Source organism: Rattus norvegicus, chromosome 6 (genome assembly GCF_036323735.1).
Source record: "Rattus norvegicus strain BN/NHsdMcwi chromosome 6, GRCr8, whole genome shotgun sequence".
In the NCBI taxonomy this organism is placed as follows: Eukaryota; Metazoa; Chordata; class Mammalia; order Rodentia; family Muridae; genus Rattus; species Rattus norvegicus.
The window spans coordinates 63,731,416-64,884,848 of NC_086024.1; the positions used below are offsets into that span (position 1 = coordinate 63,731,416).

General features: G+C 38.9%; 3 protein-coding genes, 4 long non-coding RNA genes and 1 other non-coding gene across 24 annotated transcripts; 3 read left to right on the forward strand and 5 right to left on the reverse strand.

The window, feature by feature from the left end:
* The first annotated feature begins 65,773 nt into the window (after positions 1-65,773).
* Immp2l (inner mitochondrial membrane peptidase subunit 2) lies at positions 65,774-965,491 on the forward strand. 10 transcript variants are annotated; one of them, XM_063261368.1, is made up of 7 exons: positions 65,800-65,842; positions 66,248-66,324; positions 114,290-114,426; positions 166,387-166,490; positions 657,491-657,556; positions 746,808-746,910; positions 965,214-965,491. In XM_063261368.1, exons 3-7 carry the CDS (start codon positions 114,292-114,294, stop codon positions 965,331-965,333), a joined length of 528 nt encoding a protein of 175 aa, XP_063117438.1. In that variant the 5' UTR covers positions 65,800-65,842; positions 66,248-66,324; positions 114,290-114,291; the 3' UTR covers positions 965,334-965,491. The 10 variants fall into 10 exon arrangements, with proteins under 10 accessions (XP_038934061.1, XP_063117438.1, XP_038934063.1 ...); NM_001398704.1 differs by having other exon boundaries at positions 65,814-65,842; positions 66,248-66,320; XM_063261367.1 differs by lacking the exon at positions 65,800-65,842 and adding an exon at positions 66,013-66,096 and having other exon boundaries at positions 66,248-66,320.
* H3f3l1 (H3.3 histone like 1) lies at positions 95,833-97,470 on the reverse strand. Its single transcript, XM_063262628.1, has 3 exons — positions 97,183-97,470; position 96,572; positions 95,833-96,441 (listed from the first exon to the last, which is right to left on the reverse strand). Exons 1-3 carry the CDS (start codon positions 97,350-97,352, stop codon positions 96,202-96,204), a joined length of 411 nt encoding a protein of 136 aa, XP_063118698.1. The 5' UTR covers positions 97,353-97,470; the 3' UTR covers positions 95,833-96,201.
* LOC102552766 (uncharacterized) lies at positions 146,513-182,048 on the reverse strand. 4 transcript variants are annotated; one of them, XR_005486303.2, is made up of 6 exons: positions 181,913-181,984; positions 158,727-158,783; positions 156,688-156,826; positions 156,147-156,229; positions 146,769-146,902; positions 146,513-146,664 (listed from the first exon to the last, which is right to left on the reverse strand). It is a non-coding gene; the product is annotated as an uncharacterized LOC102552766 (long non-coding RNA). The 4 variants fall into 4 exon arrangements; XR_005486300.1 differs by lacking the exon at positions 158,727-158,783 and having other exon boundaries at positions 181,913-182,043; XR_005486302.1 differs by lacking the exons at positions 156,147-156,229; positions 158,727-158,783 and having other exon boundaries at positions 181,913-182,043.
* On the forward strand, positions 192,685-304,062 carry LOC120093204 (uncharacterized). Of its 2 annotated transcripts, XR_005486306.2 has the most exons (3): positions 192,685-208,875; positions 209,538-209,593; positions 210,959-304,062. It is a non-coding gene; the product is annotated as an uncharacterized LOC120093204 (long non-coding RNA). The 2 variants fall into 2 exon arrangements; XR_010052224.1 differs by having other exon boundaries at positions 209,538-304,062.
* On the reverse strand, positions 391,888-392,020 carry LOC120093461 (small nucleolar RNA SNORA17). Its single transcript, XR_005486515.1, has one exon. It is a non-coding gene; the product is annotated as a small nucleolar RNA SNORA17 (small nucleolar RNA).
* Positions 410,427-426,441, forward strand: LOC120093203 (uncharacterized). Of its 2 annotated transcripts, XR_005486305.2 has the most exons (3): positions 410,427-413,395; positions 421,449-421,544; positions 422,411-426,441. It is a non-coding gene; the product is annotated as an uncharacterized LOC120093203 (long non-coding RNA). The 2 variants fall into 2 exon arrangements; XR_005486304.2 differs by lacking the exon at positions 410,427-413,395 and having other exon boundaries at positions 418,527-421,544.
* Positions 484,749-515,878, reverse strand: Lrrn3 (leucine rich repeat neuronal 3). 3 transcript variants are annotated; one of them, XM_063262547.1, is made up of 2 exons: positions 515,114-515,469; positions 484,749-487,753 (listed from the first exon to the last, which is right to left on the reverse strand). In XM_063262547.1, the coding sequence occupies exon 2, from the start codon at positions 487,396-487,398 to the stop codon at positions 485,275-485,277; it is 2,124 nt and encodes a 707-aa protein (XP_063118617.1). In that variant the 5' UTR covers positions 487,399-487,753; positions 515,114-515,469; the 3' UTR covers positions 484,749-485,274. The 3 variants fall into 3 exon arrangements, with proteins under 3 accessions (XP_063118617.1, XP_063118616.1, NP_110483.2); XM_063262546.1 differs by lacking the exon at positions 515,114-515,469 and adding an exon at positions 494,749-495,745; NM_030856.2 differs by lacking the exon at positions 515,114-515,469 and adding an exon at positions 515,535-515,878 and having other exon boundaries at positions 485,011-487,753.
* LOC134479121 (uncharacterized) lies at positions 797,185-814,788 on the reverse strand. Its single transcript, XR_010052225.1, has 3 exons — positions 814,682-814,788; positions 803,886-804,838; positions 797,185-797,328 (listed from the first exon to the last, which is right to left on the reverse strand). It is a non-coding gene; the product is annotated as an uncharacterized LOC134479121 (long non-coding RNA).
* Positions 965,492-1,153,433: the final 187,942 nt, after the last annotated feature.

Consider the following 1,153,433-nt stretch of genomic DNA (forward strand, 5'->3'; position numbering starts at 1 on the left):
GAGGAGTTTGAGCTTGCTAAATAAAAGGTTGGTAGGGCAAACTGTCTGCTTTTGCACATGCTCATTTTTTTAAAGTTGGATATTTTTTATTTACATTTCAAATGTTATCCCCTTTCCAGGTTTTCTGCCCATAAACCCCCATCCTATCCCCCCTCCTCCTTCTTCTATAGGGTGTTCCTCCCCCCAACCACCCACCCCTCTGCCTCCCCGCCCTGATATTCCCCTACACTGGAAGGTCCAGCCTTGGCAGGACCAAGGACTTCTTCTCCCATTAGTGCCCAACAAGGCCATCCTCTGCTACACATGCAGCTGGAGCCATGGGTCTGTCCATGACACACAGTCATTCTTGAAGATCCAGTTTCAAACCCTCCGTCAGTGGATCCTCAAGGCTATTCCTGAAGAACAACTTAAGCACTTCGTTGCTTAAGAAACTTACATTTGGGTGTGTCCAGGGCACAGTTGAGACAAAAGTTCCCTGTATAACCCAGGCAGTTCTGGAACTAGCTAGCTCTGTTGACCAGGCTGAACTCAAACTCAAGTTTTGCCTTCCTCTGTCTCCAGAATGTTGGGATTAAAAGTGCATGTCACCCATATCTTGGTCCATGTTCCTATCCTGGCCTTGTCTGCATTGATGTCCGTGACTTGTGTAACCACTGAAGCCACAGGAATGCCCACAGTCTGTTCTGCCCCCTGAAGCCATGTTGATGTCAGTGGACCTTACTGCCACTTGAGGCCATGGTGATATCTGGGTCCACCATGCCACCAACAGCCATGTTTGGGTCTGTGGTCCTACTGCTCCCAAGGTCTGTGTGGATATCCGTGGCCTGTGCCACTGAGGGCTCTGTGAATGTCCTTGGTCTGTGCTGCAGCCTGAACCCATGTTAGTGTCCATGGTCCGGCATACCTTCAAGAGCTTTGTCTGGGTTTGTGATCCTACTGAAGCCAGGGGTGAGGGAAGCGGATGTAGGGCAGGGGTAGAGGGGTGGGTGGGGGCGGGGGAGTTGGTATTTCTGATCTGTGCTGTTGCCAGAAACAGAGTGGGTGTCTGTGATCCCTGCTCTTACTGACTGTGAAACAAGGAGGCTACTTTTGTTGTAATATCAATGACTCCAGATTCACAGTTGAGAATGAGGGACATGGAAGGTTTCTATGACAACTCCTACCTCCCCACCCCCCCAAAGGTAGTAGCCTAGTCAGGAAGCCACCCTTAAAAAGTGATCAGGATGCTGAGGTGCAATTCTCCACAATTCATGACTTCTGACAGAAGCATTGGAGGGGAAAGACTCAGTTCTATTTAAGGGTCAGACCGCTTAGAGTTTGACCATGCTCCAATGAGTATATAGATAATACAAATTGGATGGTTTTTTAAAATTCTTATTTTATTTTTACTTTTTTTGGGGGGGGTCACAAGAGTGGAGGTGGACATGGAAGGTCTGGGAAGTGAGTGTGATCGGGGTGAATTCTGTGAAATCCCCAGGGAATCAATAAAAATGTTATACTGAGAGAAAAAAAAAAGTGTGTGCCGTCACAGCTAGCTGTGCTTAGCCAATTTCAGTCTTTCCTAGGAGGAGATAGGGAGTAGGTCAGTGGGGTGATGTCATTTCTATTGCTTGGTCTGTTGCTCTCCTCCTGATGTGTCATCTCAAATAATTGCCAACGGGTTAAAAATGAAACTCTAAAGGTAGGCTAATTCAATTAAAAATGTCTTCACACACAGAGCATGCCAAGAAACGACATGAAGGGAGGGCTTTAAGCTGAGTGGTTATATTAAATTGTTTTTTGGGGGTGGGGAGGCTGGGGATCAAACCCAGTGTTATGCACACCTTAGGCAAGCGCTCCATCAGTGACCTACATCCCCAACCTGTGATTTCAGATCAGTATTTAATTAATAAAGTATTTAACCTTCCAATCTCGGCTTTCAAAGTTAAAACTTTGCTGCTAAAGTTAAGAACTGCTAACTAATCAAATATTTTAAAATATTTGCTCATTGTTTTTTTCTATGTTAGTCCTACAATGTTCATTGTTCATCAAAAGTAGCTGACAATTGCTGTGAATTTAATGTTTGCCCCCTCATCCTCAGCCCCATTGCCTTTAAGGTGATGGAATCAGAAGACAGGGACTCTGAAAGATGAGCTCCTGAGGACAAACCCTGAATGATGACGTTTACTACCTTTATAAAAGATGCCCAAGAGGATCCCTTATCCCTTCTGCCACATAAGGCCTCAGTGGAAGGGCAAAACTTTCTGTGAGCCATAAGAAATAAGTGTTGTTTATAATAAGGTCAGTATCGATATAAAAGTAATTCAAAGGTATCCCAAGGGAAGTCTATTGAGGAGTTCAGGCCCTTCGATCCATGTTCTTGGTCAATAAAAGAATTTATAGATGGATATACAAGCACATTTTATTTGGAAGAGAAGGAGTTTGAGAAAGCAATAGTATTCACGCAGTGGTGTAGCACAGAGGACCTGGAGAGGGAGGGCTGGATTAGGGATAGTTGGCTCATTGCTTCTGTGGACTCAGAGTTGTTGAGGAAGAGGAAGACAGATCATTTGAGTAGCCATGTATTTTGTGGTCATTATTGTAATTATGACAAGTTATGTAACATGTCTTAGGTTAGTCTGTATTTCTGACTTCAAGCTATGGGTCATATGCGATGGGACAGATTTTCCCTTAAATTTACCTTTACCATTCGAGAACCATTGGTGGAAGGTCATATGCCAGTCACACGGTGGGGAGATTTGGAAGTGAAATGTGTTTACAGGGTTGCAACTGGTGATTACTTTAAAGATTTGGGTGGAAGACCAATACCTTCTTTCCTGATAGGACAAGAAGGATTGTCAATTTGTGTCATCAAAAAATAAAATAAAAAGGATATAAGATTCAAGAGTTTCCATTGTCCCTGGTCACTGACTCCCTGCTTTTAGTCCCTTCAGAAACTAAAATAATTACATATTTTATCTTACTTTGTCCCTTCCATTTCTGAACATCATTGTGATCCAAGTGAAGTGTTACAATATTTTATAACAGCCAAACATCCAAATGTTTTCTAGAAAAGAACAGAATTTACCAGGCTACATTAACCAACAAATGGGGACTACTTTGCTTTCAAATATCAACGGATTAGAAGTGTTGGGGTAGGGCTGGGCTATCTGTATTCTTTCCAATTTTGTCTTGAAATGCAGTGTGACTCACAAAATACAGTTAGAAGTTAGAATAGCAGAATGAGGTAGGCAGAGAGAAGGTCACACAATCAGTGGAGAGCAACCCAGTTCTCACCCCAGAGTAAGAAGAAGGAGTAGGGGCTGTGACTGAGATAAAGTAATATTTTTTCAAAGTTGCCTAAAAATTTGGCTAGGATTCATGTAAATCTAAAACCCTTTCTCTGTGTTACTTTATGACTTTTTTTTCCGTTTTTCTTTTTTTTTTTCTGGAGCTGGGGACCGAACTCAGGGCCTTGCGCTTGCTAGGCAAGCGCTCTACCACTGAGCTAAATCCCCAACCCACTTGATGACTTTTTAAGTATAGTTTGTTATTTCATTTTTATTTCTCCTCTTTAAACCATGTTAAATTTGAAGTTTCCCTTGAATTTCCTTGTTAAATTCTAAGTTTAAAATGAGTTTAAGAAAAATTCATTGAATCAGATGTTTGGATTATTTGGTTTGAAGGACTAAATAATTATCTCATGTGACAACTAGATACAGGAGGAGAATGGTAACATACTCACTGGCATGCTTTTGTATTATTGTCAGAGCAGGAAGCCCTTGCCTGAATAGTTGATGTTATACTTTACAGCACACTTCCTAAACTAGGGTTTCCAAAAACGTCATGTGACTTAATGCAATGACTTCACCTCTTGATGAGTACAAATCCAGGGGATGAGTGAGGAGAGGTTTATTATTTTGAGCAACTAAAGAAAACACATAGTTCTTAAAATAGAGTTTCAAGCAAAAAAAGGAAGAAGTTTTTAGTAGGGACTTTTATAAATATCCATTTCAAGGAAGACTCGTAACTCTCACATAGCAGTAGATTCATTCTTGAGCATGCTCAGTTTGAGTTCATGGTCACATGTCAAGGAAAATAGTGGAGGCTGACTGCCCCCAGCAGAGCTTCAGCATGATAGTGAGGAAAGTACTCATGAAGCCTAAGAAGAATGTCGGGGTGACTTACTTGGTAGATTTAGCTTGTTTCCCACAAGACTCACTGAAGCAAAAACATAAGCAATAACAAAACAATTGGACCGCATACTAATTGTCTCTCAAAGGGGCGTGGCTTTTCTCTTTGGTGTAGAAGTCGGCCGCTATAGGTGCTTTGTAGGGATAATCTCTTGTGCACTGTGTAAAACCATTCACCTGTCAATAGCGAGTCGAATGGCCTATTAGCTGGGACATCAGGCAGAGAGATTGGAATTCTGGGAGTTAGAGAGAGGCAGGAAGGCTGGTCCCTGACTCTGAGGTGATGGACTGCCCCCACCAACGGGTCCCGAAGAGGCGTTCTACCTGTAAGTCAGGGGGGTGGCGAGAAGAAGGAGACCAAGGTCTCGTTTATTGAGAGAAATGTACAGGGGGTTGGGGATTTAGCTCAGTGGTAGAGCGCTTGCCTAGGAAGCGCAAGGCCCTGGGTTCGGTCCCCAGCTCCGGAAAAAAAAAAAAAGAAATATACAGCATTTAAAGCTCTGAGGCAGGAATAGAATCGGGAACTGAAGCTTAGGATGGGGGAGTATTGGGAAGTGCCCAAGGATATAGGGTGAATCACTAAACTCCAAGATATCCTCCTTAAACAAAGAGGCAACAGTCTTCTGGGGACATGTTCTTTGAAAAGGTCGAACCCTTCTCAGGAATCTGCTCAGGGACATCCGGTGTTTTGCTCAGGCTGAAACATCCTGTGATTGCTCCCAGGGTCTTCCTGGGAGAGGCTTTTGTCCAACAATCTCATAATCTTACAGCAGCCACCTAGGGGTGAGCTTCTGTGGCCATACAGCCCAGAGTCACGTAGCCACCTTGAGCTATGCAGTCACAAAGCGGCCAGGCCCAAATCCAATACGGCTCCCTACAATGGACCTAAGAAACTGAGGAGAGATAGCTAGTCATGTGGCACACGTACAATAGAAAAAGTGGGTAATATAAGTTGCAAGCTAGTCAGGAAACAAGCCCAGGACTATGACCTAGGCATTTTAAAATAAGTAACTATGTGTTGGGGTTGTTATTTGGAAACTGGGGTGCTGGTAAAAAGTCCACAGTTACAGTGCCTAGATAGTGGCTAAAAGGTCTATTTGTGACGTTTGGCAAATATAAAATGAAATGGGTGAATTAATCCCTCTAATACATTCATTAATTATTAAGGTACAAATAAGACATTAAAACAAGTTGAAAGGAAAATGAACAGCATAAATGTTACCAGAAATGGTGGAAAAAACTTAATAGATGTACAGCAGTTAATATTAAATAAGCAAATACTATCTAATATTTTAGAACCATCTTTCTAAAAGGTAGAAATCAAGTTTTATCCTATCAGATAGAATTTATTTGCATTTTTATTGAAAAGAATCATCTGTATTAAAGGATCACGAATGTTTGCATTGTTCTCAGTTGTCGATTTAGATTCTAAACACCTAGTTCAAGAATCATTAGATACATTAAAATTGTGCATGTGTTAGTCAAAATGGTCAGATTCACCATTCCAAATAGTTTTTTATGTTATTGTTTCCATAACTTTTAAAATTGTGTGTGTGTGTTTGTGTGTGTGTGTGTGTGTGTGTGTGTGTGTGTGTGTGTGTGTGTGTGTATCAGATGTATGTGCCTATGAAGGCACTGACTCCCCTGGAGCTGGACTGGAGTTACAGGCAACTGTGAGTCACCTGATTTGGGAACTCAAGTTCCCTGGAAGAACAACAAATGCTCTTAACCTCTCTGTCTCCTCTCTAGTCCTAATCTTCAGTGCATGTTAGTAATCATTTACTACCAGTCTATATATCTCACTTAACATCCTAATGACTTTTAGATACAATTCTGTAATGGCAGCTCCAGTCTCCATCAACTCCACAGCTAAGAGTGCTGTAAAATAATCTCTGAAACCTACAGAAGGGATTTCCCTGTTCCACCCCACCAGGGTACTTGTTAAACCCATTAAGTCATGATTTTCCTGTAACATGTTCTGTAACACATACACACATAGACACACACAGGCACATACACACTCAGACAGTTACATGAAAATAGCATGTTCTGTAACTATGAAAGTCCACATAGTGACTTGCATAGTGAGACTTCAGTAATAATTCAGAGTACCTTAAATTGGTGTCCCATAGGTTGAAATCTCTTAGACCACCCACATTTGGCTGAAAATAAAGAGTTTCCTTATTTCCTTGAAGCATTAGTTGGTATGTTTTACCTTAACAAAATTAACAAAACCAAGGAAAAAGCTCAGGTGTCTAGTGGTAAAGCACATGGTTAGTATTTGATCCCACTGTTCAATCCAGAAAACCAATTTTTTTAAAAAAGACATAAATTAGAATAAAAATAAGAAGGCCATTTTATCTAATCTTCTCTTTTAAAATAAGAAAGTTCTCTCCAGGCTTTTCCTTAGAAAGCTTTTCTGATAAGTAGTTTCTCCTTTCTTTGAAGTGTATATAAACCCTTTCAGAAACTAGATAAACTTTTGTGGGCTTCAAGGCCCACAAAATGTACCTCTAGGTGCCTGAGAGCCACCTCCCTGAAACAGGGACTCTATCTTGAAGTTTCTGTGGAAAGGTATGGACACAGCTTTGGTCAGCATCTTGCATTGAGATCCAGAACTACCTTTTATAAAGATGAGGAACTTTGCATCCTTGAATAGAGCTAGTAAGCTAACACTGTATTACTATATGCATTTAGGATGAACCCTACGTGGGACATGTATTACTATTAAGTCCTTTCACTTGAAGACTAGAATTGTTTATCTTGAAAACATGCATATAATGTGCTGTATTAGCTTGGCTTTACAAAAGGATGAAATTTCTTTATGTCTTTGCAATGCTTGGTAGGTTGTTTACAGTGGGTCACATTCTGGTTTAGCAGTTATTCAATAATAAATCTCTTCTCTTTTCCTCCTTGCTGGTCCAGAGGTTTCATAGCTAGCAGGCAATTTTGCTTTTAGCTTCCCCAGCAGAGGGTAACTTTGAGTAAGTTAGTTTTAACTGTGAAGCTAAGCATTACTGGCTTTGTCTATAAAACAAGAAACCCAATAATACTATTCAAAAACTCACTGTGGAAATCCCCCAAGTTAACAAAATAAAGCACCTAAAACAATTTATGGCTTGTGTAAAGAACTCAATAAGCACTGGTATTATTATCAAACAAAAATGACCACAATTTCTAGCTCTGATGCTCTGTTGGGTAGCAATTTCCTTTGAGATAAAATATTCCATCTCCAAGGAATCTCATTAAGACTCAAGATGTTCTAAATGTAGATGAGGCATTCAGGAAGCTCCTTAAGACTCCGGATGTATTAAAGAGAGACTCTTAAGACTCGGAAAGTAAGCAACTCAAAAGTTTCAGGAACTCCCTAAAACTGACCAAATGTACTAGGCTCCTCCCTCCCCAAGCTTATATAAGCAAGCAATAAGGACTGCTATTATTCTCACACAAGCTGAGCTGCCTAGAAGAGGCCCAGACCAAGGGAAGCCCAACCAGTTGCCTCAAAAATGCTCAAACCTATTGAGTTGCCTGCAAGTCATACAGCGAGGTTCAGGATAGCAGATTTTATGAGCCATTACCCATGCTGGCAAGAACTCTTAGTGATTTAGCTCCCTGAGACATTTCTGTTCCTGTGGGTAATACTTGACCCATAATCCCATAAATAATCTTAATAAACCTATGGGTTCACCAAGATAGACTTTGATAGTATCATTACTTTGGACTCATTGGTTCCCTATCTGGGCTGAGTAAATGTTTGTTTATGTTCCCAGAAATAATGTCACACAAAATATTCATAGAGAAAAATGTATCCACATCCAAAATAGTGTCCTTGGGGATGGAGAGATGGCTCTGCAGTTATGAGGACTCACTGCTCTCTCAGAGGACCGGATTCAATTTCCAGAAGTTCTTTGGAAGCTCACAACCACCTGTAGCTTCAGTTCCAGGGCATCTAATGCCCTCTTTTGATTCCTGAGAGTACCAGTCACACCTGGTACATATGTATATACACTCAGGCAAAGCCCACAGACACCTAAAAAAAAAATCCCAGTTCCTACATTGTTGTAGATAGATGCATTGATGTAGGGCTTTGATAAGTTAGACATCGAATGTGACTAATACTGATGCATGGTAGCTATATATAGTAGAATTGTGGGGTGTTCTATACACAGCACTTTTTATGTATTCTGTAGCTTAACTTGTAGTGATAGGTTTTTTTTTTGGGGGGGGTTCTTTTTTTTTTCGGAGCTGGGGACCGAACCCAGGGCCTTGCACTTCCTAGGCAAGCGCTCTACCACTGAGCTAAATCCCCAACCGATAGGTTTTTTTTAAATGCAGGGATAATTTCCATCTTCATTTGTCATTTCAAATTCATCCAATAACTCAATACGCTCCCTGGTTCCCAAATTCCCCTCCTGGTTTTATACGGAATCTACATTTAGCCATGCTTCAGCTACAGGTTCAGGATTCTGGCATTGTTGGTTTTGGGGTTTTGGGGAGCAGGGAGTCAGTGTTAGCAATTCTCATTCAATTATGACTGTTTTAATTTCTCTCAAACTGACTTTTTTTTATAAATTTATTAAAAAGAAGGCAAGGCACACAATTTTACTGGCAATACAATCATAATAATTTTCATATAAATTATGCCTTTGGGTTGTATGATAAATTCTAAAGCCATAAAGTATATTAGCTGCAAACACTCATAACAAAGCTGGTACGAGCGAGGAGGTTATTTCAGAAGTTGTAGGTCAGTGTTGGGGCTGAGTTCAATTAATTGTGGGCAAACACTATTGAAATGGGGCCACAGTAGGAGTGCTGGTGTGGGATCAAACTTTAGAGCCTGTTATGTCTTGATTAAGACTCCCCTGGATATTCTTTTTTAATGGAATTTGAGGGATTAAAAATGGCTTCACGAATCACTTTTTAATCTGGCAAAGGAAGCAGGGAATGAAAAACACCTCCCTGTCATCTTCAAGTGCAAGGCGAGTTGTAAATAAAGAAAACAAATTAGAGGCTGGTTCACACCTCATCGGCTCCCTAACAACCCGTTACCAGTTAATTACACACCTTTAAAATGCACGTACAAGGGAAATTATTCAGAAATCAGTTTCTCTACAAGGGAGGGGAGCAGACAAGTAGGATGTCAGCAGAGGTAGCATTTAACTATTTAGATGTTGTGATCATCCCAGTAAATGGGAAAATAAGTTCTCAGGAATTATTCGTTTAGAAAGGGTTATCTATTAGCATTATAGCCTCAAAGGTACCTGAACCAGTGATTCTCTAGGCAGATAAATATTTGTTGGACATCCGGGGAGATAAAATCTCCAATAGTCTTTAGGGACCTGTTCCAATGTTCTGTCTCTGACTTACAGCCACAGGTTGAGTTTACGTGCAGGGCCTAACCCTAAGCGGTTAGACCACACAAAACAAGCAGACCACCCCTGCTGTGGGAGGTTTGAACAGCCTCCACATTTTGTTTAGTTTCACTTTTTGGTTTGGTTTTGTTTTGATCCACAGTACACCACTTCCACACACTTTAGCTCTAGGGTAAATAGAAAACTATTGGAAATTATATATCTTAAGCAGCAAATAAATTTGAAACTGACAGCAACCATTATGTTATCTAGTCTATGTGCATAATTTCAATGAGAGATTTTGTTATGTTATGCTTTGGGTCTGCCTCAAAATGTTTATGTTGGAATCTCAACTCCAAATGTGAGGGTGTTAGCAGTGGGACTTTGTGTAGGTAGGTCATGAGGGTAGAACCCCACAGAAATGAGACTCGCACCCTCATAAAACAGACCCCGGGATGGAGAGATGGCTCAGCTTGCCAAAGACCCAAGTTCTGTTCCCTGAGCCAACACTGGGGACCTCACAACGGTCTGTGACTCCAGCTCCAGGGCTTAGGCCTCTGTGTTCCACATATACCCAACATATGCACATACCCTACGCACCCACACACACACATAATCTTTTTAATCTTAAAGGAATTTAAAAATAATTCCCTTTCTCTTACTGCTATAAGAGTGGAGGCCACAGAAGTCACCATCTGACACCCAGGGATCAGGAGAAAAGATGGGAATGCACATCTTTTTCCATTGCAGCTTATGGTAGTTCAGCCATAGTGGCCTAGACAGGCTAAGGTGGGTTTGTAAATGTATTTACACATTTTGTTTTTGTAGGATTATTTTTGAATACATAAAAGTCTCCAGAGTATAGGATTTAAGTCTTGAAAGTTTCGTGGGAATGTCCTCTAACATATGAGTTTGCACACTGCCTTGGACTCCCTGAATAAGCTGAAGTCAGTCATTTTCTTGGTGCTATAGATTAACCCTCATTAAACCAGGGTAGTCATTAGCTACCTCCCTGGGCAGCTTGGAAGCCTGACTGACAGAAATAATTTAGTGCACTAAACCAGGAATAGCGTAGATTGAGGTCTAAATTCTAAAAACATTACCTTGTACATCTACCGAAAGCTCTGCTTCGAATTATTCTGTCTTAAAAATGGAGGTGTATGTCATTTGAAATGAGTGAACTCCATGATAAATATATTAATGGATAAACTACACAAGTTGCATTTGAATTATTAATTCTATTTGAGTTATATTCGCTTAAAATTTGTGGTGGTTTGAATAAGAATTGTCCCGTAGCCTCGTGTATTTGAGTGCCCAGTCCTCAGGGAGTGAACTGTTTGGCAGGATTAGAAGGATTACCAAGTGTGGCTTTGTTGAAGGAAGTTTGTCACTGGGGGTAGGTTTTGAGGTTTCAAAAAGCCCACACCAGGCTCAGCCTCTCTGCCTGTGCGTTAGGATGGAGTTCTCAACTAGTTCTTGAGCACTTTTTCTGCCATTCCTGTAGCCATGCTCACTCACAGAATGATAATGGACTGAACTCTGAAACTGTAAGCAAGCCCCCAATTAAATGCTTCCTTTTATGAGAGTTGCCGTGGCCATGGTCTCTTCACAGCGTTAGTACTGTGACTAAGACATATGACATAAGCGATTGTTTATATACTATGCACTAATATGTTTAGCATTAATTCACTATCCAATAGCTGTTGAGCAGATATTTAATCCAAAGGTCTCTAGTCACTTCTAAAGAAAGATGGATTGATTAGTGGAAGGCTAAGACAGGAGTATGACCTGAGCCCAGAATCCTGAGGCCAACTGGACGATACAGACCTAGGATTCTGTCTCAGATAATGTTTCTGTGTCTTCTTCAATGTCTTTCCTCAAGGTTTTATAATATTAATCTCAGGGGTCTTTCACTTCTTTCTTTATATTTATTCACAATTACTGTATTTTATAACCATTGTATATGAGATTGTTTTCTTGATTCCTTTTTAGATAGTATTCTATTGGTATATTGCAATGTTATTAAATAAAGGTTAAAACAGAAGAGAAAATAATTTATCACTGTACATCCACAGACTCATTGGTATTTACTCAAAGGCATCCATTAGCTATCTAGTTAGACAAATCACATAATTGGCATTGTGTGTGTGTGTGTGTGTGTGTGTGTGTGTGTATTTGTGTGTGTATTAGATTCTTGTCTGAATATTGTCCATCCCATAAAAAAATCTTTAAAAATTTTTTTATTTTATCTTATGTATGGGTGTTTTGCCCTGCATGTTTGTCTGTACCATATATATATATGCAATACCCACAGAAGCCAGAAGAGGCTATCAGGTCCTCTGAAACTGGAGTTACAGACAGTTGCTAGCTACCACGTGTAAGTTGTAAATCAAACTCTGGAATCCTGTAAGCGCTGCCAGTGTTCTTAACCACTGAACCATCTCTTCATAGAAAATTCATAGAAAATACTTTCAGTAGTTAATGAATTAAAAAAACACCCCATTCTGTGTAGGTCAAAATGAGATGTTGTTTTGCATCAAAACCATTCCTATAGTTCTACATTTCCTGTCAATTGACAGCTGCCTTTGTACATTGAAAACAAGAGTTCATCCATATAATATGGTGATCTAATACAATCGCTGAAAGATACTGCATCAAATTAGATGTTGGCAATATTAGATTAATCTTATGAGCATGTATGTTACAAAATTAGCATTAAAATGAAGGATAAAAGTCTGAAGTAGAAGACTTCTATATTCTTATCTCTCTACATAAACCTACATGCACATGCACAACTTTGTACTATGTAGAGTGATTATATAGATAGGTACATGTGCTTTTATAAGTATGTATCAATATACTTTGTTGTATTTTTTAATGAATCATTTATATATGCTATCTTCTTAAAAAATCCTGTACCTTTGATAAATCTGAATATTAAAATGCTTTCTGCTATAGAAATTCTATAAATAAACTTTCTGAAGCCTCATCATCACAAATGTGCAACTCAACCATTGAATTTCTTAAAGAAAAACTGCAGAGTTAATGAGTTCTTAAACCAAGCAGGGGTGTGTCTGCCTTCTGGCTTGTGCTGGACAGACAAGAAAAAGTCACTCTTGTTTGTGTGTCTTTTAAATGTAGAGATCTACACTCAGCAATGATGAAGCCTTTAGTTGATACATCTGCACATTTAAGTTCTGTCTTGTTGTAACATTATTTTAGTTTAGTTTTATTTCTTGCACCTGCCACTTTAGACAAGTCAACCTCTTTGTTTTGGAGTTTTAAATTGTCAAATGAAGCACATCTAAAACCTGTGCAGTTTCAAGTCCTTTCTTATCTGATTTGGTATCCATTGTTAAAAGATAATGTTTAGTGGAGGGAGAAAATCATGACTTTTCTTTAGACAGGAAAAAGGAAAAACAAGTTCAGTTTTCAGCATACTTTATATTTAGAAGAAAATTCAAAATATAAGATTTGTATAAAGGAATGAACTTTTTTAAGAGATTTGTTTTTGTTCTTACTCTGTGTGTGTGTGTGTGTGTGTCTGTGTGTGTGTCTGTGTGTGTGTGTGTGTGTGTGTGTGTGTGTCTGTGTGTGTGTGTGTGTGTCTGTGTGTCTGTGTGTTCATTCCACTTATAAGTGTGTATGCCCATAGAGGCCAGAAGACAGCATCAGATGCTTGGAACTAGAGTTACAGGCAGTTACAAACTGACCCACGTAAGTGCTAAAAGCTGAATTCCCTGCAAGAACAGCAAACACTATTAACTTCTGAGCCATCTTCTCACCCCAGGAATGGAATTTTTAATAGGATGCAAAAATGTTTCTTTTGCATAAGTGAGAAGGAAACTAAATTGAAATTAATCAGATGAAACAGGATGTGCATGTCTAACTGTCCTTGTAGTTGTGAAATGTTAAAACACTGGAATCCTGTAATGCAGACAGAGATCTGTATACAGTGTGTACCTGTCCATTTAAACACATTTTCTCTGTAATTCTTAAGTCTTTCCCTTTTATATAATCAAGATTATTCATGATCATCGAATAGAATTAGTATTAGCAGATTTAGCATGATTATTTACAAAGGTGCAGCAAGAATATTCATTTTCCATATAATATATGTGAACTCTGAATTGCTGGAAGCCTTTTTATACTAAAATGGGTCTTTGAAGTCAGTAATTTGTTATCCCAAGCGTAGACAGGCAAAAAAGGAGTTTATTACCATTATCACCTCCAAACTCCCAAAAATATAGGTAATATTTTTCTTTTCTAGGTCCCCTAAATATTCAAAAACTCTTGAGCTTTTAGGAAATAACCTTCTACACTAATTTGGAGGTCCAGAAATCCTATAAGCCAGGTAGCAGGCCAGTTTACCCAATAGGATTTTATAAGCATTAGTTGAATGAAATTTAAAGCCTTACAAGGGCATGGTCATATTTGATAAAAAGCATTATTATCAAATATAACAACTATAGAACCACATGTAAAAGAATAAAGTTGGACTCCTTCCTCAGACCATATTTTTAAAAAACTAGTAAAAAAAAATAAATGAAAGAATGAAATGAAATACAAAAGTTAACAGTTAACAAACCTCATAAAAAAATATAAGAAGTCTTTGTGAGATTGAGTTAGGCCTTGGATATGATGCTCAAAACACAAGTAACAAAACATTAAGATAATCTGCTCTTTGTCATAACGTGCTTCATAAGACACTATCAAGAAAATGAAAGCAAGGGGCTGGAGAGATGTCTCAGTAGTTAAGAAGAGCACATACTGCCCTTGCAAAGGACCAGATGAAGTTTGCTTCCCAGGACCACCCCCATCAGGTAGCTCCCAACTGTCTGTGAGTACAGCTCCAGGTAATCCCCTTCTGACCCTCTCCTCCCACCACACACACACACACACACACACATACACACACACACACACACACACACACAAATGATAATAATAATGTGGTGGTTTAAAATATGCTTGGCCCACAGGGAGTGGTATTATTAAGAGGTGTGGCCTTGTTGGAGGAAGTATGTCATTGTGGGAGTGGACTTTAAAGCTCTGCCCAAGGAGGAAGAATCAGTTTTTCCCTAGCTGCCTTCAGATGAAGATGTAGAACTCTCAGCTCCTCCTGCACCATGCCTGCCTAGACATCATCATGCTTCCTGCCTTGATGATAATGGACTGGACCTCTGAACCTGTAAGTTAGCCCCAATTAAATGTTGTCCTTTAGAAGAGTTGCCTTGGTCATGGTGTCACAGCAATAAAACCCTAACTATGACAGAAGTTAGAACCAGGGACTGGGGCATTGCTGTGACCGGCCTGACCATGCTTTTGTTTGGAGGAATGTGGATTTTGGTACTTTGGAAAGCAGTGGGGTGGGGCTTAATGGGCCGTCCTAGTAGGAATATGGAGGGCATTGGTTGGTGATTTGAATTGTGTACTCCTGACCTAAGAGGATTCAGTGGAGAAGAACTTCAGTATATGGTCCTAGAGACTGCTTCTGTGATGTTTTGGCGAAGAACATGGCTGCTTTTTGCCATTATTCAAAGAGTCTGCCTGAGGCTAAGGTGGAGAGATTTAGATTAATTGTTTCGACAAAAGAAGTCTTAAAAGAGCCTTGTATAAATTCTGTTGTGTGGTTACTAAAGTTCACCCTTATGAAGAGGGTTTTAATGAAAAGCAGCAAGTATAGAAATTAAAAATGCAAAGTGTATGGTTTAAGTTGTAATAAAAGGGCACCAGGAAATACAATGGAGCTAAATCCTGTATTCAAAGAGATAAAAACCAGGGAGTAATGACTTTGGGGCAAGATCCTACTCAGCTAAGTTTATTGTTTACGCATTTGCCATCGAAGAAGGAATCATTAAATTGGGCATTTTTATTATCTGGTTATTGCTTTTACTTGGATTTATAATCTGGAATGAACTACAATCCAGAAATGGAGGACACAGGCTTTTGATCCAGATCTTCAGGAATAGTGGCCATGCAAAGCTCTGGCCCAAGCATGATGGTACATACCTTTAATCCCAGCAGACAAAGTCAAGCAAATCTGAAGGCCACTTGAGTTCAAGGCCAGCCTGGGACAGAGCAAGTTCTAGGTGAAGAAGAGCTTAAGTCCAGGTGTGGTGGTACATCCCTTTGACCCCAACATTCGGGAGACAGAGCCATTCAGACAGCACAGTTCAAGGTCAATCTACAGAGCAAGTTCTAGGATAGCCAACCTTCATCTGTGAAGGCATTGGAAAACGGAAAGCTGGTGAATGTAATAGAACAAGGGGGCCATCTTCCAGCTCCAGCAGCTTTGGCCGTGTGACTCTGGCTTTAGAATCAAAATAGAAAGGATTAAAGGGTTTTTTTTGTTGTTGTTGTTGTTTTTTAGAAAATTATGCAGAACATGGTGGCTCACACCTTTAATTCCAACACTCAGGAGGCAGAGGCAGGCAGATCTCTGTGAGTTTGAGGCCGGCTTGGTCTGCAGAGTGAGTTCCAGGACAGCCAAGGCTATTACACAGAGAAACCCTGTCAAAAGAGAGAGGAGGGGGAGGGAGAGGGAGACAGACTGAGAGAGGAAGAGGGAGGGAAAGAGGGAGGAAAGGAGGGAAGGGAAAATGTTGTATTTGTTTTTAAAAAATGAAATAAAACAAAACAAAAAGTAAGCCTGGTGTTGTTTGTCTGCAGTGCCAGCATTGGGAAAGTGGAGGGAGGAGGCTCTGAGATTGAAAAGGAACTTTGGCTCCTTATCCAGTTTGAGGCCAGCCTGAGCCAGGAGATCCTGCCGATAAATAAATAAATAAATGAATGAATAAATAAATAAATAAGAAAGATGGATAGATGATACATAGATAGATGATAGATAGATAGATGATAGATAGATAGATAGATAGATAGATGATAGAGAGGTAGAGAGATAGAGAGATGGAGAGATAATTGGATAGACAGACACATGGTTGATAGGTATCAGGCTTTGCCCTCGCTGTAAGTACTCCATATTGTATAAAACAGTTGTCTTTCTGTCTATGCTTTGCTCTGAGAGACTCTATTTTGAAGATGGAGGATGACTCTATTTGGGAAGACGAATGAAGGGCCTCCTGATAAATAAAGGGCAGATTGACAAATGACTTAGTTCTAAAAGTAGAAAGTTGGCCACTCTATAAACTTATCAAAGTAAATTGAATGTATTAAAATCAAGTTAGGAAAATATGGCTGCAGAACTTACCAGATACACCAGACTGAGGAAAGAGGAATCTCTCTCATCTGGACCACATAAGGAGGAGGAGACTTACCACTCTGATAGTGAGCCCCACCAACTTGTCATCTGATCACTTGGTTTGTATATCAAGGAATTGAGAAGCTAAGATTTTCTAACTTCAGCTCAGCTCGGTGCCTGCTGTTGACACAACCTATTTTATCTGCCAACCATGCATCTGCCTGCCTGTCCATCCAGATCTACTATGAGTCTGCCTGCTGTTCATTTGCCGCTCCAGCCTCCACCACACCTTGCTTCTCCAGTTTGACTCTTGTCTCTGCAGCCTAACTCTACAGCAGTAGCTGCAGGTTTCCAGCCAACTTCCAACTTGAGCTTACTGTCTTCTTTCCCCAGAGACTGTTTTAATCCCTGACGTTTCTGTCTTTCAAGTCTCTGAAACATCTTCATCACCATCCTAAACCCTTGGCAGCCATTCTACAGCCTACACATATACATGTTTAGACAGGTGTACTTTTGATGTGTACTGTGTGATTTGAGTATTAGTAATAGTAAGTATGGTTGGAAAAAAAACTACGTTTACATTGGCTGGGATGATCAAGGAAAGTAGAATTACTTGGTAAAGAAATACTGACAACAAAACCACTATTCCTTGTGAGTTCATTTTCAATAAATTCTAACCTTGTAGAAAGACATGAAGTGTTCATCTGTGTTTCTGACATAGTATGCTGATGTGACAAAAAAACACACAATAAAAAACAGAGTAGGAAAAATATTTGTAATTTTTCTATTTGACTAGACACTTGTATTAGAATATACGAAATCTTACAATTCAATGATAACGATGACATATAACTCAGTTACACAGTTGTCGACAAGTTTGATAGAAGGTTATCTAAAAATATGCACAGTCAATAGACACACTGAAAAATATTTGACATCATTAATTAGGACGGTTTATGCTAAAGCAGGGAGCAATTGAAAGAATCACACTCTGATGATAAAAATGCAAAACAGTGCAGCCACTTTGGTAAATAATCTGCCATTAAATGTAGAGTCATCATGAAAATGCCAAGCAGAAGTTTACCATATAACACTGCAATTTTATTTCTGGAGATATACCTAAGAGAAATAAAAATCCTCATAGAAGCTTGTAAATAAATTTGTATCACACAGTATCTATAATAGCTAAAAAAAAAGTGAAAACAAAAATAAATGTTTATAGCTGATAGAGAAATGAATGCATACAACTGAGTAATAATTGTCAATAAGAAATAATGAAGTGCTGATATACAGTACAACAAGGAATCACAAAACGGTATATGCTTAGGAAGAGAAGTCAGAAACTAAAGATAACAGATGACAACATCCCATTTATAGGAAATGTTCAAGGTTGGCAAATCTAGCCTGAATGATGGCTAATGGATACAGGATTTCATTTTCAGATAATGTGTTCCCAAATCAATAGCAATGACAGCTGACTAGCAGTGTGGATTTTCTATTATATGTACTTGGGGGCCAGCAAGACAGCTCAATGGAACACTTGTTCTAGCAGAGGTTTGCTTCCTAGCACCCACTCCAGTCCCAGGAGAGCCAATTCTTTCTTCTGACCACCATATATGCTTAGCATGCAATTGGTACACATACATATATGCAGGCGAGCACGCATACAAATAGAATAGTTGATGCTAATTTTTAATTAAGAAAAAAGACCCATGAATCGTATGCCTTAAATGGCTAAGTTTTCACGGCATGGCATATGAATTATATCTCAATAAATGATACAAAATGATTGAACTCATGACTGAGGTCAAGGTGCTATTGTCTGGAATCAGCCAGAGCAGAGCTGTACTAGCTCACTAGGAGCAAGTCATGGGCAAGGGAGAACTTTGTGCAGTTTCTCAAACACATCCCGCTTAGAGAAGATGAGGTGGCATCTTTTCTGATTTGACAACTCTGTCTCTCCATCTTGCCAAACAAAAATAGCATATCCAACAGACTCATTTCTAGGACCTTTCTTTTCACAAAACGAAAGACAAACTCTTTGTAACTCTACAGGAGCCCTCTGGGAAATCTCAATGGTAGTTTTAGTGCTTTAGGGCTTAGTAACCTTGAAGAGCACCAAGGGATTTGGAGACCAAAATTATTTCCAATTTTCCTCAAAAAAAAAAAAAAGAGGAAAAAAAAGAAAGACACAGCTGTATTTATCTGAAACTATGCTTCCTAAATATAGTATAAACACTATATTCATCATAACTTTTAGCCAACTAACTTGCATTTCCCAGGGAAAATGGCAGTGTGCATAATTGTGCCCTGTCACTCATCGGCATTTTGCAGTGTACCAGAACTGGTAAGTATACACAATACAGCTTTCCTCAGCTGCCACGTCATTCACAGTCACTTCTCAAAGAGGCAGAAGTGAGCCTATTCATTACAGACCCAAAGAGCCTCAGAAAAAATCGAGAGCTTGAGATGGAGGATGAAGATTAGTAATCAGAGAGGCCGGAGGGAGCCTCAGGGGTTAAGGGCAGGCACTTGTTCTTGTAGAGAACCTGAGTTTAGTTTCAAGTACCCACGTGGCATCTCATAACCGTGTGTAATTCCAGCTCCATCGATTTCAATGCACACCGTGCACATACATTTATGTGAGCAAAATATTCATATACATAAAATTTCTTAATAAAAAAATCTGAAATCAGCATTTCTGAATCTTGGGGTACTATTGTACTGTCTAGATAATAAATACCTGTCAATTAAATCAATTTCATACCAGCTCAAAGTTTTATTTTGTTTTTAAAATGATTGGGGCTGAAGAGATTGCTTAGCAGTTAAGAGCACTGGCTGCTTTTCCAGAAGACCCAGATTCAATTCCCAACACCTACCTACAGCTCACCATTGTCTGAACTCCAGTAGTTCTGACACCTTGATACAGACAAACATACAGACCGAACACCAATGAACATAAAATAAAAATGAATAATTTGAAATGAAATAAAATAATTGCCTCATTCAGAACCTTATTGTGTCTAAATGTGTTCTTTATTATGCAATGCATCCCTTTAGAGACAATATTTCATGGAATATCAATAGGCTTCCTCATAACTTAAACTTAAAAATTGACAGCCAAAGAGTCTAAATTCCAATACTACTAAATATTTCTCATTTGCTAAAGTTTTAACTAAATTATGTGATCTTGATAATTGATATTATTTTTAGATAGGTCTCACTAACTAGTGTAGGCTAGTCTTGAAATGAGAATCCTCTTTACTTCCTGAGTTCTGGAATTAAGGCTGTGTTCCACCATGACCAGCTTGAACCTGGTTCTTGGTAAGATTTTTTTATTTCATTTTTGTATCTATCTTTGTGTGATGTGTATGGATGCATGTAAGCTATGTAGAGAGATCCTGTCACAAACAGAAAAACCCCAAACACCCCGCTCCCTGTCAACTTTGCACCACAGACTCAGGGAAGCCCATGACTACCACTCCCCTTCCTGGTGAGCTATTGTCAATTAACAATCCTTAGGTGGAAAGTTATGATTTTCTTCAGTGGAATAGCCACCAATAAGTTGCCCTTGCTCCAGTAAATTACCCCCTACCCTGCTCAGGCAAGAAACTCTAATTAACCTCAGTGGACCACACACAAAAAGAAGACAAGAAAGTAGAGGGAATACTTGTTGAAAAGAAGAGTTCTTTCTGAAGAGAAAGAGAATAAGAGAAGAGAATGGAGACAAAAACAACTAAAATTCATTATATAAATGCATAAAGCTGTCAAACAGTGAAGAAGTATGGTATGTATATATTTGGTTTTTTAAATATTTATTTTTTATTTTTATGTGTATGATTGTTTTTTTTTCTACATATGTATGTGTATACCCTGTATATGCTTAGTTGTCAACAGAAGATGATATCAGAGTCCCTGGAACTAGAATGACTGTGGTTGTGAGCTGCCATGTGGGTTCTGGGAAATGAACCCAGTTCCCTGCGAGAGCAGCGAGTGCTCTTAACCACTGAGGCCATGCTTCTCACCCTTCAATTATATTTTTAAAAGGATAGGGAAGGAGGGAAGGAAGGAAGGAGGGGAAAGAGAAAAAGAACAAAAGAAAAAAGAGAAAGAAAGAAAGAAAGAAAGAAAGAAAGAAAGAAAGGAAGGAAGAAAGAAAGGAAGAAAGAAAGAAAGAAGTCTCTAGTTAAGGGGCAATTATAAGATATAGTGGAAGGGACTAAAGGCCATTTTGATTCATTAATTCATTGTCAAACTGATTCACTTAACAACCACCACACATGGATTTGTTGAGTTTTGTTTTGTTTTGTGTATTGCAGTGCTAAAGTATGTATTCCAAGTTATAGTTGCCGCAATATGAGTGAATTCTCACATATATCAACTTTCGTTGTATAAAACTTGTATGTAACTGAAAACTATTGCTTGATGCCTACTGCCTGTAGTTGAGCAGAAGAGAGATAGGTGGGACTTTGGTTCCCAGGCTGGGGTCCAAGGAAGAGACCAAGAGGAGAGAAAGAAGGAAGAAAGAAAAAGGCACTAGGGGTTAGGTGGATTGTGAGCACACAGCCATGAGTGCTGGCATGTTGGAGGAGAAGCGGCCCAGGGGGAACGTGGCAAGTGATATCTCAGGGTTATTGACAGGGAAGCAGGCAAAAATAGCAAAAAGAGCTGATATCTGCACAGCTCTAGTGCTGTAAGGATTACAATAAATAGAAAGGATTGTGTCTTTTATTTGGGAACTAAGTGGCCAAGGTAGAAACCCCAAGTAATATTTATTGCAACATGGATTGTTTATTTTCAACTTGCCATGAAATATGCTTTACAAAAATGCAGTTTCAACTTTTAAGAATTTTCTGTTTATCTTAAGCAATACGGATAACAGGGAGAAAGCAGATATTCAGGAAGCGCCTTGAAGTCTTGCTGTGGGAAATGAAGTCACATAAAACACCCAACTTCGCCCCTTGTTTGCTAGCAAGGACATGGATGCTAAGGAGTATTTCGGGCACGGAGCAGCAAGCAGATGGATTGAAAGGTGAGGGGATGAGTATTTGGAAATTTCAAGTCCTCCCTGTGGTTGGGTCATACACTGTGAGACATGATGGCAAGAGATGGGGCTGGGGGATACAGCACCCGTGGGAGTGTTAATTAGCTTACCACTGCGGAAGTCAGTATGGAAGTTCCCTGAGAAGTGCAAAATACTATTCAGTCATGATGACGAATGAAGTCATGTCATTGCAGGGGGGAAAAGTCATATATTTTCTCTCATATCTAAAAATCTTTAAAAAGGGGGGTAGTGTGTGGCATCACAGGGCAAAGGAGGATTAGGGGTGGTGGGGTGCTGATTGGACAAATAAAACCAAAGTACGTCAAATGTGTAATTGAATTGTCACACGAAACCCATTATTTTGTACAAACTTAAAAATAAAAAAAGACGGGTTGGGGATTTAGCTCAGTGGTAGAGCACTAGCCTAGCAAGTACAAGGACCTGGGTTCTGTCTCCAGCTCCGAAAAAAAGAAAAGAAAAAACAAAACTAAAAAAAAAATAAATAAATAAATAAAAAAAGACGAGGAAAACTGGGTCAGTATTAGATGCACCCATTGTTGCAAGCTACAGAGGCTGGGCTTTTAAGATTTAGTGAAACATTTTAATCTGGAGAATGTCTTGGTCAAATCTCTAACTGAGAAAGCTCACTCAAGCCACTGAGTGGGGAACAGACTGTTGGTGGTAAGGCGACCACTGGGACACTTAGCATAGACTTCTGCCTGATTCTGGCCCTCAGCCCAGCTTTGCTGAGGCTCTGGAACAGTATGGATAAATAGAAAAGAATGGGGTAGATGTCGTGAATCAGGGCCAGCCAAGTGTGACCTGTAGGCTGGAGGCTGATATTGCTTATAAAGAAAATGTTATCAGCCTGCCCACAAGCCCATTGGTCTACACTGTGTCTACAACTGCTTTGGGGCTTAGCAGTGGAGTTAAGCGCTCGTGAGAGTTAACGGAATGTAAGGCTCAACTTGGATATAGGTCTTTTTTGTTTCCTTCTCTCTTATTGTTTATTCCAGATACTGTACTCAAAAGAATTTATGCAAATGTTTCCAGCCAGCCTAATGCAAATTTTCCAACCTTGACTGATTCTTGCGAAGATGACTCAAGAATGCCATCCAGACAGCTGATAAGAGCAATTCTTAGCGTCTCTCAAGAGGCGGCAGGAAGATCCCACCTGTGAATGGGAATGTTTCATTTACTTGGTGAATGAAAGATGCTCTTAATCTCACCATTTGAGAATAAAACCACTACACAGTTTTTTGAGCCAAACTTGAAGCAAGTCCAAGATCTCGACCTGGATACCACAAAGGTCTGAATAGTCTGCATGACGTTTCAGGGCCCTGAAGTTGAAAAGCTCAGTGTAAGCAGAAGTTTGGGTGTTGAATTTAATGATGAGGCTTTTGTTGGATTCCCAATTTCTTGTCTTTGAATTTAGCGCAGTGAAGTCCTTGTGGGGAAATGCTTTGGATATTTTTTTAAGCTAATTTTAGCACAGTTTTGTGGTGGTGGTAGTGGTGGTGGTGGTGGTGGTGGTGATGGTGGTGAGAGTGGTGGTCTACTACATAAAAAATAATAGCAGATTCTGCCTACTTTTAAATGAGCTGGTTTATGAATTGTAGACTATAGGATTGAGTAACGTCAAATGCCAATACTAGAGTTGGTAATTCCTGGACTCTGATTTCAGTCTCACAAGCTGCCGATCAGTCACACTTCTGGATACTTGAAGACTTTCCACAAAGAAGCAGAACACGTTTCATGCTATATGTTGGGTAACTTTTCCAGATTTCCTCAGCAGAGGATGTTGGAGAACTTCATGTGAGAAAAATTAAAGCATATTTCAGCTCTTGATTGAAACTATCCAGCATTCTGGGAAAGGTCAATTTACATAGCAGTTGGTGCCTCACCTCCTAGTGTTCAACCTATCTTCCCTACATTCTTTCTGGATATATTAATCAGGTTTCCTATCTTTCCTAGATAGCAGCCTAATTGCTTATGTCCTGCAGAAACCCTCTCCCAGAAAGAGAGTTAATATGTTCCTTAATCCCACGTTTTTATGCAGTCTGGTCAAACACCATCACTTGCCACAGCACTTTGTCAGCTTCTTCCTTAGCCCTTTTAAGAAGTCCCTCTCTGCTTTTATCTGATTTCTGTTCTTCTAATGCTTCTTTTATGACTTTGGTTTTCTTTGCTTACTCTTTCTGATCCAGAATGCCCTTTTCTGCCAGAGAAAAATCTCATCATCGCTATAAGATGTATTGATTGCTGGCCCGCAGGGTACATGTCATTGTTCCTGGTGCTTTGGGGTTTGGCCAGGTTCCATTAACTTCCCTCTGTGATACAGTAAAAGTACAGCCAAATGACAACAGAAAGCTCACTCTGTCATTCCTTGCATCGGAAAACCATGGAAACGAGTATTCCAAAGGACAGACCACTCAAGCGATTCTCAAAAACCAGGTGATTTAATCATGAATGTATTCAAGTCTCTTTATATTATTCTGACCATACACCTTGTTTCCTGCTGGAATAACAATCTCTTCCATCTTCCTTTTCCCGTTTTCCCCTCATCGGCCCTTTTAACGGTAGCAGAATGAGTGTAAGCAATGGACTATTATTTGACATCCTTCTTTTTATGAAATTGAATTTCTTTTGATAAATGTCAGAAGGGGACACACATTCTTCAGTAAAATGAGCTGAGCCTAGGGCAGATTTGTCATTGCCACCTCACCATTCCTGACAAATACAGTATGTCCTGATCGCGTCTGTCCTTGGTGACCTTAACGAAATAGAAAAGTGATTCTATCCTTTTTGACTGCAGCACCACAAGTTGTCATCGAAGATGGCAACTTAGAAATGACTAAAATGTTTACATACATCTCCTGGGATACTGTCCTTTCTGGGCAAATGCCTGGAAGGATCATGGAACAAAAGCATGTGACATGCTGTTGTTTATGCTGAACACAGAGAGGTTTTGAAGCTTTTTCAGAAGATTTATCTTCATTATGTGCATATGTGTAGGCGCATGTGCCCAAGGGATCCAGAAAGTGTTAAAGGCCCATCGGGTTAAGTAGAGTTACGGGAAGTTTTGAGGTGTCTGCAGGAGCATGCCAGGACTCAAACTCAGTTCCTCTGTGAGGGCAGTGCTCATTTTTAAGCACTGGGCCATCTTTCCAGACCTAGTTTGAAACTTAATGCTATGAAGCTCCATAAATCCTTGTATCCCAATGAGGAGATGGATTCCAAAGCAGTCAAGTCTTCAACACTGAGTCCTCAACTCTACACACCGCACACTAGAAAAATTAATCTGAAATCACCTTTAACCTTATTCCAGTGAGTGGGTCCATCTTTCTCTAGAGAGATATTGCTATTAGTTATTCCTGTATTGTAATTGCCCTGAAGACCAGGTCGTATAGGAAATCAAAGTCAGAACAGAACGTGTGCAACTGGAATTGCTCCCTCGGACAGTGTAGAAACAGAGACCCGAGCAGAGGCCTTAGCTTACGCTCAGTATTTAACCCCAGGAATGCCAGGGAGTCAGCCATTCTTTCCCAGGTTGGCCTGAAAATCTATTGTTACTACACTTTAGCTTTCTTTAACTCTGAACCAGAAATTTCATTGGTAGGAGCATGAGAAAGACTTCGGCTGGATTTTACACAGGTAAAATTGATCCCACATCACTTTACCCCTTTAATAAACTGTTACTAGTCTCTATGGTGTATAAGCCTGTGTAAAGCATGGGAGGGAGGAGAACTCAGTGGGCAAAGCTCTTACTCTTATCAGATTTCTTTGCCTATAAATAAGTAATTTTTTTTTTGAGACACAGTTTCTTTTTAGTTCTGGCTGTCCTGGAACTCACTATGACCAAGCAGACCTTGAACTGGTGAAGATGAGCGTGCTTCTGCCTCCTGCATACTGGGATAACAGGAATGTGGGAGTGTAATGAGGGTGGAGCCCACAGGAGTGAGATTAGTGCCTTTATGACAGAAGGTACCAGAAGGACAAAATCCCTGCAGGTAAAGATGTGGTAAGAAGGGGGCTGATTAGCATAAGTTGAATAACACTGACTCTGCTGCCATCTTTACCTTAGATTTTCCAGTCTCCAGAGCAATGAGAAATATGTTTGTTGTCTTAGCCAACCATATAATATTATCCTGGCTTGACTAAGACAAGAGACTTATTATTCTACATTATGATAATGGAACAGAGTCACAGTCACAGACAAACTCACCAATTTGCTTATGGTCACAAAGCTCATAAAAAGTAAAATTGGGATTTCTCCAGGGCAGCCTAGCGGTAGAGCATGTGCTCTTAACCACTACTGCTGATGTAATTCATCAGATAGCTATTATATAAATGTATTAACTGCTGACGGTCATGCTAGGAGGTTATATGAAAATTCCACTAAGAGGCTCACAATTTGGAGGGGGAGACCAAATGCTAATGACAACGTAGTGGGACAAATATGAGACCAATATGAACAAATCATATTAGAAGCACCAAGAAAACAACTACACTGTACTTAGTGCTTATGGCTTTCTTATTAAAAACAAAGCACTAATAGACAGTAATCCACAGTGCAGTTTAGAAAGTGTTACTAAATTCGCTACTGAGGCAAATGGGAAATCAAAGTGCTGCTAATGACTCTTTCCAAACTTGGTCTCTGGGTATTCACTGGCCCTCATAGACTAAAATCACCAGCCCTCAATGATGTTAACTTTTCTTCTTTTGTTTCCACATGGGCATAGAACTGGGGTTTTGTAAAGGAAACAAATGTGTTAACTAAACCTATAATTGTACCCTGTTTCTAGTTATTGATGAAATCTGTTTCCACTCCCTTCAACGTCTTTATTCCTCTTCCCATTTCTCAGTTCTAAATTCTTTATCCTCTTTTTTGCTTAGCATCTCCAATCCCATGTCTCATGGTCAACACATCGAACCCATGGGGTCAATACCATGGGAAGGTGTAATAGTTTTGCTCACCCATTAAGAAGACTGTAGCTGACAACCCCCATAAGGAGTGACAGGTTAGCAAGATAGAAGCATAATAGATGTATATAACAGCCTTAACACATGAAGACATAAAGGCCCAGGGAAAACTGGTTTAATGTCCTGGCTTGTTGAAAATATATATAGAAATGTGACCAGACAAATGTGTAATCAAATGGAAAGAGACATTGGAGGAAAACGTAGAATGCCTATCTCTTCAGAGTCTATTTTGCCCCTCTGTGTAGCTCTGTAACTTCCTCTTGGATATGAGAAGAATCAAGAATGGGACCAGGGACATAGGGAATGTGATAGAAATACAGGTAGTTTATTAAATAAAAGAAAGACATTCCCAAGAATGGTAATGAGTTAAAGAGCTGGGATAAGACTGACTCTCAAAAGCTATTGTGTGGGAGAGGTGGGGGGGGGGGGTCGAGGGCATGCACCTCTGGTGGCAGAGGTCTCCAGTCTCCTTCTGCCAGCTGCTTTTCTTCATATGTTAATTTCTTTCTCCTGTCACATCAGCAAAGGGGAGTGAGGGGTGTAAGTAAAAGAAATGGTGAGTCAGTGACATGGCACAGAGGGTAAAGAATGTTCCCACTGCCAACCCTGGTGAATTGACTTCAATCAGACTTCACGCTTGGTCTATAGAGACACCAGATGGCGATTGTCCCTCTTCCTTCTCCCCCATCTTCTTTAAAGATGTTTCATCCCAGTGAAGACTTTAGTCAGTCTCTTACTGTCTTGAGAGTGAACCACTGTTAAAGCAATATCCTGCTAACACCTGAGAATAGAGCCCAAATAGCCCAGTCTCTGTGGAAGATTAGGATAATTCTGACTAGAGCCAGGTAGCAAGCTCAGATGGGTTTCTTGTGAACTCTGAATCAATCCCACAAACTTATTCTCTACTTCTACTTTTTCTCTTTCCTTCCTTCTTCTTTGTGTCTCCACTTCTGCCCCGTCCCTCCCATCTTCTGTGTGTTAGGCAAGCACCCTACCACTGATCTATTGACCCAATCCAATTCTATTTCATGCTTCAGTCCCCCAGCTTTCTGGTTTCTCTACTTTCTCTTTAAAATGAAATGGGGTTAAGTTCATGCTGGGACATTTTTCTAATTGCAAAGTTTATAACAATAAAATATAACCTTATCATTTTAACTAGTTCTGGGTTTGTTCATGTTTGACCCTTGTAAGATGCAGTATGATCTCATCATGTAGCCTGCATGTCTGGAAGGGATTAGGAAGACAAAAGACATGCTTGGGTCCCTCACTCTGACTATCTGGATCCTCAAAACAAGACACCTCAAGAATTAGAATTCCCCTTAAGAATCTCATGCTGAGATAAGGACAAAAGCTGGTGCTTGGTACTAGCCAGGGGAGGGAGACCTTGCCTCTCAGTCAGGAAGGGTTTTCACAAGGCACAGTCCACCAGGCAGGAAAGACTGGAGGTAGAAAATACGGGTGGAAAGCATTCAGCTATGTTAACTGTTCACTCCTTAAGTATTCATGTTCCTCAGCTTCTCTTTCACATTACTCAGGTTAGGACACTGAGCATGGAGTTGGAAGGATTGCTAGAACTCTTTGTTCCCTCTTTTAGTCCACTCTGGTCACATTGAATACATTTGCTCTTCAGGATAGCTGGTTCGTTTAATTGGCTTATTAAGAATGGTGATAATTAATTAAGAACTAAGAACCCAGCTTGTTGAAGACGACAGGGCCCACCCTTAATAACTCTGATAACAATCCTAATTCTTATTTATCGTCACAGACTGTTTCCCTTTCTACATGAACTCGATCCATTTGTTCCATTTCAAAAGGGACACTACTTACCAATGGAACAAGCTAAAACTATATGGCCATCAAATGTTCCTTACCAAAAGCATTAGTAAGGCTAGAGAGTATAACTCTAAGGTAGAGTGTGTGTAGCATGCACAGGGCTTGAGGTTAAACTACCAGCACAAAAAAACAACAAAACATGCACACCCATGCAGATGGAAATTTGTTTGTTTTTAGGATGTCAGCAAATATGTTTTTACCACAGCACATTGTCCACCAAAATGCAGTTAGAAATACATGTGTCAGAGACATTTTTTTCATCTCCCTTAAATATTTCCAATTTGTTGTTGACCTCAGTTTTTCCACCAAGGTACTGATGGACACAGTTTTATTGGGGGTGGGGTGTCTGGGGTTAGAGGGTATGCACAAGTATGTAGGAGCATTTGCCTGTGTGTGCATGCACATGTGAGGCCAGAGGTCAATGGTGGGTGCCTTCTTTTCATTATTCTCAACCTTATGTTTTTGTTTTTGTTTTTTTAGAAAGGGTCTCTCATTGAACTTGAAGCTCATAATTTCATCTGAATTTGCTCTCTAGCAAATCCCTAGGGTCATCCTGTCTCTGCCTTCCTTCCCTACAATGCTTTGGTTATAAATGTGTTTCACTGTGCCCAGCTTTTACCTGTGTGTTGGAAATTCAAACTCAAGTCCCCATTCCTATGCAGTAAGCACTTAACTCATTGAGTCATGGCCCCAGTCTGGACCCTGTTTCTAAGATTCTGGATATCTAATTTTAGATCAGAGGCTGCCCCTCTAGAAGGAATCAGCCACACCTTATAGCTTACATAGTACTTCCCTTAAGCTGCTTAATTTTTGGAGCATGGAGCAACTACATGCTGTGGTGGGACAATAGGATTAGCTTTGTACTTTAAGGCCCTATATCTTATCTACTCACTCCCCTAATATTGCTCAGAGAAGTTTCCCTTCTAAATTTAGAGACCTCTCCCTAAGCTCAAAGACTCTTCACTTCCAGCTCTATTTAAGTATAAAACTTCCTTTAATTTGTGAGTTGCCCTTGGATCTTGCATTCCACTTTCCCCAGCTCTGAGTGGCTAGCATTAATAAAGAAGTTGATTATATGAAATCCATCTGAGCTCCTCTCAATAGTGAACAAGTAATTTGTTTACTTCACTTCTTCCTTATTTAGCAGACAGGAGACCATGCAAGAACACCATTCAATCCATTGCAGTCATTATCCAATTACTGTGGCAAGCTCTTACTAATTATCCACTGAATGGCAAGTTCTATGTATTTCTTGATAATAATTGTTTTCCAGAAGGACAATTTGAATAGCTTCCCTAGCGGCGGGCCATGGTAAGTCTAAGATAGTGGAAGCAATAGTAGTTATCAGAGTCTGGGCTGGATGACTCTAGGTTCTTATTTGCTAAATCCAAAGAGCTGAGTGTAAGGACTCACACAGATTTGCAAAGGTAGCAAGGTAACTTTATTTGGAGAAAGTGGTAGTATAAATCAGAGAGAGACACACTGTTAAGGTTGTCAGTGAGCCACGGGAGTGGGAATACTCAAGGGTTTCCAAATTGTTTGGGGCTTCCTTGTTTGGGGCTGAAGAGAAAGGGGAGTTGGAAGTCTAGCATGGGAAGTTTTCTATTTTAATGGGTAGATTATCCCATATAATCATTTTTCTACTGTGCATATCCTTTCCCATAATGCATTTGATTTTAATCATATGCATACCCAGTTCTGCATCATCATATAGGTAAAAGTTTACTTGAGGATACACTTTTGCCCTACTATGCCTGAAACCAGTTTAGGCCCGATCACCCTTCGTATTTTTCATACCCAGATACATTGGGGATATACTTGAATAGAAACTGTCTACATTTTATTGTTACCAGGGGTGGAAAAATGACACAATTTCTAAGAGTTGGGAGTACAGTATGTGGAGCAGGCAGATGTTTGAGGGAGTTGCTAGGTGCATTATTTGATAAGGCGTGCATTGTACCTGCAGGAAAAGGTGTCCCTCTGCATTATTATAAAAGGGAGCTGTGTATAACCCAATCCAAGTAGATTCTCAGGGTTCTAAATGTTCCCCTTTGCTCAACTGTCTCAGACACATGTCCCTTGCCCTCTTTCTTGGTCTCTATTGCAACAAAAGACTGCCCAATTCTGGGCAATTGTACCTACAGTAGGCTCTGAGGTTACTCACCAGTAAGAAGAAAAACCAAGAGAACATACAAATGTTGCCACTGATAACGCTAAGCTTTTTAAATGGATTTGAGCCCTGTGCATCCAAGGTTCAGGCCCATTCAGCAGAAATCCTCCTTTAGGCATCCAAATGTTTCACGAATTGATCTACTCACCAAGCGCAGTTACCTTTTCCTGTTTTGAAATGCATTTCCTATTTATGGCCTCTTTTTTTGTTCAATCAAGTATCTGTCATTTCTCACCAGACAATTAAGACATTCTAATTAGCCTCCCTGCTTCATTCTAGCCCATCTATTCCCTACGGATCCACCAGAGTAATTGTTCTGAAACACAGTTCATGCCCTCTGCTCAACAACTTTCCTCGGTTCCCAATTACTTAGAGAATAAAGTCTAAACTTGTTAGTACTAATGAGCTGACCTCAATCTATTTTTTTCTAGTCTCATTTACTTTTATGTCCCTCATGTATTCTATATTTTGTACTACAGAATTATGAAATGGGAGAAAAGAGAGTCCTTGGCCATGGTGGAGCTTCTTAGACTTGGATACATATGTTTTGCACAGCTAAGGTGCTGGGCAAATCAAGGGCCACAGCTACCTGAAGCTAGTATTGTGTCCCTTGGCTCAAAATCTTGAAAAATGAATTTAATAGACAGCAGAATGGTGACTTTAGACAAGACTGGGCAAGTATGGCCACTTATAGGAGGATAAGTTTACAAAACATTTTAACTGTAGGGTTTTAGATGAGAGTGCAAAAGAAAAACAGAAGGAAAGGCAGGTTCTGGAAAATGGGTGCATTACAATATGGGGAGATGATCTGGCTGCCCCACTAAACCCATCCATAAAGTGCCCAGGGGCTTCTCTGTTTTGGCAACTTCTAGACAGTGAGCTTTATTTGTGTTGAGTAAAAGGAGAAGACAGATAACAAGAAATGAGAGCAGGGATAAAACTAACTTCCGGCATTTTCCGATAATGACTTGTTTTTGGATCAGAACCAAGATGCCTATCTAACCTGGTGGAATAGGTCTGATCCCCTGTTCTCATCAACTACACCTCTGTGTATTCCTCCTCTGTGCTTTTCTGTCTCAGCCTCTGGTCAGTCTGAAAATGTGTGTGGTAGTCCTGTTTAACACCAAGAAGGTTAACCCTATGTTACCACTTCCAATAAGTACCCAGGAGGCATAATTTTGAATTTTCAAATAAAGAAAAAAAAAGAGAGAAGGCTACCTGAAATATATCCATATGTATGTATATAGGATATTCAAATAGGATAATGCATTTTATTCTTGGTAATTTATACTTATGAGTATTGTACTGCTAATGAAAACAAAACAATGCCAATATTGAAATTATGAGCTGGAAACTAAGCTGGTATATCTTTAGCTTTAATCTGCATTCTTGTATGTAATTCTGAAGAAGGGGTACTAAAAGAGAATGTGTAAAAAAATACAGAAATATATTGCTGAAGGTCCAATATTGGGGGAAATGAGATGTATTTAGAATTATACAATATGGTTGGGAACATGGCTTAATGGTTAAGAGCACTGGCTTCTAGTCCAGAAGGCCTGGGCCAAATTTAATTCCCAGCACTCATGTATTCCCTCAAAATCATCTGTATCTACAGTTCTAGAAGTTATGACACCTTCTTCTGGCTTCTACAGGTACCAGGCACACATGTGGTACACAGATATGCATTCCATTCAGGCAAAATGCTCATACACATTAAACACACACACACACACACACACACACACACACACACACACACACACACAAATCAGCTTCAAATGTGGGGCTAGTAAAATGCCACTGCAGTCTCAGCCTGAAGGCAGTCTAAGGGAGGAGAGTAAGTTGAACCCTGAAGTTTGGGTTACCCACAATAAGACTCTCTCTCTAAATGTGTGTGTGTGTGTGCGCGCGCGCGCGCGCGCGCTGTTTAGCCTCAGTTATCAACTTGATCAACTTGACTATATCTGGAGTGAACTACAATTCAGAAATGGAGGGCACACTTGGGAGGCAGGAAGACAACATGCCTTTGACCAGGATCTTGCAGGATGCCTTTAATCTGGGCCATACCTCCTGCTGGAGGACTATATAAGGACAATGGAAGAAGGAAGGGTTCATTTGGGTTTTGCCTGCTTTTATTCACTTTGCCAGCACACCCAGTGGAGCCACTCCTTTAGGATTCTAGCTAATATAGAAGAGACACCCAGCCTCATGGGACAGAGCAACTACTAGATTCTTAGATTTTTCCATTCACAGCTGGCCATTGTTGGATTAGCTGGACTACAGCCTGTAAGGCAGTTCAATAAATTCCATACACACACACACACACACACACACACACACACACACACAATCATTCCATAAGTTCTGTGACTTGAGAGAACCCTGACTAATATGAGGTGAAAAAGAATCAGCCTCAAAAAAAAAAAAAAGTATTGATTGAATTCAATTGAGCCAGTCAACGGTGGCACAGGCCTTTAATTTCTGGGATCTCAAAAGGCAGAGGCAGGTGGATCTCTCAGGATCTACAAAGGGATGTTTCAACATTATGTCAACATCGCAGTTTGCTGCATGATCCCCACTAATAAGCGTTTTGTTACAGAATATTAAGTGTTATCTAAGAAGGTAAAGAACTGCAAATTGAGAGTAAAAAAATACTTTTGAAATTGCTTCTTTTGTCCTTATTTGCTTAATTTACATTATTTTAAAATGTAAAAATGTTTTAGAAGTCATGTACATAGTTTAGAACAGTTTTTGATAAATTAAGCCTTAATTACTGCTTGCATAGTATGCTCAGCCTCTATAAAAAGAATCCCCTACCTAGCTTGTAGGTCTGCAACACAACTTCTGTGGGCACAGTACAAAGGCAGATGTTAATTAATTGGGCTCCAAAAGAACAAAGAATTCCTGATCAAATAAGCGTAGGAATGTCGCTTACTAAATCCTGTCGTGGAGATTCAATATGCACATTAGCATATTAAAGACTATGAAAAGTCCCATAGTTTAAAAAAAAAGTCCATTTAACTTTGTTCAAAGATAAAACATGAATTTATTTATAATGAGGGAAAAATTACCTCACCCCCCCAACACCTACCCCCAACTCCCGCACACCTATTAACAACTTCTTCCCAATAAAAGATAAAACCATAGAAAAATTAAACCACTTTCTTTTTATTTCACTTTAGGAAAAACTAAATGAAGGGTTTGGGGAAAGTTGCAGTATTGTTTTGAATTTTCTGCTATGCCTGCATTTGAATTCAGTAGGGAAACTTTCAAAAGTTTAATTAATTAATTGATCTGATGAGAGAACTTTGTCATTTATTTAATGACAAAATAAGTATATTTTGTTTTTTTCCAGATAGTGTTTCTCTCTGTAGTCCTGGCTGTCCTGGAACTAGATCTGTAGACTAGGCTGGCTTCGAACTCACAGAGATCCATCTGCCTCTGCCTCCAAGTGCTGGCTGCTGGGTGAGAGAATTTTATAATGAAAGCCAATTTGAAGTATCTATATCTGTGAAAAAAAAAACTCACATTCTATTTGACTCCCAACTAATGAGATTTTTAAAATTGTAGTAAAATATACATGGCAAAAATTTGCCATTTTAAGTTGTATAGTTGTGAAACTTAGAGACAACCAACATAATTGTATAATTATACAATATTCTTTTGTCCACTTTTAGAACTTTTTATTACCAAAACAAAAACACTGCGTCCAGCAGTAACTCCCCTTGAAGCCTTTTTGTTGTTGGTCTCTATGAACTTAGTGCTTTGGAGTATCATGTATAAGTGGAAACACAGAATGGTAACACTTTTTCTGCCTTATTCTGTCTAGCATGCTGTTTTCAAAGGTTCTTTCATTTGGTAGCGTATGTCAGAATTCTATGACTTTTTTCTAATTTATTTATTTTATATATATAAATGTAGGTCAGGAATGTAGGTCCTCTGTCTGAGCAAGTATTCGTAAATACCAAGATATCACGCTAAAACCTGTTTTGACTTTTTTTTTTTTTTTTTTTTTTGGAGACACAATCTCACTATGTAGTCTTGGTTAGCCTGGAACTACCTGCCTCTGTTTCCCCAGTTCTGGAATTAAAGGCATGTGCCACCACACCCAGAAGAACTTCGAGGGTGGTTGTTGTTGTTGCTGTTGCTGTTGCTGTTGTTGCTGTTGTTGTTATTGTTGTCTTATTCTTTAATTTTTTTTTTTTACAAAAAAAAATTGTCCACCCTTCTACAGTTTCACATCCCACACCTCCCTCTCCCCCACCTTCAGGATGATTTCCCCACCCACCACCATACTTCCCGTAGGGGGCCTCCAGTCTTTTAAGGGTTAGATGCATCTTCTCTGACTGAGTCCAGACCCGGCAGTCCTCTGTTTATGTGGTGGGGGCCTCGTCTCAGCTGGTGTGTGCTGCCTCTCAGTGTCTGAGAGATCTCAGGGGTTCAGGTTAATTGAGGCTGCTGGTCTTCCTATAAGGTTGCCCTCCTACTCAGCTTCTTTCAGCTTTTCCCTAATTCAACCATCTTGGAGAACCTGACCTAAGTCTGAATTCAAGTAAACTAACAGGGTGGTACCTAGCTCCAGTTTCCAGGTTACCCCCCAACAAAACCTGAGCCTAGCTCCAGTTTCCAGGTTACCCCAACAAATCTAGCATCTAGCACCAGTCTCTAGGTCAATCCCCCAACAGATCTGTGCCCCCAGGTTACAAGCCCGCCCCTGCCTAACAATCACCACTCAGGAGGAGAACAGAAGTTAAGTTTATGGTTTGGCTCCCAGCACCAGTCAATTATGTTAAAGGATACAGTAAACCCCCCACCCCCAATTAGATGCTTGCCAGGCTAGAAACACTCAGCCCTCGCTTGCCATTTTCTATGAAAACTTGTTCCAATGAGCGTTCAGGGCCTTTCTCCACTGGAACTGTCCTGTGGGTTGGCAGTGAGATAGGCCCCAAGTTGGAGCCTGTGAATAAAGAGCCTTTTGTGATTGTATCAGATGGGCTCCCGATTGATCTTTCTCGGTTCAGGAATGCTTCCTGGTACTACATGTCCACTCTCATTAATAACGTTCTCACTACACACACACACGGACCACATTTTGTTTATTCCATTGTGTTGATATACACACGAGTTGTTTCTACTTTTTGGCCATTACAGGTAAAAAACATTTTCCCCCTTATATACACTAGCAATAAACCAGCCTACCTTTATCTTAGGCTTGAAAGTTATCTTATAGTAAAGACAAACTAGATTAATTTCTGTTTATGACTAAATCTGTTTCTTAAGGAATAATCTATGTCCTATCTGTAACCTTAATTACAAATGGTTCTGGACTGGCTGCTTTAAGAAACAGGGACCTTGGCTTTTTTTTTTTCAAAGGTTATTAATACCAGGTGTTCTTATGACTACCTAGCAACCATGTCTTATGACCAACCTCTGTAACCCTACCTATTTGCCTACCAAAACCCCCATTTTGAAACCCCCTACTCCTGAGCTATGAAAACGTTATCTCACCCATGTCCAATGCTGATCTCTTAAACCCTGCCTTTAGGAACAGGCAGCCCATGTACAAAGAAAAGGAAAATCTTGCTCTAATTAATTGCTTGCCTTAATTAATTTGGCCATGATGATTATGTCAGTAATTTTTCTCCTCAAATCTGTGGGATGGATATTAGGTTCACAGCTGAAGCTCTTATAACAAAAGACAGATTAACAAGATTAATAACGTCAGTACTATGTGCCTGTAGCTCCTGATACTAAAGCAAAAATCTCAGGAATTCTGAGGCCAGTTGAACTGCACACTGAGGACCAGTGCAACCAGGGCTACACAGTAAAGGAAGACAGTAACAGCGTAGTGAGCAGAAAGCACACACATGGTATTAAGGATTAGCTGACTCCATTTTTTTCTTCCTTTTCCTAATTAAACAAATTGTTCCCTATGGTGTTTTTCTCTACTCCTGTCCCAAGCTAAAGGTCAACTTCTTTTTGTTTGCTTGTTTTTGTTTTTGTTTTATTTTGTCTCTGAGGGTTTTTTCCTCTATAACTTTGTGATTTACATGTCTTAAATTGTTTCAATTATGTCATAGTATGTTATAAGAATTGGTTGATAGCTGAGTAAATTACTAACTGTAAAAAATATCCTACTTTTGAAATTACTTGCTATGTGCCTCAAGCTTGAACTTTTAGTCAGTGTCTCATTATTATGCTACTCTTGAGATTGTAAGTTTGACCCAGTGGTAAAAATACACACACAAACACACACACACACACACACACACACACACACACACACACACACACACACATCTTGCAACATCTTGGTGTTAGCTCCCAGTTTTCCACGCCTTATCAATAATACTGACAGAGCAGATAAGGACAGGACACAATGTGGATCACATGTTGGGGGATACTTTTGTGCTCTGTATTCAAATGCTGATTTCTGTACCCAGAGATCAGTTGCAGTCCGGACTTCGGTATGTCATTATTATAAAGCATCTCCTGACTGAGCATTTTGTAAAACGTTGTGTTGCACTGTAGTTCCAGTTCTGCTTGCCTCTCAGAGTGTCCAGGTACTGCTGTACAATGGGCTGGAAGGATGAAGTGGAGCCCAGAACAGTTGGGGCAGCAGGATCTTAGTCCAGCAGTGAATGCTGGTGGGGGGTGGGGGGAGAAGGCATTCTCTGAGGATTTTAGTGTTACAGCTCTTTTAGACGATATGCAGAGAACAGCTTGTGTGCATACACTTTTTTTGGGTAAGCAAGGACTGTATATGAACCTTGCTGAGTGGAAAGGAGATTTCAGGTTGAATGTAAGTCATTGGCTGGAGCTTAAAGTACTTAGCAATGCCTCATTGGCATAGAAAGGCATTTCAGGAATCCCAGATGTTTGCTGAGTATGTTCTTCTCTGGAGAGGAAGTTGAACCTGTAATTGTGCCAAGGACTATGTGACATTCCTCAGGTAGAAGATGTGGAGGTTGGGCTCCCCAGAGAAGAGGAGGCCATGCTAAGAAAAGGGAGTTGGTCCTTTTGTACCAAGCTCAGGAAAGCTGTCTGAACATGACAGACTACAACCTTAGTAGAAAGGTCCAACACTCCATCACCTTCTGGTTAAAATAAAGGGATGAACAGCCTATAGCCTGGCAGAAGAGGAAAAGGCGGGACTTCCGAGGCCAGGCCAGAGGGAGGGAGAGTTTCTCAGTTGGGGGACCAGAGGAGTGTCAGGATACAAATGAAGGAGGTGCCAGGGGAGAGTAAGGTGTCAGTTAACAGCCATGTGGCTGGGAAGTGGTCCAGGACAGCACTGTCTTCTTAGAATAGCTGCTCAGAGTCTGCCCAGGTATAGTGCCTGAAGCTTTACATAAACATAAAGGTCTCTGTGTCATTATTCAGATCGAGAAGGGACAAAGAAAATCCCCTACTTTTACAATCATGAACTTGCCAAGTAGCCTATGCGTCGCGACCCTCATGGGTTGGCGGGAAGGAATGAAAAAGGACAGAGAAAGATAATGCACAGTGAAGCAGAGTCCAGGTGGTACTCTGCGAGCTTTACAACCAACCGGCCCTGCGGTGTGTTTATTAAGAGCAGCATGGGAGGGGTTAGATCATCTTAGTAGGAGGTCTCTACAGGCAGCTGTCTCAGGCTCTAACTGTCTGGGAAGACGAAGCTGAGTTTGCTAGTCTTTACATACATCGATCAACTGATCATAAACACTCATATTTGGAGGAAAGTTCAGCGATTTCTCTTTGAGTCTGGCCAAACTGGGTAATGGCTTAATCTGTTTCCTGTGGATCGTCAAGATGGTCATTCCTATGTCTAAATACATATTTACTAAAGACTTCACTCACTCAGGGCTGCTTCCACTTTTTGTATTGTACATAAACGGGTAGCTCTCTGATCGGGACAAGGGAACAAGGATGTTTTGAATGTTCAAAGATTATTGGAAAACAATAACCTAAGACTATAAAGGGGGGGGGCAGGGAGAAAATAAAATTGAACTTTAACATTTTCTATTGTAATATGAATGAGTGTGATTATTATTTCTCCATTTCCTCACATGAGTGAGAATGATAAATAAAGTAGAAGAGGTAACAAAAAATATCAACTAACTCCAATAAAGACTACCTCAGCCTCTATTCAGTTCCCTCCACGAGATCCACAAAAGCCAACCTGGTCAGGATATCATGGTGGTCTTCCTCCCCTGGAGATGTTTTACTCTAGGAAGTTGTTTTCTTACTTTTCCTCAACAAATTCTGTGTTCACTCTGCTTATTTCTTTTCCACGATGTCTATTTCTTCTTAGACATGAGACAAAAAAAAAAAGGAAACCATTATGTTATGGTTGTATTGGTGGCTGTTGATTGTCAGGAGGACCTTAGCACCCTCAGTTAAGCTCGCTGCGAATACAGACTCGGTTACTCTCAAAAAACAAAACAAAACAAAAAAATAAAAACAAAAAAACCTCAAAACCAAACCAAACAACAACAACAAACCCCAGTGTCTGTTTTAGGTGACATGAGAACCTTCACGAGAAAATGAAGACTCCAAAGATGCAAGTTAAATTTGTGGGATTTTATGCTAGATTTGATCACGAAGCAGATAGACACAGAGCAATGGAAGGAGGTAGATGGGTCTACTGACAGTAGAGAAAGGAAAGCATATCAAGACTTGGCATTGTTCAGACTTTTCTTGGCACTGTATCTTTGGTTTCTTTCCTTCAGATATAGGGAGAACACTTTCACGTGAGTGTCTTACGTAATGTGCCAACTGATCTGAACCTCTTTTCTAAGTTTGTTGACGTAGATAGGTTGGAGGAAAGTAGGGATATATTTCTCCTCTGTTTTTCCCCTCAAATTCCTTCAGCTCAAAAATACTTTGGGGGGGTAATTGGTTCTGTGTTCATCCTCCACCTCCAAATTATAATAAAAATATTTGATACAAACAAGAAGAAAGGATTTAAGTCATGGTTTCAGGTATTTCGGTTTGTGGTCCTTGGTTACACTAATTGAGGGCCTGGGGTAGAGCAAAACCTCATGACTCAATCCCAGTGGTTTATTTCTTCCAGCTAGACCTCACCTCCATCATTATCAAACTGCCATGTGGGGAGCCACCGAGTTAATGCAGGCACTTACTCGTGGCACTTCATATGGAAACCATACCATGTCCTGCATTTGGCTTACAGTAGCTGTGGTTATATCCACAAAACCTGCCCAAGATCAATCCAGTCAAAATTCCAGTTGAGACGAAGGACAAGATGTCAATGTTCCATCCCTATCAGAAGAGACTACTGGCAGTCGATGTCTGCAGAAGGATGAAGAGTCATTCTCCTTTAGGGATAACTGGTGCTGATAGGATATTCATGCTTCTATGAGTCTTAGAGTTTATTAATAATATTTTTTAAAAGGACATAAAGTTTGGTGGAACCACTAGAGGGACTAGGAATGAGGAAGGTAGTGGTAGACAGATATAAACACATGTTAAATAAATATATGAAACTTTCAAAGAATAAAAACTATTAAAAAGGTTAAAAAACAGTTCATGATTGTCCAAATCAAAGCTTTAGACTTCTTAGTTGGTTTTTTCTTAAATATACTAGAGTCCTTTTAGTTTCCTATTAGGATCCTGCACTCCCATCAGCTACACTTAGTTAGATACATGTGTAACTCTGGTTCCCACCAGTTTACCACAGCAAATAAAAAAGAGCATGGCATCGTACATTTCAAGTACTGTGTTTGTACTGATACAGGGCATGTTCCCTAAGGCAGTGTAGGTGATTTGTATCACAACTACTTGTATCTTATTCTAACTAGCATAATTAGCGTATTGGTATATTATATAATAAGTATTAGGCTGTGTATTTCACCCTTGTTGGTTTATTATGTTGTTTCTAGTATTAAATTTAACTTGTAGATCAATTATTTATTCTATCTTTAAAATTGTTTTTGAAATAGTGTCGTGCGGTATAGCTCTGGCTGTCCTAGAACTCACTATGTTGACCAGGTTGGCCTTGAACTCACAGAGATCCTCCTGTTCTTTTCTCCAAAGTGATGGAATTAACGGAATGTACTAGCATGCCAAGATGTGAATTATGAGGAAGCCTAAAATTATGAATAATAAGAGCTACATAAGAACTTTATAATCTTAATAAGTTGCTGTTCTATTAAGCTTAAAAGACAATATAGAAAAGGAGGAAGTAAAATTGAATTACATAACCTTAGATAATAGTCAATTACTCAATTATATTCTTCCTGTGAAGAGACACCATGACTATGACAATTCTTACAAAGGAAAACATTTAACTGGGCGTGGCTTACAGTTTCAGAGGTTTAGTTCATATCTTCATGGCAAGAACATGGTAGAACATATGCATAGATGGTGCTGGGGAAGGAACTGACAGTTCCTCATCTTTTTTTTTAAAGCAGTATTTATTTATTTTATGTGTATGAGCACACTGCAGCTGTCTTTAGACACACTAGAAGAGGGCATCAGACCCCATTACAGATGGCTGTGAGCCTCCATGTGGTTGCTGGGAGTCAAAGTAGGACCTTTGGAAGGGTAATCCGTTCTCTCAACCTCTGAGACATCTCTCTAGCCCTGAGAGTTCTTCATCTTGATCTGTAGGCAGCAGAAGACTAAGCCCCACTAGGCCTATCCTGAGCATATGAGACCTCAAAGCCTGTCTCCACAGTGACTTATGTCTTCCAATAAGGCATACCTACTCCAGTAAGGCTACATCTAATAATGCCACTCCCTCTGGACCTGTGGAGGCTATTTTTATTCAAACCACCAGAAACTAATAATAAAATCCATAGCTAATTTAATATTTAGAATATGTTGATTATGAATCTTCATAAAATAAAATTCAGTAATTTGAGGTTTAGATTTTTTTTTGTTCTATTTCTATAGAGGAGATAATGTTTGAGATTAAAAAAACCCATAAACTAAAGCTAAATAATAATGGATCATCAGTCCTAGATAAACAGGAGTTATTTAAATTTTACTCCTACATAACTTAGATTCAAAAATTCTAAGTAGGGAATGGAGAGATGGCTCAGTTGCTGGTCTTGTAGGGGATCCAAATCTGGTTGTCGGCACCCACATCAGGCAATTTACAATTACCTGTAGTTCCAGTTTCAGCTTCTTTCGTTCATGGGTCCCCACATACACGTGGCATCATCATACAGACACACACACACACACAACCTAAGAAAGTAAATAAATAAAAGAATCAGAGTTGACTGGGCATTTATCTCTCCATAAAGCACTAGCTTAGCCTGCGATTGGCTCTGGGTTCCCACCCTAGTACCCTCTTCCCCCACAAAGAAACTGCAGAGTAAATAGGATATGATACACCAAGACAGAGCTAAGGTATGAGCAACCAAAATGAAAGGAGATTTTCAATAGACCACAGGCTCCTAGACTCTTGAAGAAATAAATGAGACAACTATAATTCCATGAAGCTTTTTCTTTACCTAGCTTCCATTATCATTGCCTGGAACAAAGCGTTAGGGATTAATATTTAAATTCTTAAGAATACATGTCTCGGTGACTTAGAAAACACAAAGCTGTCCTTTTTAAGTTAATTGAAAACTCATTGTGCACTCGCAATGTAATCTATATTGTTTTCTTTCTTCGGGTAATAAGCAGGGCAGTATCTATCCTTCTGAAACAGCTTGTGAACTGTAAAAGAACTATTAAAGTAATGAGAATGATGATCAATAATCATGCTTGGTTTCCTAAGGCAGCATCTCTATGGTAAATGAGCTCTCAGACAAGCAACAGTGATGAGAATGGATATGTTTTGCTCTCTATTTCATGGTTGTGAAGAGCATGTATTCTTGCTTCCAAACAAGAGAAGCAACAGGTTCACTATACATTGTGGAATTAAAGAATGTTAGAACTGAGAGGATCCTTGATCTATTAGCTAGCTACTGCTGCTATAGAACAAACCACTCCAAAACTCAGTGGTTCAAGACAAATATTTATTTTCCCCAAATATTACAAGTTTGTATTTCAGCTGGGGCTTGACAGATATAAGCTGGACTGTGCTGGAGTGATTCTGCTATATGTGTTTTCATTGTCACTGAACAACAAGTATCATAATAATGGTGTCTTTAAGTTGCTAAAGATTTACTATATCCCAGGCTATGCTAAAAGTATATAAAAACATTTCATTGATTTCTACAAAAACTATAAGGTAGATACTATCGCTAGATTTCTTTTTTTTAAGATTTTATTTATTTATTTTATGTATATGACTATACTGCAGTTGTCTTCAGACACACCAGATTCCCTTACAGATGGTTGTGAGCCACCATGTTGCTGCTGGAAATTGAACTTTGGACCTCTTAACCAGTGAGCCATCTCTCCACCCCTGTCAGTAGATTTCACAGCAGATGCAATCACTACCTTAGGTCTGCAGAGGAAGAAACTGGGCTTTTCTAAGCTCAACAACTCAGCATATGCTGACCCTGTAGACACAAACACAGAGTTGCACAGCACTTTTGTGAAAATCTCTGACTTTGAAGTAGGCCTGATCTACAGAGTGAATTCCTGGACAGCCAAGGCTACACAGAGAAACTCTGTCTTGAGGCAGGGGTCAAGAAGGCACCCAACCTCCTCCTCTCAAAAAAAAAAAAAAAAAAAAATTAAAAAGAGGACTGAAGTGGAAAACGTCTGGTTTCTTTGGAAAGTTGGGTGGATGCTTTTTGCTGGGGCAAACATGGGAAGGAATGTTTAGCTGGAGTGGACACAGGTGAAAGGATGTTCTGATAAAGCAAGCATGTGAAAGGACACGTGATGAAGGATCCTTTGCTAACAGCACGCATGTCTTAGTCTGCCTTACATTGAATAGCTGAGTTGCATTTGTTGGAACTCCGTAGGGAGCACTGCACCAAAAACCTTCTGGTGGTGTGCTGCAGTTTCCGATTGGCAGAGTGGTGACAGCTGAGACAGATGCACATGCTGAGGCAAGACCCTTGGAGAACTTGTGATGCTTGGGGAGAATGTAAAGTGACTCGACAGACAGTCACAGGAGCTGAGCTAGGCTTGCTTACAGAGACAGCTGTGCAACACTTGTGCGGCTCAGGTTTTGCTGATCTTTGCTTCTCTGAAAGAGGCACAGCCAAGTACCTGGTGTCTATCTGAGTCCTTCCTGCTGCCTGGAGCTGAGGCCAAGGCCTAGCTGTCTCTGCTAAGTAGCGCCACTGTTGCCGATTCATATTTGCTATCCTGACTCTACTGAACTGGACTGCTGGTGTATCCGTGAAGCGTTTGTGGGTGGATCAAGCTGCCACTGCCCACCTGTGAACTGAACTGTCGATTTCCAGTCGAGACAGGTGGAAGTTGCCCCTACCTCTGGTGGGTGGTGGGCTAAAAGGGAGGTTAGAGCATTTTAGAACCATCATTAAAAACTAGGTTTTTATAAAATTAAAGTTACAGGGGACTCTGACGGAAGTTCTAAGAAAAGGTCATAAGCACTTGAGAGGAAACTGACATGAAGAGTTCATTAGCGCTTGAGAGAAAATTGACTGGGAGGCAAGCTGAAAACCTCAGCAGTTTCTGGGAGGAGGTACCTGAGGGAGAGAAGGACTGGTCTTTTAGAGTTAGTCAGCAGGCAGCTATAGAAAGTGGGGCAGCCTCAGAGGAGTGGGAAGGAACTCCAGAGTGCAAGGAAGAGCATCTCAGGCTTTTCTTCAAGAAAGAGAGAGAGAGAGAAAGAGAGAGAGAGAGAGAGAGAGAGAGAGAGAGAGAGAGAGAGAGAGAGAGAAGAAAAAGGAAATCTTACACATTTTCGATTAAAACTCAGGAAAGTGGGCAAAGATCTGTAAAGGACTTCATGGAGGGAGGGATTTCTGGGATGTGTAAGTGCATAATGTCATTTAATATCATTAAAGGAATAAATGTTCTTCTCATCTCCTTAGCATGCCTCCAGGCAAGCCAGCTTTCCCAAAGGGTAGTTTGTTAGCCAGGAGCATGATAAAACCCAGCTGCAATGACACTTAAGGAAGGAGACAATAGTACGGACTGTTCTAATCTTTGAGACATGTCAGAGTGTCCTGTGTCCTCCCAGGTCCTGAAATAGAACTTAGATTCCATTATATCAGAATTTCTAACAAAAAGAGTAATCCAGAAAAATATCATTAACTTTTTTTTAGATTCTTCTTTGTCAGATTTGTCAAAGAAGCCCATTAATTAATATACATAAGATCAAATGGAAAATGGGGAATTTCTCATTCATCTGCCAAAAAATGTATTTAAGAGTGAATTATGTAATTAATGACATTTTGTATGTCCGGATGTTTGCTAAATTCTAAAGAGAAATATTTTTTCTGAGCTTGTATGTACAAAAGATCAATGTAAGTGATACCCCAGGGCTAATAATAAGCAAATAAAAGATGACCAAGCTTACCCATTATTAGAAAAATGTAAATCCAAACTACAACAGATAACACTTTATATCCAACAGGAGGGCTATTAGTATTTTTAAAAGAAAAATAATAACTTGATGTAGGAAGGATGTAGAGGAATTGGGCCAACATGAACCAATGTAAAATAATATAACAGACATTCAAAGTATTAGACATAGGAATAACTACCTGATCCACCAATGCCATTTTAAGTACATACCAAAAAGTAACACAGAGATCATATGAGGAGAGGAAGAGGGGTTGGGGATTTAGCTCAGTGGTAGAGCGCTTGCCTAGCAAGCAAAAGGCCCTGGGTTCGGTCCCCAGCTCCGGAAAAAAAAAAAAAGAAAAAGAAAAAAAGAGGAGAGGAAGAATGAGAGGAGAGGAGAAGGTGCCATGAGAGGAGAGGTACCACGAGCAAATGGCCAGGTGAAATAGCTAGTAAGTACTTGGGGAACACAGCTGGAGAGGCCAGGCCAGCAGTTAGAAAAGTAGGTTAGGGGTTTACCTCCTCCCTCCCACTAATTGTCAAAGCCAAATAAAATAACCATAACCTGATAACCTGTCTCATTTATTTGTAAATGAGCTGGGGATAAAATTACATTGGTTCGACCACATGTGCTTCAGCATTTTACAACTCTCCTCCTCATTTTCCAGCTCTTGCAATCTTTCTGTCCCAGTCAGGAAATTAAGACAGATGGATTTGGGTGCTCAATTCATTCCTTATGTTTATCTCCAGACCCAGAGTCAGGGTAGGTATCCTCATCTGAATTAACCAATGTCCAGAGGTTTGTTTCCTAGATGACTCTAAATCCTGTCAGGTTGACAATATTTATCTTTACTAACAGTTGTTTTAAGGCTCTGTTGATAAGGGATTATTAGATAAATTATCTCTATCTTTCACATTTTTAAAGTGTGTTTAAATGTCTGAAAGTTATGTTCAGATTTCAGGTAAAAAAGTATAGAAATTCTCAAGTCATTTTCTTTTTAAATGATAGTTACTTGTTTTTAAGCAATGACAAGAGACTATAATAATAGTAAGTGGTGAATAATTTTTGATGACTAGGGTTGTACTAATTATTTCAGAAGTTTTATTCTGTAAATATAATTATACAATGCTAAATGCATTTGGCAATGTGCTTTTCAATGACCTGTAACTCTCCCAGTTTCAACATGGATGGTGGGAAGACACTCTGATTCCCCCACAGAGTAGTCTTGACTCACCAGGGAGTAGCTAATTTAGTTCTTGCTGGGTCAAAGTACTAATCCCCACCGTGTTCTTCAATTCCTGTCTTAGACACTGTTCTCTTGCTGTGGAGAGACGCCATGACCAAAGCGACTCTTATGAAAGAAAGCATTTAAGTATGGTCTTGCTTACAGTTTCGGAGGGTTAGTCTATTATCATCTTTGTGGGATACAAGTTGGCATGCAGGAAGATAATGGAGCTGAGAGCTACATCCTGATCCATAGGCCAAGAGAGAGACTCTGGCTTTTGAAACGTCAAAGCCCGCCCCCAGTAACACACTTCCTCCACAAGACCACATTAATCTTTCTAATCCTTTCAAGTAGAGCCACTCCCTGGTGACTGAGCATCGAAATAGATGAGCCTGACGGGGTCATTCTTATTCATTCTCTTCTTAATGTGGCCAGGGTCAGTGGAGCCCAGCAGGAGTTGAGTCTCCACTCCCACCAAACATCAACAAAGATATTGTCCCAGGTTATTTCTCTGTTGATGTGATAGTCACCATGACTAAAAGCAACTCAGGGATGAAAGGGTTTATTTCATGTCCTAGGTTACAATCTACCACTGAAGGAAATCAGGGCAAGATCCCAAGGCAGTAGAGACAAAGAGGATAGTGCTTACTGGCTTGCTTTCCACAGTTTGCTCACCTTGCCTTTTTATATAACTCAGGACTACGTTTACAGAGGTGGCATCATCTACAGTGAGCCACACCCTTCTGCAGAATTCATAGATCTAGACAATGCCCCTAAGACATGCTGACAGATCAAACTGATGGAGACAAGTTCTCAGTCTAGGTTTTCTCTTCCCAACTGTGTCAAGTTGGCAAGATTAGCCACTGTAGACAACCCACTAAAGTCTAGTCAGCTTCTGCTCACCTAGGTTGGCAGGACTCACTAGGTTCTTGGACCTCTATGCCTACTGGGTGGGCACCAATGAGACAGAATGAGAAAGTGTAAATCAAGACAAGGTGGCCTCCAGGGTGTCACTATTACCTCTCTCCCCTGATATCAAGGAGGCTGTCCTGTCCTGCAGGACAGTCAACAAGGGTCCGGAGGGTACCTAGAAGAGAATGGGGGACAAGAGACGTGAATAAGGATTCCAAGACAAGAGTCTGATCAAGGCAACAAAATGTATCTTTTCCCAAGGCTGAATTTATACCATAGCAGGGGTAACAGAGGGAAGGGGAAATGGGAAACATTTACGCAGGCCAAGGACACTGCTCCTGCGGACAGGCAATTGGCTGATGTCAACAGAGTGTCAGAAAGGTCACAAGTTTGTCATATCATTAGGCAACCTGACCACCATATTTGTATTTCTCAGAAAGGTCACAAGTTTGTCATATCATTAGGCATCCTGACCACCAGATTTGTATTAGCCTTCTGCAGCTGGCTGGGGATTTTCCATGAACCCAGCCATACTTAACTCTAACTATAATATTAACATCAATAATGGAGGGTTTTAAAGGCATTGCTCCCAACAGGAGGCTCAGCAGAGATCTGAGATCTGAACTTCAACCTAATATTGCTGCAACAAAATGGTGTGAAACAGTTGTTTTCCTCACTCTCCCCCTCCCCCCACCTCTGGCATTACTTCAATCTTAGAAGCACTGTGGTGGCACAAGTTGCTTCCATTCATGGTTTGCTCTTTACTATCTTTTTTTTTTAAAGATTTATTTATTTGCTTTATGAATGTGAGTACACCGTCACTGTCTTCAGAAACACCAGTAAAGGGCATTGGATCCCATTACATATGGTTGTGAGCCACCATGTTCTTGCTGGGAATTGAACTCAGGACCTCTGGATAAGCAGTCAGTACTTTTAACTGCTGAGCTATCTCTCCAGCCCCCCAGCTCTTTGCTACTGTATTATATAATGCTATGAAACACGAGAGAATTCCTGTCTCAATAGACCAACTATGAAAGGCAAAGTTATGCAATAACATTAATCATGCCATGCATCAAAGGTAGAACAGGAGGAGGAGGAGGAGGAGGAGGAGGAGGAGGAGGAGGAGGAGGAGGAGGAGGAGGTCATTCCCCTGTGTGATTGTATAGCCATAATGCTTGCTCTTTGATGAGTCTTATTCTAGCAGTTTCCAAATGTTTGGTAGTCAGTGTGGATAATGTCTAATCATGAGTATAAATAAGGCACCTTGCTAAAATCCCTTGTGTTGGGGCTATGGTAGCCTGGTGTAGAATATATATGTATGTGTGTGGCTTTTGGACTTTTCTTCCTCCAATCTCCTACCTCCCTCATTGCCCAAAAGAAAGAACTTTTGGTTGATCTTTCTCTTTTAGGAGTTCTGACTGTTTTTATATTTTATTATTATTTTTCAGTTTGTATATTCCTTGTACATAGCATTGTGTTACATAAGGAAATTTTCATACAGGTATATTTTGTACACTGAGCACATCCCCACAACCTCATAATATCTTGCCTTTCCCTTTCTCACCCAAGTTTGAGTCTTGAATCCTGGCCTGATTTATTTTGTAGAAATGGGTAGAGTCTTGCCATTGTAGCCCAATCTGATTGGGATCATGTGGTCTTCCTGCCCTAACCCTCTGACCCCATAAGCCCTGAGCTTGTAGGCCTGTAACACCATGTCTAGCTTTGACCAGGTTTGAGAATCTATCATCATTTTGAAGGAAAGACAGTGGAAAAGGGTCTTTCTGGATTGTCATCCAAAGTTAATCTATAGAATTTGTGTTTCTAAACTGTGAATGTAAGTCTTTCATATCTTTTGAGGAGTTTGTGTACTGTATACTGACTATCCATACTGCAGGCTGTGCATAGGGCACAACAAACTGAAGATAACAGGATGAAACAAAGCCAGAGCTTCCTGCCTAGAATTTCTAAGGTAAGACAAGGCTGATGGATGAGCCCATAAAGGATAATGAGCTGCCAGGTCTGAGATCCAGCACATACATTATTTTGTCCTGTAGCCAAAACTGTAGCAGCCAAGGGTGTCAGTTCTGGTGTCCTTCCCACAAGGTGATACTGAAACCAAAGGACCAGATGCTTGCTACCAGGTCAGCAGGATACTCTGTTGCTAAGGAGTCAATGGCATGCTACATCTCAGTGTCTTTACCTGCAGTTGTTCCTTGAAAAGTCTGAAGGGAAACACAGGAGGTGATGGGGATCTTTCTGATTACTGCCTTGACATAGAGGAAGGTGAATAAGAAATGGCCTTGAAACCGTTCTTTCTAACACTCATGATCTCCTGATCTAGGAAGATCAAAGGCCCTCCTACAAATGCTTGTCAGTGGCCATGCATTACACACAGAGCCTATGTGGAGATGTGCAAAGTACCACAGACAAGTGATTCTTTCGTAATTAGTTTCTGTAGTCATTTGTGTGGATCTGGTCTTTATTAACTATAAATTATTGTAGCCTGAGTTATTTTCTTTCTCCCTCTTTTTTTCTTAATTTTTAAATTTTGAGTCAATCTTTTGTTGACTGTAACTCACCTTAAAACTTTTGATCCTCCTACCTCCAGTTCCTAAGTGCTGAATTACAGACACGAGACACCATGCCCACATATGCAGTGCTGAGCCTCAAACCTAGAGCTTTATGCGTAATAGGCAAACAATATACCTGAGCTTTATCCCATGTCTATGATTTATACTTTTAAATTGACCTGCTAAGTATGTACATTTATTGTATGTGATATTATACAAATAAAGATATTATAAATAAATTATCCTGGAGGGATCATGATCAAGCAGAGTGATTATTCCAGTCAAAGAAGATTAAAAGAATAAATGAATAGATATCTTCACTAAGTCTGTAAGTCACTGATTGAGTAAAATATGATACACACCAAAGAAGAACTGAGAGTAAGAGAAATAATCTTAAGTGAAGAACATACTGACAGGTTATTCACTACCAAATGGTACATGTAAGTAAGAGTAGATGGTCTGAACAGGATGCACACACACACCGCTGCCACCACCACCACCACCACTACCACTGCCACTACCATGACTACCACCACCACCACCACCATCACAACCCCTTCCTCCGGCCAATTAAAGAAAAGGAGACCATGAATTTGAAAGGGAGCAAGTGGGGATACATGGGAGGGCTTGGAGGGAAGGAGGACATGGTATAATTATATATAACATCAAAAACTAAGAAAGTACACTAAACATGATGAGGTAAGAATTAATACATTTCACTCACTCTGGGAGACTCTCTCTTCCCGCTGTGTGGCTCCCGGTATTTTTCTTCATATGGTTGCCTTTATGAAGCAAATATTGACAAGTGAGCTGAGGAAATAAGGCAGGATACATTGTGTCTCTCTTCTTATTTCTACCCCCAACATTGTTGTTGCCTAAGACTAGCCCACTCTCCCTGCAATAAACTTTTAGCTGTCTTTACTCCTGTCTCAGGCACTATTTTCTAGGAAATGTGGGCTAAACCAGACATTTTTTTCCAAACATACAAAATATAGGGAGAAGGTCAAAGAACTCCCTCATCATAATTTTGCATTGTCACATCCATGCCATATACTCATTCCCTTTTCTTCTCATTCCTTTTCCTCCCACTTGAAGCATTTTAAGTAAATATAAGAGAATATATCCTTCAACCTAAACATAGTTCAGAATTTCTCTCTAAAAATAATGGAATGGCAATGATTCTGGGATACTGTTTAGTGTTATCATAGCCAAATATCCGAGGTTGCTGCCCACGTCTTTGTAAGTCGTGATGTATGAGTCAGGTTCACCTTAGGAACTTCCACTGCCTCCGAGGAGCTCACTCCTCTGGTAGTGCACAGTGTTGTAGCTGGCTTCACTCTCCTTGTGAAACGCTATTCCACTTAGTTCTCTACCTTCGCTGTCTCCTGGAAGCCCGGGGTGGGCAGTCAGCTATCTCTTAATTAGATTCTGCTTTCTTTTCCCTTTTGTTTTGGCAAGAATACTTTACAGGTATTTGGGATACTTCATACAGCTTTAGGTCAGGAAAGACAATGCCTGGAAACCCACCTGACTCAGCTCTTAGACTGTGACAGTTTGATTGCAATTATAACCACCAGCACCCCCACCCCCCCGGCCCCCGCCATCAACCATTCACCTAATAGTTTTACACTTGCATGATGTTTTCCTAAACTGGTTTTATTTTACATACAGGATTGGTGAATGACAGCATCCCAGTTGTATTATTTCTTTCATATTCGTTATAAGAACAACTTTCCTGAACAACTATTTGGTTTCCAGACATTCAGGTTAATGCAGAAAGGCGAGCCAGTGTAAGTCATAGCTCTTTTGCTGAAACCAAAGCTTGTATTATGTGTGGGTTCAGTGACGCTTCCTCTTTCTCTCCTCACCCTTGTCACCCTTTCTTCCCCTCCATCCATTTCTGCCTTTCTTCTTCGGAGCATCATTAAGAAATGAATTTTAGAGCCAAGACGGTGGTGGTGCACTCTTTTAAACCCAGCACTTGGGAGGCAGAGGCAGGCAGATCTCTGTGAGTTCAAGGCCAGCCTACTGTGGTGGACTGAGTTCTGGGACAGTCAGGCCTACCCAGAGAAATGCTGTCTCACAACAAACAAACCAACAAACAAACAAACAAAACAAAACAAAAGAGAAATGAGTTTTACTATATTTGGCTTCAAATAACTAATTTTTTTTTTTTTTTTTGGATATACAGCCCTCCTCTGTGCAACAGCCCTGCCGTGGCTGTCTGGAACTCACTCTGTAGACCAGGCAGAGCTCAAGCTCACAGAGATCTGTCTCCCTTTGCCTCCGGGACTAGAGGTATGCAACACCAATACCCAGCCATTTACTTTTTTTAAATTGACGTTTAAATTTTTATACCTTTGGCCAAAGGATGTTAATTTTCTGTGTTCTTTACACTTACTTGTTCTTGTGAACAGAGTCCTTGTTTGTGACACATGTTATCCCTTGCTCCTTGTGTCAGACTTGAAATGAGACATTCTTTTTCCTATCCCTGGCTTCTATCATTTGAAACTAGCTTTAAAAAGAAATCTGAATGGTTGACTTACAAGATGTTATTTATACTAATAATAAATTTTACTGATCTATTTTTCCCAGAGTAACATTAGAAACATAAATTTGTGTAACAAACAAAGCTCTAATTTCTGATTTTATTTTTAAATTCACTGTTATATTGTTTATGGAAATGCACACCACTGGTCATATCTAAAATTAGTTTACTATCTACATACCAATACTTCTTTTTTTTCAAATGGTATAATTCATATTAGAAATTCCCAAATCTTAAAAATATTAGAAAACTCTTAAGTGTTTTCTTACTAGTTCATATCAGCATAACAGTTTCCTCAGAACTGTTACAATCAAAACTCTGAGAAACTTTTAGAACTGTGATTTGACATTAGCCTGGAAGTTCATGTTGTACCTTGGACTTGATGACGAACTATAACCTCAGATGTTAGCAAACTCTTGTGTGTGAATGCACGACAATTAAAAAATGAAATGCAAAATGGTATTTGGAAAAATTTCTCCTCGATAGAGGTCTGAGTAGCTAGGAGTAAGAAGAGATGAGACCACTGATTCCTTTACCCTCCCTCACAACATATATATATATATATATATACATATATGTATATATATATTTATGAGTGTGTGTGTGTGTGTGTGTGTGTGTGTGTGTGTGTGTGTGTCTTCCCAAGATATCAGAGAAGTCTGGAAACTGAGCAGGAAAATTCCTCCCTACTGGCTAGCTCTCATTGTCAGAATCTGTTATGCCGGCTGCTGGGAGGTGGCAGGGAGGGTAAAGGCATCAGTAGTCTTATCCAGCTATGAGCTCTCTACAGCCGGAGAGATGGCTCAGTGGTTAAGAAGTGTTCTTAGAGAGGACTTGGGTTCCTAGCACCATGTCTAGCAGTTCATAATCATTTGTAACTCTAGCTCTGGGTATCTGATTCTCTCTTTTGGCCTCCATGGGCACTGTACCCATGAACACTGAAACGTACTGGCAAACATAATTATACAACCACGTAATCTGACAGAAAGGCATGGCTACTACCGGGCAACCCATTTGTTCCCTGTTGGATTCAGGCACATTCTACAAGAACAATATCATACAACAACAGCAACAATAACAACAACAACAATATCTAACGCTGTAAATCTAGCACAAAATTGCAACTGAAGAGATTTGGGGCCCTATACAGTAACCTTAGACTGCTTAGTTAAACTGATAAACCATTAAACCAACTTCTGAATATCTACGTTTATACTCAAAGATGAAGGCTTTAAGCCAGGAAGCCTCTCCTTGCAGTGAATGAAGGTGAATGTAGAGACTCATGGCTATACAAGAAGCAAAGAATAAACAGCAGTTGAGGACTAAACAAACATACACCACACACTTAAGGCTTAGGGAACATCTCAGAAAAGGAGGGAGAAAGATTGCAAAATGTCATCTTCAAAGCATCTCATGGATCATATCATATCATATCATATCATAATCATATCATATCACATCATGAACTTGTAGTACTTGTGCCTACTGGGTGTGGGTCCCTATAACTTGGGCGTCCCTAACCGTCAGCTATGAAAGGTGAAGGGACACTCATCACCGATCTATTGGCAAGAAACAGATTGTAAAGCTCTAGAACAAAAAGAAGCAAATACACCCAGGAGGAGTAGAAGGCAGGAAATAATCAAACTCAGAGCTGAAATCAACCAAGTAGAAACAAAAAGGACCATAGAAAGAATCAACAGAACCAAAAGTTGGTTCTTTGAGAAAATCAACAAGATAGATAAACCCTTAGCCAGACTAACGAGAGGACACAGAGAGTGTGTCCAAATTAACAAAATCAGAAATGAAAAGGGAGACATAACTACAGATTCGGAGGAAATTCAAAAAATCATCAGATCTTACTATAAAAACCTATATTCAACAAAATTTGAAAATCTTCAGGAAATGGACAATTTCCTAGACAGATACCAGGTATCGAAGTTAAATCAGGAACAGATAAACCAGTTAAACAACCCCATAACTCCTAAGGAAATAGAAGCAGTCATTAAAGGTCTCCCAACCAAAAAGAGCCCAGGTCCAGACGGGTTTAGTGCAGAATTCTATCAAACCTTCATAGAAGACCTCATACCAATATTATCCAAACTATTCCACAAAATTGAAACAGATGGAGCCCTACCGAATTCCTTCTACGAAGCCACAATTACTCTTATACCTAAACCACACAAAGACACAACAAAGAAAGAGAACTTCAGACCAATTTCCCTTATGAATATCGACGCAAAAATACTCAATAAAATTCTGGCAAACCGAATTCAAGAGCACATCAAAACAATCATCCACCATGATCAAGTAGGCTTCATCCCAGGCATGCAGGGATGGTTTAATATACGGAAAACCATCAACGTGATCCATTATATAAACAAACTGAAAGAACAGAACCACATGATCATTTCATTAGATGCTGAGAAAGCATTTGACAAAATTCAACACCCCTTCATGATAAAAGTCCTGGAAAGAATAGGAATTCAAGGCCCATACCTAAACATAGTAAAAGCCATATACAGCAAACCAGTTGCTAACATTAAACTAAATGGAGAGAAACTTGAAGCAATCCCACTAAAATCAGGGACTAGACAAGGCTGCCCACTCTCTCCCTACTTATTCAATATAGTTCTTGAAGTTCTAGCCAGAGCAATCAGACAACAAAAGGAGATCAAAGGGATACAGATCGGAAAAGAAGAGGTCAAAATATCACTATTTGAAGATGACATGATAGTATATTTAAGTGATCCCAAAAGTTCCACCAGAGAACTACTAAAGCTGATAAACAACTTCAGCAAAGTGGCTGGGTATAAAATTAACTCAAATAAATCAGTTGCCTTCCTCTACACAAAAGAGAAACAAGCCAAGAAAGAAATTAGGGAAACGACACCCTTCATAATAGACCCAAATAATATAAAGTACCTCGGTGTGACTTTAACCAAGCAAGTAAAAGATCTGTACAATAAGAACTTCAAGACACTGAGGAAAGAAATTGAAGAAGACCTCAGAAGATGGAAAGATCTCCCATGCTCATGGATTGGCAGGATTAATATGGTAAAAATGGCCATTTTACCAAAAGCAATCTACAGATTCAATGCAATCCCCATCAAAATACCAATCCAATTCTTCAAAGAGTTAGATAGAACAATTTGCAAATTCATCTGGAATAACAAAAAACCCAGGATAGCTAAAGCTATCCTCAACAATAAAAGGACTTCAGGGGGAATCACTATCCCTGAACTCAAGCAGTATTACAGAGCAATAGTGATAAAAACTGCATGGTATTGGTACAGAGACAGACAGATAGACCAATGGAATAGAATTGAAGACCCAGAAATGAACCCACACACCTATGGTCACTTGATTTTTGACAAAGGAGCCAAAACCATCCAATGGAAAAAAGATAGTATTTTCAGCAAATGGTGCTGGTTCAACTGGAGGGCAACATGTAGAAGAATGCAGATCGATCCATCCTTATCACCCTGTACAAAGCTTAAGTCCAAGTGGATCAAGGACCTCCACATCAAACCAGACACACTCAAACTAATAGAAGAAAAACTAGGGAAGCATCTGGAACACATGGGCACTGGAAAAAATTTCCTGAACAAAACACCAATGGCTTATGCTCTAAGATCAAGAATCGACAAATGGGATCTCATAAAACTGCAAAGCTTCTGTAAGGCAAAGGACACTGTGGTTAGGACAAAACGGCAACCAACAGATTGGGAAAAGATCTTTACCAATCCTACAACAGATAGAGGCCTTATATCCAAAATATACAAAGAACTCAAGAAGTTAGACCGCAGGGAAACAAATAACCCTATTAAAAAATGGGGTTCAGAGCTAAACAAAGAATTCACAGCTGAGGAATGCCGAATGGCTGAGAAACACCTAAAGAAATGTTCAACATCTTTAGTCATAAGGGAAATGCAAATCAAAACAACCCTGAGATTTCACCTCACACCAGTGCGATTGGCTAAGATCAAAAACTCAGGTGACAGCAGATGCTGGCGAGGATGTGGAGAAAGAGGAACACTCCTCCATTGTTGGTGGGATTGCAGACTGGTAAAACCATTCTGGAAATCAGTCTGGAGGTTCCTCAGAAAATTGGACATTGAACTGCCTGATGATCCAGCTATACCTCTCTTGGGCATATACCCAAAAGATGCCTCAACATATAAAAGAGACACGTGCTCCACTATGTTCATCGCAGCCTTATTTATAATAGCCAGAAGCTGGAAAGAACCCAGATGCCCTTCAACAGAGGAATGGATACAGAAAATGTGGTACATCTACACAATGGAATATTACTCAGCTATCAAAAACAACGGCTTTATGAAATTCGTAGGCAAATGGTTGGAACTGGAAAATATCATCCTGAGTGAGCTAACCCAATCACAGAAAGACATACATGGTATGCACTCATTGATAAGTGGCTATTAGCCCAAATGCTTGAATTACCCTAGATCCCTAGAACAAACGAAACTCAAGACGGATGATCAAAATGTGAATGCTTCACTCCTTCTTTAAATGAGGAAAAAGAATACCCTTGGCAGGGAAGGGAGAGGCAAAGATTAAAACAGAGACTGAAGGAACACCCATTCAGAGCCTGCCCCACATGTGGCCCATACATATACAGCCACCCAATTAGACAAGATGGATGAAGCAAAGAAGTGCAGACCAACAGGAGCCGGATGTAGATCGCTCCTGAGAGACACAGCCAGAATACAGCAAATATAGAGGCGAATGCCAGCAGCAAACCACTGAACTGAGAATAGGTCCCCTATTGAAGGAATCAGAGAAAGAACTGGAAGAGCTTGAAGGGGCTCGAGACCCCAAAAGTACAACAATGCCAAGCAACCAGAGCTTCCAGGGACTAAGCCACTACCTAAAGTCTATACATGGACTGACCCTGGACTCTGACCCCATAGGTAGCAATGAATATCCTAGTAAGAGCACCAGTGGAAGGGGAAGCCCTGGGTCCTGCTAAGACTGAACCCCCAGTGAACTAGTCTATGGGGGGAGGGCGGCAATGGGGGGAGGGTTGGGAGGGGAACACCCATAAGGAAGGGGAGGGGGGAGGGGGATGTTTGCCCGGAAACCGGGAAAGGGAATAACACTCGAAATGTATATAAGAAATACTCAAGTTAATAAAAAAAAAAAAAAAAAAAAAAGAAACAGATTGTAAAAGTCAGAGATGATCAGCGTTCAATTGAGTAGCTGCTGCTTGGTCTACCAGTCTATGATGGTCAGTTGCAAACTTAGGGTTTTATAAGTGGCTGCAGTTAAACTTTGTGAGACATTAAACAAAACAAGTCCGAGCAACTATAAGAAGAGGTCAATAAAGAGGTGGGCTATCAGAGTGTATTACATATTGTATGTACATATATTATATATATGTGTATATATGTATATATAATATATTAATCCTATGTTCCTATGTTAAAAATTAACATAGGATATATTATAATAATATAATACACACACACATATATATATATAATGATTTTTGAGACTAAAATGTTTGAAAATAGCTATTCTATATTTTACACTATTTGTTTACCAATGGCCAATGTGTATAGATGGGATTGCATATGCATGTGTACATATATCTATGCATACATATACATATACAAATTTATTGTGTTCTGGGGGTTTAGTTTTTCAAAATTTTTTAGAATTCAAAAGGCTTTATATATAGTCAGTCAAATAGTACAAGTTTACATGCATGGTATATATTAAATTTTTTCAACTACAAAACTGCCTTGTCTTCTGAATCCCAATGTTTTATAACGCAGGGTGAAGGAGGCTCAGTTGGTAAAAATCCAAAACAAGTCTCCCTGAAAAGAAATGACTTAAAAATTTCACATCTGCTCTCCACAGAGGGCCAAGCTGAGCGCGTAATTCACAACTCATTCTTTTCTGATGTAGTTCTCTTTGTTGTTTGTGTATGTGTGTGTGTGTGTGTGTGTGTGTGTGTGTGTGTGTGTGTGTGTGTTTAGTGGCTCATCATCTCTTCATGGTTATTCGTGTCTTTCGCTATGTCTTCAGCGTCTCCTGATTCTTGTTTCAGTTGTGTTTCAGGATCAGTGTTTAAGGTGAATCGTTCCTTCTGTCCTATCCCCATTTGCAGAAGATATTGTGTGTGGCAGAAGACATTGTTGCTGAATCATTGCTATTTTAAACAAAACTCCAGCACAATGCAAGGCTGTTATCTCATTTCCCTTTTTCTTAATTTGTAGAAGCATGTCTCTGGTCAATGAGTGTGTGTCAAATTACTTTCAAATGCTTTCTCTGGCTGGAATAAATCTGCAGAGAGGTCCTGGCCTGTTTGTAATATTTTGTGTTCGTGTTCTGCCCATGTGGCTAGACAATCCATGTTGGCTGGCCACAGTCACAGGGACACCTCACAGACATTCCAGGCTTGTTCTTAATTGAAGGGCCTTATCTTGCATCAAGTTGAGCAGAGGCCGAGCTGTTGCTTCATGACCTTCCATGGCTTTCTCAGTTTTATCACACGTCGTCACTCCTTCTTTGGCAGCAGTGTAGAACCTTTCATATCAAACTCAGAAAAAGCCTGAATGCAATATGAATCTGTGGATTTTATGAGGCAAATGACTTCAAAGCCCTTTACAGAATCCTCGACAAGATAGAATTGACTTCTTCTCAGCTAGACTGGACCACAAATGAGATGTTCTTATTTTTCTATCATTCTTTCTTCATTTTGGGATCGATTACTAATGCTAGCTTGAGTGATTAGGAGATTAGAGCTTAAGTTCAGCAAGATATGTGGTCTTTATTCACAGCAAACTGGATGTTGGTGTCAAATTCTTTCCAAAAATTAACATAGGATATCTCATTAGCAATCTCATTGATCATGCCCTGAGTTTCATGGACAAGCTTCTTCCTAGCAACCTAAGCAGCTTTTGTTGGTGAAGAATCTTATGGACAACAGACAAGGGGAGGTAATCCAAGTCCTCGGCATCATATTATGGAAGTGGTCTATGATGAATACTTAGTGATTATACCGTTCAATGCGATTGCTCTTCTTGCTTCCATATTCCCCAAATAGTTCATATACTACAGATATGGGTACAAAGAAAACTGATTTAAACATATCTACCCCTTAGCAGTAAAGCAGATATAAGCCGTGGAGAGGGGCGGGTGTTACTTTCCTTTGATATTGTTTTGCAGCATGCTCTGTGTTCATTTTCTTCTATGTCCTTTGATGGTCTCTGCCATATTGTTATCATTCATGCTGAGGCCTGGGGAACTGCTGCCTGTCTAGCCAGCCATTTTATGTTGTTTCTAATGTTACAAGGAGATGTTCTCATATGCTGTTACAAGGGAGTTTTCTCATGCCCCAGTTGATTGCATATTCTGTTATGTTCTGGGCTTTTGTGATCTTGGAAACCAATCACAATAGAGGTCATTTAGAATGAACTGCTTTGTATAGGGCTGGAGGGGTGGCTCAGTGGTTAAGAGCACTGACTGCTCTTTCAGAGGTCCTGAGTTCAAATCCCAGCAACGACATGTTGGCTCACAGCCACCTGTAATGGGATTCAGTGCCCTCATTTAATGTGTCTAAGAGCTACAGTGTACTCCTATCCATAAAATAAATAAATACTGCTTTAAAAAAAACCTGCTTTGTATAGTTAGCTACAATAAGCTAGGACCCAAAGCAACTGACCAACAGCACTTCCTGCAACTATGAATAAGCTTTTGTAGGTTTAGCCTTTATAAGCTGCCCTGGACTCCCAACACATGAGAGACATCTGTACCAATATAAAAAAGTATTTGTAATAAGATTTCCATTTTGAGTAGGGGTTGGGTAAAGTTTTAAGTTCCCAAGACCTCCCTGGGAACTGACAGCTTACTTGACAGAAAGAGTCTTACACGTGGATAACTGGCATCTTGGTTGGCAAGTTAAGACATGAATGTTAGACAAGGCAAATCCCCAGCCTCAGCTGAATATCCCAAACAGTAGGAACAGGACAAATGTACAACAAGGACAAGTGTACAACAAAGACATGTTCCTGAGGAGGTCCTCTATCCCTAAATTCTGACTGGTGGAATAACTTGGCAGAGATATTTGTGGATCTCAGGCTTAAAGTTTCTGAAGGACTTCCTGCTCCTTGTTGCAATCAGCTTCTGAGCCTGTTTTGCAGCCCTGGTCAATCAGTCCTGAGGTGAATGCTCAGTAAACTGACTGACTGGGATGGATGTTTGTATGGTTTGTGGGGCAACTTCTGAACCCCAACAATTCATAAATTCCAAATCTTTAATTCGTTGTCGATTTGATAGGATTATAGAGTCACTAGAAAGACATACTTGGGGCGTGTTTACAATGTTGTTTCCAGAGTGGCTTAACTGAAAAGAACCACCTTGAACATAGCTGGTGTCATTCCGTAGGCTAGGGACACAATGTGACCATTTGCTTAATGCCCCTGCTTCTGTATGTCCCGTCCTTCTTGGTGAACTAGTCCCTATCACTGTGAGTGAAAATGAACACTCCCTAAAAACCAAGCTTTTGCTAGGTGCTTGATTGAAGAAATAAGAGTAATTAACACACAATTGTAAGTAATCCTACCCAATTGTTTTCAACGTTTTTTAGCTGCTGCTTTCCTTTCTTCATCCTCTAGTACAGTAGTTCTTAAGCTGTGGGTAGCAATCCCTTTGTGGGAGTTAAATGACCCTTTCACAGGGCTGGCCTAAGACCATTGGGTAACACAGATATTTACATTACAATTCACAACAGTAGCAACAGGAATAATTTTATGGTTGGAGGTTACCCGAGGGGCTGTTTCAAAGGGCCACAGTATTAGAAAGGCTGAGAATCTCTGCTCTGGAGCAACCTCATTTTTATTAGTGACCTTTTCCACCGGCTATTCCACATTGGAGTACTGATGTTTCATACACAAACAGGAAAGCTGATGAATGGGAAATAGTGTCTAATGTGATTTTTTTTTAACTGTATCCAGTTCAAGGTAATATGCGCTTCTCCTAAGCTGTGGGTAATTAATTATTCCTTGTCCTAGGGTGTTTAATCATGGATCAGGGATCTCAGAAATCTAACTCCAGTTCTAGGAATGTGCTGCCTTCTGTTCTGCTTTGATTTGTTTATAACCTTGTGTACTATTTGCATTCTCGAGGCAGACAGACATAAACCTAGCCCTTCAAAGCCCATAGAAGTTGACTGTCATTTCCAGGTTCTGACATTATGTTTAAAAACTTATGTGTCTCAGATTTGATTATAGCATTAATTGTTTTTAACCCCTCTCTGGTTAATCCTATTGTAGTGTCTGCCATGCAGAAGGGTTTTCTCCTTGTTTCACTTAGTTTTGACTTTTCGTTCTTCATGGGCAGAAAGTGAATTTTCATTAGTTAATAATATTTGTCTTGTCTTCGATAAAGCTTCTTACCCAACGCATTTGGGGGCAGTTCTCTCTGGGAAAAATTTTATTTTAATGATTTGATCTCAACTTTCCTCCTTGAGTTCATCTTGGAAGGAACTTTTCAGCTCTCCACTCAACCCCAGAATGTGTTTCTCTTTGTAGTCCTGGCTGTCCCAGAACTCTATAGACCAGGTAACCTTGAACTCACAGAGATCTGCCTGCCTCTGCCTCCTGAATACTGGGATTAAAGGTGTGCACCACCATGCTCCCCACTCAACTTTTCAGATTTTAAAATCTCTCTTTGTGATGCACTTAATCCTACAGGTTGATATCTTCTCTCTCTCTCTATTATTTTTAAAAATCTGTCCTTGATCCTTTTTGAGTTTAATCAGGTCTTCTCTGCTGTACCATGTAGGTATTAACTTCATTCTCTGTTCTGACCTACCAAGATCAGCAGGACATAGCAGGAGGTGAACTCTAGCCCTAACTCCTCCTGGCACACAGACAATGGTGGAGGGATTTTAATCCAGCACCATGGCTTCTCTGGCAAGGAATCAGATCCACAGATATGATCCAGCTGGAATTCAGACATGCCACATACCTGTAATCCCTCTGGCTGAAATAGAGTTACATCTTTAGTACATACCATTAATCCCAAACAATGACCTCTGATTGAGACAAAGTGACGAATCAGAAAGATTTGACAGAAAGAGTCACAGGTAGGATATGTCCAGCTCTCACAAGAACAAACAGGAAAGAGAGGTTACTTAAGAGCTGCACGGGAGAGAGTTAAGTTCAGCTTGGTTTAGGTCAGTTCAGTTTAGTACAGTGGAGTTCATTTGGGTGTAATTGAGGTCAGTTCAGAGGAGAGCAGTTGAGTTCAGAGTACTTCAGTGCGTGGAGTTCACATGCAGTCTTTCAGAGCAGTACAATCCAGTCAGAAGGCAGGAGTTGCCAATTTGAATCAGTCAGATTGGAGAGGGGCTAGCCAGAACCAGCCAGCAAGAGTTCAGGAAGAGCTAGAAAGAGTGAGTTTACTTAGCAGTAAGTCTTGGAGGCTGAAACATTCTAGGCCTAGATTAGCAGATGGATGCTTGAAGCTGAGGCCTTCGAGGTCCAGACTTGCAGAAGATTAGATTGCATGGCAGCTAGAAGCTTCCAGGTCTAGGCCTAGGGATAGTTAGAAACACTCAGGCCTTAGCCCAAGCTTGGGGGTGGTTCTCATTCCATCCCTTCATCTGAGGAAATAAAAGTGACATTTACATTTACAAACTGTGAGTCTCAGGAGCCATCTTCATTTCTGCATTTCCTGAGCTCAGATCCTCATTCTTCTAGCTTTGTGGTTACCCACTATGCATGAGCAGATGAAACTACTTTTACCCTACTTTTATTTGTGGGCTAGGACATGATCCATAGAATTTGTAAGCCTAATTACTTCAAGTTAACTTTGGATATTAATATTATTTGTAACCATAATGTTAATGTGTATCTAAGTTAGGAATATATGATACGGGTCCTCTGATGGCATTGATGCCAAATATTTGAGCTTCAAATGACCTGGAAGAACAAACAGCATTGAGACCCTTTATCTTAACTTCTTTTTAATAATATAATTTTATTTTTAAAGAACAGTTTTAGGTGGCGAGCAAAATTGAACAGAATGGACAGAATTTCCACATATCTCACTATACCCATATATTCCAGGATACTTACATACTCCTCTGTACATATATAACCTGCCTATTAATATCCTGAGACAGAGTACTATGGCAGGAGACTTTATTACATTGTGAATCCCAAGATTGTGCTATTTACTGAAAAATCCTATTTCTAGTTGTTTTCAGCCCTTAGCACACACGTTAGTCCTTCTGGCTGGAACAGAGATATGCTCTTAGTATATACCTTTAATTCCGAACAATGAAGGTACAGTTAGTTTGTAGAAAGAAGCACCCATGTTTAGTTGAGTGGGAGACAAAGTGACAAATCAGAGAAAGATTTGACACAACAGGATATGCCAAATTCTCATGAGAAAAGAGAGGAAAGGGAAGCTATGTAAAAGAGCAGGGCAAAGAGGAAGAAGGCAGTTTTAGTTGGACAGTTGTACAGAGACAGGTCACAGAGAGCGAACAAGCTAGACACAAAACAGAAGGAGCCAGAGAATGAGAAGGAACAAGAAGGTTAGAACACATTGCCAAGTTAGTATGAGGCCAAGTAGAGTAATTCATTCAGGAGAAGCCAAGAGAAACCAGATTGAGTCATTTTGCATTGAGAATAGTTTAGCCAGAAGAGCTGAGTTGAATCGGCCAGCCAGAGCTCAGAAAGAACTAGAAATGGTGAGCTTATTCTGAAGTAAATCTCAGAAGCTGAAAACATTCTAGGCCTAGAATAGGTTGTATGGATGCTAGACACTTTCGTATGTAGGCCTAGGATAGTAGACCAAGGCTGTAAGGCTCCAAAGCTACATTTATGTCAGGAGAATATTTTAATAGAGTACAGGTTACAATTGATGAACTTAGTTGTCACATTGTTATCACCCAAAGCTCCCTGGTTGTTGTTAGGCATCTGTGGGTTTAAAGTATATATACTATGTCATAAGTATAGTATCAAATAGAATAGAATCACTGTTCTTAAGTCCCTTTTGCTCTCACTTCAGAGTTTTGCCACTTCTAGAATGCCTAACAGTTTGGGGTGAAAAGGGGTAAAAGCTTTTTGGGTTACTTTGGCTTCTTAAATATCTTTGGTAAATCTTAGTACAATGTCAGGTCCCCTTAGCAACTCTTTCTGTAAGTTTATTTACCTTCCTGTACAATACTACTCTCATCCCATCTTTGATGTTTATCTATGTCTACCCCATACTGTCAGTTCTTCACTGGACAGCTTGAAGTCTCTGTACTATTAGGACCCAATCCAATTTGTAAACAGTCTCTGTCATCAGAAGTGGCCTCAAAGATATGCTCTTGGAATTAAGTCATGAAGCACTGGTCCCATCAAACTTACCTTACAGTAACTATTTCAGCTATGATAAGAATAACTGTACCTACATCCTATACATTATAGCAATCTTGTTTTCTTTGGCAGACTTTCACAATTATCAGCTGTTAGTCTCCCCTTCCCAACTTCTGCCACCCTCCCCTTTTTTTGAGACAGAGTTTCTCTATGTAGCCCTGGCTATCCTGGAACTAGCTCTGTAGATCAGGCTGGGTGGCTGACTTCAAACTTAGAGATCCATCTGCCTCTGCCTTAGCAGTGCTGGGATGACTAAAGACACGTGCAATCACGGCTTGGACCATTTAAGTCTCTTACATTCTTGCATCTCTAGAATTAATTTTGAATGCTGAGTGTCAGAACATTATACACTACTTAAACGTGAGAAAGATAGTTCCGCATTATCTAGAAGGATAAAGCAAGAAAAGATAAAGATACAATTGGGGAGGGGTAGAAAAAGCGAATTGATTTTTGTTGTCTCTTTTGTTTTCCATTAGTTACACTGTTTTTCTAGGTTGTAATAACACAGTTAAGATTTTGTACAATTAAAGGGCAAAAGCTTAAGTATAAAAAAATCCAACCCTAGTTTCTCTGAAGCAAAAAAACTGTTCTGCTTTCTTCTTTGGGCTTGCTAGAGGGAGCAAAATGGAAGTTTCCTGTGTGCAAACAAAACAAAACAAAGCCACAGAACGATACAAGGAGAGGTCCCGTGTAGGTTCCTGATAGTTTCCGGTGACTTGCTGCTTTTCCTTGCCCTCTTAGCCATGCCGGGATTCGACCTAAGGCTTAGTTAGACCTAAAGCTTTTAAAACTTGTAACTGCCAGGCGGCTCAGTATCGCCCCCTGATCAGATGTGATCCTATTTCTGGATGCAGATCGACCTTGAGCCGCATTTCGGGGGCGGGACTTCCGTAGGAGGCGGAGTCTCCGCTGTCACCAAGCTGGGGGTCGGGTATGGGGGAGTGGCGGTGGAGGGCGGGGCGAGCGGCGAAGAGGGCGGGGCATGCCGCCGAGGAGGGCGGGGCGTGCCGCGGGGACTTCCCCTGGGTTGAACTTCGCCGCGGGTGCGCGGGGAATGGGGCGGCGGGTCCGGGAGGCATGGCACACGGGTGGGCTTAGGCAGACCCTTTGTGTACCGGGCAGGGTTTCTTATCTCTGGCTTGTCCTCAGCCAAGTGGGCGTTGCTGGGAGGTGGGGAGCCGCTCGGCCGCTATCTGCGCGACGGTAGCGAGCATGCGTGCGTGCGCGTGTTCCGGCGAGGCCGCGCGGCTGTCCTCTCAGTTCGTCCTCCTGTTAGGGAACCCGAACCCGGATCCGGGCGAGTAGCCGACTTCTTCTCCCCGCCTAGGGATACCCACAGAGCGGCCGGGAGGGAACGCTGCTCCTGGAGTGGTGGGCAGCTGTTGGGAGCTGCTCAGGCTGGAGCCACGGGATTTTAAAGGACCTGTCTCTGTCATTTTTACTTTTAGGATTTTGGCCAAATTGGGCGAGGGTACAATATTACCACTTACCCCTTCTCACCGAGGAAGAGCGGGAGAAAGGGTAAGTAAGTATCGCTCAGGGGCGGAAGGAGCCAGGAGCCAGTGGGGAAACTGCCCTAGGCAACTTGGGTCCAAATTCCACTTTTTATCAGGAACTGGATACCCACCTTCAAAGGTCACTTGTCCCAAGCTCAAGTCTTTCTTCAGGTTTCAGAAGTCCAAAGAGTCGACTGGAAGTATAACAGCTTTTTAGTCACCTGACAGAAAATTCATTTCAGAACCTCTTTAACCTGTCACATTGATGCTATGGTTCCTCTCTGGTTCCTTGTCTACCTAGGTAGCATTCAGTAATTCTGAACAGTAGGGCTCTACGTAATCTTGGCTTTGCTTGGCAGGTATCCCTCCAGGGATCTTGACATTTTAAAATCTGCCAACAGTGGGCAAAAAGCACATGGGGCCACATACAGGCAATTTCACATACTTTCAGTTCTTTTTAGATCTTTCATAATTACAGAGCAATTGGGGGAGGTCCTATCTCAAGCATTGAGGTGCTTCTCTGAAAAGCTGAAGTCCCGGGAAGTTGGCTGTGATTTCAAGTATCATCTCTTTTCATTGGTTCTTCCCTGAGACTTGCCTTTCTCCTAGTCAGTGTCTGGTGATAGGAAACACGGTTCCTTTCGGGTTGGAAACCCTCCGGCTTTCCATTTATCACCGCTAACTTTTAGTTACAATCCAAGTTAGCTATAGGCAAGAAGAGTAAACCACATGCTTGCTTACTTCCATGGGAAAGCTACACTTACCCTCCTTGCCCATCCTGGCACATGCCACTTATGAACCCGACTTCCTTGTTAAGAGGTGGATGTTCACATATTATGAAAAACTAAGACATGGTTGTTTACTAATGAGGGAACCTGTCTCTGATGTCCTTTCATTGTGTGTTGAATGAACAGTGGGAAAAATGGGATCTGGAGATCTGGTGGTGATGGCTCCCGCCTTCAGTCCCTACAGGGACAGGTGGGTCTCTGTGACTTCAAGGCCAGCCTGGTCTATGTAGGGAGTTCTAGGCCAGCCAGGACTACAAATGAGGGCCTGTCTCAATAAACAAAGGAAGAAACACACACACACACACACACACACACACACACACACACACACACACACACACACAAATCCCATAAACAAAACAAACAAAACAGTATGTGGAGAATGAGACTGTTGGAGGTGGCCCGTTTTGGGAATGGGTTTTCACAGGTTTCTGGGGAAGGTTTGAGTAATTAGATGTAAGTGCTAGAGAACTTCCATCTGCTGCTGTGTTCGTGGCTTGAAGGTCAGTAGTGCTGTGTGAGGGCAGTGCTATCATTCCACATGTCTGGTAGAGTCAGACATGAACTTGGGCATCTAGCTCTGCCACTTGGGACCAAGTACAGTATTCATGTTGTTTGATTTGATGCTATCTAAATAGAACAACGAGGACCTAAAAAAGAAGACCAGACCAAGCAGTTTTCCATAATGTATAGCGTTGTAGTCATTTTCCAATTCAATAGACACATAGTTTGGGCACAGTAACTAGACGAGAGAAAGTTTTTGAGTTCTGTAAGAATGCTTAATTTGAGAAAACAGGAAGGCAGCTAAGGATGGAGTAAATCTGACCTACCATGGGGTTCTGTATGTTTAACCCCATTTCTCTACTGACATGAGAATAGGCTAAGGTCAAAACAAAGTTACTTAGGACTAGCACTTACAAGAGTGTGAAAGTAAGAATGTGCACCTCACAAATTTGTAAAATTTTGGTATTTACCTTTAAGACATGAGATTCACAGCTCCATTTTAACTAGGCATACAGCTGAGGTATTTGCTTATCTGTATGAGACTTATACAATGTAACATGCACATGTGTGTAAAAAAAAATATATATATGTTACCATTACTTGGTAAAATGTAACCTTCTTCCTTTTCTAGCTTCTCCTAAAATCTTCATGTATCAGATGTCATCCCCTTTACAGTCTATTGTGTTTCTGAGGTGCTGGAGGATAAACCCAGGCCCTCAGCAACTGCAATACCACAGAACCTCAGCTCAGCCTTGCCTATCAGACTATGTAACAGAGGCAGGTCTTGAATTGGAAATCTTCCTGCTTCAGCCTCCTGAGTGCTGGGACCATAGGGGTGTGCCACTGTTTCTGCACTCTTAGTTGCAGCTTTGAATTCTAGTTTTTAATTTTATTAGCTCTGACACTTGGGACCAAGTAGAATATTCATGCTGTTTGATTTGATGCTATCTAAATAGAACAAGGAAAAGAGAAGACTGGACCAAGCAGTGCCTTTGTGTACTCACTGTCCCGTTTCCCTATCTGATTGCCCATTATTTTCTTTATTTCCTTTTAAACTCTATTTTATTTTGTATGCATTGATGTTTTACCTGCATGTCTTTATGTGGGTTTTGGATCTCTTGGAACTGGAATTCCAGACAGTTGTTAGCTGGGAACTGAACCCAGCTCTTCCTCAGGAAGAACAGCCAGTGCTCTTAACTGCTAAGCCACCTCTCTCCAGCTCCAGCCATCGTTTGCAGATCTTCCTTAGGAAAGTTCCAAGCAGCCTAGAACCCACTTTCCCATGAGCACTAAGTCTCCCTGATTTATGTATTTTCACAGCGAATAGCCTTGCTACATCTGACCCCAGAATTTCTGAAACAAGGATTCACACTTGGTGTGGCTTGATTTTCCTATATCAGAACATTCCACACAGCTCTGTCTAAAGAGTGTCCTGTCAGCTTGAAAAACAAGAGAAAAGGTTTCTATCTGACACCACTCACAAAGTGAGACAGACAGGCTACCACATTTAGCCGAGTGCTCCAGGTTAGGGTTTCTTTTTCAGAAACATCTTCGGTTTAGAAGCATTATAATAAAAATGCTGATGCCTCATGTCCAAACTGTCATGATTTTGCTAAGTCGTGGGTCTGATATATAGCTAAGCTGTGTATTTAGCGTATGTAATACTTCATTTGGAGCTGAGAAAGACAAGTGCACAGACACTTGACTTCACAGCAGACATCTGGTTTCGCTTTGCTAAGGAGTACACTTTGTCAGTAGATAGAGGCATATGAGCTGTGCTGCTGCAGTCTGTGGCATTTCTGTTATGAGCTCCGGTCTACCCGCCCCAGTGTGATGTTTTATTCAAATGACAGCACCTGGTCACGGAAGCACGTTTCCCCACCGGTGTCTTCCAGTGTCACTGTTCTTAACAAGTTAATAAGGGGAAGTACTTCCTATTCTTGGTGAGTTTTTACACTAAGTTTTTGTAGAAGAAAAACATTTTTAAAGGAAGAAAAACCTCACTTTAGAACCCATTGAGCTGAATGTCCTGGTTAATTCCTGTAATCCCAAGCACAGTGGAGGCAGAGACAGGCTAATTTTGAGTTCTAAGCTACCTGGTCTAAATTAGACTTTTTTTTTTAACTTAAAAAAGGAACTTACTATGTTCTTAAAAGTACATTTTTTTTCTTCCTTCCTTCCTTTCTCCCTTCCTTCCTTCCTTCTTTCTTTGAGAAAGTTTGATACAAGTTTTTCTGTCTTGGAACTTGCCCTCCCCCTTTGCCCCCCACAACTTGCTGTGTACACTAGGCTGGCCTCAAACTCAGAAAATCTGCCTCCCAAGTTAAAAAAGTCCACTTTCAAGTCTGCTTACGTGTTAACAGCTTAATTTACAGAAAAAGAATAACAAGTAGCATTTGGTTTTCCAGTTGAAAGTACCAAAGCTTTTTAAACCCATCATATGCCGTTAGAGATGATGTGGGCGCTTAGAGATTAAGTTTTCCCATTTATTCCCTTTTGTCTAACACATTTAAAAAAAAAACCTTGGCATATAGGGTGTGTAAAGTAGGTATGTAAATCAAACATGTACTTATAATAAATCATAAGGGTAATTCATTTAAAAAATAGTTGTTTGGTATATGAATACCTTCACCATTTATTACAGAAGAGAATTTGCATGGTACTGAAATAGATGTTCTCATTTATTTGCATACAGAATTAAGTCTTCCCTGGAGACTGGAGGCAATAGTGTCTTCAGCACTTCCTATAGTGGATCCATATTCTGATTTTATAATCATCGGTGTCAAAAATGCTGCTTCATATAAATATGTAGTAAAAAAAAATGGCAGGAATATGCTTAGGACCATCTCAGAAATTGTTGGAAATTCTGTTCCAACCCCAAGCCAGAATTTTGTTTTATGTACTTTGGATGTAATTCATGCCAGCAACTCAAACAACAATTTTTTTTTCTCCCTCTTTATTAAATTGGGTATTTCTTATTTACATTTCAAATGTTATTCCTTTTCCCAGTTTCCAGGCCAACATCCCCCTAGCCCCTCCCCCTCCCCTTCCATGTGGGTGTTCCCCTCCCCATCCTCCCCCCATTACTGCCCTCCCCCCAACAATCCCGTTCAGGACCCAGGGCTTCCCCTTCCACTGGTGCTCTTACTAGGATATTCATTGCTACCTATGAGGTCAGAGTCCAGGGTCAGTCCATGTATAGTCTTTAGGTAGTGGCTTAGTCCCTGGAAGCTCTGGTTGCTTGGCATTGTTGTACATATGGGGTCTCGAGCCCCTTCAAGCTCTTCCAGTTCTTTCTCTGATTCCTTCAACAGGGGTCCTATTCTCAGTTCAGTGGTTTGCTGCTGGCATTCGCCTCTGTATTTGCTTTATTCTGGCTGTGTCTCTCCAGAGAGCTCTACATCCAGTTCCTGTCAGCCTGCACATCTTTGCTTCATCCATCTTCTCTAATTGGGTGGCTGTATATGTATGGGCCACATGTGGGGCAGGCTCTGAATGGGTGTTCCTTCAGTCTCTGTTTTAATCTTTGCCTCTCTCTTCCCTGCCAAGGGTATTCTTGTTCCCCTTTTAAAGAAGGAGTGAAGCATTCACATTTTGATCATCCGTCTTGAGTTTCATTTGTTCTAGGCATTTAGGGTAATTCAAGCATTTGGGCTAATAGCCACTTATCAATGAGTGCATACCATGTGTGTTTTTCTGTGATTGGGTTACCTCACTCAGGATGATATTTTCCAGTTCCGACCATTTGCCTATGAATTTCATAAAGTCATTGTTTTTGATAGCTGAGTAATATTCCATTTTGTAGATGTACCACATTTTCTGTATCCATTCCTCTGTTGAAGGGCATCTGGGTCCTTTCCAGCTTCTGGCTATTATAAATAAGGCTGCTATGAACATAGTGGAGCACGTGACTTTGTAATATGTTAGAGCATCTTTGGGGTATATGCCCAAGAGAGGTATAGCTGGGTCCTCAGGTAGTGGAATGTCTAATTTTCTGAGGAACCTCCAGACTGATTTCCAGAATGGTTGTACCAGTCTGCAATCCCACCAACAATGGAGGAGTGTTCCTCTTTCTCCACATCATCGCCAGCATCTGCTGTTGCCGGAGTTTTTCATCGTAGCCATTCTCACTGGTGTGAGATGAAATCTCAGGGTTGTTTTGATTTGCATTTCCCTTATGACTAAAGATTCAAACAACAATTTTTAAAATCAACGATTCTAGAGCTGGGCATGGTAGTGCACGCCTTTAATTCCAGCACTCAGAAGGCAAAGGCAGGCAGATCTTGAGGCCAGACTGTTCTACATAGCAAGTTACAGGACAACCAGGGCTATACAGAGAATCCCTGTCTTGAAAAACAAAACGAAAAATTTGCTATTTAACATAGTATAATGATGGAGCTACTGATTGGTAGTTATGAGTAATGATGATGGGAAAGTATTAAAGTTTTTGTTTTCCTGAACTATACTATTATGACCTAGCAGTGGTGGCACACACCTTTAATTCTAGCACTCAGGAGGCAGAGCTCTCTCTGAGTGTACCTGGTTTGCAGAGCCAAGTTCCATGAAGGCCAGGGCTATGAGGGCCAGAGCTATTGAAGAGGAAACTTCTCTCAAAAAACAAAAATTAAAAAGTTTTCTATGAGAGCAGAAAACTTTGCATGTACAGGAAAAACACTGTAGCTGGTAACTTCTAGCAGTCTCCAAGGTGAGTTTGGGTGTTTTAGGTAGCACTCTGTGTTGCATGGTGTGACCCCATGTCCAGTACAAAATGAAGTCTCCTGATGCCGGATTAGTGAGCTCTGCAAGAAACACCTTCTATTTGTTTTGCATCATATTTTGAATTAACTTTTGGTCTTTGGGCACTCAGAAACCTTTATACTGCTGCTAAGGTTTTTTTTGTTTGTTTGTTTGTTTGTTTTGTCTTTGTTTTTGTTTTTGTTTTGGTGTTTGTATGAGCTGTCCTGTCCCTTGATGTTATGCCCTTCCCAGATTTTTTTTTTTTTGTTGTTGTTTTTTATTTTTTGTCTTAATGTAACTCTGGGGTTGTGACTAAAATTTTAAAAGCTGGTCTAACAGACACGCACAGTAGTATTTTGGAGAAGATTATATTCTGATAATCCATCCAGCATGACTAAAACACCTCTTCCACGTTGACATTGAGGGACATTGACAAATGTTGGAGGCCTGTCCTTTTAGATTTGAGAGTGGGCTGTGTGACCTGGGCTACAGTTCCTCATCTGTATGAGATAATTTCTCACAGATGCTGTGAGATCTGGTGATTGTAAGGTAGCATAGCGACTGCCAGGAAATAGATGGTGTTACTAGTGGCTTCATTTTTCTTCCAGGTCTTGACCGAAAGAACCGAGATTCTTCTCCTTGCTTACATCCACACTAATTCATAGCCAAGACATGCAGCTCCAGAAGGAGGAGCTTCCCATGGGATTTGATGGTGGGGGAGCGAGGGTGGGGAGGAGTGCTGAGAAGGGATATGGAGAACATCAACAGAAGTGAGCTGATAGGGAAGGAGACAGTCTTTTGCTCAGTCCAAGGACATACCTTAATGAGAATCCTTTTTGGGGGGTGGCGGTGAGTGAGAGTCACAGAAAGAGAGATGTTTTTACTAGCCTCTTTTATGAGTGGTTTTATTGGGCTCTCCCTCCCCCACCCCCCAACATGCACATACTTTTTTTTTTTTTTTTTTTTAAGGAGCCTCACTATTAGTTCTGGCTGTTCTGGAGCTCACTATGTAAATGAGGATGGCCTTGAACTCATAGAGGTCTGCCTGCAGTGAATGAGGAGATGAGGAGATGCACTTTTAGAATGAGTTGGTTAAAGGACATATGAGCACATCTGCTGAAGGTGCTTAGAAGGTAACTTATACATAGGGTCCTGGAATATCACAGACAGAGGAGGCCAGAGGAGGCTTTTTGAGTTCCTGCCATATAGAGAGTGAAATTGAATGCACAGGAAAAGATAAAAGTGTTCAGAGGACATAAATAGTTATAGAAGGAAAAGTAGTTGAGTATAATAAGCAGTAGGCAGTATTGAAACTAAGGGTCAAGCCATTAAAGAGGCAAGAATGCTAAAGAGGAGTGGACCAGGAAGTCAAGAGACCTCTTAAAACTTACCCACTGAGCAAAAACTTTTCCCGGAGGAATATAGTTCTAAATTTTAGTCCTCAGGTGAACAATGGATGTCTAGATTTGTTTATATTAGTCCTGCTCCTCTGTTAACATTGTTCTTTTTCTGTGTTTTTATAAGATTCCATGTGTGAATGAGATCATGCATTATGGACCACTTTTTTCTATTTCTGGCTTATTTTATTTAACCCAGATTCGACCATATTATGGCAAATGACAGGAAGGTTTGCTCTCTCTCTCTCTCTCTCTCTCTCTCTCTCTCTCTCTCTCTCTCTCTCTCTCTTTCTGGAGATAGGGTCTTGCCATGTAGCCTCAGCATAAACTCATGATCCTTTTGCCTCAGCTTCACGATTGCTGGGGTTATAGATGTATTCTACTTACTACTGCACTCTCTCCCTTCTGAAAGCACACTGAATAATATAATATTTCACTGTATATTGTATTGCACTTTCTTTATACATTTCCATGTCAGCAAGTGCTTAGGTTGTGTCCATGTGTTCAGTTACATTAGGATGGCTGCTTAGCTAAGAGGCAGCATTGGCCAAGATGGGAAAGAGGGAACATGTACAGTGATTCTTGAAACAGCATGATGTTTTAAATAAATTAAAAATAGAACCAGGGTGAACCCAGCAGTCCCTCCTCAGGGTATCCAACCAAAGAAAGAAACCTCTATCATGTAAGGATGCTGGCTGGCTGCACTGAGAGTTCTGCATGGGCTCTCATGTGTTCTCAAGAATGAGAACCATTTTTTTTTTAAGAGAAAGAGTCAGTGTTTATGGTGAGAGGAAGGAGTCCAGAAAAAGGATAATGTGAAAGTTCAATTGTATGCATCCTGGACATCATGTTTTGTTTTTTTCTGAATGGCAACTAACTTGAGTATGTTTGCCTACTCCTTCCCTGGTGTTCAGAGAACACCTGATTCTTCTCTTTGTTGTTCCTCCTCCTCCTCTTTCTCCTCCTCCTTCTTCTTCTTCTTTCTTTCTTTTTCCTCTTATTCCCCCATTTCCTCCTCCACCCTCTGTCTTTCTACTCCTCCCTTTCTCATGTTTTTCTCTTCCTCCCCTTCTCCTCCTCTTCCTCCTCTTCTCTTCCTCCACCTGCTTCTTCTCTGTTCCTCCACAATAGGAGATTGGGTTTCCTGAGCCATGGCATATGTAAAATTGGGATGCTTTAGTTTTCTTTTTCATTTTTAGATGCAATATTATTTATGTATTAAAATGAGCTTTGTTAACAATTTTTAATGTACACATTCTAACAACTGAACCGTGGTAATCAGAATTTTCTGTCTTGTGTTATTTGAACTTCATAATTTGCTCATTGAGACCATTTTAAGAAGACTGCTTTAATAAGCGCTTACTAAGTCTTATTGCTATGATGAAACATCACAACGAAAGAAACTTGGGGATGAAAAGGTTTATTTGGCTTACCCTTCCACAGCACTGTTCATCATTGAAGGAAGTCAAGACAAAAAAAATCAAGCATGGCAAGAACCTGGAGGCAGGAGCTGATGCAGAGGCTCTGGAGGGATGGTGCATATGGGTGTCTCGGCCTGCTTTCTTATAGAACCACCAGCCTAGAGAAGGCATCACTCACAATGGGCTGGGTCTTCCCTCATCAATCACTAAGGAAATGCTGGCTCACAAGTAGCCCACTGGCTCGCCCACAGCCCTATTTTATAGAGTCATTTTCTTAGTTGAGGTTTCCTCCTCTCAGATGACTGTAGTCTGTGTAGAGTTGATATAAATCTAGCCAGCACTGCTGGCTTTCAAGTAGGCATTAATGGTGAATTTGCCCTTTTCTTTTGCCTGTTCCATACTGAGCATTCACCATACTAAACTATTATTTTTTCTTAGACTTTGACCTTTGTCAATTTGTATATAGTATATTCTATTGCCTTCCACCGCCCCTTGTCTGGCCCTCACTCCTATCCCCTTTTCTTCCCTGTAGGTCCCTTCTTCACATTTATATCTTGATTTACTAATTTTAACCACATTTATACTGGAAAAGAGATGCTTCCTAGTTAAGGATGAGGGTAGCACCCGGGTGAGAGAAGCATTTGTATATGGTAGAACTGTAAGTTTTTAGAATGTAGTGTGGTGTCATGCCAACTTCACTAAGCAACTCTAATGAGTTTCCCTCCCCAGCCTTGGGTTTTTGACCAGGTTTATAGGATCAGGCATGTAATCTCACTTGTAGACTGGGTTTTAAAGCTAGTGCGAGAATGGTTGGTTTACTCCCTTTGCAGTTGTGCTACGGTTACACCAGTGGGCACGTCTTGCTGGTAGTTGGCACTGTAGTTCATAGTGTTCATTGTTGGAAAAGGCCATTGATAAATTTTTCTCTACTAGCAGCCTGCATAGCACCGTCTGGCCCTATTAAAGCTTGCAAGTAGGGAGGAAATTGTCAGAAACTTAATGGCTGGAAAGAGTAGTCATATTTTTGTCATAGCTGCTCTAAGTCTCTCTCATTGTCTCATGGTATTGCTCTCAGATGATAGCTGGAGCTAAAATTATTGGAGCATGGCTGAGCCTAAGTCATTTCCAAGACGACCTGCACATGTGGCTGGCAAGTTAACGTTGGCAAATGCCATGTGGTTATCTTCATACCATGGGATCCATCTTCCTACAGAACCAATATTCTACCATGGAAAGGGGAGTGGTTTTTATGACTAATTCATCATTTTTAGATATTCTGTTGGCCTCATAGACAAGCTGTGCTTCCACATGAAAGAGAAACTACATATGGGAATGAGGCAAGGCTTGTCGGAATATCATCTTGTGGGGTTTGACTGTATGAGACTTTGAACAGCCCCAACCTGGCATAGGATTGCATTGAGGTAAGAATGTATGTGAGAGTCCTTTGTAAATCACTGAAACAGCATGTGAGTGTGGCATAAGTGATACTTTTGCCTTTGACCAATAAATTATGGGGTGAATGGAAGTGAAGTTGTTTTGCTTTATGTCATATTACGTTTACAACTCCTTTGTTTAGACTTCCTCCCCTTCCCCTTCTTCTCTCTCTTCTTGCTCTTATTCCTCCCCTGCTCCTCCTCCTCCTATATTCTATCCTTATCTTATATATTATTTTTATAAGAGATCCTTCCCCTCAATGATAAGTTAGAATAAAAGGTTTTAATAAAGGTTTTCTTATCTCTTATTCTAAAAGTGATATATTGAATTGGAGAAAACCAGTACTAACAACATTGGTGGTAGCCAGGACTTAGTAGTCACCAAAGTTTTATCTTAAATTTTATCCTGTAGTGTTTGTCTCTTTGAAAACTCTTGGTATTTTTTTTTTTGCCTCTTTTTGGCATTTTCTTTCTTTTTCTTATATTGTATTTATTTGGAGACTTCTCAGAAACCAATTGCAAAGACAAGGTGTTATGTAGCTTAGGTGGCCTTGAGTCTGCTTTTAATGCTCCTGCCACCAGTTCTCTATTGTTGGGCTCATGTGGTGCCGGGGATTCAGGCCTTGAACATGCTAGGCAAACATCCTACCACCCAAGCCATATTTCAGCCTCATAGAATAGAAACTGCGTAAGGAAGGGGCAGTGTCTTACTTTCTTCTAGTGTGTCCTCCAGCATGTTTAATCCAATGCTTTGGACTTTTTTTATGCTCGAGCAATACTCAGTGAACAAGTGTAGACCGCTGCTCTCCAAGACTCCACAGATAGGATGGGGAGTATTTTGCTCAGATGGTGGCAGTGGCTTCTGCCAGATTCATCATCATGTCTGTCTTTCAGAGGTCCCTGATTTGACAGTGGAGCCTTTTACTCCTCAAACCACTCAGAGGTTTAGACCTATTAGTCCGGCCTCCTCAGCAAACCCGCATACTCTCAAGTGTCAGACCTGTGAGTTTGAGAATCTCAGAAATCCCGTGCTAACATTGACTTCTTCAACTAAGAATACCCAGAAGAGAAAAGTGTTCAACTTTTCTTCTATGTAATAAATCATAGAAATGTAATCTTTATAATTTCCTCCCACATTTTTTTCTGAAGTGGGTCTTTATAGTGACATTTTGACACAAATATCTTTTCTTTCTTTGCCTTACTCTGACAGATTTTCCTGCTTTCCTACTCTAGGAATCCTTTTTGTCCTTTGCCATAACTGACTGTCTTTGACATCTCAGTACCCAGCTTCCTCCCTGTCTTTGGAGGATAGACAGGCTAGAGAGGCCACAGTAGACATGGCAGGGAGCACTGGGCGTATGCAAAGGAGTTCCCCTGTAGGTTAGGATGGATGGCTAAGGTTCACAGACAAATTAACAGGAGGTGCACAGTTTTCCTGTATTTTCCTTCCATTCCATATGCCCAGCCTCCTGCACTGTCAGTGAGCCCCACCAGAGGACTGTGTGGCGGCCGGGCCGTTAGGAACCTAATTTGATACTTTAGTTTCACCCAGGCTTCATTGTCTAAGGAAGTCTCTCGGTGGGGTGTATTCTGTGGGTTTATACAAATGCGCCATTTCTCATGATTGTACCATGTGCTCTAAAATGCCCATGTTCTGTCTCTTCATTTCTTCTCTCCCACTCAGTCTTGGGAACTTCTGTTCCTTTGAGAGTCTTCATTTTCCAGAAGAGTTGGAATCCTACAGTGGTCAGCCTGTTCTCTTTACCTTTTAGCTTGTTCTGTGCAACAGATAGAATATATTGATTTATAGAATATATTGATTTTTTTAAGGAACATATTTAATGGTTGCTTTAATAAGGACTTTATTACTGTCAAATTCAAATAATGAATGATTATTTAGTTTTGTTAAATAAGTTAGTATTGTTGTCATTAAGGGAGATTCAAAGTACCTTACAATTTAAATCTTTTAAGCATTCATTTTGTTTGTACACAAGTAAGTGTGTGCACCTATGTGTACATATGCATTACCTATCTTAACCACTTAAATTGTAACTGACTGAAGTTTATTTTTTGTTTATTTTAAAGATTTATTTATTTTCTTTATTTATGTGAGCACACTGTCACTGTCTTCAAACACACCAGAAGAGGGCATCAGATCCCATTACAGATGGTTATGAGCCACCATGTGGTTCCTGGGAATTGAACTCAGAACCTCTGGAAGAACAGTCAGTGCTCTCAACCACTGAGCCATCTCTCCAGCCCCCTGGCCAAAGTTTATATAAAACCTCTTTTGATCCTGTTGGAGGAGGGAACCTCATTGTGTATTAACTGATTGTTGGGTCCCTCAGAAGTTTTGCATTCTTATTTTACCAGGTTTTGCTATTCTCTCACACTTTGTATGTAAACAGTACTCACGTCAAAGGACAGTTTACAGGAATCAACTTTCCCCTTTTACTGTGTAGGTCCTACAGTCCAAACTGAGGTCATCTGGTTCCAGAAAGTGCTTTTCCTCACTGAACCATCTTTCTGGCCCATATCTTTTGCTCTTAATATGACTGCTGCTCCTGTCCTGTGATCTCCACAATACAGTAGATATTTGAGATCTCAATATAAGTGACTGTGTGATGTTAACACTGTAAACATTCTTTAAATAAAATTTTTATAATAAAACTAAAAATGGGCATTAAATATATTTTTTGTTGTTGTTTTATCACCATCATCATTTTAAGATCCAGAATGTAGACTGGGTCATAAAACATCCTCAGGCTCTCCGACATCATCGATACATACATGATCAAGGAACTGTTTCTGTCTCAGCTTCACTTTCCCTTTGGGAATATGGAGCCAACACACACATCAGAGATTATGTTGACAAACCACTGGAACTCTTTGTATGGTTTTTAATTTGAAATATGAAGAATTAGGGCTGGAGAGGTGGCTCAGTGGTTAGGAGCATTTGCTGGTCTTCCAGAGGTCCTAGGTTCATTCCCAGCATCCACATGGTGGCTCTCAATCATCTCTATCTGTAGTCCCATAGGATCTGATTCCCATTTCTGGTGTGCAGGCATATACGTAGACAAAAACGATCATATACATAACAAATTCAAATCTTTAGTTTCATAGATAACTGATTTTAAAAAGCAGAAAAGACGGCTCTTTAGCAATATCTGAGACAAATAAGGGTGCATTCATTCCTGGGTATGTCTCCCTGCTTGAGCCTGCTTGAGTCTTCCTGTGAGAGGCTTTGGGAGGTTTTGCCTGTGTGCTGTGCTGCTAATCCTATTTATTACCTACTTGTCAGCTTGAGATGTTTGCTTTCTTTTCAAGAACATGAATTATGTTGCTGTATTCTGTATGGACTCAAAGACACATCATTTTCTGTTTCTGGAAGGAAAAGGCTGGGTTCTAAAGTCCTTATGACCAGTCTCTGTGTAGTTGAAATCTCCAGGGCAAAGTCGAGGCAGGTAGAGAGATTCTGGGGAAGGTAATAAAAATAACCTTGTGTAGTTGAATTCCCCAGGCAAGAAGTACAGTAAACACAGTTCTAGCTTCAATGAAAATGTTCCCCTGCTTTAAAATCCACAGACTGGTCAGTGACAAAAGTGTATTAAGTTAGACCAAACTTTATGCTTTACAGTCTAAAAATGCACAACCATTTCAGATAAGTGTGTAAATACCATCTCTTGTCAGCACCATTGGCATTTTCATTATATTGAATGTCAGCTTGTGGATGCCTAGTAATTTGAAGGTTTTTTTCCCCCCATTACTTTCAAAATACATCCTAGGTTCAAAGATAAAACAATGGAACATCCTATGCAAAAGATATCAGAATATTCAATCACTAACCCGTATGGTAGACATTGGTGATCCAAAAAAGAAATTGTCACCAGCAAATAGGAAAGACTGCAGACAATTCATAGAGGTGTTACCTGCTGTCATGCTGAGAATGGGGAAAAGAGGATTTGATGAGTGTCTAGGGAAGCACATAGATGAACAAATTTTCACATTTTGGACACATTTATTTGATAAAAATTTTCTTTGTAGCAGCTGAGAAAGTCACCATAGAAAAAGGAGCTAAGAGCTGAAAGAAATAATATTCTCTTCTAGGAGCTGGGTTCCCTGGCTAAATTTGAAGAAAATCAGTGATGCTAATATTCAAGAAATTTTCAAGGATGTTTAATACCAGGACTAACAGATGTGTAAAAAAGGAATTTGACTTTTATACAAAATGGGGAAGTCAAAGTAAAATTGTTGAGTGAATGGTACCAGTTGAAGACTTATAGATTATTATTATTATTATTATTATTATTATTATTATTATTATTTTAAAGACAGTCTCACTGGGTAGCCCTGGCTGGTCAAGTACTTCCTGTGCAAACTAGGCTGACCTCAGATTCATACAGACCCATCTGCTTCTGCCTCTGGCTCATCTTGACTTTTACCAGAGTCAGCTATGGTTTTGTATTGTTAATAGTCTTATCTTTTAAGTTGATAAAGGCTGTTGAAGGTTGAATGGAGGGCTTGAGAAGTGACTTGGCAGTTAAGAAGTTAGAAGACTAGCTGTTCTTTCAGAGGACCTGAGCTCAAATCTCTGTATCCACACGTTGGTCATAGCCATCTATAACTCTAGTCCCATGGTACCCAGTGTCATTTTCTGGCCTCTATGAGCACTGTGTATGGTGGTAACTAGACATACAGGCAGATAAAACACTCCACATAAAATGAATAAAAGTAAAAAAGAAAAAAAAAGTTGAATGGAAACAATTATTTCATGCCCTCAGACAAAGAAGTAGAAACAAAACCCCATTACTTTCTTCTACCTTTCTACCTTTCTAGTCTTTCTACCCTAAACCTTTAATGGTTTAAAATGATCCACTGGATAGGCAAGAGTAGATTTGGTATTTGAGTAAAACCTGGACATTTATATGTGTTTTTAACTCAAGACTGTGGTCAGGGATTCTTGTGAGGTTCCTTCTGACCAGCTCCCTCCTTTGCTTGAAACGGTTCTATTGCTTCCAGTTGTCCTTCACTTACACATAAAACCCAGCCTGGCTACATGACCTCTCTCTCCTCCCTTTCGTCACCTCTGGCCTTTTCTCTTTTCACTTCAGCATCTACACTCTCTACTTCAGCCAGACTTAAAGGCAACATAATCTTCTTACTTTGATCTTTGTTTCACTTTCAAAAATCTTGATCAGAACTTGATCAGTACTTGATCAATACTCTCAATTTTCCTTGCTATATGCTCCTGTAGCATAAAACCCATCACATTTACTTAATATTATTATAGCTTTTTAAAATAGTGTGGCCTTACTAGGTGGTATTGAATAAAAGAGGATCTTGAGTGATGGGGAAGACAGCACACTTGAGTTAACTTTTGAAAACACAAAGAACATCCAAAATCACGTTGTTGGAACAAAGACCCAGGGGAGTGCCTTTCTTCCTCAGTGTTAAGAGATCTGTGAGTAAGCTTTCAGTGTGTGGCAGAAGTTTTGAGAAATAAAGATAATGGAAGTGTTAGCCCCAGTTCTTGATAAATAATGTAGCCTTAGGAGAGACTATAAGCCCTAGGGAAGGGGTAATTGAAGGACTTAGGGAGAATTTTTGACTAGAAACCCATGGGCCAATGGTTACATTAGGAAGATTGATCTGAAAGTGCAGATCATCCGGTGGAACACAGAGTGGGTGACGAAAGGTATACTATTCAGGAAACTAAATTATGAGCAGAGCGATTATTTTCATTATGGTGATTGAGTTAGAAAGTGATGGGTGGTCAGAGGCCTGAGAAGGAAATTGCAGCTTAACTGTGTAAAGATGCTGAATTGAAAAATGGGTGTGTGTTTGTGTGTATTTCATAACTGTATGAGAGTAACCGGTCATTAGGTGAAAGGCCCAATGATGATGTAGGAAATGGCACAAGGCGTGGCAAATACGAACAGCTCATAATAAGAGAATTTGAAAATACAGTGTCAGTAAGACTACTTTTTGACAGCAATTTTTACAGACACAACAGTATTTTATCAAGGGTTTAGGGATGTAGGCTATGCCATCGTTGCTAATGGAGCCTGGGGATCTGTGTTGAAAGAGTTAACAAAATACACAGAGTACTTGGTTTTTGTTCTAGACTATATCCTAAAAATCTACTTATGTGAAATAATATATATTTAAGGATATTCTTTTTAAGTATTTTTATATGTATGGGTGTTTTGCACACACACACACACAGACACACACATATTTCTATGCACTACATCATGCAGTGCTGGTGCAGCCAGATGAGGACAGCAAAGCCTTTGGAGCTAGACTTGCAACTTGCAGACGGTTGTGAGCTACCATGTGGGTGCTGGGGACCAAATCTGGGTCCTCTGTAAGCGCAGCCAGTGTGCTTAACTTCTGAGCCATCTTTCCTGTCCTGTTAGCCTTGGTATCAATTGGAAACAGGTCTCTATCTTTAATAAAGTTGGCCATAAATTATAGCAGGTATAGTGGCATATGTAGTAAATGAAGGCTGTTAATATACCAAAACAGAATAGTATTTAAGATATTAAGTCAAAAAGATTATGTACACAATGGATACCAGGTTACTAGTTTATAGAAGAATATAAGAAGCATTTTCTTGTCTATGCCTAAGATACTTCTCTTTCTTTCTTTTCTTTTTTCTTTTGGTTTTTCAAGACATTTCTCTGTGCAGCATTTATTGTCCTGAAACTTGTTCTGTAGATCAGATTGGCCTTGAACTCAGAGATCCATCTGCCTCTGCCCCGAGTGCTAGAATTAAAGGCATGTGTTACTATATCCAGGATTCTTAAGAGATTTTAAGAACATGGCAAATACCGGTGGTACCAAGAGCATGGTACCTAGAGAAGAGGGATGGGATGAAATACCACTTTTCCACTGTGCGTCTCATTTGAGCTATTCTCTGTCTCAGTGTTTCTTCCCTAGCAGAGTACTTGGGAAACACTAAAACGATGAAAAGCAGGACTCAGAGTTAGAGTTTTGTAGTTCTGACTGATTCCTTTTGGACTATGATGAGGCAGAATGCCGTGGAAATGGGAATGTGGTAGAGGAGGGCACTTACCTGGCAGAGACAGAGAGGTAGAGAGGCAGAGGAACAGGGAGGCAGAGGAGCAGAGAGGCAGAGAGGCAGGGGGCAGAGGGGCAGAGGGGCAGAGGGGCAGAGGGGCCGAGGGGCAGAGGGGCAGAGGGGCAGAGGGGCAGAGGGGCAGAGTCAGAGGCAGAGGCAGAGGCACAAGGGGAGAGGCAGAGGCACAGGGGCAGGGACAGGGGCAGAGGCACAGGGGCAGGGGGAGGGGCAGGGGCAGGGGGGCAGAGGGGCAGAGGGGCAGAGGGGCAGAGGGGCAGAGGGGCAGAGGGGCAGAGGGGCAGAGGGGCAGAGGAGCAGAGGGGCAGAGGCAGAGGCAGAGGCAGAGGCAGAGGCAGAGGCAGAGGCAGCTGGATCTATGAGTTTAAAGCTAGTCTGGCCTACATAGAAAGTTCCAGGACAGTCACAGCTACATAATAGGATCTTCTTTCTAACCAGCTAACAGATTGGCCAATCAACCAGCCTGCAGAGCAAAATGTGGTTGAGGGACCCAGGTCCCCAATGAAAGCATGCCTACAGTGACCTACTGCCTCAGGTGGGTCCTACCTTATAAAGGTTGCAGTTTTCCTGAATAGCACCATATCTTGTGACCCTTTGTTTAAAATAATGTGGGTTTGTATGGTGCGAGAGTGCTTTCTAATGTGCGTGCTTGTGAAGGACAGAGGTTGACTTCAGGTGTCTTCTTCTGTCTTTTTTTTTTTTTTTTAAACAGATGTTTTCTGAGCTGGTGGTTCTCCCTTTTGCCAGGACTGACACAAAGCTGGTATGCCCCTGCCTCTGACCCCCAGTGGTGGTTACTAACTTGCATCAACTTCCTTCTTCATGGAATCTGATTTCAGGCTCTCATGCTTGCACAGACACGCAGCTATCCCACACACTCGGTGACCATGCTTTCAGTATTACTGTCCTTGAGAGGCAAGCTCAGAACCACAGCGTATTATTATTTTTCAAAACCTTAAAAAAAAGAAGAAACATTCAATTCATATCTACTGCATATTATAGCCATCTCTGAGAAAATTAGGATCTAGAAAAAAATTATAACAGAACTCAGACTTATTTATCTGATAAGATCAGTATGCAGAACATATAAAAATCCAAAGTCAATCTGGTTTACACAGTGATTTCCCAGCCAACCAGGGTGAGAGCGAGACTCTGCCCAAAACAATACAAAACCATTTCTGTAATTCAACAACAAAGGCATCTAAAGATAGGCAAAGAACTTCCATATACATAGCACATTTACAATTGGTCGGTAAGCTCATGGAAGATCATAAGCGTTACTGTCTTGGTTCGTTCTTTTTGTCAACTTGATGTAAATGAGAGTCATCTGAATAGGAAGAATCTCGGCAGAGAGGCAGTGCCCTCATCAGACTGGCCAGTAGTTAGGTCTGTAGGGGCATTTTTTGATTGAGGGTTGATGGGGGAGGCCTAGCCCATTGTGAGCAGTGCCATCCCTGGGCATATGGTCTTGGGTTGTATAAGACAGCGGGCCATGGAGAGCCGGCCAGAAAGCACAGTTCCTCCATGACTTCAGCTTCTGCCTCCAGGCTCTTGCTCTGACCTCCCTCATGGACTGTGACCTGGCATATGTGAATAAAATTAGCATTTTCCTTTCGAAGTGTAAGTAAAATTAACATTTTCCTTTCCACCTTGCTTTTGGTCACAGTCTTAATCACCTTAACATAAACCAAACCAGGGCAGTTACTAATGGTGATTGACCTTTAGGAGACAGAGTTCCTAAGTAATTACATGTGTTGGTTTAGTTTTCTCAATATTATAAAATATGCTGTATACTGAGGAAGGGAGGGAGGAAGAGGAGAGAGAAAGAGAGAGAGGGGAGGGGAGAGACAGACATACAGACATACAGACAGACAGACACGGGGGGGGGAGGAGAGAGACAGAGACGGAGGGAGAGAGGGAGAGAAGGAGAGAGGGAGAGAGAGAGACAGAGAGACAGAGAGACAGAGAGAGAGGTGGGTGGGTTCTGAATTCGATTCATTTGTGTTGCTAATTTTGTCTCAGCAAGGAAAGGGATAGTCTGATGAATCTTTCTTTGTTTGGCTAATCAGCGTCTAGTAGAAATATTTAAGGCAGTCAAAGGGGAAAGATATCTTAAGAATGCTACATGCTTATGGAACAGAAAGCTCAGTCTTGGCCAAGTTTGACATCTACTCACCTCTTTTTTTTAATTTTTTTATTTTATTTTTTTGCAATCATGAAATGATTTAGATACAAAAACACCCCCCCCCCCCGCACTTTGTACAAACTAGAGTCACCTGAGACAAGGGAACCTCAATGGAGGAACTGGGTCTGCGGACCTGTCTATGGAACATTTTCTTGAGCATTCCTTCCCCATCCTGCCTTACCTGCTTAAATTCATGCACTCAGTTACCTCAGGGCTGTGGTGATTAGGACCTGGAGGTGCAAAGTTGGTTTTGGTCAGTTCCATCGCATCAGTAGAAAGCAGACTAGGACATTCGTTCATAAAAATTTAGCTTAATGGCAGTATTATTTACAACTTATTTTTTATTACTGTTTAGAATAGTTCTAAAATTTTCCATTTATTTTATTTCTGTGCGTGTGCGCGCGCCTGTGTGTCATGGCACACTTAAGGAGCTCAGAGGGAAACTGGAGGGTTTTTCCCTCCCACCATGTCAGGTTTGGGGATGCAGTTAGGTTGTCAAACTTGAGGACAAGTGCCTCTAACTGCTAACCATCTCATCAGCACAGGCTTAGAGTGTTTTTGCCTGGAAGTCTGACTGGTTAGAAAATGTGTTGATTCTGTGTCTGTTTTAATCTTTGCCTCCCTCTTCCCTGCCAAGGGTATTCTTGTTCCCCTTTTAGAGAAGGAGTGAAGCATTCACATTTTGATCATCCGTCTTGAGTTTCATTTGTTCTAGGCATCTAGGGTAATTCAAGCATTTGGGGAGGAACACTAAGAGGAACACTCCTCCATTGTTGGTGGGATTGCAGACTGGTAAAACCATTCTGGAAATCAGTCTGGAGGTTCCTCAGAAAATTGGACATTGAACTGCCTGAGGATCCAGCTATACCTCTCTTGGGCATATACCCAAAAGATGCCCCAACATATAAAAAAGACACGTGCTCCACTATGTTCATTGCAGCCTTATTTATAATAGCCAGAAAATGGAAAGAACCCAGATGCCCTTCAACAGAGAAATGGATACAGAAAATGTGGTACATCTTCACAATGGAATATTACTCAGCTATCAAAAACAACGAGTTTATGAAATTCGTAGGCAAATGGTTGGAACTGGAAAATATCATCCTGAGTGAGCTAACCCAATCACAGAAAGACATACATGGTATGCACTCATTGATAAGTGGCTATTAGCCCAAATGCTTGAATTACCCTAGATCCCTAGTGGCCCATGCATATACAGCCATCCAATTAGACAAGATGGATGAAGCAAAGAAGTGCAGACCAACAGGAGCCGGATGTAGATCGCTCCTGAGAGACACAGCCAGAATACAGCAAATACAGAGGCGAATGCCAGCAGCAAACCACTGAACTGAGAATAGGTCCCCCGTTGAAGGAATCAGAGAAAGAACTGGAAGAGCTTGAAGGGGCTCGAGACCCCATATGTACAACAATGCCAAGCAACCAGAGCTTCCAGGGACTAAGCCACTACCTAAAGACTATACATGGACTGACCCTGGACTCTGACCTCATAGGTAGCAATGAATATCCTAGTAAGAGCACCAGTGGAAGGGGAAGCCCTGGGTCCTGCTAAGATTGAACCCCCAGTGAACTAGACTGTGGGGGGGGGAGGGCGGCAATGGGGGGAGGGTTGGGAGGGGAACACCCATAGGGAAGGGGAGCGGGGAGGGGCATGTTTGCCCGGAAACCGGGAAAGGGAATAACACTCGAAATGTATATAAGAAATACTCAAGTTAATAATAAAAAAAAAAGACATAAAAGACAATTTGCAATGTAAATCAACTGGACAGCCTGAATTAATGTCATTCAGAACACAAAGATATTAAAAACAGATAAAAGCAAAAAAAAAAAAAAAGAAAATGTGTTGATTAGGACGAGTGCCTTGAGATTAGAAGTGGTCTTAATTCACAGAGAGGGCCAAAACACATAGTTAGCTGGTTAATTAATTAATTTGTTTGTATATTTATGTATTTGGGGAGTGTGCGTGTGTGTGTGTGTGTGTGTGTGTGTGTGTGTGTTGTTGTTGTTGTTGTTGTTTCCCCCACTGACAAGCAAGCAGTACTCCATCACCAAGTGATGCCCTTAGCATATCAATACGGATTTTTGTCCTCCGATTAATATGACTGAGTTGATCATCAGTTTGTTGTGAGTAGGGCCTGTCAGTTGCAGGAGGTGGTTTGGTGGGAGTTAGAGTAGCACTGCATTTGAAAAGTAGAGCATATTAATGTGGTTTTTGAATGTTTAAATGTAAAGTACTGTAGAAACAGTAGTAGTTTAAACTTAATTGCAGTTTGAATTTAAAAGGAGGGTTGATTTTCAAGTGCTTTGCACAGTATTTGCTTTTCTATTTGCTGAAAATATTATACACGAAGATTATGCTTTGAACACTGTAAAATGTTTTCCCAGTATTAACGAAATGATTGCAGGAAGTGTTGTACTTGAAAGGTCATGTTGCTTTCTGGCACTTCTAATTTTATATTTTGTATATATTGTTGAATCTTTCAGGCTTCTACTTGAGTGCTTAAAGGTCCAGGTAATAAATGGAGAAGGGAAATTGCAAAAGGGCACATTGCTTTGGAGTGTACTTGTCTTTTGGCCTTTTTTTGATTTAGACTGAAAAATCTAGCAGGCTATTGAGAAGCCAGGAAGGACAGCGTGGTGAGGACCTTCTGCCCTTACCAAATCCACAGACAATCCAGAGTATATTTTCCCACTAATTGATGTTGTATGTAGATTCCCTGCGTTACCACGCTCTCCCCACTTGGACATACTTAAATACTTACCTTTATAGAGCTGGCTGATCTGTCTTTTTTCAGTTTCAGTGAAGACACTGAAGGATTTGTGCTTTCACTCTGCCCTAGGGTTAGTGGGGGTGGCGACCGACTGGAATGTACCTGGCACACTGCTTAAACAGGCCACGGGCTGTTCATGGGCTCATACCTTGGTTCAGTGTAGCATTTAAATGAATACTTAGAATGGCCCATATTTTGTTTTACTATCTTTCAGTGATAGAATATTTTTGATATCACTAAATATTCTCCAAGAATCCAAATTTTGTTTCATTGATTTCACAATTAAATAGTTTTTACAACTTTCTCTTTTCTTAGTTAAGAGTTTCTTTAGTCTATAGATTTAGCCATTACTTGTGGAAAACTTACAGAGACTGATTTTTGTTCACTACCTTTATGAAAACTGAAGACAACCTCACTGTATTATTTGTCACAATTCATGTGACTATGTGCTGTTTGTACTAATGAGAACAGCCACAATAGAGCAAAGTCTTGATATAATGTTTAGCTAATGAAAATTTAGATGTTAAATATTTCCTGGAAGATTCTGTTAGCTTTGTCTACCTCTTTTGTTTGTTTGTTTTTGTTACTGTTTTTCAAGACAGGGTTTCTCCGTGTAGCTCTGGCTGTCCTGGCACTTGCTTTGTAGACCAGGCTAGCCTTGAACTCACATCATCCAGCCTCTATCTCCCAAGTGCTGGGCTTAGAGATGTGTACCACTGCACCCCTGCCACCAGCTAAATTTTTTTCGAACTATTTCTCCTGTGTGAATGTTTCTCCTGCATATTGTATATGCACCATTTGCATGCGTGGTGCATACATCAGAGGCCCTGGCACTGGACTCATAGATGGTTATAAGCCATCATCTGAGTGTTGAACTCAGATCCTCTGATGATTGACAATTGCTCTTGAGCGTTGAGCTATCTCTCCAGACTCTAGCTTCACCTAACTTTTATAACTGATTTTCATCTGTGATTTTATTATGCCTGTTTTTGCTTGCTATGGAGAAGTGAAATAACCATTTTAAAACTACTAAGTTCCTCAGCTAGAAAAGGTCTTTTGATGAATTTTTTTTTCAGAACAAAACTACATTAGGTTCTGAACAGCTTCATCATTCAAAGGTGATAGGTATTAATTTAAATTGTTTCAAATTTATATATGACTCATTTATTTTTATCTACCTCATATATCAAAATATTACTGGGTTTTCTTTCAAAGCCATTTATTGTAACAGCCTTTGTAATCCTGGTATCATTTGATGTTGATAAGACAATAAAAGTAAGTTTTTTACAAAGTGGGTAAAATGAGAGAATTATTCTTAGGGCTATTAATATGAAGTTAACCTTTTTGTGGCTACTGTGAAAATAATTAAGTTTTTTGCTTATTATTGGTGCTTTTTTGATAAATGAAATTGTTCTTAATCTTTGTTACTGGAAGCAGGAGTGTGATAGAAGCTTTGCCAAGTGTGTATCTTGCTCCCGTGGTATCATGGTATCTAGTCAAACACTTGATGTGTCCCATAAAGATCTGACCAAATAATGATGTACCAGTGTCATGTTATGTTATTGTGAATGTAACTTTTGAATGTGTTGACCTTGTAGCAGACATGAGAAATTCTGTTGCTTCTGGAACATCCTGGAAGATAGGCCACTTAGTCCTGAGGGAGGGCTATTCTTCTTTTAAATTGGACATTTTATTTGTTTACATTTCAAGTGTTATCCCCTCTGTGAACCCCTTCTCCTATCCCTGCTTCTATGAGAGTGCTCCCCCACCACCCACCCACTCCCAACTCACCACTCTAGCATTCCTCCACACTGGGGCATCAAGCCTTCACAAGACCAAGGGCTTCCCTTGGAGGGAGGGCTATTGTTACCTGTAACATATGAGCAAGGTGACGTCATTTGCCTGCTCCTTGGTATAGCTGAGACTTGAATCTAAGTCTTTTTAGTTCTAATTTTGTGCTGACTGTGGGAGGAGGGAAAAGGAGTAACCCAGGAGTGATGGGACAACCTTTCTAGAAGTGACACACGCAAGTATTCCCATTATCAGGTAGGTTGTTGGCATGCAGGATAACAGTCTGTTTCTTCACCTTCTTCCTTATTCTTCGGGCTGTCATTGAAAGGAATGTCTGCCATTTAATGCACAATCATACCAAGCTGGCTTTTTAGTGATACTGTAAATGGGCAATAATAAAAACCTTATCTACAATTAAATAAGCAGTCAGGAAACATTTATAATTTTATTATAGAGCCTGAAAATGCTTCGGGAAATTCTAAGAGCATTAGAACAGAGACAGAGGAGTGAGTTATGTGGGAATGAGGGAAGGCGTATCACTATAAAATGATAACTCACAATGCTGTTTGTCAGACACAGGTGTAGTTAGTTAGAGGGTGCCAGAGGAGCTAGAGAGGGGAGAGGGCACTGCCAGGGAGAAGCCTCGTGAGATTTCCCAGAAGAGAAGGAAATTAGGTTGGTGCCTTCTCAGCTCAGCAGGTCTCATAATTACACGTGCTCAGCTCTAAAGGTTTCGGATCCACCCGACTGTTACAGTGCAGAGCTGGGGCCTGACTGCAGGTGTTTCCGTGACTTCCATTCCTCAACACTGTGGTGGTGTACAGGTTGGCAAAAGGGATTCTGCGGGAATTCCATCTCTGCTCATTTCTCTTCAGTGTGCCCCCCAGCACACTAATGCCCTGCATGGTCTTCTGAAGGTTGAATGATGAACAACTCGTAGTTTCCCTTGCCTTTTCCCTTGATGTCTCTGGATTGCCAAGCAGCTAAAACTTCCCATTGAATGTGAGTTTGGTGGGCCCTTTTCCATCTAAGGTGGCCTTTTTACTAAGGAATATTTAAAGTGAGGTGGGATATCTGTCTGTGATATATAAAACAGCTGCAGCTGGCGTTGACAGTGGGCTGTCTGTTGCCCAATTGGATTTTTTGGCATTATGTATTATGAATCATTGAGATTGGCATATAAACAATGCCATTAGGTATGGTAAGGTAAGTACATTTAGAGACAGCTGCAGGAGAGCATAAATATTTTCCTTGGGACCTAGGTTCTTTTCCCTCTGCTAGGATATTTCTGAATTCAAATGATATTTCTCATTTTATCACAAATACGGAGCCATAAACCTGACAGATGAATTTAGTGTAATCAAGAAATATGAAAGATGCTAGGATGTGAATTTCACACTACAAACCTCCATCCACCACTGATTTTTCTTTAAAGCAGAGGCTTTAACTTTTCTTTTTCCTTTTCCTATTCTTATTTAGTGAATTTCTCACAAATAGAGTCTTCCTTAGAATTCCATTCTTTAAAAATAAAGAGACTGACAGATAAAGTAGCTGTCGAAGCTGGCAGTGGGCGCAGGGCTCCACCTCCTTTGTGCCTGTTCGCTTCAGCCCTTTAGTGTCAGACATTCTTTGGATCCTTCGGAGTTTAGGTTAAAAATCATTACCCTCTCTTCCCAGGTATGGCGGTCCACTCCCTGTGCTCCAGCATTCAGGAGGCCAATGCAGGGCGATTACTGTGAATGTGAGACCAGCTTGGGTTGCATAGTGAGGTTCAGGCCAGCCTGGGCTACATAGTGGAACCACTTCTAAAAACACACCAACCAAGAGACCAAAACTCATACCGGGGCCAGAAGAGACGCTTCAGATTTGAGAGAGCTTCCTGGTCTTGCAGGACGTCTGACGTCTGTTCCCAGCACCTGTATGGTGGGAGGAGGGAGGGAGACTCAACTGCTTGTAGCTCCAGCTCCCTTTCTGGCCTCTGTGGGTATCCTCACATGTTGCATATGATCGCAAAGACAGACAGACAGACAGACAGACAGTCAGACAGACAGAAACAAATGCACACACCAACATAAAAAGATAAAAATACTCTAGAAATCAAAACAAAGCAAAAGAAAAGAGTGACAAAAACCTTTAAGGAAAAATAAGCTATATAACATGACCCTATCTCAAAAGGATACCCAAACCAAAATGCTAACAAAATGAAACCCCAAATACAAAAAACCTCTACCATTTTAAAAAGTTAAACTCAGTACCTTGTTGGAGAACCCTGCTATTAAGGTCGTAGTCCCCCACGGCTAGATGGCTTTCCGAGTTCAGCACAAGATGGAGGACTCCCTTTCTTAGCAGAGCTTCCCTGTCTCTGCCTGGCTTTGTTTGACAAGTGTTCCTGAACACATGTCCCTGTCTGTCTGAGAAGTGACTTTGTACAGAACTCTCTGCAAGACTGTGTAACTCAATGCTTGTGTCCTCTCTGGCTTCCTACCCATGTGAAAATTAAGTGCTACATTATAACCAGTCATCCCTTCCTTTCCCCTTGTTGCTATGACCAAATAGGCCTCTCCATCCATAGTCCTAAAATACCCCTTACATACCATATCCCTGGAACAATAACATAGACTTGTCTCACTGCAGAGGTCTCTGGAAGTTCTTCTATCTTACTCAGAGCCATCTGAACCCTGCCCGCCATTTCTGCTCCCCTTGTCCTCATGGCTAACAGTCTCTGAGGAACCTCTGAGAAAGAAAGGACACAGTGCCTGTGTGGTCAACCTTCCCTTACCCCCCATGATATGTTTACAACATCTATCACATTCAAAATATGATTTTAGATAGATTATATGGGCAAGAAATTATGAAGTCAACTTACTAAGTAGTTAAAGAAACTAGTAATAAATTATAGGAAGTATGTTATTTCCTCAATAAAAGTGCAGCAAACATTGGACATTTAAGGACAAGATACTATAGTGTCACAGTCCATGGGTCTCTGCTCTCACAGAGTGTGTAGTTGACAGAAGATAAAGAGGAGAAAAGAAGATGCAACAAATACCCTGCTGGAAGGGTTATAAGATGTTGCAGGACCCAGAGGGGGATGTCTAACTCAGACTTAGAGAATCAGACTGGATTGCTGGAGCCACTGTTGTCTGTGCCAACTTGCAGGCTGCATAAGAGCCCAGATGAAGAAAGGTAGGAAAAGTGATTCAGTGAGAAGACAAAAGTGTTAGGTATAGGATGTGGTACTGAAAGAGCAGATGTGGTGAGACCAGGATCTGACCATCTGTGCGTTAAGCCTGAGCAAGTAGCCTCCTTCTGTAGGAACAGGGAGGTGAAGGCTGGCAGTGAGGAGGTGGTCCACATGATGTGTATCTTTCCTGAAGGCCACTGTGGCTAACTATCATGTTGATCCATGTATGTTTGAATGATGGAGTTATTGTTTGAATGTCTAAGAACCATAGAAGAGACCAGAATAGGTAGAGTTTATTTTCCTATGGCATCAGATTACCAATCTTCTTCATAATTTTGTTTCTTTTTAAAGTTTGTACTGTCTTTTCACCTATTTCAAGGCTAGACTGTTTCAAAGACACAACCTGTAACATTAAGTATCTTTATGGATACCCAGATATGTCTTCATTCTTCTAGTCTGATGTCTAGTATCTGTCAGGCACCCAATAGATGTTCACTGATGTTAAAGGAGTGAGTACCGAAGAAAGAGGGGCAGGTTGAATTCTTTTATAATGGTTTCCTGGTTTTTCCAGTATGACAGCATACATTTTCATACAGTCTTCAAATTGTGAGCTTTCTGTTTTATTGCTGGTCTTAAGTTCATTCCGGGTGAGTCTGGAGTGGTTCAGAACAATTAAAACCTAACTCAGCTCCACTGTCATTCTTTAATAATTAGTGTAGAATCACAATTTATGAATTTAGAAGATTTTTCAATCTACAAAGGGAACTTCATGTAAGCATGAGCATAGAGGTGATTTACTTTTAACTATTTTGAGTATTATATTTCTTATATTTTTATTTTACTTTAACTTATATTTTTTAATAATTTTTGAAAGTTTAGTGTATACATGCAATGAATTTTATTTTTTCACCCCTCATTACTCTATCCCCTTTCCTTTCCCCCTGAAACCCTTCTTCATAACATGGTTTATCATACAATTTTTTGGCCACAAATTACTTACATCAAATTAGTAGTATCTAGTTTACCATTTGAGGCTGCATATCCATGCCTTCAATATTGTCAAGACCAGACAATGTGCTAACTTAATCTCAGTTGTGCGTACTTACTCTCTGTTGTAGGTCACCAGGTTTCCCTGTATGTGCTCGGTGGGGACATGTTCAGGCAGGAGCCTATGCTCTTTTCTTGTGTTTCTGTCTTTTTTCTAAACACTCATTTTCTTGGCTTCAGAAGATGCTATTCAAGGTCTGTGCTACAGTCAATGGCTGTTGGGGAGAGGTAGTCAAGCCTGGGACTGCTGTGTCTGAGATGCCCTCATTACTTTCCCCACATCTTGCTTCTCTGACTTCCCAACGTCTTTTTTATTCACAGTGGACACTCTGGTGTCACACATCTGATAGCTTCACCCATTTCCTTCACACTGCAGTGTATCTAAAGGAGTTTCAGAATGATTTTCTTCTTTGTGCACGTCTCTCTGAAATCCTACCTGGGGAAGTACTATGTTCAAAGGTCATCTGGATCAGTCCTTCACTCTCACAGTTGCTAAGCGATTGATTCCCTTGTTTACATTTGAAGTGTATAAGTTGGCGTTTTGTACATAGGAATGGTGACTACTCAACTCCGCGGTGTGAGTTAATGGTAGTGAGAATGTTTTGCCTGCATTTGGTATTTTCCCCTTTCATTTCCCAGTGAAGCTAAATGTAGTAAAAGTCTCTTTTTCCTCTCTGTTATCTCCTTCTTAGGAATTTTCCTTTTCATGTATTTTATTTTATTCAGAATAATAGAAGTATTTCTACTACTAATGCCTTATGTGCATTCCCAAAAATCCCTAATTTTTGAAAATTACGTTGTTCAAATTATAGGACTCATAAGGAAAATAGAGCTTAGAATAATTAGAAATTTGTAGAATTTTAATAAATAGACCTAATAAAAGAGGATAGGTTCAAAAACCAAAACCAAACCAAACCAAACCAACCACCACCACCAACAAAGCATGCAAAGACTGTGTGTCCACAGACATTTATACCCAACACAACCATGTCTTAGTCTTTTTGGTTTTTTTTTTAGTTTAATATATTTTAATAGCAAACTTACAGGAACAGCACAGAAGACAGACAACATTAAAAACATGTACTTGCATGTAGGACAACTCCGTTAGAAAAGTATAGTGAATGGATGGAATCTACTGTATGATAAAATGCTACAAACACCATTTAGTTGCTGTCAATAAGAAATTTACTTATTTTAAAAAAATCCAAATGCTGGCATTGTCCAGAAAATTTTAACAGGTTTATTTATAATTGTTATAAAGTTGAACTGTTGAAATGTGTTCACTGAAACATTTTGCTTGCATTAATGCTTTACATCTTGCATTTATATTAAAAATTCACACACAAATGAACGTGGAGAAACTGCCAATACCTGATTCTGTCCCCTATGTTTCCACTCGCAATCATATACTTAGGTACCTTTGACCACCATGGAAAAAATATCTAACATTCAGAACTACTGATAATAGGAAGAAGAGGAAAAAAAAATTTTTTTTTTTTGAGAATGAAATGTTTCCCCTCATAGTGGACTCTTAAGCACGTTCTCCGCGTATGCGGCGTGCTAGCTGGATATCTTTTGGCATAATTGTTACACGTTTGGCATGGATAGCACACAGGTTGGTATCTTCAAAAAGGCCAACCAGATAGGCCTCACTTGCCTCCTGCAAAGCACCAATAGATGCCCTCTGGAAGCGCAGGTCTGTTTTGAAGTCCTGAGCAATTTCTCGCACCAGACGCTGAAAAGGGAGCTTGCGAATCAGAAGTTCAGTGGACTTCTTTTTTTTTTTTTTTTTATTAACTTGAGTATTTCTTATATACATTTCGAGTGTTATTCCCTTTCCCGGTTTCCGGGCAAACATCCCCCTCCCCCCTCCCCTTCCTTATGGGTGTTCCCCTCCCAACCCTCCCACCATTGCCGCCCTCCCCCCATAGACTAGTTCACTGGGGGTTCAGTCTTAGCAGGACCCAGGGCTTCCCCTTCCACTGGTGCTCTTACTAGGATATTCATTGCTACCTATGGGGTCAGAGTCCAGGGTCATTCCATGTATAGTCTTTAGGTAGTGGCTTAGTCCCTGGAAGCTCTGGTTGCTTGGCATTGTTGTACTTTTGGGGTCACGAGCCCCTTCAAGCTCTTCCAGTTCTTTCTCTGATTCCTTCAATAGGGGACCTATTCTCAGTTCAGTGGTTTGCTGCTGGCATTCGCCTCTGTATTTGCTGTATTCTGGCTGTGTCTCTCAGGAGCGATCTACATCCGGCTCCTGTCGGTCTGCACTTCTTTGCTTCATCCATCTAGTCCAATTGGGTGGCTGTATATGTATGGGCCAAATGTGGGACAGGCTCTGAATGGGTGTTCCTTCAGCCTCTGTTTTAATCTTTGCCTCTCCCTTCCCTGCCAAGGGTATTCTTTTTCCTCATTTAAAGAAGGAGTGAAGCATTCACATTTTGATCATCCGTCTTGAGTTTCGTTTGTTCTAGGGATCTAGGGTAATTCAAGCATTTGGGCTAATAGCCACTTCTGATAGCGTCTGATTTCTCGGAGTGCTACAGTACCAGGCCTGTAACGATGAGGTTTCTTCACCCCTCCAGTAGAGGGCGCACTCTTGCGAGCGGCTTTTGTAGCCAGTTGTTTCCTGGGTGCTTTACCACCAGTGGATTTGCGGGCAGTCTGCTTTGTACGAGCCATGGTATGAGCACCTCCTTACTTACCCCCCTTCTCCTTCGGCTGGAGCTCAGCAAGGAAGAGGCGGCGCTGGCGTTAGAGAGCGGCGGCGGCGCGGCGAAGGCTGCGAACACAATTCCATGTCTTAGTCTTAAACCTGGTTGTATTTAGTTGTTAGTTGTAAAGTCACTTCTTTCACACAGACCAGAAGTCAGCTACAGATTACGGCTGGAGAGGTAGCTCAGTGGTCAAGGGCACTTACTGCCCTTGTCGGCTCTCATAAAGGACCTGAGTTGGGTTCAAAGCACTCATATCAGACAGCTCATCACTGCCCGTAACTAATTCCAGGGGGATTTGACCAGTGTCTTTGGCCTCTGGGGGCACCCTACCCCCACACACATGAGGGAGAGAGGACAGACAGACACAGAATTCAAACCAATAAAAAAAAGTACATCTGAGAAAAATCTGTTCCAGACTGATGTATCAATTTTACTTTGTTTGGAGGACAGGGCTGGGACAGGCATTTCTTTATTTGCACCACCAGCCACCTTCAGTAGCTGAGTAGCAGGAAATCGTGCAGTCACTAAGAGACATCCCTTGGACGTGAGAAGATCTGTCCTGAATGGTAATCAAACCTCTCTGTGATGGGAAGGTTTTATTTAAACCAACTTGGTTTTCATGTTGCACCAGCATTGTTTTCTGGAAGATGAGTGAGTTTGCAAGAAAGTAATATCTGTTGTAACAAAGACTGTAATATCAATTTTGTTTTAGTATATAAAATATTTATATATCCATTCCAAGTAACATGGAAAAATAGGACAATTTTTTTGTCTGAAAATTAATACTTTAATATGCATTATTGTTTTAATTTATTGAGCTATCTTTTAAAACGATTCTATTGAGGGTCTGTGTGCATGTATGCCACAGGTGCAGATATTCATGTAGGCCAGAAGAGGATGTCAGATCTCCTAGAGCTGGAGTTACAGGCAATTGTGAGCTGCCCTCTGTGGGTGCTGGGAACCAAACCTGATCCAAGTACAGCAAGCCCTTCTATCTACTGAGCCATCTCTCTAACCCCGCCTGATCTTTTGATGATAAATGCGTCTAAAATTTCACATAAATTGGTTTGTAGATGTCTTAGGTTTTATTGCCATGAAGAGATACTGTGACTACAGCAACTCTTAGGAAAGAAAACATTTTATTGGGGGCTGACCTACAGAGATTTAGTCCATTATCATTCATGGTGGGAAGCCATGGTTCTGGAGAAGGAGGTGAGAGTTCTACATCCTGATCAGCAGACAGAAGGCAGAGAGAACCATACTGGGCCTGGGTAGAGCTTTTGAAACCTCAAGCCCTACTCTCAGTGACATACCTCCTCCAACAAGGCCACACATCCTCCAACAAGGCCACACCCACTCTCAGTGCCACTCCCTCTGAGCCTATGGGCCATGTTCATTCAAACCACCACAATAGACATGCAGAATTCCAACTTAATATTCAAATCAACATGTTGAACATCTTTTGGCATGATGACTTCTTTGTCATATTCTTGCATACTAAACTTTCAGTTTCTCAGTGTTGTTAATAATAGTGTGTTAAAAATAGTTACTCTTATTCACCGTTAAGATAGAAGTTTTAGGTTTTACCTTTTGAGTAATTTACTTGTTAGAGAACTCATAGACATTTAAAAATCACCACAGGTTCTCTATCTCTGTCTTCTTTCTCTGTCTCTCACTGTATTAATCACAAATTTTATAATAATTGCTTTAAAATTATTTTATGTGTATGACTGTTTTGGCCGTATGAATATATTGTACAATGTGAAGGTCTGGAACCCATGGAGACCCTCTGGAACTGGAGTTACGGATGTTTGTGAGCCAATGTATGGGTGTCAGATGGAAATCGAATTTGGGTTCTCTGAAAGAACAGCACCCTTTCCAGCTGATTCATCTCTCTAGCCCCTATACTGACTTATTAAAGGAGTCTTCCATCACACCGGTAAAATGGCTCATGCTGTACTCTACTGCGTGGAAAGCCATTGTATCTCAGTAGTCAAGTCTCTAAAAATATATGGAAAATTAATACTGATAATCTGCTAATATTTTATTTGTCTTTAACTTCTCATACATTTTGGTATTGCATTGTGTTTTATTGTGAATGCCTTTTAAAGGCATTCTTAAAATTTGTTTTGTACTGTTTTATGCTTCCACAAGTAATTCTGTATATTTTGATGGACAGATACGTAGACATAGTTACTTAAGGACGTTGCATATTTAAAATTTCACAGATTTCAGAAACAGTCTCTCAGTTACCTTGAACTGTATCTTCTGCTGTATGAGCAAGTATGCAACCACCAGCAGAAGGCATTCATGTGGGGACCGGTCCCATTACAGTCCCAGCCCCATATGCTCCGTTACTCATCAGAGGCTCATTACAATCCTTGGCCTTTCTGTGCACTTGAGTCTGGTTAGTGCTGTGTTCTATCTGCCTGGATCCTGAGACTTCACAGCCTGAGTGAGCTTCTTTGTACTGTGGCCTCTTGGCTGTATTTGTTTGCTGATTTATTTAACTTATATTTCCACCTTGGACTTTGCTGTCATTTCAGCACGTGATGCCTGTGCATGCAGGTGTGTGCACTTGTACTTTGAAGGTAGCAGCACCCCAGTCATCCCAGGCACATAACAAAGGAGGTTTTTAATTTTTAATTAATTTTTTTTGCTTTTGTCTTAAATTGCATAAATCTTTTCCTTTGCCTTGCATCTTTATCCAGCACCGAGCCTGCCCACTGCTGGGTAAGCTCCCCGCAGACCTGCAGCTGCCATAGATGGCTATGGGCACCTTTCCAAATCTTCCAACTATGCTTTGGACAGGTTTTCTTTTTGACAGACTAATCAGAACCCTAATGTCCTTCCCTGCTGCAGGAGTTTGTGGTTTTAATGTTGATATTTCTCATTTTATGAAAAGTCCTAGCAGTCCCAGGCTGGTGAAACTTTGCTAGATTTATGACATTTTTCAGACCTTCCTTGTTTAGGAAGCTGTGTCTGTGGTCTGGGATTTGAGAAGCTTTCCCAATCCACCCAAAACCCTGATCAAACCCTCTACTTTTATCTACTTAAAAACTTGAATTGATACATTATATACACTTTTAGACAACTTTATTCTAATAAAGTAAGTAACACTTTTGAATCATCAAAAGTATGAATCAGTATAGGATTATCATGAAAACCTGGAACTGTGTTTTGTGTGTGTGTGTTTGTGCGTGTGTGCATTCTCGATGTGTGGAAGATGTTTACTTGTGTATGCATACATGTGTATGCAGTTGGACATGTGGGTACCTGGGTACTGCCCCTGGTTGACAATGGATGTCTTAGTTTCTTGCACTTCATGTATTGGAGCAGAGTCTTTTGATGAACACAGAGCTCATTTTTCCTTCTAGTTAGAGGAGATGGTCCACTCAAGAGATGCCATCTCTCCTTCCTGCCCATAAAGGCTACCATGCCCTCTGAGCTTTTACATGGGTTTTGAAGATCTGAAGTCTGGTCTTGATATTTAAATGGTAAGGCTTTACTTGCTATCTCCCCAGCTCTAGAGACAAGATCTTCCAAAACAAAACACAGACAAAAAGATTGTTGTACCCACTGTTGATCCCTAATGGACCTCTTGGACCCCAAACAAGACCTAAGTTGCTTGCTATGGCAAATATCCAAGGGACCTGAGTGCGAAAGAGTGAGAGGTAGGTAAGGAGGAAAAGCTCCCTAGGTTTAAGAGACCTGTTAAGATACACAACTGCGAGTCTCCTGTCGCCCTCACACTGCCTGAGCTTGTCTATCCTGTGTCTGACCTTTCTGGGTTCTGACTATTGTCTTATGTTTTTCTTCTCACAATCTTCTTTCTTTCATTATTAAAATTACATTTATTTATCTGCTTATTTGTATGTGGAGGGTCACATACTACAGCATAGCAGTTGAGGTCAGAGTACAATTTGTAGGGAGTGTGTTCTCTCCTTCCCTTATGTGGGTTCCTGGGGTTTGAACTCAGGTCATCAGGATGGGGGCAACTAGCTCTTTTGTCTGCTGAGCTGTTTGCTAGCCCTGTTTCTTAATTTTTTAAAAAAAGATTGTTGGGTTTTTTCTTTTCAAATTGAGATGAGTGATTTCATTATAAGCTTTATTTTTCATAAAGCACATTTTCATATGACCCAAATAATAAATAATGCACCATTTTCATGTTATTTTATATGTATTCCTAATAGTGTGGAGTAATATTCTTTTCTAATTAAAAATGTAGCTTTGTGAATAAAAATGTGTATGAGGAAATTAGTTCAAACTCCACCGGTTGCTTTGTTTGGGCTGTGGGTAAATACCTGGCCGGTTTCACTTCCTATGTTTAAGTTGCCACATTGTTGGGTTAAAATCCATATTGCCTTTTGCTTCTGTGTGATTCTGTCTGCATTAATTAGAAAAAGATAGCACAGTGTTAAAATTCAAACTTGTGGGTTATTGAAATTTTAAGTTTACCAAGCTTTTCTTTGCTAATGGTTATCATTTAATTGGATTTTTTCATTCTCTGAAAAACTACACGCAGCTCTACTAATTTTTATGATAAATTGTTTTTCAGAATCTATAACATTTTAGCTGCTGAAATTGGAGATGGTTCCTTTGTTGTAAATATGTCAAGGACGAGGCTGTCTTATGTTGAGGCTGGTTTGAGCGAGTTCTCAGAAGGCCCAGTGAAACGTAATGGATTTTGTTTTATGTGGTTTCTAAAAGGCCTGCCATCCTTTGTGAAACTATTCTCACTACCCCAAATACAATGTTTTCTTCTTGTTCAAAAGATTTACCGAATGTACCATTTCAATGAAAGAGTTAAGCCTATAGAAGAGTTACAGACATTTTATAATGAACACTCTGACTTCGGCATGTGTGTGTGTTGGGGTGTGGGCATGTGTGTGTGTTGGGGTATGGGCATGTGTGAGTGTTGGGGTGTGGGCATGTGTGTGTATTGGGGTGTGGGCATGTGTGTGTATTGGGGTGTGGGCATGTGTGTGTATTGGGGTGTGGGCATGTGTGTGTGTGGGGTGTGGGCATGTATGAGTGTTGGGGTGTGGGCATGTGTGTATATTGGGGTGTGGGCATGTGTGTGTATTGGGGTGTGGGCATGTGTGTGTATTGGGGTATGGGCATGTGTGAGTGTGTGTTGGGGTGTGGGCATGTGTGAGTGTTGGGGTGTGGGCATGTGTGTGTATTGGGGTGTGGGCATGTGTGTGTATTGGGGTGTGGGCATGTGTGTGTGTTGGGGTGTGGGCATGCGTGTAGAGACTTAGAGTTGACTTTGGCTATCTTACTTGGTCATTCTCCCCTCATTTTCTGAAACAAGGTTTTCACTGAACCTGCAAGGTTTGGTTTCAGGTAGGCCGGGTGGCCAGCAAGCTCCAGGAACCTGTCAGTCCCTGCAACATATATCTGGCACTCCCTAGTTCTTATTAGCTGACCAATAATAATTGTCCTTGATTTGTCTGTTTTTGGCATAGGGGGAGGGTCAAAACAGAGCCAACTCTGTATTTGTCTTGGTTGGCTTTAAGTGTTAACCTGATATAACTGGGAATCACCTGAACAGGAAGGGAGTTAAGCGAACAGTGTTCCTCTATGATTTCTGCCTCAAGTTCCAGATTAAGTTCCTGCTCTGACTTCTGCTCAGTGATGGACTCTGAGTTGTAAGTTAAAACAAACCCTTTCCTAACCTGAATTGTTTTTGCCCAAAATGTTTTATCACAGCAACATAATAAAACCAGAACAGTATTTATTAGGTGTTATACCAAATAGAAGGTGTACTCGTGTGTGTGTGTGTGTGTGTGTGTGTGTGTGTGTGTGTGTGCTTGTGTATGTCTACTTTAAAATTCATATGAATACCTCCTCTCCCCCTTCTTTGAGGAAGGGTCTGTGTAGCCCTAGCTGTCCCAGAACTTGCTATGTAAACCAGGCTGTCCTCAAACTCACAGAACCCCCTCGTGCCTCTGTCTCTCTAGTGCTCAGATTAAAGGCGTGCATCACCACACTTGGCACAAATGCTTTTAATCTCCCCAAATCCTTTGGATTTCCATTAATAAAGATATTGGGACCAGTAAGATGATTTGCCATTTCTGTTTCTTGCTTTCTTAAGGGAGAGATGCTGACACTGAGACTTTGGGCCTCATGCTTGCTAGGCAAGTGTTCAGTCATGAGATGTGTTCCCGGTTATGAGTGACCCATGATCTGAGCACCCGCATCTCACTGGCCTGACCTCCGCTGATGCTTCTTTTATTTAATATGTCTAGGCTCCCACAGGCAGGGTAGGTGCCTTTTACTGGTGCTGAGGGCACAGTGGGCAAGTTGAAGATTGCCCTTAATCCAAACTCTGGAAGCATTTATGTGTTTCCACATCCTAGTTGCTTTCTGACAGTATTTTGATTTTTGCCAGATTGTTTAAAGCATAGCTTCAAACATAGTTTGCTTTTAAATATTCCTGACTCAAAATTGAGTATGTCAGTGTCTTAGTATCTAGATATACATCAGTTTAATAGCAAAGCCTTACAGTTTTCTGTATTCACCAAGCAAAGTTAAGTCAAGGTAAAGGACTATTTAGTCAGCTTCCCAAGATTTGCCTTCAGTGGGTCTCTTTGTCAAGTGCAGCATTTGTTACAGCTAACTTTATTATGCTTCTATTCTTTTTCATTTTTGAAATTTTCTCTTTGCACTTAGACATTTTGAGAATTTTCAAGTGAAAAATGCTGTGTCAGACAAAAGAGGTATCTGGTTTATTGATTTATGTATTTAATAAAAACATACTGTGTTCAGTGTTATGTACTAAAGCCAGGGCCTTGTGTGTGCTAACACACTGTCACTGAACTCTATCCCTAGGTAACTGTATTCTTACTGCATGCTATGGCTTGAATATGGTTTCTGCACCCCCACTCATACTGAAAGACAGTGTCTACTGTGAGGTAGTAAGTGGGTACACTCTTGGTGTTTGGTAGTGAGAATAGGTTTCAATAATGTCATCTGTCACCCGTACCCAGGATTGAATTCTGGTGGCTTTATGAGGAGAGGAAGAGAGCTTTTAACTCCAGGGTGCTTCTCAGTTGATGAGGTCTGCCCTGACTTTTGAGGGTACAGCCTTTCCCCGTGTACTCCCTTGATTGATCTGAGCCTCCTGCAGCCTGCATCATTTGATCTGTCGGCATCCAGACCTCTAGCTCTCTACAGTCACCTTTCTGGACCTTCTCTCTGTGTGGCCAGGTTAAATGGAGGCCCCTTGACCCAAAATCTTCCCTGCTACGAGGTCCTCAGAGTAGCCCGGTTTTTAACAGTGGGATCTCTATTAGGACACTGCTTCTCATGGCTCCCAGTCATCCAGAGTGACAGAGTGGGGTTTCTCTCTACCGTTGTCCTGTCTGTTAGAGAAATCACAGTTTTCATGAACTCTCAGCTGGAGTTGGGGCTTGGGAGGGCTGGAGCCTTGTCTGGAGAGTAGGGCTGCCTGACTGACTTTCTGCTTCATTTTCCTCGCTAGGGAACCAAACAGCCGAAGCTGGGTTTGGCTTACTTTTTGGGGCGAGCCTGTCCTTTTCCTGTATCTTTTCCTTCCTTTGTGCATTCCTTAAGCCCTTTAGCTCTTTGGAATATAGTCTATCTTATTCTTAATCTGTCTCTTTCATTGGATCACCCAAAGACAGCCTTTAGTTCTCTTTCTTATGCAGATATGGTAACCAGTATAAACCTTTGTGTACATGTACATGTGCATTTTGAATGATTTTGGGATTACATGACAGATATTGATGTATCCCTCTTTAAAAAATGTCTGAAATTGAGAGTTTGATATTTTTCCCTCCTTTTAAAATGCTACTATGACTGATCAGATTATAAGTTAAATTGTATCTAAGGCGCTTATTGCTTTCCTCTTACCATCAGACTTTCTCCACAACTTTCCTAGTGTTTATAATTGGGATGGCTGGGCACCTGTTTATTACTTGTGTTGCTGAGGATACATGACTGGCCACTTTGTGCTGGTTGAAGTGTAAGTAGATTCAAGAAGTGTTTTGATGAATCCATGCATTATCAAACCTTGACAAGTTGTTAAAGAGGAGGAGGAGGAGGAGGAGTTGATAGTGGGTGCTTGTGTGGCTGAGGTCAGCATCACTGAGACGCCTTCACTTACAGCTGCTTTATACCAGCTGGTAAATACAATTTCACCTGAATCTGAACGCTTATTTAAAATTATTTTCAGTTTAAGTACTTCAGCAATGAACCAGGTGTGCTTACTTCTTAAGCAATAATTTTCTCAGAAGCCAAGCTTTAACCTTCATCACTTGCATACATTACTAGTCAAACGAGGTAGCTGAAAAACAATTTTCCTTTTTATGTGGGTTATTTTAGTGCTGTCTTGTTATTGTGTAAAGTTTGTATTTTGAGAGGAAGCTGGCACTCATTAATTTGGTAGTTGTCAGCGTTTAAAATATGAACAAAAATCTAGAGATGTCATTGAGATGGTTCTTTGGCAATGCATGTAGATGAGGTAAAAAATGATACATTTTACCAAAATGTCAGTGCCGTAGAACTGTAACAGTTTGATTAGGTATGTATGGGAGCGGATGAAGTCCTGGGGGAATGGGTACTGTGGATACGAGCATGGCCAGACCAAGGGCCCCAGTGCTGGAGCCTCCTGGTTGCTGCTGCTGGTGTGTCTCCATCACAGAGCATGGCCCACTGGACCCCAGCTTTCTGAACGTGTGTCTGTCATGCCTTCCTTCTCTGTGCCCCCAGTTAGGGCAGTTCCTATGCAGTGCAGGTTACAAGGGATGAGCCCACAAGAAGTGCTCCAATAGAGTGAGGTGGAGCATGCTCGATGCATCGTTGTGAGCCATAGAACAGGCGGAATCCAGAGCTAGCGGCTATATGTTGGTTGACACTTTGCAACAGATTCTGAGGGGTCTCAGAGGTGGGGTGAGAACATTGCAGCTTCGTTGGTTTTCAGACTGTTTTGTGGATATGTCCAGAGGAATGAGCAGTGGGGCTTGGGGGAAGAAATAGGAGGAGGATTGCTGCTAGACTCGGTAGCCTGAATGTCTTCCTTTTTTAACTCTTTTTGCTTTGTGGAATCTTACTTGTGACTCTATAGATCTAAGGCTGTTTTCTCACCAAAGGGGAGGCTCCATCAAATCAGATCCAGGGTGGAGTCCAGCTGTGAAGACCTGTCACTTGGGTTATGAAGGGGCTGGCAATCAATTACACTATCTTTTGCAAACTTACCAACAAACCAATATTGTTTTCCTTAAGGGCATGGAGAGAATCACCCTACAAATTGTTGCTAATAGTTGCCAGGGTCCTGAGGAACTGCACCCAGGCTTCAGGGCTCAGCTTTACAAGCAGCCCGGAGAGAGGCCCGTAGCCTAGGGAAGACCTAACTAGTTTTCAAGTTTTCCATGTTTTTGAGTAGGGTGACCACCCGAGTAACCCCGGCCGGAAGCCCCAGTGTTTTGTTTCTGTCTCTTTTCTGTTGAATTCCATAGACTATGCAGAACTTCCACTGGACCAGAAGCTAAACGGCACTGAGGCACTTAAGAAAAAACAGGGGGGATGGAGTGAGGGATGGTGGAGCAGATGTCATGAGCGCAGCCATATGTCCTAGACTCTTGGGATGCCAAAGCCCTACCTGGGTCAGTCTGCGGGCGATGGCAAGAACTTCTCCTGGTCCCAGAGCAGATGTTGACAAAGGGCGGAAAGTGTCAGCCACAGCTTCCTCCTCCCAGATGTTCACTGCTTGTACGTGGTTCCCCATAAAACCCCCAACAAGATTAACTAAACTTGCCTCCTCTTTTGGCTGCAGACAATAAGTCAACCTTTTTCACACTGACGTATAAAATTATTGCTCTGAGTTCTGGGCTACTGCTGGTGTGTTTCCATCAGAATGTACAACCCATCCACACCCAGCTCTTCTGTATATCTGAGTCTCTGTGTCTGTCCTTCATTCATTCTTTTGTTGCCCCAGTCAGGTCAATTCCAAAGCCATGAAGGTAGCACCAGCTATGCATGGACATTGAAATACAGTGTTCATTGCTTCATTTGTATGTGGTTCCCTCTGAATTTGTTAGCTGTAATCTTTTAACAGTATTTTATTATCATGAGACCTATGATTCTTCCTCAGTCAGAGAAGACAGGACTGTACTGAATCTCTCCACAGAGCGTCTGAAAACATCAACTTCTCACTTCGTTCACAAGGTTGGCCTTTACTTTTCCCCTTCTCCTTTGGCTTGGAGCACTCTCTGAATGCCATCGAGTGAGCATGCTTCCCTTATGCTTCTGATAGTCCCTTAACTGAAGAATCCTTGCTCTGACTTTCTTGTGTGGAAGATGTGGCAGGCCTGTGAACAACTCCATGAACCCTCTTAAACTGTGAGCCAGAGGCAGCCAGCTCTTCCTCCTATGAAGCTTCCTCAGAGTATTCTTTCACAGCAGCAGAAAGTGACACACACTGCAAATCATGGAGGAAAAGAACCCTCAACAATATTAAAGGTCCCAAAGCAGCTCCAGCTAGCAGTGTTTGCAGAGACTGAGCTAATGAAATCCAAAGTTGAGGAAAATTCATCTCCCATCTGAATGCATGAAGCTAAGCTGCACTGGAATAGCAGGGCTTGCTGTGGTGGCACACGCTTTTAATCCCAGTACCTCGGAGGCAGAAGCAGGTGGATCTCTGTGAGTTCAAGGACAGCCTGGTCTATAGAGTGAGCTCCAGAATAGCCAGAGCTACATAATGAGACCCTGTCTTAGAAAGACAGACAGACAGACAGACAGAAAACAAACCCATCCACCCCTGCAGTTCTGGGGATCCAGTGTTTTCTTTTGACCTCCTCAGGTACCAGGCACAGAGTGGTGCACATACATACACGCAGGCAAAACATTCCTAACATAAAATTGACTCTTACAAATAAAATAAATTTGAAAAATGTCAAAATTATTCTATTGTTAAATCATATGGATGATCATTCTGGGCCATGGGCAAGAGGGTCTGTTTAAAAGTGTATTACATATATTATAGATGTCTATAAAGGGAGCTATTAAACATATTGGGATTATAGACAAAATATGTCACAGAAGGGAAATTAACTGTGTTACGGGCTCACCTCAGAGTTGGATCTGAATGAATGAAATGTGTCAAATGGACTTTGTATTTCCTCGGTGCAGTACCTGAAGTTGCTCCTGGGAACCTTCAGCATCCTGGGCAGACACTGTCCTTGTACCACATGCAGGGACTCATACATAAACTTAACATTACAGTTGGTGGATGAGTGTAATGAAAAATGTTTTAAAATTGCTTACTTCTGAAGTTAGTCTGCAGTTACATTTATTTCTATTTGATATAAAAGATTACAGGTTGGGGCGGATGTCACGATTATGCAATATATATCGAAAGCGGCAAAACCCCTCTCCCGGTCTTCATTTTTTACCATGCACACATACATACTTCTATTATAATGACAGTTACAGTCATTGTATAGGAACCAGTTCACATAATGTCGTTTCCTCCTTGTCTTATAGTGAAGGTTTTAAAAGGGAGCTAGTTATTAAGATATTCATATTTCAGTTTAGGTGGAGATGAAGGAAAAGATCCTTGGGTAGATGACAGAAAACAATTTCTTGATTTGCACCTAAGAGCTAGTATTGTTTTGGAATAGGGCTTTACTATATAACCCTATCTAGGCTGGTACTCACTCTGTAGACCATCACTGTGACCAAGTACTAGACTCCTTTTTTAATGAAATATAACAGACTTTGGATAGGTGCTATTTTATGGTTTCTAGTTGCTTCTTTCTTTGGTATGGGAGTTTATATAAATGTGCATATGTGTGAAGAATATTGGGTTGGAAACAGTGTTTCTTCATGTTGCATGTGGTAAGTGTTTGAAAGCTATTGCCATAGGTGGATAACTCTGGAGAATGTTTTGTTCTGTTGCAGTCTGAAAAGCAATGGGCTCTCAATCCACATGTCTCTAGTCATTTCACAAAGGAAAAATTCCCTCAAGATAAAAGGAACTACTCCTACTCCCCTACACTTAACAGGTAGATCCGGGAGTCCATCAGTTTTTGTCATATATGCAGCAACATTCTTTCTTCACAAGCCCCTCTTCTCTGCCTCGTATGTAATAGTTAAATTATATGGTTCAGGGATTAGAGAGGTGGATCCATGGTTAGGAGCACATGCACGTATGCGTGCAATACACACACACACACACACACACGCACACTGAGTACCTGAGCTTAGTTCCCAGCACTCATATCTGGCGGCTCCCAACTGCCTGTAACTCTAGCTTCAGTGGTTTCATTTCCTCTGGCCTCATAGGCACTTACTTCATGTGTGTGCACATTCTCTAGTCTCACATATTAATTACAAAATTAGACTGAATCTTAAAAATTATACACACACAATTATATATATATATATATATATATCAAATTATATAGTTCACTAAAAAAAAAATCCTGAGATGTATCTGGGAAGAATTTTGGCTATCATGTTTCTGGTTTTTAAATGTTCTTTATTAGTATATGCTAATTAATTTGTAATATTGGGCTTCATTGTGACATTTTTATGCATGCATATGATGCATTCACTCATTACACTTTCTTGTCCCAGTTACTTTTTCTTTTTTAATGTTTATTTCTCCTTTCTCCTCCTTCCTTTATTGTCATGAATTTTCCAGGTCTTTTTTTCTTCTCATGTTAGTGTTGTGACCAACATATGACATTAAACCACTCAAGGGCAGAGAAATTTGTTTTGCTCACAGTTTCAGTGTGTGGTGGGACTGCTGGAGCAGCTCTCAGAGGAATCGGGATTGAGAGCGGGGACAGGCATGAGGCAGACACTTCAGCTGCTTGCCCCCAGCATCTTCCTCCTCCTTCACCCTTCTCAAAGAGCCCTGTTAGCTGGGGCCAGCCATCCAAAACATGATGCTATGGAAGTCCAAAGTACATACATACGTACATACATATACATACATATAAACTTATGTACAGACACACATACATATACACACATACACATAACACACACACATATATACATACACACATATGCATATATATATATACCGGAACACTTCTTGTTTTCTCATATAGTTTTTGCTTGTTGGCATTTCTATGATATGAATATTGTCCCAGCAGTGCTGTGTGTTGTGTGTGTGTGGCTTTTGGGAGCATGCATATATGTATGTGTGTGTGTGTGTGTGTGTGTGTGTGTGTGTGTATCTCCCAAATTAAGTTTAGTCTGTGTCTTTCCAGCAGATACTTGGTCTAATTGCGTTTCTCACACCTTCTGGATCTACTCTCAAGAGGAAAAGAAATCTTAAGTTTCTGAGAAGAAAGCTGATTTTTAAGTTTTCAGTTGAAGGAGTTTCATGATTATTAAAAAGAAAAAGAAAAATCAGATCTCTGTGGTTTTCCCATCTTCTTCCTTTTCTGATCCTGACTTGTACATGGATCTTGTGTAAATAAAACAATGAACAAATCATTTCTTTTTTTTACCCAGGACAATCTGATTTACACGACTGCTTCTTTCTGGTATAACAGGATGGCATCTCTTGATCCTTTATTATACTAGTTTCATTGTGTGAGGCACTGAGCAGGATCTCCAGATTCCTAGAAAATCTGACTATTAATCGTGTGGTTATAGGCCCGGGGAAGGATGCATGCATACTGAATGCTTATGCAGCCATTTCTACCCCATCTGTCACAGACTCCCTTATAGTATAGTACTTGTTTTCCAGCAGCAGCAGTTTTTTTTTTTTTATTAACTTGAGTATTTCTTATATACATTTCGAGTGTTATTTCCTTTCCCGGTTTCCGGGCAAACATCCCCCTCCCCCCTCCCCTTCCTTATGGGTGTTCCCCTCCCAACCCTCCCCCCATTGCCGCCCTCCCCCCATAGACTAGTTCACTGGGGGTTCAGTCTTAGCAGGACCCAGGGCTTCCCCTTCCACTGGTGCTCTTACTAGGATATTCATTGCTACCTATGGGGTCAGAGTCCAGGGTCAGTCCACGTATAGTCTTTAGGTAGTGGCTTAGTCCCTGGAAGCTCTGGTTGCTTGGCATTGTTGTACTTTTGGGGTCTCGAGCCCCTTCAAGCTCTTCCAGTCCTTTCTCTGATTCCTTCAACAGGGGACCTATTCTCAGTTCAGTGGTTTGCTGCTGGCATTCGCCTCTGTATTTGCTGTATTCTGGCTGTGTCTCTCAGGAGCGATCTACATCCGGCTCCTGTTGGTCTGCACTTCTTTGCTTCATCCATCTTGTCCAATTGGGTGGCTGTATATGTATGGGCCACCTGTGGGGCAGGCTCTGAATGGGTGTTCCTTCAGTCTCTGTTTTAATCTTTGCCTCTCCCTTCCCAGCCAAGGGTATTCTTTTTCCTCATTTAAAGAAGGAGTGAAGCATTCACATTTTGATCATCCGTCTTGAGTTTCGTTTGTTCTAGGGATCTAGGGTAATTCAAGCATTTGGGCTAATAGCCACTTATCAATGAGTGCATACCATGTATGTCTTTCTGTGATTGGGTTAGCTCACTCAGGATGATATTTTCCAGTTCCAACCATTTGCCTACGAATTTCATAAACTCGTTGTTTTTGATAGCTGAGTAATATTCCATTGTGTAGATGTACCACATTTTCTGTATCCATTCCTCTGTTGAAGGGCATCTGGGTTCTTTCCATTTTCTGGCTATTATAAATAAGGCTGCGATGAACATAGTGGAGCACGTGTCTCTTTTATATGTTGAGGCATCTTTTGGGTATATGCCCAAGAGAGGTATAGCTGGATCCTCAGGCAGTTCAATGTCCAATTTTCTGAGGAACCTCCAGACTGATTTCCAGAATGGTTTTACCAGTCTGCAATCCCACCAACAATGGAGGAGTGTTCCTCTTTCTCCACATCCTCGCCAGCATCTGCTGTCACCTGAGTTTTTGATCTTAGCCATTCTCACTGGTGTGAGGTGAAATCTCAGGGTTGTTTTGATTTACATTTCTCTTATGACTAAAGATGTTGAACATTTCTTTAGGTGTTTCTCAGCCATTCGGCATTCCTCAGCTGTGAATTCTTTGTTTAGCTCTGAACCCCATTTTTTAATAGGGTTATTTGTTTCCTTGCGGTCTAACTTCTTGAGTTCTTTGTATATTTTGGATATAAGGCCTCTATCTGTTGTAGGATTGGTAAAGATCTTTTCCCAATCTGTTGGTTGCCGTTTTGTCCTAACCACAGTGTCCTTTGCCTTACAGAAGCTTTGCAGTTTTATGAGATCCCATTTGTCGATTCTTGATCTTAGAGCGTAAGCCATTGGTGTTTTGTTCAGGAAATTTTTTCCAGTGCCTATGTGTTCCAGATGCTTCCCTAGTTTTTCTTCTATTAGTTTGAGTGTGTCTGGTTTGATGTGGAGGTCCTTGATCCACTTGGACTTAAGCTTTGTACAGGGTGATAAGCATGGATCGATCTGCATTCTTCTACATGTTGCCCTCCAGTTGAACCAGCAGCAGTTTTAAACAATAGGAAGTGGTGTATTCCTGGGTGAAAGTGGTGCGAGACAGTTAAGCTGCCTTCATGATGTTGGGGTCATAGGACCTTTTTATTTTGTTACTTGGCAATCTTCATACTTTTCATTTTAGAGCTTGAGATGGCTACTTTTGTTTCTAATATTTACCAAATTTTGCAGAGTGAAATTTTGGTTCTTCAGGTCTTCAGAGCCAAGCTAATAACTACACAGGTTAAGTAGAGAGATTTCTTTCCCCTTCCCTCCTTTCCTTTCCTTCCCTTCCCTTCCCTTCCCTTCCCTTCCCTTCCCTTCCCTTCCCTTCCCTTCCCTTCCCTTCCCTTCCCTTCCCTTCCCTTCCCCTCCCCCTCCCTTCCCTTCCCTTCCCTTCCCTTCCCTTCCCTTCCCTTCCCTTCCCTTTCCTTTCCTTTCCTTTCTTTTCCTTTCCTTTTCTTCAGTGCCCAGTGAAGGGCAGGATCTGGGGTCAGGTTAGAGATCAACTCTAACCTGTAAGTCCTAGCAGGTGAAAGAAGTGAGGGTTTGGGTGTTCAATAAGTGGGTTAACTATTTATAACTTCTCCAGGAGGCTGCCGCTCTATGAATTCTGTTCCCTATTTTCGCCTGACCTTGGCTGCCAGTTCCCAGAGCGCCATGGAAGTGGAAGATTGCCATGCGCTCCGGCAACGCACTATGATGGCAGCAGGGCAGTATGAAGGTGAAAGGACTACCAGCTGGAAAGCCAGTGGGTAGCAGAGTTAGTCTGAACAGGCCTGTCTCTGCTGGGTCTCACACCGTGCTTTTCACAGTCACCACTGCCATGTGATGTGAGTCAGGCATCCGTAGTGTGTGTGTGATGGGTGCACTTGGATAAAGGTGCAGGGAAGAGGAGAGTATCAGGGAATGGAGAACAGAAGCCTTGCCTGGTAGGGAACTTGGGGAAGAAAGCTAGCATGGCACGTGCTGCTGTTAAGGGTACACTGGGAATTTGAAATACCCTCTGAAGGCATTAAACACATGTCTTACTAAACTTCTATTAGGAAAGTAAGATTATGCTTCTGTACTGTTAGGGCAACAGAGAAGGATTTCCTTTTGCAATAGTTTTTTTCTGATGTTTTTGCTGAAGTTTCTTAAGTAGACAAGCAGAAAAGACATAATTGAATCCATGCATTTCCCATTTGGGACTCAGACTCACCTAAGTGTTTTAGGCATGGGCCAGGGATATCCTAAGAAACAGGGTTGCTATTCTCTAGCTAAATTGTCCTTTCTTCTATGATGTTGAGCAAACTGAGGCCCTTGTGGATGTTAAGCTCAGGCTCTACCATTGAGCAGCCAAATCTTACTTCTCCTGCATTGTTTTGATGGCTTTGCTTATCTGTTTCTTCTAAGCTAATTTTCTCCCTGTTGTCTTTGTGCACCTAGGTATGGCACAGTCACAAGGCTGGGTGCGAAGATGCTTCAAGGCCTTTTGCAAAGGCTTCTTTGTGGCGGTGCCTGTGGCAGTCACTTTCTTGGATCGGGTGGTCTGTGTGGCTCGAGTGGAGGGATCGTCGATGCAGGTGAGAAGGAGTTGAGCTCTCTCCTGGAAAGTGTGTGTGCTCCATCCTTTCTCAAGCACTAGAGATAAGAGCTCGCCTTAGTATTTCTGTGTTAGGACCTGAAAGGTTTTACAAAACTATTGAAACTGAAATTTCATCTTCCTGAGTTTCTTTAAAAGCCCTTCTGATACACTACTATTATAATCAGAGTGATTAGAATGAACTATCAAATAGGTCTCTGGGTCTGTGTACTTTGATTTTTCTGTGAATTCCAAGTGGAGACTCAAAGAAAATTTACTAAATGGCATCATTTTCTGTGACTATGACTACATTTAAACAGCTCTTTAAGACAAAATTAGCTGGGTGGTGGTGGTGCATGCCTTTAATCCCAACACTCAAGAGGCAGAGGCAGGTAGATCTTTGTGAGTTCAAGGCCAGTCCAGTCTACACAGAGAGAGACAGAGTATCGAGATAGCCAGGTTACACAAAGAAACCCTGTTTCAAACAAAAACCAAAACAAAACCCAACAAAAACCTACCACCAGCAAAAAAGATGAAATTATAGTACAGTTGCACATTTGTTTAGGTATGATTCAGTTACTCATTAACATACAGTTTCAGTTTGTAGGAAAGTCTGTGTAACTGATTCCAGCCATCCTAGTATGCTTTCTAAGTTGAGTTATTGATTAAAATACATTTAAAATGTTTTAATTATTGTGTGTGTTCAAGTATGCACATGCTATAGTGCATATGTAGAGGTCAGTAGCTAATTTTAGAGAGTATGGGTTTGTTTGTGTTTCAGGTTGAATTCTTGAGCTTAGCTCAGCAAGCATTTTTATCTGCTTAGTCATCTTGTCAACCCACTTTGATTAAAAGTATTAAATGCACTTTAGAGTAAAAGAGCTTGGAAGTGGAGATTTCCAAAAAATTATGTACAAATCGTTTTGTGGAAAGAGAAGATCTTATTAAAGAACTATTGTTTACAAGCTGTTACGTGAGTAGGATTATGCAGCTAAGCAGCACTTGCACTTTGTAACAGGATTTTCTTGGTTGTCACCAGCATGTATTAAGTTCATGCATTGTGCTGCATAGCCCTGTAAAACAGATACATAAAGTGAATATATAGGTTTTCTAGAGATCATGATTATGCAGAGTAATCCAGTTAGGTTTTTCCTTTTCTTTTTCTTAGAGACAGTTAAAGCACCAGTTTTAGGGGATGTGGATGTACTTCATCATAATTATGGTGTTGAAAATCAGACTTCTTCCTCTGTGTGAGAGTCAGGGAGGTAAGGAAAGACTGTTAGGTAGGGGCCTCTGGGGGAAGCCAATGGGACAGCTATGTTGGCTTTCATTTTAGAGGTCCCCCTCTTCTTGGTCAGATGACCTTGACCTCAAACTATACCTACAAGGTTCCTTCTACAGCAGGTCACTAGCTCAGAGTAAACTGGGCTACTGATTTGAATGCAAAACATTTTTTAATGCAGAGATACAGCAACCTACGAAGAATATGGTTTATAGGCACATGCCTTTGTTTACGAATACAGCTCAATCCATTTAAAAAGGCTTGGAATTTGTTTTTCTTATCTCTTCAGTTTCCAATTCCTAGCAGCCTTGTCTTAGCGTCAGTCCTCAGGGGGATAACATTGGAGATTTGCTTTGTAGAGCTTTTGAGTCAGATTTATCATTTAAGACTAAAGCTGGCTTCTCCACAGCCTACCAAATCCCTTTTTGGAGCTCTAGGATCTTTTAGTAACAACCAGATTAATAATGATTTTCTTCAATATCCTCATTGATCTTTTGCTACCACTATCAATAGAAAGGACTTTTTTATACAATACAGGACCACCTTACTTTGGATCTAATGATATTTTAGGAGATTATGTGGCAATCATAGTATCCCAATCATCATACTTTTGGCTTAACACATTCCTACTGAGAACATATAGTTATGGTATGTGGGGAGAGCCAAAAGCATTCATTAAAATATATAAAGTATGATTCTTGTTCACAAGATATTGATTGTTTTATGGAAGAAAAAAGTTTGTCCCTAGTGAGGAAGGCAAGGAAGAAAGTGTTAAGTCATGTTATTCCCTACTGTTAGTAGGCGTGCATAGATATACTTGAATCTGCAGATACATTAATACCTTTTGTGTTATTCCTAGTTCTACTCCTAACAAGTCAAATTTATTACCTTAGAATTTGTCTGGTACAGAATGTCAAATCCTCCTGGTTACAGCTTATAGGAAAAAAGTTTGAATTTACCTAGGTCTGCAAATTCACTGGAGGGTTTAGTATGCAACCATGAGAGGAGCAGCAACATGGCAGCTGTCATAGAGAACTGGGAGCAGTGGCAAGTACAGTGATGTGCTCAGCCTTCTCTCTGATGCTGTATTCTACTTTGGTCTATGTCTCTGCTTGGTTCTTTCACACCTGCCATCCGTAACAGGATACAAAGGGTGCTGGCCACTCCCATGCTTTTAAAAGCCCAGGTCTGTCACCACTACTGTTGCTTATAATTTCAGCTAGAAGTAGCTGAGGGTAGGGGAAACTGTGATTGATTCAAGTTCTACCAAATGCTCTTAGATATATATAGTTCAACTTTGACCATCAGGGTGAGTGTTATGATTGATCTAGCCTTGGGTAATTGCACTCTACTCATCTATAGCTATATTGAGTGATCTGTAAGAGAATAAGCACTTCCATTTTTTTGACAGCTTCTGTATAGCCCTGCCTGTGAATCCTGGAACTCACTATGTAGATCAGGCCTGCCTCTGTCTCCCAGGTGCTAGAATTAAAGATATGTACTACCAAAACTGGCCAGAGCATCCATTTAGGTCACATTATGCTGTGATGATTGAGAGTGATGTACAGGTGACATTTCCTAGTGGAATGGACCCTGTTTTCAGGTGCAAGTAGAATGTATTCTGTGGACAGACAGGAAAATACATCGGGTTCCATATCTTCTCAATTTCCGACGAACTCTGGTTGACAGCTTATTTAATTTGCAGGTACATTAGATACCTCTAAGTCATACCTACAACTGTTTGAGCAGAAATTTACATTGAATTAATTTAATCACTAAATAGAAACTGTTTACTGTATTTGAAGACATTATTATTAGTCACAGCTATGATGAACTGAACAGGTCTACATCCTGGGGTTCAGTAGACTTTTCAAAATTAGAATAAAATCATGCCTTTAAATTTCTCTACTCATGGGGAAGCTCTAGATGTCCTGGTGGATCCTATAAGAAACTATCTTGATTTTTCATGGGTTTTTGTTGTTGCTGTTGAGGCTCGAAGCTTTCATCTGGTATAAGGCTTTGGTTGGTTCCATGAAGAAGGGAACTCTGGATGGCCAAGAAGTTCTTATATTAAAAATATGAAAGTAAGACAAAGAAATAAAAGACAAGAAAGAAAACCATGGCAAAGAGAGAAGAAAGCAAATGACAGAGGTGTAAAGGTCAGCTGATTGATAGGGAATGATGGAGGAAATTAGCATGTAGCATGGGTCAGGGCAGAGGATCAGCCAGGGACTTAGACAGAGATGTGCTACTCTTGAGACTGATAGGACTCTGTGTATGACAGTCCTCCCTCCCTGGGTTTATTCCCTTGAGGCTTGACACATGACACACGCCTGCTGTGTGTTTGTGTGCATCAGTTCTGAGGAGGCTCGTGTAACCACTGATTCTGCATTGCAATGTTCATTGACAAATTGGTGCCATTTGGAATTAATATGGTGTAAATCACTGGTTTTAGAAATCTGGTATAAGGTACTGTGGTGGTTTGAATGAAAACAAGCATGATAGGCCCAAAGGGAAGTGGCACTGTTGGGAGATGTGGCCTTGTTGGAGTAGATGTAGTCTTGTTAGAGGAAGTGTGTCTCTGGGAGTGGGGCTTAAGGTCTCAATTGCTCAAGCCAGAACCAGTGTTTCACTCTCTTCCTGCTGCCTGGGTTCCAGATGTAGAACACTCAGCTCCTTCTCCAGCACAGTATCTGCCTGCTTCCCAGCATGATACTTATGGACTAAATCTCTGAACTGTAAGCCTGACCCAATTAAAGGATTTTCTTTGTAAGAGTTGTTGGCAGCTGCCGCTGCAGAGAGCCTGTGGGCAGCACCCCACGAGCGAACTTGAGCCTCGGGACCACAGGTAAGACCAACTTTTCTGCTGCAAGAAAGCTGCCTGGTGAGCTTGGGACACACGGAAGCAGAATTCCTCTAGGACCGGGCACGTTCTGTGTTTACCGGAAGTCCCACACCCGCGGATCCCGGCCCGCAGCAGCTCTCTGCTCCCAGACCCGGTGAGAGAGAGACCCAACCGCCTGGTCAGGTGGGCACTCCTGAGGCTGCAGAGCGGAAGAGACCACCAACACTGCTCACCCCTGCCCACATCCCTGGCCCAAGAGGAAACTGTATAAGGCCTCTGGGCTCCCGTGGGGGAGGGCCCAGGAGCGGCAGGACCCCTGCCTGAGACACCGCCGGAACGTGAAGGAAACAGACCAGATAAACAGTTCTCTGCACCCAAATCCCGTGGGAGGGAGAGCTAAACCTTCAGAGAGGCAGACAAGCCTGGGAAACCAGAAGAGACTGCTCTCTGCACACACATCTCGGACGCCAGAGGAAAAAGCCAAAGACCATCTGGAACTCTGGTGCACTGAAGCTCCCGGAAGGGGCAGCACAGGTCTTCCTGGTTGCTGCCGCTGCAGAGAGCCCGTGGGCAGCACCCCGAGAGCGAACTTGAGCCTCGGGACCACAGGTAAGACCAAATTTTCTGCTGCAAGAAAGCTGCCTGGTGAACTCAAGACACAGGCCCACAGGAACAGCTGAAGACCTGTAGAGAGGAAAAACTACACGCCCGAAAGCAGAACACTCTGTCCCCATAACTGACTGAAAGAGAGGAAAACAGGTCTACAGCACTCCTGACACACAGGCTTATAGGACAGTCTAGCCACTGTCAGAAATAGCAGAACAAAGTAACACTAGAGATAATCTGATGGCGAGAGGCAAGCACAGGAACCCAAGCAACAGAAACCAAGACTACATGGCACCATCGGAGCCCAATTCTTCCACCAAAACAAACATGGAATATCCAAACACACCAGAAAAGCAAGATCTAGTTTCAAAATCATTTTTGATCATGATGCTGGAGGACTTCAAGAAAGACGTGAAGAACTCCCTTAGAGAACAAGTAGAAGCCTACAGAGAGGAATCGCAAAAATGCCTGAAAGAATTCCAGGAAAACATAAATAAACAAGTAGAAGCCCATAGAGAGGAGACACAAAAATCCCTGAAAGAATTCCAGGAAAACATAAATAAACAAATAGAAGCCCATAGAGAGGAGACACAAAAATCCCTGAAAGAATTCCAGGAAAACACAATCAAACAGTTGAAGGAATTAAAAATGGAAATAGAAGCAATCAAGAAAGAACACATGGAAACAACCCTGGATATAGAAAACCAAAAGAAGAGACAAGGAGCTGTAGATACAAGCTTCACCAACAGAATACAAGAGATGGAAGAGAGAATCTCAGGAGCAGAAGATTCCATAGAAATCATTGACTCAACTGTCAAAGATAATGTAAAGCAGAAAAAGCTACTGGTCCAAAACATACAGGAAATCCAGGACTCAATGAGAAGATCAAACCTAAGGATAATAGGTATAGAAGAGAGTGAAGACTCCCAGCTCAAAGGACCAGTAAATATCTTCAACAAAATCATAGAAGAAAACTTCCCTAACCTAAAAAAAGAGATACCCATAGGCATACAAGAAGCCTACAGAACTCCAAATAGATTGGACCAGAAAAGAAACACCTCCCGTCACATAATTGTCAAAACACCAAACGCACAAAATAAAGAAAGAATATTAAAAGCAGTAAGGGAAAAAGGTCAAGTAACATATAAAGGCAGACCTATCAGAATCACACCAGACTTCTCGCCAGAAACTATGAAGGCCAGAAGATCCTGGACTGATGTCATACAGACCCTAAGAGAACACAAATGCCAGCCCAGGTTACTGTATCCAGCAAAACTCTCAATTAACATTGATGGAGAAACCAAGATATTCCATGACAAAACCAAATTTACACAATATCTTTCTACAAATCCAGCACTACAAAGGATAATAAAGGGTAAAGCCCAACATAAGGAGGCAAGCTATACCCTAGAAGAAGCAAGAAACTAATCGTCTTGGCAACAAAACAAAGAGAATGAAAGCACACAAACATAACCTCACATCCAAATATGAATATAACGGGAAGCAATAATCACTATTCCTTAATATCTCTCAGTATCAATGGCCTCAACTCCCCAATAAAAAGACATAGATTAACAAACTGGATACGCAACGAGGACCCTGCATTCTGCTGCCTACAGGAAACACACCTCAGAGACAAAGACAGACACTACCTCAGAGTGAAAGGCTGGAAAACAACTTTCCAAGCAAATGGTCAGAAGAAGCAAGCTGGAGTAGCCATTCTAATATCAAATAAAATCAATTTCCAACTAAAAGTCATCAAAAAAGATAAGGAAGGACACTTCATATTCATCAAAGGAAAAATCCACCAAGATGAACTCTCAATCCTAAATATCTATGCCCCAAATACAAGGGCCCCTACATACGTAAAAGAAACCTTACTAAAGCTCAAAACACACATTGCACCTCACACAATAATAGTGGGAGATTTCAACACCCCACTCTTATCAATGGACAGATCATGGAAACAGAAATTAAACAGTGATGTCGACAGACTAAGAGAACTCATGAGCCAAATGGACTTAACGGATATTTATAGAACATTCTATCCTAAAGCAAAAGGATATACCTTCTTTTCAGGTCCTCATGGTACTTTCTCCAAAATTGACCATATAATTGGTCAAAAAACGGGCCTGAACAGGTACAGAAAGATAGAAATAATCCCATGCGTGCTATCGGACCACCACGGCCTAAAACTGGTCTTCAATAAAAATAAGGGAAGAATGCCCACATATACGTGGAAATTGAACAATGCTCTACTCAATGATAACCTGGTCAAGGAAGAAATAAAGAAAGAAATTAAAAACTTTTTAGAATTTAATGAAAATTAAGGTACAACATACCCAAATTTATGGGACACAATGAAAGCTGTGCTAAGAGGAAAACTCATAGCGCTGAGTGCCTGCAGAAAGAAACAGGAAAGAGCATATGTCAGCAGCTTGACAGCACACCTAAAAGCTCTAGAACAAAAAGAAGCAAATACACCCAGGAGGAGTAGAAGGCAGGAAATAATCAAACTCAGAGCTGAAATCAACCAAGTAGAAACAAAAAGGACCATAGAAAGAATCAACAGAACCAAAAGTTGGTTCTTTGAGAAAATCAACAAGATAGATAAACCCTCAGCCAGACTAACGAGAGGACACAGAGAGTGCGTCCAAATTAACAAAATCAGAAATGAAAAGGGAGACATAACTACAGATTCAGAGGAAATTCAAAAAATCATCAGATCTTAGTATAAAAACCTATATTCAACAAAACTTGAAAATCTGCAGGAAATGGACAATTTCCTAGACAGATACCAGGTATCGAAGTTAAATCAGGAACAGATAAACCAGTTAAACAACCCCATAACTCCTAAGGAAATAGAAGCAGTCATTAAAGGTCTCCCAACCAAAAAGAGCCCAGATCCAGACGGGTTTAGTGCAGAATTCTATCAAACCTTCATAGAAGACCTCATACCAATATTATCCAAACTATTCCACAAAATTGAAACAGATGGAGCACTACCGAATTCCTTCTACGAAGACACAATTACTCTTATACCTAAACCACACAAAGACACAACAAAGAAAGAGAACTTCAGACCAATTTCCCTTATGAATATCGATGCAAAAATACTCAATAAAATTCTGGCAAACCGAATTCAAGAGCACATCAAAACAATCATCCACCATGATCAAGTAGGCTTCATCCCAGGCATGCAGGGATGGTTTAATATACGGAAAACCATCAACGTGATCCATTATATAAACAAACTGAAAGAACAGAACCACATGATCATTTCATTAGATGCTGAGAAAGCATTTGACAAATTCAACACCCCTTCATGATAAAAGTCCTGGAAAGAATAGGAATTCAAGGCCCATACCTAAACATAGTAAAAGCCATATACAGCAAACCAGTTGCTAACATTAAACTAAATGGAGAGAAACTTGAAGCAATCCCACTAAAATCAGGGACTAGACAAGGCTGCCCACTCTCTCCCTACTTATTCAATATAGTTCTTGAAGTTCTAGCCAGAGCAATCAGACAACAAAAGGAGATCAAGGGGATACAGATCGGAAAAGAAGAGGTCAAAATATCACTATTTGCAGATGACATGATAGTATATTTAAGTGATCCCAAAAGTTCCACCAGAGAACTACTAAAGCTGATAAACAACTTCAGCAAAGTGGCTGGGTATAAAATTAACTCAAATAAATCAGTTGCCTTCCTCTATACAAAAGAGAAACAAGCCGAGAAAGAAATTAGGGAAACAACACCCTTCATAATAGACCCAAATAATATAAAGTACCTCGATGTGACTTTAACCAAGCAAGTAAAAGATCTGTACAATAAGAACTTCAAGACACTGAGGAAAGAAATTGAAGAAGACCTCAGAAGATGGAAAGATCTCCCATGCTCATGGATTGGCAGGATTAATTTAGTAAAAATGGCCATTTTACCAAAAGCAATCTACAGATTCAATGCAATCCCCATCAAAATACCAATCCAATTCTTCAAAGAGTTAGACAGAACAATTTGCAAATTCATCTGGAATAACAAAAAACCCAGGATAGCTAAAGCTATCCTCAACAATAAAAGGACTTCAGGGGGAATCACTATCCCTGAACTCAAGCAGTATTACAGAGCAATAGTGATAAAAACTGCATGGTATTGGTACAGAGACAGACAGATAGACCAATGGAATAGAATTGAAGACCCAGAAATGAACCCACACACCTATGGTCACTTGATTTTTGACAAAGGAGCCAAAACCATCCAATGGAAAAAAGATAGCATTTTCAGCAAATGGTGCTGGTTCAACTGGAGGGCAACATGTAGAAGAATGCAGATCGATCCATGCTTATCACCCTGTACAAAGCTTAAGTCCAAGTGGATCAAGGACCTCCACATCAAACCAGACACACTCAAACTAATAGAAGAAAAACTAGGGAAGCATCTGGAACACATGGGCACTGGAAAAAATTTCCTGAACAAAACACCAATGGCTTATGCTCTAAGATCAAGAATCGACAAATGGGATCTCATAAAACTGCAAAGCTTCTGTAAGGCAAAGGACACTGTGGTTAGGACAAAACGGCAACCAACAGATTGGGAAAAGATCTTTACCAATCCTACAACAGATAGAGGCCTTATATCCAAAATATACAAAGAACTCAAGAAGTTAGACCGCAGGGAAACAAATAACCCTATTAAAAAATGGGGTTCAGAGCTAAACAAAGAATTCACAGCTGAGGAATGCCGAATGGCTGAGAAACACCTAAAGAAATGTTCAACATCTTTAGTCATAAGGGAAATGCAAATCAAAACAACCCTGAGATTTCACCTCACACCAGTGAGAATGGCTAAGATCAAAAACTCAGGTGACAGCAGATGCTGGCGAAGATGTGGAGAAAGAGGAACACTCCTCCATTGTTGGTGGGATTGCAGACTGGTAAAACCATTCTGGAAATCAGTCTGGAGGTTCCTCAGAAAATTGGACATTGAACTGCCTGAGGATCCAGCTATACCTCTCTTGGGCATATACCCAAAAGATGCCTCAACATATAAAAGAGACACGTGCTCCACTATGTTCATCGCAGCCTTATTTATAATAGCCAGAAAATGGAAAGAACCCAGATGCCCTTCAACAGAGGAATGGATACAGAAAATGTGGTATATCTACACAATGGAATATTACTCAGCTATCAAAAACAACGAGTTTATGAAATTCGTAGGCAAATGGTTGGAACTGGAAAATATCATCCTGAGTGAGCTAACCCAATCACAGAAAGACATACCTGGTATGCACTCATTGATAAGTGGCTATTAGCCCAAATGCTTGAATTACCCTAGATGCCTAGAACAAATGAAACTCAAGACGGATGATCAAAATGTGAATGCTTCACTCCTTCTTTAAATGAGGAAAAAGAATACCCTTGGCAGGGAAGGGAGAGGCAAAGATTAAAACAGAGACTGAAGGAACACCCATTCCGAGCCTGCCCCACATGTGGCCCATACATATACAGCCACCCAATTAGACAAGATGGATGAAGCAAAGTAGTGCAGACCGCCAGGAGCCGGATATAGATCGCTCCTGAGAGACACAGCCAGAATACAGCAAATACAGAGGCGAATGCCAGCAGCAAACCACTGAACTGAGAATAGGTCCCCCGTTGAAGGAATCAGAGAAAGAACTGGAAGAGCTTGAAGGGGCTAGAGACCCCAAAAGTACAACAATGTCAAGCAACCAGAGCTTCCAGGGACTAAGCCACTACCTAAAGACTATACATGGACTGACCCTGGACTCTGACCCCATAGGTAGCAATGAATATCCTAGTAAGAGCACCAGTGGAAGGGGAAGCCCTGGGTCCTGCTAAGACTGAACCCCCAGTGAACTAGACTATGGGGGGAGGGCGGCAATGGGGGGAGGGTTGGGAGGAAACACCCATAAGGAAGGGGAGGGGGGAGGGGGATGTTTGCCCGGAAACCGGGAAAGGGAACAACACTTGAAATGTATATAAGAAATACTCAAGTTAATAAAAAAAAAAAAAAGAGTTGTTGGCATAAATTGTTAGAGGTCCTCTGAGCACATTGTCTAGCTCTGGGCTCACTCTTGGTCTGGAGGAGCCTTGTTGGACTCAAAAAACACCCTGCTTCTGCATGGAAAGTAGCTTAGAACCTGACCAATCCCACCCTAGTTGGATCTGCCTGCCATCGCAGTTGGATCCAACTAGGATACAGTCTTCAGAGTGGGGTCTGCCTGAGGCACAGCCAGCAGTGTCTGGTATCCTGACCTTAATTGTTTGACCCACAGCCCCTCACACTTTCTGGAGAAGTTCTGCTGCCATCAGGATCATCCAGCCCACACCAGGGAAAACCAGGTGCTTAAAGGACAGTCTAAGAACACAATCAACAAATCCCAGGGCAATATGGTACTACCACCACAGCCCCACTATCCTGATACAACAAATCCTGGATATCCTAATGAAATTGAAACATAAGAAGAGGATCTTAAATCCAGTCTTACAAAGATGATAGAGTCCTTCAAAGTGGGCATAAATAAATTCCCTTGAACTATAGGAAAATACATTCAAGTAGGTAGAGAGACATTAAAAGAAGAAGCAAATAAATATAAAAAAATACAGGAAAATACAAATAGGTGAAGGATAGAAATAAAACTGTCTATGATCTAAAAAGGGAAATAGAAACAATAAAGAAAACACAACTTCAGATAATCCTGGAGATGGAAAACCTAGGTAAGAGAACAAGAACTACAGACACAGGCATCAACAACAGAATATAGGAGATGGAAGAGAAACTCTTCAGGTATAAAAGCTATGATAGCAGATGTCAATATATCAATCAAAAGATGTGAAATCTAAAAAGCTCATGATACAGAACATCTAGGAAATTTAAGGACACTATAAAAAGATCTTCAACACAATTCTTGAAGAAAAATTTCCTAGCCTAAATAAAGAGATGCCTATAAAGATATAAGAAGCTTATACAACACCAAAGATATTGGACTAGAAAAGAAAATCTTCCCATCAAATAATGATCAAAACACTAAATATACAGAACAAAGAAAGACTTTTACTAGCAGCAAGAGAAAAAAGGCCAATTAATTTATAAAGGCAGACCTATCAGAATTATACCTGATTTCTCTTTTGAGACTAAAAGCTAGAAGGGCCTGGGCAGAAATTGTGCAGCCCCTAAGACAGTACAGATGTCAGCCCAGGCTATCATAGTGAGCAAAAATTTCAATTACCATAGATTCAGAAAACAAGATATTCTATGGCAAAACCAAATTTAAACAATATCTTTCCACTAACTCAGCCTTACAGAGGATACTAGAAGGAAAAATCCAACACAATGATGCTAGCTACTCTCAAGAAAACACAAGAAATAAATAATTTCACACCATTAAAATCAATAGAACAGAAGCATACATGCACACACATTCAACCACCACCAACATCAATATAACAAGAAGTAACAATCATTGTCATTAATATCTCACAATATCAATGAACTTAATTCCCCAATGTAAAAAGATAACAAGCTAACAGAATGGATGTGTAAACAGAATCCATCATTCTGCTGTGTAAAAGAAACACATTTCAGCAACAAAGATAGTTATTATCTCAGTATAAAGGGCTGAAAAACAGTTTTCCAAGCAAACAGACCAAAGAAAATAGCCATTCTAATATCTAATAAAATAGACTTTAAACCGAAAGTAATCAAAAAAGACAGATAAGGACACTTCATACTCATCAAAGAAAAACAAATCTATGAAGAGGACATTCTGAATTCTGAAGATCTGTGCCCATTCATAAAAGAATCATTACCAAATCATAAATCATGCATCAAATTCAACAAATTAATAGTGGGAGACTCTTACTAATTGACAAGTCATTGCAACAAAAAGTAAAATGAAATAAAATAACTAACAGAGGTTATGAGTCAAATATTCCTAACAGATATCTATAGAATATATCACCCAAACACAAAAGCATATATATATACCTTTATTTCAAAACCTCATGGAATCTTTTCCAAAATTGACCATATAATTGGTCACAAAGCAGGCCTCAGCAGATACAAGAAGATTGAAATAACCCCATGCATCTTATCAGATCACCATGGATTAAAGCTAGGCTTGAACAGCAACAGAAACAACAGAAAGCCTACATATTCATGGAAAGTGAACAACTCTCAACTCAAAAGCCACTGGGTCGGGGAAGAAATACAGAAAGAGATTAAAGACTTTCTAGAACTCAATGAAAATGAGGACACAATGTACCCAAACTTATGGGACACTATGATGGCAGTGTTAATTGGAAAGTTCATAGCACTAACTACCCTCATGAAAATTCCCATACTAGCAAATTAGAAGGACACCTGAAGTCTCTAGGAACAACAACAACAACAACAACAGTAACAACAACAACAACCACCACCAAGAAGCAAAGAGGCCCAGGAGGAGTAGACAGCAGGAAATATTCAAGCTCAAGGCTGAAATCAATCTATTAGAAACACAGAGAACAATACAAAGAATCAAGAAAACCAAGAGCTGGTTCTTTGAGAAAATCAATAAGATATACAAAACTCTTAGCCAGATTAACTAAAAGTTACAGAAACAGTATCCACATTAACAAAATCAGAAATGAGAAGGGAGACATAACAATGGACACTGAGGAAATTCAAAGAATCAATAGATCTTAATTCAAAAGCCTCTACTCCAGAAAATTGGAAAATCTAAATGAAATAGATGATTTTCTATATACATACTAATTACTTAAAGTTAAATCAAGATCAGGTAAACTATCTGAATAGTCCTCTAATCCTTAAGAAAATAGATGCAGTCATTAAAAGTCTCTTAACCAAAAAAAGCCCTGATCCAAATGCTTTTAGTTTGTCATTGTACCAGACTTTCAAAGAAGATCTAATGCCTATACTCCTCAAACTATTCCACAAAATAGAAACAGAAGAAACATTGCTAAACTTGTTCTATGAGGCCACAGTTACCTGTTATCTCAACTATGCAAAGACTCAACAAAGAGAATTTCAGACCATTTTCCCTTATGAACATTGGTGCAAGAATCATCAATAAAATCCTGGCAAACAGAATCCAAGAACATATCAAAGACATCATCTACCATGATCAAGTAGGCTTTATCCCAGGGATTTAGGGAGGTTCAATATATGAAAATCCATGAACATAATCCACTATATAAACAAACTGAAAGAAAAAAAAATCCCGTGATCACCCCACTAGATGCCAAAAAATTTTTTTTTGACAAAATCCAACACTCTTTCATGATAAAAGTCTTTGAGAGAGCAGGGATACAAGATGTATACCTAAACAAAATACAGGCAATGAACAGCAAGTCAATAGTCAACATGAAATTAAATGGAGAAAGACTTAAAGCTAAAATTGTCCCCACTAAAATTGGGGAAAAGACAAGGCTGTTTACTCTTCCCCTATCTCTTCAATATAGTATTTGAAGTTCTAGCTAGAACAATAAGACCACTAAAGAAGATCAAGGGGCTACACATTGGAAAGGAAGAATTCAAGGTATCTCTATTCACAGATGATATGATAGGGACCCCTAAAATTATATATCAGAGAATTCCTACAGCTGATAAACACCTTCAGCAAAATGGCTGCACACAAAATTAACTCAAATTAATCAGTAGCCCTCCTCTACACAAGTGATAAATGGTCTGAGAAGGAAGTTAGAGAGACAGTACCCTACTCAGTAGTCACAAATAATATAAAATTTGGTGTAACTCTAACCAAGAAAGTGAAAGAATTGTATGACAAGAACTTCAAGTCTCTGAAGAAAGAAATTGAGGAAGACCTCAGAAGATGAAAACATTTCTCATACTTCTGGAGCAGTAGGACTTAAAATGGCCATCTTACCAAAAACATTACAACACAATTCTTTACAGATCTTAGAATGATTTTTAACTTCATATGAAAAAAATAAAAAAAAAAACCCTGGATACCTAAAATAATCCTGAGCAGTAGAAGAACTCATGTAGGTATCATTATCCCTTACTTCAAGCTATACTACAGAGCAATAGTAATAAAAACGGCATGGTATTGATATAGAAACAGACAGACAGATCAATGGGATCAAATCAAAGACCCAGAAATAAACCTATAGTAATAAAAACTGTGTGGTACTGATATAGAAACAGACAGATCAATGGGATGAAATCAAATACCCAGAAGTAAACCTATGCACATTTGGACATTTGGAATTTGACAATGAAGCATATACCATACAATGGAAAAAGGAGAGCATCTTCAATAAATAGTGCTGGTCTAAGTTGATATCTGCAAATAGAAGAATGCAAATAAATCCATATTTATTACCCTGCACAAAACTCAAGTCCAAGTGGATCAAAGACTTCAACATAAAACCAGATACACTAAATCTGAGAGAACAGAAAGTGGGGAAAAGCTTTGAAGTCATTGGTACAGGAGACAGATTCCTAAACAGAGCACCAATGGCTTAGGCACTAAGATCAAGAATTAATAAATAGGGGCTGGGGATTTAGCTCAGTGGTAGAGCGCTTACCTAGGAAGCGCAAGGCCCTGGGTTCGGTCCCCAGCTCCGAAAAAAAGAACCAAAAAAAAAAAAAAAGAATTAATAAATAGCATCTAATGAGTATACAAAAAAAAAAAAACTTCTGTAAGGCAAAGGACACCTTCATTTGGTCAAAATGATAGCCTACAGATTGAGAAAAGATCTTCACTAATACTAACAGATGGCTAATATCCAAAATATATAAGGAACTCAAGAAAAAGTTAGACATGAACAATCCAAATAGTCCAATTAAAAAATGGGGTACAGAGCTAAACAGAAAATTCTGAACAGTGGAGTCTTGAGTGGCTGCAAAGCACCCAAAGAAATGTTCAAGATCCTTAGTCATCAGAGAAATGCAAATCAAAACAACTCTTAGATTCCACCTTATATCTGTTAGAATGGCTAACTCACAGGAGAGCATATGCTAGTGAGGTTGCAGAGCAAGGGGAATACTCCTCCATTGCTGGTGGGAGTAAAACTTGTACAACCACTCTGGAAATCAATTTGTTGGTTTCTCAGAAGATTGGGAATAGTTCTACCTCAAGACCTAGCTATACTCCTCTGGACATATACCCAAAAGATGATTTACCACCGCATAAAGACATTTGCTCAACTATAGCAGTTTGATTTGTAATAGCCAGAAACTGGAAATAGCCTAGATGTCCCTCACTGGAGAATGGGTAAAGAAAACGTGGTTCATTCACATATTGGAATACTACTCAGATATTAAAAAGAAGGACAGTATGAAATTTGCAGGCAAATAAACAGAACTAGAAAATATCATCCTGAGTGAGGTGACCTGACCCAAAAGAACATGCTTAGTATATACTCACTTATACATGGATATTAGCTATAAAATACAGTATAATCATGCTGTAATTAACAGACCAAAGAAGCTAAATGACAAGGTGGGCCCCAAGGAGGATGATTGAATCTTTCTCAGAAAGGGAAACAAAATACTTATCTGAGATCAATTGAAGGAAGAAACTGGGAGGAAAAAGGGATGGGCAGGTGAGCCAGGCTAGGGCAAAACATATGTAGAGAGAGCAGAGGAGAGAGAGAGAGGAGATCAGTGGTGGTAGGGAAAAATCTCTGGGATTTACCAGAGACCTGGGATGGTGGGAAGCCCCAGAGGGTCTATATGGGTGACTCTAGCTGAGACTTCTGGCAGTGGGGTATATGGATTCTGATTTGGCCACTTCCTTTAGCCAGGCAGGACTTCCAGTGGAGGGATAAGGACAGCAACCCACCCATAAAACCTTCAGTCCAAAATGTTTCCTTCCTACAAGATGTGCAGGGACAAAAGGGCAGAGACTGAGGGAATGGGCAACTAATGATTGCCTCAAATTGACACCCATCCTGTGGATGAAAACCAATCCCTGACACTATTAATGATACTCTATTATGCTTCCAGACAGGAGCCTAGCATAACTATCCTCTGAAAGGCTCTGCCCAGCAGCCAATAGAAAGAGATATAGAGACTCATACCCAACATTAGATGGAGCATGGGGAGTCTTATAGAAGAGTTGGGAGCAGGGTTAAGGAACTCGAAGAGGACAGGGACTCCACAGGAAGACCCACAGAGTCAACTAACCTGTATCTTTGGGGGCTCCTAGAGACTGAATCACTCAGAGAATATGGTCTGACCTAGGCCCCTTGCACATATGTAGCTGATGAGCAGTTTGATCTCAAACTTTGTTGTTTTGTTTTGAAAAAGGCATATTAATTATCTCTAAATCTTATTATTTTAATTTCTGCTCTGAAAAACTTTAAGTATGATTTAGTGATATCTAATAACATAAAGTAGGAGAATTATATTTAATAATTTATTTCTGTATTTTCAGATATATGATTAATTTTTTCTCAGGAAATATTTTTGGATATAGACAATATTAAAAGGCACTGGTAATGGTATTGAAATACAGTTATTTGACAAATAGCTTTTAAGTATAGAGCACGGTGATAGATACAATGTGTGATAATGAATCAGACACAGGTTCTGCCTTTGTGATGCTTTTACTTTAATAGAGGAAATTCAAGACTTACTAATATAGCATAATGGATAAATACATCTACAGTGGAAGGCATTCACTTGTCAGTCAGTTATTTCGTCAGTATTTATATATCCAGAAATTAGAAGTTGTTGATTTAACAGATCATTATGGAAATTTTAATTTGGATCAGAGTGTTATCTGAAAATTATTCCTTAAGCTTTTTGTTTACATATTCTTATTTACATGAAATTACATATATTTTATTTATCTGTGTGCATGTGTGAGCACATGTGTGTATATGTGTGTAGTGGCACACATGTGCTACAGTGTACTTGTAGAGGTCCGAGGACAACATAGTAGAGTTGGTTGTCTCTTTTTACCATGTGCATCTTTGGACTCAAGCTCAGGATGTCAGGCTTGGAAGCAAGTACCTTTACCTGTTGAGCCATCTCACTGGTTATTCTGGTTTGTTTTTACTCATTTTGATTTATGGTCATCTGGGAAGAAGAAACTTAAGCTGAGAAAATACCTCTATTAGATTAGCCTGTAGGCAAGTCTGTGGGGGCATTTTCTTGTAATGATTTATGCAGAAGGTCTCAGCCTATTATGGGTAGCACCACCCCTGGTCATGGGGTTCTGAGTTTTATAAGAAAGCAGGTTGAACAAGCCAGTAAGCCGCCACTCTCATGGTCTCTGCTTTAGTTCCTGCCCTGATTTCCCTCAATGATGGACTGCAATGAGAAAATACAAGACAAAATAAACACTGTAGCATTCAAGATGAATGTTAAAGAGAAATATAACTAGGACATGACCTATACCATTTTATTTTGGCTACCATATTTTGATGTCAAGATGTCATTGACTTATTTAATGTTCTTGACTCTCATGGGTCTCTGAGTTTAATGTAATCACTATGGGATGTAGATTTAGTTCAGTGACCTCCATGGTGTGGTGACTGTATAGAGGGTCTGCTCTCCTCATGGATGATAGCAAGGCATGGAAGGATGAGAAGAAATACTTAGAAACCTTAAAAGCTATGATCATAGTGCATGCCTGGTGCTCACAGAGGTACACACACACACACACACACACACACACACACACGATATGCACGCCTGGTACTCACAGAGGCTAGAAATTGATTGGGCAAGAGATGTCCTGGAACTGGAGTTACAGACAATTGTGAACTATCATATGTGTTTGGACTCAAATCTGGATTATTTGGAAGATCAGCCAACTCTTTTAACTGTTGAGCCATCTCTCTACCCAACTGATTTTATTGTTTAAAGCCAGTCACATTGCCAAACCCAAAGTCAACCAGCAGAAGCAAAGTTTTTACCTTCAGGAAGCTAAAGAAGAAGGGAATATTGTGAGGTACAAAGTGTAGAGAAATTTTAATTGAACAACATGGTTGCTCTGGCAAGGGATCATATCCAAAGACCTAGATCTGTGTGATCCAGCTGGGATGCAGACAATTCACGTACCTTTAATCCCACTGGCTGGAATATATTCATGCCCTTAGGAAACACCTTTAATCCCAAACAATGACATCCAATTGAGGGGTAGACAAAGTGACAAATTAGTAAAAGATTTGGCATAATGAATCAGAGATAGGATACACCCAACTCACAGGAGAAAAGAAAAGCTATTTAAGAGCAGCACACACACACACACACACACACACACACACACACACACACACACACACATACACACACACAGAAAAGAGGGAGAAGGAGGGAGGGAAGGAGAGAGAGAGAGAGAGAGAGAGAGAGAGAGAGAGAGAGAGAGAAAGAGAAAGAGGAAGAAAGAAAGAAAGAGTGAGTTGAGTTGTCAGTCTGGGAGTCAGTACAGGAAGTTGAGTTCTTCATGAGTTCATACAGTTCAATGCAGATCAGCAGAGGCAGTTGAAGCCAGAGAACAAGAAGGAGCCAGGAGATTAGAACACATTGCCAGAGTTAGTTTGAGGCCAAGTAGAGCAATTCAGTGGGAAGCAGAGAGAAGCCAGATTGAATCAGTCAGCTTGGAGAGGAGTTTGATCTCGAACAGTTGAGTTGAATCAGCCAGCTGGAGTTTATTCAGTAGTAAGCCTCCTAGAGGACAGTTATATCTGGTGAATAAACAATACTTTTACAGCCACTACGACTCTAAAGATACATGTTTAGTGTTAAAGGTCACTTAAAAAGTTATTTTCCTTTGGGCCTACCAAGAAGTTATCCTCATTTTTTATAGATCAATTTGTGAAAAATGGAGGCTGGACTATCTCCTTGTTTTGGATAACTTTAGTTTTCAGATACTTCAAGACCAATTCTATTGCCACCTTAATGTGTGGCCTGTGGCCTGTTTTCAAGTCACTTTGTAACTTGAAGATACATTATGTAAGAAAACCCTAAGGCTGAAACACAGAATGTAATTAAAAAGATTTGTATTCCTACTCTTTTGGCTTTCTGGGATAGCGTTATGGCAATCCCAGATATTCACTCTGAAAAGTAAATTTTGTTGTAAGAACTCTAGGTCTCTCATAAACTCTTATTGACTGTAATGCAGTAGGGAACTTACTTTTAGGATTTCATCTTTGAGAAATAATTATATACTTTTGAAACACTCCATGGTGGATCTTTTCTTAGCTTAGGTTTTCTAGTATTAATTTACAACTCATAACTATCTGAACAGAGGGGAAAGGATTATCAAACAGGGAGAGTCTGGTTAGGTGAAAGTAAGTCATATAAGAAACTATAACTTTAAGGATACAATGGTTGGCTCAATTGAAAACAGTGTTCAGTTTATGACATACTGGATTTTATTTTTCAAATGCAGCTCTGTAGATACAGTCATTTGGATAAGACATCCCCTTAGTGATGCTCGGCACATAATGATTGTGGGTACAAATTACTGGCTAATGACTATTCATGCTGACCTGTTAGTCCCTGTAGTGCACATGAATCACTTCTCCTGCTTGTTGAAAGGTTACCTATGAAAGTAGATGCACTTTTTTTTTCTTACAGAAGCACCATATTACACAACATTAATTTAATTCAGGAAATGAAGACTGATATTTCATATAGTTGAAACTACAGAGGGAATTTATGTAGGTGGAATGCAATTATTCAAATTAGAACTTCAATGACTTACCAAGGCTTTTAGAGCAAAAGAGTGCCCTGGGAATATTTTAATGACCTCACACCAAAGTTTTAGGTTTTATTTGCGTGAGAATGCCTACAGCAGGGTCATTGGCTCTGATAGGAGGTGTGTGCTTTCCACATTTAAAATTAAGATTTAAAGCTTTATAAAGGGATTGAAGTCATTCTGAGTACCATTATCTGACTTTTGCTATAATTGACACACAATTTTTATTTAGCACCCATCTCCCTTTTCCTGTTTTGCATTGCCAGAGGGAAGAACACTCAAAATCATCATTGCATTCTGCCATCTTTCCAGCTTAGACGTCAGAGAGATATTTACGTAAAATGGATTTACAAACTTCGGAATGTGAAAGGAAATAGAGTTAATTCAGCACCTAGGTCTTTATTCATCAATAATACACATTCATTGGCTTGAAATTATCTTGACTTTCAGCTACCTATGTCCAAGCCTGAAGAAACTGGCTTGGAATAAACCTCTTAGTTTCCTACCTAGCTCTGCAGTCATTATCTTATTTCCTGCTGAGCTAAAAATGGAAAGTTCTGTCAAAAAAGTAAGCAAAGAGGACTTTTTTTTTTTTAAATCACATCTCTACTTGGGGAGGGGAACACCCATAAAGAAGGGGAGGGGGGAGGGGGATGTTTGCCCGGAAACCGGGAAAGGGAATAACACTCGAAATGTATATAAGGAATACTCAAGTTAATAAAAAATTTTTTTTAATATACTGAGTCTCAATAAGACTCAGTAGTCATTGTGGTTTTATTCATAACTTTTTCTGATAGTCATAGAAGCTGGATACAGACTCTGAAGGAAAGAGATGCATTGTGATTTATATGCCAGCATCTCTGGGGGTCTTTGGGACTTCCTGCTGAATTTGCTCTTCTGAGATGGTGGGAAGCACACCGCACAGTTCTCCTTCTGTGCAGACCTCATGGCTGAGCTCTGTTGACCCTGTAGAGTTGAAGTGGGGTTTAGTTTGACTAGATTAAGATGATGACTATCAAAATGACATTTATTGTTTGTCCCCACCCCCCCTTACCTTTATTGCCTCCCCCACCCCTACCTCACCCCTCCAGTGGTTCTGGACACAGGATTTTCCATTGCCTCATCTTGCCAATGTGCAACAACAACAAAACTCCCAGGGATGTCACTGTGGTTTTTTTCCTCAGGTCAGGTCCTCAAGATCCTAGCCTCTATGTCTGCGTTCATTCCTATCTGCCTTCTTCCTGTATTTGTTTATTGCATGATGTCTGGGCATTTTTTATTTTAGAGAACACTAGGGAATGTAATTTCTCTGTTGTGGCTTAAGGCTATAAATACTTCTGCCTTCCCTAGCTGTCCTCTGTGATTGCTCATATCAGAGATAATAAAAATGGGCGTGCCTTCTTAGAGAACCCTTAGCAGTCACATGACTGGACTCTGACCAATAAAAAATGGCTGGGAATCTGCCATTTCTTCTGTGGCCCATTAATACCTCTGTGGCACTGTTCTTCTGAACACTCTCTTCTGGGTGTTCTTTCAGTTTTCTGGCTGCTGCAGATGTTTGTGTTCTGTAAGTGGCTCAAAAAGGTAGTACTTATGAGGCTGGAGGCGAGAGTCAAGGCTCCAGCCACCGGGGTTCAGTTGAAAAGACACCAGAGTGGTCAGAAGGCGGAAGACAGAAGCCAGAGTAGAGTGCTAGCTTTCCTTGGAGTCTTGTGGAAGGGCAAAGAAGTGCAGGTAAACTCCTGCTAATCTGCTAACCAGAGGAGTGGTCTCCAATTGCCTGGTTGCCTTCAGAGTGATTTACAACACAGGAATTCTGTCTCTGAGGCTCTGGCTAAGCTTACATATCAAAGGCATACTTTGGTCTTAGCTTTTCTTGTCTGTAGTCTGATAGTCCTGGACAGGACAGTCTTTCTTGTGTGGAAAATTCCAATATCATATTACCTTCAGATCCATCCTGCTGACTGGAGCTACAGCTCTCATCAACCACCCAGTTTGTAGAAAGTATCATAGCATGGATCACTCATTCAGGAAAAAATCAAAATTCAGGATTCAGAATAGAGTTTCTATTGGATGCTTATAGTGTCCATACCATCACAGACTAGAGAAATTATGTGGCGTGATTTTAGTCTAGACCTCTGTTTAATTTTAGTACAGCACACAAGCACTTGGGGAGACCAAGGCCACAGAAGCTCATATGTAAATACATTTCTACTTGACCATGGGGATAAACTCATTGCTATGTTAGCCACTGAGATTTTGGGGTTCTCTTCAAAGAGCAGTTAGCTGAATTTGATGTATATCAGAACTCAATACCTTTGCGTTTTTTCATGGTCCTTTTAAAACTCACCTCAAGTTATAATTATCTGTCTTTCACCCATGATTAGAAATTCTTTTCTGTTATCCTCTAGTTATTTCATAGATTATTACTAACTGTACTTTGTAAGTTTCTCAAAGCAAAGACTATTCTTCTCATCTCTCCATTCACAGGGATACTGAATAAATGCATATTAAATTTTTTCTTTGAAGCATTAATGTGCTTGAATAATTAAGCTACAGAAATATGCTAAATATTCATTAATCATTTTTTCTTAGACTTTGAGGGTGTTTCTTCACTATTCTGAAAACTTTTTTTGCTTCACGATGAACTTATCATGTTCTCTCTGGCAGAGATGTTCAGCCCTTTTTGCCCATGACTCATACTGAGTATTATCTTTTGTACTATACACACCTATGTAGAACTGAAACAAAAGTGTCCTGTAACAATACTTAAAAGATAATTACCTTCAATTATGTTCAGTGCCCTCTGATATTTTCAGTTATGTTGGCAACCTGTTAAACTGATTCTATGACTCACTCATTGGGCATGACCTACAGTTTGAAAAATGCTGCCTTAAGCTGGAGGGAGCCCTGACAGAATGAAGCAGCTTAAATTGAATTGATATGAAATTTTAAGTGTGGACCTGTCACAGGGATTAAGGCAGTAAGGGTAATGTTAAGGATCTGGAGGCTCATTGTCTGTTCTTGGTCTAAAAGTTTCCTTTTGTAGTCAGTGTGATCCTTGGGCCTTTTTCTGTTAACATCACCTTGCATACTTATTAATTATGATTCATGAGTCCATTCCAGAACCATGAAATTAGAATCATTTTCTGATTACTTTTGTATATTGTGACAATTTTTACAAACACTAATGGTTAAGAATTTTTTTTCTAGACAGCTCCAGGTATGAGTGAATGCAAATTGTTAAAGAGTTTTGCTAGACTTACTAGTTGCCTTTGTACAACAGGTTCTAATTGTTTCTGTTGATATTTGACTTCTTCTGGGACCTTCTAGGGTATGTCTATTTCACCTTCTTTCAAAAAGTATATTTAGATTTGTTTATTTTATTTTCTGTGTATGTGTTTGGGCCAGAAGAGGGCACTGGATCATCTAGAACTGGGCTGGTGGTTCAGAGCCACTGTGTGGATTGGATGCTAGGAATCCATCCTGAGTCCTCAACAAGAACAACAGCTGCTGTGACCCACTGAGCCACTTCTCCAGCTCCTACCCCATTCTCGTCTGCATTACATCCTTGTGCCAATTACATGCTGTACTCTCGCATATACTTATATCAATTTATGTCTTTAGAAAATTTAATCACTGCTTTAAGAGTGTTATTTTTCTTTTGTCTTATTTTTCATCTTCTATTCACTTTATTTTAAAAGTGAACATTTTGTACAGTGTAATTTTTGTTTTTAATAGTGGTCTTTTGTTTTTGCTAGTAAATATTCTTGCCTTTGTTTTAAAAAGACTGTCATTACTGTAACTTTGTGTATGTGTGTGTGTGTGTTTGTGTGTGTGTGTGTGTGTTTGTGTGTGTGTGTGTGTGTGTGTGTGTGTGTGTGTGTTGCTGCAATTGAACCTAGGGCTCCGCACATGCTAGACCAGTGCTCTTACCACTGAGAAGTTTATGTCATTATCAAGTGGTGAGCAAGAAGCATGACCACAAGTGTCATTTGAGGGAATGGCCTTAGGATGGGAGTCATGCTGATTTCTACAGCAATGGCTTCTCAGTGACTCAGGTTTCTTTCATTGATTTGCATAGTGCTTCTTCCTCTACTACCCCACCAGTTTTAATGCTGAGTGACTTGCTTTGACCAATGAGACATCAGCAGATACTATTCAAATAGAAGTCTGGTAACTATTCTGAATTAAAAATGTGTAAGAACTCAGGCTCTCCCACTGGAGGAGACCCTGGAACTTTGCTGAGATACTGGTCTCAGTTAGGGCCTGATGTGTCCATGAGGCCAGTTTGGGCTGTCCCACTGTTCTTGCCCTCAGATGATCCCAGCTGAGTGATTGATCTCCAGAGATGCCTGTGTGATTTCCCACCAAGCAGGGCTCCAAATGAGGAATCGTGGACAGTGACTTGGCTGTCCTTGTAGGACATAGTTTTGCAGTGGTTTGTCACAAAGCAATGGGTAACCGAGACAAAACTGCTGCTATGAGTGAGGCTCAGTCACAGACCTGAAACAGGCAGTGCTAGTTTTGGGGCTCTGTAACTCCGCCTTTCCAGTTTGGGAAAGTGGGGGAGTTTTGGAAGAGTTTGCAAACTGGCAAGCAACTGTTAATGGAAACGAGGAATGCAGAGCCCGCTTTCATGGAACCTGTGGAACTGTCATTTTCAGGAACCTTGAGATGTGTATACCTAACAAACCTGCAGATTGGGCTGAGGGCACTTCTGGGAGGAGAGTTGAAACTTGTCAGTTTCTTTCCTGCATTTTTGTTTAAGAGATGCAATCAGAGAAATGAATTGTAAATTAAAGAAAACATAGGGTGCCCAAGACTTTATGGGTTAGACTATCAAACCCTGGTTCATTTCTAGTTTTTTTTTCTTAAGTTAAATTGGATATTTTCTTTATTTACATTTCAATGTTATCCCCTTTCCCAGTTTCCCCTCCCAAACACTTCTATCCCCTCCCCCTCCCCCTGCTTCTATGAGGGTACTCTCCTACCCACCCACTCCCACTCCCCCCCTTTGGCATTCCTTTACACTGGGGCGTCAAGCCTTCACAGACTAAGGGCCTTTCCTCCCATTGATGCCCAGCAAGGCCTCTGGCACAAACAAAGCTGGAGCCATGGGTCGTTCCATCCCAGGGACTATACCACCAACCAAAGAGTATACATTTCTAGTTTCTAAGCAGGCAAAAGCTTCTCAGAATAAGAAAGGGTTTGGGGTAAATTTAACACCCAGGCTGGAAAATGCTTTAAGATCTCAAAAAGAGTGAGGTGGTGCTTCATAATTTTTTTTCCTTTAGTTAGATGCAAGAGAGTCTAACACTCAAGGTGTTAGGTCACCTCAACCTGGCACTTCCAAAAGAGAGAGAGGTCTGTTTTGAAAAATTATTGATGTAGTTTTGGACTGACTATGAACCCCAATTAATAGGAAATCTATGATGTTTTAAGGGAGTTATTAAAAGAATAGTCAGTTTAAAAAGGGATCCATGGTCTCCAACATACTGTGACACAACCATTTATTTTAAAAAAGGATGTTGTCTCCTAGTCAAAAGCCCAGGGGCTGGCCAGGAGTTATATGTGGTGGAGTCATTCCAGGAAGAGGAACATTCTTTGCATAGGAGTCTACATATGTCCAGTGCTGGATTTTGTGAACAAATGACTTCTCTTGTTTCTTCCAATTTTTCAAAAGCCATTTGTGTTTTTATGTCACAGGTCTGTTTCTAAAAGAATTGAACCCAACCCATGCCCTGGAATCCTTACCCTTATTTTACCCTGATGCCTACTGTGGAAAAAGAACTTTATTCTTCTTCCAAGGACTCAGACTTGGGGGGGGGGTCTTTGAAATCGTTGCAGGTGGGAGGGCTATGGTTCATCGATCCAGAGAGCACAGTGCTGGTAAATTGTTATGTTACCATCCTTCCTGATGCCCTGAGCCTTCTGATTCATGGTTCTTGGTACACAGGCTCTGTGCAGTCTCCCCCACACTTTTTTTTGGCTTGGCTAGTTGATCTTCTTTAGCAGATAGAAGAGCAAACTGGGGCTTGATAGATGCCTGCAGGAGAGGCCGGTCCTCCTGAAGTCATCTGAGTCATGCAGCTAGGCCAGCACACCTGAGATTCCAGAACTGTGGGGCACTGGTTTTTCTTTCATTCTTTGGAGTGCTTTGTTTTGTAGCAGTAGGATGAGTAATGTAAGGCCTAGAGTTCTTTTGTTCTTTCTTGTCTGCTACAATGCTTAACAATTCATTTTAATAAGCAGTTTGTTTCCAACACAGTTGAACCCCTTAATTCTGCCAGGTTTGCTCTATGCAATTCAAGGGAGCTACAGATCAAAATTTCTATCGATACCCCTTGAAACTGGAGTTGAAAATTTCACTTTTATGTAAAGTGGTATCAAATTCAAGGAAAGGAAGCAATGGTCTAAAATCTGTTGTCTTCTTTTTCTTCCTTCCTCCTTCCCTCCTTCCCTCCCTCCTTCCCTCATTCCCTTCCTCCCTCCCTTCTTTCCTTCTTCCTTTTTTCCTTCCTTTCTTTTTACGACCCATACTTTCATTTTTCTAACTTTTAATCGATACCATGTGGACAGAGTTTCTGGGAAGCTACCCAATGTCTACAACTTTACAGGTAGCTCTATGAATAGATCGTTACACCATTATGCACATTGGGAACTGGGTGCTTTGAAGTGGTTTACTACTGGCACAGTTATCTACAGAACCTTTTCAGGCCTGGAGAGATGGCTTAGTAGTTAAGAGCTCCACCTGGTCTTCCAGAGGACACTGGGTTTGAGTCCCAGTACTCCCTGGGCACCTCTCTACCATCTGTAACTCCAGTTCTAGGCAGTTCTTCTAGCTTCTACAACAGGCACCATGTGTGCCCATGGTGCACAGATATACATGCAGGCAAAACACTCATACACATTAAAAACAGACTTTTCAAAACCCGTATTATTTGAAATCATTCTTTTTTTGTTATTTTTTTTGTCTACCTTTTTGTGGACACTAATATGTCAAGGATTATGTATAATAGAGAAAGTAGTTTCTTCTTTGCATGAAAGAAAAAAAAACCTTTCATTGTTTTGGACTTTTATTACATATAACATATTACAGAACTTGTTAATATATAAAATATATTTATATAAATTTTACATTTCATTAATTTTACATGATCTATTACTTTGTCATGATTAATTAGAGCTATGAACCAGAATATTAACCCTGGACTTGAAGCTATGAAATAACACATATATATTTAAAAAACAGATTGACTTTTATTATTTTTAAATTATGCATACTTTGTGTGTGTGTGTGTGTGTGTGTGTGTGTGTGTGTGTGTTATGTGAGGGTGAATATAACTGCCCGTGGAGTCTAGAGTCATCACCTCCCCTTACAAGCAGTTTTGAGCTGCCTGGCCTGGGAGCTGAGTAACTTTTGTCCTCAATAAGAACATCGACTTCTAACCTCTGAGCCACTGCTCCAGTCCCATAAATAGCGTTTTATAGTTATTAAATTATCTTTAAGTGATATTAAACTCTTTATCTTAATTTAAATTATTTTATTTCTTTATATTCCAGTTGTTACCCTTCCTTAATCCTCCCTCCCACAGTTCCTCATCCCATTCCTCCTTCCTTTTGCCTCAGAGAGGATGCTCTTCCTCCCCACCAGATCTCCCCCTTTCCTGGGGCCTCAAGTCTCTCAAGGATTAAGTCCATCTTCTCCCACTGAGGCCAGACCAGGTAGACCTCTGCTACATATATGCCAGGGGCCTCGGCATGGCTCTCCTCAGAGAGGCCCTACCAGCAGCTGACTAGGACAGAAGCCAAATCTTGCACCCTACCATGGTACCGAAGTCGAACCCCTATGTTTGAATCAGGGGAAGGATTGAAGAAGCTGAACGGGAGAGCGAGCGACCCCACAGGAAGACTGGCGGTCTCAATGGACTCGGGCCCCAGAGTTGGACTCTTGCGGTTAAGTTGCAGGAAGAATTGAGGGGATATCTAATCAATAAAAGATTGTTAAAAAGGAAGATAAACTTTAGAAGTATGTAAGAAAAGGATATAAAATCCTTTTTCACCCCTGGTTCACCCCTTAAGGACAACTCATTTTTTTGTCCTTCATAAAATATTGTGTATTGATTGGTGAAAACTTAGAAATGATAGAAAAAAAAAACACACACACACAGCAAAAATCTATTCCACTTTGCAGAGTTAGCTCTTTTTGTTATTCTACCCAGGAATAGTTAAAAGCATCGATTGCTAACAGTCTTCTAGTCATTGCAATATTGTAGCAATTTACTGTCTCTCAACAGTATGAGGAAGGTACTGTTTTACAGTTGGAGGCCCAAGAACAGAGAGAGGAAATACCTCACTGACAATGACACAGATTGAAGCTAGAGCTTCAGATTGCAGAACTTGCTTTTCTGAGCCACTGTAAAGTTTCTGCTTCTTTGTCTGCACGGTTGTCTGTCCATGTCTTCCCTGTCTTCCACTGTCTGTCTTTCCTGTCTCTTCTCCCATTCCCTGTTCTCCCTCCTCTTCCTTTTTCTAAGCTGCATCATACCAATTTGTTTGTTTAATCACATTTTACCTTTTAATCTGCCGAATGCTTTATGTTTTTCTGCAATGGGATTACTAATTAGTTTTTGTATCCATATGCCACGTAATGTAACTATTATTAAATTATAGTTTAATCAGCTGGCAGGAGGCAGCATGTTTCTGTCCGTGCTCTTCCTTCTGATCTCTTGCTACCGTATTAATGGAGGCCAAATGCGTCACTGTAGTGCTTGGTCTTGTTCCCTCACTTCTTGTCACATTTGCTCCATTTCATAGCAGCACTGCAGAAGAGAAGGTGTAGCCATTGACATATTTTAAGAGACTGCCTTCATGTAACATTTATTATATTGTTTTGTTATCCTCTAATTATGCCTGATTTATAATAAATTTATAAATTTATAAATCCTAGGTATGTATGTGTAGGGAAAACAATCTTCGCTTGTGGATGAAGAGAACTAGTTTGTTATTATCCAAGGTTACAGTGTCACTGAGGGCGTTGGGGTGTATTCCATGTAGATAATTTGTACTACTATTATTGAAGTTGGTATAGACTTTTACTGTAATAATGTATAATGAACACCTTTGTATGCATTTCTAAGTTTCTCAGGGCAACTTGTTAAACATGACATTCCTAGGTCTAAGGCTAAGATTGGGCTTTAAACACATCGCCTCTGTGCAGCTTGCACAGAGTTTGTGATTTTATTCTTATCTGTAATATATGAAAGTGCCTGTAAAACATTATGCTTCTCTCTATAATACGATATGCAATTAAGATCAGGAGAAGGAAAACTTAGCAAGTCAGTGTTTCTCTAAATTAAACTAATGTGACATATGCCTACCTTTACTGTATATAGTTACTATATCCAATACTTACTTTAAAATAAACATTTCTTATATCTATGTATTGATTTCTGTTTGTGTGTACACACTTACCATGGTAGGCGTGTGGAGGCCAGAGGACAACTTGCCAGCACTGGTTGTCTCTTTCCACCACATGATCAAACTCAGCTTGCCAGATTTGGCAGCAACACCCTTAGACACTAAGCCATCCCAGTGTCCCTCCAACCATTTTAAAAGAAAAATCAAGAAATAATCATTAAAAAATCATGGTTATTTTAATAGGAATGAAATTTCATGAACTACTGACAGGAGGAAATCATTTGGCAGTGGTCAGTGCATTCTTTCTGTGAAAAGGCATCATGACCATGACGACTCTTTTTTTTCTTATTTTCTTTTTGGTTTGTAAAGACTGCATTTCTGGAGATAGTCCAATCATTTCCCTGTCCTTCCATATCTGCTTTCTGTCCTTACAACCTCCCCCTCAAAAGAAAACAAATAATAATATAACAAACAAACAAACAAACCCATCTGGGCCCATGCCAACTCTTTAAAAGAAAGCATTTAAATCGGGGTTGGCTTACAGTTTCAGAGGTTTAGTCCATTATCATCATGGCAGGGTGGTGGCACCCAGGCAGACATGGTTCTGGAGAAGGAGCTAAGAGTTCTACATCTGTATCAGCAGGCAGCAGTAAGAAAGCGACTCTGGGCTTGGAATGTTGTTTTTTTTTGGAACTTCATAACCCACCCTCAGTGACACACTGCCTCCAAGAAGGCCATTCCTTCTAATCCTTCCAAATAGTGCCAGTTCCTGATGACCAATTATTCAATTCTATGAGCTTATGGGTGCCATTTTCATGGCTACCACCACATTAGCACTCTGGTTTTAAGTGGAGAATGCTGAAGAAGCAGAAGCAATTAAGTAAATAAGAAAGTGATTAAAATGAAGTTCCCCTCTTCCTCTTGAGCTGGAATATTGCTATATAGCTCTGGCTGGCCTGGAACTCACTGCTTGCCTCCTCTTTGTGAGTGTTGGGATTAAAGACAAGTATCATTAAGCTTTGTGGACACTAAATGTGTTTTTATCAAAGGCTCCTAAACCTCTTTCTGATGAAAACATCACGACATACATATTTGAATCAGTTACTGAGCACAATGTCTGGAAATGCCTTGTTTTCTCAGGGTGCATGATGGCCTGAATGAACGCCTGGATTGATTTGTCTTGTTTTCCGTACAGCAAAAGCAGCAGCTTTTCTTAGTCATGTGTAGAATACAGCTCTCTTCCACTGGTGTGGGACCTGGCCAAGGTCACCCCACCTGTGAGCAGGGATAGGTCAGTAGGTCTGTCTGCTCGTGGGGAGTGACTAGTCAGGCTCATGAGCTATGTCATGAAGGACTTATGGTGGGAGCTTCATCTTCCCACCAGATACTCCATTGGTGATGCCTTCCAGGTGCTGGAGGATGTGTGAGGAGTTCATTATTGTGTCTGGGATAAGGCTTGGTATAGCCAGGACCCCGCCCCCGTCTCTCTCTCTTTCTCCTTCCCTCCTCATCCTTCTTCTCTCATATCAACCATCCTGATGCAGTCTCCCCTCCTTCCACTACTGCCAGTTTCCCCAACACCGACTTCCCCAGATCCATGGTTCTTCTGAAATACAAATTTCTTATGATGTTTTGTTATTTGGATTTCTTTTTGTATTTCAATGGAATGTACAAGTGACTTGAGGTTAGTCTATTTATTTATTTTATTTTATTTTATTTATTTTATGACTCAGTGCTCTTAACTGCTGAGTCATCTCTCTTTGCCTCTGAATCTGTTTTTGAATTAGATGGCTAGTCACTGTAGATGATCAGGTTTAAGGGGTATTAGTTAAAAGTGTGTTTTATGTTAGAAGACTGCCTCATTTCTTTCTTAGAGTTTGTTAAGGCCTAGGTAAGTTTATAGTTTATTTTATTATAGACACCCATAAGATGGGTCTGAGAACTCCAGGAGCCATGCACATGATAGAGACCTCCGCAGAGCAAGGGGGAAAAGGAAGATATTTTGTACATGTTTTTCCAAAGGCTGAGTCCAAAAACAAACAAACAAAACCTCAATCCTATAAACAGGATATACATGTAATTTTTTTTTACCATCTATTAAATTTAAAGGTAATAGATTTCTGTGTACTACCCTGTGTGTCTATACCATTCACTTTGATCTATTAATGTCATCGTTTCCTGTATTAGTTACTTTCTGTTGCTTTGATAAAACACGCTGACAAGGAAACTTATGGAAGGAAGAGTTTATTTGGGCTTAGGCTTCCAGAGGAATAAGAATCCACCATGGCGGGAGGCACGGCAGCACGCGGCAGGCTTGATGGCAGGAACAGGAAGCCGAACACTCACATCTTCAGATGTCAGCACAGAGGAAGGACGTGAGCTGCAAGTGGTGTGAAGCATTTAGTCCCAAGGCCTCCCCAGCCATGTGCTTCTGCCACAAGTCTGGACCACCTCAGCCCCCAGCACATCTCCTACAGCTCAGACCGAGTGTTCAGATGTCTGCGCCTAAGGTGCATTCTCATGCAGACCCTCAGTCTCCTGCTCCCACCGGCTTCCGTTCTAAATACCAAACAGCATCTCTTCTAGAAGTCTCATGTCTCTTAAAAATTGCAGACCGCCTATGAAGAGAAAGCAAAGTGATGGTGTCTTAAATTCTTTCACCAACCACGATACTCTCCATTCCCATATGTTTTCTTGCAAACGATTTCAGTTGTATAATACCTTAATCACCATATTTTCTTTACCTGTTCATCTATTAATAGCCATTATGCCGATTACGCATTTGACTACCCTGGCTAGTGCTGTGAGTAATGGAGATGTGTAGACATCCCTGTGGGATGATTGTTATTCCCTCCCTCAGGTATATAACCAGGATTGGTATGATTGGGTCATATAGTGTGTGTGTGTGTGTGTGTGTGTGTGTGTGTGTGTGTGTGTGTGTGTGTGTGTGACTTCTATCCTGGCTTCAACAGTAGCTAGATCACTTTACATTCAAACCAAGTATATAAGGTTTTTTTTTCTCTCCATCCTCACTAATGTTATTTGAAAATATCCATCTGACTGGCATAAGATACAATCCCATTACAGTTTTGATATGCATTTCTGTGATGGAATAAGATGTCATTTATCTACTGACTTATATGTTTATTTATTTGTTTATTGGCCATCTGCTCTTCATTTGAAGAATGTTCATTTCATTTATGCATTTGTGGAGTAGATTATTACTTTTGTAATAGAATCATTTCTATATTCTGAATATTAATCCCCTATAGTAAAATAGGTGTCATTTTTTTCCTGTATGCCATCTCTTTATGCTGGTAATTATCTCACTTGCTGTACAGAAGTTTTTTTAATTTTATACAGTCCCTTCTGTCAGAAAGTCATTGCCCATTACTGCATATACTGAAATATATGTTTGCCTGTAGCAGCTTTAACATTTCAGGTTTTATATTACGATCTCGATCTTAATATAATTTTGAACCCCTTTTTACCCAGAGTGAGAGATATGGTTCTAGTTTCTGTCTTCTATACATGGATGTCATGTCTCTCAACATTAGTTTTTAAAAAGATGATTTTCTTTTTAAAAAATATTTCATTTAAATTGTGTGTGTGTGTGTGTGTCTGTGTGTGTCTCTGTGTATCTGTGTGTGTCTCTGTGTGTCTGTGTGTGCACAGTGGGAGGCATTAGATCCCTTTGAGCTGTAGCTCCATACTGTTGTGAGCCTCCTACTATGAGTGGTGAGAACTGGCCTCTAGTTCTCTGCAAGGAAGGCTAATACATCTGTTCATTCCCTCAAAGTTCCTTTCTCCAACATGTGTTCACAGTACCTTTGCCCAAAGTTAGGTATTTGTAGCTGGGTGAGTTTGTTTCTGTGTCCTCTCTTCTGTTTTATTAATTTATGTGACCATTTTTGTGACAGACTACACATTTTATTACTATGGATATGTAGTACAAATTCAAATGTAGTATGATCCTATTTTTTTCCCTATGATTTTATGATTTCTCTTTTCATTCTGGGGGAGGATATCACTGGATTGTTGATGGGAATTATATTGAATTTGTGGATTACCTTTGGTAATATAGATATGTTCTCAATGCTAATCCTGAATCCATGAGCACAGGAGATGTTCTATCCTCTAGCGCCATTTGAAAGTTCTTTCTTTGGTGGTGTTATATAGTTTTCATCGTAGAAGTCTTTCACTTTCTTGGTAATGTTATTCTTGGGTATTTATTTAGTTTTTACTTATTGTTTTTGTGTGTAGATGTGTATGTATGCATGCACATACTGGTGTGCATTTGCCCTAGTGTACACATGGTGATCAGAGGACAAGTTTTGGGAGTCATTTTTCTTTTTTCTCAGTAGGTTCCTGGGTTGACTTAGGTCACAGGCCTGCAGAGCAAGTGGCTTCCTCTCCTGAGCTATTTCACCAGCCATGTGTGTATACATGTGCTCACTGCCTTACTCTGGAACTGTCTATCCCTTAATTTTAGTTGTACTTCTTACTACCTGGTAACCTTAAAGGTTTTAAGCAAACAGTTGTGCTTCAGTTCCTTCATTGGTATGTTTTTTAAATGATTTTTTTCCCCAAATAATCTCCTGGAAACCATGATTCTCCAAAAACATCTGAGGGCTGTTGCTGATTTCATACCGGCTCTTAGGAATGGTCACATTTAAAAGTGGAAAATCTTATATTTAAACTCTTGTACATTGTAGGCAGCTGGTGTGGGTAGTGCTTTCTGTAGGTTGGAAAAATTAACAGCATCAATGTCAAAGATGTTGCAGCCAGGCTCTGTTGGTAGACAGTAGGCAGTGGATTGTAGCCTGGGATCTTTTTTAAATAAAAAAAAATGAGTAAAACAGATTATAAAAAGTAGACGAGGGTCAGTTACTGATTAAAAGCTTCAGTTAAAATCTTGCAAGGCAGGAAATGTGTCAAAACATTCATTCCATAGGGGAACTTTATTTTCATAAAACAAAACATGTTTTCTCAAAGTGTTCATGACTTAAACTTGGGCATATATTAAGGTTAAGTACAATTACTGTGGAAATATTATTTATTTCTTGGAGGAATAAATATTCTTCAACATAGTTTTTGATCAGAGATAAACATGAAATCATAATATTGTGTTATATTTCCTGAAGAAATAGGTTCTATATCTGCTACCCTTGATAGCTTATTAACATCTGTTGAGTCAGGCTGACTTGTTCTTGAATATATATATATACAAAATAAATGTGCAATTAGTTCTTCTGAGTACTCACTGATAAGTAGATATTAGCCAAAAAGTACAGAATACCAATGATTCAACCCACAGACTTCAAGAAGTTTAACAAGAAGGAAATCCCAAGTGAGGATGCTTCAATCCCACTTAGAAGGGGGAACAAAATAATCAGGGGAGGCAGAGGAAGGAGGGACCTGGGTGAGAGAGGGGAGGGGGAAGGGTGAAGGGGGACAGGATCAGGTAGGGGGGGAGATAGGAATGAAGCCAGAGGGCCAGGAGAATGAATGGAAATATGCAGCTGAGGGGGAGGGGCTGGGGAAACCTCTACAAAGTTCCAGAGACCTGGGATGTGAGAGGCTCCCAGGATTCCATGTGGGTGACCTTGGCTGAAATGTCCAACAGTGGGGAGACGGAACCTGAGGAGTCTACGTCCAGAAGACAGACAGGGACTTCAGTGGAGAAGTGGAGTCATCAACCCACCTTCACATTTTTTGATCCAGAATTGTTCCTGTCTAAAGGAAATGCAGGGACAAAAATGGAGCAAAGGCTGAAGGGAAAGGCCATCCTGTGACTGGCACAACTTGGGATCCATTCTATGGGCAGGCACCAAACGCTTACACTATTACACTATTACTGATGCTTTGTTGTGCTTGCAGACAAGAGCCTACTATGGGTGTCCTCTGAGAGGCTCTACCAGCAGCTGACTGAGACAGATGCAAATACTTACAGCCAAACGTTGGACCGCGGTGAGGGAATCCCTATGGAAGAGTTAGGAGAAGGATAGAAGGAGCTGAAGGGGATTGCAACTCCATAGGAAGAACAATAGCAACAAACTTCCTATTGCCCCCCCTCCTTCCCTGAACTCCCAGAGACTAAGCCACCAATCAGAAAAGCATACAAGGGTTGGTCTGAAGTTCCAGGCACATACGTAGCAGAGAAATGCCTTGTATGGCCTCAGTCAGAGAGGATGAACCTAATTTTGTAGAGATTTGATGCCCAGGGAAGGGGGATGCCTGGTGGTGGGGGTCACCTTTTCAGAGGCAAAGGGGGAATGGGGTGAAGAACTCTGGGAGGGGGGCAACATTTATGATGTAAATAAATAAAATAATTAATTAAAATTAATAATTAAAAAATTAAAATAGTGATGAGAGGAGGCATGAAGTACATCTGCTTGTGAAGGGAGATGGGAATGGGAAGACCACACTTTTGTCAACTACAGCGCTCTCTCTGTCTCTCTCTCTCTCTCTCTCCCTCTCTCTCTCAGACATGTCTTGCTTTGTAGATCAGCCTAGTCTAGAACTCATAGCCAACCTTCCTCAGACTTCTTGGTTACAAGCATGTACCACCACACTCATTGCCAAATGACTGTTAGAATTTTGGTATATATACTTTTATGTATGGACAATTACAAAATAAAAATGTGTGGCTGAAGAGATGGCTTAGTGGTTAAGAGCACTGGTTGCCAGATACACTCAAACTAATAGAAGAAAAACTAGGGAAGCATCTGGAACACATGGGCACTGGAAAAAATTTCCTGAACAAAACACCAATGGCTTATGCTCTAAGATCAAGAATCGACAAATGGGATCTCATAAAACTGCAAAGCTTCTGTAAGGCAAAGGACACTGTGGTTAGGACAAATCGGCAACCAACAGATTGGGAAAAGATCTTTACCAATCCTACAACAGATAGAGGCCTTATATCCAAAATATACAAAGAACTCAAGAAGTTAGACCGCAGGGAAACAAATAACCGTATTAAAAATGGGGTTCAGAGCTAAACAAAGAATTCACAGCTGAGGAATGCCGAATGGCTGAGAAACACCTAAAGAAATGTTCAACATCTTTAGTCATAAGGGAAATGCAAATCAAAACAACCCTGAGATTTCACCTCACACCAGTGAGAATGGCTAAGATCAAAAACTCAGGTGACAGCAGATGCTGGCGAGGATGTGGAGAAAGAGGAACACTCCTCCATTGTTGGTGGGATTGCAGACTGGTAAAACCATTCTGGAAATCAGTCTGGAGGTTCCTCAGAAAATTGGACATTGAACTGCCTGAGGATCCAGCTATACCTCTCTTGGGCATATACCCAAAAGATGCCTCAACATATAAAAGAGACACGTGCTCCACTATGTTCATCGCAGCCTTATTTATAATAGCCAGAAAATGGAAAGAACCCAGATGCCCTTCAACAGAGGAATGGATACAGAAAATGTGGTACATCTACACAATGGAATATTACTCAGCTATCAAAAACAACGAGTTTATGAAATTCGTAGGCAAATGGTTGGAACTGGAAAATATCATCCTGAGTGAGCTAACCCAATCACAGAAAGACATACATGGTATGCACTCACTGATAAGTGGCTATTAGCCCAAATGCTTGAATTACCCTAGATGCCTAGAACAAACGAAACTCAAGACGGATGATCAAAATGTGAATGCTTCACTCCTTCTTTAAAAGGGGAATAAGAATACCCTTGGCAGGGAATAGAGAGGCAAAGATTAAAACAGACACAGAAGGAGCACCCATTCAGAGCCTGCCCCACATGTGGCCCATACATATACAGCCATCCAATTAGACAAGATGGATGAAGCAAAGAAGTGCAGACCCCCAGGAGCCGGATGTAGATCTCTCCTGAGAGACACAGCCAGAATACAGCAAACACAGAGGCGAATGCCAGCAGCAAACCACTGAACTGAGAACAGGACCCCCGTTGAAGGAATCAGAGAAAGAACTAGAAGAGCTTGAAGGGGCTCAAGACCCCATATGTACAACAATGCCAAGCAACCAGAGCTTCCAGGGACTAAGCCACTACCTAAAGACTATACATGGACTGACCCTGGACTCTGACCTCATAGGTAGCAATGAATATCCTAGTAAGAGCACCAGTGGAAGGGGAAGCCCTGGGTCCTGCTAAGACTGAACCCCCAGTGAACTAGACTGTTGGGGGGAGGGCGGCAATGGGGGGAGGGTGGGAAGGGGAACACCCATAAAGAAGGGGAGGGGGGAGGTGATGTTTGCCCGGAAACCGGGAAAGGGAATAACACTCAAAATGTATATAAGAAATACTCAAGTTAATTAAAAAAAAAAAAAAAGAGCACTGGTTGCTCTTCTACAGGACCTGGTTTCAATTCCCAGCATCCACATGGCTGTAACTCCAGAGGATCTGACACTCTCACACAGACATACATTCAGGAAAAGCACCAGTGAACATGAAGTAAAAATTACTCCTTTAAAAGTTGGAAACATAAAACCTAATAGGTAGAATTTTTTGACTAATGAGTTATTAGCTATTCACATTTCTTATTTTTTTGTGTACGTGTATATGTGATCATGTGTGTAGGTACATGTGTATGCATTTGCATGCCTGTGTATGTGTACCCAGGCTTGGTGCTGCGAATGTTCCTCAAGTGCTCCTCTGCCTGATTTCTTGAGGCAAGGTCTGAAACCCAGTCAAACCAGAGTTCTGGGATAAGGCTGGTGATCACCTGTCCCTACCCCTAGGGGCTGGAATTACAGGGGACTTAGTACAATTCCACATTTATATATGGGTTCTGGGTGTCACGCTGATCATTCTGTTCGTGCTGTAAACCCTTTAGCTGCTGGTCCATCTTCCTGATCCTAGGAACATTTTCATGGATATTTATGATTTTTCTGCATCCTAAGCATGTTTGGGCAAATAACAAATTGAACAAGTAAGGCCCCAAATGAAAGGATGCTGACATTTTTCTGCTTAAACAAAGTGAAGAGATAGACCAGGTTTTTAGAACAGACATTTTAAAATTTTCTGCCACGAGACTTTGAATTTAGTCTTTAAAATAAAAACGTGCCAAGCAATATGTAAGGCTTAATTTTTGTCTTGACTCTTGTGGAGCGTGCTGCTTGATTTTCCTCTGCTTTCTTCTCTTGTTGGTGCCATTAGCATCGCATTGGTTGACTACTCCACTGTATCAGGAATTGTGAAATTTTTGTGGATTGCTTCTCTCATGCACTTTATGTACAAAGAAATGAGGCTTAGAAAAGTTGAATAATTTGCTGGGTATGGCTAGTATGGAAATGGAGCTAATAGTTCAAAAAATCCTTTTATCTTTAGTGCAAGGCCTATTTTGAAGACTTCTGGTTATTCATTTCCGGGTGCTGTTTGATACTGACCTCAGGGTCTTAGACATGTCAGCTATGTGCTACCTGATTGTGCTGTATGCCCCTTGCCATACCAAGTTCACGGTTAGAGGTTCATGGTAGGACAGTCGGATAAGCTGAATGTGAAAATGCAGACTTTTGAAGGTAAGATAGAAAGGAGAGCAGACTCTGGGATCCTTCTGTAGGAACCCTAATGGTTACCATTACCCTTGCCCTGATTCCTCGGTCTATCGAGTGCTGACAGGAATGTCATAACATACATATCTCACTCGTTTGAGATACAGGTAGACACACCTACAGTCTTGGAAGGTGTTTTGTTTTTTGTTTTAAAAACTTTACTTTTTTGAAATGGTTCATAATTTTGAGACAGTTTCAAGAAATGTATGATTTTAAATGTTTACCACATGACAAGGAAATGTAGACTGTCTTGCCAAATCAAATTATCAAAGTTTATTACTTAATTTAGACTTTCTTTTTATAACTTCTTTGATTAGGAATGATTGCTTGTTCTGTCTGAAGCACACAGAACCATTTCCATAAGGAAAGCTAAATGTAAAATTTCTAAGTAATAACATGGTTTACTAATTTTTGTAAAATAGCATCAACCAATTTAGATGTTCTTAATTTTCCATGTAAAAATCTTCATTTTGAAGTCACTGAATTATTATTTTTTTAAAGTAGTTTTAGAGAAGTCAGAAAGTCTTTTCTGTTTAACATATATTTTCATTTGAGTATAAAGAACTATCTCCTTTTTAACATGAAAGGTACAGTTATTCAATTCAAGAAGGGTTTTCTTAGTGGTGTCCAATTTGTGTTTATAAGTGTTACTTTAGTTCCTAAATGAGTGTGATGGGTACTTTATTCTGCCATAGTTGCCAGTATTCCACTGTAGGTAATGGCAAGGCCTGTTGAATTTTATTACCAATGATGATACCATTCAACTTGATAAGACAAGAAATTTCTTACTTAGGCATCTGGAATGTTTCCAGTAAAAGAGATGCATCAATTGTTTGCATAATGTGCATTGTTTGGAAACCATCTTACTTAACTCTGTTTGAAGTCTCTTTAAGCTTTCTATGATAGTAATACTATTTTCTCATCACTCTTTTAAGATTAATCATGGTCTTAAAAGGAGGTTGCTAAGCTATGAGGAGCCTATACCTGGGTGAGATAGTTGTGTTTGTAGGAAGATAACCATTAAATCTATCATTGAAGTTTGCCTAAACTGCTGTGGGAGGACACATGGGGACACTTAATTTAACCTCGGGAAGGAGAAGAACAGTAAGTGACTGTTCTGTTGCTTCTTTCATAAAGTCAAGCAAGGTTTTCAAGGTGGTAACTGCATATTCCACCATCTCATTGTTGGAGATTGCTGTCTTCTGGGATTTTCCTTATCCCCTGCATGTATTTGTTGTTTACGTGGCCTTACTTGTTTTTTTCTAACAATTATGATCAGAGAAGTTGGAAAGATTAGCAGTTCTATGAGGGAAAGAAGGATCTAAATGTTCTCACCCTTATGACATCAGGCTATAATTTCTTAAGGTTTATAGGGAGTTGTAAGTATTTAGTTTGTTGTTATCTTTTTTTCCCATCATGGAGGAGTGACTGAACCCAAACATGTTTTTCAAAGATACGTAGAATTTTACAAGTGGTAAAAGATAGTCTGGGCAAAATGAAATTCCTACTATGGGTTTTTAAAGAAAGAGTTAGAGAATAAAGTTGGATCTTGTAATGAGTGGAAATAGCATCATGTTTTATTTTTATTATTTTATTTTATTTTATTTTTTTAATGTTAACCAGAGAGGGGAACAGAGAAGTATATTGGGCTGCTGGGATACAAACTTGCTTTAGGCATAGTAATTTAGGGAAACTGGAAATTTCACTATTTATTAGCTCTTTCTATATATTAATCATTCTTAAATTTCCCAAGAATGTAGAGAGAAGGAAAAAAAATTCTGTTTTCAGGATGTTTGTAGGTTCTTGGGAAAAAGGATAAAGGGGAAATGTTAGTGCATGTGTAAGTATCCTGTGATGGAAATGCTCAAAGGTGTGATGGGTAGCTCGGGATGTTTGGTTGCTGTGACTGAGAATGGGAATAAGGCCAGCATTTGGAAAGAAGGCCTGGGAGATTGCTTCATGGGATTCAAGTTCTCACCATTAGCCAGATGGGAATTATCCAGAGTGGCAGGAGGTTAGGCAGAAATATGTTTATACAACATCTCGTCGTTAGGAGAAGTAACCCTAGTGTGTTCTATTGTTGGAGAACTATCTAAGGGGTATGGAGAGAATCCTGGAGAGCAGCAGGCTTTGACTTTTGTGCTGGAACGGCAATTGGAGGAAAGTAGGTGGGAAACTATCAGGGTTTTTAAGAGGAGAAGGACTTGGTGCGTTTCAGTCTACTAGTTGGAAATGAATGCTTTTTCTTAGTCAGTGTTCTATTGCTCTGAAGAGACACCAGACTCATAGCAATTATTACAAAGGACAGTATTTACTTGGGTTTGCCTTCAGTTGTGAGGTTTAGTGCATTGTCTTCATGGTACGGAAGAAGTAGCTTGAGAGAGTTGTACTTCTGAATCTGCAGGCAGAGTGAAGAGAGAGGCACTTAGCCTGGTTGGGGCTTCTGAAACCTCAAGCCCATCACCAGTGACATACTTCCTCCACCAAGGTCACACCTCTTAATCCTAAATGTGCCACTCTCTGATGACCAGGTATTCAAATCTATGGGCCTATGGGGGCAGTTCTCATTCAAATCACCATATTCCACTCCCTGACCCCCTTAGGCTTATAGCGAAGTCATAAAGGAAAAATGCAGTCCAACTTCAAAAGTTGCCATAGTCTATAACAATCTTAACAGAGTTCCAAGTCCAAAGTTCAAAGTGTCTTCTGAGACTCCTGGCAGTCTCTTAACTGTAACCCAAATCACAAACAGAAGCAGATCACATACTTTAAACATACAGCGGCACAGAATATACATCACCATTCCAAATGGGGAGAAAGGGAGCACAGTGAGGAAATAGTAAATCAAAGCAAGACCTAAAACCAGCCCGGCAAACTCCAAATTCTGCATCTTCCTATTTGATATCATAGAACTCTTCACGTCTCTAACTCCTTTCAGCTTTGTTGACTGTGACACACGTTTCTCTCTTGGGCTAAGTTGCTTCTTTGTGAAGACCTACAAGGTGAACAAAAAGTCTGTTTTAGTATGCTGAGTTTTGCAGTGTGAACCACTTTGGATTCATCACGGAGAAGAACGTGACTCGAGAGTGGAGTGTATTCAGCTCTTGGAGCACATAGGTGGTACTTGATGAACATCTCAGTAATGTGTGTGTATATAAGCCAGGTTTCTCCTTGAACTCACTCACTGATTCTGGCTAGTCTGGCTGCTCTGTTTGGCTCAGAGCTCCCCTCCCTCTGTTTCTCAAATGGCAGGATTGCAGAAGGATGCCACACTTATCCTCCTTTGACATGGATCTGAACTCTAGTCTTTATGCTTTCAGGACAAGTGCTTTATCCCCTCAACCTTATCCCCAGTTCTGGACTTTTAACCTATTATTGGGACAAGTGCTCTTTTCCATATCACTTGATATCCTATCAAGCTCCTTTGAGTTTTTCCCACTCTGTGGACCCTGTTCTTGTTTAGGGGTAGAGCAAAGAGGGAACTGGGAAAGCATACAAACAAATGTGTAATTAAGATGGTCAGGCAAAATATAGCAATAACAGAAGTCATTGAGGTGGTAACTATTGGCCAGGAGCTGATCCAGTCTCTTTAAAGAATGATCTCAGCATGGTAATGAACACCTTTAATTCTAGCACACCCCGAGGCAGAGGCAGGGAGATCTTGGCCTGCTGTTGCTACATAGTGAAAATGACAGGCAAGAATGATCTCTCTTAAGAGCTCTTAGTGTCTTGAACATTTCAAGAGTCAGAATGACTGACTGTCTTATATAGCAGTACATATGGTAAATGCTTAGCAGATACTGATCACCATTTCTTATTAGTTAGATACTAGTTATTGATTAATTGTACCTATTGGACGTTTTACTAGTTAGGAAGGCATGAAGAAATTGAGTGACTTGCTCATGATCATGTCTGAAAACCAATAGAATCCTTTGGAGTTGGAGATGAGATATGTGTTAGTGTATACGTATTGTAAGTTACATGGTGACTTTGCTTGAAATATGATGATGTATCATATCTGAGAACTACTATGAGGAGACAAAAAAGAAACACCATGTGGCTTGGTGACTGGAAATAAAGGCATCTGTAACATCTGGGGAGTCAAAAACATGGTCATGTTACAGTCACTACATCTTCTCCCACATAAGCTTCAAAGGAAACCTAGTAGCAGTTTTAGGACTTGTTCTATGTTTTTTGTGTCTGTGTCATGTTTGTATGTTTGTGTACTCATGTACATATGCTTGTAGTGTGTGTGTGTGTGTGTGTGTGTGTGTGTGTGTGTGTAGACTGATGGCCCTGGCTGGTCTGAACTCACTGTGTAAATCAGCTTTAAATATAGAGATCCATCTGCTGTTGCATCTCAAATGGTGGGATTAAAGGCATGGGCCACTGCATTTGACTATTTTAAATTACTATTTAATTTTAATTTTAAAAAGGGAGAGGCCTTTTAGAATCAAGTTTTTAAAATTTTTATGTCAGCAGCCTGTGACAGCACCACTTTACCAGGCTCTGGGTCAAAAACTTCCTGAGTCCAATCTTTCAGTTCATCTTTTTTACACATTCAAGCTCAGTAAAATTTCAGAAAAAAATTCTCTGTGTGACAGTTACCACTAAAAGCCTCGAAGGCGGCAGCATTGATACCCCCATGTAAGTACATTGCTACAGCAGAGCAGCTGTGACCTTCTCCATAAGAAGTTCTACTGCTCAGGGTAAGGGGCTAGGGAAGTAGTTCGACCAGAGAACTACTAAACCTGATAAACGTCTTCAGTAAATTGGCTGGATATAAAATTAACTCAAATAAATAAGTAGCCTTCCTCTACAGAAAAGAGAAACAAGCTGAGAAAGAAATTAGGTAAACGACACCCTTCATAATAATCACAAAAAATATAAGATACCTGGGTGTGACTTTAACCAAGCAAGTGAAAGTTCTGTTTGATAAGATCTTCAAGCCTCTGAAGAAAGAAATTGAAGAATATCTCAGAAGATGGAAAGATCTCCCATGCTCATGGATTGGCAGGATTAATATATTATAAATGACCATTTTACCAAAAGCGATCTACATATTCAATGCAATCCCCACCAAAATTCCAATCCAATTCTTCATAGAGTTAGAACAATTTGCAAATTCGTCTAGAATAACAAAAACCCCAGGATTGTTAAAACTATCCTCAACAATAAAAGGACTTCCAGGGGAATCACTATCCCTGAACTCAAGCAGTATTAGGGACCAATAGTGATAAAAACTGCGTGGTATTTGTACAGAGACAGACAGATAGACCAGTGCAATACAATTGAAGATCCAGAAATGAACCCGCACACCTATGTTCACTTGATTTTTGACAAGGGAACTAAACCATCCAATGGAAAAAAGATAGCATTTTCAGCAAATGGTGCTGGTTCAACTGTAGGTTAGCATGTAGAAGAATGTAGATCGATCCATTCTTATGACCCTGTACAAAGCTTAAGTCCAAGTGAATCAAGGACCTACACATTAAACCAGATATACTCATACTAATAGAAGAAAAAGTGAGGAAGCATCTCGAACACATGGGCACTGGAGAAAATTTCCTGAAGAAAAAACCAATGGCTTGTGCTCTAAGATCAAGAATCGAGGAAAACTCATAGCGCTGAGTGCCTGCAGAAAGAAACAGGAAAGAGCATATGTCAGCAGCTTGACAGCACACCTAAAAGCTCTAGAACAAAAAGAAGCAAATACACCCAGGAGGAGTAGAAGGCAGGAAATAATCAAACTCAGAGCTGAAATCAACCAAGTAGAAACAAAAAGGACCATAGAAAGAATCAACAGAACCAAAAGTTGGTTCTTTGAGAAAATCAACAAGATAGATAAACCCTTAGCCAGACTAACGAGAGGACACAGAGAGTGCGTCCAAATTAACAAAATCAGATATGATAAGGGAGACATAACTACAGATTCAGAGGAAATTCAAAAAATCATCAGATCTTACTATAAAAACCTATATTCAACAAAACTTGAAAATCTTCAGGAAATGGACAATTTCCTAGACAGATACCAGGTATCGAAGTTAAATCAGGAACAGATAAACCAGTTAAACAACCCCATAACTCCTAAGGAAATAGAAGCAGTCATTAAAGGTCTCCCAACCAAAAAGAGCCCAGGTCCAGACGGGTTTAGTGCAGAATTCTATCAAACCTTCATAGAAGACCTCATACCAATATTATCCAAACTATTCCACAAAATTGAAACAGATGGAGCCCTACCGAATTCCTTCTACGAAGCCACAATTACTCTTATACCTAAACCACACAAAGACACAACAAAGAAAGAGAACTTCAGACCAATTTCCCTTATGAATATCGACGCAAAAATACTCAATAAAATTCTGGCAAACCGAATTCAAGAGCACATCAAAACAATCATCCACCATGATCAAGTAGGCTTCATCCCAGGCATGCAGGGATGGTTTAATATATGGAAAACCATCAACGTGATCCATTATATAAACAAACTGAAAGAACAGAACCACATGATCATTTCATTAGATGCTGAGAAAGCATTTGACAAATTCAACACCCCTTCATGATAAAAGTCCTGGAAAGAATAGGAATTCAAGGCCCATACCTAAACATAGTAAAAGCCATATACAGCAAACCAGTTGCTAACATTAAACTAAATGGAGAGAAACTTGAAGCAATCCCACTAAAATCAGGGACTAGACAAGGCTGCCCACTCTCTCCCTACTTATTCAATATAGTTCTTGAAGTTCTAGCCAGAGCAATCAGACAACAAAAGGAGATCAAGGGGATACAGATTGGAAAAGAAGAGGTCAAAATATCACTATTTGCAGACGACATGATAGTATATTTAAGTGATCCCAAAAGTTCCACCAGAGAACTACTAAAGCTGATAAACAACTTCAGCAAAGTGGCTGGGTATAAAATTAACTCAAATAAATCAGTTGCCTTCCTCTATACAAAAGAGAAACAAGCCGAGAAAGAAATTAGGGAAACGACACCCTTCATAATAGACCCAAATAATATAAAGTACCTCGGTGTGACTTTAACCAAGCAAGTAAAAGATCTGTACAATAAGAACTTCAAGACACTGAGGAAAGAAATTGAAGAAGACCTCAGAAGATGGAAAGATCTCCCATGCTCATGGATTGGCAGGATTAATATAGTAAAAATGGCCATTTTACCAAAAGCAATCTACAGATTCAATGCAATCCCCATCAAAATACCAATCCAATTCTTCAAAGAGTTAGACAGAACAATTTGCAAATTCATCTGGAATAACAAAAAACCCAGGATAGCTAAAGCTATCCTCAACAATAAAAGGACTTCAGGGGGAATCACTATCCCTGAACTCAAGCAGTATTACAGAGCAATAGTGATAAAAACTGCATGGTATTGGTACAGAGACAGACAGATAGACCAATGGAATAGAATTGAAGACCCAGAAATGAACCCACACACCTATGGTCACTTGATTTTTGACAAAGGAGCCAAAACCATCCAATGGAAAAAAGATAGCATTTTCAGCAAATGGTGCTGGTTCAACTGGAGGTCAACATGTAGAAGAATGCAGATCGATCCATGCTTATCACCCTGTACAAAGCTTAAGTCCAAGTGGATCAAGGACCTCCACATCAAACCAGACACACTCAAACTAATAGAAGAAAAACTAGGGAAGCATCTGGAACACATGGGCACTGGAAAAAATTTCCTGAACAAAACACCAATGGCTTATGCTCTAAGATCAAGAATCGACAAATGGGATCTCATAAAACTGCAAAGCTTCTGTAAGGCAAAGGACACTGTGGTTAGGACAAATCGGCAACCAACAGATTGGGAAAAGATCTTTACCAATCCTACAACAGATAGAGGCCTTATATCCAAAATATACAAAGAACTCAAGAAGTTAGACCGCAGGGAAACAAATAACCGTATTAAAAATGGGGTTCAGAGCTAAACAAAGAATTCACAGCTGAGGAATGCCGAATGGCTGAGAAACACCTAAAGAAATGTTCAACATCTTTAGTCATAAGGGAAATGCAAATCAAAACAACCCTGAGATTTCACCTCACACCAGTGAGAATGGCTAAGATCAAAAACTCAGGTGACAGCAGATGCTGGCGAAGATGTGGAGAAAGAGGAACACTCCTCCATTGTTGGTGGGATTGCAGACTGGTAAAACCATTCTGGAAATCAGTCTGGAGGTTCCTCAGAAAATTGGACATTGAACTGCCTGAGGATCCAGCTATACCTCTCTTGGGCATATACCCAAAAGATGCCTCAACATATAAAAGAGACACGTGCTCCACTATGTTCATCGCAGCCTTATTTATAATAGCCAGAAAATGGAAAGAACCCAGATGCCCTTCAACAGAGGAATGGATACAGAAAATGTGGTACATCTACACAATGGAATATTACTCAGCTATCAAAAACAACGGCTTTATGAAATTCGTAGGCAAATGGTTGGAACTGGAAAATATCATCCTGAGTGAGCTAACCCAATCACAGAAAGACATACATGGTATGCACTCACTGATAAGTGGCTATTAGCCCAAATGCTTGAATTACCCTAGATGCCTAGAACAAACGAAACTCAAGACGGATGATCAAAATGCGAATGCTTCACTCCTTCTTTAAATGAGGAAAAAGAATACCCTTGGCAGGGAAGGGAGAGGCAAAGATTAAAACAGAGACTGAAGGAACACCCATTCAGAGCCTGCCCCACATGTGGCCCATACATATACAGCCACCCAATTAGACAAGATGGATGAAGCAAAGAAGTGCAGACCGACAGGAGCCGGATGTAGATCGCTCCTGAGAGACACAGCCAGAATACAGCAAATACAGAGGCGAATGCCAGCAGCAAACCACTGAACTGAGAATAGGTCCCCTGTTGAAGGAATCAGAGAAAGAACTGGAAGAGCTTGAAGGGGCTCGAGACCCCAAAAGTACAACAATGCCAAGCAACCAGAGCTTCCAGGGACTAAGCCACTACCTAAAGACTATACATGGACTGACCCTGGACTCTGACCCCATAGGTAGCAATGAATATCCTAGTAAGAGCACCAGTGGAAGGGGAAGCCCTGGGTCCTGCTAAGACTGAACCCCCAGTGAACTAGTCTATGGGGGGAGGGCGGCAATGGGGGGAGGGTTGGGAGGGGAACACCCATAAGGAAGGGGAGGGGGGAGGGGGATGTTTGCCTGGAAACCGGGAAAGGGAATAACATTCGAAATGTATATAAGAAATACTCAAGTTAATAAAAAAAAATAGTAAAGTTTGTAGGAAAATCGTTGTTTTAAAGAATTGCCCCAAACTCTAGTTTTTGTAAGATAGAATTAATTAAAAGGGTCTTGAGTATAAAAAGTGTACTGCGTCATTAACAATAAATTGCCTTGGTTACCCCCCCCCCCCCAAAAAAAAAGGTCAAGAATCGACAAACGGGATCTCATAAAGCTACAAAACTTCTGTAAGGCAAAGGACACTGTTGTTAGGACAAAATGGCAACCAACAGATTGGGGAAAGATCTTTACCGATCCTACAAGTGAGGGATTATATCCAAAATATACTAAGAACTCACGAAGTTAGACTGCAGGAAGACAAATAACCCTATTAAAATGGGGTTCAGCAGGACCCCTGTTGAAGGAATCAGAGAAAGGATTGGAAGAGCTTGAAGGGGCTCAAGACCCCATATGAACAACAATGACAAGCAACCAGAGCTTCCAGGGACTAAGCCACTACCTAAAGACTATACATGGACTGACCCTGGACTCTGACCTCATAGATAGCAATGAATATCCTAGTAAGAGCACCAGTGGAAGGGGAAGCCCTGGGTCCTGCTAAGACTGAACCCCCAGTGAACGTGATTGTTGGGGGCAGGGCGGTAATGGGGGAAGGATGGGGAGGGGAACACCCATAAAGAAGGGGAGGGGGAGGGGTTAGGGGGATGTTGGCTCGGAAAATGGGAAAGGGAATAACATTCGAAATGTAAATAAGAAATACTCAATTTAATAAAAAAATGGGGTTCAGAGTTCAACAAAGAATTCACAGGTGTGGAATGCCAAATGGCTGAGAAGCACCTAAAGAAATGTTCAACATCTTTAGCCATAAGTGAAATGCAAATCAAAACAACACTGAGATTCCACCTCACATCAGTCAGAATGGCTAAGATCGAAAACTCAGGTGACAGCAAATGCTGGTGAGGATGTGGAGGAAGAGGAACACTCCTCCATTGTTGGTGGGATTTCAGAGTGGCCCAACTATTCTGGAAGTCAGTCTGGAGGTTCCTCAGAAAATTGGACATTGCACTATCTGAGGACCCAGCTATACCTCTCTTGGGCATATACCCCAAAGATGCTCTAACATATTACAAAGACGCATGCTCCACCATATTCCTAGCAGCCTTATTTATAATAGCCAGAAGCTGGAAAGATCCCAGATGCCCTTCAACAGAGGAATGGATACAGAAAATGTGGTACATCTACACAATGGAATATTACTCAGCTATCAAAAACAATGACTTTATGAAATTCATAGGCAAATGGATGGAACTGGAAAATATCATCCTGAGTGAGGTAACCCAATCACAGAAAAACACACATGGTATGCACTCATTGATAAGTGGCTATTAGCCCAAATGCTCAAATTACCCTAGATGCACAGAACACATGAAACTCAAGAAGGATGACCAAAATGCAGATGTTTTACTCCTTCTTTAAAAAGGGAACGAGAATACCCTTAGGAATGGATAGGGAGGCAAAATTTAGAGCAGAGTCCAAGGCAACGCCCATTCAGAGCTGCCCTACCTGTGGCCCATATATATACAGCCACCAAACTAGATAAAATGGATGAAGCAAAGAAGTGCAGGCTGACAGGAACCGGATGTATATCTCTCCTGATAGACACAGCCAGAATACAGCAAATACATAGGTGAATGCCAGCAGCAAACCAATGAACTGAGAACAGGACCCCCATTGAAGGAATCAGAGAAAAGACTGAAAGAGCTGAAGGGGCTTGAGACCCCATATGAACAACAATGCCAATCAACCAGAGCTTCCAGGGACTAAGCCACTACCCATGAACTGACCCTGGGCTCCAAATTCATAGGTAGCAATGAATAGCCTAGTAAGAGCACCAGTGGAAGGGGAAGCCTTTGGCCCTGTCAAGGCTGGACCTCCAGTAAATGGTATTGTTGTGGGGAGGGCCGTAATGGGGGGAGGATGGGGAAGGGAATCCCATATAGAAGGGGAGGGGGAGGGTTTAGGGGGATGTTGGCCTGGAAACCAGGAAAGGGAATAACATTTGAAATGTAAGTAAGAAATACCCAATGTAATATAGATGGAAAATAAATAAATAAATGTAAAGAGGGAGCGCTTTCTTTCTGAATGTGGCCCGTGGTTGGTCAACCATACTGCTATGTATGGATAAATATGTACCTCATTTTTCTGATGTTGAATCTGTCATCGAACCTGGACCTCACTTCTTTGGCTGTGGTGACTGAGATCTACCGGCCTCCTTTACCTCCCAAGAGCTGGGGTTACAGCAGGTGTAGCTGTGCCCTTCATGTAGATGTCAGGGCTCTGAATTCAGGTTCCTTGGCTATGCAGCAAGCACTTACCCATGAACCATCTCCATAGCCCTTGATTCTAGGGAACCTTAAAGTGTTTGCCACTGTTGTATCAGGGCATGTCTGCTTGGTCCTTACTCCTTTTCCTTGCCCGTGTCTCCTCTTGCTGTCTCTACCAGTTTGCAGTGAAACAAACAGCCTCAGCTATTTGGAGTCCTTTCTGTCATCACAGAAATGGCTGCTTCTCACATTTCCATTTTTAGTAGTCATGAAATGCTCTCCTCCTCATAGTTCTCATCCCCCCTTCCCATTCTATCTTGGACTTGTTATTCATTAACTATTTGTTGTCCCATCCAAATAGCAGCTGTGTTGGTTTCATGGTTCACGGCTGAAATTTTCGTGGTTCGGTTAACACAGTGCTTCGCAATTATCACTTCATTCATCCACAGGCACAGCCAGTGTTGCCTGAGACCAGGACCTGGACACGCTCTTGGAAAAAGAAGGGTGGGAATCTATATGTTAGTGCTTTCCCCATCCCTATTCCTCCTGCTCCGGGTGGTTCTTCATATGGATGTTTTGCTGGCTGACATTAGATTATTTCCTCTCTTTCCATATGGAATGATGGTTGGGAGTAGGTCCCACCAGAATTTTATCCTGGGACAATTGAGTCCCTCTTTGCACAGTTTTTATTCTTCATAAAGTTTTATGTACCTCTTTAGTAGAATTTAGTAAAGATTTTATTTCAAGCATACGTATTTTTCTTGCAAATAAGTATTGGTAACATTATTATTATTATTATGATTATTATGATTATTAATTTCTATTTCATTGTGGAAGAATCCTCATTAGCCTGTCTGAAAATTCATTTGTTCTTACTTTAGAACTGTACAATAGTAGGATTTTTAAATGGAATTTTTCTTAAGCTCTGAAGTACACTGCATCATAAAGACTGAAAAATACTACAAGTGATAAACGTATCTTTTCTATTTTGTAGCCTTCTTTGAATCCTGGGGGAAGCCAGTCCTCAGATGTGGTACTTCTGAACCACTGGAAAGTGAGGAATTTTGAAGTACAGCGTGGTGACATTGTGTCATTGGTGTAAGTAATTCAGAAACTTACTGAATTTGTGTTTGTGTTTTTCTGGACTTTGGTGATGATTTACTGCTGATACTACTTGTCCAATTATGATATCAGTGAGTGTATCTTAAATATAATCAGTATTGATATACAGCAATTGTTAAGGTTCATGCAGCATAAGTACCTTATCAGCGAGAGCCAAGGAATGCTACAGGGATCACAACACCCAACAGATCTCATGTAAGAGGCATGGAGTGGTAGGACAGCTTAGGGTGGAGATGAGAGAGAGAGAAGGGTGTTGGGATGGGGGCAGAGAAACAGAGAGACAGAGACAGAGACAGAGAAAGACAGACAGAATGGAGAGCAAGACATCTATCTATCTATCTATCTATCTATCTATCTATCTATCTATCTATCTATCTATCTATCGAGATAGAGAGACAGACAGTGGGAGAGCAAGAGTGAGTGAGAGAGAGACAGGGACAGACAGAGACAGAGAGACAGAGAACCGTCTGATGGCAGAGACCTTTGGAAGGGTATGCAGGTCACATTTAGTGGTAGCTGGTAATGAAATGCCTGCTGGGGATGAGTCACTGTGGTCAGGCTGAGGGAGCACCTGATTTCTAACAGAAATGCCAGAAAACAATTTTATTTAATGCATATCAGTTGAGTGACATAATTGTTAAATTTTGTTTAATGAAATAGTGATTAGAAATTATTATATTGTTGATCCAAAATAGATGCTTTTGATATCATTTTGTAATATTTTACACATTTGCACCTTTGTAAGCAATCTTCTTTGTTGTTTATGAATTTTGGAATGAAAACATTCTTAGGAGATGATAGTCATGATATAAAATCCACAAGACAGTTGTGGATTTTGTGAATTTCCCTGTATAAAAGGTTTGGAAAACTAGCATTATGGGCTTTTGTTTGGCATCAAAAGATGGCGCTGTTTCTCTGTAAAATATGAGGCTGGGTGGGGCTAGAAGTTGTATCCCAAGTGTTGGTTGTAGAAAATGAACGTGAAGGTATGCTCAGCTGATACAGTGATGGAGCGTACACTCCTGCACATGCTTGACTGGTGGTTTAGCTTAGAGATTTTTGTTTGTTCTTAAAAAATAAATCCACACAGAGAAGACTGTGGCAGAACTTGCCTAATTTCTCTAGGCCGCCGCTGTTTATAACACTGTTCTAGTCTGAAACTGTTATGGCAATCAGTGCCCAGGGCAGCAACTGATATGGTAGAGATATTCTTGCTTATTTTTGTGACAATAAAACCTACTATTGAGAATCTTTCTACTTCCCAGTTATTCTTTACTCATGAGCAGGAATGCCATTTTTCTTGCTGGATGGTTATTTTAATACATAGAGAAATCCAGGATCAACTTGCTTGTCCTTACCTGTGGATGAGCTTGCCTCTGGACATAGATATTCTGTAAGTGTGTCTCCTTCGAGACTGCTCTTACCAGAGTTCATTTGAAAACCCGTTACCTACATCTGGTTAATAGCTAATGAAATAAATACATTCGAGTGGAGTTTTGATGGCAGACAGCCAGGGATGGGGATTAAATGCTTCTGAGGTTTTGAGAATTTTCTTTAGCGTTGATCCACTCTTTGGAGTGTCGTTCAGTGCACTGTTTCTGCTACCTCCTGATAAGCCCCTCCACATGGGATAAACTTATCATGTGCACACTCTTCTATTGCCTTCGGTTTGACAAGTTTACATCCTCACTTAGTTGTTGATGAAGAGGATACCCACCCAAGTGAGAGAAGTCATGTTGCAAGTGGACAAGTACGCAGCTTCTCCCCAGTAGGAAAACATGCTGACAAGATAGCAGGGGAATATGACTAGGTAATTCAAAGGAAAAAACTGTCAGATGGCTCGCTGAAATTCCGGGTTGTCAGTCCATAAACATATCCTGACATATCCTGATTTATTTCCAGAGGAAAACGCAGGTCTTTTAGGTGAATGTTATAGTGATTGATATTTATTATATAAATTAAATGAACATTTGTATTCAGATTGGGATTGTGAAATTCCTGAAGCTGCAGGTGAAGCGACGTTTGAATGAGTAAGTTATTTATTATATCGTCATCATGGAGAGATGGCGTACTCTTTAGTGTGCTTTGTCGCTAAGCAGGCCTCACTTATGTAGAAGAATGCTTAGTGTTAGTATTATATTATTGAACAAAAACACCTATTAAGTGATGCCGTTGGCTGTCTTTGAGAAAGAATCTGATTTGACAGTCAATTCCTTAGCTTGAGGTTGTACGATAAAAGCTCTTTTGTATTATGGTATTTTCTGTCTAGTTTTATGAGCAAAGTGCTTTCTAGACATTTGTCCTTATATTTTCATACAATTTATAGACTGCTTCCTTTAAAAAGACTGATGTTGGTGTGATAAACTTTCACCGATATATTTAATCTATGCCATGCAACATTGCTTCCTTACCAGAAACACCACTATGGTTTTTTTTTTTTTCTTCTAACAAGGTGACACTTTTCATGGCTACATCAGAACACGCTCTCTTTTCAAAACACATACAATGAATATGGAAATGAGTATTTACTTGTTTGTTCTAAAAAGAATATAAAATATACCTTGTCATTTTGCTTACAAATTATTGTTAACAAGGCTCATCAATATACAAATAATCTCTGGAGGCAAGATAGTATATTTTATTTTAAAAACTCCCGACACAATCATTCAGGTATTCACAACGTGTGGAATATAGCAGTGTACGTATATTACATTTGCATTTCTGGAGATTTGTTTTGTCTGTATGGATATGTGTACACATGCTCATTTGTATGTGCATGTGATTATGTGTATGCCCATGTATGTAGAGGCCAGAGATCAACGTTGGATATCTACAATATATATATAGTCTGTCTCTGTATGTATGTATGTATGTCGGCATGTATGTATGTATATATGTAAGTATATATCTGTAATATATCTCTATAGTATAATTGAAAAGATACAAAATATCTAATAAATACAATACTGTGGATGCTGGTTTATATTTAAATCCAAAAAGATAAAGGTAGGCTGTAGGCTGTTCATAGATGATTAAGAGAAGGACTGAAGTCCTCAAGGACACAGTGTGGAAGCCGTTTACCATTAGAAGTTGAAAGCAGAAAAGGGTGTGAGTTCTATACAAAATGCACCAATTTTAATTGTGTGAGTGTGTGTGTGTGTGTGTGTGTGTGTGTGTGTGTGTGTGTGTGTGTGAAGAAAGAACAAGGGTAACCCTTGTAATAACGGCTTCTTGGAGAAACGTTGACTGTATGACCTTGACTCCTCCTGAACTTGCTTGTACTTGGTCTTCTGCTGCTGTAATAATGAAGATACCATTCATGATTAGGGAGAAACATCACATGTAAATAAATGTACTTTCTGCAGCAGAATGAATTACTTTCTCTGTTTACCATGTCTAAGAGCAAATTCACATCAGAGTAGAACAGACTGACTTCTACTGCATGAGGTTTGGTTGAGAGTGTGTTGACCAATGCTGTTTCCTGGGAAGCAGGTTTAAGGAGAGAGAAGGTATGCCCTGGAGGATGTCTCCTTACATTTTTTTTTAAAAAAATCTTCTCCTGTCTTTTCCTTTTTGAATAGTTATCCTAGTGGAGTTATTGTTTAAGCATATTATTCAGTTATGTTAATTCAAGAGGAATATTTACCGAGTCACATGAAAGGCTATGCACAGTATCATTTGCTGTCATCTAGTCCTTAGTATTACTGAATGTATGTAGGTGGCACTGTACTCTCTTAATGGATTTGCAGTCTAATAGTAGTGCTTAAGGTGGATTTTCTATACCTTGGAATTGACTTTTTATTAACCTGTGTGATGGCCTCACTGCAATGGGCTTAACAAAAGAATCACAGTTTCTCAGAAAGAAACGAACTGTATCACCCAGCAAGTCCAATGGGATAGAGATGCTTTGTAATAAATCTTGAATAACCACATTTATTTTTAAATGTTTTATTCTGAAATAACACTAAACCCAAGGAAAGCTTGTAACATAGTATAGAGAATTCTCTTCTCCCTCCTCTACTGCACATAAAATCAAGGTAATAATACAGTTATTAAAACTAGGGAACCAACATTGATATAATATTTTTAACTGTCTACCTTAGTCATTTGCCACTTTTTTTAAACTAATCATCTTTTTAGATTTCTTGGGCCAAAGCATCTTATAATTCATTTTATTTTTCATTTCTCTCTGGTCTTTTCTAGCCTGCGAATATTCCATAGTAACACCTTTGAAGGATACTAGACTGGTTATTTTTCAGAATGGTGTTCAACCACTACAATTTTTAAGACCATTCTGCTTTGAAATGGGGATAGGAGTTGTTGAGGAAGCCACAGCAGTGGTGACAGTTAAACTAAGTGGAGACTCAGGCAGAGAAGGCAGTGTGGCTGGAGGGAGGAGGTTAAGATTAGGGGAGCTGATTAGAAGCTCAGGGCATTTATTTATTTATTTATTTATTTATTTATTTATTTATTTATTTATTTATTTATTTATTTCACAAGGTTGGAGAGTGACTAGAAGAATCCATGGCTTCTAGAATAAACCTAATCTATAGCTGCTAGGAAACAAGGTGTGGGAGCAATGCAGGCCAGGGAAAAGGCTGAAGAGAATAGCAGGAATGTACAGGAAGGACGAAGGGCTGAATTTCAGCTGTTGCTGTAAAGTCCTGATGAGGAAAGTCGGTGTGAGGGACTTCTCAACGTGCCAGCATCTGTCTCCTCATTACTCTACACAGTGTGCGGAGTGTTCTGACTTTCCTTTCCTTCTCCTACCACTATCTAGAGGTATTTGATTTTAGCATCATGGCTTTCTGAGCAAGCACATGTCAAAGGAACTGCAAATGAGATTTTGACTTTCGGTTTACACGATGCTGACCTATACTGTCTGATTACTCAGTCCGTGTGGCATGGAGAATTGAGTGGGCCTACTGCCATTTGTGTAAATAATAATAATTGGAAACTTCTAGCCAAATCAATACATTTTCCAGCTCATCCCACTTGTTCATTTTTTCTTGTCAATGTAGAAATTTTAAAATTGCCTATGATATTTATTCTACTTCTATTTGGACAAAGTCAGGTTTAAACCTTTGCCATTACAAGCTACCGTTACCCTGGGGCGTGTCTCAGGTGATGTCCTTTGCTACATTCTGAGGTGGGAGTCAGGAGGGGCAATGCTGTGTAGCAAAGGCTGGCTCTACGATAAGTAAGTCCCAGACACTGGGAGAGTAGGCCCCAGGTCGAGCCGTACAGTTTTAGTGTTGGCTGCTTTTTATTTTCAGTCACTGAAATAAGCATTCTGTATTCATTGTGCTAAGTTATATTTGTTTTGTTTCTCAGTGGTTTGCTGAGATACCTGAAGGAGCAGTTTAAGGGAGGAAGGATGTAATTCGGCTCAAGATTTGTGAGGATTCATCATGGCAGGGAAAGCCTGGCAAGTAGAACTTGGGGGTGAGACAGCATGAGCTTGCTGATAGCTGATGTGGGTGGATCAGGAAGCAGACAACAGACTAGAAGAAAGGCTTGTCTATACCCCTCAAGATCTGTCCCTTAGTGACACACTTCTCCTCTAGGTGCCGCTTTCTGAAGTTTCTCCAAACAGCTCCATCAACCAAGGACCAGGTGTTCAAGGCCGAGAGGAGATATTTCACATTGAAATTATAACAGTATTATATCCAATTTATAGATCAGGCCACTGAGGTCTACAAAGTATAAACCATTTGCTTAAGGACAGAGTCAGTGAGCAGCAGGACAAAGGTTTGAAGTTCATTCCACCAAAGCCATCCACGTCATCATTGTATTTAAGCATCGCGTTGCCTCTGTGCCATGGTGGCCATGGTGTAGCCGAGCAGCTTTACAGTTCTTAACAAAGAAGTCACACAAGCTCTGGGATGCACACCTCTCTTTTTATTCCCATCTCTAAAACAAAATTCCTATATGAAGAATCCTTAAATGGAGCCTTTTTATTAATAGCCCTGGGACATTTTTTATGAGCATAGAGTGTGGAAATAACTTAGCAGCTGGCTTATGACGTGTTAAACACTGTCACTTTCTGACAGATGGCCAAGGTAGTGACAACGTCGTCTGCAGTAAATATGAGCAGATTTACAGAGATTTGAACTGAAGAAGCAAATGAAATAGAAGAGAGCCTTTGGGGGAGAAAAAAAGAGAATAGAAGGTTTTCATGTTCTTGTGTCTTAAGTTCTTGTATATCTTTAAAGGGCCCAGAACCTACCAAGGGAAATTAATTGAAGCTTGCTAAAAAGGAAAGTTATGCTTTTTAAACAGATGCCCACTGACTAATGACCTATAATTGTAGTAAAAGCTAGTTACTGGTTAAACTGGGAAAATATAATTGCATTTATTTATCTGCCCTACCTATTGGGAATCATTCAGAATTAATTTTTGTGTAAGCCAAATATTTTTTCTGATTTTTGTATGTAATTTTGTCCACCATGAAACACTACAGCTCACAGAGCAATACTATTAGTAGGGTAAAGGGTCCAAGTTTCTTTCTCTCTCTCTCTCTTCTTTAAATTGTTAATTGATAGTAAATTGCTGTGAAGTGGAATCCCCTGCATCTCACTTGACTTAAAAAAAATTAGTTCTTGGCACTTTACATTACTCATAGTGATTTATGTCTATTACTAAATATATTTGCAAGTGATAATTTTTTTTTGGAAAAACAAAATGACTTGTAGTGTCGTTGCTGTTATTGGTATAGATTTAACTGATTTAACAAACAACTGCTCACATGCGTACATAATCGCTGTCTGTAAAGTAAGCCTTAATGGCAATTTGTTTCCTTGAGTAGGATAAACTGCCTACACAATGCTTATACATTTAATTAATTATGCAATAAAACCTTTTTTAGCTCAGAGACAAATTAGCACTTCAAAATGTTTCAGTGATCATATATTTCAATTTTGAATTATTGAGGCTTTATGGTAATGTAACTATGGGAGCTATCTGTAGCCACTGTTCATCCCATTTCCTAAACACTGAATCTTATGAGAGAGAAATAAAAGTTGTCACAAAAGAAACTTTCATCGGCAGGCAGCCTTTTGTGAGGTACTGCGTACGTACTTAATAACTGGTTTTGTTTACATGGCAGAGTAGTACAGTTTGCAAGGACACTGTTACTTGATTGAAAAAGGAAAACAAAGACCATGTGCAGGACAGCATTAAAGAGGGGCCCCAAGTGTACAGTGTACACAGTATGTCCCATGGAAATGGTGTTGGGGAATAGCATATTGTAAAAAGGTGTGTGTGTGTGTGTGTGTGTGTGTGTGTGTGTGTGTGTGTGTGTGTGTGTGTTAGGGTATATGTTTCTATGTTTCAATGTTTCCTGATGTATGTTAGGGTGTATGTTATACTGAATATCAAAATAGCTCAAAAGATAACCATGCCACGTATCACTGAAACAGACAAACAAGCAAAATGGCAGATGTTTTACGTCACAGAAGGCAGGAAAGAAATTTAGGGATCTTGGAAGTATTAAAATTGAAAAGTCTTTCAAACAGATATTGATTATATTAGAAATAACCTTCCAAGTAAAAGAGAGACCCTCAGCGCAGGCCAAGTTGTCCTGAAGGACTTTATTTGCAGAACAAGTCAAAATGTGATGAATTTCATGATTCGAACCTCAGGGCATCAAGATGTGAGAATTCAGGGGAAGGAAGTCTTCCCAGTTCACACTGCCTACACACTCATGCATATAGGGTCATCTATGAGAGTGTGGCCTCTTAGGGGCCACACCATCAGAACTTTACAGTTTTTTTCTGTCTTGTAGTTACTACTATTTTTGTGGTCCACTTGAGATGCATTTCCCACCAGCAAACATACTGTCTACCTGTTCTTACAAGAGTGGCGCCTCAGTACATAATTCTGTTTCATGGTTTACACCTTGCAAATGTGGAGGGAATCTAAACACTAAACTTACACATAGATATATGTGATCCAAGGCCAGTAGGTACCCTCCCATTTCGCTTTTTCTTTTAGGAAAAGGCACCGTCGTATGCTTGCTGAGTGCAAGGGACAGTTGCTAAAAAAATGTGCCTGTGGCTGATAAGGAAGAGGGAGGGTTTAGAGCAAGAGACACCAAAGTTTATTGGAGCTCGGGAGCTCAGGAGAAAAATCTCTCTTTCCAAAGGGAAGAGATATACCTTTAAGAAATGTTTATTTGCATTAACGAGAAGCTTCAGTGACCCGTATCATGGACTGTTCTCTTTTGCATAATGTAGTGACAGATCTACTCACATCTAGAGGCTGCATTAATATTTACAGACGGCACAGCTGCAGGTTTCACTCTATTAAAACACATATGGATGTTGAAGTCGCTGATGGAGGCGCTGGCTCGGTTTGGTTTGGCTATCGATATGCTAATTATATTTGTGCTCTCTGTACTTCAGAGGTCAGAAGATGAGGCAAAGATCTGTGTACTTGGCATGCTGAAAAGTCACAGCCATTCGATAGGAAACAATCCAGCGCGACGAGTGTGTCTCACATACATTTCCTCACACAGCTAAACAGGAATCATTAAAACATTCCAGGCTTATTAAACATTCGTTGTTCTCTGAGAGGGTCTTCAAAGAGCAATCAGGACATGAAGAAGTGACTGGGAAGCTTTGGTCCCAGTGGCAGCGTGCTAACTGAGTTAAGGAAGGCAAGCATTGTTATTCCCAGAATGGATCCAAATTTGGCAAAAAGATTTGCAATAAATCAAGGAGAGAAATCAGTTAATAAAGAAAGGCCAATTATCAGCAAAGGAGGAGGGTATACTTAATGCTTTTAGATGGAAGGTTAAACTGCTTGGGTGAATGTCAGTTTAACAAACAAGAGTAAAAAAAAGAAAAGAGAAAAGCAATATGGCTAATTGGGAAATAATAAGATCATACTGGGGAGAAATCAAAACTCGCCTTAGGTGTTAGCAGAATATTGGCTAATGAACTCACCTTCCCAAAATTCTCTCTGAATATTCACTTTTGCTCTAAAATGGAGAAGGCTATGTCTCTCGTTTCTGAGGGATCTCATTCTCCAGCATATTTTACCATATTACAGCTTTAACTGGCAACAAATACTGAAATAGAGAAAAGGATTTCTCATGCCTAGGATTTCCCTGAGTTACCGATCGTTCTTACATTTGAGTTCGTTTTCCTCTCCTGGTTGGGTAAAGGCTCACTGCTGAGGACGGTCAGCTCGAGTGGTCCTCAGGAGAGATTCAGCACAGGAGACCAGAGTTCATCAAAGTGTATCTCAGTAAGGGCTAATTAAAAACACTTTGCTTAAAAAAAAAGTATGGTCAAAAGAAAGATTTCCTTTGTCCTTATGGTTATTTAAATAGCCCACATGTAAATTGTTATTCTAATACTAAAATTTTTGGCCATTTTTTTGCAATTTGAACCTTATGATCCTATGAACTTTGAATTATGGGAAGGTTTTGGAAATTGTTTCCAGAATCAATATGAAATACTATTGTATATGACCACTGACCTATTGATGAGTTAGAAAGAAAAGTACCACAATAATTAAATTCAGAGATGGCTCCAGAATTAAAGATGGCATCAATTAGAATTCTGGCTTAGCTTATAATGCTATGTTAAGGAAAAGGTCATCTAATATATAAAGAAATATTCCCTCTAATTATAACCTTTCTTCTGTCACTAATATTCTTATAATTAGCTTCACTTGTCTTTTCTTAGACATTATATCAAACGTAGTCCAACGTTGTACATTAACACTCTAGCAGTCTGAAAGCTTTTTTCATAATATTAGCAGATTTGCTACAGACAGACTCAAATGGCTAATACCTCAGGGCGTGGGTGGTGGTCGTCACTGTGTAGTTAGAAAGACTTGACCAGGTACAAAGAGACCAGGTTCACTCGGTCAGTAAGGCATTATATACTAATCAGCTTGTCAGTTAACATCTGCCGGTCAGCTTTCTTTTTTGGGTACTTGGACTTGAACTACACCCCCAGCCACAATTTTATTGTCAGGGAAATAAAGGGATTGTAGCTGCTAACTTCCACAGTATCCTTCAACTCGAAAATCTCTTTTCTCTACATTGATTATTTTCAATTGTCATAGATACAAGTTAAACTTATTTTATGCTCCATTTCAGCTTATATATTACATTATACATGATGTATTATAATAGTTTATTATATTTAAAAAATATTGACAGTTCTTCAAGCAAATATTTTCCATGTGCCTGTTTTGTGCAGTGTTGGTCACTTGTCAATACAACAGTAAAGAACGTGGACTAAGTCTGTCCCTTCATGGAACTTACTATTCTCTTGGGTACAGTGTGCTGAAGAAGATTAAGTTTCAAATGGACATGTTTTGAAACTTGTCAGGAACGTGGCCGGTGGGTCTGTGAAGGGGGAAGTTTGAAGTTCACTAGGTTGGCAACTGTGTCAAGCATGCTGCAGCATCCCACGGCTGTGTAGAGCACCATTACCCAATTCCACAGTCAGTTGGACCACAGCTATCTTGAAATCAATTCTGAAGGTTGTATGATGCAGATTAATGTGCAATCACTACGGATGATCTCCCCCCGGACTCCAATGCTAGTCAAGCCATCTACCTTGGAACTATATTCTAGCTTCCTGTCTGTTTAGTAGCATAAGGTACCTAATGTCAGGTATCACAATCGAGTGCCTGCCAGGCATGGTCTCTAATCAGGTGAGTTATGTGGTCAAAGCAGAGTAGAGCCTGACACATGAACCCAGGACGACCAGAAAACTATTTGACGTAATACTGAAATAAGTGAGTTCCTGGAAATAGGGGAGCCGAATGAAGAGCAGGTTGAATTGCAACTGGATTTTAAAGAAAGGTCCATACTTTACCAGAGAAGAAACAAGACAGTATAGAAGTTGACACGTGTCAGAAATCTGTGTCAAGAGTGAATAGTCACGTAGACAAAGTGGTGCGTAGTTCTGTAGGTCTCAGGCAGGGATCTAAGCTATGTGTCCTGTCAGCACGCCATTGTCTAAAACTCACACCAGCTTGTGCCAGAGGAATGCAAGGGGTCAGCTTTTCACCCGTAGTGAAAATGAAATACTGTGGTTGGATCTAGCAACTTTATCTCTTTGGGATGCTGAGTTAATAATAACCGTTTCTACCAAATTGTAGGCTTCATGCCATGTTAAAGGCATAGCAAACACCATGTTGGTACATATTTTCTAGAACACTGGTATTGAATCTACAATTCATATCTGTGCATCTAATCACCACTGTCAGTTTTTCTTAGCATGAAGCAGGTTGACGTGAATACCACTGTGACTCTCACCAACTAACATAGCAGGGGCAGTAGTTACCTTTACCCCCCCCCCCCATGCTACATTATTCTGTACTGAGAGGAAGGACACTGCACGGGGAGGGCTGATAGTCTGCTCTCCCGTAAGCTGCGACAGACAAATTACAGGCATGTAAAATGGAAACCAACCTCCAAGCTCCAAGCCAACTCTCTTACACATATATCGAAACTCAGCTTTAAAACATACCAGGCTCTGTGTTTTGGGGATGTAACAGCAGGTAGGGGGAGGCTGCCATAATAGGAGTCCAGAGTGCAATAACTTTGGATTAGGTAAATGCACTGCCTCATAAGGACTACAGAGAGCAAGGCAGAGGAAAATATGTATATCCAATCCTGTGAAAAGCAGCCACCCTGCACACATCTGATACTGTTCGCTAGGCTCGCCCGGTAGCCTCTGATGCATGTGAAGATGTGGGCGAGATAGAGTTGAGGAGTGCAATGCAGCATTACTGTTTTTGTTACCAACACTGCCATTTTGGAGTACCAGTCATGGTTTTATCCATTAGAGAAATGCCAAGTGTAGATGCACAGAAAAGAACATACCTGATCAGAAAATCTTCATTCATTATATTAGTGCTATACTTGAGAACGGTAGCTCTAGAAAAGAAATAACTCTCACGATTAACTTAATTCACCTAACAAACTTCAGTTTGTACAAGCTAAAAGAATGTGTGTTGTTCAGTTTAATTTGGGGAGTTAGCAAAAAGAGAATTTCCTTTCTCACTTATCATTAATGGATTAACTTGTTTTTGAGACAGTGTCTTTCCATATAGCCCGGGATGACTTTGAACTGAAATCCTGGAGACTGTTGTCCCAGCCTTCTGAGCTGGGACTCTAGACATGTACTACCATTCTTGGCTGGCTTGCTTGCCTATTTATTTATTTATTTATTTATTTATTTATTTATTTATTTATTTATTCATTCATTCATTCATTCATTCATTCATTCATTCATTCATTCATCTGTGTTTGCTATAGATAGTTGTTTTAAAAGGAAAGAATAATTAGATACAGTATTGAAGACTTCGTAGGTAAATAGGAATTTCTGTTGGTGATAGTGGGTAATCCCGAATATGTGGCTGATGTACATCATAATGTTTCAGCGAGACTTTTAAAGCTTTGTTAAATAAGGTAGGACTTGAAATCTTGCCAGAATTTGAAATGCAGCCTATTATATATTATAGCTTTCTTTCACCTTTGTAATTTCTATCTTTTTATGAATATTAAACTAATGAGCATTGTTACATCTTAGTTGTCACAGTCAAATGGCAGATGGTGACAGTAGGTAAGTGAATTATTTGAATTTTTCCAGATCAACTATTCACGATTTTTCTGTGCAATGGTTTAATGTATGGACTAATTAAAAATAAGCATTGTTCTATTCATACACGTAGGAGATGAATACAGGGGTTTCATTGGACCATTCTCCTGGGTTTCTGAAATCATACAAAAGAGCAGGTTTCCTTAGATACTTGGGTACAGGTGTCTACGTACTTTCCATAGACCCTCGGGGACACACGTGTCACGTACTTTGGTTATTGTCATCAGTACCACTCTCTTCATATTATTTTTTGTTATCTCATGCTGTTAATTCAAAAGTCAAATTCATGGAACTTCCAGATGAGAATTATAATTTAATACTTTTGTTTTTTTTGATAATTTCATATAATGTGCCTTCATCATATTTACTCCACTCATCTGCTGGCTTCTTCCAGGTCCACCATTAACCCCTCCATCCCTTTATAATTCCTGCTTTAAAAAAAAACAATTTACAAACTCCAATTCGTGCTGACCACAAATATACTGTTGGTGTAGCCCAGTGGTTCTCAACCTTCCTAATACTACAACCCTTTAGTACAGTTCCTCATGTTGAGGGAACGCTTCAACCATAAAATCATTTTGGTTGCCACTTTATAGTTGTAATTTAGCTACTGTTATGAATTGTAATTTAAATATTTATGTTTTCCAATGATCTTAGGTTACCCATGAAAGAGTCCTTTGACTTCAAATGGGTGGTGACCCACAGGTTGAGAACCACTGCCGTAGCACCATCCAGTGATGTGTATTCTATGTGTATTAGGAGCCTCACCAATAAAGAAAATGGTCTTTTTGGCTCCCAGAAGCCCTCAGCAGTCAATAGCCCCTTAGCCAGGAGTTGGGGTTCATGTGCCCATCCCATCTCCATACTGAATTGTCTGGCTTGACCCTGTATACATTTTATGCAGACAAACACATTGCAGTCACGAGTGCAGTGGTCCAGTTCATGAGCCATGTTCAGAAAATACTGCTTTGCTTCAACATCTCAAACCTCTGACTGCTACAGTCTTTCAGCTCTCTCTTCCATGATGTTCCCTGAGCCTTGGGAAGGAGGTGTGACAAAGATATCTTACTTTTGGATGAGCATGCCCCAGAATTACTCTGTGTAACTTTGACAGAGAAACTTTGTGAAGAGGTCTGGGAGCTGCAGTAATCTAGGTACATAGAGACATGAGTTATAAGGGACGTTTGATACTGTGAGCAGTTAGCAGAATGATAGTAGGTTTTTGACCCCTAGGGCCTATGAGCTTTTCACCATGGGTTCTGGGCCATATATGTATAGTATCAGTAATGTATGTTTTTTTTTTTAAATTGGTGATGAGACCTTAAATCTAATGAGAAAGGAATTTGTTATCCACTATAACGCTGGTGGATATAAAACTCCCCCCATTTGTTAAGGTTTGCAATGTTCATAACTGGGTAAGACAGTTGATGACATTTTTCTTCCAGTATTCTACATAGCACCTTTCAGTAGAAAGGTTCCAAGACTCCCTTTTCAAAGGTAAATGCTTGTATGGATAATTTTTATCTTTAAAATTATTGTAGATTTGGATCAGGTTGAAATATATTCAGAGCACACACACAGTGAAAATAAAAACGAGCTGTGAGCTCCTATACCTTAAAACAGTCAGCATTTAGTTACAGATTGGTGAACCAAAGAACTATGTTAACTGAGGTAATTTTAAGGTGTTTGGGGTTATGCTTTTTGCAAGTAATTTTATTAAATGTGGCATAGACCCAGCTGTTATGTGAGTTGAACTAATACTGTTCTTTAAAATTGAAACATACTTTTTAAACTGATTTTCCTGGAGGTAGAATCACAAGTGGAAAACTCATAGCCTCGGTTCAAGTTTGTTTCTAACTACCTAGGTGACCTGAGTGAGCTACTTGATCAGGTAGGACATTAGTTTATTAAATGGCAAAATCATTAAATTGCCCTGGTGACCTTTCTATAATGTGATATATTGGGCTTTGATGAATGCTTCTGAATACTTTTTTTTCTACAGCCTAGTATTTATTTCTTGTTATGTAGTCAGTCATCTATATACTTGTGAACTCTCTAGTACTAGAGAATTTACACGAATAAAGTAAAAACAAAAGAAAACCTTACTTTAGGTAATTTATTTAACACAGTGTACTCAAGGTCAGTTATACTTATAGCTTATCTTAGAAAGCATCCATACTATTTCATGTTTTTATTTGAAATGCTAACTAAGTCCTGTATCTGCAGCAGGGACCCTGGAGGGCTCTGTCCCTCAAAGGGGCTTTGGGTTACTGAACCGTGTTTGTGGCAAAAGTTCTGGCACCATCGTATCCATGAAGCGTGAGAGAGAACTTTAGTTTTTCTCTTTCTGCTATCTAGGAATGTAGCGATTTGAGTTCTGTATAATCTGTCCTAATTTAAAATTGAATTTATGTTTACTTCTAATATCTGGTAATAGTGCCCTGTGAATTCCTTTCTGTTACTGGTGTTGTTTACCTCCTCTGCCTGTGAAATCTGAGTTGTTCTATCTTTAATAGTCTCTGCCACTTCTTGGAATAATTCCACAATTCCCAGACCCCCTCATTGATAAGTCTATTGGCTATAATATGACACCGAAGGGCTCTTTTAGCAGAATTTGCTGTTGAGAACATTTTCTCTTTCATATTTCTTTGTCTCTGTTATGTCTGGCCTTCCTTCCTTCCTCTGCTCTCTTAGAGCCCTGTCTGCTTTCTTCACCTCCTTCTTGCCCTTCACTTTGCCTTTGCCCACAACTCTTGACCTTCTTACCTTCTTGACGTTCCCCCAAGGCTCCTATGCTGCTTGCATTTCCTGGCCGTGTGCTTGATAAACCTATATGCTGAAACGCTGTTGGTTTCTCCAGCTCAGCCTAGCTCTGTTATCCGGGAGTTGTGCCCTCTGGTCCTTATCAATGCTTAACACAATATGCTTAATCAGAAATGCAAGTTAGGGACTTTATCTTTAACCCCCTGGGTTTTGCATCCTAGTAGATAGTCTTTGTGGGCTTTCATCTACAATATGTCTATTGACTATTCTACTTCTTACCTTTGTGGTGTTGGAGTTTATGTACCACACTGATCTCTCTTTAATTCATTTGCCTCATTCCTCTTGTTCCTGCTTGGGACTTCTGTTGACTTCTGCCATCTTCTTGTACTTTATAGAAGTCCGAGTTCAGTGTCTTACTTTTAATGCTAAGCACCCCTTTCAATATTTCACTCTTCGGTAAAAACCCATGAGACCGAAAAACATATTTGCAGTGGTGCAATTTTGGGTTCCTTGTCGAACGCCGAAGGGACTCAGATATCAACTGTAGTTACTATGTCCCTCTACCTAGTAACAAATTGGAGTGTTTATGTAACCCCTGTAACTAGGTTAGCAAGCATATATCTTGTTTCCTGTAAAACATTCCTTGTGTGGATGCTTTAGTCTCTGGGAAGCAAGAGTTGATAACCTCCCACTAACAATGATGTGTACCCATTGTTTACAGATGTGCTTTCTATTCTTGGAAGCTAAGCTAGAGGACTATCTTGGTTAGGCTGTACAGGAAAATTGCTGATCCCCCCGAAGGAAGCAAACAGAGAGTAATCCTCATAGTAGCTCTCGTTGAGGTGAGAAAGCATTACTCTGTTGCTGGTTCCTTAATATTTTACCTTCATCTCTCTTAGTTTCTCTGGACCCATATCTTAGTTCAACTGGATAGGATGTCTGTTTTTAATTCTTTTTGTTTAGTTTACAAAGAAATGGAGCTTACTATGGCATTTTCATCCATAAATATCATTGTACATTGTTTCAATTTTCCCCAAACAAGCCCTCGTTCTCTCCTCCCCTATGCTTGTTGCTCTCACTTTCTTTTTTCATGACTCTCGTGCACCATTAGCCTTTCTTGTTTCCATTTCTGCCCTTTAGGTGGCTTTGTCCTGTTGGGGATTGGTTCTAATGCTCTGATTTAATCAGGAATCTGCGTGTCCAAACGCTGAAGATCCTTGTCTCCACTGGTTTTGATTGATCAATAAAGATGTCAGTGGCCAATGACTGGGCAGAGGGAGATAGGGAGGGACCCTTAGATTTGCGCAGGGTAGGACGTGGGAGAGAGGAGGAGAGGCAGAAAATCACCATATTGCAGTGGGAGAATCATCAGCAGGAGAGAGAACTAAAGAACCATGTAAGAATTTAAGTAAATGGCCACTGGCTACTCCGCTGGTTTCATTGGGGGTAGCAGGCCGAGGATTAGAACTGCCGGGCCATGGTTGGCTGGAATAGCGTGACCCACTTGGAGCCAAAGCAAAGTAGTAAAACTCACTGGTACATCTTCCTTTTCTTCATTCCATCCTTTCATCAGGTATGGGTACTTGCGACACACAGTCACACAGACACACAGACACACACACACACTCTCTCTCCTCTCTCTCTCTGTCTCTTTGTCTCTCTGTCTCTCTCTCTCACACACACAACCATGTTTTATTATATTATTGTACTTCTATATTAAGATTTAAATTCTACACATAAGATAAAACATGCAATGTTGTCTTTCTGAATCTGAATAGTTCTCCTCTGACTCTCTGTCTCATGTAGCCCCCACTGGCCTTAAGCCGAGTATCTGTGCAGAAGAGATAGGCATGTCCTTGGCCTCCTGGTTTTCCTGCCTCTACTTTCAGGGAGCTGTTGGTCATGAAGCACCACTCTACCTGATGCAAGTCTGCGTAGGTCTTCACAGTGCAGTGTTTCCCTTTCCGTCACATCACGTGCTTTAACTGGGAACAGACTGCCATTGCTCCCACTGCATACCGTCAAGGAGGAGGAGAACTATTATTTGGAGTATGTTACTTCTTAGAGAAGCAGTACGAACTTTGCCAAGGGTATGATCTTTGCTTCTACTTCCTGTTTGTTTCCAATAGAACTGTTTAATTTGAATGAGCACTACTGGTTGTAGTAGCCGTGGGTAAATTGTCAACGAAAATATTTCCACTTAAGTGAAGAATGTTTGCCTTCATCTCAGAAAGAAAACAAGGTAAAGCCTGACCATCATATTTAGTAGATTTACTTTTTCTGATTCCAATTTGAACTCTCTTATTTTCTGTCTTCATCAAACATTATCGAACATTTATTGTGCTTAAATATGAGCAATAACTCAGTGAACCATGAAAAAGAAAGTTAAAAAAAATCACCCTACAGCTGCAGCAAAACATCTCTTTCAAAGTGAACATCATCTGTTCTAAAGCTTCATGTGTTTCTGAGACATGTATACAGTGAAATTTTAGAATGGAAAGTTCTGAGGGCGTAGCGTGTATCTAGGATTGTTGCAGCCACTTTCCATATGTGATCTAAGTTAATCTTCCCAATAACCCTGTGAGGTAAGTACTAGCATACAGGAGGGAAATTCAAGTATCTAGAGATTTGCCACAGTAATTCTGAAAGCCAGAGAGGCGTTGAGACAGGGACCTCCTCCTCTGTACTCTTTGTCTCCACTATTTAATCTGCCTGTCGGTCTATTTGGTTTCAAGGCATTCTAAAATCTTCTACTGCTTTTGTTGTTTTGTGACAGAGTTTCACTATGTAGTCGAGGCTGAGTTTGAACTTGTCACCGTCCCCACTCCATTTGGCCACTTTGTTTAGCTCAAGCCTTCTGTTGCAGTTCTCCTCCTACATTTAAAAAATTTGTGTGCTTGTTTTGAGGGCGTGTGTGTGTGTGTGTGTGTGTGTGTGTGTGTGTGTGTGTGACAGAGAGAGAGAGAGAGAGAGAGAGAGAGAGAGGTGGGGAGACAGAAATGGAGAAAATTTGTGTCACAGCATACATGTAGAGGTCTGAGGAGAGTTTATGGGAGCCATATCACTCTTTCTACCATGGGTGTTCTTGGGCTTGAATTCATGTCATCAGAGTTGGTAGCAAGTACCCTTACTCGGTGAGCTGTTGTGCTGGGCCTACAAGCTTCTGTTCTTTACACAGAGATACCAGTCTATTTCCAAGTTCTTCGCTTTGTGAGAACAAGCATTTGTGATTCATCAGTTAATGTTTGGTTATAGAAGTATGTACATTAAGTAAATACAACTGTATCTGGTTCTCCCTTCAGCTTTTTGTCTTTTTTATGAACCTTCTAAAATTGAGGAGAGGGGAGTAACTTTCTTAGGTTTAATGGAGTATAAGAAGGCAGCACTGGGAGTGTGACCAGACCGTCCCACTCTACTTACTGTCTTCTTGGGGCTTTTCTAAGTGGCTCTGCAAAGGTACAGGAGCATTAGACATCCCTGGGATGGGGAGGCCAGTGCCTTGACCATCATTGTCAGCCTCAGTTTGAAGTATCAGGCCTAAGAATAAATGGCTTAAAGTAGCGATCAGCAAATCAAATAACATGGATTTTATTTTGAGATTTATCTTTGCATATATAATTATGCATTTGGATGTTTATTTTAAGAATATATCATGTAAAGTACATGTATTTTAAAGCCATACATAACTATAAGGATTCCTTTAAAAGTCATGTTCATCAATTTCAGATCCCAGTTTGTGGTGTGTATACTTCGTAGCCTCGGCTTGCTTTCTGACTCCTCTCTCCCTCTCTCCCTCTCTTCTCTCCCCTTTGCTATGTATGTATATAGTTTACATGGGCTATGGTGTGCTTTGTGTGCATGTGGTTTGTGTGGGCTGTGCAATCTTGCCCCCTGACTCTGAAGTTTATCATACTCATGGGATTAAGGACAAGGACAGACAATATCAAAGAAAGGGTTTGAAAGTTTTTTTTTTCAATGCAAACTTGCACATGATCAGAATTATATGTTTTCTTAGTTAACTTTTCTTGTTTTGCCACTTAAAGAAAGGGAGAAATATCATTTTTAAATCTCCCACAATTATTTTATTTTTTATTTATTTATTTTTTTATTAACTTGAGTATTTCTTATATACATTTCGAGTGTTATTCCCTTTCCCGGTTTCCGGGCAAACATCCCCCCCCCTCCCCTTCCTTATGGGTGTTCCCCTCCCAACCCTCCCCCCATTGCCGCCCTCCCCCCATAGACTAGTTCACTGGGGGTTCAGTCTTAGCAGGACCCAGGGCTTCCCCTTCCACTGGTGCTCTTACTAGGATATTCATTGCTACCTATGAGGTCAGAATCCAGGGTCAGTCCATGTATAGTCTTTAGGTAGTGGCTTAGTCCCTGGAAGCTCTGGCTGCTTGGCATTGTTGTACATATGGGGTCTCGAGCCCCTTCAAGCTCTTCCAGTTCTTTCTCTGATTCCTTCAACAGGGGTCCTATTCTCAGTTCAGTGGTTTGCTGCTGGCATTCGCCTCTGTGTTTGCTGTATTCTGGCTGTGTCTCTCAGGAGCGATCTACATCCGGCTCCTGTCGGTCTGCACTTCTTTGCTTCATCCATCTTGTCTAATTGGGTGGCTGTATATGTATGGGCCACATGTGGGGCAGGCTCTGAATGGGTGTTCCTTCAGTCTCTGTTTTAATCTTTGCCTCTCTCTTCCCTGCCAAGGGTATTCTTGTTCCCCTTTTAAAGAAGGAGTGAAGCATTCACATTTTGATCATCTGTCTTGAGTTTCATTTGTTCTAGGCCGAGAAAGAAATTAGGGAAACGACACCCTTCATAATAGACCCAAATAATATAAAGTATCTCAGTGTGACTTTAACCAAGCAAGTAAAAGATCTGCACAATAAGAACTTCAAGACACTGAAGAAAGAAATTGAAGAAGACCTCAGAAGATGGAAAGATCTCCCATGCTCATGGATTGGCAGGATTAATATAGTAAAAATGGCCATTTTACCAAAAGCGATCTACAGATTCAATGCAATCCCCATCAAAATACCAATCCAATTCTTCAAAGAGTTAGACAGAACAATTTGCAAATTATTTTATTTTTAATAGAGATATAATAGTAATTTTAAAAAGCCCTGTTTTGCCTAGTTTTAAATTTTTTACTTGATTGGCCTTAAACTTGTTTCATGTTTCTTTATTAAGTTTTAAAAATTATATTTTGTGTGTTTTATGTGTGGTACATGGGTGGTCAGAAGACAGTTTTTGAGAGTTAATTCTCTCCTCCCACCAAGGGTCAGCCCTGGGTATCGAACTCAAATCTTAAGACTTGGCCGCAAGCTCCTTCACTTACTGAGCTCTTGTTTCACATTTCTGCTGTGGCTTGTTCCACTTTCTTTAGTTCTTGGACATAGCATTAAAGTTCTTTTTTTGTGGGTGTGGGTTATCTTGGAGCTCACTCTGTAGAACAGGCTGGACTCAAACTCAAGAGATCCACTTGCCTCTGCCTCCTGAGTATTGAGCACCACCACTGCCCAGCAGCGTAAAATTCCTAAACTCTGCTCATTTAGCTATTTAAGAAAATCCTTTAAAGGATTCAAGCAATAATATTTAAATTTCCTTAATACACTTAATTTGTGTACCTGGGCTTTTATAAGTTACTATGCTGGGTTTGTTTGTGAATTCGATGGGAGTTCCATTTTCTAACGAAGGTTCTGCCTATGATCTTATACTTACTCTGTCCTCATACTTTGTGACATTTTACCACACCAACCTGATTTCAGAAATACAGCACATTGCAGCTCTCCTGGTTTAACTTATGGGCCTGAAGAGAAGAAATAAAAATCGTAAAGCTACTCTGTGGCTCATCTGTAGGTAACTGAAATCTCACAACTGCCACCTTAGAGTTTTCTAAATTAAAGGTATCTCTCGGGGTTGGGGATTTAGCTCAGTGGTAGAACACTTGCCTAGCAAGTGCAAGGCCCTGGGTTCGGTCCCCAGCTCCGGAAAAAAAAAAGGTATCTCTCATTTGCAGTTAGCTTGATCCCAGAGTAGAGTATCCTGGATACTGGCCTTAAGTCTTTTCCTGGATTCTTAGGAGGGGCAATGCCTTTTGTGTATGATTCTGTGTGTTTTCTTTAAAAAAAAATCTTTCGTTCAAATAAACCTTTAATCTTTTTGTTTTTGGAACTAAATTATCATCGTATCATTTTCCCTTCCTCTATCCCTTTCATGCTCTCAAATTAATGGCCATGTATATATTTATATCTCAATTATATATACTTATATATAATACCAATTATATATATTTCTATTTTTCTTCATAAATATAAAAACATAATTCATATAATGTTGCTTGTATACATGAAGACATATGACTTTAGGGCTGACCACTTGGCATTGGATACTCAGTTGAAAGAGTTCTCTATAGAAATGGCTTTTTTTAGTCGCCTATATAGTTTTTTATATTTATTAATCCTTATAACCACAGTAAGTGGTAGCTCTTACTGCTCATCAAAGACACTTGTCTTTGCAACAGATAGAGACAGTTATAGAAGACCACAAGCAATCAAACTATAGAGAACAAGAGATTGTGGGATGCCCAGTTCCAACAGATAGCATCTAAAACAGCCACTGACCTAAGGCTCAAGGAGCATCACTGAAGAAGAGGCTCAGATATGAGCCATCGGACCAGGAAGCCCGTGTGAGGCTGTGCTGCCTAGAAATGACAGGAAGCTATGCCTACGAAGCCTCAGAAAGCAAATGTCCAAACAAGAACTGAACACATCTGTGCTTCTTTTACAAGGTATCCTGTGATTTTTCAAATTGTTTGAAAAGGACACATTTTAAAGAAAAGTGACATTTCAGTGTAAGAAGTTGATGAGATAAATAATAACATTAGAAATGTCTGTCGCTCATTCTGGCTGCTTTTACAGGGAAAGGAACATGATATAAGAATTTAGATGTTTACTTAGCCACTTGCTCATGTGTCATTAGTCAAAGCAGCAGCATGTTACTGTTAATGGAGACTTGTGTCAAGCTATAACAAGCTGTGTAAAGGAATATTTCATAGCTTCAATGGGTTGATTGAGTCATTTACTTGATGAACGAAGCACTTAGTACTTTTATTGTTGGCTCACCAGCATCTGGAACAGGCATGAAACAAGAGCTTGTGACCATGAGCCAGTGTTGTGACAATCTGTTTCAGAAATTACCTCGTCAGTTTCAATCAGGACCCTTAGCAGTACCTTTGGTCCATAATTCTACTTCTGGACTAATAGCCTATGGATACATTATTAACTATAAAAATTCATGTGTAGTGAATGACGTTTTCATATCATAGAAATGAGAAACCACTGCCCAGTAGAGAAATAGGCTTTAAAATATTTAATTATAGACTATCACAAACTCATGAATTAGATGACATAAAATAAGAAGCATTATTCTGGCCTAACTACTGTAAAATGATAAAGATTCCAAATCAATGAGAATTATGTGGGGGTATTAAATGTTCCCAAAATATACATGCATATACAAGACGCTTAGGGAGATTTAGAGAAATTGAAGATTTTTAATTTCTGCAAGTCTGTCTTGAAAGTAGATGTCTCCTGAAGGCAACTGGAAATGTAGCCGTGAACAGAGATGAAGGAAAGAATTAGATGTTACAGAGAGGTGGTCATGATGGGAAGGAAGAATGGATCCCGAAGAGAATGGTGACAACAGTGGAGGGGTGGGAAAGCCAGGAGTAGTTGCTGTTTGGGAAAGCTGCTGAATAAATTGTTTCTTTGAGGGGTGTGAGAGCAGAGAGGCAAAGGGTAAGAGTGAAGGGTCGTTTCATTGCTAATTTAGGATCTTTCCCCTGGTGATTTAGGAAACTATAGTATTGAGCTGAAAGGGAAAGCTTAGCATTGGGTATTACTGTAGGAATAATAATAATAATCTTAGTAACTGAGCTCATGAGATGGCTCTGTAGTTACCTGCCACCAAGTCTGATATCCTGAGTTTGATCCTGGGAACCCCCGAGGTGGAAGGAGAGAATGTACCCCGGCAAGCTGTTCTCTGTCCTCCACATGTGCACCATGCCACTTGCGTATGTTCATATATGTATACAATATGTAAATAGATGTCAAAAGATGGTCAGATTTTTGATTATAGGAAACTACTTTTAGTCAAAGACAAAAATTAAGTAGAAATAATTTGCATATTTAATAGAAATATACAAAACATTTGTTCTTATGAAGAAATAATGTATGCTAAGGAGTCTGAAGACCGATTTTATTCATATACTTATTGACAAACCAACTCGTATCTTGGAGTTTGAAAAATGCTAAACAGTCTAAAAGCTTTACACGGGTAATGGGGCAAATTTGTGTTTAAATCTTTTCCACAAAAATATCTAGGTTGTACAGTTCCTTTTAGAAACTCTGTGATTTATATTCCATGTCTCGAAGCAAGTAAAGGACCTGGTGACCATTTCTCATGTATCACGAAGTATTTTATATGTTTGCTTTAAGGGGCAAATTAATGACATTAGGAGATTTTATAGTAATTCTCTGGAGAGAACTAGGGCATTTGTAATGAGAAAAGTGTGGTTGACTGTACACAAAAGATGAGCATTACAGGCCAGTGAAACACTCCACTGCCCTCCTTACCTCAGGGGCTATGGAGGAAGCTTGTCTGCACAGATCCCTTTATCCTCAAAACCTTGTAGCTTGACACTGGGAGAGACCAGGTCCTTCATGAGGCCGACATTGGGATATACTCATATTTCTCTAATGCACTGATGGTCTTGGCTGACTCTACAATCTAAAAGTTAGGCTTATATCTACAGTTTCTTCCTTTTATTTCAATACATTATGAAAATAATTAAAAAGCAAAATTTAGTGGGTGATCTAACTGAAACTCTGCTAAGTTTTGAGAACATTAGGTTTTTAATTAGCCGAAACAACAACAACAACAACAACAACAACAACAACAACAACTACTACTACTACTACTACTACTACTACTACTACTACTACTACTACTACTAATTACAACATCAAACCCCAAAACTTTAGAGATCAGGTATGTTATGGTGCTTTATATGTGAAGGGTTTGAGAGGCAGGTACATTAGATTTTTTGCTCCTACTTGAAGCTGACTAACTACACTTTTCCTGTCAATGTAACTTATCAACTTATTAACTAAGTGACTTTTGGCAAAGCTGTAATTTATGAAGGGTCAGTTTCTTCATATATATTATAAAAATAATTCCTGTTGTTTTACTTACATCTCTTAAGCCACTTGTGAGAATCCAGGTGAATATGAGAGTCAAGGTCTAGGTGACCTGCATTTGTTGGCTGCCACTGTGTGCTTGGTAGTATTGAAGAGACCAGCGATAAAGAATTAACACTATGCATCATGTTATCAAAGGCCCCAAATTATGAATTAGTATTTAGCAATAAGTGTCATTTCCATAACGATAAGAGTTTTAGACAATTAGTTGTTTAATTTGGAAAAGTCTGTAGACTCCAAGGAGAGACTTTTTGCCTCCTCTAAATTCAAAAGGCAAAAGGCCTCTTGAAATTGCTGTTTGAAAGAATCTAGGGTTGAAAAGAGAAAAGGAATGCCAACATCACATGATCTGTGATACCATGTGAGGTGGTGAATTCTAAGGTCTATTCTTTTTCTTTTCCTTTCCTTCCCTTTCCTTCCTTCCTTCCTCCCTTCCTTCCTTCCTTCCTTCCTTCTCTTCTTCCTCTTCTTCCTATTCTCCTCCTCTTCTCTTCTCTTCTCTTCTCTTCTCTTCTCTTCTCTTCTCTTCTCTTCACTTCTCTTCTCTTCTCTTCTCTTCTCTTCTCTTCTCTCTCTCTCTCTCTCTCTCTCTCTCTCTCTGTCTCTCTGTCTCTCTGTCTTTCTTCCTTCCTTTCTTTCTTTTTTTGAGTCAGGGTTTCTCTATGTATCTTTGGATGTTGTGAACTCACTCTGTAGACCAGGCTGGTCTTGAACTAACAGAGATCATCCTCCCTCTCTTCCCCACATTATTTTTCTTAAACTATCCATATTATACTGTGCTCATTATTTCTCAAGAGACCAAAGTCATGCTTACTACTCTTGTGGAGAGCAAGAGATTAGATAACCTTGATTCAGTTATTGTTTGGCATCTGAAAGGATTATTTAGCTTTATTGAGATTTTAGCTTTCAGTTTTAAAATTGATTACTTTCTATCAGTCTACAGTGTTTATCGGAGCTCCAGTGTTAAGCAAATGATGTTCACCTAGTAATCAGTTTGTGATTATAAGCAAATTACCATTTGTAGTCTTGGAATATACTTTAGGCATTTCTAATAATGGCGGTTTGTTTATCCTAAGATTACAGATTTGTTCATTTTTAACAAATCTAAAATTATAAATAGAATACATCTTTAATTTCAAAGTTATTTGGTCTTGAGGATTGTATCCTGGACTTTATGTGGGCCTAAATATTTACTGAGCTACAGGCACCCTGGTTCTTGGGTACTGGTTTTGTTGTAATTTGTTGCTGTTTTGCATGCATATATATATATATATATATATATATATATATATATATATATATAAAAATTATAAAGTCAACATTTTGAGCTATGCACATTTTAGGCTCAGTAGTAATTGCTAAATCCTGAGGTTTGACCTTGTAAAGATAAGTTGTATATACCTAAAGACAGAGGTGAAGGCCAGTGGGATATAGGGGGGGGGTGGTGGTGGTGGTGGTGGTGGTGGTGGTGGTGGTGGTGGTGGTGGTGGTGGTGATGGTGGTGGTGGTGGTGAGGCTACACAAAGGTCTCATGAAACATAAGTCATAAAGAAACATGGCATTACCATTTGATAGGCTGTATTTTTCTTTGCTTTCTGTGAAATATAAACACTGGATGTCCATCACAGTGATAACCTTTTGATTCATTGAAGCTTGCCACCATATTTAAATGGGATGACTTATGACATAATGGGAGTTTTAAGAAAATGTGTTTATGAAAGATGGCCATTATCTCAAAAGTCATTTTAAAATTCAGTTTCTGTGAAGGGAAAGTAACAAGGAAAGATTAATCTTGGCCTTTATTCAAATATAAAATGAAGTAGTCCCAAAGACTGCAGTTAGATCATTAGTTAGCAAGGAATCACTAAGACGGCATAAATTCTTTAGAGTGAAATTGTGAGCAGGAAGATATAAGTACAACCATGAATGTTACAATGCACTTGCAACAGATGTAGGCCCAGTCAGTACCAGAACAATATGGGAACCATTCCAATAGGTAGAATTTATTTGCATTTCTGTAGGAATGGCTGGTTGGTGACTTTTTATGTCTTAGAAATGAAGACTTGGAGCTGAGAGTGCAGGAAGGTTTAGGCCCCACTGGAGCCAGATAGGAATGCCGTATAGCACAAGATGTTCAAATCCTCAAGTAATGTATGGAAGTATTCATTATGTTGTAATTTTTTTTCACATTTTCCCTGACAAAGCGCAAAACTTAGATTGTCAGTAGACTTTTATCAAACTTTATTTACATTTACTTGGAGGGATTGCATTCAGAGAGCCTCTCTCACCTCCTTCCTTCCTTATCCTTCCAATTAGCTTTTATGTATATATGTGTATGTATGTTTATTTTATGTATGTGTTCGTATGTGTGTGTGTCTGATTGTGTGCCATGTGCACTTGTGGATGTCAGAGGACAGCTTTTTGGGGTTGTCTCATTTTTCTTTTTGCACTTTTATGTGAGTTCAGGGGTCATGGTTGGGGTGCCAGGCATTCATAGCAAGCATCCTTACCCACCTGTCCCCACCTAGCCATCCCAGAGTGTTGCTTGTTATGAACCACACTTGGCTAGTAAGTTAAATTAAACCTGTTATGGCTTTTCTAGGAAATAAAAAAACCAAGAGCTCATAAACATGTATTGATCATGTACTTTAGAAAGTCAAAGCTAACTAAAAGACTTATCACAAGAATCCACCCTTAAAGCTATGTATGGTGGCACATGCCTTTAATCCCAGCACTTGGGAGGCAGAGGCATGCAGATCTGTGAGTCCAGCCTGATCTACAGAGAAAGTGCTAGATCAGCCAGGGAATAATCCATTATTAGCTTAACAGTACAAATAGAAAAAATTTCCTTGAAGTATTCAAAATTCTTTCCTTCTTCCCTCCCTCCCTCCTTCCCTCCCTCCTTCCCTCCCTCCTTCCCTCCCTTCTTTGTCCCTTCCTTCATTCCTGCTTTTCTCTCTCTCTCTATCTATCTATCTATCTATCTATCTATCTATCTATCTATCTATCTATCTATCTATTTATCTATCTATTGTCTATCCATGTGTGCATGCCATGGCATGTGTGTAGGTAAGAGAGAAATTTGTGGGAGCCAGTTCTCACCTTCTAGATATAGGTTCCAAGACTGAATTCAGGTCTTTAGAGTTGGACTCAAGTGTTTTTATCCACTGATCCATCTCAGCTAGTCTGTTGAACTATAAATAACAGACCATAATGGTGTTCGGTATATTTGAATTCAGGTCTTTGAATTTAGTACCTTTTATGATTCCTTTAATTTGTTGTGAATTATATGTTCCCTTTTATGTGGTTATTAGAAAGTGGGAAATAAATTGAATTTGAAGCATGTTCCCTAGGTTTTAACCAGGACTTTAGTGCTTTGAGGACTTCCATTGAAGTCTTTAGTCTGTTTGGAGTTGCTTTTAGACATTGGCTGGCAAATGGAGAGGCAAAGGATGTGTTTTGTTTGTTCTTTTGCATGTGGTCATCAAGTTTTCCCAAGGTTGTTTGTAGAAATCAATTACTTCTGGGCTCCATTTTCTTTCATTAGCCAGTGTGTCAGTTTGTCGGTGTACTTGTGCCATACAGTTTTGGTTATAGTAGCTTTGTGAGTCATTTGATGTAGTTTGATGTTTCCAGTTCCATTCACTTTCTCTAGTTTGCTTTGAGTATGTGATAATACTTGTAATTCCTTACAAATTTAGGTTAGTGGGAATGTGAGTTTATAATGGCCATTATTGAAGAGAATGTAGAACCTACTTAAAATGCTACAAACTGAACTGCCATACAATCTACTAGGTTTGTTTGTTAGTTCTCTATAAAAATATAAAATCATTATTTCAAAGAGACAACTGTACCATTCCCTGTAGTCATGGTAGAATTGAGTCAAATGTCTGTCCACTGATCAATAGATAAAGAAAATATGGTCAGTGTATATAATACTATTCAACCTAAAAAAAAGACCTAAATCCTGTCATTTGAGACAACATGGATGATTTTGGAGAGTATAATGTTAGATGAAATAAATGGGATACAGAGAGAAACTGAATGATCTCTTTCATACATGGGCAAAAATGTTCATCTTGTAGGTAGGAAGGTTGGATGCTGGTTACCAGAGGGTAGATGGGTGAATGGGGAATGGTAGTCAAGAAACCCATCATTACTTTTAGGGAGCAAATATTAAAAAGGCATTCAGAACAGATGATAGAGACAGAGAGTAAGGATGTAGCTGTCAGGTAGTAAGAAATGGGGAGGTAGGAGAGGAATGGGGACAGACTAGTAATGACTGCAGACCTTCTGTTTCATGTGATGATATCTAAAATTGGCTGTGGTTACACAGCCTTAGATAATTTTTCTGAGAACTATTGGATTGTACATTTTCCATGTGTGCTTTCTATGTGTAATATACTCCCACAAAGGGGTCCATAAAAGTAAAAAATCGTATGTCCCTTGACTTAGTTAGGGGTACTACTGGTGTGATGAAACAACATGACCAAAACAATTTGGGGAGAAAATGGTTTATTTGACTTATACTTCCACATCACAGTCTGTCATTGATGGAAGTCATGGCAGATACTCAAGCAGGAACCTGGAGGCAGGAACTGAAGCATGGGCCAAGGAAGAACCTCATGACTTGCCTAGCTCACTTTTGTATAATTCCAGAACCACCTGCCCAGGGATAGCAGGGCCCACAGTGAACTGAGCCCTCCCACATCAATCACTAACCAAGAAAACGACTCACAGATTTGCCTATGGGCATCTAAAGGAGGCGTTTTCTAAAGTGAGATTCTTCTTTTCAGATAACTTTAGATTGTATCAAGTTGACATGAAACTAGCCATCACACCCCTGAAAAGGTATAAAGCATCTAGTAATTAAAATATATTCAATAATGAAGTGTAAAATTTAACGAGAATCTGTACAGCTTCTGATCCAAATGACTGTTATAACTATAGAAGTGTGCTTTTAACTGTATATTTGATATATGTTGGTTTTATTTATTAGTAAGCTTTTTGTGATAAAGTTTATGACATCATTTAAAAAACATTAACAATGAGATTTAAATTAATATCGACTTCCTTGTTTTTATGCTTTACCTATTTCAAAACAGAAACTTGTTCTTCCTTTAGATAACTGAAAATGAAATGTCACTTGAGAATTTTGTGACTCAAATCACCAGTGTTTATGTAGCTTCAATTCACTGTTATGAAACTGTCTCACAAGGTTTGGTGATGTGTGAAATACACAAATGTTTGAAGTTCTTGCTATGCACTTAAATACATGGGTACCACACTTCAGCAGATTTATAAATGTTTATGTGATCTGTTTCTAGCATGCATTTTTAAGGTAATGGGGGGATCTTTTTGATCGAGAAAATCAGACATGTTAAACTCTAGAAGAGGCAGCATCAAATGAACTCTGGTATTAGATTGGTAGGGTTGGGGTTTAAGGCAGGAGACTGTTCAGATGGGGTTCCATGGGAAAAGAAACACACTCTACAAAGGGTCGTGTTGAGATTTTTTGTGTGGCCATAAAATAAAATCAGCCTATAGGTACATAAAGCTATTTATGCACTTATGACCTGCAGGCAAAGTGTAAGTGTTTAAAGAACAAAGGGGACTAATGGAGGGACACGAGACAAATGTGGAGGCAGTGGCTGAGGCAGTGGAAGAGGAGGTTGTGGAGGAGGAAGAGAAAGGATGAGAATGAGATGGGGGAAATGGAGGACATAGTCAATGTACAATGTTTATTTTTATGAAAACTTTTAAATTTCAGTTCAATTAAAAAATCTAGCTAGGAGTAATATGGCATTGATACTTGAGTAAATGCTAAATGGTGGGTGTGGTGGTTCTCACTGTCCATGGGTGAGATGCTTGGTTATACTCAGTGGATAGTTGAATCCTGTGATAGGACTGAACTCTGGGGCAATGCTTTTTCTTTGAGCATTTACCATTTGCCACACCTTTGACTTTGATACTCTAATGTGCACTAGCAAAGCTAGTATGGGTCCCATTACTCATTACTCAGGAAAGAGAAGTTTCATTCTTGCTATAGATTTTAATGACCTTGGTATTCAATTGTTGTCTTTCATTATTAGGTCATGAATATTTACCTTTTCATTAAAAAGTGTACTTTGTGGCTTCACTTTGGCAAATATGAAATGACAGCCTCTTCACTCTTTTGTAGTTTGGACCCATCATTTATTAAAATATGCAGTGTGACCCTATGACATTTTACCTGGTAGCCCAGGTGACTTCCAAGCGTCTAACAGGTATACACCATGGGCATTCTAGGCAGGAAGGTGACATATATACTAGGCAGTGTGGCTGCCCTGGGCAAAGTAATTCAATAAGTATGACATAAAATTTAAATTTTGTGAATTATTCATTTGTGGAATTTGAATAAATAGTTTTCTGTGCACCTCGGCTGGCTAGGTAGTTGAAACCTTGGAAATGAAACTCAGATGGGGGAAGGGAAGTGCTTTATGTCACCTCTGATCATTATGGCAATGGACTCTTATTCGTATTAAGTGGAGCGGAGTCATATGCAAACTAAACAGAAGAGAGGGAAGAAGTCATTTGGGTGGTGCTGCCTTGGCTGAGGAGATTGTTGTAGGTAAAGTAGGAGGAGCTGATTCTGCCGTAGGCTACCGATAATCTACAGCGTGTTCTGGTTCTAGCTCATGAAGCTTACTGCTAGTAAGGACACGGATACTAAATGGACATGTAAATTCTGTAATATGAAAGGAGACACATGTGTGCGGGGATTAGGATGTTGCTTGAGGAACTGGGGAGAGGCTGCTGAGTAAAATGGAGTAAAGATTGTTCGTTGGGTTGGAGCATCACAGAAACCTCCTGTTTAGGTTTCTTTCCTTTCTCTTAAAGTTTTGGAGAGCCTGCAGTTAGGTTTTCTGAGAGAGATCCCTGTCAGAGAAGTAGGAAATAAACAGACATGCATTTTTCAATATTAAAAAAAAATCAGTTTTTTTGTGAATTTTTTTTGTTCTTGTCTATTTAGCAGTGGAAAATAAAAAAGTGTGTCGTAGGAGACTAGGCAGCAAGTTATCAGTGTTCTGAAGCAGAGATGATGTATTGGAAATAAATCTTACTTACCAAGGATTCTGGCTGCATTTGAGTCACATTCTTCTTAGGAATTTTATGGCAATTTTGTGTAACCCTGTCTTCCTTTGAGAATTCTAAGTTTGATCTACTTTTCAAAGGACCATACAGACAAGCCTACTTGGACAAAAGTGTGCATGTCTTGACAGCTTGGTAAAATAATAACTTCCGACTTTCCAACTCGAACACACAGACTCTAATATAGATTATCTCTCTAAAGCGCATGCATAGGAATGGTTAGGGTACATTTGCCAGGGTGGGTGCTGATAAGATCTTTAAAGAACTTCATCTTGATTTATATATGAAGGTTGCCATCAACATGCAAGGTGAACATGTTCCATGGATCTCTGAGTGATAACAGTGTCCTGTGAAGATAGTCCTCCCAGCCCTACTGCCCATTAGCAAGTACAGCTATTTAAATCTGTATGAAAAGACATTAGCTTGTATTATCAAGACTTGTATGCATGGACAAATACTTGTCCACATGTATGTACACACTTACAATGCATTAGCTGAGCTTCAACATAATGTATGTATATCAACAATACATTTTAAAACATAAGGAGACATGTGCTATATTTAGTAAACAAAAAATAAATTTAACGAGCAAAACAGCAGAGCAATAATATACCTCTGAAGTGATGATAAGAATCTATTAAACATTCATTAAAACTTCTGTATCTTTTAAAACCCAGTACTACTAAAGGTACACACATTACATTTTTTACATTTCAGCTTTCCTGTCTACAATGCCATTGGACTTTTCTTCCCTTTATACTGCAGAGAAACCAGATTGTAGCCCCTCATCTCTTTCCATTGTGGCTGAATAGAAACAATTGAAAATATGCTTCAGAACATTTACATTGATACCCACATTTAAAACTAAAAGTGGGAGTAGCCATGTGTATTTTAGTTAACCATAATAATTTGGATTTTTGTTTATTACATCCTTTTCCATGCCATGTCAGAACATGTGTAAGCCTGGATTCCCCTGGGATATTTTGAGCAACATTCTGTTGCATGTAGTTTGGACTAGGAGAGAATATTAAAAACGCTGCTGTGTTGTGTTAGGGTCTGTTTGAGAAGACTCGGGGCATGTTTGTTCTTTGTGTGTCTGGCCGTGCTAAGCACTGTGTGCTTACCTGGTGTCCTGGGAACTTAGTTTCTCCCGAATCAGATAGAGGCCATGGTTTTCCCTTCCTACTGAGGATCTTCCCCTTCTGGGATTGTCCTAAAAGTGCACTGCCTTAGTAGTCTGAAAGCAGTTTAATCTGGTTGGCAAGGTAGAGAATCCAATGCCAGGCAGTTTTCAGACATCCCTGTCTCTAGTCCAAGAGGATCTCCTCTGTGGGCTCTGTTATTCCTCTCTTTAAAAGCAAGGGGGTAAGGACCCTAAAACCTTGAAAGAAAGAAAGCCAAACTGCTTTTCTATGTATACAGCTCATATTTAAGAAGTTTGTAACGCACTCTTCAGCATCTTACAGCGCACAGAAATCTAAAATAGGGGCTTCCATTCTGTTCTGCTTATGTGATAATTATGCTGATGTCCAGGTTGGTTTGTTTTTAGTTCAGAGGATTTAACTTGTACAGCATCAGCTAACTATATGGGAGATTTGATGTTATAATTTCATCTGTCTGTGATGGGAAGGATGTGCTAGTGTGGGATTTGGGAGACTTGTGTCAGTATTTTTGTTATTACAGAATGTACAGAAAGCACATGCCTTTTAAGCTGTCTCCAGCCCCAGTTTCAACGAGACTGAATTTGTGTTGGTAGCTGGTGAGCATTTAAGATAGCTCCACACAGACTTTTCAGGGAACATGTCCTCTCATTAGCAGAGGCTATTATTGAAGTTAGAGAGACACATTGTAGCCACTCTTGATCCAATGGGTGGTTTCAGGGTTATTTTGTGCAATATCCCAGCACTGATGAAAGTTTATATTGGGAGCAGAGGGTCACAGAAGAGGTAAATCCAATACTAGAGAGTGTAGAGAATCAGTCAACTGCAAATGATGAAGTGGCTGGACACCTATCTCTAAGGCTACCCTCAGTGATTTGAAACCAGCTTTGAAAAGGCGAACAACTGATATAATTTTGGGCTATGATTGTCTGTAGAGAAATACACCAAGATTGTGGTTTCAGATGTGTGGAACATGGTCAGGTGGCTCCTATCCCCTTGCTGGGTGTAGAATACTTACAAGCATCGATTCTGATGGTTTTGCGATAAGTAGTTCAGAGCCCATTGCCTTCAGGGCACCTGGATTTCACACACCGTTACCACCCTCACTTTCTAGTATTCCTGAGCTTTCTTCTGAGATGGTACTAGGCTCTTCCTCTGAGCCATCAGGTGCTGGCGTGCAGTTTAGAGAGATCTGATAAGCCTTGTGAAGGAGAGAGTGTGTGCGTGTGTGTGCCTGAGACCACTTAGAGTTGTGAGCTGAGAGAGAGAGAGAGAGAGAGACAGAGACAGAGACAGAGACAGACAGAGACAGACAGAGACAGACAGAGACAGACAGAGACAGACAGAGAGAGACAGAGAGACAGAGACAGAGACAGGGAAAGCAGGAGGGAAGGGATTAGTGGCTCAGTGTAAGGGTGGGTGTTGGGACAAGGTGTTAGGACACTCCTGTGGGGACACATGGCTAGCTGATGCAGGCATATTGAGATATGGTATGGGAATTTTGTGGTTTGAAGTTAGTCAGCTTCTGGTCTAGGACCAGAAGGGTTAATTCCACAGTCTGCTGCCATTTTGGTTGGATGTTGTATCTTTCTCTTCCTTTGCCCAGTGATGCTCTCCTAGGTCTGGAGCTCCTCTAGGAGCAGGAGTCCTTCTGACTTCTGTTTGTCGTCTTAGTGTCTGATGCACAGTAGAGAAATGAGTGTTTGTTGAATTCAGTATACATCTCTGAAGGCTGGTATATTTAAATTTCAGATGCCTAGGGAGATGGGAGTGTCATTTCTATTTTAAGGGTGTCAAGCGGAAGGGAAAGGGGGGCTGCAGTTTAACAGTCAACAGCAATTTTGACCAGAGTTTCCTGGAAGGAGAATGACTTATGTGCAGTTCCTTGCTTTGATTTCAATGTCACCTTGATGTTAGCTTTATTAAGAGAAGAGAGACTTTGCCTTCCACTAGCATGTCTTGCGACAGTATAGCTCTGTGCGACTAAAACAGTCATAGGCAAAGGAGAATGTTTACCTTAAATTAGATTTCCAAGGGAACACTTCTAGCTTTAACTGCTATGAAAGCTGGAACTTTTGTTCTCTAGAGGATTGTCAGTCGTGCTGTAGAAAGGGGCATGTTTGCAAACAGTGAGGAGTAAACTTCTGACTGCTCTGTGTACTTCAACTCAAACCCCTGGTATGCACAAAATGGCAGATGATTTCAAAGCAACTATCATTTTCAATGTGTAGGAAAGTATTTTCCTATGTCTCACCCCCTAATGGGTTACACACACACACACACACACACACACATATATATATACATATATATATAACATAATATGTTATAGATATGTTAGGTATGTATAGCTAGACTATAAGATTTGAATTACTGTCTTCAAAAACCAGTAAGTGATATATACTTAATAATAGACATACTCACATTTGTGGTTGAAAAGTACTTAAATTCTATTACAGGAATTCACTTTCTTTGATAAAGTTTAAGGAAAGATACACAAAAAATTATACATGCTAAAGTGAAGTAACATCAGGGTCAGGTATGTCAGCAGTTGTGCCACATGGCTGCTGGGGACTTCAGGCCTTTCATTACACATACAATAATACCTACACAGCCTAACATGTGACTGGCTAGGCTGTATGTAACTGTATGGCCTGGACTCTGCCTATGGAGACATGGCAATGAACAAGAGAAAAAGCGCTCGGCTACCTTAGACAGGCCAGGCAATCCACACAGAAGATGGGAGAAGAGAGGTCCACGATGTGTGATGATTAGTAGATGGTTGGTGTGGGTTAGATGTTTGGGGAGAAATAGTGACATGGTGATCAAAAGCAGTAAAATCCTTGATACATACCTTTTTAGAATTATTTTTGTATGTATTTGCTAAAGATGCTGTCTGACAGTTTTTGTTTTCTCTTTAGTTTTTTTTTTCATAGTGTTACAGCAGTTGGATGAGATTTTTAAAATATCTATATTGACTCATTTTCATGAAAAAAGATTAAGTTCAGTTTTGTTAAAGAGGTAAATGTTAATTTGGTGGCATTATTTCAAGTACAGTCAAGCATTTAAGGTTTAGAATGTTCTGAGTTACTATATTTAGATTTCTACATAATAAGAAACATTTTTAATAATTATTGATATACATATTCTATCTCAGCATAAAAAAACAAATCAAAATCAGGCAACTCAGAGGTGGCTTTGGGTAGTATTGCTATTTTTATACCAGTATCACATAAGGAATTAATTATTTTATCTGCATGTTACTCTTTGATTATTTTATACACGCGTGTGTTGACTTTTTAGGACTCATGTTTCCAGTCTGCATATTCATTTACCAACCTTCCAAGCTTTTGAAGATCTATAAGTGCAATTTTGTTTTTGTGTTTTAAATTGCTTTTTAAAATGATTTCTTTTAGAGCACGTTGTATTCCTTTCAGCCTCTAGTTATTGTGTTTCTTTGTTTGTTTGTTTGTTTGTTTGTTTGTTTGTTTTTTTGGTGAGCTCACCCATGTTGCCAGTCAGCTTTATATTAAACCTTTAATACATACATCTGAGAGCACATATGTGGAGGTCCATAGGACGACTTGTGGGACTAATTTCTCTCCTCAAGTGACATGGGTCCTGGGGTTCATTTCAGGTCATTGGGCTTGGCAGGAAGCACATTTACCTGCTGGGACATCTGACCAACTCATGTCAGTCATATTAATGGCTTTCAAATGGTCAGGTTATTATGACCTAATTTATGAGATAGTTCTCTTATTTAAAAATTTTGCTTTCGTTGAATCTTGCTGTTATGAATAATCCTGAGTCAAGATTCTTGTGGCTTCCAGCTGTTTTTTTTTTTTTTTTGTGTGTGTGTCTTAAAGTGTGTTTTCTTAGATTATACAAGTACAAATTTGAAGTACAAGTTAAAAAAATTAGGGAAGATTTGACTTTTTTATTTATTTCAAGTTATGACTAAATGCTCCATCCAGGATTGAACTTGAAAATAATGGGGAAAAATAACAGTGTCAACTTGTGCAGAGCCCTGCTCCTGACTCTGCAGCCTACATAACAAGTTCCTGAGGAACTTTGGCTCTTTCTCAGCAGATGACCAGCCAGAACTTGCAACTCTTTATATTTACCAGAAACATGCTAAGAGTTCACCAATCTAAATACTTTCTTGCAATTCATTCTGTCTGAAAAGGCCTCTCTGAAATCCCATTTCTGGCAACAAAATAGAAGAGTGGGTCTCAACTTGTGGGTCGTGATCCCTTCCGAAGGGGGGTGGAATGAGCCTTTTACAGGGTCACCTAAGACCACTGGATAAATATCAACATACATTTACGTGATAATTCATAACAGTAACAAAATTACAGTTATGAAGTAGCAACGAAAATAACAAAGTTATGGTTGGAGGTCAAGACAACATGAGGAACTGGATTAAAGGGTCGCAGCACTAGGAAGGTTGAGAACCCCTGCAGTAGATGGACGAGACCTCAGGTGATCATCATCACTGAGAAACACCTCTCTTGCGAGCCTGTGTTGGATCCTCTCTCATTTGGACCCAGCCACTCTTAGTCTGTTGAGTATGTGAACCTCGACCCAGGGAAGAAACAGATACTGCTCCATATCTGGAACAGAATGAGCCACAGATGAAAAACAGTCAGAAAAAATTACATTTGTACTAAACATGTAACTGCTTTTCTTCCTGCCATTTCTCTTCTTCATCCCTCTCTGTTTCTGTCCCCCCTGCCCTGTGTGTGTGTGTGTGTGCGTGTGAGTGCATGTGAGTGCGTGTGTGCATATGTGTGCACACGTGTGCACACACACACGTATGTAAGTACAGGTGTGGTGCCTTTTTACACTTGAGTGGAGGCCAGAGGAGATGCTCAGTGTCAATCACTGTCATCACTCATTCTCTGAGACAGGTTCTGTCTCTGAACCAGAAGCTTGATTGGTCCCAGGCAAACCCCAGCAATAGTTCTGGCTCTATATTCCATGGTGTTGGGGTTGCAGGCAAACACTGTCAAGCCTGAGTTTTTATAGCGGTGCTAAAGATTCAAACCTAGGTCCAATCCTTGAATAGCAAGTGCTCTTATCTGTGAATCCATCTTTCCACACCGTCTCATCACTATCTCTTGATAATATATGCAACAATTACAGCTTGCGCCTTCCTTTTAAGTTCAGATGACGTTCAGTAAATGAGGAGGTGGTGTAGTTTTTACGTCAATATACAATAATTTCAACAGGGACTTGTGTGTCTGCAGTAGTGTGTGGGATCCCCCTTCATCAATATGTAGTAGACCTTAGTGTGGATAAGGAAGAACCTTTTGGACCTGGCCTTGTGCATTTTAGCCACAGTTTTGGTTGGGTTTTTGTTATCCTGGCTTACAGAGCTTAGGCATAAAACTAAGTAAAATATTTTGTTTTATATAAGAATATAGATCCAGTAAATAAAATGGCCTGCTGCCCAGGACACAGCAATTACCCTTTCTCTGTGCAGTGAAATCCTAGCAAGTTCTGAGTGCATTAGTGGTGGGCATTATCATACCACAGTCATTTCTCTCTAGGTCTATCTGGACTTTGCTGTGCCACAGCAGAGCTCTGGGTCCTGGCCACACACTGCAGAGGAAATTTTGTCTACCTTCTCCCAAGAGGGAACACTTTTATCCCTGATGAAAATGGACGTGGTATATTTAAATTTAATGATGCCTATTGTCTATTTTCTACATGGAGTCAAAGGGAGGGCAATAAAACTTCACAAGCTGGGGTGGATTCTTACCTTGTGTAGCAGCAGTGTCCAGGGCAGTGCTTGCTTATTTAGCTTTTACCAATGAGGTCATTTCAAATATTTTTTTTTAGCAATGAATAGTAACAAAACATACCCTGAGGATTACAGGTGGTGGTGGTGGTGGGGAGAAAGCAAGCTTATTTGATGATATAGTTTCTTTTTCTTAAAAGTTTGTACATTGGGATAGCAGAGGTGGCTCAGTAGTTAGAAGCCTTGGCTACTCCTCCAAAGGGCCCAGGTTGATACCCAGTAGCCACATGGTGGCTCACTGCCCTCTGTAACTCTAACCCCAGAGAATCTTTCTTTCTTCTGGCCCTATAGATACCAGGAACACATGTAGTATACAGATGTACATGCAGATAAGACATACACACATAAAATAAATAAATATTAAGAAAACTTTATAAATTGTACTTTTTTCTCCTAATAGATAGGAAAGAGTAATGTTATTTATAAAACACGTATAAATAATAAAAAGTGATAAATAATAAATAAAAATGTGTGAAAATGCCTTTGTTATTTTAAATTTTATCCCAGTGAGTCATGGACACGAACCACTTAGCTTATCCAGGGAACACAGTGCGGGATTAGAAATATTAACTGCTTTTTAAAAAGACATTATTAATTTCCCTTTTCATATTACTCATTTTTGCCCCCTCCATTATAAGTCTCAAACAAGACTTTATAATTTATAAGGCAAAGTTATACCTTATATAATGGTAAAACGGACAAGAACTCCAGTGTCCTCCTCAGACAGTGCCCATGTTTGTCCTTTGCGTGTGCACCCAGGCGGCCCCTGAACAACAAGAGCACCGCCACCATTCTCACCAAGTGTGCACAGCGCTGTGCTGTGTGCTAAGCTGCGACCTAAGCCTTTTTGATTCTCGGCTAGCATATTCCCTCAGGCCCTGTGTTCGTTCTTCTGCCGTGCATTTGTTTTCTGAATCTGCCTTCTTCAATGCACAAGCTGATGTGTACAATAAAGAAGCTTATGCAATTATTTTGCCACCATGATAAATGTTTGCGTAAAGCTCAGAGTGATCCTTGGGGAGGTATCATCTCTGAAATTCCATCCTCTCTTGAAGGCACATTTAACTTTTGAAGTCTCAATTTAAGAAACACTGACTGTTGCACCTGGCTTGGAGTTCAATTAGGCGTGACTCTTTAAATCCTTCACTAAATTCTCCTTCCATTGTGAAAGGATGGTCTTCCATAAACATGAAACCAGGGATGCTGCTGTCGATTTTTTTTCTTTTAAACAGTCAGCTCTCAGTGCTTTCATTTCGCCTTGGGCACGTCTGATCCTGTTGCTCCCTTCAGGTGCCGTGACTGGCTCCTGCTGTTTGTTTACAAGCTCTGGACAGTTCCGAGCCTGTACATAGCAAGCTTGTTGTATCAAACTGCCAGATCTGGCCTCGTGTACTTTACCCAGGCCTTGCTCTTCTGATGACAGGTGCAGGATTGGTGCTGGAGTTCATGAAAAGGAGTCCGTTCACTGTTTCTGGGCCCCAGGGAGGAGGGTCATTTTGTTTGTGTTCTTTAGTAGAGAGATAATTTTAGGTTTCTGCTTCTTAGGTTAATATTCCTTGTGCTAAGTCAGATTTTGTTATAAATAAATACATGCAGATAAATAAGTAAGTAAATATCCATCAATAAATAAGTAAATAAATAAATATTAAGAAAAGTTTATAAATTATTCTTTCATTTCTCCTAATATTAATAGCAAGAAAAGGAAGAATAATGTTATAGCCCCTGCCATTTTGAATCCTCCCTGTGATTTGTGGATGTGTAGACTGTTTACCTCACCCCGGGAATGTATGGCAGAAGTAATGGAAACACTAAGTGCGTTTCCTTACCACATTATTAACTTCCAGTATTCTCAGTTTTTGAGTACTCAATTTTTTTTATACTCTCCTAATTAAAACCAAGCTCTCAAACACGACTTTATGATTTATAAGGTAAAATCGGACAAAAAAACCACAGTCAGCTGAGAACTCTGTGTTTCTGATTACAGTGTTATTCACAGTCAGCTTTGAGGCCTGGCAGTGGCCAGTTACGTTATTAATTTCATCCCAAACTTGCATGAATTTATCACACAGTGGGATTTTGAACTTGCGTAAAATGGAGCTAAAAGCTTTGTAGGGAATTGAGTGTCCTGAATTCAAGTCGATTGTCTACTTTCTCGGTAATATCAACCTGGCTCTTCTGCTTTGAGCAGGCTAGTATCGCTCCACCACTGAAATTATGTACGCAAAGCACTTTATAGTTGTTGGAATCCCACTATCCCCAGTTAGATTACAGCTAGAGGGTGTTTATCATTCCTCAGATATGAGGATAGGAACAGGTGTCTGTGCACACATGCAGTCTCTCCCTAGCCTATACGACATGTTTTTGTTTGTGTTATGCACACCCATTTCCTTACACTCCTTTGGAATTCCTGTATTCCTCCCATAACATTCAAAGACACGTCACATTTAAATTAAAATAGGAAATAGAAATGACTGTACACTTTTTGAAAGTATCATATTCTTCCATTTATTCCTTAAGCAGGTATACATGCACATGCTATTTATGCATGAAAACATGCATCTCTCCATCTATATCTGTGTCTATGCCTAAAATTGTGTGTGTGTCTGTGTGTGTGTGTATGTGTGTGTGTGTGCATGTGTGTGCATGTGTGTTCCCAGAAGCATATCTCTTTCAGATGTCCTTCTCTATTGCTCTCCGTCTTAGTTTTTGTGATAGGGTCTCCCAGTGAGCCTAAACTCCCATTCTTATTACTCCAGCTGGCCAACAAGCCCTGGATCTGTCTATGACCCCCCAGTGCCAAGAGTAGACTTGGAGCATTGCATCTCGCTTTTACACAGATTCCGGACATTTGAACTCACGTGCTGAAGCTTGTCCAGCAGTTTATCTGCTGAGCGATCTTCCTCTTCCTCTACCAGAGGCCGATATTCGTTAGATACTTCTACTTTTGTGTTTTATTTGTATACTGTTCCCCACTCCCGCTGCCAAGCCCAGTGCTGTACTGACTTGTACATACTTGTGGAAAATGAAAGGTAGATTCATGGCAACCATAAAGGTGTGTGTGTGTGTGTGTGTGTGTCTGTCTGTCTGTCTGTCTGTCTGTTTATATGTGCATCCATATCTGCGTGTATTTGTTTGTGGATTGTATAATAATATAGTTTTAAAGCATTTGCAGATTTGATGGGGTGGAGGTTTTGCTGTATACTTTTTACACTATTCCAGTTTTAAATCAAAGCAGTTTCTCAGTAAGGCAGAATGGGAATTTTGCTAGGTATGTGGCCATTTCTTTAGAAAAAGGTACTCTTCTAAAACACTTAAAAAATTTTAAATTCAGATTTTATTCCTTTTACCAGAAGTTCCTCATTTCTTTTCAGAGTGACAGACTTATTTTTCACACAAACATCTTATGAAGGATTTTTACGACTGTAGATGTTCACCTAGGTACTTTCAGTCATTCATATTTTTATATTAAATTGTTTTCTCTTTGCATTTCAGTATTTTAAAAAATTACTACAGAAGCCTCTATTTCTTTTGACATTTTCAAGATTCATTTTCTATGGCTTATGTCTCTACCATCGAGATATGAAGCAGAAAACCTACTTTGTTTCAGACAGGTAAAGCAGAATGATTTATTTGTGAAATAAGGTTCTAATTGCCCTATCATTTTCTCTGTGATTGAAATACAAGATAAGGGAACAATAAAGAAAATCATTCTCTTACAATATCGCAAACAAACGAAGAAACAAAATTATTACGAAGGGTCAGATATGTACAATGCTACAAGAATGAGCCTGTGCAATGTATAGCTGTGCCTTGTTGCTATGCAGCCTACATTTGAAGGAAGGCCGTGAAAACCGAAAGGCTAAAGTCAGTACTTAACAGCATTCAGATTTTTAAACAGACGTCATTAGCATCCTTTTAATGCAAGATATAGGCCTATATCTAACACCTAAGAAGGACATGTTTCATGGTAAGAAATGCCAGTGCTATGAATTCGCCTAATGAAGCATAGGAGAAAAGCTCATTGTTTATATTTTTTTGTGACGTGTGAGGCTACATTTATACTTAACAGTAATGGTTAACTTTTTGTGTAGCCCAGCTTGGAGATTCATAAGGGGATTAATAGTGAATACCACTTATCAGTTATTCCAGAATTTACAGATTGTGTGAGCACTCCATAACTCAGTTCGCTCTCGTTTGAGATTTATTCAGTTCAATTACTTAGTTACATGTGAAAGCCAGCTTCAAATTCTCACTTCTTTCTATCTTGATATAGCAAGAAATTTTTCTATGAAGCAGTATCCGTCATGTGCGTTGAGAAAAATAAATCAGGTATTCTAAATCTTTTAAACAAATTTTTATTTATGTACATGTGTATCTCTGTAGGGGTGTGTGTGTGTGTGTGTGTGTGTGTGTGTGTGTGTGTGCGTGTGTGCCTATGAAGACCAGTAAAATGGTACTAGATCTTCAGGAGTGTGAGTTACCAGAGGGTGTCAGCTGCAGGATGTGGGTTTTGGGAACGGAACTGGGGTCCTCTGGTAGAGCTGAGGTTACTTTTATCACTGGTCCCCTCCTCCAGCCTCAGTACTGTACTGTTTATAGCTCTACTTGGTGGTGTGGTCTGAGAGACGGCGGCCAAAAATGATGCACACTAAAGTCTCCTGCAATAGCCAATTTCATTCAGAGCATTAGACAGTTTACACCTCGAGGGTTAAGAACAGTTACTTGAGTAAAGTTCTCATGAGTTCAATCTGTGCACAATCAAGCTGCATTTGTCAAAATCATGTTTTTCCACAGAGTCATATGAATACCAACAGCTGAAGTAAACTCACTCCTGTCTGCTACACCTGGGAGGAGCATCAAACACATTCTAACAACAATTCTGTGTTTGAAAGAAACGAGGTCCCCAAACTTTTGTCCTGTTTTCTTGGAGTTTTTTCACTAGCACTCCAAGTTCCCCTCACACGATCCCATTCTTAGACTGTGTCCTGACAGTGTATATTCTTTTGTTTGTTTTGTTTTTCCTGGTGGAAATCCTCAGTTACTTTTTGTCAAACATGCTATTTTCTTTTCATATGTTGCCAGTCTTAAGAAGAACTTTAGTATTACCTTCCCCAAGTCTCTCACAACTGCATGTCTCTGCGCTAAATACCTCATCGAGCCTATGGATCATGTGAAATTACCAGCAGAAAAGATTTAAAACAAATTAAAAAACTTCCTGAGCCTGAACCTCTGGCCCAACACAGTCACTGGGAGTTTTTTTTAAAGGGATTATTTGAGGCGAAGGTCTAGCGATATTTTTATTCTTAGCCACTCAGAGAGAAATGCTAAAATGAGGTTTTTGCTAGGGAACTTGGTAAGGAGTGTCAGTCTGGATGAACTGGACTTGAAAGACAAGTAATGAAAAACTATATGGACACCCGAGTGGTCAGAGATACCATGGGGCCGAGAGATAAGGGTTCAGAACTACTCTCAAACCCAAGATGAATTCTGTCTTACCTCCCAGCCCAGCCCAGACCAAAAACACCTCTGTGCGGTTGTATGGAGATGTGACTGGGCACCTACTCATTTCTTCAGTTACAGCTTTTATTAAATGCCAGATGTTGAGTGCCTTTGTCTTCATTTACTCTCATTCAGTTTTTACGTAAGCAGGAGACAGGCATAATGATCCCCACTGTCCTCACTGGTTTACTGTAGTTGTAGTAAAACAGCAGAGACAAGGCAGCTTCTAGAAGGAGGAGCTTGCTCGGGCCACCAGAACAGGAAGAGCATCCTAGTGGAGAAGTGGCATCAAGCAGTGAGCATGGAGGCTGGACCAGGAAGGCACAGTTTGAATTCCTACCATGAAGCAAAGAGTGCTACCAGAAAATGACACATACTCGCATAGCCCACTTCCGGCGACATACTTCTGACAAGGCAAGACCTCCCGAACCTCCCTAACAATACCGTCATTTCTGGAGCAAGTGTTGAAGTGCCTGAGAAGGTAGAGATCATCTCATTTAAACCAGCACATCACAGTTGGCACATAATAAGAAAGTTATGCTTCCGTAATCTAACACACACTAGAAGTTTAAGTTACTTAGAAAGGAAAACTGCTCCAAGGCCAGGGACCACCCACCCGTCTGAAAAAAGAGATCTCAAATATTTGAAAGACCCAAGAGTTTAGTAAATTTTGCTAGTTCTTTGATGCAGTTTATATTGAGCTGGGGCCATGTGAACTCCTCTATTTTTAACTCACTAGCTAGCCCCTGCGGCTCCCTTAGGTTAAGACTTTACAGTAATGGTTCTCAAGGTAAATTGGAGACCAAATGAAAAAAAAAAAACAAGAAGTAATACTAATATCAAACACGAATATATTTTTATTTATTTACATGTACCTGTGGTTCAGTGGCAACCAGGAGACACTTTGATTATAGTGATGATTAAAGTTATGGCTGTGCAGAGCTCTGATGATCCCGCATTTATATATAAAGAAACCAGCACAGGAATAGGTTACTTTCTTAGCCATAAATCAGTTTTAGCCACCACAGGCTTACACACAACATTTCCACAGCTTGGATTCACTTTCCTCCACCTTTCTCTCAGTTGGCCAAATCGAACCCATTCTTTATGGTCTAGAAAATGCTTTGCCTGACAGATTTCTCTGGCACTTAACGTATATAGCACAGTGCCACAGTTACATTTCTTTTCCTGTAGCAGTTACAGACTTCCGTTCCATAGAAGGTTTTTTGACAAGTTTTCTTGGAATGAAAGGTGAATAAATTATATACACAATTAACTGTGCAACCAACCAGTTTTACCTCCTTGGCTCAAACTTTCTAAATTCTTGAAATATTCAAGTAAGGAGTAACCAAAATCATGATTAGAAATCTCTGTGTACACTTCAGTTGGTGGCTTTCAAGTTAAGGGACTTGACTATAGTGTCTTTTAGAAAGTGTTTCTTAAAATTTGAAAATATAATTTATATATTATACTTATGTGATATAAATTTATATATTCATTAGTAAATACAGATTCAAAAGAATTTCACAATAAATAATAGTCAGACTTGACCAGATATATTTCCATTTTAGAAGTGCTCATTTGTCAAGGACCAGCCTGGGCTTGGAGAAGGGTTTCTAGGAGCAGTGAAACAAAGGACTGGAAGTCAGATCGTGGGTCCAAGCTGGAGGCCTATGTTCTGCTGGCAACAGATTTCTAGCATGCTTTCTCTAGAGAGCTCCAGACAGCTCTCTCTCTACGTTCTGCCTGAGACAGTTCTCCAAGCAGTTCAATTGAAGTGACGTTGGGAAACCTGAGAGTGCAATTGCTGAATGAAAGTCAAAAGGACTCCATGTAATAACTGATGACATCCGTTTAAAGGAATGTCAGAAGTACATGGAGCTTGTGTTCCATTAAGCTCTGTAATTGCCTATAATGGCATTGGAATATATAAACCTGGAAGCCACTCGAGAAGACTTTTTTGCCTGGTTGTCAGTAAAAGTCAGTATACCCTGTCAGCCAAATAAGTACCGAGTATTCAGAGGTCATAAACTAAAAGTAGGAGGATTGTTAATATTTTGCCTTAATGCTAGAATTGCCTAATATTTATTTTTAAATGACTTGTATGAAACATTGAAAGAATGTAAATAGTCCTCACTAATTCAAATAAAGAAAATGTTTTGGAACCTACGAAATTAGCATGTATTTAGAGACTTTAATACTGTGGGTAAATGTCATGAGTGCAAGGTTATTAGACATGAGTTTGCAGCTACAGTGAATGTGATGCACCCTGTGTCAGTTTACAGTTTAGATTTCCCTCAGTAAAGGATTAACAGCTCCTCACCTGAAGTCTTGCCGTACAGTAGATCGTTCTTTGCAATGATTTATATCAGGTGCTGTAGGCTCTGGCCTGTCTTTCTGTGTGTAACTAAAGTGAAGCACTAGCAGATGGCTAGGATAATCTCTAGCACCAACCCAACCACTGCCTTCAGTGTTCTCTTTACTCCTTGTTGCTCTCTTCCCCACTAAGTCTAACAGGTACTTCAGGAGATCTGCTTTGTAAAATGTGCAAAACGCTAGGACTCCTTTGATGCATAGCAAAACTGTTTTTTGTTTGTTCGTTTCTTTTTTTTTTTTCAGATGGTGCTTGAGTGTCTGAACATTATTAGCGTCTACTGATTCAGAAGTTGTTTTTACAAACAAAGGCATGTTAGTGCTGGCAGGAAGGCTCAGCCAGCAAATGCATTTGCTGCACAGACTGATGTCCTGAGTTCCGTCCCTGTAACCTATTTCTTATGAAAGGCAAGAGTCGTACAAATTGTTTCTGATCTGTATTGGCATGTTTAGGCATGGGTATCATGTGTGTAAGCACACACACACACACACACACATACACACACAGACGGTAAGTACATGCAATAGAAAATTTTAAATATACACAGTAAAATATGAAAATGAGTTGCGTAAGACGGGTCATACAGCAGATGACCCAAAGTTAACTAAATATTCACCTACTGATGAGTATTTGTAAAGTAAAACCCCTAGACTGATTGCTGCCCACTGTCTTAAGCCATCAGTGGTCTCTGAAAAGTCATTTACTTGTTCTACATGAAGGGACTTATGCCTATATTCCCAAAACTTCGGAGGCTGAGGCAGGAGGATTGCTGTAATTTCAAGACTAGCCCCTGTTACATAGTAAATTCATAGCCAGCCAAGACTACAGAGTGGGACCCTTCCTTGCCCCTCTCCTTGTCCTTTGAATCCTGTAGAAGATTTTAAATTTGTTCCAGAATAGCCATTCCTGGCCAGTGTGTTTTTATGTTTTCTCTCTATTTGCAAAGTGGTAGAGCAAAAGATACACGGGCCATGGGTCTGGGAACTTTACTTTCCCCCTCTGCCTTTCATTGGCTGTGACTTTTGAAGGGGTAACTTGAGTACTAGATTTCTATTATTTATGCATGCAGTTTAATTCATGCCAAATCCCAGAAGGCGTACCTACAAATAGATAATGTAGTTATTCTAGGACAGCTTGCCTACTGTGAACGGGGCCCTGAGTTCAGTCGATGCTGTCACCATTACCACCAAAACAAAACAATCCAACCCAGCCCCCAAACCATGGTACCATCCAGTCCGTCTCTAACTGTGCAGTTAATGAGACTGTGTGCATCTTTATTGTGTGGCCATAGCCACTGTCCATTTAGAGAACCCTTTCATTTCCCTAAGTGGAAATTCAGTACCTGTTTAAAGAGATGCTGCCGGCAACTGCTCGTTTGTTTTCGTCTCCATGAATTCTATGGTGGTCTTTGAATGAGGGTGATAAGATAGCTTAGCTCCAATAGAGTATAGAAATACTTTTTTCTTCTGTCTTTGTCTTTAATAACTACCTTAGGTCATAGCCAAAGAAATAGAATTATCTGAGTATGTATATCCTAGGTTTAAAATTTGGTTCTGTGGTTTATTTAGCATACGTTTAGTTTTATATTAGTTGACTTTTTCCGTGACTGCCAGTTACTGCACCAATACTGGAACAAGATTACTACAGCTACAGGAGTCAGTGAGGGAATGCTCTCCGGAGTGTGCCTAGCCAATTAAATAAATGTAATCCAGTTGAAGTGTCAGCCATTTATGTGAATTTCATTTGATTTCTACCTATGCCTTTCAGAAACTTGATATATGGTTTATTTGACGTAATTTCAGGCTGAGAATATTTCTGCAATATGAGAATGAGGAATTATGTGATTGAATCATGGTTTAATGAAGTGCAAAGAATATGAAATGAAATATAAATAATATGTAACTCAGAGAGTATTTACGTAACTGGTATTTGCCTACTGTACGTTTTTATATTTATGTTGTCTGTGGATTTTTACAATCCAGAAAGGTGGTTTTACAAGTGTTGATATCTTTTAAAACACTCTGTATAATGTAATTAGGTGACAGGAATTTTTGTTTTTTATTTTCTCAAATAAATTGGCATTATCAAGCCAGCCCTTTGCTCAGTGTGTTCACTGGGAAAATATTCATGGTCCGAATGCCATAACCAGCAGTGTAGCTCTTAAGAACTTCACTGACATCCGTAGTGCAAAGCAGAAAAGACTCTCTAGTGTAAAGCAGTTACCAGAGGGATGATGGTGCTACCGTTGGTGAGGCCAGGCTTCAGGGTGTTGAGGGGTACAGAGATAGCAGATCAGGCCGAGAAGAAGCAGAATGGGTGTATTCCACAGTGACCCTTTTATGCCCCACGTTCAATGGCACACACAGTATGAAGGAATGAATGAAAGGTAACTAATGAACACATGCACAGTTTACTTCAGACACAGTCTGCCAGCCTCAGAAAAAGATCAAGGATTTGTTGGAGTCTTGAAACCTAGACAATTTTAAGAGGAGTCCTGTTTAAAAAAAATTAAATTGCACGGATAAATTTAAGCATTAGTTTGTATTTAGAATGAAAAATGAAATCACAGCTGCTTAGAATGTGTGATTACACGGTCCCCACAGTAGTTGGCGGGTTGTACGTTACACCTGGTGATGGCAGTTTTAGCTGCTTTCTTCCTCTATAGGATGCCTAATGCTTGATTACTTCTATGTCTACCCGTGCTTTTTTTTTTTTTTTTTTTTTTTTTTTACAGAGATTTGAATGGTAGACTTTCTGGTGGATGACAATAAAATTTTGTTTTAATTATTGATGACAGAAATATGTGAAAGACACAGCGTCACACAGGCATTCTCAGTCCTGGTGAAATTGCTTCAGATTTATGCTCTATACATACTGGGTTCTCAGATGTTCTATATCAAAAAAAGGAAAAAAAAATAAGGAAAAAAGAAAAAAAATAATTCGGTACAGCTGTCATTGTATATACATTTTCAACTATGGTCCTAATAAGAAAGGACTTGAGGTTTGGCCAGGAGTTGATTACAAACTGCTTTATCTGCTCGTACTGGTTGTGTCCCTTGGTTGGATTTCCCAGATTAGCTTTGAGCAGTGCATAGTTAAAGCTTTGTCTTTCAGGACACTAAGAAACACTGCTCTAGTTTCTCTTGGGAGGACTCGTATGTGGCAGGAGAGTTAGCGCAGTGGGAAGCCAGTGATGATGACAGAGGGCTTTCCAATGCTGGGCTGACTGTAGGTTATACATTCGGTGACCAAGCATCTGTACCTACACCTGCTAAACCCAGATCGAGCCCCCATCACCTCACCTGTCTTCTTGACCTGCCGACTCTGACCATCTAACATGTTTTTGCTCTGACCCAGGCTGGCCTGGACCATCACTTGCTCTGTGCTGGAAATGCAGATGTGCTCAACCATACTTGGTTCTAGATTACCTTTTAAATATCAAGTTATTGGCACTACCCAGTTTTTTTAAACAACAACAACAACAACAACAGCAACAACAACAACAGCAACAAGTTTGCTTTCATTTTTATATTATCTTATTTTTTCCAGAAACTGGTTACTGTCATTCTCAGGCTATGGCTTGATGGCCACCAGGTTTTCTATTCAGGACCCTTCTGAAGAATCTCTTTTAAAGCCTTAAACCTTTCCCTTTAAGAAGGAAAATAAATCAGTTTTCTAAGAGTATTTCAGTATTAACAAAAAAGTCCACTTCCTTGGAATCTTAAGTCGGCCTGTGAAACCTTTCCCCTTTGTCATACAATATAGCCTGATTCTGTGAGTGACTCTACCCTATCCTCATCTCTACTTTCAACTCTCCACAGAGTCCATGTAATTGATAGTCCATGTAAGCAGGTGCCACACTCTGCTATTTACATGGTAACTGCAGGTTAAATAGTTCATATGTTTTAGTTCAAATGTTTAAAACTGTTTTCAGTTCCTGGTGTTTGAATTTATGGATTTGGAACCAGTATGTATGAAGAACCAACTGTAATTGAATATATTTTATAACCATTACTGGTGGTGCTTCCTTTTGTTGTTTTGTGTTTTGTTCCAGGGTTTGCAATATATAATAATAACCCACCACAATGTGCTTTCAACTGGTTTTGGAACATTTCACATATTATGTAATTTTCTTGCAATGATATATTTCCATTTGTTGCAACCATCCTTTGTACTCAATGGTTATACATTTTCTGGTTTTTCCTTTCTTTCTTCCCTTTTCTTTATTTTTTAGCTTATTTGGTCTATGAAATTTTTTCCTCTCCTTTAAAAAAAAAACAAAAAACAAAAACAAAAGCAAAACTCTGGACTTAACTTCCAAAGCTCAGGGTGAAATCCAGACAGCTGTTCAGATTTGTTGCCTTCTAACCATCAGGCTTCCCAGTCTTTTGTCTTGAATGTGAAAACCCTGTGTGTCTCTTTCCAATTTTTCTAGTATGGTGCAGGATGGATAGGGTGCTTCTTCAGAAATTCAGCGTATTTATTTTTTTTTTCTGACCGAATTTGTTGTAGTGAATATAATTGCTTTAATTCAGAATGTTGAGTTTACTTATTCCTTGAAACAGGTGCACTGAATGCCTTTATTTTTAGAGATTTCAAGTGTTCTTTATATAGAGACAATAGCAGTTTTTCACATTATAATAAACTCTTAAAAATACCTGAAAAGCTGTGAAGCTTTCTTAAGAGTTAAGATAGCATTTAGGTGGTTTAATCTTTTGCCTGCGTGCTGATCTAACATGCATAGCATCAGAGCATGAACACACGCACAGTACATGTTGAATTATGAGGGTTATTTATAACTGTATGCTGCCTAGGGGGAGTCTGTTTAGTGATTGGTGTATAGATGAGCACAGCTGTAGCTATGTGCTAATGTCCACACGAGTCGTGAGTTTTGATGCACCCCTCTTTAGGTGGCTGTGCTCCACTCTAAAAGAGCTGAAAGCAGGAATTTCACTTGAAATAAGGAGTGGTTCTTCCACCCTACACGAATGTCTCAAATATACACATTATTAACTCAATTTAACCAACACAGGAAAATGTTGTTTAATTATAGCATGGAAAAATGAGTTACAGAATTTCTTGAGTGCTGGAGGAAATATTTAGGGAAAATGTTTCATGCAAAAGTGATTTTAACTGGCAGACACTTGTTAGCACTTAGAAACATTTATTCTCAGTTATAAATGGCATATTCTTAGCACCATTTTATTCTAGCTTCCCATCGATATATCATTTAGACACAAAGTGCTGAGGCAGGCTTTTCAGTCCTAGGCTGCAAAGGTATTGAAGGTGAATGTGATTTCAGTAACACATCCTCCGTCCCTGTGCTCTGTGCCTTGTGTTTTATTAGATGGCTTAAAATCCATTGTTGTGAAAGAGCACAGATTCACATTTATATACCTTTCACAAACATCAGCTTCATCATAGGTGTTCCTTTATCTACTCTCCTGTCTCAACCTACCTCTAATTTGAGTGTTTTACTGGGAGATCTACAGGAGTCACTGTCTCCAAATTTCCTATTCATATCGGTTTGCTGCCACATGAAATTTATTATTGAAACATCACATGGAAAAGATAAAATGCACTGTCACCTCGCCTCATCCCAGTTTGCTTTCAGTTGCTGGAAGCTGTAGGAACCACGATGTGCCTGCAATTTTGTGATGCGACGCTTTGGAAAAATATCTTCCTTAGAGACAGCTTGCAGCTCAGCCGTTGTGTGTATATGTCTATGTATCTTGTAGAAATAAAGTTGCAGATGCTGAAGTGGTTGCCCTGTGTCCCCTTGAACATGATCACTGGATAGATTAGATCATTGTCTTTTTAAATTAATCAAAACAGGACAGCTGCTGAACAGACTTTTCGGTAGTGCATTACTGTGTTTATTGCTATTTCAGTGGCTGGTAGGCATGCTCCTTGGTGTTACAGATCAGTGACCCATTCGTCAGTGTTTATACACTACTTAGGGTGAACTTACTTTTCCTTTATGTATTTAACACAATCTCCTGATTTCCAGTAATGGAGGATAGATGGTGTCTCTACACATCTGGTAGTAGGATGATTTCCTTTGAGTAGAAGTTGAATACCGTAATATGCTTAGCTATGTGGGTATGCCATCTAACTTCCTGTTCTTTAATCCTTCCAGATTGGGAACCGGGATAAAATAGATTCTATTTTATAGGTTAAGGATGAAGCTTAAATGAGAATGTATATGTGTATAATTTCTCACCCCCAGTAAACTCATAGCTACCAGCTGTTGTCACATGATTATTATGTGATGATTTTTTTCTTTAGACATGGTTTCTCTATGTTGCCCAGACTGTCCTGGAACTCAATCTGTAGATCAGACTGGCCTAGAATTTAGCATATTGTCATCAACTTTGTGGTTATCTGGTTCCTCTTGATTGACATAAGTCCCAGGCAACTAGTGACTCATCACTTCAATAGATTTGGCCTTTTTAGATATTTTGTTTAGAGCAGCGGTTCTCAATCTTTGTGGGATGCAACCTCTTTGGGAGTCACATTTCAGATACCACCCTTATCAAATATTTACGTGATAATTCATAACAATAGTAACATTACAATTATTAAGTAGCAACAGAAATAGTTTTATGGTTGTTGGTCATCACAACATGAGGAACTCCACTAAAGGGTCACAGTGTTAGGAACCCCAAGGGCAGCAAATACGCCTGTAAGCACAGAATCATGGTCTGGAGTGATGGAGTAATTACCCTGTTTTTGAGGTTTAGCCATGTTGTGCCTATGATTCGTTCCTTTTGATGGCTGGATAGTATCCATACTTATAAAGTTATCTGATTTTATTAACGCTCATATTATTTGATAGTTTCGTTTCAGGTTTTTATGTATCCTGAACAGTAGTGATACCCATATTCTTTCATAAGTTTTTCTCAAGCGTATGTTTTTATTTCTCTTGGGTAGGTGTGTAGGTGCTGAGTTTGGAGATAAATTTATGTTTAACTTATGAGAAAACTGCCAAACTGTTTTCCAAGGCATTTTAAATTCCTCCCTCAGTTTCTGATGATTCTATCTTTCCAGATCTCTACTAACATTAGACATTTTGTTTTGATTCTGACAAGTTTACTGTGTGTATAAGGTGGGCTGGTGTGTGAGCTTCCTCGCCCCCTTTTTTCTCTAAGCACATATTCTTCCTCAGAGTTTCACTGTTCTCTGATCATATGCCGAGTCTGCTACCATTCACACTTGGGCTCAGTGGGAGCATTTCTGAACCTTTATTCTCCTCTAAAATTTCTTGTGTCCAAATCTCTTTGATATACATTTGCTCCAGTTTCTCCCTCTCTTGATCTTGTTTCCTTCTTCCCCTTGGAGGTGCTCTGAGAGCTCACCTCACAATGAATGCAAAGCCGAATCTGTTTTCCTGGATGCAACAGTAGCAGGATGTAGATTGAATGTGAGTCATTGAAATAGAGAGTGAGTGAGGAAGACCTCTAACTTGGAGTGTCATTTGAACTGATGCTTGGATAGTAGGAGAAAATGGACCAATTACACATCTGTGAGAAGAGTCTTTCTAACACAAAGGTGAATGAAGAGATTTATTCATTAGACAACAAGGAGACACATGTGGAAAGAGCAGAGCGAGAAAAAGGTGAAGGGTAATATGATAGATCCAGTCCTGACAAGCCTTTGATGTGGTGGCAGCTGTAGAAACTTGTGCTCCTGCTACCAACAGAGAGCAAGGGGCCCAGGACAGACCAAGGGGCCAATGAGAAGGCTTTCACAGTAAGTGTGGGTGAGAAACGGGGGGCCTGAGTTGGAAAGCAACAACTTGGAGGTGGTTGGGGCCTCGATATATATTTTTGAAGATGCTGGTTTTTGTTTGTTTGTTTGTTTTAAAAAGGTATAGAAGCTGTGAATAAGGGACACATCGAGGGACATTTTCAAGTTTCTGGCCAAAGAAAATGAACAAAGCCACTGTGTGTATTGAAATTCCCGAGGCGTAATAGTGGAAGGGTGAGAGGAAATTAGACTTTCTGTTTTACATGTGTTAGATTTGTGTGCCTATTAGATCTTCAGGAATGGCTGTGGCTTGACACTTTGGAACAGAGTCAAGGGCAGGACTCAAGGTAGCAGTTGGGGAATTGGCAGAATGTAAGTTGTCCTTGACCTAAGAGAACTCACCTGGAGGTGGCCTGTCTTTTCTGTGAAGGATCTGAACCACAACAACCTTAAAACTGAGATTACTGCGTTCTGACTATCTGTTGTGAATGGAGCTCCAGACAGTAATTAAGAGGGCCATAGTGCAATAAAAGACTACGGAAGCTTCTAGATCTGGGCTGGATTTGACCTGCAAACAATAGTTTGGTGATCTGTGGCTTTGATGGTGCCTCCAGAGAGAGGAGCTGCAAACCCTAGCTTGGTCCTAAGGTACATTTATACCTAAGAGGTCAGGAATACTGGGAGAATCTAGCCAGGAATCGGAGATGAAGCTGTCATGTTGAATGTTTGTTTTCTGATATTATTATGACTATTGGATACAACGCTGGGAACTCAAGAGTGGGGAGAGTTTACCATTTGTGTTTTTCCTACTTTGCCTGTGTTTTAAGCACTTAATAATTTGTATAGCACTCCAGACAGCAAATATTCTAATCCCTCTTATACGTGGATGGTCTTTGAATATGTAACAGCCATTCTCTGTACTTAGCAGACATATTGTGTAAAATGCTCCCAACTCATTAGACATTTGACTGTGAAATTCTAGTCACAGTGTTTAGGTGGTGTTTCCAATGTGCTTTATTGAGGAGTAGTCCGATGTGTGTTCTTTGTGTCTGAATATTCATATTCTGTTTCTGTTGCTGATGTCTAAATACTTGGCACAATGTAAAGGGAAGAGTTCAGAGAAAACTTGAGAGTTTCCTCCTCTTGAGGCCTTTGAAATCTTTGTGAAGGAATGCCACTGCAAAGTCTCTCATAAGACTAAAACTCAGCTGTGTACACACGCACGACACTAACTCAACCATTGTTGTTGAGTGACATTTTATATTTTTCTGTCTCAGTGCAGACAGATGAGTGTATAGATATTTCCAGAAATCTTGATTGCATCTGTATTTTATTTGTGGAGTGGTTCAGACAACCTACAGCTGGTTTAATGTTTATTTTCTCATATCACCATACCTAACAGTTGTGATGTGAAGTAGGAATTAAGAAACTCACTTATCCATCCATACATACGTACGTATATACATACATACATACATACATACATAAATACATACATGTATATGTATGAGTGTGTGTGAATATGTGTGTGTGGTGTGTGTGTGTTGAGAGAGAGAGAGAGAAAAAGAGAGAAAGAGAGAGAGAGAGAGAGAGAGAGAGAGAGAGAGAGAGAGAGAGAGAGAGAGAGAGAGAGAAAGAGACTTTGTACGTGGCTGCTCTTTGGAGTTCAGACACCAGAAGTGGTTCTGAAAGTTTTGCATTGCCTACTGACAGACATTATGTATCAAGAACTCGCATTATCATAGGTCACTGAATTAATTTAAGAAATACCAATTGACATCACTACTTTAGGGAATTATGGGCTGCTGTTTGAAATACTGTCTTTGTCAAATGTGAAAATTTAGAATAAATTTTATTTTTAGAGTATCGGGCCCTTCTGAATGAAGTGTTGGTCTTTCCATATCCCAGTGTTTATAGATAAATGGTGGATTCCTTCCATCTCATCAAAATAGTCATGTGTTTGTGCCTCAATTCACCCTTGAGTGTAATTTCTAAATGGAAAGAGAGTTCAAAAAGGCATTTAAAACTTTTCAGAGGTGTGTTCAAAAGTCATTTGTTATTTGTGAAAGAAGGCAGCCATAATTAGTATTCCTCATGTGCTATTGTATTTGAATGCATTTAAAGTCTGTCAAATCTAATGTGTTTTAAATGAGATCATTAGGATATAAAATTTTTCATTGTCACTACAGCAGGGGCTGTGCAAATCCTCTGTGCTACAAGACTCTCAGCAATTCAGCTGAGCACCCTTGACATCCTAGTTCTTAGTGGCAGCCATTTACAATTGCACTGCACTGAACTTGGTTCCTTGGTATCTTCATTATCTTCACTGAACAATTATGTCCTTTATTTTCCAAAGTACTTCAGCCAACACACTGAGGAGTATGGATGTAGAAAGCCATTGATTTTGTAACCAAGCAGACAAAGAGCTGTGAGCTGGGGCAGTGGCTAGCATAAGTTCTTAGGATCAACAATTTTTTTTTTCTTGGATATTTTATGTATTTTCATTTCAAATGTTATCCCCTTTCCTGGTTCCCCCCTCTTCTCTCCCTCCTTCCTCTCCTTCTATGAGGACGCTCCCCCTCCCACCCACCAAGTCCCACCTCACCACCCTGGCATTCCCCTACACTGGGGAATCAAATCTTCACAGGACCAAGGGCCTCTCCTCCCACTGATGTCCAACAAGGCCATCCTCTGCTACGTATGTGGCTGGAGCCATGAGTCCGTCCATGTGTACTCTTTGGTTGGTAGTTTAGTCCCTGGGAACTCTGGGGCTTCTGGTTAGTTGATATTGTTGTTCTTCTTTTGGTGTTGCAAACCCCTTCAGTTCTTTCAGTCTTTTCTCTAACTCCTCCATTGGGGTCTCCATGCTCTGATCAACATTTTATGTTAAATACTTCGAATACTAAATGGAAGATGTATTTGTGGTTCTTCCAAGTTTGTATTATTACTGTGTAGGGTGAAAGCATGTATGTAAGTCATTCAGAAAATTTTGCATACCTGATTTTGCACAAATATTTTACACTTAAATGTAATTTTACCATAAATTCTATATGCAGAATTTAAGGTAAGTTATTTCTTAAGTATCTTAATTATTATGGGATATACAAAATAAATAGGCAAACCATCTGGTTTTAAAATTTGTAATCTGTTATGAAAATAGCTTTTAGGCCCTTAAAATAGTGGTGCATATGTTAGGAATACAATTTATACATGAGTTAAGTTTTCAAAAAAAGAAAAAAAAAAGAAAGAAGAGATTGGCAGCAAGAACAAAAGTAGTGGAGTGGATTTAGATGACCTGGAAGGACTTCTCAGAGGTGGAGTTTTGGATGGGAGCAGGAGGATTCTCACTGGAGAGTGGATGCAGAATGCACAGTTGTGTTTGTGGAACTGTGTGGGTGGTGTGACTGGACAGGATGTTCCTCCTGTGAAGGTAACAGGAAGTAAGTTGGGAGTGTAGATGCAGAATATATGATGGCCATCTTGTGGGCCATTGGTTTGCCTTTGTTATAAGTGGAAACTGAAGGGATTCTTAGGAAGGAGTGATTCCATGTGGTCATGTGGGTAAGACTGAGGAAAGGAATAAAGCAACTTGGTTTCAGGGGCCATAATGGTTTCTGAAGAGTTTCAAAACAGATACTTGTTGTGTTTTGAACATGTGTGATATGCAAAGGTAAACGAATACAATTGCTTTCTGAACTGGTATTCTCATTAAATTGTGAATGTGGGACACGAGAGAGCTCTCAGAGAAACTTTTTTTCCCCTCTAAGGTACTCCTTAGCATAATGGAACGATGGGGCCTCTTCCCTTGCTTTAGCAGTCATCTGTGGTTTTCTGAATTCAACCACTTGACATGGACTTGACCTTGTGAGAGCTATCTAGACCATAATTTAATGTGTGTGTGCACAGCATAGCATGATGGCACTTTTCTCATTTGTCTTGACCAGCACTTGCTGAATCTGGTAAACAGCAAACATTGGCCTACCCACATGCACACAGCCTGTATTCCAGGAACATGACAGGGACAGTCATGTCTAATGTATCAGTGGACAGGATAGGATTCGGTCATTTTCACTAATTAGCATAAGAAATACAGTGAGATTTAGACAAGTATTCATTACAGCTTTAATCATTTTTACTTACTTATATTTTATTACAAATAGTATAATTCTGTTGTGTAACCATAGCATATCTTTTTTTAAAAATCATTTTATTTGGCTTTATATTTTTAGTTGAGCACAGATCTCTTTTTTACTATTATGTATGCTCCTTAGAGGTAGAAAATTAGTTTTAATTGCCTTTGCTTCCTCCAGAACACTTATTATAGGTTGACAATTAGAGAATATTTGTTGAATAAAAATAACACCCTTAGCATTCAAGCATAAACATTCACCGGCAAATAAGAATTTTATTTTATTTTACAGACTTAATTTTTCACCCATAACAACAGATGATATTTAGAACAGGCTAAAACTTTTAAGATTTTCCAATAAGATAATCTTTTCATGACATTAAGTCCTTAAAAAATAAAGCCAATATTCCCTCCAAAATGCTTATAAAATCATGCAAATGTTTTGGCCCAAGTAAATGGCTCAGTTTGTGGTATGTGCCTATTATGCATGAAGCCCTGGGTATAATTTTCTGGCACCCCAATAAATCCATGATAAATAGCGTGTAGGTATGAGATCCTAGTATTGGGGAGGTGGAGGAAGGAAGATCATATGTTCAAGGGCATAGGATACATATCAAGTAATTGGTTAGTGTCAGGAAATAAAGAAAGAAAAAAGCGAATGTAAACAAGCAAACAAACAAGAAAGCAAAGAAAAACAACCCAACTAAGCCAAATCAAGAGCATGGGCAAAATAAATAAAAAGAAATCATTCTCTCCAGAACGTGTCTGAGGAGGGCTTATCTGGGTAACCTTCCCTCCTTTTTCTCCTTCAGATGTGATAGGGAAACTACATTAGCTCTTTTGATAATTATGGAAACTATAGGGGTTGCAAAATTTAAAAATGATGTGAAGAAACGTTTTTCAAGAGACATTTATTGTAAAGTAGAATTGCGGTCATATCTACTGATGAGATGGGGGAAGCAGGCAGCCTAGCAGCTTGCCTCCTCAGCTCCTCCTCAGCCTTGCTGTCTCCACACACAGGGCACCTACATTCCTGCCATCTTCCTGTTAATCCTGTACTGTCTCTATGCAAGGTTAGTGTTGTTTGAAGGATCAATAAAATAAAAGGTATTGTCATTATGACTAAGAGGCAGATGATTGGACACCTAGAAAGGCCCGAAGAATAGTCAAGGACATTTTAAATGGACCGTAGGTTACATTAGAAATTCTAAGAATTTGAGACCCAAAATGGTGAGAAGAGTATTATTATCAAGTAGGAGGCAAGACACCTTGGTTATAGGGACAGAGTTTCTAACATATTAGAAGTCTGAGATTAAGAGTTTCTAACATATTAGAAGTCTGAGATTAAATGCTTTTTTCTTTTCTTTTCTTTTTTCTTTTTCTTTTTCTTTTTTTTTTCTTTTTTTGGAGCTGGGGACCGAACCCAGGGCCTTGTGCTTGCTAGGTAAGCGCTCTACCACTGAGCTAAATCCCCAACCCCGATCAAATGCTTTTAATTCATCATCTCCCTAACCAACTATTCATTCTTAATTGGAGCTAGGGCTTTAAAAGATGAAGTAGCTTCTTCACTATTGCAGTCAACTGAGACCAGAAGTCCTTAGTTGTAAACTTGGGTAAAAAGTATTTCCAAATTCTCCAAGAGCTAAGTGATGGGAACAAAAAGATAGTTTCAGTAGAAAGTTCACTTTTAAGAATCTTGTGATTAAGCGGATAGATGTGTTCTGTCCCCTCGGACCCACGACTGGAATCAAGCTGGAGCAGTGGCTCTCAACCTCCCTACTAGCGTTTCTGTGGTGATCCACAATCATAAAACTATTTTTGTTGCTACTTCATAACTGTAATTTTGCTACTGTTAGGAATCATGTTGATAATATCTATGTTTTCAGATAGCGTTTAGGTGACCCATGTGAAAGGGTTGCTTGACCCACTCCCAAATGTGTTGCAGCACCCAGGTTGAGAACTGCTGTGCTAGAGTCATCTGGGGAGAGGAACATCAATGGAGAAAATGCCCAAGTTAGATTGCCGGTGCTCAAATCTCTGGGGGCAGTTCCTTTATTAATATTCTCAATGTGGCAGGGGGAACTCAGCCCATGGGGCTGTGCCACCTTCGCACAGTTGGTTCTGTGTGTTCTAAGAAAGCAGGATGAGCAAACCAGCTAGCAACATTCCTCCATGGTCTCTGCTTCAGTTCCTGCCTCCAGGTTCCTGCTCTGAGTTTCTGCATCCCTGATGATGGACTATATGTAACCTTTAAGCCAAATGAACCCCTTCCTCCCTATGATGCCTTTGGTTATCATGTTTATCACAGTTGTAGAAACAAAACTCAGATAGTGGGACTTACCGAGTCAGAGAGTGAAACATAAGAAAAGGGTCATGACCACATCTATAAAGATGGCCTGGAAAGTACAGCAGTGTCTGTTCAGCTAGCTGAGAGCCAAAGCCCAGGAAAGACGCCTGGGGTAAAATGACTTTTAAGTAATGCTCTGTGGTCAGTTCCCTCAGAGGCCAGAAGACAATGCTGGATGCGTTGGGATTGGAGTTACTGATGGCTGGGAGCTATCTTTTGGGTGCTGGGATTTGAATCTTAGGTCTTTTACAAGAGTACATAGTATTCCTAACTGTCAGGGCATCTCTCTAGTCCCTATTATTTTATACTGCAAGGATGGAGAATATTGATTCTGTATTCTGAAAGACAAAGAAGTTGATGTTAGATACTGATGTGCTAATACTTGATAACACTCCAGGTTTAAAAATATGTTAAAGTTATCAGTAATATATGTAATCTGAATGCTTTTATTGTTTGAACTTGATGGGTTAGAATCTTCTAATTGCAAAATGTTATTAGTTTGCCACAATTACTCTCATATAGGTATGATATACATTTTGTGTTTATTAAACATTAAGTACAAAACATGGGTTCTGTAAATATGTAGAAGAAAGTGTAGATTTATGTTGGTAGAAAATGTACTTCGTGTCCAGCTCTTCTGAGCCAACCAAATAAATGATGGTATAGTAGCATGGTGGCCCATGCCTCTAATATCAGAACTACTGAGGCAGAGGTGGACAGATCTCACATTTCAAGGCCAACCTGGTCTACAGAGTGAGTCCCAGGACTTCCAGAGTTACACAGAGACACACAGTCTCCAAAACAAAAAACAAAAGGAATACTTGCACAAAATACCATATTTTCATGCCAATTAAAAAAATGTTAAAAGTATTCTGTTATCAAACAAGTAACTCCAGTAACTGAGATAGAAAAAAAGACATAAAGGCATTCAGAGCAAAAATAGAATAAGACTCTACCTTGAGTAATATTTAGCTTTGAAAATTTGTTAGAAACATAGTGATGATTGTGTTGATAAAAACATCAATTAGAAAGTATTGTCCAGTCACCATAAACATATTTTGACCATCCTAAGGATGATCCTGTCTTCCTAAGCACTGATCCCTTAGCCACCGACCTTATCCACCCAGGTTAGAGATCTCTTTTCTTTAGTGGAAGGAGTTTCCTGTCTATTTACTGAAAATATCAGTTTCTGGACAAAGTGTTTAAGTCATACAGTTATGGTAACATGAGTATAGTGCCCCATTAGAGCACAAAGCACGATAGGTGACCATGGATGGAGCTTAGGGAGGTAGAGAAAAGAAGATGTGTAGCAGAGACTGGCCTGCACAGGTCAATGCCTAAGGGCTACAGCCTGCATTTTTCATGGAGGATGACACACTGTCAGAGGGTTGTCCAGTGAGAGATTCCCTTCCAATGTCCACAAAACCTTCAGTTTTTCCATTCCTATGCATTCCAGAGCTACTTAGGCCATTAACTTCTTTAATTTTTGTTGGTTATATACAAGAAATACATGGGATATATTGATAATTAAAAAAGATTCTATAGAAAGTAGTAGATCCCAAAAAAATCTGTAGGACTGGGAAGTTTATAAGGTAAGAGTGTTGTTAGTTGAGTATATTTTTATATTAAGAGTATTACTCGCCTGCTGTTCTTTCTCTTCCTTCGCGTTTGAATTTAGTTTCACTCTTTATAGTTGTCCACTGTGCGTGTCTGCGTTTGTTTTTTCCTTCATTTTAGAATGTAATGGCAAAAAATATATACACATGGAAATTGAAATTTAGTCCTACTGCGGCTCCACAATCTCCTCTTGTTCTGTTCCATTGCTAAGTCAGAAATGCACATATACCAGATTATTATCTATTGCCATGAAAATTGTTTTTGTTATATTTCAATTTCACTACGGGGATGAGCAGCAGGAGCTAATGGACCCTAAGAGGGAAATCTGTTGTTTAAATAATGATTATTCTGTATATTTCGGCTCACATGAAAAGGGGAGAATACAATTCCTCTGTCACACAGCATGAGAAGGTAAATGGATCAGCGATAGAGATAGAATCCACCTGAAACCAGCCCACGAGTGTTCTGTGAGTCAGAAAGAAAGTTACCTACTCAAGGGAAAAAGGCGAACTGTGTTTCCACTGAGCTCCAGTTGCTGTATGCCAGGTTGAGTTCCCAGGAAGCAGAGGCTGAGTTGGAAGTTTGGGCCACACATCACATGGTCATTGTTCTTTCTGGGAAAGGGGTAGGCAGAGACAAGAGATCTAGTAGAGGAGAAAGCTAGACTTCTGGGGGTCTGGTTAAGCATGAGGGGTGGCTCTGGAAACAGTATGGCCCTTGGAGCTGTCCCAGATCAATCAGCTTGTGACTGAGGCAGGCTGCACACTATGAGGCCATTGTGTCAGACAGAGAACTGATTTCATGAGACTGGACACCACTCACACTCACATGTGGGCAGTGAGATGCCAATTCCTTTCCTGGGGCTCTGGGCTGTGTATTGCTTTGTTTAGAGAGTGTCCTGGCTTGCTTTCTGTTGGTATGCTAAAACAGTGACCAAAGCCAACCTAAAAGGTGTACTTTGGCCTACAGTTGGCAGTCTATTGCCAAAGGAAGCTAGCAAGGGAGGGAGCTAAAGGCAGGGACCGGGAGGCAGGAATTGAAGCAGAGACCGTGGAGGAATAATGCTTGATGTCTTGGTGCTGTGTAGCCTGCTCAGCTACATTTCTTAGTCATCCCTGCCTGATCTGCCCAAGGCTGGCACCTCCCACCGTGGGCCGGACCTCCCTGCACCAATCAGCTATGAAGAAAATGATCCATAAATATGCCCACATTTAAGGAATATGATTCAATTCCTTAAATAAGGTTTCCTCTCCCCAGATGAGTCAAGTTGACAACTGAGGTCAGCCATCCTTCTTCGTAGGACATTTTAGTTTGACTAGCAGATGCTATCTGCAGCAGCATCCTCATGCATTTTTCATTCCCACTACATCTCACTATTAATTAGCCAACTACTTTTTTAAGTTTTAACAGTTTACATTTTTAGACATATTGATACACTTTGACACCCTTATTTTATTTGAGTGCTTTTGGAATTAAATAGGCTGTATTTTGCCTCTAGTCACAACTGTGGTTTTTTTTTTTTTTTTTTTTTTTTTTTTTTTTTTAAGTCAAAGCAGATTATGGATCTTCACAGGAAGTTGAGGATTTTGTCAGCTGTGGTGGCTCAGGCCCATAATCTTAGCACATGAGAGGCTGAGGCAGGAGTTCTGTGAGTTTACATGATGCATGGAATCTCCAGTGAATTCCAAGCAAGTGTTAGGGACTTTGACTTCAAGTCCAGAAAGAAAAAGAATAAAAGAAATCAGGGTTCTATTTAATAGTATATGACCATTTAAGGGCAAACATTGTTTTTCAAAAAGCTTTACTGTGCAGTTATTTAGTCTGTCCATCACATCGAGTAAGACAGAAGGGCCCCATTTTCCTCTCAGCCCTCTGTTACTATTTCCCTACAGTGGCCTTATTCTAGTCCCTCTGCTTCCCTCTTTCTTGTTCTCTTTCCCCATTTTGCTTACCTCCAAAAAATGATTACTTTGTAGATGTTTTTCTCCAGAATAAGTTGCAGACATGAAGCTCCAGTATTCCCTTAAGATTTTCATGGACTGTTTCTCAAAAACAAGGACCTTGTTTCATATCACCTCATTATAACCAGAGAATTGGAAGCTAATATGGACGAAATACTATCAGCTACTCCTTAGAACCAACTCGTAACCCTCCTCCCGGCTTCCTCAGCTTTCGTTGTAGTGTTTGAAGAGGTTCTAGAGTCCAGTCGTAGGTTTTACTTGCCATGGCTCTTTGGTCTGCTTCCACCCAGAGCCATTCTTTAGTTTTTCTTGTCTTTAATGATTTGACAATTACTAAGAACATGTGATTTCTTTAGTTCAGTTTATATGGTTTTCTCAAAACCTTTTTCTATTACATATTTTTGCGCATGTTCAAGGCAGTGGTGTCATGCCAGTTTGTCATGGAAGAGGGAATACATACCTTTTTCTTGCCCTAGTCTTAGAACCTCCATTCTGCATGGTTCCTTCCTATGAACAATGATGCTTAGAAACTATCTAGGACACAGGGATGGATATTCCGATCTCCTGATTATCTTCACTTATTGATGGTTTTTGATGAACAAGTCTGGGAGATGCAAAAATTGACATTTTTCATTTACATATTAAAATGTTTCCATTGATACATTTAATTCTATCCAGAAATAACAGGGTTCCCCCCTTCCCCTTTCTGAGACAGCATCTCCATACTCAGTGACTGGGCTAAAGCTCTCTGTGTAGAATGGACCAGATTGGCCTTGAACTCTTGGAGATAGGCTTGCCTCTGCTAGAATTAAGAGTGCTCCACCATGACCTGGCTCCTCCAACATGGGAAACTCTGGCTTCCAGCATCCTCAACTTACATTTGTTGTTGTTGTTGTTGCTATTACTGTGCAGCCAAGGACGACTTAGAACCTCTGATCCTCCTGCCTGTACCTCTTGATTGGAAATACAGGAGCATATAAGCCCATCCAATTTATGCAATGCTGAGGATGAATCCAAGGCTTTGTATATTCTATAAGTGATCTGTCAACTGAGATATGTCTGTAATCTTTTCCTTTTTAAAAAAATTAAAAGTATTTTTATACAATTTTTTCTGATTGTGGTTTTGACTCTCCTAACTCTTCCAAGATCGTCCCTACTTCCCCATATAAAAATCCACACCCTTTATTTTTCTCTCTCTTTCTCATTGGAAAACAAACAGGCAACTAACATATAATCGTAAAAATAAAATAAAAACACCAGATAGGACAAAGCCACAAATGGGGGAAAACAAACAAACAAGAAAGAGAAGAGCCAAAGAAAAAAAGCACAGGAAAAACATACAGATGCTGACACATCTGCACACACAGAAATCCCGTAAAAATAAAATAGAAGCCATAATGGATAAGCAAAAGATCTGTAAGGAAAAAAAATCCCCAGGCAAAGCATTATGAAATAAAAAATTTAAAACTAACCCAAACATTATAAAAAGTACCACTGAGTTTGTTTTGTGTTTTTCCTCAATTACTGGGCAAGAAACATCATAGTCAATACATGTGGCTGTAAGAGATCTTTTCTGTGTGTATGATGTGTGTTATGTGTGTCATTATGCCTTTGGGTGTGTTTGTGTGAGTATGTGTATGCACATGCCACAGTGAACTTGTGGAGTCAGTGACAACCTTGATCTCAGTCTTTGTCTTCTGCCTTGTTTGAGACAGGGCCTTTTGTTTATTGGCTAGCTGGCCCATAAGCTTATGGGGACTCTACTGTCTCCACTTCCCATCTTGCCTTAGGAGCACTTGGGTTATAGAAGTGAGCTGCTAAGCCCAGCTTTTATGTGTGTTCTGGGAATAAAGGTCTTCACACAAACATTTTACCCTCGGTGCCATCATTTCTAGCCAAAGTACACTTTTTTGGGCCCTGTCCTGCTGCCTCCAGTCAACTGGTTGAATTTTTGTCCTAACTTTCCTGGACACTCCAGATAACCCATTAGTGCCAAACAATGAGAAGGGCTCCAGATTTGTCCTCCCCCTTCATTATTTTTCTCTCAATAGTAAGTGCTGTATGAACTAGAAAAACGACTTAGTTACCAACTAATGTCTGGTATGGGATATGTCAACAAAGATAGTTTCGAGTTAAAATTGGGATTGCTTGATTCCTTTTAGTGTTTTAAAACCAGATGTATTCCATATGAAACAGCAGAATTTTATTGTTTAGCATAATATTCCTTTTGAAGCACGATTACAACATACCAGTATGTCCTGAACATTTCTGACTTTAGAGGTAGTGTCTAATTAATCCTCTATATCAATAAAGCACATTTTCCTTGGTTTCCTTTGTGTTTATTTCTTTGCAGCTTGATAAGCAAGAGCTATTAGGATAAAACAATTTCTTTGTAGAGCCTTGTTTATTGGTTTGCAATAATGAGAACAGTTATTGTGTCCAATGGTTTTGTGCTTTTATTTTGAGTAACAAAGTGTTCCTATTCTGTGATGATACCATGGGAAACAAGTTTAAAAGCTAGCTCTAAAGGATCTGTAGCTCTGAGAGGTTATAATTTAGGATGGAGGCATGGTGGTCAGAGGAAATGAGCCAGAGTTAAAAGCCTTTTCTGTGCTGTTGTATCTGTAACCACCCTCAAAGCACTCTGCACTTTATGTCACAGGAAAGCCTCAAATGCCATGTGTGAACGCTGTCTGCAGGAGCCTCAGCATTTCTGGAAAACAGTTCTTTTATTCTTAGAGTGTTTGAACAAGAAATATAAATAATAGTGTTTTATCTCTTTGCAGGACAACCTATAGATATAGGGATTCTTCTGCTGTTTCTGAATAAATGCTATAGCATTAAAGCACAAACCAAATTTACAGTTATTGGAGGTTGAGAAAGAAATTTCTTGTGTTATTTTGGTTCACTCTTTCAATCTTCTGTGTGTGGACACACACACACACACACACACACACAGTTGTTGTCCTTCTCTTTATTTGTGGGACAGTAGTTGCTTTATGTCTAAGTTTTTGCTCCAGGGTACAATATACTTACTTGTCATCGATACGCCTGTGGTGTACAGTATTTTTGTCAATAGTGTAAAAGCAGTGATTGATGCTCACAACCTCCCATGAACTCAAGGAACACCCAGCATTTGGACAGTCTGATGCTGAGCTGTGACTGTGGTTACTCAGCCAAGGGAAGGAAGTCATAATCATGTCATTCTTTTCATTGAAATGTTTACATTCCTCCTGAATCTTTTTTATTTCCATCTAATGCAATTTCGTTTCCCCCTTCTATCATCGCCATCCTTCTGTCTGCCTTTTTCTTATACACACATTCACTCAGAACACAGACACAGAAATTAAATACTTAATGAACTTAGAACTGGTCTCTAAAGTGTATTATAAAAGGACAATGCATATAATTGATATATTTATTTATATATCTTTTATATAATACATAATAAATTTATTTAATATATTGTATATATAAGATGACAATATATTTATACTATATTTATTACACATATATGCATACACACTCTATTTCAAATGAAAAATAACAAGAATTGTTTGGCTTCCTGTAGATATTCAGTTAATGCTCAATTGAATGAATGAATGAATAGATGAATAAATGATTGACAATAGAAAGAGAAATTATATTAAAGCCTATGTTATACCCTGTGCAGGTACGGAATACTAAAACAGGTTCCATTTATTCATTCAGAATACACTTGTCTGCATGTCTTACAGCTGATGATGATGTAGTCCTATGGGGTGATGGGTCAGTCCTCTGCTTTTGTACCATCACTTTTCTCAACCTAGTCTTGCCTCTAACTGGTGCAAGGCAGTCATTAATTGAGATGTGCAGATACTTCTCTAAGAATGTCATGCTTTAGATGAAAGTAGTGATCTTGATGTAGAAGCAGAAATTTCTATTTCCCCTTCTCTTAGTGAGCTCTTTCTGCAGATCATCTTCTCCCTTGTGACAGCCAAGGAACTCGGTGGCCTGAAATGAATAGAAACCACAACTAGTCACTTAGGACATTTTCTTTTTTTTTTTTTAATTAACTTGAGTATTTCTTATATACATTTCGAGTGTTATTCCCTTTCCCGGTTTCCGGGCAAACATCCCCCTCCCCCCTCCCCCCTCCCCCCTCCCCTTCCTTATGGGTGTTCCCCTCCCAACCCTCCAGGAAAACACAATCAAACAGTTGAAGGAATTAAAAATGGAAATAGAAGCAATCAAGAAAGAACAAACGAAACTCAAGATGGATGATCAAAATGTGAATGCTTCACTCCTTCTTTAAATGAGGAAAAGGACATTTTCTTTTAAAAACAAGATTAGAAAACCTGGGGAGCTATCTCATTTAATAATGTAGTTGACTGCAAAGGCACGGGAACCTGGGGTTGATCCTCAGTGTTCATGTAAAGAAGCCAGTTGGGGTGAACACTTGTAAGGCCAGCAGTGCTAGGCATGTGGTGACAGGAAGATCCCAGGATGGCTGGCTTGCCATCCTGACTTAATCATCGCACTGTAGGCTCTGGTGACACTGTCTAAAAAGACCAGTGGACACTTTTCCAAAGCTACAATGCCTGAGTTAGACCTCTGGTTGATATCTCTATTTGAAATTATAGGTTTTTACTTACTATATTATTTATTTAATCTGAAAATAGAATCAAAATTCTAGTAGTGATGGAAAGCCTTCTGCAATGCCAGTAAGTTTAATACAGTATTAACAAATTCAGTATTTGTTGATAAATGAAGTCTTTCAGAATTCACCCAAATTCTGGGACTGTATTTCTTCCATTGTACAATGATAATATTCAGAAATATGGTTTACTTTGAAAAAATACTTTACAATGTACTTTGTTATAATTAATGTAGTTATGTATGCATTGTTTATAATTCATGCATTTCTCTTTTGAAGTTATATTTTTAATTTAAAATTATAGATAAACATATGTCTTTTTGGGTATGTGCACATGCATGCGAATAACTACAGTCCAACAATGCTCAGGACCACTTCCCTCAGGTCTATGGGGAGACAATAGGACAGCAGAGAGCAGCAGAGGGCTGATAGCTACCCTTTGCTCTGTTTACCATTAGTGGTGCTATTGAATTGGCTTCCTCACATATTAGCAAGAACCCTGGTTTAAACTACAAATCCAGCCTTCTCATTGCCTTAAGTAAAAAAAAAAAAAAAGCCCCTTCAGCACATGCCTTGAGGTCTAGGTCTTGCCTTAGGAATGGTGGAAGTGACTCCATGACAAAAGGGTCTCTTGCCAAGGCATGGGATGAATTAGTGGTTGTGGAGCAAGTGAGTGATTCTTCGATATCCTCTGTTCTGCATGCACACAGGATATAGGCGACCTCTGTCCCCCACATTTCATTCCTCTATTTTTTTATTGAAAATAATTTTCATGGTTTTTATTATTTTTACTCCCCCCCCCGTGTGTGTGTGTGTGCGTGTGTGTGTGTGCGTGCGTGCGCGCGTGTGCGTTACAGCATAGTGATAGTGAATCACTGGGCAAAGGAAAAGCCTAAAGATGGCTTCCCCTTACCTCATTGACTCTGTGCTCTTAGCTTCAGAGCTTTTATTATAAGACTCAATCAAGTCATTGGAACTATGTAACTACGGTGATGTGGCTCTTCTCTACCCTCTGCCACACCCACTCAGATCTTGATGAGTAACCTCAGTCTTGACACTCTAGTTACTAATGTAAACTTAACTTAATTCTTAGAAATCTGCTGGGAGAACACTTAACCTGTGCACACTCTGACCCGGTGATTGGAAGATGTCTGTCCATCACTGAGTAGATCTCTTAGTGCAGTCCCAGCCTCTTTTGGTCCTCCCAGAAAGACTTCTCTGCCTTACTCGGCATATTCTTCTGCTTGAGATTATAAGCATGGGCACAATTGAGACCACCTACCTGGATCCCTCCACAGGACGGAATCACTCTATTAGAGTGGACTGCCCTACCAGACTGGTCTGCTCTATGGCTGTTTAGCAAACGGTTTTGTATTTCTGAGATAAATCCTAGTGTTCAATTATTATAGTAGTATTCTATATTAAATTTACGTTATTGAAATGCTGACATGATCTGTACTGATTCTGTGGATTACCCAGTTAATCGACCACAGTTTGAAAACCACGTATGGTCTGATGAGTAAGGGTGTTATTCACTTGCAAGGGTACCTTGTGCAACATGGATGCTTGCTATATGTCTGTTTTGAAAGACTCAAGTTCTGCATAGCTAAGAGTCTGAGCTTACTGTTTTAATCATCCCAGTTAATCAACTACAGCAGTTTGTGCAATGTTACTCTAGTGCTTGCTGCCTAAATATGAGCTCTGGATAAAAACATGGCCTTCTTTATTCTCAGTTCCATTTACATCTAAATAAGGAGTTCAGATTTATTCTTTCATCCTGACAACATGGCAGACAGACAGCAGTGAGGAAAATTTGACTTTATATTTTCCACAGAGAGTCAAAGAGAAACAGGTTCTGTTGCTTTCTGTGAAGGGAGCTGAAATTAAGTTTATGCTCTGAGGTTAGCAGCTTACGCGTGATTTGTTTGTTATTTTTTTCATAACATGGTGTATTCACAGTGTATGTCAGAGATAAGCCAGATGGCTCATTTCTAGTCTACTTTATTGCTAATTAAAGAACTGATTTTTCTCTCTCAAACTCAAGAGTGTTTATATATTTATTGTCAAAATATTCAATAGCTGGACAAGCTAAATTGGTTCAGGAAAGCCTAATTGGGTATTTTCCATCTTGTATAACTCTGGTACTTATATTTAATGGAGCCTGGGGAATATCCATTAGTAAAGGTATTGATTATCAGTCTGCTGCTTTTTAATAGCTCTGTATTAACTCAAGAAGTTAAATTTCAAGACAGTAAAGATTTAAATGACAAACTCTGGGCTGTGGCTCTAGCCTTTGCACAGAAGTATAGAGAATTTCTTGCTCTACTGCAAGTATTGCTGTAGACTTGATGACGATGATCTCATAACTAGAGTGCTCAGATTTTTACAACAGATTGTTATCTAGTGTCTGGAGCATGTTGTAGTAGCCTATGCATCTATAGCTACTATTGTAGATTAATGATATTTAATACAATCTGATTTCAGTATAGAAAGAGTGGATTGATAAGTGTTTAAAACTGTTGTGGCAGGTCATTAATAGAGCTAATAATAAATATACATTGGGTCAGCATTGACAAAAGACAGTTTTCTAGAGTGTCCTCAAACACCTTAGATGCTCTACTAGGTTGTTAAGTAAATAACTTACTAATTTGTACTGAAAAAAATACAGACTTTTTTCCTCATTTTTATAACATATTAAGCTTGAATATAACCCATTCATTTTACTCTAGCCCCCACTGTTCTCTTGTCTCTTCCATATTCTTGTCTCCATCCTCAGAAGTCCCTGAGGATTTTGGAGACTGGCTGAGTTTAACGATGGCCATCTTTGTGACCTTTGGTTTAGAACTATCCTTTGGAGTCTGGTGAGTTCACCAATAGATACACAACTGAAGATTATGATTGTCTCTTCCTCAGAATGTAGCAGTAGATAATAGTTCAGTGGGAAAGGTAGGGCCCTGCAAGCTTTTCACTGATTCATAACTGACTTTCTGACAGGCCCAGTCCTGGGCAGGCCCAGTTCGGGTAGCAGCAGTTCTTGTAAGATCATAGTTGCAATGGCTGTGCCATACTCTGTAGATATCATTTTACAGCCATATATAGGAAAAAAATTGATGATGCTATTTTTTCTATTGTAAATTTATTTAGATAATTAATACTATTAAATGACTGTAGGAGTTGCAAATTGCCTTTTGCAACATATTTATCTCATCGCTCTTAAAATATTTTATTATATGATTATGATTAGTGTGTGCATGCATGTGTGTGTGTGTGTGTGTGTGTGTGTGTGTGTGTGCAGGCAACACACAGTGTGACTGGAGGTCAGAGAACAACTTCATGCAATCATTTCTCTCCTTTCACTTTTAGTTCTTGGCCTCCACCTGTAAGTGGGTGGAACTCAGATGCTTGGGTCTGAGGAAAGCATTTTATCTGCAGAGCCATCTTACCAGCCATTGTGTGTCAACCAGTGTGTGTGTGTGTGTGTGTGTGTGTGTGTGTGTGTGTGTGTGTGTGTGTGTGTATGTGTGTGTGTGTGTGTGAGAGAGAGAGAGAGAGAGAGAGAGAGAGAGAGAGAGAGAGAGCGCATGCTCACACTTGACATAGTGTGGGTGAAAGTGTATGCACATGTGGATGCCTGAAAATTGACACTGAGTATCCTAGTGGATTACTCTGCAGTTTAATGTATTAAGGTAGGGTTCCTGTTGAACCCCAAGCTCTCTAGCTCAGGGTAACCTAGCCAGCCAGCTTGAGTTGAAAATCCCATCTCTGTCTCTGAGTGTTGGAATTCTATGTTATGCCAGCTTGACTTTCACACTCCCTGGCAGGTGTGCAACAAGTGCTTTCTTCATTGAGCCACCATTGTCCCTGTTCACAGCATGTGCAGTTTTAAATACCTATTTTTTTAAATCTAAATTTATGCTAGTGTACAAATTCTGTGATTCGTGATAGGAAACATCTAGCGAGGTTTTGGATTTACAAAGTTGTTTACAAAAGTTATCTCATTTAAAAATTCCATACTTGAACCAACAGGCTAGTTTTGTTAATCTTTAAACAACTGAGTGTGTATTTCCTAAGCTAATAATTGGCATATATTTTGAACAATTTTTAATCTAGAATTTGATTTTGTGTATCATTTTGCTATCTCTTTAATCTTTAGACAAGCAGTGTTGTAATTTTTAATATTATTCTCATGAGTTAAGAAAATAAATGATATTTCTTCTTTCCTTTCTACATGGGTCCTTTCCCTTATATTCATAATATAAGGGAATAAGAGGTTTGTTTTGTCTCAGTGAAATAATCTAAGTGTTTTTTGTGGTATAGCAATGAAATAGGGGTTTGTTCTAAGATATAATGTAACAAAATGTTATTTCACAATGTAAACAGCTTGACCTAGTTTGCAATTTGAAATGGCTTGCATTTAAATAAATATCACATAACTATCATGTTTCATAATGGATATGTAATCTGTGCACTCAAGGGAACTTCGTGAGTAGATTGTACATTCTCAGTATCACTTGAAGATCGTATTCTACATAGAAGTGGAAAATGGTGCTATGTATGGTTGGTCTTTCTTAGCTCCAGTGGGGTTTTTTACTGTAGTTACGGGTTATGGGAAGCTCTTGGTGATATTATATGGGCACTTATGGTCTTCTCTTACTGTGTACAGATGTTGCATATCTTGTACAGCTAATAAACAGATTGCATTCTACTGTCTCATTAGCCTTTCCATAAATGGATTTCAAAATAGTCTCATTAACTTTCTGATAAACATCATTTTAATTAAATATCCATAAGTCTGGAAAGATCTATTGTTACAATGTAGTAATTATGATATAATTTATATTATTGTGGAATTGTGTACCTATTTCTCATGCAAAAATAGCTACAAATGGGAGTGTTCACTGGCTTGTATTTGTAGTGATCACAGTTTATCAGTTGTTACCTTGAATACATTTGCATTAACTTTTACCATAGTGCAGAAACAGTTGATATTATACCATTTCATGTGGCAAAAACTAATACACACAGGCTTGATAGTTTTTTGTGCTAATGAACAAAAACACTGATTTGTTGCTTACAGAATTTTTGTAAATATCAATTTGTTAATGTGATTGAATATTATTCAGTTTAGCTCTTAAGTAAATTATTAAAATAGTTGTGAAATATAGAAACATAATTTATGAGAGATACTTTGAAGCAGAGAGGACTGACTTCAGAGCTCAGATTTGGTGATTACAAGTACCACAGTGCCTTAGGCTACCATTACAAAAATACCTCACAGAATAGTTCTGTGAGTGTAACAATTAAGATAAGTATTAAGTATTACCCTTGGTATGAATGGCTCCCTGTCTCAAAGCATTGTTGTTACTACTTTTGGGTGTATCTTTAAAAAATATGTATCCCATGTCAATGAAAAAAACTAGTTCTTGTTCTAAAGGGAATAAATGATAATTTATTCTGGAACCATTTTGAATGACTATGGCTTAGAACACAGATTTAGGTGATGCCAAGTTCCATATTCCAACATGAGAGCAGTTTTAGAAAATTCTAATTATCTTAAAGAACAAAAAAAAGGTCATAAATCAAGGATAAGCCTTTCAGTTCTTATCTTTTGGATTGGTGGGAGCTAGTAGTGTGCTAAGTGACAGGTTCCAAATGTTTTAGCGTATCACTCAGAAGAAGTTGGTCGTGGCGTGTTTTCAGCTCTCACTGGTGGCATGAACCTAGGAGAGCTGGGAATAAAAATGAGGCAGGTTGAAGTCCTATATAATAGGCAGCTTTATTCAGAGCATGAGGCAATTTATACTCTGAGGGTTAAGAAGAATCACCTAATTAAAATATACAATCACAAGGACAAGATGCACTTGGCAAAAACATGTTTTTCTGTAGAGATGAAAGAGCCAAGTTGGGGTCAATCTAAGACCAGTGGGAAAGTTCCACAAACCTCCAAGCAAAAGCACCCCCTCCCAGTAGTTAATTCCCAGAGCAACTGCAAACCAAACTATCAAACAAAGCCACTTGTAACTCCCTACCAACCTCCCCTTGACTCCCAACTGTCTGCCCTGGAAAGTCCAGAATGGTCTACTGATCGTGAGTCAGCTTGGAGGTCACTTTGTCACATCAATAATATCCTGTCTGGTTACCAATTGTTTGAATTCTGGGTCCAATTGTTTGCAAGGTATATAACTCCCTGTCAGAGTCTGCTTGCGGTCATCTCCCCTTGAAGTGGGAGGATGCCGACGTGTCAGAATTAAACTCCTCTTGCCTTTTCATCGATCACTGTCCCCATTAGTTTCATTCTAGAGGTCCTGGAAGAGGTTCAACTTGGACCTCACAGAGACACTTGAATAACAACAGCTTACTTCTATCTGCTACATCTGGGAGAAGCAAGAAAACATATCCCTAGAAGAATTCTGTGCTTTGAAGAAACTGAGGTCACAAGATGCAAATCTTGGAGTTTTTTCACAAGCACTCAGAATTCTCAACATGACTCCATTCTTGGACTGTGTTCTACTATGGACACAGAGATGAGCAGGGAATGACTGTTCCAAAGGGCTAGAATTAGCTCAGGTGAAGGTAATTACCCTCTGGACCTGCATCATTAGTCTCTCCATAGCACTGAAATTTTAATCAGTTTCTGTAGACCCAGCTTTGTTTTTTTCAAGAGTTTTTGTTCATACTCAGAACCTTATATTGTTTGATCTGATTTACTGATCTATACAATACTCAAGAAATCTATTTGCGATGCTTGGCAAATATGTATACCAGTATACAAATAAATAAGTCCCCCGTCACCGTTTCTGTTTTGGGGTATTCTGAGATAGTCATTCTGTACGATTCTCTTCATGAGAAGCTCCCATCTTTGCTCAGCAGGAGCCTGTATGTTGCTAGATATTGTAAACATGTATTAGAAAGTGCTCAAGTCTTCTCCTTAGGTCATGACATCATCTTTCAATATATCTGATGTGAAAGTGTTGCCGAATCTTAGTGGTAGTTGCTTTATCTGATTCGATTTGAGAAACTTGTTGAACTTTGTGATGGCTGTGACTCATATTGGACTAACATGGAATGTTTCTATACAAGCAGTCACCCCAGCACGCTGGGGCGCAAGCTAGGAGGGAAGAACATGGTTAACCTGGTGAGCCTCATGCATTCAGGCTGCTCCCTTTGTTAGGTGACAAAGCTTTGTCCTTCTGTCTCTCCTTGTTTGACTTTCGAGATCTGACTGTCCTTTGGGATTTGTCTGGATGGTTTTCTTGCCTGGATACTTATGAAATATGATTCGTATGGATGATTTTTTTGCCTGAATACTTGTGAAATATGCAAAGAGCCTGCCTGTTATGCTTCACCAGTGTGCTTGCCATATGTAAGGCTAGTAGCAGACAAAACTGGAAAAACTCACACTGTCCAACCATTGAGTCCTGCCATTTTTTTCTAATTTTGGATGTTTATAGCCTACAGTTTTTGGTCTTTCTAGTGTTATTATTTTTCTTTTCCTTTTGTCAGTCTTTGGAGATATCATTCTCTCTTTTCAAAGTGCTTACTGTCATCGGCTTAGCCCCTGACCTTAACAGTTACAGAATGATCAATATCGGCAAAGGTAAATGGGTCAGATGTGATCTTATTATTGGAGTATTCACTTGATTTATGCAAATACATTGTCAACAGGTTTCCTATTTGCATTGTTCAGTATTCATTCCTAGACACCTATGACACTAACTTGAGCATGTGAGCATTTTTAAAGCCTTGCCTTGTGCTTGCATAGGTCAGAGTGGCTTCTCTTAAATAATTTGAAGTCTCTATGATGAAGATTTTGGCCTTTTTTCTGACCTGGTGGAGTTCTTACTGTAAATGAACATAGGAAAGTCCAGAGTAAATCCAGCCCTGACTGAATTTAGTATTTCTGTATCTACCCCCAACCCTCTCCTACCATTTCTTTTTCTGTAAAACAGTTTGCTTATAGTGACCAACTTCCGGAGGAAATGACAGTGTTGGTGATCACTGCAGAGCTCACAGTTAGTTATGCTTTAATTTCTAATAAATAGTCCTCATTTTTAGAGCACTTTTGGATAAACCAGAGTAGAAAACACAGTACATTTCCGTAAATGTCTCTCTTTTTAGTTTTTAATGAAATGTGTGTTTTGGTGCAGGGGTGCTTTGTAACTTTGATTTGGTCCAAAAGACTCTTTTAATGCCCAAGCTGTTCTTGTCATAAGGGAGCTTCTTAACTTAAAAAAGGCATTTATTACCTTTCTGGCCTACTTCCAAGGATTTGCCATTCATGCTCAGGGGGCAGAGCAACTGGAATTTATGAGCTCCTTTATGCAACAGAGAAGGAATTAATTTGGCATAAACCTGTGGAAGCAAATCGTCATGGTTGCCTGTGTGATATGAACACTTCTCCACCCGTAGCACTCTGTTTGCCCTTGAAGGCATTTTCTTATAGGTCCTAATCCTGTATATGTCTCTGATCATAATTTATAACTATTAGCAAAGCTTACAACCAAAACTGCTAAGATAAAGAGGCAAATTTAAATCATTGCCATTGGCAGTCTTATGAGTGGCAGCCCCCAACCCTTTGAGTCACCAAGATGCAGGCGCCCTTTAGACAGCCTCTGACCACATCCCCTTAGTAGTGCTGGATGAAGTTTATTCTCTCTTATTAGGTGGATTTCTGCAATTTAGTGCTTGACATTTGCAGAATGTGTTTACAAACATTGCACCTAGATATCAAAACAGCTCTGCCCAGAAATGACATCTGCCCACTTTCCAATGTGCCAGTCAAGCTGTCCTCCACAATCCTAGCCTTTTGACCATCTCTAATTCCCCCTTTTCATAGACAGTCCTTGGTAAGTTTTCGGCTAGATTTAGGAAATATGCTTCTAGGAGCTCTTCTGTAAGCAGCATTTGATGGTTCTTTTGCTTCACTGTTTCTCTGAGCTTATGTTCCCTTTAACAGTTTGAGGGACTTGCTTATTAATAGAAAACATGACAGAATCAATCAGTGCTCTTTGCCTTTTCCAGGTCTACCGTTCATCTTAGATATGCAGACATTTGGACACATGAGATCCATGATCTGCAGCATTTGAAATAGAAAAATGAAGTCGACTATGGTTTCTTGCTCGTGATTTTTTTCTGTCTTGTTTTGGTTGCGATAACTCAAATGTTTGTAACCATTTGCCCTGCACTGAGTTCTTTATATCCTGGGTAGACCGGAAAGGGATCACATGGCTTTTCCAGCTTAAATGTCTTCCTGTGATTTCAGTCTATCTCTTAACCACTTCATTTTCTACAAGATGGGACTTAGTTCATCTTTCGTTCTTTGTTAATTCTATAAATCCTGACAAATGGATTCTGACATGCTCTACTCTAATGTCATGCAACACACAGCCTTCTGTGAGGGACTGCTCATTCTGCCGTCTCTGCAGCCTTGCCTCCTCAAGAATATCATGCCTTTGGGGTCATGCAGAATTTAGTCTTTTAATTAACATTTAAGATTCTTCTATGTCATCTGTGGTATGATTGATATTTATTTTTATTACTGGACAATGTTTTGTTATATAGATGTACTAGAGTTTGTTTACTTATTAAAGAATATCTTAGTTCCTCCTAAGTTTGGCAGTTATCAATACATTGTTATAAACTTTTATCACATTATTATAATCATTATTTTGATACAGGTTCTTGTGTTGCTTATATAGATAAGGATGACCTATGTCCTGGTCTTCCCGTTTCTGTCTTTTGAGAGCCAGGACTGTGGGTAGACATTACTGTGCCTGACTCTGTATCCTGCTTTATGGAAACATTCTTTCAACTCCTGTAGAGGGAGAATTCATATGTTTTTAACACTTTAGGAAATTAGAATGCTTGAATGTTTTAGAGCTTAAAGATTGTCTATATTTTAGAGGAAAACATATGCTCATTAGGATGAGTGTGGGGTGTGTATGATTCTAAGAAACGCATTTTGAACCATTAGATGAATTCGGTTAGTAATTAGAAGGTAATTATGTTTAGAAATTTATTGACTTGAAAGTACTTGTTTATATTTTATATGAGAAGTTTTCTTTTTTAAGTCATGCACACAGAGGCCAATATTGCTGTTTTTAGAGCAAGGGTTCCAGGATTGATACACATAGTTTTAGCGATATTTGCATTTTTGAGTAAATTAGTTTCACGTGAGTACAGTATGAACTTCCTACTTAACTCCCACGAGATGAACACAAATTAAGACAGAAACCCCATCTATTGCTCCCTACTTTTCCCATCACTAACCAGCTCTTGTGTATTTTTCACTGAAGGAAATCTTCCTGAGTGCCTTTCCTCTACTGGAGGACCAGGGTTAAACAAAACAGTAATCTGCTCTTGGGAAGCTCACAAGGAGACTTAATAGTGTATTAGATCCTTGCAAACAACTCTGAACAGAATACAGTTTTGAAGGTTGGGTATCCCTGAAATGGATGCCACTGCTGAAAGAGCAGTGTGGGAATACAGGATGATCTATGTTTCTCAGAGTCTGATGAAGTAAACGGGCCCCATGTGATATGATAATCTCATTGTGTCATTCTGACTGTTTCATAAACTGTAGATACTGTAAGAGTGTGAGTGTTGCTCTCCTGCCCCTGTGTGTGTGTGTGTGTGTGTGTGTGTGTGTGTGTGTGTGGGTAGGCTCTCAGTGTTGTGTATATGTGGGGCAGTAGGCTCTCAGTGTTGTGTATATGTGGGGCAGTAGGCTCTCAGTGTTGTGTATATGTGGGGCAGTAGGCTCTCAGTGTTGTGTATATGTGGGGCAGTAGGCTCTCAGTGTGGCTATGTAGATCCTGGAAAGATTTGGTACTCTCTGGAGCTCACTGAACAATCCTTGACTTGTTCCGATAGAGGTCTAGAAGTTACAGGACGTGCTGTCTCACTGAAAATTAGAAAGGAACAAGATTTTTGCTAACAGACATATCGACAAGCCCATAAATAGGGCAGGTGGAGGAGCAAGCTTTCAGTGTTCCTCACCATCGTACTGGATCTCTACTTTTTATACTTTTTTTCTACCTTCCCTGATTTCCTCTTTCTTTTAAGCAGGGTTACTTTGTCACCATGCCAGGACAGTGTGTAGCATCTGCAGTGTGGAGAGAAGAGGGACATGTGTTCTATACCCTCAATTGGGCAGGAAAAGAGAAGCCTTTCATGCGACTCCAGTGTTTCTGTCTTAAAGACAACCCTGTTTAACACAAAGCATCCTTATTTCAAAGTTTTCCTTCTGTTTTGGTTCTTGGTTGGTAGTTTGTTTGCAGTTTTTCATTGTGTATCTTGGACAGAAAAATGAAGTGCTGGTTATGTTTCCTTGGCCAAACTGGAATGTTGAAACTTTGTGAACTATTGGCCAAATTGATTACTCTCTCTTTTTTGGGGGGTGGGGGCTTATATGAATATATGATGGGTATCATAGCTTGGAGAGTACAAATTATGGCTGACTAGGGAAATTTAAGGATACTGCTGGCAATTTATCCATGCCACTGTAAAAATAGTGTTTGTGACACTGGTTAGATGGCTCTGTGTTTAAGTCCACTTGGCCCACAGGCCCCATGACTGAGTTTGGTCCTTGGAACCGAAGTAAAAATGCAAGGAGAAAACTGACTCCACAAAATTGTTTTCTGGCCTATGCACATGTGTCATGGAACTCATGTGTCCTTGAATATTGATGTACATGCACACTATATACATTTAAAAGAAAAAGTGTACAGTGTGGTTTTTTTTATTTGTAAGCTGAACCTAACATATGCTATGACAGATAGCATTCACTCTTCATACCCTTCAGAATTGTACATTTCTAGTATATGCCATATTTATCTACCAGGGGTCATTTGCCTTCTGTATCTTTGAAGAGATGACCTAACATTTTGGGAGTTACTTTTGACTTCTGTCTTTGCATTCATTATTTTTGTGACAATGTATGTCATAGTGTTCTTATGTCCAGTTCACTGACAGTGCCTAGAGTTAATGTAGGGCTTCCTTTGTTTGTTTGTTTTAAAGAACCTCAAGGTATATATCATGTTTAGTCCTCCTCTGAATGATGCATTATGCAGATGTTTCCAAGGCTTTGGTTTTGTTTTGAACATTGCAATTAAAGAATGATCCTAATGGGGCTTCATGAGAAACCCACTGTATGGAAGGAAGCCACATAACCCCATCTGAAAGAGAGGGAGGCAACAGAGAGTTGCAGAAGGATGCATGCAGAGGCAAGCTGCTGGAGGCAAGAGTCTCTGGCAGCTGCACAGAGAATCGCACATGAGCTGATGGGAGAAGGAATAGAGGGAAATGGGAGGTTAGCAAAGGAGAGAGGCAGATCTAGGAAAGTCAAAGCAAGGCAGCCTCCTATCTCACATGGGATATCTCTAGGCTCTGTGTTCTCAGAGCAGATGGGCCTCATTCTTCCCCAGCTTATTATGTATTCCTTCAGTAACCCCTCCTTGCTCATGATGTGCTCTGAATATGTTTCTGTTGCCTATCGAATAATAAACCACATGTATCATACACTGTAAAATAGTCTGGCAAGGTTGAAAATTCCCAGATATAGAAACAGAATATCTGAAAAGATTTGAGATTGTGAGTTTTAATAATTTCTGATCTCGTATAGATTTTATTCATCATTAAATAAAACTTACCTGGTTATGTCTTAGTTCTTAAAAAGTCTGAGGAGGCAAAGATGACTATCTTCTAATTGGTTTTGAGAGAATCTCATTAATGTGCAACCTTTTTGTTAAGCTGCCAATCCTCTTTGATGAGTGTGAGGTTAGAGATGTGGGATCTTGAAGGTAATATTACCAATTCTGAGTCATCATCTAGATTTTTCCTCATATGTCAGTGGTCATTTGGAAATGTACTAGTGCTGTCCTAAAAGGGAAATCATGTTTAAGGATGCAGACAATAGACTATTTAAAAGTTTTCAACAGATATTTCCTTTGTGCTCTCTATGGACAGGTTACTTATTATTTGTCTGTTTTGTTCACTGATGTATTCCACATGCCTGGAAAATTCTTGACCTGACCATGACTTTATGAATCTGGCTAAGTGTAAACAATCATCAATGAAATAGACGTCTAAGGTTTAATAAGGAGCACGAAGCATAACTCCTAACTCCCTTCAAAGACTGGGAAGCTGAAAGCCAGAGTCGGACCGTTGCTCAGTGTGGGTTAGTTATGGCAGAAGTAACTGGAGAGGTAGCATTGCTAGCAGAAGTGTGAATGTAGACGTAGTACTAGATGTAGCTTCCAAACGACCTGCTAAATTCTATGTGGCCACCTGGGAATTGACCAGGAACTCACATGTGACTCTGAAGTCTATTTTGTATGTGAGTCTTAGTCTTCAGTTTTGGATGCGTTACAAAGGTTTAATACATCATCTTTCCTCTGGAGCAGCTCCTCTGTTTCTAAACAAAATTAATTGCTTCCTTTCTATCTAGAACTAGACACATTTTTTCCAGCATGTATCACATTATATTGAATCAGTTTTCATGGCTGTGATTGCTGAAGACCAGGGACCAATTCATATTATTCTTTGGTGTCTAAGACTTCGGCATAATGACACTTGCGATAGATGGAGTTCACTGTGAATTTGAATTGCTTTGAAAGGGCAGCCATTAATAGTATATTCAAGCTTGGGTCTACTAGATAAAACTTTTATAAAGGGAGCAAAATCCCAGAGCCTTTCAAATATGGTTAGTTCTTGATAAATGCTGATATCAAATAATCCATTCTTAAAGATGTATTTATGATGTTAGTCTTCTTGGTATAAGTGGCTTTTTGAGAATAGCTCCACTTTTTAATTTTTAATGAATTACTAGTACTACTCCTGTAGCTGCCCTGGTTTCCATACTGAAATTCCTTCTGACCTTATGCTAGCCACTGGTTTTTCATTCTCACCAGTCAGTGGCTAATGCTAATTTAACATCCTCTGGCTTACTTTGATGCTAGTAATTTTAGATTTTGTCAGAAAGTTGAAGCCCTAGAACTATGAATGTATTTCTTTGAAAGTACAGTTGAAGAAACCCCACTACTCTTATGAATGTATTTTTTAGAAAGTACACTATTCAATTTTATGCACATGTAGCAAAACATGTCTATTAAATAACCAATAAATTTTTAGAAGGAATTATTTACTCACTTTTACTTGAGACTTTTACATAAAGCCAGCATTTTATGCATTTAAAAACATGAGGGAAAACACATTTCAGAGGAATTTGGGGGTATTACAAAACATTAAAGCCTTTAGAAGATGTATTGCTTTGCCAGTGGATCTCATAAATGAAATGATACTTGATGTGCAATAATATTTCAAACCAATGTATTTCTTAGAGCTGAATCTTGTGAGATGTGCAGTGTCACCCCTGTAGGGTAGCAGTCTGAGGGGTCTTATTTCTCTTTATTTGTCATATTAGAATTTATATTTGTATGTAAATGAGTATACTTAAAGATAGAGAAGTACTCTATCCAATTTTCAGACATGTAGTGAAGATTTGAAAAAGGTCTACATTATTGGTTCAATTATTCAATTATTAGATCAATGGTGTCTTCTATAAAACATAGCATTTTATGAATTAAAAAACACCTTGCTGTTCATGTATCCATATCCATATATATATATATATATATATATGGATAGAGAGTTGGGGAGATAAAAACACACTAGAGTAAATCTATACTCCAGATTTTGAAGCCAGGTTTTGTGAAGTCTGGACAGGGCAGGAATCTAGATCTTTAAAATATTTCAGCTATTATCTTTTCAAATATACCAAACAAATGATAATGAGTTTAAGTCACTGCAATTGTGCAATTTTATCGTCTTATAGTAGTTTATGTTTTTAAAAGACTGGTCTCTCTCTTTAGCCTTGACCTATCTGGAAGTTGCTATGTAGACCAGGCTAGCCTTGATGCCACAGAGATCCATTCGCTGCTGCCTTCTGAGTGCTGGCTTAAAGATATACACCACCATACCCAGCCCACATCTGTATATTTCCCTCTACACACTTCTTATTACTTGTTTCCAGCAAAGCAAAATCACTTTCCAAGCAGGAGAGGGATTATTTGAATATGTGTGGGATGAAGAATGTTCACAGGGTTGGACAGAAACTACAGAGCTGTGCTTAGTACAGGTGAGAAGCAGCTAGCAGGGAGATCTATGTAAGCTGCACATCCGTGAATACACACACACATGAGCATGGTTCCAGGCTGATCCTGAGTTTGCTATGTGCAGATACTCCCTGATACACCCTGTCCTAAGGGGTTGTGTCTGCTGTGCTGATCTTAGATCACATGCTAATCTTACAAATAGCAGAGTGAGCTCAGGGCTTTCTGGAGGTTCTAAGTAGCATTCAGTCTTGTTTCCATAATTGGGAAAAATGTTTGGTTCATACTTCCGTCTAGATGATATAGTGAGAAAAAAAATGAGACTGGAACTCTCGTTTGATATGAGCTAGACTATGAGGTGCTACAGTTATTGATCTACTCAGTCCAGTCAGCATGATCTGACACTTGATAAATGCATCCATATGCAAATGATAAAATTTATATTTCAAATCACACTGTTAGTTTTTTATTGTCACTTGACACAGCCTAGAGTTCCCTGTAAAAAGGAAACCTCAACTGAAGAATTGCCTAGATCAGATTGGTCTGTGGGCATGTTTGTGGGGGCATTGTTCTGTTTATTAACAGACGCAGGAGGCCACACCCACTGTAGATAGTACCATTCCTCAGCCAGTGGCCCTGGGCTATATTCAAAAATAGCAATGCGTAATCTATAAAGCCAGCCAGAGACTGATCCAGTGAAGAGTGTTCATCCATGGTTGATGGGCAGGAAGTGCAACCTGAAATAAGCCCCTTCCTTCCTTATGTTGCTTTGGTAAGAGTGGTTTATCCCAGCAACAGGCTGGAACTAGAGCAGTAGTATTCCCTGGGTTTTTAACGTATGTAATATTTTGTATGTATGCAGATAGAAAACATTTTAACTTTTTCTTTCTATTCCCTTGTCTCTGGTAGCATTTTAATTTCTCAGCAGTACTCCATTTTTCATGAATGGTCAAAAGGGTAAAGGAACAGAGCAACAGGTGACTTTATTTTTAAGGTAACTTTTTTCCCCTTTCATTTTTATAGCAAATGGCAACCATAGCTGTAATTCGTTGCTCATCTAGTCATCTAAGGGACTGGATTAAAGCAGTACCTGGTTTTAAACTTTATTTTCAGTGCAAGAAGCCTTGTGGTCAGATCTTAGGTTTAGAGAATTGTCTTAGGGTTTCAATTGCTGTGAAGAGTTACCATGACCAAGGCAACTCTTACAAATGCAAACATTTAATTAGGACTGGGTTACAGTTTCAGAGGTTTAGTCCATTATCATCACGGCAGGGAGCATGGCGGCATGCAGGTCAACATGGTGCTGGAGAAGGAGCTGAGAGTTCTAGATCTTGACCTGAAGGCAATCAGAAGGGAACTGACTCCTGCAGGTAGCCAGGAGGAGGCTCTGATTCCACACTGGGTGGAGCATGAGCATCGGAGATCTCAAAGCCCACCTACATAGTAATGCACTGTCTCCAACAAGGCCACATCTCCTCGTAGTGCCACTCCTATGTCCCAACATTCAGACACATGAATCTGTGGGGCCTAAACCTATTCAGACCACGACAAGTTAAGCAAGACAGCATAACAAAATATGATTTTTACAAGTAATCCTTTTGACATCAGTTACTACTAAGAAGATCAAGACTATTAGAATGTTGCCTGGTACCTAGTGAGAAGTACATGTCAGTATAATTAATTGCATTGACTCTTGTTACCTGCGTGCTTTTGAATTTGAAAAAGAAAACTCTTCTGTTGAGGAGGAGAATTAGTATGAAGTTAATGAGGAAAGGAAATAACTAAATGTGGGAGTAGCCTGCTCTAAAACTACATTATGCATTTATTTTAGCACAATCAAAGCAAACTGGCAATTATCACTCCAGAAATTCTAGGCTCTGCTCTGTTGTGCGTGCATTGTGAGAGCTTTTCAAATTGCTATACTTTTGACACAGTTATGATAGCAATTTACACAGAATTGATTTTTTCTTTATTCTCTTTTCTACTGTAGTTTCTTATTTACACTTGCTGCAATATGCTCAGTATATATGTTGTCACAATGCAGACTCAAAGGGAAATCACCATGTATCTGAGAGCATTGTCAATGACTCTCATTGTCTGGCTGTCTCCCCATGTGGACCTCTGCTTGGTTCACAGGAGAGAGACTGTGTTTGTCACACTCTCATTCTCTTCAACTTTGTATTTTGAAATAATTTCAACTATAGAGTTCTAAGAATGATATTCTAAATACCTATAAACTCTGAAAACTAGGATTTATCTTTATTCTTTCTTCCCCCTCCTTTACATAGTTGTGTATATTTTATATACACTGTATATTATATATTGTATATACAAACTGAGAAAATGATGAATAAACAGAATGCAGATATGTAAGGAAATTATGCATACACAGGTATTCTTTTCCCAGAATCTTTTAAGAGTAAGTTACAGATAATATTGCTTTCATTTCACTCTAAATATTCCGTTGTGATTTCCTAAGTGTAAAGAATATTTTTACATAACGACAGTACAGTTTCCAACATCAGTGAATTCCACGATGATAAAATATTATGTAACTTAGCATCCGTGCTTGAATTTGTCAGTGCACTCAATCTGTACTTTATAAAGTTTGTTTTCTTCTTAGTGTAAGCCTCCCTAACTCTGTGGCCTGCCAATGCAGTGTCTAATTTTGTGGTGACTCCCAACCCTAAAATTATTTTTGTTGTTACTTTGTAACTGAAATTTTGCTACTGTTATGAATCATAATGTACATTTTTTTTGGAGCTAGAGTATTGCCATAGGGGTTGTGACCCATGGGTTGAGAACCACTGGTGCGTGGCTTTATATGTTGTACTAGGGCATCCTGCTTCTTTAGTCTCTCTTAGCCTTTAATCTGTAACAATTCTTAATCCTTCTTTGCCACTTTTTGCAATGTCAGTATACATGAAAAATACATTTCTTGCTCTCTCTTTCCCTCTCCCTCCCTCTCTTCCTCCTCCTCTTTAATTTCTCCCCTGTGTTACTGCATAGTCTTGAAGAGAGTTTTGGAGATCATGCGTTTTGCCCTTAGGAAAGGAGAATGCATTTATGTGAGGATGCTTGCACAAAGCACATTGGCGTCCCTGCTACACTCACCAGTTAGTTCCAACATTCCCCTCTTGAGTGTTCTTAGTTGAAATGTTTATTGACCACTTTTCTAGTGGATTATAATTTTGAATGCTTGCAACAAGTATTATTCTTTGAAAATTTCCTCATTTTCTGGAATAATAAATCAAAGTACACACTGCTTCCATAATTTCTTTGCTCAGTGTGAGAGTCAACCATTTTTCTAGAAATCCTGATTCTTTTATGTATTTGTTTATTTTGAAAGGGATGGCTTTAAAAGCTGCATTTGAGCTTGTAGCATTCTGTCCCCAACTTTTTCATCTTTTAGCAATTTATTTTTTTAAACGTTTTGTCTGTTTTTAAAGTTTAAGTTTACACAATAATGGTTTTATTATAACACATCAGTGTGTTTCAGTCATATTCATTTCCCCACCTACTCTGACTCTTCCTCCTGCTAACCCTTCTTCTTCATACGTTATTCATATTCTACTTTTGTTTTGTTTGTAACCCATTGAGTCTCCAATAGGGTTGTTTACAGAAGTGGGTGGAGTTTCATTACTGGAGCATGTGTGTCATTGGTAAACGGGTATACCATTGAACAAAAGGTCTCAATACCCTTCCCCATCGCCTTTTATTTGCTTATAAATTTTCTAGGAGGCATGGGGGCCACAAGAGCCCTTCCTACTTTTATGACATGGTGTTGACAGGCCCAGTCTTATAGATATCTTTGGCAAGTGAATGACAGTGACTGTGAGTTGAAGAGTCAGTGCTCATGTATCCTGACGGAGAGTGGGTATCCCACACCATGAGTGTACCCCCGACCTGTCCCATTCTCTCTCTCTATCTCTTATATTCTTTCTGCCTCCAGATCCCGGAGTAGGTGATGCCGATAACTATCCTTTCTATGTCAGTGAAGGTGTTGCCTACATAACCTGTGACACCACAGCTTTCTCTGCCCTGCTTGTAGTCTCTTGTATAATAATTACAGTATTCTTTGTATGAATGGCAGGTTTGGCAATGCGTGGTAGCAAAGGCAGCAACTGCTCTAGTACAGCGAAAGATGGACAGTTGTAAAGGATGGGGGAGCAATGTCTGGCATGCTGAGTCATGCATGCTGAGTCATGCATGCTGAGATGTGCATGCTGGGTCATGCATGCTGAGTCGTGCATGCTGAGTCATGCATGCTGAGTTATGCATGGTGAGACATGCATGCAAGCATGAAACTATTTCTAGGGATGAACTATTCAGGTTGGTAGATTGCATTGCAGACCCCGAGCAGGTTTGGGGTATCACTTCTATATTCTGCATCCTTCCTGCAGTCCTGGAAGGTAAGGAAACACAGGGCTGCGCAAAGGCCACTGCGGCACATCAATTTTATACCACATTAAGTTTCCAAAGCTTAGCAGTGGAAAGGCTAAGACCTTCGAATTTAAAATTTGTCTTACTTCTTTAAGTTTCTTCCTGAGATTTTTAAAGTTCTGATACTGGAGATTTTTGTTACAGCAGATATGGTTTTGGTAAAAAAGTAATTACAGTAAATAAAGGTGCTGCTGTTTATGTATACCAACTGCATGCCTAATGCAGTGACACCTGACGCAATCCAGGGATTATTATTTTATCAATAAGTAAAATATGACTGAGGTAGATTATGTAACTCCCCAAAATTCATAAAACCATACTCTATATATGTATACTTGCATATCCTGTCTACTTCAAAAATAAATTGAAGTAGTCTTCTCCCAAAACACCCTCCCCAAGCCATCAGGTCTTATGTTATGGGTGGTGGGAAGAAAATAAATTTTATTCATTTTATGGGTTTGAGGGTGCAAATCATAGGTGGAAGCTTCCTGGAGATTATTTAGATGATCCTTGAAGGACAGGTAAAAATCAGCTAGGGCAAGCCAGGTGTGGGGGGTCATGCCTTAAATCTCAGTACTTGGGAGGCAGAGGCAGGTGGATCTCTGTGAGTTTGTGTCCAGAAGAGTCAGAGCTACCTATCTCAAATAACCAAAAACAATAACAAAAACCAAAACCACTCTTCTAACTACTCCCACCAAACATAAAAGAATGAAAGAACAGAAGAATGGAGAAATGAAGAAAAAAGAAATCATTTGCTAGGGCACAGTACTCTAGAAACAGAAAGTCATCAGAGACACAGAGGACATAGTGTGTACATAGGGAGCTAGAGTGAGGTGTTTGGGGAGATGAGACCAGGAGCGAGTAGGGGCTGGGCAATCACATTCTCACATAAGTGTGTGTGTGTGAGTGTGTGAGTGTGTGTGTGTGTGTGTGTGAGTGAGTGTGTGAGTGTGTGTGTGTGTGTGTGTGTGTGTGTGTGTGTGTAGGAGGGGGGTGTTTGGGGTTGGGGACTTTAGGCTGGAAATTGACATCACATACCTTTCTCTCTATGGAAAAGCTTTTTTTTTTTTTTGACACATTGTATGTGAACCTAGCCTTAACAGTTATTTCTTTCCTTCTCCCCAACCCCTGGAGGACATTGTTATTTTGGGACAGTCTCTCAATGAACCTGGAGTTCATTGTGTCCTGGGATGCTCCTGTTCCTTTTCTACAAGAGAATGCAATGCTCAGCTTTCACTGATCTCAGATTCCTGTCATCTCTTATAACTGGTCATCTCATACACCCATGCAGTGCATTTCCATTGTGCCACTTCCCACACCTACTCCTAAGCCCTCCCAGACCTATCCTCCCTCACTCACTTGCTCCAAACTTTACACCTTCTGCTCTCCTTCTTCTTTTTCTCCTTCTGAGCATGTCTCCTTACAGTGGGAGGGAGTATTCCAAGGCAAACTAGCATTCCACAACAAAGAAAAGCAGTTTTTTTAGATCGATACAGGCATTTGTGCAAGGAACTGTTTTTTGTTTTGTTTTGTTTCAAAATGTTCATATATCTGTCAGGCTAAGTGCATATAGCTGGACAGATACATGAACTGAATTAAAAAATTTTTCTTCAGAAGTTCTCTGCTTGATTTAGTCACGTGCAGTCACATGGCAACCGTGGCAAGAAAATGTGGTACTGAGTTAGCTGCTAAATATCCTCCCTAGTGATTGAATTAGCAAGTGTATATAATTACACAGACATTACCCCATATAATCCCAGGCAATTAAGTGATGGTGAATTGCTTGCAAAATACAACAATTTTAGTTTTAATATGCTTGCCGTTGAGTTTGTCCTACTGGTAGTAGGGGAGAATAATAGGGACCAGATGCCCACACAGCTAATAAGTTGTGAAAGTGGTATTTAAATCCATTTATTCAATACATTGTTCTTCCTACTTCAGCAATTAGAAAGGCAGCCTAGTATTTTATGTGTGTAGAAAACTTGGTCTTTTAAATAACACTTTATTGTTTATTAAAGAGTTCTGACAGTTATAGGACTTTGTTACTATAAGTTTTTAAAATCTTATTATTTATGTGTATGTGTACATGTGCGGGCACACTTGCAAGCATTGTACATATGCATATGGACAAATTAATTAATAAAAATTAAATGTTTTGTTTATTCTAGTAGTTACAACATCACCAATGAAACCTAAAGCTTGGGAAAGAATAGTTATTTCATAGCATGCAAATCGAGGTTTGAGGACAACGTGGCTTATTCATACACATCGAAGACCTGGAAGAGCATCTGTATATGTGTCTTACCAATGTTTACCTGGAGAAAGATAAATTCAGAGCATTTGAAAACATCATTTCACACGAGACTAATAAATCTTCTTATGTTAATACAAATAAGATTTTTTTGATGAAAAATGTTTGCCAAATTAATATACTTGTAATACGGGAGGCCCGGCTTTACATCTTCGTAAATTTCTTTAAAGTCTGACATGGTAGGGCCAGCTAGATTCCCATGTCTGCCTTCACACTGTCTGTTGTGTTGTTCTGCTTGGAGGATGTGAAGACAATTTGTTCTGATGGAGAGGTAGGTGTGCTTGAGCCCTGGGAACATCCCTGGAGAGCACCACGGTCTTTCTACTCTGCCATGCAGCCTGCTGCTTTGAAAGACTCACCTTGTCATCTTACCCACTGATAGTCAATCACCAGTGAAACATAACTTGTTCACAAGTCAACATCTCTAACCATTTAACTTTCTCCTCTCCACTCCCTTCCCTTTCCTGTTTTGTTTGCTCATCTTTAGCAGTCATTCCCAAAATATTAGTTTAGGCTTTAAAGACTTATTTTTATTTTTGTAGGTTTATAGCTGTGAGCTAGTGCCTTTGGAGGCCAAAAGAGAGTTTCAGATTTCCAGGAGCTTGAGTTACAGGTGGCTGCATGCTACCCAGTGTGGGTGCTGGAACTTGAACTCCAGTCCTTCTCCAAAGGACCAAAAATGCTCCTAAGCTCTGGGCCATGGTTGTAGTCCATGGACCCTTATCAATTTGAGCAAGGACTAGTTGTGAAACTAAGAGACTCTACAATGCATAGTGATCCCAGCACAACTCATTTGTTTCTTGCTGTATCTATTGGACATTTACCTGTTGGGGAGAAGGGCAGCTTAATACAGAGGATGCCAGCCAGCAAATCTGCAGTTTCTGTCGAATTTAAGGAAGGTATAGATCTCTTCCCTGACTACTGGGTCTCTCAGCCCACTCTTATGCCCTGGTCCTAGCTTTTGACACCAATGAATGTTGGAGTTGGATATTGGGACCTGTACCACAGAAAATGAAAATTCTCTCTGACTGTTTGGGAGTTAGGGCAGTCAGGGGAACTGAGCTGGGCTTCGCCTGATTGTGTAAACTTTGCTTCCAAAGCCATGTTGGTGCATCTGCCTGCTAAGACTCAGCCCCTATGAAACCGCTAGCTGTCAAGGAGACCGGGAAATTAACTTTCTAGGTTGGATTTTTGTCACCATCTATATGAGTATCCATTGAGAAGTGCAACTGACTTGGACTTGAGGGAGTCAGTCATTGGATAAAAGGGATAAAATGACATCTAATGAAGTGTTGACAGCCACTATCTCTGGATTACTATATCATAACCCTGCCCTCCTCCTTTTACTGTCTTGGTTTTTGTTTTTAACCTTATCCATGTTTCTCATTACAGAAGACACTTTATCTTTCCATCACTTCCAAACACCTTTGTTGATTTTTGTAAGAACATAAACCTGATAGAACTGGTCATACTGCTGACGTCACCAGAAGACTTTACGTGCAGTGGACATACTATAGAAATTTAATGTATGCAGAGTTTAATTGGAGATAATTGCAGCCTCATGACTTAGGTGAAACTTCCAGTATTAAGGTATTTTGAAATATGTTCACGCAGAAGATCTCTACTTTGCTAACAGTTGTGGGTGCTTTTGAGTTTCCAACTTCTGATGAAGCTTGGTAGTTATAGAAACCAAAAGATACTTATGTTATGAAGGAGGCTAAAATAATTCGATGCATCATTAGTGTTTCCCTGGCAGGTCAGAACTGGTTTCTTCTGTTCTATATATTGCTCCGTTTTGAAGATTGTATGTAGTATGGGATGCAAAAAGCTCTTTTCCTTAGCCCTTGGGGGTCAATGGGGGAACTAGTGAAGTAAATAATTTATCTGCAGCTGGTAGTTACTTGGTTTTCAGGAGCAGGAATAAAAGGTAGAAGAATACTCAGCTAAAACTGGTGTAGTGCTTGAAACGAGCGAGTTCAGGAAGGAAGACGTATGCACGCATACCGGCTGTCTCCAATTCTCAGTCTCCAGAGAGTCAGGTACTCAGAAGGAGAGCAGCAACAAGCTGTGTTTCTGCTTTCTGAAACTAGAAGAGGAGTAGCCAATAGCTCAGTGAATTCCGTATTGAATATCTGAGGAGGAGCGCTGAGAGATTTTAGGAGGTCCTATCGTGAACTGCTTAGGGGTGCTCACGGCTTGCTGAGATCAGTTCATATGGAGTTGTTTACACACGGAGTAACAGGGATTACAACAGTAATTCCAGATGCTGGCTACTACCCTTTGCTGTCTCTTGATGCTCCGTTTTTGGGAAGATAGATATGTCCCACAGGATGAAATGTACCAAGAAGGGATACATAATCGTATTTATATGCATATATATTCACATATATTAAGTATATATTTACATTAGTCTTGATGACTCATGTTGCTTAAGGCTAAATATTTGAGGCATTGCTTATCTCATGAAAATCAGTTTGATGGAATTAATTACATTGTTTAATAAAAAATATTTAGGCATTATGGCTAGAGCTTGTGAATAATGCTCTAGTATGATGAATGAAATAAAAACAATTTAGGAAAAACAAGTTTATACAGTTGACACTGTTCTGCTTGTAAAAAACAGAATGGCCAGGAAAGGGAATGCATTTAGAATTTTTTATGTGGCAATTAAACGTGGTTAGGGGGCTGTGTAAATTAACATGTTTTTAACTGCATTTATGGTCATCTTAATCTGATATGGCTGACTTAATTTCATAGTCATTTGAGGATAGTTAATTCTACTTTATTGTTGCTTACCAGGAAATTATGCCTCATGCTGTGTGGTGAGGTTTTGTAAATGAATTTAAAGAAAATTGTTATTGTAGGAAAAAAAAACTCATTGTTTAAGCACCATCTAAAGTTGCTGCCTCTAAGGGATCATTGCTGTGTGGTATTTAAAAAAAGGTTTTAAAATGTCTTTTATATCTTGACAGCGTGACTAAAGAGACGCAGTTGTGTATGTTTAACGAAAATAACAAACAAACAAAAGCCAATACCATTCATCGAAATGTTTAGTGATTAATCCCTTGGCTAGAAGACTTCACAGTTATGAAGTAAATTGTTCCAGTTGATAATTCTCTTCTTGTACTTAAGTAAATACTCCTAAAATCCTCCTTATAAAGTGCCTATAGAAATATCTATATACCTCTTTTTATATCTTAGCCAAGAGTTTTATTCAAACTAATCTAGAAAGTGGAATTTTCTAATAATTAGCATTGCTACTTATTAGATAACTTTGAAAATGTCAACTCTATTCTACAAAAGGAGACATGTAGAGTTTTATATAAGTAAAGTATTATTTGAATATATTACATGAATACAGTTTACTGCACTGAAAAGGAGCTTAGTATATAGAAACACTCAATTTTTGTAAGTATATAAGTTAAAGGTGTTATGTACCTATATGAGTGTGTGTTTCATTTCTTAAGCATATCTGATGAAGAACCTCATGAAACAAAGCACTTTAAGAATGAAATTTTCTAACAGAATTAGACTTTAAACACACACACACACACACACAGAGTCATACTCACAGAATATTATATATAATTAAAAAATAACTGTGAGAAAGTAAGTTGAAGGCAAGTATTAGTAAAATTTTACCATCAATCTTTGAAATATGAAGCAAAATATTATACAATATACTATATTCTGTGTAATCTTTTTATGTTAAAAAAACCTCAGAAGGAAAATGAAAGTGGTCTATATTTAATATTTAGGTACAAAATGAGCATGTTGTGTAGTTCTTCCTCATCCAGCGACTCTCAGTTTTCCATAACTCCTTACCTGGGGAGTAGGTCTTTGTAAGCCTCCCTCCCCTCCATTCTGGAATTGATTTTGTGTATATTTAACAGAAGCAACCATAGCTGTTATGAGTTCAAGAATACAATGCCCTGTTCTACACAGAAGACAGTCTTTCCTAACCTTGGACTCAAAATCTTTCTGTCCCCTCTTGTACCAGCCTTGGATTGAGGTGTGGAGGGAGTTATGTTATAGATATCATACTATCACATTTAGGGCCAGGACTTTTACCAACACTTACTCTCTATTTTTTTGACTGGTTGGGACTCTCTGTATTAGGTACTGTCCACTGCAAAAATAAACTTTTTTGATAAAACCTTGGTGTTGCACTAATATATAAAGATAAGTATTTAGAAAGCAGTTTAATACTATTTCAATTTAGCAAAGTCATAGATTAGATATTCCACTGTTATCTGTGACATTTCCAGTCACAAGTTCTTGGTCAGGTTGACAGCATATGGTGTGAATTCCATCATGTGATATAGGCCATAATTCTAACCAGAGTCCAGTTTTTATTTCCCCACAGGATTTGTGGCACTACTGTACCAGTAATAACTTTTATTTGCCAGATGTAACTGTCATCTTCGAGGCTTACTGATGCATAAGCTCATCCTTTCTAGCTCTTTCTGAACTCTAGCTGGCTGAATCTACTTAGCTGTCTAGCTCAAACTCTTCTCCAAGCTGACTGATTCACTGTCTTCTCTTGGCTTCTCACTGAATTGCTCTAATTGGCCTCAAACTAACTCCGAAAATCTAATCTTCTGGCTGCTTATTCTCTGGCTCATTCTGTCTTCACTTGAAACCTGTCTCTGTAAAATTGTCTCTATATGCTCTCTCTCTCTCTCTCTCTCTCTCTCTCTCTTTCTCTCCTTCCTCCTCCTCCTCCCCCTCCTCCTCCTCCTTCTCCTCCTCCTCCTCCTTCTCTCTTTTCTGTTCTCATGAGAATTGGTGTATCTTTCTCTGATTTGTCACTTTGTATGCCCCTTTCAAATATGGCTACTTCCTTTTACAAACTAACTTTATTGAAGCAGTAAATTTTAAAAATCTGTTCTATCCTACCTGATGGTATGCATGCCTCTTCTGCATCCTCCCAAAGTTTTGGATTCATGAATGAATTACATTTTCTTCATTGATAAAATTAGAAAAGTGTTGAATTTATTGGAATATGTCAAGTAGTCACAGTGTGCATGCCTATTGCAAGGTACTTTTCATATGAAGTACTTGATACAGGTGGATAATTGCATAGATGAACAAGGAAGTTTTAGTTCTGTTACAGATAACACAAGGAACATCTGTAGGAAAGGGCACACAACTCTCTTTTTTCCTTTCCCATCTGAAGAAGTTTGTTCAAGAACTATGAAAGGCTTGAGAAGATCATGTGAGAGAGGACAAATGATTTTGTCATTTTCGGTCTGGATTACCTTACTCAGTATAATTATTTTCAGTTCCATTTTTAATTTCTGATTTCTTTTACTTTACATTTGAGTAAAAATTTGTTATGTGTATATATTGTATTTGTACTATCCATTCGTCAGTTAATAGACATCTAGACTGTTTTCCTAGCTTTCACAGAGCAGTAATGAACATGGATAAGCAAGTATCCCTGTATCAAGACATAGAGTCCTTTGGGTATTTGGTTTAGGATGATATAGTTGAATTATGTGGTAAATCTTTTTCTACCCTTTGAGAAATCTACACATTGATTGCCAGGGCTGTACCAGTTTGTAATTGCACCAAGAAAGGATTCTTACTTCTTCACATCTAATTCTTGTCATTTAAGAACATTTTTTAAAATACTACCATTTTAAAAAATATTTATTTATTTATTTAAAATTATTTATTTACATTCCAATCGTTGCCCCACTTTGATCACCCCACCACTGTTCCTCATCCCATACCTCCTCCCCCTTGCCTCTGAGGTGCTCCCCAATGCCAGGCCTCCCACTTCCCTGGGGCCTTAAGTCTCTTAGGGATTAAGCACATCTTTTTCTACTGAGGCCAGACCAGGCAGTAGTCTGCCATATATGGTACTCTGCCATATATGTGCCAGGGCCCTCAGATTTGCCTGTGTATGTTTCTGGTTGGTGGCTCAGTCTCTGGGAGCTCCCCGAGGGTCTGAGTTAGTTGAGTATGCTGGTTTTCCTATGGGGTCCCTCTCCCCTTCAGATTCTTCAATCTTTTTCCCTAATTCAGCCATAGGGGTCCACGGCTTCAGTCCAACATTTGGGTGTAAGTTATCTGCGTCTCTATCATTCAGGTGCTCGTAGGACCTCTCATAGAACAGCAATGCCAGGCTGCTGTCTGTAACACATCATAAGTCAGTAATAATTTTCGGCCTTGGTCCTGGCCAGTCATTGGACTGTCTTTCCTTCAATCTTTTCTCCATTTTCTGTCCCTGCAGTTCTTTTAGACAGGAACAATTCTGGATCAGAAAATTTGACTGAAGTTGAACCTGTGTGTAGTTGTGCTGTGTGCTCTAGATAGTTTTTGTCAATTGAACACAAAGTACAAATACCTGTGAACCCTAGTTGGGGTATTGTCTCAAACAGCTTGGCCTGTGTTCATATCTGAGGGATTTTAATTTATGCTCAGCCCACTGCTTTCATTGACATATCTAGCCAGGTGGGCTTGAGCTGTCTGGAAAAAAAAAAAAAAAGGAAGTCAGGAGCAAGCATGCCTGTAAGCAGCGCTCCTCCAGGAAGTGAGGAGGAAGCATGCCTGTAAGAGTGCTCTTCCAGGAAGTCAGGAATAAGGATGCCTGTAAGCAGAGCTCCCCCAGCAAGTCAGGATAATGCCTATCTGTAAGTAGTGGTGCCCCAGGAAGTCAGGAGGAAGCATGCCTGTAAGAGTGCTCCTCCAGGAAGTCAGGAGGAAGCATGCCTGTAAGAATGCTCCTCCAGGAAGTCAGGAGGAAGCATGCCTGTAAGAGTGCTATTCCAGGAAGTAAGGAGGAAGCATGCCTGTAAGAGTGCTCCTCCAGGAAGTCAGGAGGAAGCATGCCTGTAAGTAGTGGGTCTCCAGGAAGTCAGGAGGAAGCATGCCTGTAAGCAGAGCACCCCCAGGAAGTCAGGAGGAAGCATAACTATAAGCAGTTGCTCCTTAAGGATACTACCTTTCAGTTGCTCCAGGAAATTATGCCTTGAGTTCGTGCCTTGACCTTCCTTGACAATGATGATGGACTATAAAGTATAAGATGAAATGAGCAAGGGAAGATAGGGGCACAGGAAGATAGGGGCAGTCAAGTTGCAGGAGCCCTGCAGTCCAGACTGCACCTGGATCTGAATGGACCGGGTCAAACAGCACCCTGCACCCAAATCCTGTGGGAGGGAGAGCTAGACCTTCAGAGGGGCAGACATGCCTGGGAAACCAGAGGAGACTACTCTCTGCCCACATTTCTGACTCTAGAGGAAAATGCCTAGCACCATCTGGGCCCCCTGCTCACAGCTACCACGGAGAAGTAGGGGCAGGTCCTTCTGGTTCCCACCCACAGGGAGAGCTGAAAGCCAGTGGACAGGAATGACTACACACCTGAGAGCAGAACACTCTGTTCGCATAACTGGTTGAAAGACAGCAGGAAAACAGGTCTACAGTACTCCTGACACACAGGCCTATAGGACGGTCAAGGCACTGTCAGAAATAGCAGAACAAGGTAACACCAGAGATAACCTAATGGCAAGAGGCAAACGCAGGAATCCAAGCAACAGAAACCAAGACTACATGGCATCATCAGAGCCCAACCATCATTCTCCCACCAAAGCAAACACTGAATATCCAAACACACCAGAAAAGCAAGATTAGATTTAAAATCACATTTGATCATGATGATGGAGGATTTTAAGAAAGACATAAAGAACTCCCTTAGAGAAATGCAGGAAAACACAAGTAAACAAGTAGAAGCCCTTAGAGAGGAAACATGAAAATCCCTGAAAGAATTACAGGAAAACACAATCAAACAGGTGAAGGAATTGAAAATGGAGATAGAAACAATAAAGAAAGCACAAAGGGAGACAAACCTGGATATAGAAAACCAAAGGAAGAGACAAGGAGCGGTAGATACAAGCATCACCAGCAGAATACAAGAGATAGAAGAGAGAATCTCAGGGGCAGACGATTCCTGAAATCATCGACACAACTGTCAAAGATAATGTAAAATGGAAAAAGCTACTGGTCCAAAACATACAGGAAATCCAGGACACAATGAGAAGATCAAACCTAAGGCTAATAGGTATAGAAGAGAGTGAAGACTTTCAATTCAAAGGACCAGTAAATATCTTCAACAAAATCATAGAAGAAAACTTCCCTAACCTAAAGAAAGAGATGCCTATAAATATACAAGAAGCCTACAGAACTCCAAATAGATTGGACCAGAAAAGAAACACCTCCCGTCACATAATTGTCAAAACACCAAACGCACAAAATAAAGAAAGAATATTAAAAGCAGTAAGGGAAAAAGGTCAAGTAAAACATAAAGGCAGACCTATCAGAGTTACACCAGACTTCTCACCAGAGACTATGAAAGCCAGAATATCCTGGACAGATATCATACAGACCCTAAGAGAACACAAATGCCAGCCCAGGTTACTATATCCAGCACAACTCTCAATTAACATAGATGGAGAAACCAAGATATTCCATGACAAAACCAAATTAACACAATATCTTTCTACAAATCCAGTCTTACAAAGGATAATGAACGGTAAAGCCCAATGCAAGGAGGCAAGCTACACCATAGAAAAAGCAAGAAACCAATCGTCTTGCAACAAAACAAAGAGAAGACAAGCACACAAACATAATCTCACCTCCAAATACGAAGATAACAGGAAGCAACAATCACTATTCCTTAATATCTTTCAACATCAACGGATTAAATTCCCCAATAAAAAGACACAAATTAACAAACTGGATATGTAATGAGGACCCAGCATTTTGCTGCCTACAGAAAATACACCTCAGAGACAAAGACAAGACACTACCTCAGAGTAAAAGGCTACAAAACAACTTTCCTAGCAAATGGTCAGAAGAAGCAAGCTTGAATAGCCATTCTAATATTGAATAAAATCGATTTTCAACCAAAAGTCGTCAAAAAAGATAAGGAAGGACACTTCATATTCATCAAAGGAAATATCCACCAAGATGAACTCTCAATCCTAAATATCTATGCTCCAAATACGAGGGAACCTACGTACATAAAAGAAACCTTACTAAAAGTCAAGGGATACATTGCACCTCAGCCAATAATAGTAGGAGATTTCAACACCCTACTCTCATCAATGGGCAGATTATGGAAACAGAAATTAAACAAAGACATAGACAGACTAACAGAAGTTATAAACCAAATGGACTTAACAAGTATTTATAGAACAGTCTATCCTAAGACAAAAGGATATACCTTCTTTTCACCACCTCATGGTATTTTATCCAAAATTGACCACGTAATCCTGCACAAAACCCGTCACAACAGATACAGAAAGATAGAAATAATCCTATGTGCCCTATCAGACAACCACAGAGTAAAGCTGGTCTTCAAGAACAATAAGGGAAGAACTCCCACATATACATGGAAGTTGAACAATGCTCTACTCAATGATAACCTGGTCAAAGAAGAAATAAAGAAAGAAATTAAAGACTTCTTAGAATTTAATGAAAATGAAGGTACAATATACCCAAACTTATGGGACACAATGAAAGCTGTGCTAAGAGGAAAACTCATAGCTCTTGAAAGACCTCTGGAGAGGACCTTTCCCTCAGGAGGAGACCCAAGCGCCCAATGACCCAGCCGAGACCACTCGGATGCAATCAGCAAGAGGGTTTATTGGAAAACACAGGTACCTGCAGGCACAGAGTCTCTTCGGAGGACTTGCACGCCCAGCAGCTCCAGCATGGGGCTTTTATAGGGTTTGGGGAAGCAGAAGCGGGCGTACAGAAGCTGATGCATAGTTACGGGGATTTGGTGGATTCAAACAAGGCACATAGACATGTTCACATATGATTGGCTATTTCACATGATGAGGTAATAAGGTATAGCTACATATATTGGCAGGTTTGAATCATATTCAAATGAGGTTGCAACGTGGTAAGAGAGTACGTGCAGGCTGGGGCGTCCTGAATGTCGGGGGCTGGGGGCTTATCTCTTCTTGCCAGGTGGCCTGTGAGTCAGACTCCTGGTCTGTTCTGCATTCCTTTCCTTTTATGGTCTGTTAGTTTTAACGGTGACTGGGCCCTAGGTATCTGGGTGTGCCTGGGCTCATTCAAGCCTGTTGCAGCTCTGAGTTAAGACTCATGGGGGGGGGGTCTTTCACTCTGAGTGCCTGCAGAAAAGAAAGAGGAGAGAGCATATGTCACCAGCTTGACAGCATACCTAAAAGCTCTAGAACAAAAAGAAGCAAATACACCCAGGAGGAGTAGAAGGCAGGAAATAATCAAACTCAGAGCGGAAATCAGCCAAGTAGAAACAAAAAGGACCATAGAAAGAATCAACAGAACCAAAAGTTGGTTCTTTGAGAAAATCAACAAGATAGATAAACCCTTAGCCAGACTAACAAGAGGACACAGAGAGTGTGTCCAAATTAATAAAATCAGAAATGAAATGGGAGATATAACTACAGATTCAGAGGAAATTCAAAAAAATCATCAGATCCTACTAAAAAAGCCTATATTAAACAAAACTTGAAAATCTGGAGGAAATGGACAATTTCCTAGACAGATACCAGGTACTGGAGTTAAATCAGGAACAGATACACCATTTAAACAACCCCATATCTCCTAAGGAAATAGAAGCAGTCATTAAATGTAGTGAGCAGCGCGGTAAAACAAAGATGGCGCTGATAACCAGTCCTGTCTGTGTAAATAACTTATTGCGCATGCGCACGCTTGTCCCCTTGCTAGGGCAGGATAATGAGGTGATCCGGTGCCCTCCTGTGACACAGCAGTACTGCCCATGCGCGGGTTTTGAACCTGGCATCAGCCTGGCCGGGATGGTACTATGTTAATGAGGCGATTCATGCTCCACCAATCCCTGGAGGGCAAGTAGCATAGCCCCAGCCTGCAGTGTATATAAGGCGAGCGCTTTTGCTGCTCGAGGTCCCCATATCAGCAATGAAAGTGGTTCTGCAATAAAGGCTGTTGAGAAGAATCCGACCGTGTTGCGTCTTCCTTGCTGGCTGAGGTGGGCTCGACGATTAAAGGTCTCCCAACGAAAAAGAGCCCAGGTCCAGAAGGGTTCCATGCAGAATTTTATCAGACCTTAGTAGAAGACCTCATACCAATATTATCCAAACTATTCCACAAAATTGAAACAGATGGAGCACTACCAAATTCCTGCTATGAAGCCACAATTACTCTTATACCTAAACCACACAAAGACCCAACAAAGAAAGAGAACTTCAGACAAATTTCCTTTATGAATATCGATGCAAAAATACTCAATAATATTCTGGCAAACCGAATACACATCAAAACAATCATGCATCATGATCAAGTAGGCTTCTTCTCTGGTATGCAGGAATGGTTTACTATACGGAAAACCATCAATGTAATCCACTATATAACCAAACTCAAAGATAAAAACCACATGATCATTTCATTAGATGCTGAGAAAGCATTTGACAGAATTCAACACCCCTTCATGATAAAAGTCCTGGAAAGAACAGGAATTCAAGGCCCATACCTAAACATAGTAAAAGCCATATACAACAAACCAGTAGCTAACATTAAAATAAATGGAGAGAAACTTGAAGCAATCCCACTAAAATCAGGGACTAGACAAGGCTGCCCACTCTCTCCCTACTTATTCAATATAGTTCGCGAAGTCCTAGCCAGAGCCATCAGACAACAAAAGGAGATCAAAGGGATACAGATCGGAAAGGAAGAAGTCAAAATATCACTATTTGCAGATGATATGATAGTATATTGAAGTGATCCCAAAAGTTCCACCAGAGAACTAATAAACCTGATATACATCTTCAGCAAAGTGGCTAGGTATAAAATTAACTCAAATTAATCACTAGACTTCCTCTACACAAAAGATAAACTAATTGAGAAAGAAATTAGGGAAATGACACCCTTCATAATTGTCCCAAATAATATAAAATACCTCGGCGTGATTTTAACCGAGCAAGATAAAGATCTTTATGATAAGAACTTCAAGCCTGTGAGGGAAGAAATTGAAGAAGATCTCAGAAGATGGAAAGATCTCCCATGCTCATGGATTGGCAGGATTAATATAGTAAAATGGCCATTTTACCAAAAGCAATCTACAGATTCAATGCAATCCCCATCAAAATTCCAATCCAATTCTTCATAGAATTAGGGAGAACAATTTGCAAATTCATCTGGATTTAACAAAAAACCCAGGATTGTTAAAACTATCCTCAACAATAAAAAGGACTTCCCACGATTCGCTATCCCTGAACTCAAGCAGTATTACAGAGCAATAGTGATAAAAACTGCATGGTATTGGTACAGAGACAGACAGATAGACCAATGGAATAGAATTGAAGACCCAGAAATGAACCCACACACCTATGGTCACTTGATTCTTGACAAAGGAGCCAAAACCATCCAATGGGAAAAAGATAGCATTTTCACCAAATGGTGCTGTTTCAACTGGAGGTCAGCATGTAGAAGAATGCAGATCAATCCATTCTCATCACCTTGTACAAAGCTTAAGTCGACGTGGATCAAGGACCTCCACATCAAACCAGATACACTCAAATTAATAGAAGAAAAGTGTGGAAGAATCTCTAACACATGGGCACTGGAGAAAATTTCCTGAACACAACACCAATGGCTTATGCTCTAATAGCAAGAATTGACACATGGGATCTTACAAAACCACAAAGCTTTTGTAAGGCAAAGGACACTTTTGTTAGAACAAAACAGCAACCAAGAGATTGGGAAAAGATCTTTACCAATCCTACAACTGATAGAAGGCTTATATCCAAAATATACAAAGAACTCATGAAGTTAGACTGCAGGGAGACAAATAAGCCTATTAAAAAATGGGGTTCAGAGCTTAGCAAAGCATTCATAGCTGAGGAATGTCGAATGACTGAGAAACACCTAAAGAAATGTTCAACATATTCAGTCATAAGAGAAATGCAAATGAAAACAACCCTGAGATTCTACCTCATACCAGTTAGAATGGCTAAGATAAAAAACTCAGGTGTCAGCAAATGCTGGCAAGGATGTGGAGAAAGAGGAACACTCCTCCATTGTTGGTGGGATTGAAGACTGGTAAAACCATTCTGGAAATCAGTCTGGAGGTTCCTCAGAAAATTGGACATTGAACTGCCTGAGGATCCAGCTATACCTCTCTCGGGCATATACCCAAAAGAGCCTCCAACATATAACAAAGACACGTGCTCCAATATGTTCATAGCAGCCTTATTTATAATAGCCAGAAGCTGGAAAGAACCCAGATACCCTTCAATAGAGGAATAGATACAGAAAATGTGGTACATCTAGACAGTGGAATACTACTGAACTATCAAAAACAATGACTTTATGAAACTCATAGGCAAATGGAGGGAACTGGAAAATATCATCCTGTGTGAAGTAACCCAAACACAGAAAAACACACATGAGAATACTCTTAAGAGGGGATAGGTAGGGAAAGTTTAGAACAGAGGCTGAAGGAACACCCATTCAGAGCCTGCCCCACATGTGGCCCATACATATACAGCCACCAAACTAGATAAGATGGATGAAGGAAAGAAGTGCAGGCTGACAGGAACCGGATGTAGATCTCTCCTGAGAGAAACAGCCAGAATAAGGCAAATACATAGGTCAATGCCAGCAGCAAACCACTGAACTCAATGCACTCATTGATAAGTGGCTATTAGTCTAAATGCTTGAATTACCGTAGATGCACAGAACACATGAAACTCAAGAAGGATGACCAAAATGCAGATGCTTCACTCCTTCTTTAAAAGGGGAACAAGAATACCCTTAGGAGGGGATAGGTAGGCAAAGTTTAGAACAGAGGCTGAAGGAACACCCATTCAGAGCCTGCCCCACATGTGGCCCATACATATACAGCCACCAAACTAGATAAGATGGATGAAGCAAAGAAGTGCAGGCTGACAGGAACCGGATGTAGATCTCTCCTGAGAGACACAGCCAGAATAAGGCAAATACATAGGTCAATGCCAGCAGCAAACCACTGAACTGAGAACGGGACTCCCATTGAAGGAATCAGAGAAAGGACTGAAAGAGCTGAGGAGGCTTGAGACCCCTTATGAACAATAATGCCAACCAACCAGAGCTTTCAGCGCCTAAGCCACTACCCAAAGACTATACATGGACTGATCCTGGGCTCCTACTGCATAGGTCACAATGAATAGCCTAGTATGGGCACCAGTGTAAGAGGAAGCCCTTACTCCTACCGAGGCTGGACTCCAGTGAACGGGATTCTTTGGGGGAGTGTGGTAATGGGTGGAGGATGGGGAGGCAAACACCATTATAGAAGGGGAGGGGGAGGGGTTAGGGGCATGTTGGCCTGGGAACTGGGAAAGGGAATAACATTTCAAATTTAAATGAGAAATACCCAATTTAATAAAGATGGAAAAAATAAAAGATGAAGTAAGTCCTTTCCTCCCAAGCTGGTTTTGGTCAAGTTTGTATCATAGCAACAGAAAGCAAACTAGAACACCAGAAAAACAATTCCTGTTGACTGTGATTTCTGAGCATATTCTGAAGGTCTTTTTTATCCTTTTCAGTTTAGTCTTTCTTCATCAAAATTCCTTTTCTTCTTAACCTCATATTTTCATTTTTTTTGTCCTTTAGTGAGGTCATCCTGTATTCTGGTCTATTGACTTAAATTCGGAATATTATTTATCATTAAAGATAATATTTGTTTGAGTTATTCAGCTGGAATTAACATTTTGTTGATTTTAGAGTTGTTAAGAGGTCTGTTATTGTTTCTGTTTATCTTAAGTGAAAATTAGTCTTTAACTATTTTAGCCTTTGCTAATAGTTATTATTCAGCATAGTAATAGGTTTATATTCATAGTTTATCAAATATGGCCACTATGTTATTTTAATATATATTTTCATATTTACTTTCATTCTGGAATACATTCTATTTATCAGGAAGGAATATCTTAACTATTTGGTTTAATTTATATAGTTTTTTTGAGATTCTTATGCACATATTTATAAATGAAATGTCATTCATTTTTGGATATGACTTAATCTGTATTCTACCTTTTATTCTAAACAGGATCAGCTCTTACAACTGTAAGTTAGTGAGTACACCTCTGCTCTCAGAACTTCTGAACACTGCCCTAGGAATCATGTCAGTAGCAATATCTGAAATTCAAATGTTTCCAGAAGGGGTAAAAAAGAGGGGGGGATAAGTTTATATGTAAAAAGCAGTCTCCAAGAGATATAATTTATGGAATATTAGATATTATATATCATATAAGTTGTATGATATATATAACTATGAATATTATGGAATTCCAGTTGTTAACGATACCATTTTATATATTAAATTGCATCTTTTTATGTCTAAAGAGACTTTTGCTTATTTTTCATAATATTTGTGTTATTTTAATACACACCTTTTTTTTGCAGAAATGTAGGTTGAAGCTTATAGCCATTATAAATTATATAAGGAGAAAAATAGCACAGTAACGCAGAGTCTTGTAAGGTGAGTTTCACACAGGTCGCTCCAATCCTGATGTGAAGCAAGCATTTGAGTTAATGCTATGTGAGATAAAATAGATTCAAGACGTTAAAGTGAAACTCACAAGATAACAGTGCATGGATTTTTTATTTATTTATGTGAAATAATACATTAGGAAGAAATTAATAAATGAGTCGATATCTTCCTAACTGCAAGCATTGCTTTGACTAGAGGCGATTAGCAAGATTCTATAGACAAGATGACCATTATCCGACTTGCTTTCCCTCTGCAGATTGAGGCCTGGTGAATATGATGGTAGCCATGGTGAGCAGAGCTTTGTCTTTCACCAATGAAATCCAAAGAGTTTTAGATCCATTTATGTCACTTGGGTCCTGAACCTGGATTGGAAGATGAAGAACAAACTATAAAGACTGGAATCTAATTTGATGGGTGAAGGCTTTTGTGTATAGTTTTCAAATTTTCTAAGTTAAATTTTCTTCATTGATAAAATTAGAATAGTGTTGAATTTATTGGAATATGTCGAGTAGTCACAGTGTGCATGCCGGTTGTGAGGTACTTTTCATATGAAGTACTTGATATAGGTGGATAATTGCATAGATGAACAAGTAAGTTTTAGTTCTGTTACAGATAACACAAGGGACATCTGTAGGAAAGGGCACACAGATTGCTTTTTTTCTTCCTGTCTGAAGAAGTTTGTTCAAGAAATTATGAAAGGCTTGAGCAGATCATTGTTTTTCTTCGTTGAAATTAAAATGAGTGCACTTTTATGAATATTAGTTACTTTTCTTATTGTGACAAAAGACTCAAAGAAAGCAGTGTCAGGAAGGGATTGTTCATTATGGCTCAGTGTAATGGTACAGTCAATCATGGCAGGCTCACAGTGTAACGGTACAGCCCATCATGGAAGGCTAACAGTGTAATGAAACAGCCCATCATGGAAGGCTCACAGTGTAATGAAACAGCCCATCATGGAAGGCTCACAGTGTAACGGTACAGCCTATCATGGAAGGCTCACAGTGTAATGAAACAGCCCATCATGGAAGGCTCACAGTGTAATGAAACAGCCCATCATGGCAGGCTCACAGTGTAATGAAACAGTCCCTCATAGAAGGCTCACAGTGTAATGAAACAGTCCATCATGGCAGGCTCACAGTGTAATGAAACAGCCCATCATGGCAGGCTCACAGTGTAATGAAACAGTCCCTCATAGAAGGCTCATGCTGTAATGGAGGGCAGTAATGGACGGTGTGCTCACCTGAGTTCTGCTGCTTCCTTTGGCATGAGGCTGACATAGCTGTGACCCTGCATCTTTAGTCAGGAAGGGGACAGATGGAAGTTACTCTTCTGCTAGCTTTCTTCTTCTTTTGGTCCAGGATTCTAGCTCTTGGGCTGTTGCAACCCTCATTCAGGATGGGTACTCTGTATCAGTTAGGTGTTTCTGGAAATATTCACAGGCTCTCTCAGGGGTTCATTTCTTAGGTGATTTTGAATGTAGTCAAGTTGACAAGATTACCTATCCCAGATACAAATATGTAGCAAGCCTATCTTTTCCCAGCAGCTTTGAGCTAATCAAGTATTATGTGTTCCCAGTGTCATAATTTCTGCATTCTGTTATAATCTTTTTTTTGTTAGTCTACCTGTCTACATAGCCACCTTTGTATTTTATGCATAAGATTTTTTAAATAACAGTTTTCACCCCGACCTGGCAAGCATTAGTATTCCACTTGTTTTTATGCTTCTGGTGTTTGTGCCATGATTTTAAAGTGTAACTGATGGCTGGAATTGATGCTTTTGCTCATATATCTCAGTATTATGGATATTCTGGTGTTCTTAATGGGACATAGGTTGATATCAAAAGCTATTTTTAAAAATGGTTCAGAAAGGGGAAATATAATATTCCCTGTCAAGTGCCATTGCCTTGAAGTAAAAGTGATGTTCAAGTCAACAAATATCATTTCAATGAGCAGTTGTAATCCAATCAGATCCAATTTTCCATTAATAAATCAAACAAGAAGTATTGAGGATCTGGCGAGCAGCTGTCCAGAAACATATAGTCAAAAAATTTACAGTGATAGATTCAATACATGGCACAGCCACACAAAATTGAGATGGATAATGTGCCTGGTATACTCATCTGGAGCACATGGTTCTCAGTTTAACACAATAATGAGATAATTAGATCCAGTAAAGGAAGAGGGTGGCTTTTCTCTACATAGTCTGTGTTATTTTAGCCACTACTTGAACAATTATTTTCTTAACATTCATTTGAAATTTGCATGGGTCAAACCATACACGTTTTTATCAAGAATAAAAGTAGAACTTGGTGATACAATGATGCGGGTGATTAATTGGTCCAGTTTTCAGTTCTCATATTGAATCGGGAAGTGTCTACACTTCAGTGAAGCATCGGAGAGTAGCTACCTGTTCTTGTGTTGGAAGAGATCACACACACCATTTCCCTGGTCTATCACGATTCCTTGCTGAATCGAGGAAACATGTATTGAGTTTCTACTTTAGTATCAAAATCAATGACAGCTTGTGGCTAAAAGTTTTAGGATTATGATTTCCTCATCAATTCTGGTTATACTTTCATCTCCTACAATGTGATAGTTGGCCGTCTAATCTAATAATATGAAATATAATGATTCAAAGTGCACGGTCCATTCTTCACATTATCCTCAAAAAATTACAGTGCTCATTGTTCTGGTCTAAGCAAATGGAAACTGTTAGAAGATATTAGTGTAGTGTCGACTCAGGCACAATTAAAAATAGATCAAAAGGATGACCTGCAAAATTCTTTGTGGTGACTATGAAGTCAGTGTTTTGAATTTTTTATTCTGATCAAAATATTATATTAAAGCTTGCTTTTGTATACTGAAAATACTTTGTTGAAAAGAAATAAAATAGTAAATTTTCTAAACTGAGGTGTAGTCAAAGGTTCTTTTTAATCAATAAAACTCTTTTGATAAATTCTTTTGTTACTAAGGGTAATTGTGTATGATTTCAGTAATTAGTAAACTCCTTGTACTCTCTCTGTTGAGGAAGGAATGCTGTCCTTTACCCTCCTAGAAAACTAAGATGACCCTTGCACTTGAAAGGATTCATAGCCTTATAATTTTTGTTAACATAATACATTAATAATTATAGAAAGAGGTTTGATTAAATATGGATATGCATGCACAATTAATGTTCTATAGTTTATTAAATGTTATAGTGATTGTATTAAGTAGATTAAGTAGATTATATCACTGTAGGATAAATAGTCTTGAGCTCATGTGGATGAGATGTGAGTTCTAGTTTTGATGAGTGAAACACAGGGATTCTGAATTCTGTGTAAAAAAAGTGTCATCCCTTTTGGCTTACACATCAAGAAGGCTGTAACAAAAGAGGAGAGGGGAGGTTGAGGCAGAAGCTGCTTTCAGGCTGGCTAGTAGAGAGCTGGTAGAATCCTGTGTTTCCTGGCCTGTATTTTCCTCCATAGCTTCCCGTAGCTATGTGGAGTGCCCTCTCTTTCCTTCAGCCAATGACTCCATTCTTTTCTCACAGGACCACCATTCTTCTGCAGTTAAATCCTGCTACAAATGATAATACCTGATGTTTTAGCATCTGCATAATTATGACTCTATGAAAATCAAGAAATAATTGTGTGCATGATTCAAGTTTAGAGAAAAAAAAAAACCAGCATTAGCAGTTGAAATTTAAAAGGCAAGTTACCTGAGTAAATTAATTACTAGCATTTGCAGAGGTCTAGTTCAACACTCTAAACTGGTGTGACTTTCATGAAAATTCATAGAGGATGGAAATTATATTTCATTCATTTTGATTACCTTCTTCATACCTAAAAGCAACATCCTAACATAAGTGCTCAGTTATGTTAGATGATTTATTGTTATTAATATTAGCAATACATTTTATTTAATTTGTTGTTTTACCAAAATTTTGAGGAGAGTAGAATTGGAATAAAAATTCTCTGTTCTGCCTCCGTGTGCCTTCTGTGCGCCTCTGCTCTGGTCATGTGCTGGAACATTGCATATCCTTGTTTCCTCATGGAAAATGACGACAATCTCCAGAAAACTCTATCTGGAAATGAAAGTCTCTGATGTGTTTGGCATGTGTGGCCTAGCTTATAAAGTATTAACCAGTACACACACAGAACTCAGTCTACTAAGGAAAGAAATAAACTTGAAAGAAGTTTTGATGAAGAAAATATTCTTTTGAATTTCATTCTAGGAATTTCCATATGACTTTGAGGTAGGCACACAGAAAGGCAGTAGAGGAAATTCTTTGCTTTTAGTTAACAAAATGCTTAGATGTCAACATCAAGGAGGATGCAATAGAAATGATTCATTTTCTCTAAGTAGACCAGGGTAAGGCCTATGAGTTAAGTGTTACTTTCCCAGTTTCAGAAGACCATCATGGATGTTGAGACCTGTAAATGCTATCAGTATTATTCTTGAAGAATATTTTTCAACACCCATGAAAGAAATGACCTTAATTTACGGAAGAATCATATTATCACTTGCTATTAAACACTTTATCCTCTTCTGTTGTTTAATTTACTATATTTTAAAAGATTATTTGGCTTATGATATATTAAAATGGAGATAGAAGAGCATAAGAGAACAATTAGATGGACTGATAGCTGATTCTTTCCATTTAAGAAAAAAAGTAAATCCTTACTGTGCTTAGGGAAAGATAAGAATTTAGCATTGAGCAAAATGTGATCTAGTGGGGACATTAATATATACATCATTTATAAGAAATAGTTCAGTGAAGTCATTTAATCAAGTTCTGTGTGAGAGGTAGCAATTTTACTTAATAGAGAGGAAAAGTGGGAAGAATCACACGGGTGGTACCTAGCCAAAAGGGCCTGGAATTGATTAGAAACTCATTGCAGAAATAACTTTGCTCTTTGTCCCCAACCAGTGTTACCTACGTCTTGCCATCATCTTAAGCCCCACTTCTTACTCTCCAGCTTTCTCTGCTGCTTCCCTGCTTTCCGGCTAACAGGAGAGCATCTGGCTTGGTTTCCTGAGGTGACTCACTTCTGCATCCATTCTTGTTTCTTTCCTGCCTCAGGTAGGCATAAGTAGTTCCCTTCCTTCTAAATGCTTGAGGCTTTCCCTTCCTTCTGCTCTGTTTGCCATGGGCCTCAGATTCCCCTGTTTTCTCTTCTGCTTTGGCCAGCTGTTCTCTACAGTTATCCTGGGTAAAGGTTAGGGAAGAAGTCTTAGAATCAAATGTAAGTTCTGACCCTGTAGCGTGAAGATTGATTTTTACCCAGGTTAACACTTTAATCATTTCGACTCTGAACCCTCACTGTTACCACAATTTATTTTTCCCACCTGTCATTAGTTTGTGTACCCAACAAAATAAGTCTGTTCAGCCCACAATCTGCCTAATTTTCTTCATTGTCATTCTTTTAAAAGGCTTGAATGTTCTGCTTACTCCCCCATTACTTCTTGTGTTCCTGTAATAATCCCTGAGTTTAGATATTTATAAAGAAAAGAAATTTGCTTCATATAGCTCAGGAAGCTGTGAAGCCCAGGACTGGCAGCCCAGACTGTGAGGGCCTTCCTCCTGCATCAGTCTGTGAAGAAAGGACAAAGGGAGGGGCTGTGAGTTGGAGAGAAAGATGAGAGAAAGGGATTTTCTCAATTAGTGATCTATGGGGAAAGGCCTGGTCCATGGTGGGTGGTGTCACCCCTGGCCTGGTAGTCTTGAGTTTTATAAGAAAACAGGCTGAACAAGCCATGAGAAGCAAGCCAGTAAACAGCTCTCTCTATGTCCTCTGTATCTGACTCCCACAGCAATGCGGAAGTGTAAGCAGAATAAACCCTTTCCTCCCCCACTTGCTTTTTGGTCATGGTGTTTTTGTTGCAGCAGTAGAAACCCTAACTGAGATAGATAGAATCCTTACTTTGGTAAGGATTTGCACCATGTCAAGGGCGAGCAGACATTTGTTCGTCTACCTAGGTAAAGTAGCAACCTAGTGCCATTCTGCCTCTCACAGTAATCTAAGAAGGAGAAGTTTGCTCACTTCACTGTGGTGAGCTACATCACCGCTACCAGGCTTCAGCATGGGTTCCTGAATATTCACATCTATTTACAGATGGATCTTTTAAAAATTCGCCTTGACTTAAGTATAATTCTATGGTTTAAAAATGCATTGTCCTCAAAAATCTAAGTTTATATTTTCTATAGCTTTGGAGGGCTTTATTTTAGATCTTGTCTTCCTTGGTCTGCTTTTTTCTTTTTCAGTTAAAAATTATGGTTTACAGGTTGATCACATAGAATATAAAGGTTCAGTCTATACGTTAAATACAGTTTAGATGTAAGAGCTGTTCACAGCTGGGATTCTCTCCCACTGTGGCCAGATTTCTCCCGAAATCCTCAAGGGCAGAGGTTAGATTACAAGCTTCCGAGTCAATCTGGCTTCAGTTCCTCACCTTATTAGTGCCAATTTATCCATCTAGCTGGTGATTTCTCTTCCGTAATCCCCAGGATTCTAATTTACTAGGTGGAGCTGGTAATTTTTCTTCTGTAGGAATTAGCTTAATAAGACATGCAATGGCTTTATACATATGTACTTGTGTTTGCCTTTGTCTGCATTAGTGAAGTGTCTATTGCAGTAAGAGAATAGTGGTAATTGAAATGACAGAAAATGTCTTACAATAGGTGGTAAAGTCAAATACATTACTGGTATTTAATCTGGACAGGAAATCTGAGGCAAATATTTATGGGGATCCAGAAGATGAATTTGATGTATTCTGCTACTGTGGAGAAATATGATCTATTTGGTCTAATGAGAGGAGGTAAATTGTTCCTCAATTTAGAGAATCCTTCAACTGTGCTGTTTGCTGTAAAAGGCAATCCAGTGGAGGCCTGCTGTCCACAGCCATGGTTTCCAGTTGGGATGTTAGCGCTTTAAATAGCAATAGACGTGTGGACCACCATGCAGAGCTAAATCACCTCATCTCCATGGTGCCTCCTCTCATGTTCTCCAAGTCAACTCAATTTTGGAAAGTTATTTTCCATCATATTCCACCTGGGCCGTTTACAGATCACAGTTACTGTGGTAACTGATTCCTGTAATATGTTGCCATTCTGAAATAATCAAATACCATGCATTATTTCTCCCTCTGTAGTACTTGCTGTCTTTTATTCTTCCCCAAAGTGTTAAATCTGGCCTTTAGGAATCAACATCGTGTAAACCCCAGGAGACAGTGTAATGTGCCTGCAACATGGGGCTCATTGCAAACAGCTGCTGTTGCAGAGTACCCGCGGCTCGCAAATTGTGCCTCAGGTGACCAACATAAAAGGAGCCGAGTGCATTGTGCTTCCTAATGAAGTACAACTAGAATGAGTTGCCAGTGGAGTCCATCCACTGGGCTGTTTTCCCTAACCTTAACCTTTAAATTAGTAAGACCGCGCGGCTAGCAATCTGAGCCTTTGTTGACAGGAATTGATTGGATTCTTGAACTGTGTGGAACTTCCTGTGTGATTTATTATGAAATCTCCAATTTCTATGCTTGATGTCACTTCAGGAAGATACTAGGGGAAACTATATGAAATATGAAATTATCAGGTTTAATTTTTACTGCAATCTTGTACTTGTCAGTGTTACTTCTGTTATACCCCTGAGGTAAGCCCCTGGGGTTTGGGGACTCAAAGGTCTGCCTCAGTTTCATTTCCAAAGCCCCTCCCTGCTTTTGGTGTGTCCTCTGGTGCTTTTGGATGGCATTTTATGCTCACAACTAGACTTGTTCTCAGTTTTCAGTACTTTCAAGTACTTTATTCTGTCTTCCTCCCTGGTCTTGTGTTTCTCCCGAGATAATCAGCTGCTTATGAACGGTTGTATCAGTTTCTGACTTAGTGTGTTTACCTATGGACAACTTTTCCATTCTCGTTTGTTGAAGATGAAATATTGGAAGGTAAGGAGCCTGTTAATGTCCAGTTAGTGTGCACCTGTCACACCTTGGTGACCGCTCCCTGTTTTGGTGCTCCTTTCCAGGCCAGTGACTTTAGTCAGTTCAGTGTTCTGGAACTTTGGAATATACTGAAGAGCAGGAAGTAATGACCATCGTGACCCAGAGAGTAACAGGGATGCAGACTGGGTGTTCGTTTTAGGTACGGCATCCAGGAAAAGACTCTCAGGATACACCACTTAGAAACTGAAGGCAGCAACCTCACCAAAAAGCCAGGCAGGAGCCCGCGTGGCTGTGAGGAAAGCCCTGAGACTGGCTAGGAGACCTGCAGCTTCACAAGTGCAGAAGGAGGGAGTTGGCTGGGGCTTTCAAGGCAGTGATGATTAGCAGCGGGGTGGCAAGCCTGATGGTGATTCTACGTGGAATGATAGCTCAATGACTAACTTTGACTCTCTATGGAAAAAGGGAATGGATGGAGGCAAAAGTAGAAGTTATGCACTTAAGAAGCAGAGAGAAAATAGTTTGAAATGTCTTTTTGGAGGTTCCTATGCAGATATTTTAGCTGCACTGGTGGTAGTTAAGGGGTAGAGAAAGAGAAAATAAAAGGCCATCCCTAGTAGTTTGATTTGATCAATAAAAGTATGGTTGTACCACTGATGAGATAGTGGAGCCTCCCTCATTTACAGAACAGGAAGATATAGCTTAGAATAGTAAATAACATCTTCAAGGCTTGGCTCTACTTTACTCTGCCCCTTCAAGTCACAGGGAACACCTCAGTTTCCAGTTGGATATAGTTTGTTCCCAAGGACTCATGCTTTGAAGGCTTGGTCCTCACTGTGGCAGTGTACTGGAAGGTGAGACCTTCATAGGCCTGAGGCCTTTCAGGAGGATCCTTGAGCCTAGAGATTAGCTCTTGAGAGAGGAGGTTGTTCTAAGTGTGACTCCAGCTAAGAATTATTGCTGCCTTTTCCCAGGCTTGTGTTGCAATGTATGTCTTGGACATTCTTCCTTGATTATTTGAAAGATACAGCAAGCACATTTTTTAAAGACATTTTCAAAAGAATTCAGAGATTTGCCTACCATTGTTACGTACAGACAATAAGCTAGCTGGGTGGGACCCGCCCTGAAATCACCATTGTTACCACACTTGGGCCTGGACCTAAACTCCCTCTGTCCCAGGCTGCCTTTGAACTCAGAAATCTGCCTGTCTTTGAAAGGATAAATAAGAAACTTAGCTGGGTGTCATCATACCCTGTGACCACCAAGCTGGCTCATAGTGCAGTGACCTCTGCTCTTTTAGATATCTGAAGCTGGTTATACAGTTCATTCTGCATCCTTATATTTTTGCATAGTTGAGAAATTATATATTTTTGAACTCATGTTTTCAGAATTCTTTCCTACAGCTTAAGTGTTATCCTGAAGGTCTCAGCATTTACCATTTTGGTGAGATAGAGGCACACCCTTGACTCCTAGACTTGTGCTATTTCTAGTTATCATGGAGTCATTAACCTTGATAAGGAGAACATTCCTTATAACCTTGGCAGGGAGAATATTTCCCAAAGGAGGAACGTGAAGTAAAATGCGTGAGTGATATATATATATATATATATATATATATATATATATATATATATATATATATATATATATATATTTTTTTTTTTTTGAGCCTTATGGCCACAGCAACCATGACAACCATGACACTTGTGGAGCCTCAGACCCTGCTGTCTCTTTCAGGATGTCATGTCATCCCTGCCACGGCCATGCAGGACTGGATAGATATAACAATTTTAGAATGAAAATAGTATTTTTGACCTCGAGAGTGTACTGAATCTAAAATAGATACAATCACTCAGTATCTGTTGAGGGTATTCTGGAAATGTCTGTCATGTATAATGAGCACTTGCAAGAATTTTCTGCTTGGTTGGGCTTAATGGATGAGCCCTAATTTGAAACCTCTAGGAAGAGGTATAAACAAAGGCTCAGAGTCCCATTGCTATTATGTTCCGTTGTTTGAATTTTTGCTAAGTTGAGCAAGTTTATGTTTCAGTGGTTTCCTGGGTTTGGGTAGTTTTTATTCTAGAAGGATAATAAAATTAATAAGTCATGTAATTCTGGAGTTTTGGTACATTTTTCTGTTCGAGAAGGTGAATGATTGCTTATATAACAATTTTAATCTTCATAAAAACAGCAAAATTAACATATTTAAAGCACAGACAGACTGCTGTACTTTAGACAGAAATCTGAAGTTTCATCTGGTATAAACATGCATGTGTTACTGCCCTAGTACTCTAAAGCACTAGAAGGAAGCATCAATATGCAAAAGTCAGATTGCCAGAATAAGATTTTTATGACCTTTATCATCTTTGTATTTATGTAAAATCAACAAACACTTTAAAATATATAATATGTTAGTATATTTAAAAATCCACAGTTACTAATTTCTATTCATAAAATAAATTTCTAGTAGAATCTTATAAATCAAAGTTATCCTGCTTCTAAAATTATTTTTCCACTTTACAATCCAACATCAAATATCTCTTCTAACACTTCAAAAATGGTTCTGGTTACCTAAAGCTCTTTCTTAAATACCAGGCTAATCCTTTTCTTCAAGGAGTCTGCCTTTCTGGTTCCAGCTCTATCCTTTGTGGTCTCAGCGTATGCTTAAATATTTCATATATTATCAAGATTTATTCATGAAGATTTACATAGAAGAGTTAATCCTGAGAATAGTTCTACTTCTGAGCATAATGAAATAGTTCTTTTGTATTTACGTGTGTGTTGTGATAAAAAATATAAAAGGGTTTCTTTTATCCCGTGCTATCTGGCACCCTAGGGCCACATGGCATCTGCAGGATATTTTCATCTCAGTCAACAAAGCATCTTACCTGCTAAGCCTATCCCATCTCACACTGCCAACGGTTACTCTCTGAGCCTGGCATCAATCTCTCAACCAATGTAGTTCCCAAGGTGGGTTGGCTGCCATGCCAGTTTCATACGGAGACTGCCCATCTTACTGTGGCTCTCTTGCCATGGACTCTGCTCACATTTCCAGCATCCACTCCCTGGTCCCAGCGGTGGCTACCCTCTCATATCACTCTGCTACTGTTCTCTTTACATTCCCAACATTTGCCCCCTAATAGTTTTGGTATAAACTCCCAACAACCTGTTAAAATCAACAAACTGCAACCCAACAATCAGATTTTCATTTTGAATTCTCAACCCACAATGCATCCTCACAATGAACTCACAACCAATTGATAAGGCTATAAACTGCCCACCTAGATAAGTTTGCCTACAGAAAACCATCCCAACTACCTTTGCAATTCAAGACCACCCAGATCTGGGTCATCCTTCCCTGTCTCCATCTTGATTCTCCTTCCTTCTCCTTCTCTCTTGCCTTACAAAAGCCGTGTCCCCACATTATTTTATTACTGTTCAGTCATGGCTTTGACCTAACATGTGCCAACCCTCACTTACATATAGACAGTAACCTACTTGTGTGTTTGGGTGTGCATATTCAGACTGGTTGAAAGTCTCATTTGGTGTGTGTATGTGTGTATGTGTGTGTGTGTGTGTGTGTATATGTGTGTGTGTGTGTACATGCATAAGTGTGTGTTATACACTAAAGTTTACATTGATTTTCATTGGTTCTTCCTTCCCTCCCTCCAGGGTATTTACTGTATATTATTTATCCCTTTCATAAGCACAACACTGTTCCTTTCTTAGTAGGCTCACAGTAAATACTTTTTATTTGAATAAAGCATATTAAAATCTTACTCTGGTGCCGGTCTTCAGAGGAGGACCTTCTCTACTAGGGTCTTTTAAAAGCTGTCCTCAGAACACCTGCAATTTGTTGGTCACTAGAATTATCACTGAGCGGTTAGAGTACATAAGAGGTCACATAACTGCAGCCATCATCAGAAAGTATCTTGTTTTGAACAGTAATGTAGAATCCACTGTTTTCAGAAAGTAACATTAAGAAGATGCTTTGCAGCACTTCATGCTGTATGTGGAAAATTTAAATTGAAGTACAACATGCAAATAGATGTACACACCCCAAGCTTGCTTACAGCTTGACACATTTTCCAAAACAGTGCTCCTATAACCTCCTCATTGATCAGGACGAAGAGCCTAGCTTGTGCAGATTCTCTTCCTGTTACTGTGGTGTCCAGATGATCCACCTCTCCACAGATTAGTTTTACCCACTTTGAAATATGTATAAATTGAATCACATAGTAAGTATGCTGTTGTGTCTGGTTTCTTTCAATCTCTTTATGTACTTGAAGTTTATTTCTGCTTTGTGTAGCGGATGTTACTGTAATTGCTATGCACTATTCTTCTGTATAGCTATTTCACAATTTTTATTTCTTCTTGTTGATAGACATTTTAGATTGTTGCTAGTTTTCACTACTAGAAACAATGTGTGAAATTCCCTGTGCTTGTATAAACTTTGCAGAGTTATACCAATGCGTGGCATTATAGGATCCAGGACCTCTGTTTCATTCTGGGATCCTCAGCACAAGAGATTTCTATGTGTGTTCTACTGTGTACTTTAAAGTGTGCTTAATGTTGGGGATGTGACTGACAGCCATTCATAAGGGTTGAAATACCCATTTAAAAACCTAAAAAAAGATATAATTTAATTTTAAATGAATTAGAACATCTTTTTTTATTCTAGATTTTTTTTTGATACTAAAAAGTTAATGGAAACTGTATTATCTTGTAGCTGTTATACCATGGAGGAAAAAGTCTGTAACAGAGGGTAAAATATCCCTGGAGTTCATGGAAATTTAAGTTATCATAGTTTACTCTCTGTCTACTACTAACAATTACTTTTTTTTCCTTTTTGAGATATGTTTTTATGTAACCAAGGATGACTTTAGATTTCTGATTCTCCTGCCTCCACCCTCTGAGTATTGGGATTTTAGTCATTTTATGTGGTGTTGGGAATTGGACCCAAGACTCTTCTAGTGCATACTAGGTAAGCATGTGAACAGCTTAGCTATGTTCTAGTCTAAAGCAAGTGGCTACTCTTGAGTTTCAACAAAGAAAACATTCAGATTTAAGTTCATTTGACATCTAGATTTTCTTTCTATTGTTTCCCATTTCAAGAGTTTTTTGATTATGTCTAATATGTTACAGTCAGTAGAGTGTGTATATATAGGATTTTGTAGTGAATGATAACTATTAATCTATAATTTATTAATAATCTGATAAATTATTAATATTCTTTACAGGATTGATACTTCTTTTAACAATCACAATTGCTTGCTAATCTCAGTTTACCTCTTGAGGGTATATTATCTCCTTCTCATGTTGTTGAGGTATCTTTAAAAAACTTATTTTTTAGAGTGTTTCATTCTGTCATTCATTCTGGTTGGTCTTAAACTCTCCATGTAGACAGGCTGGCCTCTGCCTCACAGAGACAGAGCTGCCTTCCATCTCCACAGTGGTCAGTTTAAGGATGTGTATCACGTTGGTCCTATGATACTTTGAAAACACAGTATGTTGATTTGACATGGATTTGAATGTTATGTCTAGTGTTTGTAAAGTATCTTAGTGTATTGCAGAAAACCAGTGAGTAATTCAGGTTTTCTCTGCGACTTTCTTGACCATGCACGTATGAAAGAAGATGTTAAACGAACCTGATGAATGACAATTGTTTTTCATTTCCTTGTTCTATGTTGGGTAGCTCCTGTCTGGCTGAGAACAGAGTCCCTGTTTGTTCTCATCACTAGTTCTGCAGCAGTGATTGGGAAAATGCTCTACCTGGATTGTTTCTTCGTTTCTTTCTCCCTTAGATGAGGTTGTGGGTCTAAGCTGGCCACACTCTATCTCACATCTGAGCATATATATTAATGGAGGTTACTGGATGCATGCTGAAGTAGAGGCTTGGTTTACTAATAAGGAGCAACTTAGGTGGGTCTCTGTCTTTTCTTCTTCCTTGCAAGAGAAGGGAGAAGTCTCAGAAAGAGAATAACTGTCACGCTGGTATAAACTACATGGCTGAAGCTCAATGAACCCAGGGAGAGGGATTTGCTGAGTCATGGTGTTGGACTTGGTGTTCTAAGCAGTCTAATTCTGATGAATAGTGTCTCAGGACCCTTTTGTAAAATGATGCATTCTGACATCCAGTGACCCTTTAAACTAATATTTCTATTATGTAATTCAGTTGCTTCTGTTTCCTGAAAGTAATCACATTAGCCTGTACCGAGGTAGATAATGATTTTGTTAGCAATTTCCTTTGTGGTAAGTGTTTTTACAGTAATTTAGTTTGAAGGAAGAATCGTTTATACAAATAAAACCCAGGGAACTCACCTGTACTGCACTGGGATCAAAAATAAAAATGTGGCCGTTGACCTGTGGGATAATCCTCTTGAGCCTGACAACAAATGGCCACATTGGCTAGATTTAATTTCGGGAAAGCTGATTGCCATCTATAATCTTGAGGCATGTGGACACTCCCACTTACGCAAATACCCCGAGGCTAGTGCATTCTCATTAATAAATGCATAGCACTTCAAGCCTGGATTTCTTGGTTCATCAAATAAGGACAGTAATCCTTCATAGAATTGATGACATTATAACAAAAATTAGCCATGGATGGTAAATAAAGGGCAGTACTTTTCCTTTCTTCCCATGTGTGCGGTGAGATCCTCAGATGACTTAATCATTGAAATGAATAGGATTGATCACTTGCACTTTGTAAGTGGCTTTTATCGCAGGTGATTGTTTGATTCATGGCATATCTCTTAATTCTCTTCATCCAGTTAATTGATGAGTCATAATCCCTGGCTCCAATTTATCTCTGATACCAATTTACTGGACCACGAGTTTGATGGTGTAGATGGATGTAGTCTTTTTCTAAGTTATTTTCTAAAAATTGATATCCAAGAAAAAAGATGGCACGGTAAATGTGATAAAAAGAGAAACCACAGCTTTTCTTTGTGCACTTTGCTCCTTTCTTCTGTCATGCAGAATGTGCTGATGTCACTACATTTTTGCCTTTTACCTCTGAGGTCTTACCTCATCCTTGCCCACCAGCTGTCGTCTTTGCCTCTGTCTCTTGATTGCAGAACTCTGTCTTGCATGTCATGACTTGGGACTTGCCTGCTCTATGAAGCTCTTCTGGTGGCTTTTATCTTTTTTCCTCCTTTCCTTTTCTTTTCTTTTCTTTTCCTTTCTTTTTTTTTTTTTTTTTTTGTTTCACCTACTCAACATAACACAGGCTGCTCCATAGTGTATGCATCCTTGAGAATGTACATCTCGAATCTCCAAATAGACTATGTGTGGCGGTGATCTTTTGTAACCCAGTGTGTCCCTCGTGGATCTCACAGTGTCCTTCCCATGCTGGACTGTACTGAGTGTTTGCTGCTGCAGTTGTTCCTTCTCTGCTTTGGTAACAAAGCACGATCTGCTTGCAATGCTACGTGCTATTGACATTTTTTTCCCTTCCTCCTGCTGTACTTGCTCCTGTTGCTCCTCCTTTCCCTCAGTTTTACTGTCTGTATATGACAAAGCTAGGTGTGTTGGGTTTGTGTGTCACTTGTCTGCCTTGAGGGTACAGCAGCTTCCAGGATTTGGTTCTCACCGTCTAGTTGCTTCACTGTGCACATGCACATATAGTGCAGTTTTTACTGAGGTGGCTGGCTTCTGAGCTCCTTCTCCAGGCTGAGCTCTCACCACTGAGGAGGGTTGGGTTACAGATGTGCTCCCATCACTGCCCCTTTGCCTTTTGGTTCCGAGTGTCTGACCTCCAGGCCTCAGGTTTGCAGACTAGGGCTTTTAATTCACTGAACCATCCCCCTGACCCCAGTTTTGCCATTTCTTACTAAGACACTTTAGCTTTGAATATTTTAAGGTCATACTTGTTTGTGTTGAATGTCTGGTTCACTCCCTTTGTCCACCTGCTTTTTGTCCGTCCATCCATCCATCCATCCATCCATCCATCCATCCATCCATCCATCCATCTAACCACCCATTCATCAATCTATATATTTTATATTATGCCTTAATTTAGTGATACATAGCCATAGGGAACAAAAACGTAACCAAAAAGTGATTATAGTGTAATTACCATTGAATATTCCTAAATAACCATTTGCTTTGACTGCAGACCAACATTCATGTTCTTTCAAAAGTTAAACTGCTCAACAAGATACACAATTTTTATGTTTCTTTTTCTGTTTGTTTTAAAATGCTGATATCATTGGCTTAACAACTCAGTGTGTTAGAATATTACAGGGTCAGGAAAGTGCTTCACAATTTCCGCAGACACCTATTCGCACAGGGCTACACTATTTAATAACTCATAGCAAAATCAAATGTGAATTTGACGTGAATGGAAAAACCAGTCTTGAGTGCAGGCTAGTGATCTGAATTTATAAACATTTTTGCTTATTTGCTTGCTTTTGCTCCAGTCGAGTCTTGTTTTGTTAGTCTACTTAAACTTACCATTTTCAGAGGATGGTTGTCCAAAATTCTGAAAAAAGAATTGAAGAACACAGTTTCCAAGAAATTCATCAACTTGAAAGATCAACAGTATAAGATGAATTGATTTTTAGTGGCATTAATGTAGTGGGTAGGTATGATGCTTAAACAGGAGTGTTTGGTTTGATGGCGATGAGGGAAGAAAGACCTTTCCTTATAGAAGACACTCTCTAACAGTCACACAGGGGCTGTCCTGTGTGTGTGTAGGTATGCAAAGGGCCTGTTAGGAATGCAGAAATTTGAAAACGCTTTTGAAATTGAATTGCGATTGTAGATAAGATGAACTACAGAAGATTCATTGTAAAAAAGAATATTTGAATTGAATCGTGGTACTGAGAAAGTCCTCCTTAAAATCAAGGGCATTTCAAAACTAAGAAATATAGCTCAAACTAAAAAAAATGAATCACGTTATTCTAAAACCATCTAAAGCATTTCAAATAAATGGCATTTTCTTATCATTTACTTATTTTAGAAATAGACAAAAATTATACAATAATATATGATTCCATTTATAATGTTAAAATTCAAATAAGAATTGTACATTTATTTTAAAAGTATAATGGTCTTGGTTTCCTTTAAAACAATCACAGATCTTCCTTTATAATCACTTGTTGCATATTATTTTAGACATTAATTTTTATGTATCTCTTAAGTATCCGTCATCTAGGTACCACCCATGAGCCAGCCCTATGTCTATTGTCCATTTTTGACCTATGTATATATGTATTTATGTATGCATTTCTAACCTCTGAATCTAAATAGAAATATATAATATCTGACTTTTTTTGGAGGGACCAAATTGTTCTTACTTTTATATATACCTTTAAAAAATTAACAGTAAATGTCACCAACCACAGGGTATATTATTAAAAGAATCCTTTTGCTGATTATACAGCTCTACATTCTTTTAATTCTTATCTAATCTCTTAGAGTATTTTCTTCTTGATGGAAATTAACTTCTTTCCATTATTACTGATATAAGCAGCATTTCAGTAAACATTCTTGAATGTTTTCTTCATAGTCATGTGTGAGTAATCTTTAGAAATACAAATATGACTAAAATTGTATGCAAATTTTAATAGGTATTAGTAGTGTTGCTTTTTGATAAATTTTTACTTTATATTCTGATCAGTGTTATATGAAAATAATCCTGGGTATCAGGAAGCTACTTAAATGTTGTGGGCTGGGGATATATAGCCCTGTAGTAGAGCTTTTGCCTAGCATGTGAGTATATAAGTTTTGTCAACAGTAACACACACACACACACACACACACACACACACACACACAGAGAGAGAGAGAGAGAGAGAGAGAGAGAGAGAGAGAGAGAGAGAGAGAGAGAGAGACGGGAGGGGGTAGGGAGAGGGAGAAGGAGAGAGGGAGAAGAGGGGTGGAATAAATGAACAGATTTTGTAAATTCATTTGTAAATTTGTAAAATGTAAGAATGTATTGGTTTTTATCTGTATTTAAGTTTAAGTTTTCTGTGGTGTTAGACATCATTTCCTTTTTAAAAATATATATTTCACTTATGGATTACATGTTAATCATTGTACCTGTTTTTATTGGTGTGTGTCTGTCTGCTTTGTTTCATGTTTTGAGACAGGGTCTGGCTGTGTAACCATGGCCAGCCTTGGTCTTGCTGTTGGACCAGACTGGCCTCACACTGCAGAGATGCACCTGGCCATGCCTCCAGAGCTCTGGGATTGCTTTCCTGTGCTGCGTGTTCAACTCAACATTTACTTACTCCTACTGCAACACGTCTGTGTATTATTAGCCTTTCATCTGTTATTTGTGCTGTAAATATTTCTCTTGAGTTAATTATTCTAGGTTGTTCTCTATGGTTCTTAGAAGAATCTTTTATTTTGTAGATTCTGGTCCCTTCCTCTTTTTGAATAGTTTATTTGGCTAGAGCTGTTAAGACTTGATGTCCATTTAGTGTGTGTGTGTGTGTGTGTGTGTGTGTGTGTGTGTGTGTGTGTGTGTGTGTGTGTGTGTGTGTTTTGGGGGGATCTTTTTCTTTCTTATTTAAAACGTAAGTTCCATCATCTTTGCCTTGCTCCCATGTGACCCTTCATTTTTTGGCCCTTTCCTTTTCTTCTACTCTGTTTTATGCACTTGGTTGGTAGCTGATGTTTTTCTAGTATTCTTGTCTGTATTTTCTTGTAATGTCTTTTTTCCCCTTTTGTAAATGATGTATTCCTGTTTCTGTTTTTTTATGTGATTTAGCACTTCTGTTACTTTCTAAATTTTAGTCAACTCTTAGAGTCTTATTTCTTCCTTTTCTTTTCTTCCTTCCTTCCTTTCTTTCTTTTTATTTTTGGTTATTTGGTTTGTGAATATTTAGTTTTGAATGCTATTGTTTTGTTCTAACTTCTGTATTTGGTGAATTATTTATCAGCTCAGTCACTTGAGCTTTCAGTCTCACTTTACTGATTATATTATGATTTTTCTTTTTCTCTTTCTTTCTTTCTTTCTTTCTTTCTTTCTTTCTTTCTTTCTTTCTTTCTCTCTTTCTTTCTTTTTTTTTTTTTGGCCAGGCAGGCTGTGACATTACTAGTTTAAAGTTACCACATTCTTTCTGGTTTATAAGAGCAGGATGGCTGGCTTTGGTCTCCTTGCTGGGTAACATTGGCTTTGTTCTTCCCTTTACTGGATGACATAATTTTTGAATAGCCATATGCTTGTTCCTTTTTAAAGTTCTTTCTGTCCTACATATTCTTAATGTCTTTCTTCTTTACATTTCTAATGTTTCTAAAGAAATTTCTCTTCCCTCTAAGTACTAACCAGGCCTAATCCTGCTTACTCTTGGAGTTGAGGGGAAAGGGGGTGGAAAAGAGAGATTGGAGGGAGAAAAAGGAAGAGGAAAAATGAGGGAATTATTTTTATTTTAATTTCAAATAATAAAATGTAAAATAACAAATTTAAAAATTCTCCTCTTATTTTAGCCTTTTCCCGGATCTATAGTGATGTTTTTGAGGTTGTATTGCTATGTCATCTAGGCCTTTCCAAATCCCTTCTTCTGCTTAATCTTTAGTGGCTCATGCCTAAAGTGAACTTTCTCTTTCTAGAAGTGGCTTTAGACTATGACGTGGAACGCTGCCACCTTCTTTCTTTATGTCTGTTTCTTCTGAATGTCTGTTCTTCTTTTTGAAGGCGGTGATAGGTATTTGAAAGAGAAGACTGGTTTTGGTATTTACTTTTGTACTTAGAAGAAAGCCGAGGTCTTGTAGTCATGTTGCGTTATGTTCTTCAGATTTTACTCCCCAAATATTGAGAAAGTTTCGGATTTATGTGTCAGCTGTTGCCTTGGAAGCCCAAAGTCCACTCTATCAGTGTGTACTTGTTAAATAATGTGCTGCGGGAACACAGTGTCTTCTACTTTGCTTATTAATGAAATTCACATTCTGATATAAGTGACTGTATATGACAGCTTCCCAAAAGATGAGACAGTATCTAACCCATCATAGACTTACGAGACACATTCCGAGCAACTTGGAAAAGAAGGGCTTCTGCCATCTTACCAAGGCCTTATTAATGTAAAATTCAAATGACTTTGTCTCCCTGTTATTAATGGCTAGTGTCCTTGTATGTTTTCTTGAGCTAAGAAATAAAACAATCTTCCTTTTAAGAATGATGCATTGTTGGCTGCTGTTATGTCTGTGACAACTACGGATGGCTGGTGAGTGCAAGGACATGGTGACGTTCTTGTGGAACAGTTGCTTTTGAATGTTATGCACCAGTTATTTTGCTGTTTAATGTTAAATAAATATCTACATCACTTCCCAAGATATACAGATGCAAGCTATACCTATTTGCCTTGCCCTTCTGCATTATCAACTTCACACTCATGGATGGGTATGTGCATTTATTGTACATGGAATCCAGTGGTTACCTTAAGATTCAGTACACCTGACCTTCATAAAGATCATTCAGAGCCCTGCCTCATTGTGTATTATTATTCCAGAACCCGTTTCTAGAGGCCTTTGCAGTGCTTTTAGAAACTGTGGTCTCTAAAATAATTTCTGTACCAATAAGGAGCTAGGAGGGATAGTTACTGTCCCATTGGGAAAACTGCACATAATCACATATGTGCGTTTCTAATTATGATTCTGAGAGCCCCCATTCTAGTTGCTGTGGGTTTCTCAATAGCACGCCGTAATTGCAGTAATACTGTTTAAATTATGTTTCCCACATTACATCATTTTTGAAGCATCTTTAATATTTCTTTGTAACCTGCAGCTGAGTTGAAAAGAACTCCAGCTGCATTGACAATTTTCAAAATAACTTTTAAGTGCTTCTGGAGGACTCCCTGAGAGATGTATTTCTAGGGAACTCTTAAAAAAGAAAAAAAAAACCCCAACCATACAGATTCTGAGTAAGATTGTATTATTGTATTGTTATGACCCGGTGGCCATTAGTAGACTTGGCAGATATCTTGTATTTTTCCAGCCTAATGACAAAAAGCCAAACCAAACCAAAACAAAACAAAACAAAAAAAAAAAAAACCAAAGCAAAACAAACAAGCAAACAACAAAACAAAAGACCTTGAGAAATGTGGCTGTTTCCTGTCTATAACAGGTTTATTAACCTGATTCATATATTTGTTACTTTATTGCCCTTCAAAAACAGGTGATGAGCTGTGTAGATAAACCCTCATTTTCACAATGAAACTGAAACCAAAAGTTCTTTGAAATATTAAGAACGACTTTTAAAAAGTCTAAAAATTCTAACGTTCTCCATGCTTGGAGTTCTCACTTGTTATCTCAAGCGATGACTGCTGTCTTTCTGCCTGGGCATCTAATCTGGCTTAGCTGTGCTGTGAGGGCACAGAAACGTTTCAATTAGTGCAGCAGTTTCTTCCCTGTTTTTCACTCATCTCGGAAATCTGTCTAAAATGTTTTTCTTCTTCGTCCAGGAGCAGCATGTTTGTGGGTTAAGTTTTTCTGTGTTTATTTTGTTTGTTGACTCCCATATTGTATGTTTGCAAATGCCACGGAGATCTCCCAGGCTTCTGCAGTGTCCTAAAGTAGATGCAGTTGTGTGCAGATGTGCAGTGAGGGCGTGATGTCATCCTAACGAAGGCACAGTAACAATTTCTCTACGATGACATGTTTACATGAGTCTTAAACATCAATTTGAATGAACCCACTCTTCCTAGTACATATTACATGAGACATTTGATTGAGGACATGTTCTGTTTTCCATACAATTTAAGAGGTAGCATTAGTCAGACTTATTCTTTATATTAGTTGTGTTTAAATGATGACTCTTTATAAAGCATCACGTATAAAATACTGAAAGTACCAGTTCGGGATATGTTGTATTCTACCTCATTGCACTGGTGCTCATTTGTGCTGAATACAGTTACTCAGTTGACCACTTCTCAGACGCCTCCTGGACTAGAAGTGCCTGACTGACAGCTCTAGTTTTGCTAGGTAATGAAGTTGGACTGTGTATAACTGTGCAGTATTGAAATAGAACAACTTAGTTGCATTTTTCCCCTGAAGATCCAGTTTTAGCATTTCTTAATCCCTAGCACCACAATTTAACTTAGTTTTGTTAAAAACCATTTTATGGTATTTTCAATGTTTTTTGAATATTCATAGTTTTCTCCAATAAGGAATTAAAGTAATTTCGGTAGCTGATGTAATGTTGCTTCTCTACCTTCATTTCCCTGTATTTGATATTCATTGCTAGTCGTTACTTTATAGATATGGGCCATACTTTAAAAACATTGCACAGCTGCTAATTGAACTCAGAGCCGATTGCATGTTGGGTTGGTCATACCTGCTGGCAATAGGGCACTGCATCCCCAGTATTTTCAAATTTTGTATATGAAAATGAATAAATTATAAATAATATTTTAAATGCTTCAAGGAAATTAAATTAGTAATATTTCAATGTTATAGGCATTATTTATCTTTCTAACACAAATATGAGTTGTGTTTATGAGAAAAGACCATTTTAAGACACAGCAGAGAAATGTGCAACAGAAGAAAATAACACTACCTTAAAAATGTATGCTCTCCCCATACTCCAGAAAATAGTCAGCTTTCTCATGTTATGTCTTCCCAGTATTGTCATTTTGGTGTTAACAACTTGAATGTTAGGACAGCAGTGTATGATCAAAAATCAAAACTAGTTTAAACATGCATAGTTAGAGCACAGGACAGGACATTCTCCCACCTGCTATGACCATGTTTTCATCATTAAGATTAATAAGAATTCTCCATATCATCCAACTCCGTAGGCTTTAGTTTTCTCTGAAAATGTCTGATCATTTGTGTTCCTCCCTCCCTTGCCAGCATCAGGAACAAGGTTCACAAGGCTCTAACAATGCCTAAGAGGTCTTTAAAGTTAAAATTCAGGGCTGTCTGTCTGATGGAGAAGACGAGCGAGTCTCTTCTAGTGGATGCTCTCTGCCAGAATGGGCGGAACAGTTGGTTGTGGATAGTCTCACAAACCACTCGTACTAAGCCCTTTCTCTGTCCTCTCTGTCATCCTGCTGTAGGGACCAGTGCTGATCCTGTCCCCTCTCTGCCTCTTCTCCCCTTCTCCTTTGTACTTTACCCCTTGATTTATTCTATTCTATTTTCAAGAAATACAAATTTATTTTTTAGGTTGAAAGTGAAATCAGATTGCTGTTGGAGTATTTCTCCAGCATCCTGACCGGACTCTAGGCAGTTTGCATTACAGTATCGTCCCTATGAGCTCAGTGCGGTACAACAGCTTTCTTGACTAACTTAATGTTCACACAGTTGTACAATTACACTCTCTTCCTTCTCCCCAGTCTAGAGTGATGACCGCTCTGCCTTCTGCTCTATGACTGAGTGCATCCCATGCCTAGTATCAGAGGAGTCATGAAACACCATTCTTTCTGGGTCTGCCTTCTTTCATTTAGAACAACATCTTTCAAGTTCTTTCACACTGTGGCTAGGATTTCCTTTTATTTTAGTGTTGAATATATTTCTCCATATTTATTTACCACATTGTCTTTATTCATTCATCTGATAGACATTTAAGTCGTTTTCTATCTATGTCATTATGAGTAATGCTTCAGAGAATATGCATATGAATAGTTAATTATGCATCTCATTTCAGTTATTTTGGGCAACTATCTAGAGATGACATTGTTACCAGAAATGGTAATCTTTAAAAAATAACTTTCTTGAGAAGCTTCATATTGTCTCTGTAGCTGCTCAATCATTTTATACTCCCGCCAACAGTGCACAAATGTTACATTATCCACACCTTGACAACACACACACACACACCCCAAACACATACATGCTTACATACCACACTCTCCTGATAGATCTCACACACACACATACACACACACACACACACACACACACACACACACACAGAGAGAGAGAGAGAGAGAGCGAGAGAGAGAGAGAGAGAGAGAGAGAGAGTTAAGAGAGCACTTTCCTAACAAGTGTGAAGGGATACTTCATTTTATTTTGAGATGACTTAGGGACATGAGCACCTCCTCATATACTGCTGTCCAACTCTATGCCTTTTTCATGAAATATCTGTATAAAGCTAGACTCTTGGGCTGTTGAAATGGCTCAGTGTGTGAAGACACTTAAATCATTCCTGATGACTTGAGTTCCGTCTCTGGAAACCACATGGTAGAAGGACAGGAACAACTCCTCCCTGTTGTCTTCTGACATCCTGATGCACACAACGCATGCACACACACAATAAATATATACAATAATTACCGGAAATGTAATGAATTACTAGACTGTATAAATCTCAGTGGCGGTTATGTTTTCAGTCTCTGAAGAGAATGTCTGAATAAGTCAATTATGAGACAGGATTGAGCCACTTAGAGCTTGCAGTTACAGAGAGGTAGCATCTATACACTTTGAAAATATTGTGACATTGATATTTGATACTGATATATCTCAAATTTAACCTTTGATCTTCATAATTTTTATCTGAGGTCTTAAGAAAATCTTAAGAGGTTTTATTAAATTTATCAAGTATCTTTGTTTTTTCTAATTTCACTATTGCATATGGAGAACATTTTTATTGCAATACCAAACTTTCTGCTTTTGAGTTGCACAAAGTATATAAAAAGTGTTATTGGTATTTTATATAGACTTCAAAATAATGACAAATGAGAGAAGACATTTACTCCAATTCGGTTCGGGAGATTTTAGAGAAGCTAACTTAAAAAGGGTCCCGTGAATCATGTAAACACAGGATGTTTTACTGTATGTGACTTAGGCAATTATGTAAGTATCACCATTGCTCCCAATTCAGTTACAGGCTAAACAACATTGTAGTTTAAATTAAAATTCCAGCAGATTATTACAACAGTAAAATTTCTTGAAGGTTGAACCTCTCAATACAGAAATGCAAACGAATCAGCTGTGAGGTACCACGTTCATCCACCACACTGACAGTGCTGAAACTGTGTTCTGTGGTCCTGCGCTCCAGGGACCAGGTTACCTCTTCCAGGCACATAAAGTGCTTCAAACTTTGACGAAGGTACATGGTTGATATTACGGTATATCTTCTTTGATTTAGGGTTCTTGCTACAAGAAAAACTTAAAGGGAATAGGGAAAAGCCATACACATCTAATTATATGAAGGGTTTCACTAGAGAATGTTTAAAATGATAAACATTCAATAAAAGCCTGACCTGTAAACACTATAGAGTGATAGCTGCATGTTGGTAGGTACATCTGATTATCAAAAGTGTACACTCAGATTTTCCTGTGCATTGTACACAATGACATGGCAAATCGCCTGTGGTATACACATAAATAGTAACTAGGTTGGGTAATTACATTTATTCTTTCATGTTTTTGCTATGTTTTTTATGTTTATGTGCAAGAAAATTGAATTAAAATACACAAAAATGTTAACACTTGGTACTGATAGCTTTCAGATAGTAGATTTTTTTCAGACGTTAACCAATATGATTTTAAAAGTAAAAATGAAAGTAAAAAATTTAAACACGTTATCATAATTAGCTAAAAATACAAGAGTATGAAAATGTAGGGAATTCATTTAGTGAATATGGTCTGCTAAAGCCTTTTTCTGTTGACTTACCTTCCTATTGGGTTTTGTGCAGGTAAAACAACACGCAGTAACCATTCCATTCACCACGGTCTGAAGTGCTATTCATAAGCATAGCAAAATCATTCCAGAAAACTGAAATTAACTAAGTAACTCCCACACAGGCATGATTTGCATATTAATTCCAGTTAATGTTTTTATGGATGTGACAGACTTATTGTAGTCACGCAGTATTTTTTTTTTATTTTAAAAAAATCACATACTGTGAAAGGAACCGAATACCAGGCAGTTGCTGCAGACCATTCCTGGTACGGAAAACCACACTCTGGGAGGGTACTTGTGTTGGAGTTTTATTTCATCTCTTGGTGATCACACACACACACACACACACACACACACACACACACACACACTAAAATAAAAGAAATAAAAGATAGTTGGCAGAGGTGTTTTTTTTTATTTTGCTACTGAAAGTATTTCTGCCTTTTAAACAAACAGATAATTACTGTTTCATTTAAGAAGATTACATATAAATATAAATTAGACCTGACCTCAGCTGAGTTTCATTACCCTCTTCTGTATCCGGTTTTCCAAGTGTGGAGAGGCTTTCCCAGGTGCCTTCAGGTTGTAAATCTCTGTTTTAGGAGACTTGTTTTCTTTTATGGGAGCACTTAGGAGGAATTGCCCATCATTGTTGAATTGGTGTTGTGGGTTTTTAAGGGCATTTTCTCAATGGCATTCTGGTCCATTCGTGTCAATTGTATTAAACGAACTTTTATCTCATTTATAATCTGAATTTGTCTACAGGTAGTTGGAGTTCTCCTCCTTCTTATGTTTCATTTTCTCCTTTCCTCTTTCTGTCTGGCCTCTTACAATCCTCCTCTGCCTTTGAGCATCCTGCTCACCGTGCTCCTCTTACATGGACATGGACTGGCGTTTTTTCTGAACCAGAACCAGGTTATTAATTTCATTTTGGTTTTATAGCCTTTTGATCTTTTGGATTGAAAGGCCTTTCATTTCTTTTTTATTTTATTCCTCCTCCTCCTTATTTATTTTATTTATTTTACAATAGGGTTTCCTTTTATATAGCGATGGCTGTCCGGGAACATAACATGTAGCCTATTGTGTCCTCAAACTCACCATCCCCCTGCCTCCATCTCCCATGTTCTCTAGTCAGAATTATGCTCTACCATGCCTTGCTTAGTTTGTTTCTATAAAATTGCTGATGTTAGAATTTCATTCTGTGGATTTGCTCTGAAAGGAAATTTTGCCATAAGCAAACATTAGCTGTATAGTACTTTGCTTGGAATTTTTAGACGAAAAGTTTTTTTTTCCTCATTTGAATTGTCATTAATTATTGAAATTATTTTGGTTGTTACATTGTAAAAAGGGAACATCATTAGTGTATTTATGTATCAATTATCTGTACGTTATTTTAAGGTGTTCATGAGTGTGAATAGTTCTGCCACTCTCTGGACATATAGAGCCCTACATTTTTTGTGAAGTGGAGATTATTCTCTATTGATTTAAATTTGAGTATGTAAGTCAAACTTCTTAGATTATTTCCCCCTGCTTTTGCACTTCATTGATTTTCTGCAGAAACTGGCAAGGCTGCTGCTGGCCCGGGGTGTGCTGAAATTAAGCTTGTGTTAAGTTTCGGTTTATTGCTACCATGTAAACTAAAATCCTGCCTTAGCCAGTCATGGCCAGTTCACCATTAATAAACCCTCTCTGACAGTGTGACTTTTGCTGTGTTCGTGTACTAAGGTTTAGGAATGAAGAGGTTTGAGAGACTGTCTTTTATTTATCAATAGTTACACAGATGTCAAGTCCTAGAATCATAGTGGGTAATTTTGCAGCCAAGACTATACATATTGGAAACTATTACATTAATTCCTATATGCTGTAGAAATTATGAAAATTTAAAAGAGAAAGTAAGTTCTTTAATTACTGTGCTGACAAAGACTGCATTATAATTCAGATTAAAGATGCATTGGTATTTAACCGGCAGTAATTTAGGTTGAAGGATTTATATTATCACTTGAGGTATTTTAATGTATATGACTTAGTCACAAAGGCAAGGATTAAAAAGTAAGCCAGCATTTTACAGACCTTTAAAAGGGCATGTCGAGTGTTTCGGTACTAATCACTCTATAGTTCTGCACCTTTTAATTAAATTAAGCACTAATTACATAGTTTCTCCTCATTTTAAGCTTTGGAATGTGAGTCTGTTAAGGGAGTACTTAAATTGAATCCCCATTTCAATGTCTACATTCAACGACCTAGGAATGTAGAGACTACGGACATAGTTAGAGTATAACTCCAAAGCTTTGCATTAAGAAATATAACTGTAATTTTCCATTTAAAGGTTCCCTGTCCCTTTTAAAAGATTACTTCTTGATGTATTACAGACGTGTGAGAATCTCAACATCAACCATCACTCATGTAGAAAGCAAGATTTTTGTAGATTTTTTTTGAGAATACTTGCATTTTACTTAGGAAAACAAATGCATCTTCTCATATATGAAATCTTCCTTACTATACATAAGCTTCTTAGAAAAAAAATGGATTGAAGATAGTCTTTTACACCATTGCCATTTATTTAGTTAACATGGCCATGGCAACTGTTATGTAATGAAGCAGGACTTTGCATATTTTTTTCTTTTATTGGAGGTTGTAATCTGCTAATACTGAACCAACTGGGATCTGGCTTAAATTCTTCTGGCATCGGTTCATGGCTCTTTTGTATTAAGTCAGGTAGAAAGGCAAGCATGGTTTTCTCCTGTAAATGTTGCTGTCTTCTAGCAGGTCCACAGGGTTTCTGGAAAGTTCTTAGTAAGCCCTACTGCTTCTCTGCTTGACTTTGGGGCACTTAGTTTTCAGCTCACACACATTCGATGGCTTTTGTTGTCTTCAAGAAGCACAGGTTTGCATGTCCTTCCCTCCGTCTTTCCATCCATCATTTGCCTATTCAACAAACATGTGCTAAAGGCTTTATTTATTCCAACCGCTCTGTGAAAAGATTAAAAAAATATGGAAGGAGTTGTTTCTAGATGCAAAGGTTTTTGTGTTCAGGAAGAGGAACAAAATAACCCACAGTATGATAGAGTATCTGGCCAAAGCAGTCATGTCTGACAAGGTTTCCTTGAGGCGCTACCAGGACTCACTAACCTCTGTGAGAGAAGACTGCTCAGAAGTGAAAGAGGAGGAAGTTCAAGTAGCTTTGGAGTGAAAGAAAGTAGGGGTAATAAGATTCTAAACCTGTAAAAGCCAGTCAGATTGTAAAATGCCTTATAAGCAATGTTAAGAATCTTGATGTCTCTCAAAGGTTTTAGACAATCACTGTGCTTCAGAGTCTGATCTTATCAGAGGACAAGGACAGTAACTCAGGAATGGTGTGGACTCAGCAAGTGCTCAGGAGGTGGTTGGAGACAAATGAGTCATCTACCGATGTGGCAAGACTTTGGACTGATGGTGACTACAGGGAAGCCTGGGTGCCCTTTTAGGTTCTGACCTCGGAGGGATGTGCACAGCTGATGATGTCTTGACAGAAGAAATGGGGCAGCGGGAGAAGGCACCGTCACCTGTGCTCACTTTACCCAACTAGCTTTCATCCTGGATGATAGCATGGCTAGTTATTCTTTGTTACCCATCACGGTACATCCAGCCCTGGAGTGATTTCCTCACATGACCTATGACTGGTGATCTGTGATTTGTTTTCTGTCTTTAAATAACAGCTTTCTTTGATCGGTGGTTTAAAGATAAAGGCATTTATTATAGACACTATCTTTGCATTGAAATGTACAGTAAGTTGTTAACAATGGGGTAAGGAAATCAAGAAAATTGTAGTGAAGTTATAAATACAAGAGAAAAATAGAAAAATAAGAAATAACTTTGTATTATAAGCTCCTATGGCTTATAGCACCTGAAAGTTTAGGCATTAATTATCCTCTAATAAGCTTTGAGTATTGCACTCTGGAGTCTATTTTTAGAGAGCATCCTGGTCTTCCTTTGATTTATTTTATTTTTCCCTTATGCTATATGCTGTCTTAGCATTCCAGGAAAATAAAAATTTTAAATTGCCACCATTGGAAATGAAACTTTCTCTTTCCTAGAATAGCACTCATCCCCATAGAATATATTCCTTCCTACTAAAATAGGTTATTCTATTTTTTTGTGGAATGATGTTCAGAACATTCGACTCTATGGGATGATGAGTGAGGAGAATTCTGGTGCGCCGCTATGATTACCACTTTCTTCTGACTCAGCTTCTTTCACCTCCTACTCCAACCTGAGCCATCTTACCAGAAGGTATCTTGCTTGCCTGCTATACTCTGAATCTTAAGCTGCTCTGGAGTTAACATTGTATCACATTTGGAGCATATCTCAAATCTCCACAGTATGTACCACAGTAGAACTTCTAGGAAGGCAGCTTCTAGTGCCTTTGAGAAGTAAACACCAGGGTTCTACTCCTGTCAGTCCTTTGGATGATGTGAGCTTTAGAAAGGAATGCAATGTTCTCTTAAGTATGGCTGCTTACAATTGAGTCTTCAGAATGTCTCCAAGTATAAACAACCCTTTATTTTTGCCTCACCTTAGATGTCGTTAGTCCTTACTTAGATTTCACAGTCTAAAGTAGTCTCCCATTAAGCTGAATTGTGAGTTTTTATTATCATGATGATGGGAGAAACTTGTATCCTTCCTTGATTATCTTGTGAGAACAAACTTTAAAGTAATTACAGCGCAGATTCAGTTGGAGAGTGGCTGGCTTCTGGCTACTTACTGAGTTGCTTTTCTGGTTCCTGCACATTGCTTTCTGTATGAATATGCTATCCTGTCACCAGAGCTGACTACCCACCTCATATTCTGTCGAATTGTGAGTGTGCTCAAGCCCTTTGGTAACCTTGTAAATAATCTGGGGGCCCTCTCTGTTTCATATCCCCAGTACTAGGAGTCTTCGGTCAGGTAACTCTTGAAGATTCTAGGGAGCTTGCATGAACTAGGTTTCCATGCCTCCCCGATACCCTGCAGTGCCAGTGCTCTCTCCCAGTGCTCCCCACTTCTGTTCCTGTCTATTCCCATCCCCAGCCATCCTCAGTCTACTCACAGCAAAATCTATTTTATTTCCCCTTCCTAGGGCAAGCCGTGCATGCACCCTCATTTTGAGCCTCCTTGTCTCTGGGTCTGTGGATTGTTACTTGGCCATTGTTACTGTTGTCAATAATCAATGAGAGTCAGATTCTGATTTCTAGTTTTCTAATCCTTATGGTTTGGATAACTATAAGGACTGCATTAGGAATGAGTGGGTTTTTTTTTTTTTTTTTTTTGTTGTTAGTCCCTTTTGACATACTTTGTGTTTATAAAGAGACAGGAAACGTGAATATTTTAAAAATATAACTGCCGAGATGATATTTGTTTTGAAAGTAAGAGCAAATTTTGGGAATATGCAGAATTTATAATGACCTATTGAATGATTTCTGGCATTTTCCAAACTTGATTAAATTTAGGCTGGTTTGGGGAGGTAATGAAATATTAACTTCACAAACTTCAGGAATCTGATTATCCATGGACAGATTCTGCTTTAAGCATTTAAAGTTTTTCTTATGCAATTGAAGAACAAAACAAACACTCTGCCCTAGCCAAATCCACGATGGACAGGCTGTTCCCAGCATCCTTTTGTCTGTCTCCATATATTCTACATTTTGATCATAATAAGCAATTTTATTTTTCGACTGTGGATCCAGGGAAATGTATTCTTGTGTTCAGAAGATCTTTTTTCGCTGCGTTTTCATCCTGTCACCTCTTTGGTGAGGAGTCTTTGATCAATCATCTAGGGATGCCAGTCTGTGCTTTGAACGCACCTAACACTTCTGTCTCTTTGTCTGTCCCATCACTCAGTTAGCGTCATCCTCCCACTTGTAATTCTGTTCCAGTTTTCAGATCCTTTCTCAGTCTTACAGGATAGTGTGAGCCTCAGTCTTCCACAGTCTGTCTCGGGTGCTGCTGATTATTGTACCCTCCCATGTAGTCATTACCTGTTATCCTAATCCTTTTAGTGGGTGAGAAACAAGGCAGTTGTTATTTTAGGGCCTTACGAGCTAGTGGAGAATTCAGATAATTTATCAGTAGCAACACACTGCAAGTGCTGCAATGGGAGCGTGTGTGAGAAGCTAAGGGAAGGCCACTTAGCGCTTGCCTGCCAAGAACAGTTTTTATTTCTTGCCCTGTTCTTTGAACAATTTTCTAATTGCTCTGCTTTCTTTCTATATCAATGAGAGAATATTTTTTAAACAAAATATTGATTGTCTATGGAAAGACCCTTATTCATTGTGTACTGTAAAGGTGTCACAAATGATTGCTTTTTATTGTAACTAAGTCAGTGCTGGGCCGGGGGAGGCCACTTTAGAAACAGTGCAACACCTGTGTACACACACACACACACACACACACACACACACACACACACGCACACGCACACGCACACACACAGGCAATGAAAAATAAAAAGTAAAACACAAGAAAAAGAACTCTTTAAAAAGTTACTGCACTCCAACCAAACTTCCATCTCCTCAGTCAGAGCTGCTCTTTCCAAGCCTCCTTCTACACTGCTCCTATACAAACAGCAAGCCATCTTCTAGGGGCATGCAGAATTGTTTTTATCATCTTTTACCTGGTTAAGTCACTTGCTGTATAGTTTTGTGATATAAAGATAATGACACTGTCAAGTCCCTCCCATGTGCTGTCATATCCTATGGTGCTCTGTACTATCTCCTGCTTCTGCACATGCTCTTTTCTCAGCGGTAGAACCATTTCTTCCTGTAAGAGACACATTTTGCTGGCATCACCCTGGGCTCTTCAGTCACTGTGTTATCTGTCTTCAGTAACCGATGTGCACGGCACAATTGTTCTTCCACTGTAGTTTGTTTCTTTCCTGGGAATTTATTTTCTGCTAGAGTAAATAGTCACATAATTGATTTTGTGACTTCAGCATGTGACACAGTAACTGGAACATGGGTACAATTATTTGAAGAATATTAACGGTTCTAATGTTAGGCAGAGAATAACGTGTTTAGAGTTTCAGTCCTATGTGGTCTTTATTAATGCACAATGGAAGAAGAATTTAACTGCCGTAATACATGGTTAAGGATAAGTTACTATCCTTCATCCTACTGTACGACCTCATTCTGTGCCTGTTAGAGTTATTACCCAGCATGCAACCTGTCCTTCTGCATCTTCCATGAAGCTATAAACCATGGGTCACTTAGGTCAGGTGCCAGTGCTCGTGAGTTCTGTTCCTGATGGGGAAGACATGGCAGAATGAAGGATTAAAAGTAAGGGAAAGAAACATTAATTTCCTTTGATTGGATGTTATGCATGTCCAAGTAGAAGATAAGTAAAGTTGCCCACAACACATTTCACAAATATTGGTGATGGTTTCATGAAATTCAGAAGCATTGCTTCAGAGATTGGGAAGTATTGGCTCCATTGATCAGTGACAGTGGTGCCATTCTTCTTACTAGAAGGTCAACAGTGATTATAGGCTGTGGCCTAGAGTAACATGGTAGCTTTTTGTTTTTAGCTAGTTATCCAGTATTTTATCTGTTCTTAGTAGTGTGTTTTTAGATGTACGAAACAAATACGCAGAATTGTATTTAACTAGAAATGGAGCTGAAAATAGCATATTCATGCAATAATTAGATATAGCATTTTAACAGGCACTCTTAGTAATGGAGAAATGATAAATGTGTATTTCCACAACATTCATTTTATCATTGGCCATAGGTCCTAATATTATTATAATTTGCTACCTACATTCTTATGAGAGGAATATGTAAAATTTTAGTTATGTGTTAATGAAAATAGATGCATGGTCTTTTTTCTGTCCAAATATACTATACCGTCCATATCTCTAAAATTTTATTTGTTAAACTTATGGTATAGAAAGCATTTGTGAACCCCATGAACAGAACCTGTACACTCAATACATTTCTATAACATGATGACTTTTAACAAATGAATATTCATTTTCTTTCAAATGTATTTGCTTCACTATATTTTAACCATGGTCTTTATGTACTGAGTAAGAAAATCGAAACTTCTTACAAAATGAAAAAAGGAGGCTGAGTGTGTACAAAGAAGCATTACTTCTCTGATTAGTTAGACAACCATATTTTAAACAAACTCTTCCACCCAGATGGTGGTGTGTAGAACTTTTTGAACAAGAATTATTTTGCATGTTGGGTGGTGGTGAGACACGCTTTTAATCACAGCAATTGGGAGGCAGAGGCAGGCAGGCAGTGAGTTTGAGGCCAGCCTTACAGATAGAGTTCCAGGGTAGGCTACACAGAGAAACCATGCCTGGAACACACACACACACACACACACACACACACACACACACACACAATTATTTTGTACATAATTTTTTCCGTTCTGCCAACTAGTCTAATGTCATTTACTTAGAATGCTCAACTAGAGGGGGCAAATAATTTGAAGTTTGAATTACTTCTGTAAGATTGAGTTTTTGTAGTGATCTTCATTAGCTGTTAGGCATTTACAAATGTAATATTTCAGCTGACTCCAAACTATAAGTAATGCAAATAAGTGTTTGCATAAGTGACCATATCACTGTAGAATGATTTCTGCAGTTCTTTCCTTTTTATCTGCAATCTCAGACACAAATTATGGCAATGTTATGAGATTTTTGAAAAACTACTGTTTATTAAATTATTTTCAGGTAGTGCTGTGTGCTTTAATCTACAAATCAGTTAATTTAACGATGTAGTTTGTATTTAGCAAAACAAACATAGGAAGTTCAGCTGAAGCTGATTCTTGTTGTAACCAGTATCTTCACACAGCTGTTTAAATACCATATTGTACTTGTTCTTCTTCTTTCCTATTTAGGAAGGCACATGGGACTTGTGTAATCTCTGCTTATTTTAAGCCAGAACAGAAGAATAGTTCTCAGCAAATGGGAGATAGCTTGTGGAGCTGAAGGATATTCTTATCAGTTTAGGCCAAGTGAAATCAGCATTGAAGAAGACATTTTTTTCCTCGTAGTTTTCTCTTGAGAATTTTCACATCATAACTACAAGTGTCAAAGATTCTGACATGGCGTTTATTCCATATCACTTCTACTGTATGATGATGTCAGTGAAGTGAGATTGGTCAGGAAAGGGTGTTTTAGAATTATAGTAGTTCATTAACAGTATATTTTAATACTGGTCTTTCTAGAGTTTTTACTTTTGTTTTTCCTAATGTACTTATTTTTCCTAATGATAGAGATGCTTCTTCAAAACAGGTCACCTAAAGATTAAGTAACCTTTGGTGACTACTTTCTCCTGTTTCTCTCCTGCCTACAGCACTGCCATTGTACTCCCAGACTCATTTATCCCACAAGACTCTCTCCTTTTCCTTTGTTTATATGAAATAGCATGTTGCTTTAGTTTTTAGATTTTTGTTTGCCCCTATACATTGATTTAACTTTCATAAGTTTATGAAATGTGAATATCAGAGTAATATTTTCTCACCATAAAGCAGGGCACTATCATAACTAGATAGTCATGTGTACTTTTTAGTGTCTTTGTCTTTTCTTTTAACCAAAGAAATTGTGCACCCTGGCCACAATTTTTCCTCTCTCCTTTCCTCTTCTCCCCTCCCCTCCCCTCCCCTCCCCTCCCCTCCCCTTCCCTCTCCTCCCCTTCCCTTCCCACTCCCCTCCTCTCTCCCTCCTCCCCCTCCCCTCCCCTCAGTCTGTACCCTTCTCCACAATCTCCCACACCCTATCCATTCCTCATCCGTCTGTCTACAGAGAAGGGCTGGCCTCATGGATATCAGCAAGTCATGGCATATCAAGTTGCAGTAAGCCTAGACACCTCCTCTTCTATTAAGGCTGGACAAGGCCAGGCCGTAGGGGGAAAAGGGTCCCAAAGTAGACAATACAGTCAGAGATAGCTTCCACTCCCACTCTTAGGAGCCCAGCAAGAAGTTCAAACTGCACTACTGTATTATATGTGTGGAGGGCCTGGGTTAGTTCTATGCAGTCTCACTGGTTTAGTCTCTGTGAGCCCCTATGAGCTTTGGCTGGTTAATTTTGTGGGTTTTCGTGTAGTGTCTTTGACCCCTCTGTTTCCTACAGTTATTCCCCATCTTCTGCAGGATTCCTGAGCTCCCCCTAAGGTTTGGCTGTGGGTTTCTGCATCTGTTTCTATCAGTTGGTGGGTGAAGCCTCTCTGATGGCAGTTGGGCTAGATACCAGTCTATGAACATATCATTAGGAATCATTTCATTGCCTTTTATTTTTTCTATTTGTGTTTGGATCTATTGTGAGTTTCTGGGCTATCTATCAAGCCTCTGGCTTCTGGCCCTCAGGGTAGTATTAGGGGTTGGCTTCCTTTTCTAATGTCTGCTTCAACAAAAATCATTTTACGAGGAATGAATGCAAAGGAGACTGGGAACTAAGGATAGAGATTCAGGAAGCTAGAGATTCGGATGCTCCAGTGTGTTAGTTGTCTGAAACAACAGCCTGTGTTGTTTCTTCCCGTGTTCAATCATACTCTGCATTGGGCTCTTACTTTGAAACCTGATATTTACTTTTTATATTTGGCAGTAACTTAAAGTTAACACCACGAGATAATTTCTCACAAAACAGTAAACGTTGTACTGATGGGACTCTTTACAAGGAAGTTGCAAATCCAAACAGTGATTTGTAAGAAGCAGTAACAATAGGGGAAGAAGGCAGGAGGGTTTCTGAGGTTAGAAAGCTAGTGAGCTCAAGAGTTAGTGACACAAAGTGATTAAGTTAGTGAATAATATTGTTTATGACATTATACTTTCCAATGAAATTTCAACGTATTTTTTATCGAAATGCTTTATAACAAATGTAAAAATTTAACATCCTTGAGTTGAGAAATATATTGATAAGAGAATTCTAGTTAATAAGTAATTTACCATTTTGTAATATAATTTAAAATGCTGGAATTATTCTTATTCCTTTTTGTTCTTATTATTACATTGTTTCATGTAGAAAGTGAATCAAAATAATAAACTTAGAAGAAATAAATCTAAGAATATTTTTATAATTAACCAATTGCTTAGACAACAGATAAGTTGTTTTTAATAATGATAGTTGAAATATAGGCATAAATGAAAAATAAGGGAAATGCAGGCCGACAGTTTTTGTTTTCTTTTAAATTGGATGATACTCTATTCTTTTAAATTTAATTTGCCCTTACATACTTATTCATTCATAAATGTATTGTGATAATTTTAGGTTGCAACATTTTGTCATAATATATTCAATAGATTTTTCTTTTTTCTTTTTCTTTCTTCTTTTTTTTCCTGAGGATAGGAAGCTTAATTCTGCTAATATCTTGATTTTTTTTCTAGAACCAGCCCAAGTATCAAGTTAGAAAAATGTCACTAAATTGAAGTGCTTCAATATTGGTTCCACTATAGTTTTTTATTACAAGCTGTAATTTATTTTCTAGAATGAATACATACAGCACACTATGATAATTAGTGTGATTCCATGTAGAATAAATGAAAGGTAACTAATATTTCTAGCAATTAAATTAAAAATTATTGTTGAGATCATAATTGCCTAATTTCTCCCTTCTTCCCCTAAATTCTCCTATATACTTAACCTTGTTCAATCTCTCTCTCTCTCTCTCTCTCTCTCTCTCTCTCTCTCTCTCTCTCTCTCCGTCTTATTAACTGTTGTTGTTAGTGGTGGTGGTGGTAGTGGTGTGTGTGTGTGTGTGTGTGTGTGTGTGTGTGTGTGTGTGTGGGCGCGTATGTGTGCGAGCATGTGCCTACTTGTGTGTTCTTATTTTTAAATACATAAATACAACCTCCTCTATTGGGTAACCAGTTGGTGTTCTCTTCCCTGCAGAAGAGTGTTTCTCCTCTCAGCATTCCTTAGTTGCCTATAGTTATTTATGTAGGGTTCAGGCTTTGTGGCTTCTCCCTGTCTACATCACCATGTCATTCAGATCACCCTTGTTCAGCTCAGATTCATGCAGTCATTTTGGTGAGACTTTATGGACCGTGAAGCTTCTGACATTCCAAGGAGATTAAGTTTTACAGAAAACTTTGTGTTTCAGTGGTTCTTATAATCTTTCTGCCTCCTCTTCAGCCATGATCCCTAAGCCTTAGTTGCAGGAGTTGTGTTATAGATGTGTGCATTGGGACTGGGCTCTAGAACTCTGCATTTTAATTAGCTGTGGTTTTCTGTAATGGCTTCCATCTGTTGCAAAGAAAAACTTTGATGTGGGGTGAGGACTACACTTAAGTGTGGCTATAAGGACAGATGTTTAGAGTGTAGTTAGGGATTATACTGCTTCAGTAAAGTAGCTATTGTAGGTTCTCCTAGGAGATGCATCACTTCACTAACTGTGGAAGTTTCCAGAATCTAGTTCTGACTTCCCTCTTTTTGAGTGGAGCTTTTAGTTACTGCTGAAGTATGTGTGCCACTTCTGGATCCTTAGGGATTTCATTGCCATGCTGATCATTGTTGTCGCTCATAGATGTCCTAACTTGGTAGAACTGTTGCTTGCTTTCTTCTTTTAGATGATTGTAAGATACCTTCTGGTACTAGGATGGTTTGGATAGAAATGATCCCTGTAGACTCATGTGTTCGAATGCTTGGCCCATGGAAAATAGCAATACTAGGAGATGTGTTCCTGTTGGAGTAGGTATGGCTTTGTTGGAAGAAGTATGTCACTGTAGGGGACAAGCATTGAACCCTCAGATGCTTAAGCTCAGTGACACAAAGTTCTTTTCCTGCTACCTTGGGATCAAGAAGTAGAAAGGACTCCCAATCCCTTCTCCAGTCTATGTCTGTCTGCTTTCTCCCATGCTTTCCTCCATGATAATAATGGACTACAAACTGTAAGCCAGCCATAATTAAACCTTTTCCTTTAGAAGAGTTGCCCTGATTATTGTGTCTCTTCACAGCAATAGAAACCCTGACGAAGAAGACAGGTACCGTGAGATCTAGTCCTCACAAAGGAGATTTTCAAATCAGTCCCAGAAGAGAGGCCTCGGGGCCCTGTGTCTGAAGTGCATGGCGCCGTCAGCCTCAGAGACTTACCTCCCACCTCTGGAGGGCAACCAAATGTAATAGCCAAATCTTGTAATGTTTTGGGAGTCTTTTTGACAACCAGACAACAGCCTAAAAGAGAGCTTCTTACACCCAGTATTGGAGTTTTTGTTAGATGGTTTATGGCTCTTGGGGAACATTGTCAGCCCTCATGGGAAAGTTCTATTTAAACTAAATATGTATATTTATTCACTATCCTATGTACATTTAGGTATTTTAGATAGATATTCAATAGTACGTCACCTTAACCTCCTCCCTCCAGTTTTTGTATTTGCATACTCAATTCGGCCCCAATCAAAATTCCTTTTTCATTCTTCATAGAATGAAATAGAAAACACAAAAAGATCCTAAATTTCTTATGGAGTCATCAAAGATCCCACATAGCCAAAACCGTCTGAGCAAGAAAAATAGTGCTGAAGTGATTACCATTCTAGATCTCATGCTATATTACAGAGCCCCAGTAATAAAACCAGTATGGTACTGGTACAAAAACAGCCATCTAGACCAATGCAATAAAATACAATACCCAAGTATCAATTCACATACCCTAAGCCATTTAATATTTGACAAAGATGGACCTTGCTCCTGAATTAAAGAAAAAGAAGAAAAGTGACCAAAAGATATCTAAAATTTTTTTTAGTCTTCTCTAGCAACTAGGGAAATGCAAATAAAACAACTTTGAGAATTCTTCTGACCCCAGTCAGAAAGGCAAAGACCAACAGAACAACCAGCAGCCTGTGCTGGAATGGAGACTGGGAAAAGGGAGTCCTCATTCAGGGAACGTAAACTGGCATAGCCATTATGGAAACCATTGTGGAAAATCTTCAAAAGGATAAAAATAAATTCACTATATGACTCAGCTACACTATGCCTTGACATATGCGCAAAGGGCTCAATATCTTCCTCCAAAGACAATTGCCCAGCCAATAGCTAGGAAAAGACAACACCTTAGATGTCCTCAAATGATAGTGAATGGATATTGAACAAATGGAACATTTACACTGTGGAATTCTATTCAGCTTTAAAGGAACAGGAAATCACGACATTACAGATAAATGAATAGAACTAGAAAAGGTCATACTGAGTGAGGTAACCCAAAACCAGAAAGACATGTCTTCTCTCTCAGCTGAGGCTCCTGGTTCCACATCTACCCATGGATGTAACCTAGACCGACTACAGCAACCAAGAGGGTGAAAGTTACCCATTCTGGGGGTGGTGAGTAGGGAACCAATAGAGAGAAGAATAACGGCGTCCAAGCGATCTGAAGGCGGATATGGGAAAAACAGAGAAGGGGCTCTAACTAGGTAGGATAAAAGGAGGTAGATAAAGACGTTTTTAAACTTAGTAACCACATAAAAGGAGTCAAATCTGTCCTAGATTTTAAAAATTATTTTGTTTTGAATAACTTTAGGTTTGTAGAAAAATATAATGAAGGATACAGAGACTTTGTCTGTCCCCCCATCCCTTAAACTGGTACGTACCTCACCTCATCCCCATCATCTTCCACAGAGAAACACTTAGGGAACTGATGAGTCACAGGGATTTATCAGAGTACCCTCTGCCCATTGTTCCTGTGAGTTCCCTGCCTTGCACATTCTATAAGTTTAGACAAATTAAGAATGACAAGTGTCAATGCTATTATCTATGGAAGTTTGATTGTTTTTAAAATCTGTGACTCGGTAAAACAATTGCTTAAAAATTATGTATATATGGAAAATTTAGAAATGTAGATAAGAATAAAAACTGAAAGGATAATTCGTACATGTTTTCCATGTGACTGACTTTTAACAATTTCTTTTAGATAATGTCAAATTATACCTACAATTCTGGCATCTTACTTAAAACAATATGTAAAGATGTATCACATGCTTGAAATTTATGATGACTTGCCCCCATTCTTCTGCCTCTTTTTTATTGATGATCTTATTTACATTTTAAATGTTGTCCCCCTTCCTGGTCTTCCCTCTGCAAACTCTCCCCCATCCCTTTACCCAGATTTTATCATTGTCTAGGTTTTCCTTATTTGCCATTTGGGAAACAATATTTACATTTATTCTCTTCCCCTCCATACCTATCTTGGCATAATTTTTGCCTTGGAAGCAAGCACCACAAACTCCTTAGTCCTGCTGCCATGGCTTTGCTGCATGCTGTATTTGGACATTGGTTTTTCACTGTGACAGGAGAGGCAAGGCTAGCATTTCGGAAGAGCCTCTCTTTCTTCCTAATATCTTCATCCTCTCATTACTTTAATTCATGATAATAATCTGCACATGCTTTGACTATTAAATCCTTTTAAGCAACCATGTTTCCCAAAGGCCATTCTCTGTTTCTGAATAATTAGTTTCTTCAATTCATTTTAGTGTACAAAGTTAATGGTATATGGGAATTCATGTTCTTCCCAGTGCAATAACCTTTTGCTTAATGTATGAGATAAACTTTCTTGTTCTTTCATTGCCTATGGAACTGGCTGTGCGAGATCTCGTAGTATATTCTCTGTTCAGGCTCCAGCTCATTTGGGACTTGTGGTTTGAAATAGTTGTTCCCTGAACTCTTTTCCTTTCTCCACTCTTTTTCCTTACCTCACAGCATGGTGAAGTCCGTTCAGAAAGCATTGATGAAATCCTTAGTGTTCTCAGGCAAAGTGCTGTGATTGGTTTTTGTGTGTCCATTTTAATAGCTGCACAAAGAAGTTATGAAGCCCAAGTCTTTGGGGAGCCTAGTATTCAAATATGGTCAACTAAGTTTTGAAAAAAATCACCTTTCTGTTATCATTATTCCTGACAAGTGGATCAGATGTGCTTTCAGAGATGAGTGGATGCTCACAAATATGAAACCTGTCTCGGGGACTACAACATAGGATGTCTTCATTCTGTAGCATCATGGTCTTAGAAATGAAACTCACACCACTCTCAAGAGCTATTGGAATCATGTTAAGAGTTAAATAATCAAAATCAGAGGCTTCCGTATTATTGGTTGTATATAAGGCATAAAAATATTGGCTCCTGAGAGTAGGCTTCGTCCTTTAAAAATAGTACACCCCAAAAAATGGCTCAAGTGATGCCTCCAAAGGAAGCATGGCTTTTGTTATGATGTCCCTCTTAAGGAACAGTTGAGAACACAAGCTACTTTGTGTTTTACCAGTATTGGTTAGTTTATATGGACGAAATTACTTTTGAATAGCAAATATTGTCCTTTGAGGATTCCCCTATCAGAACCAAAATGTAGGAGAGGGGGAATGTTCATTTGGAACTGTCCTTGGGGTTCGAAACATTTATGATCTGGATGGATATTTCAAAGGCCCAGATAACTTGCATATAAAGTTATCATTCACTGTTTAGCTTCAATGATGGCACAAATTAGCAAGGGTAATGGTCTGTCTTGGGGTTAATATACTTGACCATAACACTTCTTGCATATCCTATTATGGAATTCAGGCCTTTGTAGCCTACTGTGAAGCCAGCGATGTTATAGCTCTAGCAATTGTCTCAGAAATGATTTGTAGTAAGGACACATCCTTACAAACTGTGCTATGCCATGCTGTCCTAGTAATACGTCCTTTGAAGGCAGAATTTTAGGTAATCACATTAAATGCAATAACAAAAAGGTTTTTGCATAATTTCCATAACTGGAGAGACATGGAGTAGGCAAAGAAAGGAAGGAAGAGTGGAGAGACAAAGGGAAGAAGGAGTGGGGGGGGGTCAGGAGGGCAGTAGAGGAAGAGGAAGAGAGAATGAGTTTTAGTTTATCTAGTAGTTAGGCGCTTTAGGCTATTTAATGTTTATGTGCCTTAATTTTGTCACTTTAAATGGGGATAGTAATGTCTCCTTTTAGAGATGTTGCAAAGACTGAATACTTGCACGTGTGTGCACATGCACAAACACCCACCCACACACAGTCACGTTTTGTTGGTATATCTTAGAAAAGTTGTCTATTTATGTAATAGATATTGGTTATTTTGTTGTTGGCACAGTAGTTGTTATTTTGTGAATGTTGGGTTCACACTGTCATAAGCAATGGCTGTGTACCTCTTCATGTGGGCCTTACGCTTTTTTTTTTTCATTCTGGAGTTCCAGAACATAACTCAAGAACAAGTAAATACACGAGAACTTGTTTCTATAACATATGTGCCCTCTGTTATCCAGAATGCTGATGTAGGGTGATATCATAAATTGGTAGTCAGGCTCCTTTTGAAAAGGCGACATTTGAGTGGAGAGGTAATGACTATGAATCGAGCTTGTCATAATTTCGGGCAAGAACATTCAGTGAAATTTCTGCCCTGCTCAGAGAGTAAAAGGGAGACTGATGATGCTGTAAGCAGACAGGAAAGATCTGGTTGAGGCTGGCACATATTGGATTCTGTGGGTTTTCTGGGTCTTAGGGTTTATGGTTTATATTTTTTGAAATAAAATATTTTTTATTTTATTTTCACCCCCACATAATATTTTTATTGTTTAGACATTTCAGACAGTGAGCCCTATCACACTGTCTTCCAATCCCTCTCAGGTCCACCATCCCACTCGTGTACCCCCCCACTCCCCAAGAACAAAAAACAAAAGAAGAAACTTAAAACTACCAAGCCCACCTTGTGTTTCCCATGTACTCTTTGGAGCACACTCAAACTACCCAGTGGCCAGCCTCTTAAAGATAACTGCATCCATCCCTACCCCTCTGCCAGAATCCACTTACTGTAAAGGGCTACACTTGAGCATCTTTATCACAGTGTTTAGGACTCTCTTCAATAACTTCATGTTGGGACCATTTCTCTGGGAGTGATGGGGGAGGATAGGTTTGGAGGAGGTTGGCCCTCTTACCTTCAATGTCTCTCATTCTCAGTTGTATGAGTCTGCATACTCATACAACTCAGATGTGGGTGAGCATTAATTGATGGCACTGCAAAAGAAACTTCCTTGCTCAAAGCAGCTGGAGGCTGCATGGATTATGGAGTCAACATGGTTTCAAGGAGACTTGACCCAGAAAATGAACCATTTCTCATCTTGATATTGTGTTCAGTGATCATGTCAACAGTCAGCATGTCCTAGGCTGGACCTGTGTGAGATCCAAGCTGCTGTATATCAGGTTGACCTGGGTATAACCATCATGTTTAGGCCCCCTGCTGCCTTACCTCCCCAGCAGGGCAAACAGTGACTGGAGATGGCTGCCCCAGAGAGGGAAGCAGCTCCACACGATGGGCCAGTTCTGTGGGCTTATCAGGCAGTGATAGGGTGAGGTGTCCCTGTGGTGGCCCACTCCTTTGTCTGCCATGGGCACTGTCCCATGCCTGTCACTACTACAGGATCTCTAGTTCTGCTGCTCCATTCTGCCACCTTTTTTGCCCTGTGATGCAATTTTGGTATGTCAGGGAAATCTTGGAGGGGTTTTAAAGAGAAGAAAAGAATGAAATAAAACCCTACCTTTTAAAATTAAAGCTTGCAGGATACCTGCAGTAATTAAACAAAATGTAGAGGGAAAACTATATTAATCAGTGACAGATGGCCAGAAGTAGTTCTTATATTTTTAGTCTACTATTAGACTAAATAAAGTCTAAAAGCTATTAGACTTTACTGGTTAAATATCAGCCTTGACCTAAGCCTCATAGCTTCTACAAAGAACACTGAAAATACCCCATTGATTTAAGTATAAGACACAAAGAATAAATCTTCCAGGAACCAACAGGAGGACAAACTCCTCAGTGGACTGTGAGAGAATCTGCAAACCACAAGCAGCAGCAAACTAGCGTCAGGAATATACAACTTTCAAAACTACAAAAGTAGAAAACCCCAGTTAAGATGGCTAAAGCTAAAACTTTCACATAATAAGGATGTGCAGCTGCCCATATCACAAGAAAGCATGTCCATCAACCTTAGTCCTCCCAGAAGCCCACAGTGCAGGAAGTCATCAGTAGAAACCAGCAGAACGACTAAGGAAATAACAGTAGTAAGGGTTGGCGATTTGTGAAGGAACTGGATTGCTCATACCATGCTGGTGGGGATGTAAAGTATTACAAACACTCTGAAAAAGAGAGTGACAGTCCCTGACAAGTATAAACATGTGCCGTGTAACCCAGAAGTTGAACTCCTCAGGAGTTACAGAGGCATGAAAAATTATTCTCACATGTGAACTTATGCATACGTTGCATTCCATCGTCACTGTTGTTCCTAAATGCTCGACAGGAAGGGTGGCGTTATCTTGCCTCACAGTTTAGAGGTTGTAGTTCACCTTGCCTGCAACGTGTCAAGCTAACGATAATGTTCAGTGGATGGGGAAGCAAAAGCCTTAGGCAGGAAACAAGTTTATCTTCGAGAATCACTTCTAGTTTACTCATTTATAGTCGTGCGGTCATTATATCTTAAAGATTTCACCACCTTGAAATTGTCACCCTCTAGGGACCAAGTGTCCCCCTGAGCCTCAGGGGACAGTTCACACCTAAAACATAACAAAACCAAAGTGGAAACAGCTGTGGCATTCTTCAGAAGTTGGCAGACAATCCACGCAGCAGGAACTGTGTAGTTCTCCACCAGCGGAAAGGATAACACAGAAAATGGGTTGCCTGAGTCCGGGGAATTTCAAACTGAGAAGTTTTTCCTAGAATTGATTGTGATTATGTTTTCTCTTTGTTTTGTTTTCAACGTCTTTTGCAATACTTCCTTACTCAGTGGTCGAGATTTTCTTCCATTGGGCATCATGGATGCAGGACTTACATAGTTTAAAGACTGTTTGAGTTACTTTTGCTCACATGGTTTTATTTTTGTTGTTTAACCTCTGGTGATTATTAGGAGCCTTGACAACACTGATGAAATATTGTGTGCATGGCTCCATGTATGAGCAGGAGCCTCTGAATGGTCAGGTGCACACCAATTCTATAGTTTGTTCTCCATAATGACCATGTATATTGCGTGGTCATTCCTGCTGCCAAAGATTCTATTTTCTTTATTATGTCTTCATGTCAGGACTAGCTATAGAATGTGAAGTTTGTTTCCTTTTTGCTTCTAATTTTTATTTTTATGTTGTTTTTAGTATTCGTGCCTATGAACTTTCACAACCTCTTTTTTAGTTACATTATTTTTTTATAGGCCAGGAAGCCATTATTTTTAACCTGTTTAAATTGTGTTGAAGACGTGAATGCAGGCTGAGCATGAAGGCCTTAGGGTTACACCATTACGTTCCACGTGCCTCTCCATTTGATCAAAATTTTATTCCCTTTTGATTTTTAATTTTAGGTCAATTTATGATCCTGAATTGATGATCTCTGAAAAGTGAGATATTAATACATCTAATTAAGTGCCCAATTGTGTGAAACTAATTATCTACTATGGTTACAAATATCGTGTAATACTTGAGGTAAATACATTGAAGTGCTGTCTCACTAAGTGATAACTACAGTATCTCATTACAGGTCACATCTTAAATGTTTCCTTTAGAGGACAAAGCTATCACATTATACATGTTCTACAAGATGCTGTAATGTGCACTTTATAACCACACACCCATACACACACACACACACACACACACACACACACAGAGACTCACACACACACTCACACACACACACACTCACACACACAGACTCACACACGCACACAGACTCACACACAGACTCACACACACACACTCACACATACACACTTACACACACAGTCTCACACACAGACTCACACACACACAGACTCACACACACTCACACACACACAGACTCACACACAGACTCACACACACACTCACACACACACACACTCACACACACAGACTCACACACAGACTCACACACACTCACACACACACACACTCACACATACACACACACACGCACACAGACTCACACACAGACTCACACACACAGACTCACACACACAGACTTACACACGCACTCACACACACACACACTCACACACACAGACTCACACACACACACTCTCACACACATAGACTCACACACAGACTCACACACACTCACACACACACTCACACACACACTCATACACACACAGACTCACACACACACTCACACACACTCACACACACACTCACACACACACTCACACATACACACACTCACACACACACAGACTCACACACACAGACTCACACACACACAGACTCACACACGCAGACTCACACACACACAGACTCACACACGCAGACTTACACACGCACTCACACACACACACTCACACACACACTCACACACACACACTCACACATACACACACACACAGACTCACATACACAGACTCACACACTTAACACACACACACACATCCCTACATTGAATAGATTTTTCAAATCAAAAGGCTTCAGAACAGGTTCCTGAACTTTACATAAAGAGTTCATAAGCAAAAGTATTCGTCTTTTTCTTACTGGTTGAAAGTCTGTTGGGTGTAACACTTACTTGGGGTTACAATACTGAGGCAGTCAGTGGAATACCCAGTGACATGTGAAGCAGATGTTTTCTGGCTTTTAGTTCCTTGCTAAAGGCTTTGACTGTCAATATTAGTTATTAATTCTATTTATAGAAAGTGTGCGGTACAGATCACTGCCACCTGAGGAGCCCTGTTTTGCAGTTTCAGCAATTTCCTTTGCTTCCTTTCTCAGCTCGTTTGAATACAGAAAATACCCCATATTTCCTTCAGGAACTATTAACAGGCTCCTGCTGGTTTCTTTGTTGTGGTGTCTCCTCTTTCTCTGGTAGCTTAGCATTTAAAAGACATTATTTTTTAAGGAAACAATTAGAGCTAGATATAAAGTCTTATTTTAGCTTTGCTTTAAAGTTCAAATTGTTCTGCCTTCCTTAAAACATGTTGTGCTGAACAAAGTAAATTCCCACAGTGTTTATGTGGTAGACATTACATTGTCATGAAAAACAAAGGCTGCTCATCAGATTTATGCCTATGTTTCTGCTCATAGGTAATAACAAGTCTTCTTCCACTCGCAGCCTGAAGTATGCCTCATAATGTGTTTTTAAATGAGGACACTTTCAGTGTTCTTTTTTGTTCTGGGTTTGCTATGAATTCCACTGGGTGGTCATGGGTAAGGGAAGCCAGCCAGCTTATCTTTGAGTTATTTCATGTAGAAAGTGTGTTATGGAAAGCTATGCAGTCTCCTAGTATTCTTGGGTATATTAATATTGTGTCCTCCCTGCACTTACTTAGTTTTAGGCTAACAACGACTTAGAACAGTAACTTCTAAAAATGTTTATTCCCTTATACAGCTTATGGTCTTCTGTTCTCTCACACCCCAGGTAAGGACATGTTGGTCAGAACCACAGTTGAGGTAGTTTGAGATTTTTGTAAAAATCTAAGCATTCCTGAATATTGGTTTTAGTTTGGTACTCAGAGCAAATCCCCCTCTTCCCTAAGCTCCAGGCTTCAGATCTTTTCCCATCTTTTTCAGATGAGCATATGTGAAGACTTCAGGAACACTTCCTGTAGCAAATGAAGTGCGAAACAATTCGGTCCAACCTATGGTTATTTATTCACACTGTAAACATGATTCCCCTCTGCTGTGATACATAGAATCTACAAACTAAAAGTTGTTTTGTTTTGTAAATCACACTGTTGTTCAATCTTTTAAAATTTGGGGTAAAATTATGCTGTTGCCCATCACCAATTTTGAAGCCTAACTATTGATCTTTTGTTGACTAGAGGTGTTTTTATAGTCTTTGAACAGGTTATTTTTTGGTCTTGTAGCCATATTGATGTTCAACAAGAGGTCAAATGTTAGAGATGTCATTAGAGAAAATTCATTTTTAATTAATGCCCTTTTCAACTTAGAATTCATTTAAAAATAGAAAAAAATCCCAGTTTGCTATTACTGAAATACATGGTCTCTTTGAGTATTACATATTTTTCTTTAAAATACTAGGATAAAATTATTTTCACAGGAAATAAAAAAGCTTTAGACAGCATTAATATTCTATTAACACAATGTTAGCTCTATGCTCAGTAATGGGTTCTTTTGGTGTAGTACTCAACTAATCCTCATTGGAAATAGTGGCTTCCAGGCTCCTGGCTTCTTTCACACTTGTCCTGCCATGGTTGCCCACATGTTCCTGCCCCTCTCACGTGTACAGACAGCATCAACTGCATTTTTATCGGCATTTCTTGGTCCTGCCAGAAAGCCCTAAGCTGCTAAGGTGCGAGCCACAAGTTCAGTCTTGTGGAATATTATTATTCCGTGCAGCCTTTCCTCTTCAGTCTTGAGTTTCATTTGATAGTAAACAAACCAAAGGCAGTTAAAAATGACCAGGATGGTTCTTTCATGAAAAATATCAACATTATTTCAGAGCTGGTGCTGTAGAGATGGCTCAGCCACTAAGTGGATTGGCTGCTCTTCCAGAGGACCTGTGTTCAATTCCCAGCAACCAGATGGTGGCTCACAACCATCTGTAATGTAATCTGATGCCTTCTTGTATGTATGTAGAGCACTCATATACATAACATTTATAAATAAATCTTAAAACATTATTTCAGAGCATACATGGATAACATTTTTTCTCATGTTAACCGAATTAGTTTCCCATGGACACCCTGAGAAGTAGAGATTATTTTCTCAGAAACTTCAGGACTTTTTACAGTTCTGAAACTAGATCATGGATGAACTGAAAGTTAAACCTATCAGTGTCTGACATGTTATTTTTGGCTCATCCTGGAAACTTTGTGGAAGTGAGTTCTGACTATTACTCTGTAGTCACAATCCTTAGCCTGGTATTTTATTTTCAAGTGTAACACAAGGTGTCCATGTCTTCAAGCTAAGATATGAAGCTTTAACTCTGCCAATCATAAAAAGATTACAATTCAAAAGTGACCACGGAAGAACCCTTTGATGTGAAGAGACCATAACTCAGTGGCATGTACAGGGTAGCACACAGGGAGACAAACAAACAGCAAAAACATTGGAGCATGACATTAAGTAACTGCTGAGCAATTCCTTTTTTCTCCCCGAGCCCAAGTCATTATTTATTGTGTAGAGTTTGGAGAGGATCCAGAGGAATCCAGCAGAAATTATTAAAAGGTTTGAGAACTCTGTTCTGTACTGGAAGGATAAAGGACTGGGTTTATGTAGTCCAGAGAAGTGAAGTCTGAATAGGGACTTAATTACAGTTTTCAAATTCACTGAACTCAGACAGACAAGAGGCTATGTGTAGTGCCCAAGAGGACATCTTTTGACAGCACCGAGAATGTGGCTGGTTTCCTTTTTTTGCAATGTTTGGCAAAATTTATGTGAGTGACGATGGGTAGCTGCTCTTTCTTCATGGCATGGGAGCAAGCAAGCAAGGGCTTGTACAACCACAGGAGAGTTTTTCAAACAACATTAGAAGCTCGTAGCTCAGTAGAGCTTTTGCCTTTATCGACATTTTACTGTTCATTGACAAGTCATAGCCCTGGATTTGTGAGATTCAATTTGATGTTTTGATATATATCTGCAGAGCAACTAACAAATCCATTACACTTTCATACGTGTGTGTGTGAGTGAGTGAGTGAGTGTGTGTGTGTGTGTGTGTGTGTGTGTGTGTGTGAGAGAGAGAGAGAGAGAGAGAGAGAGAGAGAGAGAGAGATTTAAAATTCAGTCTTTTAGTTGTTTTGATGTACATGGTGCATCTTTATTTCATATGTTAGCCATTGGGTACAATAGTTTGTTCAGGCTTCTTCCTTCCGTCTATGTTTTTGTACCCTTTGATTAGTTTCTTCTTCCCCTTCTCCTCCCCTCTTCTACCTTCTTATACCCACTATCTGTTTTGTGTATGAACTTGCTAGGTTCAGACTACATGCAGAATAGACTTTAGGTTGAATACAAGACAAGCAATTTTTAGAAAACTTTTCTGATTAAAAGTAAGTACTTTCTAGATACCTTCATTCTAAGCTGTTAAAAGTAAGGCTCGGTTGTAAACAATAAAGGATCTGGGAGTTTGCTGTGAAGCTGTGTCTAACAGTGTCAAAAGCTACATTTATAAAGTCTCACCAACTATCTTATCATAAACCAAACATGGAAAGCACGAAATACACATGCCAAAGTAAATGGGGGTGATCATGAAGCCTCAGCCCTACCCAAAGAACTACAAGCAATGAAGGAATACTGAGAGTGAGAAGGATAATCTCCCCCAGTAAAAGCACAGTACTTGGTTGTCCAATACCAAATGGTTAGCTATGAAAACATACAAACAAGTAACTTATGTCAGTTGAGCAGTCTTTATTCAGGAATGTATATCTACGTGTGTGTGTGTGTATTTTTGTGCATGAAATAACAATTGATAATAAGGAGGTCATGAATTTGAAAAAGAACAAGGGAAGGAATGTGGGAGGGTTTGGAAGAAAGAAAGGAAAGGAAATGATATAATTAATCAATATAATTATATTTTTATATTGAACAAATTTCCCCAAATTGTGATATATAATTACGTCTCCTTTTGCCTTTTTGAATCAAGAGATAATATCCATTTTTGTACTTACAGGTCGTATCTGTGTTTTAAGGGAGGGATGGCTTCTAATTAAAGCAGCACTGATAGGAAGTGCAGAGAAGCCATTCCTATACATGGTGATAGGGGCCAAGTTCCAACAATGTTTGGAAAGAGAGATGCCCTTTAATCTTATATTCTGGTTGGTGAGAGGAATAAGAAACTACTGAATAGTACAGTTGGGAAAAGGAAGCATAAGAAGGCGATTGTGTGGGGTTGGCAGTTCAACTGGTCAGTTTGCCAGAAAAGCCTCACATATCTGTGCCTCCCTGATATTTCTGAGTTGACTATTTGGAGGTTCTGCCTTCTTGCTTCTTGGCTTGTCAGGGTCTGGGTTATACACCTGGCATACACCACTTTCCTAACGTTGCTAATCCCTGGTACCAATGGAGCATGGGAGATTCAATTCATTTATTCTATTTTAAAAGAAACTAGCCATGTTTTAATAATCACGGATTGTGCTTAGCAACACCCCTGGAGACATTTAGGACACTCCTATGCCATAGAAGTATGACTAGAGTTTAACAAGCCCATGTTAACTGCCTTCTACATATGAAGAGGAATCTTTGTCATTTTCATCTCACTATATATTGAGTGTTGCATAATGAGTGAGCTTTGCAAATGGCACTAGGCAATGGGGTGTAAAGGCTCAGCAGCCTTATTCTTAGAAAGACTACTTAATACACTTGATCCCTGATGGCAGGTCAATAGCATGACCTTTGTATTAGAAGAAAAGCTCTTTTAAACAAAATTACGAATGATGGGGCACCTCTTCTCTGAGCTCGGGTGACAGTTGAGCTGAGCTTTGTTTTCATCATTGGAGCGGCAGGGTACAGAAAGACAGATGTTTAAATATATAATATAGCTGAGAAATTCATGTGATTCAAGTGGAGTGAGACTTCTGGGCATTACTTTTGAGTACAGGAATATTTAAAGAGATTTAACTGCACTTACAGGTATTATATTCACTAATTAAATTTAATACAAAGACATTTGTGTATGTCCTGTGGCTGTACTACTATCAAGATTCTCTTAAAAATACAAACAATTAAATGCTAGGATGATGGCAACCAAGGATAAAAGAGTCAGGCATACTTTGACTTTTACGTGAAACCACTGGAAATTTCATTGGTTCTTTCTGGCTCTACAGAATATCTTATATTTATGTCCTAAAATTTCCAGAATCCTATGTGCTTGAAACTATTGAAAAAACAAATGTGAACATATCACTCTTGCTTAAAGATTAATTTTTGCAACACTGTAGATAGTGTTAGTGGGTAAAGTTACACATTATGTAAGCTAGATTAACTAAATTTGTATTCCAGCATCTATTTAAAAACTAGGCATGTCTGCTTGTATCTGTAATCCCAGCTTGGAGAGCAAAAATGGTGTTTGCTGACTAGCCAGTCCACCTTGAATGACAAGCTTCAAGTTCAGTGAGATTCCCTGTCTCAAGGAATAAGGTAGTGTGTGATAGAAGACACCTGATAATTTCATTTCACCTCTGTAAGTGCAGGCAGGGTATAATTTGCTAGCACTTGTGCATGTACCATGGGCATGAGTGTGTTTGTACATGAGCACATGTGCACATACATGCTCTGTCATTACCAACTATCATTTCGCGATTTATCATAATTTTTAAGAAATACACAGTCTTGGTTTTTTCTTCTTTCTCATTGTTTTTTGCTCTTAAATGAGTGCATCTTTAGTTCTACTTTCTGAGATATAACTATTGTAGTTTTTTAAAAGAAAATGGCCTGTAGGTTCGGGTATTTGAATCCTTGGTCCCCAGTTGGCGAACTGTTCAGGAAGGATTAGGAGGTGTGGCCTTGTTGGAGGAGGGGTGTCATGGGGAATGGGGTAGGGTTTGAGGTTCAAAAGTCCAAGGCATTCCTATTTAGCTTTCTCTGCCTCTTGTTTGTGGATGGGATCAGCTACTGTTTCAGCACTATCCCTGCATGCCTGCCTGCACCAACCTCCTGTCTATGATAATCATGGATTCCCTATTCAAAACAGTATACAGTTCCCAAACAAACTTTCTTCTTTACGTTTCATTTGCCATACTGTCTCATCAGTAAAGGAAAAATAACTAAGATAGCTATAGCTGCATGGCATCCTAACTTGTTTCGTAGTCTTGGAAGTAACAGTAACAGTCACCACAAAACCTATAGTAAATCATTACAAGAGAAATTTTCAAAGGACTCCTAGAGAGATAAGCTGAGTGGTTCATAACATTTGCTATAAAATCTAGTTAATGATTAAAGTTATCAAAATGAAGGTTCTATTTGATCACAAGTTTGATACATTACACTTCCCATCCATAAGGAGCAAGATCAAATGCTGCAGACAAGTATAGACACTAGCCTTCTTCTCAGGAACTTCTAGGAAGTACTCTCCTTCATGCAGAAACAATCATAGTGAATGAAGTTCTATTGTTTGGAAAGTGATTGGATGGCCTTTTGAAAGGATATTGCCCATTGTTCTTTTGGGCTACTTATTGCTGGTTCTTTGTGACTAGGCTTACACTCTGTCCATTTTTTAATAGTATGACTACCTTGTCCTAGACCTCTACATGCAAATGAAAAGAGGTAGTCACTTTTAAGTATGTGGACACAAAGTATATGCAAGATAAGACTACCAGCCATACTTTTGCTGTTTTCATACTAAATGCTTCAAGTGATATATCTTAATAACATTACACCTTTTGTTAATCATTCCTTAACTAATCTTTTGGTATGGTAGCCTGATTTTGTAAAGCCAATGCCTCTTAAGTTACAAAGGTATGGTGCTTATTAATCTCCCATGAGCGTTTCACCTTAAGTAATTAAAATATTTATTGAATATAGAGGTATTAGATATATACAGGTGAGTAAGGTTGGTCCATAAACAAATACTCCCTTCTTTCTCCCATCCATTTTTGATGTTTTTACAAAGAAGTTATGCTGTTTATGGCTGTAACCCAAACATGGATCTCTACAACTTTTGCTGACAGTTTTCCTTTTGTACAGGTAAGGTGACAAATATACTTGGCATTACATTTTTAAGTTTCATACTCCTAAATGATAAGAATATATCCCTTTCTTAATTAAATTTCTTGTCACTCAAAGGGAAAAAAAATAAACTGTGCTATGCTGGCCTCATGATTTCATCACCATAAGCTAGAAAAGACATTTAAAAAATTCTATTATCTAATTCCTCTAAGAATGATTTGAAGAACCTCCTCTAAATCTACTGTAGATATGATATAATATTTGTTGGTCTCACCAGCTCACCTAGTGGGAAGACAGCCTATGCAGTCAGCTTATCATGAAAGAGATCTTGAAGCATTGGATATTGTATGTTCTTGTTAACATGCTCCATCAGTCTTTTGCAGAATTGGGAATATCTACTTTGAAAATTATGCATCCTGAACTTATACTGGTCAGGCTCCAAGTCACAGACCAGGTAGCATAATAAAGATGACCCAAGACTAATCTAAGAGAAATCTGGCCTTCTGTCAATAATTGATCTGATTGCTGCATGCACTCTATGTCTCCATGGAGCAATGTGAACAGCACTCTTTTTCAGTTAGTGTTTAAAGTTTCTGTCCTCAGTTAATGATACACTCTATAACACCTATGGTAGAACTATCTAAAACGTCCATAATAGTGTTTTATCTGAAGAATATAATATCAAACTAATGCTTTTTCTTAAATTTTGGTTATTATAATTAATGTTCATGCTTATTAATGAAGACTACAATCCAACTGTCCTTACTCTGGTTATATCTTGTCCAAGTTAGTCCGTCTGATTGTAGAGTTTGGGTTTCCCGAGGGTTGCTTTTCCTGAGTTGAACCATGAGGCTGTGTTATTGTCTAAATTCAGCCATTCTTAATCAGTAGTCACTTCATTATTATCCTCATAATTGTCAAGTAGGTAAGTGGACCATTCACAAATTACATAGTTTTTAAGAGTACCCATAGAATAAAGTTTCGAAAAATTCCATAGTCTAGAAATTTGATCTCCTCCCAATCACTTACACTGAGATCCTTCTGTTACTCTTACTACCCATCTCTAAAGGCACTTATGTCTGAAGTTGTGTAAGTTACCTTGGTTACATCTATTTCTTTTTTTTAAATCAGTTTTTCACCACCTGCTCTCTTCATCAGTGTCTTCTCGACAAATAGATTTTCTTTTTAGCTCTACTGTATTTCTTTTAACTATCAAAGCCCCTTTGAAAGAACAGAATGAGTGCACAAATGCAGCAGTGCTCAATGTTTGCTTCTCTTGAACCTTCAGACTTGATTTCATCCTGTAGTGATTTGTCTCCTAATTCTATCAGGTACAGAGTTTTCCAGGTGGAAGTCATGTCCTTTGTTTCTTTAAAAAGACTTAAGATTCATTTTTCTTAATGTGTATGAGTGTGTGCTACCTTGTTTGTATGTATATTATATGTGTACAGTGCTTAATGAGGCCAGTAGAAGGCACTGGGTCCCTAGAACTGGAGTTACAGATGGGTGTGAGTCCCAGGAACCAGTATATGGTCAGCTCTGTAGCCTCATTTCTCCTGTTTATTATTGTGCGGAAATATTAGGCAAAGCATTTTACATTCTCCTCATGAGTATTTCATGCTAAGCAAGTATGTACATATAGAACATGATGTTCTGGGTATGCGATATGTAACTATTTGGTTCCATATTCTAGGAAAGTGGTTTTCAGTTTGGAGAAACCTATTAAGTGTTATCGATTAATGTGGAAACCTTGGTAACAAGAAATAAATTCTGGTTGGTGAGGATGTTTGACTCAATGTAAGATTGAGTCTTAAAATGCTAAAAAAATTAATTCTTTTTGATATTTACTAATTTTAATTAGATGACACAAAAATCAATAACAGTAATTCTTATTATTAATCAACACAAAGGATATTTCCCATGATTAGGATTACTTTTTTAAAAAAATTATTTACACTCCAGATTTTATCCCTGTCCCCTGTTCCATATCGCATACTTCCTTCCTGCTACCAACCCCACTCCCACTCGACGAATGTGTCTCCACCCCCTACCCCTACCCTACCACCCCACCAGACCTCTCCACTCCCTCAGGTCTCCAGACTCTTGAGGTTTGGGTGCATCTTCTCTGACTGAACCAAGACCTCGCAGTCCTCTGCTGTATTTGTGTGGAAGCCTCATATCAGCTGGTGTATCCTGCCTGGTTGGTGGCTTAGTGTCACCTTCTTCCTTGCTTCCTCGCTTCTTCCAGCTTTTCCCTAATTCAGCCACAGGGGTCAGCAGCTTCTGTCCATTGGTTGGGTGTAAATATCTGCATCTGACTCTTTCAGCTGCTTGTTGGGTCTTTCTGAGGGCAGTCATGCTAGGTCCCTTTTTGTGAGCACACCATAGACTCAGGATTAGTGTCAGGCCTTGGGGCCTCCCCTCTAGCTGCATCCCACTTTGGGCCTGTTGCTGGACCTCCTTTTCTTCAGGCTCGTCTCCATTTTTGTCCCTGCAGTTCTTTCAGACTGGGATAATTATAGATCAGTTTCCAATAACATTCAAGACTTCCTCTTTAAGCTAGTTTTTAAAAAGGTTTTTAGATTCTAAAATGATGATAATAATAATAATAATTATTATTATTATATTTCCCCTTTCTTTCTTCCTAGTCCTCCTACATATCCCTCCTTAGCTCTTATTAGTGTTATAAGGGAGGTTTTAATCTCCACTCCAAACTTACATATGTCTTTGTAATTCGTATTAGTGGTATTGACCCTTTTCCTTTCTTTTCTGATCGTTTACTTTGTCTTTTAACCTCCTCAAATGTAGTTAACTGTTCTACCAAGGAATAACTCCCAATAGTTGCATAACGATTTCTGATCATTTCATTTCTCTTTATTTTCTTGCAGTTGTTCCTATTTAGATGGCCATATGACTGAGATCAATCATTACATTGTGTCATTGAACTAAATATTGATGGCCTTTCCCGCCTGTCTCTTTCCCTTGTTCTTATAGTCCACACTCTTCTGTGTCATAGAGTAAACTGTTGTTCCCTGTAAAAGTACCTCATTGCTTGGCACCTATTATGCGAATTCCTTCTCAACCTTTCTGGTGCTGCTCCCCTGAAGCCCCCATGATGCCTCATCAACAGCACTGTCCTGGAGCCTCATTTCACCAACTGCTTGCATCAGTCTACACTCTCCCTCTCCGTTAGAACTAAAAGAACTGAAAGAATTAAAAGGGTTCCAAGAATACCCGGAATGACAGTTTCTTAGACCCACTCAGAGCTTTGTAGCCTTTGTGTCTCTATTTGTTGTCCTCCCTCGAAGATGTATGGTTTTGCAATATATGCAAAGTCCCCTGGACTTTGTTCACAGAACTCATTGTCATGACTGAGCTAGAGCCTGCCCTCTGGAATTATTTACAAACACATTAAATACGTACTGGCCTAGAAAGGGTCTCCAAGGAACATTTGTTTAAATGTTTAAACTCTTTTTAATCACAGAATTTTCTATTTGTAATTGCCTTTATTCTTCTTCCTAAATTAATTAGCCATTTGTGACCAATATAAATTAAGCAACAGTTGTTAACAAGTATTTGGGTTTTTTTGTTGTTTGTTCGTTTGTTTTTAGGGGTGAATTTTTTAACCTCATTTTGTCTTACTGATTTGGGGGTAACAGAACCTATATACCAGTCACATTAAATAATGCTTGTAATTGCTTTTATGCTTCTTCCTAAATTAATTAGCCATTTGTGACCAATATAAATTAAGCAATAGTTGTTAGCAAGTATTTGTGTTTTGTTTTTTTTAACCTTATTTTGTCTTACTGATTTGGGGTGACTAAGCCTATATACTGGTCACATTAAATAATGTTTAGTGGACCTTTGGCTTAATGGTTATCTTTTTAAACATTTTTCGTCTCTTACCATATTGTTCTAATAAATCTTGTGTGAAACTCGCATAAATGTTTCTCTACTCACTCAAAAAGTTTAGTCATGCAATTTGTGTCTATTTATTCTATAGGTCTTTTTCTCTACTGCTTATGTATATTTGACTTCAGTGGTTTAAAGAGTTGATTAGTTTCACATTTTGTTTACATATAAAATTGTGCTAAGATCACTAAGCGTTACATTCCTTTGTTTCGTTTTCCTATTATTTTGCAGGTCAGAAGAGAGTCTTCATATACCTGTGAAAATATCTAGCAAGCAAAAAACCAGGGACTACTTGCAAATTCTTACATTGCTTTGTTGCATTTTTAAAGATGGTTCCTTGATTTATTGCTACTGGATAACCTAGTATTCCACTGATTTTTACAAAAGTTGCCAATACCTAGAAATTCCAATTTAAGTTTATTTTATAGAAATGGCTTCCCAGTGCACTATGTAATTAGGCAAAAACTTTACCTTTATTATTGTATTTTGTGGAAAGTATTTTTGTGTTTTGAAAAAATATGTAGGGAAAAGCTCGAGTCTGTGTTTCATTTTTGACAACGGAAAACATGCACAGTCAGTATGAACTGTGTTAGCCTAGCTGTAACTTAACTGTGTCCTATACTTTAGACCTAATGAGCCACAATCTAAATTTTAACAAAATTCCAAAGAGATTTCTATGCTCATTATAATTAGGACAGCCTTCCTCTGTGGAGACCATGCATAGTACACACTGGAAAGCACTGGACCTTAGGCTGCAGCAGCACCAGAGCTCTGAGAAGTTCCCAGAAATCCAGAAATGGTGTCCTGAATTCTAATCTCTGGCCTATTCAATCTGAGTATATTTTAATAAGACCTCTAGGAAATTTTAATAAACTTTCAGTTCAATCATCAGCATAGAATACATACTATTTTTGAAGCTAGATAAAGTTTTCTTTATTTTAGAGTAATACATGATTTGGGTTTTCTGTAATAACTCTTTCTTAATCACAGGTAAGGCGCAGCCAGTTCAGCAAGTGTATAGCTTGATCACTAAATGCACTCTACGTACGCTCCTGCCTTAGTGACTGCTCTAAACCTTTCCATGCTGGTCTTGAATACTCTTTAAATCATGTTGGTGGAGACAACGTTTTCTTACACTTAAACATAGAACAGGGGAAGAATTTTCCCCCTATGTCTCCTTACCCCAGCTCTGTATTTGTAGAGGAATTTGTTTTTAAATTGTTTGCCGTCTTCTCCATAGATCCTTCTTCGTCCACACATGGCCGTCCTTCCCTGCCTCCTCATTGCTCTTTGCGATCCTTGTGACCACTCTGTCCTTCCCCCATCACACTGGATCTGCTAACTTTTCTATTGCTCTCAGGTCACTGTCTTCCTTATCTACAGTTTAATGCCCCAGGATTTTAGCCTGAACTCTGGTGACCTTTAGTCTCTCATAATGCTTGCTATTCTTAATTAATTCTTTCTTTTTCTCTAAGTTCTCCAAATTGTTACATTTTCAAGAATTTTGATTTTTATTTTCCTTCGCAATCATCGTTTGATTGACTGAGGGAGAACTTCACACCCTCCGTTCTCTTCCTCTCTTTTTACACCTTAGCTTCCTTGGCCTTACCAGACAACACAGCCGCTGTAATAATGTCCCCGTACAGATCCCGGGCAGATTCCTGGGGTATTTCCATGTACTGGACCACCTTGATCATATCCTAGATCTGCTTTGGTTTTTACCATATCCAGCCTTGCTTTGGAAAATTATGAAAGCAAGATGATATGGTCAGATAGGATTTCTGTTTTAATGACTTCACTGTGTCTCCTTTCTGCTCTGCTCTGGTTTTATGGTTTTGTTGTTGTTGTTGTTTGTTTTTTGCTATTCTGTTACACAATAGTTTCTTTTTTTATATTTTTTTGTATATAGGTGAATTCAAGGTCACTGTTTTCACACACACTAGAAGAGGGCATCAGATCCCAATATAGCCATCACGTGGTTGCTGAGAATTGAACTCAGGGACTCCGGAAGAGCAGTCAGTGCTTTTAACTGCTGAGCCACCTCTCCAGTCCCTCACAATAGAGTTTTTTATTTTATCTTTTTTTCTTTTTTCTTTTTTTTTTTTACAGTAACTATTATGGACTGTTTATGACTACAGAATAGGCTTAATATCATCCTGTTTTAGGAGGCTTTATGTTTTTCACATGTAACACAAAGCATGTTAAAGGACATGTGCCATTTACTATTTCAGAATGAATGGGCTGTGTTTTTTTTCCATATACAGTAGAAAGGCTTTATGTTGTCAGGTTAAATTTATGCATAGACGTCTATATAACTGTGGCTTCATGTTAATACAGTGTTTTCTAGTATAACTAAGATAAAGTTTTAATGTTGAGCACATTTTTTGCATATCTGTTATCATCGTGACATGGGGATATGTTTTATTTTCCTGCACACAACAAAGATTCTGGTGTATTATTTGTTCTCCTTCTGTGCTTGGCATTGCTAGTGCTGTCGCTATAGAAAATGCTTCACGGAGGCCGAGAAGATTGTGTTATCGTCTCCCTTGGTGGCATTTAAGGGCAAGGAAACAAGATTCCATTATAATTTGTTCAATTATGTTAACTGTCCAGCAAGACTAACTGAATTTAAAGAATAAGGGAATAATTCTTTAGTTTATGAGCAAAATATGTCAGGAGATTCTGCACCATTTGTGCAAAAACAGGAGCCAATTTCAGAGATTTCTGGACTATTCCCAGAGTTGGTGCCAATAATGGAGGCGGGGTTGGAGGAATTACAGTCTAGCTTAGCCGACTGCATGACTCAAGTATTTCAAGAGAAAATCAAGAAATACTTGACTATTGCTGAGGTAGAGTGGGATATGAAAGTGTCAGTCATCTTTCATAATGTAAATAGTGCCAGTGTCTTAGATAATGCTCTTCCCTGCATACCTGATACCATAGCCATGGCATACTGATACCATACTGATGCCATGTTCCTCTGCCACCATCCTACAACCATGTGGCTTTCACTGTAGCATGCAGACTTGTTTGTTGTCCCATAGTATACCATTCACTTTAACATTATCCACGATCAGTAGGCTCCACCTTTATATATTTCAGTCTCTTTTACCCTCACACATAAATGCATGTTCATGTTTTTTGTGTGTATGCGTGTACACGTGTATGCGTGTGTATGCGTGTGTGTGTGTGTGTGTGTGTGTGTGTGTGTGTGTCCATGCATGTATGCACAAAGATGCCATAGGTCAATGTTTTGTGCCTTTCTCGGTCATTCTCCATCCTATTTTTTTGAGATAGAGTCTCAAACTGCATCTGGAGCTCACTACTTCAGCATGGCTAAGCTGGTCAGCTAGTCTGGGAAACAGACATATCCTACTATGCCTTGGATTTATACGGGCCCAGGGACTGTGAACTCAATCTTCATAGCAAGTGCGATATCAACTGAGCTGCTTCCACGGCATATATTTATTGAGTTGAGTCAATAAATGTGTCCATGTGGTGCTATCTCTGCTCTACAGGGTGTCCTTGCATTTTTAGATTTGGTATCTCTCTGTGTCCACTCAGCGGCTGGATGCTTATCTCCTCACCTTAGCCACAATGTTTTAATCATAGTATTCTATATTTTTATCACCCATTGGTTATTTGGAAATGAGTTAATTTCTTCTACTTGTGAATTCCCCAAATCTTTCCTGTTATTGATGTTTAATTTCATTTACTGTGGCTTGGGAACGTGTGTTGTATTACGCATGTCTTGAGTATACTGGTTTGTTTTATAGCACTGCACATTATCTATCCTGGAGTGTGTTCATCGTGAGCTTGAAAATTAACCTTCTGTTTAGTTGTTACTGGGTCACTGTCTTCTAGATAGCCTTAGGTTGTTTGATGGACAGAACTGATCAAATCTGTGTCTCTGATGGTCTTCTGTCTGGTTGTTTTTATCTATTGTGGAAAATAAAGTATTGAAATATCCAGTTATTACTGCGGAATTAGCTACTTCTCCCTTCCCTTTCCCAGTTTTTATTCAGTGTATTCAGTACTTCATATTGACATCACATGTGCTTATGATCGTCACATCTCCTCGGTGCATCGCTCCCTGTTTTTTATAGAAGTCTTTGTTACCTTTGGGAGCTGGGAGTGGAGAGGACAGGAACAGACGTTGTTAAAATAGAGTAGACTGTTGCCTTTTATAAGGCTTTCCCATTGATTCTTTTGAACAGGTATGCCTGCATTTTGTTTTTGTCCACAGGACAAAAGGAGTGTTTCCCTTATAGATTCTTCTTAATAATATTCTTCTTGCCATTTTCACTGGAGACCAGAGCAGTGGGTGATCATTATGCTTTCCTTCCAGAAGTTAACCTGTCATGCATTTTCTCTATAGTCTTTAAGTATACGTTCCTTTCCTCGTTAGCCAGTGATTCTAACAAATGTTATGCAACTGTGTTTTATTCATGGTGGTTTGTCCTGTGTATAAGTAACACACTGTAGGAAATATTGAGAGTCGGCAACTGTCACATGTTTTCTATTTTAGACACACCTTCGAATATAATAATTCTTACAGGTAGACTTGAAATACTGGAAGTTTAAAACAACATTAATTTATTAAGACTTATGGGCCTGGGAGATGTCTCAGTGGGTAAAAAGTTGCCATGTAATCATAAGAACCTGAATTTGCACTCCCAACTCCCACATAGAATCCATATGCGATGATGCATGGCTGAGACCTCAGCACCGAGTTGGGAACGATGGCAGATACTGGAAGTTTACTGGCCTGACAACCTAGCAAATTGGTAAGCCCCAAGTTCAGTAAGACTTTTTTAAAAAAAATATTTAATCATATTTTACAGTCCAGATTTTATTTCCCTCCTGGTCCACCCTCTGACTTCCACATCCCATCCCATACCCCCACCTCCGTGGGGCCTCCAGTCTCTTTGAGGGTTAGGTGCATCTTCTCTAACTGAGTCCAGACAAGACAGTCCTCTGCTGTATATGTGTTGGGGGCCTCATAACAGCTGGTGTATGCTGCCTGGTTGGTGGCCTAGCGTCTGAGAGATCTTAGGGGTCGAGGTTAGTTGAGACTGCTGGTCCTCCTACAGGGTCACCTTCCTCCTCAGCTTCAAGACATCTTATGTGAAGTGTTCACATCTGCCCTCTATAACTGCAGGCATAGCTGACTATATATGTGCACATGTAGGGATAATGCACACACAGAGAGAGAGAGAGACAGAGAGACAGAGAGAGAGAGAGAGAGAGAGAGAGAGAGAGAGAGAGAGAGAGAGAGAGAACTATGCAGCATATTTTGTTAAAACTTATTTCATTCCATGGCACTTATAAAACAACCAGTTGTCCAGTTGTCCTCCAGTCCCTATGGCCTCTTTGAAGGTGTTTGTTATTTTCAGAGGACAGGTATTGACTGTTCTGACTGTGTTTGTTCCTCAGTAGTGGTGATTTTCTTTCTGTGCCTTGAAGCACAGTACCACCATTTCTGTAATTCTGACATACAACATGCCTTTGTATCTACTCAGTCCAGATTTCTTTCTGATAAACATGGATGAAGTAATAGATTTTCTTAGTTTAGGAAGAGCTAGCATTGGCTGCCTTTGGGTTACATTGAGGATTCTTTCTGTGAGGTTTAACAAGCCTCCTGAGTATCTGTTCTGGTTGCCTACATAGTGTTTCTGGCGAATGGCTAGAGCAAAATCTATGCTATGAGACATATGATGTCTGAGCCTGAAATTCCCTGGGATTTCTTTATGTAGCCAGAGTTGTCGGCTTGAACAGTCTTTTTTCTTTACATATTTAAAAATAGTTTTGGTGCCATGCTGTTTCTCATCTTCAGGTTTTGAAATTCCATTCATTCATTGCTGCTCTTCTCTGTCAGTGCCGCCCAAGCTTCAGGATACTCATAACTCGTTCATGTTCATAGCCTCACAATTTGTCTTTCGCCTATTTTAAAAATTAAACTTGTTTCTCAAGCTTCTTTCCCAAAGCACAATTATCCACCATTCTGTTCCTTCAAAGCTTGAGACAGATATTTCCGGAGTGTGCGTTATTGACCAGTCTCTGTGTTCAGTAACATGGTTCAGTGGAGGTCACATTAGACAATGCCTTGGACCTTCCTTTCTGTGTTGAATAGATAGGAGATGGGTGTGGAAAGGAAAGCATTATAAACATTGTGTGCATAAATGTGAAAACATTTTGAAAAGTGCTATGACAGTTAATACAATGATTGATACCTGAGGTAGGTGATAAGGAAAATCCTGACTAAGCAGATGTCATTTGAGCACAGACCTCAAAGATATTGATGAGCTAAACATAGAAGATTCACCATTCAAGAAATGCATGCAGGGCAAATTCAGTATTAACTCAACTTAGTTCAAAGGCAAAGGCCCAGAGACATAGGGGAGAGCTGAGAATGCTTGTGAAGGAGTCAGTAGGCCAGTGAACCAAGGGGTCAGTGAAGGATGAGTATATGATATGAGATGACATTGCAGAGGAAACCAGATAATAAAAAGTGTTGGTAAACTAGAACAAGAAGTTTCATTTTATCTCAAGATCACGCGATGTCATTAAGAATATTGAGGGGTGTGATATGATTCATATTTTAAGATGCCTCTTGGCATTTCTTTTTATGAAGATGTCAGTTTGAATAGGCAAGAATAGATTTAGGCTATGAGGGATGGTACTGTACTGGCTGGCAGCTTGGTGTTAAGGATAGGGACATTAAAATGGACAAAAGCAGGTGCATTTGAGACTTGATAGAGGCAGAGACAACTGACTTGGTAAAATACTAAGATCTGAAATATTCTTTGATTTGATGCTGAATCCTGGACACAGTCTTCGGTTGTTTTCCATTTTGTTTTATTGTGTACATTGGCCGGTCCCTTTATGTATATACTTATTTCCCCATGCAATCCATAGCATACTTTGTTCCTCAGTGAAGAAACTGTAATAGTGATGATGAGAAGGATGGTGATGATAATAATAATAATGATACTAACAGTGCCCCAGTTGCCTCAGATTTTCTTACAACCAGATCCTTGGTTGGTTTGTACTGAGTGGTCTTAGGTCAGATGTTTCTTGTGCCTTAGTTTCCTCACTTGAAAATGGAGATGCTATTTCTAACTCCTAAGGTTGTTAGTTACTATATAGGATTAATTGAACAAATCAATTAAAATTATTAGAAAGGCAGCTTCCCATTCTAACTATTCAGTAGTTGATGGCCTTGTTCATTTCTATTGGTTACATTTGCAAAGGACTGGCAACTGGGTCTTAGTGCTAGAGGCTCAAAGCATGTCTTCAGAGTCTGAGATTTAGTTCTCCGGAGGCTGTGAGAATTCCTTGCTTTCTAATATCCCTATATGCAGCAGCAGTCGGCAATGACTGCCAATTGATGTCTGTCAGCTTTCTCATCTCAACTTCATCTGCATGGGGCCACCATGTTCGTTGTGATTGTTTCTCTTCCTCTTCTGAGGGCTCACCTTTGGATTTAGGTACCAGAAGATCCAATTTCTATATCTTAAATTAATGACAAAGTCACACATAAAATTGCCAGGAGTGGGGACTGGACAACAAATCTTCATGTGTGGGTCTGAGACTAGAACGGGGCACTTACCTATAGTGCCTGCTATGTTTTGCATGTCTAAGATGATGCTAACTGATTCTGACTTTGCTCCCATTCTGATGTTTTATAATTTCTACCCAATTTTCAAAGTCTCATTTACACATTAACACTTCTAGCCTCTGCTATAACACACTTTATCTTCCATAGTAAAATCAGATACAACACTCCTTTTAAATGGCTATGATTCTAAAGGCAGCACAGGGAGGGGCCTTTCCCAGGAGGCTGGTTCTAGTCCTCCAGGTCGATTGATTGCTCAGGAAGTTCAGCTTCTTTCCCCTGTCTTTAATTTCTTTAGGATTAGGGAAATTATTTCATTCTCATAGAAATTTGTTTCAATGACTTGGATACTGTTGGCGATGATGATTTCTAAATCTCTTAAGAACAGAAGCGATCCTGAATGTTGGATGGGACGTAGAGTTTTAGATCTGAATTCAGAGTTCAATGTAGACATAGATTTCAAGGAAAAAGTTGTGACCATGAAAATCGCTTATTCATATATCAAAGGAGGAAAGGTGAGTTTATTAGGCTTTTCTTTTTCATCTTCAAATTTGCAGCTTAAAGATTAAAAAGGCTTCTGTTGGAGATTTAATACAAATATATAAATTGTGTTATTTGCATGTGCATACCTGAGGTGCATGTACAGGTGTGTATGTCAGCAAAGGGAAGTTACTGGAACAATGTTCCTGGAGCCTTTACCATGGCTTTCTCTGAATAGTGGCATTTTGAGTCACTTTTTATTTTTAAAATTATTTTGGTTGAAATTTTTTGACAAACATGTATTAATTATAAAGGACAGATGGCCTGGGGCTGAGAGATGATGAGTTAGAGTGGTTAGAGCCTCAGGACCCATCGCCGCTGGGGCCGCATGCAGGCTTGCTGCTTCCCTACAGGCTCTTCAGGATGCAAGTTATGAGTGCAGAGAAGCATTGTACATTGTGTGGGCCAACTGTGTGTTTGCCTGTTTACTCATGTTCTGTATTTGGTACATGATGTGAATGAGCAGATGCAATGCATACTATATATGTCAATTGTGTACTTTATGTATAACTCATGATACGCATAGACCACACACATAGTCCTTATGAGCCAAAGTCTCTCTGTTATATTCAAATCAGAAGTTTAGTTATTTCATTTTCAATATAGTTACTTGTTTCCATCTAGCAATCTCTCACAATTTTTTGGAGTATAAAGTAATTGAGAAAAGTAAGTCCAGGATAAAGATTCCATAAGAGGACAAACAATAATGTAGTCCAAGCCACCAGGCATCCTATATAGCACAGAAACATCCTTTTAAACAAGTTTCCTCCTGTTGGAAATGCTTGTGTCAGTAGAACAATTTACTTGAGTGTTTTACTTCTGCCGTTTGCAGAGAGAGAAGCAGTTGGTTATATCTTATGTCGTCATTTGCAACCCCCATCTCCCATTAGTGTCTAATATTGTTACTGGCTCATAGACACTGGCTTGTGTTCCTTAAGTTCCTGTGAGCAAATCCTCACTGAGCCTCCATGGGTTTCCTATGACTATGCAAAGTATTTATTTTTATAAGCATTAATGACTTTAGACAGGCTTAAACCTCACCAACTTTGACATATCTCAATGGTAAAGGAAGTGGAGTAGAATTGGTCATCCTTGTGGAGATTGAAGACTAGGAGATGCCAAGCAGTGCTGTAAATGATCAATGCTTTATGTCCTGATATGGAATATCAGATCTTTTAATGTCTGTGCTGTGTTAGTTCTCAGAACCTTAGACCAGAGATTCTTAACATTCCTAATGGTGCGGCCATCTAATACAGTTCTTCGTGTTGTGGTGTTCCCCCAACCCTAAAACTATTTTGTTGCTATTTTGTAACTGTAATTTTTCTACTGTTATGAATTGCTATGTAGATATCTGCATTTGCTGATGGTCTCAGGTGACACTCGTAAAAGGATTGTTTGACCCCGTACAAGTCAGAACCTCTGTCTTAGCATATTACTCTTTCTTTCGGAAGTAGCAAGAACAGCATTCTTTGTTTCCCTACTCTCAGGACTCATACCTGTTTGCTTAAAGACTTGTCTTTGAATCCAGGGTTGTGGCAACAGTAGTTCAGAAAACAACCATAACAGAATATGTGGGAAATCTTCTCTCTTTTGAGATATAACTGTCTTGGTGATTCCTGTCTGTTTGTTAATTGCAATAAAGTTGCCATTGTAATTTAGAATGCTTGTTAAGAACAATCCAACGGTCCTCTGAGGGACAATAGATAACTTGCTATGTGTCTTGCTTAGGGAACTGGTAATTATTTTACTGTAAATGAATCTAACAATAGCCTATTGGAAAAGCCACAAGAGGGACAAGGCTTTGAGGGAGGAGTGTAAAAGTCGAGGCTGATCTTTATTGACTACATTCATCAGCCTAAATTACTTGCAATAAGGTTTTTTAGAGAGGTTCAAGTGAAGTAAGATAATTAAAATTCTCTTCAGTTACTGTAAAAATTTCTTAGTATGAGTGCATCTTATTTAAGACTCATTTTAACCTTCCTTCTAATGAAAGTTTTAATGTTTTCTATTATGCAATGATGACTTTTTATTTTAAAAATGTGTTCCTGTTAGAACAGAGGCTTGTATATTTTTCCTGTAGGAATTGTTTAATATTGTCACAGATTTTACATTTAAAGATAACTACACTATTATATTTTGACTTGCACTGAAGAAAACAGGTGTGACTATATCTCGGGTGTGATATAATAATTTGGGGGTGTTATTGACAGAGTAAATAAAGGAAAAGGTAAAGAAATGTGTTATCTTCCTGGGAAGAAATTTACACAATTATGTGTTGGCTGGGGGAACTCTAGTGTGTTACTGATTTTCCAAAAATTCAGCACACTGATAAAAGGTTATTGGAAAATGTAGTTCATTCTAAATGAACCCATGCATCAGGCATTGGCATCCTCCCAGAACATTCTCTTTGTGTCTCTTGTACATTACCCAAATGTTTTCACTAGTGCTGAGACCATTCTGCATAGTTTGGTGGTTTTGGTATTATCTTTCCATCAGGACTAATTGTTCTTAACTCCAGGTCTGTTGTTTGAAGCTCATCACCGCTTTAGATCAGGCTTCCTCCTACAGTGCCGTCCTTAGCCTCTGAGCTCCCACAAAAGTGGACCTGCCCCTCTTGGGAACCTCTAAGAGGAATGATCTAATGATCGTCTAGCCCACACGTATGATGAGATTTTTTTTCGGACCCTTTACCTTTTCTTTTAACCTTCTCTTTCTGTATATCTTCTTCTTGGAGCTATAAGCTCATTCTTAGATGTTAGTAGATCCAATAACATGTCTTATATTTTGATGTATGCTTTTCTCCCTTAGCCCAAGTTTCTGCTACATGGAGCTTTCTAGCTTGCATTTTCACATTGCTGAGATGTATTGTCTCCCCTACAAAACCTTTGCTATACAGTAATTATGGGTTCTGGTCAAGGTGTTTCTTTGCTTATAATGCTCTTCTATTCCAATTTAAGATATAATCTCTCAGGATTCCATTAGTGCTTCATCCAACATCCATATCAGTTAGATAATCCTCTACAGCATCTCAGTACCTACTTTTATATTAAAACCTCAGGTGTTTCTTTGAAAAGGCAACAGTAATTCTTATTTATTAATGTATTTTCAAAATCTAGTATTTTCTTCTTAGTGGATTTATTTGAAGAAATGGATAGATGAACAGAAACTAAAAATATGAATAAGCTCTGTGAAGAACAATAGAAAGAATCTTGCAGCAGTGTCAACACATAAATTTCAGGGAACAGATTCTAAATATTCTCATTAATAAAAGAGTCTATATGAGAGAGAGGGACAGCACAACAAATGCTGTTGGCAGATATAAAATACATAATATGTCCTATACTATATAACATATATGATATATATTATGTAATTTATATACTTATCATTTATATAACTTATAATTATATATTCTATAAGATATATCATGTGTATTCTGTATAAGTAGCATTTTGGAATAGGATGGATGGTTAAAGGAGAATATAGCTAATTCCTGAGATTCAGGCAGTTCTTATTAGGACTAATTTTTAAGACTTTTATTTTTATTCTACTTTCAGTTTTATTTAGTTGGTGTTCAGAAATCCTGGGGATTTTGTGGTTGGGTATCCCTGAGTCAGTTTTGGATGGTTTGGAAAGCTGGAATGTACATGAAACTCTCACAAGGCAACTACATCAAAACGTGAGCGCTACAGAGCCCAGTGAGGACAGTTGGCACCTGACAATTGATGAGCAAACTATAAAATGAGTTTTCTTCCTGCCAGTGGAAAGTATTGCTTGTGATCTGGGTCTTGTGGGTCCAAAGAGAAGGGTTAAGCGACCTTATCAGAAAAGGTTTGTACTGTCCTGTAGGACAAGCCTAAGATTCAATCATGGCCAATCTTTTTCTCCTTTTATTCAGGCAGGTTTGGGTCAATTAGCTAGATACACAGTTTTGGGTACCTGGCAGTTTGCAGAGACTCTCAAGGACACACAAATAGGCCATTGAAACAGTGTTTCATTGTTTTGGCTGGAATTGTATGAGCCTAAGACTAGATGCTACTGTAAGTTGTTTTACATTGTTCCTTTGAGGTAAGTGCTCCTTTTAGAAGTACCAATTTAGTATGGTGAATCAAAGTCCCTGTCTCACATAGTTAGATACACCTAAGAACAGAATTATGTAAGGAAAATAAGCAAATATCTTGTGCTTTCACTAGACTGGTTCAGCTTGCAGTGTATAAGTAAACATAAGTTACTTCACTTAAACTCTTCACCTTAGAGGACACTTTCTAAGAAGTAGGATGCTCTTAGCAAGGCGTTTACTGTTGGGCTTGATAGCTAAGTTTTTTTACATCATAATATGAAGTTTTCTTTCCTTTGCTTCACATAGTTTGAAAAGAAAAAGATTATATAGTATGATTTCTGATTAACAAATGAGCCAATTATTTGTATCTTCAGAAAAAGAATTCAATACTTAAGGCAAATTGCATTTCTATGCTTTAATTTTGGAATTCTATTCAGTCATAATGCTCAAGACTAATACTGAACATTGTTGAAAAATGAAAAGCAAGTCAGTAGGACAGGTTCATTTAAGTCATCCCTGAAATTTTTCAAATGGGAGGCAGGTAATAAAGACTTTTCACATAATAAACTCTATGCTATGGCACATCCATTTGAAACATTTTTGAATAAAATAGCAGTTTCTTTTTAGAGGTAAATTAACTTCCTCATATGTATAATTCTGTTCCCAAACCCACTCCAGTTTAATTGGCAGCTACATCAGAGGCATTGGGAAAAGCAAGTCATTGATTCTCAGAGCAGATATAGGGCAGAGGGAAAGAGACGAAAGAGAATGAAATGGAGATCCCACACATTAATGGCATGCAAATAACAATGGAAGGTACCTGTGCTGTGTCTTCTGGGACAAGGAGAGTCAGCCAGCATAGGGAGGGAAGTAATTTAGAGCAAAAAAAATGGGATGTGCTTCCTCACAGAGGAAGGGCAGTTTGCCATGGGTGGTGCATCTTGAGGTCAATTTCTGAGTATATTTTGACTATGCATCTTGGCATAGCATTCATATATGGTATCTTCATATTCTGTTAGTCGTCTTTGAGAGCAGGCAATCAGCTACATACACTACACTACATACTTCTGAATTTGGGTAAATTCATCACCTCTTCTTCATGATGCAAACACCGGTTGTTTTTTATAAAAGTCTAGTATATACTACCATGAATTAAAGTTGTATTAGAGCCATATGCATAGAGAACAAAGTATTATATTCATCTTCTTTTTAAGCTATAAGATGAAATATGAGGTACTGTCTCTGAGGAGATGCCATAGTATATTTCAAACACACACTCTTTCATAATTTTTTATTACTTTACAGATCTTTATAGTTATTTGAGTTCTTATGGCTTGCCCCAATGCTATACACCTCATTTCCCTTAACATGTCTGCCGTATGCTCTGTCTTCCATGCATGTATTTATCCTATAGGTTGCATTTTGCATGCTTAGGTCGTACTTGAGCACAAAGTGACAATGTAATAATACCAAAACTTGAAAAGGGTGAATATTTGTGTGACAAAGAAAAAATCAAACGAAGGGATTTCTAATTTGGGCAGATTCTGCATCTGATGTGAATCTTGGGTTGAAACCCCCACCTTTCCTAGGCTGTGCCCTGACATATATGAAATCATGACATGGTATGTGACCTCACATAGTTTTGAACACAGGAATAGCACAGTCAGAGACCGAGGTCCTGCCGTATCCTACAGTCCCTTTTTGTTCCCTTTGTGGTCACTGGACCTTGCTCTGTCTGCTTTAGACAAGAACGAGAAGAGCAAGCATGCAGTTGTCTCCTCGGCCCCAGGCCCTGCTTAGGTAATAGCGTGTGGAAATGGGAAGTTTCTGCACATCTTTTCCCTGGAGGTACAGTTTTCATTCCTGTTTTGTTGTTGTTGTTGTTGTTGTTGTTGTTAAACTTGGAAATTTGAAGCCAGTAAGTTTTCCTTTTTTCTCTTGTGCTTTCTTTCCCATTGCTATCACCGAGACACTAAAACCTCTTACTGGAAGCCTGCCTCTGGCAAGATGAAGACTGTGGAATGAGGGTTTGTCTTAGACAACTGCTCCCTTCGTTTACAACTCTAACTCCCTAACACCCAGTGCTCTGAGTTCTTGTTTTGGACTCCCTGCATCCTCATACCTTCCTTTCATAGATAATATCTACATACACATAATGTTTATGTATGTATGTATGTATGTATGTATGTATGTATAGAACAAGGAAAAAGACTGAATTTTTATAGAGTGGGTAACATGTAGAGGTTTTAGATGGAGGAAAGGAAAAGGGGAAATGATGTAATATAATCTCAAAAACAGTTTTTGGTTTTTTTTTTTATAAAAAGGCAAATGTTTAAGTGACCTTTCTGCTCTTTTTTTGTAATGTTGGCTTGTTGCCAATTTATGTCAATCCAAATTCCTTGCTTAAATGCGCTTGAATAGGCCAACATTTATTTAACTCTTCTTTGAGAAAGGCTCTTCATAATATTTTTAAAAAATGGACTGACACTATTTTTATACAATGGCTTTGAACTCATAGACATGTGGAAATGATCATGTTTTAGCATTTCAATTTGCTGCCTATCTTGAAATCATGTTTTAATTAACCTAGCTAACACCTTTGTGGATGATAAGTAATACTATTCCTGGAGAATAGACTGTAGACAAAAATGTAATCTAAAAGGTTAAGAGAGGAAAAACACAGCTCTTCTGAAATCTGTTAAAGATTGGGTTAAAGAGGTAGTTAAGGTTAAGAGTCTCCTGCTAAGAAGTTGACCGGTAAATCAGTGAGGGAGTCCGAGCTTCTGGCCTCATGGGGCACAGAGGCACTGTTCCCTTTGAGGACATGTTTATAAGCACAGTAAGTGACCTCTGGAGAACAGTGCCTCTGGCAATGTAGCAGATGGCCAGATCTTCCACCACCCTGCAGTTCAGAAGCCATAATGTTGCCCAACTGGAGTGTGCATGTTAAATAATAACAAATTAGGTTTTGTTCAAATAATGGCATCGAATATATCTTAGCAATTTTGTAATTTATTCTATGCCTGTTAATTATTTTTCTGTTTCTCTTTCAAAATACCTAAATTTTCCTAATCAAAGTCACTGTTTCTTTTCAATGCTTAAAAAGCATTCAATGAAAAGTTCTACATTCCGATGGAGAATTGGTCCCTTACAGAGATGAAAGGCTATCAGCTGAACGGTTGGGATAAAGGCCTACGGAAATACAGTGTGGGAGCAGTAAAAGGAATCTTGGAGACTGGGGGGAAATGAATTTGTACTTGAGACCCTCAGACCAAACTCGTTATCAATACCATTCAGATTACATGGTATTAAATCAACTAACGGTGGCCTGTGGGAATCCAGCTTCTTGGATCTTGGCAGGGATGGATCAAGGATGCCTGAGCTTCCATTCACCTTTTTCTTGATGGTACTATAACCTTGCTTTTGTTGTTTGAGTCCACAAATAAGAGAGTCAGTGTTTGCAAACCTTGCCTCAAATAGAAGCATGCCTAGTGAGGCCGTTCTTTTCAGGTAACTGTTTTCAACTGCATGTGCATGAAGGGCAGAATGTCATGACAGGAACTTACTCACTTTATAGATCTGAAAGAAAAATTCTATATTCTTGGCTAATTAAACTGGGGATTTATTCTAATCCTACAGTGGTCCCATGTAAGTTCAATTAAATGTTGGCTTTTCAGATGAACAGAACGTAGTCTATAGAAGAAAATTGACCTGTCTCAACTGATAAAAGTCATTAAGGACAGACCTGGAGATAGAGCCTTGACCCTCTAATCCTGCCTGAAGCTCATTTGTAATAATGGTCTCTTCATGACTCAGAAAGGGGATCTTTAACATTGTGATCCTGATACCTCATTTAGATCATAATCATTCTGCTCACATTGATGTATTCATGATTTTAAAAGATACTTAGTGGCCAGCAGTTGTAGAGCAAAACAAAATGGACTGAATTCCCTGCCCTCAGGAACCTTATTTATACCGAAGGAAGGGAGACAGCAAATTAAAAAGTTAAATCACATGCTTGCATACATACGTTTAAGATAGTTTGGATGGTAGTCATCACTAAGAGGAAAAAATGTGAAAAGAGGTATAGCCATATGATCGTGAGAGAGCTGTTAAAATTGTAATGGCAAGGTCTCCCTGACTGGTCAACGAGCTGCCTTCCTACCGATAAAGGCTTTACTCCTGTAATGCCTGCAAAACCCTGCATTTCTTTTCTGTTTTCTACGATTGAAATAGTGATTGCCAACAGGCACCGTTTGGCACCAGTGGACCCCTTCTTTCATAATTGAAAGACATGTACTAATTTACCGCACTCCCACCCTCCTACACTACTGTGGACTCCAGTACTTTCAGAGTTCTCCATCTCTGGGTCATTAAACGGTGTATATTGATTTTTTTTTCTTCTTGGCTTTCACTCACTGTGTCACACTTTGGGGATTTTGTCTCAGACCACATTCCTTCCATGAAGTTGCTTCTGATTCATCCTTTCCTACCACTCTAACCAATCCTACTAGCTCTTTCAAGATGAGAATTGCTCTTTTATTTTTTTGTTTTTTAAAAGGATTTGTTTGTTTAAAAAATGTATATGGATGTTTTGCTTGCACATACTTATGTGTACCACATGCATTTCTGGTTCCCTTGGCAGTCAGAAGAAGGCATTGGAGAAACTGGAACTGGAGTTATGGATGATTGTGAACTACCATGTGGATGCTGGGAATCGAACACAGGTCCTCTACAAGAGCAAGTGTTCTTAACCACCAAACCTTTTTTTTTTCTTTTTCTTTTTTTTCAGAGCTGGGGACCGAACCCAGGGCCTTGCGCTTGGTAGGCAAGTGCTCTACCACTGAGCTAAATCCCCAACCCCACCACCAAACCTTCTTACCAAACCCGTTAATCTTCCTTTTATTGGCACAGCTTTGGACACAGTGTAGCTGTCCCAGAATGGTTTGATGTACCAAACTGAAGGATATTTATCAGATCCCACTGAGAATTAAAGAACTGAACCAAGAGTTGGTGTTTCAGTTGAGGTCTAGGAAGCTACTCAATAAAATGCAGTCGAAACAGGGATAAAAGTATTTAATAGAGCATCCAAATTGGAAGAGGTGTTCAGTAATGCAGCCTAGTCTGTGAGCAGGGCAGTGGGAGAAAGTACACTCGTTTGAATTTATATGCAAAGCTGGCCTCCAGTGAGGCATGTGGAAATCAATCTGCTTTAAAACTTTTCTGCCTAAAATAAACAACATTTTAAGATCTTTTATCTGTCTCTTTAGATTAGTTCAAAATCACCCCCAGCTCTCTGAACCTTACCAACACTATAATTGTTTCTAGTGTTCTGTAAACAAGCCTGCTTTAAACAAATAACCTTTGTGATTATACAGGAGACTTGGTTTAAAAAGATTTGAGAGTAATATTTCTGCATAAGATGTAGTGTCTTCACCTTTTGGTTTATGCCTAACCATTTCACAGTGCTGTCAATACCAAGTCGCTGGGAGGGTTAGCCTTTTCTTCACCAATGTCAGGAACTACTTCATTAAGAGTGCCATGGTATAGAGAAGCCTGCCTCTTAGAGACCCTAGTAATAAGGAGGTAGGCAGCCTCCTTGCTTACCAATTTAACTTGCCTTGTGCTAAGTTCATCATCTCCTCACTGCAGCTAGTCAGTCACTCTGCTTCTGGTCTGCTTATATTCACCATCAATTGACTGCTAATGTCAGACCAGCCCTGACTTCCCAGTGTTTAGTTTGTATGCCTAAGGGTCAGAAACCTTCCTGCCTGACCAGAGGATGGCTTCTTCTGGGCAGCATTTCTATGGTATGTGGTCCGTCCATCCCTGATACAGCTGCATAGTGTGGAGATGCTCTGGCTGAATGCAAGGCACCTTTACACCTCTCACACAGACCAGATAAAGCTCTTTGCAGGAGTCCTCTCTTTTCTATAGTTCTCTCTGATGCACTGTAGACTCCCTTACCCCCGTCTTACATTGGTCCAGCATTCCTCATAGACTGACCAGTCACTGTCACCCTGACTAACTGGACCTGGAAGGAAAACTCCTCGTAGCATTCCTTTCCCTCAGGTACGCTACTACAGTCCTTGGCTACATACACCTCCACCGTGCTCCACCCCTGTCACGATGCTCCTTCAGGTTTAGCATTTCCAATCGAAATATCCTTCAACTAGCCACAGCCCCCTTTATTTTCCACTTCTCTTTGCATTGTGATCCTTCTCTCCTCCCCCTGGCCTCCACTTTCCTGTGGAATATCTGTTTCACACCGTAGCCAACCCATTGCTTTTCAACCTGCTAATAGTCATTTTTTGAAAAGTTTTGCCGGGAATGCATGAGGATAAGCAGAGTCTATCGTGACCACCAACTGAAATGTCTTCTCCTACTATATGACGTTTTCAGGTTTGGGAATAAAGTATAAAAATATCTTAGTTTGGCAGACCCTTGGCTGAAAACCCATTGTGCTCAAGAATAACTGTGACTACAGGCAGTCCCTACCTCAAACTGTATATAGGCAGGACAAGGCCAGAAAGCTGTCCACTGTTTCTAACGCTCTTTCTAAAAGTCATCTGTAGTCATGTTTCTCTCTTGCTTACACACATTCAGTGACTGCCCAGATCCCTCAGAATAAAATGCACATTTCTTTTTAAGACAGTCACAGTCCCCCCTCCTTTCTAAGCTCCCTCTATTCCCTTTTTCATTTGGATTTTTTTCCCCTTCCTTCTCAAAGTCTTAATGGATTTTGTTCTTAAATATTTGTGACTGAAGTTAACTGTCTAAATCATGTATGTAAGTAGTTTCTTAGTGATTTAGCTTAAAGCTAACAGATGTCTTTTTTCCCCCTCCTTAGTCTGGATTAATGTTTGCCTGTAGAAACCGGTTTAATACCTCTGATACATCACTTAAATACTATGCAATAATTATGTCTGAATATTTGATGCTTTATTTAGTACACTCCATGATCCTGCTTTAAATTTTTTTCTTTATTTTTTAAAGATGTTTTGCTTGCATATCTCTCTGTGCACCGCATGCACACAGTGCCTGTGGAGTCCAGTGATCCGAGGCTTTAGATCACCTGGGAATGGAGTTAGAGGGAGTCGTGTGTCATGGTTTGGGTTCAGCAAATCAGGCCTGGATCCTCTGCAGGAGCAGCCAGTACCCCTAACTACTGAACCAACTATCTATCCCTGCCCACGTTTTTGGCTTTTGTTGGGAGTGGGTCTTACTACATGGGTGTCCTTGTCTGGCCTGGAGCTTTCTATGTAGAACTGGCTGACCTCAGATTTAGAGAGGTATTACCTGCCTCTGCCTCTCAAAAACTGGGATTAAATGGAATATTCTTGGTGCTGTACTCCAAGCTTCTTGAGACATATTCATTTTGCATCTCAAACACAGTTTGAAATTATGTTCCTTGTCATTCTCAAAATGTCTAAGTGAATCCCTAAACTGATGAATACATTTAGATTGTTGATCACTTTAAAACAATTAGCTTTAATTCACATTTATGGGGCAAGAGCATCTCCTTATTCAGGTGTTCTGTTGCTATAGAGAAAGAGGGATCAATTATGTCGGTGTTCCCATGGGATCCAGCTGGGAGGAGACTGTGAAAGGGTGTGGGTAGGGACTAGGGAACATCCTTACCGCATGTCCCTTGAAGTGCTACACGTTGAGGGGGAGCCTTCAGAAGGAAACTTGTCTCTTTCCCATACTTAAAGACTCAGGAGAAATTGGCCATAATTAAATCCTTGTCATGGTATTAACTAGGTCAACTTAAAGAAATTAGTAGCAAATTTCCTGAACCATGGATTTGCTACATTATACCAAGTGTCTAGTGTGAACTAGGAAAGGGAAGTTTATAATTTTAACTGCCATAATTCTTACCCTCTTGTTCAATTGATAATCAGGATCAATATGAGTTATATTTAAGATGATATATTGATATATTAAGCACTATATTCCTTTGTTAAACTTGAGAACCTTTATGTGGCAAGATAATAAACCCCACTATATTCTCATGTAATCTTCTTTTTTGTAACTACAATACTATATTCAGTTTCATGTTCCTTACGCATTTCATTTCTACAACGTATAACATCTGTTGCATATTCTTTGACAGAATAACCCTTTCCTTGTGTATTTTATAGAGAAATAATTAATTCTTTCATATTTTCTTTAAAAAAAGATGTATTTATTTACTTTATGTATGAGCATGCTATCTTTATGCACACCAGAAGAGGGCATTGGATCCCATTGCAGATGGTTATGAGACACCATGTGGATGCTTGCAGTGGAACTCAGGACCTCTGGAAGAGCAATCAGCACTCTTAACCTCCGAGCCATCGCTCCAGGCCCTCTTTCGCATTCCCTAGAGTCTCATTATTCACCGTGTTTAGATGTGCTGGGACAAACTTTTCAAAAATATGGAGGACTATTTTTAGAAAGACATTCTTTGAAAAACATTTTTAGAAAAACATTCCCAATGCCTTAGGCAAGGCTACACAAGAACTTCAGTTGTTTACTACTCACCTAACATAATATTCCCATCAGATGTATAAATGACTGACTTACATTCTTCCCAGTTCTACATTGCTTATTTCCACTATTGGAGAATTCAGACTACAGTTCATCCAATTAGTTTTCTAATTTAATATCTGTTACTGACCAAAAACATAAATGTTGAAAAATTCAATTTCAACACACTGAATTTTAAAACAGAGAATTTAAAACATGCTTTCATGCTGAAACCCATATTTGGAATGAAACTAATATGAGTAGAAACCATCATAGATGCCTGTGTAAGCATAACTAAGTGGAGTAGAAGTTAATGATTAAATGCCTTCCTCCTGCCTTTTAATACATTTCATAGTATAACTTGGTCCTTGACACATATTTGAGCTGTATCGTCTTTTATCTTCATAAAAGATAAAAGCCTGTTCTACTTTGTGGCCACCCATATTTGAAGGATGGCATGTTTGTTGATTTGTCGTGACTTCCACTATTTCCACATTCAGATTTGTGATAGAAACATAAAGGCATAGCTCTTATATATTATTTTATATTTATTTTATTAATTTATTTTAAATAACTTTTATTATTACATTATTAATTAAAATAATATTTTTAATTTATTCATTACTTTGTTATTATTCTATTCGTGTTTGAAGGATATTATTTTACTGCCTTGCGAAGTTGTGGGCTTCTGTAATCCACATGTCATTTTGCTAGGAAAACATGCATTAATTTTCAAACCACTCATTCTTTGGAAAAGGGATTTTTAGAGATGTATAGGCCATGTACTTTGTGCCAATGTAATCATTCACTGTATTGTTTAAGCAAATAAGCTAGTTTAAATAAGCTCCTAATGAGTTTTTAATTTATTGTGAAATGAATCAGTTGGGCAAAGAGAAGTGCAAAATATTAGAAGAATTTTCCTTGTATAATAATTGAAGAATCACTCGAGTAAAATCCCCACAGACTAGCTATTGTTGGATGAAAGAATGCAATTATATTAAAAATTAATACTTGGTTGTAATATGAAACTAATGCTGCCCGAATTATTATGTGCCAAATTAGGTTGCTGTAAACAATAACAGAACGTGTGACTATGCAAGTGAAAGCCCTGAGTTATTCACACTTGCAGCAGTGTGGTTAATGAGATGCAGTGAAAGCAGAAAATGTTTAATTTAGTAATGGGCGATCTGAATCAATCTGTCCTGTGGAGTGATGGCTTGGGCCGAGTCTCAGTTAATAGGATGTAACTGAGGAATCATACATGTTCACGCGTGATATGGGCTGTTCATTCTTTCCTTTTACTGAGACAGCCCCCCGCCCCCTCTCTGGTAGATAGCTTTCAGTGGGTCTGTTAGAACCCTGTGGAACATTCCCAACCAAATTAAGTCTCAGTTGGCCTCTTCCCTCCCAGAAATGAGGATGCAAGCTGTGTTTGCTTCTAGTTGGGTTGTATTAAGGTCTGACTGTAACAAACGTTTTTACCAAAAGATCATGAGTTGGTGTGTATCTGGGATGCAACTGAACAAGTTGTGTTTAAGCTAAGACTATCACCTGCATTGACAATCTATAAAGGCCATGTTCACAAAATCCAGGAACTGCTGTTTTGCTTGTGTGTGGTGTCTTCTAGAGAGGACAGATTGTCTTGTGAATTCCCATAGTTTGAAAACTTTTTTCAGGCTGAGAACTCATGTATATGAAAATGTAATGTGGCAATTCCAGATAAGAGTTGAATTATTGAAGAGATACCTGGGATTCCTTTAGGGATACTCTGTTTTATGTTTACTGAATATTAAACAAAACAAAACAAAACACGGGGAGACAAAACACTCCTGTGTTTTAAATGTGTTTTTACTTCAAGGAACAATGTGCTATATGAACAGAGGATGTGTTGCAAATGTCTCTGGTGAGCATGAGAAGCTACAAATACCTTTTTCAAGATGATATTGGTTATCTATAATTGTGGAGTACAGTTCACTGCCTAATCCTCCTTCGATGGGATGTTTCCTTGATATAATCATTTAGAGTTGGTTTCCAGGCAAAAATAAGGGAAGAAGATAAGACATGATATACCCCAGAATGGAGTTAAATGTATCTGCAGAGTTCCACTGTGAGCAAGTCCGTGTTAGGAATGTCAGTGCACTCTTTTCTTCCGCATAAGAGTTCTACACATTATGAGAGTGGTGTTTAAATATTAGATTCAGACATTTTCACATTCTAGCTGGGGAGTTCACGTATGCATCAGTTAACAGAGTGGATGCTTGCTCTGCTTGGATTAAAAGCAATTTGGAATTTTCATTTACATATGGCATTTTATAACTGTGTAACTTGTTAAATAAATATTTCTATATGCATAAACATAATTAACATAGTACTTTAAAACAAGGAGAAGGAATGGAGGATTTTTAATGGGTTTGTTAGAGTAGTATTTAAATGAAGCCATTAATTCATCTCTTTCGCTTAAAAGTAACCTGCATACCAGGGTACCATGTGATAGAAATCTTCCGGCTCCATTTTCATTTAGGACACGTAAAATTTCGTAAGTAATTAAGTGGGACACTTTAGAATGTACTGCATATTGGAAACTTCTGAAATGTTGAGGAAAAGAAAGACACTTAATGTTTCCAGAAATACTCCTGGGTAATCGGGCTTCAAACAATAGGATCACAGACAAAGCTAGTTTATGGTGTTACTACATGACTTGGAGCAGCCTGCAGCTAGCACCCTGCTTTTTGAAGGGTATTCTTATGTTCCATTAAGGCCTCTGGTTTGAGCAGTAATTCTGAAGGACACCCAGTAGTCTAGCCACTCCAGGATTGTCCTTTTTCTTCACAGCTCATGATGAAGTCTTTGCTGCATCTGGTTCCAGTCCTTCCGCACCCCTGTCTGAATTCTTTCTCTTTTAGGTCTTGGGTAGATCACGTTTTTTTCCTGGCCTTTATTTTTTTTTTCTCTTGATAATTTTTTATATAAAACGATTCACAAGATTTAGGGCAAAAGGTCAAAACCAATTCTGTGGATAATATAGAATAATTATCTGAATATGTAATATAATAGTGATTATATAATTAATAGAACCTTCATGTGTTATCATTAACACTGGTGTTGTTGTTGGAAGCTTCTTTGTTAAAGAAACCCTCTTGTGTGAAACATTTGAAGTTGTGAATTGTGGAGTCATAAACCCCCTTTTTCCTCCTGGACTCTTTCAGCTTCTGTCTTCTTTGGGATGTGATGCTTTCAAGCTCTCTATGTCCAGCTGAACCTCAGTGGTGCCCACAGTCCGTTTCAGGATGCATTATGGGTTTATGTAAATGGTGGCATTTAATTTGTGGTTGTGTTTTATTAATTTCCTTTAGCCGTGGTATTTGCAGTGCTTTTCAAAAAGGAGACATTAGTCTCTCAGGATCAGTGCCTCCTTTGAATAATACTGTGGGAAGGAACACTGTAAACTTGTGTTCCCAGAGTTGGTTATATGGGTTGGCAAGGGGCTGGAATTGCTGTAAGAGCTGATGGTTCACTAGTCTAGACAAACTTGATCTGTTACCACGGACTGTTGATTTAAAGTGGAGATTGGTGAGCTCTGAGTATAAGACGATGAACAGTGTACACACTTTGGGATCCCATTTCTTTGTTTCAGTTTACTTATGTATTTTCTGGGTAAAATTTAACTTTTATAGATTTTGTCCAGAAGAAATATTATCTATAAACATCACACACACACACACACACACACACACACACACACACACACACACACAAACACACACATGTATTTATTTATTCTGCTTATGAAGCTAATTCTTTTGCAGGATGTACTTGATAGGCAGTTTTATGTAGCTTGACATTTTTTACTTTTTGCCTTTAGAATGTTTATACATAGGGAATGTTTATACATAGGCAACTTTTAGAGATTGTAACAGTATACTCTAATGTTTAAAATTATTATTTGGAGCACATTATTCGGTAGTGAAATGTTCTGTTTTAGAGGCATGTCTCACCTAGAAAACTGCTCTCTAATGTCCTTTCCTATGTACCAGACAGGAAATTGATGGGTGAAAGCGAACATAATTCATTTTTGTTAGCATAGCGATATTTTTCCTTTGCATAATTGTGTATATTAAGCCTTTTGGGGGCTGTTTTAGCGTACTTAGCACCAAACATTTTACAAAACAAACGACAAAAACCAAGACAAGATATGTGAGGCTTTATCATTTCTGAATCCCTTCAAGGATGGGATTTGGTGGCATTGGGGTGGTGGTTCTGAGGATGTGGAGAAGTTAATTAGCTCAAATCAGAGGGAACCTGTTATAATTTGAATGTCTTAATAGATTGCCAATGCTCTTGCTGTCTGGGGTTAGGCAGCTTCAGTAGTTTTTGGGGTGGGGGGTACTTAGTGTTTTGGAAAACAATGATGTGGTTGCTTTTTCTATAAAACATCGATTTATTTCACCCAAGACTCATGTGTGGCCTGCGTTGTTCTAATACAGGTTGCTGCAGATGCCTTTGCAGTGGGGCTGCTAGACGCTCTGAGCTGTCACTCTGAGCCATCCCACTCAGTTCACTGACCACCCCACTGAGTCTTTGCTTAATTACATGGGCTACCTGGCTTTTGTAAGCATTTCTTTTCATGAAATTCTCTCACTGTTTCAGAGTTGTTTGTAACAGGTTCTTAGAGCCTTGGCACATACTTGGAAGTATTTTGTAATCCTTTGATAACAAACTTTGACCCCAATTAGTTTATAAAATTTTCTAAAATACAATTTAGAATCCCTTGCCTAAAGTTCTTCTGAGGATTCCCTTCCTTGGATGTTTGGTGTCTTCATGACCTTGGCTTTGCCTGTCTCTCTTACTAACAGGCTCTGTAGCCAAACAGAATCACACCCAGATTTTTTTTTTTTTTTGTAGTCTACTTTTGAATGTTTGGTTGCCTGGAGAACTCACCCTGTTTGAGTGTAGGAATAATGATTTTTTATTTCCATAAAAACTCTGAGACCTTTGTTAAGATTTTTATTACAGTGCATCTCTTTTTTTCTCTACCACATTTTGTACCTTGATAAGATTGGAAACGTTTATAGAAATAAGAAGACCAGGCAAAATTCATATAATTTTGAAAAAAAATCCCATTATGCCTTTTTTTACTTTTAGATTAATTATTGCGTACACACAAAAACTGAATAATACTTGTTATGAATATTGACATTGTCAATTTTGGAGCTTAGTCTTTTTAAAATGTAGTTTTCAGCAAAAGTTATTCATTTATGGTGGGATAGAAACACCATTTTCTAATGCTTGAGTCCTAAAAAAAAATAAGCGCGCACATCTGAAATGACACAAAATGTATCTCTGAATAATTATCTGCATATTGTACCGGCTTTACTAATCATAAATAGACATCTCTTTTCACAGGTTCTCAAAAATAGAATTGAAATTTAAATGCTTGAAAGCCCTACTTTCGTGTTGGCTTGGAGCCTAATACAAGATGGGAGTTGCAGAGTCATGGGAGGCTTCTATTGCTTTCCTCCTCTCTCTTCCATTCCTGTTTACTCCTGGCTTCTGTCCCTTTTTCCTGTAGCTATGTCCGGTAGAGTTTCTCTTCTGAAATTGTGAGAGATACTTCAAATACATTCATGAAAAACACGGTGTTGTTTTTCTTCTGTTGTCGTTTATGTCTGGAGATATTATACTGCCCAGTTTAGTCTTTTTCCACTGGTCCACTTCTAATCAATATTCTCCACATACACACAGTCGTTTGCTTGGGTAGGCAGGAGTATATGGCCACACCCACAAATGACCTTGTTTCCACTGGACCTTCCTTTCAAATATGCCACCGATCTGCGCTCACACCTTCCTCCATGACTGCTGTAAGGATCTGGAAGGTTCTGAGATCCCTCCTCTTCCCCCTGGGTTGACTCAATCTGTATGTCCTGTGGCTTTCACCGATAGAAGGATATTTTCTTAAGAGAGTTTACTAGGTAGCCCTTCCGACAGGGCTCTCATATATGAGAAATAAAAGACATTTCATATTAAATTCTGATTCAACTAAACAAGACATGAATGTGCCTTTCCTCACTCCAACTCCAGAGCAATGAGAGGAAATTTCAGAATTCACGGAGGAAGAGCCGACAACACAGCATTGCGTTTTTAGATATAAGGAAGAATTACAGTAGAATATACCTCCCTCCATCCACAGCTCTAAGTCCATAGAAATATTCTGTAAATACTTAGTGAAAGCAGTAATAGGAATGTGAGATCAAATCTTCCATTTCTCAAATGTAGAAAACTTTCCTATCATGTGGAAGTGCAGCCCAGCACATACCAATTCATGGGTAAGCCAGGCAAGACTACAACTCCAGAAACGAGCATTTACATAACTCCGCATTCCTTACAGAGCGGGGAACTCTATCCACGGCTTCTCGTTCCACACGAGTTGTTGAGAAGGACTTGCTAGGGATACAGAACTTCTTAGCACAATAAATATTCCATGATTTGAAGGATAGTAAATGCATGTTTAATGTGCAGAACAATAACTGCTGGGGGAATGACCAAATGAGCAACATACAGGTCACAGTTACCTTTTAGAAAATTCAATTGTGTGTTTAAACGTCACTCATTATTTTCTTGGGTGAAAAGAATAAAGCATATATTTCAGGCCCCATGAAAGTGTGGAAATGGGTGGCAGAGCAGATATGTTATGGTCTACTCTTTGGTTTTTGCTGGATACCACTTAGAAAATGTAACAAATCAAGACACACTAGTTAACAGAGCACCGTGCAGTAACAATAAGGAGGAGCTCATTAATTAGTAGAGATCTATTGATCGACTTTCTCCTGTACTGGCTGTTACAATGTGTTTCTGGTTTTGGACTCCCAAAGCTTGCCATTTAGTGACAACAATGTGCGAAATTCATGTTGGTTGTGGTTCAGTTGGAGGACCACTTAGAGAAGTCAGACAGGATCCCAGAACTCTGTGGTGCCGAGGTTGCAGAGCCGAGGGGACTATAGAAAAGCTTTCAGCAGGCTCATTTGTGTGGCCTGAATGGCTCACTGGGAGCAATACAGCTGGTGACAGACATCCAGGGCTGGCTCAGGTTAATGAATTGTGCTTTGTTATCCTGGGGGAGTTTCCACCCCTGGGAAAACTGCCTTCCCTCTGTTCCCCTAACTGCACCCCTGGCTGCTTGACATATTGTTCCCCTTTGTTTTCTCATGCTCCGGAGTTGGAGTGAGGAGAGGCAGATTCATTTATCGTTTAGTTGAGGCAGAATGACTGCAGTTCCACAAACAAATTGGACTTCAGTTAGGCGGGCTCTGTCATAAATAAACTCGGGAGAGAAGGGCTTTCCTCTTGGAGCTGGTGTGCTTCAGCTGTGTGAAAACCGGAGTCTAAAAGGGCCTGATTGATTGCTGCTCTGGCTGACAGCAGAGCACACACACTCCTGTCCCTGCTCCCCTCTCCTCTCTGTCTCTGCTCCCCTAAAGCACATTCAGCAAAACTTTATGGTACAGGAAACCAATATTCTATTTTCTGAATTATTCTTTTCATTTTAGGCTCCATTTAAAAAAATATCAGCTCTATGATACATCCCTCTCAGTGAATAATTCTTCATGATCTGGAAAGAAAACTATTTTATAGATTGGTTAGGGGCATTTTCCATGGCTGGGTCAGGTGAATCATCATTTTCACATGTAATGTTTTGGACATTTTAAAATTTAACAACATGTTTTTGCTAGAGGCTGCGGCTATTTTAGCAATACCTTTTCAGTGACTGTAAAATGCATTTTTCCCATTAAAGTGTATTTACTTCATTTTGTTTCGTGTGATTCAGTTTTATAAATCATCTAGAGACCTAGAAAATCTGTTATTTCCCGCCTCGGTAGGAAAGTATATGCTTTATACTTTACGAGTACTAAGTACATCGTTGACACTTATGGAAAAGAAACAAACGTTAAACCACCATGTCTGGATCAGCCCAGGCCACTTAACTGCACATGCTGTTAGGAGTGCAGTCAGTTACTCAGTATCAGTAAACATAATTTGAGGTGGAAGTTTCTCACCAAGTAGGTCAGATTGGTTTTGTTTTAATTAATTAAGTTAATTTTTATTAATTAAACAGTGTCTCCTTACATAGCCCTGGCTGTCTTGGAGCTCACGTTTTAGACAAGACTAACATCAAACTCATAGAGAGAGCTGCCTGCCTATCCCTTTTGAGTTCTAAGATCAAAGACATGCTCTGTAATACCCGGCCTTAGTTTTAATATTTTAAAAGATTTTAAATTTTTCTGGCAGACATTTTGGCCATGACATGTGTCTTTAAATTGAGATAAACTTGTATTCCTTTTGCTTTCTGTGAGTTTTTAGAACTTTGAGTTGTTAAAGGGCACCTCCAAATCACACAGCTGAGCTTTAGGGCCAGAGTTTACAAGTACATCAGTGTATAGTTACAGAGCAAAATATGAACAAAAAGTACAATCCAGGTATGGAAACATGTTTTCTGAGAGTGTGTCAAGGAACAGCGGTCCTAGACTTCACTGTGTCCAGGGTGCTCATTAATTCTTACTGTACTGCGTTTTGAAGGCCCGTGGTATTTGTAACAGTCGTCTTTTTAAGACATGCAGCCTCATTAGGTCTGTTGTCTAAGGTGTTGTTAGTAAACAGGACATCGTGGCAGATTCAGGGTTTGGAATGAAAATGATAGTGTTTAATTTTTCTACTATCAGACTGCTATGCTTCATGGAGGAGTTTAACAAAGGTAATTGGACAGACAACCAGTAAAAATTAGGTCAATAGCCCAGACCCACGAACATTTGCCTTTATAGCAGTCTTGACAGTAACACAAATCTGTTCAAAGAAAATGGAACTATCCCTGACAGGAAATAATGAGAGTGTCATACACACAACACATGGTCCGTGCTTTCCTTTAATTACCATAGGAGAGCAAAGTCAGCTTCTGCAGCTGGGCCTCCTTCAATTTACTTGCCTTGACTAATCTCACACCTAGAGGCTTTGCAACATTACAGACAACAGGTGTGAATATGTAACTAGTAATTGACTGGCGTGTCCGTCCCCCCAAAACTTGGCTATGCTGTAAACATTTGTAACACTAATAGAGAACCTCTTTTTCTCATGTGCAAACTGCTTTCCAGTTCCCTGCTTAGAGTGTACATTTGAATGCAATCACAATCCTAGGCAAGTCCAGGTATCTAATTACTCTTCTGGATTGGGTTTGGAAGGAACAGTGAGCTTCAGTGACTTTAAGGGTAGTTGGCAAGTAGCCATGTGTTAAAGCCCAGCATGACATTGATTTTTGACAAGAAGAAGTGGAAACATGGCAGTAACTCTGTATCCTGAAGGAAACATTCTATATTATTGATAAGCTGTGTTTCCCTAAAGCTGCTATCAGAACTTTATTGGAGTTGCATTTATTAATCTCTGTATACTACATACTCTTTACTGAGACACCGATTAATGTAAATAAAAAATAAGGTGGTAATTTGAAACTGTTACCTTAGTAACTATTCTTCTGCTCATCCTTAGGACAAAGGTGTAATATATTATAGATATGGCCTTTCCTTTAAAAAAAGTAGAAATGACAAAATATTACTTAATTACATTTAGAAAAAATTCTTGTGCTTATTACTCACTTTGCAGATTAAATAGACTATCAAGACAAAATCAGCTGATTTGGCTCATTTCCCTCCCCTATTTTCTCTAGCGATTAAAGCTCTCATCCAACTTGTAAAATTGATAGGACTTGGAAGGAAAACATGAGCTGTTAAGAAAATCTTGGGGAAGATTACATAACCTGGACTTCAAAGATGATCATGAGGCTGAGAAATTGCAGAAAGACCTGGTCTTTCGTGATATTCTGCAGTCTTGCTTCCTCTGTGTTTCATTCTGGATTTTTGCAAATAGGATTATTTGATCAGGAAAGTTATAAAGGTTGTATATTTTAGGGCTGGAGAGATGGCTCAGCTGTTAAGGACACTGACTGTTCTTCCAGAGGTCCTGAGTTCAATTCCCAGCACCTACCTAGTGGCTCACAATCGTCTATAATAAGATCTGATGCCTTCTTCTGGTGTGTCTAAAGACAGAGACAGTGTACTCACATATGTAAATGAATCTTAAAAATAAAGTTTGCATGATTTATCTTATCATTATCAGTGAAAGAATTAGATTAAAATGTATTGAATGTTTGTGGAAATAACCCTGGAAAGTGATCTAGTTTTTAATTTACCCATTACACTTTGTTGAAACGAATGTCCAGTAGAATGAATATCAGTTTCTAGATCTGACCAGTTTCACTCTTAACATGTAACATTCATGTAATGAAAATAGTGAGAGATGTGAGTTCAGGCAGAGTCCGTCCAATTCACTGACAGTTGTAGCTTAGAGAACAAATTGATCTTTGGATAATGTTGACCACAGTTGTAATTTGAGGCAGTCATTAAAGTGGTCTCATGACAAAAACAGGAAATTAGTCAACATTTATACATCAGGAAGGTTATGTTACAGTGAACACAGCAACTCCATCAGACTGAGACAGAAACACGGGCAGGGCTGTTACTTTGAACATTGCAACGGTAGTGCGAGTTTTCATCCTCAGGTAGCTGAGGGCATCTTGATCTTTATATTTTGACACCCCAGGAATAGTCTACAGTTATGACAATCACGGTTATGACCTTCATCCTATTCACTCTAGTTTTCAGAACGACACTGAAATACAGTGTTGTCATGATTTTTTCCTAGTTGTGAAAATTATTGTTCAGGACCTTTTGAAGGCCACAAGTGACTTTTCACAGTCAGCTGCCCTATACTCTGCTAGAATTATTTAAAATGTTAAAAGCATTTTCCCTTTCTACTTTGGGTCAGCCTTCAGTTTGGTTTGTGCCTGGCAGTCTATTTCCACACTTGCACATGTGGCTTTCTAATAGATCTTTATTATTCTAAAACGTTTCTTAGATATTATTTGGGTAGGAAGAATAATGGAATAGAGTCTTATAATTCCTTCTGTTGACTCACCTTAGAATCTCCGCCTCTTTATTACACCAGCCTCTCCGTGCTTTCGCCACCTCAAGTGTACTTCCTGTCCTATATTTGCAGTTTCTGAGTGCCTACTACAGGTAAAGCTTTGATAGTTAACATTAAGCCAGTGAGTCTTATCAACATATATAATGATTATTACCTTCACTTATAGATGAAATTCAGTAATCCTCCTAATACCAACAGAAGGAAATTAGTAGTCTAGACACAGTGACACTCACCTGAAGTCCCAACTAGAGCTTGGAGGGGGGGGGCTTACTGAAGCCACTACTGTCTTGAACTTCATAGTGCAACCCTGTCTCAAAATTCAAAAAAAAAAAAAGAAAGAGGTGGGGGAGAAACAGGAGTAAAAGAATGGGATATGAAAAGAAACAGAAGAAATATATATATAGAGTGGGGATTAAAGCCCTATCGGTTTCACAGCCTAAAACCTTAAGCTCTAGGTTCCTCCAGCTATGATTGATTCTCTTCCTACTGTACCTCTATGGAAAAAGAGATTGTTTTCCCATTACTCTAAAAGTCAGCCACCCTCTCAGCCATGTCATTCCATCAGTAATGTTAGGGCAGCCTGGAGGTTGTAGCTTGGTGTTGCTGAAGATAAGCCTTCATGTTATATAAGAGAAAATTAGTCCTGCTTGGGAGTCCATCATCTTCACAAGAGTTCTCTCTAGATGAATAATATCAACCGTAATAAGGTGAGAAACGCAGCCCCAGGTTCTGTGCCAGCTGCCTTGCATGTACTCTCTCATTAATCTTTACTGCCTCCGCCTTGAGAGGTACGGTTGTCGCTGTGTTAGGATTCCGAAACGGAAGTTTGTGAAGATGAGTAATAGGCAGAGCTGTGATATAATTTCAAGGTTGTTTCAGTTCAGAATTCATGAGCCAAGATGACTGCTTATATTTTATTATTATCTGAGTAAGGCCTGTGAATCTGAACTAGAAAATTGGAGTAAGTGAACCCACTGAATCATGGTAGAAGTGATTCTGAATAGAAAAAAAAAGTTAGTTTAAGCATGTTAGTACATACCTATATTAGCACTTACCAGGTATAGACAAGAAGGAGAAACTTGGGATGTGGAATAAAACCTCATCTCAAAAAATATTAAAGGCATAGAAGCCTGATGACTTTATAATTTGCAATTTCTGACTAAAAATTTAAAACTATAATGTAAGACATATCTTATAAAATACAGGATAGTCTCCTTAATGGTTTATTTTATATTTGTAAAATTATTTTATATTTTATTTATTTATTTATATTTGTAAAATTTTATTACTTTTTCATAATGCCTACATTATTAAAACTGTACAAACAAGGTGACTACAAAAATTTTAAGGGAAATAAGTTATATAACAGTTGTACATATCTTACATAGTGGAAGTTAAAATACCAGTTACTGTTTCCGTATCACTGAGTCATGAAGTATAGCATGACCACAGTCTTCTAGGGAGTTGGGATGAGAAATATCACATGTACTTCATGGACTATTCTTGTAGGCTATCACAGGGAATTAATTATTCATCTTCTGAGGTTCAGGGTCGCATTATTTTCCTATTTGTATTGATATGGTATCCCTTCCAATCTTATTACTATAAAAAGCATTTCTACCAGCAATATTTATTTACTCAGTGTATAGTGTTTACTTTGTGTGTACTATGGTTCAGACGTTATGCTTGGAAGGAAAAACTATTTCTTTAAGTTGGCTATTTAGTTTCTTTTTTGGTGAATTCTCTTTTCTTCCCTTAAAGAATCATCAGTTCTCAGTTGTAGTTACTCATATTTTCTGTCTATGCCTTGAGAGGGATCGTTTCATATTAGAATAGTTCAACCCAGGTAGCGTTATGGGGACTGACTTCTCTTCCTGGTCATATCAACTGAAAAGTCATTATATGATATAGAGATGTAGGGTGACTGTCAGACTATTTGTGCCAGGTGGTCCAGGAAAGCAGCCCTTTAAGAATAGAAAAAAGAAAACTTGATTATCCTCCTAGCCCGTTTCTCTGAAAGGTTTTGGAGTTTTCAGGCAGATAAGAGAACTCAGGTGAAGTCTGGGAGTTTTCTAGTGTCAACAAGACTGATTTGGGAGTCCCAGGATTCTGGGTAGTTAGGGTTGTAGGGCAGAGTGGAAGGACAGCTACAAATTCAAATCTACAGAGATCTGAAGATGGTACCTAAAAGCTTTAGCTTTAATTTCCATCTAAGAAAAGAAAAAAAACCAGAAAGCCAGAGAACGAATTATTAAGAAATAACACAGGGAAAAATCCTTAGATATCTCAGCCTGATTCTTATGTGTTTCACTTCGGGGACAGAACCTTCAGAATTGATGAGAAATTAGGTGATTAGAGGAGAACCTCTTCCCTTACCCCTGCTGGGGAGCAAAACCCGCTCTAGAGGAGATGTCTGGCAGCTCTTCCCAATGAAGGCTAAAAGCACTCTTGTAGTGTTGTGAAATAATTCAGTTGTGTTCTGTATAACACTCAAGTGTGCTCATCACAAAACAAGCACATCCGGGTCCCAAAGAGGAGAACAGTGTTAATGTGGAGGAACTGATGAAAACGACTGCTTATAAAAAGGCACAGGCCAGGTCTCAAAACAAGTAGAAAGTAAGCAACACAATAGAGAACTGAAAATAATAAATGACACATCACTCACCTGTGGGTGCCTCAAAAGATGGGCAGTTAGTCTCTGAAGAGAGAGAGGCAAAAGGAAGGAAGAAAGATGAAAAGACTGTAATTGCTAGCAAGCATGTGTTTTTAAAAGATAAAAAAAATTATAACTTAACCTTAAGAAATATAAAGTGACCAAAACCAGCAGGACTATACTAAAGCACCTGACAATCATAGGCTCCATTCTAGTGACAAGGAGAACTTTTTAACTCAGACAATAAGAGTCATACAAGCAGAGCAAATCTGTAAGGCAGATTAGAAACCATGCAGTGCTGAGAAGGAGAGATAGTAAGTACTGGGAGAGAGAAGTTTGAGAAGAGAGTTTGTAACTCATCAATCATTAATCAAATATTAATATCAAGCAGAAATGCACGTGAAAGCCTGTTCACATGTATCAGACTGAAAGAACTCATCACTGGCGTGCCCATACAGTAAAGGTGTTAAATAAACCCATTTACAACAGAGTTATCAGGCAAAAACATAAGCCCTGAAAGGAAAGCACTGAGATTGTAAAAGCTGCCACACACAATCTCTCTCATGTCTGTATTGTCTAGACCTTTTGCAATTGTGATAAATTATCTCAGAAACAGCCTAAGGATGAAAGAACAGCAGAAGCTTCCAGTTTTGCAAGGTTCAGTCCATCCTGATGTGGAGAGTAGGGTAGGTCCTAGCAGCAGCCATCATGGAAAGCAGGGAGAGAAAGGAGGAAGTAGAGGAGAGGAGGGAGGAGTGGAGGGGAGGGGAGGGGAAGAGAGAAGAGGAGAATGCAAATGCCTGAACTAACAGGGTTTCTGTTCTCCCCGTTTATCCTGTCTGGGACCCTAGAGCATTGGATGGTGTGCCCACTTTCAGGATATGTGTTACTTTTATGAATTTTTCTCTTAGAACATCCTTGCAGTCATACCACGAGGTTTACTAAACTAGTCTGTTAGGTGTTTCTACAGCCCGTTAAGTTGACAATCTGGATTAGCCACCATATTATTTAACTGCATATATCACAAGTAATAGGTGTAATGTGAAATTTAGGGCATAGATAGGAGCAAAATGTACAAGAGAAGAATTACAATGGCTCGGATTGGGAAATTCAAGTATATTTTTTACAAATGTTGTATATAGTGTATGACGCTTTAGAAGATTATTTGAAGATGGTCTAAAATGAACTGAGGGCACATTCCATAAAATTTGAATTAACTATAAAACAAAAAATGCCAACAATTCACTAATAAAATAAAATATTTTATTAATTGTACAGTTAACTGAATAAAAAGGGGCAGATCATAGTTGGAAATGAGTAGGAAGAGTAGTTACTAGGATCTCTTACTATTTGCTTTCTCGGCTTTATCCCAAAGTTTAAACCGACAGCCCAAGAGGGCTTGACAAAATGAAAGAGCCGCATTATTCTGGACTGGTGTATATTTCAGAGTCAGACCTGCTCAGTTCTGGGTCAGCCTTTCTAGTCCACCTCTGACGTCATATTGCTTTTACACCTGGATTTTTTGTGGGTTTAACTCCAAAGTTTTCTTTTTATAATTTCTCTCCCAAATAATCAATGCAGTGAATTATTCCTTAATAATGTGTATGTTTCTGTAGAACAGTTACTGTTTTACTGTCTTTACTAAGAATTGCTTAAATCGATGAATTTTGGTTATCCACGGTTTTCATTTCACCTAGGTATAAATATACTGATAAAAATTTTACATTCTGACTTTTCTCTGAAGTTTCTTAGAAAGGAGTTTATGTTAAATTGTTATTTGTTATTTGTGTTGCCTGTACTTAAAAGAGTGAACAAAAGACTTGTGCAAGTACTGAATGTCTTCACGTAATTTGTATTTATTGACATTTCTTTCCCACTATTTGTGATATTGAATCCTTGTTTACAAATTCATCTTGTATTAGTATGAGTTTTTGTTTTTGAGTTCTCTCTCCTGTGTTTTTATTTGGGATTGTCCTGAAATTTAGATGGATATTAGTAGATAGATTTAGACTGACTTCATAGATAGCACACTGAAATTTGGCAACATTTATTATACAAAAGCATCATACTTGGCAGTTGTATGGTGTTCCCTGAGAAACTTCTCAAACTGTCTTTTGGTTCTCCTTTAAAGGCCAACACCTAGGACCATTTTTATGGTGGCTCCAATGCATATTCATTCCTGCTCGCCATCTCACCTTATTTTATGTTGGCTACTGCACCACCCTTTATTCATCACAAGACAATAAATGTTTACTAAGTTCGTAATGCATGTTGCTCTGCATAGATAAATGGGTGTGGACATGTTTCCTTGTGGGACTCACACAGTGTTGAGAAAGGCAGGTTAAATACATAAACACAGTGGACGGACCAGTGAAGTGAGAGAAGGGAGCAAAGTGTAACCAAAGAGGCCGAGGCCTCCTCTAGAATGACTAAGCAGAGGCCTTGCTGGGGACGTAACATTCAGCGTGCTCAGGAGGATTACTAGGTTGCTAGAACCTCTATAAGTACTTATAGTAGGGAAAGCTTTTTCAAAGAGTCAAAGAAGACCAATAATCAAGTAAAGGCAAAGAGTAAAGTAATCTGAGCACATGAGGTGTTCCTACTTTGCACGTTCGTGTTACAGAAAGTATGAATTGGTGTGAGTGATGACTCTGAGTTGATGATAGTTGTATGAAACACATAATGCAGAATGTTAAAATACAGGACCTTAGCACCACAGAAAGTGGAGCACTTATCAAGTCCCTCCACAGACAGACCAAAGGCAGTGGGACACTTGAGCAACTCTTGATTTCAGTATTAGGACTATCCTCTTTTGTATCCATATGTGCACACATATTTAGCTATTATTCTTTAGATAAAGCTCATTCTGTTGATTAAAGTGTTCTAGAAAGACACTACCAAAGTCAATATATAAATATTTTTATCAAGTTCTCTGAAGCAGAGCAGGTCATCGTCCACTCTCCCATTATTGACTCATGGTCTAATGACATAGAGAAGTCAGTCAGTTTGATATTAGACTTGTTAATGTGAAGCAAGAAACATTTTTACATATTGATTTTTATTTATATACAAATATTATGCCTCAGGTGGTGGGAATATTGGTATCCTTGAACTAATAATAATGGCCTATATACTTTACTCTAAATTACCTCTTGAGAGCACACATACGTTTCACTTGTGATCTCTGTAGCCTAAAGATTAAAGAATTCTGGTTGTATTCTTTTTTTTAAGTCTAATTCCTATGAAACTCTGTATTGTGGCTTGATGATTATCTTGAGAATGTTTAGTTCTCAAGTGTCTTAGTTACTTCCTCGTTTCTGTGATAATGTAACTTGAGGAAGAAAATGCTGATTTTGGCTCGCAGTTCCACCACTATAATCTATTATGGTGGGAAGACATGGCAGACAAGATAGGCCATCATGCTGGAAACCGGAAGTTAACTTGTTACACTTCCTGTACACTCCATGCCTAGCAGTCAGATTATAAAGCCTCAAGTCCCACTTCCTGTGGCTATCTTCTTCCAGTCCGCCCTGCCTCATAAAGGCTGTAAAACCTCCCCAAACAGTGCTGAGAATTGGGTATTAATTATTCAGGTACAGGAGCCTGTGGGGGTACATTTCAAATTCAAAGGACACCATCCAGACATCTTGGAATTCATTCTTGCTCCAGCACTGTCTTCTTTTCATCAGTTTTATCCACTTGTTTGTTAAATTACATTGCACGTCTAACTTTGGGAGCCTCTTTGGGCAGGATTCATCTTGTATGTGTCCCAGGGCCTGGTGACAGTAAGTGGATCCTTGGGAGCGTTAGTGGTATTTTGTGTTCTCAGTGAATGCTTTCACTGTAGCTTTAAGGCCAAATGCCGTGCGCTCTATATCAACCCTTCCTCAGGTAGATACTGCTTGATGTGTAGGAGAATTTCTCTCGCACAATATGACTGAAGCAGTGCAAGTGCTGCACACACCAAAGGCTCTCTTCCACACTCTTCCCAGGGCAGATTTCTCTGGAAGTTCTTCTGCCTCTTCCTGTTTGCATTTTGGCTTCCCTGGCCTTTTTCAATTCTTTTTTCTTTTCTTCTTCTTCTTTTTTTTGTAGGTTGATAATTTCTCCTCTCTCTTTTTCCACTATCCTTTTGTTAGCTTCTTGTCACTGTAGCAGATAATTTGAATAATTAGCATGCATGGAAGAAATATTTACTTTAGCTCATAGTTCTTGCTTAATTCTGTTGGGCCTAGGACCACATAGTGCGTGAGGATGAGACCATGTAAGGAAGCCGTTAGCTTCCTGGTGATCAGGAATCAGAAGAGGAGGATATACTGGGGTATCAGTGTTCCCTTCAAGGACCAACCCCAGTATCCTAACATGCTTTCCCCAGACCTCACTTCATAATTGCAATGGTGGCATAGGCTGAGGACTAATCCTTTAGCAAATGAGCCTTCCAGGGACTTAGAAGAGCTAAGCTATAGCACTCTCCTCTCTCCTGGCACTCATCTGTATTTCATTATCTCCAATAAAGCAGATCTTATGCCTTCTGCCTACTTTATACTTTGTAGTTCTCAGGCCAAGTATTTAATTTTCACAGAATTTTTCCTTCTTCCTTCCTTCGAAACCTCAGCCAAAGACACGCTCCTTTGCTAGTGCTACTTTTATTTAGAGCGCATCTCGGTTTCTCACCATACACGTGTTGGTTTTAGTCTTTAATTACGGTGTCTTACTCTTATGCCCATTCAATACACTGAGAGTTCTCAGAAGCTATTGTAGCACTGCGGTGTCTTCAGAGCATGGCTCGCATGCTGGTAAGTAAATACATGGCAAACACCCAGTTGAGTCAGCGTGATACCACTTCAGCCTAAACTTTCTATAAAATACAGCTTGTATTTTCCTATATATATTTATTTATTGTCAAAATACTGTGAGATTTAATTTTTTAGGTCTTGCTGGATTTGTGCAACTCCTTCATAATTAATGAGGTCATCATCAGAACTTTGATAAAATAAGCATAAAGTAACACTTAGTCTTACTGATGTTCCTTCTTAATTCCCTCCTACTCAGCTCTCTTTAGTCCCCAGGATCCTGTGCGGTGTAGAGACGGAAGACACCGAGAGTGTCAGAGCTGATTCCAAACCTCGGCAGGTACCTAGAAGTGAAGAGATGAGTTATTTATAAGGCAAGGCGTTGTTCTCACTTTAATTAAGTTGACTGTGGAGATGGTCCAGGGAAAGAGGATGCGGGACACTGATGGCCCCATTTCCATGATTATCACAAAGTCCCGAGGTAGACACTTTCGGTTCTACAGCATCGTAACAAATAAAGACCCTATCACCTCAGCGGCTCATTATTGCTTGTTTCCTGTTTGGTGAGTCCCAAAGAGAGCTTCTGTGAGTAGAGCTGGGAATTTATAAAAGCTTACAGAATCCATGTTGTTCCATAAATCTGAAAGCAAACCATATATAAGCCCATACTGCATCACTGAGGAGCTGCTTTGGAGTTATATCAGAAGCTGAGACGATGTAGCACAGAGAGTTTAACCAAAGCTTCCACAGCCCTCACTTCTACACTCTTGGGATTTTCACTGAGAAGGTCTCCACATTTAGGGCCCACAAATTTAGGGCAAGTTTAAAACTATTTTTTCATGAGTTAAAAAGCATCCCTCAGATTGAATTTCACCACAATCTCCATTTCTCATAACTTCTATTTCATTCAGATACCATAAAAATCTTCACTATACCCAATATTGGGGGTCAACCTCCAATAAAATGGGCAGCTAAACTTTCCATTGACTATGAGATGAGAATTGATGTGTTTGGGGGAAGCACAGAGTGAATTATTGCCATAACTTTTGGAAGAGACAAAGCATTTAGTATTTCTCTTCCTGCTTAAAACCACGGCAGATGTTGAAAAGGAAAAGTAGCTACCTTGATCACCAGATTGTGATTTTCAAACAGAGATCTAATAAAATTATAATTCGCTCATGTTTATCACTTGCTATTCTAAACTTTGTCCTGTGGTTTATAAGGGTTTTATTTGTTAATTCATTCATTCATTCACTCATTCATTCGTTTGTCACTAATCACAATAGGGGCTGGAGAGATGGAGAGACGGCTGAGTGAAGAAGAGAACTTGGTATTCTTGCAGAGGATACAGGCTTGGTTGTGAATCCTATATCATTCAGAAATACCTGGAACTCCAGAGTCAGGGGAAAGACATCCTCTTCTGACTTCCATAGTCACCATACATGTGCTGCACATGCAAACAGGCAGGTGCACATGCATACACATAATATAGTATGAGATAATGTCTTAATATTGCCTTTCCAAGGAAATTTAGTGTTCTATTTTGTCATTTCATTTTCTTCTCTTTTTTCCCCTCAGAATTACTTTTAACTTGATTATAAAACATTTTGTAACTAAATAAAATACCACAAACACCAAAATTAACCCAATCCATTCTATATAACTCGGCTGATATCATACAATTAGAATAGGGATTCAGAACAAAAAGCTAAGAAGTTTCACATTCAATATAGCATTCTCAGCATCAAATATGATTCATCTACTTATCCACCACTAAACCCCACCCTCTCATCCAACCATCCACCCAAACGAAGAAACATAATTCCACGGCAGAATTTGAACGAGAACAACCACTAGCCTTATATTCTTTCATAACTAATGTCCCCTACCACATCCTCATCCCCTTGTATTTATATGTTATTATTTTCTTTTCTTAATGCTGTACTGTATCCACCTGTGAATTTGTTTACACATATGCATATGTTGCTGCCCATATCTGAGAGGGAGCACACTGTTTATTTCTTTCTGCTCGCCTGGCTTTTCTTTGGTAGTGTACATTCTGGCACCATCCTGCTCATTGCTTAACTTCAGTTTTCTTTACCCTGACTGTGGGAATGAGTTTGTATTTCTCAAAAGATTGAAAGTAGAACTAACACATGACCCAGGTATTTCATTCCTTGGCATATTCAGAGAACTCCATACTCTGCCTCAAATAAGTTTGTAGCTCTATAGTTATGGCTGCTTCATTCACTGTAGAAAGGTTTAGGATCAAGTCAGCTGTCCATCAGCAGATGAATTAATAATAGCTCTTTGGTATATGTATGAAATGGAGTACTATTCATCTCTAAAGGAAATTTGGTATTCCGTTTGTCATGGCTTTTGAGGCAGGCTCTATCACTGGGATCTGGGGCTTGCCATTTAAGCTACTGTGCCCGGGCCACTGGTATCTTACCCGTCTTTCTCTGCTCTACACCAGCACTGGGATACGCCTGCCCTGCCACAGTGCCTGCGTGCTCTACCTGGGTGCTGCGGATCGTAATTCAGGGCCTCTTCCCTTCATAACAAGTACTTTATTCACTGCTGACTACTCAAGTCTGCCTTGCTTTCTTTTCCCCCCTAGGATGATTTTTTAAGTTTATTTTGAAAGACATAAATTATCTTATCCTTTACTCTTACATATACTCATATATATATATTTATATTTATATATATATAACATTTGTCATTTAGTGAGCTGGCTAGTGTTTGTTCTCTCATAAGAACAGACACTGAATTTAACTGCTACATTTTTTGTAAGTTATTATAAAATGCCTAAGAATTTTAGGTAATTCCAGGGTCATAAATGTCATTGTCTAATAGAGGAAATATACAAAATGCAGTAAATTCCTCCAGGATGTGCTCAGATAACAGGGGGTGGATAACTATGAATGTTAGTTTGTTCCACCTCCTTTTACCTTCTACTGTGTACAAAGGATCAGACGTGAGTGACTCTTTTGGTTTTGGACTCCTGAATCCGAACTACCATGTCCTGATCTTGGTTCTTGCTGGGATCACAAGAACTTGTGACTTGCAAGAGTAATTCTGAATTTTAACAACTTTGGAGTTTTAGGCTCTTTTGTGAGTAATAAAAAGATTTTTTTGAGTGTGTTTGACTTGTTTTCATAACCTACCTTTCTCCCAATGCAAATGGGTAGAAGCAACCATGTCCAATTAGCCACATGTGTATGTGTGTCCCAGTGCAGATCTCCTGTTCGTTCCATTATAGCAGCCATTTATATCCATGGCTTTTATTTGTTCTCTTGTCTTGTAGAAGATAGGAATTTTCCATGAATTTAAGGGAGGAGAATTATTTTGTGTTTTCCCCCCCAATATAATGGTAAAAATATTTCAACAGCAGACACTGTTCTTAATGAGGGGATTCCTGGCTTCTCTTCCCAAAGGCCGTCCAGACATCATTTCTGATAGATTGCTCTGGCCTTGGGCTAGGTTTCAGTGGAAGCAATGCAGAAATATCTGCTTGTTGTTGAAATCAAAGCATGTCATGATGGTTCTCCAAAAATACAACTATAATAGGACAAAGTATTCATAATAGAAAATGTTCGGTTATCATCCCAATGTATCGATTTACCTGAATATTATTAATACCACTTCTGATTAACTTCAAAATAGGCTGCATGGAGCATTTTTGTAGATAGTGGATTCTATTTCCAAAACTCCTTTGTTGGATGCATCATTAGATATAAAAAAAGCATTTTATTTGATAAGCATGTCTTTGACATCTTTGACACATGTAGTGAGCATTAGCTTCTTATTGCTTGCCTGAGCTATTCGAAGTGGTCTGTCTCTGTCTTGTAGAGAATACAAGAGTAGCATTATTAAGTGTTTCTCCTCTGGTTTTCTTTACAGACAGGGCTTTTGTGGGCACATACATGCCTCGAGATTTTGTTTTAGCATCACCTTTTGGGACCGGATATGGTTTCATATAGAACTGGTTTCTGTGGCTACTGTTTTCCACTGGGGTCTGTAGTATCTGTAGAAGTAATCAGTGCTTAGAGACTCAGCCTAATAGGAGGCAAACATGGTCTGCAGTGTCCTGTTTCTTCTTTGCTTATTGATTTGTGTGTGTGTGTGTGTGTGTGTGTGTGTGTGTGTGTGATCTTTTGACTGGAGGCAGAAGTTTGTCGTCTTTTTTTTTTTTTTTTGGGTTCTTTTTTTTCGGAGCTGGGGACCGAACCCAGGGCCTTGTGCTTCCTAGGTAAGCGCTCTACCACTGAGCTAAATCCCCAGCCCCTAAGTTTGTCGTCTTTTAAAGTAGTTATCTGAGCAATAAAAGAAACAAGCATGGAGGGATAAAGAAGCAGTGTTTAGGGTGATGAGAGCCATGAAAGGAATGTGCTGACTAGAATGTGTGGCTGCGTTTGGAGCAGCCATTGGCGTGTGGCCTTACCTATGCTTGCAATGAGATCTGCGGCCATTGAATGACAGTTGTTAGCTCTTTTCACGGATTTTTCCTCCTTAGCATGTTCTTTGTGTTTACTCTTCTCTCACCTAAAATCCTTTTCTGTATCTAATTCCCTTGTATTTTCCCCAGGAATAGCATTCTCCAAACACCTCCACTCCCTACTGACATTCTCATCTTTTCTTATCTACTATGGTTTGTTTTGCACCATATACTCCCTACATTGCTCTCTTTATTCTAAGCCATCATGCTGTTCTGTATTATTTCCACTTCCTTCCAGTTTATTTTCTCAAAGAATTCTAGAAGAATACAGTTGTTGACAACAGAAACTAAGTACCTCTGAATAATAACCTCCTTGAAAGATGAATCAAAGTTCAAAACTCATTAGCCCATGTTTTTTGCTATTTATGTTGATATTGATACAGTTAAAATTTATTACATAATAATGTCTTAGTTCTAATTATGTCATTAGAAAATAAAACTACGTATAATGTTTCCATTACAATGGCAAGTTGATCCTCCTTTACCAGAAAGTCAAAGAGTGTACCTTGGAGGTGGCTGAGTGATCTCTTGTAAGCGGTAGTGGCCCAATGAGTACCTATTTGCAAACTAACTGCTTAAGTGAGCGAGATTGCAGTGAGGTTGTTATAGAACAAGAAAGCACTGGAAACTCTGAGTATAGTTTGAGGCAAAGTCTTTTAATTTTTCCTTGTCCAAATGGAGACTATAGAGTATGAAGAATATATTTTTACCCAAGTTAACCTAGCTATTAATTGATATGGAGTTTATAATGTCCTTTCTCTGCCTCCAGTCTGTTTTCTGCCTTGATTGTATCTTACCACATTGGTCAAAAATTGAAGAAGTATTTTAATAATGTAGATTATTTTTGATATTATAAGTAAAAATAGGACTTGTTAAAGAACATATGCCATGCTGAATTGGAAACCACACTGATAACTTTTTAAATTTATCAGTTTTATTGCTTTAAACCTCTTTAGTGTGTCATAGACTTTGAATTTTTACTGATATATAATATCAAATTAGCTACTGCTTTTTAGAAAATACTGATTTATTGAATTATATGGATTTTGAATCTTAGCACCATTATTGTATATGTCTGCATATGATAGGCTTAGTAGAAGGCACATGGGCTGAAGGCTTGGTTCTCTTCTCTTGGCACTGAGAAGAGGTGACCAGATCATAAGCACAGTACTTTCATCAGGGGATTAATAAATGAATGTGCTGTTATGCTCAGTGATAGCCATGTCCCATTGAAGGTTCTATATTGTTCCAGAACCCCCTGTCTCCCACACTCACCCACTTTTCCTGCATGGCCATCGTGGGCTATGCAGTATTGCTCTGTCACATGCTTTCTGCCATGTTGTTTTGCTCACATGGGGCTGTAAAACTATAGATTTTAGCCAACCACTCAGAGGCTGAGACCTCAGGACTGTTTGGTTTATCACATGTGATTTGTGATAGTGATTTAAAGTTGACTACTGCCTCGAACTCCTCATTATCAAGCATTAACAATTCTATTTCTAACATTATCAGTGACCTGGTGAGGAGTCATATAGTAGGAAGCTTTTATAGTTTTATTTATGTTTTCCTTACAGTTGTCCTAGCGACAAATGCTTGTCAAATTTCTAATTCTGTGTCAAACATTAGTGTCATTCTTGATGATGGGTACTTCCCCTTGAAGCAACAGTTTCATAGTATTAATTTTTGCAAAAGTATCTGCTTCAAGCCCCCCTTCAAATAATCATGACTCATTGGTCGTTCCTTCAACTAAAATGAAGTTTTATGAGAAATGTGCCTGCTTATAATGGAAATAGCTACGCAGTTGCTGTTCCCTAAAACAAAGAGGCCTCCTCAGCGTTTGCTGAACTAGATAAAGTAAGGGCTCCAGTTGTCACAAGGTGAGAATGTTAGTAGGTGAAACCAGTAGTTTTGCTTTTGTTCATTCACCGGCTTTAATAATGTCTACAGCAGCAGAGAGCATTTTGACATCCATTTGTGCTGAGGCCTAAGTTTTTCGAAGGCTCTAGCAAGTCTTTCCTTGATGCTCTGCAAGATGATGTCTTAGTGTAATTGTGATGGCAACACCCTAGGGTCCACTGAGAGCACTGTCTGAACCCCTGCTTTAAGGAAAGCAGCAAATGATGGTGCCTGGATTTATATCCCCTTCTGCTAGTGCCAGGCTGATTTTTATATACAAATTGCAATCACCATTCTGATTACATCACGAACAATTTTGAAAGATTAACTCCAAATACTTTGCTTCAACTTGCTCTGCTCCCACTTTTAATAAACTCCCTTTCTGATATGTCACTGTCTGTTCTTAGTCATTAGTGTGTTGTCATTTCCATGACAGAAGCGCCAAGTTGTGCACACAGTTTTCCAAGCCTACTAAATTAATTTTCCCTAATCAAACACTTTTCAGAGAATTTGGGGGGTTTTCATTTTACTGGTATGGTCTTCAGTTTACAAAGTGCCAGACCGTTGCCTGCTAGTTGTCTGTGCACTTTCAGGAGTGTTCTCTTTTTCAGGTCATACCAGTCCTGTCAGGTGTCAGGAGAGTGTCATTATCTCTACATGAGTAAATGCAGGTTGAGAGTGAAGCCGGTTACAGGCCACACAGGAGGCATGTGAGTGACAGAGGAGCTGAAGTGCTCTGTTCTCTGTTTCTAGTTTCCTGAACTGGACAGCACTTTTTCTTTCTAAAATTTAAAAGAAAGTCCATATTTGCTCCACAGTCCATGCAGCAAAAATCTGTTCTTGTGTCCCATCATACCGCGCATCCCTACACAGCCTGTTTACTTACAAAAATACTGAGCAGTGAAGAAGCAGCAGCCACTCAAAAGGGTGTGGCGAAGGCTGTACATTGCCCAGGATTCTGTTATAACCACGAGGGTTGAGACTTTTTTAACCCAAATTAACATCAGTCAACCCAGATATGAAATGTTAGCTGCAAGAAGAATTGCAGCAAACACCTTAAAGCCAGTTAAGGCAAAACAACGCAGGGAAGGCAGATATACTGAGGAATTAAACACGTTAGGAAGGAGAGTTGACTGACTAATGTGTAATCATATGCTGGGATTAATAAAAGAAAAGGCTGAAACACATGCAGCAGATTAATGAAAGGGGTTTTAGAGAGTTTACCATAGCAAGGGCTGTTTGCGTATGGTAAAAATTAATTAAACATTGACATGTTCTATGTCACCATAGACCTTCATGCTCCAGAGGGTTGAAGTGAGCTTTCTAGTGTTCATTTAATTAGACTTTTAAACGTATTTTTTTCTTAGCGTTTTTAGAAACATTTTAAACTCTGAAAACTGCATTGAAAAATAACAAAGATGCATGCAGCCATCGTTCAGCTTCAACACATTTTAGCATTTTGGTGTCTGCTTCTTTTTGTAAAGTCATGAATTAAAACAAAGATAATTAAAGTTCCCTGCATACCCTTTCCCAAGGCTGTGCCTATCATGTGAGGAGTTAATTGTTAATTTACTGTCCATTAGTGCTCATTTTTATATTTTCAACATCAACTTGATGCTGTAAATATATATGAATGATATATATGAATTATCATATATATAGATGAATTGTTGATATATATGAACATTCATGAATCATAATGTTCAGTCTTAATTTGTGATTGTTTTCACCATTGCTTTTGCCGTTTTCGCGACTCTGATCCAGATGCACAGTGTATCTTCTGCACTGATTCGTGTATGTGTTCTACCCTGGCTATTTAGGTCCCTTCCATTATGTCTGTAAGGAATGATGTCTCCCCAGTCACTCTGTTAGTTATTTCAAAAGCACGTGGACAGCAGTTCCTTTGGGGTGAGCACCTACAGGTGGACTAAGTGGCTTCACTTTACTGAATACATCAAAACGTTCTCACCAATGTCTTCAGTATTTTATTTACTTTACAACGTGTAGTTCACTTTCAGGTCATCTCAACCAGCTGGGTATTGTTGGTTGTCAGTTTTCATCCACCTAAATATGCCTTTTGTATTGTTGTTGTTTATATTTTTCCTCTTTCTTCTCTAATGCTGCAGAAGCAGACAAGCTTTTTAAGTTCCTAATGTGTTTTTCCTCTGAGAACCATTCTTTTGTTTTACTTCCACTTTTCTGTTCAGTTGTTAAGCTGAAAAGTTGTTTCATAGGATGGATAGTGGTCATGTGATAATCATTGTTTTCATATGATGATAGTGGTCATGTGATAATCATTGTTTTCATATGATGGATAGTGGTCATGTGATAATCATTGTTTTCATATGATGATAGTGGTCATGTGATAATCATTGTTTTCATATGATGGATAGTGGTCATGTGATAATCATTGTTTTCATATGATGATAGTGGTCATGTGATAATCATTATTTTCATATAATGGATAGTGATCATGTAATAATCATTGTTTTCATATGATGGATAGTGGTCATGTGATAATCATTGTTTTCATATGATGATAGTGGTCATGTGATAATCATTGTTTTCATATGATGGATAGTGGTCATGTGATAATCATTGTTTTTATATGATGGATAGTGGTCATGTGATAATCATTGTTTTCATATGATGATAGTGGTCATGTGATAATCGTTTTCATATAATGGATAGTGAGCATGTGATAATCATTGTTTTGAAATTAGACTATCTGTGGCTTATCTTACCTTTGCTCATTTACTTTTGCTCGTGTGTGTCATCCTAAAAAATAATTTCCGCATAGCAATGTCTTGCTTGTCTAGGCTCACTAGATGTGCAGTAGTTTTTATTGGTACAGGGATTTTTCACCTGGAAAAAGCTGCATTTTTCTATTTTTTGCTTTCGATATTTAAGCCAAATGAATCTGGAGTTTACATGACATTAAGTCAAACCTCAGATGCGCTGAGCTGTAGAAGGAGGCAGGGAGCATGCATTGTACTGACGTGAAGTGGGGATTGAGTTCTACTCTCCTTTACCCACCTCTGTTCGTCCGCTGTCCATGTCACTGCAGGTATTTTCTCTTCCATTTGACTGGTTACTCTAGCTGTCAGCCTCTGCTCTAGTGTCAAACCACCTTAATAGTGGTAGTTCCAGTGTTTAATAGGACAACACTTCACGTGCTGCACATTGTACTATAAAACCGTCTGGGTCACTCCAGGATTCTTACTCTGCCTATCAATTTCAGAGATGATTTTCGGCTGATGTGAGCCCTCCTTATTTGTATTTATTTTACCTTGTAACCCTTCAAATTTGCTGTCTCTATGGCACAGGTTTGTATTGTTGAATACCGCACAACTGTGTACAGGTAATGTTTTATATTTTTCCATAATGTGTTTACCTGTATATTCCTTGGCAACATATTTTTATTATATCTGTTGTGTATAGATTCTTTTTTTGCTAAAAAAAAGAAATTACTTCCAGACATTATTTCTGTGATTGTCATTGACTGATCTTGAAATGTGCTGCTCTTTGAAGTCTTTTCCCCTAACATTTTGCTATAGATTATACTAGAATTTTCCTTTTGGTCTGTCATAACATCTATAGATAAGAGTACTGCTTTCAAAGTCACACAGCTTTGATGTTATTTAATACTCTTATGGTACGAGACCACAATCTTCAGTGCAATGTGGCTTGCAGCGGTGGAATAGACTTCTTTATCTTCTATGGCACTATGTCTGAAGTTTTAGTCATTTTGTTACATTTGTTTTGGTTCTGGAACAATATTTGGTCATATATTGGTATTGGTTAAACTTTGTGTCAACTTGTTTTACTCAGTTACCTGGTTGAACATTCTTTTTTATGTGTGTCAGCGAGGCTTTTCCTGGATGAGGTGTTTGTTTGAGTTTAGACACCAAATGACCCATCTGAGTGTGACTAGACATGATCTAATCTCTGAGGGCCTGAAAAGAGCAAAGGGAAGAGACTCTTTCCCTCTGCCATGTAGTAGAAACATGAGCCTTCTTCTCTCAGGATCCTCCTAGTTCTCAGGTGTTAGATTCTGACTAGCATCTCCACCACAACCTCATTCCCTCCCAGGGCTTTCGAACTACCGAATTGCTTCACTAGATCTCCAGCTTGCTTATACATATTGTGGAATTTACTCTAAAATTTGTTCTAAATCCCTACGCCAGTGTTTTTAGTCTAACTAATATGCAAAGCAAAATTTAGCTTTATGTAAGTTGTAATACATATAACATAAATTATGAATAGAAGCTCACTTCTAATGTGAAGAGGAATTTCCCTTGTATTCCTGTTCTGCTTTAGCCTGATAGGAAGACATGTGGTGCGACAGGACTGACTGGGAAGGTATAATAGATATATACTGACATTCTTTAGAAGGAGCCAAAACTCCATCATATGCTGGAAACCATAGTTTCTTTTTTTTTCCTTTATTTACTTATTTATTTATTTTTGTTATTAACTTGAGTATTTCTTATTTACATTTCGAATGTTATTCCCTTTCCCGGTTTCCGGGCATACATCCCCCTAATCCCTCCCGCTCCCCTTCTTTATGGGTGTTCCCCTCCCCATCCTCCCCCCATTACTGCCCTCCCCCCAACAATTACGTTCACTCGGGGTTCAGTCTTGGCAGGACCAAGGGCTTCCCCTTCCACTGGTGCTCTTACCATAGTTTAAGAGTTAGATTTCAGATTAATTATATGGAATTTCTTCCTTCTTAGGCATTATTGACTTGTGAGAAAATACATGAAAGTGTTATTTTCACTGGCTGAATCAGCCTCTAATTCCTGAAGAGTAACGCAATTGGTTAATATTTATACTTTGTTTAACACCACTAAAGACTTGACCATAATTAGTTTTTGTTATAAGCAGTAAAATTTTGGTGATATTTATTACAGTTGAGCATAATTCAAGCAGACACTGGTTTTCAACATAGAATATTGATAACTAAGGTAAAATGTAAACATATTGCAAGTGATTTCATTATTTTATAAGAGAAGATAGCTTATGAAATCTTAGTAGACTATGTAAGACTAGAGTGTCTCTTATATATACAATCTATAATAATTCTTGATAGTACCTGGTTAATTTTAGTGTTGACTCTATTTACAACTTTGGACTGGCAAAATTATACCTAAAAGCAACTTATGATGCATAAGGCATTTATCTGAAATTTAGGGAGGGTCCTGGGCCCTACCTCTACACCTTCTAGCTAATTAACACAAAATACCTTAAATATATTTGTGAAAGATATTGGGATTTTATTGTGGTTTGGACAGTATTTCAGATTAAAGTTTTTCAGTTCTCTGACACTTCAAAGTAGAGAAATTGGAAACGGTTTGTGATGGTTCTCAGATGAGTAATCAAGTATATACCAGTAGTTAAGTTAGGAAGTCAGCAACATGGCATTTTCTTCTCTTGCCAGACACTCACCATTCCCTTCAGTAGTCTCATGTCCACTCTGCCCCACACATGCTAGTTGTATTAGCTTAACATAAATGTCTTTAATTTGTGTAGATAGTTTAGGTTGTAGAGCATTCATATTTTATTAGTTTTAAATTTTAAACAGAATCTGGGATTTAAAACATTATTCTTTTGTATTAGAAGAGACACCTTTTCTGTTTCCAAGACATATTACACTTCAGTAACTGATTTTTGTCAATACTCGGTTTTCATAAATAATTTTCATCGTCGTTGCAACCTCAGGGAGCAACACTGACATATATACATTAGCACATTGGCCTAACAACTAGTCTTCCTGAAATAGTTTATCAGAAACCACTGCGCCAGTAACTGAGAGCCCTTTGAATCTCCTATGCTTTGCGTAGGTTAATAGAAGATCTTCAGGAAGTAGAGATTATGCTGGGCTAATGAAAGTGTCTCAGCTCCTGCTTGAGCAGATGTCCTGGGACACTTCTGTGGTTCTGTTTACGACCATACAAAGAGCATTAAAAACATTTCTCGGTTGCCTCTCGGTTCAGCTCTCTTTAACATTGAACTTATAAAAATATGTCGTAAGTTTGCACCTCTATCTCTCTATCTATATAACAAATATATCATCCTGTAGCAGAGGCACAGGCCTTCTTGATTTGAACCCCATTCTGGGAAGATGTTTATTTTCCTAAGAAATGTGACATTTATAAGGATTGAATAGCTTGTAAACCTGGGCGCAGGACTTGGTCTGACGTATAATGTGTTCCCAGGCCTGGCTGTTTAAGAGGCAGAGCAATGAGTTAGGGTTCAGCTTGGAACTGCGCTCTACTGTGGCATTACTTACTAGGATCGTAGATAGTACACGCAATATCACACAAGGATAGCAATGAATAACAAGAGGGAAAAGGCTTTCATTTGCATTTAGGATTCAAAGTCTGTTCCCTCAAAAGTTCTTTGAGGTTTACTATGTATTAAAGTGCGCACATAAACGTTGAACTCCATCCAGCTCAAGGCAGAGCTTTAACTTCGGAAAACTGTTATATCCAATTGTTTTTATTAAAACTACAATTTCAGAGACATTTAGAAGAGGTGATTGCTAATAGCTTTTCTTCCCACTTTTGTTCACAGTGGTTTTTCTCTAGCCTTCAGTATGAGTATACATGGTATATGAGATCCAATTTTATTCTTTATAACAGGGGAAACTTTTAAAGGGGATAGGCTGGTGAGGTGGTACCTCACTGCAGCACAGCGAAAATGGTAACCTGTGCACTGTGCCCTGGTTAACTCACTCCTCTTTCCTCCCTCTACAATAGGATCTCCCTTGATCTCTGCTCTCTGCAGTCTGTTTTGAACACTAGGAATGGGTTTATTTTGTCTAAGGTAAATGCTATCTTTTCTGTTCTGACTGTGGAAAGTGTTGGGTGACTTCATGTTGATACAATCACTATTAGGAGTTGTATTCCTGGTGCCTCTTAGAAGGCCCTACTTTACTGTACCTTGAAAGTTTCCAAAAGTGATCTTTTTCTCATTAGACTGCCATCCTAACATCAAAAAGAAGCTAGCTTTAGAACAAAGGCTGTCTGTAGTTGGCAGAAAATAACATTCCTCACCTTGATAGCTATTACATGTACCCACACAAAGGAAAATGTGAGTGTGAGTGTGAGTCTGTGTGTGTGTGTGTGTGTGTGTGTGTGTGTGTGTGTGTGAAAGAGGGGGGGAAGAGAGGGAGAGGGAGAGAGAGAAGAGAGAAAGAGAGAGAACATAGGAGAATATTTTAAATAATATGTTTATGTTTTTCAGAAAAATTATTATTTGAAACAGGGTCTTACTCTATAGACCAGGGTGGTCTCAGACTCAGAGATCCACCTGCCTCTGCCTCCCAAATGCTGAGATTTAAAGTATAAGCCACCATGCCTGGCTTACAAAGAGGAAACTTGGGGTTTCATTTTAAATATTTATACAAAGCAAGTCATCTGCATCCAAGTGACAAAACAGCTTTTTGTCTATTCCTCCACTGGTCAGATATCCTCACTTTTCCTATAAAAAGTTTTCAGAACAATGATATGAAGCCATAAAGTCAAGCCTTCTGAAGTTGAATGGTTTATTGCCTGAAATGATCCTCCTTTGATTATATAGTTTTCGGAAATTTGCATTTTTATTGCCTTAGATGATAGAATTCAACGTCTCATCATTTGCTCAAAAGTTGTTAGAGTCTGAGAAACTATTTTCTTATAAATTTCAGTTTATTAGAAATTACGTCCCAGAGATTAAATTTCAAAGCTGGTGTGGAACATAGGTTGGTCAGAGAGAAGAGAGAAAATACACATGCAGTTTCCCCGTTATTCCACATCCGCAGGAAAAATCTGAAACATATCCTTCATGAAAGAACATCTCAAGGAACGTGTGCCTGGGACTCCTGAGAGGAGGGTGAGATGACAAAATTGGTGATGTGTGACACCGTAGTGGCATGACAGAGAAGGTAATTACAGTACAGCACCTGCAGTGATATGAAGGTGAACGGGAATTGTCTAAGACCCAGTCAAATGCTTTTGTGAAAGAGTGAGAGACACTGGGAAGGAGATGTTATTTTAGCTGCATATTCTGGCCACTCATGACTTAACTGGTATGAATTTCAAGAGGACAATAAAGGAGAAATTATAGTGATCAAGATAGGAAATGATTAAGGGATGGGAGAAAATTTCAGCTGAGAGGGAATGGGAAGATTAAGTAAGGAGTCTAACAAGCTGCCTGACAAGTTGATGAGCACATTTACAGAAGAGAAATGCAGAAGGAACAAAAGACTGACTTCAACAATCCTGAGCCAGTGCCAGGTTTCTATTCGGAAGGATGAAAGTCGAATTTGAGCCATGGAGGTTCTAAAGAAAGGTGAGAAGGAGTGTTTTGCCATGGTTTCCTTCTGAGGCATCACTGAATATTGACAGACGTTTCTCCTTTGTGTATCTATTTGCAAAGGGTTCAGTGCTTTGTTTTGTAATCTTTCTTTACTGTTGAAGAAAATGAGAAGAAAATGGAGGGAAGGAAGAATGCGTGTTACTTGGAAGTTAGACTAGAGTGCTTCAGTGTTTTGCCTATTGTGTGCAGTAAATGTATCTCTCAAACACAAGGGCCATCTCATGAGTTCTAAGTAGTACTGAGTAGTTCTAAGTAGTAGGCAGACTGACCACGCCAGGGATGCAGTGGCAGGGTTTGAAGGCTGAAATCCAAGTCTAGTTCTGTGGTTTACCAGCTTGCTAATTTAGATTAAGACACTGAGCTTTGGGTAGAAGAACACACGAGGGCATCTCCAGGAAGTGTGACACAAGAAATGAACCTTTCTTTCCCACTGATAGATATACATGTTCCGAGGGGAGACATCTACACCACTTTGCACTAACTGTGAGCATGACCACCATGGCGATCCAAGACTGCAGCAAAGTGATGCCTAAGCGTCCAAGCAAGTTAGTACCAAGCTGACAGCGGTGCTCGGCCTGTCGGAATGCGAGAAGCCTGGTTTAGCAGAATTTCTACTTGTTTCTCCTTTTGTTTGTGCTTCTAAGGGGAAGAATGCAATTTGTATTTTTCAGTGATGTCTCCACCTAACGCATATAAATAATCCATCCCCCACAACCCTCCTTGAGCAGGCACTACTCACAAAATATGTTTCTGCTCCTGTGGATATGACTCAGATATATAGTGAGTAAAGGACAGTGTGCCTGCTACTAACTGGATTTTAAGTGTTGGACAGTACAGGGGCCATACAATACTCTCTAATTTAATTTAGCGAGATTGAAAACCTTACTTACACATTTGGGGAAATTATTGCTCAATCAGGTTAAGTAATGCACAGGAATCATAAAAAGGGAAGTACTACTGGTTTCTTTTTGTTTTTTATTAATTATTTATTTACATCTCAAATGTTGTCTGCCTTCCTGGTCCTCCTCCATGAGTCCCCCACCCCATCCCCTCTCGCCTTCGCCTGTAAGAGGGTGCACAGCCACCTACCCACCCAATGCCACCTCACTTCTATCATCCCCCTTCTCTGGGGTTTCAAGCCTCCACAGGACCAAGCGCGTGAGGCCAGACAAGGTAGTCCTCTGCTACATATGTAATGGGGACCACAGACCAGCCCATGTATGCCCTTTGGTTGGTGGTTTAGTCTATGGAAACTGTGAGGGCCTGGTTAGTTGATATGGTTGTTCTTCCTGTAGAGTCGCCATCCCCTTCTGCTCCTTCAGTCCTTCCCCTGTCTCTTCCATAGGGGTTCCTGAGCTCAGTCCAATTGTTGGCTGTGATTATCTGCATCTTTATCAGTCAGGTGCTGGTAGAGACCCTCAGAGGACAGCCATGCTATGCTTCTGTCTGCCAGCACAACATGGCATCAGCAATAGTGTCTGGGTTCAGTGCCTGCCTGTGCATGGGATAGATGCCAAGTTGGGGCAGTCTCTGGATGGCCTTTCTTTCAGTCTCTGCTCCATTTTCATCCCTGCATTTCCTTTTGACAAGAACAATTCTAGGTCAAAAATTGTGGGATGGGTGGGTGGCCCCATCCCTCAACTGGGTGCCAGGTCTATCTACTGGAGGTGGTCTCCTCAGGTTCCTTTCCCCCTCTGTTGGACATTTTGGCTAAGGTCATCCCTGTTGGGTCCTGGGATCCTCTCATATTCTTGATGTCTGGGGCTTTATGGAGTTACCCCTCCCATTTCCCATCCCACACTGCTGCATATTTCTATTCATTCTCCTGGTCCTCTGGGCTTCTCTCCTTTTTCCCCCCATACCTGACCTTGCCCTCATTTTTCTCTCCCTGTCCTCTCTCCCACCCAGTTCCTTATCTCCCTCCCATGATTCTTTTGTTCCTCCTAAATGGGACTGAAGCATCCACAGTTGGGCCTTCCTTCTTGTTAAGTTTCATATGGTTGTGAGTTGTATCACAGGCATTCTGAACTTTTTGGCTAATATCCACTTATCAGTGAGTACCATGGATGTCCTTTGGGGTCTGGGTTACCTCACAGAGGGTGATATTTTCTAGTTCCATGCATTTGCCTGCAAAACTCATGATGTCTCTGTCTTTAATAGCAGAGTAGTACTCCATTATACTGCTTTCATTTTATTTTTAGTGAGTTCTTACACAATGCACCTAGTCCCATGTTTCCTACGGAGTTTCTAAATTACCAACCAAACCAAATACCTTGGGAGTAGATTGTGGATATTCAATAGAGAAAGGTGATGACAGTTTAAAAAATTCTTTCTCCAAAATAAAATTATTCCCTACTGCTTGAAACCTAAGAAGTGCTTAATAAACACTATTGTCAGGGGCCATCAGACTGATCAACACTTTACTAGAATCACCGCCCATTTCCCACTTCATGCCAGCTTGTATATAAAGCGAGAAGAAAATATGGGGAGAAAGGTGATCCAACAGCCACAGCGTATTTACCCGAGGGATGTCTAAGTGACTTAGGTGGTCTACTGTATGTGCCCTTGGATATTAACCCAGTCGGGATAGAACTATGTTCAAAGCACTTAGACTAGTTTCCTCTAGGATTTTAGTGGCTCCCTGAAAGAAATGTCTATAAGAGGACAACTGCTTTGCCTAAAAATGGAGTTTTCAGGTTGCTGGAAGTAAAGGTTTGGGACCTGTATTTATTTTCATTCAAACTTTGATGTTGGCCCGAGGCTTTCAGGTTATCTCATGCTCTTCTTAGAGAGCAGTGGAGTGTGACTTCTACCACCCGCAGCCCGCAGCTCACACACTTGCCTGCAGCTCCAGCTGCAGGGGATGTGATGCCCTTTTCTCACACAATTTGCACATAATAAAAACCTGAAAGTGTATGTATAAAAGCCTTGTGATGTCTCTTCACATACTGTTTTCCTTCATGACAGTGGTCTCTTTCCCCCTTTGATACTAGGACTTGTATCCCAGAGGCCTATACAGGCTAAGCACATACTCCACCACTGACTTCTACCGCACTTCCCTCACAGTGCCTTTCAACTTTCGACTTAGTCTGTGTACTTTTGACTTTTTCGTTTGTTTGTCTAAATATCTTCTATTTTATAGTGTTTTTCAGAAAGCCCAGGTTTAAAAAAATCTAAAGTGAGAAGAAGTTGAAGAATTCACTTCACCTTAAAAATATGATTTCTAGTTTCCCCTTCGGAAATGTTTGTCCATAGGTTTTTGACTAGTCAGAAGTCATTTTTAGCCTTGGGCCATGAGTTGGCTGTTAATGGAATGCCTGTGGTGATTGTATTCACAGATAATTATGCCCAGTTTTCAGATGAGTTGAAAGGAGTGAATATGTTCCAATACAGCCATGGCAGACATCAAAGTTTCTCTTGGTTTCTCTTTCCTCTTCTGGTCTGTTCCATTCCAACCCTGGCTCTCAGGAGCCCAGCAACTGGGAGTGCATCGTTTTGCACACCTCTATACAGCCATTTTAGAAGGTATTTGTAGATCAGAAACACACATCAAACAAACTAGTTCAGCTAAGCACCTTAAAGCACAGAATTGGGGAGTGTGGAGGACTTGGAAAAGGGACCGGGTGCCCCAGTCCCAGTGCCACTGCCATTCTTCCCAGTGACCCTTCTTTGTTTCTCAGCTATGCTCCCCTGTGCATTTTTCCCTCCTACATGTGCACATTCTGAATAAAGACAGTGACCTTCTCCCAGTGAATATTTATAAAATCTCAAGGGGGATAAAGTCCATTGACTTTCATCCTCCAGCCCATATTTGGAGCAGTCACTGTGGACAGAGGCTCAAGGATCTTTATTTGGCTCTGTCCTCAGCAGATTTGAGTGTAGAGACAGAAAATCTTTCAGTACACATGAAGTCAGAGGGTAGTGCCCCTAAGAATTCTGCAGGAAGGATGCAGGATCTTGGGCAATAACCAGGGCCAAAGGGATGAAGGGTATAGGATGAGGGCAGGACCATCCTGTTCAGCTTCTCCTGGCCTCCTCCTTCACTTTTAGCCTTGTTCTCATTTCTCAAACCAGTCTCCACCCAGAGTACTAGTTTTATTTTATTATAGTTGAGCCATTAGCATAATTTTGTTTGCCTTCATGTTTATTAAACTTTTGTATTTTTATGTTGGCAGAAACAACACAATTAAACAAAAGCTGCTTACTTTCTAAAGGAAAATTTATGCCATATCATTTTACGAAGTGGAATTAACTTCCTGGTGCCGAGTTCTCAAAGTCATCACTGTAATGTTTCGGTGAGGGAGGAAGTGGGGGACTGGGAATGAAAATGAATGTGAAATGAGTGTGGTCAGGCAGATGGAGATAAAAACCTGAGGATGCAAACGGTTTGGGTCATTGTTAGTTGTGGTTTCCATTGCTGTAAAAAAGACACCAGGCCTGTGGCAGCTCTTATAAAGGAAAAACATTTAACTGGGGCTGACTCACAGTTCAGGAGTTCAGTCCATTCTCACCATGGCAGGAAGCATGGTGACATGCAGGCAGGCATGGTCCTGGAGAGGAGCTGCGAGTTCTATATCCCACTCTGCAGACAGCAGGAAGAGAGAGCCACTGGATCTGGCTCCAATCTGGGCATTTGGAACTCTAAAGCCCACCCCCAGTGATACAGTCCCTCCTACAAGACCACACCTGCTCCAACAGAAGTACACCTAAGCATTTAAATGTGAGTCTATGGGGCCATTTTTATTCAAACCACCATCATCTCTTTATCGTTAGCCTATGTTGGTTCATAATGTGGAATGGAGGAGAGCAAGATTTACCAGGGTTTCAGTGTTCTTCTTCTTCTTCTTTTGACTTTTTATTAGTTCTTTATGAATTTCATAGCATGCACCCTAAGCTCACTCATCTCCCCTCCTACCCACACTCCACCCACCCTTTTAGTTCCCTCCCCAAAGGGAGAAAATCCATTGTGAAAGCTGTAGTGTGTCACACAGTGTGTCTCAGAGTTTAACCTTTTGTCCACATTTCTTTGCTTGGAATGTTCATTGCAATGAGTCCTTGGTCTCTTATGAAGCCTCTGCTACACTAGCAATACTGCAACCTCCTGGGACTCCTCTTAGATATTCTGGTGATGCCCTGTGTAATGGAGAGCCTACAGTTTTCTATTAGTAGAATTTGGCCTTTTACCCATTCCAATAATTCATCAATGGGGTAGATATTGGGGCAGGCATATCTGAAAGCTCTGGATCTGGACCTCAGAGGTATCTAAGCTTTGTAAGCCTGCCAGCTCTCCCACATTCACAGCACACGGGCAAGGTCTCCTGCCCTCCCCCAGCTCATCCCCACCCACACCACAAGGACTAGCACTACTGTGCTGGTCTGCTCTCCTGAGTACTGCAGCAGTCAAGGGGCTTGGGAAATTCTCCTGCTCTCACGTCCTTGGGGGTGGTTCATCCACGACCCCCATGACCAGGGCTAGTTCTACGTGCTAGCTAGTTCAGGAGCAGGGACCACTTTCCTGAGAGGTGCACTTGACGAGGGACAGTTCTCCCACTAACATAACCCTGGTGGTGAAGGACAAGGGAGGGGAGAAGAACATCTCTCTTTCACTGAAGCACTGCACAGCAGACAAGAGGCAGGGCCAACTCACACTCATCTGTGCCACAGCTACCAAGGTCAGCTCTCCTGTGCTGCCCAGGTGAGGTACAGAGCCAACTGTTCTGCTTTCATAACCCTGGCAGGTGTTAAGGGCAAAGTGGAAGGGAGTGTATCACTCACTCACACCAGCACGGATACCACAATGGAGCAGAACAGAAGCAGGATCTGCTGTCCTGTTATACCTGCAGCTCATTACACAACCCGCTATACAGGGTTATCTATACTAAGGTGCAGGGCCAGCTCTCCCGAATACTACAGCCGGTCAGAGGCAGGGACAACTCTCTTGCCTGCTGTAGGTGCCAAGGGGCAAGGGTTGGGGAGGGCACCTCTCCCTTGCCCACACAGCCACATGGTCGACAAGTTGTAGGGCCAACTCTCCCACACTCATATCTTCGGGACCTGCTCACCTGCGCCCCATCATCAGGGTCAGCTCTGCTGTGCTACCCAGGATCATTGAAGGGCCCATTCTCCCGAGTGCTGCAGCTGGGGAGGGGCAGGGCCAGCTCTCTTGCTCTCATGACCCTAAGGTACCTGCAGCAGGTGATGAGTGGTAAGCAGGGAGGAGACTATTTCTCTCTTGTCTATGCTACCGCACCAGAGACAAGTGAAAGGACCAGGTCTTTGACACAGGGATGGCTTACCTCAAAACTCCTGCAATGTGTGGGATCACTCTTTCACATACTGTTGCTGTCTAGGGGTGGGATCCTCTCTTTTACTCACACTCCCCAGGGCCAGCTCTTCATGATCCCCAGGATAGGGGTGGGCAGTTCTGCGTAGCCCTCACACATCAATATTCCCCTAGATTGCAGCCCAAACCAAGGACATCTGCCTGGACTTGGGTGGCAACAGCCCCTGCAGCTGCAGGGCCATAGACCCAGACATGGCCCCCAGTGGCAGCATACACCAGGACTGCATCATGATCCCAAGTGGCATCATCAGCTACTCACGTCAAGTTGTTCCTCACTACCCTTGTTTTGCCTCTCTTCATTCTGCCCATATCCTTCTGTTTCTCTTTCTCTTCAATTTCTCCACCACTTACTTGTTCCTTCTAGTAACCCCAGGGTGTCAGGGTGTCTGGGTGTCTGCGCTCTCTTAGGAGTGGTTTCAGGAGTGCTATGCCTCACCCATGAATGATAGCACCATGCAGGGGTCATTTTGGGCATGGTCTTACCGCCTAAGCCTGCACAGCACTGGACTGTTGGTCATTTGAAGCCAACTCCCTATGCGGGCCCCATGGAGCCAGACTGGTAGTCTTCTTGGAGTTGCCCCTTCAAGGCCCCCATGTGAGGCCTTCTGCCTTAGAGTAAATCCTGCCGGGGTCCCTCAATCCCAGGTAGGTTTGTTTCACCTCTGTCTCTCTCCTCCACGAGGGCCTGTGAGGCTGTGCTGGACCAGTGGTCTTTTAGGCTTGCTTTCTTCAGGGACTGTCAGGTCAGGAGTGTGAGATCAATCAGATGCTCACAGGTCAGAACACTGAGTGTAGACACAGCCTCTCTCCTCTCTGCTACCTCTTGGTGCACATGTGACACGGCAGCCACGCCTTCGATTCGCCTAGGGCAGGGGTTCCAGTTTTCCTAATCTCATGGTTTGAACATTCTACTTCTATCTGTACAAGTTCTCGCCATGTTTTATGCCTTCTACTTATTAAACATGTCTTTGCAGCCCTCTCTCTGTGGGATTGACCTAGACCCACTGCTGACGTTGTTTTCTCTCCCCACTCCTGATTTGACTTCTGCTTGCTCATTTTATATCCATGTACTCTTCCTGACTCCTCTCTCTATTTTCCTTTTTCACCTCCTTTTCTCCACCCCACCCCCCAAGCCCACCCCATGGATTGTTCTGCTAACAATGTGCTAAACGTTTTTCAACCTGTATTCATCCACACCCCTACCCCTGATCTCATCATCTTCGTTTTCAGCTTTCCTTTTTTAGCCTCTTCTGGTTTTAGTTTTATTTTATGTTTGCTGCAGATGCAGTCGCTCCATCTCACGGATGCCTCATAGAACTTCTGTTCGGTTTCACTTGTTGTGGCTTGACCTCATTTACTTAGGAGTAAAGCCTCAAAGTAACCATGTTTCCTTTGCTGTTTCCCTCTTCTAATCTTTATCCACCTTGCTGGCAGGATGGGACCTGGAGCTTCAGAACCTTTAGTCATTGGCTTTTCCTGATACACATCAGGTTCATCTGTGCCCGTTCTCTTGTGTTTACACGTCAGCTTTTGAGGTGGATCCAGGTCACATCAGAAAATATACCAAAGGAGTTATTTTGTAGTTAAAATCCTGCTGTATATTGTTAATCAGGTGGACATGCTCTTTAGAGTCTCATTTAACCAGCTGTGTGTTTGAAGAAGACATTTGCTCTTACGGGCTGAATTAGCCATGTTCTAGCAGGGGAGGAGGGCATCTTATCTCCAGACAAGTGGTAATTATTTACCTAGCTAAGCAATTTTGTTGACTGAATATATCTAAACGTTTGGCATCGAGGCTAAGAAATACTTTAGGCTTTGTTTATGTGTGAATAAATTGAAAATTAATACGCATTTTGCCACTTTTATTAGTGGAAACCACACATTCATTTTTAAATATAAGTTCAATTAATGAAAATTACTTTCAAATTTCTGAAGAAATAAATAAATTGTGCTTTTTTTGTTTCATCACTACACTGTCATAAATGGTCTTAAACTATAAACATGGAGCCAGCACCCATGGAAGTAATGTAATGAATGTTTCAAGCCTTCGTACATAAGCTGCCTCCCAGGATAATTAGATGATTATAATGGTGCTTGCTTTGAGATAGCTAATTAAAAAAATCTATTGCTCGTAAGTCTAATTATTTGAGTAATGATAACATATTAGCAACTGGGAAGCTTCAGCTATAGCCAGCCTCATTGAAGAAAAAGGAGTAAATATGTTAATGACATTTTTTTTACAAAGACCCAAAGGATGGCACTAGAGTGCTTTTCATTTTCTTCTGTGTTCTGTGTTCAGTTCCCTTTCATGTGAACTGTGAACCACTCACTTGTGTATCATTCATCCAGCTCCACTCTCACTTGTTTAGAGACCTCTCCCTTTGGCAGAAGGGAGCTAATTTTCTAGCACTTCTCCACCCTTTGTGGGCCTCTGAAAGAAGGCTTACCTAATTAGTCTTCATAGCTTTAACAAACATTTCATAACCTGCCAGGAAAATGTCAGTTCTCTGGGCCAGAGCATAATCAAATGAGTAAGTATCAGAGTAGTTATTAATTAAGGGCTGGCTTTGATTTTAGAATTCCAACCAATACTAAGCTCTGCATGTGAGAGACAAAAATCCTTCTTGCTTCATCATTACCTTATTAAAATATCAAATATGATGGTAGCAGTGAAATGTTTACCTTCTCTCCTCTTCTTAGAGACTCTTGTTCTAATCCCAGCACATTTGATGAGGTCACAGAAGATGTTTTGCTCTGAGTCTTTGAGTCATACAGACAATGTGAAACCCTACAATGGATTCTGAAGCCATCGTTTCTTTATAAGGGGGTGGAGTATGTAACAGTTAGGTCGTGGAGACCAGTGCTTGTTTGTTAAGGATTCTTCTGACCTGGGGCAACAGGTAGAGTGCAAATGGTTGCTTTAAACTGTGCAAGCCATATTTGGAATACGTGGCAATCATCAAGTCAGTATATCAATGTCAAGCATTTAGTGAGCTCTTTCTTTGTTACAGAAACAGTATGGAGTGCCCTGTGTCCATTGCTTCAATTCTTGTGAGCCTTTGATGTCCGTTAGTCACCATGAGTAAACCGACCCATATAGACTACCTTGGTAGAGACTGGGCTGAGCTATGTAATTGTGTCAGGCCAGGATCATAGTCAGAATTGCTTTCCTCTCACACTCAGGATCCCCTCTAAGTATTGGTGATGAGACTCTCAGTTCAGTTCCACCCAGAGCAGGGATTGTCTCACTGTGTGCTTCCGATGGCCCATCCTAAGTAAGGAGGCTCGGTCTGCGGAGTCGGGGTGGGGGCTATGCAGAGAGATTTGCATTATGTAACCTCTCCCAAAGAAGAGAGTTGTAGCCCCAGTGTTAAACCTTTGGATCTTAAAAAAATTACAAAGTTTTTCTTGAACAAAAATTACATTTTATACAACTTAAGAATGGTTGTGTTGGGCTGGAGAGATGGCTCAGCTGTTAAAGGCTAGGCTCATAACCAAAAATATAAGAGTGGTTGTGTTGAAATTACTGATATTTTATTTTATTTTATTTTATTTTATGTACTCATTTGCAGCATTTGCTTGGTGTGCTCATCTGGATCCCAAAAATAACAACACCTAAGGAAAAATAATCTCTCTCAGTGAGCCTCATTGTTTGTCATGCTTTTTATTCTGTTCCGTTTTATGGTTTTCTTGCTTAAGAGATGAGAGTGAGCTATATTCTCACTTTAAAAACCTCAGATCAGAGTCAACTTACTGGGTCAGTATACCCCAAAAGGGGTGTAAATGCACTTTGGATGCTGACTTTGTGGAACTAATAATAAGGCGGTAAAATTGCCTGCCTTTCAGTGGCTTTGATCTGCAAAGCTAAGTGGGGCAGCAAAGAGGAATATTAAAATAAGCACACCGCCGTTTTCTCAGGGTGGACACAGAGGAGGCAGGCTTCACTTGTAGCATGCAGCATCTGCTCTTACAAGAAGGATGCACCAAAATACCTTTGCTGTTCACTCACAGTGAGCTGAGGCCTGGAGGAATGTGTACCCTTATCCTCCCCCTCCCCCAAATCCGTGGTTGTGTAAGAATAAGATGTTTGTAGATTTAAAGCAAGTGGGTGTGCCTTTGGGAAGGTGCACTGTGTACTGTCTCAAGTTGGGCTGTACAAGAAGGCCTGGCATGGAGTTAGTGGACTAGCACAGGAAGTTGAGGCCTCCTGTCATTTTCACCATGCTGGTTCTGTAATATGGCTTGACTTTGCCCCAGCTGGTCTCTTTCCACTGTGAATCAAATAAGCCCTCTTTCCACAACTTCAGCTTCTTCTGGGGCCTCTTCTGTGCAATTGCGTAGGACTATACGCAGGAGGACTACACTCAGTAGGACTACACTCAGTAGGACTACACTCAGCACCAGAGCAACAGTAGCAGAGACCGGAAATGAGACTGCCTACGGTCTCCGATTTGATTTTCTTTCACCTGTGTAAAACTCCTATGCTTTTTGTGACTTACTACTTAATGTCTGCATGTGGGCATGTGTGCGTATGTTTGTTTGCATGTGTTCTTGTGCGTATGTGTGCCTGTGTGTGTGTATATGCACGCACGTGAGTGGTCACATGTGCACAAGTGCACTTGTGTGTGTATGTGTGTGAGTGTGTGCTTGAAATGGCTAGTTTTCAAGTTTTCTTGTAAATCAAATTAAAACTAGTGGGTGACCTGTGGGTGACTGGTTAGACTTTGGCCTATAATAGCCCAGAGTCTGCAGCAGGCCCCACCTCCCACCTGCTAGGAGCTGTTAGCTTGGCTCTGAAACAACTCCATAGAACACATATGGGTGTGGCAAAGTGGATATGGCAAATAAAGCATCCCTGCAGGGAACAGTAGTCACACAAGTGAACAAGCACACTTTGAAGGGCAAGACTCGTGTGATACACGCCATGGTCTGAATGTGTCCTCCAGTTACACGTTGAAACCTAATTGCTGGTGAATGGTGTTAAGCAGAGACTGACGTCCGGTCTGACTGGAGACTACATGAATGAGATTAATGGCCTCCAAAATAGAGTGGCCTGGGCTTTGTTGGAGCCTTCAGCCTTTCGCAGGTTTCCCCTTTCTTATTTTAACTTTCTTCACCTCCAACCTCCTTCTTGCACTTCAGGGTAGAGCAGGAAGCATCTTACCAGGCATCACATGACTACACCTCAGTGTCAGACCTAGAGCCCCTACCAGGATGAGAGATGTTTTAGTTATCTTCCCAGCACTGGTGTTTTTAATTATAGAAGTGGGAACAAACTAAGACAATGGATAAGGTCTGATTTACTTCTGAAAATATTTCACTCTTTCTACAGTATAATCATACCCTAGTCAGATCTCCAAGTCTGCCTACAATAATGTTAAAATGAAAACCAAGACAAGGAAAGGCTTTATTTTTTTTTTTTTAAGCGCGGACATGGATACTTAGTTATTTTAGTTCAAATGGTTTGAAAATTTTCTTTGTGTCTCTGTCTCTCTCCGTCTCTCTGTCTCTGTCTCTGTCTCTCTCTGAGTGTGTGTGTGTGCGCTCATGTGTGTGTGCTTGTATGTGCATGTGTGTGCGTGCGCACACATGAGCTCACACATGCCAGGTGTGTGTATGTTTGAGTGTGTGCACGTGTATGGCTGTGTATATGTACATGTACATGTGTGTCCATTTTGTATTAGGAGGCCAAAGGACAAGGGTGAATGGGTGTCATTTCTGGCAATGTAAAAATAATATTATTTTAAGTTTATTTTCTGTGTATGGGTACTTTGACTGTATATGTCTGTGTACCATGTGTGTGGACTGTCTACTGAGCAGTCTGGTATACCCTGGGAGTGGAATTACAGATATTTTGAGGGATAAATAGGTGGTGGGAATTGGACAAGCATCCTCTGGAAACCCAGCCACACAGCCTTTTTTTTGTAATTTGGATTCTGGAGGTCAATCTGAGGTCCTCATGTTTCAAGGCAGGCACTTTACTGACTGAGCTGGCTTCCCAGACTTAGGCATGGTCATTTTTAATGCTTTTTTTTCCTTTGTTCCCTTCCTCCCTCCCTCCTTTCTTTTGGTAAGGGTGTGTAGAAAGTTTATAATGAGAGGACATTTAAAAGTCAATGCTCCTGAAGCTTTGTTCATTCTTACAGCGTTGCACCTCAGCAGACTGCCCAGCGAAAGTGTGGGCAACACGCACACAGCCACACCAGCGTGGGAGGACCCTCAGTACTCATCCACAGAGACTTGGAAAAAACTGGAGTGGTCTAACAGGCTTTTTAAAAATTAAAACTGCTTTCTCAACAAGCCATTAGGGCGTTTACTCAGAAGCTCCACTGAAGGCTTCTGTCCTCATGCACTCGGGTTTTATAGGGACCACTTAATAGCGCTGTGGTTATTTGCTTTTATGGCCCCTCTTCTGTTTCGAGAGGATTTCTTCAAAGATGGAAACCTTGCTTTAATCTTGTGCTTTTCTTCCTTGCCTTGTTCCTGGCCCACAGAGGTACTCAGAAGTCTTCTGTTTAATAAATATCTGGTTCCTTTTATATGCCCCCCTCTCTTTTTTCTCATGTGGCTTTTGTTTGCTTAGTTTCTTATTTTAAATTTTTTTTTAACATTTTATTTTTTTCTCTTTCAGGGCACTAAATCAGGTGTCTTTCTGGAAGGCAGTAGTCATCACATAGTAATTTAGTGTGAGAAAAAAATAGAACCAATTTAAATTACTTCTTTATTGTACCAAGATATTCAACATGTATATTTTTTTATTATTTCTGCAATTAAATTACAAATGTCTCTGAATATTCTGATACATATTCCATAAAACAATTAAGCGTGATGTGCTATTTTTTTACATTCTTTTAGCAACCAGGCCTATGGAAGACATTAAAATCATATAAGATAATTTCATTTAGAAGGAAAATAACATCAGTTTATATAATTCTGACTTAATTTGTTTTTTTCCTGAAGTGGTTGTAGCAATTAATCCTGGGGTTATGGAGATCTGAATGTAACATTTTCTGCTTTGATCCTTAGTTATTTAAATCCTCCAAATGCTATAGTCTTAATCCTTAATATGGGAAGAGTGAAATGTACAGTTCGGGCTGAAGGCTAAGTGACTTCTCTGAAAGTAACATGGTCAGCTCTGAAAATCCCTCAAGCATGTAGCTGTTGGTCCAAATTCAGTCTTTAGAAGCTAAACAATGACAATAATGTGGATTACTTTCAATATGTAGATGTATAGAAATTTCATCATCCTAATACTTTCATAGTATTATATACAAGTTTTAGGTATTTCTAGATACTACATCATCAAATAAGTATAATTGAATATACAACACGCATAAAAGTGAAAAGGAATACTGTATTATGATCAAAGAGGTTTTGGGGGTATGCTGCAGTACAGAAGAGATTATAGTCTCCATGGTTTACTACAAACTAAAAAAAACCCTAAGATTATTGTTTTATGCCTTAAGGTTCATATCGTAATTTATTTTTATCAGAAGGGAATTGCAACTTGCATTTTAAAGGTAGATGCCTCTCCAGAGGCATTTGCATCAGTGAGCACCAAGGGCTTTGAAAGTATTTTCAAAGCTACTCACAGCAGGATTTGTCTCAAGTCACTGAAAAAAATTCTTGAACAGGACATGATAATTCCTCATCCACTAGAGAAATGGTATTATTTTAGAACAGTGTTTTAAAATGCAGATCCTATAAAAGGTGATAGATGGTTTTTTTCAAGTGAGATTTATTTTCTTTCTGAGTGTGGTTTGTGCTGCTTCAACTTTAAGAGCATGACTGATCTGTGAGTCTGGGCCACTCAGCAGTTCCAGAGTGAGGTCTTTTGTACTTTTAAAGCAGCCATTTTAAACCTCCTCCTGCCTAAGGTCATACAAGGGCAACTGTCATAATGGTCTCAGGACCTGGAGACCATTCCCGGGAGTGTACTAGTAGGTTTCAGTGGTTTTTCTTAAATGTTTTGCGATTCCTTTTGTCGTGTTAGATTGCTTTCCCACTGACTATACTGCACACTTGTTTTAAAATTGTTCTTTGTATCAAACCTATATTTCTCAGTTTTTGAAATGTAAGGTAGAGAACCAGAGCAAAATATTTTACCAACCATCTGCCTAAGACACAGGCAGGCTAAATGGCACTATGAGTCTAATTCCTTTAGTTTATTTGTTCCACTAGATTTAATTAAAATGGTTTCTTTTGTATATAATCCTGCCTACTCTTTCCCAAACATTCTATCTTTACAAAAGAAAAGCAAAACATTTACTTTGTATTTTGTGTCTTTTATTTAAATAATACTTTCCCTGAATAATTGTATTCTTCGTGTTTTTTTTTTTTTTACATTTTTTTTTCAAACTGCCTCTGGCTTTTCTAATGCATTGTGTATTTTTCTTGTTTATTGGTCCCCACCTTTTATGGTATAATAGAGCTCCCACAAGAGCAGTACTCACATCTGTTTGGTTTATGGTGGTTCCAAGTGCCTTCAAGAGTGGCTGAGACTTACTCTGTGTTTCATAAATATTCACTGGATGAATAAGGTAAAGTAAAACAAAATGACTTGTTTAGCGATATTATACTTTCTGTGGAATCATTTCTTTCAAGAACCAATTTATCTCAAATGGAATCTATGCTCTTTTGCATGCCAGGCCTTTCATATTTCTGATATTAGCATCTGAATGGCCAGTCTTAGCTTAGAAGGATTTAACTTTTAGTTTTGCTTTCCAAGGTGACAAATAGACTGCTTGTGGAGGCCAGACTCCACCCCTATAAATATCTGTATTTACAGTTTGAGCTGAGAGACTACCATTTTCATGTCTGGACTGCCCTCACCTTCCCAATATGGTGGACACCTGAGGATTTTTTTTTCTTTGCTTGCTTGGTTTTATCCTCCATTTCCAAAATGGATTTCAGGAGACTATCTTTCACAACATACCATGCACACTTATCTCTGTTTCTACTCTACTAATCAGTTAGTATTGGGTCAACCCGAGTTCATAGAGTAGAATCGCTTATTATCCCCCTTATCCCATTCCTAATGAGAAGTAGTCCATTTCCCCAAACTCCCTTCTTACTCAGGTAATGTTTCCTTTTGATGTTACATTTTAGCACTGTTTCAGCCAGTCTCTGTGAAGAGTCAGTTCTACATATCCTCTTTACTGTAGATCATTAGAGTACAGCAACCTAGAACAAAGTGGAGGCACTTGAATCGCTGGCTGGGTGCACGAGAGAAACTGACAGCGAGGACACTCATCTTTGGCCTGTTGGGCTTATGTGGAGTAGATCAGCTTAAATGATCGGCCTCCACAAGAGAAAGGAAGATATACTTCTGTAGCACTGAGTTCCACCAAATGGGAAGCTGTGAGTGCAGGGCAAGTGTAGTTATTTTTGATTCTTGACACTCGTCATAGACTTTGTTAAGGTAGACTCTGGGGACAACACTTCAGTTAAAGCCCCATTCACTACACATTGGCTGTCTATCAATGGGCTTTATAGACACTGATTTTTCTGCCAACAGTAGGAAAGAGAAATTAACCTAATATCAAAGGAAATGTGGGTACTTCTTTTTTTTTTTTTTTAAAGATTTATTTATTTATTTTATGTACAGCATTCTGCCTGCATATGTGACTGCAGGCCAGAAGAGGGCACCAGATCTCATTACAGATGGTTGTGAGCCTCCATGTGGTTGCTGGGAATTGAACTCATGACCTTTGGAAGAGCAGTCAGTGCTCTTAACCACTGAGCCATCTCTCCAGCCAATGTGGGTACTTCTTTTGGCTCATAATAGCTTCTTGATTGTGAATCTTCTTCAGACTAGAAACTGTGTGTTTACCACAATTTCTAGTAACATGTTTTTAAAATGAAAATTCTACTTCTTGAGATTTGAATTGGCTTTTCTTATGGAAAGGTTTGTATGTTTGTGTGGCCTTAACAGTTTCATAGACTACTTCAACAAACAATGGAAATACTTTTCCTCACAGTGTGTAAGCAGTGAACAGTGAAATCAAAGACCAAGATACTGGTAGACCAGACTTTTTCACTGTCTACACTTGGTGGAAGGATACCAAGTTCTTGGGATCTTCTTTTGATATAGATCCTCTTTCCTTTTAGAGAGGGAGGCTCTCAGTGCCCTATCATATCTGAAAAGTCCCATCTTCTAATAACATTGCATCAAGGGGTTTCAACATAGAAAGCTGTTTTTTGGTACTTGACATGTGTAAGCCATGACAAGCGTATAACAATTCTCCCCAAATTGCAGAAGTTGTTTTCTTTGAGTTGAAGTGGCTATCTTTCACAACAATTTTATTAGAGTTACTAAATGTGTGAACACTTCGGAGATCTATTTAAAGCATTTTGAGTGGTTTGCCTTCTAAGCAGATGTTTATAACACTGAATTATGTCCTATGCTCTGTAGAGTAATAGATAAGATTGTTCCCAAATCCTGTGTGTATAAATGTGTGTCTCATCATGAATTTATGATTTGTGTGTTATCTTCTTATTATTCCTTAGATGTTTTTATCTAAAGAAAAAGAAAAAGTGTGGGTTCAGAAGGTAGGGGAGGTGGAAGTGGATCTTAGAAGAGTTGGTAGAAGGGAAACAGTAATTAGAACATATTTAAATTGTATTTAAATAAAATTTAAATTAACCAATTAATTATTTATTTTAAATTATATTAAGAACCATCTTTCAAGAAAAGAATATGGGGACATGGCAGTACATATGCTTAATCTCTCCATTCAGGAAGCAGAAAGATATGGATCTCTGAGTTCAAGGTCAGCCTGATCTATAGAGGAAGTTCGAGCACAGCCAAAGAAAACCTGTCTCGAAAAAAAAGTAAATCAATAAATATAAAATAAAAAAGATTTACATTTTTTAAAAATGTTTTTAAAGAAAGAAAAGAAAAAAAAGAAAAGAAAAAGGAATTGTCCCCAAACCTGTAAGAACAGGATCCGATTTGTCTTAGTAGAAGATGGACATATAAACAAAAAACCTTTTTTGAATATAATACTTTTATCAGTTTGGGGAACTCCCAGTTAGCCGTTGACTTATACATGAACCATCTTCTCCCCACTATCTTCTTTGCTCTGATAAGAGCAATTTGCTGTGTTGTTTCATTGAATTATCTCCTCAGGTCACAGATGTCTATTGTGTCTGTTATTTAGTATCTCCAGATCACAATGTATTTCTGCTTGTCTGGTTTCCCAGGAGATAATTCTTTATAGGCAAAGAGCATACCACATCCTCTTTTAAATTCCACTTTCTTAAATAATATATGGTATTATTTCCTTTAGTGAGGAAAGTAAGCAAAAATATCCTACTACTAATTCCCGATGTTGAGGTTTGCCTTCATGAAGTTAACCAATCCAGTATATCTGAAAACTTTTATGGTTGCACTAGGGAAAAAAAAGAAACTACCTAAGTATCCTCCCTGTTAATACAATAATTACAATATTACTTCTTTATCATGCCAATACGACATTTAAATATTTTATTCTTCAAAAGAGATACTAACATGAATCCTTATTTATTAATGCCTAAACATGTACATATTTTGATATAATCTTTGGTCAGCTTTGTATGATGGAAATATATAGAATGACCAACGTAGGGGAAGATTTTAATCAGCTTTACTTTCCCCTGTAATTTGTAAACTCCTATTCCACACATGTCAGTAAAAATAACTCTATACCTTTATTAAAACTTCAATATCTTCATTTATATTTAGGGTGGTAGCAATGTAAAATTGAAACCTGCGAGTTGTGGAGGATATAAAGTCATGTTTTAATAGAGAAACTAAATTGCTCCTTCAAAGAGCCTATAAAACTGAAAAGCATTCATTATAAATGTAATAAAAACTTATGAGTCTCATTTTATTAAAACTACACCCAGTTTCCTGAAGGGCCTGGATCACTTAGAGATAAACCAGTGCCACTTTATGTCACCTAAGACACCTACCAAAATGAAGTTGGCTGTTTGAACATGAGTCCTAGTGGACATCTATTCATGTTATAAGATAAAGGTTTTTGCTTTAGCAGAGTTTGCAACTTTTGAAAATGATCCAGCCCAGTCAGGTTAATGACGGTAGTAAATTATTCACTAGTCCCACTTCCTTCCTAACAGTGAGAAGACACAGCTGATGCTGCTTCTAATTGCTGCACCAAGGCCTGCTATTGCTCCGTAAACTTAACCCAAGTCAGTTTTACAGCTTAGCAGTGCAGTAGTAGTCATGGGCTTTTCTTCCTTTCACCCATAGTTTTGAAGTTTTCACAGCAGCACCTTTGGCACTGATTTACATCTTAGCTGTCCTTATTTCCATATTGTGCATGACCGCTGTGTGGGGTGGAGTGAATGCTCAATAAGAAGCCTGCCACTGTCAAAGTAACTATCGTGAGCTCATTTTCTTACTGTGCACATTTACTGCTATGAGGTTAGAAAGTCCAGAGGGAGGGATGGAGGGAGGGAGGGAGGGAGAGAAGGAGGGGGAGAGAGAGAAAGAGAGAGAGAGAGAGAGAGAGAAAGAGAGACAGAGAGAGAGAGAGAGAGAAAGAGAGAGAGAGAGAGAGAGAGAGAGAGAGAGAGAGAGAGAGAGAGAGAGAGAAACGTGCGGAAGGTGGCTTGCAACAGGCCTTCAGACTTATGTGTTACTCCTATGTGTAGTATTACTCTGATGGGTGTTCTGGAAGCAGGTTTAGGGAAAACCTGCCAAACCTGACCTCCAGCCAGATTGTGCACACTAGCAGGGACATGTTCTGTTTAAATTTGATAGAAGAAAGACCCCTTTCATTTTGCCACAGTAATTATATTCTCATGACAGCGAGTCATGAGAATGTCACCCTTGGAATGCTTGGGGAAAGGTGATAATTAAAACCTAAGTGTCCTCACGTTAGTTTGTGCATGTAATCTGGATTCCTTCAGGCAATGTCACCTGTCTTGTAATCTCTAAGTTATATGCAATTGGTGCTTTTTCCTTTGCTAGATGAGATATCCTTTGTAGGATAGAACTTTGCTTTTGGATCCCTACTAATATGTAATAATTTCAGAGTATGAAGAGCCCATTTATTTGAAAACATTTACTTGGCACAAAGATAAATTTTTAGAGAAATAAAATTATTTGAAACACTTTAAATTGATATTTAGACTATAGAAATCAACTTATTTGACATTTGAAAGACTAAGCACTGAGTAAACATTGAGTTTTTCTGGATTTTAAAAACATGATTAGTTTTCAAATTCTTATAGCTAATTCTACTTTTATGATTTCTTGGAATTGGTGTTCACATTTAAGGCTTTTTTGTTTTCTTTTTAAACTACTGGCAGATTCTGTTTTGCTTTGTTAAAGCCTGTTTCTGTTATTTATATCTTTGATTACCCCTTAAAATATATGGAAATGTTTTTGTAACAAAATATCTCTTTCTTGGAGATGTTTTCCCATGATTCTTTTCTAAACAATTGGTTGGCTTATGTGTGAGTTGCCTCAGATCCTCAGCATTTTCAGTAATTTTTGGGAAACTGGTTATATGAAATAATATGTCATTTCCTGAAAGGTATCATGAATTCCATAGGATTTAAGACAATTTATGGAAGCTTGGGGCAGAATTTAAATTATTTACTATTGTATTTACTTATAGCTGATTCTATAATTCATGGAGTTATGGGGTACAGTGAGATAATTGAATACAAGTTGAAATGCATAATGGTCTCAAAAAATCAGTAACCCTTCTATATACAAATGAGAACTGGACTGAGAAAGGAACCAGTGAAACAAAGCCCTTTATAATAGCCACATGCAATAGAAAGTACTTTGGGAGTAACTCTAACCGAGCAAATGAAAGTCTTGTCTGATAAAATCTTCAAGTATTTTATTAAGAAATTGAAGAAGTTATCAGAAGATTAAGAGTTCTTCTACGCTATTGGGTCAGGAGGATTAACATTGTAAAAATGGCCATCCTACAAAAAGAAATCTACAGATTCAGTTACAATGCCCATCAAAATTCTAACACAATTCTTTACTGACCTTGAAAGACAAATCTCAACTTCATATGAATAAAAAAGGCGAAGCGTAGCTAAAAACAATCCTGAACAATAACATAACATTAAAACCACCCTCCCTGACTCCACATTGCACTACTGAGCTTAATAATAAAAACACATAGTATTAGCATAGAAACAGACAGAGTGATCAATCGATCAAAGACCCAAACATAAATCCACAAACTTAATGACTTCTGACGATTTTTATAACATCTGATATTGGAAGCCAGAAGTCTACACTGTAACAAAAAATGCATCACCAACAGATGGTGCCGGTTAAACTAGATGTCTTCATGTAGAAGAATGTAAATAAATTCATATTTATAAGCCTGTACAAAACTGAAATCCTAGTGGATTAAAGACCACAACATAAAACTAGATACATTGAACCTGATATAAGAGAAAGTAGGGAACAGCCTTGGATACAAGGAAGCAGGAGACAACTTTCTGAACAGAACAACCACAGTGTAGACACTGAGATCAGCAGTTAATAAATGGGACCCCATGAAACCGAAAAGCTTCTGCACAGCAAAGGACATCATCATTCAGACTTAGTCACAGGCTACAGAATGGGAAAACATCGCCAATCATATATCTGAACTACTATCACTAAGAAACTCAAAAAATATACTAAGAACTCAAAAGAAAAAACCAAACAAAAAAACCCAAAAAACAAAAACAAACAAACAAAAAAAAAAACAAAACAGACCTGAATAACAAGAGAGCAAGAGAACACATAACCTAATTTTAAAAATGGGATACATATTTAACTACAGAATCATCAATAGGTCAATCTTGAATGTCTAAGACTTAAAAAAACATTCAACATCCTTAACCATGAGGGAAATGCATCAAAACTACTGTGAGAGTCCATGTTATACCTGTCAGAATGACTAAGATCAATAACACAAGTGATAGCTCATGCCAGCTAGGGTGTGGAATAAAGGGAAAACTCCTCCATTGTTGGTAGGTGTGCAAACTTGTACAACTACTATGGAAATCAATATGGAGGTTCCTGAGAAATTAGGGCTCTATCTACCACAAGGCACAGCTATACTATATACCCAAAGGATGATTTATCCTACTACAAGAAGACTTGTTTAGCTATGTTCATTGTGGCTTTATTCATAATGGCAAGAAATTTGAAACAATCTAGTGTTCTTCAACTAAAGAATGGATTTAAAATAAATGTTTGCAGGAAAGTGGATGGTACTTGAAAAAATATTCTGAGTGACGTAACCCCGAAGAATAAATATTCATATGTGTTCACTTGTAAGTGGGTTTTAGCTGTTAAGTAAATAATAATCAAGCTACAATGTAGAGACTCAGAGAAGTTAGCGAAAGAGGTGGGGATGAGAAGCCTGGGTCTCCCAGAGTAGGGCTGGGAGTGGGTGGGGCTGGACATAGGAGAGATGAGTAGGGGAAGTGGAGAGAAACAATTGTTTATTGACAGTTGGAACTTTAAGGCATTTGGGAGTTGGTGTGGAAACTTAGTGAAGTGCAAAGTTCTTGGAATCTGAGGCTGACCCTAGGAAATGGGTGCTAGTTATGAGGGATACTAAGCAAGAGTTAGAACAGAGAAACACTTTGGCCTTAGCCCAAGCCTTGTGTTCACAGAGATTGGGTACAGTACTCATCTCACCCCTCATCTGAGGAAATAAAAGTGACATTTACACTGTATTGTGGAAATAATATGGATTTTGGAATCATCCATACTTGTCAGAACATTCTCATAGAAGAGTTACACTAAAAACTAAAATGGGACATACATAGACTTCCCTGAAGAAGAATTAGTTCATAATAAATTCATAATAATATTTGTGACTTCTAAAAGTACAATTCACATCGCAAAATATGTACTGAGAAATGTGTACTGAATTTTGACTCATTTAAATCTGCACATTGCTGACTCCTCCTGGAAGAGTCATTTCTAATTGTTTCAACCCGTCTCATTTTTATTCTGTGCTTCTTTATGCTTTTATGAAATTAGTCTTCAGATGAAACTGATAATGTCAGTGTAGAGTGTGCTGAGATCATAGAAGCTGGCATCAGTTGAAATGGAACTGATAAGTTTTAAGAGAATATTTATTTCTAGCCTCTCATGTATCTTCCAAAGATGGGATTTAGCATTCCGCTATCTTTATTATTTTAAATTTAAATTACTCTAAATTTAAATGGCATTAATCCAACAGATGCAGTAAGATGTCATAATTCTTTGTAAGTACAGATGCAAGTCACAAAATCCATTGCCTCTGCCTCTATAATATGCTGGCCATGTAAATTCTACGTAATAAATATTACTGCCTTAAGAACTAGTATATTAAATAACATACCAAGCATGGCAGTTTTAGTCATTATCTTGATATAATTGAGCTTTTTCCAATAATTTACTCAGATACATTATTTTGCTTTTTATTATACCTGTACACATAATTGATATATTTCTACATATGGAAAATAATCCATGAAAATGATAAGTACAATTTCTTTTGCTTTAAGGTATTTGCATATTTAAGTTTATGAAAAACCAAACTGGCAATTTAGTATCTGCATGTTAAATATAATTAAAACTGGGATTCTGGCTAGAGGTAGGCAGGTGTGTTCTTTGTAATTGATTTTTTTTAAGGTCTCTAAGCTTGAATGTTATAGTAAATCTCCTTTCACAGTTGGTATTTATTAAAAATTTATTAAAGAAACAGCATTTTGAATGCTACACTTTCATTTAGAAGCAAATAGTGAATGTGTACTTCTGTGATTACGGCGAGGTAAATACATTGACTAGCTTGTACTGAGTACTTGTACATTAGACCTTGTGCCAGGAAGGGGCTATATTGATAAGATGAAATTCTTGTATTGACAGAAATTATAGTAGCTGAGTGTATGGAGACCTTAAAAGCAAATAAATGTGGCACATGTTGTCATAGAGAGATGCAGTGGTAAAAAGAAGTCCACTCTGCAGCCGTTCTATGGAATCCTTCCCAGTGGCTGCCCTTGGAAGCGGAATAAATAAGAGTGTCTGGATATTAATGACTTCAATGGGTGAACTGGGTGTCAGATTAACTTTTTCTGTAACATGAAAAGAATTACAAAATGTACAAGGAGAGTAAAATTCTAATTAAGTGTTCATTGAAGAGCTATACGGAAAAAAATTCTGTGCCAACCTCTCTGATTAGCACTTGTTATTTGTACATCCAAGCAGTTAGACATCTAACCTTAATAAAACCGATTCTGTTTGGTGGTAGGCACGAATTAGCAGGCGGTTTGGAACTTGCTGAGTTGGTTACCTCCATGACAATCCTGCCACTCCTGCACCTTCAGTGCTATCTTTTCTGGCTGGTCATTGCTGTGGTTCTTCAGCTTGACAATGGTGTGGAACCACAGGATTGCCTTTTCTCCTATGACAGCTCACACAGCACCTCCTGATACATACACTAGACCTGGAGGTCAGTTCAGCTTGATTCCTCTAAGTCCTGCATCTGACATGTGACATGTATGGGCCTTCCCCAATACGCCTACATTGAATATCTGGGAGTCAACCAAGGGCAACGGCAATAGCCTGTGTTGTTTTTGATAGTCTTGTGGACCCTAAGACTAACAGCTTCTATGATCTCTGTTGCCCTTCATGGGCACTTGTATGCATACATACTTATACACAGAGAAACACATGTATACACATTAACAAAAACCAAAACCATTTGTCATCCCCCCACCTCCCCCACTCCCAGTTCTATTCCTGGTCTTAACTATGTACCCTTTGCAAGGTCTTAGTGTTTGTATCTTCTCCTTGATGAAGGACCCGAGCTGGAACTCCTGCCACAGGTTCCCAGGACTTCTGAACTAATAGTGCTGTCTGTGCGGATGGACTCTGCGAACAAGAGCCTTTGTCAATATGTACCTACTAGCAAAGAGAATTAGTTTTATTAAGATTAGATATCATATATTAGGTTTTGTTAGATAAAGTAAAAATAAAGGAAATGGGACTGATGGTACAGACTCACATAAGGTTTCTTAAAAATCACATTTGTTTTTATATGCGTATATGTGTGTGTATATACACGTGTGGAAGTCAGAAGACAACTGTGAGAGTCGCGTCTCTCCTGCTCCCACATGTGACTAAGACTGAACTCAGACTCTCCCTCTTGGCGGCATGCACCTTCACCCACTGAGCTCTCTCGTCAGCCCTGAGTTTCTTAGTTGGCATATTAAATACAAACACAGGTACTGGCAACGGGAAACAAAATTATAAAATTGAGAGTCATTTACACATGATGTTTTTAAAAGTGAGAACATTAAACAACTTTATTGAAATATTGGGTGCCTCACATTTTTATTTTAAAATAATTTTTATTTTAAAACATTTTAAAGTATTTGGCTTTGTTGTTGAGCAGTATGAGGTTAATGGGACTCCAGAGCCTCATCAGATCATAGTTGTAGTTGATGAAAGTTATAAAAATTCTCTATTTTCTCCTGTCTTGGTTTGACTTGTGTGGAAGCCTTAGCTACTTCATCACTTGTACACATAGTTGATCATCCAAAGTGAGGAGATACCAAGGTCAGTATAAATCTTAATTTGCTACAGTGACCTGTGGCCGGTTCTTGGTGGCCACTCCCTCTTCTGCTTCTGCGAATGCTCTCATTTACCTGCCTCTGCTGCACAGTTCTGGACTATAAATAGAAGCAAGTAACCCTCCAGAAATGGATTCGGATTAAGGTGCAATACTGAGGAGGAGGGGGGAGCGGGAGGGAGAGGGGGAGAAAGGAGAGGGGGAGGGGAAGAAGGAGGAGGGGGAGGAGAGGAGGAGGAGGGGGGGAGGAGTTTCTACACAGAATGGGAAGTCCTGTCTAGAACGTTTTCTTACTTTGCTGAACAATGCAGTTCTTTTGAACTAAGTTTTGGTAGGCAAGAACTCTTCCTAAGCCATGCCTAGGAATAAGGACTGCTAGAAGCACCTTACCTTCCTAGTGTATCGGATTCCTGTTCTAACTCCTTCAAGTTTGGCAGGAAGGAATGAATATGCAGGTGCTTGCCTCCAGGATTTTACTTTTAAAACCACATTAAATGTTAGTCCAGCCTCATATGTAGCAGAGGATGGCCTTATCTGGCATCAGTGGGAGGAGAGGCCCTTGGTCCTCTGAAAGCTCAATGCCCCAGCATAGGGGTATGCTTGGGCAGTGAGGTGGGAGTGGGCGGGTGGGTGCAGGAGCATCCTCATAGAATCAGGGGGAGGGGGATGGGATATGGGATAGGGGGGTTTTGAAGGGGAAACTGGCAAGGAGCATAACATTTGAGATGTAAATAAATAAAATAACAAATAAAAATAATAAACAGAAAAAATAAAAATCACTTTTCACACAAACAAACACAAAATGTCAATCCTAGACACAGCAGTTTGCTTAGAAGTAGATTCACGCAGGCAGTGACTGGTGTGTATGTGTATGTGTGTATGTGCCCGTGTGCGTTTGCGTGAGCATGTGCCTGTGTGTATGTTTGTGTGTGTGTGTGTGCATGAGCGCGTGCATGTGTGTGTGTGTGTGTGTGTGTGTGTGTGTGCGTGTGCACAAACACACATCTGGAAAGCAGCACTTCTTTTACCTACGGATTTTTCGCTATGCTCAGGAAGTCCCCCGTTAGCAACTGTGACTGATGTGACGAATGCATTTTGCGTGCTGTAATGAAATTGAAATTGTGCTGTGAGGCTAAGCAAAGCAGTTCATCAGTATTTGCCTTGGCTTTCTTATCTGTCATCTGAGGAAGAAATACTGTACAGGACAGTTTTAAAAAAAATAATGTCACTCAAAATACAAAGCAATGTCCTGTGAATTGTATGAGCCTCATAGCCACGTTTTACTGAAGACTGGTTGTCCCTCAGTCGTGCTGCGAGCTGGGCTGTGCTTCCGGGCCTCTCACAGGAAATGGCAAGTCGCAGTACATGTTTACCATGTGTTCGCATTTAAATAAGAAAACATGTAACGCTGGCTGGGTCTCTTTTCCCAGTTCCAAGCATTGCTGAGTCAAACTGTTGGCCATGGTGATTATAGAGTGTACGGATAGTACAAGATGATATTGCATAATCTCCTTACACATGTGTCTTCGTATGTCTTTGTTGATCTTGTTTAATATAGAAAACCAGGAAGCTCCCTCTGATGGAGAGCGTGGAATTTGAAGTCAGGCTTCTTGAGAAAACCAAGGCTCTAGAAACTGTTGTGCAAAGCCTCTTGTTATTAGTGACACACATAAGATGTATTAGAAATTAGAATGAGAACATTCAGGATGTAGGAAGAAAACATGCCCCTGGAGGCAGGGCACATCGGGGAGGAAAACAATTGTAAGCAAAATGCAATGGCAGGCGTATGAGAATGATGGGATGGAACTCATTTTTTTTTGTGTGGTACCTTAAAAATTAATAAAAGCCAGATAAGCTTGGTAGGAAATTTGAGCTAAGTGTGACAGACTGAACTCCATTCTTCTTCCAAGCCATTCTAACCACTATTTCCTACCATGATTTTTCATAGCAAAGAAGAGGGAGATACATACCTAAATCCTAATGATGTATTTTAGGCAAAATAAAACTGACACCATTGAAAACTGTAAAAGCTGAATAAGGTGTATAATACAAATTCTTGTGTTTTGGTTGCACCGGGTTTAATTTTAAATTGAAGCCTGGATGACTAGTAGAATCAGAGAGAGAATAAGAGCTTGTTTTCTGTAAGATATCATTGTTTTCCTTAGAGCATGAAAAATAGAGCAAGCGGTTACAGAGCATAGAGGAATAAAGAATACTAACTGTCCTGCTGTCTGGAAATGAGAGGATATGATGGAGCCTGCCGCTGCCAACTCGGCCATCAGGGACTCCAGCAGCTGACCAGACACTTAATTCAATGGAAAAAAAAAAAGAAGGACGGAGACAGTGCTTTGAGGCATGTATCTAAAAACAGCATCTACCATTGAATCTGATGCGGTGACAACTGGCCGTGCTAATTTTCACTTCTAATAGATCTGAAATTATTTCATTAGCATACACATTAGCAATCCACCTGAAAACACTTAAGACTGTTCTACAAACACACGCTTACTGTACCCACATAGAATTTCATGCGTTGATTTAGAAAAACAATTTGTATGCACACACATTTAAACCAAGAGAGATAAATGTAGATGGTGTATAAATCTGTGGTATAGTGTTTGCCCTGCATCCATGAGCCTTGACTTTGAGTTCCCAAACCCTTAAAAAACACATAAATTATCAGAGACAAGCCTTTCATTTAAAAACACCAAGTCAGTCTCCCTACCTCCAAGCCCTTCTGGTCCTCATCCCAGGGTAGATGGAGATAAAGAAATCCTGGTAAGTGAAGTTAGTTCGGCCACTAAGGTGAAGAATGGCAGTTCTCAGAAACTCCGCTGTCTTGTAAATACACCTTGTTATCTTAGTTTCTTCATCTGGTCTCATTGCTTTGCTGAAGGATGCCATAGTTTCCTCAGTATCTGTAGGCCTTGGAGCTTGTAAACCAGTATGTCTTTATTCCTTTGATTCCTTTCTGTATTTATGTTATCAATGATATGATAGGAGATTCCAAGTCAAATCTATGAGCAGAGACTGGAAGCATTAAAGGAAATCTCTGGAGAAAGTAACTCTCATATTCATTAAGTATTAGTACAATTTTTCTGTTTCTTAATGTTAAGGTGATTCCATTTCTTACAAGTCCTCATACTATGTCTTATTTCTTTTTCCTTCCTTCCTTCCTTCCTTCCTTCCTTCCTTCGTTCCCCCCCTTTTTTAAAAAGAGGGCTCAAACAGAAGTACTTATGTCTTCCCATTGCTGGAATTGACATAGAGCCCTCTCAAAGCCTCAAAGAGCACAGAGACAAATGCTTTTGTTACTCTAGCCCATACCTCTGGCTGTAAGCATGGGAGTTCTATAGAGCCTTGATGGAGAATGGCCAGAATCACACGGGCACATGAGCCTGCTCATTGCTTCTGAGTAGCACACTAGTTATTGGGGCATCTAGGCTGTTCTCCACAGCTTGCTCCTATTTGTCACTTGCGAGTTGTCTTGGCCAGGCTTCTGGTCAGCGTGATCAATGGAGCTGGCCGATCCTTCAAAATGGAGTGTAACTCTCAGTGACTTCAGTATAAACTGGTTTTATAGGTCTGGACTGTTCCTTTCATGAAGCCAGCTTGTCAGAATGAAGTTCCTTGCCTCAAAATATCTTACTAGGTAGGTAATCTTACTATTGATAACAGAAAGGCTATTTTACGGCATTTATGGTGAGATAACAAGCTAATGTGTTTTAGTGATGTATGTTTCTCCCTTTGGGGGATTATCATTCACCAACCTTGTCAAGTGGCTACTCTTTGAGTCCCTTTCTATGGTACATTGGTACCAGAAAATCAGTTTCATACAGACACAGACATTCCTAGCTTTTCAAGAAAAATACTTATTTCCATGAATGGCAGGATTTAACTAATATAAATAGAGTCTTCTTGCAAAGTATTATCAACTGGCTGTTTGTGTTTTTCCCAAGTCCATATACTGACAGATTTACCATGTATATGATGGTTCAGGGCTTGCATTGTTAAGGGGAAATTAAGTCATGAATGTTGGGGCTTAATGGATGAGATTAGTACCTTCATGAAAGGTCTCTAAAGAAGCATGTTGCCATCTTTAGTCTCTGAGAGACTAGAGGAGGGTCCTTGCCAGAGTGCAAGCATACTAGCACTATCTCAGATGACCACTTCCAGGACCATCAGAAATAAATTCCCCTTGTACATAAGCTACCCAGTGTGTGGCAGTTTTTAAAGAGTAACCAGAACTAAGATCGTAACATTAGAAATTGCCCTGAAATACACAGGACACAGCCTTATTTTAAGTCTTTATTAGATCAGTACAGCCTCACTGGTGAGGAGCAAGATGCAGCAGAGAGCCCTGAGGGCCGGAAGGCCTGAGGTGCCTGTAGTCCTTCAGAGGGAGAGACATGCTAGGCAGTTCCTGGCTTTCTTGTAGTTCCTTTGAGAAGGTGTTTAATTAACTAGGTCTCCTCTCTACACCACTCCCCTCAAAAGAATACCTTCATTTTCCCATCTACAGGCTGTAACATCAATATAGTGATAATCCTTCTTTGTCCTGGTATACAGGAAGTGGTTAAGGCCTCAGCCAGACTGCCTGGATTTGATTCCAAGATTGCCAGTTGTTGCCTAAGTAATTTGGGGGCAGATTATTCAAGATCTTTGTGTTCCAGTAGCTAACTCTGATGATATCCCATGTGGTTCTTGTGGAGAGAATCATTTGGTGTGTGTAAAGCACTTAAACTAACACCTGCTACACAATAAATTCTTTTAAAATGCTGCTATGGTGGTGGTTTTAAACAAAAAGAAAAAGAGAGAAACCTGTGTAATATAGTCTATTCATTCAATAGATTTTTACTGAACATACACAGGGTTCTAGGCATAAAGTGTGTCACATTCCCAACAGGCTTCTTGTGTGGCATTAGACTATAACTTAGTTTAGAAAAAGAAGTTAAATTCCTGCTCTAATACTGTTTTAAATACAGAATTTGAATATATGTTTAAACCTGAGCTCCGGTGATACTGTCTTGAATATGAAGACACTCTTGCTAGGAGGCAGGGTTAGATTTAGCTGGCCCAAACAGGGCTAGCCTGGTGGGCACATCACCTAGCTTCAGGGCGTACCGTAAGCTGTTTCTGAGTTACTGTGATTCCTGTGATCTTTGGATGGAATGGTAAGTTCCGTGTTCGTTAAAGGAAGGAAGTGACTTCCTAGGGACTCAGGAGTTGCCAGAGAGCACCACCTGCATATTCTGTTCATCCTCTTTGTGTCACATGGCATGTGGAATGAGGTCATGTCAATGTACATGGTTATGTGTGTTACTCAGACTCTTGAAGTCTCCTCTGTACTGTTATATTCACTTAGGCAGCAAAAAGAGAGCCCAATCCTAATTCTCTCCAAGTTGAGTAGACTACATTGTATAATGCTGAAGAGATAAGGAGGTGTAAAACTGGAAAAGGGGAATTTTTATATAAAACCAGAAGGGCCAAATTTAAGATATATATATCATTTATATAATTTGAGTATCATTTCACAGCTGCTTCTATGTGACCCTTAGCTGGATACATGGATTCCCACACGTTCTTGAAGAGTCGAGTCATGAATCAGCCTGAATGATCAGGGTTGACCTTTGGCTTGACACATGGATTCTACATGTTCTTGAATCATGAACACCCTGAGCATGAATCACCCTGAGCAGTCACAGTTGAGCTATGTTCCTAGTGGTTTACAGAGACTGACAGGACTGAGAGAGTCTGCTTTATTGACCAGTGGAAAGAAATAAGGAAGACCAAATTAGACAGGTGTACATGGTTGTCCTGTGGACGCAGTTGCCTTGGGTGGTAAGATGGTGTGCAGGAAGCATGGACTTGCCCCCTTTGCTGCTTTATTTATAAAAGCTAAGTACACACTTTCTTTGTAACATGGACTCACCTGGAAAACATCAGCTATATTTTTAATATTCAAAAAGAAGTATATATATATGTGTGTGTGTGTGTATATATATATATATATATATATATATATATATATATATATATATAGTATTGTATTGGTTAAGTCCTAGTATTTAGAATGAAGTCTTTTACTATGTGTTGATCAGCTAAGCAAGGTTAGTTTTTCACGTGCTATTTAATTTGGAGTGATTAGATACACTGTAATGAAGGTTGTAGCAAACTTTGGGTACAGCCACTGGTCTGCTTTACCTGGTTACTTTATTTGATGATTTACAGAAATGGAAATTTTCTGTTATATCCCCAATATCTTTTTGTTCAATTTTGCTCTTTTAGAAGTAACATGTTTGAGATAATAAGCCTCAAACTTGTAGGTTTCCCTCACCTCTTTGGTCTCATGGCTTTTGATATCCAGCCTACTTTTTTTGGTTTATTTTATTTCCAGTTGCTAAATGCCATGAACATTGTCAGACTAGAAGCAGAAAGCCTGTGAATGAAGCATGATTGCTCTTTTGTATTAGGTGCTTGCAGAGGGGCTCATTTACACAGACAGCATTAAGAACGTTTGAAATTACCATTCAAAGCTACCTTGACTGTGTTTATCTAAGTATTTTTATTTGCAGCTTTAAAGGATGTTAAGAAATCTTCTTGGGACATGTTAAGTGCCATATGGCACATGGACTGGGGCACCAGGACAGCCTTTGAGTTTTACAGAAGCTTCTCCTTCTAGTGGGAGTGATACCAATGTATTAAATTGTTTCCGTTCTCTGGCATTCATACACTGATCAGCAATAACACCACTTACAAAACAAAGCAACCCCACAGCCATTTTGGAAGAGATTTATCGCTTTAATATCTATTTGTTGATAGGGCATTTTTATTAACGTTATTTTTATTGGATTAAAACTCTACTATATTTACTGACTACAGATTTTGTACAAATACTGTTGTGGGTAAATTAGAGGTATGGAGGGGATTTGGAAATTGGAGTTTCTTTACATTCAATGAGTACTCCTCAGTTCAGTTTTTCTGTGTTCACCACATGAATACATGTACTTCCTACCTGAAGGAGTAATTCCAAGTAACCTTCAAATGACAGTGTCCAGGGTCTGGTTCAGGTTAAGGTCAGAAGCCAGGCTACATTTAGCCCAGCAGCATTCTTCTTGTTGATGTGCTGATGCCACAGGCAGGAAAGGAAGAACTGACTCCATGATCCTGCTTGCTGCATGTGCTTGTATGGCTCTATAGCAGGAGTGAGACCAGGAGCCACACAGAGGAAAAGTCACTGATGTTCTTGGGGACTGAGTGAGTAAATGGAGTTTAATAGTAGTTACAAGCTGGTACAACCACTCTGGAAATAAATTTGGCAGTCCCTCAGACAATTGGAAATAGCTCTACGTGAAAACCCAGCTATACCACTCCTGGGCATATACCCAAAGATGCTCCACCACATCACAAGGACCACTTGTTCCACTATGCTCACAGCAGCCTTATTACTAATAGCCAGAAGCTGGAAAGAACCCAGATGTTCCTCAACAGCAGAATGGATAAAGGGAATGTGGTATATTACACAGTGGAATTCTACTCAGCTATTAAAAACAGCTTCACAAACTTTGTAGGCAAATGGATGGAATTCGACAATATAATTCTGAGAAGGAGATACATGATATATACTGACTGATATGTGAATATTAGCCCAAAAGCTCAGAATACCCATGATACAACTCACAGACCATATAAAGCTTAACAAGGGAAAAGGCCAAATCCACTTTGAAGGGGAACAAAATAATCATGGAGGCAGAGGGAGGGAAGGGTCGGGGTGGGGGGAGTGGGGAAGAACCAGGTATGGGAAGAAACAGGAGAGAAATCCAGCAGGCCAGGAGAATGAATAGAAATTAGTAGCAGTGGGAGGTGGGGAACTTGGGGAAACACTAGAAAGTCCTAAAAGCTAGGGATGCAAGAGATTCTCAGGATCCAGTGGAGATGACATTAGCCAAAATAACCAGCAGTGGGGAGATAGAACCTGAAGAAACCACCTCTTACTCTCTCTGTCCCAGGCTGACCTTGAACTCAGGAATCTGCCTGCCTTTATCAGTACAAATAATAAATTTAGCTGGGTGTAATCTTGTCCTGTAATCACCACTCTCCAAATCTCTACCTTTTTCCTTAGTATCTTTCTGACAAGCTGGCCTATGGTGCAGCTGCCTTTATTCTTTTAGGTCTGTGATGCCCCTCGTATAATAGACATGACCCCCCAGTTGAGAGATGGGGCCACCCACCCATCTCATAATTTTTTACCCAGAATTGTTCCTGTCTAAAGGAAATGCAGAAACAAAAATGAAGCAGAGGCTGCAGGAAAGGCCATCCAAAAACCACCCCACCCTGGGATCTAGTCCATCTACAGACACCAAACCCAACACTATTGCTGATGCCAAGATGTGCTTACAGACAGGAGCCTGGTATGGCTGTCCACTGAAGGGTTCTGCCAGCACCTGACTAAGACAGATGCAGATACTCACAGCCAACCATTGGACTGAAGACCCCAATGGAAGAGTTAGGGGAAGGACTAAAGAGGCTGTAAGGGTTGCAACCCCATTGGAAGAACAAGAGGATGATGTAACAGGACCTCTCAGAGCTCCCAGAGATGCATCGGCCTGCCCATCTGTAGCAGAGGACTGCCTCATCTGGCATCAGTGGGAGGGGGAGGGCTTGATCCTTTGGAAGCTTGATGCCCAGAGAAGGGTGATGTGAGAGGGGTGAAGTGGGAGTGGGTATGTGGGTGGAGGAGCACCCTCTTAGAGGCAAAGGGGAGGGGAAGGGGTGAGGGGCTTGTGGAGGGGAGACGGGTACAGAAGTAACAGTGAAAAAGAAAGACTCAAAATCAAATTGTGGGTATAAGCAAACACCAGTCAACTCTAACAGACCAAAGCCCAGTCTTTTATTCACATATCAATTTAGTTGTTCACCCAATGTTCCTTCATGATTATCCCACCAATCAGTATTTTTTGACCTTAGCACCTTGACTAGTAGGAAAAGACAGCAAGCACAGTTTTTTTTTTTGGGGGGGGGTTCTTTTTTTTCGGAGCTGGGGACCGAACCCAGGGCCTTGCGCTTCCTAGGCAAGCGCTCTACCACTGAGCTAAATCCCCAACCCCCAGTTTTTTTTTTAAACATTGTAAATGAACTCACAGATCTGCATGCCTTTATAAGCACAGACAATAAGTTTAGCTGAGTGGGAACCAGCTCTGAGATCACCATTCCCACCTTGCCTGAGCCTAAACTCTCTCTGTCCCAGGCTGACCTTGAACTCAGGAATCTGCCTGCCTTTATCAGTACAAACAATAAATTTAGCTGGGTATAATCTTGTCCTGTGATCACCACTCCCTAAATCTCTACCTCCTTCCTTAGTATCTTTCTAACAAGCTGGCTTACGTTGCAGCTGCCTTTATTCTTTTAGGTCTGTGATGAGGGGCACCTCATATAATTCATATTGTATCCTTGTATTTTGCATAGTTGAGAAATTATACATTGTTGACCTCATGCTTTTAAGAGTTCTTTCTCACAGCCTTATGGGTTTTCCTGAAGGTCACAGCTTTTACCATTTTTGTTAAAGATATAAACACACTCTTGCCTCCAGATCTTGTTATGTCACTGATTATTATGGAGTCTTGAACCTTGGCAAAGAGGACATTCCCCAATGACCTTGGTAGAAAGGATATTTCCTGAAGGAGGAACATGAAGTAAAATATCTCTATCTACATTATATATATACTATGTATATAATCATATATATACTATGTATATAATCATATAAAATATATATATGTAATATAAACATGCTTGGTGGTCAGTAATTGTCAACACTTGTGTAGGACCATGCCCTGCTAGTTCTGTTCCAGGGGTGAGAAACCACATCACAGCAATATAGAAAAATAAAGTGTTTGTGATCATGTTATCATTTTATATTATCAATATATGTAATCTTTGGAAGCCTGGACAAATTCCACCATGTACATTATAACTAAGATAAACAATGGTATCTTTGGGGTTTCATTTTATATAAAGATAGTCACTATATTTGGGGCATATTAGAGAGCAGAGAATATCATTATCTCTTTGATTCACTTCTACTATTTTCTTTATTTTTCTTTGATTCTGAACACAAAGTTATAGTTTGACCCAGGAAGACACTGAGGCAATCTTTGAAGGTTTTTTTTTGTTTGTTTTTGTTTTTGTTTTTGTTTTGTGGCTAGTTCTTATATCTATAATGAATAGCCAAAATGTGAAAAAAAACTGTCTTTCACTGATTATAATGTATAATAGTTATTACTTTTGGGTACTTTGTATTTCTACAAATAAGTAGACGTCTTTCATTTTTCCTGTTACTGTGGCAAGATGCAAAAATAGATTCTCTTCTCATAAATGCTAAAATGTGATCAAGAGAATTGGAGGAAATTCCAAAGTTATTTTAGCAGGCTTACCTAGTAAGTGGCAGGTCTGGTTCCTAGATTCTGGAGTCCATGTTCTGTCTTCTGTGATCGAACTTTTGTCTCATCTCACAGGCACTTGCAGTTTCTTAAGTGAAGCATTTTGTGCCTTTGAGTTAAAGGCCCAGGATGAGCTATAAATACACTGTGCAAAAGGGATTGCTCTTTTAGCAACAACAATAACAAAAATCTTATGAGTGAAGCCATGCTAATTAGAAACTGTGTGATGGAGCTGCTTAGGAAAGTACCAACCCAATTTCTGGCAGAAGTCTGAGCATATAGCTTCTGCTTGCCCCACTTAAGCTCCAAATGCATATGTAGTGATTTCCCTTTATAACTCTCCATGGACAAAGCTTGCACTATGAGTTCTGAAAGTACATGAGTGGAAGGAAGCTGAGGAAGCTACTGCCTAAAATACAAACTCTTCTTAAAAAGCCTCCTTCCTCGCTGAGGCTGCCAATTTCCATAATTAGTCAGAGGCAATTAAGTATCTTAATTAGTTTGATCTTTATGGAATTTCCAGCATATTTCTATTTTGTAATCAGCGCTGAATTTGAGTATATGACTAATATCTCTTATAAGAGCCTACATTAGCATATATCAAAATAGTTTCCTGGAGCTGTTTTAGTGACATAATTTCCACATACATTTCAAGGAATCTCAGTGTTATGCATTATTACTTACTTGAAATAACATGCCTTCTTTTCTGTATACAGCACAGGATTAAGCATAATATAATTGCTTTTCTTTACTTTTTTGGCTCATACTCTCAGTCACAAACGTCTAGGTTGTGTTTAGAAACAATGTCATGAACATTCATGCAAGTGACACTTTATATTTTTATATAAAATAACTGTAACATAAAAATATGTGTAATATAGCAAGACACCAATTTAAGTGAGCATTACCAGTCTATTCAGCATTCAAGCCACAGTTGAGATTAACATTGATTTGATTAATGAATTTCTGTCTTTCAACTTTCCATTTATAGAAGCACTTAAAAGAATCTAAACCATTTACAAACAAGCCTGAGTTCTCCTCTCTTTCACATTTCTGTCTCTGTTTCTAAAGCCATTGGCCATGTCTGTAATTTAAGCCTTATATTTTCCTATTTGTAAGTCATTTCTTGAAGTCTTTACTGCCTTAAATTCAATCAGAATCCTCTCTATACGCCCCACCCCAGAGATACCTTTTCCTAAGAATGTGATTGGTTTTATTTATTTTCTTAACTCCATCTTTTTGTCTTGTGTTCTCATTTTTGTCCAGCCTTGCCTCTCCCAACCCCTTTTACCTGATACAGAAATGAATACATGATGGACTCCAAACTGTCTGCATCCACAAGGTTCTCCCACATTTTTGCAGGTGAGACAGGGAAGATGTTAGGGGTATCAGGCTTAGAAGCAGACTGGCTTCTCAAGTTGAGTCCCATTTCAGACTTTGGAACAGAATCTAACTTCCTTCCTTCTAACAGGACAAATAATGGTGGGAGATGTGTAAATGTGAAGGTTTTGAGGGAGGACAGGGTTCGGGGGAAATCATGTAATTATAACCTAAAAAAAAAAAGTGAGTAATGCTTGGTAGTGGCCGAAACGTAAACTAAACACAAGTTTTAGTTCTTGGTGCTAGAACTGTATTTATCATACCAGGGTTTTCCCAGGGGTCCATTAAGGCTATTGAGTAGCTGGTCCTTTATATGTTCATCGTGCACACACAGAATTGCTATGACTGAGAGTGGGATGAGGAAGAAAGAATGATTTTTCAATATTATGTATCAATTCCTTACCCATCCCATTTTCTAAAGGGACTTTTAAAAATACACCAGCATATTCTATGCTGGTTTCTTTTTATTGAAGTAAGATATGGCTGTGCACTGAAATGTTTATTCTTAAGGTTTTAGAAACCAAAATTTTACTCAATTCTTGTTTCATATGTAAGGAACATTTCAGCATATCCGAAGTGACAGTTTAACTACAAAAAAAAATGTTACTTTTGGTTTTAGCTTTAAGAGGTCATCAGAGATGTGAAAACAAGCTATAAGCATTAGTGCACTTTATTCTGCCTCTAGCTTTTATCATGTCGTCAAAAAGAGTTATGGGCAGATTTTTGTTATTGTTTGTGCCATTCAACTAGATTAAATAATGAAGGCCATTTTTTTAGTATTATATAAAACATCTGCATTTGTTTCAGGGTCTACTTCCCAAACTGGGAAACTCCTTTATGTATTTCAGGGCATCCCAGCATTCTGTTATGTTTCCTATTGGTCATCTGACTTTGGAACCAATGCTATGCTTCCAGCTTGTGGGGGAGCCTGTGCATCACGTCCTGGGCACGTGTAACATTGGGGCTTTATCTTCTGTGCATCTTTGTAAACCACACTATGGTTGGACGTTTACCCACGTATAGAATGTTTACTGAAAGATTCTGACGTAAATAGAGCCATGAAAATGTAATGGTGAGTAAGATAGATGGGATATCTGTTCACATATCTTAACATTGTATTAAACAAACATACAGAAGAAAATGTGAGAATAGTGGAAATTATAGTATGAGTATGGGACTCTTCTTTAGAAACTTGGTTCATAGGATTCATAGGAAAATGATGGCTTTACACCTGGAAAGCCACTTTGACAGTCTGCTTTGTAACTGTTAAGGGGAAATTGGGCTCAGTGATCTTAAGACATCATATTATGAGAATATCAAATGCATGTGTGGATTGTCTACTGGTAACAAAAGTGTTATGATAATATCATCAGGTAATGTATATTTTCAATTATGTATCAGTATGTCTATTATAGTGATATACATTATGGTATACTGTAAGATAATGGTATAACGGTATGATTACCCAGATATAATGGTATTTTATTTTGTTTATAGAAACTATCTTCTTTCCTTTTACTGTAGCATTAATTAAGCATCATAGTATATTTTTTTACATATTCAATTTCTTTTGTATAATTCTATTTTTCAAAGATTGGAACATCATATAAACCTCAGTATTCTAACCTTAATTCACCAAATGAAGCACACACCCCACATAAAACTGTCTAGTTCTGGGAAATTCTTCCTGGTGAAACTTTTCGTTTCTGAGTTTAAGTTGTTTATACCTTCTTGATTCAATTGCTAGAATATTAGGTTGCATGACTTAAGCAGTTTATCCATTATCCATTTCTTCCTTATTTCCTACATTTGGAATATATGTTGTCACAATGTCCCCAGGGATCCCTTAGATGTCATTGTAATCTGTTGGAAGAACTTAACTATTGGCTGTAATTCTGTTAATTGGGTCTTCTTCGTCCTCATTTTATTTTGGTCTGGAATTTGTCACCTTGTTAGTGTTTCTCAAGTTCCACGTGTAACTTGATTCTGCATAGGTATTTTTCTCTTCGTGAGTTAATTCTACCCTATAGGTTCTCTTTATGGATGGGCTTGTTAAACTCCTCCATCTCTGAAGCCTGGTGCTGCATCTGCTGAAGCTGGTGTTACTGCTCTGTGTGCCTGGTGTGGTCCGTTCCCTGCTCACTTGCATCTCACCAACTGTTTAATGTGAGCGTTTGGGCTGACCTCTCCTTTGATTTTAAATTCATTCATATCTTTTCCCTCTTCGTGTGTTTCTTGAAGATAACAGATAATTGGATCCTGCTTTTTGTTTTTGTTTGTTTTGTTTTTCTTCACTGCAGTCTGTGTCCTTGAATTGGTGAGCTAATGGCATTTCCTCTAGGGTTATTATTGAGAAGGCTTTGGTATTTCTTATGATTTTATTTGTTTTTCCTCTTGATGATTTAAGTTTGCTAGGTTTTTTTTCCTTCCTTTCAACTTCTTACAGTGTTTTCAGGGTTCTGTGCTGCCTGTGCAAAGGCCTCCCTGCCTCTCCTGTTTATTCTTCTCATGAAGTCACCTTTGGTCATAGTATTCATTTAAATATGTATAGTATACACTTAAGCCACACTTTGCTCACTACTATGACACTCTTGGCCGATGTTTGCTCATATATTTATTTCTCGGTTCATTTTCTAAGCTTATGACAGAATATGTCAGATCTGGTAGTTAGAATGAAAAGAAGCTCATCCAGCTCTCGGCTCTGATGTCTGGAATGTCTAAGGAAGGGCCTGATAGTAGCTTTTGATTGAGGCTTCTTGCCATGTCATTTAATGGTGGATGCTAGAAGTACTGGGGAGTGCAAAGCCGGGCAGTGAGCAGCTGGGGTTCATGGCTCTTGCAACAAGTTTACCCTTAGTGCATCTAGGCCGCCGTGACCAAGACCTTGTTTTACTCAGGTGGTCCAGTGTCATGAACTTCTCTTGCCTCTATTCTTGCCTTCTTAACTATCAGCTCCACTGATCTTCCTGTGTAGTTTGATACAATATGACTGGTCTAAGATGTATTCCCTTCTTCAGCTTTAGAAGACTTTGGAAAGACGTGGTCCTTCTTTGTATATTTGGATAAAATTCAGGGTAAAGTCATTCGGATCTGCACATTCTGTTAAACCTGTTTTGGTGAGAGGTTTGATTGCCGCTCCAGTCTCTTCATTGATTATAGATTTTGCTCAGATTGTTGACTTTTTCCTTGATATGGTTTCAATAGTCCATTTCTTTTCTGCAAGGAATGTAATAATTTTTTATCTATTTCTCTGCTCAGATAATGTTGGGCTATGTTTTACTAGACTTAACAGGAGGTTTGCTATTAGCTTTGCGTATGATAGTCTCATATATAATCTCAAAATCTCAAGATCTCACTTTGTATTTCAGGCCGACTAAAACCCAGTGTGTAGGCCCGGTTGATATTGAATTCATGTGATTCTCCTGTCTCGGCCTTTCAACTGCTAGTATTAGAGATATGAGCGATCACAGCTGGTTTAATTCAATTTTTTATCTTAAGTCAGGAAAGTTTTATTTCTGTTGCTTAATAAAATACATTGTTAAGTTTTAAATACTGTAGCATTTAAAAACAGGTTTTATATTAGATCTCAGACATGTAGATCTAATGTGTTATTCAGTTTCCCCTGAGCTGACATAGCTGTTCAGGACAGCTGGCACATGTAATGAGTTTGTGTGGAGGAGGGGTCTCTTCTTCCCATGCTGTTTTACAGCCTTGGAGATAGAACCTAGGGCATCATCGTGCCGGTAAGTATGCTACCAAATGGGGAAGTTTGTCACAGAACACGATCTTGCAGTAAATGTAGCCCAGGCAGGTTGCTGAGAGTGCTGGCTTCTGCGAGAGTTAAAGCTGTTTCTTGACTGTCTCTCGACCCATGTTCTAGAGAGTTGGAAGGTAAATTAAGATAGTATCAGTGTACTCTGTATTCAGTCAGAACCCTACTGGCAACTGCGTTGGGATGCATGTCCTAAGGACTCTGAAATCCAGCAGTCCTTTCTTCTTGTTCCCCACTTAATTACTGATACATATAAAAATACTTTAAATTTAGTAGCATTCAGTGTTGGTTTAATGTAATGGTTCCTTATGATAAAAAGGAAATTTTAAGTACCGAGTACATGCTTCATATTCTAGCAAGAACGTATTTATCTCTGGTTTGTTGACTTATTCTTCTTTATTGCAGTGTCTATGACTGTAAGAAACTCCTTTAATGGATGTGTCCCTCCCCGGCCTTTAGTGTTTCTCTGTGACCATTTATTGCACAAGTATTGATTTCAGAATATCTTTCTGATTTTCCCTTGGCAATTTGAGTTTGTGTACCTGTGCCAAGAAAGGATTTTATTTGTTTCCATGCACATAGTTTATGGGGCTATGTGCTTTTTCCAATAATTGTTTTACTAGAGTCAATAGGAGGCTGGTTAATAGTTTTTCATACAGTAATAGAAGTTTTTGAAGCAGGGAGAATGTAATCATGAAATTTAGAAATAAGCAAACAAGGGCCAAAAGATTTAGGCTGTGCATTTCCTGTAAGTACTCTGAGTTTTGAAATTAAGCAGTACATTTTTGCATTGGGTGAGAGTAGTTGCAAAGATAAAACAATAATGATCAGGGTTGGGGATTTAGCTCAGTGGTAGAGCGCTTGCCTAGCAAGCGGAAGGCCCTGGGTTCGGTCCCCAGCTCCGAAAAAAAGAAAAAAGAAGAAGAAAAAGAAAAAAAAAAACAAAAAAACCCCAATAATGATCGCAGACATTGGTTCTAAGTGGTAGGCCTGTGTGTGTGTGTGTGTGTGTGTGTGTGTGTGTGTGTGTGTATGTGTGTGTGTGTGTGTTTGTATTTGTGTGAGTGTGTGTGTATTGTGTGTGTATATGTGTTTGTGTGTGTGACATACATTGAAATAGGAGTCGGAAGCTTAACCAGACCAGCTAAGGAAGTTATTAACTCTTCGTCTGTCTTGCCTTTTTGATGTGTAATGCCTTTGCTATTTCTCCTGTTTGCAAGCATGCAAGAAGGTTAACTGTGTGGAACTACTCAATGTTTTTCCATCATGAATATTATCCGTTTGCATGGTTGTCAGCAGTCAACCTTGGACTGTAGTATCACTTGTATGAAGCTGAGGACAAAGCCCCATGCTTTGTTTAAACATCCATCTTATTGTACACACACACGCACACACGCACACACACATGCACGAACACACACACACACGTGTATAATTCCCCTTTATATTAGCAGGCGGTGTACACTAAAGGATGTGCCTGCACACACACTTGTGCCTTTGGGGAGTTCATATTTATCAGAGGGTTATGTTTATCATCAGTTTTAAGAGGGCCGAAGGGGTCGTAAGAAAGTTCCATTACATTTAAGTCACTTGAAGTTTGATATTTTAAATTGTACTTGGAAATTCATTATTTCTTAGGTGGCAATAAAATTATGAAATGATAAAGAATTATAGATTGTTACTAATTTTAAGCATTGCAGCAATGTTATTTCTTTTTTTCAAATATTTTATCGACATTTTGTAGATATTCCCCTATGAGTGGTTATTCTTGGAGTAATTTTATTACCGTTCACTAGATGGATTATGTTTCATTCCTGCCTTGATCAGATAATGTGCTAAACATTTTAGGAAGAAGTTTTCTTCAGGGAGTCAAATTACAGCTCAGCCCTTACCAAAGATGTGAAAAAGGATGTTCTCAGGAGCCCTCAAAGCACCGCAGTGACCACCACTAACCTTAGCAATGTGTAGCGATCCCAGGTGTACTCAGTGATGACCCTCATGCATCCTCAACAGTGACCATATTGACTTTGGAGTTCACATTCTGTGTTGCTACTCACATGTAGTTTGTTACACACTATAAGGAGGAACCCAGTCCTTACAATCGATCGTAACATTAATTCCTTTGTTGGTATGTGTAATCTGTCTTCTATTCATTGTTATGTTATTTCTACTTTTTGGAAACAGTCCAAATAGTAAGGCAAACATGCCACAGCCATGCATATTCTAGAACTCCATTAACAGGTATGTTTAATGTTTGTGTCACATGTATGTCTTCATGTATTCTCTAAAGAATAATTCATTTAGTCTGCTAACAACCATGTGATCCATATACAGCCAATTTCTAGATGATATAACTAGGGTAAGGTGGTTAAATAACTTGTTTTATAGGTAACATATTACGAAGCCAGGAGTTGAACCATGATGTCATACCTTTTGCTGAGGCACTATGGTGCCCTCTATGTACCTAATGAAGCTTCTGGTTAACCTAAATGGTGCTTCCCCTGGAAAATCATGTGTGAGACTAATAGGAACTTGTACACAGGGTTAATAAGTTCATTTTCTAAATCACTATAGTTTCTAAATCACTATAGTTAGTGTGTCAAATAATATGGGAGAGGGGACAGACACACATTGCAGATTTCTGTTTATATTTAATTTATAATATAATATGCCTGGATTACGGTCAGATTCTCTTGTATGAGCTGACAGAAAAGGTTATCCTGTCATTCTTTTTATGGTTAAAGTGACTTTAAGAGTAGCATCTTTGGCCAAATTATTCACTGATTTTATTAGATTTTAGGCACTATTTGGAATGTTGCTTGCTTAGAGGAGAAGAATGCAATGTCAGTGTCTGTAGTCACTTTAAGACCTGGTGGGTGTGCTTCCTGACCTTGACAAGTTAATTACTCATATAGGTATAAGAGTCTCATACTGGTAAATGGAGGGACTATTTATCTATGGCATTTTGGAATGCCTAGTATGTCTCAATTTTGGTTAAATATAGCATGAATAAATATAATTGAGAAAAAATCTAAGCGAGCCTTCTCTAGCCAAATGCAGTCCTCATAGTTCCCAAGTAAATAGTAGTCTTTTTCCTGTTTTGCATCAGTGATTAACTTGGGGTGTCTAAATAAGCATGCTTTAAATTCATGTAGTGAAGCTGTTTTCAGGTCTGTGTGTTTTAAAAATCACTTTCTAAAAATTTATCCGTAAAATGCAACATCTGGCAAATGGTCTCAGGTTGTCTAGGGGTTCAGTTTTCAGGAGCTGCCATCTAATCATGTGACAGCGGGAAAGAGAGAATTGAAGTTGTTTTAAGACCTTTATGTGACTGTAGCGCCGTAGTAGTAATGTTAAATACTTTGAGGTAAAGTCCTTTTTCTAGGCAACTGGGGACTCCTGGCACATTTATGTCAGAAACACTGTGTTATTTGCTAGGATTCTTGACTTCATCTGCAGTTCATTTGTCTGTAACATCTGTGACAATAAAGGTCCCCGCCAGGGTCCAGTTAGTCTTTGCTGCACAGATTATCAACATAGTGGATTGTCTAGTGCTTTACTACATTCTCTGCCAGTTTTGCCAGTTTATCAATTTCAGTTGATTTTCATTAATTTAATAGTACACCCTTCACCCCAGAAGTCACAGCACCTGCAATTGCCTACACAAGACTTGTTCAAAGTCAAGGTAGTCAACTTTCCAGCATCAGTCAGGGAGAGGAGCTAACCACCAGCTAAGGAGCTATTGACAGTTTATGGCTTCTGTGCAAGGGAGATTAAGTTTTCTTTAGGCATACTTACCTTTATAGGTTACCCATGCAATGGTCCTAACCCATATGTAAAGGGAAAATGCTAACTGGACTCTGTGATGTATTTAAAAATGAAGAAGTAGGAGGAGGAGGAGGAGAAGGAGGAGAATGAAGGTGTGAAGTTGGGAATGGGAACTGGAGGAGGAGCTGGAGGAGGGGAGGAGTGGAGGAGGGGAGGAGTGGAGGAGGGGAGGAGCTGGAGGAGGGGAGGAGCTGGAGGAGAGGAGGAGCTGGAGGAGGGGAGGAGTGGAGGAGGGGAGGAGTGGAGGAGGGGAGGAGCTGGAGGAGGGGAGGAGCTGGAGGAGGGGAGGAGCTGGAGGAGGGGAGGAGCTGGAGGAGGGGAGGAGCTGGAGGAGGGGAGGAGTGGAGGAGGTGTCGATATGATGGAAATGAATTTTGAACATGTGTGAAATTTTCAGAGAACAAATGAAAATATTTAAAGTTGTCTATCTCTTTAAATGCTGTTATAACATGATGTGTACAATTCCACATTGAAGAATTGCATGACAGCAGTCCAACTACCAGAGCAAATCACTGTTAAATCTAACATGTAATTTGATAATATAGTTGGTAAATTTTCTCTTATCTACAAAGAACTAGAAGCTGAGTGATGTCTGTTTGGGAGGCCACACCTAACCCTTAATTTTATTTCAAAAATCCCCTTCTATTTTAGAATATTTCCCAAATGGATTGAGATTAATACCATTTTCTGCTAAAACAGAGAAGAAATGCTCACTGTCTGTGCCTCGGTTTTCCCCAAGTCTGCAATATCCTACTCTTTTCACCTGCTGATTTTTTAAGTTGTTGTTCCTTTAGCCAGCCCTGCCTTTACCTAATTACCTAAGCATTATATTTTGATTATTCGTTCACATCTATGTTAGTGCCTCTCGTTATAACAAAATTCCTGAGGAAACCGACTTAAAAGAATCAAGATTTGTTTTTGCTTAGGGATTCAACAATCCGTTCTCAGTTGAGTCTGTGGTGTTTGGACCTAGGATGGCAGAGAGCACCACGGATTAGTGAGGTGTGGAAGAGCAGAGCTGCTTCCCTCAGGGGAGCTGGAAGGAGAAAGAGAAAGGAGGGGGCTGGGTTCCAATATGGCCAACCAGCTGTACCAGTGATCTTCAGTTCTCCTAGGCCTTGACTCCTAGCTTCCGTATAATGCTCGCATCTGTGCTCCAAGTTTCTATACTATGTCTTTGGTGTGAGGTAATATTCTCTTTTCAGACTACACTGTTTTTAGTTACATTTTTGTTTGCTTTCAGTGTTTGGTATATGAAAGGTTTTCTCCCATGGAATCTGAAGAATTATTCTTTAAAGAGAAAATTCCCCTGTTGCCTTTTCTCTGCAAGTGTACTGAGGAATGTCCTCAGTATATCCCATCTGATTAGGAAGTTGGTAATTTCTTTCAGTATTTTAGACTCATGTTTTCTTGAGATACTTTTACTTTCAACATTATAAGTCTTTAAATATCCAACTTGATAAAACATAGTTTCATGAATATTTGATTGGTCATGTTCTCTTTTGAGATGGAGGCAAAAGATTATTGAATCTTGGGAGTGGTGTGGAGGAAGCTTTAAGTAGTTTACATTCTGTAGGTTGTCTCATCATGCTTCTGCCTGTCTCCAGCCTGCATAGACAAGTATTTAAAATGGTTGTTGGGATATTTATAAAATCAGGAGGCTTGAATATAATTTTCCTTTTTAAAAAAGTGATTAAAACACCACTTTTCTTCTTCCGTATAGGTTCCTAATATTCTAAGGTAGTAGAATCCTTAGAAGTCCACATGAGACAGTTTAATTCACAGTAATTTTAAGAATAAATATACACCATATGGTATGTCTGTGTATGTTTGAGTGCATATGCCCTTTCATGCATATTCTTATCATTAGGATATTAGTGCATAAGTGTTTGTTAGAAAAATCAAATTGGATTCATTGTTTTACACTTAGAAAAATTATGTATTTTTTAACTGATTCCTTGGAGATGACAGAGATGGATCCATTAAATACAATCAAATAATTCAGAATGTTTAATTTGTAAACTGAGTATAAATTCAAAATTCTAGCCTGGTATCATGGTGTAAATCCTGTGCTGGAGAAGTTGAGGCAGGAAGATTTATATATTCGAAGTCAGCCCTGCCAGGTTGCATGGGGGAGCTGTATCACACTGTGGTAGTATGAATAGGAATTCTGCTCATAGGCTCATATATCCGAATGCTTGGTGAATAGGGAGTGATGCTACTTGACAGGGGTTAGAAGGTATGGTCTTGTTGGAGTGGGTGTGACCTTGTTTGAGGAAGTGTGTCACTGGGGGTCAGATTTGAGGTTTTAAGGCTCAGACCCTTCCTGCTGCCTGTGGATCTGCATCTAGTGTTCTTAGTTCCTTCTCCAGTACCATGTCTGCCTGTGTGCTGCTATGTTTTCTGCCATGCTGATAATGGACTACACCTTTGAAAGTGTAAGCAAGCAAGCCCTAATTAAATATTTTCCTTATAAGAGTTGCCATGGCCATGGTATCTCTTCATAGCAATCAATAGAACACCAACTAAGACAGAAGTTAGTACCAGGAGTGGGGTGTTTTCATGAAATCTTGAACATGTTGTTTATTGGTAGAATTTGGATTAACAAAGTTGTTGAATGCTTTAATCAGGGCTTAATGGGCCATATTAATAGCAGCATGGAAAACAGGGATGCTGAAAGCAATGTAGATTGTGATGTCCCAGTCAAGGTGTTTCAGAGGAGAAGAGTATCAGTAAGTGGCCTGTAGACTGCTTTTGTGATATTTTGGTGAAGAACATGGCTGCTTCTCACCTTTTCCCAAACAATCTGCCTGATACTACATTGAAGAGTTTTATATTAATGGTGTTGTCAGAGGAAATTTCAAATTAGCCTGGTATTAACTATGTCATGTAATTATTACTGAACACTCCTATGCACACCTATAATGAAAAGGAGAAAGCTTGACAAAGAGAAATACATAGGGCACAGTTTGAGGAGAAAAGGAGCACTAGAAAGTGTAATGGAACTACATCTAGTGCTCATATAAATAAAAAGGTTTTTAAAAACCTGGTGCTAAATATAATAAAGAGAATAGTGACCTCAGGGCAAGTGCCCTCCCCCCTCCAATAAGCTTCCAGTTTGTGAAAAGGAATTAAAGAAAAGGTTAGACAGGGAAGAGAACCATTGAAAACAGAAAGCTGATGCAGATGTGTTTGAAGGAGAAAATCAAGTTCCTTTCTAAGAAAGTAGAAGAACTTGGCAGCTTTGGCCATGTGTTTCTGGCTGTAGAGTCATGGATAGAGAAGAAAGGCATCTCCCTTGTAGCTAAGAAATGCTGCTTAGACTAGGCCTGTGTCAGGGATATCCCCTACAGGGAGGCCCTGGAAGGCCTTTGTGTGAAGCCGTGGGAACCTAAGATATTGGAAATGGCAGAGGCATGGGATAAAAGTGTCTCAAGCTCATGTTTCCCTATTAGGACTTCTCAGTACAGAAACGCAGGAGAGACTAGGAGGAAAGATCGCAGGAAACGTTAGGTTTTCTGTATATACAGCAGTGTGTGTTTGGTTGATTGCCTCTTAAACATAGCTTGTCCATGTCATCGCTGCTCTACCGCTCTGTGTGTCTGTGTCTGATGCTATTCATTCCTTCTGGAAACGAACACTATGCACCTTAATTCTTAAGAGCCTTGACCTGAACTGTTGCACCACGGCTTTGGATTTTGATCCAAGCCTTCTTTCAACACCTTGTTTGTAGTCTCCATGCTTCTTCTCATTGACCAGACATTCTCTGCCTTCTGTGATCCTCTGGAGTACCTGGAGAAGCAAGTTCTCTTTCCATATTCTTACCAATCCATCTGTCTGTTCCACATCCACATTTTCTGATTAGAAGTTTTCTTTGATTTCTTGGATTAGTGTCTCCTGAGGGAATAAAACTTACATAAACTAACAAAGAAAAAAAAAACCTCTTTTCTTTTTCCTTTTTCTCTGCTTCCAAATACTAATCTATAACATGTTCTAAAATACAAACTAGCTTATAAATATCCTGTAACAACAATATTTGAGTGACTATAAATCATTTAAAAGCATGTGCATGTACATTTCCTTTATGAACCCAGATTAGTTCAGTTAGTTTTCAAAGTTAATACAGAAATTTTCAGCAGGAGAAATTATCACAAACAAAAGGGGACCACAGAAGAGTAGAACCATTAGACCTGATGAACTTAGGGAAACATCACTGTGTCTGTGCAGTGTTTGGTAATATGTAAGAGAGTGCTTTCTTATGGTTGAATTATATTGTTGAAAAACATGCTGGTGTTCAAACCCTTAGTACTTTTGAATATGCCTTTGCCTGGGAAGTTAACATGAGGTTACTAAGGTAAGCCCTAATCCAGTATGGCCATATCCTTATAAATATGAAGATTTAGACAATGAGATGTGGACACAGAGAGAATGTCATCTGAAGTTTAGGGTTATGCTACTTCAATGAAATGAATATCAAAGATTGCCAGAAAGCCCCTAGATGGAGAAAAGTGAATGACAGATTGTCCTGTACAAACCTTAGAAGAAAGCAGCCTCGGAGACACCTTGGTTTCAGATTTCTAGTTGCCAGAAAGGTACAAACATGTCTGGTTTTTAAGCGCTCTTGTTTGTAATTGAATGTTGGGTTTGCCTCAATAAATCAATGCAGATTTAATTCAGTAGCTGTTGATTTAGAACTCATTTAAAAAGCCACAGTAACTTTGCTTTTAGTGTCAGTTTTAGAGACCATGGTATTCAGTCATGACAAATTCTTTCCCATATTTAAGAAGGCAAGGAAAGGCCAGAAAACACTTGGCGGTTGAACTTAAGAAGTCTGCACATAGATCTTAGGATCATCTTTAGGGCTGGTTTTCAAGTTAAGGAAGTCATTAAGTAGAATCTATGTAGCAACACGGAAGATGCATCAGAGGCAAGGAAAAACAAGTGAAATAAATTTGGCATAGGTCAATACATGAGTATGTTTGCCCAAAATGAAATGTGAACTGGCACAGCAGCAAGACACCTTTCCTCTTAATGATGTGCTAGTTTAGCATGCACTGACCTCCTCTCGGTTTATAAGACTGGCTCACAGCCAAACCTCCTATTTATAGATACAACTAGATGGCTTGCTTAGCAACATACTTAATAGGACCACGGGGAGTTTGGTTTTCCTGCCAAATGAGTTTCGAATGTTCAAATCAAAGCAAAGGTATGGGTTTTTCAAGAACTTAATGCCCACAAGTAAAAACCAATCACACATCACTAAATCATTTTTGTAATTTTGTGAGTATTTTTTATTTGTTTGATTGTTTGTTTTGGTACTAACTTTGTATACAATGTTCCTTTTTACCAAAATCAAGTCTATTTTTACCAAAATAGTGCTCAACAGAAAACCATGTTTTAAATTTCTCTAGAAACAATTGTACATCCAAGATTATTTAAATATACCTAAATATACTTAAGAATGAAAATTATTTTTATCCAAAAATAAATAGAAATTTATCATTGTTTTCATTGCAAAGAGAACATCAAATACAAAGTAACCTGGGATGTAAGTACAGGTCTGCAAAATAATAAGAAAAACAACCAGATAGGGTGGCTCCTGCTTGTATTTCCAGAACTTGGGAGGCTCAGTCAGGATTACCATAGTCCCTGACCAGCCTGGACTATAAAACGAGACTCCTTCCCATAAAAAAATGGAAATAGGTTAGTTAGTGAAAAAAATTATTACAATTTACGAAAGAATTCTTACTGCACGCACCCTAAGGCTCAGGAGACAGATCTCAGGTATTAACTCAATTAATTCGTGGCCAGTGTTATTTTCTCTGTGTAAATATTGTGTTGATGGGTATTATGAGTAAGGAGTGATTAACCTGGGATGCATATGGTGCTACATACTCTGAGGGATTTTACAGAATAAAGTCTAAGACAGGCATTGTAGGAACACATTATTGACAAGAAAAGATGAAGTGCAAGATCCTTTCTAGAGAAGGGTTTGGAGTATGTAATAATTGCAGTTGCTGGTCTTCCCATACTGTGTGTTGGTCCCAGGTTCACCAAAGTTAATATAATCATGTAATTTGAGCATGAAGACTTAACAGTATTAGGTTGAAATATCAGTAAGCCACCATGGTCCTGGGAAAAGTGAGGTATTTGCTCATTTTTATTAGCACAGATCAATGATTGGTCATGGTAACATCTAGATACAAGTTCATGAGCCAACAAGGAAACCATTAAGAAATGTCTGAGTCACAGAGGGCGATAATAGTGAAGAAAGCTCAACTTGCTGATTTATTATATGTAATAAAATATTGGAAGACATACTGTGAGGAGAATAGATGTAGTTTGTGATGTCACTGGATTGAGCCCCTCCATTGGGAATATAGTAAAGTGGTAACTTAGAGGTAAGACTGAATGGCAAGATGACATCTATTGGTCAGCTTTGAACGGGCTTGTAAATTTTCTGTATGTAATCATTATCTTTGTATCTGTCTATATCTATATCTATATCTATATCTATATCTATATCTATATCTATCTACCTATCTATATATCTATGAATGTATATATGCATGTATGTATGTATGTATGTATGTATGTATGTATCTATCTATCTATCTATCTATCTATCTATCTATCTATCTATCTATCTATCATTTAGATTTTCCCATAGTAGAATGAACTAGATGGTGTCCCATCACAAAACATGCCTACCTCTTAACCAGCAACTGTAGTGTATTTGAGAAAGGACACTGTGTGGATATATTTTAAAAGTCTCAGGTGAAAGCATATTCCCAGGAGAGATCTTTTTATACGAAGATACAGAGAGGAACCACATAAAGGAGATGACAGGAATGAGAAAGTGTCAGAGATTGAATTATCATCATGGTCACATGCTAATAAATGTCTAGGGCCATCATAAGTTGGAAGAAAGAAGGGAAGGACTTTCTTTAAGGGTTTTTGGAGGAAGTACAGCCAAATTTCTGAGGACACTGATCCTGCTTGTAGGACTTTGTTACACCAACTTAGAGTATTAGCATACATGAACATGACAGAAAGAGCCCAAATGTTGGAGCACCTCAGGGTCATTGAGTCACTTCTGGACAGACCTTTAGAATCCTAGGTTGTCCTTGGCTGTTTAAAGAGGCTGCCTTATGCGGTTGGAGAGGTTGCTCAGCAGTTAAGAATTTCAGAAATACCTGCCCTTTCCCCTCTGATTTAGTAGTGTGTAATTTACATGATTGCAGGTAGTATGAATAATGTAATAAAGTTTATTTTCAAGCTTATCAGGGTGGGAAGAATCCTAGATTCTTAGAAAAATATACTAAGTTCAAGGATTGTTTAAGTACTGGATTTCATCCTAAAGCAATCAAATATATTTTCCCCCTTTCTCTTTTCTCCTAAGTACATCCTGGCCATCAAGCTCCCTCTGTCAGATTATAACAGTCCTAAGGCCCCTGAAAGATATTGTTCACTGGATTTGAGCTTCCCAGATTCTAGAACCTAAGAGATAAATAAACCTATCTCTTAAAATTTATCTACTTCGTGATGTTCTAGTATGATAACATGAAATGGGCTATAAGCTTCTGTTTCTTAATCTATAAAACGGAGATAATAATTCTTTCATTATTAATCACCTTACTCATGGGGCTTAAGTGAGATAATAAAAGATACTAATTGCTATTTTTTCTTGTCATTTTAAAATTATAACCAAGAGGCCAAGTACTCTTATATGTGATTAATAATTGTCACAGCTAAGATTCTGTGATCTCTTTGGGGATGAATATATTACTATCTTATGACTGAAATTTTTCCTTCATATCATATATCTGCTGATTGGATGAGAGCAATTGTTTTCATAATGACTACTTACTGGAACTGTATTATAGTCCTGACACCTTATCAGATTCTAATGCTAAGGTAGAGCTGAGTCCCAGAGCTATCTGGTTGTATATCACACAAAACCTGGAGAAATTGTAATTACTTTCTCATGGCCTGCCACACTACAGAGTTAAACAAACAAACAAAGAGACAAACAAACAGATGACTACAATTATTCTAGTTCCTTTTCCCATTGATACCAACCTACACAGGCCACTTAGGTTTTCTTGCTCTAGGATCAAGTATTGCCATAGTGGTGACAGGATAAAGATTAAATTTTGGAACATTGAAAATTAAAAAGTTCCCAGTCTTTTTTAGAGTGTCAAAGTGAGATCCAGAAACAGAATGGAGTATTAGAGATTTTATTCAGCAACAGGGAAATGGGTCCAGGTCTAGTTCCATATGAAGTAGTCAATTTTCCTGTAGCAAACATCCATTTTTTTTAGAGGCTGAGGAAAAGGTGTCTGTACCTACTTATGGCCTATGTGGCCAGGATGATCTATCTGGCTTTTTAAGCAGTGGTTATCATGGGAGACACAGCATCAACTGTACCTGTCCTCAGAACAGAAGGCATTGATAGACCTTAGAGCAAGGTGTGCACTGGAAGTGAGGCCCTTTTTCCTCCCAGCCACTGGGAAGAGGAAGTGATTTCACTGAAGGTTAGCATTCATGAATAACCAATCAGCTCTTAGGAACTGGAGCAAATGGTTTGTGGTGGTAAATTTGCATTTCAAAAGGCAGAATGGAGATTTATAATGGCCAACTTTATAAAGGACCTGCAAAGTTTAGTGTCTAGGTGCCTGTCATAGGTTCTGAGCTAGAACAAAGAACTAGACTGATTCAGAGTGGCACAGGAGTGAGAGTGGGTATGCATATGGTGGTGTTAGTGTGTGTTATGTTAGGAACGTGTCTTTAAGATGACAGAAAGAACAGTGGTATTTGTTCTAGTTTCTATGCATGTACAGAGTGAGGGTATGAGAAACAAATAGTGTGCATTGAGGGCTTTTCTATTTTTTAAAGGCCAAAAGTAAGGATTAGTCATGAAGAGAGCTCAGAGGAGCCTGGGTAGGCATGAGAACACCAGCATAGCTGGGCTTTCTTTAGCCCTGGGCTCAGAAAGTATGTAGTTGGTGAAAACTGTTGTCAAGTGCTGGCATCTTCATGACCATCCAACATGGTAAACCTACATAACAAGACAGGCAAATGGATGGAACTAGAAAATGTCATCCTGAGTGAGGTAACCCAGTAACAAAAGAACACACATGGTAGGTACTTACTGATAAGTAGATAGTAGGGAAAAATCTTGGAATACACAAGCTACAGCTAACAGACCATATGAAGTTCTAGAGAAGGAAGACCAAAGTGTGGATGCTTCAGTCCTACTTAGAAGGGACAACAAAATAATCACAGGAGGCAGAAGATGGGAGGGACATGAGAGGGAGAGAGGAGGGGGAGGGAAAAGTGGGAGGTGGGGGGAAGAATCAGGTGTGGGAGGGAATGAGGAGAAGTACCAGAGGGTTAGGAAACTGAACAGAATTGTGTAACACTGGGGATGGGGAACTGGGGGTAGCTGCTAGAATATCCCAGATGCCAGGAAAGCAAGAGGCTCCCAGTACCCAACAGGGATGACTTTAGCTTAAATACCCAAGAAGGGAGAAAGAACCTATGGAGACTGTATCCACAGGTTAAGGACAGCCCCTGGTTGCAGGATGGGCCACCCACCCATCTCCAAAATATTAACCCAGAATTGTTCCTGTCTAAAGGAAATACAGGGACAAAGAGTAGAGCCGAGACTGGAGGAAAGACCATACAGAGACTGCCCCATCTAGGGATCCATCCCATATGCAAACACCAAACCCAGACACTATTGCTGATGCCAAGAAGCATTTAATGACCTGAGCCTAGTCTAGCTGTCACCTGAGAGGCTCTGCCAGAGCCTGACCAATACAGACGTGGATGGATGCTTACAGCTAACCATTGGACTGAGCATGGGGAGATCAATGGAGGAGTTAGGGGAAGGACTGAAGGGGCTTAAGGGGTTTGCAACCCCATAGGAAGAACAACAATATCAACCAACGAGGCATCCCAGAGCTCCCAGGGACTAAACCACCAACCAAAGAGTACACATAGGGGGACCCATGGCTCCAGCCCCGTATGTAGTAGAGGATGGCCTTGTCAGTGGGAGGAGAGACCCTTGGTCCTGTGAAGGCTTGGTGCCCCAGTGTAGGGGAATGCTAGGGCAGTGAGGCAGGAATGGGAGTGTGGGTGGAGGAGCACCCTCATAGAAGTAGGGGGACGGCAGATGGTATAGGGGGTTTGCGAAGGGGAATCTGCGAAGGGAGATAACATTTGAAATATAAATAAATAAAATAACCAATAAAAAAAGAAAAAAGACAGGTAATAGACAAATCTCCATTGTGTTATGCTCTCTATTAACTAAGCAGGTAATATTTAGTAATTCTAGTACTCACATGTATGCACATGTCCACATACACACACATATTAGCTTATTTATTTTGTATTGACAGCATTTTAGAAGGCCAGATTTCCCTACATTCATTATTCCAGACATTTTTAACACACAAGTATTCACCTGAACTTAATGTTTCTTGAAATGATCTCATAAATAGATTCGATGCCATTTTAATCTTTAGAAATGTGTGGAAATCCCAGAGAATATCTGTATGCATGTATTTAAGAAAAGAGAAAACTTGTTTCCTAATAATCATAACAGCTACTGGAATTCCTTTATTTTGGATTTATACTCACTGGTTTTACTGTTTTGTTTTTTTTTTTATATAAGAGTAATTTCAATATCGCAAGGAGAACACTAGACCATTCTTCGAATTGAACCTTGATATTTAGCAATTGTTGAACATGAGTAACACACACACACACTCACAGCCTCAAAATATTATCTTCCCATAACCTTTAAAGTATAATGCTGGAAGTATACATTGTGTTTTATGATGATGTCTTCAAAATAGATGGATCAATACAAGTATTTCCTCCTCTTCCTCTTCTTCTTTTCTTCTTCTCCTCCTCCCCCTCCTCCCCCACTTCCCCCCCTCCTCCTCCTCCTCCTCTTCCTTCTCCTCCTCTTCTCCTTCTCTCCCACTGCCACCCATCTACCATCACCCCCCATCCCCACCTCTCACTTGTTTTGAGACAGGTTTCTTTGTGTAGCCCTAGCTGTCCTGAAACTCACTTTGTAGGCTAGACTGGTTTACAAAGTCACCTGCCTCTGCCTCCTGAGTGCTGGGAATAAAGATGTGTACCCTATGGTGGGCCTTCAATAAAATTATTTACAATTAAAATGAATGAATTGTTTGTGGGTATCAAAAATACTAGTGTTTTCTTTCATTTACTAAAAAGGAACAACTGAAGATAGTGATTGTCCTAAAACCTAGCAAATTGGCATTTAGCCATATTTATCCATACCACATGACTTTTGAGAATACTTCTTACTCAGAACTGTCAATTTTTAAGTGATAGATTTTGAAGTATTTTTTGAGATTTAATATATAGTAGTTTTTTCTACTGTACAAATTGCTTCCATTTACCAACAATAATCGAAGTCCAAAGTTTTTCTTTTTTTTTTTTTTTGTCTTAGCAAATTTAGAAATAAGCCAACCACAAGCTTTAAATTTCATGCCATTTAAGTAGCATGATAAAATTGTGACCATCTCACTTCATCCTGCCTACGATGACTTTGTCCCTTGGATCTACACTGTGGTTAGTACCCACTCACTAGTTACTGAGCCACCATCTTACCCGATCAATTCTCATGGTCTGTTGTTTAAGTAGTTCTTATTTTATCTAATAATTACCCCCAAAGCACAAGGGAAGTGATACTAGCAAGTAGGATATGTCCAGGAGAAGTTGGGAGGGCTTCCTTTAAGTGGAATGATGAAATTTCCCCAGTTAAGGAGCAAAGTAAAAATGGTACCGTGCACTCCAATTATACTGAATCTTCCATTAAAGTGTGAAGCACACAATCTCATTCTAAGTTTTAACATTTCAAAGCCAATTTGTAGTCACAGTCCATGACAGGTACTTAAGATCAGAAAGCAGTTGTGGTAGTTTAAATGTGTATGGCCCCTATAGACCCAGGTGTTTGAATGCCTGGCCAATGGGAATGGTACTATTAGTCTTACTGGAGGAAGTGTGTCCTTGTGGGGACGGACTTTGAGGTCTTCTAAGCTGAAGCTACCCCCAGCATTGCACAAGGTCTCCTTCTGCTGCCTGTGGTTCAAGAGGTAGAACTGCGTGCTGCCATTCTTCCTGCTATGATGACAGTGGACTAAACCTCTGTAACTGGAAGCTGGCCCCAATTATTTTCCTTTTTAAGGGTTGCTGTGATCATGGTGTCTCTTCACAGCAATGAAACTCTAACTAAGTCACCAGTAAACTTGTTTATATACATTTTATCTTTTCTATGTATATAAGATATGGAATGTCTTATGGAAAGGTTTTAGATTTCCATAAGGTTTTAGATTGGGTATGGGATGTATCCTTCGGAGGTAAGGCAACTGTTATACCATGATCGCATATCTAAATATCTTTTATCATTATTAGTAAAGGATTTGAGTGAATGACTTTATTTTGGTGGTCGTCAAGACTTTTTAAAATGTGCTTTTTAATGCCTTTTTATTTTTCGTTTGTCTGTATGAATGTTTTACCTGTACCAACCAAGTGTTTGTTGTCTACTGAGGCTACAAGACAACATTAAAGTCCTTGGAGTCGTTGTATCAGAGGCTTATGAGGCAGACCTTTTGGGTGCTGGGAACCGAACACTGCTCTTACCTGTTCAGGCAGCTCTCCTTCCCTCAAGGTTCTTGTTGTTGTTGTTGTTGTTGTTGTTGCTGTTGTTTTGTTTTAATATTTATAATTACTAGACAACAAACTTTAAAAATGTTTTTCTCCCATTATGATGATAGTTTTATTCTTTCACTTTAACAATGTTTATAAATTCATTTTTCCTTATTCCTTTTGTGACTACTGAGAATTTTATACCCGAATACTGTCTATACAGCACTTCTATTTTTCCCCTCTCCATTGCCACTCTTAGATGTTTTCTTCACAGACTTGAAATTTATAACACACACACACACACACACACACACACACACACACACACACACACACACACACACGTCTTATTCCATTTAGCTTTAGTTGCTTTAGTTTTACATTTGGGACTGACATGTTGGAACCCACACAGATCCAAGTCTTTTACTGATACCCTGATGTTTGAAGAATTAAAGTAGTTCTTTGTATAAAACTAAAACCCAGTCACTATTGCTGATGCTAAGAAGTGCTTGCTGACAGTAGCCTGATGTGGATGTCTCCTGAGAGGTTCTGCCAGATCTCTACTGATACAGATGAGGATGCTTGCAGCTAACCATCAGACCCCAGGGACCCCAATGGAGGAGTTCGAGAAAGTACTGAAGAAACTGAAGGGATTTGCAACTCCATAAGAAGAAAAAGAATATCGACCAACTAGACCCTACCAGTGCTCTCAGGGACTAAATCACCAACCAAAGAGTACACATGGACGGACCCATGGCTCTAGTTGCATATGTAGCGGAGGATGGCATTGTCTGTCATCAATAGGAGGAGAAGCCCTTGGTCTTGTGAAGGATTATTTCCCCCAGTATAGGGGAATGCCAGGGTGTTGAGGTGGGAGTCGGAGGGTGGAAGGGGGAGGGGAGCCTGAAGGGGATGGGAGAAGGGGAACCGGGAATAGGGATAACATTTTGAAATGTAAATAGATAAAGTATCCAATAAAAAAAGAAAAAAAACCTAAAAATATTCTTGGCAGGACCAGTTATGGTCTGGGACAGGGGGTGGGGAGCTACAACTTTGGATCTTTAGAACTCAAATCTTTCCCCTAAAAGGCCATGGTTGTCAGTCTCAAGTTTGTTGTGGGCTTGGCCTGTAATATTCTTGAGATACCCTATGTTACCTTTACGCAACATTGATTAGCTTCATGCTGACTTCAAACTATTTTCTTCCTGTAAGCTGTGTATGAGATGCTAGCTTTCATAATACACATGCTTGGTATAAACCATTTGCTTATGTGAGACCTCTGAATCCCAAATTCCTCTTATTTATTTTCTCATTGCTAGTCCTCCTCCTCAGGAACTATTTATGTCAGTCAGCAGTTCAGGTAATGTCAGGGAGCTTGTCCATTCTACCTTTCTCAGCAGTCACTAGTTTCCTGCAATTCTTCCTCTGAGGGTGAGGCCTTGGGAGATTCCACTTATCTACATTGGCTTCCAATTGTGTTGTCATTGTATTGATCTTTTGCAAACATTTTGTTGCGATTTCATGGCTATTTCTCCCTTACATTGCTAAAAGTTGACCGTAGCAGTAGAAACGTGTTTTTATGTCCCTGGAGTTGACTTTTAATATTTGACCCGATATACTTCTATACCTACCGTAGTGAGCAAGCATATTTTCCCCTCCTTTTCATTTCTCTTTTTGTCGTCCCTGTTACATAGGCTTCATGGAAGAGGAAGAATATCCCTCTGCATTCTACTCACTTTATCTTTTACTTATACAAAAGAACAATATTGAAACGCTAGGTTAGAAGAAGTCTGAAAACAACGTTGATTAAAATCTTTCAGTCTATTGTCTTTGTGGAAAAGTTTTAAAATAATATTGTTAAAATAATTCTACATATTTATTTGAATGCTTATTTTGTTGAATTTCTGCTTTAATGAAAGTTCTTTAAGTTAGATGATGATAGTGATTGTTCTTGTTATTATTATTATTTTATCAGTTCTCATAATACCTTTAACTCCCAGTGCTCCTGCCATCTCCTGAGCCTTCATGGCATTGAGCCTAGGTCTTACATATGTCAGGCAGGTGCTCTGTCACTGAACTGCACACCGAGCTCGCTTTTCTATGTATTTGTTTACACAGTGTTCTTTCCATATTGAACCTCCTTGGTCCGTTTAGTTTGTCCTCCCTCTCTCAAACTCTTGGCATTCAGGATATCAGAAATAGTGTACAGCTCGTTGGGCTATTCATAGTTAGGAGTTCATTCGTTTCTCTTCAGAACACCATATTCAGCCCAAAACATGTGAGTCGAATCTGTTATCACAAACTGCTTAGAAACCATAACCCGGGATTACAGACACTGCATTAGAAAAAATTCAAATAAAAATAGCACTTTAAACTTTGTAAGTGAGTTGTCATTTTTCCATATATGGTAACATTATTGAACATCTTGCTTGACAATACTTTCTTTGAAAAAAAAGTCTAACCAACGTATAATGTAAAAATAATTATGGCGTGACTTCAAAATCGTCAAGAGATTTTTCCTTAGTTTGCTGCTCTATTCATTGGAGATCCTTAGCCCTGATTTATTCTAGCCACTCATATTTGTGAGACGAGGCAGTTTTTAGCATCGTAGATTATTTCGATCGCAATTAAAGTTTTACAAACAGAAACCTAAAATATCCTTTACAAATCCTGTTATTTAAGGTGAAGAGGCAGAGGTCCAAGCTGTACGTTCTGTGTCACATCCGAAACACAGCTGGTGCACACTGAGATGTGCAGAATACGAACAAATAATTGGTGTTAGAAACCTCCTTAATAGCTTGTATATTGATTACTTTCTGAAGTCACAATATTTAAGTTGTTCTCGAACTTACTTTTTCAAAACATTAATGTTACTTTTTAAAAAAACTCAAAGTTGCACGTTTTCCTTGCTTTTTCTCTCTGTTGGAAGGCTGTAGTTGAAAGTCTGTTTGCAAGCAAGCATGGGAGATGCAGAAACTTCAGGACTTGAGTGCCTGCTGCAAGGACTTTGTCTGCTTCACAGGTGCTTTCTCTTCTCTTCTCTTCTTTTGTTTAAAGTGTTTGTTTTTGCTGGCCTTTTCTTAACTTTGAGAAATTAAAAAAGAAACCATAGGAGAGGCTTTGGTTTCTTCCAGGAGAGCATATGAAGCAGATAACGTTTTAACTGGAAAGGAGGATGACCTGAGTAGAGAGTTCCTGTTCTTAATGCCCCACTGCAGAAATGCTGTAAGCGAGAAAACAGTGCTCATTTCCTGTCATCTCCGTCACTCTTGCTCTTTAATCATTGCGATAAACTACCCTGGCAAATGCAGTTTGAGGGCTAAAGGGTTTATGTAGGTTTATGGTTCCAGAAAGATCCAGTCTGCCATAGCATGGTGGGAGGAGCAAGAGGCTGGCTGGGCACTGTACGTTGTTCAGGAAGCATAGAGCCAGCCAGAAGTGGCACTTGTCTACAGAGCCTGAAGGCCAGAAGGTTACACAGCATTTCCAAGTAGCTGCCATCTAGGGGCTAAGTGTGCAAACATGGGGGACAGGTGTGTGCATTTTACAATCAAACCTCAACCATCTAGTTTAGAAGTTCTCAGCAGGAGATAATGTTCCATGTGATTAGTGCTTATATGTTAATATTCTGCTTATAAAGGAAGAATTTCCATTTAATTTGAACAATGCTTATTTCAGTGACAGGCCCAGTTTAGATAGCTCCACCGGTCTTACTGTTAGAGAAAAGTTAGGCCCGTCTCACTTCCCAATTAGACTTGTCTGGATAGTTCGGAATGGGGACTGAGGAAGGAACAATTGGTCACAAAGAACCATTTCTTTGTTCTTCTGTTTGTTAATTCAAGAGAGTTGGAATGGACCTTGTGACTGGGCTGGGCAGTTTGGAATAGGAAACTGGAATATTATAATAAGGAACGATGTCTTTTTTTTTTTATTAACTTGAGTATTTCTTATATACATTTCAAGTGTTATTCCCTTTCCCGGTTTCCGGGCAAACATCCCCCTCCCCCTCCCCTTCCTTATGGGTGTTCCCCTCCCAACCCTCCCCCCATTGCCGCCCTCCCCCCATAGACTAGTTCACTGGGGGTTCAGTCTTAGCAGGACCCAGGGCTTCCCCTTCCACTGGTGCTCTTACTAGGATATTCATTGCTACCTATGGGGTCAGAGTCCAGGGTCAGTCCATGTATAGTCTTTAGGTAGTGGCTTAGTCCCTGGAAGCTCTGGTTGCTTGGCATTGTTGTACTTTTGGGGTCTCGAGCCCCTTCAAGCTCTTCCAGTTCTTTCTCTGATTCCTTCAACAGGGGACCTATTCTCAGTTCAGTGGTTTGCTGCTGGCATTCGCCTCTGTATTTGCTGTATTCTGGCTGTGTCTCTCAGGAGCGATCTACATCCGGCTCCTGTCGGTCTGCACTTCTTTGCTTCATCCATCTTGTCTAATTGGGTGGCTGTATATGTATGGGCCACCTGTGGGGCAGGCTCTGAATGGGTGTTCCTTCAGTCTCTGTTTTAATCTTTGCCTCTCCCTTCCCTGCCAAGGGTATTCTTTTTCCTCATTTAAAGAAGGAGTGAAGCATTCACATTTTGATCATCCGTCTTGAGTTTCGTTTGTTCTAGGGATCTAGGGTAATTCAAGCATTTGGGCTAATAGCCACTTATCAATGAGTGCATACCATGTATGTCTTTCTGTGATTGGGTTAGCTCACTCAGGATGATATTTTCCAGTTCCAACCATTTTCCTACGAATTTCATAAACTCGTTGTTTTTGATAGCTGAGTAATATTCCATTGTGTAGATGTACCACATTTTCTGTATCCATTCCTCTGTTGAACGGCATCTGGGTTCTTTCCATTTTCTGGCTATTATAAATAAGGCTGCGATGAACATAGTGGAGCACGTGTCTCTTTTATATGTTGAGGCATCTTTTGGGTATATGCCCAAGAGAGGTATAGCTGGATCCTCAGGCAGTTCAATGTCCAATTTTCTGAGGAACCTCCAGACTGATTTCCAGAATGGTTTTACCAGTCTGCAATCCCACCAACAATGGAGGAGTAAGGAACGATGTCTTTGTTCCTCTCTTTGCTAAGTCAAGAAAGTTGGAGTGGATAACTCTGTTCCTCTTCCAAGTCATTCACCAGGGACTATGTTGGTGGGCTTTGGGGAAATGGAACCTGTCACCTGTTTAGAAACGGTCACAGAATTTTGTGGCATCCATGGATATGGCGGTGCTCTAAAATAACCAAGAAGATGTGTGATTTGAAAAACCAGAATTTTGAGTTGATGTTAAATTTGCATTTCATAGCAGTTTTTTATTCTAAAATTACTCAGTAATTGTAAAAGCACATAATTAGCTCGAGACTTAATTGCTGCTACTTACCATGCACAGTGTTAAGCTGCAAGTGTTATGATGGATTATACTGTATAGTGTGAAAAGCCACCCTTGTGTATTTCAGTGGATTGTCATTGGTGTTTGTTTGCTCTGTAGGTAACACCATTTGGAAATTATTTATATATACTCTGTTTACTTATGTCTATAAACAGAACTCTTTGAAAAAGTTGGAAATACTCAAATAAATTTATGTGTTCATAATGCTCTGATTTTATACATCATAACTTTTACTCCATAAGTAGTAAAAACGACGTTACAGAATATTCATTTTACAAATAGGCTATAAGAATTGAGTTTACTTTTGTACTAGGAAACACACATAAAATTTTTGACAAGTAGTGTGGGCAGCAATGATGTCATCATTAGGGCTAAATCTGCCCCTGCTTGTGTTTTCATGTAGCAGAATAGGTTAGTAAAATAGTGCAGTAACAATGTCTCAGAATGACATTTACTGTGAATTATAGTTTTCTTTTTAAATTAGACCTCACAACTTTATAATACAGTGCCATTTTGAAACTGGAATGTTATAAGCACATCCCTTCTCCCCCGTCCCCCACCTACAGGATATCTTGTCACATTCTCAAGACTATTTCTCAGTACATGCTTAAGGTTTTTAGTACTACACTTTAATTCTCCACAAAATGCTTGTAGAAGAGTTTAGACTCACCAGGCAGAATTTGGTAACATAGATGCTTCTACAGGCACAGTCTGCTCCTCCCTCAAGGGGAGATAATTCACATATACAACATGTGGTGTTCTTTCCACTGCGGGTTTTGGTAGGAATAGCATTGGTGTAGTTCTTGTCATTAAGTTTGAATGTTCAACCCCCCTTAGGACTTTACAGTATCCTACAGGATCAATTTGAATAGAAGGTAGATCTGGCCAAGGATGAAATTCCAATCTTAAGAATATTGCTTAGCGATGCAGGAAGAGCAGGGAGTATTTTTCATTACTTTCAGTGACAATCAAATGGTTTCTATACTTTTGTGATACATTGTTATGTAAGTACTTATAAAATATTCATTTTTATGAATGACTTTCTTATGTTTTCAGTACGTTAGGGCCATTTTAGTTTTGACCGGATGTTCATAATATACTTAGGATCCATGAAATCAAGTTCTTCTACGGGAAAGATTATATTTTGTGCTTAGATTATCCTACGTGTTGAAGAATTTAATATTATGATATTTTCCTCTTTATTTAAAAGAAATGTGTTAGATTTTACATATACTTTTTTTTGTATGTGAAGTACATCTAGCTAGTAATAATGAAGTAGTGTAGTTGTTTTGAAAAGGACTTTGTGTTACATGTGATCAATAGCATTCACTTTTAGAAATTTGTTTCATGCAATAACAAAATATATATAATAATAATACTGCGTAAGTAGTAGTGTTACATTTATTTCTAATGATAAAATACGAGAAACTGTAACTCTCAAAATGTGATGATTAATATTTTTAAAAATTACATCGCAACTAATATAATTATGTGTAACTATTAGAGATTTGCTATAGTTTAATAATGGCTTTTAAAGATAAAATATAATTCTAAATATATAAAATAAAGTCATAACCATAAATAGCTTTATAGTGTCATCTTATATGAGAAAAATTACATCAAAACACTAATCTGAATATTGGATGAATTATCTTTTTTGTCATTTTTTTCCTTTTTTCTTTTATTGAATATTTTTAAATTTACATTTTTTATTGGATAATTTTTATTTACATTTCAAATTTTATTCCTTTTCCCGGTTTCCCATCCCTAAGTCTCCTATCCCCTGCCCCTCCCCCTTCTTCTATGAGATGGAAGGAATATGTTTAATAATTTTGTTTGTTTCAAGTTTATTCAAAATGGCTAAGAATTACTCCAATAATTAGAATAAATCACAATCAACCTATTTGAAAAGTCTAAGCCTGGATTGAAGTGTGTGGCGTCTGTGGCTGACATCAGTCCTAAGACAATGCAGTGGCTTTACCCTTGGGGCTGAACACATATTTCCTGTCCGTTCTGTTATGACTTTTGGAAAGGTCAGAGTGTTGAATTGTAAATTTCTGCTTCCTCTTCATTTTTCATAAAACTTGTTTTATCTTTTGTGTCTTTGGGAGTTACTATTTCCTTCCTAGATGTCAGGTCCTAGGAAGGCCAAAGATTCATTTTTATTGGATAGCTTATGTGTTTACATTTCAAATGTTATTCCCTTTTCTGGTTCCCTCCTCTCCCATCACCCCTCCCCCTGCTTCTATGAAGATGTTCTCTATCCCACCCATGTATTCCAACCCTGGCATTCCCCTGCAGTAGGGAAATGAGCCTTTACAGGACCAAGGGCTTCTCCTCCTACGGATGCCAGATAATGCCCTCCTCCGTTACATATGCAGCTGGAGCCATGGGTCCCCCATGTGTACTCTTTGGTTGGTAGTTTAGTCCCTGAGAGCTCGGGATGGGAGGTTCTGATTGATTGATATTGTTCTTCTTATGGGGTTGCAAACCCCTTCAGCTCCTTCAGTCCTTTTTCTAACTCCTTCATTGGGGTCCACATACTCAGTCTGGTGGTGAGCTTTAGATTTCCTTATCTGTATTAGTAAGGCACTGGCAGAGCCTCTCAAGAGACATCCATATCAGGCTCCTGTCAGCAAGCGCTTCTTGGCATTAGCAATAGTGACTAAGTTTGGTGTCTGCATATGGGATGGAACCCCAGGTGTGGCAGTCCCCAGGATGGCCTTGCCTTCAGTCAATGTTCCACACTTTGTCCCTGTATTTCCTCCTGTGAGTATTTTGTTCTCCTTTCTAAGAAGGACTGATGCATCCACATTTTGGTCTTCCTTCTTTTTGAGCTCCATATGGTCTGTGAATTGTATCTTGAGCATTCGAAGCTTTGGGGGTAATATCCACTTATCATAACTATAACTGTACCACAACACTGTTATTGTAACAGTTTATTTTTATATGTATATTTGCTTGTAGGCAATGGGAAAAAACCCATGGCATGTACATATTGTACAATTTAATAGTGAATGAATATAGCTAAGTTTAATCATTTTTTGGAGATTATAAATGGATAGGATCCAGGCCATCTGATTTTGCCTAACTTCAAAATACATGAAGAAACATGAAATTTCCCAAGTTTATACATAAATAAACTCAGTTCCAAAGGTAGTAAGCATGCTGACTAAAATTACAAAGCAAATAGTGGTTTCGTTGGACATTAGACACATACTATTTGATATTCTCGTGTGCTTACACCACCAAATATTTCAGGACACAAAGAAAAAGAATCTGGAGGAAGTGGGTGCTGAGGCTCATAGCTTGAGGGGTTTTATACTCTTGTGGTGGGAAAGGCCTAGAAGAGCAGATCTACTCAGTCATGGAGGCTAGAAACAAAGAGAATGCCAGCACTGGCCTGTCCCTGTAGACACATCAGGGATGTCCTGAAATAATCTTTCAGTTTTGTCAATCAAAGTAACAGTCAATACTCCCTATCCCAGAAGATTGTATAACATGAATATTCACCAGTTTCTTTATGTCTAAAATGCACTGGAAGTGTTCTAGTCATGTCCAGAAATGCCCAAATAATTGTATAGCAAAAGTAAATGACACGATATTGGCAGTACCAAAAACGTATTTTCAACTAATGATGATTTGTGCCTACAAGAGATGAAATATTGACTTATCATCCGAAAATTAAGCATCTTTAAAAAGTTTCTACTGAAAATTGCCATGGCAAAATGATATGATGGGGATGATAATAAAGTACAGAGAATTGCATGTAAGACAATGAAATGGAATGAAGTAATGAGGAATTAAAAATAGTCACATAGGGGCTGCACGGGAAAAGCTTAATGGTTAGAGGTGCATGTTGCTCTTCCAGAAGCTAAGGGGTTAATTCCCAGCATCCACTTCAGGGGGCTTACAGCCACTTCCAACTTCAGCTCCAGATGATCTGACATTTCTGGCCTCTGCCAGGATCACCATACATGTGTTGTATGCTCACATAAACATACCCATGCAAAATTAAAAGTAAAATTAATCTTTAAAAAAAGGACATGTTCATATCAAGAAATGTTACAAGAACAAAAATAAATTTTTTAAAGAAAAAATTGATGAACTCTTAGCATGATAGATTAGGAAGGTCAGTGATACAAATTACCAGTATGAGATATTTTCTGAAAGGATAATACTCAGGATTATATGAAGAAAAGCACAATATTTACATCTCAGATATTTTGAAAAACTCCATCTCTGACCCTTCACATAAGGAGAGGTAGAATACCTAAATATTCCCATAGTTGATTAAAATCCATTAGTAAAATTGTCCTTATACAGCTAAATCTCAAATGCAAGGAACTTCACTCTATTCTTCCAGTTAAATAAGAAACTATTAATGGATGCAAGGGTAGCATTCTAAGGTACACATTTTTTTTTATTTCTTTGTAAAGTTTAAGGAATTAGAAAAGAAAAAGTTAAGATGACAGTAACAGTAGCATCAAAGCTATGGAAAGCCTGGGAAAATTATTGGCCAAAAGATTTACCCAAAGTTTGAATAAAGGAAAGGAAAAGGATGATCTACCCTGTGCTTATTGGTTGTCTTTCTGTTAACCATGTAAGGTAGTTATAAATTCAGTATTAGCTAATTTAAACTCAGGAGGAATTTGTGCAGCCGTCTGACCAGGTGAATGGTGTGTGAGCTGGAGACCAACCAGGTCCTCCTAAGGAGAGCAAAACTGGAGCACTAATACTACCATCTAAAGCTCTCTGCAATACTGCATTCCCAGTATGTGGTGTGTGTGCAAATGCCTCTGACTGATAGTCATTAGAAATGCATGATGCAGTGAGAAATGGCTGAGTTCAATTTCAGAGTAGAGAATACTAATCCTGAGCTGATGGTGTAGCTGAGGCGGGGTAGCGCAGCCTAGCACACATTACTTCCTGGATTCGATTTTCAGCACTTCCCAAACTGAGCATGATGGCCCATACCTGGAATCCCAGCACCGTGCTCATGGAGGCAGAAATGTAACTGAGTTTGGAAATCATCTTTGGCTACACAGAGTTTGAGCTAGCTCAGGCTACACGAGATTTTGTCTCAAGGGGGAAAAAACCCACAAGAACTAGTAATCAATAACAAGATAATGTGATAAGCAATTTGCATGGAGCAGACACAAGCATCTTTCCTACCCTTGGGAAAGTCAAGTCTAAGCACAGAGGTTACCATATTCCTGACACCCCTTATGACTAAAGTATTACTCCTAATAAAATCATTTAAAATACTTTAAGAACATATGGAGCAGAGTAGCTGAACATTGTAGATATCGGTGTATATTCACTTCGGAAGTCTTGTCAGTCAGTTCAAAGTCAGCCTTAAGTATCTTTTCTGACACAGGACCCCATTCTGGGTATATATTCAGCAAAACATTGTGTACAGGTGTATCTCTAAGAACATGATTTTTAATTATGCCGAATAGGAATTCTTGAAATGTTGGCCCGGTGCAGTATTATAAATTGGTGACGTAAATTTAGCTCTGAAAACAAATAAACAAGCAAACAAACCTATGAACCAAACAATGTGAATAAGTGAGAGAGACACGTTTAGGACCCAGCAGTCAGATACAAATGTATATTTTATGTATATTTCGACTTCAGAGTTCAGTGACAGGCAAAGTTCATCTAGAGTGCTGCTTGTTGACTAAACATGTTAGCCTCAAAGAGGAATATGACATGGGATGGTGCATGATGGCGAGTGGGCAGTATTCTGGAGTGGTGTTTGTAAATGTATTCTGCGAGGTTAAACTTTGTGTATACTGCAAGTTGTGCCAAATAGCATTAAAAGGTTGAAAATAACATGCACTCTCTTAGGTGAGCATCAAGCATGTGTGGATTCCAATGATATGTTTTACAGGAGGAGAGGAGACAGAATAGCTTATAAGGCTCTTGTAGTGAGAGAATTTTGGTGTTTCCGGTGGCTTAGGCGAAGGTTCAAAGAGGCTACAGTTTTTTTCTACTGTGAATTCCCATTTCATTTGGCCAAACTTTGAACTACATAGAAGAAGAAGGACAAGGAAGAGGAGGAAGTAGAAGAGGAGGAGGAGGAAGAGGAAGATGAAAGAAGAAGATGAAAGAAGAAGAAGGAGAAGGAGGAGGAGGAGGAGGAGGAGGAGGAGGAGGAGGAGGAAGAAGAAGAAGAAGAAGAAGAAGAAGAAGAAGAAGAAGAAGAAGAAGAAGAAGAAGAAGAAGAAGAAGAAGAAGAAGAAGAGGAAGAAGAGGAAGAAGAAGAAGAAGAAGAAGAAGAAGAAGAAGAAGAAGAAGAAGAAGAAGAAGAAGAAGAAGACAATGACAGTGACAGTGACAATGAGGATGACAATGACTCCAAAAAACCAACTGAGGACAGAGTGAATTAACTTTCTTTTAAGGTGCGTCTGACTTAGCGACTTTTTTTCCTAGTGGTCAGATGTTTGCATTGCTGGTTTCCCCATGATGACATCCCAGTAGACTTAAGGTTCTGCCCATATTGAACTTCAGTGTCCTGCTCAGCTTACACATCAGTTTCCCTTCCAAAGTCACATAGCAATGATACAGAGGAAATAATACAAACTCAGAAGCAGATTCTGGTGAAGAAGCTAGAGTTATTACCTCTCATTCTCTGAACCTCCCAATTTCAATGTAAAGTGTTAGAATAATGAATCCCTGGCAATTTCCATGTTACTTCAGTCTCTAGTGTGTAATGTAAACTCAAAATGTTACTCAGGATATCTTTGCCTCTCAGTACAGAGCAACTAAAGTTCTGGAAGGAAGGTGTGTATTCTGGTTAAAATTCTTTCTTAGAGGTAACGATATTGTTGCCTGTATAGATATATCATGACAATTTTATTTTCTTTCTGAAATTATTATTCAAATATAACAGTCTTAATGGTAAAGGCATTTATTTCCTGCAGAAATGTGGGTTATCTGCTATTACTTTTCTTGTTTGTTTCTTAATATAAACTTCTATTGTTTGTGTGATGCTTGCATTTCTCACTGGTGCAAATGCAAAATGTATATAGAACATAAAGAATTGGATTCTTAGGTATTCGCCGTTATTTGTGTTTCTAGTGAGACTTTAAAAGCTGGCAGTCAGTCAGTGGTGCGGATGAGTCAAAAGATGAGGGAACAGGGCTTTAGAAATATCTATTACAGGTATTTTGGAATAGTTTTATTTCATTTTAAACATTTTTGAGCTAACAATTAGATATAATAGCGTGGTACAACTGGGCATATGCATCTTTGATTTTAATAGACTAGGAAACAAGATTAGGTAATGAATGAATCATTGTACTGTGAAATTAGTGGGGATTCTGGTCTTTCTTCATAAGAAGCAGCAGTGGCGATGCACGCGGCCCTCATTAGTGAGAACCTGACTGGGAGGATAATTTGATGAAATGGAAAGATGATCTGCAATGCAGTTTCTACTCCAAAGCCTTCGAATAAGTGTTAGGAAATATGAATTTGTTTCTGCTCCATCTAACCAAATTTGGTACAATGGGGTGCACAGTTAGGGAAAAAACTCTCCAGCACTTAATGAGGTAATCATTCATGCTGAATGCCTATGAGCAGTCATTCAGTGAAAAATTGATTTTCATAGTGTCCTAGACTTGGTAACTTTCACAGGTTTGTGTGGTTAGTGTGTAAGTACCATAAATAAAATATATGGTTCTCCTGGAAAGTAAGTGTATTTTTTCTTTACTTGATATATCCTTTCTAGGAGCTCAATCCCTTTTCATTTGCAGTTTTAAATGTTGTATGTTTCACAGATAAACATTAATAAAGTGAAATCTCATGGCTGCAAAGCCACTGATTTTTGCTAATGAGGAGTGAGTTTGGATATAAATTCGCTTAATTCCACCCTTAGCAAAAACACTTAGGCATAGTTTAGTACATATTGTAAGTCAAAACATCATTTAGCGGTTCGGAAGGTTTAGAGAGTCAAGACTGCTTTTGAAAAAGTTGGGATGTTTATTGACTGTGCAGTCCACCAATTGTTGTAAACACCGGTTCTAGCTGTAGGAGCGTCAATCATTAGAGCGTGTGCCACACCTGTGAAGTACCGCCTGGAGAGGAGGCAATCCTTCCATTATTTTTTTATAACAGAGAATTTTGGGCACCTGTAAATTCATCAGCTTTAAAATTCATCAAGTCACGATGACTTTGTATGCTGCTTATATAATTTTCTTTACATGTTGGATAATGAGCTAAATGCTACGGGCCATAATTTTCAACCATATATTTTGCTGTTTTAAAGAGATGTACTCTTTTGTGTACATATAGTATTCTTTTCTTTTTGGTACCTAAAGACCTCAGGGGAAAAATAGTTATTTTGGAGCTCGATACACAGGCATCCTTCCACCCATCCACACATTTACGCATGTGAGCTGATTGTCTCTGCTCTGATTGTGTTGTCTGCTATTTCTCTAGCTCTGTGGTGAGTCCTTGAGTGCTAACCATAACAGCAATTCATCCCTAAATTGTTGACTCACTATCCAGGATTGATAGTTAATCATTTACAGAAAGAGTCTAAGGAGAGGAAATATAGAAAATAAAATAGGTACAAATAGCTTAAGTAGTTTTGGAGGTGTGGAAGATGAAACAATGGCTTTTTCATATGAAGAAGGGTGTGCCAACTTGTGCATACAGCAGGCAGAACATAGCCATTGCTTTTGTGAGTTTTATGGGCTAAGTTGAGGTAATTTCATTCATTAATCTTGTTTATTAGGGAGGGTGACAAGGAAATCACCCTGGTCCTTTGTAGCTTTTGGTTTTGTTTTTACTGTATTGGCAAAGGAAATCAAGATTTACTGCCCCCACATACTTTATCTGAAGAAGTTGCCAGCATGAGAAACAAATACAGCACTACATTGTAACGTGGGCAGTAATGGAGATGTGCCCACAGAGAGGAGCAAGCACCAGGGTTGTTAAGAGTGGGAGGAGCGGAAAGGGACCGCAACCTGGAAGAAAGACTGGTGACAATGGGGAGACAGATTGGGAAGGCCAAGAGCTCAACAGGAAGGAAATACGCAGACTTTAAGAGTCTTTTTTTTTCTTTTTTTCGGAGCTGGGGACCGAACCCAGGGTCTTGCATTTGCTAGGCAAGCGCTCTACCACTGAGCTAAATCCCCAACCCCTTTAAGAGTCTTAAAATGTAATTAATTTGCTAATTTTTTTTGCATTCTTAGTTTTTCACTATAGTCTGGTGACTACTAAAGGGAAAATTAAAATAGATTATTATATAAAATATCTAACAAGTTATAATATTGAATTGCATAGTATGTGGAATGTGGTGGTAAAGTCCCATTCCATTCGCTCCCTCACTGCTGTGTCTGGCATATCCACACTTGATAACGGTCTGTCATTGATCTCTCAGTGCTGCAGTTATCAGGTCGATCGTCTTAGTGTCTCCATATTTGTTTTCAGTTGTCTTTGCTTCAGTTCTTAATGGCCACAAGGAGTAGTAAGTACTGCCTGCAGCATAATGGCAGCATTTGGTTATAGTTGTTCTAATTTGTTATTTCTGTAGTTGACATCTTTCTATGACAAGTAGCTAAGAGGCATGCAAATCTAGTAAAGATTCTGTTTTATTGGGTTTACTATTACTTATGGTTTTAGGGATCTATTAGGGTTCTCAAATCACCTCTCAAAGATCAAGGAAGACTGCTGTAATTCATAACAGATACTGTTATATATTATACCTTTGTCTTTGTTATCCAAATATTTTTTAAAATCTCTTATTTCTGTATCTCTCTTTGTTTTTACCTGTTTCTGTTTACAATTTCTTACTAAGAAGATGGGGCTAGTTAGGGAGAAGAAGGTTTCTCAGGTTTTCGATTTTGCTGATGGCATGTCTATATTATCCTGGAGCCCATTTCTATATGCCAGATAATCTGGTTGATAGATGTTTTTCTAGACCGTGCACTGACTGTGAATGAAAATAGAATGGGTTATCCCAAATTTGTATCAGTAAAATTGAGGCCATCTATGAATTTCTATTTTTGCCAGAAATACTCATTAAACATTGTGTGTTTAGATTCTGGCTGGCGGCCATTATACAGATTGATAAAAATCTGTTCTATTTTCAGGTGCCCATAAAAGTTCTGTGGTTTTTAGGAGCCATTCTGGAGCATGCTCAATAGTCTGAGTCGCAGTGTTCTCTACAACATCCAGGCCCTATAGGCAGGCACAGAGGCACTCTGGTAGCTTACAGCTTTTCCTGAAGAGTGGAAGTCGTCAGTACTGACAGGCTCTCCAGGCATCTGGAATGGATTGTGTCTAATGAAATGGCACAGTTGGTCATATTTGCATGCCATGCACAAGAGCAGATAGCCGGAAATAATCTGCCCAGAGACCAGAGAGAAAAACCACGCCTCAGAAAGATTAGCAGGGTGACATAAAAGATTATGCTCCCTTTTCCGAGGGAAAACAAACAGACAGTAACCTTATGTTTTCTTCCATAAAGTAAGATATATTTCACACACATCTGTAGATAAGTATGCATAATGTGTAGACACGTTTTTACTTTTAAAAATGCAAATATATATAGCAATGGAGACTATGAACGTTTGGTAGTAAAGCTAAACATGGAAAATACCCCAAACATGCCTTTTCTCAGCTGGCTTTGTTTCGTGCTTAAAATGCAAAGCCAACTTTGTTACCAAATGAATTAAATAGAGGTCTGGCAGACTTAGTCCCAAGGTCTCACTTGAAAAGTTGATTGAAGCCTGTATTAATAAGTTAGGTGTTTTGTTAGATAATTACAAATATTGTATCAGGAAGTACCCACCCCCTAACACTGAACATATATTGTTCTGTGGCACAACAGGAATCTTTTCTGGAAGGCAAACAGAGGGCCCCCTAACTGCCTGACTGAAATGACAATATATCCCGTGTCTTGGAGATGGTTGAGAAAATAAGCGATTGATTGGATGTATGCTAAGAAGTGATATTTGGGATCACAAATCAGATTGCATGTGCCTTGGGAAGCATGGATAGCATGTCACTATGCAAAGTTTACATTGGATTCTGTTTATTTTAATATCATGACTGAGATCTCTGAATTTTCTGAGAATAACTATAGTATAGTTAAGTATAGCAGAATAAAATAAAACAAAATTGATTCTGAAAATCCATTGAAAATAAAAGGTAAAATGAAATCCTGCCTGTATTTGGTATCAGGACATTGACATTTACTGTATTATTTGATGGCATACGAGAATAACTAGAAGTTTTGTCATTGTTTTTAACTAAAAGTTGGCCAGTTCTGTGTGCAATGTAGCAAACCCCAATACTTGTCTTGAACACAAAACAATCTCTTCTCTTTTCATAGATATGTTATAAAGAAATCCCTAACATTTTATTAGCTTTTATATTCGTGTATGTATATGTATATGTATTAATCTTGGATTTTTTATTTAAATCTATTAACTTCTTCTGGCCTTGTATTTCATAAAAACTTTTAATTCTTTGGTTTTTCAGTTTGAGAATCAAAAAAATCAGGGCCTTGTACATGTTAGACAAATATTGGGCTATATGATCTACCTCTGACACTGCAGTTTTTCTTTGTCTATAGCAGTCATTCTTTGACAGCATTCCACAGCACATATTTCCATCTAAGTTGACGCATCCCCAAAGGTTGTAACTGGGAACTGTGTTCTAAGTTGGAAATTTTTCTTTAGATTGTGAAGAGCTTGGTGTTAGTGCTTTCTACAGTTTACCTTAGCAAGATATTCATGATGCCTTCAACATAACTACTTCTTGAAATTCTTGAAGTATGCTTTTTATAAATTTCATCATTTTCATCTTCCAGTAGGTAGTTAAAAGAGTGGACTGTAGAGACAGCCTCTCTAGATCAAAACTGGATCTCCATTACTTTTCATTCTCAGTGTCCTTGGTCTAGACAAGTTACCTCTAGTGTTTCCTCTGGGGTTAGTAAAGAGTTGACCTGATGTGGGACGTTTGGGGAATCCAGTGAGTTATCCACATGAAGCATCTAGATTGTGTATGTATGTCTTTGCTACAAAAATAAAAATATTTGATTATAAGTGAATATAAGCATTTGGCAATTAAAACCCTATTACCTATCCTCCTAGAAGTAATTCCTAGAATTAGCAAACATGAAAGGAAATAAATATGCAAAATGGATTCCGCACAGCTTAATAGATACACATTATTTCAATTATTTCAGATTACTATTTCTTTGGCACGTTTGCCCCAGATAAAACTTCTCATCAAGTATCTTTAAAATAACTTTATTGAGATATAATTTATACATTATGTCTCTAGTAAAGTCTACAACTTATTGACTTGTATATTTACACAGTTTTTCAAACATACTCTCTACAGAAATGCAGATTTTTTAATCACCCCATAAAGAAACTGTACATTTAGTAGTCTACCCATCCTTCCTCTATTCCTAGTAAGCACTAATACCCTTTTCTGTGTTTCGATGGCTTTCATGTTTTTAGTATTTAACACACAAAGAATCATGCAGTATTTATTTAGTCTCTTGTAAGCTGCCTCTCCCATTTAGCATGATGCTTTCAAAATTCTTGAATGTTAAAATATGTTAGAACTTTATTATTTTCAGAAAAATGGTGAGGATAGGAGACGGAAACTGGCCACACAAGACAGGAAGCACAAAGCAGGAGGTCTGAGCTTGTTCTTTCTGGAGGCAAGATGCTAAAGCTCTTCAGATCTGTATGTAGGCTCATTGTTGTCTCTTACTCCTACCTTGAAAGTATACAGGAGGACATGACAGGCTGAGAGAGGTTCTGACCACATTAGCTTCCTCTCCCTGTCTCAGTCCAGCCTTTGCCATAAATGCTTTCAAAAGGCCCCAGTTGAGCAGCTTGGCAATATCCAAATTCTCGTCATCTGTCAGTGTCTGTCGGTCCATCTTCTACCTATAAACCTATAGTAAGTTTTTCTTTGAAAATCTCCCCTTTGTAGTCTTTGAGTTTCATTCTTTATATTTAGGAAACTCAAACCCCAAATCAGTGGCTGGAGCCAGGTTTAGTGCCATCGAGTTTTCTAGAATCCTGTCCTCCCCCAGACCTGTATGCCTGTATGATGAAAAGCAAAAGTCTTAAAGAACCCCAAGGACAGTCCAGAATTTCCCATGTCAAAAATGAAATTGCACTTCCAAGATTTTTCTTCTAATTCACACAAGAAGCTTTAACAGTGCAGCTCTATCTTGAATTGCTAACACCTTTAGTTACTTAAACAATGCTTTCATTGTACTTACCTATGAGTACATCACATAACTTTTTTACTATTTATTTTCATTTCTTCACCAGAAAAATTAATATTACTTTTTTGCTCATATTCATTTAGGGTCCCCTACATCAGGCTACTTGGAGCTTCCATGTTTAAATTATCTATTCAAAGTATGCTTTGAATGATGAACGAGGCCATATTTCTATAGAACACTTTTCATTTACATTTAAGCCATATTTTTCCAATTCCGAAGATCCTTGGGAATAGTATCTTTTACTTATTAATATTAATGTATCTTTGATTGCCCTTGTGTTTTATAGATCGGTTCTCCACCTATTCCAGAGTTTGCTTCACAGTATTATGCTTTTTAATGAGAACTGGCTCATGATTCTAACAACCTCTTTAATATCGCTTAAGTGTATGTAATTACCAGATGCAGCATTCAGCCCATGCTCATTTGGTAACCTGAGAGCAAATGAGAGAACTCACCTACTGATTCATCTATAGGACCCAGGACACACCATTCCTATAGCATTTTATTTGGTAATCACTGGTTTTAATGGTTTAAATGATTCATATTGATAATATATATATGTATATGTATATGTATGTATGTATACACAGCCGGACTTCCTTATTGTTCAGACAATGGATATTTGCCATCTGTGACATATTTATAATTATAGTCTGCCATACAGAGCCTATACCAAGCTTACACAATTCACAGTTCCATTTATGTTCCTTTTTCTTTTGAAGAGAGTTTTCTGATGTCAATGTTGTTGAAATAGAATTATTTGACCAAAGAAATAATATTTCCAAACAATGTTAATACATAAAAACACTCTGCAAAAGTCAAGTGACACACATAGGTGTGTTGGTTCGTTTCTTGGTCTTCAGTTCTATTCCACTGATTTACCTGGTTGTCTCTGAACCAATACCATGCAGTTTTTATCTCGATTGATCTGTAATACAGCTTGAGGTCAGGAATGGTTCTTTTATTGTTGAGAATACTTTTCGCTATTCTGGGTTTTTTTGTTATTCCAAATGAATTTGCAAATTGCTCTTTCTAACTCTATGAAGAATTGAGTTGGAATTTTGATTGGGACTGCTTTGGATCTGTAGACTGCTTTCAGCAAGATGGACGTTTTTACAATAATTAATCCTGCCAATCCATGAATATGGAAGATCTTTCCATCTTCTGAGATCTTCAATTTCTTTTTCAGAGACATGAAGTTCTTGTCATATAGAGCTTTCTCTTGCTTGGTTACAGTCACACCAAAGTATTTTATATTATTGGTTACTATTGTGAAGGGTGTTGTTTCCCTAATTTCTGTCTCAGCCTCTTTATTCTTTGATTAGAGGAAGGCTACTGATTTGTTTGAGTTAATTTTATACCCAGCCACTTTGCTGAAGGTGTTTATCAGGTTTAGTAGTTCTTTGGTGGAACTTTTGGGGTCACTTAAGTATACTATCATATCATGTGCAAATAGTGATATTTTGACTTCTTTCCTTCCAATTTGTATCCATTTGACCTCCTTTCGTTGTCTGATTGATCTGGCTAAAACTTCAAGTACTATATTGAGTAGGTAGGGAGAGAGTGAGCAGGCTTGTCTAGTCCCTCATTTTAGTGGGATTACTTCAAGTTTCTTTCTATTTAGTTCGATGTTGACTACTCATTTGCTGTATATTGCTTTTACTATGTTTATGTATGGGTCTTGAATTCCTGATCTTTGCAAGACTTTTATCATGAAGGGATATTGAATTTAGTCAAATGCTTTCTTGACCTAATGTCAGTAAAAATATAGTTATTATAAAAAAGAAAATGCTACAAAAGACTATTCTCAACAATCAAAGAACTTCTGGGAGAATCACCATCCCTGACCTCAAGCTGTATTACACAGCAATAGTGATAAAAACTGTATGGTATTGGAACAGAGACAGGCAGGTAGATCAGTGGAAAAGAATTGATGACCCAGATATGAACTCACACACCTATGGTCACTTGATATTTGACAAAGAAGCTAAAAACCATCTAGTGGAAAAAAGACAGCATTTTCAACAAATGGTGCTGGTTCAACTAGCTCTCAGTGCATAGAAGAATGGAAACCAATCCATTCTTATGGTCCAGTACAAAGCTCAAGTCCAAGTGGATCAAGAACCTCTACATAAAACCAGATGCACTCAAACTAGTAGAAGAGAAAGTGGGTAAAAGCCTTGAACACATGGGCACAGGGGAAAATTTCCTGAACAGAACACCAATGACTTATGCTCTAAGATTAAGAATTGACAAATGGTACCTCATAAAATTACAGAGCTCCTATATGGCAAAGGACACTGTCATTAGGACAAAATAGCAACCAACAGTTTAGGAAAAGATCTTTATGAATCCTCCATCTGATAGAGGGCTAATATCTACTATATACAAAGAACTCATGAAGTTAGACTCTGGAGAACCAAATAATCCTATTAAAAATGGGGTACAGAGCTAAACAAAGAATTCTCAACTGAGGACTATCAAAAGGCCAAAAACACCTAAAGAAATGTTCAACATTCTTAGTCATCAGGAAAATGCAAATCAAAGTGATCATGAGATTCCTCCTCACACCAGTTAGTATGACTAAGATCAAAGATTCAGGTATTAGCAAATGCTGGTGAGGATATGGAGAAAGAGGAACACTCCTCCATTACTGGTGGGATTCCAAATTGGTACAACCACTCTGGAAATTAGTCTGGTGAATCCTTTGAAAATTGGACATAGTATTACCTGAGGATCCAGCAATACCACTCCTGGACACAATGGAGTACTACTTTGCTATTAAAAACAATGACTTCATGAAATTCTTAGGCAAATGAATGGATCTAGAAAATACCATGAGTGAGGTAACCCAGCCACAAATGAACACACATGGTAAACACTCACCTCTAAGTTGATATAAGTCCAAAGCTCAGAATACCCAAGATAAAATCCACAGACCATATAAAACTCAAGAAAAGGGAAGACCACAGTGTGGATGCTTCAGTCCTTCTTAGAAGGGGGAACAAAATACGCATGGGAGGAAATACAGAGGCAAAGTGTAGAGCAGAGAATGAAGGAAAGGCCATCCAGAGATTGTCCCACTTGGGGATCCATCCCAAATACAGACACTGAACCCATACACTCTTGTAGATTTCAAGAAGTTCTTGCTGACAGGAACCTGACATAACTGTCTCCTGAGAGGCTCACAGCCAACTATTAGACTGATCACAGGGTCCCAATTGAGGAATTAGAGAAAGAACTAAAGGAGTTGATGGGGTTTGCAACCCCTAGGAATAACAACACTATCAACCAACTAGAACACCTGAGCTCCCAAGGACTAAACCACCAACCAAAGAGTACACATGGTATGACCCATGGCTCCAGCCACATAGGTAGTAGAGGATGGCCTTGTTAGTCATCAATGGAAAGAGAGGCTCTTGGTACTGTGAAGGCTTGATATCCCATATAGACAAATGCCAGGGCAGGGAGGCGGGAGTGTGTGAATAGGTAGGGAAATATCCTTAAAGAATTAGGAGGGGGGATCTGAGAGGGGGTTTTTGGAGGGGAAACTGGGAAGAGGGATAACATTTAAAATGTAAATAAATAAAATTTCCAATAAAAAAATCAGTCTGCAAGATGGATTCTTTTCAATGATACCATCTATACTATGGCTTAATCTTACTTTGATGTTGTTGCTTTCCAAAAATATTTAGCCCAGGTCTCTCCTCTCAGCTCATGGCATCACATTGGGCTTCTCTCAGTTGTCTTGAATTAATAACTTGCTCCTCTGCAAGACTGTAAGTTCCATTTGGGCTTGGATTTTGCTCAACATCTTTTGCCCAATATGAATATTCAGGAAGAAGATAACATAATGGGACAGTGTGGGCATGTCTTTGACTAAATAAGCAAGATGTTCCATTGTCTTTGGAGAAAAAATTCTTCTGAGGTAATCCCATTCAGAGGTTCCCTTTTAGACCTAATGTTCATTACACGGCCAGTCGCCCAGAATCTCTCTGGTCTGTGCCTCAAATAAGTAGCAGTAAGTACTTTTATATTATTACAAAACCAGGCTCTGGTGAAGAGGCTCAGTGGGTCGATATGCCTTCCACCCAGGCCGATGTCCTGTGTTCAACATCTGAGAAACACAAGATGGAAGGAGAGTACCCACTCCTCTGAAGTCTAGTGCTTGCTTTTGTTCTCGCTCTCTTGCTCTCTCGCTTTCTCGCTCGTATGCTCTCCAGCTCTCTCTTTCTCTTTCTCTCTCCCTCTCTCTCTCTCTCTCTCTCTCACACACACACACACACACACACACACGCACACGCACACACACACGCACACACACACGCACACACACACACACACACACACACACACCACACACCTACCTCACAATTTAAATTTTTACATTTTGAAAAAAAGACCAAATCTGGAAGACAGGAACACTGAGGAAAGGGGATCCATGAGCTCCTGAAGTGGACAGAGTGTATTGGTCTGCATTATGGCAGTTTCTCTGTAAAAGGAATGTTTGTCCATTAAGGAATGTTTGACTCTTCCAAATATACAGTTCACATCTTATGTGACTTGATTAGAAGAGCCCTTGTCTTGACCATAACTGCATTGTGCACTGACTTAGACATATCATAGGAAAAGGAACACGGAGTTATTCAGACAGATGCTGGTACCGCATGTACTACTGGCCTTAAGTACAAACAGCGCACACAGCATGACCTATGCTCATACTTTCACATCTCTGCATCTTCAGCAAGTGTAGTTGTCATCATATACATGGGCGTGAGTTTGCTTTGTCAGTAGAGTCTTCTCAGAAGGTGGATATTTTCTTAGTTTTGTCAGAGAGTCTTACTTGGCAGCATCGTAGTATCTAGTCATGGGCTAGAGTAGAAAAGGGTGTGGTGAGGAATGGATTTAGTTGTCTTCTCGAGCTATGATTGGACGTCAGAGTGTGCTTCTGAGGAGCTTTGCTGCACCGCATCCAGATGGGTTTCTTTCTGAACTCAGACACATTCCTAGTCGAGGTGTGCAATGAGGATCTACTTCCTCACTGTGGACAACAGCTTCAATGGCCACTCACACAGTTGTCCAGATGAAATTCAGCCTAACTTTCTGTGCTTCATCCATTGAGGAAGCCATTTTCATACCTTCACTTACAATCAGTATAACAAAAATGTGGAATCAAAGGAAAGAATTACTAAGAAATAACTGTTTGCCTTTTCCTATGAAGTAGGTAGGGTTTTAGTTCTGTATTTTGAAATTAACATGATCTACTAGCTTTTAGCTTTTCAGAGGGAATATTTCCTTAGTATATAGATCTCACACAAAAATTACATACTCTACCAGTTTGGCTACTAGGTAAAAGTATTATATATCTGAAACTTTAAAAAAAATTACAGCTTTCCACTACAGGCCACAGTGCATGATAAGTTATGTTCATAAGCTTCCTGGACAAAGCAACACAGATGTCAGGATGTAAAAATAATTTTCAATGATGAATTTCAGGGACAACAATAAAAGTTTGGGGCCAGGAGTGTTGTTCATCTAATGGAGGGCACCATGTTCTGTCCTCAGGTAGGGAGCATTGTCCCATTTTAAACTGTTGAGAGAAAAGGGCTTTATATTTTAAATTGAAAGCTAATAAATGCTCTTTTTCTCATTAACACGCATGACCTCTGTGGTTTATGGTCTCATGCACACTGGCCCACTTTCTCAGTTTCTGTTAATGATGTTGAGAACCTCTGTTTAACATGAATTATTTTCTAAGCAAATCCTTGTAAATTCACAATAGATGTTAATTGCAGTGGTCTGCCCAGGAAAGACAACTATCAAAATTAACTCAGTGTTTTGCACTTTTTCTGTTTTTTTTCCCCCTGACATGTGTATCAGTTGATTGAATTTGTGGACTTTATGCAGACATTTGTTCTGTCTCTGCTACTGTGAAATGGCAAGAGTTTTTATGTTATTTTATTTTTATTTCAAATAAGCTCCGTGCTGTCAAGTTACAATCATTAGACCTGGGAAAAGAAAGACTGGTGAAGGATAACTAAAAATTGGGTTTATAAAACTCTCTTGTATTTTTATGTTCTTTGTAATTAGTGGTAGATTTAATTTTATATATACATAGATATAAAGATATAGATATATAATTTGCATGATTGGAAGTGAAAATATATATACATATATATATGTTTCTTTGAGGTAATTTAATATAAAATTTAAGTCTAAATTTGAATTTGGATTTAACTTCAAACTAATATTCGAGTCCTAGAAGATAGCAAATGAACCCAGACGTCTGTGTTCTCAATGGCTGAACTGGTAATTAGTTCTTCAAGTTTCCAAACAAGAGAATTTAGGTAAAAAGAAGAAATAATGTATAAGCTTTAGAACAAAGCGCCGGTAGAGGTATTAAAACATCACATGACTTGAGTTCTAGATTTTAACATAAATGTGGTCAACAGAAGCTTTGATGTTCCTTTCTTTATTTTAACCCACGAACTGGCAATAGTTTAACTTTTTTATTAAAGGTGTCATTCTAGTGAAATCTCTCACCAGAAGTTGGTCTTTAGAAGGTGGTCAGAAATGAGAGTGGCCTGAGATCCCACTTGAGGCCGTCTTTCAGGGGAGGACAGTTGAACTCTTGGATTATGCAGATTGCATTGTGAGTAGCTACTTCCACAACTGAAATGAATTGCAGGTGAGAACCCTGAGACATAGGTGAAGTGAGCTTTCCTGGTACTCCTTGTGACCGAGTGTGTGTGGTAGGTCAAGTGTGTGTCCAAGTAGCAGTGAGCTGCTTTCAGAGATTTGTCTTGAAATGCCAGTTGTTTGCCTTAGCATAGCATTTCCCTTCTCTATTAATGGAGCATGTGCTCCAAAACATGTGACAGATGTGCAATGTGTGACAAGGTCTCCTCTATACTATACATACACTTCTTATAACAAAGCCTTCGTCATCAAACGTGTTTCTTATTCCAAAATCTCTGATATCACCTACCAGCTTGTTAAAATAAAGAACGTTTTAATAACCTATAGTTTATCAGGTGACCCATATGCTTAGGAAACTGAAAACTTTTTTTCCCTAAATTTTGGAGACAATAAATCAGGTTTATATTAAATGAAATCCTTATCTTTCACTTGGAAAACTGAATGTAAAAGTGGTTTATTTCTACCCTGTCATTTTTTCTGTGGCAGTCAGAATTTTTCTGTTCTTGATAAATATTCCCATTTATTCCCAGTCTTCTGGCTTTTGATGTGAGAGTGTGTGTGTGTGTGTGTGTGTGTGTGTGTGTGTGCGTGTGTGCGCGTGCTTCATTCTAATATTTCAACAGGCCACACAGGTAGGTCCTGGTCTACCATACTCAGTTGAAAACATGTATCAGTTGATATCCTTGAAGTGTCTTTAATGTGTTTTTAAAAGCCTTGTGGGCCTGCAGTGGTGAGAAAGAGAACTGGAAACCAGTAGCCAAGAGAGATGCTGTGAGACTTGCTCTACAGAGCTAGGACTTAAATTGTAAAGAAGTAAAGCAGAGAAATTTCAGTGGTGTATTAGGAAGACAAAATGACATAAAATAAATGCAAGTATAGTATACTATGTGAATCCACTCTAATAACATACAATGTATTATTAATACTTATTTTACACAGCAATGATAGAATTCTCTGTTGTATGATTGGAAGAGAAATGTATATATGGAGGTATAAACATGAACAAGATTTTTTGTTTCTGAAATATATAAATACATAGTATTATTTCTGAGCAAATAAATTACATCTTCAAAGTTAATTGTTTAAAATCAGAGATCACGTAGGATGATAACATTAGGGGAAAGGAGCTGTTTAAGTGTTAATGTGTTCTTTTTTTTTTTTTTTTTTACTCTCCCTCTTCCCCGGTGTTATTTACAGTCAAGTGTAGGTGAAGACATTGCAGTTAGAAGTGACAATCTGATACTCTTTCAGCATCTCTCTGGGAGGTAAACAGTTTTTATTTGATTTGCACCAAAGTGCTTGCATAATTGCCCTTTTAGGAGATAAGAAGATTTTTCTTCTCAAGAGACCAAACAATCGTAATCTCTGAGAGAAAAATATGGAAGCATTGTCAGCACAAATGTGGAACAATCAGTTGTTGTTGTTGTTGTTAGGCGGATGGGAATGTTCTGAGTTCTGACACCCTGTGACATTTATGAGTTTTGGTATTTCCAAAATTGCAAAAAAGCCATCTGGCCAAAATGGCTTGGCCTTAGAAACTTTTTAATTCTATCCAATTATCTTTTTTTAAGGTTACTCACAGTTTGCATTTCAAATTTTTATTGTTTCTACAATAGCAGCTCTAATAGTAAATTAAATGTAATGTTTTGAAAGATATATAAGGACTTTGAAATTCATTTAGAGATCAGAACCCTGGAGACTGAATATGTAAGCAGGAAATACCTAGCATTCACTCACCTGGGTCTGAACTGGGTGATTCTTGCCAGAAGGTTCATATTAGCCAGACACTTACTGTTTTATGCCACATCTCTCCCCTCCCCTCTCTTTTCTCTTTTACTCCTCCACCGTGAAGAGTACTCCATCCCTTCAAATGGGCAGGATGCCATCTCCTCCTAGGTCCCCTTGAGTCTCCCTGTTCTTTCCTTCTTGTCCCAGCAGTGTCCTTGTCTGGTTCCTTTTATCAGTGTTTGTGGTTGGCCTTCTCTTATCCCTTCTCCTCTCCCCCATGCTTCTTCCCACTCCTTTTTTTTTTTACATTTTATTATTTTTTTATTAACTTGAGTATTTCTTATATACATTTCGAGTGTTATTCCCTTTCCCGGTTTCCGGGCAAACATCCCCCTCCCCCCTCCCCTTCCTTATGGGTGTTCCCCTCCCCACCCTCCCCCCATTGTCGCCCTCCCCCCAACAGTCTAGTTCACTGGGGATTCAGTCTTAGCAGGACCCAGGGCTTCCCCTTCCACTGGTGCTCTTACTAGGATATTCATTGCTACCTATGGGGTCAGAGTCCAGGGTCAGTCCATGTATAGTCTTTAGGTAGTGGCCTAGTCCCTGGAAGCTCTGGTTGCTTGGCATTGTTGTACATATGGGGTCTCGAGCCCCTTCAAGCTCTTCCAGTTCTTTCTCTGATTCCTTCAACGGGGGTCCTTATACCCCTTTTTACTTTTCTCTCCTCCCACGTTCTATCCTCTCCCATCCCCCTTCTTCTTTAATACTTTCTTTTTTCTTTCATCCCTATTCATTGAGCTCAAAGACTATAACCTAAGTAGGAAACTGAACTTTACGTGTACCTGGCTTGGTAGAAGAGTTAATGGAAAGCCTTTAGGTGGTTGTAGGCATAAATTTGGAGTTTCCTTCTTATTGATGTTCATAGCTTAGACCATATTACCTTGAAAAGAATAATCCTTATTTTCCTTTTCATATGAGTATAAGGTGAACCAAATTTTCAATAGGCAAAATACTTCTTCATGGCTGTTTTGTTTTATAAGCTCAAACTAGTATCTTTAATTCAGAAGGTGATGTGCTATTCTACTTGAGGAAATGGAGTTATTACTTTTTTTTTTACAAAGCCAGTAGCTACTATTTTTGTGTCATCTTTTAGAAAAACAAACCAAACAAAACCAAATAGCCCTCACAACACACCCAGAAAAATTCTCTAAATCCATCCAGGCAAATTGCATAATCTTTCCATCTTTTCATCTTCCAAACTGTCCAGCCTTTCAATTCCTTGGTAAATCTATAGAGAACAAAGTAAAGTCAACTGTGTCCCCTCTCTGGCCATTGATGTTGCTTACTACCCATTCACAGGGACTCTTGTGAATGGTGCCTCTGAGGAGTTGTGCTATTTGGATTCTTAAGGCTATCAAACTGTATATTAATTTTTGGACAGTTTGTTTTGACACAGGGTTTCTCTGTGTAGCTCTGCTTTTCCTGGACCTAACTCTGTAGACAAGGTTTTCCTCAAACTCAGATCCGCCCGCCCCTGCCTCCTAAGTGCAGCTAGTTCAGGAGCTAGTGCACCTAGTGCAGCAGTTTTTGTTTTTGTTTGTTTTGCTTTGTTCTTTCCTAATTCCTTTCTGACTTTTTTCAGTTATAAGTAAGACAAAGACAAAAAGTTTTATTCTTATCATTTGTGTTGGCGAAACATTTAGTTATCATGTGTACATCCCTGCATGCTACTCATTATTTTCAAAGCAGCCAGATGAGTGCTAAGTGTGGCTGTGAATGGAGAGTATTTTTAAAGTCTTCAGGACCCGATTACATTCAGGGGCATGGTATCTCCTTCTGTAACTATGGTCTTATTATTTTTGTTGTTTTTATTTTTCCTTTGAGAAATAAAGATGCAGGCAGTTTTTGTTGCCTTAAACAATTTTTACAAGTCAGTTGGATTTCATGAAGGCTTATGAATCCTACACTATTTATTTCAGGCTAGCAAGCAAATGATTTGAGGTTTTCTTCCCTGCCAATACACATAGCTATACTTTTGGTTTCATGGGAAACAAATATTACTTAGGCAGAATGAAAATCTAAGACGAGAGTGCATTCATTTATAAAACTGTTATCTTTCATCTTTTTCTAACTATGTGCTCTTTTTTTTTTCAGACTTACTTTTATTCATTGGGACATTTTATAGGATTTTACTTGTAAGTTACACTTCCTTTAGAACAACTGATATGTTGGTTCTCGGTAGATGGCTATTAAAATTTAGAATGGGTTAAGAGCCAGTGAATTATAGCACTGTGTAATAAAAAGCAGCTACCATATCTGCACAGAGCAGTCTCCCCTCCCCTTCTCACACTGACCCTGTGGCGCTATATTCACATAGGGCATAAAATGCCAGTGCTGGAGCGTTGCCAGGCCCCTGGGAGTGAGTGCCTTTGCACTTTATGAGACTGTCACCCTGTGCCAGTGCTGAACAGACAGAAGCAATAGAAAGGAATGCTTGTTTCTTCCAGTAGAAAAAAGCATTCAGATTACTCTAGGCAATATGACTTTAGCCACATTCTCTAAATACATGGACAAGAATGAGAGGAATAAAACTGTTCTGCATTTGAGAGGAGGACTAGCCAAAGTTGTAATGAATCTGTCTGGATTCGGGTGGAGTTAGGAGAATGCCTTTTTAGAGGTGGAATTCCCCAATTCCTTCATATTCAATCCTCACAAAATTATTTGTTTCTATTGGTGCTACTGGAACTGCCATGATTTTCAGAAACTAAATTGCCTTCAAATGTGTGTCTTCACCATGCAGAGCCCTGACATTGTCATTTACTATCTTTACCTCCCCAACCAAATTATTTTTTCATATCATTTGCACAACTTCTTGGCTTACAGAGCTTGTGATATGTGCCTTTCCTTACTTTAAGTGGTGTGGTCTGAAAGTGTGAAAGAGGAAAAGAAATGATGGAAGTCCATGAAACAGGGACGCGTGTGTTGTGTGTAAGCTTTGATCTGTGTGAAGGCAAGTCATGATGCTGGTTGGCTGTGATCCAGCAGGTGGTGGTGAATCGTCAGCAAGTAAAGAACTTCATTCATACAGATGAGGTCATTCTGTAATCTCAAGAGAATTCTCAGTGTGCTAGTTATTACAACTTGGATGTGGAGTGTGACCTTCTTAAAATTAAGGTATCTTACTTTGCTTTAATACGATAAATTGTATCAGAGAACATCAGTGGGGGGAGTTGCTACTGTTCTAACAAGCCTGTTGCTACTAGAAATTTAACTGACCCTCTTCACTGTTATGACATTTATTAATTTGATTAGGTCTGTGTACCAATAATTGAGATTTCATGTCTTTAAATTTATAGTTGCATAGTGTGTTGAATTATGTCCTGTAGAAAAATATATAATGGTTTCCCTTTATTTCTGGTCTTACTTTTCATGGTTTTGGTTTTGGTTTTGGTTTCCTACAGACAACTATCATATTAAACTAATAAATGGAAAATTTCTGGAAGTGGTCAAATGTTTTAAACAATCTTTATTTTAGTATGTTGTACTTTTATTATTGTTATGGTTAGTATCTTACCATTACTAATCTACAAACTAAACTTGGATGCAGATGTATATGAACATGAATCCCTTCTCATCTAGGGGTTTGCTTAAAAGGTCTTCATTCATTCTTGGTTGACTCATTTCTAAAAGTGTTAGATTCTAGAAAAATCACATCTTATAATTTCTAGATTGTGTGCTGTCTTGAGTACCACAATAAAGCCTAGAGTCATACTGCTTTGTGTCAACAGAGATAGGAATCATCCCTTGGTCTATTGTAATTATAATATGTACTACCATCCAGGGCTTATGTCCAAGTGTTTCACATGGAGTGACCCACCACTAAGTTAAAGAACCTATGTCACTCAACTCATGTCATCCCAGACATTGTATCTCATTTTGCATTACAAGAATAAAACTAGTATATTATATTTGTGACATAAAAGGTGAGAGAGAAAATTCACATAATAGTTAATACTGTACATTTTAAAAAGCTTTTGTTATGTTTCATTATTACTAATCACTTACTATATCTGTGTATCAGCTAGGAATTGGTATGTCTGGAGTTCAGGCATTATTGGTGGACCATCCTTGACTGGCACCTACTAAATGCACAGGCTTCTCTGATGAGTGTTGAACAATGCACTGATACATGTGTTTAGCAATGTTACCAGGAATGATTCTATTGCCATATTCATTTAGCGAATAAGAGTAACAGGTTTTCCTATATGGCCCATGACCTATCTAATCTAAGGTTCCTTGCTTCATTAATAGTGTCAAGTATGGATTCTAACTCAAGGAGTATACTTTAAAGCCAAAAAGTGTTTTTTTACTCCCACAACCTCTGTACCATCAATGCACCAGTATATCTTGCTTGCAGATTTCTGTGATGGTTCACAAGGTTCATATTGGGGTGAGAATGATGATTGTTTTTCTCCTCTACCACATATATAGTACCAGTTTATCAGTAGGGTGAAACTTATAGTTGGGCACCATCTTAATTTCTCTATATTCTATGACATAATTATGTGGTGTCTTCAGCAATAGACTGCCAGGGTGTGGAGGGTAACCAATTGCATTGACTGGAGCTTACTATGTTTTGGAGAACCTAGGAGAACTCCTTGGCTTGTGACTTAAAAAATGTAACCCATTCCTAGTGCTGAAGGTTTTCTTTGGTGATGTGATGACATAAGATGTCTAGTTAGGGCATTGTCCGACCCATTATAAGGTAACATTATAATTTTTTTTTATGAAAGCTTCTACAGTAGTTTGTTACTATATGGTTTTTAAAAGGCCTTTAATGTTAGTTATAATTTAGTGAGACTGTTAGGCTAGCAAGCCTCAAGGATAACCTTGTTTCCACCTCCCAGCCATGGCCTGTCATTTCTTTCACTTTTTACATTTGTAACAGGCCTGAAGACCATTGTAGGCCCCCAGACCTTAGCACAATTTATACCATGATAGAAACATCTTTCAGGTCATGGAACACACCTAACAAACAAGAACAAAGACTATATAGTTCAGAAGATGTCCTGAAATTTATTAACGTTGCTTCTGTAGTTCCACTTCTCATTAACTGTTGTTACTGAGATGTGTCATATCAGGATGTAATTTATGTGCTTAAAAGCTCACCCTAAGAACAACTTGCAGGAATGGAGGGATGGCTCTGCAGTTAAGAATACTGGCTTCTCTTCTAGAGGTCCTGAGTTCAATTTTCCAGCAACCACAATGTAGTTTACAACTATCTGTGATGTGATCTGATGGCCTCTTCTTGCATGTAGGTGTACATGTAGGTAGAACATTCATACAAAATCTAGATAAATAAACAAACAAATAAATAGTCTTGTACTGCACTTGGGTCTTGACAATCTTGTGTAATTACAGTCTGCCTAATAAAGATATTCTGTTGACTTAAACATGTGTCCAAGTTGTCTTTTCTGATGGACACCTCACAAGAAGGCTTGATTGAACTCATATGTTGGTACAGCAAGCATTGAGCTATTGAACTATTTCCCCACCTCATGAGGTCTTAGTGTAAGAAGTTCACACTTCCCTCTTTTTCCTATAACACCTCTTTACAACTGCTGTGCCATGGGTTTTCTTCTAGTTTCTCTTGTCTTTCCTGAAGTTAATAGAAACAATATTCAGCTTTGAATTAATTGACATAATATCTAATATCTAAATGGCCATTCTACCATTGTTTCCTGAGCTTGGGTTGATTCCTTACCATAATTGTAATGGTAGATGCTCATTGGGTTCTTATTTGTTGTTAAGATTTCTTAAGGGAAAATTAAACCCGTTACTCTGACATGATGGTGGACCTAACACACATGAACACACATGGGGTTGGGAGAGAAAAAGGAGAGAGAGACAGAGTCGGGGAAGAGTAGTAGCAGAAGATATTAGCATTTCTTGTGTAGAATAAGAATAAATTATTTTTGTGAAATGTGTGTGGGTTGCAATGTGCTATGTTTATTTAATGTAGGACATAGATTTAAAATGTTTACAAGTCAAATGTCAAAACAAATTCAAGCTTTAATTATTCTAATTTATATTTTCCTTCCCAGAAATCCTTATACTTCATTGTGGATTTGGAGAGTCAGCAGGTTTAATAATAAAATACTCAGGGTGTGTGGTCACCAGACACACTTTTCTAGTGTCCCCTTCTCTGGTGGCATGCAGGAGGCAGAGTTGCTTGTTTCTTCAGGCCTTAGGTTGTGTCTAGCTTCACTTGAGGAAGTATTTGGACAATAAAATAAGGTTTCTTTTGCAATTCTGCATCCTCTCCTGATAAGTTTAGCATTAGAGTATACTATTCCCTTTTTGTACTTAATTTTGTGTATTGACTATCTGCTACTTTTGCAACAACATACTAAGATACAATAATTTTGTATTTTAAAATATTTTTGAGACAAGGTCTTACTATGTACCTATGACTTGTCTAGAATATGCTCTATGTTTCAGGCTGGCCTGTAACCCACAGAGACCTTCCTTCCTCTGCCTCCCAAGTACGAGGATTAAAGGACTATTTCATTGTGCCTGGCCTTTAAATAAATATTTAAAAATAATGTGACATTATATTAATAAACTTGGGATTCCAAGTTCAAGAGAGCCTTCTATCCCCCTAGAGTTTATGATCACAGGGCTAATGATTACTGGGTCCTTGCCACTAAGAAGGGGGCTCAAAACTGTTAGTGCTTATTTAGTAGCGATATAATGATCCAATGAGCTTGTGAATTTGTCTAATGATGTAATCTAATAGGATATTCTTTTCCTATGTGATATAACTAAAGTGGGATCACAGCGATTTTCTGACTTCACCAAGAAGTAATCGATATGACTAATGTAATCAAATCTCCTGGGTAACTGTATGAAAATAACATCTTAAAAAGTCCTTTACACTTGTGAACCTCATTATGGAGCTCATTAATATCATAACTTTAAGATTTTACTGTTTTCAAAATCACAAGCCATTGAGCTAGGAGGGGTAGTGGCAAGTATCTGTAGTTCCGAATCATAAGTGGCAGAGGCAGGAAGTTTACATATTCTAGTGCTGTCTGGGTCTCAGAAGCCCCCATATCCCAATCATAGATCATTTTCTTGTCAATGACATCTATTTTGATACCTTATATGTTCTGACTTCAGTGATGTCAAAACCAGACTTTTTTTTTTTTTCGAATGAGATGACATTTTGTGACAAGTAACTTGTACATATTCTGGTTGGTGTTCCAAGGAGTCCTGCAGAGAGAAACGGTTGGTCTGAGCAATATGGTCTCATGTTGGGTCAAGTTTCCTCTTATACATAGAACACATGGTCTGTCGTTGCTTTTATATATTGTCTGACAGGATACAGGACTTTTTTGTCACCTTCGTGAGTGGAACATATCTGCGAGCTGTGGCATCTTGATGTGTTCTTCAGGAAATTCAAGAGCTGGCCCTGGGCTCAGAATACTCAGATACCATGATTTAAATATGAAGGAAAATGTACTTTATCAGATTTGTTTTTTGTTGCCGCTTGTTTGTTTGGAATTTTGTCATTAGTTTCAAGTGAAAATCCTCAGGAAAGTTTTCAAAAGAAATATTACTAAAGATTTATTAGAAAATTACCATGTTAATGTATTATATTACAGTCACTAAAACTCTTTTGAGAAGGGTGAATAGCAAAATGAGAGTTTTGCTTTCCTTGATAGAAAATGTATGCCAGTTTAAATTATCTTTAGCTTTAAAAGTTTAATTGTTGTGATGAAATATACTTCTTTAATAACCTACTTGTATTTTGGACCCCAGATTCTTTTTAAAGAATGATTGATTGATTAGTTCGCTTAAATTTATTTGAATTTTAAAGATGTGGCTTCTATGTGTAGTCTCGGGTGTCCTGGAATTTGCTCTGTAGACTAGGCTGGCCTCAGACTCAGAAATCCACCTGCCTCTGCCTCCCAAGCGATGGGTTTACAGGTATGTTCCACCACCCACCTTATTTATTTTTTGTTTCATGTGTCTCAGTGTTTTACCTACATATGTGTCTGTATACCACATGCATGCAGAGCACCTTTGGAGGCCAGAAGTGGGGCATTGGATCCCCTGAAACTAGAGTACAGATGGTTCTGGGAGGTTGAACTTGGCTTTTCTGGAAGGTGTATGGAAATTGCATAAATGAACATGAAGATCACAAAACTTTCTGAGGAGTATGACTGTGATGAATGATCAGTGATCAAAAATAAATTCAAAATCATATTCAAAGTGAGTTCAGGGTGTTCCAGCAGTATTCACCCTTGGTGTTGCTTTTACCTTGGCTTTCTGTACACAGAATGTCCACCACATGAAATTTTAGATTGTAATCCGAGGAGAACAATACCTATTGACACCCCAGTATTTCTGATTTTGGTGCTTCACAGATATAGTGCAAAGAAGAGAAATGCAGCATTCACCTTTGCCTCATCTGGTTTTATACTTATGTAACTTTTTAAAGTCTGTGGAACACACATGAAAATTTAAAAGAGAAGTGCAGTTGATAGCAGAAATAGAAGAGTGCCAGCCTTACATTCAAAGCCATATGCCACACATTTACATTGCATTCGAGTTTTTATGTACAAAATCACCCAGAGTTCCTAGGTTCCTTTTCACTTATTTGCCTCTGTAGAGACAGAGGAGAGCCATAGTGACATTTTGGTTTTCATATATTTTCAAAGGGGCTGTGTTCTGAAAACAGGTCTGAAATCAGTTTATCTTGAAATACTAGACTATCCTGACATAGAAGATGACTTATTGGTACCTAAGGACTTACGTGTATACATGTATTTGTGTCATATCTGATTAGGAAAGTCCTAGGAAGGTTTTTGTACCTTTATGAAGTAGTCATAACAGTTTTAGCTCAGCATCTTTTGTCTCTGGACGGTATAGCACCACATAAACCTGGCTTGGACCTTACTTTGTCTGTAGTTGGGTCATTCTCTTTCCTGCTCTCGAACTTTGTCCCATTTGCTCCTATGGCTGATGGTTTTAAATACTCAAGCCTGTTGTTAGTTTTAAGCCACGTCTAATTTACTTGCATTCTCTAGTTAGGTGATTAAATAAAGCTAGGTATGTTTGCATCCTCTGAGGCTCTGTTGGAATGCTTTGTACTCCTAAATACATAGAAGCCGATCCTATGTCTTTCAAAATTCTTATGATACTATTTTATGTATTGAACTTTCCAGATTAATTTGTCAGTATCTACTTTTTCACTGGGATTTTTTTTATGTCAAAGTATTTACTATGACATCATCCTGAATGGCTAGTAGTTGTTATGGCTTCTAGTACACATATCCCATTAAATAGTGAATGGATAAAATACATATGCAGGTGACACGGGTCATGATTTATCTTCTTGCTTAAAATCTTTCTTTGATGGATGCGGGAGAGATAAACCAAAGCTAAGCATGTTTTTAAAATGCCATAATGAACCCTATTAATTAATATTGATGATGCTTTACAAGTAAAGCTTTGCAACATGTTGCTGTAACTTATAAGGAACTCCACAACATACACAAGTCACTTGAAAGGCAACAATGATAACACAAATTGTTCTTCAAAGAAGTCACTGTGGATGAGAGAGGTACTGAGCATAGTGACTTTCAAGTATTTGTAGTGAATAATTACTGAATGTTAAGAAACTTCGAACACGCAAGATTATCCTCCCATCCCAGCTTAATATAATGGGATATCTTCATTTATGACAATATTTCTTTTAAACAACCACTTCTTTTCTGTGCCTGCCAGTTTGGCATAGCTTTCTATGAAACGTTCGCTTCAGGTTCAAATCACCTGGATAAGATTATTTATATTCAAGGTTTTGTTGTTCCATTTATCTTAAATGATGTGTCATCTGAGCTACATTGAATAATAGTGCCCTCTCTAGAATTATAACGTGTAGTTCATGACTGTGCTCTCCTGAGAGCCCAGAGGTTGCAGTAGACTCTAAGTTGCTAGCCATGCCAGGCTGCCAGAGCACGGTGACTTCTAACTCTTAGTGGCAGGGCAGGTGTTGCTGTTTTCTTTCCCTGGTGCGGCAAAGGTAGTCACAGAGTCTGCCTGCTGGCAGAAAGCAGGGAGAATTCTCTTTTCCTTTCTCAGTATTCTTCCTCTTTTTATTTTTAAACAGAAAGTTCCTTCTAAGCTAGATTGTTTTGGAGACAGTTGTAATCTGAGTCTTGGAAAGCATGTTTAGCTGGTGACTGACCATCCTGCGTGCACAGTGAGTGGAATTTTGAGAGAGAGGTGCTTGATAGATGAGAACTATCAGATGGATATGGGAATGATTTCAGACAGAAAACTCTCTCAATCAGCTCTGGCTGTGGACTTACTGCGCACTTGGAGAAATGCTTACTAAAACTTTTATTTGTAACACTATGCATAGATTTCTTTCTTTCTTCTTTGTCCTTAAAAAAATGTATTGCTTTGCAAATAGCCAAAGAAATCCATCAAATGTCTTCAAGTCCTGGTGCAAAACTGAGATTGGAATATTTTTAAAGAACGTATTGATGGAGTTGGTTGGATGATAATAATAATTAAAATTCGAATTATTTCATTTTAATTAGAGTCCCAGCTATCAAGCACCCCTGTCTCACAGGTCTACTTGCTGTGAGGGCACGATGGACAGTTACCAGCTAACTATGCTTTCCAAGTCGGAGATTACAACCTCCTCTGAACAATCCAGCCCAGAAGGCATCTTCCGACTGGGCCCTGGTCTATGCTGGGCAAGTGAGCTATGTTCCCATGTCTCTACATATCGGTATATTGTTTCAGTCCCTCCATCACACACTCTCATGGGCTATGGAATGCTCAGATAGGCTCGCGTCTTACTATTGCTTATGGTCTTCTATCTTTTTGTGTTTATGTTTCTTATTCTATTTTGGAGGAAGAAAACCATTTAACTTCTCTGACACTATATTCATAGTTTTATGATAGGATGGAATATAATGTAGAAATATTGTTACTGCATTTCTTGGCATTCCACCAGTGACTGGATACGCAATAGATTACGTAATTGTATGTAAATGAGGTCCAATGGTCTCTCTGAGAGACAGCAAGCAAGAGAGGGAGAAAGTCTCTCATAGGAGTCACTCTCAGAGGGAGAGTGTCTATCATATTGTTAACTCCTAGTTATGAAGTTTATTTTCATGTTCTATTTTTATTTTCATGTTTTATTTTTCATGTTCTATATTTTAAGCCAAGCCTGGTGTGCCGCCTAAAAAACATTGCCAGTTTTGAGTCTGACACTAGTAAAAGTTTCCTTGGATTTCGCCTAAGTTAATATGATTGTGAATTGCTACAAATGTTAGTAACCTTTTTGAAGTAGCATTTAGTTTACAGGAAAATGTATGAAGTATTGACTACTTGCTTCAGGAACAACATGGATTAAGGGAGATCCAATGGAAGAAAATCTAATGTTTAATGTAGCTTTTATGCTTATAATTACTTATTTTTATTGGTTATATGAATAAAAAAATATTACTATCAGAAAGATGTGACCCTTCTGTTTCTTTTATGCCTTTCAAAAGACTAGTAAACTGCAATTTATTGCATACACGGGTCTGAATTGATTTGCTGATATTATATAATCAGAACATATTTTGGAATCCTCAAAAAATAAGTGTTTTTCTATGAAACATTAAGTATTAAAGTGCTGCTTTATTGATAAACTGAATAGCAAAGAGAAATGAGATAGCTAGTGCCCTTAAGTTATTTTATAGATAGAATTTTTTGCTTCTTTATTCCCTGTATTTTTTTTCCTTTGTAACTATTAAGGATATATTTACTGTAAGTTTCTGACCTGTATTATACATTTGATAAATTGTTTTGGTATGTTTGGGTGCATTATTCTAACAATATCACTTCTTAGAGTTGAAGAACAAATTCTATCTCTTCTTCCTTGGAGACTGATATCCCAAAAGCCAGGGAGGTATTTATATGACCTCTCATGTGAGGATTGGGAAGGTCAAGTTTTACCCCACATTTACTTTATTATTTGTACCAGAGATTACTGAATGCTACATATGAGCAGCCCAACTGGAATTTTAAATTGATAATCCCAGACACTATCCTGTATGTTTTAATTATTATGGTCACGTAATGCTATGAGTTTTTAAAGATACATCAAGTAGAAAAGATATACAAAACTCATAAGGTATTGTGACATCTAAAATATCATTATCTTTGAAAATAGTATGGGAATGAAATGAAAACTATGATATTACATCATGGAAATTTTGATTGGTTTATAATATCTAGAAAAATCAGCCTTGGAATGAAGAGCAAAATGGCGGTGGCAGCGAGAAATGCAATTAGAGGTTTTCCTGCTTTCAGGAACCCTTTGTTGGAAACTTTCTTAGCAAACATAACTTTAAACTCTGCTGTTTTATTGTTAACTTTGTAATTGCCAGATACTGCAGTTTTGAATAATTTATGAGTCAGTGAGAGAAAATCTTTAAGAGTGAGGTGACTCTCCTTGTAAGAGGTGTAAGCATTTGGTCAGTGCTAAATTTTACCTTCTTGAATTTAACTTCTCATTTGTTTGGATGACCAAACTCTCTTAGTTAAAAAAGAAATTACACCTTTCTGTGCTTAGAAAAGCACAGAAAATAGGTAAGCGCAGAAAATGGAAAATAGTTAAGATTTTTTTATTTAATCATTCTGAAGATGGTATCGAGCCAGTTATTGTAATACAGAGAATAAAATCAGTAATATATTTTAACAATCTATGTCAACATATTTCTATAGATTATGTTGAGCTTAAATATTTTGTGATTTCTGAGTAGTGTGTGTATGTAAAGATATCACTGATATCACTAGGTATCTCAGTTAATAAATATTTGTGAAAGCTCGATAGAGAAAATATATAATATAAATCTCTGTGTTAAGGTGTGTGTGTGTGTGTGTGTGTGTGTGTGTGTGTGTGTGAGAGAGAGAGAGAGAGAGAGAGAGAGAGAGAGAGAGAGACATATGGAGAGAGATATCAGAGCTTCCCTTCATTCTTCATTCTTCCTAGGCAGACTGGTAGCATTTCAAAATCTCTATTATGTATTACTATACTGATAGTAATGTGACTTCATTGATAGTTTTTGTCTTTGCTGTTTTTCAGCACTCAATGTTAAGCAACACTGTGAAAATGCATGATGAGTTGATGTCACTGCTGTGTGGGCATTCCAGAGTGCACTTCTACAAACTAACAGGGCAGGTCAATTACTTGATGTAGTCAGGAGACACGATAAACAGGGAGATGTATGAGGCTGTCACCATGTAGCATGCCATACTATTTATAGTTAATTTTCTAATAAGTGGAAGGATTGCACTCTAAGATGATGATAAAAGCGTAGTGTGATATTCAACTAGTCACAGTCATTTATTATCCCTTCAAAATCATGTACTATCTATAATTGTATGTGTTGCACATTGATTCAACTGACAACGCTCAAGTTCATTTGCGTCTGCTTCTGAGCATACATTAGGTATTATACTCTGATATTAAGGACAGCCAGGACATCACTAGTTAGTAGGAGGTTTTCATCTCCAAGCAGTGACACCGGTTTTTGTAGGGAGTGTATCGGTAATCAAACTTCATTACACAATCATGATTATTCCTTGTGTTGTTTCCGCATGCTTCTTTTTCTGGAGTATGGAATTGGTTTGTAAAAAAAATGTGAGACTATGCCATTTTTTTCTAAATAATTTTTGTGTGTGAGGTTTTTCTGCATAAAGATAAGTACTTCAATGGACCTTAGTGGCAGTATAAGCTTTAGAATTCTTTTCTTAGGTAAACTTCACTTCGACAGGTGATTCCATATGATACAGTTCAACTGTAAATTATGCGTGAGTCAGTTGATGAGTGCTCATTTAATCTCGTGATTGCTTAGGAGGTCCGGGAGGGAATTAAATCTTACTCTGTTTGTTGAAGCAGAAATCCTTTCTTTGCTGATACATTAGATTAGTACTTAAATAAAATCATAGCATGCTTTAAGAGCCTGCATTGCTTTGTGGGTGACAAAAATTCATCTATATGCGTTTTTACGATTTATTAATTGGTTTTATCGAGTGACAATTTTCAAAGGATATGTGTGGCTGGAAATGCACTGTAAGCTTTAGACGTGGCTGTGATGGCTCCTCATGAAGGTAAATTTAAAAGAAACACTAGATACATGCTCAATATCTTGCTGACCTATACAATAACTGCATCCTAATAGGTCATATTTCAGCTCCTAAATTTTTGATAAATAGCTGAGCCTTGCAAAGCTCTGTCCGTGGTGCTGAAACCTTTCATGAACCCTCTCATGATATATGAGCATGTCTTACTGATAAATTCTAATGTCAGCTTCTGTGTGATAGTGATTCATCAGGTTGTAAAATCTGTTCTTGGGAAACACGTTGAATTAACAAGTTCCATATTTTGGTTTTGTTGAAATTAGCACAGCTTGTCCTTTCATTTTAAAGAGTTCATAGCAATTACCTTCCGCATTGTCACAACTGGCTAGGATTTAATTAGAAACTGTCAATGCTAACACAAAAGAAATGTCTAATATCAACAAATAAATTGATATGGCTGCCATGCTGCAAATGCTTACAGGCTGGTGACGTGCTGGTAATATGCACTCAGCCACTGTAAAATATTAAACACTTGATTAGGAACAGCACAACAGTTATTAATACAGAAGCTCCTAGCTGGAGAGAGAAGGAATTTGCCTATTAAAACTATGAGTTATTATTTAAGATTGGTATTTAAATTAAGAATGTTTTGCCTTTGTGTAAAAAAAATGAACTTGTTTTTGCAGAACTGTTTTTATTTGTAAAATGACTGAAACTGTCTAGCTCCCTGGCTTTTGTTAACTTTTCAAGTAAAATTCTTTAACTTTATATAAAGGATTTCAAAGTGGTAGTTTCATTTGATGAAGTGAATTCATTTTAACATGTGTTTTTAGACCTTTATGTTCAGTCTTAGTTGATTGCTCTTTATTGATGTATTTTACCCTAAATCACCTTCAGAACTCATCTTGGTTAATGAAACTGTTTCCTGACATTTTCATCAGTATACACCTGTAACACTGTTTAAGAGAGGTTCTGGGAGGAGAATCATGAGTTCAAGGCCACCATGTGCTACATAGTAAGTTTAAAGGGAGTCTAGTTTGCATGGATGCTTTTTTTAAGCCTAAACTTCATTTTATTTTACAGTGAACACTGGAATCATTTGGATCACATTGTTTTTATATTGAATAGAGAAAAAAATTGCTACCTATTCACATTTTATAGTATAATTTCAAAACCTTGCTATTAAATTGGGACATAGGATTAACTTACTGTGTTTGTGGTGGAGCAGATTATTAAATTATTTGTTTCATCATTGGAGCTCCTTACTTTAAATCTCAAAGAAATATGAAAATATGCTTAGATGAGTAAGCACTCTGAAATGGCAAAAGCTTTTTGCATAGTAGCCATTTCCAGATGACTGATTCATTATTAAAATTAGGGCTTGACTTACTTCAGTATTGTATTTACATCACATGAACCTAATAATTAAATCCTCATTCAGAGCTTCTTGTCTGAAAAAATCTTTAAACGAATTAATAATTTCCTGGGTGATTTCTTTTAATTAATATTTAAAGCGCTAAATATAATGCTATAATTTCTTAATATTGATAAAGTGCTGTCTAAAATCCATTTTATGTATCAGAAAAATGTGATTTCCAAACCCAATTAGAAAAAAATACACCGTTAAAAATCATTGGTACTTAAATGACTTCTAATCAGATGCTATTTCCCAGAAATTATTCTTTATTTAGAAACAGAAACAAGACAAAAGCAATTGATTGTAATCCAAAATGTATTTTTTCCTTATAAAAGAGGTCCACACACTCACTGTGTCTAGTCTACAGAACCTGTCCTTTCCGTTACACCACGTGTCAATTCAAGTTTATCTGGTCACTGCAAAAACTCGTGGCTAATATGTGTAATACAACACAGGAGGAGGTATTGCTCAGTTCAACTACTCTTCTATACTTAAAAAAAATACAGAAATGTTCACATTAACTGCAGTCCTGACAGAAAAGTTACATGAAAGGTCTAGAAAATGGAGTTGTTTTATTTGGTTGCCACAGTACCCTTTGAAGCCAGTCAATTAAAATGCCGAACTTTCACCTCTCTTTCCCTTGGTCAGGAGCAGCATTGGCGATGCTGAGTCTTCCTTTGAGAAAGTGACATTCCTCTGCCTATTTTTTGTTGTTGATTTTTAAGCACTGCCGCCATCTCCAGCTTTTCTTTGAAGGAGGTTTGGTTGGCTGTTTTAGGACATACTTGTCGGCACACCTATAGCAGTTGCTTTTACTTCCAACGATGCCGGTTTTTCTTTGCTGGACTCCCAGAGGTTGATTAGAGGAGGGTAAAGCTCACTGAATGCCAAGGTTGGCTTGTGACAGTGGTTCACAGTATAGCTGTGTTCACTCTCACAGTTCCCTTCTTGTGAGACACAGCCGAAAAGACACATTACACCAATGATCCCCAGAAGACCTCCAACGCAGGCCACAAATACTGTGTGACTCTTTCCATTTTCTTTTCCGTCATGCTCCAGACTTTTCGTGGTCACATTCACACATTGTTTTCTGCTTTTCTGATAGATGGTGGGAATATCAATACAAATTTTGTACTCAGTAGAAGGTTTCAGATGAGTAAGATTGTATACCTTGACATCAGATGGTATTCGAGCACTTTGGGCAGCCTGGGAGTCTTCAGTCTTAACAAAGGCTGTCCACTTAACACTGGATTTGAGAATTTTAGAGTTTGCTTTCCAAGACACCAGAACAGAATTGGCCCGGATATCTCTTATTTTAATATTCAATGACCCGTTGTTATCCTGAGGAACAAAACCTCCCACTTTGATCATAATAGACTTCAAGTCAGCACCGACTAGGTTAGTAGCTATGCAGGTGTACAACCCACCTTCCTTTGGGGTTATGCCTCTTATGTCTAGTGTGCCTTCAGAATGAACATAGAACTTCTCTCTCAGAGTGTTTGGCAATAGTCTTTTACCAGAAGGTGTGATCCAGTAGATTTCAGGCTGGGGTTCTGCAGTGGCTCTGCAGTGAAGCGACACATAGCTGTCAGCTTCTACATCCAGGATGGAAGGAAAGCTCTCAGGAGCTATAAGAGGGAGGCAGATTTCCATCATATCCCTGAAATGCACTTGTCGAACATTCTGGCCTTGGAATTCAGGTGGGTCCACACAGAACAGAGAATCTGGTTCCATAAACCGAATGTTGGTTTTGTTCATGTTAATCCAGCGGATTACACAGTCACACCGGATGGGATTGCTGTGTATGCTGATTTCCTTGAGGTTTGGCAAAGACTCTATGGTACCATGGTAGAGGGCACTGAGGGCGTTGCTGTTCAGCATGAGAGATTCTAGCTTTGGGAGTCTGAAAAATGCATTAGGGTGAATGTAAGACAACCTGGGGTTGTTAGTAGCTTCTATTTTTCTCAAATCTGGCAAGTTATCCACAGCGAGACTGTCAATGGAGACAAGTTCAGGCATATTGTTTATCCCCAACTCCTTCAAGTGTAGCATATTGCTAAAATCACCCCTTCGTATTCTGTTAATAGGGTTTTTATTTAGATCCAAAAACTTGAGGTTGACAGCTTTTTGAAGAGCAACCTGGGGTACCTTATTAAGCCTATTATCATAAAAAGAGATGCTTTCCAGGTTTTCCAGTCCAACCAAGGCGTCACCTGGTACTTCCGTGAGGTTTATGCCAGCGATAACCAGGCTGCGGAGCTTGAGAAGAGGCTGAAAGTTCATGTCCTTGATTCTGAGGATGGGGTTGTCCCCGAGCATCAGAATCTCAAGATTAGGAAGAGCCTCAAACCACTTACTGTTGATCATCTGCAGTCTGTTTGAGTTGAGATGAAGTCGAAGAAGGTTATGTAGGCCAACGAAGGCTCCGGGAGAGATGGCAGACAGCAAGTTGTGATTGACGTAAAGCTCCTGCAAGTTACTCAGTCCATACAGACACTTTTCAGGCAGCTCCGTTAGCTTGTTTTCCTCTAGGTATACAGAAAGAAGCTGGGACATCTTTTGTACATTAATATTAGTGACCGAAGATAAATTGTTCTGAGATAAGTCCAGGCCAGTAAGGTTTACTGGAAAGTCTGTGGAATGTTCAATTCTTGCAATATTGTTAGTCTGCAGGAGCAAAATCTGTGTGTCTGCAGGCAATCTGGCCGGGAAGTTTAAAAGCCCTAAATCATTACAGTCCACTGTCAATGCTTCCATATAGATGGATCTGGGAGTGAACCAAGGCCTGATCTCACATGTACATAACTGGGGGCAATCCACTTTTTTATCTCCGGCTTGTACGAGTGCGGTGATAGCCAGGCCAAGTAGCACGTGGATTTGGAGTGGTGCGTCCTTCATCTTAGCTTTTGTCTTCAGAAATGTAGCAGGCCCTTGAGGATTCCAGTCACCGCCAGTTAAGTTCAGTAGGAGCTGACTGATGAAGGGAGTGTTCGCATTTGTTAAATGATGAATGCCACAAGACTGCAGGACTTTGCTTCATGGAAATACTTGTGAGTGCCACACATGTATTTTCCAAAACTTGCATGCATCGTGGAGAAGAGATGCCTGCTGTCTCCTCAGCGATCGGGTATCAATGGACTCTTTGAAGATGGTGTATGTATAGATGGTCGCAGGATATGGAGCAATTCATTTAGCGTTAAGTCTGTGATTCAGATCCCATGCTTGTCCAGTACTTGCAGATAGAGGCATTATTCTAAGTGCAATTAAAGGGAGAGAAAAATTAGTTCAAGAGGAAAATTCGTAATTAATGTTACTAGATATAATTATCTCACATATGTAAATATTGCTAGAGTTTACCATTGTTTCAGTACATTTTGATGACTTTGTCCTCACTCTTGGCTCAGATATTAGGTAGATCAAGAAATTGAATCTTTAGAGGACTGAAGTTTCATTCAGTATGATAAATATCCTTCCAGAATTTTTCAGTTGTTTCAATTTCTTTACATCTCTACCTTTTCTTTATTTTTCTCTGTCTTTATGGACTATAGTGAAAGATAAAAGACAGCAGCTTTGAGGACATGCTAGGTTTTGATGTATGGCCTAAACAGATCAAACCGTTTGATTATAACCAAATAATGAGCCTATAGCTAGCTACTCCTACCCCTTATAGCCAGCACTTGGGAGCACAATTGGTCCTGATTGCTGAATGAGCTAAGTAGTGATATTTAGTGCAATTCCTTATTTTTATTCCTGCTTCTCTGTAGTCTGTATAAAATGATTTGAGAGTTTCAAAAATTGGAGGCTAATCAACCTTGCTGTAGATACACTTGTATAAAATTAACTTAAGATGAAGATTCGATTGTTTATCATCGAGAATAATTTACATCCCATCAGTAACTAGCAATAAAAACAACTGTCTGATATCACTAAAGTGGATATTACTTCTTTAAATGGACACTGGCGTTTTTTTTTATTGTCACAAGAAATGAGAAGTTCCAAAGCATATTACAGTTTGTTTAAAGGACACAGTACTGGTAGGGCTATGCTTCAGCCAGGCAGATTGCTGGTGAGCTGCCTCTCATCTCTTCACATGGTTTGGAAAGTCAGGCAGTGTGGCTAGACCCTTCATATTGGGCTTATCGCCTCTCACCATTGATGGTTACAATGGCATAATTGGATGAAGATATGGTCAACACTTTAGCAATACACGTAACTATCCACATCAATGGCGTGTGTTCTCATAAAGAGGTAGAAATATTGTTTTAAAATAAAGAAATTTATTTCTAAGAATTTATGAATCACTTATAGTTTACATTTACAGCGATCTTGTCTCTTACCCTTAACACTCAGAAATGTGATTTTTATCTGATATTGGGTCATGATTTTTTTTTCAGTTAACTATTAACTTGCCTTGAGTCAAAGGCATCTGAATTTTTTTCACCTTCCAAGCCTGTGTCCTCTGGGAAGCCTACCTTTCATATAACTTCTCCCTCTTGCTTCCGAGAATTTTGTGCTTCCAGTCACACCTCCTTGAGAAAAAGAGCTTTGCTTGTCTTTTGATCTCTAGCTCCTGACCTTGGTAACTGGAATGTAGCACAAACTCAAGAGATGTTTGAGTATAGCAGTGGATGAAGGTAGGGAAATGTACACTTCCATAATCTTGCATACAATGAAAGCAATCCAATTCGTTCATTTTTAAACATCAGTAAATTAACTGCTCATATTTATATTTATTTAGCTACATACATAAAGTCTATAGTAACTATATTTCTACATAAGATTGGAGGATTGATTCTGAGGATAACACAAAGGAATGTTAGACTCTAAAAATCAATCTTCAGCCATGGTGGTTCTCAACCTTCCTCATGTTGTGACCCTTAAATACAGTTCTTCATGTTTTGGTGACCCCTCAACCATAAAATTATTTTGTTGCTAACCAATAACTGTAATTTTGCTACTGTTTTGATTAATAGTGTAAACATCTGATATGCAGGGTCTCTGATATGTAATTTCCAAAGGGGTCATGGCCCATAAGTTGAGAACCTCTGCTCTACTGTATCTGTGGTTGACTCATTTGTAATTTAGTGAGATTTATTAAGCAAATTCTATGTTTTAGTTGTTGGTTTCATAAACAGTAGAGAAAAAGGTGAGTTGGATGTTATCACTTCCTATAGTGAACTTCAGTGAGGAAGTCAAAACATTAGTAAATACATTACTAAATACAAGTTAAAGTACATGCAAGCAAGAGGCCAAAGAGAAGACCAGCGTGGAACCCATTACCTCCTCTTATATCCAAGATGAAGGAAAGGCCTAGGTAGAAAGTACAAAACACACTTCTGTATGTTTTCATTAATCACTCAGATGAGGGAGATGTGACTTCTGCCAGTTACAGTCAACTGGTTATATCTATATCTATATCTATATCGATATCCTTATCTATATCTATATCCTTATCTATATCTATATTCTTATCTACATCTAATCTATATGCTTTCACCAGCTGTGTGAAGGGGAGCCTATGTCTTACAAGTTAACCTGACAATGAATTATTAAATTACATGGTTAATAGAAGAATGCAAATTTTTATTTGGAAATTATCTTGATGGGCATCTTTGAACATTTATGTTCATGTTTAATTAGACTATTATTCTGATTCCACTTCATCAATTGCATAGCCATAGCTTTGAGACATGAGTTGAGCTAAGTTTATCCAGAAGACTTTCAAATCCAAGAGTTCTCACAGTGGTATACAATGTGAAGATGCATTAGAGCTGGTATCTGGGAGGGCGGAAAGCACAGCAGACTAGAATATTGACTTTGTCTTGTGTCCCCACGAAATTGCTTTAATGCTTTCACTAGCTGCTATCAGCACAGGCTGTGTGCACAGTCCTAGGGCGGAAGCAGTCTTACTTCTTAGTGCTTTACCGCCTCCACGTCTTCTTCTTAGCACTTGTTTATGTTGCCCATGGCCTTGCGAGACAGTGTAGTGAGATGTTTAGCCTGTACTTGTAACGAACAGGACCTGAAACCTTACAATATTATAATCCCTCCTGCTTAAGGCCTCTCCTCTCTAAGAACATTTGCCTAATAAACAACAGGGTACGATTTGGACACAGTTTCCCCCACTCTTGTGTTCACCTCTTTCTAGAAGGTCACCCTGCTGACATGAGTAGAAATGAGGCAATTTTAACAAACATTTAGTACAGTGGATTTTTTTTCTTAGACTTATTTATAAACTATCATCTTCAGATTGTGAGGTTTACAAAATTCATTTTGCCCAAACAAGTTATGAGGAAGGTGTGACTCACATGTAAGCTCACTTGGGGCTAGTATACAAAGCAGAAGTATCATGTTATTACAAGAAATGTGACTGAAAGAGAGATGACAGCTCCTCACTCTACAGTACAGCAAGCGCCATTGCTCCATTAGAAAAACAGACTTGGAGGTTTTCAGGGCCCCAGTGGAAGGATCTCAGGAGCAAAGGCATATTTCCGTCAATTTACCTAAAGTTCAAGCAACCAACTTGTTAATTTTTTTTGAACCTTCAAAAGATGTAGCTCCTCTTATTTGTATTTTTCCCACATACTCAAACTGTATGTTTCCTATATTTTTGTGTAAGAATGAAGTTTACATAAGTTATCACCTTATGTATAAATAAGTCATGTATCTGTAATTTCCTTACAAATCCAGGTTCAGAGGCTGCAAAGTCAGACTAGGGCTCTTGGTTATCACAGTCATGACAATGAAGGCTTCCTTGTCTGCAGCAGGACCCAGTCCTCCTGTAGAGGCTGAACCCGAGTAACCTGGTTCCTTGTATGACGCGAACCCAAGTGCCTCGGCTGGGAGCTTTTCCTTTCCTACTTCTCAACTGTGATCTTAATTGTCATTTACATTTCCTTAAGAGTTTAATGAAAATGAGATTATTAGTAATAAAGAGTACATATGTTATTAGATTATGAATAGCTATATACTTCTGATGACACTTTTTGCTAGACATTTAATGACTTGATTATTATTCTTCCTAGACCATAATATTATTATGATTAGGGTCATTGTTCAACTCAATTTATTTGATTATATTAATACATTTTATTGGTTGATTAGTACTCAGGTAATAATTTGCTGATTAATAACTTACAAGTGTGTCTTTCCATGGTTTGTACCGAGTCATAGCAAATCAAACAACGATTATCATAATTTAAAAAAAGTGATTCAAGTATTCAACAATAAAAAAATAATCAGGAGTAGATAAATGATGCACCATCACACTTTTAAAGCAACTTTCCTTCAGAAATTTCACCTTTCTCTACAAGGCATGTACTTGAACGTGAGAAACTTATTGCCACTTGAAAGCAAGAGAAGTTACAGTCATTTTAAACCAGCTATTTTTCAACCTATGCATTAGTTTCACCACTGAGGAAAAGCTTTTCCGCTAGTGCCCATTTGAAGATTTGTGCTATATAGTTGACTTTAAAAGAGTTTTCTTCCTTTTCCTATACATTTGTACAAGGAGTTTAAAAATAACCTATTGCACAACTAAAAATAAGTGGACCAGCTTAAATGCAGTTTAAGTAAATTTCTCAGAATTTCTAAAAACGTCCTCACCTCTCTCTTCCCAGGCCCCAGATTTCTAGCTGCTGTTCATAGGTTTTGATCACACGGAATAAAAGATAAAAACTCTTGAGGAAAATGTGAACTCGATCCAGGCAACTATACTTAAATAATGTCCTGTGCTCCATCATTTATCAAGGAGTTCAGACGTCAGGGAAAAATTCTGTATTTTGACTTGAAGCTTAAAGATTTTAGGAGTAGATATTATGAATTAACTGAATGCATAAAACATGCTTAATGTGCAGACAGAATTTCTCTCTTCCCCTCACACTGTGGTAATTTAGCAGCATACAGAAACCTTTACTAAGTGCAGTGTGGCTGGTAGGTGACTGAAGTTTTACTGTGATCAGGCATTAGGAACTCAGTGAGATCACTTTTGTTCTTTTCAGTCACTTTTGTTTGTTTTCATAGAGAACTATTTTAAAATGTCATTTTTTTTAAATTTAAAAACAACACGCTCATATATTAAGGCAAGATAAACTGAATTGAAAATTTTGGAAGTTCAGACAATGTTGAAATGCCATTAGAAATGGAAAACTATCTTAACCCAAGGTAGTTCTCAGGATGCTCTTATGTGATTGAATGTCCCTGACAATGAACGCATTGAGCATTCTCCCTTTCTCCTATTTATCTGTCCACCCTTGAGTCAATATTCTCGGGTGCATACTATACCAGATAGTGTATTTTCATTTCATTGTATACACCACTTCCTTTCTAAAACTGAAAAAATTTAAGGTATATTTATTATAGTCTCTCAGCTACCCTAAGCCTTTTTTTTTTGTGTGGCCTGAATCAAGTCCTTATTTTATTTTTAATTTAAGAAGCACTTGGACATGTGATATCTCTTCCCCTAATATATCTGTTCCTTTGTGCTCCCTGAATGTTTCTCTCAGCTTACTTAGTTTCTCCAATTGCCTCCCCATGCAGATTTTGCCAGCAGAAGAGCAACAGGCTTAAAATGCTTTATATGGAACACTGACAGCATGAAGTATCCCAATTTAGTTCACTAAAAGAAATCAATTTTAAGAATTCTCATATTTTTAATGCCTGTGGACACTCCGTCATGGCTGAGATTATACTTTTTAGTATATTTTTGATCATAATCAAATAGAAAATGGTTGCATATGGACTCTTTTCATGGAGGAATGCCTTGTGATCTCCCTAGTGGGGAGAGTGCTGTCCTGGCCCTTCTTTGTCTGTGTCTCATCATTGGCCAGTCACTGATTGATCACCTCATTGAGGTAGGCTGGAGACATGGAAAGTTGGCCGTTAGTAAGACCCTACATCTGCTTGCAAAGTTCTCAGTGGGTCGAGTCAATAAGGAGGACGCTGCACATTTGACGTGATTTACTATAAAGCCATGTGTAATGGTCTGCGCGTGTACTGAGGAAACAATGCTTAATTCGGTCGGTATAGCAGGAGTAAGTGAAATGTTACCGGGCTTTTATGCTGTTTACAATAGAACGTTCCTTTAGGATAGGGGAGAAACAGGTGGACAAGACAAATCTAAAAGTACTATCTTTTCAATGAAGCTTTACAATTCAGAAGCTTAAGAGCAAAGTGTCCCTTTGCTTGTACCTCATTATGTGTATTATAAAGGCTGAACCATGTGGAAGAGAAACATTTTGATACTTGACTCCAGGGGAAAAATTGGTGAAGATAGAAAATGGCTACATTAAAACCCAGATTCCCCCTTTCTTCTCTAACAATTTTGCTAAGTTCGTTTGTATAAAGATCTCTAAATCCATTTTCCTATTATCTGATTTTAGAATCCCTTGTTATAAAATTCAGCCTTCTAATTGAAGGTTTCATAACCTTAAAGAATTGTTGAGTTTTACTACACATATTCCAAAAAACAAACAAACAAGCAAACAAACAAACAAACAAACAACAAACCTTTCTTTTTACTTTGGAAATATTTATTTTCTAGTCTTTCAAACCCAGTTAACTGAACTTGTGTATCACTTTTTAAGAAAGTGGACATTTCAAATATTTACAATAAAAATATTGACCTGTTCATTGAATAAGTTAAATAACTCTTGCTTTGCATAAATAAATATGGCACTGGTTTATAAAAGACTTGCTGACTATGGACAGAATACCCTTTCTCCTGTGCTACAAATCACTGACTCCTTTTAAGCTTAGAAACTGGATTACAGGATCTTTGAAATCTCTTCACATTCCAAGTTTATATTTGCATGATGCTATTCTGTGAATCAAAATGTTCTTCAGGTGTTTGATAATTGTCTAGGTGCTAACGCATTTATCTGAGTTTAACCTTGGATTTCTTTATTCTAACATGTTTGTGTTCAGTACTCTTACCTGGCATCATTAACAAGTTAGGATCAGTGCATTTTACTCATAATGGCCTTTAAAGGCTATCAAATTAGTTGTCTGTCATTATTCCAAATTAATTGTCTACTGTTATTAGTATTTCATTTCATGATTATGTCTACACAGTGATAAATGGAAAAGCGTATCACCTCACTCATCAAATGAAGGAGGCAAACAGCCTGTGTTTAGATGCCTTGATGTGAACATGACCATGGATACAGGTCTCTTCATTTTGCCTCCCAATGTTTATCAAATACTGAGATTCATTTCATGGCAAATTGTTACTGAAATATGACCATTCACCTGCCTGCATGTCTTCTCAGACAGATGTGTGGTCCATGAACAGGCTCACTGACTTGGGGGCTGTTGCTACTTTTAGTGGCTTCTCTTCTGATCCTAATACTTTATTCCAATGAAAACAGGTAGGTGCTGTGAAAAAAGGACAATAATGAGAAATCTGTCTGGTCCTTAGAGGTTATTTTGTTGTGCATTTCGACCACTCGGATTACTCTCTGAGCTTTAGTTTCATACAAAAAGTGTATTTCAATCTAAATTTTCACATTTCCACACAGATTGTTAATACTGTGTATATTCCAGAGCCTTCTTGAATTAAGAGTTGCCATTATGAAGAAGTCTGTTACTTAGGGCTACATATGGAGAGTGAGAGATACAGTCAAGGACTGTTATCGCTGGTGCTGTGATTTCTGTACCATCACAGTATTAGCATTATGAAAAGAATTCTTATGTATATTTATTTTTGCTCAACCAAGCACTTAATTACTATATTATATATGAAAATGATTTTTGAGCAGAATTATCAGAACACATGACATTCTAAGCCACAAACTTTCTTTTTGTGCTTGAATTTCTTCCATATACTTAGGAAGTCCAAAATTCACATCAGAACTATACTTTGTTTAGTATTATTTGAGAACTATTTGAGAATCTGTAAATATTGAGATCCCTTTTAAACTTCTCCTTTATTCTCCCCTTATTTAGCATTTATGAAGTCCTGAGTATATTTCTCCTTAGGGAAAGTATTCATTTGTGGGTTCTCCTTAACCTTGACTCATCTCAGACTAAAGTGTCATTATCCCATTTCTCGAATTGAGAGACAGAGATGAAATCTTGCTTGAGGTTGTAATTGAATCATAGATGTATTTGGAAGATGCTCTTTGTTAAATTACAAACACACACATCACAGAATATTATGAAAATATGGACATCTAAGAAGAAGACTTTATGACCCCTTTTGATTTTATTTGCATAATAACTACCTTCACATTCTATAATCATATGATTTTTTATACTAACTTTAAATCCATTCAAAATTATTTCAATTTAGTTCTTTGTGAAGGCATAATATATTTGAATAGTTTCTGAGGGGGTGTATGCTGAAATTTCATGATACTCTTAGATTCTCATCACATCTACTTATATCTTTAATATGTCTTTCAAGCTCTACCATAGCTCTACTATACCATAGTTTCTCTAGGGTCACAAGTAATCTTTAAAATGATTCTTAGGACCCTAACAAATTTTTGGAAGCTTTGAAATTATGTGTATTAAGAACTGAATCTCCGCCTCTAAGGAAGCAAGTGCTTACTTAATTACATATTTGACTTGGGATTATTTTAGCATATACAGATATAGATGTAGATATAGATATAGATAGATATGTATTTATATGTAATGTGTGTGTGTGATAAGAATGTGTACAGCTTTTCTGCTCCCGAAGTTTTAGTTTATCTTGATTTCCACTGTGAAAGGCTTCTGTTTTTCACAGTTTTGTTTTCTTTTTTTTTCTTTTTTTTTTTTTTTTTGGTTCTTTTTTTCGGAGCTGGGGACTGAACCCAGAGCCTTGCGCTTCCTAGGCAAGCGCTCTACGACTGAGCTAAATCCCCAACCCGAAAGGCTTCTGTTTTATTAGCTGTGACACAATAGGGGATAACCAAAAGATACCCTCAGATTTTTTTTCTCTTTGATAAACTCAGTTGGAAGAAACAAAAAGTCAGTAGCCCGTGAGGATGGGGAGAAACCCTCTGGGTAAGAGGCCAATCACATACTGTGGTCAGAGGAGGATTCCTGGTTAATTTGTGATTCTATTACAGATCTCTCAAGGCCAAGTTTTAAAGTTCTTTAACAGCAACCCAGAGTGTATGGGCCCTGGGATTTTCGGATTTTGTCCCAAATACAATAGAATTTTGACACTCATTACTTTTTCATTGCTCCTTCTTTAAATCATGGTCTCTCTTTCCTTAGTTGTTACTGTACTCTCTGCATCTCTGTCTTCCTGTCTGTCTCTCTGTCAACCTCTCTGACTGTCTCTTTATGTCTCTTTCTCTGTTTTTGTCTCTCACACAGAGACAGACATACACACAGACATACACAGATGCACAGACACACAGATTCTCTCTCTCTCTCTCTCTCTCTCTCTCTCTCTCACACACACACACACACACACACACACACACACATACACACACACACACACACACACACACACACACACACGGCTTGCTGAGGCCATTTAGTGTTGCTTATGAACACACTGATGTAAAGGGGCGGGACTCTCATGGAAGCCCCACCCATGGATGAACAATTATAGGTAGCTAAGTAATGCTGAGAGCAAGAGAAATCCCTTCTAAATGAGCCCTCTAATAGCTTTATAGTGCCAAGTGGTTATCATTGAAACCATATACTCATGGCTAAATAAAACAAAAACATATTATATTAGTGTTATTGCTGAACTTTGAGAATACAAACTATGTTTTGAAAGGCAGTCAAATAATAATCAGATATTGTGGTCAAATCCTTTCCTCAAATGATGTAGAGAGACTGCAAGACCTCATCGTCAGGTGATCAAGGTCATCCTCTGACTGATATGAGATCAGTGGTGGATAGAGCTTTTCTCTTTCTTAACCTAAGGCGGCAGGCCATACACATGTGCTCCATATCCTTAATTCTTTTTAATGAGCACGGAACAGTTTGTGTTTTAATTTAAAAATTGTGCCAAACTTCCCTCAGGCTCCATGGTTTTCCCATTATACTCTTGACAATTTGCTTAAAGCTGCTTTGCTGTATTTTTGTCCAGGGACTACAAACAGGATTTTAAAATAGAAAACACAAACTCAATTGGAGGCTTCAGAAAAACTTCCTGAATTACAGCTTTGAGTTGCAGAAGTAATCTCTTAAGCAACACACAGATGCAGCTGTCATGTCTCTGCGCATGTTTGTACATCTTCTGTGTGCATTGATTGTGACCCTAATACTTGCATTGGGATATCCTGATGTCAGATTGCCTCATACCTTTCAATGGGTTATCCCCTTGCCCTTTTTCTAACTTATGGTATTACTGACTGAACCCAAGTTCTTGCAAATGTTAAAAAAAGTAAAAGCTCTTTACCACTGCTTAAACCTTGAAGTTTACAAAGAGCAGAGTTAGTTTCTGATACTTTCTGTACCTATCGAAGTTTATTATTTATTTCTTATTACATTCATGGACATCAAACTCAAATCTTTCTTCCATGTTGGGTATGGTTGGACCATTCTTAAAAATCCATTTCTAAATCTTAATAGAGAAAGGTGTCTGTTAAAACCAGCCCATCCATTTGCATCCAGTTTACTGTGAAGCCTGGCTCTCGTCTTATGCATGGATCAAGGGGAAACTGGAAGACAAACCACCTTTGTAGAGGAATGTCTTAGAAATTTTCTTCAAATCATTTGGAATTTCACTTCCGAGCATCAATTTACATCAAAAAAGTTCTACACCATGCATCAGCAGCTTCAGTACAGGACTGCAGACGTTCTAACGAACTATTTGAATTTTACATTGGAATGATGGGAAGAAATTTTCCTTTCATCGTCATGTGACCTGACATCTCAAATCTTTTCAATTTGGTTCACTTAACTATTCTATTGCACTGTGACCACATATAATTCTTTATAAAGTACTGTTAATTCATTTGTAAAATTCTCCTATAATAGACAACTCATATTACTCAATGAAGAATTACTCAATAGGAGCTTCATATTGTGAAAATAGAGGGCCATTGGGATGGTTCACCAGGGAAGGCACTAGCCACCAAGCCTGATGACCTGAGTTTGATCCATGAGACATACATGGTGAAAAAAGAGACCTGAATCTCAGGAGTTGTTCTCTAACCACCATACATGTGCTCTAAGGCATGTGCCTAAACCCAAATATATGTATGTATGTATGTATGTGTATTTTTATATATGAAATAGTCATCAGTCAGCAGTAAGTGCCTTTATCAACTGAGCCATCTTGCTGGCCCTTCGTTCTCTGTGTCTAGTATTTAACTGAAGTATTGTCTGGCATTGTGGCTCAATAGCTCAGTTTAGTAAATGAGTAAATGAATGGATGAATGGGTGAATGAATACCATTTTTCCATAATTATACATTAGGATGAGAGACGTTTTTAAAACACTGCTCCTGACGGCAGCTGTACCTTTCTGATCTCACTCATACACTGTGAATGAGTGGGTTGCTGAATGAAGATAGGAACTTAGCAAACGAGACATCAGTATGCATGCATTTTATTTCAGGCCACTACAGCACTAGAGCCAAACCCACAGGAAAATACTATCGTGCAAGGAGATATAATTAAATTCAAAGTGTTGAAAAACAATCTCTAAAAGCCTCCAACACTGTCTCTACTATGTAAGGTCTTCATTAAGTACTCTGTGTGGAATCCAAAGGTAATAGCATTTATTGGTGCATCTTTTTCAATGAAGGTGAGGTCGTCAATTGTAAGTTATATGCATGGTAATAGCATAGTAATGGAGACATAAGGCATGCAGACTCTTAAATTGTGGCCTTTGTACTTTGATAACACAGAGAACCATGTAAATTGGGACATAATACACTCTTAATGACTTAAAGTGCTAAAATATTTTTACAAAATAATGGGAAGTGCTGTAGCAACAACAAAAGGTAATAACAACTACGAAGATAATTGAGTGTAAGGGATGAGTTCTCTCCAGAAGACTGGCTTGACATGGCTGGAGGCCAGACCTCGCTTATCCAGCAGATAGTGATCGAATGGAAAAGAACAGTTACACTGATGACCTGTGAAGCTGCATCTTTAGTGAAGCATTTCTTAGAGTAGAGAGGAATTGCAGGAAAGTGACATTTAAGACAGTGAACGTCAGAGAAGAAGAACACCCTGCTAATGAAATTACATAGACTTTGTGAAAGAAAAATTGTATGCAAGTTCAAATGCTCTCTCCTGTGAGTAGGATTATACAAATACTGTTGGTGTTTAATCAGCTGACACTGCACATAGGACATGCGTAAAGTGCACTTCAGAGTATGTGCTTTGTGTCCTAGGTGCTGAAATAGTCTCAACAGAATTGAAATTATTGTGATGAATCAGAGCTTTGTAACGGGCAGCTGAGTGTTTCAAATAAATCTTTGGGAGTTCATTATTATCCAACGAAATTATTGCTCACTAGATCTGAAATAACAAATCTGTGGCCTTGACATTTAATCAGAGCATGAAAACACGTTTATTGAATCTCGTATTTAAGATTATTGCTGCAGTAGCACCCCAATTAAAGCATGTGGATTTTAAAAATTCCATTCAGACACTAAATGTAAAATGCTTGTTATCCATGCATGGAATCTTTTATTTACTGCTTTATGTTTAGTTGCCTTTTCTCAAATATGCTTAGTTTGAGCATATTGTATAACACACACACACACACACACACACACACACACACACACACACACCAAAAAAAAAAAACCTACCCAGTTTCTTTGTAAGAGATAAAGGAGCAAGAAGGTTGACATGTGAATACTCTTCTGAATGATCAGTTGAATGTAAACTATTTATAATAAACTATTGAAAGGGAGTTTGTACCTGTTACAGAGCATGCATGCATGCATACATGTATATATGTATGTATATATGTATATATACACATGTATATATACATACATATACATGTATGTAGATATATATGTATAATTATAAAGCAGTTTCACATAGTGGCATAGTTTCAATTATGAGACATCAAATAATGTGCCTCTTCAGACTCTGGCTTCTTAAGATATGTAGAAAGGGGAGGGAAAGGAAAAAAGGAAGAGAAGGAGAAGGAATAGAGTCCTTGCTTCTAGTCACCCTTCTTTTCACATTCTAGTGAGAGAAATTCCAAGTATTGTCTATTCATGAGCATCTGCAAATCACATTTCAGCTTAACTGTCTCTTCTCTGATTTAATAGAAACTTTGATTGTTTTCTAGGATTTACATCCAGAGTAATTGTTTTTGCATTTTAATATAGAAGGAAGTAGATTGAATAAATGCATAACATATTAGAAATGCTATTAAGCAAACGATTCAGTGTGGTACTATTGAATGAATGTTTTCTTTTACCCGTCTGAGCAAAACACAAATTTCTCCAATTATTTTTAAATTGATTGTTCTTTATTGTTGCCCAAGGAAAAGTGGGGGGAAATCCATTTGTGTGTTGAGTCCATTTTCTTTTGTCTGAAACAATGACCCAGCCCACAACAATCACCACATAATCCAGGTATCCATCTCTGCAGGTCTGTAAGTGCAATTTATAACTATACTCAGCATGTGAATTATTTTTCGCACCCACTTTAATTCCCGTTATTATAGCGTTATTTATAATGCCCAGGTGTCTTCTAGGACAGGTACTTTCGTCATCTTTGCCCTGCTGCATCTGTGACTGAAAATATGATCTCCCCAGCACTCCCACTGGGGAGTTATTGACGACCCCCACCGCAGCAGTGGTGGTGGAGAGAGAAGACACATCTCTGCTTGACACACTAGCATCTGAAGAGGTCAAAAAAAGTTGTTGGAAATATAGGGCCACATGTGGTAGTGGAGGCCTGCAATCTCAGCTCTTGGAAGCCAAGTGGAGAGGATCTTTTTGGGGTTTTATAACAAGATCTTGTGTCAGACAGATAGATGGACAAAAAATATATAAAACAAAATAAAAGCAATCAGGGAACCTAATACAGAGGCCTGAACTGCTTTAGATACTTTGCTTTCTGGTTCTGGGGTTCTGTGTGAAAAGTGGGTTAGGAATGAGTATTCCAGTTGACTTGGCATAAACACATTCAGCTGCTTACCTTGTGTGCTGACACTAGTGTAACATGTCATAAGGTCCTTATGAACGAAAAGAGTGTGTAATTGTGAGGTCACAACTGCTTCTCAGAATACTAATGGTATCTTACCTGTTCGCCTACCTGACCTTGGAAAATAAACTTGCTTTTGATGGTACATTAAGAATGGAGCCATAGACTCTTGTTGGAAGTGTTGTAGGTAGATTCAGTAAATGTGTTGCTGGAATTAATATAGCTATCGAAGCTGTGTTGATAAAAGTAGGTATGGTAGAGGCAGCAGCTCTATCATGTTCCAGTCATACAGGCAAGTAGCATTTTGATATGTTTTTTTTTCTTTTTTCCTTTCCAATAAATATGTGTTACAGATAATATAAATGAAGAAGACAAAAGCAGTCCAATTTTTTAAAGCTTTGAAGAAATAGGCCTCCTGTCAGGAGATTTGTTCCCCTAGGGTGGGAGAAACAACACAAAGCATGTTGTATTTGTTTCTTAAAAGGTACTCCAAGAGACATTTCCCAACAGCAAGCTAAATAGCATGTGGCAGTTGCCACAGCAACCCATTTTTGTGATTTGCAGAATAAGCAGGCAAACCTGATGCAAATTGTCAGTCAATGAATTGTGTTCTCATGGAAGCTGGAACAAATGCAGCCTCGTTTGGTCAATTTATGTGCATTTGTGGCGCCTCATTCTCATGCACTTTCAATATGCTGCCATGTATCAATATTTCATTCTTCAGCTGTATAATTTCTGAGTTTCGTATATGATGTTAACTGGAATAACTAGATGTCAGATAAGCAGAAAGGCTATTATTGACATCTCTTTACAATTCTTCAGCATAATGATATATCAGTTCTTGAGATTATGAGGAAGATTCAACTTAAAGTTCTTTTAAGTGTGTATTTTTTTTTAATCTACAAGGATAGAAGCCTATTTTTCCCTCATTGAGACGTAGGCTGCTGAAGTGGGCCGAGCTCTGGTCTGGAAATTCCTGAAATGTCATAGGTTCTCCTTTGCTCTATGAAGTCTAGCAGGTGGTCCCACAGAATGCACTGGGCTCTATATTCAACTTCTCCTTCTGTTCCCCTCTGCTGTCTGTTTACATGTATAAGGCTGTCTCCATCTCTCTTTCTCATTGCCTTTCTTATTCATTGAAATGTCTGAGAAGTTATGACCTTCACGTTTTGAATCAATTTTGTTCATGCTCTGACAGAATGAGAACCTGATTATTTCTACACATATTTAAAGCTGGAATAAGTGAAACAGAAAGTTTACTAGGAATCCACACATGTCTCATCTCTATGTTTCTTTAGTAAGTACCCCACTAATCATCTTCTCTAACAGACTTGCACTTCCTTTTATTTCAAAGTCTATTTTTAAGACTTTCTCCTAAAACCAAAAACGGAGCAGACTAAGTAATAGAGTACTGGTGAGACTTTTCTCTTATTGAGCATAATTCCTCCTGACTGTTGATAACTGTAATTTAGTTTATCCTCTCGTATCCTTTCTTATAATTGATATGCTGATAGCATAAGTATACTAAATAGAAAAATTAAACCTGAATCAAGCAACAGAAGTGAGGGCATTGCTTATCAAGATGATAAACGGTCAACCTCTAAGATAATATTGACTTATGGATTGCAGAGCTATGGTGAGAGAAACAGAACATAAAGGCCACTGAAGAAATAAAATTATATAACTATTGTTTTGTCTCCAGCTGAGGTTTCATAATTGCACTTCTGAAAACAAAAACCAAACAAACTTGTCAAATTCATGCAGATAGGAATAGGCGATCCTTAGACAGAGGGTCATTTCTCTAGCAAATGGGACTTTCCAAAAGATTGCATGGATGTAATCCACCCCAGAGAGAGATAGGGGTCTGAGAATGACGTTGCTTTTTTTCTCAAACATGCTTTCTGGATGGACGTTGCTTCTCTGTGCCCCACTTTGTTCTATTCTTACCACTAAGCTAAAATGTCTTAAATAGTAAATGCAGTTCTCTTCTTCTTCCCTTTTCCTCTCCTGTGCTCTCAGGGTGGTATTCAATAGACCTAGTCTAGCAGTTTTGGAGTCAAACAGACTCTGGTTTTCCTGCATTACTTGTCACTGTCTCCTTAACTATTAAAGGATGAGTGACAATCATACTTGTCTTACAGAAATAGTGCAGAAATTAACTATAAAATGTTTCGGTACAAATTCATCCTGAAGCATGAAGTCATCATGAATGCCAGTCGTTATCAGAGTAACACTACTTCCGTGACACTGCCACTCCATTGGAATGCAGCGTACCTTACATCGGCTCAGTGGAGATGTGGTAACAAATGGAAGCGCCAAGAGAGCTCTGGGGATGGCACTTGCCTCTGATTGCCAGAAAGGCTTACGGGATTTACCTGCCTGTAGACTTTTTTCCTTATTATTTCAGTATAAATAACTATTACAGTCTGGTATAGTCTGTTGATTCATAGTCATTTCTGCGTAAGTAACTATTACAATCTGATGTAGTATTGTCTGTTAAAGGACAATAGTAATTGGATACCAGTCACAGCTCAGCCTGGCAAGATTGTATGACCCTTAATGGTCTGCAGATGTTTTAAAAGTATCCAGTGTTTAGATATATTTGGAAGTATGCATGTATGCATGCATGCTTGCTAGTACAGGAGTGGGGCTATAAAACTCAATTATCAATGATAAATATCCAAGAATTTGTTTCAGGGCTTTTTCCGATGTTGGATATGGGCAGGTGTTGTTTCTTGGGCTGGAGAAAACAAAGTCTTAGTGTTAATATTGATGTTGCTCTTTGTTTAGTATTTGCAAGACGTGCCAATGAGAGGACAAGTGGGGGAGAAATGAAACCCATCCCTGTGAAGTTCCAGTGACCAACAGACCCTGGGTGCTCTCACACATCATGGTAGCATCAGCAGTTGAGAAAATATTGTATCCAGAGTCTTAAGTTTCCCCACTTGTGCTTTCTTTTGGGGAAAAAAAAAACCTTATAGGATACTTTTAAATAAAGTTAGAAAGTTGTCGTTATAGGGTGTGTGTTTTGAAGCCTTGTCCTGAGTGTAGCCCTGAAGTGTAAGGCTTTGGATTTGAGCTGGAGTGTCCAACAGGAATAGAAATTCCTCACAGTGTTACGCAAAGAGATCATTTTATTCTAGGTTTTCTTTACAGAAATGTGAAATCTCTGTTGTTTCTATGGTTGCATTATTTACACGTGTATTTTCGTGTAGTAATTTCTCACTCTTTTGTCTTCTTTTCCTGGCTTAAAAAAGAAAACTTCTGGAAGTCAGAGGCAAATGCCACGCAAGTAGCTTTTCCCCCTGCCACTTCTGTCAGCACACCTCTACTCCTAAAATCATGTTGGGAGACAAATTCAAAACCCCAGACTTGGGCTGTTAATAAGCTCAATGGAGAATAACGTGTTACCGCCAATAAAATGCTAGTCAAGAGGCATCATACAAAGTGACTCTGGGCTGTTGTGTAAGCATTTGTCAGACTCCAGCAGGTGAGAGCGCACTGGTAAGGGATATTTCGTAGAGATGTCCTACTGAGTTTCTCTGTAGGGCTCAGTAAAGAAAGAATATAATCAGTACTTTGTAAATTTTCATCCTTAAATCTGGTGAAATACTTGAAAGGCAAGGGTTGAATGACCTGTGGTGTGTGGGTTCCAGTTGTTCCTTTAAATAATAGGCTCACATTGAGCAAGTAGCTTAATGTGAATCTAGTCTATGACAGTTTGTGGATTTTGTTATATAAATGCTGGCGCTGTATTTAATGACTTTTGAAATCAAATGTCCAGACAGTGTAGCATTCACTGGTCGGTTTGGCGGAACTTCAGTGGCACTCAGTAGAATTGCAGTTGGACTGTGATAGAATATGTAAACTGGATGCACAAACACACAGGCAAAGGACATCCAGTTCCTAGTGGACCTCTTCTGAGAGCCGAGAAAGATGAATGGCTCATTCTCTAGTCTGGGGAGAACAGAGCTAGACCACATTAACCAGAGTCTTGTCTTATTACAAGATGACTAAATTCACTTACTGAGATGTATCAGTCGGATCTCTTATAACTAAACCTGTAATTCATTTAGTCACACCCTCTCACCAATATATACTTTTGGGGGAAATATAACATGGTGCACCTATTATATTAATATTCTGTGTAGATTCAAGCAGTTTTCACAGATTAACATATCTTTACATGGCAGACAATAGGTCAGCAAAGGATGATATTTTGCTGCTTAATTCTTAAGACTTTTTTTTTTTGCAGAAATTCACTACAGCTTCTGGGGTCTTACTCTCAGAGTTTGTGAAATTCTACATTTTATTAAAGTTATCAAGGGAGTTTGATACAGATCAGCATGGATAAATATATTTGAGTCTATTTGCTGTGATACATGGGCACTTGTTATCCATATGAGAGTACTCATGCTTCTTTACCAAAATGAAATACCATTTTTTCAATGAATGACCAAGTAGTTTCTTGTCTTAGAATATCTCTGCCTTCCAAGACACTTGGAAGTCACTACCAAGTAAGAACGCGGGCGGCATGTTGTTACATAGTTAGCTATAGGGCTGTGAAGTGGAAAACCTCACGTGAAGCTTACGGCTGCGTGCATTAGTGTCTCTAGCACGGTGTGGGAAAAGAATTTGTGTTGGCCCAGAAGAGTTCCCATTCTAGATCAGGAAAATTATGGAACACATTTAAACTCAGAACTGTTCCTCATCTTGTCCAGATATTCAAACTATATAAAAGTAATAGAAAATTGGCAGTATTTTCCAAACTGAGTCATATCTTGGGAGTAAAATGATAAGTTAGGAATTGTTCTCTTATGCAAGTTTTAAGATATTTATGGTCAAGAGAACTTTAGTTGTTTTAAATCCAATTTCTGTCCTCTAAAATGTGAGAGGAATCCTAGAAGTTCATAAGTCACTCTGCAATTCAACCATGGTTCTTTTAGTGTATATTACACTTGTCTGGTTGTACACATTAATAAATATATTTAGGTGAGAAATTTTAATTAGTTGACCTATACTAAATGTCTGTTATTTATGAAGTAAGAATGTCCTCTCACATTATACTATGTGGCACATGATAAAGATTGACTAAATATTGAATAAGATCTTTGTAGGTGGACTGTGTTGGGGATGTCTGTGAAACGTGCTTCCCATAGAAGAAACATTAGCCTTTTCTAAAACTGTCATTGACATGCAACAGTAACGTGCTTCCTCCTAGTGTGGGTCTTGCTGTCAATATAAAAGGTAGAAATCAGGCCCTTTGCCACTGATTAATTTGGAAACTTGTTTATCCACGTGGAGTCTCAGCTCCCTCATGGAGAGATGAGATGTATACAGAGCTTAACCAGGGTTCAGGACATGCAGTGTTGGATCAGTGCTGGCAAGCCTCTCTCCCTCCCTTCCCTTCTTTATTCAAGGTCATAAATAAATATAAGAAGTAGTCGGACATATGCACTTAAAAGTTTTTGATTGAAAATTGTCCACGTTGAGCAAGCAAGATGACTTGGGGTTGGGGTGAAGTAACTTGGTACCAACCCCAAAAGCCATGCTCTAAAAGGAGAGAACTGATTACATCAGACTTGTTCCCAACTTCCTGAGGTGTGCGGCACACTCACATGCACACCCAGACACAAAGGACAAGTAAGTATAATAATTTTAATATATATGTGTCCTTTATGTACTTTAGTTGGGTGATAATTAGACTATTCTTGAGAATGGAATATTTTAGATACTTGAATTTCTTTTTTTTGTCATTTGTCTAACTAGTTATGATTTAAAATACATTTCCACGTTGTTAAGACATTATATGAGTTGTCACTGGAGGAAGCCTCTGTTGAAAAAAAAATCATGAGGATCGGTTTTCTCCCTTCTACCAAGTGGGTTTGGGGGATCGAATTCAGGCTGGTGGCAAGCACTTTTCCTTCCTATGCAAACTCCACTTGGAAACAGTTTGCATTACATTCTCCTTAGCTTTCGTGTGTAGGACATAGAAGGTGAGGCTTCCCCCACTAGCCTTTGGTGCGGGATCATAGTGAGAAACGCAGACGCTTGGCTTCTCATGAAGTTTTAGGTCTGGCTCAGAGTTCACTTTGAAAATCAAACCTCAGCTTCCATCAGTGAACTCTATAGAGCTGGAAAGTTACTGATACTGGACAGGATCAATGAGCTTCATTGAAAATTGATGCCTCTGCTTCAGCGGTGTCATTTAGACGTTTTCCAATTTCTTGTTTGAGATAGAATACATGAGGACAAAGTGTCAACAGATTGAGCCTAGATCCCTCGTGGGATTATTATAAATCTTTATTGAAATTGGAGGCTACGCTAAGATTTGCATTTCTTCCTTTGTGCTAGTATCTGCTGTGGGGCCTCAGGTGATGAAGCTATGGAATCCTACTTCGAAATGTGAAGGGAGATTTCTTAGGGGCTGATGTCCCCGTGTCCCTGTGAGCGGAATTATAAAGCTCAGCCCAGGCACTCTAGTTAAGTAAAGCACTGCTGTCCACTGTGGAACAGAGAAGAACTTATGAAGCAGTGCAGCAGAGAGCTTCTTGGCTTGAGTGTGGTATGGGATGATGAATGGTGGAGTGTGCTAAGCAGCTAGAGTCCAGGCCTAGGTAAATCCTTGGGAGGCGGGTTGACATGTATGGTAGAAATGAGTGTTTGTAGAGCCAGGCTTGCTTACGCTCCTTTTCCGGTTCTGTCCTTCATGGCTATATTGCTTTTCTCTTCTGGGCCTTGTTGTACCCATTTACAAAATGTAATTCATACTAGCACTTCATGTGGCTGTTGTGAGCACTACATAAGGACATGGCTGCAGTGTTGCTCACACCATGGATGGTATTGATAAATGAGAATTGCTAATATCACGACCATTGCCCGAGTCAACAGAGTGCGTTGTAGGACAGGTAATGCAGTTTGAACTTACAGGCTTTCTGATTACATAATTTACGCTATACTATTTGTTTTAATTCTTCATTTCTTTGATGATTTTGTTCAGTAACAGCATAGTGTAAATGAAAAATGGGACTTTGAAAGGAAAATGGAATTTTCTTGCCCCTTAGAAACAAAGTAACTGATTAAGGGAATGGTATTTTGGCAAGAGGCTCGCTGATTTATGAGGAAGTGGCCGAGCATCACCTGTGATGCTCTTTGAGCAGCTGTAGTGTGTGTAAAAAATGTGTGCATGATAAACTGCAGTCAGAGGAACAAACAGAAATGATGTATTTGGGAAGTGGATGCATTCAGGTATTCAAACAGCAAATTGATGTGTTGGATGAATACAGTCTAAGCTCATATCTTATAATGACATTTTATATATTTTTTCATGCAAAAAAACCCCACTATATCCAGAGCTCCCCAGGTCTGTGTGTGCTTTGAATATATTTCTGATCCATGTCGGGTGCTCATGTGCCGTTCTTTTCCCTTCCTACTGACCTTTGTTCTTGGTGATGGAGCATTGTAAGGTGGACCTTTTCCTTACTCTGTATTTTTGCTCTTAATGCCCCAGGCACCTGCAGTGTAAGGCCACCACCCCCTTGCCCTTCACAAGAACTAGAAAGTCATCTTCCTGGCTGTATATGGAAGTGATTTCTAGCAACTACTGAAATTCCAGCAAAGGTCACTGTTCTCCCCTGCGTCCCGCAGGTGTTGAATACTCTGCAGAACATATTTAGTACTCGGGGTTTCTGAGTCTGACTTTTGATAAAAATAGAGTGGAGTAGAGCCCATAAGTACTGTTAGGAAGCTCTGATAGGAATATGAATGTAGTGTAAGGAGGATGAATATTCTAAAGTTATAAGGACAAATATGAGTCATATGGTGACAATATATGTTCGTCTTCAATACCTGTGTTAACCTTTTTATTTTCTTAGAGTAAACTTACAAGTTTGTTGACATTGCAATTTAAATGCCTCAATTTTTGTCATGTCTATAGTGTATTATAGAAAAAATATTTCAGGACAAATTACTAAAATAATTTGGCTTTCTTTATTAATCTAAAAGTTTTAGATAAATGTATAATCCTAAATCCATCTTTTTTACTATGGTAAATGAAGCCCTTATATATTTTCTATAATCAAATATCCAGACTTTCATTATTCAAAATTGCTGTGAATCTGAGGCTCCCTGAGCTCTTGCCTAGCTCTGGCACATGTGTGAGCACAGTCCTAGGAGCATGTCTGTGCTGGCTCCTGGAGTCCTTGCTATGTACAAGCAGAAAGATACTGCTTCACTTCCTGGTACCATGGGGAATTTGTTCTAATTCTTTCAGACTCTGGAAAAAAACTGAATACTGACACAAAACTCTTTACTGCCTTAGTGTGCCTGCATGATGTGGAGAGACAAAAGTTCATGAAGACTGACCCTCCCTGAATGGAGCTGCTCTGAGCTATGGGATACTCTGCTTGCTAGAAGTGCAACTTGATAGCACACACATATGGCTCTGTTTGCTTTGTTGTTGTTTGGTGGTGGTGGTGGTGGTGGTGGTGATGGTGGTGGTGGTGATGGTTGGTTGGTTGGTTTGAGTCTCTTGCCTTTTTAAATTTGGGATGTCTTCATTCATTTAAAAAACAATTACTTTTAAAAGTTCAAAACAACTATCACGTAGGCTAATTCAGACTAAGAAAGGTTTTGTCAACTAAGTTTGTTGGCATTTTAACTTCACCATATTGCAAATTTAGCAGTTTATATCCTTAAGTGGTAACATCTCTAGATCGTCGTGTGTCAATTCCTCCTTGTGGTTGACTAACTAGGAAGGAGATACCCAAGGAGTAGCTTCTCTGTTTACCTCCACTGATGTTCATGCCGGTGGATCTTCTAGACACCCGAGAACTTAATCTTAAATGTTGTTAACCTAGAAAAGCACCTGAGTAACGTATTACCCCATTACGTGCAGGTTTTGAGACCCCTGCCATTCACTAAATGTCAGACAATCAGAAGCGGAAGAAGAATGCCTTCCAGTGTTTCTTTCTGATAAAGACTGATAAATTTTTGTTTAATTATGTAGTACAAGCATGTCATGTGTTTTGATCAAATCATCCCCATTCTCCCAGTCTCATCCACCTCCTCCCACATGGGAAAATATCAGTTTTCACAAAGTGACATGCCCCTTAATAGACTGTCAAAGCCCCACTGGGTGGCCCCACACCCAGGCAAGCATCATCAGCCTAAGTGGTTGTTTTTCCTATTTAATTCAGGCAGGGCACTTCTAAACTGTAATTTCAATTAAAAAAAATGTGGTTTTTAGTTTGCAGAAATCAATGAAGATCTATCTTGACACCATGTGGAGGACATAAGACTAGGAAAGGTCAGGTCCAGAGAGGGAGTTAGCAAAAAAGAAAGGTGGCTTTCTGAGTTTCAGACTTGGCAGCGAGTACTGCTCTACCACCACCTGCTCACCCAAGACCTTGGCTCCTCCCATGTCAACACCGTTTCTCCCCTCACAAGAATTATCACGTAGGAGACGTATGAGGCCTGGACCTCTAGGTTGCTGAGATGGGCGACTGTGCAAAGATGGTCTGTGAGTGATAAAGCTGTAACAAATAGCGACACTCCCTGTGTTGCTATGCATTTGTAACATCCTTCTTGATTTCCCCAACATTTCAGGTCCCCTTAATTACTATTATGCTAATTAAACTTTGGAAAATATTTTAGAAACAGAGACAATTTTACAAAAGGAAAAAAAATACCTGAGCTGTGAAAGTAGAGAAATAGCATTGCTTATAAGGGCTGTCACTCCTATAGTAAGAACAATGGTTCAGAATTGGGAAGAGGAGATAGATTGCTTTCCACTGGCATCTATAGGCTAGGCATGAGGTGCGAGAAGGGACAGTGAGTGGGGAGAGGGCAATGTTATGTGTCTTGAAATATTTGAGACCAAAATAATGTGGATTCTTAGGGAAATGTACGATTTCCAATTAACAACTGCATCTCTAGGCCAAGGGTAGCTGTGTTCTTCCTAAGATTTTAACAGCTGGGGAACACTCTAAACTGTATGACTCACCTCAGAGTGTAATGGACTGTGTATAAATGGGAACCAGGGGTTTGAAATGTCTCTGTGTTGTGCACTTGAAATAATCGCTGTTATTGGATGGTGACTTGTTTCTCTAATACTTTATTATCTTGATAAACACTTTTTAAATAGTGTACAGTCTGCATCTTTCTATGAGTTGGGGGGAGCCAACTTTGAATAATGGAATGAACGTACAAAGGGCTAGTTCTCTAGAACTCTCCAGTAAATAGCTGAGCAAATTTAAGATCTAATGACATTTTATTTCATTATACTAATAAAAATGTTAAGCTCTCTAGGCCTCTTCACATATCAAATGAACATACTGGAGGAATTATTTTTATTCTAATATGCAGTTAGTCTATGAAGATACCATGTTTTATTCTCCCAGGCTGAGGCTGTGTAATTGCGCAAAATAGTTAATGGTCTCTTTAGAAAGAAAATAGGCTTTCTTCGTGGTCTTAAGATGAGTGAATATGACAGCAAACAGGTGTGTACAAACGTCACATGTATGCAAATACAGTAAGTGACCAGGTATCTAGTGTAGCTAGATATTGTACTTCTCTAAGATTCGCCGTGACTGTTAAGTTTTCCTCACTAATCTTGTACTGATTGGCTTCCAAATGGTATCTTTGGAGATTCTGCACTCCTTCTGTCAAATAAAAGGAAACATTTTTATTTATTCTCCATGTTATTTTTCTCATCCACTGGTAACATCTATTTTTTTCCATATTGGAATTTTATTTCCTTTTACATTGTGATCAAAGGATTAGATATCATCATGTTTCCCATCCTAGACATCACTTTACAAAGGGGGCAGGATTCTATGCTGTCCTGTGTACAGACGGTACCTGGTGAAGTTTTCCTAAGTGTTTCCTCCTATAGGCAGCGTGAGAGCTATGCATTGATAATGTAGATACGTTTTATAGATGTATCTAGTGATAATTGCTGTGTTTGTCTTCATAGATCAGAGAAACAATTCATAAACAGCTCAGCACTCAAAACTATAGCTAAGTAGATTATATTCAGTGGTCCGCAGACATTGTAGCTCAAAGTAGGCTAGAAGCATATACTTTTTATTCAGTTATTTTTGGAAACACAGTTACTTAGGTTTGAAGTAGGGGCACACTTTGGCAATGCTTGTTACTTCCTTTTAATGGTCTTCTGACCCACCAGCTTAGCACTAACATTTCACTTAAAATGTTCCTTTGGTTACAAACCTTTCTGATCCACTGCCTTAGCTTGCAGTGGGCACCAGTGTTAGCAATAATTTTACAGCAGAGAGAGGGAAACAAAAGAGCAAGGGAAAATTGCAACTTTAAACCAATTTGGGAACAGAAGCAGAAAGTGTAAAAAAATAGGAACAAAGAATCAGTTAAGTGCATTAGCGTTTCACAAATTGATTACCTTTTCATCATCCCTAAACTGCTGCCCTAGAAAGCCGGTGATACTCTTTATTAAACCATTAATAGCAGCAACAACTACAGCCGTCCAAGAAAAATTCCACCTACTCACCAGCATTCTAACTTAGCCTGTAACAAGCAGCATCCTGGGAAGATGGCCCTTTGCGGCTGGCTTGCCTTGCCACAAAGCCATCACTTCCTATACTGTTTCATAACTGCTGAGAGCATGGGTGGTCACATCTTCCAGATATGCCTGCGTGTCCATCACCCAGCCCAGGGGGTTTGCCATATCACCAAACTCACTGGTACATCTGGACACCACCCAGGCCCTGGAGTGCCAGTAGTTTTCAGATCCAAGTGGGTACTGCTAGCATACAAAATATGCAGAAGACTGTCTCTAAGGTTAAAGAGTGAATCTGCTGTTCTTAGCTGTTATTGGATTTTGATTTAAAATCAGGCTGGGTAAGATTTAAGGATGCATGTGTTTGTGCTTGGTATGAAAAGTTTCCCTGGGAAGGGTCTGGGCAAAAGCTGACATCCACACTGCAGTGCTATATTATAGGCTCTTGAGACGAGGAGCCGAGCTGCTTCTGCCAGCCCTCCCTCTCGCTCAGGAAGTTAGGTGCTACCTCAAAATAACGGATCCAATCTGTTTCAACAGCAGCACTTCTAATGAATAGGAGAAAAGCAAATGCAACAGCTTTCCTCCCGGTAATAAATCACTGTGTTTTTTGTATAGATTGCATGTGGCGTTGGAGGCAGTGCGAGCCAGGTTGCCAATATTGCTAGCTAATGCTTCAGTCCTTTCATTTTTCACTCCGAGCAGGAACCCTTTCCTGAAACTTGTTCATTTCACAGAGGGAAAAATCGAAGGCGGCGGCAGATTGTCAGGCTGCTTTACTGTCGTCGCTTACAAAGGTCGCTGGAATTAATTGACTCCTTTCGTTACATATCGTAAACTGACTCATTTTTTTTTTTTTTTGACACAGTGATGGGAAGGTGGCAGGATCTAAGTGTCTGCTTATTGTCTTTCTGTTCTGGCATCTGTTACAGACTAGGAAACAAGCAAGTCTGGAAACCACAGTTTGGGGAACGAACAGCACCCACTTTCAAAGCAGACTCTAATATCTGAGTTGAACTAAGAGAAGAGAGGAGAGAGCCCCAGCAGCTGAAATATAAACGCTGGGTTTGTTTTAATGTCTCCCCAGGACCCATTAGCAGGGGCAGTGGAGGTTTCCACAGCCATCCTCAATTGGTGGTGTCGCTTTGAAAGCATATTCTAAGTAGCTGGCTTCCTCTTACAAGATTGGAAGTAAAAATCGGTCCACAGAGTATTCCATGAATCATCTCTACATGGATGCTCTGAGTTGACTGACAGTAATTCCGTCTCAAAGGCGTTGCTTCTGAAACCGAAGACAAGGAACTCAGGGCACAAGTACTATTTGTCGTACCAAGGCACACTGTTTTCCTGATAAGTATTTTAAATTTGTACTTATTTTTCTCCCCGTCGCACTGTCTCCTTTTCACTAATCTAGGAAGATTCTCACTCATGGTCATAGGCTGCTTTCACTAAAATTAGAGGCGCTGAAACAAGGACATATTGTTAAAAAATGAATAAATTAGAGCCGAGTTAAGCCACCCGGCTCAGTAGGAGGAAAGGGAATATGACAGCCTGTCTACGCAAACAGCCTTCGTAAATAGGAAATGTACTTTGAGGCCGTCCTACTGCGATCCTGTTAATGACCAAAGGCGATTAGAACTCTTCTGGTTCACAGAATCCTTTTACCTAGCACAGGAGCTTCCTGGGCTGCATTAGCAATCAGATGTTTGCACTGTCCCTTCAGACCAGTGAGGGGATGGGATGTTATTAAAGGGAAGTCATTTACCACAATCGGTACGATGTAGCATGGCATAAATTCAATAACTGTTTGTGATATGCTCATTCTGCTACTCTGCCTGGTGCCCTTCACTCCTGACACACAGCGGCATTCACCTTAATCTCCATCCCCTGGGGCACCGGGGAAAACAACGCCTCATTGGCTTCAGAACAGAGAGACAAGAGTGATCTGCTTTTCATGACAAGAACTGTGGGGGGGACCCCGAATTTTCCATCTCCTTCTCACCCATCTCTCTGTTTCTCTCTCCATCTCTCTCGCCGCCTTCTCACCCAGCCTCCAGGTCTCCTTCCTCTCTCTCCCTGCTTCTCTCTTGGTCGTTCTGTTCTCTTTTCTCTCCCTCAGTCCTCTTCTCTTCTCTCTCCCTCCTCTCTCTCCTCCCCCGGCACCGCTTTTTCTCTCCCACTCACATCCTCTGATGGGCATTCAAGCTAGTAAAATGCCTGCTTGAGAATCCCACGAACACAGCTAGGCACACACAGAGCCAGCGGGCTTTGCATGCTCACTCAAAAGTGAAATGCAAAGAAAAATGCCCTTAGAATTCAGAGAAGGGGGAAACATCAAAGGAGAATTGGTGTGTAAAAACTCGGGCATCAACAAAAACACGAAATCGGGAACATTTAAATAGATAGGTATATTTTAAACTTACCTTGCCTTAGAAGATGCAGGGATAGCCCTCCTCCGGTGCCCCCGCTTGCACAGTTCCTTGGTTGAGATAATCACATGGCTGTCTTCTTGCCCCAGTATAAATAGGTGCATATGTATGTGTAATAAAATATACACAATTATATACTATAGATATGCACACATGCAAGCAATGGTATCTCTCCCTCTCTTTCTAAAATATAAAAGGAGGCAGGAGCCTGCAGCTAGGATTCCTTCTTTTGACTGGAACTCTCTCCTCTCTCCGGCAGCAGCAGGCTAAAGCTCTCAGTCCAGCGAGGAGAGATCCTGCTAGCTGGCTTTATTTCTCCTCGTTTCCATGGTGGTTAGTGGTGCATCGTTCACCAGATCAGTTGTCACACTGACATGGTGCTGCCTGCTCAGCGGTCATTAATAACTGAACACCCTCCACTCCCCAGAGAGGAGCCAATCGCTTCAGACTGCCAAGATGTAGCACTCGCAGCTGCTCCAGCCTGGTTGGCTGAAGCAGCCTGTCTGTCCTATGACAGCGCTGCTTAGGGTACAAATAAATGAAAAAGGCTTGCATATTTTTCCTTGGAATCATTTTCTTTCCTTTTTTTTTTCTTTTGGAGCAGTGTGCAGTGATTCTCAACAACTTTTCCCATTTGGGGTGTTATCAGTCATTTGGAGAAACTGTGGGGTTTTTTGGTTTTTGTTTTTTGTTTTTCTTTTCCTCTGAGAACCGACAGGAAACACTTACGAATAAGGATTTCCTGAATATTAAAAATACTTGATAGCGATTCTGTCTCCCTCTCTGTGAAGTTCAGCAGTGGCTTTACATTTAAAGAAAGCAGCCTGCAGCTCTCCTGTCCGTTGTTTGATTTCCTACAGATCCTACTTAAACTAGCCTACGTGCATGCAGTTAATAGTGCCCCTCTCTCTCTCTCTCTCTCTCTCTCTCTCTCTCTCTCTCTCTCTCTCTCTCTTTCTCTCTCTCTCTCTCCTCCCTTCCTCCCTCCCCCCCCCCGCGCCCTGTCTCTTTCTCCCCTTCCTTCCTGACTTCCCTCCCTCCCGTCCCTGTTTTCTTGTTGGTGCTTTGTGTGTGTGTGTGTGTGTGTGTGTGTGTGTGTGTGTGTGTGTGTGGTGGTGGGGGGGATTGTTTGCTTGTTTGTTTAGGTTTTACAATGGCATTTCTTATCTGCACTGAGCAGATTTTTAAATTACAACCAATATTTGCTTCTCCAAAACTCACAACGATGAAGAAGCATTTACAAAATAAACTTTTTCAATTATAACTACTTCTCTGTACATGGTATAATAAATCTGAACACATCAGATGGGTGTTGTTTGTTGCATCGCCTGTGCCTGTGTCCACATATACATGTGTGCGGGCCTGTCTGCGTGCCTCAGGTGTCTGGTTTATTACTCAGGGACGTTTTCCTCTGCAATAGACTGAACTCTTAAATTCTTCTCTTTTTGTACTTAAGGCTATCAACTCTGAATGGCTACTTAACTAGGAAAATGTTTTGGATAGAAATTATTTGTAAAACATTTGGAATATTTAGACTAGAAACCATGGCAGCACAGTCACTTGATCAGCTCAAGAACAACTATGACGAGTAGAAGAATGTTAAGGCATGTCTTACAAACACTGTACTGGAGAGATCTCCCCAGAGGACTGGAACATGGGATCAATTTTCAACAGGTCCAAAGCTGCCTTATCTGAGTCTAGCCCTTGCTTTGATAGACTGCCCTCTAGTGGACAAAAAGAAAATGGCATTTATTAGATTTCCTGGGGGGGAGCGGGAGGGGGATAACAACAAAAGGCATTAGCACCTAATAGTTTCTTAAGGTTTTTATTGAAGTAACTTAAATGAGTGCTGTATGTCATAACCATATGCTTAGAAGCTTAGCCTCACTTCCATTGTCTTTTGACTACCAAACACTTTCATGTTGTCGTTTTCTTTACAAAAATAAACAAGAATCTACCAATGCTTTAGTTATCTGCTGTATTGATTAATTTGTTGATGGAGTCCAGGGCCTCTACCTTCTGCCTAGGCATTTTGAATGCTGGTATTGTAGGTGTACCTCAGAATATTGTTATGTTAATGTATAATTGATAACTCATCTTTTTCTATAAGAATAAATGCTAAACAAAAGTGACTTCTTCATTGCCCAAATGATATCCACTTCTCAATATTATCTTCTTACCAGACACTTACAGGTACTTGGGTGTCTGCTTAGAGGTGTGGGGGGACGATGAGTGTTGGAGCTGTTACATTGGAGCGCATCTCATATAACTTAATAGCCCCCTAATTTTACTTTCTTTACTTGAAATATACTGAAATTTTGTAGTAAATTTTTAATATTTTTAGAGTATATACACAGAGAATTGTGCTATGATTGTAATAACTATTTGAAAAAATTATTTTTATATTATACTGATTCCTTAAACACTTTATTTTGATTGTTATTAATTATATAATCAACAAATCTAGTAATCTGTTTACTATTATAATGTATTGATTACAATATATTCTCATAATGAAGTTCTGTTGTGAGGCTCAAATATGATAAAAATAACTTTTAAAAAATAAAAGTATTAGGGGCTACAGAGATGGCTAAGAGTACTGACTGCTCTTCCAGAGGACCTGGGTTCAATTCCCAGCACCTACATGGTGGCTCTCTACTGACTGTAATGACAAGAAACTAAAAAAGAAAAAAAAATAAAAAATAAAACTAATAATCACATGTAATACTTAAACTCAAATTTATTCATAAGTTCATAAAATATTTTTATAATTAAATAAGATTGAATACTATTTCAAAAACTGCCTCATAATTTTCTAGAAAAATGTCTACTGTATTTTCAATGTAAGAAATACGATTGCTCTTTTAATGTAGGTACATGATAGGTCAAAAGTATCTTGTACTTATCTTTAAGTTTTCATTAATGAGGAGAAAATAACTCTAGTCAAGAATGGAGAAGATGAGAATTCTCTTTGGCCGTAGGTTTCCTCCTGCTAAGATTATCAAAAGCTATGAATCCGAGAGTGAGTGGGGAGTTTCTTAACTTACCAGGGAAGACAGTCATTCAGTGCAATATTATAGGTATCCCCCCATGATGAAGCAGCACATGAGGATATCCCAATGTAGATCGCTAAAGATTTAAGAGCATTACTAAAATTACTTGTGGTCATCAGAAAGAAAACATAATATGGAATTTGGATGGTCTGTAAAAACTGTTCACAACTTGTGGGTTACAGCCCCTTTGGGGGTCAAATGACCCTCTCACGGGGGTCCCATGTTCAATATCCTGCACATCAGATATTTACCTTATATTTCATAACAATAGCACAGTTACATGTGTGAAGTAGCAACAAAAAGGAACCACAGTAAAGGCTACCAGCACTGGGAAGGTTGAGAACCAGTGTTAGAAAGGCAAGTGACTTGTTTAACTGTTACATATAGTTGCTCCATGATAGTCAGAGATAGAGTGTGTCTCAGCTCCATTACCCTGTAATCTAGTGGATGATTGACACGTATGCTTTTCCTCTTTGGTCCTTCTTCCGTGCTCTCTCCTGCTTTCTTCTTTTCCTCCCCTTCTTTCTGTATTTCACTTGTAGTCTGTTCACAGTGATAGGAATTATACATTGCAAAATCACTCCATAATGAGTGTACATTTTATCTATTGTGTATCTGTGTTATAGCAGTCATCGCATGAGTATCTAAGATAATTAAAATAAACTGCAAGAAAGTTAAATGTGCGAATGAACAATTAATCCTTAAATTGTGCTTGAAGAGTCCCGCCTTCATCACTGTGTAAGAATAGCTTGGGGTGTATGTCTGGTGGGTTTAGCTGCTGGAGTTAATTGGAGACACCTTTGCAGTCATCCTCTCCCAGGATTTATTTATCCGCCTGTGTATTTCCCTTCGAGAGAAGTAGTCCAGACAGTGAGCAGCCTGTAAGGTCAGAGCCAAGTGCTCCGCTCTGAGTCTGTACCTGCTTCCTGCTCTGTGACCTGGGCATTGTGTGAAGTATATCGTCCCTGTGAAGTGTCACCCATGGAGCGATACTTGAGTAGCATCTTGGCATATCATTTTCCTCCTAGGCTTCTTCGGAGGATTAAAATAGCTGATGCCTACAAGGAGCCACAGTAGTTCTATAAAATGCAGTGAAGTCTGATGTCTGGACTTGGTTTTTGTCATTCTTAGTATTGTGAGCGTAGCCAGGCTTGCCTGATGCTGTTCTCATTAGTCCCCTCCTCCTCATTCTCATCAGCACCATCCTCATTCTGTTGCAGATTCTGCAGCTTAGAATGCCCTTGCCTCTCACATCCCATTCCCTGAAGTTTTGCTTGTCTATTTCTGAGCAGGTTACTTCAGCTGTGATTCACTTGTGCCTAAGACCTCTTCTTGATACACAGAAATACTTGATTTCTTAAACAACTTAGCTCTTCTCAACTATTTCTATAGATTTGCCTTTTTTTTTCCACTGTAGTCTGTAACATTCCCAGGAGGATGAGCATATGTCTTATTATGTCTTTAAGCTCCCTTAAGATAAGTCCACAAGATAGTGAAATCAAGAAAACAGTTGTTGAATGCTAGTGTAGTCTGGACTTGTTTTATAAGTTTAAAACCTTACATCTTCAGAAAAGACAGATACTTTATCCCCACTAGACAATACAAAAACACAGGCAAAGGTCTTTATTTGTCCAGTGTTCCCAAACTATTAAATGATGGGGCCAAAATTCAATGTAAGTTCTGTTTGCTTACATAACAGTGTTCTTTCCACTGCACGGGGCACTTAATATTCATTTGTAAAATGAATGAATGCTTGATTGATAGCTTTGTCAACCAATTCAGTATAGTCAGCAACAGGAGAAGCCAAGAATAAATTACTATTTTAAAGGAATGAATTTTATACATTAGACAGTGGATAGTTTTGTATTGTTATGTTGTTCAGTGTTAGTGACAGAATTTTATGACTGTCAGGATTTGAGAAGTAATGCTAAAAGAGATGCAGGTGCCTGGTCAGAAAGATGCGCTCATACATCCAGAGGGCTACATACGTATGAGTAAGTGGCTGATGAGAGCAGACTCTCCCATTCTTAAGAAAGTCTCCAGTGATTTGGAACATTGTAGACTCTCACTGAGAGGTATGTTCTCTGTTTAGAAACATGGCTTAACGTGTAACATCCATAAGTCATTTCATTGTTGGCCTAAATCATGTTGGATGAGTTTCCTTCTCTAAGGAGCTTTAGCTTGTAGAATCTCAGGTAAAATCTGAGATTCTTTTCTCCCTATGTGATAATTTCTGATCTGTTATAAAAAAAAAAAAAGGAACAGACAACACGAGAGCATCCAGCAGGCACAGGTTTAGACTCACACAACAGACAGACCAGAGACAGAAAGGAGACAGATGAAAAAATGAGGTCTTTATTTTGCTGTTATTTTCAATGAAGTTTTTCACTTCATTTGAAGAAAAGAAATCCACTTATCACTCAGGTAGATTTCCAGCCCAAACCAGGGAAGTCAAACCCTTTCTTCCTGCTTTGTTCTCCAATCTTTTACCTTTCCACTTTTCTTTCCCCTTGGGTTTAAAAGTTTTCTTCTTCTATATCTGCCTGTCTTAGTTCTTTTCCTTCAGAAGACTGACATTTTCACTAGCTGTGTTTAAAATACTATTATAACAAAATGCCAAGCTGCTGTCATGTGGAGGGCTTCAGTGTGCATGGTATGATCCTGAGGTATAAAATATGATTAAGTACAGCAGGTAGTTGTACATTGTGGCCCATGGCTCAAATGTCAGCTTCTCTAGAGAGCAAATCAGGAGATTTTCTAGAACCCAGGAGTTTTGACACAGCCTGTGTAACATACTAGGATCTTGGTCTTAAAATAAAGTAAAATAAAATGAAATAAAGATAATGTGAATAGTATTGGCCCACAGTATGTAAGTTGTGCAGAAATAACTGAAAAATAATAATACTAAAAAGCTAAAAATAAAATCAATGGAATAAATGGGTGGTATTTTTTTCCTGTATCTTTTTAAAATTGTATTCAACTGTTGCATTGTCAATTACTTTTTCTATGTATAAATAATAGCTATTATTTAAAAATAGTATATAAATTCTTCTATGGAACTACCTTGTTTCATATAACATTTATCCTTTTTAACAATAATCAGTTATATCCAAATTAAATTAATTAATGTAATCAATCACATTAACAGAGAAAACAACCACCTTTTGAATGTGTACCTAGGTCACAGTGACGTGTTTCTCATGAGCAGTGGCGTCTCTGTTTCCCCGTTAGAACACGGAATGACTAAGTTGGGAGATGGCTGGGATAATTAAGTGCGTGTGGTACGTGAATGAAGACATGAGTTCAGTCCCCAGATTCGACATTAAAACAACAACCAAAACAGGCATGCCTTTGTAATGGCACTGTTGGAGAGGCCGAAGCAGGCAGATGTCTAGGGTTCACTGCCCAGCCGTCCTAGCCAACTTGGTGAGTTCTAAGGCAATGCAAAATTCTACCACACAGTTTGAAATATGAAGACAGCATCCGACAAGTAACACATGACACTGGAGGTTGATTATTGGGCTTCCACGTACACTGTTCATTATACAACTACATGCCCACCACCCTCACATATGCACACACGGTGATACGTGTACTTGTACACACAGGAATTAGAACACTGCATAGCTACCCTCATTTACGTATTAAGCAAGTAAAAATTTGGTTGAGTATGCATAGTACCTCACAGTTGCTCACTGGCATAATCCAGCAGTAGTAGGTGTGATCCAGGCTGACACTAAGCCACCGTGCCACTTTGACTTGTTCTCCTCGCTGCTGCCTAGTCTTTATTTCTAACACCTCCATCTCTCAGAACATACAACCATCACATCACTGAACTTCGTATTCTGTGCATTTTTATTTCTAATTATAGTTATTCATTTAGTTTGCTTATGATCATTTGGCCTGTATGGATGTATGCTATTCACAGGGATGCTTGGTTATGGATAGATATAAACCACCAAATGAGTGCTGGAAGTAGAACCCAGATTCTCTGGAGGAGGAGCAGGGCTTTGAACCTCTGAGCCATCTTTCCAGCCTCACACTTTGCATTCTTAGGGTTAATTTCTATAATGAAGCAAGTAGTTCTACAAAACTCCTGCTAAAAATGTTCATACTAATTTAATAGGCCCTGATCATCTCACTGAAAGTTAAGGTGGGTAATAGCAGCACATACCTTCCATCCCAGCACTCAGGAGGAGAGAGAGAGGATCTCTGAGTTCAAGGCCAGTTTGATCTACAAAGAGAGCTGTAGGACAGCCAGGACTACACAGAGAAACCCTGTCTCAGGGGAAAACGGTAGTGTTTATTATGTTTAAAAATGTTATTACTGTTTATCTTGTTTCAACATGTTTCAGGTTACACACACACACACACACACACACACACACACACACATATATATGTATGTGTGTATATATATATATATATATATATATATATATATGATGCTCTCATACAGTGAGCAAACTGAGAGCAAAATATAGATCCCCAGTGCTGTTTGTGTTCAACAATACAGTTTATTTATTAAATATTATTAACTATAATAATCATTTGTTACAGCAATTGTGAGATTATTTTCTTCCATTTATGTAAAAGGATATCTAAATCAAGAGTCCCCTTGGGACAAATCTTGTCAGCTTGGTGGCATTAAGTACATGATATTATTCACAACATAGCATCCCATGGTTAGAGAGCAGTATATATTTTCTCGACTTGTCCTGCTTCCTTGCTGACCATTTCCTCTTTTCCATCATTTTGTTTAGGACTCTATAAATACATTTTGGAACTTCTTACTCAATTGAAATTGGTGTAATTCCTTGATGATAATTAATCAAGATGACACATAAATTCATATAAATACTAGGCAAAAACTTATGAACCAAGTTGACCTGAAATAACCTTTCTTATAGTTAGATTTTCTTATGCAGATTTTGTTGGAATATTCTTTGCTCTATTTTTTGTAAAGATAGACAAATAAAAACTATTCTTGTCCAAGTAACAGGTCAATGCAGTGATATCCAGGAAATGCAAGCAAACCTTTTTGTGCACAAGCGAGTCAGGCACATAGTTATACTAGATCTAGAAATTAGGTGATTGTTTGAATTTCCATTAATATTTTATTTTCATGCCATTGTTTCTTGAGTTCTACTAGACAGAAGAGACAGAAGGTGACTATTATTATTGCCACCCAATTCTCTTTCATACTTGAGGGGAATTCAGAAAGCCTACACTTAAAGTTCTTCATGTACATTTTTGTTCATCTTTTAGAGCCAGTCCTTTTACTAGAGGGAATGTGTTTTCCAAGGAAAACTTTCTTTTCCAAAGAAAGCTACTGACTCCAGCCAAATATGAGATATCTCTGCTATACTTATGCCATTGGTGAACTTAGCCTTGGTTCTTCAAATTATCTCCATCATAAGATCATAATATATTCTTCTAGAACTGCAGGTAGGCGCCCAATTATTTTCTGATTTTCCATTACTCAGGTACAGATTTCACCATTCTTTCACCCATTTGCCACATATTCATGTATTTATACCTTAACTCAAATGTGATCTCTAGAAGTGGTTGGTCTTGGAGACCCTTCATTCTATCATCTCTTAAGGTTGGTGTTTCTTATGCTTGCAGCAACACATGTGTGGGGATGACTTCCGTGTTCTGGCATTTCTTCTGTCTTTCCTGTCCCAGTAGCATTCCATTGAATAGTTCACACTACTCACTTTTCTCCTTTGCCATTACTTGACTGGTTCCCAGTTCACTCAGACTTGAGTGCCGGCAAATGGGAATTTTTTTGCACTTCTTAAGTTATTACTATTAAACTTTAGAGACTGCAATTTTTAAGTTTAAATCACAACAACTTATAATCTCCTTAAATGAAAGGAAGCCCTCTTTATTTTTCCTCTCTCCTTTTCTTTCCTTTGAACACCCAACTTCTTAGACATCTGTTTTGCCTTAAGGTAACTTGGGACTATTTGACCTCAGGTGATAAGCCTCTGTCTTCTGCTTTTAACCATAACTCCATCCATCTGGGTGATTTAGAACTCCTCCACTGTGCCTACTTTTTTGACAGGGCAAACACATCTTCTGAAGCCAGTTCTTCATCTGCGCCCGGATGTCCTCTGCTCAGTCTCTCCTACTCACCAACGTCAATCTTCTAAGCTGACAGGACACTTTGATTCTCCTGGCCTAGTCCTCTGCTGTGAGAACCACTGAGTAGCACTCTGACCTGTGGATAAGGAGGGGTGCTGCTTGTGGAGGAAGTCACACGGTGGTGCCTCTTCTGCCTGCCACAGCGTGCGCCTTAATCAGGGCTCCTCAATTATCCTATGCTTTCTTCAATTATCCTTTGTCTTCCTTTCCTTGATGATTCCCAACTTTAGCGTCTCTTTAGCTCCCTTCTCAGTCATTGACTGTCAGAACTTACATTATTAGAATCAGTTAATGAACCCCTAAATTTGACCACCCCAACTCACTAACCCATACTTATTCAGACTCATCACTAAATTCTCTTTTTAATATCAGGGCACGAGTTTCTCATTGTCAGTCTCTGGATCCTTCAAAATCATCTACTTTTGTGTTGTAAACAGTTTGTATCTGTCAGTATTGTTGACCACACCTCTCTGCAATTTGCATAAAATCCACGCAGAAGCTTTTCACTCACAGTGAAATGATAACCGTTCCCACATTATTACTCAATCCTGTCCCATCTTTCCATCTCAACCTGCCTTTATTAAGCTTCTCACAAGAGCTGTCATTTGCTATAGTCACACCATTATTGTTAGGTACTTTTTAGGGTTCTTATTTACTTGTTTTAAATCTGTTTTCTGCCATTATGGTTGGTTCTGAGATTGCTCTTTGGAATACCAACAGTACCCTCTGAACTTGGTCTTGTACCCATTCGTACCCTACATAGTCCTCCTCTATCATTTGACTCTTACCTACACTTTCTACCTTTGTTCTTTGCTGCTGTCATCTTCTATGTTGTCTTGGACACTGTCACTCTTTCTTCCTTTGTCCTGTCACTCTCACTTCACTGACACTACAAATGGTTTCTGTCTGTCCACCTACACATACCTGTATCCAGCTCTGACAAATATCTCTGTTTATGCGACCTCCAGGTACCTCATATTTAATGTGTATAAAACTGAACTTTTAGCTTTCCTTTGAATTGACTTTTCCTTCTTAGTTTATCAATTCTCTTGTAATATCTCTGCCAAGTTACAGGAGGAAGTCCAGACTCCTTGGACCTCCTCTCAAATCCTGTGTTTATTCTGCTAGTGAATTTTGCTCCCAAGTGTTCCCGAATCTTGCACATCCTCTGATGGACCATTATTGTAGCTTACTTAGGTCCCATGGTTGCCCCTGACTTCCCTCCTCCCATTCTCACCTCCTATTCATCTGTCTTCTTGTAGAACACTCAGGTGTGCACATCATGTTAGCAAGACTGTCTCTCACCGTTTTCTCTTTAATCTTCAGCTGATTTCTTCTTCTGGGAAATTTGTTCTCAATTGTGCAAAATTGAGTTTGGTGTGCTTTGCCTCTGGTCCTGTACCACAGAGTAATTATCTCAACGTACTGCTCAATAAACACTCAATAAACAGGTGCAAACATTTTAAGTAGACGTTTCATGGAGAAGAAAGGGATTATTTCTAAGCGTAGCAGAATTAGACTGTAAACCCTTAATAGTAAGTGTCGATGAACGTACACATGAACATGGGGAGGCTTTGGTACTTGTGCAAGACATCTACAATGCATGAGCTACTGGGCTAAAGATTGGTTATATGCACAACTGAAAAGGTAAAAAGGAGCCACGAGGCCAAAAAAAAACCATTACAGTGTGTTTAGTGTCTTGTTCTGTTTTGGGTTTTTTGTTTGTTTGTTTGTTGTTGTCTAGAAAATGAAAAATAAAACCAACCTTACAGCTTCAAGAATGCTGATGTATAATTGTGTGTGATAGCAAGCATAGTATTGTTATTCTTTTATTATATTTGTTATTTCTGTTGTTCAGGAAAGCATACATGATTTTTCTTCAGCTATCCATAAAACACAATGGAAGAGATCATAATTTGAAACATGTATTGGTATGCAAATGGAGAAATTATACATGCTGAAATAACAAAAAATGCCTAGAATACTAATAGATTGTCATTGTTGAATTCAGTTGTATGTAAGACAACAAGCATTGCACACACTAAGCTTTGTTCTGACAATGCTGGGAAGCAGCCAGGAACTCTGTGTTTTCACTAAAAGAACTCTGGGGTTGTTTAACTCTTGCTGTCATGGAGCTAGGGTACCACTGAGACTACAGTGTCAGTCAGACTCCACATCAGTACCCTGAAAAATGTCATCTCAGTTCCCATTCTACTCTTAGTTGCATGTTCTTTGGTATTATTATTATTATTATTATTATTATTATTAATTATTCTTTGGTTTTCTATTATTCTTATTTGTAGCCAGATTAACTGATAAAGTCACAGTACAATGCTAACATAATTTGGTTATGCTACACTTTTCTTACCTCAAAAATTGTCCATATTCCTAGCCTCCAAATTAGATTATAGACATAAATATATCTATAAACATCCTCAAAGGCAAACATTATTCTAAATCAAATAATTTTTAAGTTATTTTCATAATTTTTGTCAGAGTAGTTCTCTGACTGAATTTAATGATTGGAATTTAATTTATTTTTTATTATTTGTGATACGGTAGTGCAAGCAGATGTACTTATTCACATGTGTGCTGTGCGAGTCGGTGTGCACACAAGTGTGGGTACTTGTTTGTGGTGGGTAGAGGGGACATCAGATGTCTTTGTCACTTTCATATTTGTCACTTTCAGTGTGTGTGTGTGTGTGTGTGTGTGTGTGTGTGTGTGTGTGTGTGTGTGTGTTTCTGTGTGTATTACAGAGTATCAGCCATTTGATGAGACTAGGTAGGCTATGAGCTCTCGGAGTCTTCCTGTCTCCATGCACCTCTCCTTTATCATTAAAATTACTGACACACCATCATGTCCAGCTTTTATGTGATTGCTAAAGGTCCAAATTCAGGTCGTCATGCTTACAAAGGCAGCACATTACCCAATGAGCCATCTCTTCAGCCTGAGGATATTAAAGCCAAATGTTAGTTATTTTATTCATGAGAGAAAGCAGCTTTTTCTGTAAGTCTTGCATTGTCCTGATACTAAGCAAATGTATAAATACATACATATACTTTTAGTAGTGGTGTACATTTGCTAAACATAGCTCTATGTATGTATATATACATATATATATATGCATGTATGAGACTGTACACAGGCAAAATCTGCACCCTGTTCAACAACAGAACCTCAAAGTTCTCTCCCTTAAGGCAATTGCTATGCAGAAAACTACAAAATCAGAAGCAACCTTTAAGCATAGACAGAAAAGGAATAAGGCAAGCTTCATTTCTTGAGGTAAGGAAATGTCTGAAATATAATCAAACAAAAGAACAACATATGTCCCTTTTGAGAGATCATTTGGCTTACATTCCATTCCACAGATGTGATATGGAAAATGAGCAAATTAACCCTCACTGTTAAGAGTACTTCTTACACCTTTAACCTCCCCTAACAGTTATTGATATTAGTGCTTTACCAGTGATGCCACGGATGTTCAGTGCTTTGGATGAGGGAGATTTTGGCGTGCTCTGCAGGTGCATTTTGGCCACCAAGAGCTCATGTGTGATTCCTAAGCTCAGGCAGATGCCTGACTGAAGCTCTCACATAGCTCCCATTACTAAGGAAACCATTCGTTTTGTCTGAACATGCTCTGAATGAGTGTCTCATTTGAAGTCTGGTGATCAAACCATGAGCACGGCATTATGGAGCCAAGAAAGAAATGAGAGAACAAGAACTATTTGAAAATGCCCTCAAGTAATTTACAAAGCGTCACACTGTGATAACGTTCCACGAGACAAAGAGTGCGTTTTTTTTTTTTTTGCCACATTCCAGATTAGTTGAATGTTATAAAAGCAGATTTCTTAGCCTGCCCATATAATCAAAATAAGCAAAGCAGATTCTCCCCTGACAGGTCCTTAATCGCCACTCTTGTTGGAGCCTCCCTGAGAACTGTGCCTTATAACATGGGAAGGGCAAAATACGGAGCCTCATATTAGTGTAGACTTGACCTGTTGTCTCTAAGTAAATGGTGTGATGCTATCTCTCTCAAAAAACAAACACATGTTCAGAGTCAGACTGGAGCTGAGAGCCTCCAAATTGTCACTGTTAAGTTCAGAATGAGATCTGTGAACAGTGTCCGGTACTTGGGGATGAGGATACAGACTGGATGGAGAGCCAGAGAACCCAGCTCAGGCTTCCTCCACCTCCCAGCTCCCACCAACTCACACGAAGCTAGCGGACTCGTTTTCTTTCCTACACAACCTCAAAGGGGGGATTTTTAGGACTCTGAATTCTGCCTTCTCTCTCTATCTTTACTCTATCCATGTTTTTTTTTCTTTTTTTTTCTTTTTTTTTTTCAGAGCTGGGGACTGAACCCAGGACCTTGTGCTTGCTAGGCAAGCGCTCTACCACTGAGCCAAATCCCCAACCCCATTCTATCCATGTTTTGACATGGCCACTTAATAGCCCATTTAAGATGTTTAAAGTGATCTCATGAGGGAGAAATAGGGTTATAGACCCAGAGGAGAAGTCTCCATACATTGAGCTACCTTACTGTTTTCAGCAAATAACAGCTAGGCAAACAGGACGATTCACCCCACAGATAAATTAATAACTTTGTACATGATTTGCTGTCCCACTAATCAACAGCAGTGGCAGTGAGGTGACCTCTTGGCACAGGAGTTCATGACGGATGAGATCTTTGAACCCTTGGCCTGAGCTTTCGCTCTGCACTGCAGATGGTCACCATGTGCCTCCACTCCTCAGGTCTCTCTGGTGCATCAGTGTTACATAGCGGTGCTAAGAAAGCCAGAACCTGGAAACATTCCAGTGCAACCACAGTTTCTGTCTGTTTTGCTTCCTTCCTTCCTTCCTTCCTTCCTTCCTTCCTTCCTTCCTTCCTTCCTTCCTTCCTTTCTCTTTTTTTTTGATTCTCACAGATCAATAGAATAAGCTTAATAAATATGAAAAGCCAAGCACCATGCTAGAAAGCCTGATTTTTTAAATCCCCGTGTGTGACACTTATCTATAATCCCAGCACTCCGAAGCAGAAGAAAGAGAATCAGGTGTTCAAGGCAGCCTTAGGTAAAAATGAAAGTTGTAGGGATTTTCTTGTTGGTTTGTTTTCAGATTCTTTTTTCTTTTAGTCAATTATCAAATTTTAATAAACATGAAGTTTAAATACATACCTTTTAAAAAATCTGTAATTTTATTACACTCAATTTATATATTTGTGTGTGTATGTGCATGTGTGCGTGTGTCTGAGTGTGTATGTGTGTGTGTGCATGTGTCTGTGTGTGTGCATGTGTGTGTGTGTCTGTGTGTGTATGCGTGTGTCTCTCTGTGTGTGTATGTGTGTGTGTGTGCATACCACATTCCAAACATGTTTGAGGGTCAGAGGAGAACCTGAATGAACCGGTTCTCTCCTTTGATCATGTAGGTCCTAGGTATTGAAGTCAGGATGGTCAGGGTTGGCCATAAGCACCTTTGCCTTGTGAGCCCTATACCCTTTTCAAATTTCTGTCAGAACAATTTTTAAAAGGCAAAACTTAGTAGAATTGACTAAGTATGCCAGTTAGTGCAAGTTTGTCCACTTAAGCTAGAGTCACCTGGGAAGAGGGACCTTCAGCTGAGGTACCTTCTCCATTAAACTGACCGATAGTCTCTGTCTTGATTAATGCTGAATGTGGGGATGCCAGTCCTTGGCCTTATAGTATATAAGAAGTAGAACAAGCCATGCCAGCCAGTTCCTTCCTCCTCTGGTTCCCTGCCTTCAGCTCCTCCTCTGGCTTCATTGGATGGTAGACTACAGTAGGCTAAAATACACCCTTTACTCCCCAAGTTGCTTTTATTCAGTGTTTTATCACAACAGCAGAGAAGTAAACTAAGTCAGTAAGGATAAATTAAGGTTTTTCTCTTCCAGCATTAAAAGAGGAATGTCTAACATCACTCTAAGGCCCTAGAATTGACTCCATGAACAAAAGGAAGTTTATTCACAGGAAAGTACACAAATACTTATCCTATCAATAATATCCTCGTACTTCTGATTACGAGTCTTCAATCCACTTAGCAGTGAGCAGCCTTAAGCTGCCAGCTGTTTCTCATCTGCTGTGCCTGCAGACTGTTTGCTTAGATTGTGTGCTTAGCACAAAGTTTGCTGACGAAATTTTTCTAATACTGAGACTTTTGAAGTTTCTGTTTTCAAAATGAATAGGCACTGGATTCTTTGTGGGCTGTACTGTCAAGCTTTGTCAGAGACCAGGATAGTTTCACTGTTTGTACTCAATACCCAATACCTGAGACTTACTATGCATTGAGAAAGAGAAAATGCAACTAAATTGTTTAATATGAAAAAATATAGACAACTCACAGTTTAGAGATGACCGACCCATACGCTGTCTTAATTTAGTGTTAAACAATAGAAACGGCAATGTTTTACTTTTTTTTTTAACATTCAGTTAACATATTCTAGGTTTCTAATGTCATTTAAATGATCTACAACTCCTTTGGAAATTGTGTATGCATATGTGTGTGTGTGTGTGCGTGTGTGTGTGTGTGTGTGTGTGTGTGAACAAAAATTGTTTTGAAAGTATTGAGTCAAGTCTGTCTCTCCATCTTTGCTTTTGTTTGAAGTCTACCATAGCTAAATTTATGCTTCACTGTTTTAATGGGGGAGCTCTCAAAATGTGTTCAAGTACCAGAAGGCATTAGATATTCTCCACTTAGTTCTGTTTCTGCTAAAAGCAGTAATATCTACAGTCCATTGTAATAATGATACATTCTGGTTAATACTAGTCTTGCTATTACTCACAGAAATAAGTTTGGAGGACTTAAATTTATTAGTAAACCAAAAAGGTAATAATGAAAATAAGACCAGACTTTTGGTATTGAACAACCTGCTCTACATATCTGTATCTGTACAGTTAGAACTGTTGGAAATAGTTATCTGTTAGTATATATGCACAAGCTACATTCTTTTACATACATACAAGTGTCATGTGTGATTTGTAGCATCACATTAAGGCCCCAAGTCAAAATTTACTTTCCCAGGGCAGATAAAATTATGAGAAAAATTAAAACATGCTCAATTTAAGGAAGAATAAATGACCATCCTGAAGTATTTGATTTAGAAAGAAGTCATATTTAATTCAAGGAAACATTGGTTTTGCTTACATTTAATTTAGAGAATACAGGAAGCTTCCAAGAAGCCCAATAATATCATGTGTATGTTATAGAATTTTTGAAAAATTTAAAAATGGAAAAGAAATGGTTTACAATTTACTATACATTGTTCTAGCACAAAAGAAAATATTCTGCTCTTTAAAAATTGTATCTGTCTGCCATATAAATGATTCACTACTGAAATGTTGGGCAGATATTTGTCATAGAAAATGATTTGCCAATATTCTGTCAACTGCTAGTTTCTAAATAATGGCCTGATAAAGATCACCAAAAATGCTTTCCATATCAAAAGATTTACACAAAGTAAGATTATATATATTTTAAATTATTACATTTGTCTGTGTGTGGGTATACGTACTTGTCATGATTCATCTGTGGCGGTCAGGGGATAACTTGAAGGTAGTAGGTTCTCTCCTTCCACTGGTGGGTCTCCACATGGAACTCAGGTAATCAGGAAGGGTCCCAGATGCCTTTGCCAATCAAACCATCTCACCAGCCCCAGGGTTAGCATTCCTGGTTCACACTGTAAGATTGCTTTCTTAAAAGCCAACTCCAGGTTTACATGTGTCTCTTTTATTTCACGTTATTTTCAGAATTCATTCTGAAATATGAATTCATTCATATTTTCATAGTTGGGTTGATTCATTCACATAAGCATTAATTCACTCACACATTCAAGCTAGGTGTGGTGGCACATGCCTTTAATCCAGGCACTCAAGAGGCAAAGGAGGCAGAGGTAGAGGCAGAGGCAGAGGCAGAGGCAGAGGCAGAGGCAGAGGCAGAGGCAGAGGCAGAGGCAGAGGCAGAGAGGCAGAGGCAGAGAGGCAGAGGCAGAGGCAGAGGCAGAGGCAGAGGCAGAGGCAGAGGCAGAGGCAGAGGCAGAGGCAGAGGCAGAGGCAGAGGCAGAGGCTATCTGAATTTGAGGGCAACCTGGTCTACAAATCAAATTCCAGGACAACCAAGGCTACACTGAGAAATGCTATCTTGAAAAACAAAAAATAGTAAGTAAAAAATACATCCAAACACCTCTCCAATTGTTGGTCTTGTTGCTGGGAATATACAGTCTAACAAAAATGTGTTCACTGACCTGAAATTTTATTTGTTGGGGAGATATAGTAGGTGGGAAATAGATAGTCAATTATATACTTGCACATAAATGATTCCAAAAGTAATCTTGGCATATGCTGAGGATAAAACAGCTCCTGAGGATAGCAGGAACACACAGGAAGTGAGAAGTCTTAAGAGATGGCCAGACTTAGATCTCCTTTGGTTTTGCAAATCATAGGAAAGGAACAGTTTTTAGTTATAATGGGCAGCCAGTGTGTTTTTATGAGACTGGAGATACCTGAAGACCAGAAGAGTGTGTGAGCCAAGACCCTTAGGATCTGGAGTTACATGTTCATGGGTTACCACATAGGTGCTGGGAACTAAACTCAGGTCTTTTCTGACAGACCTACCCTTAACCTCTAAGCCAACTTTATCTTTGTTGCTGTCTTAGTTTATGATTTTCCTGGTATTGGTAGAAAGTGGGCGGTAGTTAGAAGTACATACTGATAATAGATTATTGTAGCTGAAGAAATGATAATAAATGCTAGGATTTCAAAGATATTCATTATTTGTTAATATGTGTGTTTGGGGTGCATACATGCCATAGAAGATATATTGGGGTCACAGAAGATATATTGGGGTCACAACAGAACTTTGGTGAGTCAGTTCGAGATCTACTTTTATGTGAGTTCTGGGGATCGAATTTGGGTTATCAAGCCTGAGCACCAAGTACCTTTATTGATGGAGCCATTTTGTCAACCTGCCAAAGATACTTTACATTTAGACCCGAGATGACTCCTGATGGATATTATGGAATATGGAAAATGAATGGTTTGGACAGGAAGTCCACCTTGTGGTGGATGGTTCTGGTACCTAGATTGTGAGGTTATGCAAGTGGGTAGGTAGTAGGATTATTCAGAGAGAGATAAGAAAATGTTTTAAATGCTTTAGTATTTTTCTCAACTGTATAACACACACACACACACACACACACACACACACACACACACACACACCATTATCCCTTCTAATCTTTTTATCTATTTCTCTAAAGGCACATTAAAATTTGTAACAAAAGAAATTCTAAGAAGTAGATCAGATCATATAATATTCATCAGAATATTCAGAATAAAAGTATGCACCATGCAGATGAAGCACCTAGTACAAACGCCCTATGGCGTGTGTCCCCTCACCAAATACAGCAAGTTAGGCATTTGTCTTGAGATAAGATTTCCTTGATTCTGTCTGAACCGCAGTGACTCAGCCCATGCAATTTCCCCTAGTTGGAAGAGGAACCCATTCAAGTGTTAAGGCCTAGCCGGAATAGGAAAGAAGAAAAACAAGGCATAGTGGAAAGAAAAGCAAAGCCTTTTACTTTGTGTTTTGGGGAGAGGAAAAAGAATTGAGAAGGAGGTAGCTGGAGAGCCTTCCTGTGAAGTCACCTGACAGTTTTAGCTGGGACATGAGCAGGTGCACTGAACACCACCATTCTTTAGGTCTCTCATAAAGTACCTCTTTGCTCGTCTGTTGTTTTTATTCCATGATGGAACAATCTGCCCACACCACACACTCAGCTCTGGTACTACAGTGCAATCCCAGGAATTTAATTTTCCTCAGCCTTAGAAGGCTAGCTGAGGAAACAGTGAGGAGTGTCTGCTGCAGAGGTACTGAGTGGAAGACAAGTTTGTCTTTTAGGATTTCGAGGCCAGTAGAAGTTGCCTGAGGCCTGGACTGCTGAAAAAGAATGAACTGGTTCTGTGCAGACCTCCAAGCACAATCACACAAAACAAAATCCGACAAAAGTGGTTTCGGCAATAGAATGTAGCAGCGAATATCAGCAGGGAAAGCAGGACCAAATTCCCCCTCAGCAGATGGCAGCTCTCCAGTGGTTTTCAGGGGTGTGGATCATCTGCAGTCTGCTTCCGTGGACCTGGAGGTTAACTTAACCTTCTGGATCTCTAACAGCATCACAGGAGATGTTGCTGTTCCTCATCCACACAGACTTTGATTTCTGAGGAGCTAGTCCCTACAAAAGATCATCATGAAGCCGGTGGACCCCTTTTCTTGAATACTGAACCAGGTGGTATTTGAAGAATTAAATTTTTGTTAATCTAGGAGACAATCGTTACTGGAATCTCTTAAACTATCAGATTAGACTAAAGTTCAGTTACGTAAGACAATTTCTTTATTAACTTTATCGACAGGTATTCTATAAGGATGAGAAGGACAATTAGTCTATAAGCTAACGTGAGGCCTCCTTTTCCACCTTTGTGTAGCTTAAAAGAGTGTCTTAAGTAAGTTCTAGGTTACTTTTAGCCTGAGTCCATTTTAGATGTTTGAGTTCAGAGTTGGTATGAGTTTAGAAATCACTTGTCTGTCCTTAGATGAGCAACCGAAGGAAGAGCATACAGATGAACTCCCAGGAACATGACCACAGGGAATGATGGGCCAGCAGAGGACGATGAAAGAGTGAGGAGCACAAAACCACACAGAAGCCCAGAGGCGCTGAGTGAGGGGAAGCCTAGTCAAGTATATGCAACTGTATATTTTAAATATTCCTACAGTTTGGAGTATTAAATCAGAGAATCGTCCATCTAATTTGGCAACTACCAAATAGTTTTATGACAGATATGAATAGAACTATTAAGAGTCTGTAATCAAACTTTACTTTAGGTGACCCTGAAGTTTCTCTGCTAGTATGACACAGAAACTGACCAAAGTCCAGGTTCCAGCATTGGCTGCTCTGTTCTGCTGCAAGCGTCCTCTCCCACTAATCTTTGAGCTCTCTGATTCTGTTGAAAGGTTCTCATCAGTCAGCTCTATACGGGAAATTGCCCAAGATTTCTTTATTCTTAAATATTCTAAAGAAATGGATTTTGTCTGATGATTTTTCAGCATTTCTGTTTTTGATCATAGCCCATATCTCTGCAAATCTACCCTCCTAGCTACAATCTGATATTTGATTTCAGTCTTGGCTAGAACGAGAAGTGAAGAAAAAGAGTAGTGTTCAAATGTTTCAAGAAGTTAAAAACACATTTTAGGAAAAATTGGGACTCTGTCACCCTCTCATACTGTAATCTAGCCCCATTAACAAGAACATTAGAGCAGCACCCAGCAGGTCTTTGCTGACGAGAGAACTGCGAGCCAACTTCCGTTTTCCAAAGGAATCTAAATATTGTTCAGAGAATTCTTAGTTGGCAGAGGAACAAACATCTAAGCAGAAATGTGTCCAAAAATGAGAAGGCTAAAGATAGGCCTAGTGTGCCCATCTATTTTATACTTTACATGGGCCCAAGATTAACTGGGGTTTCTTCTAAATCTCAAGAAATAAAGTATTCCCAGCATTTCTGGAAATAAATTGTGCTTTGAAATTGTATTGGGAAAATAATGCTTATGAAAGGCGAATTAGTGTCCTGTAGGTTCTCTCAAATACTTAAAGGTGATGCCCAGCCAAAGGGGAGCCCAACTATTTGGTGCGGCAATGTTATGCTGGGTAGAGAGTTTGTAAGTCGTGGGATAAATGACTGATTCTCTTCCTAATCTCGGCTTCCTGCGTTTGTTTGGATGAAGAACTTACCTTTCTGGGCCTTCTTTTAAAAAAAAAAGTGTATGAAAAGTGGATATCTCTCAAATTATTTCTAGCTCTTGTTTTCTGAGTCTGTGTTCCAACAAAGTCAGTGAATAAAGATAGGAAATCTAGAAAATGTTTTCAACAGAAATGTAATTACCATTTCATGAGTTTACTATCAGAGCTTAAACAGTTAACAGAGAGCTAAATAAATACACAGCAGAGCATGCGCACACACACACACACACACACACACACACACACACACCAATTTATCACAAATAGAAAGCTTCTCAAATTTCACTTTAAAGAAGCCAGAGGTTAATTACTCCGGGAAGTTGGTGTTCAGACCATTATAAATAAGTATTATCTTTGCTGAGTGGCTGAGTTCTCCTATTTAATTGGTAACAGAGCTAAGAAAACACTGATGAGTCACCTTATCGTAACAGATGACGAATAATGGGAGATGGTTCTCAAGTGGCATGGCAGATGCCTGAACAACTTAGACTCCTAAGTTGGTCTCAGCATAACACGGATGGTGACCCTGCAGAACCGCTTGCATGGAAGGGAGAGCATTCAAAGAGGACAAGCCTGGTCTCTCTCTTCATCCTGCTTCTTAGGAGAACCTTGGCGGTCAGGGGATGACAGCACATCCCATATGTATGCAATAATGAAGGCTGAATGGGGGGTGGGGTGTAAAAGGCTTATCTCAGAAATAATCTTTTAGTTTGTGTTTAGTTTTGAAAAATTTTAAGCTTGTAGAAAAGTTACAAGAATACAAAAGTGTCAGTTAGAACATGCCCAGTAGTTGATTACACTTTGATACATCCGTATGATTCTCCCTTCCTCTGTATTTATACGGACTTAAAAATATTTTTGTCTATATGTTCACCCTAACATTATTTTAATTCCTGTCAATGATGATTTATCTAAAAATCAGTTCCAGATATGATGCCTCTTGAAGCTAAGTCCTATGACATTCTTTTAAACAGACTAGGCACAATGATCAAACTTAGTATTAAACATTGATATAATACTATCTTCTAACTTCTATTTGATATTCAAATTGTATCAGCTGTTCTCATATCATCCTCTATAGCCATCCCTTTGTCCCAGTGGAGGATTCGGCCCAGGGGCATGTTTTCAGGTCTCTTGAAAATACTCTAGACTACAAACGTTTAACATTTAGCCTTGCAGATCACATTGACTTTATAAAATTTGTACAATATCTCTTACTGTAACTTTTCTAGTGAATTGTGCTTCTTCTTAATTTATTTATGTATTAAGTGGAGAGTGGAGGGCACATGCCACTGTATGCTTGAGAGACTCAGTTCTGTCTTGATCATCAAACACATATTATTGTGTCCAGCAGCCAGAGCCTTTATCCACAGATCTGCTTTTGCACATTCAACTGAATGCTTTCTCTGGTGAATGTGTTTCCTCTGAATGGAACCTGTATATTTTAATATCAATGTGTGTATACTATAGCAGAGAAGTATCACTATTGCTCCAACCACAATTATAAGTAAAAGTGTTGTCTTCCACATTTTCCCTTGACACAATTAATGTTCTTTTAATATTAAGCAATTAACTTCATATAAATATTCTACCGATAAACTTGCTATAATATTTTTTATCAGCATATACAATAACGTTAACCCATGCAGCCATCTTATATCTACTCGTGATTCTGTCCGAATCACTTTTACTGTGGCTGTACAATTAGTTGTGTCAACCTTTCTTTGCTGTAATCTCACTCTCAGCAATAGCTTTTTCTATTCCCTTCTGTTTAGTACGAGTAAAGACTACTGGATCATTAACCTCCCACACGAGTCAAAGTTAGTGATGTCATTCATTATTGTTCTTAAATTGGCCCAGACTTGGCCATTTTAAAGTGTTTTCTTTAAAAATCCTTCTCCTCTTACTTCTCATGACCTTATACTTATTGTTGTTATGAATAGTTATCTGTCATAACGGAGTCTTCGGAAGTCTCCTATAAACTTTAAGCCTTGAAATACAATTTTCTCAAGAAATGCTTGTTTTAAGTGTATTGTATATAGATTCAGCAGGTCTTAGTAGTGTCATGTGTTTGTGTACTCTCCTTATACATTAAGTCTCAAGATCTTTTCACCACACACAAAGGAAACTCTACCCTGACAGTCCCTGTTCTGCTTTCCTTCTGGCTGTTGGCGACCACTCATCTCTCTATTTCCAAGACTTGACCTGTCCTGGAAATTACGTGTAGATAAAATCATAAATCTATGCCGCTTCTCTTTGTGTCTGGGTCTTTTCACTAAAGGTAGTGTTTATTAGCCTTATTCACATGACTGCATAGATCAGTATTTTACGCCTTTGCTAACTGAATTGATTTCTCTTGTATCATATTTTATTGAAGCATTCTTTACTCATAGAAACTGGGCTTGTTTTTCACCTTCTGGCTTTTGTGAACAATGGTGCTAAATATATTATGCAATCAGCTGCTTACACGACTAGTCTCTGTTTGGGCAGGTGTATGCTTAGGGATGGAATTGATGGAAAAGTTTTTACTGGAGTTACCATTTCCTATGACAGATACCTGAGAAAACCTTAAGGAGGAAAGAATTATTTTTGCTCACCTGACGAAATTTCCATACCTGGTTAGCTGACTCTTTGTTCTGTATTGTGTGGGGAAGAAAACAGCATGGTAGGAGGAAGCTGTAGAGGACAGCTCCTCAACTCGGGGTAGCAGGACTCAGAGACAAGAGACGCTTAGGACCAGTGTGCCCAGCAAAGGCATTCTCCAGTGTCCTAATTCTTCCGTGACAACATATCTCATATGTTCTACCATAACCAGTAATGCCTTCCTATCACTACCGTGTCAGTGGATGATCCACTGGTGAATTGGAGCCCTCATGCTCAAGTCATTTCCAAAAAGCCTGCCTGTCATTTGGCCACCAAACCTTTAACACTCTAGCCTGGGTGGCATTCTAGGTTCTACCAATAAATCTACATTTAACTTGTTGAGAAACTACCAGACTATTTTCCAAACTGCCTTTACACTGCCCGTCCCTCAATTATATAGGAGTGTAGTATTCTTCTGTTGTGGTTCTTGTTTCTAAAATTCTAATTATTGTAGTGGGTGTGAAGTGGCATCTCATCGTTTTGATTTGCATTTCTCTAATGACTAATTACGTTGAGAATCTTTTCATATGCTTATTGGCCATTTATCTTTGGAGAAAAGTTTATTCACGTCTGCTGCCTATTTTTTTTAAAGTGGGTTAGTTTTGTTTGTTGACTTAGAAGAGGCTTATATGCTAAAAACATTGAGTAACATATAACTTACTTTTGTTTAAAAGTAAATATATGTCTTTAAAGTCATATCTTGCTGTTGAAATTTAAGCAAAACATTTGTCAACATATCAAAAAGATAATATGTTTAAACTATGTAAATTTAATGTGAATATTTATCTGCTTTAATATACAGCAAGTAGCAGTAGGGCAGAATTTTTACATGCCTAGGATGCAATTCAAGTATCATATGTAGGTGGTGTCAAAGTCACTGCTAACACAGCCATTGTCCTGTGGTAAAACATTTTGGATTCCTCAGTATTTTAGCAATCAAAGTTCATGAGAGAAAAGCATTTTAAAACATTAGCATTTAGTTGTTAAGTGTCATCTGCAGTTTTTCTTGTAAAGCCTAGTTTGCACAAACAACTTTAGTTCTTATTAATCATTTCTTTGGTTTTTTTTAATAATGTAATTTAAGTTTTTAAAATTATTTTCCTTATTCACTTTACATTCTGCTCACTGCCCCTTCCTAGTCACCCCCTCTCACAATTCTTCCCCCCTCTCCCCACCCCTTTTCTTCTCAACAGGTGTGGGCCCCTGGGTGTCCCCAACCCTGGCACATCAAGCCTATACTTTGAAGTGCCTTGGCACTCTGTAAGGCTAGGCACATCCTTTCCCACTGAGTCCAGACAAGGCAGTCAAGCTAGAAGAACATATCCCATGTACAGGTAACTGCTGTTAGGACAGCCCTGTTCCAGTTGTTCAGGATCCATATGAAGCACATGTGCTACATATGTGTGGGGAGGCCTAGGTCCAGCCTGTGTATGTTCTTTCCTTGGTGGTTCGGTCTCTGAAAGCCCCAAGAGTTCAGGTTAGTTGGCTGAACATATAGCTTTCTTTCATTAATGAAAGATTTTTTTTGTACTTCACACATTATCAGACATTCTCACTATTATTTTTCACTTAGCCCTACATATCTGACAAAAAATGTAGATTACTTTAACTAGAACCTGTGTCGTCGCCAATGTCTAGATCTGAGTTGTGAAGCAGCATTTCCACTGCAGGTTGTCCATGACAGACATTGCAAACTGATCAAAGCACTTTGTCCAACTGACACAAAACAAACTTCTTCATGCCCAGCAACTATCTCCACTAACAAGGAGTTGGTACAAAGGAAGGAGTCTGTTTGCTGAATCAGATCCACGTAAGTTTGCTCAACGTAAAAGTATCAACATTTAAAATCAAACTAATGAACTCCTTCAGACTGGAAAAGAAATCAAAAAATGAAGTACACTTAACTGGTCTTGCAGCCCCTCCGTTGTATACCCAGCATTCCCTTGTGGCTGAGAACCAGACCCACCCAAATGTTTAATGGAATTGCTTTTTTGTTATTACTGGCAAAGACTTCAATGACTTCAGCTCCTCATTGGACTATTGTTACTTTGATGGACAAGAAGACAAAGGGGACTTGGATTGGAAACCAGAAATGTCTTTTCCAAAGGTAGAATGACCTTATGGTTTCTCTTGGGAAGTTTAAAGTTCATTGAATAGACAGGCTCTTTTACCATTATTACTGTATGTATTTAAATTGGACTTAGAAATTAAAGGGAGTCTTCCAAGTTGGAGTTGTGGCTCCTACCAGTAATCCCTGTATTGGGGTGGGCATGTTAGACAAGAGGGGTTGCCATGGCCTGGGCTGTATATGAAGTTCTAGGCCAGCCAGAATTATAGAGTAAGAACCAGCTTCAAAAATCAAATCAAAACAAAGAAACCCACAAAGAGGAACCTTTAGATTTGTGCATAATGGTCCTAAGAGGTTTGCAGGGCTGTCCCAACAGCAGTTACCTGTACGTGGGATATGTTCTTCTAGCTTGGATGCCTTGTCTGGACTCAGTGGGAGAGGATGCAGCTAGCCTTACAGACTGCCAGGACACTTCAAAGTACAGACTTGATGTGCCAGGGTTGGGGGACACCCAGAGGCCCACACCTGTTGAGAAGAAAAGGGGTGGGGAGAGGGGGGAATAATTGTGAGAGGGAGTGAGTAGGAAGGGGCAGTGAGCTATCTGTGAAACTTTATATATGTGAGCGTACAGTTATTTTTCAAAGAGAATTGAAATTGTCATTGTTCATTGGATGATGTCTTCCTATAAGACATAGTTTCATTTGATTAGAGAAACTTTGCCAACCTTTGAAGTCCAACTATTGTGCATTTTGATATTTTACCCATATAACTTGGAAGCAGTGTCTTTTCACAAAACATGCATAAATTTGACAAATTTAAATGGCATATATATTCATTGAAATACTAAAATAAATATTTTTTCTGTGTAGTTTTTACATATTAATTTATATCATCTTGGAAGTGTGAAAAATTATTGCATACAGAGTTCACTTTTCTTTGCCAAAGTTTATTGTGAAATGTTAATTTTCAACGACGAAAAATGCTGCCCATCAGTCACAAGGTTTTTTGTGTGAAATTACTTGTGATGCATGAGATAAATTTAGCTCTTGTTCTTCATACCTATCTTTCCCACTCATCTTTTATTGACTGTGGTCTCTGTATATATGTGCTTAGGTTATCATACATGAATGGACGATGACACATGCAAACTTTAACCTCCAATACATAGTTCTCTATTTTTGTGTATTGTTCTTTTATGTCATTGATGCCTCATATTTCAAATATCCTCATCTCACAGGGATATAATTCAAGGATTTCCACATATCAGACTACTATTTTCAACATTTTCATTATCTTTCATATACTCATCTTTTTCTTTTATTCTTTATTTTTAGTTTATATGAATTGGTGTTTTGACAGAGTATGTGTCTGTGGAAGGGTGTTAGGTCTCCTAGAACTGGAGTTAGAGGAAGTTGTGCACTGCCATGTTGGTTCTTGGAGTTGAAACCAGATCTCTTGAACGAGCAGCCAGTGCTCGTAACCATTCTCCATCTCTCCAGGCTCAGCCCGTTTTTTAAAAAATCTAAGCCTCTCATCTATTAGAATATAGGCCTTCGTGTGTGTGTGTGTGTGTGTGTGTGTGTGTGTGTGTGTGTGTGTGTGTGTGTGTTTGGAGTAGGGTTTCTATGTATTTCCCTAACTGACCTAGAAATTGCTCTTTTGACCAGGCTGGCTTCGGTCTCAGAGATCTACCTGCCTCTCCCTCCTGAATGCTGGGATTAAAGGCATGCACTGCCACTGCCTGATGCCAGGCATTTCTAAAGATTCTTTTCTATTTTTCTTTTTTTTTAATTCCTTCACCAACTTTCCCCAACCTATTATAATAGAAATCACATGTGCTCTGCTATTTGATGAACAGACTTATATCTCACTTTAATTACTTATTTATTATATAACGTTAAACAACTTTTATCCTTCTACTTTAAAAAAAGGAAGACATATTACTCTCCACTATCAAAGAGACTTCTAACATGAAGAAAAATGGCCATTAAAACTAGGAGTAAAGTTGAAAATTAAGCTAATGGCAAGTTTAGAGAGTACAGTAAGAAGAGCCCTAAACTCTTTTTGTCTGTCATACCAACAGCTTTTTTTTTCTTTTTTTGTGGAGGTTTGTAAAACCCTCTTAGTTCAATATTTTTTAAAGGACCAGTAATACCACAGTGAAATTATTATTCTGAGAGGTTTGGTTTAGTATATGGAAATATGCAAATAAAATCTTGCCATTAGAAGAAGCACCCAGAGCAGGTCTGGAAAGAGCCTCGTGTGACACTTTTCCTAGATTTTCCTATGAAGACAGGACACATTTGTTTACAACAGCTTGAACATTTAAACATGGAGTTTGTCAGCAGAGGAGCTTTTTTAATCTTAATGCTCCTTGTTAGTGTGGGGCTCACACATATGGGCATAGATGCAGTTGACTGATTGCCCATGTAGTTGATCTTAGTTTGTCTAATAGCATGTGACCCAAAGCCTCATTCTAAATCACAATAATTTTTCTGAGGTGGCAGGCTCTCACCATAAATCTTTGGTTTTTTTTTTTTTGTTTGTTTGTTTGTTTGTTTGTTCTTTTAGTAAATATATTTTATTGCATATTTTATGTCTTTACATTTCAAATGTTTTCCCCTTTCCTAGTTCTCCCTCTCCCATCCATCCTCCCCCTGCTTCTATGAGGATGCTCCCCCTCCCACCCAACCACTCCCACCTCAACACCCTGGCATTTCTCTACACTGCGGAAAGAAGCCTTCACAAGACCAAGGACTTCTCCTCCTATTGATGCCAGACAATACTATCCTCTGCTACATATGTGACTGGAGCCATGGGTCCCTCCATGTGTTCTCATTGGTTGGTGGTTTAGTCCCTGAGAGCTCTGGGGGTTCGGATTGGTTGATATTGTGGTTCTTCCTTTAATCTTAGGACTCTAGGAGATGAGTAACACTGCAGGAGTACAGGCATCTCAAAGAAGCCAAAGGCAAAGGTTAGATTTAATGGTGATGAGGTTAAATTCTTTACCACATAGTAGAAAATAGCCAGCCTGAAGAAACTCATTAAAGTGCTCACTGTACAATGAGAACTTCAGTTTACACCCCAACATGCAAGTAAGAAGCCAGACTTAATGGTACAAACCTGTGATATTTTTGTGAGGAGGTAGAAAGAAGAGGACCCACCCCATGGACTCACTGGCTAGGCAATCTGTCTAGTCAATAGGCTCCATGTTCAGTAGAGATAATGTTTCAAAAGGTAAGACATAGCGCAATAGAAGATGACACTTGATACCAATCTCTGGCCTCTTCCATACATAAACAATGCACATGTGTGTATGTGCTCTATATAAACATATTTTTTAAGAGAGAGAAAAAGAGGAGACTAGATCTGGAGGGATATAAATTTGCTGCTTATAGCATTAGTCTTAAGACTCACTCATAGATCATCAAGTATAGTACCTGGAAGACAGTCTCTGCCAGCTTAAAGTGTGCTCACTAACAGTTCCTTAATCCTATCAAAGTTATAATTTCTATTTTAAAATTAGCAATTTATCAGTTTGATCATAAGTACATATTTTGTCTTTTCACCTTAGTAGATATTTAGTCCCTGCCTTTGAAGAATCTGCAGTATAGCAAGAGACAGACAAAAGCAAGCCATAAACATGTACATGCATGCATGCACACCATACACACTTCATATATGTAAATATACACACTGAATACATCCTATACATATATACATGCACACACACAAGCACAACACACATACACATGCACCACACCCATATATACCCACATACCACACACATATACATACATACCACACAAAAACACACACATATTACACACATTCCACATACATACACCACATTCATACATGCATGCACACACAGCACACACATACACACACATATACATACACACACATACCACACATGCACATACTGTTCTCCCCAGTACATACCTCCCCAACACATATACACCCGCATTAGAATGGCTCCAGAGTATAGAAAATAGTTCAAGAGGAAAGAAGGAGATAGAGTTGGAGGATAATGTGGGGATCTATTGAATCTGGAAGGAGATAATTTTAAAACTGAGATGTTTAGTTGGAAAGGACCCAGCTGGAAAGTGATTCTGTAGCAGCAGGAGAGCATTCCATGAAGGAGGACTAGTGTTTCCTGAGTCAGGAAGGAGCTTGGTGGGAAGACTCCGAACAAGAATATTCCTGTAGCTGGAGCACTGCAAGCGAAGGGTACTTCAGAAGAAAATAGATCTTAATGAGAGTATCAATAAAAGTATTAAGACGATTTCATGCAACTCAGTGAAAATTGTCAGTTCATATTTTCAAACGGTCAGGGCATTTTGGAACCTGGGAGGGAACAAGTTAGCGTAGCACCCAGAACTCCTCTAAGAGGTCTGCTGGAGGGCGCAGGTATAGTCTATGGCTTTGCCTCACAGAAGAGCCTGTGGGACTGCAATACGTTTGGAGGCTGGAGAGAGGAGGCACAGGTGAGGAATGTGAGGGACAAGAAGGAAGGGGGCATCACTCTTCCCTCTCCCTACAGCCCTCTGCTTAGAGCACTTGCTGTCATCTCTGTTCTAGCAACTCCATAGCCTTCTGTTTCATCCTTTCCAGCTTAAAGACCCCTCTATCCCGCTTCCCACACAGTGTCTGAGAGAAATATCCTCATTGCTTACTTACATAGAGAAGGCTGCATCAGTCACCCTGTGATTTTCCCTGGCCTTTACTGACTCGGCTACTTTCAGTATCCCACAAGGAACACTAACCAGGCAGCTTAGTGCATATGCTCTGAATTGGATGTCTTGATTTAGCCCTCTGTCTGCCATGCTCCCCACTGAGCTCATATCTGGCTTTAGAAGCTATCTAACAGGCCAGTTATTGCATGAAACTCCTCCCCTTCCTGGAAGATTATAGAGCTAGGCTGAACACCCATGGTTACGCATTTTAGGAATGTACCGGGAAGCATGAGAGCAGATTCGTCTTCCAGGTCTGCTTTTTCTTCTGTCACGCATTAAATATCACTGAAGTTCTGCCACGTTTGGAATGTGGAGAAGTGGACCCTCACTCGATCAATACCAGGTTCTAAAGGGATGTGAGACTAAATCTACCTCAGTGGAATACCTAAGCTTTTAAGACAGTTTTTGGAAAACAATACAAACAAGGACAGAAATCTGGGGAAAATAGACAGAACCATTTCCCAAGCTACAAATGTTTAAGTAAGTATCCATACGGATGTATAATAATAGCTTTTAGTGACTTATATTGAGTTCTGTTTCTCTAGTATTTTACATGAGTTTATTTAGTTGTTTTTTAAAAATACCATGAATAAGCACTGCTACTTCCCCATAAAGGTTTGACACCGAGGTTTGGAGAGTCAGGGGAACTTAGCCAGATGCTTATCAGTAATGAGTGTTGGAGTCAGGATTCAAAGAAATGCCTAGTGAGGCACCATTATCATTTGAGCCCTATAAAAAAATATCACATGTAAAGCTGAAGGTTATGCTCAGATATTCTGAGGAAGAAAAGAGGAATTTCTGAGTATTGCTTCTGTCTCATACATTCTCATTACAGACTTCCCTAAAAGGTCATAGTATTAGGGTATTAGTACCCTAATAAGGTACATGGGTGAAATGATGTGACTTGTATTAGAGCCACAGTAATGCTGACTTGAGGGTGTTTTAAAGCTGGAGTTGTGAGACTGCCTATAAATGCAGTTATGATAAATGAATGACTAGTTCACATAGTCCTTCTGAATTGTCAGTAAGAGGCTTGGGTAAGAGGTTGTATCCATCTTGAGAGCAAATGAATATTTATTTTTTTAAAATTTGCTTTTTTGGCTTTCTTGGGTTTATTACACTGCTGTTTATGAAAATAAATCAGTGAAGTCTTGGCACATTGCAGGCTGTGTTTTCTAGACACTGAAAGAGACGCTGGCAACATTTCCATTAGCTTACCAACTAATGAGACAGTGTTGGCTACTTTCACAGAATTTGGATTCTAACATGAAAAGCCCCCCCTCCCCTCTCTCTTTTTTTCTTTCTCTCTCTCCTTCCCTTCCTCCCTTTCTGCACTTCATCATTAGATATTTAGTTTTAAATGTATTACCGTATGCTATAAAGCAACAGAGGCAGGCTCTGAATGACATATAGAGTATATAATTTTAGCCAACCAAAGTTGCAACATGATATTGCAAAGATGTCAAAATATACTCTTATGTGAATTTGCTTTGTAGACTCCTGCCAAAATTTTGAATAGTAGTTACTGCCTATTACATACGGACATTAGAAATGAAATAGGAAATATGGTAGTTTGTGTATGTATTCACATATATTATATACATATATATGGGTGTGAACTTTATATATGAACACTTACGAATCATCCCGACTGATCCAGCTGCTACTTTTAGTCCTGAGAGAACAGAGATAGAATGTGATAGTGTCACTCCCATGAAGCATGTGATCAATCAGAGAATATAAGTTTGTAACAGGTCACTACTTGAGTCATGTGGACTGTCATCTTGGGTAGCGTGTAATCTTCCCTGTAGGTCGCAGAGAAAGGTTAATTTTTGCCCTTCCTATGTGTGAAAATTTAGTACAAATAAGTAATCCCAGCAAGACACTTAACTGTCTTGCAGTTCGTGGCCTCATGCTATGTGTCTAGGTCACTGCTGACTAAGCACTGCTAAGTTGTGACCAAAGAAGGAGCTTGACGAGAAATTGTTTTAACGTGGTAATTCCCCCCAAGACTACTGCAGAGAAAGTCACAATGTCCTAGGTAACTGTTCCTGGGTTTCCACATCCTAAACTGACTGTGACTTCTCAAAGTGTCAGAGTAGACACAGGTGGCCTAGAACATTAGGGGACAAACTGAATCATGCATATTTAATGGGATTTTTGTTATGTCTCATTTTTATAACTTTAGAATCTATTTTTTATTTTATACTATGAAGATTTCCCATCTTTCGATTATAATTTCATCTGTTTACATTTAAGGGTCCTTGTAAATTTTCTTTTCTTTTTTTTAATTTTTTATTAGATATATTTCTTTACTTACATTTCAAATGTTATTTCCTTTCCTGGTTTCCTGTCCATAGCCCCCATCCTCTCCCCTTCCCCTCCCCCATATATGTATCCCCTCATACATCCCCCTTACTGCCCCCCCCCCCCATATTCCCCTGCACTGGGATCCAACCTTGGCAGGACCAAGGGCTTCCCCTTCTACTGGTGCCCCAACAAGGCTATTCTCTGCTACATATGCAGTTGGAGCCCCAGGTCAGTCCATGTATAGCCTTTCAGTAGTGGTTTAGTCCCTGGAAGCTCTGGTTGGTTGGTATTGTTGTTCTTATGGGGTTGCAAACTCTTTTAACTCTTTCAATACTCTAATTCCCCCCAAGGGTGTCCTGTTCTCAGTTCGGTGGTTTGCTGCTAGCATTGACCTCTATATTGGACATGCTCTGGATGTGTCTCTCAGGAGAGATCTATATCCAGTCCCTTTCAGCATACATTTTTTAGCTTCATCCATCTTATCTAGTTTTGGTGGCTGTATATGTATGGGCCACATGTGTGGCAGGCTCTGAATGGCCATTCCTTGAGTCGCTGCTCTAAACTTTGCTTCCCTATCCCCTCCTATGGATATTTTTTCCCCTTTTAAGAAGGAGCATCCACATTTTGGTCATCCTTCTTCTTGAGCTTCCTGTGGTCTGTGGATTGTGCCTTGGGTAATTTGAGCTTTTTGGCTAATATCCACTTATCACTCAGTGCATACCAAGTGTGTTTTTCGGTGATTGGGTTACCTCACTGAGGATGATATTTTCTAGTTCATTCCATTTGCCTATGAATTTCATGAAGTCATTGTTTTTGATAACTGAGTAGTACTCCATTGTGTAGATGTACCACATTTTTTGAATCCATTCCTCTGTTGAAGGGCATCTGGGCTCTTTCCAGCTTCTGGCAATTATAAATAAGGCTGCTATGAACATAGTGGAGCATGCGTCTTTGTTGTATGTTGGAGCATCTTTTGGGTATATGCTCAGCTAGGATTATCGAATGGCCTTGTCCATTTTCTTTCCACTGTAGCTTGATTCCTGAGGTTTATGTTGGCTTCCTGTGAAGGGTATCACATTCAAGAGGGTGTTATTCATTGGTTCTTATCTTTTTGGTGGGAGGGGAGCTCCATGTTGCTTCAGAGCAGCATGGAGCCCAGGTGGGGGATGGGGGATACGGGGTGGGGGGAGGAGAAGGGGGAACAAAGACAAGACCAGGAAAACCTAAGAACCTGTCATAGATAAATCATTCCTTCAGGAATAACAAACAGCTCATTAACAGCTCATTTCTGAGGGTGCTGCTCACAGAGCTCATACACATCCCCCTGAGCCTCAGAGCCAGCTCTACCACACTAAGGAAATGAGATTCCACTGCGTACACGTTTTGGGGCATAGTCATGTAAAAAAGCCAATGTCCTATAAATTCCAAGGACTATTCTTACTTTTACCGCCCCCTCCCATAAATATTATTGGCTCTTAGAAATCTGAACTTTGAATTATTTGAAACAGACAACTATTTATGACATTTCAAAAATAAGCCTAAATTCTCTTATAAGTTTATGGTAAAATCATATCACTCAAATCTTATAATGACTTTAGTATAGTCCTGGTATAAGTTTTGGAAGATGAAGTTTTCTGTCTTTCTTTTGAACTCATGGTAGCAAAGTTGTCTGACTGGAGTGGTAATCTGAGTACTCAGGGAGGGACTTAGCTTAGTCCTTTCATTGAGCTGCATTTTTAATTAACTTACCCTTGGAGCAGAAAAAGAAGACAAATTCAAGTGCTCATGCAAATTTAAGGAATTGCATGTTTCACTCTTGTAGAAACAGATGTGTTAGTTACTGTGAATCTTTATATTGTAAGTTTGAGAAATCTCCTGAAGGTCCTAGACATAAACCTTGAGTTATCATTTATTCTGTAGTGACTTATGCCTATGTAAATATATATGTATATGTTTTTGATGTATGTGTATGTGTACATACATACACATGTAACTGAAAGCATTCTTCAAAGATAAGAATACTTTATAATGTCTTTGTGTCTGTCATAACAGCAGGAACCTTTTATAGCTTTTAATTAGTTTTGGTTTCCTTCTGAATAGAGGTGACATTTCATCAGATCTAAAGGAGCAAATGGGCATCTCATTGGTTAGGTCTCTGACCTCAAAGTTTAGCCTGAAGTCCAGGATCACAAAGCTTACATACATTCACTCATGTGATACCAGGGGCTGTAGTTGTTATACAGAAAAATTTGATCAAAGTTGTCATTTATTCAGCCCCCTTTCATATGCAAGCTAGCTTCCTATGAATATTAAATGTTAAATCTTTTTATAAAAAATTTCCATGATATATTAACAAAGAAACAATTTTTATCACATTATTCATTCTTGTTTGTTTGCAATTTTTCAAGATATCAAAGCTTACTGTTAACATCAAACTTACTGTCATAATGCCAGCGTTGAAGTCCTGATCCTTCCAAGTACTGACTTCTAGACATATATCAAGACACCCGCCTGGCTTCCTATATCAACAGTCTTTATATTTCTATTCTGTGAGTTAAGTAATAGTGTTTTGCTTTGGTGTTAGATTCCAATGAATAAGAATTATAATTCACAAAACTGTTATTTTTGTTCAGTACCAACTTCCAGAGAATGAAGAGCTTGAGTTCTCTCCTGTCTTTAGGAGAAACTATGTCCATGTTGTTGAAGGTGTGACCCCCAGTGGTGGGGAGACAGTGATGCTATTGGGTCACATGTAAGGAATAGGAGGAAAGGTGCAGAGAAGAGGACAGAGATTTAGGAAAGAATATGTTAAATTAGTTACCAGCAAATGCCAAAGTGCTGTGGGCTTTACAAGCCCAAAAACCAGTGTTACTAAAATGTGGGGACTTAGCTCTTAAGCACACATGAAAGAAGTCCTGGTACTTAATCTGGACATTCAGCTTAACATCTACTGAGTAGATTTGGGGTTTGGACACCATGCAATAGCATTCATCAGACATTTTAAGTATCCGAAATTCATAATCTATTGGGGATGATGGCAATGAAGTTGATATGTTAGTATTTTAGTGGGACTTAGCCCTATACATTTATTTCCTTTTAGTCAATATAGAAAACAACCATGAAGACTTCAATTTCCTTTGGTTTTCTATCTCTTAGTTCATCTTAGCTCCAGGCCTCAGGGGCGTGAAGAAGATGTCACTGAGTATAATTATTGAGAGCTGTGCCTGTCTTTATGTGGTTGACAGAATGTCATTTGTGTAGCATTTTGTTAAAATTCTATGGGTGATATATTTGTTTGATTAAAGGATTTTATTAATAATATTCTGTTAAATGATATGCATACTACATAAGTATGATTCAGATATGCATCAGTTCTTTAAATAAAGGAGCTTACTTTAAAATAAAATAGTACCTTCTTTTTTGAGATAGGATTTTATTATGAAGCCCTAGTTAGCCTTGAACTCCTTATGTAGACCAAGCTCATCTTGACTCACAAAGACACACATGACCCTACTTCCCAACTGAAGGATTAAAAGTGTAGCCCATTATGCCCATTTTAAAACGTAAGACATTTTATGTATTAGCAGTGTATTGGAAATGATATTGACTACTGATGATGCTCTTTGATAGCATGGAATACAAACAGTAAAACAATTCAGTTTCATAAGTTTTTATTGAATATGCTTATCCTAAATGTGCTAATTCTAATCCCAGTAGCCTAGGTTCACTATTGCTACATAGTCATCAATCCAATGAATATTCAGTGTTAACACATACTAACCACTCGAATGTACTTATCATTGTACCTAATTACAGGAAGATAATTGTGTGATTGTGTATGCTTAATATTTATGCCACAGGTTATGCTCTCCCTTATTCTGATTTCTCATCCTTCTGCCTATTCTGTTTTTTTTCCCCGAAGGCAAAACCAGCTGTTCTTTTTATTTATTTATTTTTACTTTTTAGTCAGCCCTTATGCACATTTGAAACCGTTAAGCTACATTAAGTTCATGTAATGTGACAAAGAAATACAGTGGAAGGGGCCAACCTATGAAAGCAGACGAGATGTTTGCAAAATCAAGCAATGGTCAAAACCAATTGGAAACTACTAGCCAGCATGGAGAGTCCAAAACACAGTCCAGGCAAGACTTGTGAACAAGTCAGGGAAGGGATCCCTGACAGGTATCTTAGCAACAGGGAGAGGTTCCAAAGACGAAGGCATCTGTAGTCTGGGAGATTTTGCCTTCTTGCCTTTAGAGGTATGAACATCTTGCACCATGGCTAAAGAGCCAGAGACTGGATGGTACCTGTGCTGATTGAGGGCTATCTCACTTTTGCACTACCCTAAGTTTGTTGCCCATTGGTTTGTTGCCATGTTTCGTCTAGAGGAGAATCTATAGCTTGTTGTGATGTTACTAACAATCCTACCTCAAAACATCTTGTTCTTATAGCCCTCTCACACTGTTAAAGACTTGTGCTATGGAGAGAGGAAAAAGCTAGGAGGTCCCCTTGTGTCATTTATTTTAGAGGCTGCTATGGGGAATCACATTGTGATTTGGGACTAGGAGTAGAGGGTCACATTCATCCTCAATACCTCTTTCTTGAGATGTTTCTGGTGCTTTAGTTCAATAGCCCAGCCTGCCTCTTCTGAGGCTTGAGTATCAGCTCCAGTGTGTGTCTGACACAAACGGGATTTCTACGGGGATTTATGTGTTCAGTTCCTAAGGCATAGCTCATTGGTAAAGATAATTTTGCATGAGAAACCAGTTGACATTTCTCGGGTACATTTAAATTGTGTCTTGCAAAGACTGCAAATGGTTTAATTGGGCCATTTGGTGTGCCCTGATGCCAAGCATATGTGCCAGTTGATGTCCCTTTGATAGTTTCTTCAAAATGAAGTATTTTTAAATGTCTTCAAGACAGGATAGCTCTTATCCTGGTTAAAAAATAGCTGAAAGAGAGAAAGGGACATTCAAAAAGTCAAAACAACAGAAATGATTCAAAAATCTTCTGTCTCTGAGGCAAGTTCTTTGAAGAGTGATGTATAGATGAATTTTTAAACCCTTCTATATTAAACTATATCAAGTAGGATTATTTTTAAATTCAGTCTTTAAAAATATGCTTTCACAAGATGATGGTGGTTTTAAAGAATTTAGTGCACCGATTGGCTATGCTCCCTGGTGACCCATTCCCCAACTTGATTGCAAATTATCACATCACTGATTCTTCTCTTAGTAATGATTTATGTAAATCTAATTTCTCTCTGAAACTGAGTTGCTTCTTTTCTAGATTACTACACCTCACTAGCATAAAGGCCTTGATTAATATTCATTAAAATATAAATGATTAATTTGTTTTGCAATTAAAGGTTTTATTATTTTGTAATCTGATATTGTTCCTTCTTGTTGAGACTTGCAGAATTAACACAGTACAGATACACTTATTTATTAAAATGCTGATTGATGTCTTTGGAACTGAGTTGAGTTCCCCCCGTGATATGGTTCTTGCAATTTTTTTTTCTAAATGTGTTTTATTGTCTGTGCCACAATAGAGGTATATCTGAGCATGTATGATGTTGCAGGTTGGTAGAAGAAAACAGAGGCCTATTAGGACCCGAAAATATGGAATGACCTAGAACTGGAGAAGCATGTGCATTGCCAGAAGGGTAGGGGAGAGACTGGGTGATCCCTGTGTCCTTCCTCTACAGGCTGTTAATAATTCTGCTGACTTGTGCTGTTGGTGGCTCTTCTAAAAGACATGCAAATATGATGTAATCAGTCATGATTTTTTAAATATAGTACAGCTTAATATTTTAAATAAGATGCTTCAGTATTTAAATTCTTGGAAAGGTCTTTATTGTGCCTACTGTGCCTACCCACTGTTGGAGTGGGTCCACTCTTCTGATTTTAACCAGTTTGCATCCTAAAAGGTAGACATTGCCAAATATTTTTCCCCAGGAGATTTTCAAGTTTGAAAGTTATAGCTACAGTGATTCTCTGAGGAATTTTATTCTGATATAAACAGGCTGGTATTTATAAAGCATTTTTATTACAGAACTTCAAAAACATGTTAGCAGCATTTTCTGATGATAATAAAAATAGGCAGAGACCCTTCAGAGGCTCAGAGCTGAGACTGGTCTGCTGGGGTTTCTTTGTCCCGTGCTCTATTCACTAAATGCACTTACTGGACTCCCTGGAGACCTTCCCAGGCACTCAAGGGTAAATACTCAGAAGCCTCAGAAAGAAAATAAATATATTTTTGGCATAAACGGAAAACAAAGTGTGGTTTTAGGGAAAATGCTGACAGGATAGAGCTGAGCATCATGTGAGCCCATTTTGTAAATAGGGGGAATGTATAAAAGACCTTTAAAAGGGCTAGTCCATGTGGTCCCTTCCTCGGCTATGGTGGGGTGGATGTTTCTTTACTCTCAGTTACTTTTTGATTTCATTTATTAATCTTTCTTTGGATCATCAGCTCACTCAGTTTTCACTGAAGTTGTCTTCACAAGAGTCTGGTGATCAAAACGACTGGAGTGTTTCTTGTGTTTTTCAAATAGCCCAGTTATAATTCCTTTTAGTCTTACCCTCTGGAAAACACAGATATATCTTGTGAACATTAAAAAATGTGTTTGAAAAGATAGCATACATCCCCAACACAAAATGGGGCTGAACCCAAAAGAGATTATTTTCTAGGCTGGCATCAGTAGTTAGTAATTAAGACCATGGCTGAGTCACCCACAAAACTGAAACTTAAGTTACTAAAATAGATTAGAGGTCTATACAAAATAGATAATTCACATCTCTTTTAAGGTTACGTTAAAAAGACTGGCAACCTGCCTGGGAAGGCTAAAAAATGTTCCCAGTTTTTAAAACTTCTATATCTAGAGACTGGGGATATTGATATAAGGGGGATAATATGTGTATATCTAGGCATCTCTCTGTCTGTCTGTCTGTCTGTCTGTCTAATACATTTTTCTCTTTTAGTATTACCCAGACATTTTATTTTATTTTGAGTGCTTTTACTCTTTAAAACTCTAGCTAGAATTGAGCTCAGAGATTTAACAATATTCCCCTAAAGTTAGAGAGAGAGAGAGAGAGAGAGAGAGAGAGAGAGAGAGAGAGAGAGAGAGAGAGAGAGGGAGAGAGACTGTTACAACTTGAAATCCAGTGAATGAACGGTAAAGTTCTTTTCCTAACATTTTAGTGCCTATTGAATGATCTTGGGATAAAATGGGAGAGGTTTTGCTGGGCTAGGGAGAAGGTTCGGTCTAAAGTGCTTGACGAATAAGCATGAGGATCGGAGTTCAATCCCTCAGAACCCACATGAAAAAGCATTGGATAGCCTGGGGTTCTTGTAATCCCAATGCTGTGAAAAACAGAGTGCAGGATCCCTGGGACATTCTGGCCAGCTAATCTAGCCGAGCCAGTGAGCTGGAGGTGAGTTCCAGGTTCAGTGAAAGAAAACTTGTCTCAAAAAATAAAATAGAGATGCCAGGCGGGGAGGGCGCAGATTTAGTCTCGGTACCCAGGAGGCAGATACAGGTGGATCTCTGAGTTCAAGGCCAGTCTGTTCTACAGAGTGAGTTACATGACAGCCAGGGCTATACAGAGAGACCCTGTCATGAAAAAATCTAAAATAAGTTAATAATAATAAGTAAATAAATCAATAAAATATAAATGCAATACAGATCTATTTAGGCTTGAGCTTTCCAAAGTTACGTCTCTGTACGCTGGCCAGCTGTGGGTACCTTCATTTACTACTCTCCACTACAAAATGAAAGTATTCATGAGGGTTGAGACTTGCACTAGTTTATGAGTATAAAGATAAGAATGTTTAAGACAACAGGAAAATTGTTAGGAGCCCTAGAGTTTGGAGAGGATCGTCGCTCAAGAGTGTCCTCTGCGCTTGGCAGGACTGTCACATCCATGTGCTCACAGCACCTGTGGGTGCCTCAGAGGACCCACACAGGGAACATTTTCGCATGGATGGGAGGAGGAGTTCACAGAGCTCTAGCTCTATGCTAGCTTGTCTCTTTACAGCTTGCCTTTTGTGGCACAATTGCTGGGCGCAGAATCTCCTGCCTGGAAATGTGTGCCCTTACGGAACCACTATCTCCGCCTCTCCTTCCACCCCAAACTCAGTTGCCTTTTCCAATTAGCCCATGCCAAACAGGGCCACAGGCTCTGGCTGCCCAAAGATCTTACGTGATTGCTGTGTGCTTCTTGCTCCAGAGCATGTCAGAAAAAGCCTCTCTTTCCCTGCACTACCCTTTCCTCCTAGGACCTGGAAGTCCTAGCTATACCTTCCGTCCAGCACTTGGCTTTCAGCCTTCTTTTTTGACAAAATCAAGAACCAATTAGGGAACCAGATCGTAGTGTTACCACCTCCCCCCTACAAGTGTGGAGCTGGGGGTAGATATGTTCAAAGTATATTGTATTCATGTATGAATTTTTAAAGAATACACTTGAAATATATTTTTAAAAAATTAAAATGAAAAATAAATTGGAGAATGGTTGAAGGTGATACCCAGTATGCACTCTGACTACCCCCCCACACACATACACATATACGCACACATACACACACATGCACTCACATAGGATGGGGGTGGGAATGGGGTTTCTGAAGAAGCAGTCCAGGGTTATCCAATATGTACCCTTTGAATGTTTATTACATTCCTCCTTCCTAAGAGGGAAACTGTTGAAGAACAATGACTTCAGTCATTCTGTTGGAGTTACATGAATATTAGAATTTGTGATCTTGTCCCCTCTCCCTTCCACTCTCCCTACCCACATGGGGTGCAGAGTAAGCAGTCTTCCTTACATTAGGACAAGGAGAAGGAAGTTACTTGGAAATCATCTTCAGTTCACCTCACTTCTCTATGTTTATAAATACAAACCGTTTACCCACTGTGCTTCAGCAAGCCCGTTGTTTCTGACCCATCCTACCCTATAGGAGGGCCATTTCCATCAGTACAGTTTCTCTACTTGTCCAGCTTCCCAGCTCTGCTCCAGTCCCTTCCTGTTCTCAGACTATGCTCTGGACCACGGGGCTGCTTCCTTATGACTTCCACACATGTCCTACAAGAGCGGTCCAACCCGTAGCTTTTTCCTTTCTTTTTTAAATTTTATTTATTTATTTATTCATGTATTTATATTTTGAATTTTCAACAAATGGGTTGCTGTTCACAGACTTGGAGTGTAGATGTCACTCTTATTTCCTCAGATGAAGTAATGAGGTGAGAGCCATACCTAAACTGTGCAGACACACAGCTTGGGCTGAGCCCAGGGCATTTCCTTTTCTGTTCTAACTATCCCTAGGCCTAGGCCCTAGGCTAGAGCTTCTAGCCTCTGTACAATCTAATCTTCCTAGTTTCTCGATTCAATCTAGCTTCTCTAGGCTTCTGACTGAACTGCTCTGCCTGGCCTCATACTAACTTTGGCCATCTATTCTAATTTTATAGCTTCTCATTCTCTGGCTCCTTCTGTCTTCACCTATGTCTATCTTGTTCTCTCTGTAACCTGTGTCTGTAAAACTGTCCCAGAGAAACAGTCTCATACACACACACCACCCACCACACACCACAAACATTTTTCTCTCTTCCTCTTCTTAACTACCCTCTCTTCCTCTGCTGTTCATGTATGAGTTAGGGGCAGCCTATCCTTACACATTCTGCCAAATCTTTCTCTGATTCCTCACTTTGTCTGCCCTTAATTTAGACATCACCTTCAGACATGACTGCCTCCTTCTACAAATGAACCTTATCTACACTGTTAGGGATTAAAGGAGTGTAAAAGGGTGTGTCTGTATTCCAGCAGATCACACTGTGATTTAAGGCATATCTGAATTCCACTGGATCTTATCTTTGGATGGGATTCCTCGCCAGGGCAGTCATATACTGGATTAAAATTCCTCGGATGATCAAAATGTGAATGCTTCACTCCTTCTTTAAAAGGGGAACAAGAATACCCTTGGCAGGGAATAGAGAGGCAAAGATTAAAACAGACACAGAAGGAACACCCATTCAGAGCCTGCCCCACATGTGGCCCATACATATACAGCCACCCAATTAGACAAGATGGATGAAGCAAAGAAGTGCAGGCCCACAGGAGCCGCATGTAGATCTCTCCTGAGAGACACAGCCAGAATACAGCAAATACAGAGGCTAATGCCAGCAGCAAACCACTGAACTGAGAATAGGACCCCCGTTGAAGGAATCAGAGAAAGAACTCGAAGAGCTTGAAGGGGCTCGAGACCCCTTATGAACAACAATGCCAAGCAACCAGAGCTTCCAGGGACTAAGCCACTACCTAAAGACTATACATGGACTGACCCTGGACTCTGACCTCATAGGTAGCAATGAATAGCCTAGTAAGAGCACCAGTGGAAGGGGAAGTCCTTGGTCCTGCTAAGACTGAACCCCCAGTGAACGTGATTGTTGGGGGGAGGGCGGCAATGGGGGGAGGATGGGCAGGGGAACACCCATAAAGAAGGGAGGGGGAGAGGTTAGGGGGATGTTTGCCCGGAAACCGGGAAAGGGAATAATACTTGAAATGTAAATAAGAAATACTTAAGTTAATAAAAAAAAATTCCTCTACACTGTGGCTTCCAATGAACTGGACAAGTGAGACCTTAATGTTCTGTTGTCATATTAGTTTTCATATAGAGAGAGAAATCACTAATACAGAATTTTACTGGTATATCTAATAGACTAGATGTTCTAAAGTAATGATTGAACCTTTTATAAAGAGTGATTAGTTATCTAGAACATTAAGGGAATCAAAATGTCAACTATAGACTGCAGTCTTAATATCTATTCACAATTTAAAGTATCATGTAAATCAATATCTGAGACTTAAACAGAGTTGATTCTGTAGGTTGATAGTTGTGAAACTTGCCTTACAGGATTTGACTGACTGTCCGGCACAATAGTGTATATTTAAAGTAAGAACATGATAGTTAAACACCACTGGAGCCACAGAAAAGACATGCTTCTTGAATTTCAACCTGGGAGTAGTATTTGCATATGTTAGCCCCTCTTCTGAGGACAACATTTTATAAGGATGGACTTTTGGGATATATGGATTATTTTATTGTCATCTCTAATGCGCTGTTGTAACTGAAGTCAGGAACAACCTGTAAAGCCAATTAAGCTTGTGTTTCTGTCTCCTTTTCATTCTATCAACCGCTCTGCTAATGACCATCTTCTCCCTGGCTCCTTTATCTTTCCTTGCATGAACACTGTCTTTGAAACAGTAAAAAATTCCACATAGAGAGTATCAATCAGAATCAACTTTTCAGATTGAATAAATGTTATTTTTATATATATTACAGTAAAGTGCAAAATATGCCTATTTTACACAAATTATCACTCCTCAGAGACAGTGAGGAAAACTCTTCATACAAAGACTATTTTGTTCCCTTTTTTAAAAGTCCATGAAAGATACCTCTGTAAGGTGAATGAGTGAGAAAGAAAGAGGGAGGAAGCCTTTTTTCAGTTTCTCTGTACTCCAGTCTTCACCATTTTCATGTCTCAGGTTAGAGTTCTCAGAAGGGCAGTGGTCTTTGATGAATTAACAACTTGGTGGTTAGGTGTCTGGAAAAGTTCACTGGAACTTAGGTTCTTAATAGGCAAGCTTGCAAACTTGTCAGCACACTGGAATCTCTTAGGTTCAAGAAATGCTGATTCCTGAGCTTCTCTCCCAGAGAAGTGATTTTGTCTGGGGCCGGGAATTCCTCAGAGGATTCCTCGGCAATTTGTGACCTGAAATTGTACGAATCAATACTTTAAAATCACCTGGGAATCTCTTACAAATACCCGTGCCCCACAACATACCAGTCAAATTAGAGCTGCTAGGGTAGTCTCAGGTACCATTCCTAGCTAATGTGACTCGGCATCTAGGATTGTTAAACAATGGCGCAGAGAGACTCAAATGGTAGGGTCATTGTTTAAAAGTGAATGCTTTAATAAAACTGACCATATACTTAGTTTGCCACTGGTCACTTACTAAATTGTTTTAAAACATGTGGGTTTCTGACTTAATTTACTTAGTATTTGCTTACAAATGCAATTGAACACACACACACACACACACACACACACACACACACACATATAGAATATATATATGTACACACACACAGTAGATTGCAGAACATGAGTGGACTTTTGGCTTATCAGTGCTTCTTCTTATGACCAGATGACAGAGACAATTAATTCCAGTCATTTTCAGAGTGTCGCTTATGTTCATGGAATTTCTTGAAATACTACTGTTTTGTGTCTATAGACTGCATTTCTAGGTCCTCCTTAGAATTAGCCTAGCAAACATCTGTTTGATGTCAATGCAGTGGTCAGTTGACTATTCTGTAGTCATCAGCCACACCCTTCTTTACCGTCCTCTTCAGAGATTCCTCACCCTTACGTGTTTCCACGTCACTAACACCGTGGTGCAGTAAGTTTGGGGAATGTAATTTATGAATAATGCATCATCTCTGGCTCAAGGAATTCATAGTTATTATGACAAATGCTAAGGTGGTGGGCGGGGCATGGGACCAGATATCTATTTTTCTTTCTTTTGACGCGGCTGCTTGGAAATGTGACTTACTGATCAATGAGCACTCACTCTGCTGCTCCCCAATTTGAAATTGAACTCAGCACATTTCTTTCTTGTCCTGAGGCAGAACTGTGTACAGTTACCATAACCCTGCTTATTAGTTAAATAGAGTCACAACACTTGTAACACATAGCTATTTGTTTTCTTGGTTCAGATTCATGTTCTGGGTCCTCTTTAGGTGGCAAATCAATTATCTGAATGGTTAGGCTTACTTCACTATGGCTTCCATTGTGCCATCATTCTCCACAGCCTCTGTCATCTAGGAGCCTGCCTTGCTTTGTAAAGGACTCAAGAGGCACTCCCAGCAGTTGGTCCTGAGCCTTGCTCTGAAGTTCTCTATCAGTAATCCTAAGAGAAAATGTCCAGAGCCAAAAACCTCATTAAAAAAGGAACGGTTCTCCATTACTGCTGAATTATAAAAGATTCAATTAATAGCTACCCCATCTAAGTATGTATCAGATTTTTGCCACACCGACTGTTAACCGAGGCTTTTCAGACTCGTAATTTTCCACATCTGATATCTTCTTGCTGATGAAGCTGTTAGAGTTCCTGAATGACCCATGTTAATATCAACTAGAGTCTTTAAGACACACATTTGTGCAAGATTTACTTATTTTTACACTCTCTGTACTCAGATAAGCTTCTCAAAACATTTGCCAGTATCTACAGTTAATTTTATATCTGTCTCACTCCCATTACTAGAATCACTTGTCTTTTTTTGCTAAAGTGGAAACTAACCAAATTATAAAGCCCATGACTTGAACAATTTTAATAACCTCTTTCAAGAAAGAATTGGGGTTGAATATTTATCTAGGATGGAAGTAAAGATCTCAGTATTATAGGAGACTTAGAGCTGTGGAGTTTTTCATTTCGTGGTCTCTGTTAGCAGACTTCTAGAAACTCCCATTGGCTATGCTTTCACACTTCGTCGGCTATGTGTGGCCAACATTGTAGCTACCTGTGAGAATGAGAGGCCTGGTGACTAAGTGTCACTAGGTTACAGTGAGTATATTTACTTTATCCATCTCATTCTTCTGTCATAGCTGAAATCCTGTAGAAGTCTGTACTTTACAATTTAGAGAATTATTTAACAGAGTTCTTCTATAATCTGTTACTGGTGAGAAATCTTCAGCCATTCTAGTTGTCACTCTACTGTACTGTTATGTTGTTATTTTTCTCATTGACTATCCTTTGTTTATCTTGATATATTCCCATTGCCTTGTGATAGTTCCACAGATGCATTTATTGTTTTCCTGCCTGGTCCTCAAGTGTGTATTTATCCACACTTTTTTTTTCCAGTTCTGGATTTATGTTTGAGCCTCTTGGTTTCTCTTTTGTGTTCTTCAGCCATTCCTCCATACTTTTCATTTAATTGTCTTACTGGGTGCCATATTAGTTACAGTTCTCTAGAGAGAGAGAACCAGTAGGGTTTAGATATATGTATACATAATTCATATGAAGGTATAGATGGGCATATGAGAGATAATTGATTAGGAGAGCTGACTGCATTCTTTATGGAGAGTAAGAACTCTCGTGATAGATACCCGAACACACAAGGCCTAGAATGCTGATTATCAGAGCTACATCCATTGAAGTCCTCACAGCCAAAGAAGCTAATAGTATAATAGTTGTCATTATGATACCTCAGGCTTGAAAGTCTAGCTAATTAATGCATGTGTGTGTTGAACGTCTGAAAGGCCTGAGCTTCTGATGTCTGTGGACAGGAAGAAAAACAAACCAACAAACTAACCCCCTAGAAGAAGGAAGAGGAGGAGGCATAAGAACATGGAGAACAAGAGCAACAGTAACAGCTTGCCCCATTTCTCAACCTGTTTGTTTCTTTTGGCACTCCAGCTATTTGAACAGCACCTGTCCTCGCTGAATGTGATCTCTTCCATATTGTCTACATATTCCCATGTTGATCTACTCTCAGAACTCTTTCCCGTCTTCTCTGCTAGCTATCTAGAATTCCTTCATTCTGGCAAATTGACAAATTAAGCAGTAAAGAATCATTCTGCTCTCTCTCTCTCTTTCTCTCTCTCTCTCTCTCCCTCCCCCCCTCTCTTCCTCTTTCCCTCCCCCCTCCCCCCACCACATACCTGTCTCTATTCTCTTCTTTTCGAAAATTGGCCAATTCTTATAGTGAATTAAGTTTGACATTTATTCATACAACCCATTAAGTTTATTTCAGTGACAATTTATATTTGATTTTCATAAATCAAACTAGGTCTTTGTCATTAGCACATACTTTTAAGTCTCTGCTTATAACTTAGCTTTAGTTTATATATTTATTTCTTTGATTTTTTTGAAATATATTTTAAAATCATTTGTCATCATATAATTCTTACTGTTTTTCTCTAGCAATTTCCTCCCATTTTTTTTATTTTACTGCTCTTCCCACTTATCAATAGTCTGTAAAAATATCTTTTGAGACTGAAGGAAGGGACATTGAGGGACTGGCCCTTCTGGGGATACATCCTGTCTGCAGACACCAAACATGTCACTGTTGTTGTTGCCAAGAGGCACTTGCTACAGGAACCTAGTATGGCTGTTCCTTAAAAGGTTCAGCCAGGAACTGACCAATGTAGATGTGGATGCTTGGAACCAGCCATCAGACTGAGCTCAGGGACCCTGGGTGGGGAGCTGGCAGAAGACTGGAGGAGCAGAGGAGCATTGCACCCTATAGAAAGAATAACATCAGCTGGCCAGACCACCCAGTGCTCCCAGGAGCTAGACCACCAACCAAGGAGTTTACAGGGAGGGATCCATGGCTCCAGATACATATGTAGCAGAGGATAGCCTTGTCTGATTTCGATGGAAGGGGAGGCCCTTGGTCCTGTGGATGTTTGATGTCCCAGCATAGGGGGCTGCTGGAGTGTTGGGGTGGGAGAGGGTAGGTAGGTGAGGGAGCACCCTCATAAAGGCAGAGGGGGGAGGAGAGTGCAAATGTGGGATGAGGGGTTGTGGAGGAGTAAGTAGGAAGTGAACTATCATTTTAGTTGTAAAAGAATGGAATGATTAATAAAAAAAATCTCTTGAAACTTCAGTTTGCATTTCTATTTATGTGGTAGGTTTTTAAATTCCAATTAGTATTGTTCCTTATTGCTGTTATAACTTTCTATTACATTAGCCATCCTATCTTAGTAGCCATCAGAAGACTGTCATAAATCTCTGTGAGCTGCAGTGAAGTGGGCTTTGGTATCTCTACCAGAGACTTAGCTGCTTTTCCCCTCTGGCCTCCCTGGCTGGCTGCATCCCTGTCCCAGGGCTCTCTTTCTGTGCCATCATCACTCTGGTAGTAAACCACTGTCTTCCTTTCTTGTACGAATTTTAGAGCGGGTTGCAGGAGAGCAAGAATGGATCATAAAGGACAGAAGAAAAGTCTGGAAAAGCAAGTCTTTTGTCTTGCTTTACCACAAGTTGTCTTTTGTACTTAAAACTGTAGAATGGATTCATGACCTTGTTCGGACTTTTTTCCCGAGTAGAGCTGTATTAGCTGATTTACATACAAATCTACTTTTATCTCCTGGATTTACACCTTTGCCTCCTTCTGCTTCACCTCTCTCACATTCAGCTACTGTTATTTTATTTTTCACGGCTTTGCAAGTTGATGAATATAAGGCATAAATACATTAAGAATAAGCATAAATTATAAGCAAGTAGTGTCCTAAGGCACCAATTATCCTCCAATTATACATGTCACTTTTTGTATTTTTTTACTTTAAATGAATAAACTTCTTTTATTCAGAAAAATTCAAAGCAAACATGAACATGAACATATGTAGACAGAGTATGTCAGATAGATACAAGTATGAAAAGTCAAGAGAATATTTAAAACATGCCCTTTTCATTATAGAAGTATATGAGAAGAATATGAAGTATAGAACTTAATCTTGGATTTTATTATGCATAGTAATAATTCATTATCATGGGCAATACATGTGTGGAGAGGGCTCTGATAATCTGCATTTTTAGCAGTCCCCACATGTTGCTTTTGTGGGCATAACACTTTGTGTAGCAAGTCTCTGGTTTATGTTTGGTATTCAGAAAGCCTTTGAAATCTCTGAGTGCTCTTTCAGTCTGTGAACTCAAAATTCGGATTCAGTTTAGATATTGAAAAGACTTCTTGCTCTAAAAGACACAGTAAGGAGTTTAGGCACCACAGTACAGGAAGCATGATGTCCTAGAGCACTTGAAAGAAGATGATTGTAATATTTCTTTTTTTTTTCTGAAAATATTTCTTTTTTTAATTGGGTATTCTATGTATTTACATTTCAAATGTTATCCCCTTTCCCGGTTCCCCTCTCCTCCCTCACCCTCCATCTCCCCATGCTTCTATGAGGATGCTCTCTCTCCCACCCACCCACTCCCACCTCAACACCCTGGCATTTCCCTACACTGGGGAAATGAACCTACACAGGACCAAGGGCTTCTCGTCCTATTGATGCCAGACAATGCCATCCTCTGCTACATATGTGGCTAAAGCCATGGGTCCCTCCATGTGTACTCTTTGGTTGGTGATTTAGTCCCCAGGTGCTCTGGAGGGTCTGGTTGGTTGATATTTTCTTCTTCCTATGGGTTGCAAACCCCTTTAGCTCCTTCAGTCCTTTCTCTAACTCATCCATTGGGGTCCTGATGCTCTGTCCAATGGTTAGCTTCAGGCATCCTCATCTGTATCAGTATGGATGCCTCTTAGGAGACATCCATATCAGGGTCCTGTCAGCAAGCACTTCTTGGCATCAGCAATAATGACTGGGTTTGGTGACTGTATGTGGGATGGATCCCCAGGTGGGGCAGTCAATGGGTGGCCTTTTCTTCAGTCTCTGCTTCACTCTTTGTCCCTGTATTTCCTTCCATGAGTATGTTGTTCCCCCTTCTAAGGACTGAAGCATCCACATTTTGGCCTTCCTTCTTCTTGAGCTTCATGTGGTCTGTGAATTGTAAAGCTCAGAATACATAAGATACATGTCACCTTTCAAATGATTTTCCTTTAGTCTTTCATTTAGTGCACATACATGTATGCAGGTTTTCTTGTTGGTAGACCAAGAAAGCATCACATTTTATCCTGTGTGTTTATTCCTAAGTCATACATTCTTTTTCTTTTTTCTTTTCTTTCTTTTTTTTTTGATTTCCATTGTCCGAGATCATTTTCTACTCTTGTTGTTCCATCGCTCAGTTACTAACAGTTATTTTCAGAAAAATTATCCCAAATTACAGAGTATGCTTGATATTAGACTGTGTCTGTAGAGATAAAAGGCCACTAGTGCCAGCTTCATTTTCTGGACACAATACTGTGTGAACATGGAATTCCACCATTGTTTCCAACAGAGATGCTGAGGAGAGAGCATAGCTTGGAAAATACCTAACTGTAAGATCACTCTAGTAAAATTAGTACAAAGAATGGAGTTGCTTGGCCAAGTATCTGCTGGTGGATACTGAAGTAACAAGGATTAAGTTGGAGAATAAATAGCTATTTTATCAATATTGTGAAGAATCAGTACTACTTGGATTATAGCCTTTCTGCCTTCCTTCCTTCCTTTCTTTTCCTTTTTTTTTTTTTTAATGAGAGTCAAGTCCATCTGTGGTCATGGACCGGTAGACAGATGTAATGCCACTGAGTTTCTTCCCAGCACAGGAATGTATGTGTACCCAATATCCTTCTTTCCAGCCTGACAGAGAATGTGGCAGATTTATTATTCTCTCATTTCAAGCTCAAATGATGACTCCTGTTTAACAACCCTGTCCCCTCTGAGGTTCATCTCATATTTAGTAATTAAAAGCGTTGTCTTCTGTGGTTCCTTCTTGACTTACTCAAATCAACTCAGACTTCTTCATTATGTCTTTGTAGAAATAGCAGATGGAAAACCACAGAGGATTTCTGCTTTTAGACCCCCAAACAAAGAAACAAACACAAAGGACCCACTGCTCATACACAAATCCACTCAAAACAAAACAAAATAAAAACATGTATCAAGGTTGAACACAGTTAGTGCTGGTTTTCCCCAGTATCCAAACACAACTTTTTACCATTCCATTTATGCTTTTTCAAAAAGGTTCAGTATTACGCTCACAGTATTTACATGTATTTTCTTATAGGCATGTTTGGGTACTACATAAATAAACTATGAGGAAGTTAATACTGGGAGGATGGGGCGAGAAGGTAAGATACTAAAAGTCCTGTTATTCAGGGCAAAAGCTGCTGATTCTAAAACCATGGGCTTCTTAGTTAATTATACTGTTTCATCATCCTACTGTGTTGAGGGCTTTTCATTATTTTCAGTATTGAAAATCAAATTACAGGGTGTGTCTACTGCCAAAGAGACCTTAAGTAAGGTTCTTATATAATTATTTTGGTTATTGGATTTTCATATTGTAAATTAAAGGAAAGTGTAATAGATTGTTCTTTAGACTCCCTGGCTATTGAGAAATCAGCAGGCATTGGTAGGAATTTCAGGAGCGTGTGACTGGTTGGAGTTATGGCAAAACCACCCTTTAGTAGATTTCTTAGTTTCTATTGTTGTGCTAAAGACCTTGACCAAAGCAACTTGGGAAAGAGACAGTTCATAGCCATAGTCATCCAAGCAGATTAGAGCAGGAACCTGGAAGCACTCTGATACAAAAGCCTTGGAAGAGTGATGCTTACTGGCCTGTTTCCCTTGTTGTACTTAGTCTGCTTTTCTATAGCACCCAGGATGACCAGCTCAAGGGTAGGACCACCCACAGTTGACTAGGTTCTGCCCCCACCACCACATTAGTCACCAACCAAATAAATAAAGAACAATTTTGTCTGCAGGTAAGTCTTTAGTTGGGGTTCCATATTCCAAAATGACTCCACCCAGTGTAGATTGACACAAAACAAGCCATCACATTAACTATGGGGATTGCTTCCTTTACTAGTGTTGAATATCATAAGCCCTGGTTCCTCAATCTTTTTTTTTAACATGGGGCAATTGGGGCAAAACCTATATAAACCCTCTCATATACATTATACCACATTTATATTATGTACAATACTTAACACCATACAAATGGTATATGTAGTTGTAGTTGTTATATATTGGAGGGAATGGTGACAAAAGAAGTCTAAGTGTGTTCACTCACAGGTGTTTCTTTCTGAATAGCTAGACATCTGACTACACATGGTTATTTCTAATGCAAATGAAGTCAAAAGGGTTTGCATTAGAATCATAAATTTGAATTCATTTGTTCCATTAACTTGACATATATTTTTTCATTCAGGAAACAGCTACTGAGTTCAGGCACACTGGAGTACAGGTTCATAGTGAATAAAGCAGGATCTTTGCCCTTTCAAGTCACCTAGCCATCTTCACTTCTTAGAACGATGGAGGATAGATAGGTCAAGAAAAGATCACCATGGATTAGAAGGAAGAGAAATACTGAGATCCCAATTGATATGTCAGCCATCCAAGTGCCAGGGTAGACTGTGTTATTTGGAGGAAATGGGCATTGCAGGGGTATTAGTGATCACCACTATAATCCTCCATAGAGTATAAAATAGATCAGAGTCATACCCGAGTTCCCTTTCCTCCGTGCCAACCTCTAGCTTCGTTTGGGTCAATTCTCTCTACAAGTGCTTTGATTTATATATCTCCTGTAGGTTAACCCTTAGAGAGCAGGGATTATTAAATGCCTATTTTTAATCACTTGAACACTACAGTAGATAACATAACAGATATATGTATCCATGGGGATTATTAGCAATGTTTTGTTTAATTCAGTTGCAGCTGGGGTTTGAACACTGAGCATACATAGCATGTGTACTACTGCTGAAGTACATCTCTAAGGTATGAAAAGGTGTTTTAAGAATCCCGAGTTACACCCTTCTGACATTTTTGCCTAAGGGCTTGTCATCTTGGTAGGGAGGAAGATCCAGTGACTGTAAGCCATGTGGTGTTTTATTCCTTCATACTGATTGTAATAAACTTAGAGGAACGTGCTTAATGTTCAACAACAAAAAAAAGAAAGTTTCTGGGGCCATCCCAGCAAGAAGACAATGTCATGCTGCAATAGCAGCAAGAGTATTAAGATACCGCTAGACAAAAAAAAAAAAAAAAGAATCCTGAGTTACAGTATTACTTCAATAAATAAAACTTTACTTAGCAGATGCTATGTGCCAAGGCACAGTTTAAGTTCATTTGCCCTCATAGATCAATATTATAATGTTTACTTATTTACTCATTTTATCTAATATCGATTCTATTTTATAGAAAAGGGATCTAAAGCAGAGAGAGGTTAAACAGATGACTTGCCCACTTTCACACAGCTAGTGGACTTGGGGTTTATCTCAGTCATCCTGGTTCCAGACTGTTCTCTTAACATTAACTAAACTTTTCTATTCTTTCTGGAACACTGTATGTAGAGCAGCTGGGGTCTTTGCCCTGGTTCCATGTGCAGCCTGTAGAATACAGTCAAATCTGATGCCATAAATGGCTCAGAGTTGATGTGCATATAGATATTTGTGTGAGCCTCAACAATATGGTTACAAATATAATAGAGAAGGAGAGTTGGGCCTTGAGCTCTTACAGCACTTAAATGACTACAGAAAGGAAGACAATCCAAACCAAGGCCTGAACGTGAGTGATCATAGCGGATGAGCACTGGGAAGCCAAGGAGAGACAAACTTACCAAGTGCTGCTGGACACATTCTTGTGAATGCACCGTGTCAAGAGCATGGATTAGAAAAAGGCACTGTGCCTGGCACTTATGAGATCATCACTACCTAATCCTATAATTGGAGGAGATCGAGTGGCATCTAATGGGCTACATTTTTAGGAGACATGAGTACATGCTAAGTCTTTTTCTTTACACATACTTCTTATACACTCCATGAACAAATCCAATAGATTTTAGTGCTGCCTTTAAGCTTATTCTTTGGCCACAACTCAGCTAATTTTAATTTAGTATGTTTTACCTTGCAGGCACTTAGAGATATTTTCAGTAAAAGGAAGTCAAAAACTTATGAGCCCTAGGAAAACAATAATTTAAATTTCCTTAGTTAGTGCACGGGCATAGGAATTAGACACTAATCTCTAAGCAGGATTATCTTCTAGGTTTATCATACCAGATACCAGCTGTGAATCATAATTCACAGCAGCTACATATACATAATAACATTGTACATTTGAAAGTATTTAAAGAGATGGACTTGAATGTTTTCCTTCAAGGCAGGATCAAGGGAATTAATGACATTAACATTACTTTCTGATCATTAAAACCTGATATGATATGCATACTCTATTCTTGTGTATTTGTCCTGTATGGTGGTTTTGAAGAACATATCCTAAAATTAGGAACACACAGAGATACTTTAATTACAGAATTTTAATATAAACAGTATTTCAGAACAATAGTCAAATGTTAGATAAGTTTTGTTGACTATTCCCTTTGCCATAGTTGTTTGATGAAATCCATTCTGTTAATCTCAGAGAAGAAAAATGATTCAAACTGATTCTTTTATTGTTTCATTAAGAATAAAAACTAATTGTGCATTAAATTTTCCCTTTCTTTTTTGGGAAGTTTTGCTTTGGTTTTTTGTTTGTTTGTTTGTTTGTTTGTTTTTGTATATCTGTTTTTTGCTACTCTATGTATCTTTACAGTTTTTAATCTTTAAATTATATCTAGTTAACTCTTTAAAATATGCAGTTTTTAAGTGAAATGCTAGATTCTTTTCAAATATAATAATTTTAAGAAACATAGTTTTATTTATCATTTGTGGGGGGAAACCCATCTATTTTGATAACTGTACCCTTTTCTTAAGGTCTGCACATGCAGAATTCACCAGATATGCTGTGGGGATGCAATTGTAATATATGACAACAATATATGTCAAGAGATGAGAAAATATTCCATCAGTAAAATCTATACATGAATAAGTGAACAGTGAGTTGTTCCATAATCTTATGAAGTCTTAAGACAATAAAATTTTGTAGTTATTTTGGTTTATTTTAATCATTGCCCATGTTACTATCTTGTTATATGACCTAGTATGTAAAGAGGTGTGTCACCAGTCTAGTTGACAGTGTGAACCTGGGAAGGCAGAGTCTAAAACTGAGGGATGAGAGAGTTGTGCAATAGCCAGCTTTAGACAAGGCATCAGACAATTTATAGTCTGAGAGTATTCTTAGCATTAAGCAAGGTCATGAGTAAAGTTCCCACGAGTTTTACGCTCTACACAGTCACAAAGGCAATATAGGCTTGGAAACATTGTTGAAAACAGAAATAAGAGGCAATTGATATTGAGAAGAAAGCCCAGTCTTATTTACTGCACCTGGGGGGTACAAAAAAACCACATTCCTAGACCAACCGAATTTTATGGAGGAACAGAGCTTACAAGATTCTTACCATGTTTGCTTGGACTTTTCTCACAAGCTCTCAGAAATCTCACACAGCTTCATTCATTATTGTGTTTTATCAGAGGTATGCAAATGAGAGAGCTTGCTGACCTAATGGTTGTAAACTTGGATGAAATAATCTATTTACACTTTATTTTCAAATAATATCAAACCACCTCACAGCTGCATTACTTAATGCTTCATAGATGTGATATGTATATTCATTGTAAGAATTAATAGATTCACTTATGTTATTTTTAAAGAAGTGTTTCCTATTTTATTTTTTAATTAATGAAATATTTTTATCCCAATTGTTACTTGATTGAGTGACTCATGAATTCTGAAACTTAAGTTTTAAAATTCAGGATTTTATGGTTTTCACACCTGAAATGGAGTGGATGTTCTGATTTGATGATCAGAACAGATGCTGTGACCTCCTGTAAGAAAATTATGACGAATGTATAAAACACCTCCTGAACCTAAGGATCAGGGAACAGTTTGGAAGAGAGTGCGGAAAGTGTCTAAGAGCCAGAGAACTGGGAGCTTGGTGTGAGACTGTCTCCTAGGAATGTTGCAAGCTACATCCAAAAAGTCTCCCTGATATGACCTCTAAATATCTGAAAAAGGGCATCAATAGTCACGCCAAAGTAGATGGAGGTAGGAGACTCGCAGAGCCTCCACCCTACAGGCAATTAATGAACGAGGAGAGCAGGAGAAGTAATCTTCTCCAGAGAAAATCCTGCCGCAGACCACCCAGGGGAGTGTGTCAGCAGAGGGACCAAGGCTTGGATTTCAGGTAGAGAACGGATTCAGCGCGACAGACAGACACAAACTCGAGGTGTGTGCTGCTGCAAAAAGCTTTACTTCTTGGCATAGATTTAAGCAGTTAGAACAGGTACATCATAATTGGCAGTCATCCAGCTCTTAGTCATCACCCCACCAAATGTCCCTTGCAAGGAGGAAAGCAGAACGTACACTCTAGGAAACAATTCTCAGCCGCAAACAATAGTTTAGAAAACTGCAGTTATACTGCCAGACTTGTGGGCACCAGGTATGCATTCATCGTTTACCTTTGTTTTAATAAAGTTTCAACTCTATATTTATGGCCCCTCAGATTAGTAAGGAAACCTTTGTAACCATAGTTAACTCTTGATGAGTTTGTTCAATTTGTTAGAACTTGTCTATGATCTTTCTAAAAGAATCGTTACTGTTTTGAATCATGCTAAACAAAACTTTTTCAAAAGGGGGAAAAGACTTTTCTGGAACAGTCATGTTCTTAATAGTTGCAATTAATCTCTCTCCTATTTGCTGGGAACTAATGGATACAGTAGTTGAATTCATCGCAGCCGTTGAGTTCATCAGGACCATGATGGTGTGAGACGTTTCCGTCTCTGAACTTTCAGTTCCTGAGACATCTAAAGGTACACGACCATCTTCCCACACTACTACATTCTTAAAATCAGATATTGTTGACAGGCTTAAAGTTGCTAAGATCACCAAGGCTAGAGCACAGAAGGCACCTCCACCGCAAGCATAGACCCTAGTCATCATCTACTTGTAGGGAAACTGCCAGGGACGTCCAGGAGGCCAAGCCATTGCAGGCACAGCCTCTGCCTGGATAGAAACAACGCACAAGAGCTTCATGCCACACAGACTCCACTGGAGTGGGTGTGGCAAGATCCCCCAATTGATTATCCAAAACCAAATGATCAGCCCTGAAAGCATGCATATGAGTAACCTTATCTAGACTGAGCAGGTTGTATTCAGGAATAATATATACGTATATACATATACATGTGTAACAACAATTAATGAGAAAAAGAGACCATGACTTTGAAAGAGAGCAAGGAGTGCATGGGAGAGTTCAAAGGAACGACGGTGAAGGGAGGAAAGAGTATTATAATCTCAAAAATAAAAGAAATAATTTTTTAAAAACCTATGAGATTCAAGATCAAGGCTGTGTTCAGGATCAATAGCAAATTACGAATTTGCAAGATAAGTCACATCTAGAAGGAAAGAAATCCTTTCAAACATGAATTATATAACATGGAATGAAAACATTCTATATTTGAATTCCAGAGTTCTGAACTCTGTATTTTGTAATCTCTGTTAGATAACAAGGAAAAACAATAATGTTGGTAAGAACTATTCCAGCAAGTTAGATTTTAACTGTGATTTATACTTTGATAAGGTTCGCAGTAACCTACTCTCCTAATTTCTTAATCTCCAATAGCATTTTAATATGCTCTCTTGATGTTTATTCTGCTTTCATTGATTACCTGAAACAGTAGATGCCAGAAAAAAATCACTGTTGGAGTCTCACTCTCTTTATTGGTTGGTGGTTCGGGGTTCTTTTCACTGAACATAAAAGAACTCCTTTTACGATTTCTGTGTGATACTGGCACTAGACCAGAGTGAATGTTCAGTGTACAATCATCTGAACCAGGTGGTTTCCTGGAGCTAGCAAGCATCTGGGCCTACCTCCCCTGATCAGAAAAATGGCTCTGTAGCAGGTAAAAGGGCAAGTCTGAGTACCCCAGCCTATTTCTCTTTTGCTGCCTCTTATTAGGAGAGAAGTGTTCACAAGGCCCTAAGTAAGGCATGGCTGTGCTCACCCTTGTTCTGCTGTTAGACAACTAAACATCCACCTGGCTATCTATCCTGTCACCCTTGCTCCCCAGAAACTGGAGTAACATTTTAGATTTCATAAAATAAAATAAGGATTGCATCCTTCTACATGCTTTAAGTGTGTTTGGATAGAGTCAGGCTTTTTTACCAAATGCCACCATACCTTATTCATTGATACCATGTTTTAACTTTGAATCAAGGTTCTTCATTGCAAGTACAAGTGTTACTGACGTATTCCCACTCTTTAATGGTCTCATGCAGCCCAATGGGAGAGTTTTGTGGCTGGTAGTTTACGTGTTTTGTTTTTGTGAGAATTTTTTTTTGGATACATACATTACATGCCCAAAAGCAAGGAAAGTATACATTCTGATGCCACCACCATAGTCCTGTCATTTCTTCACAAAGCAGCGTCTTTCACCTGCCATCCGGAAGTAGCTACGTAAACCCTTGCATCCCATTGTCTGTGTTTTCTTCATCTGATTAGCTTCTAACTTTTCATTACTCCTTTAGTAGATAAATTAAAATTCCATTTAATTAATTACCTTAAATTGTTTTAGTAAAGTTGGCCTTCTTGTCTGGTATTTGAAAAGGCCAATATTCTATTATGTAAATCTCGATAGATGAGCAAACCCAGAAAGTAAATACTTGAATAATAACTCCTGGCCCTGAAGCAAAGACAACTGGGTTTGTTTGTCTTGTAAATGTTATATCACTGTTCAGTCAGCTAGGTAAGAAAAGACCCAGATTTTAAAATGACCCCCTCTTTACACAATGAGCTAGAGGTAGGACTTACTAGAAAACAGCCTTAGTTTGGTATAATTTGACCTGATACAGAAGATATTAACTTTCTAACTTTGCAGAAGTGGGATTTGAAGCCATCCATATCCCAGGAATCTCTTGTACCGTGTCCCTTTCGCCCCTTTCACCTCTGACTGTATAATCGATCTCATTCGTGGGAGTTCAGAGTTTGTGAAACCCCCCACTTCAGAAAGAGTATGTCTTTACAACTGTCTTGAAAACCTTTGGACCTCCATAAACTTGAAAATATAAGTCATGAGATTAATGTTCCCTACTGTGCATGTTAGTTTAAGGACATGTTAAGCTTTTAAATATTGAAGCACCTAAGAGCTTGATGGAGGAAGCCAGCTTACAGCAGAACATGGTAATAATGACAGAATGTTAATTACATTTTTCCTTGTAAAATTTTTATTTTCAGTCTGAATGATCCAATACAGCAGTATTTCTAGCTAAAAGCAAGATATCTGTTCAGCTATGCTGGCTGCTCATTATTGATCCTTGACATTTAGTACATGCGCGAACTTACTCTGTTGTAAAACAAATCACTTGAAAACATTGATAAATAAAAGTCATTCCTGTTAATTGCAAAACCCTCACAGTGATAAGTTCTGATGTCACGGTTAGGTTTAGAAGCTGAATGAATTCATTAGGAACACAAATAACTCCGATTCTGAGCATGTGAAGTCTCTTATTGACTCAGCTGAAACTACAGAAACTAAAGTCATCAGGTTTGTTAAAAAAAAAGTCCCTATTCAAGAATACATGACGAAACTGAATGCCTTTTTAGTCAAGTATTTTAAAAATGTGTAACCTTAATAGAATTCCTGATTTCTTCTAGAAGTGTTACGGTTTTATTAATGCTTTACCATTTAGTCACTGATTGTGAAGTTTCCCTGTGAGCAAAAGAGAGTTTAAAGAGCCTGCCCTTGTGAGCCCTAGTGCCTATTATTAAGTTTAGTGTCCAGGGATAAATTTTGAAGATTGTTTTAACATCGTATTTATTGTGTGAGTGTATATTTGTGAGTGTGCATGTCCCTAATGGCACATAGGTGGAGATAGAGAGCACATTTACGGAGTCAGTTCTCCCTTCTTCCTTTTTGGTCCGGGAGACTGAATTTGGGGTTGTCAGGCTTGGAGGCATGTCTCTTCACCACAAAGCAGTCTCTCAAATGTGAGACGCAGCTTAGTATCAAAACTCCAAATGCTTCATGTCTTTCGATACATCAGATATCACTAAAGACTTTATTAGGCTAGCAAATGAGAAGTTTTAAACGTTGTTAGTGGTTCTGAAATGCAAACTCTTTAGGTTAGGGGTCAGTATGCTGAGGCACCCAAAGGAAACTCATCTGAGGCTAACAGGTTGGTCCTCTTTGAGCTGAACCAGAAAGCAGCTCATGGTGCTTCTCAGGTCAGTTTGCCTACTTCATGAAGAGGAAGGTCTCTGTAAAACTAGCCCTGTGCCTAGAATTGTGTTTCTTGTATTTGTTCTAGGATTGTCTTGTTCTGAAATCCCGCATTTTTAAAATTGAGATTAGTAGAACAGAGGGAATTATAACCAAAGTAATTACAATGAAACCCAGTCATAATAATGAATGAAAGCCCCAAAACTCCTGTGTGCTAGGCTCCGAGTTAAGCACTTTATGGTTATTAACTCACTGACCTTCAGAGTAATCTTAAATAGTAAACGATTACCATTCCCTTTTCCTAATTAGGAAGCTGAGGCCAGAAAAATGAGCAGCTCGTTGCAAATCAGGTGATTCCACATAATATGGGGTAACCGCTGTGGAATGTTGAGAGATACATATAGTTACAGTCTCTTTGATGACAATGTATGTATGTGTATCATATGTATATGTGACATAAATGTTTATATATAATATATAATATCATATATTAAGTATAAAATTCTGTTATTTCCCTTTTTGCTTATAGGAGGGAAAAATCAGTAATTTTCAGTGCCTGATCATAATGTGTAATCATAATTCTCAAAATTCTTACTGCTATCAGTAGTAATCTCACCATGTATGCTTGGAGGCAAGAACTTTGCCTCATGGGCGCCTGTGTTTGACGACTTTCACATAGTCAAACTGTCACCTCATTTCTCACCTTACTTCATTTCTGTCATCTAAGGGCTCATTGTAACCTTGTAATGTCATCTGTGAAGCCATGAGCTTCTACCTCATATTGTCTATATTTTTTAGAGTTATGTGTTGTGTCTGTTTCTTGTTGGCTTTAGAAATGCATATTTCCCTTTTCTCTTTAGTTTACTGAATATAAGTTTGTGCAGAAGAATCTTGTCTAGGTTAACTAGTAACATATTCCCCTTTTCCCTTGTTTTTATGTGACAAAATTCATGTTACACCACTGATTGGTCAATGTCATGCACAAGTTGTAGTCTGAAGCATTTACAGTAGGTCTAAAAAAAAACAATATATTCCTAGGCTTGGAGAAACTGACCTTTTGGAATGGGGTTTCCTTTGATCCTGAATTAATCTTCTCTGGCTCCATTTAATATTTTTATTGACTTTACTAATAAAATGGTTGTAGAAATACTTAAGTATGCAGGCTCAACAATGAAGAATATATTGAGTACATTAATAGCTTTTCTTTGTGTTTCCTAGTGAACTTCATTTAACAATCTGTTGATTTGTTTTCCCTTTACATTATTTACGGATCCCCTACTAAGCATTAGGTTGTAGCTGCTGGGATGTGGTTTGCTACTATGGTTATTAGCTGGTTATTCTAGACTATGATTGGAAGTAACCAAGTTTCTCAGAGGATCAGACATAATTGTCTACTGTTCAGATAAAATAGACACCGCATACTGTACAGCCCATGTTCATTCTAAGAGGTGTATAAAAATTACTAGGCTTAAACCACAGAAGAGTGAATTCTTGTTTCCCAAATTTAAGTCTCAAATACTGCTGTTCCACAGTACAGTTCTCTCTCTTCCATTCACTTCTTTCTTGCTGCACACTCTCTCTACCTCTTTGCCTTTGTGTCTTTCTACCATTTTGTTTCTTCCTTGTAGAATAATTAGAGAAATGAATTAAAGTCACGTTAGTTTGATCTAATAATACTATTTCTATCTAGAGAATATATTGATCTCTAATGGTGTCAGGTGCTACAATGAAAGTAAACATTTGCTAATGTCAATACACTAGCTAAATAGCCAGTTGAGGTTGGTGCCCTTACAAGCTCACATCTGCCCTTTCACTTAGTATCATCACATGTTCCTCCCGGAGTGATTAGCTCTTCTTCATTTGCCTGAAAGAATACATTTTTAGCACCGAAAGTCTGGTATTAAAAAACTGTTAGACTCGGTTGACAGGATGAATCTAAATATCTAAATACCTTTTTTTTTTTTTTTTGGTTCTTTTTTTCGGAGCTGGGGACCGAACCCAGGGCCTTGCGCTTCCTAGGTAAGCGCTCTACCACTGAGCTAAATCCCCAGCCCCTAAATACCTTTTTATCTTCATGGTTTTATCAAGTTCATACATGAAGTAAGTAATGACCTAAAATACCTAAGCATGTTTAGCTGTTGAATTTAAATAATGTTAGAGAAAAAGCTGCCATATGGGAGAATGGATGAATAAATAAACCTATAGGAGGAGAATAATGAAATATACCTGCAGTTCAATTAGGATGCACCACTTGCTCGAATTCTCATTACCTTTAGGGCACAACACATCCTTACAGTTTAGATTCCATATAGTGTGTGTGCTGCTCAAAACCGAATATGAAGTTGCTAACTTGAATTTTAATTCCCCAGATACCATTTTCACCTCCTGTGTTCTATTTCATGAAATACAATATATTTAATGCAAAAATTGAACTATTCAGAGTATATAGTTCAATAAATTGTTCCAAAATCAGAGTATATAGTTCAATAAATTGTTCCAAAATCAACATACGCACTCTCCTTACCATGAACTCTGCCCGAACTTCTTCACCATTACCCACTTCTCATCACTTTAAACACTGACAGGCATGCTGTCATTGTGTTTTGTACTTTGTAGTAATAAATATTAATTTCATGTGCTTTCTTTAACCTGCTCTGTTTCTGCTTTGGGCTGATTAACCCTTCCTTAGGCAATTGGATGGTCTCACAGTCCCAGGAGATGGCCACATCGATGCTCAACTTAGTGTGTGGATACCTAATCAGCAGAGCAAACAGGAGCCCAGAACGCTTGAACGAAAGCCTCCTACATAGGTGGGGCTACAGATGTGCACCACCATGTCAGGCTGCGTCCCTTCTTTGATAATCAGCGTCTTTTGTAATTAACGATCTTATTGGAGTGACCAAAATTTGCTTTGTTTTATTTCAGTTGTAGTCTGTAATAGAGCTATGCCACCTGTTTTCAGACTTAAGCTTTCAGTGGACCATTGGTTGTTTCTAATTTGGGCTATTGTAAATAATATTGCTATAAATATTAGCATACAGTTTCTATATTCCCCATATGTAGTATTTAGGAATACATCTTCTGAATCTTATGTGAATTGACAAGGAATTGTAAGTCCTAAGGGATCATATTGTTTTACAACTTCATCAATTATGCACAAGAATTTACCTAAGTTGTTGATCAAACCTTCTGCCATTAGTGCTGATCTGTCCTGGCTATCTTAATGCCTGTATGGTGACACCCTAATGTGGTTTAATTTTGCACTTCCTTAAGAATTTTTCTTTCTGGGTGCTTACTGTCTCTTGTATAGGTTCTTTGCAAAAATTTCTATTTAAATTCTTTGCTCACTTAAAAAATGCATATTTTCTCTTTTCAGTCTTCTTGTTTTGAAGTTGTATGTTTGTAATGTTCTAATTACACATCTTTATCAGCTATGTTTCTCATAATTATTTCCAGCCACTTAACTTTTAATTTTCTTTTTTATATTGTATGCTTTATTTAAATCAATCACCTTTTGCTTCAATTTGATTCAAATCCAATGTAATTTATGACACTATATCAATCTTTTAAAGGCATTAATTTTTATTCTTCAAAAATGTCCGTTTTTGTATAAAGTTATAGATTATTACCATGAATGTTGAGTTACACCATATAACCTAATATTTGATTTTCTGTCTTCACTCCTTACTTTCCTATATTTGATCCTGGTAAGGTTTTTTTTTAATTGGATAATTTTTTTATTTACATTTCAAATGTTATTCCCTTTCCTGGTTTTCCAGACATAAACCTCTTATCCCATCTCTCCTCCCCCTTCTCTATGAGGGTGTTTCCCCACCCAAACACCCCCTCTTCCGTCTCCCTACCCTGACATTCCCCTACACCGGAGTGTCCAGCCTTGGCAGGACCAAGGGTTTTTTTCTCCCATTGGTGCCCAACAAGGCCATCCTCTCCTGCATATGCAGCTGGAGCCATGGGTCTGCCCATGTGTACTGTTTGGATGGTGGTTTAATCCCTGGGAGCTCTGGTTGGTTGGCATTGTTTTACTTGTAGGGTTGCAAACCCCTTCAGCTCCTTCAGTCCTTTCTCTAACTTCTCCAATGGGGACTCTGTTCTCAGTTCAATTGTTTGCTGCTAGCATTTGCCTCTGTACTTGTCATGCTCTGGCAGAGCCTCTCAGGAGATAGCTATATCAGGCTCTTGTCAGCATGCACTTCTTGGCATCAACAATATTGTCTGGGTTTGGTGGCTGTATGTATATGGGCAGGATCCCCAGGTGGGGCAGACTCTGCTCCAAACTTTGTCTCCATATCTCCTCCTGTGAATATTTTTGTTCCCCTTCTAAGAAGGACTGAAGCATCCGCACTTTGGTCACCCTTCTTGCACTTCATGTGGTCTGTGGATTGTATCTTAGGTAATTCGAGCTTTTGGGCTAATATCCACTTATCAGTGAGTTCACACCATGTGTGTTTTTTTGTGATGGGGTAATCTCACTCAGAATATTTTCTAGTTCCATCCATTTGCCTATGAATTTCATGAGAATATGACCCATGAGATTTCCCCAATGCATGCTAGTATGCCAACTGGTGTTACCGTTGTTCAGGTCTCCTTCAACCATTTATAGTTTGAGCTTTGATGGGTTTACTTTCTCTTTCATATATAGAAGACACAAAATCACAGCAGACTTTCTGGTCCTCTGGCTTTAAAAGTCTTTCTATTCCCCCTCTTTTTTTCATGTTCCCTGAGATTTAGGTGTAAGGATTATGTTGTGGATTTATCAGCTGGAGCTGTGCATCTCTAGCAGTTGCTTTAAAGAACTTTTTGAATCAGATAGTAAAAAATTGTTTAGCTATGTGTTTTCCAAAACTGTTTGGACTAATCTGGCCCTGTCTTCATCAGTGTCTCTGTTAAATACAGTCTTTAAAGTTCAGATTTGGCTTTTAGTGCTTTTTCTCCCTTTTCTTTTTCATCTAAATTTATAAACATTGTCCTTTTTATCTATGTGTATGGAGTTATTTGGGGGTGGGGTGGAAACCTTCATCATAGTGTTGATCTTTTGAGTAAAAAGAAGTTAAAATAAGATTTTTTTAAAAGTCAGTTTTTTACCCTTCTTCATAAACATAGGTGGAAATATTTTAATGAAATGTTAGCAAATCAGACATAATAATATGTTAAAATAGTTATACATCTTGGCTGAATATAAGTTATTCTAAAAATGCAAGGTTGGTTGAGTGTTAAAATACTCAACAGTCTCCCATAATTACTGAGTTGCAGCTGAAGAAACATGACTGTCTTAGCAACTGCAGAGCCAGCACCTAAGCAAACTTAGCACCCCTTTCTGATAGAAATACTTTAGCAAACTGGAAACATAAGGGATTTTTCACAAGCTCAATAAAGAGAATCTTGATAGGGCTGTAGAGATGGCTCAGCTGTTAAGAGCACTGACTGCTCTTTCAGAGGTTCTGAGTTCAATTCCCAGCCACAATTCATCCCTAATGAATCAGATGTGTGTGTCTTAAGACCATGTCTTAGTTAGGGTTTTACTGCTGTGAACAGACACCATGACCACAGCAAGTTTGATAAAGGGCAACATTGAACTGGGGCTGGCTTACAGGTTCAGAGGTTCAGTCCATTATCATTTAGGTGGGAGCATGGTAGCATCTAGGCAAGCTTGGTGCAGCAGGAACTGAAAGTTCTACATCTTCATCCGAAGGCTGCTAGCAGAGTACTAGCTTCTAGACAGCTAGGACAAGGGTGCTATAAAGCCCATGCCTACAGGGCCACAGCTACTCCAATAAGGCCACACCTCCTAATAATTGTACTTACTCCCTGGGCCAAGCCCTATTCAAACCATGGCAGTCAGTGACAGTGTACTCACAAAAATAAGAAAGAGAGCAATAAAAATCAGCAGTCAGCATATACTCAGTGTCAACAAACTGAATATATCTGTTTTTAAGATTCAGATAAAGAAACAGTGCATATTCTAGAAGATTATTCTGTGCAATATCTATTAGCTACTGTTAAGTATTGTACTGGAGGTCCCACCCAGCACCCAATGTTGAAAAATTCTAGGGTATGTACATCCTCATTTTTATGCATACACTTTAAAGAAATATTACTTTTAGTGTACTTTGCCATGTTGTACAGCAAGTCACAGTCCACTGATAAACACCTTCCTTATTTCCCACTACTGTCTTTGCCTGGACAGTTTGACTTGACAGACATCAACATGTCTTATGGTACTTGACAGCTAATTCACAGGTAATGGAATGGAATAGGATACATGAATTAGAACATCTAAAGTAGACTGGTTACTCCATGCAGACAGTATGGTTACTTTACAGAACAGAGAAAGTACAAAGCAGCTGTGAAATTAAATGTGTACATCTGCGTAGTTGTATGCTTAAAGTCACCAGCAACTTTATCAAAACACCCATTTCATGAAGAGTCATTGCAGTTCAGAGCCATAAAGTGAGTCACAGGTATCAAAATAGCATCCCATATACTGAAGTCCTATTGAATGGACGTCACGGTTCATAATTTAATTCAGTAGTAGGGCATTTCCTAGTATGTGTAAAGCCCTGGGTTCAGTCTCCACAAAGACAGAAAGTAATTTAATTTTGTTTCAAATAGATTTCACATTATTAATTAGTGATTCTTTTCTTTTCTAAATACCATATTCCAAGATCCTACTCAAATTTTTACTCTTTGAAGTTCTTTCAAAATAACCCCAATTGGAAATGATTTCTATGTCTTAAATATCTTCTTAAAATTTCTCATTTTTGTTATGCAGCCTAAGAGATTTTATATTTTATTGTGCTCTAGATATAATATCATGGATGAAAGAGTTTTGAGATATATAGTATAGGCTTATTTTTATAGTAGTATCACATTTAAAGAAACGTTGAGTGGAACTAACCATTTCCATCTGTAAGATGCTTACCTTTTCTACCCACTCATATTTCCCTCACCTTTAAATTATATTAACATAGTCATTCTTTAATTTGATACAGAGTAAATTTATCTGAATTGATGACTCTACAATTCTATCATTATAAGCTATAATCCATAATTTTCTCTAAATTTTCCTGTGTTATGTATTCTCTGAGTTTTCAAAAAAGCTATGATACACATCTCTCTTTACAGTACCACATAGAGTTGATTTATTGCACTACAAATTCCCTGTCTCCATCAGCCTCTGTGCTGGTGTTTCTTTCTCATCATCTAACCATTGCTAACTAAGATAATGTTTCTTCTTTCTCTACACTTTTGCGTTTTCCCATGATGGCATATCATTGTGGTATGGCCTTTTCAGGCTGTCATACTTTACCCGGCAGTATGCATTAATGGCTTCTCTATGTCTTTTCATAACTCAATAGCACATTTCTAATTATTCCTTTATGTTTCTATTTATTGCTGAGTAATTGTGCCAAGCAGTGTACCACAGTTTATCTGTTACCTATTGAAAGGCAAGCATCTGAAGAAAGCTGCTATAAATGTTCCTTGGAGGTCATTGTATGGACATTGTAAATTGTGAAAATACCAAGGATCATGTCTGTTGGTAGGAGTATGCCTGGCATTGTAATTGACTGTGGAACTCACTTTAGAGTGGCTGTACCATATTGCAGTGCCACTAACAAGGATGGGCAACACCCATTCCTTCTTCACTCTTGATATTTAGAAAACACGTTTCTGTGATAAGACTACAGCTAGCCAACAGATCAGATTTGGAAAAACATTAGTCCTTGGCAATCTTGAGTCTGTCTATCTGTGAACAAGGACTATATTTCCAGTCATGTAGATGTTTAATTTATTTGACTTGAATACTTTAGTTATTCTCATGTAGATATTACAGATATTCTGAAGTTTTACATAGCATTCATTTTCTTTCCCACCTCTATCCCTTCCTTTCTTCTTCCTTCCCTTCTACCTTTTTGTTTGTTTCATGCCCCCCTTCCCCAAGCCTTCTCTACTCTCCACAGAAACAGAGACAATAAGTTGTGTCAGTCAGATGTGTTTGCTTGCATATATAGACTTTGGAGAATAGCACTGTATTGAAATTTTTCTTGTATGTTTTTTATTTTTTGTATTTAATTTGGCAAAGTTGGTAGAGCTTGTCTTTTTACAAATGCATAATATCAACAGGGTTTATCAAACTGTAAGAGTTGATCATCTGAATGAGATAAGGTTTGCCAGGCTTTGCATGGGTGCCGTACAGTTCCCTCTTTTCTGTGCGGTGTTCTTCAGAGGTCACTCACTGTGAGCTGCATATACTTAAGGAATTGACAGTTCTCCTTCTGGAGAGCAGATGACCAATATAACTTAATTTAAATTCTGCCTGGGAAGCTTGCATGTTCTTTCCCACTAGTTCGTATGCTACATTAATGTTTAGACCTGTGAGCATTTATTTTATGGTCCAATAATGATTAACTTTGATGCCCAAAATCTTTTTAACGTAGTAGGTAAGAGTGCTTTAGGTTGATTTGATATCCCTTTGACATTGACATTACTGTAGGATTTCTTTCCCCACCCAGCCCCCACTACTGTTTTCCATAGCATTTTCTTAGCATTTGGTACTGAAAAGTGTTCCGTCCTTATCTTTTCTGTTCTTTTGCTTTGTCCTCACATCAGCCAATCTTGCAAAGACTCTAGGTTCTTTTCGGAGAATGATTTAATATCTTATCTGACAGGCTGGTGCTAGATATAGTCACTGCTGCTAAGATGGGACTTAAGGACACCTTCATCTAACAGAACAAAGAAAAATATGTGTTGATTACTAACTGAGAGATATACATTTGTGTAAATCATTCCATCTCTACTCGATTCTGTCACCATGTAAATGTGACATCTGATCATCTTTCTTAGTAACCTCTAATCTCTCCAGCAATGCTAAACCTGGCTCCCTTTATATCATCAATTTACCAGATAGTATAGTGTGGTGGTGGTGGTGGTGTGTGTGTGTGTGTGTGTGTGTGTGTGTGTGTGTGTGTGTGTTTGAGTGTGTTTGTGAGCAAGTGTGTGTGGCTTTATTTGTTCTCACCATCCATTTTTGCCTAACAATGTAATAAATAAAGTATGTAGAATCAATCATCTCTACTCATATTAGAAAGGCAATACATTTCTATCATCCTTCGATATTTAAGCAGGCCAGTCCCACTCCCTGGATTTCTCTGGGCTGGAGCAACAGCAACAGTAGTAACTCATGAGAAGTCCTTAGAAACTACAGTGCTGTTTTAGTAAACTCAGATTTGGGATTGCCTGTAATTTCTTCAGGGAAATTCTTTAACTGTATACTTTTCACACAAAAGAAGGAAAACTTAAAAAAATCAATACAACTAAATACTGTGTGAAAATAGAAAAACTGTAATGAAAGAGAAACAATAGAATTTTGAACAGACTTCGCACCCCCTTCTCATTTTTTCTTCCATTTTGCATTGGTGATTACATGCAGTAAATCCAATTCTGAACCCTGCTCTTCCTCCTCCCCCTCCCCCTACTTCCCCCTCCCCCCTCCTCCTCTGAACCATTTGGCTCCTGAGGTTGATTCTCCCCAGGGGCAGGAGCCAGGCTTCCTTCTTCTCTAATGAGCTGGGATTAGCTAGAGTCCAGCTTTGGGGAAGGAAGTGTGGATTTGGGCTTGCTTTTCTGGTAGCCTGGGTGTTGGGTGGCTTCTGAGTCTGCCACAGAACTCTTTAAATGTCTGCCTTTCTGTTCCCTCTTTACAATGCCACTGTAACCCCCTGAAATCCTGCCAGGAAATACTTATACTGTCAATAATTTTTAAAGTTTTTATGTTTACTAACAGTGAGGTTTTTTGTTTTTTTCTTTTTTCCTTTTCTTTTCAAAGCAGGAATATCATGTTCTCTCCTTCAGTAGCCTCAGAATGTGACACTGATTTGTAGTGGCTAAAATCGTGGAGTGATAAGTGATGAACAGGAAGTTCAAATAGTCCAAATATTTACATTCTAAGTATAAGTGGTATTTTATCTTCTTCCAGAGTTGTAGACCTAAAATTTACACATGGCTTTTGTTTCTTACCAAATTTAAAAAAATAAAAAAGTGATCTTTGGTCACTTGTAGCTGTCTAGGCATTGATAGGGCCATTCAGGTTGCTTGGTTTTCTGCTGCATATAGATAACTTCATATATATGCGTGGTTCCTAAGATAAAACACATCTCAGAGAGGAATTAATTCCTGCCTGGCTAAAGCCACCTGAGACAGGGAGAGAGGTGCCTGTATTTTGTCAGTGACTGATGATTAGCCTGATATAAATAAGTCTCGTGACCTTTTCCTGTCTCATTGGAGAGAATGGCTCCTGTGAGGACTCCATTGGTCTTGAGAGCCAACTGCAGGCAGGCACCGTCCTCTCATCTCAGACTCCCAGCTAGCAGAGAGCAGATGCCAGATGCCTCCCTGCTGGTATTCTCTACATGACCTTCCTAGCACCCATCTCTTAAAAATTATGAAGCCACTACCATCCCTAGACAATACGACCTGTCTAAATTAAGGTCATGGGTTTAAAGGTCCTGAGAAATGAAATACATGGCTGTTTGATCACAATAGCCTGGCAACTCCAACAGTTTAGGAAAAGCATATTTCCATACTCTAAAATATTGGGCCTGAAATTATTTCCTGGTGACTTTTGAATAGTTATCTTTTCCCAGGGATGGGTATTAAATATTGGGATTGCATTGTTTAAATCAATGTACTGTATATCATAACTAACTAGTCCCACTGCAGATTTCTCTAAGATGAAGCTATAGATTCCAGTGACACCTAAAGAATGCTCTTATATTACAGCTCTGTTTTACATCTCTGCTCAGTTTTTGGCCTATTCTAAATGCAATACATGTCGCTTATTCCTCTTTAATAGGTAAGCTTTCCTAACAAACAAATGAAGGAATACCAAACAGCAGCTTAGTATTTAGGCAACATTAATGCATTTTAGGGAATCTACTTCTCAAACACGGAAGCCCATACTGAAATACAGCCTGGGTGGTGGTGTTTTCTCAGCATCTCTTTTTGCTGACCTATTTAATACTGAGCGTTTTCACAGATCATTATATCACTGCATTGCAGTCAATGATTGTTTTTATACTACATAAAAATTTCATCAGCGACTGGATAGATGGCTCCCTGGGTAAGAATGCTTGCTTTGTAAACACGAAGACCTGAGTTCACATCGCCAGCAATCATGGCTATATGCGTGTGTAACCCAGCACTGGGGACCAGAGACAGGCTCCCAAAAGCCAACTTAGCAGAAACAGCAAGCTTCTTTGAGTTCAGTAGGATGGACACTGGCCATACTGTAAGATAGAGGCCATAGAGGAGGGCACCCTGTCCTAGTTTGACCTCACCATGTGCCTGTACTGTGCATAAGCATCATGCATGCTCACACACCAATACATGCACAAACACAGAGCTCACCATAGGCTTTGCTCTGATGCTTGCTTAGAATGAAAGTTATTAAGTGCATTAAAATCTAGTAGTGTAGCCAACATGGAGACTTTTATTTTTCGATTGTACAATCTATTTTTGTTGTTGTTTAGCATTTAGGCCAATGTGAGATATAGAGAGCAAATGGGGTAAAGTTCAAAGGACGTGTCACTGGATAAGAAAACATTTGAAGTTCCTCACTCACACTGTGTTTGCCATACATGTACTTAATCTACTTAAAGCAGGACCATGTGATCTCAAAGGACAAACGTAGCCTAAGTTTGCCTTTTATGCAGCAGAATAAGCTCCAAGTAGAAAATTATCTTAATCCACAAAGCAAAGACATATTATTTTCAACAAACAAGCTTGGTGACTTCTCACTGTGCCAGTGACAGAGGCTTCACCCACAGAATACCACCACCTCTGGCTTTTTCTTTTCTCTCGTCTCTTCCTTTTCCTCCTCTCCCAACCCTGTCCTACAGCCCTTATCCTTCCCTCCTCTACCCTTCTTCATTCTTCTCCGCTTCTCTCCCTTTTCCTCCACTCTATAAAATTCCATTTTTAAGAAATTTGCATTTTTCTTTAAAAATCTGGGAAATTCAAAGTAACTTGATATATACAAAGAGAAAACACCTGAGATATAATTTATAAAATATAAAATACTGGCAATAGTATTTTCAGGAACAAAATCAGCCTCTTTACTCTATGGATCAATTGCTATCCTCAAGTGAATTCTGTGAAACAGAAGTCACAGTCCCTGGTCCTGTCCACCAGTTTGTTGTCTGCTGTAGACTTGTTACCTCTTCTGTCAAATCTGATTGGGGAACACCCGTGGAAGCTGAAATGGCTCCGTAAGAGTCATAGGGCAGTAGATGTAGTGGAGAAGCTGTGATGAGTTTAGCTCTTAGAGACTGCTAATGTGACACAGCTTATGATGACCTTGAGTGGGAGACAATGTGACACAGCTTATGATGACCTTGAGTGGGAGACAAATTTAAAGTATATTATACTCAAAGATAAGAGTAAGTGATAGTACAAAATCATTCCGTGTTTTATTTATGGCTTTTAGAAGGCCCTAGCTAGGTGTGTGTGTGTGTGTGTGTGTGTGTGTGTGTGTGTGTGTGAATGAATGTATCTATGAATATATATTTCAAACATCATACCAAAACTCTATAAATAGCTTTAATCTTTTTGTAGCAGTATGTTAAAAGAAAATGGTTTCTGACCCCTGTGCAAGGGACCAATGTCCATATTTTACATCCCAACCAAACCTGGCCTCCTGGTCTTCCCAGCACCCCTCAGTCCCTAACTGGCATACCCTGCCACCAACCCTGAACTTTCCAACCCATGGGCGGGGCTGCCTATATAATCCTGCCTATATATTCCAAACAGAAAGCTTGACTGAATTTATAAGAGCAGTATGGGGATAATTTCAGTAATTTAAAAAGATGTTGCTTTCTATAATAAAAATCGACTCCTTTTCTTTTATTTACTTGAATAAATGCTTGTTGCAATCACCTTAAAATTAAATTGAAATGCACCTAATCCGTGTTTTTCTGAAGGACTTGATTCCCTGTTTTCAAGCACGTTTGTGTTGGAATCCTGAGCTATTTATATGTAAATGAATATCTCTGGCAATTGGCACAGGGAGAGCCTGTGAGAAGCCCAGGCATCTCAGCTAAACTATGGCTTTCCCTCTGTTACACATTCATGGTGGCTAGTGAGGGCAAACAGTTTGAGCCTCATGTCAACATCACTCTCCCTGGTAATAAAGGGGAGAAAAGGGAAACTTTGTGTTAAGGATTAAATGGGGAACTTTTTCCTGTGTGACAGATCATCTTAGAGCTGCCAGCTCTGATATGAAACAAAAAGCAATCATTAACTTCTAACTACTTGGGATAGGAACTTAAATTATTTGCTTCAGGTAGTTGAGCTAAGGTAAAATTGTACAATGGTTTTGGTTGTTGAAAGACTCAGTTTCATTAAATTTTACTTTTGAAAGAACAGATTGCAGCTGGACACCTCGGTGACAATGACATGAACATAGTTTCTGTGTTTTTACATTTTTCCTATTTTTTTATGAGTAGGAGAGGAAAGTACTACTGAATGACCTTCTAGGGGAATTAGAACATTTCGCAGTGCTCAGTACCCAGAGCACTTGTTCCATGCCTGTGCCCAGCACAGCACGTTTCTACTTTAATGAGAAAAAGTAAGTTGAATAATAAAGTCAGTTCTGGTGCAAAGAATGGAGACAGACAGACAGGCAGGCAGACAGGCAGACAGGCAGACAAACAGAGGCAGAGAGAAATATAGACAGAGTGACAGACAGAGATACAGAGACAGAGAGATACAGAGGGAGAGGGAGAGAGAGAGACAAAGAAAGACAGAGAGAGAGGTGTAGACAGAGTGACAGACAGATACAGAGACAGAGAGATAGAGAGGGAGAGGGAGAGAGAGAGAGACAAAGAAAGACAGAGAGAGACATAGACAGAGTGACAGACAGAGATACAGAGACAGAGAGATAGAGAGGGAGAGGGAGAGAGAGAGACAAAAAAAGACAGAGAGAGAGACATAGATAGAGTGACAGAGATACAGAGACAGACAGAGACAGAGGGAGAGAGAGACAAAGAGAGACAGAGAAAGAGAGAGGCATAGACAGAGTGACAGAAATAATGAGACAGAGAGAGTGTCAGAGACAGAGGGAGAGACACACACACAGAGAAAGAGACAGAGACAGAGAGAGACAGAGGGAGAGACACACAGAGAGAGAGAGAGAGAAAGAGAGAGTCAGAGACAGAGGGAGACACACACACACAGAGAAAGAGACAGAGAGAGAGACACAGAGAGAGAGAGAAAGAGACACACAGAGAGACAGAGAGAGAGAGACAGAGAGACAGACAGACAGAGAGACAGAGACAGAGAGAGAAAATATGAAAGACTCAGACCCTAAGATCGCTCATCAGGCAATTGTACTTGTACTGGTAACTAAGCCTCATGACCCAAGTTCAACCCCAGCGACCAATGTGGTGGGAAGAAAGAACTTATTTTTGCAGGTTTTCCCCTGCCCTTCATGAGTGTGCCTTGACCTACATAGACCCCTGACCTTCCAGGCATACACGATGGATGCTTCAAAAAGTACTGTGAGTACTGACTTAGTTCAAATGACATAGTTTTAAATTCCCATAGCTGTCTAGCAATCTATTCACACAGCTGTTTACTGACCTTTCTAGTGAATTCTTAGCTGGTCTTGAGCCGTGGACAGGCCGCTGTAACACAGCAGAAAACAGGGCCCTCCAGTGTTCCCTGTGGATGTCACTGTCTATCTGTAAGCCTGAATGGACAGTTGGATGACAACTGCCTCCAGATTGTGACTTGTTTGTCATTTTCAGTGCCTTCACCACTTTTCCTTTTGTAGATCATGGTTTCTTAAAAATTTCCACTTGCCAGTATTTCCGGGTAAGAGAAGTATACACCTGAAATGTTCACTGATAGTAAGCTATAAATACACCTATTTTAAAACAGTTCTTCGGTATAAAATGTAATCTGACCACTTATCATAGATGACAGCAAACTGGAATCACAGTAAGATACATAAACATGTTTATCTTATATAAAAAATGAAAGCTTGTCTGACAGTGTTGCTGAAGCACTGTTCATATACCCACCCAGCCCAAAGGGCAGCAGGCGATTGTTGTTGATTGTAGAAATGGCTGGAATCCTGTCTTAATCTTAATTCAGATTTCACTTAATGATGTCTAATGCACCCCAAGCCAGCAACTTAAACAGCTGTTTGTAAAACCGAAAGTCTTAAGATAATATAATCCCCAAATATGCTAATTTTGGTATTTAGATGCTGAATAATGATGGTGTGAAAATACTGTCTTTGCTTTTCACAATTAAATCATTGTATTTCTATAAGAAGAAAATTGCCCGTGTGCACAGTTAAAATACTGTTGTTTGGAGGAGTTTATCGTCTCCAACGGTTGTTTGCTGGCCCTGGGTGGGTGGGGTGAGAGCATGCAGAGGCTAATGTCATGCAAGACAGCAGTTTGTGTTCTGTCAGAATAATGTGCAGGTTCATTAGAGCTGTTGTTCTGCATTGATCTTTAAAAGCTGAAACATTTCTGCTAGGAATGAAAAACAGATCCTTAGCTAAACATGTCTGTACTTTATGAGTCAGCCATTTCACAAGAAGGTACCCAAGGAAATGCAAGCATATTGTATTCGTAGCTACCTGGCTCAGAATGTCTCAAACAAGAAGGGATTCAAACATTCATCACTAGTAGGTAGATAGATAAATACCCTCTAATGTATGTATCTACCTATTGAAGTAGCACTACTCACCAGGACAGCCTGAAAGACCCTGTCTCTATCCAACTCCGCAACCCTCAGAGACTAGGAATACTACTACCCAGCAATAAACAAAGCATTAATTCCAGCCAGGATGAATCTCAAGATAATTTTGTTAAGCTAAACTATTGTGCTGGTGTTGGAGAAAATATCAGCAGATGTTAAAGACACACAGTTGAATGTCATCATGCGTTTTTATTTCAGGAAAAAAAAACATGTTGATATATTAGTTTTCTGTGGCTGCCTTAAAAAACAAACTACCAACTTGGTGTCTTGAAAGATTGGCTTTTAATTCCTGCACGGTTCTGGAGCTGTTAGTATGTTGTCTATTTATAGAAGCTCTGGGGGAAGAGTTGGTTCTCTTCCTTGGCCACATCTGGTGGCCATTGCTATTCCTTGCCTAGTTTCAGCAGTGTTCTGTGCTCTGAATTCAACCTTGCCTGGCCTCCCACTAGTCTCTGTGTCTTACTTCTAATACAGACAATCTTCAGGACTACCTGTATGCACACAGGTTTAGGGCACATCCAGCTCTTCAGTAATAACATGCTTATCTTAAGAGCCTTTTTCCAAACAAGGTGCTGTACCTAGGTTCCAAAACTTAGAATTTAGATATGTCTTTTGGTGGCCATCATTCTGTCACTTACTCTGTATTATTCTGTTTATAGAAAGCCATAGAAAACGCAGCCTAGTTCACAGTAACATGGGTTGGGCTTTAAGGATTAATTAGCAAAGGGTTTTCAGGACATCTGGAGAATAATACACATGACTTGCCTTGGTCACCTTCACAGCAGCACCTTTACAAGAGTATGTGTATGCTAGAACAGACCCAGGGTGGAAGAGATGGCTCAGTGGGTACAGTTTGTGTCCTGCAAGGCTGAGGACCTAAATTGAGATTCCAGCATAAAATGGGCGTAGTTCTGAGTATCTGTAATGTTAGCCCTGGAACAGGAGTGGGTAGAGACACAGTGCCAGTCAGTCTAGCTGATCGATGACCACCAAGTTCAGTAAGAGAGCCAATCTCAAAAATGCACTGGCTGATTTTTCAGAAAGTCCATGTTCCGGTCCCAGACTCCACATGGTGACTAACAAGTGTTTGTAACTCCAGGACCTTGGTATTAGAACCTTCTGGTTTCCTCAGGCTCTAGGCATATACATGGGGCACAGACATTCATACAGGTAAAACAACCATACACATAAAATAAAATAAATAAAAGATAAGGTGGAGAGTGACTGAGACAGATATTAGAAGAAATCCTCTGGCTTTACGAGCACATATATGCACATAATCACTTCTGTACATGTACTACATATGCATGTGCATTCTCTCTCTCTTACACACAGCCAGCAGTACACTTTAAGTTTGTAGTATTCATCATACATCAAGGTTAGTTTAATAAAATATCCTATAGGGTATGGAGTGACCTAGTAAAATTTTGACCTAGAGTTTTCCTTTGCTTTAGTAACCTGTGAACACCCTCTCCCAATAAATGATTGACTCATGATCTTGAAGTAGAACTTCGATGATGAGTATTTTCATTTCTATTAATTTCTGTGTTTGGAATATCTGTCTATAGATTCTATTTTTCTCTTAATTTGCATCACAAGATTACAGTTGCCTATATCCTCATCTACCGCTTGAAATTATCCTTAAGCCCTCTGGGATCGTTGGCCCTCTTTAAACTTGGATTAGAATAGTGTTCTCTAGAGGCATGTGATGCTACAGTCTCGCAGTGCTCTAAACATTCCTTCTCCAACATCTGTGTGTTGCAAAACCTCTCATCATTGACTACAAGTTTTAAATTTGTATTTCGAAATGAAGAGGCATTTTGAGAAGCAACAGTTATTCGACACAACAGTATGCTGATGTCTTTCTCATTACCATAGCATTTGAATATTAAAATATCACTTTGACAAGGAAAGGACACCATCCACGGAACAGAAAATGTCGTGAAATCAAAACTTGCTTTTAATAAGCCCTGAGGATACACAGCTTGCCTTCAGGGCACTGCGGAACAAGATGTGGTGGAAATTGTGGGAGGTTTGGTGACAAGTGTTGCAGGGAGATGTGGAAGCTTCCCAGACCCTGCTTTACACACTGAATCCTCATGCCCACAGTGGCACGCTCACAAGATCTAGTGCACAACCCCGTCAGGAGCACTTGTGGCTGTGCTCTGGGGAGCATGCGGAGTTGGTACAGAGCTATGAAAATGATTGTGCGGTACCTGCCCACAGTTAGAAGAACATTGGTTTAGCGTGCTGTATTTGCTTAGATATTCACTGTCCTTTTCCTTCAATTTTGTAACATGGCCACATTAATGAAAAGAAAGGTCAGCATGAAAAATGGATGAAATTTATTTCTGATCAGAGATCTAGATTTTTTTTTTAAAGAGGTTGCATAAGGGCTGTCATCTGGCAAGTTAGGGTAAGTATGTGTAGCGTGTAGCAGTGCCCCGCCCCCTTTAGTTATGATGCTGTCAGGTGTAGATTATTCTTTTTTTTTTTTAAAGATTTATTCATTTATTATATATCAGTACACTGTAGCTGTCTTCAGACACACCAGAAGAGGGCATCAGATCTCATTACAGATGGTTGTGAGCCACCATGTGGTTGCTGGGATTTGAACTCAGGACCTTTGGAAGAGCAGTCAGTGCTCTTAACCACTGAGCCATCTCTCCAGCCCAGGTGTAGATTATTCTTAAAGAATGCTAAGATAGTTCGTGGGGGCAGGTCAAGATAGTCCTTTTTTATTCCAGTCCAGTGCTTGTAATGAGCCTCACATATTACCCTCGTAACAGCAACTCTTCAGAGTCTCACAGGAGCCACTTTTCTCACAATACCTAAGGGGTGGAGTTTACAAAAGCTCTGCCCTTCCGGGTATTTATGGAGATCACCCTACTCACTTCCTTGCTCCCAGGTTGAAAAAGGTAACAACTTTGGAGAAATAATTTGCATCATGATATGTCGGAATGTGGTGGGATAGCATGAAACCCTGGAAATTTGTCCTGTTTGCTTTACTGGGCTACTGGAGGACTTGCTTGAAATTGTATCTAGAGAGCTGCATTCTACTCTTGTCCCATCTTGTCTCTAGGCATACCACCCTTGTCTGCTTAGGGATTTTCACATCTAAGCTCATGACCCCAACCTAGATAGACTTGAAATGGGATTAGAAATGACTGCAGCCTCAGGCTGGATTGATGACTGACTCTGTCCAGTTTCAGAGATCTTGGAAAGGATGCTAGCATGATACTCACCCCAGATCCTTCTATTTAAGGAATGTTGTCAATGGACCGCAGTGAGTATGGAATCAAATTATAAAGAATATTTATTATTTATACCTTGCCTGCTTTCAGATGCAATTTTCTGAGGCTTATAAAAATAAATATTTGCTAAACGAAAGAGGAAATTAAAAGCAGGAAAACTAAGAAAGGAATAGTAGGTTGCCTTATGGAAATGACTTCATTCTCCTGAAGAAAGTACCCGTCTATGATTGAAATAATCTCTCTGTTGTTTCCTGGTTTAGATGACAGTGTGTGATTGGTACACTGTCTTTAATGAGCAGTGACATTCAGCGTTGTATGGTTACAGATAAAGCTGATTAATGAACATAACTTGTTTTTTGTCATGGTACATGGATGTTTGGGAAGTGAAAGGCACATGAGGAATTACTTCATCAATTGAAGTTATTAAAAATTGCTATTAGATTTCAAAATGAGCAGAAGCTTAAGAACCACTTCGTGGCACTCTCTTAGTTTTCCTGGGGAATTCAATTGAACTAGGCCAGTTACTGATTTCAGAACGCTCCTTCCTCTCTAGATTTCTTTTATAAACATCTCTGTGTAGAATGGAAGATTCATAATATTGCTTTAAAGCTAGTATTACATCATGTTTACTACATTAGAAACAGACACCAAATTCTCTCTTCTGCCTAAGTTATATGTGTTCCCACATTCTCCTCCCTCTCTAGAATATATTGTTTAAATAGGAAAATGTGAACCAAATACAAAGGTCAAATAATTTTCTGAAAATGCAGTATATTCTAGTCCTTTATAAAACTTTAGGTTTCCTATACTGTGTCTTTGTGTCTCACTCTCTCTCCTTCTGCCTTTCCCTCCTCCCCTTGGTGTGTGTGTGTGTGTGTGTGTGTGTGTGTGTGTGTTTATGTGTTTTAAAAGTAGTGCTCTCTGTGCAAAATGCACTGCTTAGGTGAGAAAGAAACTCACAGATGCAAACAACATGATTCCTACTTATTACAGTAAGTCCAGTAAGAGGCTTATCAAATATGCAATATGCAGTGTAGCAATTAGGATTTGACATATAATTTGCTATACTGGAATGGAAGCTCCATTCCTATAGACACTTAGCTCTGTGTTTTCATTAACATATTTCAATCTGGCCCATGATGAGTAGGTGATAAATGTCTGTTGGGGAAGTGAACCCAGCATGCACGTGTTATCTGGTGAAGTAGTGTACCAGTGCTCAGGAAATGCCGGGTGGCATTATGGTCCTGATGGGACAAATGGCAGTATTCCAGAAAGAAGGTGCAAGTATGAATCAGGCATGCAGGAGGAAGCTGCATCATTAAATTTCTTTCAGTGCTGTCCTGGGGACAATTAGCGGTGTCAGCAGACCAGCTTCCAGAAGCCCCTGTGGAGGAGGCCTTGCCACTTGCACTGACTGATTTGCACCACCTTTTCCAGAGTGCTTTAACTCTCTAGGCATGCGTCTGACTTTCTTTTGTGCTCCTTTTCAACCTTGCCTTTTCTTTTCTAAAGTCATGTTCAAAGGAAGACAGAAGACCCGTGGAAGTGAAGGCTAAATCCTTTTTTCTCTCAGTTTGACTTCTTGGTTCTTTGAAAGATAGGTGGAGACCCCTCGCTGCCTGCCTCCTCCTCTATCCCCTTCCTGGATGCCTCACTCCTGCCTGAGCTCCCCTGAGGATAGGGGTGTGACTTAGCTACCGCAGCTTCCCTGATGAGGCCTTCTCTCATTTCTGACTTCTCCTTTACTCTTCCTGCCCTTGCCCCGCTGCCTGAACTCAAACAAGGGAGGGACCCTGGTCCTGTGTGGAGTTTTACAGACTAGAATGCCCAGAGCTAGTACAACAGAGAGCTAGCAGCTCGCTCCCATCCTCCTCCCTCCTCAACATTCCTCCTGCTCTCCTCCATCAGACATTTCCTTCACTCGGTTGATTTATTTACCTTTTATCTTCAGTCAGCACATTTACTGAGTGTTTATATTAGTCTTGGACCTAGCTGCTAGGTGCTCAGAATGCCAAGACATTGGTTTCAGCTTTCAAAGAGTAGAAATGTCTACACAGCACCAAGGCAATAGATTCTCTCACCGTGTGAACATGTTCATTGTATATAATTAGCTAGCTAACTCAGTTCATGATTTGTCATAATTAACTGGCAAATTTGTTAGAAAGACTAAACCATTGCATATGTAAGTAGGCATAGCATGAAATAAAATGCCATGGTGAGATCATATTGATTTAAAAATTTTAATGCATTAAAAAGGCCATACTGTTTATTGGCAAGAGGCTATAAACCACTTATTATAGGCAAACATGTAGCTTAAATTTTGTTTTATCTCCTTTAATCTTTGGTTTATCGTTTAGTAGTATTGTGATATGACAGATTATTATACCTGAACCTTAATTTGTTAATATACAAATTTGGTACCATATTATCCATCTTTGAGGACGGTTCAGGTTTGAGGAATAAATGAATACAAATGGTCATCAACACAATGGTCTGTAAGAAGACCTGAGCTTTATGATGCTTCAGACACGATGTACACTCAGTAAAAACTGCACTATTGTTGTCTTACCCCAGGTTCATTGCTTGTGATATGATAGTCTCAGTGTTCTGAGCAGCAGCCTTTTAGTGTGTGTGTCTGTATGTGTGTGTGTGCATGTGTGTGTCTGTGTGTGTGTGCCTGTGTCTGTGTCTCTGTGTGTGTCTGTGTGTGGTGTGTCTCTGTGTGTCTTAGTCTCTGTGTGTCTCTGTGCAATATGTCTGTGTGTGTCTCTGTGCAGTATGTCTGTGTGTGTGTTTGTGTGTATGTGTGTGTCTGTGTCTCTGTGTGTGGTGTGTCTGTGTAGGTGTCTGTGTGTTTCTTTGTCTTTGTGTGTGTATATGTGTGTGTGTCTGTGTCTGTGTATGTGTCTGTCTGTCTGTCTGTCTGTCTCTCTGTGTGATAGCACATGTGTGGAAAACAGAAGACAGCTTGCAATAGTTGTGGGCGTTCAGGTTGAACTCAGGCCATCAGGCTTGGCAGCAAGCTTTTACACCCACGGTGCCACCTCACTGACCCTTAGTGTTTATTTTTGGGAGACTTTCTACTTCTTGATTTTTGAATTCTGAGTATCCCAGCATTAAATTTTCTAGTTCGAACAAACTTTCTTTTCTTTAGAAGCTATACAATATTTCAGGAGCTCTACTTTATAAACTACTTCCTTCTACATAAGTAAAGTGTCTACGGTCCCTATGTGTTTTATCACGCACAATTTACAATCAGCATCAACGCTTGTTTTGTAGAGCTGCTGACACTGTGTCCCATTAATATCAGGGCACACCATGCTGCCTGATGATTTTAATAAACACCCAGGGTGATGGGGCTTCACTGAAAATTGTCTCCCTACCTTTCAAGGTAATGTGCTACATGTAGGAAACTATTAGACTTTTCCTATTTCTGAGAAATATCCAGACTTCAATAATAGTCGAATAACGATGCTGCCTTGAAATTGAAAATAGATTAGCAAACAAAGGCAGTTTAAGAATAGCAGTGACTTGGATGTGGCTGATACTCTTTATCGGAGTCCAAGTATTCTAAACTTACCCATCTCTCCCACTTTTTATGATAACTAAAGTATGACTAAGTCGGTGAAAAGCCACTCTCTAATTTGGAATGGCACCCTTTAGTACTTTGCTTTCTTCTCAATGGGTGTTTCCTCTGAGGCTCCTCCTGTTGGGTTTATTTGCCTGGATGGTCCCACTATGTCTGCTCACCCTGACCACTCTTATCTATATAGCCTGTTTTTCTAGCTAGAGACCTGGGGCTGGGAGAGGATGCAGTGGCCATAGCATAAAGGGTTAAAGGCAAGGGAATCCTCTTCCTGTGTGGACAGTGAAGACTGAGTGTAATGACGATAAAGGCAAGTTGAAAGCAAACAGGGTAAGGGATACCGACAATAAAAATATAAATGCAATAAAGCAGATATACTAAGTTCTGCACCCAGACTGCCACGTGTAAGCTTTGGTTCTCCCTCCATTGTTCCTATGATGACTGCACACAGAAAAGCATGCAAGAGTATGCATAAACCCCTTTTGTGCTGACACACATAACCACCTTTGATACAGTAAGAAGACTTTAAGATCCTTGGCTTTTAATATTAATAGAAAATAGATGTTGTGAATAGACTTATAAATCAGACAATAGAGTTAGAAAGTACAGTTTGAAATTGTCTCAAGTATGATCATTATAAAATATTTATTGAACTGTAATACTTGCCATCATCTTAGAGAAAATTCTAGTTTCCTTTTTCTATCATTAAAGTGTAACTGTACCTTCAAAATGGTTATCATCTTATTGGAAGATAGATACAAATTATTTGACTTTTTTCCCCAGTGTGAGGAGGAATCAACCGTGAAATAAGTGTTCTTGTAGCTAATTGCCTTCCTACTATCTTCTTATCTGAGTTTAACCTAGATGAAACACTAAGTTTTTAATGCAAATTGAAGATGTAGTTTTAATTTTAGATTCTGAGATAAGGTGTCAAAACATCTTATTCAAGCTGAACGATCCATAGAGTTGTTTTTGCAATGCATACGAAGTCTCCAGGAAGGGAATTTCATATTTTTATCATTGAAGTTTTCTGGCATTATGCCATTGTTCTCAACATAACATTATTAATGCTGCATCTGTTGTCTGCAGCTTCCTAGGGAGTCAAGTGAAATGGCTTAAAGAAAATAATTAAGATGTCTTTAGGAGAGACTTTGTAATATTTCCCATTGTTTGAAAGGTTTGGAATTGCTTCAGAGTCTGGTGTGCGTCAGAGACTGTATAAATGACAGGGTTACGTCAATCACTAAGTTTATAAAGCTCTTTTTAAGAAATTACTATGGCATCCTGTGGTTCTTAATATACTCTCTATTCATATAAGTTGTAAAACTGTGGTCAATATGTAACTTTGGAATTATTTCACACACACATACACACCCTGGATTATTCTACCCTCACCCCCACCCCATTTCCTTAGAAACACCTAGTCTTTTATCACTACAGTTTTACTTATTCTGGAATTTTATATGAAAAGATTTTCATAGTATGTGATCCACTCTTGGTAAAAAAAAAAAAAGAAAAAGAAAAAACATGTAGCATGAAATTTGACCACTTAATCATGCTAAGTGTGCTTTTTGGTGGTATTATAGGTATTTACATATCCTGGGACCTTTCGTTTGTATATCTAGGGCTGTATTCTTCAAAGGATAAGAAGCCCTTTCATCCCACACCCCATCCCTAAGTGGTTACCCCTGTGCTTTCTCTTGCTGTGATTTTGAGGAAATTTAGATGTCTTATTTATAGGGAAACATAGTGTCTGTATTTCTGAGATTTATTTCACACGTTTATGTCCCCATGGTTCGTTGATACTAAAGCATGTGGTGGGATGTACTTCTTCCTAAGACTGTGCTGTGTACCATATACATCTGCCCCATCTCTCCATGCTGCTGCTGCTGACTACTATGAATACAGTACTAACAATACCTATCTGAGACCCTGTTGACAGCTTTTTAAAGTGTTGCTAAATCAAGTGAAAGTTCTATTTTAAACATGTGAATAACTTCTGTCATGCTTTATACAGAGCACATATCATTTTATAGTCCAACAAGGTTCCTGTATTCCACTCACTACAAACTATATATATATATATACATATATATAATTTGATATATATAACTTGTATATTTATGTATTACATATATATAAATAAAATAGGCATCACAATGGATAGAGATGATGTCTTCCTGATGTTTTGATTTGGACTTCTCAGATGTTTAGTGGCATTAGGTATCTATAAAATGCTTTTTGGCTATTTTTATTATTTCTGAAGAAATGTCTACTTAAGACTTTTGTCTGTTTTTTGTCTTGTTTTAAATCCTTTTTTTCTTTTATTTTTTGAGGCAGGGTCTTATGTGCCTATGTCTGGCCTTCAATTTGCAATATAAACCAGGATGGCTTTAAACTCACAGAGATCCTCCTGCCTCTGTCTCCTAGGTGATAGAGTTTAGGACATTCAATACCTTGCTAGAATAGTTGAATTTTGTTCTTTTGTTGTAGAGTATGTACGTGCACTTATCTATACTTAGATATTGATGCTGTAACTACTCTGTATATACACATTCATATCTATATTTGTATATAGATATCTATAAATATCCCCCTTCTCTCACCACATACACACAAAAAACACACTTTCTGAAAATTAGTATGTGATGGTTTATATATGTTTGGCCCAGGAAATAGCACTATTAGGAGGTGTGGCCTTGTTAGAGTAGGTGTGACACAGCAAGTGTAGGTTTTAACACCCTTGTCCTAGCTGCCTGAAAGCTAGTCTTCTCCTAGCAGTCTTCAGATGAAGATGTAGACCTCTCAGCTCCACCTGCATCATGTCTGTCTGGATGCTACTGTGCTCCTACCTTGACAATAATGGTCTGAACCTCTGAACCCGTAAGCCAGCTCCAATTAAATGTTGTCCTTATAAGAGTTGCCTTGGTTATGGCGTCTGTTCATAGTAGTAAAACCCTTAGACATATTATCTTGTTAAATATGTTTGTAATTATTTTCTCCCATCCTAAAAAAGCCCTGTCTTGATTGTGTCCCTCAAAGCATAAAAATGGTAAATTTGATACAGTCCTCTATTGTTTGCTTTATTTTAACTTTGTGCTTTTGGTGTCATATTTAAAAAAAAATTCAAAAGCATGGTACAGTCAGTCAACCTTTGATGACAAATACAGAGGTTAGTAATTTGAGCAGTGATTAATCCAAGAATCATCTGTATTTGCACTTACTATGCAGTTTGTGTTAATATCTGATTATGCCAGTTCCATTGTTGTGGGAAATTATTGCCAGCAAAATAAAGAAATATATATATATATACATATATATATATATATATATGAATGACACAAGAAAAACTGGAAATACCTGTCTGCAGTTTTCTTGGCTTAACTTTCTTGGCTTTGTTCAGAACCTCCTTGATGTGAGGGAACTTTTATCTGTCTACCTTTTAATGAATACTCTTGGTAGGATGCAAGCTATAGAAAGAATTTATTAAGGTTAGACAAAAAATATAACCTAGTAAATTTATGTTTACTGTGTTAAGATATGTCACAGATGAGCTAAAACACAACTCTATAAAATTGCAAGGGTGACAAGTGACAGGGACTGATGGTACATAAGAGACTAGGTTCTCCTGCGGGTTCATGCATTTGTGTGACTGCAGTGAAATGTGAGACTTACCCACATGTAACACAGTCTTCATTCCTCTTCCCCAGTTCCCTGCCCTGTGTGAATGGCTTCCTGGTCACCTGGGGACTACAACTTAAACAGGAATAGCCTCTTCAAGACTTCTGTTCCCAAAAGTCCCATTCATGCAGTGAACTCACTGCAGTTCCCCCTCTCTCCTTGTTGTGACGTTTCCATCCTACTTAACCCAATTTTCATTGATGTGTCTGTCTTGACTTATCCTCTTCTATTGGAAGTCAGGTTTCTAGAATTCAATTCATTCTTGTCTATGCAAAACTTTACAAGATTCTCATGCGCTCTTGGGACTGATCTCATATTGACTGTCTTATCCCATCAAGCCCCTTTCTGTCCCTTGCTTACTGTTACAAGCTCATCTGTCCTCTGATGGCATCCTTTTACCTTTTCTCTGGGTTCTTATTACCTCTCTGTTGCTTATCTCTCAGTGCTTTCTGAGGTTCTAGAGGTTACATGTCTCCTCCTGTTATAGTCTGAGAAACAAACACAATACACAATACACACTAGAGTAGTCATAATATCAGTACCTATTGAATGATTGAAAACTGAAGCTCATATAAGGTGTGCAGAACCCCCTTTTCCTTTCTAATTGCAACTGCAACCTCGAACATTCACTATTTTAGCTTCTGAGGAAAGCATAAACAAGTTCTAAAGACATGTGATACAGTTAATCTATGGACTTCCATTGATTCTTCTGCATAGCAAAAGTTAAAGCTTTAACAAATAAGTCTCTAAGCTGATAAAACTGAGCCAGGACAATACTGAAGTCACACAAACTCATCTGAAACTCTACAGTAGCCACCACAAATGAAATGCATGCCAATGTTGGCTTTAAAACTAAATTCATTAGCCTTCTAAAATTCTATCTCTGGAAAAGATTATCTGATTTTTAAAAGTCAAGAACGGATCTTTTTCAGATTACATTTGATTTTCCATGTGTTAGTATCATATAAGCATTTTATATATGTGAATTAGCCACTGTGAACATGGAGATCATAAAAGTGGGGAGAATGACTGCTTTTGTGTTTAGTTTCTTACATGAAATTTATATTTGCTCTTTATTTTATTATCTATATTAAGAGGTACTGTTGCCACTGTAGTGAGATGTTTTCAATGGTAATGGTCATTTGATGTGAAATGGTGAAGCATTTTAAAGAAATAACTTAGTAGGAATTCAGACTTACAATCAAAGTAATTGCACTCTCTGCTCTAAAACCTCATGCTTGGGCATCTCATCATAAATGGTGCATTTGGAAATTAGCAAGTTCAAATTTTGCTGTAGTAGCATTAGAAATTTTTTTTCTTGTTTTTTTTTTTTTTTGGAGCTGGGGACAGAACCCAGGGCCTTGCAGTTGCTAGGCAAGCGCTCTACCACTGAGCTAAATCCCCAACCCCTTAGAAATATTTTTATTTGCTAATCATTGATATAGATATTATATTTCGCCATCTTGACTAATATAGTTCTCATTTCCTGAAACTGTTTCAGCTTTAACTCAGTCAGTACTTATATTACTTAACATAGACAGGAATGAAAATGTATGTTTGTCTTTTCTGAACCCTATACAACTTTAAAAATTAGCTTTAGAAAAATTACTTAGGTCATATGCTTCTCACTGTGGAGGCTCAGAGAGAAACACAACATTGCAGGGAGCAGATATATCATGATAATTCTGAGCTAACTTCTTTCACCACAGACAAAGCATTCCAAATCTTATGTGTTACACCATTAGCCCTCAACGTGCCTTCTAGAGAGAACTGGCCTACCACCTATCAAAAACACACTAGGGAGTGAAACAGTTTTTCCCTTGTTTTCTTTTTTGCCAACTATTTCTTTCTTTCTTTTTTTAATGGAGATATAGTCACTTCATTCTCTCTCAGTTGTGATAGTCTTTGGTACAACATGAGGCCAAAATGCAGTCCATGCCTGGTGGCAACATTGCATAACTGTCTCATATTGCCAACAGATGCCTTAACTGTGAGTGTAACCGCTCAGCTATAGAAAGTGTTTCTGATCAAAAAAGGCTTTAGTATCCCACATGTTCCTCTAGTACCTTTCCTTCCCCTCAGGCTCACTTCAGAGGGAAAACAGAGTAAGGGCTCATTTTCCTTCAGCAAACAGTTTTTCAAATGCATTTTATCCCTGAAGAAAAATATATTATATGCATGCAGTTTTATTAATAATTCATTCTTTAATCATAGTAAGAGTCCCTGTCCATTTCAGGGTCCAATAGGAGAAAAAGGAAGAACAGTTTTTTCCCAGGTAAACAATCACCACCATTTTGTTCTACATGTAGGTTACTGGACCAGATTTTAATGAACACTGAAATTGAGTCTCAATACTTCAACATAATTAAGATAGTACACTCATATTTCTCTTTCCACTGAAACCCAAACTGTGTCTTTTGGTGATACTATTTGGGAGACATTTTTGTTTCTTTGTGGTAATTTGAGAATGACCCCCATAGGCTCATATATTTGAGTGCTTGGTCCCCGGCTGAGGTGACTATTTGGGAAGGACTAGGAGGCATGAATTATTGGAGGTATGTCACTGGTTGTGGGTTTTCAAAAGCTTATACCAGGCTCAGTCACCCTGATTCTATTTGCTTGCAATTATGGATTCAATGAAAACTTTAAGCTGCTGTTCCAGAGCCATACTAAACCTGCCTGCCTAACACCACATTCCCTGCCCTGATGGTCATGGACTAACCCTCTGAAATTGTAAGCCAGCCCCCAGTTAAATGCTTCCTTTTATAAGCTACCTTTGTTTTGCTTTTTCATCATAGCAGCAGAACAGTAACTAAGACACTCTCTCACGGTAGCCGATGTCAGACATGTCTACCTACTCTTAAGACCACTTGCTTCTACAGCCCTTTTCGGATTTACCACCCCCACCTCTTGAAATCTGGAGCATGTGATATCATACCTGACTCAGATCATGCTAGGGAGACTTTCTGTGCCTGTGTCTATATCATGACTCTTCTGCTTCAGGTTGTATCATTAAACAATAGGCTTTGGGGCCTAACTCAAACTTACATTTAACTGAAACTGCTGATTCTAACCGTGAACCCTCAACTCTAATTCTCTGGATAAGACACCACTAATGTTTGCTACTCTTTAATGTGTGCTTAACTTAATTCTTTGCTTCAGTTGTCAAACTTATTTCTGTGTCCCTGAGTTGATGACACAGTCTGTTTAGATGCCTTCATAAATTCTTGCAGTATCCAGAAGCCTATTTCAATGTATGTAAAAATATTTTTCTGGCTGGGATCTGAATGTTTCCTTCCATGTATCAAATTTTGTAATATGAAATAGGAGTAATGAGCATGTTGATAAATCTGATGACTATAGTTTTAATATGAGCTATCCACATTTCGTTATTGTGAGGATGTTCTCTTTATTTATTTTGCCTCAATCTGAAGGAATCTGAGTGTGTACCTCCATGTAAATGAAGGAATTCATTAAAATGATTCAACATGATAGTAAGATCTATCTCCATATAAATAATTTTCAAACCAAACTCTCAGTCATATCAAAGGTGCCTGTCTGTATGTCTATCCTAAAGCCTCTTATTTAGTGATAATGAAAATTTATATTTTTCCTAGCCAGGAAATGAAAATATATATTAGAAATGAAATAAGTCTAAGAAAAGGAAGCAGAAAAATGTGGCCTAGTTTGTCTATAGAATTCTGTCTTTTCTGAGCCTACCTTACTCTTTCCTTCACATGCTAAATCTGTAGATAATTCCTGGAGTATTTCTCTAAGGAGCCCGCAGATACGCTGATATGGTTAAAGCCATAACTATTCAATTAGGACTCTGTTATAAATCAGCCGATGGCTAAGTTGTTTTAGCAGGGACAATCACACGGAGAGTTCATTTCTTAATTTCCAGTGTAAGTGAAAGCATACATTTGAAAATAAAAACGTTGCCTTGCAGCAGTGTTACAGAGCACAGGGAAGGTTCGGAGCCTTTGTTTCATTGCTCTTCAGTGCTTTTGTGGTCTTCTTTAAAAACACAGCACTTATTTATCAACTTCTGCACAGGAATCTTTGTTAAAAACTCCCAGTCTGTGTTCGAGAGCAGAATGTGTATATCAATAGGTAGAACTTTAGAACATTGGACTGTTTATAGTGTTGCCAAGGATCGTCTTTCATTCAGAAACACACTGAAAGCATGCATCAAGAATGACTGTGATTAAAGTCACAAAAAGAATGTAAATTATCAATAAGTCAAAACTTTTGAGGTATGCTCTCGTGCAGCTAGGCCTCATCCCCATTCCATGGTTCATAACTGGTATTGTTGAATATGTATGTGCTGTAACTGTAGCAACACACTGGTCTACCCTCTTGTTATTTGTAGTCTTGGGAAACTTTTGTAATCATGACTAAAACGAAAAAACAACTAGGTTGAGATTTATGCATACATGTATATATTACATAAATATGCCTATACATTAAATTTGTAATCAATTTGAATTGCAAATGTCATGTTAATGAAGTCATTGCAATTTTAGCTCTTTACCAAATAAGGACACATAGTTTGCCTAAACTAAAGAAATAGCTAGATATAGAAAATCTATTCACAAGTATAATCTTCTTACCTAGAACACTGTACTTCAGCCAGATAATAAATTCTTACATGGTTTATAGAAAAGATATACATGACAGATTGCTATGGTATGTACATGATAAATAATTTTAAAGGTGTCTATCAATTACATTAAAAGAATAGAGAGAAAATGTAAAGTATATTTGAAGCAAATGCTAAAATTTTATTATAGATCATGATGCCAAAAAAAATTTGGGTGATACAACAGCTGCTGCTGGTTGAGGCAAGTTAGGAAAAGTCTAAATGAGTATTTGCCCATTGTAAAAACTCAGAGGCAGAAATCAGTGTATATTCCCACTTTCCCTTAGAATGTTCTGCTTGAGTTCTTAGAAGCTCAGACTTATATCTTATAACTTAAGACTGGCCAATACTGTATCTTTCCATTTTAACTTTGCCTTCTCAAAGAATTATTTCCTCTTTAATACTCATATAGCACATAGTACCCACACCATTTTGCATACTGAGAATATAGCAATAAAGTCACTTGACAAAAGTCTCTTTCAACATAACCCAAATGCAATGTTATGCCTGTGGTGGAAACCTAAGACAAAACAAAACAAAACAAACAAACAAAAAAACAAGCAAATAAGCAAAAACAAGCAAACAAAAACTCTGTGTGTGTGTGCGTATGCATGTGCGTGTGTGTGCTGGCAGAAACGGATAAAGTAAGGGTTTAGGGTAAACTGTTAAGGTAATGTAAAGGGTTAGGAAGTGCCAGTTTAAAGCCTAGAAAATATTGTTATTGTATGATAATGAAATATAATTGCATTCAACTAGAGACTTGGAGAAACTAAGAGAGGGAACCAAACAGATACTGGGAGTGGGGGGAGCATATTAAGTAGAGAGATCATAAAGCATAGAATCTATGAGAAAACACTATTCTTAGTGTAAATTAGATGGAAATGTCCTCAAAGGCCATAGGTGTTCATCTTGCTTTGTAGGAACCAAGGAATTGTCCAATCCAACATGGTCAAAGGAGGCTCACATTAATGTCTTGTAGAAAAGACTAATAAGAAGACAATGGAAAGAGATAAAAATTGGAAAGCAGCTTATTGGGCAATGCAGTGGTGCAAGAGATGTGATTGTAGTTCAAAACTGTGATTACGACATTGATGAAAAGAAGTCAGACTCTGTATATGCTTAGACAAGCTAATAAGATTTGAAAATTAATATTAATATTATGCTACTAAGGATAAAGCAGATTTAAAATTGCTTTAATACTCTTATCTTGGAAAGTTTGATATAATACCAGATGCAGAATGTGAACACTAAGACAGCATAATGGGTAGAAAGAGAATCAGACCTTTGTTTTATATGTGTAGTTCTATTCATATGACACTCTGAATGGTGATAACAAGTATATGTTGGGTGTAGGTGCTTAACATTCAGAAGCTTGGAAAACATATAAATACACACATAGACATATAAGCATGCACGATACATATATGAAGGTTCATTTATGTGTACATAGATAAACATATGGACATAAATGATGTTTGTACACATGAAAATGAATGGCAAGGCTAGGGAGTGAGTATAGATTAAGGGAAGAACGAAGTTTGGGTTCAATATCTAGAGATCATGGATTAGGAAATCTGCAAGAGAAACAACACAGTCAACAGAAAAAAACATCAGAGAATAACTGTGTTCTATTTCATAAACCAAGTAACAAGCACACTTCAAGGAGAGACTGGGCAGCTGCGTTAAAGGTACTGACTCCAACAGGAATGGTTTTGACGAAGGAAAACAGAAAGCCAATGGAGTGCATCAAGGAGAAAAATGAACAGGGGTTGTGGGGAAAGAATGGTAAAGAGTATAATGTAAGCATAGGGTGAAAATTGTTCATTTTTTGTTGATAGGACTGATCCAGCAAAGGGGGAGAAGTGGGTAATGGAATGGGAATTCAGAATGCTTTCCAGCCCACGGTGGACTTAAAAGGGGAAAAGTCAGACTCACAAGGAGAGTGTTGCAGCAGAGGCACAAAGGCAGCTGAAGCAGTCAGATGCTGAGAATCTGGGAGCTGCTGTCAAGTTACTTAATGACAATGAGAGTTTGGGGACACAGAATGTTAGATGAAAGGTGTCTTCCAAGAAAAAGATAACAGGGAGCTCTGCTTTTCTCAGTACAACATTTGCCAAATGCCCATACCTAATAGATGCTGAGTGAATGGGTGAACATTTAGATAAATAGCTGCTGTGGGAATGCGCCTTTGTTTCAGGGGAATAAAGTAGTTATTTGTAAGCATCATTTTTGGTGTTGGAAGTCTATAAATTAACTTTAAAAATGCCCAATAACTCAAAAATATAATGCTGAAATACTATGATAAAGTCTCCATCATTTTTCCTCATCTGTAACTTTACCAACCACTGAGCTATTTTTTTTACATTGAGTTATCATCACAATCTCCTTTAAATTGATAAACCATTGTCTTTTAATTGGTTTTGGCGCTGAAAAACACTATCTGTGAGTTATTGCTGATATTTATATTATTTACAATATAGCAATGTTAATTGAGTCTTGCGGTGCATAGGCATAATTGACCCTAAACACTTGAGAATTCTTTCTAGGCTCTAAATCAGCTAAACCTCTTAAGACCCAACAGAGGGTGCCGAGACAGGGAAGACCCGACTCTTCCTTTGACCAAAGGGTGTTTGGTTTACACCAAAACCAAAATGAAAACCAATCAACGTAAAGATAAAAACAAAAGAAAATGTAAATCTCTAGCCTCGCTGAATGAACTTAGGCTCTTTATGTTGCTGTCTTGACCGTTAGTGAGGCCACTAGCATCCTTCAGTGTTCAGGTGACTATCTTGGGGCTCTGATGATACCCTATGAAAGGTAGCAGTAGTCTTCAATATTTATTGATTAGCTTCTTTATGGAACATGGATTTGCTTTCCTCCCTTCTCCTAAATGGATATCTGTCTTCAAAAAAATCCAAATAATGGAATCAGAGTCCTTCTGTAAATCTGTAATTGCAGAAGACTGCATTTATCTTGACCACACAAACCTGTTCATACACAGATATAACTTCCTGTGTAGGGACACAAATAAGTAACAAATTATGTAGATTAATTATCTTCCTCACCGGAGCAGTGAGTCAGCACCTTGATGTCATGTGATTAAGAGGTGCTGGAGGGGATTATTGAATTGAATGGTGACATTACTAACAGCCAGATTTGGGTGGCTTCCCCTAGTATTACAAAGTATGAATGCATCTGTGCTGGATAAGTTTGATCTTAGCTTTATAAATAGTTCAGAACAAGCTCCTTGTTAATATCCAAGACCTTATTTTTGTAACCCTGATAGAGGTATTAGCAGTAATAAGAAGCAACCTCTTTTTTTGTTTTCCTTTAGCCTCCATAAGGGTGAGGATACAGCCGAAGGAGTTCTTACTGCCGTATGCCAGGCAGCGTCTCTGGGCAGACAATTCACAAACCTGTAATTAAGACAGCTGGGATTCTCCATGTAACCAACAGCTTGATTGGAGAGCAGCAGAATGATAGCCATGCAAACAGAAGCATGGGCACAAATCTCTGAACGTGGAATATTAAATTCGCGTATTCTAAAGCTTCTGATGAGAAAAGCTCATGTTTTTAGGCTTCACTCCCATACTGCTCATGACAGCTCTTATCACTGCCTTGGGAAAGCTTACATTTAGATTTAGCCACCTTCATTGGTTTGATGTAATATCTGAGGATTTTTTTTTCTCTGTGTAGCTACCTGAACTTTTCAAAATTGACTTTGCATTTGCATTCTTAAATGTCTAATTCTTTTGCATGATTAAATGTCTAATCAATTTCTAGACATTAAGGAAACAAACCAGCTATGTAGCTTACTCTAAGAAAGGAATTGCACAGATAGAGCAGGTCACTGCACACATACCAGAAATGCATGCCTGACACGGGACCTTGATGCTTCATTTCCTTTCCGTGACGTCAGTACTCAAAGATAGTGCTTATTCTGTTATGTTCAGATTCCAGTGGCCATGGTACTGTGTTTACTCTTGGTATAATAATGATTTCTCATAATATCATATAAACTTAGGCTCATAGTACTAATTATTTACTACCTTTTATAAAGTCTTTACTTCATGACTGAAGTAATTCATAGAAATTCTCAAGGCAACTCCATGAGGTTTCTCCTCCCTTCCTCCTCCTTTTTTGCTTCTGTGGGAATTTATGTAATTTGGACAAGGCCACTTGAATAATGTAGTAAAATCAACATTTTATGTAGACTGCTCTCTCCCCTAGGCCATTGGGGTTTGCCTTTCCTTTTAATTATTGCCTTCCCTTCAGAATTTATGGATGTTACCTTGATTCATTTTCAAATAAAATCTACCAATAGGTGTATTACTTGAAGATATATAAAATGACATCTCAAAATTTGTTCAGTACATATCATATGCTTTTAGTTGAAAATTCCCAATACAAATGAGACAGCCATTCAGTGAAGAATGACTCCTGGATTAGAACTAATAATCTGAAAGTATTCAATGCATTTCCCCATTTCTAACATGTATTGTCACTTTTTATAATTTGTACTCAACTATAATCTAGTTAAAGTTTGAAAAATTAGAAATCAACAATTTAATTCCAGTAGCAGTTTTTACTTTGTAATTCATGAAATCCACAGATTTTTGTGTGACTTTTAATTTTATTTAATAGATCAGTTTTGATTACATAAAGAAATTTATATGCAAATTACTGGCATTTTGCCTTCATGTACAGGTTAATGAAAAAAAAGCCCACAGTTTTGGCAAATGTAGTATACATGTTTATAAAATAGATATATAGGCATATGTTATCTATGCTTATAGCTAATAACAGGCCACACAAATTGAAAGTAATAAATAGTTTTAGAGTCAGACTGAAATCATGCTATTTTGATCCAGTGTACAATAAAATGTAAATTGTGGGTAAATATGTTAGTAATAATTGCATGCTACTGGAAAATGAATGTGCTTATGTTTGGAGATTCCAGCAGTGGTTTCTCTTCACCTGCACTTCCCACACTTGCCTCTTATGTCAAAAGGATGTTCCACACTGTAAGAAAAGAACCTGTAATGAGGCATAACCTGCATGGTGTCATTACCGTGGTCCAGAGATGAGCAGCTTGGGGGTTTGTCCCCTGCCCTGTCCACTCGTTACTTGTCATTACCAGATTTTCAAGATCACATTAAGACCATCTGAAAATGGAACATTTTCAGTACTCATCTTCCTCTTGAGCAATTTCAAAACTTAAGACAGCTCGTCAGGGTCATATCGAGAGTCAGATGCCTGGGAAGTAGAATGATGTTTAGAGCACGATGGATAAACCAGCAGTCAGAATTATAGACACAGTCACTGCTAAGTCAGATGACTTTTCATTTGGTGAATCAAGGCTGTCTCTGCCAAGCATGCAGAAGATGTAGCCTCATCCTCTTTCTATTGCTGTATCTGCAGGCTTCAACTACCCAGGAATTAAGATAAAAGGTACTCACCCACCTATGTCATAAATAATTCTAAATATCCTGCATATGCCTTAAGACAGGCACACCTATCTTCTGAAAGGTGGCAGGTGACCTAACTCTTCCAAATATATTGACTCTTGATTGTGCTTGATACAACTGGCAGATTTGCTCTGTCTTGTCCTCCTTGCTCTTTTTCTGACCATCCTCACCAGTGAGCACACTTATTCTACTTATGTTCATACCTATTCCTGAGTTAAGTAGATAGGTTTTGTCTTCGTTCTTTGGGCCTCAGAGTCTTCTGTCACACTAAGTTGACTTATTCCCGTGTCTTCTGCCATCTACTGTGTGCTGATTTTGTTGAGGTGACTTCCACAGTGCTATGGGTATATCAGAGTCAGACTCTTCCTTCCTTTTCTCTCCATTGAAACGGTGTTCTAGAAATTCTTGATAGCTGGAAGTTTAGTTGACTTTATAGCACAAAGGAAAAAATGGTACTTATTATAGCTTTGTTTTGGCGTTCTATGTATGAGTTATAGAATGAATGGGCATTCTAATTCAGCTCATTTAGCTCTCATAATTGCTTGGCTGTAGAATGGAGGGGTTTGAATATGATTAATTTTGTAACCTTTGCTTGGCTGTGGAGAGCTTTCCACTTTTAACTGTATCTTCATCTTGCACAAACCACGAGGGGTTGCATCTTTACTCTCAGTGCCAGCTTTCTCTGAAGGTGCTACCTACAGAAACATTTGATAGAAAAGAGTCCTAGTCCGTCCATTGCAAACAGGAATTTGTAAATTGATCATTTGTGTGTCATTGAATGTTCTCTATTAACTGTTTGCATTTATGCAATGATGCATTCGGAAATATTACTGTAGTGAGATCCTTCTAAATGTTTCTTTAATACACTGATGTGAGGCATAATGAACTGCCTTGGAAATTTTCTGAATAATTGTTTTCAAATAAAATAAAATAAAATCTGTTTCAAAGTTAATATAACAGCTGATGTCAGTTGACACTATCAAGTTTTCTTTGGTATCTCTAAAGAATTATGTAGGAGCATCTTGTTTTCCCCTAACAGTTTTTTATTTACATTTCTTTATACATGAGTAAATATAATAATATATGTTATTAAAATGTCAGAGTTGTGATTCTGTGAATTTTAAGTATATTGAGAACCTCATCAAAAATTGATTTTATAAAAAATAATTGAAATAATTATTACATTTTTTTAGAGTAGCAAAATACTTTATACAATTACACTTTTTGATACTTTTGTGGAAGAGTTAATGAACTTTTTTGAATACTGCACAACTAGTTCTTACACTTGAATTCTGCAGGAGTTGGGTTACTAGATTCTAGTCATGATTCTATATCTACCCATGACCTCTAACTGGTGATACATTGATGAACTGCCCATCAATGTCTTTGCCTATGTTTAGTATCTGTAAGAATTCTGTGTTGATCCAGTGCTCTGGTGACTAACTTAGAACTGTCTGGCTCCCTTATTTTCCTTTGGCCCATTTATAATATGAGAAAGAGGACGTGAAAACAAGGGTCAGAATTCTTGTATTTTCAATATACTTTAGGGGAATCGCCTATCTTTTGTTTTTTCATTTTTTCAGAAAGATTTATTTATTATATTTTATGTGTATGGGTGTATTTTACCTGAATGTATATATATAAATCATATGTATATGTGTGCCTGATGCCCATTGAGTCCACAATCCCCTGAAACTGGTTATAGTTGTGAACCACCAAATATAGTTGCTGGGAGGAAAAACTGGGTCCTCTGGAAGACCACCAACTATTCTCAACTACTGAGCCATCTCTCCGACCCCAAATTTACTGTTTTTTATTGTCCATAATATATATTGTAATTGTTATATGATAATTTTTTCCCAAAATGAAGCCCCATCATCCAAATTTATGAACACCCTGTTTTATCTCTTTTATATCATGTCACCTTCTCAGGATATCTTGCAATTTGAGCCCACTCACAGCACTGCTGAGAATTAATATAAAAGGTTATCAAGAACTTTCAGTTGAGGAGTGGACCGGTAGGATGTCCCTCCTGAGGTATTCTTAAAGTGATCAAAAGGAGAGAAATTCTGGCCTGAGAGTCAGCAACACCCATAGGGGATTAAGTAAGATGTACAGCTGTAAACGAGGATTGATTAACTACTTAAGTCCTTTTCTAGGTTTCTGGTCCCAGAACAGTGTTCTCTGTTAGGTGCTTGCAAAACAAAAACAAAAACAAGACAGATGGTTCCTCTGGAAAAAAAAAATAGACCGGACCTAGAATAGTGTGAGCTCAGGCCCAAAGCCTCTAGGGAAGATGGCCTGAAGACAGCAGCTTTCTCCCTGCATTGCCCTAATCTTCAAACTGGCAAGATTCATCTGTAATTTACCTTTGACTTTTTCCTCCTTGCCACATTTTGCTTCACAGATGTCAACTGAGAAAAAATTTGGCAAGGAAAATGCCCCTGTTACTCTAGTGTATGGTACGTCTTGCTTGGATAACTGTGAATGGAGCGCCTATGATTACTAGACCAGTGAGAATTCTCAAGAACACGAAAGCCCTAACAGGGCATGAAAATTCACAGAATATCAGTAACTGTTTTAGGATAATCTAATACATCCGGCAATATTTGAGAACGTGTTATAGCAATAAAACAAGACCTACAGATACTCAAATAAAGGAGCCATTAGGGCGTACTCTGAGGAATACAGACATGCTTGTCAAAGCTAAACCAGTGATATCAGAAGGAAACATTGAGAAATCCTTGTCAAAAAAGTGCCGAAAGACAAAAGGAAACTATATTTGTGGGGGAACATATGATAGATGTCATTGATCATGGCAAAGTCTGGGACTATCGGAAAAATATGTGAAAGGAAATTAATCAAAGACACGTTAGGAAAATAACAAGGGTGGAAGGAGCTGTGTCTTTTCCTCTTCTCATGTAGCATTGCACATCTAGAAACACTCTCAAGTGTGTGAGCACCAAGGTGGGACACAGGCTCACCGCACCTCAGGAGAAGAGAAACCAGTTTGACCTGCAGCCACTTAATAAAGGAGGAAACACTGTCGTATAAAATAGATTTTTATCTAACTACTGAAGAGCATAAACCATTATTTCCAAAGTCATCAAAGCAAACTTTCCCGTTGAAATGGTCTCTGTTCTAATTCTGCAAAGGCAAATTAAGATATTTTTAGAAGATCAGGGATTTAGAACATTTCATTCCTAAATGTGTGATGGTTAAATAGTGCTTTAAGTTGTTTTGTTATTGTTATTGTTGTTGTTGTTGTTGGTTTGTTTTGTTTTGCTTTGTTTTTAAAGGATGTTGGGATATGTTCCCGAGTCTTTTCTAGAATAATCAATTGCAATGGTCCCACTTTGTTGTTGTTGTTTTGCTATTGTTTGTTTATTTTATATCAATTTGACACCTCTAGAGTCATCTGAGAGGAAGGGACTTTATTGAACTGAGAAACTGTCCATGAGATCTGGCTGTCTGAAAGCCTTATAGCGAATTTCCTTGATTAGTCTTTGATGTGTGAGAGTGCAACCCACTGTGGGTGGTGCCATCCCTGAACTGGCTGTCTTGGGTGTTATAACAAACAATACTGAGCAAGCTTTAAGGAGCAAGTCTGTAAGCAACACTCCTCTGTGGCCTCTGCCTCCAGGGTCGTGCCTTGTTCAGGTCCTGCCCTGATTGCTCTCAGTAATGAGCTGTTAGAAGGCACTGTGGGTGAAATACAACCTTTCTTCCCAAAGTCACTCTTAGTCATGGTGCTTCATCCGAGCAATGGGAACTCTAACCAACCTAACAGTAGTGGAGTGACCTAGTACTACTTCCAGGCTTTGAGAAAGTGTCACGTGTTCCTCTCCATGAGAACACGCTTACTGCGAATGCCTCCATTTGTCACATAGATTGACATTCCAGTTAAACTCAGCCTTTTAGTTATGAACCAACAAGATGTGAACACTAATTAATGAAGTTTTCATAAAAGTAGTTTAACTATATGAAATGGAAGGAGTATGTGTTATTTACTTCAGGCCTTCTATTACTTACACAAAGTGATTACTTGTTTGCAGGAAGTGGCTGATATAGACTAGAAAAATACTAGTATAGAGGAAACATTCGGTTTCGTGCTAAGAAGTCATGTGCCACATCTGTAGACCACCACATGCCCTTCATTCTCACAGCTGCCCTAATTAGACGAAGGTAGCAACGATCACATCTGGAAAGGGTGTTTGTTCGTTTGCGTGTATGTGTATTTTGGAGGCAGGATGGAAGGCTGAATGGCTATAATGGAAACACCAACAGCAGAGCGAAGGAATGAGGCAAGTGCTTGGGTTACACTTCCATAATCCTGTAATACTAGGCTGGAACATTACACCCTTTGAAGACACTGAGAAGAAAACTAACAAAGTTTGGGTTGGCAAGGAGGAAGAATGGACTTTTCCTGCTCATTCTGGGAATGGGAGAAATAGGAGTGACCTGAAACCATCAAGCCGCTCTTCCTGAGAGAGTTCCGTTCTGGAAAAGAAGATGTGTAGCCACTTGTACCAGTTACTGGTTACCAGTTACCTGCAGAGCCGGTGTGTTTTCTGAAAGAGAAGGGCCTTCAGAAGGAAAAAGGAAATAGAAGTATGGGAGGGAGGTCAAAGGGTGAAGGGCAGTTGAATCTTCAGGCATATCAGCAGCTAGTTTTACTAAAGAGCCCAGTTTTAAAAGAACTTCCTGAGTTTATTTCCCAAAATCTACTACTGCCTGTGTTCCCTGGTCCCTTATGCAAGTTATTATTTCTTAATAAGAAATGCTACAAACTGTGGGAACGTATTTGCAAACCACATATGTGACAAGAAGTTTGCATCTAGAAAATCTAAGAATTCTCAACTCCAAATGTGTAAAAGACACCAGCTAGAGCGGTAAAAACAAAATTGAAAAGAACACATAGACAGCAAGTAAACATGGGAACAGATGCTAAACACCATTATTCATTAGAAAACACTAATTAAAGCCTCAGTGAGATATCACTACAGAACTATTGGAATAGCTAAATCAAATAGACAGCAGCAAGTGCTGGCAAGCATGTAGAGATTCTGCATCCTTCAGATGCTGCTGCTATGACTGTAAATAGCACTGCTGCTCTGGGAAGGAGTGTAGCAGAGCCTTATAAAGCTAAGCTTGTAACTAAAATATCACACTGCACTTGTCACTTAGGCATTCGTCCCAGAAAAAATAAAACCTGTACTCGCATAAACACCCAGATATGCATGTCTGTAACATCTTTATTTGTAAAATGCTCCAAACTGGAAACTATCCAAAGATCCCTCTGTGGGTGAATTTTTGCATTCTGGTACGTCATTACTATGGAATGCTACCCGGCAATAAGAAGAATGAAATCTAGGTACATGCAGTTACTTGGAGGGATAGTAAAGGCATAGTGCAATAGAACTTACATTTTATATGAGTCCATTATATCTCATTTTTTTTCTTTCCTCCTCCTTTTCCTCCTCCTTCCTCTTCTTTTGAATAGAGTCTCACTATGTAGCTTTGACTGGCCTGAAACTTGCTATGTAAAGGAAGGTGGCCTTGAATTAAACAGTAGCCCTGTAGGCAAGCCTGTAGGACATTTTCTTAATTAATGATTGCCATGGGAGGGCCCCACCCATTGTGGGTGGTGTCATCCCTGGGCTGGCATCTATAAGAAAGCAGGCTGTGTAAGCCATGAGACATACCAATGAACAGCACTTTCCATGGCCTCTTCACCAGTCTCTGCCTCCAGGTCCTAGCCCTGCTAAAACTCCTGTGACTTTGTTCTGTGTTGGGCTACAATCTGGAAGTATAAGCCAAACACCTCACAGCTTGGTCAAATCATCCAGCCTTCTCTTCCATACCTTGCTTTGGTCATTCTGTTTCATTGCAGCCATAGTAGCTTTAAGACAAGGCCTATAGGGTTTTATAGCCCTGCTGGGCAGGAAGAGGCGTTTACATGGAACAGCCTTTGATTGCTTGGCTTGTTTTTCTTAACCTAAATCCCTGCTCACAAGCAGACTTTGCCTACTTTTCCCAATAGCGATGCTAATGCTAACATTTCTAGAATCATTCTTTGGTCTCTTGTGACTTAGCTGAAGAATGGCTTGCAACCTTCTACTGTCTGACATGCATACACCCACAGCTACATTTTTTTTTTTTTGGTTCTTTTTTTCGGAGCTGGGGACCAAACCCAGGGCCTTGCGCTTCCTAGGTAAGCGCTCTACCACTGAGCTAAATCCCCAACCCCCACAGCTACATTTTATACTAAGCTTTTCCTGTGCATTCAGGCTGAACATTTCTTCTTTCAGCCTCTTCAAATAATTTTTAATGCTGTTCTTTGTGCCTAACACATTGTTGGCTCTCATGCATAATACCACTTTGTCAGAGAAAATGTCCTTGATTGTTTTTAATTCTATCAGTTGTCAGCTATGAAATTTATGTAGGATTTTGACTCATCAAAGCATTTATGGATGTAATTATATTATGATTTGTGTTGATATTTGGTCTTCATTTTGAAGACTAACCCACAGAAGCATGAATGTGTTGTCCCAATTTACAAACATACTAATAAAATAATAATAAAACAGATTTGACCTTAGGTCTGTTTGGTACCGAATTCCTTGAGTTTGTGCTTATCATATATAAATTACATGTTTAAAAGAAATGCACGTCTGACTGTTGGGGAGTGGTTAAGAGCACTGACTGCTTCCAGAGGTCCTGAGTTCAGTTTCCAATAGCCATATGGTGGTTGTCCCATCTGTAATGGTATCCGATGCTTCAGTCTCATGTACACGGAGACAGAGTACTCATATACATAAAATAAATAAATACATCCTTAAAAATCTCCATATCAGCATACTTTGAATAAATTCATAAAATGAATTCTTGGACATACGTTCATAGAATCTGTATAGGTTGCAAGTTCTCTCTCTCTCTCTCTCTCTCTCTCTCTGATTGATTTTGGCTAAAGTTAAAGAGCTTAGAAGAAACGTTGAAGTATGTGACATGTCTTAGCCTTGCTTCTTTTTTTCTAGGGTCTTGAATGGGGTTAGTGGTTACTAGTGATACTGTTTGCATGTATAGAATTCTGCCAGATCTGAGAAAATACCTAATTAGAACTAAACCAGAAGGAACTAAAACAGAATTTTAAAATTTTTTCTCATTATTTTTATTGATTGTCTGTGAATTTTACATCATGTACCCCAATTCTACTTACTTTCTAGTCTTTCTATATTTACTCTCTACTCAATAACCTCCCCTATAAGGGAATAGAAAATAAAAATGAAAGAAAAAAATGATCTTACCGTAGAAGCTGAGGTGTGTCATTGTGTGTCGTACCTTTGGTCCAAATAGCTTTCCTTGCAAATAAGGCACAAAATTTATTCATCAAACATTCACAAACCGTTTCTGTGTCTTGAAATGTCCTTGTCACTGAACAAGCTCAATAAAAACAGCAACCCTCTTTTTCTCCCAGAGGAGGAGGAGATAATTCTGTAGTGCCCTGATCACTAGCTTGGCCTTTAGCTGACTAGCACGTGGGGAAAGTTTTCTCAGAACTGCTCCTTAATGTAAACATTAATAACCAAGTAACTTGTGATATGTTCTTAGCGAGTTTCTACTGTTGACTCAAAAGTTGTCCTTACTGAAGGAACCATCGTAACTTCAGTCTAGGTTCCATATCATCTCTTCGTAGTTTACATTTTTCTTCACGGGCCTTTCATGTTCCAACAGCACTCTTCCCTGGGTCCAATGTTTTCTACCTCCATTCTGGTGCTTCTGTTGGAGCTGCTGAGTTTCCTGGCCCTTATTTCTAAGTTTTTCATAAGATCTGAACCACCACTACCCCGGGGTGGGCTCCTAGACGCCTCCCATTCTTTCTAATAAAAATGTGATTGCTTCAGGACTCTGATACGCTATCTTCCTGGAATGTTTAATAGCTGTGGGCTTTTTTTTTCTATTGTTTTCTGGAAAGGCTTTTTTTTCTGTTAGGGACTAAAGGAAACATGGTTTTTGTTTGTTTTTTGCTTGGTGCTGTTATGTTCTTTTCTGTGTGATACTAATTAAACCTTTGTCCTGGGTTAAGAGCTCAGAAGCATTGCAACTTAACTTCTTTGCCACAGACTATATTTATTTGTTGTGATCCTCAAGTTATCACTTGACAAGCAGAGAGCTGTTGCAGAGAATACGTCTACTTATTAAATTGTTGTACTGGTGATTTTAACAGAAAGTAAAATAGCAAAACGTTGACAGGAGAGCTGTCTACCTTTTTCCCACTCCAGCATTGAGATTAGATTAGAACATTGCAGAAGAGCTAAAAAGGATTAGCTCAAGATCCATGCTCCTCCTGGTTCACTATCCCCTAGGAGGTCAAAGATGCAAAGCAGGAAAGGAGGGCAGCCTGTATCCTTGTGCAAACATTTGCAATGTGTGCCATTTCTAACCACATCTCACTGGCCAAAATGTAGGGATATAGTCGCATTTAGTGGTGAGGGATGCTAGCAAATATGGTCCTTAACTGGATGCCTTTTTCCCTTTTTTTCTTCTCTGTTGCTAAAAAGAACACGAGGGTGGACTCTCAGGAACAATTTATCTCACTCTGTATCCAGGCATGGAGAAGAAAAAATTACAAACTAAAAATATAGTTACAAGTGGGTTGAGTTCCTATGACTTAAGGCAAAATGAAGAGAACATGGGAAATTGACTGAAGAACATAGTCCTCAACAAAGATAAGCTCTGGTTGTCAATAGAAAGCCAGATATGTGGTTTTCCTACAAGGAAATGAGGCCAACGATGGATATTAAGGAATGATTGATTAATCAGTTTGACGTCCTAGCATGCGATTGAGAGAAGCACAGTTTCCTCACGTGGTATAGAGGAAAAGGAGTCATGCCTGACCTGACCTGTCATGCCCAGGATAAATATCCATTATGAGCCTAAAGAGATGGGGGAAGCTGGGTTATTGCGTTTGTCTTCTTTGTATCTTTAAGAGTTTGGGTAGTAGAGAAGAAGAAAGTCACGCATACTTGCTTGTGGCCATTGGAATGTGAAATTCTGATGGAATACCCAGTTGGCTTTCTTCACAAAGAAGGATTATTGGATGGGAAGTAAGGAGAAGTTAGAACTTTAGAGAGTAGGAATTTTTTTTAGGTATTTATTATATCCTTTCAAAGACTGTAATAATCTGATGGCCAAAGGCCTATTTATCAAGACACAGGAACAAAAGGTCAACTTCAAGGAAGGCCTACCTGCATTGATGAATAGCAAGAAAAGCTAGAACACCAAGCTTTTTTGGAAATGGGGCTAGAGAATTAATATGAATATCCTCATTGATACTAACTGAAATTCAAGCAGATGAGTAATATCTGTGTCCTGCTAAAATGTGAACTAGGAGATAGTCCCAAAGAATTTGTCCATTTGGGTGTGATAGTAACTTAACAGTTTTAGTAAAGTGACAGACTTATGAGCCATGAGGGCAGTTACCTAACGTGCTGAGTAGGTAGCAAACAGTAAAGAGAGTTTGTATGATGCTTCCTCCCCTCTTTTACTTCAGTCATTGAAAGGACATGTGTCCAGCTAGCACTTGTGAGCTACAGGGAACCAGAATATGTTGAAATAATGAAAGATAAACAAATAGCTTTGTCCAACTATTAGATTTGCGACTACAATCCTGATTCATTATTAATTAGTTACATTATTCACTTTTACCTTTATGTGGCAATATTAGATTAATAACTCAGCATGGGTAAGTTATTATATCCTTATGTGATGTATCCTTTTGGTGTAACAAATTCTCACTAAGTGACTTTTAACCCCTAAGTGACTTGTAGTTGGAGTCTAACTAATTTAGTTTAGCTTTGTATACACATGACCTAAAGGGACATCATGAACTTAGCTGTCAAGATGTTGTCAGTTTGAATGCTTCAATTAAGGAATTACTTTTAATATATACTTAGTTATTGCTATGTTGGTATTGGTTGAGTCTATTGATACAGTGAACTAATGCTTGAGAGATTTGTGCAAGCCAGCTAAAGTGTCTATTGTACATTATGCACCTCTTGCCAGGACATTTAGGAACTCAGGTTAAAAAAAATCACAAGTTTATTTAAATTTCAAAGATGACTGATACTCTGTTCAGAAAATAGAACTTGACAATGATTATGATTTGGCTTACTTTTGAGCACTGATAGCCTTACTGATATTGTCATTATATCTTCTTCATTTAATATTTATAAACTATGCCAAATGGGTTGTGATTCTTCAGTTAGTATACATATTATTTAATTTATCATTTTATATTTTAATTTATTTAAATACATAGGTAAGCATTTAAGTTCCCGAAACCTCTGGAAATTCTTACTTCAGTAAATATGTCACCTTAATTTGGGGGTTTTATAATTCATAACTATGAATTCAATGATTCACTATATAGGACAAATTATATTAGAGGAGAAAGAAACTATAAAGGAGGGATAAAGATAAGATATTCCATCTTGTCAATATAAAGTTTCTTGGGAAAAGCAGAAATGCAGATATAATTATATATGTCTACTGAAAAAAAAGAAGATACAATCAAGATTTTTTTATTGGATATTTTATTTATTTACATTTCAAATGTTATCCCCTTTCCTGGTTTTCCCTCCACAAACCCCCTATCCCATTCCCCTCACCCTTGTTCCATGAGGGTGCTCTCCCACCAACCCACCCACTCCCAGCTCACCACCCTGGCATTCCCCTTCACTGAGGCATTGAGCCTTCACAGGACAAAGAACCTCCTCTTCCCATTGATGCCAGATAAGGCTATCCTCTGCTACATATAGTGTTGGAGTCATAGGTCCCTCAATGTGTACTCTTTGGTTGGTGGCTTAGTCCCTGGGAACTCTGGGGCGGGGGGGGGGGATGTCTTGTTTTTTGATATTGTTGTTCTTCCTATGGGGTTGAAACCCCTTCAGTTACTTCAGTCCTTTCTCTAATTCCTCCATTGGGGACCCCGTTCTCAGTCCAATAACCATTGGACTGTGGCTGTGATCATCCACCTCTGTATTTGTCAGGCTCTGACTGAGCCTCTCAGGAGACAGCTATATCACACTTCTGTCAACGAGCACTTCTTGGCATCAACGATAGTGTCTGGGTTTGATATCTGCATATGGGATGGCTCCCCAGGTGGGGCAGTCTCTGGATGGCCTTTCCTTTAGTGTCTGCTCTACTCTTTGTACCCTTATTTCCTTTAGACAGGAGCAATTCTCGATTAAAATTTTGGAGATGAGTAAGTGACCCCATCCCTCAACTAGAGCTATGCCTAGCCTCTGGATATGTTCTCTACAGGTTCTCCCTCCCCTTTGTTGGGTATTTCAGCTAATGTCATCCCTGTCAGCTAATGTTGGGTCCTGGGAGCCTCTTGATTTCCTGGCATCTGGGACTTGCTGGTGGCTATTCCCCGTTCTCCATCCCCCATTGCTACACATCTCTATTCAATTTCCTGACCTCTTTGTACATTACTCCACTCTCCTTCCATACTTGATCCTTCATCCCCCTTTCCCCTCCCCCATCTCTTCCTCCCAAGTCCCTCTCATCCTCTACCTCCTGTAATTTTGTTCCCTTCTAAGTAGAACAGAAGCACCCACACTTTGGTCCTCCTTCTTGAGCTTCATATGACCATGTGAGTTGTATCATGGATATTCTGAGCTTTTTGCCTAATATCCACTTATCAGTGAGTACATACCATATGTGTTCTTTTGTGACTGGGTTACCTCATGCAGGATGATATTTTCTAGTTCCATCCATTTGCCTGCAATTTTCATGAAGTCATTGTTTTTAATTGCTGAGTAGTACTCCATTGTGGAAATGTACCACGGTTTCTGTATCCATTCTATAATCAAGATTTTTAAAAGGATAAAGGAAAGAAAGGCTAGGAACCTGGAAAACTTTTTTCTTTTAAGCTTTAATTTGAATTTTTTAAGCAATATAATTTGATCAAATTCTTCTACCTGCAGATGTCCTATCTTTTTACTTACTCACCTTTATGTCCTCTTCCTTTCTATCTCAAAATAGAAAACAAAACAAAGCAAAACAAAGCAAAACCACAGACAAGAACAAAAATATAAAAGCACACAAGAAACATGGAGTTCACTTTTGTGCTGGACAATTTGTCCTGAGTATAAGGCTGGCCCTAGAGTTTAGTTGATATTTCCTGTGTCACCTCATCACTCCACTAGAAAAGACTGTGCTTCCCTCTCTCTGCAGGTATCCATTTTCAATAGCTTCTTGTTTGGGCGTGAGACTTTTGCCCTTCCCTTTATTGAGATTTTGTCTGTCTTGAACTTGAGCAGGTCTTGTGTATGCTGTCACAGTCCCTGGGTACTCATGTATGCATCAACTGTCCTGTGTCTGGAAATCACTGCTGGACTTGTTTACCATCTCTGGGTCTTACACACTTTCTGCATAGATCCCTGAACCTTCAGGGGAGGCCAATAATGAAGAAAGCTCATTTGGTTCTGAAGGTTCCAAGGACTCTCACACTCTGCACATTGCCCAGTTGTGGGTTTCTGTGCTAGTTATTATCTACTGGAAGAAGGTTCGCTGATGAGTTCGAGCAGTTTGAAAACTGATAAATGTGTAGAGAAAGATGCCATTAAGAACTATGCTATTGTTATTTTTAGCAGAATAATAGAGGTTGGTTTTCCTGTAGGTCCATGACCAACCTACTCTCTGGCTCTTAGCCTCATTAACACTGACAGATATGGGTTCCAACTCAGAGTGGGCTTTAAACCCAATCTTCAGTGATTGGCTATTCCAAGTACATTTGTACACTATTGTACCAATATATGTTGCAAGCAGAATTTTGGTTCAGCTTGCAGAATTCATTGCTGGTTAAAATTGATATTTTTCTTCTTCAGTAGCTTATACAGTGCCTTCCAGCACTGTGTACACTAATCCGTGGGTTAAAGCTTCTTCTTCAGCACTAGCTCTATTTCTCTATCTCTCCATAGTTACTATCATGGTTAATAACTAGGATGATTGTTTTAGCTCTCTCCACTTACATGAAAACTGTATAACTTTGTTTTTCTTAACAGCTAAATAGTATTCCATTGAATAGATTTATTCTATTTTCATTATTCATTCATCGATTGGTAAATATCTAATCAGTTTCTAACTTCTGGACGCTATGAATAGAGCAGCACTGAACATACATGAGCAGGAACTACAGTGAAATGTCAATTCCTTTGGGTATAGGCACAAGATATATTGTGTTGTAGACAGATCTTGGGATCGATATATTTTCAGTTTTGGAGGAATCCCCACAGTGGCAGTACCAGTTTGTACTCCCAGAATCAATGAATAAGTGCCCCCCCCCCCCCTTTTCTGCATTTTGCCAGTGTCTGCTGTCACTTTTTCTTTCTTTGTTTTCAATCTGGTCATTCTTGCCTGGGTAAAATTAAGAGAAATCTCAAGTAGTTTTAATCTGCATTTCTGGTAATGGTTCTTAAGGATGCAGAAACTGTCCCAGTCCCAGCTTCTTAAACTAAATAATGTAAGAGCTGTTTGAAGTTTGGTAACAGCAGAAAGTCTCTGACTATGCAAAGACCCAAAATTAGGTTACAATCAAATCTGCAATGAATCTGAAGTGTTGCTGGCAGGACTTACCCACGTTGCAGCTCACGACTTTCCTGCAGCCTTAGTTCTAATGTGGGTTTGGCACTGTCTATGCCATCGTGCTAGGGAACACCAAGTAACACTGCCTCAGATACTTCTGCCCAGACTGGGGACACTTGTATGTTATGAATGGCAGTGATGCTGTATTGGGATAAAATTTTCTGTTATTTTCCCATTATTCAATATATATATAAATCTAGTATATATTTGGATTGTATTGTGTTAGAATGTTTGATTTTGTAAATTACCCTTTGAATTGCTGACTTGAGGTTTATAAAAATCTACTGAAGACTTCAGGTTAGAATAGGATAGAATTTCCAGCCATTTTTTAAAAAAATTATCCTAAATATGCTTTTATGATTTATGCTAGGTATTGATGAGGTACAGCCTTTAAGCATTGACAATTATAAAACTAAAATATTCATTAAGTGTGATAAACACTGAACTGTGTGCTATAGCACCAAATAGTCAATCAGGATTTAATTCTTTACATAACACTAAGTATATCCATCCAATTAATATGCAGATTTCATGCTCTTAATAAATATCAGCATGCATACTGGTTTCAAAATAAGTAATCCAGTAAGTTATTATCAGCAAGTATTTAATTTGTATTATTTTTAATTCCTACGTAGCTGGGGGGTCAATTCAAAAATTATCACGTGAGAAGGATCATGAGTGAAAAAAAGTTTAAGAGACCCTGATGTAAGTAAAAGCAAAGAGTGGAAGAGCACAGCCTAAGTTTGAAATTAAATAGGTTGGTTAGATACAGGCGGGAAGCCTAGGGTAATGGTCGCGAATGGGGATGGTTGAGGAAAATATCTTAGCCAGAAAAGGTGATGACAGATTCATAGATACTGGGAGCTGCTGCAGCCACAGTAGAAGTTATCAGTCCTGTTGTTGGAGCCTGTGTTTCCTATGTAATTAGGAGAGTGTAATGATATGAGACTCTTCATTTAAACACTTGTAGCAAACTCTGCTTGGGTTCTTGAATGTCATTGTCAGACTTTTAGTAAATCATGAAATGTCTGTAGCAAGAGTGAATTCTGATTGTTCAATGAATGGAATGCTTCTATTGCATTACATGGGAAAACACTAAACATACTAAATATCTCTTCAGTATAAACAGATCAAGGCACTCTCTATGTTTTTCACATTCCCTGTTTATAAGATTTTTCAGGTGATCATAAAGTGGAAGTAGTCTGGGTTTTCCTTGACCTCCAAGAGAATTTGTCAAGGCTATGATATGTTCTTATATGTACAGAGTATTATCATTTATTAATCTTCTGTGCACTTTGCATTGATCATCCTAAATGATGGAGTTTGAAATACCAGTACTATGTAAACAGCTCATAGGATTTGGGCTAATCCAGGGTAACTTGTGGAATTTACTTTTAATTATAAAACAGACATTTTCACCTTATTGCATGAAAAGTAGAAAATTTTCCTCTCGAAGGGAAGACAAAGAAGATTAATATGTGATATTAATAAAAGGTTCCACATATCAATATGAGCTTGCTATGTCCAGCAACACTTCACAGTTTGCTCTTACCAAGAGTGTAGCCCAGAGCAGTAGGAACCCATATGTTGCTTTACCTTCCTATATATCACACAATTGGAAAATCCATGAAGGTTTTTCAAGGAAAACTCACGGCCCCAGGCTTGTGTTTTCAAAGGCAATCTTGGTATAAGGTAGCTTAAAGCAGAGCAGTGCTGGCCTCAGGGAGGCTGGTTAGGAGGTTGGTAATAACCCCAGCTACCACATTATTAAGGCCTCACTTTCAAAGAGGCAAGGCAAAGGAGAACTTGAAGTGAAAAAAAGAATCAAAACCAGTTAGTCTCATTCCAGTGCCTGAGATCCTTTGTCTGTTCTGGTTGCTCTCATAGGAGGAATACAGCAAGAGGAAGGATAAGGCCTTCTTCATACTTACCGATTAGGCTATAAGAAAACTAAACAAATCTGAATGTTTAGAAGAATAGTGCTAACAATAGATGGAGGTGTAATAAATGTAGGTACAGAAATAATTCTGTGCTCTTAAATATAGCCTGTTATAGTTCTTATAAATGTAATGTAGCTGAATATTTAAATTCGAAGTTTTGGCTGTGATTATCTGAGGAGACTGTGGCGATGTGTTTCCCTCAACTCCTCCTTATATATAATCAAGTTCTTAAATACCGTAATATGTCATTTGTATGGAGCAAACTTTGTTTTAATATACTATTCATGTATGTGTATGTTTGTGTCTGTGAAAGGAGAGTGTGTGCATGTGTGTACGGATGTCCATGGAGGTCAAAGAGGATCTCAGATTCCCCGGAACTAGAGTTATAGGGGGTTGTAAGCCATCTAACATGAGTGTTGGGGATTAAATTCTAGTCCTGTGAAAAAGTGGGAGCCACTCTTAACCACTTAGCCATCTCTCCAGTCCTTCAAATCCTTTTTTTTTTAATATTCCTATTGTACCTTGTGAATTTTGGCTTACGGACATGGCCTCTCTTTTGTCCCCACCTCTCTCTCTCTCTCTCTCTCTCTCTCTCTCTCTCTCTCTCTATATATATATATATATATATATATATATATATATATATATTTACTAGATCACTAAGGCCTTCTCTTTGCTGTTTTTCATGTGTACCAGCTGTGCTACATCTCAGTCTCTTGTAAAGTTTCTGTAGACCTAAAGGGATATTAGTAAATGCCATATGACCTAGCTATCTTCCTGTTCCCCAAATGGTGCCATCTCTTTTATGCTTCTTTGTCACTTGTTGGAAAGAGCATGACCTCTTCTGTGCCCTGGAATCTGTATGTTAGAGAGCATTGTTTCCATCCACTTAACAGCTAACTTACACTTCTCCATGGGTCCTCCCAAATTTATTGGAGCCATCATAGAATTTTGAGTAGCTTTGAGCAATTGGCGTATGAAGCCTTTCTCCTTGTACCTTTAAATAAGGAGAACTGCGCTGTGCATTCTCTGTTAAACGGACTTGGGCACAAGCTGTTAAGACCAAAATGGAGAGACTATGCAGCTTTTCACATTTTCATTTTACCAAAGGGAGATTCAGGATGCTGAGCTGACAGGAATAAATACAATGTTTAATTAATATATTTAAATAAGTATATTGCTTCCTATCTAAATCAAAATGTTGTGCATACCATCTGTGAGATGCTAAGTTTTAGACAAAGAGGAGATTCTATTCTAGAGACACTGGAACACATGCGCATCTGTTGGCAATGCATAGTTCATATGAGTACATAAAAGGTTCCTAATAAGGTTTTGTTTTACAGTTAGCTAGGGTTTCTCATTTTCCACAGAACCTTCATTTTAAGGGTTTACTGCCAATATCTGAAAAATTAATATTACTAAAATGAGTATTCCAGAAAACTCATTGGAATGATATGCTACACAACATGGTACTGTTAGATGAAGGTTAAATAATTGGCTCTTTAAAGAGAATAAGAAAGGCTTGTTTTACTTTTGCATTCAGTTAATAAAAAAGCTTGTCTGGTTCAAATAGAGGTGTTATGAGATGTTATGGTTTCAAAGCCCAGTTTACTGAGTGAAATTAAAGCACATTGTGAATACTTGCTATCTCTGATTATCTTCTCCTTTGTCAAGAGTTTTGAAATAATATGGCCACTTGTTTTTGTGCCAATTCAACTCTTATTTCCTTATTTGACATCTCTATAAATATTATCGATTATTTAATTCAGTTAGATAACGTGTGCATCCTGTCTCTTTTTTTGAATTTTATCCTTGCATACTTGTGCATAAATAGTGAGTGATAATATAACTTAGGAAAGTAACATTTACGTTACATAAAGTTTTCATCTACCCTACTCACTATTTCTACAGATAGCTTTATACGTTGTAGTTACAGCTATATGTATAGCTCTATATAGAGAGTTATACATGCATTAAATCTACTGTTTTCACTGAATGAATTTTTATCTTTCAGTGAGAATTAAGTGGGATTCGTAAGCAGGACCTTACATATTTTATCTTTCTTTGAACAACTAGGTGGTCCAGGAAGAGATGACTGAAAAAGATACCAGGCGTAGCATCCTAACGAATGTTAGGGTGGAATGTTTGAATGTTGGAATGTTTTCTTGGAGAGGGAAATGGTGCATGAGGTGTGCTCACCAGCTATGACAGCATATTCCAACTCACGTGGCCATGGGTGTCAGAGCAGTCGAGGGATATCAGTGTAGGGATATTACATATCAAGCAGCTAAGGCCCACAGAGGGGATGGAATTTGGCTGGAATAGAAACGCAGTATTCCACTTCTGAAGCTAGCATTCTTTTCTCTGTTCTGTGTTGTTTCTCATTTATCCTCTAAAACTCCTGTTAGCTGGGCGGGTTTCACACCTGAGGATAGGTAGTAGGTATAGTCTCTCATGCAGGATTTACAAGAAACCTGGGAAGCCTGCAAAAAGACTGTTTTCCCACACAACCTGCTCTGACATGGTGGAGAGGGATGCCTTCCTATCTTAACGGTTTTTCAGTCTTGTAAAAATGCCTGGAGGAATACTGGGCTGACATTTAGCCCAGAGTTTAGATAATCCACTTGATTTGAAAACCAGCATCCCAGGGTGAAAAGGGGACTCCCAGGCTGGACAAGGGGCCATGCATGCATCAGAACTATAATACCTGACTGACTCTACAAGAAACCAGGAAAGCTTATCTTTGTTTTCACCTTTCTCTGTCTTATTTTTGTATTGTTTAAAAACTTAATTAATCTTAATTAAAACCAATAGCTAGTAGAATTGATTCTGGGTGAATATCTGTATCCCTGATATTGTAAAAACAGAAGTTTGGGCCAGATGGCAATGACTCGCATTTGTGAATACCAATCCTCAGGGGAAAATGATTTTCTCTTTAAAAATTGGCAAATTCATTTTAAGTGATATTTTAAGAATTTTTATAAGTTTCTGCCTTCCATCAAGAGTAATAGATAGCTGGTCAGACTTATAAGAACTTGCTTTTATTATTAAGCAAAATATTTTCCATTTAATCTTGCTCTGCATCCAAGTTTGTAAGCTGGCTATTGTTAAGTGACTCTTACAGTAATAGTGACTAGTAATATGACTAATAATTTTATGTTATTCATTAAAACAACTTAGTTCTGGAAATTCTTACTTTTCAATGATAGTACAATGCCCAGTTTCATTCATTCATGAGGTTCCATTTCCTGATTATGGAAATCTAATGAAAAATAAGTTTGGTAGTTTTGAGAGTATCTGTTAATCAAATATTATGTGAAAGAAAAATCATTTAACATTCATAATATTTAATATTAATATTTTATTTCTTTTCTAATAAGTTTGACGTTTATATTCTAAAAGTTATAAGACTACAAACAATCTAAAACAATCCAAATATAACTCTCTCTCTTTTCGAGATAGAGTTTCAGGAGTCTGAACATGGTTAACTTCTAAATGCCATAATGAAATTTTCCTTTCAGTTTTAGTATTTGATTTGTGACCCAAAACTATTACCCTATTTGTCATTTTAACGAATGTTTTTTAAATAAATCCCATGTAATACCATCATATGCTCTCTTGAGTCTTAGAGATCTTTCAATAGAACAAAACCCATGTGTTTTCTAGGCACGTGAGCTATAGGGAGTGTGAGAAATCTGTAGTCACCTGGTGTAGATCAGTTGCCTATTGTTGCCTCTGCCATTGTTTGTGTTGTGTGTATACAACTGTTTGTGTGTGCGTGTGCTCGTGCGTGAATCATCATGTATGTTAGCATGTGTTTGGAGATATGTAAAGCATGGATTCGAAGTGGGTGTCCTCCTCCATTGCTCCCCAGCTTATTTGATTGGGATCAGGTCACTTATTGGCCATGGAAGGCACTGATTCCTCATCGCTATCTCACCACTGAGCCTTTGGGATCCCTGTTTCCCCCTCGGTGCTGGGATGGCAGCCTTAAACACAGTGCCATGGTTGCCTTTCATGTCATACAGGGAATCCAAACTCAGGCCCTCATGTTCACACAAGCACTTTATTGAAATAGTTCTCTATTGCTATTAATGTTAATAATAGTAACATTAGAGTTAATGACGTAAAATAACAACAAAAACTGATTATTTTATACTATTGTGGTTCAGAAATCTAAACCAGACTTCACAGAGCTAAATACACACGTCAGCAGAGCCTGCCTTCCTGCTGTTAGCTTCTAGAAGATGCGTTTCACTCTCTGTGCAGCTTCTTGAGGCTGGAGGCTACTCGCTTACCTCGTTCCTCGTCCGTGCAACATGTTGTCTCCCAAACTCTGTTTTTATCAACATTTCTTTTCCCTCTCAGATACTTTTTCTGTCTCCTTTTTCCCCTTCTGTAAATCCAGGGGCCACCATATTGGTCTATCTGTATCAGCCAGAACAGTCTCTCTCTCCCGCCACATACCCAGGACCTTCCAGTGAGGTGGTAGTTTGGGGACTATTAAGCAGTCTAAGAGATGGCACTCTTTAAGGAGAGAATCTACTTGACTATGTATCAATTTTGAAACTTTCTTCTGATGTAAGTAACTGGTAAAGATGAGATAGCCCATGAACATGACCTTTTGGAGCTCATCATGTACTGACTCCTGAAATATAAAGTTGAAAGTCAACAGCACAAAGTCTGAAATTTGAGTAATCAAGAAATCAGCAGCTGAGGAGTAGCCTTTTTCCTGTCATTACGGACTGGTATTTAACCAAAGTGCACTATGCGACCTAAATAGTTGTTTTTAGTCTGCTCTTCTTCTAATGGGTTTCTATCTATCACACAGCATGTTAAAATTTACCTCTAGTCTATAGTATGCTCTTAGAGAAAGAGGTAGAATTTCCTAAATATCTAAGTATGAGACAGAAAGTATGAGAAGTTGCCGTAGTATATATTAGAATCATTTGTGTGACTTAATGTTGGCATTGCATTTCTAAATTCTGGTAACTGAATTTCTAAAAAATGCAGAGAGCAATTCTAGGTGGATGCAATGATTTCTTAAATGAATTCCAAAATATGTCAGTCTCTCAAAAATAAATTAGAGCATAAAATCAGTCTGCCTGATGATCTGCAAAACGACTACACTAGGAATTGAGGAGATAGTCATTAAGTAATGTTTACTGTGCAAGCATGAGGACTTGAGTTCAAGTCCCCAGCTAGGTGTGGTTGGGAAGTTCCATAAACCCAACACTGAAGAAGGAAGGTGGGGAAGAACAGAGAGATCCCAGGGGTTTGCTGTCTAGTCACTCTCGCTGAGGTGTTGAGCTCTATGTTCATTGAGACGCTTACACACACACACACACACACACACACACACACACACACACACACACACACACAAAGCTGGGTGGGCATGCTTAATCCCAGTGTTTGAGAAACAGAAACAGATAGCTCACAGCCTGATCTACGTAGTGAATTCCATGTCAGTTAAGATAGTATAGTGAGGCCCTGCATGCTTTAATAAACAACAGACAGTTCCTATCTCTCCTCTGTTGGGTATTTTAGCTAAAGTCCTCCCTGTTGGGTCTTGGGAACCTCTTGGGTCCCTGACATCTGGGACTTTTTAGTGGCTACTGCCAGTTCTCCCTCCCCAACTGTAACACACCTACTTTCAAATTCTTGACCCTCTCTACTTCTCCCCCATCTCCTCCCATATTTGAACTGACCCCCTTTATCCCTCTCCCTCTTTTCTCTCCCCCAGATCCCTCTCTCCCTCTACTTCCCAGAGATTATTCTCTTCCCCCTACTGAGTAGTACTGTAACATCCACACTTTGGTGTGATCCTCTTTCCCGTTGAGTTTCATATGGTCTGTGAGTTGTATCATGGATAGTCCGAGCTTCTTTTTGGCTAATATCCACTTATCAGTGAGTGCATAGCATGTGTGTTCTTTTGTGACTGGGTTACCTCACTCAGGATGGTATTTTCAAGTTCCATCTATTTGCCTGTGAGTTTCCTGAATCATTGTTTTTAATAGCTGATTAGTATTCCATTGTGTAAATGTACCACATTTCTGTATCCATTCCTCTGTTGAGGGACATCAGGATTGTTCCCAGCTTCTGGCTATTATAAATAACGCTGTTATGAATAGTGGAGCATATGTCCTTGTTATATGTTGGAGTATCTTTTGGGTATATGCCCAGGAGTGGTATAGCTAGGTCCTCAGGTAGTACTATGTCCAATTTTCTGAGGAACCTTCAGACTGATTTTCATAGTGTTTGTACCAGCTTGCAATCCTACCAACAATGGAGGAATGTTCCTCTTTCTCCATATCCTCGCCAGCATCTGCTGTTAGCTGAATTTTATATCTTAGTCATTTAGCCAAAATACCCAACAAAGGGGAGATAGAACTTGTAGAGACCATGTCCTGTGGAGAGGCATTGCCCTCAGTTGAGGAATGGGTCCCCCCACCCACCTCAAAAATGTTAATCCAGAATTCCTCCTGACAAAGGGAAATGCAGGGACAACAAGTGGAGCAGAAACTGAAAGAAAGGCCATCCAGAGACTGCCCCACCTAGGGATCCATCCAATCTGCTGACACCATACCCAGACAATATTGATGATGCCAAGAAGTCCTTACTGACAGGAGCCCAGTACAGCTGTCCCCTGAAAGGCTCTGCCAGAGCCTGACCAATACAGATGTTGTACACAGCCAAACATTGGACTGAGGGCAGGGACTCCAATGGGGAAGATAGGGCAAGAACTGTAGGAGCTGAAGGGGTTTGTAACCTCATAGGAAGAACAACAATATCAACCAAACAGATGCCCCGGAGCTCCCAGAGACTAAACCACCAACCAAAGAGTACACAGGGGTTACAATAGCTCCAGGTGGATATGTAGCAGAGGATTGACTTAAATGGACTTAAATCACTGGGAGGAGAGCCCCTTGATCCTGTGGAGGCTTGATGAACCAGGATAGGGGAACATTAGGCCACTGAAGCAAGAGTAGGTGAGTGGGTGCCGGAGCATCCTCATAGAAGCAGGGAGGGAGGATAGACAGCTTATGGAGGAGAAACTGGGAAAGGGGATACCATTGGCAATGTAAATAAATAAAATAGCCAATAAACAAACAAGCAAAGTAGAGGACAATAGAGCAACCTCTGGCTTCTGTATGCAAACACATGGCTATGTACGCACACTTTTGCATGCAAACAGATACACAAAAATAATACACCAACATTTATGTAGGAACAGAGACTGTTTTTGTTTGAGTTCCACACTATTATGCTACCTTGAAGACAGGGCTCAGATAATTTGCACTTTGTGTTTCATATAGTAACAACTACCAATAGACACTATTCACCCTTAGGTTTCTTTAACAAAGTACTTGTATGTACTTCATCAGATTTTTCTACAATTATTGTTATGGCTATAGATATGATCAAATTATGTAGTCATATGTTATATTTAATAAATATAAGAATGATTTTTTAAACATATGTCCCATATATTCCTACTGGGCAACTTAAGGGGCAGTTACTAATTTTACCTGTAACTTTACGTTTTGGACAATTAAGAGCTCATTATTCCACTATTTGATTTTTCCATTAAATGATTAACATTATATGAGAAAAGGAAGTTTTTAACTGTCATTTCTACAAAAGGTTTCAATGGCAAAGATTTTTAAAAAGCACTTTTATCCACTCGATCTGATTGAAGTTGGGATTTTGGCATTTAATATCAAGCGAAGCTTGAATTATAAGAAAAAAGTTTGTCATCCTATAAGGTTTGTGTCTTCTAGATATGTATTTCAAATCTTACTGTAATCTATTCAAACAACAGGCCAAACCTTTGTTTTCAGTGTATTTGTACAAGGAGTGCCTTTCTCCTTAGTGAGTTCACAGTGCCTGTTGTGACAGCTCTGTTACATCTACCCCTTTGCTTCATCTCTGATAAAGCAGTACGACCTCCAGGGACCAGAGAGTCGGTAGGTCTTCATGTCCATTCACTGCCAGGGGTTTCTACCGAGACTACTGATAAAGGTGCAAATTTTGATGTTCTGTGTCCCTTTTTCCTTCTAATATGAGCGCTTATACTATAAGGACTCAACTAAACCCACTTGACTTTGAGTAGTCAGTGAGCTAGCTAGGGTCATGGTGCAGTTCTAAACAGGAAGTTCTGAATCACTGTCATCTTCATGGAGATATCTATGTGGATTTTTGACCTCATTCAACTTTGTGCTTCTGGCTCAATGACACAGCGGGGTCTAGCTTGGGAGAATAGCAGCTCAAACGTGTCTTTATTATTTTTGAAAACATGAGAATTGCACAGAGAAAATTCAGTCAGGTTTTCTAAGAGAATCTGAAATCAGATGCTGGTAGATATAAATTTGCAGTTAATATGTGCTTCTACCTCCTAGGAATATTCAAAAAACAAAAAAGTCAGGTTTTGGAAAGTTCTTCAAATGCCTGCTGTCCTGCACGAGTCCTTCTAGTGTCTTCTTCTCTCTTTATATTGGGATCCTATTCTTTTTTCTGAGGAATGGAAGCATTAATGTTAGTGTCAGGTCAAATGTCCAGTTCTGCTGTCTAGATTGAGAAGATGGTGGTTGTAGCTTTTCAGGGAACTATCTTCCCATGAAGCCAAAGTAAACAAGGCTCAAGTGAAGAGGGCCAGTTTTGGGAAAGAGGGTTTGTTTCTATTGTAAAATGTGAATGATTTAGAAAAATCGGTTCATACTTAAGACTGAAGAAATAAAACTTTCCTTTTCTTTTGTCCTGCAAATAAATTATTGTAGTATTCTAATAAATATATTTTCAACATTTAAAAGAGCACCTTTGGCTTTCAAATACTACTTAGCATCTCAATATTATATTCAAAATATTAGCATGTTTTTAATGCAAATTCAGTGATAGCCATTAAGCCCCTAAATTTTCTTTTAATTCTTTGTCCTGTTCTAAGAGTGTGGTCATCATTGATTATTGTGTAATGCCCAGTATTACTTCAACATAGCACAGTTTTCTTTAATGCTGTGTAAGACATCTCCAGTCAGTTTGATTTTCCAAATATAGACTTAACTGTAGGCAAGAATTGTTAATTACCGACATAATTTTAACAAAGTGGCTTTGCCAAATTCAATAATTCAATTCTTTCAGAGTTCTAAGTTCTGTTAGTAGCTCGGTGATCGTCCACACTGATAGAACTCATTAGCTGTTTGTATGTTCCTCACTTTTGACTTGCATTTGTCCTACCTGGAAGTTTCTATTCTGTTGAGTTTAGAGAACTGGAAAAACTTGACATGACAGGCTATCAATTATTAAAGTTGCAGATAGTAAAAAAAATGCATATAGTGCCCCAAAGAAAGAATATGTAGAGACAGAAATGAATAAAAAGGTAAATAATAGAATCTTGTTAATAGTTATTTTGGATAATGGTTTCAAGGATGGTTGGAGGGAGATATAAAAATAAATCAAATTAAAAAATGCTAAAAAGTCCTTGGGCTAGTATGATGAGAGAAATATACCATGGTGTACTCTAGTCTGGACCAAGCTACCATGTCCAGCATAGGTTCCTGTGGATGCTCCTATGATGTCCACTCTGCGTCCTCTGATGCCCAGGAACTGTTCATTGCTTCAGACTTTGCTCAATACAAGATCTGCTAATGTTAAAGCAAGTTATGCCATTTAAAAATGTTAAGCCTGAACCCAGAACCTCCTTAATAACTTTTATGTACCTTCCTATTAGTATGAATTTATAATAAGAGCTGTCACTTAAAGTTACTCACATTGTTCAAATTATATTAAGCAATGGATTTCAAAACAAAATGTTTCGAATTAGTGAAATAGAATTTTATAAAAAACGACCTTTATGTTTTCATCATAGGACTTATGAGGTAGTATAAAAGAATTTTAGGGACACAAGAGTCCAAAAAACACAATGTTAATGATTTATTGGCTTTTAGAATGATTTTGTATTAATCAATAATGCATTTGAACTTGGACTAAGTAATTTTTTCCTTCTCACTGGAAAAAAAGGACATTTTGTATAGATCATGATCTAATTTAATTAGAATTTGTTCACATAATCATGTTTCTCATATCAAATTTTTTGTGCTTATATAGCATTTTAGAAAGGATGATCAATCTGTTGCCATCAGTGTCTCTTTGTTGTTCCTTACAAATTTCTCCATACTGACTTTTTTGTGAAACCACATTTGGTTTAGCAGAGGCCTCTGTGTCAAAGAATAGTGTAGTGCCCTGAGTGACAGATGCATGAACTCACCACACTCCTGACCCGACCGGGAGCTACCACTAGGATTTGCATATTTTGGAAAAACTATCATTTGTCTATTGCATATGCTTGTTATTGTAAAACATAGGTAATATTGTTTCACTCTTTTCAAATATTACCACAGTTAAGTTGTTAGAGGAAACTAAATCACTCACAGCTAAAGTTTAAATATGCTAAAAAATGGCGCAGTTCCTTGTCCTTTAGCGAAAATATTAAATAACCAGAAAGACACTAAACACACAGTACTGTCTATTGTTTGTGGGTTATCTAGTACCTTATCCTGAATATCACAGCCTAGGACTTTGCTAACAGTCTTTGTTTGCCAGGATGTCCCATTAACTGCTGTATTTCCTAGACATTTAAACAGAAAACAAAATGTCATTGTTTTCTTTTGTTACTAAAATTAATTAAATACACAGTAGATTAAAACAATTAGATTCTCCTCATTTTCCACACAAAATTGATTGATTGAACTTTTACATTTCACCAGAGCAATTAAGTTGCCTACTAAGAATAAATTTAGCAACAAATTTAATAGCTCACGAAGTAATGTTTAAAAAATAGGAACAAATTAATAGTTACAGAAAAAGGCTTATTAAGTTGTATTGTCTTTAGTTATTACAAATAACAGATGATGAACATTCTAAGGAGAAAGGTGGAAGAAAATGAAGAAAAAGAATGAATATACTGCCAGGGGAAGGGGGCTGGGAGAGGAAAAAGTGGAACAACAGGGAGATCAAAAGGGACACCAAGGTACTATCTGCCATTTTTCTGGAAGTAGAGTGGGTTTGCTATGTTTGCAATGTTGTTCTGTGTGCAGTCGTCATTGCAGCACGTTTTGAAGTGATCATTGGAGGAGAAGTTCATTCTCTAGGCTTACCTTCGGAGCAGCTTTTCCTACCTTAAGCACGAAGTGAACCTATGGGGAGCTCTCCACGCTAACCTGTCTCATACTGAGACTCATCCTCTCCAAAGCAGCTGCTTACTGGTTAGTGTTGAGTAGCTTCTGCAATGTCTTCGGTGGTGTTTGTAGTTAATGCACTTCTAGTCTGTTTTTCCTCATAAAGAAAAGGATTCTAAGACATGCACATGACTTGTTCAAAGTTGATTGTTGTAATAATCTATACAGAGGACCTTGCACCAGGATAGCCATCAGCAGCTGTCTCTTGGATGAATCACCACTATAAAGAAATATTCTGTATCAACCAGAGCCCTCTTGTTAAAGCAGAGTTTCTCTGTCATTTTTATCCTCAGAGAATGCCTTTTTATAGTATATTTAAAAAATGAAAATGGAATGCTTTTTCTTTTTCTCACCTAAATTATAGTATTCTGTGTTAGTCATGCATACAACCCCAGTTTGAAGCTCAGTATGAAATTGGTAGAATATTGTGTTGTTTTCTGAGGTATGAAAATTTGCTTTCCCACTTGCTTAGAATTTTGTACATGGCTTAAAATTGGTATTATTTGCCAGGTTCATTTTGAAAGTCTCCTGTGATTTACATTTTCATTGAACCAGGGGGAAAATGTATATATATATAGAGAGAGAGAGCCAATATGCTGCATTTCATAGAATGCTTGCACAACAGTTCCTAGTTTGTTCATCTGGATGCAGTAAGATCACTTGCTCCAGAATCACCTACGTACTTGTTAAAATACAGGTTCTAGCTTGCCAGGGTTCCAGTATTTCAGAACCTCTGATCGACCTATTATCCAGAAAGTCTGGAATCATTTATTTTTATGTCAGTATAAATTATCTCAGAAGAGTAGAGGAATTGTATTTTTGTTTCAAAATCTTAGTAACTATTTTTCATTAGTTTAGGAACATACGTTGGGATGTTGCTCCAAGATTAATAAATCAGTAGCCAGTAGTAGCCGTGAGAACTGAAACTGCAGTGTGACACTGTGACACATGCCACACCATAAATGTGCCCTGAAGACATAGTAAATGAAATAAGCCAGACACAAAATGACAGATGTCCTACAATTTCACTTACCTGGCACAGACAGTGACAATATCTTACTTGTTACAATCTAGCCACCTTTACAAGTGCTACTTACTACTCTTTTACATAATTTAAAAATTATTTCTTTGAGATCATAATATACTGACATTGTTTTAACCTTTCTTTTCTGCCCTCCAGATTCTCACGTGTACCCCTCTTTGCCTTCTTTCAAATTCATAGCCTCCTTTTTTGGTTATAAGTATATTTAAATGCATATAAATTCCTAAATATAATTACACAAACTGTTCGGTCTGTCCAGAGTTTCTTGCATATATGTTTTCTGAGCTCACCATTGCATGTTGGGTAAGCAACTGGTATGTTCTTTCCTGGAGAGGCTATTTCTTGTACTCTCAGAATTGAGCTGATGTGGTATGGAATGTGCTGTGAGGTCGTGGGAAGGTCAGACGATGCCCCCATAAAGTCTCACCGGCCACTCCTTCTAAACATGAGCAGCACAAGAACAGGGTGGATGCTAATCTGTCCTTTTAAATGCAAATGGCTGTTTTAGTGTTTCCTGTAAGGACGTTAAAACTTGGTTGCTGAAATCCTGGGTGTACTCATGCAGACAGGATTATAGGTAGGTAGGTAGATGGATAACAGATAGGTAGATGGGACAGGAGAGATGGGGGGAGAAGCAAAATCACTGTGTATGGAAATTGTGGAGCTGTAGCATCAGTCCTGAAGAAATTTAGACGTGAGGCTCTCGGTGAGCGTCTCCTCTGGCTTCCTGCTTAGTGTTTGTTCCACGTTTAAGTCACCAATGGCCGGTGCTGTTACACCCTACATCTCAGAATTGGTTTTCCACTTACTTCAAAGACATTTCTCAGATGTGATTTTGTTTTTTGTTTTTTGTGTTTTTTTTTTTTTTTTTTGATAATTGAAATGGGTGATTCTATTACTAAGCTTAGTGTGACCAAAAATATAGGAAAAAAACAAAAAGATTTTTGGAAAAACTGATGCAGCGTTACTTAGCATATGTTCAGTGTTTAAAGCATGAACATCCTGTGGTTTTTACACGTGAACGTCCTGTGTTTCAAAAAAAAAAACAACCTATTTGTTCAGCTGTGAATGTGACAATGAGGCAATTTGAGATACTACTATGTCCTCTTCTCATAGAATAGTAGCTTTAAAAGCATGGCTACTACCAAAAGGCGGAGAATCTTTCACAAGTTGCCATGACTCTAGGTCACTATGGTAAGCTGACTCTGGCACTAGACATCTAGGAGTTATGGTCTTGGAAATTAGCTTTCCGGATCAAGGTAGTTTACTAGTTGGCAGTAGAGAAATTCTATGTGCATTTTCCAAAGCTAAGGTTAAGGTGATAAAGCAATTGAGCCTTTTAACACTTAACAAAGGTGGAGGTGAAATGAAATGGCCATTCAAAACAGCAAATAATTAATTGAGTCTCTTTGTTAGTAGGCAGGAGGTCAAGTCCACACAGCCACAACAGTGATGCTGTCTGCATTGTAAACAGCTGAGTCTTTGACTTGAAAGTGATTAGATTGGGTTGTTGGGAACTAATTAAAATAAGGTTTTAACAAAAAAAGGGTATGAAAGTTGGTATAAAATTTTTAAGTGTGGTCACTTACCTTTATCTTTGGTCTTCTCATGAGTGAGTTATAACTTTGAATTTCATTTCTGTGGGTTTTTTTCTTTTACTAAATCATGTTATATACTTTTGGAAAGCTGTAATTAATAATTCTACAGTAAGATATTGACTATATGAGTGGATCAGCATGACGAAAAGTAGACGATAGCTTTTCATCTATTGAAAGTTAATCGTAATAGAATATACTGTTTCCCACAGAAATGTTTACATTGTACGATGTTTCTTCATAGACTTTTTAAAGTACTGTGTTCCAGTCATTATAGCCCGGCACTCTCAGGTCTTAGGAAATTTTAAGTGTAAAAGAACATCTAAAAGTTATAAACCCATACATAGATTAAAACACTACCATAAAATGATTTTGTTTAAAATAGAGGACAAACATCAATTCGCATATTACTTGACAAATAATGACAGCGAAGGATAGGTGTCTGAAATGTGCAGTGTTGTGAAGCTGAAGAAAATCTCTGGGAAGAATTAGAAAAACCCAGACCGCGCGTGTCTCTAATTGCACTGTAAGGAATTGGAGGGAGGAATCGCAGTGCCAGCGAACAGCCTGGAGCACTGCGCTGGAAAAAGCGGAGCAGACAGATGGTAGCCATGAGAAAGAGCCGACAAAGGGTGGGAGAGACACAGTAAGCATCAGGAAGGCTTCGAGCCTCCAGGTTTTAAAATGAAGCTGAATCGAAGAATTTTTGTGAGAAACATTTATTTGACTTCACGATGTCTTTCCCAGACAGTCATTGCATTTCAGAGAATCAGGTTACATTTTCGAGTTTTAAATGGAGTTTAATAGTCTTACACGAATCAAAACATCCTTCCATGTGGTCATCCCGAAACCTGGGACAATTGCCTCAAAGTCACTCTCCTGCAGATTACACTTATTCAAATGTATTCTCCACTGGACAGTGTTCTTACTACTGATGTGTGTGCTTTATCTCTTGGGAAAGCTCCCATGTTGCGGCATATTGAAACTCCTAAGTTTTAACCATTCTGATGAAGAATGGTGGGAGGCGAGCACATGATTCCGAGGATCTCTTTTATTTAAATTAAAGCCTCCTTTCTATATTTAACTCACAGATGTGTAAAACCAGTTGGAAATCATTTCCCTTAGTTCTATTTTGCATTGGTTTGCTCCATTCTAAAAGTAGTGTATTAGAAGGGTCTTTGTATGTCTGGGATTCATTAGGCTTCAGCTGTGAGAGCCCTGTGGAAATCGGGCCCTTATAAATATCAATCCATACATGCAGTTGAAGGTTTTCCTCCATTCTAGCTTAATAATCTCCTACTGCTGTTCCTCTTCAGAGAGAAACTATTGCTGGTCATGTTTGAGCTGTAGCGTGGTTTCAGAGTTTGTAAGGTGCACCATGTAAGAAGAGCTTCGGCAGGGCAGGGGCAGAGATTAAGCCCATGCTCTCTGTGTGCAGAATTAGGAGGCCAGTGCTCAGGACGGCAGGCAAGCCCCCACACGTTAGTCAGTGTCTTCCGACCCAGCATCAGAGCAGCTTTCTGTAAGGAACCTTTTCATATGTTCACCTTGAAGAAGATAAGCAAATATGTGGAATAAAATGATAAAAAAAAAATGACAGGACATAAGTACCCATAGTATGGGGATGTTAAAGAAGGGCAGAAAGAAAATCTTTTGTCAACTGGCAGTCCTGAAATACTTAATTGTTTTTTAACACCAGACTTACCTGAGCACATTTCATAATTGTTCCTGTCTACTCTATAGTTGACTGAGTGGCGTGACATATCTAGCTGTTGAAAAGATGCCCAGCCTTTTGGCCGCTGCAGCCATCTTTTAGGACGAACACAAAGGGAAAGAAGAGAGGCACTCGGTACATGTTCTTTAGGCCTTTTAGGAAACACAGTGTTGTTCCTTTGTCCACATACATGCGAATCTACAAGAAGGGTGATATTGTAGACATCAAGGGAATGGCCATTGTTCAAAAAGGAATGCCCCATAAGTGTTACCACGGCAAAACCAGAAGAGTCTACAATGTCACCCAGCATGCCGAGGGCATCATTGTAAACCAACATGTTATAAGGGCAAGATTCTGGCCAAGAGGATCAATGTGTGGATTGAGCACATCTAGCACTCGAAGAGCAGAGACAGCTTCCTGAAGCGGGTGAAGGAGAGCGACCAGAAGAAGGAGGAAGCCAAAGAGAAGGGCACCTGGGTTCCGCTGAAGCGCCAGCCTGCGCCACCCAGAGAAGCCCACTTTGTGAGGACTAACGGAAAGGAGCCTGAGCTGCTGGAGCCCAGTCCATACGGATTCATGGCCTAATGGACAAAAGGAAATAAAGGACCCAGACTGCAAAGTCTTTTCCTAAATGGAAGGAAGGAAGGAAGGAAGGAAGGAAGGAAGGAAGGAAGGAAGGAAGGAAGGAAGAAAGGAAGGAAGGAAGGAAAAATGCCTAGCAAGTTGAGGCTTTATCATGACTTGGAGAAAGGGGTTTCTTTTGTAATTATATTAAATATAAGCTACTAGGAATATTCAAAGCTCCATTTAAGTATAATTTGACTAAGCTTATATAGGCTTCTAACATTGAATATAATGATTTGCATGTATGTAGTGGAATGATTAAATCAATCTAATTAACATATTCCATCCCTCACATAACTAATTTTAGTTGTAAAGTATTTAAGATCTCTTTTAGCAATTTTAGAGTATTCTTCACTATTTACTGTTATTGCTATGCCAAAGAAGGCATTTACAGAACTCTCGTATTGATGGCAACTGTCACCAGCCCATTTCTACCCCGAGGATAACTGCCATTCTATAGTCCATAACCAGGAATAGGTTACCCTTTTAATGTGCTGTTAAAGAATAAAACTTTTCTAAGCACAATTCTTAGAATTATTTAGCTTAAATTATCAATAAGTATGTTATCATAGCAACCAGCTATTGTGGCAAGGGCAGGAGATGAAATCACTGTATGTTTCTGATAACTTAGCAACCAGAGCTATATATGTGACAGTCACGCTGAGCAAGTGAATAACAACTGTTTTCAGAGGTGACTAGTTGTAATTGATTCTGTAAAACTCCAAACCCCATGCATTCTTTTCTCAATACAGGTGTTCATGCCATTCAGTTTGCATTGGAGGGGCATAAAGTTGACATTTTCTAGGTAGCAAATTGTGTGTAGTTATTGGACTCTAACTGACAATTTTGCCTGCAAACCTATAGTACTATATTTTAAAAATAAATTCAACAGGTTGAGAATGGAAATGATTAAAAATATCTTATATTATACTTAAATTCTAATATCTACAGTCCACAATCTCTCTGAGAGTGAAGAATTAGGGAGATTAGAACCAGTGATTGTGCAGTCCCATGTCTTCTCACAATGTCATTTTAGGAAAATTTGTATCCAGTAGCACAGTTGAAACATTACTAATACACATGACAAAAGTCACTAGAAAGCATATTAATCCATGAGTAAACACTTGAAACAGTAAAGTAGAATAGATATAAATTATAATATCATAAAAGTAAAACATGCAACATTTCATGATTTTTATCTCATCACTACTGAATTTCTTTCCTGCTGAAAGCAAAATCTTATTCTTTTTAATTCAGAATAAAGTTAAAAGACTTATAAGGCAGTTCAAGTCACGTTAAGCCTATATGGTTTGAATACCGGCCTCTGGAGGCTCATATGTTTGCAGGCTTGGTTCCTAAGTTTTCAAACTGTTTGGGAAAGAGGTGGTGTGGCCTGGTTGGAGGGGATGTATCACTGGGAGTGGGCTCTGAGGTTTCAAAAGCCCACTCTAAACCTAATCTGTCTCTGTGTCTCTCTATCCTCTGTCTCTGTCTCTCTGTTTCTTGCTCTCTCTCTCTCTCTCTCTCTCTCTCTGTGTGTCTGTCTGTCTCTGTCTCTCTGTCTCTCTGTCTCTCTCTCTCTCTCTATATATATAATATATATATGTGTGTGTGTATGTATGTATATGTAATCAGATCAAATATGAGCTCTCAGCTACTTCTTCAGTCCCATTCTTTCTTACTTTCTGCCATGATCCCCACCATGAAGATGATGGACTGACCCTCTAAAACTGTAAGCATGCCGTCAATTAAATATTGTCTCGGTCATGGTGTTTCATCACAACAATAGAACTGTAACTATGACAGCTCGCTCATGGTTCATCACCTGTCAACACTAGCTCTGAGGTCCATTGAATTTATATCATGCTAGCATCAGGGCAGGGACCCTGCTCCTCAGTCAGCAATCTTTGTTGGCATTCGTGGAAGCACACTGGTCTTGACTGGTTTTCAGCCTTGACTGGCAACCATTGAAACATCCCCCATTCTTATTTGTCATTTGCTTTCTACACCTAACCTTGAAAAGCTTCATTTGTTAATGGCAGTCATGCGTATAATGGTAAAGGGTGGATCATCACAACACATTTCTCATTTCCTGTGACCACAGAGAGTTATACTGAAGAGCCCTGACCATGTTGTTTTGAATGTAGTGCACAGCTGTGATGGACACAAGGAGAAGCCACTGTTCTTTTCAAGCACCTGCTAGGCACAACCAGGCATTGCTTTAAACCTGATTGTTTATCATGAACACATTGTTTTCTTTACATTCATAAAGCTAAAAATTCTGGATCGTTTTTCAGGTATATGACTGGTTAGAAGATTAACATACTTGAAGAGGCAGGTAAAGATCAAACCCTCGCTTTGAGGAAAAAGGTCCCATCTGAATTTGCTCTTGCTCTCCTGACTTTATCATGTGCTTCCTTGACTTTAGCATTTCATAGAGTAATCACCACCATAGAAAACTGGCATGGCCAGAATACAGCAAATACAGAGGCGAATGCCAGCAGCAAACCACTGAACTGAGAACGGGACCCCCGTTGAAGGAATCAGAGAAAGAACTCGAAGAGGTGAAGGAGCTCGAGACCCCTTATGAACAACAATGCCAAGCAACCAGAGCTTCCAGGGACTAAGCCACTACCTAAAGACTATACATGGACTGACCCTGGACTCTGACCTCATAGGTAGCAATGAATATCCTAGTAAGAGCACCAGTGGAAGGGGAAGTCCTTGGTCCTGCTAAGACTGAACCCCCAGTGAATGTGATTGTTGGGGGGAGGGCGGCAATGGGGGGAGGATGGGGAGGGGAACACCCATAAAGAAGGGGAGGGGGATGTTGGCCCGGAAACCAGGAAAAGGAATAACACTCGAAATGTAAATAAGAAATACTCAAGTTAATTAAAAAAATTTAACTTAAAGGAGAAAAAAAAAAAGAAAAGAAAACTGGCATGTGAGGAAATAGTGACCTTCCTCACCGTTAACATTTTCACCATACTTCTAACGTTCTCTATGTATATCAGATTAAAGGTATGAATTAGCGATTCCATACTCGTATCTGCTTCATACTTTAATCGATCTACCTTTTCTGTGTCTTTTTTGTTTGAATGTGATATGACGTTGAAAACGTAAGTATCTTGTTTTTCTAGGTAGTTCATGGCATGAATATTCGTAGAACTTAACAAAAATGTGTGGCAGTATTTTCCAACCTGACTAAGTCTAAAAGTCAAATAGTTTAATTGAAGTATTAGCCAGACTGATGGTTTACTCCTTCAGATAGTCATAAATGGCGTTGTATTGCTGAAGTATAGGCAATTAAAGAGTAGAGATGGAGACCTAAGGGCTTTCCTGACTGGAAATAAAAAGAACACTGCAAGTGCATGTACAGCTTTAGAAGTTATGACGGTAGTGAGAGGTCTGTATTTTGAGAGTCTAGTACAGTCGGATTTTCATTTGAGAATTCTTCATTTCCACATACATGCTTTACTAAAAGCATATTTAGTGAATAAAAGCAACAGATTTACAAAATAAGTCAACCAAGAAATTTCATTTTCTTCAGCAGATGTTTCTTTATGGGTTAAAGTACATTTCCTCAAATATAATTTCATACTGTGCAGTAGAATAAAACATGTTTCATGCACATGATATATGTATTCATGTTCATATAACTCGTTCTAGATGTTTACATATGGCCGTAATTGTATTTAATATCTGAACCTTATACTACCCTGTACATTGAAATGGTTCAGTTAATAAACATCGGTGAGTATGATCCCATTATTATTGTAATAAATTTCTTAGCTATTTGTGGAGATATTTGTTCTTAAGAATCAAAACCAGCCAACTACAACCTATCGCAGCACTTTATAATTAAAGAAATCATAGTGATAAGGCACATTAATTGAGTGCACATAATCGAGGGTGGCTTACTAATATGAACAGTTGTCACTATTTGCTTATTAAATTTATCCTAATTATTGTTAGTAAAATAAAATATTTTACATCATAGCAAGAATATTTATAAGTCATAATACTTACTTGTATTGCTTCATCATTGCTATTATAATATATTTATTTAAGTTCTGAAACACAAAATTGTTCCTGCACTAGAACCTGATAGAATTTCCCGCCTACTCAGTAAAATTTTGTGGTTTTACTCAAGCTTGGTTCAGATAAGGCGTGATTAGTAAAAAATGGCCAAATAGATGATCTGACCCTTCCAGGTTCCTATGCCCAATAAAATGAGAGGCATATGCCCCATTGCTTAGATATTTAATTCTCATTAAAGTTTTCTGTCCATGATGCTTTTCACAGGACCACCCCTTCCCCTTCTATAACATAAACATAGAAGACATGTTTGGAACATTCACATGGATTCTAGTCACCATATACATGCCCTTTGTAAATGCTGCAGCCCTTTAACTGATGCATTTTCTGAGGTATTACGGTGTCAGTGGTTGGTAGGGATTGAACATCTATATTAGTAATGAACATCTGAAATAAGGGGCTCTACCCTTTATTAAACAGAGAAGGGGGAAAGTCTGCACTTTCTTCCTTTCATAGCACTTAAGTGATACAAAGAGGCAAAAGTGGCTCAAATGCTGACACACTAACAAATGTGTTAAGTATTATCAGTGAATCTCTTAAAGTGTGTGTGTGCATGTGTGTGTATGTGTATGTGTGTGTGTGCGGAAAGTACATCTAACCAAGATTGAACTAAGTATATAGAATTCAATGCCAATATGGCAGATAGTACAACTTAAATGGATTTTTCAAAATGAGTACTATTATTATTTAGTTTGTATGTTTCCTTAGTTAATTATGTAATAAAAATAAACTAAGTAAGCCTATAAGATGTTTTGCTTTGCCTTTTACTGCAATGAAATATGGCAAGTCCTTTTGTTGGAGAATTTGAAAAAGAACAGACTATGTCTAACTACTTAAGTCTAAAAGAAATGTGCTGTAACAATAATCTTAGGCTCTATGGATTCAGCTCATGTTTGAAGTTATTCTAGAATACATCCTCACACTAGAGCATTTATACAGATTCTCTTGTGTTTGTATGATGTCACAGCCAGAAGTGAAGCTAGGATTTACAAAAATCCTCCAAACTCAACGTTAGCGACTGGACGTTTGTGGGTCAGGCTTTTGGGACTCTGGCAAATTTACATTATTGACTTCTCAGGTCCACTGAAATTTTTCATGCAAAAAGAAAGGCTCAGAGTGTGTGGATATCATTATATGTTGAAGAGGAAAAAGACATTAGATTTTTTATGTAAAGTCTCTGATGTGCTTGTCTACCTCACTTTTTATTTTAAAAAGTTCAATGGCAAAACCAAAGCATTTCTACAATTTAGATTTATCCGTGTGGTTCTGTTCTGATCTTCCCTCCATGATAACTAGAACCTACTCAGTGGTGGCTTATCCACAGATGAGGCAGAAAAGCGACAGCACACATGGCCTCTCCTGTGCAGGCTGAACCTTTGCAAGGAATGAGCACTTTTCTGCAGTCACCAAGGAGACAACTTGGCTGTAGAAATGGCTAAGGTTACAAGTAGGAAAGATGAGTCAAGATTTAGAAATCTTGAGTTGAGGTGTTGCTCAATGGCAAAGCAAATGTTTCACTTACATAAGACCCTGAATTGGGTCCTAACCACAACAATCAAACAATGATTTAAAAGGTTTGTGAGATCTCACTCTGACATGTGCATCATAAAAACTATTGTACGTGGTATTTTAAGGGTTCAGATTTATATTTGGTTATGGAGAATGCGAGTTATTTATTTCCTTCTTTCTTTCTTTCCTTCTTTGCTTCTTTCTTTTTTTCTCCCCATCCACCCTTTTTAAAGAGATCTTCATAATATATCTCTGGTTGTTGTGAAATTCACTATATAGATCAAGCTGATCTTGAACTCACAAAGATCTACCTGCTGCTTGAAATTAAAGGTGTTTACCTCTACACCTAGCCCCATTGTGATTTCTAGTGAAAAGGTTAATTCTGTAATAATCTTGGCCAATCTAGAACCACAAGGCTATAATGTACCCAGCTCACTAAAGTCAGTTTTTATAATTTCAACACAAATAAAAGATTTGATCCAGGGTGACATTAGGATGAGATAGGGTTAGGAATTGAATAGGAAAAACATGTACTCCTTGATCCATTTTATATAAAACATGAATTTCCCAGTGATCCAGCCAGAGGAACACAAAGGAACTTAAATCAGTTGAGAGAGAATGTTGTGACCAAAGAAATTTCATCACATTTGCCCAGGTTAAAATGGTAATATTTTTATCACAATAGAAAGTAAAGTTGTTCAGAAGCTAAAGGAGCATCCTGTCATGGCTGTGTTAGACCTTGTTTATTCTTTTCTGTGTCACCACAGAGACAAAGACTGAGACCCACAAGGTACCAGAAAAATGCTACCCTTCCCATTCAGACCTGAGCATGCTTAAACCATGACCATAAGATGGAATGTTTATAACTCAGGGCCCAGAGGTTAAAAATATAAAATATTGCATATTGTAAAAACATTAAAATTGCACTTATTGGGCAGCATGCATTGCATTCCTGAAATAAGGGCCAATCGTCCATTTGTTATTTCCCACATAGCCTAGGAGACAGGCAAGTGGCCAAGAAAATTAAGACAAAGAGAAGTTTAATAACTTTTATGATGCAAATATGTAATAACTCTCTTAGTACCTCTACTTAGATCAAAGTAATGCATTCCGTGGCCTAATGATTAAAATATAGGTATAGATTTTAAGCAGTAATGGAATTAATGTTAGTAATAGCTTGTTTCATTTTGAATTATTTGATTAGATTCATGAGTTTAATATTACATTAAACTTTATAGGTATGTTTAAAGTAGTAATTCATAAGACTTTAATTATATAGATAGCTGACTCTATATATTCTATTTTGCATCTTGATCTTAAATACAAATTATGTAAAATGCAGAATACCTCTTAAGAATCTCAGAAGCTTAGAAATTGTTGGCTCACCTTTTTTTTTAAATAAATAGGGGTTCTTTTATATTACTTTATTAGTTTCAGTTCTAGTTCAATTAAAGCGTGAAATTTTGTAATTAGTTTGGGTATTACTTCCGCATCGGAACACTCCTTCCTAGGTAACATCATATGGTGCAAAAATGTTGCCATTTCCTAAAGGACGTTTTTAATAACCCACAAAAGAGAAACAAGCCGAGAAAGAAATTAGGGAAACGACACCCTTCCTAATAGACCCAAATAATATAAAGTACCTCGGTGTGACTTTAACCAAGCAAGTAAAAGATCTGTACAATAAGAACTTCAAGACACTGAGGAAAGAAATTGAAGAAGACCTCAGAAGATGGAAAGATCTCCCATGCTCATGGATTGGCAGGATTAATATAGTAAAAATGGCCATTTTACCAAAAGCAATCTACAGATTCAATGCAATCCCCATCAAAATACCAATCCAATTCTTCAAAGAGTTAGACAGAACAATTTGCAAATTCATCTGGAATAACAAAAAACCCAGGATAGCTAAAGCTATCCTCAACAATAAAAGGACTTCAGGGGGAATCACTATCCCTGAACTCAAGCAGTATTACAGAGCAATAGTGATAAAAACTGCATGGTATTGGTACAGAGACAGACAGATAGACCAATGGAATAGAATTGAAGACCCAGAAATGAACCCACGCACCTATGGTCACTTGATTTTTGACAAAGGAGCCAAAACCATCCAATGGAAAAAAGATAGCATTTTCAGCAAATGGTGCTGGTTCAACTGGAGGGCAACATGTAGAAGAATGCAGATCGATCCATGCTTATCACACTGTACAAAGCTTAAGTCCAAATGGATCAAGGACCTCCACATCAAACCAGACACACTCAAACTAATAGAAGAAAAACTAGGGAAGCATCTGGAACACATGGGCACTGGAAAAAATTTCCTGAACAAAACATCAATGGCTTATGCTCTAAGATCAAGAATCGACAAATGGGATCTCATAAAACTGCAAAGCTTCTGTAAGGCAAAGGACACTGTGGTTAGGACAAAACGGCAACCAACAGATTGGGAAAAGATCTTTACCAAGCCTACAACAGATAGAGGCCTTATATCCAAAATATACAAAGAACTCAAGAAGTTAGACCGCAGGGAAACAAATAACCCTATTAAAAAATGGGGTTCAGAGCTAAACAAAGAATTCACAGCTGAGGAATGCCGAATGGCTGAGAAACACCTAAAGAAATGTTCAACATCTTTAGTCATAAGGGAAATGCAAATCAAAACAACCCTGAGATTTCACCTCACACCAGTGAGAATGGCTAAGATCAAAAACTCAGGTGACAGCAGATGCTGGCGAGGATGTGGAGAAAGAGGAACACTCCTCAATTGTTGGTGGGATTGCAGACTGGTAAAACCATTCTGGAAATCAGTCTGGAGGTTCCTCAGAAAATTGGACATTGAACTGCCTGAGGATCCAGCTATACCTCTCTTGGGCATATACCCAAAAGATGCCTCAACATATAAAAGAGACACGTGCTCCACTATGTTCATCGCAGCCTTATTTATAATAGCCAGAAACTGGAAAGAACCCAGATGCCCTTCAACAGAGGAATGGATACAGAAAATGTGGTACATCTACACAATGGAATATTACTCAGCTATCAAAAACAACGAGTTTATGAAATTCGTAGGCAAATGGTTGGAACTGGAAAATATCATCCTGAGTGAGCTAACCCAATCACAGAAAGACATACATGGTATGCACTCATTGATAAGTGTCTATTAGCCCAAATGCTTGAATTACCCTAGATCCCTAGAACAAACGAAACTCAAGACGGATGATCAAAATGTGAATGCTTCACTCCTTCTTTAAATGAGGAAAAAGAATACCCTTGGCAGGGAAGGGAGAGGCAAAGATTAAAACAGAGACTGAAGGAACACCCATTCAGAGCCTGCCCCACATGTGGCCCATACATATACAGCCACCCAATTAGACAAGATGGATGAAGCAAAGAAGTGCAGACCGACAGGAGCCGGATGTAGATCTCTCCTGAGAGACACAGCCAGAATACAGCAAATACAGAGGCGAATGCCAGCAGCAAACCACTGAACTGAGAATAGGTGCCCTATTGAAGGAATCAGAGAAAGAACTGGAAGAGCTTGAAGGGGCTCGAGACCCCAAAAGTACAACAATGCCAAGCAATCAGAGCTTCCAGGGACTAAGCCACTACCTAAAGACTATACATGGACTGACCCTGGACTCTGACCCCATAGGTAGCAATGAATATCCTAGTAAGAGCACCAGTGGAAGGGGAAGCCCTGGGTCCTGCTAAGACTGAACCCCCAGTGAACTAGTCTATGGGGGGAGGGCGGCAATGGGGGGAGGGTTGGGAGGGGAACACCCATAAGGAAGGGGAGGGGGGAGGGGGATGTTTGCCCGGAAACCGGGAAAGGGAATAACACTCGAAATGTATATAAGAAATACTCAAGTTAATAAAAAAAAAAAAGAAAAAGAAAAAAAAAGTTTTAATAATACAATTTTCTGATTTCTGTTTTAGATTTTTCCTGATGCTCACCAGTAAAACCAAATATACAATTTTTCTTTCTGTAATTAGCGACTAATGACATTAGTCCCAAAAATAACAAAAATATTTTCCGATTTCTAAGTCCCACCTTTGATTGAGATTTTTTTCCTTATGTTTCCTTTGTGAGCATGAGTTCCTTTCTGTGTTTGGTGCATAAATGTTTTTGTAATACCTTCTAGCTGAATATTTTCTTTAATGAATATTAATCTCTTCTGATTAATTTTGACTTGAAGTTTATTTTGTCAAATAGCTACACATGCTTGCTTCTTGGCTTGGAGTATCTTTTTCCATTTTTCTTCCTTGAGGTGATATCTGTTCTTGATGGATGAATTTCCTAGATGCAGCAGGAAAATGGATCCTATTTTCTAAACCAGGGTTAGTCTATGTCTTTTTATTGGGAAATTGATACCATTAATACTGAATTTTTAGTGGCAGTGTTTACTTATTTCTGCTATTTTGTTATGGTGTTGGTGGTTTGTCTTTTACCCCTCTTTTTAACTTTTCATTTACTTTTCTGGGATTTATGTATTCCTTGTGGCTCTTGGGTACAGTTTATCTTTTTAGACTAAAGTTTGCCTTCTGTAAAACTGGAATGGTAAATAGAAATTTCTTACATTTGACTTTATCATGGAATATTTTTTTCTTCATTGTTTGTGATTGGTTGCTTGCCAAGTATAGTTGTCTGGCCAGGCATCTGTGGCCTCTTAGAGTCTGCATCACAATTGTCCAGGCCCTTCTGGCTTTTAGAGTTTCCATTGATAAGTCAGGTATAATTCTAATAGATATGTCTTTATTTGTTTCTTGGCCTTTTTCTCTTACAGCTTTTAATATCCTCTCTCTTCTATACATGTAGTATTTTGATTATTTTCTGTCACTATGGACTTACTTCTCTGGTCCTGTGTGTTTGGTGTTCTGTATGCCTTTGTACATTTATTGGCATGTTCTTCTGATTGGGAAAACTTCATAAAAGTGTTTTATGTATCTTTGATTTGGGTTACTTCTCCTTCCTCTATTCCTATAATTTGTAAGTTTGGTCTTTTCATCATGTTCTGGATTTTCTGGATATCTTGATCCTAGAAGTTTATAGACATAACATTTTTGATTGAGTTATCCTCTTCTCTTACCTTATCTTCAAGACTTAAATTCTCTCTTCCGTGTCTTCTGATCTGTTGGTGAGGTTCATCACTGAGGTTTTGTTTCACATCCTAAGTTGTTCATTTCAAGTTATATTTCAATTTGGATTTTCTTTAGTGATTAAATTCTACTTTCATGTCTTGAAATGTCTAATTAGCCCATTTAACTATTTGTGTTTTCACAGTCTTCCTTAAGACATTTACTTATAACCTTTTAGAGGTTCTGGAACATACTCATAACTGTTACTTTGAAAGTCCTTGCCTTACGAATCAGCTACACCGCTTTATTCAGAGATCGTTGGAATAGGGACTGTGGCTTCTGGAATAGACATAGTGTCTTGAATATTAATGTTTGTATCTTTGTCCAGAGATCAAGGTATCTTGAATTATGACCAGTATGTGTTTCTTGGAGTAGCTATCTAGTCTTTTCTTTGTTGGGTGGATGGATGGATGGATGGATGGATGGATGGATGGATGGATGGATGAGTGGATGGTTGATTTTGATCACTCAGGATGCTAGACAAGTATGGTGACTGTGGGATCCCTGGCAGAGAATGTTGCTACAACTCAGTGGATGACACAAAGGATTAGAAATGTGTAGAAGGAGAGGCTGAGTTTGACAGTGGGAAACAGTTGGGGATCCTGGGTTGCCTTCAAGAGATGGAGTCCCCAGGGAATGGAGGTGGATATGGGGGAGAGGATCCTCAGGAAAGTGCAGAAGGATTAAGAGGAAAGCAGAAGAGACTGAAATGAAAGAGCTTAAAAGACATTTTCTAAGTAGTCTTAAGTTGCCTAGTGTACGGAATGCAGTTTCTATAGCTTGAAGGCACCAAAACTTGTCAAGATAGAAATATCTGTTAATGACTCTAAACTTATAGAATAATGGTAACTCAATTTTTTGAAAGAGGCCAGTCGAAACTCTAATGCAGTTTCCCTTCAAAGTAAAGAAAATTCATAATTATGTGAAAGTAATTGAAGCCATTTACATAATTTTATTTTCTCCGTAAGATATATTATAGCATATAAATTATATTGTAACTCCTTTATATCAGAACACACTCAGTTTCTCTACTTCTTTTCCTGTTTTTATACTTTTACATCCTTTTAAAAAAAGCATTTTAATTCGAAATGTGAATTGACATGAAAATATTTTATCTCTTGTTGATTTTCAAATACACATTAAATGATCATTTATATGATATATGACCTGTTCCTTGAAACAAGTCCATTAAATCAGAGCTTTAACATGGTATCAGCGGGAAATTGTCCATATTAAGATGAAGTTATCTATCCATTGCCCCAGAACAAATTGCTTCAATGCCTAACAGCTTAAGTCAACAGACACTGATGGCACACATTTCCTCAGGGCAGCCTTAGTGGGGACACTGGGGCAGGGTTATTCGAGAAGTGCAGTCAAGCTGTTGCCCAGAGATACGGCTTCTCCAAACTTGGCTGGGTTGACGGACAAGCCTCTGAGCTCAGTGCTGTGACTTGGGCAGTCTGAGTCCTTCCTCATATCACTATCATTGTAGGGCAGATATGACTCCCTGCAGTGAAGAATTGAGAAACTCAAGGTATGAGAAATACACATTTACAACCAAATCCCAAAAATGGTATACTCCTACTATTCCTTTCCCATACTCTCTTGACCTCACAGATCAGTCCTAGCCTAATGTGGGAAAGTGCCCATTGGGATGTATATTCCAGGAGAGGTGGGGATTTATTTAAGTAGTGTTTCTTTGAATAAAAATTTCCCCTCACAAACGAGATTAAAATAGAAAATGCCTTTTTGACTTTACATATCAAAATCTGTCAATTTCTTTTAACTGTCAAGGGCACTTGTTTATCTCTTTGAATTCGATAATCATCAAATTGCTGAACTTTAAAATGATTTAAAGGAATTCTCTACTTCCTTCTCTTGAAAAAAACCTTCTAGAATCAGTAGTTTCTGGAAGATCTGTGAATTTTAAAATGACATAAATGGTAACATTTATCAATGAAAGATGTCTGCTTCCATACATATAAATCCTCTTTCTTATAAGTATTTGTCTTTCATAACAATATATTAATGATTTTTATCCCTTAATATCTAAGCTGTTCATCCCCTTTGTTTTCTGTTCTACTTTATACAGGGTCTTATGTAGCCCAGGCTTGCCTGGAACTTGCTGTGGGTAGAGGACTCTTGCTCCCAGCTCATCCACCTCTAAGGACTAGTATTGCCAGACTGTATCACCTTTACCCATTTTTCCCTGTGTTTTTCGGTTCTGTTAAGTTATGTTACTATGGAACATAATTTTCTCAACAGTATCTTAGCTCACTTGAAGTGCAAAGAAGATCATGTCGTGTCATGGGTGCAAAAAATTCTGTTGTGGCTTTATTACTGGGGATTTTGTTAAACAATTTGTCTTTCTTTTCTTCAAATAACAGAAACATCGCTGATTATATACTCTGATCTTTTTATCCTAGGTCTCCTAAAAACCCAGAGCAGAAAATCATTAAGAGAGTGATCGCTCTTGAAGGAGATATTATAAGGTAGGTGCCCAGACTACTGCTTTTTAACTTAAAAATCTAGGTCTCTAGACTTGTTTTTCAATGATTATTTGAAATTAAAGTAAAATACGCCTGGCAATCCAGAACTTCGGACACACTTCCCTTAGGCTTCATTTAGTGAACGTCAGGAACTGTCTCAGGACGGAAGGCACGCACGAGGTTACTGAGCACACCATTCTCCCTAAATTATAAAACATACGATGATTATCAATTGAACCAAGATTAACCACATATTCTGAGCATTAAATTACTACTTTCAGGTATCAATGATAGAACAATTATATTAATATTGGGACATCAATATGTATTTTAGAAATTTTTGAGAACATTTCATTGTTTAAGAATCCCAAACACAAACTTATAGACTCCTTTATAACCACGGACATCAGGACAAGGTGGACAGGAATTGAAGCACACATTTCTGGGTTAAAAATGAGTGTTGACAGACACACTCAAACTAATAGAAGAAAAACTAGGGAAGCATCTGGAACACATGGGCACTGGAAAAAATTTCCTGAACAAAACACCAATGGCTTATGCTCTAAGATCAAGAATCGACAAATGGGATCTCATAAAACTGCAAAGCTTCTGTAAGGCAAAGGACACTGTGGTTAGGACAAAACGGCAACCAACAGATTGGGAAAAGATCTTTACCAATCCTACAACAGATAGAGGCCTTATATCCAAAATATACAAAGAACTCAAGAAGTTAGACCGCAGGGAAACAAATAACCCTATTAAAAAATGGGGTTCAGAGCTAAACAAAGAATTCACAGCTGAGGAATGCCGAATGGCGGAGAAACACCTAAAGAAATGTTCAACATCTTTAGTCATAAGGGAAATGCAAATCAAAACAACCCTGAGATTTCACCTCACACCAGTGCGATTGGCTAAGATCAAAAACTCAGGTGACAGCAGATGCTGGCGAGGATGTGGAGAAAGAGGAACACTCCTCCATTGTTGGTGGGATTGCAGACTGGTAAAACCATTCTGGAAATCAGTCTGGAGGTTCCTCAGAAAATTGGACATTGAACTGCCTGAGGATCCAGCTATACCTCTCTTGGGCATATACCCAAAAGATGCCTCAACATATAAAAGAGACACGTGCTCCACTATGTTCATCGCAGCCTTATTTATAATAGCCAGAAACTGGAAAGAACCCAGATGCCCTTCAACAGAGGAATGGATACAGAAAATGTGGTACATCTACACAATGGAATATTACTCAGCTATCAAAAACAACGAGTTTATGAAATTCGTAGGCAAATGGTTGGAACTGGAAAATATCATCCTGAGTGAGCTAACCCAATCACAGAAAGACATACATGGTATGCACTCATTGATAAGTGGCTATTAGCCCAAATGCTTGAATTACCCTAGATCCCTAGAACAAAGGAAACTCAAGACGGATGATCAAAATGTGAATGCTTCACTCCTTCTTTAAATGAGGAAAAAGAATACTCTTGGCAGGGAAGGGAGAGGCAAAGATTAAAACAGAGACTGAAGGAACACCCATTCAGAGCCTGCCCCACATGTGGCCCATACATATACAGCCACCCAATTAGACAAGATGGATGAAGCAAAGAAGTGCAGACCGACAGGAGCCGGATGTAGATCGCTCCTGAGAGACACAGCCAGAATACAGCAAATATAGAGGCGAATGCCAGCAGCAAACCACTGAACTGAGAATAGGTCCCCTATTGAAGGAATCAGAGAAAGAACTGGAAGAGCTTGAAGGGGCTCGAGACCCCAAAAGTACAACAATGCCAAGCAACCAGAGCTTCCAGGGACTAAGCCACTACCTAAAGACTATACATGGACTGACCCTGGACTCTGACCCCATAGGTAGCAATGAATATCCTAGTAAGAGCACCAGTGGAAGGGGAAGCCCTGGGTCCTGCTAAGACTGAACCCCCAGTGAACTAGTCTATGGGGAGAGGGCGGCAATGGGGGGAGGGTTGGGAGGGGAACACCCATAAGGAAGGGGAGGGGGGAGGGGGATGTTTGCCCGGAAACCGGGAAAGGGAATAACACTCGAAATGTATATAAGAAATACTCAAGTTAATAAAAAAAAAAATCAAAAAAAAATGAGTGTTGAAATTGCAGACAGCATTGGAATAATCAAAAGTTTGAGCAATAGATAGCAAAGTCTTCTTTATTGTACTTGCCGATCTAAACAATATTTGAGGATGGCAAGAAAGCCATTAGTGCACGATGCAGCTCATTCCGATTACCTGCTTTTGAAGTAAGGCGTAGCCAAGTGTACACAAAATAACGGACAAATGCTTCGAAAAATTATATTCAAGAAGTTTTCTGATTCTGTTTCCACCCAAAACTCCATCCTAAAAACTCTTGTTTTCAGTTTTCAAGCAGAATTGAGATCAGCAGTGTAAAGATGTTCCGAGGGTCACTAGAGTCCCCAAGAGCCTTTGGGAGTTCTATGAGAGCAAAATTACTTTCTTCATGGTCGAAGGATGTCATTTGTATTTTTGTTTTGTTTTACTTTACTGTTTTGCTATTGTTCATGAAGGATGGAGTTTTCCAGATATATGATATTGTGGTAGACTAAATAAAAAAGCAGTCACCACAGCCCAGCTATGCAGCGATGAGTGAAACAAAGGAGGAAGGACTCAGAGCCAAGCTTTAATTCTAGTTTAAAGTCTTTTTCAAAAACACTTTTGCTAATTAATTCCAAAAATAATCATCCTTTATTGCTTTGTGTCTTTAAGAGGAGAAGGATCCAGAAGGATCCATTTCTTTTTCTTCTGTCTGTCTGTTTGTCTATCTGTCTGTCTGTCTTCCTTCCTTCCTTCCTTCCTTCCTTCCTCCCTCCCTCCCTCTCTCTCTTTCTTTCTTTCTTTCTTTCCTTCTTTCTTTCTTTCTTTCTTTCTTTCTTTCTGAAACCTTGGCACCTGGTTATCTCAGTGCCCTAGACTTTAAACTGGTGAGAGAATACACACATACAGTGGTTTCTAAGAGCCTTCATAGGTGTTAAAGGGCCAGGCCACAAGATAATAAACCATTTCCTGATGAACTTACTTATTTCCGTTTGGGATCCCTTTCTTACAAGTACATGTCTGAAAATGCTTATAGGAAGTTGCTCCTTATAAGCCCTGGGGGTCATTAGTCTAGCATAGCCTTCCTTTGTCACAAGCAGGGGCTCTGATATGTGACATGCCCTTCCAGTCCTATTTTCCCTTGGCTATTACTGAATTTCCTATGAGGCAAGCTAAAACTAAATGTGACTTTTCAACATTTGCTTTCTTGGAAAGAATTTGATATTTTCTAAAGAGTATTAACAAGCAAACAACTCCCTTTAGGTTTTAGTATACATACCATGAGTTTCGTACTATTTTTAACTTAAAATTTGAGATAATCAGACAACTTCATAGAGGTGTGAACTCTTCAGAGGTCAAGTTCACTGCTAAAGGGTTAGCCCAGTATTCTATGTAGTGTTCTATTAACTAAGTTGCCTCTGCTTCTAAATGTCCCAAAATATATTCTATGGAGTATCTGTTGCGGAGATATCTTGGAAAATAAAGGGAACAGTTACCAAGAATCAGCTCCCTGAAGAATAGCAAGAGACTAACATGACAACTTCTAGTTTCATTCAGTTGTACCCTGTATCCACATTGCTGTCTCTTGCCTTTTTTTTTTCAGTTGACTTTTGTCCCATTATTTCCTGCTGCCTTCATTGGGTGTACCGCATGTCCCAATAATGTGATAGAAATCTCAGTTTTCTCTCTGAGGGACAGAGCTATGGTGTATCTATTAGATGGACTGCTGGTCAAGCTAAGTTTGGGATAGATGGCCTTTCCTGGTGTAGCTCCACGGTAGGGAGACCAAGTGACCTAGAAAGCATCACATAGTTAAAGCCAAGCTGTGGTAAGGAGTTTGTTGGTAGGAATGACAGGTACTAAGAGGGATCCCAGAACAGAGCATTGCAATTAGCGTCACTTAGCTTAGCATTACCTTTTCAAGTCTCAGTTCAATAAACTTGTAATCTGTTCTCTTTAGTAGTGGCTTTGACTCTATTCCCTAAGGAAGATTAACTTTTTAAAGTTTTATTTTTAATTACAGAAATAGTTTGGCTTTATTGAATGGGAGATGCTATGAAGAACATCCTTGCTTATAAATACTACTTAATATTGTAAACTAAATAGGCTAAAATGGAAATAATAGTAGTCATGAAAGTATAAAGTTTGGGTTATTTTTATTTTTATTTTTGGGTCTAGCTCCCCTCCCTGGAAGCCTTTAAATTTTTTTTTAATTTTAAAAGATATTATAAATATAAATAAGTTACAAACTGTCCTAGTTAGAGTTTCATTGCTATGAGGAGACAATATGACCAAGGCAACTCTTACAAAAGAGAACAATAATTGGGACTGGCTTACAGTTTCAGAGGTAGTTCATTATCAGCATGACAGGAAACATAGCAGCATGCAGGCCCACTTGGTGCTAGAAGAGCCAAGAATTCTCCATCTCGATCTGCAGGTAGCAGAAGGGGACTGTCTTCTGCAGACAGCCAGGGGGAGGCTCTCTTCCAAACTGAGTGTAGCTGGAGTAGTACGAGACCTCAAAGGCTACCTACACAGTGATACACTCCCTCCAACAAGGCCACACCTTCTAATGTGGCCAGTTCACATGGACCAAACATATTTAAACCACCACACGCCAAAATTAACTAGTCCCAAAAACTATATAGAAAGTTTTTATATGTGTTTTTCAATACTACTCAGAATTTACTTCTCAGAAGGCATTCATTTTTTACTCCCCCTTTAAAAAAAATTCTCCCTTCCCTCCCCAAAGTCTCTATCCCCCACCTCCCTTCTCTAGATGCACTCCCTCCCTCAGAAATGAACAGGCCTCCCAGTGACATCAACCAAACATGGCATAACAATACTACAAAAAAGACCAGGCACATACCATCACAGCAAGGCTGGGCATGGCGGCCCAGTAGGAGAAGGGCTCCAGGAGTCAGCAAAAGAGTCAGAGACAGCATGGGACATTTATTTAAAAGTCAAAGAAATGTGATCTTTAAATTCCGAAGTTTAGACACTTCAATATAACTTTTGAAATTAATTTTAGATGATCTGGTTATATCTCATTTAACCAGTTCATGTACAGGTGTGCTCCCCCCTCTGTCCTGTGGTCTACATGAAACAATGCAGCTCAACACAGACTTTTATTCTAAAAACATGATTTTTGAGTTTGTGATTTGAAATAACTGATTTGCATGTTTCTTAATCATGAATTTCGTAAGTGGCATCATAGTACCTTAATTCTAAAAGGTTGGATGCTCTTGAAGAACCTTAATTCCATTAATTTAATGATTTTTTGACATGGGTACTAGAGAGACATAGTGAACAAAAAGAGACATTTATCCTTCGTTTGCCTACATACCTGTGGTTGGGGATGGACAGTGAGTCTACATATGCATGCATGAACACGTATAGGTAAGATAAGATATGGTGGGAAGTGGTGTTTAAAAGAGGTGCATTTTAGGTAAGGGATCCCCTGCAAACTTCTCTAAGGTTTGGAAGTTAAGGGAAGGAGACAGTGAATCGTAGTAGGCAGAGGAAAGATAATCAAACCAAAGAAATGGCCAATGCAAACTGGAGAAGGGTACAAATTAGGTGAGAGTTCAAGGTCTTGCAAGAAACCCGCACACATAAAAAGAAAGTTGAGATGTTTTTAGAGGTTTGCAGAGCTCGGTGGGTCTAGGCAAGGGCTTCAGTTTTATTTTAGTAGATGGCCAGCCAGGTATTTTTAAAGAATTGCTGTTTGCTCTGTGCAAAAAGATTAACCACTAACAGTGTGACTCTGAAAACTACTCAGAATATTCTCTTGAAGTTCAGTCAAGCTTCTCATGAGAATAGTTAACGGTCTTTGTTTGTGGCATGTGTGATAACTGCTTTGATTTATTTCCAGTGACCCAGATAAAAGCAGTCACATTATTTATAATCCGCTGATTATGATTGATATTGACAAAGTAAAATATGGAGTTAGAAGTATTTCTTCAGCGAGTTCAGTCAATATCTGAGATTGGAAATGAGGAGACGTTGAGAGGTCTGGATTTTGTATCTTAACGTCGTCAACATTGGTGAAAACCACAGGGTGACTTTTTTTTATTGTTTTTTTTTTTTTTTAGATTCTCTGAAGCTTTTAGTTAGGCAGGGCCTTACTTTCATAATGTTGACCCTGCTGTGTATGCTTAGCTATGACAGTAACAGTGAGAAGCTAATGAAATTAACATCTAGACATACTTATTAGTTCCACCATAGCTATTTGCTTTTTAATGTGAATTTTTTATGACTCTCACAGAAACACTATTTTAGAAAAGCATAAAGCGAAGAAAAATCTCCCCACTGAACTAGAGCACATTGACCCGCATCAGCCACAATTAAAATGTCCGAAGCATCATCTCTGCATGTAGGGACAGCCGTTCATCTGTTTGACAGATCTCCCCTGGACAGGCAGCAGTGAGGCCTTGTGTCACGCCTCCTCTTTTAGAATCTGGGGTTCTTTCACGTAGGTAGCAATGTCAATGAAGGAGGAATATAGATTCTTAGTCCCCATGCCAGGGTAGCCATATAATTTATCACCTAAACCATGGCACTCTGAAGAGAGAGATTCGGATTAGTTATGCATTAGGCTCATCAACATAATCCGCAATCGCGAGAAAGACTGTAACAAGCATAGGCCTGAGGAGTGAAGTGTAGTCTCCTGTATCATCCACTTCCTACACTTTGATTTTCTGTTGTTGCTGACCTTCCCTTTCAGATGTACCCTAAAAAGTGTCTCCCTATGCAGAGCAACTTCTAGGTTTCAGGAAGGAACAAGATGAAGGGGGCTGGGTCCTGCCCATACCATAGTCACTTTCTGCTGGACGATGCAGGGCCAGACGATCTGGAAACTGAATTGATATGGCAGAGCACTTGGAGGCAGGCATCCTGGGTCTTTTTGGGTTTTTTTTTTTTTACTGAAAAAGCATTTACATGATAATTGCTTTCTAAGTTGAAAGACTACATTAGAAAACATCAAAACATCCTCATTTATTAAAAATAACTCCAGTATTAACAAAATAAAAACCCACTGAATCACTAGAAATTAAGTGTTGTAAAGCCGCTGATAAAATGGACCGATGAAGAGATGGAAATTGATGTTGGCCTATCTCAGATTGTTGAGTCACACTGTATTCCAGCAAATGGTTAAGCATTATAAGACAGAATAGAAAATGGATTGAATTTTTTTCAGTAAAACTACACGATGCCGTCCAAATAACATCTTTGTGGTTGGTGTACCAGCTCAGAATAATAGAATCCTATGACTATCCATGAAGAACATATATTGGTTTACTATGTTTTAGTATTTTTCTGTAAACTAAGAATTAGGGATGCCTTTGTTCCCAAAAGAAGGAATATATAAAAAGAAGCTTATGTTTAGGATAAAGCCTGGTGGATAAAACATTTTGGAGCATGCAGGCTAATAGATTTGTAATTCTCAATGTGATCAGGGTGGGTGGTTGCCGAGAGATCAGTGGGAGTTTATGCACTGCTCTTAGACACTGGTAACCTGAGCAGAAGGTTTGCAGAAAACTCCCAAGTCCTTTAGTCGGGTTGACATTGATCCATGAATTATTCTGCCATAACAATGACATGGTACATTCTAAAATAACACTAGGCTCTGACCAGTGACACTACTTAATGGATAAGGACTTGAATTCTTAGGTTTCTTGGGCTTTTGTTAACCTAGTGTAGAAATGATTACTGCAGTGTGGAAGTCTTTCTTACTTTTTTTCCTTACTAAAGCATTAAAAATTTGTGGGCGATCCTTGCCTTTGTAGAATTATAGATGTAGGAGATTATTTCTATTGATACTCTTAAATCACGGCATAAAAATGAGATTTCTAGTAAAGAATATATGAATATATGTTTTAGCAATTGACACTTCTAATCATGGCAGAGACGGAGAGAAAGACAGAGAGACTGAGAAATGGGACTTTTATAATGCCATTACTTTTTATCTCAAAATTATTTCTATAATCAATTTAGCAATATAAGTATTGTTAGAGACATATAGCAAACATATCTGAGGCTTGGCCTTGAGAATGTGACACTTGCTGACACCCTTTAGATTTAGTTGCCTTCTGATCCTATGACGGTGCTTCTTATTATGGTGGTGCTCCGCCTCCCCAGACAGTGGTTTACCTAAAAAGTTTTGTATTGTGATACCTCCTGTGTCTTAAGAAATGTTCTGCCATAGTTAAACAGTCTTCACTTTTATTCATTTCTGCCGAGCTGCCCATTCATTCATTCAGTGTGACAGGTAAGCTCTGGGCATACAGAATGGATTCTGACTGTCTTGATTTAGATTCCAAAAGTGCCTCTTGCTATGTTACCTTGACAAATTACCTAGTTCTATAAAACTAATTTTCCTCATCGTAAGCTTGACATTATCCTATCATATATTCCATAGAACCTCCTTGAAAGAAATCATGTGAAACAATTGATATAACATGACTAGCACAAAGCCCAGGACATAATATGTGTTTTTATAGGCCAGATTGTTATAATTGTTTTTAATGAGGGCCTTGTATTTATTGTTTTCCAGATGCTATTGAGTTTCATTGTTAGAAATTGCCAAATGTCGTAGGTAATTCTTACCCTTTGTAACATTCATAGTGAAGCAAGAGTAGCAACAGAAGAGATACAGTGTAACAAGAAAATTGTTACTGTGAAGATGTTCTAAAGGCTTTGGGGACTTTGTATGGGAGTGATGTAGAGGGGTGGTATCTAGTGGGCCTGAGGAACTTGGCTATTTTGATCAAAACTGGTAAAAGTAGAAGGTGCAGAAAGATCTCAGTTTCCTTTTTAACCACAAAGTATTGCATGCTGGTTAAGGGAAGGGCAGATACTCCTGCAATGTATAAGACAAAAAGAAAACTCCCTCTTTTTCCCTTATCCCTAAGCATGCCCCTAGACATATATATATATATATATGTTTATCTGTCTTTTTAATCCACATCTCCTAGAAGAAACTTGAACCTATGAGGGAGGTAGTGTGACTAGAGCTCCTTTTATGTTTTAAATATTTTACAGATACATTTGAGATTCTGAGACATTTTCTATGTGTATATTACACTAACATATCTGTGTTGCTATAATACACTAGTGTATCTCACATAACAAATTTTGTAATTATTTATTAAATAATGATCCTAGTAATAACATATATAAAATATCTATAGATATATTACTGGGTGACAGTGTTGTACAACCTAGATAAACTACTCAGAAAGTTAGGGGAAACAAAAGTAAAATGAATATTGAACAACCTCCTCATACTTGACATTGTTCTCACTGAGGTCATAGTTTTGTGTTACTGGCATCTTGTCCTTCTTAGGCTATCCATGAGATCATGTGTCTGAGGTGTTTCAGAGAAGTATAATAACTTAAATACAAAACAGCTGTCTGATGAAAAGCCTCAGATGCTGTGATGAGGGAGGGAGTCCTCAATCACAGCTCCATGATTCAGTTTAAGGCACAGTGATCAGTTTCTGACTTTTGATGCTCTTCTTGGGTATCCCTTATACTTCTCTCAGATTGGTTTCGGGCTGTCACCCCTACTCATCTTCCCACTTGGACATACCAGGTGAAGTGTTCTGTGGAGAGAATGTTCCCTAGTAGCAAGCATATCACACTCAGAGACAGATAGTTAACATTTGAGCTCCTTGCCCTGCTGATCCAATTGCAGTTCTTAGTAGTAGGCCTTTCTAAGGATGTGAACTCCAAGTCAAATAGAAATACTGCCTTAGACTAGAGAATACTAACTTTTTGTACACTCCTTTGAACTAAATATTGATTTTTATTTTTCTTTTACCCACAGTAATGTAAGCTGTCAAATATTTTGAAAAGACATATAAGTGTAATTATCACTGTAGGATGCTCAAAAGATTGCCTTTTAAAATACTTTCTTGAAACAGAAGTTTAGAAAAAATATTTCAGCCTGAATAATAGCTAAGGAACCGACAGCTCTTCTGACCTGGGCAACTCCTGTTAATCTTATTTAAGTTTATATTGACTGCTGTTCCTCCTTTGAAATGTTCAGAGGGAAGATTTAGATCAAGGAACAGATACCCATTCAAGATATTGATTGCGTTAATTATGAATGCTTTTAAATTTTTACAGTTTTATTTTTTTGTGTACTAGGGACTTTTCAGTGACCCCACACAATGAAAGGTATATGTAGGTTACATATGGAGTTAGGACGTGAAGAGGCCATTCCAGCTGTTTGCTTTACAAGTCGTACAACCTCAGCAGCCATTCACCTCGATAAGTGTGATTTGTTTATCTGCCCCTCTTTGGGACTGATCTGAAGACAGAATAGGATAATGTACCCATGTCTTGTTAATTTGAACATGCTGTAAGTTCAATTATCATAAACATTTTCTGTTTGACTTTTCCAAAGTTTAGTAGAATGCCTTCCTTGCTTGCCCCCTTTAAAAATATCCAATTTTTGCCGTTAATATTGAAATAATTCATATACTGCCCCATATGTTATGAACATAGCACTGTTTTGAAAAATCAAACACAAATTGGTATCTTATCATGGTGACACTCTTTTTTGTGTGATCATACCTTTTAAGTTGCTGAGTTTTCAGATAACAGTGTTGTCTGGGTATTCTTATCTCATGTAGCTGACATTTTATAGTGTTCGATCAGCAGCTAATTTCTCCCTTCCCCCAGCTCTAGGGAATCTCCATCCTATTCTCTACTTCTAAGGGTTTATCATTTTAGTTAACTCATGTAAGTATAGTCATGTGATATTCATGTTTCTGGGATGAGCATGATGTTGTTGGCATGAAATACCCAAGGTTTATCCATATGGGTGGATATGTGGATGTGATAGTTTGTATTTGCTTGGCTGAGGAAGTGGCCCTGTTAGAAGGTGTGACCCTATTGGAGTAGGTGTGGCCTTGTTGGAGTAGATGTGTCATTGTGGGTGTAGACTTTAAAACCTTCTTCCTAGCTTCCTGGAAGCTAGTCTTCCACTAGCAGTCTTCAGATGAAGATGTAGAGCTCTCAGTTCTTCCTGAACCATATCTGCCTAGGTGCTGCCCTGCTCCCACCTTGATGATGATGGACTGAACCTCCGAACCTGTAAGCCAGCCTCAATTCAATGTTGTTCTTTATAAGACTTGCCTTGGTCATAGTGTCTGTTCATAGTAGTAAAACCCCTAACGAAGACAGTGGGATTCTCATCTCCTTAGGGCTGAAAATAAAACCACATTTTCTTTATCTGTTCATCTATTGATGGATATTGAGATTTGTCTTACATTTCAGAACATTACATGGTCTTTGGAACTTCCAACATTGTGATGGTTATATTAGGTTGTCAACCTGATTACATCTAGAATTAAATAAAACCCAATCGTCTGGGCATACCTGTGTAGAAATTTTCTTAATTAAATGATTTGAAGTGGGAAGATTCAGTTTTAATTTTAATCTTTTGAGGTGAGAATTTCCACATTTAGTCTGGGCCATGCTTTCTACTAGCAAACTGTAGAAAGACATGGAAAGAGAAAGCTGGTACTTAGCCTTTTCCCCTCACTCTCGATTCACTTATTTAGAGCCTGCTTCTTTGGGATTCATGTTCCAATGTATATGGACGGTCAGCTGAGATACCCAGTCTCACAAGTAGTGGATTCTTGGACTCTCTGTTGGGAGACAGCCATTGTTGGACTACCTATATATACCGGGCATTCTAGACTATGTTGTACATAGTCTGTAAACCATGCTAATAAATCCCATACATATATTTACTCTGTCAGCTCTGTTCTGTTAAAGAACCCTAATTAATACATATGTAGACCAGGTTGTACATGAATTCACAGAAATTTGTGTGCCTTTGTCTTCCAATACTATGTTTTAAGGTATGAACTACCACACCCAGCAGGAAGAATATTGAATGAACATAATTAATAATCTTTCAAGCCTTATTTTAATTCCTTTAGGGAAGCATTACCTAGATCATTGTTTTTTTGTTTTCTGAGAAACCTTCATAATGTTTTCTGTAACAGCCATACCATTTCGTATTCCCAGTGACTAAAATCATCTTGAGAAAGAACAAAACTGAAGGCATCATATCTACTGATTTGCTATATATGGCACTGTTACAGTAATTAACATAATATGATATGAGTTTATGTTATATATAGGAAATGACCATCAGATGTTTTGGGTTTAAGAATGGGACTGAACAAAATTACTTGTTTGAAGAACTTTATTAAAAGAAAAGGCCTTCCGGCTGCTAGAGTCACCATCAGGCTTTGAAGTAGAGAATGTTAGGAGAGATAGGTGGGAGAGCACTTTAAATCTCCTGGCTAGAAATTCCTTGAGAAAGTTCCTTAAAGTGACAAAGTAGATGTGGTGGTTTGAATATACTTGCCCTAGGGAGTGGCACTATTAGGAGGTGTAGCCTTGTAGGAGGAAGTGTGTCAGTGTAATGGTAGGCTTTGAGACCCTCCTCCTAGATGACTCGAAGACAGTCTGCTCCTGGCTTCCTTTGGATGAAGATGTAGGACTCTCAGTTTCTCCAGCACCATGCCTACCAGCATGTTGCCATGTTTCCTACCTTAATGATAATGAACTGAACCTCTGAACCTGTAAGCCAGTGCCAATTAAATGTTGTCCTATTCAGAACCTGCCCCACATGTGGCCCATACAATACAGCCACCAAACTGGAAAAGATGGATGAAGCAAAGAAGTGTAGGCCGACAGGAACCAGATGTAGAGCTCTCCTGAGAGACACAGCCAGAATACAGCAAACACATAGGCGAATGCCAGCAGCAAACCACTGAACTGAGAATGGGACCCCCCGTTGAAGGAATCTTAGAAAGGACTGAAAGAGCTTGAAGGGGCTTGAGACCCCATATGAACAACAATGCTAACCAACCAGAGCTTCCAGGGACTAAGCCACTACCCAAAGACTATACATGGACTGACCCTGGACTCTGACCTCATAGGTAGCAATGAATATCCTAGTAAGAGCACCAGTGGAAGGGGAAGCCCTGGGTCCTGCTAAGACTGAACCCCCAGTGAACGTGATTGTTGAGGGGAGGGCGGTAATGGGGGGAGATGGGGAGGGGAACACCCATAGAGAAGGGGAGAGGGAGGGATTAGGGGGATGTTGGCCCGGGGAATAACAATCAAAATGTAAGTAAGAAATACTCAAGTTAATAAAGATGGAGAAAAAATGTCCTATATAAGAGTTGCCTGTGTCGTGGTGTCTCTTTACAGCAATGGAAACCCATACTAAGACAGGAGGCAAGCTAACAGCCGTGTACAATATGAGAGGAGTGTGAAAGGAAAATGATATGCCCTTTGTTTTCTCCTCAGAAATTTGGGAAATAAAAGGAATTTTCTTATTTTCTAGAGGTTCCCATACAGAACGTAAAAATCTACACCATGCTGTGGTTGGTGTTGTGCTCCTCTGCCTCAAGGCTACAAGATAGGTATATAGTCTACTTAATGCTTACCCCTTGCCTCTTAGGCTAAACCAGACTAAATAATAAAGCAGGGCGTAGAACTTCCTGCCAGACACTAAAGTCTATGGGGAGAGGTTAGCTGGCTTCTGAGGACTGGAGGGAGGCGCTTGAGGGTCTGTGCTCTAGTAGCTTAGAGACAGGGGTACAGAAGAATACATAAGAATGGAAAACCTTTATTCTCAACTGATCTCTGCGGAGTGTCAAGAAGATCCAATAGAAAGGGACAGTGTCATTAACAGTGATATCCTGCAGAACATTGAAACTGGATCTTTGGTTTTTGTTTTTGTCCAATGATAGGATTTTTTTCTTTTTTTTCTTTATTCAAATCCACACAGCATAGTGTGGATTTTTAACTTTCTGTATGGGGACTGCTAGAAAATAAGAAAATTCCTCTTGTTTTCCAGGTTTCTGAGGAGAAAATAAAGGTTGTATCACTTTTCTTCAGCAGCCCCTGCTCACCTCCTAGTCTCTCTCCCTTACATAGCTTCTGCCCCTATTCCATCCCCTTCTCCTTTGAGAAGCGGGGAGGTCCCTCTGGATATTCCTCTACCCTGGCATATCAAGTCTAGGCACATCCTCTTCCGCTGAGGCCAGACAAGGCAGCCCAGATAAGAGGAACAGAATCTCTATGCAGGCAACATAGTCATGGACAGCCCCTGCTCCAGTTGTTGGGGGACCGACATGAAGATCAAGCTATATTTCTGCTATATATGTGGCAGGAGGGGCTTATGTCTAGCCCAAGTATGTTCTTTGGTTGGTGGTTTAGTGTCTATGAGCCCCCAAGGGTCCAAGTTAGTTGACTCTGTTGGTCTTCTTGTGGAAACTAGCTCTTTATCTCATACCATACACAAAGGTCAACTTATAATGGTTTACAACCAACAATAGGACTTACTGAGAAGGCATAGTAGAAAAGTTTGATGACATTAGTGTTGGCAATGATGTCATGAATATGATAAAAATCCTACATAAAATCACTTAAAACCTTCCATGTGAGTGCTCAAATACAGCCTATGACTAAGTATGGCTCTTGACCTGTCTTCCTGCTATAGCTTCATGTTTATAAAGAACTTCACTTTCGATTCTTTCTTATCTCTGTACCAGTGATCAACATATGTTTTATGAAAGGCCTGTTATTACATATTCTCAGCTGCATATACCATGCTCTCTGAAAAACATTGATTTCTGGTACTGTAACAAAAAAAATTATATGAAAAAACTTTAAAACACCATGCCTGGAAACAGATGTAGATTTACATTTTGCCCATGAGCTAAAGTTTGCTGAACCTTGGTTTAGATTGTCCACGTTAACTAAATCAATAGGAAGCACGAAACATGCATCCAATTTGGCCAGTAGTTTAGAGGAAAACAGTGCATCCATTGGTGTTATATTGGCTGAGGCAGAGGGAGCATGTTGATTGTTGAAATGCTAGCAGCCATGGAGGCACAGCCAGACAAAATGGATCCTTGGTCTGAACTGAGCAAGAAGAATTATGCTTCAAGAACTCCACAAGGGTCCTTCAAATAGGGAGTAGCCACATGCTCAAATAAGAGAACACTAAACTTCATTTCCCAACTAGTTTCTTTTTAATGTAAAAGGAATAGACCTGCACACAAGCAACTTATATCCACTGCTATTTTTAGTTCTTTGTCCTTGAAAGCTCGGTATCATTAATTAGAATGACAGCTATTGTTTGGTTGTTTGGGCTCAACCTGCCTGCACTGTGCCAAGCTAGCAGTACAGAAAGAGTTACTTCTTTAAAGGAACATAATTCTTCAATTTGTTTACATTTATGGAAAACATTCTGATATTGTCTAGCTTACTGGTAGACAACCTATGCATGTCATAATGTCTTAATCTCAAATATTAATGATCCCCACATTCCAACTGTTCATTCTAAATTCGACACTATATTAGCTGTTTTGTAAAATAAAAAGATATTTGTTGATAGAACTATTAGGTATAAAGTTAAGCCAAGAGTGCCCCTAGTTTTCTCCTTTAGAGTGATATTGTATGAGAGCCTCACTATTTCTCAGTGGAAAAACTAATATAAGGATTTGGTATTGGGCACCCTGGTGGTTGTGATTCAAATGAGAACTTTAGTGAAAAAGACTGATTTTATTACGATTATTATTAGGAGACTGACAGTTGTTAGTATTCTATTTAAGAAGAGTAAATTGTATATTTGAGGTATGCTAACTAGCAAGCTATTAACTTTGTGCTCTGCTGCAGGACACCTGGGAACCCGGGAGTTTTTCTACTTTGTTTATTACGCAAATAAATTCTCCTCCCTGAGCGTGCTGCAATACTCTGATTTTAATATGCAGGAGGAGCAGGCAGTAATAAATGCTCGCTCCCATGCTGCCTCACCTCTAGGTGCTTTGAGACTTCCAAAGAGCAGTTCTGGAGTCTGGATTTCAATTTTACACACATCAAAAAGTAAATGACTATTTAATCTTTTACTATAACATGAAGAGGAGCAAGTAATACATTCTGGAATGGAGTTGAGTAGGATGGAAAGGCAAAAGTGAAAGATTTTCTATTTCAGATGAAAGTGTAATGAGCAGCTAGCTTTACCAAAGCACGGGGTATGACAATAGAGGAGGGAAGAATGAACAGATTAGAACTTGGTCTGTGCATGGGAAAGTAAGGTGACCTTTAATGGAATTCCGGGCCGTCTTTGGGGGATTATGTAAATTAAGCTTCTGAATTGGATAGAATACAACTATCATGAAAATCAAGAGAATGCTTGCTACATGATGGAAATTGAAATGAACCCTAAATTGATGTTTCAGCCCCAGTATCCTCTCAAGACTTTCAAAAAAATAATGCTTTTCTTTATTATTAAAGCCTGCAATGTCCTTAGCAATAAAGTGGAAAGAAATCAAGAAGGAAGCTGGTGAAACTTCTGCCCACAGCGAGTGAAGTGTCACTGTGTACTGTCTTTACGTCTGTTAGTAGGAGGCTTTAACCTCTCTTATTTGTATTTTCATTAGAATGTTCTCATTACTAGTAAGAATGAATAGTGCACATATTTACTAACTTTGTATTTTTTTTCTGAGACATGCTAGAGAATTCTGAATTTTCAAAGATAGTACTTAATGTTGTCTTCTCAACCGGAACATTAAATATTTAATATGACTCCTTGTCATATTTCGATCAAATATATTGTATGATTTGCTTGTAGTCTTATTAATTCTTGGGAACATTTAAAGGAGTGGGGTATATAAACATTTTAAAAATTAATCAATTTCATTTTCCCCAGCTTCAGATCTATGCTGTATGCATTTTTTGAAAAATATGACATACATTCTATACCTCCCCCTATTGACTATATCATTATTCGTGAGGTGATGCTGATCTGCTGACTTTTGCAAACACATAGAAGGAAGAGTACCCTATAAATTTTATACCTTTATTTTCTCAATATTTAACATTTGGAAAATAGTAGGAGAAATACTTTAGAAGACCATGCATGTTGTTTAGTATATGTTTGTTCTCAGGGAGAGGCTCCTCTTCTTGTAGACCTTGTGGTCTCTTGGTCTCAGGATCACTGTCCCCTGGAAGCTTGTTGAAAACGTGGATATGTGAATCTCACTCCGTCCGTGTGCAATGAGACGTTCTGGGCACGAGTCCAGCAAACCCCGTGGGCTTATAGACACAGTGGAATTCGCAAAACTGTTTTGGTATCGCTTCTCACTGGGTGAATTTGAGCTGGCTTTGCAGCCTCTTTTGACTATGTGGTCAATAAAAATGGTGATTTCTTCCCAAAGGATAACTTTGAACATCTTAAATCACAAGTCTCAAAGCTTGGACCAGTCTCAAGTCTCCAGCAGGACCACTACTAGGGCTTTGCTTGACCTTAAGCTACCACTGCTGGGTTTGGGGTGGGGAAATGCACGCAATGGTGTCAGGTCCTCTTGATCCTCTGATGGAAACTGTCAGATCTTAATCACCACTTCCACTCATTAGGGTTTGGGGGAGATGGCTTTAGATCACTTTGTAATTTCTACATTCTAAATGTAGGGTTCAGAAAATGGAAAGCACTTGAAGATTTGGGGACTAAATATACCTCTCAGCTCTTAAGTTCTTTGATAGTTAAATATTATGCAGAGAAAGGGGGACTGGCCAATGCATGCACCTTGTAGGATTAACACGTGGAAGAGTGTTTCCTTGTTCAAGAGTGAAGTCTATGCTCCCTGTAGCAGACCCTTTGCTATGAGGCACCTAGAGATATCTCCGGAGCTCCTTAAGGGCAGAGTGCAGCAGCAGGAGAGCGAGCAGCTCGGTAGCTTGCTAGTTTTTCTGACTTGTTCCGGAGCTAGTGTGGCTTGCATCCTAGTTGGCTTCCCTCTCACCCTTGCCAGCCCATCACTTAGTCTTCCAGGAGAATGAATGTTATTCTCATTCTGGAACTACATTCTTTAGCACAACACAAAGAGAGACCATCTTTATGTGAATGACTTGTCTGCTCTGTTCTCTTCACTCAGGCCTAGCCACTCCAGGAGGTCGAGGTTGCCCAGCAGCTGCCTGCCTTTTGGGATGCTGCTGTTTTTGCAGGAAACAACCTTCCTTTTGTCTTGGTCTTTTTTGTTTTGTCTGGCCGGCTTCTACTCAGCAATTCTATTTCTAGGAATATACCCAGCAGATGTACTGGCTCCTGAGTTCAAAGAAGTGTCTGTGATCACTGCGTGGCTTAAAATAGCAGGAGACTGGAAGCCTTCTGAATAAGTGGTACAACTGAGGACAAGAATGGTCTGGAATAATTAAGAAAAACAAAGGAGTGTTCTATATGCGCGTGTTTGTGTATGAGTAAACTCTCTAGATTAGTTACCACAATGTCTCAGACCCTGGCTGCTGTTTCCTTCAGGACTTTTTTAAATTTTCCTCGCAGCCAAAACTTGGAAGGAAATATTAGTAAATGAGTAGTACCTTTTGCCTTTCAAAGACATTGGAATGTCTAAGGTTTGAGGGCAGTTTTTTACTGTGTACCCTTTTCTTCTGTATGTTTTAGTGTCTCTTATACATGAATAAACACTCCTGCTCAGGGACACACACACACACGTGTATGTGTAAGTGTATAAAGAAATACATAAATGTCATCTATGTCTATAAAATGTCTAAAAATTGAGCATATAAACTATGCTCAATTCAATTATTGTTTTATTAAAATGCTTATATGTGTGTATGGTATGTGTGTTGGGGGCACATGTGTGCCATAGTGCACAAATGAAGGGCTCAGGACAACTTTTCGTGTCAGTGTCATCCTCCATGTTGTTTGAGAAAGTCTGACTTGTTTTCTACTCTGTCTGCTAGGTTAGCTGGTCCTTGACTTCTGAGGGGTCTCCTGTCTGTACCCACCATCGCCCTAGAAGAGTGTTGTGATGTCAGACACATATTGCCCTGCCTAGCTTTATGTGTTGTTTGGGAATGGAAAGTCAAGTCCTCACAACTGCACAGTGCCCGACCCACAGAGCTGTCTTGGCATCCCCAGGCATTACTCCTCAAAACCTTTTAAGTTAGAGAGTTCAAGGCCAGCTTGGTCTACAGAATGAGTTCTTGGATAGCCAAGGCTACACAGAGAAACCCTGTCTCAGAAAAAAATTCTGTTGTTTAATTATAAATATTTTCATTGCTAATAAAAGTTGCATATATAATTTCTTAACCTTTCTTTTTCCTGAGACCTGTCTGTTCCATAATTACTCACTTTGAAAAAATGTATTCAATGTTTTCTTGTTAGCTTTTATATAGTATGCTTGTTAACTCTTTATCATTTGGATAGTATTCATTCTTTGTGGGCTATGGCTCTATTGTTTAAAGTTATTCATATTTCATGGGTAGAGAGATTGTTCTTGCAGAAGATCTGAGTAATTCCTAACATTCACATAAGAACCACCTGTAACTACTGCCCCAGAAGAATCTGATACCTCTGTTCTCCCCAGGCATTTATACTCATGTGGACACACACACACACACACCACACATACACACACACACAGCACACATACACATACACACACACCACACACACACACACCACACACACACACCACACACACACACCACACATACACACACCACACACATACCACACATACACACATAACACACACACACCACATACACACACACATCACACACATACACACATAACACACACACCACATACACACACACATAACACACACACCACACATACACATACACACACCACACATACACACCACACACACACACACCACACATACACACACATATACATACACACACACCACACATACAGATACACACACACCACACACACACACCACACACACACACACCACACATACACACACCACACACATACCACACATACACACATAACACACACACACACCACATACACACACACACACATAACACACATACACACATAACACACACACACCACATACACACACATATAACACACACACATAACACACACACACCACATACACACACACATAACACACACACACACACACATATACATACACACACACACACCACAGTTAAAAATAAATCTCAACGATACTTTCTCCCTTTCTACTTCAGCCTGTGTCCATCACTTTCCCATCTCCTCCTTCCCTTGCACCCTGCATCCTCATCACAAAGGAGCCTTTGTCTACTGTTTCCAGAGTTGGTTTTCAAACACGTAGTATGTACTGCTGTATTTGTAATTGGACCAGAGCCGGCTATACAAACTTCTTGTTACCTGTGAGCTCCTTCGGATGAGGGGCTTCAACACATTTTTCGAGCCAAATATAATCCTGCCTAAGAAATCTAGCATGTTGAGAAATTTAGCATATTTGTCAAATTTAATGACTGTAGAAAGCTCTGTGCAATATTTATAAAACTTTAATCCTGAATATCACTCTGTGAAGCGAGCGACTCTACTTATTTTGGAAATATTTCAACTTAGCCCAATTAGTATCAGTCCCAAGTCCTTATCTTTAAATATGTAAACTCTCTAATTTGCTGAGCATTACGTCTTCCTGTTGCCGAAGGTTAAGGAAATGGAGAGGTGGAGAGCAGAGTCTTGGCCATCTGTTTCCCTTCTCTCTGCAGAATCCCAAGCGCTGCAGGGATCGTCCCTATGGAACAAAGGGAAACAGATATGCTTGTTCATGTTTGAAAAGGCCCCATCAGCCAGGGTAGACTCACTTTCTCTATGACAGCAAACAGCCAGTGCACGAGGCTTGTTTCCCACTGCATTCTGTGCAACCGTGAGTGACATGGGTTTTGTTTCTTTCCTCGGGGCCTCAGTTCTCAGGGTTCAATAGTCTCCAGGGAAACGGAATAGAAGCATGATGAAACTATGGGATGTATCTTAAGGACCTTTCAGTGTGACATGTATTATTTCCAGGCATATGTTCTTGAACTAAACAAGTCACATGGTTGAGCTTGCTGTCCACTTGGGCTTGTGAAGGTAACCATTTGAACAATCACTGTGTTCTAGCTTCACTTGAAAGTGGATTGGCTTTTGCTCCTTCATGAATGTGCGCACACAACTGATACCAAGTGAGTATCTGCCGCACACAGCAGGCTTTGGTTCTTCAATTCACTGAGAATCGTATGGGGAGCAGAATGTGGAGTCTGCAAATGCTTAATTCTAAAAAGTTTCCGGACATAGAATACCAGACATTCAGTCACAACCAAATGCATAGTGACTCTCAGATGTTCTAGCAGCACTGGCCAGGTCAGGTATCATTCCACCTGTCGGTAGCCTTGTCCTGAACACGCAGCATGTACACTTTGCACTGCGTACACTGCCATGCTGTGCAGCTCTGAAGAATGCTATCTTGAACAGCTTGCCCTCCATTCCACACTACTGTGTTGTTGTGGGTTCTTTGACTGGGGTGGACCTTTCTCAGATTTTGGTAGAGATGGTCTGCTAGAGCAAACCCCTCCCCACAGCCAGGGGCTTTTCTCACTCCTAAGAAGAATACGGCAACATGGACAGGAGTGAGCAGAATGAGGAGGAAGTCTTGAGCCTGGAGTGGGCTCAAGTGAGAAATACCGTTATGTTCCCTCCCAGTCTGGTAGGCTTTTGTTTTGGTTGTTGTTATTTATTTAGTTGTTGATGTAAGTTTAATTAAAAGACAATCACTAAGTGAAGCTTAGTTTGAGATTAGGAAAATTTCTAAAAATTTCTGAAATGTCCTAAAATAATACTTCTTCCATTTCCATATATATATATATATATGTATATATGAATGAAGCTGTGTTCACAGCATCAATGGTTATACAACCAAAATACTGATAGCCCTGAAAGCATTGTGATGGGCTTCTGCATCCTGTAGTATCAAATGCTCAATTGAGATTTAATTCTTTATGTAGAAATATTTGTGTTTAAAAAAAACCACTGCTTTTATCATTTTGCCCTTATCAATAATAAGTGGTAAACACCCATGTGTACTAAATAATTGTTTTAAAATAAATGTCCTTTTGATTTGTTATCAATAAATGTTTGAAACGTATGCCTCTTTTATACTCCTGAGTACCTAGGGTTGGATGAAAAGGTTCTACAAGTGGGAAAAGTTCTAGAAACTCGTAAGAAACTTAAGTGAGCCTAGGTCAGAGAACTCACTGTTAACAAGACCCTAATGAGTGCGGTTTCCCATTGCCAAGGTCAAATTGACACAGCTGAAGAGAGATTCTGGAAGAGAGATTCTTAGAAATGGGATCCTGTAAAATTGATTGGGTTAGCTGAAGATCCTTTATTTATTTTGTTATATTTTTAACCTCCAAGGTATATTGTTTTGAATATTTTCATCTCCATCTGCTTTTGATTATTGTTCTGATTTTAGATTTTATTTACCACAGATACATATCATTGGACTGTCACTATATGTTTGCATGTGTAGTGCAGAGAGGTTACACTGACGTTACTAGTGCTGATCATACTGGGTGCCATGGCCATATTTGTCTCACTGTTTGGTTGACAGCTATATGTTAGTATCCAGGAAGCTCTGGCAAACATTACTATTGTATTTTATAATATTCTATAGCCTTCTGTCTATGTAGTTTCTGTTTACCGATTTTTTATATGTCTGTGGGATTATTGGTTTTTGAAGAACAAAGGCCCACTCATGCCCCATGTGGCCCTTGCATTTCCTGGTGGCTTGGGAATCAATAAACTGTCTACCCACTGAATATATAGTCATGGATGTTTGAAGCTGCTGGTGTTTCTCTGATAGGAAATTTTTCTTTGCCCACTGCTTTTTAAAAATGTATTTTAAGAAAAGATTAAGTGTTTCAAGGGAGAAAAATCTTTTTTGTTTCTGAAGTGTACACAGCTGTTAAACTTAATTAAACAGGTTTTTCGAAAAGGGACTGGAGACCAAGTCCATGAAAATCTGACAGATATACTTTGTAAATGAAGAAGAAAGCTGATCGAGTCAAGCGTAGCAGCTTAATATTAATTTTTAAAACACTTCCAGTGTACTTGTTGTAAATCTTGACAGTGCTATTTCGTATTTTCCACTGAGTTATTCTACAATTTAACTTTAGATTTTGGTTGTCAAGGATTACTAGTCAGTTGGAAATTTTTAAAATCTTGCCCCATTATGTTAATGTTTACTGCAAGAATTTTAATTCTTGAATGAATTACCATTTGTAGATGAAAATAGTGAAGTTATACTCTCAAATAGAATTAATATAATCCTCAACGATCAGACATGTTAAAAGGAAAGGAAGATTAACAAGATTCTATACCAAATCATGGCTAGTAAAACAGGTTTGATATTCATTTGTAGCATTTTTTTAATACTTAGCTTTAATTCTTTTTAACCAAATCTTGACTATTTTTAATTGATTAAAGCATGGCTATGCCATTTTAACAGAAATTGAGCTCAACAGTGTACCCATAGTTCCGTAAAAGAGGAAGAGCCAAAAAGCCTAATGAATTGGAATTTGTTGTGTCGCTGTCAGAACCTGAAAAGCTTGTAGCTGCATTCTGTCTTTGAATTGAATTCATGATTTTCCTTTGTGCTTCTTGTGTGTAGATTCTGAAGGAACATTATTAAGCATTAGATTTCACCTTCTCAGTAGGAAAAGCGTGTAAGAAAAAATGTGAAAAGCATCAAGGTGTTTAAATTAGGCCTGCTGGGAATGAATGTAATAAGTAACACCAAATTGTGACTTATTTAAATTACTCGCAATTTCAAACCCTTTGTCTCTCATTCAACAACAAATTCCAGCTTTTGTTCTCCCAGTAGAATTATGAGGCCGTAAGTAAGCGCTGACTTCATGCTTAAATACAGTAATGGAATTAGAAGAGTTTGGAGCCAAGACTTAACCATCTCTGAAAAGATGTCTTTTGTGTTCACGTTATGGAAAAGGATCACAGTAGGGTTCCTTCAAAAGCCACTGGAGAATAAGAACACAGCTGAGTTCCTCAGTAGTTTGCCAGTCACAATTGCTGCAAATAATTGGAGATTTAAAAACAAATTATGCTGAGCGGCATAAATGCTATGGCATGCTGTCTCTCAGTGCTTCAATTGATATGTTGTGTAGCCAAAGTCCTGTCATCAACAGAATACCCCCGAAAATGGGATGTTAGTCCCAGTGGGTCTCTGGGAGATAAGCAGTGCTTTTACTTGTGGTGGAGAGGTGACAGGCACAAAACACTCCTCTGACGCTTTGAACTGGAAAGGCTGTTGTTTCTCTAGGTAATTTTCATTTAAAGACTTGTCATCATTGTTTGTGCTGAACATAACTCCCCAGCAGTGGCTTTCTCTGTCCTGCTGGAGTACCAGCAGCAGAGGATCTAAGTACATCAACAGGTTCACTTTCTTCACACAGTGCTCGTCTTCGTCTAATGTGGTCATAGCTAACGGACCACTTACAAGCATGTGCATCCTAAAGACTTCCTCAATTCTTTCACTTTTGTCCCAAGGCAGATAAGATCCAAACAAAAGTCTCAGGGTTTTTCTTTCTCATGACACTTAGGTTGCCTCTGGTCCTCATGCTCCATTTATGTTGACATTTATGTAGTTTAGTCCCCATTTCCTAAAAGAGTGACAGATTTTCATTTAACACAATGATAAAACTTTAAAGCTGAGTCCAGTTGACTTGTATTCGAGGTGAAGAGTTATATATCTTGCTGTACTTATGTGGTTAGGTATGAACTAGCCCTCGGTTTCCTTAGCCTACCGTCTAGAGGATCAGCTGATATACTTGGGACCCTGAAACTTCTGTGCAGCTCTCTGTTATCCCACTGGATAGGGGAGTAGAATTTCTAGAGACCTTTTGCTCTCAAACTGTAATGGGTTTGTCCTTTCTTGTGGGTGCCAAGCTTTTCAAGTTATCTATATGTTTATGTCAATATTGAGCCACTTCGTCCTTTGACAGTCTTACTCTCCTGCAATCCCTCTGAATTTAGATCTTTCTGAATTCCACAGAAGTGGACTTTGAGCTACTGGGACAATGTTACGAATAAGTATATAATGTTATGTTCTATTTTCCTTGTACCAGTATATACAGAGAGATCCTTTCTGCTGCACATGTGTGTCAAAGCTTTCAGGTGTATTATGTGAGATCTCCTCTGTGGCTCTTAAGATCCTCAGAGTTGTGTGGAAGTCTTTCAATAACTTTCTATTCAGTTTCCGTTTCACTTTATATTTTTATTTTGTATGTGTGTGCATGTATATGTCAGCCACAGAGCAACCTCGGATATGTGACACAGAGTTCTGGGATCTCTCTTTAGTCTGGAGCTCGTCTAAACCAGTCTGACCATCCAATGAGCCCTAGAAATATGTCTCTATCTTTCTAGCCCAGCACATATCCTACGAACTGAAGAAATGTTTTTTACTAGCTGAGGTATTTCCCTAGCCCATAGTTTATTTAATTTTTGATTAACAAATAATTGTATGTATTTATAAAGTGTAAATTGACATTTTTGTACATGATCAGAAAATTTGCATATTCATCACCTCAAATAATTTTAGTTTCTTTGTGGTTAGAGCATTTTGATCCTTTTAACTATTTGAAATAAATAATACACTATCATTAATAATAGTCACTTTGTTGTCCTACTGAACACAAAAACTTTTCTGTTCTATCTAGCTTTCATTTTGTACTTGAGGGTCAATATTCTTACCCCACATCCTAGCCCTCTGGTAACTACCCTTCCATGTTGGACTTCTATGAATTCTAGATTCCACATATAAATGAAGTGAACCTAGAGGACATTCTCTAGTGAAGCAGAGCTTTCTAATGCTGAGAGAGTGGAAGCAGTGGGATTCCTACATTTTGTGTAAAATCAACCACTGAGCTGCCATATCCTTAATGTCTTCCTCCCTGGCCATGCAGTCATGGACGTGCTTTCTAGGGGAAATGTAGTCACCGTCCCTTATATGAAAACAGAGTCCATGCCATTTGGTTTACCTTTCTGAGAATGAGAGTTCAAAGGATATTCCCTTCACTATCTTATAGTGTAGCCAGCATTCACTTTCTAAGTGGCCCTGAGGGTTGTATTTTAGGGTCACTGGACGTCTTTGCACTGCAACACAAGGAACTGTATTATATGTCACTTTAAATCAACTAAATTGGAAATACAAAGAATGGGGCCGATGAATCTGAAATCTGTAGATGTTTACCTGGGACATCTAAAGAAAAACCATTGATAATGGTCCCCCATTAAATGAGAAAGACTGCATATGATTTCCAGCTTTTTAGCTCTCCAGGTGACACTGCAGCACTTATAGGAAACCATTGATTCCAGCTCTCCTCCTTCTGAGGAGACTTCTTTAAAAACCTCACAGTTTTCTGCTTAGAGGATTTGTCTATGTAGACTAAGCTTTTCAGAAGCAAATGAAGAAGCCCATGCCTGTCATTACATGTCCCTGAGAGTAGAGAACTGTCACTTGCAAAATCCATACTATCATAAGCTTGAACTTGTAAAATACTCAGACCGTGATAGACTCCAGAAAAGCAATTTGCATATAAAATGATCTCATATTCATATTTTTCATTGTATCTTGATGTTTTGAATTCATCTCTGAGTAATAACTGCATGCTATATTTAAGAATAGTCTTCTTTTTAGATAACCATTAGGGGAAAAATTTGATTTTATTATAAAAAAAATCCCTCAATGATTACCATACTCAAAGGTACTACTAGTAACTGCCATATGTAAGTGAATTCATTTGGATTTTGTATGTTTCTTAGTTCTTCTAGAGAAGGGTGTTTGGAAGATATTTTTAGGAATGAATCGTGTTCCTGTCCAGCCTGTTTCAGAGTCCACTGTGACAGAATACTCACCCCACCCCCGCCCATCTCTCCCCTCAGCTGCTGTGGTTCTGTCTTCTCTAGCCACACAGCAATTATTTTGAATGCTTACTTCCTCAGCCAGACTGATTTCTACAGCAGAGAGATATTTGAGGTCACCATTTGACACTCTTCCCCAGATCTGGCAGCTGGCATAACGCTACCCACAGCTTATGTTTCATACATGTATGCTCAGTCACACAATTATGGCCCAGACTGCTTTATAAGGGTGATTGATCTGATAAGGGTTTTTCTATGTACCTGGGAATGGATATCCTAAAATTAGTAGGTTAAAAATCAAGATGAGAATTTACATGCATGGCGGGAGGAGACCGTTAGGCTTGGCAGGGGCAGAATGAGAAGAGGGAGTCAGAGAGGAAAAGGGTAGGTACTGGCAGCAGGGTAAAGGGTTCCATTCCAGAGACAGAGGGCTACTCCATGTTACTCTTCAGTGTTCCATTAAGTGTTTTAAATGCAATCTTTTGCCAAATATAGATTTAACGTAGTAACCAGCAGAAGTTCTGTGTTACACCCTTGTGGCATGACTGACATTAAACCAATATTCTTGGGGGCAGGATAGGGGGAGCTGTCCATCAAGAAACAAAGTACCAGGAGAATACAAAAGTCTCTTCTGCAAGATAGTGTAGAATACAAAATGGAACCTCATTTCCATAACTGGGAATCTAGTTGTGTGAGCCTGGCTGAGCCAGCCTTTACACGTGCAGCAGTGTAAAGGAGAGTTCCTTCCCACCCTGCTCTTACCACTGGTTGTATGAGGTTGAAGCATCTAGTATCGCCGTCAGGTAATAGAAAAAACTAATGAGCTATCAGCAGTTACGCGGCATCCCCTTTACAGGGAGTGCAGATGCTCAGAGGAGCCGTTTCCTTTTACATTTTACAAATGCATCCTGGAGTTTAGAACACTCTGCCTCTGTCCTTAAACATCTGAATGGTTTCAGCTGAAGTCCACTATCCTGTAAGTCTCTCTGGTTGTTAGTGAGGCAGTCTGGGGGGCCCATAAGTCCAGGCTATCCCTGGTACCATGTTCTCAGCCTCAGAAAGCCTCAGTCTGTCATGCCTCACTTTGATCTGTTCACAGAGGACAGGTTGTGATAATTTCACTGTCTTGTTCTTTTCTGTTTGTCCCCAATATTCATTGGGAAAAGAAATACAAAAAGGAAAAATTATACTTTCCATTAATTGAAAACTAGTTTCTGTGGTCAAGACTTTTAAAATGTTATTCCCTATGCCGTATTATGGGATAGAATTTTAGGGAAGATGGGTGTCTCCTGAGCCAGCCTTTTATTATAGTATAAAAAATGAGAAGCAGAGGCCTTGAGGTCTTTTTCTTATTGTTTTACATGTCTTCATGATTCCTGTTGTAAGAGCACAAGCTTTTTCCTAAAAGGCTTCTGTTTCTCTGTTCAAGTGCTTCTGTGAGTCTCAGTCAGCCAGTTCTAACTGTGTTCATGTGGTATTCTGATAAGTGTTCAGGAATAGAGAGAATAGGTAGAAAGCAGGGACCGTTTCTTTAAAGGAGACAGAATCCCTGGAAAGTCAGCCGTCACAGTCTTACACATCCTTCTCTTGGAGTGTCTGCCTGGGCGTCTTGCACATCATTATCTCTAGTCCACAGGGTATGAGCTTGTGAACCCAATTTTCACTTGGTGCCTCATCACCCTCCGATCTACGAGACCGTGGTCACGCTGTTTAAGTTCATGGTGCTCGGTCTCCACTAAGCCCTTCCTCCAGGTCTAACTTGCAGAGTGCTGCGGAAATGAAGGCGTGGTGCTCTCAGTGATGGTAAACCCGTAAGTGTATGCGGTAAAGCTAATGTAGCCGCTCCTTCCACACACTTCTTGTTTGTGATTATGTTCCCAGGAAGCATTGGAACAGCAATCTGAACAACCCTGTAGCAAAACTGAAGATAGCGACAGCTCTTTATGGAAGTAATATTCTCATAGAACGTTTTGCAGGCTTGCCTTCTACTGAGGGTGTATGTAATTATCTGCCATGCTAGAAAGCCCCACTGCATTCCCCAGAAAGGCGACGTGGACTGTTTTACACCAGTCTTTTAATTCTCTTCCTCACCTTATAATTCTTAGGTTAGGTTCCTATATTGAGGACCACAAGTTTAAAACTCCCTGTCCTGCCAAGGTAAAAATGTCAAGTATTTGTCTCAAATATCATCTGAACATGTGAAGCTATCCAACATACTCAGAAGGGAAATTCTTAAGCAGCAAGTTCTGAAAAGGCACATAAAAGTTCTTCCACAGCTCATTTACCTTTTTATTCGACTTAGAAATAGTTATTCCTTACTATGTGGATACACTTATAAGTGCCTACCACTTATAAGACTGTGTGCAATGGTAATAGAGGCAGATCTGGGCCAGAAAATAGACATAAAGATGGACACTATACAGCAACAAACATATGAGAGTGGTCCGTTCATGAAGATTACAGAAGATGTAATAATAACCGTTGTCTTTTTTGTAGGATGGCACTGCATTCAGATTTAATAGCAAGGAAAAGAGCTTCGATCTGGTTATTAGGAAAGAGTTATCTTGTGGCTGTGTTGGATATTTGTATGTAAGCTAGAGGGAAAAGGTTTTATAGTACATATGAAATTTTATAGTACATATAGGAGAAAGGAAAAGAAAGCTATGAAGTAGAAGATAGTTGGAGATGAGACCTGAGACTGAGGTAGGCACAGACCATGTAAAATTAATGAGCAAAATCTGAGCTTAGAGACTGGGAGACAGCCCTGTCCACAAAGGACTAAAGGACTTGAGTTCAAAACCCAGAACTAATGTCAAAAAGACCAGTGTATTACATAATTCTAGCCCTGGGGAGATAAAGCAAAAGGATGCCTGTGACCCACTCATCAGCCACTCTAGCCTACTGTGTGAGTCCCAGGCCAATCTGAAACTCTGTCTCAAAAATTAAATTAAAAGTGAGCAGTACCTGAGGAATAATACCCGAGGTAGTTTTCTGTCCTACACACACACACACACACACACACACACACACACACACACACTCAGAAAAGTGCCTTTATACAAAATGTACACCTGCACAAATAGTCTTCTCTCTCTCTCTCTCTCTCTCTCTCTCTCTCTCACACACACACACACACACACACACACACACACACACACACAGACACACATGCATGCACACAGACACATACAGCACATACACACATGCATGCACACACACAGATACACACAGCACATACAGACTTTATATTTTATTTCACATGAGATACTAGAATATTTGCAGCAAGCAAGTAACATTATGTGATTAATACGTTAAATATTGTTGAGAGTGGAATGTATCAGTCCTTAATGGGCAGGAACCAGAATGGAAGCAGGATGCAGAACAGTTATAATATATCAGGGTGATGATGGCAACTTATACCAAAGTTATAAAGCCAAGTTATGGTGGAGAGAAACTATAGTGGATAGATTAGAGATACATTTGGAAGAACAGGGTTTTTAAAAGCTGCCTCGGATCAATTGTAGGGGTTGAGAAGAAAGGATGGGTTGAAGTAAAGCGTGGGTGAGTTTGGGTGTAAATAACTAAGTGCAGAGGGAGATGTTAGAGATGAGGACTAGTAGGTGCAGAGAGGAGCACAGGATTGTTATTAGGAATGATATCAGTAAGACCGAGGTTCAGGTCTGTTTTGATGTTTGCAGCATCCCTTCCTTGCTCAGATGTAGGCGATATCCCTTTATCTCCACGATAAATTGCTTTTAACCCGCATTTATCTGAGTGTGTTCTCCCTAAGCACCATCACCACGTCATCCCCTCCCCCACCTCAGCCTTTGCCTGGGATGCTGTGCTGCTAGCTCCTCTCCCCATTCCCTAGAAACTGTGTTTTGCATTTGATTGATTTGAAAGTCTTTTGAAGGTTCTAAGAGGTTGTTTTAAGCTCATACATCATTTAAGTTGATTTAACAATTTTGTATTAATAACTTTCTGTGAGTAGCACTGTATTTAGTACTAAAGATATTTTAAATTTGTACAAACAAAGCTGTCGGTCTTCATGAGCTTAGAGCATAATTGAAGCTATAAAACATTCATCTGAAACAACACAGTAATCATAGTAGATAATTAAGGCTTTTGGAAACTACAAGACTAAGTTTAGCTTGAAGCATAGCATGAATGCCTCCGTATGATTACAGTGAGGTGATGGTACTTTTATTTATTATTTCTATTGAAAATTTCATGCATGAGCATAATGTTTTGATCAAACATATTCCTCCACTTCACTCCTTATTTCCTCCACCATTTTTCCTCACAATTGCATGTAATATCTCTTCTAAAAAGACCAACTTAGTTCACCACATAGGGATATATGTATTTACTAGGGCATGGGTAGCCTTTCATTGGCTTGACCCATCCAGGAAAAAAACCACTGCAGATATCCATGACTTCTTGCTCACAGTGATTCATACGCAGACCCACAGTTGCTCAACATACAAAGAATAAGAGACTATGGAGTACTAATCTCTAAATGAGGGGTGTATATCATATCCCACTTTCCAAGTCTCAGGGGTCACTGTGGAAGAGGGAGCTGAAAGAATGGAAGTCTCAGAAGTCGAGGGCATATTAGGGAAACATTATTTGTGGTGCTAATTTAATCTTGTTTTGATTTCAAAGTTCACTAGGAATGTATGTTATTAGTGTGTTGATTAAATGTTTTAATATCGTATTTTCAAGGCCTAACAGTGATAATTCTTAGAACTCTGGGCTAATTTTTAACTATGCCAAGCCTTAGTGATCTCAGTAGTCAATATGGCCGTAAGGAAATACTGCTGCCTCTTCCTTTCAAGGTTGCTGTGACAAATATGCATGCTAGTTGTCTGTTATTCAAGAATTCAATGAGATTTTCTCTCTTCTTCCTCTTCCTGAATCAGTTTTCATGACTGCTACGAGTGACACATACAGTGAGTTTCAAGTGTACCGTACATGGTCCTTGGAGGTGTTCCAGTTGGGGGAAAGGTGATGTAACAAAGGGTTTGCTGCTGCTCATAGCATTCCTACTGGGGAGGGAGAGAAGATGATTTGAATAGAATGAGTAGAAGACCCTGGAGACAATGAAGACACCTGTTTATGGAGGAACTGATCACCCTCTGGGGGCAGGGAAGGGAATCAACCCACAAAGGGAAGGAGGAGGTTTCAGTGAAGTGATGATGATTTTACTGCTGTACCCTTCTGAGGCATTTCTTCAGTGTGGGTTGACTTCCGTCTGATGGAAATGGTTTGGGGTACTGTGCCTGTAACTGCAGGGCTGATTACTTCTGAGTTGCTAAGACTCTTCCACTGAGAGGCTGGTAAGTCTGACTTTTGATGGACTAGTACTGAGCAGCAGTTATCTTTGCACTCCTCCTTCTATGGTCATCTTCTCATCACCGGGAACTAGAAGAAATTTTCATTTCAATCATTTCATGACATCCCTCTTTGTTAATGGCACCTTCGCTGTCACTTCTTGATCAGAGAAGAATCAGACAGTAAGTGACTCATTCCTGATTTGTTAATGCAACTCCCCTTTTGTTATTTCATCATTTTGAGACATTCATGGGTAGTTATTTAGCTTCGCACATTCTTTTAAGCCCCGAGCCTGCTTAGGCAGAAGATGTTGGGTAGCGTGTTGAATTATGCAAAGTCAAGTTCAAAAAGTCAATCTTGATTTACAGCTGTTGCACGAACAATTCAGTGCAAGCTCAGTGAAGCACATTATCTGAAAATAATACTCTGTGCTTGTATGGAAAGAGCTAGAGCAGAAGGAGGCTTCCTTCTCTATGATTAATGTCCAAGTACTTTATAAACTGTGATACGTTCTACTGAGGTGGGATTTCTACGCAGTATTTCCGTGCCCATGGGTGACTATCTCAAGGATAATCAAGAGCTCCTATTGCTAGCCAAGATTACAGGGGCCTTTCCTTTTTCTAGCGGGAGACATCAACCATAGATTTAATCAGCCACGCATGTTTGTGGATTTTGTAGCTTAGGATGGTGAAAACAGGTTCAGTGGCCATTAAATTTCATAAGCACCAAGTAACAACCATTTTAGAGGAACAAAGAGTGTTCCAGAAGTTTCTTAGATATTTTCCACTTTTAAGTTCATCCCCAACAGACCAGTATATTTTCTCTGTCAAGGCACTCCAAACAGATGGGGTTGTCCCTAACAGACAGCTTTGCTCTGTCAAGGTGCTCTGAACAGTGGGGCTGTATACATAGACCTCAGTGTCATTCCTCCACGCTGTATCTTGTGATTCACAAATAAAAGACATTCGCTGCTGTGCCTTTGGGGGAGGGTAATCCTCTGCCCCACCCCCAAACAAAATGATAACAAGCAGAACAGCTCAGTTCTTTCTTCTTATAAGGTGTCTGAAATCATAATCTGCCACACAAGAGAGCAGGGGACTGTGGCTAGGAGGAGAATGACAGAAAAAAAAGGTTGTGACCAGATCATTGTACATTGTGACTTTGCTTTTTAAATAAATAGGTTGGAAAACTGCACAGCCAGTGCCATTTATTACCTAGGAGAAACCGGTGGGAACAATTGTAAGGTTGTGCATGCCACAAATTGGTTGGAGGTTTCAGGCTAGTTTCTGGGCTCACCAGGGAACTGAGGCAGAAGCTTGACCACAAAGACGTGATCCATATAGACATGGGAGTCACTGAGTAGCAGTTAGAGTTTCATGCAAGTTCAGAAGTCACTTGAAGCTGCGGGCAGATTTCCAGGTGTCGGGTAATTGCCTCTCTGTCTATGCCACAACGATTGCGTCAGTATCAGGAATTTGAGAGGCTGAAGTGACTTTAGGGAGGTCTTGGATCTAGATGCTGAAAACATCTGAGGAAGGTAGGCCGCAACAGGTTTAGAAAGCAATTGCTGAGTGATGGGTAATATTTTGCTAATGACTAGGATGTTAAAATCCAATGTCACTTGAAAAATTCTCACTAAAAATGACACCAGGTCCCCTTTCTCTCTTGTTTCTTGTGTTTTCTTGTCAATTGCTGGTTTTCATTTATTCACTTATTTGGCTCTCTGTTAATGCTTGTATACATAGTGCAAAATTGTGTGTATAAATTTTACACACACACACACACACACACACACACACACACACTTGAATGTTTCCATTCGGGTGCAATTTATTATACTTGTGTCCTGAAATTGCACAAGAAGAGATACATTCTTTATGACTGTAAGAAAACGTTAAATGAATTTTGTTTCTGTTTTGTTGGTGTACCTATACATCTACATTACAGGTTTGTTTTGTTTTCAATAGAGACCTGAGAAAGAAACTCTTTAGTCTTTCTGAATTATTTCTTGTCCTTCATCATATAGTCATTCAAACATTCTTTAATAGATATGAATTCTGAAAAAAAATGTACCATTAGGTTAGGTTGTCGTTGATTAAACATCATAAGATGATACTATCAGAAGCTTAGATAGTATAATCCACCAAATACCTCGATATATTACATACATTATTGTGTGTGATTCTTCATTAATGAATAGTCTCTAGTCAACTCATAACTGTAAATTGTTTTCACTAATTTTATTCAGGAGCTTTGAGCCTAGAGTGACTTCAAGTGTGTACAAGGTGGGAAGAGACATACCAAGCAAACGGGGTGATGAGCTTAGAGGTCAGAGAACCTGAGAGGGACCACAGGAAGGTCACTGATGTACTGTGAGTGTCCCATAAGACCAAACCGAGAATTAGACTAGCTCATGGAAAGCCTTCTTAAAACCTAGAGATTTAAAATGGGGTACAAGATATTCTACTGACACTATATCAATGAACTCAATGTATTAGCAATCACAGTTTATTCTCTTAAAGTTCTGTAGGTCAAGCAGTATCATGCTAAATCCAGGCTGTTATCTGAGGTCTGGAGACATTCCGTTTCATGGCTCTTGGTGCTTGTTTTCTTTCTTCTGTCTTCAATTCTACTATCAGTGCAGATTTTTATCCTTTCTTCTCTACTCTTGTATTTGTCTCCTCATATCGTGCACCAGTTTTACCATCTAAAAAGTATCCGTTGGTTATATTGGTCCTAGATAACCTCTGTTTTCTTTTTTTTTCTTTTTTTCTTTTTTTCGGAGCTGGGGACCGAACCCAGGGCCTTGCGCTTGCTAGGCAAGTACTCTACCGCTGAGCTAAATCACCAACCTAAAGATTTATTTTTTTTATGTATATAAGTACACTTTCACTGTCTTCAGACACACCAGAAGAGGGCATTGGATCCCATTACAGATGGTTGTGAGCCACCATGTGGTTGTTGGGAATTGAACTCAGGACCTTTGGAAGAGCAGTCAGTGCTCTTAACCGTTGAGCCATCTCTCCAGCCCCCAACCTCTCTTTTCTTAAGGTCAGTTAAGAAAGAAAGAAAACTTCCCTACCATGTAACCCCATATGTTCACAGACTCTGGTATCAAGACATAAGCATCTGTGGGTCAGGGCATCCTTTCACATAATATCAACAGGTCACCTGTCTATCCTAGAGCATCTCTGTCCGTACATATGGGTGAACAGTGCATGTGTGTTAGTTATGGAATCCAAAAGAGTGAGAAAGTAAGGAGGGAAAAGAAGGAAAAGGAAGAGATGGGCAAGCAGAAAGGAGTACACAGAGAGTGAAGATGGATTGAAGAAGTAACAAAGAATTTGCAGACATGTTTTAAACCTATCATAGCCACTAAAAATGTTGACAGTATTCGTTATACATCTTTTCTTGAGGATAGCAAGTAAAGTTCTCTTCTTGGATCTCATAAAAGGACACTGTATGTGATATAAAGGGTGATGATCTCACTGACAGCTGTATAAAAATACATGATGATAAAGTTTACATAAGTGTTTATTACAACATTTCTACATGTTAGCACCAAGCTACACTTCAGGAAGAAAATGACTTCGCACATTGCTGAAGGCTTTATTCTAAGATTATAGACTTAAGAGAACTCCAGGGAAAATTCCTAAAGACCATAGAAAAATAAATGTGCTACACATACCATTCATCTAGGTCTCATGAGTATTTCATGATAAAGATGTAAAAGTTTGACGCCTCAAAAAGATGAAGTGTATATTTCTTGACAAAAACCATGAACTATAACAATTTATGTGGCTATCTAAGGGCAAATCTTGGGGCTTTTGAACTCTGTTAGTATCTAGTCCTTTTATGAAACAAATAAACTGTGTTCTTCTGTATACAGTTAAAACACAAATAAACACAAAACATTATATAAATGGAGTCTTGAAACATATTAACTTAAAAATGGTTCTTTTCCATTTTCATTATCGGATGGGCACTTAGTATACAGTTGCTACTCTGTGGATCTCATGCTTGCACATGAAATTATTACGGAAATTGGCTTTTTACCGTTAATATTTTTTGTCAATTTTTAAATCTTGTGTGATAGGTTTTTAAAAGATTTGAAATGGGAATTAAATGAATAAGACCAAGTGTAGGAGTTATCTAAATTAGTTTCTATACTGTCTTTTCTAAACTCATGTTATACTAAATGATTAGCAATTATTTTTGTTGATTATATCCATTTTTTTTGCTTTCTTTCTATTGTCTGCAGTAACATTTTTTTCTTCTCTGTCTTGAGAACCAGGTTATTCAATCACATATATTTGGCAATTAGTGTACACATGAGCAGTCTACTCTTTGCTTTGCAATTAAGTAATGCATGGTGCAGACTGTGAAATGAATGACTAAAAAGATAATTACGAGGCATGCTTAATAGAAAGCCAAGTTCACTAGCTTTTTAATGCTCTTTTATTTCAGTAGCCATATTTGATTATTGCATTTTTTAACTACTACCTAATAAAACAAGGAATTACGAAGAACTTTTGACTGCCCTGCCAAATTGCCTTTATCTTTTTGTCTCACAGGTAATTTCAATGAAATACATGCAAATGAATACAATATGTATCTGAAGTATAGCATAGAGAAGATATGAGAGTACAAGGAAGGAGGCAGATCTTTGCAGGGGCTGGGTTTTACTTATTGGTGGTGGGCATTGCAACTGAGACTTTGGCTATGCTAATCGCATGTTCTATGCTGAGCACATCCCCAGGCCCCATCTTTAAAGTTACCTGCTACAACCTTCTTTATACCTAGGTGTTTGATGTCCTTGTGGGAAGCCACCCTTTTTTAGTTGAACGTAACTTATTAGGGCATATCAAAATATGTAGAGCTTTTGATTTTCTGCTCACTTACCCTATAAAAGTATAACTAGTTAACATGCTTGGATACCTTTGTATAGAAAATACCTTCTATAGCTTGTTTGCTGTGCCAATAATCAAATCCAGGGTCTCTCAAATGCTCTGTCAGTGCTGAAGCTATTGAGTATAGCATAAGCCTCCATATAAAAAGTTCAGTTTGTCTTCCTGGATTGTTTTTTCTTTTGTTCTCATTTCTTGGTTTCTTTAATTTTTTTAAAACAACATTTTCACTTGTTTGTGAGTGGATGAATGTTGCCATGGTACACACAAGGAAATCATAGGACAACTTACAAAAGTCCATTCTCTTCTTCACACCGTCTTGGACCCCCTGGGTCAAACCCAGGTTGTCAGAATTAAAAGTAAACACCTTCACCTACTGAACTGTTTGACCAGCCCTCTTTCCTGCAAGTTCTTATTCCAGAAATCTTGGCCCTTAATTTGATTTATTTACTTATTTTTACTCCCTAGCAATACAAATTTTGAAAGATCACCTTTTCTATTCCCCTGTGGATCCCGGTTCTTCCCTTCTTGGGGAGGAAGAGCGTAGGGAGTTTGGAGGAAGAGAGTAGGGAGTTTAACTGCACTTATCCCACGTGGTTGGTGGGGCAGGTACCTGGTTGAGAAACTACTCTGGGGATGGGAAAGGCAATCAGAGATATGAGAAAGCTGGATCTGGTTTAGGGGTCCCCAGACCTACGACAAGGCGAGGACCAGATTCTTGGCTATCCAGGCACCACTGGGAGTCACGGAAGGGCCGAGAACAGCAGGCTGGAGACAGTGTCTGGGAGCTGAGTGAGGAGGGGGCATGTTTCTGAAGTAAAATGCCTTCTCCACGGCTCCCTATGGCAGATCTTGATGAAAGAGACAACCATGGTTCTAAACTGTTTATTGGCTGTTCATGGTGGAAAATTGGATACATAGGGAACGATACCCACTTCTCAGGGTGGACCCGAGATTAAATACCTGGGCCTCTAGGTACCTCATTAGCATGGAGAACTCTGTCTTGGGCCAGCATGACGACAGGTCACGTTTCATTATGTGAGAAATGTGGCGTGTGTTCCAGACCAGGAATCTGACAGGGAGCGGGGAGTCGTCCGAGTCTCAGATGTGTGCTCATGAGTCTATGAGACTCAACCTGCTCTACCTTACCAGCCTTCCTGGCATGGTTTTAGCGTCCCACATCCCCCCTTGCCCCTTTATGATTTGTAGCCAGGAATAATTAAACACTATTAAAAATGTTCAATAGGTTTTCATTAGCTTTTATTACAGTATATCCGTTACCTTTTCTTGAGTTATATCTACAAAAGGCAGAGGAGTTGCAGTCAAAAAGTTCATTCAAATTAGTGAGCTGCATCCTATTGCATTTAGAGGGATAATTCTAACACACGAGGACAGGAAAAGTGCAAATTCAATGGGCATTTACACATTCTCCTCTAATACAAGAATCCTGTTTTCTAGGGGAGGAAATTATTATCTAGTCTTTACTTTTAATATTACAATATTAATTGTGCAGGCCAGAGGACACTAGGATACCCGGGGAGGACCTGTGTGTCATTTCTAAGATTCTGTTGACAAGGAGTCTGCCAAATTAGATCCAGACCTACTTATGGAGGAAGAATACTAAATCCATCCTGACCTCTGCTCACATCATTTGCCTTCCTGGAGAAACACATTTTCATTGGCAATCTCTTTTAATGTCTGCTTAAAACAGAGTTGAAGAAACCCCGGGGAGAGAAAAACAGAGATGTCTTCATGTTTATTAGCTGAACACCAGTTTTATGTAGATGAAGACTGGAGATTCATATATAGCAATAGTTGCCTGTGAATTTACCAAGTGGGGGGTGGAACTGGTTTTTAAACAGCACAGACATCTGATAACTATGATACTTATTTTCTGTTTCATATTTGGCTCAATTAGATAAATGTATGACTTAATGACACGGGCAGTTGATTAGTATTGTAAAGCTCATTGAAGGTGGGGGAAGACTTTATTCCTGGGTACAGACATGGGGACTGCTCCTGGGCAAGTGTTAAGTGTGAGAATCAATTGTTAATACTCAAAGTTTGGCCACTTTGTGAAAATGAATGATGAAGTTATTGGACTATAGCACTTTCTCCTAAGTTTGAAGATAACACTGCTAATCTAGGGTTCCATTAAAAGTGCAGAGAATAGGAAATAATGTTCTAATTTTTAGCAATTTGATTTTTTTCTCTTTTTAATCGAATAAGTGTCATCACATAGTGTATCCCTGGATGACTTTGGATTCATAGAAATCAGCCTGGTCTCTACCTTCTAAGTGCTGTGATTAAAGACATGCACCATCATATCCAGTCTTTAGATATTGATTTTTTTTACTCACAATTTATATCAAGTTAATAATCTATGGACAGTATATTTAGGTACCAACCAATCATGATTGTGATTAGTATTTATACATAAAAATATTTTTAAATTAGATCTCATATATTTTCTTTTCTTTAATAAGAATGAAGAAATGCAGTAGAGTTTGTGAGTTCTCCTATAATGTCATAGTAATAAAATAGTGGTCTCCCTTAAAAGTAAAATGAGTATGTGTGTATAAACAGTGCTATATTCACCATTTGGCTTTTATTCTTTTATAAAGTAGCTTATTTTTTCTTTAAAGATATCAATAGCACCAAATGAAGGTGTATCTTGTCTTTGTATACAAAATTAATTTATTGTTTTTAACTGGACATTTGATGTTTTCTCCCTTTTCATGGTCAAGTAACATTTTGTTTAAATTTACAAGGATTATTCTTTTTCACTATTAATTTATTTATTGACTTTATATCTCAATCACAGCCCCTCCCCCTCTCCTCCAAGTCCTATCCTACAAATTCCTCCCCCAATACTCCCTCACCTTCTCAGAAAAGGGAGTGTCCCCTATGTGTATGAACTCTTCCTGGCACTGAGGCCTGACAAGGAAACCCAGCTAGAGGAAGAGGAGCCAATAGAAGGCAACAGTGTCATAGACAGCCCCCACCACACACACAATTGTTAGGGGCCCAGTTGAAGATCAAGCTGCACACCTGTTACAACTGTGTAGAGGGGCTAGGCCCAGCTCAGGCATGGTCTTTGGTTGGTTGCTTCAGTCTCTGTGAGCCCCCTCAGACCAGGTTAGTTGATTCTGTAGATAGTTTTGTGGTATTCTTTGACTTCTCTGGTTCCCTCATCCTATGCCTCACTCTTTCACAAAACTCTCCGAGCTTTATCTAATTTTTCTTTTTTTAAAAATGTGTATATGAATTTTTGCCCACATGTATATAAGGGAATCGTGTGTGTTCAGTGCCTGTAAAGGCCAGAAAGGGCTATAGAACTCCTTGGAACTTGAGTCACAAACAGTTGTGAACCATCATTTGGTGTTAGAAACTGAAGCCAAATCTTCTGCAAAGGTAGAAAATTTTCTTATCCACTGAGCCATCTTTCCAGACCCACATTATTCTTGAGAAAAAATAGTTAAATATTGCCTTAGGGTTACTATTATTGTGATAAAACTCAAAGAAAACTTACATAGAAAAGGGTTCATTTGGCTTACACTTTTATTTAACTGTGCATCATCGATAAGAACTCAAATAGGGCAGGAACCTGAAGGCAGGAACTGAAAAGGGTAGGAAGTGGTGCTGCTTATTTAGCTGTCTCCCAACCTGATCCACCCCTGGGTAGCCTGGCCTATTATGCACAGAGCTGGGCTGCAAGGAGGGAAGCTTACCTTGGTGCTGGTGCCTGTCGTTCTTCAGAGAAGTGGTTCTTTATAGGGCTGGGGGAATATTTATGCTCCTGGGGAGGTAGCCAGGGTTTCTGGAGCAAGGTTTATGTGGCTGTGTTATCATTGGCCATGGCAAAGTTGTTGGAAGATCCACATACTCACTGGTTGTAGGGAGGGGTAGAGAAGGTTACTTTATAAGGTCAAATAAGGAGGAGTGAAGCCTGATAACTGTCAGGGTAATAAATTCCCTCTGGGATTGATGGTGGAAGAGCTTGCTTTACAGCACCAGGTTGTGAGAGGGGAAGTAGCCACATCCTGCTGTTCTCACAGCTGATGTATCCTGGGCTAAAACTTCCTCTACCCTTCCTCCTTAGTAGCCTTGGCCATTATGGTCCCACATTTAGTGACTCACTCTCCAGGATGTTTTCAGCCTGTTTTGTTATAGACCACAGGACTGCCAGCCCAGGAATGGCTACACCCACAATAGGTTGGGTCCTCCTGCATCAATTACTAATTTAAAAAGAATGCCCCAGAGGCTTGACTATAGCCCAGCCTTATTGAGGCATTTTCTCAACTGAGGTTCCCTCCTTTCAGATGAGCCTTGCCTATGTCAAGTTGATATAAACCTACCTAGCCAGCTCATATATGCTATTTCCTTATCACTGAAAATCAGTCCATGATTTATAAATAGCATATTATTTATGTTCTTTTTCATTGCAGCTCAAAAACCAAAATTAAAGAGGTACTTACTGGTGCGAAATAAAGGCTATGATGCATTGTTACATACTCGGGGACCTAACCATGGTCATAATCTCCATAGCAACTGCCCCAAGCGTGTCTCTTTATGGTAGAAATTTGTAATGGTAAAGTCCTTTAAGACAACTAATCTAATTGTTGACTGTACCATGCAGTGGGACAAATCAGAAAATCAATCCAATCCTTCCAGTTTCTAACCTTCATCTTGTTACACATAAAATAAAGGTCCTGACAGTCAGTTTGATTGTCAGAAAACCAGTGTACTCAGAACTCAGCCAGAAATCCAACAGTTTGTTCCTGTTAGGCTTCTTAAGCACAGGAAAGTCTCATTTTCCTACAAGGTATGGTGGAAGAAGTTTCCATAGTCTGACTCTTATGTAAAATAGGGCCACAGCACTGGAATAGTCAGTCTTTCTTGTTTCCATGGTGTCCACAGCTTAATCAAGCCCATGTAATTAATTAAATACCAACACGCAAAAACACCCAGTATTTTAAATATTTAAGCAATTACCATTTGTTTTCTATAATTTAAATTTTACTCTCTTGTCATGGAATAGTAGTTATGATGTTTAGATATTACAAAAACAGAACGAAACAAAAACAACTCTTCTGTGATCTTATCTCAAAGTATATAATCAAGGTCCAAAATAGTTATTTTCTATCTTTTATGTGTGGTTCTACTAGGGTTATGTAAATATAGTTAATAATTTGATCACACACTTTGACTCCCAAGGTTCTTCAAACTAAATATGTCAGGCAGTTGACCAGCATTTTAGGATTTTAATATGCAAGAATCGACTGACGACACAGAGAGGTAGAATTAGATTTAAGCCTAGACGGCCTACTTGTTTACAATTGACAAGAGTTACTCTTCATATCCTCTCTTCAGCTCTAGGCTTTGCACCGACCTCTTGAGCAGAATTACAATTATTTCTACCGTTATATAAATGCTTACATTTTAAAGCAAAATGCAATTTATTTTTCCCAATATCTAGACCTCAAAAGCTGTGTGGACGTGATAAAAACCATTAATAGACTGAACCTTATTCTTATTTATCTGCAAGGAACTGCAGCTGCTGATGGTTTTTGCAGCTAATGAACCAAATCTACAGTAAGGCTACAAATTTCTGCAGCCATACAAGTGCTTCTCAGTAAGTACATTGACACTAGACATGTCACAACAGGAAAAGATAATTTCTCACTCTTGCCAAGGACCTGGAGCAATGTTAAAAGCACTTCCTGGCTGGTTATATTGGAATACTCTACTGTTAACTTCTAGGAGAGATGAAGTATCTGCCTTGTGCCAGAGCAATCTATGCTTCCAGTTCTCACATATATGTCAAAATAATGTTCCTGGTAGTGTGCCATGGGTAATTAAGCACATTTGTCGTTGAAGATCCATGATTTCACACCACTGAATAGATGAACAGATGATGTGATTCCAGCCGGTATTGGCAATCTGAATAAAGCAAAGGTGAGAATCCGCAAGGGAGTGGACCATCAGCCTGCAGACCGCCACTCCTCTGTCTACTGGTGGCTTGATTTTCTAGCACTCTTACGTGTAGTTTTCAATGAAAGTCTTCAAAAGAAGAATGAGTTGAAGTACGATGTGATTTTCACATCTGACTGTGAGTTAGATGCTAAATGTATCAGGGAATCACGAGGGACCTGACATCTGGCTTTAATAGTGAGTGGCAGAAGAAGTCAGATCTCCAAATACAGCTACCACTCCATCACAAGGCTTGGAAGATGCTGCTGCCTCAGTTACCAATCACCGAGGTAAAAAAACAAAACAAAACAAAATAAAACAAAAACCTACCCCAGTTCTGAGTAGCAGTCAAATGTAGACTAGAGACTTATGAAACACAAGTTTATGTGCACCTACAAGACTGTGTGTCAGAGTTTACATGAGGTGCATGTACATAGAGTATCACACAGCATTTAAGGCTGCCTTGTGGAGATTTCAAAATTCAGAATAAAAAAATTATTGAATATTCTTTAAACATTCAGGAACTTAAAAAATTCTATAATGCTCTGAAAAATTGACTATCCTATTTAAGATCTTGGCAATTCTAACTCTTTAAATCTTTGCTTTTTCAAAGAACTGGTTACCCAGTTTATTATTTTAAAGCAGAATTAAGAGCTCAAAAGGCAAAAAAAAAGGAACATTCCATGGGAAACTGGTAAGGTATGAATACAGTCAACAGTTTAGTTAATGAAGCTAATGTTAATTTCATAGTTTTGATATTCATGCTGAAGTTCTGTGAGATATAAACATTAAGGAAAGGTGAAGAGGAACTTTATTATTCTTATTCCTTGGTTAGCATAAAATTATCTCATAATAATTTGTTTCAAAATTTCACAGCAGATACTGAGGGAAAGAGAACTAGTATAAAACTACAACAGGAAAACCTTTCAGCATAATGAGCTCCAGAAGCTGTAGAAAGAATATTAAATGTAAAAATGCTATTGAAAAATATAGTGCCCTTAAGACCAGTTCCTGGAATCATGACATGCACCCTTCCCTCAGGCCTCATACTTCTCCTGTAAAATAAAACATGTTAAAGGGAACACCAAAAGAAGGAAAAATTCATACCTTCACATATTGTGTTCGATAATGGTTTTGTCCCAGAGACATCTTTGCTATTAATCTCCAAAAGTAAACCAGTAGCCCAGTCCTTCCTAGTCATGGGTCAAGAGCACCTACTGCAAAATCAAGTACAGTCCACAGTGTCCCTAACACTAAGGCAGCGTAGAGCTGAAGAGTCAAAACTCAGTTCTCATGGTCTTCTCTACTGCCTAGCACTGGGTAAGAGAACACATGGCTACTCCTGAATGAAAATTTCAGTCAGTGAACTGAGTGTCGAAGATCACGTGCTCATTGTGAAGTGTCTCTTGTATAAGAGCACCTTTGACTCATTTTCTATTCCAGAATGCAAATGAAGAAAAACTATGAGACATGCACTCTGTGTGGCCCTTTACCACCTCTAGGATATGTGAAACCATATTCTCACTGTTCTCCAGAAAGAGATATAAATGATCTCAGTTACCAATGCCTCCAGTGGAGTGGGGGGTGGGGGTGGGGGGGCGGGCAGCATATTTGCTGACTCTGCAGTTTCTAACTTCTAGTTATGGGTCAAATATAGAATCCCAGTTATTTGAAGGGTTGCATTGTTTAAATGATATCCTTATTACAATTTTATACATTAGATAGTTTTTATGACTTCTTGCTCATTTTAATAACTCTTAACAATAAGAATCCAAGATTAATTATCAGTAGGCAGGTTGTCTTTTCAAATACTGAACTAGATAAAAGTTATGCTCAAAATAGGGTGTGGTTCATGTGGCCCATACATATACAGCCACCCAATTAGACAAGATGGATGAAGCAAAGAAGTGCAGACCGACAGGAGCCAGACGTAGATCGCTCCTGAGAGACACAGCCAGAATACAGCAAATATAGAGGCGAATGCCAGCAGCAAACCACTGAACTGAGAATAGGTCCCCTATTGAAGGAATCAGAGAAAGAACTGGAAGAGCTTGAAGGGGCTCGAGACCCCAAAAGTACAACAATGCCAAGCAACCAGAGCTTCCAGGGACTAAGCCACTACCTAAAGACTATACATGGACTGACCCTGGACTCTGACCCCATAGGTAGCAATGAATATCCTAGTAAGAGCACCAGTGGAAGGGGAAGCCCTGGGTCCTGCTAAGACTGAACCCCCAGTGAACTAGTCTGTGGGGGGAGGGCGGCAATGGGGGGAGGGTTGGGAGGGGAACACCCATAAGGAAGGGGAGGGGGGAGGGGGATGTTTGCCCGGAAACCGGGAAAGGGAATAACACTCGAAATGTATATAAGAAATACTCAAGTTAATAAAAAAAAAATAGGGTGTGGTTGTGTACAGCTTTAATCCCAGCACTTTGGATGTAGAAGCAGAAGGATCTCTGTGATTTCAAGGCCAGCCTGATATACAAAGCAAGTTCCAGAAGAGCCAGTCCTTTTATACAGAGAAACCCTGTCTCCAAAAACTAAAACCAAACCAAACCAAAACAAAAAAATGGTTATGCTTAAAATCATTATCCTGTTAAAGAAACATTATGTTGAAATCACCATATGGATACAAGTGATCCCCAAAAGGCCCACATTGTCTTAAACCACATCGAAATGTCTTTCTCAGGGTTAGTGTGTTTAGTCTACACAGTGGCTGGTGCTGTTGAATCTGACCTAGATTTCATTGCTGTTTAATCTATGCATTTATCTTATGGGATTTCTGTGTGTCTCTGGGAAAGATGAATCACCAACTTCTGTTGGCATCTGAGTAGTTGTAAAATTTTGATAAAATGTTAATTAATAATAATAATAATACACAGAGTCACTATTCTATTTTAATTTTAAAGAAGGCCTGTTTACAGGCAAACCTATCTATCAGTGGATAATCTTCTTGGGATTTTTATTGCTTATACAAGTTAGATAAGAGTACTGTGGGGGAAGGCACTAAAACTTGAATTTGTAGGTTCAGAAACAATTATCAGAAGTCTGTAGTATTTTCTTCTTTGAACTGTATGTCTGAATGCAAGTTCCCAAACAAAGATATTCTACGTGTTGTTAAGTAACATCAGCAGAACAAGCATTTTAACGCCCTTGGTGAAAATTTTATAATCTATGTTTTAAGATGTGTGTCATTTAATACCTGAATCTGCATTATTAAGCCTTCCTCCCTTACCTGCTTCTTACCAAGTCTGTATCCTCTCATAGACTTTCTAAGTTATGCAAGCAAGGAAAGATTACTCCTTTTCTGTTTTCCATTCATCTCTCTGTTTTTCATGGAGGATCTTAGAGAAGATTCAGATTGATTAGCCTTGGATCCTCGTTTTCAGCTTCTTCATTAGTGATATGAATTCACAATAAGGACATTTTTCATGGAATCATTAGAATGGTTAAAAGAAGACTGAAACATGGTAGCGCCCTCTTTAAGGTAGCACTCTCTTTAACATGAAGATAGTATTCAATCAGTATGGTTCCTTTCACAGTTAAAGCCTTTGAATGAAAGGAAGAAACCCTTTCCCCTAGGATTGCCATAATTAATAAACAACATTGGTGCTTTGAAATTACAGTAATGTGTTCCTTCTAGTTTTGCAGTTCAGAAGTCTGAAATCCCCATGTGCAAAAGTTTTTGCCCTTCCTCAAGTTCCTTTCCTAATCTTTTGCAAGTTTGGTAGACTCTACTAAGAGCCTGAGCAGAGAGAGGTCAGTTTACCTCCACCTTTCCCTAGCCTTCTCCTCTTTCCTCAAGCCCTCTTGTCCATGCATCTCTTCTCATATTGGTACTTGGCATTAGAATTGGTGTCGCCCCATATAATTCAGGGGGAATCAGCTTTGGTTATTTCTCTGAATAACCTCTTTCTGAGTTACATCAATTTCATAGGTTCTGGGGTTTGAAGTATTGGTTAATCTTTTGGTGGGTCACTAGTCAACTTCGTATAAATAGTTTATGTCATTCATTTTATGATAATTGAACCAACGGGAAATTAATATTTTGATAATTATTAGTGAACTACCAATTATAGTTTCATTGATTGGCCACCGATATCGACCTCACCGATAGTAGACCACCTCAGTGGTGGTCTATGAAATACAAAAATATCAATTTGATAATAGTAACAGGTGAGCATGCTTTACCTCATACAGTAACTTGGCTTTCTTGCCACCTTCTGTACATTTGTGTGGCCTGGAGAAAGAAGGTCAGGTGAGGGGTTTTGGCTTAATCCCATTTGATAACTTGGGTTTTTGATTTCTTGCTGTATCATCAAGTATAAAATTTAACTCTGTTGCAAATTTCCATCCCTGTGATGTCCTCTTTCCTTTATTTAATAGTAGAATGGTTTATCCATTCTGTCACAGCACAAAAGACTTGGAAGATATAGATACACCAGATGTATTTTTTTATATATCTTTTGGAACAGAAAAAGTAGAGAAAATGTTAACTTTTCTGTTGAATGCCATATGATCCTTCTTCAAAGAACTCTCATTTCCAAGACTGGGAATCTCCTAATTGCACTGCAGGCATTAAATGGAGATACCTTATGCCATCAAAAGTAAAATTCATCTGTCAACACCCTGACAAAGTCCCATAATTTGAGTATGATAAAATCATGCAACAAAAGAAATGATTTTTAACCCTACTTTTGATAGATATTTCTTTATTTCTTTTATAAATTAGCCTATGGACACTGTACAACCCTTTCAGTATAGCAGAATACTACAGCCATTCAGATATGGTATTAGATTTTTTTTTTAGTTTGAAAACTTAAGTGTTGGCTGTGTTAAACAATTAACCCATAATAACTAATAAATTCTTTACTAATCTAATTCTCTTTTTAGGTATTCTATGGAATGTTTTTAAAGACAGCATGATTTTCATAAGTAATAAAGCTCCAATTAAATTTTCCTCCTTAAAGGCTTTCTAAATCTTATTCAGAGCTATGCTTCTCTCTCTTCCCACTCTTTGTAACATAGCTTTTCATCTCATTTAAAAATGTATAATTGACAAATAAAAACATGTACATTTAAAATATTACTATCTATATACCCTAGACGCTGATTACCACAAGTGGATAATAACGGTCCATTGCCTTTGCAATTATTATAAATAGAAGAGGCTTAGGCACTTAAAATACAGTTTTGTAATCCTTTTTGCTTTTAATAAAAGTTCATGATCTACTACTGGGCTACACTCCCAGATTCTTATTAAACAAGTAAACATAATCACTGTCTTGTACATTAGTTCTCCATAATAACTCAATTTATAACAGATAGATAGATAGATACATAGATAGATAGATAGATAGATAGATAGATAGATAGATAGATAGATAGATAGATAGATAGACAGACAGACTGACAGACAGAGATAGACATAGGTATTTTCCCTTTCAAACATGGCTGCCTGCACCCTTTTCCCAGCTTTACCTTTGTTGTGTGGGATTAAAGGTGTGCACTAGGGTATGTCTGTACTTCAGCAGGATCTCACAGACCTAGGTCAAATTCCTCTTTGAATATTTATGATTTTTGCCATTTCTTTCAGATCCTCATCACTCATGCAATGACTATTGTATGCCCGTCTTGGGTTTTTGTTGCTGTTGTTGTTTCTTCCTTTCTTTCTTTTTATTTTTGAAGTAAGTCTCATATATCCCTGGCCAGCCTGGAACCAACTATATAACTGAGGATGTCTTTCTGACCATCCTGCCTTTACCTTTCCAAGTTTCAAGATTCCATGCATGTTCCAGCACTCCTAACTTACGTAGTGCTGGAGACCTTTTGTAATTTTGTTTTCTTGAGACATGTTTTCTCTCTTTAGCCCTGCCTGTTTTGTAACTTGCTCTGTAGACCAGGCTGGCCTCAAACTCACAGAGCTCTACCTTTCTCCGTCTCTGCCTCCCAAGCGTTGGTGTTAAAGGCATGTGCTGTCACCACCAGCAGCCAGACTTCCGTAATTTTTCCTTCTGAAATATTTTTGCTCATTGAAAAACATATGTACTTAGGAGGTAACTAGTTAAAATACATGTTTTAGATTTTCTTTGGGTTATTTTCAGCTGAGAACCATCTCAAGCCCTATATACTCAGAAATAAAAGCTAACTCATTGTTCATAACCTCCTTTCAGCATTTTGAGTGAATTATAATTTTGAAGTCCTTTACTGATTGTTTCACACATGTTGAAGTGCTTTTTGTTGTCACTAATAATGCTGCAGGGATCATTCTCATCGGCACACTGAAGCAGCTTCGCAGTGGTTTCTGCAGGAGAGCATCCTCGGTGTGCTAGGCTCTAAGATTCATGTGGGTATAGACAAATTCCCTGTTGACAAACAGTAGGAGGGAGATAGATGACTCAGCCTCCTTTCAGCTTCAGCGTGCTGGAGGAGTTTTTTGTCTTTGGTTTGTTTGTTGATTTTCTTTGGCATTTCACTGTGTTCCAGAAGGAATGTGTCAGTGAAGGCTAGACAGCTGCCTTTGGAAGGTGGGTGATGACCCATATTTTTAGCACTGTGTGTACTATAGGAAGTCATCTCGTAGAAACTCCTTTTATGTTCCAAGAAAAGAAATTTTCTAACACATTTACTGTGATTTCCATGGAGGAAATTACTTTGATATGTATTTACTGTCCTATCAAATGCCTGACTAGTACACACATTTTCCAGGAACTGTTGAATAGAAAGCGAGGGACGACAGAGTACATACCGAGATGTTTCTTTCTGACTTGATAAATACTAGAAAAGCTAGGGGAAATGTTTATTTGCATTAGCAGAAAAAGAGAACAGGGACATTGCTATTAGGATACAGGAGGAAACCCCTTTGCACCTGTTTGACGGCACCAGTCTAGTACCTGACCGCTAGAGCATTTCTGAAGTCTGTCCTTTTGAACACTCTGGCCAACTTTATTAGAACCCTTAGTATTAATACGTATGAATTTGAATTCCTGTATTTGCACAGTATCTGCTGTACTGTTTGAACAGGGATGTGCCATTTATTCTTTGTTCTGTCTCTGTGTCCTTGAAGTCTGAATAATTTTCCCATAATTGAAATTAAAGCATGACTGCTAGAATAAAGTTTACTGAGTGCTTAAAAGCCCTGGCAGGGACAGACAATCTTAACATAAATTAATGCTTTTTAATTTACGTTTTGCAATGCATTCTTAATTTCCTGTTTATAGCTGAACTTGAATTTGTGCATTTTTATAACTTCTTTCAGATTTAAATTCTATACTATGCCAGAGAGCTTAGGGTAAATGGTTGTAGGAAAGGTTGCCTTTTCTTATTGAGTGATTTACTTGTGTGAGGTTATCTACATAGACAAATTTTAATTTCTAATTGTTAATAAACATTTGTGACTATGGATCATCTTAAACAGAATTTAAGTAATTAAAATTACCTTTAAATTTATATATATAATTATTGTTTGCTTAGACAGTATCTTAATTTTTTTATCTGACTTCTACTGTGGGAATATTATGTTGTATATATATCCATGTATACCTTTTCATGTCTTATACAGATAGAATATATATGTATATTATAATATATTTATAAACACATGCAAACACTTTAAATATATTTAAGAATAAGGTAAGATGATTTTCTCCTGATTATTTTTTGGTTTATTATATATTTTATATCTTCCATGAAGCACCTTTTATGTTAAATCAAATTAACATGAACATAAACATGAAGATAAATTATTAATGCAAAGTTTTCTCCAGAAACTTACCTTTTCTCAATGAGTAGCCTAAAATTATATGTCCCAATGACCAATGTTTCAGAAGAACTGTGCACTGGCAACTAAAAATATTGAGTAAAAAGAAAATTATGAGTCTCATCTAATTCCATTAGTGATCTCCATCTGCTTGACAAAATTGCTTTTTAATTCAAACTCAAAATTTCAAAGTTATGTCATCTTTCTCCCAAATATGACCCACTTCTCCTTGGCAGTAAAAGTCGACTCCTTGAAGACTTTAAACTATGGTCAGCTTTGATGCCTCTCTTTTAACTTCATGATTAATCATGGCAAAACCTTTCCCCCCACTGTCTCTCTGTCTCTCTATCTCTGTCTCTGTCTCTGTCTCTCTCGCTCTCTCTTTCTTTCTCCCCCCCTCTCTGCTTTCTTTCATTCATGTATGTGTGTGTATCTATGTGTGCAGCTATAACCAGACTTCAGAGAACACATTGATGGGCATTCCTTTGTCTCCTCATTTGCTACTGTGTTTATGGGGTGTTATAGAAATCAAATGAGTGTTTGTTGACCGCATGGAAAATCATTTATGACTCACTTAAGTGATGTTGAAATACAATTCTCATTAAGTCTTTTTGCTGTATCTCAATTCCCAGTTAATTTCAGCTCTCAAGAGTGAAGCAAACTCGCCAGCTACCCCGGTGTTTCAGGCTCCTGAATATCTTGTCTCCTAACTGTTTCACTCTTCATCAGAAAGACTCGAGAGCTGATGTGTCCTCCTAGCGAGCTGGCCTTACATAATCTTGTGTTTCCTGAGAAATGGAAGCAGGGGGACCCGAGTGCATTGCTCTTTAGCTTCCGTGCATTTGCCGTTTTCTCGGGTTCCTTTTGGCAAATATCATGTAGCTTCATTCCTCTGTAGCTGGCACACAGCCTGGTCTCATAAGGAACTTCCTTTTGGGTTCTTAGTAACAGGATGTCTGTGTATTGTGTGGTTTCTGAAAACTTGAAGTCCATTTTTAGAATAGGTGTATACCCACTTCCAGAAAAGATTATATACAGAAAAAAAAATCTGAAATAGCCTCAAAGTCTTTCCCGTTTCAATAGCAGGAGCATAATGATCTTACTAGTTGACTTTGTTGTAGAGTTTTCTAAGTAGAGTGAACACTAAATCAGTTATCAGGCAAGTTCATAGTACAGCAAGGATGTTCAAAGAATTATTCCATGCGGTTTCTCATGCCTGGATCTTCAAAGAACACTTGCATGGTGTAGCTGTACCAAACTATAAATAAGTTTGAAGGAGAAAGGAAAGTCTGACAGCTTGACAGGAAAGGGGTCAGTTTATTCTGGACATTGAGGTTGCTGGGTACAGGGATAAAGATAATAATGATAAGCTTTTATTTTTCTTTTGTAGTTGATTTTGTGAATTTCTTAGAAATGTGAGCTTTAACTTTCTCACTGATTCCTGAGTTCACTCACAGCCCAGTAGCTACCTGGTGTCTGAGAGGCAACCATACTGATGAGATGATCTACAAATAAATGCCTTCTGCTCCCCTCCCCTTCTTCCTGAGCCCCAGCAGGTCAAGCAGCATGTGTTGTGCTCTCAATTCTATGCTGACCTGGCCTCAACCTGCCCCTCCTGAGATGATTTAGATCAACACTAATAACTTGGTTAGGTATCCCAGGCTCATGCCTCCTTATCCAATCATGCGAAAGGATCCTTCATTACCTAGAGCTTCCCCACTGTGGAAGAGCTAACCTGTCCTTTCCCTGCCTTAAGGTGAGTTCTCTCTGGTACTTGGGGTACTGAAATACAAAGGTAACCAATATAGGTCACATGACAGGTAGCTTCATGACTCTTCCACAGCCTCCCTTCTCTCAGGCATGCCTACATAACCTCCCCTTTTCCCCAGTGCCCCTGCTACTCCATTTTCCTTCAGAAAACATGGGCCTCTTAGTGATATCAACAGAACACACCATAACATGTTATAGTAAGACTAGACTTAAAAACTCATATAAAGGCTAGACGAGGCAACCAAGTAGAAAGAAAAGGGTTCCACAAGCAGGCAAAAGAGTCAGAGACAGCTCCTACTGACTTTATTAGGAGTCCAACAAAAACCCCAAGCTAAATAACCATAGCATGTATGCATAGGTCCTAGATAGACCCAGGCAGGCAGCATGATTACTGCTGCAATTTCTTTGAGCCTCTATGAAACCAGCTTAGTTGATTTTGCGGGCTCTGTTCTCTGAGTGTCCTGGACCCTCTGACTCTTAAAATCTTCCCTCCACATCTTTTGCATAGGTCTCTGAGATCCACCTAAATGTTGAGTATAGGTCTCTGCCTCTGCTCCCATCAGCTGCTAGCTGAAACCTCTGTGATGACAGTTGGGCTAGGCACCAATTTATGACTATAGTGGAGTAGCATTAAAAAAATGCTTTTCTTTCTTTCTTTCTTTCTTTCTTTCTTTCTTTTCTTGCCAGTTTTGTTTGATTCTTTCCTAGGTATCTAAGTTATCCAGCTTCAAGATCCTGGCCATGTAGGCTGTGTTGGGCATGGGCTCCCTCTTGTGGCACGGCCTTCAAGTTAAACCTGTCATTAGTTGGCCATTCCATCAAACTCTGACCACCACTGCCCCAGCACATCATGCAGGCAGGAAGGTTGAGGGTCACAGGTTTTATGGCTGGGTTGCTATCCCGGTCCCAACTCTGGAAGTCTTGCCTGGTTACAGAAGATGGCTGGTTCAGGCTCCATATTCCATTACTAGGAGTACTCACTAGGATTACTCACAGAGGTTCCAGGAAATTTCCACTGAACTAGGTTTTGACATTATCCCCTAAATGCCCACCTATTCGAGTCTTCTGTCTTTGTACTCTCTCCCTTGGTCCCTCCCCCACCTGAGCCCTCCTGTTCCCATCCCTACTTACTATCCATCCACCCACAAGATCTGTTCATTTTCCCCTCCCATGGAGATCCATGGATCTACCCTAGACATTCTCCTCTTTATCTAGCTTCCCTTGCTCTGTGGATTGTACGTATGATTATGGTTTACTTAACAGCTAATATCCACATATAAGTACATATCATGTTTATCTTTCTGGGTCTGGGTTGCCTTGCTTAACGAGATGTCTATGTGTAGAAGAATGCAAATAGGTCCATATTTATCACAATGTACAAAACTCAAGTTCAAGTGGATCAAAGACCTCAACATAAAACCAGACACACAGAACCTCATAGAATAGAAAGTAAGGAATAGCCTTGAACACATTGACACAGAAGACAAGTTTCTGAACAGAAAACAGTGTCAGTAGAACAAGCACTAAGATCAACAATTAATAAATGGGACCACATAAAACTGAAAAGCTCTGTAAAGCAAAAGGCACTATCAATAGAACAAAATGGCAGCCTATAGAATGGAAAAAGAATTTCACCAACTCTACATCTAACAGAGAGAGAATATCCAAAATTTATAAAGAACTAAAGAAACTAGAAACCAACAAACCAAACAATCCAATTAAAAGAAATGGGATAGAGCACTAAACAGAGACATTGCATTAGAGGAATCTAAAATGACTGAGAAACATTTTAAGAAATGTTCAACATTCTTTGCCATCAGGGAAATGAAAATCAAAACTACTTTGAGATTCTATCTTATACCTGACAGAATGGCTAAAGTCAAGGATACAAGTGACAGTTCATATTTTTGAGGATGTGTAACAAGGGGGACAGCCCTCCATTGCTGATGGAGTACAATCTTGTTCAGCCACTATGGAAATCAATATGGCAGTTTCTTAGAAAATGGGAATGAATCTCCCTCAGGACCTAACTACTACTGTTAGCCACATATCTAAAGAATGCTTCATCCTACCAGAAGAACACTTGCTTAATCATGTTCATTGCTGCTAAGAAGTCACTTAGCTTGCAGCTAAGAGGTCATTCCCTCATAATAGATATGCATGTAACCGTATTCATAATATCCAGGAATTGGAAACAAACTGAACTGAAGAATAGATAAGGAAGATGTGCAGTATTCTCAGCTGTTAGGAAAAAACCTTTAGCCCAAAATGTGTCCTGCCTATAAAATGTGCAGGTGCAAAGAGAGAGCAGAGACAGAGGTAATAGCCAACCAATGGCTGCCCCAAATTGAGACCCATCCCATGGAAAAGAACCAATACCTGACTATTAATGATATTACGTTATATTTGCAGGTAAGAGCCTAGCATTACTGACCTATGAGAGGTTCTACCCAACAGGCAATGAACATAGATAGTCTAACTACCTGCCTTTGGATCCCATTCCCTTGACTGGGCCGCCTCGTCTGGCTTCAGTGGGGGTGCATGCTGCTAGTCCTGCAGTGGCTTGGTACACCATGGATGGGAGTGGGTGGTTGTAGGGTGTGAAGGGATGAGGAGGGAGGAAGGAGGGAGGATCTGCCTGCTGGGGTAGTGGGAGGGGGGCTGGTGTTGGGTTGTAATGTAAATAAATAATAAAAAAGGATGAAACAACAGCAACAAGAAGACATCAGTACATTTGCAGGCAAAGGGGTAGAACCAGCCTCTGTTCTGTGTAGCTCCACTCTCCATGCCTTTCCATTAAGCTCCCTAATGGTATGACCTAGTTCAACATGAACTGTCACTTCCTCTTCCAGTCCTAGTTTAGCTAAAACAATGGTTGAAAATGATGCTGGTGTGTTTTATTCTGCCACACAATTAAACAAATGATTTAAGCTGGGTCTTTCACCTGAAACTGGAACTTAAGTTTGTAAAACAATTGTTTGAGGTTTATGACCTAGATTGCTTGCAGCTAAGAGGTCACTCCCTCTTAATACTTTGGTTCTTAACAGTTAAAATTCATGCTTCAAATACTCTGTTGTGATTATTTCCAGACCATGTTTATACTGGCTGCACTTTTATCATACCATCTAATTTAATTACACATTACACACCTTGATGAAATTCAATTAAGGGGAAAAACAAATCAAATATTTAGAACGACTAAACTAGAATGAGTTTGCGTTCGTAAATGGCTGTCAAATGGGACAAGACAACTGGAAAGGCCTGAGGAAAATGCATAAAAATCTGCAGGGATTCTGTCTGAAGTTTTCTGGTTCAAATATCTTAAAATTTATTCCAATGTAAGAAAATTAAAAGTAGGGTTTGTAACCAGGGTATACAGATGTGCTTTGTAAAATAAAGGCTTGCCAAGACTTCAGCTCAGAGATTTTATAATCAAAGAAAATGTCTTCTTAAACATTGGTAATGAATTATGCATTGCACAGTTTATAATGTATGATGTATTGTGTGGATGTATTTTTGTGTAATCCTTTGCCAACTTAAAAAGAAACCCTGACAATTATCAATCTGAATTGTATTAAATAAGATAATTTCTTACTTGTTTGACTTTGAATATGCTTTCCTTCCACTTGAAACATCCTAATCCTCTTTCCTTCCTGATTTATGTTTATCCTTTTGTTTCAGTATCAACAAAGGCACCTCAAGACTCTTTACATGCTCCCACAAATACTTATTAGAAACAACTACACAGAAAAAGCTTATTATAGTATAAAATGGGGGGATATATTCAACCACTTTCATTAGGATAGTATGAATAAATCTTATTTTAATTATAAGGACTACATTAAACTTTTCTAATGTGGGTGTCTTAATCTGTTGATCTCTGTGGTAATCACAGGTTTGACAAGAACAGAGAGATTGATAACATTATATGGATGGAACACATATCAAAATGGAGTCATGTATTAATTTGAGAAGTGTCAGTTCCAAAATCTTGTTAGCTTTTTATGCATTAAAGCCAGGCATTTGTAGCAGAGAAAGTCTGTTGGTCTAGACACATGACTACAAAGCATATCTCTAAATGAATAGCACAGTGGAGTGAGGTAGTAATTGGCAACATAGGGTTTTAGTGAATCTAGAGGTTTCCATGGCAAGGCTGTTTCATCTAATCAACATGGTATTTTGCAATCACGGAGAGAATATAATTATAAGCATTTATTATCTAAGTGGACTGTTTTTTTTGATAAGGGTGAAATAGAACTGCTTTTGTTAGAGTGAGATAGGTATCCAATCCGAAGAGTCGGAGATTATGGTAATTATGTGTTTCTCGTGCTTCCAAGGAAACACAGGCCTTTCTCGGATTTTTGTGACCAATAGCTGTTTAACCACAGATGTTCTGGAGATTTAGAGATGGATATTCACCCTTCATCGGTGACTGGTATATAGCATGCTGCTAACAGAGGTTAACTTGGTTTGTACCTAGTAAGAGTCAAATGGCAGTAATAAATGAAGTATGGTGTGGATAGAGTAATGGACATATAGAAACTGAACTGAAAATTACACACCCTAGACACAAGTCTGTGCATAAAATTGTCCTTTGAATCTTCTGAGTCTTGGTTCCAAGATGGCCAAAACAAGAAGAAACAATTGTCACATGAAAAGGGATTCAGTCTGGTTCACTTACTTATCTGTTTGAACTGTGCCCTGTATATGCCCAAGGACAAGGTCATTAAGTTCATCATGTAGAACATTAAAGATGCCAGTGCCATCTTGAACATTTCTGAAACAAGTGTCTTCGACACTTACATGCTTCCCAAGCTTCATGTGAAGATGCATTACTGTGTGAGCTATGTCATTCATAGCCATGTGGTCAAGAATTGATCTTGGGAAGCCTGGAAAGACTGAACATCCTCATCATGATTTAGACCTGCTCATAGTGACCTACAACCTCTACCAGTTCATGATCTGGTTTATAAGAACAGAGGAAAACCATTTGGGAAAAAAGAGGAAATTATACTTATATAAAGAAAGGAAAAAAAAGAACAAAAAAAGATGATCTTTGAGAACATGCTCAGAATAGACATTCAGGGAGGGACAGTTTTTTTTCAAAACACAGTCTTAGAAAATCAGGGTATGTTCATGCCAAGAATGAAAGCATGGATTCAGACCATTATCTTTACCATGCCTAATAATCAACTCAAAGGATTTTAAAGTCTTCCTTGCAATCCTCAAGATTTTAGAACAGGAGAAAACTTAGGGGAAGTAAGATCAAAGTCTTGTGTCACTGTTTTTGCTAGTGTTATGGACATGATGCTAACATGCTTGTCTTTAAAACAAAAAATATACCTGTGGAACACATCAGACTAAATAGTTTCTTCATAATAAAGGAAGCAATCATAGTGAAAACACAGTCTGTGGATTCAGAGTAAATACATGCAACCTACACACACACACACACACACACACACACACACACACTCACAAACATGGATGTATATTCCATGCACACAGTTTCTGCTATAGTACTTCTGGTCTAAATTTCTCCTCCTATTGGTGAGATAAAATACTCTGAAAAAAGCAAGAAGGGGTTTTGTGGGATTCCTTTGTGCAGTGACCCAATGAGTATTCATGATATTGGAGTTTTACTTGGTAGCATAGGATGCCTAGTTGGGATATTCTCTTCCCCATTATATTATTACTCCATTTAACTCCTTTTATCTATATATTTTAGAAAATTTCAGAGAAGGGGAATTGGACACAAGTTCCCACCCTAGCCAAGAGGGTGTTTACAAATTAGAGCTTCTGGGAGAGGGAAAATCAGTGTTCTACAGTGGAATGACATTGGGTATATCAGTCATACTCCAGGATGGGTCCCAAGCTCAGAAGTATTCAGACAACACAAACTGTGTCCCATGTTTTCAAGCATTATTTTTCTTTTCTGTGATTTGTTGTTGATGTTTTTGCCTTTTTCTGAGAGAGAGAGAGAGAGAGAGAGAGAGAGAGAGAGAACATGCCCTTGGGTGAGTAGGGTAATGAGAAGAATCTAGAAGGGGTTACAGAATAAGAAGGAATGTGCTAAAAATATACTGTATACAATTCTCAAAAAGTTAATTAAAATGAAAAGGGACAGTTTTATTTTAGCTCACAGTTCAAGGTACAGTCTGCCATGGCAGGTAAAAAAAGGCAGAAGGAACTTAAAGCAGCTTCCCCACCCAGCCCCCGCAGGACTGCAGTTGTATAAAGATCGTGACTGCATGCATGTATGCATGCAGGTACTTAGCTCTCTTTATCCATCTTTTAAATGGTCCAGAATTCTCCACACAGGAGATGGTCGCCCTCACATTTAATATGAGTCTCTTGAGTCAATTTAAAAAGTCTGTCATTGCTGGCATAAGCATGCCTAAAAACCCATCTCCCAGGTGATCCTAGAATCTGTCAAGCCATCAGCACTAACCATCACATGGCCTGGCCTTTCCTGCCGAAATGTTAAGACACTATGTTGGTTTTCAATAATTGCAGTATTTTTATCGTGTGCCTGTTCCTAGGTGCACCTCAAAAATTTCTAAACTTTAAAATGAAGATTGCATTGCTATGGACAAATCTCTACAGAGAAGGATTTGTGTCTTGCCATCTCAACTTTAAAAACTCGATATTTTACAGACTAAGACTTGCTGTTGGCAGTCTATTTAGCTTCGCCGGGTCTCAGATTTCTTATCTGCAAAATGATTGTGTTATCTGAAGATTTTAAAAATCCTTTTCAATTTAAGATATTGTGCTATAAAGAAATGAGAGAAATAGCAACCTCAAATTGCTTATCGTATTTCTTAAGAGAACTAATACTACAATCCATACTCATTCATCCTCAATATGTATTTATTGAGTATTCACGAAAATACCAACAAGCACAGCTTTAGAAATTAGAGAAACAGTGCTACACAAAATGCTTAAATCTATGCCTCTGTGGAACTTATATTTAGACAAGGGAAAACAGAAATAAAGAAAATCAGGATATTATAAAGCTAAGAGTAGTTTAGAGCTGCGGAGGGAAGCACGCTAAGGGATAGAGTGTGAGAAGAGAATCTATGGGAAATACACCAAAGAAATGTAAACAAGATACAGAACACAAATTAGGCCAGAAGATGACCCTGCTGGAGGTTCATTGAAGGGAGAGAGAAGGTGGAGCGTGCGCTAAAAGTCAGAGTCGTATTCCGAGGCTTGTGAGGTTGAGAAGGGTGTGGTGGTGTTGGAGAGGAGGCTTAAAGATGTAGCTGGTATCCAGGTTCTGTGACACGGAGCTATCCAAATGGGGTGGTTTGCCACACCAGAATGTTACGGGGGGAACCGAGGTTCCCCCTTTAAGGTTCTTAGTCTTGGTCATAAAGGGATTTAGAAAAATATTTCAAAGGAAATGCCTGTTAGTTACGATTGACCCAGGTGATATGAAAAGCAATGAAGACAGACCAGCCTCTCCACAATTACAATTGTTCTTTAACCAGAACACATGAGTCACACTGATTCCTTGACGGGAGTGGAGACTGTGCCCATGTGGCACATGAGGTGTACGCATTTTATAGGGCAGGAAAGGGAAACACTTGGAATGGAAAATTCCATCTACATTCTAGTTCTCTTGCAGCCAGGAAGTGGTTGTGAGGGTCTGTGATTTGCCAAAGAATGATTCGCCAAACTCAAATGGTATGCAGAAGCAAAGAGAGCTGCTTTTCTGCAGAAGTCTACCGTTTGCCTATTTAAAGCAGATTAGGGGAGTTCCAAGGAGTGGTAGGTGGTCTTTATCTTGATTGGTCAGCTCCATCGCTAGGGCGGGTATCTTTGCGATTGACTCTAGGGACGTTCCTGAACCATTGCTGGCAGACTAGGGGGCATTGGCTGCCCATTAGGCTGCGATTTTTCCAGTAAATGACGTGGTTGGACTTTTCCAGTTTTGGGAAATAAAATCTCCTTAAACTGCTAGTTTGAAACCTGTCATGGAGTCAGTCTGTCTCGGTCCTCTCAATAGTGGGTATCAGTGAGGTTGATGTGTTGTGCAGATCAGAATTTTCCACAGGTGTTAATACTCAAGTCAATTTTCTAGGATAGAGTTTCTCAGTCCACCTGAAGGAGGCTTTTAGGTCCTTAATATTTCAGTGCTGGTTCAATTTTGTTAGAGTTTAAGAGAAAAACAAATGGCAAACAAGGTGTAAATCTCATTAGCTCTAGGACAAGGTAAGCAGAAAAGTTCGCAATGGAATTTAACAAGCAGCCACACAGAAAAGGGGGTTTCAGAGAAAGAGTACAAAAGGACAGAGTTTCCAGGAAAGCATGTATGCCTTTGGCTGGTATATGAAGAGTAAAAGTTACATTTTTTTCTGATTTCTAATATCAGAAAGTAGGCATGCCACGTGGCAGAGGCTCCACAGCGATGTCTGGGAGAAGCCATGGCTGCAGCTGCCAGTGTCTGCACTAAGAAGATGCTTCAGGGGAATAAAAGCACATTATCTAATTAAATCACTAATAACCCCTCCCATTTACTGTTGGGGTACTTGGAATGCTCTACCTACTCAGTCCTACAGATGGAATTTAGAACAATGCCCCAAACCCTTCATTTTTTTAAATGGCAATTTAAACTTCAAGGAATGGCGAAGCTGACAATTACGTTTCTAATGTTACCAGTGAAAGAAACGGGATGGAGTTCAGAGTAGCCTGAAGTTACTGTAGAAGGGAACATTTCAAATCATTTAGTGACCATTTTGGTGGTGAGAGCCACAGTGTAGATGCTCATGACATCTGATTCACAAAAGTCCATCTATACCACATGCAAAAAACAAAACCAACCAACCAACAAACAAACAAAAACAAAACAAAACCCCACAAGTATAAGTATTATTTGGCTGAAAATGTCCGTAGTATCTGAAAGGTTTTTGTAGTGAAAGGGTATCCTGTGGATCAGGGTCTGAGCAATGCCACATAAACCACATCATGTAACAGACCTCACAGACAAGAGTAATGGCTATCGGGTATACAGAATACCTGCCTGAACGGGATGGAAACAGAGGCAGGCCAAATCACGATGGTAGGCTTTATGGGGGTAAGGTATGGAGCATACATACAGAAAATTGTCAATGGTGGGGATAGTAGAAATGTGTCCTGTTGGCCATTAATGAAGGTGGGGCCATGGGCACTGATTCATAGACGTTGAAGAGAAACCTGGTCCCAGCATATGGGCAGTTCTTAGTTGACCAACAGTATCAAGGCTAGCTTTAATCTTAGATGTGTAGATCAAAAGAAGAATGTTATGCCATAATCCCAGCATTCAGGAACCTGAGACATCAGGGTTTCTGTCAGTTTGAGTTCAGCATTGTGTTCAAGCTAGTGTAGTGTGGGGTTCAGTATGACTCCCGGCTCCAAAAAAGAAAAGAAGAAAGGAGGGATGGAAGGAAGAGAGGTACAGACAGCAGAGAGTTGGGGGGGGTAAGTTGTGAAAATGTGTGCTAGAAACATAAATAGATACATTTGTGCCTTTCCATGATGCTGGAAATTATTGATGGCCAGTAAATTCACAAAGATTAGCTGTTTCAGTGACAGCAGTTTGTCATGTAGCCTGCCTGAAGCCGATGATGGTCTTCTTACATTCTGATCTCAATATAACACATCACATAGTTATTTATGCCTATCTGCTTATATACTCAAGAATACACTTCTGGCAGTACAGAAAATTACTCAGCAATTACGTATGGCTTAGATAACTGGGAGGAAATACTTACAGATATGCGAGGCATAAAATCTGCTTGGAAGCTTTAAGGAAACTTGGTGTTTTATAGCAAACCACTTGGCATGCAGATGCTCGGATCTTTAATCCCATTCATGGTTGGTGGCCCAGAGAATTCACAGGGAGGAGCCCAACCACCATGTAATAGTATTAGCCTTGGACAAGGAAGAAAGTCTTCAGACTGACAATGTATTTTCATTCTTACATAGGCATACTGTTGCCTGGACAATATAATATGTAGACTCACACTGACTGAAACAACTTAGGCTGGAATTAACACTATTCTCATATTTGACACTTTATAAAGTTAACTTTTACATCTACTTATATTTGTATTTTATAAAGAATAATCTATATGGTCAAATATAAAATCAAGTAAGTTCATTTGTCTGAGATGTCATTAAGTTTTATTTCTCAAAATTACCTATTGTTTGAATGAATGTGTTAAGTACATTCCCATTAAGGAATAATTTGTTGGGAAAATGCTTGATGATTAATAATCTAATCTCTGTTTATTCCTTTAGTAATTCTGCTTTTCTTGGATATTGCTCAAGTAAGAGAAAGAATTAGAATTCAAACCTAACCAAATTGCACTTGTTTCTTGGAATGAAATCATACACAAAAGTGCGAATTGGTAAGAGTGATTAGAGAATTCAATAAAAAAATGTTACTGAAAATACTGAATCACCTTAAATTTCAAAGTCTAGATAGTTTTATAGTCATCACAGGCAATGATTATCGAGTCATGTTATCAGAACATGTAATCAACAAAATATAACTATACACTTCCAAAAAGAAAGGACAGAGAAAGTCAGTCACTTCTTCAGCTAGCCTTGATTGAAGAGTCACCTTAGTCCTACAAGACTTCAGCACATTGCATCATTAACATAGGAAGTCAAGGGCACAAGCTTTCTGTGTATCTCCTTCAGAAGAGAAGAGCTTTGCTCAGGTGACCAGGGAAAGTGATGCTTCAATTTCTTTCCTGGGAACAAGTGTTAATTTTGGAGCTTGGTGTGACCTCTGATTTTTTGTGAATTGTGGGACAAGTAGAACAAAGTGAGAAATGGCCTATCAGCAAATAATACAATAATACTGATTTTGTGTGTGTGTGTGTGTGTGTGTGTGTGTGTGTGTGTATACACATATGTGTTGGGGCCAGATGTTGATGTCAGATGTCATCTTCAATCATTCCTCCACCTAATATTTTAAGACAGACCCTTTTACAGATCTGGGGCTCACTGGCTTGTCTAGGTGGGGTAGCCAGTGAGCCCCTGGGAATGAAGTCCTCCTGCCGATACCACATACATGGTTTGTCTTGGTGATTACAGCTCCATGCCATCCAGTGGGTTTATTACAGGGTTGATGGGATACAAGTCCATGTTTTTTCAGTAAGCACTCACACAGAGCAATAGCCCCAGTTCCTCTTGTAATTTCATTCATAGATGAGGCACAATCCAAGGAATATAGCAAACTTGATTTTTTGTTGTTTTAGGTTTCAGGTTTTTCTTTTGTTTCCTCTGGAGAGAATAAGTGCTAAACATTTGGCTTTAATGTGAAGATATCCAGCATCATTGCCCGATGTTGAAGCATCTGCTGCAATTGACTTTTGAAAAGTGACTATCACTTACAGATACCAGGCTTTGGGAAAGTAAAGAACCATTCCTTTGACTCTGTGATGGTTCTTCTTGGTTCTCAACTTAGCTACATCTGGAATTACTTAAAACCCAAGGGTCCAGGTACCTGTGAGGATTTGTTGTTGTTTCAATTAAATCACTTGTAGACCCACATTTTAATCCAGATCCATCTTTAGACTGAACCACACTTTCTGCTGGCAGGCTATTTAAAAGACATGGAAGAAGGAAGTCCATTCCTTGGTGGCTTGCTCTCACTCTTGCTGGCAAGTCTATTCCTTCACTAGCATTAGAGCCTGCCTACTTCTTCAGGTTCTAGTGTACATTGAAGACCACTGGAGACATCCACAATTGCAGACTAAACAATGACTAGACTCTTGGACTTTCTGTTGCTAGACAGCCATTGTTAGACTAGCTGGGCCACATCCTGTAATAAATTATATATAAATTATATATATATGTATATATATAATTTGTTCTGTAAGATCTTTTTCTCTAGAGAACCTAAGTAGTACACACACCATTTGTCTTTTTCCCTGATTATCCCCAACATTTGTTTACTCATCCAATAGAAAAAGACAGATAACCAAATGAAGAAATTACTGGAGAAATAGAATTTACACATTTATATCGTTAGAATTTCTAAAATAGCGGTCTTTCCACTTTATTACAAGTTACTTCATATCTATTAAAATTACTCGTTTTAAAATCTTTATATCTGTGTAAATATATTCACTTATCATTTCAGTGAGATTTCTTTTTCTGTGCATCTCCATATAATGTGCATGAAGTCATAGACACAGCAATTTGGTGTTCAATACAGAAGTCACATTTGCTTTTTGCTCCTTTTGATTTTTTACCAATTTTTCTGTTCTCTTGTCCTTTATGTAATGCTAACCCCTTATCTGTGCAACATCTATATTACCAGGATTTTCTTTATGTGCCTCCCATGTTTTCCACGTCCACATTTAAATATTTGGAACCCGTTGTATTCCTCTCCCACCAAAATGGAACTATGATATGCACTTTCTGTTTTTATCCTTCAACGATTTTTCTTTGGAAAGTCTCACTCGTTGTTTGAAATTTCTTCTGTACAGAACTACCTCCCTGGTATTGGCACATTGCTGTTAAGCCACTCTGTTGAGTTTTGCTGCTTCTTAGTTCATTTGTGTGGTGCTGGATGTCTAACCAACCACACTTCCTAGACAAACGCTCCAGCATAAGTGCGCTCTGCCATCCCTCTGCTGTGTTCATCTCTGCTTCTAAGTTTCTCGTCACTATGAACCCTGCCATACAACAAAAAGTGAGAGAAAATATATTGTCGTACCTGTTTTATATATCCTAAAAACTGTGTGTGTGTGTGTGTGTGTGTGTGTGTGTGTGTGTGTGTGTGTGTACGCTATTTCCATGTGGAAAGAAGGCTCCAGAAGGCAGACGGGGGCATTAGATTCCCTGGACCTGGTGTTAGGAATGATTATAAGTTACCTGATGTAGTTTCTGGGAACTCAAGTCCTCTGAGAGAGCACCGTGTGCGTTTAACCACCTCTCTCATCACTCTGTTCTTATATTGCTGTTTGTGGGATTTGATTCCTGGCATAGGTTTACTAAATTGTAAGGCAAATGTTTCTCCTTTGAAATTTTATAGATATGGCTAGACTGCTTTCAAAAAAGATTATTGTTTCCATACAACCAGCAATAAGAGATGGCGCATACTTCCTCCAATTCATCACAGCAGTAGAGCCAGTTACATGTCATAAAGGATTATATATATTGGCTGTAATTCCTATCTTCAAGACTACTGGTAAATTTGAGTACACACACATATCTAATATATATATATATATATATATACTTTTAATTTTAAATACTTGGACATCTTTGTAGTTTTCAAAACCAAATGCCATTTCTTTCTTAAAAAGGAATCCTTCTATCCTAATTGATACTATAGCCCCCAGCTACTTTATCATTTTTAAAAATACTGACCTCATATATTGATTGCAAAATTGTATTTATATTCCACAATTTATGGATATTATATATTTTATGCTGTTGTACAGTATAAAGCTTTATACTTTTAGAATTATAAATACAATGTACTCAACATCTTCCTTTTCCTTCAAACCATCCCCATAGCGGTGTGTAGACTTTTCTTTTTCATTTTCCCACCTTCCTTATCTGCACCTCTGAGATTCTATTCTTTCTATTTTCAATGACATTATCTGGTTAAATTGTCTACTTAATCAAGGAATTGTGCCTGGGCCATGATTGTTATGTCTATGTCTGCATGTTTAGTACCTAAGAATTTTTTGATACTAGTGAACACTTAATATGTATTTGATAAATTATTTTAATTCAGAAAATAATTATCTAGGTATCTTGGGTAATAAAAATATAGCTGAGCTTATGCCACAATTCTGAAAAGAGCATCTTCCAAGCAATGGCATATCGTTTGACAAGCACAGATCTGAAGGAGTTGTGTGTGTTGTCTTATTATATGTAAAGCACGTACTGAGTCATCCTATTATCTTTCCTCACAAGTGAGGAAGCTGAAGCCCAAGTCCTGTGGTCCTCCATGGAAGAGGCACCAGAATCAGTGTTTGGTTGTAGTCTATCTGGCTGGGAGACTCCATTTCTTTTCTGTCTCTCATTCTTTTCCTGATTTGCAGTCAGATTCCTGAAGAGAGGTTTTTAATCTCTCTGCAATGAGATCTTTAACTATGAAGAATTCCTTTTTCCTAATTAATCAAGTGGCCCAAAGATGATTAAACTTATGGGAAATAAAACAGCACACATTCCTTTTAATATAAAAAAATACGAGTTTTATAACATAGATTAAGCAGAAGATGGAATACTGTTCATAGTTCCTTAAATATTTAACCATCATTGGGTCTTACAGCCAAAGCACTGAGATGTGTCCTTCTCATATTTATACCTAGCATGTTGAAATGATCAGCAAACAGAGTAATGAATGACGTGCTGACCCCTGGGAAATTACTTCTAGAGAAAACACTGGGAATAAATGCAACCATCCAATTTATAACAAATATTGACTTTATTTTGAAAAGTAAAACTATGCATTACAAGTTTACTGTTTTGTTTAAGTTGGCTTGCAAGGAAGCCGTGCATAGATTAATAAGATGAGTCACTGTTTATATTTCCCAGTAGGTTCAACTGACCAATAAGTAAACTGATTGTGTTATCTGCACCTATGACATTTCATAGCTCCAGTCATCATTTCAGCAGAAACAAAATTTGAATATATAAAAGTTAGATGCAATTTTGAATATGTAGCACGATCTTTTTCTATATTCTGTCAGCTTATGTGAGGCCTGGAATTAAATCGTAGTACTTTGACCTATGTAAAAATGTAACTTGATATACTTCGAGATAAGTTAATATTGGGCATAATAACGTGTAAAATATTTAGTAGAAAAAATAATGTCTTTTATGTAAGTTTATTTAATTTTTTCTACATTAAGGCTTTTCACCGGGAAGTGATCTACAAAACACTTTAATTTGTGATATTGTTTTTGAAATACTTTCTAGTAAAAAAAAAACTTTTCACAAATAAGATTTGAATTTCATACCATTTTATTCTGTTCACATCAGTCAGCTATTCATACTGATTCGGATATCCATAATGCATTTCCTGTTCATGATAGCCTTAACCAATATCATCTTTTAAGCATTTGTTCAGCTAGTTGTGCTTGATCGTCATTTATTGATTTATTTCTCTATAAATCAATTTTGTAAATGTTTCCAATTTACTGAATTTTTGTTATGGTACTTTAGTCTGTCTCCGTGTATATTTCACTGATCATTTTCTTTCTTTTGCTTTAATTTTTAAAAATATTGACTTGTTTTTATGCTAGGTGTATGTGACTTGTCTGTCTGTCTGTCTGTGTACCACTTTCATTCAGTCCTTACAAGGACTGGAAGAGAACACAGGATCCCTAGAACTTTAGGTCTAGATGATCGAAAGCTTCCATGTGGGCTCTGAGAAACAACCCCAACAATGCTCTTAGCCACTGAGCTGTCTCTCCAGCTAGCCAGCCCCTTGGATTAATATTTTTTCACGTGGTTTATAGTCAGTCAAAAGAACCAGATTATAGTCTTTCTTGTATCATCACCTACACTGTCTGTAATTTCACATAGTAATCATTCTGTAAATGTTGACTCATACTCCAAAGAAAATAAACACACCAGTGTTGTTCAGTACAACCACAGCCTGAGCCCGGGTTTCACTCATGATCTTGTAGGGCCTGTGTGGCATCTGATACTAATGATTTGTAGTCATTTCATGGACAGCCACATATTTATTCTAAAATTGTCTTATTTATGCTTCTATAATCTAAATTGAGAAAAAAATGCATCAAAGATTTTCACTATTAAAATAATTTTTAGCTGCACTAAGGGCATTTGTGTTACATTTCAACAATTATTTCTGCGACTTTATGGTATGAATTCTCTCTAATCACCTAGCAACAGCTTAGGATCTGTGAGGAAAATATTTCTCCTTTTCTCTAGTGAATAGATGTTAAGACCTCTTCTTTGAATCTTGAGTAATCATGATGCACACTTCAGTGGAAAGGAAATTATGGACTATACTTTCTATAGTCTGTGCCTGGCTACTAATTAGCTAGATGGCACCACTTTACATCTCTGACCTCACATCTTTATCGCTACAAAGGGAAGTTACTAGGTCATTTCTAGGGTATTTAGAATTGTGATCCAAAGAAATGTGATCACCTGTACTATAGACAGTCCAGCTTCCTTGGAATATTGTTACTTTACTTACTAAAATCATGGTCGGTAATTTGTGTGTCAGTTTTAATTCATGTGACAAGGGAAGGCAGGTGAGTCCTCCTGTGTTAGTAACAAACCTGCTTTTGTGACAAAACAGACAATAGACAGAATTTAGGGTTGGGGTTGAGAATGAGTATTGAGAGTAGAAAAATGGCTTGCCATGTTGTGACAGCCAAAGTTCTTAGGGATTTTTAGATGCCTCTGATCATGTATCTTAAGAATCATAATTTAACCAGATTCATCCAAGGCTTTCAGGCTCACTTTCCTCCTTAAAACTCCTTTGTAGAATAAAATAGACACTAAGAGTCATTTGTGCTTATAGCCAATAGAAACTCAGGTCTCACCTTGGAGATGTGATCTCATTTGGCTCAATATTAATACAGCTACTATGTCCTGACTGATTGTTATACTATTGTTATATCAACATTTCTGACCCTTTACGTATTTCTCTCATAAACAGCCTTAGCATAAAACAGCATGCAAATTCTATATTCTTTTTATAAATTTTTACTCTTTTCTCAACAATACATCTAACTACAGAGCTCCCTCTGTCCACTCTACTCCTCCTAGCTCTCCCCTAACTTACTTCTTCCCCAGATCTGCTTACCCCACCTAATATTTCTTGCAAAAGAACAATCCTCCTGGGGACATCAATTAAACATAATACAACAAGATAACAATAAGACAAGTCACAAACCCTTATGTCAAAGCTAGTTGAGGAAACCCAGTAGGAGGGGAAGGATATTAAGAACAGGCAAAAGTCATATCCCCTCTCCCTCCTTCATGAATGCCCCTAAATCACTAAACAAGCAACCTGAACATACATGAAGAAGGTCTAGCACAGACCCATGCATGTACCATAAGTGCCTTCAGTCTCTGTGAGCCCCCATGAGCCCTAACTAGTTGATTCTGTGGGCTGTTGTTTTTGATTCTACCACAGGTCTCTGGCTTATGTAGCCTCCTGTTCCTGGTTATGCAGGTAGTGTCTGGCATACATAACCTCTTATGGTATGGGCCTCAAATTAGACAGGTCATTTAGGTCATTTGTTGGCTACTTCGACAAGTTCTATGCCACCATTGCCCCAGCATATCTTGTAGGCAGGACTGTAGTTCAAAAGTTTATGGCTGGGTTGGTGTCCCAGTTCTATTACTACAGATAGCCTGACTACAGAATATGTCTGGTTCAGGCTCTGTATTCTCCAATGCTAGAGTCACTCTCCTAGGGTCCTGGAAGTTTCTACCACACTATGTTGCCACATCACCTCCTCCCAAATGTCCTTTAACTCCTGTGGTCTCTCCCCATACTTTTTCCTTCTCTCCTCCCCCCAGTCCTTCTATTCTCATCTCCACCTGACCTTAGTCCACCCACAAAATCCTTTCTAATTCTCTTTCCCAGGGATATCTATGTGTCTCCACTAGAGTCCTTCTTATTACTTACCCTGCCTCAGTCTGTGGGCTGTAGTATGACTATCATTTACTTAACAGTTAATATCTGCTTATAAGTGCATATATACCATGTTTGTATTTCTGGGACTAGATTATCTCACTCGATAATTTTTCCTAGTTCCATTCATTTGCCTGAAAATTTCATGATGCTATTTTTTTTAAACTGCTAAGTAGTATTTCAATATGTAAACATACCACATTTCCTTTATCTATTCTTTGGTTGAGGGACATCTAGGTTGTTCCAATTTCTGTCTATTATGAATAAAACTCCAAGGAACATAGTTGAACAAGTGTCCTTGTGGTTGGATATAGAATCTTTTGGTTATATGCCTAAGAATGGTATATCTAGGTCTTGAAATAAAATGATTCCAATTCTCTGAAGAATTGCCATATTGATATTCACAGTGGTTGTACAAGTTGTGAAAACTCTATATTCTATAAGCTAGATTTTTTTTCATTAGGATATTTCTCTTTCAATTACACCAGCTAACTTTATTATGATTACTGATAATAGCTAGAAAGCATCTTATTTTTCCATGCTTTTTGCTTTTCAATTAGCTAAAAAAAAAACAAAAACAAGCATCTCTATTTTTCACTAAGACAATTAGAAAATCTTAGCAAAATTTTATGTCAACCACTTATTTCTATTTGCATATCAGTGCTATAACTAAGACAATTCTTTTGAAATTTAAGTATTATATTTATTTGCACAAATTTCATTTCTAGATTTTTTTTACCTATAAGAATAAAAATATCCAGTCTCCATCTGTGCCCAGACCTGAGACTGTCCCATGGCCCTGCCTGGAGAAAGCTAGTTTCTAAGGAGTGCTCTCACTCATAAGATCACAGGTTCACAGGCCCACAGGAAGGAAAAGCTCCTGTCAGAGACAGCAAGACCAACTAACACTGGAGATATCCACATGGTAAGAGACAAGCGCAAGAACCTAAGTAACAGAACCTAGGCTACTTGGCATCACCAGAACACAGTTCTCCCACCACAGCAAGCCCTGGATACCCCAACACACTGGAAAAGCAAGATTTGAATTTAAAATCACATCTCATGATCATAGAGGACTTTAAGAAGGACATAAATAACTCCCTTAAAGAAATACAGGACAACACAGCTAAACAAATAGAAGCCCTTAAAGTGGAAACACAAAAATCCCTTAAAGAATTTCAGGAAAACAAAATCAAACAAGTGAAGATTGAAAAAAACTATTCAGGATCTAAAAATGGAAATAGAAACAATAAATAAATCACAAAGAAAGACAACCCCGGAGATAGAAAACCTAGGAAAGAGATCAGGAGAAATAGATACAAGTATCAGCAACAATACAAGAAATAGAAGAGAGAATTTCAGGTGTAGAAGATACCATAGAAAGCATTGACACAACAGTCAAATAAAATGCAAAATGCAAAAAGCTCCTAACTCAAAACATAGAGGAAATCCAGGACACAATGAGAAGACCAAACCTAAGGAGAGAGCAAAGATTCCCAACTTAAAGGGCCAATAAATATCTTCAACAAAATTATAGAAGAAAACTTCCCTTACCTAAAGAAAGAGATGCCCAGTGAACATACAAAAAGCCTATAAAACTCCAAATAGATTGAACCACGAAAGAAATTCCTCCTATCACATAATAGTCAAAAAACCAAATGCACAAAGAATATTAAAAAGCAGTAAGGGAAAATGGTCAAGTAACATGTAAAGGCAAACGATCAGAATTACACCAGATTTTTCAACAGAGACTATGAAAGCCAGAAGATCCTGGGCAGATGTCATACAGACCTTAATAGACCACAAATGCCAGCCCAGGATACTATCTATATTCAGCAAAACTCTCAATTGCAATAGATGGAGAAATCAAGATATTCCCTGACAAACCAAATTTACACAATACTTTCTACAAATCCAGCCCTACAAAGGATAATAGATGAAACACAAGGAGGAAAACTACACCACAAAAAAAAGCAAGAAAGTAATTTTCTTTCAACAAATGAAAAGAAGATAGCCACAAAAGCATTATTCCACCTGTAACAACAAAAGTAAGAGTAAACAATCAGTATTCCTGATATCTCTTGACATCAATGGACTCAATTCCCCAATAAAAGTCATTGACTAAGACTACATACGCAAACAGGTCCCAGCATTTTTCTACATACAGGACATGCACCTCAGTGACAGACAGACACTACTTCAGAGTACAAGGCTAAAAAATAATTTTCCAAGCTAATATTCCCAATAAACAGGCTGAAGTAGCCATTCTAATATCGAATAAAACCAACTTTTACCCAAAAGTTATCAAAAAAAGATAAGGAGGGACACTTCATACTCATCAAGGGAAAAATCCACAAGGTGAACTCTCAATGCCAAACATCTATGCTCCAAATGCAAGAGCACCTACATTCATAAAAGAAACTTTACTAAAACTCAAAGCACATATACCACATCATACCACTCAAAATAATAGTGGGTGACTTCAATACCCCACTCATCACTGGACAGATCACTGAAACAGAAAGTAAACAGAGACACAGAGAAACTACCAGAAGTTATGAACCAAATGGATTTAACAGATATATATATAGATATATATATATAACATTTCATCCTAAAACAAAAGGATATACCTTCTTCTCAGCACCTCATGGCACCTTCTCCAACTCTGATCATATAATCAGTCACAAAACAGGCCTCAACAGATACAAGACATTTGAAATACGACCATCCATCCTATTAAATCACCACAGATTAAAGCTGCTTTTCAATAGCAACAAAGACAACAGAAAGCCCACATATACATGGAAGCTGAATAACGCTCTATTCAATGATAACTTGGCAACAGAGTAAAAGCAATATACAGCAAACCAGCAGCCAGCATCAAATTGAATGGAAAGAAACTTGAAGCAATCTCACTAAAATCAGGGACAAGACAAGGCTGCCCACTCTTCCTACCTATTCAATATAGTACTTGAAGTCCTAGCCAGAGGAAATTAGACAACAAAACAAGGTAAAAGTGATAAAAATTTGAAAGGAAGAAGTCAAAATATCACTATTTTCAGATGATATGATAGTATATTTAAGTGACCCCAAAATTTTCATCAGAGACCTCCTAAACAACGTCAGCAAAGTAGCTGGATATAAAATTAATTCAAACAAATCAGTAGCCTTCTTCTACTCACAGGATATACAGGCTGAGGGAGAATTTAGGGAAGTGACATTCTTCACAATAGTCACAAATAAGATGCAGGACAGCAGTGTGACTCTAACCAAGTAAGGGAACGTTCTGTATGACAAGAACTAGAAGTTTCTGAAGAAAGAAATCAAACACCTCAGAAGATGGAAAGCTAACCCATGCTCATGGATTGACAGAATTAATATTGTGAAAATGGCCATCTTGCCAAAAGCAATCTATAGATTCAATGCATCCCCTATCAAAATTCCAATTCAATTCTTCATAGAATTAGAAAGAGAAATTTATTTGGAATAACAAAAAACCCAAGATACTGAGAACTATTCTCAATAAAAGAACTTCTAGGGGAGTCATCATCCCTGACCTCAAGCCATATTACAGAGCAATAGTGATAAAAATTGTATGGTATTGGTACAGAGACAGGCAGGTAGACCAGTGGAATAGAATTGAAGACACAGAAATGAACCCACACACCTCTGGTCATTTGATCTTTGACAAAGGAACTAAAACCATCCAGTGGGAGAAAAAATAGCATGTTCAACAAATGATGCTGGTTCAACTGGAGGTCAGCATGTAGAAGAATACAAATTGATCCATTCTTATTGCTTTGTACAAAGCTCAAGTCCAAATGGATCAAAGACCTCCACATAAAACCAGTTACTTTGAAACTAATAGAAGAGAAAGTGGGGAAGAGTTTCGAACACATAGGCACCGGGGAAAACTTCCTGAACAGAACACCAATGGCTTAGGCTCTAAAATCAAGAATCAACAAATGGGACCTCATAAAATTGCAAAGCTTCTGTAAGGCTTCTGTCATTAGGGCAAAATGGCAACCAACAGTTTGGGAAAAGAACTTTACCAATCCTACATCACATATATACGTGTGTGTGTGTGTGTGTGTGTGTGTGTGTGTGTGTGTGTGTGTGTGTGTGTGTACGTGTGTGTGTGTGTGCGTGTGTGTGTGTGTGTGTGTTTGTGTTTCAGAGAACCAAATAATCCTATTAAACAATGGGGTACATAGCTAAACAAATTATTCTCAACTGAGGAATCTTGAATGGCTGAGAGGCACCTAAAGAAATAGTCTTCATCCTTAGTCATCAGGGAAATGCAAATCAAAACAACCGTGAGATTACACCTCACACCAATCAGAATGGCTAAGATCAAAAACTCAGGTGACAGCAGATGCTGGTGAAAGGATGTGGAGAAAGAGAAACATTCCATCTTTGTTGGTGGGATTGCAAGCTGGTACACCCACTCTAGAAATCAGTCTGGCAGTTCCTCAGATAATTGGACATAATATAACCTGAGTATCCAGCTATATGACTCCTTGGCATATACCTGAAAGATGCTCCAACATATAACAAAGACACATGTTCCACTGTGGTCATAGCAACCTTATTTATAATAGCCAGAAGCTGGAAAGAGCCCAGGTGCCCTCAGAGGAATGGATACAGAAAATGTGGTACAGCTACACAATGGAGCCCTACTCAGCTATCAAAATTAATAACTTCATGAAATTCTTAAACAAATGGATAGAACTAGAAAATATCCTGAGTGAAGTAACCCAGTCACAAAAGAACACTCATAGTATGCACTCACCGATAAGCTGATATTAGTCCAAAAGCTCAAAATACGCAAGGTACAATTCACAGACCATAGCTCAAGAAGAAGGAAGACCAAAAGGTGGATGCATTAGTCCTTCTTAGAAGGTGGATCAAAATACTCTTGGGAGGAAATACAGGGACTAAGAGTGGAGCAGAGGATAAAGGAAATGACATCCAGATACTCTCCAACCTGGGGATCCATCCCTTATGCCACCAACCCCGGACACTATTGCTGAGGCCAAGAAGTGCTTGCAGACAGGAGCCTGAAATAGATTTCTCCTGAGAGGCTCTGTCAGAGTCTTACTGATATAGATTAAGATGCTTGCAGCTAACCATCAGACTGAGCACAGGGACCCCAATGGAGGATTTAGAGAAAGGACTAAGGAGCTGAAGGTGTTTGCAACCCCATAGGAAGAACAGCAATATCATCCAACCAGACCCCCTCGAGCTCCCAGGGACTAAACCACCAACCAAAGGGTACACATGGGGGGTACCCATAGCTCCAGCTGCATAAGTAGCTGAGGATGGTGTTGTCTAGCATCAATAGGAGGAGAAGCAGTTGGTCCTGTGAAGGCTCTTTTCCTCAGTGTAGGGGACGTTCTTCAGGGTATTGAGGTAGAAGTGGATGAGTGGAAGGGGTAGCATCCTCATTGAAGTAGGGGGAAGGGGCATGGGAGGGGGGAACTAGGAAAGGGAATGACATTTAAAATGTAAATACATAAACTGTCCAATAAATAAAAAGTCATGTATACTTTAGAAGAAAAGAATAGAAATATATTTCCATACAAATACAAATATATACCTGTTCCTGTTTGTTATATCTGTCTGCTTTTCTGTTGCTGTTCTATAACACCTTTGTAAAACAACTTAGGGAGGAAAAGATTAATTCATCTTATACTCCCAAGTGATTGAAGACAATTGATGTTGGAAAGAAATGGAGGGACAAGGGTAGAGGCAACATTGGAAGTGGGTCTCAAGGCAGGAACTGAAGCAGAGGCCATGGAGAGAGGCAAAGATTAAAACAGAGACTGAAGGAACACCCATTCAGAGTCTGCCCCACATGTGGCCCATGCATATACAGCCATCCAATTAGACAAGATGGATGAAGCAAAGAAGTGCAGACCGACAGGAGCCGGATGTAGATCGCTCCTGAGAGACACAGCCAGAATACAGCAAATACAGAGGCGAATACCAGCAGCAAACCACTGAACTGAGAATAGGACCCCCGTTGAAGGAATCAGAGAAAGAACTGGAAGAGCTTGAAGGGGCTCGAGACCCCATATGTACAACAATGCCAAGCAACCAGAGCTTCCAGGGACTAAGCCACTACCTAAAGACTGTACATGGACTGACCCTGGACTCTGACCTCATAGGTAGCAATGAATATCCTAGTAAGAGCACCAGTGGAAGGGGAAGCCCTGGGTCCTGCTAAGACTGAACCCCCAGTGAACTAGACTGTTGGGGGGAGGGGGACAATGGGGGGAGGGTGGAGAGGGGAACACCGATAAGAAAGGGGAGGGGGGAGGGGGATGTTTGCCCGGAAACTGGGAAAGGGAATAACACTCGAAATGTATATAAGAAATACTCAAGTTAATAATAATAAAAAAAAAAGTTAAAAAAAAATAGACCCTGAGGTGTCGGGGTTTCAGGGAGCAGTCAGCCCCCGGTCATCGCTGCTTTGTACATGTAAAAATTTCAATAAATTTTAATTGGTTTTAAAATGATATCCCTAATGAATCATGTATTATTAATACAAATTAGTGAGAGAAGGGGAAGGAGCACATATTCACAAAAAAAAAAAAGAAAGAAAGAGAAAAGAAAAAGAAAGAAAGAAAAAGACACAGAGAGAAACATTTACTAAGCACTTACCTTCTTATAGTTCCAAGAATTACATGGACAGAAGTTTTGTGTTCAACTGATGGAACTTAAAAGATCCAGTGACTTAAACACATTGTTTTCAAGGTCAAACCAAATTGGAGGCAATCATTCTTTATCCCCTTTATGAGGCCTAGACAACTTGTCTTGGTAAAGCTAGTACTAAAACAGTCTTCTTTTAGACAGGTAGTTAAAATACATACAGAACCCATTTTTGACTGTCAAAACCAGAATTATTTGCAAGCTATAGATACATACAACCTTATGGGCTGACACCTTAGTTACCTGCTAAATCAGATAAAGGACTCTCTTGTCTTTTATGCAAGTTTGGGAGCAAAACGCTATTTAAAATTCCTTCTCTGAAGAAATTCTATTAGCAGTATTGTATTTCCTTGGCAGCCCTAAAAGGTAGTAGCCCAATAATTTACCATCATATTTTTAAGCCACTTTAGGTTACTAGTTTAAAAGTTGGATGTACTCTGAGTGGTTATGAGATAGAATATGTCCATACATCATGTTTACCAGAGTTCCCTACTTAAAATATTTCTCCCAAACCTGACCATTATCTGTGGAAGACACTGCATCAGTACAGCAGCACTGAAATATGCAAGACAGTGGTAGGTAAAACCATAAATAGATCATCCCTTTACTTGATACTCCCTGTATTTTTGAACATGTACAAACAGATAGATTATCCCTTCACATAATCACATATGAGTTTTAGTGTTCCCCTGAAGGGAAAAGGAAGAAAGGAAAATGCATCACTGTACCATTAAAAATAGTCATAAACACAGTACAACTGTGAGAAAGAATTATTGAGGCATATCAGAGTAATTTGAAGAGATTGATACTAATCAATAGTGAGCTTCGGCACATTCTAAATTATAAAATGCAGGAGACTAATGGACAAAGGAAGTTTGGCAATAATCACCAGTAATTGTATTCTAAATGTAATTACAACTATAACCAGCCCTTCCTTTACTTAAAAAGCTTCAAGTCAAAGATGATACATTTGTACGATGTTTAGTGTATGCTACGTTTATCTGGTATATAACCTCAGTGTTAGGTTCTCCTTCTCTCTCTCTCCTCTTTTGCCTAGTGTTGTAAATGAGAAACTGCCCCTTGAGTTTTATCAAGTTATTCCAAATAATATCTACTTCATAGTGTCAAATAAATACACCAAACCAGGATACGCAGATTATGCTAAACAGCAAAGTCCCTCCCCCTACTGTGTTTACACCCCTTTGCTTGTCTTCATATAAACCTGGGTAAGGTTGATGTTAATAGGCCCACCCTACTGTATAGATGGCAAGTAATTGTACCTTATAAGCTTGCTTGCAAATCACAGAATTAAGGTTGACATTTCTTTAGCCTCTTCTAGAATCAGAGTCCTTTCCATAGCATTATCCTGCCTTTAGGGCAAGATTTTTCATCAGTATTAAATTCATTTGTCATTTATTGAACAAATACTTGTTGAGACATTTGTGCTCTAGGGATGTTCTATAACAAAGACAGATTTCCAGAGTCTACATCCTAACATGGAGAGATAGACAATAAACAAACAAACAAACAAACAAACAAACAAGCAAACCCAGATCATAAGCTAGTGTGCATAAAAAGGAAAAGTAAAAATAAACATTGTAAGTGGCTAAGAAATAATGTGCTAAATCATGTGCTCAAGTTTCTTACATATGATGGTCACCACAAAGAAACTCGCTGCCTTTACCTGTAGACTTGAATCTCATTGGTTCCTTCCTTGGATACTTTTCTAATTAAAACGCCCTGTAAGTCATGATGCGTAGCTGAAACAAGAAGATCCAAGCCTGGCCATTCAAACATCAAGTGTAAGACAATTTCATTCAGAGGATCCTTTGCTTCTTTGTTCCAGTGAGATAGACTGTAAAGCTATGAGCATAGACACACACCTTAATATTAACCCAATGTAATATATAGTATGTTTTCTCATACACATATACTTCTGTGACTATTAAATGGCTTTTTCAACCGAAAGCGATTTTCAAGTGTTTTCCTTCTAAGTATTTATCATAAATGTTCAGCTTAAGACAGTGAACAGATGTTTGGATATATAAGGTGATGATACCTTTGTAGCAGTTAACTATAAGATTTTTTTCCTCATCACTATCATTTTTTTTTATTAACTTGAGTATTTCTTATATACATTTCGAGTGTTATTCCCTTTCCCAGTTTCCGGGCAAACATCCCCCTCCCCCCTCCCCTTCCTTATGGGTGTTCCCCTCCCAACCCTCCCCCCATTGCCGCCCTCCCCCCATAGACTAGTTCACTGGGGGTTCAGTCTTAGCAGGACCCAGGGCTTCCCCTTCCACTGGTGCTCTTACTAGGATATTCATTGCTACCTATGGGGTCAGAGTCCAGGGTCAGTCCATGTATAGTCTTTAGGTAGTGGCTTAGTCCCTGGAAGCTCTGGTTGCTTGACATTGTTGTACTTTTGGGGTCTCGAGCCCCTTCAAGCTCTTCCAGTTCTTTCTCTGATTCCTTCAACGGGGGACCTATTCTCAGTTCAGTGGTTTGCTGCTGGCATTCGCCTCTGTATTTGCTGTATTCTGGCTGTGTCTCTCAGGAGCGATCTACATCCGGCTCCTGGCGGTCCGCACTTCTTTGCTTCATCCATCTTGTCCAATTGGGTGGCTGTATATGTACGGGCCACATGTGGGGCAGGCTCTGAATGGGTGTTCCTTCAGTCTCTGTTTTAATCTTTGCCTCTCCCTTCCCTGCCAAGGGTATTCTTTTTCCTCATTTAAAGAAGGGGTGAAGCATTCACATTTTGATCATCCGTCTTGAGTTTCGTTTGTTCTAGGGATCTAGGGTAATTCAAGCATTTGGGCTAATAGCCACTTATCAATGAGTGCATACCATGTATGTCTTTCTGTGATTGGGTTAGCTCACTCAGGATGATATTTTCCAGTTCTAACCATTTGCCTACGAATTTCATAAACTCGTTGTTTTTGATAGCTGAGTAATATTCCATTGTGTAGATGTACCACATTTTCTGTATCCATTCCTCTGTTGAAGGGCATCTGGGTTCTTTCCAGTTTCTGGCTATTATAAATAAGGCTGCGATGAACATAGTGGAGCACGTGTCTCTTTTATATGTTGAGGCATCTTTTGGGTATATGCCCAAGAGAGGTATAGCTGGATCCTCAGGCAGTTCAATGTCCAATTTTCTGAGGAACCTCCAGACTGATTTCCAGAATGGTTTTACCAGTCTGCAATCCCACCAACAATGGAGGAGTGCTCCTCTTTCTCCACATACTCGCCAGCATCTGCTGTCACCTGAGTTTTTGATCTTAGCCATTCTCACTGGTGTGAGGTGAAATCTCAGGGTTGTTTTGATTTGCATTTCCCTTATGACTAAAGATGTTGAACATTTCTTTAGGTGTTTCTCAGCCATTGGCATTCCTCAGCTGTGAATTCTTTGTTTAGCTCTGAACCCCATTTTTTAATAGGGTTATTTGTTTCCCTGCGATCTAACTTCTTGAGTTCTTTGTATATTTTGGATATAAGGCCTCTATCTGTTATAGGATTGGTAAAGATCTTTTCCCAATCTGTTGGTTGCCGTTTTGTCCTAACCACAGTGTCCTTTGCCTTACAGAAGCTTTGCAGTTTTATGAGATCCCATTTGTCGATTCTTGATCTTAGAGCGTAAGCCATTGGTGTTTTGTTCAGGAAATTTTTTCCAGTGCCCATGTGTTCCAGATGCTTCCCTAGTTTTTCTTCTATTAGTTTGAGTGTGTCTGGTTTGATGTGGAGGTCCTTGATCCACTTGGACTTAAGCTTTGTACAGGGTGATAAGGATGGATCAATCTGCATTCTTCTACATGTTGCCCTCCAGTTGAACCAGCACCATTTGCTGAAAATGCTATCTTTTTCCATTGGATGGTTTTGGCTCCTTTGTCAAAGATCAAGTGACCATAGGTGTGTGGGTTCATTTCTGGGTCTTCAATTCTATTCCATTGGTCTATCTGTCTGTCTCTGTACCAATACCATGCAGTTTTTATCACTACTGCTCTGTATTACTGCTTGAGTTCAGGGATAGTGATTCCCCCTGAAGTCCTTTTATTGTTGAGGATAGTTTTAGCTATCCTGGGTTTTTTGTTATTCCAGATGAATTTGCAAATTGTTCTGTCTAACTCTTTGAAGAATTGGATTGGTATTTTGATGGGGATTGCATTGAATCTGTAGATTGCTTTTGGTAAAATGGCCATTTTTACTATATTAATCCTGCCAATCCATGAGCATGGGAGATCTTTCCATCTTCTGAGGTCTTCAATTTCTTTCCTCAGTGTCTTGAAGTTCTTATTGTACAGATCTTTTACTTGCTTGGTTAAAGTCACACCAAGGTACTTTATATTATTTGGGTCTATTATGAAGGGTGTCGTTTCCCTAATTTCTTTCTCGGCTTGTTTCTCTTTTGTATAGAGGAAGGCAACTGATTTATTTGAGTTAATTTTATACCCAGCCACTTTGCTGAAGTTGTTTATCAGCTTTAGTAGTTCTCTGGTGGAACTTTTGGGATCACTTAAATATACTATCATGTCATCTGCAAATAGTGATATTTTGACCTCTTCTTTTCCGATCTGTATCCCCTTGATCTCCTTTTGTTGTCTGATTGCTCTGGCTAGAACTTCAAGAACTACATTGAATAAGTAGGGAGAGAGTGGGCAGCCTTGTCTAGTCCCTGATTTTAGTGGGATTGCTTCAAGTTTCTCTCCATTTAGTTTAATGTTAGCAACTGGTTTGCTGTATATGGCTTTTACTATGTTTAGGTATGGGCCTTGAATTCCAATTCTTTCCAGGACTTTTATCATGAAGGGGTGTTGAATTTTGTCAAATGCTTTCTCAGCATCTAATGAAAAGATCATGTGGTTCTGTTCTTTCAGTTTGTTTATATAATGGATCACGTTGATGGTTTTCCGTATATTAAACCATCCCTGCATGCCTGGGATGAAGCCTACTTGATCATGGTGGATGATTGTTTTGATGTGCTCTTGAATTCGGTTTGCCAGAATTTTATTGAGTATTTTTGCGTCGATATTCATAAGGGAAATTGGTCTGAAGTTCTCTTTCTTTGTTGTGTCTTTGTGTGGTTTAGGTATAAGAGTAATTGTGGCTTCGTAGAAGGAATTCGGTAGGGCTCCATCTGTTTCAATTTTGTGGAATAGTTTGGATAATATTGGTATGAGGTCTTCTATGAAGGTTTGATAGAATTCTGCACTAAACCCGTCTGGACCTGGGCTCTTTTTGGTTGGGAGACCTTTAATGACTGCTTCTATTTCCTTAGGAGTTATGGGGTTGTTTAACTGGTTTATCTGTTCCTGATTTAACTTCGGTACCTGGTATCTGTCTAGGAAATTGTCCATTTCCTGTAGATTTTCAAGTTTTGTTGAATATAGGCTTTTATAGTAAGATCTGATGATTTTTTAAATTTCCTCTGAATCTGTAGTTATGTCTCCCTTTTCATTTCTGATTTTGTTAATTTGGACGCACTCTCTGTGTCCTCTCGTTAGTCTGGCTAAGGGTTTATCTATCTTGTTGATTTTCTCAAAGAACCAACTTTTGGTTCTGTTGATTCTTTCTATGGTCCTTTTTGTTTCTACTTGGTTGATTTCAGCTCTGAGTTTGATTATTTCCTGCCTTCTACTCCTCCTGGGTGTATTTGCTTCTTTTTGTTCTAGAGCTTTTAGGTGTGCTGTCAAGCTACTGACATATGCTCTTTCCTGTTTCTTTCTGCAGGCACTCAGTGCTATGAGTTTTCCTCTTAGCACAGCTTTCATTGTGTCCCATAAGTTTGAGTATGTTGTATCTTCATTTTCATTAAATTCTAAAAAGTTTTTAATTTCTTTCTTTATTTCTTCCTTGACCAGGTTATCATTGAGTAGAGCATTGTTCAATTTCGACGTATATGTGGGCATTCTTCCCTTATTGTTATTGAAGACCAGTTTTAGGCCGTGGTGGTCCGATAGCACGCATGGGATTATTTCTATCTTTCTGTACCTGTTGAGGCCCGTTTTTTGACCAATTATATGGTCAATTTTGGAGAAAGTACCATGAGGAGCTGAGAAGAAGGTATATCCTTTTGCTTTAGGATAGAATGTTCTATAAATATCCGTTAACTCCATTTGGCTCATGAATTCTCTTAGTCTGTCGACATCACTGTTTAATTTCTGTTTCCATGATCTGTCCATTGATGAGAGTGGGGTCTTGAAATCTCCCACTATTATTGTGTGAGGTGCAGTGTGTGTTTTGAGCTTTAGTAAGGTTTCTTTTACGTATGTAGGTGCCCTTGTATTTGGGGCATAGATATTTAGGATTGAGAGTTCATCTTTGTGGATTTTTCCTTTGATGAATATGAACTGTCCTTCCTTATCTTTTTTGATGACTTTTAGTTGGAAATTGATTTTATTTGATATTAGAATGGCTACTCCAGCTTGCTTCTTCTGACCATTTGCTTGGAAAGTTGTTTTCCAGCCTTTCACTCTGAGGTAGTGTCTGTCTTTGTCTCTGAGGTGTGTTTCCTGTAGGCAGCAGAATGCAGGGTCCTCGTTGCGTATCCAGTTTGTTAATCTATGTCTTTTTATTGGGGAGTTGAGGCCATTGATATTGAGAGATATTAAGGAATAGTGATTATTGCTTCATGTTATATTCATATTTGGATGTGATGTTATGTTTCTGTGCTTTCATTCTCTTTGTTTTGTTGCCAAGACGATTAGTTTATTGCTTCTTCTAGGGTATAGCTTGCCTCCTTATGTTGGGCTTTACCCTTTATTATCCTTTGTAGTGCTGGATTTGTGGAAAGATATTGTGTAAATTTGGTTTTGTCATGGAATATCTTGGTTTCTCCATCAATGTTAATTGAGAGTTTTGCTGGATACAGTAACCTGGGCTGGCATTTGTGTTCTCTTAGGGTCTGTATGACATCAGTCCAGGATCTTCTGGCCTTCATAGTTTCTGGCGAGAAGTCTGGTGTGATTCTGATAGGTCTGCCTTTATATGTTACTTGACCTTTTTCCCTTACTGCTTTTAATATTCTTTCTTTATTTTGTGCGTTTGGTGTTTTGACAATTATGTGACGGGAGGTGTTTCTTTTCTGGTCCAATCTATTTGGAGTTCTGTAGGCTTCTTGTATGTCTATGGGTATCTCTTTTTTTAGGTTAGGGAAGTTTTCTTCTATGATTTTGTTGAAGATATTTACTGGTCCTTTGAGCTGGGAGTCTTCACTCTCTTCTATACCTATTATCCTTAGGTTTGATCTTCTCATTGAGTCCTGGATTTCCTGTATGTTTTGGACCAGTAGCTTTTTCCGCTTTACATTATCTTTGACAGTTGAGTCAATGATTTCTATGGAATCTTCTGCTCCTGAGATTCTCTCTTCCATCTCTTGTATTTTGTTGGTGAAGCTTGTATTTACAGCTCTTTGTCTCTTCTTTTGGTTTTCTATATCCAGGGTTGTTTCCATGTGTTCTTTCTTGATTGCTTCTATTTCCATTTTTAATTCCTTCAACTGTTTGATTGTGTTTTCCTGGAATTCTTTCAGGGATTTTTGTGTCTCCTCTCTATGGGCTTCTACTTGTTTATTTATGTTTTCCTGGAATTCTTTCAGGGATTTTTGTGTCTCCTCTCTATGGGCTTCTACTTGTTTATTTATGTTTTCCTGGAATTCTTCCAGGCATTTTTGCGATTCCTCTCTGTAGGCTTCTACTTGTTCTCTAAGGGAGTTCTTCACGTCTTTCTTGAAGTCCTCCAGCATCATGATCAAATATGATTTTGAAACTAGATCTTGCTTTTCTGGTGTGTTTGGATATTCCATGTTTATTTTGGTGGGAGAATTGGGCTCCGATGATGCCATGTAGTCTTGGTTTCTGTTGCTTGGGTTCCTGTGCTTGCCTCTCGCCATCAGATTATCTCTAGTGTTACTTTGTTCTGCTATTTCTGACAGTGGCTAGACTGTCCTATAAGCCTGTGTGTCAGGAGTGCTGTAGACCTGTTTTCCTGTTTTCTTTCAGCCAGTTATGGGGACAGAGTGTTCTGCTTTCGGGCGTGTAGTTTTTCCTCTCTACAGGTCTTCAGCTGTTCCTGTGGGCCTGTGTCTTGAGTTCACCAGGCAGCTTTCTTGCAGCAGAAAAATTTGGTCTTACCTGTGGTCCCGAGGCTCAAGTTCGCTCGTGGGGTGCTGCCCACGGGCTCTCTGCAGCGGCAGCAACCAGGAAGACCTGTGCCGCCCCTTCCGGGAGCTTCAGTGCACCAGGGTTCCAGATGGTCTTTGGCTTTTTCCTCTGGCGTCCGAGATGTGTGTGCAGGGAGCAGTCTCTTCTGGTTTCCCAGGCTTGTCTGCCTCTCTGAAGGTTTATCTCTCCCTCCCACGGGATTTGGGTGCAGAGAACCCTCATCACTATCATTTGACGTGAGTATTATTCATTAGACACTAGCTTACAATGCAGCGATGATGTCAAGAACTAAAGGAATGGCTTTAATTGAAAAACACTTCTATGGCAAAGTGTATGAGGGTAAGATGTGTTAAATTTGTTTTTGCTTTTCACTAAAACTCTGAAAGCCTCTTTCCCTATAAGTAATTAAAAACAAACAGCAACCCTTAACTTACTGTGGGTTTCTAATGGCTACAATATTGCTTCCTCGCATGGATGACTTACTGATCTAAAGCAGAGCGATTCAACACTGAAATTATCTTGAAAATTAAAAACCATCCAAGATAATGAATAGTTTCAATTTCTATAGCACCAATTTATGTGTACTTTTCCTTTTTAATGCATTCTCCTGTGCATACACAGCTTGCTAACTAACAGACTAGCCTCCTAGAGAGTTCGTATCCAGTAACACTGTGATAAGCTCGTTTCTGAAAACTTTTGCTCTCTGGGTGAATTTCATTCATTCTTCCACTCATTCCTTCAGAAAACCTTTATTAAGAAGCATGTTCAAATTAGGTGTTTTCCAGGGTGCTTTAGGAAATAAAGGAAATATAAAGCTATGTGTCCTCCAAATATTAATTATATTGTAAGAGTTTAATCAAATTTTATTTTAATTCTGTCTTTTATTTGGTTGACTGTTTCATAATTTACTTACCAATGGTTTGTTACTGGATAGTTGGGTAAGTTGCATTATGGAAGTGAGACCTATAAAAAGTGTGGGTTGAGCATCTCTTATAGCATTTTTTCATACTTCTAGTATGTTTTAGCAATCAATTTCTACAAATACAAGAATTGGGACAACAGGCATGAATATTTTAGTCTCTTAAAGCACTCTGAAAATAGATAAAAAAGAGATATGAAAGCAAATGATTTGAATCATTTCTAATGGCCACTAACCACATGAGAAAGATCGTCCCTATCCCCTTCCTGTGCTGGCGAGGATATGGAAAAAGAGGAACACTCCTCTATTGTTGGTGGGATTTCAGACTGGTACAACCATTCTGGAAATCAGTCTGGAGGTTCCTCAGAAAGTTGGACATTGCACTACCTGAGGACCCAGCTATACCTCTCTTGGGCATATACCCAAAAGATGCTCCAACAAATAACAAAGACACATGCTCCACTATGTTCATAGCAGCCTTATTTATAATAGCCAGAAGCTGGAAAGAACCCAGATGCCCTTCAACAGAGGAATGGATACAGAAAATGTGGTACATCTACACAATGGAATATTACTCAGCTATCAAAAACAATGACTTTATGAAATTCATAGACAAATGGATGGAACTGGAAAATATCCTGAGCGAGGTAACCCAATCACAGAAAAACACACATGGTATGCACTCATTGATAAGTGGATATTAGCCCAAATGCTCGAATTACCCTAGATGCACAGAACACATGAAACTCAGGAAGGATGACGAAAATGCGGATGCTTCACTCCTTCTTTAAAAGGGGAACAAGAATACCCTTAGGAGGGGATATGGAGGCAAAGTTTAGAACAGAGACTGAAGGAACACCCATTCAGAGCCTGCCCCACATGTGGCCCATACATATACAGCCACCAAACTAGATAAGATGGATGAAGCAAAGAAGCACAGGCAGACAGGAAACGGATGTAGATCTCTCCTGAGAGACACAGCCAGAATACAGCAAATACATAGGCGAATGCCAGCAGCAAACCACTGAACTGAGAACGGGACCCCCGTTGAAGGAATCAGAGAAAGGACTGAAAGAACTGAAGGGGCTTAAGACCCCATATGAACAACAATGCCAACCAACCAGAGCTTACAGGGACAAAGCCACTACCCAAAGACTATACATGGACTGACCCTGGGCTCCAACTGCATAGGCAGCAATGAATAGCCTGGTAAGGGCACGAGTGGAAGGGGAAGCCCTTGGTCCTGCCAAGGCTGGACCCCCAGTGAACGGGATTGTTGTGGGGAGGGCGGTAATGGGGGGAGGATGGGGAGGGGATCACCTATATACAAGGGGAGGGGGAGGGGCTAGGGAGATGTTGGCCTGGAAACCGGAAAAGGGAATAACATTTGAATTGTAAGTAAGAAATACCCAATTTAATAAAGATGGAAAAAAAAAGAATCTGAATATCAGGCTGAAGAGATGGCTCAGGGGTTAAAACACTGACTTTTCTTCCAGAGGGTCTGAGTTCAATTCCGGCAACCACAGGGTGGCTTGCAGCCATCTATAATAGTATCTGATGCCCTCTCTAGTGTGGTTGAAAATAGTGATAGTGTACTCATAAAATAAATAAATATTTTTAAAAAGAATATGAATATCTACTGTATGTTATCTGTCATTGACACTTCAGAATTGTTCAAAAGTTTCTTTTTGAAAAAAAAAATGTAGTGCTAGTCAGTTTTCAACTAATAATAAGTCTATAGATTCTAAAGGGTCATCAAGATTCCTTTCCTTCCTACTAATGCTGGGTTTTCAAATATTTATTTATTTATTGTTTTTATATGTGTGGGTGTTTTGTTTTCATATATGATGCATGTACACCAACATGTGTGCTTGGTGCACATGGAGACCAGAAGGAGGTGTCAGATCCTTTAGAACTGAAGTTACAGCAGTTGTGAGCCACCACGTAGGTGCTGGGAATTGAACTGTCATCTGAAGAGCAGCCAGGGCTCTTACTAACCCTCCGAACCATCTCTCCAGCCCCTAGTTTTGAATCTTAATTTCCATGATTAAATTGAAACGGTTGAGCAATAGCATAAGTGCAAGTATGAGAAGACAAATGAACAAATAAATCTTCATTGAATTGAGGTATTTTGATTTTTTAATTTATTTAGCATAGTGTGAATTAAGTAGCGAAACACCATATTTGATGTTCATGCAAAGTTTCTTTATGCAGGTTTTTTCTCTTACACAGGAGGAACTATATTCCATTCATATCTATAGAAAATGTGACTACGCTGCAATTTTATTCAGTTTCTTCACTTTGAGTACATAGATATTCTCTATTTGTGAATCTTCACAGTAACTCACTCTTAAAGTGAAGACCTTCTTCTTACTGGAAACTATAGTTGATATCTCGTTTGTCTGACCTGATTGAAAACTTAACTTTGCCCATTTTGTTTTCTCAAAGCTTCACCTATTACATGTGGTTTCCACAGGCAGTTTAGAAACTGAACTGTATCTTACTTGAGGGGAACTTACTGTGTAGTCTCGGGACTGTTGGGAGCACAGATCTCCAGAGAAACCAGGAATGTTAAGCCCACAGGATTGACTTTCGAATGGGAAAGATAGAAACACCTGTTCTTCCATGCGGAAAGTTAAAATTTTAAGTGATTAACTGACTGTTTTTGTTTTCTACTTTAATCTATTGGGCTGGGCCATATTAAGGTTCTACAACCAGGACCAGCGATAGCTAGTAATCTAAATGACCCTTATAGCCAGACGCTCCCCCTAACTCCCACAACCAGGACAAGAGGTAGTTAATAGCTCAAATGGCTTTGACTCTATATAGGGAGATCAGGACAGATTCTTAGGCCTTTAAGCTAGTAAAGGTAGCCTACGTCTAGAGCCTGTCTTCTTGGAAGAAAAGACATTTACCCAAATTGAATTTCAGTGCAATTATGCTTCCTTGTGCAACAAAGATCCTACTGGGCATAAATTCATTGGGAATAAATCGCCTGCTATTAGATGTCCAGAAGTCTGTTCCAGGTTGACCAAAGTCTATCTGCACTGAGTTTTCATCTTATCTCTTCCCGTGGTTCATTTCTAACCCTCTCGGAGTTAGACCCTCTTATCTATCTGCCTAATAGCCGTTCTGTCCTTCCAGATTCTGTCTCCAAGTTGTAGAGTCATCTCCTCTCACCTCATTGGTCTCACTGTTTCTTTTCAGACCCATTGGATACAAAAACCAGTTGGTCAAAGTCCCCCGTGGTCACATGTGGGTTGAAGGAGATCATCATGGACACAGTTTTGATAGTAATTCTTTTGGACCGGTGAGTCAACGTAAACCTTGTTTGGAAAAAAATGGCATTTCGAAGGTGGGAACAAGTGTAACCCAATAGTTTGCTGTTCTTTTAGCCCAGACTGGTTGGGGACTTCGTAATGGAACACTTTATGTTGGAAAATTACTTTAGGCTGTCAAAGTGTGTGTGTGTGTGTGTGTGTGTGTGTGTGTGTGAGAGAGAGAGAGAGAGAGAGAGAGAGAGAGAGAGAGAGAGAGTCTGTGTGTATTTTAACTGACTTTCCACAATTTGAAGAACTTCATTTCTTTCACAGAAATGCTATCTACCTATGTTTTCAGTTAATATTTAACCCATAAAATATGTAAGAAGACAGCAGGCACCAATTTTCTAAATCTTTTATTCAGTACAATAGTATTAAAAATCACAGTGGTAAGTGTGGGAGAAGTGGGATTCCTTGTTTCTCTTTTGTGGTCCCATCTCAATCTTACAACAAAATTGATGTAAAACAGATTGCCAGAGATATTATAGATACGTATATACTATGTATTTGGTGTCAAAGAAGCTCTCACAATGAAGCAGAGGCCTTCAAAATGGTGAAACTTACCCATCATCATATTAGTTTACACAAAGACAGGTAATTTTGGACAAGTAACTAAATTACATAGAGGCTGAAGAAAGATCAGAATTATTTTAACAAGACTGCTGAATGTTCTCAGCTATAATTCTCCACTGAAGAATGTTTCTTGACTCCAGCTACAGAGAGGACAGTTGTCACCTGGGAGTGTTAATCTCCTCTTTTCAAGAAAGAGGAGAGTAGTGTGCCCAGCTTGTGGCTGTTGTTTTTCAAGTAGCCTTAGCTGAAAGTAATCCTTGTGTCAGAGTGACCTGCTTGGGGGTGGCATATTCTGTTACTGTTCAAAAGTGACATTTTGTTAGCATTTAACTTATAGCAGAAATACAGACTTACTCTGTTGTATGTTTATCCATTGAATGTGTGACTAGACCGATATTTTATAGATTTTCTTCACTTTGACTGAATATAGAAATTCTCTTCTTTATGAGTCTTTACAATAACTTGTTATGAAAGTGAAGAATTCCTTAGGCAATGGAAACAGAAGCTAATTCCTTGTTTGTCTGCTCTGTTTGAAAACTCACCTCTGCCCATTTCCCAAAGCTGAATTTGTTCTGCATGTATAAGACAGAGCAACTATTTAGCATCCTTATACATGCTTGCATAAAAAATTATAGCCTCATATTTTGTCAAAAATTAAAAGGTTGTGGTCTCCAACAAAGGAATTTTCTACATGTCTCATAAAGAGCCAGTGTTATTGTCACTGAATGTATAGCCACTGTACTCAACTTTGGTAAAGTGTGTAAAAGCTGGACCTGAATAATTATGTGGAATTGTAGGAGAAATTTTAGTGCAGCATTCCTATTTGTTTCTCTAGTCAAACCAATGATGTTTAAAAAATGCCTACAGTCCATAATTGCCTTCAAATAGTACTTATGTGAAACATTACATAATCTAAGTTCTGAAGAATAAGAAACAAATAAGAAATGTTGGGAATCTTTTGTGCTGCTTATAATGCAAAGCAATCGTCTATAGTGAGGAACACAAGTAACAACTTGAGAGAAAGTGAGTCACTTGAATAAAGCTCGATTTCTTGACCAATAAGAGTACATGTACCTTGTTTTGGCCAAGTCTATATTAAATGTTGACTTTACTGAGTTTAAATTCATTAGCATAGTGACTTTTGCAATGAAGTGTTTATTGTGTTACTTTCTGTTAGGTGTGTGCTAAATAATTCCTGATAAAGTCCTGAAGTTTGAGGGGTTTGGTATTTTGTTTACTATTAAATTGAGCTGGGGCAATGTTGTTTATGTAATTATTATGATTGCCTATCAGTTGATTTCTCTTTGCTTACTGGAGAAATCAAAGGAGAGCTGGAGAGATGGCTCATGGGTAAACCTTTGTGATGTAAAGCATGAGGACCTGAATTTGGTCCCCCAGGACATATAAGCAAGGCGTGGTGGACTGTGCCAGCCCTGAAAACAAAGTGACAAGGAATCATCCTTGAGACTCCTTGGCCAGGCAGTTATTACCTGTTAGTTCCACTTTCAGTAAGGAACTCTGGCTCAAAAATATAAGTTGGAGGGGTTGGGGATTTAGCTCAGTGGTAGAGCGCTTACCTAGCAAGCGCAAGGCCCTGGGTTCGGTCCCCAGCTCCGAAAAAAAGAAAAAAGAAGAAAAAAAAAGAAAAAATATAAGTTGGAGAAAGCCTGAAAGGGACACTGGATGTCACCCATGGTCCACCCCTCCCTAAGCCTGACATATACGCATGCACAAACCAAGGCACACATAACAATGCATTCACATACTTTTTTTAAAAAAGGAAAAGACAAGAATAAAGTTGTGAGCTGGGTGTGGGGAATTTCATAGTGTCCTTAGTGTGCCCTGTGAATTAACAGCTCTTATGTGACTCCTTTCCCTGCCTACACTTAAGAGCAGTGCTTTGAATCACTCAACTGTGGTTATAAAAATACCCAGAAAGGAAAAACACATGGGGAAGTATCCTCCTAGTAAAGCACGTGAACTGCATGTACAGGGTAGTCTCGCTGTGTTTATTACAACAAGAAAACATATAGCATAAAACTTTGAAAAATATGCTGCTTTTATCTCTCAATGTCATTTGTTTATATCACTGTTTTACATAAAATATATTTGATAATTATAATGGAATCAATAATTAGGTAAAAGCAAAGTTATTTTTAAATCTAATGTTCTCCCCGCACCCTTTCTGTAGGATAGAAAATATTTATCCATACCTACTTTTGACTTATGAGTGAAATAAAGTTATTTTCACTTAGGAAACTAGTACTGTTTCTAATTCCCAAAATTAAGTGAAATGCTTTCTCTAGAATGAAAAATAAGCTCTTCGTCACATCATATACTAATCTATTTGTATATTTGTAAGTTTTTTAATATTTGTTTTTGTTGTTAGAATGTGCTCTGTAATTCTACTCTAATAGCATCTTTGATGGCAAAACTTCCTAGTGAGTTCCCTTCAAGTTTTAGAAAGTTTCTCAAAAAGCACGAAACAGTTAAGTACATTTCAGACCATCCTTATAAATCTAAACTATAATGCTTAGATATAGAAATTTATTTTACCTGGTTATTTGATTAATCTGTTAGACAGAGCATAACTGTGTAATCCCAAACTGGCCCAGAACCCACATTCCTCCTGCTTTGGCTTCCAAAGAGCTGGAATTGCAGGTGCACACCTGACCTGAATGTAGAGGTTTTTGGAATGCCCTTTATCATGATTCATTTGTTAATTATTTGAATTTTTAATTCTAAAGCATTAAATCTTAGTACTATACTTTTAGAAATATAGTCTTGAAAATTACACTTTCTGATAAAATTCTCAATGGACAGATTTGATTACCATCAGCATATTTAAATATTATAGAGAAGATCAGTGAATTTCATGTTTTCAGATACATTCTTGATTCATTTCTCCCCTTGAATGGTATAATAAAGTTTCCTTGGCATTGAAAACTTACACGAAGGAGTCAGACTTGCCTGCAATGTTTCCTTTGTCTGTACAATAGACCAAAAATGTTCATCTGGTGCCTCCCATTCACCTTCACAGGGCGTGTAACACTTTTTCACATGCTTTATGTTTTTGCATAGCGATCGACCTGGTCATAGAATCTGCTTCATTTGTTTCTTTTGTAGCTAATTGGTAATCAACTATAAGAGGTGCACTTAGCTGACGATAACTAGACTCTAGTTATACTCACTTAAAAGTTCTCCCAGTGCTCCTATGTTTAAGTAAGCATTTAACTCTAATCTATTAAAGAAGCCTCAAGAAAACAAATGTCTTATCCTGATTTTTTTTGTTGCTATGTTTTATTATTTCCTGTGTACCTCTTTATACTGTCATTTGCTTCTTTGATTTGTTTCACTACAACTATACAGGCATAAAATAGAATAGACTGATATTATGAAAGAAAGGTTAGTAATAGTTTATTAATAAAAAGATTTTATTAGCAAAACAACCAATAGAGAAATTCACAATGAGAAGGAATCAAACATAATTTCTAATCCAACATCCACACTCAGTTTTTTGAGGAAGGCAGCATGGGAAGAAACTAGGATACCCTTGTACAAACACATGCCACAAATCAAACAAGAGTTAATAGTCTTGTTTATGAACTCTCACTTTCCCAGGTTTTACACATTTATAATTCCACATGATTAAAAAGAAAAGATTTCTTCTCTAAATTAATTGTACATAAGTCATTGATAAAATGAGCATCTTCACGTAAAATAAAAATTTTAATAAATAACCTGAGAAAATATGTATAGAACTATAATTAAATGACATGATTTAGCCATAGGGTAAATTTTATGTTCGTGCAAGTATGCTTCTAAAAATTTTTCATTATGCAATCAGTATTCATAATATTGAATGAATAAAAATTAGGGAAGTGAGTATATAACATTTTATTGTCTCCAGTGTTAGGCCATATTTGATACTTTTTATACCATTGTAATTACCGAGAGTTTAACGTGGTTAAAAAACTCCTATGACTTTTAAAATTATAAACATACATTTTGTCTCAAAGCTAGTTTAAAGAAGATTGGAAGTAGATGGCATATAGGTCAAATCTCTTTATTCCATTGAAACTGCTTTACAATAACCTGAGCAGATGGGAAATTATCAGATATGCTTCAGTGTGAAAACTTTGATTACAAATAACGGTATGATATTTGGATAAATTCAGAGTATATGGATTATGTAACCAAGATACCAGATACAGGCTTATGATTGCTAGGAATATTTTCTAAGCATTTCTCATAATAACTCTTCTGCTCTAGCATGGAATTGGCATCCTGTCCTTGACCACCCCTACTGGTAGAGGTGTTAATACATTTTCTGAAATAGCAGTTCTTTGCCAGTACCCAGAAGGAACTGTTTACTGGAAGTTTTGACTTGTGCTCCGTTGACTAAGAGTAGGGCACATGAAAGGCAAATGTCCTGTTGCTGTTTGTTCATGTGCTGCACGGGTGTAAGCTTTCAAGGAGTAATTGTTAACTACTTTAGGGCAGCGGACTCTTCCATAGATTAAAATACACGCTGGACTTTCTCTTCCATTTACTGTGAATGTGCATTTCGGCGCTCATGTTTGAACCGGCCTCATAAGTATTCAGTCCTTTTGGTGAAAACATAGCTCTAACTCTTTTGATGGCCTCCATTTAGCTTATGTATTTTCTATCTTTGAAGTTTTTCTAGCATTTTTATCTTGCTGTAAGTCACGAGCCTCTGAGATATTTTCGTTTTGTGCTGCATGGTGACTTTTTATAAGGAAATATGTCATACTGGAAATTCTAACATCTACACAGAAATCAAAACTGAGTAGTTTAGTGTCTAAAATAAATAATTTGTTTTGACTATATTGATCAAAAGACTTTAAAAGAGAACTTTGGTTTTAAACATTTCAAGGGAAAGGCACTCTTTCTAAGATGTATAAACACAGTTTGATTTTTAGGTTTGTGATCACTGTGTCACCTTGTGAACAATTTGTGTGCAAGGACCATCTAGCAGAATGGAACAATTTCAAGGCAGAAATTATTATGATATAATGTCTCTATTTGAGAAAGGAAACTATAAACTATGAGGAATAAGAATACTTCTCCTCCCAAGTCATTTGTAAAATAGCCAATCCAAACCCTTATTTTATTGCTATGTAATTAAACAAAGTATTAGTCCCCTAGAACATTTTTAGGGAACTGTGCCTAATAGGTGATAATAATATTAGCAGTAAGTGAACACTAGAAATGTTATTGATTAAAAAATGTCTGATAGTACAGGAGAGATGATTTATATGAAAGTGAGGCAAACCACAATTGAAATTCCATAGGATTCCTTTCAAGTCAATGAAATTCAAAAACATTTTTCACTTTAGAAGCTAGAAGAAAAATAAAGTTCATATTCCCATATCATGCAAAGCTTCTCATGCCACAGGGACACTTTTTAAAAGCATCTTCCATTTGCAAATGTCCCTTTTAACCTATGTGTTCTCTCAAGTAGAACAGACCAAGGGAATGGTCTTTTATCTAGTAGGTAAAGGATATAGGTAACATGTGGGAAGAGGACATTCTTATAAGATAGCCAGTTATGCCTGTTGTAAATCTTCCCATATTATGTACTTTTTAGTGAAACAAAAAGACTATGTGAGCAAAGCAGGCAGAACAACATTCATGGAGTTGGAAGAAAGAAGGAAGGAAGGGAGATTTGTTGCCATATGGACAATATATCAAAGAAAGAATTGGGATGAAATTTGGGAGAAAATGTTTAAAACATCCAGAGGTGTTTAAGAGCAGAGATTGAAATCATGGCTAACAGGGGATATGCTGAGTTTGTCTTTTGGCATAGAGTCAGTAGAACTCTGATGCCAGAAGGAACAGGAAAGAAAAGGCAATTGCCAAGAAATATCCCTTCCTTATAGGGTAGGCACAATCAGGCTGTAACTAAACGGTCACAGATATTCCAAGTTGGTGACATGACAAGCATATCAGAAAAGTACTACTGTTATTAACAAAATTCCCATAACAATCTGTGAAATCTACAAGATTTTGATTGGATAGAATATTCTAAAATCAGTACAACTATTAAGTACTTAGTAAAATCTTGCATTGCATAAGGCCCTGCAGATGTTGTATGTTTTGTGAATGAAGTAGTTTATGCCTGGAGTGGTTAATAGCTTTCAATTGTGCTGAAATTATTTTGCTTATATAATACAGAATAATTTTGTGGACTTAGGAGAATGAAATGACATTTTATTTATCACTGAAGTGTTGAGTTTTCCTTGTGTGACTTCTTTGGAGCAGTTAGAGTAGCTTTTATTTACAACCAGCCATTCTTGAATAAAGAAAAAGATCATTAGACTGTGTTGACAGAATCCAAGTAAAGTGTTCTATTCGCACATCTGAAGAATGTTGCTTAGGCTTTAATTGGCTGTATTTTCTACTTGTTCTATAATACATTCAAACTTGTTACATATATTTTGTTTGCAATAAATATACATTCTATATTTGTAGAATAAATTGTGATAACTTGAAACTATAATTCCTCATTTTGGTAGTTTTCCTGTCTTTTTTTTTCCATAATCCCATTTCAAGTGTTGGAAGCTAGCATGTATTTTTTTAGATGTAATTTTCAGTTAGATATACTCAAAGGCATGCATTTCAAGAAATTTCCACTAATCGAGTTCTGATTATAATGAAAATATCTGTGTGAACAAAGAAAGCTAGGTCTCAGAAGATAGTCCACCTCTGGAGCAGTGTTCAAAATCAAGTAATCCCCATGTAGCAACAAAAAACAGAACACCCCTCAGGATTTGCTTCAGTATTTGTTAGATATTTTTGTCTATATAATTATAACATCAATCAAATGACTTTTTAAAGAGAGCATACACAAATGATATAAAACTAAAATAGATATTTTCCATCCCCAAAGAACAGGAACAATCTAGGCTTCCATTTCTAATAGATCACACTTTGTGCTTTATCGTAATTATTCTGCTAGCATAGAAATAATTTTCCACACGATTTCACTTTCAGGTAGGAAAATATCAGCAGAAGTGTCATTCGACCTCACCACTGTGGCACACTTTGCTCCTCTGGGCTGTTTCGTTACAGGATTAAGTGTTTTCTTTTTATAATGACTATGTATTTACTGACAATAGATCAAGAATCAAGATTTGTGAAAAAGATGCAGGGTTATTAATTTAGAAATTTTATAAGTGCTTAGGATTTTGTGAAGATGTGGAGTTTGTAGTCTTTATCAGATTTCTAAGATATAATTGGTGTCTATATAATTGAATCTACATAGAGAATAGAAAATCAAAGGACCTAAAAGAGAGAGAATGTACTATGATTTAGACTTTAAGACTTCGTAAGAGCATCATTTAATTGGGTATTTAGTTATAAAGTGTTCTCTGGTAAACTATGGAACTGCTTTGCAAAGACAATACTATATAAATACTTCTTTTTTTGATTGAGATTCTGAGAGCTAGTTGAGCTATAAGAAGAATAAGTTAAAGTAGTCATGTATTATGCATGTCATTAAGCCATTTGTTAAGCAAGCAAAAGCAAAAGAACACATTGCAAGTAGCAGTTAGACAATAAAGCATCATCAAACCTGAAGCTCACAACTTCCAGTAGAAACTGACTAGGGAAACCCTGCAGGAGACTCTTAGGCAGAGCTGAGAATAGCTGTTCTCTCCACAGGTGACCTTATATATTCTCATTCCCACTGCAGGATTTTTCAATCTTAGGATGACTAACCAGTAGCAACCCATATAGGAAATAGTTTACCTTCTTCTAGTCTCAAGTGGGTGATAATTTTGATGTCCTTGGGTGTTTGCTGTTTCATTTTCCTTGTCCTAGTATCAGGGAGTTCACACACCTGCTCCCACCTGCTACCAGAATGGGAGTTTTAAAAGCCTTGAAACAAACATGCTCAAGTCCGGCCCATCTTGTTCTCAGATACAGTTCTGAACCAACACAAACAGCACATGACAATTTTCTCAGACAATTTATATTAAAATATCTTCCTCCAGATATGTTTAGTTTCCCTAAACTTATTAGGTAAACTTTTACAAAGACCATTCTGTGTCTATATCTTAATGATCATATGTGCAAAAATGACTTAGGAGAGAAATATAAGGTAATCTTGACTTTAAGTAATTTGGGTGATTCCCCTTTGCCTCTAAGAGGATGCTCTCCTACCCACCTACCCACTCCTTCCTCACCCCTCCAACATCCCCCTTCACTGGAGCAACAAACCTCCAAAGAACCAAGCTCCTCCCCTCCCATTCATGTCAAATAAGGCAGTCCTCTGCTATATGTGTAGCAGGAGCCATGGACCCAACCATGTATATTCTTTGGTTGGTTGTTTAGTCCCTGGGAGCTCTGGATGGTCTAGTTCTCTCTATGAGGTTGCAAACCCCTTCAGCCCCTTCTTTTACTTTAAATTGGTTATTTTGTTTATTTACATTTCAAATTTTATCCCCCTTCCCAGTTTTCCCTCTGAATACCTCCTGCTCCACCTCTCTTCTCCCTGCCTCTACAAGGGTGCTCACCCACCCACCCACTCCTGTTCCACCTCCCTATCATTCCCCTACACTGCAGCATCAAGCTTTCACAGGACCTAGGGTTTCCACTCCCATTGATGCCAGACAAGGCCATTCTCTGCTACATATGCAGCTGGAGCCAGAAGTTCCACCATGTGCACTCTTTGGTTGGTGATTTAGTCCCTGGGGGCTCTGAGGGATCTGGTTGGTTGATGTTGTTGTTTTTCTATAGGGTTGCAAATCCCTTCAGCTTCTTCAATCCTTCTCCTAACTTCTCCATTGGGGTTCCCATTCTCATTCTGATGATTGGCTACCAGCATCCACATCTGTATTGGTAAGGCTCTGACACAGCCTCTCAGGAGACATCCATATCAGGCTCCAGTCAGCAAGCACTTCTTGGCATCAGCAAGTATCTGGGTTTGGTGGCTGCATATGGGATGGGTTCCCAGGTGTGAAAGTCTCTGAATGGCCTTTCCTTCAGTCTCTGCTCCACTCTTTGTCCCTGTATTTCCTTTAGACAGGGTTAAAATTTTGTGAAGGGTGGGTAGACCCATCCCTCAACCAGGGTCTGTGCCTAACCTCTGGATATAGTCTCTACAAGTTCTCTCTCCCCATTGTTGCGTATTTCAGCTAATGTCATCCCCATTGAGTCCTGGGAGCCTCTTGCTTTTCTGGCATCTGGGACTTTCCGTTGGCTATCCCCAGTTCCCCATCCCCATTGCTATACACCTCTGTGAGATATTCTGACCTTCTGTATATCTCACCCATCTCCTCCCTCACCTAATTCTGCCCCCCTTTTTTCTTCTCTCCCTCTTCTCTTCCTCCCAAGTCCCTCCCACCCTTAACCTCCTGTGATTACTTTGTTTCCCCTTCTAAGTATGACTGACTGAGACACTCACACTTTGGTGTTTCCTTTTCTTGACTTTCATATGGTGTCATGGGTATTTCAAACTTTTTTTCTAATATCCACTTATCAGTGAGTACATACCATGTGTGTTCTTTTGTGATTGGGTTACCTCACTCAGGATGATATTTTCTAGCTCCACCCATTTGCCTTTGAATTTCATGAAATCATTGTTTTTAATTGCTGCATAGTACTTCATTATGTAAATGTACCCCATTTTGTGTATCCATTTTCTGTTGAGGGACATCTGGGTTTTTTCCAGCTTCTGACTGTTATAAATAAGGCTGCTATGAACATAGTGGGGCATGTGTCCTTATCATAAGTTGGAGCACCTTTTGGGTGTAGTACTATGTACCGTTTTTGGAGGAACTGCCAGACTGATTTCCAGAGTGCTACCAGTTTGCAATCCCACCAACAATGGAGGAATGTTTCTCTTCTCCACATCCTTGCCAGCATCTGCTGTCACCTGTTTTTTATCTTAGCCATTCTGACTGGTGTGAGGTGGATTTCTCAGAGTTGTTTTGATTTGCATTTCCCTGAAGACTAAGAATGTTGAACATTTCTTTAGGTTCTTCTCAGCCATTCGATATTCCTCACCTGGGAATTCTTTGTTTAGCTTTGTAGCCCATTTTTTAATAGAATTGTTTTCTGAAGTCTAACTTCTTGAGTTCTTTGTATATTTTGGATATTAGCTCTCTGTTGGATATAAGGTTGGTAAACATCTTTTCCTAGTCTGTAGGTAGCTGTTTTTTTCCTATTGGGAGTGTCCTTTGCCTTACAGAAGTTTTTGGTTTCATGAGGTCCTATTGTCAATTGTTAATATTAGAGTCTGAGCCATTGGTTTTCTTTACAGGATATTTTCTCCTGTGCTGATGTATTCGAGGCTCTTTCCCACTTTCTCTTCTATTAGATTCAGCACATCTGGTTTATGCAAAGGTCTTTGATCCACTTGAGTTTTATACAGGGAGATAAAAATGAATCAATTTGCATTTTTCTACTTGCAGACCTTCCGTTAGACTAGCACCATTTGTTGAAAATACTTTCTTTTTTTTTCACTGTATGTTTATGGCTTTTTTGTTAAAGATCAAGTGACCATAGATGTGTGGGTATATTTCTGGGTCTTCAATTCTATTCTGTTGATCTACCTGTCTGTCTCTGTATCAACACCATGTGGTTTTTATCACTATTGCTCTGTAGTACAGTTTAAGGTCAGGGATGGTTATTTCCCCCAGAAGTTCTTTAATTGTTTAGAATTGTTTTGGATATCCTGGGGGATTTTTGTTTGTTTGTTTGTTTGGGTTTTGTTGTTGTTGTTTTTCATTCCAGATGAAGTTGTGAATTGCCCTTTCATGGTCCATAAAATTGTATGGAATTTTAATGGGGTTGCATTTAATCTGTAGATTGCTTATTGTAGGATGGCCATTTTCACTATGTTAATCCTACGGATCCAAGATCATGGGAGGTCTTTCCATCTTCTGAAGTCTTCTCTGATTTCTTCACAAACTTGAAGTAGGTTTCTGTTGCTTATATTCTTGCACTTGCCTCTCACCATCTGGTTATCTCTGGTTAACTGCCCTTGCTGTGTCTGACTACAGCCTGTCTCTCTTTTGAGCCTGGTTATGATTGTCCTTCTCCAGCAAGGCTGTCTCTGGGTGAGGAGGTGATTTGGAGTTCCTTATCTGCAAGTCTCCTTATGAAGAACCTTCTGGAAATCAAGCTGTCCCTTGGGTGTATACCTGGGGTGGGGAGTGCTGGAGCACCTGATGTGCCCCAAAGCACAGTTGTGGACTGGAAGGAAGATGTGTCTCCTGGAAAGTGGATAAGTCCTACCTTTCCTGGGTCCCAAGGGTATACCAGTTAGGCCAGGTATTGAGGTGGAGGAGGCTCACTTGTAAGTCTGGTTGTGGTGGACCTTCTGGGATTCAAGCTGTCTCTGGGTGTGGGAGGAGGGTCTAGAATGTTGGCTCTGCCCCAGGCAGAGTTGCAGGCTTGGAAGGAAGATATGCAGGGCAGATAGGTCCCACCTCTAATTCTACTCTAATTCACCATCTTGTCACTAATATACTCCTGTCTGAAAAATACTCTGATTATATCATTTTGCTTCTTAAGACAGGGTCACCAACCTAAGTCCCCTGTGGTTAGAAGCCTTTTCTTTTGTTTCAAAACATGGTAGGAAAGCATATGCTTGCCTGCCCTGTTTGACTTCATGCTAACTGTCACTGCTGGTCCAAAAATGATAAGAAAGAATACAAGATGTAGGAATTAAAAAAGAAAACTCTAAACTGTTATTTTTCATTATCATGTTAAGCCGAACAGAAATCTGCAAAACTCTTGCCAGTTCCGTGAGTTTATTACTGTAATAGCTATCATGTATGATCAACCTTGTCCAGAAAACATTAATAAATAGGAACATACTTTTAAGCAATCCTTATTTAAAATGGCAGTCAGGGGGCTGGGGATTTAGCTCAGTGGTAGAGCGCTTGCCTAGGAAGCGCAAGGCCCTGGGTTCGGTCCCCAGCTCCGAAAAATAGAACCAAAAAAAAAAAAAATAAAATGGCAGTCAGAAAACAGAGCTTTTCTTCTTAGGACTAAGGGCAGAACAGTTCAAAGGAACTAGTCTGACCTCATTAGTACAAAGTTAAAGCCATTTAAAATCCATCTTTCTCCTTATCTATGCTTGTCTGTGCTAATTCACCATTAGGTCTTGAGTCTCCAGATGCTAGCTTGTGCTGTCATTGCCTCTGCTGGCACTGACTTCTTCCTGCTCACTCTTCCTCAAAAATGATTTCCCAACTTCTCCAACATGCTTGTGGCTAGAGCTGCTACCTTTCGTCAAACGGGTGATGTAATCAGTGAATGATTTCATGTATATAGAGAAGATTGTGAGCTTTGTCAACATAGGGGACAGAGCTAACTCATCCTGCATCCCTTCTGGGAAACACCACTGAGCAGTTGTTTCAAGACCCAGTGAATGACTAGTATGTAAGAAATTAGCACTCTACAGCAGATTTTGGCTATGACCCTTTGGTACAATCTAGCTCAATGTCTGTTTTTGTCCAAGTGGACAAGTATCCAAGCTCCTCCTGCACCATGCCTCCCTGGATGCTGCCATGCTCCCACCTTGATGATACTGGACTAAATCTCTGAATCTATAAGCCAGCCCCCAATTAAATGTTGTCCTTATAAGAGTTGCCTTGGTCATGGTGTCTGTTCACAGCCGTAATCCCTAATGGAGACACAAATCAACATAATAAAGGCATATGTTGCAGTAAAAATAAAAAATGGGTTCCTTTTATCCTGCACTAGCTGGCACTGTAGGGCCACATGGCATCTGCAGGATATTTTCATCTCAATCAGCAAAGCATCTCACCCACTAAGCTCCATCCAATCTCACACTGCTGATGGCTACTCTCTGAGCCAGGCAGCAATCTCTCTACCCATCTAGTTTCCAAGGTGGGTCACTGCCACACCAGTTTCATACAGAGACTGCCTATCTCCTGGCTCTCTTAATGTGGGCTCAGTGAAGTCACCACATGAACAAACACACCACACAATAACTTCTGATCCAACTGATGAGATATAATTTGCCCATCTAGACAGCACAGAATCCTGTACATTCCCATCCCTTAAAATTAGTCATAACAACTTGTATCTTTGCACAGAGAAGAATCTTAACATCTGCCTCCATGTTCTCCCAGCTCCTTCTCTTCCTCCAGCCATTCTCCCTTGCTTCTAAATCTTTGTTCCCACCCATCCTTCCTTCTCATCCAATGACAGGTCTTGTTCTCTCCTGTACCTGCCTTTATCTGCATAATGACATCAACGTACAGGCATACAGGGCTCTGTAGTTTGCAGAGCACTCAAAGATGCATTTGAATTATGGTGTTGGCTGTGTAAGAATGATGTTGTCTTTAAGGGATCAGATTTACTTGTCTTACATTGGAATGGGAAGCAAGGATCATAGTTGATTCAACGCCTATGCATTTATTTTACATTTGAGTTTCTGTTCTCCTTACACTTGTCATTCATGCTAACAGTTGATGATCTGCCCATTTTACACTCTCCTTACACTGATGTGCATGCGATTAGATGCGGACCTTCCCACTTTACAGTCTGTTTATACTCTTTCTCTGAAAGTCTCAAGCCTTTCAAAAGATGTGGGAGAACCCTAGAATGTAAGGGAGCCCGATAAAATATTATAAGAAAATAGATATTTTAATAATTTTAACTGATCCATGCTAACATACTTCTAAATACTTTCCTATTATTGGACTTTTAAAATTAATATTTAAAGATTTTTTTGAGAGAACCCATTCAATGTTTTCATTTTGAAACAAATTCATTTTGCCTTCTAGTACCATAGCATAGCAGTTACCATTTTAACCCATATTTTTTATTCATATTTTTTATTGGATGTTTTTATTTACATTTCAAATGTTATTCCCTTTCCTGGTTTCCCATCCAAAGCCCCCATCCCAAACCCCTCCCCCTTCTTCTAAAAGGGTGTTTCCCCTCCCTAACCACTCCCTCTTCCCACTTCCCTGCCATGACATTCCCATACCCTTGTGGGGGGGGGGGGTGTTGTGTTCCAGCCTTTGCAGGACCAAGGGCTTCTCTTCCCATTGGTGCCCAACATATGCAGCTGGAGCCATGGGTCTGTCCATGTGTACTCTTTGGATGGTGGTTTAGTCCCTGGGAGCTCTGGTTGGTTGGTATTGTTGTTCTTATGGGGTTGCAAGCCCCTTCAGCTCCTTCAATCCTTTCTCTGATTCTTCCAACAGGGACCCCGTTTTCAGTTCAATGGTTTCCTGGTAGCATTCGCCTCTGTATTTGTCACACTCTGGCCAATCCTCTCAGGAGACAGCTATATCAGGCTCCTGTCAGCATGCACTTCTTAACTTCATCAATATTGTTTAGGTTTGGTGGCTGTGTGTATATGTATATATATTTCCATCCATTTGCCTACGAATTTCATATCTTATATCTTATATCCTAATCTCAGTTTCCCCTTCCTCCCCTCCCATGGTCTTCCACGCTCCCCTCTGCTCTCTCCTCCTTATCCACAGCCTTCTGCCTCCCTTTAGAAGAGAGCAGGCCACGCAGGAATATCAACCTATCAGGGCATAACAACCTACAACAGCAGGCCCATACCATCTCATCAAGACTGAACAGCACAACCCATTAGGAGGGAAAGGGTCCAACCAGTCATGGTGGCAACATTAGGGAGGCCAAAGCCTTTGAAGGTCATTTTGTATGCTCTACATGAGACTATGTTTTATAAAAGAAGACAAAGTCAAGTAAGTAACCAAATACATAAATAAGTAAATTTCTCATGTGTACTCTACAATTAAAATAGTTTAAAAAAATCTTGCTGAAGGAATAATGTAAAATGTCTATTCTAATCTTAGTTAACGCAAATCTCCCTTTTAAATAAAATTACTGAATGAAAATCAGTATATCGTTGGTTGAAATTAATATGTGATCAGTAGTGAAAAGGGTAAATTTTTAAGGCTTCGTTAAGTTATAGCATATTAGAGTTAGTTTTGATCACTAAATCTGACTTTCATAAAGTTAATAGTGATTTACTAGAATCTACCTTATAACCACACCTACTAGGCTAAGGTATTTCTTTTACCTCCAGTGATATTTTTGTAGAAAAGAGTTTAGTCCAAAGCATCTTCAAGTCGACTCACATCCTCTTGTGGTAAAGTGCACCTGTCTGTCCATCTGCCTAATGTTTCTTGGGACCTACAGTCGAATGAAACATTCCTTTCTAATTAGCCATGGTCATATTTAGTTCATTCATATAAATTACATTTCACTTTAAAAAATCACTAATCAGGTCCTAAATTATGTCATTTCACAAGTCATTATAGAATTATGCAGACACTACTTAAACAGAACCTCTAATACTAGAATATCCAGAGACTTTTAAAGCAAATTTTGTTGCCTTTCTTTGGACATTATAACAACATAAAAACAAAACAGGTATTTTTTTTCAGTTTTTCAAACAAAGAAACTTATTTACAAAATAATGAAGGGGAATGCTGTCAAACAAATTAATAATTTATACTTGAAGGCTGTTTTGATTGATCTGATGCTTCTTGATTTAATGCAGCGCTGACTAGAAGCCAATAGAACACAATGAACAAGGTCAGAAGAGAGGTTGTTCATTAATGTGTGTGGTGTTTAAAGAGCCTTTTGCCTGGATGGACTATGATGGTTCAGTTATTGTGTCCTCTTCATGTACTTTATGTTAAGCACTGTATTTTGTGAAGAACTTTGCTCACTTTTCAAGAGTAAGTTCTGATTTGATTTTCTTTCTGTCTCATAGCACTCCTCTGTGTTCTTGTTAGTTAAGAACCTTGCTTTTAAGGAAAGTAGTTTCCCCCCCCCCCCGATGAAAGAGCACAATACTATTAATTATTTGATTGCAGCAAGGCCTTTCTGCAGACTGTGCATTTAACTTATAACTTTGTTTCAGTGTAAAGTATAGCATGTGCTTCACCAGCCTGTTAGCCTCCTCATCTGCATCTCTTCCTCAGCCTTATGGGGTCCATGTCCACAGTGTTTGTCAGTTTAGTACTTGGCCATGTGTAAGATTCTGAAGAACGTGGCCCTCTTTTGTGACGAGAATTTAAATAGGACATTCCTGTTTATGAAAACATTACTCTAAATTTATAGGTCATTGCTTATGTTTAGGGTGACCAACCTCTTTATGAAATTATTTCCTACATTTTCTGTTTTAATTCCTGGAAACCTCCCGTATAGAAATGGCCATGGGTAGCATGATGCTGCATTACTGTGTCTGCTCAAACATGGCAGTCTCACTTCAAAGTAGATCAAATAAAAACATCACAAAGTTTACAGGGAATGATCACTTGCAGATTCACAATGTATTAATATTCTAATATATGTATTAGAATATTAATATATATTCCTACACATTTTTCATAGTCAATAGCATATACACAGAGCCTAGACTAAATTGTATTACCTTCAAAGCTAGTAATATGTTCCTTGACCCTAGCCCTTGATTTACTTTACCTTAAAGTCTTTTCTTGGGAGGGGAGATTTCTCCTGCTATGTTTGTTCTAGCCACCATTCAAGCTGAATGGGGTGGGGGTTGAGGTAGAAAGGGAGATTACATTTTATAAGTGGTATTTTCCTTTTGCTTTTTAAAATGTACTATGGACCTCTATATTCATAACATCACCATAAAAGTGAATTTAACAGGCAGTAAAATAATAAGCAGGTAAAGAAACCACTGTGTAGTGTCAGCTCCTCTGGCTCATTCCCAGAGACGTCAAGGAGTGCTTTACGTGTGTTTCTGAGGGGCTGAAGAGATGGTGGCTCAGCAGTTCAGAGCACAAATCGCCCTTGTGGAGAACCTCGGTTTGGTTTCTAGCACCCAAGAGGTGGATTACAGTTATCTATGACTCTCTCTTTTCTGGAGATCTTATGCCTTTTCTGGCCTCTACAGGCAGTAGACATACATGTGTACATGTATACACATAGGAAGAAACACTCATACACATGAAATACATTTTTTAAAAGAAAAGTATGCTAAGAGCTATTAGAACAACACAAGTTTCTTCCCTTCCTGATATCTGTCCCTTCAGTCACCAGGTCATCTAAAGCCTCACAGTGGGACAGTCCAATCTCATTTTCAAGACTATAGAGAAGGTCCTGATGTTATTACAGGTTGAGTCACAGGTAAGAGAATGAGCAGACCAATCCAGAAAGTTTGTGTAAGTCATTTGATACTCCTAATTAACTATGACCAATGGGGCAGGATCTGGTTGACAGTTAACTAAATTTGAGCTAGTCTGAGTCAGTTGTCCATTATCATTATCATTATCAAAGGACAGTGTTCTGTGTTAACCGTGGTTTGCCAGCTCTCTTCCTCTACACCAGCCAAGTATGGCCCGAGGAAGATGTTATATAAAAGTTTTTGCAGCTTCTTTGAAACTTGCCAGTGGCTGTTGTTCACAACCACCATGGATTTCTATGTCAGAAAAAGAACATATAGCATTATAATATAGTCAAAGTTTGGAAACTATACATGATATAACAGAGGCATGGAACCCTGCCATTCATCATAGTGGTCATCTCCAGTGACCATCTCCAGTGGTCATCATTAGGCTGCAGTGAATTTAAAGAAAACATGGCATTGAGAATGTTGATAACTAAGGAAGGAAAGCTAAGGTAGGCTAGGAAGCCAGAGACTTCTCTTTTCTTGCTGTGACCTGAGTCTGGTTTTCAGCAGAGAGGCAGAAATTTAACCCAAGTCACAAGTGCTAAGCCCTCTCTTCCTTCCTACCTCTACACATGCAGTTTTCTAGGAATTAGACCAGAAATCTTCTCTACGGGCAAAGATATACACTAAACACATTGTGCAACCCTAGAGGCCCTGGTTTCACCTTTCGTATTACAGTTCCGTCCACAGGATCTCCAGAGGTGCCTCACTTATCCCTCTCATCCAAAGAAATAGAAAAGTGAAAAGGGGCTTTTTAGTAAGTTTCAGGTGGAATTTGAGAGCCACTAAAATGGTATATATGGCTTATGCTATAGTAATTGAAGCTTCCCCCAGAGGAACCTATACTCACACTTTGCTTGTCTAACTTTCTGTGTGACTCTATTGGAGAAGCCCATAGTGTAATAGTCTTTCCTCTCCTGAGTTTCTCTCTTCCCTTAACCCTTATGCGTAAGTCTACAAGAAAATATCTTTAGTACAGGCTCCACCTCTGCTCTGTCATACTGGCTGGGCCTGAAATTCTGTTCTGCTTTAAAGCAATGGATTCAGGTTTAGCCTAGGGAATCCTCAGCCTATTGAGGGTAGAAGTGTGGATCTGTGGCTCTGTCCCTTCATCACTGACAGAAGTGGAAATCTGCCAGATGTACAGTCATGCAAGTATTTGTGATGTGTGGAATGTTTAAATAGTTTCATTTGATTAGAAATTTATCAGTGGGATGGGCACTAGTAAGAACCTCTACCATGGCATTCTGGATATTGTACTACAGAGCGTGAAGCAACATAGAAGTGTTTTCGAGCATGATAGAGAAAGTGAGAACAGCATGTTACAAACAACATTGCAGCACTGTTGTGTATGATGAGTTAACAACAACGAAATTAGCAGTGGAAAAAACCTAGATCTTTAATTTCCCTGCCTTAGTGTCCAAGTACACAAGATAGTAGGAAGGAAGTTCTCTCAGAGCAGCCTTGCTCCAGCAGCCCAAGAGAAAGGTATAGTAAGTCTAATCAGTTGCCATCCATTAGGAAGGGAAGCTGATAAAGGAGCCCAAGGACCCCATGGTTCTGTTAAATTATTGACAGGGGCCTTAGTGAGAACAGAGAATAGAAGTGTTTGGAAATGGGTTTAAGCAATCCAGGTTAGAGTGTTGATCATAGTTCAGTCCTGGTTCTGCAAGGCAATCCAAAGAAGTCCTCAATACTGGAAGGGGCATGCTGGTCTCAGGAGCTGATTTCCTCCTGCACAGTATCACCTTGTCACTGTAGGTAACTGCTCTCCATTGGTGTTATCTTAGTCACTGTTCTATTGCTATGAAGAGACACCATGACCAAAGCAACTCTTATTTAAAATGAATGAATGAATGAATGAATGAATGAATAAATAAATAAATAAATTATTGGAGCTTGTTTATGTTTTAGAGGGATAGTCCACTATCTTTGTCTATTATCTTGATGACAGAATGTTGAAGACCACAGACAGACATGGTGCTAGAGCAGTAGCTAAGAGTCTGACTCCCTGACCCATAGGCAACAGGCAAGGGGCACATGCTGTTGGAGGGAGACTCGCATGGGTTTTTGAAGCCACAAAGCCCATCCCTGCATACTTCCTCCAACAGGGCCACACCTCCTTCCAAGACAGAATGTCCCTAACAGTTCATCAACTATGGAAATACTGGAACCTATGGGGTCCAATCTCATTCTGACTAGCACAGATGGGTACTCTGTCCTCTAAGGCTTTCTATTTCTGGAGCCCAAAGTGACAACTGGATGGAAAGCAATGGCTACAGACCTTTAGGTATTTTTAGGGGACTGGAACTGGACATTAGGAAAAGCAGATGGATGGTAAGGTTCTTCAGTTACTCTTTTTGTTTCAAGGGGCCATGAAATGGTCAAATATATATATATATATATATATATATATATATATATATATATATATATATATATATATATATATATATATTCAGTCCTGGTTCTGCAAGGCAATCCAAAGAAGTCCTCAGTACTGGAAGGGGCATGCTGGTCTCAGGAGCTGGTTTCCTCCTACACAGTATCACCTTGTCACTGTAGGTAACTGCTCTCCATTGGTGTTATCTTAGTCACTGTTCAATTGCTATGAAGAGACACCATGACCAAATATATATATCTCTTCTCCCTTCCATTTTCAACCACTTCTATATACCCAGCCCCCTTCTTTTCTCTCAAATTAAGAGCTTCTTTTCCTATAATTATAAATCTCTATCATTCTCCCTCTCCCCCTGCCCCCCATCCTGTTGAGTCTGTATATTGTTACTTGTGTGTGTGTGTATGTATGTATGTATATATATGTATGTATATATATATATAATTTCAAGATGATTACTTGGGTTTGGATAGCTAATTAACTAATCGGAGGGCTTTTCTTGGGGGAAGGGGGTTGGACAGGGAAAGCGTTCTGTAGTTACCTTTAGTTCTTTGTCTAGGGTGGAGGCATCATGAACTTTTCTACTTCCACATTAGCAAGTGTTGTTGGTGGTGTTGGTGGTTTGGGTCATGTTTAGGCAGCCATGTTGGTGAGACTTCATGGGCTTAGCTTCTGCCTTGGTTACTATTATCTTCTGCCTTCAGCCTTGATAATGAACATGCCTAGATACGGGGCGAAGCAGATATGTAATAAAGAGGACAGATGCAAATGAAAGCAGGGATGCTTTATCCTTTGTCTGTTTCCTTATTGGCCCCGAGTAGTAGTGCAGTGCTTTAGCAAATGCAGTTTCCAAATGCCTGCTAGAGTAGCAAAGGAGATACTAGACTTTACTATGTGTAAAGGAGCCTCCTCTCTCACAGACACTTGGGGCTTTAAGAGCTGTGGGTTGTCTTTTTTTTTTTCTTCTTCTTTTTTTTTAAATCACCAATAACCAAGTAAATGTGTCTGAGGGTCTGCAGTTTCATGAAAAGCTGATCTTGTGGAGTAATTTAAAGAGCCAGTTAAGAATTATTGAGTGTGAAAGAGTCCCTATTCACCCTTATGAATTGCTGAGCTTTCAGGGCTCTGGAAGTTAGCCTTGGTCTTGGTATAATATATTTAAAGTCAAAGCCAAGCATAAGGTTGAAAGCACGAGACCTCACTTCTCTCCAAAGTTTATGTGTGCCCTGTTTCATGCCATGTCATCTCTCTTTGGAGAAAGCAACTGGAAATCTCATGGTGTGACTCACCAAAGGAACAGCACTAAGGACTGTGGTTTCCGTGGGAGCTGTGCCAGCAAAGATTAATGTATTCTGTTTTAAGACCAAGAGTGCCTTCCAGATTCTGCTCTCTACTTGCAACCTATGCACATTCAAATTGAGTTCAATTTAAATGACAAAGGGTGATTTGCACTGTTTAACAAATGGCCGACTGGTATTAATCATCAGGCTTTTGGCAGTTTTGCTGCAAGAGGAGGACTGTTAAGTTCCTTCAGGAGCTGCCTGTAAAAGCAGTATATTTGTAGACTTGGCTTGGGCTAGTCTTTGTTGAATAATTAATTATGTCTTTACCGAAATTCCCTTTTGTCTCCAGAGTCAGTAATAAAATGGCCATCATGTAATGACACATTCTAAGATCTATGTTTAGATTGATGCAGTGCAAGTGCCAGACAGTTATTTTGTATCTTTGCCATATTCTCTTGTGCATATGTCCCTCCCTGAGATCCATCTTGGAGTAAGACCTGTGAGTTTCTTGAATTACGCAGTGAGCTTTTCTTCACAACTTCTGTTCTCCTTTTCATGTTGCTCATCATGTTACACATATGCTTCAGAGGTTGCGAGTGTTTCTGTTCATGTCACCCAAGATGGTAATCTTTTCTGAGTGTTTCTTACTCTACCTCCTGGCACCTGCGATGTGGTTGACCACTTCCTTTTGAAAATGATTTGAGGACTTTCATTTCCTGGCTTCCTGGAACCAGATAACCAGCCATTTCTCCTAGGCATGTATTACATTTTCATTGTCCCCTGCCAAGCCTTTCAGTACTGTCATGCCCCAGCTCTGTCCTGACCTTTCATTGAAAGCCCTCATTGAGAAAATTGGCTCCATATCTTTAAATGCTATTTTTGTGCATTTAGTGTTCAGATTTGTAGCTTCGAAACTTATCATAGTTGGAAGTTTATTATGTACCTTGTAATTAATATGCTGCCTCTGTTCCTTCAGACAGCTTTTGTCTTGCTTGAAATTAGACCATTTCAGTAAATGGCATGGTTTAGTCACCCAGTTATTAAGATAGAATTCAATAGGTCTCTTGATGTCTCATCACTACCAAATCCACCCCCCCACCCCCATAAAGGCTAGCGAGAACCTCTATCATGAACACTCTAAACTCTTCTGTCTTTCTACTCCAGAGTCACATCCCAAATGCAACTCACCATGTATCAGCATCTTCTTTACTGCCTACAATCTCCTCTACTATCTACCCAACCTACCCTACTATCTAACAACTCCTGCCAGAAATAGTTCTGTGGTTTCCTGTTACGATCAGAACTCAAAAGCACCCTCACAGTTTTCCCTGATTCACCAGATCTTGGTCTTCAGTTTTCAGAGTCCTCCCACCTTGAACCCCTGAAGTTTTCTCCTTCCACGTCTATACCTCTTTCACCCTATTAGTGCCTAAATATAACTCAAAGTTGTAGAACCATCGAATGTTTCCTCTCGATTGAATTCTCTTCTGCAGATTCCCCCCTTATTAAAAAGTATTCCTTTTTAGTTTTTATTTTACGTGTCTGAGTCTTTTGGCTGAATGCAGGTCTGTGGACCAGGTCTGGTGCCTGATGCCCCATGGAGGCCAAAAGAGGAGACTGTGTCTCCTACAACTTAAGCTACAGATGGTTCTTAGCCACAATGTGAGTGATGGGAATCAATCCTTGGTCACCTGGCAGGGAACCTAATTATCTTAACCACTGACCCATCTCTCCAGCCTCATCTTTCTCAGATCTTCGCACATCTCTCCTTATTTACTTCAAATATCTTTTCTTCACTTTCCAGTGTAAAGGAAATACAAAATTGCATGCATTCCACTAATATATCTATCCACCCTATCGTTACTATTTTTCTTGATTGTATTATTTCTTTTTAAAAATTTCTTGTTTTCCAAAAGAAAATTAATCATCACTGTATAAACTGACAATATGGCCATTTTAGGGAGTGGGAAAGGTTTTAATATAGATGTGGGAGATCAGCCAGAGGCTTCTGGAAGAGCCCAAAACAGAGGGAGAAAGGAGTGGGATGAATTTGGCCATTGAATTGGACATGGCCAGGGCTATCTGCAAAACAACAGAACAGCAGGCAACAGAGAATAGAGAGAACTAGTGAGACAAGCAGGAGCTGGAGAAGGAATAGAAAGAATAGCCAGGTTATGAGAAATATGTGGTAAGCATCTGAGTGGAGGGAGGAGAGACTGGTATGGAGGCATTGAGATGTATAACAGGTTCTCCTGAGTAGGGAGTGAGTGAGCCTTGAGGCAAGCATTGGCCTTGATTATGCTGAAAGGTGCCAAGGTTATAAGTTAATCAGAGAACCAAGGCACTTACTTTTACTATTGGTAAGGAAAATGACTCCTATCGGTAGATATGGAAGTAGCTTCACTTCCTGAGGAAATGTTGGCTTTTATCTAACTACTAAAAATCCAGGCTGGGTTCATTTCTGGATATTTGGATTGCCTTCTGGAGTTTGAGGAATTGGAGTTTCCTTTGGCCCTGGCAATCAGGAGCCTTGTCTTTCGATTCACTGCCATAGAACACAGCTCCTGGTTCACAATAGCCATCTAATACTTCTGTGTTAAAGTCATCTGTGAGTGAGCTTAACATCACCAATTTTTTCTGTTGCAGAAATAAGACAGTATCAAGTGAAAAGAAAAAAGGCTGAAATTTGTTTGCCTTGGGCATTATGCTGTCCAGGAAGAAGTAGAGATGCAGAGATGGATCCCACTTTAAAAGCAACTAGAGATTCAAATAGAAGAAACAACGGGAAGGGTTTTAGATGGAAGGCAGGGCTTTTCCAATGGTCAATGGCTGGCTAAAACCTGATAGGCAGAATTACGATAAAAGTGGTTGGGATTTGGGGGGATCAGAGTAATGACTTTTTCTTGTAGGTGACAATTGGAAACATGAGCTGACAGGATATCTGTGGGATAAAAATAAGTAGAGTCATCTCATAAAGGATGACATGGAATCCAAGGGTTAAAACAGTGACATGGACCAGAAAAGCTCTGGGTAAACAAGACAAAAGGCAAAGTAAAGCTCCTTATTCTGTTCTCGAGCTCTAGACAGAATCGTGTGACCCACAGCTGAAATGGTCCAACTGTGTGTGCTTCACAAACTGCTCTTAGACAACCTGGTAGTTGTTGAAACATTTCCCTGCTTCACTGAGATACTGGCTTAGTGAGACAATGTGGGTTTTGGGTTTCAGTGCATCTTCCCAAATGAAAAAAAAATTCAGTTTTCATGCAGAGGGAAGACATGACTTGAGGAGCACACATTCATGGGATCCCATGACTTTATAAACCTCATGCACTTAAACACAGTTTAGTTTTGCTGACTGCTTGCAAATATGGGTAATGGGTGTGTATGTGTGTGTGCATGATTGCTTTTAGGTAGATAGGGTGGAACTTCAAAGATGTTTTATTCTAAAATGTAGACATTCTCGATTTTATTGGCTTTATTTGAAAGTTTCATACTCGTAAGTGTATGGTTTTCTTTTTACTTTGAGATATATATCAACTTACATATAAGTTACATATGTGTGTGTATATATATATATATATATATATATTCACATGTTTACCAATAGTAGGAAACTATAGAATCAGTTTTGATTTGTTAAATTTGTTCTTTAACAATTTCACACTTATCTATAATGTGCTCTGATTGCTCTAATCCCTGCCCGCCCTCTATTATTTCTGTCCTTCCTCTGTCCGCTCCTCTTCTTCCCTCATAATCTCCTTTTTTTTTCTCACATTCATGTCCTTCCTTTTGTGTGTGTGTGCATGTCTCTCTGAGTTTAACGGAGGCCATCTGAGTAGCTTTGGGATTGGAACTATTCATTGGCTCATGACAGGTACACCAGTGGGCACACAACTAAAGACAATGTATGGCTCCCCATCTCTCAAAGTCTATCAGTAGTCTGGAGCTCAGCACTAAATGGTAGGGCTCCAGGCTCTCTTCCCCATCCGTCTTCCTTTGAGAGGCACTCCTTGTACAGACCCAGTGGAAGCAATCACAGCTGCTGTGGATTAGTGATTATAGTGGCTGTGTCATGTCTAGAGGATGAAATCCCTCTGCCCTCTCTGTCTTCTGGCTATTACATTCTTTTTATCTCCTCTTCTGCAATTCTTTCTGCCCTTAAGAGTGGGTAGTATAAATGACTTGTTTAGGGCTGAGAGCATTCATCCCCCCCTTTTCTGAATGTCTTGGCAACCATGAATCAGACATTGCTGTTTGAGTCTGAATAGGGTTGCGAGTAGCCTTTGACTAAGCATGTACACATAGATATTGAGACGGCAGTTTGACATTGTGTCTATTTAGCTAAATAGCAGTAGTGATTTCCCTCATAGCGCCCATGGCCACCCAATACGTGTGTTTCTGACCAGGCTTACAGCACCAGAAAGGGAACCCTTCTGTGGAGTAGTTCAAATCCATTAGAGTGCTTGGTTCCTCTCATAGCAGTCATGCTGAGATTGCACATGTGAGTATATCTTGCCTGGGGTCTTGTGGTTCTACTTCTTAGATGCCTTATCTCTATCTAGCACCTTTCAGCACTTTAAAAGATAGCCAGGAAAGAGGTTTTCAGCTTAACTTCAGCTTAGGAATCAAATACTTTTCTTTTTTCATGCCTGAGCATGTGTGTATGTATATGTGTTAGCATATGCATAGGCACATGTAAGTGTTTATATGTATATATGTATGTGCATGTGTATGTGTAGAGGCATGGAGTTGACATCATTGTCTTCCTCAATCCCTCTCGATTTGATTTGGGAGGACAGTCTCTCACTGATCCCAGAACTTACCTATTCAACTAGTCTGGCTAGCCAGCTTGTTGGATGGATGGCCTGCTTTTGCTTCCTGAGTGCTGGGATTACCTGAGGTCTCTACACACATCCAGCTTTTACATGGCTTGTGAGGATCTAAACTTTGTCCTTGTGCTTGTGTAGCAAGCACTTTATCCACTGAGCTTTCTTCTCAGCCCTAGAATCAGATTTTTAATTAGAATACTGAAGAGAGAATAGAAAGATTATGGTAATTTTGTTTTACTCTAAGTAGAAAATTTCAGTGGCCTTATGCTTTTTCTGAAATCTGAGGACAAAAATTTGACTCTTCATCACTTTTAGATATGAGCAAGTCAAAGCCGAAAGACTATTTATATTACAAGGATGTCCCCCATTGTGACAATAATCACATCTGCAGTTTTTGCCTTTGGACACTTTACAGCTTTCTTTTCTAACAGAATATTGAAATAACTGAAGTCTTTCTGTCTGTCTGTCTTTCTTTCTTTCTTTCTTTCCTTCCTTCTTTCTTTCTTTCTTTCTTTCTTTCCTTCTGGCACTTTTATTTAAAAAAAAAAACAACAAACAAAAAACCAAACTTTTCTTTCCCACAGCCTTATCTTTGCATTCAGTTCAAGAGCTGCTAAACTTGGCTATTTTCCAGAACAAGAAATTGATTAGATGGTGGGAAGAATAATGGAGACAGGCTTGGTGATTCAAGGGAAATTCTGTATATAAAGGCACCAAATACAATGGTTAGTGGAGTGTTCTGTATGCTGCAATTATTTATTTAAACACAGTGCCTTGCGGACGCTTGTGTAAACAGAGCAGACTGGCTTCTGGCTTGAGGTAGTTCTATTTTTCTTCCACTGTATTTTTGGGGTTTTCTGAAGACAGAAATTGTCTAGAATCTTTGCATCTGTTCCTCTTGCCTAGTCAGAGGCTTGATAGTCAATGGTTTAATGAATATCTAGATCGAATTGGAATGGTTTTAAATATTTATGTATTAGGCATACTGAGAATTTAACCCTTCCTAGGTCATGGTTTACTTAAGATGATCCATGGTAATTGTTTTGGCTAACTCCCTCATAGCTACTACTGCTATAACTAATGAATCTTAACATTTTATGGTTACGGGAAAATGAGATAGGAGAGTAAGAAAAATGAAAAAACATGTTAGCCAACATAATATCCTTCAGGTGATCTTTTTCTCAGTTTGATTTGGTTCATCTTCCTCGCCCAATGACCCATGCTTGTCTCTTCCTGTCACTGAATTTCAAAGTCAGCCATACGTTAAAAAGTAAAAGAAATGTGCAAGAAGTTCGTATTCAAAACGAAACAATCTCCAAATAGAAAACATGGTGCCTCTTTAAATTCCTGTGCTGTCAGCTAATTGCCCTATTTGACTGCTCCATATGTTGATAATTTTCACATGGAGTCCTTATAGATCCCCAGGGAGCTCCTGGGGTGACAGTCCCTGTGACGGAGCAGTTCATGTGTAGAGCTCGAAACACCAATGTGGAAACCTGACATGTGATAATGAGTTCTGGCATCTCAGAAACCAGCTAGCTTCAGAGAATGGCACTTGAATGTCGTTACACATAGTTTTGAAACGGAAGAGCTTGAGGCTCACCAACTGAAATAGCCAGCGTTCCTCAGCTGGCCCGGAGGGTCCTCAGTGAATGGCTGCTTGTACATGGGAGCCCGAAGCATTGTCATTCAGCTTGATCCAATGTGAAGTCCAGAGATGGGGGAAGAGAAGAGAGCTGCTCAGAGAGTTAAAAGTGTAGAAACTTCTTATGGAGAAAACACAGGGACTGCTATTTCATTCTGTGTAAGGAAAGACATTACTTTATGGCTATTACATTGAGCATTTTAGGTTTTTAAGTATTGGTCTCAAACATTTACTTCATTGTGGAAACGTTTTAGGAATTGGCTCAGCATTTCTCATTGATGTGGACAGTGTTGTGTTCTTTCCAAACTCATGGGTTGAAGGCTTGAAACCTAGTGATGTGATGCCTAGAAACAGAGCCTTTGGGGGAATAATTTGGATGAGGTTATGGGGGTAGTACCCCATGCAGAAGTTAGAATAGGTGCTAGACTTCTTGCTGCTATACCTGTCACAAAGCAGCAATCTTCAGGGTGGAAGAGAATCATCATCAGAACCCAACTGTGTTGGCAACCACTTCCAGTTTTCAGAACTAAGTTGGGAGGGGGGGTGCATGGTTTAAACTTCTCCAGAGCCTGAGATTTTATTATGGCAGTGTGTACAAGTCAGCTATCCTTAACTATAGTAGAGCACCAGAGCCAATTAACCTATTTAGGTTTGTGGTCCTATGTGTTCCCCTACAAGATCAGTTGTCTCCTTTATCGTAGAGCTTTGATGCGTATCACACATAATGCTAGAAGTGCTTAATAGACCAAACCATTCATATCCATAACTGGAAAACTGAGAAAGAGAAAGGAATAAGGGCCGTACAGCACCCTTGAGGGCATACCCACAGGCATTTCCCACTAGACACTACTCCTGAAGGTCTCATCACTTCCCAGCCATGTCCCCCTAGGGGATTAGCCATTGGCACTTTTACTTTTCAGGGACATTGATCCACTCCTAAGCACAGCCCAAACGGACTAACATACTTCCACAGTAATAATGAATAAAACAGTAAGTCAAGATCGTGACAGTCCCTTTGATCACAACGACAAGACTGTGTTCACAACTAATAATTAAAGTTAGAGGTTCTTTTAGTGCATTATTTTGAACATGTGAAATGCTTCCAGATCTAAAGGGCACCATAGCATCCAGACAAGTACCTGTAGGTTTAGGGAACACTGGAATCTCTTACAGTAGTTGTGACATGTCCAGAAGTTTATGATTCTTTCAGCAGGCCCAAAGCTTTGTATCTCTGGGAAGCAATTGTGCAAATGTGAGTACCCTAAAAGAGTAACACATTGAAACACTGCCGATTTTTTTCCTTAGAACAAATTGTTTTTTATATTGGTAAATTACAAAATTAAGGAAGAGAGTTAGGAATCTAAAGATCAGGGGATTCAAACAGGGCGGTTCATGTTTTCTGGACATGCACCTGAGAGCTCTCCAGGGGCTTGCCACTTGGTCCTGGATACTTGGCATGGGCCTACAGAAGATTCTCTTTCCTTCCCACACCCCTATACCCCAAAGTCTCCTTTCTCCTGACTTTCTTCTCAATGCTCTAAGCCACTGCCTTCCTGTTTGTATTTATTTATTTATTTATTTATTTATTTATTTATTTATTTATTTATTTATTCTTTTTCTACAGTCCAGATTTTATCTCCCTCCCGACCACCCTCTGACTGTTCCACATCCCTACCTCTCCCTGCCCCCACACCCAGTCTTCATGAGGATGTCCCACTTGCTCCCATCTGCATAATTAACTAGTTGCCAAGTAGTTAAAGTACATATTACCTTGCTCCCATCTCTGTTCTTATCTGCACCTTGCCACACCTAGATGACTTTTTTCCAAATTAATTCTGCTTTATATAAGTTTCTTGCCAATTGTCAAGTACACCAAAGTTCATGATCTCTTTGAAAATAAAAATAGTTTGGAGAATAAATGCAGGATTCTCACTTGATTACCCTTGTTAAAAAATGGGGTTTAAAAAAATCACATAAAATACTATAAATGGAAAATTGCTTCAACTCTCGTTATTTAATGACTAGAAAAAAATAAATCCTATGTCTGAGATGACTCTTTTCTTGGAGTTCATCAGTGCAGCCTTGCTGACTGTTCTAGAAAGAAGGTGTCTTTTATGATGAAGTCGCTTGTCAGATCCGCGCTGATATACAGAGAAGCCCCACCATCTGTTGCTGACTGCTTCCAGTAGTAAGTTCAAGAGAATAGCATTTGCATGGTAAAAATATACCAGCATAGACAGAGCTTCAGACAACTGTTCATCATGAAGAAGCAGTACCGAGGGTGAAAGCTGACTGTGTGCAGCTGTTAGGAGTGCAGTGAAGTATAACCTGGAAGATAACCTTTCCACAAGATGCAAATAAAATATAGTAAAATAAAAATCAAGGACAAAAGGAATATTGCAATTTCCTTGAGAAAACAAGTCTCAACTTTAAGAAAAAGTTAGGTCTGACCTGGCGGCAGAGACATGTAATCCCAACTAAGGATGGCTAACAGGAGACAGTCTGAGGAGTGAGATGCTTGCCACATAGAAGTTCAAGGCCAACACAGGAAGACCTTTTTCTTTTTTTATCAAAATACAGGAAAACTGCCTGGGATATATTTAGCTTACTAGTGGAGTGCACAGCTAGTGCTAGCCCAGACTGTACAGCGCCCTGGATTCTTCTTCCCATACTACCAAAGTAAAAAGAGAATGATTAAATTTTGTGTTTGTCTTCCTTGATGGCCAGGAACCAGAGGCTAGATAGACCAGAGACCTAGAATAGAACCAACATAACTGGCAAAAAAATAATCAATGAAATGAAATTATTTCTAATGATTTTCTGTTATACCCCAGAGCCTAGCATAATCTCCATCAGAGAGGCTTCACCCAGCAACTGATAGGCATAGAAGCAGAGCGCCACAGCCAAACATTAGGTACAATTCAAGGAGAACCCCGCAGAAGAGGGGAAGAAGGATTCTAGGAGCTGGAGGGGTTGAGGACATCAAAAGAACATGACCCACAAAAATAACTAAGCAGGGCTCAGAGGGGATCCCAGAAACTGAAGTGACAATCATGGAGCCTATATGGGTCTTTCGTAGGTCCTCTGCATATATGTTATGGTTGTGGGACTTGGTATTGTTGTGGTACTAGTAACAGTGGGAGTGAGGGTTCTCTCTGACTCTTTTGCCTAGGGACCCCTTCCCTCCTACTGGCTTGCCTCTTCCAGCTTTATCAAAGGGTATCTTCTTAGTCTTATTGTAACTTGTTTATGCATTGTTTGGTTGGTATATCTGAGAGGCCTCAAATGAAATGGAGGGAGAATAGATCTGGGAAGGAAGAGAGATGTAGAGGAAGGATTAGGAGGAGTGGAGCGAAAGGAAACTGCAGTCAGGCTGTGATATACGCGAAAAGAATAAACGACAAATATGGTGTTTGTTACATCTACTCATACCTACTGAACTCAACTGAATGAATAAACATAATTAGCGCTCGTGTTTGCAAATATATGCCCTGCTTCTCTCTTCTAACCTTATATATACAGGGAATATTTAAAATTTATTAATTTGAAATATGTAAAATTCAAATAATAAAGGAAAACTGTTTATGTAGAAATAGGTAAAAAATAAATATTGGATTGACCTAAATATTTGATACAAATCCACACAATAGAGGAGTTCTTAGATAAACTCTGTGAAATATATAGCCCCTTACAAAGAATGGTAAAAGTCAGCAAAAACATACCAGAGCAAGGGGGAATTGTTAAAATAAAGAGAAAATGGGGTCAAGTTGATTGCCGTAATTACTGTAACCTGAAACTTCTGATTTCTGATTTGAAATTAGGGTTTAAGAGTAAGTAGCATTTTAGCTGTCTCACTGGTTTCAAAGTAAAGCACGTTTATTCCACACTGAGCAAAAGTCTAGTATGTGTCCTGAACAGCTAGCAGTTCAAAGTGATTCCTGTTGAAAAGACTGCTTAGAGGATGATTATATCTGCAACAATGCAGAGGCACAGTCATGAAAAACCCTGCATGCATCCATGTTTCTCATGATTTTGAGAAATGGCAACAGAAAAATTCAAGGATCAAAGAAATGGTAGATAATCTTATTTGTTAAGGATTTCTAAGAACCAGAGTTGTAATTATAAAATGAAGAATCATCACAACTTTGCATTAATTGTATTTTAATTGCTATTAAGCAGTGAAATTATTTCTCCTTTTTCATCTTTAAGGACCTTCTTTTATGCTTGTGTCCCTTCATGTGATGGTTTGAATAAGAATGCCCCTCTGCCTCAGCTTATATATTTCAATGTGCGGTCCACAACTGTTGGAACTATTTGGGAAGCATTAGGAGGTGTGGCTTTGTTGGAGGAGGTGGGTCACATGGGTTAGACTTCAAGGTCCAATAGCTCAAGCTGAGCCCATCTGCCTTCTTCTTGGGAATAAAATGTAAGCTCTCAGCTATCGATCCAACACCACACCTTCCTACCTGCTGCCGTGCTCCTACCCTGATGGTCACAGACTCACCCTCTAAAACTATAAGCAAGCCCCCCAATTAAATTCTTTATTTTATAAGTTGCCTACATCGCACTGTCTCTTCACAGCCATAGAAAAGTAAGACAGTTTGTATGCTCACATGTATTCATACATAATCTATACAACCATAATGAACCCATTCTGTCAAAGGTTTGAATGAAAACTGCTGAAGTAAGTATATTCATTCTTTTCAGAAGCAGAGCAGAAGAACAAATGTAGAAACCATTTTATAACATGGAGAAGGTATTCATTTCTTAAAATATGTTTTTAATTGAAATAGGCTTACATCACGTTCCCTTCTCCCCTTTCTTCTTCAAGCTCCTCCCAGATAACTCTCCCTCAAACCCTTTCCATGTCCCCACTCTCAAGTTGACAGCTTCTTTGTCTTTGATTATTATTACTACATGCATATGTCTATATGTATGTATGTTTATATATATATGTGTGTGTGTCTATATGTATGTATGTAAGCAACACACAACAACAATTCAACATCAATTCAACAATTCAAATATCAACTAAGCATAATCAAGACCAGAAAATGGTACTATCAATGGGATAATATTATTGTATGTATTACTACTATGTACATGTCTCTGTGTATACATATATATGTACACACACATATCCAGATACTTATATATAAAACTTACTGATATGTTTTATTATTTTTTTGCATATAGTTTCAGGGCTGACCACTCTACATTGGACAACTAATGGCCTCATCCTAGATAAAAATAATTCTTCTTCTACCACCAATCATTAATTACCTGTAATTCTTTTTCTGGGTGTGGGAACCTATAAATTTTTCTTCTTCCATATTAGAAAGTCCATTTTCTAGTCTTGATTATGGAGTTTTTTTCTAGGAGTGACTGTTTCACAACAGACTTCCTGATAGCTCTCGGAATCTTTCTGCCTCCTCTTTCAAGATGTTCCTCTAGTCATAGATGGAGGAACTGTGGTATAGGTGTATCCCTTGGGGCTTGTTTTCCTAGGATCAGTTAATCTCTGTATTATTGCTTAGTTGTTTTCTGTGATTGTCTCCATTTGCTGTAAAGAGAGGCTTCTCTGTTGGGGGTGGTAGCTATACTATCTGTGGGTTTAAGAATAAGATTTAGATTGTAATAAGGAATAATTGTGGTCTAGCAAATTGGTGGAAGTAGGTTATTTTCTATAAAGTATCTTTTATTCCCCTGAAGTAAATGTTGTCTCTGAAGGCTTAGTACCCCTGTCAGCTAACCTAGTTCCTGGAAGCTTCTAGCTTCTGTACAATCTAATCTGTCCCTGGAATGTTTTCAGCGTCTGGGACTCATTTCTGAATAAACTCATCCTTTCTAGCTTTTTCTGAACTCTCGCTGGCTGGTCAATTCAGCTCTTCTGACTCAAAACTCTTCTCCATGCTAACTAATTGAGTTCCCCTCTCTCTTGGCCTCTCCTAATTGCCCTGCTTGACCTCAAATTAACTCTAGCAATCTGTTCTAATCTTATGGCTCCTTCTCATTTTCTGGATTGTTTTGTCTTTACCAGTGTCTAGCTTGTTCTCTTTTCAATCTGTCTCTGTAAAACTCTTCCAGTAGCATTGCCTCCTTTTTCTATCTCACCATAGCCTCTTTTTCTTCTCTTTTCCTCATGCGCATTGGGCATATCCTATTCTGTCAAATCTTTCTCTGATTTATCACTTTGTATGCCACTCAATTAGACATCACTTTCAAAAATGCGTGCTTCCTTCTACAAACTAACTTTACCTCTATTGCTTGGGATTAAAGGTGTATACTTAAAGTGTGTGTGTATTCTAGCCAGAGGGAATAAAGGTATATGCTAAGGGTTGAGCTGCATAACAATTAGAAACAGAGTTTATCAGTAAATAATACAGTCTCAGGGTTTACAATATGACCAAATATCCTGCTAGGTTTCTAGTTTTAGATGTGATTTCCCTCTTATTGAGTAGGCTTTAAGCCCAATTATACATGTTTTGTTTGCCAATGACATGTGAGTGCCACTTACTGTGTGTTCTAGTTAGGGTTTCCATTGCTGTGAGGAGACACATGACTAAGGCAACTCTCATTAAGCAAACATTTAATTGGGGCTGACCTACAGTTTCAAAGGTTAAGTCCATTATCATGGTGGGAAGCTTGACATTTTGTTCCAAAGGCAGTCAGGAGGAAACTCTCTTCCCACACTGGGCAGAGCTTGAGAATAGAGACCTTAAAGCTCCTCACAAAGTGACACACTTTTTCTAACAAAGCCACACCTTCTCCATAATGCCATCTCGTAATAGTGCTACTTCCTATAGGCCAAGCATATTCAATCTATCACACTGAACTTTTATACGTATCTTTGCTATCCTGCTGGTTGTGGTGGTTCATAAGTTTTGCAGCTGGGTTTGGTTGCTTTCTTCCTTTCAGTGCTTTATAAGTTCTTTCTATTTTATTCTAACTGTTATATTATGTCATACCTTCGCACAGCTAGTCTTGACAAAACTTTTTTTTACTAAGTGTGTGCAATGGTGTGTGTGTGTGTGTGTGTGTGTGTGTGTGCGTGTGCGTGTGTGTGTTTCCCTTCTAAGTAGGTTATAGATCCTTATAGCTTTTTTTTTTTCCTTATAGCTTTTGATGTGGTATAATTACACTTCTACTCTTCCTTTGGGGAAAGCATTCTTCTCATCCTTTGATATCATGTAAATGAAAATGTTGTATGTCCAGTAACCTTTTACCTTGTCCCTTTACTTGTACCACAACAACATCCATGTGTTGGATGAGATCCACTTTTTTAACCTAGATCCCAGAAAGGAAACAATTTGTAGAGCCAAGCCAAAGTCACCTCTAAATCCTATGGTCTGTGTGGAAAGAGGAAACAAACTCAGGAAAGTTAAGGAAAACTGAGAAAACTGAGACGTAGACATGATGTTATACAAGCCCCTGAGATTCTCTAAGTTTATAGGTTGTTAAGTTATCTGACGCATGTTCAGGTTAATTAGTAAAGTCTACCTTAAGGTAAAAAAATACCATAAATCTATGAAAAATGGGGAGGAGAAGAGCATATTATTATTTATTTTAATATGAATAAAAAGAATGTGAAAATCTGTGCTGCTTTCATAGTAATTGGATGGCCAGGTAAAATCCAGACAAGTAACAGATACCCCAAGCTGTTAGGAATCTGATTCCTCTATAAGGCCATACAAATGGAAATGCCTTATGTTCTGAGAGGCACCTCTCTCTTCTAAGGCTGAAAGTCAGTCTAGCTTTTGCTCTAGAAGGAGATATATCTTTATCTTCCCCAGGGTACTAACATGGTATAAGTGTCTTTGAAAGGGTCCCAGAAGAAAGACAGTGTGTCTGGGCTCAAGGAATTAATTGGTGTGTGATGGCTGCTAAATGAGGGAGAGTGATTTCAGGAGAAGACTGCTGGTACGTTGCTCCAAGCCCAGTAGATGGCCACACATTTATGCGCATATGAGCAATACTAATTGAATGCAGGGTTATTAATAACAAAAAGTGCTATCGAAATGGAGAGTATGAAGCCGGTAGGGAGATAAGGTGAGGGACACTAGTGAGATGGAGGGAGGAAGAAGTAGATGGATATGGTCCATCTAAATTGCTTAAATGTATAGCACTTTAAAACAATTGTTTAAAAATACATGAAATAAAACAACAGTATGAGGAACCCTGTGGGGAAGCATATCACATCAAAGGCTCAGGAAAACACCATTAATGGTGTGTGAAACACCACACTGGAAACTTATCTTCTATTATTTCTCGTCTGTCAAGATTTCTAATTATTGTAAAATATAACAGTAATTTATTGTTATTATATGAATGTACTAAAGAGTAATAGAAATACAAGCCCTTATAAACATATGCAACTTTGCCCTTCTAAGTCATAATCAGATTTTCATGTTCTATAAAAAGAACCCTAAATTTCAAAGGAATTAAATAGTTTGGATAGTACCACAATAGTATTACCCTTAGGAGATAGGGTTTAAACTCAGGTCTTTTGGACATCAAAGCAAGGGTCTCCTGAACAATTCATTCCCACTATTGTTAAGTTAGACAAGCTTCTTGCCAGGATTTAATGATGATTACACTGAAGAGTAGATATTGTCCTAGCCGATAACTTGCTTTACTCATTAATAAATACTCTGTAGGTGTTGAAGTTTAAGCAAATGGGGATCAGATCAACTGGATTTTGTCCACCCATCACATTTATATGTTCTCTGTAGTATACTGTGAGAGATTTTAACCATGTTACCCAACTTTACCATAGAGAAACACTACAATAAACAGAAGTTCTGTTTAAAGGCAGACCTTTTCTAATTAAACATAATCTGTCTCCACTGTCTTCCTTCTAAGTAGTTGCGATTGTTCGTGTAGTTTCTGGGGTGTACTCTCTCACACCTGTTATGTGCTGTTCAGTTAACTGTGGAACTTTCCAATTCTTTATACTCTACAGTCTGTTTGAGGAAGTATCAGTAATTAGTATTGGAAGCAGAATAAACAAAAAAAAGGGCATAGGTGTCTATCACAGCACTTAGCAATCTTTGAGTCTATTTTGAGAAAATAAACTTCTAAGTGAACAAACATGTCAATGAGTAATCCATATTATTATTATCATATGTATAGAATAAATTATGCATAATTATATGTATAATAAAATGTATATAATGTATGTACACATACATGTATACATAATACATAACACACATACATACATACATACATACATACATACATACATACATACATGGAGATGAAACATAGATGATAAAAGACACTGGGAATATATAGTTAAAATAAGAGGATGAGAAATAGGTCTCTACTGTCCTTCAGGGGCAGAATGATGGCTTTTTCTGTGTTCTCCAGGGGTTTTCCCATCCTTAACACTTCTTTTGTGGCCAGAAATTTGTTTTGCCTTCATTCTGACTTCTTGCTCAATGCAGATGAACATTGATGCAGAACACACTCTGCCATTAGACACTTTAGGAAGAACATGTTCAAGATCACTGCATTCTCATGAGAACAGTGGGTGTGTGTCAGTACTTACATTTGTTTTCACTGTGTCTAGAGAACTGAATCTCTGCCCTTCCCTGCAAGCCAGACTATTTATCTAAGGTAAATGAATGTGTTCAGAAAAGAGAGGCTTGTTTTGTTTTTTTAATAGGCTTTTGAATAATGGGAAGGTTTCGTTATTTTGAGAATCCAAAAGTCAAGTGTTTTGTTTTCTATTGAATTTCACTTCAAACAGTGAACTTCTTAAAAGAAATTGCTTATCCCCACAGGAAGTGCAGGTGTGCAACAGTACACATGTAGGCACATCAATGTGACAATACCTGTTCTTTACATATATGTGCCATGCCACACATGCGTTTGTGTATACATATGCCAAAAGTTTCTGATGTGAAAATTAACATATGTTCATAACTTAAATGTGTAATTTAGAAGTGGGTGATGCTGGTCATGTGAACTTAATTTATATATAATATAGGATAAACAATGCTAACTGACATTTAGTTTTCCCTATCTTCTGAATTATATAGATATTAAGATGCTATAAGTACTTATATTTTCTTATTGATTCAACCTTATACTACTCCTTATATATGCTAAACATAGCAGATTGATTGTATGCCTTCTGATTTTTGTTAAAACATTTTAAAACTAGGAATAGATAAGTGAATATAGTTCTACATTCATAATTATAATTCTGAACTTTTAGAATGATTTTGAAGTTTTATATTGATCTCAGTCTATTATTGTGTATAAAAGACTTTGTGCTTTAATAGAGTTCGGGGACCTTTGTTGCATCTCCAAATGAAATATAAAAATGAAAATCTTAATGATTAGAAAGAGAAAACCAGGAATAAGATATTGTTACAGTGTGTTTCCAGTTGCTATCCTAAAATACTTGAGATAAGGCAAATTATTTAAAGTTACAATTTATTTTTTTATAGTTTAGAAATCAAGAGATGTATTTGCGTGGTGATGGCATTTGCTGGCAGGCCTCCTTGCCATGTCTCCCCATGGTAGATAGGCATCTTTGGCAACACAAAGAAATTAAGAAGCTCCTAGTACAACCCAGGAGTCCTATCTTCATGACCTCATTTATCCTATTCACTTCCCAAAGGCCCTGTTAACAAACACTGTTAACATACATAGGGATTGACTTCGTAACCAAAGTTTAGAGGAATGTTTTCAAACCTTCAGAAATTATTTCAGCGTTTGCTAAAGTTCAATGTTGTAACTTCTAAAGCCTCTCTTGATTTTTTTAAAAAGTGTTTCTCAAAAAGAAGAAAGAAAGAAAGAAAGAAAGAAAGAAAGAGAGAAAGAAAGAAAAGAAAAGGGAAGAAAAACCAGAAAATCAAACTAAAATAATAAAGAAAATATGTGTTGTATTATTATGATAATAAAAATAAATTAGCGATAGTGATTTTTAGCTCATTTTTCTTCTATACATCAGATCTGACAATCACATACTATGAATCTGATACTAATATGTAAGTACTGCCTTTGCACTTTTGCTATGAACTAAACAAATCCCTTCAAAAACTGCAACCTTTTCATCATTAGAAGCCATTGATACCAGGAAGTTTGCATAGTTGGATCTCTACACACTTATCTATTGATATCAGTTGACTATTTCCTTTTCCGTGAGTATATATGCATTCAAAAGTTAAAACATTTCTTTAAATTTGATTTAATGAACAAAAATTAACCAATTTCTGTAGTTATTTTAATATTTTATTTTGTTGTTTTTCCAAAATGATTTTCAGAAATATATAGAAAGGACATGAGTTCATGTACCTTTAGGTCTGGAAAGGAGCTGTTAATGATACAGAGTTACTGTAAATTTAATCTCCATACTGGTGAATTGTCTCCCTCATTGTAGCATCAATATAGGTTACATTATTTTGCTCCAGTTGTATATAAAATGACACCAGTACTAATCCAGTTCAGTGAATTTAAAAAGCAAGCCTTGGTATCCCCTTAATCTGTTAATACAACTCAGTATTAACAGATATGTTTTCAGGGAATAAGAAAAAATTCCCTTCAGCTTCTAGAAAGCACATTTATAAAATTCTGTAAGTGGATCTGTCATTGTTCAGTTTGCCAATAAAATGTATTATCTTCAAGTTGGCATTGATTTTACCTAATCTCAGGGACTCAAAACGCATGGTATGAAGACACATACCTCTTAGTGGGAAGTAATATTTTCTATGAAATGTATAATTCCAATCTCACTGTATGTAAATGACTTGAACATTTTTTAAAACTGCGGATAAATGAAAAGAATTCTGTCCATGAGATGACTGAACTCTATTGCATTGCCCCACTCTTTACCCCTCAGGTAATTTGTTGATTTGTGTGCTCAGTAAAACAAAATACAATTCTTTCCAAAGATGCCTTTATTTACTCTGCCCGTCCAAACTCTTAATCTCCAGATTGGATCAGTTCAGAATGAACCTGTTGGTTTTACCCATGACAAAACTAAGTTGTAATTCATGGTGCAGGGTTATTCCTAAATTCCTGCTGTTAATAGTTTTAAGTTTAACCTAAATCATAAAAAGATATAAGTCCATGGCAGGTAACATCAAGCTCTGAATATATAATTCACAACTTTGATGTTTAATTATGGATTAAATATTTTAATTGGTTAGACAATTTTCCTTTTTAAATTTTTGAGTGAAAAATCTACACTTTGGGACTGGAGAGATGTTTCAGCAGTTAAACGTTCTTGCTATTCTTGTAGAAGACCCAAATTTGGTTCCCTATACCCACTAACTTTTGATAAAAGTCGGTGTTCGAACCAAACTTTTTATCCTCAAGTTTTCTTTAAGATGTTCCCTAAAACCTATCTTTTTCTAAATTTTAAAGTCTTTTTGCATTCTGGTTTTCCTTTGTGGCCAAAGATATCAGTTTGCCACAGTCAGACTTAAGGAAATATTCTATTATCTCTAGCAGTACCATTTTTGAATAAAATGCTTTCCAAAGATCAAGAAATCCTCAGATTGTTTTTTTGTTTTAGATGTATATGCTCTTTTATCTAGTAATTGCCAGTTGAGCCTACAGGTTTCATACACTTGATCTTAGTGCCTGCAGGATTCTGAAGCTCCATTAGACAGGGCTCAAAACAGAGAACTGTCTTAACTTGCCTTGCACAATGTGCTAAACACCCTAACCAGAAACTACTACAAAGAAAAGGCTTTGATTCATCTTCCTTCTGATAGCCAGTTATAAAGAGAAGTTAGGGCAGGAACTTGAGGGCAGGAACTGAAGCAGAAACCATAGAGGAATGAAGCTTTCTAGCTTGCTCAGCTTACTTTCTTATACCACACTGATTACCTGGCCCAAGTGTGGAGCATCCCAGAGTGAGCTGGACCCTTTTACATCAACCATTAATTAAAGAAATGACCATACAGACTTCCTTACACACATTCTGATGGGGGCAATCCATTATTTAATTTCCCCTCTTCCCAACTGAGCATAGCCTGTGTGAGTTTGACAGAAAACTAACCAGCACACTAATCAATCAGTTATTACACTAAGTGGTAAAGCAAATAATAATAATAATAATAATAATAATAATAATAATAATAAGTCTTCTATGGGCTAAAATGTTTCGTTATATGAAAATTAGATACTAAGCTTAAGATGTCCTCAGATAACAGAACGTTGTATGTTGAAAGTTCATTCACCTTCCAGGTTATTTCCAGCCAGATCTGTAGCTTCTAGATATTTCTGCAGTGCTGACATCTGTGTCAGTATTCTGACTGTCAGTGGGCTATAGGTCTCTTGCTGGTCCAAGTTTCATTTTAATCTCCCTCATCTCTGCTATATGAGGAATTTAATCAGTGTTCCAAAATTTTAGTCTTGAAAGTCTCTGAAGTTCTTAGGGACTGACTATGTCTCATGATTACCAGAAGCCTTAGGATTCTTGTCTCTGGACAAGGGTATGTAGAAACACAACCTCATCACCAGAGGGATATGGATTATGATCTAAATAGAAGCACATGAATGTTCTAAAGCTGTTATGAGTTTTAGAGATGGTTTTCATTTCTTGCTTTTTCCTAAGGAACCTGTAACAGCTCATTATCTTTGTTAATTCACAAAAGTGATGAGTACAACTGGGATTCGAAGGAAGAAAGATCAAAGAGAAGGACAAACAGAAATATGCTTCCTGCAAGGGTTCAGATACTTGCTGCATTTACGTTCCAGTTTGGTTTTACGTTTTCTGGCAGCTTAAGGGGAAAAGAAGAAGATCACCAGATTTGACAATAAGAAAAGAAGCGTCATGCTCCTGCTAGAAGGGAGATAGAGTTAATGTGCAGAGTATCTTAACCACGTCCTTCCTAATAATTTCATGGCAAAGACGGACACAGTAATCAAAATAAAAAGCTGAACATTGAACACATTTAAACACACACACACACACACACACACACACACACACGTTAGTGAAGTTGATCCTTCAAGTGGCGACCTTGTACTGAATATCTACCAGGCTAGATGCATCACACAGACAGAAGTGCCTCCAGCACCACAGGACTACGTGGATTCTTTCTCAGTCCCTTAGTCTGGGGCTTCCAATTTGAGTACTCATAAAGCTCGATGGAGTCCTCATTAAAAATACCAACTGTTGGGCTCTATTCTTGGAAATTTCCATGTAGGTAGTTTCAGATGAGAGCTGGGAGTCTCTACTTTAACCAGCACATGCCATGATGCTAATGTAACTAATCAGAGTAGCGTTCGACTACCCTCATGAGTTGTTTGGCAAGTTTATTTTGTTAGTCATATTTGTGAGAGGAATCAGTCAAGTTCAATTCTAAAGACATTCTGAAAAGTCAAACATCTATAGTGTTAATTAGGTGCCTATACACATAGGACCACAAAAATGGTAAGCTTTTTTTTAAAGTCCTGTTATGAAAATTTAGACCAGACCCCAGTATTCTAGGTTAGATGAAAAGCTCCCAGGGACATCCTCTCTTCAAGTCAGATATTCTTCAAAATGTAGTTTTGAGTTTGCCTTAGTATTTGGGTCACTGATGAATTCAAACATCAAGTTAGAGCAAGTCAGAGGTAGTTTTGAGTTTGAAATCTTTAGAGAAATGTTCTTTATGGCACAAAAATGCTCTCTGAAAGCCTTAATGATGACCTTGTGCAGGTCTCCAGATGTCTGCTGGATAAGTGGATGGCTAGATGTTACCCCAGACAATTGAACACCGTGACCTGTTACATGGTGCTATTTAGTATCGATCAGAGGAATGTCAGGGATTGTCTGCCAGAGGCAGTCGTTTTATTTCATCAATGCTAATGATGAGTCATTCTTCCAAGCAGCTGGAGAATCCCAGGACTCCTCATCCCTTTAGACCACTACTGAGTAATGAGCATCAAGCCATTTCATCCACATTTAAGAGTCCTGAAGTACTGAGTTTTTATTTCTTATTAAAGTAGGTCACTGATCCCAGCCTTGGCTGGTTAATTGGCAACCTCTCAAAGCCTATCGTGATGTTTCTTCACCATAACTACAGGTATTTTTTGGTAGCAGGAAGAAAGACAAAGTGGACATCATTCCTTTTCCAAGTCAATTTCTCTAAATTAGCAGATTGATTTGACATGTCAGATCTTCCCAGCCTCTCAAGACACTTATGTAATTTTTGAACTTTTGTAAGAAGAGTGCTTGACTTTTCTTTTTCATGAATTTGTATCAAATAAAGTAATGCCATCTCCTTCCTACATCACCAGGCTCAGGGAAGGCTGCTTTTTTCTTGTCTCAACTGCTAGGTCGTCTGGTTGGCTTACCTGCAAGAAATTAAAACCATTTCTTCCAACAGTTCTTGGCAGTGCTATCATTTTGCCTTATCCAAATGTGCTTGCAACAATTCAAATCTGTACGTGTATTGTAACTGGAAAGTTTAACTCTGATACAAAAAGGACTCCTTGCCTTAACAGAAATAGGTTAGATCTTTGAAACTACTTTTCCCCCAATCTGGCTTCCATGGATTGAGGATGTGTCCACTTATCTGTTATTGATATAGTTCCTGCTGGTTTTAATTTAGCTTTTTTGGAAGGTATACAGACTTGGCTGTTTTGAGAGACTCAAGGAGGTTGCTTTTGTCAGTGACTAGTTCAAATATTATAATAGGGATTAGTAAATTGAGACTATGAATTTTCAAAAATTGTCATTAAATGTTTTCATACATGTCTTTAGTTTATTGTTGACACATCACATTATTTTATGAGTATATTGATTATTAATGTTTCTATATTAAGTACATTTTAAACAGAGATTATCAGATATCTACCCATATATAAATGAAGTTATAGACTGAAAAGAACATATCTAATTTTCACTTTAAGAAGTGACATATCTAATTGAAGTATTGGGGACTGATTATACTGATCAAATAAAGGTGAGATATGTTTGGCAAGGAATCTTGGAGAAGAGGAATCTTGGCAGAGTTTTAAAAGAAAGAGGAGGGATGAGTTTGGATTCAGAGAAAAGATGCCTCATTCCTGTTGAATAAACTGACAGATGACTAAGGGATATTAAATATCCCTTGTAAAGATTAAGAAGAATTAACTTCATTCTTATGTTGGGTATGCTTCTGCCTAGAGTAGTTCTGGTTTTTTGTTTGTTTGTTTGTTTGTTTTTGTTTTTGTTTGCTTGTTTGTTTGTTTGTTTTTGCGTTTCTATTGCTGTGATAAAACATCATAACCAAAAACAACTTGGAGAGGAAAATGTTTACTTCGTCTTCCAAGTTGTAATTCATTATCCAGGAAAGGATGGCAGGTCTTCAGGAACCTGAAGGCATGCACTGCTTACTGGTTGGCTTGCTTATAGTGTTGCTTGCTCAGCCTACTTTCTTTATACATTTTAGGAGTTCCTGCCCAGTTGTGGCACCATCCACAAGGAAGAGGGTTTTTCCACATCAATCATTAATCAAGAGAGTGACCCTACAGGCCAGTCTGGTATTGGGGACTTTCCTAATTATGGTTTCTTCTTCCCAAATGACCCTTAGCTAGTGTCAAGTTGTCAAAATATTAGCCAGCACAGGTCTTTTGTAGCCATAGTTCAGGTCACCCTTGCTATTGTACTACATGAGAAATAAGCTGACTTCTGTTGGGTCAAGCAACTAGCATTGGATTAAAGACCAAAATGCCCAGTTTCTAACATAGAGTTCATGCCACATCATACTACCTTACCCTGCAATCTAAGTTAGGTTTCAAATACTGTGATAAATATTAACCATAATCAACTCGGGGAAGAAAGGGTCTATTTCAGTTTAAAGGTTACAGTTCTTCATCAAGGGAAGTAATACCAGGAATTCAATGAAGGATCAGAGGACATAGAGCAAGGTTGTTCACTGATATGCTATCAAAGGCTTGCTTAGTCTTCACTCTTATAGAAGCCAGGACCCTCCTGCACAGGGGTAGCACTGTCTTAAGTGAGCTGGGCCCTCCACATCAATTGTTAGTCGAGAAAATAACCTATAGAATTGCCTACAGGCAATCTGACAGATGTGTTTTCTCAAATGAGACTCCTTCCTAGGCATGGGCAAGTTGAAAAACAGGAGCACAACTACCGTATCCCTCCACAGCCCCACGATCTCTAATAACCTAAACACTTTGGTCCTACAAAACAGGAAGATTGTTTAATACCCAGGACCTTAGGTCACGTAACTTGGATTAACCATTACATTTTATTTTCTAGTAGAAGCTTTTTTTTCCACCTTGGGTTGAAATTTTAGTAATCATTTAAGGTAGGATTCATGATCACATTTTGTTTCCTCTTGAGTCTCTGCTATACTGAGCCCGTTACCACTTTAGTGTGTATTTTCTTAATTTACTGAATATTTAGGTATAGTTTGTACTTTTGTTTCTTGAAGTTGTACTGATCCAACTGGCCAGTAACCGTGTGTGTAATAACTGCTGTGGTCTTCACTGCTAGCATGGGTTTAGGGCAGTAACCCATGTGTTACTGAGAAGCAAAACCGGCATAGCTCTACAAACCTCCCTGTTTCTCTTTGACTGAAGGTAGTATTTATTTTATACTGGCTATATATGTAGCATATTCTAATAGGCAGGAGAGCTACAAAGCAGCCTGTAGCTAGTCATGGACTTCTAGACTTCTTGAAAGCTGTTTGAGACTGAGGGGAGCAAACACAAGCATACAAGACAGACGGTCTGATTCCAAGGTGCTGAAATGTGATGCATTTCGATATGATGAACACTTTTTGCTGACTTCTGTATTTTTATTTTTAGATGATGTAAGTTGGATATGTTTTAAAATGTTTATTAAATTTGAAATCTTAGCATACTTACTTATCAATTATTATTATCAGTGATCACGTATAAACTTATTATTTGTATGTATTTTAATTAATTAATTAAAATCTTAATTAAATTAACCTATGACCTGCCCATGCATGCTCTTTGGTTAGTGGTTCAGCCTCAGTGAGCCTTCATAGGCCCAGGTTAATTGGTTTTGTAGGATTTCTTTGGTGTCCTTGACTTTCCCCCACTCTTTCCCAAGATACCAGGAGTTCTGCCTTATGTTTGGCTGTGGGTCTTTGTATCTGTTCACACCAGCTACACAGGATTAAGCCTCTCAGCAAGCAGATATGCTAGGCTCTTGTCTGCAAGCATAGCAGACAATCATTAATACATTAATAGTGTTATGGGTTGGCTCTATCCAGTTGCATGAGTCTCAAGTTGAGCCAGTCATTGGTTGGCCATTCTCTCAATTTCTGCTCCATCTTTTTCCATGCACATCTTGTAGGCAAGACAAATTTTGAGTAGAAGGTTTTGTGGATGGGTTAGGAATTCTACCTAACAGGATATTCAGGCTCCATATCCCCTACTTGTAGGGGCTAGGAGTCTCCGATATTTAAAATGGTAGAAAGCCTATTTTTTTAACCATCGACTATTATTTATTGACATGTTTATATATCATCAAGACTCTTTCAGTTTAAATTCTCTGAATAGTCAAAACTTAAGTTCATGGCAAAGTCATAATAAATATTGTCTATTCTTTAACCCCTTTCTTTCCCAGGCATAAATGTTTGTTGTACAGTTGTGAGGTTCATTAGATCATTTTCATTTGAGGACATGGTTTTCTTTGATCAAATTCACACACACCCCCAAGCTCCCCTTTCTTCAATTTCTATGCCATGCCTCAAATTCTACTTTTAATTTTTGGTTTAGTTTTTGAGATTTTAATATAATTATAACATTCACCCCTCCCATTTCCTTCCTTTGCACCCTGACATATACCCCTCCCTACTCTCCACCAAATTAATGGCATCTGTTTTCATCAATTGTCACTGAATACATACATGTATTTTTATTTATATAGATATTCCTAGATATAAACTGCTGTGTCCATATGTTACATGTGTGTAGATTTTTGTGTCTTACCATTTGGTACTTGACAAGCACTTGCTATGCACTTGGGTGGAGAGGACACCTCTCACATTCCCAACATTACTCACTTGATTGTAATTCTTGTGTCTATATTTTTTCTTTTGACATAAGAACTTCATTAATGTCTTAAGCATTTATTTCAAGCTACAACTTCATGAGGATATACAGGCAAAACTACATTTATATATACATTTTGTCACAGACTGATTTTTTTAAATTTATTTACTTTACATCTTACTCACCACCCTCTCCCATTCACCTCTCCCACAACCCTTCCCCCATTTCCCTCCTCTTCTCTTCTGAGAGGGTGTCCTCCCCAATATTCCTCCACCCTGGCACTTCAAGTCTCTTCTCTTTCTCTCACACTGAGGCCAGACAAAGCAGTCCAGCATGAAGAATAAATCCCACAGACAGGCAACAACTTTTGGGACAGCCTCACAGAATGATATTTTTATAGACAAATATTTAATTTGAAAAAAATTCAACTATATAACTGAGTAATGTTGGGAATGTGAGAGGTGTCCTCCCCAGGCAAGTGCATGCCAAGTGCTTGTCAAGTACCAAATGGTAAGACACAAAAATCTACACACGTAACATATGGACACAGCAGTTTATATCTAGAAATATCTATATAAATAAAAAATACATGTATGTATTCAGTAACAATTTTCCACAGGCTTCTTTTTTTATTAATCATTTTATTCATTTACATTCCAAGTAGTATCCCCCTTTCTGGTTACCCCTCCACCAAACCCCATCCCATCCCCCCCATTTCCCTCCCTTTGCCTCTGTGAGGGTGCTCCTCCACGAATTCACCCACTCCCACTCCTGCCTCACTCACCCTTCCTTATGTTTGTTGCCAACTGACACCTCACAGTAGTCAAATTCTTTTTAGATTTTTTATTATTATCTTATTTACTTTGTGTAGACATGGCGGATGAGGTTATACATGTCAAGATGTTCATGAAGAGGTCAGAGATCAACTTGCAGCCAGCCGTAGGTCTTATCCTTCACCCACGTGGGTCCTAAAAATATGACTCAGTTCATTAGGCCTGAAAGCCGGTGCCTCTACCCACTCAGACATCTTGCTGGTCCTAGAAAAAAAATTTTTAAAGGAAAATATATGCCAGTCAAGTGGACATGTAAGCAGTCTTTTTTCCTTGGAATGCCTATATTTAAAGCACATAGTAGGTCAACACACATGTGTCCTGAACTCAATACCACACATCTCAAAATATATTAAAGTATGTATGCATCCAGATGAATCTCGCTGTTCTAAGAATTTGGAATTCTTTATTTGTGACAATAAGATTTATCCTGTGTGGTCCTCAATAGACAATATTTTAAATGAAAAAAAAACTTTGGCCAATTATAACATTTATAATATGTTATATTCCATAGCTAATTGTTATTTAATTTAGAAACTATAGTTTGTTTATATATTAAACATTAAAAAATATGGGGCAATGAACTACATATTTACCAGGAATTCTATGTAGGTAGATATTATTGATCATGAAAATCTGGCTTTCCTGAGCTCTTTTTTTTATTAATTAACTTATGTATTCACTTTTCTGATCTATAGCTTCTGCTCTCTCCTCCGAGTCCCTTCCATTCACCTCTCTCCCCCTATCCTCCCCTCCTTCCCTTCTCTTCAGAAAAGGGGAGGCTGAAAATCGTATGTATTCAATTGTTTTTATTTCATGAAGAAACTTCAGTGGAATTTTGTCTACTTTTTTATTTTTTTAACCATAATAATTATGTTATACATTTTAAGGATTCCCTTAAATCAGTTTTTACCAGCTTTTAGAAAGCATAATTTACACACAAACACACACACACACACATGCACGTGCACACACACACACACACACACACACACACACACACACACACACACAAAACTAAATGCCTCAAAGGTCACTATGGAAGTCTAACAGCAGTCCTGTCACAGGTATGTCGCAGGTAGGACAGTACTTCCCCAGTGCTCTGCTGGCCCCAGCAACTCACATGGTAATTCAGACTGCAAGGAAGTTAGCTCGTGCTTCTACTGTAAAGAAAACCAAATTCTGCTGTGGAAAGCATCCCCACTATTACTCCAATCACTTCACGTAGCCACGCATCTACTCATATCCACTCTAGAGAAAATTGATTAGGAAAGAAAAATAAAAGGGAAAAATACTACATACTCCAGAGATCAAGGTATTCAGGATTCTGCAATAAAAGAAGCATAGGTTTTATTTCCAGATGAAAGAACTAGCTATGTTTTAGTATATATGCATATACATACAAATATAAAGGAGAAATTTGAACTCCTACCAGAACTAGCACATTTATATAATGTGATTTTTGTGTGTGTGTGTGTGTGTGTGTGTGTACACCTATATCTGTAAATGGAATCACATTATACATTTCAGTCTCAAATTGCTTGTTTAATTCATCAAAGACAGTTTCTCACGTTGGGATAATCTGTTGATCGTAAAGTGCACTGACTGAGGATACCGACTTCTTCAGTCTTAGGCCGGGATCTTCATGGATAGAGCATCTCTGTTTCACTGTAGCATCAGCTGTGGGGCTCAAAATCCAGGGCTTGGAATCCTACAGACTTGTTCACTCGTGTATCTGATGATTGATGCTGGATTTGGCTTAGATCTTAGCTTGGCCTGTTAGTTGGACAGTCTCCATTTGGGCTCTCTGTATGGCTGGGGTTTCTGTTGGGAGATAATTCCCCATGAATATTTCATGCTTCTGTATGGTCCAGGTTCTCTGAATAAAGGAATTTACAGCCAGTTAAAAAATGTTTTTACAAGCAGACATTCCAGGACAGTCAGGCTCAGGGACATCTCCTTTTCTAGATATGATCTAAAATGCCAAAAGATAAAGCTCATGTCTCGTTCTCCTCCAGATTTTTATACATTTCAAAAGAAATATGTTTCTCTGGTTCCTGAGGTAGTGTTAGGCATATTGTTCAGATCTCCAAGCACTGTCAGAATTTCCTAATGCTGTGATTCCTCATTTCTAATATTCCCCAACATATGTTCAGGTCCCACCATGATATTGACCTCCAGACACAACATCTTTGGAAAAAGCGTGCAAGATATGTTTATGCTGTTGTAATAATCTGTCATGTGTCTGACCCAGAGGCCTCATATTTTATGGCAATATTCACCATCATACATAGATATATATGTGTATGTATTTGCCCATCCATCATCTATCCACCCACCATCTATCTGTATATTGAGCATATACATGCTGTTCTTACAAATGAGGCGAGATTTCAAACTCTTCAGAGTTTTTGGTGCAATACTTATGATATAATACTTTCCTTATGAAATGGTGGCTGAATATACTTTCTCTTTGGAGAGAAAGAAAGACAGAGACAGAGACGAACAGTGAACGAGCCCTGGGATGGAAACTCCATCATCTTTTATATTGTCCTCAAAAGTCATGTTGATAGTCTTCTAGATATCATGAGTCCATGACTTTCAGAGCCCTGCACAGGTTCAAGGGTAGAGGAGGTAACATTTGACTTGGGTTCAGGTGTAACAAGAGTCTGGAAAAGAATATAAAGTCAAAATTATTTCTAGACTATTAAAACAAATCCAAACTGCTAAGCAAACCCATATAATAGAATCTATTTCAACCTTTTGCCTTAAATACCCCTGCGAACCCAGCATTTTAGCCTGAAGTTCCTCAGAGGGAGAAGCTAAGGTAAATAAATGTCTTTGTGTCATAAATTTATGTGTTAGTCCAGTCACACAGGGTTAATGCCAGTGAACAGAGGAGTGAGGCACGGATGAGTGCAAAGCTCAAAAGAGAATGATTTAGACCTGACCACCTCTGCTACTCAATATTCATCATAATTGATTGCTCTGTCTTGCAGAATAGTGTCTAAATGGCAACATAAACATTGTCTCAAGACAAGGAAGGAAAGCAGAGAAAGCCATTTATTTACTGACTCTTGTCCCCCATTGGCTACAGTTTGCTGACGGGGCATTAATCCCTCCATGCCTCTTGCACTTGCCTGGATGGGACCACTTCCATTGTACATGTAGTAAATGGGAGGCTGCTTATATATGTGTCTAGTACCTTTTTTTACTATAATAAATTTTGATGTAAAGAGCACCTCACAAATCTTGTGCACTTGCCTAATTACATGCTTCAACTGAGTAAAATATTTACATTGAGACCTCAAGAATTTGAACATGGACATTGAATTTTTCAATTTTCTACAAATCTTTCTGGATTCGTGTGTGTGTGTGTGTGTGTGTGTGTGTGTGTGTGTGTGTGTACAGCAACACATTTTCACATATTTAGTATCATTTTCAGTTTTGCATTAGTAAATTATTTTTTCAGTCTTTTGGTTTTCCTACTGAGGAATTTTTTCTTTACTTATTGATTTTAATATTGCATTTAGTTTATTGTTGGCAAGTAGTTATTTGCAAATATGTTTTTGTATTGTTTATTTTTATGTTGATTTTGTTATCTCTTTTGTCAAATATATCCAGCAATTTTTGTTTTATACTTTCTATTGAGTATAAATGCTTGTGTTTTACTTTTCTTAAAATTTCCAATTTGTTATAGCAGATACATAGTTTCCCTAAATCTGTTAATGGGCATTGTAATACCTGACTCTGAATTTTCCTTCTTCCTTCTCTTTCAATTTTTGCATATTTCTATCATTCTATAGGTCTGTCTTTATGTCTTCCATACCAATGATTATATTTTAACTTCTACTTAGAGTTTTCTCTACCATAAGATATTCTTTTGAATATTGTCCTTTGACCATCTTAAGACTGGATACTAGAAACTATTGAACTGCTTATGTATAGATTATAACTTTGTACTCCAAATATATATAAATACTGATATTATGTAATTATAAAAGGTCTTCAGTATAAGGCCTCATATAAGTATGTCTCATACAAGGTCTCATATAAGTGTGTAATTCTGGATCAGATTTCTAGATATGGAATTGACGTGTTAAATATGAGAACATTTTTTAAGACTCATTATACATCTTGTTCTACCATTAAGTCACTTTTCTGCAAATGTTTATTGCCATTTAATCTCAAATACAGAGTGTGTGAACACCCATCTTACTAATTTCTATCGCTTATTTCAGTTATTTATTAATTTAATAAGTTAAATTGTTTGATTTACATTTCTGTTGGATTACAATTAGAGCATGTTTTTACATGTTTATTGCATGACTTGTACCATCTATCACTTTTTCTTTCCTGAACCTTTAAATATTGGAACTCTTTTCTTTCAATTATAAAAAGTATTTTAACAGATTATAAGAGACATTTGGAGAAATATTTTTTCTACTTTGTAGTTTGATTTTTAGTGTCATATGAATATATAATAGCATACACAAATCTCTTGGTTGTTTTAAGTTTGAGATTTCTTTCTCTTCTTTTTGTCACCAAGCAGTCAGATAAACAGTAAGCTATTTTTCAGCTAATAACATTCATTAAACTTAAGGCATTGAACAGTAAGTACAGAGGTTTCACATATAGTCTGTCCTCATCCATGTACATACGCCCACTCTTCACATCCTATACCAAAATGAGACAGTTGATTGGCACAGTCATACATCATTATTTGTCAAAGTCACAGGGAACATTAGGGTTCATTTTTGTGCTGTGCATTCCATAGGTCTAAAAAGTGCACACAATATATCCCTATTGAAATATCACACAGAATAGTTTTGTTGACCTAAAAATCCTCTGTGCTTTTCTTATTTAGCCCAATGTCTTGCACAATACTTGAAAGCTGCCAGTCTTTTAGCTGTCTCAATAGATTTTTCCCTTTCCAGAAAGTCACATAGTTACAGTCATATGCTGTGGAGTCTTATCAGATGACTTGATAGTACACATTTGACATTTCTATATTTATTTTCATGACTTGATATTTGAATTCTAAATAGTATCCATTGTCTGGATAGTCCATGATTTATCTACTTTCCTGTTGTTGGACATCTTGGTTACTTTCACATTTTAATAGTTGTGAAGAAAACCACCTAATGTTGTATGCAGCCTTTAATGTGAACTTAAGTTGGAGTTGTTAGTAAATGCAAGGAGCACAGCTTTTAGATGATATAATTTAAACAGTGTGTTTAGTTTTGTAAGAAAATAACAACTTGTCTTTTAAAATGAATATGCTATGTTAGATTCCCAGATACACATTAGATATCCTTAGTAGTTTAACACTATTGGTATTTTGAGTTGTGGCCATTCAATAGGTGTGTAATGGGAACTCATTGGCTGTACTCAGCACTTCTTTAATCACATGTAATATTGGATCCTGTCTTAGAATTGTTACTTCTGTGATGAAACACTGTGATCTAAAGCAACTTGGCTAGGAAAGGGTTTATTTTGCTTATACTTCCATAGTTTATCATCAAAGGAATTCAGAGTTAAAAAGCAAAAGGGCAGGAACCTGGTGTCAGGAGAGGCTGCAGAGACTATGAGGGAGTGGTGCTTACTGGCTTTCTCAGCCAAGCCTCAGCTACTTCTCATGATGTCTTTATGCCTTCAAAACCAATATCACCTGGGAGATTCTTACAGATTACGAAATTCAGCTGCTAGCATGAGGTACACCTTGACAAGCTTTGCAATACACACACACACACACACACACACACACACACACACACACTACATATATTGACCCTGAAGAAATTCTTCCAAAAAGATTGCATTAGTGATGCTGGTCTCTTCTTAATCATAACTGATTTTTAGTCTCCAAATAAGCAAAAATTGTCCCAGGAAAGCAAAGGTTTCCCCTCAGTGGTGCTAGTTTCTTGTTAATCACAACTGGTTCCTCAGCCAGCTGATCAGAACCTCAGATTCTTCATTCAAAGACACAAATGGCCTCAGTAGAGTCTTTAAAATTTCCTCTGAAATTCACAAGCCAGGCATCTATCATCTGTCTGTTCTCTGTATTATCTTCCATGCTTCTACGAAACAAACCACTAGAGCTCAAACCACGCAACGACTTTTCTAGTCCAATGTTGCAAAGTCCTTCTGCAATCCTCGCCAAAATAACACAGTCCAGTCTATCACATCCATACTCCAAAATCCTGGTACTCATTTCTGTATTAGTTAAGATTAGTATGGCTTAGATGATTCAAAAGGAAAGGGTTTATTTTGTTTACAGTTTATTTAATCATCAGAGAAAATCAGAACAGGAAGTCAAGGAGGGCAGGAACCTAACTTCTGGAACTGATGCAGAGCCCATGGGACATCTGCCCAGGGTGGATGGCACTGCCCACAGTGAGCTGGGCCTTCCCCCATCGATCACAAATTTAAAACATGCCCTCCAAGCTTACCTACAAGCTGATCTTATGGAGGCAATTTCTCCTCAGATGACACTAGGTTGTGTCAAGGTGTCATAAAACGAATTTGCACAGCCAGCATTCCATATATTGTCTGATTATTTATATATCTTTATTGATGAGGTTTCTATTCACTTGGTTTTTGCTTATATTTAAGGAGGTGATTTTTTTCTTAATATAAAATTTTAATAGCTTCTTTGTATTTTCAGGAAAATTATATTTATTGGATATTTCTTTTGTGAATACTTCCCTCGGTGTGTAATTTGTGTTTCCAGTTTCTTGACATTAACTTGCAGAGTTTTAAATTTTAATAAATTCCAACTTATTTCTTTTTTTAATGGCAACACTGGTATTTTGTGTTGTTTTCTAAAAGAAGTTACTGTTTCCAAGGACATTTACATTTTCTTCTGTTACTTTTTAAGACTGTATAGTATTGAATTACTTTCTGAGAAGGGCTTAACAAATGGGTCTCAACTCAAGTTTTTCACAAGAATGTCTCATTGTTCTAGAACCATTTTGTTTATTGTCTCTGCCCTCAGCCCTGTACCACCATTTAAAAAAAAGACTGTCCTTTCTCTACTCAGTTAATTTCCTTTGTCAAAGACCAGTTAACTAGTTATGTGTGGCCCTACTTATGGTCTGGTCTATCTGTTCTGTCTTGTTGATTAACTTCTGTTTTTGTCAATACTATGTCATCTTGATGACTGCAGTCCTAGTAAGTCGTGAAGTGAGGCAGTGTTAGCCCTTTGCCTTTCTCCTCCTTCAGTGTTCACTTGTTCTGGTTCTTTGGCTTCTCCAGAGAAAACTTAGAATCACTTTGTCAATATCCATCAAACAATTAGCTGCGTTTTGTTTGCCAGTGTGTTGAACGTGCATATCATGTTATAATCAGTGGTTAGCTAGAAGGAGGTGCGACATTTTAGCTTTCTTTTCATGCTTTCTAATATTACCTATTTTTCAAATAAGTATAGATTACACTCATACTAAAATAAGTATATTTAAAACAGAACATAAAATGAAAGTATAAAAATAAAAGAGAAAGCTGGTTTCTCTGTGGAAATAATCCTTTAGCTTTCCTCTATCCATTATGTGTATTTTAAAAAGGTTTTCAATAAATCTTCCTATTGTGTCAGTCTTAAGATTTCCTAAATTTTAATAATATAATCCTGAAAATTTAGCTTATCAGACTAGGTCTATTTTATTTAAAAAACATTATAATTCAACAAACATTTTTTGAATATCAATGACACATGACCTATTTTTTTACCCATGTTTCAAATGACAGAGTAATTCAGTGTTTGCTGGTGTGATTCACTTAAGAAGTGGGGTTTTTTTTTGTTTTTATTTTTTGTTGGTTTTACTTTTTTAAAAATGAAGGGTTGAATAAAGGGGGCATTTGAAAGATAATGGACTTCAGTTCTAGACAGTAGGCTGAGGAGATCTTCAGCTCCGTTGTAACAGTGGTGGGACTGACAGTGTAACTGGAAAATGTCAAAGACCAGCAGAACTTGGTGACTCAGCAATTCTAACTGTATGATTTGGTTATTTCAGATACTAACTGGAGACACTGAGTTAGTAACAGAAATAGTCATTTTGGTTACCGGGATTTGAACAACAGCTAATGCTTTGCAAATTCCTGGGTGCTTACTTATTTCCTAGAAAAAGGAAGAAATGGGTAAATTTTTCTAATGAACTGAAGGAAATATTCTTATCACAGGGATAAAATCAAAGTTTGAGAGAAACTGTGAAGCAAAACGGGAGACATGATGGTGTTGGCTTCTGATACACACTCTTCTAAGAAATGACTGCCTACTTTATCAGGGACAAATCTTTTTTGCTATTTGGGCATCCATATTTCTTGAGGCTAAATGATTAGGGTGGAGGATATCAGGAATGTATTACTAGCAGGTGAAGCTATAATCACAAATCACTTCGTGTGGTATTAATTAGTAGAAAGCTTACCCAGGACAATGTGCATCTGTTCAGGCCACTCTGATAGAATACTAAAACCTCAGTGGTTTATAGTCAACAAAAGGTATTCCTCAGTTACTGTGGCAGGGACGTCGTAAACTAAGTTGCCAGCAGACAGAGGTTGCTGATTGCTGTCCATAGACAGCACTGTATCACGGTATGATCATATGGTGGAAAATCATGTTACAATCATGCCCCTCACATGATAATAGAGCTCTGTCCCCATAATCCAGCCATCTCGTCCCATCAGTGTGCCATGAGCTAACACTAATATGCTAGTGATGAGTATACTACTAATGCTAGTGATTATATTTTAGCATGTGAAGGTTAGAGGGAAACTATTACTCAGACCATAGAAACATGAAGAACTCATGAAAGAAGACAGAAGTTTGGAATGATGTATTTGACCATTTTGTCAAGCTCTGTGTACTCTATAGAGCCAGAGCCTGGTAAGGAGAAATTATCATGGAATTAAAGGAAACATATCAACAACAGCAACAAGACCCACATGGAAAGAGAAAAACAACTAAAAATTAGCTGAGAAAATACAGTAATTTGAAAAAGGTTAAAAGTTATATTATGCCAGGTTCCTAAGGCATTACCAGACAGACAGTTCTATCTAGCACAGAGCTACTGGGGAAAATTTTTTCCTAATTGTATTTTTTTAAATTTACATTTCAAATATTATCCGCTTTCCCAGTTTCCCATCCATAAACTCCCTATCCCATCCCTCTCCCCTTCTTCTATGAGTGGGTTTCCCCACCCAACGATCCGCCCCTTCCCACCTCCCTACCTACCCTCCATCCTGACATTCCCCTACACTCAGGACGATATTTTCTAGTTCCATCCATTTGCCTATGAATTTCATGAAGTCATTGTTTTTATAACTAAGTAGTATTCCATTGTGTAAATGTACTACTTTTTCTGTATCCATTCCTCTGTTGAAGGACATCTGGGTTGTTTCCAGCTTCTAGCCATTATAATAAGGCTGCTATGAACATAGCGAGCATATGTCCTTGTTAAATGTTGGAGCATCTTATGTGTATATGCCCAGGAGTGGTATAGCTGGGTCTTCAAGTATACTATGTCCAATTTTCTGAGGAACCTCCAGACTGATTTCCAGAGTGGTTGTACCAGCTTGCAATCCCACTGACAATGGGGGAATGTTCCTCTTTCCCCGCATCCTCACCAGCATCTGCTGTCGCTGGAGTTTTTGATCTTAGCCATTCTCACTGGTGTGAAGTGGAATCTCAGGGTTGTTTTGATTTGCATTTCCCTGGTGACTAAGGATGTTGAGCATTCCTTTAGGTGCTTCTCAGCCATTTGATATTCCTCAGCTGAGAATTCTTTGTTTAGCTCTGTACTCCATTTTTAATAGGATTATTTGATTCTCTGGAGTCCACCTTCTTGAATTCTTTGTATATATTGGATATTAGTCCTCTATCAGATGTAGGATTGGTAAAGATCTTTTCTCAATCTGTTGGTTGCTATTTTGTCCCATTGACAGCATCTTTTGTCTTACAGAAGTTTTGCAATTTTATGAGGTTCCACTTGTTGATTCTTGATCTTAGAGCATAAGTCATTGGTGTTCTGTTCAGGAAAATTTCCCCTGTGCCCATATGTTTGAGGCTCTTCACCACTTTTTCTTCTATTAGTTTCAATGTTTCTGGTTTTATGTGGAGGTCCTTGATCCACTTGGACTTGAGTCGTGTACAGGGTGACAAGAATGGATTGATTTGTGACTGAGTACCTTAAAATGAAGTCAGAGAAATAATTTTCAAAATTATTTCCAAAGATAACAAAAAGAAGAAAATTAACATTGTATTTTTATTCACCCATTACCTTTCTCAGAGTTGAATATAAATTTGTATTAATTCAAATTTTCTCCTGGCTCTCAGATTGAGAGACTGTAGTTAAAAGACATGTTTCAAATCCTTCCTAGATGATGAGAATCGAGAGACCAACAAGCTGTCTACTTCCCAGGCAAAGAGAGGAGATAGAATAAAATGGTACCTGTGGTTCCATGGCTTCTCTTTGTGAGGCATTTGTTTTAATTGTCTAAGCACAGGGACCCATAGGTGTCTTCGGTCAGCATGTAATGGAACTCATTTTCCAGCAAACTTCCTGTTCATAGGACTAAGTTTAAGGACTCAGCTCACAGTGTGCTCCCACTCATTTATCCCAAGTCTTCCCTGCTCTCCTCTTTCTGCTCTGGTGTAAGAGTCACCCTGCTTCTTTTGTTTCTCTTCCATCCCATAGTCTTATGCTCCTGCAATATTTTTTTAATTGCTGCTGCATGGAATATTTTTCTTTCTATGTCTCTGCAAGGCTAATTTCAATGTTAACCTTGTTAAGTTTCCCTGTCGTCTCCTTTATTTTAGCATGTTACACATACCTACCAACAAATATTTGCTTCTTATAAATCATCTTTATTTCCTAATTTGTTACATTTCTTGAAAGCAGACTCTAAGCCATATTGATCTTCATATTTCTTTCTTGCTCAGTAAAACTAACAAATAAGAGATGCCTTAAAAAATGTGAAGATGGGGTTGAGGATTGAGCTCAGTGGTAAAGCACTTGCCTAGTAAGCTCAAGGCCCTGGGTTCGGTCCCCAGCTCCGAAAAAAGAACCAAAAAAAAAAAAAAAATGTGAAGACTTAATGAATGTAGTACCCACCAAATACTGGCAATCCAAAGGCTTCTCTTTCCACAGCTTGTCTTCAAAGTGAGAGTGAACTTTTAAAAATATCCGTCTAAGCTTGTCAAGATATCTCCACGGGCAACAGTGCTTTCTGTGACCACCTGAGTTTGTTCCCTGGAGACCTGGTGGCAAGGCAGAACTGACCTGGGAACGTTCTCTCACCTACCCAAGCTGCCCTAGCACATGTTCTCTTTGGCCTTCCTTCTTCCTGCCTCCACTCCAACACACATGCATCAATAATAATCAAACATGGGAAGCAGATGCCCATCTACTGCTCCTGTCACTTTTTCTCTTAATTGTCTGCAAGGAACCTATACTACATTAAAGTCCTAAATCTTAGTGTGGAATCAATAGTTTTCTGTGTTAATGAACTCGCCTTGTTCTCCTACTCTAGGTATCTCATTTCACTTCCTTCTCCTCCTGTCCCTTGCCTGTCCTTCACCCTGCCTGAGCCATCTTCCTTGACCAGGGCCACATACTGAAGCTGAGGCTGCTTCCTCAGCCTGGAATAGTCTTTCCTTGCTAGTGAGTGGCTGCTCCTTCTTTCAGGTTCAGGTCTCAGCTTACAAAACCATTTTCTCACTGAGCCCCTCTCCAAATCTCATGTTCCTGCTGTCATCTCTGGTGGCTTTAGACATTTTACAATGCTTGTTGTAGTGTATCATTTCCACTTTGACTCCTTATTTTTATAGAGTATTTTATACTTTATTTTCCTGTTCATTTATCTTGATTCTATTAGCAAAGCACAGAAGACCTTATATGTGATGTCCTAAGACACAGATCAGCACTGTGTCATCATGCCAGTACTTATGACTGATGACAGGCAGACTTAGGGTGGTGCTTCCCTAAGGCACTTTCCTCTTCTTCCCGTCCCTATATTCTTAGCTCTAAATCTCGTTCTTATCTTGTAAATACACCAGTGTACTGACTGCCTGACTGGCTTTCTCCTTAACAGTGTTATCGTCACTTGGAATCACAACCGTTTCATGTAAATTTCTAACTCTCTGATGATAAATACATGGGAGTCTTTGTTTTGTTTTATTTTTTCCAACAAAACTGAAATTAATCTTCTCCTTGCTTATCTCTCCCTGCATTTCTTTAAGACACTTGGCAGGAGAGCAGCTGTTCTCCTGTAAGGTTAGGAATAAAAGCAATACTATTAAAAGGTCCTGCTGACACCTCCCTCCTCCCTTGTCTTTTTTGCTGTAACTCCTTGCAAAGGCTGGGTTTAGAACTATCAGTACAAAATGATCCTGACTACCTTGAGTAATCCAATAATAGCTACGCATTTTATCTAAGATTTTTTTTTAAAAAATCTGATTCGATAGAGCTAATTTAGTTTCTCTGAGCTCTGGTTTTAAATCTAATTAAGACATCTTAAATGGCTCAATTTCCATTTGGGTAGCTGGCTTTGCCTATAATTTTCAGGTTTCAAGCCTTCTCTAATGAATTTCTTCCATTGCTTTTCTGCAATTAAGCTTTTCTCCCATTAAGTTCCATCGGGCGTAGTCATAAGGCAGATTGTGAACCAGTCAGTCTCATTAATTAAGAACAAAAGAAGATTTCTGAGGAGATGACTTTGTATACAATGTGCAGTTTAGGGGACAGGCCTAACTTTTGGCCTAGCCAAATGCAGAAACTTTGGAGACAGATTTCTAAAATTCCTCAGATTTGGTGTCTACATGGTCACTTCTCCTCAGGTCCACAAGAGGTTAAAAGCAGAGTCCCAGGTCAGGAAGATGGCTTTGGTTGCCCTCTGGCAAAGAGTAGAGCGGCGATTGCCAGCCCGGGCCTTGGAGTTGAATGTATCACTTTCCTGTGCAATATGCCCTTGTCATCCTGTGGCCTGCAGACCTGAACTCCAGCCTCCATTTGCAATGCATTATGTTACACTGCACCATCTGGTCAGCCCGTCCTGCATCCAAGAGATTTGGAATCCTGGTGTAGAGGAGCTAATTAGGTTCCGTGAAGGTTTCATGATTTGCTATTCTAGCCAAACAAACAAATATAAATTATTGAAATAATTTCTTTCTGTTCTCCCCGTTTAACATTTCAAAAATATAAGAATAAACTATTCCCCAAATAGTAGGAAATTATTGGAGAAATTGTTGAGTCCATTTTGCATAACTGATTGTGCATATGTTCTAAATTGTAATTCATTTGGACTTGAGGTCAAAAAGAATGTTTAATGTGTTTCTGCCCCATTTTACAGTGGGTGGTTTTCATGTTAAGTGCTTTAATGTATGTCTCTGCTGCTAATCTATCACTAGGGGCTGTACAGTTAAAGCTTTGTGTGAACTTTATGAATTCAGATTTATTGACACAATGCTTATTTTAACTGAGACTTATTTATGTTTGTGCCCTTTTGAAAGCCATGCCATCGAGACAGGCAAAATTCAGATTTTACATCTGTTCTTAGACAATTAGACAATCCACTTATCGACTTTCAGAATAACAAATGCAAATATTTAAGCTCCTTTCCTTTGCCAAGTCCAGATACTATCCAACTTGTTCTAAGGAAGCCTTGAATAAAACTGAGATTTCCCCTAAAGCCTGGATCCTAAAAACAAAGAGGGCTTCCTGTAATACAATTTAAATTAATTGATAATTCACAATGTATCTTTAGAAGTCACATCAAATTGCATTGAAATGTTGTGGGAATGACACATCTATTATGAGAAAAGAAACCCAGGAGGTTATCCAAAGCAGGAATGAAGATACTTATGTGAAAATATCTGTTAAACCGGAATTAAAATAAGCAATTGTAGAAAGCCTCATTGGTTATCTAAAAATATGTATCTATAGAAAAGTGATGCTACTTTGTAATTTATCTTTAATTTCTGCATAGAGATTTTCTATTATATAATATGAGGGTGAGTGTCAGTAGCTTTTATTGTCTCCTATGTTGTTTATATATAAACAAGATCCTTTTTTTTAAATCAAGTGTTGATTTGGGTCTTAACACTAGAAATCTCCATTAAGAACAGGTGTTTGTGATATAGATGATGATCATGTGGAGTCATTTACTCACAGTAAATATTTCCCTTTATAGATGGCAGTAAAAAAATCACATTCTACACCATTTATGATTAAAAAGATAGGATAAAGAAAAAGTGTACATTGTACATTGGAATATATCTGACATTTGAAAAGTCAAAATTTAACTGTTAGTGTGAAAGTGCTACCTTTTCCAGTTTATTGAATATACCTTGAAATTCAAAAACAGCATGGTATAGTATCCATGTTACATTAAGGACTATTGGTAAAACCTAGCCATTGTTATGATGAAATTTTTGCTCAAATCTGGCTTATCACCACCAAATGGTTAAAATGTGTGTTTAATAGTTCCTCTAAAATTAGCTTGAAATATTCCACAGGAGAACATTTTACTCTCTGTGTGGTTTGTACATAGAAATTTAGAAGAAAAACAAGAAATTTTTTTCCTACAACTTGCATGTCTATGAAATAATTATTAGGTCCGTGGACACATAATCTTTAATTCTTCTTTCAGATATCACACTTTGTAGACATAAATTGCAGCAAGGTAGACATTTTAGAAATTGTGTTAAAATGTTTCTGAATAGCATTTCATTTCACATATATAAACAGATTACCCATGAGCAGTATATAGAAAACAAGCCATCTTGTGGAATTCTCTCCCTCCCCTTAACCCTGCCTTTGTGTGACAAGACTACTCCTTCTCAATTATATGTAAGCAGACATTAGTCAACCAATGATGCCTGATGAACCACAGTTATCTCCTCTACCAGATTGTAAGTTGTTTTGAGAGCATAATCAATTTCTAATTTATTTTTACATGTTCTCTGGCCCTTAATAGATTCTCTGCAAATGAATGTGTAGGTCAGGATTCCAGAAGGAAATTGATGACACCCAACTGGCAGAATTGTAAAGAGCGTAACAAGGGGATTGTTTATAAGATTATGAAGAGGGTTAAGGCCAAACAGAAATGGCGACATTGGCCTGGCTGCCAATGGCAATGACTGTTACCACTTGGAGGTCTGAGGGGCAAAAGTGCTGTGAAAAAAGCTTCAGCTGAGGCTTTCGATGTGCGAGACCTGAGTGCTAGTGGGAGAAAGAGTTTCGTTCCTGGTGCTCTTCCAGGGCTTCTCATTAGCCTTTTCCCTGATAAATGTGAATAAAAGCCAGATAATAGAGAAAACACCCCATTATGCTTTGTCAAGGACTCTTTCTGACAAAAGGAAAAATGGAGAGAGGCTGTGATTAGACAGAGCACAGAAGGAAATAGTGCATGCGTGCTAGCAGTGTCTCCAGCTTGGATGGTTCCACTGGGTCTGTGAGAACAATGAGAAAGTCTTCTAATGTTTCAACTCATTAGAATACGGTTGCTTAATTCTAGGTGAATTTTTATGATTTTAATCAACATTTAATGACTGTGGTACAGTGTGATATGTAAGATTTATATACATTATTAAATCATAATATTCATCTTGTTGGGAATTGGTTGTTTATTTGGGGTGAAAATATTCAAAATATTTTTATAAAAGCAACTTCAAGTGATATTTTTCTGGGTGGTACTGAGGGTGTAATCCAGGGCCTTGTACATGCTAAGCACATGCTGTGCCATGGAGCTGTACCTGACCCTTTCACTGTTTATACTTTTATTCATTTATGTTCAACATTCTAAGCACAGTTTATATTTCTAATGTATATCACTTCACTTGTTGTTTCTGTTAATGTCTAACTGTCTAGCTAGAAATTCTGTACATAGGTATATCAATATCAATATATAAATGCATATATATATTTAACTAATTATTCAAAATTATTCTAAGATTGTCCTTCATTAATTTAATGAGCCTTTCCATTATATGAATTATTGTTCTCTCTTAATTTATTTTTTGTTTGAGTCTGGATGTGTTTAACCAATATATTTCAGGCTCCAAGTGGGTAGCCCAATTGGTTTTGGACGTAAAGAGACCAGACCTCAGAAAAATATAGGCTTTAACTGTCATATGAATGAGAACACGCATTAGAAAAGAGATGTTGAACAGTCACAAGAAACAAAAGTCATCAGGTCTTAAATCATTCAAGGCCAAAACGTTTCAGCAATTATATAACAGTCTTCTGAGTGTTAAGGGTTTCTTGGGTTCCTTTGGGAAAAGAAAATTAGACCCCTTAGTCTAAGCCCAGGAGTAGTATGTTATTTCTCTGTCTTCTCATCTTTTAGTACCAGTCTTAATCAGGTATAAATTTCATTTTGTAGATGGACTGTACAGTTCATGTTCAGACCATATACAAGTTTGCATTTCTGCAAGGTGGGAAAGAATTTCTTCATGTCTACCACAGTCTGCTGATGTTCTCTCAGTATAAATGGTCTCCTAAGGTCCCCTTCTCCAGCTCACATCTTCATGAGATGGTTTTTTTTTTTTCTCAAGTAGTGAGAAGGTTGTAATCTTCAGATTAGTTTAGTACTTTGTAAACAAAGTTGAATAATAGTAGGAGTCTATTTTCTGTATATTAAACCCTAAAGAACTCTACAATATTAGACAGGCATGGAGGACCAGCTTGTAATTGCAGCATTTGGGAAACAGAAGTGGGAGGATCTTTGCAAGCTTGAAACTGGCCTGGGCTACATGGTGAGTTCCAGTCAACCCTGGCTGCAGAGTGAGAGCCAGTCTCAGAAAACGGAAAATGTCTATAGTATTAAATTACATTCAAGAAAAGGTTTACTCTCTCCTGCTTCATATCCCTCTGTAACTACCATTAAAATAATCATCTGCAATATTGGGCTTCTCCTAAATGTTCCTAGAAAGGTCAGTGCATACACAGATCTGTATATTTTCTCATATTGTTACTCTCCCTCTCCTTTTCTTCCTTGTTACATCTCTCCTTCCTTCACCCACTCCATTTTTCTTTTCTCTTTTTCATTCTTTCTCTCTCCTCTTTCTTCTTGTCTAAACTAGACTTCTATACACTAGATTTCTATAACTTGCTTTGCAGGAATTCTGGCTAATATGGATACTTGTTTTCATTGTACATATTCTCTCACACAAAACATCCCAATCACAGCCTAACTTCCTTCCACTCCTTCTACTGCTTCTCCATTTCTGCTTCAAAAAGACCAGACTGCCCAGGAATATCAACCAAATATGGCATAACAAGAATAAAAAAGACTGGGTATAAACCCTCATATCATGGCTGGACCACCCAGTAGGAGCAAAAAGGTCCCAAGAGCAGGCAAAAGTGTTAGAAGCACCCCCAGCTCCCACTCTTATGAGTTCCACAAGAACACCAAACTACACAACCATGACATATATGCAGTGAACCTAGGTCAGCCCCATGCAATCTCCCTGATTCTTAGTTCAGTCTCTGTGAGCCCCTATGAGCCCTGCTTAGTTGATTCTGTGGGCCAGAATACTTTTTCTCCTGGTGCCTTCAACCCTCTGACTCTTACAATCCTTCCTCCCAATCTTCTGCAGGGTTCCCCAGGATCTGCCTAATATTTACCTGTGGAGTCTCTACATCTGTTCCCATCAGGTGCCAGAGGAAGCCTCTCTGATGAATGACTACTGGGTTAGGTACTGATCTATGTATGAGTGTAGCTGAATATCATTAGGAGTCACTTTATTGACTTTATTTTCCAGTTGCATTTGGTTCTACCCTAGGTCTCTGGGCCTTCCAGTTTCCAGAACCTGGAAATCCAGGCAGGGTCAAGCTTGGGTTCTTTCTGGAGGAGTGGCCTCAAGGGAGACCAATCATTGGTTGGCCACTCTCACAAGCTCTGACCACCATTGCCCCAGCACATCTTGCAGGCAGGACAGGTTGTGGGCTGAAGATTTTATGACTGAGTTGGTGTCTGAGTCCCACCACGAGAAGCTTTGGCTGGTTAAGAAAGATGGCCAGTGTAGGCTCCTATCCTCCATTACTAGAAGTCCTGGATAGGGTCACCGTTGTAGGGTCCAGGGAGTTTCCACTGCACTGCTTTTTGTTTCTTTGATTGATTTTTTCTTTTTGTTTTTGTAGTATAAATACCTTTTTATATGATGAATTATTGATATTTCCCTAATGTCGGTATCCATAGACCAAATTCATTCATTCTGGTAGCTGCCTAAGGTTTCATGCACTGAATTTTATTTCATCATTATTCTACTAACAAACAGTCTAGTCATTTTCAGTTTTGGGTCACTACTTGTAGTAACAATGTTGTACATATAACTTAGGTATTTATATTCGATTATAAGAAAAATCTCTAAATCTCTATTTGTTGATACTACATTTATATTGAATTGGACATTGCCATAGACCTTTTTTAGAAAGGCAGTGACAGTGAGAATTTTCCTGTACTTTGAGCATCTCTCTAGTGCTATGTGATCAATGGCATGTTTTTTCAAAGAAATTGAAAAATATAATGGAATTCATTACTGCCTTATGTTTCATTATACCACGCCAGTCACCTGAAGTACAAGGCCAATAAACAGAAGGTCTTGTGCTAAGGTTTTAAGGGAATACTTTAATAATTTATGATGCATGAGAGGATTTTGCTATGTGTGTTCCTGAATATATCTTTTCTCCCTAAATTACAGTGGTTGTAAATTTAAGGTTTTACTATCAGAAAATTTTGAAAAAAACGCAAGCAAGAATGTGTGTGAATTGAGGAGGTTGAAAAAGCAGTGAGAACACAGGGACTGATGTTGTTAACTCAATCTTATTATTTATAAGCAGCTGTTGCAGAAATCCCATCCCACTAAGTCAGATGTTTACAGAAGTTCAACTCCACTCCTTCTTCGGTTTATACAATACCAACCAAGATTTGTTATTCTCTAAAACTCACCATGGCAAGTATAACTCATTAATATGTATCAGTTTTGGATGCTTGAGCCTGGGCAATTCTACATGTAATTACAGTGATCATGTCAGTGTTGACATTCAGTACCAAGCCACAGACTCATTGGGGTATAAAGTAGCTCTCCAGTGAGAAGCATTGCAAAGAAAACATGTTAAATGAGAAGGATGCAAAAAACAACAAAAAACAAAAACAAAAATAAAAAGCAAGAAGCCTTTTCAAAATGTTTCTAATCCTCTGTTATTTCCCATTTATTGAAGACAGTGTTGCATGTACAACGATAATAGATTTAATTTCTACTCAGTAAATTTACCAAAAAAAAAAAAGGCAAATAATTTAGGGGAATAACACAGCTACTCTGCTTAAAAAGAATACCTTAAGGAAATAATTTTATGTATGTCAGTCTGAGGAAATAATTTGAAATTTACCATCAAGTTGTAATTCTCCTTGCTTTACTCTAGATGAGTAAAGGTCATGCTTTGTGGTTGACCTTGATCTGGAGTGGTCAGCTTGTTTAGAAGAGAATCTGATAATCGGCCACTTCTGGATGTTCTATGAATTCCCAGTACCCTGAGATATTTAAGGACCTTAGGTCAGCTACCAGACATTGAGGGAAGTCATTCCACCCTCTGTACTTTTGTCATGTGTATTTAGATCATTGAAAGGTCAAAGACAGCCTTCCTCTTGCACTCTCACATCCTAGAACAAACTTTGGACTCTCTGTGAGATTCTGAACTTTCTTGGTGGTACTTGGGATACAAACAAACCCTTCATGACTGTCAGTGTCAAGTATCTGCTGAAGGCCTGTCTGGAGTGCCCCTCCCTGCAATAAAAATTCAGTTTGAGGAGGTGTTAGAATGGTGACTAGTGCAGGGCTGCACTTCCTGGTGTTCTTAGCTGACTAGTGACCGCCACCAAATACCAAATAAAGCTACAAAAAAAAAAAATCAGGGAGGCTTCTCCTGTGCAAGCCTCTTTTAGATAATAAACAGTCGAGACAGGTGGAATTGCTAGCTGAAGAGCCAGGTCTCTGATCACGGGCTAGAAAGGAAGAAACATATCACCTACCGGTAATTCCCGAACTGTTGCATGACTTGCTTTGCTCAGATGTTATTTAGCAGAAGCCTGGTACAAAGACCTTCCATTGCAAATGTTGGCTGAAAGCAGAAAGACAGAGCAGTTTTGAAGTCAAATCAGTTTAGAAGTCAGTTTAGAAGCCCAGCTGGGATCTTTAGATGCAATTAGGGACTTTCACCCAGGCCTTTGACATTTCCCAGAGCAGTTTGTTTCAGAGAGCTAAGCACTTTAGACTTAACTTGGCAAGAAGTAACTCCTGGACACCTCTAAATAAACCAATGACCCCACATGTCTGGAGAACAAATAAAACTTCAGCAGCCTGTTTCTCTTTGGTGTTGAGGCAGGCCAGGCCATCCTGTGCTTACACATGGATTTTCTTTCTTTCTTTCTTTTTTTTCCTTATTTATTAACTTGAGTATTTCTTATTTACATTTCGATTGTTATTCCCCTTCCCGGTTTCCAGGCCAACATCCCCCTAGCACCTCCCTCTCCCCTTCTATATGGGCTTCCCCTCCCCATCCTTCCCCCATTACCACCCTCCCCCAAACAATCACATTCACTGGGGGTTCAGTCTTAGCAGGACCAAGGGCTTCCCCTTCCACTGGTGCTCTTACTAGGCTATTCATTGCTACCTATGAGGTTGGAACCCAGGGTCAGTCCATGTAAAGTCTTTGGGTAGTGGCTTAGTCCCTGGAAGCTCTGGTTGGCTGGCATTGTTGTTCATATGGGGTCTCAATCCCCTTCAAGCTCTTTCAGTTCTTTCTAAGATTCCTTCAACAGGGGTCCCATTCTCAGTTCAGTGGTTTAATGATGGCATTCGCCTATGTATTTGCCATATTCTGGCTGTGTCTCTCAGGAGAGATCTACATCTGGCTCCTGTCGGCCTGCACTTCTTTGCTTCATCCATCTTATCTAGTTTGTTTGCTGTATATGTATGGGCCACATGTGGGGCAGGCTCTGAATGGGTGTTCCTTCTGCCTCTGTTCTAAACTTTGCCTCCCTATTCCCTGCCAAGGGTATTCTTGTTCCCCTTTTAAAGAAGGAGTGAAGCATTCGCATTTTGGTCATCCTTCTTGAGTTTCAACACATGGGTTTTCTTATGTGCTCTTGCTGTGCTTTGCAGGTTTGATTCAAATATTTGTCATCTCTCCTAACTATTCTTTGATAAGCTTTCGTTGTTTGTTTGTTTGTTTGTTTTGCTTTACAGATAAGACCCTGTTGGCAAATTCAACTGTTTATTTTGACTATTATATGTAAGGCATTTTAGGATCTATGAGAAGTAGACTTCCTATTTCAAGAATTTATTAGCTTATGGGAGAAAGAATATTAAAGGCATGCTCAATGGGACTGAATTAAAGTCCTGTGCCACTCTTTCAGAGGACCTGGGCCCCCAAAGACCTGTAACTCCAGCTCCAGGGCACCCAAAGCTTGCTGTAGCCTCTACACTCGCATGCACATCCACACACAGACTCACATATGTACATATAATTATAAACATAAAAAAAAACAAGAAATAGACATGGGCTTCCCAAAGGTTTTCATCTTCAAGCTCTGCAGTCTAACACTGGTGTACAACCTTCTGTAAAAGGAATTTGTTAATAAAATTAAGGCTAATAATCAGCTGGCTTGGGAATATGGTAAAAGACATGAGTTCTTCTAGATAGGTTCAGTATAATTACAAAGCCCTTAAAGGAGAGAAGAGAAGAAGTGTTATTGAGACAGGTGGAGAAAGGCAGGAGAAAGATGAGACACAACAAAGGGAGAAAGTGAATTTGAAATGCAATAATCAAAACCATCAGGAAGGCTGCTGGGAAGTATATAAATGCTTGATAGGGTTTCAATAACAATATAAAAATGAGTATGAAAAAGAAAAAAAAAAAGACTGCGCTGGTCTAGCCAAAACACATGTGAAAAGAAGCATGCAGGAACATCGACCATGGTTCCAAAATCACCGTGAATACATAGGGTCTGTCTTGCAACCAAAGACAATTTCAAGCAGAATAGAAAAAGGACCTTTCTCTGTGAGCAATATGGAACAAAATTTAATAAAACTGAATGAGCTAGAAAGTTAATTTCTCTCTGAGTTTAGTTTGCTAGCACTAATTTTGGCCATAGGAAAGCAAGAGAGGCAAACCTTGATCTCTGGCCTCTGCAGCGGTACTTCATTCCTTTGTTGTTTGAAACCCAACTTTAATCTAAAGTGCTTTACGTTTGTGATGCTTCACTATGACAGCAATAAAAACCTAGTCTATAGAATTAGGCTCAGAGTGGTATGTCTCTGCATGACCAAAATTAAATGAACTTTTTGTTATTTTGTGATAGTTTCTTGCCATGTAACCCAGGTTTGTCCTACCTTCTGCATCAGACTCCCCCTGCATCCTGGGATTACAGATGTGTGACACTCACCTTGGTTGTTGGCATTTGAGTATATCTGGTCAGGAAGAAAGATGGATGAAAGGAGGAGCAGGTAATGGGCAGGAGATAGAGAAAGGATTTGGCATCAAAGCTATTGGGAACTCAAGGGTTGGAGAAATGCTTCAGCAGTTAAAGTTCTTGTCACTTTTGCAGAGGACCCAAGTTTTATTCCCAACACCCACAAGATGATTCATGGCCATCCATCTCTCCAGTTCCAGAGGATCTGACATTCTCCTCTGACTTGTGCTGTCATCAACTATGCATGCTGTGTGCATTTATACATGTGGACAAAACTCTCATGCACAGAAAATATAAATAAATAGTAAGAAACAATATAGACATATTAACCTCCACTTCTCTTAAGAATACAGTGTGTCAGGCTGGAGAGATGGCCCAGTCATTAAAGGCTAGGCTCACAACCAAAACTATAAGAATACAGTGTGTCTAGAGACGCTATTTTTGTATGTTTTAGTACCACAATCTCATTATGCCATCTGACTGGCTTGTGGCTTGTTCCTAACAGAGCTGTGTACCCTAGAAGATACCCTGCTTCTGTGGACTTGGTGGGTTGTGGTATCTGTAAAGCAAACCTCCTGAACTTTTAGGAAAATACAAGGAGCCTTTCAATTTTTTTAAACTTGAGGTCACTTTCACCTTTCAGAATAGTTTTTTTTTTAAAGAAACTAAGCCCCATGATTATCAGTATCCATGTGTGAAAAGGAGGCTGTTTCTCCCAGTCAGAGCCTGTGAGAAACTTCAAGTTCTAGAAGGAAGTAGTTCATGGAGGTAAAGGAGCCTCAGTTGCTGCTGAAGAAGCAAGAGATGTATGGGTGTTCTCAGGGCCTGTAAATTCCCTCCCCCTCTCCATAGGCGAACAGAGTGTGCGTTTCTCCTTCCCAAGGACAATGCAAGTTTCTCCCTGATGTCTACTTTCTTACAAAGTAACTTGTGTGCGATTAATGTGATTCAGTCAGTGAAGATTTGCAAGGTGCAGGAAGAGAAGAATATTACTTGCTTATTGAAATCAAGAGTTCATCAAGAGGAACTCCTCATAAGTGGAAAGGAAGAGCAACATCTTCAAGACACAGCTGGACTGATGTTTACAAAGGAACTCACAGAGACATGACAGCATGCACAAGATCTGCTCAGCTTCAGATCAAATCGGGTGCCCCCACTGAGAGGGTGGAGCAGGCACAGAGTCCCCCTTCCCAAACAAGAAGTTATGTGTAATTGATAACTGTTGGCAATGAGAAAATCAGTTTTCTCTAATGAGTATATCAACCACACTCCAGGGCAGGTCTCATGCCCAGAAATAGTTTGCCAACACAAAACAAATTGGATTTTTCTTTGATTTTTATTTTTTGAGTGCTTTTTGTTAATCAGTTAATTGGTTGATTAATTTGTGTGTGTGTGTGTGTGTGTGTGTGTGTGTGTGTGTGTGTGTGTGTGGTGGGTGCTTAAAGGATCATGAAGCTGGGTGGGTAGGAAAATAAGGTGAATCTAGAAATCATTTGGGTAGTGAAAACATGATCAGAATAGATTCTTTGAAAAAAAATTTTAAAAAAAGAGGATTTTTGCCATCTGTAGTATCCTTCCTCATAGCTAATCTGACTTGGGATTGCTGAAATGTCTGAAGCATTCTGTCAAGGGAATGGTGAGCACTTCCCACAGATTGCACCATTTCAGTAGCATGCCTATTCTCTGTCCTCTTTAACCTTCAGGAACCTTCAAAGGTGAAGTTAATTACACACGTTAAAAATATGAAAACCTCTGAATCTTGAGGACTTCTGTCCTAAGCCACATTTATTATGTTCAAAGTTCTGTCTGGATAAAAGGCATGTAGAACATTAAAATATTAATCTATTTGTGCCATTTAGTGCTTTAAATTATTCACAAATGCTTGAGGATTTTTAAGTTTTCTGATTTTTTTTCCTTAGTAAAAATGCAGTATTTAGGATGAGAACAGTCAAGGTGGGAAAAAAATATCTTAAGCTCTCCAAATTCTTCCCAGTTGGGCTTGTTTTACTGTGGAACACCCTGCCCTCTGGACATTATATGAGCAATATTCATAAAGCATTTACATTTGGTTGGAACAGTTAACAGAGCATTCAGGTAAATGTGTACTAACAGCTGAAGGAGAATGCTAACAAACATTTCCCACTGGAAGGTGCTCTAAAAATGGGAAAGTGTCACACCCTGATCCCCAGGGCCTTCCTCTTAGAATTAGGAAGGAGACAGGAGACATTGCTGTAGAAAATAGCATGGTCATGATTGATTAGTGTTCAGCCTACAGTTTATTGGCTGATTTGAGAGTTTAGCTTCAACCCCACCCATATTAAATTATTTAGTCAAAACTATTATAGGTACTTAGAATTGCTATGAATTTCTTCTCCTAGACAGGAAGAAATGCAATGGTAACCCATCTTTGCCAACCTCACAGAGTCAAGGAGATTGGCCAGTACAATGCTAATATTAATAGCTAGAATCACAAAAGCATAAGGCATCAGCAGTGGTGGTGTTTTGGCATTAATATTAATCTCAACTTTGCAAACTGAAGATACTATGAAGAGTCAAAAGATGCAGAACTTATACTCTACCAGGGCCTAAAACCTAAAAACATGTCTTAAGCCTCACAATATCTTATTTAAGTTCAATGTGTGTTTCATTCCTAGTATTTTAAAGTAATATTGTGTCCATTAAGTTTCTATTTTTCTCTCATTGGCCAAAACTCTGTAATTTTTTTTAAAATCTGTGGTTGTATTATTCTGGAAAGTTCATTAATATCTTCCTTAGAATACAGTGTTATTAATGTCATAACCTACAATGGATAGTCCAAACCTACTTCATCTTAGATCAGATGCAATTTTCTATTAGTATCACCAGCAGCTATACTTATTCTTCTTCTGTAGCTCAACTACCTTATCTGAGATGGAATAATTTAAGAACATTAGTGAAGACAGTTATTTTTTGCTATTTCTTTCTTTTAAGAGTTGTTATTGATACAATTTAAATGTCCTTGATTTGACAGGAAAAATAAAGTGAGAGAGTAGTAAAGCTCTTTGCCTAAAAATCTGGTAGCTGTGTTTAGCAAAGGGAGAATTAAGAGATGGTAATGGTGTTGGGAGACTGCTTGCTGGTTAAAGATACAAGTGTGAGCATCAGAGGTCAGACCTCCTTAAACAGCTGATAAGTATGGCAGTCAAGTATAATCCGGCATCAGAAGCCAGAAGAAATAAGCCCTAAATAAGCTGACTAACAGAACTTGCCATATTGATGCATTCTGAGGTTGATAGAGAGATCCCGAGGCAAAGAACGTGGAAGAGAAGTCAAGGATGATTCCAGGTATCAGCTTCCGGCTTCCACATGTGTGCACCCACATGCATATTCACTCACACTCTTTCACCTAGAGATGCAAGCATATATACATGCATATACAGCACCATAAGACTGACATGTTGCAGGGGATTGAGGACAGTCATACTGATCGCAGATCTAATGCCCTTTCCATTCTGCAGGGAAAAGGAGAAAGACCCAAGAAGATAGTTTACTTAGGATTAGAGTCAATAGTATGTAGCCTGAGAACCCAATCAGCCTGCAACATGTTTTTGTAATAAAGTTGTAGAGTCATTTTTTAATACCTCTGTTAATTTACACATTGTCTTTAACTATCTTCACAATACAAAGGCCACGTTGGAGTAGTTGTCAGAGACCATCTAGCCTCCAAAGCTTAACATATTTAGTCTTTGCTCCTATCCAGAAAAACATTATTGACCTCTGGCTCAGAAGAAAGATGAAGAAAAAATAAATAAATATAGGAGGCACTTTTAAACAGTTTCTTCAGTTTTATGTTTGTTTCTGGTGGTTTGGAATAAGCAGTTTGAATATTAAGCAAAACTCTTCAGCCCTCTCAAGATTAATTGCAGGTTGGTAGTAACAAATGTGCATATATATTCGGAGAAGATCAATACTTATTTTCTGAAAGTGTTTTCTATAATATGGGGCTTGTTTCTTAGATTCATCTCCATAACATATCTTGAGGGCATAGGGAATAGTTAAGTCAAAGTCGTAGAAATGTATGCAGTATAGGATACACAGCACCCGTATCCAAGGATATGAAAGATGGTTTGTAAATAAAGGAATTAGATGCATTTGTCCTTAAAGTCCAACTCTCATGCACTTTTACTGCTAAGTCACTGGACCCTCTTCCTCTCTTCTCTGTATACAATTAATCACTCTCTGCTATGCTTCTGAAAGACTTGGTGCAAAATACTATTACAGCATTTATCACAGGGCATTGTATTGCATACACATTTTTCTCCTAGATCAACAGTGACAAACTTAAAAATGAGGACAAAACCTTTTTCACACCCCCAGTCTGGGGCTCTGGCCCAGCTCAGAATGGAAGAACTCTAAATGCTTGATGAATGAATGCATGGAGCACTCCCAGAGGGCAAAGCAAGGGCCCTGTGAGATCTCGGTGACGAAAGCACTGTGAGAGTGTTAGCAATCAACAGAAGGTCTTCTTCTTTTCCCCATCTTTATTAAATTGGGTATTTCTTGTGTACATTTCAAATGTTATTCCTTTTCCTGGTTTCCAGGCCAACATCCCCTTAACCCCTCCACTTCTATATGGGTGTTCCCTTCCCCATCCCACCCCGTTCACTGGGGGTTCAGTCTTGGCAGGACCAAGGGCTTCCCCTTCCACTGGTGCTCTTACTAGGCTATTCATTGTTACCTATGAGGTTGGAGCCCAGGATCAGTCCATGTATAGTCTTTGGGTAGTGGCTTAGTCCCTGTAAGCTCTGGTTGGTTGGCATTGTTGTTCATATGGGGTGGGGTCTCCAGCCCCTTCAGCTCTTTCAGTCCTTTCTCCAACAGAAGGTCTTCTAAGCATTATGCATGCTCATAAAACAAAGGAAGTTGCTGTGAGAATATCTGGCCTACTTAATAACCACATTGGAGAAATTACCTCATTCTCTCGACTTCCTTACCTTCAAAATGGAAAGAATAAAGGGCATCAGCCTTGGTGTGTGGTGTGTTGTTGTGAGTTTCCCTAAAATACCTTCAAATGATGAGGTCAGTGTGCTTTCTAAGAATACTAACATTTACCATTCTCATTATTGATTTGGGCACTGTTAGTGCAAAAGCAATAGATGGAAGGGAAGATTTCGGGTGCCCTTGTATAAGCTGAAGCCATCACACCAGGATGAACTTATTTTCAGTGTCTTCATCTTCTCATCTTTTTAAAAATACTATTTTTGCTTATTCATTTGTGCACAAAATACATGCAGGTGCCCATAGAGGCCAGAAGAGGGTACCAGATCCTCTGGAACTGGACTAACTGGCAGTTGTGCAAGTCTCCTCTGTGAGTACTGGGAACAGAACACTGGTACTCCACGAGAGCAACAAATGTTCTTGATTACTAAGCCATTTCTCTGAATCTGTCTTCATAGTTTTAATACTCTGTCAAGTAAAAGGATAACGGAAGAGAATAGCCCGTCACAGATCACTGATTCATACCCTTCTTTATACTATTACTACATGCCCCTAAAGAAAGGAAAAAAACAATTTATTACATCTCTCTTTGATACAATGTCCTTTTTAGTATTTTGTGTGAAGAGATCAGAAGTTTTCATGAATTCTGATACATATTGGAGGACAGTGTTTTACAGAGAAGTCCTCGTGCTATCGAGTTGCCTGGTAGGTTTTCCAGCGACATTTTTCACAAACCCACCACCTTCATTAGAAAGAAGAACCAACCAAAACAATTATAAGGGGTCAGACTTTACCTATTTAGCAAATATGTTTATCAGACTTTAAGAAATAGAACCTATGGCATAAGAAGTTAGTGTGTTCCATAAAATATTTACCAGGCAAGCATGAAGACCATGTATGATCCTAAGAACCCATGTAAGATAAGGTAGGCATAGTAGTACACCTCATAATCCCACCACTGTGGAGGCAGAGACAGGAGAATTGCAGTCATTGGCCGGCCAGCTGGTCCTAATCAGAAATCCCCAGCTCCCAATGAAAGACCTTGTCTCCAAAACCAAAGTGCATATAGCTGTCATGAGGAACACCTGAGTATAATCTCTGACTTCATAAAGTCTTATTCACCCTCACATAAGACTATATCCACACAAGTACAAATATACATTGTGGTGGTTTCAATAGAAATGGCCCCCATAGGCCCATATATCTGAATGATTAGTTATTAGGGTCAAGGATATGGCACTAGTTGAGTAGCATTAGATCAAGTAGAAAGTGTGGCCTTGTGGGAGGAAGTATATCTCTGGGGATGGGCTTTGAGGATTCAAAAGCCTATTCCCAGATCGCCTCCCCTCATCAGATTGAAGCTTTCATCCACAGTTTGAGTACCCAGGATTGTTGTCAAGCTCCCTGTTTGTGATGGTGATAGACTTAATCTCTCAAAGTGTAAGCAAGCCCCAGTTAAATGCTGTCTTTTCTAAAAGTAGCCATAGTCATGCTTTCTCTCCACAGCAATAAAGCCAACCATGACTGAGATGCACAGAAAGACCAAAATGTTGGGGGATGCCCAGATATACTTCCAGTTAAATAGATATAACTGACAGGCTTTGCAATATTTGGGGTTTGGGAAAAACTCTGTCCTCTGTAATTTGCTTGAGGACTCTCCGTGCTGAAGACTTGTGGGGGGATTGGTAGTGACTGAAATTAACATTTAAGTATCTTAAGCCTTAGTGCACTGGTAGTTTGAGTGGCCAATGCACGCATGACATTACAGAATTCTTTACAGGGAAAAGTGCATCAGAGTACCATATGGATACGTCTCAGGATGTAAAGACATCACTATTATAGTCATTACACTCAATTCTGTCAATAAAGCTTCAAATTCTACATTTATAACTATTTTAAAAAAATTAACTACTGTCAAATTTTGGTGTGATTATCAAAGAATATTATATTTTACGGAAAGTAAAATGCATCTTTTATTAAAATGCAACTCATTATTCTAACTATCTATCAGCGATTTGGTCCTATCTTATCATATACATCAACACAGTAGCAAGGTTAGAGGGAAACTTACAGAATTCAATTCTCTCCACCATAAGTGTCCCAGGATTAAACTCAGGTTGTTAGACTGGAAGGTAGACAGAGTCTCTGTCTTCTTGCCATCCACGACACACGTTTTGAAGAACCAAGAAATGCGGTTGTGTAAACATATGTAAACACATGTCAAGTGTATACACAAATATATTTTATAAAATAGACTTAGGTCATTGTGTGAAAAATAGATGGGCCTTCCTGTAAGAAAAGAAATTAGTAATTTACTCCAAGCATCGTATTGAAAGGAAAAAGCCAATTCAATTTGAATAATGTTGGGAGATAAAGTATGCCAGTATTATTTCTTTTATTAATGAGTAAGGATACAAAAAACTCAATAAAAATTACATTAAAAACTCATAAACATTGTTCAAATCTTCTTTTCCCATCAGTCATATTCATAAAGCTGGCATTTCTTTTTAAATGGTAGTTAATAAAATAGACTTTTATTTAGTGAGTCAAACAACACAGGGCAGGTTCCCTTTCTAAGCATTTGTTGAACGCTTAGGCTGGGCTAGACTCCGTACCAGGCCCTGGGGCTGAATTACATATTGAATTAAACATTCTTCTTACATTCTGTGGTCTGATGGTTAACAGACTGATCTATAAGTAAGCACACAAGTAAGCAAGCATGTGAGAGAGTTTAGGTCAGAAAATACTGTGGGCTTCTTCTCTTCTAATCTTTTCATGCATCAGGGACTTATTATAAACAAGTATATTTTTATTAGGAGACTTTAGGGGTTAGAGAAAAGCTGTTAAAAGCACAAAGACGAAATAAATGTCATCAGAATGTACTTATTAACATTAAACAACACAAAGGCACAAGTAAAGGCAGGCCTTGGTGACGGTAAGGTAAGGCAGCATTCCTTAGAGGAGGGAGTGCTTATGGAGGGGAGTTCCTCAGAGGAGCAGAGGCTCCAAAGACAGGAACTACAGGGAGAGACACTCTCACACATTCACATGGAAAGAATTTGATAAATTAACAGGTTCCATGTGCAGTTTGTTAGTTAATTTTTCTCATTGCTGTGACAAAAACAACTGAAAGAAGGGTTGGTTATGGCCCACACTTTGAGAATGCTGGGTCATGTCCAGGAAGGGAGCCTGACAAAATCCTGGGTGGAATCTTTAGTCAGGAAGCAGGGAGCAATGGATGCTGGTCTCAGCTGGACTTCTGTTTTGCAGGCTGGGATTTTATTTAGGATGGGTGTCCCCAAGGCAATCAGCACTATCTAGAAATTTCTGCACAGACTATGGGATTCTAGATCCCCTAGCCAATATTAATAATCAAAATCAGCTAGTGTATAGCCTCAGGTTAAACAAATAGTTGAAGAAAATTAATAGTCCTCAATCAGGTCAAACTTTGCGTGTATTTCAAATGATTCATGAATCAAGACAAGTAGATCTGAACTTTGTAGGTAGAACATACCAATTGTGTGAAGATCTAGAACAGAGTGAGGGAAGAGAAAAGAAGAGACCTCCATATTTCTGGTTCAGGAAAGTAATTATTCATATTGTCAATGAGAAAAGTTAGGAAAAATATTTTTGAAAAAAATAAAACCTGATGACTTTCCTTGGATATGTTAAATCTGATGTATCAGGACCTGAGACAGAAAGGAGATGTGACCTTGAGAAAAGATTTGAGAGTGCTAAAAATTCAGACAAGAGGGGGAATTCCATATCCCATGCTTCGGTCCTGGCCACATTAATTGCCCCTATGTCTCTGATGCAATCTTTTCTTGTTCTTTTAGGCACTAACAGCAGCACACTGTATAATAAGGAATGTCTGGATCTTAGCTTTTTATAAAAGAAACACAAGCAAAATACCATATGTCCTTCAGAGTTATCTTAAGGGTCATAGTTTTTATATCTGTGAATTCCCTTTAGTATATTACACATATAAACAGAGAATTATTGAGGAATTAAATATTTAAATTAGATGAGTTTCAGCAAACATATTGCCATAGTAAATTCACTGGTAAGGACTTTGCTTACAGTTATATCAAAGTGCACTATCATTTATTCTGATTTAGCATAAAGCTTAAGAGTGTGAGGTCTAAATCAAATTGCCTGAATCCAGATATCAGCCACCTAGAATTGATTTGACTTTAGGCAAGTTATTTAACCTTCTCTGTAAAATGAAAACACAGGGCTCTTCGTAGGTGGCTGTGAAGACGAAATGTGTTAAAGCACATCAAATGGTTGCTGATACATAAGGAAGGTCTTGGTGTGCCCTAGGTTGTTTTACTGTCATTGGCAGCAGCAGCAGCATCATAATCATTTACTATCAGCAAATGGCAGGATTTCAGTGCAGAATGGATGTTGGATATAATCATATTGGTTTTATAGATGGGCAAGGGGAGCCAAGGAAGGCTAGAAATAAAATGTTCAAGGATACACAGTTGGTGGAAGACAGCAGTAAGGCCCCACACCTGTCAGCTCTGTGTGCCTCCTGTTGTTCTTTGGGAAAGCAGCTATGGAATTTTATGAATAAAATAAATAAAATACTTTTCAGCTGACAGTCGACATATAGGCAGAAAATAATGATAAGTCTCTGCTTCATTAATGAGTTTGCCAATGGCCATAAGATGTCACTTCAGACATTTAGTTTAAATTTAGCATGAACTGTTGTCCACGTGTATTATAACACTCATAATTTGTATGTATATTCAGATAACAGCTCTTCAATAGACGCTGAGTAATTGGCTGCAGATGGCCCAGTATTCATGGAAACAAAACACCAAGATGCTACAGTTTTTTATGTGCCTTCAACTTAATAAATTTATTAAGTAGATTAAACTCATATCTTAGTAAATTGTGTTATTTTGTACCATTATAGTAAATATTTGACTGCAGCCTAAAGTTGTTCAATATTAGCACACATTCTGAAACATTGTGTTAATATCACAGAATATTTAATAATACAGGAACTTCTAGAAAAGTCCATACAAGTTCACAAATATAGACACTGTTAATCAAGGACTTGAATAAACAAATAGATTTTATATTCTGCCCTTAGCAGATTTGAATTCTTACTGTATTTGTGAAGTCTGCTGCTGGAGTTAGAGTTGAGGAGAGACACACAAGCATAGATTTTTATTATCTGCTCATTATAAGGTATATTCTCTATAAAAATAAAAAATAAAACATTTGAGAAAAAAACTGGCAGATTTTTCAGGTCCTCAATATGAAAAGCAAGGGTGAGATAGGGGATGGATTAAATGAAACAAAAAGAGTTAAATAGATAGCAGTTACTGTGTAGGAAAACCTGGACTGGGTCTGTATAACTCACATGTGCAGTACTAATGTCCACATGGCTTCATTTGTAGTGGTAATCAGGACAATTCTGTCTCCGTTCTTCCATTCACCAACATTATCACATACTGTCTCTACCCTGAGCATGTTTACCTCCAAAATGTCTATTTATTTTCTACGATAAGACATTTTGTTCAGAAAAGGTATGAGGAGCTATTTTTCTTTAAAAACCTCATGCTTTCTATGGGATTTCTGTGGCCTCTGTGTTTGGTGGACTGTGATCATGGTGTCTTGGCTGTGCACAGAGACTTCATCAAAGCTCATGAATCCTCCCTGCCTCGACTTCCTAAATACTCCTCACCAATGTCAAATGGAGATGTCTGTTGCATCTCTATATCTATTCAGAATATATACACGAACTCTACAGATAAGCTAGTGACCACACCACAAGCTACCATTGTGGGCCCAAAAGATCTTCTCAACCCCATCCAAGCCTACTTTCCTGCCTGTAGAATATATCCCTGGAGACTAAGCTGCTTTTCTTTTGTCCTCGCAAACTGTAACCCTTAAGGTCCACCAAAGTCCCAAAGTTTTCATCATGTGTGCATCCCTTCTGTCTGTGTTTTATATTATATATCATACACCAGAGCACCTACCCTGCATCTTACAGTCGAAATATATATGTGTGTGTGTATATATATATATATATATATATATATATATATATATATATAGTGTATGTGACATGTATTCCAGCTTTAGGAATTGATAACATTAGCAACCACTATTTAATATTTGGTGATAATAAAAACATACGTAGTCTCCAGAATATGCAAACTGTGCTGAAGCCAGGCCTGTGTCTTGCGCCTACATTAGTAACAGCACACTTGGAGAGCTCAGGCAGGAAGGCAGGAGGCATAATGTGCCAGCCAGTATTAGATAGTGAGACCATCCCTCAAATAAATAAAGAAATAAGTCAAAGAATGGAAGAAAAAAACTTAACTGAACTGTGAAACCTATAACTTTTCCAAGAGTGATTATGTAGGAAGCATTATATACTATTTCTGTGACATAGGGACAATTCCATATAGACAAAAAAAAAAGTGACTGGAGTTTGGAGCATTATTTGTTTATTTTTAAAAAATGTTCATGAAAAGAACAGGTAATTGGAAATAGAGCATTTTTAAATTAGAGGGCCCAGTCCAACCAATCAATCAGAGTGCTATGTGTTTCATGAGGGTTGACAGTGCTGGCTAATTTTTACTTATAAGCATAAAATCACTATATGTTCTAAATTAAATATATTTTTCTGTCTAAGAAATTAGTTTAGATGGAGTTCTTTGATTTTAGGAAACACTATAAAAAAGTTTCTCTCCCTCTAGTAGAGTCTTAAGTCTTAAATTGTAACCTTGGACAAAAAATATACTTTAAAAATTAGATGGCACGAATTGCTTTTGTAGAATTAATGAATATTAAATTAGCCTAGGGCAGACTCTATAGGAATGAAGAAATTCGATAGGATTTTTTTTTACAAAACTTACTATCCTTATACACGGTTGATATTTTTAGCATTTTCATGTTACTTCTACAATTGGCCTCAGTAGAACATACACCTAACATTCTCCCAGTTAGCACCTGTTTGAGTACAATCAGGTATAGATATAGATTAGATATAGGTGTTTGCACATGACCCGTTTAGTTCCAAAATCTAAAATTATCAATTTTTACCTTCCATGTACACATGGAATAATGCTGCACAATGGTAATGACTTTCTGGACGGAAGGACCCAATCAAAAAATAAAATATGCTGGACCTTACTTTTTGCTCAAATGAATTTGATGAAAAAAGTTTCAGTTTAAATGGAAATGAGTTACTGAACAAAGTGCAAAGCTTATGATTATTTACAGTTGGAAAACGCTCTTTGTGTGTGTTTTGCACTCGGTATCCTTTGAGTCCAGGGCACCCTTTTCACTACAGACTTTAGTTTGTTAAGGAAGGCGGGGCTGAAATGCATGCCGAGGGTCCTTATCACAGTGATCTCATTGCTCACGGTCTTGAGGGCTATCTGTGAGGCAAGGTGCCAGCATGAGGGCCGTGCAGTACCATCTGAAAATGCCAGTTATGTGAGCATGTATATATTTTATAAAAATAGGTTTGGCAATGGCCTAACTTGCTTTTTTAGAAAAGGATATGAGCGAAGTATAAGAAAGCATAATCTATAGATAGGCTTATAGGTATGGAGAGAAGAAAAACAAAAGGACACCACGTTAATTCTTTCAGGATGTGTCCTAGTCTTAGAAACTTTGCAAAATGTCAAATCTCATCTTCGTGAACTGTTAATGTGAGTTACTAGAAACAATCTGAAACATTTACTGCTCTTCACTGGCCCTTTCTCCACCACTTCCTTTATTTCTTCATTCCAACTTCCCTCTTTCTTAACCCCTTAAACCCATACCTTGTTTTAGGTGCATAGATACACAAAATCAGTTTGCTTATCCAGACACTTGTATGATCTAAGTTTGCTTATCCTGCACACATGATATAGGACTAAACAAGCATGGTCCACATTCCTGAAAAACTTAAAATCCAATAATCCCGAGATTTCAATTACACAACCACATAGTACATTAAGATTCCAACAAATATCAAATATTAAAGGAAGAGTATAGGGTGAGAAATAATAGTTTTCTGCATTTTAATTTGGACTATGTGTGTTATGTCTCTTTCTTTGTGTGTATGCATGCTCTTAGCAAAAGTGTATGCATCTGTGTATTTTTGTATAATACTGATACATACTCTAGTATCCTGTACATGTATAGTTCAGGGCTTAAAAAAGATTAGGTCCTATACATGTGTACATATTTTAAAATATGAATGTTAGGCAAGATTGGTGTCTGTTGCTCACTACCTTAGTTTTTGAGACAGTGTCTCTCACTGAATCTGGAGTTAATTCATTCAGCTACACTAGCTGATCAGCACACCAGGGCTGCTATCACTGACTCCTTCTGCAGTGCTTGGCCTCTTATGTGGGTGCTAGAGATCAAACCCAGGTCTTCATGTTTGCTTGTTTCTTTTTTGAGTTATCTTGCATTTTCTCTCCCCCCCTTCTCATTCCTATATATGTTTAGAAATGTCCCTGCCCCATAGAACATTCCTGAGGTACATAGTGTTTATGGGGGTATATCACCCCAAATAAGGTTGTAGTTTCTACTTAGTGTTTTTCTCCTGCTACACACTGCAGATTGTACTACTTGATGGATAACAGTCATTCTCTCTATTGGAGAGAATACTACACAGTGATTAATAAAAGGTAGGTCAGTTGTTCTGAAATAGATAGATATAAAATAACTCTTTGAGTAAAGAAGAAAGTAAGTTGGTAGCATGTGTCATTCTGTTTAGAAATTTTTATGTGTAAACGTATAAAAATATCAGTACATAGAAATGCATATGCAGGCTTATTTTGTCATTAAACATTTATAACTCTGAAGACTGGAAGGATGTGTATCAATGAGGGTAGCAATGATTACCCCATGTGAATGAGAACAGAAGATGAAAATATCAACAAACTTCTACATGAATCATACTCAAGAATTGATGTCATTGGCTTAACATGTAGGCTATTCACTAAAATCAAAGGGCCAGGATGGTCTTAGCTAAATTCTCCCATAAGCCAAGATATAGAGTTTGCTCTACCTAAACTACAGGGGACTATACCCAAACTGAGCACAGGCCATTGCCTAAGGAAAGTTAGGAGGAACTAGTGTTGGGCAGCAAATGGAACAGATGCCAGTGGTCAGTATCGTCCTTGAGCGTCTGTTCACTGTGTTTGTGTATTACTGTATTAGTGATCGAAATGTTATGGGTAGTAAAACTAACATTAAATGAAAGAAGTATGTAAATTTTTAATCTGAATGTGCTATAAATTGAACCAACTTATATTTAAAACTGAGTAAAAATGAACAAAACATAAAACAGAAAGTTGGTTGTTACCCACCCTTTACCTGTACCTTTGCTGGGATGAGTAAGACCAGAGAGTTACTTATAATAAATTGCTACCCCTTATATTTGTTTATGAATATATTACCCTTTATCACATTTCTCACCAGACTAATGCTTGACATTAAGGCCTAGTAGATGCGACTTTCAGGATTGTCTGTGACATCTTCTTTATTAGTTGTGAAGGTCATTTTAGAATTGGCAAAGCAAAAATTTTGTATATTAAACCTTATGGTAGTTTTGGGTTCCTTGAGAAAAAATGAAAGGTTTGTATAATGCTGTGAGAAGCAGAGAAAATGGCTACAATGTAATGATGTTTGTTTCTTTCCTTGAGAATAAGGTCCATCGAGTCCACAGATGACCAATAAATTATTGGACTCTTTACCCAACCAAAATTATTCTGGGAACAAACAAAGAGCGACTAAGGGTTTAGGGTGTGGTGACATCAGAAACTGGAGTCCGGGGACCTTATAGTCATCTTGATGCTTTTCCAGCCCCTAGGGGCGATATGGGCATGGTACATTGTATCCCATAGCAGTGCCAGTGCTGAAGCCCCCAGCCAATCAGATTTCCATGGAATCCTAAACCTGTGTTGATGTTGAGTTAGGGCTCTCTTAATTCAAGTTTTCAAGCTGCTGTAACATTTTTCCCCCAGAAAACCACACATTTGAGGCTCACACAGTGTCTGAATCAAGGAGCCTCTCAACATGGCTTAGCACTTCTCAACCAGCAGTGAGCTATCCACTTTGCTTTTCAACCCTCACACTACTGCCACTGGGAAGTGATAACATGCAAAGACCATTAGAAGCCCATCAAAGTCTTTATCACGGCCAGAGTACTAACAAGCTTCTTAAACATTCATTGCCATGGTCAGTTCTGCTCTCTTCACAGGCTGTGTAATAGCTACATAACGAGAAGGAAGTCCTGTGCTTCCTAGTGTATTGAGATTTCCTAATGGGTTAAAGTAGATTCCATTAGAAACAGATACTAACAAAATTTAGCCAATCATCCTCTCATTATGTTGTGGCAGAATTTTGTGACTGAGAAATTTCAAATGTTAAGAAGATTTATTCATTGGACCAGATACCTTGTCAGGAACCATGTGTGAATTTTCTTGTATTCTCTTTTAGCAAAGCAGTGGTACACAAATTAAATGTAACCATGGTAGTCTTTAATCAAGGAAAGTTACAGGCAAATGAAGGGAAAGAAAGTGAAAGAGACTTGGTGCACTGGAGCCTAATCCTAGCACATCCAGAAAATTCAGACAAGACCACAGGTTGAAGACCAGCCTGGACTACACAGAAAAAAACCTGTCTCAAAAGAGTCAGTCATGCCAGCAGCAAACCACTGAACTGAGATTAGGACCCCCGTTGAAGGAATCAGAGAAAGAACTGGAAGAGCTTGAAGGGGCTCGAGACCCCATATGTACAACAATGCCAAGCAACCAGAGCTTCCAGGGACTAAGCCACTACCTAAAGACTATACATGGACTGACCCTGGACTCTGACCTCATAGGTAGCAATGAATATCCTAGTAAGAGCACCAGTGGAAGGGGAAGCCCTGGGTCCTGCTAAGACTGAATCTCCAGTGAACTAGACTATGGGGGGAGGGCGGCAATGGGGGGAGGATGGGGAGGTGAACACCCATAAGGAAGGGGAGGGGGGGTTGCCTGGAAACCGGGAAAGGGAATAACACTTGAAATGTATATAAGAAATACTCAAGTTAATAATAAAAAAAAAAGAGTCAGATCTAAACCAAGAGCAGCAAACAGTTTTCATCTCTGAGCAGGAATGCAAAAGGAGCTATCTAGGCATGGCTGTGCAATCCCCACTCTAGGCAGCAGTCATTGAGAAGACCGTGCTGGCAACCAACACATGAGAGCTGGTGGTCTGTCTCTCATTTCTACAAAAAGGGAAGCTACTAATACTTTTTGGACTGAGGTATGCAATGAAAACAAGAAAGAGTGTTTATACCCACTTGGATTAGCTTGAACTTATCACCTGGATAATGGGGCTTCAGAATATAATTTTTCCTGGTGTATTATGTTGCGTCTCAAAACTCACAAACTACCCGACTGATAAAACATATATTCATCCTGCAGGAGAAATACGGTGGCTATTAGTTTCCATTTTGAAACTCTTCATTTTAGCACTTAAGTTTTTAGGAAGTTTAGAATATAGAAATAAATTGGCTTTTCCTAAGTGGTCACTTATTAAGTGTAAATATCTTTAGTTGGCACCATCTATTATTAATAATGCATGCAATCTTGTTTTTTGGAGAGGTTGTTTGGGTCTTTTATTTAATATCAGGGAATGGGGAAAGGCTTTGAGTATCATGGCACTCAGAAGATGACTTTGTGGACTCAATTCTTGCATTCTCCTTTTATGTAGCTCTACTTAGCAGATTTTTGTTCTCTCTCTGTCTCTCTCTGTCTCTCTCTGTCTCTGTCTCTCTCTGTCTCTCTCTCTCTCTCTCTCTCTGTGTCTCTCTCTCTCTCGTTCTGTGTGTGTGTGTGTGTGTGTGTGTGTGTGTGTGTGTGTGTGTGTGTGTCCAAGTAGGTTTATCTGAGCCATCTCACAGATCTTTGGTATTATTTTTTTGACCCACTATCTACTGTAGCCCAGGCTCCCCTCTAACTCCCTATGTAGCTCAGGCTGGCTAATCCCCCTGCCTCCATCTCCTGAGTGCTGAGATTACAGGCATGTACCACCATGCTGTTACAGTGTGGTCTTTTCAATAATTTTTCATTATAAAAGAATTTAAGAAAATCTGGATTACCGCTTGATCCAACGAAGTTAATAAAAAAAAAAAAACAAAAACAAAAAAAAACAAAACAAACAAAAAAAAAACGACTGTTCCTAGTTACTATCTTATCTATAATCAGAAAGAACAGAGTGCTTTGGCATTTTGGTCTTCTCTCTAGCTGTATATGAGATGAGTATAGGGCTATATGTTTATATGAACAACAGGCATCTTATTAGCTCTTGTTGTAATCCAGTGTCTAGGAGGGTGCTGAATACTAATTTATAGGACTTGGTTGGGCTTTGGAATTAAAATCTTGTTTTCTTCCATGGGGTAACTCCAGTGTTATGACTAGCTGGATGTTATCGGGTCAATTCCTCTTACTCGTTGGCATGACTTTGCTCTTTCTCTGCTATCCCGCCAGCCTGCTTCCTGTCTACCAAAGGGAGGATAAACAATGGGAGGTTGGAATGGGAATTGAGCTTCAACGTGCATTTTTATCAGACTCGATTGCCATATGTTAAGTTGCCACATGAAAGAGGAAAAATGAAGATTAACAGTGATTTTCAAGTAACTCCTTTGGGAGAGGGTGATCTCTGCTTTAGCCATCTCAGCATAGCTTTCGGAAAAACTGAAACTTTTGATGATGTTGAGGATGATTATGAATCATGACACCCATAATTGAAGTTTCAGGGAGATTTAATTATATTGTTGCTTTGGAGAAATCCACACAGAACCATATTTAGGCACACTTTCCCTAAGTATTTCATTCAGTTTTCATGTCTCTGTATTTCTTTTAGACTCTGGTAAACATCCAGAGCCTCGGAACGTTTCTTCCTGATAGATGCAGAGAGCATTTAAGCTAACACTCAGCTGCTTGTTTATCGTGTTTTCAAACTTTTTGTAGTTTCTGTTTAGTATTCAGAGAGATGTGTGAAGGCACCATCTGCACCACAGCTGCAAAGGGATTACCTTCCCTTTTCCTTTGCAAAAGGATCCAAATGCCCCCTGTGCACAGCCTTGGCTAGTTGCTTGGGTTTTACGCCATATGTTTTTTATGGTAACTTGGAACTAAGGCAATTAGTGGCTCAGAAGATAGTTAGCCTTTTAGTGACTGGCCGCATTGATTCATATAGGGCTGCTTAAAACAGAGACACTCTTAGCTTCTGTCCTGTATTGTAATTTCAGGCTAAGGACTTGTAAAGTAGGGTGACAGCTGATAAGTTGGAGTCCCATGCCTGGTGGTAGCACTGGTTTACATGGCAGTCTGTAATCCCACATTACTCGGTGTGGACTAGAGTACAAGCATTACTGTCCCAGAGATAGACCAAGTTAAATTCCAGTCTGTAGCATGAAGCAAATTTGACCATAAAGTGAAAATCCCACCGTTTTCACTATTTTGCACTTTATTGGGCTCACTGTTGGTGCGCTTGCTCTCTCTGTCTCTCTGTCTCTCTCTCTGTCTGTCTCTCTTTCTGTCTGTCTGTCTCTCTCTCTCTCTCTCTAGCGGTTAAATTAAAAACATTTTGGAAATTCTCTAGGAAAGTCACAACCTTTGATTATACGCGGCACTCCATGTCTTGTGTGTTTTGGAAGTCATGGTAAGTAGAACAGAACCAACTGTTAGCCAGCCCCTGTCACCAACTAGGGCAGCATGTACATTGACTTTTCTTTTGGCTCTGATCTGACTTGAGGGAAGGGTTTGGATGAGTCAGTGGCTTAAATTTGGGTTGGTTTTCCCAAGCATGACCGAAGCTCCCCACAAAATTGAAAATCTTCTGTTCCTCAAGTAAAGTGAGGATTTGGATAAAGTTATATATGCATTTGTATATGCATACGTGTGCATTATTTAACTAATCATCCTGAGTTATCATTTAATAAATAATAATTGCTTTCTTGTGAGTCTGAGCAATATGTTTTAAGTGTTTATGTGTTTAAAAATAAAACAACTTTGTAACTACGAGAAAATTCCACTACCCAATACAGAAGAGTTGTTAAGAGGTAGAAGTAGAATTTGTTAAAAATTGTTAAGAATATGAAAGTTCTCTTTGCCTTCTCTTTCATGCAGGTGCTCAGTACTGAATTCTATTTACTATGTTTGTTGTTCTCTCTCTCTCTCCCTCACTCCCTCCCTCTATCTCCTTCCCCCCCTCAGTGTAGAAGGATATGGCAAACACTTTTAATTACTTATTTTATTTATTTGCATCCCAAATCCTGCTCCCCACCCCTGGTCCCCCTCACAGTGTTCTTCACCTCAGTCCTCACTCCACTTTGCCTCTGAGAGGGTACCTCCCCTGGGCAGCCCCTTCCCTGGGGCATCAAGTCTCTACAGGATTAGGCACATCCTCTTCAACTGAGGCCAGACAAGGCAGTCCTCTGCTCCATATGTGCTGGGGGCCTTGGAGCACACTGTATATGCTCTGTGGTTGGCGCTTAGTCTCTGGGAGTTCCCAGGGGTCCACGTTATTTGACACTGTTGGCCTTCCTATGGGGTTGCCATCCCCTTCAGCTCTTTCAATCCTTCCCCTAACTCTTCCATAGGTGTTCCTAACCTCAGTCCAATGATTGGACTGCATCTGCCTCTGCATCCGTCTCAGTCAGGTGCTGGTAGAGGCTCACAGAGGACAGTCAAGCTAGGCTCCTGTCATGCCTGCCCTTTTGGGTTTGGATACCTCATTCAGGGTGATATTTTCTAGTTCCATCTATTTGCATGCAAAATTCATGGTGCCATCATTTTTAATAGCTGAACAGCATTCCATTGTATAAATGAACCACATTTTTTGTATTCATTCTTTAGGAGAGGGACATCTGGGTTACTTATAGTTTCTGGCCATTACTAATAAGGCTGCTATGAACATAGTGGAGCACATGCCCTATCTAGCCAGTATAGTACTTGAAATTCTAGCTAGAGCAACGAGAGAACAAAAGGAGATCAAGGAGCTACAAAGTGGAAAGAAAAAAGTCAAGGTATCACTATTTGCAGATGATAGGATACATAAACAACCCGAAAAATTCTACCAGAGAACTCCTACACTTGATAAACAACTTCAGCAAAGTGTTGGATATAAAATTTACTCAAACAAATCAGTAGCCTTCCTTTATACAAAGGATAAATGGTCTGAGAAATAAATTAAGGAAACAACACCCTTCACAATAACTACAAATAATATAAAATATCATGGTGCAACTCTAAGCAAACAAGTGAGAGATCTGTATGACAAGAACTTCAAGTATGAAGAAAGAAATAGAAGATCTCCCATGCTCACGGATTGATAAGATTAATATAGTGAAAACAGCTATCTTACCAAAAACAATCTACAGATTCAACACAACCTCCATCAACATTCCACCACAATTCTTCAGACATCAAAAGAGCAATTCTCCACTTTATATGGAAGAACAAAAAACAGACAAAAAAACCCCAAGATAGCCAAAAATAATTTCTCAACAATAAAAAAAATTCTGGGGGAAAGTACCATCCCTGATCTCAAGCTGTACTACAGAGCAATAGTGATAAAAACAGCATGATATTGGTAAAGAGACAGACAGGTGAAATGGAATAGAATCAAAGACCCAGAAATAAACCCACACACCTATGGACATTTGATTTTTGACAAAGGAGCCAAAACTATACAGTGGAAAAGGAAGGAAAGTATCTTCAACAAATGGTGCTGGTCTAGCTGACAGTCTGCGTGGAGAAGAATGCAAATTGATCCATATTTATTACTTTGCACAGAGTTCAAGTCCAAGTAGTGCCAACATAAAAGCAGGCACTGAATCTAATACAAGAGAAACTGGGAAATATCCTTGAACTCAGTGGTACAGGGGAAAATTTCCTGAACAGAACACCAATGGCTCAGACTTTAAGATCAGCAATTGATGAATGGAACCTGATGAAACCGAAAATCTTCTGTAAAGCAAAAGACACTGTCATTAGGACAAAATGACAACCTCTAGATTGGGAAAAGATCTTTACCAACCCTATATCCAATAGAGGGCTAATATCCAAAATATATAAAGAACTAAGAAGTTAGACTCCAAAAAGCCAAATAACCCATTTGAAAAATGTATTATAGAGCTAAACAGGGACTTCTCAACAGAAATCTCAAATGGCTGAGAAGCATTAAAAAATGTTCAATATTCTTAATGATCAGGAAAATGCAAATTAAAAAACCCCAATGATCCCACCTTATACCAATCAGAATGGCTAAGATGAAAAACTCCAGTGACAGCACATGGTAGCAAGGATGTGGAGAAAGGGGAACTCTCCTTCATGGCTGGTGGGATGGCAAACTGGTACAACCACTCTGGAAATCAATATGGCAGAAAATTGAAAATAGTTCTACCTGAAACCCCAGCTATACTGTTTCTGGGCATTTAACCACAATACCACAAAATCACAGCAAACAATTTTATACAAATGTGTATTAGAAATTTCAGACAGATCTTCAGATTGGCTTTCTACTTGCAATCAAAAAATATTTTTCTGGGTTGAAAGTCTGAACATGGGTGTTATATTTAGCAAAATGTAGCTAACCATAGCTGCTTTGGCATGGAATTAGTACCTCCTCAAAGAAAAAAGCTTCCCAAAGAGGAACCCAAAGCTTCCCAAAGAGTAATAAAGAAAAATACACACTCATCAAGAGAGGATAGAACTGAACCACATTTGTTTCAAACAGCAAGTGAGTAAGGTTTGAAACTGAAGACTCACAACTGTCTTTCTAAAACTGAATGATGCACGATGAGCAGGAAGCTGACTTCTTGATCATGGGACAATTCATGCCCCAAGTAGCTTGCCTCTGAGTGATTTCTCGTGATTCTTTTCTACTTTCTGGCCTGATAGGGATTTTTCTCATCTTCTATAGCACCATTTCCTGAATATGCCAGCAAAGTTCAGAGAGGGACTAAAAAGGGAAAGCAGTTGAATTGGATCCTATTTCTTACATTGGGAAACTAACTAGGAATTTGGCAATCATAGATGTGAGCCCAGAAATATTTCATTATCTTAACTGCTATTTTAGTGTTCACTCTCCCTTTAATTGGATACTTTCTTTTTGAGGCCAACCACTTCTTAGACTTTTTTAAAGATTGTTAAATATTCTTCATCCTTAACATAGAATGAAGAGGATTATATAACCATCAGGATCTAGACATGGCATACTTTCAAAAGCATGGATAAATCCTCTCAAGTAATCAGCTTAATGCTATCTTGGATCTATACCATAACCTCCTTCTGTAACCTTTACTCTACTTTAATAGGTTTTATCATGTTAATCTGTAGCTGTTTCTTTCCATAAGTTAAATAGATGAAAATCCGATCTGCCTTGGTCACAGAGAAACGTTACAGTATATTGAAGACCCATGTGAATCACTCAGAATGGTTAGCAACAAACTTTGGAGCCTAAAGTGAACCAACTCCTCTTGACTTCCATCGACATTTGGGCCTGTTCCCTTAAACATAGTATTTGCCTTACACTGTTTAGTATGGCAATTTCTATGGGCTTGTAACCAGGTAACTCATTGCAAGAATCTCTAATAAGGATAGTCTTTTTCTATGCTAAAGTAAAGTAAGGTAACCAGTTCAGTCAACTCACTGGCCTATGGAGTTAATGCCTTCACCAAAGGGACGAGGGTTTAAGAAAAGGAGTTGACTAGTAATTGACAGTAGTCAAGATATTGCCAAGTACAGAACCCATTGGATCTTTTTATCTGGTATAAAGTATTTAACTATGTGGCATTTAATTAAGTAATAGATTTAAAAAAAGTTTTGAAAATTATGTAAAACAAAACTAAGGTAAGTGTGAAGCTTGAAATATAACTCAGTGTGTATTTGCGTCCCTGGTATATGCACGGTCCTGAGTTCAATCTTCACAGCTTGGGGGAGGGAGGGAGAAAGGGAGGGAGGGAGAGAGAGGGAGAGGAAGAAGAGAGGGAGAGGGAGAGAGAACGGAGAATGTATGTGTGTGTGGAAAGTTCTTATACACTGTGGGTCTCACTATCCCCTAGGTATGTAGACGGTCCTGGGCTATATAATTAGGGAATGATAGTTAAGATTATGTAACCTAGAAAGCAGGCAACATGTTTCATTAATTTTTCTATGCTCTTGACTGTGAGTGTGGTATGACCAGCCATCTCAAACTCCCTCCCCTGTGGCTTCCCTGTAATTACAAACCATAATCTGTAATCATAAACTAGATAAAACTCCTCTTCTCCTGAATTTCATTTGTCAGGATCTTTTATTACAGCGACAGAAAATCAACTGGAACAGCCAGCATCGGTTTCATCTGTGCATAAACAGATCACAGCACACAGTCATCCATATATAAAAGTGGATGAGCTGCATACAGAGTTACGGCGTGCACTTTGGTATGTTTGACTTCATTAGGACTCTGTGGTTTTAATGCTCGGTTACATTTCTGACCAGTGAGCCCCATTAAAGCTGTGTAAAACTAGCACAGAAGAACTTCATCTCAGAAGTCACTTCAGCCTATATCATTATCAGTCTGCCTAGCCAACTGCTCTGTGTAAAAATAATTGTGGGTGGCTGGTGTATACAAAGGTAACACAGGTAGAGTGTCATGAGGCTATCCTTAGTTACTTCCAAAAATATACGCAAGTTTCTTTGATAAAATAAGTAAAAATGCTATGCTTTAAAAAAAAAAAAGCACTGTCATAGGAAAATTTACCAGGAAGAAATATTAGTTACCCAAAGAAAGAAACACTTTAATTGGGATCAGCACATAAACTTTCTGGGAAGGAAACATGATGTTTGTTTTCTTTTCTCATTTTGTTTTGAAAAATTTTCCCAAAGAGTTGGTAATTAGTATCTATAGGTTACACATTGTAACTTTCTATCCCTTTGTTGTTCTTACTGCTTAATATATACCCGCACATTTTCTAATCTCGCCTCCCTTTTAATTAAAAAGATTTCCTGTAGTTCACTGAAAACAACAAACTATCTTACGCCGGAGACACATGCCACCTAATAAGTTGAACCCAAGTAAGCGATGGGGGGGAAAGGAGGGCTTGATTAGTTACTCTGTGAAATGTCCTATTCATTCAAAAAGCTTTTGATGCCGGTTGCCTCTGCTTCCTCTCTTTGATACTTTGTGTTTCCTGAGGAGCTTCTTCATTAGTTACATGTGGTGTTCACATGTGTGCAGCCACATTAAACATAATAAGAAGATAAGGATGATACCAAGGCAACCAGTTTCCTCTTTCAGGTCCTAACATAGCACTTTAAAAGGGAATATCAACAAATAGTTCCTAAAAAGTATTTATTATTTTAGGGTAACCTTTACAACCAATTTTACATTAAATTATGTAGCACAGCTTCAGGGAACTCCTCTGGAATTGACACAGTCTCATCCTCATTATCAGGAAGTGATGCACAGAAGACTTGGGATGGTCTATATCATGGCTGGATTGGCTGTGGTTGAGACCCCTGAGTGAGCTGAAGCAGAAAGTCAGTGGGTGGAATTAGTAATTTAGATGAAACCTCCAGTTGCCAATCAACCACCCAGCCTTTGGCCTTCGGTGTCTTTGATTTGCTTAAAGATACTTCAACTGGCTCTCTTTGTTCTCGTCTTTTCCCTGCTCTTCCTCTCTTCAGGTCCCTTCTTTCTACTCTCCCCCCTTCCCTCCAGGTGCTCATGGCTGCCTTTCCTCTCCTCTATTCTTCTCTCATTAAACCTCTCCACGTGGGGGAAAAGAAGATACTTCAACTGAACTATTTCTGCCTTTGGTTTGGACCCATAAACTGACCGATGGCAAATTATCTTCTTTAAACTTTTTTTCCCAGTAATTATATAGCCTTGTACCACAGGTAAATGCAACTTAGACCTTCACAAGCTCAATCCAAACAAAATATATTATCTTTTATTAAGTATTCAATCAATTATGTATTAGTGCCAAAGAGGTGACAGCTTTCTTAAACAAGTTCAATGATGTAAAATAGGTAATTTTATCCTCCTTATTTTAAAGATAACTGTACAGTATAAAAAGATTTTAAGAAATTCTCAATAAATTAATTTTAAGACTATGTTCTGGATAGAGTATCTGAACAAAAAGCAAGTTTTTATGGAAGTTTTCATTAATAGTATTTCTTTTCATTTTTAGTAGTTCTTTGAGAATGCCATACAGTATATTTTGATCAGATTTCCTCACTCCTGGTTCAAAGCTGGATGGCATTGATGACTGCTTTTTTCCTCCTCTTAAGAGAGTACTTTGCTCTGTCAATGAATTCAAGAATATTCCGTGTTTTCTGTTCTATTAGATTCAGGGTATCACGTCTTATATTAAGGCCCTTGATCCATTTGGAGATGAGTTTTATACAGGATAAGAGGTATGTAGCTAGTTCCATTTTTTTTATATGCAGTTATGTAATTTGACCAGCACCATTTGTTAAAGATGCCCTCTGTTCTCCAGCATGTATTTTTGGCTCTTTGTGAAAAACCCGGTGTCTATAGGTGAATTGTATCAAGAAAGGTTACATGTGGTAGGGGTTGGTAGGTCAAGGTAGAGGAAATACAACAAGAAATATCTAATAGTAATAGAATTTTGAAATTGCCATATGTAAACTTATACTACAGGAACTTCCATATGTATATGGAGAGAGAGAGAGAGAGAGAGAGAGAGAGAGAGAGAGAGAGAGACAGAGAGACAGAGAGACAGAGAGAGACAGAGACAGAGAGTTTAAATGGAGTTACTGTACAGTGATGGAGAGATAATAGTTCAACTAAACATCATACACTACAAAGTAGAATATTCATTACCAGGAATGGGTTCTTCCTCCCTTCCTTCCTTTCTTTCTTTCTTTCTTTCTTTCTTTCTTTCTTTCTTTCTTTCTTTCTTTCTAACCTTTCCTCTACATTCCTTCATACATTTTAAAAAGTAAAACATAATGAGATAAAACAAGACTGTCACATGGAACCTGGACAAGACAAACCAACAGAAGAAAAAGAGCCCAAGAGACGTTAGACCCATCGGAGACACACACATGCAGCACCCTCAGGAAGGCCAGAACATTCCCAAATTAGAAGCTATAATCATAAACACAGAGGACCTGGTGCAGGCCTTTCTGCCCCCTCTTCCACAGGGTTCTCTGAGCTCTGAGGGGAGGAATTTTGATGGAGACATCCCATTTTAGGTTGAATATTCCAGGATCTCTCACTCTCTGTATAATGTCTCACTGTGGAAGTCTATGTTTGTAGTTATCTATTGTGGGGGGGAAAACTTCTCCAATGATGGCTGAACAAGGCACTGATCTATAAGTATAGTTGAATACCATTAGGGGTTATTTTACCACTGTATACTTTTTTCAGACCAGTGGCATTTGGTTTTATCGTAGGTCCCAGGGCTCTCTAGTATCAACTTCTTATTCTCCCAAGCAGTGTTGGGTATGGGTTCCATCTTGTGGATCTTGTGGACTGAGTCAAATCAGAAATTGGTTGGTTACTCCCACAAGCTTTGTGCTACCATAGCCCTAGCAGAGCTTGCAGGCAGCACAGCAATGTAGATAATTGGATTGTGGCTAGCTTGTTCTTTACCTTTCTCTATTGAGTGTGTAGAGTGCCTTTCACTATCAAAGACCCGGGAATGTAGGGACCATTCATGTTTCATTTTTACTTTTTTTTAAATAATTTATTCTCGCACATATTACATCCCTAACTAAGTTTTCCCTCCCTCCTATCCTTCCATTTGTTTACCCTACCACTTCCTCCCTCTCCATCCACTCCTCTGTTTCCCTTCAGAAAAGGACAGGCCTTCAGGGATATCAACCAAACATGGCATATCAAGTTGCAGTAAGATTAGATACCTCTGCTGATATTAAGGTTAGACAAAGCATCCCAGTAGGAGGACATGCGTCCCAAAAGCAGGCAACAGCATCAGAAACAGCCCCACTTTTACACCCGCTCTCTCTGTTAGGAGTTCCACAAAACCCAGCAAGCTACACAACTATAACATATGGAGCGCCTAGGGTAGATCATGCAGGCTCCCTGATTAACAGTTAAGTCTCAGTCAGCCTCTGTGAGTCCAGGTTCATTGATGCTGTGCGTTTTCTTGTCATATTCTCAAGTCCTCTAGTTCCTACAGGCTTTCCTTGCCCTATTCAGCAGGATTCCCTGAGTTTTTACCTAATGTTTGTCTGTGGATCTCTGCTTCTGTTTCCATCAGTTGCTGAATGAAGCCTCTCTGATGAGAATTGGGTTAGGTATTAATCTAGGAATATAGCAGGATACCATTGATGCTTTTTTTTATTCTGTTTGTCTCTGTCACTGCCTGTCTCTGACTCTGTGTCTTTATCTGTCTCTGTCTCTCTGTCTGTGTCTGTCTGTCTCTCTGTCTATGTTTGTGTGTGTGTCTCTCCCTCCCTCCCTCCCTCCTCTCCCACCCCTCAATTTCTCCCAGTCATGTTTGGTCTTATCCTAGGCCACTGTGCCCATTCGGCCTCTGGTTTCCGGTTCCCAGTCAGTATCAGGACTGGGTTTCCTCTTGTGGCATGAATCTCAAGCTGGACCAGTCACCTTTTAGTCAACCCTGAAACTTTTTTTGTGCCACCTTTACCACCCCCAGCAAATCATGTTGGCAGGACAACATGATTTGTGACTGGGTTGGTGTCCCAGTCCCTCCACTGGAAGTCTTACCTGGCTGTAGGAGATGGATAGTTCAGGCTCCGTATCCCTCATTACCAGAAGTCTTACCTAGGATCCTCCTAAGAACTTCCCAGTGTTTCCATTGCACTGGGTTTCTACCTTTCCACTAAATTGCTCTTCAATTCAGTTGTTTGTTTTTGAAGTATTTGTCAGTGAGATCCCACTTGATAGTAAGATCCTGTTGCTGGGGCCACCAGATACGTATGCCATAGAACATGGGTAAATTTAACATATAACCAACTACACATATTATTTCTACTGGGCAGCACTCATTTGTTAGCACTCATAGTGATGGGAGAGACCGTTCAGTTCTAATGTAAGTAATCTCTTCTAACAAGATTTTTTTTTCCGGGCACAGTAACAGATAGCTAAAATCTCAGCACTCTTCAGGCAGGGAGACAAGGAGATCACACGCTGGAAGGCGGCCTGAAACAGTGAAACCCTGCTTCAAAAACCAAAACAAAATAAAGCAAACCAAACAAACAAAAATATTAACCAAACAACTCCCTTGAACATCTCCAAATTCAAACTTATTTCCCGATTATAAGCTTGAAAATGTGTGTGTAGTGAGTGTCCAATTAACCAACACAGGACTCTGTACTCTGTTCATATTTGGCAAATATTTCCACCTTGAATTGGGTCCTATCCAACTCCTGCTGATGGCATCCAAAGAAGACAACTGGTATTTAAAATTAACAGTATTCCCCACCTTCGCACATTTTTTCCACATTTCTTTCTATAATTCAGCGAATCCTCAGAAAGCCACAAACTTAATTTCCAATAAAAAGTTAGTCTGTTTTAATTCTTATAAAAAGTTAGCGAAGAATCAATCTGTAGAGAGCCTGTTTTTATCATCTACAAGAGATTATTGATTCCATTGTCTGTTACGTTACTCAGAGGCCCGTACATTCAAACCCCTCACATGTAAGTTTATTTTTGAAAAGGTTTTCTTATAATAATATAGCTCTATGAAAATACTTTTTTCTCCAAAGTATGTTTTCCTTTAGCTGTTCGGAACAAAATAAGCAATTATTTTTCTTAACTGCTAGGAGACTCAGAAATAACTATGGTGTCCAATTGAAACTTCCAATCTTTAAAAAAAAAATTTGTCTCTCCTTTTTACATAGTTTTTAATATCTTATTGCATTAATCCCAGCTCTTCTGTTGTAAATCGTCATTTTTTTTGTTCCCTAGAATAAGAATGTATGTAATTTACTAATGTGTGAATGCTGGAAGATCATTTATTCATTCCTCCTTTTACATTCTTGTCATTACATTATGTGATCTCCTTTGGGCTAGGCTGCAGGAGAACTGTATGCAAATGAAGCACATTCTCTGCATTAAGAGAGCTTCCTGTTTGATTCTTTTTTTGGACTATCTCTCTTGGCAACTACAGAAAGCGTTCAGAGAAACAGGCTACCAACTAACCGCCTCTTATTTTTATTAATTATTATTCAGCCATCATTTATTTGCATATTTCAAAAATAAGATGATGCTTCCCTATCTGACTAGTTAATTTACAGCACCTAAGTCTTTAAATGTCCAAGTATCTCCTCCCACCATTTTGTCCTAGTATGATTGGAATCGTGAATTCCACATCATTTTAATTGATACAGTTTTGGCATAAACTCTATGCCAGTCTAGAAAATGAGAAAGGTCTTGGGAGACTGGAATTTTGAAGCGAGTACAAGGAGTTGTAGGCAGATATGACATACTTTATTCAACAGCCCATAAGCCACTGTCCTGGCAGACACTAACTAACATGGACCCTGACACAGGTTCTAATTGGTAGACGGCACTGGCAAAGATAAAGGGACTCCATGACTTGAAGGACATATTCGTGTAGAATCACACAACAGTGACATCTTGCCAGAAGATGCCACCTTTAGTGGCATATCCATAGTCCCCTAGATGGCCATGGGTCAGCTCTGTTTTAACCTGGCTCACACAGGGTCTCTACATCAGTTCCACGCTGCCTATACTTTAAGTGGTCCGTACAGGCCTCTGCTTCCATCAAATTTTGGAACTTTCAAAGGCATCTTATGCCTCTGACTAACTGTAAAGCACACACCTTTTCTTACGCTGGACTTGCTTTTATGTTAATAGGTATTAGCACTCTAATTTGCCCCCTGTCATTCTAAGCTATGATGTTTTTTTCTTTAACTCCTTCTCCCTGTTATTTAATTTTTCATAGGTAAATGTAGTGTATTCACTTCAAAATGATTTGAAGAGCTTTGGCACTTCACGCTGACACGGCACTTATTTTTATACACGCTGACATGACACCTATTTTATACTGTCATGACTGAAACCATCCATGCGTTTTACTTCTGTCACTAGATTTCAACTCCTGCTAGGTCATGGGTTGTTTTACAACTTTCTGATGAGCAGAACTTGCATGGTAGAGAACCAGTAAGTGTCAACCCAAATGAGGAAGCCAGCTCCAGTGTTGGCTATTAACATGTGGATACTTTTACTTACATCGGTGCCTAGCACGCACACACGCCTGAGTGCGAGCTTGTGGAACCACAGAGGGGTTCTGTCCAACTGGTTACTTAATCTCTTAATCATTTTACAGGTTTCATTTATTTGACTTTTTGTAAAGAAGATGAATTTTATCTGTTTAAATCAGTTAATTATAGCAAGAAGGGATGATGACATTAAAAGCATGTTTTAATCCACCCTAAAATTAACATTTTTATTAAGGTTTTATCATTGAATAAAGGCTGTTTCTCAAAATCAATATCATTTTCCCCTCAAGCTGTTCCCAATATTTAACATTAAAGCCCTACCATGCAGTTTTAGTGAGAATTCATATTTTGTAGACTATTTTATTCAGGATTTTTTTCTCATATTTTTTCCCAGTTTGTTGAAATAAGATAGTAATAAGGTCATGATAATTTGAGATGCACCAAAGACATTTTATATGTGCTGAGACAAAAATGATATTCCCTGAGTGTCAGGGCCATGAAAGCTAATGTTTCTTTTACCTTCTATGTTCAGAAGAGAACCCCTCCAGATCCTGCACTTTAGTACTGGTACAAGAATTGTTTGCTCATAGTGAGCAAGGAAATGAGGCTAGCCCGTACCCCTTTGCAGAGGAGGATGATCTGAGTCACTTTTTACTGCCTCTTTCTCTCTCTGATGCAGTTCAGACATTTACTTGTCTTCTATAGTGTAATAAGAAGCCGACCAACTTGGGCTAAAGCATTTTCTTGCAGTATATCTGTACTGCAAATGGGATTTTTTTTCCTGGTAGCACTTTGTACTTATTCTTGATTAATTAACCACACTTTAAAAGCAGAAAGTTGGCGTTTTCATGTCCATTCTTGCAATATTAGCTTTTGAGGTTACTAGAGCTGTGAGTTATAAAGCCATAGTTCCTGTTGACAGGCAGTAGCTATCCATATACTTTGTCGTCTAACCTTAAACTGCTTCTTCTTCCTTTTAGACATAATCTGTGGTATAATACAATGTACATTTTAGTATGGGGGGGGATCAAAATAGGGTAAGAACTTAGCCAGTAATGTTTTATTAAAACGTTTTGGCTGGAGATAATGGGAGCAGAAGCAGAGATCCTCAGACAGAGGTTAGGCAGAGACAGCCCTGGTTAGCAGTCTCTATTTGAGTCCTTCCCCTTGGAGCTCCAGGAGCAAGAAGAGAAGGAATTGTGGCAGTCAATGGGGGCGAAAACACCTGGAGAGCACAGCCTCTGTGACCAACTACAAAGGGCTCATTGGGGCTCACAGAGACCTGCATGGATCTGCACTAGGTCCTCTGCCTATATATTAGGTTATTTCCAGGTATTTGGGGAGAGCTCTTGATTGCTGTTGGAAACCTTTTCCTCCTACTGGGTTGCCTGACCCAGCCTTGTTAGAAAGGTTTGTGCCTAGTCTCAGTGTAGTGCTTGTGGTGCTGTATTCAGTTGGTGTCCCTGGGAGGCCTGTTCTTTTCTCAGGGGAGACAGGGTGGATGTGGATCTGGAAGAGAGTGGAGATGGAGGGCTAAGAGGAATAGAAGGGGAAGCCATATAGAGAGAAGAATAAATAAATGCTTTTTAAAGTTCTTAGTAGAAATCTCTTCTGAAAGGTAAAAGTAAAGGATTTCAAAATGAAGAGATGAATAGCTGGTGAAGTGTATTTTACCATTTTGCGCCAGTATATTGGAAATAGCATAGCAACAGGAGTCAGGAGGCAAGCTCTCTTCCTGCTTCTGCCTTGACTGCACAGCTTCCTCTCTTCCTTTGGGCATGCCGGGGAAGCATAGGTCAGTTTCACGTGTGCTTGCTGTATCTGAAGTTAAGACTCACTGGCTGTGGTGTTCTCTCTCCTGGGGCTGGTGTTCTCTTCTTGTCCATGCCCCGACTTTGTTTGAATTTATAGCTGCTTCTTAACGTTGGCTGATCCCTATTTAATTCCCAGTTTCAGGAACAAAGTCTTAGTTCCCAGAGTTAATGCTCAGGGCACCAATGCCAGGGTGAAAAAACCAGGCTATAGACTTGACTTCTCCAAGCACCTCCACATCAACTGCCATCTTGTCTTTGGGCCACAGATTTCACGTGTCTTTAAGTTTCTGGTTCAGCAGATGTTTCTGTATGGCTGCTATGCTTATGCTTGAGTTGGTTGTCAGGCCCGTTAAGTGAAAAGCACTGTCAGCACACTCTCGTGCCCTCGAGAGAGAATGTAATTTGAATTTTATGACAATGTTCATCATTACTGATATAGGCAAGAGAGTCCCTCATCTGTTTCTGGACGACTTGTTCCATAGCTCATATTTAAATCATGATAGGTCGACGATTGTTAAAAATGGTTTGCTTTCTTTAGGTTTTTAATCAGTACTCACGAACCAACAGCCAGAACCACAAAGCATATTTCATCAGAGACCCATTAGAAATTAGCAGCACTGTTTTTTGTTATTGTTGTTTGTATGCTTGCTTGCTTGTCTTTGGAATGTTACTTTCTACATTCATTCTTTTTCTTACCTTCTTATTGTAAATGCAACTGTTATCTTAAATTGCCTTGACTACCAAAGATACCTACTACATCTCAGGAGATGCCTGTGTTCTCCTCCATGTATCTAAACCAGAGAGAAGAGCTCTGAGCCAGGGCTAACAACATCCTTAGCATACCATCTCCCTGTCAGTTTTTGACGTACTGCTAGTTCCAGGGACATATTCTTTAAGCAAACTCCAAGTATATACAGACCGAACCATTGCCGTCGTGTTGTACATTAGCCCTTTGAACTAGCAAATGTGCAACCATGAGCAAGTTTAAAGTCATTTAAAGTTGATCTTGTCCACCTATGTGTTTCAATATGAGGTGGAACTGTAATAAAGTTACTTGTAACTTTTATACGTTTACCTATTGAAAGAATATTCTTGTGCTTTCTGCACTCCACATTGATTAAACCTGGAAATGACTTTAGATCCTGTTGGTAACTGGTAAATATTATAGTAGCGTCTTAAGGGCTGGTGATACTTGCTTCCTGATTGCATTTGGTTTTGTTGGTTTTTTTTACAGCGTCTCAACTTAAATGTCTTATTCAGAAACAGAAACATCTCTTGGTAGAATTGAAACCTTGTAGAGAGCAATTGGAGATAGAAATACTTTTTAAAGGAATCTCTCACCAGCTTCAAAAACTTGGTTGTGTGCTGTTTATACTCTATGGATAGTTTTCCTTTTCCCATATATTAGATAATTAAAACAATAATATACGTGGACCTGTCACATTGGTGTCTTTCATTTAGTAATTCCCATTATTATGTGTCTCTTCATTGCCTAATAACCTATTTCTTTTTACTGTCTATATCCCATCATACAAAGTTACCAGTTTATTAATCCTAGAGCATCTTAGATGCATGGTGAGCTATGATACTCTGCCTTGACTATCGCTACACAAGTTCTGTGTGTCTGTGAGCTTTGGATTCATTTAGATATTAACTAAGGAGAGACATTTGTAGATAACAAGGAACACATTTACTTTTGTAAGATCCCACAAGACTGTCCCCAAGATGCTGTTGCCACTCTGATCTCTCAGCAGAAATGAATGCCGCCTCATGTTGTTCCTTCTGGCATTTCCAGTGTCGTTATTTGTTTTGTTTGCTTGTTTTACCTTGAAACAGATGTTTAACAGTATCTTACTGGTGTTTCACTTTGCAATCCTTTGATGGCATAATTTGTGATGCATCTTTTCATATACTTATTTATGTAAGCCACATGGTATTTTGATTAACATATTCACAGCTACAGGACCGCTACTAGTAAGTTCATTAATAGAGCTATCTACTCAGTGATTTTTTTTTAGCTGTAGTGGGAGTCCCTGAAATTATTTTTAAAGAAATTCCAAGTATATTATATGGACATAACCATACCATCATACTGCACACTATCTCTCTCTCTCTCTCTCTCCCTCCCTCCTTCCCTCCCTCCCTCCCTCTCTTATCATCTTTCTGCATCTATGTGTCCATCTTTCTTACATTCCACACATATGCTTGACTTGTTTTTGCTTGGCTTAAAGCCATTCAAATTTATCTGTTGTTGCAAGTGAAAGGACATTTTCTCTTAAGGCTGAATAATATTCAATCGTATGGTTTCCAGGAATTAAGAGAGAAGAGATAAATTGATGATGCATAAAGCACTTTTATTTTTAGGCAACATATCCATTATGTGTGACACTATTAGTTTTTACAAGTCATTATGCCCTTATCAAAATCCTTTCACTGTGCAACAGCAAGAACCAACTGTAATGTCAGACGCGGACAGATGAGAAATGTCATTTTAAGTTTATCAGTTGTAATGCGATCCAACTCACTAGGAGATACAGACAGTGGGAAAGGCTCTTTATGTACACTGTGCAAGTCATAGGGAGATATGGTCCTTCTTCACACTTTCTGCTCAATTAGACTATATCCCTGAAACTGTTAAAATTTTCACTCTAAAAATATTATAATGATATAACAATATTAAAAGCATAATGTACCATACCTATGACTATCCAGAAATCACACAGTTGGAAGGGGCTGGGATGAAATTATATATCTTTGTTCAATACATGTTTTAATCTGTCAATGTGTTTTGAACTAGAAAAGGGAAGAGAATGGTATTAGTTGGGCATTAAATGCCAGCTCTTTACTATTCATTCTATTTAGTCGTAATGGAATCTTAGCAAGTAAGGATGGTCCTTTTAGAGGCAGGAAAATGATGTTCTGAGAGTATTTGCTGTATCCCACAAACTAGCAATAGAATGGAGAGACTGGGAAACTGGCTGCTTCTCCCTGTGCCCAGTGAGCACCAGCCAGTTCAATCATGTGAATGAGAGGAAAAAAAAAACGAGAAAATGGAACTATATAGAGATGGTTTGTAGAAATCCAGTTGTGTAATAGATGAAATTCAGTTCCGGTGTGTCCAACCTTGAAGGGCACAATGGAGAGGCAGAATGCCTAACTTTTGTTGTCACAGAAAGAGGTGTGTTTTCACTCACTCTCTGGAAGGGAATCACACGCACGGAAAAATAACATCTCGTCACCTCATCCTTCTCTCTCTTCCAGTTTAGGTGGACTGTCTTCTCAGGTAGTTAATTTGGAGAAAGAAATGAGTGTGTCCTAGACGCCTTTACGACTTATTGGGGAATATGTGTGGTTTATGTGCAGTTTGTCGGCTCAGTGAGCTTCCAAGCCAGGGTCTCCTCTGAGACAGTGGCTGGCAATGACCTGGTTCGGGGTATTAGATACCATCAGCAGGCTCATTGTGTTCATTATCTCAAGCCTAATTCTTCAATCAGATTTATAAGTAATCAGCCTGACATTTTGATCTTCAGTTTTCTCCATATCTCAGTTGGGGTCAGAGCAGGAGAAGAAGGTAATTTTATTTTCTGGCCCCTGCAAACCTCAAAAATAGGTAGGATAAAGTCTGGAGGATCAGTATGTTAAAATGTGTATGCTAGGATAATTTCATTAAAGATAATACGGAAATAGATTTCCTCACACCCCCTGGTGGGGAAGTCTCTGGCAAAATGTTTTAAGGAAGGTGAATAGCGAATATTTTTAAAGGGCTATTAGCTTATAAAAAGAAAGATATTCAGGTGCAGTTGCTTTTTCTGCTTGGATAGCACCAAGTCCACAGAACTAGTTTTAATGGCTGCTCCCTACAGAGCTGTGCTTAGGATGTCTCATCGCTCTATACTCCTTTTAGGTCCAGGTCAGCTGCTGCCTTACAAGATTGTTTTTTGTTATGTGCAAGTTGGGAGCAAGGCACATAACTACTTAATTTTTTATGTGACTTGGAACATTTGGCATTTCATTGGTATGTTTAGTGTTTTTATTTTCCCCCACTAAGGTGTGTGTGTGTGTGTGTGTGTGTGTGTGTGTGTGTGTGTGTGTGTGGTATGTATGTATGTGTTCTGAAGAGTTAGTATCTTTCTGAGCAGAACACAGTGCTTGACTCATGTTTTGGAGGCACATCTGCCATGTCTGTCAGCCTCCAGGGTACCATGGTAGGCTACCTACCCGTGTAGTATCAGGAAGCTCCCAGGTAGACTGTTAGCTGTTAATAATTTTGTATATTCTTATTCAAGTGTAGGTGTTATGCCCATTTTCTTAGCACATTCAACACCAAAGCACTTAGCATTTATTCATTGACTTTTGGTTGTTTGTTTGTTTGTGGGAGTTGCTTATTAACTCTGAATGTATTTTATGAAAATAGGACCCTCAATTAAAGTAAAGAACTACTAAAGTAATACTACCATGCTGTGAAAATTATTTAACCATTCGCCAAGACCAGCCAGTCTACATCATTATCTTTTATCTGAACTAGCAAGTCTTTGCAACTCTACTTTCAAAAGGCAGCCTGTGCCATACCAACTTGGACATTTCTGTCAGTACATAGTTTATGCCTGAACGTTTTCTTCCTTGTGTAAGTTACTGCATCTCACTGATCTCCCAACCATTTTTTTTCTCTTGTGTTCCATTCAAACTGCTGTCAAAAGATGGAGATGGGTCTTTTAAAGTGTCAATTGGATCACATCCGTGTTCTTCAACTTCCTCTTATCGGGATTTATCACATCCCTTACAACTCAGTGACCTGGCCTTTGGCTACCTCTGTGACCTTGTGTCCAGCATGCTCCCCTAGTCTCATTCTATCCTAGTTACATTGTTTCTGAAGCAAGTCAGGGTAATCCATATTTCATGGCCTTTGAACTTGCTCTTCCTTCTGCTTGGAGTAATCTTTAACAAGAGATGTTTACTGAGTTTCTGCTATGCACCAGGGACTTGAGCTTTCAACAAGACAAACTTCTATGCTCGGGAAACTTTCATGTACAGGAAAGACTCAGACAAAGAAAGAAAGTGTCTGCTGATGGTGAGCTAGGAGAACAGGGAACAATGAGTATCATGTGCGCTGTTTCAAGGAAACTATTCTGAGAAGACCTAACAAAGGAGCTCCCGAAGAAGCCTCTGGAAAAGGAAAGTTTTCATGACTTCATGAAGGGAACATATTCCAGGATTGTAGGGACTGCAAGTACTAAGGCATGGAGGCCTTAACACACGGGTTGGGGGTGGGGAGGAAGCAAGAGTAATGTGTCTACAGTGCAGGAAGGGAGGTACGGAAGGTTAAAGCACTGGTGCTGGTCCAGCCTATGAGAATGTTGTAGGACATTAATGACATCCGCGTTTAAGTTCACAAAGAAAACCCCTGGAGCTTGAGGACCGAGGTGGCATGTTCTGCCTTGTACCTATAGAGAATACGCCTGGCTCTTGCTTTGAAATAGACTCTACAGGAGAGAAGTTAGAAGCAGGAAAGTAAAGAGAATCTCAGTGGAACAGACTAGAGAGAGGATGGTGTGAAGTTATACACTCTTGGACCTGTTCAAAAGGACAACTAGACTGTTACAGGACTTGCTGATAGATTAATGTGGGTTTGAGAAGGAAGCATTTGTGGTGACTCTAAGCCGTTTCATCTTGAGTGACAGGAAAATCTGATATAGCCATTATTCCAGGGACAAACTTTATGGTATGTGAATCATACATACGATTTTTTTTTTTACTCACGGATCTTTCTGAGAGAGAAACTTAAATCAATACCGTATGAATGGCTTGTGTCCTTGGCATAACCTCCATAGCCTCAGTTGGGAAAACTCAAAGCCTGAGACTGGCCGACTGTTGAGAGACTGGAATAGCCCAGTGCACTGGAGTTCATCCATAAGGGTAGCGAGTGAATTTTATATGGCTTGTTTCCTGGAACTCTTACACATTGGGTTTTCCAGGTGGTCTCTCTGTATAAGCTAATTTCTGGTTTCACGCAGCATAACAGATGACAGAATCCAAGAGTGACTGACTCAAAAGAAGCTTAGGATGCATTTTCGTGATCTAATCTTATAAATTGCATAACATTTCCATGATAATCTTTTGATGAATGAATTAGTAACAGAATTCCATCTAGAGTCAAGTGAGAGAAGGCAGCCATACTATCACTTGCTGAGAGGCACGTCAAGTTCATGTGTAAGAAGAGCACGCAGAGTGGGGAATATTGAGGCAGTCGTCCTTGGAGTCTGTAATAGAAGGGAAGGCTGTAAGAGTAGCAGGGGTGTGTGAGGGGTGTGGGAAGGTAAGGATTCAGCTATGAAGATATTTCTTTTCTGACACCAGTTATATATTGTTATACTACAAACCTGGAGATGTCAGGCTCTAGTTGGACATGTGGGGTTTATCAAAAATAAATATATAGATGTATTTTTATATTTATAATTTAAGTGTGATGTCATATTTATGTATATGCATATATTTTAAAATATATACTTTTATATATAATATAATAATTTTAATATATTTATAGTGCTATACCATATATTGTAATTAAGTATATACATTTTTTATTTAATGCTTAATTTACTTAATATTATATATAAGTATATAATGAAATACATAAGAACATAATATTTATTATATAATATATAAATTTACTCTATAATATATAAATATCTAATAAATAATGTTTATATATTTTGTAAAATATAAATATATTATATAAAATACACAAGATAGATATGAAATATTGTATAATATATTATATATTATAAAATAGAAAATATTGTAATATATTGTATAATATATAAAATATAAAATATATAAATATATAAAAGTTTTGGCCCTGGATGAGGCAGTGTGAGTTGAGATAGAGAAGGACATATCCAAAGAAGGAGCCCTGGAACACTTTGCTTATACCGAGGAAGAGGGAAGGAGCTAGTCAGGAAGAACAAAAAAGTTCTAGAAACCAGGAGAAGAAAGACCTTACTTTGGGAATAATATAATGGATATAATACCACTGAATGGAGTACAAAGGATTAATCTGGTGTTGTGAAGGTCGTTGGTGATCGTGATTAAATACTTCCTTCAGTGGTAGTATCAAAACCAGCTTTGTGTGGCTTCAAAAACAAATGGGAAGAAAAGAAAGCTTTCAGAATGAACCTGTATGAGATGATGTTTAGAAGATATCTTTATTTATTCATTTGTTTGTATATTTATTTTTGGTAGTATTTTATCTACTAGGACAAGGAAAAACAAATGTAAAACTGATTATAGTGGAGAGTTTTCCAGGAATAAAATCATTGAGCCATCAAAAGGAGAAGGTAGAGATAAGGAGATAAACAGGCAAAGTGTTTGCCGTGTGATCACATATGAAATATGTGAACTCACACACACCAAAACACCTAGTTGTCATGGCATGCGCTTGTAATCCTGGTGTTTGGAAGGAGAAAGCATGCCTATCCATGGGGCTTGCTGGCAAGCCAGTGTAGCCTAAGCATTGAGTTGCAGGCTCAAAACAAAGGGTAGCAGGTACTTGAGGAATATCATCTCTGACTGAACAAATAAATACCTGAACCCATACACATGAGCATGTAAACACACACACACACACACACACACACACACACACACACACACACGCACACGCACACATACATACAAGCACACAAAACCATGTACTCACAAGCACATGTCTGCATATGCACATACACAAAGTCATATATTATTATGTTATAACATATATAGACCTGGTTGTTTGTCTTCCCTCACCCAAATTTGTAATCATGTGTCTATTACTCAAAAAACCTTCCCCAATTACTCCTGGGAAGGCTCCTAACCTCTTAGTCTGTGACCGGTCTTCCTGCCACTCCAGCATCATTACATATTTTTTTATTGTTTTTTTCTCATCGCATCAAAATGTGAGTAGAGTGACAGTAGGTGATTTTATCATTTGAGAAATGATCTATCCTCACACCAAGAACTTGGTGTACATAGAGTAAGCAGAGACTTTCCTCCCACAAATAAATGGGAGAGTGTGCATTGATGTGGGAATATTTCTCTCTTGCCGTAGCTCTTGTTATGCTTTGAATACAAAAATGTTCCTAAAAGGCCATGTGTAAAAGGTGTGACCTCCAGCCACTGGCACTATTTGGGGGTGGAGGCACCTTTAAGAGGTGGAGCCTAAAGGAGCTAGGTCATTACATTAGAAACGTTCCTTTTAGTGAGCTATTGGGACTCTGATTCCGTCCTGTCTCTTTGCTTCCTGGATCTACCTCTTCCTCCCTGCGCTGACTACCACACTGCTTTGACACATGCTCCAGGCGCTAGCACTGGATGATCGTTGATTGAAGGCTCTGAAGCCCTGAGTCAAAAATAAGGCTTGGGGCTGGGGATTTAGCTCAGTGGTAGAGCGCTTACCTAGGAAGCGCAAGGCCCTGGGTTCGGTCCCCAGCTCCGAAAAAAAGAACCAAAAAAAAAAAAAAAAAAAATAAGGCTTCCCCCTTGTAGTTGCTTACTCTAGGTGTTTTTCCTTCACTTTTGATAGCTGACTAAGATAGCACATTTTAAATTGTTTTAGAAATTCAAGCACAACAAATGTAACTTTGAGTAACATTTTAGTCAAGATACCACCTTGAGAATTCTGGGAACTAGACAAGACTTGATGGGAAAATACTTGGGGGTAATGGTACACTGTGTATTACAACTTCATTGTTGGACATGATGATTTATGAAAATGGACCCTCACCTGACTTCCCAGCTTAAGCGCTGGTGTAAGTCAGCTGTGTGGGCTCTTGCTGGAGCTCCAAAAGGTAGTCTAGTTTTACTCAGGAAAGAGACCTGAAGACCAAGACATGACCGCTATCAACGAAAAAATATGACATTCTTATGGAATACCTCTCCATAGACTATCGCACTTTTTAGTAAATTGTGCATAATATGATGTTGCCACTTCATTGAGAGTATCTTGGAAACACGGAGCAAGGTCTGCAAAGCGCTGTTAAATCCTTCGATGAAAGGCACACAATCATTATCCACGGTAACCATGACAGATGAAAACATTTCCTCCACTTCCCTCCTATGATTTGTCGTGGCAGATAAGTTTGTCTCGTCTTATGAATCTATTGTTTTCTGTTTCTTCCCCTCTTGATTTAGAGTAAGAAAGTGATTTTACAGCAGGAAAAGCATTATTGCGTAGTTACACTCTATATCTTTTACTTGATGGGGATGCCAGGTTCAACTACTGACTTACAAAAAGCTGTATTATTTTTCATTATGTTATGATTTTGGCTTTCAGGGTTATGGAGAAATGCCTGATTAAAAGGAAGGCTGCAAGTTTAATTCCCAACATGCCCTTTGGCAGCTTTTTCATTTCACTTAGAGGTGGGAGCAGGTGGTGTCATTTAGAATTAAATACATCATGTCTCAGTTGGCAGGAGAGCAGCATTCGGTGGTGAGATATCCCTGCATTGAATCTCATTAATTGTTCGCCAATTTGTGGTAACTTTATTTATATTTGCATACTATTATACAACACAACACGCCATCATATATTTAGATTGTGCTTCGTATTAAGTCCGGCTATATAAAGTTAAAGCCCTTTGGTATAACACTCGAAAGGGCTGCTTTGTGAGTGCCAATCCATCTTGTACAGCAGCCCCCAGTCATTTTATTTCTTCCATTTTCCGGTGAAGTGATAGCAATTTCACAAAACCGTGGCCTAGCTTAAGCCCACACTATTTTTAGCATCTTTACTCTGTGAAGAGATAGAACAGATCCTATTTGAACTCTCATGTGTTTTCAGAGGCTTAATACTCCTGCAAATTATAGTGTTTTGCTAGCATTTAAATGTCTTTAAATGTCAAAGAGCAACTGAAAAAAAGATCCATCTGATGTTTTCTATAGAAAGATATATATTTAGATTCAAGCAATCATGTATTATATTTGACACCATTTATTAAAATAATTCTAAGAATTTGAGATTAAAGTTACTTTCCTTTAATGAAGCAATTTCATGGCATATTTGAGAAAATGAAAAGCTTTATTAGTTAAAAACACTTACTTAAAGTTAAAATAAGATATAGTGACTAGGTAAGTGTCCTTTTTGAATTCTTCTTTTTCGTTTATAAAGGACTTGCCTGCATCTATCAGAGTCCACATTTGAGTCTGGCCTATGGAAACTGAAAATTCAATACTAATCCATTTTCAGATGTGAATAAATGAATGCCAGGAACGTCATCATTTTATAAGAAAAGACATTGCTTTGGCTGACAGTTCTACAGGTTCAAGAGTCACTTCTAGTGGTTATGATCCTCCTGTTGGCAAAGTCCCTAGGAAGACAAGGACATCACATGACAATAGTTTTGGAGCATGTATCTGTGTGCTGTATGCATGTGTAGCTTTCTCTGGGTCTCCTGGTATATAGCCACCAGGATATAGTCATGCAGTTCCTTCTAAATCCCGTCTACTTGATTCAACACTAGTACCTTCCCAGATACCCTCCAAACAGAGCCTGATTGTTCATTCTCTTAATGACTAAAAATGGAGATTAAATTTCACATACTTTAATGAAGCTTTGAATCTGTGGGAAATACTTAAGCCACATCCAGACACAGGATACAGTGTAGGCAGCAGCCCTTCCTCTCTTAAGAAAGCTAATATCTCGTCAAAGCACTGAATTCAAACATGAGAGAGGAAAAACAAATATCAAAGTGTAGGGGAAAGATTATATGGAACAGAAAATAAATGTTATAAATTTGATTTCTTCAGAAGTTTTATTGTGGTATTTTTGAGTATTTTCTTTTTACTTGGAGTCAATAAATGGCTTAAAGCACATAAATATCCTATAGTACAAAAAGCTCTGTGTCTTACGTCTGTTGTATGGATAAATGCATCATGGATGTTGCAAGGTAGTGTCTTTAAGAAGACTTCTGAAATAGAAAATGGAAAAACGGTGATCCTTTCTTATACTCTTTCCTTAATTTGTAATCTTAAATAAGTCACTTTCTGACTAACTAATATTAAAATAATAGGCAATATGGAAAAATCTAATATGTTAGGGCTCATTTTTCATTTTCCAGGTTGATGGCCTAACCTCACTGTACAAGTTCACTGTGATTATTTGCAAGACCAGCTACATGGAGGCTCAATCACTACTAACAGAGTTGTAAATAGTTAACAAAACGTTTTATCATTAAAAGCAGTAGAACCTGAGTATTGTACCTCATGCCTGTAATCCCAGCCCTTGAGCAAGGAAAGCAGGAGGGCTGCTGTGACTTGAGGTCAGTCAGGGATGCTTACTGAATTCTTGGTTAACACAGAATACAGAGTGAGACCCTCTCAAAAAATACGAAAATCAATCAATTAATTAAAAATATATTGGTGCTATATACCTTCAAACTACTAATAAGGCAACTTGCCAAATTTCCATGTTTCTTTTCAAGTAGAACTGATTCTCATGACTCCTACAACCATTTACAATAATTTAAATATCAAATTTACATATATCTGCATCCTAAAGAATGTGTTATAAAATGAGTAGCAAATTACCTTATTTAAAAGTAATCTCTAATATGTTTTAGGAAACATTTTACAATTTTTAAGCATATATATATATGTAAAGATTTTTTTCTTACATCTTATTATTATTACTTTTTTAGCCTGAAACAAATGTGGTTTAAACACAAACTAGTTAGCAAAGCAAGTATACCTTCCAAGAGAGATTTTTGTGGTTTGCCTTCATAATCTATTGGGTAGTGTGTTGTGGAGTGTTAAGAAAAATTAATGAAAGAGATGAGTGGAATATTCATGAGGCGAGGTGCCCATTTTTTTCCACCCAAATCATGGTGGATCCAATCAGTCTTTTCAGCTATTTCTTTCTATGATCCTACTGAAAAGCCCATAAAGAAGAAGCCAAAAACCATAATGCAAAATACTGTAATAAACTGTAGTGGTTTTCTTCTTTTAATGTACAAGTGTGGCCATATGCCCTTGTACCCTAGTTTTTGCTATAGTGTAGCCTAAGGACAGCTTCAAGAGTTTTTAACCCCAAAAGGATATTCAGTCATGCACATAGCCACCAAGACACAGCTTTCCTTATAACTCAGTTTTTATGTACATGGTCTAAATTTTAAAAATACTGCTACTGATGCCCTTTAAATGTGTTCCTCAAAATCATGTGTTAGAAACTTAATTTCCTGGCTGAAGAAGTGGTTAAGAGCACATCCCGCTCTTGCAGAGGGCCTGAGTTCAATTCCCAGCACCCACTTTGGAGAGAATTCACAATCGCCTGTAACCTGTATCCTGAACATATGATGTTCTCCTCTGGCCTCGGTGTACACCTGCAGTCACATGCACTACAGATCCAGGCATACATACACAGACACGCATAAGTTTTAAAAATCTTTATAAAAAAGTAAGAGCTGGGTGGTGGTGGCTCATACCTTTAACCTCAGCACTTGAGAGGCAAAGGCAAGCAGATTTCTAAGTTCAAGGATAGCATGGTCTACAGATTGAGTTAGAGACAGACAGCACTCTACAGAGAAATCCTATCATGACAAACAAACAAAGAAATAAACAAGGTGGAGGAGGAAGGAGGACAAAGAGGAGAAAGAGGAAGAGGAGGAAGAGAAAGGAAGAGAAGGAGAAAGAAGAAGGACACAGAGATGGAGATGAAGGAGAAAGAAGAAAAAGGAGGCGGAGGAGAAGAAGAAAAGAAGAGGAAAAGAAAAGAATAGAAGTAAGGCAGGAAAAGAAACCACAGCAGCTTAATCCACAGTACAAGTGTGTTGGAAGGGAGCACTGAAGAAAGTGAACTATGGGTTAGTGACAAAGACTGTACAGGAGGCACAAAGATGGAAATCTTTGAGAAAACCATCACCTTTAAATTGACACTTTTCAACAAAAGCCAAACGTCAATTCAAGGAGGGCATTCCACCTGCGTAGCAGCAAGCGATATTTGAGACCAATTAGTAGAGGATTACTATTCTCTTCAACATCCAGGGTGTGTCTGCTGAATCTGACATCTTGCCTGTTAGGTAGCATCAAAGAACCATCTCTCCAGAAGCAAACCCAGAGTTAGAGTTTGACCAAATGATCTGCTACAAGTATACTGGGTGCCTTCAACTGTCCCAAGAATTGTAGTAATTGTAATAAAGTGTAACCCCTAAAACGTTAAATAAGGTCTACTCCCAGTGGAGTGGAAATGGACGTGGCATCCTTTTGAGGTGATCAGACACTAAGGATCTTGTTCTATTGAACAAATTAATATTTTTATTGTAGGAATAGGCTCATTATCTTGAGATAATGGATTCACTGTAAAAAAGAAAAGTGAGTTTGATTCCTGTTCTTTACAGTAGGATGCCACACTAAGAAGGTCTTTGAGAGATATCAGCTCTCTGGGCTCTGTCCTACTAGTCTTGGTCAATATATGTGTGTTCATTACACATGTAGTCTGTGATATTGATATTCCATCATTGAAGGAACCAAGCCCGTGACCCTACTTAATGTGAAATTTACTTTTCGAAGTTATATCTGTAGTAAACTCAGCTGCTGCCATATTTGACAGTGCCACTCTAGAACACTAGTTCCCAGTGCCCGTGTACCGGACTTTAAGCACAGTATTTCAAAACCTGGATATTTAGCTCTATCCTTGACTAGTTACTTAAAGTCTCTGTGAGTGGGCCCAGCAATAAATACGTCTAGGAAAACTTTTCAAATGATTGTATCAAAGGTCACTGTAACTGGAGGGCTTGTAAAGGATTTTCTTATATTCTAGAACAATGATAAACTTTTAAAGAGTTTCAAACGAGGATAAAGGGTGATCAGATTTACATCTTTAAAAAGATTATTCTGCTGAAAGCCTGGGAAACAGATTCAAGAGAAATAAAGTAGATGTGAATGCTGGCAGACCTTTTAAGTGCCTTGGGCTGCAGCCCAGCTCAGAGAGGATGGCTTCATGCTACATAGAGGTGGAATCAAGAGTTATTTAGAGTATGAAGGGTTTTGATTGCAGATTGAATGTGGAGAGGAGAGAAAGGAAGTGCTGTTCAGTGTGAGGGAGGATAATGCCAGAGGAGGCGAAGATTAAATAATGTTCCAAATGTTGAACACGGGCAAGAAGCTTTCTCCTGCCATGAGTTTGAGGCCAAAGCATTCAGATACATGAAAAATCAACTAAGAATTTCCACTGGTGACAGAACCCATAGGTTTGGCTGTCAATGGTGTTACTCTTTTAGAGAAACTCTGAAGGAGCTCACGAATTGGACCACTGAGAGTGAATATGACTTTAATTTTTGTTTCTTAGATGCTAGGTCTCTCAAAGATAAGGCAAATTAGAGAGCAATTCTCTCATTGTTGGGTTTGTGACTCACTATGATCTTCTGAAGAAAATATTTGCATATGTCAGCAAAAGCTTACAGACTGAGTAGTGTTTCTGCACGTAAATAGTTGTAATGAACTTACTAAAATGCTAGGCCGATATCTCTTGTCTGCCGCAGGACTGTGGAGGAATAGGACTCAGCGTGACTCTGTGAGCTTGTGTGAGTGTACGAAGACACCCAAGTGATCAAAGAACTTGCTTCTCCCTGTTTGTACCCAGTTGTAACGTTTCTTAAACTTCTAATTTTCATCTTCCTGTTCAATTGAAAATACCACATCACATGGTCTCAACCCTCTTCTAAGTATTTGCTTTTTCTTATTTTACGGCACAGTAGTATAGTAAATGCTATGAAAAACTTTTCATCAAATGCTCTCTGTTCCTTGGAAGAGGAATGTCTATATACAGCAGTCATAATTCTTTTACAAATTTGTCCCATTTATCTTACTCTTAGATTTTCAGCGTGTAACCATTCACTGCCATTTACTGACATGAAATGTTCATATTGTAATAGAGAGGACATCTAACTGAGCTGCTGAGAAATGATTGCTGAAGTCGTGATTTAAGCACCGGCCCAGAGACTTCAGACAAGACAATTATTTTGCTGACCTTCTGCTTCTCCCTGTAATTGAGGGTGATAGTACGAGCATGACAAAGTTACTATAAAATTTAAGAGAGGTGTTGTTACTGGACTTTAATCTCTACCAGAAGGATACAGGGCTCTAAAATCATAAAACCTAGCTGATTAGCATGTTATATATTTTCCTGTTTGGTGTCTCCTGAGAGCAGAGTTTAAATGAGTTAGATTCAAAGGAAATCACAAAGAACCTTATCATAGACCCCTCCTGGATTTATTATTCCAGTTTCCAAACTCAGTATACTCAAGAGCTCTTATGTGGATCCCGTATCATATCAGGAAAAAAAATCACAAGTGTCCCTTATTTATTCTTCCTCTGTTATCTCAGCCTACACACTGAAATTTATTCAGTGAATTATTTTCTACAGCTTTAGATTTGGAGCCCTTGCGAAACCTGCATATTTAGATCTCTCCGTATCTTCCTGTAATTCTCTTTTCCCCACCTCTTCATTTGTTATTCCAAGGAGCAGAGGCTCTCCGTGCTTTAAAACTGCTGTCTATCCATTTCCTCTATTCAGGCCAAAATAGCATTTTATTCATAGCAGAAGATGCCATTAAACTCCAAGCAAAGCTTAGCCAAAAGACATTTGCTGTGAGCCAACATGTATGGTGATCCCAGGCTGAGCACACAGCATGTAGTGTGTATATATTAAGTGTTGGCCCAATCTTTGAGTTACTGTTGGTGTAAACATAACTATCACAGTTCCAGGCTCTGGTGTATGCAAGGCAAAAAAACAAACAAACAAACAAAAAAAAAAAAAACAAACAAACCCAAAGAATTGGCGTCCAGTGACCTTATAGACCATCCAGAACGTTTTTTTTTAAGGCTTGAGAAGGACTAATGTGTTCATGTAGGTACCTTTCCTCCCCAGCCCACCACCAGTGAAGTAGCACTCTCACATTTAAGGATAGCCTATATTCTCAGAAAAGAGGCTATCAGCCCTGCTAGGATAAGGCCTCCTAAAGCTTTTATCATTGTATAGCAATGACTCATAGCTAGTTTGTCAACACTCTAGAACAGACTTAGGTTGTTTCAGTTTGACAGTCTTCCTGAGATTTTGACTGGCCCCTTATCTACTAGTTTTGTTGTTGTTGTTAGTTAGTTAGTTAGTTATAAGTGAAATGAATGTTTCAGAATCTTATGGCACACAAAACCAAGAGGTCAGGTTAAAAGAAAATGAAAAGATGCATTGAATCCCCACCCTGGCTGAAAGCCCATATCAAGCATGTGATCTACAGACTCAGCAACTGGCTGAATTAATCCTAAATTAATCTCATCCCTTACTCCCACTACCAGGTATGGAAAGATTTAAGGTAACAAGCTAGTTTCCTGTTTCATATTCAAGAGAAGACTTTGAGTTAACTGAATGAAGTGATCAGTCTCATCTACTAGAAAGGAAAATTGGGTTTCTGTTGCTTATTAATTTTTCAAAGAACCTTAAGGACTATATAACATATCACCTTAGGTACATAATTATAATGAAATTTTATATGTACTTTTTGTTATTAAAATAGGTTTAATTAGGTAGGCTGGCTTCCCTTATAATTATCTCTTTAAAATTTTATTTCTAGCACAGGCTATTGTTAATATTTTATGTGAATCTGTTTTATTTTGGATGAAGATTTTTTTTGACAATTCATAACATGTTGTCAGATAAGTTCCATTTATATCTTTCCTAAATTATATTTGAATGTAGGAAAATGAATATTTTAGTCCATTTTTGGAATGTATTCTGTGCCATTGTCTTGAATGAAATATTAACTATCTGTACTTTAGAAATAATATAAGGAATCCATATTGAATAGATATTTGATATTATTGGCAACCAACTAATTCTGATAGAAAAATTAATATTAAATAATTAGTCATTTTTGAAAACAGTACATTTACATGTTTAAAAGATAAACAGTACGTCTTATTCTACTTAAAACTATAGAAGTCTAAAACTATAGAATTTGTACTCAAAGTATATAGAATGAAGAACATTTTATTATGTTAAGATTTTTGTTCAACATGCTAAATATATAATATTCTACATTATTAAAGGACATACAAGAGCAGACTTCACTGTCCATTTAATAAATGGATGAGGTTTATAAGACGAGAAAAATAAATGACCATTGAAAGTGTATTTTTTGTCTTGGTTATATTAATGTCAAGCATGAAGTATAACATACATATGCAGTGGTCTGTTAGTTTTTATAAAATGCCTAGTAACTATGAGTAAGTTTTTCAGGATTAAAAAAGGCTACACTAATTTAAAACCTTCACTTCTATCAAGCAAGTTCCCCATTTCTCCAAGGATTCTACACATATCCCAGCCGTCCCTAATAAAAATGTATATTAACTCGTTATTCAGCCTGCACCACAAGAGAACCCAGTCTCTTGGAGCCTGTGCTCCAGGACACAGAGAATGCACATGAAGGAGGCAAGGGCCTCTGAGGGGCTGTGAGGAAACAGAATTAATGGAAGTACTGGTCTCCATCAGAGATGTGTGTGTACTTTAGAGGTGAGGTAACCAATTTTCATTTAAATACAGATTAGTTTGTAAGGTAATACTATTAGTTGTTTTTTGCTTGGTTGGGTGGGAGGTTAGTTGGATTTTATTCGTTTGTTTGTTTGTTTGTTTTACTAACCCAATGCTTTCTCAGGAATTAATGCCTTATTTAGGACAAGCCAGGTCTGGCATCTGAGAGATCAGAGAAGGCAATGAGGAGAGGTTCTGTGATGGAGCAGGAGGATTGTATATATGAAGATCTCTGAAATTAATGGAGGGAGCAAAAAAGTAATGGTTTAAAAATTTGTCTCTGAATATACTCTTGCTTTTAATATGGAATTTACTCAAACGTTAGCAGATATGGAGACATTGGGAAGCTGTTCTTTCTAAGTAGTTCTTACCTGTTGCCAATGGTGAATTTTCCATCATTGTTACCACAGTGTAAACCTGATTGTTTGACTTTTTTTTAAACACAAAATGTCCTCCTCTAAGATAGAGAGAAATAATTTAGACTTGGCTTCTGATTCAATTAAAGAAATTGAATTGAACTCTTAATTTTCCGACTACCAATTTCCATCTACCTTGCTTTTGAAGCTTTGGTGCAAGGCCCTCAAATTACAATTGGGAAAAGGAACAAAGAGACCTCACCCCTTCTTCCAAGAGTCCTTATGCAGGCAGCTACATTGATGATCCATGGGTTAAAGATAAGTTTGACAGTAGCCTAAATGATCCAAACCTAAAATTAACTACCTACTATAGTGAAGTAAAATTGGAGTATTGAGGAATATTTTGAGTTTATTAAGTCAAGGTCTTAAACATTTTAAGCACTTGCATTGAGAGAGACAAAGAGCAGTAGTACATGCCCTAAAATAGGCACAGGCTTCTAGAAAGAGACCTTCTGCAATTACTACTAGAAGATATGCTATTGACTAAGAAAGCAATCCTGACACTTTGGATCAGAGTAGGGTACTCTATGGTATCCAAACCCCTGAAAGGTGCTGATACATCTCCTAAACGGGTTTTTGTTCTTTGGGGGAAGTGGAACGTATTAGAAAAACTATCTGGCTATTTCTGGAATTAATGATATGGCTATGTCATGGACTGTTTTGTGCCAGATGCTACTTAGGGTTTAAGAACTAGCTACTACCTTTGACTCATCACCATAAACACACCCATGCTTCCTTTCAAACCATGTCCTTCTAGGTGGCTGAACCTATGCTGTTTCATCTAAGAACAATCTACACTGACCCGGAGTTTCTTTCCCTCTACCATAGTGTGTTTTGTGTCATTATTTGTATCTTTGAGGTAGAGAGGAAGTTTAGAATCACTTGCATCAAAAAGTAACTTTTGGTTTCATTTACTTAGAAAACAGTGTATGGATTAAGCACATCAGTGATTAACTCTGATTCACCAATAATGTATCAGAGTTGAATTAAGGAAGTAAATAAAAGCACTTCTACTTGGAAGTTCAAGACCAGATTTGAATTCTCTTCTTCAAGCTCCCCGCCTGTTATATGAGCCTGAATTTGTGCTGACCTGAGGGCTGTCTTGTGGCTCTCTCCCTCTGTCTGTATGTCTGTTTATGTCTGTCTCTGTATTTGTCTATCCCTAATAAAGCACTTTGTTTTGTCTCCATTAAATAGCACAGAAAGTGTCACATGGTGTGGAATAAAGGAGACTACAAATTTTTAAGAGTTTTGCAAAGGGTTAAATCACGGACTTCAGTTGTCTCCAACTGACCCAAATAACAAACAGTACATCACTGTTTAATCAACCAGCTTCCAAATGTGTGTTTAACATTCATGATGTATATTCATTTTAAACAATTGCTTTGAACCTCCATATCTGCTGCTTTCAGCAAATGATACACTATACATGCTGTTATCTGGGTCAAGTGCAGTAAAGGATATATAACTTAAGATTGCAGGTATGCATTAGTTTAGTTTTTGTTCAATTCCTTCACCTATTTGGTTATGTTTTCCTGTAATTTTTTAAGGGATTTTTTTTTTGTGTTTCCTCTTTAAGGGCTTTTACCTGTTTACCTGTGTTGTCCTGTATTTCTTTAAGGGAGTTATTTACGTCCTTCTTAAAGTCCTCTAACATCATCATGAGTTGTGATTTTAAACCAAAATCTTGCTTTTCCGGTGTGTTGGGGTGTCCAGGGCTTGCTGTGGTGTGGGAACTGGGTTCTGATGATGCCAAGTGGCGTTGGTTACTGTTGCTTAGGTTCTTGCCCTTGCCTCTGGCCATCTGCTTATCTTTGGTGTTAGCTGGTCTTGCTGTCTCTGACAGTGGCTTGACCCTCCTGTAAGCCTGTGTGTCAGCACTCCTGGAGACCGGCTTTCTCCCAGCAGGATGTGGGTACTGAGAGCTGTGGCACAGGGTCAGCTCCGGGTGCAGGCCTAGTTTAGGTTTTAGAAGCTGATTTAATGGGAAGTCCGAGTCTAGGAAGGTTGATTGTTACATTGTTCTCTTAAAAGTCGGCTAAACAAAAGGACCAAGTAAACGGGAAGCAGTCTTTTAAGTGACCTGAAAGTGTGTTCCTAGCTCTGGCTATGAAGTCCAGCAAAAGAGAGAGCATCTTAGAATATAAGAGCTATTTCTATAATTTTAGTCACCGCACAACAGTGATAAGAATATCCAGTAGGAGTTGTCCCTTTGTTAGTTTTCTAACAATGATGCAAATTAGGCAATATGAAATGAGTGTTGTGGGTAGCATATGTGAGGGCTGACAGGTCCTGACTTGTGGATGAGGATTGATCGATTTTCAGAGATTGATCTGAGTGGTTGTTAAAAGGATCCATTATTGTATGATTGCATGTTAAATTTCATAAATTTACAAATAAAGCATAGTAAAATTATGTCTTAAACATTTAGGACACCTCCTTAACTATTTTACTGTACATCACCATTTTACAGGGTAGACTTTAATGGTTCAGGGTAGGGTGTCTTCTCCCAAGTCCACAATCAGTGATTTCATATTGTGGTTTGAGATTGTCCATGGTAGAAGGACTGATTACCCCAAAATGCAGACACTGCAAATTAGCACACTTCCACTCTGCCAGAGCCGCTGGCCAGACATCTACTTATAGCTAAGTTTGTTAGGAGATTGTTTGATGCCCCCACAGTGTATTTCCCAGCATATCTCAAATGATGTTTCTTATATGCCTAGCTTCTATACCTCACTGGATGAATTGTACTATCTTTGGGCCTATCCATGGCCCTCTCGGGTTCTTTTACAGAGTGGTTGTTTTATATGTGAAGATTTCAGGACCAGTGTCCTAGTTCATTATAAAATATGAAAGAAATAAACACTTTTTCTTTGCTGCTGTATTTTCACATTGAAAAACAAAGATGAACACTTATAATATTAATGCCAAAGCAACCAGAATGAAACCTTTCTCTGATTTAGGAAAAAAGTGAACAGTGATTTTTTTTTAAAAAAATGTATGCTAAGAAGCCATCCTTATTCTCATATCCCTGCACACTTCTAATATGTGCCAAAAATTCTAATAGATGATTCTAAGGCAATATTCTAAATTGCATGATGGCTTCTATTTCCTATGTCTTCTTTAAAGCACCGTTTTCTGTAAGATTCGTATTATTTACTCCCACACATAAAAACACCCTCCAATTTCCAACTCTGCTTTTCTTATTAAATAGAATTATTTAAGTATCTTAAAGCTCCTAGTTTACATTAGATTTCCCCATTGAGAAACGTTAAGATGTCAAGTTATTCTAAACTTCTCTATTTTCCCTCCTTGGGTGGCTCTAGAAGTCATCATATTCCCAAGTCTCCCCCAATCCCTAGTTCTGCCTTCAAAACTGCCAAGAAACCTTGAGGATGGGAATTCACTTCTGCCCTTCAGTTAGAAATGCTACCTATCCTTTCACAGATGGGCAGACCAATAACTGGGAAAAAAAGTCAATGTCTTTCACTAGGAAACCTTTCAACATCTTAAAATTAAAATAATTTGTTAGCTTTTAACTAAGACAGCACACGCCACTGTCAAGTCATATGGAGTCTTTTTTGACAGTGCACTTGGTTTTGAGACTATTTTCTCTTGTAACTGTCAGATTGTAAGTTTTAATACAGTGAACCTGCAGGCCATACTATAATAAATCCTCAAAATAACACATATTATAGCAAAATAATGCAAAACGACACTTCTGCCAAACATATTTATAGAATGGAGTTTATATAACACATCTCATCCTAGAAGCAGTTTGTTGTGTAGCTCTGCAGCTCTCTCAGCAGTATTTCTTAATATTATTTAGGTAGAAAATGTTCATATTAAATTAATAGGCCTAAGAAACATCAATCTGTGGGGGTCTTGTTGGAGCAGTAAATTTAAAAAGTAGTTTCTAGGGATGTTAGTGCACCCGAGTTATCCCAAATAACTGAATTTTACTTGATAATATTATTACAGACTATTTTTTCTATAGTGAAAAGGGTTCCAATATTGTGGTTCAGAGGAGTTCGACTGACATATTTAGCTGTGTGTCTTCATATGTGCTTGAGCAAGAAATTGTTAGGCGCATCTATAAGTGCACGGGGATGCAAGGTCCAACCTAAGCACTCCATAGCCCTAAGTGGCATACTGATGAGAGAACAGCCATGGGAGACGTTTCTAGCAATCTCAGATGACACTTTGACCTCACCACTTTTATGCTTTCTGCCCTAAATTTGTCAGAAAGTGAAAGTCAAACCCATCACCTCACATCACCAAGCATAGTCCTGGGAAGTTACAAAGGTAAAGGTAAAGAAACACACAACCAGTGAGTTGACACACACAGTGAAAAACCTGAAGTCTTTGTAGCATGGCGCTATTTATACCTTGCCAGTTATGGTGAGAAATACGAAGGAATAAATACCTTGTTTTTTCATCTTAAGGGGAAAAAAGAGAATGTTCCACTGAGAAGGTAATCCTTGAGCCGAATTTGATAGTTGTCAAGTTTCCTTGAGAAATATCAAAAGCTTCCAGAAATAGAGGTCTCTCTCCCTATCCTATAATTTCCCACTCCTAGCTCATAATAATCTGTCATGAATGCCTTACCAGCAATTACAGTAGTAATGTAGGGGCAGAACCCAGAGAGATCCTTCCAGACCTACCGGATTCTTAGGCTGTTGGGCAGCTGGGTTCCTGTTCATGGGAGGCAGACAGATGTGTATTATCTCCCGGCAAACCTATCCCTCTTAAAAACTATCCATTTTACCAAGAGAAAAGTCCTTTTGACTTAAGCTAGTTAACTGAACTCATGTCTGATGATACTTTTAATTATTACCTTTTGGTGAAATTATAATTAATCATATCTCCCTTCCCCTTACCTTCAAATCATTCCATGTACCCCTCCCTGCCATCCTTCAAATGCAGGGCCTCTGCTTTTCATAGATAGATAGATAGATAGATAGATAGATAGATAGATAGATAGATAGATAGATATTCCTAAATACATAAATACAACTGTTCAGTCTTATAATGTTGTGTGTGTGTGTGTGTGTGTATTTTTTCTGGGCTAATGATTTGATATTGGATAACCAACTGATGTCTTATTCCCCAAGGAGTATTATATCTTGAAGGATATGACATGATCATATATAAAATATTAATTCCAGACTGATCGTTGGTGCTGGCTATTGAAACAGGCTTTTCTGAGCTGAAGGGGCTTGCAACCCCATAAGAACAACAATGCTTCCAGGGACTAAATCACTACCCAAAGATCGACCCAGGGCTCCAACTGCATATGTAGCAGAGAATAGCCTTGTTTGGGCACCTGTGGAAGGGGAAGACCTTGGTCCTGCCAAGGTTAGACCCCCAGTGCAGGGGAATGTTGGGGGGGTGGGCAGAAAGGGGAGTGGATGGGGGAAACACCTGTATGGGGGAGGGGGAGGGGATGGGGACTTATCGACAGGAAACTGGGAAAGGGAATAACATTTGAAATGTAAATAAAGAAATATATCTAATAAAAAATAAAATTTAAAAAAAAAAGAAAGAAAAGAAAGGAAAAGAAACAGGCTTTTCCACATGTGCCCCAGTTCCCAAAATAATGACTGTGAGACTGAATTATTTATGAATAAATGCCTAGGCCATAAGCTTGGGCTTGTTCCCCGACTAGTTCATAACTTAATTTATTCTATTCTGTGAGTGCAAAATGACTGGTTACCTCTCCTCTGTTTCATGTGTCTGTCTGCTCTGAGTTCCGGGTAAATCCCGTCTTATGCCTGACTCTATCCTAGAGTTCTTCTCTCGCTACCACAACTTCTACCGCCTACTTTCTGCCTCAGCTAATAGGCCTTCAGTTTTTTATTGACAGGTGATGCTTCCACACAGCGCACAAGAGATCAAGAGATTCTCCTTACAGCCTTCAGTTGGACAGTTGGGCTACTCATACCTGCGGTACCCGTTTTAAACATGCACGGGGCACAGATTTAAGATAACTTACCCAGAGATGTCACCACGTATTATGCAGTGTTTCATGTCAAGGCAGTGATTGTTATTGGCTTGACAGTAGTGCTGTGGCTGTTTTGAGCCTTCTTCCTTCTTTACTAAATAAGTTATATTTCCCTGGGTATTTTTGTTGTCTGTGTCTCCTTGGTTTTTTTTTCCCCTCTAACCCCAGGGTTTTGTTCCTTACAATGTATACCCATCAGCTCTGTTCACCATCAACATCTTCTGGAGAGCCCTGAGAGCCAGCCTCTGTGGAGGCATAGCTTTAAGTCTGCATTCACTCACTCTGCATTTAGTACTTTCTATTCCAAGAAGAGAAACAGAAGGGAAAACAAAGCATTGTATTTTTACTCGTCAGAACTTTCAATTAGGAAGGAACATCATTTGAGCAAGCATTGAACAATATTTTATATAATAGTTCCTTTAAGAATGGCCTTGAACTAAAATCCCATACCTGTGTTTAAAGCTCATAACATTTAAAGCTTAGTGACTCTTTAAACAAAACTGGTTTTGGTAACTGGGACTTTGCCCAGTATTTGGTCCCAAAGTCCTTCTCCTTGTACAATGTGTTTCCTATTATGTGCACTAGTGGGTTTTAGTCCTGGTGAAATGTGGAGCACAAGGCAATATTTTCTTATGGTACACATAACACTCTCCAGCTTGCAGCTTGCAATCCTCACAATATGCTGTCAGGTGCAAACAACCTCAAGCAATAACAGTTTAAAAATAAATAAATAAAAAAGCTAAAGCAGAAGAAGTAGTCCAGATTCTGAAGGCACAGAAGAAAATGCACCTGTTGCCAGCATGACCCTCCTAAGTATCAACTTACATAGGTGTTTTGGTATCATTTGGGACAATGTCATATTTTGAAGATTCAAAGAAGAATTCTGTAAAAATTTTTAAAAAAAAGAAAAACCAGAAAGGGTAGGGTAAGTACTGCGGGATGCTTGGCCTGCCCCATTCCTGTCTTCATGGATAATACCCTTTGTCATGACTCATCTAGCAGGGCCATGTTTCTAGGTCTGTTCTAAAGGAGGAGAGATCAGATCAGGTGGTATTGTGATGCTCAGAGTGGCTTTACTATTCTTGTCTTACTTTGTTTATATCTCTTAAGGAACCCCTTAAGGAATGTTGACCTTATAGCTTTGAGTTGCAAAGCAATGTCAGGCCAGAGGTCCAAATTTCATCTGTGTCTGGTACTTAGGGCCTGATGCCATTTCCTGTTGGGGCACTCAACATCAGGCTATGATGCCTCTATGGGGTGGTTTCAAGTGAGAGAGCTCTAAGGAATCCTTGGTACCGATATTTTGAAAACCTGAATTTCTCTAGGTGTTTTGCAACCATATCTGGGGTAAATTTAATGGTTTTTCCATAAAGTAGTTGTAATATTATATTCACGGACAGTTGTGGATACTTTTTTTCAGTACATAGTCCTTAAAACACTGAAAGATTCAACATTTCTTTTGTTTGTACAGTTGAACACACTTGGTTCTCTAGCACACATCCATTAAACTACTCATACCACTTTTTCTGCTGACAGTCTCTTATGAAACCTTGCCCCAAGATGACCAGAAACCTTTTTAGGCTTTGATAAATGGAAACTATATATTGCCTTGGGAACATATGAATCAATATACATCTAGATCTATCTGTTCTTACTTTTTTGAAGTTAAATGTAAGTAGCTTTAAGAAACTCTCTCTATTTAAGAGCTGTGTACATTTGAAAGGACAAAGGAAAGAATGTGATGTACTCAGCCTGTAGGTTTAGTTGTGGTGTTTGCTGCATGCCTGTGAGGATCTTAACTATGGTGTTAGAACCTAGGACATAGAGCCTGGTGCCTCGATGAGGGGTATTAACCAAGTTGAGCTTGCGATTCCCCTCCTACTCAGGGGCTCTGAAGTTCTGGCAGTGAATGGAGAAGACTCACTTGGTCTGACCATGCTGTACTCTAGGAGGTCTGAGCAGTACACAGAAACTACAGTAGGTGAGCCTTCACCAAAGACAAGAAGGCTGGAAGGGAGGAGCCACCTCACACCCTACCCACCTAGTGATTTTTCATTTGTTAGGAGTAGCAATCTTCTCGAGATGGGATTTGCCCACACCTAGAATCACACCCACTGTAGGTGCTCCAGCAGAGCTGGCCGTGGTCATGTGGGGATGGAGCAGGGTCTGTGGATTAGAACAGCATTCTTGATGCCACTATAGCTCCATGATGACTGGCTGAGTTAGAGAAGTTATTCTCGATGGTTCAACACATAAACACTGAATCTTTAAACCAGACACTAAAGCAAAGCCTTAAGGACAAGTAGGCTATTGTTACAGGATTTTTGCTGGTGAGACATAAAGAAATATTTGTTTACCTCAGATATGGAAAGCATCAACCAAGCAAAGAAAAGATTCTATGAATCTAGCTAACTGGACCAGTGGGTTTATTGGACTTATGAGAACATCAAAGGCTACATCATTCAGAAGTCTCTAGGACCCTTAGGAGAACTGCAACACCTAAGGAGCATACCTAGATGACTAAAACAATGTCACCTAACAGTCCACTGAGAAAACTGTTGACAGGCACAGTACTAGGCTGTGTCAAAAGTACATCCTGGAGAATCTTATCTGGCTGAGGCAAACCTTTACTAAGAGTCTCACATTGAATTTTTTCTCCCTCATATATAAACTTAAGAGAGTAAAAGTGAGGCCCCATGAGGAAGGTATGCAGGTTCTCAATCATATTAACCTATGAAACCACTACCCCTTTGTACTAATATGCCAGAAGTACTAATATGCCAGATCTCCTGTAGATCAATTGGAGATGATCACAGTTACATCGATTCATGACAGATGACAACAATGGTCCTAGCCAACCAAGAGGATAACTATTCTAGAGCAGCTGTGTGTTATTGTACTGTAGCATCCTCCCACACTTATAGGACTTAATACCTATAGACAGTGTCCAAACCGATGCAGTTAAATGGGACAGGGCAGAATTCCTAGTTATAGACACATGTGTCTGAATGCAGAGGGATACCTTGGGACCACTGGCAAGTTTTTGTTCATCACCAACACCTTGGTGATCCAGAGCTACCTTGGCACTTGTCTCTCCCTTGGCACTTACCTGAGAGAAATGTGACATCTTGAGAAGGGTTTTGTATGCTGACAATGTCCTGATGTTAAAAATTAGAGCCCATAGATATCCACTCCCTCCAACACCCCTCACCCCAACACACACACACAGTTTACAGAAAGATGATGAATGAGAGGTCTCCTGTGTTTACTGCTTTTCTTGGCTGCTTGAACCTTGGTCCATGGCGCCTGAAGCTGAGGTGGGCTAAAGTCTCATGCGGTAACCAGCTTTACTGAAAGCATCAGGCAATTTATACTTTGAGGGTTAAGAAGAATCATGTTATTAAAGTGCTTAATCACAAAGACAAGTCACACATGGCGAAAACATGCTTTTCCATAGAAGCATGTAAACAGCTGAAGTAAACTCATTCCTACACCTAGGAAGAGCAAGAAAACAAGGACAATACTGTGTTTTGAAGAAACTAAGGTCACCAGATTTTTCTCTTGTTTCCTTGGAGTTTTCTCACAAGCACTCCAAATTCCTCTCACAGGACTCCATTCTTGGACTGCGTTCTGATACTCCTGATACAAGAGAGCAAGTCTGGGCTAGCTGTTAAGAACATAGTTTTTGCAAGCAGTCACTGAATCCAGGGCCTCGATGTTAAGATGGCTTTCTATGTCTTACATGCTTCCTGTGTAAAATGGTGGTGACAGAAGCAGCTGCCTCACAGGACCATATGGTTGTGATTGGTGTGATGTGTGAAGCCATTTGGATAACGCCTGGCTAATAGTACCTGCCCTAGTCTTCTTGTTGGTTTTTGTTGTTGTTGTTGTTGTTGTTGTTGTTGTTGTTGTTGTTTTTAATAAGTCCTTTAGACTACATTTATTCTTATGTTTTTGTAGTGTTGAATAAATACCTAATAATTCCCTAAGTGAGGAGGAAATATTTGTAGTTCATGACACAGCCGATAGGTACTTTTATTATGCATGTTTTCTGATGCAAAAGGCAAAAAGCAAAAACAAACACTACTGAGACAAGTAACTTTCCCAAGATCACACAACTGAGAGAAGTAGAGCTAGGAATCCCAGTCTTGTTAGACTAAATCTTCATTTTCTTTCACCACCCTTCAAAGGCCTAAACTTCTTGATGGGGAGCATTACCTCATGGGAGAAAACCTAGATGCCTCCCTCCCTCGCCCTTCTTCCTTAGGGCTGGACCGAAGTATGCTAAGTTCTTGGAGAGTCTCCTTCTGGCTGGCAGTCCAGCACATCAGTTTTAACATAACCGTATCTTTACCTTTATCTTCTGAAAATTCTACAAATATCACAAAATAGCATCTTATCTTCTCTGGAGAAATGTTGATTCCTTACTAACATCCCTAAAGATTTTCTTCCCCATCTTTTTCTCACAGTCTTCTTCCCCTTCTCACTACCAGCATATGTGTCTTCTTCCTGGGATGGTGACTAGTAAATTCTGAGCTTTCCAGAGATACCCTCTGGGGTATAAGACCCCAGGGAGTAAGTGCCCTCTGCATCTTTAATGGGACAAAGAGGCCCTGTGCAAACCATAGTAATGTTAATTGTACAGTGATTTCACCAGATGGCTATTCTTTCTGCCATAAAGCAACATGTGCTTGAAAGGGACCCAGAGCTTTCTTAGAATGCCTTTCAAAGGCTCAGCTATCCCAGAAATGCTATTATCCACCCAATAACCTGGTGTATTCAGGGAGACTCCTTTCATGGAACAGTTCCTTTTGTCTGTCTGTATGCCCCTAGTGTAATAATTACCCACTAAAATACTAATACAACGTTCAATGCCTTCCTGTGATGCAGAGATGCTCAAAGAGAATATTTGCCATATTGTATGTATAAAAATAACTCCAGAAGCATCTACTGCCACAAAAACACATCAAAAGGATTTTGACAAGGACAAGACAGTGCACGAAATAGAGAGATGTTGAACTTTTATGAGGCAGTTCAACTAGGAGTTGGGGTGGCACTTCGTTTTTTAATTTTGATGTATTCAGAAAAGCACATGAAATAAAATACATTTCAATATCTTCTAATTATAAACAAAGGCTAATTTCTCTTAAACCTTTTAATATATTCACAGAAGTGTTTGTACATTTGCTAATGAGTGCTATTGTATTGAGGGGCACATTGCACATGAAGGATTGTGTCTATGCAGGAATGACCCTGCATAAATGCAGATGGCTTCATATTAGCTACAAAGGAATTAAAGATGAGATTCACTGCCCCCTGAGTGTTTCACAGGAAATAGCTAGCTATTGCTTTACTTAAGTGCCAGAGATTTTATAGTACCATTAGGTCTATCTTGTAGATTTCCTTAAGAAACGATTCAGTTCTGTGTGTCCCTTTGGGAGCAGGAAAACACTAACTGTATGCTATACTCTCTCTCTCTCTCTCTCTCTCTCTCTCTCTCTCTCTCTCTCTCTCTGTGTGTGTGTGTGTGTGTGTGTGTGTGTAAGTGGGTCTTTGAATGAGTGTATAGAGACTGGAGACTCTACAGAGATTTTTAGCTATTTGAACAAGAACACAATTACAGAACCAAACAGTTCAGCCAGCCTATCTGCTGTGTTCTTTGTCCACAGCATGCTAGATGACCAGTTGGAACAGGGGAGTTTCTTTGTCCTGGATTTGTTTTCCATCAAGAGCCTGTCAGTAGAAAGTGCTTTGCGTGGAGGCCAGACTCTACTTCCTCACTGGTTCTTCCGCATCGCCTACCCTTACTTTGCTTTCAGCTTTCTCTTCTCCTCACTCACAACTACATTTTGATTTTTCATCTTTGTACACAATTGCTCTTCCATTCATCTCAGTTAAATTTTGACCAGAAATTGCATGGAAAAATGACACCCATGGACAGTTTATAATTCTCACTTGAGCCAATACTTTTAACCTTGCCTTTCATCAAATATTTTTATGAGAGATGTTCACCCCTGTTCAAAATTGATTAGTTTACATTTCAGTCTCTCTCTTTGCTTTTCTATATTATTCAGTGAAACTATAGGAGTCGGGGGGTGACTAAAAGACAAACAGTAGGCAAATGAAGGAGGTGTCAAGGGTAAACCATCAACTGGACATCTATTCCCTTAGGAAGGCAGATGCTCTTTGGTGGTGGGAAAGGGCAACATGTATATCCTTTGACAAGAAGTCAATGTTCTTATGCTTGATGAACACAGATTAACATAAAGACGTGTGCCCAGTTGATAGTTGGAGAGTCAGGACATGGAATGGTAGATGCATCCAGAAATAATCAGATACTAGACAGCCGGTTAAAGAGAATAGCAAGCAAAGGGCCTACCATCAAGAGAACAATTGAGAAAATTGGAGGAAATGAATGACAGGATATACACACCCTAGAAATGTGGTACCCATTGGATAATGCACTCAGATGGGAATAGAAAGATAGAGCTGCATATAAAATTATGCCATCAGGAAGACACCAGATCAGCACTGTGGCTGATTATGAATAAACTTTTAATTTATTCATATCCCCCTGTCTTCCTGAAATCCTCATTCGATTTCTAGTCTTTTGAACTTAATTGATTTTAATCAATATTTACTTTAACCAATAATTGAATTTAACCAATAAAGACAAAAAAGTATACACTCATTTAGGAGGTACCGTGTGGTATTTCTATGCATGCATACAGTCTGTAATTTTTAAGGCATGAAAACATGTCTCCTCCTCCAATGTTTATCTTTGTGTGTGTGTGTGTGTGTGTGTGTGTGTGTGTGTGTGTGTGTGAACATTTACATGTCTTCTTCAGCTTTTATAAAACTATAGTGTAGTTTTGGTGACTACAAGTGCCTGACTGTGCAGTCAAACACCGGAGTTCAGTTCCTATCAAACTGTAGGGAAAAGTTGATCAACCTTTCCCTATCCCTTTTGTCTGGGTCTCTTTACACACTACCCGCTGAGTGTAGGAATGGGGCTGTTGGACATCAAATGTTTTTTTTAAGACATTTTGAGAAACGTCCACACTGCTTTGTATAATGGCCACATGAACTTACTTTCCCAGCTACAATCTATGAAGGTTTCCTTTTCTTAATGACCTCACATGTGCAACAATGTGTAACAAGCCAAGCATGTGATATCTTCTGTCTTTCCTTTAGCCTTGCTTCCTGGAGTGAGGTTGTCTCATGGCTTTGCTTTGGTGTTAAGCAAGTTTTACAGGCCCATTCACCTTTTTATATCTTCTATTGAGGAACACTTATTTGGGATGACTATATATGTTCATCTTTCCATTTTACTTCTTCAGTACTGGGGACCGGACTTGGGGTCTTCCAGATGTTCTCTACCATTGACTATATCCCCAATCCTCTATTTGAATTTGTTTTTTCATTTTGGAAATAAGATCTTCCTTAGTTGCCCAGGAAGGCCTTGAACTTCACACCTTCCTGATTCCCTGCTGAGTAACTAGGGATAAAGGCCTACACCATCAGACTGAGGTGTAGGCCTTCTACTAACAATAAATAACAAAAAATAACACCCCCTTCTACTAACAATAAAATCTTGTTGGCAGGGACTCTGCATCTTTGTCATAGTTCCAGCATCTGGATTATTAACACATAATAGGGAATCAACTAAGTTTCCTTCAAGCACTGGTAGGAAAATAAGCACAGACTAATTTGATCAGATGACTCTAAGTCTGTGCTAGGAGCTTTATGCTGTTGATTTTACAGAGTTGGGTCATTTCCAGGAATCTGTACTTTCGAAAAGTCATCCTGGCTGTAGAATGAAGCTGGCTCTACAAGCGTGGGGGCTAAGAGATAATTGAGGGTGTCCGACCTTCCCTGCAGTCCAAATGCTAACCTGCACTAGGGAAACAGCTGAGGAGAGGGCATTGGTAATTGGATGATGCAGGGAGAGAGAGAGGGAGAGAGAGAGGGAGAGAGAGAGAGAGAGAGAGAGAGAGAGAGAGAGAGAGAGAGAGCGCAAGCACATGGTACTTGACTATGTGGATGATTAATTGATGGAGAAGAGCATTAGATGATGCCTGGTTATTTTTCCTATATAACTGAGTGAAGAGAAGGATGTGCAAGATCTCGATTGGCAAATCATCTGTGATCGATGATAAAGGACCTAGTCTAAACAGATAAGCTGTGTGTAGGGAGAGTGGAGAAAAATGAGACCAGAAGAGGCATAGCACTAAAATCCTAGGGTAGAGAGATAAAAATCATTGTGTTTTATAAAACTGGACCAGCTTAATCTGACACCAAGATTAAAAGAATTAACAAATTACTGTTTAGAATATAATGTTTTTTATCTGTTTTCTTTCTGTTTCCCTTTGCTTCTATTAACACTGGGTGTGTCTTCGTTTGGTTTCTGTTGCTGTGAAAAAGAAAGGCCATGACCAAAAGCAATTTGGGGAGGAAAGGGTTTATTGACTTACTGTCCTGATCACCAGTCCCTCACATTTCCCTGAAGGGAAATCAGGCCAGGATCTGGAGGCAGGAACTGGTACCAAGACCACAAAGGAGTGCTGCTTATTAGCTTGATCCCTGTGGCTATCTTAGCTTACTTTTATTATAGAATGCAGGATCACCTGCCCAGGGGTAGCACAACCCCCTGTAAGCTAGGCCCTTTCACATCAATCATTAGTCAAAATAATACCTACCGGCAGACTTGCCTGCAGAACGTCTGCTAGAAGCATGTTTTCAATCAGGGTTCTTCTTCCCAAATACCTCTAACACACCCAGCAAAGACATTACGTCTGTAGTAAGAATGTTTATGTTTAAGCGATTCTATCGTACTGACAAGCAACACAAAATATCTCTTCATAGAGTAAATAAGTGTATCTGGCAACTTAAAGGGTTAGTTTTGTGTCTTGCAAAATAAATTTTACAAGGAAAACAGAAAATATTTGTATCATTGTAATGACTTTTAAGGCTTTGAGTTACCATTAACAAAGTTATTTTAAAGACCAACCACATAAGCAGGACCTCATTTTTTCCCATCCCCATAGACAGGATCCTGTGGCCCAATTAAGCATGAAAATTGCCAAAAGTTTCATCAAAAGTTCCAGAAACCCAAACACCAGGTCATAACCCCTGAATTCACATTGCCTGAAGTTTTCGCTTCCAACTGCTCTAAGCTCATGAAGACCTCTAATTAGTGGTGAGCCTGTCTTCTTGATAGAGAGACTGCAAAGCTAGACATTAAGTATATTCTTTTGAAGAAATGAAAAGTTAAGATGGTAAGTTCAGTTTTCTAAAGGAAACCTGGTTCAGTGGGATTTGAAACGATAAATTAATGTGGTTCCATATTCTGCCCCTATTCTCACTGTAAAAATCTCCTATTCCCAATAAGAGATAAAAAACCATTCTTCCTAGGTCACATGCATTTATATTGTTTTTCCAATTTTTAACAAGAGAAAGCCCTTTCAGGTTAGACTCAAATACAAGTTTGTTAAGAGGCAAAAATGTGGGAGGCAGCCTTTGCTCAGGCTGTGTTTCATCGTTGAAGCTATCTAAATGATGTCTCCCATGTGATTCAGAAATGTGTAATTCATATGTAGTTAACTCTGTGACCAAAGTCATAACAAATTCTGTTGTTAAGTCATTAAGACCAAGAATCATATGACAAATAAATCGCATGAGTTATGGACTTTTTTCTGTAACATGTTATGTGTGGTCCTGAAACCCCAGATCTACCTAACCACACTGTAAAAATAACTGAGTTCATATGGGAAAAGAGCTTCAGGCACTCAAACCCATACAGCCTTGTAAACGGAAGTCTAACCAAAGCAGCAACAATCAAATAACTAAAAAAAAGCCTAGTAAAATTCCCGATCCAATTTTTAAAAAGCCAACTTTCTATTAGATCTGTAGCAAATGTAGTACAGAAGGAAAGTCAGAGGTAGCTTAATGACAAGAAGGAGGAGGATTTGAAGCTGCTCACTTATATCAGGCGATAACCACAACGTAAAAGAGGCCACTGGAGAGTGACATTGCTCTCTTTTCCTGACTGAAGGCGTGGACAGAAAAAATGACTGGCCACCGTGGACCGTACTGTGATTACACAGTTTTAGAGGTATCATTGTATACGGTATGCAGCTACTATTTGTTTCTGGGGAAATGTTTGTAAGTGCCAAATGATATGGCATGGGTTTTTCTAGCATCATCCTCCCAATTACTAACTGTAGGTCAATTCATATAAAGCCACATGGTAGCAAGAGGCCTTAGTGCACATAACTACTCACTATAATTTAAATTTGGTTAAGCTCTAGGAGATATGGTGTGCATGCGAATATCAGGGAGATAGATGCCTGTGGACCCTTCGACTGATTTATTTTGAATTTGGTAGTATAGGTCTCTACGTTTTGTTCCTCCTTTGCCTGCCCCCTCTATATAATTTTGATGTGAAACATCATCTTTATTAAATTGGTCCTCAGTAGTGGTGAATTGGTTAATCCGCTTTGGCTCCCAGTGGATCACATGCATGCATGTCGCACCCTCCCAAGAGCTCTGGATTCACAAATGAAAAGCACACACATGCCAGGTAATTTTGATATGCCTTGACTAACTCAATGGCTGGGCACTTCTAAACCTTCCAGACTAGCACATACTTCCCTCTTGTACTCCTGGATTTACAGTTTCTAAGTCTATGTTTTATCTTTGCTACCCCAGACACAATCTGGGGAATGGCCCCTAGGACAGAGGGCCTTTAAATCTGTCCTTGCTGCACCATCATGGTTTTCTCTTCTTCCTTTCTCCTTGGTTCCTTGCCTGCACAATCTAAAAGTTCCACCTCAGTCTCCCTGCCCAGTCATTGGCTGGATGGCAATTTTTTTATTAAAAATTGAAGCCAGCTGGGTGCAGGGACCCTCAGCATCTGGAAGCTTTGCTTTTGGGAGCCAAATTAAGACAAAGTGTTAGAACTAATCCCCAATGGACTTCCTCTTACACAATTTGATATGTCCAATAAGGCTGTAATTTACAGTATGATTTCCCTGATAATTCTTGTTCTGATTTCCACTTCTTGTCAATGAATAACACTCCCTTTGTATACAACTGCCTGACTTGGGAGTGTGGGCTCTTCTCCTTGTAAACTTGGTAAATTGTTTTGCTTCAGCAAGCCTGTTGCTTGTTCATAAGGCAAGCGTGATGCTGTCAGATGCTCTTAAATTATGAAGGTTAGAGAAGATGGAGAAGTAATGACCACTGGAAATGACTTACAGCATGCTTCATGATGATTTTCTTCACAGCCAACCACCCTCATGGTGCAAATCCAGAAGGCCTTTTCTTACAGAAAGCCCCTTTCTCCCTAGAAAATTTAATCCTAGCCAAACTTGTACTCAAATCTCTTCCTAAAAGAACAGATTAGCTCTACAAAAACTGCCAGATGAGTCCCAGTTCATCCCCAAATGATGGATCCTCTAGGCATTTCTTTATAGTGAGTTAGAGTTAGTAGGATACAAACTCTGGACTTAACTGATCAATTCTACAGTTAGTTGTTTTGAGATCAGTTAAAAGCAGCCCGAAATGAATCATTGAGAATCTCTTCTTTATTTCTAAAACTCTGTTATACTGAGCCAGATATCTCCTTTTATCAAACAATCATCATAGACTTTACCTTTACCTCATGATCTTTTTTCCTGTTGGTATAGAGGATGAAACCCTTATGCTTACTCTGTAAACACTACTGAACTATGTTCCTAACTCTTTACCTAGTAGTCACAACTTGACTATAATTTTTTACTGTGTTACATGTATATTTATTGAAGAACATTTTATATTTATCACTAAAGGTGAAAACCTCCTTTCTTTCCCTTTTCTCTGTCTTCTTTTCATATAACTTTTCATATAAGTTTTGGTTTGGTTTTTGGTTTTTGGTTTTATTTCTTTGAGACAGAGTTTCTTTGCGTAGCTCCCTGTATACAGAAGCTAACTCTGTAGACCAAGCTGGCTTCAAACGCACAAAGATCTGCCTGCCTCTGCCTCTTCAGTGCTGGGATCAGAGCTGTGCGCCACCACTGCCTGGCATCTTTTGTTTTCTTATTAGTAGCCACTCTGTTTAGAGTATGATGAAATCTTTATGTAATTTTAAACGTTCTACCTACTGGCTAGTTTTCATAGTACCTGATAGTACTATGAAGGTGACTAGAGGGGAAAGGTCATGAATAGTCTTACCAAGCTGTGAATTCTGTAAGATACAGCGATGACCAGAATGCCAAGATATGTCCCTTGGCACAGTAGAGACAAAAAAAATTCATTTTCTGGTTGGAGTTAAGGTCCATCCACTTCATAGAAGGAAACTCATGCCCAACACACTAAATCTGTCTAAGATCCCATGGTTGTGGAGTTCTTAGGTTCCAGTGATGAACCTGCTACATTATGTTTCTAAGTGGATTCAGAGGAGGAGGCAGGATGATGGTAAGTGACAGAGTTTAGGGAGAACCAGACTAAAACTGTCTTCTCTACATGAAAGGACCATAATATTTGCGAATTCATAGTAACTATAGTTGCCTGCAGAAACCTGCATAGATCAAGTGTCAATATCACAGTGTAGAGCTGAGAGAAGCTTATCAGCTCCTGAATGAGGTCCTGTTGCCTCTTGATGGCTTCTGAAGGAGGGAACCAATTTTCTTTAAGGACAGGACCCATGGTAGGTCAGCCATCCCCCAGCAGATGGTCTCATACTCATGGTTATATAGACAACATAAACTGGATTCAGTTGTCTATCAAGAAGAAAGAGGGAGGGAAGGGGGAAAGAAGGAAGGAAAGGAAGGAAGGGAGAGAGAGAGAAAGGAAGAAAGAAAGAAAGAAAGAAAGAAAGAAAGAAAGAAAGAAAGAAAGAAAGAAAGAAAGAGAGAGAGAAAGAAAGAAGAAAGAGTGAGAGGCAGAGAGAGATAGAGAGACAGAGAAAGACAGTGTTGGAATGGTAGGTAGCTCTGGGAGGCATTAAGTGGATGAATGGTGTTTATATATGATAAAAGTACATTATTATATAAATAACATCCTAAAAGTTAATAGGATGTTAAGAAAGACTGGAAAGGAAAAATATGAATAATATTGGACAAGATAATACTTGAAATCAAAGCAGTGTAAAATTCTCAATAATTTAGATTAGGAGAAAATGATGCTGTCAATACTACATGATGAAAATATGTTGGGGAATATTTAACCTATTTAACATTTTATTTTTCTCCAAACTTACTAAGAATAGAAGGAGGGTTCTAAGGTTTAAAAATATTTATATTTATAAATATTTCTTTTAAAATTGAGGAGTTATACAAGGATATTTTATTTTACCACATTGATTCATCATCTAGCAATAGGCATTTTAGTCAAGGAAAATAACTGAAAGAACATTGAAAATGAAGAAAGTTTAAAAATGCATATTTTTAAAATATAACTGAAGTACATGCATGCAAATGTAAAATGCACACTTAAACTGTTACAAAATGCAGTTTAACTATCAAAGAAGTCTTCAAATCTGAACTAGACCCATGCTTTTACATAAATTTAATAATTTTCAGCATTGTCAGAATCCTGTGGCTAAAATAGAAAATACAGACAGATTTTATTTCATGATTTCTCAATCAAGTATAGAAGGGGCAATAATAATAATGATAATGATAATAACAATAACAAATATTTAAAACTATTTGTGAAGATTTATTCTGATCTGTCTGTGAGAATAATTAGAGGTTGGGCTAAGTCATTAATAGAGAAGGTAAAGGTGGTTCTAAAATTATTCTCTGTGCTTAAACATCATCTTAATAAAGATTTGGGGTCATGATTTGATTAATCTAGAATAAACTACACACTATGTTTCATAATTTTTAGCTGGCATTTAAATTTTTTTCCAGTTTTATCTTATTTGTGATTTTAGCTATTGCTGCTACCTACTGACAGCATTCCCTAACTGAACACTGTGACATACACAGACTTTATAATTCTAAACACAAATTCCAAATATAAAAGTTAAAGATGATAAATATTGTTGTAAAAATAAATATCGATCAATTTTTGGCCCATAAACTTATCATGTTTTATCTTTCCTCGAACGTGCATTGAGAAGCATGATAATTCCTTTCTCCATCACCAATATTTCCCTACATTAATTCTGGAAAATTTGTAAGTGCAATAGCAATCCTGTTTGCTTCTCTGGTTAAGTATGTCTGTAGCTTCCCTTATATTTAGTTTCCCATGATAATTCCCATGATCAAATACCTGTTCTCATCATCAACTTTAGCTACCTGAATCACTCTAAACAGAATATTTTATGTAAGGAAATAGATGTTTCCCCTTTGTTCTGCTGAGTTTTGTATAGTAGTTATTCTCTTCAGATATATAAAATATTATATATGATAATGTTCCACTATATTTTACTTATCATGACTTTCAGACTGCTTTACCAAAATCAACAGAATTTTTTCATTTTCCAGATAAAAACTTGAGGTTTAGTGTTAGAGCCCAAGCTGCAAAATGGTGCTGTTTTCCATAGCTCACTTTTTTGTTGTTTTGGATCAATACATAAAACCCCAAAGAAATTTAGTAGTTGTTAATATTTTTAATGATATCTTGGTTGGCTAGCAGCCTAGAAGCAAAAACAGAGTTCATTCTGAGCTTGATGGATTCATGAGGAGTGCCTTTAAGAGTAATGATGTTACATTTAGATCCTAGCATTTTCTCCCTAGTTAAGTGAGGGAAACAAAGATAAAGTAGATGCCCCCAACCTCTCTTTGAGGTCCTAAGTGTCTTTCATTGACATATTCATGTCTTCTACACTTGACTTTGCTATTATTGTATTTATGAGCTGCTTTGTTAGTATTCATTTCAAAATATATATTTGTTGATATGGCAAGTACCCAGAAAAAAATTGATGCAAATTATGTAGAGATGAAATTAATTGTACAAAAACTTCCAGTACCAATTTACATGCTAAAGTATGATGGATGTCCTGATGTAGAAAATATTTTGTATAATTATAATACCTCCTTTATGTATTTTGATGTACAAACCCAAATAGGCAGTAGGAGCATTTGGGAGAAGCATCACATTATATTTACAATTGCAATTCACTTATTAGTTAAGTATGTATCAGTTATGTATCATTTGCTGTAATAAGACACTATGACCAAGGCAACTTAGAAAAGACTTTATTTGGGGCTTTAGTTGCAGAGGGTTAGAGTCCATGGTGGCAGAACAAAAGCATGGAAGCAAGAATACCTGAGAACTTCAAGTAGAAGGAAGCAAGCACAAAGGCAATGCCCAGAGCTTTCAAAGTTCATTAGCAGTGACATACCCATACCTCCTCCCACAAGACCAAACCTCTGAATTCTTCCCAAACATGTCCACCTACTGGGCAATAAGTATTCAAACATATGGATCTATGGGGCCATTCTCATTCAAACCACCACAAGGCTCTTATATTCTCATACTGTCATTAATGAATTAAAACAAATCTGAAAATGAGAAACCATCTTCAATCAACTGTTAATATGAAGTAAGAGTATATGTATTTATGTAATACTATAAGACGTGATCTGATGAAGAAGGGGTTGGGAATTAGATGACCTCTTGATCTTCTCTAAGTGGTTGCAGCACATGTTGTAAGTGGGTTAGGGTGGGACCAGAGCCTTCTCATGTGCAGAGAGTGATTCTCAGATGCTTGGAAAGTGATTTCAGTGTTTCCAAGTATGGATACAGTTCTGCTTTCCTGCTTGAAATTCCAATTCACAAGTGATTATTGTTACGTTCACTACCTGGAAACAAGGCTTTACTACTTCACTCCAGGCTCCTCTGACTCCAAAGCTCTGAAAAACCTCATTCAACTGCACTCCGCTTTTTCAGAAGATGTAATAACTTTGAAAAGTGCTGGGCTGAAGTTTACTTTCCTGCTCTCTATAAAGAAAGGATTACTAACCCATTAACCAAATTAATAGTGCAGACAAGATTGGGAGAACAAATGGCACTAAACTTCCTTCGGTACTTTGGAGGCACCCATATACCTAAAGGCTATCTAAACTTGAAAGACACAATATTTTCAAAGTACTGTTGCAGCAAGATCTCTTTCCAGCAAAAAAGAAAGAAAGAAAGAAAGTTTAAAATGGCGTACTTCTCTGATTCACTACCAATTTGTTTTCTGTCCAGATAGTTAATCCATACATTTGGCTGAATTTGGCAGGAAAATCATGAAATTTTAGGAGATTTTGTCTGTATTAACAATGATGCTAGGATAGAAGTGAGAGGACCAATTTCAGATGCTCTTCAGGTGGAACCTTGGTGCACAGCATCTCTCTGGTACAGCCTGTTAGTAAAGATGGGAATATGTACTCTATCTTGTCTATAACGTTCAAAGCCTAAAATTTAGCCCATTGAATCATGTGAACACCACCATATCTACCAAAGAACTATGTTTACATAGAGTGGGTCTCAATGAGTGTTGAGTAAGTACATACATGACTGTATGTCCATATACACTGGAAATCATGGCATCAGAAGAGACCTCTTTTCAGCTCTAATGAATAAAAAATGCTTTTTAAAAAAATCTCTTTAGGGAACTAAAATGAAGGACTTATTTTCACCCCTAAACTCCGATAATGATTTCCTTAATGTCTTAGGCTTGCTTTGTCACTCTACTTGACTCAGTTCTCCTTCCCTGTTCTCAGTAACCTCGTGAGGTTGCTGATTTCTTTTTCTCATGATGTTATCCCAAGGAAGGAAAGAAAGTCTCCGTGGGTTTCAGCGTTTTCCTCCTCCTCCTTCCCTGAGCTGTGATCACACACTGAAAGCTCCATCCTGTGCTGATGTTTGAGAATCTGTTACCATGGAGCTATTCCCCAGCTCAAAGGATGGTTTTATTACATACAGTGTTACAGGAAAAGAGAATGGTTAAAATTAAACTTAAAAACCCTTGATTAATAATAGAAAATGAGAAAAAATGTTTTCAAATCGAACATGGGGTTGAGTGCAATAAATTGTTATGGTTACCCTTGTTCTCCAAGGAGCTCCTTTTATTTTATGTTTTCTGTTTGGGGGGAATTGTAGTGCATATAAAAGACTCTGTTGTCTGCTAGCTTCTGGGCATATGTCCAAAATACAAGTGGACATTAACTCAATTCAGCAGATAAGATTTCCTTAGGGACTTCTGGAAGACTTTACTAGTCCATTTCTATGGCCTGCCTATGACCTGTGCGTGTCCTCTCAGACAAAGGTACTTAAAGAAAAATTAATAAGATTTGGTGTGTACGTATGTGGAAGTTAAGAAAGATTTAAAAACAATGAAGGATGAACAGAATTTTGAGGTACCAGGGACTTTGGCAATGAAGGTAACCTTCTTGCTTCAAGGCACATCTGGAAGAAGCTGATGCTGAGGAAGGATAATAAACTACGATGAAGGCCTGCATCACACACAAAATGCTTCTTTTTAGACAGGGATGAGCCCGCTTTGAAGGCTAACTTCTTGATTTCTTACCTGGAGTGCGTGATCAGGCTTTATAGTTTCTGAAGATGCCTAGTTTTAGAAAAATATCAATTTTTCAATTGTACCACAGTTTACTTTGTATATCTTAGAGCAATTTGAAGTGTATAAATGATCTAGAAAAGTATGCTTACCAAAAAAAAAAAAAAAAAACCCTTATTTCTATGTATAAAAACTCTAAAAAGTTATTTAATTACCATTTAAAAGTAATAAAAATTCAGAAACACATTAAGGGGCAAATATAATGAGTAGCAAGTAAACATTTTAAATGTCTTAAATAGCTGTTGTTATTTATGGGGTTCCCTCAGTCTTTGGGAGGTAAAGAATCACAACAACTAGGAAAGAATTCAAAGCCTTCTCTGCTTGTAGGGCCTCTGCCCGGATAGGAACACAGAAGGTACCTGGCATTAGGTGACAGCCCAGGGTCCAGGCAGTTCTGTTGGCGATATTTAGCTTTGGCTCTAACAGAAGTGTGGAGATCTGTTGCACATACCTGACAATTGTACATAACAACACGGTGTGAGAAAGAGAGAAATGAGGATGTTGTGGCTTTTGTTGGTATGGCCCAGCAGTTGAGACTTTGGGATTCCAATTAACAGCTGGGTGTTTGTTTAAGCTCTTCATGCCTCAGGTTTCTCATCTGTGAAATTGGATCCATAATCATATTTACCTCGTCAGATAGCCCTAAGGATTAAATTAGACCATATATGTAAATTAGGTTAGGCATTTGTACACAGTAAGTTCTCAACTTCTAATAACCACCTGATACGTATGATTACTGCTGGAATAATTTACCATCTCCTCAAGGTACTTAATTGATACATATCTGTGTTAGTTCTTTGGCTTTCTGGAACCTTCTGGTAGACTACATTAAGGTATGCACATCACTAAGAATCCTCTAGCTTTTCATTCTTGTTTCATTATAGTCGGTCTCTGTGGAACTGTGTCTAATTCTACCCCAGTGCTCTGTAAAAGCTTCAGTCTCCTGGTTGTTGGGTATTTATATGAAATGTACAAAGAGGAAGAACTATTTTTTTAAATCTTTTCTTTATAACCATCTTTTCCTCAAGGAGTCCTCATTTCTATTAAGCAACCCATTGTTTCTCTGGTAGAGCACTCATCCTCAACTCTCCTAGAGGCCACTTTACTTTCTTATGTAGGATTTCACAGTGTTAGATGGTTGCAGATTCCAAATATTTAAAATTTGATTGGACAAATGCTTTACTAGCTTTCAGGCCCCCCTGCCCTGCATGTGGCAAGAAATGATCTTAATTCTCCAATTTTCCTGCAAATAACTCACTGCAGTATTTGCTTGGTTCTTCCCGACCCAGTGGCCATATTAATGAACATTACAAATGCAGTTTGAATTTTAAGTGTGGCCTTTGTAGCTTGTTGGGGCCCTGTGTTCCTGTCCAGCCTGCATGCTCCTAGTGATGGCCTATTATGGTTAGCATATCTGCTATTCTTCACTTGCATGAAGTGGGCATTAGTCAAAGCTGGGACTTTAACAGCTGGGAAGTCAACAGCTTTTGAACTGTTCCAGGTATTGACGTAGTAGTACAAGAAGTTTTCTAGCTTACTGCAGAACATATAAAGCACAGACAAAGCACAGAGGAAAACAAACACTCCTTTTCTCCCTTTCACTATGGCCTGGTGCTTTCTCAATATTTCATTTCTTCCTAGTAGCTGCCCTCCTGAGGATCAGACAACAGGACTCTTCCTTGGTATGTAGAAAGCTATGAGAAGGAGATGAGAGACTCTCTTGGTTCTGTTGTTTACATGGCATTCATTATCTGAACATTCACATTTCTTACCTACACGAGTAACTGATAATGGGAAAAGAGCCCGCAAAGCCCTTCACAGTCCAAAACATCTCCATTTATTGCCAAATTGTTATAGTTTCTAATAGACATGTGGAATCCAGATTATCTTTATGGGGGGCTTCCAATTTAAAGTTAATGTGAAGGGTGGCCCAACATTAGATGTGAGCCACTTCTCAGAGGCAGATGTTGATTTAAAAAAAAAAAAGCTAATAGAGAATGATTCTATCTTGGGCCTACTCACGGGGAATAAGACAGATTTCTCAAGGTGACACAAAGGCAAACGTGTTCTCAACCCACGGCTGACATAGAGATAATAATTAGAAAAATCCAACTGTTTTCTTTTTGATGACAAAGCACAGATGTCTCCACTTGATTTCATATTAAATGGAAGGTTTAACTGCCATTGCTGGAGAAAAGGAAATACTCGTTCTTTTCTCTTGGAAAATGCTCAAGAAGATTGTCTGATAAAAAGCTTAACAGAAAATTCAAAGACAGGGCCTCACAGCAGGGAAAAAGGAAAGCTGGGCTAGGCCCAGTGAATCTGATTGTCAGAAACTACTCACCTCTGCCAGGAAGTACAATCCCTAAAATTCACTTAGTGGAAGCCCAACTCACTTATGGCCATTCTTATATTAGAGCCTAAAAGCTGTGATCTCATTGATGTCAAGATTCTCCTAGAGCTCAGGGTTGGGCCAGAGCATTTGTAAGCTTTCATGTTTCCTTCCCAAGGAGACATGGAAGCCACGGATTCTGTATGTGTAGCATGCGTATGTAGAACAGCTATGTATTCTGTTTCATGTTAAAACTGCATAGAAAAAAAACCATTTCATTTACCCAAACAGTGCTTGAAATTATAAAGTAGTCAGAAACGCTAAGTGTGTAGAACACATGCCTCCATCCCCACACATAGTTATAGTCCCGGTACCTAGTAACCCCATTCCTTTCCCATATATCATGACATCTTATTTGACAAACCCCAACTAGGAAATTTATATTTAAATTTGGCAAACATTTAGCTCATATCTACTCTGTACATGTCACCGAGGAGGATAGATAAGGTGCTCACAATCTGTGGAGGAGGCAGAAAAGCAAACATCATCACAAGGTAGTGTGTTCTGTGCCTTAGCTCAGGCATCTTCAAGCAGAGGGCATTCCCAGAGGAACCCAGGGATATATCCAAGTGGCAGTGACATTTGCGCTGTCTCTAAGGATGAGGACTATTCACTCAACCATGGCATGTACAGTTCTTATGGAAACATTGGCAATTACAATACTAAACATATTATTTATACGAAAGTTTCCTTACCAATGAAATTTAATTATACAGAAGGTTTAGACATTTGAAGGTTTAGAAGATAGGCTGTGGATTGCTCGCCGCATGGCCAATGCTAGAGAGACATCTGGTCTACAAGACCTTTTCATATCAAGAAGATGCAGTGCCTGGGAAAGTTTACTTGATATGTACTGCTGCAGTACATCATAGAGGGGAAAACATTTGTTTTCCAGCTCCTGTGATGGCCATGAAGTGGCCAATTTCATAATCACAGACAAAGTCTTAAAAGAGGTCTTGTGCTTTGTTTAGGGTTTTGGAGAGTCAGTGACAAAATGGATAATTGATCTTCAAGATCGTGATGAGATTTGAATACCCTAACTATTCACAGTGTATTAGGAGGTTTTCTTGTAGGAAGACTGAAAGTCGATACTGATTGATTATTATTTACTGAGCAGCTCAGTGCCCCATGCCCTGGGAACTCTGCTTGCTGATAGCAAAGGCTGGCGCTCTATTGCTTAAGAGAGCCCATTGGCCTAGAAGGACAGAAAACTTGCAGTTCCTACCCTGTCTCCTCCCTCATCAATACTGTTTCTCTCTTTAAAAACTTTTCAAACAGCGTGATGACATGCTGGGAGGTTTTATTACATCTTAAAAGGGAACCTCTGCTCTCTTCTTATGCCTTTAGCAGTTTGTTATAATGTCTTGATAAATTCCTTCAAAAGAAAAAAGTTGAGTATGCTCACTCTCTGCTTTGTCTCTCCTAGTCTCTCACTTCCACTTCAGCCAGGCTTTCCTGCAGCTCCCTCCACAGACATGGCCTCTGTCAAGATTGTCAGGAACCAGCAAGTGATCCTTTCCTCTTTATTCTCTTAGTAGACAGCTTCATTGACTTGATAGATCCATCTTTCCTTTCCCACTTGAACATCTTCTCTCCTAACCCAAGCGACAGTGTGTCTTCTTTATTTTTCTCCCTCTGTGTCTATGTAGATATTTAACAAAGCCAGTAGTGTCTGAAACTGAGCCCATTGGTCTCATTCTTTCATATTGTCCCAAACACAGGGATGGAAACTCCATATGTCCAGTCTTATCTCAGAAAACTTTGCTTCAGTTTGTCATTGTCTGCCAGAGTACAGGAATGCAATCATCTTGGTTGTACCATCACCATCTATCTGAAAGCTTTTACTGTCGCCACTACTGCTTCCACAGTGCAGATTATGTCTCAAGCACTTATTGTCTGGCACATGCACTCCACATATATAGATACATAAAAAAATATATGAATAAACTATCCCTGGGGAGAGGAGGAGAAAAGACTACAAGAAGGTATCAACTCCTCTGATAGCATACATTATCAACATGACAAGCTCTAATCGTAGCGTTACATCTCTGGGCTTCTCTGGCAGGGTTTCTAGATTACATTAATTGAGATGAGAAGACACATCCTAGCTACCTGACTGAATAAAAAGGGAAAAGCAGTCTGAGTGTCAGAAACTTTTACTCTCTGCTTCCTGACTATGGACACAGTAAGTCTCAAGCTTTTGTCACCAGCACTCTCCTCTTGTACTGTTTATCTATGAGCCAAAATGGCCTTTCTTTTCTTTAATTGCTTTTGTCAAATTTGTTTCCCCAAACAACAAGGCAAGTAACTCATGCAGCTTCCTACTGACTTACCTTGCTTCCATTTCTACATTCTTGGCCATTCCTTTCTTGGCTAAGTGCAATCTAGTATGTCCCACTAGGAAGCACGATTTTTTAAAAATGCTCAGTATTTTAGACTATCTGTCTTAACAATTTTTTTCTATAAAAGGCAGTGATCAAAACAAGGCCTTAAATTTAAATTAAGAGTTGGCATGTAGAATAAAGATTTGAGCATGAATATAATTTTAAAGTTTCCCAAGGATTAATTCCCTGATAGGAACTTAGATAATGCACTTCAGAGATGACCAGCATAGAATCATGCTTTCCCAGAGTTCAGTATTTGGATTGCTGCCCTCCTGACTATGCAAGTTCTATAGGATATTACACAGCCATGACTTCAGAATATATGAAATAAGTGTGGCATAAACATTCTGGCTACCCTATATCTTCTATCTTGCTTTCAAAATAAATATAATATCCAGGTGCTTAGTACATATCATTACTTGAAAAACTCACAGAGATCTAGAGCTTACTCAAATGCATCCAAGTCTACCTCCTTCCTACTCTAAACATGAGCTATTTCTCCTTTGTGTGTAGGGACAGTGTCTTCATCCCCTGTGATCCACAACTGAAGCCCTGGAGCCACATTGTTTTTCTTCCTTCCTCAATGAGCATACAGTATGGCTAATTTTTCCCATATCTGTCCCTCCTTTTCTATCTATGCAATTGTCACTCTGACTCACATGCCTATTTTCAGTCTCAGTATTAACAGGGGTCCCTACATGGTCTTCTTGACTTTCATAGGGCTGTCATATCTGTCATCCACACTGGCACTAATACAGTTTTTGCACATGTATATTTTACCCTATTTCTCTGTGTAAAGTTTGTTCAATGGGCCCTCTTGACTTAAAACATAAAACCTTCTATCCTTTCCATGTCTTATAAATTTTCCAAAGTAGTACTTTCCCTCAGGTCCAATCAGTTTTGTTCAGTAATACCAAACTAGTAGTATTTGTTCAAGCACATGTTTTACATAGTCCTTCATACCTCTCTGTTTAACACTTAACATGGTTTCTCCTATAGGGGATTTTTCCCCAGATGTATCAACAAAGTAAAGTTGCTCATATAAGATTCAATTCATTATGTCTGTTACCACCACAGTGTGTGACAACTCCCTTGTTTCTTCATGTACAACATGCCAATGATCTGATTAGGAGTCCTTCCCATTAGTAGAGTCTAAGCTTCTTTGGAGAAAAGACATTTTTATCTCTCTTTTTTCCTAGAACAGTGTCCAGCAAACAAAAGATAATCAGTAAACATACAATATGCAAATTTATCTAACATGGTTATGACTCTCATATAATATACATTTCTGGGTATCAATTTAACCTATAACTTTAGAATCTTACAAGCAAGATTTTTTATGTGTATGGATACTTTGCCTACATACATATGCACATGCATCATATGTGTATATAATATATATAAATATAATTATATATATACACACATATATATATGTATACACACACACACACACACACACACACACACACCAAGGCCTTTTGCAAGAGCAACAAGTACTCTTTATTTTAGTCTCTGAACATTTATTGTTCTTCATAGTCTAGAAAATAATAAAGTATTCTTGTCTAGAAAGTATGTTTTATTTTTTCTGATTGTAAAAAGGTTATTTTAAGATTTAAAGGTAGTAGTTTGAAGTTTCTTTTAAAACCTTACAAAGAAAACTCTATCTGTATGAATCAGTGGTTCTCAACCTTCCTAATGCTGAGACCCTCTAATACATTTCTTCATGTTGTTATGACCCCAACCATAAAATTATTTCATTACTACTTCATATCTGTGCTTTTGCTACTGTTACAAATCATAATATAAACATTTTTGGAAACAGAGTTTTGACAAAGGGTCATGCCTCATAGGCTGAGAACTGGCGGTAGAAATGAGTGCACACCAATATGAACGTTTAAACATAACAAATGCTTCAAGAGCTTTCTTAACAATTCAATTTATTTAGTCTAAACTGAGAAACAAATATTCTTAAAAGTCAACATTTTAATGGATTGTTTATTTTGAAGATATTACTGGTATCTATATCGCTGAGTTGTCTCATTATACTTCAAATAATAATAAACACATGCAGTTTAGTATGATCACTGTTAGTATATATTATCAGAACCTGATGGTCAGATTAAAAATTGGCAACATTATTTGAAAGAGTAGAATGTACACCATGTAGCCTGGTTTTCTGAGGGGCACATTAAAAGGATGGTGTTCTTGTTGGAGGAAAATATAGGGCAATAAACAGTTTTGTGGGTGATTAAACAGTGAAGTGAGGCTGAATCTTTCAATTACCACCAGAATACTCTTATTACAAATATGTTACAGTACCATGAAAAGCTCCTTCTGTATATGAGTTTTTATAATATTGTTTTATGAGTTTAATTATAGTTCCCTTTATACGAAGCAGTAAACAGATGTGTATCTGTTCACTTAAAAATCCTAAATTAAATTTCCACAATTCATATTCCAGGTTAATACCACCAAATCCAAAAATAACTTTCTACTTTCTATGAACTATTTCTGTACTCACAGGAAATCAGGAAAAGGAGAAGCAAGGGCTGACATTTAATCCACAACAGATATGCCTTGGGCAGAGATAACTGCTGAGTAAAGCTGACAAAGATCTAAGAAAAAAAAAGAAAGAAAGAAAAAAGAAAGAAAGAAAAAAGAAAGAAAAAACAGTTCATAGGTAGAACATCTATCAACTATTAAATCTGGGGATTTTGAACAAAGACTAACTAGCTAACCTATTTTTGTTTTGTTTTTGTTTTTTTTTATTAGATATTTTTTATTTACATTTCAAATGTGATTTCCTTTCCCAGTTTCCCATAAATAACCCCCCTATCCTATCCCCTTCCCCCTTCTGCTATAAGGGTATTCTCCCTCCCCAACCACCCCCCTCACCTCCCCTACCTGACATTCCCCTACACTGGGGGATCCAGGCTTGGCAGGACCAAAGGCTTCTCCTCCCATCAGTGTCCAACAAGGCCATTCTCTGCTACATATGCATCTGGAGCCATGGGTCTGTCCATGTGTAGTCTTTGAATAGTGGTTTAGACCCTGGGAACTCTGGTTGGTTGGTATTGTTCTTCTTATGGGGTTGCAAGACCCTTCAGCTCCTTTGATCTTTCCACTAACTCCTCCAACGGGGATCCCATTCTCAATTCAATGGTTTACTAGCTAACCTGTTATCTTTAAAATAAGTATTATTTTGTGGAAGCATCAGTGCTCATTGATTTTGCTAATTGGATCATTTTTATTGTTATAATAGCAGAAAAAAGTTGAAAATGCTGGTGATTCCTAACATGAGATTTTCCTCCTTCACCCCAAGGACTCTTTTGACCCTTTTACCTTTGACCTCACTTTTAATCCCAGCCTTCTAAAATAGATATATTCTTGGTGGGAAATATATAATCTTGGAGAAAGGACAAAAAAGAGAAACTAATCAGATAGATTTATCAGGTGCTAAAATGAGTGTGATGCTGGCTTTGCAGCTTTGGTGTAAGAGTCTTATGACATGTTTACCAGGAGGCTTGGATGGCACTTCTGTATCCTTATGGTAAAGAGGTAAAGAAAGCCAACTGCCTTTTGTTTTTCCATACCATTGTAACGTAACTCAAGATTTCCTAAATAAGCAACCAATAAATCTGCTTCTAATATTATTTCTCTCCATTGCTTATATTCACATTTCATCCTTCCTATTCCAGTATACACACTTGCACATGCACATGTCTGTGTACTATTATAGTCATTTCCTATGTTATCTGTTTTCCTTTGAACAATCACTTATAAAATACCATTTCATGCCTATAGTATCAATCAGTGTGAATGTCCTTTCCAGGACCATCAAAATACAATATCTTAATATAGCTCTAAAAATTTATAACCTAGCGTCCCACTGGAAAGTCATCTACTTTATGTAGAGGTCCAATATAACACTGCATGAGAGTAAGTGTCCGTGGGTGTGTGCCAATTTGTAGAATATCAACTTTTAGGTTAAGAATTAATAAATGGAAAGGAATATTCTGTTCTAGACTCCATTGGTCATTCATTCTCTTATTTATTCCACTTTCTAGTACCTAATATCTTTGGAAGAGCTATTTTGAAAATAGACTCTTTAACTAAACTATATGAAGTAGAAAGACTCAGAGACTTAAACATCACTGCTTTACTACAAATGTAAGAGATAATGAGTGTTAGTGGCTTTTCTTGCAATCTCTCACACTCTCCCTAACATCAGTTAAGCATTTAGCATAGTCATGCTTTATACATTTCTTGTGGGTTCAAGATACTTTATCAAAATCACAAGAGTTCATGAGCTCTACTCTTTAGACGAACCCAGCAATTTAGTAAGCCTCTGAGTGTAGGCCTGCTTAGGTTCTCTACTTCCTCTTTAAAGTGATGGGTTAATGTACAACAGAGGACTCTCAAGACTTCAGAACTCCCAGTGTTGCCCTGTTGATACAAGTCAGAAACCGTGGAATGCTGGCCTTGAAATAAGAGTGTGGGCCACCTAGGAACTTTGTTTTGTTTAACAGAATTGAAAGTAGACCTTTAAAATAAAATAGGTAAAATCATTAGATACATAAATGTATGCTAATAGAGAAGGTGGTGAATATAGAGTCTTTTAATCTTACATTGGCACATAAAAAAGATGAAACAAATACTGTATAATGGTTATGTCTCCAAATGCACTCTACTGGTTCCATGCCATATCATTTACATCCCAATGCCGCTCTTCACAGAAATAGGAAAAAACAAAAGAAAACAGCAACAACAACAACCAACCCTTAATATTATTTGAAAGCCTTGGATGGACAAAGCAATTCTGAGCAGAAAGAATAATGCTATACATTATATCTTACCCAATTTCAAGTAATATTACAAAGCCACAGGGAATAAAATTACATATAGATCCAGAGAATAGAAGAAACTATACAGATATAAACCCATATAGTTACCTGATGTTTCACAATGATGTAAAACAGACACACTGAAAGACACCCTTTTCAACAAATGGTGCTGGGAAAACTGGATATTCATATGCATATAGAGAAGAATGATACTAAATCCTTACCTCTTACCCTGCACAAACATCAGTCCAAATGGAGGAAAGACATTAATTTAATCCAAAAATTTTAGACTTAGGATTAATAACTGGTATATACAAAGAATATTTTAAAAGTAAAAAAAAAATCAAATCAAATAAATGGGATAATGAAATGGACAGTTATCAAAAGAGGAAATACAAAGAACCAATAAATACAAAATACGTTCCGCCTCACTCACCACCTTATAAATTCAAATCTACATTGATATTTCATCTCACTCTGATTAGAATGTCAGCCATTAAAAAGCAAACAGCAACGAATGCTGACAAGAATTGGACAAATGGGCACACTGTTCTTGGAATGTAAACTAATCCAATATCTATGGAAATCAGTGTGAAAATTCCTAAAAATAATTTAAAAATTACACTAGAAATAGTCGTGCCATAGGACTCATACCATTCGTAGGTATTTACTGAATGTCAGCATATCAAAGAGATAAGAGCACCCTGCATTGGCAATATTTCCTACAGCACTGTTTTACAGAACTTCCCAATCTACCTGCCCGGACAAATGGATATGGAAAATATAGAACATATATACAGTACATGTATATGGAATATTTTTACTGATAAAGAACAATGACTTAACATGAATTGTGTGGGTAGGGGGAATAGACACAACTGGAGACAGTTGATCATATTAAACAGTTTTGGCCAGTTTCAGAAAGACAGATACTTTTTTTTTCATTTTGTGTTCCTAGATTTTATGTAGTTATGTAAAGTCATGTATGCATATGTTAAAGAAAATGAGAAATGCCATTTTCTAGGTTAATCAAAGGGATTTATGTAAAGATAGAGGTGAGAAAATGGGGTCTAGGGAAAAGTAGGGTAAAGGGCTCAAAATTCAATACATACCTGTAAGAAAAAAATGAAAACAAAACAGAAAAGACACTTAAGTACTTTGGTTTTGCCTTGTAAAGTCAAAACACTAAGATATTGACACATAGACCCACCGACAGACAAAGTGGTCAATAATTCACACCAAAGAACTATAATCACCATGTTTAGACTAGGAAGATCAATGCAAGGTAACCTTTAGACAGGTTTATTTGGCTTACTGTTCCAACTGGAAAGCAGTCTGTCGCCATTGTTGTGGGCAAGCAGGGTGGCTGGAGCAGCAAACTGAGAGCTCATATCTTTAAACAGAAAGCAGGGAGCAGGGAAAACAAACTAAGAATGGTGTGAATGTTTGAAGCCAGGAAATCCATCCCTACTCTGGCTAACCCTACTGTCACTCCACTCCTACCAGATCCGGAAATACTCCTTCCAGTATGACCCCACCCCCACCCCTCCCGCCCCTCTCACCCCTCCCTCCTCTCCCACTCTTCCCACCCCTCCTAATCCTCCACAAACAGGGCTACCTGAGAAGTTTATTTTTGGCATTAAACCATGGAGACACTGATTTAGAAATTGTAACATAGAACTTAAGAATGAGCAATTTCAATAATTATCTCTCCATTCCACCCAGAAAGTAGGATGAGAATTTTTAAGGAGGGATCCTAGAGTGAAAATGAACCACTTAGGTTAATGGAAGGTTTGGGATGCATTTAATCATCTAACACCACAGCTCATATAGCCTTTGATCTTATTTAAAAACAGTACTAATCTATTTTATAACAAAACATGTAATATGAATGCACACAGACTGTTCCAATGTGACAGATAATCATGAAGTTAACAATTTGGAAATATCTATCTTCTTTCAGTATGCAGACCTGCGTTAAACCAAGCATTCTCTCTCTAGTTCATTGGCTATCAGTACTTGCCCTCTATTATCTTGCTGTGTAATGGCTATGAGACTACCATTGCTTTGTTATGCCTGGTGTCTGTCTCAAGAAGCTTTCCTGGAGCTGAAGCTGGTCACCAGGCTGTCCTTTCTCTCTTCAGTGCTCTTGCTTTTGTTTCTTAGGAACGTGCCATCCCATTCCCTCAAGTTCTCTTAGAGTTGGCATTGTAAAAGACTGTCGTTTGCTAAGGTTTGGGGAAATCAGTTAAGATGTCTAGACAATAAAAAAAATAAAAAAAATTAAGAAAAGAGGTTGTCTAAACATCAAATGTGTTTCTACTGAGGTAGTGTAATGATGTTTTTCTCTTTTTAATTTTCTGTCCAAGTTCTCCATCGGACACAATGGGACTTGCCTTGTTAATACCAATGTGTTGTTTCCATAGTGGCTTTTGTCTAGAGATGTCTGTGCCTTATACATAATTTCTGTTTAGTCTCTTAGTAAGGGACAAATACAGAAAGATTCTGGACAGTGTTTCCTCACCATGATCTCAAACTAGAATTGGTTAAGAGAGATCTTAAAGAGTGAGCAAGACTTTCTACTAAAAGGATTATCTTTTCTGTTTTTACAAAAACATGTTTAATATAAGTTTTAAAAAATTATTTCCACTTAAGCAAAATAGATTTTGTATGTTTTATATCTGATATATCACTATTAAATGCTTACTTCTTCATCGTGGATTATTTGAATTAATTTTAGTTAAAATGCATTCCCATTAAATTATTAATTTCAGTTACTAAGGGCAGATTTGTATATGTGCCTCTTCAGCTTAAATTCCTCAAGTATATGCCTCACTCATCTCTGTCACTATCCCTGTTATTAACCTGATGTGTGAAAGGAAGTTTAAAAGCTCCCAGCAGCCAACACAGTGTCCAACATAGGACAGGCCCTCGTTAAGTCGGATTAAAATTGGTTAGCATTTGGTTGTTCAAAGTGTTTCTTACCTTAAGTTTTCCACAGTGAAGCACTACACTAGCTGTCAACTTATTTTCTTGTAATGTATATTCCATTTTATTGCATTAAAATTTTGAGAAAGGACATTAAAAAAAACAACATATAAAGATAAATGCAAACAGCTTTTACAAATAGAGTTTTCTCCCCTGTTTATTAACACAATCCAGAAATATCCCATTAGCTATTTAGAAATTTCCCCAAAGTTGTCTTGTTTTGTAAGAGTTTCAGCAATTCTCAGAATCATTCTTTTAGAATTTGCCCTTGAACAATCCCATTTAAGGAAGTGGAGTAAACAGAGTCTTCCTGTAATGTAGTGACCTTGCTTTGTATCAACAGAGAAAATCTCTGGCAGCAGGTTCTTATGTGCTGCATGTATTGATGTGTTTGTAGAGGCCCACATCAGTCAAGGGAAGCAATAACTGTACACTCCCTTTGTAGATGTTTAAACAGAATCCTTTAGACCAGAGATTTTTGGCAATAACATTTCATATTGAATTTATACTTGGAAGCTGAAACCAGGTAATCCTTGTAGTGTTTATTGGAAAGTTATTATTTTAGTGAAATATTTTTGTTATTAGAGTTTAGTCCCGGTAGCTTTTCTAAGTGAAATCATTACTTTCTTAGAATTGAATGTTAGTTACAAAAGGCTTGCTGTAGTCTGAAGTTTAACCTAGTGGCAGTTATTTGAATCACAATTTAAACAAATGGCACACTTTAGTTTATTGAACCTATTTAACATCTGAACTTTATCCTTAAGTCGTACAGTTATGTACATTTAAATCTAAATGCATAATTTAATAATAATTAATACTCTGATGGGAATATAATTGTAATTTGGATGGATTTTTGTCACATGAAGTTTAATTAGCCATTTGAATTGTCTTTTGAGAGTCTTTTGTTGGGCCTAGAATTATTTATCTCTAATGCACAAAACTAGCTTTGTAGGGTTTCAGAAATATTTATTAATGTGAAACCTGTATAATCATATTTTCTGTGGACTTTCTACATCTTTGTGAGATATATATACTCTATAACATTGAAGTCTTACTGTATTGATGTAACATCCACATTAGGAAGTTTAGAGAATAAAGAAAATTGTCAAGAGGCTAGTTAATGCTGTCATTAATGCAACCCCCAGCCAGGAAATTGCAACGTGCCTCCTTTAGGCAGTGCGTAGCAAGTATAAGGATGTCCGTGTGTAGAAGAAGAAAGGCCAGGTGTAACTTTACCTGCTGTGCTGCGTCCCACACCAGCATTGCTTCGGGGAATTTTTCCAGATCATCTCGTAGGCTTGTGAAATTAAACATTTTAGCTAAATGTGCCAGCATATGTCAATAATCCCAGCATTCGGGAAGGTGAGGCAGGAGAAAACTCAAAACTGTGGCAGACCTGCATTACACGGTGAGCCCCAAGCTAGTCAAGACTATGTATAGAATGAGAACTTGTTCAAAAACAAGTTCAAAATAAATGTTTTAATATTTACATTGTATGGCAGTGTTATAATTCATTTAATAATTTTCTTATTTTCCTGATTTTTAATTTGTGTTTTTACAACTTTTTTAATTAGTATTTTGGTTCATATTGTTATCCCATCTCAGATTCTCTTTAGGATGACATTTATCCATTAATTATTTATGGGCTTCATGAGGCTTTTAGCTAGACACATTGGTATAAGTACATTTTTATATGAATAAGTTTTGATATTACTAAAGAACCAAAGAAGCAAAACAGGGCTGAACAGGTTTCCTCGGATTCATTTTAAAAAATTATCTTTAATCTTTTTTTATAGTCCAGTCATTAGCCCCTCCCAGTCTGCCCTCTGAAAGTTCCTCATCCCATTCCTCCTCCCCAGGTCTCCAAGAGGACATTCCCACCCCACCACACCCCGTCCTACCACACCCTACCCTATCCCACCAGACCTCCCCACTCCCTGGGGCCTCAAGTCTCTCAAGGGTTAGGTGCATCTTCTCCCACTGAGGCCAGAGCAGGCGTCCTCTGCTGTATGTGTGTGGGGGCCTCATATCAGCCGGAGTGTGCTGCCTGGTCAGTTGCTCAGTGTCTGAGAGTCCTCTGGTGTCCAGGTCAGTTGAGATGCTGGTCCTCCTATGGGGTCACCCTCCCCCTCAGCTTCTATCATCCTTCCCTTAATTCAACCACAGGGATCCCCGACTTCAGACCATTCGTTGGGTGTAAGTATCTGCTTCTGCCTCGGTCACCTACTTCTTATGCCTCTAAGAGGGCAGCTGTGCTAGGCTCCTGTCTGTGAGCACATCTTAGCATTAGTAATAGTGTCAGGCCTTGGGGCCTCCCCTTGAAATTGATCCCAATTTGGGCCAGTCATTGAACCTCTTTTCCTTCAGTCTTGTCTCCATTTTTTGTCCCTGCCGTTCTTTTAGACAGGAACAATTCTGGGTCAGAGCGTTTGACTGTGGGATGGCAACCCCATTCCTCTACTTGATGCCCTGTCTGTCTACTGGAGGTGGACTGTACAAGTTCCTTCTCCCCACTATTGGGCATTTCATCTAAGGTTCCCACTTTGAGTCCTGAGAGTTTCTCACCGCCAAGGTCTCTGGTACATTCTAGAGGGTACCCCTCCCCCACCTCCCACCTCCCGAGATTGAGATTACATATTTCCATTCATTCTGTTGGCCCTCAGGGCTTCACTCCTGACCCCCTCAATATCTGATCATGTTCCCCCTTTCCCCTCCCCCTCCTCTCTCTCATCCAGGTTCCCCCTCTGCCCCCCAGTGATTGCTTTCTTCTCCCTCCCAAGTGGAACTGAAGCATCTTCACTTGGTCCCTTCAGCTCGTTAGCCTTCTTGAGTTCTGTGGATTATATCCTGGGTATTCTGTACTTTTTTTGGCTAATATCCACTTATTAGGGAAGGCCACTAATCCCATTCATGGAGATGGAGTCCTTATGACCTAAGCATCACTCAGCATGCTGTCTCCTAATACAGTAACACTGGGGATTGCATCTCAGTATGAATTATGGAGACCCACAGTCACGTAGTAGCAAATGTTCACCTCTTTAAGATCATATGAGAATGCATTGATGATATACATTGGGAATTGCCTTCCAAAAGATCATATGAGAATGCATTGATGATATACATTGGGAATTGCCTTCCAAGACCTTTTCTTCCATTCTTCTGTCTTAGAAACACATGCTTTTAAACCTGCACATTACTACCTGTTTACAACATTATTCTCCTTGGAGCTCTGAGTCAGCTTCATAGAGCCTTGCCACTAAATTCTGACCCATAAAATGTAAACAGATTTATGTGGTACTTCTCAGAGGAGAGGGCATCCTTTCTTCACCTCACCGTCCATCCTACTACATAAAGTCTAGGTGTGAGAAGTGATACCTGGACAGCCAACCTGGGCATGGCCACCGTCAGGGTCAAAAGGAGAGCTCCGTGTGGCCTACAGCCTGTTTAACCTGCTGTTACTGCTCTTGTTGCTTGACAGCCAAACAACTCTTAACTGAGCATCAGAGTAATTGCACCTCATTCCCTGTGCTTGCGTGTCATCCTTGCCAATTGGCCATGTGAACAGGTGCCTGGGCGCTACATAAGGGGCATGTCATGGTTTGTACTGAATGTAAGAAATCAGCATCTGTGAGGTGAGATTCTCGACATTTTCCTAAATGTTACTTACTTAGTTCAAGGAGCGTGAATGTTCCCCCAAGTTTCTTATGCTCATGGACAGAGTAGAATATGCTTATGAAATCAAAATCCAGCGTGTCCAAATGAGCATGGGATCTGTCAGAGCGAGTGAATTCTATATCATATTCCAAGCCTCCTAGTCAAAATGCAAGGTGAAGTTGGAAGAGGCGGCTCCAAAAATCTCTTTATTTTGTACTTAGAAAAGATTTAGGGGGGCTGGTATTATGTATCTGCACTCTTCACTCTTTTATTAGATTTAAAAGTTTTTTTCAAAAGCAAGTAACTATTAATAATAACAATGAAGTGAAGACATTCAAATATATATAGATATAGATATAGATATATACACATTTGATACATAGGGAACAGTTTTATTGAGTGGTATTTGAGGAGCTTGTTCTCATAAGCCCTTTATGAACTTCCTCTGCTTCAATCCCACTCTCAGATCTACAGCGTGTTGCATGCCCCCCATTACTCTGGCTGTGCTGTCATGCATAGTCCCCACTGTGGTGCTCTCCTCTCCTCATCTCAGTTGTGACTCCACTGTGAAACCACCTTCTATGGATAGCTCTCAGGTCTTTAGTACTTCACTGTCCTAGCAGATCCTGGGCCACTTCCTACCTACTGATCATTTGTGTACCTTGGTAGTCCAAAAGAGAGAGAGAGAGAGAGAGAGAGAGAGAGAGAGAGAGAGAGAGAGAGAGAGTAACATAGCACCTAATTTATCACACAGCAAAGCACCTACCTGTCTAGTATTCTTCAGCTAATTATTACAAGTTATCAGTGCAAGTGTCAACTTTCACTGATGTGCATTCGGATTTGAGGTTGGGGACTGTTATATATGCCCTACATGTTTGCATTTCTCCTCTCCTGGACCACAGAGGCTGCTAGCAGAGGTCAGTTTTGCATTGTCATACATATGAGATGGCTGTTCTCATTTCTGAATGCTAGATTGTAGAGGAATTTTAATCCAGCAGTGTGGCGCCTCTGGCAAGCTATCACATCCATAGATCTTTTAGGTCTGGGTGATCTGACTGGAATACAAACAGGGCCTTAGTACACACAAACCTTAATTCCAAACAATAAGGTAAAGTTGGGTTGTAGAAGGAAGCAGCTGTGTTTGCAAGTGACTTCTAATTGAGAAGTCAACAAAATGACAAATCAGAGAAATAGTTGACAGAATGAGTCAGGGAGAGCAAATGATCAACTCTTAACAGGACAGCACAAACACAGGACAGAGAGGTGACTTAAGAGAACAGCACAGAGTGAGAGAGGAGTGAAGGAGAGGGAGAGGGAGAGCGAGAGAGCAGTTTTACAGAGACAGGTTACAGGTGAAGATAGAACACACCAGAGATGAGAAGGAATCAGAAGATTAGAACAAATTGCTAGAGTTAGTTTGAGGCCAAGCATTAGCAATTTAGTGAAAAGCTGAGACAAACCAGTTTGAATCATTCAACTTGCAGAGGTGTTTGGGTCAGGACAGCTGAGTTGAACCAGCCAGCTGGAGTTCAGAAAGAACTAGAATGGGTGAGTTCATTCAGCAGTAAGTCTCAGAGGCTGAAACCTTCTATGCCTAGGTTAGCAGAGGCTGGAAAATTGTACTGAGGCCAGAAGTTTCCAGGCCTAGGCCTAGGGATAGGTAGGACAGAGAAGGAAATGTGCTGGTCTCAGCCCAAGTTGCAATACTCATCACTTCTTCTGAGGAAATAAGAGCAACATTTACACTAGCTACATCATTTGGTGTTAAGGAAGAACTTAGAGCATTTGTATTTATTTAACATTGTGCATCTTTTATAAGTGAATGACTGTACACCTCTGGGCCACTATGTAGCTTTTGATACTTCTGTATGTTAAAATACACAGTAATACCTGGTATGGCAGGTATAACACATGACAACATTTTACAGATTTCTTTTGGTACATAAAAAGTAATTCATTTCTGTGTATACATAATTATCATTTAAATCTGTCAACAAATTCCCATCTTAAATACTAAGTACTTAAGGCTAAGAAAAAAAACGTTCAATGAAGACGGGAAGTGAAAGTTAACTGTTCAGAAGGATTCATCTGATTGGAAATTGTGCTTTAAAGTTATTTAAATTGCAGCCTCTTTCCATTCACAGCCATTAAATCATGAACTTGACAGCTACATTATGTGTTTAATTAGGATCTTGTTTAGTATGTGCAGTAACATGAAGATCTTTCACTTGGTGTCAAAAAACCAGTACTGTTTGATCTTACTCATAGTACTAAATATAACCTTGAAACATCTGAGACATGGTGAATGGAGGACTGTTTGATTAGAAAAGATACATGTTTTAATCTAGGTTCTCAGTGGCCTTTAATAAATTTCCATGGCACATATTAGGTATTTGACTTCAAGATGAAGAACTTTGATAATTATAAGATGGCAAAAATATTGGTGATATTGGTCTGTGTATACTGGCTCTGCAGCACAGTATAGCAACTGTTACCATGGGCAGAGACCTTAACCTTCCTCTGTCCTAGTTCATTGTCAATAAACTGAGGATGGTAGTCATAGCCACATCATAAAATGAGGAGTAAGTGAATGAAAATGCCAAGAACTCATAGGAAAGCGTAGAAACATGGGTTTCTTGCCTCCAGTGCTCTTTGCAGCTAAGATAGGTTAAAAACAAGACATTTTCATATTAATATTTGATAATCATAATGCCAGGCATTATCCCATGTCATTTCTAGGCTCATGTTTCAACTTGGTGCTCTCACGTTTCTTCATTCCATACTCAGAATACCACCAGGTTTCTTCCCTTGGTCGCCCTGCTTTCCAGACATAGCGACTGAGAAGCTCAGGCTAAATTAGTCTAAGGCCAATGTTCTGAGGTCCCTAGGAGGCCTTTTCTAGCAAGAAGAGCCAGGAGCTGATTTACCTGTGTCCATTTCTGAAGTACAGATCCCTTTATGTCACTGTTACATTAATCAGATATGGCCTGTTAGATGAAACCATAAATATACTATAAATATTTGTAAGTAGACATTCTCTGAAACAAATTTTCCTTCCTGTGCCTTCCTCTGTGTTTAAACAGCTCTTACAACCTTTTAGACTCTCTTGTAAAGGTAATGCAGGAGCACTTTCTCAAGTGTATGACCCCAGCAAGTTTCAAGGTTGATTTGGAAGTAGGGGGTGGTTCGGAATAATCCTGGGGATTGAACAACATATACATAAAAACATGTTTCAGGTACTCCTAATCTACATAACCTTGGTATAATTGTAAGCTATATTTATAGTGCATATGCATATTGCTCAAGACCTGTGACATGTGGGCACATGAGGAATTTTCCATGTGTGCTGTTTTAATACTTAAGGAGTTTAGGATTTTTGGATCACTTAAAATTTTGTACATTCTTATTAGATATACTGAATACATGCATCAGAAATGCCTTTGTGTATGAATCTTGACTCCGTCTAATCATTTCAATATCTACCATTTGCATTAAATAGTTTAAAGTGTCTTTCAAACTTGTCTTCTGGAGGAAAGCAGATGTCATTGGTTAAGGAGAAGTTGGTCTCCTCTTCCTTTCTGCCTCTCGGCCTCTGAATTGTCCCTCAGTAGGTGACATGAACTCCCCTCTCCCCCTGCCTTTGGAGAACTAGGAAGGGGAGGAAAGGAAGCAGGAATGCTTTTGAGGTAAGGTCTATGGTGTTGCCTTCCTGAGCTTGATATTAAAGCTCATTTTCCTTATGGGTAGTTTTAGTGTTTTCTGTTCATTTGATTTTGTTTTGTGGGCTTTGCTGTCATGGTGGTGGTTAGTTCAGTGTAAACTACACCCACTGCAGTTGTTTTAATGGCTTCAACCATTATATTATAAAGGAACCGATGGCCCCTCCAGGGTACTCTGTTGAGGTCTCTTTCGCTTTCTCAAGCAAGATTCTTGAGTATAACCACAGCTTATACCATCCTGACTCCTTATTAAATACCCATACCTGGTCCACGGAAAACCTTCACTCTTTATGAACTCCATCATATTAAGGTAATTACATGGCTCCCAAATCAGGAATTTTTCTGCTGATAGACTGTTTGTGGTACCAGTTACTAGACCTTCATACATAACCTGAGCATCAGTCTGCTTGTGTAACCAAACTTCAAGGGGCTCTTACGAAAGTTTTCAGCACATCCTATTGAAATTTCCCCTGGCTGAGGTAGGGAAGGAACTTGCATTATTTACAGCGGAATTCATAGATTATCAGTAACATCTCCCAGCTAAGTTCTGCTCCTTAATTTCTAATGCTAGAACTTTGATGTGGCATGGCATTTTAAAAATGAGTGACTGGTTCTCAGAATCCTCCTTTGGGAATCCAACATATGGTCTAACACCTCCCTTGCAATGTGTTAATTATTGTCTTGATGCCTCAGCCAAAACTCCCATTTTAATATTCCATTATGTCTGTAATATTTGCTTATAAGTAAAATGGATTTCATGCCTTGGTATGCTTCTGTTCCTTCATCCATTTTCTTTATTTCCTCTCTGGAAAGCTGAGTTAGAAGTGTACAGTGAGAAGAACAAGAAACTACTCTGCCCCTCACATAAACTCAGATTGAAGGAGATGTTCACGAGGCTGCTCAGAAATTGGGGGAAGCAGTACTTTCTAAGCTGCGACTCCCGGGGTGTTAACACTCCCTCTGCTCGAATTGGCCTGTAAATTTTCCTCCCTGACAGATTTCAGTGTGCAGCAGTTTCATGTGGTGGCTATGCACACAACATCTGGAGCTAGGCATGCTGGATCAGATCATGTTACCACAGGTTACGGTCCTTGTTTCTTTATCTGTGGAATGGGGGTAATAGCTTTCACTGAATTATGAGGCAGATACATAGATAGGGAGGTAGATAGATATGTAGGTAGATGATAGATAGACAGACAGACAGAGCTCCAGGCATTTCAAATGTTTTATAATGGTAGTCGGCCTAGTAGCCATAATTGTAATTGTTGCTACTGCTGCCATTGCTATTTCTTCAAGGACCAAGTATATATTAATACTTAATGAAATATTTTTGGGTCATACTACTCATGATAAGACAGTATCCAAATGATAGTCTTCACGGCAAATGAAAGCTCTGTGAGCACCCACGTCACAGGGTGTCCTGGTTAGTGACACCATATCTATTAATATCCTCTCTACCACCAGTTGTTTCAGAGTTACTTCTGGTTAGGCAAAGGGCCTAAACAAAGTAGACATGGTCAGGAGATGGAGTGCCCTCTTTTTTGTTTAAAGGCTGGGTACATTTGTAAACCTAAAATTGAATTTATAATATTTAAGTAATATTGTAATTGAATAATTTTGAATACTTGGGTATAGAAGCAAGTACCATGTGAATTAAGATAAAGGGGGTTTATAATTATTAATAATATCAACCTTATATGTGCCATGAATATGATACCAAAAGAGCATATTCCATTTTGCACTGCTAATCATAAAAGTCAATTTTTACCAAAATATGAACCAACAATAGAAAAACAAAATATATAGAATTTCTTTAAGGAACTGAATGAACAGCAGTGAAAACAGTTGAACCTGGACTCAAGTTTTTCCTGTATGATCTTATTCTGGTTTGCCCCATGTAAACGCAGCTGGGCAAGCCTGACGCATGTGTGAAATGCGTCTGCATCATCAGGTAGCAGGTGAATTCTGGTGCAATCAGTGTAGTTCCCTGAGTAAAGACTCGAAAGCACCATGACTTGTTAGATCAAATGTGCTGTTTAGACTGTTTCTGTCTTATTTCACCCCAAGGGACTTAGAACTTTAATATTCTCATGCTCCCTTGGTCTCAGCCCTGACAACACGTGCGAATGGCATAGTTAAAGGAACTGTGCTTGGAAATGCTTTTACTTTGGTCAAGGTCGTGTAAGCTTTCACATTGCACAGCAAGTTCTTTATACCCTGTGTGCAGTGAAGTTACTGCCTGTGGTGCTGGCGCTTGGGTGAAGAGAAGGAGGCAGGTGACTATTGATGGGACAAGGCTTAGTTTAATGTTTGTGGACTTTGTCATCAAACAGAAAAACCTAAAAGTCCAAGAACCCTAATTTTGAAAACATAATAAAACTACAAACATACCTATGAAAATACTTCTTAAAACAATAGTATCCAGAATTATTGAGCCCCATTTTTTTAAGGTTTCTGAATCTGAAATTTTAAAAGATATCTTACCTTCTACACAAAAATGGCAGAGGATGTTTTCCTTATCCTTTGTAATGTGGCAAAATCTACTTCTGACATTCATTTTAAAACCTATGAAATTATTCTAGTGAAAGTCATAGAGGACAGCTCTTGCTTTCCTACAACCCAATAAATGGATGCTTTGGTTTCAGAATGGTCCTTAGTGTGATTTCTTTCTTTTCTTCTTTTAAGGAACAAAGAATCTACTTAGACGCATTGTTGGTTCATTCAAATTAATCTTATCTATACTTTCTGAGAGTGAAATTCTTATTTAATTAGGAGGGTGTCTGACAAGAAAGAGCTAAAATTCTACATATAAAATACATGTTAACGACACATTTTAGAAAGCACTCCCACTTGACATGTGTCTCTTTCCTTTAATCACAAAGCATCCGTTTTACTGTTGAGCTGTCCTTAGTGACTGTTCTCAACATGTATGGATCGATTCCTGAGCCCTGAGACTGAGCGAAGTAACTTGATTGCTCTGCTCATTTATGAACAATAAGATTAATGCCAATAAGAGATTAATAACTATAAACACGGTCACTTTATTAGACATAATCACAGAAGAGAAAAGACAAATTTTGATCTAAACATGCCTCAGATTTTAAGGGCAGAAGAGAAAGTTTTAACACTTCTCAGATCCCACTGGTGGTTGTGCTTCCCTGCAGCTCACAGGGGCTAATGTTTGTTTACACTCAGATTTCTTATGAGCGTGCTTTACAAAATATATCCTTGAAGGGATCCAGCTTGAGAGTTAGAACATTGGATCTGATATCCATTAGTTTTCTGCATCTAAGCATGGTTTGGAAGAGCTGTTTATGGTGCAAGATCCAGTTAGTCCTTCTCCCCGATTTGAATCATAATTCTCTTTGAAGTGAAAACCCACAGTAATTCAATCCACAAGCCAAGAGGATGGTGGTCACTTGAAATCGTCTGCCTAGATTGTAAAATTTACTTAAAATATGAAATGGTTTTACATACAGTCACAACCGAATTCTGCTGGTGCAAGTGTTCTACATTACCAGAGCTTGGTAAGAATTATATAAGGACAGGCAAGAACTAGAAGTGATCTCATTCAAAAGAAGATATCAAAATTTTGTATAAAGAGTTAGGCTACTACTGTGATTCATGTATCTGATTTCCAAGCCGTTTCTACTAAGCATTTGCTAGTGTTTCTGCTAGGTATTCCTGAACAGTGCTTCCTTCCTTGTATTCACTGTTCTAAATGTCTAATCCTGAAGATAGGAATCACTTCTGATGATAGCTGGGTGATAAATGGCATATCTTCATAATTATTTCTCTTTTAGAATGCATTCATTTACAGGACTGTGAATAAAGGATATAAAACAGAAGCTCAAAATTATCTCTTACAAATCTTTGTTCTCACTTTCAAATATTTTTTCCAAAAAGCATTTTATTTAGACATATTGCTATACATACAAGCCGTGTCTTTAACTCCATTAGAAATACAGTTGCTAATTAGTGAAGATTTATTACGATGACAAAGTACGTCCAAATTGTAAAGGAATGAAAAGGAAATGGATCGAGCTAAGTCTTCTTTTATTTCTTTTGGTCAGTGGAAATTGTATCGACCTTAAAAAATGAAAACCAAACATTCATTTAGGCTTATGTTGGCTTGTGAGCAATATTGCCTTGAGGTAGCTGTGTCCCAACTGTAGGACCCAAAGCTTTGGGCAGGATTTTGCATTAGGCTGGTGGTAGTTTATTCCATTAGTTGGAGTGACAGTGACTTGTAGCCATCTTCCTTGCTTGGAGGGGAATGATTACACACATACATGACTTCTGTCCCAGAGGGATAACACCTCAAAATCCCCATCATAATTCAACCTGGCATCCCTAACTGTGTTCCAAAGGACAGGATTTCAGACTGTTATAGCCTATGAGTCATCTCATCTTTACTTAAAGAATTTTTATTTGTAGTCAGTATGCTTTTGTTATAGAAAATGCACTGGTATATTATAGTTATGTCAGACTGGAGTAGTGCCTTAACGGTTAAGAGTGCCACTGCTCTTATAGAAGACCTGAGATGTTTTTTGTGGGTTTCTTTTGGTTTGTTTGTTTGTTTGTTCGTTTAGCACCTACATTAGACAGCTGACGGCTATTAGTAACTCCAGCTCCAAGCAATGGAATATACTATTCTGATCTCATGTACCAACACACAAGTTACATGTGTGTACACATATACACATGTGTGAGTGCACACACACTTATATACATGCCCATAAATAATTATGATTCAAAACATATTTTAGATATGAGGTCATATCCCAATGGAGGTAGATTTGATGTTTGGGGCACAGCTCTGAACAGATCTATGATAAATTTACATGGTTGCCTTCTCCATGGTTCAAGGTTTTTCTGGTTTGTGACAAATTTTCCACTCCCGTGATTTGATGAGTATGACAGTAAAGAATAAGCCCAAACTCAATTTGCTCTTCTGCACGTTCCTCTGGCTCATTCTTTTTGTGCTAGTACCATTGCTACCCTCTTACTATCTTAGTTGGTAGTTATTGGAAAATGGGGCTGAGGCATAATCTATTTCCCTTCAATTGTAGGGAGGGCTTTTATAGACAGACCTGTGCTTTCTCCTCACACATGATGTCATATATTTTAGGTTTACCCTATAAACTCTTAGTCACATGTGCCATATATACTAAAATTGGAATCTATTATAGTATCTATCTGCCACAAAAGATGGGAAAAATAGACAATGGGTTGTACATATGTAGAAAAGATGGATTATATGGTTTCAAAGTAGTTTTCAGATGAGTCAGAACATATCCGTATGGACTAAGCACAGGGATCTTTGGAGTTAAATCCATTAAAATTCTAATTTTGTATGCTGCTGTTATTTAACAATGTGAGTGTTGATTTCCCTAACTCGTCTGAAGAGAGAAACAGATAACACCATGAAGAGTGACCATTTTTATACCAAATACTGTAGAGAGCAGGACGTGCTTACTTGGTGGCTACTCTTGGTGAACTAGTGTTGGCTGTCAGTATATTCCTAATGCTGTTCCTGAGATCGCTGCTGGCATTCTTCATATTACTCAAGACCCTGACATCTTTGGTCATCCCTATGCCCCACTGCTCAGTTTCCCTGACTGTTGTCCATACCTGTTTTCCAGTTATTCTAAAAGAATTTTTTATCCTATCATTCATTCTGGCATCTTTCATGCCTACTAAAATCCTACTAATTTTGTACATGCCAGGACAAGTTAGTCTTCTTACTAAATCCTCATCACTCTATCCAGTTAGAACCAGACCTTCATGTATCTGTCCTCTCAATCCTGGACTTTCACTTTTCTTACAGCCCTTTAATTCCCTTTAGTCTCACCCGAGTTCAGACATCCTCAGCCCATGGTGTGAGGTGAGGCGCTTGTTTTACTTTCTTTTCATTTATTTATTTTTCAATGCAGAAAGGTAGCATTTCTGCTAAAATAATGGAGGCACAATTAGACACCCATATTTAAAAGAATTTTTAAAATTATCTTTAATTATTTACAGTTTAGTCGTTATCCCCCTCCTCATCCCATCCCCCCTTCCCTGTCTCCAAGATGATGTCCCCATCCCACCCGGCTTCCCCACTCCCTGAGACCTCAAGTCTCTCAGGGTTAGGTATGTCTTCCTTATCTTTGTTCTCCTTCTTAGATTTGCCACCATTAAGCCCAGAGCTTTCCTACATGGTCACAATCCAATCAATACCTAACGGCAGGGTTTCCGTTCTTTGCTAGTCAAATGAAAATAGATGGCCACACTGATCACTCCCAGGCACAATAAAAGGCTGCTCTCTCTGAATAGTTACCACCTCTAAAAATAAAGCTCAGTGTCCTGTGATTCCTCAAATCACATCTTGATGTGTACCAACAGAAGGAGCACAACATGTCCAGTTTGCCCAAGGAGACAAAGGGTTAGTTCTTTTTTTTTTTTTCTTTACATTTTATTGTTGGTGATGATGTTCATTAACATCTGTTCTCTACTCCAAGTGAAATCTTGACAGCTTTTTTTTTTAAATTAATTACCAAAAGTTTCAACAATTTCAAGAGGTCAGGTGATTGTGAGTAAATCTAGATGGATAAAGGAATTATAGGTATTTTGGTGAAATGTCAATTACTATAATTCAATTTTGAATGAAGGTATCCTGTCATTTCTATAAGACATTTTTAACTATAGATTTCCTGATCTATTGGCTTTTACAGTCTTTCTACACCGTCTTCTAAGATATTCCCTGAGCCTTACCTACAAGAGTTGTGCTGTAGGTTTACCAATCAGGACTGTATACCCCACAATCACTTTCCCTCTGCATTTTAACCAGTTGTAGTTTTCTGTCCATGGTCTCCATTTAGCTGGTCCTTGGCTCAACAAGCTTTTTATGTTTTAAAAATAAAACTCTGTCGTTATTAGTTTAGGCAATTTCACCGAATAAGCTATTTGCATAGAGAAAGTGTAATATTAAAATCACAAACTTTAACTGAGTACTTAGCACTTTCCAGAGATAACCAAGCATTGTTCAACTTATTCACCGAAAAATATTCTGAGCAATCTGGAGTTTTAAGAGGCTTTAGAAGTTTCCTATGGTGCCTGTCTGCTGCCAAGTTCATTCATTTCATCAGTACACTGAGCTAATCTTTAGTGATGACAAAAGATAGAGGGAAGGTAAAGGAAAGCAACTCCGTTGGACAAAATGCAAGAGATCATTTTCTTTGAATTATTTCACAAAAAGCCATTATAATGCATTTGTATATTAACTTTGGTAGGGATCAGGTAAAGCCTAGAGAAATGAAGATGGAGGGCCATCCCTTCAAAAGCACTCCGTGTTATAATCATTGCTGTCACTCCAGAGCCATGAAGGACAAAGATACATCCTCAGTATCTGTGACTAAACATTCACATTTGAATTCTATCTATTCTGGAAAAACAGGCTGGCTAAAGGCAGCAAGAGTTCTTTGCTATTTTCAGGCATATGTATAACTAACTGCTAACAAACCTTCCGAAGCCTGCAGAAACAGTTATGTGGGTACTGACTGTATGGGCCTACATTACAGTGCAGAAGAAGAGACATTCAGTATCATTCCTGGGCAACTAATAATGGAGTAAAGACTAGATTGTGTTATATTTTCCAAATGTTAAATTGATTCATTGTATGTTAATGAACTACCCTGTGGCTGAGTTAAATTATTTCCTGATAAAAAGACTGAACTAGTTATTTTTACTTATGAATGGCAGACAATTATGACACTATTCCCCCCTATGTGGGGGGGAACAGTTCCTTTATTGTTTCCATCCTTGTTTTCGCTCAACCCTTTAGTCTTCCTCTGTCTTGTCTGCTCTCTTTAGTAATTGTTACAACAGCCTTGAAAAAGAGCAATTGCTTTCTTCATGAATGTTTTGTTAGAATAATTACCAGGCTCAACTGGGGGCTTGACTCTTTATCCTTTAACTGACTTTGTGGAGTACAACACAATGTATCTTTGTATGTGAACTCCTGTTAACAGGCAGGCCCAATTCCACTTTGAGAACCTTTTATAAATTTCCACCTTTTGTTATCTCTTGCATTTGGCTTCTAGTTAATGCGCTGTACAGGGATTCTCCTGTGGTTTTACCCAGTAACAGTGAACTGCTCCCTCCTGCCTCACCTCCCACCTAAGCTAATTTCCCAACCATCCTGAGATTTCCAGGATTCTAGTTGTAGTGCACAGGGTCATCCAAAACAGTGATTTTTGGACTTCAAACATGGAGAAGTAAAATAACTCTTGAGTTTTACAGCTGTCAGGAGCAAGAACATATTGGATTGGTTTAAGCCAAAAATATTTCATCTCCAATTTGATTTACTTGATATTTTGGCTGGAAGTGCAGAAATGCCATAAATAGTGGGCGGTGATTTACAGCATAACTACATAAAAGAGTGCTATAATTCAGATCTGCAGGATAGTGTGTGATGAATTCTCGATTGTTTGTGACATGGCCAGAATTAGCAGCCTCTTCTCACTTAAAGCTCTTTGTTCTCCACAAAGATCACAGACCAAGGTCATGTGATGAGGCAAATGACATTCTCCTTCATTGATTATCCTTTTAAAGGTATGCAAACAGAAGAAATCATCTTATACTCTAAAACACATACTCTACTAAAACATTGTTATTTTATAAGTAGCCTGAATTCAAAGGACCTTTATCTTATGCTTTGCAATTACCAAGTAGAAAGATATCAATATTTATTCATATATATGTATACATGCATATGTTTTTACATTCAGTAAGTTGTTTATTTAAAGTCAGAGCTCAGTTACATCATTCACAAAAATATCTCCAACTTTTAAAATGCACATTTTAAAAGGCATTCCTATCAATTTTCTGTCATGCAGTTGGTTGTATTTTATGTAAGCCATTAAATTTCAAATTAATAAAAGAAACCTTTACTTATCACCTTAAAATGCTTTCTGAAGAAATTATAGATGTGAGATTCTTACCTTTCTATTGTTTTGTAGGGACTCATTGTGGTCATTTGAATCTGCTTGTCCAAGGGCCTGGAACTATTAGGAGGTATGGCCTTGTTAGAGTAGGTTTGGCTTTTGGAAGGAAGTGTGCCTCTGTGGTAGTGGACAATGAGACCCTCCTCCTAACTATGTAGGAGCCAGTCTTCCCCTAGTGGCCTTCAGATGAAGATGTAGATGAAAACTGCCATGTTCCCACCTTGATAATAACTGACTGAACTTCTGAATCTGCCAGCCAGCCCCAATTAAATGTTGTCCTTATAAGAGTTGCCTTGGTCACGGTGTCAGTGTCTATTCACAGCACTAAAACCCTAACTACGACAGAACTTGATATCAGGGATTGGGGTATTGCTGTGATAGGTCTGTCCAGGCTTTTGTTTAGAATAATGTTGATTTTAGGACTTTGGATTTGGAATTCAATGAAATGTTTTAAGTGGGGCTTACTGGCCCATCCTAGTAGGAATATGGAAGATTTTGTTGCTGAAGGTGATTTAAACTATGGAAGCCTGGCTCTAGGGTTTCAGAGGAAAAGAATTTTAATATGCAGTCAAGAGACTGTTTTTGTGATATTTCAGTGAAGAATGTGGCTGCTTTTTGCCCTGTCTGAAGAGACTACCTGAGGCTAAGGTAAAGAGATTTATATTAATTGCATTGACAAAGGAAGTCTCAAAAAAAAAAAAAAAACCCAACAGAGACTGTTCTCTGACTAAGTCTCATGAAGAACGTTTTGAACAAGTTTAGAAAACAAAAATATAAAATGTATGGTTCAAGTAATAAAGGGACAGCAGCAAGTAAAATGGAGCTGAATTCTATGTTCAAGTAGGTAATCAGATTAAGGGAGTGGTGACTTTGGAGCAATATTTCACTCAGCTAAGTTTAGGTCCAAGCATGGTGGTACATACCTGTAATCTCAGGAGACAAGCAAACAGATCTCTGAGTTCAAGGCCAGCCGGGTAAAGAGCAAGCTCCAAGTAGAGACAAACTTAAATCCAGGCATGGTTATGTGCAGAATTGATCCCAGCATTCAGGAAACAGGACCATGATGATCTCCATGTTCAAGGTCAACTACAGAGCAAATTCCACGACACCCAAGCTTAGGCAGTTAAGGAGTTGGAAAACAGAAAACTGGTGATAATGTAATAGGCCCAGCAAGCAGCAGAACTCGGCAACTTCTGCCATATGGCTCTGTATTTAGAGTCAAAAATATAAAGGACTAGTGGGACAATTGATACTGGTTAGCTGGGGCTAATAAATTAGCCATGATTAAGAAGAGAGCAGCATCTCTTAGGTGAAATCTGGGAGGTATCTTCTGAGGTCACAGAGAAGCTATGTTCCAGAGGCATGGAATGTGTTAGTTTGAATATGTTTGGCCTAAGGAATGGCACTATTAGGAGGTGCGGCATTGATGGAGAAAGTGTGTCACTGTAGTGGTGGGCAAAGAAACCCTCCTCCTAACCATGTGGGAGCCAGTCGTCTCCTAGTGGCCTTCAGGTGAAAACGCAGAACTCTCACCTCCCGTTGCACTGTGCCTGCCTGGATGCTGCCATGCTCCCACCTTGATGATAACGGACTGAACCTCTGAACCTGTAAGCCAGCCCCAATTAAATGTTGTCCTTATAAGAGTTGCCTTGGTCATGGTTTCTGTTCACAGCAGTAAGACTCTAACTAAGATACTCTGGTATCATAAGGCATGTAGGTGATATCCAATGTCACATAACACCTGTCTCTTAGAAAGTATGGCCCTCTTTGTTTACTCTTGTCCTTGCTGTACTCCCCAGGCCTACTTGTATTTGTTGTATTCTATTGTGAACCTTTGACTTTAATTTCTAAGCTGCATCTTTCCCCTAGTTTGACCTTAGTAATTCCTAAATCAATGTGTTCTGGCCACAGCAGTAAGTGGATTAGAACAGGTGGCAGGAATAGCTGAGATGTGGCCTCACACAGTCAGTCGCTCCCTTGATTCAGTCACCTGCAGCTTCAGGCTGTCTTGTTTGTGTTTGGTCTCAGACTCAGGACAAATGGCTAACTGAGGTGCTCTTTGAACATACCAAGGTAGACTCTTCCTGCCAGTCTCCCTCAGTCACTACCTGTTACAGGGTCATCGTGGCCACCAAACCCTACCCCCTACCCTAAACTGTCAGCCCCCAGGTACTTGGCTGGGTCCTTTCCCCCAGCTTCACTTTACTATATAAGCTAGCCATTGGTCTGTGCTGGTCTATTGGTCTCCTGGCTCACTGTTGGATTCTTGGCTCTTGGTTCCTTTCTCTTCTTTTCTTGTCCCCCCAGGTCCACACCTCCCCCAACACACCCCTGGCCTAGTTCAGTCTGGACACTTGATATATGCTTCTGGCTTTGCTCTTTCTCTCATATCTACAATAAACCTTCTCCTCCACCATACCTAGGAGTGGGAAGTCATCTTCCCCTTTTACTTTTTCAATTTTTTTTTCATTTTGTTTATTTAGCACTTTTACTATGTGCCCTGAATATCCTAGAGTATGACTTCTGCCCACCCCCCAAGTCTTGCTGCTTCTGGATCCTTCAGGTACCATCCATATCAGGTAATATCAGCACCTCACGATCCCATCTCAATCTGGAAGCATCACATCCAATAGAATGTACTGTCTCTGATTTGGGGCCATGGGCTCTCATTCTGTAGGCTCCCATATTCCTTAACCATTGTTGCTCACATTGTCCACAGAGACTAGCTCTCAAGTTTGTGGATCCCAGTGCTCTCAACTCCTGAGTTCTGGTCTGTTCTGCCAACTTCTAGTCTTGAGTTAAGCCCATCATTCACCCTCGGGATTCTATATTAAGATCTCTGAATGCCACTGGAGAAAACCCAACCACTGAGCAGATTGTCGTAATCAACTGAAATTTATCACCTCCCCTTCAGCAAAATTCCTTTCCACTTATCCATGTTAAACCCCCAAATCTGGTTCCACAGTTTTCTTTAATCCCTACCAGTGTCCCGAGAATTCCTGTCTTGCCTGAAATCCTTCTAAGAAGAGGCACCATGCCTTCTTCCCTATGAAATTTGAATTAGAGCACCCTTAAAGCTTCCCTCTTTAGGCCTTTCCACATTTAATCACTCAAGGAGAGAGGTGGCTCCTTGGATTTTTACATGGTTTCTCCTCAATCCTAGCTTTAAACCCCCATCTTCTCCATGCCCATGTGACCAAACGATATCATATCACTTAAGTTTTTTTTTTTTCCTCTCTTCAGTTCTTCCTTCCCTGGATTTCTTTGCCAACAACTAAGTCTGCTGCTGTCTCTCCCAGCTTACAAACAAGGCAAACAAACAAAACAAACACCCATGAGCACTTTGCATAATGTTCCCTCCTATGTTTTAACTACTAATGATTTCCGCTCCTATGTGGCACAATCTTTGGATTAGAAATCAGTTTTTAGTACCTGTGCTGCTTCATTTTCCATTTACTTTCCAATGTATTCCAAATAGAGTCTGCCACCAAGACTAGACCCCATGAAGCTCAAGAAGAAGGAAAACCAAAGTGTAGATGCTTCAGTCCTTAGAAAGGGGAACAAAATCCTCAAGGGAGGAAATATGGAGACAAAGTGTAGAGCAGAGACTGAAGGAAAGGCCATCCAGAGACTGCCCCACATGGGGATCCATCCCATATACAGATTCCAAACCCAGACAATAATCCAGATTCCAAGAAGTGCCTGCTGACAGGGCCCTGATGTAGCTGTCTCCTGAGAGGCTTTTCCAGAGTCTGACAAGTTCAGAGGCAGATGCTCACAGCCAAACATTGGACTGAGTACGGGGTCCCCAATGGAGGAGTTAGAGAAAGGACTGAAGGAGCTGAAGGGATTAACAACCCATAGGAAGAACAACATTATCAACCAACCAGATACCCTAGAGCTCCCAGGGACTAAACTACCAACCAAAGCGTACACGTGGAGGGACCCATGGCTACAGCCACATATGTAACAGAAGATGGCCTTGTGGGACATCAATGGGAGGAGAGGCCCTTGGTTTGGAGAAGGCTAGATGCCCCAGGGTAGGGAAATATCAGTGTGGGGACATGGGATTGGATGGGTGGATGAGGGAGCACCCTCATAGAAGCAAGGGGAGGAGGGATGAGATGGAGGGTCTCCAGACAGGAAACTGGGAAATGGGATAACATTTGAAATGGAAATAAAATATCCAATAAAAAATGTTAAAGCAAAAAAAAAGAAAGAAAGAAAAGAAAAAGAAAGAAAGAAGCATTCTTATTAGGGCTTCAGTGACTTTTTAATAGCCAAATCCAATAAACAGGCCTTAAGTCTCCTGTGGTTCTTTTACTTGAAGCTATCTATGTCTTGGGTTTTAACATGACTGTTTTGGATTTGTTTGTTCATTTATTTAACAAATACCTAGCGTCTGTGTCCCTAGAGTGTGCCAGATGCTGCGGATGTGCACTGTGGCCAGCCAAGTAAATGCTCCCTTGGGAGACAATGCTCTGAGTTCCCTGTATTTTTCAATTGTGTCTTTGTAGTTTCCTTCAGTGCCTCCCAGTAGGATTGCACCCTCAGCCTGTTTTCTCATTCTAAACAGTATCCTAGATTGACTTATCCAAATCTCATAATTCTTTTATTCCCTATATTCTCATAGCTGTCAAACATTTCTTCATCTCAAACACTTACCGTAAGATTTAATTCCACATTTTTAAATATATCATGTTCTAGGTTTCTTGTTTCACTGGGAAACAATATCACGTTAGAAACTTAGCTGTTAGTTTTTGATTCCCTCTCTCCTCTCTTTTATTCATATTTATCAGTTCATATTTAATTAGCCAAATGAATTTTGTATATATTCTACTCTTCTTTTCCTTCACATTCTAACAGCCATTAATTCTTTCCAGAATTGAACCTCTTCCTTTTCATGAAAGAACTATTGGCATTAAAATGCCTGCAATAATGTACAAGTGAAAACTTACAAAAAAATACTTGGGAGTTTTACAGCCTTTTCATGTTTCTTTTAAAATATTTTCTAACTTGTGTTCACATTGGCGATTTTACTTACCTGAGGAATGATTGCTCAAGACTCAGACTAATCAGTTCATAGCATGTATATATGCAGTTTCTTTGTAGATAACAAAAATACTATGGGATTTTAGAATTTTAGATTTTTTTAAGGCTGTTTTTAAGTCCGAGATATAAACATGATTGCTTTTTTGTTTACTAAAACATTTTTTCAAGAAAACATTTATCACTGTCTGTCTTTTAATGTGACTAGTGGGATCACTACATGCTAGAGGATTATAAACCAACTCATGATTGTCTTTGCTAACAGAGCTATATGAATAAAGGATAGTACAGATCATTTTAAATTATCCTTTTAGCAAACATCTATAAATCCTCTCACCATTAAATGTCTTATGATTTTTTGCTACTAAAGACCTATATTTCTACTTTGATCTCTTAGTTCTCAATGGTTATTTCTGGTGGGAATAATAATGAATATTTCAGATGTAAAAATAACTACTAATTTTTACTCTTAATTATGAAATATATTTACTGACTTTTTGACAGGTAGAAGTGATGCTATTTAGGGCCTAACCACCTTTTCTTTGATTTGGTTCATGCTGTGGTGTCAGAGGGAACAGTACTAAGTACCCATGTACAATATAAGGGCAGTGTTAAACAGGATGAAGCGGCTAACTTCTCATAATGATTAGCCACCTTAAAGGTGGCTCATCCTAGTATTTCAACCCCCTTCCCCAGGAGATTCCGAGTTTTCTTTTCCAGATTGTCTTACGTTTCTTTCTCTGAGAAAGGCAATTTCGTCTCAATCTACCAAAACCAAGTGGAAAGAAGCCAGGTGGATAGAAATTGACACTTGGAAAACAGACTCTTGACAAAGGAGGTCAGACAAGTTAATAGTCTAATGAACAGCTCACTATGCAGCTGTATTTCACGGTGTTACCTCACTTTTCATAGGGACAGCTTGAGGTGCTACTTCAAGAAGCAGTTCTCCCTGATACTGAATTTACCACAGAACAATATGGCTAGGATGGGCTCTTAACAGTTAAGATGAGAGAGCTATAAGTATTAGAGGGAAACTTGTACGGAAAACTTGCACTGGTTAATAGGTGTTATAATAGCATAAGGAAAAAATTGAGATGTTAGGAAGCTGTGAGAATCCTAAGTGAAATTATCCAATCCAAAGTAAGCTAGGCTTACTTTTTCTTTTTCAGCAATCTACAGATTGGTATTAACACATTAAATTGCTGATTTTCCCAGTACACATATTTAACAAATGTAGTTACACTGAAATATTCCTTAGAAATTATAAAATCAATTGAGAGCATTAGTAATTTGGGTGGTAGTTTTCAAAGCCTTGAATTACTCCCTCCCAAAAGTGATTACAGCACTATCTTGTACATTGTTACAATTCATATTCCAAATTTTGAACATATTCCAAATTTTATTTTGAAACCTAGTCATTATGTAACCAGTATTCTTCATTATACAAAGACCTCTTTGAAAATATCAGTTTCTGTTTCTGATCACACTATTCTGTTTCTAATGATAGCCTGGATTGATTTACTCTGCATTGCCTTTTATAACTCCTATTTCTACAGCATTTCTACAAGGTGCTGATTCTGGATCTTGATCTAACTTAATAAATGAATGAACTAATCACTGAGATTTTGGGACTATTAAATAAAATGTTTATCCCTCAGAGACGGGTGTGGGTAAGTAAAATAGAAGTTGTGAAATACTTCCCAAGTTACTTGATAAGGTAAATAATTAGTATTAAAATTATCCAAAGATACTATAATTAATTAAAATCACATAGCAACAGTCCACTGTACATAGATATTATGAAATACATATTAAGACAATAACAGATTAAAACCAAATACACATACATGTATACATGTTGATATTATTTATCATTATTAACTGGGGAGTTATCAAAGAAATACAAAGATTAAATTTCAGAAGTCAATTTCAACCTTGAAAACATATACAGGTAGCATTATCGGGATTCAATAGGCTATATTTAGGCATATAGGTATATATAAGTACATGTATGCATGCAGTAACAATTAGTGTAAAAATAGCCCAAGGATTTGAAAGAGAGCAGAGAGCGACATGTGGGAGGGATTGGATGGAGTAAAGGAAAGGGGAAGTGTCTTAATTGAATTATAATCTCAAAAAATTTTAGAAAATCAACAAAAAAAAAAGAGAAAAAAAGTAGAATGGTAATAAAGTCAGTGTAGTATTCATCTGGAAAAAAGTATAAAATTGTGATTTCTGTAAGAAAACTGATAAAACTGGAGATAGTGTTGTGTAAAACAATTAAGACTCAGGAAGACACATATGGAATATTTTCTCATCTATGTGATCTGGATTTAAATTTATCTATAAAGATGTATGTAGAACATGAAAGAAGGTCAGAGACTATGAGAGGTTGGAAGGTATCTAAAGGGAGGAGGGAAAGAAAAAAAAAGGTTACTAGAATCTACCTGACATAAAAGCAGAAGTTAGCAACATTTGGGGTGTGAGGTATAGCTAAGAGCGGGACATGTAGGGAGAGCCACAGAGAGAAATCAATGGAAGAGGGGCTAAATATAACAAAGCGTGATAAATATAACAAAACATGATAAAGAACCAAGCCAAATGCTACTAATATTTTAAATGATATGTAAAAACAAGCCTGCAAGCTCAATATGCATTCATAATAAAATTCTCAGAAAACTAGGAATTTATGGTAAGTTCTTCATCTTAATAAAGTGGATTGGCAAAATTTATAGCAATTCTATGTAACATAATTTTTTTATAAATCATAAAATACTTCAGGCTTTTAAGATGTTATTAACACTCTCCAAGATAGGCAATAGACACAGTTATCTTACTTCAATATTATTAGTGAGGTTGTAGATGTCCTGGATAATGTATTGCAACAAGAAAATGAAAGGAGAGGTGTAAAAATTATGAAGTGAGGGGGTTGGGGATTTAGCTCAGTGGTAGAGCGCTTGCCTAGCAAGTGCAAGGCCCTGGGGTTTGGTCCTCAGCTCCGGGGAAAAAAATTATGAAGTGAAACAAACTACAATATATATTATAGATTTGTTATAGTGGCTAATAATTTTTATGCATTTGTTTTGAAAAAATGACCATTAGCGTCCTCTTCAAATGGTTTCAACTGTAGAATAGTATGACACTTCCTGTGTTTGCCAGAAGCCCCACACCCGCGGATCCAAGCCCGCAGCAGCTCTCTGCTCCCAAACCCCGTGGGAGAGAGACCTCACCGCCTGGTCAGGTGGGCACTCCTGAGGCTGCAGAGCGGAGGAGACCACCAACACTGCCCACCCCTGCCCACATCCCTGGCCCAAGAGGAAACTGTATAAGGCCTCTGGGTTCCCGTAGGGGAGGGCCCAGGAGCGGCAGGACCCCTGCGCCTGAGACACCGCCGGAACCTGAAGGAAACAGACCGGATAAACAGTTCTCTGCACCCAAATCCCGTGGGAGGGAGAGCTAAATCTACAGAGAGGCAGACACGCCTGGGAAACCAGAGGAGACTGCACTCTGCGCACATCCAGACGCCAGAGGAAAACACCAAACGCCATCTGAAACCCTGGTGCACGGAGGCTCCCGGAGGGAGCGGCGCAGACCTTCTCGGTTGCTGCCACCGTGGAGAGGACTTGGGCAGTACCCCGCGAGCACACTTGAGCCTCGGAACCTGAGGTAGGACCAACTTTTCCCCTGCAAGAGACCTGCCTGGTGAACTCAAGACACAGGCCCACAGGAACAGCTGAAGACCTGTAGAGAGGAAAAACTACACGCCCGAAAGCAGAACACTCTGTCCCCATAACTGGCTGAAAGAAAACAGGAAAACAGGTCTACAGCACTCCTGACACACAGGCTTATAGGACAGTCTAGCCACTGTCAGAAATAGCAGAACAAAGTAACATTAGAGATAATCTGATGGCGAGAGGCAAGCACAGGAACCCAAGCAACAGAAACCAAGACTACATGCCATCATCGGAGCCCAATTCTCCCACCAAAATAAACATGGAATATCCAAACACACCAGAAAAGCAAGATCTAGTTTCAAAATCATATTTGATCATGATGCTGGAGGACTTCAAGAAAGACGTGAAGAACTCCCTTAGAGAACAAGTAGAAGCCTACAGAGAGGAATCGCAAAAATGCCTGAAAGAATTCCAGGAAAACATAAATAAACAAGTAGAAACCCATAGAAAGGAGACACAAAAATCCCTGAAAGAATTCTAGGAAAACACAATCAAACAGTTGAAGGGCTTAAAAATGGAAATAGAAGCAATCAAGAAAGAACACATGGAAACAACCCTGGATATATAAAACCAAAAGAAGAGACAAGGAGCTGTAGATACAAGCTTCACCAACAGAATACAAGAGATGGAAGAGAGAATCTTGGGAGCAGAAGATTCCCTAGAAATCATTGACTCAACTGTCAAAGATAATGTAAAGCAGAAAAAGCTACTGGTCCAAAACATACAGGAAATCCAGGACTCAATGAGAAGATCAAACCTAAGGATAATAGGTATAGAAGACAGTGAAGACTCCCAGCTCAAAGGACCAGTAAATATCTTCAACAAAATCATAGAAGAAAACTTCCCTAACCTAAAAAAAGAGATACCCATAGGCATACAAGAAGCCTACAGAACTCCAAATAGATTGGACCAGAAAAGAAACACCTCCCGTCACATAATAGTCAAAACACCAAACGCACAAAATAAAGAAAGAATATTAAAAGCAGTAAGGGAAAAAGGTCAAGTAACATATAAAGGCAGACCTATCAGAATCACACCAGACTTTTCGCCAGAAACTATGAAGGCCAGAAGATCCTGGACAGATGTCATACAGACACTAAGAGAACACAAGTGCCAGCCCAGGTTACTGTATCCTGCAAAACTCTCAATTAACATAGATGGAGAAACCAAGATATTCCATGACAAAAACAAATTTACACAATATCTTTCTACAAATCCAGCACTACAAAGGATAATAAAGGGTAAAGCCCAACATAAGGAGGCAAGCTATACCCAAGAAGAAGCAAGAAACTAATCATCTTGGCAACAAAACAAAGAGAAGAAAAGCACACAAATATAACCTCACATCCAAATATGAATATAACAGGAAGCAATAATCACTATTCCTTAATATCTCTCAACATCAATGGCCTCAACTCCCCAATAAAAAGACATAGATTAACAAACTGGATACGCAACGAGGACCCTGCATTCTGCTGCCTACAGGAAACACACCTCAGAGACAAAGACAGACACTACCTCAGAGTGAAAGGCTGGAAAACAAATTTCCAAGCAAATGGTCAGAAGAAGCAAGCTGGAGTAGCCATTCTAATATCAAATAAAATCAATTTTCAATTAAAAGTCATCAAAAAAGATAAGGAAGGACACTTCATATTCATCAAAGGAAAAATCCACCAAGATGAACTCTCAATCCTAAATATCTATGCCCCAAATACAAGGGCACCTACATACGTAAAAGAAACCTAACGAAAGCTCAAAACACACATTGCACCTCACACAATAATAGTGGGAGATTTCAACACCCCACTCTCATCAATGGACAGATCATGGAAACAGAAATTACACAGAGACGTAGACAGACTAAGAGAAGTCATGTGCCAAATGGACTTAACAGATATTTATAGAACATTATATCCTAAAGCAAAAGGATATACCTTCTTCTCAGCTCCTCATGGTACTTTCTCCAAAATTGACCATATACTTGGTCAAAAAACGGGCCTCAACAGGTACAGAAAGATAGAAATAATCCCATGCGTGCTATCAGACCACCACGGCCTTAAACTGGTCTTCAATAACAATAAGGGAAGAATGCCCATATATACTTGGAAATTGAACAATGCTCTACTCAATGATAACATAGTAAAGGAAGAAATAAAGAAAGAAATTAAAAACTTTTTAGAATTTAATGAAAATGACGGTACAACATACCCAAACTTATGGGACACAATGAAAGCTGTGCTAAGAGGAAAACTCATAGCGCTGTGTGCCTGCAGAAAGAAACAGGAAGGAGCATATGTCAGCAGCTTGACAGCACACCTAAAAGCTCTAGAGCAAAAAGAAGCAAATACACCCAGGAGGAGTAGAAGGCAGGAAATAATCAAACTCAGAGCTGAAATCAACCAAGTAGAAACAAAAAGGACCATAGAAAGAATCAACAGAACCAAAAGTTGGTTCTTTGAGAAAATCAACAAGATAGATAAACCCTTAGCCAGGCTAACGAGAGGACACAGAGAGTGTGTCCAAATTAACAAAATCAGAAATGAAAAGGGAGACATAACTACAGATTCAGAGGAAATTAAAAAAATCATCAGATCTTACTATAAAAACCTATATTCAACAAAACTAGAAAATCTACAGGAAATGGACAATTTCCTAGACAAATATCAGGTACCGAAGTTAGATCAGGAACAGATAAACCAGTTAAACAACCCCATAACTCCTAAGGAAATAGAAGCAGTCATTAAAGGTCTCCCAACCAAAAGGAGCCCAGGTCCAGATGGGTTTAGTGCAGAATTCTATCAAACCTTCATAGACGACCTCATACCAATATTATCCAAATTATTCCACAAAATTGAAACAGATGGATCACTCCCGAATTCCTTCTATGAAGCCACAATTACTCTTATACCTAAACCACACAAAGACCCAACAAAGAAAGAGAACTTCAGACCAATTTCCTTATGAATATCGACGCAAAAATACTCAATAAAATTCTGGCAAACCGAATTCAAGAGCACATCAAAACAATCATCCACCATGATCAAGTAGGCTTCATCCCAGGCATGCAGGGATGGTTTAATATACGGAAAACCATCAACGTGATCCATTATATAAACAAACTGAAAGAACAAAACCACATGATCATTTCATTAGATGCTGAGAAAGCATTTGACAAAATTCAACACCCCTTCATGATAAAAGTCCTGGAAAGAATAGGAATTCAAGGCCCATACCTAAACATAGTAAAAGCCATATGCAGCAATCCAGTTGCTAACATTAAACTAAATGGACAGAAACTTGAAGCAATCCCACTAAAATCAGGGACTAGACAAGGCTGCCCACTCTCTCCCTACTTATTCAATAGAGTTCTTGAAGTTCTAGCCAGAGCAATCAGACAACAAAAGGAGGTCAAGGGGATACAGATCGGAAAAGAAGAAGTCAAAATATCACTATTTGCAGATGATATGATAGTTTATTTAAGTGATCCCAAAAGTTCCACCAGAGAACTACTAAAGCTGATAAACAACTTCAGCAAAGTGGCTGGGTATAAAATTAACTCAAATAAATCAGTAGCCTTCCTCTACACAAAAGAGAAACAAGCCGAGAAAGAAATTAGGGAAACGACACCCTTCATAATAGACCCAAATAATATAAAGTACCTCGGTGTGACTTTAACCAAGCAAGTAAAAGATCTGTACAATAAGAACTTCAAGACACTGAAGAAAGACATTGAAGAAGACCTCAGAAGATGGAAAGATCTCCCATGCTCATGGATTGGCAGGATTAATATAGGAAAAATGGCCATTTTACCAAAAGCGATCTACAGATTCAATGCAATCCCCATCAAAATACCAATCCAATTCTTCAAAGAGTTAGACAGAACAATTTGCAAATTCATCTGGAATAACAAAAAACCCAGGATAGCTAAAACTATCCTCAACAATAAAAGGACTTCAGGGGGAATCACTATCCCTGAACTCAAGCAGTATTACAGAGCAATAGTGATAAAAACTGCATGGTATTGGTACAGAGACAGACAGATAGACCAATGGAATAGAATTGAAGACCCAGAAATGAACCCACACACCTATGGTCACTTGATTTTTGACAAAGGAGCCAAAACCATCCAATGGAAAACAGATAGCATTTTCAGCAAATGGTGCTGGTTCAACTGGAGGTCAACATGTAGAAGAATGCAGATTGACCCATGCTTATCACCCTGTACAAAGCTTAAGTCCAAGTGGATCAAGGACCTCCACATCAAACCTGATACACTCAAACTAATAGAAGAAAAACTAGGGAAGCATCTGGAACACATGGGCACTGGAAAAAATTTCCTGAACAAAACACCAATGGCTTATGCTCTAAGATCAAAAATCGACAAATGGGATCTCATAAAACTGCAAAGCTTCTGTAAGGCAAAGGACACTGTGGTTAGGACAAATCGGCAACCAACAGATTGGGAAAAGATCTTTACCAATCCTACAACAGATAGAGGCCTTATATCCAAAATATACAAAGAACTCAAGAAGTTAGACCGCAGGGAGACAAATAACCCTATTAAAAATGGGGTTCAGAGCTAAACAAAGAATTCACAGCTGAGGAATGCCGAATGGCTGAGAAACACCTAAAGAAATGTTCACCATCTTTAGTCATAAGGGAAATGCAAATCAAAACAACCCTGAGATTTCACCTCACACCAGTGAGAATGGCTAAGATCAAAAACTCAGGTGACAGCAGATGCTGGCGAGGATGCGGAGAAAGAGGAACACTCCTCCATTGTTGGTGGGATTGCAGACTGGTACAACCATTCTGGAAATCAGTCTGGAGGTTCCTCAAAAAATTGGACATTGAACTGCCTGAGGATCCAGCTATACCTCTCTTGGGCATATACCCAAAAGATGCCCCAAGATATAAAAAAGACACGTGCTCCACTATGTTCATCGCAGCCTTATTTATAATAGCCAGAAGCTGGAAAGAACCCAGATGCCCTTCAGCAGAATAATGGATACAGAAAATGTGGTACATCTACACAATGGAATATTACTCAGCTATCAAAAACAACGGCTTTATGAAATTCGTAGGCAAATGGTTGGAACTGGAAAATATCATCCTGAGTGAGCTAACCCAATCACAGAAAGACATACATGGTATGCACTCACTGATAAGTGGCTATTAGCCCAAATGCTTGAATTACCCTAGATGCCTAGAACAAATGAAACTCAAGACGGATGATCAAAATGTGAATGCTTCACTCCTTCTCTAAAAGGGGAACAAGAATACCCTTGGCAGGGAAGAGAGAGGCAAAGATTAAAACAGAGACTGAAGGAACACCCATTCAGAGTCTGCCCCACATGTGGCCCATACATATACAGCCACCCAATTAGATAAGATGGATGAAGCAAGAAGTGCAGACCGACAGGAGCCGGATGTAGATCACTCCTGAGAGACACAGCCAGAATACAGCAAATACAGAGGGGAATGCCAGCAGCAAACCACTGAACTAAGAATAGGACCCCCGTTGAAGGAATCAGAGAAAGAACTGGAAGAGCTTGAAGGGGCTCGAGACCCCATATGTACAACTATGCCAAGCAACCAGAGCTTCCAGGGACTAAGCCACTACCTAAAGACTACATGGACTGACCCTGGAGTCTGACCTCATAGGTAGCAATCAATATCCTAGTAAGAGCACCAGTGGAAAGGGAAGCCCTGGTTCCTGCTAAGACTGAACCCCCAGTGAACTAGACTGTTGGGGGGAGGGCGGCAATGGGGGGAGGGTTGGGAGGGGAACACCCATAAGGAAGAGGAGGGGGGAGGGAGATGTTTGCCCAGAAACCAAATAATTATTATTAAGTATTAAATAATAAAAAAAGAATAGTATGACAAATACAAAGAAAATCCCTTAACTGTAATTCTCCCTCATTTAGGTTTATTAAAATAGATTTTTAAAACAAATAGAGGTAAATTTATATACAAGGTCTATAAAAATAGATATGCAAATTCACTAAAGATGCTTGTTTGATATCACCCTGTATTACAGTTTTCCAAATACTAGTCATATAAACAACTAAATCATTCACAGTATAGTAATGCATAAGAAACATAATATGTTGGCCAGAGTAAATAATGAATTTGTTTTTCTTTCTTAGAATTAATGGGTAGGCTTTAGTATCATTTTGAGAGATGATCAGAGGAAATTTTGAAAGAAGAAATCAGCAGGAAAATCTAATATATAAAAGCTAATCTCCGATTCTGGTTCGTATAGCCCATAAACTTTCAGAGTTGATGGATAGATCAAAGGTATCTTAAGAAGAAGTTGTGTAGGGCATTGATGCCAGGGTATTGGTCCAATATTTTTAGAAACCCAGGTTTAGAGCTGGAAAGTTGGCTGAGTGGTTGAGATTTTCAGCACCAACTTGGTGGCTTCCAACTCTCTGTAACTCTGTAACTCCAGTCCCAGGGAATCTAACACCCTTTTCCGTTTTCTATGAGCTCTGCATGTACATGGTGCACAGACATACATGTGGGTAACATATACATAAAATTAAAAAAGTAGAGAAAGAAAGAAAAAAAGAAAAGAAAAGAAACCTGTGGCAAATGATGTTGGTTAGGAAACTTACCCAAGGGTGATATCTGAATGGTATTAAATCAGTCTTGAGCCAATCTTCATGAATACTACAGAATTATAGTAGTTAAGGACTTTGTTGGTTATTTTTCTTCTTTGCTACAACAAAAATCAGTTTCAGGAAAATGGGATTGATTTAGTCCACAGTTTGAGGGTGCAATCTGTCATGGAGATAAAGAGCAGTTCTAGCTGGACTAACAGGAGCATGGCATGAGAAGAATACTGGTGGTGTTCAGTCAGCCTTCATTTCCTCTGATTCAATCAAGAAAGAACCTCAGTGCATAGGACAGTGGCCTCTCACATTCATAGTAGGTATTCCTGCCTCAGTTAAACCTCTCAGGAGACATTCTCCTGGAGATGCCTAGTGACTTGATTTGACATCCCATCAGTTTAGCACTACAGGTTAACTATCATAAGGACCAATTTTCTAGAAAAAATAGATGCAACCAAAGCAAGATAAAAATCTACTAGAAACTATGTGAAGTGCAGAATGTTGTTTGGGAAGCAATTGTGTTTAGAAGGAGGAGTGAACTGTGCCAGTGTTTCAGTACAGTGGACTAGAGCTCCTAGTATTTAGCAGGACTTTGATGAAGAAATCAGGGAGAAGCAAACAAAACAAAAGAACATGTCAGTTCTGGGTAATGGGTCCCGGGTCCATTGCAAGCCACAAGTACATTAAATTACATGAGGAGTAACAAATTATCTCAAACAAAATGACTAGTCTAAAGCAAGTATACTCATTAGCTGACAGTATTATGGGTTAGGAATCATGACTGATTTGGTGGCATCATTTGTCTAAGGTCTCACAAGTCTATCATCACCAATTTTGACTGCATAGTGGTGATTTTAGGAAGTTTGACTAGGAAAATGTTACAAGCTCATTTTACAGTTAAAGAAATCTCTGTGTGTGTGTCTCTCTGTGTCTCTCTCTCTTTCCCCCACAAACCACCCCTCTCTCTCTAACTAAGGATCCTGGTTTTCCACGAGCATATATCATATGCTACCATCAGGTCCCAGAGCCTGTCCTCAGGTTCCCAACACGTAATATTTTGGTAGGCAGTTTATAATATTTTTATTTTTTAGACAAGAAACAGTATCTTTTGCATATGTCTTAGTCTATAAAGACATTCTGATACAGTAAAGCAAGCTGCAATCCTGGAAGTACAGTTTCCTATTGTGCTAGAATCAAGCCGCAAGTGCTGCCTCAAAGGATGCGTATCCGTATTTGAAAGATTTTATGAACACATCTCAGAATTTCTGCTACCACAGAATAGAATGAAGACAGACAGATAAATAGGTAGGTAGGTAGAGACAGACAGATAGACAGATGGAATGTGTTAAATTGTCTTGCATGTTTGTATAATGTGTCCCAATGGTCAAAGACTGTCTTGTATTAGAGAGGCCACGAATCAGGAGATGCTTAGTCTGTGAGGCAAGATAACCTTTGCTGGCCCAATTTGACAGTGAAGGCTTGTAGATTTCCTAGAGAAGTGCTGGTCTTTAGTTTGTGTTGGAAGCCCAAGACGCTGGTGTAGGATTGTCATATAGGTGAAGGCAGGTAAAAATAGAACGAGGCCTGTCTTTGGATGAGAAGGAAGAATGAGTGGGAGAAAAGTTTGAGGGAAGAGGAGGAGACACAAATGGAAGGAGGCAGGAGACTAGAGGAGACAGGGAGAAGCCACAGAGAGACATGGAGGCTGATGTTAAGATTCCACTCTGTGTATTTACAGGTTGTTATGAATATTCTTAAGGGATGGATGTGCACAGGGCTTTGTATGTTTATGTGGGCAATTATATATTATCAGTTGGATCAGAAGTTATTGTGCTGTGTGTTCTTTCTTGTGGTGAATTAAGTTTAAGAGAGTGTGTGGTGGCTAGGATGCTAAGCTGCCATGGAGTTGGGATGTGTGTTTCTGGCAAGATATCTACCAGATATCTTGGGTCACTGCAGTACTGGATCTAGTGGGGATAAAAGACAGCCCTTTTTGTAATTTTACAGCAATAGCTGTACTACTATCTCTGAAGGAATATTGTAGGAGTAGGATAGATGGACTTGTCAGCAGTAGTGAAGGAAGACAGGCAAAAGCAAAGGTTCTTCTGTTTCTTTTTATATCAGCTGAACATCAGAAGGTGAACAGGCTCTTTTTGATTCAAATACCTTAAGGTGGATCTTCTTGATTCACATAATCTGATAAAGAAAATTCCTCATAGAAGTACCAATCAGCATGTATTTTTAGCTGGCTCCAAATTCACTGAAGTTGACAACCATAATTAGTTATCTTCCCAAGTATACCAAGCCAATGTCTTCCTGTATGACAATAACTGGATCCCATTAAGGATATTGAAAAGGATGGGTACTTTAAGATTAAACTGAGATTGTCAGAGTCCCAAGCAGAACCATTTTGAAATGGGAACCATTTTCAAGCACAACTGTAAGAAGCGTGGGTCAAGTGTGACAAGAACCCTAGGCTTCAGAGATATGACAGGGAAGCTAAACGCTACCTCTTCATTTGATGTTTATTTTTAGCAGCTTGATATCAGGCCAAATTAGTCCTACTGATTTAATAAGAGCTATTAAATCCCCTCACCTTTGATTGCCACAGTGTATTTGACACTTTGTCGACACCTGTCAAAGCACGTCACTCTTCATTGGAAATCTATGAAAACAATTACCATGCCATTAGCATTTACTGATAAAAAATAGGAAACAAAATACATTGGGGAAGTATCTCAGATGGTCACAAGGCCAGAGACTATGAGAGGACCCGCTGGAACCCTTCTGTGCTCTAGTGTCTGAAGGGGTTTAAAGGAACTATGAACATTAGAGCATTGACACAAGCAACATTTTAGGATTAGAAGAACATAGTGAGATGACAAGGAAGCAAAACTGGACATGAAATATAATTTCTTGCATAATTGAACTATGTGTAACAGGTTAACTCATCTTGACTTCTGCTGAGTAGACTCAGAAACTCCTGTCTTCCAGTTCTAAAATCCTTAGACAATGACTTTTGGTCCTCAGAGAATCTAAGGTTTCTCGGCTAGGTTATAAAGCACAGAGATCCATTTATCACTTGAGTTGGATGAAGGCTGAAGGAGGAAGTCAGGAGAAGGCTAATGAAGTAAGTATCTTTTCACAATAACCACTTCTGGTAACAAGTGAGTTTAGGAAAAGCAATTTTCACTGGCTCATTGCCACCAGAAAGAAAATCAGGATTATCTTATAGAAGTTAAGAAAGTGTTTACTGTCTAATGAACAGTCTTCGTCATATGTTACTCCTCTAAGTGATACCTGTATCTATTCTTAGGGAAGGATTTCCTACTCATCTGTCTACTCATCAAACCATCATCCATCTATCCATCCATCCATCCATGCATCCATCCATCCATCTATCCATTCATCCATCTATCCATTCATCCATTCATGCATGTATTCTGACCCAATTTGCAGTTCTGAATGTTAGTTACAGGAAATTGTAAAATACATATATTCCTAGCTAACTATTTTGCACGTACTATTAGGATGAGATAATATTGTCCTTTGTATTCAGACATCATTAATATCTTGATATGACCATTATTAGGTAGCCATTTTAGGGGGGATGTTAAGGCACATTTATAATGCTTTATTTTCAGAGTCTTCCACAGTTACACATTGACGTCCTATTGTCATGTCATCAGTGAGTATAGTGAAGCATTTGGGTCAGAACTCAGGCCCTGACATTGCCTGTATTTGATTCCCAGGTCCAGACCTGATGTGTACCCCTGATAAATTTCATCAAATGGAAATTGCTGATGCTTTAAAACATTAAGAGGGATTTCCTTTACTAATAAAGCCTCTGTCAAAGATTAGACGATAATGACGTGTGCAGTTAGCCATGAGTTTGTTTTCAGTAAAAGATTTAAATCTCCAAACTCATCATTCACCAAGCCTTACTTATAGACATTATTCAAATTCATGTGCCATGGTTATCTGTTTTGTAACAAATAACATCTATGAGTTCTTTCTTAATGTTGCTACAATTCCCTAAAAAGTCACCTGCCAATTTTGGTGAAAATTCAAACCTATGGGATAGAACTTTAAAGAAACAAAACATTTTGTTTTAATTTCACTGAAAATTTTTTCTAATGGCTCAATAAGCTGTTCCTTTGAGGCATTGATGTTTTATGTACACAGTATGTCTTCACCAGGGTTCAGGGATGATTAACTCAGTGAACGATGAACCATGTTTGCCTTTGCAGTCAGCATCTTTCCATTTTATTAAAGATACCATGAACTACTTTTAAGTATTTAACAGAAACCAAGATACACCATATCTAAAGCAAGTCTATTTGATTTATACTCTAGATACCTTGCCACAGGGAATTGAGGTTAATTTGGCACAGCTAGTGAGCAGACAGTTCTGTGTTTGCTTCTGGTTCTAGCCTGTCTGCCTAACTTCGGTTGCATTTCAGCCCTCACAGAGTTTTAGAGGTCTCCTAGACTTTAAATTGCCTCCCTTGGGCTTAGTTTCTATCTACGGGGCATCTCTACTGGTCATTCTCCCAGCATTTCAAATGTAATGCATGTAAAGTGGAATTCAAATCTATGCCATCTCCAGCTTCTACATAATCACTTCTGGTACTCTCTCTTTTAATACTGACACAACTGATTTCCAGTTCCCAATCACAGTTTTTATAATATTCTCTTTGTCTGCTGCTTATTTTCTATTAATCTGTTTTATCTGTCCTTCCTCTTGGACTAAACAGTCATTCTTTCAATTCGGGTTCTAATAGCCCCTTGACATTAGAATCAGGATCTAATTGGTCTCTTTGGCCTGTAATCATAACCCACTTCTAATCAGTCATCGTGCATGTACCTGCCAGATACACTTCCCTATAACAAAAAGTTCATCCTGCTCAGTGCTTAGAAACATCCACATTTCTCCACTAAAGGGTGGACAAAGTGGAGGCTCTCCATCCTAGCATTCCATCTCTGGGCTGTTAAGTTCTCGAGGCTAACCCTTCCTCCTACCCATTCTGCCCAATTTCTTAACATGCCTCTTGGGCATGTCACATGTCCCACATATGTGTGTGCCCCTCTTGCTCCCAACACACACACATTTTATCCCTCCATTTCTGATCATTCAGGAAGGGAAAAAGCAAATGCTGGGAGCTCCTGACTCTGAAATGTGCCTCTGTTGTGGCCAGGTCTTCCTCAGAATGTCATGGTTTTACCAGGCAGGAACTTTAGGAACAAAGCCCTGGCCTTGTCATCCTTTATACACTGCTGCAACCTCTATTAAGTCTCAGTTTCAAAATATTTTCATTCCTTCCAAAGAAAACACCACATTTGATAGGAAATTATTTCCCATCTGCTGTTCTATTGAACCTTAAAAAACAATAAGTCAGCTTTCTTTCAGTACATATTTATCAATTCTTTGTATTTCATATAAATGGGTTGATTTATTGTATGGCATTTATGCCTGGCTTCTTTTACTTAGCACACTTCTGAAATTTGTCTGTGTTGATGTCAATCCTTTATCATTCTTTACAGATAAATGATATTTTATTCCATGTCTGTACCATCTGTTATTGGACGCTGTCGCTTGTTTGCACTTTGGATTGTTGCATGTGGTTCTCACAAACCCTTTCATCTCTAAGTGCTTGAGTTTCTGTTTAAAAGGTTTTGGATATTTATTAAGAGTAGAATTCTTAAGTCATGTGGTAATTCCATTTAGCATTTTAAAGAACAGTTGAACTCTTTCTCTTCTTTCCTTCTCTCCTTCCTCCCTTTCTCCTTCCCTCCCTCCCTCCCTTCTCTCCTTCCTTACCATAATCAAGCATGATCAGTCCCAAGTAACATCTTACAAAGTCCTAAGGATAACTAAGAAATTCACATTTATGCTTCTATGAACAATCTTATTCTATCATGCCTAGGAATCATTTCAAGACAAAATTCTATACCTAATTGTTCCCCCTTTTAAATCTCTCTGAGATTGACTAGACTTTCCTCTTTATGGTTCTTTTCCAAGATAATGCCTATTGTCCTCTTCTGTGCTTTATTCTATATGACTTTACTGCTCCACTCAATAGACAAGGCTGCCAAGCACTTTCTTCCTCATTTCCTTAACACTGCACTATTCCTGCCAGATACTAATCATTCCTAATGTACTAGCTATCACCCAGGAAAGGAAATCCTGGTCCATTTTAAAATGTCTACCTGCTTGTTAATGATCTCTCCTTATTTTGTAACAGCAAAAAAAATGTTTTTACAAAGATAACATCTTAATATTTACATATACCTACAGCTTTACAAGTCTGCCAGGAAATAGCTTTATTTTCTATGACTATCATTTTTTCAGAACAAGTCTATATGAATGGTAAAGCTTTGTCTCTTTATGCAAGATCAATAACATAGCACCTAATTGAGATGGCCACCCTCTGACAGGGAAATGGCTATCCCCATCTCTTGACATCCTTCTTGCAGTGTCTCTGTAACTTCCTGGGTGTCTCTGCAGCTGCAGCAGTAAGAAGACTAAACTTTTTCAATTTCAATGTTTGTCTCCTTGCAATGACATCAAACCCCCAACACTGGTTTGGTTTGCACTTCACTCTTGAGGCTTCATCATCTCTGATCCCTTAGGTTTTCCCCTTATTCTTCATAGAGTTCCTCCATAACTTGTAGTCAGGCTGAAGGAAGAGAGGCTTTCTCTGTATGCTCTCAGTTATCCTTTCAGTAAGTGTTTGCCAGCTGTAGTAGGTGCCACAGAGCCTTCTAGGACCCCAGAATACAGGAGTTGATGTGATCCTTCACTTCATGGTTTTCCACTGTGTAAATCAACAATAAATCAATAACTATGAACAAATTTATGATTTTACAGGATATCATAAATGGAGAAAATTTATATCCCAAGAATACCATTTTATGAACAAAAATTATTTAAAATGTTATATCAAATTACCTTTTAGCTATATGTGTATATGAAACACAAATGAATTTTATGTTTCGACTGAGGATTTTTTCCTAAGATCTACCCTGTGTGTATGTAACTTTTAAAATTCAAAACAATTCTGGTTAGATAAAGGATTCTCAACTCTCCATCAGCCATATGAGGGAAAGTAGTGCAGTGAAAGTAAACAGGTTGGGCAATATGAAATCTTGAAGACCTACATAGAAAGTAGTTCTTACAATGTGGCCTTGAAGTCAGAAGTTGGAAACTGATAACAGTGAATCTTGGTAAAATATGATAGTGTCTGAGACAAAAGTAGATGGGTCACATGTGATTTTCCTATGTATATAATCCTTGCTGGGAAGTCACTTTGGATCAGTGCACAGTAATTCTCTCTTGTCTTTTAAATAGCATTTTGTGTGTTTTTCAATGTATTCCTTAAGAATTCCATATGTGCATACAGTGCAAAATAGTAATATCCATTTCATGTACCCTGCAGCTCTCACTAATCTCCCAAACACATCCCACCCCAAACTTCATGTCTACTTCATCTTTCTTTCTTTTTTTTTAATAACGCCCTAGGTCAAGTTAGTGCTGCCCATGTGTGCATGTATGTCAGGCCATCCACTGGGGCATGGGCATCGTACAGTGGTCACAGCCCTAAAGAAGGATAAGTCTCCCTATTTTGGCAGCTATTAGTGTCGGTACCTCCTCAGCTTCCTCCTCTGGAAGACCCACCCTCCTGGATGACAGGATTTGACTAGCTTGATCTTGCAGAGGTAACCATGCCTTCTGAGATTTCACAAGTGTAACAGCCACGTCCTGTTTCCCATTTAGGGGTGAACAGTCACGTTCAGTTATTCTTGGCACTATGGCCAGTTATGTGGTTCTCAATTGGCCAATGCCTACTGCAAATAGGATTCCCTGATGAGAGTTGAGAGAAGCCCCAGGCTCTGAGCATGAACAATTATTTATAAGGCCGTGTGACTGTGTGACCATTTAGTAAGGTAAAAATAGCAAGCTCTACCCTAGGGTCTATGACCTTCCCAGCCACTGGCTTTTAAACAGGCTTTGAGCATAGAGAATAAAATCAGCTCCTGTGGAACAGGCCTTAAATTTAGTCATTATCAGTCCTGCTACTTATACAGCAGATGGAACATTGAGCCTGGCAGGTTGGTGGTATAGCATGTTGGATAAGACCATTTATGACTTCCTTCCCCCAGAAGACTTCACAGCTACTCTGAAGACTATCAGAGCTGGCCAGGATGGAATAAGTTCCTTGCCATTTTGAGATTGATTTCTCTATGTCCTACAACTGCTGTGCTTGGTATCTTCAGCCATCAGGTCTGATCATGTAGTTACTGTGAGAAACAAGGGCAAGTGCAGTAGCCTGTTTGCTTTGGAAATTGTGACCAATACCTTACAGGTTGGTATCCCATGCCTGGCACTGAGATTTCATTTCCTAACCCATGGCTTTATGGAGTATACTATCCGTCTACACAGACTACCTCAGTTCAAATTCTTTCTCTTATTTTTTAAAATTATATTTTAAATTATTTTACTATTTGATTTCTAGTACTTTTTCATATGTCCATTAACCACTCTTTTGCCCCCATTTCCTGTTTCATGCCCTATTTAATCCTTTGGCTCCCAACATTCCCTTTAATATTAAAATTTCACATGTTTTCTACTGTCCTTCCAATTATGTTTTCAATTAGGTTTAGAGACAGTACGTTTCCATATGGATATTTTATATACCCTTCCTTAGGACCCCTCAGCCTTCTGATCACCCCATTTTCCTGCTTGCCTCCCTGACTATGCCTGCTTTATTTGGCTTTGCCTCAATTCCAGTATACCGTTCCACTAATAAATTCCCTGCAAAGGCCCCTGTCCTTAAGAAGCAGAAAACTCAATAGATATCCTGTGGTTTATATGAGATATTCTTGGTTTTCATTCTGCCTTGTCTCAAATGGAATTTCAGATCCTTTTGATATGACATATTTTGATATGACATGTTTGCTTTTCCACACGTAACCACTTAATCTCAAACTTGAATGTGAAGAAGCATCAATAGAGATTCTTTAAGGTAGAGCTTCAAATAAGCACCTTAGGGGATTCGGAGACAGAGGTGTAGGGCTGCAGGCTGAAAACACTGGTCTTAGTATTGTAAGGAAGCTGCAATGGTTCCTCTGCACCATATTACTAAATTATTAAAGACTATTAGCAACTGATAAAGTGGCTCCTAGTGTCCTTCTTGTTAGCAGTCATGCTGGCACTGATAATACCTTGTTAGAATCTCCTGACTTTCATCCGAATGAACAGTACTTAGATGTCTTACTTCTGGATGCTTTTACCACTTCAAACTGCTTTGGGTTGTTTCTTTTCTCTACAAGGAACTGCTTATACTCCTAGAGACACAAAAATTAATCAATTAATAAGTATCTCAAATTAGCAACAAGATTTGAGACATTTTCTTTAATTAGTCCTCTCTGCCATTTCAACATCTAAAATAAAACGTGGCTGTTTAACAATCCATATATTTGAAGCTGAGAGTCTCGATTTAACAGAGCCCATTATTAATAAGTGAAGGTTGTTCCATTAGTTGCAAAAGCAAAATAATAACAGCATTAATGAAGACACAAAGTTCTATCAATAGAGTAGAGTGAGTTAATATGAAAATACTCCTTCTATAAACAATTAAATATAATCAATAAAATACAAGGATGAACTTGAGAAGAACATATAAATAAAGAAAAATAAAGATATGCAGATAAGAATTGAGCTCAGAGTATGTTGTTGTTATAACAACAACCTAGACAGATGCTATGAGCTTGTATGAGTTGGCAGTGGGAGACTGGACAGAAGCCTGGCCAACCAGCACGTCTTACCCAAGTTAAAGGGAAATTATTGAGTAATTCCTAACTAGTTGGCTTTGTCCCTGGACTTAATAAGAAAAGCGTAAAGAGTGTGAATTTATATGTACAATGCATCAAATTCTAAAAACACGAGGTACAACCTAGCTTACTCCATAGAAATTTCTTGGGTACCTGGAAAAGGTAAGGCTGGTTTGGTCATAAGCCCTAAGCAAAATCCCATGCTATTATTCTGCTAAAGAAAAGTAATAATAAACTGTTTCTCAAGTTCTTATATTCATACGCATGAATGAATAAGAGTGCACCTCTTAGCTTTCATCAGAGATGCTTCTTATTGTAGTAGATGGTACTAAATACAGACCCACAACTGCACAATGTGGAAAGCAGAAGAGACTATGGAATGCTCAGTTTTAAATGGGAAGTTTGTATCATCCTCACCTTCCCCCAAGTTTAGGGAACATTGTGAAAGAGGGAATAGAAAGATGATAATAAGATCCATAAGATGATAATAAGGATGTAGGGACAGGAATTGTAGAACCTGATGAAGCCATTGCATATGTGAACCTAGCAACTGTGACTGCATGTACTGTATATTCAGTCTCTCTCTGTGTCTCTCTCTCTCTGTGTCTCTCTGTGTCTGTGTCTCTCTGTCTCTGTTGATCTGTCTGTCTCTGTCTCTGTCTGTCTCTATCTCTGTCTCTGTCTCTGTCTGTCTCTATCTCTGTCTCTGTCTGTCTCTGTCTCTATATCTGTCTCTGTCTCTCTCTGTCTCTCTGTCTCTGTCTCTCTGTCTCTCTGTCTCTCTGTCTCTCTGTCTCTCTGTCTCTCTGTCTCTCTCTCACACACACACACACACACACACACACACACACACACATGCTCTCTCTCCCACCCTCTCACTATGGACAGACAAAAACAGTTCCCTGAAGATAGGCTTGGAATGAAATGTACAGACTCCATATTGAAAACATCCAGCATAAAAATGTATTCATAAATAAAACCCACACAGTGACCAACATAGTCAAAAGCTTGGAAAACAAGAATGAAGTATAGAGTGTATGTTTCTTATATCTGAAGCAATTAAAAAAAAGATCTATACCCATTAAGTAACAATGAATAACTAAGAAAATGTAGACGAATTTGAAAAAGAACCGTCTGGAATCCTTAGAAATGAAAAATGCAACCATTTGGAAACAGAGCTCAGTGGATTGGTTAAATCAACATGGAACTAAATACAGAGAGTTAAAAGGGAAAAAATAAAATGCATGGGGAATGAAAGTAAATAAATAAAAAGCAAAGGGAGAAAGTTAGCTTGTGTGTACAATTGCTTTTTGAAGTATACTCTATACATGTTCTGAATAACAGAACATATATGGTATATGCACATACATAGAGAGGGCAAATATATATTTTAATAATGCAAAAGAGCTTATGCTATTCACAGTTTTATAATTGACTTTGCATTAGTCATTCTATCCAGTATAACTGTATCATCATTTCAAATGCTTATACAGAACTTAAGTATTAGGGTATAACATAATTAAACTAATAACAAACATTGCCACAAATCATTTTTGAAAACAGCATTATTTGTTTGTAAACTATAGTTTGCTTGTTCATTTTTGGCAATTTTCAGCTTATTTGTTACTTTCTCTTTTTAACAATTTAATTTTCATTTTAGTCTGTGTGTGAATGTGTGTGCATATATGTGTGTGTGTGCATGAGCGTGCATGTGTGTGCATGTGTGAGTGTGTGGCATATGTGCACGTGTAGAGTTCATAGAACAATTGCCAGGCATTAGTTCTCTTTCTACCATGTTGGGGCCTGGGGATTAAACTCAGGTCCTACTGTTTGATTCTAGTGCCTTTGCCTGCCAAACCATTTTGCCCTCCTTCATTTTATAACTTACTTTCAATGTACTTTCTGTAATAGAAATTTGAGTTTGGTCTAGAAAACATTAAAGATACTTAATCCATTTTATAATAGCTATTTTAATAAAGAGAGAATTAATAACCTAGTCACTGATGGGTTCCTCAAGGCATTTAGATGACAAACATAGCGGTTTGTTACTTGTAAAGTGAGTCAACTATCTGATACTCATAACGTTTTCTTTAATTCTTATATTCATTTATGTACAGCTCTGCATATTCGAGATAGTAAGTAGCGTTTGCACCATCTACCTCTGTTTAGTAAATTACTTCAAAACACAGTAATATGACTGTTTCTTATTGAATAGTTTGAGCAGTGCTTAGCTTGGGCATTTGTGTCTGCTTTGCATGGAACAGACTGGAGTGGCTGAGGTTCGAGGACCCACTTCTCCATGACTTCTTTATTCAGATGTTTGAAACCTCTACAGCTTTTGCCTGTCCCTTTCTTTTCCCAGGTGGTGTGTTATTACCCAGACTCTCATCGTGACTTAGGCTTTTCTCAGTATATGATCTCACTGGCCGTACCTTTTATATGAGGGCTCATTTCCAACTGGCAGAGAGCAAAAGCTGTCAGAGCAGTTCAGTGCTACAGCCTGAGTCAATGGTCAAAGCAGTCACTTGTACCGTTCTGAACCAGAGTCAGTTATGCTGAAAATGAGGTCCACAGAGGGTGATTACAGTGCAGAGGACCACGTGGGTTAGGCGTGCAGATTGCTGCCATCTTTGGGAAACAGAGTCTGCTACAAGTTGTTCATTTATTTTTTAAAAAGATAGAATTGCTTATGCATACTTTAAATATTTCAACAAGAAAGTATATTTTACTTTTTAAAAAATGTTACTGAGAATTTCATATATTAGTACTGGTAATTATATGACTTCCATTCCTCCGTCTCCCCACTCCAACTTTTCCCATGCCCCTCCACTCCCTCACAATTTCATGAACTTTTATTATTGTTACATATTAAAAACATAATTTCGTTTTTTAATTAATTAACTTTTATGCGTATGTGTGTTTTGCCTGCATGTAAGTTAGTGCCCTGTGAGTGTAAAGTGCTGTAGTAACTAGAAGAGGGCAAGAGATCCCATGGAGCTACAGTTACAGACAACTGTGAGCTGCCATTTAGGTGCTGGGGATTCAAGCCCAATTCCCCAACCCTAAAAAGAATAATTTTTAAAAATTCTGAAAAAATATATTCCTTTGATTCAATTTTAATTTGTGTTATGAAGTATTCTAAAATGAATGTGTAATCCTTTTTGGCCAAATACATTTTATCAGTTCCTTTGGAAATCCAACTGGTGTAATGGAATGCCATACAACTTCTTAATGAAAGAAATCACTGATTGTCTATTTGCTGGGTAAGATGTTACCTTGAGTATCTTATTTGAGGTATAAAAACAGGAATGGGTTTTGCACTTGAGGAACATATAGCAAAGAAGCCATATCTAAATATGTAGTGAGATGATAAGGAGACATTGATTCTGGAGTATAAAGTGTCATTTTAAAGCAGACTTATGCATAAATATTACCGAATCCTAATGGATGATTAGAATGAGTATATGCGAGTTGTGGTGAAGAATACTTAGAGGGAAACCATAAGGAAGGCCGGATACCAGGTGTGGTAACACATGCCTTTAACCCTCCCATTCAGGAGGCCAAGGCAGGTGGATCTCTAAATTCAGTGTCAGCCTCTACTACATAGGAAGATTCAGGATATCCTGGGCTATATGGAGAGACCTTGTATCAAACAAAACAAAACAGAACAACACAAAACCAGGGATACAGTATACACAAGAAGTGGCTCTGAGTCTAGTTCAGTTGTGGTTTAGGGCAATATTTTTCCAGCTTCTATGGCACTGAGGTCTCCGTAGAGAAAATTGTGTGAAGCTTCTCTGAGTGTGTGGCAGAGGACCAATGAGGAAAGACTGCAAAGGTGGACGGCACGCTGCTCTGGTGCTTCTCCAGTTGCTCTCTGCGCACCCTTTGCTCTCAGCTAGTTATTAACTATTTAAGTGTCAATCACTGTAGTCACCCGACGAAGCCATGTTTTAGAGAATCAGCCTAGACCCAATCTTAAAAACATTTTGTAGAAAAATAAGAATGAGTCTGGGGAAAAAAAGATGCAACTCTCTGTTTGAAAGTAGAGGAAATCAGAACCTTACCCTTCCTGAGGACGAGAGTGAGAATGAGCAACGGGGATTCAAACAGAGAAGGCTCTGGCAGCTAATGAGGCCTGGGTGCTGAGGTCTCATTACTGCTCAGAGGCTACAGTTAAAGCTAGGCAATGGGGAGTCACCAAATCACAAGAAGGGTGTGGTGATGAGCTGGTGTGTCGGGTGTATCATGATTATATGAGGGATCTGTCTACCTTGGTGGATATGAGACATCCTACTGGCCGCTGAGACTAAGGCCTAGAAACAAGGAGTCAAGGGTTGCGGACGTGAAATTGGGAATCGAAGCTATGTCATGACTTCACAAGGAAGAGCTTATGAAGGCAGCAGAAAAATAGAGTCCAAAAGCACAGGAAATAGCTATCCCTGGGAATCAAAGCTGGTGGTAAGTTGGTGTAAAGGTGGAGAGTGTGTCAAAGTACTAAGAAGAGGTGTTGAAGAGAGCGTTCTACCAGGAAGTGATCAACAAGATCGATTGCTACACAGGAAGATGGAGACAGACGAGTGGCTAAAGGAACATATGGTAATTTTTAAGAATATAATTCTGAAGAGTAGTGGATACTGAAGCCAGCAGGGACTAAGGAATGAGTCAGTGGTCAGGAACTAAAACCATCTATAATACAGTGTTATTTTGCTAAGAAAATTCATACATCCAGTGGTGCTTTTAGCTGGTATTGGCAGGCTGGGAGAAAATCAAGAAAACATTGCTCATTTAACCGAAAGCCATTTCTCCGTACTGTCATGTGTGTAATGAAAAGCAGTAAGAGCGCCCCTCCCCCAATTCTTTTCTTCATTGTTGTGAATGCATGTGGCACAGACAGAGGCTTTTAGGGATGTTTCCTTAATCTAATGGATTTTATTTTTATTGAGCTCATCTGATTACAGAGAAAAACTCCATTAATGTTCAGCTCTGTTTCAACAAATGAAACATAGTAGCAACTGCGTATTACCACTAGTATGACTAGATTTTTGTAAGGTCACTTATTGGGAAAAGGCTTCTTGTAAACATTTTTTACATTTATTATAGAGCAGCATCAGAAGGTCATAAACTTCCACTTTTCTCAAAGGTGTAACTCTTCAGTCAATGTTACTAACAGTTAACAATGGGATCTAATACAACTTAGCTTTCTGCAATGTCTTATTTCTTTTATTATTGTTCTTAATGTATGTTTACCTCAGGTCTTCCATGGGACTGTTGTACAACAGTTAATGTGTGGCCAGGCACTGTGCTTCAGTCATACAAATTCCACTAATTTAACTTTCCCATCAGCCTGGCAGACATGGTATTATATTCCTAATTGACAGAGATAAAAATAAGACCAAGTAAGTTCAGCTATCAAAGAGAAAGCTTAAATTTCTCATACTCAAGATCCCAACATGATCAGCTTGATTTTCTTACTCCAAATGTGTGCCCTATGCACTTGGGAATTAATGTTCACTGTATCACTCTTCCCCAGACTGTCTCTGCATCACAGCATTCCAAGAACATGGTTGCTCAAACAGCAGGACTTTGGCCATTAGAAAAGATGCTGCATTTCTGACTCATAAATCAAACATAGCCTAGCCATGAAGCAGCTATCTTTTTGAGTGTCAGAAGACATGTAAAAACAAACTAGAACGTGATTAAAAAATCATTTGAATAGCAGTCAATAATCGAATGTGTAGTGAGCTAAGCACAGCACGAATTTTCATGAAGAGACGTAAGTGGAGTCAGTGAGTGCCTGAGCCTTGTCCACTTTGTAAAGAAAATGAATGATACCTATGTTTAAATACCAGAAAGATATTACAAACCTTAAATGTGGATGATGGTACTGGATATGGTAGGAAATATCACCCGGTCAATACTGCCTCCCACCAGGCTCTGACTCTACTAGTCAGAAGGTCATGCAAGCCAATCATACTTCATACTTCAGGCTAACATACCCAAGGGCTTCATCAAAAGCATCAAAAGCTGTCAGTCTCATCCTCCTGCATTATTAAGATCAATCTAAAAATAACACATAGAATAACTGTTTTGTAAAGCCTTGGGAGAATTTATGTATCAGAGTCAGTAAAGGCTATGTGAGCCAGAGAAATATAGTCATTCATAATCTCTAGCATCATCAAAGTATTTAGGTAAATTTAAGCTTTACTTAGGAAATCTAATTTTCAAGTATCTTTATTACATTTTCCTTAGGCTATGGTTAAAACGATCAGCCATTTCTATAATATATATAATTGGCTAATGAAGAGAAGAATATACTCAGTCTACTATCAATATGTAATATAATAGTTACCTATACATAAACCCCATAGACAATTCATAACTGACCTTGGGAAATTTATTCTAGTTAACCAATATTAATCTTATTACTACGATGCCAACTTTGACAGGGATTACCCATCAGTATGTAAATTTCAACTTTATTCTGGCATTATTAATTTTCATATGATAAGTATGCATGGTAAACCAGAAAGCTGAGTATCATTTATCCTTAGCAACTCTAATATGTTGAAATTTGTTTGTCTCACAAGATTAAGCCAGTCTGTGGCCTTGTGCCAACACGCTTATTTGACTGAATGTTGAATAACCCCCAGTAGATTTCTCTGAATTAACTGCTGTAGTCCAAGTACAAAAGCCAGATAACTTAAATAGTGAGAACTCCAAATTTCAAAACCGAAAGTATTCTGAAGGTTAAAGAAGGCGTGCAAAACTGAAATTAACCTCATCCCCCCGACCAACATGCATTCTAGTGAGTCATATCCACATTTCTAATTCTTAATCATTCAAATTGCACATTAGAGATGATGGCTGTCAATAGCTCATCTTGATTTCCAACAAATAATAGTGTCCCACACCCGCATACACAGACAGACACAGACACACAAAGATACACACAGGTACACACACACACACACACACACACACACATTATATGATGATGATGAATATATATATCATCCTAACATGTAAGCTCATCTGTGCTCCAGAGTGCTTCTTTCACACAATTTCTTTTTGAGTACAGTGGTATATAAAGTCCAAGATATATATTTAAAATTCAAAATAAAAATTACAAAGAACATTTCATTTGCATTTCTGAAAGAAAAAAATATTTCTACAGGAGATCTCCAAGTATTGGGTACAAATGAATGAAGCTCTCGGAATGTGTAGTGATCTCACTGAGGTCCTCTTTGTTCTCTAAAATCAAAGGAATGAGAAGATGACTTACTGGCTCTAGGCAGTCCCCAGTTATGCCTTATCTCAATGTTCTCAGTTAAACAAGGTGAGAAGCATAGCTAGAGTGGATGTGTTGCAGTCCATTCAAGTGTACTAATTTCTGCCCATGGTCGCATAAACCTCACCTTTTAGCTTTACCTCCAAAACTGAGCAACCTTGCTTTCTAGCCCTTCGCCCGGAGAGCCATTACATTCTCAGAGCTACAAAGCCAACTCCCTAATTTCTGAATAAGACTTCACAGGCTCACCTTTGGACTTGGTGCTGGAAATCTTCCCGTAATGAAGGAATCTGATTGCATACTCCACAATTTAATTCATTGCTTTCCAAATCTGCTGCTTGTGCTGTGACCCCTCAATTATTAAAGATATCTCTGGCTTTCCAGGCAGTGGAAGTAACCTTTGCGCCCACTCATTCTTCTTCCCTCAGATCCCTTGTCCAGTAGTTGCCTGATAGCAACTGTCTGCATCCATGTAGTTCATTCATTTAGTCAAAATCACTTGAGCTTCTTTCTATTGTTCCACCATATATTTGGAACAAGAAACTCATACCCAATAAGAGAGGAACAGACTAAGTACACTATTGATTCACTGTGATTAATGTTAAGTGTATATCTACATGAGCTGTCGAAGAGTGGGAAAGGCCAGGGAAGTCTTCCAGGAGGAAACATATAAACTCTCTGAGGATGATGATTAGTTATCTAGGAAAGAGCAGAAAAAACCCTTCTAGGAGGCAGAAAGTACCACGTGCAAATGCCCAGAGGTAAGACCAGGAATTCCTTTTTAGGAGGGTCAAACTGAGGAGAGGTGAGAAAAGAGCAAAATCGGCAGACACATTTATGACAGCCTAGATTAGCAGCAGGCCAGGACTGTTAAGCTACATTCACAGAGCACTGTCTTTACCTTTCTTCTAGATACAACCATGTTTTTGTTAATACCACCATGAAAAATCTCACGAGTATACTCTTGCATGTCCTTTCTTCGCCTCTGCTTTTCTTTCCTTGTATTGTGATTGAGGGAAGCCTCACTGGTTAGTTTAGAGCCTGTTTTCCTCTCCCCAGTTCTTCCTCTATTACTTAACAAATGACTCTCCTTTTCCATGGCCTCCACCTCTCCACCTTGGTCACACACACAGTGAATTATAACAGCATACATCTAGTAGACTGTACACTTGTCCTCCTCCACAGGCCTCTGCATGTCTCTTGTGTTGAGTCAAAGGAGCACAATTTAAAATCCTAACACGTTTCTTTACTACTTTTATGTACACTGCCATCATCATGCTTCTATAGAAGGCACTGGCTTTCCTGTCACTGCCAGCAAATGTCCCTTACAGCCCAGTGGCTTGTAACATGCTCTGCTGCTGCAAATCAGTAGCGGTTCCCAAACACTGTAGCATGTCTGTGTACAAACCTTAATGTGCAATGTTGGTGCTTGCTGTCAAAAATGAAAGCCCCCCCCCTTCCCTGGGGAGAGAGCAAGCCCAGCAAGCATTTGGCACAGAGCGCCTTGCCAACCGTTCTGATTTCCAGGGCTCTATGCCTCATTTCACTGGCAGGTATAGCAAGCAGGGGTTTAAACTAAGAAACAGAGCTAGGTTTCGAGTCCCAGTTCTGCTACCTGGTGATTATGAGCAGCATTTCTGAGCCTGTTCTGGCTCTCGTGGAGCTGGTAATAAACTGGTGTGCGAGATCCTTAAGGATGTTATTGTTTAGTTTTCAGCACACAACAGTCAGGTAGCTCAATAGCACATGACACAGATTCATTCCAATATAGTTTTTCTTCTGATACGCAAATAAGATATCATAGGAAGCATATGTCACAGTGTTTAGAATGGGTTTGATGAAAACTAAGCTTAGGAAGTAGAGTCTTGGCGACAAAGGACACTGTATATCTCCTGGAAGGTGTAGTATGATCATGAAGGTTAGGGGTAGCTTTGCCAGTAAATTTTGATGGCGCTTAAGTCTCTCCAGTAAGGGAGGCTTTGTATGCCTCCCTCCACATTCCTTATCACACACATGGGAGTTAAAGGATTGAGCCCACGTCAGGGACTGTACGGTACTGGATGTATTCTGTGGAAGATGGCATTGACTCTCGTGGACACTTGCTCAGGAATGAAGACATTGTTGTGAGTACTGAGACCTGCACGATCTTAGCGAGCTGTAGCCGGCTGCACTGGATGTACATTTAAAGTCGGGAGTGCCTGTTAGGTCTTCCTTTCAGAGAAAACAAGGCTGCTGGGATTAAACCCAGGGTTTAATTTATCTTTCGTTTTGTTTCATCTTTCTTATGTATGCACTTCTCTGGAAGGCTTCTGTGTAGGCTTCTGTTGCGAGCGAAGAGCTACGGTTTTAGGTGTAATCACTCAGGTCATCGATCGAGGTGAGCTGCTCCGCAGAGTGAATGGGTTCTGGTTCTGACTCACTCTGCTCTTGTAAATATAAGAAACAAAGAAACAACAGGCATGCTGTGTACCCAAGCCTTCCTGGAAGCTGAGTTCTCATTACTGGAACAATTGATAGCTCTAGAAAGTTCTATACATAACTGTAGCACTTTAGCCTCTTACAGAACAGCATACATCAGATTGTCAGCAAATGAGCTCCGCTTTTGACTCTTTGGGGAGTCTCGCTAGGTATGTGGATGCCATTCTTTATGACCCAGAAAATACCTGATGTAAGACCTAATGTCAGAAATATTTTAGAGAGAACTTACATCATAGAAAAACTTATCCTCCCTGATGAATTGAAAGTTTTTCCAGGATTTTAAAGAAAAAATTCCCTGCTCCCAAAGGGAGCTGTGTTAAGTTACTGTGTTTTCCTCTTCACTTGGTTCTCAGGCAGCTGAGTATTAGGCCTGGTGCTATTCACAGGAACTCTCTTGGGCCATGTAGTTGCCACTTTTATTTATCTTCTTTTGTTCCTGGTTATTTATTTTCTACATCTTCTCTGCATCACTTTGAGAGAAAAGATAAAAGAGAGAGTAGAAGCCAAGAGACATGTCTGATAAGGGTTGGGTACCATATGACCGCCTAAATGAGTAGTGGTGTACCCTCAGCAGAGGAATGGCCAAGTCCACCAACACAGCAGGACTAGATGTGGATGTCCTGTTACTAATGGCTAGCTTGTGTGTATCAGTGGCTGCCTGCCCAGTGCTTCTAAATATGCTTGAAGACAATTTCAACCACAATAAAGACTTTTATACCTCTCTCCTCATGTGATTATATGAGCTTTTATTTCCGACATAAAAATAGCATGTGGGACATCAGCTACTAGAGGCACACAAGCAAGCAGTAAGGCATCACTCAGTACTGTCACCCAACCGCAGTGGATAACTGTGGATGCTGTGAGTTGCTAACTATCCAAATTATATTCAAGTATTTCATCACCTGCTTAATCAAGCTGCAAAATGAGAAGTTAGACCACTTCACCTCCAGTGATTTGATTATGTGGTAAGGAGACCGGTACATAAACATTAATCCTGGGAAATTAATTCATGAAAATTAGCTGAAGACACCCCTAGAGGCCCGTTTTGTATCTATTTTTTTGCATAAAATGTTGAACTAACTACTTACTGACGGTGTCTTGGGGGGCCTAGAATGATTATGTGTGATTCTGTAGTTGTCTAGAGAGAATCATGAAGAGGACCACGAAGTGACCTGGAAATGCATTCTGATTAAAGTGAAGTCTTGAGCAGGAAAATTGCTTTGAAATGATTAAAGTTAAAATTGGTGGTAATGAAGGAAAACACTTGTCCTGGAGTGGAGCCTTTGAAAGAGTGTTGCATGAAGCAGATGCCTGGCACCTTCTCAGTGTCAAAATATTATATTGTATCAACCTATCAATCATTTTGTCCTGGAGAATGTGGATTATGTTTGGCATTTTCTCTATAATTCTATCTCTAGCCTGCTGTCATCCTACCTAGGATTAAACACTTCACTCTGATAGCATCAGTTCTCTTAGGTAAAATATTCATCTTTGTATATAATTTAAATGCAAATATTTAAATATTTAAAACCTTGGATATATTTACTTCAAAATCCAGACTTCTCGGTGATTATATCAACATCTTATCTATAGCAATGCCTGTACCATACATAACTGATAATCCTGGCAAAGTCTGATACAGAAACTATAATCAATCACACTAATGTTTCTGCATAAAATTATGAATTGGCACACTGCATGAGATGAGTAAACACTATTCTTACATATCATAATACTATATAATAATAGCTCTCATCTGGTTATGTGTTGCCACCTGGGGCTATAAAAATAAATACATGGAGGTATGATGAAGACTGGAGAGAGCTGAGAAAGAGATGGAGTAATTAAAATACATGTATGAAATTATTGAAGAACAAATAAAGCAATAGCATTTTTAATTATATAATTTTCCCATATTTTCCTGCCCTGTAATCATGCATGCATTCTATTTTTCATGTTTTAGGCACTGTTTCATGAAATGCCATGATATTATACATACACATGTTCATTATTAAAATGCCTTGGTACAAATAATCATTTTCCTATCCACTGAGCCTTGCATTTCCTTCTCAACCATTTCACTTTTCCCCCAGAACGTTCTTCCTTCTCTCCTCCATTCTTACACATCTGTTTAATTTTGTTCTTATCAAAACCAGAATCTTTGTAAAGAGGGAGATTGGTGCTTTTCTCTTTTGCCCCCTGTGCAATAAGAAAGTTGTGGTCTTCTTGGTGTGTTAGTTTACTGAAAAAAGAAGCATTCGTGTGTCTGCTTATCATGAGCTGGGTATATCTGCTCAGTTTTGTGGAGAAAAACACCTTGGGACCATGGAAATGGGTGGCAGGCTAATGTCCTACTCTTTAGGAACTTTGTCTGCTATTCCAAAAATAATGATGAAAACCTTGAAAGTGGGTTAAGCCATGTTTGAAATGAAGCAGGTGTTTCTATTCTTCAGTCTTTTATCAGAATGTCTCTTAGAGAATATTTTTGGACAGTTCAATTGCTCATTTTATGATGTGACATTTATTCCTTGCCTTTATTTCTAATTCTGTTTGATTTATGTATGCCATGCATCTGTTTTTGCCACTATCATAAAAAAAATGCTCTCTTTTGTGCTAGCTATTAAAAGAATTGTTTTTTATTTTTCTTAGTCTCATTGCTGGTGGTGTAAAAATGATGAAACAAGCAAATAAAGGTGATGAAATGATTTTGAAAAATAAAGAAGTGGGATGAGGAATCCAGGATCAGCACTGCCAGGACCTCCTCCCTCACACTCACTTGCTGCATTAGACTGAATGCATTTGGCCAAGGCAGAGACTATAGTGTAATTGCTGGTAACTGAACCACTCTCAACATTGGTTATGAGGACAACATTCCCCTTAGGCATTCCCCAGTCCAGAAAGAATTGGAACACATTGTCAGTATAGCACTGGCAAATGTTCACTTGCTAACCCTGAAAATATTGGTGTTGATGTTGTATTCTTGGAAATTTTAGTATTAGAAGAGGAAAATGGGCAAGATTGTTGGTCAATGGCCAAGGAACCACCAGGATTCACCAAGGCATAAGCTGCTTTCTCCTACTGTTGCTTATTTGTTTTGGAGGCAAATGGTAGCCACAAGAGCCAGGGAAAACTGGTTTTCTTTCCATTTCTAATATATGAATTTTTTAGAAAAGGACCAAAATACATGTGTAACAAGGGTAAAAATTGTTGTGTGTTTCTCAGAGTTCGGTTGAGGTGGTGAGGTAGTTGTTTGTAGACGTCCTGTGCCTCCTTTATGTTGTAGTACATTATCAGTGACTACAGAAGCATCCTGTCTCCTGATACTGTTTTCTAAAGAATTATGGTTTCCTTAAAGGAGTTTGCAGAATCAAGATGTTCAGAGGACCTGTGAGATGGCTTAGTGGGTAAGGCCACTAGCTTGATGACTTGAGTTCAATTCCCAGACACACGTGGTAAAATGATAAAACAGTCTTACAAGTTGTCCCTTGACTTTCACATGTGCACAGTGTCCATACTCCCTCACACAGAAACATGAAATAAACAAGTTTGGAAGTTTGTATCTCTAAAAAAAACCTTGGTTGTCAGATTACAAAGAGGACATTGTATAAAGGCTTTTTTTAAATAAGTATCACTATCTGTATTTCTTCAGTTTGATTTGACCTCCAAACATAGTCGTAGGTAATGTTATATTGTAGAATAAATATCACTGGGCCTTGTTCATATGGAAATATCTCCCTACTTATGCTAGTAAATAGATTCAGCAAAGACAGATTTTATTTGTTAATAATATGGATATATACCGTGTTTATCTTTTCTATTTTAAAAACATTTAATCGAACGAGCTTCTCGTTTTGATCTTTGTCACACTTCTCACATTTAGATCTCTTGTCTTCATCTCAGTTCTAAGCATTGTCTTGGAAGAACCTTTGGTCCCACTAGCAGACTTCTTCACTCCCTTTGTTTTCTACTCTATCCAACCCTGGAAGTCTTGCTTTTACCTTTCCTTACTTTGCCCTTGTGAGGCCTTCCTTCAAGACAAGGCTCATGAAGCCACGAAATGGAGGTGTGCTCTGTACACTGCATGCCTATGGAGAGGGAGGAGAAAAACACGGTTACACCTGTGCCCCTGGCACCTTGGGGAAAGCTGGGTCGGTGATGCGTATGTCTGCCTACCAGAAGCCAAAATAACTTCTCAGTGGAGCCAATTTGATCAAAGGCAAGTAATTCAGTGGAAATTTAGTTCATGTGGTTCCTTGGCATTTTGTAGACAAAACAAACTAGGTGACTGATAGCACGAACCAGTTTCCAACTGGTACTAATGGTGTTTCCTAAAGCTGTGCTCTCTAAGGTCTGGAGCATCCACCTTCAGTCTGATGTGTACTATGCTGTGCTAGGTACAAGAACAATCCTATTCCTGTGTATAGCTAACAAACAAGAAATTGGACTTCGCTAGTGTTCAGTTTCATGGATTGTTGGTGAATTCCAAAAATGTTTGCTGATCAAATAGTACACAATCAAAACAAGGCAGGAACTATTATTCTAGATGGCTAATTCCTAATTCATGTGCTCAGTGCCCCTTAGGGATAACGGATTAATTGTAAGAGGCTCACTGTTATATGCACATAAACCTATTTCCTTCCTAAGTAGATACTGAAAGAAAAGAGACATGCTAGGGTTTTTCAATGGTCCACTAATATGCTTCTTAAATATGCTTCTTACTATAAATGTTTATTCTCAATATTGTAAACCCAACAAAGGATACATAGTTCTATCTGGGACACACATGAATAAGGAGTGCGGGGGATCAACTCCCACTGTACCACCAGTATGACTGATTCTTTAATCAGCTTTCTTTTACTATAACATGTGTACAAGAGAAATCATACCTCATGGCCCGTGCCTTTCATCCCCACACTAGGGAGGCAGAAGCAGGTGGATCTCTGTGAGTTTAAGACTGGCCATAGATACATAGTGAGACCCTGTCTGAAAACAAGGATTAAAAGCAAACAAAAAGTCCAAGATGATAATCTTTTAAAAAGGGGAAGGATTTACTTGGCTCAGTTTGGGAGGTTTATCCCAGCATTGGTTGGCTTGTTCCTTTGGGGCCGGATGTATAGCAGTATGTTATGGCAGTAGCATGCAGAAAACCTGTTATTCTGACCAGGATGACAGAGAGGTGGGATAAGGCACCCAGGGTAAGACCTTCCTCTAGTCCTTACCCCTTATAGGACCAAAAGAGCCACTTGCTAAGGGGAAAGCATATACCATACAAGCCTTTGAGGGACATTAAAGCCAAACTGTAACACTTGGTCAAAGTACTTAACCTCATGGAAACATATTGATTTTATATGGTAAACATATCCTCTTCCCCTCTTTAATATTTCTTTTCCTTTTGCCTTCAATATGTTTTGTTCTATGTCATGAGTAATTGGAAGCATTATCAATCTGACTTCCATTTTTCTTTTTTATTTGCATAAACATTCATATTCTTGAGCTGTGATAACAAAATATAACAGATGGTAGCTTAAACATGAGGGATCTATTTTTTCATAGTTCTAGAGAAAATAGTACAAGATCAAAAGACCAGCAGGTTTGGTCTGTTGTAAGCTCTCTTTTTGTGGATTTTAGGCAGATCCTTATACAATGTTCATGAGCTGTTCTTTCTCCTGTGTATATGCATTCCTGGGCTTCATCCGTGTCTTAATCACCACTTACAAGAATATAAATGAGTTTGCATCAGGGCCTCATTTTAACTTCACTTTCCTTAAAGGCAAATATAGTCAAATTCTGAAAAAGACTGTATATTTGGATTTCATCAGACAAATTTGAAAGAATACAGTTCATCCACTTGCATGTGATGAATCTGGTATTCTCAGGAACATACTTGGCCCTGACAGAGTCAAAAAGCATGGCGACAATGGGGACCATATTCTGCTTTGTACAGGACACTACCACTCTACTGATTGCCTCAACTTAATTAAGTCTGTGCCCCATCGTCTGTGAGAAATGTCACATTGGATTATAACTATGGTGTATAAACTCACTTCAGTGTTAGCTGAAAAATATTTTGCTGTGCTCATAAATGAGACGGAATGTCTACCTCATGAGTCATTGTGAGAACTGAGTCATATGTGTAAGTCATTCAAAACACTGCCTTCTGCAGTCAAGCACTAAGTGTAATGTGGAGCAAAGCAAAGGGCGGGGGTGGGTGATTATGTTTCTCGGGTGTTGATTTTGTGTGCCACTTTGGCTGGGCCACAGTGCCCAGATACATTGTCAAACAATATTCTAGATGATGTCTGTTCTTGCACGAGACAAGCAATTTGTCTTCCATAATGTGGGTGGACCTCCTCAAGTCAGGGGAAGGCCCGAGTACAACAGCAGACTGAGTTACACAGTGCAAGCCGAGAATAAGGAAGCAGATCTCCCTATACTTTCTACCACATCAGCTGTCCTGGGCTGACCACCGACTTTTCCTCGGGGTTGAACTTTCCCTTGTTCTAAGCTCTCCTGGCCTCTCTGGTCAGATTTTGGACTTACCAAATATCTCTATAATCACATTTGCTACTGGTAAGATAAATTTCCTTGAATGTCAGAATCCTTTTCACTTATCTAAAGAACTCTCAAGAGTAAAGCAGGTGGGGAGGCCAAAGCTACGCCCAATACCTAAGTTAAAATATAGAAAAAAAATCACATGCTTTTTTCTTTTTTTCTTTTTTTTTTTTTCTTTTTTTTTGGAGCTGGGGACCGAACCCAGGGCCTTGCGCTTCCTAGGCAAGCACTCTACCACTGAGCTAAATCCCCAACCACATGCTTTTTAATTTAATATATTTCTATATTTAATGCATTCTCCCCTTAGCTGTATATACCTATCAAAATAAAATTACAAAACTAAAATAAAAATGTAAAAATCCACAAGACAATTAAGCAAGTGAATAAAGGTCTCCTGTACATATTAATCTCAGTATTGTTAAGCTTGAATTTCAGATTTTCTATATCACCATTTAAACAGTATTGATATTATCCCCCAGAATTTTCACCAATACAATACATAATTTTTTAAATTAACTCTTTCAGAAAGTGAAAATGGTACCTTTAATATATTTTCAGAGTAAAAAAAAACCCACTAAGATTAGTTTCAGTAAAATGAGTGGGTAGTATAAAATCAGAATTCAATCACTGTGTCTAAAACTGAGCTCCAAACGAAGCAAGCAAGCGAGTATATTGGCAAGAGTTGAGCCAAGTTAAAACATGGGCAAATTACCCTTATCGTGAAAGCTAAACATCTTGGAAGAGCGACTCAGTGCTAGAGGTACAACTGAGTATCTGCTGTCCAACCTAAAATGAGTTATGATTGAAGAGACGGAGATCACTGTTCTCGATCTCAGCTGAGCCTACACATGAGCAAAGCGAGATAGAAACCGCAGTGTGATGTCAGATCAGCTACATCCAGTGAAGTATTTTCTAGGTGGTAACACTGTTGCCATGGTTGTGTGTGCGCGTGTGTGTGTGTGTGTGCTAGGAATCGCACTCATCCACAACTATACTCAAAATTGAAGACAAATGGGTTAAAAACAAACTAAAACAGAATGTAAGTAGAAACAAATGAACCTGCTTGTAAGTTGATAACGTATCTCACCTGGGATTTAAACCAACAGTGGATATAGCCAACACCCTTACAATCAAATAGAGCTGCTCTGGGTAGAAATGATCTGTCCTCAAGAATTTATACTGGAGTTTCCCACCATTGTAAAGTGTTAGAAAGATGGAAACCTAGTGGACTGTGGTGTTGGAAGGTGGCCCATTTGAGACACGATAAACAGGCTTTTGAGTGGACCTCTGTGACAAAATCCTAGTGGCTTTATCAGGGGAAAGAGAACCAGATGGATGTATGTACACGTGCATGCTCCCTGCTCTGGAGGACACCAGGATAAATGCTATCAGCACTTAGGGACCCTCAGCCTCACACTTTCAGATACATGAGCCACAGCGAGCCTTCTTTCTCTGTAATGCACCCGCATTGTAGGATATAAACACTGGCAACGGAAAATACACTGATTCAAGTACCAAAATGATTGCCAAAACGTCTTGATTTTTAGTCAGTAAATTTATTGTAGGTAGAAATTATAGTATAGTTACTCTAAAACTGTTTTTATGTATTTTGGTACCCTGTAAATGAGTATTTAAATGTTTGGGAAAGCCACCCAGTCACTATGGAAATAAACTATAACGCAAGGAAAGGTGAAGGGCAGCTTTTGGTACTGGTTACCTTTTCTTATTGCTGTTGTTGATTTTATATTTATTTTCTGACTTGGCACCCAAGACCGTTCACACAACTGCTATCAGATGTTGCTTATAAATGACACTCCGGCTAAAAGGAACCAAAGCACCTGAAAGAAACATTGGATTCTACATAGGACAGCTATGAGGTTCAGGGTGAGCCTGAAATGCCTGGTGGTAAGAAAGTGTTCACAGACATCTCTAAAGGACACAGAGAATCTCACTGGGCAATGAGGAGTCCAAACATCCTATAAACAAGCAGAAAATAGTACTGGGTTTTGACTTGGTGGTGGAGTACAATCCACAGGAGGGTGGGCCAGGAGGAATTCTCTTAGTACCAGTGCAGTATGCATCCAAGATAGATTGTGAGTTACAGGCTAACCTGGGCTGCAAAGTGAGACCCTTTCTCAAAACACATATACATGCATACATGGCATAATATATCATAACTTATATACTTAACAAAGAAATAAAGGAAATAGAAGCAGTTGGTGTTGAGAGTGAAATCCTTTTAAAGAATTTGCCAACAAAAAATATAAAATAAATAAGATAAAAATAACTTCTTTATAATCTTTACTGTCAATAAATAAGGCACAATAGTGATGTGCAATTAGGCCATTAGATAAAATGTATCAACATTCAGGATATTTATACCATTTCGGGATATCACCATATATTATTTATCTGGGAATGCAAAGAGTGTTAATGGAGGGGTTATCATCATATTGAACTGTTGAACGTTTTATTTTATCAGTTGATGAAACTAATATTTTTGTGCCCTCTTCTGGAACAGGCAGAAAAATAAAGTATGGACTACATTTTTTTTCTTGCCAAATATTTACCTTTTGTTTTTTCATGAGTAAAATCTCGAGCTAGTTGAGCTGTACAACATCACAATGGCAATGGTGTGGACCCAGTAGACTGACAGGGGATGGAAACAATCTCATGGCCAGCAGATGCAGTCTGAGATCGTTGATGAGACACTATATTTTGAAAATAAATGGGTCTAAAAGACATTTACGATTACAACAAGAGTGCTTTGAATATGAACTGTATATGAGCTTTATTACTGTATTAATATGAGATTCCTGGCATATAGCGATGACAACGTGCTCAAGTGGGACAGAGTCTTAGTTTTCAGATGCATTTTGAAGTATTTAGGTATGATTCCACAGGATATTAGTAACATTCAAAGGGCTCAGAATACAAACATAATGTTTATGTTCACATGTATACAACAAGTATAATGTATATGTTGATGTCTATGCAAACAGGTATAAAGTGTATGTTGATATTTATGCAAATACATATAATGTATATGCTGATATATGTGTAGACATAATACATATATAGGCATTGTGTAGACAGGTATAATTCATCCATTGATGTGTGCAAAGACAAGTATAATGTATAAATTGATGTGTATGTAGACATGCAATGAGGGAACTACTACCGCAAGCACAGGTGACTAGTGATTTTTGCTGAGTAGAGCTGATTTTGTGCTTATTTTTGATTTTTCATGATAATTAGAAGGGAAGAAATTGTTCCCAAGTCCCCAGGGCTTCTTGCTCTTCTTTGGACTGATCCCATCCATATTAAGCTACAGTATATCAGGTTTCTTCTCTCTCAGCAGAGAGCTGCTCCTCTCTACAAATGCTGTATTGTTTTTCATCTGCCATGATCTTGGTGCTTTTTCTCTCTATTGGTCTTGAGCTTTGTTTGATCTGAACTCTCATCCTTTTTCTGTGTTCTTGCCCATGTTGCTTGGTGGGTCTCCCTGGAAACAGTCTCCACCCAGACTAACATTCGAACTCTAATTGGTCATCCAGCAAATGGAACAATGTTTTTGATAGCCGTGTGCGTGTGTGTGTGTGTGTGTGTGTGTGTGTGTGTGTATGACTGCATTATAAAGATCTCTCTCAGGCAGTAGCTGTAGAGGACATCTGAGACTATAGACTAGATCTGAGTTTCCTGGGTTTGTGAGAACAGCCTGCTGAGGGTGGAGGTTAAGATTGGAAGCTGAAACATTATTGAAACCACGTTTCAATGCATTGTATGTATTTGACTTTCTAAACTTCTCTGAACTGTTTCTTGCTCTAGAAAATTAAAACCATAATTCCCTCAAATCGCTGTTATGAAGGTTCAACAAGTGGGCACGTCAAACCCTGGGAAAATGCTCCTAAATGTTTTCTGCTTTTAATCACAGTCTTTCCATGGCATGTCAGACCTGAATCAATTATATTTTCAAGCTATTTATAGTGGCCAGTATAAAGTGATTTCTTTGTTGCTCTCTCTGTTTCCCCTGGATTCAGGTTTCTCTGGGACTCCTGCATGCCCATGCTACACATATCTTGTGGCCTCCAGAGCGCTGGCAGAAACTGGAATCTGTTCTTCCTCCGGAGCGCTCCCCAGTCCATACTAGTGAGGAGTAACTGCATGAGAGCCCACCACAGGAGGAGTGGAACACACCAGAAGCCTCCTCGAGAAGGGAGAAGTTCCAGTGATGCGGAACAAGAGGCCTCTGTGTGTCTTTTAAGATTGTCTGGAATTGTAAAGCAAGATTTTCTATATTAAACAGTAATAAATGACATTTGATTGTGTGTTGTGTTTAATTCCATATTGCTTATCACCAAAAAAAAAAATCCAGGTCTTGGAGAACATGAATGCATGCCACCTGTACGTATTAAAGAGGGAAAATTGGAGAATGTTGTACATAGTTATCAAGATTTTTTTCCTTGAAACCTCCTGCTGAAATCTTTTTAAAATTAATGTGTGGCGAAGATGATTTGTCTTTTACTGTTAAGACTGAACAAGGAAAACCAAGTGTTATGCACGTAAAGGTAGTGATTGTATTGTAATCGAAGGTATCCACAGAACAGTGAGTGCCAGTTAGGAAGGACCAGAAACTGTGATGTCAAATAAAACAGCCATTTATCCACATCTTGTTTGGGTGTTTAATTACCAGTTAACCAAAGTCCCTTAGTGAAAAATGTTTTATTTCTTATCCAAGGCAGAAACTAAGGTAATGGCAAAAAAAAAATCCATCAATACTTGATATAATGAATGTTTTTATTGGCCCTTTTAAATATAAAAGTTCTGAGTAATCCCACACCTGTTTGCAGTGACGAATGAGGCCGTTGCTGAGCATTTGGGGAAAAGTTCTAAGTGGAATGGGAAATAATCACATCCAGATCAACGACGTTTGACATTTTTTCCCACGTGACCTCTCAGTGCAACTCACTGAAGTCAGCAGCTGCAAGGGGATTAATGGTGGAATGATAGGGTCCGTAACTTGTCTGAAATGGGAGTGTGCTCCCACACACACAGCAACAATCTCAATAAAACACCTTTTCTGGCCATTGCTCTGATAGGGTTTGCTCTGATAGGAACAAGATTTACCTTGTGTTCATCAGGTCAGTTCTATTTCGTCTTGCAAATGTGGATTGTAGTTCACTGTGGAAGACAGGTTTAGAATAACAAAAACCGTGCAGAGAAAAGTATGAGTTTCTTCTACTAATTTATTTAGCATTCTGAGAGTTGACTCAGCAAACATTGAAGACTTACATACTCAGGCTTATCAGATTTTTTGTTTGTTTGTTTGTTTGTTTTTGTTTTTTGAGACAGGGTTTCTTGGTGTAGCCCTGGCTGTCCTGGAACTTGATCTGTAGACCAGGCTGAGCTTGTACTCAGAGATCGGTCTGCCTTTGCCTCCCAAATGCTGGGACTAAAGGCACTAGCCACCACCATCTGACTTTTTTTATCTTTTACATTTAAATTTATTTTAATAATTGTTGTTTTTTGACAGTTTCGTACACATTTACTTTTTCTACCATACCCTTTCTTGTCTCTCTTATTCCTATCAATTTGTTCCCTAGATTTAAGACTTCTGCCTTTGTTTGATGAACATTCAGTTGAACAAGGGCCATCAGTGTGAGCATTGGGTCAGAACTTTTCATGGGTGAAAGTGGTTTCACTAGTGGGTATACAACTGAAAGCATTGACCTCCATCCCCCTACACACACACACACACACACACACACACACACACACACCCCGTTCTGAAATTTTCATCGGTGAGTGGTACCTCCAGCTCCTCCTTCATGTGTCTGACGGTCAACGGTCCCCATGAAATTACTCTCATATGCAGAACTGCCAAAAGCCTTTCACTGAATCTTCATTGACCTTATTGACCCCTCAATTCCACTGATTCTCCTCACCAACCGGAACCTCTTATTCTCACTATGATGTAACTTTACCAAATATTACTCTTCTGAGTTTTGAGTCCCACTCCCTTGACAACATATATATTTTGGGATTAAATGCAAATATATATATATATATATATATATATTTAAAATTAAAACTTTAGTTCCTAGCAAACAGAGAGTTTGAAGACTGAAGATTACAGAATTGACATTCAAAGAGCACTGAGGTGACAGGTAGGATGAGAAGTAAGCAAGCAGAAGAGGTGGTAGGAAGACTGCTGCTTGTCACTAGTATGGATGGGACTCAATATGTAAGAATTTAAATAGTTTGTGAACAGCCTTGTTACCAGTATCAGTGACCAGTGTCATCCTTCAAGCTATTAACTCAAGGTTCCAAATCAGAGAAGATGTAAGGGCTCTTTGTGTTTAATTTCGCATTCACTAGCTTCATGGCAGATTACCAGGAGTTAATACCTAATGCTTGTTGAATAACTTGGCTCAAGACTTACTTTTTCCTGAAAGGCAGAGAGAGATGAGCTTACTAGTCACTCTGTATACTAATGAATTATATTCCATGCTGGGAAGCATTGTAGTCTAGAGAAGGCTGTATCTTGCCCAATTTGGTAATGTGTTTATACAGAATAAACAGTAAATTCTGTCTGACCAATATGTCTGTGTTCAAAATGGCAACTCAAGATGAATAAAACAGAAGTTCTTAGTCTACTGGTGGGAGGAGGAGAAGAAAATTATAAATTAGTAAATTGGTACCTTACAGCTTATCAAAGGTGTGGACCACTAAACAAGCATGGTGGTGGGGTGGGAGATTGGAGGTAGGAGGTGGGGAGGACTACCAAGGGAGTATTTTCTGCCTGGGAGAAGGTGGTGGATGGATGACCTTTATGCGAATAGTTCCTTGGATTTAGTCTTTCTGGGCTGAATGGATGTCCTCCTCAGAATTAGTAATGCAACTGATACAAAACTATTTCAGCTGCTCAAATTTTCTCCAGCAATGTATAATTAACTGTCTGGGGATGTACAGTGAGTTTTACAAATTTAATTTCCAACATTGAAAAGTGTGGTTGTGCTGTGAGAAAATTTAGAGCAGCAATTGTTTTTTCCACCTTTTGCAAGTCATAGCAGAATTTTACCAAAGACTCTATAGAAATGTACTGTATATAGAGGAACTTTGAAACTTAGACCAGTATTAAATTACCAAATTAGCAGGTTCCTGTTTACCTTGCACTTTCTAAGCTCATATGTTCATCAAGTTAACAAGAAAATTTTAAAGTGAAACTAAAAAGTTAGAACTTCACAGGTATACCTTTCTAGTGGGGGCAAGGAAAAGGCTATATAAAGAGGATTCTGAAAGTATTTCAACATTGATTATATGACAGTGTCTAATTCCCAAATGTTTCGGTGTCTAATCTACCAGTCACCACAGAGTCATCCTAGTGCACAGTCATCCACTGTCACGTAGGCACTCCATCTTGACATTGGTCAGATCTTTCTAAAGGCGCCACCATCCCTTCATTGCTTTTCATTCTTGAGGCATTCACATGGTCCTGGTGCACATCATTACCCATTCCTTGTAGTCAGTGTTCTCTTCTCACACACACTGGAACGATGGCAGGGCCTGGCTCGTGTTAGGCAAGCCCCCTATCATTTAGCAGCCCTCGTTTTACTGTTTATGAATATGTATTATTATGAAAGTGCAGGGTGTCAATTAAATTGTCCAAGTAGGTCTTGAACATTCAATTCTCCTGCCTTAGCTAAGATTCAAAGCCTGGACTACCAGGGGTACCTCAGTATTTGTTTTGCAAAGATATTTTAGGGAGTGTGATGGTCAGTTGAGTAAAGATAACCCCTGCCAAACCTGAGGATCTGAGCCATCCCTGGGATCTACATGGTAGAAGAGAACCAAATGCCCTAAGCTGTCTTTTGGTTTTGGTCATGCACCATGGCACAAACATGTCAACATACCACACACACAATAAATAGATTAATTTTTTGTTTTGTTTTTTTTTCTTTTGTAATTAGGGTTTTTTCACTGAAGTTAGAATTCGAATTTAGCAGTTATTTTCTGCCTTGTGAGTTTGTTTTGTTGACAACTACTCTTCTTCCCTCATTGATGATGACAGTTATATCCTAGGTATGATGTCCCTTCTCTAGTTGTTATTTTCTCGGGTTTCAAAAATTAATGTTTTATACAGAACTTGTGACTTTTTTTCTTTTCAAAGTTTCCTCATCCCCTTTTATTTTGCGATTTTACCAGGATTTTTTTTTTAATCTGCTTGATGTATTTCACAGGTTATAGAAGATCAATTTATGGTTTAAAAATATTTTGTGGGCCAGGTGATTAATATTGTTTTCATTTAAAGTTCACTGATTAGTGCCTTGCCATTTCTTATTTCACTATCCAGTGAATTTATCATTTCAGATATGGTCACTTCAGCTCTAGAATTTTTGTTTTTGTTTTTTTTTTTTTAACAATTTCTATTTCTCTGTCTGTCTGCCTATGTGTCTATCTCTATCTATCTATCTATCTATCTATCTATCTATCTATCTATCTATCTATCTATCTACTTTAAACAGAGTCTCACTATATCCTCTTGGCTGGCCTGGAAGTTACAACATAGATTGGATGGCCTTGAACTTACTGAGATCTACATGCCTCTGCCACCTGAGTATTGGGGCTCTCTGTTCCCTTCTGATTACTGTCATCTCCCCCAACCAAAGTTTTTGGCCACAAAATAAGAGTTACTCTAAAATCTACTCTATTTGTTTTATTTTTTTCCTTTTCATTTTTAATTCACTTTTCATCCTGATCTCTGCCCTCCCCATTCATATCATCCTTCCCCCAATCTCCTCTCCCCTTCTCTTCTGAGAGAGTGGATGTCTCTCCGCCCTGGCACATCAAACTTCTGCAGCAATAGGCATATCCTGTCCCCCTGAGGCTAGACAAGGCAGCCCAGTTAGGAGAACATATCCCACAGACAGACAACAGCTTTAGGGTAGCACCTTCTCCAGTTGTTGGGGGACCCACATGAAGAGCAAGATGCACATCTGCTACATATACATGGGGTATGGGGTGGGGGTGCTGGATTAGCTTGTGTATGCTCTTTGGTTGGTAGTTCAGTCCTTTGAGAGCTCCCAAGTGTCTAGATTGGTTAACTCTGTTGGTCTTCCTTTGGAGTTCCTATCCCCTTAGGAGCCATCAATCTTCCCCCAACTCTTCCATAAGAGTCTCCAAGCTCCATTCAATATTCAGCTTGGATCTCTGCATCTGTTTCACTCAGCTGCTGGGTGGAGCCTCTCAGAGGAGGCTCCTGCCTGTAAGCATAACACAGTTTCATTAATAGTGTCGGAGATTGGTGCTTGTCCATTGGAAGGGTCTCAAGTTGAGCCTGTTATTGGTTGGCCATTCCCTCAGTCTCTACTCCATACCCTATCCCTGCATTTCTTGTGGTCAGGATACACTTTGGGTCAAATATTTTGTGGGTGGGTTAGTGTCCCTATCACTCCAATGGGGCTCCTGCCTGGTTATAGGAAGGAAGTGGCCTCTTCAAGTTCCATATCCCCACTGTTGTGAGTCTCAGCTAAGGACACCCCCACTGATTCCTAGTAGCCTCCCCCATTCCAGGTTTCTGGCATGTCCTTGAGATACACCACCCCACACACACACTTGGTTGATACTTATATGTAAGCCTTTTCAAGATCAGTTTCTATTGACTATTATGTCTCTTGATTATGACCATAATGTATGTATTCCTTTTCATATACAGTGAATTTTTTTAAATTATCCAGACTGAAATTTAGAGTGGCTTCAAGATTTATAGAGGCTTCTAATTTTTTCATCTGAAGAGCATTAAATTTTGTTCTCTTAGATAAATTAATTACTAAAAACAAGACAAAATATTACCTTGAACTTATATAATTATAGTTTGACACAGTATCAGGAAAGCTCTGCCTTAGATTTGTTCTTAGTCCTTGTACACAGTCTCTTTCTGGGAGTTAGCATAGAAAATTCATGGTATTAAACAAGCCTTTCTCCCATGGCAGAATTCAAGTCCAAAGTCTTTCTTTATACCAGTGAGCAGCAACTGTTCCTTGTTACAATTCCAACATTCTGTTACCTCTTGCTTTCTATTGGTCCCCAGGTCTTCCCTGTCATCCAGGGATGCATTAGTCAGAAAGTTGAGAGGAAATTATGCACAGAATTAAGAGGTTCTCCTCTTGATTTTTCTTGATTTTTCCTTAGTCTCTGTCACTTGGCAGTCTAACTGTACCTTCTGACACTGCACACAAATGTGACTGTACCTTCACACTATTTATTAATCTTGGAAATTTTTCAACTCTTACCTCTTTAGATTATGAGTTGGTTTTTATTTTCTTTGCTCCAACCATTCTTTTTCCTGAAATATTTCTTATTCAATGATTATCTGTTCATTTGTATTCAAATTGGGGCTAAATCACTCATTAAGTGGCTAACTTCAATCACTATTATATTCTTGTCTTAGAATTTTTAATTGATTATTTTTTAAAGTATTTGCAGGATCACATCAATATTTGAAAATTTCATAAACCTGTTTATTGTCCTTTTAAAATTTGGGAGTCTGTGCACTTTTTATAATTTTACATGCTTGTTTCAGTTAGGGTTTTGCTACGGTGAACAGACACCATGACCAATTCAAGAATTATAAAGGACAACCTTAAATTGGGGCTGGCTTATAGGTTAAGAGGTTCAGTACATCATCATCAAGGTGGGAGCATGGCAGCATCTAGGCAGGCATGGTGTAGGCAGGGCTGAGAGTGCTACATCTTCATATCAAGGCAACTAGTGGAAGACTCCTTTCCAGGCAGCCAGGGTGAAGGTCTTAATCCCACACCCACAGTGACACACCTACTCCAGCAAGGCCAAACCTCCTAAGAGTGCCACTCCCTTGCCCAAGCATATACAAACCATCACATTCCACTCCCTCACCCCCATAGGCTTATTCAAACATATGAGTCTATGGGGACCACACCTAAACATAGCATAATGCAAAATACATTTAGTCCAACTTCCAGAGTCCTCATTGTCTATAGCAGTCTCCACAATGTTAGAAGTCCAAAGTTTAAAGTCTCTTCTGAGATTCATCCAATCACTTAACTCTAATTTCCAAAGCAAGACAGTAAACTACCCAGGCAAACTCTGCATCTCCATGTCTGATGTCAAAATGGTCTTTAGATCTCCAATTTCTTTTTCTTCTTTGTTGACCACAACAACCTTCTTTCTCCTGGACTTGTTCAACTCCCTGTTATCAGCTCCCTTCAGCAAAGAGCCAACAGCTCTGGTATCTCAAACTTCTTGGGATCTCCAAGGCAACTTCAATGTTACAGCTTCTTGTTTCAATGTTTGGGATCCACATATGAGCTTATCAGCTCCTCCAAAGGGCTGGCATCACTTCTCCAGCTTTGCCCTCTGTAGCAGTCTAACCTCAGGTTGATCCAGTTCACTATCACTGCTATTCTTGGTGATCAGCCCATGGGACTGGCATCTCCAATATGCTGGGGTCTTCTGCTGCATCTAGGCCTCACCAATAGCCTCTCATAGGCTCCCTTCATGGTGCCAAGCCTCAAATCTTTGCATGACTCCTTCGGTCCTGGGCTGTCAACTACAACTGAGGTAACACTTTCACCAATGAATGGCCTTCCATGGCCTCTCACAGTGCTCTAAGCCTCAGCTTTTCTTCATGATGCCTTCATGCCTTCAAAACCAGTACCACTGGGGTGCTTCTTACACACTGCCAAGTCCAGCTGCAGCAGGAGTTAGAACCTTGGCTATCTCTAGAACACAGCTTCTTTGTGCTCTCATAAAACACTTCCAGAAGATTTTACCTCAGTGATGCTGGCCTCTTCTTAATAACCTGCTAACCAGGATCAATTGTCCCAGTAGTCTCCTTCTCCTCTTGACTATAACACCAGAGACACATGTCTGAAACTGCTGAGCTCTGCTGCTTGCAGGAGCTGGAATACTGGCCCCCTTGTTCTATTACATTTTCACTAGCTGTTTTCCAACACCTTCACTGCCTAACCTTGGCTCTCCTGGATCTTGCTCATAGACTGACTGACTATCTCCTAAGTACTGGGATTAAAGGTGTAGTCCACCAAGCCCGGATTTAAGTTTTTCTTCACCTAGAACTTGCTCTGTTCTAGGTTGGCCTTGAACTCAGAGATCTGTGTATCTTTGCCTCCTGGGATTAAAGGCTTATACTACCATGTCTAGACCTAAATTTAGTTGGGTGGAATCTTGCCCCAAGGTCACTTCTCACTTAATCCAATTTAATATTCTTGAACACAGGCTTCAGCTCCCTTTCACTTCCTGGTGCCCCTTTATATTTCATATTTTTCCTTTCTAAGCTTGCTGCTTTTGTTCAAAATGCTCTTCATAAGACTTAACCAAAGTTTGAGGCTTCCTTTGTTAATGCAATTAATATAAACCTCTCACCTTTGCTTTAGGTAGACTCTTTAGACAAGGGCAAAAAGAATTTTGCCAAAATAATACAAAAAAATTCTGTAGGCCACATACTGAAATTCTTCTTCACTGAACCCTCTTTGGCCCGTTCTGCACAGTTCAAATCAATCTGAGCAACAAAGTCTTTCATAGTCTTACTAGTATAGCCCATTAGCCTCACTTAAAGCATTCTACTGCTTTCCAAATCCAAAGTCCCCAAATCCACCTTCTTCCAAACAAGAGCATGGTTAGGCCCTCACAGCAATACCCCAGTCCCTGGCACCAACTTCCATGTGAGTTAGGGTTTTACTCCTGTTACCAGACACCATGACCAATGCAAGTCTTATAAAAGACAACATTTAGTTGGGGCTGGCTTACAGGTTCTGAGGTTCAGTCCATCATCATCAAGGTGGGAGCAGGGCAGCACCTAGGCAGGCATGGTGCAGGCAGAACTGAGAGTTCTACATCTGCTTTTCAAGGCTGCTAGTAAAGACTCCCTTCCAGGAAGCTAGGGTGACGGTCTTAATTCCACACCCACAGTGACACACCTACTCTAACAAGGCCAACCTCCTAACAGTGCCACTCCCTGGCTCAAGCATATACAAACCATCACAATACTCATGAATTTTAATTCCAATTTTAAAAATAACTACTTAAAAATTTTCAGATACAATTTGAAGCTACTTCAAGAAAAATTAGAAATAATTCTGTAAATACTAATTTCTATTTTTATCATTCAGAATATAACTTATTAGGGGTCTTGATCTAAACTATTTCTTAGAAACTTTTTCATTTTAAAGATTTATTTTATAAATATGATTTTTTCCCTACATTTATGGTGTGTACCACATAAATTCCTGGTAGCCATGGAGGCCATAAGCAGGTGTTGGATCCTCAAGAACTAGAGTTACAAAATACTGTGTGTCACCATGTGGGTGCCAGGAACTGAGCCCAAGTACTCAGCAAGAATTATAAGTGATCTTCACGACTGAACCATATCTTTACCCCTAAGTCTTTCTTTTTTAAATTTGGTTGAAATTATGTATTTATTTTGGAGCGTACCAAAATTCCTTTCAGCTTTGTAACCATTCACCTGATGTACTGACATTGGCAAATACTTTTAGGATGAATCAGACCAAATACTATGCAAACACTTTGATTTCTCCTATGTCTAGAATCTTGATTTTACAAGTGCTGGCCTTAAGAAATTGCCAGTTCTAGTTCTAGCCAATAGAAAAGTTATTTCAAAGAAAGTTTTCTGCTATTGTAAGATCTAGAATATTCATGTGGACAGCAGTGAGGATGAATATATTGACATGGCATTTTAACAACTCCTAGGATTTTAAAACCCAGAACAATATCTTAGAATCTTCTCTTTATCATATATGATTATATTTATGAAATTATAATAACAAATTTAGTACTAGACATTCCCACATATCTTGTAATATAATCAAACATCATATTTAGTATAATTTTTATATGAAATCAGGTCAAATAGCCATTCACTAATACACATATGATTGGCACTTAAGCACCAGAATGGTACTAAGATAGAGTTAGAATGAATGGAACAAATATTAAGAAATTTTTAAAGACATCAAGAGACAGCACAGAGCTGTAGAGCAGAGTGGTGTTTGCTTTGTGCCTATTCCCTTTCAGGTTCTGACCACGATGCTCCTTTTCCTAATCCACTAGTTATCTTCTACAGGTGATGACAGAAATGAAACATAAAAATGGCAGTCTTTCCAGACTCTGGGGATGTAACCCCCAAACTTACATGTTCATAGTAATTGAGAGTAATGAGCCCACAAGTGAATGGATGAATACCTCCATGGATTAATGCGTGCATGTAGAAGTGGCTTTGTTTAAAAGCTAATCACTTTCTGGAAGCTTTGCTCTACCTTAGCATGACATATTCTCCACTGTGTCACATGCAGGAAGAGGCACTTTCCACAGTGTGTGCCTATGCTCAGACTGCCAGGATAGTAAGCAGAATGAATATTTTTATGTAGCACCCAGTCCTGGGTATGCATTAATAACGATACAAAACGTACTAAGACAAATACCATTTACTATGGGAAATTTTTCACCATAGAATTTCCTGGCTAATTTTTTTTCTCTTGCCTTTCTTTCAAGGAAAGGATGTTGGTACTTACATACTGTACCCAAATGAAAAATATTATGAAATAGTTTATACGCCTTCAATATCTATAATCATGTAACAACAAAGTTGTTGTTGCTTTTATACACATTCAACATCAAGTGCCCAACAATTTAGATAAGTGAATATATATAAATTGGGAGAAGTCACAGGCAGTCTATTAATGGATTGTACAGCATGTCGATTTTTAGAAAAATAATGCTGACTGTAAGAGGAGTCCGATTGTATTCCTGGCACTTGTAGGTCAGTATCTTCCCAGAAGTCCTTGCAAATGTAATTCATCTCGGTGCATAAACATTCACAGGGACTTTCAAAAGAAGCCGCTTTCTCTTCCTGTTTGCTTCACTCAATGGGCCACCATGTTTGCCTTCACCTTCTCTTTTCTAGTCAGACTCCATTTTTTCCCAGAGATTGAAAGTTGACAGTTCCGTTCTCACCATCTTAAGCTAGCTTCATGCCAATAGATGACTTTTTTCTTCCTTTCTTTTTGCATTTTTCAAACAACTTTCAATGTCTATAGCCTGACACCTATTTTTGTAAAGCTTTAGTAGTACTGAATTTGTGGTTAGCATTTAATTTGCATAAGAGAACCTATTCTGACACTTGCATGACAGTGTGAGATGTTCACTATTGCAAGTGGTCTTGGTAATTTTGAGAATAACGTTTCAACTAAATCATGAAAGAAAGCTATTAAACATTTTTCTAGTTTAGAGAATTAGAAAAACTTTGTCATGTTGTTCCTGCCTCGTAAGTTTATCTTCCTTAAACGTATGTTTGAAAAACAACTGAAATGCTCAGGAGTATGAACCAATAAGGGAATAAACTCCTATGGCTGTACGATTAATGTTGGCTGCTAAAGTAAGCAAGCTGAAGATGAATGGTGTTGTATATCCATCTTCACATATGTACAGCATCACATGGCTTCAGAAGTCCCCGTTGAAGGAATCAGAGAAAGAGCTGGAAGAGCTTGAAGGGGCTCGAGACCCCATATGAACAACAATGCCAAGCAACCAGAGCTTCCAGGGACTAAGCCACTACCTAAAGACTATACATGGACTGACCCTGGACTCTGACCTCATAGGTAGCAATGAATATCCTAGTAAGAGCACCAGTGGAAGGGGAAGCCCTGGGTCCTGCTAAGACTGAATCCCCAGTGAACTAGACTGGTGGGGGGAGGGCGGCAATGGGGGGAGGATGGGGAGGGGAACACCCATAAAGGAGGGGAGGGTGGAGGGGGATGTTTGCCCGGATACTGGGAAAGGGAATAACACTCGAAATGTATATAAGAAATACTCAAGTTAATAAAAAAAAAAAAAAGAAAGTCCCCTATAAAATTTCAAGTGTAAACTCTGGGCGGATTGGGCTGTGGACATGTTCTCCTCTGAAGACACCAGTACTGTTACTTTGCAATTCCTTCTAAGCCTCTGGCTTCTTAGTTTTATATGGGGTGATACTTAAACATTTCCAATCTAAGTGAAATTTGCATTCTAGGGAATTGGTTTTGCATTGTTATCTAGATATTCAATATCCTTTCTTAATAACTGATGAAACAGATTCCAGATGGCTTTTACTTTTAGCTACTGTTAGATCATAAGTAGTATCATCTTTGCACAAATTGTTACTGAACAATTTTGTCCTTCTACACATTAATCTCACACATACATTGACACAAACACACACATATATGTACATATACACATTATATATAATTATAAATATATATACATATATATCTATACATACATATATATATTGCATTTAAGATCTGTTATGGGGCTGGAGAGATGGCTCAGTGGTTAAGAGCACTGACTGCTCTTCCATAGGTCCTAAGTTCAATTCTCAGCAACCACATGGTAGCTCGCAACTATCAGTAGTGGGATCTGATGCCCTCTTCTGGTGTGTCTGAAGATATCAACAGTGTACTCATGTACATAAATAAATAAGCTTAAAAAAAGATTTTATGGACTGCAATCCATAAAGATAGTTTTGATGATGTTATTATAAAGAGAATGAATTTCTCTATAAACTCACCAAGTCTCTAAATTTCAGTGTCCCCTTTTTTCAAAGATCAGAGGAATTTTACATCTTCTCCATTTTCATGTGGGAGTCACCCATACTTAAATCATGTTTGGAGACCTTTATAGCTAAACCCATTTCTTATCATTACATGGCCTAGATGGGAAAGAGCATTAATTTTTATTGAATTTAGTTTTTATATGATTTTTATAAGTAAGATAATTAAATCTTCTAAATGAGACCATAGTACTGAAATTATATAATGACTTCACATATGTTTAATGAACAAAGTAATTTAAATATTTTAACCTTCTTAATTTGAAGTTTTGGCTTCTTAATATATATTCCTTTTGAGAGAACAGAATATGCTGGAATATGCTGAAGTGTTTCTTTCATTAACATGGAATTCCCTTCTACGCATCCAATCAGTGTTATAAATAACCTTTGCAGGTAGAACAGGGTGTGGCGAGTTGGGCCCCTAATGCCTGCTTATTGGCCAAGGCAGAGTGTTGCTGGGTAGCGACAACAGCCATGGAACACCTGTGGTCAATATAATTCTCAAGATGATCAAGATGATACAGTGGCCACAGACAATATTGTGGAAGCCAGGTTCTAGCTCTAAAGTCTCATGTTTAACATAGTAACAAGAGTCCCCTCTCCCTTGAGGATTTTAGGAGCTTCCTTCTTTGGAATGAGTCCCCCTAGGAGACAGTGAAGATTTATTAGAAAGTATTTGTTTTAGGGAATCATATTTTAATTTTAGATCATCTAAAGGTCATTCTTCTTACTAATGCCCTCACAGAAGAAAAGCATGCCTTGTTGATCTCTAATGCTGACATGTTACATTCCTCCACATTATAAAATTTATGGGCTAGATAAATTTTAAATGGACATTGTTGTGTTGAAAAATAAATGACACTAAAATAACTAGGTCCAAATCTTTTTGTGAGTATAGGTATTTCTAATTCTTTGCCTTCAACAAAATTGATGGAAGATCTAATTGGGTTGTCAGTTGTTTTCAATGACAAATCATAATATAATATTTTACCTGTAACTTGGATATTCAAACACTTGACATTCTCTTTGAAAAAAAAACAGCGATTTTATTTATATAAAGTTCCTTAATTCTTGTACATATAAAAATTAAAATAAAAATAAAATTGTTTTATTTGACAACAAATATTATTTGGCTATAGATCTATGAAAACAAAGCCAAGTTATTTATTACTCATTAAAAGATCCATTCCCAACAAAAATGAAATGTAATGTCTACTTATTAAAGTTTATAAGCCATTGTTTGGTTCAAAATTTTTTTAGAGTAAATAAACAGATTATTACAAAGAGGTTGTTACTATCCCAAGTCCATAGCTTTGAAACACACACACACACAAAGACACACACACACACACACACACACACACACACACACAGCTACACAGCTTTGAAACACACACACACACAGCTTTGAAACACACACACACACACACACAGCTTTGAAACACCCCACACACACACACACATATACAACTACATAAACATGTGTACCACACACTTATCTGTATAAACAAACTTTATCTGTATTTATTAAAACTTACTACTTACTGATGGGGAAAACAATTCACATGGATTTTTCAGAGTCCAACTGCTACGTATGTAATTAGAAGAAAGATCAATTATGGAGCATTGCAAAAACATGTAGAAAAAAAAAGTTGCAATTTGGTTACAATTTTGTCATTGCTACATTTTTATCATTTTAGCCCCAGAGCTGCCATGAGTAGATCATTAACACTGGCTTGATCAGACACATCATTTCCACATAGACATTAGTGAGAAACCAAATACACTTATGAGACTAATACGGTCATTTATATGTGATTGAGCACCTTTGTGGTCTGACAACAAGAATATCTTTCAACATGAAATTCAAATTATTATTGCCATTACCAGTAAGATTACTAAAAACGTATTTCAAGTTGTACATTTGGAAATTTCATATCAAGTTTCTTTCCAAAATGACATCATTCATGTTTCAATCACCTCAAAAGCATGCCACTAATATAGCAGAGGGACTCCAGTAAAACATTTGGGAACTAAAATTAAAAGACTTGAAATCAAATTAACTTTGCTACAATTAGCTACTGTGTTCCAGAAATAGCCATTAGTTAAAGGCATTTTCTCTTTTATTATTAGAGGTGATATCTAATTCTTAGTACATTGAAAGTATGTTCTTAGTAAGACCAGGAATACAGCATTTGCAGAAGAATAATATTTTGTTTTACTTTGCAAACTTGTTTTTAGAAATCCCATGAATATCACTTATGATTAATCTTCTATTGTTTAGTAAGATTTTCTGGATAGAGTAAAATTGTACCAGAATGTGTTAATCAGACAAAAGAGAATTATTCAAGGTCATTCAGTGTTAATCAAGACTACTACACTAAAAAATATGAGGAAAAGGAGTGTTGTGAGTTTGTGAACTTGATTAAACCATCTATCTGGCTTTGCTAACTGGTGTTTGTAGAAGCCATGTCCTACCAACCCAAAGAAGGTGCGAGTTTGGGGTTTTGCTATTTTTGAGGACTACATTTCAAAGAATGGTTACCAGAAAGGCAGTCCTGAGTGGTAAGTTAGTTAGAGTCTAGACAAAGATTAACAGCTCAGAGGTCAGAGAAAGCATTTATGATTTCAAGTTTTCTACAGTAAATGCCCTAAGAAAAGGGAGGTCAGGGTCCTCCCTTTATAATCAAAATGAAACCTGTCTGAAGTATATTAACTTTTATTTTGGCCAAATGTTAGCTTTAAGGCTGTCAGTCATAAGGTCATAATGAAGGTATGTAGGGGGAAAAGCACACACACACACACACACACACACACACACACACACACACACTTGAAAATTTAAAGAAAGTTAACATTATGTTAATGTTACATGGACTTTGCTAATCTTAGCAGTACTGAATATGTATGTCTATACCACTGTGTACTCTAAGACTGCCCTTTGGCCTAAGCTGCAAACAATTTTAATTTAAATGATGGTTTATAAATGTAAGTCTTTGACTTGTTTGGAAATAAGTCACCTAGGAACTTAGCAGGTTTCAGCAATGCCTGTGGCCCTCATAACTTGAGAATCGTCATGAGGCTAGAATGTATGAATGAAGACAGCTCTCTCTAAGTATGTCCATGAAAAAATTTTGAGCTTCCTGGTAGATATGTACTTTGACATGCATGCTATCATACAAATTATGGTTCCACACCTGAGGTATGCTGCCCAGTGAGTCAGAGATGGGATGTGGAGCCCAAACCTGAGATTGCCACGGTCTACTCAGGACACAAAATTCTGTTAGTGCCACATTGAAGCTTTTGCATGGAATAAAGCTGGTCTATGATGTTAAACTGTTTCATCTTGTGATTCCTTCAGTAGGAATTTGTTTTTAGTTTAATTGCATGTAATTAACATGTATTTGCCTTTGCATTTTAATTTACTTCCGATAACTACCTCTACCTCGTGTCACTCAAAAGGTCTTCATTTGACTTACTAAAATTCATCTCTCAATGGAAAAACCATGTAGGCTACCTGCAGACCCCCTCTTTAACCCCCCAACCAATCTCAGTCTCATCTTGGGCTCTCCAGCAGAACACCCATGGCATGGCAGCCTTCCCTGCTTCTCTGACCCCTGCTTCTAGGGATCCAAGGGGTCTTCCCCTACTAACATCCCTCCCCCAACTCCAGCAGGTAGCCCCTCCTAAGCCACAGGTCATTCCTACTAGAAAAGTAGGTCGGCTGCCCAAGGCTATTATTCTCTTACCCTAGATCTAATCCCTCCAGTCTCACCCCAGCCCTGCAGCACAACACCCAGGGCAGCCTTCCTTGACCCCTGTTGCTATCACCTAGGGATCAGAGATCTTCTCATGTAATCCACCCCTCCTTCCCCTTTTGTTCCTTTGTTTCAGATTCTAAATCCAGCAGGCGAACCCTGCTAAACCAAAGGCCACTCTTTAGTGCAGTAAGTAGTCTGAGGCCAACCTCTTCCTTTGCTGCTTCAGTTCCAATCTCCCCCACTCCCCAAATCCCAGCTCTGCTCTGACCCCATCCTCAATGGATCATAAAGACTTTCTCCTCTAACCTTCTTTCCCCCAATTTATCTTCTCATCCCAGCCTGGCATACCAGGGGTCATTCCCTACTAACACCTGATGAACAGGCTGGGAAAAAAGAAAACACACAGACATCATACTCCAAATATCAAGAGAGGGAAGATCAAGCAGTGACCAAAACATCCACCCAACAAAGACAAATTAGGAACTCAGTACCTAGACCTATAATTATTCCAACAGCATATGCCTAGATGCCAGCATAAAAACATAACAACCAGGGCAACATGTCTCCACCAGAACCCAGTCATCCTACCAGAGCAGGCCCTGAATATCCCAACACAACTGAAGCACAAGTAAAACATCTTAAAACTACACGTGTGAAGATGATAGAAGTCCTTAAATTGGAAATGAATAAATCTCTTAAAGAAATCCAGGAGAACGCAAACAGTTGTAGGACATGAATAAAATTGTTTAAGACCTGAAAATGGAAATAGAATCAATAAAGAAAACACAATCTGATGGAATTATGGAAATGAAAAATTTAGAAATTTGAATTAGAGAGGGAAGTTTCACTATAATCAGAAAAAAGAGATAGAATAAAAATATCAGACGCTGAAGATACAATAGAAGAAATGGATATACTAGACAAAGAAAATGTTAAATCAAAAAAACCTACTGATACAAATCATCCAGGAAATCTGGGGACACTATGAAAAGACTAAATCTAAGAATAATAGGAATAGAGGAAGGAGAAGAATCCCAAATCAAGAGCCCAGGAAATATTTTCAACAAAATCCTATAAGAAAATTTTCCTAATCAAAAGAAGCAAATACCTATATAGGTACAAGAAGTATAAAGAACACTAAATAGACTGGACCAGAAGAGAAAGCTCCCTCAGAACATAATCAAAATATTAAACATTAAACACACAGAACCAAGAAAGAATATTTTTGAAAGCTTCAAAGGAAAAAGACCAAGCTCTTACTATATGCATCAAGGTCTAAAAACTAAGGGAGGGTTTGATAAATTAGAGGCCCCCCTCTAGTTTAAATGTAAGGATAAAATGTAAGTTATCAATCTTCCAGTTTCTGCCTGTCCCCCAAACTGAACTGGTCCCATAGCTCTCTGTACCCAAATCCTGTGGGGGGAGAGAGTTGGACTCTCAGAAGTGAGGACAATCCTGAGGACTCAGAGGAGAGGACTACTTCTGCTCACATTTCTGGGCCAAGAGGAACCTACCTGGTGCCCTTTGTGCCCTCTGGGCACAGGAACCTAGGAGCGGACAGGGCAGGACCCTTCCAGTTTCCATCTGTGTCCAAAGATGAGTCAGTCGCCAGGAGCACCCACACACCTGAGAGCAGAGGTAAGAGCAACTCTTCTGCTCCAAGCAACCTGCCTGGTGGCTTCAGGACACAAAAAAACAGGAATAGCTCTGTTCCAGCTGAAAGAAAACAGATTTACAGGAGTGCTGAAACACAGGCTTAAAAGAGGGTCAAGACACTGTCAGAGACAGCAAGACAAGCTAACACCAGAGACAACCTGATGGACAGAGGCAAGCACAGGAATCTAAGCAATAGAAACCAAGACTACTTGGCATCATCAGAGACAAGTACTCCCACCAAAGCAAATATTGAATATCCCAACACACAGAAAATAAGATTGGGATTTAAAATCACATCTCATGACGATGATAGAAGACTTTAAGAAGGAGATAAATAACAGGCCTCAACAGATACAAGAACATAGACATAATTCCATGCATCCTATCAGATCACCATAGACTAAGGCTGGTCTTCAATAACAACAAGAATGACAGAAAGCCCACATATACATGGAAGTTGAAGAATACTCTTCTCAATGATAACTTGGTCAAGGAAGAAATAAAGAAAGTAAAGACTTCTAAGAATTTAGTGAAAATGAAGGCACAACATACCCAAACTTATGGGACACAATGAAAGCAGTGCTAGGAGAAAAACTCATAGCTCTGAGTGCCTCCAAAAAGAAACCAGAGAGAGCATACATTAGCAGCTTGACAGCACACCTAAAAGCTCTAGAACAAAAGCAAAATACAAATACACCCAAGAAGAGTAGATAGCAGGAAATAATCGAACTCAGGGCTAAAATCAACCAAGTAGAAACAAAAAGAACTATACAACAAATCATCAAAACCAGGAGCTGGTTCTTTGAGAAAATCAACAAGATAGATGAACCCTTAGCTAGACTAACCAGCAGGCATAGAGAGTGTATCCAAATTAACAAAATCAGAAATGAAATGGGAGACATAACAACATAATCTAAGAAAATTAAAAAAAATCGTCAGATCCTACTACAAAAGCCTATGTTCAACAAAACTGGAAAATCTGGATGAAATGGACAATTTTCTAGACAGATACCAAGTACCAAAGTTAAATCAGGATTAGATAAGCCTTCTAAATGGACCCATAGCTCCTAAAGAAATAGAAGCAGTTATTAAAAGTGTCCCAACCAAAAAGAGCCCAGGACCAGATGGGTTCAGTGCAGAATTCTCTCAGACCTTCATAGAAGACCTCATACCAATACTGTCCAAACTATTCCACAAATAGAAAAAGAAGAAGCATGACCCAATTCTTTCCATGAAGCCACAATTACCCTTATACCTAAACCAGAGAAAGACCCAACAAACAAAGAGAACTTCAGACCAATTTCCCTTATGAATATCAATGCAGAAATACTCAATAAAATTCTTGCAAACCAAATACAAGAACACATCAAAATGATTATCCATCGTTATCAAGTAGACTTCATTCCAGTGATGCGGGGAAGATACAATATATGGAAATCCATCAATGTAATCCACTATGTAAACGAACTCAAAGAAAAAAACCACATGTTCATTTCATTAGATGCTGAGAAAGCATTTGACGAAATTCAACACCCCTTCACTTTAAAAGTCTTAGAAAGATCAGGAATTCAAGGCCATACCTAAACATAGTAAAAGCCATATTACAACAAACCAATAACCAACATCAAACTAAATGGAAAGAAACTTGAAGCAATCCCACTAAAATCAGGGACTAGACAAGACTGCCCATTCTTTCCTTACTTATTCAATATAGTACTCAAAGTCCTAGCCAGAGCAGACAACAGAAGGAGGTCAAAGGAATACAAATTGGAAAGGAAGAAGTCAAAATATCACTATATTCAGGAGATGTGAAAATATACTTAAGTGACCCAAAAAGTTCCACCAGAGAACTACTAAGCCTGAAAAACAACTTCAGCAAAGTTGTTGGGTATAAAATTAACTCAAACAAATTAGAAACCTACCTCTATTCAAAGGATGAAGAGGCTGAGAAAGAAATTAGGGAAATGACACCCTCCACAATAGTCACAAATAACATAAAATACCTCTGTGTGAAAGGTCTGTATGACAAGAACTTCAAGTCTCTGAAGAAAGAAATTGAAGATCTCAGAAGATGGAAAGACCTCCCAATGGTCATGGATTGGCAGGATTAATATCATAAAAATGGCCATTTTACCAAAAGTGATCTACAGATTCAATGTAATCCCTATCAAAATTCCAATCCAATTCTTCATAGAGTTGGAAGGAACAATTTGCAAATTCATTTGGAGTAGTGAAAAAACCAGGATAGTAAAACTATCCTCAACAATAAAAGGACTTCTGGGGGAATCACCATCCCTCACCTCAAACAGTATTACAGAGCAATAGTCCTAAAAACTGTATGGTATTGGTACAGAGATAGGCAGGTAAGTCAATGGAATAGAATTGAAGACCCAGAAATGAACCCATACACCTATGGTCACTTGATCTTTGATAAAGGAGCTAAAACCATCCAGTGGAAAAAAGATCATTTTCAATAAATGGTGCTGGTTCACCTGGAAGTCAGGATGTAGAAGAATGCAGATCAATCCATTCTTATTGCCCTGTACAAAGCTTAAGTCCAAGTAGATCAAGGACATCCAGATCAAACCAGATACACTCAAACTAATAGAAGAAAGAGTGGGGACGAGCCTTGAACACATGGGCACTTCGGAAAATATCCTGAACAGAACACCAATAGCTTATGCTCTAAGATCAAGAATAGACAAATGGGACCTCATTAAATTGCAAAGCTTCTATAAGGCAAAGGTTACTGTCAGGGGCACAAAACAACAACCAACAGATTGGAAAAAGATGTCTACCAATCTTATATCCAAAGAGGGCTAGTACAAAAAATATACAAAGAACTCAAGAAGTTACATGCCAGAGAAACAACTATTTTGTAAAAAATGGGCTACAAACCTAAACAAAGAATTCTCAACTGAGGAATCTCGAATGGCTGAGAAGCACTTTAAATGTACAACATATTTAGTCATCAGGGAAATGCAAATCAAAACAACCCTGAGATTCCACCTCACACCAGTCAGAATGTCTAAGATCAAAAACTCAGGTGACAACAGATACTGGCAAGGATGTGGAGAAAGAAGAACACTCCTCCATTATTGGAGGGATTGCAAGCTAGTATAACCACTCTGGAAATCAGTCTCAAGGTTCCTCAGAAAAGTGAACATCGTACTAACTGAGGACCCAGGTATACCTCTCCTGGCCATATACCCAAAATATACTCCAACATACAACAAAGACACATGCTCCACTATGTTCATAGCAGCCTTATTTATAATAGCCAAAAGCTGGAAAGAATCCAGATGCCCTTCAAAAGAGGAATTGATACAGAAAATGTGGTACATTTACTCAGCTATGAAATTCATCATGAAATTCATAGGCAAATTGAATGAACTAGGAAATATCATCCTAAGTGAGTTAGCCCAATTACAAAAAAATCCACATGGCATGCACTCACCGATAAGTGAATATTAGCCCAAAAGCTTGAATTACCCAAGAGAAAATCCACAGACCACATGAAGCTCAAGAAGAAGGATGACCAAAGTGTGAATGCTTCAGTCCTTCTTAAAAGGGGGAAAAATATTCATAGGAGGAGATATGGAGACAGAGTTTGGAGCAGAGAGTGAAGGAATGGCCAGTTGGGGCCTGTCCCAACCAGGAAACAAGCCCATATATATGCAACCACCAAAACTAGATAATATTGATGAAGCCAAGAAGTACATGCTGATAGGAGCCTGATATAGCTGTTTTTCTGAGAAGCTCAGCCAGATAGTGACAAATACAGAGGCAAATGCTAGCAGCAAACCATTGAACTGAGAATGGGGTCCCAGTTGGAGGAGTTGGAGAAAGGATTGAAGGAGCTGAAGGGGCTTGCAACTCCAGAAGAACGACAATACCAACCAACGAGAGCTCCCAGCGACTAAACCACTACTCAAAGACTCCACAGAGACAGACCCATGGCTCCAGCTGCATATGTAGCAGAGGATGGCCTTGTTGGGCACCAATAGGAAGATAAGCCCTTGGTCCTGCCAAGGCTGGACCACTCAGTGTAGGGAAATGTCAGGGTGAGGAGGAGAGAAACAGAGGTAGTTGGGGAGGGGGTACACCCTTATAGAAGTAGGGAAAGGAGAATGGGACAGGGGACTTATGTCTAGGAAACCAGGAAAGGGAATAATATTTGAAATGTAAATAAATAATATCCAATAAAAATAAATAAAACATTGTTTATTGCAAAAAAGTAGAAGTTATCAAATGGGTGAAAAGAAGTCCACAGAATTAGAGAAACTTTCCTAGATATACATCTGACCGTGGATTAATATCCAGAATGTATGAATAACTTAAGAAACAATGAGAAAAAAATTATAAAATGGGCCAAGTATTATGGAAAAAAAAACCAACTAAAAAATCTCCAAAAATGTTCTGGTCTGTAGCAACTAGAGAAATACCTCAACGGAATGACCAATGTCAACAAAATAATTACCAACAAATGCTGGAGGAAATCTGGGGCAAAGGGAAGCCTCTTTCCCTGTTGTTACATTTGCAAACGTGTAGCCTCTCTGGAAATCAGCGTGGAAGGTCCTCAGAAAGCTAAAAATCAATCTACTTTATGATCTGTCTCTACTATTTCTTGACATATACCCAAAGAACTCAAACTCCTACTCTGCTGATACTTGCTTAGCCAGATTCCTTGTTGCTCTGTTCACAATAGTTGTCAGATAGAAGAACTTAAGTGCCATTCAACTGACTAGTGAACAGTGAAAATGTGGTATATGGGAATGCTATTCAGCTGTAAAGGGAAAAATAAAATAAAATCATGAACTTTGCAGGTAAATGGGTGGAATTAGAAAAGATAATACTGAACCAAAGACAAACCCCCAAAAGACAAACATCACATGTCCTGTCTTATTAGAGGTCCCTAACTTCAAATTGTCAGATGTGAGTGTATTTCCTGAAGAAATGATAGAAAGTCACCCAGGACCATGGCCATAGTGGGGAGGGGGACAATAGAGATGGGTTAAGTGATCTCATTGGGCAAATGGGAACCGTGAGATCTCTAATTAGGGAGAGGAGGGAGATAAATACAAAAGTATGGAGGAGGGTAAAATAACAATGAAGATGCCTTTAAAAGTCATAGGAATTATTTATTCACTTAAAATCCACCCATAATACATATTATAAGTATGTACACACACACACACACACACACACACACACGTTAAAAAGAAAAAAATTTTTAATATGAGCTGATAAAGGTCTGAGCCAAAGCCTGACAAAATACCAAAATACCAACACCAGGCATAAGGAACTCTCTTTTGAATTGTTTGTCAGGGCTATCCGAAAGGCTCCCAAAACATCACAGCCTACTTCTGTTTCTCTTGGTTGTCCCCAGAGATGGAAGGTATTTCCCTGTTACTAAAAACACCTCAGACACTCTGAGGGCTCAGAGATGGGACATGAATATCTCCTCCCTAAGGACTATCTTTCATGGAGGCAAGCAACCAGTAGCCTTGCCTACCTATGAGGTCTATGGACCACAACAACCACTAGCATGGCACCATAACCTTAAAGGTAGAGTAGTGGCACGCGTACCTTGGTAGTAACTAGCAGCTCTCTAATTAAACTTAAAACCTGCTCAGCAAAGGGAAAACACATCTGGTACTAGAAACTACTCAGGATTAGTGAATTCACAAATCTTGGAGAAGAATCAAAATTTACCACTTTAATAAGCCAAATAATTTTTAACTGTAGTGTAAATATTTATGCTTATACCCACAGGTATAGTCTTATTCCCTCATCATGGAAACTTCTCTTTACAACAGATGGAGACTACTACAAAACACAAAAGCAATCAAAATGCAAAATCATGGTGTCCAGTCCCATTGGATTCATCTACAAAACAGTGCCCAAAGGTTCAGGAATTATTTCAGAAGTGGTAGAAAATATAAGCACGAGAGGATCACAGAGTTTGCTGTGAAATAGTTTTTTTTTTTTTTCTAGGAGTATCAGGAGCTATACTTATAAAGTCTCACCAACATGCCATCTTAAACATGATCAGGACAAGGATGACCCCAATGGACATGTAAAGGTGGTCAGGATAAAGACCAAAAACTACAGATAACTAAAGAAGAAGTAAGAAGTACTTAAAAGTAGAAGAAATAAGTTTTCCTTAAGGAAGAACACATCAATTGGTTATCTGTTACCAAATGTCCAGCTCTGAAAACATACATACAAGTAACATAATATATATAGACTAAGTTGTAGAAATATATATATATGCATGAAATATACTTATATATGAACATAGATTATGTTGTATATAACACATAATGTACATAGCATATAATAGGAATATATATTCTATATAGGAATATATATTTATGCATATATATATGTTAGCATCAGGTACATTCATGGACAGCTAGAAGTATTTTTACAGCCAGCTCCTGGACCCAGCTATGAGACACACCATCTATCTATAGGTAACAATCGTCTATAGGTGACAGTGCCACTCCTGCATCCCTTGCCATGGCACCCACCTCCCGTCCCTTTGCACATGCATCACATATGTCGTGGCCTGGATGGATAAAAGACTTGTCCCCCAGTCTTTCTCCTTCTTCCCCTTCTTCTCTTCCTCTTCCTCACTTCCTCCTTCTCTCCCCTTTCCTCCTCCTCTTTTTACCTCCCTCACAGAGACCACCTCTACCAATAACACCTCTCATGTGACACCTGCTGCTTGGTATGATTTGTGCAGGGAAATGCTGCATAGTCTAGCATTGGTGCTTGAGACTCGTTTGCAATCTCTGCTGTGTATGCCCGGATGAGTTTGCAGCTCTTCCTCTGCGCAGGGCTCAGAACCGACCGCCACAGGGAGTGGCCACTGACACATGGGTTAAGCCCCATGGCCTGAACTTTATCCTAACAAGTCTGCCTGCTACACAGGATCACTTTCCAGCCACTGGGTCACTAAACTCCATGCACACCTCAGCAGATTGGTAACCTTTCTGTCTCAATCAGCAGACAGGGTCCCTGGTCTCAGGAGAGGACTGGCCACCCTCTATGGGTCTAAGGGACGAATACAGGCATGGTCTTTATGACCAGCTTTCTAACTGACTCCTCATTTTAGGACTTCTACCCTTGGGTGAACCCTCTCTCCCTCTTGCTGTCTAAAAGATATTCATGCATACTGCCATCAGCTTGGTAAATGGAAGGAAGTCCTCTGTGGTCAAGCTTTTACCTATCTTCACTCCAAACCCTCTCTTCGCTCTTCTTGTTCCCCAACTCAACTCCTCCTAGCTGAAGGGCTCTAGCACTGGGCGGGGCTCTCTAGGGTAATCTTTCGCCCAGCTAGCTGCACGGGTTCGGGCGAGGGGAGGGAGTACTCAGGCAGTGAGGGGGAACAGCTTTAGTCGGCCCTCTGCTGGTGCTTCTTTGCACCACTGCCGCTTGGATTGCTTGGGCCAGGCTGAGCCAGCAGGAAACTGACCAGCCCACGAGGGGTTTAGGGGAGCTTCTGGGAGCGATTCCGGGAGAGCAGATCTCTTCCCCAAGTGGTGTTACAGCTCTTATGACAGAAGCTCTCAGACGATGGAATAATTCCTGCCCACCTTTAATTCTGAACACAACACTTAAATACAGTTTTTTTGGATGGGTCGGTGTCTAACAGCAGGTACTTCCTATTGGTTTGGCCTGAGAGCTTGGAAGACCTCAAGACCTATTCGGGGGCGTGACCTGCTTCTGCAACTGATCTGTCTTGAGTTTTTGTGACCTGTGGTCATATCCTCACCTGTGGAGGAGGGGCTTGGGGCATTGCTCTCTGTGACTGGTCTGTCTTAAACCTCTCTACAGGGGTCTTTGGGGGCGGGGGCCCAGCTACATGAGGCGCTGATATTCTAGGAAACTGGAAATGCATCTGCGGTCCCTTTTAGGGTCTCCCAGGGATTCAACTTATCTTGACAAGGAATCAGGGTACCTTTCACTGCTCACCACCCCACACCTAGCTATGAAACCTCAAGCAGATGAAACTTCTACTATTCTCGATACAGCTAATGCACCTCTCCGCTTACCACCGCCAACCTGTCTCTACAACTACTACTACTTCCTTAGTTTCCTTAGCTTCCTCTTCTCACCAGACTTTCCCAGAGCCGCCTCACTCAACTTCTCTAGACGCCTCTCCTGTGCCAGCTGCAGGCTGCTCCAGTCATCCTCTGCTGGCACCTACTTTCAATCCTCCCACCACTTGCTCTAAACCTGCAGTCAACCTTCCCACTTCTTCCCCTACCCAGCCTAATCCAGCCTCAGCACTTCCTTTCAGGGAAGTTTCTGGGGTAAATGGTCTAACTAGAGTACACGTCCCCTTCTCGCTCAATGAACTTTCTCAAATTAAAAAAAAAAAAAAAAGACTGGGATCTTATAACTCCAACTTTTCTGCTTTTATTAAAGAATTTCATCATATCACTCAACCTTAGAGCTTGACTTTCCATGATACACATATTAGTCTCAGTAATAATTCACTCCTGAAGAGTGGAGGCCAGTTTGGGAACAGGCTAGGTAGGATACACGCAGACGAGATTCATCAGACAGACTCAGCATATCTGATCAGGCCTGAGATGTTACCTGACCAGGATTCTCAATGAAATTGTAATTCCTCACATGATACTGTAGACAGAGACCAATTCACAACATGCCTCCTGTCTGGTCTCCATAGGGCTATCCTAAAACCAATAAATTTTGAAAAACTCCAAGAGATTGTCCAGGATAAACAAGAAAACCCATCTAAATTTTTGGAGTGCCCTACAAAGACCCTATTACAATATACTAATTTAGACCCTGTAAACACAGAAGCTAAGCAACTCCTCATGACCCAACTCTATCCCAACTTTAAGACCAAACTTAGACGTTTAGAGAGGGGGTCCCCTAACTCCACAAGCAAAAATCTTGGTGCCGGCCTTTAAAGTCTACCATCAGAGAGATGAAAGGCCCACAGGCAAAAATACCATATGCTCCCAAAGGCTTTGTGACCAGCCCCAGCCACTGCCCAGGCTTCCTGGCCTTCTGAGGCTTGGAAACCACCAGGTCTTTGCTATAAATGTGGTCAACCAGGTCGCTGGGTGAAGGCTTATTCTGCAAGCCATCAAGGCCATGCCCAAAGTGCCATTAGGAAGAATATTGGACTGTCTATTGCCCTCATGGTGTTCAGGACAGAGGGATATCATTCCCAGGTTACCTTCTAACTGATCTCTTAGGCTTGGCCATGGACTACTGAGGTGTCCAGACTCCTTCGACCTGACTACTTCCATTACCATCAGGGAGCCACGGGTAGTCATCATGGTATCTGGGTGACCCGTTTCCTTCTTCTAGGACACTGAGGCTACTTACTCGGTCCTGAGGGAGTTTTGGGGCTCTACCTCTCCTTGTTTCCCTTACCAACCTCATCAGAGACACCAAGATGTTTGAGATGCCAGAGTTGTTGGCTCTCTGCTAAAGGAAGCTGATAACATGGAGTGGAACAGGTCCAGAAGAAAGAAGGTTGTTGTGGTCAACAAAGAAGAAAAAGAAGGTGGAGATCTGAAGACCATTTTGACATCAGACATGGAGATGCAGAGTTTGCCCAGGTATTTTACTGTCCCGCTTTGGAAATTTCAGTTAAGTGATTGGATGAACCTCAGAAGAGACTTTAAACTTTGGACTTCTAACATTGTTGAGACTGCTATAGACAGCGAGGACTCTGGAAGTTGGACTAAATGTATTTTGCATTATGCTATGTTTAGATGTGGTCCCCATAGCCTCATATGTTTGAATAAGCCTATGGGGGCGAGGGAGTAGAATGTGATAGTTTGTATATGCTTGTGCAAGGGAGTGGCACTGTTAGGAGGTTTGGCCTTGCTGGAGTAGGTGTGTCACTGTGGGTGTGGGATTAAGACCTTCACCCTGGCTGACTGGAAGGGAGTCTTCCACTAGCCGCCTTGATATGAAGATGTAGAACTCTCAGCTCTGCCTGCACCATGTCTTCCTAGATGTTGCTATGCTCCCACCTTAATGATGATGGACTGAACCTCTTAATCTATATGCCAGCCCCGATTAAATGTTGTCCTTTATAAGACTTGCATTGGTCATGGTATGTGTTCGCAGCAGTGAAATGCTAACTGAGACAAGCATATAAAATTATAAAAAGTGAACAGACTCCCAAATTTTAAAAGAACAATAAATAGGTTTATGAAAATTTCAAATATTGATGTGATCCTGCAAATAGTTTAAAAAAGAATTAATTGAAAATTCTAAGACAAGAAAATAATAGTGATTGAAATTAGCCATTTAAATGAGTGATTTAGCACCAATTTGAATATAAGTGAACAGATAATCATTGAATAAGAAATATTCCAGGAAAAAAAATACATGGCTGAAGCAAAGAAAATAAAAAAATAAAAAACTCAGAAATTGACCCGACCAGTGGGTCCAGTTATTCAGGGTTTCGAAGGGGCGCTACCCTTGGGCCAATGGGGGGCGAGAAAAGGAGACCAAGCAAGATTCTATTGTCAAGGTCTCGTTTATTGGGATGAACGTTACAGCTTTTAAGACTTTCAGGTAGGGGGAGTGACCTTTGTGAAACACAAAGGAGGGGGAGATGAGGGTATAGGCAGTGATAGCAGGAGGCAAAAAGGTCAGGCGGTAGACAATGAGGTCAGGCAGTGTAGACACCAGGTATTGACTCAGGAGATAACTGATATTTGCTTGGGCTGAAGCATCCCATGAATGTTATCTTCCTGTGCCGTAAATTCATGGGGGATGCTTTTGTCCCACAATCTTGAGGCTTTATGGCAGTAATCTTAGAGGAGTATGTGTGGCCATGCAGCCAAGAGTCACGTAGCCACTTTGAGCTATACAGTCACAAAACGGCCAGGCCCAAATCCAATACGTCTCCTTACAAGAAATAATCTGAAGAGGTAAGAGCTGAAAAATTTCCAAGATTAATAAATGGGGTGAAGGCAGGCAGATTTGTGTGCAGTGTCAGAAGGTAAGGTTAGACTGCCAAGTGACAGAGACTGAGGGAAAAGAATTCTCAAGAGGAGAAAATCTTAACTATGTGCATAATTCCCTCTCAACGTTCTGACTAATGCTTCCCTGTATGACAAGGTGTCCCCGCCAGCGGGGACCCAGTTATTCAGGGTCCCGAAGAGGCTTTCTATCTGTGGGCCAAAATGGGGGTGAAGAGAAGAAGGAGACCAAGCAAAAGTTCTGTTGTCAAGGTCTCGTTTATTGGGATGAACGTTACAGCTTTTAAGGCTTTCAGGTAGGGGGAGTGACCTTTGTGAAATATGAAGGAGGGGGAGATGAGGGTATAGGCAATGATAGCTGGAGGCAAAGAAGTCTGGCAATGAGGTCAGGTGGTGGAGACACCGGGTGTAGACTGAGGAGATAACTGGTATCTGCTCGAGATGAGGCATCCCTGAATGTTATCTTCCTGTGCTATAAATTCATGGGAGAGGCTTTCATTCAACAATCTTAAGACTTATGGCAGTCATCTTAGGGGTGAGTCTCTGTGGCCAAACAGCCCAGAGTCACCTAGCCACTTTGAGCCAAGCAGTTCAAAAAGCGGCTAGGCCCAAATCCAATATGGCTTCGTGCAACAAGGAAGACCTCGGGACCAGTAGAAAGCAAGAAGTAACAGAGTGGTAGAATTGTCACAAAGATTTCAGTTGCTGCTCACTGGTTTTAAAGAAAGTCTTTGGACTTGAATTCTTCCATCGGAGAAAGGCTTGTTTAATACCATGAGTTTTCTATGGGAACTCCTAGATGGTTACACTCCAGAGAAAGACTGTGTCCCAAGGCTAAGAACAAATCAAAGGCAGAACTTTCCTGATAATGTGTCGAACTATAATTCTATAAGTTCAAAATGATATTTTGTCTTGGTTTTAGTAGTTAATTTGTCTAAGAGAACAAAAATCTAATGTTCTTCAAATGAAAACAATTAGAAGCCTTTGTAAATCTTGAAGACCCTCTAAAATTCTAGTATGGATAATTTTTAAAAGTTCACTGTATGTGAAAAGGAATACATATGTTATGGTCATATTCAAGAGAAATAATAGTCAGTAGAAATTGATCTCAAAAAGCTTAGATATTAGAATTAACAGAGTAGAGGGGTGTATCTGGAGGACCCTTTAGGCTATGAGTTCTCCCCAATCGACCTCTTTTCTTCTCACCCATTGAACTCATGTATGGTTGTCCAGTCCTAAATCCTGGTCATTCACCTAAATGCTCTCCCCTCCCACACCACCTACTTATCCCATTACTTTGTCACCTCTGCTCTCTCCTATGGAACTTTGCTGACCTGTCTACCATAGCCATACACTGTCCCCTGCCCACTCACTGTCAACATTGGACACCAGGTTCTTTTCTCTCCTCTAGATCATTGGCCCTCTCTCCTAAATGGCAGGGCCCTTTCAAGATAATTCTCATGACTCCCACAGCTGCTAAATTCAAGGGACTCTCAAATTGAGTCCACCTCTCTCATCTCAAATCTTTACTCCTTTACTTCAAAATGACTCTTCTTCCTATATATCAACCCCAACAGGACCTTGCTCTCTTAAGCTCCAGAAGGTGTCAAGACCACCCACCTTGTCCCCAATCACAGAAATATGATTACAGCTGTGATTAATCCCACTTGATTAGATATGGGTTATTCATTCCCCTCCTGCTGTTCACTTCCATCCGTAGTAGTCCTTATGTCTGGAGGCTTGAGGTTCAAGAAACCCCCACTGATAGCAGTCTTTCTAAATAGGATCAGGAAGCTGTTCCATAGCCATATGCCAAGAGCCAATTCAAATTGCTGTCATCCCTATATCCACCATTCTATCCAAATATTATGACCTCTTTGTTTGCTTTCTCTTTGACCAGGGGAAAGATGATTGTAAAAAATGTCCAGATGAATATGGGGTTTGCCCATATTGGTCTTGCCTGACGCATATGTTAGGGTCACAGACAAATCAATCACTTCTATCAACAATGCAAGACACTCGTCTATATTCAAGACCCATGGAATCCCAAGTAGGAAACAGGCATTGTCAATAAGGTCTACCATAAAAAACCAATTTGATTTTCCGGTAAGTACTATTCACATCCAGAGAAAATATGTCTCAATTGCCCAACCTCTTAGAATCTGAAAAATAGAAGTCCTCCTAGGTCCTTACTTCCTGAACATTCCTCCTCACAGATGGTACTAATATGTCATTTTGCTTTCTGCTTCAGACCCTTACCTCAGCCTACCAACTTCATAGTCACCCAACCTGGTTGCTTTAAAGATTGCTGGCTATGTGTATCTCCTAGAACTAACTCACAGTTGCCACTTACAACTTCTCCAGTGACGCTGCCAAGCAACCTCACATCACCTTTCATCAGCTGCCCCAACTCTGATATTGCCATGACCCCATACCTTTTCTTTATCACTCTTGTGGGAATGGCAGAGTGTTTTAAGACATCCAGGACACATTCTGTTGAAATGCTAATCTCCTAGACTACAATAGAATCATAACCCTTGATACCTCATCTCTGCCACAGTGCCCTACAGTCTAGAACACATCAATTCTCTGTGACACTCAGGTATAACATTGTTTACCTATAAGCAGGTCAGGAGTTTGCATTTGGCATTCATTTTCCCTGAATTAGGAGTAATTCATAGAAAAGGGCCTCTACCAATCCTGGTTGTAGACATAATACCTGCCTAACAGAACAAGAGGGCAGTTAAATCGTGCCACCCCTGGTTGTTTTGGGAATAACTATAGGTGCTGGTACTGGAATGGCAGGGCTGACTACCTCCCTAACTTTATACAATCAGCTCTCCCCCCAGCTTGATAATGGTCTTCGAGAAGTGACCCAAACCACGCCCAGTCTCCAAAGATAGATCGATTCCCTGGCAGCTGTGGTGTTTCAGAACCTACAGGGATAAGATGTTCTTACAGGTAAAGAAGGTGGTCTTTGCCTTTTTTTCCAAGAAGAGTGTTGCTTCTATATCACCAAGCCCAGAATAGTGAGAAACTAAATCCAGTAGTTACAGTCAGACACTCGAATACACAGAGAACAACACGAAGGCTCTAATTCCTGGCTTTATGAAAACCCTATACAGAGATAGATATTGCCTTTCCTAATGCCCCTTCTCCTCATTTTCCTGGCTTTACTATTTGCTCCCAGCTTCACTAACCTCATCTGTACATTCATCCAATGACAAATTCAAAAAATTTCTAAACAAACTATTAATCAGTTTCTTTTATAGGATTATCAACCACTGTTCACAGAGGAGCCTCATGTGATTGACTATTGAATGAGCCCTGATGATGAGGGTCAGCTATGCCCAAAACTGAAGATGCCCCTCGACAGCAGGAAGTCATTCAAGAGATCTGATGCCTCCATTCCCACCTCATCACCACCCCTCCTGTTTTCCCTCTCTTTATGATAAGAAAAAGAGAGGACTGTTAGCATCGGATATATCCATGGACAGCTAGAAGTATCTTCACAGTCAGCTCCTGAACACAGCGATGAGGCATGTCATCTCTAAGAGACAGTCATTTCTAGGTGACAGTGTCTGTTGCCATGCCATCCTTCACACATCCCTTTGAGCATATGTCAAGGCAGGATAAAGATTTGTTCCCCCCACACCCTGCCTGCAGCCCGTTGTTCTCCTCCTCCCGCCCTCTCCTCTTCTCACCTGCCTTCACAGAGGCCACCTCTGACAATAAAACTTCTCAAGTGAGACCTGTTACTAGGTGTCTACGACTGTGCTGCATATTCTAACAACATTATGTGTATATGTATATGATGTATATGATGCATATGTATATGATGTATATGATGCATATGTATATGATGTATATGCATATGTATATGCAATGCTTATGTATATGCTTATGCATATGCACAGGCACCTGTATATGTATAATCACGGGTCCAAGCTGAAAGCCTACATACTGCTCAGGACTGCTTTCCAGACTGTTCTTTGTGTTCTTCTCAAGACAGCTTTCGCTTGCTAGTCTAAACACTCTCAGAATAGGTTATCTCTTGCACATTAAAAAGCCCAGTCTTTTATTTTACATATCAATTCAATCTTTACCCCAGGTTCCCTTCTGATTATTCCATGAATCAGGATCCCATTTGACCTCAGCAACTTGATTTTTAGAAAAAGACAGCAAGCACAGACAATAAGATAGCTGGGTGGGACCACACCCTGAAATTACCATTCCAATCGAAATTAGCTTTTGTCCCAAGATGACCTTGAACTCAGTAATGCACCTGCCTTTGAAAGCATAAAAAACAAACAAACAAACAAATAAAAAAACTTAGTTGGGTGTGATCTTGCCTTTTGTTACACTCCCTAAATCTCTTTATCTCCTTCCTTAGTGTATTTCTGACAAACTAGCTTACAGTGTAGGTGCCTCTGCTCCTTTAGACCTATGAAGTTCCTTTTATAATTTATGTTATATTCTTATATTTTTGCATAGTTGAGAAATTATATATTTTAAAACTCATATTTTCAGCATTCTTTCCCACAGCCTTAAGGACTGTCCTGAAGGTCACAGCATTCTATCATTTTGCTAAGACATAGACTTGTCCTTGCCTCCTGGACTCCTGATGTTTCTGGTTATCATGGAGTCATTAACCTTGGCAGAGAAGGCATTCTTCAAAGGAGGAATGTGAAAATGTATATACTTTTAGACAAACAAGCCTTTCACCCATAGCACCATGAACACTGATGGAGGACCATGCCATGCTGACTCTGTTCCAGAGACAGTAAGCATCTCATACAATTCTTACACATGGCCAATCAGAACTTGGCAAACAACTAATGAGAAAGGGATCATCAACTTGAAGAGAACAAGGAGAGATGTATCCAAGAATTATGGAAGGAGGAATGGGAGGGTATTAACAATGTTATATTATAATCTCAAAACTAAAAAAGTAATTTAAAAACCTGGAAAATTTTATAAACAAACCTTGATTCCTTCCTTCATAAAAATATATTGAAGATAATTCAATTCTAAAACTATTTTGAATGATATGCTTTAGGTATTTACAAACTATAGGATGGCCAAAGTGAAATATCTACTTTATTTAGTCTCAAAAGATTTAGAGTCATGTACAAAAATGGGATTGTACATGGAGTAAAGGAAATTATATTCATACCTCTAGACAGTGAACAACTTACTCAGCTAGCTATAGTGCTGAGGATACTGAAGTAACATTAGCTCTTCTCACAGATAGATCTCCAAATATTAATTTCCAATCACTGAAAGAATAAAGATTTTAAACTATCTCCCATTGACCCTGCTGTGAGGACAAGTGCACCTCACAGCAAAGAATAACATAACATATTTTGGGGATGTAGCCTGGCTATAGCCACCACAAACCATCTGGCCTCGATAAGGCCTGACTTGACAGTCCTGAGAAAAACAAGAACTAGGGTCAGCTTGTCCCAGAAGCAGGCTGGCCTAGAGTTGAACTGAGCCCAAGTTAGATCATGTGTGCCAATATGAACCAACCAATGAAATTGCTTTGTGTGACTGTTGCCAACGGCCTATGTAATTTTCCCTATAAATACCTTCCCCCAGTTGGGCTCAGGGTCGACTCCTCTGTCTCCTGTGTGAGATACGTGTTGTCCCCAGAGCTCTGGTTCCTCAAATATACCTCTTGTTTATTACATCAAGACCGGTTTCTCGTGAGTTCTTGGGGATTGCATCGTCTCGAGATTTGAGCGGGGGGTCTTCCCCACCCCAGTGGTCTTTCAACACTATATAATATTTCAGATTATATATATTTCAAATAATATATAATTTTATATTAATATACATATTTCAAATAAAATTCAGAATGGGGCTCTGAATAGTGATGGTCTTACTTTATCAGTGATACAAAGACTCTAAAGCCATCCTCTTTGTAGTTCCCATCGTGAGGTATAGGCCAAACTGTTTGGTGACCATTGCTTGTTCAACTAATAGAAGGTTAAAACATCAAAATACCACACAGAGGTATATTTCCCAGGGTGCAACCAGAAGTGATGTTCAGCATTTCTGCTCACATAAGACTCTTCAGGAACCCAGATACGTAGCACACCAAGGAACAGGAAGGTCGCTTTTGTAGTGTATCTGTTTACACAAGAGGAAGAAAAACCTAAGCAACTGTCCCATCAGTGTTCAGTTTTACTTTAGGAAAGGTCTAGATTGGTAGTAAGATATGAAAAACTACAACCAGAATAGCTTACCTTCTTATAACATTATATCTGTTGGTCAACATGAATTTGTTATTCAGTATTGCAGAGAATCCTCTCAATCACCCTTCATGAGAACTGGTTTTCTATTCTTTTCTGGGCTGTATCACCAATCTGAGATTGAAGTATCTATCATCAGAGATACTTGGATTCAAATGCAGGTCAATTGTTAGCATTATAATCATGAGACTATTATACTATCCCACTGAAGTTATTATTTCATCTATAAAATGACTATAATAGAAAAACTAGATATTAAATATGTATTTGTCAGATGATTATGTTAATGGCATCAGCAAATCAACCAGAAGTTTTTTCCACTGTTCTGGTTGACAGATGACAAAGCCCAGTGACCTTGATAGCATAGTAGCATTTTGATTTTGACTTAAACCTCTATGATTTTGCTTTCTCAGAGCCTATGCCTTGACCACTTCATTCTCTTCACTATTCTCTTTCAAGTACAGCACATACTTACTGTTGTGAATATCAAATTAAAAGAAAAAGAAGGTATATAAATTCCGATGTATCTTCTAATGTGAAGAAATGAGACTATAGATGACCATATCTAAACCCTGTCACTTGGTCAGCTTCTTTATCCTTTCCAAAGACAAACTGACCCACTGGACTAGAAATGCTCACAGATACTTGAATCATATGGGGCTATTTTATTGTTAAAAGTGATCAAAGTTGTGGCTGTCCCCCTCCTTCTCTCACTCTCCCTATTCCATCTCCAAGGAACATGGTGACAGTTTTTCACAGCACTTAAAACATATGCACTAGCATTAAATATGCTTTAAAGAAATCACTCAGCAACGTTCCAATTTGTTACAGGAACGCCCGGGCAGAGCAAAGTGTGGCAGACGGAGCTGTACCAGGAGTGATTAGAGATGAGTAGTCTATAAAAGGTGACTCTGCAACCTTGAAATTGTGCCACTGGGGTGTATCATGAATGTGGCACTCATGCCCATGCAAGGATTTGTAATTACTAAGCACATGTTGTAGAGTATAATTTTTTGCTATGGGAGAAATCAAATTTTTTGTGTCTCTTAGCTCAAGCACGGCTCACATTGCTTTAATGTGCAACAAAGGTACCATATACTCAATTTACAGGTTACCTCTCAATGTCAAACAATGCCCTGGAAATGTCCAACAGAATCTGAGTGCCAGCCCCAAACAGAAGGTCTATCACCCTGGACAAATGTGTCTAGGTTTCATTCCCAGGGAAAGAGCCATTGCATTTCCTTAGGGAAAGAACAAAACTTTTTAGTGGTAAGAGGCAAAGCTAAAAATAAAAATCCTCCTAGAGAATACAACAGGAACAGGCAGCACTTAAAGGCTTTGGGTTTGGTTAAAGATGAGGCCCTATTTCAAAAGATAATGAGATTTCTTCATCCTTGATCGTCAAAGGGCAAATGGAAAAGATAAGCAGAGATGATCACAATCTGGGGCTCTAGAACCCATACCTGAAGAGAGGCTGTCATTGCCTTCTGATACCCAGTGAAGATGTGACTCTCACTTCTTAGCACCTGCCATATGAAAGTGCCCCAAAGGGCTGAAAAAGTTAAGCCTTTTCTGTGCCTCCTTTTCCTTTTTAGGAGAAGCAGAGACAGTAGTTAAACTTCCCAATTAAAGCAAGGCCATCTCCAATCTTCAAACAGATCATTATGCACACATAATCTTCCCTTTTAGCCTAGAAATGTCTTCTTCAACCCATTTCTACCCAGTCCTAGGTACAGAAGGTCAACCAGAGTTCTTGTCAACCTGAATTAAATAGATCAAAGACAGAACTACATGTTTCTCTCCCATTTGCCAACCTCCCCCTTTCGTTTGAATTTCTCAGTTGTCATTTTAAAATGTGAGATGAGAAAAAGAAACTGTTAACCTTAAAACATACAATGGGAAAAAATAATCTCATAAGAAATTAATTACTCATTTTACCAGTTTATGACATAAATACCTGGTATGTGTTGGTCACAGGATGAACATTGCACTTGCTGTTTGCAGTGACATTAGCTCGAGACAAGCCCCTGCCTCCTGCAGCTCCCATACTCACGTCAGTCGGAACAGCACCTAACAGCTGGGTGTGTTGAAGGCTTTGGAGGAAAATAGCTCAGGCAAAAGGAGACAGCAATGTTGAGAAGAAGGTCTCCCTGGAGGTGAGAGCTTTCACAAGGACAACGAAAGAACGAAGTGCTGCTGGGTGAGGGAGAAACATTTTCAAAGATGGAGTGGAACAAACGTGGCATGCTTAGTAAGCAGCAAGGTCAATATGACCAGGGATATGTGTGTGTCAGTAGGTGGAGGTGATGAGAGATTACTGAAAGAGAGGCTTGGGTTAAACACCACAGGGTCTTGGAGTTTTAAGGATCTTTAGATTGCAGTCCTGTTGTTAGAATGAATCACACTAGACTTAAGAGAGAATGAGGAGGCTGGGATGAGTTAGGGGAGTAGTTAATATGTATTGAGATGCCTGGCAGTTAAGAATCTGGGCTAAATTCTAAGCACCCACAATAAGGCTCACAACTGTCTATACTCCAGTTCTAGGGAACCCAGTGTCCTCTTTGATAGGGCTTAGCATTGGTGATATCATTTTGTCTCAGTCCACCAGCAAGGTCTTTATAAGATGGCAGTGGTTCTTGATTCTTCCAGAAAATCCATCTTGCACCGAGTTGCATCGGACAGATGCGTCCATGTTTTTACTTCTACCCGCAGTCCACCAGAGCCAGCTAACCTCAAGCTTCTCTCAGTCAGGATGAGGGACAATATCAGAGAAACCTGCAATGACTAGACCAGGAGTCTGGCCAGGTCTACTGGGCTCCAGGACCTTTACTCTTTGATGCTAAATTCAGAGAGAATCAGGTCTTGGATTCACTTCCTTCCATGTATTTTTTTGTGTTTTTATTTTTGCTGATGAGAGTGGAGCCCAGGGCCTTTCATGTGCTCTGTCACAGGGCCATGGATCCAGCCTAACTGATTTTTACAGGTTTTGGGGTTTTTTGTTTTGTTTTTGTTGTTGTTGTTTGTTTTTCGCTGTTCCTTTTTTTTTTTTAAAGAAAATTCTGTTGTCTTTTTATTTTTACAAATTATTCTTCTTCTTATTTGTACATGTGGAGGTCAAAAGACAACTTCGTGGGATACATTTTGCCCAGGTTTGGGCAGCACACACTTCTCTGCTGGGCCATTCATAAGCCCCTGACTTGTGTTTTTTTATTCATTTTATACCTCAATATCTGCACCCTGTCTCTTCCCAGTCCCCTTCCCTCACAGCTCCTCCCCACATCCTCCCTCCCCCCCACTCTCCTTCTCCTCTGAGGTGGGGGAGCCTGAGGAGGCTTTCTTCACTGTAGGAGCAATTGGCTGTGGTGGCAGAGACTCCAACCTCAGACTCTGGGGTCCCCAGTTTTCTATGCAGATGTTGCAGAAAAGCTGAGGGCTGTGTATTCTCACTCCCATTACTTTGTGTGTTCTACTTACTTTTTTTTTTTCTGTTGCTGTCCTAAGTACCACAACCAAAGGCAGTTTGAAGAAGGGAGGGATTATTTAAGTTTACTCGTTATAATCTATCACTTAAGATAGGAACTTAAGGCAAGAACTTGAAGCAGAAATCATGGGAAAACTCTGCTTACTGGCTTTCTTCCCCTTGCTTGCTCAATTAAGTTTCCTATTCAGCCCATCCCACATGCCTATGAACTGTACCACCCACACTGCTATGGACCCTCCTGCATAGAATAACAAACAAGAAAATTCTCCCACAGATGTTTGCCACAACCCGTTCCATGGTTGGGTCCGGGAAATGGAGTAGGGCAAAGAGGGAATGGAGAAAAGAGACACACAGACAAACATACTGAAAAGCTGGGATTGGGTGGGCTGTGAATGCTGATCAGATGGATTTATCTTATACATCTGAATTGAGGGGACAAATTTATTGTATACAGCAGAATGAGGAGACAGGTTTAGCTAATCTCAGTAGAAGTTCTCTATAGGAGATCAATCATAGCCTATAAACATCAGGGAAGAGGAAGCTGCGGTTGATAGCTTTTGTACATGATAGTCTTAGTTACTAATCACTCATTCTTAGCATCCACACTTAGACCAAAGGAAGTTTTTGTTATTCCTCTGAGCTTCACTCAAAGAAGGTATTCTCATTTCCGTGGGTCTGAGGAGTTGGAACCCATGGCATGATGACTGTGTTCATGTCAACACTGCACATTCACTTAGGACTTCACCTTTTTCCCAAAAATATGTTCACAGGCCAATGTGATAGAGGAAACAGTTTTTTTTTCCCCTTCCCAGATATGTCAAGCTGACAACCAACTCTTCAATCGTGTTACTTTCAATGGTTTTCTGGAGCACAGCTAGCATGATTCATAATCTTAGTCATATTCTTTCTTTTGAATTTAAAAAAAGTTCTTTTTTCATTTTAGGTTTACAAGTGTTTTGGCCTGGGTTTATGTCTGTGTACTTTATATATGCAGTGACCTTGGAGTCCCAAAGAGGTTGTCAAATGCTCTGGAAACTGGCATTACAGTAGTTGTTAGCGGTCACACAGTTCTAGGAGCTAAGCCTAGATCCTCAGCAGGAGCAACAAGTGCTCCTAACAGCTGTGCCATCCCTCCAGCTCCACATTCTTCTTACTAACAAAATGTATAACCCCCCCACACAAACAAAAACCTTCTGCTTTCAGTTACACACAGGGATACCCAGACTAAAGATATCATTTTTACAGCCGCCCCCACATCGATTTGTATCCAGGTAAAGAAAGCATTAACCAATGGCATACATGTGGAAGTGGCGCACTAACAACAGTAGCTCTGTACTTCCATAGGCTAAACAGCGAGGAACAGGCTGCAGCTTTAGCCTGTTTTTACGGAGTGCTGGCTTTAACACTATCAGCAGAGCCAGGTAGTTCCCAGACCCACAGAAAGTTGCTGATTTTCCATCTTCTCGAGGCTGAATGCTTAAATTGGAGCTCTTGAATACCAAAACACAAAGAGTCTATTTTACTTCACTTCTGTTCCTCCAGTTTAGAGCTATTTCTAATACATTTCCTTGAAAAGAAATATTTGTGGGGCATTCTCCAGTTTTTGTTGTCTTCTAAAGCTGGACACATCTATTCTATAATCCAAAGCTGTTATGATTTTTGCTTCACAATATTTACCCATGTTTTCTTTTCCTCTGTGCTACATGGAACGTTTTACCATGGAGAGAGTGCAGTTAAAATTGTAGAACTCCTTCTAAAATTCTAGAGGCACATACCTCTATCCAAGATCTTGGTTATGATCTCAGGATGACTCAAAAGAAAACGCTTTAGTATTAATTAGTATAGAAGGTGACTTTTGTCACATTGTGGTGTTTGAATATGTTTGGCTCAGGGAGTAGCACTATTATGAGGTATGGTCTTATAAAAATAGGTGGGCCCTTGTTGGAGGAAGTACGTCACTATGGGTGTGGGCTTTGGGACCCTCCTCTTAGCTGGGGGAAGTTAGTCTTCTGTGAGCTTTCAGATCAAGATGTAAAACTTACCTCCTCCTTCACTGTACCTGTCTTGACCTGCCATGCCTCCTGTTGTGATGATAATGGACTGAACCTCAGAACCTGTAAACCAGCCTCAATTAAATGTTGTCCTTTATAAGAGTTGCTTTGGTCATGGTATCCAGTAAAAACCACGGTGTCACAGTAATATAACCAGAGCTATGACACATATCAGCATACCTTGTGTTTGTTGCCATTGGAAATGCAGGCATTTTGGAGGAGATAAAGATGAGGATGACTTTAGTTTATATAATTTCCTGTAGTAACAGCACTGACTACCATCATGATATAGAAACAATTGTAAGAATTCTCTTACCCACTACACCACTGAGTATTGGGAGAGCGATGAGCTGCCATGGCTGACATTGCTAGGTACATGGACAGTGTGAAATGTGAAGGAGAAACAGAATTAGGACCTGCAAGCTGGTCTATCGTAAATAGTTTTAATTACCATATATGTAAAAACTATTAATGGTTCATCAGTTTTGATCAAGCAATATGTGTAGTTTATTAACATTTAACAATGCTTTGTCTGTTTCATAATTGAATTATATATTCTAAATAAATTCTTATTTACATTACGTTTTTATTTGGAAATGTGTATGTGTACTTTAATGTGTGCATCCCATCTTGCTCTACACAAGCTTCAAGTCCCACAAAACTGCAATTGTCAGTGTGCTTGCTGAAAACTGCGCCTTAGCATGGATGTGTCTTCCCTGGAATAAATAGCTTAAGGAAGCAGGTTGCTGGGGCTAGGAAATGGCTTCCTTCATGACATTCTTGCTGCATAAGGACCTGAATTTGAGCCGCAGCATCTCCATAGAAATTGATCGATCGTGCTGATGCAGACTCTTGTGCTGGGGAAATGCAGATACAAAGATCCCTGGGGTTTGCTAAGGAGTAATTCTAGCCTATTTAATGAGCACCAGGTCCATCCCATTGAGAGACACTGTCCCAAAATAATAAGATGGATGGCTCTTGTGGAGTGACACCTGACATAGCTTCTGCCTCCACACCTGCATACATTTACATACACATGAACACACACACACACACACACACACACACACACACACACACACACACACCACGTACATACATGTGCCAAAACCAGACAAATAGTTGGCTCCTTCCTCACCAGAAGCCAACATAGCCATTTCTTAGGAACTTGTCAGGATAATCCTGTGTATCCATTATTTTCTGTGTGCTCTTTGGTTGCTTGTTTTAAGGACCTGTTCTTACTTCCTGTTAGCTTGATTGATAGTATATATTAGATAAAGGCCGTGGTTAATATTGATTGTTAACTTGACAGCATCTGGAATCATCTAGGAGATAAGCCTCCAGGCAGGCCTGTGAGAGATTCTCTAAATTAGCTTGGTCACTGGGCATGCTTATGACAAATTATCTAGATTAGTTTAATTGAAGTGGTAAGGTCCACCTAAACTGTGTTCTGGGATTCTGAACTGAAGAACAAGGAAATCTGAGCTGAACGCTGTCATTCATTCCTCTCACCCTCCTGATTAGACAAAATAGGACCAACTGCCTCAAGGCTCTTGTAACTTCCCCTGCCCCTGGCCGGTCCCCAGGAAGTATGAGGCAAAATGAACTCCTTAAGCTGCTTTTGTCAAAGTATCTTATCAGAACAGCAAGGAAATGAACCAAAATAGTAGGAATAATGAATTTGCTCTACAATAAACCTTGTGAAGGGTTTTAGAGAGTTGTGTTTTTTGTCTTTAAGGAGTTTGTAGGCTACTTAGAAAAAGAAGACAGATGAACATGGAAAGATACAGAAGGATAGCACAGTTATTAATTTCCTGGCTAGGATCATATATCATACTCCCATTGACTCTTCTTTAACATATACCCCACTCAGTCATCTCTCTCACATCCTCATTGATTGCTATAGCCTTCCTATTTTACAAGATCACCTATGGATCTTAGTTTTTCTTTTAATCCTGCAGTTCCTGTCAAGCAATCCCTAAATATGATGGTTAGAATAACCAAACCCTTTCACTGTGTTGTCTTAGGGTTATCATTGCTGTGATGAAACATCATGACCAAAAACATGTTGGAGAGGAATGAGTTTTTAATTAGCTTACACTTCCACATCACTGTTTATCATCGAAGGAAGTCAGGGCAAACAGGACAGGAACCTGGAGGAAGGAGTAGACGCTGAGTCTATGGAAGAGTGCTGCTTGCACGGAGCCATATTGGATTTGGGCCTAGCCGCTTTTTGACTGCATGGTTCAAAGTGACTAGGTGACTCTGGGCTGTTTGGCCACAGAGACTCACCCCTAAGATGACTGCCATAAGTCTTAAGATTGTTGGACAAAGCCTCTCCCATGAATTTACAGCACAGGAAGATAACATTCAAGGGATGCCTCAGCTTGAACAGATACCAGTTATCTCCTCAGTCTACACCTGGTGTCTCCACCACCTGACCTCATCGCCTGACTTCTTTGCCTCCAGCTATCACTGCCTATACCCTCATCTCCCCCTCCTTCATATTTCACAAAGGTCACTCCCCCTACCTGAAAGCTTTAAAAGCTGTAACGTTCATCCCAATAAACGAGACCTTGACAACAGAACTTTTGCTTGGTCTCCTTCTTCTCTTCACCCCCATTTTGGCCCACAGGTAGAAAGCCTCTTCGGGACCCTGAATAACTGGGTCCCCACTGGTGGGGACAGCTGCTTACTGGCTTGCTCCTCATGGCTTGCTGAACTTGCTTTCTTATAGAACTCAGGATCAATAGCCCAAGGATGGCCACACCCAAAATGGACTGGACCATCTCACATCAGTCACTAGGGAAACACCTTACAAGCTTGCCTGTAGCCTAATTTTTTTGGAGGCTTTTTCTTCAGTTGAGGCTCCTTCTTCTCTGGTGGCTCTAGCTTCTGTCAAGTTGACATAAAACTATCTAGTTCATCTGTCCCTTGTCAAGTTGACTCACAAATACCTTACTGTTAAGCCACAACCTTTTCTTTCTTGTTTATTCCCAACATCAAATACTAATATTAACATTAACATATAAAACATTTTACAAATTTAAAAAGTCCCACAGTCTTTAAAAACTCAAATAGTTAAAAGCTCAGTCTCTTTAAAATATCCAGTCTCTTAAAATCCAATGCCTCATAACTGTCGACTCCTATTAAAAGGAAAAAAAAAAAACAAGTTAAATACTTTTATATGTCAAGAGAGAAAAACCAGGACACAGTCACATTCTGAACAAAGCAAAAACCAAACTCCAGTTATAAATAACCCAGTCCCAAATATCTTTTGTGCTTCATTCCACCTCAGTGTTTCTCAGATACTGCTGTATACTTCTCTATGTCCTATCCCAGAACTATATCACCCTATGATCTAGAACGTGGAAACATACTTCTCTACAACAATGGAATGCTTCTATATCCTCATTCAAACTGAATGCATGCATTTTAATAGTCATTAAGTAAAAACAGAAGGCATTTTTGAAATAAACTATATATTGTAGCTCTTTGACTTCTTGAACCTGCTGTTACACGATTGGCCAACAGAGTCAGTGCTGCTTCTAACTTTGCATTTGCATCCAGAGAGTTATTTGAATGTAGAAGGAATTGAAAGAAGAACACAATTACATGTGCTAAAGGACTCTACTCCAAACCTGAGTGATATTAGCACTCTCACTGGGAAATGTTAATTGTCCCCTTGTATTCTATTGACCCTTGCTTTTGTTTTCACTTTCTCCCTTTTGTAAAGATCTATGGTCTCTTTGTGAAGTCAATTTGAGAGGGAATGTTTTTTTACTGTGTACCCAAAGGGTGGAAATATCACAGCCTTGAGGGAAAAGATAAAGCACAGGAGTTGAGGAGAAGACACCCTGAAGTTATAAACCAGAAATGTTCCAGAGTGCTCACTGGGATGTCAACTGAGGAATCTCTAATGGAGAACAAAGTTGTTGTGGGTTTGCACCAAAGTGCTAGGATAATAAACTCTTATTTGGCTTCCTTACTTTGTCCTCATACATTTATATTTTAAAATTACTTTAACCTTTAAGACAAAAATAGCCCAATGTCCTTCAGAAGAAATTATATTACCACAAATATGCATTTACAAAGTCTGTTTTCTTCTCACATTCTCTATCAGAGTAAGTGGAGACTTTAAAAGGCAGCATTATCGGGAGCCTTATAAAAATGTGCATGGCGATGCCCTTTATGACTAGAAGGGCAATGCAGCTATATGATGAGCAAAGCACTGTTTCCAAATGATGATGCTTCTAAATCTGTACCTCTTTCTCTGTGAGGACTTGAAAGAAAAGAGCATAGTGTAAAGTTTTCAGGTTCTTATTTTGGTACATTTGCAGCACTAGCCATCAATATATTTTGTTTTCCAACTGTATTAACTAGCATCACAAATACTTTTGAAAATAATGCTTTTCTTTAACATTTAGACTTCCTGGAAAATTTAGAGTGGAAGTATACTTGGGGTATAACTTCAGATGATGCCCAAGTTAAAATTTTTCTCTCACTAATGAACGAGTCTATCAAAACTAAATTATTTTTTATAGTTTCTTAGAGAACTTTGAGCTAATTGGCAAAGCCTAAAAATTTTAGTTATAAGAATGCAGCATATGTAATACATGAATATGTAATATGAATAGTACATGATACTCTGATGGGTAGCTTTTATGTCAGTTTGACACAAGCTAGAGTCATCTGAGATGAAAAAACTCAAATGAGAAAAGATCTCCATAAGATTAGGCTGTAAAGCATTTTCTTAATTATTGATTGGTGGGGTAGGGCAAAGCCCATTTTGGATGGTATCTCCTCCAGGCTATGAGTCTTGGGTTCTGCAAGAAGGCAGTTGGAGAGAGTCATGAGGAGCAAACCAGTAAGCATCACTCCTCCGTGGCCTCTGTATCAGCTTCTTTCTCCATTTTCCTGTCCTTTTTTGAGTTCCTGCTTTGACTTCTTTCAATGATGACAGTGATAATTAAACCTTTTCCTCTCCAAATTGCTTTTGGTCAAGATGTTTCATCGCAAGGTGTTTGATGGGTACCCAAATCAAAACATTGCTGTAACCCTGCCACAAACACTGGTGACTAGAATGACACTGGCTATGTCCTATAACACTGATAGGCTTTTCATAGGCATCCTCGTTGAGACTGTTAGGGGAAATATGAAGAGATAACTGAATACTTTAGTATTTTGAGGATATTTCTCCTAGAAACACGGCTAAGAGGATGAAGTTCATTCTCGCTGGTATTTTGCTCGTGGCCAAACTGATGTAAGCCTCACTGTTCATGCACTTAATTTTTTTAACAAGTTCTTCAAGTCAGCAATCCTGATTTGAAAAACAAAGCACTTGATAGCATTCAGCACATGACCCATAACAGCTGCTTAATAAAAACCTGAATCCAAACACATAAACAGCTCCAGAATTCTACTTGGTAATGTAAAGGTTGCTAATCAGAACAAAGAACTGAACTGTCCTGTTTATCATGTTTGTTCATAGTTTGCTCAGAAAGTTTTCTGCAGTGATGGAATGGTTCTATAGTTGAGTAGTCTAACCCAGTAATCACTGTAGTCATAGCCTCATGTAGTTGTGCCTTTAGCCTTTGGTACAACTGAGATATTCAGCTCTTAATTTATTTCATCTCAAATAATTAAAGTTTAACTAGCCATGTAAGCAGGTCTTATATAGTATTGATTGGTACCTATGACATTGCGATATTTTCTATGAGCAAGAGAAGTGCTCATGACCACTTGAATTCTTAAAACAGTTTAGAAAGAGACTCTTTTTGGCTATTTATATTGGGATATTGCCTTGAGGTTAAACTCTATATCTATAGCCATCAATTGCTTTTAAATAGTTTACACAGAGCAGAGAAGCACACCTACTTATTGGTTCTATCTGCTTTCCCATCAGGGGTTAGCAAAGGCAATGTCCCAGAAGTGGGTTATTCTTGTATGATTCAAGCCTCTAGTTTCAGAGGAGACATTTTGAGAATCTTAAGTAATTCCTGGACATGGTTCCAAAGAATATTTTGAGATGATTTCTTAGATAGACTCAAAAGAAAAATTAAATGATTTTGATACTCAGAGGTCAATGTTCTTACAGGAAATGAAGGATAACTACTTGAGCCCAGGAGTCAAACCATGGTTTCAAAAACAATTCCATTTTTATCTGTCTTGGAAAAAAAGTCAAATGGAAGGCATGCAGGTGTAGATCTTTGTGAAGTAAGTCTCTCAAACACAAAGTCCAAAGTTGTAGTCTTTTCGTGCAGTATGCTTCAGAATACAAAATACAAACCCAGGGTTAAAAACAAGTAAACAAAGGCAGATCAAATACCCAGAGGCCCAGCAAGAAACTGCAAAGAAGACAAAGATAAAAAGAGTTTGGTTTGAAAAGAAGAAATGCAATAACTTCAGGATTATCTATATAAAGTGTGGTGATAAAATAGATTCTTCAGGCAGGATATTTTGATCATAATGAGGACTCCTATGAATTATTCTGCAAACTGCAACTGTTTTGAGCAAACAGATGTATCATCCCCTTAACTTTGGGAAGAATGTGTTCTGGGTCAACAGAAATGGTGTGTGTCAGCAGGAGCTAAGAATAATGGTAGGTACCACACCACACATATTAGCTTCTTTTAAAGACATGTTAAGAATGACCAAGAACTGTACTATTAAAATCCAGTAATTATTTAAGTTTGTCTGTTCTACTGTCTTTTCAGGAATGGTTTTCATTGATCTTAAATTTCTTTCTGCCAATTTAATAAAGTCTTCTATTGTTACAGATCATGCTTCCTTTAGGACAGACACATCAGAGCTATGTCGATGGCTTGGCCACAGCTTTGTCAAGTGTATGTACAGAGCAACAGATGATGAGTGTTTATAAAATGGTTTAAACTGTGCATGATCTCTGTGATAGCTAATATTGTTAACTTGACAGGATCTAGAATCACTTAGGGGATAAGTCCTTGGGTGGATCTATAAGGGATTATGTAGATTAGGGTGATTTTATTGATCTTTGTTCCCTGGCTGTGATACAGTATGACCATCTGTCTCAAGATCCTCCTGCCAGGAGTTCCCTTCCATTATAAGTGTACCATGGGAGAGAACCCAAACCCTCCCTTATGAGGTGTCTATTCACAGAGAAGAGTAACTGATAACAATCTCTTTTAAAGATAAACAACTGGAACTCTGGCAATATGTAGATGATGGGTATGAATGAATTTCAAAAACCCCACAGTTATGCTGTTCATTTAGATATGCTCCGAGACTATGTATATACAAGCTTAATCAACCTAAAAGCTGTGTATCCCCAAAGGAAGTATTTTTCCCACAGACAATCTCGATTGCCACGCCTTCTTCACTCCTTCTTTCTCCATCCCCATTTTCCTGTCCATTTCCAAGTACATTTTAGGATTCGCATCAACAACTGAGGTTGGAGAGATCAATGAGCCACAATTCTTGCTAATTTTCCTCTGAGCCAGTCACATAGTCAGATAGGCACAAAACCTGAGGCCCACAGTGAGAGCATGGCTGAAGCCAAGATCAGACTGAACCTTACTCACTTGACAGTCCACGGCATTCTCCCTCATGACTGCAGCCTAGGGAATGCCTGCAAAGAAACCAGTGTCCACCCAGTGTTTAAAGTCCCTTTTATAACTTATTTTCTATGTCTAGCAGCATTTATCTCATCTTCCAAAGCAGACTTTTCTTTTTTAATAACTGAAACATAAAATGAATAATAAATATGTTTTTCCACATCACATTATATTTTCATCAGAAACCACTGGAAATATGTAAAACAACGTTATGACAAAGTAATTATCACATCTGATATTTTTATTATGTTCAATTAAGTATTCTACTTCATAATAAAAATAATTGGTAGGACTGTCAGTGGGGAAGTGCTTTGTCTTTCTTCTTGTAAAAATTGTTTTTCCACATATTTTCATTTTAGAGTTGCACCTAATTACTCTTGCACCTAATTACTACAAATAAAGCATACTATATTTTGATGCATGATCAGGATCAATCTTAATTGGTGACACAATTTCTTCCTTTTCACCAGTGTGAACTATTTTCAGACCTCTGTGATTCACCTAATACAGTAAATGAAATGTAACCATGGCTGCTTCCACTTGCCAGAGATGGTATGCCTTTAAGCCAATTTCTTTCATGGACTTATTTATAACTTCTTTAGGAAACTGTAGCATCTTATGAGGATACCATCTTCTACACTTTCAAGCTAATGTTAAGAAAGTTACATTGTTTCTCTGGCATTTCTAGGAACATCCATTACAAAATACAGAAAATATTTATTCAACATTCTCATCATAAGAAAGTTACAATATTATGTAGAACAAAATACACGTGACATTTTGATAATGCTTTTCATAATACTCATTTACTGCTCATTAAAACCAAGTAAGTGTATATATCTCCACCTTTCCTAAGCTTCGTGTGTCCTTATACAAAGCCTTTGCTTCCTGAGCCTTCTTGCCTTTATGAACAAGAAAAAGCCATTGTCCTTCACCTATGTATGCCTAAGAATTAGTTGGATGATTAACTTCATTGCAGAACTCCTAGGAATGGCACTTAGAAAGGGGTGATGAGCTATTATTCTTTTCAGGTAATAAAGATTCTGTACTTGACCCAGAACACCCAAAGTGTACATGTAGGAAAGACTCCATAAAGACAAATAAAAAAGAACCCAACCGTGAGGTAATTTGTTTCTACTGATATGAAGACAGTTAACCACCATACAACAAAGTGTAAGTTAACAGATCAAGTATGGAAACAATTCTTCAGGCACTGCATTCTGTTTTTAAAATGTCTGTGCTTTAAGCTGGTGGTTGGGATGGTGGGAGTGTCTAAACCAACTACCACTTAGGTTCTGTTACATGTCTTGTGCTTGAGTTCAGTCCACATCTCAGAACTCCTCTCCTTTCTCCCTCTCCGGTCCTTTGGTTCCTCTTCTGCTCTTGAGTTCGTACTTCTCCATCCTTGCCGAGTTACTGACACACATATGCTCTTGGAGGATGTGATATAGTCCTGCTGTGTGTGACTCTCTTCTCTTCCAAAAGTCACAGGCGTCTGCCTGCGCTCATTTCTTATACAACACTCTTGTTTGTTCCTAGGATTTCAGCGTGCTCCACTTTCTCTTTAAAGAGCCTTCACCTGTTTTTCTCACTATTAACTCTTTCATGGCTCTGACTCTGAAAAGTTAACAATTCTAAGACCCAGAATTGCCTGCAAAACTGAGGTTCTTTTTAGTCAATTTTAACGTAATCACCAGCAAAACTCTTTGGAATAAACACATATAGGAGTAAAACTTGGTCCGATTCAGCAAAAGGTTCTTCAAAGATCTCTTCCTTCAACAAGGCCTGGTTTCCTGACAATATCTGGAATGCAGGCTTCTTGAAGGGTATTTCTGAACCATGGAGGTGGGAGGGATCTCTAAAATATGCTGTTATATATTCAATCCTAAGAGACATTTTTGATTTCTCAGCATGCCTGGCCGTATGGTTCAGGAGGTAGTCCTTCCTGATCCTCTAGCCCTAACAGCTTATCTACATGTTTTCTAATAGTGTTTTCTATATGTCCTACCTCTCCCCCAAGCAAGTAGGTGAATGAAAAAGACAAATAAAATAAAATAAAATGGAAAGGAAAGGGCATGGCTGCTCCTAGGTATGGTATAGGGGAAAGTCTATTATAGATAAATGGGAGAGCATAGGTGGAGAGACATGGACAGGGACAACTTGGAGATCCCAGAGTGGACATGGGCAGACAGAGCTGGAACATGTGGGAGATGGGGAGATGAGAGAGAGGAGAGATAAGAAGCAGGTGCTGTAATCAAGAGACCAAAGTTACAAAAGAAGCAGGTAACCAAAATGCCTTGATTTATAAAGAAAAGTCCCTGGGAGAAGAAATGTCGCCCCAGTCCCTGGGCTAGAGAGTTCAGGGTAGAGAGTTGGTTGTGCCAGCTATGCCATGTATCAGGGAGGGACTGAGGGATGCTAGGAGAATGCGGTGGCCAGGTCCACTTGGATTTTTTCATGTTTCATTTTTATGAGAGCTTTTGAAGTGAGACCAAATTCTAAACATTTGACATAGCATTCTCCATTACAGGCTGGACAATGCAGCACTTTGCAAATGGAACCTAGAAGACAGGTTATAGCTGAGGTTTCAGGTTTTGGATGTGGGCTTGGGGCCTGAGGAGTATGGTGGTTCTGACTGTGTCCTGGTGGATCTGGGAGAAGGCTGTACTCAGGACCAAAAGAAGGATCCGGAATGAGGAGTTTGAGGCAAAAGCTCCAGATAGGTCCTCCAGGGATTAGATGAGGCCTTGTTTTCATCATTGACCAATGATGAAACCTCAGTTATAATCTGTCTTCTAGGTTCCATTTGCAAAGTGCTGCATTGCCCAACCTGTAATGGAGAAGAGGCAGACTGAGCATAGTTCTCTGTAAAGAAATTTGAGTTTGCCATTAGCAAGGGGAGATCCTGGGAGAAGGATGGAAACTTGAGAGAAGCTAGCCAAACACAAAGAGTGAAGATTCAGGCATGAGACACTCCATGATGAGCCAAGAGAAGGTAGAACAGCCCCTACTGGGATATTTGCTTTCTCAGGGGAATCAGAGAACCAGACAGACATTCTACAGAATGGAGAAATTCAAACTACACCTTTGAATGGCTCCTGGAGGAAATGTTATCTTTAAAGACATGCAAATTCAGTGAAATACCCAAGGCCCTTAGAATGCCAAACTTGCCAACTAAGCCATTGCTCTCAGCTTGCTCACAGGTAAAAGCAGAGAATTATCTTTCCCCATCCCTAACCCCCTTCAAGTCACATCCAGATGTTGAGTTCCATGTATCTTCATGCTAACAGTCCTGTCTTTCAGTGAGTCAGCTGTCACGTGGTTTTAGATGTGCCATTGAGCCTTTCTATTTTGCCAACCAGAGACGGAAAACATAGGGGAAATACAATATGATCTGAACATGAGTAAAACCTTTGCCTTGTCAATATTTATGTATATATAAATATTATAATTACTTATATAATGTGATGGTTGATATCCATTGTCACCTTGACAGAACCACTTGGAAATGGGCCTCTAGGCATCCCTGTAGATTACACTAATTTGATTACACTAATTAAAATGGTAATACCCACCCACTTTGGGTGGTACCAATCCATTTCCTTGGGCTGTAACACTGGAGTACTGAGTATGAGAAAAGATAGAGATATTGGAGACAGAGGAAGAGATAGATAGATAGATAGATAGATAGATAGATAGATAGATAGATAGATAGATGATAGATAGATAGATAGATAGATAGATAGATACCTAAATAGATAAAAAGGTAAATAGGTAAACAGATAGATAGCTGAGTATGAGCACCATCGATTTCTTCTGACTGAGGATGTGGTATCATCAGCTGTTTCAAGCTCCTGCTGTCTTGATTTCCTGTCATTATGGACTGTACCATGAACTAAGAGCTAAAACAAATCATTTCTCCCTTAAGTTGCTTTGCCATTGGGTAGCATAAGTAATCTAAACAGTATTTAACAGATATAGGAAGATTTCAAAGACTTAAAAACAAATATTTTACCATTTTATATAAAAGACTTGATACCCACAGACTGGTATGTACAGAGTATTCAGTAATTAATTTCCCGTGGATACTGTGCTAGGTAATTGTCATCAACTTGGCATAAACTATAGTGCCTGGGAAGAAAGAACCAAATCACCACCATCAGATTGGCCTGTGACCATGTCTGTGGGGCATTTTCTTGATGAACAATGGCTGTGAGAGGGCCCAGTCCACTGTGGGTGGTGCTATTCCTTGGCAGGTGGTCCTGGATGGTACAAGCAAACAAGCAGAGAAAGCAATGGAAAGCAAGCCAGTGTTCATCTGTGATCTCAGCTTCAGTCTCTACCTCCAAGTTTTCTCCTTGAGTTCTCTTGGCTTTCCCAGGAAATGGGAAGTAACTTGTAAGAAGGAATAAGACTTTCCACCCCAGATTTGTTTTGGTCAGTGTTTAATCATAGCAATGGAAAGCAAGCTAGGACAGAAACTAAGGCACAGTTATACATGTCATCCTTTTTCTTAATTGACTCTTTATTCCTTTGTTCTCTTTATTCTTGCAGGATTCTTCTATCTGGCATACTTCCCTCTGCTCTTTGAGTGCCCCTTTCATCCCTAGCTGTGTGTTCATCTTTACACTGAGGTAATAAATACACTTTATTTATTGAAAAATGATATTACACCATTCAGGTTGTATTTATCATGAAACTGAATACAAAGCATTGTTTTCCTCAAAAACCTGTTAAGCCTTAGCCTTCTACCTGGGTTGCATGCAAGCTTTGAACTTGGGCATGTCTCTTGCATGTATATTTTTTTACTCTTACAAATCAATATATAAAAATAACTTTTAACTAATACTAAAGCCTTTTAAATAAGGAGTGACTCTTCTGTTTTATAATTTACAGTGAGGTTCTAAGAAAGATGTACAATAAAGCCCATAATTGGAACATGCCTCTTTGGGAAAGTATGTACATGTATTCTTTTATACCATAAATTTCTCTGAAGCACAATTCTAGCATAGTTTACTTTTTTATCTCTGATCAGTAATCTAGAGAATTTCACTCAGAGAACAAGCAAATATTTATGCCCACCATGGGTAGATAGAAGGAGGGGTTACCAGGATTTGGAAGAAGAAAGTGGGGATTGAATCTGCAGTCAATTAGGAGTTGAGGCTTTATATAGTGATTTACAGAGAAGAACTGGGTCTCAGACTAGGTTTTCTGCTTGAAAAAAAGGCAAAAATCAGAAGTCCTGCTTGCCAGAGATGCTGGTAGTGCTGTGCCTAAGAGCCCTTCATCATTCTAGAGACAGCTAGTAAAAGCCCTGTGTTCTGGGGCTTGACCAAACACCCTCATTTAATGACAGAACAAATGTGCTAAATAAAGTAACCCTGAAATGTTGTTTAGAAGGTTGAAGTTATTCTGCGGCCTGCAGCAGAGTGAGACTCAGGAGATGACACTAATAACTCTGATTTCTAAAATCAGAAAGGCATGGACCTCTTGATGGAGGGCGACTGCAGGAGAGGAGCTTGGGAGAAAACATACCTCTCAGGATGCGATTCCTTTGTAGTGCAAAGCCAGTGGAGTGCAAGCAAGTCTCTGCCATAAATAGAAAGAAAGACCTTGAACAAAAGATAGATCGAAAGTTTCACCTCAGACCCAATTGGTATTCTTATACTTACAGAAAAATTAATTTTAAATATTTCTAAAGGATTTTAGAGTTTCTTACTTGTATATAGTGAATTTTCATTTCTCTCCACCTCCAGTTACCCTGTCCTATCTTTTTTGCCTCCACTAAAACCATTAATTTTCCCGAGTCCCCTTCCTATATTCACGTTTTTTTGCATGCATGATACATTGTTTTCATTGTGTTTTAGTGTGGTTTCTGCATGAGCATGTGTGGGAGATTTTTTACTAGAGTAAAGGCAATGTATCAGTGTTTGCAACCTTAAAGAAGGTGACTTTCCACCCCAACTCTGCTACCACTGTCAGTCTTCCTCAGGGAATATTGGGTCTTAATGAGCTCTCTCCTTCCCATGATGAAATGTTGACAAGTGATTCTTGTGTGATCTAGTGCAGGTACCCACAGCTACAGTGAATTCATGACTACATCAGCTATATAATGACCAAAGATATTGTTTTGGTAATGAGCCTTTCCAACCTCTGGCCCTTAGGATCTTTATGCTCCTCTGCCATTTTCCCTTGGGGTAAGGGTAGGTTGGATGATAAAGACATTCTCGAACACTTTGCAGTCACATATGTACTTTGACTCATTTTGAGTCACTGTATTAACTGTCATGCCAAAAAGATTTTCTGATGAGGGCTGACAGATTTACTAATATATTAATATGAAGATGATTATCTAGAAGGCAATTTGATACTATGTCAACTTAGCAAAATAACAGCGTTCTCTCCTGGGATCTAGAACCTCCCTAGCTACAATTCTTAGCCAGATTTAGAGTACCGGGTCAAAGTTTCCTCCTGTGGAACAGATCTTAAATTCAACCGGGAAGCAGCTGGTTATGCCCATAACGGTCATTGTACTATTCAGTACTGGTCCTGTCTTACTAGTCCAGTTATTGTAGCTCACGGGCTTCATTGCTGGGTAAGATGGTTGAAGACTTTTCTTATAGCCGGCTAGCAGTCAGGAAGCTTCCAGGTTATTACCTGCTTGATTTCTGCAGGTCGTGTTACCACAATGTGTGATGTCTTCAGCAACAGAATCTTACCATTAGGTTCTGTGGGGTAACCAGGAGCAAAGGCCACATACCATGTTATTTGTCTCTGAGATCCCCTCTGACCAACAATTTACAGAAGTATCCTCCAGCTGGCATTAGTATAGAATGTTTATTTGCTGTGTATGAATTTTCATTGTCATAGTTTTTGTAACGTGTCTGATAATTTGATTTCTTTGCATGAATTAATGATATTGAATCTTACTTATCTCATCAAGGTTTTTTGTTCAACTCAGAATTAGCTTCCTATAGGGCATTTCGGGAACATAATCTTTATAGATATTGAAGTTAAGAAGGAAGATGAGAAGTTTAATCTGGAATTAGGAGGTATTTATCATTGACTCCCTTCCTGACAGCCTGTCAACTTTTACATGGTGATATTTGAAAACAAACAAAGCAAACTAACAAACAAAAAACATCTTACACTGCTCTAAAATTTTCCTTTGTGTTATGAAGTAACGAAATAAAATCTATTTCCTTTCTTAAATAGGAATGGGAATATTTGCCTGTGCAGTCAGAATTCTCCCTCCTTTGATTAAAGTTTCTTATATTACGAGTACATGTAATTACGTTATTTTTAATTACCAGTGTTTAAAATATTGCTTGACTTCCACTATACTTCACCAAGATTGCTGGCTTTGTTTATTCTTGTTTACCTTTATCTTTTTCTGGCTCCTATCCTCACCATCCACACTCCTACCACCCCTGCCTTCTCTGATCCCCAGTGACTCATCTTCAGCCAGAAGACCAACAAACCACAGTTAGGGATGGGAGAGCCATCTTCTGGTGAAGTAGAGAGAGAAAATTGCTGTGATGCAGTGGCCAGCTATTGCTTGAGGTGAGGAGCTTTCAGAGTAGTCACCAAATAGGTTTTTCTGGGGAAGAGATTGAGTAGAGTAGAAGGAATTGGACTTCCAGAGGATAGGTTATATTGGAGCCTATAGTTCTGAAGACTTCAGAATTCCAGTAAGGAATCCAGGGCAGCCAGTGGAGGCCAGAAGGATGTTCGACAGCGTCTACACATTGCATGTTTAAAATGCTTAAAAAACCAAATCTCTGATTCTTACAAAACCAAATTCTTACATTTAAATATAACACAATGCCAGTGGTTCTGTTTGTAGGTCAGTCCAAAGGGAAATTATAGTGAAACAGTAATGTTATTTCCTCTGATATTGAGCCACTCTATTGCCTAATAGCTTTGCTGCTTGTAAGGGTCACTCATCCATCACTTCCTCCCTCTGTAACTAAGTGACAGGGTTTCAGCCCCATTTCCTGAATGCTTTCTTACTTTGATGTGTGATAGATTTATATGACTTGGGCCTTCATCTAACAAAAACAACCACTAGGTCCTTATTCAACAAAGACTTAAGGAAAACTGACTGGCAGACACCTGCTAAGGACTTGGGAGTCAGCAGTAAGTGGAGAATAAGAGAGAGCTCTGGAGCCATTTGCCTTCCTGTGCTACAACCCAGCTACTTGAAGCAACTGTAACTACTGTTTACTAGGTCTGTTTCAGTACCATTATCTATCATGTGAATATGATGCTATTAATTATTAATTAATAAACTTACTACTCAAAAATTTACTCTATTTCTGGTAGGGAATAGATGAGTATATTGCACACAGAGCTTTTAAAGTGGGATAGGATATGTACTAAACTTTGAAAATTAGCATATGTTATTATAAATTATTTATTTCTCAGATATCAGGGAGGGTGGATATTTTCAAAGCTTGATACTCACACACACACACACACACACACACACACACACACACACACACACACACACACAAATATACACAAAATCATATTGAAGCCCATATATCATTACTAGGGAGAACGATTGATCTTAGACACAAGTCTTTTTTTTAATGATTTTATTTATTTTTGTTTATGCTTATAAATGATTTGCCTGAAATGTATGTAAGTGCATGCAGTACCTAAGGAGGTGAGAAGAGGGTGACAGATCTCCTGGAACTGGAGTTACTAAGGCTTAAGTCACCTTGTCACCTTGTGGATGCTGGGAACCAAACCTTGGTCCTTCAGTGCAGCAAATGACCATAACCTCAGAGCCATCTATTCAGATTTCATATTCTAGTTCTAGGATATATAGTTTTCCACATTTGAATAGGCTTCTTATGTCTGTTCAGAGTCAAGAAAATATTCTTAAAATAGTTAGATTGGTCTATGGCTTCTGCATGGAATGTATGCTTTCTACAGCATGAGAAGAGAGTCTTCATACAGATAGACAACTTGTCTGTGTAAGAGGCTGACATCCACATAGCACTCGTGCTTTTACTTGTTCAGAACTAGACAGGCTAGCTACAAACAGTTGGTAGAGAATGAACAACATTCAGATGCATGGCATGCCTCTGGTGGCACGTGTTTGGCCTTTGTTGAAATGTTGCCCTGTGGGAAAACAAGCTTGCTTTCATATGCATATCATGAAAACATTTATTTGGATGAGAACTGGCAAATGAGAGACCGTCAGCCTCGGTGTCAGCAGCCTGTGTTTCCAGCTTCTTGGCACCCAAGGCGTGTCATTTTGAGCAAGTTCCTCCATTCCCTCTGTCTCACTCAGTTTCCTTCTATATTAAATAGAGCATAGAGGGCAACTGGGACAATAGGAAGTAAGCATGATCCTGGAAGCCCGAACCCCCGCAGGTGATCTAGAGATGCTCTTCTAATTCATGCTGGAAAGAAAGGCACAGCATTGTTTCTGTTCCGCTGAAAGTTAATTTGTCGTTTTTGAAACTAGAAGACTTTTCCACGTATTAGGACCTTTAGGATGCGAGTAACAGAAACCCTAACTCAAAGTGTTTTAAATAATAAGCCATATATTACCGTAGATAATAAATACAGAAGCATTTCGGAGATCATTCTGGTAACGCAATGATGTCAAAGGCTTCAGTTTTCCGCCCTGACCACTGGCATATTGCGTTTGATTTATGCCCCTCACATAATGACAAGGAAGGCAAAAGGACAGATTTAATATGTGAACCCCCTGTATGTATATGCCTGTAATTAAACCTACCATGAAAATCCAGCCCAGCATTCCCACTGAAAATGTCCCTTTATGTTTTATGAGTGAGACTCCTGTCATGTCATTTCCATACCAGCCATTAGCAAGGGACCGGGAAGATCCAAGCTGCCATTTCAGTGGGTGTCCATCTTATAGGGGCTTCCTAAACAGTTTTTTAACTTTGGTAACAAAAGAAGTCAATTGCCTTGGAGTAGGCAGTAAACTATGGTTGAAGAGGCAACGAGTAGTGTGTGGAGGACTTGATTTACATCAGAATTCTAGTTAAGCTAGCTGGTGTAAAAGGAGGAAAACTCTTGTGGGAAGCTTTTGCAGAGAAAAGCCTTGAAAAACGCCAGCCTCTGCTGGTCATGAAGCAGGTGGCTGTGTGCACTGGTAACAGCCATAGGGCAGAAAGTTAGTTGGTGCACCATTTGGAGAGCTGCTCTCTTCTTTAGACAAAGTATTCCTGTGGCTGTGAAAAATATAATTACATGGAGTGCATGTTTACTGCCCTGAAAATGTTCTGTGTGCTCTTTCTTCGACATTTCAGCTCCAATTCTATGAGATGAGGTGCAAGAAAATTGGAGGAGAATGGCACCTCCATGTCCTTCTCAAATGACTTCCCAAGGAGACACAGGACTACCCACAGGACTAGCAGACAGTCATGCAGTGAGAGGACCTCTGTAGCAGTCACATCCAACCTTCAGCTTATAAGTCACATGGAGCCATGAACATGGCCCAAACTATAACCTTACGTAAAACGTTATGAGGTAGGGTAATTTTTGGTAATTTTTTTTCACCTTATTGGATTAGTTCTTGAGTATGAACATTGTACATGGCAGTGCTATGTTGCAATGTCAAAAGGTTAGAACCACTTATAGGAACTCATAACTCCAATCCCAATAATTGGGAGGAAAGATCCAATGGCAAGTTTTTGATAGATATCAAGTTTTATGCCAATGCCAAAGCACTACCTATAAAATTAAAATCTTTTATTCCACCTCAAAATGTAAAGGAACAATTTACTATTTACAGATGAAAATCTTTGGTCAAAAAGATGCACAGAATCTGTTAGTATTCAGGATACAGATGAGAGGATGTGGTTTGATTTAAATATTATCTTCAAATACTATTAAGTGCTGTTTTACAATAGAAGGCAGCACTGTGTTTTTATTACATATTTTGGTCCTAAGTAGAATTTGAGTTGGCATTAATGTATGAAGTTTTCAAAAACTTCTTCAGCATCCGTGGTATTACAAATAAGAATTGATTGTAGGTAGACCTCATGTTCTATTTCCTTGGCAGTTTCTCTCAAATCAGCTCTTCCTGCTGTCCTTAAGCATGACTTAAGAAACTGAGACCAGGTAATGCTTCAAGTTTTCTGTTAGACCTTTAGAACAACTTTTAGCAATGGGGGAACACATGTTTTCAGGTGTTGATTTTCAAGTTTCTTAGTGAAAAGCACTGTCATTCAAATAGCGGTTCCTGGCAAAAAAAATTAAAAATTGAACCAAATACACTTTTAATAATCTATTAGACTATTAAGTCTATTAAATCAATAGATGTATGCATATAAATATACATATAAATAATACAGAACCACATATGTATATGTATGTATATTATAGATATTCATATGTAATAATAATAATTACAATTATTACTTTAAATGAAATTATTATTTTAAAAGAAAGATAAGTTGATGCCAGATATAAAAGGCCAGCAGAGGAAAAATTCAATGATCTTCCATGTCAAAAAAAACCCCAAAAGCTATTAAACGCACTGCTGACTACATTGGCCCTGTATATTAGTGTTATTTAGTAATGATATTCTTAAAATTGAGAATAGAAATTGATGAATAAAAATAGAGTGCAAGTCAGCTAATCTAGTTCATGTCCGAATTTATATTCAAAACATTTGTACCAAGCTGGAGGAAATACACTTTCAGTGGGATTTATTTCTAATACTTCATATACTACTCCATTAAGAGAGCCAAGAAAATAATGTATTTACAGGAAGCTATAACCATGCCCTTACCTTGGTTCAAATGCATTTATTTTCTTTTCTGAGTTTCATGGACAAAAGGTGGCTATGTGAATAACACTAATTAGCTACCAGGAGGAAACCACAGCCTCTCATTACAATCAGAGCTGATGGGGGCTCATCTGAAGTTTAATATATCGTAGACCTTGTCAATGCTTTAAAAAGAAATTGGATAATTCCCATAATTAATATAGAAACCAGAGTTGATTTTCTGCTTTGAAATTGCATATTAAATTTAAAAAGTGAAACTGGCATAGTGATGAAAAATTAGAGACATACAAGAGATAAACAAATTATCATGTACATTCAGGAGAATGCTGCTTAACTATTACAATGTAGCAAGTTGTGATGTGAAGGGATGGTATATAAATGAGAGTGTCATCATTTCCAATAATTCATTGTTCAAATCTAAAAATCAAATGATCCAATAATCTTAGTTTCTCTGGCCTCTGAACTTCATTATTAAAACGACTCTAATTATAATTCTGACTCTTCTCCTAGCAGTTAATCTAGTCCTGACACCACTGATTCATTATGTGCACTAGGATGCTTTCCTGCATAGTATATGATGAAAAATTAATTTTGCTAGTAGAAAAAGACTGTTTCAAAATAGTAGGCTATCTTTAGATCTTCTACAATGAATGTTTTATATTTTATTATTTTCACCAAGAGAGTTATTATTCACCCAAACCATGGATCAAGTTTTGTGTAATCAAAATATAGAAAACCTATATGACCTTGCTTCCACAAAGATTGTTTATTCAAAAGTTGTTCAGAGCACTCCCCATCATACCTTAGCGACTTTTGCACATCTGTTTTCTAGTCGCAATTGCAAGGTAATGGGAACAGCCTAGATGTCCATTGACAAGTGAATGACTCATAAAAATGTGGTACATAAATGTAATGGCATCTTAATAATACCACTGATGTTATGCAATTTTACAGAAAAATGGATACAACTGGAAAATAAATGTCCTAGCTTAATTTGACAATGTCATTTCCCACATATACAGATGATAGCTTCCAGTTTTTAGATATGTGTTTTTATGTGAGAGCGAGTGTGGGTATAGTCCAGAAAACATGAAAGGAACCCATGAAAAATGAAAAAAGAATTTAAAGAAGAAGAATAGTTCTAATACTAAATAGAACACACATGTTATACAAGCAATTGAGAGATAAAGTATAAGCCCGGAGAGAATGAAGAGATGGTGGAGAGAAGTGTGTGTGTGTGTGTGTGTGTGTGTGTGTGTGTGAAAATACCACAAAGGAAAGGGATAAGATTCAGTGGTAGAGTGCTTGCCTACAAGGAATAAGGCCCTAGACTTGATTCTCAGCAGTAAAACAACAGCCAAAACCAAAGAATATAGAAATCTTTTACATTGCATGCTAATGAAAATTTCAAGGTAAATGTTTCAGATGAAAGTATTTCTTTTAACACATTCCTTTTTAAAGAACACTTTTAGAAATAAAAGTTTATTATACAAAAGAACTGTTCAGATTTATATGTACAAATATTTTGGTATATTATTCTTTAAATTTCTTCATGTCAAGTGAGATGAGAAAGGGAGGAGGAAGGAAGGGAGAAGAGAGGAAGAGAGAGGAGGGAGGACGAGTTGAGATTAACTTTGTATGTACCTCCTTATGATCAGTTTAAACCTTCTGGAAGCTCTTTTTGCTGCTGTCATTGGTGACATCACCTGCAGTCCCTGCCTCATTAGAGTTCATCCTGTATAGGTAGAATGGAAGCTACAGGCTGATTTGGTGGTTTACCTTAGTGATACCAAACACATATCTAAGGCATTGTGACTGACCCATGGTCTTACATCACTGGTTCTCAGCCTGATCAGCTCTGAAGCACACTGGGCTCTTCTTTCTTTTGAGCTTTGGTACATATTGATTGCCTTGCCAGAAGCTCTCTATGTTCATTCTACAACTCTATCTACCCTTAACCATTTCCTCATGATTCAGCTAAAGTTTGACTTTCTAATTGAGTTCTGCCCCATAGTTCGACTTTATGCATTGCATGTTTTGTTTTTCGAACCTTTGTACTCTCTGACCTTGATCCCTCGAAACCTTATTCTAGGTTTGAATATCATCCAGTATGATAGACACTAGCCACAAGAAACCTTGAGATGTGCTTAGTCTGAATTTATATATGCTATAGGGGTATATGTGCTATAGGTAGCATAAAATTTTACAGCAATTATAATACTGATCAAATGTCCAACTTCTATTATTTTGGGTATTTAGATTAAATTGCTTTCCATGCATTTTATTATGGTTATAGAAGAGAATTTAATTTCACGTGTGACGGTTACTGATTTGTTTTAGACTCTGATTTAGGTTGTACATGAGAAGAGGAGATAGTTTACTCTACATAATGGGGCCACCACATAAACACACATGAAGCATTTATTAAGTAGCTGCAAGAACTTGGATAGAATCATGAAGTTCACTCAGCAGATAATGGGGTGAGGGTGTGATCGACTTTCAGTGAGGATGTGGTAGGCTTTGCATAGGGTGGGGGCAAAGGCACACATATTTATGACCCTAGAAAACAGCACGTGTACTCAGGTAGGAAGTATCAGAAAACAAATGGGTAGCACTATGACATAGCATGAGGTTTTTACAGAACTGGCAAGTCTTCCAGTATATATAGAGAGGATTCCCATGGAGATGTACTGTGAGGAGTTTGCACTGTGCTGAAAGCAATGAATTATAAAGAGGAGAAACTTGACCTGATTTGTGTAAAGAACCATCAGGGCTGTCAGGAGATGTGGAATGAAAGGCTGAGAGTGTAGTTTGGAGACAAGAAGCAATGAAATCTTGACATGAGAGCATTGGGTAGAGATAGACTACATTGGACTAACTCTAACTTTCAGGGACATAGACACTTACACTGAGTGACTTGGATTTCATTTCTCACACCTTTTTCCCCTACTGTAACTGAGTATCACAGACTTTGTAGTTTATGTGTAATAAAGACCTATTCAACTCCTGGCTATGGAGACTGAGAAGTCCAAGGATTAGGGACTATATCTGACAAGGCTCTCCATGCAGGTGAAGATTTTCTGAAGGTGAGTGTGGCATGTGATGGCCGAGATATGTCCAGAAGACAGAGCAAAATAGGCTTTTCAGCAAAACCACTCTAGAGAAATTAAATGCTATAACTTGTCTAGCCCTCATGCCTTGAAGATTCCTTTTGGTTCTCCCTTTTATGATGCCATAGTGGACATTAATGTCAATCTGAGTTTTGGTGGGGACATTCAAAGAAGAGAATTCTCTTGCCAAGAGGTCCCTGTTCATTATACAGTTCTGGTATGTTGAAGTCACCTGGGGAAAGACTGCCTTTAGGTTCAGACTGCACTGCTTCAGGGATTTTTGTTCAGGGTTTCCTCACTATCCCATTTTGTATTTCTGTATTTTCCTTCTAAGCATGCCCCCCTCTTCTCTGTCACTATTTGACATATCTGTGTTGTCCTGCTAGGTTCTCAGCATCGTGTATACCTTTGTCACTATTGTACTTTTTTTCACATTGCACCTGTATACATTTGTGGAGAGAAGCAAGCAGTCGAATGAATGAGTCTGAAGCATAGGAGGGGGCTTTCAGCATACATGGGCTGATTCCAGCTCCAACCCCCCAGCACATATATACCAAATTCATTTTGAAAGGAGTCAAACTGAGTCTTGCATACCCTGCATACTTCGAATAAGAAAAACCAGTGACACAAGTTCCTGCCTTTTTGCCTTGGTTGTTGGGGGAGGGTGAGGAGCAAAGGTCAGGTACACTAGTCTAACCTTGCATCTGACCTGGAAGCAGTAAGCTTTAGCTCACAATATCCCCTTCCCTACACAGCTGGGCTCCTGTACACTTCTCTCCTCTCCTGCTATATTCTATCGTCACCTTCTCTGCATTCTTTCCCTCCTCAGAGCTCCAGTCTGGCCAAGCCTCTCTGTTTACCGTGCTGTCATTCATTGAAATATAACCTGTACCATCAAAACTCTGAACCAGTTTTCTCTGAGTTCTTACAGTACTAGAAGAAGGTAAATTGAGATAGGATTTGAAGCTTTTGTAGTCACTCTGTGTGCTGGCTAGTTTTGTGCCAACTTGACACAAGCTAGAGTCATCAGAGGGGAAGAAAACTCAATGGAGAGAATGCCTCCATACAATCAGACTGCAGGAAAGCCTGTATGGCATTCTCTTAATTAGTCACTGATATGGGAGGGACTGGCCCTTTGTGGATGGTGCAATCCTTGGACTGGTGGTCTTGGGTTCTATAAAAAAGCAGGCTAAGCAAGACATGGGGAGCAAGCCAGTAAGCAACTTGAAAGTATTTAACTTGATTTTGCTTTTTACAGGTGCCCACAGTTGAGCGGCTTTGAATATCCTTTCTTTTATTATACACTTTTTCATATAATATATCCCGATTACCACTTCCCCTCCTATTACACCTCCCAGTTCTTCCCACCTCCCCTTCTGTCTGGATCTACCACCTTTCTGTCTTATTGGAAATCTAATATGGATCAAAATACAGTAGCAAAACAAAATAAAATAAAAATGAACTCATCAGACTAGGAAAAGCCCCAAAGGCCCAAGAAACAAATACAGATGCAGAGAACCTCTCATTTGCATGTTCAGGGGTCTCACACAAACACAAAACCAGAAGCCCTAATATATACACCAAAGTTCCTGTAAGCTAAAAAAAATAAAATAAAAAATAAATGATAAAACCTTTAAATGAAAGAGAGAGAAAAGCAGTGCAGACATCCTGAGATCGCAGGACAGACCTCTGCACACCTCTGCCCACATCCCTGGTCCAAGCGGAAACTACACAGTGCCTCTGGACACAGGGATATAGGAACAAACAAAAATATCCTCAACAATAAAAGAATTTCTGGAGGAATCACCATCTATGACCTCTGTTATTACAGAACAACAATGATAAAAACTGTATGGTATTGATACAGAGACAGGCAGGTAAATCAATGGAATATAATTGAAGACCCAGAAATGAACCCACATACCTATGGTCACTTGATCTTTGACAAAAAAGCTAAAACCATCCAGTCGAAAAAAGATAGCATTTTCAACAAATGGTGCTGGTTCAACTGGAGGTCAGCATGTAGAAGAATGCAAATCAATTCATTCTTATCACCCTGTACAAAGCTTAAGTCCAAGTGAATGAAGGACCTCCACATAAAACCAACTACACTCAAACTAATAGAAGAAAAGGTTAGGAAGAGCCTCAAACACATGGGCACTGGGGAAAAATTCCTGAACAACATACCAATGGCTTATGTTCTAAGATCAAGAATGGTCCAATGGAACTTCATTAAACTGCAAAGCTTCAGTAAGGCCAAAGACACTTTCATTAGGACAAAATGGCAACCAACAGATTGAGAAGGGAATTTTACCTATCCGACATCTGATAGAGGGCTAATATCCAAAATATACAAAGAACTCAAGAAGTTAGACTCCAGATAGCCAATAATCCTTTTAAAAATGGGGTACAGAGGTAAACAAAACTTTCTCAGCTGAGGATTATCGAATGGCCAAAAAGCACCTAAAGAAATGTTCAACATCCTTAGTCATCAGGGAAATGCAAATCGAAACAACTGAGATTCCACCTCACACCAGTCAGAATGGCTAAGATAAAAAACTCAGGTGACAAGAGATGCTGGCGAGGATGTGGAGAAAGAGGTGGGATTGCAAACTGGTAAAAACACTCTGGAAATCAGTCTGGAAGTTCCTCAGATAATTGGACATTCCACTACCTGAGGACCCAGCTATACCTCTCTTGGGCATATACCCAAAAGATGTTCCAACATACAACAAAGACACAAACTCCACTATGTTCATAGCAGCCTTATTTATAATAGCCAGAAGCTGGAAGGAACCCAGATCCCCTTCAACAGAGGAATGGCTTAAAAAAATGTGGTATATCCACACAATGGAGTACTACTCAGCTATCAAAAACAATGACTTCATGAAATTCATAGGCAAATGGAATGAACTAGAAAATATCATCTTGAGTGAGGTAACTCAATCACAGAAAAACACACTTGCTATGCACTCCTTGATAAGTGAATATTAGCCAAAAAGCTCGAATTACCCAAGATAAAATCCACACACCACAGGAAGCTCAAGAAGGATGACCAAATTGCAGATGCTCCCACTCCTTCTTAAATGGGGAAAAATATCCATAGGAGGGGATATGAATCAAAGTTTAGAGTAGTGATTCAAGGAATGGCCATTCAGAGCCTGCCCCACATGTAGCCTGTATATATATATATATATACATACACACACACACAGAGAGAGACACCAAAACTAGATAAGATTGATGAAGCTAAAAAATGAATGCTGAAAGGGACTGGATATAGATCTGTCCTGAGAGACACATCCAGAGCATGTCCAATACAGAGGTCAATGCTAGCAGCAAACCACCGACCTGAGCACAAGACTCCCTTGGGTGGAATTAGAGGAAGCAATGAAAGAGTTGAAGGAGCTTGCAACCCCATAAAAACAATGCCAACCAACCAGAGTTTCCAGGAACTAAACCACTACCAAAAAACTATAAAAAAGATAGAGAGAGAAAGAAAAGTCTTGATATGACATTCTGAGACAAGGAATCTTCAAAGCTGCCATTGGGTTTACTTTCCATTGGCCATCAACTGCTAGATATGTAGCTTGACATTGAGTGGTTTTCTTCCTCCATAAAACTCCCTTGGAGAAAATTTAAAACCCCATCTGGTGCAGACCTGTGCAGGCCCTGTGCATGCTGCCTCATTCTCTGTGAGTAGGTCCTGTTGTGTTCAAAAGGCCCAGTCTTCTTCATGTCCTTCATCCCCTCTGCCTCCTATCTTGTACCTGCCCTTCCAAAGCATACTCTGAGCCCTAAGGGGAGGGATTTGATAGAAATATCCCTTTAGGACCAAATGTTCTAAGGTCTCTCACACCCTACACATAGTTTGGCTGTGGGTCTCTGTATTTGTTCCCATTTGCTGTATGAGGAAACTTCTCTGGTGATGGCTGAACAAGACACTGATCTATGAGTATCGAAGAATGTCATTAGGAGTCATTTTATTGTTGTTTTCCTTTAGTAGGGCAGTTGTATTTGATTTTTCCCCAGGTCCCCAGAGTATTTAATCTCAAGTCTTTGGTCAAGCAGGCAGTCTAGGGTATAGGTTCTATCTCGTGCAGTGGGCCTTAGGTCAAATCAGATATTGGTTGCTTATTCCCACAAGCTTTGTCTTGTGCTACAGTTGCACTAGCATATACAGGCAGGACACCATTGTGGATTAGAGTCTGAGTATGCAGTTGGGTTGGTGTTTACATTTTTCTGTTGGTAGCATGCAGAGTACCTTCTGGTACCAAGAACATCAGCCCATAGTGATGAAGGCTTTATGTAAGCACTAGTTAGACTTCTCCATTTTAAATGAGTTGTGTAGGTGTTGTTTTCAGCAATGGGGCCTCGCCATCAGTTTGTGGAGATACACCAATGGCCTTGGCAACAGCCTGGGCTATTTAGGAATTCCCATGGGAGAACTTTGGCCAACAACTCAATTACATTCAACCCATTCTCACTAGTGTAAAGCTTCATTTGGTTACAAAACATATACAGTTGGAACTATCTCTCCCCAACTATTTGCTGATTTCATTTACATGCCCTTCATAGATGTATATATTTAAAGAAGCTACTGTTGTATTCAGTTTCCATAATACCTCTCAAATTTTAGCTGTCTCCCCCTGTATTTCCCTACTCCTTCCCCTCTTTACTTTCCTTTCTCTTATGATTCTTCAGTTTTAGTACCTCCCTATTCGTTTATAACTATTTTTGTCTGGAACACAGTCCACGGATGGAATTGTGTGAGGAGAATTCTGAGTGCTTCATGAGAATACTCACAAGGAGAAGAAAGGAAGAAAGAAAGAAAGGAAGGAAGAAAGAAAGAGAGAAAGAGAGAAAGAGAAAGAGAGAAAGAAAGAAAAAAGTAACAAGAGTCTTGTGGTCTTGTGACCTCAGTTTCTTTAAAACACAGAATTGTTCTTGAAATGTGTTTTCATGCTTTTCCCAGGTATAGTGGATAGGAGTAAGTTTACCTCAGATCACTTCAGATTATTGCTTGCTATTGTTATTAAATTAACTGTTTAAACCACCCTTTATATGCCTTTATGGGAAAACATGCTTTACCACATGTGGACTGTCCTTGAGACTGTAAGCAGCTTGAACTCATGAGCACTTTTCTTACTTACATCACATTTTAACCCTCAGAGTATACATTGTCTGAGGCTCTAAATAAAGTTGACTGTTGCATGAGACTGGTTTGCTTCATTTACTGGCTCTATTCTCCAAGGTCCCACAGAGTGGTGACCTCTAGAGTGGTGACATACTCTAATTCCCTTAGGGAGTTCTATCTGTTCCCACCCCTAGTCCATTACACCCCTAGTCCATTACTCAATATCTGGTGTCTATGATTCTCTTGATTGTAGCTTAGTTATCTTTCACTTAACAGATAAAAACTACATATAAATAAATTCACAACATATTTGTCTTTCTGAATTTTCTCATATAGGATGATTTTGTTTTTCTAGTTCCAATTATTTTTTTTTCCTTTTCTTTTTTTCGGAGCTGGGGACCAAACCCAGGGCCTTGCACTTGCTAGGCAAGCGCTCTACCACTGAGCCAAATCCCCAACCCCATCTAGTTCCAATTATTTATCTGTGAATTTCATGATTACCTTTTTCAATGACTGAGTAATATTTCATTATACATATATACATATACATATATATATTCATCTGTTGAAAGACATTTATTTTGCTTCCAATTTATAAGTATTATTAAAAGAGTAGCAATGAATATGGTCAAGATAGTGTCTGTGTGGTAGAATAAAATTTCCTTTGGGTCCAAGAATGGTATAGCTGTATCTTGAGGTATACTAATTCCCATCTTCCCGAGGAACCTCACATTGATTTCCACACAGTGGATGTATGAGTTTGCATTCCCATCAGCAATGGATGACTTCCCAATACTCCATATCCTTACCAGCATGATCTTAGTCATCCTGACATGTATAAGATGAAATCTCAAAGTAGTTTAGATTTGCATTTCCCTGATGGCTAAGGATGTTGAACATTTTAAAAGTGTTTCTCAGTCATTTGAGTTTCCTTGTTTGAGAAATCTCATTTTAGGTCTGTATGCCATTTTTAGGTTATATTGCTTATTTTCTTTTGACTTTGTCATATGTTTTGGATATTAGCCCTCTCTCAGACATGAAGTTGGTAAAAATCTTTTCACATTTTGTAGGATGTCATCAGAAGGATCATGTCCTTGGCCGTGAGAAAGCTTTTCAATTTCATGAGGTCCCGTTTATTAATTGTTGAAATTAGTGCCCGTGCTAATGATGTTCTGTTCAAAAGTTTTTTTTAAATTGTTTTTTGTTTGTTTTGTTTTGTTTTTGTGTCAGTGAATTCAAGGTATTTCCCACTTTTCCTTCCATCAGATTTAGTGTATCTGGTTTTACTTTGAGGTCTTTGATAGATTTGGAGTGGAGATTTGTACAGGGTAATGAGTGTAGGTCTATTTGCCTTCTCCATGCAGTTTTCCAGTTTGACAAACTAAATTTCTTGAAGATGGCCTCTTTTTCTGGTGTATATTTCTGACTTTTTTATGTGTGGTTTTATGTCTGGGTCTTCCATTGGATTCTTTTGATTAACATACTCATTTCAGAGGCAGGGCCACGCTATTTTTATTACTTTAGTTCTGTAGTACAACTTCAAGTCAGGGATGGTGGTATCTCAAGCAGGTTTTTTTAATAGGTAAGGATTGTTGGGCATATACTCTAGTTTTTGTGTTTCCACATAACGTGGAAAATTATGCTTACAAGATCTGTGAAGAGTTTTATTGGGGATTTGATGAGGATCTGTAGATTGCTATTGGTAGGATGGTCATTTTTACTAATCTATTTCCACTGATCCGTGGGTATGCAAGATCCTTTCATCTTCTAATATTTTCTTCAATTAAAAACAATTTATACCAGTTGTGTAACTGGTCTAGCTAAGATTTCAAGTACTACATTGAATAGTTAGGGAGAAAGTGGAAAACCTTATCTTATCCTTATTCCAAATATTAGTGTGATTGCTTTGATTTTCATTTAAGTTGGTGTTGGCTATGGGCTTTAAATAGATTGCCTTTATTATGTTAAGGTAAATAGGTCCCTTGTATCCCTAATCTCCCCAGGACTTTTATGATGAAGGAGTATTGGTTTTGTCAAATGCCCCTTCTGTATCTAACTAGATGGTTATGTGGTTTTTGTTTTTCAGTTTGTTTAAATGGTAGATTGTTTTTGAACTACCATTGTAGTACCATCTCTGATCATGGCGGATTATCTTTTTGTTGTATTTTTAGATTCAGTATGCAAGCATTTTATGAGAACGATTTGTATCTATATTTATATGAGATATTGGTCTATAATAGTCTTTTATATTGTTGGATCTTTTTGGTGGTTTGGGTATCAGGGTAACTGTGGCATTACAAAATAATTTGATTGATATTCCTTGTGGCATTACAAAATAATTTGAGTGATATTCCTTCTGATATCAAAATATCAAATTTAGATATTTTGTGAAATAATTTAAGGATTATTGACATTAATACTTCTTGGAAAGTCTGGTAGAATTCTGGCCTAAAATGATCCTGTCCTGGGCTTTTTTGTTTTTGAGACTTTTAATAACTACTTCTATTTCACTAGGTGTCATAAGTCTATTTAAACTGTTTATCTGATCTTGATTTAATTTTGGTAAGTGGAAACAATGGAGAAAATTATCCATTTCTTTTATATTTTTTTCATTTTGGTGGAGTATAGGTTTTTAAAGTATGTCCTTAGGCTTCTCTGGATTTCCCCAGTGTTCATTGTTATGACTTCCTTTTTGTTTCTGATTTTGTTAATTTAGATACCCTCTCTTCACATTTTTGCTTTGCATTTTGATTTTGTATTTTTTTATTTGTTTCTATTTTATTGATTTCTAGACGTCTGGGCTTAGGATGATGGGAATTCTAGGTGATGATATCTGATCTTATCTTTGTTGGCTGGGTGTTTTCTTTCTTGGCCTTTGTTGCCTCACTGGTTTATAGGAGATTGTCGTGGCTATGCCTGGTAGGAAATAAGTCTTGAATTCTGAAGGATGTAGTTTTTGGTGTTTCAGTGTAGGGACCTGCGAGGTCCCGCGCTCCGGGGATGGCGCCGGCCTTGAGAAAAACAAGTCCTTATTTGGCTGTTCCTGCTTGGCCTGGTCGCTTCCGCATAGATACAACCTATCCGCTATCCCCACGTGGCTTGCTAGGATTGGCCAGTGCTAGCTATTTAAGTGTGGTGCAGGGCTTCCCCGGGGTCAGAAGATTGTATCAAGGTTCCTGAGTAAAACTGCTTGAAGAAGATCTTCACTAGTCCTATCTTCCTTGCTGGTCGAGGTTGGGCGCGACATTTCGGCATAGAGATTGTGTTCCTAGGTATTAGGAACTGACATTTAAGAATGGAGATGGACTAGAAGGATATGTCTGAGGGTCACAGGAAGGAGGAAAATAGGGTTTTCTACCAGGATCTACTTAGTCCCCTGAAAATGGTGACAGAGTGTGGAGAGACTACAAAAGGTAGTGTCCTATAGAGCTGAGGATTGTATATTAGAGGAAAGAAGCAAAAATGAAGATCTGAAAAATCACCCATCTGCTTTGCTGGTCTACTTGCTTCTGTGGCACGCTTGGCTTGTGGATACTCAGGGAATGTCTGCTTGAACTGGGGGCTAGGATAACAGGATGAGTCTGTAGGGAGATCTGAGTGGCCTGTAAAATGTGGACAGTGAGTGGAGACAGCACACAGCAAATGAGTGTGCTAGAGTTGGGGATGAGAGTAAGTGTTCGGATTCAGAAGAGAGGAAGGAGAGGCTAAGATCTACAGCTAGCCTATCTGCTTCTCAGTGACTTTGAACTTTTAAAGGAGATTGATTTTTAAAAAGATGATATTTTAAAGAGTCTGAACTCTTAATGTGTTTGAATTTGTAAAGGCAAAGGCTGTATGCTTTTTTACTTTTATGTATGCCTTTAGGGAAACATAATACACATATACAATGCATATATAAAACATGTCTGATCCAATAGTTCTCATAGTAACTATCTAATAGTAATTATCTAATAGGTTAATCAAGGTAATTTTAGATATCAACACATGAAACAGATGCTCTGCAGTCATTACTGGACTATTCCCATTCCTCTCCCACCTCCCCCACCATTTCTTACTACCTAAAAACCACTTCCTTACTCTCTCTGTTACCTGCTCTGTAAGTTTTTTTAATATTTATTCTCTAACAGCAATGATACATTCTTTGACTGTCATTTCCCCATTCCCACTTTTTTGAGATAACTAGCATCCTTCTTTCCATAAAATCAGCTGTAGGCAAACTTGTAGGGGATTTTCTTACTTAGTGAATATTGTGGGAGGACCCATCCACTGTAGGTGGAGCTACTCCTCAGCTGTGCTGGCTTATATAAGAAAGCGTGCTGAACAAATCATGTTGAGCAAGCCATTAAGCAGTACCCTTCCATGGACTCTGCATCAATTCCTGCCCCCAAGTTTCCTGCTCACACTGCTTTTCAAGACAACTGTATGAATATATGGAAGTGTGAGTGAAATAAACCCTTTCCTCCCCAAGTTTCTTTTGGTCATTGTGTTTCATCAAAGCAGTATTCTTAACAAATACACGTGGTGACAATTTATAGGAAGTCAGATCTGCAATTTGATGGGTGACACTTTCCAAAAGACAATTTTAAAATGGCACAATTCTTTATGGGATATGAAAAAGAAAGGCTAGAGGCACAGCAAAAGAAAGCGAGAGAAGTTGAAGAAGAGGAGGATGGTGCTCCTTCTTTGTGTCTAAGATAAAAGTATAAAACCAGTAATTTCATAACCTCAGCACACCCTCACAAGAATACGGAATGTTGTACCCAATCAAGGTATTACTGCTCCATTTGAGCCTACAAGTCAATGCTACCCCAACTAAATGTCAAAGTGCCTTGCCAGTAAATTTTTTTCTTGAATTTATATCTTCAGATAGCTCTGTTATGTTCAGTCACTTTCTAAATCTCTGGTGTTTAAAGCCAATAGTCATGGCAAAGAATATCAACAACCCTCAATAAAAATTCTAGCTTGTTAACAGGTAGGCATTTAGTAGCAGCATGTTAGACATCAGAAAAGGTTACTATCTTCATGATAGCTTAACTAGTACTGAAAGTAGTAGTTGCAGGCTCTTACTACCCAGACTTGTAGTAAGTCAGACATTATTTTTAAATTGATTATGTTTTGAAAACTAGAATACTTTATTAGTTAAGGTTCTCAAGAGTAACAGAAATTATAGAATGAATCTCTCTCTTTCTCCCTCTCTCTCTACTTCCCCCTCCCCTGCCCTCCCCCTGCCCTCTCCCTGCCCCTCCTCCCTCTCTGTCTGTATGGGGTTTACTTATTAGAATAATTTACATTTACAATGTGGTCCATCAAATCCAACAATGGCTAGCTGTGAACAGATAGTTCAAGAATCTAGTTGTTCAGTTAACATGGCTGGATATCTCAGCAGCTCTTCAGTATATGCTAGAATCCCAAAGATATAGGCTCTAACACCAAAGAATGAATGGACTTGTTAGCAAAGCTAGGGCAAACAGGCAAAGAGCAAAAGATTCCTTTTTCCATGTCCTTATATAGGTTTCCAGCAGAAAAAAAAAGCATATGTCTTTCCACCTCAAAGGTCCAGATTAGAAATGGTCTGTTTACTTCAAATCAAACAAAACAACCAACAGCCATGCCCTCCAATTTTGGATTTTAGTTAATTCCGGATGTAGTCAACATGGCGATAAAGAATATCTATCACAAATACAAAAACATGAATCATAATATTTTAATGAATATTTGAACACTGTATAACAACAAGAATTCCAGGGCAAGCTCTTTTTGATTTGGAAATTATTGAATGGCCTTTGTACCTTTGTGCTTTAGTTAAAATCTTTAGTTAAAATTAATAGATAATGGCAATAATCATCATTTGTAGAGCTAGTAATAGATATAATTGCACCAAGTGCTGTACATTGTTTAATCTTGCTTAATTTTTAAGTATATGAAATAGACATTGTTAGTATGCCTACTTTATGGTTGAGGAAATACTGAGGCTTACAGCAGTTAAGTCATTCAGAAGGGATCATATAGCTGAAGGAGCCTAGTGTCTCAATCTAGATTAATCCATAGTGTATATATATATATATATATATATATATATATGTTGTATATGAGTGTACAGTTTGTAAAAACGAATGTATTACCTTAGTTCAGTGGCTTAGAGAATGATACATAGTTCTCAAGTGTTATGTTTTGAACTCCAAGTCATTGTAATGATAATTGAAGCTACTTCCTTTTTTACTATGTTGACATTTGCATTGATGGCGCAAAAGGGTGCTTAAAAAGTTGTTAAGTTAGAGCAGAGTACCAATACTCACAGAAGGCCTCATGTTCTCTACCCACTATATACACTCCCTAAACACATTCCAGTTATACTCAGTTCCTTGACCAAATATTACAATGTATCCAGCACTAATTTAAGTATTAAAGTTATATTAAACTTCCACTGTTATTTTGCTTAAGAAATAAAAAAAAAATAGGTGATCTAGTGAGTTTGGCAAAGGATGACCTAGCGTACTTTGGCATCTTAAGAATTTCAATTTCGCAGACATTTGCTTTTCATTTTCATGTCATTTCACAAACTGATGTCAATAAATTCAAGAATCAATATAAAACCCAGCCCTACCCTGAAAGCTCCTACCAGGAAGAAAAATCACCAGAAAGGTTTGAATATAGAAATATAGCAAAAGTAGACTCCTTTTAAACTCGTGAATAACTTATACAGTTCTATTAACTATCCAGGGAAATCTGACTGTTAAAGCTGACTCTTAGATGAGTGTGTTCTTTTATTTCACGCTCCCTTGTGTTTATTTTGGTTAACTTTGTCTTAAGTACTAAGCAGTTGGTTTTGAAAGCTGACTCTAACATTCAAGAACAGACTGAAGAGAGGACTGCTGTTTGCTGTTCGGAACACAGCCCTACTCAATGATAGATCTTGCTTTAAATTTTAATGTGACACTTCATAAATAAATAGGGAAACCAGTATAATTATCTCAAACATGCACACTTGCCTGAGCATTAGTTTAGAACGTGCAACCCAGCTGGAATCTATATAAAGACTATCTTTAAAATATTAATGTGGCACCCCATATGTGGGAAAGGAACCATTATCAAGTTAAGTCTGTAGTCCTTCCTCCGTTGGTTAGAAAATAATTCAAAATTAAGCAAATGGGAATGTTTGATACATAGTATTTAAAAAAAAAACAAACCAAAACAATCAAATCTGTATTCTGTTTGCTTACCCAAAAGTAATGCCCCTCATGCGAGGTGGGCAAAAGTGAACTTACTGATCATTCAACTCAGTTTTTTGTTTTTTTGTTTTTTTTTTTTTCCATTTTTTTTTTTATTAACTTGAGTATTTCTTATATACATTTCGAGTGTTATTCCCTTTCCCGGTTTCCGGGCAAACATCCCCCTCCCCCCTCCCCTTCCTTATGGGTGTTCCCCTCCCAACCCTCCCCCCATTGCCGCCCTCCCCCCATAGACTAGTTCACTGTGGGTTCAGTCTTAGCAGGACCCAGGGCTTCCCCTTCCACTGGTGCTCTTACTAGGATATTCATTGCTACCTATGGGGTCAGAGTCCAGGGTCAGTCCATGTATAGTCTTTAGGTAGTGGCTTAGTCCCTGGAAGCTCTGGTTGCTTGGCATTGTTGTACTTTTGGGGTCTCGAGCCCCTTCAAGCTCTTCCAGTTCTTTCTCTGATTCCTTCAATAGGGGACCTATTCTCAGTTCAGTGGTTTGCTGCTGGCATTCGCCTCTATATTTGCTGTATTCTGGCTGTGTCTCTCAGGAGCGATCTACATCCGGCTCCTGTCGGTCTGCACTTCTTTGCTTCATCCATCTTGTCTAATTGGGTGGCTGTATATGTATGGGCCACATGTGGGGCAGACTCTGAATGGGTGTTCCTTCAGTCTCTGTTTTAATCTTTGCCTCTCCCTTCCCTGCCAAGGGTATTCTTTTTCCTCATTTAAAGAAGGAGTGAAGCATTCACATTTTGATCATCCGTCTTGAGTTTCGTTTGTTCTAGGGATCTAGGGTAATTCAAGCATTTGGGCTAATAGCCACTTATCAATGAGTGCATACCATGTATGTCTTTCTGTGATTGGGTTAGCTCACTCAGGATGATATTTTCCAGTTCCAACCATTTGCCTACGAATTTCATAAACTCGTTGTTTTTGATAGCTGAGTAATATTCCATTGTGTAGATGTACCACATTTTCTGTATCCATTCCTCTGTTGAAGGGCATCTGGGTTCTTTCCAGCTTCTGGCTATTATAAATAAGGCTGCGATGAACATAGTGGAGCACGTGTCTCTTTTATATGTTGAGGTATCTTTTGGGTATATGCCCAAGAGAGGTATAGCTGGATCCTCAGGCAGTTCAATGTCCAATTTTCTGAGGAACCTCCAGACTGATTTCCAGAATGGTTTTACCAGTCTGCAATCCCACCAACAATGGAGGAGTGTTCCTCTTTCTCCACATCCTCGCCAGCATCTGCTGTCACCTGAGTTTTTGATCTTAGCCAATCGCACTGGTGTGAGGTGAAATCTCAGGGTTGTTTTGATTTGCATTTCCCTTATGACTAAAGATTCAACTCAGTTTTTTATAGCCCATCTGTCCAAATAAAAACCTATCAACATTATGTTACGCAATTAAAAGGCAAGATGGTAAACTTACTAGTGTTTTTTTGTTTGTTTGTTTGTTTTTGTTTTGTTCTCTTTTGCACACTATGTGAGTCATCTTTATTCACTTGCTCCTTTTTTTTCTCTGTGGTAACACATCATCTGACAACTGAATCAAATTCCTTCATCAGTGCAGTGGGTGTTGATGGAGAGGGCAGTTGTATACCCTAATTATTTGACCTTGTCTATGATGATTGGTCTAAGGTAAAAACTAAAGCATGACTGTCCAACTCCTATGTGTAGAGTTTTGAAATTCAAGTTGTACAAAGAGATCATTATTCTTCTCTAGGACTGTGAGTGCAGATAAGCCCAGAGCCATATAGAGGTGATGATGAAGGGAATGTGAGCCAATGGAAGTGTAAAATTTAAACTACATACACAAAAGACTCTGAGGCTTGGGTTTAGCCCTAGAGTTAGGTCAACTGTTTGAGTTTCAGCAGATGAATTATAAGAGTCACTAAATTTCCCCCTGTCCACTTTTGTTGATTCCATCGAGGAGTCAATCACTTGAACCAGGAAGCTGTGACTGATACATTCTATTAATAAGTCACCAGTTAAAAACGAGTAAGATGCTACTATCTCAATTGAATTCAAATGTGCTCTGCAGATATCTTATTATTTTTCTACTTCTTATAATTAAGTTTACTTTGGGGAAAAATAAAGAATTTTTCCCTAAGACTTATATGTTCCCTTCACTGTTGTCATTCCTGATTGTGAATTTTTCAATGTAAAAACCAGCTAGCATTTTATTCAACTCAATCTCTGAAAAGGACCTCCCTAGTAGGCAATCAGGGCTGTCAAAGATAAATATTGCTCTGCTGATGTAAAAGGGAATTTACATCTGAATATTCCGCTTCTAGCTGCCAGAAGCATTTGTCAGAATGTTCTCTTAAATCCTATCACCCTAAAGCAGCGGTGTCATCTGCCACTGCCTGTAGCCATTCCTATGCAGCAACATTAAGAACAAACTTAATTGACAGTCAGTAGAAACCCAAGGGCAGCTCACATGATCAATTATCTAAATACGCTGGCGGTTACCAAAGAGAATGGAGTTCATGAATCTCGTATAACAAGATTCTAATGTAAAAAAAGATTTTTGTTCTTTGGTAGCATCGAGCTACCACCTGAACCTGAGTTATTTTTATCTCCAATATATATTAAATGAGAGTTCAATAAGCCTTCCCTGGCTTGAAGTCTTGAGGACTTTATGGTGCAAACTAATCCTAAATAGATGTGCTAATATTGAGTGATAGTTCTTATCTGCCAGCTCTTTTCCGAGTATCACTTTTCTGATAGAAGATTCTCAAAGGCCTCATCCTTCAACCTGTTTCATAGGCTGGATTTCTGCTGTCACAGTTATATTTTTGGAAAGGGAAAAGACTTGATGGTGAAGATTGAATTTTAGCATTTTTTTTTTGCTGAGACTTCAAAGATGAGCGAATATCAAGTTTGTTTAACGAAGTAATTTGTATTAGAGATAATTAATTCAGTTTATCCTATTAGATCATTTTCAGAAAAAAGGATTACATTTTCTGAATAGAGTTTAGATTTTACATGAGGAATGGTGAATCCCTCCTACCAGTGCTGAGACTGAATCAAGGGCCCCTTACACACTAAGCAGGCACTCTAAACTGAGCTATTCCAGCCCTTTTTTTTACTAATGAGACAGGATTCTTATACGTTACCCAAACTGCCCTTAACCTTGTGATCTTCTTACCATAGCCACTACAGCTGCACATTGACATAGAATATAGACTTTGGGGTACATTGTCAGTGAGCTGAGTTTGTCATGACCCCACTCTTTGCCAGCTGTGGCACTCTTAGGGAACTGCTTTTCAACATGGATCTCAAATGTTCCCCAAAGGTTTAGTCCTCAGTTTGACACTACTGGGAGACGGTCATTGATTTAGAAGGTAGGGAATAGTTGGACATTTATGCCATTGGAACTCTGTTCTTGAAGGGGGTTGTGGAATTCTCTTCTCATCCTGTCCCAGTTTATGTTCTGGTGCAATGATAAACATCATGGCCAAATGTAACTTGGAAAGAAAAATGATTTATTTAACCCTATAGTCCTTATATCATTGAAGGAAGCTGACATAGGGACATAAGGCAGGCTCTTGAAGCAGAAAGCACAGAGGAATGCTGTTTACTGGGTTGCTTTCTCTGGCTTGCTCAGCTATGTTTTCCCTATAGCCCAGGTCCATGTGCCTAGAGATGGCGTGTCCAGTTGACAAGATTAGCTAACATATATCTCCTTTTCCTTCCAGATCCTTAGTCACCATGGCAATGACTTTGTTCTACCACATACTACTGTGTTACAGGTTCAAAACCAAGGGGTGACAGACTAGAGACTGGAGCTTTCAAAACTGTAAGTCAAATTAAACCTTTTTTCTTTATAAGCTGATTATCTCAGGCATTAACTACTCTAACAGAAAGGTAATTAGCACATTCCTTCATAGTCTTCTTCTCAGAATGACAAGATAAAGTTTAAAGGGGCTTAGCATATAGTAAACATTTAGTGCTTTGTGTTAAAGAGCAAATTCAATTACAACTATTGTCTAGATTGATATATATTCACTGAAAACTCACCTTTACTATTTGGAATTGAAATAGTTTAGAACATGCAAATTCTATAAAATATAAACACAGTTTAAAAAGGCTTATTTGTAAAAGAGCATTCACTATCACTATTTGTGGGTCTCAGAGGTACTGATAAACTATTTAGAATTTTTATTTCTGATAGTTTAACAAAACTATTGCTAGGTATAAAAAGTATATATTTATATTTTTGGAGAACACCAAACCATTTTGAAGAAAACCAAGCCATTTTTTTCATATTTTGTACATACATTAATTTTCTCAATATTTATTTTTATTATTTTTAGTGTATGTGGGGTACACGTGTGTGTGTGTGTGTGTGTGTCTGTCTGTCTGTCTGTCTGTGTATACTTACAGGTGTCTACTGAAGCTAGAGGCTGCACATTTCCCTGGAGGTGGAGTTATAGGCAGTTGTGAGGAGCCTACTATGGGTGCTAGTATAGAAAACTCAAGTTCGCTGCAGGAACCGTACATGCTTTTAACAGCTCGGCCATCTCTGCAGCCCCTGTGTTTATAGTCTCATTACCTGTCATATACTAGGCCTGTGATAGGTTTTGTGGACCAAAATGGCATGAACTTTGTTTTTAAGAAGCTTCTAGTCTTTGGAGAGCTGTTAAGCTGAGCATATGTAAAACTCCAAGCATCGGTGAGAGAATGAGCATGTGAAGTTTAAGAACAGGAGAGTTCTCTCCAGTTCTAAATCCCAAAGGACAGTTCTGCCCTTCGGGTGCACAAGTTTTCAGCTCTTGCTAACATTTGATTTGCTTAGAGAAGTTAAACAAAATAACCATAAGTTACTACACCCACTCCCCAAAATTAAAATGAGCAGATAAGGTAACCATAGCTCTGTGACTTCCTGTAGACCAATTAACTCAGAACTCTGAACACAGGGATGATTTGTGCTGCCCAATCCAGTGTAATCTTTAACTACTGTGAAAAGCCAACTGTCCTAGAAGTACAATCGGTAGGGTTGCTGGTAGAAACAGGACTGATTGACAAGTTCAGGAGGTAAGAGCAGTATAAGCAAAGCTAAGACCTATGCAGTCAAGAACATGAGATAGTTCTTTGTTTAGCTTTGTAACCTATATTTTTAATAGGGTTATTTGGCTCTCTGGAGTCTAACATCTTGAGTTCTTTGTACATATTGGATATTATCCCTCTATCCGATGTAGGATTATATCAGAGCTTTTCCCAATCTGTTGGTTGCCTTTTTGTCCTAATGACAGTGTTCTTTGCCTTACAGAAGCTTTGCAATTTTATGAAGTCCCATCTGTCAATTCCGATCTTAGAGCATAAGTCATTGGTGTTCTGTTCAAGAAAATTTCCCCTCTAACCATGTGTTTGAGGCTCTTCCCCACTTTTTCCTCTACTAGTTTGAGTGTATCTGGTTTTATGTGGAGGTCATTGATCCACCTGGACTTGAGCTTTGTACAAGATGCTGCATATGTAGCAGAGGATAGTGCTGTTGGGCATCAATGGGAGGAGAAGACCTTGGTCCTGCCAAGGCTTGATGCGCCGGTGTAGAGGAATGTCAGGGCAGGGAGGTGGGATGGGGTGGGTAGGTGGGGGAGCATCCTCGTAGAAGAAGGTGGGTCGGAGATGGGATAGGGGGTTTAGGGAAGGGAAACCAGGAGAGGGGAATAACATTTGAAATGTAAATAAAAAATATCCAATAAAAATATCTTTGCAGATGTAATGAAAAATAAAAAGAGTTGGAGAAATACTGCTCAGATATATCTTTGTATACATAATAAATTACCTTAATAAGCTATAAAAAATAAAGAACATGCGATAGAGCAGAGCACGACTGGGCAGATGCAGACTGTTCTCATCACTACACTTGAAACTGCATCTAGTCCTGCCTTCCTTTATACAGAAATAGAAATTTACTTAAGTATCTGGGACCCAAATCATGGGAGAATATGACTCCTCTGCTTTTTCTTCCTGGGACACAACTTGTAAATTTATGTAAGAAAATATATAATAGAAAGTGTATTGAATATGCATGGAATTTTTCAAGCAAAAGCCACCCAGTCATATACAAGTAAGGAATTTATAACAGGTTATACTTAGGAATATATATTTATAGACAAATACATATATCCATGTAATAACAATGAAAAACGAGGTGATGACTGTGAGGTGAGAGCAGGGAGGGATATATGGGAGGATTTGAAGGAAGTAACATTGCAACTAAATTATAGACTCAAAAATAAACAATTAAAAATAACAATAAAACAGGAAAAAATTTATAAACCAATGAATCAAGGTTTCTTTCTTCTGCCAGGACAAAGTATATGATCTTCAACGTCCCTTTTCGGCATCTTGTGCCAATGAGGAGAACTGATGTGAAAAGTAGAGCACTAGGTTTGATGGCATCTGAGTTCTTGTTTATGACACTGAATCACTGATTACATTCTCCTCCCCTTACTTTTGACCTCTCTCCATTGCTTCTGAACCTGAAGTTACATATGAGGGTTAAATAAGTTTAAGACAATTCCTCTTTCTAATCAGAATCACTCTCACCAAGACAAAGTTAGAATGGAAAGTTAGTAATAATAGACTAAGTTTAAAATTGATCATTAGAAGATAGTTTTGTTAAGAAGCACGTAAGTGCTGTGAAGATGAACAAATGTTGACTCCAGCCATAGGTTTGAAGGATCCAGAGCAGTAGGCATAACTGCATGAGGGGTCTTTTGCTATACTTTTCTGAATGAAACTAAAGACTTATACTTATAAATCTTCACCATAAATGCATTATCTTGGTTTAAATGAAAACTAGAATATTAAGCAAGAAATTAGAATTCCAAAATAGATTCTGGTTCCATGAGCTCACTTACCCGAGTCTGCAAAATTAATTCACTTTTGCCTTTATGTTTTTATTCCAGTGACAAATATCTTCCTACTTAGCAGTAGCATCAGTGAGGAAGAATGTATGTGGGATTTTTTAGACCCTAAATACAAGTCATAAAGAGACCTGAGAGTTTGGGAACACTGGGATTACAGATGTCCTGATCTCATGGGTAAAAATTAGGCTTTTGGATGGCCATTCCTTCAGTCTCTGCTCTACACTTTGTCTCCATTTTTCCTCCTGTGAGTATTTTTGTTTGCCTTCCTAAGGACTGAAGCACCTACCCTTTGTTTCTCCTTCTTCGAGTTTCATGTGGTTTGTGAATTGTATCTTGGGTATTCCGAGCTTTTGGGCTAATAACCACTAATTAGTGAGTGCATATTGTGTGACTTTTTGTGATTGGGTTACCTCATCAGGATGATATTTTCTAGTTCCATCCATTTGTCTATGAATTTCATGAAGTCATTGTTTTTAATAGTTGAGTAGTACTCCATTGTGTAAATGTACCACATTTTCTGTATCCATTCCTCTGTAGAAGGGCATCTGGGTTCTCTCCCAGGTTCTGGCTATTATAAAAAGGCTGCTATGAACATAGTGGAGCATGTATTCTTGTTATATGTTGGAGCATCTTTTGGATATATGCCCAGGAGTGGTATAGCTTGGTCCTTAGGTAGTACTATGTCCAATTTCCTGAGGAACCACCAGACTGATTTCCAGAATGGTTGTACCAGCTTGCAATCCCGTCAACAATGGAGGAGTGTTCCTCTTTCTCCACATTCTCTCCAGCATCAGCTGTCACCTGAGTTTTTGATCTCAGTCCTGCTAACTGGGGATCCATCCCATATACAGCCACCAACCCAGACAATATTGTGGATGGTAAGAAGTGCATGATGACAGGGGCTTGATATAGCTGTCTCCTGAGGGTTTCTGCCAGAGTCTGACAAATATAGAGGCAGATGCTTGCGATCAACCACTGATCTGAGAACGGGGTCCCCAATGGAGGAGTTAGAGAAAGGACTGAAGAAGCTGAAGGAACTTGCAACCCCATAAGAACAGTATCAACCAACCAGACCCCCCCCCCCCCAGAGCTCCCAGGCACTAAACCTCTATCCCAAGAGTTCATAGGGATGGACTTATGGCTCCATCCTCATGTGTAGCAGAGAACGGCCTTGTCGTTGGGGCCATCAATGGGAGGAGAGTCCCTTGGTTCTGTCAAGGCTTGATGCCCTAGTTTAGGAGAATGTCAGTGCAGGGTAGTAGAAGGCGGTGGTGTGTGGGTGAGGGATCACCCTCATAAAAGTCAGGGGGAGATAGCAGGTTTCTGGAGGGGAAACCAGGAAAGGGGATAACATTTGAAATGTAAATAAAAATACACAATAAAAGAAAAAATTGCAAAAAAATTTAAAAAAAAAGAATTAGGCTTTTGTCCCACGTTTATCTAACCAATATATTCTTTGACTTTTGTACAGCTCCACAAAGATGCTAGGAGTTATTTTTAGCTTTCAGGCTTTATCTTTACTTAAAACTGCATTAGAAGTTTTTCTTAAAAATGTATCTTTTACTGTTTGGCATGTGGTCATTCACAATGGTGCTGGACATTCAATCTAGGCATCTAGAACAAAGGAAGGGATCAAACAATTTGTCCAGGATTTTCTACTCTCCTGTTGGTCATTACTCCATCAAAATCTACTCCTTTCTGTTATAGAACAAAGATCTATTCAGTTTCTCCACATAGAACCTGAGATTCAAGAATGAGGTACCTGTGTTAGCAGACTACCATTCCAGAACAGCCATTCTGCCAAAATCCCTTCTCAGTCATTGCTGTCAATCAAGATGTCTATCAGCAAATGAATGAAGCTAGAGATAGAACTTCTTGCCTCTGATCCCAGAACTTAGGAGACTGAGACAGGATTATTGTCATGAGTTAGGGTCAACTCTCTAACAGAAAACAAAATGAAAGAAAGCAGCAGCAAAAGAACAAGAAGTGTTGAAGTGACACTTGTAAATTTAGATGAGGAAACACTGTGGCTTCAGTTTTGAGTTCTAGCAGGTAATGAGTTTGGAACAAAGACATAGAAGCAAGATATGCATTTTGTCTGGATAATTTCTTTTGTTCTTTCTTTTACGATTTGGAAGAGTAGCAAGGAGAAAACATATGATGAGGTAGACTAAGAACACGTCTTATATTGTTATTTTAAAATATATATATATTATTTCTGATGGGTTGTATTAAACTGCGTGTGATACTTTATTTTGATTCTGAAGCCAAAAGCAATGTAGTTTTACCTGTACTGATTTGAACAAGATGCTGCCTGTGTGTTAGAGGATTAGGAGTTCAGCCTTGCCAGAGGAAAGATATTACAGGGGTTAGAGTTTGAGATGCCAAAGCCTTCTTACTTCACTGTCCGCGTCATGCCTGTGGTTTGATATGGGAGTTCTCAGCTGGTTGCTCTAGTTAATTATGACCACCTGCAGCCACACTTTCATTCCACGATGGTGGTGGACTCTATCTGAAAGTGGAAGCTCCAAATAAACCCTTCCTTGTATAAGTTACCTTGCTCATGGCGTTTCATCACAACAATAGAAAAGTAACTGATATATACCCCAACACACACACACACACACACACACACACACACACACACACACACACACACTCACACACACACACACACTCACACACACACGCACTCACACACACAAACACACACGCACGCACACACACAGCTTTTTTTTTATATTCTAACATATTAATCTTTTGAACACGTTTTAAAAATATTCTCTCCAGTCTATGGCCTCTATATTCACTTTCTTAATAGTAATTTTAAGACACAGATTTCACTGTTAAGACTAATTTACAATATCTTTCTTTACGGTGTATGCTTTCATATTATACATAGGAAAGAACTGCCCTGAACAACAAGAAGTTTTCTTTTAGAAAGTTATCATTTTACACAACTATATCTGCTTAGATTTATTTTTATTACTTATGTGTGTATTTATTTATGTATTTATTTGAAGTGCATATACTTGGGGTAGGGTTACTTTTATCATTGTTTCTTTCTTTCCTTCTTTCTTTCTTTCTTCCTTTCTTTATCTATTTATTTATTTGATATGCATATACTCGGGGTGGGGTATACAGATGCCACAGCATGCAGGCAGAAGTTAGAGGATGGTTTTTGCCCATCTACAAGTGGCATCTGGGGATTAAACTCAAGTTGTCAGGCTCATGGGGGCAGGTGTCTATCTAGTGAGGCATCTCAGTTGTTCAATTGCTTGATTTTTTAGTTAATTTTTACATGACTTGAAGTATAAAACGGATTCATCATGTTGGGGAGATTATTTTTGCATATGAATTTTCAGTGGTATACATCATTTCTAAATAAAACTATTATTCCTCTGCTAAACTGCCTTTCCTGTTCTCTGATAGTTTAATGACTCTCAAGCTCAGGGTGAGAAATAAATGCTTTAAAATCGATGATTTATGATGCTTGGATTGAAGGACATGTGACTTTTATATGATTTACCCATTTCAAATAAGCCGTGGCAGCTCAAGAGAGTCTTTTTAACAAAGACCAGGATTCTCTTGCCAACATTTGTTCTAGTCATCAACTCTGGGTCACAGTGACTAAGACACTCATAAGTAACTGTGTTAATTAAAGTGTCTTTTTCCTCTTAAGCACAGGACAGACTTTCATCTGTCAGTCAGACAGATCCAGAAAGTACAATGCCCTCGGCTGAACAGGCCCTATTATTATATATGGAAAGCAGCCATTGAGCTCATCACTGTCAAAAAAGTCAAAGGAGAAAATATAAATGTGAGAATATGATGCTTGGTGTGATCCAAAGTAATTAATATAATTTCCTGTGTAAGTTAACTTTGCTGGTATGGCAGTGGGCAGCCACTGATGTACAAGGAGTTCCTTTCAAATACAAGAGAAAAAGAAAATCAAGTGAAGAATAAGATTAGAAAATATGTAATTACGTGCTATGATCATTGTTACATTTTTTCAATGTAATATGGTAATTATTAATATGGTGATCCTTGACTCTAACATATTGACTTTTTCTTAGAGGTGAACAATTAAGTTTGTTTGTCTGTTGGATTTCTGAGATAGGTTCCAGGATAGCCTCAAACTTACAATGTGGTTGCGATGGGCTTAAAATATCAATCTCCCCTTATCTTTCAAATGCTGGGTGGGATTATGACACCATTTGAAATCAATGAAAGGGCCATTTTAATTTAAGCCATGTAACCAGAACATCTCACTTTATTGCTTTCAATATGAACAATGAGTAACGTGGTCTAAGCATTCTACCACACTGCTGTTTCTATGTCTCTAAGACCATTCTTTTTTTTTTTTTTTTTTTTTTTCTGTCTGGCTAGCCTAGGAAACTTCATCGTGCAGTCTATGGGGATTGTAAAGAGTCATAGCTATCAATTACATTGACGTGCCTTCTCCTTTATTCCTTAAAACATTTGTAGCTGCATTTCCTACAGGGAAGAACAATTTTATAATCACAGACAAGGGTTGATTGAAATTTTTATTGAAAAATACCTAGCTATTCCTTATTTGGGGAGTAGTTATACCTCCCTATGGTCAGAAGCCAAGTCTAAATTATTTTTATGTCTCGAGTGCTGAATATATTGCTACAGATTAAATTCTTACTCAACATTTATTGGGAAAACATCACAGGAGTGTTTATGTCTCACCAAACCTGCGAGTTTGGTTCTCTTTATGTTTTAACCTCTGCCACTTTCTCTTTCCTTCCCCTTTGAATCTGGGTTTATTTGTGATACTGTCAGTTTAGTGTTTCTAAAATTGAGACTATATAAAGCCCTTTACAAGCCCATCCTCTTCCTCCTATCCTACTTGTTGCCATAACCTTTGTAATTATTAGTAGTAATCACTGTCTAGTATTTTGGTGTGGTACAATGCATCTGCTCCCATCAGTTGCTTGATGGCCTTTCTGGTCTCTCCAATGACTATTATTCCAGGTTCCAGTCTTAGCATACTATGCAGGCAAGACAAACTGTAGGTTGGAGGTTTGGTTACTGAGTCAGTATCCCAATCCCTCCATTTGAGGCTGTGCCTGGTTACAAAGGATTGCCAGTTCAGGCTCCTTGTCCTCCAACTACTACGAATCTTCACTGGTGTTACCTTCATAGATTCCATGGAGTTTCTATTGTACTAAATTTCTAGCTTGCTCATGAAATGCCCTCAATTCCAGTCATCTCTTCCAGTGTTCTCTCTCCCCACCCTCACCTGAGTCCTGCTTTTCCCATCCCCTCCCACCCCCAGTCTACCCACAATTTCTATTCTATTTCCCCTTCCTAGGAAATCCTTGCTTCCTCCCTTAAGCTCTTTGTTACTTACCTTCTTTGTGTCTGTGGATTGTAGTATGGTTATATTTTACTTTACAGCTAATATCCACTTATAAGTGAGCGCATGCCATGCTTGTCATTCTGTGTCTAGGTTACTTTACTCAGGAGTTTTTTTTTTCCAAGTTCCATCCATTTGCCAGCAAAATTCATGATGCCACATTTTTTTATATCAGAATAACACTCCATTGTGCTAATGTACTACATTTTCTTTATCCATCCTTCAGTTGAGTGATATTTAGGTTGTTTTCTAGTTTCTGGCTATTATGAATAAATCTGCAATGAACATAGTTGAGCAATGGCCACAGTGGTAGGATGGAACTTCTTTGGTATATGACCAGGAGTGCTATGGTAGGTTGTGGAGCAGATCAATTCTCAAATTTTTGAGAAGCTGCCATATTGCTTTCAAAAGTAGATGTGCAAGTTTGCACTCCCAACAGCAACAGAGGAGTGTTCCCCTTGCTCCACATCCTTGCCGGCATAAACCTTTCCTTGTGTTTTTGATCTTAGCCATTCTGGCAAATGTAAGATAGAATCACAAAGTGGTTTTGATTTGCATTTCTCTGGCGACTAAAGATGTTAAAAAATTTCTTTAGGTATTTCTGAGCTATTTGAGATTCCTCTATTAATAATTTCCTGATTAGATCTATAACTGATTTATTAACTGGATTGTTTTTTATATTTTATATTTTATTATATTTATATTCTTTGATTGATGGTGTCCTTTGCCTTACAGAAGCTTTTCAGTTTCATGAGGTCACGTTTATTAATTGTTGATCTCACTGTCTGTGCTACTGGTGTTCAGATAGTTATTTCCTGTGCCAATGTGTTCAAGGCTATTCTCCAAGTTTTTTCTATCAGGTTCAGTACATATGGTTTTACGTTTGAGCCCCTTGGACTTGAATTGTGTGAATGATGATAGATATGGATCTATTTCAATTTTTTTAAATGCTGACATCTAGTTAGAAAAATACCATTTCTTCAAGATGCTTTTCTTTAGTCCATTGTGTATTTCTGGTTTCTTTATTAAAAGTATAGTATTTCTAGATGTATAGATTTATATGTGTGTCTTTGATTTGATTCCATTGATCAACCTGTTTGTTTTTCTGTTAATGTCATGCTGTTCTTATTACTACTACTTAGTAGTACACCTTGAAATTATGGATGATGATACTTTCAGATGTTACTTTATTATATATGGTTGTTTATCTATCCTGGATTTTTTTATTTTCTATATGAAATTGAACAGTGTTTTTTCAAGGTCTGTCATTATTGTGCTGAAATTTTGATGGGGATTTTGTTGAGTCTGTACATTGATTTTGGTAAGATATTGGAAAATGGAAGCTCTTTTATGCTCATGGGTATAAGAATCAGCATAAGCTTAGTGGAATTGCTTCATGTTTCTCTCCTTTTAGTTTGATGTTCGCTACTGGTTTGCTTTTATTATGTTTAGGTATGGGCCTTGAATTCCTGACCTTTCCAGGACTTTTATCATGAAGGGGTGTTGAATTTTGTCAAATGCTTTCTCAACATGTAATGAAGTGATCATGTAGTTTTTATTTCTTTGAGTTTGTTTACATACTTGATTACGTTGATGGACTTCTATATATTGGTTCATCTCTGAATCCCTGGGATGAAGCCTACTTGATCCTGATGGATGATCATTTTGATGTGTTCTTGGATTTGGTTTGCAAGAATTTTATTGAGTATTTTTGCATGGAAATTCATAAAGGAAGTTGCTCTGATGTTCTCTTTATTGTTGGATCTTTGGTTTAGGTATAAGGGTAATTGTGGCTTTATAGAAGGAATTGGGTAATGTTCCTTCTGCTTCTATTTTGTGGAGTAGTTTGGACATATTGGTGTTACATCTTCTATGATTCTGATAGAATTCTGAACTAAACCTATCTGGTCCTGGACTTTTTTGTTTGGGAGACTTTTAATAACTGTTTCTATTTCTTTAGTAGTTTTGAGACTCTTCAGGTGGTTTATCTGATCCTGATTTAACTTTGGTACCCAATATCTGTCTAGAAAATTGTCCATTTCCTCCAGATTTTCCAGTTTTTTTGAATATAGGTTTTTGTAGTAGGATCTGATGATTTTTTGAACTTTCCAGGTTCTGTTGTTATGTCTCCTTTTTCATTTCTGATTTTGTTAATTTGGATTCTTTCTCTTTGCCCTCTGGTTGGTCTGGCTAAGTGTTTATCAATCTTGTTGATTTTCTCAAAGAACCAGCTCCTGGTTTTGTCAGTTCTTTGTATAGTTCCTTTTATTTTTATTTGTTTGATTTCAGCCCTGAGTTTATTTCCTGCCATGTGCTCCTCTTGGGTGTATTTCCTTCTTTTTGTTCTAGTGTTTTTATGTGTGCTGTCACGTGTCTAGTATATGTTCTCTCCAGTCTCTTTTTGTAGGCACTCAGAGCAATGAGTTTTCCTCTTAGCCCAGCTTTCATTGTGTCCCGTAAGTTTGGGTATGTTGTACCTTCATTTTCATTAAATTCTACGAAGTCTTTAATTTCTTTCTTTATTTCTTCCTCGACCAAGTTATCATTGAGTAGAGCATTGTACAGCTTCCGTGTGTATGTGGGCTTTCCTTATTGTTGTTATTGAAGACCAGCCTTAGTCTGTGGTTATCTGATAGGATGCATAGGATTATTTCAATCTTTTGTATGTGTTGATCCCTGTTTTGTGACTGATTATATGGTCAATTTTGGAGAAAGTACCAGGAGGAGCTGAGAAGAAGGTATCTCCTTTTGTTTTAGGATAGAATGTTCTATAAATATCTGTTAAGTCCATTTGGCTCATGACTTCTCTTAGTTTGTCTGTGTCTGTTTAATTTCTGTTGTCATGATCTGTCCAGTGATGAGAGTGCACTGTTGAGGTTTCTCACTGTTATTGTATGAGGTTCAATGTGTGCTTTGAGCTTTAGTAAGGTTCCATTTATGGATGTAGGTGTCCTTGCATTTGGATCCTTGATATTCAGGATTAAGAGTTCATTGTAGTGGATTTTTCTTTGATGAATATGAAGTGTCCTTCCTTATCATTTTTTATAACTTTTGGTTGGAAGTCAATTTTATTTGATATTAGAATGGCTGCTCCAGCTTGTTTCTTGGGACCATTAGCTTGGAAAATTGTTTTCTCCCTTTTTATGCTGCAGTAGTGTCTGCCTTTTCACTGAGGTGTATTTTCTGTATGTAGCAAAATGCTGGGTCCTCTTTATCTAGCCTGTTAGTCTTTTTATTGAGGAATTGAGTCCATTAAATTTGAGAGATATTAGGGACCAGTGATTGTTGTTTCCTGTTATTTTTCTTGTTAGGGGTAGAATTATGTTTGTGTGGTTCTCTTCTTCTGGTTTTGTTGCAAGGAGATTACTTTTTTTGCTTTTTTAGGGTGTAGTTTCCCTCCTTGGGTTGGAATTTTCCATTTATTATCCTTTGTAGCGCTGGATTTGTAGAAAGGTATTGTGTAAATTTGGTTTTGTCATGGAATATCTTGGCTTTTCTATCTATGTTAATGGAGAGTTTTGCCGGATATAGTAGTAGCCTGGGCTGGCATTTGTGTTCTCTTAGCATCTGTATGACATCTGCCTAGGATCTTTTGGCTTTCATAGTCTCTGGTGAGAAGTCTGGTGTGATTCTGATAGGTCTGCCTTTATATGTTACTTGACCTTTTTCCCTTACTGCTTTTAATATTCTTTCTTTATTTTGTGCATTTTGTGTTTTGACTATTATGTGACAGGAGGAATTTCTTTTTTTTTTTTTTTAACTTTTAATATTTTTTTTTTATTAACTTGAGTATTTCTTATATACATTTCGAGTGTTATTCCCTTTCCCGGTTTCCGGGCAAACATCCCCCTCCCCCCTCCCCTTCCTTATGGGTGTTCCCCTCCCAACCCTCCCCCCATTGCCGCCCTCCCCCCATAGACTAGTTCACTGTGGGTTCAGTCTTAGCAGGACCCAGGGCTTCCCCTTCCACTGGTGCTCTTACTAGGATATTCATTGCTACCTATGGGGTCAGAGTCCAGGGTCAGTCCATGTATAGTCTTTAGGTAGTGGCTTAGTCCCTGGAAGCTCTGGTTGCTTGGCATTGTTGTACTTTTGGGGTCTCGAGCCCCTTCAAGCTCTTCCAGTTCTTTCTCTGATTCCTTCAATAGGGGACCTATTCTCAGTTCAGTGGTTTGCTGCTGGCATTTGCCTCTATATTTGCTGTATTCTGGCTGTGTCTCTCAGGAGCGATCTACATCCGGCTCCTGTCGGTCTGCACTTCTTTGCTTCATCCATCTTGTCTAATTGGGTGGCTGTATATGTATGGGCCACCTGTGGGGCAGGCTCTGAATGGGTGTTCCTTCAGTCTCTGTTTTAATCTTTGCCTCTCCCTTCCCTGCCAAGGGTATTCTTTTTCCTCATTTAAAGAAGGAGTGAAGCATTCACATTTTGATCATCCGTCTTGAGTTTCCTTTGTTCTAGGGATCTAGGGTAATTCAAGCATTTGGGCTAATAGCCACTTATCAATGAGTGCATACCATGTATGTCTTTCTGTGATTGGGTTAGCTCACTCAGGATGATATTTTCCAGTTCCAACCATTTGCCTACGAATTTCATAAAGTCGTTGTTTTTGATAGCTGAGTAATATTCCATTGTGTAGATGTACCACATTTTCTGTATCCATTTCTCTGTTGAAGGGCATCTGGGTTCTTTCCATTTTCTGGCTATTATAAATAAGGCTGCGATGAACATAGTGGAGCACGTGTCTCTTTTATATGTTGAGGCATCTTTTGGGTATATGCCCAAGAGAGGTATAGCTGGATCATCAGGCAGTTCAATGTCCAATTTTCTGAGGAACCTCCAGACTGATTTCCAGAATGGTTTTACCAGTCTGCAATCCCACCAACAATGGAGGAGTGTTCCTCTTTCTCCACATCCTCGCCAGCATCTGCTGTCACCTGAGTTTTTGATCTTAGCCAATCGCACTGGTGTGAGGTGAAATCTCAGGGTTGTTTTGATTTGCATTTCCCTTATGACTAAAGATGTTGAACATTTCTTTAGGTGTTTCTCAGCCATTCGGCATTCCTCAGCTGTGAATTCTTTGTTTAGCTCTGAACCCCATTTTTTAATAGGGTTATTTGTTTCCCTGCGGTCTAACTTCTTGAGTTCTTTGTATATAGGAATTTCTTTTCTGGTCCAATCTATTTGGAGTTCTGTAGGCTTCTTGTATGTTTATGGGCATCTCTTTCTTTAGGTTAGGGAAGTTTTGTTCTATGATTTTGTTGAAGATATTTACTGATCCTTTGAGCTGGCAGTCTTCACTCTCTTCTATACCGATTATCCTTAGGTTTGATCATCTCATTGTGTCCAGGATTTCCTGGATGTTTTGTGTTAGGAGCTTTTTGCATTTTGCATTTTCTTTGATGGTTGTGTTCATGGTTTCTACGGAATCTTCTGCCCTGAGATTCTTTCTTCTTAAAGTCCTCTAACATCATTATGAATTGTGATTTTAAATCTTTTTTTTCTGGTACAGAGGGCTATCCAGGGCTTTCTCTGGTGGGAACTGGGCTCTGATGATGCCAGGTGGCCTTGCTTTCTGTTGCTTAGGTTCTTGCCTTTGCTTCTTTCAATGTTTATCTCTGGTGTTAGCTGGTCTTGCTGTCTCCGACCCTCCTGTAAACCTGTGTGCCCTCACTCCTGCAGTAGGGCTTTCTCCCACAGGATCTGGGTACTTCTTGAACATTTTATGTATTCACATTTCAAATCTTATCCCCTTTCCCCCCTCCCATTCCTCGGCTACCCTCCCCCTGCTTGCATGATGATTCTCCCTCTCCAACCCACTCACTCCCACCTCAGTGCCCTGACATCCCCCTACATTTGAGAAAGGAATCTTTCTTTCTGGTCTCCTACTGATGCTGGACAATGTGGCTACATATGTGGCTGGAGCCATGGGTCCCTCCATCTGTGGTTTAGTCCCTGAGAGCTCTGGTGGGTTCTGGTTGTTTGATATTGTTGTTCTGTCTATGGGGTTGCAAATCCCTTCAGCTCCTCAGTCCTTTCTGTTACTATTCCACTGGTGTCCCTGTGCTCAGTCCAATGGTTAGCTGCAAGCATCCTTGCCTGTATCAGTAAGGCTCTGGCAGAGGCTCTCAGGAGACATCTATATCTGGCTCCTGTTAGCAAGATATTTTCATATGTTGAACCATTCCTGCATCTCTCACATGAAGCCTAATTGTTCATGGTGGATGTGTTTTTTGATGTTTTCTTGGATTCTGTTTGCGAATATTTCATTGAGTATTTTAATATCTATATTCATAAGGGAAATGAGTCCTTAATTCTTTTTTCTCTGATGAGTCTTTGTGTGATTGGGTATTAGAGTGACTATGACCTTATTAAATGATTTGTACAATGTCCCTTCTGTTTCTATTTTGTGGAAGAATTTGAAGAGAGTTGGCATTAGCTGTTCTTTGAAAGTCAGATAGAATTTTATGCTTTAGCTATTTGACCCTGGGCTTTTTGTTGTTGTTGTTGGGAAAATTGTAATGACTGCTTCTATTTTCTTAGGGCTTATAGGTCTATTTGAATTGTTTATCTGATCTTGCTTTGGTAAGTGGTATCTATTGAGAAAATTGTCTATTTTTTTAAAGGTTTTTCCAATTTTGTAAAGTACAGGTTTTTGAAGTATGATTTAATGGATCTTTGGATTTCTTTGATGTTTGTTTGTATGTCCCTTTTTGGTTTTGATTTTGTTAATTTGTATATTTTCTCTATATTTTTAGTTTAGAAAACATTTGTTTAGTTTGCTGGTTTTTTTTCAAAGAACCAACTCTATGTTTCTATGATTTATTGATGTTTGTATTGTTCTCTGTTTCTATTTTTCTTGATTTCAGTCCCAAGTTTGATTATTTCCTGCATTTTACTCTTCTTGGGTATGTTTGCTTCTCTTTGTTCTAGATCTTTCAAGTGGACTGTTGGGTTCTTACAAGCTTCAATTTCTTTATGAATGCACTTAATGCTATAACTTTCCTCTGAGTACTGTTTGTACTGTGTCTCATGATTTTGAGTATGTTGGGCCTTCTCCTTCATTGAATTCTAGAAGTTTCCTTCTTTTTTTCTGCCCTGACCCAGTAGTCCTTCAGTATAGAGTTGTTCAATTTTCATGAGTTTGTGGTTTTGTTTTGTTTTTTTTCCTGATATTGCTGAAATACAGGTGTAAGCAATGGTGGTCTAATAGGATGCAGGTGGTTATTTCAATTTTCTTTTATCTGTTGTGGCTTGTTTTTGTGATCAAGTATGTCATCAATTTTGTAGAATGTTCCATGAGGTGCTGAGGAGAAGGCATGTATATTATTTTGTGTTTGGGTGAAATATTCTGTATATCTGTTAGGCCTATTTTTTTTATACTGTCTTTTAGCTCCCTTTTCTCTCTGTTTATTTTATGTCTGGGTGTCCTGTCTGTTGGTGAGAATTGGGTATTGAAGTATCACACTATCAATATGTCAGGGTTGTGATTTAAGTTTTTGTAATACTGTTTACATACATGGGTATGCTTGCATTTTGGGAATTAATGTTCAGAATCAAATCATCATTTTGGTGGAGTATTTCTTTGATGACTATAAAGGATCCTTCCTTATCTCTTTGATTAATTTTGGTTTGAAGTCTGTTTTGTTAAAATATTAGATTAGCTTTGCTAGCCTATTTCTTGGGTCCATTTGCTTGGAAAATATATTTCTGAACTTTAACTCTCTGAGGCAATGTCTACTTTTTGATGTTGAAGTGTGTTTCACACATGCAGTAGAAGGATGGATCTTGTTTTTGCATCCATTTTGTTAGTCTGTGTCTTTTTATTGGGGAATTCTGTCTATTATATTGAGAGATACAATAACCAATAATTATTAATTGTTAACTCCTGTTATTTTGTTGTACTTGGGGTGGTGGTGGTGGTGGTAGTGTGAGTGTGTGTGTGTGTGTGTGTGTGTGTGTGTGTGTGTGTTTTCTATGGGTTATGCTGGTGTGAGGTTATTTATTGCCTGTGTTTTATGTATTTAGTTAACCTCTTTGACTGAGAGTTTTCCTTTTATTATCTATAGGGATTTATTTGTGGATAAATGTTTAAATTTACTTTATTATGGACTATCTTGTTTTTTCATCTATAGTGATTGAAAGTTTTGTTGGATATAATAATCTGGACTGGTATTTGTGGTCTTTCAGAGTCTGCAGCACACGTGACTTTTAGAGTCTCCATTGAGAAGTTGTGTGTAATTCTAATAAATCTGCCTTTGTATGTTACTTGTCCTTTTTCTCATTAAGCTTTCAATAGTCTTTTTTGTTCTCTGTGTTAAATGTTTTGAGTATTGTAGGTTGAGGTCATTATGCAGGGGAAAGTGGGTACAGGATAGAATGAGGCCTGTCATTGGATGAGAAGGAAGGATGGGTGGGAGAAAAGGAAGGATGGGTGGGAAGAGGAGGAGACTGGAGTAAGGGAGAGCAAGAGATAACATGGAGGCTGATGTTAAGATTTCCCTCTGCACACTTACAAGTTGTTATGAATATTCTTAGGGATGGATGTGCACAGGATTTTGTGTGTCTAGATGAACAAAATATATCTTATCTAGGTGGGCAATCATATCTTACCAATTGAATCAGAGGTTATTTTGTTGTGTGTTCTTTCATGTAGCGATGTAATTGAGTTCAAGAGAGTGTGATGACAGGATACTGGACCTACCACGGAATTGGGATGTGTATGCCTGGCATGGTGGCAACCTGTCTTGGGAACTAGATGGGTACAGAGATTGTTGCTGGGCTCCGAGAGTAGCCATTAGCAGTGTCATATGGGATGGAGCCTAATGGATAAGACACTTTGTTGACTGAGATGAAAATATCCCACAGATGCCATGTGGCCCTACATTACTGGCACTAATGTGGTTTAAAAGAATGTGCCTTTTAAAAATATACCACAACAGAATATAATGTGGTGAGAGAAATTCTTGTTTTCTGGTTCAACTTATTTGGTGTTCTATAAGCTTCTTGTGCCTTTATATGCTTTGCCTTCTTTAGCTTAGGAAAACTTTCTTCTCTGATTTTATCAAAAATAGTTTATAGACCTTTGAGCTGGGAATTGTCTCTTCTATTCCTATTATTCATAGGTTCAGTCTTTTAAAATGATGTTATAGATTTCCTGCATGTTTTGCATCAGCAATTTTCTTTTCTTTTAGATTAACATTTTCTTGAAATGCTGTATCTACTTATTCTATAGTATCTTCAATGCCTGAGATTGTCTCTCCCATCTATTGTACTCTGTTGGTGATGCTTGCTTCTGTATTTTTCCCCTATTATTTACATTTTCAGGTCTTAAACAGTTTTATTCATCTTATTCAACTATTTGTCTTTTTCTTGGCTTTACTGACCGTCTCTAAGGGATTTATTGATTTCCTTAAAGTTTTTAATTATCTTTCCCTCAATTTCTTTAGGGACTTGTATTATCTCTGGAAAGTTGGTTTTAAGGTTGTTTTCCTGTGCCTCAGCAGTGCTGAAATATGTAAGACGTGCTGTAGCGGGATGCCTAGGCTCTGGGGGAGAAATACTACCCTGCCTCTTGTTCAATTGTGTTCTTACACTGATGTCTAAACATCTGGATTTGCACTGATTATAGGTCCAGGTGCTGATTTCTGGATTTGTCTTTGTTGGTTGGGTGCTTTCTTCCTTGGTTTCTGTTTCCTCTCTGGTCTTCTGCCTGGAGTGGTCTGTGGTTGAGTATAGGGTCTCTGCCTCAGTTAGGATCTGGACTTTTAATGGTCTGGATAGTTTCTTGTCTATCAGGGGTTGCTGCCCAAGTTGGGAGTTGAAGTTCTTGCCATGTTCAGAGCCTCTGATCAGGCTGGGGGTCCTCTGGATACTATTCTGGTTCTGGTTGGGGAAGAGGCATCTGCCTAGTTTTCAGGGAGCTGTCCTTGTCTATGAGGTCAGGGTGCTGGCCTAGCATCAGGTGGAAAGGAGGCTTTCACTTGAGTTGTGGGCCAGGAAATTGTGCTGAAGAGAGGAAGGAGCACTTGGGGTTACGCTGGACAAGTATGGCCTTTAGGGAGTTGCCTTATCCTCTGGTTGGATAGAAGCCTTCAGCTCGAGGTAGATGCTGGGATATGGTGACATATGGTTATGCTGGGCAAACGTAGACATATATGTAGGCAAACCCTTATTAAACATAAATAAATGGTAAATAAATGAATAACTAGAATAAATAAAAATATAATTTTTATTTATATTTTAAAGCTCAAATTAGCTTGACACAATTAGTTTCACTGTAACATAATATTAAGGAAGAATTGCCAAAATACATTACTCTAAACTGGATATAGAGAGAGGTGAAGGAAGGAGTGATAGGCAGAAACTACAAGTTGCAGCCATTAGTGGGGTTCAGACCCATGGTAGTAAGGCCTGCCTGGAGGGGATTAAACATGAAAGGAAAGAGGAGCCATCTCAGTGACTGATTGTGCCATCACAGAGAGGATGCAAGTAGTACTATGAGACCACTGTCCTCCCACCACGTCAGAACAAGGGTAAAGAAGCAATCTTGTTTCTTCACCCCTTAGCTATGCCCCATTGTTTCCCACACCTTAAGCCCACCAGGAAGCTGGGTGATGAGAGAATGTAGGAATTGTGGTGGAACTGCTAGCCAGGGTAGAGAAGAATAAGATGTAACCCAGTGAGACACACACACTCACATGCACACACACATGTTTAGTACACACACACACACACACACACACACACACAGAGAGAGAGAGAGAGACAGAGAGAGAGAGAGAGAGAGAGAGAGAGAGAGAGAGAGAGAGAATTAGATGTAAAAGTGTTGCTGAAAAAATAAGGGTGAATAATTCACAATGAAGCTAGAGGAAGAACTTGTTTCTAAAGCTAATAAAAACACTGCTGAGGGTACATTCAGCTGTCTAAGTAAGGCTGATTTGGGTACAAAGACAGCAAAGTTGCTTATAAATATAACTACCATGAAATGTTGAGGAAGTTTGCTTTCAGAATTTCAAAAGAGATTGAAAATTTAAATTCTTAGGTTTCGAAAGAGATTTTTAAGTCTGTAATCAATTTGTGCATGAAAATATCCGAAGATGTTTTTTAAGAAAGATTAAATACGTGAAAGAAAGGTACTTACATGCAAATCATGGCGCCTAGGCCAGTTTCAAACTTGATGCTTAGCTAAGTATAACCTTGAACTCTTGATAGTCTTTCATGAATCTCTCAAGGGCTTACAGGCATATACATCTTGCCTGGCTTGAAAGTGATTTTTGAGTGGATCATTATTAGATCCTTTCTAGAGAACTGCCAAGACCATTTCTACTTCAGCATTAAGCTCTTTTGCTTTCTACACTGCTTGTGAAGCCATTGCATGATTAGGGGTTGATTTTAAATACACACATCACTAGAAATAATGCAAACTCACACAGACAATTAATCCCTGCTGCTAAACTTCAGAACACGAGTCCAACTGCCAAAGTGCCATATTATTAACTGAACAATACCCAAGGTTGCCCTATCACCTGCGCAGCCATGCATAGACTCATTTGCACACTTTCCCACATAAACACAATACACTAAAGATTAATTACCCTCTAGAAAATTCCAGAAATCAAGGTGGGTGAGGGTAGTATAAAATACCTCTTACATAACTGCATCTTTCGCCTCTGTTTACTTTACTCCATCTCTTGTTATGTTTTCCATCAACCTTAGCTTGTTAACAAGTATTGTCCCCAGTAGATGCTCTTTCTTATTCTATAGGGCATCTGGAGGTTCACATTTCTCAATATTTCCAAATTCTTACTGTCTCCTAGCACATCATTATGGGAGGAGTCCTTTCTTACTAAGTTTATTTTGATATGTACCTTTTTTCCCCCTCTATCTTTATTAACTTGGGTATTTCTTATTTACATTTCAATTGTTATTCCCTTTCCTGGTTTCCAGGCCAACATCCCCCTAACCACCACCCCTCCCCTTTTATATGGATCTTCCCCTTCCCATCCTCCCTCCATTACTGCCCTCCCCTCAACAATCCCGTTCACTGGGCATTCAGTCTTGGCAGGACCATGGGCTTCCCCTTCCACTGGTGCTCTTACTAGGATTCATTGCTACCTAGGCAGTTGGAGCCCAGGGTCAGTCCATGTATAGTCTTTGGGTAGTGGCTTAGTCCCTGGAAGCTCTGGTTGGTTGGCATTGTTGTTCATATGGGGTCTCGAGCCCCTTCAAGCTCTTTCAGTCCTTTCTCTGATTCCTTTAACCAGGGTCCAGGTTCTCAGTTCAGTGGTTTAATGATGGCATTCACCTATGTATTTGCCATATTCTGGCTATGTCTCTCAGGAGAGATCTACATCCAGTTCCTGTCAGCCTGCACTTCTTTGCTTCATCCATCTTATCTAGTTTGGTGGCTATATATGTATGGGCCACATATGGGGCAGCCTCTAAATGGGTGTTCCTTCTGCCTCTGTTCTAAAGTTTGCCTTCCTATTCCCTCCCAATTCGATATGCACCTTTCTTTACTTCCTCTTCGGTGTTTTAAACTCTTCCCATGGGTCCTTTCTTGAAATTTCAATATCTCACTGGAAGAAGAGTGTATGCGATTCTTGGATGAAGATGAGTGCTCATTCATTCATAATTAAGTATCTTGCTTTGTTTCATTTAAAAGAGGGGAACCTGTGTTGTATCGCCTCAAATTTGACCACATTTACAAGAGGAGAAAAAGAGCTTCATGGATTTTGTATCCTAACCTTATCTTTTGTTTCTGATATTTCTTGATCAGTAAGTTTGAAGTCTGTTGACTTCCTGCTGTAATAATACTGCCCACAATAAAATGTGATTAAGTTGGAATGTTTTGAAAAATTGTTTGTCCTGTAGAAAGAGAAAGGATAGGTCAAAATATAGAAGATTTCAGGTCCCACTTTAAGAGGGTCACCTTCCAGAACTTACAGTGCTCAGATTACAAAGCACAAAGAAGCATTTGGACTTGTCTGCTGATTGACTACTATTCACCACTTCTTTTTAAAGTAAGCAGAACCGTTAGTGCTGATTTTTCTATAACTGATTGGCTTAATTTCAATGAATCATGCTGACAAGGAATAAAGCATAAGTTCTGTTTTTCATTCATGATTAGAGCTAGAATTTTGGAGGAAATCAGGAAACAAGTCTTGGTTTAATGGCTGTGGGTGGTTACTCTTGAGGGTATGTCTAAAATGTGGCTTTCATTTTTATTTTCCTTTAACAATAGAGAAAATGCAGATTTCTTACATCATGTTCTATTTTTGCAATAATAAAGTCATCTGTGGTTACATCAGCTATATTTACAATAGCAGAAAGATGCATATTCGTTAAACAACCCAATCATAGACATGAGAACATTTCTCTATTGAAAGAGCATTCTACTCTTTTAGGGTTCTGGTCTGTTTTGCATTCTCTCATTGCTAGAATGTTTTGTGTCTCAAGCACGCTGTGGCCTTGGGTCTTATTGGCTAACTTTGTTAATGCCTCTGGTCATTATCTCTTACCACCTCTGAGCCCTCTCTATCTTTTACAAAAATTCAGACATTACTCATTTGCTTGTCTTATTGTTTTTATTGGCATACACAATTTTGTTGACTGGTCACAAAACAAATATAAGCAGCTAATCTCATGTTAGAATGAGAGGAATAAGATTCTCATAGATGGTCATAAGTCAGAATCCTCTACTATATAGCAAAAGTCTTGGAGAGATGAATGTGGAGGCAGTAAGGCAGGGGAGAAAGACTGAGCTTGGTGAATGGCTGTCATGGGCATATTGACTTGGACCTGCCATCAGTAAGCTGCTCTTTCTGAGTCGTTGTTTCTTCATCTATACTGGTGTAGCTCCAGAATTAATTTTAAGATATATAAAATAAGAGGACTTGTCTCAGAGTTTTCTGTTACTAAGATGAAATACCTTGACCAAAAGCAAATTGGGGAGGAAAGGGTTTATTTAGCTTATAGTTCCATTTTGCTGTTCATCATCAAAGGAACTCAAACAGAACAGGAAGCTGTAGGCAGGAACTGATTTGGAAGACAATAGAGGGGTGCTGCTTACTGACTTACTTCCTGGGGTCTTACTCAGCTTGCTTTCTTTCAGAACCTAGGACTGCCAGCCCAGGGGTGAACACCCACAATTAATTGGTTTGTCTCCTATCAATCTAAGAAAATGCCCTACAGCTGGATCTTATGGAGGAATCTTCTTTCTTGAGGTTCCCTCCTTTCAGATAATTCTGGTTTGTGTGCTAAGTTGATATAAGACTAGCTAGCAAAGGACTCATGCTTAAGACATGAGCCTACGGATTAAAAGAGAATCTAGTCAATTTTTTTTTATTCTTTATAAGTTTCATATTTGTGTGTAATGAATTTCAGTTGTTTAAACCCCTTCTTTCTTATATATTATTCTCTTCCTATCTGAGAGAGAGAGAGAGAGAGAGAGAGAGAGAGAGAGAGAGAGAGAGAGAGAGAGAGACTTAGTTTAATTACAGTTGCTTGAATGAAGAGAAGGTTATTTACTGGAACATGGGCAGATTGTCAAAAGTGACTCCAATGCTGAAAATGCTGCCATTCACCCAGTGACTGCTATCTTCCAAACATGATGAATTATTTGCAGGCCCAATCTTGTACATATAACCACGGTTGCATTGCAGGCATGAATGGAACATCTATGTCATTTCCAGATGATCTCTTTCTCTCTCCCTCTCTTTCTCTCTCTCTCTCCCTCTCTCTCTCTTCAAAATACTTCCCAGCCTCTGAGTTTTACCCCTCTTCCTCCTCTTTCATGATTTTCCCTGATCTATGCACATCTTTTCCGCTGGGCCTGAGATCTGAACACCTACCTGGATGGATTACAGTCTAATGCTGTAGACACACTTACTTCAGTTTCAGTGTACTTTTATACATGAATGTAACAAAGAAAGCAATGATTCAAGGAAGGTTGTTTGAGTTCAGAAAAACAGGATCAGAAAAATATTTGAGTAAATACCAACAAGCACATATTAACTATTAACAAAGTAGCCCTTTCCAAGAACTTTCTTAGGACAGACCAATTTAACACAATTGCCTATCATGTTCTATAAATTATATCTAGGAAAGCATAGCAAAACAGAAAGCCATATCTGGATTCAGGGTACAATGAGGACAGCACTCAGCACATCCTTTCACCAGATTGGGTTCTATAGCTATTTTCTGACATCCAAGAAGAATAAATGTGTCTTATGATTTGAATGTGAATGTTTGTTATAGGAGGCATAGAATTACATCCAGGATCAATCCAGGGAACAAAATACACTTGCAGTAAAAGGCCCTCTGCCTTTTTTTTCCTGGAGCCCCTCTCACAGTACTTCAAGGCATCGCTCACCATGGGTCATTCTTTTGACTGTATTATGATACCCAGGGAGGGTCATAGAGATATCCAGTTCATGGTAGGTTACTCTACCATTGTTTAGTCTTGATAAACTTTGGATTTCTGCATTAATCACCACCTGCTGTATTATTAAAGTTGACCAAATCTGAAGACAGCATCTAATCTGTGGATATAAACACAAATATTTGGAAGGCAGTTTGAAAACCTAATCTTTCAGCAAAACTACATTAGTTGGCTCTGATGTCTCCCTAGGGCCTGTGACATCTTCACCCTAGGTTTCTTGACAAGGTTTACAGAAACAAAGATGAATTCCTTCTCATGGAGCTGTTACTGGGGAAACTAAGGCAAATGATTACACAGGACACAAGTTTAGAGACAGAACCATAGAAAGCTTATTAAAAAGGAAAAAAATATGCTCTAGGATGAAAGCACATAATGAGCAGAGGAAACGGCACAGAAATTCCCAAGCCATGGGGCCCATGGCCCTGTGTAGAACATTTATTTAACACCAACTTCTCTCACTTATATTTAAGAGCGTTCCTGATGTATGTCTTGTTCTCCAGGTGAAATCCTCCTAAGGAAGAGCTTCCAGCCTTCCTCTAAAAGTGACTTCTGCTCACATTTTAATTTTTTTTGCTATTTTAAAGTTGTAATTTTTATTTTATGTATATAAGTGCTTCATACACATATGTTTATATAAATACTCATACATATGTATGTATGTATATGCACCATGTGTGTATACTGTGACTGTGGAGGCCAGAAGACGGTGTCAGACTCCCCTGGAACTGGAATTACATATGCTTGCCAGCCACCATGTGAGTGATGGCTAGTCCCTCTGCAAGAGAGATGAGTTCTTTTAATCACCTAACAATATCTCAAGTCCCACACATGCTAATCTTGATATTTCAGTCTCTAATACCTCTTCTCTTGCTATAGAATGGGTCTCAGATCCAACCATAAACTAAATGATTACTCCTTTGATAGCCATACCACTCTTGGACCAGGGGCACGTCTTCTCTGGCCTGCCATTTTTGTAGCTAGCAGGAGTCAGAGCTGATTAAAACTGTTGGTGAGACTTTTCTTAAGAAGCAGGCTATCTGTCATTATAAAGGACCGTCAAGAGGGAGAAAGCTTAGAGCTTAGTTAGCTCCAGCTTGATTTCTCTGTGTTGTGTGACCAAAGGATGTGTTGTCTTCAGCGACTGGATTTTAGGGATTTTTTTTAATGTAACAGTATAACTTAGCTTAAGTACTAAGCTAAGTTCTCTTTCACTAAGAATGCCCATAGAATCTGTCTTATAACTGGACTTTTTGGTATTGCTCTTCAATGTACTTGGCCATTGCTCTAGCAGCTGAGACATCGTCCAGCAGAGGAGCCTTTCCCAGGATTGGGGTGATCACATTAGAACAGAGGATCACATTTGTTCTTTAGAAGTATAAACTCTCAATATGACCATTAATTTTTGCCTTGAAAGGACATCACAGTATGATATCCTAAGGGTGGGGAAAACAAGATTGAAGATTGTGAAAAAAATGTCCACATTAAACTTTAGAATGCATTCTATGACCAAGAAGCGTTTTAATCTGGGACATATTACACACCTTCAAAATTTAAGTTCAATGAGCCATAATAGGACTAATCATAAAAGTCTTAACTATAGCAGTCTTTAATTATCGCAGCCTGTCAATACTTTGTAATGCTAAGTGTTATATCACGACATACCTTTCCAAATGCTGGAACCGTTTCAGATACTTTAAAAAATAATTATACTTCAGAGTGTTCCCTAGGCTTAGGGACCAAAATTGGGGTGAGGGGGTGAGGGGAAAGAAAACAAAATCACACCTCAATAGAATTTTATCTTCATCTACTGCCATGATATAACAATTGTAATTAAAATTATAACTGAGTTGCATTGCCTTATATTTGAGGAACCAAAACTCACAGACTTATTCATGTTAAAACTGAGAGTAATTTGTTCAAAATCTCCTGGTGAGAGGAAAATTGCCTCATGTCTTTGAGGGGTCATAATAGTTTTCAGAGTGTCTACAATAAACCCATTGCAGGACATAACAGATAATTGAAAACAACAGCAGAACATATTAAGTCTGTTGACATAAAGGTTAAAGTGGTAGTATAAAAATATTTGGGTAAGTAGCACTATCCACAGTGTTGTCATGTGTGGCCTACGTCACTCATTAATTCTTAATATAGCATTTACTATGCTTTTCCCATTGAGCTTCTACTCTCACATACAATACGAATGTATCTTTAGAAAACAAATTGTTTTCTACAATAATCATTTTCTGTTAAAGCCATTGACTGTTGATTAAATCTGAATATCAAAACTAACCTGAGGGATAAATGTTATCATTATATGACCTATGTATACATTGTCCTCCCCTCCCAGAAAACAAAAACATACAGTTTTAATGCTGGCAATTGTGTAGGTTAATGAAAACAACTGTATCAAATTCATGAATGGTATTAAGATTTTATTTTTCTAAAATCTTAAGAGATACAATGTTATTTTTTCTTTAGCCATTTAAAAATTTCCCCATTTCCTTTATGTTCTCCATTTTCTAATTTGTATGGTTTTCCATCAGTTTCTTGCTGCCTGTTATTTTTCTCTTTATTTGCTGCTCTCCCCCCACATCTCACCTCTGAAGCTTTCTGTAAGTAAGCAGGAGAGAGAGGGAAACACTTATTTATATGCTAACTCAAAGTGGGTCAATCTTAGGACTATAGTACTGACTGAAAACCTCTTATGCACTTTTTCTCATCTATACTCTGAGTTTCCATGGTACCCATGATGTTTCTTGAGTAAATTAATGTCATTTGAGAAAGAATACTTGACCTCCTAAGTAGAGTCTCTCTCTGATTTTTTTCCCTCTTTGATGCAAATTGAATGTAACCATGATGATGTTTTGAGAAGACAGGATACTTTCTGCCCAGAGATATCCAGCGATTTCGCATCTACCTTGGCATAGTAGACACTCTGATCCATGGAATCTACCCATGGTTCCTATTTTTTATTCTTCCTTCCCACATCCCAAAGTTTTCCTTTTTGATATTACTATTGCTTTTTTTTCCTGCTGGGTTCATTCTTTCCTTAAATATGGGGATAAATCATTATCATGGGCAGGCCTATATATTTATTGTCTTATGAGATAAAATAGAAGTATTTCTAATGTCAATATTAGTAATACATGGAGTCATAGAATAGCTGTATCAAATTATTAATCAGTATTTAAGTCCCCCTTTCCCCTCACATTTACAATTCCTTAGCAATATTAAAATTTCAATCTAAGTAATGCCTTATCATATTAAGTTCTTCACCTCTCCTCAACTGACTAAAGGATAGTTTTCTTGAATCAATCTCTCTCTCTCTCTCTCTCTCTCTCTCTCTCTCTCTCTCTCACACACACACACACACACACACACACACACACACACACAAACACAAACACACACACAGGATTGGATTCCAAACACTTTGGGGCAAGACTATATTCAAATTCAGATTTTTTAAAAATTTCAAACCCACTGTTTGGTGTGATATTTGTTATGGAAAAAGCGCTACTAAGTAGGAGAATTCAAATAAATTGGCAGATGTAGTTTATCAACTTTAGACTTGATAGTCAGTCAGGCCTACAGTGTGGTATAGATCATATGGAATCTTACCTTGGCGTGAGAAATTTCATATGTATAGGCATATTTAATGTAACAATTTAAGTTGCAGACCAGGAGCTGGTATAGATGAACATTTTGACTATATAGAAAGCAGAAGTTCATGTGATGGAGGTAGTAAAAAGTGGGAAGAAGCAAACAGAATGTAGAGCTCAGATGGAGTTTTGGCTTGGGGCTGTAAGACTTTTCACAGGTTCTGGGCAGATGGGAGGGATATTGACTGATAGTGTGTGTAGGGGAGAAAAGAGAAGGACGACCTGACAACTCTTTATTTCTGACTTTTCTTTTGTTAACGGGTGCAAACCCTTTGAAATGAAAATCAACCGCAGGTGATTACTGTCTCTCATTTGCCTTTTGGACTTCGAGATGCCAGGGTTGGCATGCTATCCTTCCTGACTATAACTTATGAATCTGTCAATTGAGATTCATATCAGTGTCAGGCAAGCAATTATATTTTGCAGCTCATTATACAAAAGCAATTAAGGAGTACTAATGGACTGTACAGGCCTTATCCTTTAGTTTTGATAGCTGGTGGTTTTCTAAAAATTCTTAGGTAGAAATGAAATTTTCTCTTGTTTTCTAGAATTTTTGGTTTGAGTAGTGTAAGCAATTAAAAGCAAGCAAGCTTTGTATTAGGTGGTTCTTCTTAGTGGGAAACTTAACTGTTCAGAATGAAGTTGAGGGTAAACAAAAAATATGTAGGTCTTAAAGGATCAGTTTTCACTTAGTAGAAATCATCTGGTACCCAAATTAGAGCCAAAATATTCACTCAGCTTCAGGCCATTTAGGAGTGAGAGAATTGACACCTTTCTTTTCTCCCTTAGCTCAAATAGTTTTGGGTGCTGTATAACTTTGGGACAGTTATACTTCAGTTTATCCATATTTTAAGGGACATATTCTTCTACTTCTCTTTGATTACATGAATTACAGTTATCAGTATTTTCCTCTAGTCTTTACTGCGTTTAATTCATGAAACTGTAGTCTTCATGATCTCAGATGTCTTCAACTATTAAGTATTTTATTATTACTACTCTAAATATTTGACAGCTGAATGAAAATATGTTGAGTATTTAATTTTTAAACCCAGGACTGATGTATGTGTATTTGTCTGTATATACAAAGGTTGCTAGTGCCCGTGTGTAGTCCTATGCTTGGTAATCACAAGATTGAGATCTGCCTGGGCTACAGAGTGAGTTCATGGTCAGTCTAGCGTGAACTTTAAGCCAGGCTTGGAAAATCAGCAAGACCCTTGTTCAAAATATTTTACTTGAAAGGGCTATAGGTAAAGCATTTTCAACATGATAAGAGTTTCCATATTCAATCACTGCACAGCAAAAATAAACAATAAATTAAAATGTAACACCACAAATATTTTTACTAACATGTGCTATAGTACTCATTAAAGGTATAGCTTTGAAGTCCTACTTTCAGCAAAATATAAATAGCTACTGTTTTCATAATTTCTTTCACACACTCAAGGTCTTTCATATATCATCTTGTTTATTTGAACAGGCACCATCTAATCCCACTATTTTGTCTGTTTAGACTTCTGTCTGTTGACTCTTCTATCCTCCTGTAATGAGTGAATTAGCATAGTTTTTTAAATCACAGCCTATCACATGGTTGAGCCAAACTCAGAAACTAAATAATTGCTATGTAAATAAAGCATCGATTGAAATGGAACAATATTTTTATTCATAGGAATTAGTTTAGAATGTGATTAATTCAATGTTGCTTCAAACTGCTAAGTGGCCATTAATAAAATGTCCATTGAATGAATTAACACAATGTTGTAGATGCTACACTTAGGAGTTTTGAATGTTGCGCATAGCTGAGAGTATTTGCCTAATTTCTCATCTTGCTTTTGAGGTTCTCGTATTCTGGAGTTAGATAGGAGATTGAGATTCAGGGCGTTAAGTTCCTTGCTGTTCAGGGCAGGATGTTTTTGCAGGATTCTCTCCTACAACCACTGAGAGAGAAAGTGGGACAGTAGGAACAGGAGGCAGAGATCACATCTTCAACAGCAAACATAAAACAAAGCAAGAACTGGACTGGGGACCAAGTCTTCAAAAGCTTGATCCTATAAGTGACATTTCTCTTACAAATTACCTCAAGCAAAAGGAGTCATTAGTGTGTAACTGCTAATTGGATTACTGTTTAGTTTGTGAAATGCTTTGCAAATTCCAGGTGTAATAAAAAATAGGAAAGTATGTTTGGATGGGAATTTTTTTCTCATTTATTCTATAAAAACAGTAAACTGAAAGTATAATATATAAACAAAGTACCTAATGCAGGTCCATACAGACAGGCCTGTGTTGCTGCTTTTGTTTTTGTAAGTTTATACGAGCTTTGCTTATGTTGACTTAGAGTGCCTAGTTCTGCTGGTGTCCCTTTTCCCCCTCTGGCCCCTACACTCTTTCTGACCCTTTTTCCACCTGGTTCCTGGAGCTCCAAGGGGAAGGATTTGATGAAGATATCATATTTAGAGCTGTGTGTTCTAAGGTCTCTCTTTGCTTGATGTCTGGCTGTTGATCTTTTTACTTGTTTTCATCAGCTCCAGGAGGAAGCTTCTCTGATGATGGCTGAATAAGGCACTTATGAAAATAGCAGAGTATTATTAAGAGTCATTTTTCCGATGCTTTTGTTTTTGTCTTTGGATAAATAGTGTTTGTTTTTTACCCTAACTCTCTGGGATATCTATTCTCTGGTTTTTGGTCATTCAAGCATTGAAGGTTCTATCTTCTGGAGTGGGACTTAAGTACAATCAGACACTGCTTGTACTTAAGTACTTAAGTCTTACAAGGTTCCTCCATTGCCCTAGCATGTTTTGCAGGCAAGACAGGTTGTAGATCAAAGGTTTTGTGGTCAGGTTGGTGTTTACATTTCTCTTTTGGTAGTTTACAGAATACTTTCTCATATTAAAGGATCTAGAACTTAGGATTGAAGGTTCCATGTAGCCACTCATTGGACCTCTCCATGGTCAATGAGTTGTGTTGTCTTCAACAATGGGGCTATTTTGTCAGATTGTGGATAACAACCTAATGATTTGGCACCAGTTGAATTGTTTGGGGATTTCAATGAGACTCTCTTCAGCTAACCAACTCAATAATAATAATAATAATAATAATAATAATAATAATAATAATAATATATAGTCCCGATATTGAAGGCTTAGCAACAAGAGATGGTTATTTGTGACTCTTTCTCCCTCATTATTTGGAAATGCCATTGCTGTTTTAGTTAGGGTTTTACTGCTGTGAACAGAGTTGCCACGATAAAGGCAACTCCTATAAAGGTCAACATTTAAGTGGGACTGGCTTACAGGTTCAGAGGTCCAGCTCATTATCATCAAGGTGGGAGCATGGCAGCATTCAGGCAGGCATGGTGATGGAGGAGCTCAGAGTTCTACATCTTCATCAAAAGGAAGCCAGAAACAGACTGCTTTCAGGCAGGTAGGAGGAGGGTCTCAAAGCCCACCTCTACAGTGATACACTTCCTCCAACAAGGCCATACCTACTTCCAAATGGCCACACCTTCTAGTAGTCCCACCCCCCGGGCCAAGCATATTCAAACCATATTTGCCTTTATATATTTTAGGAAGTTTCCATTGAACTAGATTTTGATTGTACAAGTCAAATGCACTTCAATTCTCCTGTCTTTCCCTGCATTCTCTCCTTCAACTCCACTTCCTCTCCCTACCTGATCCTCCTGTTCCAATCCTCCCTACCCCGGTCCATCTATAAAATCTATTATAATTACCTCTCCCAGGAGGGTCTATGTTAGCCCTCCTCTACTTCATTCCTCTCTGACTCTATGGATTGTAGCTTGGTTATCATTTATTTAACAACTAATATCTACACATAATTCAATGCATACATTCTTATCTTTCTGGATCTGTGTTAACCTCATGTAGGATATTTTCTAGGTCTACTCATTTGGCTGCAAATTTTATAATATCACTTTAAAAAAATAACAATCCGTTGTGCAAAAGTACCACTTTTTTCTTTATTTGTTCTTCTGTCAAGGGATATCTAGGTTGTTTTGAATTTTTGGATATTATGAATCGAGCCACAATGAACATGCTTGGGCAAGTATTCTTGTGGTAGAATAAAGCATCATTTGTGTATATCACCCAAAGCAATATGTTAGTAGGATTAACCCTTTGGTGGGAAAACTTCATCTAAGGAAAAATCACTTCTTAGTTGTGAGGAACAAACGGGAGTCGGAGGTGATTCATTACAACTTTTCTAAGACATAGTTTTTTATTGGTTATTTTATTTATTTACATTTCAAATATTATCCCCTTCCAGGTTTTTCCTCCACAATCTCCCATCTCATCCCATCCCATCTCCATGTTTCTATAAGGGTGCTCCCCCTTCCACCCATCCACTCCTACTAACCCGCCATGGCATTCTCTTACACTGGGCATCAAGCCTTCACAGGATAAAGAGCCTCCCCTCCCACTGATGCCAGATAAGACTATCCTCTGCTACATATGCAGCTGCAGCCATGGGTCTCTTTGTGTGTATTCTTTGGTTGGTGGTTTAGTTCCTGAGAGCTCTGGAGGATCTTGTTAGTTGATACTGTTGTTCTTATCGGGTTGCAAACCCCTTCAGCTCCTTCAGTCCTTCCCCTCCATTGGGGTTCTGTGCTCAGCCTGATGGTTGGCTACAAGCATGTAAGGTTCTGGTAGAGCCTCTCAGGAGTCAGCTATAACAGGCTCCTGTCAGCAAGCACTTCTTCACATCAGCAATAGTGTCTGGCTTTGGTGGCTGAAAATGGGATGGATCCCCAGGTGGTGCAGTCTCTGGATGGCCTTTCCTTCAGTCTCTGCTCCAGAGACTTTCTGGTCCATTCATCCCTGTATTTCCTTTAGACAGGAATAATTCTAGGTTAAAACATTTGAGATGTGTGGGTGGCCTCCTCCTTTAACAGGGGGCTGTGCCTAACCTCTGGATATGATCTCTATATGTTTTCTCTCCCCTTTGTTGGGTATTTCGTTAATGTCATATCACCTTTGGGTCCTGAGAACCTCTTGTTTTCCTGGCATCTGGGATTTTCTAGTGGTTATCCCCAGTTTCCCATCGCCCATTGCTACACACCTCTGTTCAATTTCCTGACTCTCTTGTACATCTCCCACGTCTCCTCCCACAGCTAATCCTGATCTCCACTTCCCCCTCTCTCTCCTCTCTTCTTCCCAAGTCCCTTCGTCCCTCTATCTCATGTGATTATTTTGTTCCTCCTTCTAAGTAGGACAGAAACATTCACACTTTGGTCCTCCTTCTTGAGCTTTATATGGTCTGTGAGTTGTATTATGTGTATTCCCGAGCTTTTTGCCTAATATTTATTTATCAGTGAGTACACATCATGTGTGTTTTTTGTGACTGTGCTACCTCACTCAGGGTGATATTTTCTAGTTCCAGCTATTTGCCTAAGAATTTCATAAAGTCATTTTTTAGTAGTGGTTGTTTCTAACTTCTGGTTATAATAAAGAAGGCTGCTATGAACATAGTGGAGCATGTGTCCTTGTAATAAGTTGGAGCATCTTTTGGGTGCCCAGGAGTGGTATAGCTCAGTCCTCAGGTAGCACTATGTCCACATTATTGAGAAACTGCCAGACTAATTTCTACAGTGGTTGTACAAACTTGCAATCCCACCAGAAGTCCAGGAGTGTTCTTCTTTCTCCATATCCTTGCCTGTATCTGCTGTCACTTGAGTTTGGAACTGAGCTATTCTGACTGGTGTGAGGTGGAATCTCACTGATGTTTTGGTTTGCATTTCCCTGATGACTAAGGATGTTGGACATTTCTTTATGTGATTCTTGGCCATTTGATATTCCTCTGTTGAGAATTCTTTGTTAAGCTCTGTACCCCATTTTTAAATAGAATTATTTGGTTCTCTGGAGTCTAACTTCTTGAGTGTTTTGTATATATTAGATATTAGCCCTCTATCAGATATAGAATTGGTAAAGATCTTTTCCCAATCTGTTGGTTGTTGTTTGTCCTGATGACCATGTCTTTTGCCTTACAAAAGCTTCTCAATTTTATGAGATTCTATTTGTGTTCTAGTTCTTCTTAGAGTCTGTACCATTGGTGTTCTCTTTAGGAAAATTTCTTCTGTGCCAATGTGTTGGAAGCTCTTTCCCCTTTCTCTTCCAATAGATTCATTGTATCTGTTTTTATGTGAAGGTCTTTGGTTTTGACATGGAATATCTTGGTTTCTTCCTCTCTGGTAATCGATAATTTTGCTGGATATAGTAGCCTTGGCTGGCATTTGTGTTCTCTTAGTGTTTGTTTGACATCTGTCCAGGATCTTCTGCCTTTTAGAGTCTCTGTTGAGAAGTCTAGTGTAATTCTGATAGATCTGTTTTTATATGTTACTTCACCTTTTCCCCTTAGTGCTTTTAATATTCTTTTGTTTTGTGCATTTGGTGTTTTGATTATCATGTGATGGGAGGGATTTCTTTTCTCTTCTAATCTATTTGCTTCTGTAGTGTATTTCCTACAGATTGCTATTTCTAATCTGTAGGCTTTTTGTTTGTTTATGGGCATCTCTTTCTTTGGATTAGAGAAGTTTTCTTCTATAATTTTGTTGAATATATTTACTGGCCCTTTAAGTTGGGAATCTTTGCTCTCTTCTATACCTATTATTCTTGGTTTTGGTCTTCTCCTTGTGTCCTGAGTTTCCTGGATGTTTTGGTTTAGGGGCTTTTTTTTTTCATTTTCTTTGACTGTTGTGTCAGTGTTTTCTATGGTATCTTCTGCACCTGAGATTCTTCCTTCTATCTATTGTATTCTGTTGGTGATGCTTGCATCTATGACTCTTGATCTCTTTCCTAGATTTTCTATCTCCAGGGTTGTCTCCCTTTGTGATTTCTTTATTGTTTTTATTTCCATTTTAAATTCTAGATGATTTTGTTCAATTCCTTCACCTGTTTGGTTGTGTTTCCTAGACTTCTTTAAATGATTTTTGTGTTTCCTTTTTAAAAGTGTCTACTTGTTTTCCTGTGTTCTCCTGTCTATCTTTAAAGGAGTTATTTATGTCCTTCTTATAGTCCTCTAACATCATCATGAGATGTGATTTTAAATCAGCGTCTTGCTTTTCAGTTGTATTGGGGTGTCCAGGCTTACTGTGGTGGTAGGACTGATGGGCTGTGGTGGGCTCTGTTGATGCCAAGCAGCCTTGGTTTCTGTTGCTTATGTTCTTGTGCTTGTCCCTTTTCATCTAGTTATCTCTGCTGTTAAGGTCTTTCTGTCTCTGCCTGGGGCTTGTCTCTCTTGTGAGCCTGTGATTCTGTGATATTAAGTGTGTCAGCACTCCTAGAAGACATGCTCTCTCCAGGTATGATTGGTGTATGGAGAGCTGTGGCACAGGGTTTGCTCTGGGGTGCAGATGAAAATCAGAAGGAAGTTGTCCCTGTCTACTCTGTGGTTCCTGTGTCCTGTGGGATCTGGGCAGGTCCCACTGGTACCAGGTATTGGAGAAGTAGTGGTGGTCACACCTGTGATCTTAGCTGTGTCAGAACTCCTGGGAGACAAGCTCTCTCCGGGCAGGATTCAGACATGGAGTGCTGTGGCACAGGGTGAGCTCTGGGGTGCAGATGGAAACTGGAAGGTTCCTAAGACATTATTATTTACACACATAATGAGAAATAAATTTAATATTTTAAATGTAGAAAAAACAGAAAAGTAATAGGCTTTTTTGTATCTTTATGAGTAATTTTTGATACATGTTAAATGTGAACTGTAGTGTGTATTTTTTTCCTCACAATATTTTATAAACACGAACAGTAAGTGTAACTTAATGGGTCTGCATCATTCTTATCCAACTGCTAAACCGTACTCCTGCCTCTTCCCTCAGGCCTAGAAAGAGCTAGAAAACATTGTTTTCTTTTGCTACTTTCCTGGATTAATTCCCACAGGATAATGCGACAAGGACCATCTGCACACTTGACAGATTGTGTGCAAGAGAGGTACTCTGTGCCTAGGAAACTCAAATACTTTAAAATAAACTTCAGATAGCTGCTAGAACTTTGCTCTTGAGGGAGACATTCTTTTGTGGCTCAGTGTGATAAACACACCCATTCTCTGTATTGCAGCGCAGTACCACCTATGTGTTCCAAGTTACTTACAGCAGGAACACTCTTGCCTACTTTTCTGACAAAAGAACAGTTATGGAATATCCACAGAACACAGGCGGAAGTGCACCACACAGATGGAAAACTGCCACTAACATTCTGTATGGAGTTGCTCCTCAGTAAGCATTTTCTTGCTAAGAATCTTTGCAATATTGAGCTATTTTCTGAGCTTTATTTAGTGCAAAGTTTTTAAAAAATTCAAATTACAGATCTATTCTGTCCAAGACATTTTTAAACAACTTTGGGTATTTTGGTATATAAAATAAATCAATCATATATTTATTGTAAAACAATTACATATAAAGTTATTATTTATAAAGACAAATAATATGTATATTAGTGAAATATGTTTGTTAATTTTTATGTAAAGTATCATATCTTAGCTAACATTGAAACTATAAGACATGGAGCATTCCTAATGTGTTTCAGATTTCACTGATATTTTGATTTTTATAATTATCAGTGGTATAATACCACCTTGCATAAGTGCATAGTATAAAATGGCAGAATTATGTGTAAGGATATTTTAGGAATTGTTGGAAATTTAACCTCAAACCCAAGCATGTAAATATTTCTTGAAATTTAAGGCACCATCTCCAACATCGGTATTGATTCTTTTTGTGTATTATTCAACTATTCAAGTGCGTTACCACCTAAAGGTAAAAGTTAGATGTGCGCATGCTGAGCAAGAATGGAAGGGAAATATCAAGTCGTTGTTTTCTGTCCTATGGTGTTATATTGCTTTCTGAGCAGAAAATTTTTTATGTAGAGTAAAGCCACTGCAATCTAAAGCACGCAGTAGTGTGGAGTCTTGGGATGAGGCACTTCAGGCAGTGTTGGGTGTCGCTCTGCCATGACAGGCATCGCAGGGTACACCGTGTACATGCTGCATGCTCAGAACTTGCCGGCTGCAAGAGGTGGTGCTGGTAGCCACACCTCGCATTCCTTGTGTGTTTAATTTTGAATTAATTTTTGTCATTTCACTTTCAGAAACATTTTACTGTTGCCAAATTTCTCATAACCCTCCCTGCCTCATCCCATTTGGTAATGGGAACAGCACACAGAAACTGACTTGAGAGCATACTTATCAACCTTCTTTCTTTTGCCTGAGCTGGCCTTATAAAACATATATTCCCTTTTCAGTTTATAGATGAGAGGCCTGTGACAGAAAGGCAAAGTTGTCCGCACAGACACGAACAATGTATGCTGTTCTAGGGACTGCACACACTCTCGTGACTCTACTGCTTGTGCATTTCATTACTGGGCTCCTCTACTCCATGGAGGGAATTGGATATGAGGTGGTATGTCAAACATTTCTCCTTAATCCCAAAGTCTTTCTGTTGTGTGCTGAAAGTCTTACTTTGAGCCTTGGCAGGACAGGGTACACCTGTGTCGTTGAGTTCTGTATGAGACTTTTACTGCTGGTCTGCTTACGGAAATGTCTTCCGGCATTTTGGCTTATCAAAATCATTTTAGGTTTCCCCTGGCATTGTTTGTTCTGAGGACTCAAACTAATAGAGCTTTGAGCTTGCAGAGGTGGATGGGGGAATGTATTTTCAAACAGAAAGAAAAACCAAATCAAACAAACAAAACAAAATGCCCTAATGCTGTTCTCTTGGTAGTAGCTAAGCAGCAATAGAATTGTGAACAGGTAGCCTTTCCTTAGCTTTCTACTCAAGGTATAGTTCAGGTTAAGTTCTGCTTGCAGATATCATGGTATGTACATCCTAGTAAAAGTGAAAAAATAACTGGAATGCATGTTTTCATTGGCATAAGAGCAAAATTTCCCTTTACCTTCTGCTGGTTTTCAATACACACACACACACACACACACACACACACACACACACACACACACACACACTGTAAATGTAAGCTTGTTTATTGTAACACTATATACATGTATATATAGATAATGTATAACATATAGAATATTCTTAAATAAAAACTTTGTGAAAATTTATTCACATATTTCTTTTAATTGTGTATATGTGTATATATGAGTGGGATGAGGGTTACCTAAGTACGGGGGCCCACAAAGGCCAATGGATCCCTAAAGCTGGCATTACAGATGGTTTGTAGGTGCTGAGTATTAAACTGAGGTCCTCTCCAAAATCATCATATGTACATTTTTTTTGAGATTACACGTCTTACTGTAGTCCTGGTTGAATAGGTTCTTACTTGTCATTTAGGCTGACCTTGAACGCAAAGCAACCTCCTTTTTTTTTTTGCCTTATTTAATAATACATTTTACTCATAGTTTTTCTTGACAGCAATAGAACAACTAAGACACCTTGTTAATATGTTATTGCCAGCTCAAACTTTGAAATTGCATTCCAAGAATCTCTGTTCATATTCTAGCCCACAATTCAACTTCTTTTTTTTTAACTCTTTTTTAAATTTATTGAATACTTAATAATAATTCTTTGGTTTCCGGGCAAACATCCCCCTCCCCCCTCCCCTTCCTTATGCGTGTTCCCCTCCCAACCCTCCCCCCATTGCCGCCCTCCCCCCAACAGTCTAGTTCACTGGGGGTTCAGTCTTAGCAGGACCCAGGGCTTCCCCTTCCACTGGTGCTCTTACTAGGATATTCATTGCTACCTATGAGGTCAGAGTTCAGGGTCAGTCCATGTATAGTCTTTAGGTAGTGGCTTAGTCCCTGGAAGCTCTGGTTGCTAGGCATTGTTGTACATATGGGGTCTCGAGCCCCTTCAAGCTCTTCCAGTTCTTTCTCTGATTCCTTCAACGGGGGTCCTATTCTCAGTTCAGTGGTTTGCTGCTGGCATTCGCCTCTGTATTTGCTGTATTCTGGCTGTGTCTCTCAGGAGAGATCTACATCCGGCTCCTGTCGGTCTGCACTTCTTTGCTTCATCCATCTTGTCTAATTGGGTGGCTGTATATGTATGGGCCACGTGTGGGGCAGGCTTTGAATGGGTGTTCCTTCAGTCTCTGTTTTAATCGCAAAGCAACCTCCTGATTCAGCTTTCTAAAGGCTGTCATTATAGACATACCAATCATGCCCAGATTTAGGATGCACTTTTTCTAGTACATTAAAGTCTATATTGGTATACCATGCTTCTTATATTGATTCATATATTTTTATTTACTTAGTGCTTTTTCCTCTGAAAAAAATGAATTACATTTAAAAAGCTGAGGGTGCATTTTCCAATTGATATTGCCTGAGGAACAACTAAACACTTAAAGGAAGGGGAGGCCAGTCAAAGAAGAAATCACCCTAGCTTATCATAGGAACCTAGTGTTAAGCAAACAAATATTGTTATACCCCTCGATTTCTGAGCAGGATGAGGAAGATTCAGTGTTCGACTTAGGTCTGGCATTAACATGAGATGGCAAGTGTTCCCGGGGCTGCTGTAATTCCAACAACACAATCTTCTCCAGTCTAACATCCCAGTAATCTTTGTTGGCATTAGAACTATTTCATCTCTGGCAGAGTAACATTCAGTGGATGGATTAGGAGTCTTATCTTGCTAAAACCAGCAACATCAGGAATCAATAGATGAGTGACTTCTGCAAATAGTACCCGAGGGAGGAGCACACTGCTTCTGTTTTTTTTTTTTTTTTTTGTTTGTTTGTTTTACCCTAGAGTTTTCAGGGATGATCCTAACATAGCACCAATCATGAGGAAAAGGAATTATCTCCCCAAGAGTTCTGATTTTTAAGCTCTGATAGGGGCCTAGCAGTGGAGTAATCTAGTTCAGGTTTAGTAAAGTTGGTGGTAATGCTGTTTTTTGTTTTATAATTTCTTACAAATCAATCAATCAATAAATAAATGGGAAAACAAGGATTTTATTCTTGATACAGAAATTGGTGCAACATGTACATTTTGCTAGAAATATTTGCAAGGAGTCTGCCAAACCACTAAGAAGTCCCAACGTGATTTTTTTTTTTTTTTGTGAACAGTTTCACATCTCTGAAACCTTGCTTATTCATGAAAATGGAAATGGAATGTTTTCCTCTGGAATTACATTTTTCTCTCTTTTAAAAATTATTCCTTGGCATGGAAAGACGTCCTCATCTATACTCTACTCCTAGAGACCAACTTGCCTCCACCAAGAAATTTGGAAAATAATGGTTTGCACAGCAAAGGGTTGATTGGGTGAATTATATCATGCAAACAAGCTTTTCTCTCTCCGGAGCCTGATCTTACTGGGATTCAGTAAGTAGTCAATAATAAGTACATAATGACTGATTAGAAATAAATAATACATGGAAAACCACAACTGAAATAAGCTACTTTTCGAGTTTAAGCATTACGACATGCACTCCAGTTTGTTTGCCAATCAGAAGCCTGTGGAGTCTTCTGTCTATGTACCCCATTTTTGGAAGACATGTTTGCTGTCATTACAAAGCTCATTTTCCAGTTTGCAGAGATTACAGACATGTCCATGTCAAGCTCCGTGGAGGGAAGAGTTCCATGTGCATTCTCAGAGCAAGCCAATGTCTCTTCTCAGACTCACAAAGGCTCACCAAAGCCAGCTTTTCTCTGCCTTACGATTAGCATTACCTGCCACGGCTGTCTTCTCAGCCAGTCATTCTTTATCTCCAAACTCAGCGAAGCTGCTTTTCTCTTCTCTGATTGCCTACATTGAAGAAAATTATTCTCACTCTTGTTACTGATAGAAAGTAAATTAAATTGATGTTTGGAGTCCAGCTGTCTGACTCAGTTTTGAGTTTTGTAGGTTATTATTATTTTTAATTTTGTTAGTGATGTCATCTCCCTGCAGCTATGGTTTTTTTGGGGGGGAGGGGGTGACTTATTTGTGGGGTGCCTGTATATGGTATTAAAGAAGACTTCAGGAAAAAACAATGATACAGAAGCTGAAAATAAAAAATTAATCATTGGTGCTCCTATTGCAAGTCTTTTGCATAATAATTCTATGTATCTATTAATGGAGTATGAGCCCAACTGTAGACCATCACACCACTTATGATTTGGCCAAGTGTTGAGAGGGCAGCCTACAGGTAGCCATGTTGAATATGCACTGGGGTTTCTGTAAGATGCGGTGTTCCTAGGATCCATCTTTTCCTCTATTTATAAATGAGATAGGAACAGATAGAGCAAAGGAGCTGTGTCCACAAGATGTACTGTGACGTGTATTCCAGGAACTTCCCTAAATGATCACATTCTTTAAAATAACAGAGGGTAAGAGAACTGATTAGGAACAAAAATCTCACATTTCTGGAATAGCCACGGTGTCAGGCAAAGAGTGATATTGCTGTGAAAATTAGCAGTCTATCACTAATGCTGGTGCAAGCCAGTGTGGGCCTTATGATGTAGCAGGAAGTCTCCTCCCCCCCCCCCTTTTTTTTTAATTTGGAGCTGGGAACCGAACCCAGGGCCTTGAGCTTGCTAGGCAAGCATTCTACTACTGGGCCAAATCCTCAACCCCAGGAAGTCTCTTTCTCATAGTTCCTTTGCTTTGTACAGAGAAAGAGTTGCATTTATAGATTCCATACCGAAGATCACAGGGCAGACAGATAAGACCCGAGTGTGCTTTGTAGTAATCATCATGTTTTTCCTCTTGGTGGTTTAGATTTTGATCAGCTAATTGCCAGGTCTGAGGCTGTGAAGTGAGTTCTTTTTGCTCCTTCCTGTGTCTTACTCTTGAGCCCTTTCAGCTCTCACTGATATTCATACTCTAGGCTGGACAAATGACCCATACAGGAACCAAAGTCTACAGAGCACCTCTGCTCTGTCACAATCTAGACAAAGAGGCTCCTGGGAGGGAGTCTAGAAAATTCTCTCTCTCTCTCTCTCTCTCTCTCTCTCTCTCTCTCTCTCTCTCTCTCCCTCTCCCTCTCTCTCTCCCTCTCCCTCTCCCTCTCCCTCTTTCCCTCTCCCTCTTTCCCTCTCCCTCTTTCCCTCTCCCTCTTTCCCTCTCCCTCTTTCCCTCTCCCTCTTTCCCTCTCCCTCTTTCCCTCCCCCTCTCTTCCCTCTCCCCTCTTCCCTCTCCCCTCTCTTTCCTTTCTTCCCTCTCCCCTCTTCCCTCTCCCCTCTCTTTCCTTTCTTCCCTCTCCCCTCTCCTCCCCTCCCCTCCTCTCTGGTATTTCTTATTTACATTTCAGATGTTATTCCTTTTCCCAGTTTCCAGGACATAAGCCCCCTAACCTCTTGCCCTCCCCTTCTATAAGGGTGTTCCCCTCCCTATCCACACCCCTTTACTGCCCCCCCCCAACAATCCCATTCACTGGGGGTCCAGCCTTGGCAGGACCAAGGGCTTCCCCTTCCACTGGTGCTCTTACTAGGCTATTCATTGCTACCTATGCAGTTGGAGCCCAGGGTCAGTCCATGTATACTCTTTGGGTAGTGGCTTAGTCCCTGGGAGCTCTGGTTGGTTGGCATTGTTGTTCATATGGGGTCTCAAGCCCCTTTAGCTCTTTCAGTCCTTTCTCTGATTCCTTGGACTGGATTCTATTCTCAGTTCAGTGGTTTGCTGCTAGCATTCACCTGTATATTTCACATGTTCTGGCTCTGTCTCTCAGGAGAGATCTATATCCGGTTCCTGTCAGCGTGCAATTCTTACAGAGGCATTTGTGAATTTAGTTCAGATTTGGTGAGTTTGTGCATTTATTTTTTTCACTTTAATTTTATACCTCCTGCTGCATCCAGTGGGCAGATAATGGCTATTGTCTTAAAAAAATAAAGTAAGCAGTTGGAATTATTCTTCTCAACTTTGATCAGTTTTCTTTTTTTTTTATTTTTTATTAACTTGAGTATTTCTTATATACATTTCGAGTGTTATTCCCTTTCCCGGTTTCCGGGCAAACATCCCCCTCCACCCTCCCCTTCCTTATGGGTGTTCCCCTCCCAAACCTCCCCCATTGCCACCCTCCCCCCATAGACTAGTTCACTGGGGGTTCAGTCTTAGCAGGACCCAGGGCTTCCCCTTCCACTGGTGCTCTTACTAGGATATTCATTGCTACCTATGGGGTCAGAGTCCAGGGTCAGTCCATGTATAGTCTTTAGGTAGTGGCTTAGTCCCTGGAAGCTCTGGTTGCTTGGCATTGTTGTACTTTTGGGGTCTCGAGCCCCTTCAAGCTCTTCCAGTTCTTTCTCTGATTCCTTCAACAGGGGACCTATTCTCAGTTCAGTGGTTTGCTGCTGGCATTCGCCTCTGTATTTGCTGTATTCTGGCTGTGTCTCTCAGGAGCGATCTACATCCGGCTCCTGTCGGTCTGCACTTCTTTGCTTCATCCATCTTGTCTAATTGGGTGGCTGTATATGTATGGGCCACATGTGGGGCAGGCTCTGAATGGGTGTTCCTTCAGTCTCTGTTTTAATCTTTGCCTCTCCCTTCCCTGCCAAGGGTATTCTTTTTCCTCATTTAAAGAAGGAGTGAAGCATTCACATTTTGATCATCCGTCTTGAGTTTCGTTTGTTCTAGGGATCTAGGGTAATTCAAGCATTTGGGCTAATAGCCACTTATCAATGAGTGCATACCATGTATGTCTTTCTGTGATTGGGTTAGCTCACTCAGGATGATATTTTCCAGTTCCAACCATTTGCCTACGAATTTCATAAAGTTGTTGTTTTTGATAGCTGAGTAATATTCCATTGTGTAGATGTACCACATTTTCTGTATCCATTCCTCTGTTGAAGGGCATCTGGGTTCTTTCCATTTTCTGGCTATTATAAATAAGGCTGCGATGAACATAGTGGAGCACGTGTCTCTTTTATATGTTGAGGCATCTTTTGGGTATATGCCCAAGAGAGGTATAGCTGGATCCTCAGGCAGTTCAATGTCCAATTTTCTGAGGAACCTCCAGACTGATTTCCAGAATGGTTTTACCAGTCTGCAATCCCACCAACAATGGAGGAGTGTTCCTCTTTCTCCACATCCTCGCCAGCATCTGCTGTCACCTGAGTTCTTGATCTTAGCCATTCTCACTGGTGTGAGGTGAAATCTCAGGGTTGTTTTGATTTGCATTTCCCTTATGACTAAAGATGTTGAACATTTCTTTAGGTGTTTCTCAGCCATTCGGCATTCCTCAGCTGTGAATTCTTTGTTTAGCTCTGAACCCCATTTTTTAATAGGGTTATTTGTTTCCCTGCGGTCTAACTTCTTGAGTTCTTTGTATATTTTGGATAAAAGGCCTCTATCTGTTGTAGGATTGGTAAAGATCTTTTCCCAATCTGTTGGTTGCCGTTTTGTCCTAACCACAGTGTCCTTTGCCTTACAGAAGCTTTGCAGTTTTATGAGATCCCATTTGTCGATTCTTGATCTTAGAGCATAAGCCATTGGTGTTTTGTTCAGGAAATTTTTTCCAGTGCCCATGTGTTCCAGATGCTTCCCTAGTTTTTCTTCTATTAGTTTGAGTGTGTCTGGTTTGATGTGGAGGTCCTTGATCCACTTGGACTTAAGCTTTGTACAGGGTGATAAGCATGGATCGATCTGCATTCTTCTACATGTTGCCCTCCAGTTGAACCAGCACCATTTGCTGAAAATGCTATCTTTTTTCCATTGGATGGTTTTGGCTCCTTTGTCAAAAATCAAGTGACCATAGGTGTGTGGGTTCATTTCTGGGTCTTCAATTCTATTCCATTGGTCTATCTGTCTGTCTCTGTACCAATACCATGCAGTTTTTATCACTATTGCTCTGTAATACTGCTTGAGTTCAGGGATAGTGATTCCCTCTGAAGTCCTTTTATTGTTGAGGATAGCTTTAGCTATCCTGGGTTTTTTGTTATTCCAGATAATTTGCAAATTGTTCTGTCTAACTCTTTGAAGAATTGGATTGGTATTTTGATGGGGATTGCATTGAATCTGTAGATTGCTTTTGGTAAAATGGCCATTTTTACTATATTAATCCTGCCAATCCATGAGCATGGGAGATCTTTCCATCTTCTGAGGTCTTCTTCAATTTCTTTCCTCAGTGTCTTGAAGTTCTTATTGTACAGATCTTTTACTTGCTTGGTTAAAGTCACACCGAGGTACTTTATATTATTTGGGTCTATTAGGAAGGGTGTCGTTTCCCTAATTTCTTTCTCGGCTTGTTTCTCTTTTGTATAGAGGAAGGCAACTGATTTATTTGAGTTAATTTTATACCCAGTCACTTTGCTGAAGTTGTTTATCAGCTTTAGTAGTTCTCTGGTGGAACTTTTGGGATCACTTAAATATACTATCATGTCATCTGCAAATAGTGATATTTTGACCTTTTCTTTTCCGATCTGTATCCCCTTGATCTCCTTTTGTTGTCTGATTGCTCGGGCTAGAACTTCAAGAACTATATTGAATAAGTAGGGAGAGAGTGGGCAGCCTTGTCTAGTCCCTGATTTTAGTGGGATTGCTTCAAGTTTCTCTCCATTTAGTTTAATGTTAGCAACTGGTTTGCTGTATATGGCTTTTACTATGTTTAGGTATGGGCCTTGAATTCCAATTCTTTCCAGGACTTTTATCATGAAGGGGTGTTGAATTTTGTCAAATGCTTTCTCAGCATCTAATGAAATGATCATGTGGTTCTGTTCTTTCAGTTTGTTTATATAATTGATCACGTTGATGGTTTTCCGTATATTAAACCATCCCTGCATGCCTGGGATGAAGCCTACTTGATCATGGTGGATGATTGTTTTGATGTGCTCTTGAATTCGGTTTGCCAGAATTTTATTGATTATTTTTGCGTCGATATTCATAAGTGAAATTGGCTGAAGTTCTCTTTCTTTGTTGTGTCTTTGTGTGGTTTAGGTATAAGAGTAATTGTGGCTTCGTAGAAGGAATTCGGTAGAGCTCCATCTGTTTCAATTTTGTGGAATAGTTTGGATAATATTGGTATGAGGTCTTCTATGAAGGTTTGATAGAATTCTGCACTAAACCCGTCTGGACCTGGGCTCTTTTTGGTTGGGAGACCTTTAATGACTGCTTCTATTTCCTTAGGAGTTATGGGGTTGTTTAACTGGTTTATCTGTTCCTGATTTAACTTCGATACCTGGTATCTGTCTAGGAAATTGTTCATTTCCTGAAGATTTTCAAATTTTGTTGAATATAGGTTTTTATAGTAAGATCTGATGATTTTTTGAATTTCCTCTGAATCTGTAGTTATGTCTCCCTTTTCATTTCTGATTTTGTTAATTTGGACGCACTCTCTGTGTCCTCTCGTTAGTCTGGCTAAGGGTTTATCTATCTTGTTGATTTTCTCAAAGAACCAACTTTTGGTTCTGTTGATTCTTTCTATGGTCCTTTTTGTTTCTACTTGGTTGATTTCAGCTCTGAGTTTGATTATTTCCTGCCTTCTACTCCTCCTGGGTGTATTTGCTTCTTTTTGTTCTAGAGCTTTTAGGTGTGCTGTCAAGCTGCTGACATATGCTCTTTCCTGTTTCTTTCTGCAGGCACTAAGCGCTATGAGCTTTCCTCCTAGCACAGCTTTCATTGTGTCCCATAAGTTTGGGTATGTTGTATCTTCATTTTCATTAAATTCTAAAAAGTTTTTAATTTCTTTCTTTATTTCTTCCTTGACCAGGTTATCATTGAGTAGAGCATTGTTCAATTTCCACGTATATGTAGGCATTCTTCCCTTATTGTTATTGAAGACCAGTTTTAGGCCGTGGTGGTCCGATAGCACGCATGGGATTATTTCTATCTTTCTGTACCTGTTGAGGCCCGTTTTTTGACCAATTATATGGTCAATTTTGGAGAAAGTACCATGAGGAGCTGAGAAGAAGGTATATCCTTTTGCTTTAGGATAGAATGTTCTATAAATATCCGTTAAGTCCATTTGGCTCATGACTTCTCTTAGTCTGTCGACATCACTGTTTAATTTCTGTTCCCATGATCTGTCCATTGATGAGAGTGGTGTGTTGAAATCTCCCACTATTATTGTGTGAGGTGGAATGTGTGCTTTGAGCTTTAGTAAGGTTTCTTTTACGTATGTAGGTGCCCTTGTATTTGGGGCATAGATATTTAGGATTGAGAGTTCATCTTGGTGGATTTTTCCTTTGATGAATATGAAGTGTCCTTCCTTATCTTTTTTGATGACTTTTAGTTGGAAATTGATTTTATTTGATATTAGAATGGCTACTCCAGCTTGCTTCTTCTGACCATTTGCTTGGAAAGTTGTTTTCCAGCCTTTCACTCTGAGGTAGTGTCTGTCTTTGTCTCTGAGGTGTGTTTCCTGTAGGCAGCAGAATGCAGGGTCCTCGTTGTGTATCCAGTTTGTTAATCTATGTCTTTTTATTGGGGAGTTGAGGCCATTGATATTGAGAGATATTAAGGAATAGTGATTATTGCTTCCCGTTATATTCATATTTGGATGTGAGGTTATGTTTGTTTGCTTTCATTCTCTTTGTTTTGTTGCCAAGACGATTAGTTTCTTGTTTCTTCTAGGGTATAGCTTGCCTCCTTATATTGGGCTTTACCATTTATTATCCTTTGTAGTGCTGGATTTGTGGAAAGATATTGTGTAAATTTGGTTTTGTCATGGAATATCTTGGTTTCTCCATCAATTTTAATTGAGAGTTTTGCTGGTTACAGTAACCTGGGCTGGCATTTGTGTTCTCTTAGGGTCTGTATAACATCAGTCCAGGATCTTCTGGCCTTCATAGTTTCTGGCGAGAAGTCTGGTGTGATTCTGATAGGTCTCCCTTTATATGTTACTTGACCTTTTTCCCTTACTGCTTTTAATATTCTTTCTTTATTTTGTGCGTTTGGTGTTTTGACAATTATGTGACGGGAGGTGTTTCTTTTCTGGGCCAATCTATTTGGAGTTCTGTAGGCTTCTTGTATGTCTATGGGTATCTCTTTTTTTAGGTTAGGGAAGTTTTCTTCTATGATTTTGTTGAAGATATTTACTGGTCCTTTGAGCTGGGAGTCTTCACTCTCTTCTATACCTATTATCCTTAGGTTTGATCTTCTCATTGAGTCCTGGATTTCCTGTATGTTTTGGACCAGTAGCTTTTTCCGCTTTACATTATCTTTGACAGTTGAGTCAATGATTTCTATGGAATCTTCTGCTCCTGAGATTCTCTCTTCCATCTCTTGTATTCTGTTGGTGAAGCTTGTATCTACAGCTCCTTGTCTCTTCTTTTGGTTTTCTATATCCAGGGTTGTTTCCATGTGTTCTTTCTTGATTGCTTCTATTTCCATTTTTAATTCCTTCAACTGTTTGATTGTGTTTTCCTGGAATTCTTTCAGGGATTTTTGTGTCTCCTCTCTATGGGCTTCTACTTGTTTATTTATGTTTTCCTGGAATTCTTTCAGGGATTTTTGTGTCTCCTCTCTATGGGCTTCTACTTGTTTATTTATGTTTTCCTGGAATCCTTTCAGGGATTTTTGTGATTCTTTCAGGCATTTTTGCGATTCCTCTCTGTAGGCTTCTACTTGTTCTCTAAGGGAGTTCTTCATGTCTTTCTTGAAGTCCTCCAGCATCATGATCATATATGATTTTGAAAATAGATCTTGCTTTTCTGGTGTGTTTGGATATTCCATGTTTGTTTTGATGGGAGAATTGGGCTCCGATGGTGCCATGTAGTCTTGGTTTCTGTTGCTTGTGTTCCTGCGCTTGCCTCTCGCCATCAGATTATCTCTAGTGTTACTTTGTTCTGCTATTTCTGACAGTGGCTAGACTGTCCTATAAGCCTGTGTGTCAGGAGTGCTGTAGACCTGTTTTCCTCTCTTTCAGTCAGTTATGGGGACAGAGTGTTCTGCTTTCGGGCGTGTAGTTTTTCCTCTCTACAGGTCTTCAGCTGTTCCTGTGGGCCCGTGTCTTGAGTTCACCAGGCAGCTTTCTTGCAGCAGAAAATTTGGTCTTACCTGTGGTCCTGAGGCTCAAGTTCGCTCGTGGGGTGCTGCCCACGGGCTCTCTGCAGCGGCAGCAACCAGGAAGACCTTTGCTGCCCCTTCCGGGAGCTTCAGTGCACCAGGGTTCCAGATGGTCTTTGGCTTTTTCCTCTGGCGTCCGAGATGTGTGTGCAGGGAGCAGTCTCTTCTGGTTTCCCAGGCTTGTCTGCCTCTCTGAAGGTTTAGTTAGCTCTCCCTCCCACGGGATTTGGGTGCAGAGAACTGTTTATCCGGTCTGTTTCTTTCAGGTTCTGGAGGTGTCTCAGGCAGGGGTCCTGCCGCTCCTCGGCCCTCCCCCACGGGAGCCCAGAGGCCTTATACAGTTTCCTCTTGGGCCAGGGATGTGGGCAGGGGTGAGCAGAGTTGGTGGTCTCTTCCGCTCTGCAGCCTCAGGAGTGCCCACCTGACCAGGCGGTTGGGTCTCTCTCTCACCGGGTCTGGGAGCAGAGAGCTGCTGCGGGCCGGGATCCGCGGGTGTGTTGATCAGTTTTCTATGTGTGACCCTCTCTTTCGCATGTGTTTGGTGCAGGACTCAAAAGTAATGACCATTCATGAAATTCATGATATACAGTAGTAAGTGGGTTATTTCATAAACTGAGAAAACACGGTTTTTCCTTCAGATCAGGCCAAGCGTTTTCAGTAATTAGAGGACTATTGTCATCATTATCAACCTAATTGGCTGTGTTGTATACTTATAGAGAATACGCAAACTTTCCTTTGGGAAAGGCAAAGGCCCACTCCTTGGAACTATGTCCCTGAAACTCTGCCAAAACCATTGTGTACTTAATTTTATTTACTTCTCAGAAAGAAGAAAGCGGTCAGGTGTACAGTGCCAAAAAATGTGAATGCCTCTTTTCTACCATGTTTGCTTATATTTTCCCTTTTCCATTCATTTGCTTCTATTTCCTTCTACGTCTCTCTCCCTGTCTCTAGCCATCCCTTCACTTTAATTTACTGGATACTGGCTCAGTGACTTTCTTCTCTCCCTGTCTCTGGGCTTGCTGCTCTGTAGTCGTGGGTCTGCCAAGGGCTCCTCAGGGTGTCCTTTTACTCCGCTGGCAACTTTTGCATTTAGAACTGTTGTGGACTGCTGGCATAAGTCTAATTACATTTGGCAAAATGTGTGCTATGTATCTGGAAACTGGGTTATACTCATTTTAGAACAATTAACTGGATAATTACTCTGGCATAAGGACAGCCTTTGCTATTCTTGTAACAAGACAGATAATTTTAACTGTAGCTCTACCTAATACTTCCAGGGAGTACTAAAAATCCCGGCCCTTTCTTATTTTCGATCAATTAAATGTCTCTCAAGGTTCTTTATGTTCTCCTTTATGGGAATTCTGCTGGTCGTAATTGCTATGTTGTTTTGGAAATGGGAGTTCTTGATCTCTTATGAAGTAAAAAAAAAAAACAATAAGTGCTCTCTAAATTAAGCAAAGCATCCACACAGAGAGGAAGAGTCCATCAACTGCTCTTCCTCTGATGTCCCTTGGATAGGACATTTCTCCTGGAGTACTAAAAATTCCACATCAGCAAACACAGAAAGCTTTCACAGCTCTGACCATTCTGGATGTCCACACATTTCTCATCTGCGTTCTCAGAGCATCTTCTTGGTACTCACCCCATGCATCTCATCTCTCCTCTAAATGTTCTTGTTGCCACGTGGTTGTAGTTGAAGTTAAATGGACCAATGACTCTACTACTACTCCAAGGCCTCTCAAAGAGCAGTTATTTCCTATTGTTATGGGAAGACCTCAGCCCCACAGATATGATTTCCTAATGTCCTTCCCAGTGTATAGTTTAGAGCATATTATGGATTTAGATAGCACATTTCTTTCTTCTCATAGGTATATGCCCAATTGTTGGGCAGTTAATTTGTTACTCATGTATCATTGAGTTAGATGAGGAAACAATAGCTAAATGGATTTGGACCAAATTTGTTTAGCTATGTGTCACAGTGTTTCATTAGATCAAATAGACTATGCCAGAATATTTATTCTTTGTAATTGTTTAGCCATTCTCTATTAGATAAATATTCTGTCTTTTTTTCCTTAAGTTTGAAGGTGATACAAAGAGGAAAACTTTCAATATTATGGAGATTGTAGTCATGACAAGTATAAAAAAATACCATAATGTAAAACAAAGGCATTTGGTTCCGTGAACTAGAGTAAAATGCAGTATCTTAGGGTTTTACTGCTGTGGGGAGACACCATGACCAAGGCAAGTCTTATGGATGACAACATTTAAATGGGGCTGGCTTACAACAGGTTCAGAGGTTCAGCCCATTATCATCAAGTCAAGAGCACGGAAGCATCCAGACAGACACAGTGCAGGAGGAGCTGAGATTTCCACATCTTCATGTGCAGGAAGCCAGGAACAGACTGGGCATCCTTAGGCAGCTAGGAGGAGAGTCTCCAAGCCCACCACTACAGTGACAAACTTCCTCCAACAAGGCTACACCTTCTAATAGTGCCACACCCTGGGCCAAACATACATCACATGCAGTTACTGTTCTTACTGTTCAGTATTTTCTCCTTCAAATTCATACTGAATATGACTATCAAACTTATTTCTCAAAAACTTGTCATATTCCCATTTAAACCATTAGTGCTCAATATTTCTTTTCATATGCCTAATTTTTTACTTCATTTCTTAACATTTTTAAAAATAAATGCTGTACTTTAAAATTAATTTTTTACTTGATTTAAAAATGTAATTGTACATAATAATGAGGTACCATATGACATTTCTATTAATATATACATTGTGGAATATTGTAATAAGGTTAGACATCTGTACTTTCTCAAACATGTATCATTTCCTTATGGTTAAAAAGTATTCATGCCCCCTTCTCGAGCTTCTTCATAAATATTTATTTTCTTATTTATGTGGATATATCTGGGCATGCAGATGCCCATATATGTCAGAAAAGGATGTCAAGTCCTATGGAGCAGGAGTTGCAAACAGTTCTGAGCAACCTATGTGGGAACTGAACTCAAATCCTTTGAAGTAATAATATTTGTTCTTAACTGTTGACTGAGCTGCTCTCCCAGGCCCTCCTCTAGCTTTTGGAAGTATACAGTACCTGAGTATTATATATAGTCATCCGACTGTACAACAGCACACCTGAAGTTCTTGCCTGTTTCTAAGAATAACATTGCATCTGTTTGTCAGCTTTCCTCCATACATTCTTGCTCTCTTATCTGTGGCTTCTGGTACCTACCATTCTATGAATGAAATTTTATAGAGTCCATGTACAAGTAACGTTATACCACATTCACATTTCTAGAAGTGGCTTGGTTTCATTGACCAGAAGGAATACACTTCTATCCCTGTTGTCTTGTTTGACACAATTTCATCCTTTTTAATGAGTGAACAGTGTTCTACCATCTACAGTTTCATCAGTGAACAGTGTTCTACTCTCTACAGTTTGATCAGTGAACAGTGTTCTACTCTTTACAGTTTGATCAGTGAACAGTGTTCTACTATCTAAAGTTTCATCAGTGAACAGTGTTCTACTATCTACAGTTTCTTCATCAGTTTGTTGGGCAACAGGCAATTGCTGTTATGATTTTAGCTGTCATCGATAGTGCTACCTTAAATATCAGATGTCTCTTCAACTGGCTGATATATTTATCTTTGAGTGTGTATTGAATAGTGAGAGTTGTTAATCATTTGTAGACCTATTTCTAAGTTTTGAATGTCCTGTCTTCACTACCTTATGGGTTCTTCTCTTTCCCACATTCTATCCCCCAGTTTCACCCCTAATACCACATAGGAGAGAAAGAAGGATAGAGGGGAGAGAGATCCCTGAATCTAATTTCTTTTGTCTTGTTTCTTCTTTGAGAATAACTTCTGATAAATCACAATCTACCCCCACCTCCACAACAACGGATAACCATCAATTTTACATCTTGTGGCTCTAGCACACAATCTACCCTCTGAAAAGTCCCCAGAATTTCAAAAGTCACACAACTGCAGAAACTATCTGCAGCTGCCCAAACCATATTTCTCTGCTAGAGCACAAGGTAAAACATAGTCAGCTGCTATGGACAGTCTGAAGCAGCCCCATATCCCCACACCTGGGATTAAAACAAAAATGGGTTTTTTTTAATAATATTTCTGTGTTATTGAAAGAAACAAAAATTTCAAAATTGTCAAAAATGTCACTACTCCCTGCATACTGTTTTCCATGATGGTAGTCACAGTTTACAGTCCCACCAGTCGTGGGCTGGTGTTCCCTTTGTCTGTGCTTCTTAGCCTCAGCCCTTTGGACACGTTATTCCTGTGGAGAAAGATGATAATCTTACTAGTTTTGATTTTTATTTCTACGGTGATTAGTGATTGGCAGTGTTTTTTTGACATCTCAATTGGCCATTTGTTTTAAAGAAAGTCTACTGAGCTCTGTTGCCCATTTTAAATTGGATCCTTTGTCATTTTACTAGTGATTTCTTTGGGAGAATGCCACTTCAATGAATGGGTGTTGCATTTTCATTTTCAACCACCAATGGATCTCAAATGTTATAAAACATGTATGGACCTTTTCATTGTTGTTGTATCTAACACACTGTACTAGAACAACTATTTATGTTTCATTTACATTGAATTAGATATTACAAGTGAGCTAGGAATAATTTGAAGCAGATGAGAGAATATAAGTAGGTAAATGTAAATGTAATGATAGATTATTTTATTGTTTTCTCTTTATATGTATACGTGGTGCATGTTATATCTTTATGTGGCTCTGTATGCATGTATGCTTGTAGGTACACATGCGTATGTGTGTTCATGTAGAAGTAAGAAGTTGAAATCAATTACATTATTTTTTATTTTTGAGATAGAATCTCTCAATGAACCTGGAGCTCGAATTATGTGAGTTTGGCTGGCCACTGAACTCCAAGGATACTCTTGTGTTACCTATCCTTAACCCTGGTATTATAGATGTATGTCTCCCAAACCCATCTTTTCCGTGAGAGCTAGAGATCTGCACTTACGTCCTCATGCTTGTTTGGCAAGAAATCTGCTGACTGAACCATGTCCTAGGCCTTAGCAAATAGTGCACCACTTTACCCAAGACACTTGAGTATGTTTAGATATCATATCCACTGGGATTCTGGAACCAATCCTTCATAAATTCTGAGGTGTGATGTGTTTATAGTACTAATTTTCACCACAGCTATCTGAGATTAACCTACATAGTTACAGAAAGCCTAGACTATGTGTTTATATGTTCTACAAATAAGGGGAATGGCATGGTACCTTATTTCTTGGAGCTTATAACACGGTTGGTGCTAGATGATTCTAAACATAATAAAAATCAACTATAAAGGACAGGGATGGTCTTTAAAAATGGCCATTAAGGGCTATTGGTATTTCAAAGAAGCGAAAAGATCTCTGTGGCCAAAGATCTAAAAGGATTTGAAGCTGGATATAAGCCTTCAATACGGTGGTAAAAGTGAATGAGGCAGAAAATTGTCTATGAACGAGGAATATTTTCCTCTCCCATCTTTGAACCAGGGGAAAGAAACTCAAGGAATGATACAGAGTAGATGGGATCATCAGAATGTAAATGTGTTGGGTGGGGTTGTTGTCATTTCTTTAGTTGTATGACCTTGACATAAATATCATGTCTAGTAGCTATAAAACACAGATGATGGCTATACTTGCCTGTGGGTTTTCTGGAGGTCTTGAGGTACATCATAATGTAGTAGTTTTCCATACATAGTAATATAGTAGGGTAAGCTGTATTTGAGGAACATAGGGATTCTTCCTTGATGACTGCCTGACCAACGGCCAGTAAACTCTCTAGCAATAATGGTTTCTCCACCTGAGGAACTCATATGCCTCTTAGGTTTTAAATCTCCCTTATTAGTAAAATTTATCCAGATACTCATGTGTTCCTAATTCAAACTTATAATTCTATGTAAACCATGCCTTTAATCAGGTACAATCCAGGATCCTCTTAGTCTCATAGAATTTTATTGTATTGTTTTCACATACTTTGTCCTCTCTCCCTTAAAGCTTTTGATGCCTACTACTGTTATACCAACATTGAAGGCTCATTGAAAGTTTCTTCCTTATGGTAAAAGAGAATAGAATCTACTTGAGTAGATGACACTGTTTCCCCATTTAAGAGCTAATCCATTTGAGCTACTCATTTCCCTGGCCAAGGATCTACCTCTCAGGAAGGCAGAGTCACCTCATACCATGCTGAAGGGATGGGAGAAAAACTTGTCCTTTTAATGAAATAACATATTTTTTAAAAATTTTGTTATAATTTTATTTATTTACATTTCAAATATTACCCTCCTTCCAAGTTTCCCCTCCACAAGCCTCCTATCCCCTTCTCCCTCACCCTGCCTCTTTGAGGGTGCTCCTCCACCTATCTTCTCATTACTGCCTCACTGGCCTAGCGTTCCCCTATCCTGCGTCATCCTGTCTCCACAGGACCAAGGAGCTCCCCTTCTAGTGATGCTAGATAAGGCAATCCTCTGCTACATGGGTACCCCTTGTGTACTCTTTGGTTGGTGGTTTAGTCCCTGGGAGCATTGGCGGGCGGGGTCTGGTTGGTTGATATTGTTGTTCTCCTATGAGGTTGCAAACCCCTTCAGCTCCTACAGTCTTTGCCTTAATTTCCCCATTGGGGTCCCTGTGCTCAGTCCAATGTTTGGCTGTGTACATCTGCATCTGTATTGGTCCAGCTCTGGCACAACCTCTCAGGGGACAGCTATACTGGACTCCTGTCAGTAAGCACTTCTTGGCATCAGGAATAGTGTCTGGTTTTGGTGTCTGCAGATGGGATGGATCCTTAGGTAGGGCAGTCTCTGGATGGCCTTTCCCTCAATCTCTGCTCTACTCCTTGTCCCTGCATTTCCTTTTGACAGGAGAAATTCTGGATTAATATTTTTGAGGTGGGTGGGTGGCCCCATCCCTTAACTGGGGGCGTCCCTATCCCCTGGATATGGTCTCCATAGGTTCTATCTCTCCTTTGTTGGGTATTTTGGCCAAAGTCCTCCTTGTTGGGTCCTGGGAACCTCTAGGATCCCTGGCATCTGGGACTTTTTACTGGCTACCCTAACTTCCCCCTTCCTACTGCTAAATACCTACTTTTGAAATTCTGACCCTCTCTACTTCTCCCAATCTCCTACCCATATCTGAATCTGGTCCCTCTTTTTCTTTCCCTCTCATCTCTCCCTCCAAGATGCCTTTCTCCCTCTACTTCCCAGAGATTATTCTCTTCCCTCTGATGACTTTCCTGGGAATCCTACCTCAGCAACAGAAATCCTGCAGGGGAGCAGCCATACAGAAAAAGGAGCAAGCAAAGTCTGGGTTCCTTTCTGACTCACTCAGGAAGTTCTTTACTTCTTCTGATCTCTTTTTTTTTGTTATACAGGTTATATACATACCTAGGTATACATATTCATAACATACATGAATCTAGGTGCCAGTTATACTTACTGCAAAGAATACAATGGCCTTCTAACCCCCTAGGATGTACAGTCTATATTTGCTAATTGTAAAAAAGTAAGACCACAGCACTATTTTAATATTGCCTTACAGCATATCTTCTATAAACTAAGATTGAAGTATAAGTTGATAAAGTATAGTTAACCACATACGTGAAACATCAAATGTATTGTCAAATCTATTTTTTTTTTATTAACTTGAGTATTTCTTATTTACATTTCGAATGTTATTCCCTTTCCCGGTATCCGGGCAAACATCCCCCTAATCCCTCCCCCTCCCCTTCTTTATGGGTATTCCCCTCCCCACCCTCCCCCCATTGCCGCCCTCCCCCCAACAATCACGTTCACTGGGGGTTCAGTCTTAGCAGGACCAAGGGCTTTCTCTTACACTGGTGATCTTACTAGGATATTCATTGCTACCTATGAGGTCAGAGTCCAGGGTCAGTCCATGTATAGTCTTTAGGTAGTGGCTTAGTCCCTGGAAGCTCTAGTTGCTTGGCATTGTTGTTCAGAAGGGGTCTTGAGCCCCTTCAAGCTCTTCCAGTTCTTTCTCTGATTCCTTCAACGGAGGTCCTATTCTCAGTTCAGTGGTTTGCTGCTGGCATTCGCCTCTGTATTTGCTGTATTCTGGCTGTGTCTCTCAGGAGAGATCTACATCCGGCTCCTGTCAGCCTGCACTTCTTTGCTTCATCCATCTTTTCTAATTGGGTGGCTGTATATGTATGGGCCACATGTGGGGCAGGCTCTGAATGGGTGTAATTCAAGCATTTGGGCTAATAGCCACTTATCAATGAGTGCATACTATGTGTGTTTTTCTGTGATAGGGTTACCCCACTTAGGATGATATTTTACAGTTCCAACCATTTGTCTACGAATTTCATAAAGCCGTTGTTTTTGATAGCTGAGTAATATTTCATTGTGTAGATGTACCACATTTTCTGTATCCATTCCTCTGTTGAAGGGCATCTGGGTTCTTTCCAGCTTCTGGCTATTATAAATAAGTCTGCTATGAACATAGTGGAGCACGTGTCTTTTTTATATGTTGGGGCATCTTGTGGGTATATGCCCAAGAGAGGTATAGCTGGATCCGCAGGTAGTTCAATGTCCAATTTTCTGAGGAACCTCCAGACTGATTTCCAGAATGGTTTTACCAGTCTGCAATCCCACCAACAATGGAGGAGTGTTCCTCTTTCTCCACATCCTCGCCAGCATTTGTTGTCACCTGAGTTTTTGATCTTAGCCATTCCCACTGGTGTGAGGTGAAATCTCAGGGTTGTTTGATTTGCATTTCCCTTATGACTAAAGATGTTGAACATTTCTTTAGGTGTTTCTCAGCCATTCGGCATTCCTCAGCTGTGAATTCTTTGTTTAGTTCTGAACCCCATTTTTAATAGGGTTATTTGTCTCCCTGCGGTCTAACTTCTTGAGTTCTTTGTATATTTTGGATATAAGGCCTCTATCTGTTGTAGGATTGGTAAAGATCTTTTCCCAATCTGTTGGTTGCCGTTTTGTCCTAACCACAGTGTCCTTTGCCTTACAGAAGCTTTGCAGTTTTATGAGATCCCATTTGTCGATTCTTGATCTTAGAGCATAAGCCATTGGTGACTTGTTCAGGAAATTTTTTCCAGTGCCCATGTGTTCCAGATGCTGCCCTAGTTTTTTTTCTTCTATTAGTTTGAGTGTATCTGGTTTGATGTGGAGGTCCTTGATCCACTTGGACTTAAGTTTTGTACAGGGTGATAAGCATGGATCGATTTGCATTCTTCTACATGTTGACCTCCAGTTGAACCAGCACCATTTGCTGAAAATGCTATCTTTTTTCCATTTGATGGTTTTGGCTCCTTTGTCAAAAATCAGGTGCCCATAGGTGTGTGTGTTCATTTCTGGGTCTTCAGTTCTGTTCCATTGGTCTATCTGTCTGTCTCTGTACCAATACCATGCAGTTTTTATCACTATTGATCTGTAATATTGCTTGAGTTCAGGGATAGTCATTCCCCCTGAAGTCCTTTTATTGTTTAGAATAGTTTTAGCTGTCCTGGGTTTTTTGTTATTCCAGATGAATTTGCAAATTGTTCTGTCTAACTCTTTGAAGAATTGGATTGGTATTTTGATGGGGATTGCATTGAATCTGTAGATCGCTTTTGGTAAAATGGCCATTTTTACTATGTTAATCCGGCCAATCCATGAGCATGGGAGATCTTTCCATCTTCTGAGGTCTTCTTCAATTTCTTTCTTCAGAGTCTTGAAGTTCTTATTGTACAGATCTTTTACTTGCTTGGTTAAAGTCACACCGAGGTACTTTATATTGTTTGGGTCTATTATGAAGGGGGTCATTTCCCTAATTTCTTTCTCGGTTTGTTTCTCTTTTGTGTAGAGGAAGACTACTGATTTATTTGAGTTAATTTTATACCCAGCCACTTTGCTGAAGTTGTTTATCAGCTTTAGTAATTCTCTGGTGGAAGTTTTGGGATCACTTAAATATACTATCATATCATCTGCAAATAGTGATATTTGACTTCTTCTTTTCCAATCTGTATCCACTTGACCTCCTTTTGTTGTCTGATTGCTCTGGCTAGAACTTCAAGAACTATATTGAATAAGTAGGGAGAGAGTGGGCAGCCTTGTTTAGTCCCTGATTTTAGTGGGATTGCTTCAAGTTTCTCTCCATTTAGTTTAATGTTAGCAACTGGTTTGCTGTATATGGCTTTTACTATGTTTAGGTATGGGCCTTGAATTCCTATTCTTTCCAGGACTTTTATCATGAAGGGCTCCGATGATGCCATGTAGTCTTGATTTCTGTTGCTTGGGTTCCTGCGCTTGCCTCTTGCCATCAGATTATCTCTAGTGTTACTTGGTTCTGCTATTTCTGACAGTGGCTTGACTGTCCTATAAGCCTGTGTGTCAGGAGTGCTGTAGACCTGTTTTCCAGTTTTTTTTCAGCCAGTTATGGGGACAGAGTGTTCTGCTTTCGGGCCTGTAGTTTTTCCTATCTACATGTCTTCAGCTGTTCCTGTGGATCTGTGTCTTGAGTTCACCAGCTTGGAGCTGGAAGGTTTGTCTTACCTGTGGTCCCAAGGCTCAAGTTTGCTCGTGGGGTGTTGCTTATGAGCTCTCTGAGGCGGCAGCAACCAGGAAGATCTGCGCTGCCCTTTCCGGGAGCTTCCGTGCACCAGGGTTCCAGATGGCGTTTGGTGTTTTCCTCTGGAGTCAGAGATGTGGGCTGAGTATAGATTCTTCTGGTTTCCCAGGCGTGTCTGCCTCTCTGAAGTTTAGCTCTCCCTCCCACGGGATTTGGGTGCAGAGAACTGTTTATCCAGTCGGTCCCTTCAGGTTCTGGCGGTGTCCTCTGATCTCTTTTAAAAGTAGAATTTCACCTCACACCAGTGAGAATGGCTAAGATCAAAAACTCAGATGACAGCAGATGCTGGCGAGGATGCGGAGAAAGAGGAACACTCCTCCATTGTTGGTGGGATTGCAGACTGGTACAACAATTCTGGAAATCAGTCTGGAGGTTCCTCAGAAAATTGGACATTGAACTGCCTGAGGATCCAGCTATACCTCTCTTGGGGATATACATCTATACAATGGAATATTACTCAGCTATCAAAAACAACGACTTTATGAAATTCGTAGGCAAATGGTTGGAACTGGAAAATATCATCCTGAGTGAGGTAACCCAATCACAGAAAAACACACATGGTATGCACTCATTGATAAGTGGCTATTAGCCCAAATGTTTGAATTACCCTAGATGCCTAGAACAAATGAAACTCAAGACGGATGATCAAAATGTGAATTCTTCACTCCTTCTTTAAAAGGGGAATAAGAATACCCGTGGCAGGGAATAGAGAGGCAAAGATTAAAACAGACACAGAAGGAACATCCATTCAGAGCCTGCCCCACATGTGGCCCACACATATACAGCCATCCAATTAGACAAGATAGATGAAGCAAAGAAGTGCAGGCCGACAGGAGCTGGATGTAGAACGCTCCTGAGAGACACAGCCAGAATACAGCAAATACAGAGGCGAATGCCAGCAGCAAACCACTGAACTGAGTATAGGACCCCCGTTGAAGGAATCAGAGAAAGAACTGGAAGAACTTGAAGGGGCTCGAGACCCCTTCTGAACAACAATGCCAACCAACCAGAGCTTCCAGGGACTAAGCCACTACCTAAAGACTATACATGGACTGACCCTGGACTCTGACCTCATAGGTAGCAATGAATATCCTAGTAAGATCACCAGTGGAAGGGGAAGCCCTGGGTCCTGCTAAGACTGAACCCCCAGTGAACTAGACTGTTGGGGGGAGGGCGGCAATGGGGGGAGGATGGGGAGGGGAACACCCATAAAGAAGGGGAGGGGGAGGGATTATGGGGATGTTTGCCTGGAAACCGGGAAAGGGAATATCACTCGAAATGTATATAAGAAATACTCAAGTTAATAAAAAAAATGAAAAAGAAAAGAAATAATAAAAAGTAAAAAAAACCAGCTTTAAAAGTAAAAAAAAAAAGTAGAATTTCCCTAAGACTGGACTTCCTTACTCATTCCCTAAAGCCCCTAATGCACCCTGTCTTCTGCCATCTGACTATCATTCTCTCTTCCTCTTCACCTTCCTCTTTCAGGCAGCTGCTGAGATTTGCATCTTGTCTGCTTGGGGTTTTCTTTTTAAATTCTGAAAAAATTGTCCTGGGGCTTTCTTTTGAACCCATTCTTAAATTTTTTTACTCTCAAAGATCAAGACCCCCAAGAGGGAATGCTAACATTCCTGTTAACATGTGGCACCTCATGTGGCTTTCCCCCAAATTCAATCTGTCATAGAATCTCTCCCAGGTGGCAGAATGGAATTTGGAGCCTGGGATAAAGGAAGTGTGTTAATTCTTGGGGATCATAGCTGATGAAGGAAAAGGAAGATGCTAGCAAGAATGGGACAACGTCAGGTTGATAATAGGACTCACTGGAACTCTCAGTTCATAGGGAGTTCTGAAGATCCCTAGATGCTGGCCCTAGACCTGTAGGTATTTGTGCTGATCAATCTCAGGAAAAGGCCTTTCCAGAGACAGATCACAATCTTGAATGACATATTTCTCATCAACCAGTGCAATTAACTATGAAGGCTGGCAGCAAAGAGAGCAATGTCAACAGCCGAGACAAGTCCCTTAATCCTAAGAAGAGATGTGGTGCTGCCAGGTAACATCTGCTCCTTACACACTTCTCTAGAAATTAGTGTAGGGTAGGGCACAAAATAGTCTGTTCAAAGCTTATATATGCTACCACTGAGATACGTATGCTCACATATAATGATTATAATAATGACATTCAATAGTCTTAGGCTGTCTGAAAATTCCATCACTAGAGAAGCTCTACAAGGTACTGTGATTCACATTGCTCATGCTATGTTATAATTTGGATTAGAGACTGGATATTATGCATATGACTCTCCCTCATTTACAAACACCCCTTTTCTCTCATATTTAGTTGCATGTAATATGGCTGAAAGCTATTTTCTTTTGTGGGATGCCTCTCATTTTTTCTTTTATATGTAAGTCTGAATATATTATATGTGCTTATGCATGCACATGTGTGCCTATGAAGACCAGAAGTTAATGTCCAATGACCCACTGCCTTTTGTTAAGTCATTTTATACTTTATTGTTTTGAGACAGAATCTCTCACTGAATCCAGAGCTCACTGGTTAAACAAGGATGGCTGTGTAGTGAGTTCCAGTTATCTTCCTGTCCTTTCCCCTCTCCTCCCTGGTGCTAGACTTAGTTATTTCATGAATGCTAGGGATTCAAACTCAAGACCTAAGGCTTGTGTAGATATACGTTAGCCATGGAGCCATTTCCCCAGACTCCATCTTATGTGCTGTTAATTGAGCTTCTAGTCAGCATTCTATCATGAAAATGTCATAGTCAAAATTACGTAGGTGCCTGTCTTTAATACTGTCCCTATTACATGTATATTTTCCTTAATCTTGTTTACATTAGAGTACTAAATAGCTTTTGGAGAGCATAATGATACTTTTATTTCCACTGAGCACTGCTTTCTGCTTCAGTCGTCTTATAATGCATTGCTGTACACTGCTGACATAATGCCTCCTCAAAACAGTGTAATAAACTCACAAATGAGTGTTTATTCAATCTTTAATAATCGTGGAATAAATCTTCCAGGAGTTCATAAGAATGAGCTTTCTCAGCTCATGATTTCTTTGCTTGCTTTTAAGTTGATTCCATTCATTGTTATATAGCTGATATATGTTTTTTTCCAGTTCAAAATGGCTGAATTTTTGAATTCTTTTAACAGCCTATTTTTTAAATGTTTTTATGGTTTTTAAAAGTAAAAGAATTACAAAACAATATCACGAGGAGATAAAAAATAAATTAGACATAAAATTCACATTCATGTCAACGAAGCATGTAATATGAAAGTATACTTTCAAAATGATAATAGTTGATACTTGAGAAATTTATTATCTTGGATGAAAGTATTATAAAGTAAGATTATAAACCAGGGGCTTCCTAGTTAGCTCTATTTCTCTATTTGTATCTTAAGGAAGTTGTTTGTTTTCATGAACCCTGAAAAAATATCTGGAATAAAACAATTCAGGCTGCCTAATGACTTGTTATAGATTTAACAATTTCCTTTTCTTATAAACTGTAGTTAATCCTGGGGCTGTTGAACTCAGACTTTTTTTTTTATAGCTTCTGTTTGTACTATCCATTGAAAAATAAATTGACATTTTAATATGTGAAAAATCCCAGCCTAATTCAAGGGAATAAATTATCATATTGTTCAATTATATGAACATGTACATGATATTGTATAAACTTATACATTTTCATTTATACAATTCATCAGTTATCAACTTATGAGTAGTCCTGGTTCAGGTTAGCTGTACCACTGCATCCCCATACAAACTATTTAAATAGCATTCGCTTTCACATATCTCAACAAGGATGGTTTAATACACAAGATCAGACACCTGTACTTATTTGTTTTAATATTAAAACATTTATTTCTTTTAATTTTTTTCAAAAGTATTCCCATAAATATCAAAAGCATCTGCTATTACATATAGTTTACAATGAGGAAAGAGAAGCAATGGCATCAGAGGACAATAGTTAAAGCTGTATCTCTGGAAAGGTAATGGGACTGGACATAGAAGGACTAGGGTCTTTTCATTGTAGACTTTCCCCCACAATGTTGTTACTTATATAATTCATTTCCTACAATATTTTGAAAACTAAAACATAGCTTTTGGATACTAGTTGTGCTAGTTTATGCCTGTTGTCCCTGTACCCAAGAGGCTGACAAGATGAGTATCATGAGTCTGAGGACAATCCTAAGCCACTGATGCCCTGCCTTAAACAAATGGACAACGAACTGACTTTATGAGACCTATGCTTGTAATCAATAGATTCCTAAGAACACAACTTGTCCAGTAACGTTAAGTGCTATTGAGTCAAGATTTGAAAAGAGTACTTGTTTTTTCAACTGAAACATGTACATTGGCATTCACTGTTAGAATTCCAGTAGTATTTTCCCTCCATGTTTTAGGATTCATTTTAAAGCATTCTCTCCTTTCAGCTAGTTGGTGTGAATGTACTGTACGTATACCTTCCTGGTTCTTAACCTTCTCTGGATAACTGGATATATGCTATGACATGTTCTCTCTCTTGTGTCACTTAGCTTTAGTGAGAAGCACGTTTTTAGTAAATTCCTGAGAAAGAGTTTATGGTCACAGTGTTTTCCAAATTTTTGAATCTTTATGGCATTTTATCATGGCTTTTCCACTTAATGACACTCATAATAAATACGAAATCATTGTTAAAATTTACCCAGTGATTTTCTTAAATACAATACCCCTTGTTTGCATCTTTGACGCAGAATCTTAGTATGATACCCAGCCTGCTCTTGCACTCCTTATGCATTCCAATTTGTTCTCCAACTCTTGTGTCCTTGCCATTGCCTCCAGTCAGAAATTATAGACACACGCTAGCCAATCCACCACTATATTGTCTCATGCTAAGAAGTGTTGCTATCAGATTGGTAGCAGTCTCTGTTTTCCTTTTTTTGAGTTTGGAGTCTGGCTCCCCAGTGATATTTTTCTTGCTTCATTAAATCATTAGTTTTAGTCTCTGTGCTATGTACACTAGCCATAATTTGAAGGTGTATACTCTAAGGGTTTTTTTTAATTTCAAAATGTGTGTAATAAATTTAAAACATATTTAGTTGCCATGCAGAGTTCCCTTTTATATGCATGCATATACATTGTATTTTTTACTGTTCCTTCTTTGTATCATTAGCTTTTAAAATTTTGTCTTACAGCCAGAATACAGCAAATACAGAGGCGAATGCCAGCAGCAAACCACTGAACTGAGAATAGGAATCAGAGAAAGAACTGGAAGAGCTTGAAGGGGCTTGAGACCCCATATGAACAACAATGCCAAGCAACCAGAGCTTCCAGGGACTAAGCCACTACCTAAAGACTATACATGGACTGACCCTGGACTCCAACCTCATAGGTAGCAATGAATATCCTAGTAAGAGCACCAGTGGAAGGGGAAGCCCTGGGTCCTGCTAAGACTGAACCCCCAGTGAACTAGATTGTTGGGGGGAGGGCGGCAATGGGGGGAGAATGAGGAGGGGAACACCCATAAAGGAGGGGAGGGGGAGGAATTAGGGGGATGTTTGCCCGGAAAAACCGGGAAAGGGAATAACACTCGAAATGTAAATAAGAAAACTCAAGTTAATAAAAAAAATTTTTGTCTTTATTATTCACTTTTTCTTACAAAATAATGGGTTCCCCTGTAATTTCTTCACATCTGTGTATTATTGGACTTTGCCACATGCCCCTCAACCTTTATTTCTTTTGTCTCTAGTGCTTAAATACATATCTCCATCAATTACTTTTAAATTTTTATTCCTTTCTATATCTTACTCATTGATATAGTATACTTAAGTTTTCTTCCAGTTCATTCTTTATTTCTGAAATATTTAAAAACCATTTTATTATGTTTATTTATTTAGGGCATATGTGTATGTATGCATGTGAATGCACATGACTCACAGACCAGGTGATGAGGTCAGAGGACAACTTGTGGGAGTCTGCTGTCTTCCTCTACCATAAGGGACCTAAGATGATCACCTTGGCAATCAATGGGTGCTTTACCCTCTGGGACATCTTACTGTCCTCTGAAATAGTTTTATTTATAAATATCTCATATATCTTTTCAAGTCTGTTTTCCTCTAGTACTTTAAATATTGATTTTTCTACACCATATTTACAGTAATTTTATGATTTATAAATTTGTTTTACTGTAATGTGAGGCATCAGATTATTATTTCCATCTGTTGCAGTATATTTTGTGAAGTTTATTTGTTCATAAGATTGTTATTCTATGGCTTATTGAATGTTTAAATGATAATGTTGAGTGTTCTATCATAACCATTTCTTGTAAGCATGGTGAAGCCTAATAATTTTTTATAATGGTCATAATCTAGGAATTTTTTTATCTCACATGTTTAGGATTCCTTTTTCTTCAATGTGTTTGGAAATGTTGCCTTGTAATTTCTGACACATGAAGGACTTTTATTTCTCCTCCTCTTTCCTTTTCCTTGGTTATTTTATTTACTTATATTTCAAATGTCCCCCATTCTGCTTTCATCCTAGGGATTCAGGGATGGTTTAATATATGGAAATCCATCAGCATAATCTACTATATAAACAAACTCAAAGGAAAAAAACACATTATTATCTTATCAAATGCTGAAAAAGCATTTGACAAGATTCAGTGACTCTTCATGTTAAAAGTCTTGGAAAGATCAGGAATTCAAGGCCCATACCTAAGCATAATAAAAATAATACACATCAAACCAATAGCAAAGCTAAATGGAGAGAAATTTGAAGCAATCCCACTAAAATCAGGGACTAGACAAGGCTGCTCACTCCCTCCATATTCACTCAATATAGTACTTGAAGTTCTAGCCAGAGAAATTAGGTAACAAAAGGAGGTCAAAGAGATACAAATTGTAAAGTAGGAAGTCAAGGTATTACTATTTGCAGATGATATTATAGTATACTTAAGTGACCCCAAAATTTTTTCCAGAGAACTCCTAGAGCTGATAAACAACTTCGGCAAAGTGACTGGATACAAAAATTAAGTCAAACAAATCAGTAGCCTTCCTCTACTCAACAGCTAAATGGACTGAGAAAGCCATCCTTCACAATTGTTACAAATAATAAAAATATCATGGGGTAACTCTAACCAAGCAAGATCTGTGTGACAAGAACTTCAAGTCTCTGAAGAAAGAAACTGAGCCCAGAAGATGGAAAGGTCTCTCGTGCTCAAGGATCAGCAGGATTAACATTAAAAATGTCCATCTTGCCAAAAGCAATCTAAAGATTCCATGCACTCCCTATCAAAATTCTAACTCAATTCTTCACAGAGATAGAAAGAGCAATTCTCAAGTTCATCTGGAATAACAAAAATCCCAGGATAGTGAAAACTAGTCTCAACAATAATAGAAGCATGGGGGTGAATCACTATTCCCAACCTCAAGCTGTGGTACAGAGCAATGGTGATACAAGCTGTGTGATATTGATAAAGAGATGGGAAGGTAAATCAATGGAATAGAATTGAAGACCCATAAATAAACCCACACATGTATCGTCACCTGATCTTTGACAAAGAAACTACAATCAACCAGTGGAAAAAAGACAGCATATTCAACAAATGGTGCTGGTTTAACTGGTGGTCAGCATGTAGAAGAATGCAAATCGATCATTCTTATCCCCTTGTACATAGCTTGAGTCCAAGTAGATCAAGGACCTCCACATAAAAGTAGGTACACTGGAACTAATAGAAGAGAAATTGGGGAAGAGCCTTGAACACGTGGGCATTGGAAAATTTCCTGAACTGAACACCAAGGGCTCAGGCTCTCCTCTTCTTTCGTCTAAATCTTTCTCTTGTCTCTCTTTCCTCTTTAGTCATTGTGGATTTTAAGTACTGTAGTTTCTCCACAGTATGGAACTCTGTCCTAGTAGAAGCCAGTGGATTAGGGTCCAGAGTTGAAAAAGCCTAGACTATTTTCCTGTTCTCCTACCTGTCATGTTCTGTAAACTGGAGTCAAGGAAGTCTTGTTCTGTTTAGCTGCTGTTCTCATTTTTGTCTCTTAAATACTCTAGTTTGTTCCAATCATTTCTGGGGCAGATCCTCTTGTTTAGCTTTTTATAGATTCTAATACTACCTGTTTTTTTTTTTTTTTTTGCCAGGGTTGGTTTTTATTTCCCACTTAATACTCTCAGGTTTTAGTGATATCTTGCAGGTAGGTGTGTGTGTGTGTGTGTGTGTGTGTGTGTGTGTGTGTGTGTGAGTGATTCTATTTTTATGATTACAGTTATGGTGTATTTCTCTTGAAAGCTGGTAGGATTCAAATATCCACTCAAAAACATCGTCATTCCATCATTATCACTTTCCCAACCTCGTTTCTTACCTATGTGATTTATTTAAAAATTTCACTGTAGAAAAATTACCAAAAAATTCTTGTGACAAAATTACCAATCAAGTTTTATATAAAAATTTGAATTTGGTAGTCAAAATTTCCTGTGAGAATAATTTTCTAGGAGAAAAGCAATGGACATTAGCAGTCTTTCATTTTAGCATGGGTAGTAGAGAAATACTTGAGCAGCAAATTTAGGCTTAAATTTGACATGAATCAGTACCATGAGTAATATACTAGTCAGAATAGAAGTTTAGGGCTAAGCACATAGTAGGTGCCCAAGCTTCACTTTGATACCTTCCTTGCTAAATTACTATGAAGCTGACAAGGAACATGTACTAAGTTCCTACCATAGCATTCTCCTCAGCACAAATACCCATTTGATGTCAACAACATCAGCAACCCTTGGGCACAGCTGGGACATTTAACCAAAGCTTCTGGTGTCGTCTTAGCTGGAACAGTGATAAAACTGGTGATTAAAGACAAGCAGAAGGATAAAGTGCCAATTTTCAGAAAAGATTAACACTCAGAACCCTGCCCCAAATGAAGGCTGACAGGATATAGATTGCTTCTCTTCTCTTCCACTAACCATACTGGCAATGGAACCACACAGAGAAAAAGAACTGATGGCTTTCCAGGCTTCGCCTGATAAAGAGAGCAATCCTTCGCTACCTGGATGCCAGGAGAGACATTCGTTACTCTCATTACCAGCTTCTAGATTTGTAGGCTGGGCTTGGATCAAACAAAGAACTGGACAAACTGCTGTTTATGGCAGAGATGCTGCCTTTTAAGATAACCAGGATGCATTTCTCCATTGTATAAATGAGCACATCATACATCCATTTCGAAGTTAATTTCAGTAAGTTACCGGGGTGAAAAGAGAGAACAGTTATTCCTGAAGCCTATGGCAGCCATTAAACACCTCAAATAGCAGCTGATGCCGAAGTAATAAGAGTTTTTGTTGCCCTGAATGCTAGGGACGTAACTTTAAATGTATTATATGGGGTTCATCAGGATTCGAGAGTTCTGGAGGATCAACATGGTGAGAGTAGTACTTAGCACAGTCAAAATATATTAAGAATCCTAACAAAAATGAGATTGACAGAGTAAGAGATGACAGCATCATCATAGCCAGGTTGAAAGCTAGCACCACACCCAGGTAGAAAACTAGCATCATAACCAGGTTGATGAAAAAATCTACTTGATGTTTAATCTGCTGATGAAAATAAGGTATTCTTCAGAATTCATATAAGAGACAGAAAACATCATTTGCTCTTTCAGTAGTAGATTGGAAGATGTTTTGTGTGGTGTGGTGTGTGTGTGTGTGTGTGTGTGTGTGTGTGAAACAGGAGGACAGTTATCAAAAGAAGTTTTTCAAAGACACAAAAAAGTTCAACAGCACAGTGCAAACCTCCCTGTGATAATGTGTAGCAGAATTACATCTTCAATGTAAAATCAGTAGAGAACTAAAGCAAAGCCATCCACGTATTTATAAGAGAAATATAAAGAAATAAAATCACAACATAGGCAATAATGACAGAATAACAGAACAAGAATCCAATCTAGCAGTTACATGTATCAGAATTGTAATTGGAACAAGCAATACTGAAAAATGAAAAACAAACTTTGCCACACTGAATAGAGACTCCTCATAATTGTTAGGAAAAAACAAAACAAAAGAATGAGATTTTATTTAAATTCACTTCACTGAAAGGTTTTAGGAGAGATTAACAAAAAAAAGGCCTCATTGAGTCAAAGGAAATTATTGTCTGCAAAGCGACAAATTCTATGATATTTATATGTTGGCAGGGTAGCAGGGTCTTTGCAGGGCTGGGGGGAGGAGTAATTTGAGGAAGTAAGTATGGCGACTTCTAACTTGCCAGATTTGCTATGTAGCTTGCAAAGATTGAAGGGGATGTTTATAAGGTACATGTGTTAATATTCATTACGTTTCCGTGGTGAAACAGTATAACCAAGGCATGCCCTAGAAGGATGAGCCTGTTTGGTCTTAAGGTTCCAGAGAGATGGAAGTCCAGCCTAGTGGGAAGCTTGGCAGCAAGGTAGGAATATAAAGTTGAGAGTTCGCATCTTCAAACACAAGAGTTCACACCTTTATTTTTTTTTATTTTCTATAATTTTATTTATTTATTTTTTTTTATTAACTTGAGTATTTCTTATATACATTTCGATTGTTATTCCCTTTCCCGGTTTCCGGGCAAACATCCCCCTCCCCCCTCCCCTTCCTTATGGGTGTTCCCCTCCCAAACCTCCCCCCATTGCCACCCTCCCCGCATAGTCTAGTTCACTGGGGGTTCAGTCTTAGCAGGACCCAGGGCTTCCCCTTCCACTGGTGCTCTTACTAGGATATTCATTGCTACCTATGGGGACAGAGTCCAGGGTCAGTCCATGTATAGTCTTTAGGTAGTGGCTTAGTCCCTGGAAGCTCTGGTTGCTTGGCATTGTTGTACTTTTGGGGTCTCGAGCACCTTCAAGCTCTTCCAGTTCTTTCTCTGATTCCTTCAACGGGGGACCTATTCTCAGTTCAGTGGTTTGCTGCTGGCATTCGCCTCTGTATTTGCTGTATTCTGGCTGTGTCTCTCAGGAGCGATCTACATCCGGCTCCTGTCGGTCTGCACTTCTTTGCTTCATCCATCTTGTCTAATTGGGTGGCTGTATATGTATGGGCCACCTGTGGGGCAGGCTCTGAATGGGTGTTCCTTCTGTGTCTGTTTTAATCTTTGCCTCTCCCTTCCCTGCCAAGGGTATTCTTTTTCCTCATTTAAAGAAGGAGTGAAGCATTCACATTTTGATCATCCGTCTTGAGTTTCCTTTGTTCTAGGGATCTAGGGTAATTCAAGCATTTGGGCTAATAGCCACTTATCAATGAGTGCATACCATGTATGTCTTTCTGTGAGTGGGTTAGCTCACTCAGGATGATATTTTCCAGTTCCAACCATTTGCCTACGAATTTCATAAACTCGTTGTTTTTGATAGCTGAGTAATATTCCATTGTGTAGATGTACCACATTTTCTGTATCCATTCCTCTGTTGAAGGGCATCTGGGTTCTTTCCAGTTTCTGGCTATTATAAATAAGGCTGCGATGAACATAGTGGAGCACGTGTCTCTTTTATATGTTGAGGCATCTTTTGGGTATATGCCCAAGAGAGGTATGGCTGGATCCTCAGGCAGTTCAATGTCCAATTTTCTGAGGAACCTCCAGACTGATTTCCAGAATGGTTTTACCAGTCTGCAATCCCACCAACAATGGAGGAGTGTTCCTCTTTCTCCACATCCTCGCCAGCATCTGCTGTCACCTGAGTTTTTGATCTTAGCCATTCTCACTGGTGTGAGGTGAAATCTCAGGGTTGTTTTGATTTGCATTTCCCTTATGACTAAAGATGTTGAACATTTCTTTAGGTGTTTCTCAGCCATTCGGCATTCCTCAGCTGTGAATTCTTTGTTTAGCTCTGAACCCCATTTTTTAATAGGGTTATTTGTTTCCCTGCGGTCTAACTTCTTGAGTTCTTTGTATATTTTGGATATAAGGCCTCTATCTGTTATAGGATTGGTAAAGATCTTTTCCCAATCTGTTGGTTGCCGTTTTGTCCTAACCACAGTGTCCTTTGCCTTACAGAAGCTTTGCAGTTTTATGAGATCTTCAAACACATCTTCAAACACAAGAGTTCACACCTTTAAACGCAAGCGCCACACCTCACAAACTAGAAATGGTCTCTAGTTTTTAATCCCTGCCCCAAGTGGTATTCTACCTCCTGCAGGACTGCACCGCCTCAACCTTAAATGTCACCACTGGAGAACAAGTGTCCAAATACCTGAGTCTCTGAAGGACATTGTTACTCAAACCACTACAAGATAAAAGGAAGACATGTTATCCATATATTGATCTTAATAACACTAGGAATGCTGAACACAAGCGGCCAAATGGCCCAGCAAGTAAACAGCATGCAGGGAAGCCAGAGGACCTGAATTCAGTACCTGAAACCACATGAGAAGCTAGTGCTGCACATCCATATTAACCCAGCATTCTTATGGGGAGCTGGGAAGTAGAAACTAAAGAATCTACCAGCACCTAGGACCTAGAGGCTCCCAGGCCTGGAATGTACAGCATAATGATAGAAACAAGAGACCCTACCTCAACTAGGGAGAGGCTAGAATCAACTCCTGAAATCTGTCCTCTGATTTTCTAACACTTGTCATGGTATGCACCCTCTCACAATCACAAAACCATATGTGGATATACGTGTACATGCACACACACGCATACACACATACACATACACAAACTTATATAAACAAATTACACTAAACAAAGTAACTAGTTGCAAATTACCAATAAGAATAACATTAAGATTAATTGTCTACTTGATAAGAAAGTAATTTAAGAATTATTGCAAACTGGATTCAGTTCTGAGGTTCATGCTCATTGACGAAATCATTCCTCTCATTTTTCTCTACCTTGTAGAAAATGTTCCTTGTATTGCACAAGGTGTCCTTTCTTACTCTGTTAAAATAGTCTAAACTTACTTGAACCTAACTTTGGATTGGGTGTATGTAAAATTCAATACATGAATATGAATGTGACCTGTAAATAACATACATTTTATCAGTGAAGTTATTATGTATGCTGTGAAAATATGTATTGAATTTCATTCTTCTGGAAGTGCCTTTACAATTTTCTCATTGACATTAATTGATTAAAAGATTCTTTTTAATTTTTTATTTTTGTTATTTGTTTTTCTTCCATATGTATAATTTTTCTCTAAAATTAAGTGGCCACAGCTTTGTGGGCTAATTTTTTGGTCTTCTATCTCATTTGTTCACATGTATGTTTTACATTGATATTTGTTACTACGGCTTTGCATTTGAGATTATGTATCATCTCCCACATTGTTCTTTTGATTAGGGTTGAATTGACTGATTATTTTTTTATTCACATTAATTTAAGAAATAATTTTTCTAGTTCTGGAAAGGATGATATTGGAACTTTGATAGATATTGCATTGGATCTATAGAATGATTCTGACAAGTCAATTGTTTTTAATATTTTTGTTAACATTTTATCTAAGCTCCACCCCACAGTTACCTGACAACAGCCAGGTATGGTTGACTCACTATAAAAGGGACTGCTTGCCCACTCCTCACTCTCTTGCTCTTGCTCTTCTCTTGCTCTCTCTCCACTTCCTTGTCCTTCCTGCTCTCTCTCCATTTCCTCCCCACCTCCTTCCAAGTGCTCATGGCCAGCCTCTCCTCCTCCTCTTCCTCCTCTTCCTCTTCCCCCTTCTCCTCTTCCTCATCCTCCTCTCCCTCCTCCTCTTCCTTCTCCTCCTCTTTCTCCTCCTCCTCTTCCTCCTTCTCCTCTTCCTCTTCCTCCTCCTCTTCCTCCTCCTCCTCTTCTTCCTTCTCCTTCTCTTCCTTTTTCTCCTCTTCCCTCTCCTCCTCTCCCTCCTCCTCTTCTTCCTCCTCTTCCTTCTCCTCCTCTTCCTCCTCCTCCTCTTCCTCCTCCTCCTTCTTCCTCTCTCTCTCTCTCTCTCTCTCTCTCTCTCTCTCTCTCTCTCTCTCTCTGCCTCTATTATTCTCTTAATTCCCCACCTGGTGCCCTGAATAAACTCTATTCTATACTATACCTTCCTGTCCCTCAGGGGGAAGGGATGCCTCAGCAAGAGCCTGCAGAGGCACCCCCTTTCCCCGTACCTCACTACACCTCCCCCAAGCATATCTCTTCTCTCTTTTCAGAAACACATCAGTTTTAATTTTGCCAATCCATAAGCATGGAAAGCATTTCCATATTTTAGTGTCTTTTTCCAATTTCTTTTTTCAGTATCTTAAATTTTCTGTTGTTGAGATCTATCTTTCCTTTGGTTAGATTCGATTTATTACTAGCCTTTTTTGTTTGTTAGTTTTTTTAAAGCTGTCATGAATGAGATTCACAACCCCCCAGCTTTGCCCCCAATTTCAAGGTTATTATTTATATCTTTAAGAAAAAGTACTGATTTTTGTATATTGACATTATAACCTGCTACTTTGCTGAAAATATTAATCATGTCTATTAGAAATAAGCTTGTGGTTTCAAAGAAACAGACCACCAGTCCAACTGAAGTGTCTGGACAAGGCTAAAGTTTACTCTTGATCAAGAGAGTACCTTTGAAGGAGTAAGCACACTGGGCAGGGATGAACTTGGATTTTACTCTAATGCAGGTAATAACTGTGTCCCCCGTTGTCTGCTTTTCATGATTGTCTAATTTTAAAAGACATGGTGCAAAGGAAATGAAGGAAGGGCAAGGGGTGGTCTATTTCATCACTTTAGTTCCAACAGTAGAGAAGGGCCTTTTTGTTCAAGAAAATAAAAGTTCTACAAAGTTTGTGAAGTGAGGGGGTAAAAATAGTCTTATAAGGTGGAGGAGATAGAAGAATTTGAATTCCTTGTCATAAACACATTTTATAGTGTTTGATAGAAAGATTAATGTTTCTTATTGGCCTGAGTTTCCTGGTGGAATCTGGTCTTCCAAGCATAGAATCATGTTGTCTACAGGGTTATTTTTTTCAACTTTCATTTTTATATCCTTTTTATTTTTTCTGCTGTTTTATTTTTCAAATATATATATATATATATATATATATATATATATATGTATACATGGCATTGGTTTTACTAACAATAATGAAAATGGTCACCTGTGCTTCAGTTTTCCAATGTGATAAAATATTTACTATAGGTTTGTTATATTTCATTTTTGTCATGTTGAACTATGAGTTCTTAGTTTCTTCAAAATTTTTATCTTGAAGAAACATTCAACTTCATCAAAGGCCTCATCAGTATTTTCTGAGATTATCTTGCAATCTCTGTTCTTAAATCTCTTTGTGTATTACACTCCAATTTGATTTGGAAATGCTGATCCCATCTAGTATTCCTGTGGTGAATACAATTTGGTCATGATATATGAGCTTCTTATTGTATTCTTGTTCTTGGTTTCCAAAATTCTATTGTTAATTTTAAGAATGTATATTTATGGAAAAATTCATTTCAAACTATATATTTTGATCATATTTTTTCTCCTCTAATTCCTCCTAAATTTTCTTTATCTCCTTACTCAGTGAACCTTATCTTTTTTTCTTTCTTTAGAAAACAATTACTAAACAAATACAAAAGCAAAAATGACAATAAGAACCTGGAAGCATGCATATGTGTGTGTGCATGTGCATACACATACAAACACACACACACACACACACACACACACACACACACACACACACACACACACACTGGAAATTAAAGTAAATAAGCAAAAGTCCAAGAAAGACCAAAAAAGAAGCCAACCTAAAGCAAAGTGAGACAAAAAGCCTGAAAGACATTGTCACATTCATTACTATTATCATTTGTTATTAGCCCACTGGTCACAGGGTCTGCTCTGAAGTGTGGTTAATACACTCAGTGAGACTCTGTTGGAGAAAACAAATTTTTTCTTTTTTGTAGAACGCATCTTTTTAGTGGTGGAAACCCATGTCCATTGCCCTCTATCAAGTGCTGAGACCCCATTTGGTTTGAACTTGAGTCTAGAAGACACTGGATTTTTGGAATTATCCAGCATCTTTGGCTCTTAGAATCTTTTTGACTCCTCTTTTCCATAAATCTCTGAGACTTAAGGGGACAGCTTTGATGAAAACATCCATTTAATATTGTTTCAAAGTATCTCACTTGTGAAGGAACGTTTCCCTAAAGTGGACATGGGTGAAAGGCTAAGGCAGACTCATGATGGAGCATTTCACAGAAGCAGATGCAGGTGAAAGGACGTTCTAAAGCAAGAACATGAAAGGACATGTGATGAAGGATTCTTTGCTAACTACACAAACGTATGGGTCTACCTTACATTGTCTAGTTGAGCTCCATTTTTCAGGACTTCATACAGAGAATCACACCAGAAAAAAATCTTTTGGTGGTGTGCTGCAGTTTCTCCCTACTTCTGTGGACTTGTGCTGATTGGCAAAGTGATGTCATCTGAGACAGACTCACATGCAGTTTTGCTAAGACACTTGTGCTGAGGAGAGCCACATGGTGAGGCAAGACATGGTGAGGAGGACACTCATAGAGGGAGTACAAATAGAACTCAATGGATGAGAAAGGCACAGCCTAGAACTTCTGGCATCCCCCCTGGTCTTTTCTGCTGACTTGTTCTGATTTGACTGAGGCCTGCCTGTTCCTCCTAGGTCATTTCACCAATGATGTTATCCCAACACTACCAAACTAGACAGCTGATAGATCTGTGAAGTGTTTGCCAGTGAATGGAGCTGGCAACTTGTGAACTGAACTGATGATTTCCTGATAATGCAGAGAGAATTTGCTTCACAGAACCTTTTCTAAACAGGTCCACGTCCCCTGTATCCTTTCTTTTCCACTACCTCTGGTGGGTGGTGGGCTAGAAGGGAGGTTAGAGCATTTATGAACCATCATTAAAAGTAGGATTGGAAAAAGGTACAGTGTCTTCTAAGTTGTCTCTAAGAATCCCTACATCTCACTGTGGTCTGCTGTAACTTCCCTTTCAGTTTGAGTGTTTTGTCTTTCAGGTATTTTGCCGAGAGGTTTGTCAATCTTACTGTTTTCAGAGAACTACTTCTTTCCTTGGTTCTATAAATTGTTGTTTTAGTATATATTCCAATACTTTCTTTCTTAATCTTCGTTGTTTCTTCATGCCTACTGCTTTGCATGTGACTTGTTCCTATTTCCTAAGTCCAGAAGATATTAGCTTGTTTAATTGATTTTTTTAAGCAACCATAGTAAAAATTTCCTTCTTAGGACTGCTTTAGACCTAACATTCCAGCTGGGTAGGGCAATGACAGTCTTGTCCACATGCCAATATGGTGGGGACACTTTTCCAGTTGAGGTTCCTTCTTCCAAGAGGACTCTTGCTGTGACAAACTGCTATAAAACTAGTCAACATAAATCTTAAAAATTTCTTCAAAATGATGTAAGGGCTACAAACTAAATAAGTTGTGCTAAATGTAGAAGACACTATACATGGATGAAGATTATTTTCCATTACAATACTACTCACTTTCTATGGTAGAAAATCTTGTATTATTTTTAGAAATGTATCCATTTGACATTTTATACAACTTGATTTTGCATAATATATTTAACAGTTGCTAGGCAATACAAGTATAGTTAAATGTAGGTTTTAGATTTAAGCAACTGTTAACTTTGTGACCTTTCCTAAATTCTATAAAACTATTTGGTTGAATGTTCTAAAATGTTACTAAAATGATCACCTTTTTAGGCAAAATATAAAGTAGAAATTATGTGGCATAGTCTCTTGTTCAGAACCACTAAGGAGACAGAATATATTATATATAGATAATATTATTATTCCTACTACTCTATGATAAAAATCACTGTGTTGAATATATTACTTATATATGCTTTTGTGTATAGACAACTGTATAATTAGCAATTCAAATATGTATAAAATGTTACAAATTAATATTATGTGATGATTCTTTCCTGCTTCAGAAATTTGTAAATACTCTCTCTGCACCTTGTCTTATAGGAGACATTTACACGTTTTAGTTCCTTAGAAACATTTTCAAGTTATGACATAATTGGTTTTTAAAAAGGAGGCTTTTGTAGATAGGCATGTAGCTCAGTGTTAAGGCACTTGACTAGGTGTACATGGTCCTATGTTAAATTCTCAGTACTAGAAAACAACCAAATCAAACCAACCAAACAAGAGCCCTTTGTAGAGAAACACACACATGTAGACCATTTGGGGCTTATTTACCCATACATATTATCTTGGTTGTTTTCTTATCTCATGAATCCCATGATAATCTTTCCAGTTTCCTGACAGGCCCTACAAGGTCTTCTCCACTAGTGTTTTTTCATCTATTTCTTTTTGACTTAAATATTTAAATATTCTTTTTTTCTATCTTCCAGGACCCAGTGCTCATTATTTTCTGTAACTCTTCTTTTTAAAATCGACAGCAATGTCCCCTTGCCAGGCTGTATGCTCTGCCTTTTGAAGGAGTTAAGAACAGGATATCTGCGAGCTCAGGAATGCTTGCCTTTTTGGTCCATTTTCATTTTTACCACGAATTGTCCTTTCCTTCTGCACAGTTCTTGGACTATTCAGTTCAACCGATACTTGCTTTCTGAAATGCTTCCTGTGCTGCCATTCTTATGGCGTTTCCTTACTTTGAAAAGGGTCAGTATACTTTAGAACAAATCGTATGTGAAGTCACAGAACTTTTAGTGATACCTATTATGGTAAGGTTCTCTGTGAAGGACTTGAGAGGTATTTATATAAACCCTATTCATAGTAAGCTGATAGGAATGTTTCAAGAAATATCTTTGGCCCTTCTTTCCTATGAGGTAGTTAACAAAACCTTCGGACTTGACACCAATGGTAAAATCTGTATTGCATGGTCTTCTTTCAAACCAATTGTAATAAGAAAGAAGAGGAGTCCTGAGAAAAGTTATCATATATATTACTTCAATGTTTTCTCTTTATTTGAGTATCTTCAGGGGAAACCATGTTTCTGTAGGTATAATGTAGAAATTTAAAATGGAAAGCATTTTGGGAAATATTTATGGTAGGAAGATATCTCTTTACTCCATGACATTCACTTTTGCAACGTTTGTTGGAAGGCAGGGTCTAGGTTTCAATAGTCCTTGCTGCTCTTGCAGAGGACCCTATGCTGGCACCCACATGGCAACTTACAGCTGGCTGAAACTGGAGTTCCAGAAAATCTAATACCTTGTATTGACCTCTTGGACACCAGGAATGCACATGGTACAAAATAAGTTTAAAATCTTTGTAAAATTTTTGTTAACAGTGATATGAAAGCATACCTAACTTCTTTCCTCTTTATTGTCACTCTCATGTACATATATATGAATTAAGTTCTATAAATTTCATAATTTATACTGTCTAGCATACTCTTTAAGATTATTATTTGTTGAGAGCCAGCAAGATTTGATTTGGCCTTACCTTATGCTCTCCACAGTATAGATCTAAGGTGGTGCTTCCTATAGGCAGATAGGCATGGATTAAGTATGGATTATATAGAGAATGATTTTGTCTCAGCATAAGAAAATAAATTACACTAAAATAAATGATATGTCTTGTGTATGTGGAAAGTTTTCTATTAACGGTTCTTTATGGTGTTAGGGTTTATTTATTTTTCTCTTCCAGAATAGGTTTCAAAACATCTTCTTCATGGCTTTTCACTTATTTTCAGTAGAGGTGTGTCTTCAGGCCGTCATTTTGTTTCAGGTCTTCACGGTGAAAATGGTTTCAGAGGAACAACAATCTGAAGAGGCACGACAAGCATCATACACAAGAAGCATATTCATGCTCAGAGGTGGGCAACCATCTTTAGACTTTTGAAATGTCCTCAATTTGGGTCCTTAGGAAAAGTAAGACAGGAATGAGGGATCGGTGTGTGGAATGGTGCTTCTTCCCCTTGAGCAAGTAAGTGCTTTCATGTAGACATTAGCTTGGTGGTAATGTTCTTCGCTGTCTGCATATACTTGGATCCTGAAGTGTTCTAGCAGATTCTGCTGCCTTGGGAGTCTGATAAGAGTCAAAGATACTGTTAATGCCTTCCTTCCATTTAATCTCTGTGCTCAGCTATTTGATTGGAGCACTGCCTTCTCCTTCCTGATTTAGCCTCCATCCCTCAACCCTTTCTGCTACTCTTTCATTCAACTTGACTTACTGGTTCCTATGGTTCTCTTACCTTCCATTCTCTCGAATCCAGATCAATTTATGCCTGTGGTAGCAGGTGGGATAGAAACATATTCATTGACATGCTTTTCCTGATTGTTTACATTGAAATGGACATTTTCAATATGAACTTATTTTCCATAGAGGTATATCCGGCTATTTTGGAGCCATGATTTCGTCTCAGGTTTTCATGGTGAAGATGGCTTCAGAGGAACAGGAATGTTAAGAGGCACACTGGGCATCATACACAAGACACATGCTCATGGTCAGAAGTGTAGAATCATATATCGTAGACTTTTTGAATCCTTCAATTTGGACCCTAGGCCAATGAGAAATAGATAACTATACTGGAGACTCTGTCCCAACTGTTGACACTTTTGGCATTTACAGTGCTAGCACTGGAGGCTTAGATACTGAAAGAGGAAAGGGGGAAAGATGGGGAGAGAAGGGGAAAGTGAAGAATATAAGAGACAGCATTATTTTTCCTCATGTTGAAATAAATGCAGTACAAGAACAGTTGAGAGTGTCTGTGTAAAAGTTTGCTGTTTATGTCACTGATGTTTCACTGTGCTTCTGTGTTTTCTCGGGCTAAAAAATGAAACATCATGTTTTTGGTCCACCCAAAATAGGACCAGTTTTCATGCAATGCCTCCAGATATTTCAGTGTTCAATTACATGAAAATGAGAAGCTATCAATGCAAGCCAATCCATAAGAAAGTCAAGCACAGATACACATCTAGTCCAGGTTACCTATAAAACTCATATTCGAAGGAATAATTTTGTTGTGAGTTTATGGCAAACTGTTTTACACAAATTTGACCTGAACTTTTAAGAAACCATTTTAAGTCTTCATAGCACCAAACATGCATATGTATCCTTGGGAAAATTTAGCCAAGAGGAAGATTTCTCTAGTTTTTGGACCAGAAGATCCACATCTCTGGAGTACTTGGAAGGGCTCTAAAAATGATGGCTTCTTGCATTCTTGGTTTGATTCAAAGAGTTCTGTGTTACTCCAGAGATCTGTTACATTATTTAACTCCAAATATGTCCCACTTTCTAGTACTTTTATTACTTATTATATAAGTAACACATGTTAAGGTGAGGGAAAAAACTTTTTTTCCGGAGAAAACAAAACAAAACAACACCTAAGGGTCTAACTATAGTCTACGTGGAGCCGGTGGTTTTTGTTTGTTTGTTTGTTTGTTTGTTCTGTTCTGTTTTTTAGTTAGTAATAGGCAGTGCTATAGGAGTGACTGTAATAGCTAAGGGGTGGTTGGAGGAGAATGACATGAGCAAATACAGGCCATAACGGAGAGGTTCCTGCAGTCTTAATGGTCTTCCAAATGAATAACAAGTGGTGACAGGTCTGTGGGATGCTCCGAGTTGAACTGGCTGTCACTTATTACCAGGTACTTTTTCACTGTGCCTGGCTTTCATACAAATTGGCTTACTAGCTACCTACATTCAGTCAACTACATATTCCAGTTCAACATTTTTTTTCAGCCCAGACAAATGTTCATTATGTCTGACCGTCATTTCATGGCTATTGAACTCTTATTTATCTGGATTGGCTCTATGAGTCCCTTGCTTTGTTTCAGTACCCACCGAGAGGTATTTATGTCCCAGAGTGCTGCCACTGAAGTTGGTCAATCTCACGTGTATGATTCTTGTGTTTGAGGGTTCAGGATTGATTGCTTGATGGTTGGTAGAGTGTATGACATGTGATACTATTAAAAATAGTATTAGTTTCAAGCCAAAACCAATATGTTGTTGGGGTTTCCTATTTTCTTTTCTATACCTGGTTATTTACTTTTTCTTCCTCCTACATTTCTGCAATCTATCTCTAATGGACCTGACTGAACTTACAAAGTAGAATTTAAAAATAGAAGCTTTCAAGGACAAAGAAGGAAAAGAACTCTAGGTTGGTAAATATTACCTGTCCTAAGGAAGTCAGAATAAAGTGCTTGATGTATCACTTGTAAATAGAATTTATGCATTCTTACGGTATTCAAGATGACCATGTCCTAAGTGGAAAATAAAAAATGCTTCCCAGTGAAATTGATAAAAGAACTAAACATTTTTCCCCTACTATCATATAATTTCCAAGAACAGAAATAATATGTGCTATAAATTATTATCAGTGTTTTTTATGTAAACTCTATACATAATGAAGTGAATATATTTGAAAACATTCTTTTTAATCAGCTTTGGAAAGGACTGATATTCTTATCAAGATTCAGAATATAGGGTCTGTAAGATAGCCTAATGACTAGAGTTGCTTTTCCATAAACATGAGACTGAGTTTGATCCCACAAAATATTAGGAGAGAACCAGATTGTGGGAGTTACCTTCTGAGCTTTGTTAGCATACCATGGTCTGGACCATGTATCCGCACATATCTCTCCCCACTTGCCAGCACAAGGAAAGATGTAGCATATGTTGATTTGAATAGGAATGGCTTCCATACATCCATGTGTTTGAATGCTTAGCCATAGGAAGTGGCAGTATTAGGAGGCATGGCCTTGTTAGAATAGGTGTGGCCTTGTTGGAGGAAGTGTGTTACTACTAGGGTGGGTTTTGAGGAATTATATATGCTCAGGCAATATCTGATGGGGACACAGTGTTCTTTTGCTGTGTGTACATCAGATGTAGAACTCTCTGCTCCAACCCCTTGCTTGTCTGTGCATAGCCATGCTTCCTGCCATGATGATAATTAACGAAATCTCTGAAACTATAAGACATTTGCAAATTAAATATTTTTCTTTTTAAGAGTTGCCAAGGTCATGGTGTCTTTTCACAGCAATAAAACCCTAAATAAGACATAAAACATATGCATTAATACAAAAGGACTTTCATAAATCTACTTCAAATTTCAGATTTCTATTATCTTGGTTTTATTTTCCCTATGTGTAAACTTTGTGTGACTGGAGTCCCTAGATATATTGTTTCTTGTTTCTTTTCTTAATTAATATTATTGAGATTCACTTGTTTTGTTTATTTGTATTTTGTTGATTTTCATTGCTGCGTGGTATTTTGTTGTTGGAATATATACAGATTATTTCATTTTAGGTCTATTTTCCTGTGGAAGTGCTTGGTATGTCATACTGGAAACATGAATGGATCTCCAGCTTTCCTGATTCACTGCTACGGGATCATATATGGGAACTTATATTTTAAATCAAGTACCACAGATAATTATGAGGGAGATGAGTTGCAGAACATACTCTATGAAAACTACCATTGATAGTGAAGAGGTTTATCTCTAGTTTCCTCACATTATTTTTTCCATACTGCATGTGTGGAAGTAGATCTTAGCCAGTTCCACTCTTCTGCTGTTTGTGCAGAATTGAGTTTGAAACGTTCATCTTTCCTCTAATGTTATATTTCTGTAATTTCAACCTGTGGGTCATGACCCCTTTGGGTTTCACAGGGGTTGCATATCAGATATCCTGCATATCCAATAACACTATGATTCATAACAGTAGTAAAATTGCAGTTTTTAAGTAATAATAAAAATAATGTTATAACCGGAATTTTATTAAATGGTTGCAGCGTTAGGAAGATGAAGAACCAGTGTTGTATTTAGGAATAAGGTAAATGTACAGGGCATCCCTCTGTTTTCAGGATCATCCGAAAACACTTGGTTTGAGGCTTGGAAACCAGTTTCATTTCTCGAGTCTCCCTCCACCCCCACTACACTATCAATCTGTGGCCTTAATCAGAGTTGCATAGAGATTTTCAGGTACGATATACTCAGGATGTTTTACCTTTCATGAATTCAAAGTTAACTGCTTTGTAATTGTCATTTTATTGTCAAAATTCAACCTTTGTCATGTAGCCTTATGACAAGAGGGAATGTTGTTACATTCACATGCTCACCCCTCTTAAGAAATCCTGCCATGTGTCATGACGAGACGCAGCAATCTTAGGAGCCCTTTATAGTTCTCCCTGCCACGATGTCCTGATGCATGGATGGCTGCCTTTTCTTTTTTTAATGGTTGAGCTTGAGCTTGTTGATTGTTGCTAGGTAACAAGTACTCAACAGACAGGTGAGTAACTCTTAGAATGTATCCCATAGTATAGATATACTCTATTTCTCAGCAAATAAAAACATGACTTGAATCTCCTGTTTCATTTCGAAGAACATCGATTGCTTTTGTCGTCTCACATATAAACCAAACAGCCTACAAATTATTTGTTTCTAAGCAATGGAAACATAACGCTAGGAAAATGAAGAGAACTGGGTGTTTCTTATGTTCCTATTTGTAGGAAATTGTTTTTTATGTAAACAATTCCTTCTGTAATTCTTGCCACCAGCAACATAAAGTCTACATTTCTTCTCACTGACAGAGTAGCTTCTCCAAAAATATGAAAACAGCCCTAATTATAGATATAAATTAAACTTGTTGATGAAGACTATATGCTTTAGACTACATATACTATGAAGAAATAATTTTAGTGTTTTTAATGGGGTACAAATTGTTAGACTCTTGATATTTACTTTTCAAATGCTCAATGATTTTACAAATTACTTATAAGTAATAATCAGAATTGAACTGAGAAAGAGCAACTCAGACACAAACAAACAAAAAATCAAACAACTATATTACTCTTTCCACTAAAAAATTTACATTGTGTTGGTTATTTATCTTTCAAGTCTGACCTTTCTCTTAAGCAATTGAGCAAAAAGATGCAAATATTAACATTTGTTAAGAACAGTAACTTTTAGACTTAGAACTTTACAGACTTTATGTAAGGGACAACTCAAAACTTCAACCTTCATGTTGATTCACCATTTAAGGCAAAGAGCAACTGAGATAGATCATCAATAAGAGTAAAATTAGCAGCTCATATAAACTTAAAAATCTTGTACCCAGCAATGCAGCAGGTTCATGGAAGGACATTAAAGGCACTTCCAACTACATCTAGTTTGTTTTTTCTTTGTCAAGGCAACTGCCATCATTTTAGTAACACATGGGAACTGTAGAAATTTTCTGGTCTGTACTATGCTATTTGATGCTGGGGAAAGATAGTTAAAGCATGGAAATGAGAAACATATCAGAAGTATGTCGCAGTGTTTGCTGGTATCCCCACTGACAATGGAAGTCACCTCATTTGGGATTTCTTTTTGTGGGAGAAAACAAAATAGAAAAGTAAAATCTAGAAACATTGAATGGAATATATACCCTCTTTCTTTACTAAATGGCAACTGCTTTATAGACTTCACTTCCTGGAGTATAGTAGCCCCAAATAAGTCTGAACAAGTGTAGTATTGGGACTAGAAGTTAGTCCTGGAAACAAAATGACAGGAACATTTGAACAGGCAGATCCAGGATAGGACTGTGATCCCTGGATCTGCAAAGGGATTTGCAGAGAAATTTTCTCTCCTTGCTCTGAATGTGGATAGTAAAGCAAGGATATGCCATGTCCAGATACTATTTGAGGCTTCTGAATTTGATATTTTCAAAACAGATAACAGTGACACATAGTTAGCCAGCAATTTTATTAGTGTGCAGAAGGAGAAACTATAGAAATAGAAAGGGTTTCAGATTCTTAATTGAATGAACAGGCTGAGACTTGTCTTTTTCTGGCATATGGCAACACAAGGATTTCCCTAAGCTGGTTTCTAAGTCTTTATAACACATCAATATTTTAATAATAAAACAGTATTTTGAATTTGGTTTTCTTCATTGTTTTAGTTATTGAAGAATTAAAATATATTGTAATAAATGTAACTTAATAGATTCCCTTGTAGAAATTTTGCCATCTAGTAAATACCTATATCTGCGTCTTTCTTCTGAGTAACTAAAGGTTATGATTTTTGTTTCCTCATGGATTTCTTTAAAATATGGTCCAGTTAAAATTACCTATCTCTGATGAATAGATAGTCATATCAAAGATTTTAATGTAAGAACAGTAGGATACATAATTTTATATATGATATCATTGTTGATAGAATTATATTATACTATAAAATGTTATAAAACCCAGGTTAGTGACAGCCATATGAAAGTTTAATAGTCATTCTTAGCCCCTGGGGGTTTTTAACGTAACATTATTTACATGTGCTTACACGTCTGTGGTGGCAGGTGGTTAGCAGAGAGGATAGGAGGAGGGCAAGACTAGAAAACCAGATAAGGCACAGGCAGAAAGAACTGGGAACAGGGCTATGTTTCAGAGATGCTTAGAGTCTAGACATGGAATACTCGGTCTGTGTGTATGATTTCATCGTAGGGTTTGTTTATGAACAGAAAAGAAGCAAACCTTTCACTTTTCCTACTTCCTAACCTTGTAGTATGAATGCATATGTTCACAACTGTCAAAGTCTAGCTGCCTGTGTCTCTAGTTTATGTCCTATCTATATACAGATTTAATAAGACATTTGTGCTAAGAGTAACTGAGAGGCTACGAAGACCATTTGAATTGATGGAAGAAGAGTCAGTTCAAACAAAAGTGTTTTCACTTCACCAAATCTAGTTCATTAGAACCTTAGAATTTAACGACACATTGTACAGCAAGGAGATTATATATACAGTAGTCTTAAGTAAAAAGTGGTATTAAAAAGACAGCCCAATTTAAATTGGAATCAATTAAAATTATTAGAATTAAAAAAGTTATCTAGTCTAACTTTGTGACATTTTCTATCAAAGTGCTATTACTATAACTTGCTCAAAACAGTCTTTGCTTGGGTTAAACTACAATCCTCAACACCTTATTAGTACTCACTTTTAGTTCTACTTTGTGTTTTTATTTTCATTTGATAACTTTAGTTTTACTTCATTTTACAAAAAAAAGAATAAAAATAAAAATTTCTTAAAAGAATAATTTAAGCTTCAAATATATCCCACAGTACTTAGATATTAAAGTGCTTTTATATAAATTACAGTTAATTAAGCATGCAAACTACTTTAAGTACTCAATTTCCTACCTTAACTGAAATAATAGTCCCAAAAAGCACATTTTTAAATGTATTTTTCCAGGTGCTACGTGTCTCTGGTGTGAAAAATGTAATTAGTTCCGGAGGAAAGACTGTGGTTGTCTGTTGTTGAATAATCAGCTAATGCCAGGGCATGAATTAATACCGTCTCTACACCCTGTGAGTCCAGTTCCTCTAGTGGTGGACTGCAGGCACTGCTTTAAGTGTCTACATAGCATGTATTTTTTTCCCATGTAAGTGACTTTCTAATAAAGTTTTCTGAATCCTGTCTGTGACCTCTCAGCAGGACAATGCTGCACGACTTCTGTTCTTACTGGTTTAAAGTCACAGCAAAGGGGAAGATGAAGGGTATAACTGTCTCTTATGTCTCCTGGGGCTCACACTGTTTTCTCTTTTTCTAATATTATCTTTCAATGCTCAGTGTCTGCACTTTTTCCATACTAACTCAGGTCAGTGATGATTCCTACCTTTTGCCCCATAATATAAATATTTGGAGCACATCTTAAAATATTTGGGAACATCTGAAAGGAACTGAAGTTTTTTGTCTAACCTGTTATTAAACAGCATTTAAGTTCTATGAACTTTTAAAAATCAACTTTTATGCCATACCTGATGCAAAATAATATAAGATAAAATACAATACATAGGTAAATGTAAATTACTTGGGATTTTACCAGTGTGCTTGCCCATGCATTTTGCCTTTGATGCATTACAGCCAGGACAAATTGATACAATTACCGATAGGTTCACTCTAAGTTTTAGCACACTTGGCTTTTCTTTTTTTTTTTTTCATTTATTTATTTTTTTTATTAACTTGAGTATTTCTTATATACATTTCGATTGTTATTCCCTTTCCCGGTTTCCGGGGAAACATCCCCCTCCCCCCTCCCCTTCCTTATGGGTATTCCCCTCCCAACCCTCCCCCCATTGCCGTCCTCCCCCACCAGTCTAGTTCACTGGGGGTTCAGTCTTAGCAGGACCCAGGGCTTCCCCTTCCACTGGTGCTCTTACTAGGATATTCATTGCTACCTATGAGGTCAGAGTCCAGGGTCAGTCCATGTATAGTCTTTAGGTAGTGGCTTAGTCCCTGGAAGCTCTGATTGCTTGGCATTGTTGTACATATGGGGTCTCGAGCCCCTTCAAGCTCTTCCAGTTCTTTCTCTGATTCCTTCAACGGGGGTCCTATTCTCAGTTCAGTGGTTTGCTGCTGGCATTCGCCTCAGTATTTGTTGTATTCTGGCTGTGTCTCTCAGGAGCGATCTACATCCGGCTCCTGTCAGTTTGCACTTCTTTGCTTCATCCATCTTGTCTAATTGGGTGGCTGTATATGTATGGGCCACATGTGGGGCAGGCTCTGAATGGGTGTTCCTTCAGTCTCTGTTTTAATCTTTGCCTCTCTCTTCCCTGCCAAGGGTATTCTTGTTCCCCTTTTAAAGAAGGAGTGAAGCATTCACATTTTGATCATCCGTCTTGAGTTTCATTTGTTCTAGGCATCTAGGGTAATTCAAGCATTTGGGCTAATAGCCACTTATCAATGAGTGCATACCATGTATGTCTTTCTGTGATTGGGTTAGCTCACTCAGGATGATATTTTCCAGTTCCAACCATATGCCTACGAATTTCATAAAGTTGTTGTTTTTGATAGCTGAGTAATATTCCATTGTGTAGATGTACCACATTTTCTGTATCCATTCCTCTGTTGAAGGGCATCTGGGTTCTTTCCAGCTTCTGGCTATTATAAATAAGGCTGCAATGAACATAGTGGAGCACGTGTCTTTTTTATATGTTGGGGCATCTTTTGGGTATATGCCCAAGAGAGGTATAGCTGGATCCTCAGGCAGTTCAATGTCCAATTTTCTGAGGATCCTCCAGACTGATTTCCAGAATGGTTGTACCAGTCTGCAATCCCACCAACAATGGAGGAGTGTTCCTCTTTCTCCACATCCTCGCCAGCATCTGTTGTCCCCTGAATTTTTGATCTTAGCCATTCTCACTGGTGTGAGGTGAAATCTCAGGGTTGTTTTGATTTGCATTTCCCTTATGACTAAAGATGTTGAACATTTCTTTAGGTGTTTCTCAGCCATTCGGCATTCCTCAGCTGTGAATTCTTGGTTTAGCTCTGAACCCCATTTTTAATAGGGTTATTTGTTTCCCTGCAGTCTAACTTCTTGAGTTCTTTGTATATTTTGGATATAAGGCCTCTATCTGTTGTAGGATTGGTAAAGATCTTTTCCCACTCTGTTGGTTGCCGTTTTGTCCTAACCACAGTGTCCTTTGTCTTACAGAAGCTTTGCAGTTTTATGAGATCCCATTTGTCGATTCCTGATCTTAGAGCGTAAGCCATTGGTGTTTTGTTTAGGAAATTTTTTCCAGTGCCCATGTGTTCCAGATGCTTCCCTAGTTTTTCTTCTATTAGTTTGAGTGTGTCTGGTTTGATGTGGAGGTCCTTGATCCACTTGGACTTAAGCTTTGTACAGGGTGATAAGCATGGATCGATCTGCATTCTTCTACATGTTGAACCAGCACCATTTGCTAAAAATGCTATCTTTTTTCCATTTGATGGTTTTGGCTCCTTTGTCAAAAATCAAGTGATCATAGGTGTGTGGGTTCATTTCTGGGTCTTCAATTCTATTCCATTGGTCTATCAGTCTGTCTCTGTACCAATACCATGCAGTTTTTATCACTATTGCTCTGTAATACTGCTTGAGTTCAGGGATAGTGATTCCCCCTGAAGTCCTTTTATTGTTGAGGATAGCTTTAGCTATCCTGGGTTTTTTGTTATTCCAGATGAATTTGCAAATTGTTCTGTCTAACTCTTTGAAGAATTGGATTGGTATTTTGATGGGGATTGCATTGAATCTGTAGATTGCTTTTGGTAAAATGGCCATGTTTACTATATTAATTCTGCCAATCCATGAGCATGGGAGATCTTTCCATCTTCTGAGGTCTTCTTCAATTTCCTTCTTCAGTGTCTTGAAGTTCTTATTGTACAGATCTTTTACTTGCTTGGTTAAAGTCACACCGAGGTACTTTATATTATTTGGGTCTATTATGATGGGTGTCGTTTCCCTAATTTCTTTCTCGGCTTGTTTCTCTTTTGTATAGAGGAAGGCAACTGATTTATTTGAGTTAATTTTATACCCAGCCACTTTGCTGAAGTTGTTTATCAGCTTTAGTAGTTCTCTGGTGGAACTTTTGGGATCACTTAAATATACTATCATGTCATCTGCAAATAGTGATATTTTGACTTCTTCTTTTCCGATCTGTATCCCCTTGACCTCCTTTTGTTGTCTGATTGCTCTGGCTAGAACTTCAAGAACTATATTGAATAAGTAGGGAGAGAGTGGGCAGCCTTGTCTAGTCCCTGATTTTAGTGGGATTGCTTCAAGTTTCTCTCCATTTAGTTTAATGTTAGCAACTGGTTTGCTGTATATGGCTTTTACTATGTTCAGGTATGGGCCTTGAATTCCAATTCTTTCCAGGACTTTTATCATGAAGGGGTGTTGAATTTTGTCAAATGCTTTCTCAGTGTCTAATGAAATGATCATGTGGTTTTGTTCTTTCAGTTTGTTTATATAATGGATCACGTTGATGGTTTTCCGTATATTAAACCATCCCTGCATGCCTGGGATGAAGCCTACTTGGTCATGGTGGATGATTGCTTTGATGTGCTCTTGGATTCGGTTTGCCAGAATTTTGTTGAGTATTTTTGCGTCGATATTCATAAGGGAAATTGGTCTGAAGTTCTCTTTCTTTGTTGTGTCTTTGTGTGGTTTAGGTATAAGAGTAATTGTGGCTTTGTAGAAGGTATTCGGTAGTGATCCATCTGATTCAATTTTGTGGAATAGTTTGGATAATATTGGTATGAGGTCTTCTATGAAGGTTTGATAGAATTCTGCACTAAACCCGTCTGGACCTGGGCTCTTTTTGGTTGGGAGACCTTTAGTGACTGCTTCTATTTCCTTAGGAGTTTTGGGGTTGTTTAACTGGTTTATCTGTTCCTGATTTAACTTCGGTACCTGGTATATGTCTAGGAAATTGTCCATTTCCTGAAGATTTTCAAGTTTTGTTGAATATAGGTTTTTATAGTAATATCTGATGATTTTTTGAATTTCCTCTGAATCTGTTGTTATGGCTCCCTTTTCATTTCTGATTTTGTTAATTTGGACGCACTCTCTGTGTCCTCTCGTTAGTCTGGCTAAGGGTTTATCTATCTTGTTGATTTTCTCAAAGAACCAACTTTTGGTTCTGTTGATTCTTTCTATGGTCCTTTTTGTTTCTACTTGGTTGATTTCAGCTCTGAGTTTGATTATTTCCTGCCTTCTACTCCTCCTGGGTGTATTTGCTTCTTTTTGTTCTAGAGCTTTTAGGTGTGCTGTCAAGCTGCTGACATATGCTCTTTCCTGTTTCTTTCTGCAGGCACACAGCGCTATGAGTTTTCCTCTTAGCACAGCTTTCATTGTGTCCCATAAGTTTGGGTATGTTGTACCTTCATTTTCATTAAATTCTAAAAAGTTTTTAATTTCTTTCTTTATTTCTTCCTTGACCAGGTTATCATTGAGTAGAGCATTGTTCAATTTCCAAGTATATATGGGCATTCTTCCTTGATTGTTATTGAAGACCAGTTTTAGGCCGTGGTGGTCCGATAGCACGCATGGGATTATTTCTATCTTTCTGTACCTGTTGAGGCACACTTGGCTTTTCTTTTCTTTTCTTTTTTTTATTTACTTGAGTATTTCTTATATACATTTCAAGTGTTATTCCCTTTCCCGGTTTCCGGGCAAACATACCCCACCCCCCTCCCCTTCCTTATGGGTGTTCCCCTCCCAACCCTTCCCCCATTGCTGCCCTCCCCCCATAGACTAGTTCACTGGGGGTTCAGTCTTAGCAGGACCCAGGGCTTCCCCTTCCACTGGTGCTCTTACTAGGATATTCATTGCTACCTATGGGGTCAGAGTCCAGGGTCAGTCCATGTATAGTCTTTAGGTAGTGGCTTAGTCCCTGGAAGCTCTGATTGCTTGGCATTGTTGTACTTTTGGTGTCTCGAGCCCCTTCAAGCTCTTCCAGTTCTTTCTCTGATTCCTTCAATAGAGGACCTATTCTCAGTTCAGTGGTTTGCTGCTGGCATTCGCCTCTGTATTTGCTGTATTCTGGCTGTGTCTCTCAGGAGCGATCTACATCCGGCTCCTGTCAGTTTGCACTTCTTTGCTTCATCCATCTTGTCTAATTGGGTGGCTGTATATGTATGGGCCACATGTGGGGCTGGCTCTGAATGGGTGTTCCTTAAGTCTCTGTTTTAATCTTTGCCTCTCCCTTCCCTGCCAAGGGTATTCATTTTCCTCATTTAAAGAAGGAGTGAAGCATTCACATTTTGATCATCCGTCTTGAGTTTCGTTTGTTCTAGGGATCTAGGGTAATTCAAGCATTTGGGCTAATAGCCACTTATCAATGAGTGCATACCATGTATGTCTTTCTGTGATTGGGTTAGCTCACTCAGGATGATATTTTCCAGTTCCAACCATTTGCCTACGAATTTCATAAAGTTGTTGTTTTTGATAGCTGAGTAATATTCCATTGTGTAGATGTACCACATTTTCTGTATCCATTCCTCTGTTGAAGGGCATCTGGGTTCTTTCCATTTTCTGGCTATTATAAATAAGGCTGCAATGAACATAGTGGAGCACGTGTCTCTTTTATATGTTGAGGCATCTTTTGGGTATATGCCCAAGAGAGGTATAGCTGGATCCTCAGGCAGTTCAATGTCCAATTTTCTGAGGAAACTCCAGACTGATTTCCAGAATGGTTGTACCAGTCTGCAATCCCACCAACAATGGAGGAGTGCTCCTCTTTCTCCACATCCTCGCCAGCATCTGCTGTCACCTGAGTTTTTGATCTTAGCCAATCGCACTGGTGTGAGGTGAAATCTCAGGGTTGTTTTGATTTGCATTTCCCTTATGACTAAAGATGTTGAACATTTCTTTAGGTGTTTCTCAGCCATTCGGCATTCCTCAGCGGCACACTTGGCATTTCTTATATGCACTCATTTCCTTTGCTACTTGCTTTCAGCCTGTTCTTTTGTTTTATGCACACTAGTGCTCTGTCAGGGAGGAAGTTTTGTGCTTTGATGTGGTGCAGAACTGCAGTTGACAAGTGATCACTTTTTCAGCACTGGATGTGAACTTTTTCCTTTTGCCCCCCTCTGTCGTTGCTATTGTCAGTCATCAGTTGCAATTACTTTTTAAGTCATTTCTCTCTCTCTTTACCTGCTTTCATATTTTCTGCAATGACTTCATGATTATGTTTTTGCAAATTTAGTTTTATTCATTTTACTTGAGATCTATCGTTGTTCCATGAATTTGAGGGCAGGCATTTTCTTTCAATTCTGAACAAAGTCTTAGTCACTTTATTTCTAAATGCTGTGCTTTAGAATCCGTATTTCCTTGGGGGTCTCTTAGTTGGCTAGGAGTTGAAACAAGTTTTTAAGTTTTAGATCTTTGTGTCTTTTACTTTATTTCAAATGTTAATCTGCTTCAGTGTGCTACATCCGTTTAAGACACTGTTGAACCTATTCAGAGACATTTTGATTAGTTATGTATATTTTTCTCATAGAATTTCAATGTTTTAAAATGTCAGATTTTTATATATTACTTATATCCTCCCACTACTATTGATTTATTAAGTATATTTTTTTAGTCTCAGTAAGTTTTCTAGGGCACTTACCATATCACAGTTTGGGGGAACTGAATATTGATATTGTAATATAATTGCCCATTTTTCTTAATGATCCCTTTACATCGGTTATTTCATGCATATATGTATATACATATATTCCTAAACAGATAAGTAAATATATAAATATTCTAAGTTCACATAACATTACAAGTATATAAGTTTTCAGGGCTGACCATGTGGCACTGGACATCAATTGGTAAGCTTTTCTTTCAGGAAGATGCCCATTTTCATTCACAACATTCCAAAGATGCATATAGTTCTTTGTATAGAATTGAGGTCTTATGGGCCTTTTCCCTGTCCACTCTGGCATGTCCATTTCAGCTTATTATTTATTGCCAGGCTTCATATTTCCTGCACTAGATGTCTAAAAACATTAGTATCATAAGAACACAAGAAACAGCTATGGTTTAATATTCTAATTCCTTCCTTCCCTTTCTTTGTATCTGTCTCTGTCTCCGTCTCCGTCTCCGTCTCTCTCTCTCTCTCTCTCTCTCTCTCTCTCTCTCTCTCTCTCTCTCTCTCTCTCTCCCTCTCTCTCTCTCTTAGGTTCTGGATAGAGTGTCCTTTCCTGAGGCTGTGGTACTGGGCACGCTGTAGTTCCTTATTTAGTAAAATAGCATCCTTTAGAGTATGGACTTGTCTAAGGCTTGTATGTCCAGTCACCCTCCTCCAGTGTTCAAGGACTCACAGTGTGTCTCCTCAGAGTGTAAGTCAGCTTCCACAACTCCCATTCAACTGTGCTTTTAAGTTTGTCCTTCTTCTATTCGGAACATCTCTTTCCTATTGTTTTAAAAATGTGATGTACAATTTTGAAACAAATTCAGGGTAACTGTAGCAGTCAAGGAAGGAATTTTTGCACTGGCTGTTTGCTACTTGGCTAGAACTGACAGTCTCTGTTTTCTACTTATGAAGAGTCCAAGGTCAATGTCCCCACACCATCATTTGGAATTTAACTATTGACGTTCTGTTTAACAATCTTTTACCCCCTGTATGTCTGTTGACTTTCTTTTTTATTTTTATTTTTTTGAACAGAGTATTTCTGTGTAGTTGAGGTTGATAATCTTCTTGTCTGTCCCTCTCCAGTGCTGGGATTACAGGCACATGCTACTACACTTGGCTTTTTTACCTTAGTAATAGCAATTCTCAAGCCTTTTTGTAAGTTGCTATTTTTTTTTCAGATTACCTCCTAAGTCTTTTTTAGCCCCAAACTTTAATAGCATTGCTGATTATTCTAGAAATCAAAAGAAAAAAAAAACCTGCCTTTGTTGTCCCTCTTGGCTGACCAAATGCTAAGTGACATTGTGATTTTAGTATTATCTAATTTTTCATGAGGACCAGTAAAGCTTTTAATGTTAAGTATTCCCATCCTATATTAGGGTATGAGTCCGATGTTTCCTTAACTTCAAATGAATGCTATTTCACCTCATGGCTAGTTTAAGTGATTCCACAATTGGAAGCCCACTTAACTGTCGTTTGGGATATCACTTTGAGTAGTTTCTACCATGAGGCCAGGGGGAGTAGAATTTTATAGAAAAGACATTCCTGGAGACAGATATGATTGAAAGTTAAACTTATTAGGGATTGTGTTTGATTCTATATTCACTGTGTAAAGTAATGTGTGCTTAAATTACATTTCCCCTCAGGCAAGCTGACACTCATTATATATCAACATTGCTGTAAGTCTCTCAGAGATGTTTCATACATATGATTCTTAGATCAAAGTTCATGCACCTCACATATTAATCAATTAGAAACTAGAATGAATGTATAAGTTTAAAATTCATATACTTTATAATGTATTCATTCATTTTCTTCATTCATTTCCAGATTTATTCTTGATATGAAATTTTAGTGAATTTTTTAAAAAGAGCTAAATAGTACTCTGTAGGCAAAAAATGGGTTAAAGAAGAGTGACTCAAGACATAATAAATTTTGGTTCATATCCTATCTATCTATCTATCTATCTATCTATCTATCTATCTATCTATCTACACACACACACACACACACACACACAGACACACACATACATGATAACAAAAATAAATAGAAAGGAGAGAAAAAGATAATACAACAAACAAAAGTAACATTTATTAAGAGCTACCTTTTATTAATCTGTGTAATAATACAAAAATGTTGAGAGAATTTATTTTATTCTAGTGCTAAGTATAAAATATTTTATACTAAGTATAAAATGTCTTAGTAACAAATTATACAAACACACACACATACATACACACACGCACGCACGCACGCACGCACGCAAGCACATACACAAGCATCAGGCTCCATTGATCTAGAGTTACAGGTGGTTGTCAGCTGCCATTTGGGTTCTGAAACAAAACTGGGGTCCTCTACAAGAACAGTGAATAATCTGTAGCATCCCTCCATACCCTTGTGGGTTTTTATTTTCTGTTTTAATCAGTTAAGAGCTGTATACATGTGTACACACACACACACACACACACACACACACACACACACACACACACACATACACAGATACAAATACACACTTGACTTTGACACTACACCTCCTCTGACTGGAAAACCATTTGATTTACATTCCTCCTAGATATGAAAAGCATCTTGCTGTGCTGTGACAAACCACATCAAAGAAAGCAGGCCTTGATTACAATGGTATGCTTGGTAGACTAAGATCTCAAAATTTTATTCTGGGTTGGAAACATTGTTTTTTTCATAACCAGCACCAGCCACTTCACTTCCTTGTAAAGTTTTCTGTTCCTTAAGAACTTACCAGACAAACAAAAGTAATATCTAAGATGAACTACCTTTCATTAAGCTGTGAAGTAATAAAAAGAAAGTTAAGAAAATTTATTGTTACATTGTAGTACTAAGTATAAAATATCATCGCCTTAGTAACATAGTATACATATGAATTTATGTTACCCTTATTACAGTGTTCTAGTATTTGAGGTTAAGAATAAAAAACCTTTATGATTCTTGATTAGCTAATTCAAGGACTTTTGAACCTTACTCAAGAAGATTTATCTTCTGTTTACTCTGTCAAAACAGCATTAGTGATTCAAAAAGATAAACAAGTTCATGAGCATATAGAAACTGAAATGACAGACGTTGTAACTATTCTTAAAGTTAATGAACAGAAACCTCCTATGTGGTATGAAATTATTCACCCCACTTACATATTGTAAACCTTAGATCATCCTGATTAATCCTCAGAAACATGTTTGCACTGTGTGCAGAATTCATTATTTCAAAGGGTATTCTTCCTATTCTTAGCTTTATTTTATTGTTGGTCATTTGTAGTCCCTAAATTAAGGAGTTTTATTTAAATTGAATAGAGGAGAAAAAAACTCAAAATCCCAAACCTACTCAAATCACAATCTTGTTTACTAAAGCAGAGAAATCGTCTTGATCTTTTCTCATTGTGATTCTGTTCTTCTGCTGAATATCCTTTACTTCTAAATATAGTTTATGTAGGATATTTTCCAAAACAAGAATTTTTCTGTGCTATTTTGTTTGTTTTCCCTGGGAAATCAATGAGTATATTTATGAAATAACAACAGTATATTAGTTCCTTCCTTTAGAATTTTACTTAAAATAAAGTCAAATTTATAATGTCAGCACATAATCTAACTGTAGAAAATTCTGTCTCATATAGGTTACAAAAAAGAATTTCTTTTAAGAGATGGAAAAGTCATAGCTTTCAGTTTATTCATGCTGAAATGAATAAGACATGTTACCTCCCTCTCTCTCCTTTCATTCAAATATGAATTAAATTATGTAGTCATACTCCTAGGTAGACTTAAAGTGAAACATTCTGTGTGCCTAATGGGCTGATAACAAGTCTGGTGGAGTTAGCAGAGTTCATGCAAGGGAACTGATTTTTGAAAGACAAAATTAATGAGAAGTGATGACGGGAGAGTTGTGAAGTCACTAAGGCAAGAAACACAATGATGTATTTGGAGAAATCCAAATACCTGCATTTCACTTGAACAAAGGATGTGTGTAGAGAGAGACAGATACTAGAGGTTAGTAAAACTAGCAAGTTTGAAATCACAAAGGGGAGAAATTTTAGAAATGTAGATAATGTGGAAGTGTAGAAGATTATTACCAAGAGTTCAGAAAGCCAAGTTGGTACATATGATACATGTCCTTTTGGGTCTGAGTTACCTCACCCAGGATGGAATTTTCCAGTTCTGTCCATTTGCCTGCAAAACTCATAATGTCCTTGTTCTTAACAACTAAATAATATTCTGTTGTATAAATGAACCATATTTTCTGTTTCCATTCTTTTGTTGTGAGACATCTGGGCTATTTTCAGCTTCTGGCTATCACAAATAAAGCAGCTATGAACATAGTGGAGCATGTGCCCTCATGTCAATCTTTTGATGTACTCACTAATAAGAAACAGAGAATACCCAGGATACAATCCACAGAACTCAAAAAGGTTAACAAACCATAGGGTCCAAGTAAGAGTGCTTCAATCCCCCTATGGAGGGAGAAGAAACCAGAGCACAGAGGGAGGAAGGGAAAACTGAATGGGAGAGGGGAGGGGGAGGGGCACAGGAAAAGGGGTACATGATCAGGTATTGGGAGGGGGGAACAGGAGTAAAGCCCCGAAGGCCAGCAGAATGAATGAAAATATACAATGTTGGGAGGTAGAAGGTAGAGGGACCCTCTAGAATGTACTAGAGTCCTGGGAGATAAGAGAATCTCGAGACTCAAAGGGAAGAACCTTAGATAAAATGCTCAGCAGTGGGGAGGGACAACTTGTAGAATTCACCTTCAGTCTAAAGACAAGGCATCAAGTGGAGGTATAGGGCCGCCATCACACAGTCAAAAACTCTTACTCAGAATTGTCCCCGCCTAAAAGAACTGCAGAGACAAAAATGAAGAAGGGACGGGGAGATGAAGTCCATTGACCTGACCAAAATGGGATCCACTTCAAGGAGAGGTCCCAAGGCCTAACACTACTACTGATTCTATAATGTACTTACAGATAGGAGCATAGCCTGGCTGCCCTCTGAGAGGTCCAATGAGCAGCTGACTGAGACAAAAGCAGATATACCCAACCAATGGAGAGAAGCTAAGGACCCCTGTGGTTGAATTAGGGAAAGGCTGGAAGAAGCTAAGGAGGAGGGCGAGCCCATAGGAAGAACTGCAGTCTCAACCTGGACCCCTTAGATCTCTCAGACACTGAGCCACCAACCAGGCAGCATACACTACAAGCTTAGTCGAGGCTCCCCAACACATACACAGCAGAGGACTGCCTGGTCTGGCCGCAATGAGAGAAGACATACCTAATCTTTGAGTGACTTGAGGCCCAGGGAATGAGGAGGCCTGGTGGAGTGTAGTTGTATGGGGATGTGGAGACATCTTCTTGGAGACTAGAAGAGGGAGGAATGGAATGAGACTGTAAAAAAAGATTAAAGAAATAAAAGGGGGCTGGAGAGATGGCTCAGTAGTTAAGAACACCAACTATTCTTCCAGAGGTCCTGAGTTCAAATCCCAGCAACCACATGGTGGCTCTCAACCATCTGTAATGAGATCCGATACTTTCTTCTGATGTGTCTGAAGAGAGCAACAGTATACTCACATATGTAAATAAATAAATCTTCGAAAAGAACAAGTTTTGTTTTAAAAAAAAAAAGGGCCAAGTTGGAAGCTGAAGCAAGACCGGTGAAGAACTGATCTCAGGCTGCACTAACAGGAAGATGGCACAGGAGAAACAGATGTTGACAGAGGGTGGGCTGCTGCAGAAGACTATGTTGGCATTGGGCTGAATGAGTTGGTAGAGTCAAGACTGGTCTCTTAAATCATTTTGGCAAGGAAGAGTAATAAAGACAAAGTAAATGAGTAAGAGTGTGTGTGTGTGTGTGTGTGTGTGTGTGTGTGTGTGTGTGTGTGTGTGTGTGTGTGTGCGAGAGAGAGAGAGAGAGAGAGAGAGAGAGAGAGGTGGGGGAGAGAGTGGATTGGATTGGTCTTTAACTTGTAGTTTGAAGTAACTACAGCACATCAAAGTAGCCATGGTTTTTAACTGTTAGATATAGAGGTCTGGAGATCAGCAGAATACTGTGGTGCAGAGAGCTGCTATATCTATAAAAGTCCTCAGATATTTTCTCTGGCCCATGTATTTTATTGAAGTAGTAGTAGTAGTAGCAGTAGTGGTGGTAGTATTAGGAGTAGGAGTAGGAGTAGGAGTAGGAGAACAACAACAAGACAAAGAACAACAGTCATCCAAAAGAAATTTAAGAAAAGAACCAAAAGAACAACAAAAAGCATGAAAATCCAAACCCAACAAAAATATGGTGCTGGAAAAAATGTATAGCTTTTCCCAAGAATAGCTATGGTTTTATTATGTTTAGTTGTCTGAGCACCTTATCTGTCTTTTTGCTGTAATATTATGAAATTGGTGTTTACTAAAGCTTAAATACTTAAGTAATTTGGCCGACCTGACATTCTTTGCATGTTCTAGAGAAAGAATTTGAGCTTGGGTCTTTCTGACTTAAAGGTCTGTGTTGTGGATTACTGTATTGTCTGACTTTTATTTTGATCCGGATTTTATAAAAATTTTACCAAGTTAAATATAACGTATTTCCACCTTGGAGCTTGATGTCTATGTTTGCTGGAATCACTTCTTCAACTTTGAATATTAAACATGTAGATGAAGTAAATACTAGATAAAGATTAATGAAAATTATGCATTTCTTTATTCCATTTAAGAGAATGAACAGATGAAGTTCTCTTTGGAAGTAGCAATTAAAAAGGGAAACAACTGGTACTTACAAATATAAGTAAGAACATTCATTTTTATAGAATGGCTGATTAAAGGGGCGTCATTTCTGTTTTACAGAGCTCCATAGGTGGCAGACTTTCTAACACATTACTCATGAGTTCCACAATAAACCTGGAAAGCAAATCTTTCTTCTCTCTTTATAGCTTAACAGTCTGTGTCAGCTGGGCACGATCAAATATTTTGACAATAGTTCTCATATCTCAACATAACAATGATATTGAAAACTATAACACTCTTACATGGATAACATGGAAGTTTTTCTAAGAAAATAATATCCACTGAAGGTGTCGTATACATTTTAATTTATGAAAACTCCCAGATGATCCATTTTTCATTTCCTTTATAAGAATGAAAGTTTTTTTTCCCACAGAGACTGAAAACTTAATCAAACTACAGTTGCTCTTTAGCCAAGCTGCAACACAATTTCGTTGATTAGAAATGATGAGTCACATTCATAAATTCAGCAGCATTAGGAGATGAAAATATAAGCTGCAATACTTTAAGGATAAAGTCACTTTCATAGAAGGAAAAAATTCTCCAAAGAAGGTCATACAGAAAGAAAAAAGTTAAATGCGGCATTTATTGGTTTAGTCATTTGGTTTACTTACTAACAGTTCAGTGTCATCGTAATAGCTCTTTTACTGTCAGATAACAACCAATAGACAGACTAGCAAATGCTCCAACCATCTGTCCAACCATCCATCCATCTGTCCATCCATCCATCCATCCATCCATCATCCATCCATCCGTTCATCCATCCATCCATCCATCCATCCATCTATCCATCCATCTATCCATCCATCATCCATCCATCCGTTCATCCATCCATCCATCCATCCATCCATCCATCATCCATCCATCATCCATCCATCCGTCCATCCATCCATCCATCCATCCATCCATCCATCCATCCATCCATCCAAGTAAAGCTTAAAAGCAGAGTGATATTTTTGACTCTTGGTCTGGTTTCATCACAGTGGGATTCCCAACAATTCTAGTAGTGATGTCTGTGTTGTTGCTTATATAAAAACCAAGTCATTCTAAATATTTCATAGGGTCCACATTTATATTTAGGCAAAATATTGGAGAAAAAGATTCACTACATTCAAAAAAATATTTTCACATAACGCAAGAAATAAAAGTGTATTTTTAGTCTATTTTGCATACTTATTTCATTAAATTTGATAGAGATTGTAAAAGATGTTATGTGGTGAAGAGATGTAATAACAGTGTTGAGGAGGCTTCATCAGGAACTCTGGACTGCAAAGAGAATATCATAGGTAGAAGAAGAATTCATGGTGTCTTATTGTCATCAAAGTGAAGACAACTTGAAAGGTAGCACATGTTAAAAGTAGTTTCCCTTTGATTCCTAATTGTGTTAGAACAGAGTTTGACATGAAATGCAGATTGAGATTTTAAGGCTATTTGGGGCTTTATTCAGGGAGACATCAGTGCTTTCAGATGAAAGTGACTGTCCTTTATTCTGTGACCAGGATGACATTGAGGTGGGGTTTTCATAGAATAAAGGAAGCACTGGAATTTATATTTGAATTTTTCTTTTAAAGAAATCAAAGTATTAATTTATTTAAAAAATGTTTATATCAAAATCTGGTAAAATTCCACTGCCCAGTGATTCATAATCCTGGGACCACATGACTTAATTCAGTTGAACAGAACTTACTTTTATTACTTATTGTTAAATTCTGTAGATGGTCTTAAATAACATCACAGCCCCTTTACATGACAATTTTTCCTTGTTCTGGGTGTTCATTGTGTAATACAATCACGTCAAGGGTGAATGGTTGAAGCTGTAGAGTATGATAGTAGCATTCCGTGTTGTCACATAGCTGAGGGATGAGACTCAGAGAGGTTGGGTTGGAACTCTGTCTATACTCTCACTAGCTTTACAATCTTTTTTTTTTTTTTTTTATTAACTTGAGTATTTCTTATATACATTTCGAGTGTTATTCCCTTTCCCGGTTTCCGGGCAAACATCCCCCTCCCCCCTCCCCTTCCTTATGGGTGTTCCCCTCCCAACCCTCCCCCCATTGCCGCCCTCCCCCCATAGACTAGTTCACTGTGGGTTCAGTCTTAGCAGGACCCAGGGCTTCCCTTCCACTGGTGCTCTTACTAGGATATTCATTGCTACCTATGGGGTCAGAGTCCAGGGTCAGTCCATGTATAGTCTTTAGGTAGTGGCTTAGTCCCTGGAAGCTCTGGTTGCTTGGCATTGTTGTACTTTTGGGGTCTCGAGCCCCTTCAAGCTCTTCCAGTTCTTTCTCTGATTCCTTCAATAGGGGACCTATTCTCAGTTCAGTGGTTTGCTGCTGGCATTCGCCTCTATATTTGCTGTATTCTGGCTGTGTCTCTCAGGAGCGATCTACATCCGGCTCCTGTCAGTTTGCACTTCTTTGCTTCATCCATCTTGTCTAATTGGGTGGCTGTATATGTATGGGCCACATGTGGGGCAGGCTCTGAATGGGTGTTCCTTCAGTCTCTGTTTTAATCTTTGCCTCTCCCTTCCCTGCCAAGGGTATTCTTTTTCCTCATTTAAAGAAGGAGTGAAGCATTCACATTTTGATCATCCGTCTTGAGTTTCGTTTGTTCTAGGGATCTAGGGTAATTCAAGCATTTGGGCTAATAGCCACTTATCAATGAGTGCATACCATGTATGACTTTCTGTGATTGGGTTAGCTCACTCAGGATGATATTTTCCAGTTCCAACCATTTGCCTACGAATTTCATAAAGTCGTTGTTTTTGATAGCTGAGTAATATTCCATTGTGTAGATGTACCACATTTTCTGTATCCATTCCTCTGTTGAAGGGCATCTGGGTTCTTTCCAGCTTCTGGGTATTATAAATAAGGCTGCGATGAACATAGTGGAGCACGTGTCTCTTTTATATGTTGAGGCATCTTTTGGGTATATGCCCAAGAGAGGTATAGCTGGATCATCAGGCAGTTCAATGTCCAATTTTCTGAGGAACCTCCAGACTGATTTCCAGAATGGTTTTGCCAGTCTGCAATCCCACCAACAATGGAGGAGTGTTCCTCTTTCTCCACATCCTCGCCAGCATCTGCTGTCACCTGAGTTTTTGATCTTAGCCAATCGCACTGGTGTGAGGTGAAATCTCAGGGTTGTTTTGATTTGCATTTCCCTTATGACTAAAGATGTTGAACATTTCTTTAGGTGTTTCTCAGCCATTCGGCATTCCTCAGCTGTGAATTCTTTGTTTAGCTCTGAACCCCATTTTTTAATAGGGTTATTTGTTTCCCTGCGGTCTAACTTCTTGAGTTCTTTGTATATTTTGGAAATAAGGCCTCTATCTGTTGTAGGATTGGTAAAGATCTTTTCCCAATCTGTTGGTTGCCGTTTTGTCCTAACCACAGTGTCCTTTGCCTTACAGAAGCTTTGCAGTTTTATGAGATCCCATTTGTCGATTCTTGATCTTAGAGCATAGGCCATTGGTGTTTTGTTCAGGAAATTTTTTCCAGTGCCCATGTGTTCCAGATGCTTCCCTAGTTTTTCTTCTATTAGTTTGAGTGTGTCTGGTTTGATGTGGAGGTCCTTGATCCACTTGGACTTAAGCTTTGTACAGGGTGATAAGGATGGATCGATCTGCATTCTTCTACATGTTGCCCTCCAGTTGAACCAGCACCATTTGCTGAAAATACTATCTTTTTTCCATTGGATGGTTTTGGCTCCTTTGTCAAAAATCAAGTGACCATAGGTGTGTGGGTTCATTTCTGGGTCTTCAATTCTATTCCATTGGTCTATCTGTCTGTCTCTGCACCAATACCATGCAGTTTTTATCACTATTGCTCTGTAATACTGCTTGAGTTCAGGGATAGTGATTCCCCCTGAAGTCCTTTTATTGTTGAGGATAGCTTTAGCTATCCTGGGTTTTTTGTTATTCCAGATGAATTTGCAAATTGTTCTGTCTAACTCTTTGAAGAATTGGATTGGTATTTTGATGGGGATTGCATTGAATCTGTAGATTGCTTTTGGTAAAATGGCCATTTTTACCATATTAATCCTGCCAATCCATGAGCATGGGAGATCTTTCCATCTTCTGAGGTCTTCTTCAATTTCTTTCCTCAGTGTCTTGAAGTTCTTATTGTATAGATCTTTTACTTGCTTGGTTAAAGTCACACCGAGGTACTTTATATTATTTGGGTCTATTATGAAGGGTGTCGTTTCCCTAATTTCTTTCTCGGCTTGTTTCTCTTTTGTATAGAGGAAGGCAACTGATTTATTTGAGTTAATTTTATACCCAGCCACTTTGCTGAAGTTGTTTATCAGCTTTAGTAGTTCTCTGGTGGAACTTTTGGGATCACTTAAATATACTATCATGTCATCTGCAAATAGTGATATTTTGACCTCTTCTTTTCCGATCTGTATCCCTTTGATCTCCTTTTGTTGTCTGATTGCTCTGGCTAGAACTTCAAGAACTATATTGAATAAGTAGGGAGAGAGTGGGCAGCCTTGTCTAGTCCCTGATTTTAGTGGGATTGCTTCAAGTTTCTCTCCATTTAGTTTAATGTTAGCAACTGGTTTGCTGTATATGGCTTTTACTATGTTTAGGTATGGGCCTTGAATTCCTATTCTTTCCAGGACTTTTATCATGAAGGGGTGTTGAATTTTGTCAAATGCTTTCTCAGCATCTAATGAAATGATCATGTGGTTCTGTTCTTTCAGTTTGTTTATATAATGGATCACGTTGATGGTTTTCCGTATATTAAACCATCCCTGCATGCCTGGGATGAAGCCTACTTGATCATGGTGGATGATTGTTTTGATGTGCTCTTGAATTCGGTTTGCCAGAATTTTATTGAGTATTTTTGCGTCGATATTCATAAGGGAAATTGGTCTGAAGTTCTCTTTCTTTGTTGTGTCTTTGTGTGGTTTAGGTATAAGAGTAATTGTGGCTTCGTAGAAGGAATTCGGTAGGGCTCCATCTGTTTCAATTTTGTGGAATAGTTTGGATAATATTGGTATGAGGTCTTCTATGAAGGTTTGATAGAATTCTGCACTAAACCCGTCTGGACCTGGGCTCTTTTTGGTTGGGAGACCTTTAATGTCTGCTTCTATTTCCTTAGGAGTTATGGGGTTGTTTAACTGGTTTATCTGTTCCTGATTTAACTTCGATACCTGGTATCTGTCTAGGAAATTGTCCATTTCCTGAAGATTTTCAAATTTTGTTGAATATAGGTTTTTATAGTAAGATCTGATGATTTTTCGAATTTCCTCCGAATCTGTAGTTATGTCTCCCTTTTCATTTCTGATTTTGTTAATTTGGACACACTCTCTGTGTCCTCTCGTTAGTCTGGCTAAGGGTTTATCTATCTTGTTGATTTTCTCAAAGAACCAACTTTTGGTTCTGTTGATTCTTTCTATGGTCCTTTTTGTTTCTACTTGGTTGATTTCAGCACTGAGTTTGATTATTTCCTGCCTTCTACTCCTCCTGGGTGTATTTGCTTCTTTTTGTTCTAGAGCTTTTAGGTGTGCTGTCAAGCTGCTGACATATGCTCTTTCCTGTTTCTTTCTGCAGGCACTCAGCGCTATGAGTTTTCCTCTTAGCACAGCTTTCATTGTGTCCCATAAGTTTGAGTATGTTGTATCTTCATTTTCATTAAATTCTAAAAAGTTTTTAATTTCTTTCTTTATTTCTTCCTTGACCAGGTTATCATTGAGTAGAGCATTGTTCAATTTCCACGTATATGTGGGCATTCTTCCCTTATTGTTATTGAAGACCAGTTTTAGGCCGTGGTGGTCCGATAGCACGCATGGGATTATTTCTATCTTTCTGTACCTGTTGAGGCCCGTTTTTTGACCAATTATATGGTCAATTTTGGAGAAAGTACCATGAGGAGCTGAGAAGAAGGTATATCCTTTTGCTTTAGGATAGAATGTTCTATAAATATCCGTTAAGTCCATTTGGCTCATGACTTCTCTTAGTCTGTCTACATCACTGTTTAATTTCTGTTTCCATGATCTGTCCATTGATGAGAGTGGGGTGTTGAAATCTCCCACTATTATTGTGTGAGGTGCAATGTGTGTTTTGAGCTTTAGTAAGGTTTCTTTTACATATGTAGGTGCCCTTGTATTTGGGGCATAGATATTTAGGATTGAGAGTTCATCTTGGTTGATTTTTCCTTTGATGAATATGAAGTGTCCTTCCTTATCTTTTTTGATGACTTTTAGTTGGAAATTGATTTTATTTGATATTAGAATGGCTACTCCAGCTTGCTTCTTCTGACCATTTGCTTGGAAAGTTGTTTTCCAGCCTTTCACTCTGAGGTAGTGTCTGTCTTTGTCTCTGAGGTGTGTTTCCTGTAGGCAGCAGAATGCAGGGTCCTCGTTGCGTATCCAGTTTGTTAATCTATGTCTTTTTATTGGGGAGTTGAGGCCATTGATATTGAGAGATATTAAGGAATAGTGATTATTGCTTCCCGTTATATTCATATTTGATGTGAGGTTATGTTTGTGTGCTTTCATTCTCTTTGTTTTGCTGCCAAGACGATTAGTTTCTTGCTTCTTCTAGGGTATAGCTTGCCTCCTTATGTTGGGCTTTACCATTTATTATCCTTTGTAGTGCTGGATTTGTAGAAAGATATTGTGTAAATTTGGTTTTGTCATGGAATATCTTGGTTTCTCCATCAATGTTAATTGAGAGTTTTGCTGGATACAGTAATCTGGGCTGGCATTTGTGTTCTCTTAGGGTCTGTATAACATCAGTCCAGGATCTTCTGGCCTTCATAGTTTCTGGCGAGAAGTCTGGTGTGATTCTGATAGGTCTCCCTTTATATGTTACTTGACCTTTTTCCCTTACTGCTTTTAATATTCTTTCTTTATTTTGTGCGTTTGGTGTTTTGACAATTATGTGACGGGAGGTGTTTCTTTTCTGGTCCAATCTATTTGGAGTTCTGTAGGCTTCCTGTATGTCTATGGGTATCTCTTTTTTTAGGTTAGGGAAGTTTTCTTCTATGATTTTGTTGAAGATATTTACTGGTCCTTTGAGCTGGGAGTCTTCACTCTCTTCTATACCTATTATCCTTAGGTTTGATCTTCTCATTGAGTCCTGGATTTCCTGTATGTTTTGGACCAGTAGCTTTTTCCGCTTTACATTATCTTTGACAGTTGAGTCAATGATTTCTATGGAATCTTCTGCTCCTGAGATTCTCTCTTCCATCTCTTGTATTCTGTTGGTGAAGCTTGTATCTAGAGCTCCTTGTCTCTTCTTTTGGTTTTCTATATCCAGGGTTGTTTCCATGTGTTCTTTCTTGATTGCTTCTATTTCCATTTTTAATTCCTTCAACTGTTTGATTGTGTTTTCCTGGAATTCTTTCAGGGATTTTTGCGATTCCTCTCTGTAGGCTTCTACTTGTTTATTAATGTTTTCCTGTGCTTCCCTAAGTGTGTTCAGGTCTTTCCTGAAGTCCTCCAGCATCATGATCAAATATGATTTTGAAACTAGATCTTGCTTTTCTGGTGTGTTTGGATATTCCATGTTTGTTTTGGTGGGAGAATTGGGCTCCGATGATGGCATGTAGTCTTGGTTTCTGTTGCTTGGGTTCCTGCGCTTGCCTCTCGCCATCAGATTATCTCTAGTGTTACTTTGTTCTGCTATTTCTGACAGTGGCTAGACTGTCCTATAAGCCTGTGTGTCAGGAGTGCTGTATACCTGTTTTCCTCTCTTTCAGTCAGTTATGGGGACAGAGTGTTCTGCTTTCGGGCATGTAGTTTTTCCTCTCTACAGGTCTTCAGCTGTTCCTGTGGGCCTGTGTCTTGAGTTCACCAGGCAGCTTTCTTGCAGCAGAAAATTTGGTCTTACCTGTGGTCCCGAGGCTCAGGTTTGCTCGTGGGGTGCTGTCCAGGGGCTCTCTGCAGCGGCAGCAACCAGGAAGACCTGTGCCGCCCCTTCCGGGAGCTTCAGTGCACCAGGGTTCCAGATGGTCTTTGGCTTTTTCCTCTGGCGTCCGAGATGTGTGTGCAGGGAGCAGTCTCTTCTGGTTTCCCAGGCCTGTCTGCCTCTCTGAAGGTTTAGCTCTCCCTCCCACGGGATTTGGGTGCAGAGAACTGTTTATCCGGTCTGTTTCCTTCAGGGTCCGGCGGTGTCTCCGGCAGGGGTCCTGCCGCTCCTGGGCCCTCCCCCACGGGAGCCCAGAGGCCTTATACAGTTTCCTCTTGGGCCAGGGATGTGGGCAGGGGTGAGCAGTGTTGGTGGTCTCTTCCGCTCTGCAGCCTCAGGAGTGCCCACCTGACCAGGCGGTTGGGTCTCTCTCTCACCGGGTCTGGGAGCAGAGAGCTGCTGCGGGCCGGGATCCGCGGGTGTGGGACTTCCGGTAAACACAGAACGTGCCCGGTTCTAGAGAAATTCTGCTTCCGTGTGTCCCAAGCTCACCAGGCAGCTTTCTTGCAGCAGAAAATTTGGTCTTACCTGTGGTCCCGAGGCTCAAGTTCGCTCGTGGGGTGCTGCCCAGGGGCTCTCTGCAGCGGCAGCAACCAGGAAGACCTGTGCCGCCCCTTCCGGGAGCTTCAGTGCACCAGGGTTCCAGATGGTCTTTGGCTTTTTCCTCTGGCGTCCGAGATGTGTGTGCAGGGAGCAGTCTCTTCTGGTTTCCCAGGCCTGTCTGCCTCTCTGAAGGTTTAGCTCTTCCTCCCACGGGATTTGGGTGCAGAGAACTGTTTATCCGGTCTGTTTCCTTCAGGGTCCGGCGGTGTCTGTGGCAGGGGTCCTGCCGCTCCTGGGCCCTCCCCCACGGGAGCCCAGAGGCCTTATACAGTTTCCTCTTGGGCCAGGGATGTGGGCAGGGGTGAGCAGTGTTGGTGGTCTCTTCCGCTCTGCAGCCTCAGGAGTGCCCACCTGACCAGGCGGTTGGGTCTCTCTCTCCTAGCTTTACAATCTTTAATAAGTGTCTTAATCTTTAGATCTTTGAACTTACCGATCTATTAAAAATACACAAAACCCTTTCTAAATATGTTCAGACACATAGAAGTTGCTCAATTTAGAGTACTTGCAGTTAGTATAGTTATACAGGCTGTTTACATTTTAATAAATGTTTCACATCATCATTAATAATAAATTACTATATTTTTTTGTTTTTATTAAGTTATTTTACTGTC

Bases quoted from the DNA above. Each gene is read 5' to 3' on its own strand.
- Lrrn3 (XM_063262547.1), bottom strand. From the start codon at position 487,398: ATGAAGGACGCACCACTCCAAATCCACGTGCTACTTGGCCTGGCTATC.
- Immp2l (XM_039078133.2), top strand. From the start codon at position 114,292: ATGGCACAGTCACAAGGCTGGGTGCGAAGATGCTTCAAGGCCTTTTGC. The intron at 114,427-166,386 runs GTGAGAAGGAGT...TCTATTTTGTAG, and splicing joins TGGAGGGATCGTCGATGCAG to CCTTCTTTGAATCCTGGGGG. The intron at 657,557-965,213 runs GTAGGTGCCCAG...CCCTGGATTCAG, and splicing joins CTTGAAGGAGATATTATAAG to GTTTCTCTGGGACTCCTGCA.
- H3f3l1 (XM_063262628.1), bottom strand. From the start codon at position 97,352: ATGGCTCGTACAAAGCAGACTGCCCGCAAATCCACTGGTGGTAAAGCA.